The following is a 1,114,255-nucleotide window of genomic DNA, read 5'->3' as shown; positions in this document are numbered from 1 at the left end:
ATTTACCGCTGATTTATTTAAACATTTTATTGCCCGTCTGTAATGTTGATGATGTGCACTTCACTCGGTGCGTTCGTGATCAACAGCAAATTGGCGTCCTCCGCCCTCGTCTGGCCATTTGGCGATCCGCGTTTTCTTTCGTCTCCCTCGAGCCTTTTTTCACCCACCAGTCGGCGCGGCGACAAGCACCCTCTCGAACAACAAAGGGGATGTGCATCGTCTGCCCGTGTGTCGGCCACCCCAAGGGGTGCTGCCTGTGCCAGTGAGCGCCCTGTGCTTGCAAACAGCTGTGCCGAGCAAGAATGAGACTGCGATACTTAGCGGCCGATTCACCCCGCGCGCCTTTTATATTCATCTTTTGCACGGCGACAACATACACGGCCATTTGTTATATTTGGTAAACAATGGTGCTGAAATTTTCATCCCCCGTATATGCGCAGTTGTGGGGGTGAATCAAAATGCGATTGTCGGTTTTTACAAACAACAAGGGTTTGAATGTTTAACTACAGCTGGTAAATATGACTCATGGCATTAAATATTAAATTCATAGAGAAATTTTTAAAAAGGAAAAAGATCGTCTTTAAATTGTTGCCTTCATGTCAATTGAATTTATTGCTGAATTATTGAATTCAATTTTTTATTAATTTTTATTTAAATGAAAATTTAAAGTTACAAATCTTGTATCAAAGTAAAAAAAGTGCTGTTGCGTGAATGAAATTTTATAAATTATTAAACGTTGGTATAGCAGATAGTCTTCAATTCAGACTCTCACCTGAACAATGGCTCAATTTTGAACATTTCCAGCCGACTTGCTGCGTCCACTTTTATTCAAAAAAATTTTCCCCTGTAAATGTACAATTATTCCTCTCGTCGCTCATATTCATATGCACACATGGGAGGCGTCTCCAGAAATTCGGTGCAAAACAAAGCGGAGGGGGCGTGTGGGAACGGAAGTTGGAACAAGTGCAACTTCCGCAAACACCGCAGAGAGCCCACAGAGCATTAGAATGCACCGCTTTGTTCTGTGTTAAACACGGGCTGGGTTGTTCGGGAATATTATGTGCCACCGCGGACAACACACGCTATTACGAATATTAATCATAAAGTGCATCGTGCTAGGAGGGCCGGTGCATTTAAGTTGGGGACTGGAAATTTATGCGTTTTTGGCGTCGCATTGTCAAGTGCAGAGATAAGCTTAGTTTAGACTACCACATTTTTTATTTATAAATTGAAGTTAAATGTAAACTGAAAAAAATGTGCATTTGTTTTTTAGTTCAGAGACTTCAGAGTTCAAAAAAGATTTAATAATTCATAAAATTAACATTTATTTTTATTATTTTATATTTGATGTAACAATTAATTTGACCTGATAACCTGATTAACTTTCATTATTTTTTATTTTAATTTCTTAAGAGAGAAAAATTACAAAAAAAAAATGCAGATTTTATTTTTAATTAAACATTAAATAGTTTGATATTAATTGGGTTTTGGAAGATGCCTTGATTAATTATAATTTAATTCATAACGTAAGTTAGTACTAAATTCGGAATTAATTTTATTTCAAACAATTAACTTAACTCGTGGAAAAAAATTAATTTACTTTTATAAGTTTTGAAAAAATTCGTTTAACCACACCACACCCTCAATCCTTTAATATCAGCAAATTTCAGCCCCAGGTTAGCTCCATGCTGTATCCCTGGCCATTCTATCTCTCTTTCCTTTTCTTCCTCCTCGCCACCCGGCCATAAAGCACGAAAATTGCCAAGCGTTTTTAGAGCCTTGCGTGTGCTGTCGTTTTTTAATACACATTTTTTGCGCCCGCGGTTTTGCCGCCCAACTTTTCTCCCAGCTCGCCAGCGCCGAAATTTTTGATGGAATACGGCTCGGGGAAATTGCAGAATGGGAGAAACTTTTTGTCCGTGCCCTTCCTGAACACCAAACTTTGATTAGGTCAACATTTTTCTCCCGAATATATCTCAAATTGGAGGAGAAATGTGTATTTTCTGAGAAGAAAAAAAAACAAGAAATCCAACGTCATTTGTATGGAAGACAAAGGTTTTACTTTTAACGTCGTTAGCCTCAAGAGGGTGAAATTAACTCCTGGAAGGGAAAAGCCTCCCTAATGTGGCAATAAAAATCGAGCAAAGTTTCCCACTCACAGGGGATAATTATCGCCCCGCACAAAATAAATCCCTCATCGGAATTCTGCGAGTCACTCTCTCTCGCCCAACTCTTTCTCTTGGATATTTTTTTTCTGCTTTTCCGAGCGTACTGGTGCGAGTTGGTTTTTCTCTCCGTTTTTCGTTTTCTTTTCGCCAATATTTCAGCCGCCGGTCGTCGCGGTAATCACAAATTCAGAGCACGCTCGCAAGCAAAAATGGGTCGGCCAGCGAGCGAGCGAGAGAGAAGAAGCAAGCAAATGAAGTGAGCGACAAACAACGTCTCATTTGAGCACGGAAATTGTTCGCTCCTTTCAATGCTCACGCAAAACATGTTCTCCAGAAGTGAAGAAAATTTTTCCCTAAAAGGAGGAGGTGGAAATATAACTTCTACCGAAAAAAAGGATAGTCTCATTGCTATATGGTAAAAGTATTGAAAATCAGTATAAATTTTTTCTCATTAGCATGTTATTATAAGATCATAAAATATAGTTAAATTCATTTTATTTTTCTCTGAAGAAAATGAAAAATTTTTTTTAATTCATTTTTTTCAGGTTTATTTAAAGTTTTAGAGTAAAATTGGGTGAATGTATTCATCAACTTTTAGAATTGTCTAATTATTACTTATATTTTTGTTTTTAATAAATTGCATCTTGTTTTATTTCTTATTATTTTAATAATTATTTTTTGTAATATTTTTATAAATAAGCAAAGTGTCTTTAAGTAAAAAGCTCAACAATTACTTTTAAAAGTTGTTGCAATATTATTGACTGTTGAATTTTGATGAAATGTTAAAACCATATCAAAACTACGCATATCATCGAACATCAAAGTGCCCCTAGTTGGAATCGTTGACAGGAGCGAATTGTCAATTTTAGCTCCCCCTTGCGGTTTCCCGAATCGCCTCTTTGATCCGCATCGAAAGCATTTTAAGGGGTGTTTATGCAACCGTGCGAGCGTCTGTGCCTAAAGCGTTGCCTACGCGTCATCTCGTAGCAACGTCTCGCTCTTCTCAAGGTGGAGAAAAAAAAACGCCTAAGCTGATTATTCGCAGCGTCCGAAGTTTGCCTTGGTCGGGCCGCCAAAGTTTGCCTTGCTCTCTGTTTTGTGTGTAAGCAGGAAGGCGCCGAGCCGAAAGGAAATTCCTCCACCCTCTGGTGGATGAGAAAGCAATGGTATGGGGTGGTGAGTGAAGTGGGGAGTGAGTCATGCTGCAAGACGGACGAGGGGGTAATTGGCGTGGAGACCATTCAAACGGAGCAGAAACAAAGAATGGGGAGGAAAAGGGCTTGAAAATATGAGATCGAAAGAAAGGATAAATCTTGGAAAATCAAACAGATTTGTTCATATATTATCTACTGAAATAAGCTTTGAAACTCTTAATGTCCGAAATTTTACTGGTTTTAATTAATTTTTATTGATAATTAGGTTTTTGTTCAATTAAAACGACAACTCATTTTTAAAAAGTTTAAAAAAAAATAAAACTAATAATAACATTTATACCTAAAAATAAAATTATAAATTATTTATAAAAATTTATTAAAAATTGAGCAGTTTGAATTCTAAACTTTGTTCTTTCGATTCATTCTATAATAAAAGAGAATCTTGGAGGAGCAAATATAAATTCCGAATTGTTCGACGCCCGCCGGCCCGAATGAATGTTAGGCCGGTCGTTCTCCAAAAAATGCGGTGCAACAGCAGCCGGCCGGAGGGCGCGCCGACCGATTCCAGGAGCACGTCGTCGCCGGCCGGTGGGGCACCGTCGAGGTCCCGTTCGTTTCAAGGCGTGTCTGCCTCATTGATTGCGTAGTTTTACTCTTGGGCTTTTACTCGCCGGCCGGCCTGCATGGGTCGCGCGCGCGGCGTCGTGTGCCGCCACCGCTATCGATCCTCCCTCCCTCCCTTCGACCCACAACCCCTCGACCGGCCGGCCGGCGAGTGCAAGGGCCACGGACGGCCGCTTTCGTTGGCCTAGGTCAACACCACGGTTGAACCTAAAGTTTAATCGTCTTCAAAAGAATTTCCTCAATTTATTACACTGATTCATGATGTTAAAAATTTTTAATTCAAAATAATTGATCAGGAGGATCCTTACTTTTTAATCTATTAAATATTTTGTAATTTTTCTACATTTTCCAATTCCTTTAAAAATTAACGTTTTAAATTTAATTAGAATAATTTTATTCTTATAAAATTTTCATTTCTTTTTGGTGTTGTTAATCAAGTTTTTTTATGAGTTTGAAATAAAAAATTATAAAAAACATTTTGGAAACTCAATTTAAAATGCTTTGCATTTAGAGTTCATAAGCTAATTTTCTGTTTGCATGAAATTTTACAAATTTAATATTTTATAGCAAGAACAAATTCCTAAAATATGCTAATTTCTTATCTGATTTTTTATACTATATTTAAGAATTTATTTTTTGCATTGGAAAATAACAAAAATTAATAAATAATTATTACTTCTATCAATATAGATTTCCACATGTAATTTAAAATATAATTTACATGTGCTCCGTGTCTCATACTTGAAGGTTTACAATCTTAAAGCCCCTCATTGAACTCATCACCGAGCAAAAAAATACGCACAATCATCTTAAGATTTAACATCTGCATTCCATAATCACCCCTCTCTAGCAGGCGTCATAATTTAGTGCTGTTAAATGGGAGCACACGGCTATTGAAATGAAAATGGATCTTTTGAGCCGTGTGCTTCGGAGGTCAGATCGCTTGATTGAAATCACTTGACCCATCACATATTATGTGAATAAATGGCTGACAGACTTTTGTGTGTGTTTCACAGGCGCTCCTCGCAACTGCGATGCCAGTGACGATTGTTGCTAACGGGCCTGCCAGCGACTCGGTGAATGGTGATTGGATCTCTGACAAGGTAATTTCTGCCCATAAAACTACTCACGTGCACTAATTTTGACACGCTTGGTTATTAATTAGACGTGGCGTTTATTAATTGTGTTGGAAAATATCGCTTCTTGTAATTAACATTCAGTGTTTCCAATTTCAAAATTCATTAAATCTATTTTCATTTTATTGAAGCAAATGGAAATAATTTGCTTGCAAATGAAAAATAAACCACTAGAGAGTTCTTTAAACCGATTATAGCAGTGACAAGATTTGCAAAGATTAAATTCAACTTGACAATGAGACGGTAATGTTAACAAGATGAAATCCATTCAAAGATGTCAGCAGACCTTAACTGAGTCGGATGTAAGTGGTGCAGCTTTTGATTTTCTGCAAGAATGCGCCAAACCGAGCAGAAGCTCAGCAAGTCCGTTAAATCGGGTGGATCTTTTTTTTTATGAGTAGCAAAATTGAGCCGCCAAGCAGAAGAGCTGCAGCATTAGTCCGCCGCTGCATCCGCATATGCAGCTCTGCTGCTTGGCTGGGATGTTGGGTGTGGCTGATGCAGCTCGGAAAGAGCACGAGATGCCGCAACCCATTTGCATGTTTTACAAAAAGATGGGGTGATGCTTTACGTAAAGAGGCCACATGTTGCAAAAAGAAAATGCAGCATTTGTCCTCGATTTCTTCGGGGTCATAATTATAAAAAAAAGATAAGATTTTTTTAAACATTCTATAATAATCTAAAAAATACAAAAAGAAATATTTTTTATGATTTCTCTTTAGCAATGTTTTATTCATGAATTTTAAAGAAAAATAAATTCCAGGACCGCAAACAAAATAGCGATGAAAAAAATTCGCACCTTTGATCGCCAAAAACATATATGAACTTCGAGTAAATCACTAAATTTGACCAAATATTTACAAGCTATTTATTCTAGATGTGAGATTAACTTCCTTTGTATGTTTATCAATTTTATTTTGCCTTAAAAAGTTGAACCTTCAATAAGCCATTTACAAGTGCAAATTTCTCGTTGGAGATTTAATTTGTGTTTTTTTTTCTTTACCTTTTCTCTCTCTTATAATTCAAGAATTTATGTCATAATATCTGGGGAGGCTCTTTTTTGTGCACAAATAGAAAAAACTTTCACTGATTATGAATGTCACTGCTATAATATTTTTTTTTTTAGTTTTGTCCATACAAAATTTTATCGCACACGTCTTACAAGTTGAACGCGGATGTTTGTAAGAAATATAATCGTTCACCACATCTATCATGTAAACATTTGTGTTGGCACTTGTTTTACGTGTGAATGTTTTTGTCTCACTGTTGTGCAGGTGCATGTGAATGGAAGTTTTAATGGCATTGGCGACGATAGATTGTCCACGTCATCCGCAGACACAGCAGCACAAATAATCACAAACATGTCCAGTAGCCAACTAGTCGACTCTTGCCTGTAAGTGTGTTTTTATTTACTCGCTTTGTCCTTCCTCTTCCTTTCTTTTGCTTCCTCTCCACGGACAGTTTTCGGTGGCAGATCTCACAATCGAAAAGGGTAGACGAAGAGCAAAAATCTTTTTCATTCGCTGTGTGAAAAGCGAGCCGTGATCAAAGAGGGACCTTTCGCGCGCCCTCTTTCTCTTTGGTAACAAATATACGCTGCAACAGAAAACACGCCTTTTTTGGCAAAAATTCTTTCTTTCTTTCTCTCTTTTTGTTTTCCCGCCCGAAATCAATAAAAAGCAAGCTCAACATCCTCAACGGCGCGGACGGGGTGCCTCAAATTTTTCGCGGATCTTTCCTCTCTCGGATAATTTATCACCAAGGAGGACCGAATTTCCAATTAAATTCAGAGCGACGCCGAAATAAGTGATTGATGCTTGCAATTAGTAATTTGACTCGTTCGCGTTCATTAAGCTGCTGGAAATTTCCTTCTCATTCAGCTAAGTGGCACATATTATACCAGATAAATAAAATTAATTGAAAATAAGTTTTAAAAATATTAATTGCTCTTATATTTTGTGGATAGAATAAGGATAAAATTCTTGTTATAAACTCTTATTTTTCATTACAATTAGCTTCATTAGAATAATTTCCACGTTTTTGTTCAAAGTATTTTAATATTTAATTGTATTTATCCCACTAAATGGAAATAAAGTTCTGAAATTTCTCATTAAATAAATTCAAAATTTCTTAAATTTTGTTTAAAAGACCATTCATGCCGCTAAGCTTTGAATTGGAGGTTTACTTTTTCCCGCCAAATGATTTTACACCTTGTGGGAAGTTCCAATGATTTCACTAAATTCGGTTAACAGAAGGAAAATATTATTTATGATTATTTCTACAGTTAAAATTGGTTTCTCAATCCATACAAATTTAATGGAAAGCTAAAAGTCTCTTTGATAGAATCATGTTCTTTTACTCTGAGATTGAAGCAGCAACATTTTTTTTCTCTTCGTTCAAATAAACACACATCATCCACCTGCGAACACGCCACTTTTTTTATGCTTTGTATACGGCTCTGCTTTTTCACTGCCGAACTTTTTCATCAGCAGCTCTTTCGGCGTCAAACAAAAGCAAGCGTACGTGTTGTTTGTTAAAGTTGAAAAATCGAACCCTTTTTCGTCCCTCTTTCTCTTTCAATCACGCTTGATATAATCTAAACATACACGAAACAACCGCTTTGGTGGCAGGCTGGTGAACCGGCGAGTGGAGCAGCGGCAGGAGCACAGCAGCATCACTCGCACAGAAATCACCCAAAGGTAACTAACAAAGCAAATATCCTACCCATGCTCTCAAGCGACCCAACCTCACCCCCACCTATTTTGCTCAGCAAATAGTTCACGTGCATGCATATTCATCAGAACAATATGTGCCGCTTTATTTGTTCAAACTGTAACACATTCAATAGTTCGCACATGTGTAAAGTAGCTAGATGCTTTTGTCTGTATAAATATGATCATCTCTACTGCCATATCCTCATTCAATTCATTCATTTTCTGCTCTAATTTTCTGGTTCAAAATATGAATTTTATATATTTTATTCTTATATTATGTTCAACGTACTGGCTGATAATGGAACTATTTCAATGTTTTAAATCTCAAAATTTGATGAATTCCACTGGTAAAAATGTTTCTTTAAAAACCAAATGGTTATTCTACCAGTTTCGATCAATGTCTGCAAATCTTTTATGTAATACATAAAAATAATTGCAATTTTTAAAAATTAAAAATTTTATAGTTAAAAATTAATGGCTCGGAATTAACATTATTGCTAATTTCCATTACTTATTAAATTTATACTTGATTCAAAGAAACAAATCTTCAGCCAGGCCTGATAATTTGGAATGCTTTCAATCTGCACAGAGCTGTGTTCTTAAATAATTTTGGAGAATTTTACGATCAATATAATTTAGATAATTTATTTGCATGTGCTCCAAAAATTTCAATTTCAAAGAGTTATTTGCTCATTCTTAATGCCAACTTAGAGGCTGTGGTCCCGCGACACTTTTAATGTCCAGAGTTTTTTGGTGTTGTTGAAACTGAAGATACATTAACTAAGTATAATTATACACAATTACGACCGTGTATTACAAGTTAAATAATATTATATTTCAAAATCAAGACATTGCAATTTTTAAAAACAAAAATGTTTTCTTTCTTGAACGTTTTACTTTATTCTTTTTCTAACTCTTTAAATAAATTTTTGTAAAATTTTTCATAAGGATTTAAAAATGGAAACGGATGTCTTCGCTGTCAAATAACCATTTTTCATTTGGTCCTCCACTAGATAAACACCTATAAAAGAATTTTAAATTATGAAAAAAGTTTTGGATCAATAATACAATAGAATTCTGAGAATTCTTATTATCCAAATATTGCCACACTCTTTAATCTTATTGTATGATTTAGAGAAGAAAAAAAGAGAACGGTCGATAAAAACTATTTTAATATTTTGAAATCTTCAAAACGCCACTGGTGTTTTTATTTTTCTCGCTGGCTGCAGTCTTAAAGTTGACGCTTCCGCAACCATCTTATTCACTTGTAACGCGACGTCATTTTTCTTTTTGCAGGAGAGTTTTGCAAGAAAAAGGGTCGGATATGCCTCAGTATGCGTGAGTATATCTCTTCTCAAATTGTCTGTAAAACGCTCTCAGTTTGCCGACCCCGGTCGAGGCTAGTTAGTCGCGCATCTAGCTTGGTCTCTTTTGCGAGCTCATCTTTTATTAATCGAGCAGGTCTGCAGCAGCAAAGTGAGGCGTGCACATGTTAATAATAATGATGTTATTATCAAGTCGCGCCTGCACGTGCCATTATATTATTTTCTCGTCGAGTTGTGCCATTGCATATTACGAGAGAGCCTAGGGTCGCCCGCGAGCTACCTGCGCGCAAATTGTACAAACGCAAATAGGCATTTTATATTTTCTTTTATGGTCGCTGCGTCTCTCTCGTCTCGCTTCTCGACTTTCAACACGTGTTATGAAAGAGCGAGAACAGCACGTCGTATACATTTTCGCAAGTCGCCGCCTCCAAAGATTCGGTCAATAAGTTCCGTCTGAAAATGTTTTTCTGCCGGAGAACTATATGGTTAAAGTAATTGCCTCAGCGGAAGGCCGCCTCTTTGGAATAATTCTGATGATTCGGTTTTGTGAATAGCACCAATTATCAAGGCAAGAATTAATTATTCGATTAATTCCGTAAAAATTCTGTTTTTGTAAAGCTCAAATGTGTGGAAAAGTAAAAAAAAAAAAATGCCTTAATTGGATACCTTCTACATAAATTTATCCTAAAAATCTGAATCCATGGATTTTTTGCGTTTCAAAATAACAAAAATTGTAATTTAAATTTTTAGGAGGCATAAATTGCAAAGTGATATTTTTTTATATCCAGCAGTCAGTTCATCTCTACAGCTAAAATTTAAGCAAAAAATACAACAAAATTATAGTTGGAAATGATCAGGCAATTTGAGTCCATGCGCATGAATATTAAAAAGTTAAAAAATGAGAAGACTTGTAAATTTAATGAAAATACTTTTTGATGAGAGAACGAGAATTTTTAAGAGCAATTGAATAAAATCTCACAATTAGTTGAAGAGCAAATTCAAGCAAAGTTTCAGGCAACTTTTATCTGCCTATGCGGCTAAAAAGGTGTTGAGGCTTTTACAAATCTCGTTTTAACCACAAGAAATAATATGAAATTAATTTAAAATGAAAATTTGGCTTTCAACCAGTAAATTAAGAGTTTTGACAGTGGAGAGCATTTGCAATTTCGGGTCAATTTTCAAATTGTTTTCTATGAAAACTTTAAAAATTCTAGAAAAAAATACATACCCTATTTTATTCTAATAATTAAAAAAAAAATTACTCGAATATTAATTTTCTTTAACGATTTTGTCAGCTCGTAACCTTTGATTTCTATTTCTTTTTTCATTTGCTGTTGACGTTGGTCCCAGCAATAAACCTGGGCCGCAATTCCTGATCGCTGCAACTCCCAGATGCGTTTCCGCCTGACATTACTTCACCCAAACAAGGGTTTATTGCGCGTCGGGTGGCGTTTTCCGGACATAAAGCCACCACCGGGTGCTGCTCTATTTTTGGGCCATTACATTCATTTTACCATTCGCCCGTGCACCGCGAATGAACCGACAACACAAAGAAGCTCGGTCGTAAAGACTAGAAAGACCGGCCGATATAATAATGCCCCTTCTTCGCCAGACGCTCACCGCCGACCCACGTATCGCGCCCCAAAATCTCGAAAGTGAAATTTTATACGGCCATCTTCGCGAGGCTGTTCCGCGTTATTGCCCCCTTCATGGACTCATTTTTTAATCTCGTCAGCCGTAAAGTGCAACAATGCCCGCGCCTTTTGCCGACGAGACGCATTATCAAGTAAGAAAAATACTCAGTCTTGCTTGTTAGAGCCGCCGTTGCCATTTTTATATAAGATTACCTGCAAATTGACAACCAATTTTTAGTTAAGGAAATTTAGATCAAACGCTTAAAATTGGCATTACAATCATTCCTACTGTCAGTCTTTTAACAACAATTCATTAAATATCAATACTATTTGTTATTTTGGTTGATTGAAACTAAAATTTGACAGAAAAAGAAATATAATTTCCAATATTCAAGGATGAGAAGAGTTAAAAGAAATGTCAAATTATGAATTTTTCAAATAATATTAAAATTGTTTTTTTTTTTAATAATACATTTACTCACGGCTAGTTAAAATAAATTTTTTTCAATAAATGCAAAAAAGAAAAAACACCAAAAATGAATTAGTACTCGTACGAAATATTTATAAAACAATATAATTGATAGGGAATTACTCAATCCTAAAATAATTTTAAATAAAAATAGTTCTTCATTGCAGAATATTAATAAATTAAAATTGATTAAAATACAAATTAATTCAATTTCTAACAATTCACAATCATGGACCTTTAATGGAAAAATTGCAAAACGAGTAACTTTCATTGAAAAAATTCATTTCCCCGCCCATCCTTGTACGAATCGCTTTCCTTCCATTCTCATAGATGGCACGCGATAATGCTAATTCCGCTGATAATTACTATCTGCCGGTGGGCTTCGTGTCTGAACGAGTGAGTCACAAGTGTCAAAGAAACCCCACCTTTGACGCCGGGGCTGATAAGGAGCCGTGAGTGAAGGAAGAGTTGGGCGACGCCGGCCAGTCAGTTGCACGCCGGCGCTTCCACCATCTTCGCCGCGTGGTCGCTCCAAACTTTTGAATTTGTTCGGATTTCGGCCGAAATCATGGCCTTCTGGGACCGCGATCCCGACTTTTGCTTCATCAGGGCGTCGGCAATGTGAGTAAACAGGGAGGCTGAAAGTGCGAAAATTGGCCAAGTCGCGGCGAAACTTGCACTTGCGGCGGAAGTGTTTGTTTGTTTTGGCTTGGGTGTCGCGCGCGTCTGTCACAATCTAATCGGAGTGAATTTTTTCTGACAATGAGTGATTCAAATCTGCTTAAAGGTTAAGGAAATTAATTGGTAATTTCTTCATTTTAATTTAAATTTTTACCTCAAATTTTACTCTGCTTGAAAAGGTATTTTACATAATGAAACATTTTATTATCGTTGCAATTTTGGTTAATTTAATGATTGATTTTTAATAAATACGGGGAAATTATTTTGTTTTAATATTTTATTAATAATATTATATTTGTGCCAAATTTATTTATTTATTTTAGTCTTTATCCTGAAGCTATTTGTAGTTTCCAAAATAATTTATCTTTATAAAAATTTAAAATTCAAAGCTCTCAGTCTCTTTTAAATAATTATGTATTATAAAAAACAAATTAATTCCTCAGAAATAAAAAACGTGCCCGAAATAAGGATAAGATTTTTTCCCCATCAGGAGCATAATAATATAACAATTCAATTTCGTCGCATATCAGCAGCAAAAAAGTTCCCCGTCTGTGCAAAATTAGCGGCTGAAGCAAGGCGGGTTGGTTTTTTTTTTCACGTACTCGGGGTGGAGGAAATGGGGTAGGTATAGAAATGCTGGTAGGGAGCTGCGGCGGCGGCGGACGGGACGGGGTGGTGCCGGCACACAATCATGAGCGAATTTGACACACGCGGATCGATCGCACAAAAGTGTACATATCGTGGCGAACGCACTGCGAATATAACGGACGTGCCCTCGGCGCGAGCGTTTTTCGCGAGAAAGCCGAGCGAACCATCTTGGGCAAACATTCATTCGTTCGTCCCTCCCTCTTGAGCATTATTATTGCAACCCGACGCACTCTCTCGCATTCCTTTTCAAATTGTGCGTTGCGAGCGAAAAGTCGTGGCTCGACCAACGTTCCTTGCGCACTCGTTCAAGGAAAAATAGAAAAATAATTATTTTTTATAAATTATGCACAATATTTTAAATGTTAGGATTCATTTTAATCATTCTGTAACATTTACAACAGAAATTTATTCAAGAATAATTCGATATGTTTTTAAAACTAAAATTTACTGGCATTTACATGGAGATTAATAAAAAAAATAATAATTTTTATAATTTTATTGAATTAGGTTTAAAATTACGAAAAACAAATATGTAAATATTAGATTTGGGAAACTGAAAAAATTTAAATTTATATTGCCTCAATGTAATATTTTTCATGTTTGAATAACTTGAACTGCAGAAAAATATTTTGTGAATTTTTTTCGATGCTATTTTCAGATAAAAAGAAATTAATATTTTGTTTTGCACAGATCACAGAATACATAGCTATTTTAAAGTGAAACAAATTTTTATTTTTAATTGCTTATTTTCCCAATCTTTATCAACAAACTTTTAATTGAACCTTATCCAAAGTGTTTTAATGACGTGATATATTTGCTTCTGTAGATTTGATTCAACTTGAGGGCGCGAAGACGTGACCTTTGAGCTAATTATCGCACTATCACGACTGCGATAAGTACAACGCACGGCTTCACTTTTAAGCGTAAACATTATTCAGGCGGCGGCAGCGCTCGCAAATCGACCACTCACGATTAGGCAGGGCTATCCGCAATTGGCAACTCGCCAGACTCCATGCAGATTCAAACACAAACGCGTGGATGGAACCAGGCGGGATTAATCTCTTATCCACTGAGCCCCGTTTATGTATTAAAAAATTATTTCGCTTGCATATTTACATATCGCAGAATTTAATTTCAAAAAAATTTGGAGCAATATTAAATTTAAAGCATAACAAAATGCTGCTATTTCATTTGAATCACTTTTAGATTGAAATAAAGTCCTATCACTTTCGTTTTTTTTTTTCAAATTCAAGAAAAAATATATTTCTTGAGTTCTTTACAGAGCAGTAAATAAACCATACAAAATTATTAAACTGAAACTAAAGAGTGCGGAGACAATTTAATTTCTTAGCATACAATTTTTATACTGGAATTTCCATCACAATAGCCTTTTGTGCAAAATAGATTTGACGCAAAAGGACAGTATTGATCATCGTTTTTGTTTTATTCAAACTCATTGTCATTGCCGGCGACGCAGACTGTCAGGGGGTAGGCGTTCGCTCATCGCCAGACGATAATAATTGTTTTTGGTAGAACCACTCTGCAGCAGACAAAAGGTGTCGCGACCGTGCATTTTAAACCCAAATAATAATGAACGAATACGCCTTAGTATTGAGTGAAATTCGGAGCTTTTTTTTTGCTCGCCGTCGATGTCGATTTGCGGCGAACCGAGCTCGGTTTGTTTTATATTTTGCCCCGTGCTTTATTACTGGCGTATTGTTTGTTGCATGTCGATTTTTTCTCACGAGGTTTGCGGTTTTGTTGCAGTGGTCAGCCAGAAATGCAGCAGTCAAGCTCGTACTCAGTAGACGTGGCCTTCCACTCGGGCACTAACGGCCACCCTGATGGCCACTCCCCCAACTCGTCGCACCTCTCCGTGCACAGTGGGGAGGCAACCCTTGTTTCACGGACGCAGAAACAACAAACCACCCAGCAGGTATAATTACATTCAATCGTTTTGATTATTCAATTTTTATTTGAAAAGTATCAAAATCTTGTTAACGAGCAAAACATTAATTTATAATAAATATAATTTAATTCCAATCAAATTCTTAAGTTTGCTTACGAAATAAAATAAAATTTTTTAATACATTATAGTGATTTCCTTAAGTAAGAATATTACATTAAATTTAAGTTGTTCCTGTAATAATTACAGAAATTTCATGAATACAAAATAAATTCTAGTGTGATTTGGTCATCGATCAATTTTGTGCAATTCCTTCCTCGGAGGGTTCAAGTGGTTTGGAATTTTTATTTACTATTCTAATTATCTTCAAATTGAAATTGATATTGTTGTCCCCATTGTTACAGGTGACGACTGTAACCAAAGTGGTGCGCGAGGTGCACCACGTCGGACCCGACGGCCAGCCCGTGGAATATGTTTCGTACCCTGCAGGAGCCGGCGCCGCGCCTGGCGCCTACCCCGCCGCTGCATTTGGCAACTATGAGCATTTGCCTGGGCAGGAACCTTATGCGGCACAAGATCCAGGTTAATACAAATTCCTTAATTTAAAACTTCTTTATTTATTTAAAAAGAAAAAAATGAAATGGAAATCAATGGATTGAGAAAAAAAACCAACATTATGAGCCTGTAATAATTAGTTTATTGTTTTAAATTTAAATTAATCAAAACAAAGTTGCATTTTAATATTTTATTGGGATAACTGTTTTTAGTTTTCTAAAAATTAGGTAATAATTTGTGAATTTTTTTCCGATGATATTAACAGTTGATGCTGTTTGTTTTGAACAGGAGGTCTGAGGTACCCAGACACATATGCAAGCTACCAAAATTACGACCACTACCCACCGCCAACGCGGCCCGACTACCCCTACACAAACGCAGCGGCCGCTTATGGAACGGTGCCGGCGGCCTACCCTGCCTACGGCGAGGGAGTTGCAGCCGGTTACGGAGACCGACCGCCAACGCCGCCCAGCCCTAGCGAGCGCAGCGAGTCGCCGCCTCAGCAGCAAGCTCTTGCCCACGGTATGAACTTTGACCTTTTCGAAGGATAATGTTTAATTCATTTTGAAAATTGCATCTTTCTTCAAGAGTTTATTTGATCAAAGAGTAATGAGAACTGAAGATATTTTCTATGAATCTTTTTTAATCAAATTTTATTATTTTAATTATTTAAATTAAATTAATTGAATGCATGGACTTAAATTTAAATAAAACTTTCATTGCATAATCTCTTTTTCTAAATTTTACTCAGATTTTACTGGGTGTGGAGAAAATTATTCAAATATTATTTGTGTAAATTGTCTGATATTTAAAATAGACAAATTTAAGCAATTTGCTCTAAATAAGGTCGCTTTTATAAAGAGGCCCCTATAAGTTTTACATTTTTATTTCTTTCCCCTCTGGAGAACATTCCTTGCGGGGCAGTTTTTGCAAAGGAGGGAGAAAACGGCGCCAAATTAGCGAGCTGAAGGGTAAAGACGTTAAGTGGGATCGGGCCAAGTTGACAAGACGCGCGCGTGTGTGGATGGTGAACGTCTCTCTGTTTCCCTTGTGTGCGTGCATTTCAATGGGAGGAGGGGTTGAACGGAGGGAGCCTAAGTTTAGACGGTGCTTCAAGCCGGCGAGTGGCGCTCTCGAAATAAAAAGCAGGCCGTTGTGAGATGCGAGCAGTTTGCGAGCGAGGCAAAATGAGTGGCTTTTTGTTGTTCGCACCTGCGAGGAATATGAAATTTGTCCCCCGTCGGTAGCTGCGAAGCTGACCGCCGATGCCCAAGTCCAGCATTTACATTGAACTCAACCGCGGTACGTTTTATCGTTGGATTAAGCTCCGGTGAAATCAGACTAGCTTTTAGTCAAGTGACGTTGAAAGCAAAATTTTGGTCCGGCGCAGACTTTCATAATTTACCTTTGACCTTTTGGGCAAAAGTGTAGTCTTTGTGGTTTGTTTGAAGAAATAACTCATTCACAAAGCTTGGCGGAAGCGCAAAACAACTTGTGCGGCGGCATGAATTATTCCCTCAATTGAAATCCATGTAGCCGGTGCGTTGGTTGAATGGACTAATTTTAGAATTTGGCATCAAACGGCCAACAGCATACGACTGCGTAGGCGATAGAAAAATAAATATATCTTGGCCTTATTTTTTTCTTTCACGAGGTCCAACTGCTTTTGAATTCTTTCAATATTTTGTCATGAATTGTTTTCTTTCGTTTTTAAGACCAAAATACGAAATAAAAATGAAGCAAACTTCTGTAATTTTAATTTTTTTTAAATAAATTAATTTCTAATTTTGCAGATTACCTACGGAAAGGAGCTCCGTACCCTCCCTCTGGCTATGATGAGCTGGACAACACCCTCTTGGCCCCCAGGGGTCCAGAACACTACAGAATTACCCCTTCCCCTGGAGGTGCTGCCGGACAATATGGTAATTAGCTCAACTTTTTGAATAAAAACTTTTAATTAACGCAATTCTTAATTTAGGTCACTTGACTCACCCCTGGAACATTGATGACGCTGGAGACCCTGCACAAATCCCTCACGGTAATTGCAAAATAAATTTAATTTACTCGGAGAGATAAAAGAAAAAACAAAATTTCAAAACCAGATTCCACTTAGTTTAGCATGATTAACAATTCAAAACCAGTTTGCACCCAAGTGGCACCTAAATAACTTGCTAATTTGATCTCAAGCTAGTTTGAAGTTGAATATAATATTTAAATTGTTGCTTTTGCATTTGAATCACTAACTATAGTACCAATTTGTCAATATTTTACTGCCACTCACTCGCAAACCAGGCCTGGAAATCATGACAGGCTCAGGACTAGAGGGTAAGACGCGCTAGCAATCCAAAAAATGTTGTACCACTGTGAAATGTCGCTTGCTCACGCATGCACCCAATTTATTTTGATTATTTTTTGCCTGCCCGTGTAGACGATAGCAAGATAGTTTACGGTTATGCACCCTCTTACGGCCACGCGCCCTACGGGGGCAGCAACGGAGGTGGAAACGATGACGTGCCCCATTACGAGGACGAGGGCGAGCCGCCCGACCACCCGTACCCCTTGCAGAATTTCAATAGCTTGTCTCTAGATGATGATCACAAAGGTTTGCTTGTTTTAATTTCATTTCTTTAATTTCTGTTTACTCGCACTTCGATGCACGAATTTAATGTTGAATTTTGTCAATACCTGGAAGTAATGGTTTATTTAATCAGGCATGAGATGGCGAGATCCAAACTTGACGGAGGTCATTGGGTTCTTGAACAACCCGAACAACATCATCAAAGCAAACGCAGCCGCCTATCTGCAGCACCTCTGCTACATGGACGATCCCAACAAGCAGAAGACCAGAGCCCTTGGAGGAATTCCTCCACTTGTCAAACTGCTCGCCAATGAAAGTCCGGATGTCTACAGAAATGCTTGTGGAGCCCTGAGGTTAGTAATGATATAATATTCAATTATATGAAGACAAAAATAACATTAAATTTTTAGGAATTTGTCGTACGGACGTCAAAACGATGAGAACAAACGCGCCATTAAGAATGCTGGTGGTGTCCCTCACTTGATGAATCTTCTGAGGAAGGCGCCGGACATTGAATGCAAAGAATTAGTGACTGGCGTTCTTTGGAACTTGTCCTCCTGCGAGGACCTCAAGAGGAACATCATCGACGACGGTCTAGTTGCGATCGTCAATCACATCATCATTCCTCACTCTGGCTGGGACCCAACCTCTCCGGGAGAAACCTGCTGGTCCAACGTCTTTAGAAACGCGTCGGGCGTGTTAAGGTTTGAATAAAAACTTAATTTATTGGTGGTCTTTATAAAACAACCCTAATCTGTGTAGAAATGTGAGCTCGGCTGGTGAATATGCGCGAAAGAAGCTGCGGGAGAACGAGGGCCTGGTCGACTCTCTCCTCTACGTGGTCAAGTCAGCAATCGACAAGTCCAACATTGGCAACAAGAGTGTGGAGAACTGCGTGTGCATCTTGCGGAACTTGTCGTACAGGTGTCAGGAGGTGGAAGACCCCAATTACGACAAGCATCCCGTGCCGACGCAGAGCAGGGCTGGCGTCCAGCCCAAAGGTGAGTTGATGAAGTTGAGCTGGAAATGTTATTTTTTTCACTTCAAGCGTGTGAACAATCATTGACTGCAAAGACAAATTGTAATAAGTAGATTGGAACATAACTAAGCCATTTAAAATTAATTGTATTAATAGTTTGGGTTTTTATTTATTATTATTTATTCTTCTCGGTCAATACAAAAATTTAAATTGGAAAAAAGAGAAGAAAGGGTTTACAACTAGCAGATGTCTGCTAAAACGCCCGACATCAAAAGAGACACGGCCGCCGCGGTAAACCCACACTATGGGAAAAAAAACAATATCACAAACACTTATCAGAGATAAAAAATAGTTGGTTCCCATCTACTTAAATTTTACACAGAATTCTTGAGAAACCTGTTTAGATGAGGGTTTAGTGTGTGCATGTGACTTTCAAACTGTCTTTTGACCCCTTGACCAACTATTCCATTTACTAATTGGTGATAGTTTCTGTGTCTGATAGCCCTTGTGTGTTCCCTAGCATACAGTCTGTGTCAAGGTAAGAGACCACTAGCTGAGAAGTAGATTTAGGGAAAAGAAAACCCCTTTCGCTGCTTGTTGTGTAGCATGTCTTACGCTTGAATTAAAATTTTGTCAAAAATTCGTCTCGTCTCAGAAGTGCTCATTGGTCGATTGTCCTGCCTTCCAGGTGATAATCTTGGCTGCTTTGGTGCCAACAAGAAAAAGAAGGAAGCTCAGCCGGCGCAGCAAAAAGAAGCAGCGGCCACCACTAGTCGAACCCAACGGACTGAACCTGTCAAGGGAATGGAGCTTCTTTGGCAGCCTGAGGTTTGTCCCTTCTTGATCAGATTATGAAACAAATTAAAACCCTTGCCTTTGTAATTTCTCAGGTTGTCCAACTTTATCTATCGCTGCTGCAGAGCTGCTCGAATCCTGAAACCCTAGAGGCAGCCGCAGGGGCTGTTCAAAACTTGGCCGCTTGTTACTGGCAGCCAAGTATTGAAATTAGAGCAGCTGTTCGAAAAGAGAAGGGTCTGCCCATATTGGTCGAGCTGCTTAGAATGGAGGTGGACAGGGTGGTGTGCGCTGTGGCCACCGCCCTCCGAAATTTGGCCATAGACCAGAGAAACAAGGAGCTGATTGGTAAATTTTATGTTTTAATTATGAGCAATATTAACAAAGGAATTAATTTTTCTTACTTACAAACTTTCCTTTCAAATTAAACTAAAAAATGGCTAATTTATCAAGTTATCTTTTTTTAATTTTATCTAATATTTACTTTGATTTCCAGGAAAATATGCAATGAGGGACCTCGTTCAAAAATTGCCGTCTGGCAACGCTCAACATGATCAAGGAACCTCCGATGACACGATAGCAGCCGTCTTAGCCACTCTGAATGAAGTTATAAAAAAGAACGCAGAGTTTTCCAGGTTTGTTTTAAAATCTTATTGTCGGAATCGATTTTGGAACAAAAATTCTTCCTTCAGGTCTCTCCTCGAAGCTGGCGGGGTGGAGCGTCTGATGACTGTGACAAAGCAACGGCAAAGGTACACGCCAAGGGTGCTCAAGTTTGCCAGCCAGGTGCTGTTCACCATGTGGCAGCACCAGGAGCTGCGGGAGGTGTACAAGAAGCACGGCTGCAAAGAGCAGGACTTTGTGACCAAGACGGTGGCCGCTCGAAATGCAGCTGGCGGCCCCAACTCGCCCAACAATGCCAACAACACTCTCAACAGGCCAATGGCCAGCCAGGGAGGCACTCGCTACGAAGACCGCACCATGCAGCGGCCGACGGCCAACAGCCGCAGTCCTGGACCTTCAAACTACCAAAGGGTCAGTTGCTAATGCATTTTGACCAAGTATCACTAATTAGATATAGAATTATAATTTTATCACAAACATACGAAGATCAGAATTTTTCATTTTTGAGGATTATTATTTTTTACCGAAGGGGATATGTATTAATTTTTGAATATTACAAAAATTTAACACGCTTTTGGTAAAATCTCGAAACTTTGTAGCACCCCATTCACTCATTTGACACCCCAACCTGCAATTCACAGGGTGACGAGATCCCCATGGCCGACATGTCCTACCCAGAGGGTGGTACTCACGCCCCTCCACCTGGAGGTGTCCGCATCTACCCCCCTCCTGTAAGTGTCCTGTTCGGGAACAATATTAACACAAAATTTAAAATAAGACAAAAAAACAGTTTGCTCTATACCTTTAATCGGAGTTTGCATGGTCTCTGAAGCACTGGAATTTTCCAAAGACACTCCCTGCTCATGATGATTGCAATCAAAAGTTCATTTTGCAGGCATGTGTTCATGAAAAACTTCTTTAACGTTTCAACACCTTTTGATCCGACTCTCAATTCACATCGCACCTCTCATTTTTCAATTTGTTCATCGCAGTTTTCAAAAATGCTCTAGAGTACATTTACATAAGCCAATGCAAATTTCTAAAATAATATTGGCAAACCAAAACAAAATACTCTAGAAAAATAATCATACTCTTTTTGCTAAAACATTGATTTCTTTCGGGACCATTATTAATCAAAGATATTATGCCATCAGCCTGTTCAACGCAGCTAACCTGTCCCTGCTTGTCTCACTTCACTGCTGGTGGGTTTGAAACCGTCATTTATATTATTTTTCACGTTCTTTTTCGGTGTTTATGGTGAATCGATGTTGTTGGCAAATTTAACATTTCTGTCTGCAGTTATTGTCTGACGTCCCTTGGGGTTTATTTTGGCTTTTGTCTCTGATCTTCTCACATTTTTCAATAGCAACTTATTATTTTTGCACGAGCTCTGCAACATTTCTGAATTTAAATCAGCTTTCCTTATTTCTTTCTTGCTTTAAATATTTGCAGCAATTTTAAGAATCGGCTAAGATTTTCTCACTGCTTTGTAAATGTGTCGACGGCCGTTCTAAATTCCAATTTTGAGTTATCTTGAATGCTCGTTTTCAGGCCAAACCAGGCGAGCCGTTGTACGCGCAAGTGAATCGGGAGAAGAAGAAAAACCGGCAGTACGAGCAGCAGCAATACCCTGACGAGCAGCTCGCCCCAGGCCCTGGGGACATGTGGGGCTACGAGGAGCAGCCCCCAGCGGCGCCCAAGCCCACAGGCAATGGCGCCCCTGCAGCAATGGACCCCGAAAACGCCGGCGGAGACTCTTGGGTGTGAATTTGAAAAAGCCTGGTGCCGGACGTTCGAACAAAAACAGTTTACTTTACACAAGAATACTTAATTATACACTTCGTTGCCAAGTGATTCCCCGATTGATTTGTACAAGAGAAATTAATAAGCAAGTGGAAATAGTGTCCTCCTCGGTCTATTTGCTCGCGGTTGTCACCAGAAAATGGCAATTTCAAATAAAAATCAAGATATATATATTAAATGAAATTCCCAGTGACCACTGCGAGCAGTTGTTTTGATTTGTAAAAAAGAAAATACAGGCAGCTGAACTTTTGTACATAGACTGCATTAATTAACTTGAAAAGAGGCAAACGCAGCTTGAGACTTGTAGGTCGGAATAAAAATCCTAATGATTGATGCTCAGCCACAGCAAACAGACAGACAAACACACTCACACTGATCAAACTGCCAACCTAGGACAGGTTAATTAAGTAAATTCATAACTGTAGCTAATTTCTGGGATTTTTAAACAGCAACAACCGACAGCATTTTTTGAAAAATATCTCAGGATTTTTTAAGAATGTTTAGAGCAGCTGTTTCATCAGCTTGGTTGATTGTAATATTCATGTTATCAAAGCAAACCACACACGCAGAACAAAATGGTCAAAAAAATTTGCGTATGTTGTTTATCGGTGTTGATTAATTGAAAGAAAAATAATAATCGAGCAAAAGGATCACATTGATTTGGCTTGAGCTAAGGAAAGGGAAATGCATTCCACTGACTAATAAATGAAATTATTTCATAACTGTATGTCTGTGTAACTGATGGGATTGACCGTCTGCTGCAGCTTAATTAATTGTGTATTGAGGTTTCGAACAAAATTTTATTTTGTTGACATTACGTGGCCAGGATTTTTACAATGCTTTGGCAAATCTCATTATTTTTTAACAGTATACATCTCTCAACTATATTTTCTTTCTTTTCAGATAAATTTTGTTTATCTGTTTCAAATATATATGATGATATATATTTTATTTTGGAGATGAAGTTTCTTTAATGGACTTTTATTTATTGCGGGATGAATGTGATATTTCATTTTTATGTACACCCATAAAAATTAGAGAAAAATCGGGGATTTTGTGTGCAAATTTTTCGCTTGAAATTTTTGTACTTCTTGACCTGTTTGTATGAAAAAAATTAAATTGGATCCATGTATGTTGCTGGACATTGGTCGCGAAAACTTAATGAGCACACGGATTCTCTTATTATAACTAGAATTTTTATATTGCAAACATAAACGACAAAATTTGAGCTAATATTATTATCATCAGTGCTTGCAATGTTATTAAACAATTAAATTTGTCCTCAACCAAAACGCTGCATATACATGGAAATATGAAATGATTATATGAATATATTATATATTAAAAATCAACCAACTCTGATTTATTTAAATAAAATTACTTATTCAGATAACTGTCATTTCATCATGTAATTTGTAAAATAAAAAAGAAACAATTTTAGCACATATTCTCGGTTCATTTGAAAAGATCATATTACTATGGTTTTAACCCCTTCTGTCCATAAGTTATTGAAAAGTTTTATCAAGATAACTTTAAAAAAAGGTCGAGTTTTAGAAATGTGTTTTATTTTACTCGAGCTAAAATAAGGAAACTGCACAACGAATAATTTGGATAAAAACTTTGTTAAATCTTTTATTTATCTAAGGGAATTCCATTCCATAAATATCACGGATGTCATTATCAGTTGTAATATATCAGATTAAACTCAGGAAGCAAAGTCGATTGATTAAAAGCATTTCACTTTCTGAAGCTATTTCAAAAATAACAGCACTGCTCTTATTTAAGCCATGCATAAAAGAAAAGCGCGTCATTTGCTGTTATTTTTGTTGTTTCTCTTAAAAGGAATTTTCCCTCAGATCACAGCAGGTGCAAGTGAGTACATTATTTATTTTTTGCTCACCAGGATGAAAAAAAAATTAACTTGACTAGATTGCACTTCAAAATCAGCCAATGAGAATTCCGAATGCCGTTTAATAAATGGAGGAGAGTCTTATGAGCCTGGTGAATCGGAGAGTTGCACTTGCACAAATCCTAAATGTCATGGTAAAAGCAGTTCTTTGATTTGCAACGATGATGGACAGTGGTACTTTACGGCAAAATCGGATGGAACTAAATTTGAGTGCCGTAAGTTTTAGGAATCAAAAATATTTGTATAATTCTATCACAATAATTAATTTTTTAATATATTTTCAGATTCTTGCAAAAATATTGATTGCGTCATTAAAACAAATCTTTTCCATAATTGCATAGACGTTAAAAGGCATTACAAAAATAATGAAGGATATTTGAAATGCACATGCAAAAGTGACAATAAAATAAAGATATTGACAAATTGCGATGCAGCGACAGGCGATTTTAAAATTAAAAATGAAGTCGGAACACCCTCTAGTTGTGGTTAAGTTCTTCAAAATATGCACAATATTGAATATAATATCGTAGAATAGGTTAAAATTTAAAATTATTTATATTTCTTTAGATGAACCCACCCCAACCACAACAACTACTGCAACAACAGAAACTTTGTCCAGTAATTCATCTGATCCAAAAATGGAAAACACGAGAGCAGGTGGGTTTTGCATGTTATAATATGCGAATGTTTAAAGTTTTAATTGTTTCTAAAAATCAAATTCCAAGATGAATCAAGAAGAGATGTGTTCATTGACATAAAGGAGAGCATTCCCGATAATATGGAAAATGGTTTGGATAAAATAATTCATTTCCTGGACTTGCACATGAATATCATGATCGTTCTGGTTTACATCTGCGTCGCCGTAATATTAATACTTTTAACCATCCTGAGCTATTTACTTGAGCGGTTTAAAAAAGAAATGAATCAGATGAACACAAAAATCTCCACTGACCTTGCAGTTCAGTTCATAAATAACTCTGATCCATATGTATTAATTGTTAACTAATTAATTTATTGTGTCATTATTCTGTAGAAGAATGTCAACAAGAAAAGCGTTAAAATTGAGAATTTAAATTTTTTTTCTCAGCTTTTTCTCTGTGGGTTTTTAGTGTGCGTCAGTTTGTATAGCTGAAAAAAATTAATTAATAAAAACTACATTAAAAACCCGTTGCAATAAAAATAACTTATTGCTAGATATAAAAATAATATCTCATAATCTTAAAAAAGTGACGAAGCAAATTATAAATTGTAAGTGTGTGAATTTAATATTTTTTATTTGGTGAAACAATAATGAGTAAAATACTGTATTATAAAAAATTGATACTTCAATCAATGCCTCCAAATTGTTTTTTCAAATTTTTTATCATTTTAATTATTTATTAATAAATAGAAATACTTCTAATTTATTTTGATTTATTTATATTTATAAACTCAAACACGAGTGAATATTAAAAGTTGGATTCTTGATGAAAACCATGAATTTAATTTTATTCATTTAACCGCTATAGTACAGGTACATGTAAAAAAATTAATAGTATCAAATTACCCAAAATGTGCACATTGCCCTCTTGAAATTACTTTAAATCAAGTAAGAGGTTGTAAATTATATTCTTTAAATACTCGAATATTTAATGCTTTAATAAAATCTGTAAAACCCCAAAGTATATAACAAGAAAATCAAATCCTCAATAACATGATAAAAATATAAATTTATTTGCACGTTGCAGCTGCTATTTTCAATTGCTATCATAATATATATCAACTACATAGCGCACCACATCCGTGGTCTGTATGGTCTTTAACTATGTATTTTTTTCAAGTGAAGTATTTAATTTAACATTTACTTTTCCAAGGGTTAAAAATGTTTTAGTAAAAGTGAGGTTAAAAATTTTTAAATTCTATCGTCAAAGCATCAAAGTAAAAATTTTTTGTTACTGGGGTGTCTCCAGCGTAAGAAATTAAAATGATAATAAATCTCACATGATCTATCGGAAATCTTATATATAAAAATATTTTATCACGTCAAGCCAAGGAAGTAGATTCACTGATATATGGTATATGGTTGAGTGTGTATGGCTTTATGCCATACTTTTCCTTGTACTTATCATACATTGCGACAAGGACCTATTTTAGTAGGGCTGCTTGCTTTTATAAATATTTTAATTATGGACGTAGATCAAACAGCAAGACGAACTAATTAATAGCGATGAATAAAAGACGAGCGCATCATGCGCTGTTTCTTTTGTTGTTTCTCGTCAATGAATTATTTTTTGTTCAACCCGCGGCAGGCGCAAGTGAGTACATTTATTTTTTGACAACCATGGTTGTATTAAAACAACATTAATTTTGAGTAGATTGCACTTCAAAATCAGCCAATGAGAATTCCGAATGCCGTTTGATAAATGGAGGAGAGTCTTATGAGCCTGGTGAATCGGAGAGTTGCACTTGCACAAATCCAAAATGTCATGGTAAAAGCAGTTCTTTGATTTGCAACGATGATGGACAGTGGTACACGACGGCAAAATCGGATGGAACTAAATTTGAGTGCCGTAAGTTTTAGGAATCAAAAACATTTGTACAATTCCATTACAGTAATTAATTTTTCAATATATTTTCAGATTCTTGCAAAAATATTGATTGCGTCATTAAAACAAATCTTTTCCATAATTGCAAAGACGTTAAAAGGCATTACAAAAATAATGAAGGAGATTTGAAATGCACATGCAAAAGTGACAACAAAATAAAGATATTGAAAGATTGTGATGCAGCGACAGGCGATTTTAAAATTAAAACTGAAGTCGGGTCACCCTCTAGTTGTGGTTAGTTTCTTCACAATATTGAATTATAATATCGTAGAACAAGTTAAAATTATTTATATATCTTTAGATGAACTCACCCCAACCACCTTTCCCACGAAAACAACAACTACTGCAACAACAGAAACTTTGTCCAGTAATTCATCTGATCCAAACCATCTAAATATAAAAAGCACAGGAGCAGGTGGGTTTTAAAAGTAGTACTTTTTTCTAAAGTTAAAATATTAATGAAAAATAAAATTATTAAAGAAACGACAACCAACAATTCAACGATCAACACCGACGACAAAATAAATAATGGTGGTAGCCAGGAATTGATGATAATAGTCATAGCTGCTGTAGCTTCCGTTGCCGCACTCTTGTTTTTGATTCTGCTGTGCTACTGCTGTTGCAAGAAAGACCGGAACAAAAGGAATCTCATTGTGGACGGCGCTGTGGTATACAAAAATCCACTTTCATTGTAGTTATTTCAAGCTATCAAGAATATTATTAATATAAGCCATATTATTATTTGTTTCTTCTGTATTAAAAGTAAAAAAATCAAAAGTAAGTCACGGTAAGTCGTAAGTCAGAGATCATTAATTATTTACTAAAATAATAAAAGACTTCACATTTTTTGCTTTGCAAAGTGCACATAACACATAATGTATTTATCAAATTTAATATTATAATGTATTGATATTGATGACATTTTAATCATTGTGTAGTCTCATTTCTTGTAACAATTTGCTTTGTAATTGATGGAAATTGAGTAAGTTATCTAAATTAGGCAAACAAGATTTCGCAAGATCGATTTATAAAAATTAAAATTAAATAAATATTTTGTTGACATGGTAGTCTAGTGTTTCATAAAAAAATCCCATGTTAATAAAAACAAATTTTTGGAATTTTTGATCAAAATTTGAAGAACTTTCTTGAATAATTATGCCACCTTGCCTGTTTAAAAAAGAATAGAACTAACAATAATATTCAACTTTTTTTTTTAATTAGCTACGTCCTATCTGAAGTGGCTTGTAGGCTTATAGTGACATAATATAATATATATTATATAGCAACGTTAAATTAGCCATTTTTATTATATTATGATCGGCAACAGCTGAAATACTACTTAAACTTATAAGAGCAACTTGTCCACGTGTCCAACGCAAAAGCAGGAAAATTATTCTCTTTCGCGGCAGATATTTAGTTCGGTTGAAATGCACAGAGATGGCGCACAACTTCGTCATCTGTGTTTTGTTTTCATTTCATGCAGAGCAGAAAGTGCACGGAGTTGTGCACGGAGGCGATTGCACATGGCTGTTTTGTATTTATTTTTGTAGTTTTGTGATGATAATATTTCAAAATTTGAAGGTTAGATATTGCAATTCAACTTTTCACATTCATCGAATCTTTCCGCTATTCCTGTAAATCATTTTCATTAAATGAAACATTTTAAATCAGATCTGGAAACTCTGGAAGACTAATTTTATTTTGGAACAAATTTAATATCTAAGTCCTCGATTTCTCTTTTCATTTTCTTTTTATCTATTTTGTTTATGTATTCATTTGAGCATAAATACTTGATCTTTTTGATTCCACATAAATAAGCTTCATTGTTGTTACTGTGTGCTGAATTTTTTACTTTTTGCAGCACTGATATGGCAGATGATGACGAGGTAGCCTGTTTGTGGTCGGGCGTTCCGGCCCGACACGTTGATGTCCCTGTCATAACCTTGGATTCGCCCCCTGAATCGCCGCCGCAGGATGACAAGGGTGCCCTTCCAGTTTGTTCGGCGGTGCCACTCATGTCCATCCCGATCGCACCCACTTTCGGCTTCAAACACATCAACCTGACCAAGTACATTCCTCCCGAGGTACCTGCAACTCCGGAGGACAGCGAACATGAGGAGGAGAAGCAGAAGCCACCTGAACCTAAAACGAAGAACAAAAAGAGGAAGAAGAGGAAGAAGAATAAAAATCCAATTCTGGTGGAAAAGATGATAGACCAAATAAAAGAGGCTGGCATATTGGAGAAATTCAAGGAGGAGGAGCAGAAAGCCCTGGCAAGTCAAGCTAGCGTCCAACCCAAACCTAAATGGACTCGATATTTTGAGGCTGAAGTAGGAAGTTCCTCAAGCTCCGAGGCATTCAAATTTCCAGAAAAAGAAGAGCCACCAGGTATATTGACTGAATTTTTGTTATAACAATTTGAATCACTGATTAAGTCTTGCTTTCTAGTCTTAATAACAGCCAGAGACATTCGAAAAGCTGCTGAGAGGGCCGAGAGGCATGGCAGAATACAACGAGGAAGAGGTAAAATAATCGAAAAATTTTACTTCTCAATTTTTGCTTACAATTAAAAATTTCAGTGGCCAAACTCTCACGGAACAGGGGGAGGCCTGTCGTCAAATCTCGTTGCTTTAACTGCCACCAGTGGGGTCACATGAAGTTCGAGTGCCCCGATCCAATCAAACCTATCAAGTGCCACATGTGTGCAAGCGAAGGACACACCTCCGAAACCTGTCCAAGGTCCATGTGTCTGCAGTGTGGCCATAAGGCTTACTCGTTCGTATCAGGCTGTCGATTTTGCAATCAGAAGTGGAATTTGAGATGCGCCAGGTGCAATGGCCAGGGCCATGAAACTCAGACTTGTCCTGATTTGTGGAGGAGATTTTATTCAACGGTAATTTTTACATTTAAATTTTTTTAAGTTATTTTAAATTTTAATTGGGCCTAGCGTTGCTAAAATTCCAGGGCTTGTGTTAAATTTTTGTTAGATTAGACTGTCCAAAATCAAATCTTCATGTTTTCATTTGATAATGTTAAATTTTGATATGCTTTATTTTATTGTTAAAACTAATCATTTTTTTTTTTCAATTTTAGGTTTCTGGCAATGGAGAGGTTGTTGCTCCATCAACCATAGTCGGAACAAGTTCTCTGAAGCCCTCTCACAAGCTTTTCTGTTGCAATTGTGCAAAAAGAGGGCACTCTGTTGATCATTGTCCCAAATCTCGAGATAACTTCTGTGGGAACTCATTCATTTCATCATCCCTCGGCTTGAATGATTTTGGGAGGAAGGAGAAAACTCCAAAAAATCAGATCAAGGAAGCCTGGGGGGATTTGTACAAAGGTTCAAAAGCACTCAAGCGATTTAAAAGGGATTTAATGAGTTAATTTAACTGCTTTGGCAGGAACCAATGTGCAGTGTTCATGCTCGAGGATAAGAAATAAATGATTTTTTCGTTAAAACGAACCTTGCTTGATTTTTACAGCATTTGGTAAAAACAAATTTACAATAGTCAGGTATAAATTTTGTTCCTTGCATTCTGACTAAATGATTAATTTAAAACGCCTTAATTAATTCTTCATTGATTTTATTTGGAAATAATTAGTTGAAGGCGGTGTTTAGTGATAAATAGTGTTGTTTATTACATTTTTACATTATTATATAATATGAGACAAGTGAGAGATCAGTTTTTCATTGGAAATTCACAGTTAAAATTCTTTTTAGTGTTTCATGCGTGCCAACTCTTGCCGTATTGGCCAAGAGGTTAACGTGTAGAGGTGACAGATTTTTAAAGCTATTTTTTCACTGAATGGATCTGCAACGCGGATCAGACCTTGTCATCTGCAAGAAGATTTACTTAGTTGGTTTGAAATTAAAATAACTGAAATGATATTACCGTGGTACCACCATTTGGTCTTTTTTGGATTCTTATGACAGGTCTTGATATAGAATGTGTTATCCTGAGGCCTCTTCTGCAATCAAAAATGTAATTCAAAATTCAAAACAATTAAAAAATGAAGATATCAAACCTTTTCTTTGCAACTACTGAGCATGGACACAATAGAAAGACACACAGCCTGCACGGACAGTGCCGGGGACCAGTCTTCGGTCAAGATTGACAAGCAGATGTGTCCATTGCTGTACACATGTGGGTGTATTGGTATATTTGGACCCGTAAACATGACCTGAAAAAGACAAATTAATGAGAAGTTGTTAAGGAAACAACAAGATTATTACTTGAGGAGAATCAAAGGGGTAACGTGTGCCGAATTTAAATTGCAGCTGGAAGTGCTCGCCTTCGTACAACGTTCCAGCCGCCCCTTCAACATTTATTATCCACCTAGGGTCATAAAAGACATACAGATCAATTCAATGATGTAAAATTTATTGTTAGATTGATAAAATTTTTTATTGAAATCGTGGTACTTAAAAATCACCTTGTAAGGTCCTGCATCGCCACTTCGTGGTCAACCTTCATTCCAGGTGGTGGTTCTGACTGCATCAGCTTCAGTTCACGTTGCAGTCTTTTCTGCAGAAGAAAGGAAAAATAATTCAAACATGGTTCAGCAGTGAAAATATTAAATAATACATAATACACAATTTTATTTTGGGTCCAAAAGTTAAGAAATTTTATTCAATTTTGTTTATAGATTTTGATAAATTGTATGAATGTCAGCAAACAGAGGCAAGCAAAATCTTAAGGAGAAATTACTTTGCATAAATACTTAAATGAGAAAATTGATTTCTAAAATAATTTTTGTGCATGGCTCTAAAATCTCAAGGTCTTTTGTTCAGATTGAAATATTCTCGTTGATTTAAACATCTGAACTTACCTGAGACGGAGAAGCCATAACTATAAAGGTTTAATAATAGCAATATGTATTAAATTATAATCCGTCGGTGAAAATCGACATGTTTACAAAAGCTGGATGAATTTATTTCCCCATTTGTACGAAGGCAGTAAGGGGGCGTGGTGCGCCTGGTGCGGTGAGGAAAGAAGATAGCGGAGACAAGAAACGGCGAGCGTTGATTGGCTGCGGCGTCGGCTCGGCGGGCACATAATATAACACAGCCGCAAACATGAATCGCTGAAACACGAGTATGTACATAATGTATTATATATATATACATCGATATACATAATTGTACATAACATAACTTTCAAACAAACAAAGAAAAAATGCAACAGAACAACGATGACACAAAACACAGCCAGAACAGAAGATGCCGATTCCCGATGATGGACAAAAGAAACTTTTACAAATAAGTGATTGATTTTTTTGTTCTTTTTATGGTATGAGTTTTTGATGAGAAGCCCAAAATTATACTCGAAACCGTGCCCACTGCATTGTCAGGAAAATCAGCTGTGATTTTGATTTGCAACCCATAACTGGAACACACACCACACACTGGACGATGCCAATACAACCTTTGGGCTCATGGAATGGATGATACAGGACAGAGGATTGACAATTCATCTTCATCCCTCGATTTTTTTCTTCATCTTCCGAGATCATCAAATAGTGTGAGTACCCATTTTACCTATTTTTAATTTTGTGTTGAAACTTAGATTTAATTATTTTTAAACAATATCTCCCCATTAAAGATACATAGCAGATTTGAGAGATTGATCTCTGCCAGTGCCAGAGTTGATTGAATTTAATTAAATTTAAGAGTTGAGGGAGAGATGTTGAATAGAATTGATTTTTTTTTTTGTAATGAAACTCCTTCATGTTTAATAATCCAGCATAATATAATATATATATATTCATCACTTTTATTAAGAATAATATTAGGTGGTCATTCTTCTCACCTCTCACAAAACTTAATATAAATCTCTACATCAAAACAACGTTCATATTTACACATCTGCAAAAAGAGATGAGGTAAATCAATTATCGTACAATGTTCACAGGGAGAGTCAAGTTATCAATTTATTATATTTAGTGCCACGGTATCAGTTTTTCTTCAGCAGAATGATGACTTGATTATTACTATTATTTTTTTTTAATTTTCTCTGAGCTACTCACATTTTCCAGACAATTTAGTTTTTTTGATAAATATATACAAAATTGAGAAATTTCTGCTTCACATCAGACTAATTTGCTAAAATTAGTAAAATTTGATCAATTCGATGTTATGTACAAGCAGTATAAAAAATCTTTAAGTAACATCAAAGATCGAACAGAGAGAAAAAGTCAATAGTGAGGTGCTTATCTTTCTTTTAAACACGACAACAAATTAATATTGAAGTCTATCAAAACTTAAAATATAAAAGCAAGAGTTTGAAGTGACAGAAGGGGTGAAGGATTTCCCACAAATTTGTGCTTCGGATCAATGCGCCTCAAAATGCCTTCAACAATAGAATTCACCTTTTTGGTCGGAATGTAAAACTAATCAACTTGAAACAAAGTTACGAGAAATTATGTTTGGATAGAAATATTTGGTTTTGCTGAAAATCAGAGGGATTTTACTTTGAGCTCGAGTAAGCAGAATGCAGTATCTTCTACCATTAGTTCCGGGTGAAAGTCTTGAAGTTGGTTGTCTTCTGGTATAGGGTGTGTATTGTTTGTAAATATTGATCCTTGTCACTCGTGATTAGGCAGAGAGATCACACACAGGGCGGAGGCATTTCAATTACAGTATTCTCACGTCCAGTTCTGAGGAGGAAATTTAATTGAATTAAAAATCAAAACTGATTAAGAATTTAAAACAAAAAAAGTAGAAAGCAGAAAGCAAGACTAGGACAAACTCCCAAATTATAAAAAGAAACAAAATTTTCAAGAATGATTTTTTCTCTCTCCAGAAAGTGCTCATTTTGCCTGCCTAAAAATAATTTTAAAAAATTGGTCATAAGCATGCTAAGTAAGCCTTGTACAAAACCTTGCATTAAAGCAGACTAATTTTTTTTCTACTCTCAGCGCAGTGATTTTTTTTTAATTTTCGCTCCTTACTTTTTTATCAATCACTGTCATCTTCGATTGCTGGTTTGATTATTTATAAGGAAATGAACAATAAGGAAAAAAACAACACTTTAGAAAATAGTTAAAATTAAAATTAATCCGTTCTTTTAAATATTACTGTTACCATCTCCTTTAATGGTAAATCTTAAATATCATTTGAGGTTCTATTGATTTTTATACCTGTGACCTGATGCCTTTGAGTTGGTGGCGACTCAGTATCCGACCACCTTTGGTTAGAAGCTAACAGCTGCTGCGAATCCTCATCGAGGCAGCGTTGTGGAAAAGTTACTCCGTCGCCAAGACTGCAATCGCGCTCATTTTCAACGGTTGCCACAAATTATCAACACAAACTTTGCACATTTTTTTTTTTTAAAAATTTAAACTATTTAACTTTTTTAGCGAAACCTGAATCTATAAAATGCAAGGTTAGAAAATGGACACAGAGAAACTCCTGACCCACGAAAAAAGCACTTTTCTGGATTATTTAGGGTTAAAATCAGGGTAAGAAAACAGTGAAATGAAAACGTTGGGGTTAAAAATTGCTTTCAAAAGAAAACATGCATGGAAACGAAAACAATTAATGCACATGCAGATAACTTCTAACCTTTGCTGGGTAATGCCCATTGCTTCGTACATACTGGTCTGTGATCTTATTGGGAATTTCAGGCCATCCCCCATACTAGAACAGCGACAACAAATAACGGTGGTACATTAAAAATAAATAAACAAATAATAATAATAGTGCGAGAGAAAAAACTGACAGAACCAAACAATATTATATCAAGAGGTCCATTTCCCATGGCGCATTTTTAGTCCAGATTTGCAATTAGTTAAACTAATAAATTCTAAACTGTTTCAAAAGCAAATAAAATCTCACCTAGTAAAAACAGGCAGGAACCAGAGGGCTTTGTTATCTCCAAACACCTCCTGGAAATTGTTGTAGCGCCCTAAACTGAACCCGTCCTTGTCAGGCCCCGAGTGAAATACCGGAGCTCTGAACGATTCTAATCAGAGAGAAAAATTATTATCTGAGAAAGCTTTCTTTTGAAATTCTATATACCGAGGGTTGATCTGTTTTTGGTGATCAAGTAGCAGTGGTATGAAAATAGCGAGCCCAGCGAGATGGCAAACATTACTGCGACGAAAAACAGGAACAGAATGTGGAACTTGCCCATTCCATCGAGGTTGCCCTGTGATGTGAACTGTCACTCGCGTGCGTTATTAAAAGTAAATTGGCATTTCTTTTTTCAATTTGTAGGCAAATTACTACATCAACACACACTATGAATTATGATTCCAAAAAATTTCTCTTTGGAATTTTAGTTTGAGGTTCTGAAGGTTGAAAATCTTGCAAAATTGGATACAACTGTGTAACCAATTATTAAAAATAAAAATTACTTCTTTATTCTAACTTCTGCATCATAACAATAACAATGAATTTTAATTGTTGCCAATCATTCTCATTTGATATGAAATTAAAATGCTTAGCCAACAATGAAAAACATGATAATTGTTATGACAGATTTTAGAAAAAATTAATATGTAAAAACACTAATAAATTTAATAATTTAGAATTCGATAAATTTGAATTTGAAATTAACATTCTGATCTTGCGGCTTTTGTTTGAAAAAGTTACCTTCCAAAATGCAATAAAATACTGGAGGCTGGTCAGGCTGATGAAAACGCAGTACAGGAGGCCGTACCCGAGAAACAACACAAAGTACTTGTAGTTCTTGAAGGCCACACAATTGTTGACCCAAGGACAGTGATGGTCCATTTTAGGCACGCACTTCCGACACACACTGCAGTGGTGTGTCCGGTCAGGCTTTACATGGTAGCACTTCTCGCAATATCGGGCAGCTAATGACATAATAATTATTGTTATATTACTTTTCCTATTGAATTGATTCAGAAGTTACCTCCGTTCATTGTCGTGTTGCTGATGGGCAAGTTTCTGGCAAAGCTGTCCAGCAGCTGCCGAGAGGTACCCTCGGAATCGGCTTGATTCAGTCTATCAAAAAGTGATTGCGGAAGTTTGAACTAGAAATTAAAAAATGGAACTTAAAATATTATGCTATAATTAAAATATGTATTTTACCTCAGGAGGAACTCCTCCGACATCAGTGAAAATTGTTTGAAAGTAGGACCACATAAATATCACAAAAACAAAGTGGTAACCGGCCAAATACACTACTGCAAAAAAAAAATTTATTTTAAAAAAAAAATTAACAAAATATTGAGGATTTATTTTTAAGGGCTTGAGGAACTCACTCTGCTCCAGAACAGTATTCACAGTAACTGTAACAAATAAAAATTAAAGATTAGATTTTATTGAGAAATTTTAATTCAGGCAATTCAGGATTTTTTATGGTCTTTTTTCAACTTACGGAAACAGAGTTGGTAGACGTACGCGTAGTAGGACCAAGCAATGATGGACATGATGAACAAAACCGGCACCCACTTGACCAGCAAGAAGCAGTTCTGGCACGATTTATACACGGGGTTGGTGCTACGAGGGTGGGTCACCCTCGGCTCCATGCTGGTCATCATTTATAAAATGACGAAGAACGGGGGCCGAGTGGTCTTGTGATCTTGAGACACTTCTCAATTTGCGAGTTCCATCGAGACTTTCGGCCAGGACGCTAATTCTAATTCACTCATTAAATATGATCGCGCCTCGGAATTGCGATTCGGTCGAAATGTCGCGGCGAATTCCGAGAAAACAGGAAAGATTCGACTAGAGATAGCGAGATAACAAAAATGTTTGGTATCACCGACGACCGAGGGGACACTTTTACGACGGCACACCCACTTTTCATTTTCACTTTTCTCCGCCAGTACTGCTCGAGTCAAGTAAGCTGCCGTTATAGTGCGATAAATTTTATTTAGAAAAACTGAGAATTTCAATGATATAAACAATAGAATAAAAATCTATAGCGGATTATATTTAAAATTATTTTTTTTTATTAATTTTGCACTTACCGAAAAATTATGTCTATTAATTTGTTTTAAAGCTGTAGACTTGTAGAGCCATAAATAATTCCAATAATTCAACACAATCAATTGGTTAGGAAATAATAAATAAATGGTGAGATTAACAATTTTAATTTTTTTTTTAATACATACAATCATTAAATTTTTATCTACAATTTTTTTCATGTATGACTTGAGTAGAATAAACAACAATATACAAATTGAAAGCTAGGTTGTAAATTTTGTCTCCAATTCGATTTTATAAAGTACAATAGAATTCAGCGTAAACGTTATTATTGTTTTTATATTCACAAACAAAAGTGCTAATTTTTTTTATTAATTTCTTATTGGCATATTAAATTTTTTTAATTCTTTTTTACAAGTTTTCTTTATTAAGTTAATAAAAAGTAATATCTGAAATTATAAAATTATTTTGTGCAGAAAAGTTAAAATGTAAGAAAATAAGCAATTACTCGTCATTGAAATAATTTTTTTCTGGTAATTATTTTTTTCTATACAATGTTTATGAATATTTGATTTAAAATTCAAATAAAAAGGAATTCATTTTATATTTTATTCTAAGTCTAAAAGTCTTGACAGGGAAATAATTAAAATTAAAAGTAGCAATTATATACGATTTCTTATAAATTAAATTATTTAGTGGTCACAATTTTATAAAAAGGAACATATAATATTATAATAAATTATTGTGCAGAATTTTTCTCTCTTTATATAATAAAAAGCAAAGAGTGATGTGATATATTTTAAATTAACTTTGTATATTTTGAGAAGAACTATTTTGTGAATGATTCGAATTAATCAACCTCTTCCAAGCCGCGCCCTTGCCTGCTTCTCATGCTGTAGTCGAAGGGCTGCTCCTGTTCGGCCTGCAGCCCGCACGGCCGGTGGTCGTTGCGTCCCACCCGCCGCAATCCCCTGCGACGCAAAAAGTGGATCTGCGCCGTAATCGGGGCCAGCGCCTGCTCCATCTCGAACGTTCGCACCCGGCACTGTTCCTCGAAGCCCTCCTCCCAACTTTCGGTCCGCGTCAACCACTTTTCGGCCTCGTCGCAGATTTTCACCGCTCGGTCCTTGTCGGCCTGGGTTAGTTTGTCGGCGAAGTCCTTGACGCCCTTTTTCACTTCCAGCACAAAATTCTCCAAGTGCGCTTTGGTTTCCAATCGCAGTTTTTGCATTTTCTCCTCGATGTCCAGCCGGTCGAAATTCGTCTGCAGCTTTTTCACTTCCTCCTCGTTCAGAGGGGCGAATTTTGTGAAAACGGTTCCAGTTTGGCCGCTGACCTTCAAAATGCCACTCGGGTCGACCTCCAGGGTCAAGTCTGCGATGCAGGTGAAGTTTTTGTGAGGCACTCTGAGCACGCCGACCAAGTTCCTGTTTCCGTTCTTGTCTTCTTCAAAGATTTTGAACGCGTTAGTGACGCACTGACCTCCGAGGGTGAAGGTCATTTGTTTTTTGCACGGCAGTTGCGAGTTTTTCTCCACAATAATGAAGTCTAGTCCGGTAGGGGTGGCCAAGGCAATGTTCCAGGGCGCCACTTCTAGCACTTGCAAGGGCCGGTTTTTCCACTCGCCGCTCAGGATGGCCGCTTGAATGGCCGCACCGCGGGCCACAAACTCTGCACTGTCCACGAGGACTTCTTTGTCTTTGAAGAATTTGCGCAGAATGGGCAGGAGTTGAGGCATTTTTGATGCACCGCCGACCAAAAAGACGTTGTCGATTTCCTCGGCTCGCATTTTTGCATCGTAGAGTGCTTTTTGAATTGGGTCCAAAACAGACCTGGAAATTAATAAATAAAATATTTGAAATATAGAAAAAATAAATATTTGAGGTTGCAAAAAGCATAAAATTACGATATACCTTACTTAACTGTAATATATTTTTTTCAACAACAAAAATTTAATGATTTTATTGTGTTGTTTTTTTATTTAAAGCTGTAAGTTTTTTTCTAAAAATTTGCACCAAACAATAAAAAATTTAAAAATTAAAATGTAATTAAAAAAAGACTAATTTCAATTATTAATTATTTTAATGAAATTAAATTTAAATAAAAATCTTATATATAAAAGTAAATTTGTTGAAGTGATGTTAAAATAATTTATAGCTGTATATAAATCAAAATTTTGTCAAAGTTTATAATTACAGCAATATATGACATATAGAAAATAATCAATAGTGAAAATTATTAAAATATTATTATTTGTAAAATTTTCTTATATCAATAATGTTATAATCTTACCTAAAGAGATCTTGGCAGAGATCTTCGAATTTTGCCTTCGTCAACTTGGCTCTGAAATCGATGCCCTCAAAAAGGGCGTCCAGTTCAACCATGGTGAGCGGACTGCCGGACAAACTCTGTTTGGCTTCTTCGCAAGCAGCCCTCAGTCTCGTCAAAGCCGTCGGATTCGCCCTCAGGTCCATTTTGTGCCTTTCCCGAAACTCGTCGATCAAGTGTCCCATGATTCTCGTGTCAAAGTCCTGACCTCCAAGGTGGACGGTGCCTGAGGTCGACTGGACCTCCACATGCTCCCTGTCCACGAAGACCACACTCGCGTCTAAGGTTGCACTTCCGAAATCAAATATCAGAAGTTTCCGAGGCCCTTTCAGGTCCTTCTGGAGGGCAAGGGCGGCTGCTGTGGGTCCGTTTATCAGCTGCAGGACTCGCAGTCCAGCGATGGACGCCGCGTCCAGCACCGCCTGGCGCTGCGAGTCGCAGAAATTGGCCGGGACGGACAGGACGACATCCTTGATGGGAACCCCTAGGTAAGTTTCGACCACCGATTTGATTTTGGCCAGGAGGAGAGCGGCGATTTCTTCGGCTGTGAAGCGATGGCGTGCGCCGCGAAAATCCACCTCCACTTTGGGTCGTCCGGAGTCGTGGGTGATTGTGAAGGGCCACCTTTTCAGATCCTCGTGCAGACAAGGGTCGTTGAATCGGCGACCGAGGAGACGTTTGATGTCGGAGATTGTGTTTCTGGGGTTGATTGCAGCCTGGAAAAAAATTATTAAAAAATAATAATAATAAATAGAAAAAATTGTATATTTTATATTTTGTTGTCGTTTTAAATTTTATTTTAACAAAAATCTTTATTATATATTTAAATATCTTGATCAGTATTTAAATTTTATAATAATTTCAAATAAAAGATTTAATCAAATTTTAAGCTACCAGATTCGTTAAATATATTAAATCATCAAATAATTTATTCTAAAAATTTAATATTCAGTGGCTTTATAATCAGGATTAATCTCAGAACTGGGGGATTAAACTATTTTGTTTACAAACAGTCTAAACGAAAATATTTTCATTCTCATATTTTTCTGCCCAATCTGATCAAAACAAGAATTTTGTCTTATCAATTTGGGTTTTTTAAATAGATGGCAATAATAAAAGATTATATTAATAATTTTTTTTTTATATTTACTAAAAATTTTCTGCATGCGCGCATTCCTTTAAACAAATCAACATTACCTGCTTTAGAGCCGACTCTCCTACCAGAATTGCATCCTCCGTAAAAGCGACGATGCTCGGAATGGTTTTTGCGCCGCTGTCGTCCGAGATCACCTCGACCCTTCCGTTCTGCAAAACAGCAGCACTGAGCTGGCTGCTGCCGAAGTCAATGCCAACTGCCGGTGTCTTCATAGTTCTTCCAGCATGTTCCAGGATACGTCCTGCCAGCACGGGTTATCTCGGTGTTTTGACACCCCACGTGTGTTGCAGGCCTATATATAACTTTTGAGTGGAAAGCGCCGAGAATGTGCTCGAACTCTCTCCCATTGGAGCGCACCTCTCTCAGGTCTGCCTCCGATTGGTTCGTTTTGACACGTGGGCGCGGCACGTGTCTGGCGGGAGAGACACGTGCATAGGAGAGACTCTCACAATGCCATTCAAAACAGCTGGATTTAAAATAGATCGCACTTTTCGCCGCACACCCTCACCCCTTGTTATGTTTCTAGTTGTTTCTTGTCCTGTATCCTGTATCAAATTGCAATAAATAAATTTGCTTTAAACGGATATATTTTTTCTGAAAATGTTTTTAATTCAAATTTAAGGAAAATGGTAGTATAATTTTGATAATTTCAGTATATTTAAAATTTATTTTTTATATTTATTCCTAAATTGAAACTATTTTTTAATCAAATAACATTTTTTGCGTGATATTAAACATGGAAATATAAAAATGACATTTAATTATTTTTAAAATAAAATTTGTAAAAATAACAACTTTGCTTTTTTTGTCAATTCTAATTAAATGCTTGTCACATGATAAATGATAATTTATTTACACAGTTGTGTCAGGTGTTATTCTTTTTTGCAATAACCAATTGGAACTAGAATTCAAATTCAATGTGTGAACGACTGCTATTAGTGAGCTTTTAAATAGCATCATATTTTTCTTAACAAAAGAGTTTAACTCGTATTTTAATTGTTTTGGTTTCTGAAATTTCAAGTTCAATTTTTTTAACTAGAATTTTTAATTTTTCTACATCTTTCTTTACTGTGAAATAGTCATTTAGTAGCAAAATCTATAAAATTTAGTAGTTTAAATTGTATTGATTGGTTAAATTTTTGTTTAAATATAATTTAGGTTATGGTATTATATTGTACAAAGTATGATTTTTTTATAAATTTGTTTGGTAATTTATTTAGTAAGATGGTGGGTTTGTTGTGTTATTGCTTAGTATAGTTGAATTTAATATTTAAATTTTATAATTAAATTTAATTATTAAAATTATAGTTAATTTTTATTTTGTTTTTAAACTTTCAATGTCAAAATTTGTGGTTCATCATTCATCACTCCTCTGATGTCAATTTCTGAAGAAATTTCGCATTTCCTGCAAATCAAGTGAATTTAGCAAAATTTGCTCTTATTATAATACCAATTATCAATGAAATGAATAACAAAAATAAAATTATACTAAATTTACCAATCTGCTGTTTTCTTTTTAGTTTGCTAAATATTAAGAAACTATAATTATGACAGCACAATATGTAATTCATTTCATAGCATTACGCAGTTCAAATCGGTCCCACCGCCCTGTCGGGCGCAAACTCGAAACTCCACTCCCACCCTCCACCCCCGTGTCAGAAGTGTTGACCATTATACATTGGCTGACCAAAGGGTCAGTCATGCGGTTAGCTTGTTCGCGTGTTCCGACCGCTTGCTCTAATTTTTCTTCACCTAAAAAGTTTTGAAATGGTGCGCCCGTAATTTTTGAGGCCCCGGTGCCTGCAATCTAGTGAGACATTGAGGAGGAATTAACCACTTTCACAGGTAAATTCTTGATTTATTTTATATTTCTTCAGCAACTCTTTTTTTTACAATCCTTCATTCAAAATTCCTACCTGCTTAGTGAGTTTAAGTAATATCGCCTGAAAAATTTGTCTGCAGAAAAATTTTGATGAAAATTTTAATTATTCTTTTAATATGAGCCATTCGAATCAAAATTTCTGAATAAAATATCAGAAGAATGAATTTTTATAAATGAAATCAATCGATCAGTTTCTTTCACGTTACACTACACTTTTATTCTTCGAAATATAAAGCTTCAAATAAAACAAAATACGCCAAACAAAAATAAAATAAATAAATTAAAAATACTCTATATTGACAAAATTAAAATCTCGTGCTTTAGAGTATACAGAAAAAACAGTGAAATCAATAAAATCATGTTATATTTAATAGAATATTTAACTAGAAAATTTGATGACAAACTAGAAACTAGCAATCATTTTAATTTTATATCCAGAAACGCCTCCACATGTATGTATATTGATTTGAGCGAATGTTGTGGCGCGTCTCGGCGAGGTCTTTGTTCCCTCTTGTTGTCAATGTTCGCCAATAATTTATCACTCTGGCGAAGACCTTCACACCGCACAAAACACCGCAAGTGAAAAGTGTATTAACCTTGCTATCGCCCACAAACCTGTCCTTCACAGAATGTCATAAAAAATTTGGCGGTTTTCTAATAAATTTCTTTCAACTATGTCTAACATTATAAATCAAAAAATTACTTTTTTGCATAAGAAAATATTAATCTTGAAATAAACTATTTTTATTTACAGACATGGAAACAAGTAATTTCTTATAGTAAATATTGATTATGCTTCAAAAAAAGAGAGCAGCTATATTTAATTGAATCCAAAAAATATTTTCAAAAACTGGTGACTTCTGAATTGTCTCTTGAAAATATTTTTGTTTAAAATTAATAAAATATCATGAATCCAATTAAAAATTTGTGAAAATATCAGTCGAGTTTGTGATTTTTATAGTAAAGTAGGTTTTCTTTCTCAATTAAATTTATTCCAAAGATTTCCATACTCTTGCGAAAAGCAAAGCTTGAAATTGCTTAAAAGGTATATAAATATCAAATAACATATTCATGAGCATGCCGTGGTCAACACCATTGCACTTATTCTTCCCGCATTTCCTTATTCTTCTCGATCGTCACGCTCTCCCATTTCTAATCAACTATTCAAAAGTCGCCACTGGCGATTGATTCTCGAAATTCACACGCGTGTGTGTCCTTTCAATTTCGGAAGCAGAAACAAACAAAACAAACTCGCTGTTCTATACTCAAATAGATCGTCGACGTTTTTCGCAGCTAGACCGCGGTGGTCACCTTGCGGTCACGCGACGGCAAGGTCAAGGCCCCCCTTGCGGCTTGGTTTGCAACCCTCGCAACTACACAAAGCACCCCTCGACGCGTGCACACACTTTCCCACCCTCGAGAGTGGTGTTTTTTTTCTTTATAATTGCAGTCGTGCCAGAGAAAGAAGGTTATGATTCAAGGAGAAATGGGGACAAATATAAAAAAGTAACTGGTACGGTTGAGAGAAGCTGATAGAGCTTAATGGAACTGAGATAAGGGTCCCTTATATGCGTGTGTGTAGCGATCTATTTTCTATATAATCCATATTTTGAGTTATATCAAATATAAATTTATCAATATTAGCTCAAAAACACACATTTTTATGAAATTCTATGGATTCTGCGGGATTTTAATTGGTTTAATTGTATTTTTAATTCAGCTTAGATCAATTGATAATGTTGCAGAGAAATAAAGATTTGTTAAAAATTGTTCAAACCATACAAAGCTTATTAAAGTATGCCAACTTATAACTTTTTTTGGCAAAAAATTTTACTGTAATTGTGATTTAAAAAAGAAAATTATCAAGGATTCAAATAACTTCTTGCAACTTTTTGCTTAATCGTATTATTTATAAATAAATGAATAATTCAAATAGCAATGGCAAGTCTTCAAAAAAATGAATATTTATTTTAGACTCCTTATAAAAATTGCGTTGCCTATGCTTGATTTTATTGATGAAAACGAAAAATTTTATGAATATAAAAATACTTATTTTTTAAGCAAGGCCATTTTGCTTCTTTTTTATTATGATGTATCTATGGAGATAGAGTGAGTAAAAGCTGAAAGTTAATTACACCACTAACAGCCGCCACAGCTCTTTGTTTTCAAGCAAAAATCTATAATAATTTCCACCACAAAGTGGAGTCCAGTTGAGCCAGAGGTATTTTAATGCGTTTTATCAGCGGCACGTATGACAGCAAATCGGTCTGCTGGGACAGCAGCGGCACCGTGCGTATTGACCCAATGGGTTGCTGCTCCCAGTGACGTATGCAAAGTCCGACAACATGATATAGAATAACCCGATGTATTTTTATTCGTCATTTGATTGCTTTTGTTCCGGAAGTGGCGAAATAACAAGCCCAACGACAAACTATCAAAAGTCGAGTCAGACAACAACAATGTGTACAATTTGATAATCAATGACGGGATATTGAGCTGAACCATTTTCCGAGAAAGAGAAATTTTACGTAAGAACATTAATTAATTTGCACTCTTATTGTTGCTATATTATATTTTTTAATAAAAATTTAAATATTTCAAATAAAAACTTTGAACTTTAAGTTTTAATTATTGTATAGACCGGGAAGAACAAGTAGTAATATGTTTTATTCTTCTACAGTCAAGTCAGAATGGAGAGAGGAATTTTGTATTACATAATGAATTAATTAAATTTTTATGATCCACTGAGAATAGGAAAATGTGTTTTGTTGTTAATTTTAGTTTTCATTTTTTCATTGCTTCATAATCTTAATATTCTTTGAAAACTCTTAACCTTGTTTGCTACAATATTAAAATATTTAAATAAACCAAAGATGTTGATTTTTTTAATCTAGAAGCAGTTTTTTAATCTCTCCAAAAATATTTATTATGATACTAAAAAACGTAATTTTTTGGGGTTAACTTTTTACTTTCTCTTTTCATACAAATAATGCTTTTTTGCCAACAAGAAATAAAATCACATCCAAGCATCGTTTTTGTGTGACTGGCGTAAATTCCATCGGCTGAACTTGGCCCAATTTTTGCAACACACGAGGGGGTGTTTGAGGAATTCGTGTCAGGCCGGGAATTATTATTTTCCCATGCCTGTGTGGGCAAGTGCAGGCGTTGATGACTGCTTACGCAGCCGCATGCAAACCAACGCTCTAATAAGCAATAATGTTGTGCTGCGCAGGTTGCCTAGCGACTTGACGTAAGGGGCACTCCCATCAGTTGGACCGATTGGCATATCTCTTGCTTTTTACAAAATGAAAAAAAAATTCAGTATATTTGCAAGCTAAAAATAACATGATCATTGATTTAATTAATGATTAAAAAATTAAAAAAATTTATTCTTTTTTATTGATCCATAATTATAGTTAATGAATTATGTACACAGCGCGATGAAAACATCCAATTATTGCGGGGAAAAGCAGTAACAAAAAAATAATATATAAAATTTCAATTTATATAAATTTTTTATTTTTTAAGAAATTCTTATTGGATGGCTCAGATTGAAAGTCATTTAGAATTGCACACTTCCCAGAACTAATTTGGTTGACCTAGTCTAGGGTCTGATTTTAAAAACGCCTCTTAAATTTGTTTCAGACAAAATGTGTGAAACGGTGAAAGTGGTGGTTCGATGTCGACCGATGAACACAAAGGAAAAGGCAATGGGTTGCAAGGTAAGGTTCAGGAAAATTTTTATCTCTTTATAAAGTAGGAAGTTTTATTAATCCGAATTTAATAATTTATTTTTTACACGTGTTTTAAAATTTTTGAAGTACAAAATTTAGTGCCAGTTTTTATTATTGATACATGATGTGTATTTTGCGACCTCTTGCATTTTTTAGAACGTTGTCAACATGGACCCAGTCTGCTGCACTTGTTATTTGAGTAACCCTAATGAGCCCACCGCTCCAAACAAAGCATTCAGATTTGACGGCGTGTATGACGAGTCGAGCGCCACTGAATGCATCTACAATGAAGTCGCCTATCCTCTTATCGAGGTTAGTTTTGGAAGAGTATAAAATATCCTTTTTTATAATTAAAACGTTTATATTCAGGGTGTGCCAGAGGGTTACAACTGCACGATTTTCGCTTACGGACAGACGGGATGTGGGAAGAGTTTTACAATGCAAGGCCCGAGGGAACCCACCAGCCAGCGTGGAATCATTCCTCGGGCCTTGGAGCAACTTTTTGAAGCGGCGGCCGTGAGCGAGGCGAAATTTCTGCTCACTGCCTCGTTTTTGGAAATTCATAATGAGGAAATTAGGGATCTGCTTAACGCTGCCAATCGAAGTAGACTCGAACTCCGAGAACATCCAGAGAGAGGAGTTTACGTCCATGGTAAATATTTATTTAAATCTTAAATTAATTTTTATATATATTTTTTTCAGACAAAAAGTTGTAGTATTTATTTCAAATTTCAAACTGTTGCAAGAGGCAACAGAAAATAATTAAATTCTTAAAAAAAAAAAAATCATTACACAAGAATTCCATAATAAAAGTCTCAAAATATTCAAGAGATTAATAAAAAGGGTTGCGAAGTTGGAATGAATTAAAAAAAATTCTGTATTTTATTTTAGTGTCTTCAGCAGTCGGATAACTTTTTTTAAGAATTATTTAATTGTTACTTTATAAATTAACTTGTAAAGCTAAAATTGAATTAAAATTTGAAATTGTAAAAAAAATTATCATAAGAAATATTTAATTAAAGTATTTTATCAAAAATAAAATAAAATTTTTATTTATTATTATAATAAATACCTTTTCCAGAGCTTTCCAGTCATCCAGTTCACAGCAAAGACCAGTGTGTGAACCTGATGGAGCGCGGCTGGGCCGCCAGAGCCGTGGGCGCCACGCTGATGAACACAGACTCGTCTCGCAGCCACTGCATCTTTTGCGTCAACGTCGAGCGCATGGACGTGCTGGACGACGGGAGCACGGCCGTGCGTCGCGGCAAACTAAATTTGGTTGACCTGGCCGGCAGCGAGCGCCAAGCCAAAACCGGCGCCACCGGGGAACGGCTGAAGGAGGCCACCAAAATCAACCTGTCCCTCAGCGCCCTGGGCAACGTCATTTCCGCCCTGGTCGACGGAAGGACGCGCCACGTCCCGTACAGAGACTCGAAACTGACCCGACTTTTGCAAGACTCTTTGGGCGGCAACACAAAAACGTTGATGGTTGCGTGTTTGTCGCCGGCCGACTACAACTACGACGAGACCCTGAGCACCCTGCGTTATGCCCACAGAGCCAAAAGTATTGAAAACAAGCCCAGGGTGAATGAAGACCCGAAGGACGCGGTCATCAGACAGTATCAGGCGGAAATCGAGCAGTTGAAAGTTATGCTCAGCGGTGGACAAGTGTTCCAAAACGGTGGAACAGGAAGTTCCGAGTTGGATGAGTTGAGGGCCAAGTGTGAAGAGGAGCAGCGAAATAAGGCGCGTCTCCAGCAGGACCTCGAGGAATTGAAATCTTCCTACGCTCAACTTTCTCAACTAAAGGTTTCTTTGATTACAATTTTTTAGAAAATTTTCTTTTAACTTTATATTACAAAAGGTTTGTCGGGCTGATGTTATTGATGGGTCTGAGGACATTAAAATGACGTCGCCAGAACTAATTGAGTCTTCAGCCAATCCACTTCAGCAAGCTGTTCTCCAAAGGTGAAATTAGCTCCAATAATATATACATAATATATTTTTTAATTACAGTAATTTTTTACATGTACTTTTTTTAATTTTTTTCCCCAAAAATTCTTTCAAATTTAAAATAATCTTATTATCAATAGTAGCATTTTTCAATTGTCATAAATTGTGCTAATCTATTTTATGAATTTTCATTGGAATTTTGAAAATAGAGTGAACATTTAAACAAAAATCGTTTCATTAGACTTCAAGACCTGCAATCAAACATGGTCGGCGGCGAATTGGCGCACGACACTGCCCTCAAAGAAAAGCGTCAGCGGCAACGCAAGACCTCCGAGAGGCGTCTGAAGGCGCTGGCCACAGCCCTGGGCAAAAAGGACGACGAGGAAGCCGCCGTTCTGCAAATTTATGATGACATTGAGCAAGAATTAGCTGCCAAAAGTGACGCCCTGCGCAAAGCACGAGCGAAAATGCGCGCCTTCGAGCGAGAAATCAAAGACCTGCAGCGCGAGTTTGAGACGGAGCGCACCGACTATTTGGAGACGATCCGCCGGCAGGACAAAAGTCTCCAGCTGATGCAGCAAATCACCGCAAAAATGGCTCCTTTGGTCAAGCCGGAGTGCAACTACAGCGACGTGGAACGCATCAAGGCTGAGGCGGTGTGGATCGAGGACATGCAGAAGTGGCGGCTCCCGGAAATCATGATCGGGCGGACGCGGCTGCCACCAGCAGGTTCGACCACTCCACCCAAACCTCCACCGCAACCGCCAAGGGCTCCGTCAAGGACGGCGCCGGCCAAGGTTGGGACGTCCAGCAGCCAGCCTTCATCTCCAGAAAGGATTCCGGTCATGAATGGAGACACATTAATGCAGGCAAGAAAATTTAGCTTTTTTTAATTTTTCGCTATTAAGTTTTTTGTTCATGTTTGAAAGCTACTATCAATTTTCATAGCCCTGAAGGAAACTCTTCAGAGCTTGAAGTTCTTCATTTCAAATTGATTTCAAATTTTAAAATGCTCCTGATTTATTTATGTACGCCTGCAAAATATCAAGGTATGCAACCCGCTAGTAAGTCGTGTATAGCAGGTGGCATATTTAAAGATCTGTTTTTTTATGGTTTATTTTGGACTGTAGAAATAAAAATTTAATTTATTTTTAGAAATTGGAAAAAGGAGCCCAGGAAAATTTTGCAGCAAATTATTTCAAGCCAAAACGGGCGACGGAACTGTTGATTAAAGCCCAAGAAGGAAACACTGGAAGGCAATGGATTGCTCAACAATGGAAAGGTAAATATCTTAAAAGTTTGATGGTTTAAATTTTTCTAATTTGGTTTTAGAGTCAAGAAAAGGAGGGCAATTTTTAGCCACGAGCTTGACTAGTTTGAGCTCCAGTGCTGGACCAACCCTTGAGATGGCAGCCTTAGCGAATAGCAATAATAGCCCCATCATAAACCACAACAACATTGCGTGGGGTAATTAAATTTAAATAATAAAAAATCAATTATTTTAAAATTTAAAAATTCTAGCTCATGACAGTTCGCCAGAACTCTTTATGTCTCGAAAACCAACTCGACTTGAAGCTTTGCCTTTGCTTGAAAAAATTGGCACCAGGAAGAGAGTCAAAGCAGAATTGAACACACTAGACCTTTTGTGACTAGAGGCTGGAGTTTAATTCAACATGTGCCGAATCAATAATTATTGCATAATCATCTGCTAAAACTGTGATATTAAATTGTTTAATAACCCTCTGCAGTGTGTACATATTGTTGCACTTTTGTGTATTGACATTTTTGAGCTGCCGTTTGGACATTACAAAATAACAAAAAATTGTTTTGTTGGACATTTTTACCAGAGTTTTATTTTGTTACAAACATATTTAATCAAATCTTTTGCTAAAAGTAAAAATTACTTGTTAAAGCTTATTTTGTCACAGAGTCCAAAGTCTTAATAAATTAATAATTTAAAAATCTTCACATTGGGAAATCACGTTGGAGTGGCAGAGCATTAAGGTGGACAAAAGGAATAATAATTTTTTTTTTCATTTTCAAATAACATTATTCAAATTTCATCCAAAGCCCTAATGCATATATTTGTTTAACACATTCTTGAAAATCTGCCACTCATATATTAAGATTTAAGATGAAAAAAGTTCTAAAGGCGGTGAAAAGAGAGCTTTTGATAGATCAAAATTACAGCATGCATCAAACGCGTTTTCTCAGGCAAGGATAAATAAGGCGAGAAGCATTGTATATATAGAGAGGCTGATAGGGGAAGTGAGGACTTTCATTTTTGCCGGATGGCGTTCTCACTGCCGGGAGGATTGAGGCGCATCTGCAAAAGGGCACACAGAACAACTTTTAAAAAAGAGGTCATGCAAAAGATTGACGAGCAGAGATACGACGAGGCAAAATGTATTAATTTTTACAATTTTCGCCTCGGCGTACATTTAAAAATGTTTTAATTGCATGCAAAAATAACAGATTTAAGAAGGAGTTGAGCTGGAATAAATGTTTTGTCGTTTTGTCGCTGAAATTCAAAGCTGAAGTCTGTAATAAAACGTAAAACACCAAATATTAAATTGGTGTCCCATAATGCCTTAATTGTAGGTTCAGTCGATGTAAGTCTCTTGTCTCGTTAAAGATCTGCAGTTTAAAACATATAAAAAAAGATCAGATGTATTAAGTGAGATCCATTGTCAGTTGGGGGACGACCTGAGTAATAACAAGAAACGGTTATGAAAATATCATTAATTTCGTTTACTATATTATTTTGTCATTTTCGTCATAGATGTCATATACTTGAATTAGAAAATGTCTCAAAAGAGTCAAAAGGCGAAAGAAGATGAATATTTTTGTGTAATTTTTGTATCTTGTGATTTTGATAGTGAAAGAAGCTTGAAATTTTTTATTTTTATAATTTTGAAAGTCCTACCTTTTTACTTTTAGTTCTGCGTGTTATCTCAATGATTAATTCTTCAAAAGTGATTGAAAACGCTCTGCGCATAAGTTAGTTTGTAACTTTTATGTCTGATTCTCTAGCTAAGCTTTTTATAAACTATCCTCCAAATTAGAGTAAATTAATTTCTATTTAAAAATAAATTAATCAATTCGATTATAAAATTAGATTATTTGTCAGCTTCCTCGGAATCTGCATAATCGGGCTCTTCTCCGGTTTTATCCAGGCGTTTCTGTAGACATGGTAATTTTTATTTTGTTATTAAATTACCTCCACCTATATTTCTTCTATTAAAAAAAAAATAAGTTTTCTCTCATTATTGTTGATTAACCAACCCAGCATATTATTTTTATTTAATTTTTACCATGATTCTCTTCTTCTCCTTGCAAGCAAACTCGGACTCGTCTACGTCACCATAGCAGTCGCTCTTGTAATCGGCCGGCTTCCTAGCGCCGTTGAGTTCGCACAGCTTCTCCAAGGGCCGCGCAGAAACGATCATTTTGTCCATTCCGGTCGGCTTGTGTTGAGGGCAGTAGAAAACCCCAGGGGTGGCTTTGTCGTAGACAATGCTCTTGCGCATCATGTCCTTGCTGCTGCTCTTCTTCGCAGACTTTTGTGCTTCGGTGCCGCTGATCACAATCTTAAAAACAATAATTTAATGTAACCATTTGAGCTTTTTTCATCTTTTCTAGATCAATTAGGTAAACCTACCAGAGCAAGTAAAAGGAACGCAACTGAAAGACGAGCTGTAACAAAATTCAAATAATTTAATTAGTTGAAGTACATTTAATACATAAATTTTTTAAATTACAGAAAACTGATATGATAAAATTCTATCGAATCAAACAATTAATTTTTATTGATGCACAAAATATTTTTTAGGCAGTGGTGAGTTTTCTTAGCTCAAAGCATCGTCCTATTTTAATTATTTCTCTTGTTGTAACAAGTTTGAGTGCGAGTGTCTGTAATTTCTCTTGTGGCGGAAGTCAATAATTTCACCATAAAACAACTTCGGTGCTTTTAGCTTTTTACTGCATAATTGACTACTTGAATATCTGAACGACTTAATGCGAGTTTCTGAGACACAGGTGGTTGACCCCGTATGTCCACAGTCTGTGACACTCGTAAATCCATCGACCAGTGAATCATGTTCGCCCACAACTTCAAGTCATATCCTTACCCATCCCGCATCTTATAATAACTTCTCTGTTCTTAAGTAACATTTGAAATTACAATTTATTTTAAATAGATAAAAAAAAGTAGCCACAAAAAAATAATGCGGCCCAGTAAAATAATTATAATTCTCTCCCTATTATTCACTATTATTTTCATTGAAAACATTGAACTTTTAAATAAAAAAGTTTAGTTAAAAATTAATTTGGTTTTCATGAAACCTTGTAATAAAATTCATGGTGGGTTGTTTAGAGGCGGATTAATAAAATATCGTGTAGGCGCGCGCAGTGAATGTTCTGCGTCATTTTTGCTCTCAAGGCTTTATTTCCGTGTGTGCAGTACATATTTAAGCAAAAAGTTTTACACAGGCTTATTATTTTATTATTACTTTAAAAATAGTATTAGTCTCTAAATTTGTCCTAAATAAGCGAAAATAAACAATATTCAACCCAAATCCCAGGAGAGAGTAGCTCACGTTTTGTGCTACATGTTAAATGGTCTCGAAAAGTGAATGGGTTAGTCGTCGGTTTGGTGGTTTATGCGCAGCGCTTATATTTCATATAAAGAAATTTGAGCTTTCAATCTCCTTAAATATTATAAACTTATATTTAAATCAGAAATATTGCAGCATGATAATATAAAAGTAAATTTAAGATTTGCAGCAGGAAACACCAGATTTTTGTTATTTAATCTTGGAAAGCGAGAGTTTTATAATGTGAAAGGTCATCATCCTGTTGCAATTATCAGTTTCATTATGTGTTAAAGTATATTAAATTCAGTCCAGCTTGAAAACAAATATATGGAAGATAATTGAGATCCAAATTACTTACCCATCTTTGCTCTTTCGGGACAATTTAGGTGCCTAAATGAAGATATTTGCAGTCAAACTTCAGAGGTAAACGAAACACAACATGGAGGCTTAAAGGTGTGTTATTTTCTTATAAGGACCTGCTGAGCTCAGGTTCAGGTAGGAGGAGAGAAAAGACGAAGGTAGCTCCATCTCGACGGAAAGCTTTCTCACGGTGGGAGAGATCGGAGAGATTATCTGATATACCTCAGCGTATATAACTGCACAATCTTTTATTTCATGTGCGCGTAAGCTTAAGTTAGAAGCTAAAAAATCTTCCTAAATCACATCCATAAGAAATTAGAAAAAATAAAACCTTTAAAATTTAGGTGTTTTTTAATAAAATTTTTTGTATTTACTTTTTTTATTTTACGTGTGTAATGCGCAAACAGATTTTTATCTCAAATAGTCATTTGATATAAATTACAAATATTGTATACGAACATATAAACCTGTGGTCACATAATTATCAAATTCTAGCCATTTGGCACTATTGCGGTCAATATCAATTCATTAAATTTGTATTTTGACATGATAAGTTGGGTGTTAAGCATAATTTTTTCCTTTTCAATGCAAGTGTTGGTTATGAAAATTAAATTTTAAATGCAAAACAAAATATGAAAGATGTAAATTTTTAACGGCTTTATTATAAGAGCCATTAAAAATTTCCCATTAAAACTTTTATTTTTTTATTATATACAAAAAAAATTAAAGTATGTTTAATTTAAAAAAAATATACAACATAATCATGGCCATTTTATATAATATATCAACTTTAAAAACCCAACAACATGGAAACTCGTTCAAAAAATTTTGGGTGCTTCATAGCTGGTTACTTTATCAAGTTTAAATTCTATCTAACAATCAGGTGACTTATTTCAAATGGTTACATTTCATAGCACATTCCTTCTTTTTTGGCATACTCTTGGGAGTACGCCAATTCAGTCTCACTGCAATAAATTTACTTATACACAATTAAATAAGTTTTGAAGTCAACTAATGCCCTCAATTCTCAAATTATGGGCCTCAAATCAAAGCCACCTGCTTCTGAGTCGCTCTTCTCCTCCGGCATGGTGACCAAAGCCTTTCGAGTCAGACCCCAGAAGGCGGCCGGCACCAACTTTCCACCACTCTCGAAGCGCCAGCCTATGTGTGCGTAGCACGAGTGGCAAAAAACGCACACCCACTTGTAGCCAGGGAACCACGAGAATCGCGCCGAAGGAGTGCCTTGGGGCACCAAATTATTGGCGTGCCGCACAGTCAGGGTGTCGTGGACAAAACCGTCGGGGTTGACGTAAGCGCCCTGAGGTCCGTCCGTACTCATCGAGAAGACAGAACTGGTATTCGAAACTTGCTGACCACATGTGCTGCAGCAGATTCTAGAGCACTGCAAAGATATGGGTGAAAAAATTAATTTAACGTTTATATTATTTTTTGCTGTGCAATTTGGGGTACGAAAAGTTAAAAAATTTAAGCATGTTTTAGGAGAAATTTTTCTTAATTAAAATTTTACTCTTTTCTATTCTTTAAAAAAAATTCATTTACATTACATTGGATCCATTTTGCGGAGCTTAATTTAATTTAATTTGAGTTTAAGTTGAATGAATTTTGTTGGTTACATAATAAAAAAATCCGTGCTTACTTTGGCCATAAAATGTAGTTCCCATCGCAGTCTTTGGGTAGGGCAGTCCAGTTTCAAAAGTAGCGTTCGCTGCTGGTCGACCAGCGGCAGGTTGTGGGCAACCCAGTAGGACAACATGAGGGGATCAGTTGGAGGCTGCGTGGGGGATAACTGCCCTCGACACAAATCCTTCAACAGGGCGTGGATTCTGCTCACTAAAATTTGCTCATTGTACTGCTCGTAAACCTGCAAGTACTCATATTAGACAGAAACTTTTCAAAATTTAGTGCTTCTCACAAAAGTAGGCCATGGGGTTCTGATAGACGCATTCAGCTTTCGTTTCCTGTCAGTTCTACTGCTGTCCTTGGCGTTTGATGTTATCGAAGTGTAGAACGGGACAATCAGTTTCTCGGGGAGAATCCTCACAGTTGCAGACATTACCAATCTGAAAATCCGTCATTTGTAATTTTCTCGCTTCTTTTAAATTTCAATCATTCTAAATATTGAACATACTCATTATTCTTGGTGGCTTCGATGATGCGAAACCTTTGTCTGCACATGCCTGTCAACTGACAGTGGCCTTCGATGACAGCTGAAGAATTCATAATTTGGAAAGTGACCCCAACACAGCTTTTTATGTTCTGGTTGTAGCGGTTGAGGTTAAGGACAAGGCCAAAAGTTTTGTCTCCCTCCATGACCGACAAAACCATTGAAATGAGCGACTGCTGGAAAATGTTGAAGGGAATCTTCTGTCCAGGAAATGAGACCGTCTGATGCTCGATGACTGGGATTTTCTGAATCGAGTTTTCTTCGTAGAAAGTGAATCCAGAAACTTCATCCAAATCTTTTCCTAAATACTGATTTGAAAAAAATTTAAATTTAAAATTTAATAGTTTTTATTGTGATAAATTTACGAAACCTCATGTCTGCCAGCTCGATTTATGTCAAACATCTGAGCATTTTCCGACGCTTCTTCTGGAGAGCTGCGAGCTTCCTCCGAGTCCTGAGGAACGTCCCATGCATCCTCAGAATCTTCCAACTCGTTTTCAACAGGGCTGTGGTATTCATCGTCATCACCGCTCGAGTCGTCACCTGGAGATTTAATTTTTTAATTATATAATAAATGATTTCAAAAAATTGTTTCCATCAGTACCATCGTGGAAAATTTCATCTGCGTCCTCGCTGTCAGCATCCATTTTAGAGGCGAATTTTTGGAACGAACCTGCGAAAACATTTATTTAAAACCGTTTCATCTGACAAGAATAAAAGAATTCCTGAATATGTCAACCAAATTAGATTAAAGTTTCACCTTTCGCGTGCCAACTTGAAAGACAATCAAGAGGCTGGGAAGCAAAAAATTGCGAGAAATCCCAAATTAACTTTCGCAAACACGTCTCTGTCTTTCTAATGTACTTATGTTTTTGTTGTTATGGTTCGCCTCGGCCAATAGGAGGCGAGTAGATGTCTCTGGACTTTGCACTTTCGAGGCCAGCTTTGGCCGCCGGCCGCCAGGGGCGCCCCGCATCCGCCAATGGCATTGATTATTTTTGCAGCTGGTGGGTCGCAGTTTACTGATCGTGCCCGCGCACAATTCGACGACCGAGAGACGAGCAGACACACGCACGGCTGCCACTTAATTCTGCACGCGAATTCGGCTTCGGATTCGGCGACATTTGCCCTCGACAGCCGTACCAACAGGTCATGTTGTGAATGGAAAACAAGTGCAAGATGAACGGCAGACTGAAGGACAGTCTGCCATGCATCCCCTCCGAGCTGCTGCTCAACCCCTTTGTGCACCACCTCGAATTAACGTCTACTCTGGACAAAATCAAGGTGAGTTGCACCGAAAACGGTTCAATTTGCACTTCTGCACAAACGTTTCTGTCAAGAATTCGCGAAAAATTTGTTCTAGAGCGATGGAAAGTAGGCAAGTGCGCGTTTGTTGATATCACGCCACCCTTTCGTGTCGTAATCTGTGCCGAGTCCATCTTTCCGAACGCAAGCTGCGTCGGACTAAAACCACGTGAGGTTTCAGTTCAGCCGGATCTTTTATTATTTATGCTGGTTCGATTGCTGTGATTTGCTACTTTGCGTTTTGTAACAACTGCATGTGAGTGTCTATTTCGAGTCGTGATGAATTCGTTTCTTGTGCCTGCGTGTCACAAGTAGAGTGAAGTGTGTCGACAGTTGACAGTTCTCTCGAAGGGGCGGTAAAAACATGAGAAATTTTTTAAACATAACTTTCATCGAGGCTTTTGAATTTATGCTGGTCTGTTTTCTATAAAATACCAAAATATTATCATATTTTTTTTAATAATAAATTTATCAAATTTATAAATTTTGTTATGCAAGTAATTGCTAAAAAAATTGGCAAAATATTATTATTGTACCAACTAATTATTTTATACGTAAAAATCTTCTTTTAATTGTAAGTAAAAAAAATAATTTGATCTACTTTAAAAAATAAAAATAAAACTGACAGATTTTTCCCCTAAATCTCTTGTTTACGTAACAATGTCGAATATTTTGAAGAATTAAATAAACCTGTTTTTTTTTGTGTTTAGCAAAATCTATAACTTTGATCATAAAAAAGTAGAAATTTTAACTTTTATTGGTGTGATTTAAGTCATTTTTGACGAAAATATATCCAACCACACCCCATGATCAAAATAGTATTATTTTTGTATTTTTCCAGATTGTTTCATAATTTTTATTAAATCCAACAAATTTTATTTTAAATTTTGATTAAATCTTGTCAAGTATTTTTATTTAAATTTTTTCAATTATTTAAAATATTGCAATTTAAAATATTTATTGACTAAGTTTCAATAAACTTTAATTTTGGCGTATCTCAAAATTTAAACTAAATCTGGTTTTAAAATTGATATAATCTTTGGTATTATTGAAGCTAAACGGGTTGCAGCAAATTAAAATTTTCAACGAGGCTTCAAAAAATTTTCAGCCAAAATATGGAATAAATAAAAAAAAAAGTAACAGAAAATTTAGTCGTAAAATATTCCAGTCAACTTTAAGCAAAGTTGCATTTGAGAATAATAAGAGCTAAATTACTCTGACCGAATTAAACAACTACAATTTTTGTAAATTATTCCACCTCGCGGCCCCTTTCTTATTTGTTTTTAGGTTGCCACTTTATCAGCTGAAGGTGCAGCAATTTGTTTCCTTGCCTTGTTTTCCTTTTTATCGTCGCGTCGTTCGTTGCACTGGTGTCGACTTTCATATACTTTCGGAGGCCGCAAAAGTGCCATTTTCCGAAAAGACCGGTGGAGTTATTCGCTGCTCTCGTGTTGGAGAAACCCTGCAAATATTTCCACTTTGGCCTACAGACGCGCAACAAACGGAGATTTCTGTTTGAGTAAAAGTGTTCAGAGGAAAAAAAATCGCCAAATCATGCAGATTATTATATTATCAGCTGCTTTTTTGTACTTATTGTGGTTGTTGGAGAAATTTCGGGGCATGACTTCAGTTTCTCTTTCTGCAGAGAAGAAAAGACGCGCGCGCGCGCTTTCTCTTGAGTGTTCATTAGTGGTGCAGCACGTACTTACTTGTGTCATTAAAGTTGAACGAACTAGTCGCGATTGCATTATTTTGTATGTAGGCAAACGTTACATGCAGAAGCGAATTAATAGAATAGAGCTGGAAGGCGCTGCACGTTTGACGAAATCGAGGAACATTACGTATCGATCGCACATTTCAAAACATTATATTTTTTATTAAATCAAATCAACCGTCACTCTTCTTGAACTAACTCTTCAAGTTCTTCATTTCATTTTCTTCATTTTGATTTAAAGACCCAGATATTGTTTTTTTTTTTTGAGACCTTCCATTATTTGTAATTGAAATTCAAAATACAAAATAGATTAAATTAAAAATAAATCAATTTGTTTGCAGTTGCTGGAGTTTTTCAATAATTTATTGTTAAATAAATTGTTTAAAATAATGACTATTTGAATGTTTATCACCTCTGAAAATTCCTTTTCAGTCTCTTGATTGTATCTGACTGTAAAATTTTGTATTTGCAAAATTGCTTCCTCATTAGAAAATTGAATGTTTAATCTAGTAAGAAAAAATATAAAACATTTAAGCTGAATTAATGAATTAAAATTCATTGATTCATAGTAAAGTAATCAAAGACTTTTACAATGGTTGCCGAATATTTTAATCCTATATCAAATTTTCAATTTTTATATCAATTTGAAAATAAGTTTATTGGTTCATATGTCAAAAAAATTCGAAATTTGATCAAAAGTAAATCAATATGAAAGAGGGGAGGGAGAGAAAGTTTATAACAACAAGTAATTACAATTTCTATATAATTCTAGCAATATTCAAAATCGGTGGCTACAACAAAAGCTGATTTTTATTATAAAGATTTTGCAGATTTTGCTTTTATAACTTTTCTGCAATGCACGTTTTCTGTAGCACTTTGTTGTAATACAGAAAAAAATTACTGTAAATAATACCGATTCAATAGAATTGATATCAGAACAACTGGCAACGGTAAAAAATAGTATCACGTTTTTAAATACAATACAAATGAATCATTAAACTGTTCCCTCGAATTTTGTCGATCAACCAAAGTCTGGTCTCTTTCTTTAACGGGACGGGAGAACAATCAGTCCCCTCCGCAAATTTCCGTCTAGTCATTCGCCATCGATTTGATCCAATTCATTGTGCTAATAAAAAGAGCGGACCAGCCTCGGCGTGTCTAATCGGACAAGAGCGAATTTCTTTCGCGTTTCCTTCCAAGTCGAGCGAGCACATTTTCCCTCGCCAAGGAATATTCTCGAGTAAAAGAAAATCAAGTAGCAATTAAAACACCTGAGGAAGGGTTAATTCTAATAGAGAAAAGAGGAAGTTGATCGAGGAATGCCAGCAAGTAGGTGATTATCTTTGCGCTGCGAGCCATCGCATTATCTCACTGTTCATCCACGTGTTCGTTTATGCCAATGAGCGGGACGAGTATATAAATATAAACGCAAGCGGCGGCACTCAAGGTGAATGTGCAATCGAGGAAATGCACTTTGTAGAGTCGATAGTGTAATTTGCCTCACGCTTGTTCCCGCTCGACGATTACACTGTCTATGGAAATTAGAAATTGTTCTTCTGCGAGGTGAATAATTTATTAGGAATTTCTTTTCATCTTTATGGAAAAAAGAATTTCTAAAATATAATAAGAGAAAACTTGCAGTTTAAAAAATTTACTTAAATAATAATAATCAAAAATTTAATAAATTTTGTCTACATATTTCAGAATATAAGAAGTTTGAATATTAAATGATTAATTTTTTATGATAATTTGTATAATTTAATTAGATTTAATTAAATGTTCTCTTTGCAATACTATTTCCCTTTTCGAAACGTAAGTATAGAAAAAAACAGTGATAACATATCTAAAAAAAATCTGTTTGGTAAGAATCAATTTTTTCTATACTTCTTATCTTCGATCATTTCTCTATTTTAATACTTTTCTGCGACGAAGATCTTCGCTTTTCGTTATCTGTCATAGCCGACGTGGCGTGACAATCGAGACTAAGACAATATTTACAAAAAAAATTAGATAAAAATTAATGAGGAAAGAACAGGGGCCTGTACATTCGTTCCAAAATATTTTTAAGCTTGGCTATAATTTTCTTTGTTGTTGTGGAACTGTCAAAATGTGTCGGTGATTCACGATTTTCCCACCCTGCGCGGGAAAGGATTTCCTTGTTCCTACGACTTGCTGACCGACCGCGTGTCTGATGCAACCAAGAACCATCCGTTGCAAGCAGAGGTCCCGCGCGCCACGTCATTATTCAATTGAAACCAATATAAATGAAATTTGAGAAATTAATTGTGCACACAAAGATTCCAATCTGGTTCACTGAATCGCGCAGACCGATTAATAAAAAAAACTTTTAATTATTTTCATCGTTTCTTCTAGAAAGTTGTTTTGATCTCAAATTTTTTTGTTGTAAATATTGTCTTAGTCACGATTGTCACGCCACATCGGCTATGACAGATAACGACAACCAAAGTTCTTCGGCGAACATAGAAATAGGAAAGTTCAAAGAGCAATCGCAGCTTTACGTCACATTGCCTGACCACAAAGATTTTTTTTCCTTAAAAAGTAAAAGCACTTCAATTATTAAAATACTCCTTTGGGGTTTGATTGCTTGTAAGATAAGGAAATAAATGTATCAAATATTTAACATATTCTTGGTCATCTTCTACTTCAAATTAAAAATATTTATAAGGTAATAAGAAAGCATTTAAAAATTATTAATTGTTCATCAATTAATAATTATAAAATATTAAATTTAGGACACTTAAAAAGTGGTTAGATTTTCCAATTGTAAAGTGATTTCATAGGTAAAATTTTTCAGTAAGTTTTTCATCTATTTTCTCATTCAAAATTTGTTGAAATTTAAAATTATATAATAAATTAATATTATTTTTATCTTAGTTTAGGAGACCAAATTAAAATAACCTGCAGCCATTTTAGCTCTCTCGGTTGCAAAATGATTAATTGCAAGCGGGGAATGGAATTGTTGCGTTAATGAAAAGACAATTCGATTCCAAGGCATTGTTTCGTTCTCACTCTTGGCAAGGGTGTAAAACAATATCTATTCTGTAGGAAAGAGACAATGACATCACGTACTAGGCTATCTTTATGGGCGGTATGTTCACAGCTATGCAACGACGACCTTTCCTGTTAAGTTTCATTGGGACATTTTTTTTCTTAAAAAAAATCCCGAGTGCATACCTTGTGCAGAGAGTGCAGCGAGTAGGATTCAATGACGAGGTCAGTCACTGACTTCTTCTATAGATTGTAATTTTTGCTCTGGCAGCGCGATAAATTATTTCGAGCAGGCGTAGGCAAAGAGATGAAGTTGCTCCGTTAAGATTTTTTATTCTAAGCCATGAGTAATTGACTCATTAACTTAATCAAGTCAGCAAAAATGGAAATGAACAATATCAAATTTATTAAGATCTAAATTTATTTTTAATCATTATAAAAGGTTATTTTTTTATTAAAATAAATTATTTAAAATGAGCTAAGTTAAAAGCAATGATTTAAGAAAAAATGTATTTAGAATTAAAGGAGTTCTTACTTTAAAAAAAAAACAATTTTTTAAATAATTGATTTAAAATTTACGCTGCAATGAATCCCAATTTTTAGGAAAACAATTTTAAAATATTACCTTTAATTAATTTTTGTTAAGTTTTCAAAGCATTTAAACGAAATTTTGTTGTAAATTTTTTGATTTGGTTTTTTTTTACTTATTTTCTCTTGATTTAAAGTATAACTTTTGGTGCTCAGACTTTCGCAATATTTTTTGGCAGGCTAGTCCATTTAATTTGATTAAATCTTCCTTCCTGTGGTGATTCACGACCGGAGATACGAAAATGAGCTTGCATGGGACGAGGAGAAATTCTTCGCGCGCCACTGAATATCTTGCTCGCGTGGCCTACTTTTTTGCCGTCTTGCTTCTTCTTTAGTCTTTCGGCGCCAACAACTTTTCGTTTTACGAGCCCTTCCTTTCCTTCCTCTGATTAGCGAGCAGAAAAAACCCGCTAAATCCAAAATGCGCCGCAATTTGAAGTGGGCCAAACGCCTTTCAAAAACCGCTCAAGTCTGCTCGCATGACGAATAATGTTTCCATTCTAGGAAAGTGATCAGCGCAAAGAATGGAACCTTGCGTGCCGCGGAACGCAGCGGATCTGAACAATATAATGAGGCTATGATTTCAATTTAGTTCACAGGAATGGAAGTTACCAGAGAATTATGCACGCAACAATTACTTTTGCCGATTTCACCTATATAGGAAGATTTTTCCCTTTAGCATGCATTGCAGGTCAATGACTTCAGATGGTTTGAAATTCAAAACGTTTATTAAGTAAAGTTAATCTTATTTGAATTAAAAATTGAATAAAATTTTCATTATTTTTATATTTTGAAAAGGGGCTATTATATAATTTAATTAAATTTTTTGAAAAATTCACGAAGCAAAAATACAAAATTTCATCTATTTTTTGGTCCTTCTATTTCCCTTGCTAATAATAAATTAATAAATCACGATGTACTAACAATGGCGTTAGTTCTCACCCAAATAAACCTTGTGGCTCTCCGAGTATTTTATTGCTCGAACATGCTAATTTAATTTTAGACTTGGCCGTCACGGCCTGAAATATCTGCGGAATATTTTTGAAGCGCTCGTTTGGTACTGGTGGTCACTGAAAAATGACACAAGACCGCAAAACATTAAACTAACTAATTTATTTTGTAATATAATATTTAATAAACTCAAACGGCACTTCAAGATAAAAAAAAAAACGTTTGCAAACTCTTCTGAAATTAATTTCAAGAGATCATTTTTCACACCTTTGGGTAAATAAAAATATAAACATAAATTCTTTACAAGTCTTATTTTTACCGGCTTTTAATGCTGTCAATCAAATATGAATACCGAAATGACTGTCTATTTTAAAATTTACGCGCAAATCAGTCAAACAAACAATGCGTAGCCTTGGAATCGTTGTTGATTGTTGCAAAATAAATTGAATGAATGTCAAAGCGAGAACCAAAATAAGTTTGCACTAAATTTTTGCGAGGTTTCACGTACGATAAACACACATAAACAAACAGGCGACCTTGATAAGTGCAGGTGATTTGGGTACAAACGCTTTTCATCTAAAATTATCTATTGCTGGCAGCTGATAAAACATGCAAATCTGCGGGGAAAGAGACAAAAATTTAATTATGTAACCCTGAATTCGTAAAAATAATTTTTTTTTATTGTTGTCGCTGCTTATTTTCCAATTGTTTCACATTTTTTATATAAAATTGTTGAAAAAATAGTTTATTTGAGATATGGATAATGGATAATGGAAGTGTGGATTGGACAAACCATTGTTGTCAGCACAGAAATTAACACTGATTCTTATGGGACACAGAAATCTGTTGTCCAATCCACCTTCTAATAGCCATAATTTGAGAGAGAAAAAGGAATTGTTGGACAAAACAATTTATTTTAATATATTTTTTAATTTTTTTTTCATTTTAAAAATAAATGTTTATCATTCCCAACTTAAAAATTAATATATTCCATCCAGAGTTAAATTTTTTTAATTAATCTTGGATTCTTTTGTTCGCAGACCGCGTTTCTGACGGTGACCTTCCTGCCCTTGCGGGTGGTGTGCATCGCCCTCTTGCTAGCACTGGCCTGGGTGTTGGCCTGCGTCGGCTTGGTTGGACTCGACGAAAATGACGTCCGATGCAAACCCCTGACGGGTTGGCGCAGGTAAAACTTCTTTATCGTCGGCACGTCGGCGGACGTGCAATAAAAAAATTGCATAAACAACAGCAAGACTCACCTCGCCCGTATGCGTTAACTCTTATCGCATCGGGACACGACGACGCATTTTGTAAATACAACGTGACGAGAGACATACCGAGTTGCACAAGCACTCTGCTTATATACTAATTGGTGGTTGGCTGACATTATTATTATTTTTTTGCCCATTAACGCCATATGCAAAAATAAAATTGTATCTGTTTGCTTCTGCACATGATTGTGCCTGTTCAGCTTTAATTGTTATTTATTTTTCTTAAAAAAAGGCTTAATTTTATTTAATTATTTTCATTTTAACCCGAGAGAAACTTCTTTGATGTTTCATGAACACTAAAATAAAAGTTACCCCACAAAACTTGGTGTCAGTTACACACAAATTTAATTACTGTACATTCTCTTTGTTCTACTCACATGTTTTTGGCAGGTCGTTGAGAGCGGTGATCAGTAAATTGGTGCGCCTGCTTATGGTGTTCGGTAGTTTCAACCGGGTGCAGGTCAAAGGACGCCAGGCGACGCAGAGGGAGGCGCCCATGCTTGTGCTGGCGCCTCACTCGTCCTTTTTTGACGCGCTGCCCGTTGTCGTCCTCGGTTCGCCGAGCGTCGTCGCCAAAGCCGAGACCGCCGATATTCCCTTCTTTGGCAGTACGTTCTTCAAATTACTTGTCCGCGACAAAATTTGAAAATAATGATACTTTCCACGTGCATTGAAAGTGTTTGCGCTCGCTCATGATTCTAAACCCAATAACAGAAAGCACGAAGGCCAGGGGCTAAAATAACACAAACATTTCCAAATGCGTGGAAGGTAAATTTATATGGATTGAAAGTAAAAAACAAAATAAAGTGTAAATTTTTACTATGAAAAGAATCAAAATTGAAAAAAAAAAGAAATTTCAACTCTTACTAGTAACTAATCATTAAGCTACAAAAGTTAATTATAAAATAATTTTCAGTTTTGAATTTTTTTCTCAGCTTGGTCGGACAGAATAAATGATAAATGACGCTGTTATTTTACTAACCATGATACTAAGATCGTGAATTCAAAATTAAAACCCTTGCTCATTGACGGACAAATTTGGCGGGCCCCCATAGGTAACTGCATTGGGCGTCGCTCCCTTCAGAAACTGCCAATAAATGTGATGGTTAAGGTCTGCTCTCTCCCCGAATTATTCTGCTTTGCATGCACACACCTTAATTTCCACTAACTGTTGTTTGTTTCCGTTCACAAAATTACACAACACTTCCTCTCTCGTATAATAATCAAACTAACCAATCTAGATTTCACCAAAGGTAGTTTTTGTGGTACCACTATATAAAAAAATCATCTCTTCTGAGCTTCAACCTGAAGAGAGTTTTTTTTTTCAATTCATTAGCCTTAAAAGGAACTCTTCTGCACTTCAATTTGATTTTTGGCAATTTTCTTTTCGGTGAAAAATGCACACAAAAAAGAATTGTTTTAATTTTCTATAATTTTTTGCGAATGCTAATTTAATTTCTGGCGGTGGCAGGGCCCTGGTGCGGACGCTCAGCTGGCTGGGCCGCAGCACCTACGAGGTCGGGGGGATGCACCTGAAGGTCATAGGGCAGCAGGCGAGCCGCGAGGAGGCTCCGATCCTTGTAATCGCGCCCCACTCCACCTTCATGGACGCGGTCATTGTCTATGTCACGGGATTTCCCTCCATCATTTCACGCAGAGAGAGCGGCCTCAACCCTTTCATTGGCAGTACGTTCCTCTTTCAATCCCCGTTTTTTCTTATTTATTAGAAAAAATCCTAGTTGTAGTTGTCAGTAATAATAATACAATTAACCCTTTTCTTTGCTTGATTGTCTTTTTAACCCGTTCCTGCAGAGTTGATCAACTACACGCAGCCAGTCTATGTGTGGAGGGATGACCCAAAGTCGAGGCAGAAAACCATCAAGGAGATCGTGAGCCGAGCTACCTCGAAACTGGAATGGCCACAAGTACAATTACAGCCCAAGCTAATGACTTGACGCTTATGTTCTTAATTTGGCAGATTTTGATTTTTCCCGAGGGCACCTGTACCAACCGAAAGGCACTGATTACCTTCAAGCTCGGCGCTTTCTACCCTGGGGTGCCTGTCCAGCCAGTCTGCATTAGATACCCTAATGAGCTGGACACTGTTACTTGGACGTGGGAAGGGCCTGGAGCGTGAGTTTTTATATTTGTTTTAAATAATAAAATATTTATACATTTCAATTAAAAAAAAAAAAAATACAGTAGCTTTTTAAGAGAGCTAAAATTATAAATGTTAGCAAATTTGCAAACAAAAATCATTAAATTTAATTAATTTAATTTCATAATTTAAAGTGCCTAAAATTAAAATTAATGATAAAAATATTCCATAAAAATGATATAAATATTGTTTTGCAACTGTCATAAAATTTTAAATTTTTACCCTAAAAAAAATTGAATTCAATTTATACTTAAATTTCAGCCTGAAGCTTCTTTGGCTCACCCTGACGAGGTTCAACAGCACCTGCGAAATTGAATTCCTGCCTGTTTACAATCCAAGTGAGGCAGAGAAACAAAACCCAAAACTCTACGCCAACAATGTGCGAAACGTTATGGCAAAGTAAGCTATTGAAATATTTCCAAATCGTCTTTAAAGATTACATTTTTTCCAAATCAGGGCTCTTGGCATTCCTGTGTCTGACTACAACTACTCAGACACACTCCTTATCAAAAAGGCTGTGGAGCTCAATCTCCCGTCTGCCTCGGATCTCGTCAAAGTGCAGAAACTGAGAAGTAAAATTGGGTAATATTACAAATAATTATAAATTATATGTAATAATAATAATTATTATGTTAATTATAAACAGACTTGACACTGTGGATATTGAGGTACAGAAGGCATCACAACTCCTCAAAAAAGATCTGTGCTCCGTTGTGGAGTTTGCAAAAATTCTTGGTGTTGGCGTCAATGATGTTTCAATGCAAGAACTTTTCCAACTTTATATTAAAGTAAATTTATAAAAAAAAAAAGAAAAAAAAGGGAAATTGAATAATTCTAATGTCTAAATTTTAGAATGGTGAGAAGATAATAGACATTAGGGAGTACTTGCTCGACATTATAGTGATTCATATGAAGAGCAAGACGGTGAATATGGCAAGACTGGCTTTTGAGGTTTGTTACATTTTCTCTCGCAATTACATCATACAAGTGACAAGTGTAAATTTTTAAATCAAAAATTATTTTAACCCAGGCTGCAAGTTGCGACCAAAGCAATATGAGCAGGAGTGAAGCTGTTCACGCACTTAAAATTGCATTCAATATGTCTGAAGAACGAACCGAGAGGATTTTTTCAAAATTCGAGTCAACCTCATCAAAATTCAATTACGGTAGAAATATTTTTCTCTTTGTTAATATTAATTCTCATCTTTTGCCCCATATTTTTTCCAGAGTCATTTAGAGAGTACGCCCTTGGCAAGGAAGATCTGGCATGGATTTTTGCTGGACCAAAAAAGGATTGTTGAACAACTGTACCGTTTGATCTGTGCCAAAGAGACCACGGAAAAAAATATTTATGGCTAACAATATTTTTGAGAATTTACACACTCATCAGTATTTTGCTCTTTACTCTAGTAGCGGAATCGAATTCTTTGAGAATAAAGTCGGCAGGAACGGTCAATTTTCTGCCTTGTGTATGTAAATCATTCCTGGAGATAGGTTATGTACTTGTAGATAGTGATGACTATATTTATTTTTGTGCAATGCTGTACACTTTGTTTTCCATGTTTAAATACTATTAAATCTCTTTTAAGGACCACCTCAGATGGAAAATATCTATAAATTGTGTTTTATTTAATACTCAGTTTTAGTAAGTTTAAGTAATATTATTTGGGAGAACCAGCCAATTATTTTAAGTTCAAATATAAAACTTTGTATTATTGATGTAATTTTTGAGCTCTAATTTGAAGGTAATAGTCCTGATGGAAAAAATTATTGTTTACTATACAATATTTAAAAAAAAATTTATTTGGCAATTACTATGTTTCAACAATAATAAAATTATATTTAAGGATGCATGTATTTTTGGTGATTTTATTTTTAATTTATTTACAAAGGAAATGCCAATGACAATATGAGTCATATATATTCTTGACAACGTACAAGCTGTTACATAACAATCTAAAGATTCACAAGTTTGACTTATATAAAATAATAACAATGCTTAAACAATTTAATTAAGAACCGACTTTATTGGGTTAGGAATTCCCTTTCTCATCTGCTCCGCTAACTCGGGTTGGCTTTCTTCGAGACCTGGCAATCTGTCGAATAAACTAACTCGCATTTCATCATCTAAATCATTCTCTTCTCGTAACGCACAGAAGTAAATCATGAAAGCGCCGAGGCTGACCATAATTATAGGCGCTTCAAACCACGGCGCATCCCTGTTAGACTTGACCCGGTGAGCCATCGTTCCTGATGCAGCTTCACTCTTTGAAAACTGAATTGGCTCATCATTTTCTTCAGCTTTCTTTCCATACCGACGACAAAAGCATCCTTCTGGCTTGACAGAACTTCTTAGGGCGATTTTGGTGACATCAAAGACACGTCTGCACGCACCGATTCTAAAAAAGAAAAAAAATTTGGTTTGAAAGTCTCATAAATTAAGAAATTTTGACAAAATTTTGATGAACTTGCCTTTGTAAGATCATTTTTCCAGGCTAGATGGTTTGTTTTGATTTCAGCGGCGTCTGATTGGCTGAAGTGTCATCGCTCTCATTGTTCCAGCCAATCAGCAACGAACGGGGGCGTAACCGGCAAATTTCAATAACAAAGGTCGATCAGGTGCAATAATAATGTCTAATTAGGTCTTTTCATCCCAGAATTTCTTCTCCCACATTGGAAATCCTTGGTGTCTGAGTTCTAGAACCCGTTGTCACTGTGCAGAATTCTTCAATGGCCGAGAAAGGTGAAATTTGTTTTTTAAATCTCGTTTTAAAATGGAAATTTTCTATGTTTACATACTCAATCGGTAGCCAAGTGTTATTTTAGTCTGATTGCCCTTATCAGCTCTCGCTGTATTTGAACGGTGAGAGTACAACTCATTTATAATTTTCAATTTGCAGAGGACGAAATGGTCGACAAGTCGAGTCCGAGGAGCATCGAGCTGCCTGACAAAATCAGGGTTTTTGACAATTTGAAGAATGCAAAAAGATTTGCCATTGACATCGGTAAATAAATTTATTTTGTATTTAATTTTGTACAAAAAATTAATTGATACTTTTAGGTGGATCACTTACCAAAATTGCCTATTACTCAACAATATCCCAGAGACGAGTTTTGTATGGACCTTTAAATAAGGAGGAATCTGCTTCATACGAGGTTTTCAAAACAGAATATTCTGGAAAATTTTAAAACTTTATATTATGTAAATCATCAACTTTAGGAGACGCTTATGTATGATGTGTCTGAAGGAGCTCGTTTGCATTTCATCAAATTTGAGACGAGATACATTTCACACTGCTTGGACTTCATCCAGCAAAACTTGGTCAACGCTCGTGATCACATGCTTGGCAAGAGCATCAAGGCCACCGGGGGTGGATCGTACAAGTACACGCAGTTGATCCACGAAAAATTGGGCTTGTCGTAAGTTACAGAGGCCAAAAGTATAATTAAAACGAACTGGTCTTTTGCCAGAGTTGACAAGGAAGATGAATTGGGCTGTCTGATCAAAGGCTGCAACTTTCTTTTGAGGAACATGACTGACGAGGCCTTTACTTTCTGCCGACATGCAACGCCGGAATACACTTTCATGAAAGCTCAATCTCATATTTTTCCCTACATCCTGGTCAATATTGGTTCAGGAGTCAGCGTTCTGAAAGTATGATGTTGGTATAATAAATCAAATCGTAATGTTTACTCTAAAATTAAAACAGGTCGAGTCTGAGGACAAATATGAGAGAATCGGTGGCACAGCTACTGGAGGAGGAACATTTTGGGGACTAGGCTCACTTTTGACATCAGCGAAGGTATTCAAAAAGTTTGAAACTTAGTGGGAAAAAAAATATATATTATAATAAATTTTTCATAATTGAAAAGTTGGAGTTTTACAATAATTGTTGTTATTTTACTATTCATTTTTCAATAAAGGGGTTTGATGAGCTTTTGGCTTTGGCGGAGAAAGGTGACCACAGAAATTTGGACATGCTGGTCAAGGATATTTACGGTGGTGACTACCAACTTCTTGGCCTGCCAGGAGACCTCATTGCCTCGTCATTTGGCAAGGCGATGCACGCTCAAATCCAGAAGGACAAAAGCAGCGAAACGGGCAGTGAATATTCCGAGGCAGACATTGCCAGAAGCCTCCTCTTCACAATCAGCAATGATATAGGGCAAATCGCCTGCCTTTACGCAATGATGCACAACATGCCAAGAGTGTGTATCATTTAGTTTATTTCTAAATTTGCCTATAGTAAATTACTTCTTTTCTAAGCAAGTGACGAAACATTTTCTAGGTTTACTTTGGTGGATACTTTTTGCGGGGTCACCCTCTCAGCATGCACACAATTTCCTTTGCCATCAACTACTGGAGTCGGGGACAAGTGCAAGCACTGTTTTTGAGGCACGAGGGCTACTTGGGAGCAATAGGTGCTTTTCTAAAAGGAGCCGAAGAATGCGGTAACCATTAAAATAAAATTATATTTTTCTCCATCTAATTATTTGCAAACAGATTCTGACAAGTATTCGTGGATGGAGAACTTAGCTGGCAGTGCTCACGAGCTCAATTTTACAATCGACCCAATGCAAATGGAGCCTGTTTCTCCTCCCGCCAATCTTGTTCTCGGGCAATTGGAAATGGATCGTTGGGAACATCCAGTCACCTGCTTTCCCATTTTAGCTGACCCTGAGAATTACAATCCGGACACTGTCGACTTAAATAAAGATGCGGAAGCAAGGTAATAATCTGGGAATATCATTTTGTAGGAATTATTTAAAATTATTCTTCAAGATTTATTCTTGGATAATTTCAATTTATCCTGTTTCCAGAAATTATTGGTTAGAATGCTTCCGAGACGCCACTTCAAAATATGTTGACCGAGCCATCCAAAGTCAGCCTCACAGTGAAACTGCAGAGGAGCGTGCCCACAAATTTAGAGACAAGTACTTGAACCGACTGCAGTACCTTCAGGAAAAACCCTTGTAAAAATTGAACTCCTCAATTTATTCCCTCAAATCATTTCTTCTTCTTAATTTTCAGTGCTTACGGTAATCTAACTGTGCGAAGTTTGTTGGACACAATTGAGCACCTACTGAAGGAATTTGATTTCCCTGACCCGTACTTAATGCAAAAGAAGCAGGAGAATGAGACTGCATTGGCTCTGCTTCCGGCACGACTGCAGCTTTTGGACCAGCTCGACGAAATGGATAAACACCACGAGCTGGTCAAAGCTATTTTGGCAGGCAACATGTTCGACTGGGGTGCCAAAGAGGCTGCTGCTCTCATGTCACAAAATGGTTTTGGCTTGGACGAGGCTTCGTCAAGACTGCAAAGTAAGCCGAGTTATAACATGAAAATATTAGTCCAAAAAATAAAAAAACAAACATGATTTTTACATAAATGTGAAAATTTTGGCTTTTTCAAATCTTAGATCAGTTGATTAAAAAAATGAATGGTAATTTTGCAGAAAGACCATGGCTAGTGGATGGGATGGACTGCTGGCTTAGAAGACTGGATGGCCCTGCTCACAAATGTGCAGCAATTTTTGTGGACAACAGTGGCATCGACATTGTGCTCGGCATCATCCCCTTTGCTCGAGAGCTTCTGAAACGCGGCACCGATGTGATTCTCTGCGCCAACTCAGCTCCGGCTCTCAACGACGTGACGCACTCGGAGTTGCAGGAGCTACTTCGAAAAGTGAGCACCATGTGCCCCATCATCGAGAGCTCCCTTCGAGATTCAAGACTGGTGGCTATGGGCACAGCCCAGGCTGGACCATGCCTAGATTTAAGGTAAGAATATATTTTATAACAAAATTTTAATTGTGTGGTAGGAACTTCTAATTGTTTTTGCTGTGATCTCCTGAAATTTTGAATTTCAAGGATAGAAATGGATAGAAAATTCCATTTTTTCTTTTAATCGGTTTTTGGAATATATATTTTTTAAACATTGATAATAATATTTTGAATGAATTATTACTTTGCAGCATCAAAAATTTGCATTTCTTTAATTCCAGCCGTGTTTGTCGAAACTTGACCAACACTCTAGTACAAAAAGAGGTGGATTTGATAGTGTTGGAGGGCATGGGCCGCGCCCTTCACACCAACCTCACTGCCCGGTTCACTTGCGAGTGTCTGAAGGTGGCTGTGATCAAGAACAGATGGCTAGCCAATAGGCTAGGCGGTGAAATGTTTTCTGTCATCTGCCAATATGAATCGCACGGAGACAATTGAACTGTCAGCATACTTTTTTTAGTCAAATTGGATATTTCTGGTGAAATTTAAAAAAAAAAATTATTTCAAAGCGCTTCTGTGAGCGAAAGACGGATAATGTTTGGGCTTCTTTCAAGTTTATTAGATCATTAGACAGATTGTTGATAAATCAAAAGAAATTTTCTCAGGAAAGTTTTTTTTATAATATTTTTATTATTTTTTTACCTAATTATTTTTGATTAATATATTTTAAAATTTAGAGGCTTTAAAATACTTAAATTGACTTAAATAATTTCAGCTAGACTGTAAATTAAGGATTGAATGACTGTACAATTTTACTACACTAGACCATTATGTACGGCAATAAATTTTGCATTTATTGTACAAATATCTGACGCTTACCTATTATTAATTGTTCTTTTTGACACTACTATGATAATTCACACCCTGTTAAATTCTGCAATTTGGTCCAAGTGCCGAGCAAGTATTTCACTGCTCCACCCATTGCGGCGGAAACAATTTCAGGGCCAGGTAAAAGTAACCTTGAGACGGCGCGCTGCCTGAAGGTTGATTGACCTACTCTCTTTATTTCTCAGGTAGGCTGCTCTCCCTCGCAGGGAGTTAACGGTACCTTCAGAGAAACATGGCTGCCGTTGAGATGCACTGCTGACACACAAGATCCAAATTTAGCCACTTTTCGCACCCTGCAGGAAGTGGAGCACTGGCCGTGGATGATAAGGGAGAGCCGTAAGGAAAATGCGCCACCTCGACGGGCTGACGCGCCTCACCTTTGCCGCCAGTCTTTTATTTTTTGGTAAGTGTTAAGTTATTGCTCTAGTTTGCATTGCGGGAAATGTGTTTCCAGATTGTTGGCATATATAATATTTTATTATTTTAAATGTTATTTTTTTCTAAAGGGGTTCGAGCAGCTGAGGATGAGAAGGAATATAGAGGAAAGTACATAGGAAAACTCAACACCTATGATAACCAGGTAATGATTTATATTTGAAAAGTTATTTTTCTTCATAAAATATAAAATTGATTTTTAAATGGATTTTATTTTGAGATAAAATTTTATTTAAAAAAAATGTTTTCTTATTTCTTTATTTAAATTTTTGATTTTTTGCTTAGGTCTCAGGTGATGTGTATGCTGTAGACGAATACACTTTCCTACTTGCAAAATTCACCTACGATGGGACGGGATCAGATGCATTTTTCTGGTCAGGGGCAGCGTCCAGACCAGGCCCTGAAGGGTTTATCGTACCTGATGAGTACGGCACGTGAGTCACTTATGCCAATTACCTTAATTTATACTGAATCAAATTATTTTTATTTCAGCACAAATGTCTTAAACAAATACTACAATAAAGACATCACAGTCAATTTGCCCGATCGAAAGAAATTAACTGAGGTCAAGTGGTTGGCCGTCTATGACATCAGCGCCCAAAAAGCTTTTGGAGATGTCTACATTCCTGAGGAATTTGAACCACCGAGGACGCAAAGGATTTCAAGGCTCTCGAAAACTTCAAGAGGAGTCTCATCAGATTCAATTGAAATAGTTGACTCAAAAACCATTAGAATCAAAGGATTCAGCTACGATGGAAGTGGAAAAGGTAAAAATAATATAAATATTTGAAAAAGCTTTAATTCAATATATGTAATATGCAATTATTCCAAAATTCAGAGACATATTTTTGGGTCGGCGGTGGTCCCCAGCCTTCCACTAAGGGCAATAAAGTTCCTGATGACATGGGATAGTGAGTTTTCATCTTGATATTTATTGAAATTGTATTTATTTAAACTATTGAAGTTTGGATCGCCTGAGAAAATATTATGACGAGACTGTGATTCTGCAATTGCCTGGTGACCTGAACGTTTTCCAAATTGACTGGCTCAGTGTTTATGACTTGGAGACCAAACAGAGCTTTGGTTCCGTCATCATTCCCGACAATTTAAATGTGCCACCTTCTCTTGTAACTGTCATTGTAAGGCCAATATATTTTCAATTTAAATTGCCACTGATCATGAACACAATTTTAGCCTCACAAAAGCTCCCTTCCAAATTGCGCTCAGTTGCATAAAGACTTTCAGGTGAATTGGGAGGTCTTTGGCCCACAAATCACCATCGAATTGGTCGGACAAATTCGTAAGAAATTTTTGCAACTTATTCTCGAATCTCATATAATATGCATTTTTTATACTTGTAGCTGAGGACTACTACATGGCTTTTGGATTCAGTGGATCTACAGAAAAATCTCAAATGATTGGAGCCGACCTCGCTGTGGCTTACATCGACGGCGCCCGTGGATTAGCCATAGATTACAATATAACTGCAAAATCACCAGTTGGAAAGTCTAAACTACTTTGTTCAATTAATAAAAAAAAATTAATTTTAGTGCACAAAAGTGTTGGGTCGGTACAAAGGTGTGTGCAAGGACTTGGTAGTTGGAGGATTAGACGACATTCAATATCATACGTCCTCTCGCACTGATGGAATCACAGTCATCACGTACAGAAGGAGCCTCATTCCTGGTAATTTTTAATTTTAAAACTATCTTCTTGGCCTAAAATAAGTGACTTGCAGCTGATCACGGTGACCAGACTTTCCCTGGAGAGGACACGGGACCCATTTACGTAGTTTGGGCTCTTGGTCGTTTGGACGAGTCAAAAGAGCCGTCTTTCCACGATTTCTATCCCAAGGCTGACGTGAAGTTGGAGCTGGGTAGAAAAGACTCAAAGAAAGAGTGCTTCGACTTCACAAGAACCAATAATGAATTCTTGTAGGAGCATACAAATTTAAAAATTTCGAAATTTTTTTTAAATTTTTTTGCATAGACCTGCCTGGAACATTGACAGAATCTTTGACAGAACTCTCCGCACATTCCAAGCAACGATAGGACCCTCAGGTGGTAAGAGGGGCTACCAGGGTATCACCAGAAGAGCAACAACAGGACTGGCCTGGTACATGAATGGCTTCCTGATCCCCGAACTCACCATGAAGCGAGGGTTGACATACCTTTTTAAGGTGATAATTATTCATTCAAAATTTTAATTAGTGATAAATTTTTATTTCATCAGGTGAAAGGTGGCAACAATCCTCACAGTGCTGAGCATTATCACCCATTGATCATAACTGATGAACCTGCCGGTGGTTACGATCGGCTGAGTGACGATGCCCAGAAGGCCGTCCGTGTATTGGCAGGCGTTGAATTCTCAAGACGAGGACAACCAAGACCCACAGCAGCTGGCCCTCTCTGCTTGGCCCAACACTCGGACGCCAGAGATAGACGTTTGGATGACGATTTTACTGATTTCAAGAAATTCAACCGATCTTTAGTTTTCAAATGTGATGACGGTAGGAATTATTTTGCTTGAGTTTTATTGAAACGAACAACTCAAACTTGGTTTTAATCTGCAGGTGAGGCAGCGTCTTTGGAAGTGACTCCCAACACTTCATGGCCTGATGTTGTCTACTACAATAGCTTTACACACCCCAACATGGGTTGGAAGATTCACATCATAGACAGTTTTGCCAAATCTGGTGCTCGCACTGTAGCGCCTGCTATGACTTTTCTTTTAACTGTGACGTTTAATTATTTTTTATGAACAATAAATGCTTTTAATTTAAATTTTAAAAACTAATTAATTTTTTATTTTAAAATACATATGCCGTGAAATTAAAAAAAAAAAAAATTATAATGTCACTCTGTAATTGATTTTAATCTGCTTTGGGAGTTTATTGGAAAACAATTTCAAGTCTTAAATACATTTCTTCCGACTTCTTTATTTAGAAAATTAATCTCTGGATCACAATGAAAGGTTTTACAACTAGCATGGCTAATAAGTGTCATGCCGACGGACAAAATGCGCCACAGTGGTTGGCACGATGCCTACATAAGGGATTTTGTGGTTGACAACCACTGATGCTGCCAAGCATCGAAGGGACATGTGCTGCATGAGTGGTAGCGTGCATGCAGGGTTGGCCTTCAAGGTTGTGGCGGGTGTCTCGCCGAGGTTGTTCTGGTGGTCGATGTGAGCACCGTTGTCCAGCAGCAGTTTCACAAACTGATAAAAAATTATTTTAAAAATAATTAGCCACAGTCACAAGGTTAAATGAAATAATTACCTCTTGATTGTAATTAGTAGGTAACGCAACAAAATGAAGAGGGGTGCAATGTCTGTAGTTTCGAGATACAACGTTGGCGCCACACTCAATGAGCAATCTGGCCACGGAGGCACTGGGAAAAACGTATCCACTATCTTCGGCGAAATATGTGCTCTTGATGGTGTTGTTCTTGGTTGCAACCAAGTGCAAAAGAGAATCTCCGTGCGTCGACCGTGGGTCACATTTCACGGCCTCCCTCACTAACTCTCTAAAAATTTGAAAAGAAAATAAATTGAAGACTAAAATATAATTGATTTTGTCAAAACTTCATACCGCGTAGCAGATTTGTCGTTGTCAGTCTCAGAGATAGCAATTAAAAGGTGGATCAGGTGCGTCATGCACTTGAGAATTCTATCGAAAGACTCCTGCTGCCTTTTGTGTACAGGTTCAACTGCCAGAAGTTGCTTTGAAGTGTTGAGTTCCTTGACTATCACCAGAGTTGTGTTAAACACATCGCTAAATCTGAAAAAGAGCAAATTTGTTAAGTAAAAATTTCCGAGCTTATGTTCAAATCCTCACTTAAGTTGCTCATTGAACTGGGGTGCCTGTTGGGCCCACGGTTGGTTCTGGTTTCCAGCCCTCCGTTCGTGGAGGTCGAGATAGAGCCTGACGAGCGCCTGCGCCGTGAAGCATGTGTCGTTAAAGAGAATCGAGTCCTTGGCCACTCGAACTTCGAGTGCGTATCTCCACAGGTCGATGCAGCGCTGGTACTGAAGGGCGTCTGCATAGGCAGCGCCGCGGTACATCAGCCGGAAAAGCATGTCTTTGTGATACACACCAAGGATCCTTTCACAAACCTAAAACGAAATTTTAAAAAGATAAGTGTCAATTTCCTTAATGACCTCAAAATTCTTTTAAATCTCTGATTTATTTTCACCCAAAAAATTACAATTAATAAATTTTGATTAACCCACCAGCAGGGACTGGATCCTCATTTCGTCGACATCAAGCGAAATGCTGCGCAAATCCTCCTCAGTCTCGAACTCTGTGGTGTAGTTATATGCAGCCCTGGACGAAGCCAGCTGCTGACAATGCGGGTTGGCCCTGTTTTTTGGGTAAAGGTTGTACGTGTTCCTGAGGTCGGTGGCTCTTTCCCAGTAATAGAGCGCCATCTGCGTGTCGTTGTGCTCGTCCAAATAAGTCGAACCCATCAACTCGAGCGCGTCGGCGATTCTCTCAAAGGGGTAGTTGTAGCTTTCGACGAGCAGGTCAAAAATCAGGGTGGCACCCTTCAGACACGCCGTTTGGAGGGCGTCGTCGTTGTACCTGCTGCGATAAAAAGGGTTTGCTCCGTAGGCCAGGAGGAGTTTTGTCGTCTCAAGGCGGTGCTCCTGGATGGCATAGTGAAGGGCAGTTTTGTGTTGGATATCCCTCGTGTTGACCTGAAATAATTTATTTCTTTAATAATAAATTTTATTCAATAATAAAAATAATGATAATAAAATAATTAAATGAACAAATTTTTATATGTCATTGCAAATTTCATAAAATTGTACTTAGTTTATTTAATGTCGAAGGTGAGCTCTGCATGATTAATTTCGTTGTCACTTTGTAATGAATTTCAACTAGAGCTCGGTCTAAAAAGAAGACCTCTGCTGTGCTAGCAACTCTCTAATGTCCTAACATTCTTTGCTCGGCTTGGTTCGCATTATTAGGCAGCCCGTAATAATTATTATCGTTGCATCGCCCGACGTGTTTAGCAAGCTGTGGCCTTCGTCCACCGTGCGGCTGCTTCGACTAAACAATCACGAGAGAAGCACTCGATTTGGCGATCCAAGTCGCAATATTGTCCAATCGAAAGCAAACCTTCGGCTCACTGAAGCGTGAAAATTCTCAATTTAAAGCAGTGAATAAAATATTAATTTGCTTAAATTTTAATGAGAAGAAGTAAATAATTATTACTAGTATTGAAATTAAAAATTATAACGTAATTTTGATTGAAAATGGCACATAAAAAAACTAATAAAATAATGTGAGCCACAATTATTCATTCATATTTTTTTTTTTTTTAATTTTAAAAATGGGGATTTTGTAACAATTTTATTTTGTCACAAATGATGAAAAATTTCACTGTCGTAAAATAAAATGTTAAAATCAATTTTTAGGAAATTAAATCAAAAATTTCTTTAAGAAATCCCAGCGTAAAAGTGTAAATATTTTACTGGCATCAAACAGTATCATCTTTCGACAAAATGACTCACAATAAAAACGTGATTTTCTTGTCATTGCCTATCAAATAATGAAAAAAAATCTTACAAAGCCAATAAACTGAGTGACCTGTGACCTTATCCTTATTTTTTTTATCATGGTTTCTTTTCATCATGTGGTTAAAAAAATATGGATTATTATTTTGATTACTGTGCCTTATTTGGTTTTTTAAATTTATTTCGAAGTTTAGACCAAAAATTGCACTTTAATTAGGTTAAACTAAAAATGAAAGAATAGCAAAATATCTTTGAATCAAAATATTACAACATTTTAGTTTTAAGTTCACTTAAGTTTTGCTATGATTTTTTTCAGTCTTTAAAGGTGTAATTTTCACTTAAATAAAAGCCATTTATAAAACGCACCTCTGCACCGTTCTCGAGGAGGAGTTTGCAGAGATGCACGGACTGGACGGAGTTGATGAGGCAGGTGCCGCCGTTGTAGTTGGCGCGGTGGATGTCGGCGCCGTTCTCGACCAGCAGCTGGACGACGTCAACGTGCGTCATGAAGCAGGCGCTGCGGACGGGCGTCGAGCCAGAGTCAGACACGGCGTTGACGTCCGCTTTGTGCTCCAACAGGCACTTGATGACCTCGAGGCGGCCCGACACGGCCGCGCACCAAAGGGGTGTCACGCAGTGCACCGACCGGTCGTCCGGCACCTCGAACAGGCCGCGCTGCTCCACGTCCGCGTCACACACCGTCAGCAAATAATCGACCATCTCCGCGTGGCCGCGCTTGCACGCCACGAACAGCGGCGCGCATCCGTGCTGCGTCCGACTCACGATCTCCTGAGAACAAAAACAACAAAAAATTAATTAACAAAATCTGAAAACTCTTATATCATAAAGTAATAAAAATTAATATGTAAGTTATTCTAAAATAAAACGAAAAGATATTGTGATGAAAATTAAAATTTATAATAAAGAAACTCTAAATTGAAAAATTGAAAATTCTGGCTCACCTCTTGAATCTGTTAATTTAGTATGTTTTTAATATTTATTTTAAATTAAATTTATTTATATTTTAAAGATTAAAACTATCAGAATTTTGAAAAAAAATCTTTTTCCAGAGCCAGGGTGAAAGGAGTGTAGGATGGATTTTTATTGTTGGAAATTTCAATGATTAGGGCTGCGCTGGAATTTGCCTGGTTCTGATGGAAACTGTTAACATCAGCAGCGTAGACAAAATTAAAATAGAATGCTTGCAATTTCTTCTTCTTTCATAATGATCAATTGAAGTTAAATTTTACGAAGCAAAAAAAAAAAAAAGATTTATAAAAATTTATTAATTTTATTATAAGAACATTTGCAATTGATTGCAATTCAGTCAGAACTTCCTGCATCTCCTTGGACTTGATCAAGATTTTATCTTTATTTCTCTATCTCTTTCTAGTCATATTTGCAAGTACGAGTATATTTTTTGCATAAACAAGTGACTCTCGAGGTTGCACTCGGCGATCGATTAACAAGTCATCAGAGCGACAACTGTGAATCAGCGTTGCATAAAGAAAGAGCTGCTGAAATTATGTCAAGCAGCTGACACACGACAAACGAAATCGGCCAACTTTCCGGCTCGGCTCTCGTTACAAAAGCGGCGGCGGCGCTATTAGATAACAACAGGCAAAGCAAACGCGACAAGCACGCTAGGTTGCAAAATTTTCGGGATGTTTAGAAAGTTTGATAAAAATGGTCCAAATCATTGGGAAATTCTGCTATCTCTCCTGATAACGGTAAATATTTTTTTTACAAAAAAATCAATGTTTTATATAAAATAAAATTGTAAAAAATTTTGCAACAATTCTTTCCACTGTTTGCATCTTGTTGAATTTGCTTATTGTTAACCTTGGAGGATATCTTTGCACAAATGACAAAGGTTGAAATAAATTGCCAGTTCATATCGCAATTTAAACACTGTTCTGATGCAAGTCAAGTAATTAATTAAATTTGCGTGTTATGCAAGTGCCACGATAAAATTGAAATTTATAAAAAGAGAAATTAAAAATTATCAAGAAAGCGTTTTACGTAATTGTTGAACTTTAATCTGCTATCAGCTGCCCAGCGCCGGGTCAATGTCCCCTTTCCACGTTTGGTTCAAAAGGAAGTTTGATTGTTTCCTAATATCTATTAAACTTTCTTTCGCTTTCTTTGATATTTATTTCATTTATCAACAAATTTCCAACCTCATATCAAAGTTTTGCCTACAGTCTGGATTTGAAATATACACGACTAAGAAATATAATACTTTGCAGTTTTCACGTGAATCATGTGATCAATATTTAATTGGTTCAAAATGAATTTAAATTACTTTCTTATAACATGCTTGTTCTTGAAGAATAATAAAATTAATAGATAGCGTTTTTCGCGTTTTTTTAACAAGCAAAACCAGTTTTGATATTTCATAAAAAAAAAATAATGATAAAAATTCAAGTAGGCAAATTTGAATATTTTAAATTTCATTTCAAATTTACAAAATTAAAACAATTTTGACTGTTTTTCTTACAAAAATGTTCACAATTTTTATGTAAAAACATCTCTTAAATTTTGAATATTGAAAAAACTTTTTTTCGTTTAAAAAAAATACAAATTTTTGTTCATTTCCAAGAAAAGACTCTTCTGTATAGTAAAACTAAATAGCAATATATAAGATTGATATTGAACTAATTTTATGAATACAAATTTTTAATTATTTACAATTTTTTTAATAAGTATGAGAAAAAAACTCGTGCTTTTCAAGATATTTGAATTAACAAAAATTAAATGAAACAAAATTTAAACATGGATTTAAAAATTATAAACTGTCAAAACACAATTTTAACTTCGAAAATCAAACACCTATCTTACGAAATTAATTTTGCAGGCTATAATTTAAAAAAAAAAACGGTTTAAGGGTTGAAATCATTACCAAAAAAGTATAATTATTAATGTGTATGATAGTTAAAATTTGTTGTCGCACGTGATTTTTCATTCCAAGTAAAATTTGAGCTCTATCAAATATTTCGTGAACCAAATTCCGACACTTGGAGAGAAAATTTGGTTGAAAATAGAATCGAAAAATGCCAAAATTTTAGTTTTGAACAAATATTTCTTCAAATTGATGAAATTTTAATTTTTTTGTAAAAAGCAGTAAAAAAAATTATAATGGAAATAATTATAGATTTTCTTTTCATTTATCATAAAATTTTTTTGCCCATCTCAATTTAATTTATTAATTTTTTTTTTTAATTTTTTTTGGGTTTGCGAGTCAGGAAGTGAACGGTGAGGCGCGAGGCAAAGGTCTCGGCCGCCGCCTGTGGCTCTCAGGGTCAGTTACCTTTCGATAGGCGCGCGGAAATCGCTCGAGCCTGGTCCTGATGGAGAGGCTGAGTCTGGAGCCGGGCGCGTTGTGTCGGCATTCGGCGTGCAGATCGGCGAACACGCTCTCCATCTGCGCCGTCAGGTCCACCTTGCTGGCGATCCACATTTTCAGTTTGCCCGGCGACTGTTTGCAGCTGAACAGTTTGTTGAGCGACGAGCAACGCTTCATCAAAACAATGATTTAAGCGATCGGCTCCTCGAATTTCTCTCACACTTTCCGCAAGCACGAACTGAAATCTCCGTTTGCACCTGGTGCAGGTGGCAAAAGGTCATCGGGGGCGGATCCGGGGGCGAAAACCACCTTCGGCGGCAATAATGGCACCTGACTTGGTCTGATTTCGCTCCTCCGGACACCTGCCGACTGTTCAGACGTCCATGTTGGAATGCCGTCGCGATTTTGCTCGGCGAACCGAGGCTCGCGCTGGCGGTGGTGCTGCCAACCTAACAGAACTTTAAAAACATTCGTACCTTCTCTATAAAAGGTAAAATTAAAGATATATGTCAACATAAATTTTATTTTGAATATATTATTAAAAATAAAAATAGTTTTAATCAATTTCAGAGGGAATTGTGTTCATTTTAACAGTCAAACAATTTAGAGATGTTTTTGCACTGTTGGTAACTTTGCAACTTTAGTGCGAAGACCGCGAATGGCCTTCGGTGAAAAGTGCGATATATTATTTCCCCGGAAATACGCAAAAGTCAATTGCAAATTTTTATGAGGCTTTTCAGGGAATTTTCCAGAGAAATTATAATTTTATACAAACTAAAAATCCCATGGTGGTGATGGATAATTTTAATGCTAATGAAATCAATATGAAATTGGATAAAAAAATTGTAATGTTTGTATGAAAAACTCCATTCCTTATTATTCGTCAATATTATTTTGTATTCACAATTTCTTTGAATCTGGGCTTTTCATATAAATTTTATTTCACTTTCGAATGAAAAGAGTTGATATTATTTCTCACTATTTGATTATTTTCTAATACAAACGCATTTAATTCCTGGTTGATATAAATCCAATTTAGTGGCCGACCAAAGCATTATTTCATGAGTTTCGTGGCAAAAGAAGAGAGATGAGTGAAAGTAAAGTTAATTCACCTGTGGGCCGAGTAGAAACCAATTTCTCATTAAAGTCTTGATTGCACTGCTGCACAAGGCACGCTCGTCTCCGCGGGCAAATGAAGGCAAAAATAGCCGTGGCTAATTTTATAACATGAAGTGGTAATCGCTGTCGTGAAAATGCAACGAGCCAAAACAGTTTTATTATAAGAAAAGGGAATCATGGTTTCTCACTGAATGTTGACTTTAAATAGAAAAATTTATAATTATAATTCAAGAGGTGTCAAATTTCTAAGAATTCTAAAGTAAAAATGTCATTGAGGTAAAAATAAAATTGATCCTAAAGTTAAGAGAGGATCACAAAATTTTTAAATAAAATTTACTCCTAAAAAACAATTAATCTCTGGCTTATTTTGTTAAATATATAAAAAATAAATTATATCAGAAATAAAAAAGAAAAATAAGTTATGAAAATAAAAAATATGTATATAAAGTGGCTTATTTTAATTTTCAAACTGTGAAATCTTTCTGGATTCTTTTTTTATGTTCTTGTTTTTTCCCTCGCATCGGTTGACCTTTGTTTGAATGTTTGGGCTCTTTTTGGAGGCAGAGCGCGAAGTAGGAAATGGGTTGATGGGGCGGACTCGCGGATTTTCGGCCAAGATGAACTACCAAATATGGTCGAAATTGCGACAGCGCTTGAATGTGAGGCTGAAAGTCTCAAATATTGCGGCCTTGATCATCTCTCTTCTCTCCGAACGAGAGAGCCTAGCAGTTTTTATTTACAGCCTGCGCGCCTTCCTTCCGCGTGTAATGCAGATTGACCTTGTCAGGCAACACACTACTTGTTTTCAGCATTTAAAGTCGCCTCACACACAGCTGCACAAGGCGGAAAAGAAATAAAAGCGACGATCGCGTCATTTTTCATTAGCGCCTTTGGAATATCACGCCATTAATTCAACCCAATTTATTAAGCCCATTGTAAGTTTTGTTCGCTCTATGAGTAAAAAATTAATCATGTTCTTCAATTGAAAATTTTGATTATTATTAACCGTTTGGAATTATCTGCAAGGTTCCTTAAAACAAACATTACACATATTTTTATTATATTTATGAAGTAATTCCTGGGTTATATCTTTATAACTTTTCTAAACTTGTCCTTGCACTATCAATTAATTTTTTAATCTTATTAATCCTAATGACCTCTACGTCCAAATTTTTTTTTATAAATACAATTTTAAAGCGCACTTTTTCCTCACAAGATTGATAGTAAAATTGGCTTTTAATAAATGGGTTAACTGAGTTGACTGTTTTGAAAAAAAAGTAGTTTCATAAAGGTTTAAAAAATGATTGAATACTTTATTTTATTTTTTATAGGAAGTTCAGAGGAAGTCTGTGATCACGAAACGCATGCAAAATGTCTTATTTTTGCGTCATCATCATAAACTTCATTTTATTTTAAAGATTTAAGTTTTTATACCATAAACAATTAATTAGTTGGCGCCTTATGTGTCACTTTGAAATAAATAATAATAATAAAAAAAAATACCCCAATAATTATATGATTCGAGCTAGCCTCCCGCTAGCTCAAAAAGGGGAAAAAGGGGCAAAAGCTGTCAAGACACTTTTGCGTTGGCCCGACAAAAAATAACAATAAAACACTGATTCGCTCATTTTTGTATACAAAAAAAGTTGGGTTTTGTCCACTTTCTATTCCTCTTAAGACTAAAAATATAATTAATTTCTAGTGAGAGTGAAAACGTATAAATGACTAATAATGACAAATTTTATAACGCTAATTTATTCATATAATTAACCTTTGGGAATCGTATTAATTGTGGGAGTTGGAAGCAGAGGTGCTTGCACTTTTCAAGAAAAATAAGACAAAAGATGAGAGTTCGTTGGTTTTTCGTACGGCGAATAGAGTGAGAAAGGAAGATTATACGGGAAAAGCGGTCGCTTCTCTTCGTCGCGCGAAATTGCTCTCGTCGCCCGTTTGTTTTTTTTCTCAGCACGCAACTCGCGGCTTGGAGCTGAAGGAGTTGCGATTGTGCCGTTATAATAATGAGAGAGACACATTTATAGAAACGCATTGTCCGCGCTCAGCGTCACCGCGCATCTCAATTGCAGCACAATTACCTTTGCGATCAGAGCTAGGAAAGGAACAAAGAGAGACGAGGCACTTTCCGCATTTTTATATTGCATCCTGATTATTTTCTTTTGCCGCATGAGTGATGCGCGATCTTGACAAAGAAGCAATCCTTTTTTGGATTCTCTGATCTTCCGGTATTAAAAAAGTATTGATTGAAGATATTTTATTTCCAGTTGTAAAAATTGTAAACTTTTTCAAAATATCCATCGTTTTTTATATTTGATTTTTAGTTTACATTGGAGAAGGAGATATTTATACATAAATAAAAAGATATTTAATACATATTTCAATTGGAATATATTAAGATCGTTTTTCTAATTTTTAAGGATTGAAGAATTTTAAATCAAAATATAAGATAAAAATAACTTCAAGAAAGATTTTTTAATCTGATGTGATACTGATAAATAATAAAGGAGCTTGGTGAATTTCTCGATAGACACTGCACTTTATATTTGTGATGAAAAACTTTCTTTCTCCATTTGTCAGTTTACAGGGAGTTCGCCTGAAAATACTGTTTATCTTTCGACTGCAGGCAGCTTCAGCGCACCGGAACTAACGGTAGGCCGTCAAGCGGAGATTTGAAGAGAAAGCCTTTCGGCGCTAATTGCCTTTGCAAACTGCCTGCATGCTCTTCGGCAATTTGGCCTGGTACCGCAGAAAGTGAAAAAAATCTCGACTGGCTTATACAATAATAGCCAGTGTTCTCGCTTTCGGAATTATCGAGAGGCGAAAATATGAGTCAGAAAAAAATTACGAAATCCTTCGCAACTTAAAAATACACAAAAATTGTACTGATGAAAAAATTTTCGCTGCAAACAAAAATTCCATCAACTTTTTTTCCACTTTGCTGTTTCTTAAAGTATGAATTAATTGCGATGAATACAATAGAAAACACCAGTAATTGTTGGAAGTTGTTGCGTGCCCGCGCCACTTGTTAGCCTTCTCGTCTCGTCTGCAAAGTGAGTTTTCAACACCTGAAATGCGTGTTTTACGTAGTGAACCGCACATTGTTAATGTTCGTATTTACGAAACTAGCCTTTGCGGTTGTGTCAAGTACTGGGGCTCTTTCCACTTGACGGCTTCCCTTTTCTAACCTCCAAAGATTAAATTTCTACCGGCAAAGAGTAAAAAAATCTATGTGGTTTCACAGAATTTTAAATAGTAACAATCAACAAACACCAAAATAGGCAATCCGGATTTAATACTAAATTTTTATTTCAAGACATGAACTTTTGAAAATTAAGCTTTAACCCATCAAAATAACATAATACTTTTTAAAATTGTTGGGTAAATTTTATACAGATGTAAAATTTAGTTACGACAAATTACTAGAATTGAGTAAATTTATTTTACAAATAAAATTTTAAATCGGCTTTTTAATTTGAACTTTTTTGTGAACTTCCAAAATTTAACTAAAACAAATTTTGAATTATATAAACCTCCAAAATATAAATTTGAAATGAGTTGATTATTATAATATTAATATCTTTTTAAATTTCGAGGTCTTTTCAACGTAGAGCAAACTGAACCGACGTATTGTGGCTATAAATAAACTGCATTGCACTCCCAGAATAATTTCGCGCAAAACACCAGCATCAAAGTGCCGAGAGAGCACCGACATTGAGCGTCTCCTTGATGAGCCTTTGTTTTGCCGCAATATAATTAAAGGACGCGAGGCTTTGTTTATTGGCGCTTTGTGTATCAACAACTGGCAATAAAAACGGTTGACGCCAAATTCTCAAGTAAGAAATATATAGAGGCTGCATACTTGCTTTAGTTAAAAAAAATGATAGAATTGTGCCCGCGGAGACCGAGTTTTTTATGTACTGTCTTCACTTGACTCACCTTGAACCTGCGCCTAATTCGCTCTGATGCTAATCTTCACAATTTGCATAATTATCCTGATCTCTGTGCAAAAAAAAAACAATATAAGAGCAGCATATAATTTTCACACGCATGTTTATCGAGGGTGAATATCACGGCGCGTTCTTGAATAATTTCAAAGGGCATTAAGGATTTATTTCACGATTCTTCAGCAGAAAAAAGCAATGAAAATTTCGCATGAAAAAACTATTTATGATTTTTATCTTTATAAAAATAATCCTTTGTTTAGAGAAAAAAAAATGATATCAAAAAGATAATTAAACGATTTCATCTGGAAAATTTTAATTGAAGAAACTAGTTTTCTAGATAATAGGGCGGGATAATTCCTTTGGTAAACAGGAATAATATCACAAAGTTGCAAAATATACAACGTGGCTAGAAATAATCGCACGTTTCGCAGCGGGAGCGCCTCTCCAGCAGCGGCTGCACAAATTGCGTCGTTATTGAGAAATTCTACTTGCGATTATTAATATTAGTTTGTAGTCATCAAGGGAAGTTTAGCTGACACGAAAGAAAACCCTATTACACAAAGCGACTCATTTCAAAGTCAGCAGGATATAAAAATAAGCGCAGATTTTTTTATGACTGATTTAATTAGGAAATTTAATCTTGCAGGCAAGTGAAACGGATAGTTATTTCAAATTTATGAGGAAATAAACTTTTTTAAATAAGTATACTAGATCATTAAGTTGGTGAGACTCTAATTAGTTACAATTACTAATCTGTACTGGAAACAGACTTTTATTAAATAGACAGACAAAGTAAAGGAAGGTGTACACGGTCTATATATGGATTTCAGGTTTGTTTTTTAAAGATAAAACTTATCACGCAATAAGAATAAAATTATTCAATTATTCAATTTGCAATAGCCTAAAAAGACATTTATATGTTTAAATAAGAAGGAAGAATGAAGCATGGGCTTTGAAAGTTAAAACAAAAAATCTTAAAATATTTCATACAAATAAAAGATTCCTTGAATATATCTTTAAATTTTTGCTCGAGATTTTAATAAAACACTTCTAAAATGCCTGAATCAGCCTGAATCTTTTTAACATAAAATTAAAAACTATATTCCAGTCTACCTTGAATACTAAAGCTTTAAAAGGATGAACTTTTTCCATTTTGGCCTTTTAAAATGATAAAGTTTATATATGAGGAAGGAGGGAATTAATTTAATTATTCGTGCAGCGAGTTTATGACGCATCCCTCATAAACCGCAGTATTCATTTCATTAAAAATTTAAAGCATTTATTTTTTTTTGCAACCTTTGTTTTCTAATAATGAGTCACCTGAGAACATCACGGGAATAAATTTTTTGCAAGCTCTGCTCAAAAATAATTAAAGGGTCGTTTACACACATTTTTTGCACCTGGGCAGGAAATAAACTTTGTCGTCTGCTCTTCGAGAGGGGTAACTGAACTTGTAGTTCAAAATAGGAATGGAACAACTATTGTCCGCGTGGAGGCGGCAGTTAATAAATTCTTCCCTGCTCAAAGGTCAACAGGTGGAGTGTTTGAGATGACCAAAGATTGACGTGTGTCCGTGTGTGACAACTTGACGCAAGGAATAAAAAACGAGAACACAAGGAAGTGAAAAAAGCGGACGCCTAATTGAACAGGGAATATCTAGCTCGGTTGACTCATTAGCGTTTCCTGCCTGCTCGCTTATTCATTTTACTATTTTGTAAATAAAAACAACGGGGCTCACAATCAGTGGAGAACAGGATCTATCCTGTTTTCGCTATAAATACCGAAAAAAGATTTTCCTTAAAACTTAAAAAATCGAGAAATTTCATATTCAATTATGTTCGTTACTTTTTTTGCGACAAAGACAAATTAATGCATAAAATAAAATTGGAAATATTAATTAGAAAAAAAAATAATATATAGTATAAATGTCATCAAAATAGTTTTCCGTCAGTAAAAATTTTTGTATTGACCGAGAAGAATAAATAATAATAATAAAAAAAAAACTATTAAAGCTGATTTAGTATTTTCTTTTCAAAATAAAGTTTGCTTTACAATAGATAATCCTCTTTTAAATTTTTAAAACATAATAATTACCTACACAAATAATGGAAATTTGTATTGATAATGCAATATTTTGTTATAATTATGAATTATGATTCTGTTGGGAAAAAATGCTTTATGAGATTAAAAATAAAATTGAAAATTAATTTCAAATTTTTTAGACAGATCTCAGTAAATCATAAATTAAATACGTTTGTAGATTTTCCGTCTCAAAATTTGCAATGGAGAAGTTTAAAAAGCAAGGCACAAGTTCAAAAATACGCGCAAAGAGAATTTCCGTTTCATCTTCGCGCGCGCTATTCTTCGTTCATGGTCAAGGCCTTCGGTGCTCACAGACGGCTAATTGGACAAAGTTGATGAGGCCACCTTTCTTTAATGCCGGTTCCCAGCACTGTAACTTAAGTGGCAGCACCGGCCTTAAAAAAACGAACAGAATTAACTCTTTTATTGTCGTCAGGTGGCGTAGAGAATTGCGATTGGGGATTTTCTTTATTTTATCCTTTCAGACATACAAACTCAATTATTCATTTAAACTAATTGTAAATTCACATTATAGAAGATGAGAAATTAAATTGCTTTTCTTAGTATTAAAAAAATATTTATTCATATTATAATAATCGATAACAATAAATATTATTTTTTTTTAAATGATATAAAGTAAGATTTTTTTATTACCAACAATTTATAAGTTTCTTTTCTTTTATAGTTCTTTTCCTTTTCACATTATTAACAAAAATAATTTCAAACTATTTTCTTCATTTTAATCATTACTTCAATGAAAGAAGGAATGGTAATTTTTTCTCACTTATCATAAATAGTTACCTAAACTAAATTATTCCAAGATTTATTGTAATACATGGTGATTGTAGTGTATGAAATTAAAATAATACATTTTTTTTTAGTTTGCATTTGCACACAAGCAAACAACTTTCATACTTTTTAGTTTTTTGTTTAATTTTCTTTTTTTAAGAGAGAGTGTGAAATACAGAAATCAGGAATTTCTCATGAGATCTAGATGTTATATTTTGGCGTCCATTGCCCCTAGCAAGGCAACGCAAAGTCAGCTGCAGTTGCGAAATATTTACGACGCGCATTAAATTGTAAGATCTCAAGTTGGCTTTTGAAGTGCAGTTTACAATACTAGACTTTTCTACGTAGTCAATTACTAATCATGGGAAAAGAGCGCATCAAAATTGTTAAGTCATTTTATTTTGAAGCAAAAAACGTAACAAAACTACTAATTATTAAAATAATTTTACCAAAATTAATTTTACGTGAAAAATTAAGAAAATATTAGCGTCCTCTAGGCTTGATTTAAGAGGTTTAAAGACGTTTAAAGCTGATTTAAGACCAAAATTTAATTCATAAAAATTTTATATTAGAAATAATGACTTAAATGAGATTTAATAGTAAAAAGAGGAAGCATATTCATGATTTTACTTTTATTTTAATAAAATACTGTTCTAGCTAAGCAATAGTTTTATTGAGTTTTACTTTTATCAAAATATGCGCATTTATATTGTGCTTATGTTTTATTAAAATTTTAAAAAGAAAGTTCTAAAAAAAAATTATTCTGGCTTGAATGAGGGGTGTTAATTATGTTTCTTCAAAAATATACTGACTAGTTTTGAGATCGCGAAAACTGCAACTATGCCACAGTTCACATAAATTTTTGAAGTAAAGTAAATGCAGTGAAGAAAAGTTTATATTTGAAAAATTTTCTCTTCGTCGTTAGCTAACGAGAAATTCTTCCATTAGTGCAAGAGCCTTAATTAGTTTAGCACTTATTTGTTGACCTGCCCCAAAAACACGTAGAGAGATTTTCGCGAGAGAGGAGCAGCAAGTTACCGCACTTTCTTCTTTGAAAGATAAAAAAAAATAAAGAGTGACTTTGGCTCATCAAAAGAAAATCCTCAAGGGAGAATGAGTAAAAGTAAAAGCGTACATCAGCTGGAAATATTCGTTTTTTCTTGCTATAGCGAAAATACTAGAAATGGAGGATGTCACAAGACCGTGTGTTTGAAAAACATTAATTTTTTATCGCTTTCTCTTTCACTCACAATCAGCGGACCTTCGGGCAAAAGGAAATAAAATTCAACACACACTAACTTAACACTATCAAATTATTGGAACCCAGAGCTTTCCAATATATTAAAAAAAAAAAATGGATATTGCAATTTTTGAGCATTGAACCGTTAAAATATTTTGTAAAAAAGGTTTACTCGGCGTGCGTTTTTTATTATTTATAACCGCAAGTGAAAATTTGCCGGAATATTGACAATTTAATTTACATCTCATTTTTTACAGAGTTATGTAAAAGCAAATATTTAGACTAAAAATTGTGATTTATTTTTTATTAGAGTAATTATTTACTCTATGAAAGTATTTACTAATTTAATTAAATTAAAAATCTTCCTGTCTTCTTTACTTCAAAGCGTAAAATATTTGTTATAAAAATCTTATCGCAATATAGAGCTTGAAATTTTAAGTCACCTCTGACTTATTTGAAGTAATTTGCGGAAATTTGAGTTGTTTAGTTTTTGCTTTCAAACAGCATAGTTTCTTCTTTTGTAATTTTTAGTTAATTTGTGTCGATTCGCGTTGCCATTTATTCAGTTATGTGGACCGCCAATATTCTCTTATTCTTCCATGTCAAAAGTGAGCCAAGACTCCGCTTCGTGAATTTTCGGCGGTCGGACCATCTCTCATCTCGTCACAGGTGAAAGCACCTTACGTTTGAACTTTTTTCCCAAAACCCCCACTCTGTGCCCATTGGGACTAGATAATCCTTCTGCTTTCTTTCTTTAAGTCCATTCCGTCTCCGGACAGCATCCACATCAGATCTTTAAAACACAGGACGAACTAGCAAAGATAAGGTACACTTTGATTTTTATTTTTTTTTTCACTAGAGTTTAATTAAGGAAGCCCTAAAGAGGCTCATAAGTTTAATAATAGTCTTCCTATTTAATAGAAATAGTATTTCTTTTGATCTTCCGTTTTTTAACTTCATTTAATAATATTTTAAAAGCTAAAATAAAATAAATATAATTTATTAAATATTGGACTCCATATATTTTTTTTATTATTTATTTATTTATTTATTTATTTATTATATAAAAAGTATAAATTTTTCTTTTTTATATTTAAGATTAATTGGATTATTTTCGAAATGCAATTTAAAACATAAGTTTATAAGGTATAATGACAAAAATTATGTATATATAAATTTAATTTAAAAGAAATAGATTTAAGCTCTGATAACAGGTACAATTTGTGCAACACTACTCAAATCAAATATTTAATAAAAGACAACTTTTTTGTAGAATTTATACCTGGATAATTTAAATATTAGATAGAATTGAATACTTTATATTATTGCATTATTTTAAGATGCAAATAATTTAAATTTATTATTGATCGAAAGATATTATTGAATCAATTTTATTTGTTTTGTTTTCCAGAAGAAAATGCAGGTTAAGTACCGAGACTTGGAGGCCGATCTGGCCAAAAAGTTGGAGGCCATGTTCGGAGTCGCCAACGGCGGCATGATTGAGGTCAACCCTGGACAGGTGCTCATTCCACCCAAGTTCAAGGATGTGGCGCAGCGCATCGTCGACATGGAAGTGCACCCTGACGACGTCTGGCTCGTCTCGTACCCCCGCACAGGTAAGCAAATTCCAATTTCCATTTTCCATTACAATTTTTACGAACCAGAAAAATCAAAATCATCAATTTTAATAAGAAATAGTTTAAAAAAATTTAAATTGGAATCGAAATTACATAAATCAAACTGATTTTGGCCATTTTGATTTTTTCACGGTTGCTCCAACTGTATTTTAAATTGTGGGGTTCTTTATAAAGGTCTTGTCAGCCTTATTGCGAACAGTAAAAAGTTGTACCGAATTTTGCCTGGCGAAAAGTAGCAGATAAAGACGGGCGCCTCACGTTACTCATTATTTCTCGTTATATTGGACCAATGAGGAGAAAACGCGATCGCCGAAAAGAGGACACCGGATGAAATTCGAGTGCGAGAGAAAGATACATGAGACCCACCTTGTTGATTAGAGATTTTCGGAAGATGGACCGCAAGAGAAACCAGTTTTTTATGTACCGCGGCTGCCCTCTGTCCAACTTTCTCCCATATCATGGCTATATGGTGCCAATAACTTTTTTCGGCCGTTTATGCCTTGTCCCTTTTTTTTCGCGCGGAGAGGCTTTCTTTTATTTCACCGCTGGGTGCTTATTTAAATCACTATTTGTCTACGTCTTCCAAGATCTGAGATGCTCGAGAAAGTAAAGAAAGTGACTTGAACTAATAAGAAAATTCCATAATAATTTGTGGTTCTCTAATTTATACTCTAGCTTATTTATTATTTAGAGTTACAATTTTTTTATTCCCCTTTGTTAATTAAAATTATTTCACATAATTTTAAATTAATACAACATCAGAACTTAAATTAATTTATTTCAATAAGCTATGAAATCTATTATTACAAAATTTAAACCAATAATCTTTAATAATTTACATTTATTTTTAAACTGCCTTGTCTACAACTGGTGTTCAATATAGATAATATGAATTATAAAAAAAAAAAACTCCAATATTATTCTACTTCTAATATAGACTTTGAAAAATAAGATTCACTCAAATTTTTTTAACCTAGGGCATTTGGAACTCAAATTTGAACCTAAAAAAATCGTGAGTCGAAAACAGCAAAATGTATGTTTTTTTTTTTTAATTAGTTAAGATCAATGAGTTGAATGTAAATAATATTAATGATTCTTCTTACCTTATGCAGGAAGCACGTGGACCCAGGAGATGGTGTGGCTGCTGGGCAACGACCTCGACTTCCAGGGCGCCAAGATGCTGCAGCAGCTGCGCGCCCCCGTGCTGGAGCTGACCGCCCTTTTGGGCAACGACACCTCCGGAGTCATCAAGCTGATCGGCGAGACGGTGGACATCGTCGAGAGCATGCCCTCGCCCCGCTTCATCAAGACTCACCTGCCCCTGGAACTGCTGCCCAAGCAGCTGGACACGGTCAAGCCCAAGATCGTCTACGTCTGCCGCAACCCCAAGGACATGTGCGTGTCCTACTACCACTACTGCCGCCTCATGCACGACCTCCACGGTTCCTTCGAAGACTTCTGCGAGCTCTTCCTGCAGGAGAAGGTGCCCATGGGCCCCATTTGGAACCACATCATGGGCTTCTGGAAGCGCAGAAACGACCCCAACGTGCTCTTCCTCAAATACGAGGAGCTGAAGAAGGTATGGTGACAATTTATAAAAGATTTAGTTGCATAGTAAAGTTCCCAAAAAATATAAATATTCAGTTGGAATCATTGAAATCACATAAATAATTGAAGATCGTTTTTTTCTTCAGGAATTAAAAAAAAAAACGTAAAAGTAGATAAGTTTTCTTTAAAAAAAAATTTGTTTATTTTATCAATAAATTATTAATTTTTTTTTACTAATTTAGATTTAAATTGTTCAAATAACCTTATTTTTTGATGAAATTGACCTGATTCATAAAAATGCCATTCAATTTTTCAGGATTTGCGTAGCTGCGTTTTGCGTTGTGCCAAATTCCTGGACAAGACCCTGACTGAAAAAGAAGTTGAAGCCGTCCTTGACCATCTCAGTTTCGAGAGCATGAAGAACAACCCTGCCGTTAATCTGGAGCCGGTGCTCGAGTACCGCAAGACGGCCCTGATGAACCAGATGGCCGAGGACCAGATCACCTGCCTGCAGGCTCCATCTTTCATCCGAAAGGGCGTCAATGGCGACTGGGCCAACCACATGTCTCCAGAGATGGCTGCCAGATTTGACGAGTGGAATGAGAAGCACCTCGAAGGCACCGGTCTTTCCTTCTCAGCTTGAAATAAATAAGGAGGGAAAACTAATTTATTTCTTCCTTTCTCCGGGATAAATCAAAACTCACATTTTTGGGGTTTAGTAGGAAAAATGTTTACACCTAGAACTATTTTTTTTAAACTTTTTTCACATATTATTTTAAGTATCTGTAATACTCTTAAGGCTGCATTTACGTTAAAACTGATGTTCATTAAGGAATTAAAATAAACTACCAATTTAAGGCTACGACTCGTTCTTGTTTTCTTTTTATTAATCAATCAATTTCCTGTCAATAACAAAATAACGTTCATCGTTCATCATTAAGTCAGATATGGACTGCGTTGTCTCTTCTCTAAAACTCGACTGCTAGCAGTTGAAAGGAATTCAACACCCTGATGCCTGGGAAAACAACAGTGTGTTTGTTCCGCACAGGAAATGCACAATTTAAAAAAAATGCACCGCAAATAAACAATTAACATTATTCGGATAGAACCGTTCAAATAAGAACATTTTTAAAAATACAATATTTTTCTAACAGACAGCATTTATCAAAAGATCATTTACTGCCGAGTTTTAAAAGAACACAAATCACAAAAAACTGCACTACGATTCTTTTAAGACACCCACCATATTTACGCGCGATCTAATTTAAAAATATATTTATGTTATTTATTTGTTTATTTATCATACCTACTCAGTTTTAACGCCCAAGATGTGTTTTTTTTTTATTAGATGCTGATTAAAACAATCAAATGAACACTATACCCCCAAAGTAACTACGTAGCCAAGAGTAAATTAGTGAATTAATTTAAATGGTCGTCGACATCAACAAAAGGCAATAATACTTCACTTGATTACAGCTCACAATCTAAGATTTGACGTTGAGTTGACAACAGCACGCCACATTCCAAATAATTCACTCGCAAATGTTAGTATCTGGAAAGAAAAGGCACAGAATAAGGAGAAGAAATGGTTATAAAAATTAAATCTTAATTTACAATGTTTATGAGATTACTCTAAAAATCCTAATCTAGAAGCTCTATTGGAAATAGCGATTAAAATTCATCAACATCGTATTATTATGATTAAAATCAGAAATTTTCAAAACTTTTAAATTGTTAGCTGTAAATGTTTTTTATCTCTTAGGTAAAATAAGTATAAATATTTCTTCAATCTTTGTCCACTTTTAAAAGAATAAAAATAAATTTTTCCAGGTCCTTTTGTCACAGGAAATGAGTTTCGAAAAGCTGATGAAATGCAATCAATACTAAAAAATGCTGACCTGTAATAATTTGGCTTAAAGGGACCGGCTTTGTTGAGCCCCATGTATTTGGCCTGCTCGTCTGATAGTTCGGTGAGGTGAGCATCGAATGTTGGCAAATGCAGACTGGCTACGTATTCGTCTGCAAAAATAAAATAAAATTTGTTTTTTAAATTTTTACAAATCAAGGAAGATTAAAAAAAAAACTAACCCATTTTTTTGGGTAAGAGGTAGACGTCGGACTTGTATCGGCCGTGCGGGGCATTGAACAGCTCGATAAGGGCTAGGGCCTGAGTGGCTGCGGTGATAGAAACAACAAACGAGGGAAGGCTGGAGCAACTCATGTTTACGAGGCGACCTTCTGCCAACAGAATGATTCTCTTGCCGTCGGGCCAAATCACATGGTCTACCTGCGACCTCACCTTCTCCCAGGTCAGGTCAGGAGTTCGAAGACTATTCTGTGAAGCAAAGTTTATATTCGATTAATCTTTTAATCTAACTTCTGATCAAATGGGTTTGTTTGTGTTATTTGTTATTGGTGCCTTTTTTGAAAAACTGTTGAAAAAAAATTAATTAAATAATATATAATAATATAAATTATATTCTTTTCCCAAAAATTGCAATTCATTGTGCAGCACTAATTCAATTTAAGTATTGTTTAAAAACATTTTTTTTTTCTAAAATTTTTAATTAAAACTTACTACGTCGATTTCAGTGTTAGAATGGCCCATGTTGCAAACGATGCAGCCGTTCTTCATTTTGTCCATGTGTTCCCTGGTGACCACATTCTTATTACCCGTGGCCGTGATCACAATGTCCACGTTGCGGATCAACTCGTTCAGCTTCACCACCCGGAAACCGTCCATACTGTCGAAGTCACCCTTGTTAAGTGTCGGGTTTTATTTTGGAAATACTGAACAGCCGTACCAGCCTTGCAGGGCGCAAATGGGGTCAATTTCTGTGACGTAGACGACGCAGCCGAGCCCTTTGAGAGCTTGACAGCAACCCTTGCCAACCTCGCCATAGCCACAAACCACCACCTGCTTGCCTCCGAACATCACATCTGTTGACCTCTTTAGACTGCAAAATTAATTAGCTCTGGTTAGAAAAACAAAATAGAAAATACTAGGAACCACATATTTTGAACAAAAAAGGTAAAAGAAAGAAATTCATAAAATTTACTAACTCGTAAAATGAATTATTTTTCAAAAAATAAATAGAGATTAAATTAAGTTGTAAATTTCCTCACCTATCAATAATTGACTCACGACAGCTGTACAAATTGTCGAATTTTGTTTTGGTGACAGAGTCGTTGACGTTCATTGCTGGAACTGTCAGCTTGCCTGCTTTTGACAACTGGTATAGGCGGTGCACTCCTGTTACGCTCTCCTCCACAATTCCTGCAAAGACACCATTCAAGCCATCTCAAGGAACACAATCACAATAATAATAATGCTCTCTTCTTTAGAATTCGTTATAATGAAATTTCCGAGACTTTGAATAATTTGGAATTTCAACTGTACCTTTGATCAGTTTGAACATGGCCGGATACTTCTTGAGCATGAGGTGCGTGGCGTCGCCGCCGTCGTCGAGGATCATGTTGGGCTGCCAGTTCTCCGAGTTGACGCACTTGTCGATGCACCACCAGAAGTCCTCCTCGGACTCGCCTCTCCACGCGAAAATGGAGAAGCCGGCCTCGGCGAGGGCGGCGGCCACCTCGTTTTGCGTCGAGTAGATGTTGCACGCGGCCCATCGCACCTGGGCGCCCAGTTCGGCCAGCGTCTCGATCAGCACGGCCGTCTGCGCGTTGATGTGCGTGCAGCCCACCACCTTGGCACCCTTCAAAGGCTTGTCGTCGCCCGCACGTTTCCGCAACGCCATGATCCCAGGCATTTCTGCGAAGATTTTGTTACAAATTGAGTTTATTGACATTTCAAAACTGACAATCTCTGCCCAAATACTTGTCCAGAAAAAAAATCAAAATTAAAATTTAAAAAAAAAACTGAATAATTTTTTTCTACTTGTTTTTTTTTTTTTTTTTTTTTTTATAAAATGTTTTATACTTCTTCCTGAAAACCACTGAAAGAGCTGTTTACTTAGAGTTGAAAAGAAACTAATAATAATAATTAAATCTTACAGAAAGCAAAAAAGAAACAATTTTGAATTATGGAAATTAAAATAATCTTACTCATTGACCAAAGCCAAATATTGAGATTTTTTTTTTAATTTAGTGGTGAATTTTTTCATTTATTTTGAAATTTTTTGCCCAATCTTTTTTGATTCATTATTAATTCCAGTTAATTTTAAGCTAGACAAAATTAATTTAAAATTACTGTTAATCTATAATTGTAAATAATTAAAATTAACTTGAGTAAAAAATATTGCTGGATTAAATTACAAATACAAAACCAACGTTTCAAGTTGATAAATAACCGCAATAATAATTCAATATTGCTATTAATAGTTCAGCATAAATAATACAAATCAGTGAAACGGATCAATTATGATTGACATTTACGAGGCCAAGATCAAATTTCCTCAGTTCAATTAGCTGCGTTTTTGCAACTTGAAATGCGATCCAATATTGGCTAATTAATTTGTTGACATCGCCGTCTCTTTCCGCAGCACCTATTGATGCTGTGATTGGATTGCAGAAAACTTACAAGTGGCTAAAGCAAAAAGCAACCGAGCGCGAAGTTGACGAGAAAATGAAGAGATGAAATAATTCTCAAGCTAACGAAGCTCAAAGCTCGTTTTAATTAAAACCGCCTTTGAGGAGAAAGTTAGTTGAATTTTCAAAAACTTACCCTGCTCGGCAATTTCGATTTCCCTCCTTCCGAAAAGGTGTTGGTCGATATTGCGAACACAGAAGTCTGTGAGGCCCTTGGAAGTCTTTTGCGATTTATCACGAGGAGAGACGTCGTCTTCATCTGAGCTGCTGCCGGTGTAGGAAGCTGGAAATGCGGAAAACTCGTGTTAGCGACAGGGAAAGAAAAAAAAATCAAATTTTCTGCTCGAAAGATTAAAGAAAGAGAGGGAAAAGTTTGGCTTCAACGGCGCTCGAGATTTTATATTAAATATTGGATTTTTTTCTCAGAAATTTTTGATTAAAAATTACAGTGTTTACAAAAGTCACGCTTATAATTTTATATTTTGCATATTTTTAATTTTAAACTGAAGAAAAAAAGTGGCATGTACACGTGTTGGAGCAGACAGATGCCAGGGAGGATCGCCTCGAGTCCTGCTGGGTGCCCTGTTTCTTGAGTTCGAGGTACCTGGTGGCCGGCAGACTGAACCTGCGCCGGTTATTGCGGTCCTTGAAGCCACCCATGCCGTCGCGCAGCTTTTCTGGGATCTGCGAAATGAAAAACCACTCAACGCGCGCCCATAGCCACCCACCGCGCTTGCAAATCGATGGCCCACTTTCGAACACCCGCCCGTCCTTCGCCCACCCTCCCCGGGGAGAGTAAAAAGTGCATTCGACTGCATTTTCTCACTTGCCAAATGCATCCTCGTTCAAATTATTTCGTCAAGTTGGCTCATAAATATTATGAAACTTGAGAGGAAAGTTGCAAAAATGGTGAATTTTTGTCAATTCACCGGCATAATAGATAAAATTATAGACTGTAAAATAACTGAATTTATCTTAAAATGATTCAAAATTGCCAAAATTGCAATAAATATTTTTTTGTGCAATTCAATCAAAATTTTAAATTGTTTTGTAAAATTTTGATTTTGAAAAAAAAAAATAACTTTTGAATTTAGCTTCTAAAAGATGAATTATTTAATCAAAAATTAAAAATATACTTAAGCTCAATAATTTCCCTGACGAATTGAGTGTTAATTTTGATTTTCCTTTTCAGGGGTTTGAGAGTTGATTTTTGTTTCATAGCTCATTTCTAGGCTGATAATGAGATATAGAGAAGGATATTGTTTTACTCTATAAAAAAAAAAAACGATATAGATGAAAAGCATATTTTTAATTGTGCACACGAATCACAAAAATTATCAAAAAATAACAAAATTTATACAATAATACCAATAATTATAATAATTTTTTCATATCTTGATTGATTTCTTTTTATATTTTAATTTAATCCCAATTTGTATGTTTATAAATATTGAAAATAAATGGTTAACCTTTTTTGAAGTTGTTTATGGAATTTTGCAATTTTTTAATCAAAATTATAATTTGACAAAATCCACAATAAGAAATAGTTGGAAAAAATATTACCAATTCTTTAGGTTACAAAAATAAGATTTAATTTATTTAATATAGTTATCAATGCTCCAGTTTCTAAATCCACACTTAAGTAATTTTTTTTTTATATAAATAAATAAATTTGTTTTCCGTTTTCTAAAAATAAATGTTTGTTTATTAGTGACACTCTACTTATTTACTGTGTCAGAGTCGCTAATTGCTCAGTGGTGTATAATTTGCATGACTAACACACACGATACTGTATTCGACCCTGTTTGTTCGCACTTGCGATTGCTCTATCTAATCGAGACAAGTGGCGTAATTAACACCCAGCGGCGAAAAAAACGAATATAGAGCCGACGTGAATTTGCATTTGACGCCCCGTTCAAAACAAATAATGTTAACACATCGAGGAAGTCCCCTGATGATAAAATAATTATAGCAAGGCCGCTCCATTAAAATTTAATGAGCTGAATTCACAGACAGGTTGCAAAGAGCCTGCTTCATCAAAGTTGCAGCGATTCGTTTCAAGTGGAAAAGTTTCGAGCGTAAATAAGGGGTAGAAAAATAAGCCGCGGTCTAGTTTGAAGCAGAGAGAAATTTCTGCTTTTGAGAGAGCGTTAAGTCCACAAGATAAAGGACTGCTCCTTGGAGAGCAACACAAAAGTTTTGGGCCGAATGCGAGGATAGATCCGCAGTGCTAATTCCACTTGCTGAAGAGAAAACGGGAGGGTGCGCTGGTCTTTTGCGCACGGAAGAATGAAATTGTTATGCCGGTAGACGCCGCTCCGTTTAATAAAACATACATGCTCGATGAAAGGTGTAACAAATTGGCAGAGCCCTGCAACTGCGGAAATTGAAATATTAAACACCCCAAAAACTTGTAGAGAGAGGGAAACAAAAATTGGCATAAAGCCAAGTTACGTAAGAATTCGGAAATTTGGGAAGATTTTAACTTAATTAAAACATAAATTCAACAAAGATCCAATAACTGGAGAAATGAAGAGGTCGAGCTTTCCCTCGTTGCAAATTTTTTTTAATGGCTCTTGAATTAAAAACAATTTTCGCAACGAGGAAAAGCCCGATCTCCATGATCATCTCCTTGAGTGTCAATTTCTTCAAACATAATTAATAACTATTTTTTATTTTCTTGCAAAAAAGATTATGGAAGTTTCTTTTATATCAATTATTAATTAAATTAAAAATTAATAAATTTTTATTTTTTAATATTTGTGCTATAAAATAATCAAACCTTTACTTGGGATAATGCAAAATAAAAAAATTAATGACAGAAATTAGATCTTTTTTAATTTTCACTTCTTAAAGTTCGCCTGAAATAAGGAATAATTGAAATAAGGAAGCGAAAAAAAAAATAATAATGATTAAAATAAAGATTTGTGTTAAGTAGGTTGCATATTTAGAAAAATTTAAAATCTTGCATTAAACCAATTAATCGACTTCAAGAGTTACAATTTTTTTCTAATATATTGGATATAAAATAGTCTTCAACTCATGAAACATAGCTGTATTACATAGCAGGATCTTTTACACTACCTGTAAAAAAACAAATGCATTCTAACCAGTACAATCTTTTCATCAGCTTTTATTTTAGTAAATATTTAATTTACAAACGGCTTATATAAAAAAAACCGTTTCCATAGTTTCGTGCCAAAATAAATCAACCCTTTTTTAATTTTTACCCGCCGAGCTCTTGACGGAATCACCCTATTTATCTCACCATCGAATTGATCGCATTCGACGCCGCGGAATATTGAAATTGATAGTTTCCGCCCCGTTTCGTGTCCGCCCATGCATCAGTCATTTTGACGCAGCCATCTGATCGATTTCCCTTGCAAACACGCGGAGATTGTGGGACGATTATTAATAACTCACGCGGAGCATCTTCTACTTTTTCCTTCGGAGCGGTCGACTCTGTGGCCGCGACGGACCGCGGGGTAGGTTTTCGCGCGCGGCGCCTAATTTACAACTTCCTTTTTACAATGCTGCAAAAGAGTTGGCTCGCCATCCGTCGTGCTGTGTTATTATTTATCACTGGCACTTTTCGTGAAGGCGAACCGCAGCGATAGCAAGAGCAGTGCTTCAACTTTTATCAGACACTTCCGTTTCACAATCAGATCAAAACCAACCACACCGAATTGAAACAAATTAATTAACAAATTTTATTTTAACAGAAATATTTATCCTTTCTAAAAGCAAGAAATTCAAATTTCAATTCTGATAATTAAAATCTTTTAATTAATACAACTTTTAGGTATTAATTTTTTAACAAAATATCCTTTTCATAAATTAATTATTATAGAATTTAACACTAATTTTTAGGATTTAAAATTATTTACTTACGAGACTAGATAAGCGTTGCGTTTGATCGAACTGTTCGAGTGAAATGACAATGAGCAACGTTAAAAAACAGTCGCGTGACACTTTTTCGCAATTTCGAATTTAGTGACAAGAATCCCCACTTATTTAAAAGCGAGCCAGTTTATGAAAAAAGGAAATTCGCTGGCACAAAGTCTGTTTGTACAGACATTTAAAAGTCTAACGAATGCGGACTTTGTCAAAAGGAAACCCTTTCTTTCCTCGCCATGTCTCAGTAAATGAAACTTTTCCTTGCGTCTCGCGAGGGCGGAATTAAGAATAAAAGAAGAAGCAAAAGAGATCGCCAAGTCGGAAAAGTACACACACTAGCTCAAACTGCTTTTAAGCTTTGGCGAAATAACGAGGATTGAAGTTTCCGGCAACTTTTAGTGCACCAGAAATGTCCGAAACAAAACTAACCTAGTTATGTTAATTTTGTTTCATTGTTAATAAAAAATATAATATATAACTTTAGTGGAATTTATTAAATTTTTTTTTTTTGAAATTTTAAACGTTATTTATAAAGCAAATATAATTTTGATTTGGAGATTTGGAGAAAATGAAAAATTAATATATATATTTTTTAAATAACAAAAAATGTTTTAGTAAATATTTTGCTAACATTGTAAGAACCTCTTTCCTTTTTTTAACTTGAATAATTCTTGTGAAAATTCGTCCCTAGGGGAATGCGGATAATTAAAACGGCCTGGCGTGAGAAAACGCAATGAATAATGGCAAGTTTTGCGCGGGGCGCGTTTCGGCGACACGAACTGACCTGGGGCTGCGTCGACATGGACAGGGAGCGCTGCAGGGGCACTGCGGCGGCGACGGTACAATGCTGCTTGGGCAACGCCATGCCGCTCACACTGCATGACCCCCGACCTGCTGCCTGCAGACTGACTCTCCAAACAAAGAAGGAGCGCCGAGCAGCCCCTCGAGCGCCGTCGCCGACGCGCAAACGCGGCGCAATCACTTTCCAACAGATACATTATTGCGAAATTGCCCAGTGGATGGTGTGGAGGATGTGATAATGCGGGATGAGATTTTCATTGCTCTGTTAGCTAGTCGGCTTGACTTGAAAGGGTTATCAATAATTTTTATCCTTCTACCAATGAACTCTAAAACATTTGATGTCTCAATTTTCTTGATAAATTTTCAGTCAGAAATTCATATTTTGAGGGCGAAAATTTTAAATAAATTTTTAATAATACAATATTTTTTTTCATGCATAAATGGCAAGGCACAGACAAATTCCATCAATTTTGAAACCTTAAAATACAAAAATTATAAAACAGATTAGCAAAAAACCTTGCAAACTAATAAAAATGGCTTTGTTTGAATTATTGGAATTAAAACTTATTATTTTGCAAAATTCTTATTTGCAGTAAGTATTTAATAAAAGGAAATTTATAATTTTATTTGTTTGAAAATTGGTAAAGAATGAGGTGATATATGGCGAAAAATATTATGAAATCACGAATATTGTACAGTTAAGTAATAAAAGCAAATAAAAATATATAAATATTTGCAAATATAAATTTTCTATACATGTTGTAAATCAGGGTTATAATGCAATTCTGGATATTTTGCAAAAGGTTTGAACTTCCTGGGTGCTCATTTAAATTGCAAAGTTTGAAAAAATTGCATCAAGCTGAAAATTTATTTGGAATTTTCATAGAAATGAATTAACAATAATTATTAATTGTTTTACATTAAAATCAATAAAAACGTAAAAAAATTTAATTTCAGTGAAACTAAATTATTATTTTAATTTTTGTCACCGTCAGTACTTGGCTAGGTTAAAATCAAGCTTTAGCAATGCACTCTACAAAATTTCAGCAAATCGTGAGATATTTTTGATCATACCTGCATGTGCGCTCTCCTTTTTGCAATTGCTCATCCAAAACATCAACACTTGATTTTATATACAGCGCTTTTTTTTTAGCTCAGCACTTTCGTCCTCCACCACCACGATTCAAGATTCTCTCCTCGTTGTTGCCATCAGGTAAAGTGTTAAAAGATTAGGGCAAATTTGCAACAATTTACGTCACTTTCTCGCATTTGCAATCTAGAGTAATCTAGGTCACGGCGCTTTTCCGGAATACAATAAAAAGTTGGAGCGTGACGTCGAGGGTGCGTGATGTGTTTTGAGACACAGGAGTGCGGCACGTCGCCCCAATTAAGCCGCCCTGCTGGAGAGCACTCTAGGAAAAAACAGGAAAAATTCCGCGCACACGTATTGTTTTTCTTTCTGCAATGAGCGTCAAGGGATTTTTTGCGCCAAATGAAAACTACTGCAAAATTAAGGTCAAATTTTTCCATGTTCTCATTTGCTAATAATTTTTTTAATCAAAATTCGTTAGAAAATGTAAAAAAAGCATTTTTGGGCCTGAAAATTTAAAATAAGTGAGAATTTTTGAAATAATTCCATATTTCAATATAGCTTTCTTTTATCTCTTTAGAAAAACTGAGTAAAACTTTTTTATCCTTAATTAGGACAAATCGCAAACAAAGTCTGAGAATTCCAACGCTTCGAGTGTGCCTTTTTCATTAGACCACATCGTCTGATTGCATGCAGCCCTTTAATAGCCATACAGCTAATCTGCAAATCTGCGCTCACGTGTCGTCGAGAGATGCCGGAGTTGCATTGCTCGCGGGGCGGTTGAGCCGCAAGATTGCCGCCGTAATTGACCTGGAACTGCATTGGAGCGAATTTTCCCCAGCATTGCAGCAATATCCATTGTACACAACAAATGTTTGAAATGCATAATATAAGCGCTCGGGGTGGCGATCGACGATGACCATCAATAATTTTTTCATGCAGCTCCGATTCTGCTCAAAGAAGAATGCAAATCGTGCGCGGTTCAGTACTCGTGACTCATTATGCGCAAATAAGAGAGAGAGAGAGATCGCACGTGATTTTGCCATTAATGACTATCGCCAGGTTCCATCTCTCCAACTGGGTCAGACTTCAGTCCTCCGGGCAAGCGTATGGAGTACTACTAATTGGAGAGACGTTACACATTGTGTGCGCACTGCTTTTTTATGAAGAACTGCTCTACGCTGATTTTGTAATACTGCTTGTATTGAATTTCGTATTAATGGAGCTGCGCAACTTTGAAAGGAGTTTTTGCACTGATGAATTCTAAGAAATTAATGTAGAATTCATGATCTCCTAGAAAAATAAATGGATGAGAATAAATTTCAAAATTATTCAGAAATTAATTGAATGAAAAGAAAATTTTAAATTAACATAAAAAAACTAAATAAACATTAGAATAGTAATTACACTATTTACACAAACTTGAAAAATATATTTAGATTTTTCTAATTTTTATCTAATGCAAAAAATTTCCATCTACATCAATGAAACACGTTAAATGCTATTTATTTATGAAATTATATGGTTGAATTAAAATTTTCTCATCAAAGAAGAAGTAAAACAAAATATATTTCTAAAAACCTTTGGATTTTAGATTAAAATTTTAAGTTATCTGTAATTTTTCCCATCTTTATAATTATCTCAAAAAGCACATTATTTTTAAAAATATTTATGCGCAATCTCAATTCCTAGAGGATTTTGAACTATCGCGCTCAACGTTAGAAAGATTGCACAGAATTTTGCATTGTTTGAAAAGCAATTTGCCTTCATACGGGAAAGTGCAGTGATGACGCAAAGCGATACGCTTTTCAGCGGATAGATTTCAATCCGGCGAGCGCTTCATTATTTTTTCCTACCAACCCGTCAAACAAAAAAGCTGCCGGCGTTTTTAATTAGTGGAATTTGATGGAGCAACATCATAGAAGGAGTGTGCTTACTGATCAATCCGACAGCTCAAAAAGTTAGCCAAGAGATTTTCATTTGAAGACTGACACACATTTTTCTAATCAACTCATTATTGTCGTTTAATAAATTTTTGTTCTTCATTTTAAATTTTTTGACCACATAATTAGCAAGAATTTACTAAAACAGTTCAATTATCTGGTAGAATTTATATTTTAAAATGTAATTTTATAATTTAAAATATTTGCAAAAAAAATCAACTTTGCCTGTATTAATTTCTGTAGAGCTATTTCTGAATTGCTGCGGTTCAACACTATATTTATTTTTTAGGCTTCAGGCAGCCATGGGGAAGGAACGACCCGAATTTGCAACACGTTTCCGGCCTTTTGCCCAACACAAATTGCCAGCACAACAAAGGATGCCTCAACTTGCGAGGGTACAAAGTTGACATTTGCGTCGAGTTTCGTTTTTTTTCTTTCATTTCCCGGCTGTTCTCGCAACTGACAAAATGAAACAAGGGTTTCAAAATCCTACCAAGGAGAAAGGGAATAATGCAGATGTACTATTACGTCATCGGTTTGCAATTTAAAAAAGCAGAAGCGAAAATCGATTACGCTCTCCGGTGGTGGCCGAACGTTTAAATATTGACAGGGGATTGGGTGTGAGTAGAAAATGGAACAAGCTGTTTGCAGAAGTTCAACAGTTTCGTTCGTTGTTCGCTTCATCGGCAACGGGATGACAGAAAAGCACAGTCTAGAACAAAAGAGTGACCCAGTTTTGCTCGCCGTTTCATTTTTCGTGTTCTCAGTTTGAGCACCGAGCTCGTCCCATGCTGCAATTCAGAGCTAATTTCATTCGCGTCGCATTGTCGCCTTTTCGCCGCTTCCTTTGTTCCTGTCTTTCAATTTTTATAGCAAGAGCAATTTTTATTTCGGAGAAACTTTGTGCCCGCATATCGGCGCGTCAATCATGCAAACGTTTGCGTGCTCGACAGCGCGCCATTAATAGATACGAATTCAGAAAAGACGAAGAAGAAGTGCTGACGGTGCATGCTGATCGAAGACCAGATTCGCTGATGAACTTGGGACCCTTTCCAAACCTTTAAAAGTTAATCGATTTTTGGATTCAAAGGCGGCGAATGCGCCTCTGGCTGCGCCATTACTCTAATTATTGACCCGCGGCACACAAGCCCCATTTCCCCACATAAAATGCATCCGTCTAATTAATTAGAGACTAAAATGCTTTCAGGACTGATTAAATAAAAAAAATTGACTTGATTGTTTTTGGGCGGGTTCATATAATTATTTGTACTTCAGCGGTGAGGGTGGACAAAATTATTATTATTATATTTATACTTTGACACTCATTCCAGCAACCAAAGCTTGGTAGTTTTTAAAATTACGTCTGAATTATAAAGCAAAATAAACACAATTAAATCTTTCAAAATGAAGCTTCTTGTGATTGGTAATTAAGCACGAATATCGTGCACAACTTTTAACTTTTTTCTGTTCTATACCAATATTTATTTTCTATATAAAAATTCAATATAAGCTTGGATCAATAAAGAAAAAATCTTGGAGGAAAAAGTGATTGAGAAGTTTAATTTCATCAGAGTTTATGTTCAAAAGGCAAAAATGTTTTGTCTTTTTTGTGTTAACCTTTTTTTGCATATTGTATGAGAATTTAAGCCATAATATTTGCTTTCTTGCTTTGAGCATTTTGTTGGTCTCTTTTACTTCAAAGGGTTTCCAGCAATAATAAAAAATATACAAATAAATCAATTTTTTTGGTAATAAAACGCCTTCAAGTTTTGAAAATGCTTCCATAACAAAGTGAACACAATGAGAGAAAAATTAAATAAACCAATCAATAAATATTTTTGAAATCCAAAGAGCAAAATAAAATTTATTTTATTTATCATTAAAAATAAAAATTGAGAACAAAATTAATTTACCTAAAAATATTTTTGCCTCCTCTCGGAGAGAAACATACAATTACTGAAAATGTTCGCAAATAAATTAATGTTTGGACGATTCAAGGAAGACCTTCAGAATTGTAAATGAGAAACTTCTGGTTACAGACAGAATTTAAGATTCTATCCCTTTCTTCTATTTACAGAAGATTGCTCGTTGCAAGAAGACAAACGGCGAATAAACAAACCCGCGCCTGAAACGGAGGCAAACGCTAATTTTAGTCCGGCCATTGTTTTCTTTTTGTCAGACTGGGAGAGCTCAATGAAATGACGATATAATTTAATCCCGGCGGCGCGTTGGTGCAGTAAACACTTTGGCGATCCGCAGACCAATTACAAGATAAATTTTACTCCAACGCGAGTGTCTGGAAAAGTGCCACGTTTCTGTCCGAGCTATACATGTGTGCGTATAACACGTCCGGGGGTGCAGCGCAAATGCCGCAATCAGTTTAGGAGAGCTTGTTGATGTCTCTGCACAAGCAGTCGTCCACATCAAACGACACACACTCTCACCTAAATTACACTCTAAAATTTAGACTTTCATCAGCAAATTTATTTTCTTTGCAAACCACCATAAAATATACAAATGATGATTTTCCCTATTTACTCATTTAGCTTAGAAATTCTGATTCAAATACATTTTTTTTTAAAGATTCATTAAAAATTTTGTAGGAAAAATAAAGTTATTTAAATTTTAAAGGTAAATTTCCATGAATTATGAATTTAAAAAACTGCAAAATTGCACTGTTAATTAAAACAAAGATCTAAGGATTGATATTAAATAAAATTGATAATTTTTTTAGAACTAACAAAAAGTTATGTAAATTAGATAATTTCAAAAGCAGATGCAATTCAAAAAATTTACAGAAGCCGGTCTTAAATTTCAACTTATTTCTCTTCAGTAAAAGAAAAACAAACAAAAAGAATTTAACTGAAAATTTTAATGTTATCAAAATTTTTATTTATATTTATTTTCATCCAAAAAGAATAATAAATTTTAAATCAACCAAAAATGTCATCGAGGATGTGTTTGGAAAGTGTGTCAATTGCGATCGGCAAAAAAGAACGCGCATCTCCCATGTCAAGTGAAAGACAAAAGAAGTACAAAACTCACTTTTCCGATCTGGTTGGGCACGTGGTCATCGTCCTCCTCGTTGATGCTCGAGGTGGAGTGGGAATGGGGAACTTGAAGGTGGTGCACCGCCATTGTCTGTATCACCTCTCGATAAAAAAAGGGATCGAGGGTGGAATTGAACGAATTCCAGCAGCGACGGCCTAGCTGCCTCGCTGACCGACGGAACAATGATCGTTATTTTTGACGTAGCGCGCACCGCCGGCAGAGAAACGACACAATCTAAAAAACAACGACCGCGCCAATTGACATTAATATAAAGTCGCCGCGCGCGGAGACAACAAAAATTAATGCATCGCCACGCCACTGCTGCCCAGTCAATCGAAAGCAAAAATTATAAGCAACCTCCCAAAGCGTTGGGGCTATTTGCGATTTGGGTCGATGGCTTTTCCTAATTTGACGTTTGGAGTCGCATAATTTTTGACTGCTTGCTTCTGGCAAAAACTTGACGTTCAAATGATATAAAAATAGATTTTATTTTTAAATACAAAGCAAAAAACACAAGACATTTACGTTTTGAAAGAAAAAAGGTTATAAGGTCTACGTAATTTCAGTATTTTAAGCTTGTCTCCTTATTACATGAATTTCCTTTTTAATTCCATAGTTTTTGGTGAAATATTAGAACTTGTTTTTTAAGATAAAAAACAATAAAATTACTCTCCTTATTATAGTTTTAATTAGTGTTGAAAATTAGTTGATGCATTTTTTAGCTTGTATCATTTGTGGCACAGCCTAGAATGTTTCGCAACTGTATTTCCTTATCAGTGAGCAGCCATATGTGCAACAAATTTAATTTATATGCTGCTTATTCAATCAGTCAGGCAAGACCGAAAGAAAACATAAAAATGTAAAAAACATTACGAGTTTATGGCATCATCAGCAGGTTCAAATAGGTCGTCTTTAATAATATATATTTCGCGCTGGGCCAGAAATGGAGAAAATTGCTCTCGAGGATATATATCCGAGTGTTTGCAAAGAGGAAAAAAAATGAGCGCGCAAGCAAACAACGTTGTGCGCAAAACCAAATAAATTCTCCAAATAACTGGATGAAGCGCCTGCAGAGGAGAGCAGCCAGAAAGAAGCATCGATTGTCGCGGCAAAAGAATTCCCTTTGGGGGTTTGTTGGATACGTGAAGGCGAATTTGTTGTCCTGAGTGGGTGCGCGCGCGATTCCTTCCGATTACAGGGGCTTTGCCGCAGTGGCCGACGATGTTATCTGCTAAATTAATTTGTCCCGAAATAATCCAGATTAGTTACAGAGGAAATAAACATTAGATAAAAAGACGAAATTAATTAATGAATGGAAAGGGAATTTTTTTGTATAAATTGAGATTTACACCCGGATACCTGCTTTTTAGCTAAGAGAAGAGGGATCGAAGGAGCCGCTGGAGAAGAGGAAGAGCGGAAAGTGGCCGCGACCGGGCTATTTTTGCGGCCGTTCGGACGCACCCGCAGCCGAGCAGGTTTTCGCCGCGACTGCGAGCCGCTTGCGGGAAAAGGGCTCACATGCTTCTCTGGGTGAATCAATGCGCCACCCGCCGCCACCGCGTTGGGCCGATTGCCAAAAGTGCGCCGCCGCCCCCGATCGATGCAAAGCCGACCCCGACCTCCCCCACCCGCGTGCGAATTAACCCCCACCTGACGGACGAACCCTCCGAAGGTCGCTTGGGAAAGTCGCCAGAATTCCGCGACCGCTTTAACTAATCCTCTGCTTCTTCTTACTAAGGCTCAAGATTTCCCGCGCACCTTTGACCACGTTGGAAGAATGGCGCGGATCGTGCATTCATTAACTTCTGAGGAGGAAAAACTAGGCCGCGGGGGTGGTTGAGTGGAGGGTGGGTGGAAAGGGCGGCTGCGTCACCCCGCGAAGAGGCTGCTTGTCTTTGTTGCGCTACACTGGAGTTCGCGCGTCTGATTAAATAAAATGAGACATTTTGCCTTTGGCCGGTCACCAACTTTTTGAATTTTTGGCACTGCGTTGGAATCTCAACCGGTGCGACCTTGACCTGACCGAGAGTGTCTCTCAACTGGAAATGTTATTGCGGAGATCGTAAAATATGGCCTTATATTTTTATGGCTCCCAGGCATTGCGTGGATATGTAAATTTTTGGTTAAATTAGATTTCAGAGAAAGTGTTATTATCTCTAAGTACGTGCAAACGACAGGACAATTTTATAGAACCAGGTAAATTTTTTAAAAGGTATGATCCTATTTCTGCATTTAGTCACTCAGAACTAACAATAAGGAATAAGGTAATGCTTTTATATAATTCGATGAAACTTTCTGTGCATTTCTCCCACTCTTTTATTTAGTAACCCCAATTAACCCTATAAGAGTGAAAAGCTCTCTTTGAGCTTACATTTTTCTATATGACCATGTAATTTTAAACGATTTGAAATCGAATTAGAAAAACAAAAAGGGCAGAAAAATTATTAAATTTTAATCTCTCATCAAGGAAATGATAATATTTTTCAATACAGGCGTTAATTTTATCTGAAAAGTATTAAGTCTTCCTTTTGAGGAACAAACAACAAAATCGGAGCAGTTAAAATATTATTATATGTCCTTCGTAATAAAGTATCAAAAATTAGAGGAAATATCCAGGGGTGCAGTATTAGTTTATTTATTTATTTTTATTTTACTATTTTTTATGTATTAATTTATAATCTTTTTTGTAAAAATAGGGCTATAATAAAATTATTATAAAACGTGCCCTTCACCTAGTTTTAATCTTTAATTTCTAATCAAGAAACAAAAGTGTTTGTTTACTCAAATCTCTGCAGGTTTATCTATCACCCATTCTCAAGTTTAACAAGCCTAATTAAACCATGGCTATAACCCTTTAAAGTTTTTTCCTGGTCTCTTATCTTTTGAACCGTCACAAAACTATTGGGGCTCTGTTTTCTCTAAGGGTTTAAGAGCAATCTTGATAATCGGCCTAGTTTCCAAGCCAGGGGATTACAGAAGATGCGAGCTTTACTTGCAACGCATTGAGGATAATGAGGATATAATAGTTTTTTTTTGTAATGAATAAATAATATATAATACCATAAGATTAATATAAATTTAAATTAATTTATATTTATTGATATTTATGGTGTAAATTTAATTTTAATGCTGAAAGTTTGTTTAAAAAATCTTGCAATTAAAAAATTTAATTTTAATATTTTGGTGCGACAAATCCAGCTCATTTTTAAAAATGATACTGACGCTGCCGCGGTGGCATTAAAACTGTGCAAAACTTTGAAACTTCACTGCCACGACTGCGAATTCTGCATTATGATTGGATTTTATCTAGCAATGTAGCAGCAACGAAAACGTCGCGTTGTATTTCACTCCAAGGCTGGCGAAATATTACATGAGCGCCTTGTTCGGCGCCGAATGTGGAACAACAAGCGGGATAGGCAACCAGCCAAAAGCTTTATTGTAGTGAAAATGATTTAAAGTGTCATTTCCCTCGACACAGAGTTGGCCAATCCAATTAATTTTTCAACTGCACAAGTGTATCCAGACAGAATAATAAATGAATAGAAGTAGATAAAATCAACGGATCAATTTTAACTTCAAATTATTTGATCAACACTTTTTAAACAAGAATCATATTTCAAATACTTTAAAAATATTCCAATTGATCTTGCATAAAATGTAATTAAAATTTAATTAAAAATTTCTTGAAATTTAATTAAATTATATAATTGTAACAAATTGATTTATCAATTTTTAATTTAAAATCACTTGCGTAATGGTTTTAAATTATTTTTCAAAAACAAAATTTCGAGCCTTTCTGACAACACTTAAATTGTTCAACCTAATTTTTAATTTCTTCAGACAATATCTCGATCTGTAAAATAAAACATAGCCACCATCTAGTGGCAGATACCAACACTCGAGCGCCGCGTTAGCCAAAAGGGGTAAATTTGAACAAAGGGTGGGAAATGAATCAAATAAGTAAATGGTAAGCACAATACCTGAGCTGTAAGAGTCGTTTGACGAAGCTGAGAGTGAGCGGCTCCTGTACCTATTTGACTTCTTCATGGCGCCGGAAGCCCTGCCCGTCTCCTGAAACACCGGAGTTGACTGAATGATAACCTCCATCCATCATCCTTCGGGCGCGGAGGAAAAACTCTCACGCATCAACACCAACAAGATTAGAGAGATAATCAAAAATCCTGGTTGCTTATCACGCGGACAGCAGTTTGTTATTAACATTCATCGTGTAGGTGGTGAAAACATAATTAACTCTTGCAAAGGTGCATAATTAATTACATGGTAAATAGATAATTGAAGTTGAGGGCAACAATAAGAAGTGTTGTTAATGAAATGTTGACAGTAAATGGAACGACGAGGTGGCAAAATCATTCCAAACAGAGAGAGCATTAGTGATTTGCAAAATCGGGTCGAGGACACTGGGGGTGAAAGGGTGGAAAAGAAAATCAAAAGATATGCATGCAAATGAAGATGAGAAGAATCTTTCATAATTCCTACTCTTGGCCGTTATGCTTTATTCAGCAGCTCAAATCATTCCCTGCAACTCAACCAACCCATTATTAAAAAATTTTTAATTGAATAAACAGCCAAAAAGAGTATGAATATTATAATTTTGTTACAGAGCATTAAAATTTAATAAAACTCAATCCACACCGAGCAGAAAATACATAAAGAGAGACAAGTTCGAGCAAAAAGTGAGGTGCGCGAGTAAATGTTCTCACATGAGTCCTTGCGAATCCCCGAGCATAGCGGATTACCACAACAGGGCCCTCATTGGCGTTCAACAGCTGAAATTAGTCCAGAAAGCCATTGTCCATCAGAACCACCACCAAAGAACTTTGAATTATGTAATTCATGATAGAAAAAAGTGAAAGAGAAAATTAAAAGTTGAATGGTGAAGCAGTAAATAATAAAAGTGAAGGAAGGACTCTCTGAAATGAAAATTCTAATGACACAAACTACTTCAACTAATTATTGCAAAGTACGGCAGTGCTTCCTAAATTTCTAATAAAAAAATGCATTATATCAAAGATGATAAAAGTTTGCAATCTGCAAATTAATATTAATAATTTTTTCCTTCTACTTGCAGACACCAAGCTTCTTAAAAAAACCATTAACAATTAAAGCATCGTGAAAACATCACAATAAAAAAAAAAAAATGAAACTGCCCGAATTTAAGGTTGCGAAGGAACAAAATTGTAAATAGCACTAATTGAATGAATTGCTAAGAGCAAATTATTCTTGGTTCCAATAATTGAAAACTCAAAGAGAGAATAATTGAAGGTCGCAGGCCAGATTAATTTGTTGGTCTTTCCTCTGTTTGAGACCGCAATCCAGCGAGTGAAGGCGAAGGAAAAGAAGAAGCGGCACCAGTTGTCCATCGCGAGTGTTTTTCTTTCCAATTAACAGTAGAGGGACTCACCCTGTTTGCGACTGAGACGACTGCCGTCGAAGAGCTGCTGATTGCGATACCCTGCGAAAAAAATCATAAATTAGCACCTGATTGGTCACAAAAGTTCAAAGCATTGAAAGCATATTTTTCTCCTGAAAATTTGTGCAACAAAAAAATCCTCCTTTTCGGAAAGGAGAATGATTTATGGAGGGTGATTATATGCGCACCTGTTTTGCACTTTGGGTTTTTGTTTGGCTTGGGATTTTCTCTCTGACACATTATATGTGGAGATAAGAGGAAAAATTTGGTGTAAAAATACATGTTAAAAGTGGAAGGCCTTGAAATTTTATGATCATGTTCACCCAGAAAATTATGTAATAATAGTAATTTTATTGTAAATTTATATCAAAAATTCCGAATTAAAAAAGAAAAATAATACATTCATGAATTCAAGAGGGTTTATCTTTTATCTGGCAGTAAGATGGTCACACTCGTACAGCATTAATAATCAGTTAATCACATAACGTTATCTAAAGCTGTATAAAAGCGCAAGAGTAAAGAATTATAAAACAAGTTAATTAAGACAATATAATATTGAAAACGTGTCATAATGAAAAGAAAATTATGCTGCTTTTATAATTCATATTTTTTCCTTAAAGACAAAACAGACTTATGCAAAAAAAAAAAAAAAATACAAAAATATGTATTGATAAACAAGGACAGGACCAAGGACCAAACGAAGATCTTAAGTTCATTGTTGCAAAAATTCCTTAAAATCAAATCTCAAAATTTTACATATTATGCGAAATCAAAGAAACAACCCCCAGCTGTTTAAAGGCCACCCCTTCGACACCCACCCCAACTCGACCTTTCCCTTAGCCGGGGGTGGAAATCCCTTTTCCAATTCAGGTCACCAATATGCGTACCTCCGCCGAAGTTCTTTCGGTGGAGCCGGGGTCAGTGACGGGCATGTCGCAGATGACGGCGCCGTCAGGACTGCCGCCTTTAATGAGGGAGGCCACGGGGGCTTCGGTCTCTGCCATTGCACGTTGGTGCGGAGGAGCTGCTGGACTCGGCGAGGACGCGACTGCGACCGTCCAAGAGAGCACTGCACTTCTTCTATCTAAGTGCTCGACTCGACGACTCGGTAAGGACACAGGCGGGCTAGCTGCTCAAGGGACCCATCGACATGCGTTCGCGAACGACGTTTTGTATGTTTTGTGCTAAGTAGCCAAATCTCGCCAGAACTAAATGGTCTGGGCGAGAATTGAATCGATCACATCGATCAGAATGCCAAAATTGTAATTAATTTTGCGCAAATTTGTCTCAAAATGTGGCAATCTGAGCATAGACTATTCAAATATTCGTGTGCGAGAGAGTGAAATAATTCTCGCATTGATTTTCACTGAAAGTTACACAAACTTTCCAAAAATAAACATCACTGCTATCGACTTTTGATGTACCAACCGGCCCATCCCACTGTCCCAGACCATGAGACCACCCAGGCAGGTGACCGAGATTGGCTCCACTCTGCCATCTACCGCAGTGCCCTCGAATCTCATTTCTGCAAGGGTCGATGCGTTGCTTTTTGACCTCAACTCTTGTCCAGCCAGAATCCGCCAAGAAGTCTCAGTCTTTCTTAAGCCACCTTCCGAGTCTTGGACTTCCACAAATCCACTAAATTAATAAATATACGTAAATTGCGCTGATAAAGAACAATAATTCAAATTGAATCCAAAATGAGCAATTTTTTTTTTAAATTTTTGCATAAAATTATTTTTTGTGTTAATTAAAATGCTCGTATTAGAACGGTTTCCTGTCAGAGATACATAAGTTTTATTTCTTTTAACAATTTCTGGAAATGCCCTAGCAGGAGGTCATTATTTGGAATGATTCTCTAACTCAGTCGATGTGAATCGATCCGTTCTTTGGGGGGCTGACAGACGATTCACCTGAGCCGGGAATTCCCAAATCGTGAGCTCTTACATCGTGTCCAGTACCAGCATAACAACATAAGAACTTTTTGTAGAGGCAGGAAAAGTGTTCTACTGAAAATCAACTGCTGCTTCGTGGCGAATTTATTTACAGAGCAGAGGCGCCAGAAATGATTTCAATCAACTCTCTGGTGATGACGGCCTGGCGAGTTCGGTTGAAGGTCAAACTCAACTTTTCAATCATCTCACCTGCGAGTCAAGGAAATATTGCGTTTAAATTTTGTCACAGATTTTCCCTTTTAATTTCATACCAGCATTCTTAGAGGCGCTGTCCATGGCAGTCATGCGAGAGGACTGTTCGCTGCAGGCTCCCTCCTTCATGGCGTAGTACAAAAGGGTGGCGATCGAGAACTCAAGGTAGCTCTGAATGACCTCAGAATCCAGGGAATCGTAAACTGAGAGCTTAGGAGCATTCGAAACTGCGGTCAAGCTGAACAGAGGCAGCTCAGTGGTGGTGTAGGACACAACAGATCTAAAAAAATTAAGATTTATAAATACAGAAAAAAACTTCACAACTAATCATTCATTTAGTTTATCGATGAAAACTCACTTGAATTTGTTGTAGACAATCTTGCCAGAGGCAAATTCATATCCGCTGCTGAGGATGGCATCAGCAAGAGCTCCAGCATCGGCAAAGGTTGGCGGTTTGCGTCCAATTTCCTTGCCAACGAAAAGAATGTGTTTTCCGTATAATCTAAAAAAGTAATTTCATTACAGTAGGTTTTATAAAACTGTTGAGAAGTATTTGCTGTAAATGATTTAAGAGCTCTTTGATTTGCACCTGCTTTTTGTTTAAAAGCCTTATCGTTAATAAAGAGATAAAGCGAATTTATTCCATACCTTTGCAAAATAGCCCTCGACTTATCTCCAACACACACAACCTTGATGTTTTCAGCGCCAGGCTGGCTCAGCTCATTGCGAATCAGACGTGAAACGGAGGTGTGGACAGCGCCGCACAGACCTCTGTCAGAGGTGATGGCGACAATCAGCTGCTGAGGCTTTCCCTCCTCAGGGGCAACTTCCGCCTTCTCGTAGAAAGCCTAAAATTATAATATTAAATTTAATAACCCTTCTTTGTGACAAATTTTTATCAAACCAACCTTGGCACCCAGACCGAGGGGTCGGGCCTGCTTGAGTTCACGCTCAGCCTTGGTGTACTTGGCAGCGGACACCATCTTCATGGATTGAGTGATCTTCTGGATGTTTGTGACCGACTTGAGGCGCATCTGGATGGCCTTCAGGGTGGCCATGCCACGCACCTGTTGGTGCCCACTGAAAGAAAATCAGAGTCATTATATGATTTTCGGAACTTTTTCTGCAAAACTGTGCCACAAGCCGCAAAGCCGTATGTTGACCTGCGATTTTTAATCCAATTTTAAACCCATTTTATCTGCACTTGAAGCTCCAAAATCAGTCAAAATTTGAGGAAAAATTAATCAAGTAGCGATATTGAGATCGAAGTTGAGAAAATTAAGCTTAATTACTCACCATACTGGGGCCAAATTCAAAGCTGGCCGGAACATTGCTCTTCTGTTCCTTCGGATAATGGAGGAAGGACACTGCTGCGCGCAGTAACCGGCTTTTGTTTGCTACTTTCAATATCATCCGCTGCACATAAGTTGGCGCTGATGCTAAAAAATTTCAAACTTCCCTCTCTATTTGTCTTAGGGAATTTAATGTTTGTGACCAATGAGAAATCGCTTTGATTCATATCTTGAGATTCTATTGGATACATTAAAAAATCGATGAATTTTGACTTCGTTGATTGGTTGATTGCGATGAGGGCGTTTCCTTTTCCTCGCTGGGCCTTGCATTGCACACTTTGCTATTTTAATATTTTTAATTTCACCGCCATGGTCGGGAAGTGACCGGAATTTGGTGAAAAAACTGGCTACAATTAATTTGCCAAACTTCCAATACGAAGCAAAATTACTCTCCCGTGAATTGGTTTGCTCAGCGCTCATATTGTGTGGGTTAACAATCAGGAAATCTTCAAATAAATTACATCTAAAAGTTTAGCAATGTCACTTCCATATTAATACACGCTGAGGCAAAGTTGTACTTTTTTTTATCTATAAATCGCGTTGATTAGTAGTTTTCCTTAATGTAATATTTTTCAGTATTCTCCCTTCTGTAATACTTGCAGTTTAGTTGTTTATTTTCAAAGTTTGACTTTGCACAGGACAACAAGACAAGTTGAAAGTGTAAAGCCAGCATCGCAGTGCACATGGCAGCGTCGAGGGCTGACGCAGAAGTTACATCGACCGTCAAGTCTGGCTCGGACAGCATGTACGATGAGGACGATGAGGTCCTCAGGATAAGCTACAGAGATGTCCCGGATGACTTTTTCGACAGCTTGGTGACGGACGAGTGGTCGGGAGAGAAGAGCAACTCAAGAGATCGTGCCGGACCTTCAAAAGAAGAAGATCTGCGTGTCGTGATCAAGGAGAAGAAGTCAATAGGAGAATCTTCTAGGAAGAGCGTCAACGAAAGAAGAAAGACTACGGACAGTGACAAGAGGAGCGACAATGGAAAAGAACCTGTAATTGGTCCTCGAAGGTCTCGAACTCCAGAGAAGCGGAAGGGAGGTGATGTCAAAAGAGGCTCACCCAAGCGACGAAGGTCTATTTCGCCTCGGAGGAGGTCCAGGTCTCCTCTGCGAAGACCGCCGCCTGCTCGTCGCAGATCACCTTTGAGGAAGCGGTCTCCCTCACCAAGGCGTTTATCTCCAAGAAAGCGTTCTATTTCACCTAGGAGGAAGTCTCCAGTGCACCGAAGGTCATCGCCTCGGAGGAAGTCTGGCTCCAGAAGTCCGAAACGTCGCAGGAGTCCCAGTCCGGACTTGTTCTCGGCTCGAATGAACAGCCGTAGAAACAGGCCGCGAAGAAGCACGTCGCCCAAGAGGAGTCATTCCACCAGTTTGTCACCTGAAAATACCAACTCCAGGTACAGGGAACCCATGAAGTTGGGAATGTCCAGAATTAGAGGAAGGACTCCACCACGAAGCCGAACCCCACCACAAATGAGGAGAAGTCGAACTCCTCCAAGGCCATTCTTGCCTGGTGCAATGCCAACTATGGTAATTTTTTCCCTTAAAATTAAAAATAATTTTATGCATACAAATAATTTATTGGCTCTTTAAATTTTTATAATTTTAATAAAATTTTTATAAATTCTTTTAGGTGTCTCAACCGTCTCTAGAGGAAATTGCTAGTGGTGCCGTGACTCCTTATGGGATGCCAGCCTACCCTCCTTACCCTGGCCAGATGATGTACAACTACCCTCAGGGCCCATACCCTGCCCCCTTGATGTCTGGCTATCCTCAGCATCAGTTTCACGGCGTTGCAATCCCGCCAGTGCCTGGAGTCGACGCATCAACTCTATCTACAGCCTATCCTCTGCCTCAGCCTGTACCAAAACCAACCGATAATGTAGAATATCCACCGGTCGTACCTTCCAAGCCAACTGTGAAGCCAAAACAAAGCAAGAAAGCACCTCCACCACCTTCTTTGGCTTCTTTGGACACTTCTATGACAAAGGATAGTTTAACTGTGAGAATTTAAAAGAGAAAAAATTGAACATTACCAAATAATGTTTTTTTGCATTTCAGTCTGCAATGTCTGCATCAAGTGTTTATGAAGTAGAGGATCCAGGCACAAAGAAAAGCATGAAACTTTCAGACTACCTTGCTTCGATGACTGGTAAATTTTATTCATTTTGTTTGCTTTTAATATTGTATGATCAAATAAAAATTAGCTGCCAGTCATAAGCCAATGGAGTACAAAAAACACGTGGACGACCGTATCAAGGCTGCAATTGCAAAGTTCGATGCTACTTTCCTGCAGCCGCTTCGATTCCACGTCACACCTTCGACAGTCACCATAGCTGAGAAAGAGAACACAGGAGTTTCCAACCCCAACCAGTCACCCCTGCTGAAAAACCCAACAGTCAAATTGGGTAACTTGATTCGACCCTTGAACCTGCGTGCCTTGAAGATTCCTGACAAGCCACAGTTTGTGTGCAAAAAGCCTGAACTGGCTCCCCCGAAGCCGGAGATTTCCATCAAGACTCTGCTGTCCAAGAAACAGCCTGTCAAGAGGGACACCTGCACATCCCCCATCCCAGTTTTGACAGAAGATTCGTGGTGCCAGACAGACCCGATTCCTGAGCCGCCACCCCCCGTCTGCTACGAATGTGAAGAGCGCAGCAGGAAGACCTACATGAATCACTGGACTCAGGTGAAGAGGGTTGAGCTAGTCAACATGGCCATCCAGACTGCTGATTTGCCAATCCCGCCGATGCATCGTCTAGGACCGCCGGTTGATCCATTTGAGGAAGATTTGAGACACAGTCTGCAGTCAAGGACTGTTTCTCCGTGGGAGTACAACAATGAAGTACTGGAGGACGAATCTCCTCGTCATACACCAGAATTATTGGTTTGTAGTTTTCATTATTTTCTTTCATGTACTTTAATGATTTATTCAACTGTCGATCCTTTTTAGCAGATATATTCTCAAAAGGTTATTACATTTTAAATACTTAAAATATTTTTGTTATATGTTTTATAATGTTTAAGAGGTGAAGTGAGAATAAAATAATAAGATAATTTAAAAAATCTTATTACATTATTCTTTTAAACTTTTCAAATAACAATTAAAAAACAAGAATTTCAAATTTTTTTTTATATTTATTAATTTCTTCGTATTTTTTTTAATTGGCAAGTAATATTTTTTAACCTCATAACTTCCTGAGATACTTCAGAGGAAAATCTTCGGCCCATTTTATTAATCTTCTCAATATTAGAATTACAGCTATTTCCTAAGTTTCTCCTCACATTTAAAATGTGCATTTGGTATCAGATGGGCCACAGAGAAAGATCAAGGAGTCCACCACCAAGGTACATCTCTCCTCCGCCATACATCCCGCACCAGCCGATCTACAATTCACCTCCTCATGAGGTCTACCGCTCGCCATCTCCTCCACCGAGGTACATCCCGTCTCCTCGTCGCTCTCCTACACCACCACCACGAAGGAGGAACAGCTTCTTCTGTGGAGAGTGCAACATCGAGATGAATTCGGAAGCTCAGCTGAACCACCACCGTCGGACTCAGCGCCATCTGCAGAGGTTGGAGGTCATGGAAAGTGAACGTAGGGCCCAGTACGAGAGGCCCGCCTATGACAGAGCTGATCGCAGAGGCCCTCCGCGGCACTCAGACAGCGGCAACTACTCTGGAAGTGTGTGGAACATCAGGAAGCCCTATTAGAGCTACTGACTTTCTGTGAGTTTTTGTTCCAAATTTTTATTATGTTCCTTAATTTGGAAATCTATTTTCAATTATTTAAATTCAATACATTTTGGGTATATTATAGATCTGTGGCATAATTCATCAAACAAGGGAATTACTGATGAATCTGAATAATCAATCTGAAACTTTCATAACTTGCAATAAAATTAAATAAGAACTAGGCTAATTAATGAACTTTAAATTTACTCATTCTCAAAGCTTGATGATCCATGACTTGAACAAAGGTGTATCTGAGAAAATTCCGCATCTTTGAAATTTATAAACTTTACTATTTTCATAAGAAAAAAGTACAGTTTAAACATTGTGTTCATTTTTTTTTTTTGCAAATTTTCTGCAGGTGTGACCATATTTATTATGAATACCTTCAGTTGCCAGTTAATAATAAAATCAGTGTTAAGACCTTTGGCTACAATAAATTGTGCCACATTCTGTACTTAGATTAAGCTGAAATAGCTCTTAGTTTGTGTCTATTATTCTCGAAAGTAAAATTGAATGTAACTGAAATAAAGGTAGAGCCTAAAAATAATATGCACAATTTTCTTTCTTTTTTCAATCAAGATGAAGGGTTAATGAAATAATAGGCGTGTTCTCTTGTATTTCTAATTTGCAATAATGCTTTTATTAAGGAAAGCTATTGTGTGATCACTATAAAAACATCTCTATGACAAGCAAATCAATGTATGCATACAGAAACATTATTCCAAAACACTTTTCTCACTTAAAACTTAATCCGAGATACAATATATTATATTTTTATCAATACTCGTCGTCGATCAAAGTACGATTTCTGGGATGCTTGTAAGTTTTTATTTTTTATTTAACCTTTCTCACAGAATATTAATTTGCACTGATTCAATCTTATAACATCAGCTGTGAGAGGAATGTGAGAATACATAATCATCATGTGTGTGACTGCGTGTGTGAGAATCAACTGGAAAATCAGAAAAAGACGGAAAAATCTTTTCCCGTTTTGTTTTTTACATCGTCATGATATGTCATCGACAGAGATACACTCGGATCAGATAGAGAAACTTCTCACAACCAAACAAGAAAAACTGTCATTTATTGCGAGTACTGCGTCGAAAAGATGCCTTGATAAAAACGGTGAATTTCTTCATTTTTTTATATTTATTTTCAATGTTGCACTTTTCCTAACAATTCCGTCTTTAAAAGAGTGGATCAGTTTAGTTGTACATTTTGTGCAAAAAGGAGAGCTAAAACAATTGATTCATATTATTTTGTTTAGTATTTTTTTTTGTCACGACGCCATATACAAACCAACAACTTTTTACATTCTGCAGTCGTTTTTTATGTATAAGGTTCTCACAAGTCGGGGGCATTCTTTGTCAGACTAGAGGTTTCGAGATTAAGACTCTTTGACTAATAATAGGTACATAATTCATTCCAATCGGTTACTTGAATGCAAACAAGTCTTGTCAAAATTAACTTCTTCAGTGGCAGACAAACGCATATGGTTCTTCCTGACCTTTGAGGTCCAAGTTTTTGCACATTCCAAATGATCAACAATCACATCATCAACACATTGGAATGGATAATAATATATTTATTTTCGCCTTGCAAGAAGTCCCATTGAATCTAGATTCGGGACGACGGGCGATAACAAATAAGGTACGTTTTGTATCTCTTGTTAAAATTAATATCATTGCACGTGTTTTTCTTTTTAATGATGCACTTCTAAAATAAAATAAAAATGGAATATATAATGAAGTAATTGAGTTCCAGAATGCCGCATTTTCTTATTTGTCTTGTCCAATATATTACACGATAATAATTGGTGATCGCCGAATTTTCCATTCAATTATATAAAAACCATTCAGTGATTTTATCCGATACATAACTACGTACACCACATATGCACTCGATTTTTGGTTTAATTAAATACAATTTTTTTGCACATCTCGTCATTACTTTTGGGGTGGTTAGCTTTTGGTTTTGTCAATAAACGCGCGCTTTCTCTTTCTACTTTTATAATTCTCAATCCTGCGACTTTTCGGAAACAGTTATTATTATTTTCATCAACTTTTCTAAATTCTTCTCGCATTCTATGCTCAATCCAGCGATCTCGCTTGTTCTGAAAACCCACAATTAAAATCCTTTTTTCCAACGCGATTTTTATTTTTATTGCAGATTAAAAGACTTTTTGATCAGTTTCAGGGGGAGCTTTTTCTCTCTCGCGCTCTACATGTACATTTTACAACAATTTTCTCGCTCTCGTAATTATATATAATTATACTCAGCATATGCAAAATGATTTTTAGAATATTAATTAAGGGTTTTTGCTAATCGATTCGGCAATTAGAGGGTGTGTGTGTCTTGCTTGATTCATCGAATGCCTACGCGCATTATTTACAGACTTGTTCCTTAAGTACCATTGTTTATTTTTAAATTTTATACATAACACATTCACTGACTTGACTGATTCTTCTTACGTGCTATTTCAATAGCAGAGGAAATATATATGTTCTTTTTACAACAGAGCACAACGGTTTCAGGGTCAAACCTTGCGAGGGCACAGGGGTAATTCGCGCACTAATTTTCATTCTGTGGATTCATGTCTATATATTTTGGGTTTTAATTACTTTTTGTCCCGATTCCAACGTACAAATCAATCAATGTAGTATTGCGTGTTAGTCCGTCGAAAAATCTTTCTTTCTTTCTTGATTTTTAAACGTGTTTTTTTTTACAGTTTCCTAAAGATCGTCGTTCGATAGAAAAATAAATGGTTTTCAATCAGTAAATTGAGAGCTATGGAGCAAAAGTGTGTGTACGTAATGAGCGACAACTTCTACGTCTTATTGTGTTCCTTTCTTTGTTTGTATTATTTTTAACGGAAAACTACACCGAATAAGCATCGATTCTCTCGTAATATAAATATTGTTGAATATAATGTCATTTGAACGCGTGAGATGATTGGTTTTTGCGCAGGTGCGTCCGTGTATGTGTGGGTGTAAAAAAGGGTCTGTACAAGGTTTTTACACTGCGATTTGCATATATTCATAATGATTTTCCATCGATTATTATCTCTATGAGCTACAAAAATCCACATTCGTCGGAATATAATTCTTTTTTTTTCAATACTTCCAAGAAATGCGCACACCAAAAGGCTATTGCTCGAGAAATATTTATGTGTCCCATTTTTGTTTTTCATCGATTTGAAAAACCGTCTGCACTGTCTTAGTAAAGTTAGCATTCGAGGCAGCCAAATCAAGTTAGCACTATACTTGCGTACACAAAAAAGAATATAATGAGATCGAATTTAATAAAATAAAAATCCTGCTCTCTTTTGTAAAATGACTAGAGCCTTAAACTTAAATATATTAGCCTTGAAAAAGCAAAGCTACCGACAGTAAAAAACGGAATGAACAATCACAAAAATGACTAAGGGAGCACAATACACGCTCGAAATTCAATCACAATAATTCTCAAATCAAAGGGGAATGTTCGGGGGTTACACATTTTTTTTTTGTGATATTCGCTTAAAACACTACATTTGGGTCCCTGAACTCGACTAGAGCTGGTTACGATTTTTAAAAACCTGTCTGACCTCAACTATATAGATAGAAGAAGACAACAAACAACGAATCTCGGCCGTGGAAAACCAAACAAAACTCAACAACCAAACAATTTCTATAAGCAGCAGTCACTCGATCGACCCTTTCTCCTTCCAGCACCGATCTTTCCTCTCCCAGCAGATTAAAATATTTAAAAATTAATGTGTAGATATATAAATTGCGAGATGATTCTTTTTCTCTTACTTCGGCCAAACGTGTTGCAGAAAGGGAAGAGCAAGAAAGTTCGCCTTGTTGTATTAAGAACAAGTGAAGGCGGGTGCGAGGAAAACACAACTTTTCCATCATCAAGTGCCCCACGGAATGAATGGGAGAAATGACATCTGGTCACTATTTACTTCTCACTCCGCCCAATACATTTATATAAAAGCAAAAAAAGACGCAGTGAGCCGTTTTTGAATCTTAAAAATAATTGTCATTTCCGTAAAAAATCAGACTTTGGGCTGCTGGGAAAGTGTCGGCGCTGCACGGGGAGGAAGGGGTCGCTTTGCTGGCGACGAGTGTTTTTGGCGAACGGCCTGTGCCTCAGAGAAACACCAAATGTTCATTGTTGCGGTGCGAGGCGTCGTCCTCGAAGCTGTTGTGTCACAAGGAGTCGCTCGCGTGAATGGTCACCGTTTGCTGCTGAAGACTTTGCTGGGCACTTGGGCCGACCTGCACCACCGTCGTGTTGGTCGTCTGCTGCGGCGAGTTCTTCGCCGACGAGCCCGACCCGTCCAACAGCGTCTCGTCCTTCCACTTGTCCATCGAGCGGCGGCGCGCGTTCATGAAGAAGTTGCCCACCGTGGTCGGCTCGAGGCCCAGCTGCCGGGCGATCGTCACTTGCATCTCCTTCGATGGCCTCTTTGTCTCCTATTTGACAGAAAGTGAACCAGTTTTATTTTGATTACTCATTGTTGAAACAAAGTTATGCAACTGGCTTGACACGTATGCTTAACAGGTTGCCTAGCTTACAAATTTAAGGGTATGTTGCATTTTATAAGAAAAATTACGTTGAATTTTAAGAAAGGAAGGAATTGTTAATACAAAATTTAATAATTTAATTAAATACCAAAGAAAAGACTTTTTGCTTTCTTTTTAAAATAGTGAGAAATTGTCAAAAAAGATTAATAAATTGAAGTTAAAATTAAGAAAAGGTATAATAAATAAAAGTAAAATTACCAAACATTATGAAAAAAAATACGTGAACTTACTTCACTTTCAATTTTACGTGAGAAAATACCAATTATTATAGGACTCTATACTGCCATAATCAAATTAAGTAGTTACAACAGTGGTGGTTTAACTTTTAATTATTTTTTGCCTAAAATAGCACCTACTGTTGTAAATACTTGATTTTACTATGAAAATTAAATAAATACAAAAAGATTCTTAAATTCCGTATTTTTTTTTTAATTAATAATTTTTAAATAATATTTTGAAGCTAATTTTCTTCATTACTTTAAAAAAATTGCAGTAAATGTTAAAAATTTTATTTTTTCAATCGGAGAAGTGAATTTAAGCTTTTGCTGGGGCGAAATTTCAGCCAATCGGAGCATAACGAAGTCTCAGTTTGCTTAGACTGATTAGTGTTGAAATTGGAAAAGTAAACGGCAGAAAGCGGGCAATTAGCATGCAAATGCGACAATTACTATTCAAAGCGCGAGAAATCACCTTAAAAATAGCCTGTAGCGTACGCCGCTGGAGGTCGGTGAAAACCAAGCGCGGCTTCTTGGGTGCAGGCGGATGCTCTTGTTGCTGCTGCTGCTGTTGTTGAGTCTGTGGGTCTTCTTTCCTCTTGCAGGCTACAACAGAGGTACATACTACCATTGAAAAGATTGAATAGTCTTATCAATTCCATAAAAATCCAACTCATTGGAAATTTTTCTCGAATTATCCTTAAATTGCTTAAAATTTATTCCCGAAGAAATAATATAAATCAAGTTTTGCAAAAGGGAAATTTTTAGAGTAAGTAAAAGAGACGCTGTCAGTCACTTCTGCCCTTGTTTGAACAAATTGGTCGCGCATTTAAATTCGGACGAATTTGAAATGCAAAGCAATCCGCCGCCTGTGCTTTTTCTTTGCTCAGGCCGAGCGATGGGGCGGACATTTTTCTCGCCCGCCGCCGTTTTAATGAAATATATAAGCAGAAAACGGGGTAGAGTTTAAGGGAGGAGGATATTGCGATATTATAATGTGTGTGCGCGTCGCAGCTGCTTTCCGCGTATAAATTGGCGCGCTCTAATCCGGCCGAAGCTGCTTTCCAAATTTGTCCTCTCGCGCGCAGCATTACACAATAAGACTTATTGATCCATTATGAATAAATATGTAATAAGAAAAAGACACACTCACAAATATACATAACCAAAACACGCCTCTCTCGCGTTTTCCTCCCTCGGCACGCCGCGTGCTGCGCCCTGACTAAGACTAAATAGCAAAACTTTTCTACTTGCTTGAGTGCGCTTCAGAGGCTTGCGAGTGTAAAATTCTTTACCAACAAGCAGCTCTGATGCGCGTGTTAGTAAATTATTACGGAGTTGTTGTTTGGATTTTTTTTTTTAATTTTCATAGTGCTAAAAAGTAGATGTGTGATGCTATAAAAATTATCCTTTTTTTTAAATTTATTTTCAAACTCTAAACCAGCAAAATCTTTTAACTCTGAACTTGTACTGACAAAAATTAAAATTAAATAATTTTTTTTTTTTAATAAATTTAAAATCAGCATTTTCTCGTTTTGTTTTTATTTGTTTATTGTTTCGTACTAAACATTACCGTTTGCTTCTATGGAACATTAAAACGATTTAAAAACTCACCGAGGAAAAGCTGACATTAAATTCACACTGCAAATTAATCAACCTTCGGTACACTCACTATAATTCAGACACTCACCGTACAGTGAATTAATTCAATTTACAAATGTGTTTATATTTACAGATTCGATAACAATAGGTATAAATCTATGATTGGCTCCACAAATTTCAGAACACTGACCAAAATATAAACCATGCTTCGGTAATAAAAAGATTAATGGAAATTTTCATTTAAATTTTGAATTGAAAATTTTGCGCACTAAAGAATGTCAAAATTCTTAGCTAAAAAGCTAAAACACAAAATTAATCATTTAAACACCAACTGTCAACAGGATTGGTTTTTATTAAATTATTGTTTAACTGTTCAATAATTCCTTGTATTTTTATTGGGAAAATGAGGCAAAAAAATTGTATCAAAGCATTTTCTTTATTTATTATAGATTATAGCGTTCTTTTTTTTCTTTTTGCAAAATGAGGATTTGTCTGTCTTCTATTATTTTTATTTTTACCCAATTTTATTATGCAGTTACTGGGCGTTTGAAAGAGCTAGTGAATAATGGGAAAATGTTCAACTTAGAATTAATAATTTACTAATTAATTGTAAATTTTAAAGGATTTAGGATCCGACAAAAATATAAATCCATGGAATTAACTCAAAAATTAAAATTAGGACGATGAGGTTTTTTAATTTTCTAAACAAGTATGAGGGTCAAATCCAACAACAAAAATTTTTAATTTTTTTAAATTGTTTATTTTAGGTCTGATTGTGAATTAAATTGATTAGGAGCGTTAAATTATATTCATGCACGGATTATATTACATTGATAAGACTGTAATTGCAATAACCAAGCGTTAACAATCGTGGTTGAAAATCTCCGAATTTGAAATTTTGTACCAAACATAAATACATTTCTGCTGCGGACTCACTCGTGTTGACTAATGTCTCCTTTCGCCACGAATTTGGTTGCAAATGCTCTTATTGAGAGCATCAAGGTGCCATATGTCGCCTCTAGCCGGCGCACAAAAATGACACACACGCACAGAGTGAGTGTATGGGGCCGTAATAGCTTTCTGAGTGAGTAGAGTGGATGCTGCGCCCGCCCGCCCCCGGCAGGCATATTTTTATTGGGGCCGAAAATAAATAGCAAAATAATAATACGGGCGGGTGAGCGAGCGAGCGAGCGAGCGCCGGGACAAATTGCCCCGTGACACCAACAAATGACCTTTCCATTTGCATAAACCGTTTAGAATGGATAGATGTGAGCAGAGCAGAGCGCCAGATTGCGCACCTTTTCCATAGACAGCGGGATTTTTGCCCTTTCTTGTTAAGCCACTCTCGATCCCCTTCTTTTTCTGTGTGCGTGCATATGTTTCCCCCGAACACATTTTCTCCTGCTGATGGTGGAACGCGTCTTGACATGTGAATCTCGAAACAAGGACCGAAAGAAGGATTGCCTCAATTATTTCCAAAACCAACCGCTCCGATACTCGACACGTTTTCTTACTGCCAAACAGAGCAACGAAATTGAAAATTTTGGGAGATATATTATGGGAAGACTGATAAAATAAGAACTTTTAAGCAACTTTTTAGGCTCCAATTTTAGCCGGAAAAAGTCCCTGGAAATATTTATTACACTTCGGCAGAAAATCTCAAACTAAAAATATTATGTCTTATATTGTTGTAAACTTTATTATTTTCAAGAAGACAAGAAAATATAAAATATTCCATCATGTTCTTTATATTTAAAAAAAATTACTTTAATGTAATTTGAGCTAAATATTATGAAACAGTAACAATATTGAAAATTTATTAAAAAGAATTTTAGAAGAAATTGTAAAATATTTTTATTATTGCATTTTTTGTAATTTCCGTTATTTAATTTCGTGAGGTAAATTGAATTATTCAAAAACTTTTTGTCGGAATTATTGAGACTCTTGTATGCTCTTGTATAGAAAAGCGATCTGCAGAAAAACTGGAGCACATACGGAGCTGTTATTTTTTGTTTGCCTTTTTATGATTGCCTTTTTGGGCATTTCATTTTATTTTCCCTCGCTCGTTTTCCACCGAAATCGCGGACAGCCCGATTATTGCACGACACAAAATAAAAGATGCACGATCGGAACTTCATTCTTTCCCGCGTGTATGGCCTCGGAACACGCGAGAGTTTTCTCTCTAGCTTTCGCCTGTGGGTCGTGGAAAATGTTACGAGAGAGAACTATGAAGGTTCTTTTCTTTCTCTTCTTATAATACAAAAGGAATTTCAAATTAATGATAGAATACGACGGGGGTTCTCGTAAAATTATCATATTCTCAGAGATAAGCGACTAGTTTGATAACCAAGTGGACGCACTATTAAAAAGGCACCACAGAAGTTGGGGATAACTTTACAGAACTCAACTTTATATAAAGCATAAAGGCACTTTTTTCCGGGGATTTTGATAAATTTTAATTTAAAAAAATCTGCTTAATTTCAATAATTTCATTTTGTTTTTTTATCATAAAGTATTCAAACTGGTGGGTTTTTAAGTACTAAATTTTTAGTTAAAATGCTTTGATTGTTTTGGCTAAATAATTGCTTTTGTTGCTTATTTTAAATTCTTGACTAAACAAATATTATAAATGAATACAATTACTGATGTTCAATATTTAAAATAAATTTTATTTATTTATTATTCCTTTAATATTATATAATCTTAGCAAATGCAAACTATTTTATACATTCAAAAAATGTAATTATTTTGTTGAATATTATTAATTTGCTTACAATTTAGCTTTACAAAATAAACCCAAAAAGACTTCACCAGCCTTATATCAATTGAAGAAATTCCCATTACATGGAATTGATCAGAAAAATTGAATCAGGCGAAGATTTGGTGGAAAAGTCAGTCAGGAGAGGATCTCCTTGGGCTCAGGAAAGAATAAATTGCCGTGGGAGAATAAACTACTGGCTGTCACTTTCCTCTTGCTCTCTTTTCCTCCCTCGTGAGCGGCGGCGCGCAGTTATAAAACACTCAATCTGCATGTTCCATCCGACGGAATATGCGAGTTAATGGACCAAAGTGGCAGCACACAAGCTTCGCAGGATTTGCGACACTTCTACTATTGGACTATTGACAAATTGATGCATTCCAGCGCAGCCGGCAACACGCAAAATAGAGAGATAGAGTAGGGAAGAAAGAGAGGAAAAGAGGGACCAAAGGACGAACGTCTTTCTTCCTCTACGGAAAAAATCTCAGAACTTTTTTTTAATTAAAAATATATTTTGGCAAATTCTAATTAGCGTAAGGAGCAAAAATTGCAGTGCTTTTTAAGCCTTTAAACGTATTTTTTTACAATTTATGCGACCGTTTTTGTTGAGAGAAAAATTTGTAGCTAACATGTTCAGGAGATTTTGTGCAATTCTTTTACTAACATGGCCTTAAGAATGGACAAGTGGAAATTGGAATTTGGTCTCTTATCATAATTATGTTCTGCTGGGTGAAATCAAAACAAATTAAAAAATTTTTATAATAATTTCAGGAACAATAAATAATTAGCCCCAGAAATATTTTAATTTCATTTTTTCTACCAAAAATATCCAATGAGTTGGAAAACCTTTCAAATGGGGAGTGAACAATGGAAATCAGTACTTACTGCCTCGTTGTGGAATCTGAGCAGCTGTGAACAGAAACAAAACATTGCTATTAGTAAAAATTCAGAAACCTCAAATAAGATAAAAACATCAATCTCGTTAATATAAAAAAATCTGATATCTTTGTGCGCGGTTTTTGATCTGATTCTGGTGATAACAGCAGGGTAAGACATCGATTCCGAATCCCAACAACAAAACTTATCACTAGCATGACGGACACCAACGATTTCACCTAAATGTGGAAAAATTACAAAATTAAATATCAAGATACTATATAAATAACAGCTACAGGCCACATTTATTAATTTAAAAAGTTTAGGATTTAAAATTCACTCAATAGTGCAGACCGTTGTTGACATTGCAGTGCATTCCAGTGCAAATACAGGGTTGGGTTTTTAAATAAAAACATAACTTCATAATTTAAATGCTAACAAGGAGATTAGTAAGAAAATTAATTAATTAATGAACATTTTGAACCTTCATGCAAATTTTGATGAGTACAAAGGTATAACAAAAGGTCAGAGGGATCGTTTGACAGGCAATCGTATATCGACACTCCTTCAAGTATCGGACAGGTGTGTGTGCCTTTTGTCAGGGAACATAATATTATATATTAATTTCAGCCTTGAGTGGATTAAATTTTGGTCTTGAGAGAAGTTACGACTCAAAGCTTTGCTTTGATATCATCTGCCGGTGATGTTTAATTTTGAGAGTTTTGTTTCCTTTTTGCACCGCGGCTTTCCTTTCAAGTTATAATTGGTTGCGGCGGCGGTGGCAGCGGCGGAGAGGAAGAAGTGCACGGAGGGCGCATAAGAAAGAGGTGATATTGAGACTCACAAAGCGAGATGTTGATATGATAAAAGGAGAAGAGCGCACGCCCTTGGGCTGTGTTTTGCATGTGAAAGCTGGAAAGGAGCACGCGGAGTATTTCAGACATATTTTTTTTTTAAGAAATACTTAAACGTAAACACTTTACTCTCAACTTCAGAGAGGAATTTCAAGATGTAAATAACAAAAAAGTTGTTTTCATTATTAAATAAAGAAAAGTGCCTCGGCGGAAATTATTTTTATTCTTGATTTAAAAAAGACTTTGAATTTCATAACTGAAATGAAAATCCAGATAAAAGATTTTTCAATTCTAAGGGTTGAAAAAAGGGGTTTACTTTTTCCGTCAAAAGCATTGAAATCTTAAGGGTAGTTTTGATCTCAATGACTGGAAATAATACTAAAGCTTAGTTTGTTGATCATTTAGTGAACCAAGACAATGTTTCTAAAATGTTTCTTCGTGGGAAAATATGAACCTTCAATCATCCCATTGTATCCATCAGGAGATTTCAAATTTTCAGACTAACAACTTCACGTTCTTTTGAATTAAAGAATAAAAATAAGTTCTGAAGAGAACCTTACTTAAAAAATGAAAATTTTAAATCAAGATTAAAAAATTGTCATTTTGATAAAACATTCAAAAATGAAAAGATTTTGGATAAAAAGGACTGACTCGATTCATTTTTTTTGTACCTCCAGGCTGAAATTAAATATGGTAAAATTTCTGAAATGAAAGCAGGAATTAAATATACCACAAAATTAATTTGTTCCACATTGATATCTGCTTAATACAACATAACAGCCAGACTTCATATTGCACTCAAGGAAATTATTTTAAATTTTCTTCAAACTTGCAACGTCCGTTGGACCTGATTCCTGACTGGTTGAGCCGGCATTCAGCCAATCATAGAGTCAAGAGCGACAGAGCATTAAAATTTTTTCATGAATAATTTCCCCGTGAGCAACACTGCCAATTGAACGTAATGGAAGCATGCAAAAAGCAGCCACTGACACCAAGATGCACCAACAAGTATATATTTTTCAAAAATTTCCCGGACGCAATGAACAAACGAATTGCGAATTTGCTTTGCTAGTTGACGTTTCGCGCGACTAATATAGAGGAGTATAATTTTTATACTGTTAGTTAGGATTGTGAACTCACAAGCACGACGCCGAGGGTGCTTTCCTTCTTTTCGAGTTGCTGACTGCTCTCGCATTTACATTACGCATCTGGCAGTCTGGAACGAGAACAAGAGGACCAACTCAACACAACACAAATTGGCAAAACCGAGCATCGCTCCTCTTGCTGGAACAAGGTAGCGCGCCGCTTGACGCCTCAGCCTGCCTTCCGCAAACCAACGAATGTAAAAGCACTCTCCAATTTTTTTTTCTGTTTTTATTGCAAAAACCACCTCTCACCTCTCGGCGAGAACGAACGGAAAATGAGCGAAATCTGCTTCTTTTTATCGGAGATGTGTCCCCTTTTGCATTTTCAGCAGCACAGACAAGTCCGTCTCGCGACTTTTCTCCTCCCTTAATTGACACACGCGAATCCTCTGCGGCGAAAATTTAGCCAATTCCTCTGACAAAAAGAAATAACGAGACTACCAAAAAGGCCTTCAAAGGGAGGAAACGATTAAAGTTCAAATGAATTCTGAATTCTAGGTAAGTTAAATTATTCAAGCTCCTTCAAATACTGACAAATCTTGATAATTGAAAATTTAATCTATTGAAGCGTTCTAAAACTGATAAATTTAACAGTATTTATTAAAAAAACATAATGCCATTTAATTATTCAAGTTTGTTGATTACAAAATACTCAGTAAATTTTCTTTTCATAAATGAAACAATTTTGGCTAAATTTATATTAAAAAAAAAAAAATTAAAATTGTAAATAATTTAACTTTTCAATTAATGTAAGGTAAAATATTAAATCTAAAATGCTTTCTGAACTTTTAAGTCAATAAAATATAACAACTCTAACGCTCTTAAAAAATTTATCAGCTGTAAAAAATAGTCAATTTTTGTCCAAGCATGTTTTCTCAACTGGAAAGTTAAATCAGCAGAACACATGAACTTGTGATTAGTTTTGAAATTCTTTAATTTTCAGACGCAACTTCACTTATTGAGCATAATCATGTTTATTAAAGACTCTTATAGCAGCAAAGATTGTTGAAAAAAACGATTTAAATAAAAACAATTATTTAATTCTTCAGAGTACGTCTTAAAGACTTACATTTTAAAACATAAATATTACTTTGGCTTTCTTAAAATCTTGGTGAATAAATCGTACATAGTGTTTTGGTACCTCCAGCTATATATTAAAATTATTATTTAAAGAGAATATTTTTTTGGTCGAAAAGTAATTTAGGCAGTGCCGAAGAAAAATGTTCACTTTCGGAACGAGAAAGAATTGATTCGTGCGCAATTTATCAGGTCTCGGAAGAAAATTATTTTTTATCCCAGAGACGGGGGGGACTGCATTTCGGTTGGTCGGGTCGGTTTTAAATAAGAAAGGAGAGAGAGAGAGAGAGGATGAGCGCAAGAAGTAGATTTATTGGGAGCGCGTGGTGCAAGAGTGACGCGAATCCATCAGGCGCGTGCGAGAACGGCTGTGTGTTTGCTGTAATTAATTATACCGACTGCCAGGCAGCCGCCAATCGTGCACCAAATAAAAGTGTCTCAGGTGTCGGACAACATTTTTATACAAGTGCCACCCTACAAGTATTAATCAATTAGAAAGAGCCCCCGAAAAGAAGCTTTGAAATTTATATACATCAAACTTTGGACCAAGTTGATAATTTTTCCAAAAGTTTCTTTCAAAACGAATGTCTTTCTTTATTTCCCTCTGCTTTCGCAAGGCACCTGAGATGACGAAATGTTTGCACAAGTCATTATCAGGCCGAGCCAGCAGGCTGATTCAATAAAAGTAGCACTTGCCGAGCAGGGGCTGTTGAAGTGACTTGTCCACCTGCCCCGCACCTATATAGCCGCGCGCCATTGTGATAATGCCACTTTGGCCCGTGTCGTCTTCTTATCGCGCCCACCGACCCTCCTGCCAACCAAACACCTCCTTTAATGCATTATTTTTGTTGTCGGAGGCGCGCACTACAATTATGTTATTATTATTTCTGCTTATCGACGTACACCGGCGGCGACTTTCTTTGATGACAACTTTTCGGCACACTTTATGTGGTCTAACAACTTCCATTTAATTCTGTTTCAAATGAATTTCTCATGTAAATTATTCACGAATTTTATTTCAATAAAATGTGCAGATTTTGGAAAACTGAATTCTGGCAAGTTAAAGAAAAACTTAACATAAATGATTGCTTGTAAAGAGCAATTCCTATGTTCACGTTTAGTCCAAGTAAGCGTGACTTAATTTGTTCAGGTTACAATTAGAAGAATTATATGAAATTTATTAAACTTCGAACATTAAAAAATTTCTGGTTTTTCTATGCTGTACAATTTATGAAACGCTGATAAAAGCAAAAGAATCTGATTCAATCCAGCAGCAATACTTTGACACAAATACGACCTTCCTGAAAACTAGTGAAAAGTCAGAACTATGCAAATTCTTGACAAATGTGTCCAGCAGGTTGCATTAAAAACTTCAGAACTGCTATATTATAGCAAAAATATGCAAATTTCAATCCAATGATCTCCAAAAACTTGATTTGTTGCAGATTAAAAAATTTAATAGACTGTTAAAGACAATTTTCTAGATCTCAGTCTGACTGTTCCAATGTCAGTTCAGGTGTTCTATTGTCAGTAGTGAAGTTTATAAAATTGTTATTGCTCAATGCTCTAGGCAATCATATATTAAAAATTTAAATCATATAGTAAAAAATTTGCTTAAAAAGAGTCAAATGAAATCGGACATTATAATCAGAAAGAGCTTTGCGAGTGGAAAAAGTAGAAAAATTTGAATTTACAAAAAATCGTTCCAGTTGCACACAATTAGATTAGGTTCTTAAAAAAAGAAACACTTTAAAGCACTAGTTTCACTTCTATATTTTGACAGTTGACGGACAAAATATCAACAGAAGTGAAGACCCTAAAGGAGTAAAAATATTTTTATGGATTTGGTTGAAAATTATATAAATTTCAATTCACTAAATAAAAGAGTATGACCACTCTTTGTAATCTCTTGTTTTTAGAAGTTCTTTTCTCCAACTCTCAAAGAGCTATTATTAGTCCCTTATTTTCCCTCGCACCGACTCTCATTTGGTGAAATGAGTACTTCTAGCGGCTTGAAAAATTGTGGGCAATCAAGCTGGGCGTAGGTGGCTGACTTAAAAAATGGACCGGCCACTCAAGAAACGTCTTACTCTCGCCGCGGCTATTTGTCCGCTGGGCAATCATCATATTTCCAAGAAGAAGTGCGCGGCTCCCGGCTAATGATTTAACAAGGGAGGCGAGGAAAGATGGCCTTAATTTAGTTAGCGGAAGCCGGAGGGTTTCCCACTCAAGCCGGCATTATAAATGAGAAAATTCGACCGCGACGATAAATTTCGGCTGCAGATAACAATCTATCTATTCACGCCTCTCCCTATATTGTTATTTGTTGGGGCGGACTAACTCTTTTGTGCTTAAAAAGCCGGCCAATTTTTTAAGTAGTGCAACTTCAGCGCGCACGCATCGCCTTAATCATTAATATTATTAAATTGCTTGCCCTCGTGTTTTCCGATAAATTCGATAGCCCCATAACTTATATTTGCCCGCCGGCGAGAGCACAATGGGAGGGACCTATCTCAGACACGGGGGTGCAAAATGTGAATGCACACGAGAGATTATGTGTACACTACTTCCTAGGGCCGCACGGAACTATTAAATAGGCCTTTTGTTGAACATCAGCAATATCTGCGGACCAAAAATTTGTTGCTGACAAAATATGAATGAAAGAAATTTTCATCGAGTTTAAACACATACATGGATTTGATACTTCATATCATTAGATTCAGGTTGCCTATTATTTATTTACAAAATTAAAGTGAAATACTTATTGTATCATCTAAAGTATCTACTCTCCGAAGTTGATTTCAGAGAGTAAAAAAAAAACTTTTAAATTTCATGTTTCTCAATCAGCAAGCAGATTCAAGAAGTTAAAAGACCTCATATACTATTAACTAGGTTTTATTTGCAATTCAATTGCAACAAATTTTCAAAAGAAATGTAAACCAGCCATTTTATTTTGTACATCCATAAAAATTAAATACCTTGTAAAATTTTTAATTTTCGTTCTTTACACATGGAGCATGTCAGACTTATTGTTTCCCCCACGTTTTCAAACCCGCTTATTTCCCTCAAATTTGTCCGCGGGCGGTGCAAAATAAACCTTTTTGTTTTTCCGTCAGCGCGGAAGCGTGGGCGCGGATTTTGATTTTCATTCTTTCCTGTGGCGCTAGGAGCCGACCGACGTGCGGGCTTCCTGATTAGCAAGCAAGAACGTACAAGCGTCTGAGGAAGCGAAAAGAAGAAGCTGGCATTGAAAGACACGGTGGAGCCGCAGCACATTCGCCTCATTATCCAATACGAAAGAGAGAGACGAATGAAATAAAACGAATGGGGGCGCCTGTATGAGCAGATAATTAGCCTCGCCAGGATGCGCTCCTCCGTAACAATGCACTCGCGGGGAGCAGCGAAAAGATAGGGTTGGTATAAAGTACGAATGAATCTATAAATACTGAACTGTACGCCTTGGAAAGTTTGAAAAGGAATAAAGAAAGACGAATAAGAATTGAAGGAGTTTACTTAAGTGCAAAAGTTTTCTCAAGCTCAATTATCCAGAAGATGCGCAACAATTCTATCAACTTGTCGACTTGATATAAAATTGATTTGCAGCATACTTTAAAATTTCCGCCCTTTTTATTTTTGCAATATAAAAAATTTTATGAAAAAATTCTAGTATCGTGAAAAAGCCAATTGAAAAGGGCTATTTCTAGCTGAAAAAGTCCCATGTCAAGTCATTTTTAAGTAAAAGAGTCTGTTAAGCATGTTCACTTTTTTTAGAATTCGAAGTCAAATATTTTTAAAATTTGTTGTTATTATTGTGAAATTATAACTTCAGTAAAAATTAAAATTGTTTAAAATTTAAAATATATCATAATTAATTGAAAAATCTTAATATCAAATTTTATTTTGATTTTTCATAAAATCATAGTTTTTTACCTTCTTTTTAAAAAAAAAAAAAAATATTATTTCTGAAATTCAACAAACTTGGCAGTTTTGAGAATGGTGTGTGGCGGGCAATTGATTGTGGCCGGCGAGCGCCGCACAATAAAGTGTTTGCGCCGGCCGCCTCTCTATCAATCTTGGCCCGCAGACAGTTCATTAACCGAGCGTATTAGTGTGGCCAGCTGCGCCCCCTCCACCCCCGCGGTGCAAATTCGCACCTCCGTGCTGAATCCCATTCGGACAACCACTGTGAATGCGGCGAAATGCATTCACTCGACCCATTTTCAAGGAAATGTTCCTTTCGAGGGTCGTACCGAGGATATCTTGGGTGTGGGGAGTGGTATAGTTAATTGGAGGGTGAGATTTAGATCCACCCTATAAAAAATTGTTAAAATTAGAAAATTTGGTGCCAATATCGAAATATTTCCAACCTTGCTAAAAAAAAAAAAATGAAAATCTCACTTAAACCAGTCCCAGATGAACCTGAAATAACTAAATCCTGCAAAAAATTTATCAAAATTTAAATCTTAAAAAGACCTAGGCCGATTCCACGAAAAGATGAGATCAAGATTTCCATAATAAGACGAAAATCTCTGAATTTGACCGATTCTGATCTACGCAACCGGTCAAACAGATGCGTAACGCACGCTGCCTATTCACTGAAAAGCGAAATTTTGCTCCTTTTCACAAACAATTTGAAGTGGAAACGACCAAACAGATAATTTTTCACCGGGCCACAATCGAGTGATGGCGAGGACGGCCCGTCAAGTGCAGAAGGGCGTTTGCATGAGATAAGCTGCTGGCTGGCGAGGAGGCCTCGTGGGTGCTTTGGGGTCTGGCTCGGCTGAAAGCGTCGTGGGAACGCGCCGGCCGGTGCCGCTCTTGCCGGCGCCGCCGACACCAACCAACACACTACTGTCGCTGGCCTTCTGCTCCCACACACAGCGAAAAGAAACAGCAACAAAATAATCTGACTGAAAGGGATTAATACGCAAAAATAAAAGAAAATGACAAGAAGTAGAAAAACCAACGAATTACTGACGCCGAGAGTGTGAGAGGTGATTTGAGTGCAACCAATTTTGACTTCTTAACAACATTGCGAGAGAGATTTTAAGTGAGCTGCTGAATTCTCATTTGTTAAAGATAATTGTTGTAAAAATTGAATAATATCATTTAATATTTAATAATGGCAATAATTTGGAAAATAAAATCTTTTGATAGATTTTTTTAAATTTGAAATATTGAAGAAAAATTAATAATAATTAACTATAATTTACAGTGTTGGTTCCTAAAAATAGAAACTAATAATCCTTACATACTTTGTGAAAATGATAATATCTGAAATTTTTTTTTTTTAAAGTGCCAAAAAAGAGTATAAATTTTAACAATATTGTTTTAAACAAAGGTGAAAAAATTCAGCAGCTGGAAATTTACGTGGATTTGCGGAAAGCGTGAGATCGAATGCGGGAGCAAAACTGAGACAGAAGAGAGTGCTAGAGGCGAAAGCAGGCGACACAAATTTTGCAAAGATCGAGTTAACTGCCGGTGTCCAAGGGGTGGTTTGTCGGTTGGTTGGTTGGAGAGTGATAGAGAGTGAAAGTGTGTGTATTTTTATTATTTGTGTTGCAGTCAAGAGGGTGCATCTCTCATCTTCAGTCTACGAGTGGCCTGCAGCACAATTTGCTCTTGCCGGCTTTCAGATTCGGACGCTCATCTTACCCACTGTCGACACCGAAGCAGACCCGCGCGCACAAGTATCAGCATCCCAGTCACAAGGCCACTTACCTGCAAAGAGAAAACACAAAATTAATTCTTCAAATTCGGAATCAAACAAAAATAAAATAAATTTAATAATTATAAACGTGAGCCACCATTCTATTTTCATGATTTTAACGAAAAGAGATTTTTTTTTATAAATTTTACTCTTTTGCATTCCCCTTTTACCTTTTCTAGAGGGATTTTGAGAGAGCGGATTGTTGCTATTTACGAAACGTGGTCTCGGAGCATAAATTTCACGCTCAATTTGAGACACTCCTCGGCCTGCCCGCCGATTTTATTTTTCTCTGCGGCCATTTAAGGAGCGTGCATGTGGCGAACAAAAAGGGGCAGTTTCGTCTCTCTCTGCTTGCTAATGTGCCGCAACTAATGGCGGCAAATCGCCAAAGACCTTCTTCTTTCGTGTGCAATTATGCCACTTGAGAGTCAATTTTTGTAAATTGCCCTTTCTCGCTCTCTCAATTTTATTCTTTTGAAAAAGAAAAATATAAATCAATTCGGGATTGCGAAATGCGGATTGCAGATTTTTAAGGAGCCCACGGCGGGTTGATTTAAGCAGTGCTAATGGAAATATATCCGTATGCATGCGAAACTCGCTCTCGCTCGCCCGTTCGCTCTCTCCTTTTGATGGATAGCTGCTCGACACAACATACACGAAATTTCCATCAAATTCGGCGGCGATGAACTGGCGTAGAGAGTCCCTTAATCAGCTTACTCCCGGCCTCAACACCGGTCTCACTCGGCTGCACCGACCGCCGAACGCGATTCTTACTTGCCAAACTCGGGTTTAACTTTATACATTTCACGGCACTCCGCAAATACGTTTTTCAACTCCAAGGACCAATTTCAAATATTTTGAAATTTAAATGAAGTCAAATCTTCTCAGATTATTTTAGATGAACACAAATTATCTTCAGTTTCGTCTTACAATTTATGGGAAAAGAAAGAAATGTAGGCAAAAAGTTTGAATTTTCTAGAGGTTTTAGGAATAAAATGAGTTCTGATCGTTGAAATTTAACTTACAAATTTATTAAGCTTTTCCTGGTTGAGGAACTTGTTTTATATTCAAAAACAAAACGGATTTATCAATTTTGGTCTCAATCTGCTCCATGCAAGAAAAATGGTATGAAATAAGGAAATAATTGGCATTATCGGCATTTAAAAACCTGATAATTATTAACAAATTTAAGTTTCACGCTAGATCATGAGTATAAGAGCTGCTCTAACTAATTTATCAGTATTTGAATCGTACAGATTTTGATAATTTTAAGAATCTATTATAGCTTTTTTCTTTTAAATTATCTTTTTAATGAAAATTCCATGGCTGAAACTACAAATAGAGCAGTATTTTTTTTGTACAAATACATTTTATCAACGAGTTCCTACTTTTTTTTGTATCTTATTGTTAAGTTCTGGAAACTTTTTAAATTACATTGAAAATTTAAAATAAGAAATAGCTTGCGGAAGCTATTAAAACTACTCAAATTTTGTTAAATTTGCTTTTCAATTGCTTGGAATATTTAAGAACTGAGATTTTGTGTGAAATATTTGAAAATTTGCCTTTCTAATTTTGCGGAAAAAAAATAATTTGAGGCGAGCATTCGAGCGTGTATATTTCAAAGGGTAATATTTCAGCTTCATTTTTTTGCCATGATGGATTGCCTCGAGTCAAAAATGCAAGTCAACCCTCTAACACACATTGTAATACACTTTCCTTCCTTCCTTCCTCTTTTGTGGGCGCTTTCCTTTTTAAAAGCGGGAGAGGCAGAAAGTGGCTTTTAAGAAAATTCCTGCTCCACACGCCGCCGCCTGCGATTTTAATAGCAAAGCGTCAATCCACTTATCCAGATTGATTTTCAATTAAACTGCTATTAATAATATCAAAACCAACGGCGGGTCTGCATTTTTTTTTTTACTCGGGCGAAAGGCCAATTTACTTAAGAGCGCGTTAATCAAGCAAATATGTCTCTCTTGAAAAAGTAACTTGGGTGAATTTATCAAAAGTTGCTTTCTTGACAGATGCATGCATTTTCAATCAGTCGCCATTCAACGTGTCCTCCTCATTCTGAGCAACCCGCCTCTTTTCTCATCATCTCGCCACTCCATCTCCTTTTCAAATTAGCTTCGCCGCTCGACAATGGATTTGATTTATACCGGGATCGAGCCCACTGCTGCCTCTCTATTCTCCTCCTCCGCGTACCTTCTTATTTTCAATAACAACTTGTATACTGTGCTATCGAGCACCGACCACTCATTTTCTTGTTGCCAGCATCTTTCCTTGTCAGGAATTGCGGAAGATGCTCCCACGAAAAGAGATGAGAATAGAATTGCAGAGAAGACGAGGGAGGAGCGCAAACCACCCGGAAAAGTACAAATTATTTCAGAATGCGGTCCATTTGTACAGCACTCAAAATATTGTTTTAATAATTTAATTCTTATTTTGTGAAAATAATATTACATAATTATAAATATTTGTTTAGACAAATCACATGCATTTAAATTGTATGATACTTTTAATATTATTTACTTCATATGTCAGTGGCTCAAATTTTATTCATGAAAATTTTAATTGAAAATTGAACATTTTATTGCTTAAAATTTTAAAATTTTTATTCAATAACTAAATGCACTGAAGCAATATTTTTTTAAATTTTGATTATTAATTTGTGAATGAATGAAAGTATGAAAGTATTTATTGTACACCATTGGGTGTGCTACGAAACCAAAATACAAAAATAAACGACAATATATATGATTATATATTTCTTAAAACAATAATTAGTTCCTTACAAATTTTTTTGAAGAGAAAAACCAAGAAAAGCTCTTTCTGACAAATAAAATCAAAATTCAAATCTATTCAAACAATTCATTCTAGCTCCCTTTGACTACGATAGGCAAACTGAACAGGGGAGTTTTTTTTATAGAATTTTCGGCGGCCTCTCCCTCTATTCTTGGTCAGTCTGCAGTTCTCTGTTGATTTAAAATCTGTCGGTCACGGGCCGATATTTCGCACGGCGCACTAATCGCCGGCCATTATTATTTTCCTCGGCCAGCTCAGCAGATTTAATATGCACCGTGCGAGCGAAAGAGAGGCTTTTTCTTGCGGCGCACACCTTTCTTCCCCTGCGTTTAATGGCGGCCATAAATTAAGGCAATTGCTGCGCTGGCGAGAGCGAGCGAGCGGCGTGCGTTCTCGCCAGTTTGCACTTGACTGGACATCATTGGTTTGCCATTAGGGCCGTTAACACTCGAAGGCTCATTTGATTTTGCACGAGAAACGGCAGAGAGCTGAGCAACTGACGGCCAATTTCTCTCGAGCCTTATTAGTTTTCCAGCAAATTTTTTCAAATCGTTTTTTATTTTTAAATATTTAAAATTGAATTAGTTAAAAAGCAATTGAAATATAAGATTTTTTTATTGAAACGAGATTATTTTTATTCTCCCTTTTGATCGTTTGTCACGTTTGCGCTTTTTGAGGGAAATCTTCACTTTTAATTTTTCTCTCTCCCTCGACTTGACTCGCGACTTTTTACATTTCATTTTTTCGAGTGTGCACCTCACCCCGAGAGGGAAACGGGGTTCACCGCAAAAGGTGCGCGACAACGAAGCCAATTGCCGGCAAAGTGCACAAAAGCACGAATCCTCTCATAATCACGTGGCGGCAGCTCCAACCTGTGCAACCGGAACACAATTCGCACACGTACCTCTGCCACTAACTTAAAAAGGGCCAATTTCTTAGAAAAATTTCAAATAAAAACACGTAATACATCCGATTAAGGCAAAGTAAGGGTTCAATTTTGTTCTTCATATTGAAGATATAAATAGTATAAAATAAAGCCAATAGTTGAGTTTTAGATAAGAAAAAAGTTGTAAAAAAATTAAAAATTAAATAGTGTTTCTTGTGATATTTATATTCAAGAGATGTAATTATTTATAAATAATTTTTCAGCCTCGTGTGAATTTTTACTATTATAAAATAATTATTTTACACCCTCTGTAGAGTTTTATAATAGAATAACATACAGGCTCTCCTCAGAAATTATTTTTTTATACTGAATCCTCATGTTATTTCAAAACGGAAATCCATATCTCGATTGAAAAAAGTGCACTTTTAAGGGATGATTCACACCACCGACGGTTTACAACTTCAAAATCCTTGATTTAGATATAAATCACCAAATTTTACCTGATATTACGAAATTAAAACATTTATATCAACACCCATCACGGTTCATTATCAGAGGTGAACTTTCAATTAACCCCTCTGTTTCAACACTTATGAGTATTAATTTTTTGAACGCAACTTTGAAATCATTCAAGAATTTTTCATTAGAATTCCAGAAAAGAAATCCATCGTTAGAGAGGCTCTTTTAAACCCAGAATTATAATTTATTCCAGAAATAATATCAGGAAAATCTGTTTATATAATGAGAAAATTATAACATTATTTATTTGCCTAATTAAGAAACGAGTTTACTGAAAGATAAAAAAAATTACTGTAAAACAAAATTATAAAAACATCTTAAAAATTATTTTTAAATTTTAAGATAAACCACGCCCATAGATTTTAATCAATCTACGTAAATTTTTGAACCAATTCATCACATTTTCAAGACTTTTATTCCTAAAATTTTCGATACTTGATCCAGTTGTGAGTGAAATTTCGCACCGGATTCCGCTAATAGCCCTTTTAAGCGGTGACGATTTGAAACGAGGCCAATTTGCGTGTGCAAGAGAGGGGTGCTTTTCTCACGCTTGATTTGCGGCGGCGGGTCTTGTTAAATTCTCTGGTGTGTCGCCACTTTTTGCCTCGAGAGAAAACTCTCCCTCTCGTGTCGTAATGAGCTAATTCAATATTTGGAGGCGGCGAAGCTGGCGAAAAGATTTCTGCCCGCTAGTGGCGCGTGAACACGCAGCAGTTAGTTTCGGACTTTATCTCGGCTGCTTATGGCTGCCGTGGGGGTGCACACACGTATACGCACGGCTGCGGTGGAAGAAGAAGCGCCTTATCAAAATTTATACATCATTTGACTAAGCGAAAATGATCGCGGCAGCAAAGCAGCCAAGTAGTGAGAGAGAGAGAGAGAGAGAGAGAAGAGCGGGTAATACTTGATAACGCAGCCAAAGCAGCTCCTCGAAATCGCATCTTTTTGTGCGCTTCAAATTTGCAGGGCTTAAAATTTTCAAGGAAAAATACTCGTTAAATCACCTGTTTGGGGTTTTTAAATAATTTAAAAAAAAAACTTTGACTTGTGGTTATTTTTAAAACGATTATAAAATTACAAACAAGTTCGAAATATTTCAATTTTTTTTTCAAATTTATTAATGTGAAAATATTTTTCCCTATAAAATGCAATCTATTTTATCAAAGAGAAACTTCATAAAAAAGTTAAGATTTTAGTTTAAAGATTGCCCTAATTCGCTGTTGATTAAAGCACCAATAGAAGTGCTTTTTCCATTAGGAATATTGAAGAAAAAAACATAATGATTTTTCCCTGATTTTCAAGCAAAAATATCATTTTTTTATAACAAATCGAAGTCTTATAAAAGTGATTCAATCATTAGACGATTTGAACAAATGTAATCATTCAATTCAATTCAATTTATTTTCCTCCAAACAAGTACCCCAAGTTTCTAAAATATTATAACCTGCTTTTGAAAAAAATAAGTTTTTAAAGTATTGAATTATTTTCAATCCTTTTTCAAATCTACTAAAATGATTTAAATGACTTTGGTTCTCTGGATTCTGTTTATTGTGCCTTGATAATAGAGGAATTTTATACATTTAGTATCTTATTTTAGGATTCTACAATAAATTTTTCTGATAATGATAACAAATTGTAGAATGCCAATTTTCTAGAAATCCTTAACGATATTCATCAATGACTTTTGAACTTTATTTCTCAATAGTTTGCTGTTTGATGGGGATTTTCATGACTGCTATCCACAAATAATACTTGTTTGCAAAATTTTATTTCTCTCAAATATTTTAAAACTATCCAGATTTCACTGAATTAAGCAAGCTTAAAATTGAAAAAGATTCAATAATCCAACTTTTGAGCTATTAACATTTTTTTTACAGATTTTTCCCTTGAATTGTACTAAAGAGAAAGATTTTGACTCCAACTACAATCATCTTTTTCCAAATAAAAAAGAACCACACTTTTTTTAACAATCTTATTATTATTATTTTTTTATTTTAAGAAATTGAAGAAGTTGCGAATTTTTTATTGCAAGCGGCGCGTTTTCTTATATCCGGGGCTGATCTGCGTTTCGCAAGGGTTGAATTTTTGCCCAAGTCTAAAAGGAGAGGAGGCGCGTCTTGCTCTCTCCCTCGTTTTGCCCGATTCGCGATTGGCATCATCTGTTGCTGCGGCGCGGCGGCGGAAAAGCAGCCGCGGGAGCGCTTTCTTGCGGAAACTGAGCGCGCGCCACCGAGCCAGCGATTGATTCGGCCGGGTGGGACGCGGGTGGGTGCGTTTGGGCTCGCGAATCGCTCCGAGGCGTTTCCTCCGAGGCCACGCCTCGACCAACACGCCCCTTCCGCGCCCAAATTCGCGCAAAATTATTTTCTGCCAACGTGGAAAATCAACTGCTCGGAAGATTGCAGCCGGCGAATGGCAATTTTCCTTCATCTCTCATAAATATAAATATTTTTCCACAGCGAGAGATTTTTGAAGAAAATGAAGCTCTTGAGAAATGCAGATTTCTCAACGTATTGCGGAAATTGACGGAAATATGTGCAGCTTTTTTTAAAACAAGATGCTAAACCATGTTACTTTCCATACTTTTCTTACAACTTCTCAGGGAAGATGCTTACTTCTGCGAGTGGAATTTTCCATTGTGAATTCCTCATAAGAAATTGGAGCGCCTAGTGTACTTTTATGAGATGAAGAAATTGCAAACTTTCGCATTTCTACCAATTAAAATATTGTTCACTATATGATATTAACACAAAATAAATAAATATTAAAATTTTATAAATTAGGTTCAAGAAAATTATATATAAAAAAAAATAACAATTGACTTTGAAAAAATGAAGTTGCAAGAAATATTTTCCTACAAATTAAAAAAAAATATATATTTGCTTTAATCTTGATTATAAATCTTTATTAGATCCTTATTAATGTCATATTAAAAAAGAATTCAAAAATTTAATTTACTTTGTCTTTGTCCTGTTAAGAAATTTGATAAGAGTGATCATTTTTATAGTAATAAAAATATTATGATAGGATTATTTATATATTTTGACAGCATTAACAATTAATAAGCTGTGGATCAGTGTGATATAATTAAATTAAATAACTCTTTTCAACTTTAGCCTGCAGTGTACACTTTGGATTAGAAAAGGGTTATAATTACCCTCTATAAAAGAGGCTCTGCAATCTGTTAAATCCGGAGAATTCCTTTCTTGCGGAATAAACGGCAAACAAGTTACGGACTGCATCGATTTCTGCTGCATTTCAATATCGATTGTACTGTTTTCCGATATCGAAGTCTTTAAAGGGAGTGTACTGTAGCGAAACACGATGAGAAACTTTCAGCATCTCACCTAGGCACCCAGGGATCCAGAGTAAACATCTCTGAGCGAAACATCAAAGTTTCTAGAATAATGTTGGTCAGAGAAATATTTATATATTTATAAGTTCTGGATGTTTAAATCTAGAAAAAAATTAATGTCTTTTTTTCAGAATTGACAATTGATTTTAAATTATTGAAATTAATAATTGTTGCTTTTGAATTAGTACATTATAATAACAAACACGAGAGGTCTGTATTTTCAATTAAAAATTTATACATAATATATTATTTTTACATTAACATTATAATCCTGATAAATCAAAACAATTTAAAGAAGCGAATTGAAATTATTATCAGAACCGTTTTAATTAAGAGATGCAACTAATCTTTAATGTGCTCAAAAATTAACCTAAAATTCTTTCAAATTCGAATGATTTAATTTAAAATATTTATTAGTGTTTCATTGTGCCATAAACAAAATTATAAATACTAAATATTTTTCGAGAGATTTAACTTCCAAAACTCTTCTCGTCAAAATGTGTATTCATACTTCATACGGCCGGCCGGCCCTTTGGCCTTTGGACGTGTTAAAAGTGAGTGTGCGAGAGTCGAGTGAAAATATTTTCGTAAGGTGCCGGTTGCGGTGCGGCGTCCGCGTGTTTTGGCCGCCAGTCTCCAGGCAACGCGGCGGCAACAAGGAAAGAGGCTAACTCGTTTTGTACGCGAGTGAATGACAGAGCGAAAGAGAGCCCACGAACAGACCGCCGACGCTCCTGCCGCGCTCATTGTTTTGCTCTTTGCTTGGCAAACAACCCGCTCGGCACACACAGAGAGTGCATAATACAAGAGGGGGACGAAACAAGCAGCCGATGGCCTTTTTTGCACCTCTCCGACGACGGACACACTCAAAAAAGTAGTGCCGCTAACATTTCCAGATTTTTTCCACCACTGGAAAAATAAAATCATAACTAACGTTTCGGCCATAAAAATGCAATAAAATTTTTAGTTTTTGGTTCATACATATACTTTTGATTTTCATTTTAAAAGTTCTACACCTTAAGTTTTATGAATTAAATCCAAATTTTATATTCAGGGCTGCATAAAAAAAATAATTAAAAAAAGGTTAAATAAGTATGTTTTTGAATAAATTTCTTAAATTTTGATCATCCCTGGATAATCAGTAATTTTCACAAATAATGTACATTTAGCGAATGAAACAACAAGAAATTTGCTGTTCCTTACACTTTTTACCAGCATTAAGGGCAAGGAGCAGTGTGATAGCACCAGTTGCTGGCATTGAAATTCCTATTGTATATTCCCCTTTTTGAGCCCAGGTAACAGGCAGAAGTCAAATGTCAACCGGTTATATGTTTAGAGTCAGCGGCTTTTTCTTTAGGATGTTTATATCAGTTTATATGTTAATAATCATACAAGATGTTTTTTTATTCAATTAATCACAATTAATATTTTTCTTGGCAATCGATTTCATAAACGAAGAAACTTATTTATAGAAAAGTATCTAGAACATTTTAAGTTAAATCATTAAACCACTCTCAAAAATATAGAGCGATGGAGCATTCATGATATTTTTTCCTTATCTCATTTGATAAAAAAATTCAAAATTGCATGAATTCAATGGTAGAGGAATAATTCAAAAGAAATATAATCACAAAAGAAAAAATTACAATTTAGTTTCTATGAAAAACATTTCGCCGCGCGCCTGCAACAATTGAAAGTAGGCAACCTGCATGCTCTTCATTCATAACAAATTTAGAAGATGAAAATAATCATTAATGAGCTTGCGAGAAGCCGCAACTTCTCAAAAGAGTTAAGAAGAAGAAAATGTATCATTATTGTACTTATTGTATCTTAATGTTGTACACCTACGGTGTTTAATAAATACTTCATTCATTAATTTTTCAATTATATTCATAAATAATAGCAAGAATTTTGCTAAATCTCTTGAATTATAATAGAATTATCATCATCGTTTTTTTTTACAAACTAGTGTGTTCATATCCCCTGCTCTCTTATCGTGTTTTCATAAAGAGAAAATATTAAAAACTTGCACTTTGATAAGTAAATTTAAAAAAAAAAATCACTTTGAATATACCAAAATTTTAAATAAGAAATGATAAAATTGCATTCTCTACCTTACTGGATTTTTCAAGCAATTTCAAATAATGATAGATTTTTTCTTCAAATTTACGAATGCAACACGTCAAGGGATAAATCAAATAAATTGTCTCTTGCAAAATACTGTGCGGTTCTCGTGTGTTTGCGCCCGAGGAATTAACTTGTCACGGCCGCGAATTATTTTTGATCAAGAGTTTGCGCCGAGTTGAGAGGCAAAGTGGCATCGCGCGAGTTTTTGATGAGCCTTTTTCAGACAATAAACAGCTAGACACACCGCGAGCCCGCCATGAAGCGTGCATATGGCTTTGCAATGTGTGTTTGCGAGTTGCCAAGGTGACCATCTGATTCACCAACTAATTCATGAGAGAGAGCCGCCGCGCTGTCCGTTCACAAATGTGCAGGTCGCGCCAACGTTTTTTCCCACTAGACACATCACTGCACGAGTTTTCAGTTGCTTGATGTGAAAGAGACTCTTTTTTTTGCTCGTTATAACTCTGTATTTGATAAAAAAAAAAATTACACCCTGGTAAAAAATTTCCACTCCTAAACTTATTCTGATAGTGGATATTTGTTAATTATGTTTGTGTCACATACTTTCGTGCATTCAATACATAATGAGTTTTCGATACAATTTTGATTAAAAAATGAAATATCCGGAATATTCGGAGACATTTTCATAGTTTATGTTGTAGAATATCAAATTTTATTTTTACTGTTTTAGGAACTTACAATATATTAAATTTGTTTTAATTATTTTTATTTTCAAAATTTGCTTTCATTCAAAATATCAAATATCAATTGAAGAAAAAAAATTTAATTTATACCAAATTTATTTTATAAAAAAAAAATAGATCTGAACAAATGACGTGGAAAAGGACTTGTTTGAAATTATTCTGCTTATAGACATCTTAATTGACTAAATTTTTTGCTATAAAGTTATTCTTCTGGATAAAAAGAGTTGTTACGAGTCTAAAAATAATTTATTGTTAAATCAAACTATTATATTAAAAAAGCGGATAGTCATAAGAATACATCAGAACTGGTATTGAATCTAAAATTTAATAATACACAAAAAAACACTTTATGACGAATTCTCAGATGATAAAAATTCCTGCCCATCAAAGAGTTCATTAAACGGCGAAAGAAAGCTTTTCAAGAATATGAGGCCGCGAGACTTTTTTTTCTTTTTTCTCAATTGCCGCCGCAAAACATCAAAACTCGCTCGCTGCTTTTTTCAAGATTATTGTGAGCTCAGTTTCTGCTGCGAGCAGAGATTTTTCCTCTCATTCCTCCTTTTCCGTGAGTTATGAAAATAAAAATTAGAAAAGTCTTGTGTCCCGAGCGCGTGCTTTGTACCGCGTTTTTTTTTTGTCTCATCGGCGGCGAGAAAGACAAAAGACGGAGCGGCAGATGACTTCTTTTTCGCCACCACAAAGGAAGCGAAAATTAAAAACACGCGCCAGTGTATTTAACTTTTCTTCTCTGCGTTCCGAGGAAATTTTCAGAGGATATGCAAAAGAGAAGAAACAGAACCAAGGGCGTTTGAAAACGATCCCCACGTTTTGTCTCATATCATAAGAAATTATTACATAAAATAAGTGCTTCCTACTTATATCATTCTTTTTTTTCAACGTGAGATGAAAAACTACAAATTGATTCAAACAAAAAAACCAAGATTGAAAAAATTGCTAGCAATACTATTTTTCCAAAAATTAAAATTTATTATTTATAACATAAATTAAAGATGATATATTAAGTGATTGTAAATTTTTGAAAGTTCTGTAAAAATAACTTACAATGATTCAAGTGTTGTAGTTCCTTAATTTTTACTGAAAGTAATAATTTAGTATAGTACTATTTTAGAATTCAAATTTAACTTTTTTATAATTTTGTATAATTATTTTTTAATCACAGACTCTCAAATTAAGATTCAAGTCTAGACAAAACGGAAGTGTGTCACGAACCTATAACAGAAGGCACGAGACCCTGCGAAACAAAATTTTGGCAATTAGTTTTTGCTCATTTTTCGGCTCGCAACGCGCAAAGCCCGTCCGCAACAATAGTGGTGACGAATAATTGAACAAAGGGAAACAATGGTTCTTCCTCCTTCCTTGGCGGCGGAACAATGGGGCTGCTCTCCTCTCTCTTTTTTCAAACATGTACGCGCCGCACGTATATGAACAAACACGGTTTGCAGCAATAAGAGAGCAGAGACGAGAAATATGCACGGCACTCGTCGAAAAAAAAGAGCGACTTTTTTCTTGGTGCTGATTTTTCCAACTTGCCCGTGGCGCGTTTTAATTATCGCCCGTGCGCACGACGAGTCAAGAAAAGAGCAAAACAGCTCTTGGAAAATGTACGATCGAATGATAAAGATAATTGAATAAATTCTGATTAATCTACAAATTTTAGTAAAGCAAAATAAAATGAAAATAAAATATATCAGGATTTATAATAAATTACGTCTAGAAACTAGAAAGTCTTGATATGATGGGGTTCTAAAATTAAGAGGAGATAAATGGAAATATGAAAGGTGTAAAATTGCGCATCTGGCAACAATGTATTTAAATTTCCTTTATTTTTATTGTTTATTAGAAAAAAAGTCAGTTCATTAAAAAAATATTGTCAAAGCTATGTATTTAAATTTTTTTTAAAATATATTCTCCTTTAATATGAAGGAATCGGAAGGAATTAAGTTGAGTGCTTGATTTTTTTTATAATTATTAATGCAAATAATAATAATGCCTCTAGCTCAATTACTCAGGACGACATAATATTATAATGCGCTCATCGAGAGAGAGCGGTGGTTTCAAAATCGTCAAGGGGGTTAGAAAAAAATCACTCGTTTGTTTGCGACATACGTATTTTCGCGAGGTTAGGCAACCCTTCATTACACTGATTATTCATTTCGCCCGGCAATCATTAATTATTCCGGCACCTCTCTCTGTTTTCCCTCTCTCTCGCGATTTTAAAATTCATCAAATGCACGCGGAGCGAAGAGAAAGAGATCTGTGTCTCGAGGGGTTGCTCGGCATTTTTTTTCTGCAGTGGCAAAGTATTGTTTCTGCCTGTTCCCTTTTCGCAAATCCGGCCGCTCGAGGGGCGGAATCAGATTGGGCCGAATTACGCTAATGGAAAAACTCGGTTTCGCGCTCGGGCTGATTTTTATATATCTTGCTTGGAGTGCATTTCGGATTTTCCAGATAATTATCAGCGTGGCGTTTTTGCGAAAAAAAAGTTCGCCAGCGTAATGTGCACTGCGGTTTGCGCGCGTCCGTTTCATGTGTGCAGGAACGCTTTGAGGTGGCTACGCTGGCCGGCATCAAAACAACCCCCCAGCCACCCCCTTGCGAGATGGGGCGGTTTGTTCATTCGGGGGCCAGCAGCAGAAACGCATTCCGCCCTCTCTGTGTGTACGTTCGGATCGGTTGCATACTTGCAGGCGCATTCCTCGCCCCCCACGCCATCGCGTTTTTCAACCCTCCTTGCACGTTGTTTCCCACCCGCGGCGATTCGCAACCTAAGAAAAGTGGGAAAGGTACTCAAGACGCGGCGAAGTGTATGAAAATATTTTTGTAAACGATAAAAGATATACGACAATGACGTCAGAATTGAAATTTATTGAACTTTGTTTATTTAAAACTCTAATTTAGATCCAGATTCATCGAGGTTTCAGCAACATTTCAACTGGCGTTTCTATAAAATTCTAGCGACCAGGGCAAAGTAGATCATTTAAGCACTAAAAATTAAATTAATTCAATATTTATACATGATATTCAATGTTTTCATTTGTTAAAATTGGATTTAAAATTTATTTTTTTCTCCCCTCCAGAGTACTGATCAATTTTGATATCATCTTAAAAATTTAATAATCTTTTATGGAACGTAGCATTGTTAAATAAAAATAAACATCAATATATTTTTGGATGAACGCGTTTATTTTTCTTTCGGATGAATTTAATAACCGAACAGAAAAATATGAATTATGAGATTTGGTCTAAATTTACTTCAAAAATTGCAGATTATTTACTTTTTATATCATGTTTTTTACTATTTAATCACACATTAATTAATATTCAATTATTCGGGGAGAGAATACTCGGTGATGCATTAATAAATTTAATATTAATTATTTAAAACTAAGCAGTCTTGGAAAACAAAAACAAAATATGGACCATTATTTGAAGTGAATTTTTTCAGTCTTCCTTCAATGAAATTTGCTTTATTATTTCTTTCTTTCTCGATTGACTTGATTTGTGAAGAACAAAAAATATTAATAACTAATAAAAGAAATCTTTTCCCCTTTTTTTGCGCATTTATTATAAGAAGAAATCATAAATATTTGCAAATAAATAAAATTATTCATTGTAAAATATGTCGCAGAGCTTCAGCCAAATAAATTGAGATTGAAAAGTGGCTTTACCTCTGGCGAAAAAAAAATCACGCAAAACATTTCACATATTTCGGCCGAGCACATTATTTAATATGGCAAAATCAAAGCGGCAGGGGATAAAAAAAGGGGCCGCCGCGAGTGATGGCAATTTTCGGCGCTCACAAAAAATATTTTTCATAATATGAAACAAGCCGTGTGTCTCTGTTCGTGGAATGTGCATGATAATTTTTGATCGTGGAATGCGCGCTCGCAGCCAGGTAAAATTCCTTCTTTGCCAAAAGGTGGATCGCGTTTTAATAAAAATATGCGGCCTGTTTTAATAATCCGCGAGAGGGAGAGAGACGGAGAGCTGAGGAAAAAGCACAGAGAAGCCTAGCCATTGGAGTGATATTATAAAATATTTCAGGTCATTGTGGTTGCAAAGCTCCTATGCCAGAGTTAATGAATAAAACCGACACCGCGCTGCCAATCATCCCTCTCTTTACCGAGCCGGAATGCCTGCCGACAAAGAATTCCGCCGGTATTCGAGGGAGAGAGTGGAAAACGACTGGGCCCGATTTTTTCGGCGTTTTGTAATAATTAAAAATGATAAATGTAAAAGAACGAATATTGTCGCAACTGGAGACAAGCATGATTATTAATTTGTTACAAAAAAATCGAAATCATTCAGACTAGAATCTTGACAGATTGAAACCGGAAAGAAGATTAACAAAGTGTGAACTGGTTGTGAATAAAATTTGATTGAAATACAATTATTTGCCTATTCAAATATTTTTTTTTTTTTAAATAATATAATGTATTTTATTAATTTTATTCCATCAGTTGTAAACGTGTAGAAAAATCTGTAAAAGAATTAAGATAATTTTTAGTTTTCTGTAGATTTTTTCCATAATTTAATTATTTATTTGAAAAAAAAACTTTTGCCAATCTCATTGCAAATATTTCCTATACTTATGATTATAATCAGTAAATGAAAATCTGAAACTGACGGTCAATGTTTGACTAATTTTTATTAATTGGAAACTTTTAATCCCTTCTTCTTTTACTATTTTTTTTTAATTCTTCTCTTTAATTAAATTACTACCAACCAATATAGAAAGTTAAATAAATATCTTTTTTTTCCCGTCAAAAAACCGTTTCTAACTAATTTTATTTATTGTTGTAACTGTTCATGTTTTTAAAATTTCCAAATTAAAGCGTAAATTTCGTTTTATCTCGAAAATTTTGTTTATTTTCACGTTTCCGGGATAAAAAGGTACAAAAATATTAATATTTATGCAAAGATGGAAAAATTTGCAGCCAGCGGCAAAAATTCCTTTAGAGAATTTGCTTTTGCGCGTCGGAATGTGTTTCAAGAATGCCGGGCAGAACAACATCGAGACGAAATAAAAGACGCGCGGAGAGGCTGCATTACTCGCGGGATGTAAATTAATGAGCTGCAGGAAGTGGCGGAGGTAATAAAATAATAAGGAGGCGGCCTCAGGCACACAAATCCTGGCGGCTGCAGCTCGACACGGCAGGCATGTCGCAGCAGAATGCCAATAATTGACAGCAAATATTCAATGAGGAATTCCTCGGCAGACGCCCCTTCTCTCGAACACACGCATTGTTCGTTCGTCTCTTGCTCTCGATTATAATTATATGAAACACCTCTTCGTCAGCAGAGACCCCAAGTGCACCCTCTCTGCTATCTCATAATCATCGCGCACGTGAAAGCCACCATTAGTTAATTAAAAAAATGTGGTTTGGTGGAGTAATACTTTCCCCGATAAAATTAACAATTTACTAATAAAAAAATAATGCACCACTTTTAATCAAAATTACAAATCATTTGGTTTAAATTGAAATTTGTATTTAAAATTCATTATATTTTAGCGCTATATAAATGAAATATTAATAAGGGATGTTATTTTAATGAAGTTGCAACCTTAAGAAATTATTAAAAAGAAAAAATTTAAAATTTTCAACCAATCTTCAAACAAAATTGCAAAAGACCATGAAATAAAAAATTGAAGCAAATCTGTAAATAAGAAATATTTAAATTATGCCACAATTCATGTCGGAATTTTATTAAATTCAATTAAATATTAAAAACAAAAATTCAACGCAAATAATATTTTGTCCTTTTTTTAGAATAGAATCTAAATTTTGTAGGATTATATTTATCTTATTAAACAAAATTCAGCCTGACAATTTTTTCGGTTCAATTTAAAATAGAAAATTTTGAAACGTATTGTGAACTTTATTTATTGGTGATAGATGCAGGGGTACGTTTACTTAAATCAATACAAGTTAACAACGCATTTGGGCGATACGCATCTCTTAAATAAAAATTATTCGCCTCATAAAACGCACTTCCTGTAGATTTAATCACCGCTGTGTCGCTTGGCGTTCTTAATTAGAAAATCATTACTTGTGGCATGTTCCTTCACGCCATTGGCGGAGTAAAATGTTCATTCATTCATACACTGGACGCACGCTCGAATCGATTTCTTCAAAGAATAACAAAAAAAATGCCACATTGTGAGAATGAGAAGTGCTGCGATGGAAAGAAAAACACACGTCCGCTCTTTGGATTAAGGTCAAGTATCTCGAGTTCACCCTCTACACCTTTACTAGAATTTTTTTATTTCACTTCGCAGCGTCTGTTTGGAGAGTATTCCATATATTTTTTCTATTTGTAAATATATAATAATATTATTAATGTTTTTATCAAAGTAAACAACCTAGTTTTTAAAAATTTTTGTTTGGTTGAAAATAATAATCAAAATTTTATATATTTTCAATAAAAAAATTTAATCAATTTAATGCATTTTGATCAATTTTATATCATATTTTCACCCATCCCATGAGCCCGCCGCGCTTTCCGAGCTGACAATTAGAGGTCTCCCGCCGCCACTTTGGCTAAAACCGCCGCGCTTTTATGAAGAGCACTGCGCCGCGAAGCACAAGTGTGTCACAAGTTGCCTACCCTCCAAACTCTGCAGGCGCCCTACAAATATTTCCACCGCGAGTTAAAAAATGAAATAAAAAAGCGAGCGGTGACCCTACCAGCGGTGGCATTCGTTTTCATTTGCTTCCAGCTTTTCACGCCGCCGCTGGAAAAGGCGACTGCTTTTCTATTTCAGCTAATGCAGGCAGGGGAAAAAAGCAAGCTCTAATTTTGACTGCGTGTATTATTCATTTCAATGGTCGCGTTTTAATCATCATCAGCAGCACCCAGTCTCTCTCTCTCTTTCTCTATTTGCGTAGGGTTTGTTTTCGGGGTCGCCATGGCTACGCTGCATGGCCATTCTTACTTTGCTGTTCAGGACTAGGAATTTTTTGAGGCATCTCATTGCAGAGGAATAGAGATGGTTTGCCCTAGTGCTCTGCCAGCCAAACCGAGAGGCCTCTGTGGAAAAACGCGCGAAACTGGACGCGCTTAGCGGGAAAGCGCGAAGGAAAACCAAGAAAATAGATCAATATAATGAGGCGAGAGAGAGTAGAGATATATCCGCGGAATATACATTTCCATGGCCGAGCACGTGTTGGGCACGTGACCTTAGATGGACCCTGTTTATGGACCACGTTTGTATAGAGGATTAAGTGGCTCACGTTTTGTGTGTACAAAGGAGAAACTCGGTTTAAAATGGAAAACGTTCGTTGTTTCCGCACCGTTGTTTTTCGGGGACAATTAAACTGGTAATTGAAAATAAACATTTTGGAATATAAATATGATAGGGACACACACAGAACAGATTAATTGCAAAAAATTCTGGATGTATATTTCTGTTAAAAAGCACCTCTTGTAAGAAATTTTATCTAAAATAGTAATAAAAATAATAATAATATTAGTTAAAGAAAATAATAATTGTAAAAAATTATATAATACTTTGTATTAAAAAATAAGACTTAACATCCAGAATTTTTATGGCAGCAATTAAAAGCGCACCAAGAGTGGAAGCACCTGTTAGAAAATGCGGAGGTTCGGATTTTCGTTCCCCCCGAGTGCGAGACCGAGAATCCGAGCTCCGCACTTCAGGTGATTTCGCCCCGAATCCGACGGTTCGCCGGCCAAAGCCCCGCTCAGTATTGGGGGCCGGAGAGAGCGGGGGTGGCGGAGGCGGCACGTCGGGTGCGCCCAGGGCGTTTCAAACATACCTGCAAGTCGAAGCGCCGACATCCGTTGAAACTCGGGTTCCTGCAGCCATTTCCACATACGTCTAAAAGTTTCCCGGCCCGATTTAAGTTTCGACCACGGTTTGGGGTTGCGCAACAAATCTGAAAGAGTTCCTTGCGATCGGCATAGAACGCGTTGTGCGAAAATGGCTTGAGGGATGCTGTACCTTTTGAGTTCGGCGCTGATTCGCTGCGCCAGCTCCTTGGTGTTGATCTCCTCGATTTCGGCGGCGGCCGCCGCAGCGGCCGTCGACGCCGACGAGGAGCCGGCCGAAGAAGAGTTGCTGCCGCCGCCGCCCGTGCTGACCTTGAGGGCCAGCGACGGCGGCGCCGACACGACAACCGTGTTCGCCACGGGCGGCGACGGTGAGTGGATGGGCGAGTGATGCTGCTGCTGGTGCTGCGGCGACACGGCGCCGAGGCCGTTGAGCGCGTTGCCGCCGCCCTGCGACGACGCAAAGTTGGGACTGACCACCAAGGTCGGCGAGTGCATGGACGCCGAAGGTGGACTCAGGGTGGGCGAGTGCGGAGCACCCATGTAGCCGCCGCCGGCGGCGCCGCCGTTGGGCGACATCGACTTGTGCGTCGGCGGCGAGTGGAGGGCGCCGCCGGCGCCGCCGTTCTGTCCGTACGCGCTCTGCGGGGACAGGGGCGAGTGCTGCTGCATCTGGCAGTTGTTGGGCGACGACGAGTAGTGCGACGGCGGTGACATGCCCATCGAGGGCAGTTTGTCGTAGGGCGCGTACGCCATGCCCAGGCCGGCGAGGCCGTTGTTCTGCATCACGGTGAACGATCCGGACACGTTGGACGCCGCGTGTCCGTAGGCGAACTTGTCGCTCATGGTGCTGATGGGGGGCAGGGGCTGGAGGGGCGTCAGGGTGGCGTAGGATGAGGTGGGGCTGAAGCCCGGCGGCGACATGCGGCCGTTGACGGACGTCAGGGTCTGGTAGGTGGGCTCGGGCTGAAGCGCCCGAAAGTCGGACGCGTCAATCATGCCGGCGATGCCCGATGAGGGCGACAACTTGCCAGGACTGAGCAGCTCCTGCGAGTCGAGTTGAGAGGAGCCGTCCTCGTGCGCGGGCACGATCACCGAAAGGGTCTGCTGCTGCTCCTGTTTGGTGGAGGGTGAAAGGTCCTCGGCGGAGACTACCGAGGAGGCGCCGACCTCCTCCTGCTTGACGATTAGCGCGGGGTGGTGGATGACGAGCTGCCTGACGATATGCTGCTTGCTGGAATGGTCGGGTGGCGGAGGAGGCGAGTCGCCCGCACCTTCCGAAGACGAGGCGGCGAGTGAGCGCGACAACGACGGGCTGAGCCCGCCGCCACAACCGCCGCCGCCACCAGGCGACATCAGGTCGGCATGCGTAGAACTCGGCGACGAATCGACCGTCGTCTCCCTCGAGTGCTGCTCCATCTCGGCCACGGCGTCCATCGCTCGTCCGTCCGGCGCACCTGCACGCACACGCAACCGATCACACGCAACCCCGCCGACACTCCGCGACGCGATTGCCGAAACCAGTGGTCAAATCGGGCATAATTTTTCGGGCCGAAACACACGACAACACCGCGTTCACCCACAACTCGCTGCGGCCACCATGTTTGCGAGTGGGGCCGCGCGCGCAGCGAATCGCGCACCCGCCACTGGCGTGCCGCATGCAACCCTTCGTGTGGATTCGCGACACCCACCCCTACCGAGCGCCGAGCACGGGTGGCGAGAAAGCACGCCAGTCGCAGCTGCCAGCTGCCGCGAGAGTGAAATGGCTGGCCCCGACCCCAGCCCCCGGCCTCCGAGTCGAACGCCTCCGCCGCGACACCAGCGCCCGGTGCCGACGCCGTCGCGCCGCCTCCGGTTCGGCTTCTGCCTCGTCGACCGGCCCTCGCCGTCCGACCGACTGACACTCGCCCTACCTGGCCGTCGCGCCCTTTGTTTTGCTCGGGCACATGGCAAAAGCGTGATGCCTATTGATTCCGCGGCCACCAAAATCCGATAATTTTGATGCCTTGCTCGCAATCAATAATAATTATCATGTGCTGCTGCCCGACTCGTCGTACGTCTCAGTCGCACTCAAACCGCTGCCGAATACGCTCCCTTTCGGCCCGCCGACCCTCCGTCGATAGCCAGGTAAGCTGCAGTTGAATTAATTTTTGCCCGCCGCACTCCGCGTGTAGATACTGTGCCGCTCCACTTGTAAGCCCAACGGGAGGCCTAATCTCGGCTCCTGCAGGCGCAAGCTGTCCTTTAACATCCACCTGAAAGCAATTTATCATTAGATTTAAATTCACTTTTCATAAAACTGATCATTCAAAACCCTGAAAGATTCAGATTCCAAATAATGTTCAGAGAAAAATATTATCATGATATTTTAGTGGATTAATTTTATGGTTAAATTGGCTATTAAATTTGTTTAAAAAAAAAATTATAAGACTGATTGAAACTTAAAAAAAAATTATAAATCAAAACATAGGAAATCTTATAAAAATACACTTGCAATTGAAGAAGGAAGTGTAATAAATTTTTAATCATTTAAATAATCTTCAAAAGCATAATTTAAAAAAATTTAAACCATGAATTTTTCTTATATGAAAATTTAAAATAGCATTAGATTTATGTTTTTAACAATTCAATTTCAAATAATAAAATAAGTCTAAATTTACAGAGTAATTTATGAATGACCAGCTATTTTTATCAGTATTAATCATTAAAATTATCTCAATTTTGATATTTTTATGGTTACAGGTCCATACATGCCAAACTGGCTGTTCTTGAAGCGGCAGCGTCCAAGGAGTCTTTCCACTTGGACTTGTTGGCCGCAGCAGAACGGAGGCAGCTGGAGGCCACACTGAGAAAAAAAAGGTTTTGGGCTCTGTCAGGTCCTTCTGTAAGCCGCAGAAAAAGCAGCAGCCATGCGTTTTCGCAGGAATCACATTCGTGTGATTTTGATCTGCGGGGGAGACCTAGCGAGGAGCAGGAGGAAGTCCTTCAAAGGCTTCTTCAACTGATGCAGGTGGTTGAGCCGCCATCCATAACTCAGTGGAACGTCAAACCCGACTCGAGTGACGAATCTGAAAAAGGAAGAAGCGTAATCATTCATATGTAATTTAAAAAAAAATGGAATATGATTTTAAATCAGATGGAAAGATTATTTAAATTTAATTAAAATCATTTTCTTCAGCAATAAAACATGCAATGTTTCATAAATTTAAATAATTAATGAAAAAATATTGCCATTTTTTTTTTAGTAAATATCAATGGGGGTCCATTCAACAATTGAATCCAGAGTTTTTATTGTTTGTGGATCAATCAGAAATACATAGTAATACCATCAAACTGGTACCACTTCTGATTAGCTAAACGACAATGAAAATTACAAATCATTTCTTTCATTGTAGGTATGAGACCCCACTGGTAAAAAATATGAATAATTTGAGCTTTTATAAGTCTAGACTTATAAAAGCTCAAATGAGCTGTGATGAAAAAAAAAAATAAATAAAAAATATGCAAAAACTTCATTTATTTTATGATTCAGCGAGTAATTTAAACTTCTGCTCATTGGAAATTCTAAACTGCCATGTTCTTTTGTGTCATGCTTTTTAAAATATATTGAACGCACAAGGTGCTATTCAATGGGACTCGGTGCATATGCGCTGCCATGTTAAAGATACTGATCAGGAGCATGCGGCAGGCCAGGTGCTATTAACAATCTTGTTTGAATTGAAAATAATGGGTGTGTACCTCGCCCGTTGCGTAACCCAAGGGGGACACTGTTTGTCATGCATTTAATGCACCACCCCTTCTTATTCAGCGGGCAACTCCGAATGCCCTCGTCCCTTATTAATACCATTTATACTTGTTTGGTTAAATTTTATTTTAAAAAATGAAAAGATTTTTTTCCCAATAATCTACATTTTTAATTTTTCATCGATGACTTTATGGTATCGCCCTATAAACATCTTTTGCTTGTACCCTTAGGGGTTTTTTTTTAGTACCCGCATGAATTAAATGCACCTGACTCACACACTGCACTGCGAATGCATGACAGCATTCGCAAGTGCTTGAGTAAGACCTGCGTCAGCTTTATGCAAAACGTGCAGTCGAGCACCACTAGAGCTTGCACGCAATTTATTACACGACGCTGGTCGAGAATTGAGGTGAAATTGACCCCTTAGAATATATTACACTAAATTTTAATATATCAAAATGAATTAAATCAAATTTCAGGAACTTTTCTGAATAGAGACTTATTTAAAACAAAAAATATACGTGATTATGTAATAAAATAGCAATTAAACAAATTAAATTTATTAAAAAAATTAAATTGACATCACAAATCAAGAATTTAATTTTCTTTTTAATTTCCATTTTAATTTCGTCATAATTTCCAGAGTCAAAAGGGAGGTTTCGTCTCTTTATAAAAATCAGCCTCAAAGGTAAAATCTGGAGGCATATCTTGCCATTAGTGAGCAGCGGTGCGTGGCGTGTTTCTCTTTTGTGTTTTGCAAGCCGAGTTCGAGGCGCAGGTTCCTCGCTTCCTTTTAATAGGAAGCGAGGGTGAAGAGAAAGAGGGACTGTGTGTGCATGATTGCAGCAAGAGGGAGAGCGCACGCAGGCTGACGAGCAGGCAGGGGGATAGAAAAGCAGCTGACAAGGGGGAGCAACGGCAAGCACAGGGCAGCATTATTAATATAAAATTGTGTGCATGGCTGATATCAAATGACTTGCTCGTGCGTGTATCTATTGCAGCTATCTACCCATGCACTGGCCAGCCAGCTGGGTTGTATTGACGCGATAAAAAGCGATTTAACCCACTAACAGAGCCAACTTTATTGGTGCTACAAAACTGTGGGACTTCCAGCCTTTAAAATAAAAATAGAATTTTCATTTAAAAAATTTGAATTTTTTTATTTTCAATATCAAATATTTGAATGGCACTTATAAATTAGTCATGGTACTCTCTTCCCTTTCTCTTTTGAATGACTAGTTTTCCTTTTTCCCTGGTCACAACATGCTGGCCCGATGACGAGTGGCCGTGTTGTTGCTGGTGCTGAAGTGCAAGTGCACCTTGCAATTCTGTGAGATTCAAATGAGGAATTCCCAAGGCTGAGAAACCACCTCTTTCAACGTGATGCGATGAGGAACCAGCCCCACCACCTTTAAAAAATTTATTAATATTTTTCAGAAATTATCAAATTGATAACTTTTACCTCTTGTATGCAGCATGAGTCTTTTCTCTTCCATCTTCTTTTTCAAAACTCGGTCTCCTTTCCGAAGCTCCAGATCAAATCTAGTAGCCATGGCTGTTTTCATAGCCTCGGAACCGTGTTGTCCGCTGTCACTAATGGCCACCAGCAACTTGTGTAGTTGTTCCTGGTGGTCCATTTCTTTAGCCAAAAACTGTCTTTCCGTAGCCACCCGAGCTTCGTGCAGGTGCAAAGTAAGAGAATGGAGTTTCCAGGCCAGAATTTCACTATGTGTCTGTAGAATATTTAATTAGTGACTGTGTGAGAAAAAAATTAGTCACTTACATCCTGCTGAGCTAGTTGGGCAGCCAATTGTCTTCCTCCATCTCTCATATCAATGCATTTTTTAAAATACTTGTAAAGAAGCATTTTGGTTTCTTTCAGAGTGAGGCCAGAAAGTCGCTTTAAAAGCATTTCCTCGCTCTGTTGAAAGAGAAGGAATAAATTTGTGGATTCCAATAAATAGGCTAAACTCACCTCATCTTTTTGGTAATTACTGGCAAAATCGACTCCATTTCGGCAGATCATCTCATTTTTCAACTCGATTGTAGCATCGATTGCATCTATTGCTTCCTCCAGCTCGAAAAGCTTCCAATGCTCGCTTTTGTCCAGCTGTTTTGTCTGTTGAAGGGAAATTTAGATTTTGGAAGCTCATATGGGAACATAAACAAACTTCTTTCAGCTTTTGCCTCAGTTCAATGAGATCTGTGATGACAGCATTTTTAGTTTTCCTTAACCTAAAAATCTCCTTCCGATGCCACTGTGGGTTAGACTCGTTTTCGGGTGTGGCTGCTGGAACATCGTCCTTGTAAAATCAAAATTTATTTTAGTAACAAACCAAGTATCATTAAACCAAAACTTACCTCTTCCATATCAAACTCTTCGTTGGCCTCTAGAGTGTCAACAGATCCGTCAGTTGACAGATCTTCATCCAAAGGAATTCCACAAGATTCAGGTCTCTGTAAAAATTCAATTGATTCACACATGTTTAACTTTTATATAAAACTTACTATTTGAGGACTTGCAGTTCTCAGCATCAACTGCTCTTTCTGTAGCGCCTCCTTGACTTTTTCCTCTTTCCTCACATGCCTTTTCAACTTTTCAAGCTGCCTTCGAGAGTTAGTCAAACTTCGCTCAAGGTCAATAGCCCTGTTTAAGGTAAAATTTGTTACGACTATGCCAATTTATTTTATCTTTTTTACTTTTTAGAAGTGTTTTCAAGAAGCTTGTGAATATTTGAAATGTCCTCTAGCTGCTCATTGTAGTACTCGCAAAGAGACTTGCACTTGTCTACATTCTCATGCAGATGCCTGCTGGGAGGATTTGCAGCAGCCGCAGATTTTTCTGCCTGGGCCAACTTGGCACTGCAGTAGCTAACCATTTCCATGGCTTTTTTGTACTTGATCTCCAACTTGTGCTTCGAAGATCGTCTGAGGTCAGCATGGGCTATAAGATCCTTGAGTAGCTCTTCCTAATGTTTAAAAAGGCTAAATTTAGTCATCGTTGAAAAGTTTAAATAAAGCTGCAAAGAATACCTTAAGTTCCACAGTTTTTTGTAGATCGTCAATTCTTTTGTAAGCTGATTGCATTTCAATTATCAGTCTTTTCAGTCGATTTTGTTTAGCCTTGACTGGATCCAGATCTTTTTTGTTAATTTTGGCGTCGATGTCTGAATCTGTTAGGGGAGTGTTTCTTGTTGCTCGACTTCTAATCACAATATCTTCACACACAGTAGAAGACATCATCTTAGGAGAAAATTATAAATAATACAATTAAATAATGAAATCAAAATCTCACTTTGCCAGATTCAATTTTAGGTGGCACAAGACTGTTTCTTCTTGTTACTAATCTAGATGTACTTTCTTTCTCTTCAACATCAACACTGTCTTTGAAAAGCAAGCTAAAGTCAACTGGAAATTGATGAAAATTAATATATTTTTTTAAACCAATAAAAATTTTATTACATTTCTCTGGCTGGACTTCTTCAACTTGAATCAAGCTTGACATGGCATTTTCCACAATGGTTGAGTTGTGCATTGAACGGAATTGCTCGACGCAAGTGTGCATTCTGCATTGGAGCTCTGGAGTGCTCAACCCTCTGCCCTCTTTTTCATCGTCAGAGCCTGTTGTGGTACTTGATTTTCCTTCGAAAATGTCTCCCCTGTAGACAACCACTTCCTCGGCGTCAGAACTGTCACTGTTCTGGCTCCTGACTTTGCTGGTGGGCGCTTTGTTGTTATTGTTTGCTTCTGCTTTTGTTTCGTCCTCGCTGGTTCTATTCTCGGAAATGTCACTCAGTCCTTAGAAATACACAAATTCTTTAATAATCCAGTTAAAAATTTTATAAACTAACCTAATGCGTCCAGAGACTTTTGCAAGAGTTTGCTCAGACTCTCAGTTTGCTGGCTCTCGGCAATTTCCTCGCATTCCTGCTTCAGACACAGCCACCTCTGAATTTGCTCAACTTCTTGTCTTGAAATAGATTTACCTTCGGATAAATTTTGAAAAAGTTCTTCTGCGTCAGTGAGTAAATTTCTCCACTGACCCATCACAAATTCAATCCTGCAAAAATTTCAAAATCAGATCAGCATTGAGAATCGTACAAAAATTAAATAATACCCAAAAATATTCTCAGACAGTTCCTTCACACTGCTTCCGTTAACATTCCGAGTTCCATTTTCGTCACAAGCAGTGTTCAGTTTTCTAACAAAAGTGTTCATAGTAGGTCTGTTCCTGACAGCTTTTACAATTTCTCCGAAGTTGAGAGTGGCCAAAGTGTCGGAAGTGTCAGAAGCTAATGGAGAAACGCAGCACAGAAATGTTGTGATTGCCCTTCCACCTAGCGAAGTCTGCAGAAATAAGGTTAATTAAATTCTAAAATATCTGAAATTTAAATTATGCTTACCTTTAATAAATGTGTGAGCTTAGATTCCCTGTATGGAAGATATTCATAGTTCTTTTGAGTGGCCAGGGAGTGAACGAGGTTGTTGAAAGCAGCAAGGCTGGTGTCTAACCGGACACTTCCTTCCGAGCACAGCCTTTCCTGGCCAGCCAGGTCAACAAACATAACCTGGGACACCTTCTGCAGAATTGAATCGTCGCCTAAAATTCATCACTTAATAGAAACAATGGCAATTTTTTAATTCAATAATATTACTTGATGGAATAAGTTGGTCGATGACAAGGGTGAAGATTGTGTGCGAATTATCATCGGGGTGCTTGTTGCCTAACCCTGTCATCATACAACTCAAAACCTCACCAGTGTTTTGGCACTCCAAGTACTCAGTTCCTTCAACTTTTACTCCCATCTGCAGATAAAATTGTTACTAATTTTGATAAAAAAGAAATAATAGTTCATTGGCACTTACGCAGGGATCTTCTTGGACATGTAAGTTAGTGGATTCAGGGTTGAGCAAATCTCTTAATACTTCTTGGTAAATCTCCACAAATGACACATAGATCTTGATCTTCCTATTTGGAAAATTCTGCAAAAAGTAATCAAGTTATTTTAAATTCAATGACATGAAAGTTGGGGGGAAATTAAATTTTTAGGTAGATCTTAAACCTCGTAAATTTAGTTTATAATTACAATTTGTTCTTGTGAGATTTTGAGAACCTGGCAAAAAGCATACCTTCATTCTGCTGAAAATTTCTCTGGTAGTCCTCGGAAGCATTCCATATTCAGTCTCACTCAAAGCGCAATGCATTCCAGGTCCAAGCACCGTGTAACTTTTTCCTGAATCTACTTGGCCGTAGGCAATCATCGTAACGTCGTACCCTAAAATTTTGGGAATTAAAAAAAGCTCAAAAGGGAAAGGTTTGTCAGGAAACAACCTTCAAGGACGTATTGAATGAGCGGCTCGACTGTTTGCTGGAACATCTGGTGCTGCGAGTGTTCCATAGGAATGACATAGTCAAACTGGAAGGACCTGACGTTGTTGACGGTGATGACATCAGGGTAAGGCCCTGTCGTGATGTTGATGTGATCGTCCGGCAACAGACCATCACTCGGAGGAGGCCTCACCTTCAAATTCCACCAAAATTCTTTAAAACTTTTCGATAAGTTTGAAGAAAAAACTCACCCTAGAGGCGACAGTAACGCTCACTTCCATCGCGGAACGTTTTAATGTCCTAATTCGGCATTACGGAAACAAAATGTGCAAAATTAAAATGAGATTCAGATCAAAACAAACGGTGCGAATCAACAGATGCTGGAAATAAATCATTTCTTAAAAATGGCGCCCTGCTATTTTTTGGTTGTTTTAGTTCTTCAAGGGCACGTCATGGCGCGGCAGTCGCACCGGCGCGAATGTATGCGAAGGTGTGTGACGTGTGTGTGAAGCGAAAGGGTTACACAAAAATAAAAAATAAAGAGGCATTATAATTTAAAAAATAAAACAGAGGCTCCCAGAGATGGATAGGGTCTTTTTGAAATAGAAAGTTAAAGAAAAATCTTTGTGACTGCTGGTGGTAATTTTTAAAAAAAATCAATATTTCCCTCACAGCAACTTTTTTTTATAATACGCAATAATAAGTATTTTTTTTTTTTTAAACAATTACAAATAAAAACAGTAAGCTTCATTCCATGATTAATAAAAGTACGATATGAAATTTAATACATAGATTTTAAGTATGAACGCATATTTACCATTAGCTATAAAGCATACAAATTGGTTATAAATTTTTTTTTAAGATATATTAAACAATTTTGCAGATATTTTAATTCTTAATGACATGAAGCAATAGAGCGATGGAAAATATTAATAGATTTCCCATCGGTTTATAAAATTATACATTATATAAAAATTTATTGACTTTGAAACTTTCTGATTAATGTTTAATATACATTAAAGATTTTGTGTATTGACTTGATGCAGTAAAGATGTTGTGTAATTCATTGTATTTGAATAGAGGAAAAATAAATAAATGGGATGATTGTTTTTAATTCCTGCAACATTACAGGTAGGTCTACAGAATTTTTTTTTGATAAAAGTGCGTGTTTTTCAACTTTTTTTCTTATTTGATAGTGAATGAAAACAAAAAGTACAATATTTAAATTTTTCTTTCTATGAAGAAGTCAATAATCATTACATGGTAAAATTTGCAAAATTACCACTAAAAATTTTCAGTTATGAGGCCACGCCATAGCCATGCCATGGCCACGCTTATGATCCTGAATAAATTAAATCCAATTTATATGGTATTGTCTATATAGCTCATGAAAATGAGCCGGAAACCCAACCATCTTAATTTATGATTCCTCAGACAGATTCGGACAGCAGAGACGCTTTTGTAATTTCATTATATATTTGAATTCCTCTCGGCGTGGCACATGAGCGGCAGCAGCTCGACCAGAAGGCTCTCAAAATAGCCTGCGAGAATCAGCTTCTGAACGCAGCCTCCCCAAAATTCACCCTAAAATCACTCACAAATTGTTGATGGAAAACAATATTGAAAATATTTTAACATGGCAACACCACGAAATTCGATTGTCGGTGGTTTGATGTGATTAAAAATTGAAAAAGGGGTGTTTTGATTTTGGAGACGGAGATCAGTTTGAACTTGACGAAAGCTTTTGAAGAAGGATTGGAGTGGTTTTGAGTCAGTGATCGCTGGTACGAGCTATGGTGTGCACCGTGTGCCTTTGCTAAGGCTGTGGATTAAGTTGTAACATTTTAATGTGTTTGGAAAACATAAAAGTGCATCAGTTATTTGAGTTTGTTTAAACTTTGAAAAGTGAATTGAAAAAGGAAGGGAGTGAGAAAAGTCTAAAAAGAGGATTAAGTTGATATATTGGAAGCAGAGAAACCAAAAAGGAGATACAGGTAATTACAAGTGTTATAAATTCAACTTCAAATTAAAAAAAAAAAAAAATAAGAAAATATGAAGGAAAATTCAATTAAAAAAAATGCTCAATTTTTACACATCCATTTAAAATTTGTAATTAATTTTATTTAATTCTTCAATCGTCAATTTCAAATTTCATTTGAATATAATTTTGTGTATATTATTTAAAAACTATTCTAATGTGTGTTGAATTGAAATAAACAGACAATGAATTTCACAGCCGAGCTGAGCTTTACGTTGGCTTAAGAATTTTATTGCGCTCATCAAACTGAAGCATGGGGTGCGTCTGCTCTGCTTTATTTTATTATTTTCTTTGTCCGCCCTGCTCCCGCACTAATAACGAGCAAAAATATATTCGAAGGGCGTGGTACAATAAAGGAGTGTGTTGAAGCAACTAATAAACGCTTAATCGGTATTTATTGGCCAATTTGTGCAGCGCTTTTACTCCCCTTCTCAAAACAAAAATAAAGGCAAGCAGTTATTAAAGGTATAGCGTCTTAGAAACTACTTATTTGACCAAAAGTTGAACAAATTAAAATCATTAATAATTTGATTTAAAGATATTTGCTATTATTTGTGTTAAGAATTGAACAATAATATGAATCAATAAACTAAAATGAAAGAAAAAAAATAATTTTTTTAATAACCAGATTAAATATTAATTTTTTTTTTTAATTAACTTTATATTTTAACAATGAATAATTTGATCCAACATTCAATTTGGTCTGGAGGCAATTTACTAAATTAAACGTGCAAATTAATATTAATTTCTCAGATAACAACATAGGAAATTAAATTAACTTGCGGAAAATCAATGGCGTTCAGTGTCGGTTTGTTTGGGGTCTGGGTTCCTTCCTGACTTTGTGTGTACGCGCGCGAGTAAAAATTAAAATAAATAGCCCGCGGCGGCAAAGGTGCAGAGAAGTGGGTCAGTAGGTGGGGATCTGACAGAGCGAGCAAGCAGGCCTACCGCCGATTATCGACTTTTATGCACTGACATAGACGCCGCTAGTTTTTGACGGCGCCATCGATTGCCTAAAATATAAGAAATATTTTCTTTGGAGCAGACCAGCTTGGTTGGTTTTCCAATCATTGGAATATCTCATATTTTTCCTTATAATGTGGATGTTTTTGAACTTCTCATCTGCTTCATTCCATATTATAAAACAAAGAAGTTAATACCCTCAAAAATAAATTACAAAAGTTATTAAAAAATAAATCATAAAAATAAAAAATCAACCAATTCTCAAGTAGAGAGGAATTCAAAGTTTCTCTCCATGCTATTTAATAACAAAATTTATCAAGCTTTGATTAAAAAAGAAATTAAAAAAAAAAATAATATTAGAAGAAAAAATTGAGAAAAAAACTAAAATATTTAAATTAGCTTCACTAGACTCATCATTGTTAAAAACCTGCTGGTCGGCAGCAGGTGTGAAGGAAATGGGAAAAATGTATTTGTAAATAATCGTATGGGACCATCTCTCCATATGCATCTCTCATCCGTTAAGAATAAGTTTTAGAAACAACGGCACAGTGTGGTGAGTCCCGGCTTGGTGTTTGTCCATTGAGACAACATCAGATAAAAAGCGGCTAATTAACACGCGGGAAACTATTGAATCTCGTCTTCATCAAGCTTATTATTTACCTTCCTTTCTTCTCCAAAGAGAGAAAGAGAGATGCTATAGCTCAAGATGTGCCGATAATAATAGGAGGAGAAATTTTATGGAAATTAATGAAGTGCGGTGTATTTATTGTGTTCTTTGTTGTACATGAGGACCCAGGAGGGCCTTATTGCGCCGTTTTATGTCGTGCTCTTTGTTTAGAAATGACAATAGAGAGTTTCTAATTATAGATGGAAAACAAAGAAAAAAACCACCAGTATATTTGGAGTTTTGAAAACTTCTGCAGTTTATAGATCTAGGGGCAGATCAAAGTTTATTATTTTTAAAATTCTGACAGAGTTTATTAAATAGGAACGAAACGAAAGAAAGGTGAAAATAATTCAAGGTGTTTCCGATTGATTTTATTTTTAGAGTAAAAAAATTCATTTGGCTTTAAAGAATTGAGATTTATAATTACAGGGTATTAATTTTGGCATTTTAATTAGATTTCTTGCTCATTCTAAGAGTTCAAATTCTGCGTTAAATTTCTTTTTGAAAAAAACTATTATTACTGTTATTGCTGTTGCAGCTTATTTGTCCACATTGGCAATATTTTGGCTAGCTAAATAACTAATCTATTCTGTATAAAAGAGCAAGTTTTAAATTATGAGATTTCAAATTTTTGCGGAAAGAACGTTTGCTTAAAAAATTGAGACCTTTTTAACTAAATATTTTTCTAGGCAGGCGCTGTAAAATTTTTGAAAAGCATAAAAAAACATCTCATCCCTCATCCCCTTGTCTGTTATGAACAAATTTTCTGGCGCCACTTCTACAGGGAGCAGACAGATAAAATTTCTCAATTTAGGACAAAATAAGCCCGATTACCACACTAGGGGCTAAAAACGCTACTCAAATCACTCAAATAGTGCGTAGATCGTATCACGCAGGTCCGCATCTTTCAGCTACCTGACCTGCAGCAGGTACGAGAAGGTGGAAAAAAGAAAGAGCGTCTTTAGGGGGTTGCGAAGATGGATCGGACTAAGTTTTGGAGTGATAAAAAAACGAGAGGGGAAGAAGCAAGCGAGCCAAGGTGTATTTTTATAAAAATACACACGCAGGCAGGCAGGCGCGGCGGCCGCGCGCTGCGCTACCAAGAAGAAACCCATCCATTCCCCTACGCTATTCAGTCAGTCAGTGGCACATACAAGAAAAGCACCAGTCGATATAATAGGGAAGGGGCACACAACAAAACACACGAAACGCCTGCTGCCTCATTTTTAGTTGCGACGCCGAGCGAGCCACACTACCAAATGGATTGATTCCGATCTGAAAACGTGTTTATTCTTTTGGCCACAAGACCCACGTGGATTGTGTGAGGATTAATTCAATCATCATGTACCTCATGCAGGTAAATTGTTTTTTTTCCATTTTTAATAAATTCCAAATAAACAACGCAGCCGAGAAATTATAAAGCTAAGGTCGTGCGTCGGAAGTCGAATAATTAATTGTCGGTGTATAATTTTTATTTTGAGAATTGCTGGGAACTTCCGTCAGAATAAGGTATTACGTTTTTTAATACACCTCTGACAATGGGTCTCAATGTCAATAAAAAAAAAAAACTTTAAAAGGGAAAATTTGGTTTTTACTTAAAATTTAGGACTGCCAAAATATTCATTCTCGAAAGACCTGAAAATTTCCGTTTTGCGTTTAAAAATTGTAAACTGTATTTGAGCTATGATATTAAGGCAGTTGTTCCTTTGATTCTCTCTGAGATTTCTCATTTCTTGTCGTGCCAACAGTAATTTGTAGTGACCAATTAAATTGTAAAATAAAGAGACAGGAGCAAGGTTGTAAAGCAATTTCAGCAATAAGAGAAAACTCATGCTGGGAAATAAATTTTGAATCGATTTTCCAATATATAGATTTCTCGTTCAAGGTTCTCAAAAAATAAATAATTGAGTGAAGTAACGCCACTCCCGAGACAGAAGCTGTCTATTTTTTTGCATTTGTTAAGCCGATTATTATTTTTTTTTTGTCAGCATTCATAAAATATATTATTCCAACCGGCTCTGTGAGAAATTATCATTTTCCCATTCAGAAAATCCAAGAGAGCAGCAGCTGTGCTCAAAGGCGTGAATATTCCAATCGCGATTATTTTCGCCTCCAGCAGGACGACATGCAAATTTCCTTTTACTCCAGTCTGTGGCCCGAGGGGATCAGAGAAAATCTGGTTCATCACAAATACATGCAAGTCTGCTTGAATTATAATTCATTTCATTTGTACGTGGCCACTTGAGACACTCGGTGCGTGTTTTTGCACCAACGTCTATGTTAATTTTGCTGCTCGCAACCCTTTGAGAGGAAATAATATAATTTATTATTTATATTGCACGCATATTCCATACTTCTCCTCTCCAAGATTGTAAGAAGTCCAAGTGGCTTTCTCGCAGGGGGAGAGGCCCAGCTGGAAAACCCAGCCAGGTATTTATTGACGAGGGTTGCTTGTCAAGCTTTATTGCAAAATGCTGTCCAACAGGTAGGGGTGCAGCAATATTTTTTATTATTCTTTTGCTCTCTGGAAGCTCTAAAGAGATTAGAACGGAGGGGATAACGGCTGATTTGAAAAATATTTTTACTGCCGAGCAATGTGGTCGCTGCTTATTGACCTTTGGGGCACATGAGGTCATAGCGTGATTTGCGATTAAAGTGCACACACTACTGTTGGTCAATTTCACGTTGCTATGGAGTGAAAAAATATATGAAAAATTTCCATGACCCGAATTTTGTCGCTTTTAAGATGTTCCGAGAAAAGCCGCAGACACGAGTACTTTATCGTCCTAATCGAGAGAGACACTCCTCTTGAAAAGCACATGCAGGAAACACTTTTTATGGTATTAACCTTTCTCAAGCCGAGATTCACTGCTTCCCTCCTCTCATTGAAATAAAGGCTTATGCTTTTGAGACGAATACGTGGGGTGCATCTATCTCTCTCTTTTTTTTATTTATTTGACGATAAACAAAAAGAGCTTGGCGTGTACTTTGTATTTGTACGGAGATAGAAAAGAACTTCTCAAAAGTCGGAAACTTATCGCCCCTTTTTGGAAGGTGTGCGCCGGCCTTCCTTCTTGAATTTTAATATTTTCCACCTTGGACGGCGCGCCTGCTTCATTTTTATTCACCTTCGCTTGTGGCGGGCAGGTGCACTTTAACACGGTGCACCTTACAACACTTTCCTTTTGTATGCTATTATAATGCGTCTGACGCGATCTCGCCTCTCAAAAAAGCGAAACAAGGCGCACCTCTTCGTGTTAAAGAGAGGAAGATTTTGATACTATGAAATTATTCAAACCCTGTAATATATCTAACAGAAAAAAAAAACATTAACCAGAAAAATTTTTGTAAACAAAATTATATATAATTATTTCATTTTTTATATTTATTAAAAATTTGAATTTTTAATAAATTGTATGAATTTATTTAATTTCATGCTTTTTACTGTGATCAAATCTTTAGAGTGGTATTATATCATTACTCAATTAAAGCAATCAGCTTACAGGAAGCAGCTATTGCGCTTCTAGAGATTAATTTGCAGCTTAATTGTTTTCCTTGATGCGGTGAGTAACTACAAAAGCCGCTGCATTGTTTAATCTCTGTGAATAATGTATCAAATAAACGCGATTCTTCCTACATACTCGGCGGCCCATTCACAATATTATATATCCCGGCTGCGTTTTGCCGCGCGGCCTCCATTCTATAACTCTCACACACACTTTAAGTATTACTATTATTATGTTTGTATGTTCGAGAGTACGTTTACTCTGCACATAAACAAACTGATGAGCGCTGCAGATGAAAGAAAGTATACTTATGTGCAGATTCTCGAGAAAGAGCAGGTGCTTCTCAGGAGTTATCAAAAGGTGTCTTTATTTCGCAACACAACAAAGCCATTTGCGAGAGAGCAGTTTGCTTCCTCTGTAGCTAATTATCGTGATAAGGCTATATATAAAAAGCTTTATGGATTAATTACCGGACTATCTTATTTGTATTACTATGTCAATGTTTTTTCTTCATCCTTTTACAAAGAAATAATTTTAATATAAAAGTTCATTATTTTTATTTTAAATATTTTTTTCCAGAAAAACTTTTTTTATTTAAAACTTGATCTGCTGGGTATTTTTTGGAATTCAATATTAATTCTACTAATTTTTACCTATTATTTATACTTATCAGATATTTATAATTTAATTTAAAAAGGATAACTGCAACTCGTAAGTTGTATTAGATTTTGCAATACAAAAACCAATTTTGTGAATCAATGTTGATTGAAATCAAATCTACGGGTTTGGCGCCTCCACAAATCATAATTAAATGACGTGTAGATGAGTCACGAGTCACTCGGATCTCCAAATAAATCTCGAAGTGAGAAAAACGCCCAGACTTTGATCCATTTTATGCAAATTGCGATCAACAAAACACACAAAGGCCAAATGAGAAGAGAGGAGGCATTGCGTGAATCATCACATTTCTCCTGCTGATGATTCTAGAAAATAAAACGCTTAGAATATTTATTTTTTGATATTTTTGTTTGCGGTGTCCAAGAGTATTTATTCCCACGACGCGCATTAGCGCCCAAAATGGAATGCACCACAGTCGGCAGCGGGCATCATTTTTGTGGTAGCGTAATGATTAACTGTATATATTCCTTTTCCTTTGGAATTCCTATGTGCGGCTCATTTTTTTCAACCTATAAGAGGCAATTAATATCGATCGGTATCGCCTTTTAAAAAAAACTGCGCACAGCTGTTCCTTGGAAGGAGCAATCACGCGATTTTGCTGGCGGATCGGTTAAATTTTCTTGAGATTAGCTCTCGGAAAAGCAAGGAAGGTGCAGCCCGGCGACGTAATTATCCTGACAGCGTGGTGCTCAAATTATAGCCAGCGAGCAAGAAAGTTAATAGCCTAACTGCTCTCTGTTGTGCAATAATATATATGCGACTCATAAGCAAGTTTGCGACCGAGTGTAAGATTACACAGGTGCACTATCATTGAGTTATTAAATGTCAAAGGGAATGGAGTGTCATGTTTGGAGCGTTGGCCAACAAAAACAAGGAATTTGCATAAAGTGGGAATCTTCAAGAGTAACAAAACATTAGACTGTAAATATATGTGGGAAGTTTAGATATAAAGAAAAATATTAAAAATTTAAGAAAATAATTAAAAAAGTAATTATAAAAAATAAATTAGAAGAAAGTATTAAATTAATTTTATTTCAGTTTTTATTTAAAATATTTAATTTCGTGCTTTTTATTACAAGTTAAACTTTGTTGAATTGCTTGTATAAATAATGAAGAAACAACATTTTCGCATTTGCGCAAATTTTATTCAAAACATTTCCTCCAAGCAGTTTTTTTTTTTCTAAATTGAATACAAAAATCTTTTTATGATAAACAGTTCGGCCAGATGGCCCTCATGATGAAGCATGTCGGAAATCTATAAAAGATACATTTTTTTGGTTATTTTCGAGCGCCATAAACATTGGTAAAGATCCGCAAGCCGGCCAAACAAAACCACAGTCTGCCCTCATTTATTTCTCGCTGAATCGTAAAAATCGACTCTCAACTTTGAGGAAAAATTATAGAAAATGGTTCTCCAGCATTTAGTATTATACTGCCGTGTCAAAAGGTGCTGGCGACCTACCGTTTAGTTCTTGCGGTTTTGTAAATGCACCCGGCGCTTTTGAGCGATTGGATAATGAGGGCTCAACTGCAGTGCTTGGAATTGAGGTATACAAAATAATGTCAAGACCTTTAGCTCACTTAGTTGCACGAAGATGGGTGAAAAAGTCGGCTTCTTTTGCGCAGACACAAGCACAGCTAGAAATAACTGGCGCGGAAAGAGCATTAACGCCTTAGAAATAAAATAATAGTACCAAGTTGTTGTTTATCGGTGGCGCGAAATTTAATTTTCTTTGTGGTCATCGATTTTGTCGGCTTCCTTTTTCTTGTATGTGATAAAAAAAAATGCACTTAGAAAATATATTTAGAGCACAAAATTGATATTAGAAGGAAATAAAAACCGCAATTCTTGCTTTTTTATGCGGCTTACCATTTTTCAGAAAGTAAAACAATAGCTTATTATTTCCCTCTCTAGATAAGAATAAAAAACACAAGATTTATTATTATGAAAGCCAATATGAATATCCTTTTTTTTAGTTCATGCTTTTTTAAATAGAAAATTGAAAAATCAAACATTATTAAAAATATTTTCTAAGAACAATCAAATATTAATAAAACGAATTATTTTGAAATTTGTCCTATTTAAATATTTCTTGTCTCTAAAACGGGCACTTGTTATACTCTAGAACGAAATAGAAAAAGAAATGGCGTGTCATCAATTTCCGAAGCACGTTTGGACACTGACGTGCTAAGCACATCGCCTAGCTCTCTGAATGAAGATGGTCCGCAGCATCCCAACGCGCCGCGGCAGCCGAACACAATTAATATCTCCTCGAGAGACGAGATGATGCCTCGCGGCTGAGAAAGTCGAAAGTTGTCGGTTTGAATAACCTGCCGGCTGACTGGCCGAATATCGTTTGAAAATTCTGACCGCCTTTAGCAAATAATTAGGAGCGCGTCAAAAAAGAGAGGAGAGAAAGAGATTTTTGGCCTGCTTGCGCTGCGGTGTAATAAAATTCGAGTGAGACAGAATTCAAAACTAGCTGTAATTTCACTTTTTACTTCGGCTGTAATATACGCTTGAACAGAGAGGCTTACTTTTTGGCACAACAACGTGCAGGAATTCGGAGCAAATTGAGTCTTAAAAAAAAAACTTGTCCGTACTGACAATTGAAAGTAATTAGGGCGTATTAAACATTTTTATTATAGGCTGGGGTCAAAACATTCACTTCTGCAACAGAGTTAAAAAAAGAGCCAAATTTACATCTTACGTGATTTTAGTTATGATTATTTTTAGAGGGAAAATTACACAAATTCCATTATTTCTAAAAATCGTACACATTATTTAAAATTTCTTTTCGTCACCTTTTCCTAGATCAATTAAAACAAATTGGTCTTTTGGGCGTCTCTGCGTGGCACCACACAATGAAAATAGATAGGTGTTGTCTCCTTTTTTATTTTTCAAGAAACATCCTGGCACGAGTAAATTTCTCTGAAAATCTAGCAGAGGAGTCCCTTTCGGAGGTGTCACCTGAGTAATTATTGAACAAGGCCACACACAGTCGGCTTTCATGAGGCGTCACTAGTTTGGATGTGACTTATGGAATTGTTTTGGTTCTGAATGAATTAAGAAAGAGGATGCAGGCTGAATAATTTGTGGTCCAAGGTCTGGATGCTGGGCGTACATCAAAGGCCAACGAAGAAGCGAATTATGAAATTTCACACTGGAGAATTTTTATATCGGCCACAAAAATAAACGAGGAATCGGCCTGAAATTTAGAACCAGTCCATCCGGATATAAATAATGAGCCTCAGCAGGGATCGCAGAATATTAAGTTTCACCTCGTTTTTTTTTTTGTCTTTCATTGGCAGATAAGGGTCCATTCTTTTCTGTTTCGCCGAGTAGGTTTTCGAAATATATTTAATAATCGACGCACGCATTCAGTCTAATCACAGATGAGAGGCGTTTGTTTGACATTATATTAATAATAATAACTAGGAGCGCCTTCGTCACGTGTATAATTATATTCAACCCGTGTGTAAGTGCACGCATTTCGAATAAATTACACTGTGTCTCTTGACTTTTTCGTGGCACTCTCCGGGTCGGTCACAAAACAACGGATTACACTTGTAGTCTCGCCTGCTTAGCACGTTGGTGAGAAAAACCAACACGGACGCAAATGGAAGTGGAAAAATAAAATTCGTGGCCTGCTGAGTTAAAACGGTATGTCTCCGAAAAAGAAAAAAATTCTCAAACGAGAAGAAGTGGTCGGGCTTTTGCGAACAAGCTCGCACTTTGTAACTCTGGTTAGCACCAAAAGCTGAAAAAAAAACCGCGTTGATTTAGCTCATTAATGCATTTTTTTTTCAACTCGCGAATCGATAACTAAATTTGGATATTTTAGCATGGTAATTTTCACCAATACCATCATTTTTTTTTTATCATAGTTTAATTAATTTTTGCTGCTTTCATCTATTAAAGTTGGCTCTAAATTTAAAGTTGATGAAAGAAATTAAAGAAATTTTTTATTTTCAATTATTCAATTCTGATAAATAAGAAAATTTAGCAACAATCAAGATCAATATTATTATTTTTTTTTTTAATAAGTTATTTACTTGATCTTTAATAACTTACTCATCATGTAGATGTGCATTTTAGACACCAAAATTTTTACTCTAGATTTTTCACAAAACATTTAAGAGTAAAATTAACAAACTATATCTATACTTTGATAGTAAACTTTCAAGAAAAAAATTGACAGCAAAATTACTATTTTTCTTTGTGTCGTCAGGACTATAAATATTTATCAACAGTAATTATTATTCCGCTTTCGGCTTACTTTCAACGTAATAGAGTCGCCCCAAAAGGAAAAAACTACAAAGTTTATGAACTGCGTGACAACTTTATCAAATAATTGACCAGGAGCCTTGGCACTGTAGGCGGCTGCCCTCTTTAAATTATCTCTCTTCGACAACTGCTGCTGCACACCTGTAAATCACCTTTGCAGCACAGGTGTACAAGGCCATCGCGAGTTTTACGCAACCCACAAGCAAACGAGGCCAAAGTGTAAACAGAAACTGCTGGCAAAAAATATTATACCAAAATAATTTAAATTTTGACGAATAATATACATTTTTTGACAATTTCTCTATAAAATACAGAAATTTTTATATAAGATTAAATAACTTTTATGACCTCTTTATTTGGTAAATTTATCTTGCTTTTTTTCTTGTTTTGAAAAGCTTTTGTGCCGCGCGAATGCACACTTGCCGGAGTGTACAGTTAAGAGACAATTTTGCCGGCAAACTTTGTGCAATTTCTTGCCCGCTGGCCGCAAAGAGAGGCGCACGCAGCGGTTCACATTACATTATATTTTCATGGAAAAAGTGAATCAGTACTTTAACCTGCTCCCATGAAGCCGACCAAGTGCTATGCTCTATTGGATATACCGCGCTGAAAGCCCTCTATATACTCTCATCTTGGACACACACACAAAACGCAACCCTTTACTTTTGTGCTGTAATGTGACAAATAAGTGTCACTCTCTACAGTCATCGCCTCTGCCAATATTACGTGAGAGCTTTTCTATTTTAATTTTAAATTTTGATACACGTCACCGTTTACTATTACCTCTTTTGAAAACTACAAAGTCACGTGACTCTTCTGACTTATTCAATAACGCGCAGCATTTGTTTATTAATTTGACATTGGCCTAGAATGCACCTCTCACTCGAGGAGTCCACTCGAGCTGCATTTTTATCGCCGTATTTGGCCAATTACCAAGTGTGGACGAGACCAATTCCGCACAGGGCCGCCGAGGCTCTTTAATTGTCTATTTTCAAACAACCGCACCATCTGCTACAAAAACCATATAAAATTAATGGTTTTGGTTTATTTTGTGTAGAAAAAGACAATGAATTAGAAACAGCTGCATCTACACAATTTCAACAGATAAGATAATTTTTGAATTGTCAGAAATAATTTTTTTATCTATTTCCAATCTATATAAGTCGATCTGATATTGTAAAAAGGGCCTGGTCCAATAAAATCGGTTCCTCTGACCGAAACATCCAAATTGCTTTACAGCTGTTCGCCAATTATGTTTAAGCAATTTATGATCGGCGAAGGACCAATTTGGATTTGTGTGTTTTTTCCTACGAAAGGTGCGGGCTGCGTGAAGAACGGACAGAGGAAAGTTTCACGCCGTGAGTGCAATAAATAAATCTCGCTAGTAATAATTCAATAATCACCGGTGTGCGCGGTGACCTTGATAATCGCGGCGGGCATCGCTTTGGAAAACATTTTTTATAAATTTCGCACGCCTCTATAATGAATCTCTCGGAAGCCCAAAGTGACTGACTGAGAGAGGAAAGAAAGCACGTGAGAATTTCTCTTTCCACTCGCGAGAAAGGAGTTTCATTTTTATATACACGACCTCTCCTTAAGGAGACAAGTAATTATCTGATAATGAGAGGAGATGAATTCCGCAGATAACAACATCATCAGCTACCTACCTTCACTATTTTTCTCAAGATTCTTCCAACCGATTTAAAAATGAATATTATTTTGCACAATGATGTGGAAATATTTAATTATTGATTTCACCAAGAGATCGAAATTTGGCCCTACTTTCATTATTGGGTGAAAAGGAAAGGAAAGTGAAACTTGACAAGGTGGCTGATTAATTTGAATTTTATTAATTAATAGATCAATCAATGAGATTTCAAATTAAAATGAATGATCGACACAAAGGTCCATTCAAATTGGGACTGACTGCTGAAAGCGAATCGGAATTCCTCCGTGAAAAGCTCCAGATTTTCTGCCCAAGCCCGCCGTGTCGACTGCATTTTTAGCCTTTCATAAGCTGCAGCAGCTTGCGTTTTTTTCTACGCCTCATTTATTATTTATAGCGGCTTGGCGGGCCAGCCGCATGGTAATCAGATTATTTATCCCGGCGGCTTCATTTTATATAATAAGTGCATCTCACACCATCTTAGCATCTTAAGTGACAGCCATAGTTGTTATAATGGATCACCATAAAGTATCAAATTATAGCCTGCTCTCAACATTTGACACCCGAGACAGGGTGGATCTCAGCCTCCGAGTCATTTCATATATTACCAAGCCAAGCAAGGCTGAAATTTCAAAACTATATAATATTCTCCACTTCCTTGTAAGTTTCATTTTTCATATATAAAAAAAAAAAAAAAATGAAAAAAGCAGAAGTTTGGAAAAAAAAATCAGCTTCTTATCTTTTATTATAGATAGGGGCGGCACATTTTGATGACAAAAAGGGCTTAAAATTCCGTCGGCTCGCTTAAGCTTTCAAATAAGTGCTGAAGGCTATTAACTTTTTCTCGCCTCCGAGACCACCTGACTCCCTGTGATCGTTTACGAAAGGGACGCAGATGCATCAGGTCGCTCTTTTCTCATTTGTTTGTTGTCACGGTCCATTTCGTGGCTCTCCGAGACAAAAACAAAAGCAAAACCAAGCCACAGGACTTGTCATCTTGGAAAGTTTGAGATCAACAAAAAAAGTGACAAGAATAAAGTTATATAAATTGTAGGGCAGCAACACCAAAGAGCAAAAACAAATAAGAATTTTTAAAAGAAAAGGAGATTTAATATTTGATTAAAATCCTTTAATTACGAAATTGATTTTTTGCCTACAATTTCTTGTATATTTATAATTATTTTTTCGATGAGCAAAAGTACGTTCATCACAGTTAAGCGCCACATGATCAAGAAAGTGGCGGCGTTTCGAGCGACTGGATCAATTGCCTTGATAGGAGAAAGATGCGCTACCGCATTGAACACAAAAAGCACCTTGCTCTCTGTGAATATCATCGATATCGTTTCGAAACCAATTTTCACGGTCTGAATGCAGTGTAAGAATGAGCTGTGCTGAATCTCAATCCATCATTATCGCAATGCGATAGATTGCTCTTTGATTTGCTACACGGATCGAATCGGCTGCTCATAATAGCGGCAGCGGCTATAAAGGATCACGAGGAAACGCTTTCAATTTAATTATTTTTTGAATTATCCAAAGAGAAATGCTTTTTTACTTGAGACTTGTGTTAATTAAGTCTTGATTGGAAATATTTTTAGCGAAAATTTTAACAAAATTTCAAAATGAGATGAAAATTTATATAAAAAAAAATGGCAAGAAAAATAATGAAAATAAGGAAGATAAAATTGTTATTGTTATTGGAATATAAAGGATTTGCGGATTCAGGGCGCCATATTATTCGATATCATATTTATGGCTTCCGTTCGCATTGGCCTCTGACTGAATCAAAACTAATTTATTCCGCTTCGTCGTTTCCATTCATCCAGGGGATGATCGTGCCAGTTGAGGCAGCTGGAATGCCATAAAGCCCTGCAGACATGCAAACGTTGTCTGAACTTCTCTCTCTAGCATACAAAATGTTCAAATGCCGCACGCGGAGAGACCGAAATAGCGGGGCGGAAAAAGAAAAGCTGCTGCTCGCCGCGCCGAATGTATCGCCGGTGTCCTCTTTTTCAATGTGCGGAGACGATGTGCGTGCGCGAATAAATAAATTCATAATTTTTATGGGATGCGCGCTGCGTCGTCGGCGAGCAAACGGCGTGTTTCTGAATAAACATGCATGGATAGCAAAGCGGCGGCATGCAAAATGAAATCGCGCGCGCTCGTGTGGCGTGCAAATCATTTGGGTCATTACATTACGTTAAACGAGGGCCCGTTTGGCCAATTTTCCGTGATAGCATGCAGACACCGGGACGTCTCCTGCGCAAGGTACCCGCATCATTATTGAAATTATTAAGAAATTTAATGCTCTTCTTGTATGCATGTGCTTAGAATAAATTTCTTTTAACTGTTTTGAAAGCAGTTTTGTAAGCCTTCGTTTGACACAACAGAGAGTTGGCAATGCAAAATGTAACAAGATTGAAGCACCAATATTGCACCATCAATGTATCTGTAAAAACAAAACTTTTAATCATAATCCCGGTATATATAAAAAAATATTATCAAAATTAAATAGATATTGAGGATCTAAAATGTAATATGAAATAATTTTTAATCCATTGCTCACTTTAAATATTTATAAGGAATTTCATTTTTTAAAAATTAATCATGATCTACTTTAAGAAAATATAAAATACGAATGAATCAAAATTTTTTCCTCTACAATAATATAATCTTTGGCAAAAGCTGTAATTTATTAATTAAATTTGTATCAATCAATAAAGAATCCCCTTGAAAAGAATACTGAAAATATTTCCCAATTCCATTATCTGCGTTTATATAATATTCGTGCTGATGATAGCCCTTTTTTCTTGCCAGAACGAAAAAAATATTTGTCTGCTTCCTTCAACGAATTGCGTCAGAGACAAAGCTCTCGCTTGCACGTATTGTTATTTACTTTCAGCGAATGATGATCAAACAAAGAGTTAAAAGACTCTCAGCGCGGAGATAAGTCTGTTTAGTTTTTCACTTTCAAGCAAAGCTTGCAGTTGCATTTCGTGCTCTTTTACCGAATTTTCTTAAAAAGAGGAAGGCTTGCGAAGTCCGCACGTCAGCGAAGCCGCGAGACGAGATAGTTGTCGGTGCTAGAGAGGTGGGTTTATTTTATGAAAGTGGGTAAATTTAGCCCGTAGCTGAAAATGCGTCTCTGCTTCTTTTTTGACTCATGGATGGCTCACGTGTATAGAAGAAGACGAGAGTACAGCTCATGCAGCTTTTTCGCGTTCGGAGCGAGGCAGGAAATAAAGAAAGTCGCATAAGTCGCGGCGAAATTGGCCTGCGGGGTGTATTTAAAGAAAGTGAAATTTGATTAAGACCGTAAAGAATCGTGTACGAGCATTTATTTTGATTTATTCGGCGGGAGGTTAAATTTGACGCCTCTCTTGATTGCGGCAGTGAAATTAATTACTCCGTCCGTTAGCTGTGAAATACACTGGCATCTGTCATTCCTCTTTATACTATCAGAGGGAGTTCTATTAATAATCAAGCCGTCTCGGTGTTTGGGATGAACCATCTCCCTGTTCAAACTTGTTTTTATCCATATGCGAGAGCCTCTTTTTAATATATTCAAGCGCGTCACGATGATGAGGGTGGAGATTTAATTCCAGAGACGAGCTATAAAATAGAAGGAAGCAGATCCAGATGGAATTAAACAAAAACTCTGAAATTAATTTTCAATTCAAATCAACAAAAACTCATACAAAAAAAGCGCTTGATTTGGGAAATTCTTCAACATTGCGGTTGTGGTGGACAAGTAAGGTCAAAACAAAGACCGGAGACAATGGTGCACGCTATTGAAAAATTATTTGGCAGCAGAATAATAATTCTGAATGCGACAAGCGTGACTGAATGCGTGTAACAGTAGAATTGATCGTGCCTTACATGACAGTTAAGCAGCACGTCTGCAAAAAAAATACAGAAATATCATTATGCATTCAACAAAGCTCCGAATATTAAGTGACACAAAGCAAAATAAAACTTTTATGAATTTTTAACTCGACGATAAAAAAATAAAGATAAAAAAATACAAAATAAGTCAGGCCTAAATTAAGCAATAATTAATTTTATACTCTTAAACAAATAATAATTAAATATTTTAAATTTTAAATAGTTTTTTCTTCCATAAAATTTTTTCCAGAATACTAATTTTGTTTTAATTTTCAGACTGTGAGTCACGCTGCGGCTCCGCGAAAAGTCGTCCCCGTGATGGACCAAACTCCAGACACAGCCAAGAAGCCAAAGTCAAAATGGACCCTGGGCAGCTTATTCAGAAGGCGCGCCAGCACCAAGCACCAGCAGGAGGCTTCGGCGAGCAGCTCTGAGGATGAGAAAAAGCCGCAACAACGCAGTTTCCTCAGCCACAGGCGCTCCAACAAAAAGAGATCGGACAGAAAAGCGGAAAAGAGTGCAAAAATAAAAATAGAGCAGCAGCCATGGAGCGGCTCGGCCAACTCTCTTGCCGGGTCGTCGGAAGGGTTTGGGTCACACAGCAGTCTGACGAGACGAGACCGAAGGGAGCTGGTTAAGGCGCGCGTAGAGGCGACTAGGCGCGACTCCAGCTCCGACGAAAACGATTTCACCCTTCGCCAATCCAGCAGTCTGACGAGATTCAAGAGCGACGAAAGTTTATCCAGCTTGAATCGAAGGACACGGGCTGCCCGGACGGAGCGGTATAAAAAAAGATTGGAAAAGTCCTCCGAGCCGACCAACCTGCACCACTCGGGCAGTGCCACTTGGAACGCCACTGTGGTCAGCTATAGAGAGACTTCGCCCTTTGTCAGGGCAGTTTCAGCTACCCCTAGTCCACTTGTCAGCCCTAAAATGTCTCACAGGCCATTGCCACCCCAAATGATGTCTCCGCCAAGGGTAAGGCGGAGTTACTGCTGCGAAGCGCCGCCCTTCATGCCACCCCGAAGTACGGCCACCCCGCAGATGTATGCAACCAGTGCTTTCATCCCCTTCAGCCCCAAACAGGCACCGCCACCACCCCCTCGGGATCCTCTGCGGAAATTCATGGGCACGCCACAGCAATATGTCAACGTCGAAGCAAAACCCGTCTACCGGTCAAGGTCTGACCACCAGCTCCCTCAGGGGGACCACCTCAACGCAAAAATATTTCCCTCCTCTTCGCAGACCCATTTTAAGTACCTGGCCGATCGCACCCCTCGCAGTAGGAGACCCATCCATGTGATTCCTGTTCACGAACAGAGCCCCGAGTGCATTCTGCCCACTCCTCCTACGTGGCTGAACGAGCCACCAACACCGGCCAAAAAGTCCACCAGCCCTCCCATCAGAAGGGTCAGCAGTATAGAGGTGACCCTGAGGACCCCAACAAAAACGCCGCCACCACCACCAGTCAGAAGGTACTCGAGACAAGGGTCTGTGTCTAGCGTTGAGGATGAGGTGCTTAAAGCGCCAGCCAAGGTCGCCTCCTCTTCTACCAACCTTGAGGAGGCCTTGAACGAACTGGAGGAGATTTACCAAAGTCTGCAGTTGGGTGACGAGGACCTTCTGGACAGGGCCGAAAGGCGAGATTTGCCAACAGCATTCCAGTTGAGAAGAGGCGCCTCCTCAGATGTCCCGGACGATATGGTTATTTTGAGAAGTTCGGCCAGAGCTCCTCCTCTGCGTCGCTCAGGAGTCCCCGATTTGGTTAACGATGACATGGCCTTTCGGAGACTGAACAATCCGACGACCGGGCCTCCTTCCAAGGACAGAACGTCAGGCAGTTATCTTCTCGTTTCTCCGGCGCTCTCACCCATTCCAGTGCAAACCTTTGACCCTGAGGAGCCAAACACAACGTTCGACGACATGTCGTATCGGGCAATAAAAGATGCAAATCTTTTCAGCAGCAAAGTGCTCGACCCCCAACCTCCGTTTGGCATTCCACTCGCACCGGCACCGCCTGCTTCCAATAATGATTATTTGCACGTGAAACCCACAGACAAATACAGGCCAACATTTCGGCCCCGAAAGACTCCAGACGTGGTGAGCGACGATCTTGCTTTTCGCAATTTGAGAAAAGATAACAATAAAATGGGTGACTTGAAGCAAAAACGAGCAGTGCGATCTCTTTCAGCCAATTTAATGAATTTAATGGAGCAGAGAGAGGAAATCGAAAAAACTCAAAGTTTAGGCAACCTGCCAGAAACGTTACAGGTGCTGTTTGAAGGCACGGAAATGCGCACTTCCCCCGGCAGCCGGCCACCCCCTAGTTGGATTGAAAGAGCGCACTTGATGGACACAAGTACCGAAACTTTGACTCAGAGCAGGGCAAATTTGCGAAGTCTGAGGAATAGCTTTTTAACTTCCGAGGCCGAATCGCGTCCTCTTTCCCTATTCATGCCTGCAAACCAAATTTCCCCAATTAAGGAAGTAGTCTCGTCCGTTCCCAATTCCGCCTCCACCGAGTACTCTGAGCCCTTTGATGAGGAAAAACTGGAAGAACTGCTTTCAGCTTTGGCGCAGGAGGCCCAAGACACGAGCGAACGGCTCGGAAAAGAGCTGGAGCGTTTGCGAGACGGTTCTCATTCGGTGGAAGATCTCACAAAGTCGCCCACTTTGTTCCAAGGTAAAAAGAGTGTCGAAATTAAGTTTGAGCCTGTGGCGTCCCTGAATGCTCCGTCTAGTTATATGCCTGTGTATAATCAAACAGAGAGTGAAATTAACACAACTAAATCACTGCATGAGGATGTTAATAACAACCAAAAAACACAAATAGAGACTGAAAATGCGCCAAATTCTTTAACCAGCTCTGAGCCTGATGAAATTAATGTAAATTTGGAAGAAATCAAGCTCACCAGCTCGCAGTTTTCCCCAGAAAGAAATAAATCTGAAAGTCCCAGCAGGTCGAGAACAATTTCTGCGCAGAGCGAGTTGTGCACCATTGCTGAAGAGTGCCATTTAGAGGAAGAGGTTGAGGAAAATTCAAATGAAGTCACAGATTTTCAAGAGACCGATTTTGAATATTATCCTGCGGAGGAGCAGTGTGTAGAACAGGAATCGGCCATTTCAATTGAATTGCCAAGCAGCTCAGAAAATATTTTAATTGATGAGGAGGTTGATGCAAAAATATTGAGCGAATTAGTGCCTGATATAATTGGCGGCCATACGCAAATTGCAGAGCCCGAGTTTTTTGACGAGTCTTCTGCAGAGGAGGACGACCAAGTTTTTGAAGACCCGTGTTCCAAATTTGGGATCCCAAAATTGAACTTTGAAAATCTGAACGAAAACGAAAACGCCGAGTATGAGGAGGAAGACTTTGAAACAATATTTAACGAAAGTTTCAGTGACGATAAAAAAGATGAAGCGGTGCTAGAATTTGAAAATTTGTCTAGTTGCATATCTCTTGAATGTACTAAAACAGCCTTAAATTGTGAGCTTGTCCGTGTGCCTAGTGAAAACAGCTCATTGTGCCTTTTAAGTGACTCTTCCTCTTTGCTTGCGTTAAACGACTCGAACTCGAAGTTAAGTGAAACGATTTCGGACACTTCCGTCAACGTGCCGGACCCGGTGCTCGTTTCGCCCGAAAGTCTTTCTCAGTCGAGTGTGCCGGATATTTTGCAATCAACCGAGATAGATAATTTAAATAGTGACGCCACACTAAGTGCAGGCTCGCGTTGCAGTCCGGAACTGGGCGACGAACAGGAGGACATAAAGAGGGACGACGTGGAGGAGGTCGAGCAGTTCAGTCTGACCGACCACTCGAGCCTTTTGCTCCCTTTGCTGCAGATGGCCAGACAGGAAACAAAAAAGTCGAGCTCAACTTTCCAACGCACTGTTGAAAAACTTGACGCTCTGATCGCCGCGGCCAGCACGGACATGGACGATGCTCCTTGCGACTTTGAGAACAACAACTGCAAGGGCAGCAAGGACGACTTGGAGGAGGCGCCGGCTCCAGACGAACAGGAGGCAGCAGGTATTTTTGCGGCAAAAGTTCTCGGTCGTCATCAGAGCAGTCAGTACAGATTTGATGTTGACAGGCATAGTAGTATGACCGACTACTACGTTTTCCTGGGTGCCGTGTTGGCCCTGGTGTCCATCATCACTGCCATCGCCAACATGGCTGCCCGGTGAAAAAATAAAAAGAATTAATCACTGCACTATTTTCATAAAAATATAATACATATCACCAAAAATCAAGTTTGCTCAATTTCATGCATGCTGAAAATTTGTTAATTAAAACTCATTTTTAAAATATTATCATGTTACCCAAATCAAAATGTAGAAGTTAGTTTTGTAAGCAGGGTTGTTGCGAAAAGTGGCTGGTTTTTGTATAAAGAAATGCGCTCTTTTCCTCAACCTCATTATCTCACAATCAGTTTCAAAACCACACATAATTACGCACGCATCAATTATTTCCATTATCCGCACCTGAAGCTTTGTAAATATATGAATATATAAATAGCGCCTATATATAAATATTTAGAAAAGGCTCACAATAATTTGAATGGTATAATTCCATATTTTATTGTTTTGTAGAAATTGTAAAAATTTGAGTATATTATTATTATATGCAACTTGTGCCAGTGTTTGCAAGCATTGCTTTTGTAACACAATAAAATATATGAACACTAAAAGCATAATTCATATGCATTTTCTTATTCACCATTTTCAGCCAACACAAAATTTCAATCCTTTTGCATGCCCTTTTCTGAAATCAAGTGTGTGACATTTGTGATCTTTCTATTTTATAGGTGTGGTTAATCTCCTTTGTGCAATAACCAAAAATCGAGCAGGATACAGACTGTAATTTATTTTCATTAAAAAAAAATTCTCCCGGAGTGCTCGGATCATTCATAAAATTCTAGAAGTGATTTCATCAGGTAATTTTTTCCAATCATGAGCACCACTTTCTTGACAACAATTCACTTTTGCATTTTGGACGCACACCTTTGTTAATTTGTTAAAAGCACCGAAAAAAGTCTAATTTTTTTTTCTCACATCTTTTGAAATTGCACAACAGGCTTGCACAATTTCACATTTTTTTTACAAAGGGGAGAGTTTATGTAAAGAATTTAATTTCAATTTGAAAGATTTTCAGGGCTAATTAAAATGCGAGGCAAAATTATATTTTTTTTTGATGATTTCCAAATTATATAACTTTAGACAGTAGAAATCGTAGCTTCTTGTTTAAATAATATAATTTCTTTAAATAATTGCCCAAAATTAAAATAATATCTTACCAAAAACTTTAAAATGTGATCAATTTGCCAAAAAATATTTTTTAACTAATTGTTGTTAAAATTATTGTTTCTTCTTCAAGTGCTTTTACAAACACCAGCATAATTATGAATATAAAAAGCTTAAAACTGGGCATAATTACCATTTCCATTTTTTTCACAAGCTTCGGAGAGTTTGAAGATGAGAATCAGATGAGAAATGTTCTTGAGTCTGTCTGGTTCCGTGCAAATCCACGTTTTTTCCATCAAAAAAATCGTAGGCCTATCGTTAATAAGATATTAAAAACATAATCAATTATTTTAATAAGGGTTTTTTTTTGTAAAATTTTTGAAACATCGGATAAAAACCACGTGGTAATTATAGGGAGAATGCCCTGCATACACAAATTATGACTGAAAAAAGACTTTTTGTTAAATGAATTTATCATTTTCAAATTTAGCGTAATCGCTTTTAGCAACAATTGAATCATACCTATACCTCTAATGCTGATGACCGTAATATTCGCGATGCAACCGAAATTTCCGGAAATTTCATAAAACAAAACAAAAATCGAGTGACAAATTTTGTTGGACAAATTCTTTGCTCTGCGGAGACAAGAGACAACTGCGAAGCGACCGGTGCTGCCACTCTGCGGCGGGCGGCGAACTAGGCTGCCGGTGAGGCTCCTCCAGCTGGGGATTTGCTTTCTTTGCCCCCACCGCGTCGTGTAGCCCGTAAACTCGGAGGAATTCTCGCTGGCCGTTGCTTTTGTGCTTTGTCTCGCACGTTAGTAGAAACGAATCAAATCAAGCAAGTTGGACGCAAGCAAGGCTCGGCCGCCGAAGCGAACGTCAGACCCGAGTGTCCGTCGACCGACACCCGTCCTGAAAGGTATAAGAACTTCAGCAAAACCGTGCTTTTCATTCTTCGAGAACAAAACAACCACTTGTTAGTCGGACGTGAATTCGCGAAAAACCGATCAAAACAACCAAGTTCGTTACGATTTCGGACACATGCCGTTTCTCGTGTCTCTTTTATCTTGGCACAGAGACTGACAGACACAAAGCCTTCCCAGGGCTGCCGAATCCTTGAAAGTGCCTTGTCGAGCACACGAATATCGTACTTTCGCATGTTGATAAAAATAAACGGTCTTGCACGACTCATGCACAAAAACAAGGCAAAATAATGTTTTTACAGATGGGCCGAAGCATGAAAATCGAGGAAAGAGAAATCGTCCGGTCGAGCCGTGCATAATCGGCTGATTCATTACCACCTGCGTCCCCGTTATGTATCCTCTCTTCATTTATTTAATTTTCTTCCCGGGGCATATTATCCACGTGAATATCTTTTTCTTTTCATTTACAAGATACAAAGTTATTTGTCAGTCGAGCGCGGTGTTATTTGCGTAACTTAATCATCGCTTAACAAGCTTACAGATTAGTGGCTAATTGCATTTCGCACAACAGGTATGCTCACTTACTTAGTCGTTCTTCGTCGTGTTCAATTCAGCCCAAAAATTTGGAATTTTATTTTAAATGGACGGAAATAAGCGGGTAAAATTTCAATAATTTTTTGCAAGCAAGAGACAATTTAAAAATTGAAAATTAATAAAAAAAATTTTAATTCGATCAGTAAATTTTTTTCAACAATTGCAGGGAATTTTTAAAAAAAATTTAAAAGTATAAATTATTAAAGAAGACTGTTATTGAAAATTTTTAAAAGCAGAATGTATTGAATATATGGAATATATTCAGATTTTATTGAAATGTACATTTTTCTATCAAAGTTCAAGCGTGAAAACAATCAAGAATTGAGAAGGAATTGTTGGATTGATAAATTCTTTAATTTTCGCATGATTTGTGCCCAATCAGAACGCTTAGCAACAATACAAACAAGAATACTTATTTGCTCTGATTGTTCTGACGCATCAAACATTGACAATACAAAACGAATTTTGATTGTTTTCAAGCGTTTTGATGGATTAACCAGAAACCAAATAGCTAAAAAAACAATGAAATCGTGTATCATTGTCAATTAATTAAATCGTCCTTGCTGCAGTAGAAGCCATTTTTGGTAATTATTGGAAATTTTTTAACACCATTTCTGCAAATAATTAATTTTAACTATTTCAATAAGGAGTCCTGCATCAATTTATTTCAAATTTTACTTTCTTTGCTACTCGTATTTCATGAAACTGTACAACTATTTTTTTTTTTTTTTATTTTAGCCCTGATTAGTTAATTTTTCGATAATTGTATGTGAGGATCTTTGCTCGCACAATCCTCATAGAATTTTTTATTACTTAAACATGAGAAAGGCCAAAGTTAGAATTAATTTTTATAAGATTTTACGTTGATTCAAAGAACAAAAGTATTGACAATAGAATTTAAATGCCAAAATTTTTAACTTTCACTCGCATCCAGATTATTATGCTTAACATTAAATACAAATTAATTAATAACTGCTTAATTAAAGCAAACATCAACGATTGTTGTTTACTTTTTGTCAAAATAACTTATTACACCCTGTCTTATTTTTATCTAATTACTAAGGCTCTTGATGAAATTTTAAATTTTAATTCATTTATTTTGTACCAAATTGGTGTTTTGCTTTTTTTTAATCAAATAATTCCATTGACGAAAATTCAATCTTTGGGCCTCATGTCTTCCAACTTGTACTTTAAAGGCAATATAATAATACCCCTCTTCTGTTCACTTGAATGCATATTATGTGATCGAGGGAGACAAAACTGGCTCTGCAAAAGTTCACCTTGGATCGTGCGACAAAATAGCCTTATTTGCACGACTGGTGCTGACCATTCAAGGAGCGGCGCGATCGCACCGCAAAAGTCGCCACAGCCCGATGCCTTCGTTGCAAATTTTCGTTCATTTGCCTTTTCCATCTCCACGTTTCGCTCCGCAAACTTTGGTAATGGCGAAAATGTATATATAATTTTTCATTACTTAATTCGGCTAATGAAGTTGAAGAGGACAAACGAAGCGTAACGTTGAGTGCGTCAATCTTCTTTTTTGGCACTTTGTTCGAAAAACTTCCGCAATGCATTAATAAGACTTTATTGTGAGGACCTGTTGAATAATGAGTCACACGCATTTGCTTTTGAGAAAATTTATATATATCCTCTGCGCAATTCTAGTTAAAATTAAGCAGCTCTATTAGCCTTGCTAATTGCAAAAGAGATAAGAAATGCCGATGGTCTTTAGTTTTGCATTATTTAAATTTGAAACCAAATTTTAAAGGGATCAATTATTCAAAAGTAAATGCTGGTTGATAATTGGCTTTACCTCGATGGTTTTGATTTTTTTATTCTTTATGCCAATGTTTTTATAGAAGTACAATGAAATCACAATCTTCTCAACATAGAAAACAGAAAACCAAGTTTAAATGCAACCAGCATGATTATTAATTTCTACTACGAGATATCAATATAATTTTTAAGGATATTTCATAGAAAGATAAAATCATAAAATATAGGCCATCAAGATCAAATTTTTGTAAAAATTAATGTGAAAATTGATTTTACTTTAGAAAATTGTTAAATTTGCAACTTATATTACCAGTCTTTGCAAATTTTAAACAAAACTGCTCGCCTGTTTGTGCACGATTTTGTCGTTTTGACTGAAATAATTTCCCTGGCAAGCATGCGTGGCTTTTCACACTTTTGTAAAGCATTGCTTTGCTAACATAATACTCGTCCTTCCCAGTTTTCCCGTTTGGCCGGTATCGTGGCAACTCTCGCGGTTTGCTCGCTCGTACATGTGACCGTCGTGTGTGTGTAAATGTGCACATGTATACCCAGATAGAGGCTGAAAAGTGACCCGTTTTTGCGGTCGATGGGCATCAAAAACAAAATCGAATTTCACGCGCCTTTTGTGTATGCCTGTCTGCAGGTCTTGACCGCAGTTTTCCTTCAAGCTGGAGACGAGATCCTTCGCAGTCTGCGTTCAGAACGCCTCCAGGTAAAAAAAGGAAAAGAGAAAAATAGAAATCGTTGTTTTTTGTGAAAAGCGTCCTTTGGCATGCAAATTTTGAGCCGTTTGCTCGCTTTAAATCAGCTTAAATAATTCAAATTATGCGAATTCAATATTTATGTATTAAAAATATTTGTAAATTTATATTTAAAAATTTATAAATATTTTTTTTAAATAATTCCTCTCAAATTAAAAAATATTGCCCTGATTTTGCGCTAAATTTTAAACTAGAACTGCTTTTTTAAATTAAAATAATTGAAATAGCATAATATTGTTATTCAAAATAAAATAAATTAGCAAATTGTGATTTGTGCAAGAGTTAAATACAATAAACCTATTTTTCCTCTCTTCAAAATAACAGTGCACAAAATTTTATCTGAAACTTAATATTTGACAATTTTTGTGATGTTTATAAAGTTTCACTGAAGTTCATGTTTTTATAGAAATTTATAAGTATTTTCATACAAACCAGCTTTTTCTCGCGTGTCACTTAGAAAAAAATTACTGGAGCGGCTGTGATTAGCGTAATTGTTGCCGGTCTGCTAAATATAAAAATGAGGCAGAAGAAATTTGGTCTCTCGAGTGGATCCGGAGAAGCATCAAGCCAGGCGGCGTGACAAATCAAAAAATGTTTGGAATCCAAGTTCATTAGCGTTCGAGGACAAGCAAATAATTAATACAAAGTGCACAATTCAGAATTCAGAACAACGTCAAAACGAGAGAAACGCGCGTATAGCAGAATTCTGTGGTGCTAAATTTATTCAAAAAATTAACGAGCATTGTGTTACCGCAAGTCCAAATAGGGAAACTCGAATTAAAACAAGCGGCTCGCGGCAGTTCGACGGCTACGGAGAGGTTTTCAAGAGCGAAATACGTCATCGGAATATCAAGTGTCGCCCTCCGAGAGAAAAGTCCCGACGCTTAGTGCAAATAAATAAAACGAGCAAAAAAAGAGGCAGAACTGCTCTTTCCACTTTCATGGGTGCTTGCCTGCCCACACACTGATTATGTGAGATGCCATTTCAAATAAAAATGCCACACCGTTTTTAAAAAATTGTAAATTTGGAACCAATCAAATATTTGTCCTTAGCACACTGAATTGAAAAGTTGACAGCCTCGAATTCAATCACACCTGAGATAATATTCCAACATAGTTTTTGGTAAAGGTCACTAAAATAATACAAAATTAAGGTGCTAAAATATTTGTTAAGATACAGAACTCGCTTGGAAGCAAATTGAAAAATGGATAGTTCTATAAAACAAAAATATTCATACTTTCAGCAACTTCCGTGATTTTTGTTTACCAATAATTAATTTTCTTTTAAAATTGTCATCATTTTAGATAATCTAATTTGTAATTATTAAGATTTTACCAGGATCAATTAAAACAGACTCAAAAAAATTATTGTTAATGTTCATGTTATGTAAATGCCTTTTTTGAACTTTAATTAAGTTAACTCTCAACTGCATTATTATCTTCAATTTGAAGTATCCTCTGCTTATCATAAAATTTTAATGCGCGGCACTGGATAATTACGATAAAAAAGTATTGCTCATCTCTGCACTTATCTCAAGACGCACCACCCTGCATAATTGATTTCCTTCACTTTTGAAATAACAACAATCACCGTTAACAAAGAGAGCTTTCAAAACCAACTTCACCACCTCACAATAATTTCATTTTCATCTCACTTGCGATGTCACAACACCGGCGCGATCACAATCAGACCGTTTTTATTATTTTACGAGCGATACCATCTAGGCTGCTTTATCCGAGCAGTGAAAGTGCATGCGTTGAAAAATGTTGTTATCTGCATGCAACCGCATAATAAACTCTGTTTTAAAGCAGGGATTAAGGCAAACCTTTTGTCTCACTCTGTTGTCTCTTATTTCCCGCAGGCCACCGAAGTCCGTCCATTCGAAATGTATTCCAAGTAGCAGAACCCTGCGTCGAAGCAATGAACTCCCAGATCAAGGCAAGGTGAGATCACCGCCGAATGAACTCATTAGCCAACTATTTATTATTATAACTCTTGTTAATCCTGCTCTTCCAGGGAAAGAATCAGACTGGCGTCGATCAATTCGAACGGCAGCCCGAAAATCGATAAGGCCAACTCAACGTCTCCGTCCAGCTCGTAAGTTTGACTCACGAGTTCTTCATTTTGTTACAAAACTTTTTCTCTTCTTTTCCTTTTCCCTATATTCCAAAAGATGTCAAATTGAAAGTAGAACAACCTTTGATTTACCATTAGTGTAGTTCCTGATAAGATATCAATATTGTAACCGGAATCAATTTTATCTTTTAAAATAATGTGGATATTCAAATATTCGTACAACTATATATACCGTGGACTTTTTGTTCAGGCAGTTATCTCACCTGTTATTTATTCTAAATTAAAACCGATGACGACAAAAACAAACCGACTATGTAATGTCTTTACCAAGAACAATCCGCCAACGCCACACCTGCTAGTTGTTAAAAATTAACTGCTGGCAAGGAGAGTTAGTTAAAATAAATATATATAAATCATCTCACGCGGTGAGTCATGACTGTTTATTCCCAAAGTTGAACGCTTGGCTTTTGAAACTCTGTAAAATACGTTCGGCTTTTAAATTTTGCTGAAGATTTTTTTTTGCAAAACAAAATTGCTTGGATTTTAGCTTTCCGTCATTTTTATTTGTAGGTTTTTGGGTTTTTTTAATGCTTGGCACTTCTAAATTGACAGAAAATGTTTCAGTGGGCTGGAAAATGTGGACAAGAGTCCAACAAAGAGGATTCAGAGAAAAACCTCTGAGATTGTGGCGCCGATCCGAACGACGCGAACGTCCAGACTGAGAGCAGCAGCTGCAAATGCTTCGTCACCGTCCAGCGAGTCAGCATTGTCAGATAGCAAGCCAGTGGTGGCTAGAACTAGAAGCATCACCACTAAGAAGCTGCAAGTTGACTACCCAGACTCAAGTTCCTCCAGCAGAGAGGTGCAATTGAAATATAATATATATTTTATTTTACTTTATTTTAAACAATCAATGATTATTTCAGGGAACACCTTTTAGCAAAAGTGTAATTAGCAAGCCTGATGAGAGAGACAAGAGTGCCAAACGGAAATCAAGCCTCAATAGAGGGCATGCAACTGAAAAGACTGGACCCTTGAGCAGTGGTGAATCAACTACAGGTATAAAAATTAACATCTCACTGTTATTATTCTTTTAATAAATTGATTATTATTATTTGATAATAAAAATATGATATATCTTTAAATGAAAGTGATCTAAGAAGTAGATTAGATTTTGTGGTTAACTGATTGATTTGCGAGAGTAATTTCATGACAGCTGAGCAGTTTGTTGCAAAATGGGTTAAGAGGTCGGCGCATGAATCAATAAGTTTATAGATAGCAAGGCTCGCCCAACTCAGCTGCGCATTGCACTAGCAAGTGCGCTTGCAAGAGGCATGCCTGAGCATCGCTTAACAATGAGCGCACATCTGACCAAGATTTGACCTTGGCATGCATTTTTCCTCCTAATGCTTATTTAGTCTCCTGAATTCCTTTTGGGTAATAATGAAATGAGAATGATAAATTGAATTTCCTTTGGTTGGAAAACAATAAAAATCCCTTTTCAAACGAATTTTATTTAAAATGTTCTTCTCATTTGAAGCGAAAAAAAATTTGATTGTAATTAAATTAGTTTGAATATTGTTTGAACATTGAAATATTGGAAAATTTTCCCTGGAGCTTTGCAAACTATTGTCCCCAGCAGTCCCCGTACCAACTCCTTATTTTACCTCCCACCCCACTACTATTCAACTGACACAAGTGAGGGAGAAAGTGTTTTTCCCTTTTGCAACACACTCCCATCAGCTGTGTGCACCCCGGCAGTCGTGTGCTCTACAATTGTCTCACTTCTGGGTCAGGCACTGGAATTTCTCAATTTTAACACCACGCCTTACGTTATCAATTTTTCTGCGGAAACTTAATCCTGTTTGCTATTTTACTTCGAAACAATTGAATCAATCAAGATTAAATTTTTTTCGTAAAATTGTTGTTTGATGTTTTTTTTATATTTAACAAAAATAGATAAGTAACCCAATTTTTTAATTTATGTTCCAGATGAAAGCAGCAGCAGCAGACTGAGAAATAGAATGGCACCCTCTCCTAGATCTGCTGCAACTTGCAGGACGCTCAGAAACACAACCAACCCGCCGTCCTTGAACCAGAATCACAAGGCCATCAATGATCTTCAAAAAGTAGCAAGCCAATCGAAAAAAAGAGAAGACAAGGCCGAGCTATCAAAACGTGTGGACAGTTTGTTGGCCAAGGCAAAGGAAGGAGATGCAAGACTGGACAAACTGGAAGCTCGCAAGGCCAACAAGAACAGGGCAGCTCCACCCAATAGGAAAATAGTGCATTCAGCAACAAAGGAAAATGAGAAGAATGCAGAAAAGGCTAGAGCAAAAGATCACGAAGAAGACAAAACGTTGGACGACGAAGCGCCAAAGAAAATATTGGCTCCGAATAATTTGTCTGAAAAGAGCAGCTCGACCAACAGTGCTTTTAAGGCTGTTTCTGGCAATGAGAGAAAGACTTCGATTTTAAAGAAAAAATCTGTTGATGAATCATCAGGCCCAATATCAATTTTAAAACATGAGATCCCTGTGGTTCAGTCTGTTCCAACCAAGGCGCCGTCGTCAAAGCCGCAGAGTATTCTGAAGAAAAAGTCCAGCCTTGAAGAGCAGTCCTGTGAAGACAGGAGTGGTGAGGAGTTGGACGACGAGCCTCAAAGTATTCTGAAGCGGAACACCTCATCTAAAAGTAAAATGCACACCATTTTAAAGAAAAAGAGCTCAGAAGAATTATTGCCAGACGAATTCGTTGAACCAAGACCTATTCTAAAGAAAAGGCCTAGCACCGAAGATGAAATGCTTTCATCGAATGAAGCAGATAAACCAAGGCCAATCCTCAAGAGCGGCCGCAGGTCTGCAGAAGGAGATGAGTCTAATTACTCTTCGGCAACCTCCAGTCCTGTCAGAAGAAGCCCGTCTGTGAACGTGGAAGAAGGCGTTATCAGAAATCAAGTTAACCTGACGCTAAGGTTCAATCAACCTGAGCACGAACCAACGCCTATTCCTGCGGAAAGGTAAAAAAAATACCACACATAAAATGTATTCCCACTTCCCATTGCTTTTGAGCTGACAACATATTTTCAGTGGGGGAATGATAAAATATGAGAGTGACTTCCTTTTGATAGATAGGACACTACAGTGAGGTTAATGTTATGGAATGTCACGGGTTCTGTTTAGTTCCAGCAGTTGTTTAATGTTAAAATAATGCTCAAAATGAGGGAAGCAAAGTTGTTTTTTTGCAATTTAACTATTCGTAAATTAATTTTTATTTTTCGTCACAGTGCCTGCTTGAGTGCCTCTGAAGATGAAAACTCCAGACCAAGGCCAAGTGTCAGTGAACGAGCTCAACTATTCATGAGGCTCCAAGAGATGCACAAGTACCCATCCAATGACACTCCAACAGCTTTGAGAGCCACTGACGACTTGCCTGCAACCATCACCACAAGAAGGTATAAAATTTTTAAATTTTTATATCAAATTTTTGATCAATTCCTATTTTTACTGTAGAGAAAGAGCCAGGAGGTTCTCAACACAGCCTGTCACCTCTGAGGAAGTAGATGAGGCCAAGAGCCAAATCAGTAATCCTCCGGAACCCTCTGTTTCTATTCCCACTCCTGTGTCACCAACCGGCGACTCGGGTAAGTCCATGGACACCTTAGGAAAAATTTGTTTCATGTTTAGATAGCACTGAATGTGATTAGTCCTTATCTTTTCTTTGTCATCAAATTCACGCTAAAGGTCTTGAGCATGATGATCGGGACCTTTAATGCACGGTCGAAAAATGTGTTGCATGTTAAGCATGAACGGGAGGCATCAAATTATTTCAGATGAAGACGAGGATGAGCCGTCAAGCCTGACGTTGGCGGAAAGAGTGCGTCTTTTCACGCAGAAAATTGAGCAGCAGAGGCGTCAGCCAAAGGAAGACCAGGTGGTTCAGAAGAGGACAGTCAGAAGACAGGTCACTTCAACCCGTTTCCGAACTTTGCCTGTCACAGATGCTGAGGTTGAGGTGTTTTCAAACACCCTTGGCAGTCACACTCAGCCACCTGGCTTAGGTCAGATTATTTGTCCTGGGTGTTGGTGCAGTTCTTGCTTGCCTTTGGTGTCTTGTCATGCTGCTGTGTTGTTTGATAAATGTAATAGCTGCACTTAGTTAGAGTTTTATTGGAAATGTTGAGCTTTACAACAGGGCAATTCAAAGCTTTCCCACTAGAATTTGATTTTCAATCATCATAAAATATATTGGAAAAGTTAAATAACTATTAAATATTGGTTAAATACTATCAAATACTGCCTGCTATTTTTAATTCAGAAAATTCATTATTTGAATTGCTCTTTATGTTTTAGCTAGTTAAATGTTTGCAAATTATGTGTTTTTAACAATTATTAATGCTAAAACTTGCGCTATTGAACAGTAATAATTTATTACCTGACTTAACAGCTTGTGTGTTACATAAATTTTATTGAATGCTTATTGCACCAATAATCTTATTTATAAACTTATAATTTCAGATGATTTGGTTGCTAAAGCTGTTAGAGAATCTACTCCATCGGAAGCAAGTGACGTTGATCAAAGGCCAAAAGGTAAAGTTATCTTGTATTATTTGATAAGAGCTTTGGCAAAATTAAATAAACACAACTCTTGTTTGCAGGCATTTTGAAACATGGATATTCATTTGGAAGCAGCTCTTACCCTCCGAGCATTGAAGTTCCGACACAGCCATCAGAAGATACAGACATTGTCCGTGGAATCCTCAAGATTCCTGCGTCTGTAATTGCGAATGCTCTCGGCAGTCAGCAGCAACCATCACAAAGTTCTGCTTTCAAGAGCGCCCTGAAGAAAGACTCGAGTTCGGAGGAAAAGTGCAACCTGTCTCCAGCTCGGAGCATTCTGAAAAGTGGCAAGCCTGAAGAGTGGACGGAATCTTCTTCCGAGGAGGAAATCAACTCTGGAGAAATCAGGGAAAACCTGGCCAGCATCCTGAATGATGTGGCAACTCAAGCCAAGGAAGAGAAGAGCCTCCTGTCCTCGGACACTGAATGCGACACCTCCTCATCAGGTGGACGTGAAATTAAAAACATAATCAGCAGTGCCATCGAATATCGGTAAGAAATTTAAAATTTTTATTATCATGAATTTCATAAACATTTTCTTAATTAAATATGAGAACAATTTTTACTTTTAAACTAATACTTTATATTTAGATCTCAATTCACACAAAAAAACTTGCTCGAAAAAAACGGAATAATTAAACTCATTAGGACGTTAACTAGCAAGTGTGAAAGATTGTTTTCTCATAAGCTTGCTGGAAGCGTGCCAGGCAAGTCTTGCCAGATTAAAAATAAGTTACCCACTTCCCTGTGTTTCGTTCCGAAGATAAGATAATGAAGAAAATTAGTTCTTAAAAAAAAAATGAACGATAATTTTTATGTGATCACTAGAATTTAACCAATACATAATTTAAATTGGGATACAGCGAATTTTTAATGCAATTTTTTATACGTAATCAAATTTTGGCAATATGAAATGTAATACTAATTTCCAATTTTTACAAGAAATTAATGCAATTCTGAAAAAATAACGCAGCCCATATCCAGAGCGGCGGCGCAGCTTCATGAAATAACGGCATTACTCAAAGCAAGCAAGCACTCGAACAGCCGCACTCGATTAGTTAGCAAAGCCGTGACCGATAGATAAGTCAGCAGTGCCGCTCTCAGCTCTCGTTCATTACCCAGCAGCAGGTACTGCATCCGTTCTGTTTGCTTTTTGATAAGTTTGTGGCGCAAAAGGTAACGGCGCAATTTTACTTCAGCTGCGACGTTTTGGTTTGAAATTTTTCATCCCCCGTGCTGAAAATTGCCGAGGATGTGATTTATCGCAACAAGTTTCGAGAAGCGCGCCGACAGGAAATCGTGCAGGTTTCTCTGTTATGCGCCGCAAATTAAAGTTTCGTGACTTGCGAAGGAGTTTGAAAACAAACCAGAGTGGTTCTAACTCACTGAAATAATTGGTGATTGCATTTTACTAACCGACAGAGGCGTCACTAGACGCACTTTGAATTAATTTTCGTTGGCCGTCTGCCTAAAGGCATCGGGCTAATTCATTAACGCGCATTTACATGCGAGTGTGAGTTGCGAGCCGAATAACCTTTCTCACCACTAACATCCACCCGATTTATTTTTGGTTTGGATGCACTGCACTTGATGCATCGCAGACCACGTTTTTCAAGTGGCCTGTTTTTAAACAAGCGTTGAGCTTTTCGAACTGACAATGAGACTGCCAAGACAGAACAAAAAACATTTCTGATAAAGATTAAGAAATGTTTTAATTATAATTTAAAATAAAAAGTTTTTCGAAATAATACCTTTTAATTAGTAATCTTTTGCAAATTTATGATACTTATAATAAAATTTAAAAAATATTCGAGTTTTTGGCCGTAATTAATAAGTTATCTTTTTTTTCTTGAATTGATGCTGCAGACGCAAAACGTATTGGTCGTTCTTAATTGTTTATCGCTTCTGCTATTTTCGCACGTGTCTCCGTTTTCAGTTTGGCACGCAGCGCTTTAATTTGATTCGAAGGGGAATAAAATAAAAATTTCAACTCGAGTGGAGTTCGCAGTCTCAAACTCCCGTGCGACTAGCGAATCGCGCGCCGCTTGCTCAGCAGAACACGCAGCAGAATTCAATCTGCCCACATAATACACACGAGAGCGTGTAAACAGAAACAGGTTCGGGTCTAAGCGAGACAAGTTGGTATATAGATTCAAGAACTGCATGCTTTGTGTGCAGGTGTGCATTAAAAAAAATTAAAATTTATTGCCACAAGTGCGCTATGAGCGACTTCTGTGCAGAAATTGCATCTTTCTTTGAAAATCCAATCTAATGCTTAAAGTTGATTATATTCTATTTACTTTGTCTCTTTTATGCAGAGGAAAATATTAAAATATAGTTAAAAAAGATTTTAAATCAATTGACTTTATCTTTTTTAATTGATTAAATGAGAAAATATTGGAAATTTTTATTTGTATAAACATTATTTTCAAGGTGCGAAGTCGTAGGGCTCCTTACCTTATTTGCATAATGGCTTTAATGGTAATTTGATTTCTTATTGAGACCTTGCTTTTTCTGTATTTTTTTTTTTTTATTTCATTTTATATTCAACCTGCTCAGATTTTTTATGCTCAACCTGTTCCATTCCTTTTAAACACCCACAAGCCGGCTCTTTTTATAAGACAGGTGCACAAAATCCAGCACCTCTCCCACTCACTCCGGTGGGATGCTTGGCTAGATAATTTTCTTACCTCTGGCAACGTCGACTAAAAAGGGATCATTGAGCCTCCTTATGAATAAAAAAGCTTATCTTTGAATGTAATAATAAAAAATCTAGTGGAATTCCAAATTTTTATATCCTCTTGAACATCTAAAAATCTGTTATAAAAAAACTAGTTGAAAATAATATTCTACTCGCAGATGTCACGTACGTCTCATTAAAAGTTCCGTCGGTGTTTTTCCTCTTTCAAGTTTGTCTCGAGAGCTGAGAATTGATTTTGTTTGACGACTCTCAGACGGCCAACCATTAATTATTTGAAAATCAAGCCGGTCTGCTTCTCGTCCGTCTCGCCTCCCAAAGTTCAAGTAATAACAACACACAGCCCTTTCAGAATGTGCTATTAAAATTTGTTATCGGCAGCAGCCCGTCTGCCTTCCTGCTGAATTGAGTAAAACTTAACCACAACAACTACGCTCCCCACCCTGTATCCAAGCCGCCGGCCCGGGAATCAAAGCAGCGAGATAAAAGAAAAAGGGTTACCGAGCATAAGAGCAGACAGTCGGTCGGTGTCCGCCGGCCATGTGCGCTGGAGGAGCTCTCGAAAGAGCAGCAGTAATTATATTATTGTTGTCCTGAGAAGTGCTGGATTACCCATAAAACTCGCTCTTGGGAATCTGTTCTCCGAATCAGCTCGCGTTGCCTATTAACCTCCTAGGAAAGGCTTTTTATATATAATTTTACTCAACACCAAGGATTAAATCACAGCGTAAGTTGGCACAATTTTGTTTTGGAATTTTACAACTACTCGCTTTTTTATCCTTCCGGCCATTGAAAGTTTTTGGAACAAAGTTTACGCCCTCTTTTGTCTCTAAAGTGTCCGTTACTGCTTATTGTAGTGCAATAGATAATGAATATTTTCTCAGAAATTTTAATCCTTGAAAACGGACATTGGAAAGATATCAGTAGGAAATAAATTTTGGAGTAAATTAACTTTTATTTTCCAATTTAGGACATGCATTTTATTATTAATCTGTTAATAAAATTAAAACTTCAAAAAATTGCTTTTATAAATGTAAACAAAGTTTCAAATTTCATGTATAATTTTTTTTCTTGATGATTTTTTTAGTATAAAAAGGTATATTTTTCCTCCTGAGCAAAAGCAGAAAAACACGTTGCGGAAACAACTTGTCCCTCATTATACGCATCTCCTATTCTTGAGCAATAAATCGTGACATAACTGCATGCACGCTGGTGCATATACATATTTATGTATGCATTGTGCCTTCTACAATTTCGAAATGCACGTACCGCACACGGCGTGGCTCCTCTCTAGCCTCACATCAGCCCGCAGCATGAAGCCCACAATCATTTTCAAATTATTTCAAATAACCACCCGGCGAGTCAATCGGAACTCCAGCGAGATGTGGCCTTGGGCCTCGTCAAATATTTTGTGTAAATTGCCCCGTCTGTTTATCCAGCAGCTCCACCTCGCATGTTTTTTTTTCTATTTGGCCAACCATTTATTGCAAAGTTCGTTGTGTACATTATTATTTGCGGTTAATTTTCTCCGCGAGGCAGCGCTTCACCGCAAAAGGAGAGAAAACATCCTGTCGCGCTTGACCACGCGAAATCGTTACAATTTTTCCACGGCAGTTTACTGGAGCTCGAAATCCGCTGGTCATTTTGTTTTTGTCTCCCAATATCACGCTTTCTGTTTGTGATTTCATGCTGATTTCGTCCTCTGATTAACTCCGAAATGTAGTTGTAAATATGAATTTTATTGGTTTACCACAAGGCAATCTCTGGTCTATCGATCAATATAAATGAAATTAGTTATTTTTGAAAAACAATTTTATAATTATTTGAAAAATTTAACAAAAAAAGAAAACTACTTAACAGGGGCAGATTGATATTGTTTAAATTTTTTAATTATAAAACTCTAGCAGAGGGGAATATTTACTTACAGCGTTAAAAAGTGAATTTAAATTTCCAGTGAATCACCTCAAGTGCCTATTATAAGACTTTCCTTAATAACATGACGATGACGCACCTGAGCGGTGAACGTAATTCACTTTGTGCAGAGCACACTAACCAAGTGCCTTGTGCAAATTAACTGTCCCCAAGGAACGCTTTGAAGTTACATCATTAGGCTTGAACTTGGGTTAAATTTGTCTTGCAGAATAATTTATCATAAATTATATTTGTGGACTTTGCACTTATAAAAGAGCCTGTTGTATAATAATTAATCTAGAGAAATAAATTGCAATTGCGAATATAATTAATATATGAAAAGTTGTTTATAATGAATAATGATATAAAGAGTGCTGATGTTGCTTATATACATGATAGTTTTTATTTTATTTTAATTTTATCATTAAAATCAGTTTAATTTTGGAAATTAGCTCCACAAATGATGGTATCACTTATTTAGTTTTTAAATCTGATATCAGGATTCATGTGTATACCACGGAAATAAAATTTTAAATATATTTAGCATATTAAAATTCGAGCCGATCATATTTGCAATAAATAGCTTCATTAATATGAATGGGAGTGCCTTTAGTCTCGCCGCATTGAATGCTCACAGGTGCGATTCAGGTGAGACACGAGTGAGGATTTCCGCCTGTGATTCTTACAACTAGTCAAGTAATTTATCTTGAAAGAAGCACCACTATTAAATTAAAATTTGAGTAAGAAAAAAAATCAAAATCATGAAATTTAAATTTTTTTTTTAAATTTTATCCAAACTTTTGACATTAACTGATTATTCTTATCAAATGATATAATATGGTTGAATATAAAAAGCCATCAGCTTATGTAATTAAAAATGAATAATTATAAAATTTAGATTCCGTTGTAATAGAAAATTTTATTCTTGGCCACGCACTTCCCGTTTCGACGGTAGCGGCGTCGAGATAAGGAGATCACATTCGTGCCGGCCACGTTTTGCATATTATCTTGTGTAATAAAACAGCAACTCTCACTCATTCACCCACGGCAAGTTCCACCCAAAATTTGCCCCCCTTCCACGCTCCCTCCTTTTTTTATTGTAATCGGCAGCGCAAACTATGCATTGCCAGTGAGTAACAGCTGCAGAAAAACCAGCAGTTGACGAAGGGAGGGAGGGCCTCAACTGAAACGAGCGTACGCTTAGACCACGTTTGGAGTTAGTTTTATTTTGGTTGTGAACCCTCGTCCATGTAACTTGTCTCCTCGAAGTCTGCCATTGCTTTGTTAACACCAAGTTAGGGGGTTCTGTTCGATAATCTATCCAAAGAGCTCTAAACAAAGGTACTTTTTCCGCTTCATTATAATAATATTACTAATTTTTTCCTAGTTTAACAATAAATAAACTCTAATTTATTTCAAAATCATTATACAGAAATTCGAATAATTTTACTACTTTGAAAAATCACTTAAATTAAAATCTGCTGATTATGCTCATTTAAATTATTTATGATTTATAATTGAAATGTTAATGTTTCTTTGCGCATAACATATTTGCGCGCAGCTGCTTCGTGGCTTGTTTTGATTATGCAATTATAAACTCTGTGGAGGCCTTACAAGGCTGGGATGATGCAGCTTTGGGAGGCTGCGACTCGTTCATATATGAAAAGCGCGTGCTGTTTCCATACAAGCGACTTTCTCTCTCGACATCATCCGTGTGTGCGCACACGTTTGGTGTGTGTCGATGAACAAATTTTTTTCTTCTGCACAAACACGCTTTGTGCGCCACTCAGACGCAATTAAAAGTGCAGATTTTTTGCAAACACTGCAGCTGCTTCAAAGGAAAGATGTCATATTGTCTCGGCTAAGCAGGGGAACAACGAGCCGAGGGGCAACAAAAAACTTTACTTCTGTCTGGATGTCTTTTATTCCAGCATGTTAATTCACTCTGTTGTCGCATACAATTTTTTCTTTGATCTCGCGAAAAAAATTAATTTTTTGATATCATTTTATTAAAGTAAAAGTGGGTAGTTTGAAAACAAAATGCAGTGGAACAGATGTCGAGATGTCTCTTAAAGCAAGCACCAAACTTTACAGCCTTATTTGGTGTTTCACTCTGTGATCCTAAGTTCGGCCTTAAAGAAATATACAAGCTGAAGTGTGACCCTCAATATAAATTTTTTTTAATACCTCTCCTTGCAATAAAATCGGTTAAATAATTACATGCTGTTTAAAAACGGAACTTCTAAATTATTTTACAGATTTTTATTGCACAGAAAGAGTTTTTATTTAATAATATGCTAAAAATAAGCCACGCCTTGTCTGAGCGCATTAACGCTGAACATCTGTGCCTGTCATCTTCCCCTTCTAGACTCCCTTCGTCTTACAATCCTTTATCTCGATTTATTCCAGTCCTTGGGAATCCCAATGAATGGACCTTTCTTCCAAATCTCCCCAGAATTTCTATTCTTACTTATTCTGGTAGCTGTGCACATCTGCCAATACATTCTATTAACTCATTAGCTTAGCAATTGGCTGCCGTTTTGTTTCATGAAAGCGATTGGTTCAAGTTAATTGGTTTGATGTAGAGATGAAAGGTCAGGGAGAACTTGCTGAGCATGCGGCCTCACTAAAAAGGCATCGTTTGTATTGAAACTAAGTGCCTTTTTTGGCTTTATTATGTGGCACCATACTTTCAATTATGGTATATTATTGAAAATTGAAACATTAAAAACAAAAAGATTTTTATAATTAACATAAAGAGCTTGCCAGATGAAAGCAAGTAATAAGTTTGTAATTCAAATGAGCTTATCAATGAAAATATTCCTTCGCACTTTATTAATGTAAAGATAAACAAATTTGTAAACTGTACCTTGTCCTTATCTAACCACTGTTTTGATTTTGCAGAGACACCGTGGCGACGTTGACGGCCACCGCGGCCGCTGTGCACCAGCAGCAAGGCGTGGCTCCAGAGCAGGAGCCCAAGCAGCGCGCCTCGAGTGCGGAGGAGGCTTCGTCATGGGCACCACAACCCCCGTCAGAGTCGCCCAAGGTGGTCAAGAAATTTGAGGCAGTCATCAAAGCGGCCGAAAATGGCCACACCAAGAAAGAAACAATTTGTGTCACCAGTGCCACAAAAATGAGCATTGCAGAGAGGTAAAAATACAAAATCTAATTTCAATCATCCAAAATATTTAAGGATTCCTTATTGGCATCTGCAAATCAAGTATTTTCCACTCAATAGAAGTAATTATCAGCATTTATTGGAAAAACAATAAGTAAATTTAGCACCATTTTTTGTAAAGACAATGTGCTTATGGATATTGAAAGTGTTGATTGTTGTTGGCACAGAAATCTGTTTCCTATCTACCTTTTTCTATAATATCCAAAAGTGTTTTTTTTCAATATGGAGTCCTTAATTTCCCCATTCTTTAAAGGTAATTTTGGGTCATTAGTCCATAATTAATTAGAGGTATATTTTACTTAAAAGCTATCAGTGAATTAAGTATTCAGCTTATTGTTGAAACAGGATATCCAATTGTTTGAAAATATAACCTTGACCGCACTTCATTATCATTCTAAAAGTAAATAAGTGTTAACAATCAAGAAGTACAGATGAATAATCCCATTGTTTGGCGTTTACGGGCCAATGAAGTAAAGGAACTTCATGCTTTCACAATTTCCTAGCTGTTTAGCTCGTTTTTCCCTCTATTTAATCACTTATAAAAGAAGTGTTAATTTTAAACCAGGAGACCTGTTAAATTCCGACATGCCCCAATTTTGATGGTCGATCGAGCATTCAAGTAATTTATTTTTAAATTTTAGGCTGGCCTTGCTGAAGCAGAGCGGCGAGACGGAATGGAAGAAGCGTGTCCCTCGCGCCTCCCCCGTCGAGGAACGGGCGTCCAACGGCAACAACGACACCAACAACTACAAGGTAAGAAACGCTGCCAGCACGTGCTGTAGTGAGACACATTCTGACCCAAATTGCTTTTTGTAAAAACAAAGAGGAGGACGCTTTTTACACTCGTTAACTTCAAGTCTTTGTTGACCACAGGTGCTTTCTTGGTTATTTAGGAATCTCTTGCGTTTATGGCTTGTTAAAGACTTGACATTCTTGGAATCATTTTTCTTTGATATTTTTATGTTACAAAGAAGAAATTTCATTCTCTTTTTTCTTCAAATTATTATTATTCCTAAAAGACAAAATTCTTGAAGTGTTTTAAAATTAGTGGATATTTTTATATATATTTTTGATTTATATTTGCTATTTTTATTTACAATTCCATTGGAAAGTACTTGCTTGAAATTTAAGCATAATATTAGAGGCAGCGCTTGCAGTCTACTGTTAAATATAGTACAGTCGAGATTCAAACGACGGAATTTGTCGAGGGGTAGAAAGGCTCGTCCCTCTTCTTAATCACCAGCAGGCACCGGTGCTCTAGAATTTGACGCACTTGGCCGCCTTCGTCCCAAATTAATACGCACTTTCTGCCCCCGACCCTGCTGCCGCCGCTGGATGACGAAGATCCAACTTGAAGATCTTGCTGGTATTTTGAGCGACGCACCTGTTTTTTTCCCCGAGATTACCATCGGCAAATAACCCTCGACCAAAACTCAAATTGCAGTTTTTTTTATGTTATATCAAATGAAGAGCTTAAAGAGCTCTCATTGCCAAAGTACATATTTTTTATCTAACTCGATTACGCCTTGGTGTTGAATAGCGATTTCTCTAACTGCGAGAATGTACTTGTAATCCAATTCTTTTGACTCTCCTTCAGACGGGCGGTAATAAAAGTATGATTCAAAGCCGCGCAAAAGAAGAAGCAACGATCCAATCAACCTATTTCGCTGCTCACTGTGCGACGTGACGTCATTCGTTGAACATTCGGATGCTCGCATTACATTGGTTTTGCCATGCATGAAATTTTTGCAACTAGGTTTATTTGCATTCCCTGTCAGCAAGGTCTGTAGAAAGGAAGGCTTTCATTAAGGCGTGATGTAGGGGAAGTTTGCTTTTACAAATGTAAAAGGCATTATTATTTACTTATTATTTTATGCTTCGTTATACGTTCAAATAATTACATATTTAAAATTTGATTCGGGTTGAAATATCAGCAATTTCAGATTTAATCATTTAATAACACGATATTTTATAATTTTTAGGATTCCTTTTGAAATTAAGTGCTTATTCGGGGAAACAATTTAAGAATTTTATCTTATTTGAAATCTGCTTAAGCTCTTGTGATCCTGATAAGAAAATATTTTTTCTTTATACTTTAGTGCTCTCAATTTGTAAAATTGCTTTGGCGCACCGTTGTAATTTTATCATTATTATTGTTGATTTCGCACGTAGCGCATCCTCGGCTGTTTTTTTCCTCTCTCTTTTTCTTGAGGTGTGTCCACAAATAGGTTATAGCAGTGGTGGTGGGGCGGTGGCGGACTGGGGGAGCATTCGTCTGTTGACGGCGCCTTCGGTGCTCACGCTCTCCGGAGTGAGTGGTAGTAGCAGCCACACAACTGCCGCATCTCTCAGTAGTCAGTCCCCTGCAAAGTCGGTCGCTATGATTCTCGTGCTGCTGACGGCCGGCGGCGTCTTCCTCGTCGTCCTTTACAACCTGTTGTTCAAACGCAACGCCAACGACGATGACAAGACGAACATTCTGCCCATGTCTGAGCTCTCCTCGGAAACCAACCCTCCTGCGAGGAGCGAGCCGCCCGCCGTGTCCCGACCCGTGTTTACCGAGGTCAGTGCCGCCCCTCCGAGTTCTGAGACCAAACTGAATGTTGAATCGGTCGAAACTGTCCCGCAACCGGAAGTAGCCGCGAAAGAGACCCAAGAGACGTGGGTCATCGAAGCCAGCGAGTTGGTCACTCCGGCAAAAGACGAATGGAAAGCGACTGAATTAGGATCGCCCACGATCGCCTGCTGCTCGGCCACCCTGAGCGAAATTGACAGCACCCTGAAGAGGCTTGAATCAAGAATCACCAGCGTGGTGCAGGATTCTAATGAGCTAACCGCTGATGAGGAGTTGTACTTGCTGCAAAACACGCAAGACCTACTCGGCGGCGTGTCCGTGGCCGTTGCCGCTCCAGTTAGCAGCAAAATTGAAAGTACGGTAGTAGCAGCTGTCGGCGGCAAGGACGATGAGGAAGCCGCAAATATTTTGCACGAGGTGAAATCGAGCGCTGTGGAAACAATGGAAACGGTTCAGGCCACCGCCGCCGCACCACTTGTTGAAATCGCGTCCGGCGAAAGGGCCCCTGATTTGACAGAAATTGAGAAACAGATTGTCGAGGAGGAAATTAGGGCGATAATTGCTGACGCGGTTGAAACACTGGTGCCTACCCCTGTGACTGATGCCGAGCGCAAAGATGAACCGGAACCATCTGGAATTTTCCAAGCCACCCCCGTAACTATCGAAGCCTCTGAGGAACCAGCTGCTGTGGAAGTTTCTATTCCAGAAGAAGTAAAACCATTTCCAGTTGTTGAAAAGGTCGTTGATTCCGGAAATTCTGTGGAAACTTCTGCTCTTGGGGATATCCCTCCTCCTGCAGTGGAACCATCTTCTGAGGTCAGCCCTGCGGCGGAAACTGCTGCCCCAGTAGTACAAGAGCCCGTCGTCGAAGAAAAAATTGTCGAACCCCAACAGTCGAGCGTAAGTGAAATTGAGGCAGAGGTTTCAGATGCTTTGCAAACTTATGTGCCACCTGAAGTGGAGGAAATAAAAGTGGAAACTGTTGAGGAGGCTCAAATTGAAGCTGTAAATGTTGGAAGCAAAGTTGATGATGTAAAACTTGAGAGCAAAGTAGACGAAGTAAAACCCGTTGAGAGCGAAGTTAAAGACTTGAAACCTGTTGAAATCTTGGTTGAAGATGTTAAACCTGTTGAGAGCAAAGTTGAAGATGTAAAACCTGTTCAGGAAAAAATTGTCTCTGAGGAATTAACAACCACCGAGTCTGCACCAGTCTACGAGGAACTAATTCGTGACGTTCCCCTGGTACCACCAGTCACTGAGGTAACCGTGTTGCCCGAATCTTCTGAACCCTCAAAGGAATCTGTTGAAGATATCGCTCCTGAGAAAAAAGTCAACCCTGAAATTACCGTAACTCTTCCAGTCGCGGAAACTGAAATAAAAATTGAGGAATCTTCAATTGAACCCATTGAACCTGTAGTTGACGCCCGTTCTGAAATTATTGCAGAAGACGTTTTAACTACTGAGACTCAAGTCAAGGTTGAACAAGTCCCCGCTAAACTTCCTGGCACCCCTGACAACTCGCCGGAAATCTCTGTCAGTGTTGACGCTCAAAAATCAGCCGTGGATATCGCAAATTTAGACGAGGCAGCCTCTTCCGTTGTTGATTTGGTGATCAACGAGGCGGTGGATATTTTGGAAAAGCGCTTGACTGAGCAAAACGTGACTGAAACGCCGCAACCAGTCGTTGAATCAGAGGCGGCAACGCAGTTGTTAGTCGATTTGACCGAAAGCAGTCCTGTGACTCAAGCAAATAGCGAGCAGGAAAAAGCTATTGAATCCCTTGTGGAGCTCGTCATCGAGTCTCCTCCAAAAGAGCCTTCTGGCACTTTGCCCGCGAGCAGTGCAGACAAAGCTGAAATTCAGCTGGAAACTTTGTCTGCCGCCGAGCCTTTAATTTTGGACGAACCCGTCAGCAGCGTGAGCGAATTTAGCAGCGCCGCGGCCGAAGAAGTTTCCAAGCCTGTAGAAGTCTCAACGTCCCTTTTGGTGGACTTTGGCCAAGATAAAGAGTCCCCCAAGGAAAAGGAAGTGGATGACTTGGAGTCCTTTGTAGTGGTGCCTAAAGAAAAACAAATTACAGCCGACATTGATAACGTCTATACATTAATCGCCGAGTGCCAGAGCGATGATAAGGCCAAAGAGGACGCGACCAGCAGCAGCCAGAGTGCACCCTCGGCCACCCCTATTAATAGCCCGCTGACGGCGGCTATTTTGAATCCCGCTAACGAGCCCACCGGCACTTCAAGCGCTAAAGAATGATCAAGTTTTTTAATCTTTTTATTAAAATTAAGCACCTTTAGCTTTAAGAGAAATGCGGCAGAAAACCACCAATTTTCTACAAAAAAAATTTACATTTTTATTTTAGTCTTTATTTCTGCTTTAAAATGAAAAAAGCTTTTTTAAACCCACCAAATACGCTTCTCCTCTATTCTTCCTCCTGCAATCGAGCTTATGCTTTTTTATTTGTAAGTTTAAATAATGGGCTCCCTTTTCAAACTAATGCATCAACTTTTTGTCAACTTTGTCCACAGCCGTTGCAACAATCAAAGTCGATGCCTGGGTCAACGCGTGGAATTTTGGCCGAGAAATTAAATCAGCTGGACGAAGCCTCCAGCGACTGGAAAAAGAGAGTGGCCCCAAAGGACGCGGGTGATTTTTCAGTAGCAGGGCGAATGGGAGTAGATGGAGCAACAGCCAGTCCCTTCATGTCTCCAGCCAGAGAAAAGAGAACTCCAAAACCAGCCAGATTCAAAAGCAAAAAAGGTGACATTTTAATCCTGATGTATTTCTAGTTTAAAATAATAATAATAACATAATATTAACAATATCATAAAGTTGTACATTTATTAACTGTAAATGTTAAAAAGTGCAACAAGTGAAAAACATAATTAAAAATTAATTTATTGCAGAATGAAAAAAAAATCATTTTAAAATATCATTATTTTTAGATCGGAACAATCGAACGTCCTCCAAGGAATCGGACGGTGGTGACTCGTCTACCCCTGAGTCTCCTGTCAAGGAGGTAACGCTGACCCTCAAGCCCCCAGCTTTGGCCAGAAGCGTCTCGGCGCCTGATGCCCAGCCTGTGGTCAAGGTGCCCTCCATGACAGACCATTTGGACCAATTCTTCACAAGCACTGCCGAATCCATCACTATTGAAGCCGAAGACTTGCAAATTGAAACTCTGCCCGATGCCCAGCAGCACACTTTGTGAGTATTGGACTTGTTTATATTTTTCGCAATACATGCTAAGTAAAAGGCGTGACTAAACGAGCATAGACGAAGTCCTGCAAAATCGCCACTCTTCTATAATAACTCTTGTTTCCTTGCGTGTTTGCAGACTAGTAAGCCATAGAAAAACAGTACAAGTACAGAAGAGGCGGAACGCAACTCGCAACCCTCTAAAGACCTTGGCCGCCAGAACTGACATTGTGCAAGAGTACCAGGAGTTCCGCACCGGAGCTGCAGAGAGAGAAATAAAGAGACTGAACGTAGAAAAACGTAAGTGAAATCAAATTTATTGAAGCCACAGTTTTTATATTTAAAATTATTTTCACAGTGGCTAAAAACTCAAATCTTGCCGTCGAGGCCTTGGCCGGACTGGCTAGCAAGGAAGACTTCACTGCTGTCAATTTGAAAAAGGCCTCTGGGGAGCCTGTGGGCACCCTGCTGCCCTTTAGGGACCTGATGTTGTTGCAGGTGAAAGGCAGGCGCCATGTTCAAACAAGACTGGTAGAGCCAGTGGCCAGCAAAGTCAACCAGGGCGACTCATTTGTTCTCGTCACTCCTACTGCTGTAAGTTGCAAAATAATCCATTTCAATTTGATGGATTTAGTTTCAAAGTTGGCTCGTGTGACGTTCTAATAACCCTCTTAAGTATTTTATTACACCTTTCATAATGATGTGTTTTGATATTAAATATTGATTTCATTTGTTAGATTGGATAGTATCCAATTTTTTCCATTTCACTATATTTTATTTCATTTATTTTTTATAGGTTTACAACTGGCTTGGAAAGTTTTCCAACATAATTGAAAGGACTAGGAGTGCTGAAATCGCCCTTCAAATTTCACAACGCAAAGACCTAGGTTGTCTAAAGGCAGCTGGAAATGTTTTTACCATTGACGAGGCAAAAAATCTTGGCTCTCAGACTCACAAAAAAGCATTCTGGAAGCTGATTGGAGTTGAAGATGGCATTGGAGAAGGTAATTTGTAATTAAACTTTTTTAAACTTTATTTGATTTCTAATAAATTTTTTATTTATTCAGCAATGAAAGCAGGTCATCCAGATGAGGATGAAGAGTATGAAAATCTCATCTCTGAAACAAACAAAATCTGGACTGTGGAAGGTGACGAACTGATCCCTGTTGACAAATACTGGGGATCTATCCCCAAAATCGAGGTCCTAGATCCTAATAAAGTTGTCATCTTCGACTTTGGCTCTGAGCTGTACATCTGGAATGGCAAGAATGCCACTGTGGATGTTCGAAAATTTGCTGCCGAATTTGTCCAGGATGATTTGTGGGACTCTATTGACTACTCCGACTGCGACATAAGCCCCGTTGGTGACCTCAGTGCCAAACTTAGACCTGAATGGGCTATTTTGGGTAAACTCAGTCAGCACATGGAGACTGCTTTGTTCAGAGAAAAGTTCCTTGACTGGCCTGAGTTCAGCAGAATCATCAAAGTTAAGAGCAAGGGTGGCACCGAAGTTGATGGTTCGATCGAAATTCTGCCCTGTGATGCCAAGGAAATGGCCAGAGAGGAATGGAGAGAGCCTGACTTTGAGCTTGAAGGCAGCCATATTGGCAGAGGAGAACATTATTTTGATTCAGAGGTAAATGGTTTATTTAATAAAAATTAAAGATAACTTTAAACCCAAATCTTTGTAGACTCGGCGCCACTTTGAAATAGCAACAACTGCTGTTGAAGTCTGGCATGTGGATGAGTTCGAGTACCATGAAGTACCAGAGGTCTCCTTTGGTCAATTCCACGAAGGGGACAGCTACGTCGTTCGCTGGAGCTACTCCATCACAGTGAGTGGAAGAGAGCTCAGCGGCGCTCCGTCCAAACATGGAACTGTCGGACGCAATCGATGTGCCTACTTTTTCTGGCAAGGATCTCAGTCAAGCCTCAACGAACAGGGAGCAGCTGCTCTTCTTACTGTTGAGCTTGATAAGGAAGAAGGACCTCAGGTAAATAAATTTTTCTATAATTCATTCCACGAAATCTGCAACGACATTGATAAAGTTTTTTTTTAACTTTATTTCCTTTACAAAATTTATGGCATTACATTTTATTGTGAATTGTAGGTAAGGGTAGTGCAAGGGTCAGAACTTGCTGTGTTCAGAGGCCTCTTCAACGGCCACATGGCAATCCACCAGGGACGCCGTCAAGAACAAGAGCCTGCCAAGTGGCGATTGTTTGTAACCCTGACAGGTGCTGTGGACAAAGAGACGTGTCTGCTGGAAGTGGCTCCGAGTGTGCGGCAATTGAGATCGCGCAGCTCTTTGCTCTTGGTCGAGATCAGTTCGAGCAAGGTCTTAGTTTGGCATGGCAACCAGTCTCACAAGAAGATGAGGGCAGCAGCCATAAATGCAGCCAAGGACATTCACAAGAGGCCAGAGTTTGGGCTTAAGAAGGAAGCTTTGATTGAAGAAATTGAAGAGGGAGAGGAGCACAGTGAATTTTTCAAAGGTATTTTAATTAAAATCTCACTTTTTGTACAATACCAAAATATTATATATTTATTTGAAAATTTTAGGTCTTGGAGGCAACAACACCAATTTATATCACAGCTTACCGAATGCCGAGTGCCCTCCCGAGCTGAAACTTTTCCATTTTTCTTCTGCCTCTGGAGCATTCACAGTGCAGCAGTTGCTCAGTCAAACGAGGACCAAGGAGCCGTGCGAGGCTTTTCCATTTGTCCAACGAGACCTTTACGAACTGAGTCAGCCGGCTCTGGTCCTTGTTGACGCTGGAGTCACTCTGTGGCTGTGGCAAGGCTGGTGGCCTCAGGAGGATGGTGGTGATGACTGCACTGGTTCGGGAGCCATCAGGTGGCAGGCCGAGCGGAGAGCGGCCATGCAAACGGCCGTCAACTACTGGCAGGCCACCAGAGGCGACGCTCCGTTGAACGCCAACCTTGTTTGGGCAGGCTTGGAGAGCTTCGAGTTCACAAACCTGTTTCCAGACTGGAAAAATCACGATGATGCAACTGAGAGCAATATGAAGGTAATTTAACAATTTATTTTTTCTGTGCATTCAGAAAAAATGCGTATTTAATTTTTATTGATATGCTCACTAATTATTTTTCCCAGAAATGGGGATCCATAGCAGACCATTAATTTTATTTTTTAATTAAATTAAGCCTAATTATTGCTTATATTTCTACAGGATGGAAGAAAGCCTGGTGAAACCTTGAGCGTCGAAGAGGAATTGGCGCGACTGACTCAATCAACTTACCCTCCAGCCCAACTTTTGCAACGTCCATTGCCTGACGGAGTTGATCCGACCAAACTGGAAGAGTACCTAGCCCCTGAGCATTTCGAGGTATGTTGTAATTTAAAGGAAATTAATGCAAGCTTTTAAATTAAAAACCACTCAGGAATTGCTGGGAATGTCAAAAGAAGATTTTTGCGAGCTGCCAACGTGGAAGCAAACCAATCTGAAGAAACAAGTCGGCCTTTTCTAAATGTTACTCAAGTTAAGTTTTCTCATCAGAAGTGCCAATGCAGAAGAACTGAATATTATCTACCGCCTCCAGTTTTGTTTCCTTGATCTTTGCCTAACAAGTCGAGTGCTTTTTGTGATTCAAAGTCTGTGATTTTGCATTTTGTCTCTGTTGGATGGTCTAAAAAACCAGAGGCAAACACCAAGGGAGAAGGAAAACGTCTGCTGCTTTGAAACAAAATCATCACAAACAAAAACAAAATTGCTCTCTCAGCCTAAATGTAATTTCCTATGTATACTTGCACGGAAGAAAACGCTGGCCTATTACACATAATTGTATTTTCTAACACAAGGAGGAGAGTTATAATGAACAAAAAAAATTAATATGAGAATTTCCACATTGCTCGACTTTAACCATATTAGTAGATAATATTCTAAATTATGATTGTCCTGCTACATTATTATATATTTTATTAAAATGGAAAGAAAACCACACAACTCATGCTTTATATTTTTAATTTATTCCTCTCCGAAAATACTTAGAAATCAATGAACATATATGCATTCCACTCTCTGAATGACTGGTCCGTAACAAAAACAATCTCGGCAGCTTTGAGCAAACTCAAAAGGTCAATCTGTGTCTCGGAGCAACGCGTGAGGCAACGCACACTCACCCTCCATGATCTGTGCAAACATAACTGCGACAAAATAACAAAATTCGTCACCGACCAAATTTCAATGAACCGCCTCGTTTCTCAACACGACTGGAAATTGCCAGTTTTTCAACCAAATAGTAGTGGGACGCATAAAAGGGCGGCGAGCGTGGAAGTCGGCAGCAGTTGTCGCCCTTCGGCTGCTCACGACGCTCGTGGAGAGATGGACTCGCCAGTCAAGACCAACAAGGCGCGCCTGGCCAGGACTCGGCTGGTCCTTGTCCTCGGCATCCTCTCCATCATCATCGGCCAGATAGGCAGAAACGGTGATCGTCGGCGGCCACAACTGGCCGCCTACGTTAGGCCCAACAGGCCGTCCATGTTCACAATCAAAAGAGGCAGCAGGTGAGAAAAAAATATTCAAATTAATCTCATTTAACTTATAATTTGTTCAGATTTTCTTCATAAAGTTTTTTAATAGAATTTAATTTATTATTCATTACATAGTTAACTTGCATTTATCAATAGAAATATTGAAAAATAAAACAAATAAAAACGTTTTTTAATAACAAATCTGTATTTTTCTCTCTCACAACTATTCAATTAAATAAGTAAAATGTAAATTCTACTACAAAGACTTTTTGCCTGTGAAAATTTATAATTTTTTGCTTCGCTCTGGCCATAGCTTTCCTGCTTAACAGCAGAGATAAAATAAAAGTTTTTGCTTACAAGCAGTATAATTTCGTATATTTATCTACTCCCATCAGCATACTTGTAAAATCAGAATGCAAACAACAATGAAATCATGTTCTCAAATTTTTCCGTGCTTATTTTTTTTTTTTTTATCTCTTTTTCTCCACCTAGTATAATGATAAAATTATTTATTTACTTAAAGAAATCATAAATCTATAGATGTTGCCGCTTATTGTTTCCCCTCTAACAATTGTCTTTCTCTCAAAGTTAAACAACACATAAATTGAAACAAAATTTCTTATTTTTTTAAATAAAATTTTCAAATTTAATTTAAACTATATTCGCAACGCAAAATATGCTTACAATGTTTTTATTGCTTTATCATATGATATTATATTATAAATAGTTTTTATATATTTTCAGACTGATTGTCAATATTGACGACTTGGTGAACAAAACTTCAACGGAACCTTTCACCATGAAACAGACGACCGACCTTGATCCATTGATGATTTCTGAGATGTTCATTCAAAAGGACGCCTCTCGTCTTTGAGGGTAAAATGCAAACAAGCTATGAGAATGGAAGTCCAATAGAATAAGCTTATGAAAAAACGGATTTTGTAAATCTCATAACATTTTAAGTAACCAAATCGGTAAGAAATCACAAGAGCGAGAGAGAAGTAGAACTGAAGTAGAAGTCGTTTGCAAAGAAATAATGACAAAGCAGTGCGAGGGCTGCGATTTTGACACGGATTTGACACGCGCCAAGAAAACAAGATCACAGGCGCATCCACGGTTCATTGTAATAAGACATAAATTTGTGTTGGGTAAACATGGCTCTTTTTTGTGAGCGTCCAATATAGATAAACAAAATGACAAGAAATTAAACAAAAAAAAATGACGATTTTTAAGAAAGAATTAATGGTGTTAGACATTTAAGAAAAATAAAATGCACACTTTATTCTTAAAATAAATTTCATCTTGTTTTATTATATTTTTTACTCTTCTTCAGACTACAAAAAATTAATAATTTAATCATATAATAATTTGAAATTCTAATTATGGTGCAGAAATAAAAGTTGAGAGAATATTATTTTAATATAGAACAGTTTCATCTTTTTCTATCAAATATGCAAGGAAATATTACTTTCATGGGAAAGTGTTCCCTTTTTGAACCTTGCTCCTACTTTTCCTCAAACTCCTTGAACCTTTCCGAGACAAAGAAGTGCTCGCCATTCGGACAACCCCACTCATCTTGGCCTCCCTTCGGGCCACCTTCCCGGTGGCCACATCCAGTCCGCCCCTGGTGAGTTGGTTGAAGTCGATGATGGTGAGGCACGGACTGCGACTTCGCTGCGGCGTCCGGATGACGGCCGCCTCCGGAACTGATGCGGCCACTCTGCTCCGTCGGAGGTTTGTCAGGCGACATGGAAACGGATTGAGATGCGCGTTGTTGACGCTGGACGGAAGTTGCAGCACGTTCTGCAGCGGCGCCTTGGAGGCGCGCACAATCATTTTTGACGCCGTCTCGTCCAAGTCGTCGTCCGTGCTGGTCACAGTGGCGGCCACGTGCTCCGTGCTTGAGGTTGAGGCGCACGACGGAGCCGCCGCCGTTTTTCTCGGATGGGCCGTCAACGTCGACGGACCGGCCGTCGGCAGATGGCAACTGGTTTGCATGACCCCGATGGCGCGGTAGTAGTCGCAAAAGGTGCGCGCCACGTTCCGACCAAGGCGCAAATCTATTTCAAGTCAAGAATAAATTTTCTTAAAAGAAATTTAGTAATAAATGTTTGATGAATATGATTAATTTTTAATTTTGGTTTTTCGTTATTATTTAACAATTTTAAAGTTGAATTAATTTTAATTAAAAGGATACAGGCATCTTCATTATACGGCACAATTCCTTGGTCATTTGAGCGTTGGTAGCCGTAAAGTGAGACTTCTAAAGTGTAGCAATTCACAGAATCCTTTAGCAGAGAACAGATGTACCTGAAAATTTTTTTGTGGTATTAAAAATGGGAATAAAAGGCTTAAATAAATAAAAATTAAGCGTGGTCCTAAATAAATACCAGTTTTCTAAATTCTGATTTTCCAATTCAAAATCCAAATGTGTTTTATATTGCTCTTTTAATACACCACTTATTTATTTTAAAATGTTTTCCTGCTCCATATAATAAAAATTTGCAACAATCTACTCTCACACCAGATATGAAGAATTCAATATTTTATTGAATCTTAAAATTATGAATTTCAAGAGAATGTATAATTTTCAGTTTACAATAATGTAAAAGTAATTTTCAACTGGGACCAAATTATTTAAGTAAAAAATTTGGCTGTTTTTTATTCTTTGTCATTGTAGAATCAAAAACCAAAAGACGAGAGGCGAAATGCTTAAATTTTCAAATTCACCATTATTAGCTCAAGATTAATCAATCTCATACCTTCGTGCTGTTCCGGCCTTGCTAGAATCCCGATTGTACATCGTATTGGCCTGACAGAAATCCTCAGCGTTCTGAGCAAGCAGCTTTTGATAAACAATGTGCCGCTCATATCTGCATTAACGAATAACAATAAATTTGCAAATTTAATATTTATGCAAATTTTCAGTAATTTTTCACATCTTCTCTAAAAAGAAGGAAATAAGAAGAAACAATACCTGTACACGTCCTCATAGGTGTTTCCATAAATAAAAGCACCGAGTAGGCTGGAGTGCGCGTGCAGATCAATGACAAAATCTAAGTTGACGTTCTGGTAAACACAGACGAAATTTGAAACTTAATTGAGCCTAATTTGTTTGCTTAATTTAGCCAACAGTATGATCAAGATACAATTTCAAATGCAAGTAATTGGCACACGTGCCAAGCAAGTAAATTGGAAATCCGAAACTTTCAATCATTTTCATGGGAAAAAAGTAAAAATTTATTTCTGAAACACTTGCCTTGTCGTTGTCAAGCTCCTGCAACATCTGCAGAAGGGTGTGCAGAGCGGGATGAGACCAGGGAGAGCTTTGGTGCCAAGTTCTGTTCAGGTCACATCCCATCACGCTCGATCTGTTCAAAATATAATTCTAATAAAAACATTACATAATTTATAGGTAGTCAAATAATTGAGGTTAATGCAAAAATAAAAAATAAAATGGGTTTTATTTTTTTCAAATAAATGAAGTTTAAAGCTGACTTTATGATTTAAAATTATGATATAATTTATTGAAAATGAGACTTGTTGGGCTTTCTAAAATATATAATATATAATATAAATATATAATATAAGAAGAAAATATTTTTTACTGAAGATATGCATTATTTCTTAAAAAAGAATGAGTATTCAGTGTAAAATGCCTTAAAAACCTGCAGGTATGTAGAGAAGGGATTGAAAATAAGCAAAAAGTTCTTGAAATGAAAAACGTTCCTGTTTAATTAATGATGTCAACTTTTTAGAAAAAGAATTGCATTGAATTTTGAGTAGAACTTGTAACATTGGACAAAAATAATTGAAAATATAATAATGCCGCTAAGTAATTGCCACCATAATAATGTAATAACGGTTGGGGTGCATTACCAAGCGAGACGTCAAGTGACTCTCTGGCATGCTGTTTAAGTTGCGTATCACGAGCGCTATCAAATATAATTTCGGTCATTGCAATTGGCAATATAGAGAAGGCCGTCGAATCAATATATAAGAGCCTTTTTCTTGAGTGTTCCTTTTCAATTGGCGCGAGTTGCCTGCATGCCAATAGAAAAATTAAGTGCCAACTTCCTGTAGGTCACTCTCGGAGAAGTCGGTCGGGGAAAAACGCCAGTAGCATCTGGACAAGAATCATGAATAGAGCAGCGAGGATTCTAGCGCTGCTCTGCGCAATTTGCATATTCGCTGAGGCGCTGAATGAAGAACAGGTGATTTATCGATACATTCGCGTAAGGAAATTTTTATTTTCAAAATTAAAAAGTAGAATTTTATTTTTATGTTGTTTTGGAATTTAATTTAAAATTTTAATTGAAAGGTTATTTTAAAGTATTTTATTATTCATATAAAAAATTTTACTGATTATTTTTTATTCAATTAAAAAATTATGAATATTTATTGAAAATTTGTACTTTCAGCTGCGTAATGAAATTTTTTTAATTTAATTTAAATTATTACTTTTATAAAATCCATTAATTCATATTATTATACCTAAAAAATGCAATATCAAATTATCTCCCGTCAAATTATAATATTCAATTAAAAAGTTGCCAACTATGCAAAAGCTGCATCTGGCGTGTTCGGACCGCAAAATTAGCCTGGAATCTGATTCAGAGTTGCGTGACGCTTTTCCCTGCTGCGTCGTCTGACCGTGAAATGGCCTGCCACCCGCGTTGCACGGGCGTATTGCGGCACAGCATCCGTCTCTGAGCCAGGCGCGCCCCCGGGCGAACATTTCACGCGTTCCTGAGTTTCCAGCCGGCGCTCTTCCCCCGTCTAATTGCTATTCACTAGGAAACATAAAAACGAACTCGATTCTTCAAAACTGGGCTCGCTAATTGAATGACATAAATTTTACACTCAATTTGAATTCAATTTTAAAAGAGAGTAAAATTTTATTTTAATTAGAATTTTACCTTAGAATACAAATAATCGTCATTAGAAAGGAGTTGAAAGCTGCGATGCAAATTAAATTTAACTGACGTTAGATAATTATAGAGACTTTGTAGATTTTAAAATAAAAATTAGACGTGAAACTTTTATAATCGATCAACATATCATTGCAAATTTTTAGTAAATAGCATTGTTTAATTTAATTGATTATAAAACAAAAATCTGATCGGCTTTGGAAAGTTCTAGCAGATGTTTTTTTTTTTGCAATTTTGACGAACATAAAAAAAAATTAGTACTGTTTTAATCCACTGAATATTAAATCTATCAATTTTTAGCAAGAATTATTAATGATATTATTTCAGGAACATACAATGGAACAAACAGATAATGTGGAAACTGAGGGTCCTCCCTTTATGCCGGAAAACCCCAAAAGTGAAACGGAGCTGGATATTCCCGAAAAGATTGAACCGATCGAACCTGTTGAAAGCATAAAACCACCTCAGGTGGAACAGGAAAATTTGGCAGATATTCTGCGAGAAGTTTTAAAATCAAACTCTGAAGATTCACAAGCGATCATAGAAGCAGTAATTTTCAATAAATAACAAAAAATATTTATATTTTAAATTCTGCAAAAAAAATAGGCTGTTAAATCGGCTGCCAGCCAAATTGCAGCTCAGGTTCAAGATAAAATGGAGCAAAGATTGAAGAGGATCGAAACACAAGCTGAGGAAAATCTTCTCAAAGTATAATATAGACACCTGCATTTTGTACTAATTAATTTAAATTTTTGATGCTTATTCAGTATAATGGAATAGCAATGTACATGGCTGAGAAATTTTACCTGAAGGCGAACAACGTAGAAAGGAAAATTGCCAAGTCACTCGACTTGATTAATGAGGTAATTAAGCCACTGAAAATTTGTGTGTGCCCTTTAATTCATTTCTCGCGTGAAAAAGATTATTCAGTACCAAATGACGAAGGGCGAAAACGATAGCTCGTCAGAGAGAAACTCAAGTAAAAAACAGATGGCGATGAATACGAATTTCAACTGCGAGGGATACAGTGAGTTCAACAAATATTTTAAAGGGCTCTTGAATTTGATAAGGAATAATGGCTGAAAAAACAAGCATTTAAGGTTTAACTTGTTTTTGTGGACACTCCTGTTTAATCAATTACGTAATCATGCAAATTTTGCAATCATAACATAATTTCAATTTCAGCCATGAAATGTAATGTCTTAAAAATTTTTATTTTAGAAAAATTGGCTTTGATGAAGGTCAGGTACGGAAAATACTACATCAGTGAAAATATGGTAACAAAATTGTTATTAAACTTTGTATTAAATATTAATTTTGAAAAAAGACGGATTGGTTTGGGGCCAAGGAATTCTGTGAGACGCATGGAATGGAGCTGATCAGTTTTGAGAGAGTGAGCGAAATGAGGTCCATCTGGCAACTGGCGGATGCTTCTAAAGAGTGTAAGAATTTAAAAAAAACAAATTACTTTCGTAAATCTTGTGAAACGTTTTAGTTTTCTATTTTCAATCCATTAAAATTTTGCATATATAAGAATAATTAATTAATTTCAACTTTTTTGAGAGTTTTGATCTTTTCAGTCATGGTATCGTACTGGACGTCTGCAAGTGACATTGGATACGAGAGGGAACAGTTCCACTGGCGCAACGGGGACAAAATTGAGAGCGAGCTGTGGATAACCGGAACCCCGGACCCCGTGTTTCTGAGCAATGAACACCAGCCGTCGTGTGTGAGTCTCTTCATTGGTCGATTACGCGCGACCAGCTGCCATTATCAGCGATACTTTATTTGCGAGGGCCTCAAACACGACAACAAAGCAGCTGCCTTTAATCACAAGATCACTGGCGAGTAGTGAGAATTAAGACGCCCAAATTGCAGAGCCTTTGATCTTTGACGGAATAATATAATTGCACCGAAGATGGCGAATAAATCGTTTCATAAGTACAAAGGAAAATATATTAATTATTATTTTTAAAATAAAAAACAATAAAAAACAATTTTCAACAAGTTGAAGCGAGTTAAAATTTGAATTTTATAAAATTATGTTATCAATCTAACCTAGTTTTAATGATATATAAACAGAATACAAGATATTCTGATTATGCTTTTTATTAATCATGTTTCAAGTTTTAAATTTACTTTTGAAAGCTATTATTTTTTAATAATTCTTTAAGACAATTAAAAATTTTAGAGTAAAACTAATAATCATAATTATTTACCGAGTAAATTCAATACTTAAAAGGCCCCGAAATTTTTTTTTACAAAGTCTTGTTAAAATTAAAATTATTCATAAATCAATTCAAGAAAAATTATTAACAATAAGATTTGACACTTTTATAAAGTTTAACTTTTTATATTTGCCGGCATTTCATAGCGCTAAGATTTTCCTCATTAAAAAATCTCAATAAAATTAAACAATTATTTAAAGTACTCTTACCTGTAGTTGCCAAGATAAACGCCATCAGGGTTCAGCATGGGCACCACATGAAAAACGACGTATTCCCGTAATGCGAGGGCGATCGGATGACTACTTATCAAAAAGTCAATCAAGCCTGAAAAATTTTACATATATAAGTTTTTCTCTAAATTGCGATTAAGGTTATGAAGATGAAGGTGGTTAAGGAAATAATTACCTTGACAAACAAACGAGGTTGGTGACTCGCCAGGGTGAACTCTGCTGAGGATGAAAACCACGCGCTGCTTCCGACCTGCCTGCAAATTCTGGGTGTGCGTGATCGTCAGCATATCAATACTACGTTGTTGCTGAAAGAAAAAAAAATTAAATATCCAGGTACCTTAAAACCCATTTTTTTTTATTAGATTAAAAAACATTTTCAAGATTGATACAATACAAAAATTGTAGTTTGAATACTAATTAATTTGCAATTTCAATTACTTTAAAATAATTAGGAAAATAACTATTTATTGCTTTTTTTTATTTCTTTATATAAACATAAATAAAATTTAAAAGTGGTTTACAATATTTTCTAAACCAAATTTTGTTTTAAACTACAGCTTTAATTAGAATTTATTCTCATTAAGTTTCATAATAGCTTACAAGGCTGGTGGCAATTTGCTGGCGGCGCAAGAAATTGAAATTGCGCCTCTCAAGCGCGTCCGCGTGCGCCTGACATCGCGAGTATGAGTACGGAAAGCTCAGGGCGAACTGGTAAACGTCCTCTTCGCGGTCAAAGCCAAACGCAAACGAAAGTATGAAGTGGTTGTGATGCTCAGGAGATCGGTAGTAATACACGTGTTTGCTCGACATTCGCTGCCTGAAACAGACACAGACATGAAATGATTATATTGCTATATTTTTACGCCACAATCTAAATTTGACACATGAGTTCAAATCTTGCAATTAAAACAATAGAAAAGAAGTAATTGGTTAATAAGTGAATTTAAAAGTTGCAAAGTTAATTATAGTCCTCGCCCAATTTTTTAAAGTGCTGACGTTGGAAATGTTTTAGTTTAGAGGTTCTCTGCAATGGTTCTAAAATGGCTCGCAATTGATCACATTTTACGCAATTAGCTGATTAGTAAGTTTTGGAAGGAGTTTCAGAAGCTCCATTTCCCCAGAGACGGCGCCGTTAACCCAGGCAGATAGGTAGACTTAATAAATTATGTGAGCTTAAGTTTGAAATTGTTTTGAATATAAAGGAAGAGCAGAACTTTTGTGTTGTTAGATCAAATTTTGAAAAGGAAGTGTTTTAATTATTTATATAAAAAATATGCTGTGAAAAATAAAATCAGGCCAAAAACCAGCCGAGTATGTGTTAGAAGATTTTGATGCTATTAACTGGATAGTGCAATGGATTGTTTTCGCAATTAAGTTAAAAATTAAGCACTCCGGATAAAAAAAATTTAATTAAAGGAGAAGATTAAAATTTCATGTAAACATTTTCTGAAAATTCTTAATAATCTAATTGTAAGAACCGTGTGGTAGATAGGCAACCTGCACAACGCAGAAGACAAGAGAATTGTCTGGATTCATTTAAAATATTTATCCATGGAATTCTCACTACCTGTTTTTTTTCGAGCAGGTAGGATTTTTCAAATCTGTGCTTGAACCAAACAGGTGCTTAATGGCAAATTTTATTTTTTTAAGTTTGGTTTTTTGAAGTTTTCCAAAAGTCAAGTCCAGGGTTTGTTTGAGAGCTCAAAAAAATTACTTAGTTTCAAAAGGGCAATATTTTGCCATGGTTTCGCTCTTATTATCGAAGGAAAATAAATTATTCCAAAAAATTTTAACGCATTTTCATTTGATGATAATTAGAGGTTTTTCACAACTCGGTTTTCGCAGTTTTACAAAATGAAATAGTTTTTATATATTATAAAAAAACGCGCTTTTTGTCTTTTGTTTGCATTTTATTTTTCGTCATTTGAAGCAAAAACAAATCTTTTTGCGAAATTGACATTTATGTTAGATAGTTGTGCAACGAGAGCACGCAGAGTTTTTCTCACTTTTCTTTGCAGGCAAGAATATATATTTGAAAGTTACCAGCGACATATTCTAATTTACAGCTGCGACGGTGTTACGGTCTCTCTCTCGCAAGCACCTGCCAGCCACGTGTAATTTAAAAGTTTGCTGTTGTACATTGCAACATTAGCGCGCGCGGCGTCGCTCTTGCCCCCTCGGCTGCTCGGCTTGATTTATAATCGCGTGCCGCCTCTCGTCTGCATACTTATACACACCTTTTCCTAAATTAGTTTTCCCTAGCTATTCCCTTCTTAGCGCACCCCTTCGCCAGTAAAAGATGTCGCGCAAGAGAATTTGCCAATACAGCTTGGCTGCTGCCGCTTTTGCCGAGAAGAAGAAGAAAAAGTCCCGAGCCGGGTAGGAGTGACTTAAGTGCCAACTGGGTGCGGCCGAGACAAAAACCAACCACTCACGCTAGAACACAAGCAATTCTTCTCTGCCTGTTTGTCCAAAATTTCCCATTTCTCCCCTTGGAAGTGACAAATTCGGTGCAATTTTCTTGATAAAATTCATATTTTTTTTTTAAAGGAGAGCCAGCAGCGTGTTAAAAGTGTCAACACCGGTTAAAATTTGCCTTACTAAAAAATTACGATATTTTAAAATTGCTTCCATTATATTACTCATCTTGGGAAGGAAAAAAGCACACCCAATTTTCATGAAATATTGTAACTAAGATAAATTAATATAAAAATGCAACTTTTTATTTGCTCTCCAACAAGCCTATTTTGATTTTATTGTATTTTTTTGTCCTAGTTTTTACTGAAAAATTTATCAGTATTTAGTAACTTTAATCAAAGTCTCATTTTTTATTCTCAAAATCAGGTAGACTAATTTAAACCTCACCAGCAAACGCACTGGTTTCGTCTTGTCGCCGAGCATCATAAGTAATATATTCTCAATGCAGCAACTTTTTTATGGACAAATTTGGCATAGTTTAGCTAAAAAGAAATAAACCCATTAAAAAATAACAATAATTCCATTTTATGTTTTGCATCCATATTAAAAAAGCGACCAAAAAATTAAAATTATTTTAAATTTTTTGGTTATTTAAAAAAGTTATTTAACTTTTTCCGTGATATAATGAAACTTACCATTTTGGCCGACTAGTTGATCTGACAATTGGAGTCATGCCTTCTCTGAACAGGTTGTTGGGCTTGCTCAGATTGACAATGTTGAAAATAACTCTCTGGAATGAAAACGAGGCTACATTTTAATTCATTAAATCATCAAAAATAATTTTTTTTAAGCATATTAAAACTGAAGAATAAACTGTTTTTTTTCTTTATAATTTTTCAGCTTAGGAAGCCTCCCTAGTGATGATTTACATTATTAAATTTGGAAGTAGACAAACTTTTATGACTGATTGACTGAAATCAAATTTGAAATTCATGGGTCGAAAATTTGAACTTTTGAAAGGGGTTTATCGGGTCAAGTTAACTTTTTCTCAGCAACAAACATGTCTTAACATAAGATCTCTTTACTTTATTTACAACAATAGGAGCCAGTTTTGGAAATTATTGGAAACAAATTGAAAATTTTCAACCAATATTGTTGTATTGACTTAATTGACTTGAGTTGACTATGTTGATAAGAGTCACCAAGGGAAGTGTTTTCTGCAATCTTGAAATAATTTTCTTTTTTAGTTAAAAAAAATTAAAAAATTATTCATGGAGAAGGCATTTTCATTTGTATTTGCCCACATTTTTATCACAAACAAATAATTCTTTGGACTTTAATCTTTAAATATTTCATTTTGATACAAAATTTGTACAATTCTTCTTTTGAAAAATTGCATTATTTATGAAGACAGCGGGCAGATAAATTACGTCCTGTCCTAGCTGGAGACATCTGCAGCTCTAAACCTTCCTCGCGCCACATGGCCGGTCAAGAAGGAATTTATTTATTTTTCTCGCCTGCTTTTTTGCATGACTGTTGCGAGCCAGGCAATATAAGCAGCCGAATTTGTATGCATGCCGAGCGCGACGAGTTATGCAACATCAGCTGCTGCGTTTCGGCGCAAGGGGTAGTTCGATACATTTGTGAGAGGGTGTGTTGGCTGCATGCAGAATTCCGGCCGTGCGGCGTGAGAGGCCCATTTTTCACTGCCGTGTCGCTGAATAGGTGCGCGCCCGATGCAGGGGAATAATTAATTATTGGTGTCGCTCTTTGCTGGCGTGGGTAAAAAAAGAGGAACGCGTTGCTGCTGCGGGGTCGAGGGTTGATGTTCCACTCGTTTTTTCCTCCTCCCTTGCCTGCATCTTAAAGTATAATATGGTTTCCACCCGGAAAGTTTCACTTCGCCAAATGAAGCAGGAGAAAGAGAAAGAGGCCCCCTATCAATGTGCCAAAGAATTTTCGCGCGCCAAGCTGTCAGCGTCTGTTGCTCGCAAGACTTGAGAGCAATGCTTAAATGAGATTGAAAAAGTTTCGGAAAACCAATTAAGTGAAGAAAAATAATCAAAGGTCTTCGCAGTTTCTTTTTTGTAAGTTTTATATATAATAAGAGAAAAGTAAAGTAAAAATAATTATTACATAGCAAAATCTGTCAAAGCGAAATTGAAAAATAAGAGAATTCACAAAGGGTATTTTCACAAGTTCACAAGGAATCTGCTGAACGAAAACTATTAATAAATTTTTATTTTGATTCAGTTTCTAGTTCAAATTTTGTTATACATACATACAAATATGTTCCATTTATTGTTAAAAAGTAAAATAAGCTCTAATTGTTTTCCACAAAATAATCATAAATATTAGAAAAATTATTTTGAAATGAATTTCTTTTTATTGAGAAATTAAAAAAAGGAGAAAAACTGGCATAAAAATATTAATAGTCTATAAAATTTTTGAACAATCTGCATTGAATGTGGGGGGTCTCTTGGACTGAGATATATTTTACTATCCCAAAAGTTTCCAACCATTTTTCCCATTATTGGGTAATGGCTTCCGCTTGGAAAACTTTGATAGCCCATAACACCCTCAATTTTTGTCCGAAAACAATTTTGCTAAGACCATTTGAATCATCACGCTGAGCTTGAATAAAATCAGAAGGATGTAATTTTAATTTTAATGTCTCAAATAAAAATCTATAGGAGCAGAATATTTTATTAAAATTTCTTTTGAATAAATCAAGGTTTTGTCAAACAAATTAATAAAAATTATTTGACGTTTCCTACAAACTTGATTAAATCCTAAATGTTGAGCCATTTGTTTCGATCGGAGAGAAAGAAATCAGTGCCACTGGGAAAGGGCACCAGAAACACAAATTAAAGAGAAGCGTCGAGAATTGGAGCGTTTGTATTCCGCGGTGTTATCAGAGGGAATGATTTCGTGTCATTTTGGCGCAACCGACTGGAACTGGAAATTACTGGCTCGGTCGTTCGTTTGGTCGACTCGTCGTCTCGCACGCTCCCTCTGGTCGTTTTTCTTATTTTGTCTATGGGGCCTCCTCCATCTCGTTTCATTCCTGTGCTGCTCACGCGGGGCGCGGCGCCGAGTGCGTGCCCTGAATTGGAAAGCTCCCTTCGTCTTCACTCTTGCCATCAAAGAAGTTAAGAAGAGATGCCTTAACGTAAAGGAAGAAGCCGTGTCAACCCCGCCAGTACAATTTGCACTGCGCAGCGGTATTCCGAGATCGGGATGTTGGATTGTAGTCACTTACACTGATGGACCGAATATCACATAATCGACCACCCAAATAAAAGTTCCATAAAAGCTGCATAAAAGTTCCCCGATCTCAATTTGATATGAAAAATTAACTTGGTTAAAAGAACAGTTGAAAAATTAGTTCAGAATTTCTCTAATATCTGTGCTGTATGTATTGTAAATACAAAATAAATAAAAAAATTTGAATTTGAAAAAATATTAAAATTAAAAAGTTTCCAAAAGATCTCATTATAGATACTTAGGGGTGAAATAATCAAAATTGTTGAGAAATGAATCTCACAATCAATTATTAATTAATTTCTGATCTATTTTTGGGGATTTTTTTCCAAAATTATAAATTTAATCAATATCAACCAGACACCCATAAAATAAATCAATGAACATTGAATTAAGTTTTTTTTTTCTTTTTAAAATAAAAACTAAATTACTTCCAATTAATAGTTCCGTTTTTTTTTTATAAAAAACTTTGGTGTTTCAGGGGAAGCTAAATTTTTTTCCATCTCGAGCTCCGAGGTGGTCCTGCGTATTTTTTTTTATGGTCCCAAGAATACCAGCCCTCTCGTTTTAGCACATATATGCAGTTTGAGAGGAGCCGCCTCTGTCGTTGCATGACCACGCACATTACATGGAAATGCACACACCAATAAAAACCGAATGACCTCTCTCCAAGGAGAGATCAAGTGGATGTGTGTATGTATGCGTGGTGTGGTGGATCTGGCAGGGGTCGCCGCGGATTTATATGACGACACGTTGCCTTGCAGGTGATATGATAAGACTTTATACTTGCATTAAGTAAGAGACAGCAGTCGCACTACGTGATGCAGTAAAGTTTCTGCAAGACAGGGGCAGGCACCCGCGCACGTTGCGTCGTAAACTGGGTAAGCAGAATTACGACCTTTCGCGCTCCCAGACAAAGTTCGGCCTCTCTTCTTTTTGACAACTCGTCTTTTTTCGCCACGTTTTTGCTATAAATTTCAAATTACGTTTTACTCTGATTGACAATCGCCCTCGTTTTGTAATTCGCAAAAACTTTAAAGCCAAAAATTGCAATTTTCGTGAGAAATAATTTTAAAACAAACAAAAATTGAATTTTGAAAGAGAACTGATTAAATTGGAGTCTTTTATTTAGTTGATAAATTTAAATCGTGCTTAAATTTTTCATAATTTTTCAATGCATCTGAATGGGGAATAATTAAACAAATTATATAAAATTCAAAATTTTTGACAAAAATATGAAATTGATCATCAAAGGGAAATTTTGAAATATTTTATGACGGTAATTTTTAATTTTAAAGAAGCGAAAGCTTTTCCTTGATGGAGCTCATTTAGTCAAAAACTCAAACGAGGAAAGCTTTCTTTCAATTCCACATTTTGCCATGAATCAGCCCTAAAACCCTCAGGCATAAAATCCTTCTAAAAAATTACAGAGACGCCTTCTAAAATAAAATAAACCATCATCAGTCAAATTTCCTCTTGGTGGTTTTTAATTGCGCACTTTCATTTTATTATTCTCAACAAGTGAAAAGAAAAAATTGTGAAATTTATTATCAAAAGGAAATTTTCAAATGACTGCTGACGCTAATTAATTTTAACAAAAATTGTCATCTTTTCCTCGATTAATTTTTTATTAAAAAAGTCCATCAAGGAAAAGTTTACTTTAAATTTCATATGCCATGAAATAATCCTAACCCCAGGCTAGAATCCATACAAATTGTATTGACGCATTATAGTATTTACAAAGACAATTCTTCTGCATCTCTAAATTATTCAATGCGTTTTCGGATTCTGATATTTTTTTACAATAGAAAGGAAAGTATTTCTGAAGGAGATTTCATCTGAAAACTGTATATTAGTTTCAAATGAAGGAAACTTGAGAAAGCTGGACCGTTTAATTTGAGTTTTCCATTTATTTGAAATTGAATGGCGGCACATGGCAGGAAGAAAGAAAGAAAGTTCTCCCCTTGGAGGATAAGCAGCAGCAAAAAGAAGAAGTCTCTGGCGAGAGAGAGGAACGCCCAAAAGAGAAAACACACGCATTTACCCTCAGCGAATCTGTGCACAGCCGAGTGTAAAAATCCCTTGAATTACGTCCTGGCGCTGCCGAGGGCTTTCTCGAGAATGGCGATAACCTCTTGGCAGCGACGGACGTGCGCAAGGGGCCCGTGAATTCCATTTTTCACAGGCATTGAAATCGACGACGCTGATTGACACCTCCTCCTCTTCGGCATTACGGATTTACTTTTTTTTACGACAAGTATTGAGACGAAGCACGGTTTGCGCAACCCTTGGCAAAATATTGTAAAATGTCACCGAGATGGTATGCAAATCCGAAAGTAGCGAGAGTCGATGGGCCCTTAAAACAGAAAGCCCTAACTTGGATTTGCTGCAGCTAGTTTGCATAAAAAGGCCATTGTCGTGAGCGCGCGCCGCGAGCGACCGGGGACAAAAAATAAAAACCGTACGTACATGCTGCATAATGGCGTAATTCAAAAATTTAAATCCCTGTATCTTGCAGCGGCAGCAACGGCTTTCTTCATGGTCGTTTAGCCTCTTATAACGACCAGGCAAACTCATATTGGCTTTGCGTTCTTGGGCGTCAAATTCTCGCTGCTTTTCAACAACTCGGTTCATTTCCAAGAGGCTTAACTTAATTTGAGGAATTATTATTCATTAAACTTAATTCAAGAGTGACTTGGAATTGCTTGGAATGTTAAAATAAAGTGATTTTTCTTCTCCATTGGAAACCACTGGGAAAAAAATCAGCAAATTTAATTTTAAAAAAAATGCTGGTTGTTTTAACAATTCAATTAAAAAGCCAATTTTTTTGTTATGCCATTTTTTAAATTTCAGGTTCACAATTTCTTAGAACAGTTAAAGAGAGGAACTTTTGATAATGTGAAAGGCATGATTTTAGCTTTTTGCTCTATATTCTGCAGTCAAAAGAGCTCTTAATGAGCAAAAAGGACAAGCAAAGCCACCTTTTCTCCTTTTTTTCTTAGGTAACATTTTTTGCGCAATATTTTAGTAGTTTAGAGAAAAAATCTCATGTCTTGATTAAAAGTTTTATTTATAAAAAAAGGTTATGATTATATAGGACACCTTAGTTTTCTATTTTTTAAATTTCTTGGTCATTAAAATATACTAAATATCATGATTAAAGGTCGGATATTGATTCCATTGAAATATTTTCATATTTTAAGTTAAAAGTTTCAAATTGGAAAAAATCACTGTAAACTCCAAACAATAGCAAAAAACTATTCAAAATTGATACTCCTCAAGCATTGGCAATTTAATAGTTTTTTTCTTCTGTTTTTGTTTTTTGTACATAAATTTATTAAGATATTGAAGTCTTTTTTAAGTTCATCTTTTTCAGTTTAAAATTGAAAGATTTTTACTAATTTGATGATTTTTAATGTCAATGAGCATAGCAGAAAAAATAATGATTAACTAAATTTTGCCAGGACATAGTTTAGGGTACTAACAGATTTTTAAAAACTATTCTGCATTTGTACCTCTGAAATCAATTATTTCTAGAAAACCAATGAAAAAAAAACATATCTATTTTATTTTAACCAGTCTGCGAGGAAATTTCAGCCACACTCATTCAATTACATTTTCACTTCCTTGTCACGAAGCAGATATGAAGACTGAAGACAGGCGAAAAGCAAAAGCCAAAGAGATCCTTAATCATCGGATTATCATTCATTTCCAGAACGTCAAAGTTCTCTCTCTATTATTGGCGTCCCACCCCCTATTATCGTCCCATTTGAATGAATAGAGATTTATTGCATCATTAGCGTGAGCCGATGGTGCGCGCAGCAAGACTAGAGGGCAAAGAGAGAAAAGCCGCTGCCAGACTAATGCGATTTCAAATCCTCGCATTTTTCTTTTCAGGACATACAGAGCTAGCGTTCGCTGTCTGCATCTCTCCGCCGAGGGTTGGTTATTCTGGAAAAGCGCCGCGCCAACGCTCTCGCATTAATAAAACATGGCGCGCGCGGATAAAATGCAGAAAAACCTCCGCCCTCTCCGCGTCAGCTTCGATTTGCGCTCACCCCCGAAAATATTTTCACATGCAGATCTGCTAAGTTAGTATTGTGTCGAAAAATCTATATATTTTATTATTGAAGGCTCCTTCTTCACCCTTCCAGTCAAGCTTATCCGCACAAAACGTTCAAATATTTTTCCGCAACAGAATCACAAAGAATGTTATTTTCAAGATGTGGAAAAACGCTGGATTTGAACATGTTGAAGAAATTCTTTAAAATCTACGTTTCGGCCACAATTAAATTTCATGAGATGGAAAAAATACAACAAATTAGAAATCTGGTATAAAAAATGAAATAAACAAATTAAATTATTTTAATTTTAAGCCTATCTCAATTTTATGAAAAATGCTATCTTTGGAGTTTGTAAATTTTATTGCCTGCGTTTTTAGTTCTCATTTCTTTTCTTATCTTGAAGAATCAAGATGAATGTCAGGAAGAATTCGAGTATGATAATTTCCTGGACTTCATTTTATTAATTAGATAATTGAAGTTTATGCTGCATGTTAAAATCTCAATCAAAATTTTACTTATTATGTAAATTGCAGAATAAAATGGACTCTGCAAATTGTAACTGGTTTTATAAATTAGAAATTTAATTAATTAATATATCAGACATTTTAAGTTACAAATTGAAGAGGTTTTTTTTACGTTCCAAAATTTTATCAAATGAATGAGTCTTCATATTAGGTTAATAAACACTATTAGTATAGAAAAATGAACTTTTAAATCAAATAAAACAAAAATTTCTTGAATAGAAAAATTTCGTTTTCTCACCTGGTCTGCCCGCACATTATCCACGGTGAAGTTGAACCAAAGCCGAAGACGGGGGTTGCAGGTGTCGGGCCGAATGAAGAGATCATATTCGTATTCAGAAATTAAATCCACTCGCCCAAGATTTCCTGAAATCAAAATACATATTTATTAAACTAAACTTTTTTCATATGAGAGTTTTTAGAAAGAAAAATTATTTCCTTTACACAAAAAGAAAAAAAATGGTTCTTCTATTTTAAACTAAATATTGTATAAATTATCATTTAAGATTCATATTTTTCATTTAATAACAAGGAACAATCAAAATTAATGGTTTGGAATTTCCATCTGGCTTTTGGTTCGAAATATTATTTTAATTTTCAATTATGATCATTTTGTCTGGTTATGGTGTAGGTTTTCATAGAAGTGTCTGCAGACCAAAATTTCCAGAACTATGAATACAAATTTGAAATTATAAACACAATTTAAAACTAAACTAAAGATCCAAGAGGATGCTTATTCCAATCCAAGACTGTGAGTTTATTCTAAAAAAAGTAAATATTCAATGACACTTTTATTTTTATAAAAAAATTTCCAGAACGTTTTGAGAGATCCCCTTTTGTTCCTCAATTTTTTCGGGCGAAGGGGTCACATTATTACTCTTCTCTCTCTTTCAAGGGACCAATTCCGAGCAGTCGCCTTGTGCATGCAAATCGGGCCGAAAGTGCGCGGCTCATAATAATTTCATTTTTAACAATTCAGCCGGCGTCTGCGACACCTATGTGGCATAGGGTGGCGGTGCGTCTCTCGTCGGTTCCGCACGACGGAGAGGGATAATCAAATTTAAAAGCGCGAGCGTGAGAGTCCACAGGATTATTAGCAAGTTGCTCTGCTGCAGGGTTAACGTTGTATAAATGCGAATTTGGATGCAGAGCGCAGTGCGTTGCTGGTAGGCAAGCGTGATCGTCGCTCGTCATCTAATTTACTTTGAGCCGCGCTGCGGCATTAGCAATTAACTGAGTGCGAATGAGTCAGAGCTCCAAATTAAAATAAAAAAATTAGCGCGGTTGGAATTGCAAAAGGACAGGTGCTTCAGAACTTTTAACTCAATTTTCCTAACACACGTCTGGAGCAGAATTTGCATCAAAAATTATTTCTGTCCAAAAAAGATACTCGCAAAAAAATATTGCTTCTCAAATTTATTAGGTAAAAAGAAACTCAACTATATTCTGCAGTAAAATAGTAAATTAGTGGCATGACGTTTTTATGAAAAATTGTGATTTTAAGTGATATCGTGATATGCTAAAACTTTGATTGAAGTACATAAATCAATAGTTTCATGTGTAAATTGCAGAAAATTATTAGCATACAATTTTTTCAATAAAAAGTAGCTTCGTGTTTTTTTTTTAACTACTGATAATTCTACGGAGAATCTCACTATTCCTATATTATTTATATCAATATATATTAATAATATTAAATATTATGATGCCAGCAAATATTATGACAAGTGTGCTCGGTTCCCAAAATAGTTTGAAAGTTTTATATAGGAAGTAATTTTGTCGTAATTTTTAGAACCTCTTTCTTGAAAAACTTAAAATCCTTACATTGAAATGAAATAAAAGAGAAATATCGCCAAATTTAAAACTGGAATTATAATTTTGAAAAACCTGTTTCAAATGAAGCGTCGAAGCAAATGTGTCCTCGTTTGGCCTTTCCAGAATGTCCGGCTGGCCTCATAACAACGCGGCTCACATTTCCGAGACCACCCTCATTTTCACTGTCGTCACTATCTGAAAACACACAAGGTTAGTTTATTAATTTTAGAACCGTTCATAATCATTCAAGAAATCAGTTTTATTAAAACAAAGCAATTTGATTCAAACAATATTATAAAATAGAATCTAAATTAATTTGAAAAAATGTTGGTAAATTCTGTTTAAAATATAATATTTGAGAAATTTTTTCTCTTAAACTATAGCTTTGTTTAAAAAAAAAAGGATTTAGGAGGTATCATCTAACAATAAGCATTTTTTTTCAATATTTTTTTTGTGCATTTCTATCAAGAAAATTTAATACCTTGTCTAAACCTTTGAGAATTAAGTTCCTTGTTTTTGTTTTCACCAAAAGTTTCTAAAAATAAATTTTGTTACGTCAAAATATCCTCCTACATCCCTTATAATTCTTTGTTAGCATTTTCTAACTCGGATTATGGATACTAATGACTCCTTTTTTATCAAATAAATTATCCGGGTCAAATTTTCTCAAAATAATTTGGCTTTCTCACAAATTCCAGCAAAGTGCGGTATCAAAACAAAAGATTTTACGTGGTTGCACGTGCATAAAAGCTGCGAAAACTCGTTTGTTAAAGTATTAACGTTGGTCTCATTCTGCAACACAAAACGTTATCCTTAATTGCCTGTGAATACCAGATTCGCCTGAATTTGTCAGTAGCCTTAAAATAGCGTGCAAGAGTCTTTGTTGGGCCGTTCTAACGTGTAGGCTGAACGTGGGCCAGCTCACATATATCGAATCCCTGTACCGTTCGAAAAGCATTATGCATTATAAAAATTTAGGGCGGCACTGATTTTAAATTAAAAGTGAATTTTTTTTAGTAAAAAATAACACTTGAAATTTGTAAAATTATTTATTTTAATCTTATAAAAATAAAAAACACATACACATGAAAAAAGTCACACTTGTTGAAGGAAAAATCTCTTTGTGAAATTTAAAAACTTCCAGTGATTCAAAATTGATTAAAAAATTTTAAAACATTACTGACCTCCTGGATATGTAAACTTCAAATTTAATTAATAATATAGAATTTTTATAAGTCAGTTGATGTACGATGCAAGGATCAAATATATGCAGGCCGCTCAGCCCGCGCAAGTTGCATTATTAAGCGCCATTCTTTCAGCAAATGAAATATTCTGGCGCGCGCAGTAAAATTTTCAGCAGCTTCCCGCAAAGTGGCCGGCAGCACCTGCACGGCCGCCGAGGGAGAAATAAAATCGTGGCTTGATTAAAATTTGAGCTTTACGCCGGTACCTGAATGGGTGATTGAAACCGAGCCACACATAAAAGTGGCACTAAATTTGATTAAAAAAGCAATGCTCCGGTGCGGGTGGGCTGAAAAATTAACGCCAAACGCGTGTGCCACCGGTGCACGCGCGCCCGATTTCTACGTGTCAAAATCGGCCCTAGGGAGGCCCCGAGCACAACGCAAGCTGCGTCAAACGCTGTTAAAAACTCTTCAATTCGCAATGAGTGGGCAAGTTTCGCCCCCGCTACACGTGATGCAGCGCTTTTAAAATTTAATGCAAAATGCGCAGGATTGATGTTTTCTTATACAGATTTTGCTTCGGGTTATTTACAGAGGCACTCAAAATCAACGAGGAAGAAGCTATGAAAATATAATGTTGGCACTCAAGGCGTAAATCGACAAACAACGTTCAATGCATAATAAGTGGTAGGCTTAATTACTTTAAATAACAAATAATATATATATAAAAAAAAAAAAGCCCCTAATAAGAGGGTCCGTCGTGAGTCGGTCGCGTCGGTCGAGTCGGTCGCGTCGGTCGCGAATTTCAACTTAATGAACATTTTGTTGAAAAAATCTATAAGTAATTTTTATTTAATTCACTCACGCCTTTCCGCAAATTACATAAATCATTATTTTCAAAAAAAAAAAAAAAAACGGATGAAGAGTATCCAGGGTCGTCATGATTGGAATCACCACAGAAAAAACGATCATATGCACTGAAAGGCATTCAGGTGAAAGAGCTCAGAAACTGCATTCCTAGTGACGTCATTTGATCACCACCGATCACCGGAGCGACTGAAATGGTGCGTGGGTGAGGCTTAAGGCTCTTTTCATCGTGGTCAGTGAATATGTGTAGGAGGGAGCAGAAAATTTCAGCACGTGAGGCATGGGAATAACAACAGGAGTGCAAATTTTTTGCCACATTTTTTCGCTTCAGCTAATTTCATTGCAAATATTTTCCGCTTCTGTTATCTCATCTTCACCTCTATTATAAAATTAAAGCTCAAAATATCTGCCCACTTCCAAATTCAAAATTCATGATTTTAAAATCGAGCTTAGCGTTCGGGTCTGTAACGGCGAAAAGTATGGCGAAAAATGGGGTTTCTTCCTGAAAAATTCATTTGGTGCTCCCCTCGCACGCACTTTTCTATTTCCATACAGCCTTTTATCAGAAACGCGCTATCACCGAGAGCAAACACGTATAATACATTGTGTGAGCCTTTTCTATTCGCTGCAGGAGAAGTTGAGTGGAAAATGCGAAAGAAAGAGCAGCGTACGGTAACTGGGTGTGAATTTTTATCTTTATGTTGCGCCACGCCGAATTGAAAAATGTACATTCCCGCGTCTGGAGATTATTTGCATCGCCCGGCCGGCAAGGGAGCCGCGCGAGTGGGGGGATTGCAGATAAAAAGGGCAATTTTTGCCCCCGCCTTTCTCTTCGCGCAGGTGATTTGCAGGCAAAATAAGAAGAGAGACGGAGCGGCTGAAATGTCTGAAGAGACAGGCAATTGCAGGCGCAGATAAACGTGACCTGACTCGCAGAACGTGCGCGCCTTCGCGATAAGAGATCCGAACGAAAAGTGCCGCCGCCTCCAGCACGCCCCGGGGATTTTTATTGAATATAAATGTGAAGCAATTCCTTGGTCAGCGACGCCTGCCTTGTAGGACGTGCTCGGAACTTTTGAAATTATAGAAAGAAAATCATAAGTCGATATACCGGCGCAACAAATTTCCAACTTCTAACTGTGTGTCATTTGACATTACAATGCCTGCAGGGTTGTTTAGAATGGAATATTTTTTTAATGAAGTTTGGTTTTGAAATTCAAATGAATCCGCACTAACCATGAAATTTCTATACTATTTTAAATTATCTGGAAATGACTAAAAAAAACAAAAGACCTATTAGAAAAGCCTAAAATTTCTAGTTGTAGCTCTGTTACTTGCAGATGATGGTTATAAGAATTTTTGAAAATATTAGAGAGATCACTTTGATTATTTCTAAAAAAGAGAAAAATCTGGAGTATAAATGAGGAAAATTTCAATTTTTTTTGTTATAATAACCATTTTTTTTCCACTCTGCAAAGATAACTTTTATTATTTTGCCGATAAACAGCAAAAGTATAAAATATTATTTTGTAAAAACAACCGTAACAGTTTCTGAGCGATACTCTTAACAAAATTAAAAAATTACTTATCTTTATAAAAAGGGGAGATCAATCCGCATAAAGACACAAAGGACTTCTATATTCATAATTCCCATGGCATATCAATGGGTTTTATTAATTTTTTTTATGGCGATCAAACAAACAATGTCAATAGTAGCTTTTGTGTATCACGAGGTATTAAATTAGTTAGTCATCACGTATTTTGACGAATGTTGTGCAGAAAAAACACACACGTGCTCAATTTGGCGCTCGGAGGCAAATTAGCAAATTTATGGTGAAATCTCATTCGCAATTTTAACGCAATCAGGCGCTGATTTATGCAGCCGGCTCGTCAGTCGTGCGCGGCCGATTGCCTATCCAGCGCCTGTCAGCAGAGATTCGCTGTTGCCGTCGGCCGGGTTGTGGGCGAGCTGCATGCAAATGACACAAACGCACGCGCGCGCTGGGCTAATTTATTCATTTTCGGGCTTTCCGTCAAAACAGCTCTGGCGACCGTAAATTGAGGATGATAAACAGGCCGAGATTTATTGGCTGCCGCTCCGAGACAGCCATTCGTATATTATTATATATATGTGGGCACAAAGAGCCACCCCCTCTGATAATTAGGCACGCCGGTCACGTCACGCTCCCTAATGGATGGAAACCGCGGTGCTGGGTTATTAAAAAACGTACACTGCTGGAAAAAACCGAGTGCCGGCGACACGAAGGGGCCACTATCACACTATCAATCTTCTAGCTCAGTAGCTGCCGGACATGGACAAAGATTTGAAGTGAAAACTTCCTTGGCGTGTACAAATTTTTGCACGAAACGAATAAAAATTAGTTATTTTCTTTTTTTAAGTTTTATGAATCATTTGATCTTATAAAATATTAATAAAAGATTTAAAAGTGATTATAATTTCTTTATTAAAAACAAATTTTAATTCAATCAGGTTGGGAAATAATAAATTTAATGACCAAGAGGCTAAAATTTATTGTTCCAACTCTTTATTTATTAATTTATAAAACCTTCTCAGGCACTAAAAAATTGCATGAAAAAATAACTCGAATAATTTTTTTTTTTTTTCATTCAGTGCTTTTATAAATCTAAGTTCATTTTATTAAATTGAGAAAGTATACAATTAAAATTTCTTCCTCAAGTTTCATAACTCCTTTTTTTGTACCATATTAAGCATTTTTCCCTTTCTAAATTTGACTTGAGGGCCTCTTCGCTCTCACTACGGCGTTAGGCAACAGAGGAGCTGCAAAAGTCAGTAAGCAGCACACAGACGCACGAATATATCTGCACGCGCCGTAAAGATGCGCGGCGTGCCGTATTGCCACGACAGCTCAAAAACGAACATAAATTGCTCGACGGGTGATATAATATTGTTCTGCTGCGCCAGGGGCGAGGCACGAACAGCAGGCGAAACAAAGCGAGGCTCCGGTTGCACCACCATGTCGGCAAAGAGGCACATATTTCAACAGGGCAGGTGCGATGGAAGTGTTCGTTCATCAGTTTAACACGGGCGATATATTTTCCTCTTTTTTTATGGCTATGAAAATGTTGCGGAAAATATCGAGAATGGCCAGGTTTGATGGTTGAAAAGTTGAATGTATTAAGTAATAAATTAAATGGTAAATCCTCGGAATAGATTTCTGGATTTGTTTTTTATGGTAATTTTCCGTCATCGCAAAAGTAATAAAAAAAATAATATGTTCGAGGTTGATTCATGTTTTTTATATATTTTAAAATTAATCAGCCTGTTACCCTTAAGTCTTTTAATATATTTTACTTCTTTAACAACAAATGATAGAAAATGTATATTCCACATTTATGTGGGGTAAAATTTAAACTAGCTTTTTATAAATACATAAAAAAAGATTAAAAATAATAACTTACTCGCAAAATACCAACCTATAAGATTTTTTATTGTGATAATTTATTTACCAATTATTTACAAGTCGATAAATCACTGATGCAATATTTGGTTGCGCAATCCCTTCCTTATCAGAGCGATCATTCAACTGTAACTGCCTAGTCCCTGGACTAACATTAAGATCGTCAATATTATTAGTTTGCTGAAATGCCCAGCAGCTATTTCGACGAGGGAATTAACTCTCTCTACCTTTGGGCCCATTGGGATTGGTTAGGGCATGCGTAATTTTCTAATTTCCAGTCATTTATACCTCCACAGAGACGTAACTCTCCCCCTAGTTACACGCAGAATTGCAATTTCATTGCACTGATAGCAAACAGAGTTAGATAATTGCGTCACAGCAGATTTGCAATTCGCGCGGATGCAATTGTAGTATATTAGTTAGTGTCATTGGGGAACATAAATAACTGCTCCTCACATATTATACATGCACTACTGAAATTGTAAATTTTATGCTAGTGAAGGTAATATTAAATTCAACTTATTTTCCCACCATTAAACAGCTCAATGAGTTTGATTTTAATCTCCGAGAGCTTTTCCAAAAAACAGTATCCTATTTTTGATTGAAAGAATTATCTGAAAGGAAAAGTGCGAATTTCATCACGAACCGAAATAACTCGCAGAATTAGCATTCGCAAATCAGATTTCGAATAAAAAGCCTGCATTCTTTTCGCCTTGCCGGAGATTGAGATTAAAAAGCGCCATTCTCTCGGAATGAAATCTAGCGAAACGAAATGAATGAATTATCTGATGTGCTTCGGGTTGATGGGCCGCCGCCGCATTCGCGTGGCAAATTGACACAGAGCGAGTGGGTTGGTTGGGAGGAGAGAGCGAGCGAGGGCGATTTGCATATTGCCGGCTGATGGTCGTCATCAGCGAGCAGAGCTTAGGATAAACGCACAGCCGAGTCTCGGAGGGCCCATCGACCGCTCTCCAGATTGCTTTCATTATCCAACCTGGCCCATCAACACTGCTTAACTGCCGCTGGATAATGCATGGAAAAGGTACAACAGAGACTTGCATAACCGCGTGCGGGCCTCGGCGCCACAGCCGCGGCAAATCGAATCGATTTTCCAAAGGCGCGCGCCCTGCAGTTGTCTAACTAAAATGGAATTACCCGTACCCCGGTCACGGCTGTGTGCTCTCATCTCCTGCAAGAGCAAATGCCTAATTGGGATTGCCAGAGCGTGCAAAGCCAGCAGCTTTTGCAAAGAGAGCAGTTCCGGCTCAAGCACATTACTGATAACTTGATTATAATTGTCCCCGAATAAATCTTCGAGTCAATGAAAAAAAGAATAAAATTATGTGACATTCACAAACGAATTTTTCTAAACTAAAGGTGAAGCTTCAGATATGTTCTGCAGTTAATTATTTTTATTTATAATTTTGATGAGCAGGAATGAGTTTTCTATGAAAAAATTAATTACTCATAGAAACCCGTCGAATAGACGCTGAATTTGAATTAAAAATTGAGATTATTTAAAATTTTCAGCATTTAAAACTGGCGAAAACATATGCTACGGATTATTTTCTTCTCAGTTGGTGGAGATAATTCTGAGGATTAAGCGTAAAGCTGAGAGCTTTGAAATAATGATCTCCAAAATTTTTTAATAAAACCTGGAAGAACCAGAGCGTGTGAAATATTTTATTGATAGCACTGATACTTTTTAATTAGAGAAGAGAAAATATTTTGCGGTAAAATTTTTAATGACATAAATGAATAATAATATGTTGTGCAAATAAAGCCTTTTTGGAATATTTTACAAATTTTGAGATTTGTTATAAATATTTTGATGAAATACGGGATAAATATAATTTGAACTAATTCAGTCCGAGCAAGGATTATATTGAAATTTTAATAGTTAACTTGATAATTACAATTAGAGTTTATTCAAGCTATTTTTTCTTTATCTTGATCATGAAACTGGCAGAGCTGATTGTTTGCTTTCCAAACACAACTTTAAAAAGAAAAAGTCATTCACTTCAGTACCAACAGATAATTAAGAATATGTTATTCAAAATCCAATGGAGTTACAAACTCCCAAAGTTTCTTGAACAAAAACCATCTTTGCTGAAGGATAATCTGGCAGCTGGCAACTTTCAGAGTTCATAACTTCACCGAAATTAATAATCTAAAAACCGTTGGAATTTGATCAGAGAGATCTACCAGAACCTCTACAGCAGCATTGTTGATAAAAAAGCAAGAACTTTATTAAATCACCCAAAACCACATTATCGATTTTAAAATTTCGCGAAATTTTCAAACATTCGATTTTTTGCTCACAAAAATCCATTACCTTTTTATTACAAATAGAGAAAGACATTTGTTCCAACTGAATGCCAGTCTTAAAAAATGAACTTTTATTATTGGATTCAGTGCCTCTTACTCTTCATATTAACAATTTATCATTTTTATATGATATGATGCAAGGACCAGTTTCATCTGTCGCATTAAAAGCGAGAAAATATTATGAGTATAAAAAGTCATGGTGCATAACAATCATAAAATATTATGGAATCCATTTGTCATCTCCAACTTGTAGCAAACGTAGCGTGAGACAATGCAGTGCACGAGAAGGTCTTTCTTTCTTTTTTTCTCTACCGTTCTTTTCTCTCATCTCTGTTTTTCATCAAAGGCAGCTCCGTGCATCTCAGCGGCATTGAGAGTTGCATCGCGTACACATATGCCTGGCTGGCTTGTTGCTTTCCCTCCCTACAAGTTTAATCTAATTTCTCGAGCGAGTTTCGCCATCGCAGCCGACGGGAAGGAGCAGCTCGGAGAGACGAGAAAGCCAGAGAGCGAGACCAAAGGCAAGCAAATGGCTGTCGCGCGCTCGCAAAAACACTTTCGGCGAGGGGAGAAAGAACAACCCTAATTCACCTAGACCAATATTTGAGAACGGCTGCGCCAAAAGAAAACTGAAGGGTCTCGGAGATGCTGATTCTGTTACCTTTTCAAATTTAATCTTTTGAAAAAATTGAATTTCTTAAATAAATTTATTCAATTCAATATTTATGCGAAGAGAACTTTTTTATCTGTTAATAGTAAAGCCAAACAGAATAAATAATATTTTTCACATTTTGTTATCACATGGATACCGCTGACTTTAAAATTTTCAATCTTTGGAATTTTTAACAAAAAAGTGTTTTTTTATTTTGTCAAAAGGCATTGAATTTTAAAATCTAGCCAAATCCTGAACAATATTTCACAATGAATTAACAGTGAAAAACTGTTAATTTTAATTATGTAGAGTGGAAAGAAATCTAGATTTTTTAAGTGTAAAAATCAAGCCTTGATTACTCTAATTTTTTACACATTGCAATATTATTGCAAAATAATTTAATAAAACCACCAAATATGGAAAAGAGAGAGATGGAGGTGAAAGTTTGCGGCGTTTTCTGGCCCCTCTCGCCTACCGGTTGCTGCTCGACATGAAATATTGCCCATGCTTACAGTGGATTTTCCCATATTCAGGAGCTTCATCTCTCATCCAAAGTATATAGAGTTGGAAACTGCCCGAAAACTAAGTTTGTTAAATGTTGGGTATCAACGACCTCCCATCCATCAAATAAACAAACATATTATATATTATTTTTCATTAAATTAAATAAATCAAAAACCTCAAATTTACAGTAAAACACACACAAAATCTATATCGTTTCATTTTTCAACTCATAAAAAGGAAGAAAAAAATGCCTTTGTTTGTCTACGGACGAGTTTGCCGAAATACACAGAGGGTCTATTTTTCGAAGCGTGCGGAACAATTATTTTTACAGTCTGGCGGTGTGATTTGATTTCCATCAGAGCGGCCTCCTGCCCGGGCAGATAAAAGCGCATCGTGACCAGCAAGGCCGATTGGATGTTCGAGCCGGCAGCTGGTGCAGAACAAAAAGCTGGCGCCGCCGCGGGCTGCTGGACTCGTGGCGTAAAAAGCATTACAGCCAAGAGCGTGAGGCCGGCAACGAAATTTTCACCAACTTTTTCCCATGAGTGGATCATCTATTGGCCAATCCAATATTTTTTTCCATCTCCGCGGCACGTGATTCGAAAGGCATTACCGTGCGACGAGAGATAAAACTGTCGACGCCGCTGAAATTTCGAACAAAGACACGCATTCTTATCTTCTGTATATTCAAAGTCGTTCGAGTGAAAAAAGGTTTCAGAATTACCCGCAGTTTGGCATTTCAGTCAGGTTTGCCAGAGCTTTTTTATTTTCTGAAAGATTTATTTCAAATTATATAGTCTGTCTAATTCATGATAGAATCAATATTTAATATTATTTATTTATAGTTATTCTTCTTGAAAATTTAGTCAAACAAAATGAGAAGAAACGCAAACAACAGCAATTAATAATAAATCAGTTCACCCCAAAAAATATGGTTTTTAATATGTAATTTTTAAGGAATATTCTTATTGTCTCAATCAAATCCAGTCTGTGCAACAATGGGAGTGAAAATTTCCAACAATAGGAAAAATATATTCTATTTTTATAATGATTTGAATTTCCTATGCCAATAAGGACTACTTAATTCGGAATTATATAATTGAAAATGTATGCAACCTGCACGACTCTCATGACACGAAGTTGCATAAAATCTAATTGTCTATAGCTAAGCAAACAAGTTCTTGACAAATTTGTCTAGCTAATTACAGTAAGTTCAAGTGTTCAATTTTTTTACTTAAAGAACAAAATTCAGTTTTTAAATTATTAAAAAATTATTTTCTGAAAATTAATTTAAAAAAAGTATTTTTACTTTGCATTCTACTGTTTATTTTTTTACGTAACAATGATAAAAGAATGCAATGAAAAGTTCCGTCTGTTATTTAATGAAACAGAAACCTGCTTTTATGGATGCCCTAGATGTGTTGCCGGTTGCTGACTAACGGGCAACTGCGCCTCTCGTTCGAAACGCATACACAGCAGCAGACACATTTTGTGTAATCTATGACCCCAGTTCACTATAAAATTTGGTCCATACATTTGCAACCTCCCCATAACACAGGACACGTCGGCTGCTGCTGCCGGGACGAAGGAAAATTGCACACGTGCCGACGGCGCTTTTGGCAAGGGCGTTTATGGCGGCCATTTCAAAAAGAATACCAACGAATTTATTACAAGCGAATCAAACTGGAAATTGGCGTGAAATATTGAAAAGTTTACGGGCACCTGAGCAGACGAATTCCTCGGCAGGTGGATTTGCATGGAAATTGGCAGCCGACGCGCCTTCACGTTTTTTAGATTTACGGCCGTAATTTTGAGGATAAACTGCCTGCATGCTGTGGGGAGAAGTCGCTCTTTCTTTTGCATAGCAATGGCGCACAACCACCACCTTGGAGAAAGGTGACGATAAATTTTCCGGGCCGGGCAAACTTTGTGCTAGCTGCCGAGAAAGTTTCCAATGAAAAGCATTCCGGGCTTGCTCGGCAGATAAAATAGGGAAATTTGGTATTTTCAAAACTTTGGAAAGTCACGGCCGAGAAGAATTTCGGAGCTATTCAAACGCACAATTGTAAACGATTGCTTTTTTAACTTGGAACTATTAAATGAAATGAAATAAAATAAAATAAATAAATAAATAAAATTCTTTACTTTTCTTAAAAGTTATTTCTCATTTCATTTTTAATTTGAGCTACGATTTTAAAATGGCAAAATATAGACATTATATCAAAACTTCAATTTTTAATATTTCTTTTATTCATAATATTTTCTTTTTATAGCAAGTTTTGTTTTCAGTTTTCATTTCACAATGTGTTTTAACGCTATGATGATAAAATAAAATAATAATTAAAAACAAATATTTGTTTACGGGTCTAACAAAATATTTTTGATGTTAAATCTCAATTTTGTAAATCATTTAATTCCTTATATTTTTTAAATTAATTTATTTAATATATTCTTCTTTAAAAAATGACTTTCTTTATATTTTGACTTCTTTTTTCAAATCTTGGAATCTGCATTCTTGTAAAAATACCTTTTGTTTGTTAGGGAAATGTGCAAATTCAGTTGATGTAGAAATTTCCAGAGTAAAATTTGCATGTTTTAATTTATTTAAATTGACTTAATTTTTTTTCCAATTTTCAACCCAAAATCTTCCTCCTTGCCTGAATCAAACCCAATTAATTAGTATCGCAATTCTGCTCAGAGCTTTCTACTGAGCAAAGCTCATAATTACAGAACAATGCAATGGAAGCACTAAACACTGAACGAATGTCTCATTTAGATGGACTCGTAATTGTGGGAGTGCTTAACAAAAGGGGGTGCCAAAAGTTGTGTCTAATGTGAAGTGTAACTACTCTCAGCGAACGGTTCCATCATTTTCAAAAGCTTGGTCTGGTTGGGGTGTTTGCGCCAGCCAAAGGTCAGAGGTGACGTCAACCCCAATAAAATATGCTAAATCAGCCCATACATCACACCATGGCCGGAGAGAGAGAAAGAGCATGGCGGCAAAAGTTGCAAAACTACTCTCGAGACCTCTCTCGCAACTCGCTGCGCATTTATTTGTTAAAAACTCTCCGGCGAGCACTGGATGAGAGCAGTCTCTGCTGCCGGGATTAGTTGCACTGGCCCTTTTCGTGAGCTCTCTCTGTGTGGAAGCTTTTTTAATTGTTGGAAAATTTACGATGGAACTCGTTGTGCAAATGTGAGATTTTTATTCTTAAATAAAAGTTATTAAAATACTTTCATCCAGGTCATTAATTTCAAACTTTAATTTTATTCTAATTGCAACGTTGAAAAGTAATTTGTTGGAGCTCTATGGACGAGGGAGATAATTTTGTATTTTTAAATTAAAAAGTAATGAGCGCTACAATTCCTTTTGATTTAGCAAATTGGAATTAGTATTTTAGTGCTAACCGTGAAGTAGTTGAGTCAATTTAGCTTAATCAGTGTAATTTTTAATATTTAGAATTGCTTGAAAATCAAATTAATTCAGAAAAAGGTAATATAAAATATTAATTAAAATATCACTTAAAGGACAGCGACAAAGTGTTTAGGGTAGTGGGAAAAAAAAAATTTTTTGGACTTCATTTTAATTCCCTTCAAACTTCATTTACGCAATAGATTTTTGATAATTGCAATCTGTGCTATTCTGCTACAAATCTTTCTGATGCTTAAAAAATTTTATTTCTCAATGAAGTGCATGATTCGTCTCGCTTAAAAATCATTGCTGTTATAAATTTTAGAATAATTTTAATTAAACTTCCTAAATCATATTTATTTTTAATAATACCCTTTTCTTATACATAAAACGAATCAATAATACAAATCCTAAAAGGTTGTATTTATTGAAAGTGAGACTTTTCACCAGCGAATTGCTTTAATATTTAAGTAATTTTAATTTATTATAGCAGTTTTGTTAAATTAAATTGTAAAAGTTTTGCAATATATTTTAAAGTTGAATTTAAAATCATAAATATATTTATATCTAGGCAATGAGAAAAGTAAAGAAAATTTCAGTTTTCTTTTGAAAACTGCTCTGTGTGAGTTAATTATTTTTCCCCTCCTGTTGAATTGCCCCTGTTACTTTTCATTCCTCGCTGGAGAGGGTAGCTCGTGTTTTTAAAAACGCAACATTAAAAGCACAACTGGACGAGAAAGTAAGGCCATTTTCTTTCGCCGTAATGTTTGTTGCTGTGAAAATGCATGGTCAGCGAGCGAGTGCGCGCGAGGGCCGAGTGCAGGTGCCGGAGCAATAAAGCGGGCCGAGCGAGCGTCATTCTTTTGCACTGCCGTGCCGCTTTAATGATATTTCCAGCGCAGTTTCCCAGACACACTCTGTTCCGCTCTGTTCAATCTCCCACGCATTCGCAGCGAACGTTATGCTTTGGGATCCCACATTTTTTCAGAAAAAGGAATTAAATTTTATAGAAAATTACACAGCCTAGAGTCAGTGTTTTAATCTAGGTCGAAAGTTGAATTCCTCGCAGGCTTTTTTTAATGGAATATTGCTTTTTTTATACCATTTTAAGTACTTTATAAATCTTGTTGATGAAAATTAGAATTCAAGTGAAACATTACCAAACATGATAAAATATTATAATTATTGAAAATCTATTACAAGTGTTGGAAAATTACTTGATGTACATTGAAAAAAAAGTAATTTCCAAATTTTTTTAAATAATATTTAAATTTTTTTAATTTTTTATTTCTTTAAATAAATATATAATTGTATTAAATTATAATAAATAACAGCATTATTTATTATTTCAAATTAATTTGTATATATTTTAATTTATTATTTATTTATATAAAATGTAGTCAATAATGTATGATAATTCTAATAAAAGACAATGAAGACATTAATAAAAAGAGAGCAAATAAAATCACGCAATATATTGTGGGTAGGAGAAATTTTTTAATCATGATGATTGTTAAATGGTTGATTGAATCAGGCTGGAAAAAGAGTCAAGTAACCTTGTAATTTCAAATCGTTCAATCAAAAGGTCACAAAAAACTGGTTCTATTGGGACTATTATATGCTTAATAAATTTTAAGTAAAAACCTGTGAATATTTTATGTTCGAACAAAAAAACACTAAAGCCACTAAAGCTTCAATTGTCACATGAAGGAGAGAACGCTCTAGTTTTGAGAATGGTATTCACAATCGGTATAGAAGTCAAACTAAAAGATAAAATAAATTATTTTTCTGAAATCTAATTTGTGTAGTTGCAAACGAAATCCTTTTAAATTTTTGCTCAATAAAGAATTATAAATTTTTCGGACTATTAAAGAGAGGCTTTTGATAAAACCAGTGTTTCAATTGTTGGCTTTTGCCCATTGTTGTAATCTGGAATCAAAAGTGATATCTTTAAAGTAGCTTTTTGCAATTTTTAGCAAAATCATACTATTTTTTATGCTAAATCAACATAAATTTCCAAGCATCTCTTCAGTTTCATGGCATTAGTGCGTCACTTCTCATTTCGTTTGTAAGTTTTAATTTATCCAGGACCTTTTATCTCAATTTCCAAACATTTTTGAAGAATCGCTTTTTCTGACCAAGTGTGGCGACCCGTTTGTACCTCATCCCTTCCCCGCTCTTTACGGGTTTATGGCGCGGCGCACTTCGTTTCTTCGCTGCGCGCCAGTGCGAGCTATTGCAAATTGGATTAGGGCCGCTTAAATTCCGCCGGCCACTAAATCACCCCCGTGCCCGCTGCGGAACATCCCCAATAAAACGTGCGCGTTTGACCCCTCACGCGGTCACCTTTGCGCCGGGCGGCTGGCGCGGGTCAGCGCGGCGCAAAATGAATTACAGCACTCACCAAACTCGGAACAGGTGCAGCAATAAATAAAGCCGACGCACCTCCGAATGCGGAGCGCCGTTTTGTCTCAATTTGGCCCCCAAACTGATATACACACGTTGGAACGAAATGCAGAGGCCGTGTTTTGGTCCGCTTTGTTCATCAGGTGGCCGCAGCCTTGCTATTCTCTCTGGAGAGAAAACTTCTTTCTCGCTTCCAAATTGATTAAGCCTAAAAATCAATTATTCAAAGGGTTGCAGAGGTAGCTGTAAATTTTTTGTTAAAGGACAAAGGATTTTGAGATCCAGCTTTGTACATACAACAATTTCGTACAAACTTTGAAGAGAAAAGCACTGAAATATTGATTAATTATTTATTTTTTATTTTTTAATAAATACGCCGTAGATTTGCTTAATTGTTCATTCAGAGAATTCGAAATATCATAATTGTCGAATTGAAATGGAAAGAATAGATTTAAATAAAAAAAATATGATTTTATATAGTCAAGGATCACGTACCACAACATTGAAACTTAAAACTATTGTTGATTGAGCTCAATCGTATGCTTGGAAATCAAAATTTGCTCTGCATGATTGTTGTGATGCGCAAATCTTGGTAGTACCAAGAAAAATGCTTAATGCAATCTAAATTTCATTCAATCTGACAATGGAATCGTACATTGGAAAAAGAGAGACGTCGCAAAAAGGTTTTTAAAATGTTTGCTTTGCAAAGAAAAAACGTATAAATCTCGTTTGCAAACGGACTCACTCTCTGCGAAACACAAAGGCGCCTGTTACCGAATTAGATTCCGCGGCCCTGACAGACACCAGTGCCGGCGGAGGCGAAAATCGCGAGGAAAAGGCAAAAAGCTGTGCCTTTTCTTTTGTAACGTATCTGCGGAGGCGGGCGGGCGGGCGGGCGGGCCAACAAAAGGAGGTGGTGTCGCGCGCGCAGTGCGTTTTTATTTTATCAGCAGCAGCGTCAGGCGTAATCCGAGCGGCAATCAAGCCTTGTGTTTGAGCAGCCAGCTAACGACACACTGTCCTCTCTTCATCCCTGGGACAAACTCGGCCAAATCAAATCAGCGCGTCTCTCCTTTGAGGGACGCGCGCTTGCCTAGCTTTTTCGCGTGCGCACACACGCCTCTCTGATGGTCGCCAATAAACTTCAAAGCGGCGTCGACAGACTCAAAATTTCTCTTTTTCGTTAGGCTTTCGCCGCACGTACCTCTTGTTAGATGTACACACACAGCAGCAGCACCGGCGAAGAGCCTTTTGCTTACTTAAGTATTCCAGGGACGCGCGATGCCAGAGCAAGAAAAGGCTGCTGCCTCCGCACATTACGAGTTTTTCTTGCCGAGAAGTAAAGAAGAAGAGGTGCAGCCGACTTTCCACTTTATCTTCTTGTCGTCAAATTCAAGGAATTGTTTGGATTAGATTTATGAGCCTATATCAAGCTCCGCGCTGGCTTTCACGGCCGGAGAGGATTTGTCTTGGGTCTGTGAGCAATTAGCACAAAGACGACGACGGGTTGAGAATTTTAATTCAAAGTGCAAATTCCAAACTAATTTTCTTTGATCTGGAACTTCTGGAAGCCGTAGTTTGTCATCTCAATCAAATTAATTTTAGCACTAAATTCATTTCATAAAACCGGTAAAAATTTCTGTTTACAAAGGTTCATGTTTAAAATAGCTCGGTATAATAACAGTGACAATTTAAATTTATATCTTGTCGTTTGTAATTCAAACTGTTATTGCAAAAAGGGTTTATTTTCTTTCCGGCTTATTTAATTTTGACAATGTAAACAGAATTTGCACTACACATGTGATTTCTCTTCTATTTAAAGCAATGTTAAATGGTGTCATTTTGAGCTCCTGTACCTTTTGAATGGTAGCATTTTGAGCATTTAATTTTGATATTTGTTAGAACCAGTCATGCAAATCATCCCAATTCGTGGAGGCTGTAAAATAAGCAAATAATTTTCCTTCTGCGAGCACTAAATTGTATAAAAAGATTATTATCAGCAGCCACTGCAAATTGGGATGATGGAAATGTCTGATTTGAAGTATAGTTGCAGAAATATTATGATTTTATAGAACTATGAACTACTAAAAGATTTCTAATTCCCTAGCTGACAAAAAAATCATCATCATTAATTATTTATTACACACATAATTATAAGTGTGTGTACAACATAAAAATAATACATAAAAAAATCTATTATTTAAGGATTTTTAAGGATACAGAAAGTAAATATCACCACAAAAATATAAGATTACCAAATATTTTAAATTCAGAAGTATATTTGAATTTAAACTGCCTTCTCATGATAAATCCCAATTTCTTATCTTATCCTTACATACATATAAGAAATATTAAACAATAAATCGTTAAATTTTTCAATTTTTGATATTTTAAAATGACAGTTTTACAAATAAACAAATCGTATTTTGTAAACATATTGCAACAACGCTTTGGAAAAAATACATTACATCACACCCATGCTCTTAAGTGCTTGTATCACATAAGAAAGGGCCGGCGGCCAATTTATTCGAAGGGGCCCATTTTCTTGATTTATCTTCACTTCCGAGTTTTCGAAGAGCCCTGCCTGTGCTCAGAAATGGAAAACGTGATATCACAAGACTCCACGTCGCACTCGCTCGCTCAGATATATTATTAGGGCAATAAAGGCGTATGTGTGTGTGTCTACTATAAATATCAGCGAAAAAGATATCAGGCGCGAGAAACGCTCCTCCTACTTGTGTGCAGCAGCTTCATGTATATTTGATTGCACAAATATACACTCACTGATCGATATCACTCGCAAATGTGAATGAGAAACACCCAAGCTTGTGCCAGGCACAGAGGAATCACATGTGCATGCAGTTTAGATATATATTTGGGCTTGTGAAACGAAACGAGGTCGATTGGTGGGAAAAGTAGCAGTGACCGATACGCCGAGCGGCTCTTGACTTGCATGCAATTGCTTTCCGTGAAGAATATTATCCCGTGTGATTTCCTTCAATCTATAAATTTTCAGTTTGTATAAATCATACAAGTCCTTGCAAAATTTTTACATTTTATTGCTGCAATTAAGGTTGCTATTGGGAAATGAAACAAAATAATTAAAATAAGAATTTCACGTTTGAGGGTTGGTGTGGTGTATGAATTTTAATTCAGCTTTTCCTTCATGTTTTTTTTCCTAGTATTTTTTGTTTTGTAGAGAAAAGAAAATATTCTACCTTATTATTTTTAAGCTTTTGGCCAAAGCTTAATTCAACAATTCTTAAATATTTTGACAGAAATTAGAGTTATTTAAATATTATTATGTTTATTTATTTATTTAATTTACTTAAATTAGATACATTTTGCCAAAAATTAGAACGTTGTTATTGATATCTGTAAAACTACAAATTTTTTGAGTTATTTAACAAAAGTCATATTTTATATTAAATCTGAAAACAAGCTCTATATGTGAGGAATTCTAGATAATAGAACTAGAACAAATGGACGTATTACTATAATGATTATATTTTATTTTTATTTAAATTATATGGCCAAGAAATTAAATGTTTTTCCTAATGTTAGAGAACGTTTGCAACGCAACATGAAAATAAAACCAAATTGACGAAAACTATATAAAAAGTTTCTGCCTAGTTTCGAGACCTTTAATGGAACTTTGCAAACACGTGAAACGAGATGTCGTTCCGGGTTTACCTTTTAAGTGCGACACCGAAACGGTCGTCGGCACAACTTTTGCCTTCTTAGCAAATGATATTTTGTGCAGCAGCCGGCGTGTGCCGCCTGGAGAACAGGCCGGCCCTAATAACGCAACACGCTCTCTTGCTTTAATTTGCCTTTTTCCGCACTCGGCTGCTCCGAAAACTTTTTCCAGCATCCTCAATTAGTACGAGGGTTGCTTCTTTCCTCATCGCTCGGTTCACACAGCAGGCTCGCGCGTGTGGATGGCCAAGCAACAAATGGGGCCATTTGAATCGCTCGCGCCATAAGGGCAAATTAATTGTGTTTTTGCCGCATGTGGTGGCGGCGGCGAGATGCAGCCGCCGGGTAATTAAATGTTTTCTCTTTCTTTCTTGTTGTATTTCTCCGGCACCAAAATTAAAATTCGACGCCGCGCCTCATTGGCAAGAGCAAACTTGCGGCAATTAAGTCATTAAAGCAAAACTTTCAGCCGCACTCCAGAGCGTAAATCTTGGACAAAAAGTTGTAGATTAACCAGAAGTTCTTGTGCTTTTGATTACTTTACATTCGTAATTCATTAAAATGATTAATGGAGTTTACAAGTGTTCTTTGTTGTAAAATATTTTCTAAAAAAAATTGTTTATCTCCTCGGATTTACACTCAAATACAATGAGTATTTCTGTATCATAAATGTTTTATTCTCCCAATCAGCGCAAACACCCCAGCTGCGAAAATCGAATTTTATCCGGATAATATCCGTGTAAAATAGTTGTGAATATATTCACAAATCAAATTGAATATTTTTATAATTCAATCAAAGTCAATTAAGTGGTTAAGTTGCATTTCAATTAGCTAAAAAAATTCAATTGATTTTTTTGATGAATGAATTTTAATTTTAAATTAATACAAATAATTATATTAAATTAAAATAATGTAGATAATCAGTTTTGTTATTTATGTCTCTCATTCAAAATTAATTATCATGCACATTATAAGCATTTTTTTCCCTTAAATTTTTTGATCAAAATTTTTAAATATTTAACAAAAGGAAAAACTCACTTGTTTTTATGGCAGAATTTGCTAAAAATAGTTCATACAATTTTATAAACTAATCCTTTTATCATTTTCAAACCTATAATTTTCAATTTTTCTAAACAGCCAAGTAATCACAAATTAATTTTAAATTTAAGATTCTCACCCCGGCGTTGGTTTTGAATTTTGTGTCGGTTTGAATTTTGTTTAGTTAATTAAAATAATTGAAATTATTTTTTAAATTGAAAGCAAGTCTTATTACAAATAATTCGAATTTTAAACGTTGAAAAAGTGGTATTGAAAACTTCCTGCTGCCAGAAACTCGCAATTTAACCATGCAGTGCCATTAGCAGTAACCGTCATCAACGTCCCTCTCTTTCCTTTGACCATTTTGCAGCTCGTGCAATCTTGATTGAATTCGGAATTATTTCACTCTGGTGTTAGTGCGACTATGGACGTGGTCGAACAAGGCGCGCAGTAAAAACGAATTTGCATTGGCAATTTAGCGCCGGGCTCGGTTAGTGGTTTCCCCTGAAGCGTTCTGATAACACCGCTGCAATGGCAGAGATGATATTATACCAGGCGATGGCGTCGTAAATTCACGGAGAGTCTTTTGCATCTGGCGCTTTTGCAGCGAGCAGAGAGCAGAATTTCTTTCATCCCCGGGCGGTTCATTGTCTGGTGCTCTGAGGTGCGCGCCGCACGAGAGGGCGAGGAACACACCTTGACATAAAGAAAGACTCACACCTGCCGCACCAACCCCCACCCCGACTCGGCGCGCATATAATTAATTTAAATTATCGTTTCGCAAACATTTCCGCTCTTTCTGTCGGCTCGTAATTTATTTCTCTTTTAATTTGAAAATTCCTGCTCTCTCTCTTATACACAGTCGAGTGCTGCACTTTCTTCCTCGCGCGCTTTTCATCTCAATTTATTAGCCTTCCTTTTAATTTCACGTGTGGCAAAGCGCTTTTGCTCCCCACGCACCTGCACATAAAAAGTTAAAATGGGTGGAAAATCAGAAGAGAGCAACGAGGCGTTTTTTATTCAGCTACTTTGCTCTATGAGTATAGCCTGAATGATGGAAGCAATATAAATAGAAGGTATTTCTATGAACACTGTTGCAATTTCAACGCGCAAAAAATTTTCAATTTCAATTTCAATTGATTTATTTTTCTCCAAACAAATTAATTCATTCATCATTTCCTCTCTTTCTGAATAATTTTTTTACTGTCAAAATCAATCACAAAATTAATGAATGAAAGTGCACCATTGGGAAATTAAGGTAAAAAAAAATTTAAAAAAAAAAAAAAAAAAAAAAATTTAAAAAGTCAAGAGTACTCTATTCTGCTTTGCTCTGTTCTATTCTATTCTTTTTATTTATTTATTAAATTTTATTTTTTTTTATTTTTTTACATGAATTTTGCTGATTGATTTTGATTAAAATTATTTCAAAAAAGTAAAAAAAGTGATATAATTTAATCTTCTCAATCAATCACAAAATAGATTTATTGCAGATTGAATTATTTTTGTCCCTCCATTTTGTCAAATGAGTTGTGTTGTAATGTTTATTATCATAAAAGATTCCCCGTTCATTGAATTAAAAACTCCTGCAAAACCGTAGTCAATTTATTGAATATACAATAAATATTTTACCTGTTTGATGAAAAATTATTACTATTTCGTTGACAAAAAGAAATTCAAATCTTCCATTCAGCACAAATTGGCATTTTCCCTTCACAGGCAATTGTGAATAACTTCTTTGTGTGAATGCAAACCATACACAAAAAGAAGCGGCAAATGTCATTCAAATCGTGGCGTTTTTGCCGGGGACGACAGCAGAATTTAATCTTCCAGCTGACAAAAAGAAACAACAATCAATCAATTGGTGCGGAGAAAGGGCGACACCCCGGCCAGCAAAAAGTGTTAGTGTTGCAGCAACGCTGAGCTTTTTCCAGAGCAGAAAAAATCATCGCCCAACTTTCTTTTCGTTTTTCCTCTAAACGCCCCTAGGCCGATTCCGGCCAAGCTTGCGATCAGAGGGAATAGAGTGGCGCGCGTTATTAAACTGCGTTCGCCGCTTTTGCGACATAACAGCAGCGCTGTCGTCGCGACGAGTGACGGCCAATAAGCGTCTCGTCTTTTTTAATTTGGCCCCGAAATCCGTCCGATAAGAAGGACGACAGAGGAGCCCAACTATGGTGCAAGTTGTTTGTCTTGCGATTTGAGCGGACGGACGAGAGAGACATGCAGTGATTTTCTCAGCAACCTGCTAGCCAGGCTGTTTTATAGCCTTTGTCACAAAAGAGGTTTCTCTTCCAAGAAGAGAAGGATATTGAGAGGGCGATTCGGAACGTCACTTGCAAAAAGGACAGTATCAACCTCCAATTTTGATTCGATTGATTTTACAATAACAAACCTTTAGATATTTATGCTTTGGAAAGAAGAGGATAGAAAAATACTGAAAACTTAAAAATTTGGATAATAATAATTGCTCTATGAATTAAACACTGGAAGTAGCGGTTCAAAGAGAAAAATCTAATATTTGCTTAAAATGAAAGATTTATGACATTGATTATAGTATACCTTAATTTAAAAAAAGTTAATTTAAAATTATTCTTTTTAATATTTTACAATTATCCTTTGCAATATTAATCTTTTAAATAAATAAATAAACAATTATAAATAATTACATACTAACATAAATAAATATAACAAATACATAAATCAGATTTAATATAAAAATAAAACTTTTATTTGCATAATATTTTAATCAAACACAACAGAAATAACGTTATGGACTTTCACTGTTTCATCGTTTTTATTGAAAACAGTTTGAGTTAATTGTGCGTTAAAAAAACGCACATTTCTTTGCAAACAGCTTCGTATTCCAGGATAGAAAATAATCATAGTAACACCCATCAAATTTCAAAATTTTTATCAACCGTCGATAATAAAGGCCCGTAAATCTCTTGCCGTCATGAAAAACAAAATGTATTTTATTTTTAATACTGTCAGTATAACCCTGGTCTTAAAATAACTTTTGACAGCATATTCAAATCTGAACATAAATTTTTAATAAAAAGAGGTCCGGGATGGATTATCACGCATGTATGAAGCATTGCAATTCATACACGATACAAACAAAATGCGGACGCATTTTATTTGGTTCTCTCTGCCAGTTCTTTCAAATGTACGCATGTACTACAAATCTCCGGTTTTGCTATTTGAGTATAAAAACTTTCCGTGCTTTTATTTTAACCTTTTCTGGCCAAACTGATTTAAATAGTTTAATTCTCCTCATTGCTCTTTTCCACTGAATTCAAGGGTCGGTTTTTTCATCCCCCTTTTTTTAGAAATGCATAATTTTTTTCAGAATGGCTCTCGTTTGAGGTTTCTAATCTACGGCCCTGTACTTTGCATCCTTCTGTCTCCGCTCGTTTGGTCGTTGGCTCGCATCCCCGACCAAAAACACACATGAATTCCATTTATATTTAAATCTCTCTCGCATCAAAAAATCTCTCTGGCGAGCTGGTTGGTCCGTCGGTCGGGGTGTGTGTGCGGAATAAAAATTTATACGCGTGCGGCTGCAAACTCTCTGGGGCATCAGATATCCCTTTTGAATTCTAATTCCGACCAGCAGCAACCCGGCCTGCGGTGGCTGCATGGCCGCGCCTCGCTTCTCCTTTTTTTATGAATTTATTAAATGTGATTAACTTAATTATCACACACGCACACAGCAGTGGCGGAATAAGAGACTCTCCACGCGACGCCGGGACCTGCATACCAAAGCAGTTGCCACCAATTGGAAGTAAACCTTAATTAGCTTTCCCCATGGGCATTTCCGCGCCTCTCCACTTCACACAAAGCGTCCCCGAATTAAGAATAAATAATAAAAATCGTCCCAGTGTAATGAAAACAGATTTGCCACAAGAAATTTTAGTAATAATTAAGAGGTATTTTCCAGTAATTACCTTTTTACAACAAAATTTTACTGTTAATTTCTGTATTCTCACTATAATTACTGAAAATTTCAAGAAAATTAAGTGTGCATGGTAAATTAAACTGTATTATTTGAAATTTATTCGAAATATAATTAATCGTAGTATTATTTCTATTATGAGATTAAAAATTGCTTACTTAATATAAATTCAAAAAAATGGAAACATTGTCTGATAAAATTTAATATGAATGGCCAATTTAATTTGGTTTTCCTTATTTACCTCTGAATTTCTCATTCTAAAATATAGGTAAATAAATTCAATACCGTACAAAGTGGGAAAAATCTCGCGGATATTACATGTACGTCAGAACCCCTTGGGAACAAAAAATTCAATTTTTTCTTTTCTTATGAAGGTACTTCTTATCTCCGCGAGCAAAACAATCTTTTGAAAGACAAACAACGCATGTACGCACCTTGTTGAGGCCGGCGGCAAAACACATTGGTCGGCTCCAAAGGGTCGACAGACGGCTCGTCCATGTTGAGGGCGCCCGAAGCCTTAAAGCCTGCCGGTCGGAATAAGTGGCACCGACTGACGGACAGGTAATAACGCGCGCACGAACCGACCCTCGGCGGAATTTCGCCAAACACATTCGCTGTGTTACCCCGGCAGCGTGATAACAATTGGCCGCGCTTTCACCGATCCGATACATTCACGTGTGGGCCCAACTCCTGCCGTTGCAAGAGGCGCGCAACCTGCTCGACTTGGGTGACCGACCCGTTGCATACCAAGCCAGAGGTTTCCACAGCGAAACACGAACCGTTTACTTTTGAGAGAGGAGGAGGAGGAACGATTGGATTTTCTCAAAGTCAATCAAAGTTGTGCTGGAATTCTGGATTGGAGGTTTGATTTATTTCTATAGGAGAATTGCTTTGAAACCACATCAAAGTTTACCAGGATTACTTCAAAGTTTTCTGAGAGTTTTGAATTATTCATAGTCTTGGAAGTTAATATTTACAGTAATATGAACATAAATATTTAACAAACAAATAATAGGATTTTAATGCTTTCAAAATAATAAGAAGTTTATTATGATTGCAAATTTCACCAATAATTAATTAACTCTGCGTGCAATTTAATTGTACATAAAGGATCTTTTTGTAATTAAAAGCTTTTCCTCAATTTGGCTAAAATGATCTCCTAATTGCGTAAAGCAGGTATCAAAAGACCGCACTTTCCGCCTTCCGGTGAGAGTGATTAAATCGGTTTGTTGAAATAGGCGGCCTTTGATTTCATTTGGCATTTGAATGCTAAATAGACTCCTCTGTGAATGAGACATTCAGAATTCAAATATGACTTTTTGTACTCAGTTTCATGTCTCAAAGCACTATTCATCTGAAAGTTGCTTCATGCCATAATGGCGGTTTGAAATTAATTCTGTTAGATTCATCTTGTTGATAATTATTCAACAGGTTTCCAAGCTCCATTAAATCAGATTTCAGTTCCGATCATAAATTTTTTATTAAATTTGTTAGAAATAATTATTTAATTTTTATTTTTATATAAAATTCTCAATTGAGATTTAAATTAAACGCATGAAGAATTGAAATTGCCATTTTTACACTTATTTATTAAATGTATAAATTAATATTCTTATATAACAGACAATAACTGAAAAAATAGTATATTCTTTAACAATTCAATTAGTAGCTCTACAAAATAGACATTCAGCTGCGGATTTGAGTTACTGAAAATTAGTCTGATTTTTTTTAAATTTAACGCTTCTCTCTAGTATATTTATTAAATCGGACAATATCAACATGACAATGATAAATCAGCCTTACAATAGCAACCAGTCAGAATTATTTCCATCCTTGCATCACCCTCTTCAATAAGATTGTGTTTTTGACACTCACGCTCTAGCTCAAGCCGACAACAAAATAACATATCCCTGGAGAGCACAAAAAAAAATGAATCCCCTTATTTCGAGGTCTTTATGGGAACTGCTTTTCTCTCTTTTATATTCACGTGAATCACGCCCGATTTGATATAATTTTTCCCGTTTGCCTCTCTGCCGACTCTCCATAAATAGAATTATAGTGGCTGTAACGATGCGTGATGGCGTGAAGGCGAGTTTCTTTTTAATCTGTCTCAGTCACGAATCCGCATTTACGTGCGGGGAATCGCGTGCTGGCGCCGCGGCACTAGTGACCAAACGCCTTCAAAAACGTACGTGCATTATACGAGAGGCCAAAGACGTGATTTTGTTTGTTTACTATATAAAAAAAGTGACGCGTTGTAAAATAAAATGGGAGAGGGAAAGTCAGGGAACTCCTGAAAATCTAGAATTCAACACTTTCTTCAAACATTTTGAAGAAATAATGATAAATTTTCAATAACACCTGTCCTAATTTCACCTTGATTAAATCTTTGTATGGAATTTAGTAAATAATAACAGCCAATCAAAATTCATCAAAATTTACACAAAGAAAAATCAGCAGACGAGACTATTTTGAAATAAATACTAATTTGTCCCTGCAAATTTTCAAGTTTTTTCAACTTACTTTCTTTTCTTTTTTCTTTGAAAAGATTTTAGTAACGCCAACCTTACTAGAATAAGATAATTGATCCGAGGTAAGGTAAAAGTAAAATAATGATATTAATATCTAGCAAAAAAAAAAAAAAAAAAACATTTCATGATTTCAACAACTTTTATGAAGTTAGAAAATGTTTCAAAATGAAAAAAAATTGCAAACCACAAAAATAAAGAATAAATAAAATGTTGAAATAACAAGGAATTTTTTGTATACATGTAGGGTCAATATTTTAATTTTTTCCTTTTTATTTGTTTAGAATGTCCAAAGAATTAAGGCTATACATAGAAAAGAGGCAGTTCTGAGGGTCGTGAGCTTTAAAGCATGTTTGGGCTTCGGCAAAGCACCTATATTGATGTATAACAGTACCAAGAAAAGTAAGCCCTAATGCTCTTATTCACACGCCGACATCGGACTTCGCCCTTAAAGTGCAAGCCGTGTGTTCTCCCATGTGCATTTTCTTCTACGGATATCTTTTGTATAAATCAAAATCGCTCTCTCTGCTGCAACTGCAAAACACGCCAGTGCGTTCTCGCACACAGTAATCCTCTTATCAAAACCCAACCACCAAACCCTGGCACTCGGCAGAATGGAGTTGAGGGTGGGAGTTTTGCTTTGCAATGCTATTAAAACAAAAAGGGCAAAGGGCGATTCCATTATTTGAAGGCCCGACGGTTTTGCAACAAAATGAAGGCTAAGTTTTAATTTCAACATGGAAAATTCTGAAATTTTTTGTTACTTTAGATCTGAAGAATTTAATTTTTAGAGTAAGATTCTAGTTTTATATTGATACAAATCGCTATTATCCAAAATAAAAACAGATGACCCAAGTTTCGATCAAAAATGAAAAAAAAATATACTGAATAATTACTTAAGAAATAAATTTTTAAATTAAATACACACCGCTATAAATTTTTGAATTTTTATATCAATATTTTCCACTCTACTGCATTACATGAAAAATTTTTATTTGAAAAAACAGCAGCAATAATTTTTTGGAGTCGAACTCCCTGGAAGCGGTCCGGATTGGTGTTTCACGTTACCTGGAAGAGGCCATTACGTCGAATCGCCCTCGATAAAATACATAAATAGTTAAGTTGCATCTCGTGTCGGCAGCAGGAGGCAGGCCTCTCATGCGCCACCGATGTACAACAGCCAGCCTTTATTGGAAACACGTTCCATCACAAGCTGGAGCAATCAATCCAGCCAAGAAAAAGAGCGGTGCAGAGGAGCAACTTGAGCGCCAATAAAACGGAACACTAACTTCGCAATGCGTGTGTGGGGGCTTGTAAAAATAAGCAGCGCTAATGTGGGGCCGGAAACACGTTCCTGCAGAGGTGAGAGCAAATCTTGAGCTTTTCCTTCCCTTTTATTCAGACCGCGATTTCGCGAGAAAAAATTTGATGAAAATTAACAGACACGTTGAAAATTTTGCACGTCAAACTAACCTTAACTTTTTCCGCTTGCGCGAACCGCGGGAAAATATAATAATAATTTTTTCGCAAGAAATATTTATGGGTGCCGAGGGAGAGGGAGAAGAGAGTGGGAAATTCTTTCCCCAAGTTTAAAGCCAGGACGGGATTTGCGAAGGCAGGCCAATATGCATACCCTTTGAAAATTATTGCTCCTGCCAACGTGCACACTGGGGCTCCCACCCAACTCTTTCCGCCTTCCTTGCAGAAATGGGGCTATTCACAAGGTGAATATATGTGACGTTTTATTTCCAGTTCCAAGATAAAATCCAGTATTAAATGAAATTTTCATCATTTGATAAAAAAAATGCCTATTTTAGACTTAAAAGCTTGAATCAAATTGACATTTGAAATAAGAAAAAAAAAATACAAACGCTAAAATTCAATTTAAGGTACAAAAGTAAACTAACAGAGTACAATATAAGATTTAAAATTAATAAAATCTAATATATTTTTAATTGGTCATTTCATAGATTTTTCACTGCTAAACTCTCATTGTCAGTCTCAAATTGAGATCCCTTTTATCAAATTCTGCATAGTAGATTGAAAGTTTTCCCGGAATTTGTATCCCAATTTTCTCGACTTTGATTCTCCAAGGGCCGCGCAGAGAAATAAGCCAGACGAGCAACACAAAGCTTTAATATCGTAAACAAAAGCAAGTTGGTTATAAAAATCAAGACGGTCTTTTCCTGCTCCCCATAGAGTCGCGCAGCGAAGCGAATTTTCCCATCCAGCGCAGTGTGTGTGGGCAAGGCTTAGTCCGTGTAATTTATGAGCGAACTTGACAAACAAGCTCGCGCGCATCTATTCTCTTCTCTTATTTGTCCGCTGTATATGTTGTTGCTACTGCCGCGCCTAGTCAAGTCAAGTTGGCTCGCGAAACCTAATTTAGAGAAATGCCCTGGCTTTTTGCCCCGGCGGCGGCGGCGACTTCCCCGAACTGCCCGGCTGCGCTCGCAGCATTTCGGGCCTCCCGCGCGCATATGAGACTTTTCTCTCAGTGTGTGCAGCGGCAGCCCCTATTTTTGCCTTCTCCAGCAAATCGATGGGGCGTGCTCGTGGCTTTCACTGCAAAACACAACAGCGAGACAAAAAAACATTAGCTTGGAAATTGCTGTCCCTTTTTTGGATCTTGCATCACTTTTTGTCCGTTTGCTGAAGTTGAAAGGGCCCTGTTGAAATTGTCGCAAGTTTTTCTTCACTCTTTACACGAAAAAGATAAAAAAGTAGTTAATTCAAGTTTTTCGTGAACGTAAAAAACAATGAAAGTTGGTGACAATTTAAAGTGTTTCGTTTTCACGCTACAAATACGATGGTAATTTTGTATTCTTGAACTAGAAAGTCCACAATTTTTTTAAATAAGTATCAAAGTCAAGCTTTGTTTTACCTGCCAAATGCATTTTTTAGCCTAGAAGGGAGAAGTTAAATAATATCTCCCGAATAATGTTCTTTCAAATGAATTTATATTATAGAGAGATTTTTAGCAATATTAATTTTTAATATTCCTCGTGGTCTCAAAATTAAATTAGTGGGAAAATAAATGAAGCTTCAAACCCCTGATTTAAAGCTTGAATTCTCTAAATAAAAATAAAATATTGCTAACTTTTCCATTATCTAAGCTTATTTAAACTTTTCTTTATTTTATAATAGTATAAATGTAAGAAGAAAAAAAATGCTGATTTTATTTAACAAAATCAATTTTTAAATATTATTTTATATTTGTCCAAGGAAATTAAGGAGAGTGATTTTCCTACCCCCTTTAAAATTTTTATTGTCAGTGCTTAAGAAGCTAAAAAAAACCTTACTTTTGAATGAATAATCTTAAGGAACATATTATTTTCTAGTGATAGACTATTCTGAACTAGAAGAATGTTTAAATCATCTCAATCATTTTGTTTAAAAGGGCCAATATTTATATTACTATAATATCGATTTTGCGATTAATGAAAAGCTAGCAGAGAAATTCATTTCATCTCGGCCAACACAATTTATACCATGTCTGATTTATTTCTGTTGAGCTCGGGGCTAATAATTACCTTGTTCATCCGATCGCACATAATGAAGACGAAAAACGCCGGGCAAAGATTCATTTGAACGATTGCGGGTTTCATTCTTCTTTCCTACAATCTGCACTTTATTTTCTCAAGGAAGTGGAATTTCATCACGTCGCGAGAAAGCGTTATTTAGTGCCCGCACGCGCTCTCTGATATTGCATTTTTCAACGCCTGCAGAGATTAAACGAGACCAGAAATTTTGATTAAAAAAGCGGCTCGCTCACGTTCTCTCTCTCGTCAAATCCTAATTTCATCATGAGCAAGCCCGGCAAGATGGCTTAATTTATTGCTGCGAGCTGTATTCAGCCAATTTAAAAATTGTGGTGAAAATATACACGCCTGAGAGGATCGACGCGCCTCATCCCCGTGGAGTAAAACTTTAAACGAGAAAATTACTTCGAAAGCATTTGTTAATTTGGTTGTAAAATTTTTTTATCATATTTTTCGCCTTTCTTTTTTCATTAAAAATTAATTTGAGAGCTTAATTAAAATTATCCATGTATTATTATTTTTAATCACAACCCAATTAAGCTCTTCTGGTTGTGCGCCGATTTTTTTATGGAAATTTCAAACGTGAAAAGTTTATTTTGCGCGAGCAAATACACAGGACCCTTGTTATAAAATCCAGAACGCTCTCGCCTGCGAATCTGAGCGCGTATAATTTGCCAAGCGTGGTCACTCGCTCTAAACTGATGAGCATTTCAAACGAAGCAGACACGAATAAATCCGACCCGTTGGAAATTGTTCGCTCGAAACGAGCGGCAGCTCTCGCAATTAGCTCAATGCAAAACGTGGCCTAATCACACAAATCACATTGGAATCTTCCCTTTCAATCAGCGATTGCACAATTTTATCTGATTGGTTGCATAACCGAAATTTCGTCCGCACGTTGCCATTTGTCAATTAAATGGCGATTACAACGAAAGCACGCTTTGCTCATTTGAGATTCAGACGTGATTGCAATTTTAACAACTCCGATCTTTTTAAATTCAGAGAAACCGTGCAAACATTATCAGATGGATCAATTTTTATTATTGTATACATTTTTAAATCACAGTCTATTATTTTTTTCCCTGACATTTGGACATTTAAAGTAAAAAATAAACCAAAAAATTTATCACAAAACTGTGATTTTTATGTTATTCCACAAATTTACAAAAAGAAAAAAAATAATGTATTAATTGGAAGTTGGCTTTTCCTTGTTGGGTTTCCATTAATTATGTATGCTCAATAACTTGGCAAGGCAAATCAAACTGACATTCAAACATTGGGAAATATTTTTTATCCTACTTCAGTCGAAACTAGTAGCAGCTCTTTTTGGTTGAAATATTTGATCTGTATTTTTCGTTAACGTGTTCATCAAAACCATCCTGAATTTTCTCTTTTCCCCACACAAATAAAAAATTATGTAAAAAAGCGGCCTGAAATTGATCAAAACCATCTGAATTTCCTTTCTAATTGTTTAATTTGTACATTAAAAGCGGCCAGAAATCCATCAAAACCATGTGAATATCTTTTTCCATAATGAGCTGAATTTATTATTCCTTTTAATTAAATCTAATTATAATTTGTTAAAATTTATTTCCACAACTTAATTGTTTAATCCCTTAAGCTGCTTTATTCTATGCACTGTTTTATTTTGATGCCCGCGGTAAATTAAATCAAGCAATGCGTAATTCCAGGTAATCAGGTGCGCTCAAAGTTGGTAACGCACTGCGAAAAGCAAAACGCGACTTAGTGTAAGGCTCGAGTCTTCCCTTTAGTTGGCAAAGTCTGCAGGGGTAGTAGTGGAGTGAGAGGAAATTTAAAGGCGGCTTATTACAGGAGCCGGTCCGCAGCAGCAGCAGCAGCGCAGAGGAGTAATTAAGAGTTTACTCGCATCTTGGCTGGCAACGCACGCACCAACAATAAGAGAAAGGGGCCGCCATAGGAAAGAGCAGACCTCAGTTGGACGCGCGCGCTTTATCTTTTATCTTATCTGCGAACGAACGGAGAGAGAGAGAGTATGGCAGGCACACAGTCTTTGTTCTTAAACTTCCATTCTTCCTCGCCTTTTGTGCTGAGAAAGTAGAGTGTAGGGAATGGCATGGAAGAAAGAAAGAAAGCTTGGCGTTGAATAAATATACGAATTGCACCAAATTTCTCCTCCGTCTTGAAGAGAGGCATATGTCCTTGCGTGGCACATAAAAGCTGCTGGTTTTTGCTCACACAAACTTGTTGTTCATTCTGAATATGAATAATAATTCTCTCCACACCGAGAAAACGTTTTATCAATTTGAGGGCTGCTGGCGAATACTAAATTTGAGTTGGCGAGAAGCGAAATCGTGTTCAAATTGAAAATTACCTGGTACTGCGGCTGGAACGATGATCAAATTGAGGACGGCCACAGCTAAATGCTTCTCCGGGACTCAATTTCTTTGGGTTTTCTCGAATAATCACTCAATTTGAGACCCATTTCGGAACTGGCACTTGAATCACAATCACAACATCATTTATCTGTCTCTTTTTGTAAGCAATTCTTGACCCCGCCCCCTCATTTTCTCGCCGTTTACGCTGACTAAAGGGCCGCGATTGCAGCGCTTCCAAATTCTAGTAAAATAATTCGTCGGGTTTCAGCACTTTTGAAAAACGGTTCGTCTTACAATTACAGTACAAATTGTAGCTGTTTCCTATATTATTTGATTATGTTACTTTTTTTTAAAATCCCGTATAAAATTGATTTTAATAATTGCAAAAATTGTAATCAACAATTACGAAGATAATTTAGGAAACAAATTTTGTCTACGGCCTGCAGCCAATTATGTTGAGCAGGATATTTTTGTTTACGAAACAATAAACGACTCAAATATCTTCCATTAATATAGCTGACGTTAAAGTTTAACACCATGGTTTTTTATAATTTATTCAGAATTTCACAACTTTGTAGGTTGATTTAAGACGGTTGAAGTTTCAATGGAAATTTAGATTTTCCTTGATGGGTTATAATTTTAGAGACGTTTATTTTTTCCAAATTAAAAAAAATAATATCCTGGTCATGGATAATTCATGGCTAAAAATCCCACGAAGGAAAACTCGAATGTCAATTCAAACGCCATATATTATTTTAAGTTCAATTTAAAATTTTATTGCAGCAATGTTGTAACAACTGGAATGTTCAAAGGATAACGACTTGCTCGTTTGCTATTTTTGTAATTGAGAAAATACATTTGGATCATAAACAATTGAGGCCTGAATGGTCTGATCCAATTAACCATTGCCATCTGCTGCAGGGCAGATCGCGGAAAGCCTGGTGGGCAGAGCCATTAGATGAAATTTTCCAGCATGACCGCCGCTGAGAATGTGTGCGGCGGCGGCAATATTAGATGACGAAATTCCAGCTGCTCATGGCGAGACCCATAGAATGGTGCTCTCCGATCCATTTAGGCTGGTATGCCAGCCATTTTTATCCGCCCGAAGAATCTGCTTTTCTGCTTCCCTCTTCCTCGCATGAATGCACTGAGAGAGCGAGACAAGAAATAATTAAACGCAGCAGCTCAACAATGAACGGCTACATAGGGTGCTGATCGATCAAATCGAAATAGAAATACCAATGATAATTATAATATTAAAAAAATTTAATAACCTTAACATTTTAACATTTTAAATATGTTATACATAAGATATAATTAAATTATATAAAAATTTATTATAACATATTTTTTATTATTTATATATAATTATTTATTTATACCAATTTATTTTTAAATTTTTTATATGTAGTAATCATTTAGTTAAGTAATTTATTATCAGTATTATTATTATAAATTTTATTCAATGATAATTATTAATATTTTAAATAACAGCTGTACCCTTAAACAGAGAGATTCAATTTTGATAATAAATATATGTCACAGAAGTCATTGAAAATTTATAATTTAATGGTTTTTAAACAAAATATTAGTTAAACTGGCATTCTTTTGTACTCACAATCAGGTATAAGGTTGAAATATGTATAACTTCATCAATCTTTCAGAAAAAATAAAATTTAAAACACCTTTCACTTGGTAATTACTCGGCTATGAGTTTCATTAAGCTGTTGAAGCTATTCTAATGTTTTATTTATTGATTTTTTACTTTTGTTTGGAGGAAAAAACTATAATAAAATCATTTTGCAAAGATTTACAAGGATGTTAAAATTTTTTTAATGATTCATACCTCCAATAAATATATCTCTGAAAATCAATCTTTTAAAAAAAAATCATTGAATATTTAAAAATAAAGTTACTTCCGCCATTTTTATTATTTTTTTTTATACCAAATTTGTTTCTATGTTGAATAGAAAACGAATTCATTGAAAAGTTTGAGCGATAAAATCTCTTACTCAACTTTAGTTCGCAAACTAGATTATTCATTTCTTTCCTCTTTACATCCACACGTATCTGGAGATGAAACGCACACCTTCAAGTTTGAGGAACACTCCCGAGTCTTTTATTACCACCAAGTTGTGAAAGACGCCGCCCGCGGTTTTGCACTATAACTTGCCTAAGTTTAATACACCCGCCCGTGTCGGAGCGAAGCAGCCACGCCACTGCAGCAGTAAAATTTAATTAGCAGCTCGGTTTGCACATTCTCCCCTGTGTTTTGGGATGCTGCAACCCAGCCATGAGTGATCCGCTCTCGCTGCGTTCACCCCAACCGGCAAAACAGTTTTGCCGCCAACCGCTGGGAGGCGAAACAGCAAATTGGCACTGTTTTGCTTAAACATGGAAATTGCGTAATTCTATACACCAGTTTTATTCCAATAGTCCCCAAGCTATTCATTTATTTTTTCTCATTCTTGTTGTTTTAGTTTTAATTCCGGTAAAAATTAAATTAAATCTTTTTGAATTTTGTGTTGATGACAATATTATCAAGGGGTGATTAATATTAATTATTCTTGCTTCAGAAATCAACAAGTCATAGAATTAAATACTGTTATTTCAGACGTCACAGCAAATAAAAAATAAAATTTACTATTTTTAATTATCTACGCAACAGACGATGTATTTTTTTTTTCTAAAAAAATTTGCAATATTTTTTTGTAATTTTGTAATATTTATTGAATAATTTAGGGCAAAGTGGGACTTTTGCTTGATTAATATTTGAATTGAAAGAAATTTTCTACTCTCTACAGCAACCGAGAATTGAATTATCTATATTTTTCTTCATAAATTTTACTGAAATACTTTTACTTGCCATTATTAGTGTTTAGTAAATTCCTAGTAACCATTCTCCATTAAATGCTCTTGTGACCCTATATGGAATTCATATTATTCTGTAATATTTATTTTCCCCCTTTTGGAATCAATATTTTTTCAATTTAAATGCAAAACTTGTTGATCTTTTTGTTCCTCAGTATCGTCCTTTTTGCTGGAAAATAAATTGAAGTGTTTCCTCTCCTAGTCCTTTTGCTACGTCTAGAAAAACCCAATCTTTCACGCCTGCACTCAAGAGCGCCGCAAATTGAAGAGCAATCACATTATTTCACTGAAATGCACTCACGCCAATTATTTCCCGAAGACGAGGATGGTGCTCGAGCTGCAAATTCGTCTGTCAACAACAGCAGCCTTGGAGAGAGACAGAGAGAAACACCCACCACTTTCCCGCGGCAATCGCGAGAAATATAAATACATATATTTGCATGCACAAATATTTGCCCAGTTGATGATCCATGCTAAGCAAATAGTCGAGAGCTCCGCCCTTGCAATAGAGCGCTGTTGCGAAGGGGTGAGATTATTTCTCACGTTTATTTGCAGTATGAGTGAAATACATAACCAAATCATTTTAAATTAAGAATTAGAATCCTAGCCTAAATTTATTTTTGATATAAAATTTATTATAAAAACAATAGTTGTTGGCAATAATTGCTGATACCGTGAACAATTTTGAGTCAAAAAATTTAATTTCTGCACTTTTAAATTAAAATTTTTTTACTTTTAAAATATAATTTTACAAAAAAAAAACAGTGATATAGATTATATAATATTTTGTTGTATATCTTTACTTTTTACTGTTAAATATAATTTTTAATTAAATAGCATTCGTTAAGTTTGCAAAGGAAATAAATAATCTCTCTTATTTCCTTCTCTATGAATTTTTCAAAATTTGTGTGTCAAATAGATTTTTTCTACTAAAATAAGTTTTGTGAGCGATAAATCAATTGCAACTTATATGATTCCCATTGATTCCCATATTTAACAGATTGATAAAAAAATGGTTTCCGACTAAAGTTGTTTTATTATTTTATTCAAATTTGGAAAATATAATTACAATTTATAAGTTAACAATAACAATTTTACTGAATCTAGGAATGGTGTGGAATTTAACAAATGAAGCAGTTGCTTGTTCTGGGCGTATATTTACATTTATGGCGCATCTTAAATCGCAGGGCACCTCTTCTCTCTCTCGCTCTGCATCCATATCTTCACGAAACGCCGCCTAATGGCAATAATAGGGGCAATTAAATGGAAGAACCAACAAACTTTGCACCCACACAAGCAGGCAGCTGGGTGTGCACGCATTAAAATAAATTATTTCCATTATTTCATTCGAGGGGGTGTTCGCGCGAAGATTGCGAGCGAGAGAGCTCTCTCTGTTAAATAAGTGTGCAGGCGAAGAAGCAGTGCACGCAGAAGAGGAAAGAGAAGAAGAAGAAGAAGGACGTTAAGAGTTATAGATAATTATTTTGCGAGCAGTCTCCGGGCGGTATGCGAAATTACTTCGGGGAATTCGGGAGAGCGGCGGAAAAGAAAGGCCATTCCGCCAGCACACGCCGAGCAGCCGCAGCTTGCCGTCCGGGCCACGACGCGCCACAGCGCCACTTGACACGTGGGATGCTCAAATTATTGAAAAAGTTTGATTAAAGTGAGAAGAGAGAAAATTAAGTTTTGATGTTGGAGAAGAAAAAACGGAAAAAACGCTAATTAATGATTACCTCATCAATATCCAACATTAACAAATGACCATTTTTCTTCTATCAAAAGAAATTTTATTACACATCACGTATTGATCCTCTTTTATTAATATTCCTCTTGCTCTCTCTAATATTTTCTTCAAAAGGTGTGAAAAATATAAAACTCTTTTCATTTAAATTTTAATCTACGATTTACTATAGTTTATTCCCCCAAGGAAATAAAATTTTAAATGTTTTCTTCATTATTAAAATGAGATTTAATTTTTACAAGGGCGAAGAAGGGTAACAAAGTTCAGTATTATTAATTTATCATTATTATATTATAAATAATTTCTACATTAATTTTAATTCATTATAAATACAACTCTAACGTCCAATGTGAACAAAAAAAATTATTAAAAAAATTCATTTAAAACACCCCACGCGGCCGCGACTGATGATTATATCTTTTAAAATAATAATTCTATATCAAAATCAAAACAGTAAACACAAGGGATTGTGTTTCAAACAGCAGGAGCAGTTCCGCATCGATTGTATTCTGCATGCACCCAGGCGGCCGCTGCTATACTATTAACGTGCATATAAATTAGGCCCATTAGCCGCCGTTGACCAGCAAAGCTCAGAATTTATCATTGGATCGGGTCTAGCTGTTTGCTCCGTAGGCAGTTAGATGCATTTAAATGAATTAATATATGTACGCTCGCTCTGTGGCCTCCTGCGGCAGCTGCAGCTGGTACATATTGGAAATTACATAGGGGGGTGGACAACCCCTTCCCCCTACGAGTCGCCACGCACCTGGTCCTCTCGATGCATGTGTTGAGTTAAAAAAGCAGAGCGTTGATAAAAGTGTGGTGGAAAAATTTTGCTATTGAACCAAATTTTTACATTTTTGGAGATTATTTTAGTTGTAACTGATTTTATACATTAGAGAAAGAAAGTCTCTTTTATAAAAGTGAGTATTTAAAAAGGTTCTGAGAAAAGCCTACATTTTGTTGGAATATATTTATCATAACCGGATCATAACAAAAAATAAAAAATAGTAAAAATCATTTTATGAGAGTTATTAAGCAAAACAATTTTGTTAATTGTAAATACTAAGCTGTACAAAACAAGCCTTTTAAACTATTTAAAAAAAATTCAAATTTGGTGTTTATGAATTTTTACTTTAATTTATATTAAAATTATTTTTTTCCTAAATTTATTTATAAGAAAATAAAATTTTGAGAAAAAAGCACTTATTCAAATTAGAATATAATTTTGTAGCTTAAATTTTGAGTATGATTAATTGAAGCCACATAATCCCGCATAATCCATTAGTATCTTAATTAATTACATTGATACAAACATAAGATTTGTGAAACATTTTTAATACTTTGTTATTTCTTAAAACAACCACCTAATCAGTTTTTCAATCTGTTTCATTTCACAAAATTGAAAATCAGGTTGTTATTTTTTCACTATGGGAACGGAGTGGGTGAAATGTTTGTTGGTGACGTAACCTCTGAATATACCCTAAAGAGCTTTGATTGAAAGCCACACGTGTTTAATCACATGGGCGGCCACATAAGCATGTGTTCCGTTTTCACATAGAGCCCGTCGGACGTAAGAGATGTCCCCGCTCGTTTTTTTCTAAACAAACCATCAAAACTTTGGAAATGCATACAAATATTTTCAGCTTTTCGTGGAATTATCTTTGGTGTGTGCACCGTTGCTAGGATAAACAAAACTTGATAACGGCACGCAAAAAATTTCACCGACACGGCGTTGGAAAAAAGCGACAGTTTGCATAAAATTAAAATTGTTCACTCACCCGATCCGGTCTCGCTCATTTTCTAGTCAAGAGATTTTCAAACTGTCGTTCACCGGGGCAGAAAGTTCAAGCTGATAAGAGCTGGGGCTTCCGCGCCAAGGGTGGGTGACACCCTGCGACGTTCTTCTTGTTTAATGCCAAACGGAAATACACACGCCTCTGTCTACGCCGCCGTGGGGTCTAGCGTTCGCGATCGATCCTCTACTCTTTTTAGCATTATACCTCTCGCGCGCGCGATATCACCGTCGTGGTAAATAGTTCGGCTCGGCAAAAAAGCTACTGCCAGATTGCAGATAGGAGCAGCCAGCGTAAATAAGATTTTCGCCTCCGCCTAGGGTAGTTCCGAGATGTACTTCCAACATAATATGGCTTGCAATTTTTTTTGTAAACATTGTCAACTTATATTGAAACTTTTGGTTACACAGAAATAAACATAATCAGATAGAAAATTAAAGTACTCTAAAGAACTTAGATGGTCTCCTTATTTTTTACAAAAGAAATATTTATTGAAAATCTTATTTGAAATTTTAAGAATAAAAAAAATACTGTATATATATCATTGTATTTATATAAAAATCAATGTGGATACTACGTGAACTATGTCCTGAAAACATTGTGCCAGGTAAGTTTCTTTGTAAAAGTATTTTAATAAAATTAATAATATAGATTTTTTATTTTGATGGCTTTATGATATTATTTGAGCTTCTAAAAATCAAGAAAAAATACATTTTCGCTTATTTTTAACATGAATTTATAAATTATTTTTTAACAATTATCATTTATAAAGTTTCAAGTTTTATGATTTTTTGTAAATTAAATCAACATTTTCACACTACTTAAACACATATAGATCAAAATTCTGATTTTTGTTTTTTTAAATCTCATGATTAAGACAGAATTATGGAGAATTTAATTTATCTTCAATTTTACGTTAATACTTCATTTTAAACTGTTTTGGAATAATTTAGTAAAAAACATCAATTATAAAATAACCAGCCACTAATAACTTAATTTATAAATATTGATTCATAAAAAAATCTGTCCTTTTTTATTTAAGGTTTCTTCCACCTACGTTGCTTACAGGTGCGTACATCGTGTACATACTTGAGAGAACGTGGGTTGAAACTCCTCTTCACTTGTCTTGTTGGATAAACTTTTTAAGGGCTCCCAAATGACTTGTGAGATTTGAGAGATTTTATGGTTAGGATGTTTCAAGCAGGTTAGAGTATTTTTTTTTTTGCAAGTTTGAATGACAAACAAAGATAGCGGGAAGGATATTTAAAAAGATCAATAACATATTAAGCAAATTTTCATTTATATACCATTTAAAAGACGGAAATAAATATCCCTCAGTACAAATATTGAAGGTGATATCGAAAAGTCTAGCCTAGCCGAGTTTCTGTCGGCCATTGTCAAAATGCTATAAGTTTAATCCATTCAATCCATTTTTTCAAATTTTTTCAAGCCCGTTGAATATCTTTTTTTAATTCTTTCACTCTGTGTAAATAAAATTAATTTTTTTGTAAAATTTTAGATCATTAAAATAACATCAAGAAGATCACAACGTGTACAGAAAAAATTAAGTTTTTAGATCGCTATGAGGAATTCTATTAAAGCTCTCATTTTTAATAATAAATCTCCTGCCTTCAAAGAGTTTTTATGCTATTCAAAGTTCGCAGAAGACTTTTATTTAAATTTCCCTGTGTGCGAATCTATTGTCATACTTCAATAAAACGGAGTAACGCCCGCTCATTATGGAATCCAATCAATTGAAAACTACGAACAAAACTTTGAATCATTTCTACGCGAGGCAGCCGTTTGATTGCAACTGATGCACACGGACATCAAAAGCAAACCCGGCGAATCAATCTATTGTTAGCGCAGGAAACGGCGAAAAAAAACGAGAGAGAGGAAAAAAGCAGAGCGAGTACACATTTTGCGGCCGGCAGTATACGGCGGGCGTTCGCGGGGCGTCGGGGGAGTTGTGGGGGTGCGCGCGTGCGCCGGCGGTGGGTGTCGTGCCCCTGCCGGCGAGGGTTGGTGCTGCGAGTGTCGCAACCTTGCATCGCGCATCGCCCATCTGCCATTTAGTTGTCGCACACTCTAACGCAAGGTTGAGTTGTTCATTCCGTTTGTAGCCAAAGTCAGTTCTCCAAAAGAAACAACACCTAAAACCACGTCCACCTAACACACTCCACTCTCTCTCAGCGGTTTTGATTCGGTTGAGAGACAGAAAGCAAATCTTGTTTGTCCGGGCCAAGAAGAAGAAGAAGGACGTCATCCTCGTTGATCGGCTCTTTAATCGTTTCCAGCGCCCATTTTGCTTGTTTCGCCCCTTGAGGACCAACCACTTCTTCTCAGTTCCTTCCAATTGGTACGTTTATTTTTTTCTATTTTTTTCCAAACCGAAAAGTTTTCAATTTTCGCCGACACGTGTTTCTGCCTCTCTCTCTCTCTCTTTCCTTTGGCTCTTCTTTTGTTTTCAGCTTTTGATTTGGATTTTTCACAAGTGCCAATTTCGAATTCGTGGAAAATCGCGCCGGTTCGAACGGCGTTTCCGCATTCGGCGTTTTATATTTTGCGCTTGTTTTGTACGTGTGTAGCTCGAGTCTGCATGGCGGCGCTTACAACGCTCCTTCTCTTTCTCGCTCTCCAAATATTGATCAGCCTGCTCTGGTTTCTGGCGCTGCTCAACATGGCGTCCCGCCGCTCGCATTTTGTGGCCAAAACGCTTCGCCGAACGCGAACAATGTCTGCGAATCGCACGCGAATGTGGAAGCTTTCCAAGAGCCGATTTTTTAACGCCGGCCCTCTCGGTCTCGAGCGCAATTGCCGTTATCCATTATATGTTGGCTGGAAAATGCGTTTGGTTATTTAGCATTTTGCACAGCACGCTTCGTCTGGCAGGCATAATAATGACACACAACGCCACACTAAATATAACGAAATAAAAGCGGAAAGCTATTTTGAACCTTTGGCTTTTGCCGTATAAATAAATTACACGCGCGCCAGCAGTTCATGTATTGAATTTTTAAATAAATGCAAACATTTATATCAAATTTATTCAAAGATTTTTGAACACTTTTTATAAAATAATAATTAAATCTATCAAATTTTCAACGGTTATATAATAATGAACTTTGTGAGAACAAGCGAATAAATTTTCTTAATTAATGCACCTTCTCAGAAACTCCTCTTCTATAATCGGCTATAAAACTTACAACTCAATAAGTTGGAACGATGATATTAAATCGATGCCATCCAGGCGGTTCAAATCGGCGTCATCGTGCGCTGGTAGGCCTTCCCGCACGCTGAAATTTCGCCTTCGGTAATTAAGATAGGCATTTTGCCGGGCGCAAGTGTTCTGCGGGCTGCATACGTACTCAAGAGGCCCGTCTCAAGGAGCGAAGCGAAGACACGCGCTCGTTTGGCCGCACCGCTCTATGATGATATATAAATTAAAATTATTCAAGACTATATAAATATTGAACACTAAAATCTGAACTATAATTATTAATTTTTATAATAATATTTGAAGCGCGATTTACTATTCCTATTTTAATTTAATTAAATATTATTTTTGTGGTTTAGTTTCCCACATTGTTACAGATACATTTTTTACATGCAATTTTTTAAAACAATTTATTAAAAAAGGAACTGTTGGACAAATTGGCACCACCACTATTAAGAATTTTCTTAAAAGAGATCAAAAAGGCCCCGTCGCAGTGAGCCTCGGTTGAAATCAAGGAAATTTGTCTTTGTTAATTATTTTATCAATATAATGTCTACATCAAAATATGTTCATATAACAATAATTTTTTGCACCCTCTATTTCTTTTCAAATTTGTATAATTATTGTTTATTTATTTCAAAAGTTTGTTTTTATGAAATTATTTATAAAATTAAAAACATTGCTCTTTGTCTAAGACTTGAAATGTCATAAAAATTTTTAAACAAATTATTAGGCACCTTAAATGCAGTCTTAAACATTTCCTTGAAGATTATCCAAATTCCATTTCTTAACGTAACCATTTAATATAAAATATAGTTATAAATGTGTAAAATGATCATTTAAAATGGAGGTTTTTGTTTTGTATTATCGTTTTTTTCTGGTATTTTTCTATCGTCTTCTATTTTCTGAAAAGCAACTTCGCCTTTCCCACTTTGTCCCTGGATAATCACCACAGCGAATTCGACACGCTGGCAAACAAGAGGCGGCACATCACATAAGCCGTCTTTGCCACAACTTTCCCGGAGTCCGATTCCACCCCGAAGTGCAAAAGTCTCAAATTTCACCTGCAGCTCCTTCTTCCAATTTTCCGAACGAACGAATTTGTATAATTATTATTGATTTACGGAGCAACGGAGGTCCAATTATCTCGTGCTCAGCTGACAAATGAAAATGAATTGGCAACGTCGAGATATTAGCAACGTGGGGGTGAGATGATTCAGTGGGTATTATAGCGGGGGCTGCTGATTGTGCTGCCGAAGGGTGGGACGCAGCCAGCAGTGTTTGCGCTCGCACAGAGAGCGCCGCCAAATTGCGCGCTCCGTGGATGCAAGTGAGATTCAGGGCCTCTGGGAGAAAAGCAAAGTGCTCGACGATGAGTCAACTCCTGTGGGCCTGCAAAATGCGGCGCTCCACTCCCTAAAAAAGTTGCTCCGCCGAGTTCAAAATTAGCTATTTTGAGAGTCGACAGTGAAAAACTTTTTAGATAGAAAAGATTTTTTTATGTTTCGGAATAAAATTTCTCACTAGGGAGATGAGCAACGTTGACTTAAAAAGTTTGCAAACAATTTCCAACCCTCAAATGTAAGACAAAAACAAAATTTTATTCAAATCCTTACTAAATTATTTTTGCAAAATAACAACTATTTTCATTTGAAAATTTTAGACTTGAAATGTTTATAAATTTATGCCGGAACAGTTTAGAATATTCTAGATAGTTTTACAAAGTGGCTGAGTGCACTGCGTTTGCGTGCATTTTTAAAACAACACTGAAATATTTCTCTTCTCCTCTCTCTCGGCGAAAGGCAATTTTATTTTCTGCGCAGCTCCGGCGTGGATGCAAAGAAAGGTTGCCGTCGACTCCATCGCATTTTTAGGGTGTGGCACCACCACTACCACCAATGTCAAAGACACTACTTACTTATTCATGCTGATGTCACATGGCTTGGGAATACACCGCACTTGTTCTTTCCCAAACTCGTCGCACACCAGAGAAGAAGAACGAACGCATAAATATTTTTCCATTTATGTACATCGGCTTCGGGAGAAAGAGAAAGAGAGAGCATCGTCCGCGACGGCGTGCTTTCGGGAGAGAGGGTGATACGCATCCCCCTTTGGCGAAACTGCACGCAGCAGCCCCCTTATGTTTTACAACCCCCTGGTATATATCTGGCCAATTTAAACAACACGCGGAATCTCATTTTAAAAGTGGATGGCAACCTTCCCTTCCGTAATACACCATGATGGGCTTAATATCATAACGAGATAATATCAGAAATATTTATTTTTTCCATTGTTTTCTTATTATGAAAGCTTCATTAGAGAGAAAGAATAATCTGCCTCTGTATAAAAGCGTTTTAAAAATTATGAAGAAATAACTAAATAGAAATAGGGGAACAGGATTTCTTTGCAAAGAGAACAATTTGAATTTTCACAACAAAAGGAGGCATTTATTTGGAATAAAATTTATTTAGATCTTTTAAACAAGATTCCGTACAATGTTTTTCTTTTGTAAAATTCACGTTGATTTTTTTCAAAGTTTCAAACTGTTGTCGCTTTATTACTTTTTATATTTTAAACAAAGAGTTTAGTTAGATTAATAACTGCAAACTTAATATTGAAGATACGGGCTGATTTGATTTCAGTGGCCCAGAAATAAACCATAATATAACGTGCCATTGTTCATATTTCAATTAACTGAAGGCTGATGAGAATATATATGGGCACAGTCAGCATTTCCCAAATTGTATTCAATTTCCAACCCATCAGCCCCTTTCGTGATGTAACAGCATTGACGCAAACACGGCTAAAATATCCGCCAAAACCGAACGTCTAAGTCACATTGTGGGAAACGAATCGATCTTCGGAGGGTCAAGCGAAGCTTTCGAAGCAGAACCGCGAAAATACTCAGCGTCGCCATGCATGTGTGCGTCCAATTAATCACGCGCCAACTGTGCTGGACTAGCTGGAGATAGAGGCGATTAGGCAGGCCCGCTACACCTTTTAACAGCAACCCTGCTTACAGCCAAATTTGCCGTCCAACGTAACTTGCTAATTTTCGCTCTCGAGTTTTGTGGCTTGTTTGCTCTCGAGCCACGCGCACGTCGTGCCGCGTTGAAAATCAACAAACATGAAATATGAAACACGTTCTGCATCTTGTTCTCGGCGGCTAATTGGATTCCAGGCGGCGAAGTTGAGCAAAGTTTCCATCTCGGCTGCGAAACCGCTGAGGATGAATGGAAAGTCTTAAAGGATATGAATTAATACCCTGGCTTTGAATTGCAAATTTTTTACGCGTCAGAAGCAATTTCCGTGAGAGCCGAGAATAACTATTAAAATTGAATTTGAACGGTAGCTAAAAGAAAATCATCATCAATATTTCAATTAAAGGGAAGCACTCCAGAGGCTTCTCCTTGTGGTAGCAGAATATAAATATTTCAAGAGTTTTATTTGCCAAGTAATTAACTTCCAGTTTAGTTTGCCAATCGTGAACTTTGGGAGCTTCAAGCGCGGGAAGTTTCTTTAAAATCACAATCAAGAGCACACATTTTTTTTACAAAAGAATTAAAAAATATAGAGAGAAAAATGTAAAAATGATGTTACAAGTTAGATTGTTAGTTTCATAATCTAAGAAATTTTGTACGTTCCTTACAATAAAAAAAAATCTTTGTTAAAATGTGCCTTTTCTGAATGTAACAATAAATCTAGTATAATAAAATTTTGAGAACTGTTAAATTAATCCAAGAAACCTAAGCAATACGATGGCCTGCGAGAGATTTAAAATTCAATAAACTTTCACAACTTCCTATGTAGATATATTATAAATTAAAAAACTTCATGGTTTTCATACTTATGTTATTTTTATTGTTTTGTCAATAAGATTAATTAATTATTAAATCTCTCAAATAAATCTACTTTAATGGTAAAATTATCAATTACAGCATTAAAAACATAATTGTATAATAATGGTGAAAGCAGCATTTATGCAAAATTATTTTTATTTTAAATTTTTTCTTTGAATTTTGAAGTGCAAAAATGGTTATCCTCGTCGGATGCGTTCCTTCAAATTTAATTAATGAACCAACCACTCAGAGGATGATAAAACAGTGACGACAGAAAAAAAACCCAGATTCCAATTGTAACAACTGAAAAATTAAAAACTCTTATTGAGACAACCTCTTCAACATGTACAAAAATTCAATCAATTTCCACTTTTATTATCATTATTATTATTTCTAGAATGATAATTCCAGTAATTTAATCCGATTGTTGTTTCTTTGTCTCTCACGGATCTAAAAATACCTTTACACGGGAAGCAAATCTGTACTTGTTTCCCGCAGAGGCCTCCTTATCAACCCGATCAAATTTATTGGGAGCCGGATCTGCATCCGAGCCATTTAATATCACACAATACAGAGCATCCTGTATATAAGTAATGCGGTATGTGCTTCCATGTACATATTTCACATAACGTGTGTGTTGAAAACAGGCGCATTTCAGAGCAATTTCCATCTCGCTCTCCTATTAGTTGGGAAGACGGGAAGCTCTTTTCACTGCATGGTTTTGAACGGGAACGAATTTCACACAAGAGGACTTGCCGTCAAACTCAATACGTATGCGGGCGCATTCTCGCCTGAAAGGGACTGAAAACGTACCGCGAGAGAGAGAGAAGAGAGATGCCCAGATAATGAATATATGGTCCTCCATCTCTCCACTGTGCCGGAATAGAATTTCGCAGGGGCTCAGAATGTGGCTATAACCGGTGCGGAAATTCAACCGAAATTCAGCATCAGAATATTAATCCATTAATGAAGTAAATCAAGTCATAATGAACACGTTACAATATTAATTTAAAACAATAATAAAAAATCAGATGTAACTAATGATTTTCTTTCTGTTACATTTTCAAATTCATTGCAGAAAAGTGATGACATTTATTTGGAGCTGTCAAAATAGCAAAATATTTTCACCAACACTTCAGAAGAAGTACTTTTATGGTCCATTTTTGAAATATATAAGGACTAAATTTAATATTTTAATTTTGATCAAATATATTTTAATGATTAAAATTAAAAAATTCAATCTCTAAAGAAGGTTACCACTAGTATCTGATTCAGAATGAAACAGCTTGGAAGAAATGCCATTCATAATTTTAGAATGAATTTAGGAGCAATTTAAAAAAGAAAAGAAAAAATATTATACTTTTTCCGTGTCTTATTATAATTAACGTAATTGACTTAGCAGATTTAATGTTATATAGTAATTAAAATTACGTGATGATTAGACTTCATTAATTTTTTACATTTCGCCAAAGTTTCAACGTCAATCACGTGCTGTGTTAGTCGAATGCCTCGCGTGTGTGGTACTTGTGTCAGTTAGTTTGGCGCGGGTTGAAATAATTAATAACGCGAGAGAGCACCCAGAGCGCGACGTGCCTTATTAGATTGCTTTTGCTAAAAAGGAAGTTCTGTCGCTCTCGCCTTGTCTCACTCTCAGCACAGCCGTTCATTCGTGTCATTAAATTTGCTCCATTTCAGTTGAATAATCGGCTTTTCAAAGTTCACCTGTACGCTTCGTGGAAATGGAGAAAATTTGGGAAATGGGAAAGTCTCTTGACAATATAACTCAACATAAATTCAATTAAACGCAAGCATCATAAAGCAGAGAAAAGATGAAATTCAAAAAAATCCTAATTGTTGTAGTTTAAATGAAAAAAAGTGATTTTTTTTATGTTGATAACTTTTTTTAATCTGATGGAAACATTTTGAATTTTGGGAATTCATTTTTTTATTTTTTATTAAAAGCATAAATTATTTTCCAATCTGATAGATTTCCAACCAGACTTGTGATAAAAGTGTGTAATTAAATCCACCGATGTGTGGCTTATCAACAGCTGTGGCCTCTTGCGCCACATGCATTCGGATCCAACTAAAAATTGCTCTCCCCTTCAACTTACTCATATGTGCGCTTTTTGTCACTTCCTCATATCCAGCAGGCTTCGTTCAGCTGCTCGCTCATTTTCACCCCAGCACACTCACGACATTACCTACCGGGCACCCCTTTAATTCTTTTTTTCTACCAACCGAGCGTTTGAGCGTTCTCGGCATCGATTTGAATATCAAAGCGGCGGCGGCAGCAGATGACGGCGAAAATTTTTAATTAGACTTGCTGTCAGTTGTGGAAAAATTGCAAAAATAATAACCGACCTAGAAATTCTATATTAAATTATAATCTATAAATGGATTTATCAAATTAATGGATTAGTTATTCCGGAGAGCTAATGTAATTTTTACTAAATCAAGCTATTAGCATAAACTTGGTAATTTTTTTATAATTGCAAAATAAAAATAACTGAGGAAAAAATTGACCAATTTTATCGGAGCAAAAAATTCTGGACTGCAATATAGTTAATAGTTCACGCTGGAAATCCCAAAGCAAACACACACGCTTTTATTACTCACCCTGTTTACAGTTGTTGTGAGGCACACATGTGAGAAAATTGATCGCAAGTTCCGTGACTCATTCATGCACCGGCGTCAAAATAAATTCCCAGTGCTGCTGCAAGAGGCAGCAGTTCAAAGAGAACAACTTTGCTCACTTGTTATACATGATTCAGAGTGTTATCTCTATTAAATTGTAAAGATTGTAATTTGCAATAGTATATTTGGTGAAAATAAAATAAAATAAATAATCAATTCTTTAAAATTGCTTAAAATTAAGGGAAATCGCGGGCCGATAATTGATTTTGTCATCAAAATAATTGGAAAAAAAGTTTCGCTAATTGAAAGAAAATTAATTTCATAGAAAAAAGAGGAAATATATTAAAATTTAAAAATTTTGAGAACATGGAAAAGTGAGAAAAAAAATGTAGCTCTGAAAATTTCCTCAAAATTTTTTAAGCGCACGTTATTTCATTTCTTATATAAATTTGTTGGAAAATTTTTTCCAAAAATTATTCAATACATACACAGAATTATGTTTGCCAAAATGTTATAAATATATGTTGGTGCAGGACACAATTGTAATTGATGAAGGAGACTTTTTTTAAAAACCATTGTTCAATACATCGTTGACAACAAAATTTATATTAAATATTTTTTTTACAGTGACATCAAATAATTTTATAAAGTATGAAAATGGAAAAAAAATTTAAAATTATAAGATGAAAAATATAAGAATAAGAATATATAATATTAAATGTTTTAAAAAATATTATTGTTTATTTATTATTCTAATACTTGTTAAAAGTTGTAATAAATGAAAAAAATTTAAAATTAACTAATATTGTCAAATCTGATTCTTTATTATTATTATTATTATTAAAGAAAGCCAATGAAGGGCAAAGGAGAATTTCCTAGCTTCCCCTTCCTGTGGTCGCATTCCAGCCCACCTATTATGCTTCTCCACCTTTGCCTTTTTGTTCTGCCGACCCATCTCAAGTCAAGGCCATGCCCTCCCTCTCCTCTTTTTTCATTCTAAATTTGCTCGGCCATCAATTCGCTTCCTATCAATATTTATGTGCACCAGTTTCGATTCAAAACTCGTAGGAGCCTCACGTGCTTTTAGTGTGTGCAACAAACACTCTAAACGAATTTGTTTTCCTGAACAAAGGCTTGATTTTGATCACGATGGTGCATCACGACTATGAAATGGACTTCTTCAAATTTGAGGTAACATTTTCCCACATTTTCCATGATTTTCCAAACCATCTCGTATAAAATTCTACAATATTGCAGGCAAACTTAGTGATTTCCAAAAGAGGTACATATTTCAAATTACTTATTCTAATTAATTAGAAATTATGCTAGAGAGAGACGATGAAAGGGAAATATTAATTTTCAAACAATGTTGAAAAATATTTTTAGCATTATTTTTGTAAAAATTATCCAAAATTATCTTTCAAATTTTTCAACATCTAAAATTTTGCACCTTCCATACTAGAGTATGAGATTGTTTAATTCTTTCGTTATTATTTCATTGCGTAAATATTGTACTATGGAATTCGGATTGCAAACAATGCGTCGCCAGTCATGTGTGGCGATAAAACTTGTCAGACATCGGCGGGCCGCGTTCGTTCTGCTCGCGCTGCACATCTCAGGCCGGGGTGCACCAAATCCCTCGGAATTTGCACGGCTTCCTCGCGCCGCACACATCATGTGTGTTGCTAGGAATTCGAATGAACTCGCCAAGGGCATCGGTGCGTGGGAAAGGTCTTTATTTCACGACCTAAATTGTTTATAAAATTATTTAGAGGTTTTTGTGGAAACATTCAGAAAAAACTCATTTTATTAACGTTGCTATTTTTTTTTTTTTTTTTTTTTTAATAAATTTGACCAATGTGTTGTAGTTTCATTTTGTTCGGACTTTTACTCCGATAGCAAGAAATTGAAGATTTACATATTAATTGTGGAAATCTTCATTCAACCCCGAAACAAGTTCTCTAAAGTGTTTTTAATCTAATAAATCAACAAATTTATAATAGTTGGGAATGAGGTAGAATCAATTAAATCTGTGATTTATAAATAATTCTGGTTCTGGCTACAGGTCTGTTTATTTATATTTTGAAATGGAAATTAAATATTTACATCGTTGAAGAATTTAATGGATTTTAGGGTAAATAGAAGTTTATTTAGTTCGTGAGCTAATAAAATAAATTGATTAAATTAAAATAAAATTCAAATCACCAACACGAGAAGAAGTAACAAAAATCTTGCATATTTATCGCACTAACATTGCGCGTATTTTTATATTTGATGAAAAAAAAAACAGTTTCAATTAGAAATTAAAATTAAATAATCTGATGAAAACATGAAATACACTATAATACCTTAAAAATTTAATTCAATGAATTCAATTTTAGCGCAGGTTTACTCAGTAGTTGCAACTTAAAAATAATTTTTTACTTATTTTCCTGTTTTTGTCTGACTTAAAAAAAAAAAGTAGCTTCGTCAACCAAGAAAACAGATTTTTAATAACATAAATATCCTTGAAACAATCTTGCTTTGCCGAAGCACGTCGAAAGATGGGGGTGATTACTTTTATAATTATAAAAATGATGAAAGACCGTTGCCTCATCATTTCAGGAAAAAAAAAAATCTTAATACTCGGAAAGTCTCATTATCTTCTGTACGATTTCATTGCAAAGCGCAACGCCAAGAAAGTATCAATCGAATTAATTCTCCTGACTGACTTTCTTCCTTCAATCTGGATGTTGGCAATGAAGTTTTATTCCTAATTAAATTCCTATAATTCTCTATCTTACAAAAGGTATTTTAATAGATAAAGAAACCAAGGGGTGTTTTTTTCTGATAGAGGCATTTTTATTAAAATTGATTAATATTCAGATATTAAAATGCTGCTTTCTTTGTAATTAAATGAATACCGATGAATACTTAAATTTTGTTAATTTGTATAGCTTCAATTATTGTGGTGTAATAAGTAAGTGTTAACGTTCTGAAGGATCTAATTTTCTTCAAATTTTAAATGAATTAATCAAATTTTTTACTCTAAATTTGTATAAGAGATTGATTTTGAATAATAAAATATAAATTGGAAAATTTGGGGAAATTTATAAATATATTGAAAATTTACCATTGATCAAATTATTAAACTACAATCAATAAAAAGAATTAAATTCCAAATTTACATTATTGAATAGTCTTTTGCAAACTTCATAGTATAAATTATATATTCTGCGTTTTAACTTCTCATTTATTGAGTCTCATTTTTATCAAGTATTCAAAATAATCAAGAGTATCTATTAAAGTTTTTACTCAAATTTTGAATAATTTTAAAAATATCTGCATTATTTGCAGGCTTTTATTCTATTGTTGTAAATTTTACTTAAAAATTTCGTGTATCATTCAAAATGATGATCTCAATCCAAGATGCAATTCGGATCAATATTTGCAAGTTTGTAAATCATTTATTATCAAATTGATACATTTTTTTGGTAAAATTATTGCGTCAGTGTAGGGGCAGGGTGCATCGGCGATTGTTGAACTTGAGTGCTGCAGCGGTGGCCGGGGTGGATTCTGGGGAAGCTGCTGCATGGCCGTCCACCCCTGCGGGGGGTGCGTCTGCCTGGTCGGCGGCGGCGGCGGGTCGGCGGCGTGCGCCCGCGCACCCCGGCCCAGAGGGCGGTATCAGCGTGGCAAGCCGAGAGCGGACGAAAGCGCCGTCGGCCGCACCTTCCTCGCTCAGTCGCTAGTTAGATAGGGACGAGCGCGGAGCCACCGCCGCCTTTTGGTTGCTCTTCATTATTACATTATCTTTGGTTTCGCCCCATTTGTTAAGTACTCTCTCTTGTTGCTTGAATATATCTACCGTTGCTTGTTGAATTCGTTGCAACTCTCGCGCATATAATTCAAATCAAAACGCCGCGGCGCGCGCCACAGCCAACCTCGTACATTTTCGGTCGATCCGAAAAGAATCCAACGCGTTCGCACCACCGCCGACACACGCCACAACGACGCTTCACGACTTTCCGGTAGGACTTACAATTTCAACTTTCAAAGTTGGAGTTGAACTTTATTTTAAATTTTTATTGTCGTTTGAAAAGAAATTGAATTTACAATTTCCTAAAAATTGCTTGCAAATTTGCATTAACATGCAGACATTTCGTTTCCGTTATAGAATTATCAAGCTTTTAATTTAGTAATTAAAAAACTACTTAAATGTAAAGAAAATTTTGATTGGGTTTTTGTTTTTTAACAAATATTTGTAATTATTGCATTTTTTCGCTCAAGTTTTAGTTTAATTTTTCCTATTAATTTTCAAAATCTTCAGATTTGTTATTTTTTGTACATATTATATGTTAAGGTGAAAATTAAATCCAATGAATTAATGAAGGAAAATCCGCAGAAAATTGTCAAGCGCGCTGGGTTCTGCGGTGCGACTTAACCTTATGCAATTTTATCTTCATTGGATTACGTCTCGTCTCATTTAGCTCAAGCGGATCTCTTTTGAAATTAGCTTAGCTCTTCATTTTATCTAGAAAGAAGTTCAGCGTTTCTACTTCAAATATAAAATTTAATTCGTTATGTTCGTGATAAATTTGATATGAGCACCTAGAAATTTTGCACTATTTTAACTCTAAAATCCCTCAATGCTCTCCTATAATTTTATCATATATAGCTGACTTATTGAAATATTTTATTTGTGCAGATGTCGAGTAAAAATATATTAGAAAAGTTTTAGATAAAATAATTAAATTGTTTTTAAATCCTTCAGGCTGATTTTTAGCTTATTAGACTTATAAAAATAATTTCAATCAATATTTTAAGAGGAATTAAACAAATAATGACTTATTATTGACAAATTAATTCAAGTCTTTACAATAATGGTGGTTAAATTTACAATTTTTGCCATTAATTGCAAAAATGGCTCCTATTGTCTTGAAGACTTTGTTTGAGTGTGTCAGTAAGGAGTCCTTAATCTATAAATATTAAAAAGTGGATTTTTCATTTACGAAATTCAAAGATTTTTTAATATGTTGAAACATATTTTTTCACTAGCTTATGATTTCTCTCCCCTTTCTGATTTACAAATTTCATATCTAATAAGATGGAAAAAAATTGTATTTACTTATTGAATTTTTCCCGTACGTTTTTGGGGTGAGCCGAAAAATTGTCCCCTCCGTCTTCTTTCTTCTTCCTCCCTTGCCGCTTCGGCTTTTTGCACTTTTTGCTCGCCTATGTATCCCTACGCAAACTTTTCTTTTCTGGAGAAACGGTTTGATACTTGGCACGCATCTCGCCCCCGTGCCTCCGCGACCGCCGCCGCCGCCGATTCAACAAACAAACTCTTTGCTACTTCCCCAAGCCAAGCTCGTCTCTTTTTATCCACGGGCGCGCAGGCGGGCGCCTTTCGCATCTGCCTCTCTTTCTCTCTCGCTCGCTCTTATCTCTATTTTGACACTTGCGAGGCGCTGAGCCACTCACTTAATGCCTAATGGAATCACTTGAACCAATTATTATTTCCTTTCGCCTCCACTCGCCGAAGAAAGGTCACGTTGCAACGGTTAATTACCAATCAATCTTTGAATCGTTCTAAATCGTGTTCCATTTAATCCTGGCTGTGATCAATGGAATTATATCAAAAGGCAATTTATAATGCATTTATCGAATTAAATCTGGCCTGGCTAATTTTGGAAAAATTATTTAAATGATTAAATTATCATAAATATACCATTGGATTGAGTTTTAGCTAATGAGAATGATAAGACATACAAATTGAATCAATTAAATTTTTAAGAGGAATATTAAAAATTCAATTACATTGGTTTTTATTTTTCATATAAATCAAGAATTCATTCAATCCATCAATATTTGACCAAAAATAATATTCTCATTGTTCTACAAACTTTTTCAAGCTCAATCACATTATTTTTATATGACCACGATATCCTCGTAACTTTTTACACTCAAAACGTTAGAGCCCAAAGGCATTTGGAAAGTTTGCTTTTTGCACATGAGAGCAGCCGCTTTTAATCTCGATCACCCTTCTGCTGCCATACGGCTGCAAAATCTCTTTCCGAGAGAACCGATCAACCTGCTCAAAACTTTGCCAATTTTAAGCATATCAACGGCCTTCTTAGGGTGCACAAGATATTGGAAAAGAAGTCGTCTCTCGTTCAAAAGTGCTATGTCAAAAAAAGATATCGGAGGCAAATAATAATCTCTCTCTCATTCCAGCAAATTGAATTTCCAACTTTTCATACATTTTCACAGATGATTTCCCCTGAACATGACGTTGAGTCGAAAAGTCCTTGGGTCTTAATTTTGGCTCGGCAATTTCCAGTTGGCCAATCAGGCGCTTGTTTTGCCATCTCTCTGGAGAACTCATCTTTTTCCATTCCAATTTGGAGGCAGAAACATGCTGACTATGCGCGCAGCCCGGCCACACTGAACACAATCCCCGCGCTGCAGAAACTCATTTCGCTGTGTGTGCCACGATACAGCGAATTACTGCACTCTGCTGAATCAACAGACCTACCCCTCGAACATTTTTCCCCGAGAGCTGATTAGCAATGAAAACTGCACACCTAGCGCATATTGCCAAATTTATACAAAACGGGAGACGCGCACAGGGGTGGCTGCCGGCCCACCCCTTCGTTCTCTATGCTGAGGGGTGCATTTCATTTGGCTTGATATTGTTATTGAGGAGGTGATGCCGTCCCGCCGCCGATGATGCAGCTGCCTCGTAAAACGTTACGACCCCGAGAGAGCGAGAGAAGAGTCGCGCCTCGCGCCAGTACGAACCCAATTTTTTACGAGCTTTTTTTGGAAAATTGCCGCCGCCTGCTGAAACATTAAAGAGAGAGGACACGGAAATATCGATGGCGTGCGCGCACCGCTCGAACTTTAAAAATGGATTTCGCCCCGGGACTGGCAAAAAAAGTTGTATCGGTAAAAAATAAATCTGTCCCGTTTGAAAAGAGCAAGCGCGTAAAAAAACCAATATGAATTTCAACGACCACCGGAATATTTAATGCGCTGCCAATTTAAAAACAAAATGCAAATTGGGATGAGAATTACAGGAAAATACAGGAATTTTTTGTGATTGAATTTCAAATCATCTGAATTTTTCAATTAATTCATTATATTAAACTCAGTAAACAGTACAAAATTAACCGTTATTTATTATTAAAGAAAATTATTAAACAATACAATTTTTAGTATCGGCATTAAATGAATCGCTTCTTTGCTAAATTTATCTTATTAATTAATAATAGTCAGGATAGTCAGTACATTATTTTAATATTTATAATAGAAAATAAAACAATATTTCAACTTATAAAATTTTATTATTTAATTAATTTAAATAATATTAAATTTTAAAAATTAATTACTTTCATTTTAAAGAAGAGGTGAATTCTTGAGGGCTATTCTATAAATACAGAATTAAATACAATCGTAGTCCGGGATTGAAAGTTGGCCGCAACACCATCAAATTTTTTACTTTTTATTTTTGAATCTTTCGCACTCCACTCTGTAAGTCACTTTCAATTTCAACTTCTGTAAACGGCGGCGACGAGATTTCGCAAGTGTGCCCATTCCGAAATCTATCTCGAGGGGTTGCGAGAAAGTAAATGGCCACGTCAGATGAGGAAAAAAACGAGCGTGAGTCACAGCTGTACTATATATTCGCGAATCGGAATACGACGGATATAAAATTAAATCGTTATTAAGCGCAGCTGGAGGGAGAAATTAGTGAGGAGTGGAGACAAGAGGGAGCTGTGCTGTTCTCGTTCTAACCGCTTCATTAAAAAGACCCGCCGCTTGGCGTGCATTCAAAATAATAATGAATGAATAATCAGAATATTCACATATAGAAAATAAAACGGGCGGCGCTCTCTCACAAATAAAAGGCACCCGCGCGCGTGTGTGTCGTGTGCGTTTCACTCCTTTGAAGATTTTGACTTTACGGTCGGCAGGATCAAAGCATGGTGCGGCTGATGAGCTGACGAGAGTCCGACGACGAGGACATCTCTCTATCATCGCAAGGTCGCTATACCGCGGTTTCAAAAGAAGCCACTCGCAGAATTTTTTTTCCTCTTTTGAATTCTGTTGTTTTTAATTAAAAATTTGCCTTTGATGAACCTTTATATAAAAACTAATCTAAATAGTGTTTTCTCCTTCACATTTAAACAAATGCCAAAAATTAAAAGCATTTTTGAGACAATTTCTAAAAGCTCGTAAAAGTCTTTCTGGTTTAAAGGGGATTAATTAAATATTCAATTTGGGCAGACAGAACCCAACGACGGTTCCCCTCTCCGTCTCCAAATTGCATTTTCATGCAGTCCGTTCCCCATTTGCGAACGATGAACCCTCTCTTGAGTGGTTTTCTCCGCCCATGCCTCTCAAACCGTTAGTGCTTTTTGCTCGAGAGTAAAGGGCCCGTTTCCAATTGTTTCTAGATATACTATAGTGATGCAACGCCGGTTGTACGCAAGAACGTAAAACACGCAGCTAAATTTGCTCTTAATTACCCATAAAACGTCAGCAAGCAAAGAGCGAAGGCGGGTTGAAATGGAATTTTGTTTGCACGGTTGATGTGAACCGTTACTTGTCTCATTAACTCTCTGGCGTGCAACAAAAACACCGAGATTATCTCTGATTCATAGTGGAGCAAATTCAGGAGATTAAATTGTGAAAAATGGTTAAATATAAGCTGCTTTGAAATTGCCTCACAAATATCAGTTTCAGCATCAATAAAATTGCGCATAACCAGAATAAAGAGTGGCATTTTATACCACCAAACACTTAAGAGATTATTTTTAATTGGAGAGTTGAAATAAAATGGATAGAAATTATTTTAGAATTAAAAACTCAACGAACAATAAAAAAAATTAATCTCAGTTTAACTCATTTTATTTCTTTTTTAAAATTTAACGTTTTGTTCATTTTTGCTCACAGGTTTGGCACAGCAACAGTATCATCACCGGCTCGAAAATGATGCAGAACGGTCTGGACGCTGTGCCCCAACAGAATGGCACCATCCACAACACCTCTTCCAACTCGTCGGCGAACTCGCACAACTCGTCGTCGCAGACCAACTCCGGCGGCAGCCAGGAGGAGTCCAAGACCAACCTGATCGTCAACTACCTGCCTCAGACCATGACGCAGGAGGAGATCAGGTCGCTCTTCTCGTCCATCGGCGAGGTCGAGAGCTGCAAACTCATCAGGGACAAAGTCACAGGTGAGTTGCTCATGAAATTGCTACCCCGATTTTCCTATCCACTATTCCACTAACCAAAAGAAAACTTTACAATAACGCCACGGGAGAAACTTGGCATGCAGATTGGTTTCTTGCACGATTTTTTTTACACCCAAAGTCAAAAAGAGGATAATTAAAAAAAAAAAAATAAATGGAGAAGTCCTCAAAGCAGCTCAAAGTCCTGTGCCAGAAATATTTTTATGAAAGAAAATTGTTAAATTGTTATTTATGCAACGGATAAATGATGCATTAGTTAAATTACTGGTCTAAAATTCAATCGGAGCTATTAATGTGTTTTTTCCTTTAATTTTAAAATTAATTATTTTTGCTCAATTTTTTTTATCTGATTGCGAACAAAAGATTCGCATGCTGCAAAATTTATTTATGGCACAGAGCAACGAGCTAATTTCACTTTTGTCTGCGACAAAAACCCCAGCCAGCATCAGACTATCGGGTTCCGATGGCACACGAAAATCCGCCACACAGTCAGTCATGACCCAAATATCAATCTCTATTGTCTTGCCGCGGCGGTTCTTCTTCTCTTGTTGCCATACGTCTATCGTTTAAAAACCCCAGAGCTGCCGACAAACAAAAGAAACAAAGCACCACTGCATCCAACAAACAGTGGAGCGAGCGGGGGTGGTCGTCGTTTTTTTCTCGTAGTGAACAGAAGTCTTCCTTGTTTGCATTCAAGATGACAGGCTGGCGAGGGCTCTGCATTATTTTCCCTCCAAACGCCACCGAGGAATGTGTCTCTCTGTCGCTCCTCGCTTATTTATACACTGCCATGTCACAGCGAGTGGAATCGATCAAGAGTCTCTCTTTTGCATTTGTTGCTGAAAACATGAGAGAGAGAAAGAGGAATAAAAACAATAGTCTCTCGTTTGTCGGCCACTGATGTTGATTTTCACTATCGTCAAGGGATTTATTTTGAAAGGCAAATTAGTGTTTTGTAAACTCCAATTTGCATCTGAATCGGCAATCAAGGAAATCAAATTAATCACAAAATTATTACTTCTAAACTCGGAGCTCTTTCTCTCTAATACTCAATTAAATAGCAAATACCGGCAGACGAAGCCCCTCCTCCGACCAGTCACATGTTTTTGCTGTTGGAGCGTGGCTCATCCGTTTTTTTGTTTCACGCTCCTTTGCTGCTTAAATATTCAGCTGTGCCGGTCATATGGTCTGTGAGGGGCAGGTGTTACGTCGGCGAGTTCCGCGATCATATGCTCTTTCTCTCGCGGCCAGGTGTCGCGCCGCGATATAATAGCCGCATCAAGCGAGCTCTCTCTCTCCCTTTTTTTCGCAGCAACTCCACCACTGCAGCAGAGTGACACAATGTTGCCGCAAAACCGGCCAGGGGCGAATAAATAAATTTACGAGCGCGCTTCCACACACTGTTGTGCGATTTTGAATTTATGGCGCACACGGCACTTTAAGTGGGGACACGTGTCAAGTCCAGACGGAGCTTAAAAATTTAAAAAAGTCAAAGGTAAGAGTTAATTAATTGTTTGACTTGTTGCTTTGGTACTATTGAAATTAGTGCAGAAATTCAAAGATAAAAGTGCTAAAAATTTAATTAAAATTAGAAATTTTACAATGTTGATATTAATATTAATAATTTATTTAAAAATCCATCCACTTTTCAACTGAATATTAAAAGCACCCGTTAAAAAAAAAGTATTTTGGGGTTAAAAGCTTCTGGTTATATAAAATATCGTAAAATTCCACTCTTCATTTTCCATTTTTGAAACAAAAATTTTATAGTGTGATGCACGGTCCTCTGTATAAAAAGCTAAATGCATTATGTACTCTCATCCGTTAGCAAAAGTTATCGGCCGAATTTTGTATAATATCAAAAACAGCTGCCGCACTCCTGCTGATGAACAACGAGAGAGAGCCCCACACGTCACGGCATAAAACACAAACGTGCAAGTGAGCGAGAGTGTGTTTTTGATGAGCCTGCTCCGCCGCATTGCAGTTCTCTCCTCCCTCTCGCTCGCTCACTGCGATGGCAATAAACAGTGGCAAACAGAAGTCCTGAAGCAGCTCGTCAGGGTTGAAATCCCGTTTTGAAAACCGGTTCCGCCGAACAGCAGCGTGTCAGATGCATCATCTCTGGCGCTCGAAACTTTCGGCCTCGGGCGAATCGCCCCCGAGGGGCTCAGCCACTCTGCTCGTGCGTGCAAAGCGAGCAAACAACCTTTGATATTTAATTCATCGTCGAGCCTTATTTTTCTTTTTCATCCCCCCAAACTAACACTTGTCGCGCGTTTCGGTGCAAAGAGTGAAAAGAGATTTTGACTGTCAGAACAGGTAGACAATGGAAAAAAGGCATATTTGCAATTCTAAACACAAAACCCCACTAAAGTCAGAAGTCAAATACATATTTATTCCTTTGAGAAATTGGAAATATTGATCGGAATTTATTGGCAGGGACATTTATTTCTCTCTCCTGCACAGACGATAATATCTTTTAGAGAGAAATCATGGAAAAAATTGCCATTGACCCGCGACGGTAATAAAGAGCCTGTGCGCGTACGTGAGGTGAAACATTATAGCTGCCAGATTTGGCAATGAAAAATGACTAAAAAGCTCAACTGGGGGGTTGAGTGCGTGAAATATGGTCGGCATGAGAGATGACAACACGCTCTCCTACTTTCACGGCGGCGGCACTCCATTGTTTCTTTCGCGCTCGCCAGTTTTTCATAGGCAGTAAAATGTGACCAATTTCTCACAGGCCGATTTCCGCCGTAAAAAATCTACTTTCATTTCTTTCGGCCAGAGTTTATGGGAGTGGCCTGCGACAATATGCGCTGGTGACAAGTGCGATTTCTGCAGAATTTATTAAGGTGCTGAAAAATTGACCCTTTCTGAAAACGTGCTTGCTACTCTTTTTTGCTGATTTTTTTAGACAGCCATAAAAATGCAAATCCACCAAGGGAAAAAATTTTTCTCAACGCTTGGTTCTAAAAAAGATTTTTTTCCCAGGATAACATTGAAAATTTTTTTAAAATATGGCCCATTCAGTATTGGATTTGATTCAGCAGAGCCCAAAATTTCATGAATGAATTAAAAATAAATAAATATATTCGCACTCCTTTGAAGAGAGTCATTGAGATAATTTAATTTTAAAATACCTAAAACTAAGTGATAAGAACAAAAATCAAGTCAACCGAGGCTCACTTCGGCCAATGGGGTCTTTTGATCTCGGAAGTTTTAACAAAATTCTTTGTAATGGTGGTGCCGTTTTGACCAACAATCCATTTTTTTTAAACAAATTTTTTTTTCAACAATTTGATGTGTATAAAAATTTTCACAAATAAATAACGATGTTAATCTATTCAATTTTTAGAATTTAACAAGTAAATTAAACTTTTTTACATATGAAATATAAATTTGAATGGCTCGCACCAATGATGGAGTATGTCGAGGGTAAACCGACTGGCCAATGCGATACAATGGGTGCAGCAGCTTTCGGGGCCCGTTTTGCTTTTAGTAGCGACCCCTGCAGGGCAAAGACATCTCTGGCCAACACAACAGCGTCCCGCCTGGCATTTGCAGCAGGGGTGCGAGCGCGATGGGGTTGCGAGAAGAGGGAGTTGCGCGCCCTTCACAACCGCACGTCTAGCTCGCGTCTAGCAAAATCGATAAGTCCACGCTATGTGCACATCACTTGCAGAACAGCAACGAGTGCAGCAGTTTCTTTTTTGCCGGTTCTGCCCGGGTCGCCCAAGGTCGCCTCGCAATCCTTTTCCCGGTAAAATATCGTAGTAAAAAAAATCATGTTAGGAAATGTGATTTTGTTGACTTGTTGCGAGAAAATAAAAGTAAATAGGATTGAATTGGAAACAAAAATTTAATAGATTCTTTACCAATGTTTGCTTTTGTTATAAATTATGCAAGGTAAAATTTGATCTATTTGGAAAAGATGGGCTGAAGTGGTTGGTGCACGCAAAGGTTGCACCTAATTGCCGCCCGCACAACTTGCCATTCAGACTCGCCGGTGCTTGTGTGTGCACAGCGTGCTCTCTCGTTTAATTTCCAAGGCACTCCACAACGTTGCTTCCAAAAGTGATTCAATTCGAAAAAGCCGCGCGCGAGAGGAGAGAGCAAACACAGCATCAAATGAAATTAATTGAGGCGCGTAGCAAACAGAGCAGAGAATCGGCCAGAATCCGATCCGAGGAGAAAGGGAGAGAGAATTACGATTTCGGGTGCCGTGAGAATTCGCCATTTGCGCCGGAGAGCTGCCGTTTTAATTGAAAAACCGCCGGCGGCATTAAATCGCCGCGCTCTGTATTTTTATCGGGCGTAGCTTTGTTTCTATTTGCGTAACTTAACACATAGCATTCCTGAAAATTTGGCTTTTTACACGTTTAATTAAATTTCAACTCGTTCCATTTAAGGTCTTCATTGACCATTTGTGTGGATGCTGATTTAATTGCAAATTGTGTTTTAAAGATTTAATCTTTTTTTCCTACATCATTTCGACCGAGAATCGCAGTTTTAATTAAAAAATAATTCAGACCGCAATCAGAGCAATACACATTTTAAACCAGCATAGAATCTGCACGCGCGCAGAGTAAGTACAGCTGGCAGCACAATTATTCATCAAGATAGCTGCCTCCCGCCGCACCCACCCCTCGTTCATCGCCCCCTGACATGCAATTTTTATCATGCCGTGGCTGCTGCTGCCGGTTATTGTACGCGTCCTCCGAGGGTTGTTTCTCGGTCGGCGAGCTTGCGTTCGTGGCAGCCGAGTGGGTTTGAATGCAAAATCGCACACTCTGCGGCACACGGGAATGGCCTAATTTTCGCTTAAAAAAAAGGGTTAAAAAGAACATTTTAATATCATTTCATAGATAATACCAACCAACATTGAAATGAAGCAAATTTTGTAAATATTGTTAAATTTAAAATTTTAGAAATTTGAATTTCTTTAAATAATTTTCCAGTTTAAATAAATATTCATTTTAATATCTTTAAATTGAAATAATACATTTACAAATAAAAGCTTGATTCATTTCAGAATAATTATGAAAATTCAGTCAATAATTAAAAATTTCTACCAATTTTGAATCAAAAAATGGTCACTTTTCTAAAGGAAAGATTGCAAATTAACAAGCCACGAAAAGAAATCAATTCCATTCAAAAGAATAAACAAATATTGAATTTGAAACTGACGTATAGACCAAACTGAACCCCATTCACTAAAGCAATAAAAATAATCTTATTGCCCATTCGCGTGTCGGACATTTTGGAACTTGTGTGCCAAATTTTGCTCCGGGGGGTGGACGGCGCATTGTATTACACATTATCCTCTTTCGGACGTGCGATTCTCAAGGGAGGAAACCGAACAGGACACGAAACCGCCACACACATCTGCATAATCAAGAGGCGAGCGCCGCGTATCGATTCGCCATTTGGTATTCGCCACCATCATTTTCGCCCCCACTCCGCCCCCTCTCGCCCTCTCTCGCCCTCGACAAACAGCTCGGCTTTTTCGGAAAAGCTCCAAGGTGGAAAGCAGGCACGAGTTTTGCGCGGCTTTTTAGTATTCACCGCTGATAATCGGAGCCATCAACGGACGGAGCTGCTTTTTCGGAGGATTTTCGTGACGCGCGTTGCCAAACAGCCGCCGCGACCAATATCGGAGGCGGACGGGCGAGTCATAATAATTTATCGGGGCCACCGTGTCTCTCTCTCGGCACGGAAAGCTCCACCAACCACCCCTGTACGCTTTGAATATAATTCGGGCGCCGCACGCCACGCCGCTAGACTTAACCACGAATCTATACTCGAGAAAAATTGGTCGTGAAAAAGCAGGGTGCCACGTCATACGCCGCCCTTTTGTACACACACACAATTCTATTCACAGCAACTAATTTAATGCAAGCGGCCTTCGTGTGCTCTTTCCTCCCTCCTCGCCACGTGAATAAGATAAGAAAATACACGGCCACACGTAAAATATAAATTCTCTGACGTACTCTTTCCCTTGGCGTGCACCACTGACTGATGGTGATAATAAAGTGCGCGGCGGTGAATTAAACCTTTCAGCTTGCTGACACTCCAGAGACAGGAACTTTTAATTTATTATTTTGGAAATTTTTAAAAAAATTTTATATTGTGTGATTTTTTTAAATATGAAAATTTATTATTTATTGTTTTTTTATAATTTTAATCAATCAAAGACTCCCACCCGGATCAAGGAATAGCCGAGTAGTTTAATTTCAAATCATCAATTCTCAATGTTTAAACTTTTTACTAGTTATATTATTTTAAAATTTGAAATTTAATGCACAAAATATAGTTGTGAAGCAAAATTTAATTGAACAAATATCTGATTAAGGAATTTTCTACTGCATTGTATGAACAGGAAATGTGAAGCCTCCTTGAAGCTGTCCATTTTTTACCTATATTTTATATACGAGAGATCCACAAGTTGAGAAATCGGAAGCTAATTGGCATCCTCGTGAATACATACCATCTGGGAAATCACTTACTTGTCAAGGAACGCTCGAACGCTCGTCTCGATCCGGGCCCAGATGCTTTTTCCGATGAGAAGCCGGCAATAATACATACATTGACGTTCTTTTTATATTATGTAACTTTCAACTTGGGTCTTTGTGCGCCTGTTCAGTACATAATTATGAAGCATTTTTTTCCGCTTGTGCTTGTCAGAGTTGAGAACAAGGCTTACATGAAAAGCCTCTTTGCTGCTTCTTCTTTGATGTCGCAATAGTATTTTGGTTGACATTTAAAATTCCCTCCTTCTTATAGGAGTAGGTCAAAGACACTATAATGAGATAAATGCATATTTGCTATGGGTGCAGTAATTTTCTTTTTGCAAAAATTTTAATAAAAAAAAAATCACTAATTAATTTGCTTTTAAAGTATTATCTTTTTTATTTACATATTAAAATTGGAACTATTATTACTTAAGCGGATTATGCAATCTATTAATAAAAATATGATAAGCAAAAATACTTTAAATTATGAATTAAAAGATGATTTTAAATGCGCGCGTGAAATATGAATGACGCTTATTTTTTTCTGATAGATTTACACAAGGAAAAGCTCACTTTTATATCAAGAAGGCAAAAAATAACATTTTTTCAGACAAAATCGTTTATTTTATTCCCAGACATTTCTATGAAGTTTTGCACTTAATTACGGAAGTTGAAACGACAGAAGAGCTTTATTTAAAACGGCACGCATCTCCGGTGTGGGCGCGAAAAAGAAAAATCCGACGGCTTTTCTCTCTCTACATTTTTTTGTAATTTTGCTGCTCTTTCAACTCGCGTCCTGTCACGGGCTGAAACGTCTTTTGACATTTCAGGGGTGTTAACAAGCATAAACAGAGCGGCATTAATCAAAAGAATAACAAAAGCTCTCTCTGCGCCTTCCACGCGCGCGCCGCTATATTAAAAACGACAGTCACAATGCCGCTCCAGGCCGAGCCCTGTTTATACATATATTCGTAGCAGGTGTTTTGAGTTAATGACTTTGTCAAGTGCGCCCTCGACGGCTCCACGTAAGTTTGCAATCGATGCCTTCCGACCTCTCAAAACAAAAATATTATGGCGAACTTCAATCGAACACAATGATGCGGCGTTGTTGCTCCACAAGTCGATATAGGAGCAGGAGAGGCGAAATGTGAGAGGAAAATTAAAATATGCGACGTCGCCGGCACGACATGACGAAGAAGCGTCTCGTTAATTCAAGACAGAAGAGTCATTTTTATTTTAAGAAAGGCAACCAACAGTCACTAGTCAGTCACCGCAGGCTGCTCCAGAAACGTAAAAATTAATTGGGCTGGATTATTATAAAAAAAAAAAAACGGTTGCAGGTCTAAAACGTTCAGAAATTAATTTAGAATTGAAATTTTTGCGACGCTTTATTCTGTTTATTTTTACATTTTTTATAATTAAAATTGTAAAATAACAATTATTTTCTTTGCATAATGTGAACAACTTGAGATTAAAAATTACATAAAAAAAAATTTTGGATATTTTTTTCATCGAAAATGGTGATCAAAACCAATTTATGTCTATAATTCATTAAAATAAATAAAATTATACACTTTCATTATAATAAAATCATTGAGCCAATGGCTAATAATTAGAACAATAATAAATAATTTAAAAAAAATTAATTAAATTAGTAAGATAGAAATATTTAAAATTAATTATATTTAACATACTATTTTTATTTAAAAATAAAAATGTGTCATCTCCACAATCTCTTGAAAAATTTCACTGCAACTTTTATTTTGAGGCAAGCTAAAAATCCGTGGCGATGATCTTTCGGGATAAGTTTTGAGCTGTGTGTGAAAGTTTCACAAGTGGGTGTTGAACGCACACTCTTTGACGCGGCTGCAAGTTGAAGCCGTAGATAAGCCGGAGAAGAAGCGCGGCTGCTCGTCGTCCGTCCGTCCGTCGGTCGGTCTGTACGCCTGGCAGGGCATAATAGCGCGCGCGAGAGCTTGGATCGAATGCTGACTCGTGGGATGAGCGCGCGACTGAGCAATTTATAGCCGTTGCGCGTTTCTGCTTCTGCTAAGGATCGGCCCGACTTCATCATTCCCACCCTCCTCGAGGCTATTTTCGGGCAGGCGGGTGGTTGGATGAAAACACACACGGCACACCGCCGCTGCATAATGATATATTTACACAGAGAGAAAGGCCTCTCTTCTCTCTTTCTCTCTCACTCGCAGAGAGGATAAAATTTTGTCCATTCGCATTAATCACGCCGAAATTAACGCCGGGAGTTAGCAACCTGAGCGGCGGACGATGATGACGCGATAAATCAGCGTCCTAGGTGAGGGCGTTGTGGATTCCTGGCCGGACGTTGACAAATGGACCGTAAACAATGCGGTCGAAAACCGGCGCTGGCTGGCTCGCTTGTTCGCTCGCTCGCGGTTTTCTGCTCAGATTAGCGCGCAAGTTTAGTTTCTAACTCATTATCCGGTGCTCGTCCCGAAATTGATTTGAGAGAAAGCAAAAGGCGGGAATGCGCCAGACGTCGCTTTGTTTTGATCGACGAAAATAAACGGAGTGAACGGCCGAGGTAATGGACGATTCTGCAGACAGCCAGATTAACCAAATCAACATTTCTTCTTTATGATCGTACAAGTGTGATGGAAATGTTTGAATTCTCAGCAATTTTTATTCGCTCTAGTTAACAATGTACTGAAATACATGAAAAAATGTTTCTTAATTATATTCACAAGTTATAGATAATTTAAAATAATATCGCACGCAAATTTAATTTTTAATAAATCCTGGGTGTTAAATCTTTATTTTTCGATACCATTTTTATATTTATTCAAAAATTTAACAAATAAAATACATATTTTTAATGTTATTTTTCTGCTTTTTCACAATGTGGCCATCTCATTCACGTAGAAAGAAAATATTTATCTTAATTGATTTTTTGCTCGATTTTTTTTTCATTTATTGGTATAGAAAGATATCTGTAATATCGTTCATAAATTATATTCATAAATTTTTTTGATATGTTTTGTGTGTTAATCCATATCTCCAAAAATTAGTTCTGCGGAGATCGATTTACTAGAGAAAAATATATATCTTCCTCGACATAATTTGAATGTAGATTAAATTAATTCAACAGCATTAGTATAGAAATTATTTCTTAAAATTTCAAGCAATTGAAATATTATTGAACTCATATTTTCACAAAAATGTGCGAAAATTCAGCCAAATTTTATTCAGAAGATAAAAGCTACGAAACCTTTTGCAATTTAGCGTTGTTGGCGCAGTTTTGTTCTTTTGACTAATAATGATCGTCATGTTAGGCCATAAAAAGTTAAGCACTTATTTTTCCTCTTTCTTCCGCACATAAAAAATGGTCTCTCACGTCTACTTATTAGCTCGACTGTCTGTGGCAAGATTTCTCGTTGCACGTCCGCGATTTACGATAAAATTGGCCTGCAGGGTGTGTGGGGCGTGATTAAAGGGCGTACACACAAGTTCTTCCTTCGAGGGAAGAATAATGTTGATTGCGCGCGTGCGACGGTTAAACGCGGCGCGAAGGCGGTCGCGCCTCCGAACAAGCACTCAAACTTTTCCCATTCATTTTGCGTCGCCCTCGAAAAAGCAAGCGTCGCTCGGCCCTTCCAATTAATCCGCCGTCGCTCCGAAAAGGCGGCCTGCACCCAAATTGGCGACAAATGACCGACCCCGCCAGCGCCATCCGAGGCTGCGTACGTACGCAAAATTTCCAGCGTAATTATTTGGCAGCAGCGGCCGGCGGCGACGGGTAACGAGGCGAGAGAGGCGCGACGCAGCACGCGCTGCCGTCACAGATCGACGGCTTTGATGCAAATAAGCCGCCTTGCGCCGACCGCAGCCAAATTGCACCCCTCCACGTGAAAAGTAAATCCGCCCAAAGCACCAGGGAAAATGTTTATAAAACTCCGATAATTGGCCGGCAGAGCAAACAGGAAAATTTTGCAAACTTTTTGCTTCATTAGCATGCAAAAAAAATTGGTTTCTGCGAATATCTGTATTCGTAATTGTGTTTATTATTAAAAGTATTAAAATCATAGGATAATTTGAAAAGTTCATGCAGATTTAAAATTAAATATTCGCGCTCAAAAAATTCTAAGAAATATTTAATCCTCCAATACTATAATAATTAGTGTAATTATTAAAAATCTCCCATTTTAAAATAAAAAAAGGATAATTATGAAAAAAATATTATTCATTATTACTATTATGAGGTAGATTAAATCAGCTCTAAAGTATTGAATATTTTTAAAGAATATCTCCAGAAAAAGATTCCAACTCAATAATAATGAATGAGCCTGTATAATATTTTATCTTGAAGTTAATTAAAAAGCACTGATTAAAAAAGCAACTGTCTAAACAAAGAAAGATTCATCCTGTAGTTTTGAAATTCACTATTTAACAAGGAGATACACTGAAAAAAAGAGTTTTCCGTACACTCCATGAAAATTTGGTATCTATTTTATTATGAAAAACTAGTTTTTTTTTTTTAAGAAACTTTCATGAATTTTAATTGATTAAATTTTGAGAAATATAATTTTAAAATTAATATCAACATTAATCAAGCCATTTTAAGAAGAAGTTCCCTTAAAGGTGTCATAACTTTTTTACAATGAATTTGTCAAAAGCTGCTTGTTTCTTTTGGACGAAATTCTTTCTAAGCCAGCCTAATTATGGAATGGAGGGGATTGCAGTGCGTGGAAGACCTCCAAATTTCATGGAATTATGTGGACCAAGACAACTTCTATGGCGTAGTTAGAATAACTGAAGCTTTTTAAGTCCAGTGAGGCTATTAAGAAGGACAAAGAGAACCCTTAGAGGCCAACAACAAAGCCCATTTAGTACAAGTCTCGCAAAAAGGAACAAACTAGCTCTTTCACAAAACTGAGCTTAAACAACCCTTTTCTCTCTATCTCTCTTGATCTATCCACCCTGTCTATCCTCCAAGTTACACTGTTCACAAAATCCCCATAATTAACTATCTGTGTGTGCAAATAATCAGTCTGTAACCTTAATGCGTGAATTTGCGCCCCCCGTACACTTTTGATTTTATTATTTTTGAATTTGTTTAATCAGAGAGGCAGCTCATGTATTCTCACTCAGAACTTTCAGATGGAATTCCGGGCAAATCACCATCAATATTCGATGTTCGAACCGCGTTAACAGGCGATTCACAGCACATAGGTGAGGCTATTGAATGTCTGCTAACAAAAGGGCTGCAAAAATTACACTAAAAGCTAATCCCAATATAATCCCAGATTGTGTGCGTACTTTTGATAGAAAGAAAAAAAAATGGTACAAACTAACAAAACGTGCAAAAGCTGAATGTGGCTTTTAACAATGGAAATTCAATGCCTCTTACTAACTGAATAATATGAGCTGTGGACGCAATTTTAATAACAAAAGTTTGGAGGTTTTTTTTGCTTGCCGTATTTTTTGAAAGATTTGATTATTGATTAGCATTTTATTCATAATAAATTATTATTAACCAAATTTTGACCAATTTTTCTTTTTTTAACAGCTTTATTTACTTGTCTGGTTCGGATTGATGAAAAGCATTTCAAACGGAACTGCGATAATCTAAACCAAGTTTACGGTTGGCCAGTTGAACTTAAACAGTGCCCAGAGTAAACTGTGAGCCTGTCACAGAAAACTTGACAGAAACATTCTCGTCTCCACGCCGGCGGCATTTGGCACACTTCAAATTGCAGCAAATTTTCGCTTAAAATTACACTCGTTATGTTGAAATCCGGAGAGTGGCACTTAAATTTGTGGAGTAACGCCAAAAAGATAAATTTCTCCCACGCACACAGAAGCTTGTTAAAATAGTTTGCGCCGTTCAATTAAAATTTAACTGCAACGCTAGAATCAATAGTGAGTAATTACAGAGGTGGCGACGGATTTGCAATTTGACTTTGCTGCGCATGTGGGACACACGTAGTACTTTTGCCCTACACAAAGGTGCCTTGTCATTAGCACAGCCCTCGGTTTGGCTTTGAAGGGTGAGAGCTGAGCACTTTGATCGGCAGCTGTTAACACCGAGCCTCAGGGATCATGTTTGAAGTTTGAATTATGGTTTACACGGGAACAATGCGAAACTCCTTTGGAAGCTAAAAAGGTAGAAAGTAATTCAGAGTATTTTTCTTTTGAACTAAACAAAAACACGTATGTACTTAAAACAGAGAAAATTTTGTGGTAAACACAAGTAAACAAACAAATTTTTGATTATATCATATTTTTAAAGAGTTCAGATCTTTGCGAATTATATCCTGATTCAAAATATATTAAAAATGACTTTTAAAATTTATAAAAATTTAATAAACATTTAAACATATTATCTATCATAATTTCAACACTGCCTTTAAAAATGAGTACACATTTTGGAACAAAATCTAAATTAAAATTCCTATAATAAGGGCTTATTTTTTTCACCAACGTATTTCAAATAAACTGACAGCAGCCAGTTGGGTATTTTTAAATTGAGAGAATTTTTATTTGTAGCTGCCGGATTGATGAAAGAATTCAAGATTGCTTCATTAGAGGCCGATGGAAGGCAGTGCTCTCCATCGAAAGTCGCCGCTCCGGCTATTTTCAGGCAAATTTATCATCACTTATTTCTGATCAAACGAGCCACTCGTCGTCGCGGCTCGTCCTTGTCGCCGTATTAAATTCATTTTTTCTACTTCTTTTTTTTTTGACAAAGCTGCCGCGGGTCCGGGTGGGTGCGAAAATAGCAGGCATCGGAGCTTGTAAATCAATGTCTGGCGATCGCAAATCTGCACTGCTTCATCCGCTAAAGAGCTAAAGAGCAGGATGTTTGGAAGCCGGGGTTTGATTAACACACGCGCGCGGGAAGCGAGCGACCCTAACTAACCGGCCAAAGTCCTCCTCCGTGCTTGCCAAGTCGCGTCGCCGTTGACAATTACTCTCTGCTCTTCTCTCGGCTACTTACTTTTAATCTTGCACGCCACCCACTTCATAGCTGAAATGGCCAAACAACAAACGGGTGGTGGAATTTAGTCGGCTTGATTTATACGATTAGCAAATCTAAATATAAACAACGTTTAGAAAGCTATTTCAACAAATGAGAAATAATTTGTCCAAATTTCTCCTTGTATTTTTAAATAATTATTAGTCTTTTTTTTAAATTTGATTGAAAGTTTATTAGAACAAAGGATCTTTGCAAAATTCTGGCTCAAATTTTTTGTGACAAATTATGACTTCCTTAATATTTTTGGTCCTTTTTTTATTTAACCTCAATTTTGCCGTTTAATAATAATCAAATTAATTTTGAAATAAAATTGGATTTTTTTTATTAATTATGATATTTGACTACAGTTGAAAATCACAAGTAAACAATTTTACATATTCAGGACGGCAAGGGTGTTTGCACTGCAACAAGCAAGAGCTTTTTGGAGATGCTCCAAGCCAATCATTTTTATCCTGGCCGCGACAGAAATGCAAAAATGGATCGTTGCCACTCGAAGTAGAGAGAACTCGGCACGGGGGCGAATTATTATTTTTTCCCTTTTGCTTTGCTGCAACCACCCATTGCTGCCGGCCCAGAAATTAATGGACCGTGTCTTGGCAGCAGTGGTGCAGCAAGAGCCATTCGAAAGATATGAAATCGATTTTCGTTGTGCAGCCGCCGGCAGTCATCCTTTTCAAAAGACGGAGAGCGGGGCAATTCCACTAATGAAACAGAAAATCCCACTTTATGGGCGATTTGCCTCTGATTTATGGCCAACAAATGGCGACGTTTTTAAGATTTCCTCCTCAAATTATGAGCTTCGTTTTAAAGCCACGGAGCATTCTTTATGATCAATGGTCGAGTACCAAAAATATTGAGGGCTATTCAGAGAAAAAGAAGAGGGTCTCACAATTTTAATTGGAAGGAAAACCTTGCTTTGAGGCAGAAAAAATTGGTTTATTTGAAATATAACAAGCTCTTCTTTGAATTTCTATACAAATATTGCCGAAAATAAAATCATGAATGGGTTTTTGGCCTTGAAAAGAATTCTGGCCCAAGTTTTGCACAAGACAAAACGGAGGAGACAATGCAATTTCAGTTGGCACGCTAATAACCAGTCGTAAATTAAGGCGTACGAGAGGCGGCCAAGGCGAGCCAAGAAAACAGACGACCTTAATTTTCTCGTCTCGGAGCAGAAAGAGGAAGAATAAGTACTAACTGCAAACATTTATTTGAAATAGTGCAGCAGCAGGCTGGCGCAATAATTTCTCCATGAAACGCTGCTCTGCCGGCGCCAAGTTTACCAGTTAATTAGTCTAGGTAGCAGTGAAAATCTAATTCGCCTTCCGGAACGTGTTTATTTTTTTACCCTCCAGATGGAAAATAAACAAAGAGGGTCTAGGAGAAAAATGGCGTGGATGCAGGCAATTAATTGGAGTGCTTTCCCTGGGAAGACCGGCCAATAAAACGAACGTTTTCCGTTTGAGTGCCAATGTTATTCGTTGGAAATTAATTAAAACGCATGGACCGGCTGTCCAATTATTTGGAGTGGCCTCGCAAGAAAATCCAATTTGGCGCATCTCCTCTATATTTTTCGGCCGCTCGTAGAGGAGAATGTTTGTAGTGCGATAACAATTTGCATTAATTCCAGCCGTTCCTGGACCTGTTGGGAGCCGAATTAGCCTCCAAATAAAAGCAAACGTTTGTGTTTAATGGGACGTTTCACGTGTGAGGGCCACCGGCAAATTGAATGTAATGCGTTGACAAACTGCATTTTTTGTGTGCAATCAACAGTAACTTTCGGTTTATAGGGAAAAAACGGAGGAGGAAAAAAGAGGAAAATTTTATATAACGATACTTCAATTTTCAACTAATTCAAATATAATGTGTATTTTTTTTTTATCTGGTAAATAAACCAACTAATTAATTGAACTGTTTACCAGTTACCTATGCTTAGATTAAAAAATAATAATAAGTTAATGAATGATTAACAAGTAATTAATTAAAGCAATAAATAATTAATTAAACTGTAATCATCTCCGTCTGTTATTATCTTGCTTCTACACCTTATTAATTGCAATCGTTTTTATTTTTAAATTTAAGTTATTGAAAAAATCTCCAGTTGATAAAATAAAGCACAGATATGAGCTTTCTGGAATGTCTCGACCCACCCATATCCACCGCTTTCCTTTTGCCTGAATGCATTTTTAATTTCAACGCTTGCCACTTGTTACCATAATTACGTTGGTATTATGAATATTGCTTCAGGACAGAGCCTGGGCTATGGCTTCGTCAACTATCACCGGCCGGAGGATGCTGAGAAGGCCATCAACACCCTCAACGGTCTCAGATTACAGAACAAGACGATAAAGGTACGTATCGCGAATTAATATAATTGTGTTTTTGTTTGAAAAGAGCGTCGGTCCAGGCAGCTGAAACACTCTGTCGAGGCCAATTAAAAGTGTTTAATTGACGATGATGAGCGCAATTTTTGTCCGTAGCTCGGGTGGCTTGGCACGCGGCCATTAACTGTTTCATTAGCCAAAGCGCTTCTCTTTAATATTTCTGTGAAAATTTTCACGCGGGCCCAGCGGAGGTGGTACTTTCGAAAGAGTACTACCGCGTGCGACAGTGAGAAACGCACCGAACGACAGATTTGCATCGCGAGGGCCGCTTTTCAGCGCTAAAATTAGCGGCTTTTCGTTGAATTGACTCAAAAAATTCAGGCATAACGGACGGATCTGCTCCACTTTGCCCCTGTCGCTTTTCTGAAAATAGGATGTAGCTAAACAAAAATACTAAAATAAATCGGATTATTCAAAATGTAAAACGGATGAAAATATTTGAAAGAAAATTGTGTAAAATACTTTTTAATTCTTTGATTTTTAACATCAATTTAACTAAATATTATTTTTTATTAATTTAAATTATGGCACAACAATGCCTACGTTTTTTTTTTAAGTACTAGCAGACGAGATCACGTGTCTTCTCCTAGTTTTTATTTATTTTTTCAACGAGATCAAGTTTAGTAAATAATTTCAATGAAACCTACGTTGAGTGTTATTGTAACTTTCAATTTCTTTTATTCTTCATTTCGTAGAAACTCCTTTTCTATTGTTGTTGGGCTTAAAAAAAAGACACAGACAGACATCAAAGCGAAATTTAATTGAGCGCTCTTCAAAATTTTTGATAAAAAGGTAATTACACAAAGAGTCGTTTGTAAAAAAAAGCCACGCCTCCTCTCTCTCGCTCACTTTTTTTAATTGGCAGAAAATGTGCGCGTGTAATTACAGCGATGAAAATGAAAAAGTGCCGACGGTGTTGGAGCTAAATTTTGGCCGTGCCTCAAATCAACATTCATAAGCCGCGGCGGTTACAAAGTGGGCACTCCCGTACAGCTTGGAGTGTGTCCAGTGGCGGAATGGCGAGTCGGAAACCCGATCGCGGCCCCGCTTCGTGCACACTTTGTGCTTTCGTCGCTGGTCCATCAAGGATATCGGATCGCCGCATCACCGAAAGAACTTATCCACCATTTAGCAAACTTGCAATCTTCGTCCTTGAGAAAGAAAAACAGATTTTAAAAATCGCCAAACTTTTGCTTTTAACCAGCTCCTGACCCGAAACGAGGTATGCAATCCGCTGCACATGGACGCGGAGCATGTTGCCTATTAAATAAAATGTCTTGTGGATGATTCTAATTAAGGATTAAAATTAAATAAACGGTTGAAAAGGTATACTTTTGACATGAAATTTTTTAACGTTTCTATTGAGTCAATTTTTCCAAATTATGTTGCGGTTTAAGAGATTCAATATTTAGGGATATTTAAAACAATTTTGTTGTAAAATTATTGACTTTTTATGAAAATACAGAGTTTTGAAAGTCAATTTTGAAGCTTGAAGTCCATAAAACTGAAATGGCTCTTCTTTTAAGTTTATTGCTCTCAAAAATATATTGCTGAGTAAAAAAATTCTAAAAAATTCATTGTCAGAATAGGAATTGGAGCGAATGAAAAAAAAATCATGGAAGACGTTTCCACCAGCCTTAACAATAATTTAAAATCCCAGCAATCTCGTACAATATCTAAAATTCGATCTTATTTTTTAGTAGGGTCACAAAATGCGACTCTCTTTTCTTAAAAATTGCCTCTATAAAATTGAATGAATTGTAAAAGAACGCTTACACGGTGGGCAGTTAGGGAGGAGACACATGCCAGCATCTGATATCTCTCCCATTCCCATTCTAAGCAGAGCCGACGTCCATTTATAAAAATAAGATTTTTGCCCTTTTCTCCGCCCGCTCAGTTTACGACAGATCGGTGCGCCTGGAACCGGCAGATGAAAAAGTCTATTTTTGAGTTCCGATGGTCGGTTTTATGCTTCCTCTTGTCAGACTCGGCCGCTGTCTGTTTACTCGGAGGCGTTCGCCGCCGCAGTTAACACATGACAACCATGAAATGCCCCCAGGATGTAAAAATTATCGCCGAAATTTTCACTGGCTGGTCGAGTTTGGTCCGGCCGCTTTTATTGGCAGATAAATTTTCCTGCTCTTTGATTAGCTGACGTTAAACTTTATGGCCGCGTTCTATCTGAAAGGATTGTTACACTCTCGAGAACGTGTTATGACAGGCGAGGATTAAGAACAAATGATGTCACTGCAGTGGTGAACAAAATATTTTATGTCAAAGCAAAATTTATTTTATTATAACATAAATTTAGAATTTTCACAATTTAAAAATTCTCTGCAACCTCGTGCTGGAATAATTTTGATTCGATCAAATTATATTTTAAATTTTTATATGAATTTCCTTTTTAAACACTTTTAGAGTTCTCTTCGAGGGAACTCTGGCAGAAGTTTCTAGCTGCGATGAGGAGAGCTCTGTTTTACGTCGCCATCCAGACTCCAATTTTAGAGTCAGTCGTGCGTTTTTGCGCGCAAAGTTGCAGAATAATTCTGGCAGTTGGTTTCGCTCTTGAATTATTTCATGAAAATAAACTTCTTTTTAACTGCTGTCACGCAGACTGCTGGTGCGCTGCGGCGGCCAAAGGGCTTATTTTTCTCCTACATCCGGCCGCTTTTTTATTTGCCGCGCTGACGACCAAGAAGAAGAAACTCGCCGGGCGAAGAAGAACAAGAAGAAATTCGCTGCGGAAGAACTCGAAAAGAAAGGGGCAAAAAGATTTTTGTTTCAATTAAACCGTTAACAATGCCTAATGCCTCTTGCTTTGTGGGAAAAAAATAAATTTTGGCACTTATATTTTTTTTTTTTAATTTTGAACATAATGTATAAAGTAGCAAAGGAAAGTCGCGGCCAAAAATAAATTTAATTCTGATACTCTTCGGGGCGCGTTTACGAAGCCGTCACGAGAGATGGTTAATTTCGAGGCAGCCCGACCAACTGCTTCGGCTCGGCAGCCTTTCTCTTTGCTGGAGCCAATCCAACAGATAAATAAAAGTAGCCACATTGACGGGGATGCCCCCTATTTCGCGCCGATAACTCTTGAGAGCGTCAGAATCTCTCGCGCTCCTCCAGCACGCAATGCCCTGCAAGGCACACTTGAGCAAACCGAATTTGACCCGACCGTTTTCACACTTCACCGACCGGTGTCTGTTTCCGCTCACAGTTTTCTACTTTTAAGGACCATCGAGCTGCTTCTTCACCCGAAATTTGACAAGAAGTGCGGTCACAGATCGAAATCTTTCGCAGGCTGAAAAGAATATAACAAAAGAAAAATGACGGAAACACAATTATTTGAAATGTTTATGTGCCATCTTTTGTAAAATATTTTTCATTATTTCTTCTTGATCATTTCAATTTAAAAAAAAATCACCTCTATGTTTTAAAATTAAAAAACAAACAAACATGAAATCAAAATTATTTCATCAGTTTGAACTTTTAAATTTATAAAAAATTATCTATCTTTTTACCTGTAAATTTTTTACATTTCCTTCGTTGCTTTGAATTGGTCTCGTCAGTTTTAAAACGATCAAAATTTGTTGCTGAAAATTTTCAATAATGCTAACAAAATTAATTAAAATAAGATATGATACTTATTAGTGATAATAACAACCTTTGAAATTTCAATCATTATATTATATTATATTATATTTTTCCAAAAATATAAAAATAAAATAAACAAGAGACTGAGGTTGAGAGTTAATACAATAGACGGGCCATCAAAGCGTAAAAAGTGGCTTGTGAGCTCAGACAGAGACGGCAACAACATTCATCGGCGATGATAATGTGACCACCGAGTGGGCGCACGTGGACCGATTATTTGGCTGCGCGCCAACCGCCGTAAAGCACACATGCATACCTGCCGGTGCTCGAGGCAAGTAGGCTCTTAATTCACCTGCGTGGCTTCCTTTCTCACACCCCCGATACATTATCTCTCTTTCACCTAAATGTGCGGTCGCCGACGCACGCACCTCGAGAGAGGCACATTAACAAAGCCACAGTTTTGTGAGTGTGTGCTCATTTTTGTTGAACTCAAAATAGGCGAAGCTGTACAAAATATTGAAAATAAAGCGTATTATAATGCAGTATATTAATTTACTTATAAATTCTGGTCAATTGAAGGAATTTTTGTATGGAAATATCAAACATTTAGAAAAATTTAATATTTCAGGAATAAAAACTCTTTATTGAAATCTTCATGGTTTAATAAATAAATTTCAAGGAAATTGTAACGAAATTAAGTTTCTGAAAATTTTTCAACTGTCTATCAACAAATTGTGTTTGCTGCAGAAAATTAAAAAATAAAACATTTAAATTTTTAAAATTTTAAGCCTATGCAGTATTGAATTTTTTACAATTGCCAAAAATTAGCACATCTTTTAAAATTTGAAGTTATTGTTTGAATAAAACGGACTCACACTGTTCATTCGGTACCTTTGTCTCCATTTATTGCAAATCAGACCCTATTTTGCCATGAAAATTAAATGAAACGCCACAACAATTATCCCTGTTCAGCTAAACAATTCCCAACTGCACACTAACATTCAAATTATCCAAATCACGACGAAAGCAGCGCGGAATTAAGGCCCATCTGTTGTGTGTCATGCCACTCTAGGCTCCACTCGAGCTGTCTCAGGTGCGTCGTCATGCTAATCGTTGTGATGAACGCGACGCTCGACGGACTACCGTTGGCCGCTTTGCAACTCAATTATTGCGGGGCGCGCAGAGAGAGAATGGACCGTCGGAGGGCGAACAGCACGAGCGCGAGAGAGAGAGAAATCTCGATGAAAACTAATGACGCTCTCACCGCCGACCGGCAGGCTGCTGCGCCAATGAATAATGAACTGCGCAAATTTCACTTGCAAAACCATTTGGGACCGCTTAATTGTAATCGTTATTACGACTCGGTGGGCTGTTGACGTTGCGAGACAAAACGCTCTCGCACCTAGAGGGTCGACGCTCTCCAGCTTCCAACTCTTCTCGACTTAATTAATATCTGAAGTCGGTACGTGCGTCTTCGAGCAAAACGCTTTCTCCAATCGCGTGGAGTGGTGCGTCTAAAACTTCAAGCAGGATTTTCTCAAGAAGGCTTGGCAGATTACGAGTGAATTTTTGTTGCTTCCTGCGAGCAAAAAAATTAATAAGGAAATGTCTATGATTTGGATTTGTGGAAAATATGTTCCTTTGACTTAAAAAATATTGGACTTAAATCGTAATAACTTTTTACATTAAAGCAAATATAGACGAATGGTTGTGCAAATATAAAGTTGATCCCCGTTTATCCTGTTTATTGAAAAAAGTTTTGTTTTTTAATAAATGTGTCAGGCAGAAGTAGAACTTTTGCTTCTCTGTTTGCCGAAACTATGAGCAAACTTTTATATCCGAGGCCGCCTCAAAAGTTTTGCGTGAGGATTTATTTATATTGACTATCCAGGCAGGCAGACTCTTCTTCAGGTATTTGTTCAACCTGAAGAGCTTAGGCGAGTAAACACTTGCGTGGCGGAAATGTTTGTGTGTTTGTCTATTTGCCCGCGGACTCGGCGCACAACCTCGAAAGCAAATTCCATTTTACTATTTTCGGCACCTCTGGTATAAATTTCTAATTGAGGAAGAAATAAAAAATTTAATACTCAAGTCCTTGCTCAAATTACTTTGAGAATTCTCCCCACTGCAGACAGACACCTCGCTAGATTAAATGAGGCGAATTGTTCACCCTAGCCGGATGTTCGTTTACCACCGTCAAAGTACGCATCCCGCTCGTTCTCTGGGGGATGAGCAAAGCGGGGAACTTGTGCAATTCCACTCCGCACAAACCAGCTTCATCGATCTCAACACCCTGCTGAGGAAACTTCTTCCTGCTCCGCCGCCAAAGTGGTATTGTTCTGCTCAATGCCAACTCCTTTTATATCCAAAAATATAAAACATTTTTCTTAAATTTAATCCAGAAGAAATGTATCTGAGAATTTTTCCTCCTTATCGACTATTTGCTGAGCGAAAATTTATCGGGAAAAAAGCGATTTCTTGCTGGATAAAAACTCGACGGGTGTTGAAAATGAGCGTCTCTTCTCAAATACAACACAAAGCGTTTTCCTTCTCATTTGGAATTCAGCCGCGGTGAGGCGAAAGATATGGAAATAACTGGGAACGTTGTGGAAAAGAGAGAGAGGGAAAAACCTATTTTGCCTTCCGTTTGCCGACGCAAAGTTCACCGATGACGTCACAAAAATGCGGCGGTGGCGTCGTCCTGAATGTCTGCCTGCCGGCTGCTTTCCCAACTGCGCAACCCTCCTCCTCCTCCATAATGAAATGCGAGTCCGTGCAGTTGGCGGAGAGAGATGGGAAAAGACAGATAGCGTGCGGCATTTACACCTCCAATTTAGTATTCAAATTTCAAATGCAGAGACTTAGATAAAAGCCTGCCTGAGTCGAAGGCGGTTATCTCCCGAGTGTGTCCGGGAAAGAAAATAAAACGAGCAAAAAAGAAAGAAACGGCAGTGAATTTACGCCCTTATTAAGATGTACATACATAGTGGAAAAGGCAGACACGCACGCCAGAAAGCCTCTGTTGTTCCAAGGTGCTGATAATAGTTGCTCAAGAAGACGGAAAATTAAAATAAAATAAAAAATACAGCCAGAAAAATTCTTATTTAAGGAAGAAAAATGATTTCTAGAATTTCAATTTGAATTTTTGGAGCAACTTAATAATTGAACTAATTTTGACCAATTTTATTTGTTGAATTTTGAGAATTTAAATAAATTAATATTGAATCTTGTTCACTTCATGTTTAATGGAATTTTTTTTTATTAAATTTGTCATTTTTGCAGGTCTCTTACGCTAGGCCCAGCAGCGAGGCCATCAAAGGTGCCAACCTGTACGTGAGCGGCTTGCCCAAGAACATGACCCAGCAGGATCTAGAAAACCTCTTCAGCCCCTACGGACGCATCATCACCTCGCGCATCCTGTGCGACAATATCACAGGTAAGCGGCGTCGATGTTCGAAGAAAAAAAACTTTCAATTTATTGAACTAACTTTTGAAATTTATATACAAACGAATAAAAAAAAATATGAAAAAAAGAAAGAAAATTGAGCACTGAAAATGTTTTAGTTGAATCATTTAGTTGCTGGGTTTGTGATCTCGACGAGGTCTGGTGTTGAAGAGAGTAATGATAATTTTTGGCCAACTCTTTCTGACTTTTTCGTTTATTTACCTCTTATTTTTGGTCACACATTTTTCTCTTTATCATCATTAATTTCGTTCAATTTATTTGTTTACTTATATATGCCACATATTTTTACCTGACATGTATAGTAGTGCTCATTTTATTTGTTCTTAATTTTTTGATACAATTATTTTAGTGTATATTTCAATAAATCATTGAATCTCGAACATGGCCAATTTATCCTTTTTTAAAACTGACTGAGAAACATAACTAAACTAATCCACACAAAATATAATCATTCTAACTTTTATGGTCATCATTGTAAATTATTTATGATTTGCGTTTTCTTTTTTTCTTATAGTCCGCCAGTTTGTCGGTGGAGCCGAAGATAAGTTACCCTGTAAGTGAAGCTGTTTTTTATTTTCTGTTTTCTCTCCTGTCCACACTCACACATCTGAAATTAGACACCATATTGTTATTGAGTTCTATAGACCTTCCTCTCGTCTTTAATTTTCACTGCAAAACGTTGATCATTCGAGGTTTTTCTCCTGACAGAAATAAATTAATTATTAGCCAGAAATGATCTCCGTTTCGCCTCATTCTGTAAATACCAGAGAAGGTGGTTTAGACTGTCGTTGGCTTTTTTCAGTTCTGTCGTCTTTTTTAACAAACTCTCTCAGAAGAAAGTATTTATAAACCTGCACGTTTTTGCCACTTTTTCTTTACGGCCCTCTAAAGTCCCCTCACCATTGTAGTGCGAATTTTTTTTAAAGAAAAAAATGTCAATATTTTAATTACAGTTATAAATACACCTCCCAATATTGTTTACTTTCTGAGGTCTCCCAACCCCCCGAGTTGTTTTCTTATCAACCTTTGCTTTTCTTTTTTCTTATATATATCAAGCTAAACTATTCTTTTATCATTTATTTGTTTGCATTTCTACTAACGTGTTTTCTTTATTTTATTGATTTCCACTTTCTGGATGAATAAATAAATAAAGAGTAACACCAGGCCTCAGACGGTTAAGATTGCGGCCCACTTTTGTCTCTGATTAACTCGTAGTGGAACTTGTAGTCAATCTTCCTTCTCTTGCTGGGCGGGTCCGTTTGCCCTGCTCTCAAGTTTCAGTTGGCTTCCTGCTGTTTTGCACACCTTACCACTTACTGCTATTGAATTAGGCGTGTAGTTGCACACCAGTAGATGCACGAACCTCTTATAAAAATATATAAATTTTAAAAAAATCCCAAAGTTTAGTTTTCTCACAGACACCTTTCGGTGCCGATTGTAAAAATTGTTCAAAAAACAAGCACCGAAAGTAGTGTCGTTGTGTTTGTGTAGAATTAAATCCCCTCGCAGGCCAGCCGTGATTTGCATTGTTAAAAATGTTGCTGTGTTCCCGACAGGCCTGTCAAAGGGCGTCGGATTCATCCGATTCGACCAACGCGTCGAGGCCGAGCGCGCCATCCAAGAGTTGAACGGCACCATTCCCAAGGGCTCCACCGAGCCGATCACTGTCAAGTTCGCCAACAACCCCAGCAACAACAACAAGGCCCTGCCACCACTGGCTGCCTACCTGACCCCTCAGGCGCGCCGCTTCGGAGGTCCCATCCACCACCCCACCGGCCGCTTCAGGTATTTCCTCTTGGACCCGATTTTTCATTATTTTAATTAGTTGTTAGTGCTCGAATTAAGTAGATCTCATTTCTTGATTTCTTCTCTTTTTATCAATTTTGGTTATTTTCTCTTCGCGTCTTGTTTTAGCACTGGCAAGGCCGTGCTAGCCATTAACAAAGGGTTGCAGAGGTCAGTATTTAGCATCCCCCACGGTTTTTTCACATGATTTTTTGTATAATAACTAACCCTTTTTACACTGTAATGCGTATTTCTTTTTTTAACTTATTCCGAGATGGATTAGTCTTGTTCAACAAAAAATTTTGAGGTTTTTAACTGGAGAAAAGTGGGATATCTGTAAGTTTAAAACGAGTGGCTGCCCCATCAGAAAGAGCTTTATTTTTATCATCAACTTATGTGGGAACTTGCGCACTAATGCAGAGCGATGTGGAGAGAACTTGGAAATGCAATTAATCATTCTTGGCAGATGCGGCTATGCTGACAAATTGAGATTCCTTCAGCTCTTTTACCACCGAGCTGGTGAAAAAAATGGATTTTTTATTATGAGCCATTTTTCATATAGCAGACTGTAAATATTTTGCTCGTGATTTATGTTGTGATTTGCTCCAAAACCTCACAAGTGTTTATATTTAAAATATTTTGCTCCACAAAGTTCTAACAAGATTTTTTTCTGAAGTTCTTACAACATTTGATTTTATATTAAATTAAAAAGGGAGTTGGTTACAGTATTTTTCAAGCTCAAGGCCAGTTTAAAAATCATTCAAAGCAATTGAGGTTTTGGAAAAAATAATTGAAACATATCTTATTAGATCTTTGCAATTTAATTTTTAATTACTTAGGATGAAAATAGGGGAATTTTTACATTACAAATAGATCCTCTGCTTGATCTTTGACAAAATTTACTAATTAGAATCGTTTTGCAAGATTTATGGGTATCAAAATTTTACGTTTTCGAATATATCTAAGACCCCTTACATTAACTTCCAAATTTGTACATTTCGTGTTAAAAATAATCATATCATTATTTCCAAGCTTAATTTCCTGTAAATATATTTATTATCTGGTTGATAGTTGTTTGGTATTTAATTATACTTTGCATGGTTGTGAGTTGAAATTGGAAATTACTGGCCCTCCTTATAAGTGTAGGAACGCGCCTTGTGGTTTTAAAGGACATGGTATGTCTAATTGCAGATACTCGCCGCTCGCTGGCGACCTTCTGGCCAACAGCATGTTGCCCGGCAACGCCATGAACGGCTCGGGCTGGTGCATCTTCGTGTACAACCTGGCGCCCGAGACGGAGGAGAACGTGCTGTGGCAACTGTTCGGGCCGTTCGGCGCCGTCCAGAGCGTCAAAGTGATCCGCGACCTGCAGACCAACAAGTGCAAGGGCTTCGGCTTCGTCACCATGACCAACTACGACGAGGCGGTGGTCGCCATCCAGTCGCTCAACGGCTACACCCTCGGCAACCGAGTGCTGCAGGTCTCCTTCAAGACCAACAAGAGCAAGACAGCATAAGCCCCCACATGCGAAACAAAAACAACTCCCACCCACTCACTCTTCACCCCTTCGCACATACTCAGTCTCTCTCAGTATATCTACATGCATTGAAAAGAAATTTATTCTTGAACAAGGAGGACAAAACAATAATTTCGGAGCAGACCGACCAACCAACCATCAACATCAAGAAGAAGATGATGATTTCGACAAGGCAGAGAATGAAATATACACCTACACATACACACCCACACACACACATACAATAATAAGTAAAGCATATTAATGAGAATTCAGATGAGTAAGAGAGATATTTTAGAGGAGAGCCAAATGAGAAATTTATATATAAATTTGATATACACGGACGTTTTTCTATAGAAAAAAATGCGCGACGAAAAAACTTATTAACTACTGATCTACGAGAGAAGAGAAATAAACATTGACGAATGGACACTTGATGATAAAGTATATAATGTAAGAACGTACGTACGAAGAACAAGTGTGAGAATCTCCTCTATGTATATGCTGTGTTATGTAAGAATGCTTTTCAACCTCATCCAAACCTCCTCCGTCATATCTCCACTGTGACCACGTTGCTAGTCAAATCAAATGGATGAATCGATAGGAAAAAAAACGGATCAGGCGCCACTGAGTCCATTGCCAACCCCGAAATGATAAAATTTTAGAAAAATTTCAGGCGGACAGCAGAACCGGCCCGTGGGCGGCCATTGTCGAACGGCCGCCTCCTGGCTGGGGTAAGTGAAAGCGAAAAACACAGAGAGTACAAATTGACAATTAAAGATGTAAATAGGAGACAAGGCCTATATTACCTTCTAGTGACTTCCAAAATTTTGTAAAAGCTCAAAAAGTTGACGACGAAGATTAGAAGAAGAAGAAGACGCGCGCCGCTCGTTAGAGAGAGAACAAATTTTGTGTACATAACTCTGTATTAGAAAAAGCGTTTTCTGTTCAAATAACGAGTGATAGCCATCAATGTTGGTTTTCCGCGGCCGCCTCTCTTTCAAGAAGGATTTGCGTACTTAAACGAAAAAACAAAACTGTTGGTCTCTCTATCTCTCTATATCTCTCTCGAATAAGTGAAAATCGGCCGGAGCAATGGATTTGGCCCCCGCCTGTTTTGTTTCTTGTTGTACGAGTATTTTTATTATTTGCACTATGACGAGTGGATTAAGCTACCATTTTGCGATGCGTATAGCTGACTAATTAATTACTTAAAAATCGGACGCGTGATGATCACGCCTCCGAAGGAAATCACTAGTCGTCGACTAGCAGGGGCTTTCGCTAGTCTGCTGAGGCTAGTCAACCTTTCAAAGTATCTCCCAGGCGAAATGAACCCAATTTATTGAGTGTTTCCGCCCGCGGCAATTGTTGAGTTTGGTTGAAAGTAATTGCGATGGTATGAGGCAATTATTGTACTAGATTGAAAACCATAAAACTCTTCATCTCAAACAAGACTCTAAAGTGGTGCCGCCACGTGTCGGACCACTAGATTTATGTGCAAAATATCTCACAAGGCGCCGGTTGCCTGCGCTGATCAAATAGGTGGATATGTATTTAATTTTTCAGTCTCACCTCTCATTTTAGTTTTTTGTTTGGTTTTTACCTTGAGTTGGTACGAGTAGTAGATAAATATATTTTGATTTTCAGCACTCCCCGGAGAAAATTATTTTGTATACTGACATGAAGCGTAGTAGAAAGTTGTTTCGTTTTTTGTGCCGCAACGAGTGCAAAATTTCTATTTGTGCATCACAGAGATATATATATCCATTCATTTATATATACTTTAGGAGTATTTTCTTACTTTTGGCACCGTAAATATAAACGATGATTGATTTGCTATATTATTAAGTTGATACCAAGGTGATACACCTTTTTAGTTCTGTAAGTAAAAAGAGTCAGATTTTTAGTTTTAATTAAGCAAAACCAAAGAAAAGTTCTGGTTTGAGTTTATTTTGTCGACGCGGCCGCTATGGTTATTATTACAGAAGAAAAAAAATTTAAAAAATTTACCTAAATTTGGCACTCTCACACAATCAGTAATAGTAACAATAGTTATGATAATGAATGGTTTCATTAAAAGGCTGCGTCTCATCTCACGTTTTATATTAAATATTAACACATTGATCAATATTTACCGCACGTCGAGTTAATTAACTCATTAAAAGAGCAAAGATATTTATTCTCTTACCATTATTATGATTTTGATTGATTATAATTTCACTTTTCTTTTCATTCATTTGTCTTTTAGTTCGTAAGTTAAGCGTATGATTAAAAGTATGATATTTATATACTTAATATTTGTCTTTTCATTTCATTTTCATTCTCGTTTGGTTGTTGATTTTCCTTATTATTATTATTATTATTATTATGATTTCTTACTGCATCTCCACCTGCGCATGAGAACCGCATTTCTCATAATTAAAAATATAAAAACGAACACGTACGCTGAAGCGAGCCCCTTTGGTCTGCTGTGCACAAGTGTAAGTGAGTGGGCCACGTTGACGACTGGCACATCAACTAACACACACACACATCCAACTAAAATCCACAACACAACACACATTTCATAACTTGAAAATGATGATCAAAAAATCAGGTGAACGCTATCAAAAATATAAAAAAATGCTGCCCGTATAAAGACATGTAAAAAGAAAATCCAAAGACAGCACACTTCCATGAAGCAAAAGAGAAATAAGTGAAGAGTGAAAATAATAAATTTATTTTTGTAAGGACACTTATCAAAAGTAAAGATAATATTGCTACTAATGAAAAATACTCTTTAATAACTCTAAAAAGTATAAAAACGAACAAGTACAGACGTGAAAGAAAACGCATTCCAGTAGAAGTGGGCGATTTTTTACTCTCTCTTTCTCAAAAAGCTGAACAATACAAGAAGAGTTGATCAAAAAACTTTTGAGCACCTTGTTCATTGCTAGCAGCCGACAACCGATTGATTATATTAGTTGACTAATTGATTCCGCTCACGAATTCAGACAGTTCTCGTGAGTGCAGTTAATTTTTCAGCCGATGTTTGGTTTCATTAAAAAAAAAAACTCGACGGGTCACGGGGAACTTGCCTAAAACGAAGAATTAACTCGCTTCTGCGCTGGGCCGTTTGCGAAAAAATATTATATATATCATCATAAAATATAATAGAGAAGTAAAAGAGATAAACTTTGTACCTCCCACGTCCAGAAAACCAAAATGCTTTCGAAAATAATAACAATAATCTCACACAAAAAAACATCCATTCACACTCGAGACGGTGCAATATATATAAATAAAAATATATATTTTCGGTCGAGCCTTTTCAAACTGGCTTCCGCTTTTCTCAGCACTGGAAATTTTTCAAATCACATACAAAACATTTCAAATCGATATATTTGTAAATCTGTCCCCCCATCAACCCTTTCCGCGATTGTGTAAAAAAAGCGGCGCTGAAAGCAACGAAAGACGTTATGGATTTTTGCAGTCCCCTTTCTGTGTCCCGCGCGACATCTCTCTTGAAACAAAACTTTTGCATGTTATTGTACGTGTAGTGCAACTTGAACCGCACAGACAACCATCAAAACCACCGCGAGCCACCAAACAATGATAAAACTTTTGCTTTCTCAGAGAAAAGAATTATTATAAAAAAAAAACATAGGCGAGAATTTCATTCGCGTCTATAAACGAATCTAAAAAGAAGAAAAGCTGACCATATTTTTGACAATGTTGCAATAAAGGCGGAAATATAATTAACGTAAAAATTCGGGGCTGCGGCTAGTTAATTAATTGTAACCAAAAATGAAAATCAAACTGACACACGGAGAATGCGCGCAGACTGGACCGGTTGATCTAATATACTGTTTTTAATCTTCAGCGCGCACCGGAATATCAGAAGAGACGATGAGAGAATGGATTTGAGCATACAACGAAGTTTTTCGAAATATAAAAGTCGCATCTCGTGAAGAAATTTGTAAAGAAACTCACGGCTTGTGAAGTTGTGAAAAATATGGTCCTTGTAAAGGATGCTTTTTGACGTGAACGCATATTTGTGAAAAAAAAAAAATAAGTCTTCATAAATTTGTAAATATGTGGAGAAGTGGTCTAGAAAAAAAAAACACTGACGGAATCTCTAAAAAGGGCAGTGGATAATCTTATTATGGGGAATGAAGTTGAGATGGAGAGGTATAGGGAGGGCCAAAACGCAGAAAAAATAAAACACCCACACCACTCACATAAATATATACACTCGATCATAACGTATATAAAAATAAGATATATTTTTCGGTTCTGTGTACCAGAGTATCATCTTTTACGCGTGAACTGCAGCTCTCTATACATGCAAAATGGGAAAAATTAAAATGCATTTATCTCGATAATGTGATTAATGCCTGTTCTATATATATAGAAGCATTGAGAAAATCTATATATTTAAAAGAAAAATAAAAAATTAACTTTTGCCAAAAAAAAAATTCAATAACGCGCTGATCAAACTAAATACAAAGAAAAATTGCGACCGAATGAGTGGGACACGAGTTGTATCATAAAAAAACAAATAATAATTATTATGGTTGTTTAAGCCGCTTTTTACCGTTCGTATTCATATGTATAGCTTAACAAAAACAGAAATGCCACACCGCGAAAGACAGCAATTTTAAAATATATACCGATGAGACGAATATGATTTGATGAAAAAAAGTGAGAGAGAAGAAACCCGAACAAATCACACTCGCCCATCGCGAAAATTATTGTCGAATATATATATTATCTCATCATTTGTAGACCTATACACACACTCACTTTATATACCTCTCTTTACATATAATTATTACGTACTATTATAATAGACGTGAGCTGAATTTGATTGATCAGGGCAAGTCAACGCGAACTATATGACGAGGCGTGTGTTGTTGTTGTTTGAAGAAATCGATCCCCTTTTGAGAAAGAAATATCCGGCCTTGAGCGCGTATAGTGAAAAATAATAAATTATTTTTACATTCTAAGAGCTGCAGTTTGTGAGGTGAAAAAACGAGTGTAAATTCCTAGAAAGCCGAAGACCTGCCTGAAACTTATGCAAACCCGCAGACGCCCCGGCGCATGAGAATAATTATGTAATTCATTCTTAAAATCTACCCTCGGGCCCGCCGGTTTTTTTTTTAAATAATTTAAAGATCTTGCGCGAGAATCATTTTGAAAGGATGTTGAAGGAGAGTGCGATTTGTTAAGACCTGAAAAAGACAGAGGAAAACCTAAAAAAATCATACACACACTTTCTTCTTATACACAAACACATACACACACGCCCCTGAGTCATCTAAACATTATTATATATCATAAGCATATTAACGAAAAACGAACAAAGATGACGTGCTATAGAATGAAAAAAAAATTGAATTACATCACGCATACAAAAACGCTGCAATAATATATCTAATTATTTGATAAATTATATTATAAAATTATTGTATTGATTATTCAACGTTCTACGGTAGCACTTAGATTTTGGTGTTGTTATATGATTCTCTCTCTCTATCTCTCATCGCAAAACTTGCTACGACGAAATAAATTAGTCTCAATCGAAAGGGATTGAATTTAATGAAAAATGATGCGCTGCCCCCGGATCGCCCCGGAAAACTGTTGCCCTTTCCGCTTCCGCTTCCCTGCTCGACCGGTTGATTAGCGGCATATAAATTTAATTTAACCAGGCCATTCTGGTGTTTATATATACTTAAAAGAAGAAGATGCGGAGTTGCATTTAAATTTTATATCTTATACGGAAATGCTTGGGAAGGGCGCGGGAAAACTCGACACTTTCATATACACTGCATATCACACATATCGTGCGGTTAATTTCTGAATAAGAGAGGCGGATATGATGATCTAATCGCGAGCCAAGAAGATGAACTAGTGAGGTTGGAAGTAAAAGTCCAGATATTAAAATTAAAAATAATTATGTAGCAAGAATATTTATTGTCGAATTTTCTGCGCCGTTTCCGCGAGTTTCGTCCCCAGACAGATCGGAATTGAAAAAAAATAACAATAAAAGAGGGTGTTTTGAGAAGAAGTTTTTGGATTAATTAACGGATAAGTAATTATCTCTCTCTAATTGAAATCTCCATCGCACGAAGCATTTTTTGCAGTTATATTATAAATTATTATCGCTACGATAAGTACTTACTTACTTACTCAACCACAAGTATATTAAACCACGAGATTCATTAATGTTCTTATTGATGTCTTAATTATTATGCTGAATTGTTGTGTCTCATATAATTATAATTATATACGAGAGAAATACGCGCAAACACATTATACTCAGAACGAATACCAACAAGCAGTGAGCCAAAGACAAACACACAAATACTCTTTGATTGATTAATTAATTTTAACGTCATAACCGAGCAGAATTTTACTCGAGAAAAGGAACATGTGTTATTGAGAAGATCATTAAAAACCATTAAATTCCATGATGGGTTGTGCATTAGCTATTATTAAACTTATTAAATACCACGTGACTGCATTTGAGCACAAAAATTAACTGAGGAGAGGATCTGAAATTTTCATCAATACGCACTACAAATATTTTTGGTGCGGAATTTATTGATTAATTAATTTCTCCTCGAATTTTTGTGTCTGGCTACGTAGTGGCCGTTCAGTTATTTACATTATATATGCATTTGTAACCAATTAAGCGCAACACGAGACCGCATTTATTAAGTGGGTAGATATTATAAATAATTAAATTATTATATACCTTACATACCTATTAGCAACAGTGAAAAAAGAGAAGAAGTTGCACGCAATGTTTACTCCCTTGCTCTCCACGCGTACAATTAATTATTTCACGTCTCTCTTAATTATAATTCTTAATTAATCTACGTGTCTCTCTAACTCTCTCTCACACCTTTAAATTTAACCCTTACTAAGGTGGTCACATGTATGATTATATAATTAAATTAATTATCTGAGTGTTTTTGCTGCTTTTGCTCTAGAATTATTACAAAAGAAAAAATAACCAATGCTCGGGTTTAATTAATTAATTGACCCTTTCTTAATCATATTAAGCACTCACTCATGTATTATTGCGTAGATTAAATTCAATGATTGCAGTTTTCCAGATTAGTTATAATAATTCGTGTCATTGCTGTGTTTTTCTGTCTTTTTCTTAAATATATATTGCTGTGAGACGACCTTTAGTACTTATAGTAGGATATATAATGGGTTGGACTTTGGTTGTTGCATGTTAAATTTTGAACTCGATTCTGAAGACACACGTAATTATATTAACACACGAAATTTTGTGTTCATCGATTCCAAAGAATATCTGTGAAAACAAAACGATCTCGGATGAAAGCTAGAATGGCCAAATTCTATCCCATTTATTGTTTCGGGTCGACGTACACACGAAACGGCCGGAAGCCTCTCTTGTTTTTCATCATTATATTGAAAAAAAAAATAAACGCTGCAATGATGATGAAAAAGCTACACTTATTCATGCATTAAGTATTAAAATAGCAAAGGAAAAACAAAAGTACTTTAATATCTCGCTATACTTTTTTGTCTTTGACTGTTAAGTGTGTATGCTAGTCGAGTTTAGAATTTGTTTTAGGATCTCTCAGATAAAATTACGAAAAAAAAATGATAAACACTGGAAAGGAATCTCAAACTCAGCGAAAAAATATAAACAGAATAATACAACAACCGCAACACACACAAAACTTTGAGACGCCCTATGGTACAATATTAACAAAATTGAACGGAACGATCTCACCATATAAATCATTTCTGAGACAGCAGATACACGCATTGGGTATATTTAAAAACGCGACAGAAAGAAAAAAATGCAAATTTTTAAATTGGACAAAATTAACTTTTACGAAAACGAAAACTTTTGGGGAATGGAAACCATTTTTATATAAAAAAGAAAAGGTCATTGGAGTTTGCACCGCCCTGTTTTTTTTAGGGTCGGTCGCTTTGGTTTTTGAAGCGAAAACATAAGGAAGGACGATGGAGAAGAAGCGAAAATTGGAAAGAAAACGAACATTTACCACCATGACTAACAACAACGGCAGTAACTGTGATGACCTGTTGTAATAAATTTGCATTCATTTTCAATGTACCTCACCTATTGTCTCACACTCTCTGGGGATGAAAATATTGAAAAAAAAGATTATGACATAACAAGCAAAAACGAAAGGGAGCAGTCAAAGATTAATATTTAATAAAAATTGTTGTTCCCTCCCATGATAATATTGAAGAGAAAAAAGATGATGAAGAAACATAGGAAATTGGTTGTATTATGCAATATTTGTACTTTTCCATGTTGAAAACTCAAATACAATAAAATTATTGGAAATAAAAACGCACAGGACATTTTTGAAGATCCACAAATTAACCTTCTTTTAGTTATTTTTTTTTTATATTTTAGATTTAAAAGAAAAACAATCTTATTTCTACTTTGATTCTAATTTTAAATGAGGCTAGATAAGTGCTACACAGATACCACATTTAACACCTGCCAGTCCCCTAACTTTTCACCTCAATGAATTCAATGATTCAGTTTTGTTTGTTCTAATCGGTATTTTGTTTTATTGTTTTGAGTGGCTCTTAATTCTTGGTCGTCAAATAGGGTAATTTTGACGACTATGGTATCGCCGAGCTCCTTTTCAGACTTCTTGGGAATGATGACTGGCACGCTCTAGAATACTTTAGAGATGACCAGGACCCCACGAGGTGGCTGGTCACCACGCTGATGTGGTGTTTGGTGGAGTGGATGAGGCTGCTGCTGGACGAGATTGTCTTACAGAACGCGCTGCACCGCCTGAAGAATATTGAAAAAAATATAATACGCTGAGAAACTTTAAAATTTCTGAAAATGAATTGGTTTTTCATAAGTTGAGCTCATTATTAGGATAAATTTAATTAATAAATAAAATTTGAGGAGGATCATAAATTATATACGTAGCTATTTTCAAATGGATTGTCAATAATCAGAATTGCATCGTCAGGCCCATTTTTAATTGTTGCAGTAAATTTTCAATTATGTTACAACCTGTTTCTCAATTTCAACCATTATATCCATTTTAAATTTATTAATAAGATTATATTTTAAAATAAGCTTGAACTGAATATTTAAATTGGACAATGAAGCAAAATATTTTTTAAAAATTAATAAAAGGTTATATAAAAAAGAGAAAAATAAAAGTTTATTTAAAATAAAATAAACTAGCATTATAAATAATGGTTGTTAACAATGAAAACAAAAAAGCAGAAAGAAAAACATTATCCTGATCACTGATCTACAATTTAAAAACTCAAATAATACAATAAAACTTTCTGAAATGAAAACGCACAGGATATATTAGCAGCTTCACAATTTAAATTTTTTAAAAGGCATTTTTGGGTTTGCGAATTACATTATAATCTTATGTTTTTACCCTGTTATTCGGTTTACTGAATAAATTCTTTGGATTTTTATGTTGTCCATAGTGAACCAACAAATAATTCACCACAACGAAAATTTACACTTTGCAACTTATTCTATGCAATTTACAAACCATCTGGTGAGGCCAGATAAGCGCAAGCGGCATTACACAGACATCACATTCAACACCTGTCAGTCCAGAGAAATTAACTTTTCACCTCGACAATTAATTTTTTTTATCAGTTACCAACTTCTTTTTTAATGCTTCAAGTTTTCTCTAGTTGGAGGCTTCTTGTCGTTGTCGTCGACAATGTTAATATTTTGTGGACTAAGGTTTCGTCGAGCAAATTTTCAGCGTTCTTGGGAATTTCGATTGGCGCACTGATGGCCACGGATTTATTGGACGCTCCGAAATCCCAACAAGAGGACCGGCGCCCCACCAGGTCATTGCTTGTGACCACGCTGATGTGGTGTTTGGTCGTAAAGATCAGGCTGCTGCTTGACGAGGATGTCTATACAGAGTGCGCTGATGAATCTAAAAACACTTTTAATAAGTTTCAATTTTAAAGTTTTTGCAAATTAAAAATTGAAGGAAATAGATTTGATTTTAAGAAAGTGGAGCACATAAAAAAACCCAGTTAATTAAGAAAATTTGTCGAATTTAAATTAAGTTTGAGTTATTTTCATCGAAATTGTCTATGATTAAAAAAATATGGTTGCTGTCTTTGCAATTAAAATTTTATTTTTATCACTATAATAGAAAGATTGACTACGACTCTTATAAATTTACATGTTAAATATAAATTTAAAATAAAATTTATTTTTGCCTTATTTGGTTATTTTTTTAGATTGAGATATCATTATTAATCAATTTAAATTTTATTATTATTATAAATATAAAATATTTAAATACAAAAATAATAAAGGCTTTAATAAAGATATTTAATAATAAATAATGATGATTGTATTTAAAATTAAATATGTTTAAAAATCTAGCAAATAGAACACACTAAAATTATTGGTAATGAAAATGAACAGGACATTTTTCAACTCTCGCATTTTTCGTCTGTATGAAAATATTATTGGGTTCTGCAAATTTTAAACAAAATTATTTCTTTTAATCCTACTTTTTGGTTTATTGAATAAATTCTTTTGATTTCTGTATTCTGTCGATAGTGAGCCAACAATTAATTCACAACAGCAAAAATTTACACTTTTTGCAACTTATTTTACACAATTCAAATTATCTGGTGAGGCCAGATAAGCGCAAGCAGCACTACACAGACACCACATTCATCATATATATGTCTGAGGAAATTGACATTTCCCCTCTGCAATTCGATTTTTTTCTTTTCAGTTTACAACTTTATTTAATGTTTTGAGTTGTCACTACTTGATGGCTTCTCGTTTTCGTCGACAAGGGTGATTTTGTGGACTATAGTTTCGCCAAGCACCTTTTCAGCCTTCTTGGGAATAACGATTGGTGGACTGATGGTCACGGATGCGGTGGACGCTCCAGAGTCCTTTCGAGAAGACCGGCGCCCCACCAGGTGGCTGGTGACCACGCTGATGTGGTGTTTGGTCGAGTGGATGAGGCTGCTGCTGGACGAGGAAGTCTTTACAGATCGCGCTCCGTCAGATGAATCTTGAAAAAAGAAAATGAAGAAAAAAAATTTATTTAAATGAAGTAAGAAGATATCAATTATCATGCATATAAAAAAATACTTCAACAAACAAAAACGGTTTAAAAAAATTTAAATCAAGTCATTTTCTATATTGTTCATGGTTTGAATCATATTAAATTAATGAGAAAAAGCGTTGGGCTAAAAAAATAATTGATGAAAACTAATTTTATAATTTTAACTCACTAATTAAGGTAACAAATTACTATTAGCTTAATGTAATATTTTTGTAAAAAAAAAATATAACAAGAAAAGTTAAAATATATTATTAATTTTATTAAAAAAATTACAAATAAGAAAATAATAAAAATTATAAAATAATATATTACACTATAATTTTAAATATATAAAAAATTATTAATTATTAATTTTTAAATAAGCTTTCTATATTTATTTTTTAATGAAACTTAAAACAAATTTTTAGTCATAAGCATTATTTCAATTTCCCCGTACCTTTGAACTTTCGTGGTAGCGCCGATTTTCCACCGTTGGCCGCGTCTTCTGTTTCGCTCTGGCTCTCCTCCATGGACGAGCCCGGTCCCGAAATCAGCAAGTGTTGCTGGTGGCGTTTGAGCATCTCGTCGCGAAAACTTGAACTCTCCACCGAGCTGCTGAGGTGCGAGTCGACGTCGTCAGAGTCGGCGATGCTTTCCTTGCGACCCTTAAATAGTTTCGTCTCTGCCTGTTTTGCGTCCGAAGAAGTCCCTGACCTGTGGTCAACAGCGCTTTTGCTCTTGTAAAGGCGCACGAGCTCACTGGAGGGAGGCTCTGGATTGGCGGTCGACTTCTTTTCAGACGTCACCTAAGAAGAATAAGATATATATAAACTTAAAAAACTCCTTTCCAAGATTTGGAAATAATTACATATTAAAAAATGTAGCTCTAAAATTATATAATATTGCTGGATATTTTAAAAATCTACAAAAACTATTTTCATCTTAAACAAATTTTATGTGTTTTACTCTTATACTGGTTTTTTTTTTTACCTTCTTATCCTTGGGCTTCAACGTAGAAAGTTTTGTTAAATTTTTCATAAAAAAAATTGTTTTAATCCAGCGAAACTGAAAAAACGTTTGTGCAGTTTAACTTACCCCCTCTAGTCCTTTGTAATCTCGTAAGGAGCACTTAATGATGTTAGCAGAGCCGGAATGATGAAGATTGCGTCTCAGGATAGGAGAGTAAGAGTCTAGGTTGGTGAAGTCGGGAAGCAACGAATCAGGTATATCGTCGTCCGAAGCGAAACCGAAGAGAATGTCGTCTGAAAAGTGGAAAGCAAAATTGAACTCCAAAATGATGGATTGATAAGTGGATCTGTTGATACATAGATTTTTATGGTACATCGATCAAGCTGAATTATACTCACATGTTGTTTGGTGCGAAAGAATTGCATTTGAACCCAAGAAAAGTGTTAATTTACAAGAAAAGTGCATTTGTACTTATAATTTGTATAGAAAAATGAGTTAAACAGTCGAATTATTAAATTAAATATTAAAGTTTATGCAATAATATATTTTTGTTTTAAAATTAATGCATTATTCAAGCTGATATTAAATAATTTATATTTTTAAGCCATATCGTTAGGTTTATTGTTCTGGTTTTCCAGAAACTTATTTTTTTTTAAATTTTTTTAATGAGGCTTGTCCAAGTTTCACTTATTCCATAAAACTTTCAATCAATGTTTTTAAATCAGCTCTTGTTTTATCTTAAATAATATAAACTGAAAATTTAATTATCTCATTTTTCTTTCTCTTTTTGCATTGTTTTTCCTTTGGACTGTGTGCGCTGCTCTTTTTCTCTCACCTTGGCTAGGGCCCGGCTCGTACTCTGGGCTGGAAAGGGCGTCCTGTTCGGGAATGTACCCTGGCAGGTCAACAACCTGCTGGCTCTCACCCTGTTTCTGCTGCAGCAGTTCTTGCAGGACGATGCAGTCTTTGGGGTGCTTTGAGACGCCGAAGAGGACGTCGGCGTGCACGACGAGCAGCTCGATGGCCCTCGTCTGATGCACCGTGTCCATCAGACAGCTGAGGGACGTGTGTCCGTTCGGCGTGCGCAGCAGGGTGGGGCCGAAAACGATGCCCAGGTTGGCCGAAGGCATCAGGTTGGCGTCCGAGTGGGCGGCCACGTGGCACAGGTGTTTCACAAGGAAGCGCAGACAGTTGAGGTTGTCGGCGGGCAGTTGCTGCACCAATGCACCAAGCTCGGACACACTGCCACTCATGGAACCCTCGCTCGTTGGCCACTCTTTGGCTAATCTGATATTTTAAAGAGATACGAAAATCGTTAAAATATTTATTCAATTTTCGTTTCAAGAAACTTAAAAGATTAAAAATTATAAATAAAATCAAGCGTATTAGTTTACGTATTTTACTTGACTAAATTTTGGGCAATTAATTAGTTATAAATCAGTATTTAATTCGAGTTTGCCAATTTTAACAGTTGAAAAATGGAAACTGAAGATAAAGATAAACGAAAAAAATTGTAAAAAAATAATAAGAACAATAAAGATAGTGGCAAAAATTATAACAGTTATTGCAAATTTTTTTTTATTATTATGTTTTTTTAATTGCTTTACTTACTTCACAAAGCTGGAATACAATTCAAATGTGAGTAGAGGATCTGGAAGTTGTCGCAAATACAATTTTAACACACTGGCGACCACGTGGCAATTGACTCCCGAGAGGTCCACCTTGTCCGCTCCGCTCTCGAACTCCTCGACCAGTTTCTCGACTTTTGATTTCACTCCAGAAACTCGGTATATTCCCTGTTTAAATAAATTAAAAATATTTCGACTTTCTTGAACGTTCAAACGTACCTTTATTGTAAGAGCTGACTTTTCGATTTCCTCAACGCATTTGGTAATGACTGGTGGAATGCTGCATCCGCTCTCTTGCAAGTGCTGGCTAAGGCTTGTGCCGAAAACGCCATAGTTTTCTGGCAGCTTAGGTGTACCGCAGAACACGTTCAGTTTGAGCAAACACCCTCTATGACAATTCAGGCCACACTGCAATAAATGTAAAGATTCAATTATATTATATTGTATACTTATTGTTTAAAAAATTGTTTAAAAGTTAATTTAATTTAAAACATTAATATCTCCTTAATTGTTATTTCAATTTTTTCCTTAGAAATCTATAATTCAGATTTTTTTTTAAATATTTGCGATTTCATTTTTATTTTAAATCATAATTTATTTTTAAGTTTTTTTAGTGTGTAATTTCAAGTTTTTATTAAAGTCGCAATTTCACGCTTATATTTAATTTAACGTATTCAAATACATTAAAATCTAGATATAATTAAAAATTGACCAACCTCAACACATTGAAGAGCATCTCCGTAAATTTTATTATCACATTCAGAGCACCTCAGATGACTGCTCCTGTCCAAGTTTAGAATTTTAAGCTTGTGCGAAAGGGAAGCTTTTGAAACGTCATCCGGCAAAATCACATGTTCTGGAAAAAAGCAATCGATTTAAATTTAATTTTAAATCATTAATTAATTGGCTGATATTCACCGTCTTCCTTTTGGTCGATTTCATCACCAGACGACCTGGTCGCCGGTGGCGAATTCAAAACGGGCGAGGACTCGCGACTTTTGCCACTGTGGCTGCTGTCAGAATCGCTTTCCGCCTGTTGGCCTCGTTTGAAGCTTCCCCACGCCTGCTTGACTTGGAACGGTCCTCGACCAGAACCTGGAGTGACAGAACATAATGCACAATTGTCAATAAAAAATTTTACTCTAACGAAAATGCTAGCAAATAAAAAAAAAAATATGTTATACTTCCAACATAAAAATTTCATCGTTAAAACTTTTAATCTTAAGTATTTTTTTTTTATCAATATTTTGATATTCCACTAATTAAAAAATTAAATTGAATTAAAAAATTCTCAAAAACTGAAATTCACAATTTGCCAATGAGAAGTCCATCCTCATTTAAATATTAATAATATTTAATAAATTTCTGTGGTTTTTCTGATCTTTTTTATGTGAATTAAATAACTTAATATCAAACTATATCAAATGCTTCTTTCGTTTGCCTAATAGAATATCATTAATTAATAAATCATTTCAAGAAATAAAGAATTACCTTGAATAAAGACATCTGGGTCGCCTGCAGCGTCCATGACTTGTGACATGCTTGCTGAACTTTGCAGTGCGTGCTTTTGACTAGCCAAAGCGCAGAATCGCTTCACAAATTCATGGTACTGCTGCCCAGGCTCGTAATGACTGCTGCTTTCATACAGCCTCTGAAACTAAAATGCCACAAAATAAGGATAAGTTAAATTACTCAATTATTAAATAATTGATCAGTAATTAAATAATAATATTTGAGCATTAACTATTTTTACATAAGAGCCCTGCGTATTGTAGAAAATAATAGCCAAATTTATCTACATTCAAGCTAAATCTGAATAATTTTTGTTCATCTTGTGTTTTTACTACAGATTTTAGAAAATCGGGCCATAAGTTCATTTATTTTAATTAAATAAGCTTAAAGAGATAAAATTCAATCTGTACCGTTTATTTTGAGAATTTTTTTTATTTTTTCTCTTTTGGAATAAATTTTTATTTAAATTGAAAATTAAATTCCGAAACTTTTGGAGGCAGACGCCTTGAAAATGCACAGCTACGCAACCTGCTATTCTCCGCCGTTAAGCGGCGCAGCCTACTTATGCGATCTACCTGTATCGGTGTAAGGGAACTTTGGTTGTGCTGCAGCTGAAAGTAGTTCATCGTGGTGGCTTTGATGGTCTGGTCGTACTGAAGCAGCAGGGCTTGCAGGCTGTGCAGAACTTCGGCCTTGACCTTCTGCAGGTGGCGGGCCTGCGTCTCCACGTCGAGACACGCTTTCTTGTACGTGCTCTCCGCCTCGAACGCCTACGCTCAACAGGAAGGTACCATTTTTTTCATAATTCAATCAAATTTGCTTTTTCCGGCTCACTTTCTGGATGGCGTCATCGTCGACCTTTCGCCGGCGCTCGGGCTTGGTGTCGAGGTCGACGACAGCCTTGGCCGCCTGCTGGCGTTGCGCGAAAATCGCGTACGCCTTCCGTTTTACGCCCTCGGCCTCTTGCATGCGTCGCATCTCTCGTTGCCACTGCTCTTTTAATTGCTTCCGCCTCCTCTCGTGCTCCAACCGCCGCGCTCTCATCGGCTAAAATTCGATCCAAGAAAGAAAAATAATCAACGGAAGTCAGGCCAAAGTGATTTATGGAGTAAATTATGTCCATTAAGAGGGACTTATTTGCATTAAATTGCTTCTTCCAGCATCTACATAGCTTTTTTCCAATAGTTTGGCAAATTGTGAAATTGAGTAAATTTTAAATGTAAATAATTGTAAGAATAATTAACAAAACCTTTTTAAAAATCAACAAAATTGTTAGAAAATGGAAAAATATTTAATAATATTGATCTTTATGTAATTTGTTTCCAGTTTCCTGTTGAAATTACAAATTAGTGTATTTTGGCATATTTTATCTGTTTTTCCAAAAATGAATTGATTTTAAAATAAACATTCCATTTTTTACTTAAATTATTTATTATTGAAATCTATTTTTTATTTTTACTGTGTTTTAATTTAGTTTTCTCGCCAATTTAAATTTAAATAATTGATTAAAATACAAAAATTAACCTCCAGAAACTTTGATCCCAAGATGAGAGCTCCTGTGTCCAGGTACGCGTTGCAGTTGTCCGTGTCGTTGTCCAAGGCGTGGCAGAAAATGCCTTGGAGCGGAAAGTGGCTCTAAAAATTGAGAAGCGAGTGTTATTTTCAGCATTGAACGCGAGTCATTAATTTAAAAAGAAGCTGTGCTCGCCGACGTTTTCATGACGCACACTTATACTGACCTCTTCGCAAATGAATGGCTTGACGGTCATGGCGAGTTTGGACAGATTTTTGGCGTATTCGAGATCTAGAAGTGCCCGTTTCTCCACGTACATGACCACGTCCTTGAGGTATTTGGAGCAGAGTTTGGCCCGTCGCAGCAACGCCTCCACCGAGTGCTCGATTTTGAGCAACTCGGACTCCTGTTCTCCTGGCAAACTCGGCTCGTCCATTCCGGCCGACCGTCCTCGGACCGACGCGGCTTTGCATGTCAGGGTTTCGTAAGACTTGGTCTTGCTCGTCACAGCGTTGGTGAACGGCAGGTTGACAACATCCAAGTCACCCATCAGATATTCGGAAACCCTGAAATTTTTTTTAATAAAATTGATGAAAAAAATCAAATAACCAGTAAATTAAAACGTAAAAATTTAAATTTAATAACAAATTTTGTTACCTGCTGCTGAACGCAAGAGCCAGTTTGTCAATGGAGTCAAAAAATTCCTTTGTGCTCGCCTTGTCATCCTCATAATCGTGCCCTAATTTTTAATTAAATATACATTTATAACAGCGTAATTAAACATTTTTACACCGCACCTTTAACTTGCTGTATGAGAGCTCCGGCTGCCATTAGAAGTTCAGTGTTCTGCAAGGTGTGGTGTTTCTCAAGTACCACTCTCAAAATTCGCAGCACCTCACCTAATCTGTCGTGCGCCATTGTTCTCACATTGTCTTGCAAATCTGGTGACAGAAGTTTAAATTTTGTAGTAGAATTGATCGAGGGTTGATGGCTAAATATGAAGTTAGAGATGGTTTTCTCCAAATAGAATTGGGTTTTTGTTTGCTATAAAAAATATCCTCTAGATGATATTTCTTTATTCCCCTTTAAAAAATTAACTGAAAAACCCCCATCAAGGATATGCCGACTAGTCTCCGATCAAATCTTTAGTTTGTTTGCGTGAACTTTTTCGGCAGTCGTGATTAGATTTTCAAATGTTTTGATTAAATTTAATTTAATAATTTGCAAACAAAAATGCATTCAGCCTTCGCTCATAGATTCTAATTAATTAGAAAATAGATCCCTTTTTTGCCGGAGATCAATTTCAGATCAACATTGAATCTGAAGTGGTGTTTTACCTCTCTCTGAGTGTTGGAATATCCTCCGGAGATGACCGAGCGCCTCCTTGAACGCCCTTACGTCGTGCGTTAGAGCGGAGATTTCTTCTTGCTCGACGCTGTGGCTCTCGGAACTTCCCTCGGAACTGATGCTTGCGACCGACATTGAGCGCACGGACGACATGCCATGTGACACGCTGATGCTCGACACACCCGAAGAGGATGAGAGCCGCTGCAGACCCACCGCCCGACCAGGGCCTTCCATCATCTAGAAATACCGAAACTTTTATTATTCTTTTCAAAACATTTCCCTCATTTTTGGTTTATCGATCTTTACTACGGATATAATTAAACCTATTTCTATTTTATCTAAAAAATATTAATTAATTTAGCTATACTTGTAGAAGACATTTTAACGGAATTATTATTTGTGCATGTTTTTCTTCAGAATTTCGATATTTTTTCAAATTTAAACGGGTTTTAGAAAAAAAAAATATCAAATTCAAAATAAGTTTCTATAAATTTTTGTTCCATGATCTTATAGAGAAAAAATAATAAATTAGTTTTCTATAAAAATTATTTCCTAATGAGAGAAAAACAATTAAGAATTTCTGAGATAATTTAATAATTTAATTTCTATAGCTTTAATTAAATTTGGCCATTTCCTTTCGTGTTCTTTTCTTTTTTTAAACATAAATTCGGCTCATGTCCGAGTTTATAGTGCGTGTTCTGGTCTCGCTGGTCTAACTTTATACTCGCCATAAATTAACCTAACGAGGTACACACCCCACTTAAGGCAGTGCTGATATTGTGACAGTGCACCTTAAACAAGACGTGCTTTGCGTTTGTCTGCTTCGATCGTATGTACATGGTGCGCACCGCAAACAAAGCCAAGCAGCGCAACACTCGCAGTTATGCAGGCCCAGCTTCCGGTCGCGGCCTGACGACATTGATTCGAGCTGCTGGGACTGCACGCAAGACTTTTGAATTCGCTGATGAGCAATGCGTCCGACATTGATCACCATGTCAAATTCCGATCGTGCTAGCTGACGTTAAAATAATTGCGACACCGCGCGAATCGAGTTTGGCATTCCAAGGACTTAGCGAGGCACGCTTAAATTAACAAATTAAATGACGATTTTTACATAATAAAGAACTCGCACGATTTTTTTAATTGTTTTAAAATTAATCCATCAAGATTCTCAACAAAACCAATTTTCATTTCAAGATTTATACTAATTAAAATTGTTTAAAAAAATAAATTAAACAAATAAGTTTGCTGTATTCTTTGTGTTTTTCTTTGGGATGAAATAAAATAGAAGAAGAATATTTTCAGTAAAAATTTCAATACCACAGCCTCTAATTACAGGTAAATGACTTCAATTTGAGAGAAGAGGGCGCCAATTTTTGGGAAATTAGTTTGATCTTTTGCGCGCGGCTGGCTCGGATCTCTGAGAGTTATTTTTAGAGGGGCGCTTGCTTGCTTGTGGAAGAGTTTGTTGCTTGGTCGGACGCTGGCTGCGAAGAGCACCACGCTCCTCGCTCGATCCTCATGGGCACATTTTATTAGAAAATTTAGAGCCGCACGCAAAGCTCTCTTCTCTCTCTGAATTCTCGCACCATTCATCAGCCCTCGGGGGCGCTCTCGCTCTCGCAATGATTTTTCTCGACTGCTCTTTTAAAGGAGAAAAACACAAACTAGGAAAACATGCTTTCATAAAGCTCAAAACAGATGATCCAACGAACAAAAAATTAATCATTTTATTTTTAACTATGTTCAAAACAAGTTAAAATTTCCAATCTTTTGTAAAGGGGGGTGATTTTAGAATAAAATAATCAATTTTCCTCAATTATAATAAGTTCCTGAATAAATAAATTTGATTCTAACTAAAAATTTCTTGTTTTAGAGGTATTATTTAAAAAATCTTGAAATATTGATCATTTGTAATATTTTTGTTATATAATTTTATTTCAAGTTCTATTGAATAACATTTTTCCCTGTGATGTTTTTAAATTTAATCAGAAAAATTATGTGTGTCTTTTGTAAGTAGCATAAAGGTTTATAGATTCTTCTGTAAAAATGAGACAGTAATCAAAATTTTCTTTTTATAATTTTCAATCTTTCATTCGCCTGGAATAATTTCTCTGGCTGAAATGACGCAAGAACAAAGCACGGCTACACAAATTCGCGGAGACTATTCTCCTATACCTAACGAGTCCCTTTTATCTCTGTCACTCGGCGGGCAAGGGAAGATTAAAAGTCGGAATGAATATATTGAGCAAAATGAAAATTACCTACAGCGCAAACATGCATAATCCGGCGTCATCTCAGCTACCGTCGGATACATACGGTTGGAAATTTTGACCCAGTTCCTTTGCAAATGGTCTGTCGCTGCTCCTTTGGCTCTCATCCCAAAGGCATTGTGTGGCGTGTCGAAAGCAAAGCCCAAGATTATGTATTGTGCTTTTGGAGAAAGACAAAAATCGAGCCGTGGGACACAAGAAAGCAGATCAGATGCTCCTCAGGAGTTAATCAGAGACTGCGCTGGCCGCGCCTATGTACAATTCATATAAGCAACTTTCTGCTGACAGAGATAAAGAAAAAACTCCGACGAGAGAGCTTATCAGTTATCAACTCACGAAAGCTCATCGCCGCACTTTGCGTGCAGGTGAAAAAAACGACGAGATCGAAAAATAATGTAAACGCCGGAAGAACTTAATGGATGTGAGATTGATAAGTCACTGAATTAAGAAACTTGTTGCTTTAAGTTAACTGAATTTAGTATTAAAACTTCTGTCAAAAAAAGTTATTTGATATTTTTTATTTTGTAAAATTCAATAATTTTTATTGAATTTCCATTGAATTTCAAATTAGAAATTATAATTTAAATTGGATCGATTCAAAACACCTAATGTTTCTTTTTCGCTCCATATGGGAATATTATTTTTTAGTAATATTTTCTGTTGAAATCGGCTGAATTGGGTAAAAATCTGATTAGGTTCTGTTCTTCATGAGGTCTATGTCATTAAATCAAAATTGTAAATTAAACTAATATCAGTGAACGATTCAGTAAATATTTTTCTTGTTTTGGATACCCAAACTCTTCTCTATTAAATACAAAATTTTGTAGTTTTTTTAGTTTTATATAGTATAATAGCCTTACATTTTTTTTTAACAATCGAGATATGCAATAATAATGAAATCAAATGAAATAAATCAGTTTTATTTCCGATTTTTTTTTTTTTTTTGTATTTGCTTTGTATCAGCTGTGTACATGTAAAATTGTTGTATAATACTGTCTGTTCGCACACAGATTAGTGCAGATTAGTTTATTTCTAGGGCAACTCTGAGCCGAAAAAGTATAAAAAGATTATAATGTCTACTGGGTGACCTGGGTGTACCTCTCATATCATATCATATTTTACAACCAAAATGTTTTGATAATAAACAAATAATTATGTCCAGTATCAAACTGGATAAATTAATTTCGTTTTATTAGTTTAATGTGGTATTATTACTGATGTATGGCATATCAAAGTTTTTACGTTGAAAGCGTTCTCCTTTGGCAAAGTTCGTCAGAATTGTAAACAAATACAAGCAGATGTAGAAAAGCAAAATATTTACACTATTTTTTTTCCTTTCAACATTTCTCGACTTTATTAACGAGATCGATACTTTTTCTCTTTATTAAAAGTTAGATCATTCACCAGGAGCAGCGAATTCTCATCATAAATCACGAACAGTCTTTCTGGGTCAATTAAATTATAAATCATACACGCGGCGTGCGAAAAAGTTAACATCCATTCTTCTTACTTTCTTCTGCTATTAATTAAAGCTCAAAATGTTCTACACTGTTGTATATCATTTGTGGTACAATTCCGTAGTTTTCTCCATTAAAAATTTAACAAAAATTCCATCACGTGTATGCATATAGAGAAGCCAAATTAGATTCGTTTGCTTTCACTGGACGGCCCAAAAATTTTGGCGACCAACGAAAAAAAATCGCATTTGGGCATGCGAGCGCTCGCCCACGCGCTAATAAAAAAAAAATGATGTTTCCCTCCTACACATTCATAAATGAAATATGCAGGCAAAACTTACAGTGCATACTTTCTATCGGTATGGGTACACGCGAGGGTTATTTTGGTTTGTTTATATGTGTCTCGGCTGCAAAAGACCTCACTCAGGCGCACGTCTCTTAACAAAAACTAAAGATAATTTCTCTTTGGAGTCTCACTGGGCTGAAATTCACGAACGTTAAGTGCGCAACTATACATACACTGAGTAAAAAATTAGTAAAAAAATTAACGTTTAAATTTAAAATAATGATATAAGGAATCAAGCGAGTTTGTAAAAATATTAAAATTAAAAAGAGCTATCATTTAAATATATATATATTTATATTATATATATGTTTTTTTTTTAAATACGACCAAATTTAATATATTGTTCTAATAAAAATTGAAATTAAAAAAATTAATTGGTAATCAAGTTTTGTAAAAATTCAACAAAAAATACTTCTGTCCTTTAACTTTGTAAAAAGAATTGTTGTTTAAATTTAATTATCTTTTATATTTAAAATAACCAATTTTTAAAATTAAAAGAAATGTTACAACTTAAAATAATTTAATTATCAATTAATTTTTTTTTTATCAAAACTTACTTCAGTTTTGGGATATTCAACTTTCCAGCGAGCCCAGCATCATTTTCCGTGCTGCGGTGTTATTATTCCGAGTCGGGTCGCAGGTCATGCCGAGGACGAGTGTTGTTCTCGGGGGACACAGGCGAAGTACCATTAGCGTGCGTGCCCGACCCTCGTCTCTCGCACGCCGCGGTTGGAGCCCAACTAAAAAAGTGAAGCGCGCAGTGGATGAGGACACTCGACTCCCTCTCTGCTTTTGGCACGCGCTTCCTTTTTCTTTGCCGCCTTGCTGCGCCTGAATTGGCTGCCTCGCGTTCGTACGTTGGTGCGCCGGTCGGTCGGTCCCATCCGTCCGTCGACCGCACAAAGAGTCACCAAAATTACACACGGACGTCGCGCGACCCGCCACTCCGGTGCACCAACGCAGCAGGTTACCCGCACCGCAACTAGGTGGTGCCTCTTCATAATACGCAAAGAACGGTGCTCATTTATAATTAGCGTCATTTTACGATAATGTGTTCGTTAATTAACATCTTCATTTAAGAAATTTGTTTGAGAGCTAGGAAAAGAGACTAAAGAAATATGGAGCAATACAATCGATACATAATTATTCCTTTTAAAGAAATGCCTTTTTTTAAATATTCTCTTTAAATTTGTTAAAAACTTCGTTCCAACACTTAATCATCATTGAATTTTAAGTTGACACATTTAATTAACAAAAAAAAATATTTAAAAATCGTTTTTCTATTTTGAAATAATAATAAAAATTAGTTTTTTTTTACATCTTATCAAATAAGAAATAAGGATACATTTCGTGGCGAATGAAAACTAGTACAAAATAATATTCAAACACCGTTTTTAATCTTTTTGTTAATAATTTTTTTTTTTAGTTATTCTATTATTATTAGGGGAGATTCAATAGACTTACAATAGGCTCTCCTGGGATAAAAGATATACCGGGATAAATACAAAGGGATAAAATTTAAACCACTGTCCCGGGTTAAATATTTTTTATCCCGCCTTAATTTTTTTGTCCCCAAATCATTGAAAATAACAAATAACTTTATTTCGCCCCCCCCCCCCCCCATGATGACAAACACTTAATATATATTATTATTATTATTAATTTATTATTTATTTATTAATATTAGTTTTTTTATTGCATTTTCAAATTAATTTTTGTTTGTTATAATTTCACAAGATCAAGGGGATTATTCATGTTGATTTTATTTAAAGTCGACTTTTCTTGATGAGTTTTGTGAGGTGTTTGTTGTTTACGAAAAGAAGATATCCGATATCCTGCTTAGCATTTTACATGTTTTGCAAAATTAATAAATGAACAACAAAAAATAAGGTAACTAAATTATTTATCATATAATATTAATCAATGTTGTTAAAATATTAAAATTACTCTATTTTTTATTTGTATGATTTATTTATCAAAATTTAATTATTTACTTTAGAGTAAATTTGTATTTTATTAAGACTTCAGAGTTTTTTTTTACTTTTTCTGCACCTGAATTTTAAACTCTCTTGTTTAAAAGAGCCTTGTTTTTCCGAAAAAAAATTACAATAAAAAATAAATTATGCACTTAAAAATTATTAGTTGTGTCAAGTATATAATTGCTTATTCTATCAGCTGTGGTGCAACAATACAAATATTAATAGCATTTAAAATATTTATAATGAGTCAACGAAACATGAAAAAAAGTATAATATGTATAATATATAGCTCTACACAAAGGAACACACCTGACGCAAACGTTAATGTGTATTATCATGCATTCCCCACCTTTTGGTTCCACCTGCGCAGACACGGGAGGAGAGAACTCCTTCCGCTCGCTTCTTGTCTGTGGTTAGTGGCTTAGGCTGTCGGCAGAGGATCCGTTGATGCGTTTACCCGTTTAATGTTTAGTACGAGCGCAGGTTGCATGCAAGCAAGGTGAATTGCGGTTGCTCTCCCGTGTTAATTCTCAAAGGCGGACCAACATTTTTTGAGCTGTAGTGAATTAGCGCATTCCTCTGGGAGAGTTAATTTGTCATCATAACAGAGACTCATCTTCTTTTATAAAAGAGGTAATTCATTGTATTGAAGTTTTTTATAAAATTCTTGTATAATATTAACTTTAAAAAAATGACACTTAGTTAATGGTAGATGCGGTTTGAATTCAATTTACATTTTCTAGTGAAATTTAAAATGAATAAGTTAGTCCCTAAAAAACCATGAATATTCCTAATTTTCATTACCTGTTATAATTACAGGAATTTCGATTCACCTTTAGTAATTTTTATGTAAAAATTGTGTCGAAAACTTTTGTTTTTGTTAAACATGCCCCCCCTAAATCAAGGTGAACGTATTTTTTTAAATAAGTTAATATTAAAAAACAAAATTAACCACCACCACCCGTCCGAAACACCAATAATAAATAATTCAGCAACTTTTTAAAATCAACTTTTTCATGTCAAGGAAATAAGTTTCAGTTGTATTCCAAATGAGTTCAGATAAATTCTAAATATTATTTAAAATTTATCAAAATTCTGGTTTAATTTAAGGAATCCAAAAGTTTAGTATAAAAAATTATTTGGGCCAATGAGAAATGAATTTGATTAAAATTCTCGTGTAATTAAAATTTTAATATATTCGCTCAAATATGAGACGGAATGCGGTTTCCAACTCGATCGTCAAGGTTTTTTAGTCTTTTTATTTCATAAAGTACTGCTATTTATCTAAAATAAAACCACCGGCTACAAATTGTCGGCAGGCCTATAACGCAAACAGTTAGCACTATTTACACTCAGCCTGGACTTGCTGCTTGTATTATGTAATCTGAGCAAATTATCATTTATTATACACAGAGAAATTCATAAAAGCGAGACGCTCAACAGTTTCCACACAGCAGCACTCTCTTCACGCTCTTCTTCTCATGCTGCTGTTGAGGAAATTAAAGAAAAAATATACCGCATAAATGGTTGATGGGAGTTATAAATCGTTTAATTTTGTTGCTCCGAGGAAAAATCATTAGACACGCAAACGTATTGCATTCCTTATTTTTTCAGTTGTAGGATGAGATTTATAAATTATGTATTTATTCAACCATCAATAATCAACCCTTTAAAATTTTATTGGAAATTCACAAATATTTTATTATAAACTTGTAAAATGTAAAAAACCTTTGGTTAAAAAAAAATATTGTTGTGTTTATTATTTCTTTGATTAAATAAAAAATGGATTTAATAAATTGTTTATTTATTTATTCATCCGATTTTGTATTTAAAAATAAATTTTATTTTTTATTTTTAGGTTTTTAATTTGCTTTGGCCCGCTTCGGCCGTATTTTTATCTCTCATATTTTAAAATTAACTTATATTTTCTCAAAAAATAAATATAAAATAAAAATATGCAATCGAAATTCCATAGAATTGTAATGTTTAATCGCTTATTCTAAATTTTAAGCCTTTGTGCTACAAATATTTAGCATTTGAATACTTTAGAATTTGAGTCACGCCACGTAAACCACCATCGTTTCGCTAGTGCCGTCAAGTCGACCACGCTAATATTTGCAAAACGGCACATTATTTCAACTGACAATTAAACGCCACACGATGGATGGCCTCTGCGTAGGATATTATTTGTTATTTGAACATATATGAAGTAAAGCACACAAAGCCGCAGCCATTGAAGGGCATGCGGGTCAAGCATTGATGGCGAGTTCGTGACATACAATGAAATTTAAATTGTACCTTCACTTCCTTTTTCGGTAGAATAGGCGTGCTAGTTCTCTTACTTTGCTCATCGGTTTACTCTCAATAATGCTGGCAACTCTTTTTTTTTTAAACAAAAATATAATTTAAGCCGTAAAACAACAATTATTAATTTTATTTTTCAATTTTTGAAAAGATAATCTAGATATTAAATTAAATTATTTTCGAAATTTTAAACTCGCCTAATATACTTTTAAAATTTGCATAATATCTCGTTTACAGTTTCGAAAAAGATTAAAGTAAAAACCGTTGGTGCATCGCGCACACACATTTTTTTTTAATTTCTTTTTCGCGCCTTGATGAGCTTCGTCAATCACGTTGAATTGCGACCCAATTACTAATCAGAGCTCTCCGCCATCTGACGCTTTTAATCATTTCCGAAAATTCTTAAATCCGTCAGAAATATATAAAAGCCCTTTATTTCCTTCAGCGACAATGCTCTGCGATTGTGTTTTCTTTCACTCTTTTATTCGCTTTTGAAACCTGCTTCTTCTCTTTTACATTTAATTTCTTTGGCCGAGCAAAAATGGAGAGCAAGTAGTTTCTCGCCTGATTTCATTACACTTGGTTAATTGTGCCGATTGATGATGATTTCTCGAAGAGGCCGAGAAGAGCTTTCAGAGCGCACCGCAGAAATGCACGCGTTCACATGACTTTCTCATTCAGATTTATATTTATCAATGCACACACACGTACGACGCGCTCCATCGCCATTTGATTCAGGTTTACTTTATGGAGAATCGGGTTATCAAATTTTATTTCGACCTGATTAACTTTATATGGAGGACTCCTTTGAAATGAAACTATCAATTTAATTAAAAATATAAAAAGATTGTTCCTTTTTCCGTTTAATATTTAATTTTTTTAAAAGCAGCCCCCTTTTTTAATAAAATAAAAACAGCTTTATTTACAATACCGAGAAAAATAATTTTTTCTTAACACCTAATTAAATTCATACATATCAATTATTAATTGTTTTTAAATTTAATAAAATGAATATTTTGCTGATTTATTATTTTTCTTGTTTATGATGAAGGTCGCTGAATGGATATGGACTATGGACTTATTGATTCTAAATGCTAACTTGGCTTATGGTTGCTTTGTCTTTTCTTGTTTAAAATGTTAAGATTCACTGACTGGATTCAGTGCATTTTTTCAGAGATACCTAACCATTTAAATTTCATAAAAATTTCAAAAAGATGTTATTTACCTGGGAATGTTAAACAAATCCATTATAAATTCAAAATATAGGAGGTCACTTTCATTTTACAATAATTTCAATAGCATTCGAAGAGAGAATTTCCTAAAAATAAAAATAATAACACTTTTCTAGCTGCGGAAAAGCTCAGTTCATATCATTAGATTTTATCTTTGTTTTCAATTTGTTAAAAACGCCGTTAGTGAATTGTACAATTTCTGCTCAATTATTTTATGAGATAATTTTTCAATCTAGATCACCATCTGTTTTAGACAGATTTGTACTGCAAGAAAATTATTACACAATACAAATGATGTAAATGTCCCGTTCGTGTACTCTGTACACATGTCAAATCAAACGGAAGGTGGCAAAATCTGCGTTTTCCTGCCTACTCGCGGAGCCAGATGCGCGCATTGATGACCAACAGCCGGTTGCCTCTTGACGAGATGACTCTGAAAGAAAAGCACCGCTTGAGCGCAACACGCATACTTTGCTGTAAAGAGATAAATATCCGCATGGCCAATGACCGCCGATGCCGCCGCGCATCATCCTCTAAAAAGAATGGCTCTCGAACGAGTATTCACGCACACGCAATTTGGCCCCGGTGAAAGATACATAGTGGGAGGCTGCGAGGATGATACGGTCCGTGATTCTTCAATTTTCTCATACCAAAAAATTTAATTAAGGACAAATTCACAGAATTTGTGAATCTCGCCTTTAACCTCAAGCCTTAAGCGCCGGTCAATCATGAAAAGAAAAAAGATTATTATTTTTTTTCGTGATCAAAAAGTTAACAAGTGTTCCTTATCCTTCTTACATTTTTCAACCACAGTTAATAATAATCATTTTAAATTTAAAATGAAAAATAGAATTACATTTCAATTTTTTTTTAATCCAATAAAATTAATATATTTATTCAATTTTTTCCCAATTGAAGTCAAATTATTTCCATTAAAATTTTTTAGTAATACTAGTTGTTATATATATATCCAGTATTTTTTGTTAGTAATTTATTTCAATTCAAATTAACAAAAACTACGTTGTACGCCCCGCAGGGCTTAATTTATTTCATGTTTCTTCACACACTTATTAAATAGATTTCACCATTTTAAAGGTATATAGGTGGGAAAATTGTAGAATAATTTTGAGATTAAAACGCTTCGTCAGTTCTTTGAATGAAGAGAATGAAATGTCAGGTGTTGCTAAGTTTGTGGCTTATTGGCTTCAACAGAAAGCAGAAGCCTCTCTCCGCACGCTGCGTTTATGATTACGACTTTGAGTCAAGGGCACGATGCTCACACCTGTGTGACGAAAATTAAAATGAGACAAACCACAAATACATGGGAACCCTCTCTTCTGACAGCACATTTAAATAAATAAATTAAATTGTTGATTTAAATATTTTTGGTACATAACAATTTACTTTTTTTTGCTTACCATGCCCCTGCAATATGCAAGAAAACAAGTATCAATTTTACTTAAGTAATTTGTATTTCTTTGTAACAATTATTTTACAAATTTCTTGATTCTACGACTTTTCATACAACAAAAAATTATTTGAAACTTAAATATATAAAAAATGGGCAGTAAACTAGTAATCGGAAAAATGTGCCTATTTCTTAAAATTATGAAAGAAATGGTTAAATAAAAATCTCCCAAAAATTAAATACCATTTATATACACGATAAACATTTTGTTTGTTGTTCTTTGCAGTTTCCTCAATAAAATGCCTGCAGAGCGGAAAAAGAGCAATAACGGAGGTGGTGCGGACTCCAGAATATTCATGGCCGAGTCTGTCGAGAGTCGAACACCGTTGGCTTGGCAGCAGAGGAACATCAATTACCACCAGCAACAGAATAATGGCACTCTGATGCACACAACAGAAAGACAGACCAACAAAAGTAATAATTTTACAAAAATAAAACTAAAATGAAGTTTGCATGAATCTAGCTGGAATTAGTGGAATTAAACTTTTTTGGTAATTAGTTCACAGCAGTCAGCAAAACGGGAACCACTCCTCAGAGGGCCAGCAACAGGCTGTGCAAGGACGGCGCTCCTCATCCATCACAGCATCCAGTTCAAGTTCGAGCACAGAAAGAGCGTCTAAGAATTCGAGACCGGTGAACTCGGCGCCTCCAGTTGCATATCCAGCTTATGTCGGAACTTGGGACGGTGAGCCCTGCCCGGTGCACCACCTGCAGATGCTGCAGGTGCCACCATCGTTACCCATTCCACAACATCTGTCAGTCCAGGTATTACAATTTTTTATTAATTTTAATTTTGGATGTTTTTTTTAGTCAGCACAATGACTAAAACAAAGTGTGTCTTTTTTAGAGTTAAAAGTTAATTTTATTAGGGGATCTTCTTATTTAAAAATAAATAAATAAATGAATGAATTTGTTATTCAAAGGGTATCCCGCCAGCAATGCTGCCCCCGTCGATTGCAGCCACTCTGCCCCGTCGGCCACCAGCGTACGAGAAAAATATGCTGATGTTACTGCCGCCGATGCTGCAACCCCGGCCTCTGGTGGTGCCAGCAAGCGAAGGACCCCTTGAGCCCCTTCCTGTTCGAGACCCAAAGGGCATTCACCACACTCTGCCAAGAAAAGAGGGTTCGGCAGCCAGCGAAAAAAGTGTAATGGCTAATACTGGGAAAAACAACAACTGCCAGGGACACACGGTGGTCCTTTGGTTTATAATCACTGTTATCACAATAGGTGTGCTCTTGGGCGCTGTGCTCAGGTTTGTCATGGCTTGAGCAATGATTTTGTATTTATATTCTGCAAATATCACATTATCGGATTAAGTTATTTTTCCAATGATAACTTTTTTTCAATTTTGCTCATTTAAATGTGTAAGAATTAACAAAATTGTGATGTGCCTTAACCTTCTGTAGGAGTTTGAATTGACAAATTTGAATAACCACTTGCTAATTACATGTAAAGCTGTTATTTATTTAATTGCACAAAAAAACGCATTGTATGTAATTATGCTTTTTTTCAGCATCCAATAAAAGTAATCTACAATTTTAAAGAAATGTCTGGTGTATCAAAACATTTTTAAATGAAGTTTACCACAATTTGTCCTTACTTACAACTTATTGAGTCAAAAATTAAAACTATTCCCACAAAAGCAGCTAACCATTTGTTTCGGCTGCGTACGTCTGGAAGAAAAAAACTTCTATTAAATCATCTTGATTTTGGCATTTCAAACTGTACCTCTTCAGCAAATCCTTCTTGCATCTCCTCATCATCACTTGTGTATAACTTCCTCGACTTCTTCCTTTTCCTCTTTTCCGTCTGTATGGGCGTTGCTACTGCCATCGTACCAGGCGTCAGCTTTATTTTCACTTTCGGAACTGCTGCTGCAGGGGCCGAAGTGGAAGCTTCATATTCTGGAGCGATTTCTTCGACAACTCCACCTAATGTAAGAAATTTTTAGTAAGTTTAAGTTAAATGCTATTTTTCAAACTCACTTCTCGAGCTAGTTCCTTCGTCCATGGCCTCTTCGATCTCTTCTTCTTCTTCCTCCTCCTCCTCTTCAGCAGTGCGAGACTCCTCTCCAGTTTCAGTTGGCTCTCCACAAATTCTGATCCTGGCAGTTTGGAAGACTTTTGCCAGGACAATCGAGTCTTCATAAATTAGGGATGATTCAACGTTATACGTTCTGGCATTCTTGCAAAGGTGCATGAAATCTCGTTCCAGGTCATCAACACTCATGAACTGGAAAAACAGATATGTTAAAAATAAATAAAATTATCCACAACAGAACAAACTTACTCTGTTGTCTTCGATTCTAGACATAATTTTTTTAATATCCAGTGGCTTCCGGATGATTTCATAGTAATCAGGCAGCTCTTTCTTTGGGGGAAGTTTTAAGAAAGGTTCACTCAATATACGTCCATCGCTAAAAGTATAAAAATATTTTTAATAATGGGAACTAAATTCAGTATTTTTGTAAAATTACCTGTCTTTGTAGTTGATGACCATGTCCATAATCTTCCTAATTTGTTTCTTGATGTGCTTGCTTGTGACGATCGACTTGTCAATCGGGGGTCTGCCTCTCTTCTTTTTTGTTTTGGGCGTGTCCTCTGCAGTCTCAAGAGAAGGAACAGAACTTGGTCCTTCTCCACCAGACAGAGCAGCAGTGGCCACCGCCATTGATTCTTCCTTCTTTCGCTTTTTACGGTTCTTTTTGTTGCGACGTCTCTCTTCTTCTTCGTCTACGTCCTCCTCGTCCATTTCCTCACCTTCTTCAGCTATAGCCTGCACACACACAAAAGTATTAAATTGAATTTTTTGTGGAATTTTTATTTTCAACAATACCTTTAGCCACTCCTTTTCAGTCAGACTATCAGAGTAATCAACTTCCTTCCTCTGGCGTGATCCCCTTCCATATTTCTCCTCGTCTTCCTCACAAGTCCATTTTTCAACCTGCAAGAAAAAAACTTTAGTTTACTATTTTTTCATTCAACGAAGACACCAACCTCATCATCTTCCTGCACAAGCCAAGCAGGCAGTTCATTCTCGCCCATCAACCTTGACTTGTTTCCATCCTGCAATCGACGCTCTACATCCATTGCCTCAAAAATTTCCAACTCGTTTTCCGACCGTGCAATCATCTGGTTTACCACTTCGTCGTCTGGCACTTCATTTTCCTCTTCTTCGTCTCCTTCATCTTGGTGAAGAATTGTTTGCAGGAACTGCCTGCGTTCAACGCCTGTGCTCTTCTCATTGAACATGCCTGCCTGTATGACCTTTTCGTCCATGTTCAACTTGTACCTAGCAGCAGCCAAGATTCTCTCCTCGACGGAGTTGACTGTCATCAGTCTGAGGACGCGCACCTCATTCTGTTGACCAATTCGGTGGGCTCGATCTTGGGCCTGAAGATCTTGGTGCGGGTTCCAATCCGAGTCAAAAATTATGACTGTGTCGGCTGCCTGCAGATTGAGACCCAGACCGCCAGCGCGGGTACTCAGGATGAATATGAAGAACTCTGAGCCAGGAGTGTTGAACCGCTTCAAAAGGTCTCCTCTATCTTCGGCCTTGGTTGTTCCATCCAATCGGAGGTACAGGAAACCACGCCAGTTGAGATAGTCCTCCATGATGGTCATGAGTTGCGTCATTTGGCAGAAGAGGAGAACTCGGTGGTTGGTGCGTTTCAACTTTGGAAGAATGCGGTCCAGCAATTCAAACTTGCCAGAGGCGCGGAACAAGTCGGGTCTGTTAAGAAATGCTTTTAAAATGTATTATTTTAGAAATATAAGCTTCTTACCCATGGACAATGTTGGTTGGGATGTTGAGATGCTGGCAGTAGGCGTTTTCAATGTGCTGGAACATGAAGGGATGGTTGCAGAGCTTCCTGAGCTGCATGATTGTGTTCATAAGGGTCTTTGCACCTCCCTTTCCAGTTTTTCCCTTTTCAGAGCCGTCAGTCAACATGACACCCTTACTGTGCATGTGCCTGGAATCAATTAAAAAATTGAGCATACAATCATAAAGCAGAAAGTCAAATTTACAAACCTGTATAGAACATGCTGCAGGCCTGACATGTCACACTTGATGATGTACTCAACCTTGTCTGGTAGCTGCGATTCAACTTCTTTCTTCAGTCGACGCAGCAGGAAAGGTCGAAGCACTTTGTGCAGACGCCTGATGATCAAAATTGTTTCTTCTTCATTCAGCTCAACCTAGAAATAACATAAATATTTGGTTCATGTTGTAAATGTTAGAAAGGAGATATTACCTTTTCTCCTGTGGTGGCAAAGGGAGCATTGAACCACTGCTCAAAAGTGCTGCAGGACTTGAAAATAGAAGGCAGCAAGAAATTCAGCAAGGCCCACAACTCGGGCAATTTGTTTTGCAATGGGGTGCCGGTGAGAAGAAGTCTGTGTGGCGCCAAGTAGTGGGTGTTCAAAATTTGTGTCAGCTTACAATGGTGGTTTTTCATTCTGTGGCCTTCGTCTATGATCATGTATTTCCAACGCAGCTAAAATATTTAATTTCAAATATACAAATTTTAATTTGTAAATTAATTTCCTTACCTTGGCCAAAATTGCCTTGTCCTTGATGATGTATTCGTATGTTGTAAGCAGGACGTTGAACTTGGTTGCCTTCATTTGACTTTGGAGGTGCCTCCTGACTGAAGGTGACCCTTTATAAGCCACAACAATAACACTTGGGGCCCACTTTTCAAATTCGAGCACCCAGTTTGACAATGTTCTAAAAATTGAAAGATTGTTATGTTGGAATTCAATAATAAAAATTAAAAAGAGACTCACGAAAGTGGAACAATGATGAGATACGGGCCATTGACCTTTTTCTTCTCAATAAGGTAGGTCAAGAGGGCAATTGTTTGAATGGTCTTGCCCAAACCCATCTCATCAGCAAGGATGCCATTGAGGTTGTTATTATACAATGACACCAACCACTGGAGGCCTTCGACTTGGTATTCCTTCAGCTTGCCATTGACCATCATAGCTGCCTGCTCGTTAACCGTCTCTCGAATTGTATGCGCAATGCTGGAACGCACAATTAAAAATTGATAATATCTTGAAATTGGGAGGCTACTAACCTGTAATAAGTTCCCTCCTCAGTGGCGGTTTTGTACTCATCATCTTCCACCTTTGCTTTTTGAATCACCTCATGGACCTCAACATTACGAGGCATTCTGTGAGGGTCATTGACTTCAATTGTTCCGTCAAGTTTTGCTACGGATAAAAGAATTTAATTTTTATAATGATATCAATTTTTTGTCCAAAAAGACTTCCAAAATTAAAATTCAGCCCAAGCAGATATTTTGTCGACCAACCTTGTCTCTCAATAGCAGCCCTGTCCTCCTCGTCCACTTCACTCATCTCTGAATCGTCATCTTCGTCCTCTCGAGGGGCCATTTCCCAGCCAGGATGCATGTCTAGCCAGGTCTGCACCTGACTTTCCAAGGGCGCATCTTCACCACTCAGAACTCGACCGGTAGCTGTTTCAATAACAGTGACATGCACATCCTCATCGTCACCTTCATCTCCCTCCTTCTTCTTCTTGAGTTTCTTGCGCTCCTTCTGCTCCTTCATCTTGCGTTTCTGCTCCATCTTGTGCTGTTTGACCATTTCAGTCAGATTAACAATATATTCGTCGGTTTGTTGCAAGAGGAAGGCCAGACGCTTGTCTTTCTTTTGATCAATCAGTTTTCTGAAATAAATGTAATATTAGCATATTTGTTGTGATGATTCAAATGTTATAAAAGTAATAAGAATAATGTACCTGTAGCCCTCTTCATCTTCAGCCATAAGACGCCTCATTCGCTCCTTCTCAATGCGTTCTTGCTCCTTCTTCTGCTCTCTTTCAGCATTGGCATGGTAATTCATAATAGCCTTGTTTATTCTCTGGATCTTCAAAATGTTATTGCGGTGGAATTCCTTCAGATCCTTTCCATGCTGAAGCACAGCACTCAGATATTCCTAAAAAATTGAATTTTAAAATTTGGGTAATAAATTCTTGAAAATAATTTCCACGGTCAATTTTATTTTTTTAATTAATCTTTTACCTGATGCTTTTGCCTCCTCTTCCTCTCGGCTTCAAGCTTTTGTTGTTTTTCCAACTTTTCAGTGGCCCGTGCCTCTCGGAGGCTCTGCCTTTTCGTTCTCTTATACGCCTTGACATTCTGGGAGGTCTCCAAGCTTGTGTCCTTTCTGGTGCAAGCAACCACCTCGGTCCGTAGGCACCGCTGGAAGTTGAGCAGGCGTAGCGCCCTCAGCTCGATGCTGGCTTTGACCCGAATGTCCTCGGCCATGGTGGTTGGCAGACTGCTGAGCTCTTGGATGCGATGTGCGATTCGAGCTGCCACTCTGTTTTCTCGCTCCTGCAGAGTGATCACTGGATCGAGTGGGGTTGGTTTGGCTGTTGGCATGATTTTGCTCTGCTTTGAAGTGGAAGTGGCTGTTGGCTGAGTGCCTGTGGATTGGGTGGTGGACGTTGGTGCCAAGGTTTGAGGGGTGATTGCCGCCTCCGCAGTTGTGCTGCTACTTTTTGAGGGTCCTGGTTGGCTTGCTGCTGCAGCTGGCTGCTGAATGACTGTTGTTGAAGTTGTTGTCTGATTAGGCTCGTCATGACCTTTAAAATTAAATTAATTTTATTAAAAAAAAAATTCAATAACAAAGATGAATATTTCCTTACTCTGAATGCCGTTGTTGATGTGCTGGGACAAAGGTTGATTCCTTGCCAGCAAACGGTACGCCATGATCTGCATTTGCAACTGTTGCCTCTGGTAGTTTGTAAATATGTGCTTTTCGATGTTCTCCGCAGTCTGCTCAAAAATTAAATTCATTGTCTGTCTAATATTTAAATGTGATTAACAAACCTGAGCGTTTTCATTCGCAGTGTGCTTGGACTGGATGTAAATCAACTGAGCGTATCTAGGGTCGTTCTGCAGACCTTTCTCTTCCATGGCCGCGATGGCCCGGTTCAAAGCTGCCAGGTTGTTTAACGCAGCTTGCTAAAAATTTAATAATAGGAGACAAATTAACCTTAATAAAATTTGATATTGAGCAAGAAGAAAAACGTACAGAAGGCCCAGATTGAGTTTCAGCAGCAGGTGTTGCTGCTTGTTGGAGGACGCAAGAGGACGCGCTCACTGGGCTTTGTGGAGGCCCCATGGCGCCGCTTGTTTGTGGAGCTTGCGGCGCCGGCGGACCCATTGGTGCACTAGCTGGCGTTGGCGCCGACATGTTCACTGAAAATTTTAAATACATATGTATGAAATAGATTCATCAACTAAATAATTAAAATGTTAACAATTTGATCATATGTAAAAAAGTAATAAAATAAAAAAAAAACATTCCAAAGGAGTCCACTGACCTGATGGTTCCTAGATTTTCACGATTCCGGTTCGAGATAAAAATTATTGCTACAACTCTAAAAACTTAGGCCAACAAAGATTTGCCAGCAACGGCATTATTTTGAGTAAAACCAAAAGAAAAATGAACAGACAAAGTTTGTTTGGGGAGAGAAACCGGAGAGAGCAATATCAAGTTATCAAATCAACAAATAGATTCGAGAAGCCAGGAAAGCCGAGCGCCGGGCCATCTATGGATGAATTGAAAAAGCTCTAATAATTTAAGTTATTTACGCGGGAGAGTTCATTGATTTAAAATGAAATACATAATATTTCGATATGAACTGTACTTGTCATTATAGTGCTATAAATTTGTTAAACTATACATAATATACAAATTTTCGCAAAATATAACCAAAATATTATGTAAATAAGCATGACTCTCATGCTTGTATCAAGACCAACAAATTAAAACGGCTTCTGTGAAGAGATATGATATGAATCCATTATAATAATGAATTAAGAATAATAAATTAACACAAATTTATTAATTCATAAGCCATAGTATAGGGCCAGATTTTTTTTATACTAAAATATAACGACTATAACGCGCATGTGATTCTCTCTACACCTACTCACATTTCGTATTTGATATGGGAACGCTCTTCAATTAAAATTATATAATATGGCAAAAATGAATTTGCCACAATTTTGAATAGAATGTGAAGAAATTAATTTGATTAAAAAAATTAAACACATATAATAATATGATGTAATTGTGATCAAACTTGCTGGTAATTTTATTATTTGAAACTTTTGGAAACAAATTTTCTTGTATCTCTCGTGGTAAATGTATTTCTATATTAAGTAAAAGTCTTCTTTGGATCTTTTTTGACAATCAGTAAGGAATGACTGACTATAAATCTATTTTTGCAATACAGCTTAATTATTTCATGTGTGTCTAGGCAAATATTTGAACAATTTTTATATTATATACTGTGTATAAGACTATATATAAATGATGATGTGTTGCTGAGCTGACGGACTTAGAAAAATGCTAAGATTTGCTAAAAAAATAATGGTACATAAAACACTGTAAATACAAATCAAACTAAATTATTTGCAGTTCTTGTTGCTTGAAAAATTACCAAAATTTTAATTTCAGTTGATCGAAAATAAATGAACATACTAAAATGAATAGCAAATTTTGAATACATCCGAATATTTAATGCGTTTTCCAGCAACCTCCATTAGTGAACAATATTTAGCGTAGAAAACTGAAGCAACAATTCATTCACACCAGCATCAGCAAATAATGTGCTTCTCAGATGAAAAATTGCATTGGCACTAGACCACAAAATGGTAAAAGCTGCTGAACTACATAAACACAACAATTCGGATTCCGTGAAGTCTAATAACAATTGATCATCACTTGAATGTCTCAACATCACAACTAATCTCATTGTGTTATGAGAAGGTCACTTCTCTCATCAAAAGAAAAGAACTAAAACGGGCGGTTTTCCAGAAATAAATACTCCGGAACAACAATCTACCACATGTGGGTCTCACGGATTTCACTGATGATCAAATTTGCTTTTTGCAGAGCCTAGAAAAAAATTATTTAGTTTCAATTGAATAAGTTCACTTAAATTTTATACCTTCAACATGTCCGCAGCCTCCTTTCTCTGCCTGGCAATGTGTTCAGACTCGCTGAGCAGCTCCTCTGCATGGTCTGACTTGTACAAATGCACAACTAGCTCAGACTGTAGGTTGTCTTTGACATAGTTGACCAGGAAATGCATCACAGCCTTAGGCACACTGTCCTGGATGGACTTGCGAACGATGTAGAAGTACGATTTGATCAAACGTTCTATAAAGAAATTATTTTCAGAAAAACAAAATCTAATATAATAAATAATTTACCAATGACGTCGCAGTCCCTCTGCTCTCGCTCGGAAAGTTTTCTGCTCTGCTGAGTTGGAACTTCTGGCAACAGATTGACTGGCTTTTGAGGACTTTGTGAACTGGGTGGATGATGTGCCGGAGTTCCCATTGGAGAGTTTTCAGCCGACTCGAGATTACCTGCTTGGGGCAAATAGCTCGATAGCCAGCCAGGCTGCAGAGGAACCATCTCTCCATTGAGTCGAGCGACGTTTTGATTCTGAAAACCAAATAAAATTGAAAACAGAAATTAAACAATCAGAAAAATATCAATAATACCTTCGGTACTTCCGAGTCCTGGGCAGTAACTAAGACCCCTTGCTGTGGAACTGGAGTTCTTCTGTTGGCCGGGCGTGCAGTTTCATGTTCTTCGTGGTGTTTCAACAAAGACGAGACGTATGCAGCGTCCTTGTTGAAATCAGGGTGTTTAGTGTTGATGTAGGCTAACTCGATGGCCACCAGGTTCTCAACCATGGCATTGGTTGTGGGCAGACGCCGTCGAAGTAGATGAGTAACAACATCGACAATCTTTTCATGGAGTTGAGGGAAACGAAGCATTTCCTGCTGCACTTCTGTTCCACAGTGCTGGATGATGCGCTGCATTTCCTCATGGACGAGTTCCACACAACGCTGGGAAGGTTCTTCCAAACGCCGGATCTGCCTCTTAACCAGCAATTCAAACGACACCTCAGGGACAAAGAGAGCTGGTCGAGGACCAGTGGCGTTTCTGATGGCTGTCAGGATGTCCATTTTGTTCAAGCCCGTCAATGGGTGGATCGAGTCGAGAGTTCGTCCAAAAGTTTCGTGGAAAATGTAGCAAATCCTGGCGCCACCACATAATTCTGTTGTCTCAATGTTGCGAGCCGTACCATCGATAGTAGAGCAGTAGGCGGAAGCAAACTTGGTGATTATTTGCAGCAGGGTCTGACTTTTGTCTGAAACGTCGTCGCCATACGAGTTGAGCAGCGTTTGAAACTGAGATGCCATTACGTTCACTCGTGTCTAGAATATAAAATTATTGATTTTTTATTTTCTCTACTTCATAAGTAGCAAAGATAGATAAAAAAATTTCTGTGACATTAATTTTCTTGTAGGTACCTTAAGATCAGGGAGGCAGTCTCTAATATGGTGCATTAGCAGGCGGTTTAATGTTTTTGCAAGGTAGGGGGTGCCATTCCTGTTTGCTAGAGTTGGGTACTTCCTCTGCAGAAAACTGGCTTCGTCTTTCAGAGCGTCTTCAATGCTCTTGTTGTCAATGATGTCCTGTTGCGAGCGGTTGACAACACCAATGATTCCCAGCTTGACTGGTATTACGCGGCCGCACAAGATGTCAATGGCGTCCGTACCTGGAATGAGAAGTTTTTTCAACAATGATGACACCTGCCTTAAACATTTTTATTTTTTACTTTTTTATTAATTACACAAGTTGTTAAACAGTGTCTTTAGATATTCCTTAATAAAAAAAATTGATTTTATCCCGCAACTCCTTCAACTAACCTGCATCCATTAAGTCGAGCTTGGTCACCACAGCAAGAGTCCGCCGTCCATCCGTGTCAACGTCCTTGGCCAACTTCAAACTCTCTGCAGTGGCCATGTCTGTGTTGGCAGTCACGACGGCCAAAATAATGGAGTTAGGGTTAGCAATATAATGGACAAGAAGGTCCCTAATTTGGGATTCAATATCCTCCGGTTGATCTCCCACAGGCACCTTTGAACAAAAGAGTTAAGATCACACTCAATGGGCTGTAAACGAATTCACCTTTGTGATTCCAGGGAGGTCCACTAGTGTCAGGTTTACAACCTTAGACGAGAAGATTTTCAAGTTGATCGGGTCAGGGCAAATGGACTTGTTCTTGCCTGCCATTCGATCCGTCTCATTTTCAATTTCAGTTCTAATTTCATCAAAGTCAGAGTAGATTTTATTCTTCGTGTGTAAGAATTTCCCCCAGGCTTCCAAATCGAGGGTACCTTAAAATAAATTAAAATTATATAACTTAATGATGGTTTGTTAAAGAAACTTTTTGCAATCAAGATAATTTTTCATGCAATTAAAAATATATTTAAGAACCTTCCTCCGCTGACCGGTGCTGTTGGTCATCTTTAGGGGCGTAGACAAGTTGCAGGATCAGAGGCCTTCGAGTGACAATCCCAGTGCCTCTAGGAAGGAATGAGCGCCCTACAAGACTCTCAATGACGGAACTCTTACCGGAGCTCTGAGAAGTCAAGGTTATTGTAGAATCAAATGGCAATCAAGGGGAAAATTCTCCTTCAATTATATTTTTACCTGAGTGCCAACGACCACAATTTGTGGAAGTTGGATGGCGTCCGCGCCAACAGTGTTGAAGACATCCTGCAGTTTGTTGACCACAGGAATCAGCGCCTCCATCGCTGAAGAGATCCTTTCAATTGACTTGGCGGCTTAGGTGTAAAAAGAGCTTAGTTCACTCGAAACTACGAGTCAGCTGAAATCTGTCGTTCGTTTTTAAAATACATATCAATTGAAAAAAAGAGTTTAAATAAAAAAGTTATTAGCGCAATAGCACCAGTTTTTATGAACAGAAAACAAGGAAAGAAATAAGGGAGGAATTTAATTTTTTTATGAAGAATTTTACGTTCGAAAATGGGCATAGATTTTCAATTTTCAACAACTGAACTTACCACTGATTTTTCAAATCCTCGTCGGTTCTTGAGTGCGTGGCCTTTTTCGGTGGTTATCGATGATTCGATAATAATTCCTACTTGGAAGTATGTAGCGAGGTTAAATTTTAATCACGTCCGCCGAAATGCAGTTGCCGTTAGCTGGACATGAAAGATTTTTGGGTTGTGGGTTGGGTTGATTATGTCCGTCGAGGGTGGCGTGCAAATCGGGTAACGATTTCAGTGCTGCAACAATCCAGGATAAGCTTACAAAATTTAAAATGTTTAAAAATGAAAAAAAATTATCTAAATAATTAAAAATTATTTTTTCGTGTAGTATATATTTTTTTAACAGCAAGTTGCATCTTATTTTCAGATGTGGTACGTATTTTTAATAAAGTTTTAACTTGGTACGTTGGCAACACAATAAGAACTGTGCATAAAGGAGACAACGAATAATTTATTAACTAATTACAAAACATAAAAGATCAGTAAAAGTTTCTAATAAAAGCATAAAATTTATATTGATAATAACTTTTATATTCTAAATTGTGTCTGATTTGTGTGATTTTTCTTTGAAATATTCGGATAATAGTTATAATGATTAATTATTGTACTTATCTCCTAAATGCAATACCTACTCACTTTTTCTTGGTTCCTCATCGCAGCTGGAAGCTGGATTTTGCAGATTGCAGGCACCAGCGCAGAAATTCCGAAAATACGAAAATCATATATAAAAAATAATTAAAAGGTCCCTTTAAATTTCAATTTAGTTTGAAATATTTTAAACTTCAGAATGTCGCTGATGTGCAGAAGGTACGTAGAAAATGTTTAAGCGGAAAAGTCCACAATTGCAGCGACTTTACCATTGTAAACATTTGCATAAAAATATTTCATTGACAATAAAACCACATTACATAACGAGAAATTTCAAATTTTCAGCATTGTGTCATGCCCTGGCCTGAAGAGAGGGGTCCTGAGCCAGTTCCTTAAGTCGAATAACTCCATGGCTCCCCAACTTCGCAGTGTGGTTCTGCGTTCTCAGCCTGCCGCTGGTGGCCCCACCGAGGACTTCTGGATCAAGAACGAGCGTCTCAATCGCCCCATGTCCCCGCACTTGACAATCTACAAGCCGCAGATCACCTCGATGCTCTCCATCTCGCATCGTATCACTGGAATTGCAGTCTCTGGCTATATCTACGGCTTCAGCATTGGTAAAAAATTGCATTGGAAATAATAGTATTTGTATTCATATTTTTACTTTTTAAGGTATGATGTGCTTGCCAGCTTCCTTCCCACACTACTGTGCGGCTTTGGCCACCACCAGTCCTGCCTTGTTGGTGACAGCCAAGTTTTTGCTTGCCTTTCCCTTTGCCTATCACACATGCAACGGAATCAGGCACTTGGTAAGACAAAAATTTCAATAGTCTTGAAGTTTTACATATTAATTGCTATTTTTATTTTTTGCAGATGTGGGATATGGGCAAGGGTCTGGAAATTTCGCAGGTGTACAAGACTGGCTACACGATGCTCGGTGCTGCTTCGTTGCTTACACTTGCTCTTCTTTTCTTGTAAAAATCTCAAAAACCAATTTGGTATAAGGAGACCAAAGCTCTTACAAACTTGTAATAAGTATAGAAGAGCTTTGGTTTTCAAAGCAAAATGTGTAGATAATGATTCATAAGGTGAATAATAAAATTATTTATTGCTAGCAACAATTTTTGTTTCTTCGAACAATACCAAGTACGGTTTGTACATCACAAATCAAAGTAAATTAGCATTTTTACCAAGCAATTTGGTTGGTTGCAATTTTTCACATACCCAATCAGAGAGCTCAAACAACAAGCAAATTATGGTATTGCTGTGATGCGCATACCTTTGCATCAAGTAGATAATATTTGAGAAATTTCTTTTTAAATTAAATAAGATACTATTACTAAAAATGCTTATTGAATTTTAATCGTTATCTTTGATAAGTTTTAAAATGTCAATCCTCAGATTCAATTTGGGTGATACAAAAAAGATTTGAAAAACTTAAGTTGAGAGTTGTATAATAATATACATAACGTAGTTTTTATTGATGTTTCTAGTGAGAAGAATAAAGTTTTGGATGTGTACAACAAGGTATAATTTTTAACGTGTTGCTGATTTAGATGAATGCACAATTAACAGAAATTGACTTACAATCTTAAGGCTGACATACCCTTTTCTGACCTATTATTTCTAAAGTATATGAGAAAATATCATGATGGTTTTATATTTATTTTACAGGAGAACCACAACGTTAACAAAATAAATTGGGAATACTAGCAAAAATAAGCAGTGTAAAATTAGTATGACAAAAAGCTCATATAGATGCCTGCTGGCAGGTTAAAATGCATGATACAAAAATAACAATGTCCAATAGATCTCGATGAATGCAATTGCGGAAATTTGAATGATCTCCAATCTAAATAATCAGAGTAGCTGCTTTGGTTTTAGCAAGAATCTTGAAAAACGTCAAGGGGATAAAATCATGAACACGACGAGATCAGCCAAAATTCCCCAATTTTAAATATAATATTCTTAACAATGAGATAAAATGGAAAAATGCACCATAGATGATTTTACAGATATTAAAAGTGGATTAACTGTTAATATAGGCACAAATATTCCTCAAAAATGCAGTTTTTATGTGTTTGACTGCTCTGGTTGCACTCGGATTTGATAAAATGTTCAACCACGAACCGAGTCCACTTATGGCAACAGAACTCCACCGAGCAGTTCCAATTATTTCTCAATGTCGACAGTTATCCACTCTTATGGGCACTTACAAAATCAGCTTTGGGGAAAGTGGTCCCATGTGATTGGGCCATTCAACCCCGATGACGTCGGCACTGTACTTGGCTGGGAAAGTGAGCTGCCAGGTCGAATCAATCCCGAGGCTCCTCCAGCCTCTAGAATTTCTTTTAAAAGTTAATTGAAATGGTATTTTAGGGATATAAATTAAAGGTACCTGCAATTCCGGGTGGGATCTTGACTCCTCTCTTGATAAGTAGACGGACACAGGGTCCCCCGTTTCGGATGATCTCAATGGCTTCAGCGTGCGTCATACTCTTGGTATTCACGCCATTGATCTCAATAATTTGATCACCAACCTATTTAACATGAAATCTCAATTGTTAAAAAAAATTAAATCGACATTTTTTTTCTTAACATACCCGGAGTCTATTGTCGAGAGATGCTGGCCCATTTTCAGCAATTTGCAGCACAAACAGAGGCATGTTGTGGAATTCTCGTCCACCTCTTATGCTAAAGCCGAACCCCCTTTTACCTCTGTTGAGTTCTACTGCGTGATATTCTTCAATTGCATCATCCTCCTGAGCAAAATAAATATCATTTGAAATTTCAGTTGGGTTGTAAATATAAAAATGCAATACCTCGGATGAAGCAAAATTGCAAATTGGTGAGAGTGCAATAGGGGGGGGGGGGGTAGAAGAAGGAGATTGATGATTAAGGATCGATTCAACAAACTTTCTCAACTTTATTATTCATAACAATAATGATTAATAACAACTAGCATTTAAGATTCAAAAATCGTGAATGAGCAGGTTAACTTTGAATTGAAATTCTGGAATTTATTAGGGTGAGTAAAGACGTTGTTAAGCTATCAGGATAGTTATTATTACCGACCATATTCAAGCTGGAGAACCTTTGGTGAGTGGGCAGCAAAAAGCAGAAGACGGAATGAGTAACCAACAAGAATACCAAAATTTACAGTTAGGTACCATAGCATGCAATATAAATAAAATATAAAAAATGGGCCAGTGAACAGATTATTTAATCCATGAAATCGTGCAGTAGCGGTGAAAATTAAGCAGATAAATATATATTTCTAGGGTTCTAAACTAAGTAGACTTACTCTTTGCGAAATCGAAGCTGTGCTTGAAGTGTCATCTGAAATGTCAAATTTCAAATATTGAGTCAGAATAACAGTATCATATTGAGTGAAAGATTTATTGATTGTTAAATATTCTGAAGGAGATTAATTTCTACCTAGTTATTTTCAAATTGATTTTGCTTACCTACAGGAGGTCCAATAGTGAGCGTGACAGTGTAACCAGAGTCTTTGATTAAATTAACAATATCTCCGTGATGCAGGTTAACTATGTCAACATTGTTAACAGCTAAAATGCGATCCCCTACATGCAACTGGCCACACCTCTCAGCAGGCGAGCCTTCAATAATTCGTCCTGCAAATAAAAAGCTCAGTGTGCCTAATTAAGGCAGATGACAAAAAAATTACCTATGGTGGAACCAGCCTTGTTTACCGAGGAAATGATAACGAAACCAAAACCCTCGTTTTCTCTCCTACTGACAGTCACGTTGAAGGGGTATCCTATGTCAGGCCTGTTCATATTTTGCAACTCTGCAAATTAATCAGTTGGTAAGATACTAAGTAAAAATTGTTATTACAAAATATACTGACCATGTGTGGGTACACGTCGCCTCACACCTATTGTCACACGTCCATTAGCGGCCGCTTTGCCCATCAGCTGGACAACATGATGGTGGGAAGTGCTGAGCACATTGTGATTATCCACACTGACAATCTCGTCGCCCGTGCGTAAACGGCCATCAAGGTCGGCAGCACCACCAGGCACAATGTGTCCAATTGAAACTTGTGACCCCTCTTCTGTTCCACCAACAATGCGGAATCCGAAACCAGACTCTTGCCTCAGCAGGGTGCTCACCGTCTCCACCCACTCAAGTCCTGGCCCTGCTGGATAAATTCGAATTGCCTGGCCAATTTGTGAGGCGGGATTCCACCGAAGTTCACCTCTGTTCAATCTGAAGTTAATATTAAAACTTCCAACACAAAATTCAATTACAATAAGTACCTTGACATTGCACTGGGCAAAGGCTGTTCATGCTCAAAGCTGGTACTTTCTTTTCTCCTGGTCAGACTGTCCGAAGGATAATAATTTCCAGAGTGAAGGGGTGGAATTACCGTTCCAGGGGGTGGCAATCCCGACTGATGGTATGCCTGCTGCGGCATTTCTTTGTGGTCTGAATATGCATAGGCCATGGGGTCATAAGGACTGACTGGTGATGGTCCATAACCATTGTAGTAGCCAGGATATTGGCTTGGGTAGTAATCGATTTGCCTAAATTAATTAGAATATTTCATTCATCAATCAGAAAAAGATTTCTAAACAAAACCTACCCAGCTTCGTGTCGATACTGATTGATGTTATTTGGTGGGTAGTCCAGTTCTTGTCCTGGACTCCTGCTTCGCATCCCATACTCTAGTCTGGAATTTTGTTCCAGACTTGTGTTGATGAGATGTTGATTGATCTGCTCCACTCTTTCATCCACATATCCGTAAGTAAAGGTCTCCTTGTACGGATTGTACATTGAATCAGGTGAGTCTGGGCTCTGAGGCCCAGTGCCAACCTTCTGCACCCCTTCCACACTCTTGTTCAAATTCATGGCATAGTCTACCTCTGCCCACTTTCCTGTTGGCGTCTTTGAACGTGGTCTTGTATCAACAAGAGGAGTTTTTGGCCTATTAGGGACGATTTCTTTCTTCTGAGTGCTGTAGAGATCGGCCGTGGGTGTTTTGCTGCGGTACATTCCAAGCAGCACATCTTTGTAGGCGGCTTTGTTTGGTGGAGACGGTGGTGGTGGAGCGTTCTCTTCCTTACGTCGACCAGCTAACTTGGATTTGGATGGCGAGCCAAGACCGCCCCTCTGCACAGTGACGCTGGCCTCGTGATTTCGAGCACAGTCCTTAAGAACCTGCACCACTTCGATGTGGCTCATGTTTCGGACGTTGATATTATTGATATCGACGAGAATATCTCCTTCGAGAAGATTCTTGCAACGCTGTCTGTCCAAGATTTTCTTCACCTATGGCATTGAGAAATTAATTCATTCTTTTTAAGTTCAATTTTTTAATTTACCAATTTTACCTTTTGTCCATAGGCACTGTCAGCAATAGTAAAGCCAAAACCCATAGCACCTTTGACTATGGGAATGGTGAGAAACTCAGGCACAGACAAGTTATCATTCGACATGTCATTATTCAACAACATGTCTGTGCTGCTCGGACGAGGCATTGGTCGGGTCATCTTTTCCGAGGCGCACAAATCAGGCACTGATTTCACAGAGTTGTTAACCATATCTTCCGAGTCGTTATCAAAGTACTGACTGGAGTCTCTGTCAGCATAAATGCTCATGTCTGAATTGTCTGAAATTTTAAGCATTTAAATTGGTTCATTAAGAATAAAAATAACAGCAATAACCTGGAGCATTAACAGCGACTGTTGTGACAACCTCATTGTTGGGGTCGTTCGGGTCAAAGGGCAGAGGGTATCCACGGCAAACTTCCAAGGTGACATTCTCTCCTGGGGCGATTGACTGGAATACGGTAACCATGTCGTGGTGTGTGAAACCGAGCACACAAGTTGTGTTCACGTAAACAAGTACATCACCTAATTGTGCAGAATCATCAATATTTTAGAAGAAATTGTAATTGCAGGAAACATACCCATTTGAAGCTTTCCATCAATCCAAGCAGGTCCTTGAGGAACAACCGATTTGATTTGCAAAAATTCCTCTTCCGAGTCATCACCCCCAATTATGGTGAAGCCCAAACCTCTAGAAGATTTCAGCAATGAGGTTGTTATTTTCTCGCCTTGCAGCTCGTCTGGGTTCCGTGTGAAAAATGGCCGGTCTGCTGGAATATTTTTTAAGTTTAAAAATACAATTATGCTAAGTTTTATATTTTCCAGTTAATCCTTAAAGCAGTAAGTGCAATTAAACCAACACCCATAACAAAACAGGGAGATAACTACCTGAATCTCCAAATTTTAATTGGTTTATGATATAAAAGCTATATCTTCTTTTTTCTATATAATTTGGATTCTGCGTTTTGAATATAAGGTAAGGGTTATTTCTTCCACCACTTTAAGTTAACCATTGCATTAGGGATTTAAGGGGTTTTGTGCTACCTTTTATCATTTGGTGTTTCTGCAGTGTTCTTAAAGGGATATTTAAGTACATTGGCTTTGAGGGATTGTCAGAGTAGACGTTGTTCCAGGGGGGCTGCACTGGAGGTAGAGTGGGCTTTGCAAATTTGGGCACTATGGTTTGGTTCAGTTGAGGTTTCTGCTCCTCTTCTATTGATCCTTCATCTGTGCATTGATTTACTTCATAAATTTATTAAATGTATAGCCAACACCCAAATTTGTTTCATAGATTGAAATAATAGTTAATAATTGTTCATAGCATGTGCATTAGTATAATAATTATATGGAGGTGAATCCAAAAGTGCGCTTAGTGTTTAAAATTCATAGTCGTATTAGCTCGAGTCATAAAATTGATTTCTTGGTTTTAATTAAAAAAATATATATATTATATAATCTCTCCAAGAAAACCTTTTGAAATAGATTAAAAAAATCTGGGAACTTACTTGGTTGTCTTTTTGTAGACAGGTTAAGTGGCCCATTTTGCCTTGGAGATTCATTTTGCTGCTTTGTTTGGGGACTGTACTGCAGGGGGTCAGAGTCATTCAAAGCCAGAGAAGCTAAAGCACAGGTTGCTTGATTAATTTGGTTATTGTTCAATTAAGGGATACAAAATTGGCATGAGTATCAGCAAAAAGCTCAAAGGTTAGATCATGATGCACTGTGAGGCAACAATTATTCCCACTGACCTGTGTCACTCCCGTGGACAGCTCTCTTGGCCTGGATGACTGGATTTTCATACTGTGTCTTTCGGTTGACATGGTCGATGTAGTAAGTGCCGTAGTGAGGGTCTTCAATTTTTTCCCAACCATACGGCAGCTCGTCGTCCATGCACTCCTCCAGAGACTTCTTCTGGAACTTAATTAGTCGCGGGTCCAGCCAGTGAGAGGTGCCGGAGTTGTGGTCGATGAAATAAACTTCTCCACGCTCAGTATACGCTTTCTCCCAATTTACAGGCAAGGGACCCAATTCGTCACCTCTCGGAGACTCGAGCGGCTCTGGGCCCTTGGAGTAACTTGGCGGGCCTGGATTTGTCTCCGTATGGATGATGACATTGTTGGAAACTAGAGAAACAAATTTCAAATGTTAATGACAAGTAATTTGAAAATAAATAATTCAAATTTATTTAGGGCTAATTTTTATATGAAAAAAAGAGGAAATAAATTCTGTATAAATGGGAGTTGGAAAAAAACACATTTCCTTGATCAGGTTTTCAAATATATAAAGCAAAGTTTTTTTTTATCAAAGTGAAATAAATTGGGAAAAGTTTAAATTCTAAACTTTTATAAAGGATTCAAAATTGCAATAAAATAAATTAATGAGGTTCTTCACCTTCATCTACTCCATTGCTAGCTTCAAGCTCATGATCAACGTTGCTGTTTTTGGCAGCCATGGCCTCAACATTTGACCTAAATACCGCGGAAAAGTCAGAAAAACGCCAATTGCGACTTTTACAAAGGTCAAACCTGTTTCTTCTACGCTTTCCCTCAGAACTAGGGTGAGCTCCAGGAAAAATGGCGTCTATGACGGCGCCCCCCGAGGCACCGACAGGGCCAGGAGACTTCTTGGTGGGCTTCGGAGTGCCATAGTGGTTGCCCTCGTAAATGCCACTCTCGAGTAGGTTGCCCTGTCGCTCGAGAGCGACAAACTCGTCCAAAGAGAGAAAAGTGTAGTCAACGCCGTTGACTTCGCCCTCCCGCGCTGTTCGGGTCGTCACTGGCACGGTGCGCAGGTAGAGGTTGTCTCTGATGGTGTTTTGCAACTCGTGGTCGGCGGATCCCTTCTGGAAGCGCGTGTTCAGGAACTGCCGCAGGTCCTTCGTGATTTCGCCTAGAAACAAACCAGCAACACTGTCACTTGCCTTTCTAGAATGCAGTTGCACTACTTGGGGGCAAATTTGCGATTTTGGCTTAGTGGCGAAAAATAATCCATCATTCGACTCGTGTATATATTGAAGCCATACAAGTGGTCAGAAAAAATGCCACCAAGTGGCTAGGTTTGAAAACAACTTACAATTAGATATTTGTTGTCAAGGACGATTTTAAGATTGATTGTCGAGCTTAGTTAAAAAATTGAAGGTTCACATATTGATGGTTTTGAATGATATATGAATAATATAAATAGCTTCCTATATTATTTGATTTCATTTTACTTTTTGCCCTTAAGACAAAATTATGCTGTAACTAGAATTAAAACGTTCAACTAAAATTCTCTCACTTTTTTTTACAATGAGAGTGGCAGTTCTGAAAAAAGTAATTACTCAACAGAACAGATTTTGGTCTATAAAGCACATGTTTAATACAGCGCAGAACACGGATTTTTTTTTATACATTCAAGCGGCGAGACTCGGTCGAATTGTTGCTCCACCAAAAGAACTGCATTTTTTGAAAGGATCTCCTGCTCTTTGATCGTGAATGGGTCTCGTCTGGGCTCAAATTTTACTTTGAAAAGGGGTTGGTTAAGTAAATATTTTCTTTTTCAGCCCTGCCGCCGCAATCACGACCTTGTTTATGTTCAAGCTTTCAAGAGTGAATATTCATGCATATTATGTAAAACCAAATTAACACTGCAGTCAATCTCACAATCAGCAGATTATTTAAAATTAATAAAATTTCAAAGGAAAAAAAATGCCCATATATAGTAAAATGGCAATTAATTAAAATTAAAATTTAAGTAATTCAGTTAAATGTTAATAATAAAAAATTGCAAGTATAGAAAACTGCAGGGAAAAATTAACAAACCCCTGCGGACAGCAAAATCAGAAAGTGCTGAATATTTAGAATTTTAATGAAGCGGTTATTGTTGCAGTTTTGCTGACTAGCAATTGGGGCGGCCGCCGATAATCGACACCATCCAGCCAGCATTTCTGTTTGTGTTAAGTCAGCTTGATGAGAAGCAGACGCCTCACGCTGTGTATTTTAAGCTGGCAAGCGTGGTGTAATCAGGCACAAAATGCGTCATGGATTGTATGCACACATGAGAAAAATCATTTGGAAACGATCTAATCATAAAAAACAGCTGCAATCATTAACAAAATTGATTTGCACTAAAGGCACATATATTTGGCTAGGTGGTGAAAAATAATAAGAAAATCGGTTATTGTAATTACACGGATAAAAATTTAATATTGTCTGATCAAAAATTTACTATTTCGGCAAAATATAATAATTTGCGTGTCTTATTAAAAAAAATATAATTTAATAATAATTAAAATTGCATTGGCAGATTTAAAACGGCCTAGAGTAAAGTTGAAAAAAAATATTATTATTATTGTTGTTTATTTGTCCAAATTGTTACATCACATTGTTTACATACAGATTGTTGAAAACATTTATTTGGAAAAAAGAAATTGTTGGACAAAACGGCACCACCACTATAATTAAATTACTTTTGAAGTATGAAATTTTAGATATAAGCAGTATCTTTAATAATTTTAAATCAAACTATCAGAATGGCACTCCCAAAAAGATGAATAATACTATCTTGTTTATTTAGCCTTAAACCTCTGGAAGGTCCAGAAATAAATAATAAATTATTTTGAAAATGACTTACTTTACAATTAGATGACCTGGATTTCAATTAAAAAGCAAAGGAATATTACCCGCACACCAAAATATCTATTTGCACTCCCACAGAGAAAACTGTCCGTACTCTTTCAGTTCGCTTATTTCGACTAACTGGGAGATAATTCTAAGCGCAATCCTTTGGCTCACTTGTGAAGGGGGGTGATGGAGAGAGGACAGGCGGCCAAGGGGAAAAGCGACGAAAACGCCTTTGAATAAGAAGTTCTGTTTGGTAGCACGTTTAAAAAAACTAACACCGCTGCACAGTTTACTTCTCCTCCCACGTCATAATGTTCGTGATATTTGAAAACTAAAACTGGTCTGAATGGGCAAAAAAAGCGAGCAAGCAGTTAATATAAGAAAATCTTGCCGGCGTTGGGGTGCGAAGATGAGAAGGGAGGAAATTTGAGTAGGCGCGGGAAGAAAGGGCACAGCAGGGTAGAAACAGATGGCCGGCATGTGCACTTCCCTTCAAGTTCATTAAGTCTGCAGTGTGGCAAATAATATCAGTTTCTTCCATGCAATATTGCAAATTTTAAATATTTTTGGTCATATTTCAATTTTAGCCAATTGTAAGATAAACGCAGAAAATAATTTGTATGGAAATATAAAAATAGTAAATAAAAAAGGTTGTGTTTTCTAAACATTCATTCGGAAAAAAAATTGAAAAAGAAAATAATTATAAACCGCTCAGTACGATAAGAAATAAATAGAGAGCTTCCAACAACTTGTTTTCAAGTGTCTTGAGATGGCTGAGAAAATAGCAGGTGGGACAAAATGAATAATGCAGGTAGGGGTGGAGGGTTTTGTGCGGCACATGTGAAAACTCGAGCGGAAGAGACGCTCTGTGAGGGGACTTAATGTATAGTGCTGCTCTAGATTCCTTTGAAAGTGGTGTAAAAATATTTTTTACATTTCATTTGCATTTTTATAATCAATCGAAGAAATATATAAATTTCTGTAAATCTCCATCAAATTTATCAACTGATCTTAAGATTCGATTCACATTGGCCAAAATCTTTTTTGTAATATTTAGCTTTTCAATATATTATCAAAATTATTCTGCAAGATTAATGATTACTTAAAAAGTTATTGGTAATAAATTATTTTCAGCTTCATAGTTCTATTTTTTGTCAAAACCAGTCATAACAACAAAAAGTTGATGTTTTCTCAATTAAAATCAGTTTTGTTCCAGGATTTAAAAAGCTAAAATGCTTTTAGCAAAGAGCAGAGGAATCTGAATTGAAGCAAGAGACCATTTCCAACGTCCAACATCCCATAGCAAACAAAAAGTGCGTGTATATTCCCACTAGATAAGCTGTGGGCTGATAGCGGGTCCTCTTTTTGGGTGAGTCAACAGGTGCCTCCAAAATGAACAGAGAGATAAGCATTTGGGAAGTAGCATGTAACAAACAAACTCAAGTTACTGAAACTGATCCGGCGTGCTGGGCGGACAAAACTGATACTACGGCGAGCAAAGTTGCACGATGGGCAAAGAGAGAAATATTTTTCTGTCAAACTATCAAATGAAATAAAAACAAAAGTGAAAAAATTAAAAATTATTTCTTAAATATTATAATTCCAAATTTTTTACTTTCACTGACGGTTTTGTATTATTTATTCTTCAAATAAAAAATAATATTATTTCATTCAAGTTAATTTATAATATTTTGTTATGATAAGATTCTAGATGAGAAAGTGTGATGTACATAAAAAATAGTGTAGATTGATTGATTAATTAATGACATGTGATGAACTGTCAGTACATGTTAGAATTATCTTTTTTTTAATGCCGCCAAAGCTGATGAGCACGGAAAAAGACATTTTGGTGGCTTCTGCACACCTCTTCCGTACTGTAAACAGCTAACTCATGACTTCAGTTCAGTTTTGGGGAGCACGCGATTATTTGACGGCGCATGAACTCCCAATAATAGCCCAGTTGCCAAGTGGAAAACAAACAAGCAACTTTCCTACCATTAAAAAGAACAGCGCGAATTTGAGGCATTTTTTTTTAACTAAGAAACAGAAGGACTTTTCTTGTACTTTTTGAACAAAAGATTTGTCCTCCTAGACCAACGCATTTCAATTTAGTTTTAAACAAAAATGTTATTTACAGTAAGAAATTGAACCACCTCACCTAATTGAGCAAAGAAAAAAAAACTGATCCTCAAAAGCAAATTTATAAAATATCTTCCAAACGGAAATTTTTTCATGTGTACCGATTAAATACGTCTGGATTTCAAAGACGTAAAAAATGCATATCAGAAATTGCAACTGGCAATAAATTTTAGTATTGTTCCTGCAGGAAGGAGGTCGCAGCGGCTGGATATTTTTTCGAGTTCAACCAACCGTGAGCGTGGTATTTTCTCATCTCACTTTCTAATGGGCTCTTTGTTTTGCATCCATCCTTCCTCTTTCAGAAAGCAGTAGACAAAATGCAAAAAAACGCAGTGACGCCGGCCAGACCACAATTTGCATCAACGGAAGCATGCAAAAGAGCTCTTTTGAATCTCGTCGTTTCAATGCGGAAACATTGTGCAAAATCAAAGCACACCATTTTTTTCAGCAAAAGCTTAAAAGATCTTTCAGTGTTGCTGTTAAACTTCAATATCGCTAAGTAAGAAATTACATGCAAATTGAAAATTGCTTCGCACTCCATATTTCACGCAAAAATTAAATTAATATTTTGTAAGCAACTAAAAATTAAGTTATTTTTGAAAGTTCTGAAAAATTTTATGTTAAATTTTATTAATTAAAAAACATTCTGCCAATAATATTTCTGCAGGAAATTTTCAAAAATTTTAAATGAATACAAATAAGATGAATACCCCCTTTCAATTTTTATAGGACTAGAGGGGAATTCGATGGTAAAAAATAAACCAGCTTGTTCTGGGTGAGCAGCAATTCGACATGTCAAACGGTTGAACAGGACAAATAATAACAATTGAGGAAATTCGCCATTCAATCGGTGGCCATTCAATGAGGATGTGAGGTTAGTTTGATTTTTGTTACTCACTCGATGGGATGGTCTTGATGACGACCGGGTTTCCGTTGCGGCAGCAGTGGTGCAGCCAGGCGAGCACGTCCCTCTCAGTGTAGCCAGCCACCTTCTGGCCCTGCACCTCGATGATCACGTCCCCAGGGTAGAGACGTCCCGACGCGTAGTTGACTTTGTTCTGGTTCAAATCGGGCCCCACCTGGTGACAAATCGAAAAGAAATGTTCACTTATTTCTCGTAGTGGAAGAAAATGATAAAAAAGATTTGATCGAATGATGATTGGCGTGGAATCAGATGAGTTGCTGATAAGTATCGATTTGAAATTAAAAGTAAACAAAATGTTAATGGAAACCTAAAATATTAATATTTTTAATAAATAAAAAGTATTAATCAGAAAATACGAAAATTAATTGTATTAACATCATGAATTTTGAAATTTTTAAAAGTTCCAAATAAATTCATAAATTATTTGAATGTATCAAATTTAACAACATCTTTAGCGTTCAGTGTACAAATTATCCCTCAAATTATAACATTTTAATTTTTATTGTTAGTAAAAAAAATAAAACTATTAAACCTTATAAATATATTGAGGTTGATAAAAAGATTAGATAGTTTGTAATCCATAGATATTTTCTCAATATTAAAATTTCCTGACGCAGTCGAGGTGAACCGTGAACCTGACACTGTCTCAGGTAAACAGGAAAGGTTGCAAAAAGGAGGCGTCGCCATTGCCAGCTCGATCAAACAAAACACCAAAACAACTGCATTTTCCGCTCAATAAAACTTCAAGACTGGAAAATTCCTCCAAAATATTCAAAACAAATTATCCAGAATTGATCTTCAGCATAATTTAAGGGATACTGTTGGAGGAATAGTTCAGAAATCACTAAAATCCTGAGACCGCTCGAAAAAGAGGTTAACGGCAGGTTCGAGGAGGACCCTGAAGGCCTGCCTGGTGCTTTCTTTTCAGAGAATGCTCAGCAGAAGAGGGATAAGAAAAGAATTCGGATTGAAACAAAATGAAGGTGGTTAATAATTACCTGGGCGAATTGTCCATTGTCCGAGCCGCCGACAACAGAGATGTGGAGGGCGCCGTCGGACGCGGTCGAGAGCACCGTCTCGCGGAGGCGGTGCCGCCAGTGGGGATGGGGGTGTGCCTCGGGGTTGGAAGAGTCGGCGCCACTCATCAGGTCGCCCCCATCGCCTCACGCAACGCCCGCTTGCAGATTCGTCCGCCGAATTGTTTCCTCGACAAAAATTGACCGACGCACCTGCTTGTTGTCAGCGTTGATGCTTCGTCCTCATTTATTTACGGTTAACGGTCTACTTGGCGAAGCGGTTTTTTAACTTGCCAGTTTATACCGATGTGAGGTCGCTAGTGGCGTGTCCGCAATGATTGTAGGACCACAGCAGAGCTTCAGAATTCAGCCGTTGAGATATAAGAAAATACCGATAACCGGCTATCCGGTTAATCGGAAAAAGCCACCGCGACTCGTACGTGCGGCGCATGCTCATTAATGGAATACCTTTAGAACTGTATAATTTGAATAGCCGCACCAAAGCCACAAAGATTTTATTTGATGGCTTTATTATTTCCTTGAATTAAAAATTTCTTAATAAATTTTCCCAATGAAAATATTCTTTGTTTGCTTCACAGCTGCATTACTGCACCAAAATTAGTTCTTTGTTCTTTACAATAAAATAAACTTCGAAATATATGAAAAAGGAGCATTTTTTTATTAAATTATATAATTGGAAATTTTGTGTCAAATAATTAACAATAATGTGTTTTGGTAGTGATATTAATTTTTTTCAGTTACTTTTCTTTCTGTGCTTTCCGTTAAATCCGTTGGTGTCTTGATCTCTTCATTAACATAACCTTTGAAGAAAATTCTCGCACTGCTCAAGTTGAAAAAAAGAAGATCAAACTCCTAAAAAATAATTTTAATTTGCAACAATTTGATAACTTAATTGCTATTATACCTGCTGGTAAGTTTCAATGCGCTTATCAGTCAGTACCAATGTCTGTTTTAACTTTTCGTCGCCCTTTTTAATTTTCAATGTTTGTTCCTTGAGTTCTGCTTTATCCATTGCATACTTCTCCTTCACCGACTGAAACCAGTGCAGTGAGTCAAACTCAGAGTCCAGTTCGAGAACTTTCAGCAAATAAGCCACACCTTAAAAATTGAGACAGAATTATCCATGCTATAAAAAAAAACACTTCAATTGATTTACCCATTGCAAAACCATCATCGGTAAAAGCCGCTCGATCTCTCACGTTCTTGTTCAGCTTCTCTTTGCAAGTAATTATGTGCTCCACAAAGTTGATGGTCAGAGGAGGTACAAGAGCATGGAAGAGTTTGAAGTGAGAGTTTTTAGGGTCTTTGCACACAGGGGCAAAAACTTCAACAAGGAGCTGAAGAAAGAATTATTCTTTCATAACTTGCTGTGTAGAATTATAAATTTAATAATTTTACCTTGAAATACTCGATTCCCTTATCAAAATTGCTGAGCAGAGTGTTGAGCATGATGTCAAGTTCTTTGGCCGACTGTATGCAGGAGTCTGGCAAACCTTCTTCTCGGGTCATCTTTTCAAACGACACAACATCTTCTAGGTCAGGAACAAAACTTATGGCTTTGGAAATGTACAGTCTGCTTCCAGAACGCATCATTCTGACATAGCCAATTGCATTTCCTATGAACTAAAAATTAATTCTAATCCAATTCTCAGCTTTCAATAGTTACCTATTTGAGTGACTAGATCTCTGCATTGGTCCAAGAGACTCTGACCTTCAGCTGTGACTCCCAACCTGCGAATGCCTTGGTTGAACTTTTCTGCTCTTGAAAATGAATACTTTTGATCCGTATTTTCTTTAGTCTCTTGGAAGTTGTGCAACTCCTTCATCAGACGAGATTTGATGCGAGCATCAAATAAGAATTTTGATACCGACTGGAACATTTTCTTCAGGAATTGGTAGGTAAAGTTGACCTTTCAAAGATTATTTTATATTCAACTAAAATATTCTATAAATTTATATGTACTGTGGTGTTAATTATTCCTGTGCCGTGGGTCCGAATAGAATTTGCTATATGCTGAACGTTAATTGTGTTTAGGTATTTGTTGTTGCTTGCAAGCTCAACGAAGATCTGGTTGTTGAGATTGTAGACGTGATTCGACACAAACGATGGCAAGTTGCGTGTGATTTCTAAAACGTCCAAGCCCTGTTCTAGTGTCTGGCTGGGGAGGTGGTCGTCAACTGTGTTGACACCATATCTCACCCTAGCTATCACTCGCATGTCACCATAGGTATTCCAATCATGCAAAGCTACGGTGGTCAAGTTGTAGAAAGTGGCACTCAGATATTTTTCAACATAATCTAAAGAGAATTTTTTATGTTGAATGTTTACGATTGCAGTGGAGGGTGGGGGGTTTAATTTTACCTTTAATATTAAGGAAATCGTCGAAGAATCTGAGAGGCCCAAAATTGATCATACTGTGGTAGCCAGACTTGTTTCCTCCCTCATTTTTTACTTGCAAATGTGAATGAACTCGGAGCCGCAAATCTGTCTCAATTTCTTGGCACAAAGGGTCAAGCAGCTACAAAGGTCTTGTAAATTATCTAGCAATGAGAAAAACTGCAATAAAATACCTTGAGCTTCAAAGCTGTGAACATTTCATTTTTAAATTGATTCTGGAGGATTTCAGGTTTTTCTATATGCTGCAAGTGTTGCATTGCTGAAGAGCAGTCGTGGAACGTTGCAAAAATGTACTTAAGCCAATATGTAATTTCAGTGGTAAAACAATAATTTAATTTTAATACCTTCAGTCTCTTGAGGTCTGCTCTTTCTTCCAGCATTCGGCTGAAATAAATGGGCAGGACGACCCTATGCCAGTAAATGAAGGAACAATCGGCAGCTAAACGCAACCGGTTTTCCAGCTCGCATACAGAATCAAGCTTGGCCATCAAAATTTTTAGGTTGTTCGTATCGTCAGGCGAAATGTGTTTTAGCTGATTGGCTGAAATTAAGGCCACTCTGGTCAAAAGCCTGCGTTCTTGACTGCAAGTCCCCTGTAGACAGAATTCAATAGTCTGCAGGGCTGCCAGCACTTCTAGTCGACTTCTGGTGTTTCGTTTGTTGTCGGCTGGAAGAGTTTTCTGTGAATGAAAACAACACGACATTAAAAAAATAATTAAGTAAGATTTTTATTTTCAATTACCTTTGCATTTGCAACGATGGCAATAATTTGATAGGTTAGGTGCTGAATAAGATGGTTCAAGGATTCTCCAATGGCAATCGATTTGGAGTAGTACATGAACTCGACATTTTTCATCAGCTCCACCAGTTTGCAAAGATTCACAACGGAAGATCGAAGAATTGGAACCCCTAAGTGAACGTGCAGGTTGAAAATAATCCTCACTATTGCACCCATACTTTGCAGGAATTCAACACCCTAAGATAAAATAATAAGTAGATTAATGGTAATGAGAGTGTTTTATTTTGAGTTCACAAACCTGCAGTAAAATTGCGCATTTAGCATGTAAGTCGTCGAGCTTCAGTTGTGTTGTGTCTCTCCGCATGCAGGCATCCATTTGTATGAGCCAATCACAGACCTTTTTGGTTCAAAACTTAATTCCAAGGTATTAAAAAATTAGCAATAATTACAATGAAAAAGTAGACTTGGGTATCCTTGGCTAGAGATTGGGACTTTTGTTGCAGATACAACTCTCTGCTTGCTGCGACGGCAGTTTTAGTTCTTTTGTCCGCTAGCTGACTGGCACTTGGAAGGTAGTTAAAGAAGAAGGACTCAGGTAGCCACAAAACTGAGCCCAACAGAATCACAGCTGTAATCTGAAAATTAAAATTTAAAGTTAATGAAACATCAGTATTTTATTAATATTAAATTTTTAAACAAATGCAAATTATCTAAGATTTAAACGCACCCTCTTTTGAGGCTCCCAGATTAGTCGGAACATTTTCTTGTCAGCGGAGCCTTGAAGTAAGGTTCCAAGTACAAACACAGCAGAAGCTTTAACCCAGGACAAGTGGCTGCCCACATCCAATTCCAGCTCAGCCACTTCTGCTTTGGAATACTTGAATAATTGCTCAATTGCAGATGCAGGAAAGGTGCTGCCAGATTTTGGCTCGATGACAAGTCGAAGACATGAATTGAGCACATCACCGGTTATCAACTTCTTTTCCAATTCATGGAAAACCACCTGAAGACGCAAGAGTTTCTCCTTTTGGATACCTCCAGTCTCTTGGGCGATTGCTTTCAACGTTCGTTTCAACAAACTCCAGTGTGTACGAAGTAATGAACAACCTGAAAGTACCTCCTGACAAAAGAAGAAATTGAAACATTTTTCCACAAGGGAGAAAAACAGAAAATTTTGATTAAACCTGAATAGTGATAAGGGTCAAGAGAACAGTTCCAATGGCATCTACTAGCACATGTAAATTGACATCAGGTGTCCACGATCCAAATAACAATCCTTTAGACTCTGTAGGTGCAGAAAGAGCAATCAGGTGACCAAGGGCAGTTTCCAGAACCTGTCCGCAACGCCCAACCAAGCCAAGAAGTTTTTGCAGAGGTTCAAGCATTCGGCTGACACAGACAGCGCCCTCCGAGTATTCATTCAAGGGTCCCTCGCCATAAAAAAGAAGGCCTTGGCAGAGTTGCAGAGCCTCTTGGTGGGCTTCTGTCGCAGCAAGACATGTTGCGACTACAGCTGCAGCATTCTTGTTGAACGTCTTGTTGTCAGACACAAGCAACTGAAAGATGTCTTGGTCTTCGAAAGGTGAGGTTTGTAGGTGGATTGAATTGAAGGCAGGATCCCAAAAGGACTCGCAGCCGAGACTGTCTGAAAAGGCGGAAGTTTTGTGCAGGTACTCTTCCAAAATACGGCCGTACTTTTTGAGCTGCACCTCTCCAGCCAGTTCTGAAAGTAAAATGCAAATATATATTATGTATACTATGCATTGATGGGCATGCGGAATCTTAATTAATAAAATTATCATTTTGAAATTTTGCAATTTGATGAAAGAGTTTGCTTACTGTTTGTGGCTTGGTCGCTTTTGTCTGCGTTCCAGCTCATTGCGTTGACACCTGTCTTCTTGTGTGGTTATGAGCGAGTCCGACTCCGACGTCTCCGACAATAAAATCTATATTTTGTTTATGTCGAACGAACATTGAATAAACGTAAAAAAAAAAAACAGTTAAAAACTCACATGACCCAAGATTTGCTTCTCTAGGGAGCCACGCCCACGCCACAGCAAACCTAATAATATTAAAAAGGTATTTTGTTAAAATTGTATTAAGAGAAAATTTTGAAAATAATACATTTATATACAAATATTTTTGTATTCAGTTGATAAAATTTTTGACAATTTTTTTTTATATTTCAATGAAAATAAAACAACAAAAGAAGAAATACAATACTACGCTTATATTTGTAATGTTGGCTGCTGTGACAAATTAGCGCGAAACAAGTTGTAAACAAACCGGCCTGCCCTGCCAAGAAAATGCTTCAAGTTTTCTTTTTTCTGTTTTGATATTTTTAAGGAGAATTTTCTTTTACCCCTTGTATTTAAAAATTCTCAAATATGTCCGACCTAGAAGAAGACGAGGACGTAGTCGTCAAGGTTGGAAAACGTTTACATTTATCCAAAATTGTTATGAAAAATAGATTCCAAAATTGTGATAATATTTTGCAGGGAGGCGCTCTTCACGAGCATTTGATAAATTCTGGCTTCACTGACTTTGAGATTTACGACAAATCGTGCTGGAGCCTTGAATCTACTAAACCAAAAGTTTACAAAGTACATACATATATTAGAAATATCATATTTATATATATTTTTTTTTAACTAATTTTCAGGATAACTTTTTCCAACCTGTACTTAAATCTCTACCAGACCAGACTGAACTTGTCCACAAATATTTTCCATCTTTGTTTGAGGTATTATTTCTAATTGTAAAATTAAATCATGTTCAGAATTTACCATGATTAAATTTGGAAAGGATCCCACATGCTATGATTTGTTCCTGAATTACTTGTTGAACTCGCCTGTGGTGAGACCCGAGGCAGAATACTGGCTTCGGAATTTTAGAAAATCCTTCAAAGCCAAGAAAATTACTCCATTATCGTAAGTCTTGTAAAACGTTAAAATTTAAAATCTCCAAACAAATTAAAACCAATTCCCAATTATTGTTTTCAGGTCTGACGAGGCACTCAACTTTTGGCAGTCACCATTTTCTTGGATTATAGAAAAACCAGCTTTGCTTTTCTTCCTGGCTCAAGGTGGTTTATTTGCCTGTAAACAATTTCTACTTCAAGAGCGGTTGTTGACCCTTAAACAGCTGCTGGCCATCCTGGAGAGTTTCAACAGAAAACTTGGCCTTGCCATGCACTTAATTCAGCAGGAGCAAATGTCCCACAGATTTCTCTCGTAAGATTGAAATCTTTTTAAAGAATTTTAACTTTAAAAAATTTTCTAGTTCTACTCTTAACCATGTTGCCGAGTCTCTGCTTTCAAACTCTGGCACAAGTGGAGTTTTGAAGTTGGTTGTGCTGCTCAAGGGGAGCTCGACTTTGCTCAAAGCGGCTGTGGAAGAAATGAACACGGCCAACCAGCTGCCCGCAGAGTACGACTGCAGGCACACCCTTGGCTCCTTTGGAAACCCTGACCTTGACCTAGCCAACCTCTCTCACCGCAACCTGAAGGTTTAGAGTTTTTCTAAGAAGATTGAAAATAAAAATTAAACATTCTTTAACAGGATATCCATCTGTACTATAAAGAGGTCCTGACTGTCTTCACACACCAGCTGGCCCTCAACTTTGTCCTGCATGCCAAAAGAGAGGGTCCCTGCAAAGTCGAGAATGTTTTCCCTGTTTTGGGTCACCTGACCCAAAGAATGGCCGACGCCAAGCAGGAGCTGAAGGAAATTGTGGACGTGCTGAAAGGTGTCCGTTTGCTCAGAATGCCTCCCAAGGCAAAGGACGGAGACCCCAAGAGGCACAACTACTATGTCAACCCTTTGGTGCCGGCCATTGAGAGCTCCAGGATGCACCTGAAAAATGCCCTGACTCTCGTTCTCCACTCAAGTAACCTCAGTGACTCAGGGTTTGAACATGCCCTGCAAACTCTCCAGGTTATTTCAAAATTCTTTTGATTTACAATTTTGTTAATTTTAAACTAAGACGATAAGGTTGCAAGAAAACCATTAGCTAAATTTTAAGATTTTTTTAAAAAGTTTCTAAAATTAATATTTTAATACTTTTATATTTGTTCTTCTTTAACTAATTTCTTATATCTTATAATCTAGGCCAGCAGAATGGAGTTGGCAGCCTCAGACTCATTTCTGCATAAGGCAGAAATCCTTGTTGCCCGTCTAAACAAGACGAAGGAGGTCATGTCCTCGATGCAAGATGAGAGCCTGGAGGTGACCAATGGAAAAGACTGTCCTCCAATCACCATCGACCTCTCGTCAACCTTGGGAGAGGTCGGTGACCCATTCCTGGAGGAGGTTTTCCAGGGGGTGAGCGTGTCAGGAGGCTCACTGGAGTGGGACGACGGGCATGAGGACGACTCTGTGGACAGTGCCAACAACACCTACTACCGTCACCTCATGTCCGAACTGCACTCGGTGCTGCTCAGCAGAGGTCGCAGCAGGGCCACCATGACCCCACAGGCCTCTTTTGTCCAGGTCGCTACCAGCACCCCTTTCATAGCCCCCAGGACCAACCTAAACACCACCATCCAACTGGAAGACTCATTAAATGGGACTGTCGAACTAGACAATTCCTCAAATAGGACTATCCAACTGGATATATCCAAACAAGCCCAACAAAATGAAATCTTAGATCAAACCGTTGACTTAGGTTCAAGCTTGGAGGATTTGGTGATTCCAACCCCTGCACCCAGGAAAGTTGAGCGGCTCACCTATGTCAGTCCTTCCACCCTGAGCGACCACAGTGCTTCCAACAGTTTGGCCAGTATGGTGGCAGAAAGGGCCAGGCAAATGGCCCCTATCGAAGAGACTTTTGAAGACGAAACGGTGTTCGAAGATGCACATGACAAAACCATCATGATCGAGTGAGTTACCGTAAAACTCAAATTTTCGTACCTTGGATTTTAGGTCGTGTTATTTTCCACACTTATTTCTTGACTTTTTCACAGAAAATCAAATTAGAAAAGAAAATCTTACTACTTTATTGATCTGGAAAATATTGGAACTTTCTTGTTGATTTGAAACTGAAATCTGCTCTGCACCATATCAACTAGTCTTTTGCGACCCTTTTTATTATGCAGAATCAAATAATAAAGAAACGCAGCCGTGCCAATTGCAAATAGATGGATTTGTACAGTTTTATGCAAATTGGTATAAATTTTTATGGTTGTTAGATTTCTCTGTTGAGAAAATAATGCATTTGTGTCAAAATGGAAATATAGTTTAAATTATTTAAATGTAATTGGAAAGTATCATTGTATGGAACTTTTTTAATTTGATGAATGATTATATTGGTTATTGAATTGATTCTGTTCATTCTGTTGAAACTTGATAATTGACAAATTTCATCCCATAACTATTTATTTGCTCTCTCAAAATCCTTTTGTGCAAATAATTAATTAGTATCTTGCTTGTAACAAAATTACAACTTCAAAAAGCGAATAAATATCTGCGCGGCCCTAATTCTGAAAGAGGAACCTCAACCATTCTACTTCAGCCTTACAGAATTAGGTTTAAAATTTTGATTTATAAAAATGTGTTTGTTTTTAAGCAAATAAAAATAATATCAAGATGAAGGCAAGTACTCGTTTATTTGTTGTATTATGCACATTTTTTTTTTACTAAAAGTATTTTCAGGAGGTGTTGCGAAATGGCACTAGATTTTGACAGAGACCTATATTATTTACAAAAATATTGCACATAGTTTTAAAATTCTAAATGAAGATTCAAATTTAAAACATCCTATTTAATCAAAATATAACATAAAATGCTACAATTATCTTAAGTTATGGCTGTCATGTCGACTTATATCTAAGGCAGCAGCAGCGCAAGTTGTGTATTTTTCTTTACTTAATTCACTCCAGTGGCTCAGTCAAAGTCACTTTAGAAACTAAATTTCGTTCATGAAACACAGTTGCGATAGTAATCCGATTTTTGGTTTATCTCCACCAGGTTGATCTTCATTTTTTCGTTCAGCTCCTCAATTTCGTTAGAGAGGTCGACCAGCACTCCCTCATTATTTTGATTGCTTGCCTCCATTCCTAAAATATTTACATATGTTTTCAAAATGAAAGTCTGCTTTTTATCTCAAAATAATTCCAACTGACCTTTTAGTTCCTTGAACTTAGCAAGGGTGCCGACTGACAGTTCAGACGCTTTCTTCAGAAGTGCAGCCACTTTTTCCTGCGACTGTCTAGCATTTGCTGATCGGGACTTAAGCAACTGCTCCGCATTCTTGTACGCTGTCTGTAATTCCAACCCTCTTGTCTGAGCAGCTTGCGTCTCGGTGGCCACAGACTTGGCTTCTTCGTTCACCTCGCGCGCATCTCTTTCGTTTTTGAGGAATTTGGTTTGCAGGCGTTTGATTTTGTTAAGAAGACTGTCAACCTCAGCCAGAGTTTCATTTGATTTTTGCTGCGCTTCCGTCATTTCACTGGCAATCTGGAATTGGAATTAATAAAACTTTTATCAACTTGGCACCATTTTTATATTTCTGCTTTTACTTGAGTTAAGTCTTTCTCTGCAGTGGAAATGTCCTTGTTGGCTTTCTCAATAGCAGCTTCTGCTAGGCCTTGAGTGCTTGCAGCTTCAGCCAGGTCCTCTACTACTTTTTTGGCACGCTCTAACATTTCTTCAGCTTCGGCTCTGTAAAAATTTGAACAAGGGAACATATTCGAAAAAAATTTTATTTTTTGCTAGTTTGAAACATACTTCGCAGCATCAGAATCAACCTTGAGATTGTTTGCAGCCAATAGGTCGTCACTGGTCTCGGCAAGAATGTCATCAATGTTTGTCAAACTGGCAATTGTGTTGTTTATCTCCTGGGCCAGATCGGAAATCTGAGCAGGTTCTAGTTGAATTTTCTTGCTTAAGACCTATGAAATAAAATTAATATAAAAAATCTAAGATTTTGACACAAATATTTCACCTCTTGAGCAAGATTCTTAATTTCCTCTGGTGTTGCTCTTTGTTTGACAAGGAATCCGTTGACCTCAATTAGCAGCTCATTGTTGTCCTGCACACCACTTTCAGACCGGTTCTTCGTCAACATAGCTGCCATGTTAGCCTCTTTAGCAAGATCTCTGGCATTTGCCGCTTCGACGCTAGCTTGAGTAATCTACAATAGAAATGGTTAGAATTTTATAAATTGTTGCACTTAAAAAGTTACCCCTCGGAAAAGCTCCTCAGCCTTAGTTTCCTTCTCCTTAATAATCTGGTCATTGTCTCTAGCTATGTCCATTGACTGGACTGCTTTCGTAACAGCTCCTTCCTCACAAGAGAGACCTCCACACTGGTCACATCCGGCTCCTCCACAAAGATTGTCACAAGGGTCACCTCTCCTGCCGCACACCTAAGGAAAATATTTTTTTTTTTTTTAGCAAAGTATTCATCAGGAAAATTATTTCCTACGTGTTCGTTTAACTCCGGAATTTCATCGGTGAGGATGCTGAGTCGGTCGCTAAGACTATTCAGCGATTTTTCATTCTCCATTTTGGTCTCAGCAAATAGCTCGGATGCTCTGCCTACAAGGCTTTCGGTTCTTTTGTAATTTCTCTCCGCATTGTCATTGATAGTCTTGACTAATTCCGCCTGATCTTGAGCATCCTGCGAGCGCTTATATGCTTCTCTGGTCAGGTTCAAAGCGCCTGTCAGCAATAAGGAAAGTTTTAATAAACTCCTTCTTCAAAATTGATGATTTAAAAAAAAATAATAATAATATTTCCAGCAATCATTTAGAATTAAAAAAAGCAAACTTGTTCTTACCTTCAACGTTGGCCTCTTGCAGTCTAGTCGCATTTTCTTTCAAAGTATCAGCATTCATCTTGAGAGCGTTGGCGTCATTACGCAAATTAATTAAGGTGATGTTAGCATCATATAATCTCTGAGTTTGGTTTTGAAGGAAGCCTTCCACACCCTCCAAATTGGATGTTGCGCTTGTCAGATTGGCTCTGAAATCTAAAAGTTAGATACCATTTCATGCAGTTAATTGTGTGTACCTTAGGTCATCAATGTTGTTACGCAAATTGTCCAGGTCACTAGAGCTGACCTTACTACTCTCTAGAAGCTGTTTGACTTCACTTATCTTTTTCTCCATATTTTCAAACTCTCTTGTGTAAGCGCCAGTAGCTCCAGTTTGCTTAATGTCTGATGCACTCTGTATGGCTCTATTAGTTCTCTCTGTAAATTGAAAAGTAAGAACTTAGAAGTTAAAATTAAGTTAATATCTCTCACCTTGAAGTCCTTCCAAAATCCTGTCCCAGTTGTCAAAGCATTCGCCACAAGGTTCGCAGTATGGTGCGGTTCCGATGAAGCCTCTAGCGCACTGGTCACATTTTTCTCCCCCAATTCCAGCCGTGCAAACACAGCTGCCGTTGTTTCGGTGGCACTGCATCGTTTCAGAACCATAGATGTTGCAATTACAAGCTGTAAGATAGTAATAAATTAACAAAATAAAAGTTTTTTATGCAAAAAATACTGACGCATGCACTCGACGGTAGGGTTGCCCCAGAAGTTTGCCTGGCACTCGTTACATCTCCGGCCACCAAAGCCTTCTCTACATTCACACTGTCCATCATACTAAATAATAAAATAAATTGGTAAATCAATTTTTTTTTTTTTAATTTTTCTATTCATACTTGATTGCATTGGTCTGAGGTAGATCCCACGGGGTCACAATCACAAGCCTCACAACCTTCACCGCTGGCGATCTTCCAATGGTTTTCAGCACACTGGTCACAACTTAACCCAACTACATTTGGTAGGCAAGGGCACTGTCCTGTTGAACGGTCACACTCACCAACAGCTTTGTCTGTTCCGAGGATGTTGCAGATGCACTCTAAAACCAAACAGTTAATAAAACAAATTAGAAAATTGATTCCTAATTCACCTGTGCAAAGTTTGTTGATTGCGTCTCCATAATAGTTTGCCTTACAAACATCACAGGAAAATCCTTCAGTGTTGAAGAGGCACTGCTGGCACTCTCCAGTTCTGCCATCGCAATTACCAGGAATGGACACATCAATGTTCCCATTGCATTCACAAAGTTGACAGGTGCCACCTGGCTCGTCAGGGTTTCCATAATAGTTGTCGGCGCAAATGTCACATCTTGGCCCTATAAAAATTATTTTATTAATTTTGATATGTTTTACTGAAATTGATTTCATTGTTAACCTGCATAGCCATGCTCGCATTCGCAGACGACGTCTTGGGTAAGCGGATCTAAAGCGCAAATAGAAGCATACGAGTGGCCAGATTCAACTGTGCCAGGGCAGGGACATGGTCTGCACTGAATGTCGTAACCAATTCTCGGGTCTCCGTAGTAGCCTTCAATGCACCGGTCACAGTGGTGCCCTTGAGTTGAGTCCCTGCAAGCTGTACAGGCACCAGTCCTCGAGTCGCAAACGTCAGCGTGGCCGTGACATTCGCACCTCTGGCAGTTGGGGAAACCCCAGAAGCCAGGTTGGCACTGATCACACTCGCGGCCGTAAGTGTTAGGCCGGCACTTGCACTGCCCACTCTGAACGTCGCAGAAGTTGTCTTGAGAGCCAATGGAATTGCAATCACAAGCTAAAAACAGAAATATAATAAGATAATATTTCCCTTTTAGAATAATTTAATCTGGCCTACCTTTGCAACCTTCAGGACCAAATCCAAATGTGCCTGGAGCACACCTGTTGCACTTTCTTCCCACCACATTTGGTTTGCAATCACACTGACCACCAAGCGAGTTGCAAAGTGTGCTTGTTGAGCCAGTCAGATCGCACTGACACTCTGAAAATAATGTTAATCAACATAGTTTTTATCTTAAATACAATTTTAGGTAAACACACCATTAGCTCCATCGTGAACAAAGACGCCAATGCTGAAATAATGGTCTCGGCAAATTTCAGGTATCTGTCCCTTGTTAACATTCTGGAAAAGCAAGTGGCATCGATAACGCTCGTACTCGTCCCTTTTGATCTCATTGACTTGGTTGCCCTGGAAGAACGGTAACTCCTCTGGTCTGGGCACCAAAGCAATCTAGACAAACAATTAAATAAATACGCGCATTTACAATAAAATATATTATTAACAGAATCGATCAAAATGGTTGCTGTTGGTGATTCACTTTGAGGGTCGTGTCGTCGGAATTGAATGACCAGTTTGTAATCCTTATTAGCCTCAAGGCAGACAGGAGGATATACAGCAGTACTCCTTCCGTTAGTTGGAAGTGACACGCTTTTGATGTCATCCTCTGGGACGGTCTTTGCACAAGGGCCGTTCGGATCGATGGTGTCATTGAAAGGTCGTTTGAGTATCACCTTCACATCACTCCAACCACCTGCAATCTAATCAAAGACCTTGTTTTTAATAAACTGACAAGGAAAAAAACAAAGCAAAGTGAAAATTTGATCAAAAGCCTACCAGTGGCTCATATCTGATGACGATGTCATAGTCCATACTGGTTCTGATGTCACCCAGATCAAACTCAATCTCAGAGTTTTCGAAGACTTTCATGAAGCCAATGCCTGTCCATGTTTGCTCTCTGCCATCTCTGTACGGTTCTCTGATGATAACTTGGCATTTCTAAAATAAGTAAAACGCAGCTTAATTTTGTGATTCTATTGTTCAGTATGAAAAACAAAATTAAAATAAAAAAAGCAAATAAAGCATATTTTTTTATTAGCATACATCAATAAACCTTCAGTACCTTCTAAAACTAAATTATTACCACAAACCCCAAACCACACTACCACCTTGAAATGAAACTTATATTTCGCTTACTGTATTTGAGTCCCTCTCAAATTTTTGGCTGCACCTCTGCAAATTTTGGTTTTTAAATATTTTGATAAGCCTAATAATGGCAGAAATTTAAATTTTTTGGCAAAAAAAATTTGAACTAGTATAAACTTTGAGGAAAATTTGAATGAACTTTTTTGGTATGACATAAAATTTTAAGGTAATTTGAAATTTTCGTCAGCACTCATAATCAACTTCATCAAATAAAATAAGTTTTGCGCCTTTGAATTTTAAGCTTGATCTTTCAAAATGGTTTTACCTCTGTTCCGCGAGCATATTCAGCCTCATATACATTGTAGTCCAAGTAGCCCACGAAGTATCCTTGAACTGGCTCATTGCAAGTCCGTCCACCAACGTTAGGTCGACATCTATTATTTACGTATTAGATTTGAAATCAATAGATTATTTATTTACAATAAAATTACCTGCACTGTCCAGTAATGACATCACAATCGTTGTCAAAGCTGCCACCAGGATCACAATCACAGGCTTTGCAGCCGTCAAGCTCCTCAGACAGTCCGTAGAATTGAGGTAAGCACTGGTTGCAGTCCCTTCCAGTAACAAAACGTTTGCAGGTGCACTCACCAGTGAAAAAGTCACACCCCTGATTGTTATGTGTGCCAAGGGAATTGCAGCTGCATTCTGTAAAATAACCATTTCATGAATTAACTCAATTTTAAACATTTCAAATATAATATTTAATATTTTACTTTCGCATCCTTCTGGATTTTCCTCCGAGAAGTTCCAGAAGCCGGCCATGCACCTGTCACACCTTCTGCCCTCAACATTCTTTTTGCAGTGGCAGCGGCCTGACTCCAGATCTGCTGCGGGATCTGATTTAGAGTCGCAGATCCCTTCGTCCAATGAACCTCTGAGGTCACAGTCACAAGCTGGAAGAAATCAGTAAAAAAAAAGAGTTAAATGATATTATAAATTATATTTTAAATTTGCTTACGTTGGCAGGCGTAAGGGTCAGTGATGTCTCTGTTGGGGTACTGGTAGTAAAAAGGCTTGCACTCTTCGCAGTGATAGCCCTGGGTGAAGTGCTGGCAGCCATCGCAAACACCTCCACTGACTCGTCCGCTAGCCTCGTACACGGCTTCGTCAAAGTGGCAAGAATTTGTGTGGTTGTTACAGTTGCACACTAAAATTTAAAAATAATATAAAATAGTGTATTGTAAGAGAGATGAAATAAATAAAAATTTACTTTTGCAAGCATTTGATTGCTTTCCAACGGCTGGCTTCCATGGCAGATCGTTGAAGAAGTCTTTGCACTGCTCACAGTTGAGACCCTGGGTGTTGTGGGTGCACTCGCACCTACCATGGACCATATCTGGCCTAGCAAGGACGTTCGAAAGGGGCAAGCAACGAGATGCATGCCCGTAGCATGAACACGAGCCTCGAACCACCATTTCATAAATTGAATAGTAATATTTCTCCTTTAATTCAAAGTTAAAATTGTAGGCCTAATTAAAATACAGTGCCAAATGATTATTCATACTTGAATTTCCTGCCTGTTGTCGAGCAAATCGTCACCAAGCGTGTGGAGTTTGGTGAAGTTGACGCGCAAATTGGTCACTTTCAGCAAATTCTGCACCTCTTGTGAATAGGGGTCTTCAATTGGAATGTTTGGGGGCAACACTCTGAAGATGACCTAGGCAAGTGAAAATTAAAAATTAATCATTGCTTTGTTTATTTATTAACAACAGATTATTTTAGAAAGTTTAATAATAATCATTTACTTCGCCTTCTGTTGAGGGCGCCACAGATGAGTAACGAGATTCGCAAATAATGTCAGTTTTGGTCCTCGGAGGCTGCCTTGGCACACCAGGGAAAGACTCCTCGCAGTTGTAGGCAAAATATCTGTACACCTGAGTTAACGAAGAAAATTGATTGTAAATTACTTTGTCTTTGAGTTATTAAAAGTATCAAAATTTAAATATATTTATTTTTTTTAACATATAAAATAAAACACACCTGCCAATTTCTTCCAAAATCATAGGATCTTTCAATGAGCATGGCCGCCGGTCGGAACGTCTTGAATGTGATGATCAAATGAGTAAAATGAAACTCCGCCTCCAGATCAAGTTGAATCGAGACGTTTTCAACACCGTTTTTCGACTGCCACCATGTTCGGTGTTGATGCGAACTTGACTGCCTACAATTTTAATTATAAAATTAATTTTTTTGCCTTCAAATTGAAATTAACATTTGTCACGTCTTATCAAAATTTACTTACCCTGCGCCATATCTGTTGACTATGTTACTAATTCTGTGACTTGTTACTTCATTTCTATTTGCATCTCTAGAGTCGCACCAGAAGCACTTTTTTCGTTCCTCGAGGTGGGATACAATACAAAATCTCTCCTATAAAAGTAGAATTAAAAATTATGTGCCTATTTTTATTAGCCCATAAAATGGACGAATTTTAAAGGCAAAAGTTTAAAATTTAAAATTAAGCGTTATCTATTTATGGTAATAGCAGGTTTAATAGAACGAGAATTTACCTGACTACCAATACCACACGTCGAGGTGGCTGAGAGCCGCGACTCTCGTCCGATCAACAAATTGCCAGTGGCAGGGTAGCACGAACTTTGCTCACACGGATGGAGTCGAGTAATGGCTGCAAAATAAAAATTTTATTAGATTTTTTTTTATTATTCTGCGTAAAATAATTCTTATTAATTCAGCATTAACAACTGCACCAATTTTAATAAATATCCGGCCACAAAATGCAAAAGTTATTAAAGAATTTGCTGGACCCTTTAAAGACCTGCTGAAAAAACTTTTCTTCCTAAATCATAGGAGTAATAAAATTTTTAGTTGCTGTGCTTGCTGATGTGGCTAATTTTGAACGGTCTAGCAAATTCAGTTATGACAAAACCATCACCAGTCGTCTACGTCATTGTCAGAACATTTAAGTTTAAACAAATTGCACTATAAAACGGTTTATTCAGAAAATTAAGAAAAACTGCATGATAATTTTACATGCTTTTTGAACTTACATGAGGGTGTACAACGTTTAGTAAATTAATAATAAAAAACTATAAGAGGAGAAATTTTAGATAAGTTATCTAAATCCTTATTTAATCATCTAGTACTTGTTTAACTAATTATAAATAACAACGCTTCATAATTTTAGAAAGGGGAGTTTGAAAATATTCTACTATTTCATAAGTCTTCAATTAAACAGCAATAATTAATTTATGTCGATTAATTTAATTTCAAGCGAGCCTCTCTCCAACCCTGTTATAAAAATTAGTCACTCATCAGTTAATAGGGTCAATTCGAAGAAGGTTTGCAAAAAATGTCCTTTTCAACAAGCTGGGGTAGCTGAGGTGTCGAGTAGATTAGCATTAAGTTAGGGTTGTTGTCAACTTCAGCGCAGGTCCAGCACCACTTGTGGATGGGGTTAGTTTTTCTTTCAGACGATCCTACCTCGCCCTGTGTTTGGCCTCTCACGGAAGTTGGACGTGGTGCGAGTAAGGGGGTGGACATTTGAGTCCTCGACCGACTGCTCTTCTCTGAACGAGTTACCAAGGGAAACTGAGGGGTTATTGAACAAGGGACGTGCACGGAATGTCTTATGCTGCTGGTTGTAGTAGCCTTGAAGAAGGTTTCGGACAACAGGGTCGTTGTGAAATATTTGTTTTATAATAAATAAATAAATGAAAAAAAAAACACAATTTCATTTAACTGTTTTTAAATTTAAAATTACATTAAATGCAGAAATAAAAAAATTAATCCTAAATAATTCCTGGAGGCCAATTTGAAATACAATTTTGCAAGATTTTCGTAATAAAATTTAAATTACTTACTATTTTTTCCTCTTTCCCTTTGGTACTGCGCAAACACCGAATCTGTAACAAAAAATATTTTTTTTCTTAAGATTCTTCAACACAAACTGAGGGACAAATACATCATGAAAAAATGTCGGAAAGTGAAAATATTCCTTTGGTTAACAGTGGACTTTGCTCAACAATGTATAATAGTGGGTTTGGTATGAGCTTGAATTGTCCTTCATTATTTTAATAAAGGGTGCCTTTGGTATGAGCAAATTATCATTTAAATTTAACTAGACCGCCAAACGCGCTCGGCATGTCGCTCGACAACCCACTCGGCAGCTCCATAAAAATTTTGTGATGTAATGAAGAAGTTACGTCATTTTAATTTCAGTTTTGTTCACATCTGCTTGCGTTCCCATAAAAAACATCGCAGCAGCAAAGAACTCTTCCCTTTGCTACGTGCCTCGAGACCGCACGCCACTTGAGCTTTGGCTGCAAAGAAATTTGACTCAAAACGATTCAAATAGTGATTGTATTATAATTAATTTCTTAATATTTTCAGAGTTAAAATAAAATTAAATTAACTGTTAAGTAAATCGTCCACTGATTCAAAAATAAAAAATTATTGAAAACACGAATTTCTTTTAAATTTGGTAAATGATTCAAATTGGCTGCCATCATTTTATTTATTTTAAATTTTGGTTTAAAATTTTCAAATTCTTCTGATAAAACAACAAGGCCAAAATCTTGAAGTCACGCAAAAAAATGTGATATATTTCAAACTCAATAAATTTTGCATTCTGAAATTTTTCTTTTGATCTTTTTTCTCATTATTATAAATTGAGTGTGAATTTAATGACTTCGGCTCTCAGACTCGTAAATTAGTATCCTTGGGAGCAGAGAGAAAAGGGAATTTAGTTGTCAGACTCTCTCACAGTCAATTTTCGTCCTCGAACTCTCTTTCAAAGCGCAGCCCAAACACAGATGGTGTGCATCTGTTGATTTCAAGATGTTGGCACAAAGGCACTGCCTCTTCCGAGAAGTGCAGCTATCTTTTAGACAGAAAGGGCCTTGTTGTTCCACAAGTTGCTGCGGGCTTATCAGCGTCACTCACTTCGACCAGTTTGGCCGAAATTTCGACAGGCAGTTTGAAAAATTTGGCACACCGAAATTTTTCAAACAACATAACTTTTTATACTGAAAAGGGTTTCTTACCTGCTAATAAAAGCACAAGGGTGATCCTATAAATACTGCCTAAAGGTAGCATGTTGAAGGGCGGTTTTCTGTTCAGTGAATGGAAAATGCCAAGATTTCAGTCACCAACTCAAACGGAATAGCATTTTTGGATCTGCAAGAAACAATAAGAAGAAAATCAATTAACATCTTTGAATGCTGAAGCTTTTTAATGCAAAGATAAATTTTTTTTAAAGAGAATAAATTATTCTCATGATTAACGTTATAATTATTGAGTTAAAATATAAATGATTAATTCATTTAAAATATTAAAATAAAATAATTATGTAATATAAGCCATTATCATTAATTTAATTTGACATTTAAAATAATTGGGTAAAAAAACTAGAATTATGCGGAGTTGTGAAAATAAATACATTTGATAATTTTAATAGATAACTATAAATATTCTTCGTAATTACTATATTTCAGTCCACGATTTTTTTTAAAAATTATTCAGACTATTCCTGTTAAGTCTTAAAAAATGGTGAATTTTGTTAGGAAAAATAATATTTAATAAATTATTGCTCTTCTTGCTGATTAAACGAACTAAGGAAACTTTTTAAATTTTGTTTTGAAGTTTAATGTAGTTGCAAAGGAATTTAATTGGTTTCATAAACAAGGGCAACTTTGCAATTTAATTTAACTTCGCATAAAGAACCATTTAAGCGATTGAAGTTTTAATTGAATAATTAAAAAACTGACAGCTGCAAAGGCCCATGGAAATTGGAAGCACAAAAGATTATGCTCGTTTCTAACTCTTTTACAAGAAGCACCGTGACCAATTGAAAATGCACATCCAGCTTTTGGTTGCATGGAGGCTTTTTTAGGTTCAGATAATTCATACAAATTGCATCAAGATAGAAAGAGGAGAGAGCAATTTAAAAGTGTGGGAATTCTAATTTATTAAAAATTGACAAAAAATAATATTGCAATTATTTAATTATAATAGGAAAAATGTTTTGAAAAATACACAAAATATAAAAAAATATAATATGTCTCCAAAAAATAATCTAATCTTTTTGCATTTTTAAAATTTGTAAAATGGAATAAAATCCTCTTAAATTTTAAAATATTCGATTAAAAAAATTATTCTTCAGAGAGATGTCTTCTACGTCACTAACAGAACAAAGGCCGGCAAAGAATCAGTTCAGTCTTGGCCTGACCCTTGGAAAAAGCCGAGTGGTATTTATGGCCTAGTGTTATTCTCCGTACGTAAAAGATAAACAATTTACTTAAGAAAATCTACCAAAAATAAATTAATTTTTCTTCACAAAAATTTAAAAGTCCCAAATTTTGACCCGTTTTCCCTAAATTTCTGAAAATAAGAATCGACGAAGTGGAGAAAATCAGAACGGCATCGCCAGAATACAATCGAGCGCTTCTCGGGCTCAACATTTTTTTGACAACACACATGGCGAGATCACCGGCGGCTCGGCGCATCTGTAAACTCTCGGTCCAATTTCGGGCGAAAAGCTCACCTGGCGTCGGCCAACGAGGAGGAGCAAGTCGGCTGTCGGGCGAAAAGTGCCCTCGCTGCACCGAATCGTCGAACTTGGGCCGCACACAATGGCTAAAAGTCAACAACACGGAGAGAGATTTCGGGCGAGAGACCGACGGTGTAAGGCACTCTCTCTCTTGCTCTCCCTCTCTCTCGTCTCTCTCTATTCTTTTATTTTTCTCTCCTCTCTGTTGGGCTGTTTCGGTTCTCCTCGCGACTTCTTCGAGTCCCGCGCCCCCTCTCCAGCCTCTCTCAATCATCGCAGCAGTCATCCTGCTCGAGATCCAGCGTCTCTCTTCCCCTATTCCCCTCGACTCATGATGGTCTCTCTTGAGAGAGAGTCTTTCCCTCGCTCATTGACTCGATACAATTAAAATTTATCTCACTGGAACGAAAATTCATCTAAAAATACAGTTATCAGAAAGCACTAAAGATTTTTAAAATTATATCAAATAATAATAATATAATATTGTCAAATGTAATTAAAAATTATTCACTAGTGGTTCTAGAGATGGAATTTTGATTTTTTTTCTTCAAATTTTATAAGGGAGAAATAAGAAAGATTAAAAAGGAAAAAATTCTTGCATTAAATTTTGAACTGTGTTACTATTGTGAACTCTTAAAACCACCTGTTATAGACCAAATTTAATAAAATTTCTTTAAGATAAATTAGTATTTGAAATTAAATTAATTTTTTACGCATCATTTCATTTATGTGCATTATTTTACACTTTTCAGCAATTTATATTTTACAAAAAAAAAATCGATGCCTCATGAATGCTTGGGAGTTTTGTGAAAAGCGGCGCCCTATTAATAAGATAAAGAGGAAGCTGAGAGCGGATGTTAATCGTATTAATTTTTATCTCGTTTGACTGAGGCCAAGATTGAACCAGCTCGAACAGCTTCCGTTATTCAGAGTTTCCGTCCTTCCTTTTGCCACGAAAATGAGGTAAATGAAACCTCAAAAGGATTTTTATTAAATTTTGCGCAAACAATCACGGAATATTAAATTTTCAATTTTGATGATAGCAAACACTATATCTTAAATAATGTAATTGAGATTTTGCCAGCTAAGTTACAATAAAAAAAATAATAAATCGTTACAATTAATTTACTTCACCACGTAATCTTTTTAATATTATTGTCATTGCAATCAGCTTTTTTTATATAAAGTTTTTTTAAACAGCCTTTACTGAATTATGTTCTAAAACAATTTAGCAGCGGGTCCTTCCAAATGAGCTAAATTCATACCCGTTCAGATATTAAATTGGCTAAATCAAATTTTTAAACTTTTCAGCAGAAATAAAAGTGCATTTTTCAAAATAAGCTTTTAAAAGACACAGCATACAAAATTTTAATGACTTGTACCGGAATAAAATTTTTAATATGCATTAAATCTCAATTGGCAGAATATTAAGGAACCATATTTTTCAAAATATTAGTCCAGTTTGGTCTAGTTTATTCGGCAGCTTTTACACAATTTTAATCTTGCTGCTTTTCCCTCAAAGGTTTTGATTTGTTTAGAAGTTAAACTACAATAATTTGAATTTCAAAATCTTTAATTTTTAATTTAATTGTGTGCAGTTAAAAATAAAAATTATTTATAAGAATAATAAGATATGAATCGCCAATGGACCCAAAATTCTTAGAAAACCATTTGGAGAGAATTTTAAATGAGATTCTTATTAATTTTACAAAATTGATCGACCTTACTTCAAAGGTGCTGAAAAAAAAACTTCAAATCAAATTTTGAAGTTTGGATATAATAAAGAAAATATTGAGTAAGGTTTGCATTTCAATTGGTAAAAAAATCAATAATGCACGCATTTAAAATACGTATATTTTTGTTGAAAAATATATTATTTATAATTCTGCCAAATTACGTAATAAATTATTACAAATTTCTAGCTTTTCGAGTGCACGTATTTCTAACTCGCACGCTGAAATTCGTCGCACGCGGCCCGAAACGAGAGCTGCGATCGAGGAGAGCGGATGCTTCGACCGGATATGTGATCGCGATGGAGCCGCGCGCTCGTGTATTCATGTGCGTCCTCAGCATGGAAAACTATGGCCTGAACTGTGTGCCCACACTTAAATATTAATGGATCTTCGACAAATAATTTCTGTGCAATTTCTGCTGCTGGTCTGTTTTTAAAATACTCCTGAAAAATGAGAACAAATAAAAATAATAATTTCCTTGGTAGATTTCTGCATTAGCGGACTCCGACAACGAATATGTCGATAATGGAGATACCAACGTTGACTCCAACTCTTACAATAATGGTAGCCGCTTTTTTTTTAAGTAAATCATTCAGGACAAAAAGAGGGTTCAATTGTGGCCTCAAATTAAGTCAAGAGCAAAACCCAATTTAAGTCTTTTTTAACATTCCATTGATTTGAAGTATTTCTGGTTATTTTGAGAAAATTTTACGGTTAATTTAATTAAAATAATCTTCCACAATATCATTTAATTTGTTATTAATTCGAAACTAAAGTTTCAATTTTTATTGAAAATTATGCTGGAAAATTCCCTGTTAAGACTTAAAAATATTTTAAACTTCAATTTGCAGAAACGTTGGTCTTGCTTAAAATAAACCGCCGCATCAACATAGAACGGACCTGCAACAACAGGCTAGAACAGCAGCGAGCCCAGAACCCTTCGTGGGGCATTGGGAATGGCGGGTGGTCAACGCAGCTTTTTTTCACTATTACGCCGCCCGTTTTCTTCTCGCGAACATTCACACCAACAGTTTTCATCCCCACAACACCAGGCCTCTACATTCCTCTCTCTACAATTTTTATAAAGGTGAAATTATCTGAAAAAAAAAAATCCTGAATTTGTATAAAATCTGTGCCAATGTGCGATGAAATATCACAGGAAATTTATGCGGACTGCAAATTTATAATTTAATAGGAAACTTCACAAATTCTTAGTATTTTTTTTATGTAGACAAAAAAGCCTAAAACGAAAAAGACGACAACGCCGAAACCCGTAAAAGGGAAAACAACCACTGAGGCGACGACGAAATCTGAAGACACAACGTCCGAAGAAACAACGTCAGTTACTTCGGAGGAAACAACCACGGTAGAGGCGGCCACTCCTGGCCCTTGCACACAGATTAACTGTCCCAGTTACAATTGCACCAAAGATAATGGAAAGTCGATTCCTCCGCTCTTCAGCAACAATGGCACTCAGTTTTTAGCAGGTATCACTACATTAAATTATCGAAATACTATTTTCTTTATGTTGGAAAATAGTGTGGAAATATAAAAAAAAAAAATTAGTAAAATTTTTGACTATTTTGAATTTTTAAAAATATATAAATTGTTTAAATGAAAAATTATATTTCTCAGCTCCGTCTCCAAACGGTCAACTCAGAATAACTTGTGGACAATTGTGGCTTTTTTCCACAAACCTGGTAAAGTAACAAAAAAATGTCAAATTCTTTTAATTTAATTTCTTCCTAAAGAAAAACTACACAGACGCAGCATCGACTTGCTGCTCTATGAGCATGACTTTGGCCACTTTGAAGAACAGCACGGAAATCAATTGCCTTTCTGAAATGGCTAAATGTTTGTTTATGATTTTCTTTTTTTAAATTTATAAATTTTAAAACTTGAGCAATAGACGATCAATTTTTTACGGATCAACCTCGGCTTTTCTGGACTTCGGGGGCATCATTTTCGTGCAACTACTCTTGGTGCCCGTCGAATGAGACGATTTCCCCAAACACCAACATCTGGATGTCCGGTTTTCCAAAAAGTTCCTTTGCCACCCCACCGAACCAAGACTGCGTTCGGGCGCTGATTGACAAGGGAAAGCTTTCCTTGAACACCGACTACTGTTCCGCGCTGAATTATTACATCTGCAAAGTAATATTATTTTTTTTCTACAAGTTATTCTGATAGTAAATTTTCAAAAAGGGTCCAGTGAGTCTGATCGAAAACCAGGCCCTAGTGAGCTCGTGGCCCACAACCCCCGCCGCCTCCACAACGCCCATCGCAACGACGACTACTGTCGCCCCATGCGTGACACAAAAGTGTCCTGAGGCTATGTGTAAAAGAGACACAAATGTAAAACTCTAACTGGAAAAATCAATGAAATAAATCATTAATATATTTCAAAATTCTATCCTTAGAGCTCGGTGTTTATAAACAACGCAGGGCAATTTTTAACAGGTAAATATCCCCAAAATAATGCCTTAATATTAAATTTTGTTGCAATTTGCAATATTTAAAACGATTTGCTTATTTGAACAAAGCCATACCACTTTATTTTAAGAAAGATTAAAAAAATTATAATAATGACACTTGAAAATACTACGAAAATTTATAGTCCCCGCAGCAAATGGTCAGCTGAAGATATCTTGTGGACGGCTTTACTTGTTTTCAACCAATGTGGTAATTATGATTCTTTTTGCTTACTGGCACCAATTTCTTACAACAATAGAAACCAATATTTGCGATTTTTGGAAGAAAAATTGAGTTTTTTGCCACAATTTTTTTTAAGGATATAAGGCCAAAATTATTTCCAATATTGGCTAAAAATCATGCTCTCATGATGCGATCCAAAAGATCTGAACTATTGCAGAACTTAAATTTTACTATAACTTATTTATTCAACGGATTTCCAACAATGTAAAAATGAATCCAATTGTTTGAATGCCAGTTTTCAATGGTGAAGTTAAGGGTTACTTTTGATCGTCCTCAAATATAAATAATTTTCACGGCAAATCTAAACAAAACCACAGAAAAGTTTGCCAGACGCGATATCGACGTGCTGCTCTATGGGAATGACGTTGGCGACTTTTGGTGACGTAGCAAAGCAAAATTGCGTTAACGACCTTGCAAACTGTGAGTTTTATAAAAAAAAAAATCATTTATTTTGTATAACAACAACCTTGATTATCCGCACAGTTGACCCGGACTTTGCCGTTTCTCGTCAGTTGTGGACTTCAGGGGCCACTTCTTTTTGCAGCCTTCGTTGGTGCACGACCAACATCAACGTGTCCAACGTGAACTGGATGGCAAACTACCCGAAACCGGTCGCGCCTGCACCACCTGACCAGGACTGCCTGCGATTGGTTTTAGGAAAGGGGGTCTCACTTTATAACACGGACTCATGCAATAATGTGAACAATTATGCTTGCGAGGTTAACAAATTTATTATTTAAAAACTAAAAAGAAAAAAATATTTGTAAAAAAATCAGGGAGACATCAGCCTTTTGCAGAGTACAGGGCAGGTGACAAACTGGCCTACGACAGGACCGACGATCACAACCGTCCCACCCTGTCCTGTTGTTTGTCCTTCATTCCAGTGCGCGAAAAATGTGAGCTTTTTTATTATTTTTATAAAAACCATGTGATATTGTTTAAATTTTCAGCCGGCATACTTCATTGCAAACAACTCTGTAATTAATGGTGAAAAAATTAAGTAATTTATTGCACGAAACTAATTCCCTTCTTTAGTGGCACCAAATTTCGGGATTTTAAAAGAAACCTGCGGGAAGTTGTATCTTTTCAGTAGAGCATCTGTAACATAAAATTAAAAGTTAAAAACCAATCAAAATTAATTTTTCCAATTAAAGGTTTCTCAAACAGAGGCAAGTGTGGCCTGTTGCGAAATAGGGATGTCGCTGTTGTCTTTGGATAACAAAGCTGAACAGGATTGCCTGCATAACTTAAACAATGGTAAAAAAAATCAGGACAATTTTGAAATGGCCATGGCTAATTTTGCTCGGCAGCCAAGTTAACATAAGATCTGCAAAATCAAGGGCGAAATCATCTTAAAATTAGCTAAAACTTACTAGCCAGGCTAGGCTTTTGAATCGCTCTCATTATATTGCAATAAAGTTCAAGAGAAAAACTTGAATTTTTTCATTAATGAGGGTGATCTACAAAAGTTAGTTTAGAAAATACCAGAGAAGCTAACTTTGCATGTGAAACTCCCTCTTCTTATAAATTAATTTAAATGATTTGGCAGTCGACATGATGTATTCGCCACGAGCATTCTGGACTTCGGGAAGTCAGCGAGGTTGTCCATTGAAATCATTCAAGTGGTGCTCGACAAATGAGTCTTGGGATCCTGGTACCCTGCAGTGGGCACCAGGCCAGCCCAACTACGCCAACGGAGTGCAGGATTGCATTCAGCTCACCATGAACCCTGGCGCGACAACCAATACCGTGCTCAACGACGAGTCCTGCTTCACACCTTTCAACTTCATTTGCAAGGTTTGAGACATAAAATAATGCCTGTACCCGAAGATTTCTTTTTGGATACGACTTTTATATCCATTCTGCCCATCAATCCTTTTGAAAATAATCATTTGTTTTCTCCTGTTAAGTTTTTAATGTAAGTAGGATTGTACTGATTGGATGAATAAAAAGCAACAACAAAATTAGGAACAATTTTTAAATTGATCAAAAAATTACAGGGGTCACCAAGCCTCCTTGGTACTGGCACCACTACAGCAGCACCACTGACGTGTAATGCTTCATGCCAGTACATGAGCTGTGAAAAAGACGTAAATTGAAAATCGTGCTGAAAAGACCAAATAAAGGCTAATATTCATTTTTTTAGCCCTCTTTGTACACACCAGATGGACGATATCTCTCAGGTGATTTAAAAAAACCTGAATCTCAAATAATATTCTTTTTATGTTTCAGTCAAAAACGAAACTGGCATAGTCAAAGCAGTCTGCGGACGATCAATTATATATGGAAATGAATTAGTAAGCTTTTGAAACATTTAAAGAAATAAAGAGCTTTTTTTTTAATTTTAATTCCTTTCTTAGAAATCATACCAAGATGCAATGAGATTTTGCTGTCAAGCACAAATGAAATTGCTCAGTTTTGAAACCTTTGACAAGTGGAGCTGTTTCTCATCAGAAATGATTGGTAAGAAATTCTCTCACCTTAGACAGAATTAAGTAAATAATGAATTTCTCTAAAGGTCGGAAATTCTGGGTTTCCGCCACCACCCGGAATTGTCCTCGAAACTATCGGTGGTGCTTGGAGAACCAGATGTCTTATGTGGGAGTAAACGATAGCTTTTGGCGTCCGGGACAGCCCCAGGACGGAGGAATTCTGGAATGCACTCAGGTCAACCTGACCATCACGGCGCAGAACTTTCTCAACGACGAATCTTGCATTTCAATGGCGTACGCAGCTTGTGAGGTGATTTTAATATTTAAATTCTTAAGACCTTTTTCTAATGAAAAATTATAATATAAATTCCAAAATAAAACATAATTTTTTGAAAACTAGGGCAGTCCAACGCTCTTGTCTTGGTACGTGACCACGACGCCTGCACCAACGCAAGATCCAAATAACTGTTCCCCAGTATGCCCTGCGCTGGTGTGCGAAAGAAATGTAATTGTGTTAAACAATTTTGAACAAAGAAATGCTAATTTTTTGAGAGAAAATTTAAATTTCAGCCAACGAACTACACGCGGGATGGAAAATTCATTAATGGTGCCATTTTAAATTTGATTTTAATATAATATTTTGAAATAAAATTCAAAATTTTTACATTTTTGAAAAAATAAAATTTAATATTATTATGGCTGACTTGTTTTTTATTTAATTTTATTTTAATCAAATTATACATTTCAGACACTACAATGTCAGGCTTTTTTAAAGAAACGTGTGGCAAACTTTACTTCTTCAGTTCATATCAAGTACCAAGTTTAGGTTTTTTTAATTATTCATTTACGCTTATTTTCTAGGCAAGTCATTTTGAAGCTTACAAAGCATGCTGCGACTTGGGTTTGCGATTGGTGAGCGTGGAAGATCAGTTCATGCACCAGTGTTTGGTCGATCTAAATAATGGTTCACAAATTTTGGAAATTTTATTCACCATTTCCCTAAATTTTATTACACAGCCCAGACAAAGTACACCGACAAGGTGTTTTGGACTTCAGGTAGTGACAAAGGATGCCCGTTTAAATTTAAATGGTGTTCGACGGGCTCTTGGTTTTCCAACGTCACGGTCAACTGGCTACCAGGACAGCCGAACGACGCCTACGGTGTGCAAGATTGCGTCCAGTTGACGCTCAGTGTCGGCTCGTGGATGAATAGTGCCTACAATGACGACCCTTGCTCCTTCACCTACTCTTTCATTTGCGAGGTTTGCGACTTGATTACGAACTAAAAATATATGTGCATTTTTGTAACTTTAAACCGAATCCTAAATTTATTTTTATTTAAATCCATTGTGACTGTTTTATTTTTTATTTTCAATTTCAATTTTTCTAGGGTGACCGTGCTCTGTACAAAGATAGCTCATTTTACCAAACAACGTCGACTTCAACAACCACGACAGCATCACCCGCAACAATTACAACTCCCTATAGTCCCTTCAATTGCGACACAATTTGTCCTTCGTTCACTTGCGAAAGAGATGTAAAAATTAAAAAAAAAAAACATATTTAATTTTTAATTAATTGAACTTTTGTAAACAGCCCTTCATATTCAGTTCAGATGGAAGATATTTAAACGGTAATTTGGTTTATTATTGATTTTATTTTTAGTGCGTTTTTTTCCTACGCAGCTTCTCGAATTTCGGGTGAAGTTCGCGAAACTTGTGGCAAGTTGTACTACTTCAGTCAAACTCAAGTTAGAAATTTAGACATGCATAGACTCTTTAAATAAAACTTAATTTAAAAGGAAACGTATGCAGACGCGGCTTCCACTTGTTGCGACATGGGCATGAGTTTGCTCTCGGTTGAGTCAAACGCTGAGCACCAGTGTTTGGTCAACACGAACACATGTACGTATTATTTCACGAGGAGCCATGGGGGCAAAGGGACATTTAATGACCGGCGGCCTAATATTTACATTTATGAGCCTAAATTAATTATAAAATCTAATTTGAATAAAAATCTTGTAGAGAAAATATTTCCAACTGAAAAGTTGATAATGAAATTTTTACTGAATTTTTCAATTTTTAATTTTTCCACTTGAAAAATGTATCCTACAGTATCCTTGATGGTTTCTGCTTGACTTTGCTAAATTTTCAGTCAACACCCGATACGTGAACAAAATTTTCTGGACTTCTGGCAGTCAACGCGGGTGTCCCTTCAACTTCCAGTGGTGCACTGCACCCGTAAAAATGTCTTTCACGTCCACTTCTATCGCCTGGCTTCCCGGTCAACCAAATAACTTGAATGGCGTGCAGGACTGTGTCCAACTGACCCTAAACGCGGTCAACATAAGCAGCAATGGATATAATGACGAACCATGCGCCTACGCCAATTATTACATTTGCGAGGTGAAATTCCCCAGAGGAGAGATTAATGAATTCAAACCATATTTTTAGATTGATTCAATTAGATAGCAATTTATCTTTTTTTTTTTTTTTTTTAAAAAACTCGATTTCACTAAGAATTGATATAAAATTAATTAATTTTTTAATAACTATAAGAAAGACATCCTTGGATATTTTTATACTAAATTAATCCAGCAAATTACACAAAAACTCTTATATTTAATTCACAGGGCGATACCAATTTGTTGTGGAAGGCCACGACAGTCTCTACCTCAACGACAACCTCAGCACCAACAACTTTGACCACCACTCCGGTGTGCAACGCTGTTTGCCCGCAAACAAATTGTGATAAAGACGTAATCAATAATTCAACATTTCGGTTAATCTCATTCTATTCATATTTAATAATAATAATTTATCTAAATTCAAGCAAAAATATGAATTAAAAATTAACGCATAAGAAAATTAAAGCCACGTTTAATCTTGTTGAAACAAATTGAAATAGACAAATTGATTTTTATACAAGTTTAAGCTCGATTTTAATTTATTAAAACTTTAATAATTTTCTTTAAAGGCAAAAATGTTCACTCCAGATGGAAAATACTTGAGTGGTAATGAAATTGAGAAACAAACTTTTTTATTTAGAAATTAATGATAATTTAAAAGATTATGTGACCACCTCAAATACAGTCGGAATTTTGGCTGAAACTTGTGGCAGGATTTACTATTTCGGCACCAAATTGGTCTCATCTTCCGAAGCAAACGCAATTTGCTGCTCAATGGGAATGACCGCTGTTGCAGTGGAAACTTTTGACGAGAACAAATGCATCGCGGAAGTTTATGGTGAATTTCCATTTTTTTTAAATCAAATTTTATGTTTAAATTTCCAGGTACATTGGGCCTGCCGACCAGAATCTACTGGACGTCGGCCAGTCAGAAAGGATGCAATCTTTCCTTCAAATGGTGCTCGTCAAACATCACTTTTGGTCGGACTTCCATAAATTGGTTGCAAGGACAGCCGAACAATTTGTACGGGGTTCAAGATTGCGTCCAAATGTCTCTGACGCAGGGCACTTCTGCATCCGCGACCTTCAATGATGATCCGTGTTCTTACTCTTACTATTACACTTGCGAGGTGAGAGATTTCAAATTTTAAAAAATAATTTGATACCGTCAAAGATTCTCGAACAATTACATGGATTTTTTTTAAGAATATTTACGTAGAGGTTTTTGTTCAAAAGATTGCATTTGAATTATTTTTCTTTCTTTGTATTTAAATTTTAAATACTAAAAAAAAATTACAAATATTAGTTTGTAATAAAAAAAGATTTAAACAATACTAAAGCCTGGAAGTTTACAAGCTCTTATTCTAGTTTTAATTAAATCACTAAACCTTTATTAATTATTTTTCCAAGGGTTCCCCAGCATTATTATGGAAAAACAGCAACACAACAACAACAACCACAGTTGCTCCGTGTGTGGCAAGCTGTCCTCAAGTTAACTGCGACAGAGACGTGAAAATTTTTTTGAATCATAATACACTTAAATTAACTGTTTGATTTCAGTTCCGAGTTTTTACGTCTGACGGAAAATATTTAAACGGTAAGTTAATTATAATCATATTGATCGAGATTTAATTTTTAGAATATTCCCATTTCAGAGCAAGCTTTGTCAGCTTCTGGCGTATTGAGTCAAAGTTGTGGAAAACTTTATTTCTACGGAAACAGGATGGTTGCGAAATTGCAAATAAATAAAGAGCACGCATTAAATTTTGTATAAATCAGGTCAGCGCCAGTGACGCCAACTACTACTGTTGCACAATGGGAATGACTTCCGTCGCCGTGGAAACTGGCGAGGAAAATAAATGCATTGCCACTAGTTATTGTATTAATTTAAAAAAAAAAGTACAAAGTTGTGTACAAAATACTAATTTGTTTAAACTTCAGCTCAAACTGGTCTTCCGAGTCGGTTTTACTGGACTTCAGCCAGCCAGAAGGGTTGCAATTTGTACTTCAAGTGGTGCTCTTCGAACATCACTTTCGGACCAACCTCCATTAATTGGCTCCAGGGTCAGCCGAACAACCTGAACGGAGTGCAGGATTGCGTTCAAATGACCCTGGCGGCTTCCAACACCCCACTGGCCTCCTTCAACGACGACCCTTGCACTTACGCCTACTACTATTTGTGCGAGGTAAAAATTGCTCGCAGTTTTAAGGGAAAAACTAATTCATTTAAATTAATAGGGCAGTCTATCACTACTGCAAAGGAGCGAAAATCTTGAACAATCGACCACACCTTCAACTCAATCAAACTGCGCTGCTACTTGTCCATCAGTTTTTTGTGAAAAAGATGTAAAAGGAAACATTATTTGTAAAAATTTTTATAATTTGTTAATTTATTATTTCTTAGCCTTCCTTATACACATCTGATGGGAAATTTCTCGCAGGTTTTTAATAAACAATTTTTTTAATTTATTATTTTTTAATTAAAAATGTTTTTTTGCAGTTCCATCGCCAATTGGAGTGGTCAAAGAAGCCTGTGGGAAAGTTTACTTATTTTCATACATACAGGTATTTTTGTAAAATATAAAAATTCTTATCATTTAAAGCAAATATGAACTATATAAAGGTGACCCAAAGTGATGCTGCAACAATCTGCTGCGAAGCTGGAATGAATTTGGTATCGATCGAGACATTTGCAGAGCACGAGTGCTTAACTCAGCTTAATAACGGTAATAAAGAGAGCAATCAAAGAAATTCTAAGTAAGAGGCAACATTTGGAGTGATTCATAAAAACTTGGGTGAAAGTAGCGTTCCATTGAGATCATTAAAGAAAAAAAATCCTATTAAATACAGTATATAAGTGATCCATTTCAAGATAATAGTCAGCAACATATAATTTAAAACTTGACTGGGACAACTATGAGCTAATTTTGTAAATATTTTCATAATAATTCTAGTTTCCTATTTCATTTTTCTAATTTTAGAAGAGAAGCTTCAGTAACAAATGTTTTACATCCATCATAAAATATTGAAAATTTTCATTTATATTTAAAATGAAAATAAAAAATGTTATGATCCTTTAAGATTAAAAATTTGCCAAAACAAATGGTCGGTCTCAACTGATCTTGACGATTTTTTTTAAGTTGACATGCGCTACTCGAGCAAAATGCACTGGACCTCCGGCAATCAGAAGGGGTGTCCGTTCAACTTCCGTTGGTGCCCCTCGAACAACACTTTCTCAAACTCGAGCATCAACTGGCTGGCTGGACAACCCAACAATCTGAACGGCATCCAAGATTGCGTGCAGCTGTTGCTGACCACCGGTGTGTGGACGGCGAGCGCGTTCATCGACGAGGCGTGCACTTACTCTAATTACTTCATCTGCGAGGCTGATCGGACCGTCCTGCAAAGTTACGCCTCCACGACCCCTCAGCCTACGTTGGTGACCACCACTGCCAATCCAGCAATGGTCACCAGCTGCCTGCCCAGTTGCCCGTCATTCATCTGCGATAGAGACGTAAAATTTCAATAACAAAAATATAACTTCCTGTCTTAGTTATTTTTTTTCCATTTAATTTTTAATTGAGTGCGTTTTTGTTTTTACTACTTGTAATTCTGACACTGATTGGCAAAACCGAACTTTTGCAAAGATTTCCAACTTTTTAATTTGAAAATTTTCAAAACAGGAATTATTAATTTTTTTTAATAATTTAAATTCCAAAATGAAGGCAAACAGTAACACTAAAAACGTGACTCTTTTGCTTATTGAAAGCTTTTGGCCCTCATATTGGGGTGTATTATTTTTTAAATAACGATTCATAAATTTTAGATGTAAAAAGAAAATGCTTAAAGCTTGGCATTTAAAACTCGCTCAGTTTACAAATTTCACGTGTTATTTTTTAAATCAAAGTTTATGATTTTATGAGACTCATTTTGGGGAAACTGCTTATTTTTTCAGCCCACGTTTTTCACTGCTGATGGACAGTTCTTAGCTGGTATTTTTTTTAATTCTAAGACTAAACAAAAATTACTAAATTTCCCAATCATATCTAGTTCCACCAGGAATTGGTTCAGTGCAGGAAATTTGTGGAAACTTATACTTCTTTAGTACTAATCAGGTAAATATAACATAATTTATTAATAATGGCAAACTGATTTTTAAAAACTCAAATGACAACAAAAATAAGCTTTCATATGCAAACGCTGGCGCTGCCTGTTGTGATTTGGGGATGTCTCTGGTCAGTGTTGAAAGCTGGAATGAGCACATGTGTCTCACCGATTTGAATAATGGTATTTAAAAATATTTCCAAATTATTCGTGTACTCTTTAAAAGTCTCACTATCTACAGATTTTGTTTATATTATAAATTGAACCTTTTAGCCAATATGAAAATAAACGGCCGTTCGTACTGGACGTCAGGAAGTCAACAAAGCTGCCCTTTCAACTTCAAATGGTGCACCTCACCAAACAACACGTTCTTCTACAACTCGTCCATAAACTGGTTGGCCGGACAACCCAACAACGCTTTCAACGCGCAGGGCTGCGTTCAGATGACCCTGGCAACAGGACCGGCGACGTCAACCACTTATGACGATCAGCCGTGCTCTTTTGTCAATTATTTCATTTGCGAGGTATTTTTTGGCGATTTTTAAATTATTTTCAAAATTAAAATTGTAAACAATTCAGGGCAGTCGGCTGCTTTTACAAGCAAACGCAAACAGAACCACGGTTTCGCCAACAACCACAACCGCCAGTCCTTCCACTTCATGTTTACCAAAGTGTCCATCTTACGCTTGCAATCGAAATGTAAGTTTTGTTGAAAATTTAGTTTAATTTGAAAATATAATTCAGACATAAAGATCAACGACGCCAAATTTTTTATTGCCGAATGTGAAAAAGAAAAAAAAGAAAAATTAGCGAAATTTCAGGCAAAAAAATTTGCACCGTTAACTGATTTAAATCTAACAATTTGCCTTTTCAAGCAAAAGGATTTGATTAAGTTCAAGTTCATTTAGTGGGTAAAAGGTGAATTTTTTTACCACAATTTTTTAGTGGGTCTTGAAAATTTCGTTTTCCGTAAAAACTTTATTAAAATATTGCCAGTGTGATAAATCCTAAAAATATTCTGACTTATGGAAGCTGGAAACCAATTTTACAGACGATTTTAATTCATTCTCATTATTATTTAAATCATCTAATTAAATCGTTTTATTCCAGCCCACTTATTTTACACCAGATGGTCTATTTTTAAATGGTACAGTATAAACAATTTGGATTTTAATTTATTAATATATTTCCTATAAAAATTATATAAAAAATATATAGTTCAATCGTCAACTGGAATTTTGCGCGACACGTGTGGAAAAGTGTACTTCTTTGGAAACAACTTTGTAATTTGAATAGAAATTTCCAGTTTTATATTTTGACATAAACAAAATTTCAGCTAGACTATACGACCGCCGCCTCAACTTGCTGCGAAATGGGTATGGTGCTGTTGAGCGTGGAAACGTCCACCGAGCACCAGTGTCTGTCAAATCTGAACAACGGTAACTATGCAACCTGCTCTGCACGACAGTCCCGCCAGTTGCATACCTTCCTCCTTGATACAAAAATTTTCACTTTATCTCCACAGTTGACATGTTGTGGAGCAGACGGAATTTTTGGACTGCGGGCAGCGACTTGAACTGCCCATTCAACTTCAAATGGTGCACCTCGCCGAACAACAACTCGTATTTCCAAAACACGACCATCAACTGGGCAACAGGGCAGCCCAACAACGCGTTCGGACAGCAGTATTGTGTTCAGCTCTCGCTTGCGACTGGATTTGCTACGGCCAGCACGTACGACGATCAGCCGTGCAATTTCCTCACCTACTTCGCGTGCGAGGTAAATTTCAAATTTTAATTTAATTTGAGGAATTCTATTTGGATAATAAAACAGATATCAAAAAGTAAATTAAGAAGAATTTAAGCAAAATAAGCAGTTATTAAAATGCATAAAAAAATTATAGCTTTGATAAAAGAGGTTTAAAAATAATTATTATTATAGTAAATAGTTTGTCGCCATTATTTCAGAGCAATAATGAGTTGAAAAAGATATAAAAATCAAGTATTTACTAGAATTAACATTGGAAATTTAGAAAATAACAGAAAATCGCACAAATATTAATATTGTTTTCTGTTCAGTTTTGTTATTTAAAAAACACCATTCGTTTTTGTTATCTTGACTCGTGATTTGAGATTTAATTTGTTCTCTCAGAACAGTTGAAATAAAATGATAAACTGGCTAAAATCTGCAATCCAAACTAAATATTTTATGCTTTTTAACAACAAAGGGTGACCTTACGTTGCTGCAAAAGTATGGGCAAAACTTGACAACCACTACAATAGCTCCAACTACCACCTGCAAACCAAAATGTCCTAGTTATCAATGCGAGCGTGATGTGAGTGATTGATTTTTTTTTTATTTTTTTATTTTTTTTTTTAATAAAACTGTTCAAAAATAGCCTTCACTTTTCACAACTGACGGGAGATTCCTCAACGGTAAAATAAATTTGATATTTTTTTGATTAACTAATTTTGAAATTTCCACTGAAATCAACAGTTCCTACAGAGTTCGGTATTTTGAGACAAAGTTGCGGGAGATTGTATTTCTTTTCAAAAATTCAGGTTAGCTTAAAATTTTATTATGGTATGTATTCCAATATTTATTAGGTTTTCAATCTATCTTATTTCATATTATGAAAGCTATTCTAGAATGAATTTAATCAGAGATACTGAAATTTAGTAAATGAACTTTTTTCCTTTGAAACATGATGTAATTTCAATTTTTAATAATTAATTGGCACTCTACTGTATCATTTTAATACAGTAAGAATAATTACCAAAACAAATTTCAGGACTCCTTTGTAAATTCCGCGGCGTCTTGTTGCGATCTAGGAATGTCCCTCCTCAGTGTTGAGACCCAATACGAGCACCAATGCCTGACCGACCTGAACAACCGTTGGTCACTATTTGCCTATCCCTTCGCTTAAAAACAAAATCCTGATTTTTTAGAGGACATGAAGTTCTCGAACAAATATCACTGGACTGCAGGCAGCGACACTGGCTGCCCTTTCAACTTTTTTTGGTGCACAACAAACGTGGCCGTTCCGTCCATCAACTGGATGGCCGGACAGCCCAACAATGCTTTCGGCCTCCAAGACTGCATTCAACTGGCGCTGACCACAGGCACAGCCTTGACCAGCACATACGACGACCAGCCGTGCACTTTTGCCAATTATTTTATCTGCGAGGTGAGGACGCGATATTCAAAAATTTTTAATAAAAACCTTAATTTTTTAATAGGGAGATCCGATTCTTTTGTCCAACACCAGCTTGATCACAACCACGACGCAGCCTCCGACCACCGTTTGTTTGCCTTCTTGCCCAACTTACATTTGCGATAGAGATGTAATTATAAGAACTGTCGTTTTAAACTTTTATTATAGAGCAAAATGACGCCCTTTCAAATTAAATTATCAATTTTAATTATGTTCATTTTCTTCCTAGTAATTTTCCTCTTGATAAAACTGTATTTTCAACTCTTTAAATATATTGTTAATTTAAATAATATACTCCATTGACCTTTCTTCTTTTGCTGATTATTACTTTTGAAAATATTTTCAGCCAACATACTTCACAGCCGACGGGAGATTTTTAAATCGTAAGTTTTGCACTCAAAAATCCATTAGTATAAAAATAGGTAAAATCGATGAAAATTTTAAATGGGAAACACCTTTGTTCCCTATTTTTTTTCAAATATATCAATTCGTTGATATGCATAAAATGACGAGTCCCTACCTTTATTTCAGTGACCGTATTCTTTCTTCATAGTTTTTTTGGCGTTCACAGTAGTGGATTTTTTCAATGCTCCGAGTTATATGATTGATGTCTCCCTAGTTTGAGGGTCGTCGAGTGCACTGAAATCATTAAAATAAATTAAGAAAAGTTAAAATTAATATTAAACAATCAATGCAGAGCCTAAAATCTTTTCAAGCTGGCACTGCAATTCCATAAAAAATATTATTTTTCCCAGAGGATTTTTAGTTCTCCTCTCTCATTGTCAGTATTTAAAAATTCAAAATTATTCTCACAAATTATGACAAGTCTGAATAAATTTACCTAATTTATGAGTGTTTCAAAAGACAAGCAAGTTGACTCGATTTGTAACGCACTCAGCCACTTTGTCTTGATCGCGACTTTTTCACTCTGTTTTCGGCGGCAGTCTCTGGATTTTCTCAATTTTTTTAACAATGAGTTCCGGCGCAATCAAATAATGTAGTCAATAAGTCACACACGAACCGAGAATAAAGCCAAAATAAGGCAAAAACTGAAAACGACACCACAACAAATTGTTTATTATGTTCACTTGCACTAATTGCTCCGCTCCAGCTGAAACTGCTGGAAGCGGGAATTTCAGCCAATCAGGGACCGTTTCCATCAAAGCTTTTGAAAAACTCGCTTGGTGGCACCAGCAAAGGGCGCGCTTAGAACACGTGCATTACATTACAAATGTCAATGCGTATTTAATTTTTTTTATCGGTATTGCATCGCAAACTATATTTTTGCACGATCTTGCAAAATTTGCAAATTGGGGAAATTTTCTAGAGACATCAGTTATTTTGAAACAAGGCTAAGTAATACTTCCGGAACTTATTTATACGACTTATATAAAGGGATGATGCTGCTCAAGCGCATAGTGTGTTACATTTTTCCCTGAGTAAATTAATTAAGTTGATGAGTCAAAAATTAAGATGTGACAAAATTTTTTTTTAATGAAACAGCATTTACAACATTTAATATTTTTTTTTATATTTGTATCTAAAAATTATATAAAAGAGGTTCCATTTAATAATGTCTTCATAAAAATTAGAAAATGAATTTTATATTTTTTCCACTCACAGTTCCTTCAAATGTTGGATTTGTACGAGAAACGTGTGGCAAACTCTACTTATTCAGCACAATTCAAGTAAGAAAATTTGTTTGTTTTCTTTACATTATGATTTATTTTTTCATTAAATTTACAGCTTAATTACGCAGACGCGGCTGCCGCTTGTTGCGACGCGGGAATGACTCTTTTATCAGTGGAAACCGCTGCGGAACACGACTGCCTAGTGAATTTGAACAATGGTAGTGCTTTGTTATTAATTACTTTGATTTTCATAATTTTTCTCTCCGTAAAGCTGACATGCGCTACTCGAACCGAATCTTTTGGACTTCGGGCAGCGACCAAGCCTGTCCGTTTAATTTCAAGTGGTGCACGTCGACGTCGTTTTTCTCCAACAACAGCATCAATTGGCAACTCGGCCAGCCCAACAACGGCAGGGGTCTGCAAGACTGCGTGCAGGTGACCCTTAACACCGGGTCGTCAGCGCTGACCAATTATAATGACGAGTATTGTTCTTTCGTCAGCTACTTCATGTGCGAGGTAGACAAGAAATGAACAATAAAAATGAAAATATCGCATAATTATTTCATGTTTTTTTTTTTACTCACAAAGGGCGATCGTTTGCTTTTGCAAAGCAACGCTCCTTCCACAACACCACAACCTACCACGACCACTACGACTGTTCCAACCACTATTTGCACACCAAAGTGTCCAGCATACACATGTGAAAGAGATGTATTTTTTTTTTATTAATCAAGAAGAAAATCTTATGCTTTTATTTTCACAGCCATCATTATTCTCTGCTGATGGCAAATCCCTTGTCAGTAAGTATATGAAATAATAATAAAAATTTTAATAACTAAAGAAGTAAAGAACAATTTTTTTCTACTAAAATATGTAAAGTAGGTTCTTTAAATTTTAAACTATTTATTTGAACAAAACAAGTGAGGCTCTCTAATTTTTCAAAATAATTTTACATATCCAAAATATATTGCCGATGTTAAAAAATGCCATTACCTCAGTACGCGGAAGGACAAAAAATTTATTAAATTCAAGAACACAAGACCAATCCTAAAACTCATAAAAGAATTCTTAATTTGTTAATTCAAAAAATAGAAACTGAAAAAATATCTATATAAGAGATAAAAAATAATTTATTTGGCATAATTTTTCCCCTTTTTTACAGTACCTTCTTCTTATGGCTTCTTGAAAGAGACTTGTGGACGTCTTTATTTTATTGGCATAACACAGGTTTTTTTCCATACTTTAATTTTATATAATTTAAAAATTATCTATTAATCGATTTTTAAAAATACAGGAGATTTATGCAGATGCCTTGTCCTACTGTTGCGACTATGGCATGACCTTGTTGAGTGTGGAGTCGAGTGCTGAGCACCAGTGTCTATCAGATTTGAATAATGGTATATATAGTTGAGGAGATTAAATTCAACCAATTTAATGAATTGGAGGCTGAATTTGATATAATAAATAATTTAATAACAACTAATTTTAAAAGGTGACGCGAGCATGAAGTACTCGAACCGCATTTTTTGGACTTCGGGAAGCGACCAGAACTGCGCTTTCAACTTTCGATGGTGCTCGACTGGTGGATTTTTCGGCAACTCGTCACTTAACTGGGCCTCCGGACAGCCCAACAACGGCAGAGGTATTCAAGATTGCGTCCAACTTACGCTGAACACCGGCGTGGCCACCAACAGCGTCTACAACGACGAGTCCTGCTCATTTGTCAGCTACTACATTTGCGAAGTGAAGAAATTAATTTCAAATAAATATTTAATTTAATAATATGTTTAATAATTTTTAATTAAGGGTGACCGGGCGTTGTTGACAAATGCAAATTCGGTGACGTCTATTACATCCACTACGACTACCACTTCAACCACCACAAGACCGTGCACGTCTCCAGTTTGTGCGAGCAATTTTGTGTGTGATAAAGACGTAGGGATTAAAATATTCCATGATATAATTTCCAAATAACCAAAACTTGATTTCAAGCCGACACTTTTCACATCTGATGGAAGATATTTAAATGGTTCGCTGAAATTTTATCTGAATTAAAATGAATTAATTTCCCTTTTCAGTTCCAATTTCAGTTGGATATTTGAAGGAAATATGTGGAAAACTTTATATGTTCAGTACAACCCAAGTAGGATTTTTTAATAATTTTTATGTGAATAAAAAAATTAAATTATTTCTTCAAGGCTACATTTCTAAATGCCCTTTCTTTATGTTGCGACGTTTCTATGGAACTGCTCAGCGTGGAGAGCACTATTGAACACACATGCATCACTGATATAAATAATAGTTTAAAATTTTCATTTGTGATTAAAAAAATCAAATATATAATACAAATATCATTAGATGAATTACGATTCAATAACCGAGCACACTGGACGTCCGGGACAGACGCCGGATGTCCGATGCGGTTCCAGTGGTGCACTGGAGCCAGACAGACTTTCACAAACACGTCCATCACCTGGGGTTTTGGGCAGCCGGACAACCAGTTTGGAATTGAGGAATGCGTCCAATGGAATTTGAACACCGGTGCCTGGACAACTAGCACCTTTTCAGATGTGCCTTGCAACAACTTTTATTACTACATTTGCGAGGTTCTGTGCATAATTTGTTTCGGAAAATTAATAAACAACGGTAAAAAATTACAGGGTGACCCAGCGCTTCTCCTAAAGAACGCAGTAACAACAACCTCAACGTCCACGACTACCGCTCCAACAACCACAACAGCGTGTCAAAGTCCTCTTTGCTCGATTCCTTCTTGCAATATAGATGTAAGAATGTAAAGAAAAAAATTAAAAATCAAAAATAAATAAATAAATTTTCCAGACGAATTATGTTAATGCCGATGGAAGCTTGAAACGTAATTATTGAGAATTTTTAAACTTTTTTGACTTATTTTACTTTTTATAGCAATTCCAAGTTCCATTGGCTATGTGAAGTATGCGTGTGGCCGGCGCTATTTCTTCAGTACCCTTCAAGTATGCATATTACTTATATAAAAAATTCTATAAAAATAATTAAAAAAAAAAAAATAGAGAATAAAAACTGATGCAGCCCTGATTTGCTGCGTCCTTGGAATGAAGCTAGTTAGCATAGAGACAAATGCAGAACTGACCTGTCTCTCAAATTTAAATAAGGGTGAGTATTTTTCTAATACTAAAATGGGAACCATTTTTTGTTTTTTAAATTTTAGCCGATGCCAATTTGAATTCCAGCCAGTTCTACTTGACTTCAGGCACGGACGAAAATTGCCCCTACAAATACACGTGGTGCGGCACGAACACAAAATTTTCGGACACCGCCTGGTACACGGGTCAACCTGATAAGTACCTGCCACCTGAAAATTGCATCATTGTCGCTCTGAATATTGACACGGCGACACAGAGAGGCTATAGCGGCCTGCTTGACACTTCTTGCAATACAAACTTTAATTTTATATGCGAGTAATTTTTTGCAGTATTTTGTAAAATTAAATAGAGTCGTAATTTTTTTTTCTGATCCAACGCAAATTAAATTTATTTCGACCTAACATTTTCGCGTGACGATTGAGCCTGACCGCTAGGGTGGCTACGACTAGTGAGAACTGCTTGGCAGGATGCTGGAATGGCCCTTCTAGAGGACAGATCAGAGCCAGCCTAACTCGGTGTGATTTCCAAAAATTTGGAGTTTGTGCTTGTTTAGGAAGCCTGTGCGGCGGCCAGCTTCTTCTTCAGGGACTCGGGCATCTCAGGTGGGGGAGGACGGGGCATTCGCAGCCAGACCTTGACAGCGTCGTAGATGAACCATTGGGCGGCAGTCAGGGTACCGATCATCACAATCCTAGGCGCCAATCCCTTCCAGAGACCTGCGAAAATATAAAAATCGTTTCATTAAAAAAATATAGTTTTGATTCAAATAGGAATAATTGGAAACAATAAATTTCCCTTATTAATTTTCTATCTTAAATAAAATGTATTTTTCTGGGAAATTTTTTGTTCTTACCCATCATTCCAAGTTTCTTGGCCACATCAATGGCAGACGAGCCCTTCTCCTGGTTCAGTTTGGAAACGACAGTGTCGGCGGGGTGAGACACGATCGCACAGAAGACACCTGCAATGTAGCCAGCTGCGAATGTGACCACAAGCTGCTCTCCCTTTGTGCATTCGGCTCTGGGCTTTGGCACGACAAACCTGCAGAAATATCAAAATTATTTTAAAATTATATTTATTTCATTTTAAATTGGTGACGCACTTGTAAATGAGTTCGACGGTGCGCTCGAAGCAGGCGAACTTCATCATTGTGTAAGGGATCTGTCGCATCCACAAGGGCACCAAACCCTTGTAGAAGGCGCCCATACCCTCGTTCTTGTACATCAAAGGAAGGGCCTCGCGCAGAGTTCCGACAAATCCGGGAGTTGTTTGGATTTTAACCTAGAACGGAATTTTTTATTTAAAAGCATAAACTTGGAAATAATTTTCTCCAACCTTCGCCGCCTCCATCGGGCTGAGAGCAATGTCGGCGAAAAATTCAGCGCTGGCAGACGCGGCCAAGTAGAGCCACGTGCGGTAGAGGTAGGAGTTTTCCTCGCCGATCACGCCAGAATAAAACACTTTGAATACCTCATACAATCCAAATTTGCACAAGCCCTGAAGATTTTACATACAAAAAATTAAAATTGAGGAGTTTCTTGAAATTTAAAAATTTCCATACCTGAGCGGAATATCCAAAGAAGGTTGGTGCCCATCCCTTGCCCAATCCTCGGGTGCCATCCTCAGCAAGGGTGACCTGAATTAATAAATTGAAATGAAATAAAAAGAAAAATGAGAAAAGACGCAATATATTATTTTTACATTTCATAAGCTGTGATTTACACCAGCAATTTAATCATGATTATTTTATTTTTTTACCTTGAAACCATGGACGACAGACTGATACTTGGCAGGGTTGACCTGGATACGGCACTTGACCAGATCAAGAGGAACAATGCCGGTATGTGTGATACCACAGGAAAGAATACCGCCCAAACCGCACAGGGCAAAGTATTTTGAGGAGCCGAACTCGCAGCTGTCACCTTCTGCAAAACAGAATAATTTTTTTTTTATTATTTTCAAATTTTACAATAGTTAAATTGAAAAAGATATAAAAGTATATATAGATTTTTATGGAGAGGTACCATTTGGGAGCAACTATAATAATCTTTATTTATTTGAACCCAAGAATTTATTTTATTTAAAACTTTTGTTCAACTAGCTCTCATAATGCAATGGCATTGCCAAAGTTCATTGCAATTAGCGCCGGATTATTAGGTCGGTGCATTATTTTTAAATTGAATGTTGCGTGGCTTTGGTTACATCAGCACGCGGCGTGGCGTTCGCCGCCACACGTCACTTTTTTGTGGGACTCCTGCCAAGAAAAATGGTCGCAAGGAAGGTCAGAAAAAAGTGCTTAAAATAGTTATCCTGTCGGCTGGATTCTAATCTCGTGTGGAACTATTTGCAAATGAAGAAAAACCGAAATGTCGTTTCATTTTTTATAAATTAATTTTAGTGTCAGGTAACATTTGACAATTGTAACAATTCAAAATTTCATTAGTTTTAAAAGAGAATTTCTCATTTGTATCCAAGAATTTAAAAAGAACAAACAGATACTTACTTGTTTGCTATTTTAATTTGGAATGATTTTCAACAAGGATGACGATGGATTCTGGAAAGTGCTTTATGAAATTATAAATACCTGCGATAGCAGCGGCGGCGATTGTCCGTCCTGGAACGAGGGTCTTCATTTCTGCGGGCTCGCATTTCGCAGTTTGCACAGGACCCGTGAAGGGGCTGTTTTTGGATACTTCTAGGAAGGTGCTCCACATGGTCAGGTGTCACGCAGGACAAACACACAAGGTCGTTCGCTCGGTCGGATCAGATCGAGTGGACGAGACGAAGAGAGCAGCGCTAAAGCAACAGGGTCTAATTTGGGGCGCGCAGAGCGAGAGACCCCTCGCGCCGACCACCGCTAAGTCAAGTGGGTCAAATAATACGTCATAGGGCGAACCTCAAATCCACAAATCCTTCGACATCTATTGTACAATATTTAGTTGTTGCTTATTGCTTATTCTGCAATTCTTTGTTGAAATAATAACACTTAGATTGAATAACAATGGTCAAAAATTTTATTCAACCAAAGAAAATTGAAACACTTGAATAGTTTAAAAAAATTTTTCAATATTATGTTGTAAGTGAAGTTTATAAGAAAAATCACAGTGGCCCGAAATTTACTTCAAACGAAATTGGAAAAAAAGGAGTTGCTCTGAAAAGACACTTTGTTTTAAATCTATTTTATGTAGAGATTATTTTGACTTCAATTTGAGCCTAAAAATGTTTTTTTTTTTTAAATTACGTTTTTAATAAATAAAATATTGTAAAATTGATTACTGAATACTTAAATAGTTATTTTGCCTCATTTTTAAACTATTAGCATTTTTATTAATTCAATTAAAATTTTTGTTTATACTGCTTTTCACAAAAGTCTTACAACTACTCAAATAAATCTCCTTTGAACCCTCAATTTTTCTGCAGATCAATCAATTCAAAAATTATTCACTTAATAAACAGCAGACAAAATTTCAGCAGTACTTTTGGCACCATTCTCCAGTGACCGACAATTTTTGTACATACGCCCCGATGTACACGCAAACTACGCCATCCACGTGCACACGTCTCGGCAAAAAAGGTGGAACAACGAAACGAAGGACACCCTTAAAAGGCAGAGAGGTCCAACGAGAAATTTGCCTCTTGACAGCAGGCGAAATTATTTATTTGAGGAGCGCGCCGAGGAATGAAGTTGGGTTGCTGGCGCACGCGAAAGGACACAGCGTTGGGAAACGGGGGAGCCAGGAAAAAAATTTTGTACAATAGCGGCCGATTTTGCAGTCGTCCCCCCATTAAAGGAAGGCAAAAGTTATTAAGGTCTCCTTTGATTTTGTCTATATAAGTCAACGCCGCGCACACAGCGAAACAAAGAAGCCAACAGGTTGACTTTGCCTTCCATGGGGGAAGAACGAAGAAGAAAAAATGAGCGCGACGCGTGCTCGCCGAGCGCCGGACTCACGCCGCTATTGTTATCGGAATCGCCGGATTGTATTTTATTTGCGCAGTTTAGGACCGCCAGCGTGCAAAAAAGCGTCTTTGCCAGCCAAAATTCATGCTTGAATCTATCCACCCAAATAAGGGCATTGGAAAACTAATTAATTAATATCTGATTTAATAAATTTATGAAAGAATAATCAAAATAAAAATTATTTAGATCAGATATTTTCCCATTTTACAACAAAAATTGCAAGAATTATAAAAATTTATCTTCATATTTGTTTTAAATTTTTGATAGTTATTTATAATTATGTTTTCAAAATAACTTAAAACGATGGCAATTATTTATTATTATTATTTTTTTAAGACTACTAATTTTACTATATGTGTTTTTTTTTTATAACAAACCATTTCTGCTAACGAGCAAATATATGCAAGCTTCGAGTTTAATTAATATTACAAATGTTTAATTATCTTTACACTATTTTTCTTTCAGTTATAAATCTCTTTCACAAAAGCATTGAATAAATGTTACTTATTTAAGTATGCAAGGTTTTTCTTTTTTGAGTTTTTTTTATTTAAAGTATTTTCGTCATGCATGGCCAGCATGTTTCTCTGCTCAGGCTAAAAAAGCAGAGCCGAGGTAGGTTATTTCTTCCTCATTCCAAGCCCTCTTTTTTATAAATGAATATAAAAAACGATCTGCCCATCTTTCTCTCTCTCTCTCAGGACAAAAAAGGAGCAACCTGATCTGATTGTGGGAGACGATATAAAAAATCAACCCCTAGCTGTCGGCTGCTCAAATACCCTCGCGGCGTGATTCAGCTTTCGTACGCACAGATATCCAGAGTCGCTGGATCAAAATAAATTCCCGGGGGATCGTCCACCTGCTGCTGCAAAAGGTCTTTTCATCCCCCTACCTGCCACCGCTCCCTGGCCGCACCTTAAATTTATAAAACATCCACCCCCTGGTTGCTTTATGTATACCTGGCGGGCAATAAAAAATGATGATAATACGCGCGTTTATAATAAATAAAAATTCAACCCCTCGGCAGACCGCGTGGAATGGGAACTAGAGAAAAATGGAATCGCTTGTGTTAAAAGTTGCATGTTGGCGTTTTAAATGAAAAGAAAATTAAAATATTGATAAGATATAATGGAATATTGAAAATTCCAAATTTAAAATATTTAATTGTATCAAAATGACTTACTAATTTGCAATTAATTTCTTCCCACCAACACACGTTTAATAATTTGAAGCTGCACAATTATATATTTTTAGCTTGAGGGCGGCAATATACGCTAGAAAGAAGATCTAATCTATAGAAGTTTTTTTTAATTTAATCTGCTACGCGGCATCTGTTCAGCATGTTTTTTATATTATGTATTTTTTACCTTGTTGCCTTCTCAATGTTGTTTCATATTAATGGGAAAAGATCCTTGTTATCATCGATTTATATAACAAGGAGCTAGAAGCTCTCTTGCTCATCTTGAGGGTCATTCAACTACAACACGTATAAAAAAACCACACCCTAACAAGCAATGAGCGAGCAAAGGTCAGGAAAAGAATTATTATTGGTAGGAAGAAAAAAATCCGATCAAATTGACGCCTCACAAAAGGTTAAGAGCAATTTGATCCGGCACAACATCACAGAGAGAAAGAAGATCATAGGCTCAATATAATTTGACTCGCCGCATCGCGACATGACATATGAACAAGGCCCAATTTTACTCTGCTGGCTCTGTTGTCATGCTCTCTTCCCTAATACTAGTTACATAATTATTTCCGAGCATCTTGAGCTTTTTATATTTTATAAATGTCTTCAGCTCGGTATCTATTTTGATTAAATTATTTTATTATCTCGGAATAACATCAACAATTCTAAAATACTAGAAAATTTCTGTAAAATTTTGTTTTATTTCATGTTCTAATTACATGCTTTTTATAATCAACGCTAATTTTCAATTAGTTTAGTTTTTAAATTCTTTCAAGACTTTATGGATCTTAAATTATGATCATTTTTACGTCTTTGTATTCTTGACAAATCATTATTTTAAATATTTTTACACCATTAAAAAAAAATCACAAACCGTTGATGAATTAAGCGTATTTTTTCTGCACAAATATCAAAATTTACCAAAATTTTGTCTCAATTCATATGACTCTAAAGGAAATCATCTTCTGTTAAATTATTTTTCACTCATTGTTAGACTTGAAAATTAAAAATTAAATTATGCCCAAATAAATTGTCATCTTTGCCATTCTACAAATTATTCAAATTAACTTAAAATACAGTTTTTGTTTGTACACATTAAAATAGTACAAATTAATCAACATTATTCGCACGTGGCGCCACGTGCATTATTCAAGCGCGACCTTTTTCGATGGCAAATAGGGTGGGAAAGACGCACGTGGGCGCGGTTGTTAGTTTTTGTTTACGATTTTTGGTGGTCACACGTGTGAAAGTTCAGTGTGCAATTTTTTTTTAAGATAAACTGTTGAAGTGCGCCTGAGGAACTGGAAAAGCCTGCCAGAATGAAATTGTGAACTTCAGCTTTGCTTCAGCTGCATAAGGTAAGTCTACTTTCTTTGAAGAAATTATTTTTTTTTTGATGGAAAGCGTCATCTCATTATTGGCAATTTAATCGCATTTTCGAATCTCATAATTTTGCGTGGTCACTGAATCCGCAGCACGAAATCCTATAAAGATTTTTGAACACAAAGTATCAAACACGCGCCGCTAGGAACATTTTTTATAAAAAATGATTTGCACGTCGAACTTCCTAATTATGCATATTTTGTATAAACAATTCAATATTTCACTCGCTTACGAAAATATAAATATTCTCGCCACCTTTGTCCATTGTTTTTGAATTTCTCAGGTATTGTGTGGATTTGTCTGCGTTTTCACTTTTTTCGTTGGCTCGCGGACTCGTCACGATCTAGCCACTCGACACCTGCCATGCTAATGAACCGGACAATGTGCGACAAGTCCGGGGTAGGAGACGTTTTTCCTAAAACTTAATATTATATACCCGCAACCAAAAATAAATAAATAACAAAGTTTTGCGTTCACGACCCCAGTCAGACTCGTCGCACATTTTAATCTTGTACTAAGCTTCTGGGAAAAAATGCAATAAACCAAATTTTAAAACCGTGACAAACTTAACTAAAATAATTTAATTTTTTAATTACTTTTACTGGAACGTCAGAATTAATATTTGAATTTACATGAAGGAAAGCACAGAGCGCTGAAATTCTTGTTAATAATTTTTTTTAAAGATTATTGTACAACGAAAAATTCTTACAAAATAAATTAATGTTGGGCCAAAAAAATGATTATAAACCATTGCTTGATCCAATAACAATGATTACACAGGTTCTTTTACATTCTTCATATTGCTATAATGCAAATAACTTTTGATTTGACCGTATAAAAATTTCAGAGAAAAATTGGATTGAATGTATTAGAATGTATTTAAGAAACTCTTTAAGATTTTGTATTAAAAATTATTAAATATCTTACAATGAAAGCCAGATTTTATCTGAAGTTTTTCCTGTAGCATTTCCACGTATTTAAATTTTAATAAATTACCTCCAATATTAGAGGCATTATTTTAAAAAAATCAGAAAAAAATAGTATAAATCAACGAAAACTATAAAGTTATCAAAAATTTGATATCTATATTTAAACAAAGTTTACATAAAAAATAATAAATCTTGATAATCTTTTATGAAAACGCAAAAGCATAAAATAGCCGGGATTGTTTCCAATCCTATTAGTTGACAGCTATTAATTTTTATCTAACATTTCGACCCACAGTTTTTTATTCTAATCTCTCTATTTATTCCCCTATGCTCTTCTATTATTTCGTTGCTCAACATCAACATGCATATATTACAGACACTCAAAATTGAGCCCGTCCTCCAAATTCGTAAATTATCTGCCTCGTCCTGTCCCTGAATCTGATTTGACTGCACGAACGTGGAAGAGTTCGTCGACCCAGGCGAGGTGCGGGTTTGACCCGCCGACCTTGCTGAGAAGAAGGAAGTGAGCCGCGGCTCTGTGTGAGAAGCTGCGTGGACCCCCTTTATCCACCGCGCCGCCAGGAGACACCTGACAACCCTTTTTCAACCCTCGTCTCCCACCGTGTTGCGGCATCATTAAATTTCCGAGCGAACAGACAAGCCAGTGGGAAGAATACCAATAAAGCAGGCTATAATTTGATTCCCTTCCTGCCAACACACCGGAGAGAATCGCAGGACAAATATAAAGGGTTGCGCCTAAATATCAGTTAGGGGTTGTTGCTAGTTTTTTTTTCTTTACCAAACCGTTATTATACAGCGAGACCATTAACAGCCGGACAGATTTTTATCTAAAGCAGCACACATGGTTTACTTGATTCCTTCGGGATTCATTTTACCCTTCGATTAACATTTCCACCCCTCTTGTGAGAGACGTTTTTGTATTTTATTTTATTAATATGGGAGGCGCAACATCAGCCAAGATTGGCTCCCACAAAATCAAGCCAGGCGTTTTTTCAAGGATTTTTTTGGGGGTTTCTAAAATTGAAAATAATATCAAGGGGTGAAACGTCAAAAATGAAATACTAAATAACATTAATTTCCATCCTCATTCTTGATTAGAGTTTGCTTATAATTATATATAATTGGCGTTCTCATATCACTCAAATTTTGAAATAAAAATGATATCAGCAAAATTCTTAAATTATTGGATCTTAAAGTTAACTTAAAAATTTAATTTCCATAAGAGAAGCACAAAAAAAGTTGGCATAAAGTTGAAATTCGTTAGATTAGGTTGTTAAAGTTTTGATGTTCAAAAAAGATATTGTAAATCAAAATTTATATTTGATTAAAATAATACTTTTTGTTTACATTAGTAAAAAAATACTTTTTGTTTTGAAAAAGTCATAATTTTATGTAAAGCTGATATCAATTGTTGGGTTTTTACTTATTTTAAACTTTTTTCTATGTCATTTTTTCAACTTTCACAATTGGCTTGTGTTACTAAATAAAAAACTAATCAAATTTAAAATTGTTATAAAATGTCATATAACTCATACAACTTTATTTTTTTTAAATTATTAAATTTTGAAGCAATTAATTTTTTTATTTTGGTTATGTTTATTTCTCAATAATAACTATGATAAAAAAATTCAAAAAGTTTTATTTATTATTACTAATTACTATTGCTTGAAAAGTCATTAAGCTGTTTATGCAGACAGCAGAAGAGGGTAATACAAATAAATTTAAATTAAACAAGTAGGCTTGCGGTGTATTTCTATTTTATTAAAAAATAAATTAAGGTCTGTTCAATTTAATTCTACGGCCTTTCATCTTACAATTACAATTTTTGTCAGAGTAAAATTGGAACCAGGAGTTATTATGCCAAAATATACAGAAATTATTTTTGTGTGATTTTGATCGACAATAACCAGACATGGTGCTCGTTTTACTCATTCTAAATAAATTAATTTGTAACTCAAAATTTGAATTTGACACAAAACATTCCATTTTCGTAATGAAGATTGCGATTTTCTGTTTGTCCCCGTTGGAAAAGTTCTGCTTTTCAGCTATCATCCTGTCATACATTGAATTTTTATTACATACAATAAGTGAACTCTACCCTGAAATGATTTTGTAATTCATTTCTTTTTTAATACATGTCTCTGATTGGAGTGGCGTACATATAATTTTTTTTTGTTTACATCAGATTTTTGCAACAGTTGGTAACTTACTAACATACGAATTTCCTCTTTCGGAAGAAGCTCATGATATATAAATCTTAAATCTGTCTCATAAATTAACTCTTTTTATTTTAATAGCTATTAAAGTTGGATTGGTTCTTCTCAAATTTGACCGTAAAAATTGATTTTTATTTTGAGAGGAATGGACGCTGGTGTCTTCTCCGAAATTTTGATCGCGGCGTGAACAAGGAATTTTGTGGCAATGTAGGCGCGTCGACTTTGCTATGCAGTCATCAGAACAATGTCCTTTTCGCACTGATATCTGAAACAAACAAAGAAAATATTAATTATAGAATAATTAAGCGTAATCATAAATAGTTCGATTACACAAGCGCAGACCAAAGTGAGATTTCAGCAAAAGAATAAAAACTGGGCGTGTGCTCGGAGGAATTCGGCCTTGAATATCGATTCGATAATCGGTACGGAGGTCGTTTATTAATTTTCCTCTCATTACGTACGTGCATGTGCGGCACCGAAGGCGACTGCATTCAACGATGGATCTTCTCTAATGATATAAAAATTTGCAGCTTTCACCGCTGCCAGAGGGCTTGTGTACAATGCATGGGTTTACAATAATCACTTTGACGATTAATTATTAATGAAAGGCACCTGAGCTAATTCAGTGTACACATCAAGGAAACGCTTTCGGCGAGATTAAAAGCGTCAGAAATTATTAATTGCCTTGTTTCAAACAAATAAACACGGCAGAACTTGATTTAAATGTGGATAAATCCGGAAAGTTTTATTTTTAATTTGAAAAAATTATCAAATTTATTTAAAGGACGATTATATTTTGCTTGATTTTTTTTTAAACTTTCGAAATTGGCAATCTAGAAGAATATTAGTCAGCACTTTGGTAATTCCTGGAGAAAGTGCATTATTTTGCTTTTTATTACGTGTATTTCTCTTTTGCTCTCGGAATCAGCTGCTATGACGTCAACCCGTAAATGTAATTAATGCATCTCGCTCTCGGCCAGCAGATTTCCTTTTGCTGCGCACACGTGGTGCGATGCGAATCGCAGCTGACTGATTTGAATGAAGTTGAAAAAGCAACGAGGAGTGTGCATAATGCGAGGGAGAGAGAGCAGAAGGCGCTAAATAGAGGAGGAATGCTACACCCAACTCGATAGCCTTGGCAGGCGTCTGGGTTCGCTTTTAGTACCACTGATTGTCTCGTCGGTATGCACGAAAAGTGCATCCTTGTAGCCCTTATTCAACAGGCGATGCGCAAAGTGCACACGTGCAGCTAAAGAGGCATGCGCGCCACATAAAAAAATTACACCGACGACAAAATAAAAGTTCACGATTTGCACAAAAAATAAAAAAGCAACTTATTCTTTAAAATTTGCAAAAATTAATATAGATAAATTTTGTTTGAATTTTATAATTGCAAATAAATAAATAATTAATTCAAAACCTATAAAAAAATTTTTTTTTAATAATAGTTCACAGAAAAATTATGAAGTAGCTGCTTTTTTTATTTTAGTTCAACGATAGAAGAATTTAAAATGATTTATGGCGTCGCATCCTTTGATCATTTCTGCCACCTTGACATTGTGAAATTAGGTCTGCCTACAAGGCCGTGAGGGTCCCTTGTTTTTCTAACAGTTTCGTCCGCGTGTAATACAGGGAGCTTTGCATTTTTATAGCACCCTCTAAGCACAAAAAAACCCACACCTTGCTAAGAGAGGCAACAAAAACAGGGCCTTCTCTTGCGGCATTGTAATTTTTTGTGTAAATAAACAACCTGTGATGGCATCATAAAATTTGAAATTTATTAATATTGGCTCTTAATTTAGATAATTTGAATACAGCTGTCAATTTCTGCATTTTCATGAAAGAGAATCAATTAAATTCAGAGTATTACAAGTGTAGCCTACATTATTTTTATTAATATAGGTCAGGCATTTTATCCAAGTCAAACAGCTTTTCAAAGGTATGTCGCTCTACCTTTTTCTCTGGAAAATCGTACGACCTGGATATAGTTTAATTTAATAAATTTCTTATAAAAATTATCAAATAAATATATTATGCAATTTTTTAAATTAATTAAGTAATGAATTATGACAAGTTTAAATAATTTTTTTACGGCTTGATTAAATTATTGATTTTTGTTAATGGACGCACGCACAAAGCGACTGATATCAGTAATGGGGAAATAACATGCCGCCTGACGTGCCTTCCTCTAAAAGGAAGATGAATTTTGATTTCGGCCGCCGGAAGTTGGCGCTCATTTCATTCACTCGCCGTTTGGCCGATTGCGAAATTTTTAGCCGGCGCAACCGAAAAAAATGCGTGTGGGTGCCGCAGGATGTTGGTCGCTTCCACTTGCTTGTTATTCTCAAAGAAAAACCCCACGCAATTATTATTTATCAATTATTTGAGAGAGTGAACAATTGCGCGGGGCCACGTCTTGTCGCGACGCTCACATCTGATTATATTTTAGCAGAGGAAGTGCTCTCGGAATCAAATCTCAATCTTCACTTTTTATTTTTGCGGCTGGAATTAATTTAAAATTGTGAATGGAAAAACGAGCGCATTGATAATAAATTCATATAAGAGGTGGCAAAAGCACCCTCGGGGCAAAAATATTTGAGCCAAATTTAGGACGCGGCCATGGAGAGGTTTGTACTGGTAGAATGTCCGGCCCAGCGAATTCCTCGTCAAATATTAATGTTTATGTTCTCCCCGCGTTGTGTTTTCCAGTCATGTTTTGTCTACCTGCCTCTCTTGCAAAATAATCCATAAAAAAAATAACGAAGAAAAATTCCTTATTATAATTTTCTTCTTTATAAACTTGAGAATTTAGTAATTGTTTTGTAATATTCTATTATAATCGCGAAATTTCGAGAGACACCCGATCTGATCTTTGTGAAAGTAGCCTATATAGTCCAGCAGCAGTTTGTAATGACCCAGTTATGGCAACCGCCGCCGGTCGGGCTGAATATTTGACACTTGTATGGGTGTATTATGCACTTTTGCACTTGGCTCGTTTACGTCTGGCAAGGACGGGCAGAGTTTCGCTCGGCTCTTTTCGCTTCTGCGCCTCCGACAGAGAGAGTGCAAGATTCGCGCATATCAGCTGCCGCTTTTTATGTTTATTTCACGGGCGTGGCTCTCGAAACTTGACTTTGCAAAACGGCTGCTACGTTGGCAGAAAGAAGGAGCTGTGAGATGTTCAATATAATTCCAGGATTGAAATTAAATCCTCAATTATTAAAGTTCAAATAAATTAAATCAATTGCTTATTTAAAAGACTAATAAAACTTCATTTAATTTGATCAAGAAACTTATTTATTTCTGTGTAAAAAATTATATTTTTTTCTTACTTTGAAATTAAAAAATCTTTAAGATTTCCAATAAAAATAATTAACTTTTTAAATAGAAAATTTAATAGATTTTTTAAATTTGGTTGTATTCATTAAATGCAGTGACCTTTTTCAGTTCAAAAGAATATTTTGAATAAAAACCATTTGAATTGCAACCAATCAAGTTTAATTGAACAAAGTTCAATGATGACGTGCCTGTTTAGCAGGTGCATATAAACACATTATTTTTCACGCCGTGGCCTTTTGCCGTGGAGAGGATATATAGAAACGTGAGCACCAGAAATGCTCACGATCGACATGCAAGCAGTCACGGACGGCATTAGGCTCCGTCCATATTTGACACAGGGCTTTTCAATCTGCCCGCCAAGTGTATACACACCGCGCGTCTTTTTCCAGATTGCTAATATATAAGCGCACTTGTGCGCAGAATAATAAAGAGAGGGAACAGTGAAGTGAGATCAAGAGCAGAACAGATCACATTGATGACGACAGAACTGACTGAGGTCAATGGTCGTCTGCGTTTTATTCAAGCTTCGCGCCTCACTCAGTTTATAATCGGCAGAGCCACTGACCACAGAGTGCAAAAACTTGAGTGATCCAAATTAATTTTTGTCAAACCCTCACTTTTTTTAAATAAAAGATTTGATGTAAAAGTAAATTTACAAAAATTTCCCTTTTTAAACTTTAATTTTTGCAAATTCCAGATTGATGGATGGATTGTTGTTGTTATTATTGTGGGGTATTATACAATTATTACTCTCTCTGCGAGGAAGATACCATCTGAGAAACACATTAGCTCGAGTCAATTACGACTTCACAGTCGGTGGCCGTCAACCGAATCAGCTGATCTCAACCGACCGTCTTCAAACTACACGTGGTTTGAGAGGCTCAGCGTAACACGAGCCAGCCAAGGTTCTTCGCTCTCGCTCGTCAGCTGAACCCAGCCACCCGTGAACATGCACACGAGTGCATGCATATTTGCTACGAGCAAATTCTCGCGATAATTTTTCAAGAGGAAGGGCACGGATCGCGTAGTTCAATATCAATCTATTTTATTGCTATAGGCAAAATATAAGAAATTTGAATTGAAATATTAATTTTAAATACTTTCGACTTGCAATAGTTATAAAGTAATACAGCATAATTTGTAATTTTAAGAACTTAAATTTTTGATTTAATTTAAATTTGGCAAATTTGATCTCATGATTGTAATTGAAAAAAGTATAAATTATTTTTATAAAGTTCAATATGCTGAATTTAAATTAATTTTGGGCTTTATCTTAATCAAAATTAAAGGCCGAATGTTGTAGTAGTTAATGTATTCAGCTCGCTCGCTGCTTGCGTGGCAATGACCCCGAGAATTGGGTTGCTGGCACGTAAATTAGGCAGGCAGTTTAGGCAGCAGCTGAAAATCACACAAAAGGCGTCCTTCCTGTGTTTTTAATACTTTTAATAACAGACGCATAACTATTTTGAGAAATGAGCTGCGTGTTTCCGAATATTTTATTGCTTTTTTTTAAAGATATTAAAAAACTGCATCGCTTCGTTTTTCGAATGATATATGCCCGAGGTGTAGCGAAAAATAATAGTTTGCGTGCGATAGAAACTAACACAAAGAGGCGGACGGCGCGCGATATTATTAATTAATTGCGCCAGCGAGAGTGAAAGGTGAACTCGGAGCTCTTCGCTCGGCAGACGAATCCAATCAAAAAACGCAAACGCGGCGCAATGGGAGGATGGATGGGGCCATTGGCTTTTAGCTTTCTTATTATAACTTATACTGCTGTAACAGCAGGACAGCGACCATAAACTTGCAAAATGGATAAAATATTAATAAAAGAACTTGAATCAAAATGACAAATTAGAAGTTAGCGATTGGCTGAAATTTTCAATAAAATTATATTTTCTTGTAATATTATTTTAAACTAGAATTCTCGCGAAATTTATCTATTTAAACTGGTATTTTTTATAATTTTTAATTTAATTCAAATTTATGTTTATGGTGAACTCAAGTTTAGAGAACGAAAAAAATTCAAATTTATTGATTAATTTCTATGAAAATTCAATTTCGGTGCCTAAAAAGTTGACACCGGCTGCTGTCAATGCAAGATGTACAATTCTCGCGCCGTCTCAGTCAGCAATGCAGAGTGTCAAACAAGCTAACAAACAAACACTCGCGAGCTTTGGGTGAACAACCTTATGGTACACATAACATACAGAGTGCACCATTATTTCCAGCTCGCTTGCTGCGACTGCCGACTTGGTTTGATCGGACGATAATAATTTTCGGAATCAAAAATAATTGAAAACAACCCCCAAAATACTTTCAAGTTTTTAGTTTGAAATCTCACATTTGGTCTGAACGTGAAAATGTTGCTAGCATAAAAATTTGTATAATTTTGGTTTACTGACCTGTTAGATAGAAGGTGTAGATGAGGGGATGGCACAGGGTGCGAGTGGTCCGTGCGTCCGCTGGCTATCACAGCAAGGGCGAGCCGCGCCTTTGTGTTGGACTTCCATCTCGTCTTGACCTTTTTGCAGAGTCTGAGGTGTCGCTGCCGCATCTCGCGCGGTCAGGGTCGGGCCGGCTCCCTAGTAAAGGCCCGTCGGGTCCAGGATCAGCATTTGCATCTTGCTCTCGTTTCTTTCTGTCTTTCTCGCGGATTAAAATTTAATTCAGTTTTTTTCTCTCTCGGTCGGAGGAGGATTGCTGAAGGTCGGACGGAGGTCTTCAGTAAAGGCCGGTGGGGTCCAGAGTGAGGATGTCCATGGTGATGAGAGAGAAGTTGGACAGGACAGCGAGAGGTGTGAGTGTGGAGATCAGGCAGGTTATAGGTGCAACCTGGAGCGAGTCACGGAACGGAGTGGCGCGGTGTAAGCAGGCAATAGTTCATTTAACCGGCCTAATTGTAAGTGAGGAGAAAGAGAGCAGTGCTGGAAAGAGTGGAAAGAGAGGCGAAGGGAGGGGCGGCCGCACTCTATAGTTCGGTCTCTCTCAGCTGCTCACTGAACAAATTGTTGCTTCCTCCTTCCTCATGAAGGATCGAGGGAGAGAACACCAGAATCGATGGTGGGGATGGCCAGGTAAAAATTGAACTTGGCAACACCCTAAAAGGACACACATGACCTTCCGCGTCAGTTTTCAAAACTCAAATTTTGGGAAATTAAAAAAGAAATTGGTTAGTAATAATGCAATTAAAAAATAATCAACTTTCACAACAACACTAACAATAAATCTGATTTTTTTTATTAAATTTATGTAAAGAGAATGTAATTAATTGAGAAATAGAGAATCAGGATTTTCCTCGATTAAACTGGAAAGTCTGCAGTTGTCCAAAGTGATTGTTCTTGATCACGTGTGACGTTATTTATTATTATATTGCACAGCAAAAAATGTGAGCAATGCCCCTTCTTGGCCTTGTCTATGCCTCCATTCATGAGCTTCCTCTTCTTGTAGAATTTAATTGAGATAATTAAACTTATATTAGCGTCAATCAGCATAAAATAAATTTAAATATTTTAGTAATCAAACACTTATAATCCGTAATATAAACAACATTTAACTAAGCTCGCATAAAATGCACATTTTGAACTCAAATTTGGTGGTCATTCATATTCAGATTCAAAGAAGTTGACGCTGTGCGCTCTATTTCATTTTTTTAGATCAGTGAACAAAATTTGTGACTATTTCCCCATTAATAAAATTTCACCAAAATTCCTTTTTTTAATAAAAAAAATATTCAAGGAAATTTTTTAATGTTTTAACCGTTTTTAACCACAAGACACATTTCTCTGCCAAAATTCATCTTCCATGCATTCAAAAGCACAAATTGTATCGAAAGAAATAAAATTAACAAAAAATATTAGCTCAGGAGATTGAATAATGTAATTAATTACTGATTGTGAGCTTGAGCCCAAATTCTAATTCACATTTTGTTTATACAAATAAAACTTTTTACAAGTGAGCAATGTAACGTGTTTTTTTTTAAATATAATTAGCCCAACATTTTCTAGTTGAACTATCGTGACGATAATTCCCTTAAAATAATGTCACATGATTCACAAAGAAGGCAATTAAAACAAAATTGTTAATTTTTGTCTTTTTATTAAAATTTTAAATTGTAATTCCCAAGGTTCCACAGCTTTAAACTTGATTAAGTTTTTTCGGCCCATACAATTATAACATGCCATTTTTTTAATCTTTTAGAGACGAATTAATATAATATTTATTCTGCCGGGTGATTTTGCTCCTAACTATTAAATGTTTATAGAATATCTCAATCATCTATAGATTACATTGACCATTTTGTCTCCAAGCTCCAAGCGAGACAATAGATAATTATTTGACTCTTAACACAGATTTTTGACGAGGAAAGATAAAAAAGATAGTTTTATTACTTTTATGAATGGTATGGGGGAAACATTTGATTCAATAAAATGTTTAACCAAAAATAACTTCCATGTATTACAAAGGTGAAACTATGTGTTATATTTTTTGCCGATGCCATCATAAATCAGAGAAATACATACACACATTTGAGAGAAAACGCTCTCCCGAAAAAAAGGCATGAATAATGTGGGCAGAAACGAGCGTATCATGTCCGCATGTGTGTGTGTCGCTTTATTGTTTATTCTCCCCGGCCACTGCTTTTCGCAAGTTTGTTGACCTATGGCCCAGATTCCGTCGTACGTTTTTGTCGATCTAAAAAAAAGGCACAGCAAGCGATGCAGGATCGAATTTTGGACGGGTGCTGGATCGGCTGCAGGTAAAGTTGGAAAAAAGCATGTGAAATAAAAGGAGTCGGTCGGTCGGCGGAGAGGAGCGCGCGAGAGAAGAACTTGAGCGAACAAACGCGAGCGTTCACCTTTTACCCTACTGAGCGATTCGTGAGCTTACCTCGCGCGCTGCTCATTCACGCCTCTGACTGAGTAGCTTTTTGCCACGACTACTTGTCAAGTTCATGCCATACGTTAGTACACACATGCACACTGCTTACATGCATTTAATGTATGCAAGCGCACACACAACAAACAGCCGCGACGACAATATAAAGCGCTACTTATGGCATTCGCTAAAAATATTATATACTCACCATTTTTATTGCCAAGTTCAAAGTCAAACCATAGAGACGCTCTATAAATAAGACTATAAATCAACTGAATTGTCAGAAATTTACAATTAATTTAATTTAAATTTTAAATTTAGTTTATTGTATTTTTATATTGATATTTTTTAACGTACATGAATAAATAAAATAGGACAAATTGAAGATTGGTTAATTAAAAGAAAATGAAAAAAATGACACGTGCCAAATTCAAGCACATAAGTTATTTTTTAGTTATTTCTCTACTCTCATTGCAAATTAAAAAATTTCAATATATTAAGATCATATTACAAATAAATAAGAATTAATTATGAATTGGATGAAAATACTATATCAAATAAGGGAAATGGTTAAAAAAGGATCTAGTAATTAAATTATTTTAAACTGTATAAAATATGTCATGGTATGGGATTAAGCTTACAAACAGCCCAATTCATTTAAATTATGCTTTTTTTCAATTAGCAAAAGTTTGTGTGCCAATATTTCCAATAAGATGCATAAATGAGATTAATTAAGGAACTGATGTTTCGTTATGGAATTTTTCAAACGATTCATTATCATGTATTTTAGTTTCATGAAGTAAAGGGAAAAAGTTTTTTTATGCATGAAAAATTGTATTATTATTAATTAGAATTGAATTAAATGTTTTAAAATTTTGATCCAACTTGACACAAAATTAATGTTCTCATCAATCTTTTTATTGCATAGTGGAACCTTGAAAATTTTGTATCGGTATAACTATTATTTTAAGATTTGAAACCTCTTTAGAAAGTTCTGATTTTGTTAAGTTCTACTCAAGTCTTTTTGCTATGAAACATAAACATTTATAGTAAAAAATGGACTCCATATCCAATATAGACTTCCTGCATTTGACACCAATTGCTATCCAGTTGATATTAATTAAAATTAACTGCCAATAAATGTAAAATAATTTGACTGCAAATATTCTTCGTATTTTCAAAAGTCAAGGGGAGACTTTGTGTTGCATTCAAATTTGGTGTTCTTGCGTTTTTTATGGGGGCAAATACAAAGATCCGCATTTATTATACATTTTGACCATTATTTATAAACATATGGTTTTAATTTGTGTGCGCATTCTCTGCGGATTAATAAGTGCGTAGAAAATTTCAATTTTTTGCAGTGCTGTCAAAATAAACCGGCTCTTTGTGTTGGCGTCTTCAGCATACAGAGTACTTTTTTCTCCAAAACACAAGAGAGCCGCTGCTGTTCACAATAAAAGCCAGGCGTGCTGGAGCCAAAGTGGCCAGCGGAGGAATAAAATAGCCGTGGAGACTGCTGTCTTCCTGGTTCTCACTGACAATGCACAAGCAGCTTTTCTATTCATCCAACGTCAACGCCGATTGGCACATGCATGGCAGCATTGATCAAAAGCTACCTAGGAGCAAAAAGTGCAAATTGATTCACTCTACTGTAAGGGTCTTGCAAGTTTTCCGAGACTGGAGAGAAATTTTTAAAAAGAGAGAATTAAAATAAAATTCAATTATTATTCAATAATCAATCAATATCAATGTTTAAATTAAGATTTTCAAACTATAGAACTCGTTTTTTTTTACAAGTAAGTTATTTATTTACTTTTGGACAAATATGAATTTGTGATTAATTACAAAATCTTTGCCAATTCCATGATTCCTTAGCAATTTACAGTTTTTAGTTGCACAGTGTCTTTTTTAGTAAACAATTAATGAACATTCCTTCAGTGCAATCAAATAGCAAAATATTTCAGTCATTGATAGACGTAAAGTGCGTAAACCCCACATGTAAACTTTCTGCTCGAATGTAAAGCAAGCGTGTCGTTAATTTTCAAAACGATTTTTGGAGTTTTCGGAGCGTTTATTTCTGAAAATGTTGGCAGGTCGACGACCTGTTGGTGCGCTGGTCCTCTCGGCTCTGTGCACGCTCGTTCACCAAACCGGCACTGGCTCAAGCTTAAAAAGCATGGAGCTCACACTTATTTCATGGTTAAAAATAGATAAAACAAATTTGATTTTTTTTTATTGCTTCAAATTATAATGCAGCAATTTAAAACTTATTCTAAGCAATATTTATTTATTATTTTACATATTATCTGGGTAATAACGAACAAATAACAACTGAACATTTTTTTTAGTGAAAAATATTTTGAATGGATTTTCAAGAAGAGGTAATTAAAAATTTGAAACCGAACGCCGCGTTTTAAACACTTTTAGCACCAAAAATGGAGGCATAGATTGCCTTTTCCAATATTTGTGACGAGCCCAGCGATAAAGGGTCAACGAACCAAAAATCTTTGTTGGTGCTTACACGACTACTCGTTGCCCAGCACACAGAAATAGAGGCAGGGCTTTTAACAACGTGAGGCATTTCAAAAGTTACGACATGTTTCGTGAATTCTTTCTTCGGCTATACTCAAATTAAAAAATTAAATGTTTCTGATCCAAGTAAAATTTTGTGGAAGTTTGTTTAGTAAGCAGGGTCATTTATGTCTGATCATTTTGCACCCATAAATGCTAAATAATGAGTGGTAGAAGAAAAAAAATACTTAAAATAATTAAATTTGGAAAAAAATACATACTTTAGCAATGAACACAGTTAAAAGACAATTTGGCTTTGGCTTGTTGCTTGTTATAACTAAAAATTATGAAAGCAGAAACTTAAGAAGAGTAAAAATGGAAGAAATTCGATTATTAAATTTTTAAACTTATAATATTATCTTGAAGTAAATTTCAAATTTTGATGTTCAAAATTTGATTAATCTTGTAGTTTTTTATTTCATTTTTAATGAAATGAAATTAGATGATTAAAAAGCAACTTTTTTTAACTTATTTTCAAGTTTTTGATTGAAATTTTGGAAAAAAACTGATTTAAAATCCTCATTTTCTATTGCTAGTAAAGGTAATATGTAGAAATTTTATTAAAAAATTAGTTACGCTATCCAGTATTTTTTGTGGCATGGTTTTTTTTACCGATGTTTTTTTTTAATTTACTCCCTACAGGATATTTGCAAGAGGTTGGCTTCCTCATTCCACCGCGTCCCTTGGCATAGTTAATAGAACTTTTGATGCCCTCCTCTCACGCTTCCAGGAGCAGTTAAAATGAGATGCGGTGCCGCGTCTTTAAAGGAGCAAATGAATGTATAACGGGAACAGTACCCTCGCATCCTCATCTACAACTATAATAATGAATAAAAAAATATTTAAACAGCCTCCTGTTGTCTGCTGCCGGCCCAAAACGAAAAGTGGAGATAAAAAAACGTATTGAGAGGAGCAGGAGATGCTGCGCGCTGCATTTCCTGCGGAGGCGAGCTGCTGCGTGGATAATAAAAAGAACTCAAAAAACTTCCCATCATTATTATCTAATGGAAAAAATCTAAGAGGGGTGAATGAACCCAAAAAAGCTGGTGTTCTCACAACCTTTTTCTTCGTTCTCAACCCACGTTTTCGATTGTTTGTTGAGGTAGGTTCGTTTTTCTATATGTGAAAGAGAGGCCTAGCCCATTTTTTAATAATAAAGAGAAGAAAAAACGACTCTCGTAATAAATATTGATGCGGGTTTGTGTTGAGGAAGCGGCCCGGCTCTCCTCTAGTTATTTCATCTCAAGTAGGGGCGAGGCTGTTGGCATTAATATTATACCATTTCTCAGTCTATTCTTCACTATAGTAGGCCAGAAATTTTAGCAGATACGTCCGCGTGGTCCAATTACAGGTATAGAAATATCGCCGAAGACGAAATTGGTTGAATCCAAACATGTCTATGGAAGAGATAAATCAGTAGGATCAAGGATTTTTATTAACAGAGGTTCTTCTAAAAAATAAACAATTCTGGAGCATTTCCTTGGAAAATAATTAAAATTTTTGGTAAAAATTTGATACCTGTTCATTTTCGCAAGTTAAAAAATTAGTTTCAAAGCATAAATATACCAAATTTTATTTATTTTTGGCTTTTTTTGCAAAACATTTCTACTTCAGTCCTGCTTTTTAATTTTTAGTTAAACTGGATATAAAAAATTCAGTGATATATAATTTTTGTGAGGAAACAATTATAATTTTGATATTTATAAATAAATTATTTAATGATTTAGTGTTAAATAATGGATTTTGTTTTGCTTTCCATTTTAATCTTATTTTTAATGGAAATTGTGCAGTTATTAAATTTTTATTGCTTTGTTTAGAAAGTTTGATAAGCGAAATCATGAATTATTTTAAATTTTTAAGCAACTGATCATACAATAACTAAAATTCACTTCCTTTGCAGCAAATTCTTTGAACTTTAAGGATTGGCATGACACGATTTGCAGGTTCACGGCTTTCATCATTGCACTGTTAATTTTCATGAAGTACGAACGAAAGATGCGCGGCTGTCAACTGTGTGGTCAACCTTGTGACTTAATAATATACTCAAAGGATATAAATTATGTCCTCAAGAAATGACTTTTTCTTTGATATTTTATGCTCACTGCTTTTCTAACAAAAAACGTGAGGTTCTGAAATTTTTTTGCTTTACAGGAAACTAATAAAATAGCTTTTGAAATGCAGCAGGTTTTTCTGAAACTATAACCAAACTAAATTTTAAATTAACTTGATCGCGGGCAGTTATTAAATATGAAGAACTCAAGAGGCAAAAGTTTTAAATATATTCTGTTTAAAATTTGTTATAAATTACTTTAACTTGAATTACTTATCTAGGTATTTATAATATTGTATTATATTTATTTATTTTTTCCTCCAAAAGCCCACGCGCTTTCTGTATCGCATTTTTAATCTTTTTGTACAAGAGTTGGATAAAATAAATTATGCACATCATTTTTATTGCATTTATATTGTCATTTTCTACTAAATTTACTATTTTTGCATTTTATGAATGGTGTTTATTCATTTTATTGGCCATATCATATATTTAATTTCAAGCAAATTTCTTTTTTCTTGAAAGAGCCCTGTGCATTTATTTATTCCGGAGTCACGTGCATTCTGGTACGCTAATAAATCAACAAAAGATTCGAGGGTTGCGAGCACATACACTATTTTTCTTCTCGGTCGCGGTCGACCCTGAATTCCTGTCTTCTTTCTTTCATTTCGCTGCTTGCTTTGTGTTGGGTGCTGGTGTTGAAAGGCATTAAAAGGGAGGTGCGCGCGTACATCATGCATATTATAATAATGCAGCGCGCGAGTAAAAAAGGCATAGATAATTTGTAACCTCGCGTTCAATACCCTCTCTCACCTGCGGCATAATTAACAAATAACGCACCTCCCATTCATCCGAAATTTGCTCCACCTGACACACGACGAATAATTATGACCCAAAGGACTGGGTCAATTTTTTCTTTCTTTACAAAGGCGTGCGACTATGAAAGGGGTTCGAACGCACAAAGCACGCGTTTGGGATTTGCATGGAGAAAAAATAATGCACGCGGCAGCCCCAGAGGTGTGGGTCAGTGGGGCTGAAAAGGGCATTCACCACGCACTACCTCTCACAATTAGTCCGTTCAAGGTCAATTATGTTCGATAAAAACGCCGGGCAAACGATTTGTCAAATTATTTTCGCTCCCTCTCGTCTTTTTCTCTTCTTTAAACTTTTTTAGCTCCTTTTTTAATTCAGGATGTGCGATGCTTCTAGAATGACGACCTGGGCTACGTGAACCAGGAAAAACACCGCGACGAGGATGCGGCCAGACTGTGCGCGAGCTGACCCACTTTTCTCAGTTCGTTTTTGTCTGTGACGCACAACATCTCTCGTTTCTCATTTGAGCAGAGTCAGGTGCTCGACGGAGAAAAATTTTCCCCATATTTCAGCTCGTCTCGCCGCGTATAATGATCGGCATGGCAAAAAATATAAGTGAGATGATGATGCACTAATGATGGTCTTTTATTGCGAGGAAATTTACACGTACATTATATACAGGAGGATTTCTACTCCATTTAGTCATCATAACAGACACTTTCTTAAGTGCGCAATTTTTTGCTGACTTTGTCAGATGTATTTGCCTTTTTTTTAAATTTGATAGATTAAACCAATGATCCAGTGTGGTCCAGTGATTAAGATTCAAACTATTTTGGGTTTTTTAACTTCATATTATTCTTTTAATATTGCAAGATGCTAAATTTAATATTCAAATTAGTTTATTGCTTTTTAGGGTTTGTTTCTTAATTTTAATTTAACTACATAAAAGATTGATCTTAACAAGCCTTTTCTTGTAAAGACTTTGTATCTATTTACTTTGTCTCATTATTATTAACAGTCATTAATATTCATGCTGATTTTTCCTCAATTAAATGTAATTTGTAGATAATATTTCTTTCATCTGGCAGGCTTTGAGAAGTATATATTGAGGATTGACATTAATCACAGCATTAAAGAGTGAGTCATTAAGAAATAACCACCGAAGAATAGTTATGAAATTTCTCTTTCTGTTCTGACTGAGATTTTTAAAACTCAAAATTTGCTAAAAAAAAACTTCAATACTTTGCCTTCAATATAAAACCAGTAAAAGGTATGGTTCATGTAAAAATTTTTCCTCATTCTTCTCTCAAGTGTCGCCACACTTGACAATATATTGTCCTTTAGGGTGGCGTGGCGAATTTGGGGTTGCAGAAATGGAAGCACGGCCAGTCGCGGTCCGGCATTGTCCGAGCGGGTGCTGTTCCCGTTAGACGCGGCGGCGTTTTTCTCACGCTCAAAAGGTGGAGAATTCCTTTATTTGGTTACCAATACCGGTGTTCTTTCTTTATTTCTTTCTCCTGTTCAATTTTTTGGCGCGTCTCTTATGCCCCATAAAGAGACGCAGTTATGCTTCCTGGTTTCTTTCTCTCTTTCTTTTATGAAAGAATAATGAACGTCAAAGTGAGTGTAGGTGAGATGGTTTCCTACCTGGGGGTCCGGCCGTTGATAATCAATTCACCCTGAATAGATGAGAAACATTGGTGAACTAGCCTGTGTGTGGCTGCTTGGGTGACAGGCCATTCATATTTATTAACTTGCCCGCGCTTCATCCGACCAGGGTTGAGGATTGAAACTGCGCACATTTTGTACCAGTTCAGAAGTTTCCATTGGCACGGATCTGTGTAAATTTTGACAACATCATGGACTTTAATTATATAGATGTAAATTTTCCATCCATAAAATTTAAAATCTTGAATTGTTCAAGAAACATTTATATTTCCAGAAAGTTCAAAAAAGAAAGCTTTACCCTCAATTTTCTGTTTATGTATTTGTGAATTTTCTAGAAAATATCCTGTGCCTATTTTACAGAGAACTTTCCAATCTTAATAAAACTTTTTTTAATTTCAAATGAAAAGAGAGCTTTAAAAAAAGTGTAATTCTTTTTAATTTACTAGAATCAATTTCTAATTACAATTTCATTTAACTTGAAAAAATTAAATAAAAAAAAGAACGTGCGGAAAAAGATTTTTACTTTTGCCTTTTTGAGCCTAAATAGCCGCTATTCTGAATAAACAAGTGGCATTTTCGACAATAGCGTACTTCATCCATTATTAATACCCTCCATGTTTTATTTTAATTGAAGTCACGTGAGACGTCTGTCTAGCTCTCTCATTGAATTTCCGGGAGCTCGTTTTGAATTTCAACGGTGCATTTGCCACTGTAAGTCCAAAAATAGGACTGCGACCGAACCTGACGGCCTGTCAACGACAAAAAACAATCAGAGTGACGAGAGATAGAAGTGATCGGTTTAAAATCAAGCCCGTTATGATGACCTAGAGTGCAAGCGATCCCTCCATACGTCTCTTCCAAGTCTTCCAGGTGATAGTCTGTGAAGTGATCATGCACGTATGCCATGTTCGAGTGCGCAAAATGCTTGTTTTCATTTGTCGGACATGCTGCCGCCGATCAGAGAATAACTGCGATTAGACGTGCGGACATACTAGAGTGCGTTACGCAATTCGCTGTAACTACGAGGATTTTTTTAACTTTCTCAATAATTTAATTTTTTTTAAGAAATGGCGAAGGTGATAAATTAAAGCGATTGCCAAAAATTGCAATATGAAAAATTAGTTAAAATTATTCAATAAAGCTTACAGTAAAAAGGTTCAGGAATTTAAATTTCACTTTGCTTTAAAGCTACGATTTGCAACTTATTAATCCAACTGCGTTAAAAATATAAATTATGAGAGTTAAAAGTTAAAATCAATCAATGCTTTACAACCATAAAATTATTATAATACAAAATAAAATTACCTTGAATTTTTTAAATGTATCATTTTAAACTGGAGAAATCTTCCAGATCAATTTTTTATGAAAAAAAATGAAGTTAATTTGCTTCGAAATTCTGAATGTCCATGGATAAATATGATAATAATTTTGTCATTCTGATTTAAAATAAGTGAGTCGCTTTAAAATTTTACAATGCGCTCTCATGAAAAAAAATTGTCTTTTTTATCTAAAGTTTTTTTTCTATATATACGTTCTTTTAAATTTCTTGACTATTTTGAGACTTCACGACAGATTTTCTTTTTGAAAGACATAAAAAATAAGAAAACATTAAAGTAATTGTTTTCTATTGTTGTTAACTAGCTAATTTTATATTCTTGCTAGTTTGTATTTTATTTAAATTTTATTTATTAATTGATTTAATATTTTAAACTATTTTTTTATTCAATTATAAATATTAAATAATTAATATTTTTTTAGATAAAAGTCATTTTAGAACAATATTTCGCGTCTTTCAAACGAAATAAACTATAAAATATATTTTTTAAATTTTTTATATAGGATGCTTCATTCATTGCAAAAGGAATTTTATTGAAAAACATTTTGCTGGTCTTGCAACGGGTTGTGGATTTTATTGGGAAATTCTATTCAGAAACGTTATGTTAAAAATATATAGTCTCAGGAATAAACTAGGGAGGGAAATATATTGAAAAAATGTACTTCTTTTAGAATGCTATTAATTTGGTTTTGTGAGTTTGAAAGTTTCTTTTTCTTTTATTTTTATCTCTTTTGCGCATTATTATTTGTTAGCCTAGAAAGGAATTGAACGAAAATTGCACTTATTGGTACAAGTGTGTAATTACAAGCGTGGGTGGAACAGCTGGCGTGTACTTGTTTCGCTCGATATAAATGTGAATCAATTAGCCAACCGAATCAACTGCACCGCGTGCTCTGACAAGTACCATTTTATCTTTCGAAATCACGCGTCCGACGGTGCATACAACACAAAAAAGACAGAGCAGACTTATCTGATTTTCGTAAAATCTCATTTATAATAATCTTGGTGTAGCCCAGCCGATGACACGGCCGTAAAAAAAGCTCTCTTCTGGTGCGTTGGCAGAGAGAAAGAGCGGGTTGAATAAAACAACACTTGAGGCTGGCGGGAGGAGGATGAGGAGGAGGAAGGACGATCCTTCACCTTTCTGCTGCCACGCCGCGCCGCATGTACAAAGCACGTCACTCTTTCAAACACGTGGTCTGTGTAAACGAGTACAGGCAATCCATATTAGAAAAGCAAGCAAGCATATGGACATAGTGCAGGCAAAAGCACGACTCACCTGCAGGGCTGTGCCCCCACAAGTTCGATGAAACTTAAAATAAAAAATATAAATATATTTGAATTCAAATTTGTGATCCATTACAAATATACAAACGCTTTTCACTTTTTTGGAGTTTTAATTCATAATGTAAGATTTTATTTATTAAATATTGAAGTTTTAATAATATTTTTTTTAGTTTCCTAAATAGAAAAGACCATGATCACTGCATTGATGTTTAAAATTCAAATTCTGAAATTGTTCAATGTATAAAAAATTACTGGAAAAAATTATTGTAATTATTACCTAATATTTTTGTCAAATTCTGATTAGAAACTGGAGGAATATATATCTGGATTTTATTTTTAAAAAAAAATCGAGCAATGCAGCTTTTTTAGAAAATACACTGATTTTTATCTTTGGATTTAAAACTATAAATATAAATTGTTTTTAATTACCATATTTTATGTCAATTAATCCGGTTCAAAAATTTTAAACTGTGCAAACTTTAAGTTATTTGATAGGTTTAAAATTTATTTATTTCTATCCCTTGGAATTGGCCAACGAATTTATATAAAATTTTTAAATCTTCAAGTTTGAGTTGAATTTTGTTGATAATTTACGGTCACTTTGGAGAGTACATTTGAAATGAATGCAAAGTGCCTGGTAACAAAAACCAAGTTCTGAAAGCTATAGGAGGCATTGAAGGCAAGCAGCGCCTCGGAGAGATGGGCGGGTGAGGCGGGCCAGGAACCAAAATTCCAGCTCTGGTTGTTGAACTCTTTCCTCGCCAGCAGTTTATACAATGCCTCGCGCGCCCGCAAAGAGCACCGGCAAGAAGCAAGTGTGGAGAATAAACACACACATCGTGCGCCTCTTTGAAATTCAGTTTTTAATGCACACGCCAGCCGGGTCGAAACTAATTTTCTGAAATTTATACTTGGGCGTGTGTTAGTGCGTGGGTCGCCCACCAAAACAAAGACGAGATCATTTAACCACTTTGGCCGACAGTGAACCCGCGCGTTTTCCACTTCCTGGATTTCTCACCAAAACCAGTTTTTCGTTTTTATATTCCTTTTTTTTCTAAAGCGTGATTTTGACTGGGAAATTTTTTTAATTGGGAGGAAATTCTTACCAGCCGTATAAGAAAATTTGTTAGTGAATTTTTATATTACATTGCAAATATATTTTATTATTAAGTCGAAATGATGAAATATGAATGAAGTAAAATAATTTTAAACACAAAGATTAAGGAAAAAGCTTATATTATTTATATTTTAAATCTTTCCTAACAAAGTTGAACTTTTTCAAGCATTTGTTTTCTTTTCTTACAATTTGACGAGCATTGCAATTTTTTTAAAGGTGTAGAAAAATCCTTCATATCGCTAAATATAAATTTTGATCAAAATATTGTATCTGATTTGTTTTGATTTTGGCAATTATTTGTAGACCATCTAAAAATTTCCCTTTGTTCCACTTTTTAATCATTAAATTTTTGCACGGAAAAGTCTTTCGCATAAAGTAGTCATTATGTAAAATTTTTATTTTCAAATTCTTCTGAAGATGAATGAAATTAAAGACATTTATGTTTTATTATTTATAAAATCTAGTATAAAAATTAAATGTATTGTTTTCCTAAAAGATGATCTAAAACCTGCAATAAATTTCAAAAAAATCGGTTTAAATATTTTCTATTGACTGTAATTTGATTGAAATTATATAATCATTGTTAAAATGTACACGACGTAAATGTAGAGAATATTATGGCCAGAGGTCTATTCTCAAACGAGTGGCCCGTGGAGATGTGAACGCGCGCGTCTGAGCTGCCCATCTGAAAACCTTCTTCCTCATAGCAACAAAATAGACAAAAAGCAGACGGACGGACGCCATGGAAGGGACAAAAGAGCGGCTCACGATGGATCACACTGAGGTTCAACGGCCTCTTTGTTGACTCAATCAGATTGTTGAGTCAATGAATCAAGTGGCTTATATTGGTCGCCGAGTCGCCACTTGGTTGGTTTTTCCTGCGCCTTTTTTCGCCGCGATTCGCCGTCGCTGGGCTGCGCGATCCTCAGTCCGCGAACAACCTCTCGCATCGGCTCAGGTGTGAATTGGCCTACTTTTGGCGAATCACGCGCCACCAGGAACGGCCAGACGCCAACTCATCGACTGACAAAACGATGTGTAATTTCTTATAAATTGCCGCAATCTTTGTATTTTCCTAATTATTTTATCAAGTTACGTTATTTAACAGTTAACTAATTTAATTAATGCGTTTCAGATAAATTATGTTGCTAATTACTGATTTTCCGGGTCGAAACTTGATTTTTTTTTTAAATCCCCGGTTTTGGTTCTGTTTAAAAATGTAATCCTCTATAGTTAAAAAAAAATTAATTTTTAAAATAAATTTTCCTGCATCATATAATTTCACGATGATCCTTAAATTCTTCTGAATAAAACTCTTCAGCGCTTTTGCTATATAATCTGAAAGAAATTGGAAAAATTTCACATTGTAGCGCAATAGCCATAATAAAGTTAATCTTGTCATAAGTTTAGTTGATTTTTTTCCATTTTTTCATTTGCCAATAATTGCAAATTTTAAAATGGTAAGGTAAATGCACAAAATACATATAAATTAAGGAAATCTTAATTAATAAATTAAGATATTTTAATGTTTTTTCTTGTAAAATTTATTAAATTGTTGTTTTAACTCATTTTAAGTGTATGTTTTTTAGGAGAGCAGATGTAAAATTGTTAAACAATTATTGATAATTGCAAAATGTAAATTTATCTCAAAATCAACAATGAGCTTTTTGGTATTAAAAATGCATTCAATTCTTAACCTAAAATAATCAATTATAATAAAATTAAGGAAAAATCTGTTTAATTTTAATATAAATTAATTTATTATTATTATAATTACCTAATCTTTTAATTTTCAAAGCCAATATTACATCGATATGATTCACAATTTAAAATTCGTCAAGGGCCTCTTTCAACATGCAGTCTCAGATTACTCTGTTTGAGATAAATAAACCGCGGTGGTTGCAAACTATACCCCACACAGCCAGATTTCAGCCGCAGCTTTCGATCTGCCGAAAACATCTCTCATTCTTTCTTATTTATGAATTTTTCGAGTGGACCGCAAAATCTATTTTTGAGGTCAGATGAAATGTCATCTGCGTCCAGCAGCAGCGAGAAATGTGTTGCCATTGTGATATGATTATTGTCCAGTCGAGAGTGTTTAGATGTTTACGAAAAAGAGCAATATGCACGCGCCCGACACTTTTATGGTCTTTTAATGGCAGCAGTTTTCTTCCTATTGTCGCGTGGTCTGCCGCTGGTCAGCGACGAGAGATGCACAAAGAAAGATGCAGCAGTCCATTCCGCGTGTCCTCACTCACACGTACTCACAGGTGTGTGTTGTGTACCCTTCAAACTGCACGCGCGTGATGCTTTTTCAATTGACCGTGAGGACTGCACACGCACAGTGGGTGGCTCTCGATTAAAATCTACGCTATCGGTTTTCGACTGTATAATATTAAAGGCCGTGATTAGATGTGATCGGAGATGGAGAGAAAATTGGCTGGTCTATAATTATAAAAATAAAGAAAAAATGATGATGGCTTAAATGGGTTTTAAAAGCCATCATAAAAGCTATAATCGATGTTACTAAATTCATTATTTATGGCATCTGTGCCAATTTAAAGCAATCATTCTTCTTTTATTACAAATATAGAATTTCAAAGAACAATAAATTTATTTTATTCTAGGCCTCTAAAACATAACAAATTTTTTTCTCTTTAATCTTCTTCATAGGAATTAAATTAATTTTAGTGCACATTTTGAATGAATTATTTTGCTAGCAAATTTTATTCGTAAATTGATGACAGTCGGTTTTCCATGACTCAAAAAGCTTTTAAGGAATCAAAAAGGAAGGAAAGTAGTTAATAGTTTTTATTTAAAGCTAAGAAAGATCTAATTTTAGAAGATTTTTAGAATTAAGACGAAAAATGAGTCCAAATATTACTTTAGAAGTAAAAATTTAATATTCAGATAAAAGTGGTTAGTGAAAAAAAGAACAATTTTCATCTGGCAACTTATAAATTTCCATCAGCTCCACATTTGACCATAGTATAGATTTTTTCTGGTTACTAATTTGAATTTTTTTACCCTTTTCAATTTTTGCAAAAATATTGCATTGTTTGAAAAACCCCTTATTACATAAGTATGAAAAAAAATATTAATATTTCATTCAGTCAGATATTTTTAGCTTTCATCCAAGATTATAACTTTTGGAAGTCCATAGAATTTCTGTTGCCAATTCCCATGATTTGATGAAAACGACAAAGTTGCAATTTTATTTCCGCAAACCAAAGCTCATTGTCAGCTCGAGGCGTGCATGATGCACACCAGAGTTGGTTGCTCGAAGGCGAAAGAGGGGGGCAGGTTATTCACTCCCTGACCCACTAACTACGAAGCGAGTTCTCTTCCGTCTTCTGAGACTCCTCATTGCTCTCACACCTTTATTTTTCCCCACTTGCCTCGTCTCTACACGTGTGTGAGCGAAAGAGAGACGTGCAAATAAAATAATTAACTTGAACTTGCGATACAATCTGCTCTTGTAAATTCGTTTGATTTTCAGCCAACTCGTTCCGAAATGAAATGAAAAGAGTTGTAAATCACGCCTTGTGTGTTTACGCCGAGTTGAAAATATAAAAGCAAATTTGTTGAAGTGCTCTTGAAAGGGCGATCGAGTGGAGTGTGTTGAGGCCCACCTGAACTATAGCGAGGCGTATTTTCATTGTCCGTGCAGCCACCCTCGCTATTTTGACCGCTGGCTGACCAGCGTCGGGACAAAAAGGGATTTATTTTACAGCACTCTCAGGTCTCTTTCAAATCAGAAGCGAGAGTGTGGAGATCGATCTTTTGTTGAAAGACACGTCGATCCATCTCCGACCTTTTACGAATAAAAGATAAATATAAATTCATGTATAAAATTTTGCGGAAAATTTATTCCCCGCCGGAATTTCATACTAACAAGGCCATCGCTCAACACCATAATCACTATTCAGAAGCAGAAAGTGAAACGACGGATGGATGGGTCCTTGTATAAATCATCCTCGTGGCTCACACGATATTTTTAAACTAATGCCCCTGATGCGTATGCAACCGGCGAGTCGCTTCTCCTCTGCGTGCTGCGTTTAAATTATTCCAAAGGCGCTTTAGAGTAATCTAATTATATTGGGGGTTTTAATTTCTTTAAAAAACACAACATTATTTGATAAATTTACTGAGAATTGTAAGCACTTTTTGTTTTAAATGCATAATTCTCTACATTTAATATCAGGCGGAATGAAAATGAATAAAAATTATACAGTATAGCTCAAAGTTGAACTTGGATTTTTATTGCAAGAGCGAGAACGAAATAGAAAATGATTAAAAGTTAAAAACTGAAAATTAATTATTACAGGACTAAGAATGACGTTTGATGAGAAAATCTTTTTTAATACTGGACTGATACTGGATGAAAAAATGAGACAAAAATTTTAACACTTTTTTAGATCAATAAAAAAATTTAATACAAATTTTTACCTTTTAATATGTATATTAATTTTTATACTGCCCACAAATCTTTTGCAATTTTATGAGCGGTTGAAACCAGTTTTTATAAATTTAAAAAAAAAAATTGTCGTTTACCCTGCAATGCTTTTAAGCCAACGTAACTGTAATTTTTTTACCTTTTAAATTTTAAAAATAGCGTGTCGACCGTATTTTCAGTTTAAAAAAAGGAAATTTCTAGGCTCTTGAAATTTCAATTTCAGAATATTTCTGCTGCGAACACAATATTTGTGATTTTTCAATCTCTAATTAATTCTGAGTTGAAAGAAATGACTGGATAAAACCATAAATCACAAAATTGAGTTAAAGTAAATTATATAAATTAAATTTTATTATTTAAGCGTACGACTTGCGCTTTTTATTATTTTTATTTATTTTTAACTCAATGATCTTCTCACCGACAATCTCCATGGCAACCGCAGCATCTCACCAATGGAGTTATTTAAAGGGGACTATATAAAGGAGAAGCATGAAATTGTGACACTCTTTGAGTGTCCAGCTGACGTACTTAAAATACATTAAGACCTTTGAACACTCAGCTCTTTTGTTTGTATGCTCATTTAATTTTAATCAATGGCCGTCTAGCAGAAGAGCATAGGAAGGTACGTGTTGAAGATTAACTCTTCTATATTTTTATCTGAAATTATATGTTTCTTATAGTCTTATCATCTTGTTGAACTACACATTACCGGTCGCCTTGTTTTTGTGTCAGATGAGTTCGTAAGTTAAAATTAATTTAAATTAAAGGAATTATGTTTCATTTTTTTTTCATCGTTGAAGTCTCCGCGGAAAAACACTTTTCATTACCGGCTCGAGCCGGGGAATTGGTAAAGCAATTGCGTTGAGGGCAGCCCGTGATGGAGCAAACGTTGTGATCGCAGCCAAAACGACCGAACCACATCCGAAATTACCCGGCACTATATACACAGCTGCCAAAGAAGGTTGCATAATTTTTTCTAAAAGAAATATAATTTTAAATTAAATGATTTTTATTTAACTTTTTTCAGTTGAGGATGCCGGTGGAAAGGCCCTTCCCTGTGTTGTGGACATCAGAGAGGAACAAACGGTGGCCAAAGCTGTCGAGGACACAGTCCGACTATTCGGGGGCATCGACATTTTGGTCAACAATGCCAGTGCAATTTCTCTGACTCCTACTTCGCATACTGACATGAAAAGATTTGATTTGATGCACGGAATTAATACCAGAGGAACTTACCTAGTGTAAATTTAATTTTATTATCAAATTTTTACTTTTATTATTATTTTACTAAACTATAGCTCAAAACTTTGCCTTCCACACCTTCTGAAAGCAAAGAATCCACACATTTTGAACATCAGTCCGCCCTTAAACATGGCACCTCACTGGTTCAAAGGACATCTGGCATACACGATGGCCAAGTATGGAATGTCCATGTGCGTTCTAGGCATGGCCGAGGAGTTTCGGTCAAAGAAATTGGCAGCAAACGCTCTTTGGCCCAAAACTGGTAGAATTGAAATTATTTTTTTTTTATATATAAAATTAAGCTCCTTGGTAAAGCTGTTTGGACAGCGGCGATGGAATTGTTGGCCGGAGACATGGCAGCTAAAGTTTCGAGAAAGCCGGAAATCATGTCCGATGCTGCGCACATCATTTTGACCAAGGACAGCAGTACTTTTACAGGAAATTTTACGGTAGACGAAGATCTCTTGAGGTCAGAAGGTGTTACAGATTTTGACCACTACGCGGTCGATCCCAGTAAGGAAATTAAATTTGAAAATGGGAAAAATTTAAATGAATTAATTTTTACAGAGTACAAAGACAAACTGATGCCTGATGGCTTCCTTGACGTTCCTCCTGAAAAGTTAGCCAAATTTTTCAGTAAATAAGTTTAAAATTATTGAATAAAAATGTTTTTCATTAGTATTTCATTGATTGAACTAAATTTTATAATTATATTTTCTTGATAATTGATATAAAATATTTAAATTAGTTTCTTTTAAATTAAACACCATACTCGTTAATAGGAAACAGATTTAATTAATAACATGCATCGCTCTAGGGTTCTTTTATTTTTTTAGTCCCTTTTGTTAAATATTTAATAATTTTACTCAATTTTTAAAAAGATTACATATGGAAACTCAAAAATACATTTTTTTACGATTTTAAAATAATTGAAAATAAAAACTAAAATAACAAATAATATGGAAGCATGGCATATTTTTATTTTTTATTAGCTTTCAAAGCTTTTAATATTTAAGGCTACATTCATCCAGTCAAGAACTTTATAGATTTATTCAACAATAAGAAGCCTTCAATTAAACTGAGCGAGTCGCATTTAATTTTGACCGGATGCTGAGAGTAAAATTAATTATTGATTTTTTTTTGCGAAAATAAATCAAATCTCCAAATGAATTTGTACCATCTGACAAATGCATCAGTTTTATAATTTCCTAGGGGCATCATAGCAGCCAATTCTATTTCTTGCCTGTGCGTTATGCAACCTGCTCGACGCGTACCACGGAGGCTCAAGCCGGATGTGCGCGTGTGCGGCACCGCCGATGAATGGAGCCGGATCATATGGGAATAGTAAACAATGGAATGCGTTAGCGTGGCAGTCTGACCTTTAGTACTCTGGTTTAATTTATACCCAAGTCCGCGACAAGTGTGACTTGCAGATAAGATAATATTTTGCCCAATCGGTGCCTAATTAGAGTTAGCCGATAGCCCAGTGCGGGGAGCAAGGTGCACTAGAGCCAAAATGATCAGCAACACTGGGTGCGTTTTCCTATGTCTTATTTTTTAAGTAGGAAATTTTATTCAGATTTCTGTTTTATTGTAGGAAACTCGCCGGACAAACGCTGTTCATCACAGGCGCGAGTCGCGGAATCGGAAAGGCGATCGCCCTGAAGGCGGCCAAAGATGGGGCCAACATCGTTGTGGCGGCCAAGACCGCTGACCCACATCCCAAACTGCCCGGCACAATTTACTCTGCTGCCAAAGAGAGTACGAAATAATTAAGATTTTTCAATTTAAAAGAATAAGATTAGGAATTTTCAAAATTTGACCCTAAAATTTATAAAGTTTTTTCAATTTTTTTTAACCAATTTTAAAATTATTCCAGTTGAGGCCGCTGGAGGCAAAGCCCTTCCATGCGTTGTGGACGTCAGAGACGAAAAGTCGGTCGCTTCGGCTGTGGAGGACGCCGTCAAGGCCTTCGGAGGCATCGACATCCTAATCAACAACGCCAGCGCCATTTCCCTGACGCCAACCCTTCATACAGACATGAAGCGTTACGATCTGATGCACAGCGTCAACACCCGAGGCACATTCCTTGTGTAAAAACCTCTAATATTTGAAAGATGAAATTTTAAAAAACAAAACTTTTAGTTCAAAGTTGTGTCTGCCGCACCTGCTCAAGAGCAAGAACGCCCACATTCTGAACCTGAGTCCGCCGCTGAACATGGCGCCGCACTGGTTCAAAGACCACGTCGCCTACACCATGGCCAAATACGGAATGTCCATGTGTGTGCTCGGAATGGCCGAGGAGTTCAGGGACAAAAAGGTGGCCGTCAATGCTCTGTGGCCCAGAACTGGTCAGTTTACTCTATTTTACTGAAAATTTGATAAAACTTGGTTATTGAACAAAAGCAGTTTTGGCAAAACATTCATTGTTAATTAATTAAAACTACTTGGAATTCAATCTTTTAGGGCTCCTCCTTGATTTCAGATAAAATTCAGTAGTTCAATAAGTTCAATAGCATAATGGAAGTGTGTAGTAAAAATCACTGATTTCTATAGCATTATATTTTAAATCTCGATAGCTTCAAAAAAGAAATTGACATTCAACATGCAATATATGCTTGTCCTTTTTTATGAAATGTTTTGTATTCATTTATAGTTTTATAATATATTCTTGAAAATTAATAGATTTTTTTTATCACTCGTGAGAAAATAAGAATAAAATTTAAAAAAAATTATAATTTTAGGATCTAAAACAAATGTTTTTTTCTAGTTTTTTTTTATGATTATTTTTAAAAATTCCTTTTTTTGTAGCTATTTTGACTGCTGCCATGGAGATGCTTGCTGGAGGACAAAGTGAGGCGGCTGCCATGTCTCGCAAACCCGACATCATGGCTGACGCTGCCTACCTCATCCTCACCAAAGACAGTGGTTCCTTCACTGGAAATTTCACCATTGACGACGAGGTTTTGGCCGCTGCTGGCATCAAGGATTTCGACTCCTATGCTGTTGATCCGAGTATGTTAAAAAAATCTCTTCTTTAGAATATTGAATCAAAATTATTTTTAGGCCAAAAGGATAATTTGATGCCTGATTTCTTCCTGGACGTTGCTCCGGAAAAGATCATTAAGGAACACATCAAGAAGGAGAAATCTGATGGTGGTGCTACCGGAGGCGTTGCCAAAGTCTTCAAGTCCATTGAGGCCAATCTTAGTGAGGAGCTGGTCGGAAAAATCCAGGCCATTTATCAGTTCAACGTGTCCGGTATATTAAATTAAATATCCAATAAAGTACAAAAGAAATAATATTTTTTTAAACCTAGGTTCGGAGGAAGGAAAGTGGTTTTTGGATCTTAAGACTGGAAAGGGCAGCACTGGCAAGGGTGACGCACCCAGCGCTGCTGATGCTACCCTGAGCATGGACAGCAGACACTTTGCCGATATGTTCGCAGGTATGGAAAAAAAGTTTATTGAGACAATTGTCTCGGAGACTCGGTGGGTCTCGGCTAGTCCCCGTGAGTTTTAGGTCCACATAAGCACAAATTTCTTTAAATTAAGAAATAAATTTGCTTGACATACATTTTAATTAATTAAATTTTAATTTATAAAAAACTCAATTTAATACATGCATCTCAATAATAGTTTCAGTTTAATATTTTAAGTTTAGTGTAAACTTATTAAATTTTGCTTACATTCATTAATTTTGTTAAAACATAAATTAATGTTAATTTCCACTAATACCAACTTAATCCACTTTTGATAAAAAAATTTATAATTTAATTTTGATATAATTCATATAAGCTTACGTATATAGATAGTTAATAATTTAATTTGGTTCATGAAACATTGACACTTAATCACTTAATAAGTTCAACTCTTCTATTTACTATTTACTAAAGAATCATGGAATATAACTTATAAGTTCTCTCCGATTTTTTTTCTACAAAAATTTCAAACATTTACTATATTATTACAGGGGGGATTTCAAAATTTAACACCAACACATAATAAAATCTTTTTTATCGATCTTATTAGTAATATTGAATTCATTGTAAATTCCAAGTGAAATAAATTTTTTCATCAATTTTCAGGCAAACTGAAGCCCGCAAGTGCTTTCATGACTGGCAAGCTCAAAATTTCGGGCAACCTTCAAAAGGCCATGAAGCTAGAGAAGTTGATGGGACACCTCAAGGCAAAAATGTAAACGCCAACCAACGAGACAGCCTATATTGTTGAATTATGTATTGAATTTTGTTAATTAATTCCTTATCGCGTGCACACTATTTATTCGGGCCAGGAAACCAAACTCTGTAATTTTTATTGCATGAATTGTTTGGAAAATTTGTTTATTACCTTATAGTTTAAGCAGACACAATAAAACATATACTTTTTGTAGCAATTTCCTTGTTTTAATTAAACGATTGTGGAAAGTGCCTATGTAGCATAACTTTGGGTCATAAAGAAGGTTTCAACGCTTGATGATGTTGACGGCGCTGTTTATGGAGCTGCTGCGACTGGTGCTGACGCTGCCGCCGTCGGTGCTTTTTTTGGCGCAGCAGGTGAAAATCTGCAGCACTTTTCCCAGCATGCTCAGCAAACTGAGCACCGACACGCCGAGCAGGAACCCGAGAGACCCGCCCGCGTCGGCCACAAACCGTGATAAATCGTAGTCGGCGTGCTCTTTCACCGAAGTGATCATTTTTGAGGTGTGGAAAACATACATTTGGCTGTAGTAACGCGGTGCTGAACTTGTCGCTATCGTCTCTCGATTCACCTAAGATTTAACCGGATTTAACAATACATAAACAATTTACAGAAATTTTAAAATTTGTTTAACTTTAGTTATGTTTAAGTAATGCGAAGAACAAAAACTTTTTTCATGATATAGGTTTATATTAATTTTTAATAAAACACTTCCAAATTTGAAAAAAAAATCTTAATGGCAGAAATTTTTTTTAATGTTAAAATCTTTACCGTTTTATTTTAATTTGAATTTAGATTGACTGTATTATTATCTTTTTTTTTTAAATTAATAATTGCTTACCAGAAAAGCAGAATATTGGGTGATGTGGCACGGCTTGCCACATTGCTCAGAGCACTGCTCGCTGACCGTGTTTTTGCGGTACTCGACCATTACAGTTCGCATGGCCGTGTAGTTGTTGCACTCGGGATAGCCGACGCCCGGCATCCAAGGCACCGAGCAGCCCGCCTTGTCTGCAATTTCCTGCCACCGACACCTTTCCACGCACTGGAACACCCCAATTTGCATTGCAAACAAAACCCGTCAAATTAATTACAAACGTGGACTGCTTGTTTACACAAAACCCGCCGCGTTTATATCTAATTTAGACTCACGTTTGTCGCGCTGTACTGCCAGTCGGGGTTGCATTCAGATTTCGGGTGGTCCTTTCGCTCTAGTTGCTGCACGGTTAGTTTTACGTTCAACTGCTCGCCGATTGGCAAAATGATCAGTTCTTGAGAGCCAAAATTTTGCAAGGTGTTTTCTGAAATGCGTAAAGGTTAGGAAATAATGTTCATTTCTTTCAAGAAAATTAAAGTTTCAAACAAATTTGATACAGATTAGATTTTCGTATAATACATGTTAATTTTTTCAATATAATTATTTTTATTCTATTTTTTTTTTATAAATTTTGAAATCATTGAGGGTGTGTTTTAAATCTATACAATTTTAAAAGAGATTTTATCGAACTTCAGTTAATTTACATATAAATGAAAACGCACATTATGGAATCTATTTTCTAATGAAAGTTTCGCTCTCGTCAAGCAGGTTGTCTAATTTGTATATCTGCAGGCGCTATCCATAGTATGTCGGCTCACGTGCTCATGCATCATCAGGCCAAATCACATAAGGTTTACAAAGTAAACAAAATTTTCAAGAATTATGCAGCAGGAACAGCGTTGGGATTAAAAAAATCATTACCGAAAAGGCAAACATTTTTTTAAAAGAAATATCAAATATTTCTCTTTTAAATTAATCTAAAGGAAAGAAAAAATTAATTTGGAGTTAGTTTTTCATTCGAGTTGACTTCTGAATTTTTATAATTTCACCTGCAATTTTGGGAAATTTTCTGTTTCTATTTAATTACCGGTAAACGCGTCGTTGACTTGGTGTACGAAAACCTTCCACGGAGTTCGAGGGTCCGGTTTGGTGGTTACGGCGTGCTTCAGAACGATGGACCAGCCTGATGAACTGCCCACCTCCTTTGTGGAGATGATCGGAATCAAAGAGTGACACAGCCCGTTCTCAAAGTAAAACGTGCTTTTCATCTCCACGTCTGCGACAGCAAGAATTTTACATTCGAACGATTCTCTAAAAAAGCGGATTTCTTACGACTAGGAGAGGAGCCGAGGCCGTAGATGACAAAGTTCTCCGACTCGGAATAAGTGGCTTTCTGCCAGAATTCCGCCAGCGTGGTCTCGTTGAATGGAAATTTGGCCCACTCGGACGTGTGCGTAATCTCGCTGGCCAAACCGTAGTCCTGCGAAATATCCGAGGGTGAAATCGGAGAAAATGGAAATTTTACTCGCGTCTTTTCACCTTGAGCACGTTGGCTTTGTAGGGCGGATTGCGACAAATCGTCAGCGCCGGGTAGCTCAGGGTTGAGTTGATCTTTAGTTCCGTCCTTGTGGACAACGGCGGGTAGCTCAGTTTCAATATGCATTCGGAGAGCTTGAAAAATTATATAAAAAAGTTCCTGAGGTTGATTTTAACTTTTAATTAAAAAGAATATTGCCCTGATTTATATTTCAGTTGAACTAATCTTCTTTACATAAATAAATAAATTTGCATAAAACATTAATAATAATTTGGATTTTTGGAATTGAGCAGAATGAAAATTAATATTATATCAATAATCGTTTCTTATAACTCCCTTTGGAATTAAGTAAAAGAAAAAAAATATATGAAAATGAATTGAAAAAAAAATACTTTTTCTTGTAAATGACAAGACTTGCATTTTTTTTTAATTAAAATTCTAATTTTGTTATTAATATTTTAATTCTTATCAATTAATATGATAATTGAAACAAAAATTGAACTATAACAATATTTTATCCTCGGCCTGCACGCATGGAAATTAAATAATTTAATGAAAGATTCCTTTTAAAATTAAAGATTTACTCCTAAAACTTCCAACATAATTTTGTCTCGTTAATAATTTTTTTTTTTTAATAAAAAACTTTTATGTTTTTTGGCACCTGAAAAATGACAGCAGTCATGCAGGCGACGAGAACGCAGAGCTTGAGTGCCTGCTTGAGCCAGGTGGCAGAGGTGCACGCCTGAATGACACTTTTCTCACCGCCGGCCTCCTCGGCTGTGCTGCCCTTCTCGACCCCGAACCCTTCCGTCGCTGCAAAATATCCAACAAACAAATTCACCCGTCCGAAAATAAATAAATAAATCCGCCGAGTTGGCGCGAATCACGCATGAATAATGCACAAATTTCGCAGCTCACCGAATGCCAGCGACTTCATCTCTCGGGCGCTCCTCGTCAGATATAATCCCGTTGTCGGAGGGAAAAATCGACCTCGTCTTTTACAACCCTTTATCTGCGTTTTTTTTTTACAAAAGGGCGGCCCGCGCACAACAATAATAAATCACAATCGAGGCCGCCAGTTTTATGAAGACCCGTGGGAGGCTCGGGTGAGGTTTATTTTGATAAAGAGATGCAGCCGGGGCAATAAGGGCGGGATTCAAATTGAGAAATGGGCACAGAAATACACCCTTCTTGGGTTTAAAGGGTTCAATATCAAGAATATATGCAATACAGTTCAAAAACCGATGATAAAAAGATTTTTGGCGGAGGATTCTCAGAAAATTGTATTTAATTTATTGCATTAATATTTTCTCCATAGAAATTTTTATAATAATTACACGTTATATGCTTTTTTTTTTTAAATTTTTCCATTTGGAAAATCAATGATCGAGTGCTTTGATTCATAATGTTTTATTTGATTTTTCCTTATCCTCAGAGTGTTCTTTTTAGCAGTTAAAAAATAATTGTTTCACAGTAAAGCAGAATATTTTATTCTCAATTTTTTTATCCCTTCAAAGGGTTTTTGATTGCTTGTCTAATTTTAATTTCAACATAAATTTATAAGAACATAAAAATATTAATATAGTGAATGTAATTCAGTAAAAATTACATGAGTTTGAAGAGTTGTTGACCGTGAATTATTTTAATTGATCGTCACTTAAATAATTTGTATCCCTAGAGCTGCAAAAAAACCTTTTTTAAATTTAAATGTTTAATGAAATTATTACTTAATTATGAAATTATGACTTATGACCCAAAATTTCCTAGCTCTCATCTCTCATGTGAGGCTTTAATACAAGACCTGTAAGTATACGGCTTAAAATATAAAAATGGGGGTTTGTTTTAAATTGATATAAAAAAATTGCCAAAAAGCACTGAAGAATTCATCCGAAATTTTATAAGGCTTTCTAAGCATTATTAGTTAATAAATTCATAAAATATTTTTATATTATAATAAATATATTGTTTTAATATAAAATAAATTTAATAAAATCTTATGATTGTAAGTTAAATCCTTTAGAGTAAAAGGTATTTTAAATAAAATACATAAAATAAACTTCTATAACTTTTTTTTCTTAGACTAAAGAAGCATTTATTTTGATAACCGATCAGCCTTCAATTTTCCTCATTTAAAAAATATAACATTTTTTTTATTGCAAATTATAATAAAAACAGCCCTTTTTCAAAATAATATAAAACTTTTTCAATTTAGGAAAGAGTCGGTGGATTCATCAGTTATTTGTTGGAGTTTTATTTCACTTTTTCCTCCTTTTCGGAGCTTTTGGTAATTCCCAGATTCCCTTTTCCCATCTCGGCTAATAGTAATGGCGAGAACAACAACAGGGCATCAACAACTATACTGTTCGGCAAGTTAATGGAATCCGAAAAGCCGCCACTCTCCGCAAAAGCTTTCACGGGCTGGTGACGCAAACCGTAAATATTTCAGAATTAGCTACGCGAGGCCCTCTTCGGTTGCTCAACTAAAAAGCGTGGAAAAAGTTGCTCGCGAGTACGCATAGGGCGTGTGCAATTATTAACGCGGCACGCGAAATTTATGGCGGCTTCGAGTCGAGCGCAATAATTCATGGCGCACCGTGCACGCCCGGTGGTGATAATAATGAAAAAACAGGTGTCACTTTTACAACCCCGAGCAACACAAAACACCCTTTATTCTTCTGCCGAGCGCATAAACAACGCTAGAAACAAATCTCTTGTGCACAAAACACTTTATTCCCCGAAAGCAAATAAAATAAAAATTGCGCAGAGTGAGAAAAGCACTTGCAACTTTGTGAGTTGATCTTAATTAATTGATTAAATAAAAGTTGCCGTTCATTCAATTTATGGCCCTATCCAGTTAAGAGTTTGAATTTAAAATTTGAAAATATTATAAAATTTTGTTTAAACTGAAAACTTGATTGAAAAATTCGGCCTCCTTAGCGATGGATGGATGGATGGTTTGTTCAAGATTTCTCTTATCCTGCCAAGCGTATTAAAACCTCAAGAGAATTGTCAAATTAAAAGTCTTGAGAAATATTAAGTTGATTTTTAGTCAAATTTTGGGGTTTGACAACCAATTAAGATTGACTCTAATTCATTATATGCTTTTGGCATGAAAATTTGCAGCTTTGATTAGATTTTCTAATTCTCAATCACAAGTTAAGTCAATTTCGTATTTTATCAAACTCGTGAACAAAAATCACTACTTCAGAGGCCCTTTTAGAAACTTAATTCCCAAAAAGTATTTATAAATAAATAATAAAGGTTTTCAGAGACATAAGAATAATATACAAATTCCAATTTCCAGGTTTTATTGCGTATATCAATTTCCATTGACCGTTTTGTTTTTCTGGCGCTTTGTGATTTTGATTCAGGCTTTTTAAAATTATTTTAGTTGATTTGTTTAATTTATCCTGTTTTTCCTTTAGGTCCAGTTTTATTTAAGATCCAGAAAATCGTCAGCCACGTTTAAAGAGCAAAATTTATGATGTAGGGTGGTTATTTATAGTTAATTGTTACAAGTAGAAAACGGTTTGTTACATCAAAAATTAAAAGCCTTACACTTTTTTAATAAAATTTTCACCGCCTTACAATTATTAACTCTAACACATCCGAAATAGGATAAATTCTATTTTTCTTACTTAATTAATATCATAATTATATTTTCTCTGCGTTACAAATTCTTTGTTCCTCTTCGCAAAACGAGTATTAACGCTATGTAGGTAATTATAATTATGTTTTAAATTTAACATTCTTATACACTGATTGAACAATAATGTAACAAATTTAAGTGCTTGTAACGTTTTTGGCACCTGTTTATATATAGTTTTTTGCAATTGTAGCAGCACAACTTTTTTTTATAATCTCATCATTTTTTTTGTAATGATGCATATTTGTGGTGTTGAAATTTGGCTTTTCCTCTTAGCAATTACATACTTTTGTTCACGGGCCTCGCCTTCTAATTGACTGATGCGTTCACGAGGCGAGTTTGAATTCAATGAATTTGAATTTTGCATAAATCACTGTGAGCTTCCTCATTGGAAAATTGGGGACTTTTTTATTCGTGTATTAATATGTCTTTGAGCGATTGCTAATCTCTACTAAAAGCCGTGGTTTGAGCTTGCTTTTTAAAGTTTTTTATGTTGCAAATGCGCGCCTATATAAAAATCAAACTCGCTTGATCGTTGTCCAGGTCGTCGAGGTCCTTTTGTTATTCATAATTTTGGAAATTTGGCTTTTTTAACGGACGTACTAAGATTTCTCAACACTCGAATTTCTTAAATGGTAAAGTTTGATAAAACAATTAAAATTTTTGAAAGGTGTGAGGCAGAAGAAAATTAATAATTAAAAATTATCATTTTTTTTATTTGTTTGAAAAAGTTTTTTGAAATTAAACCGTCAAAGATTTTGCAAATCACATTTCCTTTTAAAAGTAGTGAAAAAGTTTTCCAATCTTAATCCCTAACTCGCAACTCCGGAGATACTCCCATCACCCCCACGATATACAACTCCACTTTTTCCTTATTGGAAATCTTATATAGGTTTTCAAGGCTTATGGGTATAGACAGATTGGATGGGATCCAGGAAAAAACTTGGTAATAATATTTTTTCCCTCAAATTCTGTCAATCCATTGTTAACAATAACAAAAGAGAAATCTGAGGAGCGCCTTAAGGCTTCAATTGAATCAACTATTGGATGTCTCAGTCACTAACTTTGAAAACAAGAATCTGATTTTGAGCGGAAAGGTATTAAGATTTTCAAAAATTCTCTCTTTAAATTTTAACAAGATTTTATTCTGATTGAAATTGTTTTAATCCTTCTCTGTGCTCTCTCCTATTAAAATTGCAAATTTCTTTCAATTTTCCATAATTTTGTATTGGTTTATTCATTGAATTAACCTCACGGCTGGCCATAGTTATGAAGATTTTAAATTATAAGATGCATGTTTGCTCAGGGAACACAGCATAATTGTCACTGTTGTCCCTTTCCAAACAAATCTGTTTTCACTTTAAAAGTTATATTATTTGTCAGCTGTCAACTATTTCTGAAGTAAAATAATCTGCAAATTTCTCAACTTCTATCTATTTTCTAAATAAAAACTTCAAGCCATTCATATCTCAAATGTGGTCAGACTGGTGGAAAAAGTCTTTATGAGCCTCACTTCAAAATTCATTCTGACAAAACGGATTTTCTTGCGATTTGTTTCATTTTCAATGAAAATAACTAAATGTATTCAGCATGATTTCCAAGAAAAAATTTAAACCCAAAACTTTAATTTTTACTGCTGCTTCAGCACAATTTTAGTTAGAAACAAAACTTTAATAAAATTGCATAAAATTATATTCTATTTTCAACTAAATGTTCTTTGCCCCCTTTGAAAATTACTATGACCAAAATTAAAAAAAATTAAATGGCCATAATTTTATTTAATTTATAAAGAATTTGCCAAAATTTAATCCTTTCAAATTAAATTTTATACTTCTTACATTTTTTTTTTAAATCAACAGTTTTGAGCCAATAAAGACCTTTTTCACCAGTCCACGTTAAAAACTATCAGATGAGTAGAGAAAAATTCAGCCAAATTCAAACACCAAATAATGAGAGCGGTGTTTAAAACAGTACAATCTGTACAACACTTTACAATGAAGAAGAAGCTCTGCATGTAAATTCCTATTTGGGAAAGAGTTCCAGCAGCACCAACGCGGCCGAGTAATCCACACCGAAAGACATAGAGAACCTCCCTCTCGTCTCTCAACTTAATTAACAAAATCAACGAACTCATCCGCGCGTCGTTTGCTCTGCAAAGAGCGCGGCACACTTCTCGGTGTCCTACAACGAGTTCGTGCTGGCCGAGGTTTGCGGCGCCGCCGCGCTGCTGGAGGGTAAGGCATTTGAGCTGAGTTGGGCCTGCAGTTTCGACGGCACCGCCGGCCGGTCGATGCACACGTACACAGGCCGGTACAGCACCACCGTCTCGCGGCCGTCGTGGTCGCCGTCGTACACCTCGCCAAGCAGGAACTCGGGCCCCGTGTACAGTCCGCCCTCCACGTGGTCGCACGAGTGCTCTGCCAATCACAATCAAAAGGGCAAAAAATGAGCTCAGAAATTATCAAAACGATTCCTTACAATGAAATAGTTATTTGAAAAAAGTCCAAAATTTGATTATGCATTTCATTATTTTGCTAAAGTGTACAGATTAAATTGATGACCTTTGTGAATTTTTTTTTATTTATTCTCAGATTTAGAAAGAAATGAAAATAAGGAAATTAAGTTAAAAATAAATACTGAGTCAGGGAGAAAACTTATTTAAAAATCAGAAAATTTTAAATAAATAATATACAAAATAACTAAAATGGCTGTTTTAGCTTATGGAAATTCATATCAGTTGTTTCACTGCTCGAGTATAAACTTATAACAATTGTTTTATAAATTATGCAACTTGTATGAAGGAAATATGACGTATTACTGACTTCTTCTCAGTGGAACTCATGAATTTTGCAAGTATCTATGATCTTATTGAATAGCTATACAATTTATATGAATTTAGAAAACATCAGTTTTTTTTTCAAATAATTGAATAAAACATCAAAATTATTTTCTAATCTGAGTTGCAAAATAAAATTCAAGATGAATAAAAGTTAAAAAAAAAAAAACATAATAAAAAAAATTAAATAAATGTCTTAAGAAATGTAAAACATAAATTTTATAGAAAAATAAAATATAATGTATTATATTACATGTACTTATTTAACTTAAAATCAACATAGTTCATTTTTTCTATAGATAGTAAATGCAAAACGACCAAAAAATGTTTGAAATTGAATCAAAATAAAACAAAATGGATCCTCAAAAATGTTAAATACCTTAATGAGAAAATTCATAGAAATAAACTCCTTACAATTAGTTACAATTGTCTTTTAAATTATTAGAAAGAATAAATCATAAAGAAAGGAAAGAAAGCAATGAAAAAACGATTAGAAAGTTCCATTAATATAAAACAATTCAATTTTTATGCTGTATACATTCAACGAAATTAAAATTTTGATGTTCAAATATTGTTGGAATTTAATTTCTCAAAATTGATAAATAATCGATAGCTGTGTTACCAGTTTCCGTTAAAACATCATTGTCGTTAGGGCAATGCATTGAGAATTAAAAAAATAATTTTAATTTATTTTCGAGAAATTAGAAAAATCAAGTTTAAATTAAACCCGCCAAATAAAAGACGCACCTTTCCATTTTCTTTTCTCATTACGCCAAAAAAAGAACTTCTGTGTTCACCAAGAACTGACGGTCGCCCTTCCCTCCCACTCGCTTTGCTTGCTTGAAATGATGGCCTTGTTAAAATGTCATTCTAGCCGCGTGGAAAAAAGATATCTCATTACAAGCGAGATGAAATGCAAATCGATTTTCCCTTTTTACATTTCGCGCGCGCGAGAAGGCGGCAGAATTTCCTTCTTTCATACCAAGACGCGTCGACGCATTTGCATAATTTCCAAGCGGTCCAAAGATGAATGTCGGAGGGAAAGAGAAAGGAGAGCGAGAGAGATTTATTACCATATTTAACCGAGGGCTGGTTTGCACTGTTTGGTATTCTGAAGGGCACCGTTGCGATCGTCAGCGGGAAATGCATCTGCAAATCGTCACCACTCTTTTCAAACTCGAGGTTCACCTAGAAATAGATTTTAAGAACATGATTTATTTGTAGATTTAAAAAAATTGTCGCTTTTAATGATTATTTTTAATATTGTCTTTGTTATTAAAATTATTGTTATGCAGAGAAATTAAAAAGTTTATTATAAAATTAAATTAATTAAAATATAAAATCGTTTTTAAAAATTTTGTCTGATTCAAAACACCTAAGATAAAAATGGATTTTTTTACTGTGTTCTTTTTGCACAACCGGCAATTAATATGATAAGCGATATGCTGCAAGTATATTTTACCGCCGAACAAAATATTTCTAAATTCGCCCTCACAAAAATTAGAGCAAATTTTGACGTTGCTCAAATAGCAATCAAGTAATGTTTCACGTATATTGTCGTGATGCGCGATTGTTGTTCGGGCTGTCACTGTTTATAAGGCGATTTTTTGAGCACATTGTTACGCGGCCACTGGTACGCCCAGAGGGTATAGGCTCGGACGGTAGGGCTCGGGGCGCAGTTAAATCTAATCCTGCGAGCCCGACCAAGTAGAGTTCGAAACCTGACTGGGCCGGTGATTTTCAAAACTTTTTGTAGATCAAATTACATTCAAAATCACGTTTACTCAATAAAAAAACTTGTATATTGCATAGAAAAAAAATTTTCAAAAATTAAAATAAAATTCCGCAAGTGTTTTAGGACTCGATCTTCAAGGACTCGCTATTTTTTTTATTTATATTTTATTGTTGTTTTTAAAAGCTTTTCGTAGGTCAAATTACATTCAGAATCACGTTTACTGAATAAAAAACTTGTATATTGCATAAAAAAAAATGAAATTTAAAATTTATTAATATTGCGGCATTTGCTCCTCGGCAACATGAAACACGGCCCCGTCGCCTTAGCACGTATGCAAATCCGTTTGAACTTGCGGTGGTCTAATAAAAATCCAAAAATTATTTTATCAAAAACTTCTTTTAATGGGTTTTCATAGGTTTTGCTGCGTAATTTCATAAAAATCATATAGGAATATTAATTTTGACAAGAAGTTATATTTGGTGTTGTTATTATATCATCTTTATTTTTGATTTTTTTGTTGTTTTTTTAATTAAAATGCAACTTCAAATTTGGAACCCAGAAAAGAAAACTTCCCTCAAATATTCTATTTCAGAATTATTTCTTTTGAACTTTGAAATTGATCTTGGTTATAAAATTCTCGGTAAAATTTCGTGTATAATTAACAAAATTTATGTGTCGAATCAAATATATAAAATGACCAGTATTGTTAAATTATCATAAGTAGCAACAAAAAGTTGTTCCGTGAAATAAATTTAAATTTGAATTTTTAAAATGACTCTCTTCTCTGTTAATAAAGGAATGAATTTCCGCCACTTTTGGCCAGCAATAATTTTTGCTCGTTTTCAAGTGACAAGATCGATTGGGCAGCTCTTCTTCATTTGTCTGTTCCGCCGAAGAGCTGTGCAAATACCAATATAGGCACCCCACCTTGAGGACGTAGTAAAGCTGGAGGAGACGGCAGACGCCGACCATCGACGGCGGCATCGTCGGCACCACCAGACTCTGCGCCGAGTCCCACTTGGCGTGTGTGCCGGGCTTAACCGGCTCGCCGCGGTACTCGAGCACAGGATGCTGCACCTCGCGAGTCACCCCCAGCACCCCTCTGTCAATGAAGTACTCCACGTACTGAAACACAAAGGATTCATTGTCTCAATCGGATCGAATTTCTTCAATCAATGAGATGGAAATTCTTCTCTTCCTTATCCTTGCAAGAATTCGAAATTAAAGTTTTGGTGACTTTTTTAATGTTTGCAGATTTAAAGTTTGGCTTTTTACTTGATGAGTTTTATCAGAAGATAAAAATTAGCATAACAACTTTTGAACTAATCGGACAATTTTAAATGTTTCAGCCCCATTGGCTTTTCAGGAATTTCCAGAATTTCCTATCTTTTCTTTGTTTACTTTCAATACTTTCTCAAACTCTGCAAAAAGAATATTAAATTAGGTAATTTTCATTTAATCTTACTAATTTTAAATTCAGAACAATATTTGAATAAGAGTTAATTTTTTTTTTTTTTTTTTTTAAATTAATTACTTTTTTAGATCTTAAAAAAAAATACTCATTAAAAAGGGGAGAGGAGATAAAATTGCTGTTATTTTACTTTTAATTAAAGAAGTTCTGGGATTTTCTGTAAATTTAGGCTCAAGTGTTTGTTACAAAACTCATTTTGCAAAAAGGGCAATTTGCTCCACGTTGCAGCGGCTTTTCATGCAAAGCAGTCGCGCCGCTGAACAAATTGAATAAAATTGCCCTCCAGCCTCACTCTTCTTTTTTTCTTTCTTTCCCCTTTTTATTTCGAGAAGGAAAAAAGCAAACGATTCCCTTGGGCGCCATCGGAAACACTCACCTGCAGCAATTTGACTTTCAAACGAACTTCCTCCTCGCCCTGGTTGTCCACGTCTGCTCGCAGCTTGATGCTTTCGCCGCACACGTAGGCCGACCGCTCGAGCTGCGCCCTCAGGGACACGGGGCCTCGTTCGCAGCAGAAGCAGCAAGTCGTCTTTTTGTCCTGCCCGATCATTGGTTTCTGAAATAAAAATGAGGAGATATCGGCATTGAATAAAATTGTCATGCAATTAAAGAAATTCCAAATTTTTGCCCTAATTTTAGCTTTTTTTATTTAAATTGGAGTGGGTGAGAACAAAATTTTTAATTTAATGTTTAAAAAAGATCCTAATTCTCAAATGAAAATTTCAACAAATGCTTGTTGTAAAATTCTTTTTAATTCGTTCATCAGCGAATTTTAATTGATAAATGAAAGAAATGTACAGTGAAAAAAATTGATAAAAAATGTATCAATTAATACTCAAAATATTTAATCATTCAGCGAGTAAAATTAATGAAAATCCATGTTTCTTTGAACTTTGATCAGAGCAAATTGCTCGTGTGGAAATGATGTTGACACTCACCAAATACTGATCATCCATGCAGTCAATGTGTGGTCCAATGATGGTGAAGTACTTCATACCCTGCGGCGGCGAGGCGTACGGAACGTCGATCGTCACCTGGATGAGCAATCGTACACATGTGATTTGATTAACCTCCTCTGAGTGAGTTGCAAAGAAAGGATTCGGCGACGCGTGCGAGTTTCGTGAATCGAATTCCTTGCGAGTGCGATCAAGCGAATTTGCGCATTTCCCCGACGCACAAAGCAACGCTCGATTCCGATTATCAATTAATAATTTTCAGATGGAAAGACGAAGCTGAACAAGGAATTCGCAATTTCCCATGATGGAATCTGTGGTGAGCAATGCAATCTCAAAATTAATTTCCTCTGCTGATGGTTTATTTCTGTTATATAGCCTTGAGAATATTTGTGCCAAATAATTATTTAAAAAAGTTCCTAAAGCAAAATTTTTGTAATTTTTATTTTCTATTTTTTTTTTTATTCCGTCAATTCATGACGAAAATTGTGATGGCAAAAAAGTTCTGTATTTTGCTGTAAATTACATTATGAAAAATGATTCATGCAAAGTTTTTCGATTAAAAATAATTATAAAAAATGATCAAAAGTTATAAACTATTTCAATTAAAATTGAAAATCGCTCTTTTAGTTTCTGAAGAAATTCCAAAATTTTTAAATAATATTTTTTCGATCAAATTATTTATAAAACACTTTATTATATGGTTCAATATTAAATTTTTGAAAAAAAAATTTCTTCTGTTTTCGTTGAAAAGGTTCTTAATTATCCCTAGTGGAAACGGATTGTTAACGCTCTTGCGAAAGGCACTGGAAATTTTAGTTTATCCTCTACAAAGCACCACAGGCAAAGAGCGGCCATTGTCTTTCACCAGCTTATTACCACCATTATCATTATTCTCGTTAATCTGGCTGTCTCTCTTTCTACGTCCCCCTCCATCTCTCCAGTCCGTTTAGACACTAAAGAAAGATAACAATTGAACAAGAGAGAGAAAGGCAGGCGGTGGCAAATGCTGAGCAATTTCCTTTGTTCTAGCGCTGACATGGCCATTTCAGTTTATTTCTTTTTTCACCCAGTCAGCGCTGCTTCGTCGCGGAACGAAGAAACCCGCCCACCGACCCTGAATAATTAACCCTCGTCTCTCCTTTTCCCTTTTTTCATTCACGAATTTTTTATACTGTCCCGCTCGGCAGACGTGCGCGACAGTTTGCATAACTCGCGCTCGCCGGCACCTGCGGGCGCTTGGCCGGCCAAGTGTGCACACGCGTGTCACGCTCGGCTGCTCACCTTGATGTAGTAGCGGATGAAGCCGGGCTTGCTCTCGAAAGAACATGGTAGGGAACTCTCAGGCAGTTGGAAGCGGAACGGAAACTGGTGCAGGCCCCGAGGCAAAATTGGAACGTTGCCCTCAGGTTTGTCTGGAAAGATTTCATTGAAAAAAATTAATCAAAATTGAAAATTCGAACATCAAATTAATTTTTTCTGACTGTCATTACTTGAATTTTCAAAAAATAAATTCGGATAGATGATGACAGGATTTTATTCAATATTTAAAACAATTTCTGCGCTGTTAAAATGTATGGATTTTAAATACTAACTTTACAATTCATATACGAATTATTATGTGCTAAATGATTTTATTTCTAATAAATTGTAAACAATGTGGGAATGTTGTAAAATAATATATTGCATAGTTTTAAATGAGAAAAATAAATCTAGCGTTTATTGGTATTGCAAAATTAAAAAAAAATTGACAATTTTATGTGAATTTTCGTTACTGATTTTCCTCCCTTACCATTATCATTTCTATTTTCCCAACAAGCCAATTTGCACTCACCCTTGCCCCAAATGATGGCCCTGTCGTCGACGAAGTACTGGTCGTCCTTTACGGTCCTCCTGTCGCCGCTGACCACGACCTTCCACTCAGCGTGCGCCTTTCCCCTGAGCACCACTCGAACGGCTGCAACAAAACAAAATTGAATTAACTTTCCTCTCTTCTCTCTTTCTGTCTCTTGCTAAAAGCGACGAAGACTACGTGTAGCACTCGCTGTAATTAATTTTTAATTCTCAAGAAAGGAATCCCGTCGGCGGCGTCTTTTTGCGCCACTTGAGCACACAAGGCGCTCCCTGCAACTTGCTTGTTCTCTCGAGCCGACACTCGAGGTTTGCGGAATTCCTGCTCGAGAGTTGCCGGCAAAATTCGCCTGCCTGACTGAACTCGGGGCAAACTGTTTGGCTTGGGAAATTTGGGGGATATAATTTGTGATTAAAGAGGATGGCCCAGAGCGAGCTTCCAAACTTTCTATTGAGATATTAGAAGCGCGCTTTATTGAAAAGCTATTTAATGAAATTTACTTTTGTGTTAATTGAGTTTGTTTATTAAAGAAATTAAATATTTATAATTTTCCAAATTTATCATTTTTAAACTACGAGGAACAGCCCGACTTCTTCATTTCCTTGATCATCTCCTCAAGTGTCAACTTCTTCAATAAAAAAAACTTTTTTTCTAATAAAACAATGAGCTAAATTTTTTAACTAATTGTTTTATGAAAAAAAATTAATTTATCCAGATCTAAACAGGGATTTTGAAGAAAACTTACTATAATCTTCTAAAATAGCTTTAATAGATATTTTTCAATATTTGTAATTGATTGAAAAAACTCAATTTTGATAATAGCTTTGAAGTCATTTGGTGATATTTGGGTGGTTCATTCCAAATTTGTTTGAGGAGAGTAAATCACCAAAACTTTGGCTAAAATTAAATAAGCCCTCTGCCATGTCACACACAACAGAGAATTTCCCACACCGTCTTAGAGCAGTGAAGCCCTTTCTCTGATGGTGAATCGATCGATTTCTGAAGAAATTGAGATTTAACGCACGTACAGCCCGCATTTGAAGCAAAAATAGGTCCATCCGCAGCTTCCACTTTAATCAGTTTTGGATTAAAAGTCAGATCAGCAATGCCGATGCTGTTAAGAAGGTTCAGGAATTTGCACGAACCTAATTTTTGCTCCAATTATTTTTCAAGCAAATATAGTTCTAAAGATATTAGGGCTGATGTTTAAATTTAAACTTGCTCTTAAAATTTTAATAAAAAAAGATATTTTAAAAATGAAATCCACTGGAATTGTTGTAAAACTAGAATCTCAGCTGTGTATTTTCTGCCCTCTAAATGATTTCAATGGATTCCAAAATACATTAATTTGCATAAACAATGAGTTAGAACAAGAGATGTACGTGTATATTTAGAAAAATGTTGTATTTTCTGCAGCCATAAATGGCATCTTGAGCAAGACCTGCCGTTGGGAATTCTGAAAACAACCCTGCCGACAAACTAGTCTAAATTTAGAGCTGAAACGTTTTCTCCTTTGACCCAATAATAGCCATATTGTTTCTTCGCCAGCGTATCAAATGATATTGGGAGAGAAAAGAATGAGGCCAATGGAAAGCGTATCTTTTTCCATCACTTTTCACCTCTCCATAGCCAGATCGTTCAAGACAGTTCGCAGCAGTTTGAAGAGCGAAATTGGGCGCCGAGCTAATGGAGCGATTAAGCAAATTGAGCCAAATACGCATGAAGCGCCATGATAACGCGGCGAATGCGCTTAAACAAACATTTGCCCGGCGGCTGCGAAGCAAATAACTAGAGAGACTGGAAGCAGTCGTAAAGCGGAACGTGCGCGCAATAATTTGCGCCGCCATCGACGGCAACAACAGCAATAATAACGGCAATCCGGCTGCAGACGCCGTCGTTTCCCTCAAATCCAGTTGTCTTCAAACCACTTTCGTAATTTTCCCTAAATCCAGAAAAAATATACAACATCTAAAATGCTTGCCCAAAAATTTTTGCATTGGAGCCAAAATTTATCCAAGAATTTATTTTGCACAAAATAGTTATTATTAAGCTCATAAAAAATCCAAAATACTTCCAATGCTGAAATTTTTGTTAAGTATTACAACTCTTTTTTTTTACAAGAAACAAAATTAGTTTTTTTTTTTTCGCAAACCAAGCATATTTTTAATTTCCTTTCAAATTCATCACAGAGGTTCTCCAACTTCCTCTTGGATTGTTTAAATATTTTATAATTTGCTGAACTGTATAATTTTTAATAGCTCTTGAATAAAATAGTAAAGAATTTTCACTGTTTACGATTAGCTGCTAATAACTTTATTATGTTCAGGTCCTATATTTAAAATTTTTACACAGATTGAATCCTTTCTAGATGAAATAAAATTTAAGGAATTGAAAAATAGGTAATTTTTTAACTCTTATAGGGATTTTGAAATTAGGGGAAATAAGGGGTCTCCCTCCGGCTGCCGATGGACTCTCCGTTCAATCAGTCCGGCAGCTTTCGGTCTGGCGCGGCCCGACCGATAAAAATCAATAAGCAGGGCCAATATGGTAAACGCTTAGCGCGTCGCCGTGCACGGCCAGATAAATATTCAAAGCAAGGTATCTGTGCGTGCGTACGTTCGCTTTTTATCGGCCCCCGCGGGTGTGCTTGTAGTACAAACTGCGGTGGAACGACCTACATCATTAGCACCCATCCTTACCCCGACGGCACGATTTTTTGCACGTGTTTGCTGCAAACTTAATTTGCTTTGCGTAATTTGCATATTGATCTCTATTTACCCAGAATGTTAATTAGAAATACACATTTGCATCCAGTCGGGAATAAAGGATTGCGGTTTGATTAATAAACAGAACGGGAGATTATTGTAATGATTGTTGTGTGACAAAAAAATATATATTGGATTAAAGTATTGAAAGATTAAGAGGATTATTAATGGAAATTTATGGACCAAAATACTTTCACCCTATATGACACCGATTACAAAATCATTTATTTATTTGTTCAATGAAACTTTTCTCTTTGGATTTCATTAGTGCATGCTTAATATGAAAATAATTGAAGGTCTAAAAATTAAGAGACATTTCAAACGAATTCAATAGAAAAATAATAAGTTATAGGCGAACTCTTTATAAACTTATGAAAGTAAAAAAAAATAAAGACAAAGGACTTCATTTAGAAACAGTATGAAACTATTGAATGGGGTAAAATTTTAAATCATTAGAACAAAATGTGGAGTAAATAGTCTCAAAATTTACCACAAATTAAAGGAACTCGAAATAATAATAATAAAAAAAAATTATATTGCTGAAATAATCCAATATGCCGTTTTTAAAATCATATTTAAAATTAGATTTACCAAACTCGCAGAAAGACCTAGTATGGGGTTTTGAAAAATTATAAATACACTTTTTTACTTGATCGATTTATATTAAGTGCGATGACTTTATACTCAATTGCTTTCTCAAACTTCTGGAAAAGTTGGACGGCCTACACAGTCTACCACTTACCCCTAATTTGACAACAAGAGAAATTAGACAGTGAGTAATTAAACGTTTTTAACACGAATTTGCTTTTAAGTCTCACCAGTGGCACTTAATAAATTCCAAAAATAATGCAATTATTAAAAGTAAAATGAAACAAAAAATAATAATTGGCGTCTCCCAAGGGCAACGCATTGATTGATTTCGTTACGTCAAAACCACTTGCGGCCCTAAGTTGGTAAATCTCCTCCTCCCCAACAAGAGATTGATTAACCAACGTCAAGTTGGTGGCCAAAGATTTGGCTTACTTAATTACACGCTGTGTCCAAACACTATAGCTTTAGAAGCCCAACAAGCGGTCTCTAGCATCTCAAATCCTGCTCCGAACATCAAGCCGATGGATCATTAAGACTCTGTGGCTCCTTCCCTTTCTCATTAAAGGGGGTGGGGGGGGGGTCGTCGCCCGCACCAACAAAAAGAGCGAATTTCTGAGAGCAATTATTGTCGTCCTCGCGGCAAAACCGGCGAGATTGCGAGAGCACGAGGCGCTCTCTCGCTTCTTCTCCCTGCTCACATCCTCGCGCGATCGAGAGGGTCGTATGTCTGTGTATATGTGGTGTGCGTCTTGCTTGGTTTCGGGACGCGCTGCGTTTTTATTGATCCGCCTAAATATCTCGCGCGCGCGAGAGAGCGAGCCAGAGCAGCCCGATGTATCATTTAACCCCTCCGATTCAATGAAAACACGCCGCTCCTGCTGCTCCGCCTTACTCACAGATTCGACCCCAACTTGGCCAAGCCTTTGGAATTGAGGTGTAACTTTCAACCACTTTTAGCCTGGAGGTGTTTTGGGCTTTTCAGATATAGTCTGAAAAGTTTTTATATATTCAGAAAGAGCCTCACGCAAATGAGAAAAACTTGGCGCTTTCCTTATTTTAGCGAATAACTTTTTGAAATATGGATTTTTTTATTTTGCAGTGAAATTGAGGCGTCTGTTTCTGGGAATTTATTTATGTTTATTTGTAGAAACCAATCATAAAATACCCCCTCGAAAAAATAAGAAATTTATAATAATTGAGCACACTTATTTTTAATTAAATGATATGACGTACCTCAAATTAAATTCAAATCAAAAGTTATTAATTTGTTAAAATTTACTGAAAACTGGAGAAGGATTTTGGCAAAATTAATTCATTTTCAATTTCTTGTTCTCGTATAATAATATTTTTCAGATATATAGAAAAAACTACAAAATACAATTTAAAATGTGAGCCGGTTGTCGTTTTTGCCTCTTAAGTTTTTTTTAAGCTCATTGTAATACAAATTTCGTTATTGTTTTTTAAACAATTTCAGCATTAAAATTTTGCTGCTTGCGATAATTTTCTAGTTTTTACAGACGTGACTCACATGAGCTATATTAAAACAGAACAGATTATTAAGAAAATCAAATTGTTTACTTCTGCAATAAGGAGCGTTGTCTGATGTAAAACGTAGCAATATTCCGATATTAGAAAATTTGTTTTATTGTTTTTGTCGTTTTTCTAACAATAAGAGCTGTTTTAGTGCTGCCCAAATCTTTCACAGGAGAGAGGATAAAGCAAACAACCTTATTCATATTCACAGCTTTGAATTATAGCCATTTTACTGCTGTTCTCAAAACGGATGTAGCAACCCATCATTAAATTCTTAAAATGCGAACTTCTCAGATATCGCACGCAAGTGTTACAACGAAAAAGTTTCGACAACGAAGGCCATACGGATGGTTTTATAGACCCACTCGGCTGAAAACTCTATTCCTGGCAGGTACGTATAGGAGGTAAAAAGTGGGAAAGTGGGCTGTTTATATACGTGCACGCCACTCGCTTCAAATCGACCCTACTGTAATATTAAAACGCTGTCCTGTTGCTAGACACGGCGATTAATAATTCAGCCCGCGTAAAACGACGCACACAGAGCATTGTTTCGCGAGGGGTAATGTTGGGGTGGCCGCGCGCGAATTTGAATGCAACCCTCACCCACACACCTGCCTGCACAGATAAGTCACGTACACCGACGTTTACTGACACTCACCCGAGATTATTGTTGCGAAAGCGACGCCTCGGCACGCAGATCCACTCTCATTAATTCTGTCAACGCGCCAGAAAAAAAATCGCCGCTCGGCCTGATTGATTGCAATTTGATACCAGTCATCGCGATCCGTGCTTGTAAAAGCGTTAAAAGTTTGCTGATGCGCGAAATTGACTTATCCCACATTTATATAACTTTTCGGTCGCTGGACTTTGCCGCTGGTCAGGGATCTACAATTTGTTGGTCTGGGAAAAAATATCAATACGCATCATGGCGTAATACACAACAAAGAAAATTGAATTTTTTGATCATAAATTTTTGTGGTCGTACAAATCTCTCATTTCTGCAAGGTTTGTGTTTAGCTGAAATTAAAATTCCATTTTGTGTTTTGCGAAATAAGAATCAGCTCAAAATTTTCTGGTGACGTGAGCGCCTGACAAGTTTATTACAAAACCTGACACAAACCAAAATTTAAAAAGCCGCCCACCGGTTGATACTGAACCAATTTATTATATTTTCATTATTTTTATGAAAGTGGCACTGAAGCAACTATGTGCAAAATGAAATTTTTGGAATGAAAATGGAGACAAAAAATGATGTCAAACTTGAATTTTGCATGTTGCGTGAGTTGCTTATTGCGCCATGGAAAATGAGTCAACAAGTTAATAAACCTCCTGATAAGCAGTTGTTGGAATGTAATTACAAAGTTTCCTTAAAGCACACGCTTGATTTTCAAGGCGCTTATTTGATAAAATAATCTATTTTAAGTTCTGTACCCTCAACAATATTTTGCTGAATCCACACTTTCAGTTTAAAAAAAACCCTTTTAAAACAAAAAATGCGTGCTGTCAATGAGTAAATTTCGTGATATAGTTTAATTTTTAGAGGGGCTTCTGATAAAGTCAAATCACTTATCTGGCTTTTCTTTGATTGTTTTACTCTGGATGCAAAACATATTTCGTTTTTTTAATAAAAAAAAGCCAATCAACCCTTTTTCTATTTTTCCTTTGCCATAAATTAAAGTTTAATTCTTTATGCACTAATGATTTCATAAAAAAATTATGAAAAAAAAAATGCATCTGTTTCGCTCTGACTTTTAAATTCACCCCTATCAATATCTCATTAATTAGAATAAATTATGTTATTTTCTGTATATAAATTCAATAAAAGTGTTTTGCGGAATTGATTTTTTCATCTTTGCCACTCTGGCCCCCACATCATTGTTACGGATTCAATGGGTGGAAATCGCGAGCTTATTCACCCTCGATTTGGCAGGCAATCAATTGATCATTATATGCGAACCAAATCCTTTGAACCAGCAGTAGTGGGCCCACCTACTTCGCCAAAACCTGCAAACACTATTTCTATAAAATCTTTTGCCAATTTCCGCACACCGGCCCGTCAAATTACATATCGATCAATCGGCCATTGTGTTCGCAGAGAGGAAGTGTCCATATTACGATACTCACCCCTGAGCTTGAAGTTCTCAACGGTGTCCAGAATCACATTTCCGCAGACGGTCTCTCCAGCGTAGTACATCTCGCGCTCGAGGCGAATGTCGAATTCGCGGATGTAGTCCATGGCATGGCAAGGTGCGGGTCTGCAACGAGAGCAGAGGCTTTTTAAATTAGGCCCGGCAAATTGAATTTCCTGCTCTGTCAATCGATTTATGATTCGACGACGGAGCACGGAGGAGACGGCAGAATTCGTTTCCTCGTGCAAGTACAGGTCTCACAAGGGAAATCTGCTAATTGGAAATTGCTCGTGCCTCTCGGCACTGCACCCCTTTTTCCTGCTGCTGTGTTTTGACGATCGGTTTGGCCAGGCCAGAGCCAATTTGATGCAGAAAACCACCACCGGCCTTTGAATATTCATTGAGATTTATTGAGTTTGATGCTGTTGAACAATTATTTACAAGTGGAATTTGATCAGTGTTGATACACAGCTTGTTTACATTGCGAGAGTGGTTTTTTTGAATGCTAAATGAGAAATAATTTGCTTGGGAAAAAAATTTATATTGATATACTTGGAATTTTCCGCACTGATTATTAAAAAAAAAAATTTATTTTTCGCTATAAAAGGCAAGTTTTATTTTTATTTTATTTTTTAATTTGTTTGAATTTTTAAATGTACAAGCTGCCTTTTTACACTCATGTACTTAGGTTGATCTTGGAAGTTTTAGCAGATTTCTTGCTAATATCGTTGTCGTTTTTTTCCAAAAGTTTTCTACTTCCATACAAATTTATTTTTCAACAATTGAATTTTGAAAAAAAAAAAATGGCCAGATGATTGTAATAATCTGGACGACTAAACAACAAAGATTTTTTATTTTTGATAATTTCACCATGGATTAAAGACTCTCAATCTTGAAATTCTTCTACTGTATAAATGTTCTTGAAAAAAACCTGAATGTAAAAGAATACAGAAAAGGTGATTTCAATTTTTTTTTTTAAATTTATTGGGAGAAAAGTATATATATTATAAAAAAAATATATATACATAATGTTGGGCATGACATAATTTATTGCAAGAAAATGAATACTTTGAAATATTTCCATAAAAAATAAAAATAAAAATTTTAAACAATCTGCTATTAAAACGAAGTTGTTATTAGTAAAAAGAAGTTCATTCAGTTTTTCCTCGTATATTCTCTGTTTAACCTCATATTTGCTATTATTTATCTTCAAAGAAATTAAATTAAACTTGTTTTGAAACTGAATATTTAGTTTTATGATGATTTATTATAAGAATATTATTTTTATTAAGCTCCTTGTACTGAATTGAATAAAAAAAATTAATTTATTTATTTTCAGTTTAAAAAAAAACACAAATTTTGCGACTATGTTTACTTTTTTGGCTTACGGAAAAATAAAATATTAAGTTTCAACAGACACGGTGTTGAAGCGATTGGTTTATTATCAATTAATAGTGAGTGCTGACAAGCCGTGATTAAAGTTGCAAAATTTGATCGCATTCATCGCTCCACTCGCAGCAGGTTCAATCGCCCTAACGAACCGAATCAAAGCCCGCTTCCATCTCCTTTGATCACAGCACAGAGAGGAGCACGCAGCCTCCGCGCTGATAAAATCGGGGTCAATCGGCGTCTCCCCCGGGCGTCCCGCGAGCCCCAGCGCCCCCGCGTTGGCTCCAAAAACCCTTTACAAAAATCCGGGTTCGTTTTGGGGACGAACAGGCCCCGCTTACCCGCGACTTCTGTCAGAAATGCGCCGCAATTTCCACCTCCGCTGTCGAGCCGCTGTTGATTTCCCAGGCACTGAGGACGTTAGACAACCCGCAACACGCAGTATCCTTGCAAAAACATCCCCTTTAGTCTGTGCGGCCCTCTCTCAAGTAGTTCGCCGCGCCGGTGAGTGGAGCAGCACAGTGCTGGACCGTTTTTGCGGGGGTGGAAAACCACGCGTTCCCTGCAGGCCTCGTTGCCGAGCTCACCCCATCCCCAAATGTACAAACCAAATTTATTTATTTTTCGATAATGTAGAAATCTCCATAAAAAAAATAATAATCTTTTTTTTTTAAGATGAAAAATAAAATCAGAATGGTAATTAAAATACTTAGTCAGGAATTTATCCTTTTTTTTATATTTTAAGCTCAAATGTTTGAAAAAATTTGTTGCTCAAAAATATTTTTCGGACGTAAACAAATTTAAGATAATTTTAGTGATAGTATAAACTATACTTAAATCTCATTCTACTTCTATGAAATTTTATAAAAAAAATACCTAACAACTAAACAAATTTTTGCCTTTTCACCTAAAATTTTAGCTTAATAAGTTGACCTTTTCCGGAAAAAGACACTTTTTTAACAAGTCTTTAGTTCTTTATGTTATTTAAAAAACAATTTTGCTACAGCATCATTTTACAACAAGCCTATTAAGTTATTGAGAAAAAAGAAAAACCAAAGGCAAAAAAGGAATAGATTTCATGAATTATTTTAACTCTACGTTTCCTGTTAGTTACAGAGATTATTTGCTTATTTCCTTAGGCATTTAATTGCATTATCCGCAAATAATTAGTAGCTCTGCAAGCAGTCAAACAATGGGCTCGTAATTCAACAATGTTTTGCGGTGCACTTCACATACATCAACGTTTATAAATGTTGTGGCCAGCTTAATTACGATACAGACACATACGTGAAATTTATTACCTATTTCCAGCGTTCAACCACAAAACTTTGTTAGTTCTCCTGCAAATGAACTCAGTCAGCTTTGTGTTTGTTGATTGAATTCAAAATCTGCGCTACGAGTTTATTGAATCAAAACGAACCGTTTTGTTGTGATGTAGCTGTGCAGAGCGCACGTGGGGATTGCGTCTCCATAATGCCTAATGTGGAAGATTTTAGGATAGACTATATTAAAATCTTATACATACAGTTATAGAAAATATGAAAATGGATTTGACTCTTATTTTTTTTTTTTTACTTTTCGCATGCCATAGTCACAGACAAATTAAAATTGATAAAAAAAATTGATTTAAAAAAAATCTCCAATGACTTTCCATGAACTTACTCTGAAGGGCTAACTTTCCTTAAAATAGAACAAAATCAATAAATTGATGAAATTTTCAAAAGCTGCACATTATAGACAATGCATGGTACGCAAAGAACGAGAAAAACTTGAACCTTGAACACTAAAAGACAAAAAAATTAAGAATTATTTAAGTATTTTTTTAACATTTTAATGAATATCATTTGGAAAGTAAAATGTAATCTGGTTGTTATATCAAATTAATTTTGCTCAAATTTGCTTCAAAATATGTGTATTTATTTTTTCAAACTTTCAATTGATTTTAATTTTCAAATAATTTAGCCGGATCAAACAGAATTTTAGAGCATGTTTCCTCCTCCGTGGCAAGCAATTTTGTCACAGTGAAATCCTTTTTTACTGCTCCCATGCAAATTTCTCCCTGTCTCCCTTTGTCGCACGTCGACTTGCTTTTTGCACGCATCATCGCACACAAGGCCGAGTGTGTGTTGGCGAGGGGTCTGCGTATAAGACGAAGATTACATACACTCTCGCATTTTAACATTTGTTAGAGGAGAGAACAACCAGTGCTTGTGCTGCGGCTCCTTTTTTATTGGATTTCTGCCTCTTCACTCTGACAATCCGTATTTGCATATGCGACAAAACAAAATTCCCGCATCATCAAGCGTGGAGACGCAACAAAAATATACATTCGTTTTATTTGACCGAGTGAGCGGGGACATCAAAAATTTGTTTCTTAAATAAAACTTGGATGGCAGGATATTAATTGTAAAATAATCTTTTATTGGCACAGATTATGTTCTAGGAAAAGAAAGTTACTTTAAAAAAATAAATAAATATTTCACATATATATTTTTTATTCAGCTATAATAAATTCATGTAAATTTGACATTCAGATTATTCTTTATTTTACACTATTTAATTTAATTATTCTTGATATAATTAATATAATAATTTAATTTCGAAGTTATTGTCGTACTTTATTTTAGTTTTAATTAAAATTAAGATAATAAATTGTGTTATATTTTTCTATGTATCAAAATTAAAAAATTTGCTAAATATTACAAATAATTGTAACCAAAATCATTTGAAATGGTACAATAGTTTAACAATCCTTGACCCTTTTCTCCCTCTATTGGTTTGATATTTTCATTATAGGAATTTTTCTAATTAATGCAAGAAATATATAATATATATGAAACAAGAGATCGAGTTATCAAGTATCACATTTATTTTTTCACATGAAAGTGCATTAAAATTGAATATACAGTTGTAAGTCCCCTCTCCATCATCGTTTTTGTTCAAAATTCATGAAAGAAAATCAAGGGTGGCGTTGTCTCAACACGGTGTAAATCCCTGCTCTCTCTGATCCAATGTTTCACGGTTGATCGGTTTTAAAAGTAATTCGCGCGTTATATCACAGAGACAGATTTGCGCCTGTTATTTGCAGAAGAAAGGCGAGCGGCTTTGTTCGCGCAAACCCTCCACTTTTCCGCGGGGATTATGCTCATTTTTATTTAATTTTTATACACTCGCTCTCGTCAAGAGGGTGGATTATTTCAGATTTGAAAGCGAAGGAAAAAACGGCAAGTGTTCCGCATTTTACATAATTTTAATTGTTCCGATGCGGAAAAGTGTCACTGCGAGGCGAGGGATTTTCGTCAATTTAATCTGCGGTTGCTGCTTTTTGAATCAGAAAATAATATATAAAATAATGAAAAACTGCAACAATATAAAAGAGATGACAAAAAATTTAGGTAAATTGAAATATTTCATGCATTCAAGGTTGCAAACATGGAGCTTAAATTTTATTTTTGTTTAATTGTTGAGAAATTGCATAAAAAACATACAAAATTGTTTATTTTTGCATATTAATAATAAAATAATAGAGCAGTATTTACTTTACAATACTAAAATGTGCAAAAATGCAAGATCAAACAATCATCCTTGCATGCTAAATTTAGATTTAAATTGCAGCAAAGTTGGAGATTGCAAGTTTTAGGGAAAAAAGGTGAAAATAAAAAAGAAAGCACAAAATGTTTTATAGCTTTAGAGTTTTTCTTCAGCCATTGGCTATCCTCAGCTATCCTATGCAACAATGCCTCAAAAATAAATTCATACATATATTCATTTATTTCAAATTTCCATTGTCATCATAATTTTTTTCTTATATTGAAACTGCACAATAAATCTAGTTTTTTTTTACTATTTTTAGCAAATCTTTTCTATATCGTATCTCTTGCATTATAAATTTTCATTGTTAGAAGTTTCTACTACCGATCAATAAAATTATGAAAAATGAAATTATTTTTTCAATTGAACACCCTCCACACTTCAACTTGCAATTGACATCTCGCAGACGAAAATTGAAATAATAATGCAAAATCAATCAAAGCGCTTTTGAATTAGAGCCGTGCGACGAGTGCCGATCATTATTTAAACACTCCCCCGGGGCTTTGCGTTGAAAATAAAAACGAGCGAAATCACACCGCAGAGCATCATCGCTTCTCACTTTTCATCCGCTTTAATCCGATCGCGTCAGAAAAAAGAGAGCGAGAGACACACATAAATTGGATCCGCGCCACTTGTGTGTGAAATTATATATCGGAGGGGGTGTCCTAAGGGTGGGTGGGTGGGTGTTTGACAGGACGCGCGTCGGGGGATGATTGACACGGCACTCGCCCGTCATCAATTCCGAGACGGACCTTGTCCACAACGGTGGGCGCGTGTCGCACAATAAGAAGGGGGTGTAGCGTGACAGTTGTGTTGATGCGGTCGCGACCAAAATAATACGATTCGAGAGAGAGAGAGTCAAACACGAGAGTGACCCCTCGAAAAGAGAGAAATTTCCAGTCATTAGCAGAGGCGCTTGCGGTTAGTATGCAAATTTTACGGTCCGTCGCATTTGAATAAATTTTCCATTTTTCAGGGCTTGTTATATTAAATTCGGAGACTCGCGGTCATCGCATGTGTGGTCGTTGCTTTTGATGTCCTTTTGAGACGCGAAATTAAAGTGGCACTGACTCACAAAATGACGGGTTGTTATTTGCATATCAAATGAAAGTGAGAGTCAAACTTCAAAAACACGCATGCAAGTTAAAAATGATTAGAGGTTGAAAATTTAAAGATTTGACTAATTTCATTTCTTTTTATGAATCATTTATTCTGTTAAAAAATTAAACTAGTTAATAAATACATTCAAAATTAGAAATTTCAATAAGCGGTATTTACAGAAGAGAAAAGTCAAACAATAGAAGGTTGGTATGTACTGCATTAAATTTAAATCTACTCTACAAACTATTGGTAAAGTTGAGTTTTCAATAAAATAACGAATATAAATAAGTATTTAAATGCTGTCCTCTCTGGTTAAAATACAACATGATAACCTAGTTTCATGATGTCTCTAAAAATCATTACAAACAAACGCATAGGCTATAATGGGCTAAAATTGAAAAACAAAAAACAATTCATTCAAACTCATCACGCACAAAATGCACAAAATCTGGGCAAACAGTGGCTTTTGCCTTTCAATCTCTGCAAAACACTTTATTGCCAATTTTTAGTGTCTCATTAAAAGGCACGGCCTGTATTTGAATGTCGTCCGAGTCATTTTGCACCGGGTAGCTGACCAGCATGAAAGGGTTGACCGTCTGACCGATTAAAGGCACAGTTAATGGCAAGCTGTAATTTTTGCACCATCGGCAGCACCACTTCAAATTATCGCCCTGGAGCTCAGCAAAATTCCAAACCACAAAACTTTTTTTAATTTCTGCAAATTGGTATATTTAGCTAATTGTTGAAATTAATTATTCACATAGATCAACCTGGAATACGCTTCACTATTTCTTTCAGCTCGTCCTTGTTCCTTGCAAATATGAGATCACTTTGGTATTTCACACACTGGTGAAGTGCATCTTTGATCTAAATTGATATTCACAACTTAAATGAAAAAAATTAAATATTTAAAAAGCGGGTTAAGCATGAAATAATGTTTTCTTTCTATATTCCTCTTTTTAAAGGGAGTATTTTAGGGTGATCAAGTAAGATTTTAAATTATTCAGCTTGATTATCGTCTTTGAAAGCTTGAAATAATTCATTTTTGAACATTTAATGAATTAAAAGTTAATAAATATTTACCGTTGGCTCTTCCATTGATAAATTATAAGTAGACAGGGTTAAGCCTTTGTTATCGAATGTTTTGAATTCTAAAGAATCCAAGTGATTTATTCAGTATTATTTAAAATTGCCATACAAACCAAATTTTCCATCGTTGGCCACGTGGCACATGGAATTAAATTTCTCCACGGGGCCATGAGAAGATAGATCAGGGTTCTGCAGATTAGTTTGATCAATATTCTTAGCTCTTTAAAAAATTATTTGAAAATTTTTACCGGGCAGTACATTCTCCAATATATTCTCACAGTCGATGTATTTTGAATCAAGCACTTTAGGAGTGAATATGCGAAGTGTCTCTCCATCGCCTCATCTGATCGCATTTTATTTTTAATACTAACTTAAATTGTGCAGTAAATTATGAAAAAGTTAAAATATATAAAATTTATCAATTTTGACAAGGAATGGAAAGCATGATCTGATATATTTATAAACTGTTTAATTTTTAAAAGAGTATTAAATAAAAACAGGGCTAGATAATTTTACCACTGTAATTTGCTTGCGTCTTGCAATCTATGAATTTGCTAGAGAATTCTGCCTGTTCGGTATCAAAATTAATTTTGGATAATTCCCCCATGTCAATCTTTTTTTGCAAGTTTTTTATTCTCATGGTGTCAAGTTCCGTTAAGAACTTCTTGATTATAATTAAGTAGTTCTGTTCCTTCTTTCCGAATGAATATGTATCGTCTATTCCTTTCATATGTTCTCTGAAATATTTTTCTTCTTTGCTGTTTAAAGGATTTTAAAATAACAGAATCTACACTCACAAAACGTTGCCCCTTGTCCATGTAAGCCAATTTTGAGCGATGCAAATTGATAGTGTTCTTCACGTAAATTTAATTAAAAAGTTAGAAAATTTAAAAGTTTCTTCAAGACTCACGGATTCAAGCTACGAAAAATGACGTGTGATACCCAATCATTTGTTATTTTATTCCTGTCATGGACCTAAATTTATCAAGAAGAAACGCAATTGAATAATTACGAATTATGAAGTTATATTTTCTCTCTAAAATGAACCATATTTTACTTATTACCACTCCAATTTTTTCAGCTATGCATTGCACTGCTAACTGATGAATTTTTTGTGATTAAAAAGTACATTTTTTAATAATTTCTGCGGTAATAAAAAATACAATACTTTCAGTGCATAGCTCACCGAGCCATACTCTTCATTATCTAATTTTTTCAATTCACCTATTGAACTAAAAAGATACAATTTTTTCAGAAGATCAATTCTCTAATGTACTTGGTTTAATTCTGTAAATTTCAAGACATTCGCTGACAGCACCATTTGTGGGATTCATTCCGTCCGGAATACCCTAAAAATAAATTATGCTTGTTGATTTTAGTAAATTTAATGTATAATTTCATGTTTTAAATTTTTAATGATAAGAATTTATCAAGATTAACCCGAACCTCACAAATGAACGGCCTCGCTTGGGAGCATTCATCGATGGACAGCTTCGGTTCTTCAAACACGGACACGTTTTCTCCTTGAATTTTTAGAAAAACGCATTTTTCCTTTCCATTGGTGCCATCGTAATTTTCCCATTTCACATCAGGTCTGATGAAATCTTGTAGCATCGGCGAGCACCATTGGTATTTTTTAGGGCACCCTGGAACTTGTTGCCCAGCAGTCCAAATTTCCTTTTGATCCGTTAAATTCAGTTCCACTGAAAATTTGACACATCCAGAATTTAAAACTGAAATAACAGTGAAAATGCCCAACCCAATGCATCGTGGAAACATAATTGCTTTTGGTCATTTTGGATGGTCAGGAGCCCCATCCCTATTTTACAACAAAATTTTGCCGCTTCTTGCCATGTCAGCTAGAATATTAATAATATTTTCCATTCCTCACAAATCTGTACATTTTTTTTTAAGTTACATTACCTTCAATTTCGATACTAAGAAAACTACGCCACATTTTTTAAACCATGTTCCAAGCACAAAAGGCTCTAAAAAAGTACAAAAAAAGTAATAAATTAATAAAAAAGTCAAAATCATAATTATTTCTGAAAATTACTTAATTGTCCTAATGTTTGAACTTTTTCTTCGTATCCAAAGAAAACGTTCTTAAATATGAAGCATTAGAATTTTCAAAGCAATATTATGGCAATGCTCACGAAAAATTTCAAATTGCAATAAGGGAATTGAAGGTTGCACTGAGGTTCAATACTACACGATGCGGACTGATCCTAGCATATGAAACTCATTTCCAATCATGACACACAACAAATTTAAGTATAGTTAAAACCGGTGCTAAAATTTTCTTTGATTTAATATCATCCTGAAGAACGGGTCGACCGACGCAAGACATCGAGTACAAACTGTCGCAGGATGACAAGTACTCATCCATTCGCGAATCATATCCATTATTGATATTTCTAACGTAAACGCAAGCTCCAGATGTTGAAAATTTCGCGATATTCGCTCCCTTGGTATTGTGAAAACAACTCTTAAACTGGCCTAGGCAACCTCTCCTCGTTGTCGCGGTCCAGAAAAAGCCAGATACGTGAGGTGCTTTTGAATTTTTGTTTTTGTATTGGTCAATATATTAAGTCTAATTATTAGCAAAATGTTAACACCTCTCATAGGTAGAATACTCGGTAGAAACGGTTTCATGCCCAGAGCGCAGCATCTTCTCCAATTTTCAATCCAAGACACCTTTTTCAGATAAAAATATATTTAATAAAAATAATAAATTAACCAACAAAACATTGCATCACTTATTAATTCTGATTTTTATAATAATTAAGTGCATCGTTTTCGTTTTCAAATAAATACACAATTTCTCCCATTACATGAAATATTTACTTGTACCTTAAATTACCTCCTCTGTGCTAATGCATAAAATATTACCGATTGGTTTCCATATAGGATGGTCATATTGATTTCATTACTGTAGAACCAAGTGCCGTACTGTTGATAATCTTTTTGAAAAAATTGTTTAAATCGGAATTTTAATTTTGAAATTATTTTATAATGCATACCCTTAATAACTCTCTTTCCGCCAATATTGGTAAACAATGTATTCTATTTTAAATGAAATTTTTTACGTGATGACATGAAAATTGCACTATCCTCACATTTGCTTTACACGAGCTTTGTTTTGGGCAGACAACATCCGTACATTTGAACTACAGATCGGCGAAATTATTTTATAATTTACAATGTTTTTAATTACCTGGCACACAAAATAAGCTTCAGCACTGCAGTTCAGAGCAACAAACCTCCTGATCGTTTGATCAATCGCGATGCAATAAGATCCATTGTTAGGAATTGAAATTGAGTAACGGAGTTTTGTGATCTTTCCGGTTTGGCACCACGTAACGCTCCGACAAGAATTGTTTTTGGGCGGGTCTGTCTCGGAACAGGGAACAGCACTGGTCCAAATATATTGTAATAGGCTCACTATTATGCACGGTAAATTTATTATTTTGGTTTTAATTATTATTATTAATTTTTTAATTTAAAATTCTTTAGTTTTAAATAAACTACTTTCTTGTATCAGCATGTAGATTACAAAAATCATAATTAAACTTAATAATTGTTGAAGATTGATATATGATACAATAAAAGTAAAAAATTTTAAGAACTATTATAAGACCAAGCTTAAATGGTTTAATTTTAGCCTAAAATTTAATTCCGTGCTATAATCGCTCTCCGAATATTTATGATTATAGAAACTTGTATCAAAATTTCAAGCTGCAGGCCCATCTTTTATTTTCCATTTATCAAAGCTATGTAAGATTCAATATAAAACATTATAATATTTTACCTGAATCGTAGTATTGAATTTGGATTTTAGATCCTTTATCCAAAGTTAGAATATTCATGTCACGCAAAACGCATCCACGTAGGGCAGTTTTGAAGTCAAACTGTAAATTATTCAAAACATTGTGCATTTTTTTATAAACTCACCGGCATCAATCCTTCAAACACGAATTCACCCTCTCTCATTATTAAGTCACCCCAGACATTTTTGCGTTTCTCCTCAACTTCAAGGCTAAACTCTTGGGAATCGATGCTTATGATTTAAAAAAATCAAATCTGATTATTATTTTTACCCCTCTGTACGGAAACCTTATCTAATGTCAAAAAATGTGTTGTGAGAAGATTAAAACTGGAGTTAATGAAAGGATTTTACCGTCAGCGCTGGTAGTTTCTTCAATTTCCTATTTATTAAAATCATTAAAATGTAATAGTTAATTTAATCCAAGAAACGAATAAAAATTTCACTTTAGAAATCTTCTTGTAGTTATCACACAAATCATGACTCGCGTGTTTATCAATAAGCTGCAAAAATTGGGGAAATTTTCAGTTCAATTGTGATGATGAAATTCTTATTTACCAAGAAGATAAAAATGAAACGTGTAGTTACTGCTTTGATTAACATTGAAAGCCACATTTGTTAGAAAATATTAGAAAGATGACAGCAATCACGGCTCTGATTTATATAAAAGCAATAGGAAACGAAAATGCAAACAAAACTCAACATCAGAGGAAATGGTTGCCACATAAGTGAGTTTAGTTTGTTTGTTATGCTTTAAACAAGGGGAAACACAGGATGTTTTCAATCGCAAAATGAAAAGCAGTAGGAAAATTTTGGGCCGTGGAAGTGACGTCAAATAGATGACTTAGAGATTAGAGATGTGCATTTTAAAAAACAAAAACCAAAATAAGTGCACACTTATTTTGGTTTGTTAAAATCATCGGAAAAGGAGGAAAAAAGATAAGAAAATTATGTTTATATAGTAAATTATTAACCATAAGAATTACGTAACCACTTAACCATTTAATAAAAATAGTTGGACTTTAAAAGCTTTCTGTGATTTTATTATTATTTTAATTTCACAAAAATATACGTAAATAGTTGAAATAATTTATATTTTTGTTTTAAGAAAAATGTGACGAACGAGATAACCCTTTCTTCTTTTTTTCTCCAATTTAGAATTTTTGTGTATTGACCGAGAAGAATAAATAATGATAATAATAATCAGTGAATTAAATTTTTTAATTCACACTTTTTTAAATTATAAGTACAAATTTGTAAAAGTCATAAATCTTGCCTATTGTTACTTTCATTAGATTAAAATTTTAAATTCTACAATAATATTGTGGTAAAATTAATGGTTCAAATTTTCAATTAATTAAGTGGTAAGTATATAATTTAAAAACCTTTATTAGCAAAGAGGACTTAATTTAAAAATGTCAGCTCTGAAATTTTTGTCACTGTGTTGTTTAGCGTCATTTTTGCCGCAACGCACACGTACGCGGCGACCAAAACAAGCCAATTTCCGTCGATCGCGTTTTCATAAATCACGCAGCACCATCCGCCTCTGGGTTCAGTCAACAATGTGATCGTTTTCCGATTGTCATGAGCGCAGTCAAGTGGCGACGATCGCGAAAGTATGAACCGAAAACACAAAAAAGGAGCGTGCCTCGCGGCAGAAAATTCGCGCTCTGGATTTTTTCGTGTGAGAGCGGAAAAGCGAGAGTTTGCACTCGAGAGCGACCATTAAAATTTTACGCACTGTTGAACGCGGCTTTTTAAAATTTGTTGGCCCGTGAGAAGAGATCTAATTCGGATGCGTATAACGAGGATTGTTGATTATTTTTGCTGTAATTTGTATGAAAAATAGGAAAATATAAATGGGAGCGATGTTTGAAAAAAATAAAAGATTAAAAAATGGTAATGCTAGCTAGATTTCTACACTATACAATTAACAAAAATGTTTGTTACTCTCCTCTAAACAAAGTTTGTTATTTTAAAATTAAATTTTCTATTGTTAGCTAAAAAAAATATTTAATTCTTCTTTACAGTAAATATTATAACAATAAATGAAAAAATTATTGAAACCTAATTTAATTTTGAATATTAGTTTAGTTTCAGAAGTTTGTTTCTTGGGTTAAAAAAAAAACGGGGCAACTTTGCCCCAGTTTATGCACATTAAAAGAATTAAAACTTTGTACTTTCATAATTTACTTTATTTTTTATTAGAATTTAGTACGATAATGTAATTTATTTTTTTTGTATTCCATTAATTTGTCTAAATTCATTGCCAAGTATAAAACAGATCAAATTCTGTGACTTGTACCACCCTAAACCGATGTTCCCATAGGCAAGAACAAACTATCCAACCCACCCTTGCCTTCTCTTGTTTGCTTCGGTGCGGCTTGTTTTGTTTCGCTCGGCAGCATCATCTTGCGCAACGCCCGTCAATCACACAACCATGCAAAATCGCGCCTGCAGCTTTCCTGTTTTTGTTTTGATCGACTCGCGCGGGCAGAAAGGCGCGACACAGCATTTTTGTGATTTGTCACGCGGCGAGATGACACGTGAGAGGAGGACTAGAATCAGTTGGGGATTGAAAAAATTGTGCAAACGCAACTGGTGCAATATTCTTATAGTTTTATAATAAAATTATTAATTTAATAGCGTAAACATGAATATCATTTGCGTGAAAACTAGTATAAATTTTTTTTACAGTGTTTAGATATAATACAATGTGAAAGTTAATTAAAATTCAAAAAAGTACAAATTATATAATTTTTATTTCCAGCTGATTAAAAAAAAAAGCGGAAAACAATTGAATTATAATATTTTTTTATTCCTTCTGCAGTTTATTTAATTATCTTTTATCCTTCACAATTAACATAAAAACCAGATTCCTTTTAATTGTTTTAAGAACTGAAGTTTGTTAAAATTCTAAAAAAAAATATAATAATTAAATTTTCCGTGAAGAAATTTTTTTATGGTCCGATGCTGTGAACTTCCCGCTAGATACGGAAAATCTATTTTTACAGATATTTCTCATCACCGACAATGCGAGTCACAGATCGTAAAAATGCGTTTACGGTCATTTTTCCAGCCCCTTAAAAAAGCAAACGCCCGGTCGTAAAATCGGCACCCCTAAACGGCGTTTTTCGGGTGAGAAAATCGCCAGGCTGGTCGAACAATGGTCATTCAATCAGCTTTTTACTGCCGCGCGAGACGAGCTCGCACCTTCCCGCCGCGTGCGTCACTCCACTGTCAGCCATCACCATAAAGTGGCGAAATATGATGTTGGTCATATTATATAAATTTTTCCCCTCATGTAAGTAGTGCGTCGAATGCGCGCTAAGTGATGTCGATCGTAAATGTCAAGGGGAGGCCGAGATGATTTAATTTGCTCGAAGGGAGTCCATCTCTGTGTGTTTGGCCTCGCCGGTCTCTGGGGTTTGATTGTTGTGATATTAAATTTGCGTGCGGCTGCCTTACGGATGCGGGCCGGTCAAAAGCACTTTGCATAATTTGAACATTTTTTAAACTTTTCTCAAGGATCAGATTAATTAAAGATTGATCCTTTCAAGTTTTAATAATGGAAGCTGGAAAATAAAAAAATTGAAAAGAATTTTAAAAAAATGTATTATAATTCTCAATTTTTTTATGCCTCTTATTAGTTTTGCATTTGATTTGTGTCGATCCTATTGAAAATTAAGAATTATTTGGACAATTAGATACTTCTTGTAAAAAATCTGGGACATTTTAAGTCATTTTACGTGCAATCTTCTAATATATTTTCATATATTTTGCACCGTTTTATAATTTTTACGATTTTTACTATTATTTTACTCCATTATTAATTAATTAATCAAATTCAAAAATTTTCGAACACAAATAAAATTGAAAAATAGTGTTACTTTTAATATCCTTCCATAGAATTTGGAAAAGTTTCTTTTTAAAAAAATCTTTATTATTTAAAAAGTTTAATGCGTTACATTATCTAGGGGGAATGATATTTCTTTGCAAAATCTACTTATTTTATTTTTAATTTAAAATAAACCAGGAATTAACAAAATATAATTAACTAAAATATAAACTCTGAATAAAATCAAAAAACTTAAAGGTGTCTGTAAATTGATAGTCAAGAGCGTCACTAGTTGAAACGCCCGCGGGCTTGAATTTGAGCAGTGCAGAATCAACAGTGTGAGCTCACGCATCACTTTCTCGCCGCGAGATAATATAATAGTCCATTCCATGTATGATATATATCGGCGCGTGCATATTTGATGGTTTACATTGCAGCCATGCGGAAAGTTAAGTGCGGCGGCGAGCGTCAGCCATTAAACCGCCAGCAGTGCGGTGAGAGTGGCCCGGGGCGAACTTTTTCTCATTGTCCGTTGACACGTGAATCGCGAGATGCTTGCGGCGGCACACGACAATGTTGTTATGCCCTTCTCCATCGTTGAACCCTTTAGGGAGGAAAAAATAGCGGAAAAGGGATAAAAACTAGATCAGAAGCAATGCGATTGGACTTTGATTGTGTGTTTTATGGTTGTAATTGTCTAAATTTACGAGTTTTAGCTATTAAACAAATCCAATTTCTTTAATCTAAAGTATGAATAATTTGCATACACTTTCCCCCCAGAAAAATAGAAACAAAATTTTCAATTTAAAAATTTTATTAATTTTTTTTATCTTTTATTAAAAAAAATTAAAAAATCTGAAACGGAAAAGTTCATTTTTCTTTCTTTTGTTTACTTACAACTTTTAAACCTTTTGATTAGACGAGGAAAGAAATTTTCAATATCTGATCAATTTTCTTTCCCATTTATTGAACTATACGGGACTGATTTTCATATTCTTCCGGGAAATTTTTTTTACGAGCTTATGTGCAGCTTGGATGCAAATAAATTATGAAATTTACGACACATAAACGCGCCTTCCGAGTTCAGAGATTATTCAATCAGCAGAGACGCAGGGGGACTAAAACACCCCTGATTAGAAACGCTCGCCACGCGTTCTAGTAAAAATAAAATTGACTGACCAGATGTGTTGCCACTTTTTGCAAGTAATTTGATTATTTCCCAAATGACCAAAGCGCACACGCGCCTCTTACAATAAAATTGTCGCAACATTCTAAAATTGTGAAGGAAAACAGTCCTTAAGAAGATAAATTAAATTACAGACAATTTGTCTCAATTAGATTAGTTTATTTCTTTTATCGGTCTCCAATAAAATTTCATTAATTCTTAACTCGTAATATTTTTCAGAAATAATTTTGACTTTCAGAGGCATTCTGCGCTCTGTTTTCTATTCGTATGCTCATTTAACTACATAATTTCCTTCAGTTTTTTTTTGTGATCCCCTAAAAATCACTCAAGTGTGAATTAATTGAATGAGAGCAGCTGAAACTCACACCTCAAAATCAAAATTTTTTCAATGGACCCACAAAAAACCATTGGCATATTACAATGACAAAAATTTCTGCAGTGGAGAATCGACGAGTTACGACTCACGGGGTGCGAACTGACAACATAATAAAGCCCCTGCGTGCAGGGGCAGTGGAACGAATGGCCGGCTCGCTGTCCGTCCGGGGTCAAATTGATAAACACGAATATGCGCTGCGAAAGCAAAACGACGCTAATTGCGCTCGTAAACGCTGCGAGAGCTGCCGGCCGAAATATCATAAACGTCGCCGACGCGATAATTTATGTATTTTCATCATCGTCGCCTCTGCACAAAATCAATTGAGGCGGGACGCATTCAAATGCTGGCCGGCCGTAAGATTTTATGGCCGGCCGTCCAAATGCGTTTGCGAATGAAAAGCGCCATAGTTTATCGCCGAGCCTGATGCTGCGGCGATCGTCATTGTTAATGAGGTTCACACTCATCAAGAGAACGTGCCAAATCTGCGAATTCCTATTTGTTGTTCACTCACAATCAGAAAAATACCAGGGATATTTTTAAGTCGCTTAGTAAAAATTTTAATAATGCTCTAATTGGCTCTAATATTATATAATTAAAATGTAAATTCTATAAATTAATTTTTTATCAATTTGTTATAAAATGATGTCCTATCAATTCAAAACTAACTTAATTGAGAAAACAACCAAAATATAACTTTGTATTAAACTTTACTCCAGAAAAATAAATCGAGCAACATATCATCATATATCTCAAAATCATCAATATAGTAGATTAATAAAACAAGGAGCTGCGACATTTTATTTTTTGAAGAAATTTATATAATTTCATTTATTTATTCGTGAAGATTGTTTCTGTAATTCATCTTAAGTAGAGAATATAAAATTTACTTCAGGGTGGATGCAAAAAATTGGAGGTATAATATGCTCCCAGTGAATAATTGTTCAGTTGCAAATGTTTGCAAATGTTGTTTAGTATTATTAATTCAACTTTTTCCTTACAACTTCTATAGCATATTTTCTCATTTGATTATAATTAATATCTAATTATTTGTGAAAAAAGTTTTAAATGTAATGTTTGGCTTCCGGTTTAAAATTGAACTGTGGCCTTTTGTTAATTCACTAATCACCCGTTAATAAATTCTAATCTCGCCCATTGCCAAAGGGGTGGATTAACCCCTTTGAATATGCAAGAAGGTGCAGGCACCCGCGGATATTTGTAAAAAATGCGACTTTCTTTACAGTCCGTCCTAATCAGTCGGATTTGAATACGCTTTAAAATAGTTCATAACACTGGACGCTGCTTTTCTACTCACTTGCCACCCTGTTGAAAGTGTAGCGGCGAGCGCCCCTATTCAATTAACCCTCCCCTTTGTGCGCGATATGAGGGTATATCACTACTTAATAACGGCCGCGGAGCCGCGCGCCGAACGCATTTATATGCATAATGACCCATTTTCTCGGCGGCCGGCGCAACACACAGAGAGATCATACGTTTTGCATTTTCAATTACGCTGCAGACTCGGACGCCGCTAGATTTTGATTAAACTATCACGAAATGCTTTTATACACTTTTGGCAGGGGTGCTTTGTTATCTCGGGAAAAGTTGCAATTTGTGCATCAGGGTGTGATATTTCTGATGGGTGGTGCGAATTAAAGATTTGGGAGATTGAAATTGTATTTATTAATATAATGAAATAATATCATTGAGAAATTGAAAGAGGAAAACATAGGGTGACGATTTAAAGAGATATAAAAGTAGAAAATAAAAACAGCAAAAGGAGAGTTTAGATAATAAATCTGGCAAATTTTTTATTAGTGGTTTTTATTCAGATTGGAATAGGGAATCTCTCCAATAATTTATATTCTTGGATTGCTGAAAGAAATTTTTAATGTTCAAATTGCATAGAAAATTGAATTAATGAAATATCCTATATAATTTTACAAGTTTTACATTTTATAAGTTTTACTTTTATAATTTATGATATTTTTTTTTAACTATATTTTAAATAAATTTGATTTCAATGTTTTTTTCTTCCAAAGGTTTGAAAATAGATTCATATATTCATTATTCACATCTGCAATTTGTAAAAGGCAAACAGACCATTGTCGACCCCCTTGTAAATCTGCACTCATTCAACATTCAAGAAGTGGAAGCTAATAAATTTTTCCCTCAAAACGATCACTTTTGTGTGTGTTGTTATTAAAAGCTTTTGATACTTTATGCATGCAATAAGCCTGCGTAGATATTTCACTCTACAAGTGTATTTACAATTTAGATTAGCATCAAAACCCAGGGGCTGTTTACTTATTTTTTTTTCTCCTGCTGCTGATGCCCTCCCGTATCTCTTTCACTCGCAATCGAGAAGAGCGTCTTGGCTAATGTAGTGTCACACGACCTTAGGGTGGTCCATTCGTATCTCTCTCTGACAACCCTCGGGGCGCACGGAAACAACCCCCAAACAGACGCATGCGACGGAGCAACAAAGGAAGGGCAAATAAAGAGATTGCGTCGCCTTTTTATCGAGCAACATAAAAAATTACGAGATGCCGGTTGCGTGCGTGCAGGGTTGTCGCGATGAAACGTATGAAAAATTGAGCAAAAAATCGCGACAGACGTGCACGGACAATTGCGTTTCCGGCACGATTGCTCGCCGCTTCGGAAAACGTGCAACAAACATAAGCCGGCTCGCAGAGCAACCCTGTACTCAGATAATGTATGTGTGGGGAAGTTTTTGGTCAGCTTGTTAACAACAGACAATTTGAACTTTCCATTCAAAAGAGTTTAAGCACGCTCGAATGCACATATTGAAATCTTTAAATAATGATAATCACATAATTCAAAATTTAACAAAGGTGAAAATTATGTGAAGAATAATTGTTAAACCTAACTTCAGGATATTTAATTTACATACAGGTCTACGTTTCTGGTTCAAAAATGGGTAATTTAAAGAAGTCTGATTGTTTAAATATTTATTTTAAAATTTCCTTTTTTAATAGGCCTTAAAATGAAGGGCTCACATTTATGTTTTAAAATATTTGTAGAAAGAAATTTATTTTTATTTCAAAAATAAGATTTTATTATTTTTATTCTTTAATTTTCTTTTTTTATGATAATAAATATTTGGAAGTTTAATTTTATTTTTGTTCTATTACGTTTCAACGCCTTGATTTTTAAAGAAACAATTTTTAGTTCAATTAAACTAAAATAAAAAAAATTATAATGTGCTGGATGAATTTTTTATTAACTAGTACCAACTTAGACTAATTTAAAGACTAATTAAATTTAAATCAGTATTGGGTATTTAGAGTTGATATAATCCAAAAATTAATACTATTATAATTGTTGGGAAAGATAAAAAAAAGCATTTTGATTAGAAACTCTGTATACAGTTTTTTTTTAATCTGCATTTTTTATGATTTAGATCTCAGAGTCATTTTAATCATTTCTCGCTTTTATACAATTAACTTTTCAGCTTTAATTTTCAGTTAAATTTGAGGTTTTTCCATTTGCACCGCAAAAGCTTGCTGATGAAAAACTGCAGCCAATATTGTGAGCGGCCACATTATATTTTTATGATTAGCCGTCTCCCGCAGAGCTCAATTAAAGGGACGCAACCGCACCCAATAAACTTTTTAATTTGGCCAAATGAAGAAATTCGAATGCAAACGGGCGACGACGCGGCTGCGTTTAATTCGCCTTGCATTCCGCTAATGCAATATAATCTCCCCTCGATTCAAGTTGCGCGCCTGCAGCTCGGGCCATTGAGCATTTGACAAATTATCAATTTGGCCAGCGGCATTCGATTAATCCGCCGGCCGAGCAGAGACGGTTAAATGAGGCGTCAAACTCGCTGTCCGGCACTCGCTAATTTATTTCAGTCTGACCGGCAGCACAGGTGGTTCGCCAAAAGACCCATTGATATTATTTTTTCTTCTTCTGCTGAATAAATGAAATTTTCTTTCTCTCCCAAGACGAGAGTGAATTTCCCTTGGGACCTCGTCGTCGTTGCTATTTAGAAAGGAGAAAACTAAAGCCTCGGATTCCGTCATTCAAGTTTTAACACACAGGATTTAATTTTCGCTCCTGAGATGAATAGAGACGCTGAAGACTTTCAAACTTTCTGGCGAACTCCAGCGCCTTCCAAAGAAGCAAATTTAATGAAACTGCTGTGCTGTGCGAGAGATCGTGTGCGTGCATTTAATTATGCAAATCTCGTGTTACTTTGCTAATTGGCTCAGTACCGAGCCTGCTCAGAAAGGATTAAGCTTTGTTTCTCCGTCGGCTAGGTCGCCGGCTTAATTTATTATTTTCAAACGCACGTCAAAAGTTAAGATAATGGAAATAATACACAATCTTCTTGTGCGTTATTGAAAATAAATAAATCTTGTTGGTTGAATTTGCAGTGATATTCAGCCATATTTTCATGTTCAGGAAAATCATAGAATTAAAAGACTTGCCACCAACGTTGTTGGTAGATTGAGAAAACGAGGTTTAAAGTGAAAAGTGTGGCAAAAAACAATTTATTCCAAAAAAGTGACTTTTTATGCTCAAATTATAATTGCAAAAGGAGCAGGATTTAAAAAAAGTTTTAAAATGTGTAAAAAAAATTTTTATGGAAAAATTCAACATAATTTTGAATTACCATAACACAATTCACAAATATCTAATTTCAGAATGAATTTTGGAGCGATTTATTTATTTATTAATAACGAAATCCAGAGGACTTTTCCCAAATTCCAATTAAAAAAAAATATATTTCACTTTAAGCGAGAAAATAAATAAATTAAACTGAATCACCAGTCTTTTGATAGGATTTAAAAATTTCAAGAATTCAGCTCTTAATCTCTGTTGGAGTTGGAACCTATTGATGAAGTTTAAAAGTGGCAACATCTTAAAAGGTAAAAGTCAGGAGCTGTTTTCTGAACATCAGGAGTAGTGCCAGTGGCATATATCAAATTTCAAGAAAATTGGGACGTAAATCTCGATCAAGAATAATTAACGTTTTTAATGAAAAAAATAATCCAAGTAATAAAAAATATACATAACTTCCAGAATTTCTTCAGGATAAGTGTACCTTACGTTTAAAAAAATTTGAAAAGAAAACGTACATGAAATTTTTATTCTTGTGCTACGTTATTTTATCTCTATTTTTTGGAATCCCTTTAAATAATACACAACTAGCAATTTAAATTTATATCTTAGCATCCAATTAATTTACATTTTGAAACAGAATTGAAAGGAACCATGTTGACAATTACACAATGTTTTGTACAAAAGGACTTGAATATTTAACTCTTCATTAAATGCAGCATCAACAAACGCAATATGTCAATTCTCTGGCCAATGAATAGCAAAGTGCATGCTGCACCGTAAATATTTAAATTGCGTTTAGTATTCCGTTTGTCAGCTGCAATTGACGCGGGCCTGCGTGCGTTGCCCTCTCGTGCTTCGGCAAATACCTGCGGGCAATGCGCTGATAAATAATTCGAGCGCGACATGTGCTTAATCTTTGATGCAAACAGTTGCATAGAAGGTAATTCGATTTGCGACAGTGACAAAAAAGATCTCACTTATTGCCTCCCCTTCGGTTCTTTCGGATAATTTCGTCATTACTCTTTCGCTTCCTGCTGGACATCGGGAGTGTCGTGCCGGGGAAGGAAAACGTCATTAAGCTAAAAAATAAAGCGACCCAGGGGCAGCAGTTGACAATTGATCATTAACGGACAGATCGAGAAAAAGCAGATCTCGTTCGGCTCGATGCCTTTTTTCGTATATACATGTTTTTGTTTGCGAAGCAGATATTGAGAAAAATTGCGACGGGAAGTGAATCACGCGCCGCTTCTGCTCTGTTTCACCCGCGCTTGCCTTTATTCGATTTGCGCGATTTTCTGCGTTAATACAAATGCGGGTGATTCCACAAAGGAACATGAGAAAGAGCCTGTCTATGCGCCTCAATTTTTCTCTTTCACCACAACAGCCAACAGAGTCAATGGCGTGCGACAATATATTTACGGAATGGTCTTTTTTAGCTGTCTCTTTTTATATTAAGTAAGTGCTATGAAAATGTACCAAACAATAAGATATTTTATATAACGAATGAAAAGAAATTATATCAACGTTATCCACTAATTTTAGTAAACAAAAACTGTCAAAAATGATGCCATAGAGTTAGTGTTTAAAAATCGCAGATGTTGACACCAAAAAGAATTATAAAGAAAAGAGTTAAATTAAACAAACATGAAGATAAAGATAATTAAAGAGTATAAAGAAATTATTGTTATGACTTCATAACTTATTTCAACCAGGAATTTTCATACCAAATAATTTTCATTGAATAACCACAATCGAAATGAAGTTTACAAATATATAAAGTAAAATAATTAACAAAATAAAAATTGAAATCCCAATTTTTTGTATGCAATAAAAAAATTTCTTTGTATTTGCACAAAATAAAAGTTAAATAATTTTATATTAAAAATAAAATATTTTATAACAACTAAACGAAAAATAACAGGATGTTTGAAATAATGTTAACTTTTAATTTTAAAAAGAAGTATTAAACTCAAAATTGACTTTTGTAAGAGGAATTTTGATCAGTCATTTAACCATTTCAAATCGTTTCAGATCCGGATCTATCATTTTCTTTTCACTGTTTAAAATTTTAAAACAGCATCGAGGAAAGCCAATGGAAAATCAGAAACCTAGAGAATAAACTTCATACAGTGTTAATATTTTTATTAGAACATCTTTTTTTGTCCTTTGATTTTTGCGAATATTGTGAAGGCTTGATTAAAAAAGGGGGAATCTTGGATTAAAATAGATTAAAGCAGCGCTAAATTTTGTTCAAAACATCAATTTAAATTTTGAATATTCTACAGATTTATAAAAATAAAAAGGAATAGATTATGTTTTTTTAATAATTCTTTTCCACGTGTAAGTCTTTAAGCACAGCCCCTTTTTGAGATAAGTCGGCGCCAAAAATAATCTCTCGGCGTGAAAAATATGCTGCAATTAAAACAAACGCCCGAACCAGAAAAAAGAGAGAAAGAAGAGTGCGAACTGCATTACTTTCTATTTCTTCCTCTTCCTAATGCCCGTTTGCACTTTGCGCATCGTCGAAAGAGAGCAGACAAGCTTTGCTATGATCTCGTCCAGAATTTACAGTAACAGGAAATTACACGAGTACTGCTGCGTAGTCGTAAGATTTTACGACGGGACATCATCTCTGATCGCTGGCGCGGCACACACGCCACCTCTCCATTCAATTACACGCGCGTTTATTTATTTACCCCGCGCGCCTCTCTCTCGATTTCTCACCATAGCCCATACCAAAAACGGAAACAGAGATTTTTGCGGTCATTCTTGCTTAACGACCGGCATAATTAAATGACGGAGCGCAATTCGATTTTACGAGAGCGAGAAAAATAAAGAGAAATAGTCTCGGATTATATGTTTTTCGGCAGAGGTCGTAAAAGTGTCGCGCAGGTCGCCGTTTTCGCAGAGGGGTGGATCAGAGATGATTTAATTTGTTTTGCGGACGGACAGAATTTCTCCTCGTTATGACCATCGAGGGTTTTGCCTGCCATTTGCATGAGAGGAGAGTGATATGAAGCTTCTGCTTTGGTCTGTGAATGAAAAAGCATCTGTTTGTAGATTAAACTATCCCTTGGGCAGCAGATAAGGGAATATTTATGCTGGTAGGGAAAATACGGGTTTTTTTTTTGTTCATTCAAACTAGATTATGGACGCAGAGAATCTTTCAAACTTATCTTTTAGAAAAATGGGAGTAAAGAAGTTAAATTCCCAATTACTCATTTTTTGTGTGTGAATAGAACATTCTTGTCGTTTTTTATTTTTTTATTTCTGCTTAAAACTTTGTATTTTTTTAGTTTGATTTTGTTAAGCTCTTTTTATTGATTAAATCTTTTTTTGGCAATATACAAAAAATTACAGTTATAATCTGTCAACATAATTCAAATATTCAGTGATTTAAAATCACGAATTACAAAAATCACTCTCACCAGTGCTTTTTTCGATGTTTGATGTGAATTATGAACCACAAGATTTAATATTTTTTAGATAAAAGAAGGGAAATTAGAAATTAAAATATTAAATAATGCTATACAAAATTAAATTTTTTAATTTTGTCTTTATTGCAAAAAATCAAGTGATTAAAATTTGCAAAAACAAACTTTTTAATTTTTTATTATGATACACAATTGATTGTTTTTGCAGTGAATTAACATTTTATTTATTTGAATGGCAATAATTGAATTAGTGAATAAAACATTCAGATCTGTGTATCTGTTTTTCTGATAACAATCGTCCCAATCGCCATTCAATGAATAATATGAAATCGCTTTGATTCAAACGCTGAATAGCAATACATCGCTTTGAATGAGGCGGGTGTAAAAAACTGCCAGCTTTGGAACGGTCGCGATGAATAAACCCTTTCAACAAGTGCGAGCGTTTGAAGCGAATGTGATTAAAAGCGGGACGCGTTCGGCGATGCGCGCAAATTTTAATGCCAATCAAACAAACCCCGTCACTAATTACTCCGGTCAATTACGGGGGTGGCTGCAAAACGCGCCCCTGCACACCGAATAAATATATTCCGGCGCCAGTCAATCAGTCAGTCTCTCATTTGAAATGCAACCAGCTCTGGCTGTAATTTGCGCGCCGTCTGTGCACGGAATTACGTGTAAAATAATCCATTAATCAAGTTAATCAAAGTGCAATTTATACGTCGGTGCCGATCGGTAGCGGGCTGTGCAAAATCTATCATATTTAATGTCACTCTCCGACGGGGCTATCTCTCCGCTTGCGAACACCAGGGACACACGCGCCGCCGGCCAATGGAATAATAATGAATAGGCCACACCAGCCAGCAGCCTCTGCTAAATATTCATGTGCAATTACGCAGTGGCGCATTTGCCAAATTGCAAAATGATATACATGTCGCGATCATGCATATGTGTGCGTAATTAAATGTAGATTTTTTTTAATCAGAATTTTAAACGAATATTAAAAAGAGCAAAGTTTTATGGGATGGATAGAAAAAATAAAAAGTAAATTATTTAGAATTACAAATTATTTAGTAGAATATTATTTTTTTATTTAATTACTGAAAGGGTTCAATTCATTCAAATTATATTGTGTTGAGAGAAAAATTGTAGCCGGGCTTCAACTCGTTGAGGAAGTGAAAAAAACTGATCCCTAAACGCTACCTTTGGTTTTGAATTTCTCTGTAGTAAATTTTCATAACGAGAAATGTCAGAAAATTCTTCATTTTATACCAAATGATCAAAATTTAAATTAATCAAGTCTTATTTTAAATAACATAATTATCATAGAGCAGCGTTTGTGATCAAGTTGTAATATTTTTAAGATCTTATTAAGATAGAAATTTCAAATCAATGTTTATTTTCAATTTTTAAATTAACAATTTTATACATTTTCAATTAATAACCTTTGCACGCCCTCGCTCTGGAATTCTTTAACTCTGAATGTATCCCCAGCACATGAGCACATGTTGAGTGAATAGGCTGGTCGCGATATACACAATGTGTATTGCAAATGCTGTCCGCTTGTGTACGTATGTACTTAGCTATAGGTATTGAACGAACCACCCTGCACGCTCCAATTTAACATATTACGTGTTGCTATGCAGCAGCAACAGGGTGGGCTCAGTAGTAATTAAAGCGGCAGCCTATTCAGCCGAGTTGCATCCGAATTGGCAGTGATTCATCAACATCATGCGAGCGGGCGGGCGATTTATCGGCAAATCCCTCTGTAGATTAAACGCACCCGCGAATTCTTTAGATGTCGCAATTTCCATTTTGGTGACACGCGCTTTGTCATGCTAATCGCTTTGTGAGCGTCGCGCACACCTTTTAAAAATTTCATTCGGCCCACGTCAATTAATTAAATGGAACACAATCACGAACGGCACGTACATAACTCTCACGGGGCAAAAGCAGCTTTTTGTCAAATGGAATTTGAATAAAATTTGTGCGCACAATCAAATTGCAGGGCCACTGGCAATAAAACGCATTCGGAGTTAATTTGCTGATTAGAATTGCGGTTAAAGCCTTTTTACAATCATTGATCAGCGTGTCTCAATTTCATATTGTGAAAGCTTCGGTCTAAAATATCCACTTAATTGCTAATCAATTTAGAATGCTGTTCATTTTTTAAAAAAGAAAAAAATATCACACATTAAAATGCAATTTTATGAAAGAGTAAGAAAAAAATGACAGGTTTAATTAGTTATGCTTTGAATCTTGATTTTGATTTTGAATAAAATAATAAAATAATTCATTTCATCAAAATCTATGGAAGAGAAAAGTACTGCATCATTTTCCTGAAATGGAAAATAATATAATTTTTTTGCTAAGTTTATGATTGTTTATTATTAAATTGAAGAGTAGCTTTGGAAGTTTATAATATCTGTGTATAAAAATAAGAAATTAATTTGAAATTAATCATTATCAATAAAAAAAAACTATATTAAATTTCCCTTGCAAGTAAATTATTCAATTTTCTGCAATTTATCTTAAGTGTCCCTAATTGCATAAATTTTAAATAAGAATTATTTGAAGAAAAAAATCTAGATTTCCCAAGTATAAGAAATTTCAATTTATAGTACATAAATCGGTTATTTATTACACGTTATTGCGCAAATGAAATTTTTAAATGAAACTATGAATTTGTAAAAAATCCTTTTTGTCCCCAAATTTAAATTTTCATCATATTGCAAAAAAAGTTAATAAGCCAAATACGGCGCCAACGGAAATATATTTATTACAAGGAAATTTTTTAATTATATAATTTAAGAATAATTCTTATTATTCAAACAATTTGATCCTCTTAGTTGTTGAATACAGTTGAATGGTTTCAACAAATAATATGAAAATTCACGATTTGTTAACATCAACTCCAAAGAGATATTTCATTTTGAAATTTCAAACAGATTGGTGTCTCGTGAGCATTGAATAGGGTCGGAGCAGAGACACGTCGTCTGCGAATTTGCGACACGCAGCAGGCGCTGATCAATCTCCTGGCGACCACCGCACACGTCACAGTCAAACGTATATTACGTCTTTCCGATTGGATTACTCGGACGGGTCCGTAGTGCAGACGCAATAAATCAATTTGGCGACGAGTTTGCAACACCTCATTTGGCGAACCCATCCTAGTCCGCCGTGCGTCCCACATTAAACCGGCGAAATCAAAACGCGCGACTCCGTGTCTGCCTGTTGTTGTGGTCGACGGTGCTGTCTGCCAGTAAATTAGGAGCACACGTCCATCACGACGGGGGGACGCACTGTTGCTCCTGTTGTGTCCGTCTGAAGCGAGTAATTAATTGCAAACTTAATGACCACGCACACAGACACACAGGACGCCATGCAATTCTAATCATTTCAAATGCATTAGGGATTTGCCGAGTCGGGCTGCAAAATTAATCGGGCTTTGATATTGGCCGCTTTTGCCCGACGAAAGTATGACTTATTGCCTCTGACGTGCAGCCATTAATCCCTAAATAATTAAGCAGCATTTTGCTCAGCCTTTCAGCCGAATTGGTTCAGGGTGTGTTTGTGTGTTGGAGCGAGGATTAATTTTGCACGGCTAGTCAATGAGTGATGATTCCAAAGCAATCAAACCGGTGGTGGCTAATGAGGCTTCGTGCTGATTAAAATCGCTGCCGTTTCACTTCGCTTTGAGAATAGACAACAAAGGATTAACCGTGAATATTGTTCTAGATGCAGAATTTTTTTTATCAAGTATAGAAAGGGTTGGAAGGGGTACTGTAGTGTTCAATTTATATAAAATTTTTAGATAGATTTTATTGAAAGTTTTTTTTGGGAACTTTATTTACAGAAAATAGTGCAATTGATAGTACAATAAATATTCCACTTCATAAATATATAATAAATTTTATCAAAAAAAATTCATTACTTCACAAACTCTCATATTAAAAAACCATGAGTCTCTTTTGATCTTATTAGTGTTGATTTTTTTTCTCTTAAATTTCCATTTCACAATTTTTTTTTAAATTTGCAAGTTTCTTTGTAAATATAACAACTAGCAATTAAATCAATAATAATTAAATCATAATTATTATGATTTACAGTGAGAAAAAAGTGGTAACCAAAATTTGAGTGTAAAATAATAAGCTGAAATATATTTAAATTTTTAGAATGTTCAATTTTTAGGTAAAGCAGAGAAAATCTAAAATCAAAACCTGATGATTTATTCAGAAGAAGTACTCATGAGATCATATTCATCGTCATTTACTGATTTTTCTTAATATTTTTGTACATGTAAATACTTAGTTATGATTGCTGGGGGGAAAATTAAATATTATTCTGTATTTACCTAAAATACGCATGGAAAAATGAATTTTTTTGGATTGTAAAATTGGTAAACATTTTTTTGATAGCAAAATAATATAATGCGGAATATAACAAGCAGCGGAAAAAACTAATAAAAATGACTCAATTTTTATTTGACGGAATTTTCCAGAAATTTTCAATCGCTGTGACGCAAGCAAAATTAAATGATGCGCATCAAACATTGCATGTTTCCGGTTGGCTTCAGTGTAAAATGGAAAAAAAGTATAAAGAAAAATTTGGTCAGAACAAATGCTGGTTCACTGAAGTTGACTACTTTAAAACATAAAATCAAATTAAATGAAGTTCAAGATTTTTTTTGTCTTTAACTGCCTACTATGGGTAAATGGTCTTTCAATTTTAATTTCCTTTAATTTATTGCTCTTTTTGAAAGTACGTAATGGAGATCGGAGCTTTTAGTGGTTGTAGGCATTATCAAAAAATACGAATGGCATGTTCCATACTTAGTCACTTATTTCGAATCCATTACAACCAAATAATATTGGCAGGAGTTTGATGACAGCGTGACCCCTGACGGTATTATTAATTCTGGATATGTTGTGCAGATCGATTTTATAATTTACTGCATTTTACAGACTTTGTTGCCCTGCATCAGAGTTAGTATTGTGCTATGATTTATTGTAAAATAATTATCACTTTTTCATTGCAAGGCTTGCAAAGTGGAATGGCTGAGGCGCGGAGAAATGTGTGGGGAGAAACTGTGTCAGTGCAAAATCGACTCTACTTTGAGAGTCTATTGCGGGTAAAAAGTTTTTCAAAACAAAGTTTTATTTGATTATTGACATAAATTAAAAATTGATTTCATGTCCAAAATAATGTTTGTTATAACATTCTAGTCTAAGTGTGCACATATGAAATATATTGTTTTTGATTGCATGGATCAAGTTTTGGAAAATTCAATCTAACTCAAATATTTTTTCTCCATATTATCTTACAGATGAATTATGAGACATCTCTAAAAGGCTGTTTACTTCGCAGAATGGAAATGCTCTTTTTCAACTCCGAAAGCAAGGCTTCGAATCCAAAATGGCGCTTTGATAATCAAAATTATGATGGAATGCAAAAAGAAATCGGTGAGTGCAATTGAACAAACCAATTTGAGATTTACTTCAATATTATTCTGTCAAAAATACGGCAGAAAGCACAGATTGAGTTGTTGCACTAGAGTCAACGATTACTGTAGACAATAGTTTTAAAATTTTAAAATTTTTGTTTAAATGATTGGGCTGTCGAGGGGCAAATCAAGATAAGTAATGGACCTAAAAACCACTCGACTGATTTCAGCGACTAACTTTTTTCAAGGAAGCTGAATTTAAAAAATTTAAACTTAAAATGAAATTTTTTATGTCGCACCCTCAATAAGTTGTATAATTTTTCATTTTCTCTCTCATGTGAACTAGGACAGCAGATTTTTGCCAATGCTAGTTGAGCTTCCTTTTGTTAATAAGTTTATCAATTTTTTCAGCATGGAAAAAGTGCCGTTTATCATTAATCATTATATTAAAATTTTAATGGCTTTTATTTGTTAATTTGAAGTTGGGCAACGCAAAGTGCAATACATTTGGACCAGTGGCGTTCCTTGTTCTGCCAATGACCCGGCTATAAACTTCAAGTGCAGAAGTGTGACTTGGTGCGCCAACAACTCCACCTTAAAGCTCAATTACACCATCAAAGTACCCAAAAGAGGACCATATTGCGTCGCACTAGACAAAAGCTCAGGCCGTTTTCTGGTCATGAATTGCAGTAGTGAGAATTATTTCATGTGCGAGGTACATTTCCTTATTTTTTTGCAATTGCACCAATAATTGATTTTTCACATTTAAAAGTACAAATGCGAAGAAGCCACTTGCCCAAAAAAAGATATGTGCATGAGAAACGTAAAATAAAATTAGTTAAATTTATTATTTAAAACAAATATTACATTCCTCTGATTAAGAATGACCTTTTTTCAACTACCAATGGAAGACTTAGAATCAAAAGTTTATTTCCTAAATTTCAATCAAAGTAATACATACGCTTTTTAGACCACCAGGAATATGGCACCTGGATAACACCCTCTGGAGCGAATAAAACATACCTGCTTGGGAAGAAATCGGTTAACTGATTAATAAATTTAAATTTCTAATAAAATTCCTATTACTGAACTCAGGTGACTTGGAATGAGAATTGGAAAATTTGTTGCTCCCTTGGAATGAAACCTTTGGCTTTTTTCCGAGATTTGCTGAATTTCGGTAGGTTTTAATTTGAGCCCTTAATATAAACTCCTTTTTTAAATAAATTTTTTTATTAGATATAATTGTAGACTCATATTATGGTCCGTTCTGGACAGCTGCAACAAGGTTGGGCTGCGCGGGCCAGCTCAAAAGTTGCTTCCACGAGAAAGGAGACACCGATATAAATTTTGCCTCAGTCCAGATAAGTAGTGGAACGTGTGTTTATATGACTGACTTTCGGCTACCAGACCTTCCACTTGCCACATGTGATAGCTACCGTAACCTTGCCTGCGAAGGACACGACATTCTCCTTAATGACAATTATGACAGTACAGTGGTAATTTATCGGCCCCATTAGATTTATTATATTGTAAGCGTTGTATTCAGGAAAAATCGGTGAAAACAAAATGCGATGGACCTCCCGAGTGCGGAGAAATAGATTGTCATATCTTAGGGAAGGTACTTTTTTTTAATAAATTTTTTATTGATTTAAAAATGAAGTAAATAGGAGCTTCTTGATTTAACAACTGTTCCGGTGGATATGATTTCAAAATTAATAATTCGAAGTACTTTTTAACTATCCAAAATGTAAACATTGCATTTTTTTATTAAAAAATTTAAAGAACCAAACTTTGGAGGAAAGTGGCGCGAGAAATGTGGCCAGATATTTTTAGTGTCTTCAATGGAGGTAAGTTTTCTTTTCAAAATGGATTGATAATAAGATAATTATATTTTTTAGGCAACTTGGTTAGAGGCTCAAAAAATTTGTTGCAATTTAGGGATGGGACTTCTGACTGTTCAAAATGAGCAAAAGCAGACATGTCTTTTTGATATTTTTGGTTGGATAATTCTGTCTCTCTCGTTGGAAATCATATAAAATAAAATAAAATATTATCTTTAAGAAGGTGTAAAAGCATCTCAGTTTTGGACCGGTGGCAAAAAAACTGATAACTGCCCAGGAAATTTCCAGTGGTGCACCCCGAATCTAAAAGACTTTGTGAGACCAACCTTAAAATGGAAGGAAAATAGCCAAAGGTTGGGTGAATGCATTTTCCTAGATGTAAATGGAGAGGGTTCAAATCAATTCGAGGAGCCCAGACTGGCAACTGCAAATTGTCAAGAAAAGAAACGGTTCATTTGCGAGGTTTTATAATTTTTCACCGCTGAAAGGCCATTTTCACTTATTTGCATCATAGGGAATAATTGTAGATCTAACCGAGTTGTCTGGACTAGTTTTAGAATGTCTCAACGTATATGAAGTTCCTATCCGTATAATTTGTGTTATAAAAATTACATTAAGAAAAAAATTAATTGATACCATTAGGAGAGTGGAAGAAATTTTCTCCCAATACATACCTTTCAGTTAGTTTTGCAATGAAGGTTAAAATTTTCTTTTGAAAAAAAGTACAAGTAAAAATGGCTGAAGTTCAATTCTAGCAAGCGATTCAGTGCATTTCTGAAAAAATGGGACTGGTAATTACCTTTTTTTTTAACTCATTTGAAAATACATTAATATTTTGTTTATAAGGTTTACAATCGCACTAAAATAAGAGAAAAAACCGTGGTCAGCGTTCTCAATGATTTACAGGAGTAAGTTCAAATTTACTTATTACAATTCTCAATATCAGCAGTACTTTCTGCTTTATTGAAATGTACATATCTAGTACATAATGTATTTTAATTCACAATATATATTTATATACATATATATTTGATAGACCGACTGCTTGCACAAGCGTCCAATGGAGTGGTACAATATGGAGCCATATGAAGTATAACATTGTTTATTTTTTCAAATTGGAAATAAATTGGGAAATTTTCATCTTTTGCATTTTCAAAGTGACCCTCTTGGTAATATTGGAATAATGGGGGTGCAAAAAATTCTGGCGCAAGTGCAAGGAATTGTGGCAAATATGGAAACATTGTATGGCCCGGAGAGAGCAGCAAAGTTTAAAATTGATGTTCAGAATGAGATGGCAAGTCCAGTGGGAGCAAAGAACTCTTACATTCGTATCGAGCTATGGCAAAAATACAAAAAGTGCTTGATATCAACTTTTCCTGGTAAGAAAAATGACTGTAAATTTATATTATTATTTTAAGTTAAATGTTAAATCTTATTAAAAAATACATAAAAAATACAGAAGATGAGATGAACGACTTTTATGCTTATGCATTTTTCAAGTGCATTATGAATGGTTCCACAACTCTGGGAGATTTCTGGACGAGATATTGTCCGCAAAAAGTATTCAATAATTATGCTAAATATGAATAAAAATTGATTGGTTAACAAAAATAAACTTTGAAGATCAAATATTTTTTTTTCAGTAAATATTATTCTAGGAAAATCAATTAGCTCATTCTGCACTGGGACCTGTTCACCTCTTAAACTCGGAATGTAACATTAAGCGAGACAGAGGCTGTATTTTCTTAACAATAAATATCAATTTAAAAAATACCAATAATTTTTTTTATATTTTGTATTTGCAGGCCCAGAGAATGTAACAAGAGGCACAGATAATTTACTAATCTCAATTGAAAACGCTACTGAAAATAACGGAAATGTAAAAAATTTTGTACGCAACACTTATTTTTCAATTTAATTTAAATATTTGCAGATGTATGAAGCAATGAGTGTGTGTGCAAACATGAACGCTGACCTTATTTACGCAAGGTCAAAAGAAGAACTAATACAAATTTTGCAATTAATTCCAAGTATTTAAAATATACCTGCCCTGAACCCTTTCATGATTGAATTAAAAAAGGTATAAAACAAGAAGTGGTTTTGTGGAACATGGTGGCGGAAACGGACGGAAAAACTTTTGCGTGGTGTTGCCGGGACTGTTCAAACAAAGCGAATTCTACTGCAGCTTTCCCGTTAGCGAAAGAAGACGACACCAATCCTTGTTTAATAATAAGCCAACCCAGTAGAAAGGACGAAATTGAATTCAAAAAACTTGCCCCAAATGAAAGCCTATTACTGAAAAGAATATACTGCCGTCACGATAAATATAATGTGCAGATGTGCGAATATTATAGAGCAATTGATCCGTGAGGCAAAAGTCATAAATTTTCATCGTATTATTTGAAAAAATATGTTGTTTTATTAAAGATTTAATCTGCTATTATTGCTTTTTAGAACGATCAGTAATTTATCCCAGAAATTACAAGAGAAAACACATAATTTTTTATTTATTATTTTTATATTTTTTTATGGCACTTTATTTAAAAATGTTTAAACTATGAGGTTTTGGTTTTTAAAAGAGTTTTCGTAAAAATGAATATTGTAGTTATTTGGTAAAATTTAGGTGAGAAATTATTATTTTTGGAAGTTGGGCTGGTTCACTTATTTTCTGTTCTTTATTGTATACATATATGATTATAAAATTTATTTTACATTCTTATTTTTATGAAAAATTATTGCTCCATTTTATTTTTAAAATTAAAATGTGAAACTTTGTATTGCATTATACGCGGAAGAATCACAGACAAGTATCTGCATGTTTTTTCAGTCGTAATTTGAATAATTTTATTGCCATTCAAAAGGTAGTAATGGATGGTAGTTTCGATTTTTTTAAACAAAGTGTTGATGTTTTATTGCTATAAACTTCAATAAATAATCAGAGGCTCTCTACATAATATGGCTTATCATTGCTTATTTAATAATGTAATATTCATTGCAATTTGTAGTAAATAATAAATTCTAATCAAATTCGATGTTATTTTATTGGCGTTCATTATTTAAAAAATATCTCTAGTTTGGTGTAAATTTTAGTTAATATTGTAATGGGGAAAATAAGTTGGCGTCATTTCTACGTTACATTTTCCCTGTTACTTTTGCTTTGCAATGGGAAACTTTCTGTGTTTTCTATTGTTTCTGACAAACAAACAAACAATGCATTTATGTTGCAACCATTAACGGCGTCAGAGGAAATATATTTCCTCTGACGCCGTGTTTTGTTTGCATTGTTGCTACCTACTGCTTGTATTAAAGTCAGAACCGTTATCGCTTTTGTCAGATATTTTCCAGCAATTGCGGCATTCAATGTTCGGCAAAGCAGCAAATGCATATTTTATTTTTATTCTCATGGTAAATATGGATTGCATTTATATTGAATTGCAAATTTTACAATATTTGGCAGGTGATCGTTGAATGCACGTTTAGTCATGATTTGTGTGCTAACTACAAGAAGATTTCCAAAGTTAAATTTTATTCAATTTCTTGGAAGGTTAATAAATGCATATTGAAAAATAGGAAATTGAAGAAACCATCAGCACTGAAGGTGATTTTTTGTTCGTTTTAGATGTCTGCTAACCACACTTTTTCGTTCTTATAGATAAGGTTCCCTTAAGTAGAGGTATAATTATATTAATTTATTGTATGTATATAAAATCTGCACAATCATCAATTTATAGAGTTTAGTCTTGAAATTGAGGAGAAACGCAAAAATGTCTGGGGTGACGTATCATTAAGAGCATTAAGGGAAGGTGAATTTGTGTTCGAAGGATTGATGCCAGTAATTAATTTATAAATATTAAATAATTATACCTTTCGACAATGTTCAGTAATTAATAATTCACAGCTTGACCTCAAAACTGCCCTAGCAGGATGTGCCTTACGCGACATGAATTTACTAACTCTCGATACAGGATCCACAATCCAAGTTCAATTCTTTGAACCGGAAATTAGCAACAGAGGTGGATCTCATGAAAAAATTTAAGCCAATCTTATCCTTGTTGAAAAAAAAATTAATACAACTGACCCCTACAGTTGACCAAATATTTCCCCATTAATTAACGGAAAAATAAAACCCTACGTTTTTTATATAAAGTATCAAGCTACCAAAGGCCGCATTTTAGGGTCACTTGCTCTTTTCTTTTTGCATATTTTTAAGCCCAGTTTAAATTTTTCTTCAAATATTTACAATTTGATAAATAATATAAAATAGTCGATACTGAATTTTACGAAGCTTTAAAACTTAAAATAATAATAATACAATTTGAAATATACGTAGAATTTCTTTAAGTAACGCATTAAAAAGAACTAATTAATCACAAAAAATCACGTTTTCGGCAGAAATTTAAACCATTTTTGTAAGGTCTTAAATTTCTTAAATTTGTGATAAAACCGCAATAATTTCACTCTTTCTCAAATATTTGATATTTTTATATTTAAAATTGACTTGCGAGTACTTGTAAAGGGTGTATTAATTTAAAAAAAAAAAATCAATTAAAATTAAAATTATCACAATATACAGTGCACCTATTACAATATGTTTGGACCAGTGCTGTTCCCTGTTCTGAGAAAGACCCTGCCAAAAATAATTCGTGTCGAAGCGTTACGTGGTGCCAAACTGGAAAGATCACAAAACTCCGTTACTCTATTTCGGTTCCTAACAAAGGGTCTTATTGCATCGCGCTTGATCAAACGATCGGGAGGTTTGTTGTCCTGAACTGCAGTACTGAAGCCTATTTCGTGTGTCAGGTAATTTAATTGCATAGGAAAATTGTGTTAAATCAATTGCCCGACCTGTAGTTCAGATGTAGTCTGCCCAAAAATAAGCATGTGCAAAGTGAATGTGAGCATAGAGCAAAATTTTAATGCAATCAGTAAACGTTGCTAATTTCAAAATAAATAGAAAACATTATTTACTAACATTGGTGGGAAGAATGTGATTAAGGGTTTGCATTATTTTATTCAACGCTTTCGAAATTAATAATATGATAAATACGCTTTTTCAAATAGATTATCGACAGTACGGCACTTGGGTCTACAGTGATCAAATCAATATGACCATCTTATATGGAAACCAAATGGTAGTATTTTTGAATGGCACACAGCTGGTACGCAGTATGGCATTGGGCAACATTTGACAACAAGTTGATTTTCTAAAATTGCAGGGACAAAGTTGTTTTTGAATTCTAAAACAATAAATTTTTTTATTGTAAAAATCTAATTATTGCAATCATTTTTTGGTGGATTTTTCAATACATTAAATACTTTTTTCATCTAAACAGGTGACTTGGGACGAAAATTGGAGAAAATGCTGTGCTCTTGGCATGAAACCGTTTTCACCAGATATTCTACCAATCAGAGGTTTAATTTTTAGCAAAACATTATGCGTAATTTATCCAAAATTGTAAAGCACCTCACGTATCTGGCTTTTTTTGGACTGCAAAAACAAGAAGAGGATGCCTAGGCCAGTTTAAGAGTTGTTTTCACAATATCAAGGGAGTGAATATCGCGAGTTTTTCAACAACTGGAACCTGCATCTATGTTCGAAATATCCAAAGCGATTGGCGAATGGATGAGTATTTGTCATCCTGCGACAGTTTGTACTCGATGTTCTGTGTTGGTCGACCACTTCTGCAGGATGATATAAAAAATAGTTTATCGCAGGTATTTAATTTTGTGTGCCTGTGTCTAATATGTAGGAATATTAAAAAAAATACTTATTGATATGAGCAGTCCACTTCGTGTGTTAATAAGCCTCAGTGCCACCTTGAAAAAGAGTACTGCCAGGAGGCAATTTTTGTGAGAATTTATATAATATTGCTTCAGAAACTCTAATGCTTCAAATCAATAAGAATGCTGGATATGCAGAAGTAAAGACATTGGGACAATTAAGTAATTTCCAGTTTTGTTTTTCTTAGGCAATTCAACTTAATAATAAAGTGTGTTGCAGTTCATGCACTTTTTAAATTGTTATGAGGAAAGTAATGCGATTTTTTTGATAATGATGATGAAATTCATATTCATGTTTTAAAAAGACCGTCTTTCCTTAAAAGTAAATTTCTTTGAATCTGATGCAAAAATATTTGGAACAATTATTCTTGAAATTTTTTTTATTTCATTAAAAATCTCACATTAAAATTTGTGTGCAAATTGTTATTTTGAGGACACAGAAAAATAGTATAAAGGAGAGAATAATGGTTTTCTGGAGCACAAACAGAAAATTGTAAATCGCAATAGAGTCTTGTAAAAAGCAAAGAGGAATTGCCAAGATTCAAAATACTACAAATGTATTTAACTGTTAAGAAATATTTTAATACCCTAATGCTTTTTTTAGAGCCCTTAGTACTCGGAAAATGGTTAAATGCATGTGGTGTGGCTTTCTTAGTATCAAAGGCGAAGGTAACAGTAAATTAACAACAGATTTGCGAGCAATGGAAAATGTTAAAATAATATTCTAGCTGACATGGCAAGAGGCGGTAAAATTTTGTTGTAAAATAGGGATGGGGCTTCTTACCATCCAAAATGACCAAAAGCAATTATGTTTCCAGAATGCCTTAGGTTGGGGATTTTAAGTGTTATTTCAGTTTCAAAATCTGGATTTGCCAAATTTTCAGTGGAACAGAATTTTACGGCTCAAAAGGAAATTTGGACTGCTGGGCAACAAGTTCCAGGTTGCCCTGGGAAATACCAATGGTGCTCGCCGATGCTACTAGATTTCATCAGGCCTGATGTGAAATGGGAAAATTACGATGGCACCAATGAAAAGGAAAAATGCGTTATTCTTAAAATTCAGGGAGAAAATGTATCCGTGTTTGATGAACCCAAGCTGTCCATCGACGATTGTAGGAAAGAAAAATCCTTTATTTGTGAGGTTAGCGTTAAGACTACTTAATAACAATTAATCAATCAAAATTTTACTTTTATAATATAATTAATTAAAAGAGTATAATAATTTTAGGGTATTCCGTATGGAATGAATCCCACAAATGGTGCTGTTAGCGAATGCCTTGAAATTTACAATATTAAACCTAGTAAATATATTGGATTCACCCCCTGGAAAACAAATTAACTTTTTTACTCAATAGGAGAAATAAAAAAATTAGATACTGAAGATTATAACTCAGTGAGCTATTCAGTGAAAGTATTAAAATTATATTTCTTTTAATAGCAGGCCTAATTTCAAAACGTTTTAAATAAAAAAAAAATAAAAAAATGCATCAGTTAGCAGTGCAATGCATAGCTGAAAAAATTGGAGTGGTTATAAATAATTCAAATCTGTTTATGCTTAGATTTTAAATACCATGTTTCCAGGTGTATGACAGAAATAAAATATCGATTGATTGGATAACAAATATCATGTATCTTTTGGGACCGTGAGACTTAAATAAGCGTTGATAATTTTTAACCTATTTCTTACTATGGACACATAAAGTTATAAACACGGAACAATGTGCCTGGGTCTAAATTGGCTTAGGTGGTCAAGAGGCAACGTTTCGTAAGTTATTGCACTGTTATTTTCAATTCCCAAACAACTGCAAAATATTTAAAATATTTCAGAATTCGTTCAGCCGATACGTTTGGTGCAGGTGATGCATTCGTCAAAAAGCAAATGGAATACTTAAAGTTAATCAAGAAGTACTCAAAGGAACTCGAGATGACCAGATTTAGATACTTGGAAAAGAAAATTGGTCAGGGGGGCTTATTCTCCCAAATGGATTTCGACACTTTGCGGGCAATGTTTGCGAGTAAATTCATGGTTTGCAATATGAAAGCAAATAACACAGGTAAATAAAGAATATAATCTTATATTTTCATTTGTTCTTTCATTGGTAAAAATAAAAGAAGATACCATTGAAAAAAACCTTTTTCAGCTTTTGCTGCATATTTTAAATTTTAAAATAATTAAAATATTTTTGCCAGATGAGGCGATGGAAAATTATTTTGCATTTTCACTCTTAAAATGCTTGATTGAAAATATATCGTCTATGAGAATTGTGTGGAGAATCTATTGCCCGGTATTAATTTTCTCGTATTTTGTTAACAAGATTTTATAAATATTATTGAAAGAATTCAATACCATCACAACTTGGCCCTGTGGAGAAATTTAATTCCATGTGCCATGTGGCCAACGATGCTGGTGTGTATGGTATTTATTAATAATACAGATTAAAACAATTGGATTCTTCAGAATTGAAACGAGCCGATGATATGGACTTGAATCTGTCTATGCACATTTTATCCATGGAAGAGCCTACGGTGAATTTTGGTTACTTACGCTTTGAAATATTATTTATACTTAAAAAAAGAAAAAAAAAAACAATTTGAATTAAAATCACCAATTTACTAGAATTGTCAAGCTTTTAAAGGACTGGAAGTTTTCTATCTCAAATTTTAATTAAGCAAAAATTAAAGTACAGAATATCTTTTTTTTTCAAAATTAGGAATGTACAGGAAAGGTTTCACTTGTTTTAAATATTTAATTCTTACCAATCGTTGATATCAATTTACAATTAGATCAAAGACGCACTTCTTGAGTGTTTGAAATGCAGCAGTGACCTCATATTTGCGAGGAACATGGACGAGCTGAAAGAAATAGTGGAGCGTTTTCCAGGTAGATCAATGTGAATAATTATTTTCCACAATTAACTAAATACCAATTTACAGAAATAAAAAAAAGTTTTGTGGTTTGGAATTTTGCTGAGCTTCAGGGTGATAATTTGAAGTGGTGCTGCCGATGGTGCAAAAATTACAGCTTGCCATTAACTGTGCCTATAATCGGTCAGACGGTCAACCCTTTCATGCTGGTCAGCTACCCGGTGGAAAATGACTCGGACGAAATTCAAATACAGGCCGTGCCTTTTAATGAGACGCTAAAAATTGGCAATCAAGTTTTCTGCAGGCACCGGAAAACGTGTAGGCACAACACTGAATAGTGTCCAACATGGATTAAAAGAGTGTCTTTGAAGTTGCCACCTAATTTTTTTTTTTTTTTTAATTTTTATCACGCCCTAAAAATGATTTATATGATTAGTAATTGATTACAATAAATTTTTTATAAAACGTGTGTGTTTCAAATAAAAAATTGCATTTGCTTGATTAAATAAGGATCTGATGAAAATTTGTATGATTTGACTATTTTTAATCCTGTATTCAAGACAATGCGAGATATAGGTTAGAAAAATAATAAAACCGAAACTGGCTATTCTACTTTGCATTAGAAATGTATTTTAAACGTATATTTAATTTTACATTCTAAAATATCAAATATTTTTATATTGACCCGGTGCCCAAATTTTTCTGTACTGAAAAATTATTTGTCTGGGTAAAAATTTCGCGGAAAAATAAATAACTAAACATTACTAGAATTTAGACTGTTTCGATGTTGTATTCTCCCACGTCACACTTATCCTTGTGCTTTTCCCTTTCCCACGGGAAACTTCCGTTACTGTCCCTCGATCGGAGAATAAAATATGGAGTATCAACATCATGGCTACCGTGTTTCCCTTTAATTATTTTCAGATCTTTTCAATTCCAAACGGAATCACAATTTTATTCACCAGACTTTATGAACAGCAAACAAAGTCCCCTATTGTTCCTCATTTGAGGCAGTTGGTTTTGTTTTATGACGTTCACTATTATCGTTTCCTATAAAATCACACAGCTATATACAAATATTTGTTTTCATTTTAAGTTCAAATGAGCTTTTCAGGATTCACTTGTATTCCTAATACATAGTAACCCAGCTTTATTATGCTTCTGAGGGGAATAATTAGATCATGCATTTTCTTTTCAGTGGTAATACATACATTCCTAAAATTAAATTTCTAAACTTTTTAGCAGGTTTTCATAGCGTTAACAAATTGTGATCTGTGTAGATACCACAAGAAAATTACTAAGGTGAATATTTTTAAGTTATTTCACTGCGAATAAATTAATTGAACGAGTTCAAGGAAATCGAGGAAAGTATCGTGGATTCCATTGGTAAAATAATATGATGAATACTGAGTTCTAAAAGTATTTAATTTTTATCACAAAAAGGAAAATTCGATTTCAAATCTCGTAAAATGCACATACTTTTGCGTGAGAAATTTTAGCAACATATATACATAAATAAAATTTCAGATCTTTCACAAGAAATCGTTGAAACTCGAAAAATGGTTTGGGGTGAAATGAAAGTAAGGGGCGGAGAATTCGTGTTTGAAGGATTGATGTCTGTAGGTTTTATTGAAAATAAAAAAAGGCTGTAAATTAAATTTAAATTATGTATTTTAGCTCAACATTGAAACAGCAATTCAAGGTTGTGCTTTGCGGAGAATGAGTTTACTGACTGTCGATGGAGACAAAGTAGGAATTGAGTACCAAGGAAATGGTAATTAAATCAAAATTTAGGAGTTGTGGATATTTGATGACAAATTTTGGTAGATTTCTAACATTTTACAACCTGCCGTTTTAAAAACTTGCAAGGTGGCAATTTAATATATATTTTTTTCTGAACATCAGAATCTGTTGGAAAATAAACATTAAACATTAATAAATCAAAAAGTAGAAATTCGGTTGATGCAAATAATTCATATTGTTATCAAACCACGATATTTTATTAATAAATAAATTTCAAAATTTTTTAGCCCACAATTAATTGTATTACTTTATTTTTAATGCTCTCATAACTGAATTGTTTTGGTTATTTTAGACTATATTCTATATCAATTGAAATTGCTGGAAATTATATTTTCAAATTAAAATTACAACATTACACAGCACGACTAATATGGACTAGTGGTGTACCCTGCTCAAAGCAGGATCCAGCACGAAACAAAACCTGTAGGAGCATTACGTGGTGTCCAACCGGAAAGGTCACGAATCTTAGCTACTCAATGGCGATACCTAAAAAAGGACCTTACTGCATCGCATTGGATCAATTAATCGGGCGGTTCGTAGTTCTCAACTGCAGCAAGGAAGCTAACTTTGTTTGTCAAGTAAAAATCAAGTCCTTGTGATGTTTAAAATATAATAAAAAATATTTGTTTCTTCAGTTTAAGTGCGCAGGGGTAATCTGTCCAGACCAAAAGCTATGCAAAATAAGTGTTTGTGTGTAAATTTGTGTAAAGGCCACACAATTAAAATTTATTTTAACAAAATAGAATGGATTATTTGAAAAGAAAAATGGGGAGAGAGTGATAAAAAGTGCAATATTCTTTTCAATAAAACTTAAACATTGATGAAGATACTTTTTGAACAGATTACAAAACTTACGGCACTTGGGTTTATGACAGTAAAATCGATGTAACAATCTTAAATGGAAATGAATTGGTAATTTTTTAAATGTTAATTTGCTCTTTACAAACGCAAATTCTTGTAACGCTTTTTAAGGAAATGTGTTCAACATAAATTTTTCCTCTTCGACATCTAGGTAACTTGGAATCAAAACTGGAAAAAATGTTGCTCTCTAGGAATGAAACCGTTCACAACCCAAGCTTTATATTGTATATTTCATCTAGTTGAACTATAACATATTGAAAAATATCAAAGATCTAACCGAAAGGGGAAAATTCTGGACCGCGATGACTAGGAAGGGTTGCCTGGGACAGTATAAGAGTTGTTTTCACGACTTCGCACCTGCAATGCCCGTTTTGACTATTCCTTCAATTGGAGCCTGCGTTTATATACGCCAAACGGAGGATTTACTGATTCCCTCTACAACAACGTGCGACAGTTTGTTTTCAATGCTCTGCGTCGGCAAACCACTTTTGGGTAAGGATTGGAACATTTCTTCAGTAAGTATGTCAAATTATTACAGGAAAATTAATTAACGCAGATAAAACAGGTCACTGTGAATGAAAAGCCTCAAGTCTGCTCTCTTCCAGCCTGCAATATGTCTTTTGATACCTGCCGAATGGATTATTTTGTAAATTTATGCTTCATTATTATTATTAATATTTTTTTTTTGCTTTTTTTTATTAATTTTATTCATGACTCTTGATCACGCTTCAGGCGGACTATATCAATAAATATCAAGATACCCATTTGGGTCAAATAAGTATTTTTCGGCAAAGTTTTTAAAATAAAATTTAAAACCAAAATAACTTTTAAAGAGCCATTCATTCACGGCAAATGGTACAATATGTGCGGAGTGGTTTTCTTAGTTCCAAAATTGGAGGTAGCTGTGCAGGATTAGCTAAACTGAATAAAAAAACAATAATTTCTGTAACAGCTGCCATGGTCAGAGGCGGCTAGTTATTGCTGCTCGCTAGGGATGGGGCTCCTGACTGTCCAAAACGATCAAAAGCAAATTTGTATCTACGATGCCCTTTGTTTGCAACTCATATTTTTATTCAAAATAATTTAATTCTGATATCAAATTGTCAGTGGCAATGAATGTAACAGACGAAAAGGAAATTTGGACTGCGGGACAAGAAGTTCCCGGTTGCTCTGGTAAATTCCAATGGTGCTCACCAATGCTGAAAGATTTTATTAGAACCGATTTAAAATGGGAAAATGACGATGGCACCAATGAAACAAAAAATTGTGTTGTTCTTAAATTTCAAGATTCGAAATTTTCAACACTCGAAGATCCCAAGTTGGCCTTTGGAGAATGTTTGAAAAAGAGGCCATTTATTTGTGAGGTTAGTAGGAATAGTTTTAAAATATATCATTGCATTAAGATTAAATTTCCTTTTGTGCTATAAATAAAAAAGCGACGAGCGCAGGGCGAGCGCAGGTTTCAATCTTTTTTTAATAAAGAATTTTTTTAGAACCATAATCAAATGAGATAATTTAAGAGAATAAAATGAACTTAATTTTTGTAATTGTATTGTAAAATTTGCTCTAAATATTTTTCTTGCCATTGTAATAAAGGCTATAAATAATTGAAATATCAAAATTTTGCCAGAAAAAAATTTTCAGCATAGCCAATCGTTCTGGCGTGCTATTTTCAATAAATAGTGAAGTTATGAGAGAAAAATTCAAAGCAGTTAAAAAGTTATGCTTCCTGAACAAAAATACTATTTTCTGAGAATCATTATGCAATTAATTTATAACTTTCGAACTGCTTTGATTTTTTCAACCAAAATATTTAAGTTATTTCACTAAATTTTGCACGCTGAATCGATAGGCTATGCTAAAAAATCCATTTTTTTTTTTTTAATAAGAATTTTAATTTTTTAGATTTATTTTCAGTGGCCAAAATTTACAAACTAAATGACAATTTCGCAAAAGGAAGTTGATTTTGTTGCCTATAAATTATTTCACAGGATCTTTTATTTAAAAAATTTCCTTTATACGAAAAATAATTATTATTATATATTTGCAAATCCTTAATAATTTTATAAAATTGATTAAAAATTTTAGTTTTAAAATATATCATTGCATTCAGAATTAAATTTCCTTTTGTGCTATTAATAAAAAAGCGACGAGCGCAGGGCGAGCGCAGGGCGAGCGCAGGGCGAGCGCAGGGCGAGCGCAGGGCGAGCGCAGGGCGAGCGCAGGGCGAGCGCAGGGCGAGCGCAGGGCGAGCGCAGGGCGAGCGCAGGGCGAGCGCAGGGCGAGCGCAGGGCGAGCGCAGGGCGAGCGCAGGGCGAGCGCAGGGCGAGCGCAGGGCGAGCGCAGGGCGAGCGCAGGGCGAGCGCAGGGCGAGCGCAGGGCGAGCGCAGGGCGAGCGCAGGGCGAGCGCAGGGCGAGCGCAGGGCGAGCGCAGGGCGAGCGCAGGGCGAGCGCAGGGCGAGCGCAGGGCGAGCGCAGGGCGAGCGCAGGGCGAGCGCAGGGCGAGCGCAGGGCGAGCGCAGGGCGAGCGCAGGGCGAGCGCAGGGCGAGCGCAGGGCGAGCGCAGGGCGAGCGCAGGGCGAGCGCAGGGCGAGCGCAGGGCGAGCGCAGGGCGAGCGCAGGGCGAGCGCAGGGCGAGCGCAGGGCGAGCGCAGGGCGAGCGCAGGGCGAGCGCAGGGCGAGCGCAGGGCGAGCGCAGGGCGAGCGCAGGGCGAGCGCAGGGCGAGCGCAGGGCGAGCGCAGGGCGAGCGCAGGGCGAGCGCAGGGCGAGCGCAGGGCGAGCGCAGGGCGAGCGCAGGGCGAGCGCAGGGCGAGCGCAGGGCGAGCGCAGGGCGAGCGCAGGGCGAGCGCAGGGCGAGCGCAGGGCGAGCGCAGGGCGAGCGCAGGGCGAGCGCAGGGCGAGCGCAGGGCGAGCGCAGGGCGAGCGCAGGGCGAGCGCAGGGCGAGCGCAGGGCGAGCGCAGGGCGAGCGCAGGGCGAGCGCAGGGCGAGCGCAGGTTTCAATCTTTTTTTAATAAAGAATTTTTTTAGAACCATAATCAAATGAGATAATTTAAGAGAATAAAATGAACTTAATTTTTGTAATTGTATTGTAAAATTTGCTCTAAATATTTTTCTTGCCATTGTAATAAAGGCTATAAATAATTGAAATATCAAAATTTTGGCAGAAAAAAATTTTCAGCATAGCCAATCGTTCTGGCGTGCTATTTTCAATAAATAGTGAAGTTATGAGAGAAAAATTCAAAGCAGTTAAAAAGATCTAAATTTTGAATGCCCAAAGATAAAAAAAATCATTTCCAGGGGATGACGAATGGACTGAACTTAATCACTGGTTCAGTCAGTGAATGTCTTGAAATATACAAAGTTCCCAAAAGTAATTTATTTAAATTTATCTAGCAACTAAAATAATGTTTTCTTTATTTAAAGGAGATTTGAATAAAATAGGCAGTGATGCAGCAGGCACAGTTAGTTACTCCATGAAAGTAAATCTATTTTATGTTTTGTTCTTCTTATATTATTCATTTTTATTTCCTTTGGTTATATTAAAAATTAATACGAAATATGTATAAATCTTTCAGTTAGCAGTACAATGTGTGGCTGAAAAAATTGGAGTCGTAATGCTATGAATTTAAGCTCAAATTAACTTGAGAAAAATAATTATTTTTTTTCACAGGTGTATGACAGAAATAAAATTCTTGACAATTGGCTAGAAAATGCACTTGATAAACTTGAGTTGTAAGTCTTGTTGAAATGATATTTAATTTTACGTTTTTCATTTAAAATCTATTTAAACATTCAAGTGAACCATATTGCAAAGATAAAAATTCGCTTTTGTGGAAAGGATCTTCCATTTTAAAGACGGAATTCAAAAACTTGGATTTTATTACTAAATTTGCTAAGAATCTTGATGAATCGAGAAAAAAACAATTAATAAAATTATTTGCCTCTGAATCACACAATGGCATATCGGAGGATACTAAGGCAGAGTTGCAAAAAAGCTTTGTTGAATGTTTGAAGCAAGCAAATTACAGTGGTATGATTTATAATTAAAACCCCTATTTTATAATATATTTAAAAAAAATTAAATAAATTCAAATCTTCATGGTATAAATTCCATAAGTGAATCTTATGATTCCCCCCCCCCCCAATTATTCCTGGTGTAATTCAATATTTTTACCATTTATTAAAAACATTGTTTGTGTCCGCTCAGTGGAAGAAAATGAGAAATATTTTGCTTTTTCCCTCTACAAGTGCTTGATTGAAACGTCATCCTCCTGGGACATCATGTGGAACCATTACTGCCCAGATGCAGCAGTAATAATGAAATTAAAATTCAGGAAGTATAATTTTTTTAATGAACATTTTTCTTAGAAGGTATCTTTTCTTGGACCTGAGAAGAGGTTTAATTCTCTTTGCTACGTGAATTTAATGAAGTTCTGTCCCGGTATATGAGATATTTATTTTTCCATTGCTTTTTAATTGTCAGTTGAAATTTATTAGGAATAAAAAAACGTTTTGAAGATTTCGGTGGTGACTTGACACTATCCGTGCATAATCTGTCACAAAAAGAGCTAACGGTATTTTTTTTTTTTTTTTTATTAATAATGGGTCGATCCAAAATAATTACATAATATGTTGCTTTGTAATGGTTTTTACCAATTTTATATTATTTAATGCTAGAAAGTTGAAGACAATTTTTATAGATTTTAAAATATTTTATGCTCATCAATTAAGTTAACTTTATTTAGATCACAGAGGCACTAAATAAGTGCGATGCGTTGGACGCTGACCTTATATTTGCGAAAAACGAAGATGACCTTAGAGATATTATAAAGCTTCTTCCAGGTATAATATATACTTTTAAAAATTATCCACAATCCTTAATTATACGCATAAATTTGCAGAAATAAAAAAAAGTTTTGTAGTTTGGAATTTCGCTGAGCTACAAGGCGATAATTTGAAGTGGTGCTGCCGATGGTGCAAAAATTTTAGCATACCTTTGACAGTTCCTGTAGTCGGTCAGCTGGTCAACCCTTTTATGCTGGTCAGCTACCCAGTAGAAAACGACGACTCGGACATTCAAATACACGCGTTGCCATTTAATGAGTCGCTAAAAATGGGCAATAAAGTGTTCTGCAGGCACTGGAAAACGTGTGGGCCTGAGCTCACGCCTAAGCTGCTGGTCGACATGAACTTTGAATTGTTTGAGAAACATTAAAATTCATATGATTAGAATGTTATTTCTCAAATATGTGAAAAATTTCTATAGTTTGGAAATGGCTAACATTTACAAATAAATAAATAATTATATAAATAAATATAAAAAATGTCTGTTATAATTTTGGAGAGAATAAATATAGGATAAAAAAATTTGATTTCTATAATATTATTAAAATTTCCCGTTTCATTGCAGCTGTAGATTTTTAATTTTTATGGTTAAAATAATATTTATGTTTTAAAATCAATAATTATATTTTAACTATATGCACACTGAAACAATTAATACATCTTTTCAACAATGTCTTTTGAAGAACTTCATTCAAAATTATTTTTTAGACAGGTAACAATTTTTCATTTTTGAATTAAGCTATAAAATAATTTTATTACAGATCACACCACGCTCACGGGGCAATCAAACATGGCGAGAGAAAGAGATTTAAATCAAAATGCAAATCTGCGATTTGTCATTTAATAATGTGGAATTTAAATCGCCACGCGCCGTCATGAAACCGCCAAATTGGCCTTTGAATAATAATACAATGCACATACTGCGGTGTAAGATCGGCGGCACGTGATTTGCGAGGAGATTTCCAAGCTGAAAATGGGTTTGAGCATGGCTGGGTGATTCAATCCCGATCCCTCTCCGCGTGTCAATAAAAAAGCAAGCTAGTCTGCAAGTCTGCTTGTCGCCCGAGGGTGTAATACGTGCTGCACGGGTTTGCCTAACAATAATGTAAACAGAGTTCGTTTGAGCTGAACAGATTCGGAACATGTAAATGCATTATTGGTGACTTCAATTTAATTTTCCCATGATTAATTCTATTATGAATAGTTTGTAAAATTGAAAGAAAAATATACAAATATTTAGACTATAATTATAAATGAAACTTTTCTTTTATACAAACTTCTATTTTTTGCAAATTTTTGTTTAAAAATTGTTTGATTTAATGAAAGTATATTGAGTTATAAAACTATTAAATTGTATAAATTTTATAGACAAATACATAATATATCATATTATCTAAGAACGTTTAACAACAACTAAAACCAAAACTTAAAATTTTTAACACTAAATTCACACATTTTTTTATTTAGTTGTTATTGGTATTAGTAAAATAAAAAAATTATTTATTTAATTGAGAAACACAAAGCAAAGCTTCACAATTGCTTAAAATAATTCCAATTATGTAGAAATGTTCAATTTCCAGATTTGTGTGCGTTTTTTTTTAATATATTTTATTCTGTTTCAGACAAGTCAAATTATTCCTAATATGACCCGTACGTGATTATGATACCCCTGCAAGTAGCTGCATGTTGCACTGGCTGTGGTTCGTCTCACCCCCGACGGCCGCGCGCACTCGCACATCTTCCACCCCTTATCGAGGGGTGGTGTGTATTTATGCTGAGATACCCTCGTGGGAAGCACCCAGTCCTCGGACAGCCACCACCATGGCCAGACCGATTTTCGTTGTGCACGACCAGGAGACCATCGAGAACTACCGCCGACTTGAACGGATTTTGAGGGAGTTGTATCAAGTGTTGGGCGAGTTGCTCGCGTACGGGGCGCCTGTTGTGCCTGCCACGATACTGACACCTAGGCAAGACCCGCCACCACCGCCACCTCCATCAGGTTGGAAATTTTTCATATTTTTATCTTTCTAATTTTTCGTTATGTTTAATTTTTATAATTTTTCACATTACAGTGATAATTTTAATCATTGAAAAGAATTTTTTTACTGTAAACTTTCAATTTTTTTAATTTATAAATTTATCATGGATAAATACACTTTTCAACAATTACTTTTCACAAATTAATCTTTGCATAACATGCATGAAGTCATTTATTTAATTTGCTTGAAATTTCTCATTAAATTAAAGGACATATACTTATTCATTTTTGCAATCTACATATTTTTACAATTAACGAGATTACTGAATTTTTGCATTTTTACCACTATTTAATAAATAATCATGTTTTATATTTATTTTACAGAGACGCCGACTGTTCTGCAAAATGTTATCAACATTTTAGCCACACTTCTTGGCCAGTCAGTTCACTCCAACTCGAGTCGCAATTCCTCCAACCGTGGACACAATTCAAGAAATAATTCACACCACCGCAGACACCGCAGACAATCTATCGACGCCTCTGCCAAACCTGTTTCCTTTTCACCGGCGTTTGGAGATTGGTCGGCGATTGGAAGTGAACTGCGGCAAGTTGCCGATACTTTGGCCCCAAACGTCCAGTCATCATCAAATGAAGAGGGACAGGTATTAAAATTTTTAATTTGTTGCACCATTTTTAAACAAACAATTTGGTTAATTTCAGATCGTAGAGGGTGTTCCAGAGAGTTATGTTGGTCAAGATCAGAAACGACTTTCCCAAGAAGGAAACGGAAGAGATGAGAGGGACAGTGGAAAAACGTAGATCTAGTTTTTTGGAAGATTTTTAAATACGTCTAGTTATCATAGGCTTATTCCTCTTTGCGAGAGATCTAATAAAAAATGAACTGACACTTTTTGAAGAAACTTCAGCTGCCAATTTTTGTAACATATTTTGAACTTTGTACAAATTCTAAAATAAACACTTTTGAATTAAAAAAAAAAAAAACGTGATGCATTTTTGTTTCTTAAAACCTCAGCTGCATGGATTTTAAAAAGGAGAATTAATTTTTTCCATTTAACGCAATAACGTCACCTCCATTAGCGTTTAATGTGCGTGAAGCCGCAAGTGTTGGATGAAAGGGTGGTTAACCCCGCGCGAGTAATTGCATTGGCCCAGGTCATGGAGGGGCTGAAAAAAGTTATTCACACCTCGGGGGTTGATTGCTACTTTCACCAGTTGCAGGGGTGAAGTGAACTGCTACGCCATCTATTCGCAGGGGTGAATTTTAGGGGTTGTAGGACGAGGGTGCAGCAGAGGTGGACAGATGGCGAGAGGGTTCTCTTTTTAAGGGATGCCTGAGCTAAGAGTAGCGAGGGGAAAATTTAAGGTTGAGAAAAATGCAAGTAGATGGCATGGGATTTTAACTTATTAATGTAAATTTTGCTTCATAATTTCTGGATTCTTATAAGCAGAAAAAGAAAATATAAAGATATTGAAGATCAGTAAGATCACTAATAATTAAAACGGGATAATTTTCTGCACTTCATGAATATAATGTGGAAGTCAAATAAGAAATTAGTGTGAAGTTATTCATCTCCATGAACATAATAATGTATTTTAATTTATTTTGGATAATAAGATCTTTTATAATAATTTTCATTTTCTATTTGTCACATATTTTTGCCTCACATGGTTAAATTTCAGTTATTGAAATCAACTCATTTTAAAAATAGAATTGATGGGCAAAACAGCATCAACGCTAGCAATAATTTTGCCTTACCTGCTGAGATAAAAAATACCCTACCTGCTGCAGTGAGCACAAAGTTAATTATGAATATTTAATTATTATTACCTAAAAATTTCCAAATACATAATTGCAAAATTATAATAAAAATTATTTAAACAAATAATACACTCGATAATTTTTTAATTTTAATTTTTTTAATAAAATTTGTGTTACTAAATAAAAAAAATTCTGTTATGCATTAATTTATCAACATTTGCACAATTTTACTCCCTAAAAGACACTTTTTTAGATCAAAAATTAAATTACATAGGTATAAAAATTATTGAAGAGACGTCAATATAAATTTATACAAACGTATAATTTCACCTCAGCATGACTTTTTTATTTCCACATTTACAATTAATTGAATAAATATTCTTTTGCTGTTTTTTTGTTACGCAAATTAATTTTGGTAATTATCTAAGCATGAGAACTTGCTCCGTGTGGCTGACTTTGAGCTCTCGAGAAACCATCGAGTTGGTGCGCGGCACGATTTCATCAATCAATTAACTTTCCACCCGACTCGACCCGCGCTCGCGATTTTTAATCATACACGCCCGCGCCGCCGGGATTTAATTACACGCTGCAATGGCTCAAACAAAAGCAGCCCGTCCTTCTTCGGCAGACGCAAATTTTGACGGCCTAGCAGGCAGATTATCGATAAGTAATTATACTTACGAGAGGGGGCTTCGGCCCATCAAATCTCGAAGAGGCGACTCTCGGCCGGAATTTTATTTAATTAACCATTAACTGGCTAATTAAACAGAAGGAATTTAATTAACTAGGAATCTTTGCTCTCTCGCGCGGCGTCAGCCCGGCCCAGCTATTTCCCCATTAAAATGTCACTCACTCGGCGAAACACCTCCTCTTGCAAATTGCTGGCCGAGACGCACGCCTCCCCGGCGAAAGGGTAAAAAGTCCTTTTCTTGGCCGAAACTATGCGCTCAAGGGCGGTGGCTCGGAATTAAACGACCGCGTAATGGATGGGGGGAATTTGGGCCGCGGTCACTGGAAATGCACCCCAAGACCGGCCTCCGATGGTCCTCTGGTTAGAGTGCATCTAGGGTCAATGCTCACCACACCGAGGAGAGGAACCGAGGAGGCGCAAAGCCAAGAAAATTCCTGTAAAATACATTTGAATAGTTCTAAAAAATAAAGATTCCTTTGTTTGTTTATTGGTTTTACAATCAATGGTAATAAAAGAATTTTTCAACAGTAGTAAATTATAAAAAAAATGGTATAGCATAAAAAGTAAAAATTACTGAAACCCTCAAGAAAGATAAAATTTTTTTATTGAAGTAGCATTCAAATTTTTTCAAATTTATAGATCTTGTTCAAAGAGTGTTAACTGAAATGAAAGCATTTTGAATTGTAGAAATTGGTACAGCAACTACGGTCAATTCATCAATTTATTTATAATTGTTTATACCGTTCTAAATAAATGTGATAGGAAAATTTGTGCAAGCAAAATTTTTTAATGTGAAAAATAGACTATTGCGGACTATTGAATAGATTGATTGCCCTCATACAGCTGGTTTATTTCCAGATATAAATAAGATGCAATACATAAAAAAGATAACAATTTTTGTTATAAAAATTTTCTTTTCAACAACAGATCTATTGATTTCTTAAAACGTTCCAGAACTTTTATAATTATATACTGATTGTTTTTATTGATTTACAATCCGTTGAATCCGTTACAGGACTTTGCAGGGAATAAAAGTGTTTGTCTCTTAGGTACTTTATCGATTTCCATGGGCTCCAAGAAGTCGCCTCCAAAGTTTTCGCCTATTGATTGGTGCTGAACAGGTGAACCGCCGACCCGCCACACCTGTCTTATATGGCAAGGATTTCAATGCACGGTTTTTCTTTTGAACAACTTTTGCAAAGGAAGAATTGATAACTAGAAAAGTTAGCAATTCCAACAAAATCGAAGAATAGAGCAATTATTCTAATCTTTCTTTACACTGAATAATAAATTTTGACTTTTCTTCTTCAAAATATCTAGAGATATTTTCCTTATAAAATTATTAACAAAATACAGAAATCCAAAGTCACCTAACCTCAAAAAGGCAAGTTAATATAAAATTACCAAAATTTATTAAAATTAATATAAAATTTTAATATTTTTAAGGTGGAAATCATAATAAAGAAGGAAATTGTATCAATTTTGTGTATTTGTCAGCAGACCTGCTGGTTTCCCAATCAATAGTTTTCGGTGCCCGAACGTTAAAAGCACCGAGCATTTCAGAATATATACCGAGCACTAGTGCGCCGGCAATAATAATTTTCTCTCTCGGCAACTCGCAGACTCTGTACCACTCTTCCATCCCTCCGTAGCCGCCGTTGCCGAGCTCTCTCTCTCTCTTCTCTCTCTGCCGCTGGTGGTGGAAAGGCGGAACGCATGCGTTAAAACTTTAGCTCGCCAAACTTTTCCGTCGCTCTTTTCATCTCTCTTGGCTTGGCCATCCTCTATATTCCCCTTACGGCTCTCCTTCCTTGCAAGACTTCCCAAATACGAGAGCGAATTTCGGCCTCACCGGCACACAACCACCACTATCCGGACAGGCCGAATCGACGACACCACCCTTCCAGGTTCGCCACTGCCTCTGGTGAGTACCGTTATTAGTTTTTTTTTCAATCGATTCCAAACTTTTCTCATATGGTTGCCACACGTGGCTTATCAAAAGTTGTAAAATGTAGAATTAGAGACAAAAATTGTAACAAACAGTTTTCTTTTTAAATGTTATCTCAATGTTTACAATAAATTTGAAAAAAATGTAGCAATTAAAAATCTGCGTAGAGCTGATTAAGAATTTGCTAGGAATTACTTTCTTTGTAAATTTTAAAATATATTTATAATAATATGATTATGTAATATGGTATATTAAGTATAGAATTTTGGCATATGGCGCATATGAATAGTTACTAAACAAATTTCAATAGTTAGATTATTCACTCTTTCTTTCGAATAAAAAAAGCTTTATCATTTTTAAATAACAAAAAATAAATCTATTCATCTGAATAAAAAAAAAAATGTTATAACAATTTAAGTTTTTTAATCTAAGAGAAGAATTTATACATTTTAAACTTATTATTTTTATACAATTCTAATTAAAAACTGATGATTGCAATATAAAAATCCATAATGCCTTTCTATTAGATCTTTTTTTATAAAATAAATTCAATTAATACAATTTAAACTTCTATTGAACGGGTAGAGCGTAATTGTCTTTTAGGTCCGTCGTTCAAACGGAGAGGGAAGAGTCGAAAGAATTTTCCGCGGGCGAGTGGTTGCCGACTGAACAGAGAGGTGGCACTACAAACCGCCCCTTCGGCTCGCTGAGAGGAATGATTCAAGAATAGAGTATTTATGCGAAAATTCACTTCTGTTTCAAAAGCATCTAAACTAACAGATTTACAAAATTAATCGATAATGTTTAAATCAGAAAGAATGAGGAAGAAAAAAAATGATATAAAAAGGTTAGTTAATTGAATTTTAAAAATTGCCAACTGTAATTGTTAAATGAAATAGACAAAAAACGTTTCCTCTAGGCTTTGGCTAGTTTATGGAGAATAGTTTTACTGCAAATATTGAAACAAAAAATAACTACACAGATAATAATAAAATTTATATTTTTATTTAGAAATTAAATGAAGGTATGCAACCGGCTCGACAAAGAGGTTCGGCGCATTGCCTAATGCCTATCACCTCTCGAAAGTGAACTGGACCAGGAAAACGCTGGTTTTCGAAATGGCAATAAACATCAATTAGCTTGAAGTGGAAACGAAACTTCCACGATTCGATTGCGGGTTGGCCAGCTTTTGCGACAAAGTTGCTTGCTCTGGGAAAAATGAAGCGGCTAGTTTTGGAGGGCAATAAATCTGTTAACCCTGCGATTGTTTTTTGCTGGCGGATCGGGTGAACGAGATCAAGAGCAATAATAGCGGGAATATTATTTCCCCCGAATGGGAACGGGCAGGTACGGTGAAAGTCTTATTTCACGGCGTGTTCTATGGCCTATCAATGGCCTATTGCTCCCCGGAGGGTCGTAAGGAAAAAGAGGCAAGTTGGAATTCTTGTCCAGCGTGTGACGATTTAGGAGTTGCCGAGTCGTGATTTGTTGGCCGAACGCGGCGCGCCCGCCAGCTCGACGTGCTTTTAAGACTAATCCGGATATATAACTGGCCGGGCGGGACATGCCACCCCTCGGACGGCCCCGGGTGCAGCCAAGATGCTCACGAAGGCGTGATAAGAGCAGGGTCGCCCTAAATTAATGTTGTTTTTGCACTGCGCGTTGCTCGCTCACAACTTTTTGAAAGGGCTACTCTTTCAAGCACATATGGACTCACGCGGGAACTCCTTTTTTTATAAGAACTATTTTTTTTACCCAAGGTTTGCTTTCAAATTGTTCTCTAAGTTTAAAACTGGACACGCGTAAATTAAAGTTTAGGATTATTAAATAGAGAGCTTTATGTATCTCCTAAAAGCTTTTAAGGTTAATTTGTTTTCTTAGCATTTATTAAAAAAAAGCTATGTTTTGTACTACAATTTCAAGTAAATAAAAAACATTTGCTGCTACTTTTGAGCAGTGGCCATCAAAATTTAAATTTCCAAGCAAATTCATACAAAAAAAATCAGCAAAGAAGGGATAATTTATATAATAATATTTCAATAAACACTACTTTATTTTAATGTGCCTGTATTATCTTAGCTCGCCATGCATATTTAAATTATGATTTTAAAGTAAAGATGATTTTTTTAAGCAGTTCAGTATGTTACAAGGTTTGAGGAGTAATCAATGTGGCACTACAGAATTTTATAACCGCTGATCCAAAAATAAAACAGGAACACTGACATAAGATTTCCCTATTCAGGGTTTTACTGCATTTGAATGACAATGCCCACCGCGGTGCCAAAAAAGCATAAAATCCAGCTTTATTGTGAGGTTTTATTATTCTTATTTCCACGTACATGTACAAAAATAAAATCAAAATTTTACTATAATATATAAAATATCAGAATTTACTGCCCGATTTTTTTTTCTTTACTTTGCTTTTTTTTATTAACCATCGAAAAAAAATTATTTTTATCAATTTCTTTTCATTTTATTTAAATATTCATATGAAAGCTTAATTAAATTACGTAGAATAGTAAAAAAATGCAGTTTAATTTTTCACCCATATTGGTTAATGAATTTTTAAAACGATTTCTTACAATTAGTTGCAAATTGTTGGGTTTCATTATTTGGCTTTTGTTGCGAGAGGAGATTATATACCTTATTAAATAAAACCCACAATGATTAGTGTATAACGATGAAGAGTAGAAAGTTTATATTATTAATTATTGAACACAAATATGTAACTGAAAATCAATAGACGTATTTGTAAAATTAAATTAAATTAGCAAAATTTTAAGATAATGATTTTCTTTAACAAATTCAAACCTAGTATGATATTTAGCTCTTACTAAACTAAAAAAATCTTGTTTCCTGCAAAGCAGATTATTTAATACTGTTCTCATTTAAAGAAATATATTCTGCATGATAATGTCAGTCTTAATGGCTGAATTGTTGGAATGTAATTTCGATAAGATATTCCTGAAGAGCAGCACGGCGGCACGTACAGGGACGGTTCGGTCACTAGCACGTCAGACGCAACACATTGTCAATACGTAATAATAATAATAATCAGAGAGACGAGGATGGCGACAATGGTGTACGCGTCTCTATCTACGATCTAACTAACGAAATGCGGTTGTGCTGCGACACCTGAAAGTTTGCTAAATAGGGCCCGGCGCGAAGTTGCGGCGACGAGCCGAGAGGTTCGTGCACAAGTAGCGAACCAAGTCATCAAGGAAGAAGAAGAAGAAGAAGAAATTCTCTCTCTGGCGCGCGCATGAATGAGAGAGAATAATATTAGAAGAGAGGGTAGGAGCAGATTGTGGTGGAGCGAAATTTCGTCTCGAGATGCAGCGGGGGATGTTTGGAATGCTAATGGCACTGATTTTCGCCATTTCGCACTTATTATGATGCTCATCGCGTTGGTTAGCAGCTGAGGAGGAGCAGCAACTCCTCTCCCGGCTTTTGCAACTTGGTGTAATAATAAAAAGCCAGGGAGGAAGAAAGTTGGTCGGTCTCTTGGTGAATGTGAACTACGGCTGGATGGGCTTCCTCTCTCGGATAATTTACATGTACACGACGATGGGGTTGAAAACGCTGCACAGCCTTAATATGGGTGCCGGCGAGATTACTGCGCTGCAAGAGACGCGCTGCGGAAAACGAGCAGTCGGACCATCTGGTGTTTGATGTTATTTATTAGAGAAATTGAGACGCCAGAGGTGGCCCGCATGTGCCGCTTGCTCTTTCGCTCGCCGGCGAATAATTAAAAAGTTGGTTGCCCCCGCTGCCGAGGGACACAAAACACCCAAGCAGCCGGCGAAAGTTTTGCACTTCTTGCCGCCAATAATTAATAGCGAGCGAGACACGGCGGAAGACGCTCATTACCCCATTTGGTCCCTGGCACAAGTTGCTCGCAAGAAATTGGTTTTGTTACCAAGGTTAGAAATTACACGAAAGATATGTTTTAAAGGTTCAAGAGCTTTTTTTGTTTAAATAAATAAAACCATATGTAAATTGATTAAAACCTACCAAATAATTTTGAAGTTACGGGTTTTGCTAATAAGGGAAAACTTTTTATTCCTAATGTAAATTTGAAACACTTTCACGCCTATTATAATAAGTAAAAAAATGTTGCTGAATATAAATTTGGTAATCCTAAAACTTACTTGAAAATCTTTATAATATTGAGTCAAAATGAAAAAAACCCTTATAGATAGAGATTGTGAAATTTGAAATTTCAAAGTTTTGGGTTACGTTGTGCTATAAATTAAATTAATTATAATTAATTGCAATAATACAAGAAAAATTAAGTCGCAAAATTATACAAAATATTCAGAAATATTTTTTAGAAGTCTTCAAAATGAAGTGGTGTTGAATTTAAATTAAGTATTCTTTTTCATGAAAATTTTACGTCAGATATTTAGTCCCTGTTGCTTTCACGTAGCAGTGACTAGTGTGTGTATTATGTAAAGCGTATATAGACGCAAAGAAAGTGTACCCACAAATCTCGGCGTCGGCTGAAACCCCCGTCTTTTATTTATATTCACAAAGTGAGAAAATGGACTGCGCCATAAATCCAGTAGTCGCTGACAATCGGTAATAAAGTATGAATACGTTTGCACGGAGGAGAGAGCCAGAAAGGCGGCGGCAGTTTCTCTTCTCTCGCGGCCGACCGCACTGCAAATGGAATGAGTCGCTGGCACCTAGACGCCTGTCCGACTATCGGTCGCAAAAGTTTTGCTTTTCGATCGAATGCGTACGTATTAAAAAAAGAATGAGTAAAATGGATGTATGGGTGGATTTCTTTACGCAAACACGCCCATCCTACCGAATTGTTCTAGCTGGAAATATTATTCTTGATGTGAAGGAATAAAAGTTTCTTACTATTTGAACAAGATAAAGGATTTTTTTATCTTTTATTGTATAAAATAAAAATTTATTTCAATTATTATGTAAAAATTAAAAATAATGCTTTAAAACCTTCGGTTCTTTCATTTGATGTGGAAATTTGCTGGAGTTGTAAATAATTATTTTAAATATATACGAAAATGTAAGCTTTTTCAAGTTTATTCTTCTGAGTGAGTCTTAATTTACAACTGATATTTAAATAGTGATTTATTTCATTTTCAAACAGAAGAAAGTAATAATTTTTGACCAGTTTTTCTTACATTTCTTTTTTAAATTGTGAAAAAGTTTTTATCTCTAGCCACGAAATTGAAAAAAAACTCCGTTCGATGGCTTTTAGGGATCCATTTCAAATCAACCTGTCGTTTTTTCGTCCCTCCTCGTCGATCGGCATCGGATGGATTTTACTTAAGAGTGGCCGGATCTTTTGGCAAAAAGCAGGCAGGTCCTGCTGTTTGATGTCAGGGGCGAGTATTAAGATGCTCGTCGGCGCCCTCCACGGCCGGGTCTCTAATTTCATTTGATGTTTGCTTGTGTTTTTTCGTGTTAGGGCAACACAATTTGGCCGTCATTACTCAGTCCGGTCAGGCAATTTGAGAGTCGTCCGTAAAGAGGCGGGCGGGGTGTCGACGACGCTGCGTGCATCTTAAGAGGGCCGGATTTCTTCTCTCGGACGGGCCACTTTGAGCGAGGAGGTTCATATTATATGGCAGAGGGGATGAGCCACCGCGGATACATGCTCGGAATAATGTGCAAATAATAGCTCGCCGCGATATGATATTATATTTTATATATACCGTACACACACTTTTGGACCGCGCGTAATTATTTGCTCATCACGCCAGGGGAATACATATCGCTGCTTTATGGCCACTTTGGAGACGCTATAAATGTGCGCAAATGGCCGTGCTTCCGGGGATATTGCTCAGTTTCTAACTTGCTTGATTTTCAAGTGCTCGTGATCCAAAGATTAAGGTTTGGGACGAGCCTGACAAATTATAAACCTCTACTAAAAACCTGCTTCGTAAAGAAGCAGTAAAAATGTCTGATATATTTTTTAAAGTCTTACAACTCTGGGTAGATTTTATCATAATTTTTTGAATAAAAAACTGCACTTACCTTGTAGCGTAAAGGAAAGGTCAGAATCATTTGAAGAAACTGAAACAAAGAAATAATAAAATACAATAATTGTTTAATTTGAGACTCTTCTAATTAAATGGTTTCATGGGTTTAATTAAACTTTAACCCTCTAAAAGTATAAATAAAATTGGGCACTGGAATTTGAATAAACCAAAACCAAAAGCAAAAGGATTAAAGGATGCTTAAGAAATGGAATTAATTTCTTAATAGCTACCTACACACCATAATAATTTATTTTTCTTTCAAAACTTTGTTCAATTCTCAAAGAGAAGATAACTAAAAAAATTTTAATCATATCTAACCAAAGGGTCTTTATTAATGTGAATTTTTCCTTTTTATCCAATGTTTTTTTTTTATGTATAGAGTCTAATTTTGTCAACATTTTACAATGTCCTTTATTATATTGAATTCAAGCTTAAATCCGATAAAAAGTCACTCCTCCTCAGTCTGTAATGAATAAATGGCTTTGTTTTACTAAAAGATTCCTTCAAAAATGACAAAGGCAATTGAAAGTGATGCCAAGAGTCAAAGCAGAGAATCGACGAGTCCTTCCTTACCCACTTTGCCGTGCGATCGAGCTGCCAGAAATAAGACAGTGGAAATAAAAAGGTTAAGTCATTTTGACACCGGCGAGACGTCAAGCGGAATTTCCGTCAAAGCTGCATCGCACCCTCTCTGCATCCCTCTCCCCCGCTGCGAGGGAAGTGCGAGAGGAGCGCACGTGAAAATATTTTTTTACATCTCTGGTTCTCCTCGAGGGACTTGCTAGGGCAGCAGCTTTGGCAGGATTTGGCGATACATCCCCGCTGCGACAAAAAGACGCGCAACATCCCTCTCTTTAGTGGCTTTCAGAACTTAACCCGCTATCAAAATCACATTAGCCCCGGCGTGCCGATATACATAGGCGACGAAGAAAGCACCCGTGTAAAAAACTGTAAGCTCCTTACGATATTAAAACGAGCCGCACCTTGGTCTCGCACGCCGTAATTAATTTCGCCGATCCGCGCTCTTCGGGATTAGACGCAAGTTTTGAAAATTAAAGTAAGCAACGCACACGGTGGGTGGGGACCCCAACTCTTCCCGAACTTGCCGATTTTGTTCTAAAAACAGTAGTCTGGGAATTACGTGGAAGTTTCGTATCGCGATTTTCCACGCCCAAATCCTTATGGAATTTTTGCTTCAAAAAGTGATTTAAAAATTCCCTTGTGAACAGCTCAATATTTCATCTTTTTAAATTGAGTTACATAATAATACCAAGAACATAGCGATTTTATGCCTCCAGAAAAAATTCAAAAGTCTAAATGGTTTAAAAAATTGCCCAGGCATAATTGACTTCAATTTCTAATTTAAATTTACTACTTATTTATTATTGCAAAAAAATATATATCAACATAGCTTTACAAATATAATGAAAATATTTCTCACAGGAACTCGATAAAAACTGAAAATTCAATCAACCTTGATATCTATATGAATATGAATTGACTGAAAGTGGATTTTGAAAAGCAAAATAATCTTATTTTATATTCCATAGTCAATTTTGAAGATAAAAATTTACTACCGCATAATTGTAATCCCTCAAAAAAGAGAATTGAACTAGTTTGTTTCATATATATTTTAGTTTCCTCAGAAAAAAATGAACTTTTTTCTTTTATCATTTGGCAGTTAAAATTGGACTATTGTAATTTTAGTTTTTCTTTCTTTTAAAATATTCCTTGTATTTTGAATTTTTTGAATTTTTAAATAGATCTTGAATTTCTCGGTAATTCTGTTGATATCAGAAATTCCGGGATGTAATTTATTAGCTAAGATTTTCACGCACTTGGCAAGAGCTGCTGCGAAATTGGCTGCGATTTTCGCCTCTCGCTGGCAGAATCCCGGCCGCGCGAGATAAAATAGGGAAGGGCTCGCTCTTGCCGGGCGACACACCAGAGAGACATGAAAATAAAATAATAATGAAATGTGGCCGTTATATGACTGCTGCGTCGTTTTATGTGGGGTGCACTGAGCTGCTGCAGGCCGAGTTGTAAAATTCAATGACCTTTTATTATTATATGTTTTGAATACGTCATCATTCGCCGCGTACGTAATGATTTTCACGTATTATAACCATAAAATTTTTATGCTTTATGGCGCAATCGTAAATAAACCACCCCGGCCGGTTTTACATACAAACACACGCCTGTTTTTCTTTTTTTCTTTTTACACCCTCTCGGAGAGACCCTGCTTTTTCCGCCGTTCCCAATCGGCGGCACCGAATGTCCGTCAAAGAGGGCGAAAGAGAAAGAGGGAATCCGACACAAACACGCGGCTTACTTTGGTTTCTCGCCGCCGTAAAAAGTTTTGGATTTCAAAGCGAAATTAAATTAATTTCGGAAAACAAAACCAGCGCGGTGAGTGTGTGGGGCTTCTATAATGAAATAAAACTTTTAAGGAGAGAGCGAGAGAGGAAATAAATTAAGGGCGGAGGCGAAATAAAAGAATTTTCTCGCAAGTGGGATTTGTTCGGAGGCTGACAAAGGAGCCGCGGAATAATTTGATTAGCGTTTAATTTGAAACGGGAAAAAGAAAAATACAAAATTAAAGCAGGTATGTAGAGAAGGAATTTGATGGATTCATTTCCTTCCTGGAAACTTTGGATTTGATGCATAGTTTAAATCTATTTGATTACACGACAGACTTTCCTTGTTTCTACGAATTTAATCCATTTCACGCTTCTGGGAATAAATATTAATCCTTTTTAGAAAATTGCCGAATTATAACAAAAATCAGTTTTGGTCTCCTAGCACAAGGAAATGCAATATTTTAAAATCAATACACTATAAACATTATAAATTGAATTTAACAAAAAATCATATTTATTTGTAACTAATCAAACAAAAAAGAATGTGGATTTTATATTATGAATTTTAATAGGTTTTTTTTTGGAAATTTTTAGATCAATAAGATCTATAAATTAAAAAAAAAATGGACTAATATGGAATAAATTTTAAATACTTACATAATTTGTACATAAAAATATGAGGACAAAAACTACAGTGAACAATTATTACATTGCAAAACAATGAAATTAAAAAAAAATCATATGGAAATCTCAAACTTAATGGGAACAAAATAAAAATACAAAAAATTCAACACCTACCAGATAGGATAAAGAAGCCCCCTCCTAAAATAAATTTAAAATGTGCTCAATTTTAACTAATTTTTAATTTAGCAATAACCATATCCAAAACTGACACCAGATGCTCTCTGGAAATATAATTCTCCTTCACCGCACCCGCGTCCAAAAGTTCCACTCTGAAACTTCATAATGCAATTTGGCGCGAGTTTGAAGTTTGACATCGCAGTAGAAATTCGTCTCTCGTTAACTTTCGGATGCACCGCGAGTCAAAGTCGCGGTGACTCATCAATCATCCGCTCTCTCTCGCTTCTTTTTTTAGCTTCATCTATCTCATTCCGCTGATCACTTTGGCTGCGTTGCCGAGGAAAAATTTTGCGCCTTTTTCCAGGAATGAAAAATGCTCGCGGGCAGATAAATTGCAACATGACAGCGCGTTTCTTATCGTTCTCGCGCAGCGCCGCTGAATTTCGTTCTTTATTGTGTGTATCGACATTTTAATCATCTCTAATGACAATAGGATGCAAGCACAGTAGAACTGGGGGTGAAATGGGGTTAGCCGCGTCTCTGCGAATTGAATGGGTTAGTGCTGTTGAAGAAAAAAATTCCGCAATCTCATGCCGCCGATTTGGCGTCTGTGAGTGAAATCGAGGGGAAAATTGATCCATCGAGATATTTTACGTTGCTAAGCAATTTACAAAAGTAAGCTTGAAAAAAAAAATTAAAAATTTTATTTCTTTCAATTAATTTTAAAAATTGAGCTACAAAGAGCATTATTTTTTTTTCATTTTTTCTTCTTCATTATTTTAGTATGAATTCTAGATTAGACTAAAAATTATTTGCATCTCAAGTCTCAAGTAATGTTAATTTAAGGAAAACATTAAGGTCCTCTACTGGTCCTCTATGATTATTTTTATTCTTAACGTTGAGAGAATGGAAAACACTACTTCTAGAAGTTAAGATCAATTTTTCCCTTAAAATTTCAAATTCTTTTAGCGAAAAGGTTGATGAACCCTTTATCCAATCCTAAGGAGCGATAATATTTTTTTGATAGAAATTTTTAGATCATTCAAGAAAATTTGTGTTCATATATATGAAATAAATTAAATTTACAACGAGGTCGTTTAAGAAATATACCCAAATCCGTGGTTGAAAATAAAAACTTCAACAGCCATCTAAGCATGAAAATAAAACTTTCTCCTGAAAACTTAATGAATCCACGCAAAGAAACATGTAAATATCCCATTTTTATGCAAATGAATATATTTCGAAAAATATCAGAACTGTCGTAAATTGAGAACGCTTACAACAGTCGTCCCCACTTAAGAGCTCTCGACGGTACAAGCAATAATTTTCATTAAATATGCAAAATTTCAAAACGCACTCTCAGAAACCCTTTCTTGCGTGGCCCTCTCTCTTATCAACGGCAGCACCCCTCGTGCTCTCCTTTCAGCCCTTGGCACAAAGAGAGGCAAAAACGAGGCCCCGTCATCCCCCGCGCTCAATCTGCTATTGAATTTTTTCTCTCGCAAAGGAGATTGTTCCTTTTTTGTCTCATTTGTCTGTAGGTGTTCATTTAACGGCGAGGAAAACAATTGACTTTTTGTGTTTTTATTCAATTTTTCAACGCCGAGGAGAAAAATTGCTTTTCCTGCCAAAGACGAGAGAAGAAAAAAAATGGAAAAAGGGAGGCTCTGCTTTTTTGTTTCTCAACTTAAATTAGTTTCCATTCATTGGGGCGCGAGGGTGGCGAAATAAAATTAAAATCAATACTCTCTTTTTCTTAAGTCGACAGCAGCTCTCTCTGTTTTTCTCATTCTCTCTGTGGACCGATTTTAATTGTGTCCCCGCTGACGTGCGGAAAAGAAGAGCTGCAAAGGTTCATTAGTCTTGCGAGAGGGTGATTCATTATCGGCGGTCGGCGCGTCTCTCACTCAGCCGCAACTCTTTAGGCTCTCTTCTTGCCAAACTTGTTTCCAGAGCCGCCGGAGAAAGCTGCTTGAGGCAGTCGGCGTGAAAGTCGTAAAAAAGTATTCCAAAGAAGAAGAAGAACAAGAAGAAGAAGAAAAGAAGAAGAGTCGAAGTTCAAAAACTTTCTTTCCGAGCCTGCCTGCCTGCGCTTGTTCGCGGTGACAAAACTTGATAATTAAACTTATCATGAAGACGCGCGTTGACCTTAACAACACAGACAAGAAGAGATCAATATTTTCTAATCTACATGCAGAAAATAGGCTTAGCCTCAATTTAGGTTAGAAGAAAACGGCAATAATTCCTGAAAAAAATTGAATTCCATTTGCATTACAATGCAAATTGAAGTTTCTTCACTTCCACTCAATCTTTCATGACGTCAGAATTTACATAAAATTATTAAATTAGAAAAAGATACTTTACGATTGAAATTTAGCAATAAAATGATATATTAAATGGAAATTTTGCCGAGTCAGCAGACCGTAGTCAAATTTTGCCCAGTGACTAAGTTAGGATGTTTACCAAGAAATTTTTAACAATTTGACTCTCATTTCGAATCAAAATTTGATCAGAGCGAAATGGCGAGGATCAAACTTTTAAATGTACAAGGAAAGTAGCAAAATTACCTGCTGGGCTGCTGCAGGCGATGGAACGGTGATCGAATAAGGGGTCTGGCTGTCGCTTTTTGTTGCATCAGATTTTATTGACCGTGATTTTTCTTCTAAAACCTGTTTTGTCACCGATTTTTCAACCAACTTCAATTCAAATAATGTCATCACCTGACACTTTGTAAACAATTACTGCCGTCGCCCTCTAATTTTCCCTCCGCGATTCCGCGACAAGAAATAGCGCCAAATAGCATGATGACATAATGCACAGATGAAGCGCCCGGTGGTGCCTCCTGCTCGTGCCTCCAAATTTTTAAATTCAAGCGGTGATTTTTAATCTCTTTAAAATACATAATTTTTCCATGATAGCTTAGATAGCGCTTAATTAACTCGGGAGAGAAAGAAGAAAGTGCGTCCGTCGCCCAACAAGCATTTTGAAACCGCGCCATTTTTAGCACAGAGAAAAGAGGAAGGGAAATTGAAGGGGCGTCGTCACTTCGTCACTTGTTTATCTGGACTCTGGAGCAAGGGCAGCCAGGTCTTGAGCCAGGTGATGCCGATGCCGCGGAGCTGCAAAAGTGCAAAGAGTCAGTTCCAAAATCGCCCCAGAATGGGGTGTTTTTGGAAGATAACCCAGTGGAATCCAGTCCAGACGAGTCAAGAAGTGACGGCCGGACCCTTTTTGATCATCGTTCCAGCCGTTTCAGCGGCTGCTGCAGGTAATTTACCATTTCAGCCAGATTTCGCTGCTTCTGTAAGCCGATTGCTCCGATCACATTTTTTAGCCTAGCCAGAAAACTCTGATGCAAAAACTTTTGCTCCGTGTATTTATTTGATATGTTATCTTTTCAAGTTCATGCTTTGTATAAGACATTTTGACCTTTCGATCTTGAAAATTTGAGAGCGCCCGGGCGTATCTCGGATTATGAACAAAATCTTGAGAGGGCTGGAATCGTCTCATTCATTGCCCTGTTTTAAACTTTCTTAATAATAAGGAAAGCTTCTCTACAAATCTACGTAATTATGAAATTATAAAACATTGTATTAAATTACTAAAATAACATTTTTACAACAATAGGAGCTTATATATTGTGATTCGTGGTAATTTTAGCCCATATTGTTGTATGTTCAGATTTGGTTTAACAATGCCAATCAGGAGACCTGAACTTAATTCCTCAGTTTTTTTATTGTTAAGTAAACTGTAAAAACTGATGCAATATTTTATTACAACCAAGTATGCACATAAATTAATCGGGCAAAATGGAAAAAATATTTATCAATAGAGTGTTTGAAGTTTAAATTTGCAAATTACCTAAAATAATAGGCATTATTAAACCAGAATAATAAATTAATATATATCAAGAATTGGTCTTCAAATTTATGCATGAATCCAGGTACTATTTGTAAAAAGTTACATTTTCTATTTAAAATTTTTTAAATTGTGTCGAACCGTTTTTCTCTCTCCAATGGTTACATTAAATTTGTGTATATATGGGATTATTGTATGCATTTGGCCAAAAAATTACATAACATTTTTCTTATAATTACTGAAAATAAATAAAATCTGACCGAATAAATTTTCTCTGACATTTAAAATATACTTGAATCATAAATCATAAATTTGGTGCAAATTTTCCACGGAATAATTTTCAGCATTTTGTCTTTGTCCGTGTGTAAATTTCTCTATTTTCTTGCACCCCCATCTAATGGTTGAGTGCAAGTTAAAAAATGGTCCACGTTTAGGGCAGCCTGTTAAAAACGGAGAATATTGTCGGGCCAGGGCGTAGCTGACCAAGCCCTGGAGAAAGGCCGCTGCTTTTTTCGCGCCGGCCGGGCATTGTTTCGAATTAGGGACAAAGGGGCTGATTTGGTATTCATAGGCTCCGTCCGTGACACAACTCCCCGAGGAGCTTTGCCCCGTGCGCGGCGTCCGGCACAAGAAGTTTTCCGCCCCCGTAATGGCAGTTGTTACGCACACCTTTGCATATATGTATAGGCACCGTCCCAGGGGGCCCGACCCGCAGGTCAGCCCTCGTCTGTGCGTCCGGCAAGATACATACGTGTTTATGAATTTTGGAAATAATTTAAAGCTCAGACGTGCAGTAGAGTAAAGGATTTTGAACATTCAGAAATTTTATTCCACAGATTTTAATTTTTTTTAAATTATTTTACTATACAAAAGTGAATTAGTGAGTCATTATTTAATTAACGGTGAGACATATTTATATCTAAAACAAACTATGAAATGATTTCAGCGGCAACTAAAATTTTTAAAATATCTAGAAAAAATCAATTTTTGTATATATAGAATCAAAGTTTTAATCATTAATATATTTTTTTTGCTGTTTCACTTACGGCCCATATTATTTGTAGATATCAATCAATATCAATAAATTTGAATTCCTTGAATGCCTGATTTAATTAATAAAATTTTTACTTTTTATTGGGTGATGAATTATTGAATTAATATAGTGATCAATTACTATAAAGATTTTGTTTTAAAATTAGAATGTTAAACTCAAAATCATAGCATTGAAATTTCTAGGAAAGATGGTCTATGCATCAATTACATACTGCAAAGCATTCCGCCAAAATCAGATTTACTATTTTTTTTGCACCTTATATTTATGTAAAAAAGAAAAAGATTACTTAACATTAACATCCCGCAACGCTTGTGTCATTTTTGCGGTAAAACTGCCATCGCAAGGAACGACACTTCATCATTCATAAAGCAGCAAAGAAGTTTTCCTCGGCACCACTCGAGTCTCTCTCGGTGAGACAGCGATTAATTTCTCCTGGATGTCGTTGCTCTCTCCCCAAATGAACCTGCGCCTAATCTTGTGTAACACGAGAACCGCGAAACACACTTAGGCCTTTTTTGTCGGCAGAGACAAACGCAAGCATTTCAGTCAGACGAGTGAGCAGTGCTGCAGTTTTGTCACTTTTTCCCTCTCGTTAATTTCACCCCTAATTGTTTTCTTCCTGCAAAAACTTGTATAATATTTATCATGCGCACTCGAGCAAAAAGTGTAGAATGGCCAGTGCAAATTGTTTCGCTTTTTCCCACGAGGCGTCATTTTCGGCTCGGACGCGTTTATTGACCAAAAACGGCAACTCATCGTGACCCGCACTTTGCGACGTTTATTACGCAATCATTCAATCAAATGGGACAGTTTAGTGCTCAGACAACGGCAGGTTTTTAAACTTGCGGAAAAAGTTTGAGAAAAAGTTTGCAGAAAATTTGCATTCTGGTGATTAAACTTTCTCCGTCACGGCGTGTATATAAACTTGCTTCTTATCGATTTAGCCAAGTGACCACAGAAGTTGTAAACTGGGACACAAAAACTTTTCATAACATTCAACGTCATTGTGCTTTAAGAACTGAAAGCGTTTTGACCTTAAAATTAATGCTCCATAAATGGGTGCAAGTCTTGAAGTCCATTTTTTTTCTTGTTGAAATTTAAAAACCCATCTTGTTAAATTCAATTTAACAGTTTTCAATTTATTCAATTTAACAACATCAAAACTGAGAAAAGGCACTGTAATTTTTATTTTCATATAGTGTTTATTAATTTATCTCACCAAGTATTCTCTGCCAAAATGCATCATCCATAAATCGGACAAAATATGAATAATTAATTATTTCGGATAAAAAATTTGAGATAAATAATTTTTCACGTTATTCTTACGCATAATATAATTTTTGAAGCTTAACTATGATGCATGTAGGTGAATATTATTTTCTTAAAAATTTTACCTTGATCGTAAAATTGGTAAATGTAAATCGTCGGCTACGCGGCCAAATGGCCGATCTGGTAAATACCCCTGTGGGGAAAATGGCTAGTGGCCACTTTCCCCGTTGGGGAAAATGGCAGATGAGCCTTTTTTTAAATTTTACAGGAGAAGCAAAAAACTGATTATCTGCTCCAATTTTCAATGTTCAGATTTCAAAATTTGAACCAAAGTTCAGCATGTTATTGCAGATAATTTGGTAGACTTAATTTTCTTTTAAACCTTAATATACACCTGTTGTAAGAAATTTAAAGGGAAGTAATTCCACACTGAAAGAGTAAAACGTACAATACAATCGAAATTAAACCACTTATGCGATTATTTCCTGCTTTTCTTTGTTCAATTTAACTTGATAATAATATTTTATAATATAATTTTATTTAAATTCATCGTTTTTTATAATATTTTTATTATTTTATTTTATTTAAATTAATTTAAATTTTATTCTTTTATTTGCACAATAGTAAACAATTTTGGCATTAAAAGCATTTTTTTCTTATTTCACATGACTCGGCGTCACTTCTAATTATAATCTCATGAATAGTTTTACTGATACTTTCTATAAATTGCAATAATTAGTAAAGTAAAATCTAGCTCGGATACAACATAAAGCTTCTGGTTGCATGTCAAATATTTTAATAAAAAAATCTATATTTTACTATTTATTTAATTTTCAAATTATATCTATTTTAAAGAATTATTTGCATTATCATGCAAAATGCATGAAAAAGCTATCACTTTCGAATACAATATTGACGAAACTTCAGCTTATTCTGATATTTTACTTCTTACTTAATGTTAGGTATTTTATTAAATTTATTAAAATTTTATTTTTATATTTTTTATATTTTCATTATTTTTAACATTTATGGCATTTAAAACAATTTTGGCATTATTCAGCAAGCGGGAATGCTGCCTGCTTGCTGTGGAACTTGGCAAGGGGGCGTGGCACTGCCTTACTTTTGCTCCCCGAACTCGCGATAGTGAGACATCTACCGAGAAAGTTGATACTTTTATGGTTGTTTCTGATGCAGATTTTTACACTGAATGCATTGGAACAATAAAAAAAATTTGTCCGGAAATGCTCATCTGCCATTTTCCCCAACGGGGAAAGTGGCCACTAGCCATTTTCCCCACAGGGGTATTTACCAGATCGGCCATTTGGCCGCGTAGCCGACGAAATATAATTAAAATTATAGAAATTTGGTGCATTAATAAAAATTCTTTAAATGCAAAAAAAAATTGAGCTAGCTATTTTTTTAAATGTGCCACATATTCTTCAGTATCTTAATAAGTTCTTCAAAAATTTTTGTCAAAATTTAATGACGTAAAGAAGAAATGTAATGAGATTTTCAAATATAAATAAATATTCTCCTATCTATAATATTTGGAATTTGATCGTTTAAGTCTTGCAGTGGGCGATTAGAGCTCATTTGATATCCTTGTTTGAGAATTCTGGTTTTCTAATTTTTCATTTACCAATATTAAGGATTGCAGATGGAGACACTGGCAATTTTCAATCAGATAAAAAGAAACTAGATATTTTTTAGCCTGGGGAGCCTTTGGGAAATTTCGAGGGCGGCGGAGGAAAAAGAGGCGCAGATTGGAGCACGTTCTCCAATAAATTCGGGCTCATTGAGGCGGGCACGAGCTCCATCTCGAAAGTTCCCGGCCAGGGCGGCCTTTTGCGCCGGATGAAAAATGCGAAGAAGCAGCGGCAGCAGGCAGGGCGGGACCCAGGCAGCAGCGAGCTAGCGAGGCGCGCGTCACATAAAAAGAAAGAGAGAAGAGGTAAATGATATGGAGGCTGCAGCCCCGGAGAGATGTGTAAGGGTTGCCGCCTGGTGCTCTGGTGCTCGGCAGTGGCCACGCCCCCTTCGGTGCCATTGGCGAACTCTGCGAAACTTGTTGAAACTTTTTTTTATTTTTATCAAAAAGTTTTCTTCCCACCCACCGCCTTCTTGCGCTGATAACTCCACCCTGCCCGCCGCCCTGCTCGCCGCCCTCCGCCGCACGGTCGCCCTTTTACGGGCGCAAAGACCCTTCCTGCTGCTATGGTGCTCATTTTAGCTCGCTCGCTCGCTCCACTTTTCCAGCCTCGCCAACCAACACCCACGGCGATCGTTCGCCTCGACTTTGTGCTCAGCTTCCTCCAACAGACGTGCATCTCGCGCGCGCTAATGAAAGAGCCCCCTTTTTTGCCCAGCTGCAAATTTCCGCTCAGCTTATGCTTTTCGATGTCGCGTGTATTTCAGCGACGGACGCCCGGATTAAGGCTAATTGCCTCCTCTATGACTGCAATCGCTTCGCAATCACGACGGCAGCAAAATCGCGGAATGAAAAGATCACGTTTTTTAGTAGATCTTATTGGAAATAAACGAGAGATTTGTCAAGTGAGATTTAATGGCAGCTACCTCAAACTTATCACAGGACTTATGATTTTTCTTACCTAAGAGGAAAAGTAATCATTAAAATGAAAATTCTACTTTCATGAGATGAAAGAGTAATCAATATAAAATAAAAATTTTACTTCAGTTAAGTGCTTCCCAAATTCTATAACATTTCTAAAAATTGGCTACCGATAGCTAGGATTTCAATAGGCATAATTAATTCTTCGTCTACTTTCAATATCTGAGAAGCCCCTTTCTTTTATTAAATATTAATGTTCTGAAGTTGAAAAGACACTTTAAATGAGAATTTAGAGAGACTCCGAAAAATAATCATTTTATGAATTATTAAAAAAAAGGGATATTTGTGAGAAATTCAACTAAAAAATTTCATGTAATACAATGTAAATTACAAGTGGTTTCATTAAAAGAAAATCAATATTTCCATTCTAATTAATTATTAATTCTGATTGAATTTTTCTTTGGAAGTTGTAACAAAGTAAACAGAAATGCATAAAAAAAGAATAATTATTAAATAATAATAATTTTATTGAAGTTGGTCCCTTAAACTTCCTTATTTGTGAAATACAAATGCTCAAGAATTAATTGATACATATAAATAAAAATTTATTTCTACAAATTGTTATAAAATTATTAAGATTTCTCTTGCATTTCGACTCAAAAATTTTAAGCTTATTTGATGGGTTAAAAATTGTAGCAAGATAATTGGATTAATTAATTAATTTAATTTAAAAAAATAAATTAGTAATATTTTTAGTGAAAAAACTATCAAATGCAGAACGAGAGCTAATATTACGACGCATAAAAATAATTTTAAACACTTAATTGCTAAAAAAATCCAATTTCTTTATTTGAAAAAGTGGTTTAGATTTTTTACTAGCTCTGTTGCAAAAAAAAAAAACGAATCAATTTAAAAAATAAGAAGCAGTGCTTTTCTTATACGTGTGTCATTGCAAGTTTGGAAGATTTGAAGATCCCTGCTCCGTTTTGGCCCGCTTCCACCACGTTCTTGAGTCTCAGCTTAGTTAAATGAATTGGATCGACGCTAATTGGGAGCGCATTTTGCTGCTTATTTGACAAATTGACAATCGGAATCCCTCACGATTCACTTTGGAGGGAAAGGGGAGCGCGAGATACAAGCTAGGGGCTGCTCTCGCACAGGAATCCAAGACATTTTTCAAAACGTTCCGCGGGGGTGGCATGGGGTGCGGGCGGGCGGGCGCGTGTGAGATTTTGTCACTTTGACAAATACCTGTCCCCGAGGAATAAATATTTTAAGACGCGAGAATTCGTCGTTTTTTCCTTTCTTTATCTGCCACTTATTTTTCTCCCTCTGTCGCGCGCCGCGCTTTCATCTGTAGGTGTTAGTTCCAATCAATTAAGGGCGATCAATCACAAATTAAACGCTCCGCTGCACATCAATATCCACATTTCATCGGCGCATTTATCATGTGTCACACCCCTAATCGTAGCGTTCTCTGACTGCACTTGAGTGAGCGATGCACAGATGGAGAATTCCTTGGCTGAAAAAGAATATATCTGAAATTTGGTAGAAGTGAAATAAAGGAAGGATACAATTTAAATCATGTTCCTCAAATTGAAATTGTAACTCACAATAGTATAATTTAGTAAATTCTTGAGCTATTGGTTTTGTCTTTTCATCCAAGAATTCAATTATTTTCCTCTGTTTGATACTATGCATTACATTAGACCAACCCAATAGCCTTGTAAGCTCACGGGTGCAAAAAGAAAAAAAAACATTAAATAAAAGTGGAGGATATGAAAAAAAAATACGAGTTTTTCTATTTTATTAATATTTAGTGTTGATTGCTCATTTTAAATTACAAATATAGCTCTAAAATATTTTATAAATAACTATAAAAATATTTCGTTTATTTTGTAGTTAATTTTATTATACATTTTAAACCATTTAACTAAATCTTATAATTCATTCTTTTTATTTTATTTATTTATATTATTTATAAAAATATTAAATTTTTTCATATTGATAAAATTATTTTCTTTGCAATGTTGTTATTTAGTTTAAAAATCAATCTTATAATTTATATCTGCGCCCATTGCTCTTCTTGAAGTAGTCATTAGATAAATTTTGCTTTCTCCAGATGAAGAGGTCTTCTCTTGTCCAGTATATTCAGTAAATTTCTAGCTCTCAATTCAATGATTCAATTTGATTAAAATTAATACGTTTAAGCATAAATAATTTTATATTCATATTAAATAAATTTTTCAGCTTCAATTAGTATATTTATACTTCATACAAAATATTCAAGTTTTTCAATTTTATCGGGTGCTTAATTTTGTTCGTTTGATTTTAAATTAACTTGATTTTAAAATGTTTTCCTTTTTGATTCACAGAGCAGAGGGCGATCCGAGGCACTGTCCCTGAAAGTTGGCGCAACGCTGAATGAGGTAGGTCCACTCCCCATTTCGACGCTCCCCGTTTTACTTTTCACAGCTGTTCCGCAATTGCGTAAACAGGGAGCTATTAATTAATTTGGCGAAAAGTTAACTTTCACATGCCGTCTGCCGGTCCCCTGCTTTTACCATTCAGGCCGGCTGCAACACAAAACTTTCGGCTCAAAAACCGCACCAAGCCGGCTGAGAGTTCGGGGGGCGGCGGGGAAGTTGCTGCAAATACAAAAAGTTACTTTTCGAGACTTGTTAAACCGCGAGCCAAGTTCCTCTCAAATGAAAAAGTGTAGTGGAGGCCGAAAAAACTCTAGTTTCTGCCTTTTTTAACTTTTGATTTGTTGAGAATTACTGTATAGCAGGCAAGTCTATCTGGTTCCCCCCTCGCACTCCCCCTTCGCGAACAACTTAACCAATTGCAACTTTGAAACTGTTGCACTAGGTCGGGGCTTTTTAACCTTCAAAAAGTTAGTTTTGACATTAGAGTAAAATTTTGATAAGTTTCCCTGCTCGGCTCCTCGACTTCTCTCTCCACTCGTATAACAAAGTTTAAGTATTATTGCCACTATACCACTCTTGCCTTTAGATATCATAAAGGCAGGGGCTTTAACTACTCTTGTCTGCGTATGACTCAATATCGCGCGCGAAACTGGGCCAACGTCACGCACCCTTCGCGCAATTCGCCACCCTTGTTGCTCTCCAGCAGCCTCATCATGTGCCAAAAGTGGAGGGAGCATTTTTATGAAACGCTTAACTCTCAACGAGATGCATATCTCTGTGTGTTTGCCTTAATCACGACTTCCTTTATTTCTCAATCGGCGCGCACCCCTGCTCGTTTTTTATATATTTACCCAGGAGAGGAAATGAGAAGGAGAGAGCGGAAAAATTCCCTGCTAAACGGTGGAGAAGAATGCCTCACTTGAAATTACAAGGTGGTTTTTATTTCATCCCCCCAATGAGCTGTAAAATTTTGAATATTCCGCTCCATAAAAGCCAATAAAGACTTGAATCTGATATTTTGTATACCAAGTAGCTAAGTAACATTTATTAAATATTATAAAATCTAAATTTAAGAATAAAGTGAAAATTTAAATTGTGTAAGAGGTCTATAAAAATCTCACAAATCACAATAATACATAAAAAAAAATTGAAATGATCTGGTAAAAATTCTGTGAATAAGGTATTTTAAGGAAATAACTAGCAGGTGCTTCATATTTTTTTTTTTCAATTTTTTGGCTCATTCAAATCAGCTTTTATTCTCATTAAGTCAGATAAGATGTTTTATAATAAAAAAATTGCAGATTACTTTTTAAATTTTCTTTAAAAATAAAATCCTAAGTTTTATGGAACTAAATCTTCATTAAATGGAAAAAAATTCAATTTCTCTTCTAGGTCTTTTCTAACCACAAGATTCTTCAATGTTGACAACAGAAAATTCTTAATTTAATAAAAAGCTAAAATTTATGGGCGTTTCATGAAAAATTAAACGCTACATTTAATGCATTAATAAATCTCTCCACATCATTTGTTATTAAAATAATCACAATTAATATCGATTTTACAACCCCCAAACCAGAAATAGCGACGGTTACCACTCGAACTGTATAAATCAAGACTGATTGATTCCGGTACTGGGGCCATAAATCTGCAACGGGTCACAAATTCGGCTTATCAGGGGCGTCCCTTCCATCGGCAGGGGTCAATTGCAACGTCCGGAAAGAGAGCAAATAGAGAGAGAAAAAATATATAATCGCGCACTGCCTCCTTATCTGCTTAAGTGCGAGCCGGCCGCTCATACTATAAACGGTCAGCGTTTTTGTTGCGACTGCTCTTCTCGTCGGAAGAACAAAAGTTTCTTCTCTGTTTGCTTTCTCATCATATTACATCAGCGAGAGCGCGCTCGTTTTATCTTGACGGCGGAACGGCGAATTTTACCGACTTGTTTGTCGCTGAAACAGTAAAGATAATCAACAGAGTCTGATTGCCTCTGGAAAATTTCAATCTCGCGACAGAAACGTGGCCTGATTTGACGAGAGAGAAAAAGCAGCAACTTGTTCTTTTTGTAGGGAAGAGAGTTTAGAGAGAGAATTGCACGTATAATATTTGTTGCTGGGCCCCGCCATAATTCATGAGCAATAAGGGCTGCAAGCCGTTCTGCCCATAATTTTTAGGAAACGTCAAAATCCCTTAAAACTTTCTCCCCCTGCTGTTTTCATGCCGAGTTCATCTCTCTGCAGCAGCAAGAGAGGACCGGCGGTGATACGGATTTATCGATATCAAATAATAAATCAATCATCTCTCCTGTTTGCCCCAACTCGCGATTTATGGATTCCTTGACGCGCCGCCGGAGAGGCTTATTTGATTAAAAGCGATTATTTTTTTCCTTCGTCTCCGCTCCCCGGCGAGAGATAATAATTCAATCGGACTCGAAGATGTTTTCCGATGGCAAAATTTCTCTGTTGGCAAGCTTCTTTTCTTGTTAACAAAAACTTGCTGTAAATTCAGTTTAAATTGGAAATTTGATATCTTCTGAAATCTGAACATTTTTATTGATTCGCACGCAGAATAACAAAACCAACAGATTTAGCCAGAAATTCATTAAAAGAAATTTTCAATCCTGAAATAATATTCTGACTTTCTAAAAGTAAATAAACGCATAAACAAATTTTAATTATTGAAGAAGAAAAATTATATACAAAGGATAAAGCGTATGTTGTCTAGCAAGCTTTTTGAAAACCAAGAAATTTATATTTAATATATATATTTATTATCGTCTTTTTTACCATTGTAAAAATTTAAAAGCAGAAATTCAAAGAAAAGAGCTACAAATTCACTTCTTTTGACTTTTGAGACTTCTTGTTGACGCATTGTTTCATTTCTCTCGGTCTTATCAAGATGGAAACTCCTGTTTTAAATATAAATCTAGTGACATACTCAAAATTTTCCAATATATCCAATATTAAATAGACTTGAGTTTTTAATTAAAATCGTACTTTTCGGTTGAAGGAAATGGTATTAAATTTATATATTTTTGTACTTTATTTTGTTTCCTTGAAATTTTTGTTCTTGCATGTAAATTTATGTTAAACTCTACAAGACTGTATCTACCCTCTCATAGGCTTTGCGATAAGCATGTGTGCATCACTTTTCTTGCATAACGGCTGACGAACTGCAGACAATCGTCCCCGTGCATCATTTCCCACACACAAGGGCAACTCTCCCCGTCGTACTAACGTTCGTCAACAAGAAAAATGGCACTCGCTGGTACCAGCAGCATCCAAGTCGGCTCTTTTGCATCTCTAGCTGTTCGTTTGCTATTAGATAAGTTCGCCTAGGCTCTTGTGTGTTTGCATCCCTTTTAGCTCGGTGCATCATGGGGGTTGCTGAGCGAGTGCGACGGGCGGAAAAGAGGGCAAAGTTCGCGACCTGCTCAGTGGTTTTGCAACTGGATTTTCCGCAAATATAATTTTCATTGCGTAACGATAATTTCGAGGGAATTGTTAACAAATTGCTTGACCGCGATTGCAATTTGCGTGCACTCTAGAGGATGTTAAATCAGATGTATGCAACCCGTGACACTGCGGTGCACGGCGGAAAATATATTTGCGTTTCCATCAGGAAACTCGAAAGTACAAGACTTGCAACGAAAAATATGAAATTGTATATAAATTCAAAATGTAAATATTTTGGTAAGTGATTTTTTTTTAAATCTAAAGGCTAAAAATAATGCAAATAAAAAAATTTCAAAAGAGTAAAAAGTTGTTTTCTCAAAGTAAAATTAAAATGATTGACAATATTAGTGAGCATTTTAATAATGAGGAAATTAAAAGGTTTATGTATACATATTTTAATTCACAGCTTAAAGAACATCTATTTTTGGAAAAAAACTTATAGAATTGAAACTGGTTAATTAAAAAAAAATATTCTGCTTTTTTATTTGTCTGCTAGATTTTTACTAACAGTGAATTCTATACATTAGGGATATGCTGTGGATATTATAAAAGCAACACCACGACATTTTCTGCGCTTTTTCTGCCAAAGAACAAATACGAGGAGAGCCAATTATTACGCAAATTTCCAAGCCGAGTGCGAGAGATGAATGTGTGCGTATTATGTATAATTCACGTCTGGTGCGAAACGACAAACCATAGGAAAATGCAGAGCTGTGTGTGTGTGCGGGGGGCATTGTGTCGGCGGCAACACAATAATGTATCACATACGCAAACACACAGTACACAAAACGGCATCGGCAGAAGGGACCGTGTGAATACGCGTGTTCGCCCGCCGAGTGCGGCACAAAACACAAACACAGAGAGCACCGCCGTTAGCGGCAAACTTTCGGCGGCTTTATTCGCGTCCTTTATTAAATACTAACAAGCTGCTAACGAGCGCGCGCCACCATTGTGAGCCAGACAACGCAGACGCACCTCAAAATAATTACGACTCAATTAAAATTAAACCCGGCCATAATCAAGCGGCGTGAGGGTTAACCCGTTCGCACGCTGCGGCGAACCTGAATGCAAGAAGCGCCAACCAATTGCTTTTAATTGCAACATTCAAAGTTTGAACGTATTGCGCAGAAAAATGATGAGAAAAATTCATTGGAAAATGCTATCAGGTGAAATAAATGTGAGGTGTATCTAAAAAAGTTCAGACATTGTCAAAATAATCTAAAATCACATTACTTACTTTTAATCAAACGGATTTATCTCTACATTTTTATGACTCCTGAAAATTTACGACAAAGAAACAATGTTAATTAAAATATAAGAGTTACGTGTTATAGAATAATGGCAAAAAAAATTGCTACCACATAATTTGGAAATGCTATTATGAAGCAAATAATTGCATTAAAAAGTTACTAATTAGCCAGTGGCTAACAATTGTGCAAGTTAGGCTATGTGTTTTAATTTAATTTTATTTAATTTAACGTACGTATATGAAGAATTAAGTATCAAATCAAATTAAGCCACGAACACTGATAGAATGGCCACCGATGGAAAGTGGATATCTCAATTTATTTTTGAATTATTTGAAATTTGTCAAATCATGCCATTGTCATTGCCATTCTTTTTATTATTGTATTCCACTTTTTTCACTTACATGTAAATTTAAAAAACGTAAAAAAATAATTTTTATATAAAAGGAATTATTGTAATTATCACTGATATCTCAATAAATCAGGTTCGGAAAACTAGAATTGACTAGAATGAATGTAGGGGCCAGTTGAGCAAGCCCCTGGGATAAATCGCCAAGGATTCTCGCATTCCGTTTGGCGACCGGAAAAATAGATAGGTATGGAGTGCATCCTGCAGAGCAGATAGTGATCGGCTGGCCTTCCTCTGATTCAATATCAGGCTGGCGGTGCCGGGCATTAATTAAAGCTCGGCAAAGGGCCGAACTAGGAATTCCTCGAATAACTGCGTAAGAATTATGCGTTTCCTTGGCGCTGGCCAAGTTTTGTTTGATCTATTGAGTTATTCCTCCCCCAGCAGCGTCTTAAATAAAGCAGCGCGGTGCAAGGAGAGGAAATAGCCCCTTTGTGACCCCGCGCTATAATTTTGCACCCCCTTTTTCGAGCGCACCCCGAGGGCCCGCCGGCTGTAAAACAATGCACGGCCGGGTAATGACGATTTTTACATTTTCGCTACAACCCGCACGAGAACGGGCGGACGGGCAGGGGGTGGCCTCCTGACTCTCCCTCGGAAGGATAGGGTTGGAAGGAGAAGTGCGTGTGTGTGATTGTGCACAGGAGGCGCGCACCACCAGTCATAGCGTGTTGCCGAAGAGAGGGAAAATAACGCATTATGAATCTCTTGAGATGATTCTGTTGAATGGATTTTAACTTTTAGATTTTGCTTTTTTTATGAACTTTTATACAATAATCCGCAATAATCTAACAATTAAGTTGAAATAAGCAAATATTTTTAATATCAATGAGGTTTGTACTTTGCAGGAATTAAAATTGAGAATATTTTTATATTGATACATAATTTTTACTAATTCATTAACTTGCTTGTTTAATTCTTGACAATTTTCAATACTAGTAAACTAACAGTTCAAAAAAGATTAATTAATTAGCCTTCTGAAATTGAAGCCATTTTGAATTAAAAATTTTTTTATTTCGTTTTACAAAATTAGAGAGAAAATTTATGTGCAGAAGCTTAGTAAACTAATTTAAATCTTCAATAAAAAATTTGTGCTATTTATATATGAATTTTATTAATAAAAAAATTTAAAAAAATAAATTAATGACTTAAATTAAAAATAAGTTAACATTGAAATAAAACTAAAATAATTAATTTATTGTGTAATGAAAATTTAAATGAATTGATTTCAATGGCATTTTTTACTCTTATGTACAATTAAGCAGCCTCAAGGCCCAACTTATTTTATTTTTATTTTTATAAATTGCTGTAAATGATTCTTACAAGTTTTATATCTTATAAAAAAATCATGGATGTTGAAGTTTTTCAATAATTTCATTACCAAATCCAATTATTGAGGCTTACTTTGTTACTTTTCACACATTAATTTATTAATTTTCAATAGAAACGATGATATTTTCTTTGTTGAGATGTCTTGGCTAATTAAAAAATATTTGATATTTTTATTCTTGCTTTTTGGCCTGTAATGATGTTTTATTTAATTCGTCACAAGTCCGCACCCTTTTGGCTTGTGATGTATGGTATGTACGTGTCTGCAATTTTTGCGTCCAGCCTCTGCACCCGACGGTGCGCTGCTCACAATAAGCAATTAGCTTTAATTTATGGGCTAAGTTTGTTCTTCTCTCTCGCGTCAGCTCTTATTCGTCTTGCACGCCGAGGAGCATCATTGTTTGACCTCAAACAAAGCACTCTGCAGGCCATTAAAGATGGATGCGATGAATATTAATAATAATTGCACCGCCGCGGCGTCTGCATGTGGGCGTGCATTTTACCCGCCGAATCAACCTTCTCGATCCGCCCGAGTGTTTGCTCGACTGCAAGTGCCCAAGTATAGAGTGCAGCCAGGGATAATAATATGCAATTAAGCAGTGCACCGAGAGAGGTCGGTTTTCATTCCGAGGGAAAACTGGAAAAGTATGTATGCACGGGTCGAGAATATAGTCTGATTGGCTTCCATCAAAGTTCATCTCTTGACGAGAAGCGAGCCACGTTTCAGATGCTAAAATGATGATGCTATTGGAAATAAGTTGACTCAGAACCGACAGGAGTATATAAGAAAATAATTTTTTTTGCCCTCTCTTTCCTGCGAATAATTATAATTTTCCTTATTCCCCGTTTCATTAAGAAAATCACTTGATTTTTTAACTCTTAAAACGCTTAAAACTGAGTAAATTGGTATTGGAAAAGAGATGAAGAAAATAATTAATTAATTTATAATTAAATTATTTATAATACCAGTTAAGAAAGTTTTCCAAAACTGATATACATAAGCTAAACTTAAACTGTGGAAATTGGATAAGTTCATCTCTAATTATTATTATTATTTTTCTTTTTTTTTTGAGCATTTCATCTGAACTTTCTGCCTTTACTTTGTTCGCCTGATAAAATCATACCAAGATTGTTATGATATTGTCTAATTACTGTGCTTTTAAATCAGTTTTCTAGATTTTTTAGATCAATAATCTGGCAACAGCTCTAGAGTTTGTGCTAAAGAAAAAAAAATTTCACTCTGCTTTTGAAGACTGCTTCTCCGTTCTTCACAGGTCATTTCACAAGCAAACAGGGCTAATTTTGTGCTGGTGAAATTTGCCTTCTTTGCAACTGGCGATACACGAAAGTGTTTAAATTTAAAAAAAAAACTGAAATAATCAAATCCATTCCATTTACATTAGTGCACTATTAAAATACTGATTGTGAGATTTGAGACACAAGATATTTAACACATTTTGATAGGAAGTGTTTATGTAATGAATGTCAAGGAGAAACTTTTAAATAATTTTATTTTGATCTCGTTAGCGGTGGAATCACATTTCTGCAAAAAAGAAAAGGAAATTTATAAACAGCAGTTTTATAAATAGAAATATTATGAGTGATATATCTCTGCGCTACTTAGAACAGGTTTTTGGCTCTGTTGCCATGCCATCCGTCTACATAATTTTCTCATACTTCCAAACATCCAAAAACGGACAGAGCCATGATTGAAGACGGTTTTAGTTTGCTCTCTGCTCTAGTAGAAGTTGGACACAGAGGGAAGTGCGGTCGGTTTTGATGAAATTTGGATCAACTTCCCTGTTCATTGAGACGAAAAACATGGGGTACAGAAACTGAAGAATTTTTGGAAGAAGTGAGAGCCGTGTGAGTGATTTGATTTATTACTAATTTTTTTATGTGATTTTTCGTCTCCAGCACTGATTTTGTTTCACCTTTGTATTTTTATGTACAATTTTTTTACTCTTCAGTTGTAAACTACGCTAATTAAAAAAAGTTGACAGAAAATGCTAAACTTTTTTGTCGAATTTAATTGCGATCAGAAAAACAACTCACTCGAGTCCAAACAAGCACCTGGTCTCCGCCCTTTCAACTTTGTCGCCGGGCTGAGAGCAAAAAAGACATCAAAATAAATAAGTGCCGCGGCGATAAGTGTCTCTGCGACGAACAACACAACAAGGGCGACGTCGCCTTTTGCGATAATTTTTCATCTCCAAGGGGCTCATTTGAATTTTAATAGCCGTCCGCACGCCCTCGCTGCTTTCATTTTTTAGTCCTTATTTAGTTGTCGAGGAGAACAGGGACACTTTTTTAAGCACCTTTGCAAACACGCTTCGAGAAAAAATCCTCTTAGAAATTTTTAATTGCATTAAGAAGGACACGGATTTGAAATATCGTCGCCTGCCAACGACAGAAAACTACTTCTTCTCTCCAATCTTTGCTGCGACTTTGGACAAATAATGGAAACTCGGATGCCACTGGCAGGTATTATTATTTTTTTTTATTTCTCCCTTCTCTTCTTTTTATTTCGCTTCAGGAGAAATAATAATCGCATTATTAGCCAAGCAGGCAAAAGAAGAGCTCTCCAGCGATACATAATTAATAGACGTCAAAATTATTGATGTGTAAAGAAAAACGGGGGAGGCTGCGGCTTCGGAAAGAGGAGAGTCGTATATAAAAACGTGCTGGGGAGGCGCCAACTGACGGGGAAAATGAATTTTTATGCATAAATTTAAAAATAAAAATATCTCAGAGAAAGAGAAAAGGGAGGAAGCATTGGCGGTAACGAAGAATGCGAGCGTAAATTATTATCGTGTCCGATTTGGAAATGGAGAAAAATTTGCAAGTAAAATTGTTTTTACTTCTACAGAAAGAGAAAGTGTAAAAAAAATAATGAAATGAAGAGAACCATCAGATTTTGTGTTTTACAGATGTTTGCTTGATTTCCACTATTTGGTAGTAAAAGTTAAATGCTTTAGAAAATAATTATATATTACATTTTTTTAATTAATTTGAACAATGAAATTTTTATAATTTATAATTCATTTTATTTTAAACTTAAGAATTTCTTTTGAATAATCAATAATTATTTAATAATTCAAAAACTTTGTTGAACTCTTTACTTTTAGACTTACAATTGATATTAAAACATCTGTGGTCATTTTGAATGTAAAAAAAAAATATTTGTAAAACTTCATGTCAAAGTATTGTAAATGATTAAATTCTAAGGAGTCTTTCTTTATTGGCCTAACCGTGGGAAATTATTTCAAAATGAGATTGACTGGACATCGCATACATTTGAGTATAAAATAAATTTTTTAATCAAATATCAGCTCTTTATGAAATTATTTAAACAACTGCACTTTCAAAATTATACCATTGATTTCCTTCATCATTTTATACGCGAAACAGAAAACTCTAAAATGAAGCATATTTCCAGTATGTTTCTCCTTCAAAAAGTATTTCCTTAATAGTATTGATGTTCTTAATCCGCTTAAATAAATGTTCTGGAAAATTAAATATAATTTTATAAAAAAAAATTAATATATTTAGTCAAATTCCATGCCTGGCTGTAGTCATAATGCTCCAATACAACAAAAATAAACTAATAAAACAGGTCGAACTCTGTTATTTGATGAATCTCTGGCCTTGTATTCAATGTTAATTAAACGCCTCCATTTTGCTCTCAGTGACATATACTCAGTACATACACCTGCGTTTGTACATTTATAGTTTGAAGGCGGGGGTGCTGCGCGTGCATGTGTGAGCAAACACAGCAGTTCGACGCGCGCGTGGCAGAAACTCATTGACTCGACCTGGGATGAATGAAATTTTACTCACACCTCTGACATGTACGCGTTATTAAGTGCTTAAACTTAAGTAAAACTTTATGCAAATGAGCGAGAAGTTTGTTGCCTCTCGCGGAATTCCCCGGGTCAAAAAAGTTGCATCAGCTGATGTTGGCAAGAGTTTGTCTGTGTTAATCCTTTTGATCGGCGCAAGTCATTGAACTTGGCGAAAAATGAGTTCTGGAAAGAAAGCCAAGTGAGACAGAAAGAAACTTTTTCACCCCCACCCGCCTGTCTTGAGGTCAGGCCGTAATAAACTTTTTAAATAGTGGAGAAAGTGAAGTTTTTATGTATGCAAGGGGCGGTGGCGGCGGCGGCGGCCCTGTTTGATGAGAGTTTAAAATTTTCGCAATGAAAAGTTTTCACTATATCGAGACTGGGTCAAAGTGGAGTTTTTAAAGGGCAACGACGATTCGCCGTTGTTCCAAAAGTTGACTTTTGTCTGTTGCTCATCTTGACAAGAACCTATTTTGAGGATAACATTAAAATAATCCCCTAGATAGACTTCAATTTGGGAGAAAATAAAATTATGAAAAATTCAAACTCGACTTTCATGAAATCAACCTTTTTTCTTACCTCTCAATTTAAGTGGGAAATATTTTTAGTTTGCCTCTTAAAAATTTTTTCTGCTCATTGAACAATTGAAAAATTTCTAAATCCAAGATAAAATCACTGTTTACCAAAATTTTTAATAAGAAATTTTAATTTATTTCAACAATGAAATATTGAACAATTTGAATTTTTCAGGAAGCTCATGAGATATTTGCTAGTGGCCGAATATAGCCACTAATATTTCAAAAAATTTGAAAAATTGATGCTTCTTTCTCAGTAAGGAGAACGACCTGGTTCATAAAGCCTTGAATGTCCTCTTTTCTAAACGAGTAATTTTTAAATTTTCATATTTGGTATACTGAAATCAATGTTTTATTTTTTATTTTTTATTTTGTTCTGTTACAAATTTAATCTGGTTCAGAATAACACTATTTGCATAAACATTCATTTTGTCTGTTTGCACTAATATTAATTGATTTTCTGCTTTGATGTGCCAAATTTTTTAAAATATTGACTCATGTAATATTTGTGAGAATGAGTAGTCAAGTTATAAATCAGAGAAACTTGTGAAAAAATCAACTTTACTAGAAATTCACATATTAATTACAAAAAAAATTGGTTTCTCCTTTTTACCGAATATATTGTTTTTATTATTAATTTTCACAAGGTTTAAGTTGAAATTTTTAGGAGTAGTTAAGAGATTTGCATTTTAAAAGGTAAACTTTCACATATGAAATAACATTTAAAAATTTAGATCAACTATTTCCATTTTTCATTGCCTTGGTTTGGAGGAAACCAACTTAATTTTGCCCATCAAATTCTCACCATCTCGTTTTGCGTTCAGACAATGAAGATTAATGCACCCGTTCAAGGCCGTTCGCGGCTTTTCTGCGGTCTCTGGGTCAAACTTGGCCGACGCTCGAGAGAGTTTTAAAAAAACTTTTCGACTTCCAAGTGGCCAAGTTAGTTTTGTGTAATGAATTAAGCGGCGGCGGCGGCGGGCGCCAACTCGAAAGTTGCAAAGAAACTTTGGAAACTCGCTTTCGCGCGAGAATGGAACAAGTCCTGAAAGAAAGAAATAAAGAAAGTACGAAAACTGGTGCAGACAATCGGCCTGCGTCTGGCCGAAAGTTGGGTTTGGGGGGCGCGACGAAGAAAACGGGGGGCTCTGTCGCGAGCAAGAAAGCGAGGCGCGGCTGGAGCGGGCGAGCAACAACCCGCCGGTCTCGTTTTATTGCAGAGTGGACCCAAAGGGTTGGCACCGTAAGGCAACGCATGCGCCACCCCCGTCCAATGGAAGCATGTCGAGAGCCGAGGCTCTTACCCAATGGAAAAGTTTTTCCCAACCAACTTTTCCCAACAAACACACACGAAAAAAAGTGCACGGAAAAAGTGAGCGCCGAGCGCGAGAAGCCGCCGCCGAGCTGCTATGGCAGGGTCGAAAAGAAAGGAGAGGGTTGCCGCACACACAGCTCTCTCATGCTCACGTTTATATATAAATTTCCACCCTGAGCACTCTCTCGATTATTATTTTCCCGTGCAAAATATATATGTGTAAGTTATGCGGCCTCTTGAGAATATATTCGCGAGGAGCACTTGGCGTTCTCCTTTTTTTTTTATTCTGCGCCAAAAGCCCGTGTGCACACACGATAGCGCCGGGAAAATATTATTATTATTTTCTCTCTCTGCTGCCGACAATTACCGCCGAGAGAGAGAATTTTTGTCCGCTTTCTCGTGTGTGTTTGCAAAGTTTTCAATGGGCACCCACTTGCTAGGCCCGAGTGGATGGATATACGTGGGAGAACTCTCGTTTTGTTTTGCCGTGCGCAACAAAAGACACGCGCCGCAATGAAAGACATACACAAACTTTTGAACAACCCTGCATCCGAGTGCTTTCATTCATATAAGATCCTTTGGCGGACAATTTTCTTATTCACTCGGCTATTTAAAATCAATATTTTGCAATTGAAGCCATTTTTACTGTTATATGTTTCATTTTAAAGCTCAATTTTGTAATATTTAACAAAATTATTCATATTTTTACGGTATATTGCAGTTGGAATTTGCAATTATCAAAAGATTTTGTAGTTTCAGTAAAATGTGTGCCGAGCTATTCAATATAATGTTAACCATTGATTAATTGTGAATATTTAACAATTCGGAACTACGTAGTTCTGGTGTTTAAACCTTAAATTGAAGAAAAAAATGTAACTGGAATGACTTTTGATAAGGTTTTCGTAAAAAAAGTATCTAGACTAATTCATTTTCCTTTTCCTTTACAACTATTGAATTAAGCTATAGTTTATTTCCTGGCGGTCTAAGTAATTACCACTCAGACATTTGTTTCTATTGACTTGCCAACATAAATATTAATTTGTCCAATATCCAACGCTGGACAAAAGGCGGAAAAATCGCCCGACGCGGAAAGTACAATTTCATATTTGAATTGGAAACTTCCTCGAAGACGTGGGAGATAATTTTTCCCGAAATCTCCCACCTCTGCGAAGCGCAATTTACCCTCTCTTGTCACTACTACTCCACCCTCTTTTCTCTCTCTCCCTGCCCCTGCCGCTGCACATAGGCGAGCAGCTAGCATGTTGTTACCCACCCCGCAATACCCCTCGTGGCTGCCCTCTAATATAACTACTATGCTAGTTTTCTGAAGGCATGCTGTCGACTTGCTTCTTCGTCTTCGCCGAGTTGCGGCCGCACTTGCATTTGCGTGGCATTTAGCGGCCATTAAGGCGCTTTTACGGACGCAATTACTCTCGGCTCCTTGCCTTGGCCCGCCGCACACATTTCGGAGTCATTCGCGAACTAGCCGTCTGTCTCTTGCCGCCGTCGTCACAGCTGATCGACTTCTCGAATAGCAAGGTAGGAATTGTTCAACCCCGGTGCGTTTCTCACCCCTAAAGCTAACTTTGAATCAAATTCTATTTACATAGAGTTAACTTTTTTCTGTTATATATTATTAAATTGCAATATAATTCATATTTATATAAATATGGTTATTTAATTCTTTAATTTACGGTTGAAAAAACATTAAATCATTAACGTTTAGAAAAAATATTTTTCGCATTGATTTATTTTCTCTATTTAAAAGATAAAAGTGATTTTTTTTACATTTAAAGTTTTTCATTTTGAATTAATAATGTAACTGTTACAATGTCAAAGAAAATGAGATTACCAATAGCTATTGAATTTATTTAGCATGACAATGTAGTGATTGTAGTGTAATTTGACTGAACCATTGAATTATTGAATTTTAAATAAAAGCTCATTTTTTTCTGAAATAGACCGTCAAAATCAATCTCAAGTTTTCTTTTTTGATGATTTTATTCTTCTCCTGATTCCCTTTGTCAATAAATATTCAATTACAAGACAATTTAATTTATTTTGTTAAAAGTATTTTCTTTTATTATTCAAATAAGAAAAATAGTTTTACTTGGCCTTCTTTCTTGAAATGAAGTTATTTTCAACAGAATTTAAAATCGCTTTTATTGAATTAATACAAATGTATATTCAGATCCATTCTGATTCCTAAGAAGTGTCTTCAACAAAACGAAAAACCCAGCAGATCTTTTCTCTCCAACACCCTCCTCTCGTCAGAGCTGCTTTCCTCTCATTTCCGAGAGAATTTCTTCTCCGAATACTTTTCGAGATCCATCCGCCACTGCTGGAGAGCAGAGATTATTAATTGGCTGGCAGTCCGTTTTCAATTTTAAACCTCCATCCGGCGCCACCTTAATCCTTTCCAATAATCTTTTAAGAGTTTTCCACTTACCAAGATTTTAAGCAAGTCTCGTCGGCTAAAACTAACAAGCACTCTCCGCCGACGCTTCTGCTTCTTAAGTCAACACCCCAACCAGCGTGTGTCTGTCATTCACGTAATTCGGCGGCACACCCCTCAATTAAAATTTCACAAACAAAGGCAGCAGCCGATCCGAAGGGCACATCTGGTTCCGTTCTGCTCTCCAGAGACTGAATTTTATATAAATAAATCTCGAAATTTTCTCTACCATTAAATTTATTTCAAAATTTCACTGGTCGCTCAAAAAACGCACATTCTTTTCCCTTTCTCTTCTGACAGAACGAGAGCAGTTTTTAATATCAAAAGTAATTACCATTATTAAAAGGGGTGGAATGTTTTCCGAGCAAGGTGGATGATGAGAAAAAAGTTTGCTCGTCTCGGTGCCGGGAATTCGCAGCAAAATGAAACATCAAAGGAAAAATTTTTAAATAAATATTTTTTGAATTAATTTCTTTGCCGTCCGCAGGTAGACTGAATTTTTTCCGCATTTTTCGCCAACCCGAAAAATTTTTAATCTTTTTTGTGTCTTGCGAGGAGCATGTGTCGGTAATTTCATCCGCCCGCCGCAAACATTGTTAGGGAAAACGGCTGCTAATATTCGTTCGCTCCCTCCTCCCTTACGCCCGGGGTGCGTGTCGGCGAAACCTGTGGGGGATGATTTTTCGTCTCGTCCGTCAACAAGCTACACGATTTTTCCCGGCTAATTTGGAAAATTGCCTTTTTGCCGTTTACTGATACTTATTGGTGAAAATGTATAGTAGCGCCTTTCTGGGCTCAAAATTTTAGGTGAAAGAGTCCGAAGTAAAAATTATTACCAAGCAAAATGTTTTTATTTTTTTTTAGATTCATTTTCACTGATTATGTAAAGAAGAAATATTAAAATTAGGATAATGTTAATTTTACTTTTGTGTGACATGAATATTTTTAAGAAATTTCCACGAACTTTGTCCAATAATTATCAATATTGCTGGTTAAAAATTTTTGAAATTTAATAAAAGTCCAAAATCTATTAAAAAATATGAAGTCATTTCTGTAATTAAAAACTGTTTTTTTTTTTTGCAAATAAGTAATTTTAAATCAGAATGAATCGATTCATAAAAATTCAGTGAATTTTTGAGTGACTTAAGGAAAAAAAATTATATCAGAAACTTCTTTATTTTGGGGGGAAATTTGTCTCCTTGGATCTAATCACGTACGTATTCAGTCGATTTTTCGCCACACCTTCATTAACCTTAATCAAAGGTCCCTAATTATCTATGACGGGGCATAAAAGACGGCAAAACCACCAGACCCGACTCTCGTGCTCATCAGTCTATGGCTAAAGATCTTTTCACCGAGCGAAACTCTCTTATGGCCGGCTAGCCGAAACATGAAAGGGTCTCTCTGTGTGCCGGGCCAAGTCTGGCAGTAATTAAACTCCAAAGGCAAAGAAGGAAGATGCAGCACGCAGTTGTTACTCACCCGCGCGCTTGCTTACATGTACATCAACCCCATCAGCCCTTTCCATACCCAAGCAGCGGCCGGGACCCTCTCCGACGGGGGCCTCTTGAGGCCGCGCAAAGTATATGGTGCCTAATTGCGGGACCCGACGAGGAGACGCTCGTAGTGGTTTCGGAAATTATTAAGGCCCGGAAAAGTTAAGAAACTACATTAGGCAAATTTTCAATAGTGAATAAGTAGTTAATTTTCAATTATCAGAAGAAATGGGTTAAAATATTTAGCACTCAACCTATAATAATGTAATAATTTTTTTTGTAAATTTACATAATTTTTTATCCTTGTAGTGAAAACTTAGAGAAATTCGGAGACAATCAATTTTGTATATTCTACACCAAATTTTTAGCGCAACCTATACTTGAATTTTTTTATTTACAATAGTGTAGACCATTAAGTTTAATTTGTTTCTATAGTTTTTTATGCAGTTTCATTAAATAAATCAATTAATGTGGTTAGCCTTGAATCACACATTTTGCATTATTTTTCTTAGAGACAAATACACAATTACAATCCCAAGAATGCCAGTGGATTTATTGTATAAGAAATTATTGATGAGCTCTAAGCGCAAGTTAAGACTTAAAATTAATAAAATCTCGCACATTTTGAAAGTTACATTTTTACCAGCCAATTATTTGTTGCAAATTATTAAAAAAAAAATATTGAATTTCAACTTATAATTATTTATAAAAATTTTAAAATGAAATTATCTAAAAATATAATAATTTTAAAGTAAATATTATTATATGTTAGTGTCTGTTAAGTCTGTTTGTTAAAATATAAGTAAACTGATTTAGTCTTTTATTTTGTTAATTTGCTCAAAACCTTCTTGTGGCAATGAATTATTGCAAATTAAGATTCTGATTGACTTTTTCAAGGAAGTAATATTTATTAGATTCTCGGGTGATTTTCATTCAAAATATTTATAGAAAAAATATCAAATTGAAAGTTAAATTGATCACACTCAAATAATTCTATGAAAAAACTGACCTGTAAAAAAATCGTTCAAATGACTTTATCTTGACTATTTACTAAAATAACATGTGATACAAGTTTTGTCCCCACCAAGCTTACATGAATTGAAATTGAAAATCAATAATTTAAAATGTGGCCTTTGGTCGCAAGGAGGTCCTGGTGGATCCCTCCAAATCCACCCACCAGCAGTTGCAGCAGCCCCAGCGAGGCTCTCGGCGCTCACCCACCCGCCTACCCTTCCTTCATCATCTTCTTCTCTTACTTCTGATACACACTGGCTGCTCTCCAGCCGCCGCTCGGTTCATTCTATTCCAAGTTCAGTTGTTCAACCGCAGAGATGCGGTTCACGGCTTTGATGTGTTTAAACCTCGTGTGTGTGCGCCCTCGTCGGTCCGCCGTCCTCCGAAAGCTCTCTCGCGTTTTAATGCCGCCCCAGACCTGCAAAACCGAATTTCGGGCTGCTGAATTCAGAGAGGAAGAGAAAGACACGCCGTTTGAAGTTCGCCAAATAAATCGAATTTTTCCATCAGAATTTCGCAAATCCGGCGCCACTTTCTTCCGTTTAATTAAAGGATTTTGGGCTAAAACTTTTCGGAAACTAATTTTGTCTCGAGAGGGCGGAGATTTCATTAAATAAATTTCCAACTTCTTCGCATTCCTCGCGCTTAATATATGTACAGAAAAGTACAGCGTGTGTGCTGGCAGAGAAGCGGGATGATTTTTGCCTCTTATTGCTGAGCAAACACGGCTTATTATTTGCATAGTTGGTATATAAGGAGGAAAAAGCCGGCCGGGGATGCCGTAATAAGGGTTGCCGGAGGAGCCGAAGGAGTGTTTAATTACTTCATGCGCTGCAAACCCTTCCTTTCTCTTTACTCCTCACTCTCGACTAGTCCGTCATCTCCCACACACGCGCGCACCCTCCTCCCTCTTCCAATATGCATACGCTTGAGAACTCAAGGTGGACCGAAAGCAACCAGGGGCATTACTTATTCACCGAAATAATTCCGACGCCAGTTCTCGGGATGAGGAAGCAAAAATTTGAGATGGAGTTGCAAGAAGTTTTAAGAGAAACTTAATAAAATTGTGGAAATCATTATTTAGGAATATTATTATAAATTAATAATTGAATTATTAGTTAATATTTACGGAAATTCAAAATTTAATTATAAAACATATACTAGGCAAGGTCCTGGCAAAACGATAAAGTAATAATTTCATTTAGATTCATATCTATAATACTACGTGCATGAAAATTTGTTATTAATTAACAACAACTATAAGGGAAAAAAATGCTCATGTTATCAAGCATTATGATCTAATTAATTAGTAAAAACCACAAAATTAAATATTTAATTTTAAAATTAATTAAAAAATTAAAAATAAAGATTTAAAATATATAAGTATAAAATTTAATTACAATTTATCCTTAAATATTTTGATACTTTGTTTAAAATAATATGTAAGTTATTTATTGGAGAATTCTGGTTTTGTATATTAATTTCCATTATGTTCAAAGGCCCAGTTAACTTTGAATATTTGACTTAACATCCTCGACTCTCTGATATGATTTTGCTCGATTCCCTTTGACTGCTTTGATAGATCCCATTTGAGACTTGCTGCATTTCCGAGTCCGCCACTGCTGCTTCCCGAGGAGGAAAATCGAGAAGGAGATTCTCTGGCCGGCCGCTCTCGCTCTCTCGTCAAAAGGCAACCCTTTCGCTTGATTTTCTAGCCAGCGGTGTGCAGCCTAATGTATCTCATTAGAGGCCGCGCAGTTTGCTCTCCAATTTATCTCTGCCGATGTGCTCTGGCGAAATGCTGCTGACTCACAATCTAATGACTGCACGGTCAGTAAAAAACCACGCGTAGCGCCTCTCTATGGCAACCCCTTTAATTATTTGCCACTTCCCCCCGCAGCTCGAATTTGCCTCCGTAATTGATTAGGAGAGGAAGGAGCCGCCGAGGATTATAGGCGGGGGTGTCTGCAAATTGGACGGACTTCCAACCCCCTGAAGACGAACGTGTTATTGTTTCATTTTTCCGATTTAAACTACGATGATTTGGATATTTATCAAGCACAATAACTGTTGGAAAAAAGGGATATCTGGAGCAAATTGTGTTTTATCAAGAATTTTAATAAAAAATTCATGCATATTTGATATTCAATTGAATTAATTTGATTATCTGTTTTAAGTCGTAATTAAAATCGTGGATAATTCTAAGTATTCAAATTTAACAATGGTAAAAAATTCAAAGACAGCCCAGATCTATGCACCAAGAAATTTTTCAAAATTCTAGTTTGACAAATTTCGTTTTAAATTTCTTTAATTATATTTGTTCTCCATTCTCTGCACGCACGTTTTAAACCTGCGAGAAATATCCAATAATACAAACATATAAATCAATTTTCTAGTTGGTTTTAACAATTAGTTAAAATTTAAGAACATACAAAAATTAAAGTACAATGTTAGGATTGTAAATGCTAGAAAATGTTTTAAATTATATTTTTTTCTTAATTAAAAATCCCAAAACAAACTAAATTTTGTCTACTTTTAGATTTTGATGCAGATAATTTCCATTTTCATGTATTAATTGTTGATTTGATGTCAGATTTTGGGTTATTTTCAATGTTTTTGAATGGGAGAGTAAATAAATTTTAAGTAAAACAATTACGTAAAATCTAACTAAAATTTATTTTTTTATTTTTTTTAGAAGTATTTTTAAGCAATTTTAACCTTGATTCTAAAGTACTAGTTTCCTAAACATGGACAATAAAATTCCTTTTCCTGCATTTGAAGGCACAAACCAGTAAATCACTCTTGTCTCCTGTAACTGCAGCTGGGAAAACAAACTCGGCGACAGCGCCGCTCACTTGGTCGTCCCGACCACAATCAAATTAGCGGCGATAATTGCACCTGTCGCAAAAACACGTGAACGAAATAAAGCGGGGGACAAAGAGAGGCAGAAACTCCCTCTCGGCGTGCGGCGATATCGCGTCTCGTTACACAATGATTATCGCAACAGCGCGTCCTGACAGCAGCCTCCGCTCTCTCGTCGGCGCGCCCCAGAAATTGAGAATCTTCCTCTATTAATAAATCGCCCCCGGCCGACACAGTCATACGCACACACCTACCTGATAACGCCCAAGTGAGTGTAATTTAGTGCCGCGTCGCGAAATTTATATGTACTCAGCGCGGCTTCTGATTGTGCCTCTCGCGGTTTTGAATTTCCGTCGCCAGTCCGTTGCAAATGAAATCCAATTTCAGAAAGGGAAGGAAAGTTCGCAAATATTCCTATATAATTCAGTGGCAGACTTACTTAGACTGTAAGGAATAAAATTGTAATCATTATTCTTTTGGAATTTTTTCAAAAGCTGTAAATTCATAAAATTATAGATTTCCAACTGCACTTTATTGACTTACCAAGAAAATAAGAAAACAATAAATTTTGGTGTCTGATAAAAAAATTATCAAAGCTTAGCAAAATATTAGCTAATCCTTTGCTATTCCAGACGCTACAAAATAAAAAATGCAAATTGAATGTTTAATTCATTCACTATTTTAAATTATATAAGATAAAAAAAAATTGAAGTTGATGTCATAAATAAAGTATTAAATTTAATTTTTATATGATTAAATTTAAAATTGCAAGATTCACTTGAATTTTGCCGACTAAGGATATTATTGAGCACCAGAAAAAGGTTTTCTGAATGGTTTTGTAAAATGTGTTTGTATTATAAATTATGTCAATTGACGTAATAAAATTAATAAAAAAGTGAAAAAATATTTTAAGGATCGGAAATAATGCTAAAAATCTGCATTAGTAATTAATATTTTTTAATAAGTAAATAAAAATGTCTATATAAATATTAATTCTCATTTTTGCGAGTTTTGGTAAATAAGTCCAGTTGGCGTCTTGCAAGTTTTAGGTTAGCGGCGCGAACATGAATTTCTACTCGCGCCGAAACAATGCATTTCGCCCCGGGGGCTTTTCATCAAGCGCGCGAACGCCGTTACATATACAAGAAATCCATTTCAGACCTTTCAAATGCACGGATATGGTTTATTTTATCGTTTTTAAATATTCATCAGCGTCGAGCTGCAGAGGCAGCGGAGCACAACCCTTTCTCCGAGAGAGAGAATTATATTTCCTCTCTCTCTCTCCGATCCATCCGCTAATGCATTATTCCAGTCTCGCTACTGCTGCTGCTGTTTATCATTATTTTCTTTCCTCCGTTTTTAACCAAACTGTCACGACACTATATAGCTGGCTGGTGTATAGTAAGAAGTTTCCCTAGCTGCTTTTCCTTCTGGCACCCTCCTCCTCCTGTCCGTCACAATTATGTGGCAGGCGCCGCTTGCAGTTCCTCTATTTCCTCACGTTTTCTTCTCCTACTTCTTCTTCCTCGCCAAAGTTTCTTCTTATTTATTTACATCCAAGCTCGGCGGGAGACGGAGATAATTATTTCGCGTCGGTCAGGAAGTGCAGTCTCCGCGAGATTGTTGCAACAGAAACGAGAATGAAAGAGATGAGAAAATGTAATTTCTGTATTTTCCCTGACGTTAAATTTGCTAAAATATTGTTTAAGCAACAGCCCGATATAAATACAATAAAAAGCTACGAGATTTGAATTATTAAATTAATCTTTGATGTTTCTGAGTGAAACTTTTTCAGATAAGGTTTTTTATATGAAATATTTCATTTTATCAAAAAACTGTTAAAGACTTCTTTTAAATGTGATCTTAACAAATTGTTTTTTAAATTTACCTTTTTAACACCCACTTTTTATATAGTACGAATTTCACCTAAAATCACACATTTACAAAAATCGCCAATTTAAAATATGATTATTGATTGAAATTAATAAATTATGCGAAATTCCCATCAAGATTTAAAAAGTTTATTTCTGTTGGTATCATATAAAAAACTGAAAAAATGTAGCTGAAAGCAAATTTCTTCTATGAAAGCAATTATTTCTTAACATAATATATGAATTATGAATAGCAAAAAGAAATTTTTTCTGTTTATCAATCAAATTTGTTCCTATATGTTTGAAAATAATCCGCAGCAAATTTGTTACACTAAAAATTAAGAATCACATTAAACTCTAAAGCCAAAAGTTTGTTCATTGAATTTAATGAATTTATCAATTAACTCGATCATTGAAATTACAATCATCTTGACGTGTATTACAAATTGCTTAACTTATGCTTGTTTTGTTTGTTTGCTTCAGGTCTGGCAGGAAGTTGATCGTCAACAATTAAGGTAAGTTGCTGGAATCTGTTTCGTAGGCTAATTGCCACTTTGCCGCTCTCGTCATATATACGCATCCGAGCAAACGCGCTTATAAACCCATCCGTGTGTTATGCAGCAGTCAATTGCGATGAACTCGGTGCACAGGCTGGGAGCAATTCGGGCCAATATGCTGCACATTTCTAGAGACATAAATTTCATGGAGCCGCCGTGTGTTGCTCTTTCGTATATATTGATTGTCAGGCCGTATAATAAGACGTGCATTATTTCCATTCGGAGGCGCTGAAGAGAGAGACACAAACACACAAACTTTTTGGAAAGTTGTATAGCAGTTTGTTTAACTTTGTGTGCATACACATGTTTCCCCATTTGGGAAATAACATGCTCAACACAAAACACGGCCTTGCTGACGGCAAACATCAAATACAATTTATTATCGACGACCCACGCTCTTCGCTCTTACTTAATAGAATTAATTATAGATATGAGAAAAGTTTGTTTTTCGCGAAAAATTATCAGCGCAACCTGTAATTATTCGTGCCTTGTTTGTTTACTTGCTGACGTGTGGATGATAATTATTGTCCGAATGCACGACGACTCTTTACTCAAGTGGCATTTATTTGTGTGTTTGCACTGCATTTGAGGAAATAAGCTCAAGCTATTACAGTGGAGAGCACCTTCTGACACGCAATTACTCGGAAAACTGCGGACGAAACTACACTTTTGAGACCAAATAACACACACGGAAAGTAGTGTATTCTGCGGAACGATGCACCTTTATCTCACAATTTTTGTAAATAAAAAAGTTTCATTTGTTATTAATGCTTCAAATTTTCATAACTGAATACGAATGAAAAGAAAAATTTTTATTAACATAACTCGTGGTAAAGACAATAATCTTAAATTAGATTTATTCAATAAATTAAAATTGTGCCTTGGAAATTCACAAGTAAGTAAGTTCAAATCAGAGAAGTTATAAAATTTTAACCGATTGTGCAATTAGTTCTAAATGATTTATATAAGATTTTTATATGAAATAATTTCAGTTAAATTGATTGATAAAAATTCGATAGAATTTAACATTCACAAGAAATAATGTGCATTTAGCAGCCTTAAAAGAACAATATAGATTCAATTGCTTATACATATAATTAATTAGAATTAAATTTACACCAAGATCTAAATTTAAATATTCAAGTGCTAGAATATGAAGTTTTATTGCACAATAATGAATTTCATTTAAACTTTTTTAATATATTTCCAAATAAAATTCCTGTCTACTTTTGTAAATTTGTTTGCAAGTTTTTCCTGAGGGTGTGTTTCAATTTGAGAGCTTTCGTTGCAATTGGCCGAACCTGCAAAGTAAGATTGAAGACAGTTTGGAAAACTTGCGGTCGGATGATGGTGCATCTCTCTTATCATGTCACACACGCCACTCGTCGCCTCTCACGGTGTCAAAATCCAATCCCATTACCGCGAATTTGTGGAAATTACCTGGGCAAATATTTACGTCGTCAAGGGGAAAATTCAATTTTTGACGCAAATTGCGTTAAATCAACAGCCGGGCCTGTCAAGACCCATATAATGCGACACATCCTCACATGGCGCGCATACTTTTGATACAATTTTCTCCCGAGGATGAAACAATTTGGCCGGCGTGCAATATTAATGCAGCTCGTTTCTCTCTCCCCTGCACAAACACACACACACGTGCATAATTTAAAAGGGTGGAAATATAATAAAAACTCTCTTTATGCCTCCCTCTCGGATTTTTATTTCGCATGCACCTGTTGACGTATAAAAGCGACACGAATAATATAAAAAAAGAGGAAGAAAATATAGAGTAAAAACAATAGGCGCCGCGCAACAATGCTCGTCTGTCTTTTTTGAAAACGCGATCGGCGTGAATTTTTGATGCGCCGATCAAATATGCACCTGAAGTCATGCCCCTGCTTTTGTGCGAGCAATGAATGACACATTCAAATGCACGCCATCGGTTGTTATCTCGAACAGCTGCCAATAATAAAAATGCACAGACACACTTTATGTAAAAAAAATATATAAAACATTTACATCGAGAGAGAGCTTCGTGCCGGAACTGATTGTTTGCACTCCTCATTTCCTATATCAAACACCAAAATTCAAAGGAGAAATAAAAAAACAAAGGTTTTTACAATTGCCTGCACAGATAAACCTTGAAAACAAAAATTAGATTGAATTAATAAATTGGTAAAAAAAAAAAATAGTTTTTACACCCCTTTATTTATTTTTTTCAACGTTATTTACAAGTAACCCAGGAATTTCTTTTTCTTCATTGCATTATTAAAGAAACTGGTAAAAGTTACAGTAGCTAAAAATTATAAAAAGGAACGTCAAAAATATTGCAATTTAAAAAAAATTATTCTGGTTGAATTTTTCACTTTTACATTATTTGTTTAATCTTTTATTTTCTGATTGAAGTCCTACTTTCATTTATTATAAATTAGTATTTATTAAAAAAAGTACTTAATTTATATTGAGATTCATTTCTAATTTTTTTATTTCCATGAAACGGAATCGCCCCCTTTAATCTGCGTCATAATTATTGCCGTAAGCTTCTTCTTCTCTCGAGAGTCTTGATTCAGAACCGTCGTCGTTTTCTCTCTCACTCGTTCTCATTTAGATACGGCGTGCCGTTGTAATAATCAAAGATAAGCTGCCAAGAGGGAAATAAGGCGAAATCCGAAGGAGAGGCACGACTCGGCTGCACTCGACGGGGACCGCCCGATTTACAACACGCGGAAATCAGAACGAAGAGCAGCGGTATATATGGAGTGTTAGGGAGGCGCGCAATCAAAACAAGAATTTCGCCAAAACAAGTCGGGGGAAGAATTATCTTTTAAGTGCACGAGAAGAAGAAGAAGTGGAGCTTCACTTTGTGACCCTTCTTGACGTTTGCGGGACTCAAAATCTGATTGTTTACTTCATGATTAGTTAGAATGAGTAATATTCTTTTATAAATTTTTATAATAGCAAAGGGAACAAGTATTCCAGAAATGAAATTCTGCTAAAAAGAGTTCTCTATTTATGGGGGAATGGATCGAAAATAAATAAGAATAATAAATTAAAGTTTATTATAAAACTTTTAGTAATTATTGGATAAAAGATTATATATTTTTAAGAAAATATTACAAATATATAAAGGGTAAAAAAATATTATAAATGTGTAAAAAAGTATGAGTTTTAAATATATTGAATTGCAATGAAAATTGTCACAAATTTAATATAAATTTTTAGAATAAAGTTTGGAGCATTAATCAAAATGACTTTTTTTATTCGTCTATTAAATTTTTCGTAAATAAGTAGAGGAAATTTTTATATTTTTTTTTACCAGGGATCTGTAAAATAAATTGTATTGAATTTAAAAACTCTAGGCCGGTATTATGTTGAACGAATAATTTCACCTGCTGCTGATTTTACGTGCGAAGATTTTTATTGCTCTCATTTCGCTGCTCTGCAATGATTGCGCCTCTCGATTGCCGCTGACAATAAAAGGGGTGTATCAAATTGCACCCCTTGGGCACCGGGTGAAACGCACACTCGTCGGCAAACACGCTGAATTATTACATTATGCGCCGCTAAAATAATAATAATACGGCACAGCAGCGTGTGTGTGTAATTTACGAAACGAAAGACGGAGCCGAGAAAGCAGCGAGTCGTGATTACACACGGGGCCACTTTTATTATTGCCGAAGCTGTCTGCATACGAGAGAGGCTATGTGTGTGTGTTCTTTATGATTGGCTAATGGCCGTGCTATCGGCGTGGTACAGACTTGCACCGCAGGAAATTAGTCACGCAAATCGGCCCGGCGACCGACCATCTCCTTCTTGCCTCTTCATGCACCACCCTCGGCCCTGAAACTCAAACGCCTGCCCCTAGCTCGATCCCTGCACTGCAAACGTGAAAATTCTGCGGCAGCCCGACGTGGCGGACGACCAGTTCGACTAACACATGCACAGCCGTACGTGTCTGCATGGCCCTTAAATTTCCACCCTTTCCGGCAATTTATATATTTTATATAAAGGCTCTGATATTCGTTGCCAAGGGCCTAGAAAATAGATCCATTTATTTGCTGTTTGGCCTGATCTGAAAATTTAACCCCCATAGTATCAGTCTTTGATTAAAAAGTAAGTAGTTATAAATAGAAATGTTTTTATTTCAAATATTTGCATATTATGATAACGTGTTTGAATTTCATCTCATTACAAACCTCTTTTATTTTCAAATTTCTAACTGAAATTATAATTATTTTCTCAAAGTTTAAATAAACCTTTAAAAAAAAGAGCAGGTTTTTTGATTCAGTAGATTTTAAGAAAAAAAAATCAGGAAGAAAACAAATGTGTGAAGAAATAATGTAAAAATAATTGCAATGGTCCTTTTCATTGATTTTTCTACTTTTTTGTGTGTCTATTTTCAAGAAATTTATAGCTTAACGTTTAGCCTCAAGTGCCCATTTCCAAATTGTTACTGTAGAAATAAATGTTTATTTAAATCAATTAAATTGCCAAAAAATAAAATATTTTGATCCATTTCCAAATTTAAGAGGGAATCCAGTTCTAACTTTTATAAAAAGAACCGCATTTTTTGCCTTCTCTCACTCCATTTTAATCCTGTTTATTTTATATTTCACGAGCACCGCAAGTGAGATCGTTTGCCGAAATCATCACGTCTTTGATGGGTCATTAACTTTATTGCAAATAAACAAGATGCGATAGCGCTCTCTCTCCAGTCCCTCTCCCGTTTATGGAGTAAAAAGGTGTATCCTATCGCTGACCCCAGCAGCAGTAGCTCGACCCGAAGACGGGCAAGTTTATATATTCGCTCTTTTTTCCTCTCCACCTCTCGTGATTTATTCGGCGCTGCTGAGAGAGAGAGCAAGAGCGGAAGAAAGAAAGAAAGCCAGCCGTCGGAGAGAGAAATGTGATTTAAATTTCAAACATAATATCCGAGAGAGAGAAAGTTTTCGGTCCTTTATTTGCAAATACACAAAAGGTTCCACCCTCTGCATTATTTGCTGGATTTTTCCCTCGCCCGCGACCGTATATATTATTACAGGCGAGGCCAAATTTTACATATATTCGGCGCCGGCTGCGGGATTTGCACAAAAATTTCCAAAAGTTTTGACCCCATCTGACACACACGAGGGCTCGTTGTCAGTCAATTGCCACCTCCTTTTCTGCCAGAGGTGTGTTTGTGTTATTTTTTTTTAAGCTTATATAGGGGGCGAGAAAAAAGCAAGGAGGCGTCTTTGGGGGAAACGATTGCTCTGAAGAGAGCAATTTGCGCGCGGCAGAAACCTCTCTAATTTGGACGCTGCGTCAAAAAGCACCAAGGCGGAGAGTGTAATAAGTTAAAAAATGAATAAACGACCGTGCGCGAGAAAGCTTTCCACAGAAGAGAGGGACTCACTCACACAGAAATAAAGAGAAAAGAAGAAAATTCACATAAAAAGCGGCGCTGCGGTGGAGAGCAGGTCTTTGTTTGACAGTTGTCGGGACAAATTTGCCGCAGTAGAGCCGTAAATCTTGCTTTTTATGATCGGGGGGTTGGATTTTTTTAAATCTCTGCAAGAATAAGCTAGAAATTTAGGTAACTATGAATTTTTTCAATGGTAAAAAGGGTATCAATATTTTTCAGTGAAAATAAAAAACTAATTGAAAAAAATTCACAGGTCACAATTAATAAATGAATTAACACATTAAGACAATATATTCTGGAACTTCTTCTACATAGGCTAAAAGTTTCAAACTGAAATAATTTTTAGCCGTCTCAGTGGAAAATTGAAATATTAGCGCATAATATGCAAATATGAAGACAAAATGCAGATTTTCTATGCTGTTCTATGAACTTGTATTGTAAGTCTTTCTACGTTTTGAGGTTCCGTCGAGTATGTACTCTGCATGGTGCTATCTTCGCCCGACCGAAAAGACATTTGCGTGCGTGTAAATACCGCAGAAAGACATCGCAACTGTCGCGAATAAGCGCTTCCCGCCGTGAAATATTGTTTTACAACACACATTAGCAACGCGATATACCGCATTAATAACGAGTGAAACTTAAATTATCGTTGTTTGCTCGAGTAAAAAAAGAAGTGCTGAGTGCGCTGAGTTTGCCAATTATGCGTCACTTGTACTTTGAGTTTAACCTATTCGATTTCCCATAAATTATCCGTAAACTTGAAGATTAAAAATTGATTTAAATATTTGAAAGGACTGTTTACTTTCTTTGGCATGAAATGTTTACAAATGAATGGAGATTAAATAAATACAAATATATTTTTTCTTGCAAACTGACAAATTAAATCTTAGATACTTTCAGCCCTCCAAAAAACATCCCCTTATTTAGCAGGATGCACCCATTTTTTTTGTCCTCGGCGCGTGTGCATTGATTTATGGCCGACACTAAAAGGTTTTGATTGATTTTTATATTGATACGAGAGCGTGTGTGTGTCTGTCTCCCCTTATTTTCGTCTATTGTTTTTATTCGCGGGAAATGCAAGGCGGCTTCCTGCTTTTTCTTTTCCGTCCCGTCTGCCGCCGCGTCACACACGGATGACAGTTTGACACTCGCAGGCTCCAGACGTTTGATTCGCAGACGTATATAAGGGTGAAAATAAGCGAATCGGACCAGCGTGACAATGCACTCATTTCCTAATGGCGTTTAGAGACTCTGATTCACTCTGAAAGTCCCGAAAGATGAATTCTGCTGGAATTGGCAGATCTGATCCTAGTCCTAAAAATGAGGAGCAAATTACCAGTTCCTATAAATTCCTTCCTTATAACAATAATTATATTTTTAAAATATATTTCTTACTTTGTCTTCTTCACAATAAAAATTAATATAAAATTATTAATTCTTTTAGATTATTCACTTAAGTGTAATTTTGTAGGACAGGATTCTTGAACTTTTATTAAATTAAAACAGATTGTAAATTTCCGTTTGTTTTAGAGAACCTTTTACGGAGAAAATCAATCAAATCCCTGCTCCTCAGCTCTTGACTCGTTTTAGCTTATTTTCTCCTGGGTAATGTGATTCTTCTCCCATGCACACATTTATTTTCTATAATCTCTCCCTGCTCAAAGAGCGTCCGTTTCTCACCATGCACGCACCCCTTAAGCATATGTACCACGGCTGAAAGATCGGGAGAGACTGTAAATTATGCAAAGGTTTTTTGTAACTTTCAGCTGTTTTAGTTTCCCTTATGAATAATTAACGTCGCGAGATGAGAGGGCCAACCTTACACAGTTTATGACGGCGGCACACATAAGAAAGGCACTCACAAAATTTATCACCGGCAAAAATGCAGTCTCTTCTTGGGTGCTAAGTCAGCAGACAAGTCGACATGGGCATTTTTTACACGCACTTTCCCACAGGGACAAGTGTGAAAATGAATTCTTGCGAGAAAAGGGAAAGCACATCTGGGGACACTTTTTCAGCAAGGATAAAAAAAACTGACACCCATCGTTTTTCTGCCTAATTTACTTTTCTAAAAACGGCTGCGTTTTTACTTTCTTTTTTTAATTGTTTTTTGAATGAAAGCGTACTTTTTCTGATATTTAAGGCCTCCGGCACAAATCATCGACCAATTAATTTAAAAACATGTGGAAGAAAACATTTTTTAATGATATGCCAGTGAATACTTGAAATATAGGTAAAGTAAAGTTCATTTGCATAGTAAATGAACATATTATGTAATTTAATTATAAAATTAAAAAATTTACAAAAATGAACAGTTATTGTGATGTATTCATTAACTTCAATCAATTTTTTTTATAATTAAAATGAAGAATAATGTTCTGAGAAATTGAAATACAAAAGAAGAAGCTCAAGATTTATAAATCTACTCTAATGAAGTTAAGCACTAATGCAAGTTTTGCCCAAGGATGCTTTTCACTCGGCACAACCCTTGCAGCAGTTTTATTATTCTTTGCACTCAAAAGCCGCAATCCAAGTGAACATCGGCAGCTGCTCGTTTGAAATTTATTCCGAGATCGAAGTAAGAAGCGAAATCCGTCCGATCCGGCGACAAATGACGGACGGATGTATAATAGATTGGACGGAGAAATGGTCGAATCATGTTGCGGAATAAACTCGGCGCGCAACCATCCATCCTCCGCACTCGGAATAAGTTTTGTGTACGGCATCCGAAGCCCCCAAAGGGCATTTCTGCTCAACATATGCAAACCAAGCAGAAGAAAACTTTTCCGCCACAGCAATGTGTGCGAATGTAGTGCAGAGAGAAAGCAGCATTGTGTTCGGCGTGCGTGTATTAGACTTGCTCTCTCTGTGTGTATTTGAAGAGAGAGAGGGAAGGACCAGAGGGTGTGGAGCGAGCGGACTCATTGTAAGAACACACACAGAAGCTGCTCGCTCTAATTAATTTCTTTGTCAGCCGCACGTATTTCTGCCGAGAATTGAGAATCTGACAAAAGTCGGAAAGGCGTATGCAAAGGGGAGGCGGATTTCTGTAAAGGTCAAATTTCGGACTGCGCTTTTGAACTTGTGTTTTTGCTTGTTTGGCAAAACAATACGGGCAAGGGGGAGAAAATAAATTGTGATTTTGCTTCCTCGTTGAAACTTTTTTAGCTCTTTAAAATGGGATGTAAAGAAATTGCTGTGCGCAGATAAAATTAAAAAATAAAAATTTAATTTTTGTCCAAGAATATTATTTTTCATTACTTATTATTATTAATTACTATTATTTTTAACTTAATAATCAAAGAAGAGAGCTCGTGAAATATGTCAGAGTACATACTGGTGAGAAATTTAGCATAAAATATTTTATTAAATTTCGATTTTTTATTTTTAGCCAATATTTATTTATTTTCTGAAATAAGACCGCAGTTGAAAAGATTTTTTTACCTGTTATTTATTTATTTTTATATTTCACTTAATAAAAAATTGTAATACTCATCACAAAATCCGTTCAAAAAGTTCTAGAAGAGAACAACAGACTTTTGTTGGTTTTGATCGGCTTCACCTTCAGATTGCTCAGCTGAAATTAAACTCTTCTCTATCATAAGATTTCCTGCTGAGGTGAAACGAGATCCGCAAAATTAACGGCAGCTCGGGAGCAAAACGTGCAATAATAATAACCGAGGCCGATATAATAATAATAATTCGAAGCTGCTGAGGCAAGTCGAGAAAAAGTTAATTAGTCTTTTGATGTAATGGATACCTTTTCGGCATTCTCTTTGTGCTTTATGCTGATGAAATATATTATGCTTTAAAGGTTTAAGGTAGAGAGAGAACGAAAATGGAAACCGACCGCGCATATAATAGAGGCGGCACATAAGGAATAATAAGGGAGGAGGAGTGAGTGTGTGTGTGTGCGTTATATGATGAAAGGGTAATTTACGCATAATTAACGTCAAAAACTGCGCCGTGGCGAGAGAGAAGGGAAAAGGCGCACGTTCGCCTCCTCCGGTATTACATTAGCTGCAGATTTGAAGAATAAAACAGAGAGAGAACGCAAACTGCCGCCGCTTTTATAAATCATAAACAATTCAGGCAGCCTCTCTCTCACACACACACACACATGCTGGAGCCAGTTAGCAAAGGTACCTGTTGTGGATGAAATAAAACGCGGCCGGCGCCGCGGATAATTAGCCTAATCCATCATCGCGCCCCCGACAAAAGAGAACGCAGAAAGGGGTCGGCTAATTGGCGTTAACGAGAGGCAAAGCGCCGGCTATTTTTGACGAGAGAGTGAAAGAGCAAATAAATTGCGAATCGCTGCTGCTACAAAGTGGCCACTCACAGGGATTTATTTAGTCCGAACAAACTTCAAGAGTAGGAAATCGACCCTTCAAAAAAAAAATCAGCAACGTTTATTTTGAAATAAAGTGGAAATCTAAATCCGTCAAACATTTGTAGAAATTTAGTATTTTATTTAATTTTTTTCATTTACTAATTTTCCATTCAAAAAATCATTTAAATTCGACAAATACATAACAAATGAGTAAAAATATCTAATTACATTGATTAAAAAACTTATTTTGAAACTGCTTAGAAAAGATTGACTGTTTTTCTGAGTTTCCTTAAATTACAAGCCTTTTTTTCTTTCTGCAAACTACCTAAAAATACCAAACCATTCTAATAATTTCCAAAACAAGCAAGAATATTTTGGTGAGTGAATTTGAAACAATGCTGTAAAATTTTGGAGGAAAATAAAAAATTTAAATTTTAGTTCCATAGTTGAAACTAAGCAAATCCAAGAGTCCTCAATAATCTTATCTTTTTCATTATAAGATTAAAATCCTTAATTTATTAATGCTTTTGTCTTGTGAGTCAGCCAACCTTTTCTGTTGGGGAAGTTATTTTTGCATTAGGTAAGCAGGTGGGAGTTTTAAAAAAAACTCGCGGGTGTTTTGGCATCGGGTGCGATAATTTTAAGCCCATCAGGCCGAGCGGGAAAGAAGCGAGACTTTTGGCGCAGGCATGATGTTATTTATTAGGGTTCGCTCTCTCACTCGGCGAGTTTTTGTTGTAGAAGGGTCGAGGTTTCGTTAGTTAGACGTAATTACAAGGCGAAGAAGGTGCACACGGCCTGCGAAAGGAACCGAGGGTGTGCTATGGGGAGAGGGCCAAATAAGCAGGCCTCTCATTTATTACGAAATTCAAACGGCGGGCGACACCACCACTAAATCTTGGCAATATTCATAAGACGCCGAGAGAGAGAAAGCGAGCGAGCGAGATGATGAAGAAATATAAAACGCGCGCTCTCCCGCACTTTTCTTTCTTTCACACTTTGGCTTAAGAGAAAGGAGCTTTTGCTGAGAAGAGGGAAATTTTAATAACATTCGAACCCGATGTGCGACACAATGCGAGCGGCTGAAATTAAAGTTGTAAATTACTCACCACATAATCAAGTCGAGCCGAGACGCAACGAGGAGGAAAGAAATTTCACAAAATTTTGCTATTATGGGGCCAACTTTTACAGTGGGTTAGGAAAATTGTTATAAGTTTATAGCGCAAATCTCATAATTTAATATTTATTTGGAAATGCAAACTGGAAGAAATTTTAACAAATACTTTAATAAAGAAATTAATTTATATTTTATAAATTTTAAATTTAATAGTTTTAATATTTTTCCAATTTTTAAGGGCAATATTTAAATATTTTTACTAAAGTGTTTTAAAACTTGAAAAAATAAAATATATATTTTCATGGGTTTTCTTCATTATTGCAGTTTTTTTTTTTTAAACATCTGACAATGAGTAAGATCCTGTTTCCATGATTATATTGAATTAACAAATGATTATACATTTTGAATCATAATTAAATGCGGTCTTAAAAACAAAAGACTTGAGACTTGAGAGTGAATTTTATTGCCCTTGACACTCTGCAAGAGGTGAAAAATTGTTGCAGGAAGGTGTAGGTTTCATATTCTCTCCAATCCTTTCTTCTCCCTTGCAAAATGCGTGGGGGAGCAAGTCGAGAATAAAGCGATCTCTTTTCAGAATAGTTCCAGGGCATTAAATTTAAATTTTTACACCGTGACAAATAGAGGCGGGCGCATTGTTTAATGATAAAAAGCTCGCGGGCGCGTCCGCAAAAATGCTCTCCCGCGCCACTTTTTACCACCGAACGCCACCCCCGCATTGTCGAATCAACCCTTTTATACTTTTTCGGCTGTTCTTAAACTGCTTAAGGGTATTTTCTGATGTCTTAAAAAGCTGCACTGCAAAAAGGAGGGGCCGGGATAAGAAGAAAGAATGGAGCGAGTGAGAGAGAAGTTCTCCTCGGCGGGAAAGGAAAAGGGTGAGATAAAATTATCATTAAAGAAAGTACAGAAGTGTTCATGATAAATGACTCTATCCTGGCGGCTGTGCGCGATATTATTGTAATAACGGCGGAGGATTGCACTCTCCGCGTCGTTTGCACGCGAGCGTGAAAATCAAACCCCTGGATTTCGGCTGATAAGCGAAAAATCTGATTCGTCCCCTTTGATTCGCAGGGAAATCTCTCAACTTACGACTCCTTTAATGTTCTCCTGGGAGCAAAGAAAAGAAGAATGGAAATTAAAGAAAGGGTTTGAGAGAAGGAACATTCACTTCAATATTGGTTTAAAATCAGAATGGGAAAAATAATGAAAATGTAATTAATTTTGTAAATTGGAAAAAAGTCAAATATATATTTATATTTTAACTTCAGCTTTTTTTAATACTTTTTGACATTGAAAGTTTTAGCGCAATATTCATTTGTGGCGGTGCAGTTTTTGCAACAATTTTCTTCACGTTCAAGCAACAATTGAATCTACAAACAATCTTATTTAAAAAATTTGGAAATAAACAACAATAATTAAAATTAATTGCATGAATTAGTATCAAACAATTGAATTAATTCTATTTTTGAAACGTAACCAAATTAAATTCTATTGTAATTTTCTTTAGAAAAATTGATTGGTTGTGCATATAAAAATTGAAATAGATTGGAAACGCCCTTAATAAAATTTTATTTTACGTTTCATGAGTCTTTATCTAGAAAGAATCCGTTGATAAATTTGCTCAGTAACCTAGTTTCAAGCTCGCGTGAGGGAATCCGTCCGTCCTTGCCAAGCAACCCCTGACTCACCCCGAGAGTTCAAAACTCGGGGGGAGTGAAAAGCTCTCTCTTGCTTCTATGTACACTCCTCTTCTCTACAGCGATATATACACGTGCGGAATTAGAAAATGTGTGCGCGCACGGTCGTATCGCTTGGAGAAAAAGGGCACATGTCGCGAGCGGCTAGGGTGCATTTCTCGGAATGGCAAGAGAGAGAATCCACTTACATCACTTAAATGGAAAAGGCCGCTCTCTATGGAATGATCTACTCAAATCCAATACATAAAAATCGGCGAGGAATGAAAGGGCGAGCGCAAGGAGACATAATTTAAGAGATAGACTTTCTTGATTTGTAGTGGAAATTCGCTGCAACTTACTTTGCGACATAAACTGCCGCCGAATTTTCCGAAAGAAACCAACCGACAGGAGGGAGAAACCAAAAGACATAAATCAAGAAAAAAAGAAGAAAAATCAGCGATAGAAAAAAAAATGATAAAAAGCCCAAATTAAAAAAAAGTCCCATTTCGTTTCTCAACAAGGTCTACATTTTAAAGGGAAAATAGTAATTAAAATGGAAAAGGAAAAAACCTTAAATAATTTAGCTATTTTGTTTAGAAAGAAAGTTTGAAAATTTAGAAGAAGAAATTAGTAAGTAAGAGAAAAAAACTTATTGCAAAAGTTTCTGTCTATAAGGAAAGTGTTACTTATTAATTTTTTTTCGCTCTAAAATGTTATAAAGAAATTTTCATTTCTCCTGATTTGTTTTCTTCCTGCTTTTGCGACATCAAAGATATCGAGGTGCGTTTTATTTGGTCCGGCGTATTTTTACATCTCCAGCTCGGCGCTTTTCTCATTATTCAAATTGCGCGCCGCCGGAGTGCAATTCACAAAGACGCTTTCGCACATCAAGGAAACGCGGGATTGCATACTTTAGACGGCGAGATAGAGCAGTAGAATCCCGACTTTTTCTTCTTTCATCATCCGTATTACCTGTGCCTGTGTGCAGTTGAGCGACGAATAAGAAATAAAATCCGCTCTTTCACTCCATAAAACTTGCAGCACACTTGGCTGCTATTTTTTGAATTGTGACGCGTCCTAGTAAGGAGCAGCCTGCAATTGAAATAAATTTTCTGATCAATTGATTTTTTATAGATGGAAATTTTACTGCAGGATCTCCGATACATTGAATCCAGCAGCGAGCACTTATTTTTATATTCTGCTCTGTCGCGATTTTTTCCCTTTCTCTCTGCTTTTTCCACCTTCCCTCCAGCAGCACACATGCACATGGCCAGAGAGGGTGAATATATATCAGCCGGCAGGAGCCACCCTCCTTTATTTATAAGGAAAGTTTCTAAGTATTTTATGATTATGGTCCCCCGCCTGCGACGTCGCTAATGCTGCTTATGATGCTGTGAGATTCGCTATTAGCCCAAATGATTAATTCAATCGGCCGAGGAGGTGCATCTCAAGTGGTCATTTTTCGTCAAAATTGGTGGACTCTTGACAGAAATAAAGTTAGGGGAGACTTAATAGGATATTCGGTAGATTTCTAATAATTTTGCCTCTTTCTTGTTTGATTATTTTTACAATTTTCTTTTCTAAAGTATCAAACCAAAGATTCCTCTAACAAACAATAAGCAATCTAACTTTTTGAAAGTTCAGATTTTTAAATTATTTATTTGAACACACATTATCAAGTCAATGATTTATCCTCAAATAACCAGTAGAACAATATAAATTTTTTTTTATTTCAATACATTTAATTTTTATCACATTTTTAAACCAGCCAACAGCCAAAGTCATTAGAGATGTATTTTACAGATGATAAAACTTGTTAATAATTGGGATTGTTCAAAATTAATTTAATATTTTTTTGTATTTTACTTTGTTAATAAAAAGTTAATGAAAAATGTAATCAAATTTATACCTTTAAAAGATTTTATTTCACATTATCATTTAAATTATTTATGTATGTTTGTAAAAATAGAATTAAAAATTTAAAAAGGATAAAATACCATAAAATAATTGAATTAAATTACAAATTAACTTTTTAATTTTAAATTTTTGTAATATAAAATGGTTTAAATGGATGTTGTAAGGAGTTTTAATTTTATTTCTCTTCTAAAGGAATTTGTTTTTTTCCCTTTCCACAAAAGAAAAAAAAATATAAAATTACGACTGAATTTGCTTTTTCTACATTTATATTCTCGAATCCTATACATTATTTCATACATTTTTTCTAAAGAAAAACTGTGTGCATAGGGAGTCGCGATAAATCTCAACTTGTCCACTTTTGTCTTCCACAAAAGTCCAGCCGATCGACAAATAATGCGACGAACAAAGCGCCGGTCGGACCATTTGAATAACGGATATGTGAATCTGCATGGCGCGGGTCGCATTTGCTATTTCACAAATCAATGCGTCCGGAAGGACCACTGGCAAATAATCATATATCACGCGCCGCCGAGAGGCCACCTTTCACTTTTCCCCCAGAGCTTTTTCTCTCTCTGGCTGGCTGGTATGATTTCATTCCGAATTCTTTCTCCGCCGCACACATATTTGCATAGCAATCTGATTTGGTTTGTGGAAAAGTTTCTCCCGGTGGAAAATTCTTGTCCCCCAGGATTTCCTTTCACAATAACCACTGTGCCGCCGCCGCCGACTGACTGACCACAGCATTTGCCGGTCGCATGTGCAGCAATTTGCACTGTTTAACATTTGAATACGAGCAGACACGCCGGCGACGTGCATTTCGCGACTGAATTGACAATGAGAAAATCCACAAAATGAAAAAGGAGAGCTCAAAGCTTAATTTAAAATCATTCCAAGTAATACAATTTTATTTTATAAGATACTTTGAAAATTTTAAATTATTTGAATTGGACTATTATTTCTTTTATACAAACAATATTTGGGTTTCTTGTATTATAAGTAGATTTCAGAAATTTGAACAAAATTATAGGTTTTTAGAGAACTAAATTAGAGTAAAAGCAGACTTAAAATTGGCAAAATGAGGGAATTTTAAAGGAAATGAAAGAGATTTTTTTCACAATTGGAAATTATTTTGCAATTTTCTAAAACTTTCTCAAAACCCAGATAATGAAATAATTTTGGCTATTCTATGGGCTGAAAATTGTCTAAAAAATAAATGTAATTAAGAAAACTATAGCTTAAGGTAACTAAAAGGCCATTTTTAATCTCCTTTTTTTACGTCAAAAAATTAAACAAATAATTATAATAAAATTGAATAAAACTTATTAAATTTAGTAGAAACTATCCATTTTTCACTAATTTTTAACACGAATTTCAGTTTATGAAAGCAATTTAAAATGTTATTATGAAAAAGGTTGTTGTCTATTTCTCAGCTTTTCGCTTTTCCTCCTTCTTGGTGAATGACGTTCGTGCTTGAAACGAAAACAGCAGTACAAAAAGTGAGCACAACAAACTCAAAACTGTCATCTCAAATAATCACCCACGAATGCAAATCAGTTTCCTTCTTGTCTATTCGCCTCTCCGAAAAACTTAAAATCGGTGATTGACAAAAATATCCTCTCGGAAAGACAATTTAAAAGTTTTTCCCGAAAATTATTGGACTCGAGAAAGGGTTGCTACCTGCAATTTGAATGGAAATTGGCGGTTTTTTATACTTTCGCCGGTGACACGTAATTTTTCGGCGAAACTCGAGAATCGCCTGCCGCTCGATAATAAATAAGAAGTCGTAACGCGCGTCATTAAATAATAACTCATAATGCTTCCTGTCGGGTTACACGCGTATTTTTACGACTATACTTTTCTGCTTTTTGTATACCTTGTGCAGTATACGGCGGGGCGGCGAGTGGCAATCTCCAAGATTTCCCCCTTTTTATGTAAGATGTTTTATTACGATGTTTTGATGCGCCTTTTACAACGCGCTCTCTGTAATCTATGGCTCTCGCCGAGGTACTTAACATAATCAAGTGTCCCGTTTCCGCTGTTGTACGCCCCCGTGTGAGCGGTGCATCATATTTACGGCCACCCTGCTGCAAAATCGACGTCGCAGAAAAAGAATAAGAAAGAAATACGTTCGCTCGCCCCAGTATAATTTAAAGCCGACTTTTGACCCGGTCAGAAAAAGTTTTCCACGCAGCAAGATGAATTTTCGCCGCCCTGCCGGCACGTGACATTAACGTCGAGATTTTCATTTTCCATTATTCAAAACCGACGTGCGGCCAACAACAAACCGCCACGCTTCTTTCCTTTGCAATAGAGAGAGAGAGAGAGAAGGGAAAATGAAAAAGGCCAGAGAAGAAGGACAGAATTTGATACATACACAATACGCGTCCCCTGATGGAAAATTGTGTATAGCTAGGGACACACAAGTGAGCATGGCGTACGTGTTTTTTCTTTTTTACTCTGCACAAGTAATCAAACTTTTCCTGTTCTCCTTTTATCATTTTATTTATGTGGCGACAGAGATAAAAACTATTTTTTTGTGCGTAGTAAAAAAAAAAGTGAAAAAGAACAAACACATACTCATTTTACTACTTTGATTTCAAATAATTTTTTTTTTTTAATAAACAGAAATGGTTTTAGGTTCAAATTAATTAATATTTCTCAGAACCTCATTTAAAGATATGAAATTCCCATTTTATATTTATTGCTTTGCTAATTTTGGGGAGCACTGATTGCGAGTCTCAAGACTAATTTCACAGACAAGCCCCTCTTCCCTTTCCCCAAACATCCACCAAATCTGTGTTTTCCGGCGCCAAAAAATACACAAAATAATCCGTGTCTGTCGACTGCGTTTTCTCATTAAAGGCTTAGCCCCGGTGTAATTATTTACAAATCATTTTTCGCCGCGCCCGCGACACAAGAAAGAAGCTGCACGTTGGCGCTCGCGTCCCGGCTTAATTGCATTTTAAACTGCAAAGTCATTAAGATAATCGCGCGCAGACTTAAATTTCGTACATATAATTTCGGGCACTTCCGCACCGGACGGATTTCGCCGCAGATTAAATATTCTCGACGCAATTAGAAACGAAAAGTAAACACGGAATTATTTTCCCTCGCTGCTTGCTCGCCCGACCAGAGACAGCGAACTACAAGTTGATCGCGAAATCCTGACAAATTGCCGGCGATAAGTTACCATATAGAAATTTATTGCTGCCCCCGAACGAAAAGCAGCTAAATCTTGGCGTTTGACTGATAAAAAGTTTCTTCGCTCTCAAGGGTGATGTAGAAACACACACGGGCTCGGCAGACAAACCTTTCCAGTTGGAACAAGAGAGGAAATTTTTTTATTCTGAAAAGAGATTTGGACAAAATTTATAAATTTATAACTGTTTTGTAAGATCTATGAAAATTTAAAATTATTTAATTAAATTATTTAAAAGTAAAAATCTCTAGCATAGCAAAAAAACTAAATTGGTATGCTGATGAAACAGGTTCTAATTTTCATTCCATTTAAAATTAATTCTGCTAATTCATGTTTGCGAAAATATTAACATAAAAATTTAAAATTTGTTATATTATACATTATACATGATGTTTTTATATTTCTTTTTCTCAATTAAAGACCAGATAATTACTTTATAATTTTTTTACCATTTTAGTTTATATTTCTTATTGGTTCAGACATTTTATGGACATTTTCTAGATAATTTTTTTTATATAGAGAGGTTTCTTTTTTTATAAATTGTTCTAAAATTCCTATCAAATTCATAAGATCATCTCTCAGGAAATTAGTAAGATTCGGTGGATAGATTTACTTCTGCATATATTCTAAAACTTTTCATTAAATATTTAAAATAAAATATTTTATAATTATTAATCAGAGCCATTTTATTTTTCGTTTCCATTTTACTATGTAATTTGAGATACTTGCAGACGTGAAGGCAGAACATGTGTGCCAAAATCTGAGCTCTCCTCCGCCTTCCTTGCTCCCCATCCGTAGCTCACATTCTCCCAAGGTGCCATTCTCACCCGAAATTTTCATTTCCGCGATTTCCCATCAGCGGTGCCGCGCCCCCGCTGCTCCATTCAACCCTGCCGATAAAGAACAATTTTAAATTAATCGCACTGCTTCTTGTTCTCGTCTCTCTCTCCTGCATGAGCGAAAGGGGTGCGAGACGAGAGAGATGGTCCGTTGCGAGAGAGGAGGAGGTGGGCCGCCGGGTGGTTTTTGAGTTAAAGAGAGCATCAGCCATTAGTTTAATTAACAGAAAAGCATTGTCTCTTTTCCCTTTTCTCTCTTTGGCGCGCGCGTGCCTCCCCGAGGCACCGACGACGACTCTCGCGTACAAAAGCTCACTCTCGGCTGGTATTTACGCAGATTTAAATTCGCGTGCGCCATCAGCACAGCGGCAGGAAACAGCGAGCAGATTCATATCTTTTCTTTGTGCACGCGCAAATTACGCGAGAGAGAGCCTTTGACTTTTTCCATCAACTTTACAGTCGCGGCATCAAAAGGCGGTGGAATATTGGAAGAGAGAGAGACTTGATTGGCCCCTCGGCGATTATTTCAATTCAATTATTACTTTTCCAGCATGATAAAAAATTGCATAAAATCCATAAAATTGATTAATATTGGCAAGCACCTCAGGCATTTATTTCAATTTTCGTACAATAATTTTATTTTGAAGGATGTGGGAAATTTTATATATTCCCAGCCAAAAATGCCATGCTGGCTGGATAGGGGGCCAGCGCCGGCCTGCCATGACACGCCAGCGCGGGCCAGCCAGCAATGGTACGCACCGAACTTTGCAGGCCGACCCAGCACTGGGCCGACGCCGGCTCCAGCCATGGCACCACGCTGGCTAGCCATAATGCAACCGACATGGCTCAAAATGGAATAGCCATTCACACTTTTTGCTTTTTTTATTGTTAATAATTTTAATTTTTTTAATTTCATAATTTGGGTAATATTAAAAAAAATATTATATTATAAATCAAATGACATATTTATTCAGGAAAAATAATGTTTTTATTATTCAAACTTAAATTACACAATAATATCAGTCAGAAGTCAAGAATATTTGTTTATGTTGAGCATTGAATATTTTGATATTTTACAATAATAATTCAAATTTTAAACCAAACACAAAAGGATTAAAGCTTAATGGAACCAACAACCAACTTTTTACTAAATTTCCATATTGTTTGAAAAACTCATTTCACCAAATTTTATATAAATCAAGTATATAAGTGAATTTTATTTGACAAATTTATCAGAATATCTTATATAATAATTTATAATATAAATTTATAGATCGATCTAAAAATTATTTTCCTAATAAAATCGCATTCTACCTAATTGATGAAGCACATTATCCACAAAGCAGGGCTGATGTCGATACCGCTGATGTCTAAGGTGTTCTTCAAAAGGTTCTGAAACAGTAAAATTTTATAATTAAAATTGCGAATTAAATAGCAAAAAAATCTCGATTGTTATATTAATTAATAAAATTATTCATTAATACCAAAATAATTTAAAAATGGAATTAAATTTTTCCACGACGTAAACTTATTTATTGTGTAAGATTTTTTTTTAATATTTTGAGAAACAAAATTGATTCATTACCTCTTTTTATTTTAACAAACAGGGGATGAGCAGTGGTTATATATTCCGCGTTGCTGGGTCTCCTCGGCAAAATTTGACTCCTAGGATTTTTTTTCTGAAATGCAAATTAATAAATAAAATTAATAATCGGAAAAACGCAGATTGAATGAATATTAAATTAATTTAGGCGCAGTTTAGGCAAAGAAACGCCCTTCAAGCATGCTTCGTATATGTGAGAGATGTTTGTTGTTGGCGTCAAAATGATGCTACGCTAAGTTATGCCAGAATTAAATCATTTTTAAACTTACCATTTTTGTTAATCGGTGACCGAACTTGATCCCAGCATCGGCGAACAAAATTTTTCCAGAAGTGTTGCAATTTAAGGGCTTAAATTATGAAAAAATGCGGAGCTGATAAACGTGGTCAGGTCTCGCGTCCGACATGTTTGTTGTTATTGCCCTGACGCCGCTGTGGGAGAAGCGGCGCATTGCCTGAAATCTCTCTTCTGCGCATATGCGCATGCTAGAAAGTCACGCACGCAGTGTATATGGCTGGCCGCAACGCAGCCACCGCACAGCCAGGGTGGTATAACTTTTTCCTTCCAACCGATCTTAAACGCGTTTATATCATGCAAAACAAACTTACTACATTAAATTACATTTTGAAAATTCCCTAACATAAATAAAAGAATATTGAAGTGACTGAACTTGCGTGCGTGAATTACTTATATTTTGTAGATTAAGAGCAATTAAAATTATATGAAGAAAATCTTAAAATTGTACGCAGTCCAAATTAAAAATTTTTAATATATTTATATATTTTGTAAAGGGTGTAAATAAATCATAAAGTTAAACTGAGCTAAACAAATAATTTAAATTAAATAAAACCATAAAAAAGATGTTTTAGATATTTTAAATAAAAAATATTAAAAAATAAAATAAAGAAAAATGTAAAAGGAAAACATCTAGACTAAATGACTTGTTTATTTTATTTTATAAAATTTAATGATAATTTAAATAATTATGATATATTAAAAGCGTTGAACAATATTGGCACCCATTGACAATGCCATTAATGCTCAATCACGGCTAGCCAGCGTTCGGACTTAGAATATGGCAGGGATCATTTTTTCTCTCCTTCTGAGAGCCACCGCGGTGGCTGCCTGCTGGCCGCTCTCGAATTGCCAGCACTTTAGCCAGCAGCCAGCAGCGCGCCCTCGCTGCCAGTACCGGCCCTGCACTGGGCCACCATGGCATTTTTGACTGGGTTAATTAGAAACATTTCAATTGTAAAGAAGTTTGTTTCATTCACTATTACATAATTTAAAATGCATCAGGTTTTCATTTTAAAACTTTGAAAATTAAATTGTATTTTTGTTTAACAAGAAATTAATAGCAGAGAATAAATTCAAAAAATGGATAAGAAATATTTATACTCTCATTAAAGTTGTCTCTTTTTCTTGCAAGAAAAGACTTGATTTTTTGAAAATTTGTTTTGAAGATAAAGCCATTTTTATCAAGCTAATTTCAGTTTCAATTTCTGCATGAAACTATGGATTTTTTTTATTAATTCTCAAAATAGTCAAGGCATTTTTCAAAAGTCGCTTTTTTAAATGATACTTGATACGACTTGTGCAGTAAAGTGCATAGAATTCCCAGACATTTGAAACAGGAAACTCTTGGACCTGATATTTCAGCCCAGAATTTCAATTCGCTCTCCGCAATGCTTCATATAATATGCCCAGTTTGTTGCATGCACGTGTGGATTTGAATCTCTCTTCAGTCTCGACAGCGGCCGGTACAACGTGACGCTTTTTGTCGAATAAAAGAGGCCAGAGAGGGCACAAAGTAGCGGCTGCTCGCTCGCGGTAATATTTATTTGTAATATCGGAAGATAGAAAGAGAACGTGGTCGGAATATGTGCTCATCCCTTTTGAATACAAAGCAGCCGCACAGAGAGAGAAATAGAGGAGAGATATGTCAATGAAAATGCATGCACGCATGCATACGGCAACTTTGCGCGCGCCCCTCTTATTTATTTCAATATTACAAGGAGAGCTTTCAGTGCCTTGAATTATGCGGCAATAAAAGAAGAGTAAGTTCCTTTGTGCTGTTGTGACCGGAATACATTTTTGCCGATTTTGTAGCGAAAAAAGAGGGAATTCTCTAAACCGGATGAACGAAAGGACTACGAGGGATTTCGGGGTAAATTACGCGGCAGGCGAACCATAGGTGGCGGAACGACAATTAATTGATATTGCCGCTTTAAAGAGGCTCCCTAAACACTTGACGGTGTTGTGGGCGTGCAGTTAGGTCTTAATGTTGGCTTTAAAAAGGTACATCAAGAGACGATATATCTTTCCGAGCGGGCACAATTCCGAAATGGATGGAGAGAGGGAAGAGGACCTTTGCAAGACGCTGAAACAATGAGAGGGACGTCAAATAGTGAATAGAGAGGCACAGAAAATTGCAATGCATAATTTTATATAATTATCTTGTTTTATTCAAATATAATTAAAATTAAAACATGATTACAATTTATAATATTTAATTTTTTTATTTTAAATATACAATATATTTTTTTTAACAAATTTATTTTAATTTTAATTATTTTATTTTTATAAACAAATGTTGACTCCGATGTAAATTTTACTTTGTTAATTATAAAACAAAGTTTATTAAAATTATAATATATTTATTTTCTTACAATTAGATAAATTTATAAATTCTATAGAATCCTTTAATAGATGTCTAGATAATCAGGATAAATTTTAATGAGTTCATAAATCTGGGGTTGATGATTTATTTCAATCAATGATTGCAAACATAAAATTCGATTTTTGTCTTATAATAATATAATGCAACAGCTCATTTTTCTCAGAAATGCAAATTGTACTCACATTGGTTGAATTATTAAAACAAAAATTGTTCATGAAGTTTCCATTTTAGCAATTTTCTGTTTTTATTTTTAAAGAGGGGGGGGGGGGGTAAATAGTATTATTTAAAAAATATTTTGCTTTCCTTCTGACCAAGATGCTGTGCAGGTTGCATAGCTTGCCCTCATTTTCCCACCCACAGATAAATAATGGCAGACAAGTCCGGTGCACTTTATTAATGCACCGACTTAGCTCAAAAGTTCTCAAACTTTGCGTCCCTCTGCTCGGCAAGTGGAGCAAAGGGAGAGAAAAGCGGCAACAACGGCGGCACCTTTACCTCCGCGTTCGCTTTCTCTGCAACACCACCCGCCGCCGTCTTGTTCTTCTTCTGCTTCTCTATCTCTCATAACAAATTGCCATTGAGATTAACTAGGCTTAACCAAACTTAAGTTAGTCAATTAGCTAGTAATTTAAACTGGGCTTAAAAGTGACTTAACTTGTTGTTGGGAAGGAATGAGAGACCGGCTGCCGCGTAATATTTTAATACCTTTATGAATGTATTTACTGCCGCCCCATACTTTATTTCACCGCGAATAAGAACGTGCCGGCCGGGCCTAAGTGCCTCGAAATCTGGCGCTTAAGCGAGCCAAAATAATTAATGGCGTCATTAGCCCCGGGGTCCTGCCTAAGCTAATTGAATCTTGCAGGGAGGTGTGCAGCTGAAATGTTGAGCTTCATTTCTGAGAGACAGCGAAAAAACTTGTTTCTGGATCAAAATGTCTTGTTCAAGGAATGACTCGTCAGCAATATTTTTTCTTCATCGTGAAAGAACACAAAATTTCATGAGTGATCAAATAATTCAAATTTTGAAGCTGTTGAAATTTAAATTGGGTCCTTCCAAACTCTCGCCAAAGTATTATTTGAACTTTGAGGAAAGTTTAAATCTTAATGTGAAGAAATAGAAATTGAAACTGCGAACTGATTGAATTTCAAATTTAGGAACCAAGAGAAGCGTCTGTAGAGGTTCAAGTAATATTTTAAACACCCTGATTTGGAATTACCAAATTGCGAGCTAAGAAATTTTGTCATTTTTAATTAAACAAGAAAATTTATTTCAAGAAACAATAACGTAAATTGTAACATACTTTTTTATCTCAATTTTCATTATTTATTGTTTTTTATTCACAAATAAATATTAAGTCGCAACAGCAAAAGATTAAAAATATTTCATTTATCTCAAAGTAATTTATCTTATTTTATGGAATTGCGGTGGGATAATGTAAGAAATCGGCAGAACCGCGCTATTCCTGTCACGAAACAAAGCCAAAGACGTTGAATTTCTTGCACCCCTTGTCTCCCCAGCACCGCCGTGGGAGATCAGAAAGAGTTCTTCGGCACACAAAGGCGCTCTTCTCTCTCGCTCGCACGCAATCTAAAAGGGTGCACAGAGTTAACTAGACTGGTGCTGTGGCGAGCGACGAGTTTGTTGTGAAGAAAAGGAGCGGGCGGCCTTTGATGTTAATTAAATTTAACTTCCCTTTAATTGTAAAGAAGATGATGACGGGGCTGATGAGAGGAGAAGAGCAGAGGAAAGGCGACAGCAGCACAGACGGAAATAACGTATACACTGAATTCGGGCAAAAACCGCAGGTTCGACCTCGGGCGTCCTCGAATTCCTAATTAACCGGCTACGCATGGTGGTAGCGGATTTGCGCATATGTTGGATTAAGAGCTGATTGACATCCCCTTTGACTTGGTTATTTCAACGAATGGCAAAACAGATTGAAAGCCCGTTTTTGTCCTTGCAAAATATTTCATCAAGGGAATTTCCAGCTAATCGTTACTCATTTACGGGTAATGTATAATTTAATCTTCATGTTTCAATTCAGTTCCAAGTAAAGCCTAAATGATTGAAAGTAGGAAAATACACTTTCCATGTCAGTTTTGATAAAGTCAATAAAATAAATCAATAATTTTTTTGAAAATCAGAAGTTCAGTGGCATTGCATCCATATATTTTTTATCTCATACAAACTCATTTTATTAAGGCTTTTCTAATTGCATGATTTTAAATAAACTTTATGTTGAAATGAAAATATTATTGATTCGAGAAAACAAACGAACGAATAAGAAGTAAATAATGTCAATCTAAACTAATTCCACTTTTGCAGAACACTTGTGAAAAAAAATCATTATATTTTACTCAACCTATTTCAGTTTTCAAATTTTCACACGTATTTAAAATTAAAATAGGTGAAAATAATTATCTCTGAATTTAAAGAACCTTAAAATAATTGGATTGTGCAAAATTTGGGTGCAATTAAAAATATGTGTATCTCATTAAGTTTGAACTTTTTGACGTTTCTTCTTTTTTTATTCAACCAAACAAAAATTTTCAAATTTAGTCTTAAAAAATAATTGTTTCCAAAAGTAATCTGGCTATCCGTACAGTTCTTTGAGTTCTGTTGATTTAAATTTATCACTTTAAGGTTGGAAAACTGACAGCACGCAAAGTTCTTATTGTTGTTTATTTTTCCATTTTTAATTGTTTAATTAATTTTTTTAAACGATTTGTATACAATTTTATTATTTAAATTGTTATTAAAATATTTTTCAGCCGTTTTAAATTCTCAAGTCTGCGTTGACAGATTCAATATTTGTCAAATTAAAGCGATGTGGACCGCTTTTGAGATCCGATTGTTTCATCAAGCGGCACGTTCAGCCCATTTGTCACAATCGGCCTTCCCCAAGTCGCACCAGCCCTAGTAATCGGGGATGAAGGTCTAAAAATGTGTCCTCTCTCTGCGAGTGTGCTGCAGCCCGCGTCCTTTCTCGCTCTCTATTATTTGGATAAAGCAGGCAGGCAGGAGAAGAGCAGAGTCGTCACACAGCCCTCCGATGTTAATGTCCCCTCAGGGAAGTAAGTACAAGGATTTCGCATTAAGGAGATGTATGGCAATAACGTTAATAAGAGCAGATTTCGCCGACTACGATATGGCGTTGCTCTTGCTCTTTCCGAATATTAAGTCCGGGGGATATCTTGCTGCTCACCGCTACTTGATCGTCGCCGCGTCTGTCGTTCGTCGTCGTGTCTTGCGACGTCGCCTAATATCATAATGCGCACTACACGCGCCGCCGACAATGAGCTCGAGCAGAAGAACCCCGATCCCATTAATGGATAACCAGGGATTATTTCAATTAGCTTCCGCCTGGCCCAGACTCATTGTCGGCGACAGGGACAAGCCCTGGCCAGGTTGGTTTAAACTTGGTGTCCTGAATTGGATTATAAACTGAACCTAATTCACTAAAAACACGTGACGATGATCTGCTTTTGCCTAAAGTATATTTTTCCTCAAAATACAGAAATAATTGTCAGTTCAAACAAAACTACATTTAGCTCCTCTAGAGAGTTCATTTAAAAAAATCAAAATAATTTAAAATTCACAATTATACATTATTCAATTTTGTTTTTGACAAATTTTTTTAAATTAACATCAAATGATATAGATTTTTGGTGAATTATTTTTAAGACAATTTAAAAACGCCCAATGGGATTAATTGTTAAATTCTGAATATTGACGAAATTTCATCTCCGAACGTAAAATTCAAAGCTTCAAACCAAAGGCTGATCGACTGTTTAACTTTCCCTCTAAATTTATTTGAACTTCGAAATCAGTTAGTCCTGAATTCTAATTCTAAATCACAAAATTCTCGTAAAGAAGCAATACGCAGGAAAATAATTCGGAATTTAAAGTCATTTAAATTAGAAAAAAATGACAGTTCTGGTCTTTAAATTGAATTTCATTGAACAAAATTGTCTTTTGATTTCTTCACTTTAAGATCGATGTATTTAAATCAAAACCTTGATTTAACCTCTTATTTATTTTTTAGACCTAGAAGATTTGTAGCTATATTATTTTTTTAGACAATTCTCACTTGACGAGCCTTTGCTAATTTGGCACGTTTTGATCTCAAAGTTTACGGCTTGCTTTCAAAACTTCTTACCAGGCGAATTTGGTGTCTGTTGTTGTGACAAGCAGAGCTCCTCGCTAATTACACGCAAAAGGCGCGCGCGTGTGTCGCAAGTGGAAACTCACAGGTCGAGACCATTTAGCCAGTTTGCTTTGAGTTGCAGGCAAATTGTGTCCACGCCATTGAATATCAGCAAATTGGCTTATTCGAGGCCGGTCAGAATGGCGGCGTTGTTTTTGTTGCCAATTAGACAAACTCCTGCTCCACTGACTTGTACTTACTTGCCTAGCTAATGAGTCGGCAGGGCGAACACGTCGGAATAAATTTGCCTAGACGATGAGGAAAACTGCGTGTTATTTCAAACAAGTTGAGAGGGCAAAGGGTTCATATAGGTTTATCCAATTTTTTCCCAAATAAAATAGCCTTGTGTTGAACGAATGAAAAGAATTAATTGAAATTAAAAATAATTTTAGATTGAATGAGACTTTTATTATACATGAAATCTCTCGCCCTGAAAAATTGGTTCTAATATTTTTGACTAAATAAAATTAAGGAAAATGCTCTAATTGAGTTGTTTTTAATAGAATTATAAGTCAAATTCAAAGAATTCTGGACCATAATTAATATATTTAATAATATTATACATATTTTAAAATTATTGTAAATTTTCAAGCAAAATTCATGCCTCTCGTTTGCAAAATTTCATCCGAGTAGAGAAGGAAGCCCTACAGATGTTTGATTAAGCGCCGCCACCACGCTCTGATTTCTGATAAAATTATACACGCAGCGATGGCGGGCCGCCGAAAAACCCTTTCGTTTGCGGCGCTGTCACCCCACAGCAGCAGCAGCAGCTTTGAATTTTGACGTTTAATGTTGTGATAATTTGATAATATATTCGGTTATGTGAAAGGAATATGTAATAACGGGGGCGCCGCGCGCATTCGGATGAACCGAAAGGTCGGGAATGCATTCATAAGGGAGGCCCGTCTTATTTAGTATTCATGCCGTGAGACTAAATACATGCAGCCAGGGGTTAAACGCACGGGAGGACATTCTGGCTCGGACGGCCGCAAAATCTCTGCTCCTTGTCGGCACCACGTGCCACCGTCGAGTCGTTAATTTCCAATTCCATTATGGCGACGAAAATGCGAATGTTTGGGAATTTACAATCAAATGGCATCAGAGGGAAACGACAAAAATAGTTCAATGTTTTAAACACAGAATTATTTTAGGAAGTTTTCAAAACTCTCTTCTTTAAAAACGGCAAATATATATAAAAAAGAAAGTTAGAAGTCTGTCAAAAAAGCAAATCTTGAAGTTGAAATTTTAACTCAATATGAAATGGTAAAAAATGCTGTGGAAAAAAATACTGAAAGTTTTATTAAATTAAAATTTTTTAAGCTCACTTAAATCAGTAACAAGAAAAGCAAAAAATTTTGAAAAAAATAATGTAAAAAAAGTCCCAAATTAGAGCAGAAATTTATGAAATAATACAATATGAATGTGAATGACAAAAGTTTCTATCAATAAGATTCATTAATAATTATGAATTTTGGAGTAAAGAAATTGAAAAGTTTTTCCACACGATTTTCTCTGAGATCCCTTGCTTTTCTATTGATTTCAGGGAAGCCTACTGATTTAATTAATTTAATTTAAAATATTAGAATTTATAAAATTTATTTAATAAAAAATTCTCAATAAAATTAAGAATTGCTGTTTATATCTCTTTCTTGAAATCAACAGTTTGGTATTTCTTTTGCTTTCAGGTGAGTCCACCTATTGCTCAATCGCTGGAAAATCGGCCTCTTGTTACGCAAGGTAAGACGAGTAGATGTTTGTCCCGTTTGTTCTCCCCTTTCTTTTCCGCCCTCTCAATCCACGTAATTGCGACTCGCGAAGATCTGTGTGATCCCTTTGTCGCCGCGCGCTCGACAAAGCGAAATAAAGAAGAAGAAAAAAAATCGGCAAAGAGATCAGTCTGGCCGTCCTTTTGATTTTTCCTAAATTACTGCGCCGGGCAAGCCGACGACAAACAAGAGCTGTGGCGGGTTTGTTGAAATGCGAATCACAAAGCGGGGAGCAAACGCGCATTCATGGGAAATAATAAAAGGAGCATGATGTGCTTTGGTCATTGAGCCGCAGCATGTGAGCCACTGACCTTTTTGCCTGCCGCCCGGCCGGAGGGGCATAAAAAGGAGGACCACTCGGCAGGACCGACCGGCACAGAGGGAGGCTCGCCCGTCTCGAGGGCTCCTTTCATCTGCTTTTTGGTTTTGATTAAGTGAAAGTCGCTCGAGCAGCACTCAGAGAGGGATAAATGCTTGGAATTGTTTTTGAGAAATGGCTGGAAAATAAATTAAATTAATAGAATAGAATAAAGATACTTCAAATCTACGGGAAAAATTTAAATTTTTTATCAATTATCAAATAATTTATATTTTACTCTTTATTGTAGTCTGAGAATTCCTCATAAAAATCTTTTTAAATAAGTGAATTAAAATTATTCTTAAGTTAGAATTTGAAGAAGCAATATTATTTTTGGCAATTTTTGGAGAAAAAAATTGGAACTTTTAACCTCGTTGTTGTAAAGACTTGATTTCGCTAATGAAAATTGATAACAATAAGTTCTTGGAATCTTTTTTATTATTATTTATTAAATTATTTAATATCTTAAAAAAAGCGGTTCATTTTATAGAAAAATTTCTCCATTGCCGAAATTTAGGATTTTAGTTTCCTGTTAATTATTAATTATTTAATGCAGTTTTTTAGCATAGAAATTTCATTCCCATGCAAGGATTTTAAATTTACATTTTTTTTTGCGTCCAAATTTTAGTTTCCGAAATTATTTTCTGGGCAACTACCCAGTGGCTTTGGACTTTCTCTAGATTTTTTTGGTCACTACATTTTTCTGTTGCACTTGAGGGAGCGCAACAGAAGGAGCGAATAATCAAATCAAAAGCGCAAACACCTCTTTCTCTCTCTTTCTGTAGCTCGCCGGCGTCTTGTCTCGTTTTATTTCCTCGGCGAAACTCCAGCAGGCGCATAAAAACAGACAGCGGCCGTTTGGTTTGCTAAATTGGTCTGCTACAAGGCAAAAAATAAGCCGGTGCGCCCGCGTGCCATAATACCGGAGATGAAGTCGGCGCAGGGGTCTCTGTGTGAGCTGTTTTTATATCTCGCCAGTTACTTAACTCGCTCTCTCGTTCATGTCGAGATATAAAAAATTCCTGCGCTCCCCCGCGTCTTCTTAAGGCACACAAAGACAAAATCGCAGTCTTTTTTTTCTCTCTCACTTATTCCCTGCTCTACGGCATCACTAAGCCACCCTATAACCTCCCTTAAAGGGGATGTCTCTCGCGTTATTCATACCGATGTGTATATACACCCTCAAATCACTACAAACCCACCCCCGTCGGCAGAAAAAAGGAAATCTCGAGATTTTTGACCAGCATCTCCCGGCGCCGGTGGGCGATTGAGGGAAATTGAGCCGACGGGAGAAATCTCTGACGAGGTGAGCTGCGAAATGGTTCTTTTATGGGGGCGAATTGGTAGAAGTGAGTGGAGAGGACGGAGAGTGAGAGAAAATAATATTCACTCTTGTGTCGATTCGGGTGCGAATGGCCAATTTGCTGTTTTATCTCCGAAATAGCCTCATCAGCTCCATAAATCAAACAAAAATTCAAATCATTGATATAAAAAACGAAGGTATTATTTTGGAAATTAAAATTTCAAATAATTTCAAAACCAAATTTTTTTAATTTTTTTTAAGGGTCAAATAGGTATTGAAGAAGATGTTCGTGCGGGGAAAACGGGCGGATCCTGGTTTTTTTCTATAAGAAGTTTTAAAGCAATTGTTGTTGAATTGTAGCTTATCAAAATTTCAGATCATTTTTCATTTTTTTTCATGCTTATATTAAATTGCAGACCAGACTTCAGAAAGACAAAGTAAAACTGGTTTTACTTATGGACACTTAAGTTTGACAATAAGGAAAATAATAATAATAATAATAATAATAAGTGAATTTTATATTAAAAATTTTAGTCTACAAAATTTCTAAAAAAAATTAATTCAATAAATTAATTTTAAAATAAAAAAAATATTACCAAATTATAATAGGTAATAATTTTTTTCTTTTTGTAATAAATGTTATCTGTTAAATGAAAATATTCTTTGACAATGTCTAATATTTAATAGTTAAAAAAACTATTTTATGTGCAAATTCAATACAGTGTAATTTGCTTTTGTGATGAAAATTCGTCAAAAACCATGGGTTTGGGGACGGGAGAGAGCACAAAGTGTTTCCATTACTTTCATCAGCACCTCGCCCACCCGATCTCTTGTAATAAAGTGTTGTGGCGAAGCGTGTAAACAAACCATTTACAAGGAAGCGGCGGTTCAAAGGCACTAGCTACCGCGTTCAATCTTTTGACTTTGCACACAGAGATCTTTCCTTTTATATGCGCGCTTCTCTTTCTCTCTCACGGCTCGCTGATAATTTGTTATCACTCGAGCAGCTCCCCACTGCAAAGCCGCCGCCGCCGCCGCTTCCTTTGTTAATCAACGTGTTAACAGAAAAGTAATTAAGATAATTAGATCTTGTTTTTGTCTACTGGATACGATCCAAAAAGTATTAAAATACCCGCCCCCGTGCTTGCGCCGCTGTTACGAGGGAGGCTCTTTGAACCCTTATGGCGAACGGGCCCCAACTCGGAGCAGCTAATCATCAGGATGTGATTAGGGGCTGGAATTTCGGCATTGCAAAGCAGTCGAGAGGAAATAATTTTTGAGCCCCTCCAAGAAAATTTGAAGGAAAATTGAAATAGTTGCGGTTTTCATACGAAGCTGTTTGAAAAATACACACAAAAACATAAAAATATTAAAACTGTTGAGACGGTTTGTGGAAATGAAGAATTATTAAAAATTCATCAAAATTTATATTTCTAAATAAAATATGGAAATTTTATATTTATTTTGAGGATTGATAAATTTAAATAATCAACTGAAAATTTTAATTATTTCCAAATAATTATTTTCATCATAGTAAACTTTGAATTTTTTTTATTTTTTTTTAATGTATCAATTTCATATAATTTGTTATTTTCCTCCTTTTCCTTTAAAATGATTTAAATTAATCTCTCAAATCCTGGGTGCGATAAGTGCCCCTTGCACCATACAAAATAAATCTCCTTGTGCAGACACGCCGACGAAAAGGACACAAATTATCGAGGGCTGGCGTTCGGCCAACGCATAGTCTCTCGCACTTCTTTGCGCCCTTGTGTGTCACTTCGGCTGCTGGCAATTAGTTTTTCTCTCCACGTTCCCTCTCGAGAGCAATAGCAGACAGCCGTTGGCTCCTGGTTATGATTTCACTTTTCTCTTATTGCCAGCGCCATATATTGACTGGAAAATTATTTTGTTGCGAAACTTTTCCTAATGAAACTTGAGCAGCCACCCCGCCAACTGATCGTGAAATAAATGATCTGTAATGTGATTCGGGCGATTTATGATAAAGGGAGGAACATCCTGCCGATTGCCTCTGAGAAAAGTCAGAAATGAGAATTTAGTTTGTCTATGTGCAGACACCAAAGACTGGTGAAAATATCTTTTTTAAATTCCCTTTTTAATTCGTTCTGACATCTATTTTAAATTTAAATATACAATTGACTTTTTTAAATTATAATTTCGTATTTTTGAAGTGTTTAGAGATTTTTCATTTTACCAGAAAATAATCAAGTTTTTAATCAAATCTTCTGGTTCAAATAAAAGTAGTGAATATTATGGTTTTAAATATATAAATTAAAAAATTTAGCCAAAATATAATTTTAGTTTTTTTTTTAAATCTCAATTTTTTTTAGTTATAAGTGGAAAATTTTAGTGATACTAAATTTTCTTTATATTCACCGTTATTTACCAAAAATTTTCGTTTGACAAGCAAGCGGAAAAATGTATCAAATAACAATTTTCATAGGTTTTTCGGTGCAAATTCCATCGAGTCAGTGGCTTGATTGTTGTAGTGCAAACAAATTCCTAAAAATATATTTCATCTCTGATGCGCTCACCCTTTTGCACAAAGGGCGTGTTCACTCGAAATGAAATGTAATAACATCAGGGCAGGCTTTGTTTGAGCACGCCGCCGAGGAACGAGATTTTTCTTTTGATGTGTGAAAAGTCAGCGTTTTTCATTCCGATGACGCTCGCTGATGGGATCAAGCGTGCGTGGGGGCGAAAGGATTCTCGCTCGCACTCAATATAATACCCCGGGCCACCTGTTGCCGTGTTTGTATTTTAAAAAAGAGATAAAAAAAAAGTGGTTGCTGGTGAGCCGCCGCTCGCCTTTTTTCTCCCCTCGCGTCAGATCGGCCGTTCGCAGGCAGCGGCCGCGTCTCTCACTGATGACTCTCTTCCGCCGTCGCCCCGCCATGATTTGATTAATCTGATTTCAAGAAAAGAAAGAATATCGCAAAAAAAGCTGCAGCTGGTGAAGTTGAACACTTCGATCCGCTTTGAACCACCAGATCCACCTTTAATTAAAAAAAGACAAGAATATTAACTAAAATATAAAGCACAAAACTACCGGTATAGCTTTACTTTCTGTCTTGTATTGTTTGTTTTTTTATATAATTATTTACCGATTGGTAGAAAGAAGCAGGATGTTCATTTTGATATTCATCTATTAAATAACAATCAAATCAAAACCCATTTACGAAAAGCTAAATTAAACAACATTTTGTAAACTACTCAAAAAATAGATTCTGAAAATACCTAAAGAAAAAAATAAAGGCAAAAAATACAAAATTAAATTTAGAAATAATCTTATTTATAAACAATTTTCAGATGCAACTTTTCCTCGCAAACTGTTGAAAGTTGTAAAAATAATTTTACAATAAATTAAATGTTTTTTACAGAGATGATTATGTTTAGATCCAATAAATGATTTTAAAATTTCAAAACGAATTAACGATTGAATACTTTTTAAAATTTATTATTTTTCTTTTAGATAGTCAAGATCAGTTTGTATTGATGTTCGATACGTGCTGCTTCTTGATCCATTGAAAATTTTTCTCCCCGGTGGTCTCTCTTTTCGTTTCCTAAACGTTTTCGCCGCTCTTTCTCTTTCTCTCCTTTTCATCTTTCATTCGTTCCGCGTGACCAGACTAACAAAAATCTATGAGAGAGAGGAAGAAAAAATGACAAAGTGCCCGGGTAGCGAATGCAGCCGTTTCTCCCCTCCGGCTTGCAAATCAAAACATTTTTCTGCTCTCCTTCTGCTCGCCTTCCCAGCGGCTCAAATATTTATCTTTCATCGCGCTGCGCCAGTTAATTATTCCCCCCAATTAAAAATAATAACCAAGAAAAATGCTGATCTTTTTCTTGCGAAACAATCATCATTCTCGACCCGAGCAAAAGAAGGGTTGGTCTCGGATTAAAAGAAAACAAACGGGCGAAGAAAAAAATGCTGACGATTCGAATGTAGACTTCTTGCCGGTTGCTCCGGTCGTGCGGGTTGCATGGCCGCGGGTCCGCAGGCGTTTCGCCCCTCCCTCGTTAAATCACTTAACAATGAATTTAATAAAAAGGAAAGAAGAAGAGAGTGAGTTTAAGCTTCTTTATTATTTCGGCCGGGAACAAGCAACTCGGCGTCATAAACCGCGAGAGATCCTATTTGCGAAGCAAAGCGGCTTACGAGAAGAAGACGAAAACAAAAAGATGAAAAACGCTCGGGCCGTATGTTGCCACCCTTCCTGCTTCCGCCCTCGCGAAAAATGCCGGCGGTCGCACATACCTCTCTTTTTTTCCCGTCCTATATTAAAATATTAAAAACTCGTTTGCGAAAGGAAGTGAATCAAACGCGGCTCAGCGTTTTTTAAGCATGAAATATTCACGTTTGATGATACAAGCGCGCCTCTCTCTCTCTTTCTCTTTTCCTCTAATGGCGGAACCGGCGAAGAGTGCACGCTATAAATAAAATTAAACGAATAAATTAGAGTCCGCGCTTCAAATAATCTTCCTTATCGCGCCCCACCATCTCGCGCCCGCTCTGAATGAAATAATTAGCCGATTGGTATTGCCTCTTGGCACGCAAATTACAACCGCGTGAACTAATACTGAAGAAGAAATTGAATTTTATCGCACGTGTATCAAATTTGAGAGGTTTTGAATATAATTAATAGCTGAATTTCATTAGTAAAAATGGTAAAAATTAATGTTACGACGAGTTTCTGTTTCGCTAGCAAAATTATTACAATTTTGCATCATTAAGTCAATAATTAACTTATATAATATTATCTCCAGTATTGATTTTTAATATTCAATTACAGCAAACACCAAATTTAATGACTGAAATCACAATCATGATCAAAAAGTTTGTACTGCTAGGCTAGAAGTTAAAAATTTATTTTATTACAAAATTTTTAAATCTTTTTTTAATTTCAATCATAACAAATTTTATTTCATTATTCAATTTCGGATCCATTCATAAAATTTATAATTATTTACTGCCTTCAATTATAATTCATTTAAAAATATTATAAAATTTTAATTAAAATTCACACATTGTTAGAAACAAATATTAAGAAGAAATTGAATTTTAAATTGGCATATCTCTAAAATGTATCTGAATTGTATAGAATTCTCTCTCTTTCTCACTTCAAGTGATCTGCCTTTACCAGCAAATATCAGAAGGAATTTGGCTGATCACACGAAAAAGGCGAAAAAGCAGATTTTTCTCTTTTTCTTTTCATCTCTCGCCCCACACGCGGCAGACGTTGCATGAAAAAGTGTGCGGTTTTGCAGTTTTTGATTAGAGAAGAGCCCTCGCTCTCTCTCGCTTCGAATAATTTCATCCTCCCTAGCTCTCGATCGCATGTACGTTTGTACGTACGTTTTTTACTCTCTCGTGTGATTCATATCAGCCGAGTTTAACCCGGCAATAATTCAAACTGGCCAGAAATGTGTTTTTTCGCCCGAACTTATTTTTTTCGTACGCAGCTGACAGAAATTTACGACGCCGGCCCGCCACTTGCTTTTCTGCATATTTCCTAACCAATTCGACGCGCACTGGATTTACCTCCCTCGGCGGCCGCTATAAAAATGCTCCCCTCGAATTCGGCGCAATAATTTTGCTTTTGGCAGCGTTTTTCACCGGCGCACAAATCATGCGTGCCGCCGTTCGCGCCGACGATTTTATTGCACTTTGTTGACGTGGGCCACCTTTCGACCTGACTAATCTTCTTTCCATCCCCAAATTTTTTTATACTTCCAAGGAAGAAAATCAAATTATTTTGTAAATGTAAATTTGTGGAAATGTTATCTTTATAAATTAATTTTAAAAAAACCTGTGTGTAATAAATTTATTCTACCAAATAATTTGACCCTAATAAATTTTATTAATGTTTTTATTTTAAATTCGTTAATTAATTTTATTATTATATTTTTGATAAAACATTTTTTTGCAATTATTTATTATTTTTATTATTGATATTGTATATTTGTAATGAAAATCGTATGTATGTGTTGATTTTTTTTAATTACAACATTTTTTAAATAGTAAATCGGATGAGTTCAATATCTCAGAAAATAGAATACGAAGTAAATAGTCCTTCTGTCCTGCTCCAATCGTGTGAATTGTTATATTTACGAAAAATAATGTTAAATAGATCAATAAAAGCATATTAATCATAAAAAAATTAGGCAAGATTGGTGAAAATCTATTCCATGTCGTATCTTGTAAAACTCTTTGTTTTACTCTTTTATCCCTTGCCCGGGGGCTGGGAAGGGCAACTTAATATGGAAGACTGTTAATGAACATATTTTTGTTCTTATTTGAGATAGACAAATTTACTTTTTGGGATTTTAGGACAATTCAGAACCTTTTTATTGACTTGTCTCCACACCTTAATTACATTTGCCTATAATTTAAATTTTTTCCTTTTGGTCTCTTAATTTTGACAGTAGTTAACACAATTTCATTATAATCTTGTATGAACTTCAAGCAAAACACTTTAGACAAAATAAAGATCGGAAACAAACTTTTCGTCTGGGACTTTTGAAGCTTAACGCATAAAATGTCACTTTATTGGAAAAAAACTTTTGATCACCAGGCCAAGCATATTTCAGGTCTTAAAATTCGTTTGCTTTCATAAAAGCGCGCAAAATTCTGTTGAATCATCGCAATTATTTATTTCCGAACCACAATTTGAAAATCCTCTTTTCAGTGCATAAGAACTTTGAATCTACAACCCACTTATTAATTTTTTTTTATAAATGGAATGTGTTTTTCCACAAATTTCTGCTAAGCACTATTCAAAAGCCATACATCAGCCCAGCACTTTCTCGCGTCTCATCAGAAATTCTGAGCGGTTGAGGCTAAAAGCGCTGTTTTCCCGTCCATTTCTCGTCTAATGCACTCGGCACGTCTTCCCTCCTCCTTCTTCTTCTTCTAGCTGGAAATTGCGCAACTAAATTACACACACTGCGTTAGGCTAAATTGAAAACAGTGCATAAAAGCATAATTCCGGCCGCTCGGCTGTAATAATAATATTTTCCGCCCTCATCACTGCGCTCGAGCAGGGAGCAGCGTACACAAATTAGTGCCAGCCGAGGTCGCTGCGCCGTGCTAAAAACGAGAATACATCATAAAAAAATCAAGAGCGCGGGTAAAAAGAGCGAGAGAGGAGCGAAATGCACGTATATAATACAAAACGTCGAGAAAGCGGCGGCGGCGGCGGCGGCAGAGAGAAAGAGCGGATAGGAAAGACGTCGGCAGCAACGGCGGCGGAGCTAAAGTTTGTAAAAGCTGAAAACTTTGGCAAAAGTTTTTGGCTTGCCTTGAAGAAAATTGAGAAAAGGGAGCCATGATGGTGGTGCAGCCAGCCAGCCAGGCGAGCAGCGCCTGCTCGCTCGCTCGCTGCCGCTCGGCGCGCAACGCAGTTTTAAAACTTTGCAGATAAATTAGCCCAGGCGTCTGAAACGAAGGGAAATTATTAAAAAAAGTTTTATGACTGTGTGCACCTTAAAGGAAAGATGGCAAAACACGGCCCGGGCAGCTGGTCGCGATCGATTTTAAAGCTGGACAGCCTGATTGTGCTTTTGATTGATTCCTCAAATTAAAATTACTTTCAAAATAATTAAGTTCAAAATTTATTCAAATATTTTTAAACGACTGCTAAAATGGCATGAAATCTGTTTAATTTCAATTCTTTATCTTAAATGATTTTATATATTTTGTTTAAAACAAAATATTGATGAAATAAAATCCAGAAAGTACCTATTTTAATGAAAATCTTAACAAATGACTTAAAAAATGGACAATTTGTATGATTCAAACTGGTACAATCTTTAAATCCACTTTGAAAATAAGGTTTCTGTTTCTATTTCCAACAACGTCAAAGATTCTCAAAAGTAATGTGAAAAACTCAAAACGTTTCAATTTTTCTCGATCTTAATTTTATTGTTGCCAAGAAATAGATTTTATACTAATCTTTTCCTCTTTGGGATTAATGCTGTCGAGAAAATTAAAATCCTCCAATCGGTTAACTGGAGATTATGAACCTTGAAATAAAATACAAATTCCATCTATATTTAAAAAAAAAAATGAAAATTGAACATTTAATCGTATCATAATCAAATTTTAATATTTATGTATATCTTTTGAAAAATTATAAATTTGAATTTACAGTCAATCAAGAATATATAAATTTAACCCTTGAAAAATTTGAAGAAAAAATTTAAATGAAACATTTAATGGTTCCGAGAAGTTGGAGTTTCCGCTCGACTAGCGTGGCTTTGCAGTGTCAATATTTCGCCGTGATTACATTCGCCTTTGCACGCACCTGGCTGCGTGCGTGCGATGTGTTTGGGGCAGGCACCGGCGCTCGCCAAATGTAGCGTTAATAAAGCCACTTTCTGGCGGCGCACTCGCAGCTTTGCCAACCAAAGCGTGCATAATCAGTCGTTATAATAACGCCGAGCGTCTAAATCTAATTAACTGCATTAACCATCCGTGCCTTAACCATTGTTGACATTCCACCGATGCTAATACCGGCGGCGGCGTGTGTTGTTCTGTCAGGCCTGCGTCTCACACGCGTGCCGGAATCACAATAAGCAGATTTGCGGAGGAGCGAGCGTCTCTCGTCGTCGTCGTCGCAGAGGCGAATCATCAGAATGGATTAACGCGCGCACAACACCTTAAAGCTTAAAGGGCCGGCCTGCTGGTGTGTGAAATGGAATCGAGCGCGCCCCGCAATATTATGCAAAACGCGAATCCTTCCTTCTGCGGATGGATGACTGACTGCTCACGTTTGAAATTGTCAGCGACAATGGCCCCTCGTCTTAATTAGCTCCCAAAGACAAGGCTCATTACGCGACCGAGAGTGAAAAGCGCGGATTGTTTGCTCCTGAGAGAAAACTCCTCGAGGCCAAAACACAATTAAATTAATATTCAATAATGGTTTTTTGCAAGCTAAATTTTACTGGAAAGAATTAAAATATTCATAAATAATTTCTAAAAAAACTTCAGTCAGTGTTGAGAAGCTTACAATTTAAAATTAAACAATAATACCCAGAAAAAGATGATATTTTACTGTACACTCGTTTAGCCAAATTTCGTCAATTTCTACAAAATTTTAAGGGCCCCATGAAGAATGAAACAATGAAATCAAATCCTTACATCAATAGAAGCTAATTTTGGCAATTTTTTTTTTTTAAATAATTTAAATTTTTAAATTACAGAGGTATTTTAAAGGGAATTATTTGAAACTGAAATAAAAAGCCTAAAAATCTCAAGCATACGGTATTCGAATCGAATTTATCTTCTCATAATAATAAAGTAATAGAGGCATGAAAACACATTTTGGGTTTTTAACCTAAATTCTTATTACGCATGTGTTATTTGTCATGCAAATAAAAATAACAAAAATGATAACAGTTAAATTTACATAAATTAAACAACCAAAGAATTTTTTATCGAGTTTTTGAAAAACGAATTTTTTGAAGAACATATTTTATGATACTTATAAACCTACCTGTACTTCAATTTTCTCATTCTTCTTAAATCATTTTTATTCAAATTTCTTCCACGAAGCCTGAAATTGAAATTATATCGAGAACTGCTTAAAATTCCTCTAGCTTTCAATTCGGTTTAAAAAAAGAGCTTCCGCCGTCACGCTCATCCGCCCATGCAAATCATCTCATTCACACGGTGGGGCGCGAAAATTCCCGGCCCGATTTGTCGGTTTCCGGCGGCGTAGCCAGGGAATTGACAGCGTCATTAGCGAGCACCGGCACCACACACACATTTTTCGCGTCATTTTTAGCAATTTTGATGGTAATGCGCAAATATATATTTCATTCCGGCTGGCGGAGAGCGAGCGGCGTGCGAGAAGAGCGAGCGAGTACAAATGTGTTGCTGTCTCTATTAGCATAGATATAAGATGATTTGCATTCGTAATGCCTGCTCCTTGTGTGCGCTGCCGGGCCTCATTCCATTCCGCACCGCCGCCACGGACGCATGCATTATACAGCCAAATACTGACGATGATGACGAACCAACCGCCGCCGCAACCCCTCGCTCTCTATCTCTTGCAAAGACAGATTGCCGTCGAATTTTCTGATTTTGCGGCTGATTTTATGCGACGCTCCACCGACGCCTCCCAACTTATTCTCTGCTCCGACACAAAAGCGAATCCTTTGAGAATTACAATTACAACATTCTGATAAATTTTAGCGCTCAAGCTGCAATTATACTTTTTGCCAGAAGATGTGCGTTTGACTCTAAAGTAAGAATTTTTATTTCAATTTTTTTTTTAAATTTTAGTTAATAAACGAGGAAAAATTATTTATATTTTATATTCGTTCCTCTGTAACTCAACTTTGAAATTTAAAATAAATGTGTTTATTTATAGTCTGATTGCTAGTTGATTTATTTCTATTTTTTAGACTTATTTAAAAAAAAATTATCCGGTGTCTTTTGGTTTAAAACGTGTACCATTTTACACACATTTTAAGAAGGAAATTTTATGCTATATTTTACTATAGTAATAAAATTACTAATTTTGTGAAAAAATCGCTCATATTTCCTATCTATTGTATGATTTAATTTATATTATAATCCGAATCAATGCAATTCATCTCTCTTGTTAAATCTAATAAAATTTGTTCATTTTATTGCCTGGTGTAAAAAACACGCCATTATTTTCCCTCGCGGTCTCGAAACAAAAAGCCAAACCGCACGAAAACAAAAGAGGCGATGCAACAATGTCTCGTCGTCGCGTTCCACCCTCCTTTCCCTTTCTGCAGCTTTTTTCCTTGCGCACATTTATTTGGCGGCAAAATCGAATAAATTATTCCGTGCCCCATTCGTTTGCGACGACAAATTAGAGGACATATGTTTCCTGTTGTTGTGCGCCCGCCCGCCCGCTTTTTTATTCCCCTTTTTGTTTTTATCTGCCATCTCATTTGTTTACGTGCGCTGCTTCTTCTGCGGCTCCTTTTTTCCTTATTACGATATGCACAGTGCGCGCACAGCTTTATCTCGTTGTGTAATATATGGCCGCAGTCAAAAATTATTATTATTCTCGAATTGCGCGCAAAAATTTATGATTCCGCTCCGCATTGTAATTTTCTCGGGCCTCCTCGAGCGCGCAAGACAAATCTCGCAGAAGCAACCCTCTTTATTAAGCAACCACTTAATTGTGAGTTATTATTGCTCGCCAGATGGCGAACAACGAAAACGGCCCTCGGTATTATTATAATATGCTAGCTGTTGCCGGTGCATTCCGGGATTGTTTCGCCCATAAAAATAACGCTCCACAATATGCAGGATCATTACGAAATATGGCCAGAAATAAAAGCACATTTAACTTTAAAAAGTGTACACATGGACCTTTAAACGTTAAAATGAATTTTTGCTGCTTTTAAAAAATAGAGCTCCTTAATTTTTGAAAAAGTTTTTTCCTGATGCAATGGTTTATAAATTTATAAATAAGAAATAATTATAATATTAAAGATTTATCATAAAAAAAGTGAACTTGAAACAAAATATAAAAGACATCTTAAGTTTTTTTGTTTCAATTGGTATCAAATTTTCATTTCTATGTTAGAAAAAAAATCAACATGCCACAAGGGATAAAACAGGATGGTTTAGTTAGTCATGGAATTAATGCTGTTTTTGTGTCAATTAATAATTGTAAGTGAGCAAGATTTTTAATACCTGCGGCTTTTGAAGAGTGTGAAGGGCACTGAACTAGTCGTACTCGCAAATTCAGTTGATTTAAATCAAGGGAAATGATAAAAAAAATCAAATTCACGGAAGGGAAAAACAGGATGGCTTAAAGTGAGCGTGGAATTAATACAGTTTTAATGTAGATTAATTACCGTAAAATGGGCAAGATTTTTATAAACTGCAGCTATTAATTAAATTGTGCTAGTGGTCAGAGCTACTTAATCAGTTGATTTAAATCAGGGGTTCATCAAACTTTCATGATTTTTCAAAAGTAAAAAATCGTTAGAATTTTGAAAAGGGTATCCAAATTTAAATTTGTTTTTATTTTAATTTTAGGGACAAAAATATAAAATAAACTTCCAAAAAAATTAAACAGAGAACTAAAATATTTTCTCTAATTTTTACCTCTGAATAATTAGTCTAATGTCACATGTTTTTGCAGTTGTTTGTAGTCCAGCTCGGAGGAAAAATGTCAAATTAGCTTTTTGCAAAAAGCGTATTGTGCACAAAGTGCTGTTTTCATTTTCGCAATTTAAAGCAGCTCGCACAAAATTCTCTCTGAAATATAAAACACGACCGCGGGTGAAAAGCGGTGCACGAATGCTGCATTGCCTCCGTCGTTTTCATTATGCTTGAGGTTACATTTTAATGACAAAATTTTATTCAGCCCGAGGAGCAGCGGCTGTTTTGTATGTATAAAAAGCAACAAGAAATAATCCGGCAGCTGCGGAGCGAGCGAGAGAGCGAATTTCAAACCCGCTGAAAGATTCGCAGCCTCTCGTTAATTGCAAATCCTGTCATAAACATTTGGCGTTGTGTCGCCGACGTTTCGAGCGCAGACTGCACCGCCAAGAGAGGGAGGGATAAAATATATATTTCGCGGCACGTTTTGTCTCTTCTAAGTCGGAGGTATAAAAAAAATCGCTCTAGTATATGTATCAATAATCAATTTCCACTCGAAATCCGTTTCCAATACGGTCGAGGAGCTAAGTGACGCTTTATTCTTTCGGATTTGGAGAGTGCAAGGAGAGCCCTTTAAACCGCGCGGCTCAGCACACACCACATTATGTAAATTATATGTTGATTTTCGGCTCGGCTGCGAAAATAAAAAATAATACCGAGAGGCGGCGCGCGAGCAAAACCATGAATAAATAAGAGAAAAGGGCAGAAATGAAGTTGCTGCTTTTTTACTGTTGCGGCTTTCGCGTCCCCCACAGTAGTCTGGGTCGGATTGCGGTGTTTATTTTGTAAATTGATTCTTGGCTGCGACTGCTGTGTGCCTTTTTGCCGCGGAATGTCTTTCAGATTGGCCCCTGTCGCGCCGAGAAAGCGAGGGTCGAAAAAGACGGAGCAAGAAAAGATGTGACAGGGACACGCGTTTGTTACGTTAAAAATGTTTTTTTTTTTTAATTGTATGACAATCAAACCGCAATGTGAGACAAAAAATTGGAACTATTATTTTTATAAATAGATAACATAAAAACCAGGAGAAGCAGATGATTACCTGATTATCTAATTTAAGTATATATTCCCTTTCATTTCAATTATTCCGGTGAAGAAAGTTTTTTTTCTCGTAACAATGTAAACAAAAATCTGCAGTAAAAATATCAAAAAAAGAACAAAACTAAAAAATATTTAAAAAAAAATCTAATAGAAGTTATTTTAGCAATAGAATCAGAATGATATGCGAAATAATTTTAAAGTGAAATAAGAATAATCTTTCATCCAGCTTTTTTTTCTTTCAAAAAGCAATCAACATAAATTCAAAATTTTCACTTGATTTTAAAATATTATGTTTCAGCAATTTCTCACATAGTTTTTTTTTCATTTATTTCGGTTTTTATAAGGTTGATTGTGAAAAACGTCGGGCACTTTCTTCTTTTCCTCCACTTCGCAATGATAATAATTGCGTCACCAAACAAAGAATGGGGAGAGAGGGGGACCAAAGTCGAAAGTGCGAACTGCGTTGGGATTTTTATCAGAGAGCAAGGGAAGCGGTGAGCACATAATAGTATATATATCGGAATCCCTCTCGCACTTTTTTTCAAACACACGCTCATCTGGGAATAAAATATAGAAATTGTCAGGCCAGCAGGAAAAAAATATATAATCCCCCGGCATCGTAGGAAAAAGGGCCGGTGAACAACACAGAGGGGATGGACGAGCCTGGTTTGATAATTGTACAGGGATTCGAGCGGCGACCGGCGCAAAACAGGTCACACATATATTCGCGTTATTGCATTTTTTTCCTCTCGGCAGTTTTAATTTCGAAAAGGGAATTATGTGGAAAAAGATTATGCAAGGCGGCTGGAAAACGTGAAACAAAATGCACGTGGCTGCAAATGGAATTAGCGACGCGTGCTCTTAAGAAATGATCCACGGTAATAACGTTTTGATTGATCGGCCTGGCTAATTGAATGATTGATTGCAGGCGCGAGAAGTTCTTTCGGGACGAGAGAGGAAAATAACTTCGGTCCGTCAATTTGCGGTGAGCTGGCGTGGAAAATTGCTATTATTTAATGATGAAGTACTTAAGAAGCTAGTAATTTTAAAAGGAGGAAAAAATTAATTAGCTTTAGAGCTGTAAAAATTAACCATCTTTGCATCATGCTTCCAAACCATTATTTTGTTAATTCTGATTTCATCAATTTATACATACCAATATAATCATAATCACTTTCCAACCTGACTCTATCATTTTAATACAAACAACTTACCCTTAATTAAACCGCTATTTTAATTATAAATATTTTTTTAACTATTAAAATATTTATTTAAATTACATAATTTGTATTAAAATAACTTTTTATGGGGAAATTCTTTTAATTAAAGTATTGTTTGTATTGTTAATTGTTTTACACTATATTTACATGGAAACTAGCTAATAAAAAAATTTTAAAATTAAACACGTCGTTAAGGCTTTCCATTTATTTATTAGTTATAAAATAAATTCGATCTCATTAGTTAGGGTTGTTATTTTCATAAATCAAATACAATTGTATTGATAAAAATGCTAATTTTAAACAATAACACCGAAATCCATCCATTTTTCAAGATGAATTCAAACATTCTATAAAATACAAAAAATGATGGATGCTATTGATATGTAGAAAGAATAATTCAAATTAAAAATATTTCTTATAATTAGTCCTCGATCTTACACGACTTTTGTGCTTTCAAATTTTCCAAAAATTCAATAAATTTATACATAGTAATTTGTCACATTTCCACACTTTTAAATTAATATCGTTTCTAATTTCCCCTCGGTCAATGTTTGCTGAGCAGGACCCTTTGAAGGCAACGGCGATCTGCTGACGGGTCTGACTGACTGTCCTCTTTTTTGTCCGGACCGAGGGGCACGAGCGAGCGTTTAAGCATATTAAATTAGAGAAAATCCGAACCTCTTTTCAAGTCGGCTCGTCACAAAAAGAGTGGCACGCCGAGATTGGAGGCTGCGGGGCCACTCTTGGATGAGTTAAAGATGCCGTGCACATAATCCTTCTTCTTCCCCAGCCCTGCTCTCCCGTTTTAATTAGGTTTTTGCCAGTCTGCGTGCGTAATGCAGCCGCCACCGCACGAACTGGCTGGCTGGGGGTCGGAGTATTAAGAAAAAGACCGGGCTGAGAAGAAGTAAAAGGGATGAGAGGGAGAAAGTAAATATTGCGCACAATAGTAGCGGCTTCTGGTGCGAAGAAAGATACCGAGCTGCAAAACAGCCCTCTGCAGATTACTTAAAATGCTAAACTCGGATTTACACATAATTCTTATTTAGGCTCGGCGGTGGCTGTGCGTTGCTTAATGGTGATTCATGGGGCTTGCTGCTTTTAATATTTAATATATGATTCCGACGTGTCTTGCTCGGCCTAATGGCGAGAGCACGTCCCGAGCTAGCTTCTTCGCGCCTCGGCTTTTTGCGCGCGGTGTTAATGAGTTGTTAAGCTGCACACTCGCTGGGATTAAGAAAAGAGTGCGTCGATTTTCCTTCAAGGAGGATGGCAAACCCACTCGTTTTCCGAGAAACGCAAAACCCTCCAAATTCAGAGGTTTTTCATTTCTGATAAAGCTTTTTATGTTCATGCACTATTTTATTTTAATTTTGACACGTTTAAACCCAATTTTCAATTCAATCTGGCAATTTCTTCATTAATTTCAATATCTACAAATAAATATATATTTATTATTTTTTATAATTTTACTTGAGCAAAAACACATTCATCCATAAAAGTCCGTGGATGAGACGAATTTTTGTCATCTTTGGGGCGCAGCAGCTGTTGAACTATGCTTGAGTGTTGGTCGGGCGGTCGCCGGTTTTGGCGTGCGTGTGTGCAGTAAAAACTTTGCGAGCTCGTTAGACCTTGATGAGCTGGCCGGCACGTTGCGTTGCCTGCTCGTCCATAATGTAACTTTGCTTCAGATTATTTCGAGAGGCCCGGCAACTTTTGAGACCTTAAAGTCAGTCACGTTCCGTCGTCATCAAATAACTCTCCAACTGATGATGGTCATTCGCTTAACGACGTCCGAATATGTCTCCCTCGCAGCGGAAAAATATTATATAACGGAGCCTGCCTGCTTTCCTGCCTGCCGGCGAATTATTATTTTTAAATGAGCGTCAGCGATGGATGGCGCGTTCTCTCTTTTTCTCCTCCTGAGGTCTCCGGTGTCATTAATTATTCCTACTTTGGCTTTGACAAGTTGCGCCGGCAGCTGAGGCTGAGGAGGAAAAAATCCCTCAACAAACTACAACCAATTTAGATGAGAGTGGGAATAAGGAAAAAGCGTGTCGCGGCAGATTTTTTAGCCGGAGAGCTAAATTATGACGGCGGCGGGAAAGCGAGCGAGTGCGGGAAAAAATTTCTTGTAGCGGGGGAAAATGTTGCCGTCTTATTGATGATCACAGCAGCTCTAACCCTGCTCCCTTTTAAGCTGCTATATATGCAAAGCTAAAGGCAAATTATAAAAAAAAAATCAAAGAGCTTTCCAATTTCTAATTTAAAAATTTGTTATGTTTTTAATCAAAAACTTGAATCAATATAATTTATTTTCCACAAACTGATATTACCATTAATTTTAATTCATAAAAAGTGCAAATTTGTACAATTTTTGACAGTTTTTAACAACAGGAATCATGTATGGATCGTTTCACCCCGTCTAGAAAAAATTGATTAATTTTTATTATAAAAAGTGCCTGGGAATTTAAGCATTAGGCTATTTCTTGTCTTTCAGGTTTTTTTTTTAAATCGTCTTTTAAAGATAATTTCTTTTATTATGGCTTATTAGATCATCCAAAAGTTAAGATATTAGTTTTCTTGAGAGGAAAGTCTGCATTATTTAAATGTTTTCAAGGTTTAACAATATCTAAGAACATGGCCTTTTTTAATTTTAATTTTTCAAAACGTTACTTCTTGTCGTCGTTTCCCTCTGCTGTGGTAACATTCTTGAAACTCTTTGCTAAAAACAATCTCACAGGCTGGAAACTTCCACGGAAAGAAGAGTCCATTTCTTCGGACCTCACCGCATTCCTTAAGGGAAGGACAAAGAAGAAACCGCAAATTTCCCTCTTTGAAGGAAGGTCCTGTAGCTTTTCTCAAAAGACGCATACAAGCTCCTTTTGCCAAACACGTTGTAACCTTAAGGCATGTACATTCGAGATGAAATGGAACATGCATGTAAATAATGTCTGCGATTATATCACATCATCAGGCAAAGCGCCGATATCAAAGGGAGAGAGACGAGTCGGTCTGACGGTCCTGCCGGAGAAAAGAGTGCGACTTCAAAGACCCTTCTCGGGATTTATTAGCTATTGCCTTCCCCGGATGCTAATAACTACCTTGCTTACATTAATATACGTACACAGATTTGTTCGAATCTCCTTCTTTTTTCGTCGCCCGGCTCGTTAATTAAAATTGCGACGCGGTAGATTAATTTTTAATGAGCAGCGCAATGCACTTTGAGAGGGAAGTGTGCCACTTCGCAACTCCAACAGCATTTCTCAGCTTCAAAGGGAAAAGTAAAGCTAAGTAAGAGCTGCTGGGATTTGTAATTAGACCACACAAACAAATAATGACCCTTTTTATATTATAGAGGTTTAAAAGGCTTGGAAAAACCTTATTTTGTATTAAGGTTTTTTTCTTCACAAATTTAAAAATCAATTTTATTCCTGTATATTAATGAAAATTTTAAGCTGCGGCAGAAAATTTTTAATGAGGAAATTTGGTTAGTTTCGAGTCAATTAACTACTTTATTATAAGCAAATTTGCTAGAGATTAATGTCCATAAAAGCTTTATTTCTTTTTAGAGAAATATAAAAATAAACTAAATATTATTCTTTTTAGAAAAGATGTGAAAAATTTATAATTTGGCCGGAGAGATAGAGTAATGAGATTTATTTCTATTCTTTCCGAATTTGAAAAAAAGGTCTTGTTTGGCCATTTTTATAAGAATGATTCCGCAGACTCATTATTTAATATCTCAATCTCCGTGTTGAGAAAGATATATTAAAAAATACTTGAAGTGACTTAAAGTAGCCAATATCAAATACACACAGCTTTAACTTATTTGATTGAAACACTAAAAAATCAACAAAATTGCCAAAGGAGGCTTATCTGTATGCACTATCTAAAATTTAAACCTCAATTATTCTCAAAACTACTTAAACAATTTAGGAAATCTCTATATAAATTATGTTTTAGAATGAAGATGTATGCACTACCTGAAAACTTTCATTTTACAGATACTGATGCATGATAATTGGATCTTTTGCTCATAAGTTTCGTCAAAATTCCCTCTCGAAAGATGCACGTCCATCACGTTTCGCGCAATCAAATAAAATTCGGCTGCGCCTGCTTGCAATCGTAACAAGCAGTCTGCAGGTGCATCCGTTCATTTGGCAATTAGTCGTGCGCTTAATGAATTACGCTCCCCTATCCCGGCGGCGGCTCTCTCACGTATGCATACATCGAGGGATGGAGGGGGTGGTCGATCTGCGGACCGGTCAGTCGTAAATGCAGACGACGTGCTCATTCGGCGTTAGTTACTTTCGCAGGCGGCAAAATAGTATGGCAAGTAGTCGCAGTAGTGTCTCGTGCGAGCAGAGAGAGAGAGAGAGAGAAATCTCTCTCCGGGCTGTTATGCAAAGTAAAGGCAGGGAGAGCAGGCAGCCTTTCATCTGCTGCTTACCAAAATGGTTTGGTCCCTCTTTCTCTTTTCTATACCACATGCTCACTCTCCAAAAACCCTGCCAGCGCTGCGTCTCTTGTGCGAGAGAGAGAGAGACCGCCACCGCCTCCTCCTCCTCGCCACATGCCACCCAACACTAAAGTCGGCCTCCTAATTAAGACAGAAGGGAGCAGTGTAGCTGCTGTACACAAGTCGGGAGAGAAGGCGGTGGAGTTGCTGATGCTGGCTGGGGAGCTGAAATATTGATTAACGCGTTCACTTATGTTTCATTGTGTGTGTAATATTAATAACGATTTGGCAACACAAAGTCCAACCGAAATTCTCCAAACTTGCGTCCGAAAGCTCTTGATGTGTCGCAACTGTTAATTATGCAAAGTAGAGAGAACACACGTCAAGAGGTGATTTCCTCTGTTTGTGATTTCGTTCGATTGACACATTAATTGGTTTGCGTTGCCAATTAAGATAGAGATCATTAAGGGTTGCAATTTCTAGCAGCAAGTTATTCTTCAGAACAAAATTTAAGTTCTAAAACTTGATGATTTTTACAAAACGCTTGAAGGTGAAATACTAAATTAGAGTAGAAATTTTAGGATGATAAAAAAATGATGCTTTTATTATTATTTGTTCATATGGGACCAAAATACTTATTATTTGTATAAAAAAAGTTAGTAATACTTTTTTCTTTTTATAAGCTTTATACATTTTTTTAATATTTATTCTGTTACTTTTAATTAAATAATTTATTCAACAAGTTTTTTATTTTAGTTCTAAATTTGTTGCTTTATTATAATTATTGATAAAAAAATTATTCAGTTAAAAAGAAGCTAGAAACAAAGAAAATTAGATTTTCATTATAAATTTTAATTGTCTTTCAACGACTTTTAATATACGATTAAAAAATTTTAAAATCTCTCTCCTTCTTCAGCTTTTAACTATGTCCATATTTATTAATGTATCGCCGGGTATTCTGTGCCCAAATACATCATCCTAAATTATCCTAATTGTTAAATTTAATTTTGATTGCCAAGTTCACTCGTGACTGATTGTGAGAAGATGAATGTTTCTTTTAGTTTACACGCAAAACATTTTTTATTTTTAGATCGCAAATTTCCCCTCGTGCTAGAGTCCATAAGTTCGCACCTCTGCCCCATTGTAGTCGCGAGCGGCGCCTCCCGGCCTCCCTTTTCTTTTCTTTTTTCCATTGTAAAAAAAATACCATATCGGGACTTGATTGTTGGCATTAAGCGCGAGCGAGCGTGCCCATCTAATCGCATCAAGCTCTCTTTTTCCATATAATAATGCGCTCCTTTTGAGAGAAGGGAGGTTTCCTCCTCTCCTGCTTTCGTCTCATCATCGCGCACGCAGTTGATGACACAACTTGAAAAATAAATGAAGTGTGTTTCAAGTGTCAACGGGCTTTTGAGACTCGAGTGTTTTTGCACGAGTGTATAAAAAAAGAGCTCGGTCGGAGAGACGAGCAGAAAAAAGAGAGAGGGTAAACGCACGTAATCAACTCTTCAGCGCAACCCTTCTTTTGTTTTTAATTGCTCAAATTTGCACAGAGAGAGAAGAAACGTCTCTCGTTAGGAAAAAGAGAAGATAAACGCGATGTTTTCTTTTGATACTGTTTTAAAGGGAGAACTGTCTTTTGGATTGCTAAGAATGAGTTTAATTTCTATTTTTCAATTAATTTAAAAAAAAATTAAAAAAAAAACTATCCAATTTTTTACTTTGGGAATTTATTATAATAATTTTATATCTTTTGGTTTTGAAAAATCTCTCTAATTAATAAAATTACAATAGTTATTTTGACCTCCAGCTCACGCAATCAACGAACTTCGCCCTAATCAACCGCCAAAAAGCAACAAAATACTCTCCTCTCCTTTCTTCCTCTCACTTATCAAATTCTTGCCTCAATAATCTGCAGCCGGCAGGCGAAATGAAGCTCAGACTCAAATTTTCCCAAGGGAGTCGCCGAGTTTAAAAAGAGGTTTAAAATTCCGGCGCTCTTTTAAATATGAATATGCATGAGGCGGCGCCAGCGAAAGAGAGGAGGAATAATTTTAAGACGCAGTGTGTGTGCACAGGCGAGCAACCCTTTCATCATCACAATATCTCTCAATTGAGTGCTGCCTTGGCGCTGCAAGAAAATTCTCCCCGCACACTCTCTTGCATCGGGAAAGACGCAATCAGAGCGGAAATTCCAAGATGAGAAACTGGGAATGCGAAAAGGGATTGCGGTTCTTCGTAAATACAGAATAAGTTAATTACGTTAATTATAAGCCTTAATTGCATGTCGCATATGAAAATTTTTTTAAAAAGTTTTTTAAAAAAATATGTACATTTGTAACATTTAAAGTGACTTAATTAAACATATATGTTTTAACTAATTTCTTTCTTTTACTGTACAATTCTTGAGAAGATAAATTTTGCAGGGCAAGAAAAAATCTGACTAATTTTTCCAAAATTAATTAAAATTTTATGCCATATAAAAAGTATCATTTGAGTGATAAATTTTTCCAACATTAAATTTGAGAAACTTTTCCAAAATCTTAAAATATTTTGAACCCTTCCACTAATCGTTGTTTGTAGATCTCCACAAATTACTTTCAAAATATTAAATAGCTTAATCGTTAAAATTTAAAAACCGTTCCCAAACAAATTAGAAATACAACTAAATTTTGGGAAAAATTTCCATTCAAAACGTAAACCAATTAAATTTTAATGTTCAAATGATCCGAAGTTGAAAAAATTTAAAACTCTATTTGATTGATATAAATTAACTTATAACGTATGATTTGAAAATTTGTCAAATTCCTTGTAAATGTTAGCTGCTGGTGGTAAGTTGTAATGAACACGCCGTCTTGAATCAAATCAGCTGTTCCTATAAACACTTCTCTCGCTTTTGTCAAGTCTTCCTTCTCTCTGTCGGAAACGGTTTGTTTTACGAGCGCCCAAATTCTGTGTTTCAGGATGGCTTCGTTCTGACTGCCAGCCGGAAAATGGACGTGCCAAGCTAGTGGCAGCCAGTTAGGTGAGTGGCGAAATTCCTGCTCGAAAGCGACTTGCTAATTGTGCGCCCATTATTATGCAAATCAGACCCGGCCTGTTATTTTTCCCGAATCTCGCGATGGGAAAAGTAAATATTGCGCGTGGCGAATGAATTATTCAGATAAATTGCGCGCACTTAAAATGCATGAATGATAATGAGCAAGGAGAGAGAGACCGAGAGAGACGGCCCCGAAAAAAAGAATGGCAAAATTTTTCAGATTATTTTTCCCCAGTCGGAATACATTATTTAATTAGATGGCGGCGAACGTAATCAGCACACACGCAACCTAATCCAATCGGAGTTTTGTTTCCCGAGCAAACTAATCTGCGCCGGATTAGAATTTTTTCCCTCTTCCTCTTTTTTAATGCAAAAATCGATTGCATCTTTCTTTCTCTCTGGGAAATACGGAGGCGTGCATTTTTTCCTCTCTACCTTGAGACGGTCTATAAAATATGAATATAAATGACGTAATTTGCATGAATAATCAAAACCTCTGCTGCTAGATAGTATTTAGGTGGCTTAGACTCCAACATCTGTGCCCTCGCTCGCTCGCTCTCTCTCTTCTTATTATTATTCTCTGATTCCATCCGGAGCGTATCAAACTCCCATGCAAACTCGCTCGCCCGCCACCGCCGCAGACGGAGCCGTGTGTGTGTTGTTATGTTGTTATTATTAAGGATGAGCCAGAGCCAAGCTGTTTCCTAAAAACGGCCGCCGCGTCCCTCGCCGTGTCTTTAATACTCCTACATTACGGAGAGCAGTGAACAATATAACGTACACGTCCTCTCTGGGATGAGTGGAGAGGCGCACATGCAGTGTCATGAGATAATTACTTTTGGAACTCACCTTAAAATTAATCAAATTTCGGCGAACTGAAGTTGAATTGGAATTTTTGTTGAAATAGGCAACAAAATTCGCAGACAAAGTCCGTTTCAAGTCAATAAAGAAGTCATAAAGTCTTATTTTAGTGACTAATTTGTATCTAAAGAATCTCGCTTTAAATGAGAAAATAAAAGCGTAGATAAATCTGATTAAATTAAAAAAAGTATCAAAATATTTTTTCCATCAAAAATTAACAAGAATTGTTTATTTGCACATTTATTGTGAACTAGAATTAGGCATTCATTTTTCAGAATGAATTTGGAACCAATAAAAAAAAACATAAAAATTTCACTTCCCCAGTTTATATTAATGTACTTACCGTATCTATATATTGAAGAATTTTTTTAAATTATTTAATGTCTTACTTTATTTTTATTTTATTTTTTGATGTTTTTTGCTTTGTAATAATAAAATTTATATTTTTCTTTTTTTTTTATTTCCCTCATAAAGCAAATAATTTAAGTCAAGATTATTAAAGTAACGTTAAAATGCAGCAATAAATTAAATATATTGCGTTTATCACTGAGAGAATTATATTATTGTTTCTTCTAAAACTATTCAATCCTGCCAAGATATAATTGATGTTATTCTTATTATATGCATTACAATTAATTTTAATCATGAAACTTTAAGGTACCATAATTATGCAATCTAATTAAAATTGAAGATAAGTCGTTTAGAAACATCTTACAAAAATTCACAATTTTCAATCGAATCAAGCGCACAATTTCAGATTTTCTTCTATTTGCGCCTCTCCTTTCCGAAAAGCCACCGGTGGTCCTTGTGAGGAGTGCTTGCGTCGAGAGGTGTCAGGTGTTTTGGCGTTTTAACTTAAGATGATGAGAGTAAGGAAGGGTGGCAGATTAGCAGCGAGTGCTGCTCACTCTGGATGTGCGGTCATTTTTATTAATGTGCGCACCCCTCTGTCCTGCTGCCGACGCAAGACGTGCGCTAATGGCTGGCACGCCTAGCAGCATCTGCACCTGCACTCTGCATCTTGAATTAGGGGAATGACACCATTAGGTATGAGCAGAGAGGTGCCGTCGCTAGCCTAAATTAGCTTGCAAACGACGCCGAGCTGCGCTCTTCTGAATAAATATAAGATTTTTATTAAATATAAGATATTATTTAATAGTTAATTCTTTTTAAATCAAAACTTAAGCACTCCTAACTAGCTATGAATAATTAATTTTTTTATCGTCTATTTGTTGGTTTAGAAAAGTGCTAGGTGTTATTTATACAATTCAGTAATTTTATAAGGTGTAAAATTATTGAAGTTGAGAAATCTAAACCTTTTTAAACAAAAAATTGAAAAATATCAAATTAATACCATATTATAATTTATTTTTAATAATAATTAAAAATGTAAAATAAAAATTTAATTGTTAGTTATCATAATATTGTATGTTTTAAATTAATTTAATTTAAAAATATTTCACTCTAGTCATAGAAATTAATTTAAATTCTATTTGAATTTAGTTAAAAATTCTAATTATTTTTGATAACAAAACCATTCAATTGCCTTTTTTAATTCTTTTAACTTACCATTCAGATTGCCAGTGTAAAACCAACCTGTGACATTCTCAAGCATCTCGCTTTTCCTTTTGCTGTACCCGCTCACCGTCACAGGCTTCTTTGCTGCTTTCTCCGTTACAAAAGGGAAAATTGAGATGTGTTATTTTCCGCGGCGGCGGGCCACCCGCAAAGCAGAGAGGGAAACGGCCGAATCTGCAAGAAACGAGACGGGTAACATCACAAGACTCTCAAATTTGTGCCTATTCACCGGGGTGTGTAGTTTTGTCAGGCTTGGCCGGCCAAGCGATTGAATCTCTTCTCTTCTCTTGTGCCGTTTCAAAAATCTCGGTCGGCCCTCCCTGCTATTTCACTTGCTTATTCCGCTCTCGCCTCTCTCGCGGAAAAGCCAAGTGTACCCGCAGGACTCGTAAAAATCGAGCAAATGTTCGTCAAATTTGGCAGAGCAATTAAATTGAGAGCGACGCGCTCGTTTTACTCATTAGAATAAAACAAGAATAGAGAGGTTGCTACGAATTCAAAGAATTTAAAAAAAGAATAATCTTATTTATATGGAGTGTATTTTTTACCAAGAAAATTTTGAATATTAAATCTAATGTAAAAATATGAAATTTTTTACATAGTCTTTTAGATTTTCAGTAAGAGCCAGAAATAAGATTTTATTTTTAATAAAAATATTGAGTTAAAGAAGTCCCAGACTGGTATTTTTTTTTTAAATTTCTGAAAGAAGAAAGTTTCATAAGTTCGTTGTTTGAAATCTCAAACAAAAAATAAAAAATTCCTTCCCGTTGAGGATATTGAAATCGTTTTTTGCATTATTAAATTTAGTGATTTTAAAAATCAGGAGTGACTTCCCTCAAAGTTTGAATTCATTTGGATGGAAAATTAGGTGAATCTCTGTAAATCCTCTCGTTTGGATTTTTTCAACAAGATTCTAAATCGTGTCTAATTTCGAATTTGAAATTAAAAAAAAACTTTTGTGGAATTCTTGAATAATTTAAAAAAAAAAAATTGGCCAAAACTTTAAGAAAAATCATTTTTCTTTTTTTGGCCAAAGAATGGCAAATAATTTCGTGCACTTCCACCCCAGCCCGAGTGTGAATAATAGAGCCCGGCATTAATTTGGCGTCAGTCAGAGGCGAGCTGTCAGCCAGCAATGTCTCCTGGCGTCGTGAGTGCGATAAATTCGTAATGACCACCGCAAGGAGGCGAGATAATGCATTTTAATTTTGCATGTGCGGCGGCGTCACCGCCTCTTTACGACGCGGCCGGCCGGCCAAGAGACACTCGTGCGCGGTCCTGTCCTCGGGGAGTCGCAAGAACAACCCGGCCAACTGCCATAACGCCGCGCCAAATAATAAAAGCACGGCCGACCGACCGACCGACCATCACCAGCCGCCGCTTAATTATCGCGGCAAATTTGGCCGAAAATGGATTATTTTACGAGCGCCGGGGGATTTTTTCCACGCGGATTACCGGAAATTTTAATGGACGGCGGTGGCGAGCGGTCGTTTTTCAATTTTTGCGACTTTTGGAACAAAGCTCGTAAAAGAGAGAAAGGGGTATTAGTATTAAAATAAGTAAATTTAATTTATATAAAAAAAGTTAAAACTAAAATAAAACTTGTGAGAGTTTGTCTCTTTTAAAATCAATTTTTGTGAAAGAAACATTTGATTGTTGGAAAAAACTGCAGAAGTGCACTAGAAAGAATTGTACAAAAACACTGTAGAGATGAGCCTATTTTAAAAAATTTAATTTTTTCTCTCAAATAGTGTATAAATTTACTATATTTTATAGAAAATTTAAGTTTTAAAATAAATCAGTTTAATTTTTAAAAAGTTCACAATTGGACAATTTTTAAGCTACAAATTCATAACGTTCTATTAAAAAACGATTAACTTCCCGTAAGAATCCCAAACTTTTTGTCACGTTCCACAACTCGCCGTGGATCAGAGATGGATTTTCTTTTATTTCTCCTCCATTCTTTTCTCTTTTGGTCTCGCGGAAGCGACACAAGGGCAAAAAGGCAATAATATCGTTACGGCATTATCTTTCACTGGACGGCGACATAAGAGCTGATGATATCCTTTATTTTTATTTGCTGACCTCTTGTCAAGACAGCCGAGTGGCGAAGACGTAACGACTTTTCCTCTCTTCCCTTTTTTAAGACGGATGATATTGGCTGTGCTTTTTGCTCCCCTTCCGATTCTCTGCTTTTCTCTTTCTCTCTCTTGCAGAGACCGGGTTTTATTAAAACCTTATCCCTCTCGTTATCGTTAATTAGAATAACCCTCATAACTCGCGGATGTTTCGTCTCCCTCGACTGCAATGTCGACATGGAGTTATTGGAAATAATAAAAGTTGTTTTATTGCTCTGGACGAAGTAGAGGAGGCGGCAAGGGTTTAGGGAAAAGGAGAGTTTGACACTTTGGCCGGCTTTTGTAATTACTGTAATGGACTGCGTTTTGTCTTGGGTGTCGTTATGGAATTTTTCAAGGGCGTGTTTTCAGTTTTATAACGTTGTTTATTGCTGTTGAACAAAAAAACGCAAAATGATTTATTAATCCTTTCTTTGGAATGTGGTAAGGAAAAAAATTGAAATTATCATATAAAATGAAATGAAACTACAAATCAATTAATATTCAGAGAATAAAATACTTAAATTCCTTGTGGACCATTACAAGAAACTTGTAAATAAATTGTAACAATGGCGAGCATACAACAATCCTGACTCATTAAGCGCGTGTTTGTAATTATTAAACTTGTATGCAAGGATATGATATTAAATTCAATATTGAAGCAAATTAAAAACAAAAAACAATTTTCTACCAGTCAAGAGAAATGCCTATTTGGAAAAAAGTTTTTAATCAATTTAAAATTTAATTTTAAAAAAAGATAAAATAAAATATAAAAAATGTATAAATTATACATTTTAAATTTATTTTACATTTTAAATAATCCAAGGCTTGAATATATTTTAGTTTTGGATTTTTTTTATCTATTTCTATACAAGTCAAGCAAGTGTGAGATTTATCTTGGCCCTTTTTACCACCAAGCGTTACAAAACGACGTGAAAAAGCGACAGGCGTGCGTGAAATCAAATTAGGCGGGCGTGGAAAATCAGTTTTGCGAAATCAACAAGCCGATCCGTCATCATTTGGGTGTGCAAGTCTCGACGGAGGCGGCCGGATTTCCTCCAGTCGGTCTCTCCGCCGAGGTGCACTTCACGAGTGAGTAGTTTTTAGCATTCCGGTCTGCGCGCGTCCAGCTCTGAAAAAGACTTCAGACTGATGTTGCCCCAGAGATGCATCATTCACAATAAAGTGTCGGTCCGAGCGTGCAGCCGCAAAGAGAGACCCTACACTTTTACTTGCGGGGCAGATGCTGCAAATAAAAATCAACCGAGCGAGCACAAAGAGCTGCCTTTTCTCTCCTCGCACGGCCGACTCGCCGCTTTTTATTATTATTTTGGCTCTCGTGCGCTTGAAATTGAATTTTATTATACCTGCCTGAGCTGTTAAACGGAGTAATTTTATATGTATATTTACCTCGAGGCTTTTCCTCCGCCATAAATATATTATTTTTCTCCCCAATTGCAAAAATCATTCTGCTGTTTAATTTGAGAGACTGGAGTTCTCTGCAAACAATCAGAAAGTGGCTTTATTAATTTCAAAAGAGTCTGCCCGGTGAATTCCTAGTTCTTTTTTTTTACACAGAAATATGTATTTCTTAAAGGAATTTTTTACTCAATTTTCTTTTTTTAGAAGAGGTTTAATTCTTTTTTATTATCTTATTTTTTTTTGTAAATTTTGCAGTTGCTTGAAGGTTTATTTAAAAATGTAAAATTTATGTTCGTTGCAATTACAAAAAATATCAGAGCTGATTTTTGTTGCAGGAGAATATGATCTAGAGTTTTGCAGAAGTGCACTTATATAGGAATCAACTTTAGACGGATGAAGTTAGAAAATTGTTCTCAACTGTTCCTAACCAAAGTTTTAGGGCTGACCAACTTTTATGCTGAGACGAAAAACTTAGGTCAAGGTCACTTTTTTCAAACTCCAATGAAGGAAAAAACTTCGGGGTAGTCATTCTTTAATCTTTAATTCTCTAAAAAAAAACTTAAGAAAGAAAGTTTATTTTGAAGTCATAAGGGTTGAAAAAACATCCCTGGAGAGAGTTTTTTTCCTTCTTGTAAAATCTTTTATGTTTGTTGAGTTATGAATTTTCTCTTGAAATAGTTCAAAGCTAATTTATGAATGATGAAGAATGGATGCGAATTATTTAAATATCTTTCGGGAGGAAAATAATCAGAATTTAGCAAATAAATTATTAAATCAACTGGATTTTAAAGTCGGATTTTCTCAATTAGATTTTTAGTCTTTTTTAGCGTTTTAGGAAAATGGTGTTTTTCTATAAAACTAATCAAAGAAAATACAAATTTAAAGCCAGTTCAACCGTCGAAAGTGGAATTTTTCACATATAAAAGGATAATTTAATTTTCAATTTACCCCTTTAAAATTATTCAGATTTAATTATTATTTATTGATCAATCTTCCTTCATTATCTTCATCAATTTTTTTTTCACCAAAGAAACTGAAACTAAAATTTCACTTTCAACTCCCATTGTGCAAAAGTCAAACATTTCTGTTGGAGAGAAAAACCTCGCACAACTGGGACTCATTTTGCCGTCGCCTCCCCACGGCATCCTTCCGTCGTTTCCTCCATCCCTCATCCCCCATCAAAATCGACGGGCCCCATCAGCAGTCGGTGCGCGCTCGATTATTAAAAAGCGGCCGAGAAAGTCGTAAAGTAAGTTATCAATCAGAAGAATATAATCTATGGCTGAAAATGCTGCTCTTTCATCATCACCGCCACCGATGGTTAGAGCAGAGGAAAATTGCGAGAGAGCGACAAAGAGAGCAAAAGCAAAGACAAAGGCGGAATTTATAAAAGGGGGGAGTTAAAAATGTGTCTTAATTAAAACCTCTTTGCCTTTGTTCTCGCACAAGATTAGAGATTATAAGCTCTTTTGCGGTCAGAAATTAGTTCCAAGTCTTTGCAGGCCGCTTTTTGGGTGGCACAGCCTGCGTCGGCCATAAACCGCAGCCAGTACTCGCTCTCTCTGAAAATACACACACAGAGTAATATTGCTGAGCACAGAGGAACCCGCTCGCTCGATTTTACCTCCTCCTTATTATATTATGGCGGGCGCTGAAGAACCTTTACGGCTTAATAATATCTGCAAAGGCTGGTGCAGCAGGAAGCCTTCCCTAGCCAGGCCAACTTGAAAGGCGTCCAATTGTTGGCTCGGCCCCTCGTAAACACGGCCTCTGTGTGTGTATGTGCCATGTGTATTTACCGCCGGGCTTCGCTTGATCAAACACCCGCTGAAACAAACCTGCTCTCCGCCGCGATCGCCTTTGAATTTCTTCCGGCCTCCCTCTCAAGCTGCTAACCGATCGATTTGCAAATCAAGTACCAAACTGTTTCGCAATATTTTAGTTGCTAAAAGTTTATTTACATAATTATGCCTCGATGCCAAAATACAGCATTTAGATATTCAAAGAAAACTTAGGAAATTAAAGACTTCAATTATATTTATAATCAATTTCAATAATATCTTTAAAATATTACCTCATTTTATCATCGTCAGTTGATCAAGAATCTTGACCATACTTATTTGCAAATTGTGTTTATTGATCTATCACAAAGTCACATTTCTGTGGAATTTATTAAATCCATGACCAATACTTTGCCATTTTTTGCTTCTTTCGTGCGCTTGCTAAAGAAAAGTGAAAACCATTAACGCCGACTCAGCTTGATTTCTGGTTGCACAGCAATTTATACGGAACCCCTGCCAATTGGCTCAATCAAAGCCGACGCTTGCGAGGGTAATTAGCAAAAAGCCCTGATTTCGCGCACCCACAACATCCACGCGAGCGGAACGCGGAGCAGGAAACGAAGGGGGCGGCAACGCACTGCTCTCGTCTCGCAAATAAGTAGGAGAGAGAGACACACGGCTTCCTCCTTTATCGCCTCTTAAATTGTTAACCATATTCTCTGGCTGTGCATGTATATACACGTGAAGGAGAAAACGGGTCTCTGATGTGTGTAATATTTATTAAACGCCTTATATTGTGATGCTCATTTGCCGGCAGTCCTCGCTTTTACGGCTTCTATCTTCTCATTTCATAATTTCGCTCCTCTGCTCCGCTCTCTGCACGACATATACGTGAATGCATAACCAACGCGTAAAAGTACCGTTACATGGGGTAAAATCAGTGGCTAAAATTAAAATTTTTAATTTTTATTTTGATAGAAATTAAATAAATCTGATAAATTTTTTAATTTTGATTAAAAGTTGATAATTTTATTTTCAGAATTTAGAATTTAAAAATAAATTGCTTGAAGTCTTCATCAAGTAAAATTAATTTTAAAATTTGTCTCTAAAATAATCAAATTAACTTATTTTATTTTCATTACTTTAATTGTCTATTCATGTGTTAAATACAATTTTTTCTGAGGAAATTTGTTATTATTTTAAGTACTTTGGATTTGACGTTTTTAATCAAGAACCGGAGCTCCAACCCCTTTGGCACGGTAGTCGGTCGTGTACATAAATAGAGGCAAAAGCGCTCCCGCACACTCATATATACATATACGTCTGGCACACACACATACGCCGCTCTCCCAAGTTGGTAATTTACATTGTAAGTACTCGAGAGACCCTTTGCTTTGCATAGCATGCAGTAAGATTATGAGTGGGCGAGGGAGTTGCCTGCCGCTCGGTCCTCGAGCTCTCTCAGATTGCTGCCAGCGATTCTCTAATAACAAATGCACAGCCACTGTCCGCTGCTTTAATGGAATCTTACGGATTAGGAGCTGCCAGGCGTAATGATTATTATTATTATACTTCTCGAGATGCTTGATCCGCCCCTTGCCACGTTTTTATCGCGAGGTGAGACGGCGAACACGAAAGTGTAATATTCACTTTTTGTTAAGCACGACTTTTTGTTCGGAAAGAGGGTAGGCAACAAGTTCAGAACGGATGTCGAGCAGGTTGCATAAGCACAAAAACTGTGATTATTTTCAAAATGCGGTAAGAAATTATAAAAAAACTCGCTTTTAAAATTTATCCAAGTTAATTTTCGCCTCTTTGTTAATCTTCAAACTATTATCAGTGATAAAAATGAAAAATTTATTATTTTTATTTAAATCTTTAATTAAAAAAGGCAATCAATTTCAAGCAAAGCAGATATAAATAAATGCACTTTTTACCTCGTCTTTAATAATTTTTGCAAGGAAATTATTTTCCTAGTCTGATTTGAGATTCTCTGTTGAAATTTGTAGGACTCTTGAGATCTTTGCGTCAGTCAGTCCAGCTCGCCAAAATCCCGTTTCGGGTCGGTGGAGCGTCCGTCTGCGTAAGTGCACGCTTCATTTCACTGCCGCCTCTCGCAAGGGATGCGTGGGGCTGTCGGGGGTGGGTGGGATGAGCTCTGGATGGCGAGTGAGTGAGCGGAGAGAGAGAGAAGGCTCTGATGTTTTCTCACTTAACAAAGTTTGAGCCACTCAATGACGTTAAATATTTAATACTGCTGCATCGCTGAAAGCGCGGCCAAAGAAAAGACGCACGCCCTTCCTTGCTTCCATCAATTCGATTCATTTCAGGATCAAAACACGATCGGGAGAGAGAAAGAGAAACACAATGATTTAAATGAAAAATCACTTCCTTTTCATCAGCTCTTCCCCCTCGGCACTTTCTCTTTTTTTTATACAAACTTATTCTTGGAATTTGCATGGAAGCAGTAATTGAGTTGAGCGGCTTTTTGATACTGCCGAGCAGATTAATTTGAATGATTAAATACACACGACCCCAGCAGCATTTTAATGCCCCGTGTGTCTGCGTCCTATTAATTATAGTTACCTTGGCAACTATCGGCAAAGGCCTCCGGCGGCGCTTGACTAATTTCGATCCCTGGCTGGTCAGCAGCGCTCCTTTTCAATTTCAATTGAATGCGTAGAATATATCATTGAGTGAATGAGTTGATTCTAATGAAAACGACCGGCCTCTGCAGGAAACCGTCTTTTCAACGATGATAATTATTTTCTGCAAGTTTCAATCTTGAGACTGTTCGTCCGTGAGGGGTTCTTGAACTAGGTCGGCTGTAATTTTCGCCTGGTTAAAATTATATATTCCGTAAAATTAATAATATAAACAATGTGTTTGAAAATAAATTTTTAATTTTGTATTGATTTTGATCAAAATCAACGTTTTTAAAGAAAAATGAAAATTTCTCAGCCTCATTCCAAGTGAGAATTAATTAACGCCGCAATCTGTTCATCCCGTTTTAAAAAGTGTAAACAAGCTACACCTTCATTAATGGCCCGCGCTTCCTCTTTCTTCTTTTTTCTTCTTCCTCTCGGACGGATTTTTCTCCGCCTTTTTTCATCGTCATCATCGCCGCCTCTTCCCTTGTAAAACAAAAAAGAGGAATTCTCATTAAAATCTATCTGAGCGATATAATTCATTACCCTTGAATGGAGTATCTTAATTAAAAAAGAATTTCCCTCATGTAACGCCTGCCCACTCGAGCTAAACGCGCGCGCCGCTAAAAAGCGACCACCACTTTTTCAGACGCTCCCCCGCTCAGCGCGCGCTATAACATAATTGTTTTTATAATTTGTAATCAATACCGCCTCTCGAGCCAAGGAGAAAAGGAGCGCCTTCGTCTTAAGCCACGCTCGACAAGATTTTTTATCCGTCGGACACGATAATATTAATTTATGGGGAGAGGTAGGGAGAGATTTTTAATTAAAAATACACGCTCGCGTTGTTTCATTACGGAAAATTGAGGGACAGGAAGGGTTGAAAGAAGTTTGCTTAGAGACTACACACATTTTTTCGTCAAACTTCACTAATTACTTTCCGCTAGAATTCGTTTTTTTATTTTTCATTTTCCATTATATAAAATCCGGCGTGATTTCTGTTGCAGGGACGCAATGAAAAAGCGCAAGTTGGTCGATAACGCGCAGCACCTGAGTCGGCTGAACAACAACAAGGTGCCGTCCAACGCGGAAATCGCCAAGAAACGGAAAAAGTTCAACTTGGACGGCGCCGACGGCCCGAAACCCAGCGACCCCGAGTACAACGCAGGCGATCTGTCCAATCAGGAGAAATTTCTCCTCGAAACCAAGGCGGCTTTGAAAAGTTTGTCGGGCAGCTGGCCCAATTCGCAAAACCCTTCCGACGACCGTTACGAAAAACCAAATTTTGAAAATTTATTCGAAGAAAATGGAAAAAAGTTCGGCCTAATCGCTCCGGTCAGTTCGAGCAAAAGTAAGGCGCCGACCAACAACAACAAGGGTAGTGAAACCATAAAAGACGTGGTCACTCTCAGTAGCTCAAATAGTAACGTCGTTAGTGAGGAGAAGGAGGACAAATCAGTTGAAATTCCGGAGGATACAAACAGGGAGCAGGGAAAAGTCGGCGAGGATCAAGAGCCGGAGGAGGAGAAAAGAAACGCGCAAGAACCGGCCAAACCGCAGCTCGAGCCGAAAAAGAACGAAAATCCAATAGAGAATTTGCTGAAAATCGAAACCGAGTGCGAGAAGATCCCGGCCAAAGACGAGAAGAAGCAGTTTTTCTACAACAATCAGTTTGACAAATCAGAATTCAACAGTTTCAAACTCAGCGACGCAACGTACGTCCCGTCGGCGCCCTACGAAGAAGGGCCCAAGGAGAGGATCGTGGACAGTCCCAACTCGCCAGGCAGCGGAAAGCGGTACACCGTCCTCCAACCAGCGTCCGCCGACTCCAAGGCCGCCAGCCAGATTCAGGACATTGCCAAAATCGGGGTCAATGTGATCCAGCCTTCCAAAGAGAACGCCCTGGACGCGGACAAGTTGAAACCGGGCGACGAACCGCCCCTATCGCCGGACAATCCATCAAACGGCAGAGGTAAGTCTGCAGAATAAATCAAATTGTAAAATCTAGTTTCCGAGCCGCTCCACATTTTCAACGAAAGATTGAAGGTACTCAAAAATTTGATTGAATTCAAAGTTAATATTAAAAAAAAATAGAAACCGGTGTTTCTTTAAATAATTGAATCTTTTGAATTCATTCAAGTTTAAAACACTTGAGAATTTTTTTATCAATCAAAAGATACAATTGCTATTTATCATCATCATTTACGGCATTCACATTTTTTTTTAAATATTAAATCCTTCTCCCAATTTTCGTCTCTCTTTTCGCTGAATATTGCCATGCTGACAATGAGACGGAAAATCGCAGATATATAATTTATTTTGTAAAAAAATAATTGCAACAATGACCGTCACTGCGCGTCTCCGCTCCACCGCTGTTTGGCCCTTTCCTCCGTTCTCCCTCGGCGCAAAAAAAAAATGAAATAATGCGGCACTCCCTCAGTCTGTGCCCTGTCGCTTCTGTGTGAGAGAGAGAACGGGTGTGTGTGTGTGTATAATACAGCCACTCGCTGCGCTGTTATTGTATTAAACTTGGCATTTTATACAAAAAGGGGCCATAACCGGAAAAGAAAAGTCCGACGACTAAGTTTCCGGTTAGGAAGGGCCAACTTTTTTAATACCGAATCCGGTCAGAAAATATGAAAACTCGCCACGTGCAGTTGAATTTTACATTTCGGTGCACCAGGAAAAAAGCAAGGAAATGAAATTGGTTTAAATATTTTAGGGGAAACCGGAGTTATTATTTTGTATTAAAAATTTCCTAAGTGTACCGCAGAATAAACACTAATTAAGAAGTTTGTGTTGGGACAGAGCTGCTTTTTCTCCGGCGGCGGCCACCACGCTAAGTAAAAGCTTAAATATTAAAAGACAAACAGAGTGTGAGGTAGGCGAACAAACAAACAAACAAACAAACAAGAAAGCGGCGGGCGGATTCTTGGGCTGCGCCGTGTATAATATTAGAAATTACGGCGACTCTCTGCTTTTAAAAAGCAAAAAGCGCCCTGCCTCATAGGAAAAATAAATCTCCAAATTAACTTCTTGCCAGGATAACCTCGGGGGATTAAAATAAAAGGAGAGCATCTCTTGAAGACGTAGAGGGGGAGCGAAACAAACTGCCGGCAATCTCGACCGCAAACGCGGACATCTTTTTCTGTTTTAATGTCATTTTTCGTGCGCTGCATGACCCGCGCTCGTCTCGCAGCTAACTAGATTACGCGAGCACAAGAAAAAATTAAGACGCCGCGGGAAAGGAATTTCTTCTTTCCATCTCCGAGAAAGCGAAAAAGGATGGCACTCCATCCGCCGCCCGCAATGAGGGTGTGATAATTACGGCTGCAAAGACCAAGGGAGCCTTTTTTCACTCTCCGCGCACCACACCAGCGAGGAACTCTTTTAGGCCGCCCGCTGTTTTGATTAAGAACTGAATAATTAATCAGCCGACGGGGCGGTAATTACAAAGCGAAAGTAATGGCCCGGTGTGAAATTTTGATGCTGGGCTTCATTTGCGCTAGATGAGATCGTGACCCTAGAGCAGAGACGAAAAGAATTATTAATTTTAATTTGTCAAACTGGCGGATGAATTTTTCTTTGCATTCATTTCTCACGAAATACAAAGAACTTTAAAGATTTAAAAAGTTTAAGTTTAAAATGAAATGATTTCACCTAAACACGAGATAAAAATTATAGCAAATATAAAATAAAATTATATAAAAAGACGCAAATTTTTAAGATCATTTTATTTTATTTTTTTTTTCTTTATTAATGAGCATCTCTAGCAATGTTTTTTTTCCTGATTTTGAACCAAATGTTATTTCAGATGTGCACCCTTTCACGCAGTAGGGAAGTGGCAATTTTTAAGTTCAAACTTTTACTTAATTAATATTAATAATGTTTACATTGAAAAATGTTAAATTCTTACACTTTGACACCTTTGACGTTTTGCATATAATGATAATTCTTTTACTTCCTTCACACCTCTCACTTGTCAGTGCTTGTTGATCGGGCACAAATTTTCGCATCGATTAATTTAATGGAATAGTCACGTCCGCGGCGCAATTCGCATTTCTCATCGCGAGCAATAACTTCTAGCCGAGGCCACGTCCTTTGCCGTCGAGTCTTTTGCTCACATCAGGCACACTTTGCGCGTGGCCGCTATTTTGTATTAGCAGCGGCAGAGCAAAGTGCAGCCAGAGCGAGATGGTGGCTGCGAAACTTTGTCTTGCTCCCTTTTCCTGCAGAAAGCCTCTGCGCTCCGTGCGCTGCAAACTTTTCTTTTGCACCACCAGCAGGGATAAAGTTTTCCCACTCGGCGAAGAGGACCGTCGCTCGCTTTCCTGCTCCGCCATGTGTGCGAGCCTTTTAAATGCTCGTACAGTTGCATGCCGACTCTCTGCTTCTTCGTTAGCGCCCCCAAGGAAAAATCCGGCTGGCTTATATTGGAAGGAGAAAGAGGAAAATAAATCCGGCTGCCTGCAAAGCCTTATTAACACCTCACGCCGCACCAGTGACGGGTGCGTGACCAAATAATAAAGCACGCTCGCGGCGGGGAGAATATTTTTCGGGTAATTAAGGAGATTTATCTCCGGCGTAAGATGTATTGGGGAGTTCGGAGGGATGGATTTTGGTCAATTTCAAACGTTGTTTCTGAGAGGATTAGCTCTCAAGATTGGAAGCTTCGACAGAATAAATACGTGCTTAAGTTTGAAAGTTTTTAAAGACGTCTAATTAAATATTTCATTATAAAAAAAAAAATTGTTAAGGCTCCATGTTATAACAGGTTTTCAGTTTATTGGAATTTAAATCTTGCAGCATATTTTACAAGCCTTCTTTTTAGTTTAAATAAGTCGGTGGGAAAAATGAAGATGATCTAGAACGCCCTTCCAAAATATATTGAACTTCTCACGGGCAGTGCGATGAAAATTAAAAAAATAATAATAATAACAACAATATTAATAATCAAGATTCAAGTTTATTTATTTGATTTATTTCATTAAGCATTATGACTTGACATTGACATGGTTAAAAATTGAAAAACGATTGATGCATTTTAGTCAATATAAAAAGCTCTGCAAACGAAATAATTATCTTTAACTTCAATTTAAATTTCACTAAAGGTTTTTTAGGGGAAAAAGGCATAATTAGTGGTAGAGCTGAAAACAAAACCACTCCAAATTCGCGTTTAATCCCCAGTCTGCAACGTTAACCGGCCCTCTCAAGCTTTCTCTCGAGCCATTAAATTTATTTTTGCGGCACAAAAGCAGCTGACCGCCCGTGTAATGAAAGCTCAACATGCACACACACACAAGCGGACCGTTTGGCTAAACCTCTTAAAAGTCAAAGGTGCGGAAAACGCGCTGCGATTTTCCCTCAATCCGATTCACTCAGCCGGTCTCATATTTTGCGAAAGAATTAACTTTTCAAGCAGCCCCGTCCGACCGACCGACCCTCTAACTCGCGCGCGCGTGCGTTTTATTAAATGGCCCTAGGGGTGAAAACAAATGTGGAGCGGATACGGCTGGCATAAGTGGCTCATATGAGGCGTGTTACAAGGGCAATTGCTGCCGCTGAAAAGCCCGCCTTTGATGATATTTATGAGGCAGCAGCGAGATAATCTTTCGCCTCTCTTTTTTCCCGCAGAGGGTAACAAGTGCCCGACGCCGGGCTGCACCGGCCAGGGCCACGTGACCGGACTCTACTCGCACCACAGGAGGTAAAATCAGCGATCACGATTGATTTTTTTGTCGATCGCTCTGCTCCCAATTTTCTCTGATATGTTCTTCATTTTTGCAGTCTGTCCGGATGTCCTAGGAAGGACAAGGTGACGCCGGAAAGTGAGTAAAAATTATATATTCTTGGACAAATTTAAGTTTTAGAACGAAAAAATTTAACATTTAACTTAATTAAAAAATAATAATAATGATTTTGTTATTTTATTTACCAATTTTTTCTTTTTTCTTCATTATTTTTATCTCTATTCTGCTGGAAAATTTGCAATTCAAATGCACAACCCGCCATAAAATCCGCCCCATTGTTGTCTCGTTGCAGTTCTGGCGATGCACGAGACGATTCTGAAGTGCCCCACGCCCGGTTGCAACGGCCGAGGTCACGTCTCGACCAACAGAAACACCCACCGCAGCCTGTCGGGCTGTCCATTGGCCGCCGCCTCTAAACAGGCCTCCCGAGAGAAGACCAAATTAGCATCCAACATGTCTTCGCGAGCGAGTAAGCCTCTCTCTCTATATGTCTGCGCTACTTTGCTTATGGTCGGCAACAACTTTCCGGGCTTAATCAATTGGGTTTAGAGCAGCAGCCTCGGCGGCCGGCGAAATAACGAGCACGTTAAAATGTCGGTCTAATTTTCGAAATTGGTTTAGTTGCAGCCGTAATTTCAGCCCCTCACCGGCCACTCTCATATGCGGCAATAACCGAACCAATAAAAACTTTGTTCTCCTCTGGATTATTTGTTTGGCTCAAAAGTTTGCAAGGGATTAAAACAATTGCAGAGAAAATTTGATTTGAAATTGGAAAATAAAATAACCTACTCGTTTTATTTCATTTCTAATGAATTGTGTTGAAATGTACCCCATCGCGACAAGTTAGGCAACCGGCTTGACAGCTGAGAGAAACTTGTTGCCTGTCGGCTCATATTTTGGCTTCCCAGTCCTTCAATTGTCACTTCCGAACGCGTTGAAAGCAAAGTCACTCACAAATTTTCTTCGCAGGTTCTCTGTCTGGAGACTACTGCTCGTACAGCACAAAAGGCGTCAGCCCGTGCAGCCAGAGTCCCAATTCGCAGAGCTCAAGCGACGCCAAGCCGTGCTACACCATGCTGCAGCAGTCGGCCAAATCTCCACTGTGCGTCGCTTCGCCGTCGCACGAGTTTTCGGCCCAGTCTCCGTACTACAAACAGTCTGGTAAGTTTAAAAAAAAAACACAATTCACTGTACATATTTTTATTTTTTTTTTTTAATTTAAAGGGAAAATGACGCTTTAAAAACAAAAGATGAGACGATGGTTTTTTGTGTACTGTGAAAACTGAAGGCTTTTGGAGTGATTGAATTTAATGTGTTTCCTTCCTTTTCAAATTTATATTTCCATATTGGAACAAAATTATAAATATAAATTAAAAAATCGTTTTTCCGTTAAAATACATATATTTTTTTAATTTTATGGAAAACGTGGACATTATTAAAAAAAATCAGTAGGATGCATCTAACTTGTCCCCGTTCTGTTTGATTCAAGAAAAAAACCTTGAATACCGACTTTCAGGGGCGCCAACTCCTCCACCAATGAAGCGCTCCCTGTCCGAAGACTCACCAGCCACCCCACTCGAGGACAGACGCTACCTCAAGTCTGAGGACAGCGGTCTCGCCTCCAGCGGTTCCAGCAACGAAATCGAGTCAAACAAGGTTCCCAAGGCGGAGGTGGCAGCCGCCTCCGGAGGGCCCTCGTCGGCCGCGTGCCGAATGTCCTACGAGTACCACCAGGACTCAAACTCGTCCAGCAGCTGCATCGACCCTGCCATGAGCGCCCAGCCGCCTCCGCAGCCTCCGCCGCCCCCACCGGCCGCCTCCATCGGCCCCCAGCCGGCGGCCAGTGGCCAACAGCCCCACCAACAGCAACAGCAGCAATACGCGGCGCTGGAGGATGCGAGGTACGAGAGCGACATGTACCGATACGGGGTGTATTCGCACCCCGAACGACCGTCCTACGAGCACGTCATGTACGACCAGAGGGCGGCCATGTACTCCTACTCGGACCTTTCACATGTGAGTATTCCGCTTTTGATCGCATGTCACTCTTTGGTGGTTCTCCTTTGTTCTCGTCTGTGTGTGAAAGTGCGGCAAGTTTAGAGTTCAAATTAAGAAATATGAAATCAAATTCGAGGTAAAAACTTATTTTCGAATTTTTATTTCTATCAGCAGATTAATGGAAACGAAATTAGTATAATATAAGAAAGTTTAATTAAGTAGAAAAATTATCAGCTAGTTTGAGATCTGAGAAAGAAATTTATATCAAATAGTGGATTTATTTATAAAGAATGATTAAAAAATTGCATAGCAATATTACAATTTGACATAGTGATGGCGTTAAAATTAGACAATAAAATTATTTGGATTCAATGAATTAATGATATGAATTGTAACCAGAAATATTTTGTAACTGTAGAAGAACTTATTAAATTAATATATATTAATTTTTACATCAATTTCTTTTAATGTTTAACTTAAAAATTTTTTAACGTTTAAAAAAATTTAAAATAAATGAAATTTAAATGTAATAAATCATTTATTTATCATTAAAATATAATTAATAATGATAGTTATAATAATAAAAGTTAAATAATACAAAAAATATCTACAACTCTTATTAAAACTGATTAATTAGAAAATTTCTTCATTATACATTCCACTGCAAAACGATTACATTATAATTTCAATTACCTTCGAAGGTTCCGTCTCACTACGAAAACCAGCAGCACGGTTCAGTAAGCGTCGGAAAGGAGGGCGAAACTCAACTTCCGAATTCAAATTTATACCAGCGGTCAGTACCAAACTTTTAGCTCACTCTGTTGATTATTTGCAATCTGCTGCTGGACGCGACGAATAATGTGTCGGTTTGGTGTTGCGCCCCTCTAGGTCGGTCTATCCGTACGAAGACTCCTCAAACGCTGCCAGCAGCATGGGTTCGCAAATGCCGCCGACACTATGTCCTTCCACCATCAACCCATTCAGCTCAGCGATCAATCTATCGCGGAAGGCCGACGACTCCCCCCTTTCGATTCGGAACCAAACTCAGATCTCTCCTGGTGGCTCAGTCATTGACTTGTCGACGTCCAGCGTTGCGTCCAACAGCCCTCACGTGAGTGCAATTTTCCACCGTGTTGTGCTTGAGACCGAACCGGAAAAAAAACTCTTTGTATCTGTCGAATGGGTGTGTTATTTTATTTGGTAGAACTTGCAGCACTCGCATCAGATGTTTTTTGTTTGCCTAAATATTTGTAAGCTGGAGCAAAATTTGTAACTAAAATTGTCTAAAAGTAGAAAATTTTTAGAAAAAAGACTAAATTTTTTAAAACTGTAAACTTCACTTCTCTTTTGCAGACAAAAGAAAAGATATATTTAGACTGGTGAAATATTCATGTTTTTTCTCGTAGATATACAAATTTTGAGTGCTACTGTGGATGAAAAATTAATTATTAATTTTCAATAAGTAAGGCACTATAATTGAAAATAGTAAATTTTCTAACAAATTAATTTGAATTTTGTAATGAAATTTGTAACAAAATAAATTTATGAAACACCAATTTGCAACAAAATATTATAAAACATTGGATTTTTAAAATATTTAATAGTTACAATTGGAAAATGGAATTCTACAAAAATATTAGAATAAAGTCACAAAATAGTCCAGAAAAATAAAATTTAAAGTAACAAAAAAGAAAAAATAGTAAACTTTTAACATATTTATTTTTGTAGTATTTTGAATCACAATGAAATACTTATAAAAGATCCTCAGCCAAAATGAACTGATTCAGAGGAAATTAAAAAAAAAATTCTTACCAGTCTAGCTATATTTTAATAATTTAATAACTTCCAAACTTTCTTTTCCTCTCCTCCTCTCTATACTATAAATCAAATAGTGAAGCTTTTCTCCGGCTCACGTGTCCCCTTTGCTTCATCACCTACCCAACGCGCCTCTCGAATGACATCGAGCCCTCGGCTAATATCTTCTCACCCCTTCGTGTTCGCAGTACGCAACCAGCATGAGCCCCCAGCACGTTAACGGCGGCATCCGGACCAGAGCGCTCGACGGCACGGCCGTGGCCAGTCCGAACCACTTGAGCAACCAGTCGGCCACGGTGCCCAGTCCTCAGGTGCACACGCTGGACCTCAGTGTGAACCGCGGCGGCGAAAGGTGAGTTGAAGAAGGAACAGGTGGTCTGGTGGCCGCAGGGGTGCAGGCGCGGCTCATGCAGTGCAAATATTTTTCTGAGCCGCCGAGCACACACAGCCGCGGGCCATTCTTTGCAGAGAGACGCAGACTCTGTCTCTCCGGCCGCTGTTTGATCTTTTAATTATGAACTCTTTGTTTATCCCAATGGAGATCAAACGAGTAAAGCAGCAAAACAGGCCCGGTTGATAATTGATTCCGCTCGATTCCTCCCTCTCGGCTCCTTTGTCGCGCTCTGTCTTAGTAAGGGAGTTTGAGGTTTCCTCGGATGAATTCCTGTGAGCTAGAAAGTCTAAAGCGGTCTGGTTTATTCAAACAAAATTATTTGACTTATCAGATTTAATGGAATTTTCCAATTTATTAAATAAAAAAAAATTATAAATTTTGAATTTTACCATTTTAAAATTAAATAATTTTCACAAAAATTCAATTTAATTACATAATCGCACCTTTGACATGGATAAAATTTTCTCTTTTTTTCTACATTTGCTTACTCTTGATTTCAACCTTCAATCTCAAGTGGATTAATTGAAAAACTTTGTCAGCTCAAAGGAAATCCGGAGATTCTTTTCCGCAAGTCCCAAAATTTCCTCGATTAACAAGATTTGACTTTTGACGGTGCTCGGCTTGAAAACGAAATTCAAAACCCACTTGTTCCTCTCTTATTCCCATCTCAAATATTTGCACTGCGACTAAAACGCCTGCTCTCTGCTGCTTTTTGCTTGCCAGGCAGGGCGAACGTGTGCGAAAATTCATTTCTCTTATCGATTCGCCCAGTCATAAAGGAAACAAAAGTTACTCTCCAGCCACAACTCCCCGCGTCTTAAAACTTTTGCCCGTTAAAAACTTTTCCTCATCCCGCCGACTGTTGCGGAGAAAGAACCTCCCTCTCTTTTTCTTATTTCTCTTCTCTCGAAACTATGCTAAACTCGGGGTCGATTTTTACAACCTGACCGAATTTCCCCGGCACAAATCAATCTCTGTTTGCTACTTTTTATTGTCTCGATCGCGAATCACGTATTTCTCTCGCACGCAGCCCGCTCTACTCGGCGGAGAGTGCGGCGGCGGTTGCCGCCATCCAGGGCGCACACCCGCCCGCTACTGCTCGCCGCTTCCTATCGCCCGTCGAGCAGACCGAGCCCGTCGACTTTTCCACCGCCAACGAGCCTGTCAACTTCAGCGGCAGTCGCCTCGTGGCGCTACCTCCCGGCTACGCGTACAGCAGGACTTCCAGTCCCGAGTCCACCCAGCAGCCCTACCTCGACTACAGGGACAACCCTGCCGCCGTCGCAGCAGGTAAGCCCAAAATTGATTCCTATTATTTTCATCTTTGATCAAATTCAAGCAATCTCAGCGCCAAAAAGCATTTTAAACCTATTTTTATATTATGTGGTAATGGTTTTACCTCATAAACTCAGTCTTAATTTAGGATGAGTTTGAATTCTATTGAATTTGCTAAAGGAAGTATCAATTGTGCACAAATGAGGTACTTTTGAATTAAAAGCATAATTTTTGCGGCATTTATAACAGACGTTTAATACCGTTTAAAACAATAAAATGACTATTGAATAACAGTAACAAATTATTACATAATTTCCATCCTAATTTTTAAAATTTACACCGCATGATTCTTGAATCTTGCTGAATGAACACTTTGAATAATCTGCAAGCTTAATTTCAGTGGCATGCGGGTTGCCTATTTTTTAAAGATGCAGGCGTTAATATATAATAATTCTTAATTCTCTTTGGAGAAAGAGATCTCCTATTGTTCAATCATTAATCGACGAAGAATATTATTCTTCTGGTTTATGAAGTTTGGGATTTTTTGGAATTTCAAATAATTTTGTTTATTTCAAATTTTTTTAAGCAGAATTAATTAAAAATGTTTTTAATCAAAATAGCCAATATTTAACTTGAATATTTCATGATAATAAATGAGTAAAAAAAAAGCAAAAATAAATTTATCAAGGAATTATAAACTTCCGAATCAATGAACATGAAATCCACTCTCAAGTGTGAACTTTTTAAGGAAAAGAATTTTTAATCCATATATATTTATTTTAAAAAATATATTAAAATAATTACTTTTTAAACATTTACAGTATATTTATATAAGATTATTATAATAATTAAATTTTTATTATAAAAATCTTCTACTTCAACAGCATTGAGTTTTTTTTTTATCGGATTTTTGGAAGGCCAGTTCAGATTGCTGTGCTGCATTCTGCTTTATTTAGAGCAATGTGTGTCGCTTTTATGTTGACGTACGTACCTAAAAAAAACTTTTTTAGAGGCCCAGTGCAATAAAACATGCAAATTTAAAATAAAAAAAAAATGCGGCGCGCCCGCGCCCTGCTGCTGCTGTCGGCGCGGATGATTATATATTTTTTGTGGTTTTCATTAGCAAACGGCAGCAGCGTAAGGAATATAAATTTATGCCAAACAAATTATTCATTATGGTGTGGCGGGTGCCCTCGCTGTGTTTTTCCAGCCCACCTCCTCCTTTTCGTCATGTTAGCTCGTCGACGGCGAATATAACCCTTGCATGCCGCCACTCGCTAGCTCGCTCGCGGTATGTGTGTGTGTAAATGTAATTCTCAAACACCCCGCGGGCTTCGAATGGCGAGTATTTTTTGCAGCGCGCAACGGAAGGGAGACCGGCTATGTATGATTCGGTAATAAAAATTTTAAAAAGTTTTGACCGCAAAACAAGGTAGAGAGAGTCTAATGAATTTTTTCCGACTCCCCCTTTTCGCTCGGAAAAATGCCTCTCTCTTTTTTGCCAGCCTCTCTCGTTTGCGGTAATAAAAAACTATACGACCCGCGCCGGCGGAGCGCGTTTTCCATTTTTCCTATTATTCCTCTCTTTGTTTTATTATTCGATTTTTAATCCCTTTTATTGCGGAGCGCTCGAGTGAGTGGTGTTAAATAATGCGAGCGACCGCCGTTTGCTTTCTGTGCTGATAGTAAATCACATTTTTCAACAGCAATGAAAAATACACACGCCACAAAGTTTGATTGCAAAAATTAGCACTCAAATCACAAGTTACTAAAAATTGGAGAAAAAAGCAAAATAAATATTGTTCTTAAGAAGCAAACATTCAGTGATTGAATTTTTTCAAATATGTAAATCATTAGTGAAAGATTGCCAATATTCATTTCTTTAAAGATCTTTATATTGTTTTTCAATTTTTTTTAAATAATTTAAAATTTTACACAATAAATGAAAATACTTTTTATTAAGGAAAAAAGTGAAAATATAAATAATCAAAGGAATAAATTGCAGAAATTAGTCTTGATGCTCAAACTTTTGCAAATTTCAAAATCTTAAATGAAGATAAAATTTTAAAATATAATATTCCCGAAAAAAAATTAAAATAAAATTCCTTTTTTGCATTTAAATTTCTGAAAAGGAAACAAATTAAAAAAAAAAAGGAATATGTTTTTACAAAATGAAACGTTTGCATTGATCTTCCCTAAAAAATGTCAAACGAAATATATTATATTGTGATAATTTCCCTCACATTTTATTCGCAGTCATTAACGAGTGCGCCCTTGCTTGGTTGCAGGTCTGACCTCGGGCTACATCAGCCCGCACTACTCGTCGGTGGTGCCCACGTCGGAGTACTCGGGCTACAACCCGTATTATGCGTGCAACACGAGCAACCTGTCAAACTCCCCTTACGCCAATTACCACGCGAGCAACGCCGGCTACGCCAACTGCATCCCCCAGGCCAACAGTGCCAGTTCTTATTCTTCCATGTTACCCTCGTCAGCGGCCGGCGGCGCCGTGAACGGCGTGGCTGGCGGTGACGGCATGGGCAAGAAGGACGACGTCGGGTGAGTACCGAGACTTTTCAATTTTGTTCGCTAATGAGCGGCCTTTGCTCTTGATCGATCAGTTTTGTGTGACCTTTTATCCAGGAAGATCCGAAATTTAATGTGTTATTGTCTATAATGCATTATTATACTAAGATATTCAATTTAATTCGTTTCAACCTAAATTTGCGGAGAATTCGTGATTTCACGAATTTCTAAAAAAAAAAAAACGTGATTTGGCGAATTTTAAAAAAACGTGATTTAGCAAAGTTAATAAAAGTTTTTTAGGGTCAGGCCAAGACAAAGTCTTGTCGGCCTGTGCCCTTTATTAGTGGTGCAGAAGGCACCACCCAATTTTTTTTTTTATTCTTTCTATTTTGGGTTCAACTTTATTTAAAAAATCATTATTTTTTGCTGGCATATCCTTATGCTTAAAAATGCATTGTCTTTGATTTGGTTATTTTCGTTATTTTGACCATTAAATATTTTGTTATAATTATTGCTCAGCATGGCGACACAAAGTAAATTTAAAATTTTCGCGGTGGCTCGGTGACTTGGAAAAGATTCCAACTCCTGCCGTATTCGGAAGATGGCCGAGTTTTCGCCATGAACTTCAATGGCCGTGCGTCGCGTACAGATTTTCTCCGTTCTGCGCATCTCTCATGCTTTTTACACGCAGCTCCGGCGTCCACCATGTTTGCCGCGCATGGACCGACCCTCTCCTAATTGCAACTTAACTTGACGCCCCAAAACTTGAAAGTTTTTAAGTCACATCTGGCACTCAAGACCAGATTTGCACGGATTCGGGCCGAATTCGGACTGGATCCGGTCTTGATTCGGCTGCGAACCGCTCGGGAGGGTTTTGCAAAGGAGCTGAGAGGCGGGGTTGCCGTCAGACGGGCGAATTTTGATCAATATTGGCCGCGGCGGGCGAGGGATCCGAGAGGGTTGTACATTTAGTTAGTCGCAGTAGTCGCACTTTACTAGTGAAACGGGCCGGTCGGGCCGGAAACCGGGACGCGATGTTCGGACACTTTGATCAGGCCGACGATGTCCTCTTGCAGAGGTTTTTGGATAAGGAGAGGGAAAGGTAAAATGATTCACGAGCGGCGCAAAAATGTAATTTTATTTTGATTCCCTCTACGGTACGGCGGGTGGCGAGATTTTCACTGATTTTGGCCAAATTTTCCAGTAACTTTGGCAATTTTGAATTACTTTCGGTAATAATTTTCAAAACTCGTGACTGAGATTCAATTTTGGGTACCAACACGGCGAGAAAATGGAATTTCGGCACTTTCAAAAACCGGGTCGCACGACCGTGTGTATTGAAAGTTTCGGGAACTTTTGTTTTTCTCGCGCCATTTTCAATTCAGCGCTCACTTTGGAAATTTTCGAAAGTTTTCGAAAATTATGTCAGCCTTAGGGTATTTTGGGAACGGGCAATTGTGTCCCTCTTCGAAGCTGACAAGCTTATGACCTTGGTCTAGATTTGCGTCTTGACAATAACCAATTGAAGAAAGGTCAACACCCCCATATCTCAAAAATATTTCTTAAAATTTTAAAATTCATATTTTCAATTTTTGATTACATTTTTCATTTTTAATTGGTTTTAATATCTTATTTTTCTCAATAATCATGATACTAGGTTATTAATTTTGAAATTATTAAAAAAATAATATTAATTTGATGTTCTTTTTTATTAATATGAAGACGACGATTTTGGTGATAAATCTAAAATAATTGAAATATTTTTTAACACAGCAACAGAATTTTTGGGTACCCAAAAACTATTTAATTAACGTTTTTTTTAATCAATATTTTACACATATTTACTGTTTTTTAATAAAAAAAATTTTGAAATAATTTTTGTTTTACCCCTTTTTTGCCCTGCTCTTTTGTTGCAGTCTGTCCGGCTGCTCGCGTTCCGACCGCGGATCTGTGCAGCCGCACTCGCAGGAGCTGAAATGTCCAACCCCCGGTTGTGACGGCTCAGGACACGTGACCGGCAACTACTCGTCGCACCGCTCTTTGTCCGGCTGTCCAAGAGCCAACAAACCCAAGAGCAAGCCGCGAGACGGCCAAGACTCGGAGCCACTGAGGTTGATCCAAAATAACTAAAACAGCAGGGCGAATTTCTCACAGTCAATTTTCCCCTAGGTGTCCCATTCCAGGTTGTGATGGATCAGGTCATGCCACCGGCAAGTTCCTGTCGCACAGAAGGTTTTATTTGATTTTGAAATTTTTTAGTTTTCCTTCACTTTTATTGTCGATTTCAGTGCGTCCGGCTGTCCCATAGCCAACCGAAACAAGATGAGAGTGATGGACAGTGCTTCGGCGGGAAGTTCCCTGATGGGCGGTCCCTCGGTGGACCTGCACCACAAAGGTAAAAACGCCGCCGCCATCGGTGTTTTGGAAGAACGTGACGACGAAATGTATTTCGAGCTGTCAGACAACGAGTCGGACATCTCTGGCGACAGAGGTTCGGCCGGCTCGTTGAGTGACGAGGAATTGAGAGACCTTAGAAAGGCTGAACGTGATCGAATGCAGGACAAACCGGTTGACCTGAGTAAAAAAGCGCCGGTCAAAATCAATCTGCTAAAGCGGAAGTGAATATAAAAGATTAAAATATATATTTTTTGTTAGACAAGAAAACGAACAATCCTCTGTACAAATTAACTTATTTGTCTATAATTAAGAAAAAGGATGGAAGAAAAGTAAGAGTGACAGCGAAATGACTGTGCATTTCAGTTTTTATATGAGAGACACAATGATAAATAAAATTTAGCTAATGTGTTTTTTACTTCACCTGTTTTATTGATTTTATTTTTTTAATTTAACAAAATTAACCAGATAAATTATTTCAGACTTAAAATGTTTTTAATCCCCAAGGAAACCGACTAAATTAAATTATAAAAGGCATCTCGAATGATTTCCTGATAATTTTTATTGAAAAACAAATGACAATCGCTTTTTAGCAAGAGTGCCGAATTTCGCGCCACTTTCAGCCTGGTCACTTCCACGTGCGCCCAATAAAAATCAATATAATTTTATTGCTTCTGACAGGAGCACAACAGCATCCTATCTAACCGATGGCTCTTATTTTGCAGACGTCGGCTACTTTGCTGGCGCGATGGCCGCCGCCGCCGTGGCCGGAGGCATCAAGTACGACCAACTGCAGCCGTCGTCTGCAGGTCACCTCCCCTCGGGCGCTGGCGGTGCCAGTCTGCAGCCGGGGGGCTGCAGTGGGGGTGGGGCGGATGGCAGCAGCAACCTGACAGTGACGCATTTAGGACCTTCATTCCTGGCGCACCGAGCGAGCTGTGGCACCAGCAGCCCGACCCACCCCCCATCCAGCCTCTCGCCACCACCTCCTGCTGGACTGCTCAATAACAAAGTTGTGAAGAACAAGTACTCGGCTGGTGAACACCACGTGCTCGCCAGCATGTACAAGCCTAATAATTTGGGTAATTTTTCAAAAATTTTAAACTCCAAATTTTTTATCAAAATAAATATATTTTATTAAAATATAAAAAATTAAATTTTTGTATCTTTCAGGACCTCCTACTGATAATAACAATGCGCCAGGTGAAGGCGGGGAAGATTTAATGACGCTGGAGGCCGAAATTAGTGAGCTGCAGCGCGAAAACGCTAGGGTAGAATCGCAAATGTTGCGTTTGCGGTCAGACATTACTGCAATGGAAGCGCACCTGAGAAGTGGAGATAAGGTAGATAATATGGACTGGTCCTCATGCTATAAAACAAACTGTGAAAGCACCACCACATCCACTCCCAATGCTTTTGAAATGGCAAAATACTTTGCGGGAATGCTTACTACGTAAGTTTCGCAATCCCTCCTTCCATCTCAAATGAATGTAAAAAAAAAAATATTAGCAGAGGGGCTGGAAATTTTTATTTTTTTATTGAAAATGCACCTCATCTAGTTTTGTTCACTCTCATATATGCATTTAACCCTTAAATTGATTTATTTTATTTATCACAATTTGTTTTTTAAATGAAATATTAATTTTTATTTGTTCTTTTCCAGGAAACCCCGGAAATTGCTCAAAGAAGTAACGACTTAACCAATTACTACGAGAGTATTAGGAATAACGTGATCACGCTGCTAGAGCACGTGAGGATACCCGGTAACCAAGATAAGCTTGCTCACGACAACTTCGATGCGTACATCACCAAGCTGCAAAACCTGTGCAACTCCGGCGACTGTCCGCCTCCGTCAGGCTACTCGACCAGTCACCACCTTTACCAGAGTGGCGCCAACCCTTACGCGGGCATGGACGCGGACACCGGCAGACCCATCATTTTTGAATCTGTGAAGAACGCCCTGCAAGATTATCACTGTTTACCAACGCCCATTTAAAAAATTGTCACATAAAATTTAGTCATTAGATGTTGAGATACACGGTGGTTTACGTACTCTATTCTCGCAAAAATTTAGCATCAAGACACACAGCCCGTCATGCAGTGGTTCAAAAATATTTATGGATGTGCGTGCAAAATGTATGGGTAGAAGAGACACTTGATTATAGAATGGCAGATGTACTAAACAAAATGTGTGTATTAACGGAATTTCTTTTTTTTTTAATTCTTTGCGCATTTCATTCCTGCAATTTTTCCAAATTTTTGAAAGTTTTCTCAATTTTTTCCTAATGGCTTTTTGGTGATGTGCAATCATTTTATCTCCTGTCACCTGTTAAAACGCTCAATTCTGATAAATTAGTCATGGCGATACGATTAAGAGTGAAATTAGTTGTTAGCGGCATGCAAGAAATCTTTCGGTGTGTAAATATTTAAAATATGCAGTATACTGGACAGCGCATTCAATCTCCCCGCTTTCATAACGAATTAGCGTAAAATACATATTAAGGAAAAAATAAATAAAAAATTAAGGCAGGAATATGAAACCCAAAAATCGCAGAGAACTAAAAAAATCCTCTCATGTTTTTGTAGTAAATAGCTCCGGGCATTGTAAAGTGAATTGTGTACATTAATCAAACTCTCTATCTATTTGCTCAAAAATCCACGGCAGAGAAGCGAGACAACTCGCACACTCGAGTAATGCAAGATAAAACAACATTTCCTCTGCTCTGAAAAAAATTAAATTTTTCTTTAAAATTATCTGTCTCTTGTAAAAATTTGAAAATGGTACATCTTTTCATTTGTAAAGAAGTCGGGCTAACGTACAGGGAGATGCAAAACCAGTTTTGGAAAACTCAATGTCTTTGATGTCCTCCAAGTATAATATTATTCCTGTTAGCTGGAGCTGAATATTACTTTGGTCATCATGAATGAATCTCTCTCCTCTCTTACTGTGATTTAATTGGTTCACAATCTCATTTTATAGCTGTGCTCCATTTAATTACTCTCCTAGTTTTGCAATATCTAGTCTTTATAAACATAAAATGATTTTTTAGGAGGCTGAAGTTTATTGAACTCCTACGAAACGATCTATTGATCTCTATGTTTACCAATTAAATAAAAATTAGTGTTATGTGTAAAGATATAAAGATGACCCAGTTAATTGAGCAAGTAGTAAAAAAAAACAAATGCCACAAGTATATAATTAATTATTCATTAAAGGGAGAAAGATTTTTCCAGCACATACATATTTTAACGGCTTTTGTATATAATTTGCACAAAACATTTTTGCGATTTTAGCCTCCAGCAGCATCCACATGATAGAAAAAGAATAACTGTTGTAAATAAAATTATGCTCAACTTGTTCGACTTCATTGTACGTCCTTCTATCACAGCTTAAACTCGAGAGTTCGAAAAACGCAATGTTAAAAGCAGACGAGAATTTTTTCTGATAGTTTTTTCTGCTCGTTTGGTTGTTACGATCAAAGCATGATGTTTTATCACACAGTTGTTTTGTTGTCTGTTACCAATTATGCAATATGCTGACCATTTATATAATATTAGAAATAAATTTAAATAAAAAAACGCTCCCAGAAACTCATCAATCAACCTGGGCGCTGAGGAAAATTTGTCGATTGGGAATAAAATTTTTGTTTGCGCAGCTCCGTAAATGTTACAAAATATGAAATCATCAGTGTAATCCAAAAACGTAGATGGAATGAGATTTCAGAAATATATGTTGTTAAAAAATATGAAACGAATTTTATTTAAACCTCCAATTCTATTGCAAAATTAAAAAAGAAAATTGCATTAGTTATAAATAAAGATAAAAATTCTAAATTTAATTCGTATGGATTGAAATCACTTCTTGGTCAGGTTAAACTTTTTGTCCGCACTTGAAAAAAAATTGACCGCAAATTTCGACCGAGTTGCTCATGGAAATAGCGCGCTTTTACAACTAAATCTTAGCTTATGGCGCTGGCATCGCTCTAATCAACCAATCAGAATGCAGCTTTAAATGAGGGCGTAACTAAGGACCCGTAGCAAAACAAATCGGGGAATTTTATTGATTTTCCGAATTTTTCAGAAATGCGACCAAAATAGATGCTAGTCAGCAAAAATTGAGAATGGAAAATAAACTTGCAGTAAGTTATAGTCTTTTCACTCAATTTTTCTCGCAAAATGACCAAAAAACAAACGCTTGAAAGCTTCAATTACATATTTTTTTCTCTGATCAGTCGGTTCCATTTTTCTGCACAAAATTTACATTTTTCATAAATTTTATTATTATTTTCATTCTGCACAGGAAATGGAGTCGGGTGAGGTGGAAAACGTGAGAGTGGTCGTCCGTGTGAGACCAATGAACGAGAAAGAGTCCAACTCAGCTTTCAAAAGTATTGTGGACGTTGACTCTGTTACCAACACTGTGATTGTCCTCAACCCTAATGCACAGGCTGGAGAACCACCCAAAACTTTCACGTTCGATTTGGTATTCGGGCCAGACTCCAAACAAGTATTATTCATAGTTTTGATAATTTTCCTGTCTTGTAACATTATCCTAATGTCCTCTAGTTTGACATCTATAATCAAACTGCAAGGCCAATTATTGAAAAGGTGCTTGAAGGATACAATGGCACAATTTTTGCGTATGGCCAGACTGGAACTGGAAAAACCTTCACCATGGAAGGAATCAGAAAAGTTCCAGAGATGAATGGAATTATTCCAAACTCATTCGCTCACATCTTTGGGCATATTTCAAAAGCAGGGGATAATGTGAAGTAAATATTTTTGTTTAAATTATATTATTATCATTTTTAATGATATTAATAATATATATTTCATTTTGTCAGATTTTTGGTTCGCGTCTCTTATTTGGAAATATACAATGAGGAGGTGAGAGATCTTTTGTCCAGTGATCAAACAGCAAGACTCGAAGTGAAAGAAAGACCAGACTTTGGTGTTTACGTTAAAGATTTGACCACTGTTATGGTCAATGACACTGACCACATGGACAAAATCATGACCCACGGCAATAAAAATCGTAAGTTTTGGCAAATCTGTGATATAATTTTCTCATTATTTTCTTTGAAGGAGTTGTTGGCTCGACAAACATGAATGCGCACAGTTCACGTTCGCACGCAATTTTTTCAATTACGGTGGAGTCGAGCGAGGAAGGACCAGATGGGCAACAACACGTTAAAATGGGCAAACTCCATTTAGTGGACTTGGCTGTTAGTTTAGAGAATTGTGCATTTCAATTTGTCATTTGATAAATTCTTGAAATTTTTAGGGTTCTGAGCGCCAGAGCAAAACTGGATCTACTGGTCAGCGATTGAAAGAGGCCACAAAAATCAACCTGTCCTTATCCACTCTGGGAAATGTGATTTCAGCACTAGTCGATGGCAAAAGCACACACATTCCGTACAGGAACTCCAAACTTACCCGCCTGCTTCAAGACTCACTTGGCGGAAATGCAAAGACAGTCATGGTAATTTTATTGTCAATATTATTAAAAGCTAAAGCAACCTGTTTAATGTAGTGCGCCAATGTTGGTCCAGCTGATTATAATTATGAGGAAACTGTGAGCACTCTGCGTTACGCGAACCGTGCTAAGAATATCAAGAACTGTGCTAGGATTAATGAAGATCCGAAAGATGCCTTGTTGAGAATGTGCCAGAAGGAAATCGAGGAGTTGAGAAAGCAGCTTCAGGAGGCTGGAATCTCAAGTGACTCGGATGGAGATGAAGGGGAGAAAAAGAAAATGAAAAAGAGAGGTAACAGTTCTGTAGAATTGTGGATACAAATAAATATTGATTATGGACTTTTGTGATCAGGTGAATGGGCAGCAGAAATGCAGGCAAGAATCGATGCCAACAGACAGGCACTGGCTGAGAAAAATCTCACCGAGGATGAGCGAAAGGCGTTGGCAGCTGAGGCTGACAAGTATGAGGGGGAATTGAAGAAAACACAGTATGTTTTGAAATATTCCTTGACTATAAATATTTTTAATGTAATAGTTAAAAAATAAAGTTGATTTTAAAATTTTTGCTTGTTCTTCTAGGGGCGAGCAGAACACTCTGAAAGAAAAGCTACACAATTTGGAAAGAAAAATTCATGTTGGCGGGGAGAATCTGCTGGAAAAGGCTGAGGTGCAAGAAAAACTGCTTGCATCGGCAGCCCTTGAGTTGGAGGAGAGGAAGAAGCAGGAGCTGCGTCTACGGCAGGCGCTCGAGCAGAAAGAGGCCGAGAGACTGGATATTGAAGAGAGATACTCCAGTCTGCAAGAAGAGGCAGCTGGAAAGCAGAAAAAGCTGAAAAAGGTTTGGAGTCTGTTGCAAGGTGTGCGGGCTGAGATTGCAGATGTCCAACAAGACCACCAACGAGAGATGGAAGGGCTTTTGGACAATGTTCGACAGCTCAATAGAGAATTGCGTTTGCAGTCCTTGATCATTGACACTTACATTCCTCCAGAGTACCAAGTATGAATTTATATTTATTGTATTTTTATTATTGACAATCTTAAAATTCTTTTAATTGCTTCCCTAGATGATGATTGAGAGATTTGTCCACTGGAATGAGGACATTGGAGAGTGGCAGCTGCGATGTGTTGCTTACACTGGAAATAACATGCGGAAACAAATCCCCTTTAATGAAACCAGCCATGAAAATGATGTAACTATTTTAAAGCGCATCCAAAAAGACATACTGATTTGTATTTTTTTTCCAGCTCGCAGAACCCAATCTTTCTAGTCTATATTTGAGCTACTCAACAGACAGAGTGACTCATGATAGAGACATGATGATGTCAAGTGGATATTCAAGCAGCAGTGCCAGGAAGCGCTGCGCTCGATCTGCAGTCAGTCGATCAGCGCATTCTTCTACATACCAACTGGAGCAAAGTTCTCATCACGGAAATCCCACTGCATCTACGTCCAGCAGTGCTAGACCAAAGACCTCACGCCGATAATTTTATTGATCTTAATTATTTTCTGGATGTAATATGTATTACTTACATCAAGAAAGTTTGCGATATTTAAATATACAAGTAATAATAATTCAAGTCGCATATTTTTTTTGGCTCACAAATGGAATATTCAATAAAACAAAATAAATATTACTTTATCAAAAATATGTTTCATTTATTGAAAAATAATCATCATCAATTCAATTAAGTACAATTTTTTTATTCATTCTGTAGCATTGATAAGGTCTTAAATTATTATTTGATAGTAAATCTGTTGATCAAAAATATGCAAAAAGTATAATAAGTAATCATTTTACAAGTTGTCCTGATTGTGAGATTCCACAAATAAATTTGATTCCTTACTTGATGTCAATGTCTTTTATAAAATTTGTGAGAGCAGCTTTTCCTTTCCACTAATCTTATGACTGCCATGTAAAAATTTAGGAAATATGCTCAGATTTACTTTGACTTGGCAGAATTTTCCTCACGCCAAGCCTTGTAGCGAATCAGATCAAGGGTGACTGGAGACACATTTTTCCAGCCGTCATCTTCTTCACAGAAAATATGGAAAACATGTTTCATGTAGAGTGAGCAGTGGGATATATTTTCCAGAGATTTGGCACCTCCTTCGATGAGGGCAGCAATTGTCAGAATTTCGTTTATAGCATCATCTATGCATGGGATGTTATGTAAATCCTGAAATTTATTTGAGAATAATAAATTATGATTATTTTAATGGTGAATGTACAACCTTGAAGAAATTTTTCAGGCTCTTCTTGTTGATGCTGTGAAGTGTGGGGAATGTTTTTAGGAAATCAAAGACAATGACTCTTCCTTGAATAGCATTTGACCTCTCCATGATGTACGAGGCCATCAAGATCTTCCAGCAAGGCTCATTTCCGAGACCTTCGTACACCAAACCAAAAGGAGAAATGGGTGCTTGGTTGACTAGCAAAGTCTTCAAAAGAGGCAAAGTCTCATCACTTTGGTTGGCACCGTTGAGATCTGAAATACAAGATATTTGTATTCAACAAACTTATTAAACATTAATTTTAAAGCATTCTCATCAGAGCTAGGCAAATCACCTGAGTCAGCACTATCATCACGAAGATCCTTGTCGGCCTCAAGTTTTTGCTTCTTGGCAGCTACGGTTTCCTCATTAGATTTACGTTTTATCTGAACATCCTGTGCATCCTCGTTTCCATTGAATGTCAAGTTGGCCGAGGCCATTTCCTCAACTGGTATTGGAGCTCCCTTCACATCATCCTTCATTTGGCAATCAACTTTTGTATTGATCCCATCCTTGTTCTTCGGATCTTCTTTAGGGATTGGGCCCTCCTCAACTTTTCCCTGCAATTCCTTCTCGGTCTCATCTATTGAATTTTGTCCAGTTTCTTCATTTTGGCCATCATGGGCTTTTTCCTTTGAGCCCCTCTTGGCTTTCACATCTTTTTGAATTGACTTTCCAGGAGACTTCTGCTTTGGGTCTCCGTTAACTTTTTTTTCATGCATATTTTTCACGACATCCAATTTGTGCTCATCAGAAGTTTTCTTTGAGTCTCCTTTAGCCTTCCCAACCTCATGCTTTGAGTGTTCTTTGGCCTTGTCATCTCTATGCTTGGTGTGTTCCTTGGCCTTGCCATCATTTTTTACTTCAGAGTCATCCTTGGCCTTTGAGAGTTCCTCGCTCTTCTCATATTCCTTTGATTTTTGGCCAGAGGTAAGCTTAGGAATTGTGTAACCCCGAAGCCCTAATGTTTTCTTTGAGCCATCTTTAGCATTTTCATCAGACTTTGGCTTTGAGTCAACCTTAGCTTTTTCCCCAGATTTAGGTTCTATGTCTTCCTTGGCTTCCTCGCTTGATTTGGGCTTTTCCTCTCCATCCTTGGCATTTAGCTCATCTTTAGATTTTGGCTTTACTGGCTCATCTTTAGATTTTGGCTTCACTGGCTCATCTTTAGATTTTGGCTTCACTGGCTTATCTTTAGATTTTGGCTTCACTGGCTCATCTTTAGATTTTGGCTTCACTGGCTCATCTTTAGATTTAGACTTTACTGGCTTGACTTTAGATTTAGGCTTCAATAGCTCCTCCTCAGCTACCTCAGAAACATCTGGCATTTCATTATCATTTGATTTTTCCTTTCCATCAGGTATAGGCTCTATGACAACAACTGGTTGCATGCCTTCATTCAGCTTTACATCATCTTTGATCTCTGAGCCCGTAACAGACTTCTCTGGCTTTTCTTTGGCAGCTTTAGAGACAGCACGGGACTTCTTGTTATTAGGTTCCTCTTGATCAAGCTCAGATAGAGCGACTCTGCTAATGGGTGACTTTAAGAAAGCAGCATCAGGGTCAACTGATGGCCCTTCAAATTTATCGAGGTAGGCCCGCAGCTCGACTCTAGACCTAAAAATTCAGAAAAAATTGTTGGATTGCTTGCATTCTGATGAGTGGGTTGCTTGGTCATCATGTGATCAATGCTCAGCCAGAGGCTTTTTGTAAAAACAATTTTAGCCTCTGGTATGCAAATCATTGATAACATTTTGGCTGACAAGTTGGGAATTTGGGATGGCGCAAGCTGAACCGTCTTGCGTCTTGCACTCGGAGGTTTGCCTCGTTTTCTCCGAGCCACAAGCTGGAAGAACTCAGCTCGTGTGGCAAATGCCTGCGTTTCATTCTCTCAAGACTTTTGCGTGGCAAGGCCGGGGTCAGCAGGGGGCCAAGGTCTCAGGGGGTGGTAAGGGCGATTTCAAAATTTAAAATAGGATAAAATAGGATTTCTTTTAATATACCAACCTTAGTTTCTTTCCATCGGGTGGAAACACATACACATCAAAGTCACCTTTTTTTTGCCCATTCTTCCTCCTCACAAGCTTCCTCGTGAAGCCATTCTCCAGTTCCTCTTCAATAACGTCGCTGTCCATGACAGAAGCAGCTAAATAAAAAATAAAAGGCATAAATTTAGTAAATTCAATTGTTCAATGAGACAAAATATGTACATATGCGTCAAATTTCGACAAATAAAATAAATAATACAAACCACGTTTTGACCGAGACATCATGTGCGTGTTTGATGAGGGCAAAATTCAAAACCTGCGTGTTAAGTTCCTTAATATTTCACTTTAAAATGTATACAGACGATTTGTTTTATACATACGTGAGTGATGCTTGTTTGTTGGCTGATCGTCCACAGATTACTTCTCTTTTTACTGTGGAATTCGGCAGTCCAGGCCAGACCGACCGTTTGATTTGATGGAATGCAGATCGACGCCAAAGGCCAAAGTCGCCAAACGCCGAAAGTCTTGGTTTTTTGCCTTTTTGGTTGCGCGCAGTTGCTCCGGAGTAAAATAGTGTTGTGCACTCAGCAGTGGTTGCCACAGAAAGAGTGAAGTTCAGTACTTGCTTTATACTCATTTAAATTCAAATATAGTATGCCTTAATTACTTTGTTATGAAATTAAATAGGAATTTAAGTGTAACAAAATTATTTTTGCCATTATACTTGCTCGTACGAAATTATTATTTTCATGAAAGCTGTTCTCCTTACCGCACCCTCCAAGCACCCTCCTTGTTCCCGCCCCCTTCCAGCCCTTCCTCCTCCAGTTACGCCCATACCTTTCCGTGTCAAGTCGACGTAATGCAAAAACGTAAATATCGAAGTTGTATTATTGAACGTCACCGGCAAGAGTTTGCAAAAAAACACGATTGAATACTTTCCAAATCTTCCAAATGGTTAAATGCGCTGCATTTCCAAATCACAGCGATGCTGAAAGCTGTTGAATAAAAACTAAGAAATCCGGACGACGCCGAAAAAAATGGAATTCACTGAGTGGCTGCGTCGGCTAAAACGAAGCCTCGATAATTATTTCACGTTAGTTAATACTTTTTGGGCCACGTCTCATGATTAAGTAATTAATTTTAATTTTTTTCTGTGCAGGTACCGAAGGCTGTTTGTTTTGGTTCTTGTGGTTTGCGGCTTAGTACTTTACTCGCTGCCAGAATTTTTGCGACGATTTGCTTACTCTGAAGAAGAAGGTATGTATACACAAATTGAAGGATAAAACATGCTCTTGACTCCCCTCTTAATGTCTCAGTAAAAAAAATTTTTTTTATGATCCAGGAATAATTATTTATCATTAACTATAATTTTTGTGCACATAAATTTTTACGCATGATTATTAAATATTTCAAACATATTTTTTTTAGACTACCACAAAAATCATTCAGGTAAATCTCAACAAAGATATACAATTTGCCAGCTTATTAAATATTGGATTTTAATTTTTTTTAAGCATATTTAGATTTGTGCTATATTGTATTTTGTTTTTAGGTACTGCACAGACTTGTCTAAAAGACCGTCTGACGGCGTTCACTCTGGACATAGCAGAGTACAATGCTCACCTGCAACATGACCCTCAACACGAGGGTGAAAAAACTTATGTTCCTTACCTCGGCAACGGACACTTCGGACTAGAAGCATCTCCGGATGGAAACGTTTACTTGAAGAACGGAAGGACTTTGTCGCTTCCGATCAAGTGCCTACCGGTAGTTGACACGCAATTGTCGTCAAGTCAGTGGGAGGAGGCCACTGTTATTCAATATGTCACCGGTAACTCTTGATATAAACCAAATAAAATCAAAATACTGTGCTTTTCAAAAGGTATGGTGCACAAACTGCAGTGTGCCAGCAGTGGCGTCCACACAACCCACCAGATGTATGCCCACCGCAGCCTGCCGTCCATATTTGTCCAGTCAATTCAAATTACAAATCCTAGTGACTTCCCAGCCACTATCACCTTCCGCCAGAGGGGTGTCAGAAATTGGGCATCTGCGGATTCCCACAAAATCAAGTAAAATATAAATTATTTTTAACAAATCTAGACATAAAAAGAAAAGAAAATACCATTTTTGGTTACTTTAAAATTTCTTTTAATTTCAAAACCTTTTATTTCTTTTGTCCGTTGTCCGTATAATTCAGCTTGCCATTGGCCTCCAAAAAGAGTCAGTCATTTACCGTGGCCTCAGCAATGGTGGATGTTCCAAAGTCAAATCTCGACCATGTCATTGCCGTTACAACAGTTTTGCAAGCAGTCCCAGAATTGGTTGAGGTCAATGCCCACTCGTCCGCCACTTTTGAGTTTCTCACCAGCATCAACTATTCGGAACCTGTGAGCCGCTCGGAATTTGTAGCCAAGAAGCGCGAAACTGAGCAACGGGCGGTCGATGTAAAATTTTGAACTTACAAAGATGTAAATATTAATTCTAGAATAAAACTGTCTAGGCCATGAAACAAGCCCAAAGTCAGCGCTCTCACCTGCTCGAAAGCCATATTTCAACTTGGCGCCAACTTTGGAGCATGGGTTTCAGCATCAGCCAGTCTTTGGCTGCCGAGTCCATCAACGGAGATCAGATCAATGCCACCATGTATTATGTCATGTCTCAAACTCCATACATTCCAACCCTGCAGCGGTCTGAGCTCCAAAGAGTTCTTTTGTACTCGGAAGGTTGCTACGGTGGTCTCCATACTTTGTAACAATCAAATAGTGTTCATAACTGGGTTTTTAAATATAATGTTCATTTGCAGACAAGCTCAAAATTTGTGGACGCCTTTGTCAACTTTGAATGATGTCAACAGCGCAGTCTCACTTTGGCTTCTAACCCTTGAGAAACAGGTGAATTGCAGGATTGACTTTATTCAAGGTCCGCTCGTCAGAAAATTTCGATTGTTGTCGAGCTCTCTGATTGGGTACAACTTTTCTTGTACCCAATCAGAGAGCTCAAACAACAATCAAATCATTTTTCATTGTTGCTGATGCGCGGACCTTGACTTTATTGAACTGTTATTTAAAATATTGCATTATCAATGACCAATGACTGAAATTTTAATATCCATACATGAAAAACTGATTTAAATTTAAACTTATTATATAATTTTTTTTATCATTTTGAACTTTTAGGGTTGCCACAATTTGCTAAAAGCTGGAGCCAGTGGGGTTGCAGAGGCAATGGTTCTCAGTTTTGGAGGTTTGAGGTTTAGTAATCAGCACTTGGAATTCAATATCCACCCAAAATATCTTCACCGAGACTTTCATTTCCGGTAATATTTTAATTGATTTTTGTAATTAACTGACTCATTAAAATAATTATTCAGACGAGTAAGCTATGGAAATTTGACTCACGTCAACATCAGTGTAGTTGTTCAAGAAGACAATAAAGCAGTGCTCCTTGTTTCCCTCGATCGTAGTGACAAAAATTACTATGCCTGTGACGCTGGCTGCCTAGATACACCCGTGCAACTAGGGTATTTCTCATTAAAATTAATTGAACCGTGCTTGCTAAATGGGCTTTGTTTCAGACCTGAGTTCAAGACCTTCCCTGTAAAACTGACTGAGCCCCTGACTTCGATCCTTTACATAACTTACGACAAACAGCACATGGAAGAGCTGAGACACACAATCCATGTTCAAGAAATAAATGAAGGTTACTTGTTTATTTAAATTTTTTGCACCTATAAAATAAATTTTATTTTCAGCTCCAGCACACGAGCACCACATCATCGCCTTGCACAAGCACGGCCACCACCTGGGCGGCCTACCGACGCTTTTCTGGGTGTCCATCTCCTTCCTTATTGTAGTGTTCCACATGTTTTTGATCAAGTTGATTTACAATGAGTATTGTGGATCTCAAGATCGGTACCGTGTTAGGTATAACAAGCCTTGAGTGGTTTTCTTCTGACTGGTCGAAATTTGCAGATACAAAGAGCGGCTCTATTAATTATCGTCTGCGAGTCTTTGCAAATGTGAATGGTAATAATAAATTAAGACTTACTGTACATATATAAGCAATAAAAAATAATTACATAAATTACTCTAAAGAGTTTATTTTTTTTAATTGTAGACCAAAACCAAGTAACTATCACAGGTCTTGATAATAAATAGTTTATAATTCAAAATTGCTAATTAAAATAAGGGGTTTTAAATTTCATACTTTATTTTTATTCTAAAATCCATAATTTACACTGGTTACAGTTTTAAAATAACACGATATTTAAAGATTTTCACTTAACACTCATGCATTAAAAAGAAAATAAAATTGTCATAGCTAGAAAACTTTTTTCATAAAGCTCAAATCAAAACACCTAAAGAATAAACCAGGAAATTTTATGTTGTACCAGGTGATTTGCGTAGTTCATATTATGTCAGATCTACAATATAGTATTACTTTCGGGTCCTCTTTGGGGGTAGTGAAACTACAAGCTTTGTGTTGCTCGCTCTCTTGCTAGCTTTACCAGAAACCTTCTTGGCTGCTGCTTTAGTTTTAGAGAGCTCTTCTTGAACTTCCTTTGTGTCAGACTTGCCTTTAGGAGTTTCCTTGGCTATGGAGAAATCGAAGTCTTCGGGAGTGATTCCTGGATACTTCCCCTTGTTTAAGGTTAGGTAGCGATGAATGTCGGCTCTTGAACGATGCTTCAGGCCATCAGGACTAATGAACAAGATTGATTTCAGTTACTATTGTTTTGATGAAAAACTTACCTGAAAACATAAATATCGTATTTTCCAGCTGAAGCACCTGACTTCCTTTGAGTGACGTCACGGGACCATCCTGGCGGAGCAGGTCTTGAGAACAAGTATCCCTTATCTTCGGGAACTAAAGCATGTCAAAAAATCAAAATATAGAAATGCAATCTAATAAAAGTTTTACTTTGCTTGGCACCAGACTTCTTGGGAGTTTCAACTTCAACCTTTTTTTGAGCGGTCACAGTCTCTTTTTTTGCAGCAGGTGCTCTTTTCTTAGGAGGTTCTGGAGCTTTCGGCTCGGGAACCTTTTTCTCCTCCTGAACAGATTGCTTTTTCTCAACTGGTTTGGGCTCTGGCTGTTTCTTTTCAGCTTTCTTCGGCTCTGCTGACTTCTTTTCAACCTTTTTTGCCTCTACTTGCTTCTTTTCAACCTGTTTCTGCTCAGGCTGTTTCTTTTCAACCTCCTTCGGCTCTGGCTGCTTTGGCTCAGGCAGCTTCTTCTCCTCGATCTTTGCCTTTTTGGCGGGCGTAGGAGTGGCCTTCTCAGGTTCAGCTGCCTTCTTTGGTGCCCTTCCACGGCCCCTGGTGGCAGCAGGAGCTGGTTCAGAAGCAGGCTCATCGGCCTTCACTTCAACCTCTTCAACTTTTTGTACTTCAACTAAAATGAATATTAATTTTTTGCAGGAATTAAGTCACACCAAATTTACCTGGTTCAGGCGCAGCACGTTTTGGTCGACCAGGCCGCCTTGCTGGTGCAGCCACTGCAACTGGAGGCTCCTCCTTAACAGGCTCTGGCTTCACATCATCTACAGCTGCCTCTTTGGGATTTGGTTCCTTTGCAATCTCTGCTGCTTTGGCTCCTCTTTTCCCACGCCTGCCAACTGGTTTTGCAGGTTCTGAAGCCGTGACGACTTCTTCCGTAACCTCTGTAACAACTTCAACTTCAGCAGGTGAGATGACTTCCTTTTCAGGGCTCGGTGGCTTCGTCTCAGGCTTTATAGCTTCCACAACTTCTAAAAATAAAATTTTTGTCATAATGTGGTAAACAAGAAATAAACAGACTCTAACCAGCTAGCTTTCCTGGTACTTTGGCAGGGGCCTCTTTGGTCTGAGCTGCGGCTTTGCCACGGCCTCTACCTCTGCCTTTGGGGGCAGCAGCAGCTAAACACATTTATTTAATAAATTCTTATATTTTTCTTTAGTAAAAGATTATATTTACCAGGCGCAACAGGCGTGGCACCCTGAGTGGAAACAACTGCAGAGGATATTAATTTGGTCCTCTCAGGCAATTTTATTACTGGTCCCATCAATTTTTTGATTCCTGGTACAATTTGCACTACCCTTTGCGCAGTTGAAGTGGCAACTCCAGCTCCTGGGGCGGGAGCAATTTTTATAGGGGTGCCAAGACTTGTTTTGCCGACAACAGGAGGCGGTACAAGGGAAATCGTCATTGGAGCAGGCTTTGGTGCAATTGGCTTTGGCTGCATCCCTTCTTTTACGATCACAACCTTCACAGGCGAACTAGTTCCTGAATATTTTTTTTAGTAAAATTGTGCAAATTTGGTACATGATCAATAAATTACCCTTAATTGGCAAAGGGATGGGCACAGTGGTGGTTTTTGATGTGATCGGAATAGCCTGCTTTATGACTTGACGCACCACAGGAGACACTTTTGGTTTTATCTCCTGCACTGTTTTAATAATCTGCACTCCTGACGTGCTCTGCTCCACCTTGCCTTTCTTTCCAGCAGCTGCTGTTGCCACTGAAAATTTATTTTGAAGAAAATTTTGAATTTATAATTGTAGCATGTATTTATTTTTGGTTTAAAAAAACATGTTTTTCTGTTTTCTTGACACAAAAAGAAAAAGAACTTTAAATTAATATTTATACCTTTTTGAGAAGTGATTTTCACTTTCTGTGCAGGTCCAGCAGTTGATGCTGGTGAAACTTGGATGATAATCCCTTGGCTTCCAATTGGCTTGTTCGCTTCACCTTCTACAATTATTCCATCGTCAGTTGTTCGGGCAGTGACTGATTTAATTTTCAAGAATAAATAAGACAGAAAAAAGGTGGGGAAACTTACGAGGCGTTTTACGAGACTGTTTTGGCATCACTTGCCTGACGGTGGTCGTCTGCGGCTGGATCTTGAAAATTTGTGGTCCAGCAGTAGTCGTAACAGTGTTTCCCACTGAAAGAAATTTATTAAGGTGAGATTATCACTAGGAAACTTTCAAATCTTACTTCCTGGTTTGACAAGAACCAGCTTCGAAGGGACGTTGATCTTCGGGAGACCAAGAGACTTCCTGACAAGCGTAGCTTGCTTCGCAGTAACTAAATTGAATACAGCTTATTTATTTAAATATTTCAGGCTCTAAAAAGGTTAACACACCTTTGCTTTCAACAATCAATGGCTTAGTGCCCTTTGATGTGGGCAGCTCTGCCTCTACAAGGACATTGCTCAGCATCGAAGCTGCCGAAGTTCCGACAGGTTCGTGTATCTTTATTGTTGACGAGCCGAGACTGTCCTTCTGCTCTATAGAAATTGCCCGCCCGTCTTTAGTTCTCTTCTCAGGAGTGCGGATGATGTGAGGTTTGGTGGGACTCGACATCGGTGACGTTTGTTTTGTTTGGGTGATGGTGCCGTCGTTATTAACTTTGATAACAAAGTAGGGGACATTTTTCTTGGTTTCGCCTCCCTCCATCTCTCTCACAACATCTGAAACGGTAAAAAATATGTAAGTAAGTAGTAATTATCACAAGGTATATAAATGCGTGCTATATTTAACCAGCGGATGTTTTGACAAGGGAAAAGGGAACGTTAGCGGATCTCGCGTCCGTGCGAAAATTGCATATTACCGCCAAATTTATCAAGTTTGGTCGCGTCAATCACCGAAGAATAAGACTGAGTGGAATTTTGCAAGCGAAGAAAAGAAGAAAAAATCACGATTCGTATGCTTACCAGTTCGGATTGCGAGTAAAAACGGTAATTTGAACAACGTCGATCGAAATTTTCAGAAATTTACCAATGTTTATGAAAGTGAAGCTTCCTCTGTTTGGCGCTTCGAGCGCGAAAATGGCATCCTATTTGAAATGACGCCGGAATGCCTTCGTTAATTATAAAATTCACTCCTTTAATTATCCCAAATCCGTGTGAAATTGATAAAATTATAAACTAAGTTTCAAATTTACCAGTTTTGGGCATAAATAGTACTGATAATCAAGAATTGGCTTAATAAACCTATTAATTAAAAAACGGCCAATTTTAGAGTTCCCTCTGGAGTGGCGCAGTGGAACTAAAAAGCGCGGGGCGTAAGCAGAGAAGCGGGCTCTGATTGGTCCAGAGGAATGTGATTGGCGATTGGTCGAATGGAATTGTCACAGCTGGATTATGTTTGAAAATTTATCTCGCCAAAAACTTGGAGATTAATGACCTTGCGGGGAATTCATTTAGGTAAACAAAACCGCTATTTTCCCGTGTCATGCTGTTAAAATGAATTTTTAGGCCCGTTTATGGCCAAGTGAGTGCTTTTCGCCGTCGAAAATGGCTGATCAGGACTGGAAGCGCCGAGTCGGCGTTGAAATTAACATCACCAGCAGCTCGGAAGATGACGAGACTGACGGGAAAGGGTAAATATTACTCTTATAAGTATTTTAATTCAATCGAACAATGTTATGAAAACAAAAACTTTGCAGAGTTCCGATCAACAGAAGAAACAAACAACACCACCAGAGCAGACAACTAGCTGCCTTTTCTCCTCCGGAGAATGAGTCCGAAGAGTTCAGTCTTAGCGGGGAATATTACCCCGAGTTAGACATGGGCCGAACGCCACCGAGGACCAAAATTCTTCGGAATCTAAAAGACAAACGCAACCGAGCCCCAGAGTTTGGCGACAGCAGGGCAAGCAGGGCTGGTGGAAGCCGAAGTGGCAGCAAGAATAGGAGGAAATCAGTTGCCGAATGCAGCCCTGCAAAGGACCATTCAGACCCCCAAGAGAACGAATTCTGTAAGGCAATCTGTAATCAATCTTATAAACACATTCTGACGCTAGTATTAAATATCAGCCGAAGGGCGCCAAAGAGTTCGAAAGCGATCTATGAAACTGCTGAGGGAGTCGGAGCGTGAATGGAAATTGGATATGGGGGGACAATCAAGCTCAAATGTTTTTAGTATTGGCAGCGTTATTAATGAAGAGAGGGCAGACAGCATGCCAGCCCCAGCTGTAAAGGTAACTCATTTTTTTTTTAAATTTTTATTATTTTGAAAATAATCAAATTGTATAATTAACTATAACTTAAATTTAGATTGAAACAGTCAATCGTTTTATGAGTTTGGCCTCGAAAGTGGTAAAATGTGATCGAGAGAACAAAATCATGGACACTTTTGCTAGGTTGAATCTGGACAAGCCCATCTCGAGCGACACGCAGTGTCCGCAGAACCGAATTGATTTCCACAACACGTTCTCTCTGCTGATCAGAATGGGTAATCCCGACCGTAATCAAGACAAAAACAATTGCCGCCGACAGGTTTGTTATTTATTTGTTTTGAAGCTGTCAATCATCATTGGCCTTGGCTTACAGCTCAGCAAAGAGGAAACCTTATGGCAAAGCGAGCTCAAGGACATGATTTGGCTCGAGCTGCAAGCGTTCTTAGCTGACAAATCACTACCGGAGCAAGATATGTATCTTTTCGAAGAGAGAAAAAATGTTGCGAATCTGTTGGAAGAAATTGCTAATTACAAGTTCTGTGCAACTGCCAACCAGAGGGATAAAGACAGCGTGGACAGTGGTACGGAGCTGGTTGCCGCCGAATGCAACTGCCTCTCCATGTTTTGTAATGTTTGCTGTAGGAACCAAAATTTGGCCATTGAGCAGGTTATTAACTCAATTGGTAATTTTTTCAATTGAAAAATAATTTTTAATTTGAAGGTTGAAAATTTGCTTTCGAGACTTGAGGAAGCAGTCGCACTTTATCCGTCTAGTCGAGTTATGGCTGCTGAATACCCCCTCTACAAATCCAAAGAATTTACCAACAAATTAAAGGCACTATGTTTGTGGTACAACATGATTAGACTCCACCGACTAAAAGTAATTTTCCATATTTAATATATTCTGCATTGTAAATTTTATTTATTTTTATTTTTTTATTGCTTTAGGTTAGCATTATTGGTAAATTACTTAATCAAATGAACCAAAGGAGTCATCGTTCTCGAAGTGGGAACTGGCCACGGTTGGAAGAAGATAGCGGAGCCTCCGTATCAACGACCCCTTCCACTGGTAGCGTTGCCTCAGCCGATCCATTTAAAATGCCAGATGCACCTGATCTAAAGTACTAATACAATGTCATAATTTTACAATGTTTAATTGATTTTATATCTCTCATACCAGGCCCAAAGAAACAAAGGTCAAATTCCGTTTACATGACCTAGAAATTGAGACAACAACCAGTCCGTCAGACTCGAACAGCTCTAATGCGTCCACTGGCCTTGGCCTTCCGTTTCACGGCACAGGAAACGAGTCGGCCATTTCTTCGTCTAGTTCAAGAGGCAGTATTTCAGGCATAGACAGGTGCTGCGACACTTCGCATCTGAAAGACGGGACAGGTCATGTAGCGCCGTGTGCCATGTCTCCATACAGGGCATACATTGAGGAAGTGCTGAAGACGCATGGGCTGAAGAGGGCTATTGGTTACCTGGATAGCCTGCACCTCCACTTGCTTAGTAAGGCTAAAATCACTCTGGACAAAGCCACCATTCCTTTGGAGGACGCTACAGAAGAAGAGGTAATGTTAAGCACTTCCATATTTAAAATATCTCAATGAAATTAGATTAATTCTTAATTTTACACTAAAACAGATCAGTCTATAATTTTTTGAATTATTCATTTCTGAAGGCAGCTTGTAATTTTTCTAGATGCAAACTGAGGACTGGGAACTGAAACGGTTTGGCTTGTGGAGTCCGGAGGCTCAAAGCATGTGCTTGCCCTCTTACAAATCTGCATTTTTGTTCCTTGCCCGAATCGCCCTGGACCTAATTCATGAGTACCTGAGGCTGCGTTTGGAGCAAAAGCCGTCAGAACCGTCTGCTCTCAGTATAAGACAGGTACAAAATGCTCTTAAATTTTGTTTGAACTAAAATAATTGTGATTGCCTTTTCAGTTGATGCGCGAAATGAAAGATGGACTGCACGAAGGGGTAAAACAGCGGCAACGGTACATGCACTTATTGAGGTCGGCAACCTGGACAGAAACACAGGAAGTCACCGACCGACTTGAACAGGACGTGGCAGACTTTGACAGGAGCATGAAGTGCATTTTGGAAGTGTACTTGGAGTATTTGCAGCAGTGGGTTTTGATTGTCCAGAAGGAAAGTGTAGTAGTCTGTCCATATCAGAAATCTCTGCTAGAGGAGGAGTGGAAGTTTGTGAAACATACCTGCCCGTTCATCCCAGGTGGTGAAGCTCTTGCTGCCAATAGTTTCTGGTAAATAACTAAATTTAAAAAGGCCTTAATTATTTAATTGTTTTCAAATATTTAAGTCGAATGGCGAGTGGAATGTTGAGTGCAATTGTGGACCACCTAAATGCAGGTGTTGATGACCTGAGCAGCATTTTGGAGGATAGTAATGTTGATAATGACTTGCAAGATGACCAGAGCAGCGGCGCAGATGAGGCTTTTGATCATAAGTAAATATTAAATAAATAAAATATTTTCTCATCTCCTTTTTTACTCTAATTAAAAATCTAGGCAGTCTATTCTATCAGCGTGTAGGAATATTCAAAATATATTCCACGAAGCCCGAGAGCGAGCTCTGAGGGCTATATCTTTTGCCAAGACATTGCGCAAGGATCTGGAAATTGCTTCGTCTTTCTCACTAATGGCTCCGTTAAATGAATTTTTGCTGCGCTTATCACAAGCAGACCATGTGCGTGTTGTCGCCCCTCACTCATGTAGCCACCTGATGTTTGTGCCAGGTAAAGACAAAATTAATTAAATATTAAATTTACATTAAAAAATCCAAATGGTTTAAACTTTATAAGTGTTTGGCCTCAATTAATCAATTGAGTGAATGTTATCTAAAATATTTTTTAAACTTTTAACAGCTTCCTTAAAGACCAAGCCAGAGCTAGTGTGTCGCCTTGTCAATATGAACCTCACGTCTGCTAGTTGCGGCTCCAATCTCGACCCAGCAGACATGCAAAACCCTCACTACTTGGTTTTGGTACAGTGTCTTGAGGAAGATGTTACCTGGCCTGGAGAAACAATCAGTATTCAGCCCACAGCAGAAACAACCATCACTCTATCTCATGTAGAGGTGCACGGCGTTCTCCTTGTTGTTTGCGATTCAACTCAGCTGTGTAGGCACAGGAGACACTTGGTCAGCGTTTTAGGCAGCACTGTTGCACTAGCGCAAGAAAGTCTCCCCTCAAACTACACCATTGCTGACTCTCTAGAAGAACTAAAGGTAATACTAATAATAAATTATATTGGCTTAGTTATAAATTTTTTGAACCCTAAAATTAAAGATTCATTTCGATTAAGTGGAAGTTGTTGTGAAAATTTTTTACCATAATTGATTATTTCAAAATTTACATAGCTAAATTTTTTCCTCCTTTTAATTAAAGATGGATGCAGTCAACCTGAGGCGGTGTGTGACCACTAGCATCCAGTCAGTCGAAAAGAGTTGCGACGTTAGGAATATGACAGACGTTGATGAGCAGGACCGTATGGCTCTGATCTCCAAAATTCGCGAAATTCTTCACCAATGCTACAAGTTTGGCTTTGAGGTAAGTCTCAAAATTCAACACAAAATGATGAATTTTGTAATATTAAATTTAAGCATTGATTTGTATTCACGCTTTGCTATTTTTCAGTATAACAAAGAAGTCTGCCGCCTCGTAACTGGTGAAGCCAAAAGCAAGCAGGCAAAAGGCATGGTCGAGTTTGCCAAGCAGTGGATGAGATTTGTCCGGGGCTGGTGCGAGCGAGGCCGAGGTTTGCGGCCCCGTTGGGCGAACCAGGGTCTGGAATTCTTGATCACTGCCTGCGAGCCTGAAAAGACTAAGTACTTGGCTGATGAGGAGTTTGAAGAACTGAAGCTGCAGATTGACGACTGCATCACGCACGTCATTGGCTCGGCTTCGGACAAGTCGCCTAGGAACAGTTTGATCGAGTGCCGGTCTCGAGGAACGTCGCCATCCCCTCTTGGGAGGAAGCAGTTCCGGTCTTCGCGGTCAATGCCAGAAAACTCAGGCATGAACCCTCCGGTCAGGTCAGTTTCGCAGCCATTCATTGGCTCAACTTCTGCCCCAGGCACTCCAGAGCTCTTAGATAGTCCACTACCCATGCGAAAGAGGATGGAGTCGGTGCCTAATGGACTTGACGGGCATGTTGTTGAGACTCTTCGGATTCCATTAAGAAGTAGGTAGAACTCCATAGAAATATAATTACTTTTTTTTAAATTCCACTCTTTAACATAACATGCACATAATGGTGTCCCAACATTTTTAATCAGTCTAGCAGGATTTATATCAGAAACAGGTTGAATCCTAGTTTTAATCTTTCAAATCAATGTCTTATTACTTTGGTGGAGTTCGCCACCATTTAATAAAATTTTTAATAATGATTTTTCACTTTATTTTACACACAACAAGGATTTTCATTAAAAATAGGTAATTTACGTTTTATACGAAAAGTTTTTTCGGAACAGATCCAGCTTGGATTTGAATGTAAATAGCTTTTTTTTATTAATATACCTGTCTAAAAGTGAACAAAATCTCATAGATCATTCTGCATTATATAAACAAATTTAAATATTTAGGATACGCTAAATGGTCAGACAGAGTGAAGGATGCGGTCGAGCAGCTTGACAAAAGGCTGGAGGAAAAATTGCATGATCAAGAGCTGATTGGCAAAAGGACCGAAATCCATTCCCCCGACCAAGTGCACATCAAAGCTCGAGCTGTTACTTTCAGTTGGCAACGAGGAATAAAAATCGGTAAATTATTCTGCGCTCATGAATTTTAAAACATCTGACGCATGACTCGCTCTTTAACATTATATTTGCACACAGGCCAAGGTCGTTTCGGGAAAGTGTACACCGCCGTTAACAACGCTACAGGCGAGCTGATGGCGATGAAGGAGATTTCGTTTCAACCCAACGACCACAAGGCCATCAGGAAAATTGCAGAGGAGCTGCACATCTTTGAGGGGATTCAGCACAAACACCTCATTCGCTATTACGGTGTTGAAATTCACAGAGTAAACAGTTTTCTTTTGCACTTCTGACTTAAATGAAATTTTTTGGTCAGGAGGAGATGTTAATTTTCATGGAGTATTGCGAGGAAGGCACTCTTGAAAGCTTAGTTGCCGCAACCACTAATGGCCTGCCAGAGCAACTGGTTCGCAGCTACACCAGGCAGCTTTTGTTGGCTGTTTCCACATTGCACTTTAATGGAATTGTTCACCGAGATATTAAAAGTTTGCCCATAAATTTAGAAATGGATAGTTTTGTGTAAATATTTCTTTTCTGCAGGCGCAAATATTTTCCTGACGGATGAAGGAAATTGCTTGAAGTTAGGCGATTTTGGTTCGGCAGTCAAAATAAGGGCCAACACCACCATGCCCGGAGAACTCCAAGGATTTGTTGGCACTCAAGGTTGGATTATTTTAAACAACTTTGTGTCTTTATTGCAACAAATTATTTTACAGCTTACATGGCTCCAGAAGTTTTTATGAAGACGAACACTGAAGGCCACGGCAGAGCAGCTGATATATGGTCGGTTGGCTGTGTTGTAATTGAAATGGCGTCGGGAAAGGTATTATTTTTAATGCCTTATAATTCAATTCCAAAAAATCAACTTCTCTATTTCTTTGTAGCGACCTTGGCCAGAGTACGAGAGCAATTATCAGATCATGTTTAAAGTCGGCATGGGGGATACCCCAAAAGTACCCGACTCGCTGAGCATCGAGGGCCACAGCTTCGTTGATCTCTGTCTGCAGCACGATCCGCACAAACGTGCCTCGGCAGACGAGCTTCTCGAACACACTTTCGTCAAGTACGACATGGATGACCCTGACCTTGAGGACACTATCAGCTATCAAAGTGGCAGCTCAAGCGCCAGTAAATTTTTCCTCGACCCCCACTTCAGCTCTAGTGGCACATTAGTAGACAGGGGGGTTTATAATTAGCTATTTTTGGCATTCTTTATACTGGAAAGCACTTCAAACTATCTTGTTCCTACACATAATTATTCTTGTACTTGAGTTTGGTAGTTAATCGACTCGCATAAGCTAGTCTGCAACGGTTTACATGCAAAAAATATATATTTTTTAAATTTTAATTGTTGAGCAATTGGCAGATTATCATATCTATGAATGCTAATTTTGTTTTCAAAACTACATGATGTCATGCGGGAAGCAGTTGAAATTTAGTTTAATTTTATATTTTAGTGTGTACTTAATTTTAATCAACAATTTTGAACAAAGTAGAGAAGAGCCAAAATATAGGTACAAAGTCTTTAGATGCTTTTTTACATTGCCTTATAAAGCAAGATTTCCATTGCCGAAGTCAAAGTGTACTTTCGTTTAAAATTGTAAAAGTTGAACTTTATGTTTCCTATCAGCTTTTATGCTATGAGGTTTATAAGAAGAAAAAACGAGTGAAATGAATAAGCTTGGCAGCTTACGGAAAGTTTATAAAAATTGCTTGTCCTCGCAGTTTGTTCGAAATACCTCGTCCTACGTGCTTAAGCAGGGGAACGGCTGCCACCCGTGTCTCTGCGCATTTTCTTATCTGCCGCGAGTGTGCTGCTCTTAATGGACCATTTAGCCGTACTTTGAATGCACGCTGGTACGCGGAATCAATTTAGTGTCGGCAAACGTGTGTAAACGCCGTCGTTACGGCAGCACTTCTAATTAGCTCCCGACGACCTCTTAAGTGCATTTTAAACGGGATTTGCAGCAAACACGAAACACCAACAGCACCTTTAGAGGCAACTATGTATAACGTAAAATAATGTACTGTAGCTCACACAAGCAGACTAAACGCCAATTATTCCAAACTCTGTGATATTGTTATTCAAAAAGAGGTCGATTTATGCACTTCTCATGTATTAAACACCAGAGATGTATATTTTCAGCAGTCTTAATACATTCCACGCGGAAGCCGGGTTATGGATGCAAATCTGTCATCTTCACTGCATGGATGAATAAGTAATCGCAAATGTACCGTAGAGGAGGAGGGGAAATTTAAGAATGAAAATGCCGAGTTTGCATTAAAATTATATATTCATTTTAATGTTGTTTTTTTTCTTCACTTAATTTATCCACATTGATCATATCCTCAGCATGGAGGTCGAGTTTAAGTCGTTTGGTTTTGTAGTTGGTGTCTCCTTGCAGGACCCACCTCGCACTATCCAAAAATAATTATGACAGCGGATAATTGAAATGCACATGGTTTTTTGTATTCTTCGTGGAATCAGTCAAGTCGTCTCGCAGCAGCCCATCGAGTGCCTTCACTTTTCCTCATTCTGAAAAAATATGAAAAAATTTCTTAAATTTTATAATAGCGCGTAAATTGAAAATTAAATTTCTAATTTCTTGTAATAGTATGAAAAAGAAAGAAATGTCTCTATTTAGAATTTTCATAATTTTACTTAAAAAAAAGCATACAAGAGCATAAATAGAGCCTTTTTCCACCGTTTCAATTCAGAGATTTTTGTTTTAGCAAAAATCTCTCAGGTGGAAATTTTGTTTGCATTTTATTTTTCAAACATAATATTTTAGAATTTGCGGAAAACAAAAAAGTCCTTGAATGAAGTGCATGCTATGTGGTACCTTTTCCACTTCCATGCACGCACGAGAGAGGAAAACAGTAATTTTACTCTTTTGTTCCAACACATGCACCGGTGAATTATGCTTTGGCCTTCTTGAAAAACACTAATTAAAAAGACTTTTTGAATTAAGATCTTTGCCTCTCTCAACAAGTATTATATGATACGAATATGAACAAAAAAACAATGTAAAACAACCCCTTTAGGAGGGAAAGCAAAAATAAAAGGAGAGACGCTTGGCAGGATGAGAATTATGCGTTTCTTGGCATTGCTCCAGATGTTATTTTTTAACAAATAAAATTAATCTAGTTAAAAAAAAACTGCACCGACTTTAGAATTCAAAATTCAAATTTTTAAAATACATTCAAGTGGATTTTTTAAATGCTTTAAATTAATAGACCACATCATCATAGTTTCTATAAAAAAAACTTTTTATTGCGTATAGCTTATTTTTTTTTTTTAAATTTATTAATTGGATGTTCTTTCTTACCAGCATGGGGTAGAGGAAGGTGCTGGCGGTATCTTCTCCCAGCAGGTTGTCTGCTTTGCATTTGTACTCTCCCATGTCGTCCCACGTGAGTCTGGTGATCACTAGGGATCCGTTCTCCAGCACCTGGAACACAAAACCGTCGCACATTAGACGCCGGGCGAGAAAATAGTAAAAGCGAAGAGATCTCGAGAGGGCGGCGAAGATAACGAACGCGGAGGACGTTCTTTTTCTTCCACTCTTTTACTCTCAAAAAGAAAGAAAAAAGAAAGGGCTTTCTTTTGAAATAGAATAAGGAAAAGGTTGGCAAGAGAGAGGAGCGATCTAATTTCCTTCTGGTCCTCCTTTCACACTAAATTTGGCACCATAATTCGCACCATCATCAATACGCTTTTTGTCTCAGGGCTATTTTCCTTGCTCTCAAGTCAAATTGCTGTTTAATGGATTGGAAATTTTTCGATTCCTCCTCGCAGGCCTGCCCGGATGATAAAACGAAGCCCGCTCGTGCATTAATGAGCTGTAGAGACCTTGAGGGCGCGAGTGTGTAGATCGGGAAAGGATGCGCCGATGCTGCTGGCAGGCCCGCTTATTTTTTTGCAAAAGGGCCTGCGTTTGATGAATTGCTCCGATTTTGGGGGGTGGCTTTGAAATATTGCCGTCGTCGATTCTGCTGGCGGCAAAACAAATTACCCATATTTTGTTCAACAGCAGTTTGCACCTTACCATAAGTGAAAAATGGTTATTTGTTGTTTGCAAAAAATAAAAAAAAGTGACTTTATAAAATCTGAGGATGTTTTAGAACATTAAAATTTATTTATTTTTACGAAATAAATTTTTGTGGCACTGGAATCTGCAATTTAATCGTTTAATTTTCACGCAGAATAAAACAATGCGAATTTTATGGCCCGTGAATGTTAATAGTGCGTGCGCGGAAATTTATTGAAAAATTTAAACTCACTCTAAAGCGTGGTCCATCCATAATGGTCTTGCCGTTGGGTCCGACCCAGTAGACCTCCGGCTCGGGGCTGCCCCTTGCTTTGCAGAGCAACTCGACGTCCTTGCCCATGCTCTGCAGGATGGTAGGGGTGTGCGTGGTGATTTGGGGCGGCTCAGCCTGCTGCTCCAGACAACCGTAGAAGTTATCTGTTGACAATTAATTGAAAATTAAAACCAATTTATCAGGGTAGTTTTCATGGAAATTTTAAATTCTTTAATTTGTTTATTTAATTTTTATTTTAGTTTAATTTTTTTTAATGCAAACAAAATAAATATATATTTTTTTTTGCATTCCATAATTAGGTTAGAGTGGTTAGACCAGTTGAATTTTTGTTCTTATACATAATAAATATCTCATATAATGATATTAATTTTACATTTTTTTTAGATGTATTAATTACCTAGGGAGGCTGTGACCCTGAGTTGGGCGTAGTCGACAGCACTCCGGACCCCTGAGGTAGCCAAGCAAGAGTAGACAGCACCGCTGTCCTTCATGGTGATGCACGGAATGTGCAGGCGGGTCACCACTTTTCCAAGGGCGCCCTCGCTGTTGATGCGCAAGTTGTTGCTGTTACTATCCACCACGATGTAGTTGTCTGACATGTCTTCGGGACTCTCCTGCTGCAAAAACACAAAAATTTATATTAATTATAATAATAATTCTAGTCAATAATTGTTAATATAAAAAGGCTTGATACTAAAAAAATTATAAAAATGAATGCTTACTTGAATTGGAAGTCCATCCTTAAGCCAGACTATTGAGGGCGACGGTGAACCTACGGCTTCGCAGGTGTACTCCATGGAACCGCCCGCGGTCGCCGCGAGTCGGCCCTGTTTTATCGAAACCTTCACCCAATCCTCTGAAACGCTGTCTGCTAATCCAACAAAACAAATTTGGAAATTGGAATGTTTAGAAAGTGCAAGTTATACAAATATTTAAAATAAAATTTTACTAGCAATAATTATGAAACTCACCACTGACATCATTGGAAATTGAATCGTGGGACGGTGAATTTTGCTGTAACAAAAGAAAAAATGGAAATTCAAAATAAGTGTTGGTGATTTTTTTTTTACAATCTGTGAATTCCTTGTAATAAAAATCAGTGAACGAAATTCCAGTTGCTCTGTCTGTTTTTCCCACTGACGTCCACTTCCACTATGTTCAATATTCTATATAAAAATAAAGCTCTCAGCTAATATTTTTTGTGCCCCCGAAAAAAGAGAATCGCAGCAAAAAAACATCAGGTTCTGGCCGCAAGAACAAAATGTCACGGCGGAGAGTTGCGTTTTTTATATATTTTTTCAGCGAGCGTACATATATGTGTTACGGTGAAATACCGCGAGCCAGAAAAATGTCAATCAATATCAAAAGAAGTGGCAGGCAGCGCGAGCGAGAGCAGAATAATTCGCGGTGCCTCTGCTTTCGAGACGTCAAAAGTGTCCGCAAAAAGGATGAGCGCGCACAAAATCCAGAAATAAATCTTATATAGATAGCGGAATTAGGAAAGGAAAGAAAGAAAATGCAATCACAGGGAGGCGCGGATAAGAGGCATCGTCCGAGATTAGAAGATTAATCCCCTCAGTTCTCTCCACACATCTATTGGCACAAGTACTTTTATTTTTTATAAGAAATCAATCGCAAACAACAGGCCTGGCTGAGGAAAGCGGATTTCCTCCTCGCCAAATCTTTTTTCATGTCCCCCTTAGAGCGATTTATGTTTAAACTCATAAATTTATATATATTTTTCGCCACTAGGGGTTTGAAGAAGGCAAAAACAGAATATGCGAAAATACTTGAGACAACAACTCTCTGCGCTCGGAAAGATTAAAAGCGGCGGCGGGCAGAGTACAAGCCATTTATTTTTTATATAATATTTCTGAAAGGGCTTTAATCTTCTGGATGAGTATGCGTACTTGAAGGAATTCTGGCCAGCAGGCATCCCAACATGTTTACCGACTTTAATCGAAAATGAAAATCGAAAGAGACAAACTTCCAATATACACGCAGGCAGAAACGAGTCTCCCTTTGATAACGACAAGAAGAAAAATTAAATAAAATCAGGCCGTGCTTACTTAAGTGGAGTAAATAATAATTTCCCTCAGGGTTTTGCGAAGATAATAAATTGCATGATTAATGTCAAAAATTTTCATCACTTATTTGAAAGTCAGTGAAAATTTATAAATATGAAAAAAAAATAGGTTTTTTCCTCCTTTTGAAATTCTTTCGAACATTTTAAAATTTAAATTTTTGTAACATAATTGTTACCATTATTACTATTTGACAATAGCAAGCAAAAAATTAATAATAAACTAAATATTTTTGTTAAAGGAAAAAAATTGGAGTAAGGAATTTTGAAGGTTTGAATTTCTGTCAAAAATAACTTTCAATCTGACCATCTGACGTTTTAATTAAGAGCGACTAAGAATTTCACCTCAATATTTGATTTATAAGCTATAATTTTGAAAAAAAGACACCTTCATCAATGTTTTCTGTTCAGCACTGTCAGCATAATAAAATGATGATAAATAAAATAGTTGAAATGATACCTTTTAAAATAAATAAGAATCAGCACTAAAACCTCTACACTATATTCACCTACTTTACTTAATAACTTAATTATTTTAGAACAAATCAGATAATTGAATTATTTTTCGTGGACATTCAATTACTATTTCGTAACAAGACAAATATAATAAAATCATATGTGAATTGATAGCAAAAAGAGCTTTTACAAGAGCACTCCTTCTCTGTCATAAAAACCACACATACATGGTTTTCAACGTTCAACGTAATTGAAATTATTTTTAACTAGCAAATGGCGAATAACTGTAGACCTGCTTTCATACCTTTCATATTCAACTGCATTCAACAGTATTGCCCCGCAGAGTGAAAATTCGCTCTTTCTCTGCCAATTAATTCTACTCCCAATCGAACAGTTGCAAATTAATCAGCTTTTCCATTCAGCATCACCAGCACCTTTTGAAATGCCTCAAAATAAGTCCTTCTCTTTTTACCCTCTCGCTACATCATTCCGATTTTCTGCCCTCAAAGGAGGCTTAACGAGAGAGTGGGAGAGCCAAATGTCAATATATTGAAATTCTTTCACCATTCTTTGATTGAATTCAACCTCCGAGAGAGGAACTTCAGCACATTACGTTATGCCAAGCACAGCTCAAGGGAACTAAGTAAGTTTGATGTTGTGAGAGGGGAAAATTTTAACAAAGGAAATTTGTTCACCGCTTTTTTCTACTAATTGGACAGAAGCAAAAATATTTTTATAAAAGTTGAAAATATCGTTATAAGGAATATTGCCCAAAATTAATTTTAAAAGGTCTCATTGTTTGAAAAAAGTCTTAAGTGTACCTTTTTAAAGCGACTTGCGTTGGCTGCTGTAGTACTTGATGCCGATCTCGTTGGCGAACAGCTCGCGTGAGAAATCACAACCAACAGGAGGACGACTGAGACAATCCTAGGAACATGGCCAGCCATGGCTGAAAACAAAAGAAAAAGAAAATAATTAAATTTTGAAGACAGTTGAAGAGTTAAATAAATGTATTGAAATATAATAAATTTAATATAATTTAAATTTGAAACTTTTATAATAATGAATATAATAATTGCTAAATTGCAGATTTCTAAAAAAAAAAAAACAGCAAAGTTTTTTTATCGTAATGGTGACACAAGAAATTCTATGGAAATTTTGGGTCCTTCGTTTTGCCATATTTTAAATATTAATGACTGATATACCAATTATGAAATTAATGCAAGCAATCAAAACAGAGTGCTCGTTTTCATTAATGCCATTTTCGAGAGCAAAATTTCGTCTTTTCTTCCTCTCTCGTTTGTGTTCAGCTGCAAACAAACAGCACCCAAGAAAATAAGCCCGCAGCTGGCGGGAAATCAACTTTCCGCACGGCCTTTTCGTCCCGCACCTTTTCAGAGCGCGCAAACTTGTACGCGTTTATATAAGGGTGCGTGGCGGACAAAAGAAAGTCATTCCGGAGCTCGTCAGCACAAAGGCGCGGAAATATTAGCATAATTCGACAATTTAATAAAAATTGCGGCCGCCTGCCGAGGCGTGCGCGATAAAGCAGCGAGAAATTATGATGATAATTATATTTTGTTTGCCCGGCAGATAAGAGAGAGAGAAAGGCCTTTTTCGTTCCTTTTCCCTTTTCCGAGGCAGATAGCACCTCCGTACCTGCGCGCCTGTGATAATAACAACACGCCGAATGACAAGGGTCGGAAACGTGATACTTTTAAGAATGCGCGCGCCCGTCAGAATCTAAACTGGATGCTGAGGAGTTGGTCCGCAAAAAGCGCGCGTCACTCTTGACTTTGGCTTTTCACGCCAACGGATCGGATTATATATCGATGGCCCTATTTCGGGAAAATGGCTAATTATTTACGGACTCAAGTTTCCTGCGTTGGTGGAAATCGATTAATTATCTGCAAATTAGACCGGGTGGAGGCGTCCTTTTGCTTATAAAATCTGCCAAGACTATTTAAATTTCACCAATCAACTTCATATTAATTATCTTCTTCATACTATTCAAATGGCAAAGTAAAATTTCAGTGTTCTTTAATTAAAATTTGCATTGATATACCTATAATGATTCACCTCTTTTGGGCTCCTAAAAGGCGGTCACTCGCGAATGGTAGGCCTGTCAAATCTGTCAAGAAATTGCATACATAGTTCAGGGAATTTCTTGGAATGATAAGAGATAAGCAGTTTAATGCGATAATAACTGATCTGAAGATGATATAATAAATAAAAATGGTCATTAACAGTAGACTGAGAATTTGTTTATTTTAGTTTTGATAAAATAGAATTTTATAATATCATAGGTGGACAATTTTTACTTCTTAGAGCTGAATTAGCTAGTAAAAGTAAAAAATAATTTCAATTATTTACCTCGACAATAATCAAATTATAGAGAAACGAAAAACTGGTTTGCTTCCTTGAAAATATGTATAAATTTTAAATTAAAATTGCTGATAACAATAAAAATACTAATAATTAAAAATATTTCAGCAGTTTGATTGCATATTAAATAACATACATTTATTTAAAATCTAATTAATTTCAAATTTTCATTTTTAAAAGCAATTTTGACATGCCTTGTTATTTGTTGCTTATTTAAAATCCACACCGTTTACAATTAGTCTAAAAACACCGATGGAAGATGAATCGTGTGTTTTTGAATGAAAAATAAACGATCGGTGCGTTGATATATAAATAAATTGTAAATACACACACGCATCATCAGAGTTGATGGCCTCTTGATTGTTTTTTAACGAGCGCCTCTTCTCATTCTCTCTATATCGGCACCCAACGCCTTCCTTATCTGCAATGTGTGCGAGGGTGCGAAACAACACTTCATGTACTAACACCCAACCCTATAAAATCACCGGCCTGTCGGAAAAGCGGAAGTGTTCAATGTATAATCGTGATTTTTTTTATTACATCCACACGCCCTATGGCTTATCTCAGACATTTTTGAATAATTGTTTTTTTTTTAAATAATTATAATTGAAATCCTCCACACCAGGTTTGTACAGTCATTGTGAGTATAAAATGAATTTTGCTCCTCATTGGGTAAAAATAGTGGAAAGAAAAATTTTTAAATTGAGGTGGGAAATATTCAAAACATATATTTTAGAATGGACAAAATTTTGCGTCGTTTTTAAATAAGCACTTTTACATTTTTATTATTATTGTTTGTCGTGCACTTACGTATTTAATAGGCTTCAAATAAAAAAATATTATTTATTTATTGCGAAGCTGAATGAAACGAAAATTGCAGATTTACAACTTAGACATCTATATGTGATTTACTTAGAAGGTCTCTTGCATTTACTTAAAAAGAGAAAATGTTTTAGTGAAATAATTTTGCCTGTGTGGGAAGTGCAGGAAATCAGAACGTCCATCCCACATATTTGCTCTGCACTTGGAAACTCTCCCAAGGGACCACTCTTTTGATGTCCATCTGCATCTGCATGGATGAGTTATAAAAAGCCACTACCATTCCCTCTTTGGCCAAAAATATGATTTTCCTCTTTCTCCGAGTGGAGAAAAAGTTACCAAAAAAATTAATTAAAGGACCGCACCGGTAAATATATTTTTCTGTTACCAAAATTCTGCCCATTTATAGAAAATTCATTATGATTTAGGTTTAACTCTGCTCCTCTGAGATTTTGCAACATATATATCAAAATTTGTCCGGTTTTTGGTCTATTAAGCTTATCCAAGAAAGTGAAAATAGTCTGAAATTTCTTCTTCCATACTCAGCCTTGCATTCCCTTTCACATACAAATATATTTGCGCCATTTCCCCACTATCATCTTTCTTTCAGCTTTTTATAAAAAATGTTTGCTTGGCAACAGCAAAGACATAAAACACGAAACCCGAGCCAGCAGTTTTTTTAATGTTTTATTATACTGCTGGAAAAGGAAGCTTCTGCAAATAATCGCCAAGATGGAAGTGTGTTAATTACCCGTCCGCCCGCCGCTCGCAGCATCGCTAATTGCGAACACGTGTTTTAATTGAAACGCGCAAGGATGAAATTATTGCCGTCCTCGTTTTCGCCGGGGCGATTCTCTAGCGCGCGGTCAATTAGTCTCACTGGCGATGGCGGAGCATTGATGGTGTGGAAAATTGGGGAAATTAGTCTGACACGTTCGTGGGTGATTTTTCTCCATTCCGCTCTGCTAATGTCCTCCAACAGTGACGTGAGAGAGAATCGGCTTTAATTTCAAATAATTTCTGCAAATGAGGCAGAATTTTTGGGAATGAATGGAAGTGGGGGAAAGATAATGAAAAAAGATAATTAGAGAGGCAGTTATGGCAATTAGAGAATTGTTTGAAAATTGCTTAAAGGTTATAAAAAGGTTAGAGAGCTTTTTCTGTAGGAGCTAATTTTTTTAAACGATTGCCTTTCTCATTAAAAAACCAATAACGAAAAGCGTCGAGAACCATCCGTATTTATTTAACTTACACCATTAATCATAAAGGCTTCCCAGAAAAATCAAAATAAAAATTATATTTATTTTGTTGCAGTGTCAAAAGAAAATCTGTAGAAGTTTTGGAATTAAAATAAAGGCATTGCCAAAATAAAACCAAGAAAAAATTGTATTTGTGTATAAAATGCAACCTGCTTGACATTTGTGTCGAGAAATTGCATAAGTAGAACTGACTGACAAGTGTGCAGTGTAGATAAAATTGACATTAGAATCCAGCGTGATTGTATACATTTTGTGGAATAATGTAGAATAGTAAATTACCGATATGCTAACATAGCATGTGAATACCCTCCGTATAATTTAATTTTAAACATCATCCAATTAAATGAAAATAATAAACATGCATTAATTTAAAATTAAAAATTCAAACGGTATAAAATTTGTCTTTAATCATAGTTCATTAAAATTTCAATTGCAAAATAGAAACTAAAATGCCATAATTGACTCTGATAAAACCTTTTTCATCAAAATTGATCGTGAATGAATTATTATTTTATTGGAGTGTTCTGCTAATGGAACTATATGATATACAAATATTTATTAACATGTAAATCAAAGTGGATTTTGCTCATGGAAAAGCTGAAAGGTCAATCCAATAAAAGGTCTTTTTGACACACTTTTCCACGTGAACTCGCACACGCCAAAAAGCCACACAGTCCGAAAAAGTCGCGCTCGAGAGGGTGCGTGTTTCTCTGTTTATATGGGTTTTCGGAAACGCGAAACCGAGCAGCATCATACCTGCCTGCGCCTTATAGAAAAAGGCAGCGGCGGAGTATAAGAAAGAAAGACACTCGAAAGTAGTGGGACCGAGCAAGTTTTATTAAAAATCACTCTTCCTCTGGCTTGGCGTCGCGGCAGGCCCATTTCTTTTCCTGCTCCCCGCATCGATTCCCCTTCAGGCCGGGAATAAAAATGACACATCAGACCGCGCGGGCGGCGCTCGCTCGTTCATCCAACTTGCAGGGCAATTTTTAAAATCCTAATCTAACGCAATTTGTATGAAAAAAGGCAGAAAAGTTGAAATCTGCCAGCGCTCACACGACGGAGCTGAAACCCTGAGCGGTCGGAAAAAGGAGAGAAAGAGTGACGCATAAAACTGGATCTTTTTTATATGGAGCCAGAGAGGGATCAGTGCCTGAATCTCAGAGTACAATCGTAAACACGAAAAACTCTTCAGGAAAAGTTATAGGGAATAAGGGAAAAAGCCCAAATAAAATTTTATTGATTATAGAGAAAGTGAGATAATATTAAAAATATGAAATTTTGATAGAAGCTTTCATTTTATTTAGAAGAATTTATCTCCTGGAATCATTTTAAAATAAACAAAATTTTAGAATTGCAATTTATATAAAAATTGTTGAAATGCCTTATAGAGAAATGACTTTCATTATTAAATTCAAAACTGGGGGGGAAAGTCATGATTAAAATCAAAATTGCGATCAAAAACTTTTTGTCCTCCTAACAATGAGGGATATAATAAACAAAGAAACACCAAGAGTTTGCTACAGATTTTTAATTGTGCTAGAGACCCCTTAAAATAAGTTTATTATTTTTTAAATATTACTATTTTTTAATCAAAGATTTTAGGGGAGAATTATAAGTATGAGGTTCATTACGAACAAAATGCTTCGGAATAACCGGGATTACCTGAATAACAACTTTTGTGTCTGCTTAAGTCTCTTCAATAAAGCTTGATATGTGCTCTCCCATTCATCTCTAACACAAAAGCTCACCGTTCTCATAAATGGTTATTCTATATCCATGTTTGTTCAAAAACAATTTTATGTTTTAGACGTTTTTTATATATAAGTAATCCATTTCAAAATAAATTAAAAAATTTATAAATTATTTGGAGCATCTGTAGAATTGGTTGAAATACATAATGCAATAAACATGTATGAGAACATTTTTTTTAACAAAATTTAAAGACGATTTTTGTTTAAAAAAAATTACTTCCAAAATTATGTTACCTTGCAATATAAATTAATAATTTAAAAATCGATTTCTCTAACAAAAAAACAAATATTTTAATAAACTCTCTTTCGATGAAACATGATTTCGATTACATAATAGGCTTTTTATTGTTAATGGGTTCAAAGCCTATATATTATCATATAATCATGATTTCAAAAGAACAATATCGCCGCTATTCCCAAGCGGCAAATTTATGTTTGGTTTTGTTATTGTTAAATTTTTGAATATTTCGTTGTAAACGTGAAAAGGCCTAATGGCCAAAGCTTTTTGAAAACACTTTTTCAACGCAAAAGAGAAGAAACGTGAGTGCGGTCGGTCCAAAAAGCTTTACACATTTTTTTTCTCTGTGTTGTACCTCTGATTCCAAGAAGGCGAAAAGAGATTTGAAAAGGCCGAAAATGTGCCAAACGACCGCTTAGGGCTCTAGTTGTGCGGTCGTAACAAATGATTGGGCCGGTTAGGAGAGAAGAAAAGAGAAAGAGCCGCCCGGAGCAATCTGATTCACAGCCTTCCTTCTTGTATACATAATTCCAGTAAAAACCGCGGCGAGATGCTTTTCTCAGAATCGTCTCCGAGTGACTAAGCCTCGAAAAATGCAGCTGCATTTTTTTCTAGGCCCCGTGCATAGGCTGGTGCAACATTTCTAGTCTCTTGCAGGTCTGAATGAACGGCAGCGGCTTTTTAGTAATCTATCCCGCGCCTTTTCCCCCTCTTCATATATATCAAGTCGCGGCTCTCTCTCTCTCTCTCTCTCTCTCTCTCTCTCTCTCTCTCTCTCTTGCATAATGGTGTTTTTTGTTTGTACAGTGTGAATGGCCCATTAGGATGCTTAATGACGGGGAAAGAGTGGTTGGCGGAAAGTCATTCTAAATGAAGCTTTTATGCCAAATTGGCTCTTATACGGCTGTGGAAAATTCCAATTTCAAAGTGAAATAGGACACAGACATAATAGCTCTTTAATGAACAAGCAACGTTTTTTAACTATGTGTGCTGGTGGAACTGCAACTATGTTTGCTTTCATCCTCTTTGTGTTTATATATAATTAAAAAATGCTTAAAAAATAAATTGTTTGCTGATTGGCTTAAAAATTGGGTATTTTTAAATACAAGAATATAAACAAAGAAAATTAAATAATTTTTTTTAAATTAAGTGAAGTTAATATTATGTAATAATTTTATTACTAAAATAAATTAACAAATAAGATGATTATCAACTTTTTAAAAAATATTGTAGTGTGTGTATTATTACTTTTATTTTTCTAGTAAAATAATTATTCCGAAATGGATGTATCAAAATTTCAATGAATATCGTCTGGACTTTTATTAAATAAAGATGCCAAGAGATGAAGATACATCAATCTGCAGCTTGCTTGATACAGCAAGGGCACTCTTTATTTTTTTGCATATTGACTTCAAAGGAACAAAAAGGTTTACTTTTTATCTCCCAGATAGGAAATATGCTAGCTCCAAAATTATTTTTTGTATTAAATTAAATTGATGTATTAAAAAAGCTATTTTTATTTATTTTTCCTTTGTGAAAATAAATTATTGACTTCCCTGTTTATAAATTTTCTTGAAACTAATTAAGAATCTCTTTTGTCCACTTTATAAATTAAAAAGCGTCGTTTTTGACGTGAAAATTTAATTAAATGGCAATCAAAAATCACGCCAGCGAAGTTTTAGGCCTGAGGGAGGAGCGGAACTTCGCCGCTTAATTACAAGCCTTGCAAATTACTAATTAAAAACGGCTAAGTTTTCAACAGGATTTCGGCAAAAGGAGCAATAATTTTTGGACCGTGGGCGCGATGAATGGGGGACGCGCGAGGGTAATATACAAGAAAAGAGAGGGGCACACATTCTTTCGAGAGATCCCCTTTTGTGTACACATGGCTGTTTCATTCAGCGTGGAAATGAATGGGACGCGATAATAAATATGTTTTTTGTCAAAAGGCGGCTGCAGCGTTGTGTGGCGCTACAACACGAAATAGTTGTTATAATCCGTCAGCCCCCAACCCGGTGGAATATTCCACGAAACACGTGGTGGTATGGTGTGATGCCGAGACGAGTTTTTTTTTTTGTTATAAGGATATAAGGAAAGATTGAGCAACAAGGTGAAATGCCAATCGAAAGGTGTTTCCTCTTAAAAAAGTTTCAGTCCGTGATGCAAATAACAAATTTATTTTGCTGCTTGTGTTGCTATGTTGATGAAAGAGGGACTTGGGTACTTAATAAAGCATTATCTTCGACCGCGCTTGATTTTTTTTGTAAGTGGAAGAAGAAGATTCTAGAAGGCCAAGAAGAGAAACAAATAAAAACAAAGGACTCGCCCGAAATAATAAAAATAATAAATAGAAAAACATTCTATGGACTTAAATGTTTAATTTTGTATACATATTAGAGTAAAAAGTATTTTTGAATTTAATTATTTAACGATATAATAAACTGATGAAAATTTTGTTTAGAAAATTGCATATTATAAAATGAAAATAAAATTTCCATAAAATTTTTCTATTCCTAAAAAAGCAATTAATTTGAAATTTTAGATTTTGAGAGAAAATGCAAGGGAAAATCTATAGGAAAATTTAAATTGAAAAAAAAAATCATTAAATTGTATGTTTTGAAAATTTAGTAAGTAATTAAAAAAATTGTAAAATTTCAAATGTTTAGTAATTAATTTATAGAAATAGGCAAAGCGAGATCCTACCTTTTGTGAACTAGTTGAGATCGACGAGAAGGCGTAAGATCACGGAGCCGCGAGAAGAGCGCGTGTGTGTCGGCTGGATGCTTCAGTCGCAGACTGCGGATGGCTCTTTTCTGGCCGCGGTCTCGGGTATTTAAACGCCGGTTTCACCACGCCTTCCCGCTTCTCGGGACCAATCGCCTGAGTGCCGCCTCGTTTTTTATGCCACAGAATCAAAGGCAATCATGGGCTGCATTATGCTCGCCGGCCAGTTTGGTTTAGGGGTGAAAATTACCAGATTACCCTCGAGTGTCAACGAGCGTTCCTCTATCCTGACGAGAGGCAACAGGCCCCTCACTTTGCGCGTTTTATAGATTAGATTGCTCTCAATCATACTCTGCATAAAATTTTTTATGGGAGGACTTCATAAAAATGAGGCAATATTTTTAAAATCATCGTCCATGACTTTACAACACAATATATTATTATAGAATATTGATTATATTGATGTTTTAAAATTTTGTTATTTGATAAATCATTTTTGCAGTTAAACTAATTCTTCCACTGAATCTTCCTTCATTGTGGAACAAATTTTATTAGTAATTTTTGAACATAGATACAAAAAATACAATATAATAACAGTTCATTTTGCGAACAATTAAATAACTGATTTTGAAGAAAAAAAAAAAAAAATCAGCTAGAACTATTACTCTTTTTAAAATTTTGAGATCAAAAGATCTTAAACTTTAAAAAATCTTGAAAATCTTTATTAATGTGTGTTGATTTTAGACAAAATCATATCATATGATTTTAATTTTAAGGCACTTCAAAATGGAAAAATGGTTAATTTTCAAAGAATGGGACTTAATAAATAAGATTTTATTCCTAATATTAATCATATGCGCGCAAATAAAGCATATTTTTCCCCACTTTTTATAAGCAATAAACTAAGCAAAAAAAACTCGCTTCTCGCAATCCGTGCGACGGTCTTATATTTCAGTCCATAGCAAATTTTCAATTAAAGGCTTGCGCTGAACCAACCCTGGGAAGCTTCTGATTGATGATATGGAGGGCTCTATATACACAGGAAAAGAAAATTTTATTTGAAAAAGAAAGATTGTATTATATACCGCCCTACACATATGTATGTGCCACATAATAAGTAAGGAGGAAAATCCTTTAAAAAAAATATATATGATATGCTCAAGAGTCATCAAATTGCACTAGCAGACGCATAAGCTCCTCATTAATGCTGAAAAAGCAATTCAAGTGCACGTGCTACAAAGAAATAATGATACACTCAAGTTCTCAGTTTACACATTTTCTGCAACAAAAATTGCAAATACTGTGCGAAACTGTAGTAGCATATTATTATGTTAAATTTTCTGAAAATTGGTAATAAAATTACTTTCATCCTCAATTTATTTATTACCTCTCTTTATTTATAATTATTAATATAAAATAAACGTCTTTAATAATCAAATGTAATTAATTTTTCTAATAATATTTTCATATGTGTCATTAATTATTAAATATAATTAAAATAATTTTTACAAAGTCAGACTTTTGACATTAAACATTTTATTTTGGGGACAAAATAATATTTTTAGTGGAAAAAATATTAAATCAAAAGTTTTTTCATAATAAATTGGACAATATGGTCTACAAATTAAATTTTGTCCATCTTTTTAATCAATTTTATTTACACTGAAATAATGCAATTAAGGTTTTAAATTAAATAAAGCTTTAAACAGAATTGTATGGAATTGAATATTTTAAGCGTCAATGATAAACACCTTTAATTTTTAATTTCTATTATTTAAAAAAAAAAAATTAAAAATTAAATCTTGTTATTTTCTAAAACATGTTTTAATATTAATGAAAGCTAAATTCACTTTGATTGAGATGACACCTCCTCTGATGATTTTTATCTCTCTTTAATTAATTAATTTTTTTAGTCTAATTAATTATAATTACTTCATAGAATATCTCCCTATTCGATTTTGATGATACTGTCTTGGTATATCAAAGCCTATGAGCTCAAAATTTCTAACAGATAACGTTCGCTCTCACAGCCAATTTTGTACACTGTGAGGCGACTAAAGTCGACTGCTCGCAAACTACATTCAAATACAGCGGACACCGCAGGAATTTCATTAAAATAGGCAATATCTTGACGTCTGTGACCAACGGAAAGCCTACTTTACACGACTTTGGCCATCTCGCCTGCGGCCAAAAGTGGCTATGCGATCAAGTAATAATTTGGGGAAGGGTCGGTCTTGGTAAACGCGTCAGGCAGATAATAATACTAAAATCTTATATAAAAAAATCACTTAATTTGCCCGAGTTATTATCAACTGCAAATTATTGGCAGCGATTATCATTGGAACTTGACAAGATTTTTTTTTTTTTTTTTTGAAATTTAATATTGACTGCTGGCGAATTTTAAAAGCTATTAAATTAATATTTGGACTCTAAATAAAATGGATTGATTTTAATTAATTCATCTTTAAATTTTTAATTTCTGATAATTATTATATTTCTTTCTTAAATTATGAAGTATAAACAAAAAATTTATTAAAACATCAGAGTAAATGTGCTACTTTTGAGGACCTAATAAATTGTAACGTTTTTAAAAACTATAATAATAATTAAGCAACTGTTAAGCAATAAGATCAGAATGTTGGCTGTTACAGGCAGCCAAACTCCAGATTGATTATTCATAGGAAATAATTAAAAATGACAGATGCCAAATTTTCGCTTACTTTTGGCTAAAAAATAATTATATATTGTTAATTACCGTATGGTCTCTTCTATAAGCTATTTATGTTTCTTAAAGGCCGCTGCTTCAATTACTCTCAAAGCTATAGCACACCATGGCATATATAAATGAAGGACATCCACCTTCTTAAATCCTCTGATCTTCTAATTTTCTTCATCAATTAATGAGAAATGTGAATAGAAGGTGATTACAGCGCTCTTTCGAATGATTCCAAACTCGACCAAGCGGAAAATTTCCAGCAAGACCCTGAATTTCCCAGAGCTGTGCGTGGAGAACGACGTGTATACATAAGTATTGCACGAGAAGGGTGCTTTTGAAATTAATTACGACACGCGGAAAGGTTGGCGACGGCACTCTCGCGCTAAAATATTCATTAAGGCGGTAAAAATGCAGCCGCACACAATCCCCCTCATCAGCAACGCGAATAAATTATACGCGCGGCGCCTAGCACTCGCGGCAGAAGGACAGAGAATATAATCAAAGCTCACCGTTGATGACATGCAAAGTGAATTCTCTCTTTGTGCTCGCGGAGAGTAGTGGCTCGTCTCCAATTCAGATAATGTGTAAACAGCGCCGATACTCGAAAGAATGCCGCCGCCGATTTTCATTTCGACCACATTTATACATGCGCCCTCGCTGGCCATTTGCCTTCCAAATTTGCCTACTCTTTTCCAGATTATTCTGCAATCATTTAGAATTTCCACTTGAATTTTGTTGTCTTGTCCACGGAATTGATTTACTTTTGCCCTTTCGAAACAAACTTGTTTGGGTTCTTTCAAACCAAATTTATTCAATTAAAAACCGTTCGTGGTTAATTTAGGTCGTGGGACTGCACAATATTTACTCCTTTTGAGTGGGGCAACTATTTTAATTTCCATATTTACCACATTTTTTGAGCTGAAAAAATTTGGCCGTGAAAAAACAAAAATACATTTCTTGATAAAAGTAAAAAAACGGAGATTATTATTTTAAAGTTAAATTTTCCTGCCTTTTGAGTACAAAATGATGTAAATTTCCGTCATATCGTTTGCCATCTAGGGGTGAATTTTTAATACAATTTCAATTTTTTCAACACAAAATTGTTATTGAGGAATCTTTGATTTTTATAATCATTAGTAACTTAAATGCTTCCAAAACATTCCTGAACGTTTTTGAGCAATGTAATTACTGATTTATTTTTAAAATGGAAAAATTAGATTTTATCGCAAGTTTATTTTTCTTTCACACAGTTTTAATTTTAAACGGATTGTTTCAGTATACTCCTCTAAATAGTTCTGGCGTGATGCCAGCCTGATGCCACTTTTGTAAATTTGACTGAATCTAAATAACGAAATACGCTAATTTTTTTTACGAACGAACTTTGTAAAGAGAAGTCGCGCGTCGCATGTGTTCATTACCATTGTTCGAATTATAATATGACTCGCTATTTGGATGCGAATTTTTCGCTGACCCTCCAGCTGGGACCATAATCTTCGCTTTCAAATTCTAAATGGAATTAAGAATTTACGTCAGCAGAGGGAGCAAAAACTTGAAGGAAAAGGCGGGACTGATTGAGCCTTAATAAAAATTTAGTTCTAGCGTTCCAGCTGCAGGGAAAAAAAGTAAAAGTAAAAAGCTCAGCCAGCGCTAAGCCATCGCCCTGCCTTCGCCCTTCCATCGCCCTGCCTTCGCCATGCCATCGCCCTGCCATCGCCATGCCATCGCCATGCCAGTGCTTTTACTGCTTTTAGATGAAATTAAACTCTACGAAAATCCAAAGTTATTCATTAAAAATACAAATTTCCCTATCACGCTTATTTGTTTATTTGCATTTTGGACAGAGAATGCATGTCCACTGCACGTGTCCAACCTAATTTTTCATTCAAGGACATGCAACCAGCGCTCTGCCAGCGCATATTGAATTATTAGTTCCATGTCGAATTAATTATCGCAAGATATTATTAGATTTTGCTTTTGTCTCCTGAGTGTGTGAATTGCCACGCTGCGCATCACATCACGTTCTGCGACACACATTTCATTTTGGATTCTACGCACATTTTGTCACAGCACATGTCAGTATGTTTCGTTGTCAGCGAAGTTTCAATTTATACAATCATTAAGCTTCAATTCATATGATTGATAATGCTGAGCTTTATTTCATTCATAATTGATTTAGTGATGCAGATGCAAAACAGAGAGGAGTCTAAACTTTGTGCTGAAATCTGCATTCAGCTCCTTCAATTTACTTTGAAACTTTAAACAGTTCAATGAAACTTTGATAATAAATTAACGATGTTACTTTCAAAAGTTAAATTAAAAAATTTTACAAGAAATTCAAATATAATTTATAAATAAAATATTTTCTTTTGGATTTCCTGTATGTTATTGTCAATTTTTCACAATACAGATTGTATCCATTTAAAAGACCCGAAGGTGAAAAATAATATATTATTATATAAAAATTGGTGCTTAAGCAAGTAAGCGTTTAACAAACTCATCATAAATTTAGTAATCAACAGTTGTGCATTGTGTAATTTGTTAACAGCGAACATCAATATTATGGAATGAGAATAATCATGTGTCAATGGTCAATGACTTTAAAGCATCTGTAATCAAGGGTCAGTTCGGAGAAAATCTACATATTTTCCATTGTGTTCTGCAACTCGTCTCATGTATGTATTTGCCAAATGAGATTTAAAAAATATTGTTCGAAAGAAGATACACAAAATACGCATTTAAAATTTTTACCAATGGTCCAGAGACTCTCCCCTCCTCAATAAAAAGAATCTTTTGTGATTTTTATTATTAACGTACGTTGTAAATTGCTGGGATAGAATGATATATAGCGATGATAAATTTTGAAGTGTATAATGTAACTTTGGTGAGAATGATCATGGAACAATCAAACGCACAAGTTGAACAATGTGTGATAATGAAGTTATTTATGCTTAGTAAATAATAGTGGTACGTGTGTAATAGTTTTTTTGAACTGCTAAATATTGATCTTAAATCATGTAACTTTATTTACATCCGCTCCGTTTGCGAGATTATATTTTTTCATCAAATAGAAACGTCCAGGTTGATTTTTTAAGTTTAAAAGGAAATTCTGAATTCATCAAGATTCGCGGATCAACAAGGATGAAACATAATTCGATTGTTGTTTGAGCTCTCCGATTGGGTACAAGAAAAGTTGTATTCAATCAGAACGCTTGTCAACAATCTTAATTTGCTTCAATTTTTGTGAGGTGCAAAGCTTCAGTTTACAATAAAAATTATTATTGTTATTGTTTTTTATAATCTGTGAAATTGATTTACACAATGTAGAAAAACAATATTCATATATATGGCATATTTAGAAGTTTAAAGTTTAAAGAGCATACACATGGAAACTTTTTCAATTAAATTTTCAAAAATTTGTTTATAGGTGCCAAATTATTTGGTCCATTCGCAAAGATTATTTCAAAATTATCTCTCTTTTTAAGTTTTCATCGTTTTCTGACGATGAATTTTCTTAAATAAAAAACATTTTTTCAACCGAATTTCAATGTCACGGACTGTTTTGTTGATTAACCTTTGCTCTGTTTTTTCCTCAAAACTAGTTCTTTTCCATTAACAATTAAAAAATTATTTGCTTGAAGTATTTAATGAAATTGTTCTCTTGTAAAGCAATAACAACAGCAAAATGCTTTTAAATATAAATAAAAAATCTCACAAACAATTTTCTCGTGAAAGATTTTCGAGTGCCATTTTTATAGTCTCATATTTTTAATTGCAATTAACAATGAAATAGTTTGCAAATGTCCAGTACAGAAAAAAATCGTGATTTACACTCTTCGCCTTGTACGTACTGATGTGGAATAGAACAAAGAGGAAACTTGGAGAAAATGAAGCAGAATACGTTCTTGAGCTTTTTGTTTCCATCTTTATATTAAACCATTTTTACCCTTGAGAAATAAAACCAGCTTTTTATATTACACAAACATAAAAATAAACAATGTGTTACAAATTACGAGCTGCATTTTTTCCTCTGTGTTTATTTACGGAATTATTAATGATGTCTTTGCAAACACGGAGCGGATTAAGGAAGTGTGTGTGTCGCTTTTCCGCCCACGCCAGTTTCCCTTTTTCGCTGTCACATTATTATTTGCGCCGCGCCATCCCCGTGTCTGCAGACTCCTATATGTTATATACCCTCTGTCGCGCACATCGGGCCTAATGACGCAACTGGGTTAATCAAATTAGAGCGATAACAAAACGGGGCCTGGCCGGGAAATAATTCAGCAGCTCGGCGCGCGATCTCAACGGGTAGCCCAACCTATGACGATTCCCTGATGACTCCAGGGACGTTAATCGATACGGTCATCCTGTCGGCGCAAAACACACCGAATGCACTTAATTAATTATAATTGATCACTCGCAGGCTCCCGCTACGCGAAATCATCGGCTTACTTGCGCGCGTGTGTGCGCCTCTGTTATTACTCGTTCATGCGAAGTAATGACCGCCGCTGCTCTCTCTTGTGCGTCCAAAGTTTGATACGCTCTCGCGAGGGTTGGCTTTCACAGACACGCAGAAAGAGCCGATAAATTGTCATCGGAGCGTGCCTAATTTGCCAATATGCATGCGTATTTGAGATTATCAAAATTTACGATAAATTGCAAGTTCGCTTTATTCAATGGCTCGATTAATTTTGGATTTCAATTAATTTTTTTTTTTTACTTTTTGAAGAAAGCTTTAATAGTAATGAATCTTAAAAATTGTTAAAAAATTGTTAAAAAGTAACTCATAATTTTTCTGTAAGAGTAAACTTTGCTGTAAATCATTGTTTACTTTCGGCAAGAGTACTTTTCATGCTAAAAAGAAAGCTTCGCATCTCAAGTAGCATTCAAAAGTTGGACGACTTTCATTGCTTCGTTCCGATTTGCAACCTCTGGAGAGTTCTTCATTGAATCTTGATTAATATTTATCCAAGGAAATAGATTGGCGGAGAAATGATTCCCACTTTTTTCTCTCTAGCAAATTCAATTTCCGCCTGCAGCTTGAATTGACTCCACCTGTAACGTTCAACTATTCTGTAATTTGAAATTTAAAGCAAGATGCGCACTATTATTATTCAGGCAAGGCCCTAGAAGTCTGGCTGCTTGGTATTGAAATTTTATTCCACTATGAGCTGACCGCCGCTCTGACAGGTCAAACTCGAACGGTTTAAAAGAAGTGGAACGTCCTTTGAATGTAAATCAACAGATTTCAATTTAAATGGGAAGGATCTATCACCATTAATTCAAGAATGGAAATGGGAGAGGTGAGGTGTCAAGGCTCGAAAATGCTTACAATTAGGACTTTTTGCTTATGTTAATGAGTTTTTCTTTCTGAGCTTATGTATATTGATAATATAAAAATATCTGCAAACTCAGAAATATTTTCCAAAAATATATTATGCAAGTTTAATTTTGATTTAAAATTTTCCATAGTAAAATCTAGAGTTCAAATCAGTTCAAATATCCAATTAATAAAAAAAATGCAACATTTTTATTACTCATTACGGTCAGTTCCCTGAGACCCTCTGAAGTGATGAATTTTATTCTTGAATTTCAAACGAACGCTAAATTTTATGACTGAATTTGAGATTTGGATCAAAAAATTTGCATCTATGCTCATAGTGGCCGTGGGCGGTTGATCAAAGTGTCACTTATCCCTCCGAGCGCCTCAGAGGTAGGAATCAAATTTTTAGGCTGCGATTTCCACCTCTGTTATGGAATTCTGTCTTCTTCTTATTAAATATATAATATTTTTTTTTCATAATTATTAGGGTGGCCCTTTATCATTATAAATTTGTAAATTATCACCATTTTCCTTTAAAATTTACATTAAAAAATTTAATATTTCACTACTTGAAAAGCAGCAACGAAAGAAGTGACAAAGATAGCATAGTGAGGAATCGGAAAGCCACCATCGGATTGGGCACTACCCCTCCGGTGAACGCATGAATGATTCAACACCTTATGCAACCTGGTTAACGTTCATGTTGTGCGTGCCGCATAAACGCGAAATACATCCCAAGAGGGGATTCTATGAATGCCATTTAGAGAGCGATCGACGGCGACGATATCATCACATTTGCACAAACAGAAATGGCGGATTAATCGGTCTTTATCAAATTCCGAATATTGAGCACGGTTCACTGACAATTTTGGTTCGAATATGTGAATTTACGACTAGCAGTTCGTGGGGTTGCATACTTGCTGTGAATTCGCAATAGCTAGAATACTTGCTGAAAAATAAAAATTCTAAAAATTCTGATTCTGAAATATAAATTAAATAATTAATTACCCATTTATAACAAGAAAGGTTAAATTTTTAATTATTATTGGAATTAAAAAATTAAGAGTTACTCGTCTTAAACTTCAATTTATTTTGGTAGATTTTCATCCTTGAAGAAAAACGTGGAAAACCCAAGAAAATCAACACTCTCTTTTTGTATACTTTTGAATGCAAAACAAACTTTGACGCCTCATACCGCAAAGCAAAAATGCAGAAATCGGCGCGACTTGTGCGTGTATTTTGTTCTTGGGAGACGATTTGCGGCGCGGAAAATTAGTCTTGCATTCCTAGCAAGCGACTTGTTTTCCGAGCGTGCCGAGAGGAATTTTATGAAATATCAAGCGGGACATAAAGAGCAAACGAGCCAACAGAATAATTTGTGTGAGCCCAGATGCAGGCTGGCGCACGATAAAAAGGCGGTCGTAAAGTTGAATTTCGCTGCCGGTATTAACAACCGAGGCGCTCTTGAAAGAACAGGCCCCGCTGCTTGCTTTTATTGTCACACACAACAGGTATTTTTATTTATTTCCACTGGGAAATTAACGAGTATGGAGAGAGAGGAAGAGAACTGGGAGAAGGAAAATTAAAAAAAAGGCTCTTTTGCACAAGCAAAAGTCAAATTCAATTGCGCGGAAAAATAATAATCGATGCCTGCCCGCCGCCGGCTCGCCGCCGCTGCCGCTGAGAATGCAATTTCACACGCGAGTTGGAAAAAAGAGATGAAACATGTGCGAATATAAGAAGAGCGGCTTGCTTTGATTGCACGTGCTCTCTGACGACGCGACGAAAGCTCCATTTCTGTCTCGCCCTTTGTATAACTTTTAAGTAATGGATGCTTTTGCAACTCATCGGATATTTGACGCACGACTGCATTTCACTTTTATTGAAATTCGTTTCACGTGAAACCAGTAATATAACCATTAATATAAAAGATTTTGATTGACGAACGTTTTTGATACAAAAAGAGTAAAATTAATCTTTACGTAAAAAAATACAGTTTTTAAGAGCTCTTTTATTAAGTAAAATCAAATTCATAGCCACAAAAGACAGTTTAAGTGACTATTTAAAGAAAAATGGAATGATCTAAATTTTGAATTGTTAAGTTTTTTTTAAGACTTAAATTTAGTTCTGTTGTGAGAGAATTGAGGTTCTTATTTAAAATTATTTATTTCATATTTCGTATTCTAAAATGAATCAGTAAATCTTGCTCAGTAAGGCTCCGTACAAGATTTCATTAATTCCACTTTAATTTTTTCTACAAAAATTGTACCAGATTTTGAGGAAATGGTTTAAATAATTTTTTATTTTTGTGAAATTTTGAGAGTAACTTATTTTTATTTTCAAAAGTAAATAATTTCTCACCCGAAAATTTGTGAATTTTAATTTTATACAGAATGTGATGTGAATAATTTTTTTTGATCATAGTCTCTTTTGAAGTCAGACGTCGTCTAATTGAATTACCTCTCGACTAATTTCAATCTTCTCTACTTTTGACGTGTAACTTTGAACAGAATAAATAATAATAGTTTTCTCTAACGTTATAATGAGAGACAATTCTATTTTCATCGTTTCCGAGGTGTCTGCCCTCTGCACATTTGTGTATGCAGATGATCCTGTATCAGCTTGAATTTTATTTTACAAAACCGTTTTAAATTAAACAAAAATGCTAATTTCTCGGCTCAACGTTTGCCAAGGACGTGTTTTGCATCATCAACTCATAACTGCTCACATCAATGAGATAATTTAAACGAATTTTATATAATATTGATATCGCAATGGCTTATTGATAATTCAATAGGACTGACGAATTATGCAAAACTACAAATCGGGCTTAAGAAAGACCGAGAAAGACACGCATAAAAATTTCATGGTATGGTTGTCGAATTGAAAGAGATGAAATTTAACTTGCAAATTTTATGAAAGGAGAACCATGATGTTCAACATTTTATTTTGTTTCGCATGTGAAATTTCCACTCGTTACCAATTCCAATTCAACCAAACTCTTCAAAATACACCAAATAATACCAAGTCATGACACAGCTGCAGTCAGACGTATAATATTTTTTTTAATTTTGGGGATTTTTCTAAAAATTTAATGTTTGTATCGCTTTGCATACTGAAAGAAATGTAGAAAATTTTCATTTAAATATTTTTTACGTACAGCAGAATAAATAGTAATAAATTCTTCTAGATTTTAAATTTAAATATAAAAATGAGTCATGCTTTTTGCTGTTTTTGCAATGAAAGGGAGAATTGGTTTAAAAACTTTGAGGGAAGGCATTTTATATTGCGATAACTGCACTTTTAATAACAAATTGATGGAATAAATTTTAAATGCTTAGCTTTTTCCCTGTGAGTTTTTGAGTCCTCTTTATTTATGTATTTTGGCTAAAGACTGGGCTGGAGCCATAATTCATGAGTTGGTTATATTTTTATTTTTTATTTTATTTTACAAATAATAGCGCATTAATTTATTTTTGTAAATTTTTCTAGAAAATTTTTTATTTATTTTGTGAAAAATGTTTTTCATTACAAAATTAAATTAACCTATTAACACACTACACAAATTAAAATAAAAATTGAGATTTTTTCCAAACTTTTCCTGGAATTAGAGATCAAAAATAGCTCTGATTGTGAAACCGACAATTTATCAGATTGGATTTCAAAGATCGAGGTCCATTAGCGTCAGAGTGGCATCCCGAGATTGGCGAGGGCGAGAGGGATAATCAGACAGAGTGAAAGCCGAGACTGCAGATCAAATCAAGCTGATGACAAGACTTCTTCTTTCTCGACGAGACGAACAATAAAACTCGCATCATCTCGCGAGAGCAACACGCGGCCGGCAGATGAATGCCAGCCTTGCAATTTATTCATCGCCGCGAAAAGGCACAAAATGAGAAATGGCCGCTCACGCGTGGTTCTGTGAAATATTAATCGCGAAATGTGCCAGATGTGCGGTTGCAATTCTTTTGCGCTTGTGTGTGCTTTTGAAGTTGCGCCGGCTGCGAGTGACAGTGGTGGCTTTTTGCGATTTGCCGAGACCACTACTTTGATAAAGCGAGCCGGAAAAACGAGGAAAATTTGCCTCTTTGGCCGCGAGCTTTCATCCTTTATATACCATTAAATGTACAACTGAACATTCACAAAACGAACACCGCAATCAGAGCTAAAAACGCAATCCCACCAAGTAACTTTTCCGCTGTTATTTCATTTTAAATTTGTAAAAAATAAACATTGAATGTCAATATTTGCTTATTTATTGTTTATCTTAAATAGTATAAGATAAAAATGCGTGACTTGCAATTTTAATTTTTTATCCAAACAATTTGAACTTGAACATTTTTGCCAATTTTATTGGCCTCAAATGTATCACACGGGCTAATTTTTAAATTTAAATTAAATTGTATGTATGCATTTAATATAAACCCGTTCATTACAAATAAAATAATGACAGAAATTTACTACTACTTTATTTTAGTACATATTTTTCGTGGGTGTTTTGGGCTGTGCTATAAGTAAGTAGCAATAGTGATTCTATTTTCTAATAAAATGGATGCAATATCAAACCGTATGTATATTATGCAGGCCAGTGTATTAAGATAATTTTCATGAAGAGATTGAAAATTTAAATAAATTGCATTCACTATATGCAATCTTTAATTGGAAAACGTTTTATAGATCCACGGTTGATAACTTTAGGCGCTTTCAAAACTATTCAACTTTCAAAAAAATTCAAACTAAAAGAGAGGTCAGTTATAGTAAAAGAGCTTTCCAATATAGCCTAATGTCCGTCTTTTTAATTTTCTTTACCTATGCCATATCTATGAATGAATTGTAAAAAAATGATACATATTCAATAAAATGGTTTCTATGCAGATTGTAAGACCGTGGTATAGCTAGTTTTGAATAATGCAGAGAAGAGCAAGGACCGTCCCACTTTTATAGACTTGTCATATATTTTTTATACATTCTGATTTCTTGTCATACAAAAAAATTATGCATAGATAAAACCGTGGATGCAAAAGCTTTCACAAGATTTTCAATGTAGGATCTTTCAAAATCAAAAGAACAAACAAACTATTTAAATACCATGAAATTAATTCTTGGCTTTTCAGTTGGGCACAGCGACTAATTTCCGATTTTGACAGAAAAATTTTATGAATAAAGAAAATTTTGAACTGCTCATTTGATTTTATAGCTACAATTTTTTCAATTTTATTTTATTTCCTTAAAACTCTTCTGCAAAACAGTGCATTTAGAAGAGAGGGAAAATACAGCGCAATAATTGCTTGAAAACTGGTACTTAACATAAACCCTAAAATGCGTCTCGTCTCATCCACTCTCCTTATCCTTATTTCTAACAAAAAAAAAGTAATGCTGAAATCGCATGCAGCGCCACCCCTGTCGGCCTCTTCAATTATTTTTTGCTGTTTATTTTCATTACATCAAAAGAAAAGTGGTGTTATTTTTGTAGTGATCGACGTGTGCAGACTTTTGTTGATTTCAATTTGACTTTCAATCAACTTTGGCAGCAAAAACCAAAACAACTATAAACTATTTGTCTGGCAGTCGTGTCTACTTTGAGTTGTTTTTGCAAAAGAAGTGCGTTCCAAAAACAATTCAAACGTGTTCGTCTCAGTGTGTGAAAAGTGAACAATTCATACTTGAAGGACAGACACACGCCCCTGATCTTCATACTGCGACATTCAGCAAGCATCGTAATAAGATTTTGCTCATCGAAATTCAGTCCGAGATCTGCAAAGATCGCCCTTCGTCGGAGGAGACATTCCAGCCGAACATCTCCATCATTTAAGTGAGTACCATTTTCTTTTAATTTCCAAGCGATAACAAGTTTTATCAATTGGAGGCTCCCAGCGATAACGCATTTGAGCCCATTGTCAGTTGGCGAGGAGCGAAATCGTGTTCAAATTGAAAATTACCTGGAACGATGATTGATGGCCGCCACTCGTCGCTTCTCCGGGATCTGACTTCGCTGGATTTTTTTCTTTTTCAAAGAAAACACACTCATTTTGGGACCTTTTTTGGAACTGACACTGACATTACAACATTACCTGTCCCTTTGTAAACAATTACTGACTCCGCCCCTTTCATTTTCCCTCCATTTAAGCAACACAAAAGGGACGCGATTGCAAAATGCAGTGACTGACAAATTTGAATTTTTCCAACTTAATTAATTGAGCGCTCTGGAAAAACTGTTCCCTTACTTGAAAAATTAAATTTCACAAGAAACTTAATTAAATTTACCCCTCAATGTAATATGATATAAATATTAACAACTCAAATTTGGGAAATAATTACGGGTTTGCAAAGTTCCATTTTTCTCATAAAATTTAAACTGAAAAAATATAAACTTATGTATGATTTTGTAGAAATAAACTTTCATTGCGCAATTGTTGTTTATGTAGTTAATTCATTTTCGAAATTTAAAAAAAAAACGCCAAAATATAAAATTTTATATTTTAAGAAGGATGTAAATTTTCAAGATATTTTTTTAAATATCCATTGAATTCAGTGTGTCAAATTTAGTTGATTGACAAATTTTGAAATAAAAAATTCCAAGTGGTTCAGAAGTTATGGGGTTTCTCGGAGAAGTGTTTCGTTGATGCTGCCTAAATTTTGAAATGAAGAAAGAAGAAATTGGTTGGGTAAAAATGGGTGATTTTATAAATAAATTCAATAAAAAGGTTGCAAATTACTCTGCATATTAAAAAAATCTAAATTATATTTGAAATTTAGCAGCAAATTATTCAAAATGAAAAACCGAAAAACGTTTTCGAACAATCAAAGATGAAATAAATTGGAGAGTTATTCTCCGCCATCAATGTGTTGAAAACTTCATACAAAATTTTCAATATAATTTTCATCTTCAAACAAAAACTTCCATTAATTAAATTCATTTTAATAAGCATGTTTTTCGACGTTTTAAAAAAATACCAGCAGTTGTTGCTGACAATAAGTTTTATTATAGCCTGAGGAAATTATTCCGAACTATTCATTCGTAAGTCTGCATGTTGCGGCACTTTTCCAATTACTCGCCAACTCGTAATTAATTGTCCTCAGTTGGAAGCTTGGAAAAGTTTTTACACAGTTTTATACGCACAGATATATATGGTATGTTGGAAAATTAATACGAGAGAGCGGCTGAATGTGTTTTGAGCAGAGACCGGTCGCGCGAGGAAAGTTCGCAGCAGCCCCAGTGAAGGAAACCCTTGCCTGGCTCGCCGCCCCTTCAGAGGAAATAAGCTTCTCTGGGGAGAATTGCCAATCTAATTGTGTCTTTCTTTCTGTTCCTTCGCTGCTGGAATTCTATTCATTACTGGCTGGCAAGGTCTTTTTCATTTGCGGAAGCCATTGTCGCAAACGACTCAATGGGGAGTTTTCATCGATGGAAAGAAAAATGCTTGCTGACTTAATTATGTTTTCGTGGCGATTGCCGAGAAGCCAAATTGATTAACTGAAAGAAACGTCGAGTTAAGGTTTGTTAAGGCCTTCATATTGACATTCAAATTAAGCCTTTATCTTTACAACAATGGTATTCAAATTTCCAATTGTTTTCTTAACATTGGCAAAAAATTTCGCCTAATGTAGCAAACAAGTTCTTAATTGGAGTTTGATTTTTTTCAGGTGTTCTTTTCTAAATAACTGGTGATGGCGGTGATAATTTTGAAAGTTTTTTTTAATATTTTTGTTTGTTTGTCTAAAATATTAGTCATTTTTTATGCTACAAAATAAAAATAAAACGTATTTTTTGACTAAACGGCACCACCAGTTTCTCCAATTTTATGCTGTTTAAAGAGTTAAGTCCCAAGAAAGTAATTATTCACAATTTTATACAAATTCTGTGAAATAATTAATTTTTCTTTATTTTGGAAAATTATAAAAAAAATTTTTCTTCCATGATTTATTACAGCGCCGATTTTTGTAGAAAACCAACTCTTTAAGGTAAATTTTTTTTATTAATAAAATTAAAATAAGTTCTTTCAAAATCCTAAAAACTTTTTACCAATTGCCAAATTCATAGAGGGATAAAAAATCTGCTAGAAAATTGAAGGAATTGCGGTAAAAAAATTTAAAAAATGATTCGCAAGAAGTGAACTAAAACACTGCACCAGTCTGCAAATCATTTACAAAGAATCAACGTTTATTCTAATTTTATTCATTTACTTGAAACACATTTTTATATTATCAGAATGTAAAAAAATGAAATTTCTCTGATAATATCTTGCTACAGATGATAAATTATTTAAAGTAGAGATTTATTACAATTTTGAGGTTGCTATGAGGAAATTTAGTTGGTTGAGCTTGAACGCCCTCGCAAATTGATGGTATGATATATAGAGTGTGATAGAGAATCAGCAGGGAGGAAAGAGCCCAGTCGAAAAAGCAACAGGTCTCTTGAGAAAAGAGAGAGAGATAATGGAAGATTCATTGCGCGCTCTTTTCAAGTTTTTTCTGCCTCCCTTCCTTATCGTAATTGATGCCTTTGTCTCCATTGAGAAATTGTCTCATTGCTGGAAATTCGAAGAAAAAAATTGCGTTCAGAAAAGATTTAAACACTCTAAGCTGAATTCTATAGTTGCTTTTTCTATCAAAATAGTTGTCAATATTGGAGTAAAATATTAATTGTTGCTTGGAAAATTCTTAGTCAAAATTCAATTAATCAAACTTGGTCTCTAAATTTACTTTAAACTTTTTTCAGTTCTTTTGATATTTCAGCTCTGAAGCTTTTGGTCAAAAATGAAATAAAAAAATCAGTAAAATCAGGAATGAGCTTAATTTTCAGAAATTGAAATACGTAAATTAAAAAAATGGTCACGCAAAATATTATTCTTATTATATTCAATTATCTAAAAAAAAATCATAAAACTAAAAAATTTGGAAGTATATAAATTATTATAAATTCTAAAATCTCATTTGGTTTTAGCGCTTTTCCTCACTTTCCAGCAAATAAAAAGTGTAGCAATATTCGATCGGCTGCTGTCAAACAACCAGTGTAAACCACAATCGTAACGAGCAGGCCTTTCATATCCGGCTGCGCGCACGTGTCAATAACAAAATCTCTACTCTCGGCAAACAGAAAAAAAAGCCTGCGGAAAAATGCATTCATTGCACTGAACACGGAGGAGTCGCTTTCGCGTCACACAAAAAGAGAGAACAAATGAATTACAAATCGATATGTCCCCTAGCTAGCAAAAGTTTTCCAATTGCTAAACTAGATCTATGGTAATGCACGGCATAGAGCCGGTTGGAATTAATTACCACGTGACGGCGGAACGAGAAAAAAAGGGCGGCATAGCAACAGCGAGCAAATCACGGGAGACACTGGCGGAGGCCGGGATGATTTTTTGCCCCGAATTTGCATGAGCGCCAATTTCCGAGTCTGCCCGCGATTTGCATGATGACGATGTGACACACAAAAATGCTGCAGACTGAATTTATTCGATGAGATCGCTCCCGCGCGGTAGGTGATAGATGCTCTATAACAGTCCGCGCTGCTTTATTCGACTTTCAAATGCTTTGCTGACGGGAATAATTGAAGGTGACCGCGCAGAGAGCCACACGGCTGCGGAAAACTGCTGGTGAAAGAGGAAAAATTATTTATAAAAAAAAACTTTTTCCCGTTGTTGGCCGACTTGAAGTATTTCGGCTCACTTTTTTTTGTACCTAACAGTTTTTTTCATAATTCATGAAAGGACGAGCGAGCGTCACCGAAGGAGGAATTTATGGCTCGAATAAATTATTCAAAAATTGTGAATTTCGCACCACTCTCTCAAAATGTTTTAAATAAATTTTATCACACTGCCAATGGTGTTTTGCATGTTTTACAATAACCGCCTCTCTTCGATTTATGAAACATTCATGTACTTATGTGCCGCTTAAAATTCCTCAGCAAAATTCTACGAAAAATCAGAAAAGGAGAATTATTTATTTCTCCGCCAATTTTTTTGCTTACTTCTTTCTAAGGAAACGGACCGTGTGCCATTTTCTGAATCGACCAATTTCATGCGAAATAAAACGATCAAGAGCTGAATGCTTTGCAATAATTCTTTATTCGTCCTAGAGCGGAATTGCTTTTCAAATGCACTCTCTCTCCACTGGGACAAAGTTACCTCTGTGAGCCATTTGTGTACTTTGTGCTGAATGACATTGAGAAAGTTACAAAAATCCGTTCTATATAACTTGTCAGTCTATTATACTTACAGAATTCTTGAGCTCAACTTTAGAATAACGTCGGCGTGGTTACAAGTTTTGTATTTTTAATAATTGATTGGAAAAGAAAACACAAACACTTTTTGTAATTATAATTTCTATAACTTTTCTAACTGACAATCAAACAAGATTCATAAGTGGGAATCATGTATTTAATGTTGATGAAGGCGTCCTGGCCACCGTAGCGTTCCAGAACTTCCAGAGTTTCTTGCACCAAATCGCCAATGTTTTGTCGTTTGTGCTGACTGTAGTCAATTCCATCCCCAGTATTTACTAAAAAATAAAAAAGATCAATTAAATATGGAAAAAGAAGTAAATTTTGAATTTGCAGCAGGAACCACATTTGTTGAAATTTTAGGGTTCTTTTAAAAGTAAAAATATTTTTACTCTTTCTGCAGAGGTGAAATTCAAGAAAATCATCAAATTATGTATTAAAATATTACTCATTTGTTTCTTTGCTGAAATTTGTAAAGAAATTTCCCTGCATTCAGGATAAAAATTTAAAATTAAATTTTTGTGGGTAAAAAAAAAGAAAAAATATATAAAAATTCATAACTTGAAAAAATACCGTAATAACACAGTTTATATATTTTATTATATGCTGTTGAAAGATTTTCTAGCTGCTTCCATGAAGTCTGGTTTTTCCTTTTTACGTCAAGTGGCCTGTTCAATTGTTACAAAAAAAGCAAAAGTGCACGCACAGAGGCAAATAATAAAACAAAAAAATTCACACCTTCCGAGTGAGAATATAAAGTTTGCCGCCGCCGCTAAATGGCTCTTTATATGCGTCAAGTTGCCCAACAAAAACAGGCCGATCGAATTTCCAGTCGTCTTCTTCGGTTTCACGGCGGTGATATGAGACACACAAAAGTGTCGCTCTATTGTTCCCCGGACGCCCCAGCATTATTTACTCACTGTTTTTGTTCTTGAACAGGTTGAGCACCGGCAGAATTTGCCGGTAGTAAGGCACCAGGGCCTGACCAACCAGGTCGGCCGCTGTCACCAGTCGCTGCAGGACCTTCAGGGTGTTGCACACGATCTCAGGGTGTCTTGTGTTTAGGGCGTCTATAGATACAAAAATTTCTAGATTATTAGGAGAAAGTTGAAAACCTTGATGATTTCCGGGTGTTTATAATGAAGAACATGTAAAAATAAAGATTGTTTACTATTCAATTCAATAGGTAAAAATTTTCATTTTCGTCAAGATTTGCGATAAAAAAGAAATTCCCATGCCCAACTAAAATTGAAAAATTTGTCCAAGGTTCTTGCATAAGCATCAAAAAATTGAATAATAATTTTTAAGATTAAGATTGTTGCTTGAGCTCTCTGATGGGGTAGAATAAAAATTGTACTTTCGAGGGTGCGAATATTTATATCTCGAATTGGGTCAAGAATGAATATAATTTCGAGAGGGAAGAGAGGTTCTTTAATTTGATAACCAAATTTTGATTCATGCAAAGCGCTAATTTGTTTAAATGTCATTTTTTTTACTTTTAAATTTTTTTTAGTTTCATTTAAATAACTTTTTGTTTGAGAGTTGAGAGAAAAAAAATTCATTTTTTACAATAATATGACAGATTTAAATAAATTAAAGAGTTATGATCAAACCGATTTTTTTGTATCTCTAATTTCAAAGAGAAACTCACTTCTAATGGGGATGATGAGCAGAGGAACAACGGGAAGAATTCTCGAGCCGCCGTGTTCTAGCATGTCAGCGATCCCTCTCTGTGCAAAAAACGTGTACGGATGGTCGGTTTCACACAATCCATCAAAGAACAAGGGCAGGTAGTGGTGAAAGTCCAATTTGTCTAGGCTGACCTGAAAATAGACCAATTAATCTCACCCCCCAATTTCTCCGACTTTGAACAAAATAAATTTTATTTAAACTTAAAAATTTCTTAATTTTAAAGAAATTAAACACATATAGTTAATAGTTGAACGATTCGTGAAGTATTTATTATTATGAAAAAAACCTACTTTCCAAGCGATTTTGTGGCCAAACGTGTCAAACTCGAGGGCAATCGGAAAATCACCCCTTTCATAAAATCTCCTGAACGCAGTGGGTCGGGAGAGTGGCCGCGGCCTGCTGGCCTCTGCTCGTGGTGGCGGCTGCACTTTGACGTGTTTCTGCGTGGCCTGTGTGCTGAAAGCGGGCACGTGACGAGTCGAAATTCGGGCCTGGGCCGCCGTCGGCATCTCGATCTGCTCCCTTCCGCAATCTGCCCGGGCCTTTCTCCCTTGGGCAGTTTATATACGTGGGGGTTGCCCGGCAACAACTGTCAACATTAAACTATATTGCACTGGAAAAAAGGTGACTGGCACTGACGAGATGCTGCAAGGGTGGCTTTCTCCTCTTGGGGTTTGGCGATTTTCGTGTTTGCCGCTTTATCGTGTGCTTTTTTTATTGAAATATTATCGACTGTTCTTATTTTGTGCCGTATGTGGAGCGCTTGAGGTCGTTTTAAGGTTGAAAGTGGTGAAATCGTCGTGTGTGGTAGTTTCTTTTTATATTAAACTTATTACTTATCACGGCAGGTATACAAGGGAATTGCTTCATCTTTTTTACAGAATTGTATAAATCTTTTATTTTGAGAATCAATTTTCTAAAACGTTTGATAATAAAAATAAAAATTCGTTTTTGTTTTTAATTGATAGTTATCTATATATTCAAAATATTTTATCTGGGTAAAAATTATTGGTGTTCCCTATAGTAAAAATTTTCTCAATTGTTTTCAAAAGCTATTTTTCTGATAATATTAAAGAATTAGTGAATTCCCTTTAATTCCTTATGATAAATATTTTTACTTCCAATTATAGCATCTACTCTTTTTTATAACTAATTTTTTTTTGTGATATTCCACGCAATCCACTTTAGATGAAATATATTTTAGTCAATTTTAGTTTTTTTCCAAAACGATGGTTACAATTTATTTTTATTGCCATTCCAGTGAAAACAATTACATTCGTTGTCGTGTCAGGTTGCTACATTGCTATTGTAATTTTTGTTTAATTCATTCAACGTGTGCCACTCATGACCAGTGCAAATGCCGCCATAAGGATGGACCAGGTGAACACAGACGGGTCAAGTTTTGTCCTGATCATTTCAAGGAGGGACGCGAGCCAGTGGGAGCGCAGCGGCCAGTCCTTTGCGCCCAAGACTTTGTGTTGCTTGAGGAAGTCGAGCAGGGGCGGGTGGTCCACCGAGTAGATCGGGAAGTAGTCGGCCTTCCGCACTCTTGTCCACCACGCCGAACCAAATTTGCTATAAATTAATAATTTTTTTTATCGTATTCTTTTTCAAAATTTGGATAATTATTCTTTTCAATTATAAATAATTGGAAAGAAAAAAAGCTTATAATTATTTCTCACTTTTCAGACCAGGGGGTGAATTTGTAGGTGTAAAGTGACGCCCTAATATATTTAGGCGGAAGTTGGAATGGGTTGTAAGGATCCAACAGTTGAAGGACGTCGTGTTGGCCTTGGAGAAGGCGATATGCTAGACTCAGGATCCAGGGATTGTGTTGATATGTGCTGATTCCAGTGTACCACATTTGCCAGTCCAATCGTGGCTGGTGCGGTACTAAACAACAAATTTATAATTTAATATTTTAAGAAATCCATGATTAATAAATCGAATTTTACAATTAATTGAAACCAGAAAGGTTGTAAATAAAATTAGGATGAAATATTTAAAAATCTTTTATAAACATGTGTATAAATTTCTTTTTCAACTCTCAACTTTTTTTCTCATTTGATTTTTAAATTTTAATCAAAGTTTTTTTTTATTCTTTATTATTATTGCTGAATATTAGTGAAAAGGATAAAAATAAATCAATTCAGATTAAATTTTATAATGAATAAAATTTTTTACCAATGATGGGCAGAGATCTGTTGACGTTTCCTGGTTTGTATCTGAAGTTATACTCGATCCACGGCCCCTTCAGCGAATTCGAACCTTCGAGTATCACTTCCTTGCGTTCGCCTTTTTCGTCGATTTGCAGGTACATGCTATAGGAGCTGGTGATGTGCCACTTGTGGGCCTTGCTGTAGATCGGGCGAAGGGCGGTCAGCATTTGTGGTTCCTTGGCGCTCGGCGGGCGCATCGACGAAAACGACACCTGAATTTTTATCATAAAGTATCAAACAATAAATTTGGAACTGTATGAAACTAACGGCACTCAATCCAATGACGGCGATGCAAGCGAGAATGTGCAAAACGAGAATGAAGAGTGGTAAAATTTTGTCCTTGCAGCCATCGCTCTGCAGAAGCAACTTTGTGACTCGTTTACCACACTCAACGCAAAAAGCGACAACCGCGATTCCGGGGAAAAGTGGTGCAAACCAGCGCAAAAATTCCTCCACTCCCTTTTCGTCCGAGCCTTTAAAATTTTGACTTTTATTTTAGAATACTCTATATATAGTTATTTCTACCTTGAACTTCAAGTCCTTTGGGACCGAATCCGAGCGCTTTGAATGCGAGGACAAAAGAAAGGCCGTACAAAGCCAAGGAAGCCATTTTTGAGACTTGCGAATATTTTGGCGGCGAGTCTAAAATTTTAAGCTAGATTTTTCAGTTTAATAAAAATGCATAGAAATACTTTTTGATGGTCCCTCTAAAAAGTTGCGATCGTCAAGTAGTGAGATGCATAGAATGCAAATGAGCAAATTGAGAATGCCAAAGTTGCCAGTGAACAGAATGCACAGTTGTAGGAATATCTGGAAATTTTAGGGGTTATTTAAATTACGATTTAAAGTGTTTAATTAAAATTATAAATTACCTGGAAGTAAAATGCTATCACAGATGCAAGGTGGAAAGGCACAAAGAAGAAAAAGGGCACCACCACTTCAGTGAAGTGGGTGTAGAGGGTTGAAAGATGCAGAAACCATTGGGGTAGGTGGTGCGAGTACCATGAAAGGTAATTCGGCAGCCACTGCACCTCAAAGTAAACGTCCAGACCTTCAAATAATAATTTTATAATTTTATTTTTCACTTTTTCCCATTATTTAATATAATTATACCTGCTAGTTGCCACCACAGCCTGCTACCCTTGGTGGTGAACTTGACTATGCAGGTTGAGAACATCAGTCTGAAAAGTAACCACTTGACCATCCAGAGGACAACCGCATCTTTGGCCGCCTCTTTCTTTGTGTCCTTTGGCAGGAAGGGAGCGAGTAGCACGCAGAGAAAGCCGGTCTCCAGCAAAAGCTTGTCCCTATGAATTATTCAATAATTTTTAAATACATTTCCTTCATTAATAAAACATACGACTGGTGGCCCATGAAGACAGGATTGACTTGGAAAAGCGACAGGTAGGATATCCAGAGCAGAAGGAAAGTTGGCGAAATGCACGCCTTTTGACTAACGGTTCTGGAATATCAAAAAAATTATTAATTTCTTTTTCTTGCGAGAGTTAATTTTTATTATAAATGGGGCTTATGCAATAACGCACCCGAGAAATGCGAGGAAAGACCCTAGTAGTGCAATCAGCTCCAGGGCGTGCTCGGTGTCGAGGCCCAAAAGAGGCGCAAGCCACACAAGTGTTGGTTTTGCATATATTTGTTCGAGCAGCGATCTGCTCCTGCTTGACTCGAGTTGAGACTTGGCCGGCAAAATCCCATTGCTGCCGTTCAGCCCTGGGGGAGAGAGAAAAAAATGGAATAAATCGATTTTTCGTTATCATCAGACGTTGCATCTTGACTATACAAAGGGCATGTCAGCTTTTTGAGACACACCGCGCTTCCATTGTTCCGCATTGCATCAATAATATCAAATGTCTTTGGACTTCTGAGGTGCAGTCTTAAAATATTTATTTTGTTAAAATAACAAGGATTTAAAAAAAACTTCAAATTAAGCTGCAAGAAAAAATTAAATAATTTTAAACGATTTCATATTTAAAACTATTCTAAAACTGCCACTTTATTTGGATTTTTTTTTTTAATATCGTTCCTTTGCTGGATGGCGAGATGATGCAATGAATTTTTTTACATAGCTTTGGAGGTCAAATTAATTGTAATTTTAGAATTCATTATTTTATTCAAACAGAACCTTTTACTTTTTGTATGGATGTCTATCAAGTCTTTCAAAGTTGTATAATTTGGAGTTTATTTTATTACCAGGGTCAAATGGGCAGGTTTCGCATTCGGATCATAAAAAAGTTGATTTTGCGGTATGGCAAAATGCGAACCAAGACCACAGGGGTGTCACGTTTCAACAAGGTATAATAGCTTTTGCTTCTTACACAGACAAAGGCGGTCATGTGACGGAGGGTGACATTGACAAGGATATTACAACATTCGCTGCGACTTCAGGATATATTCTTCACTTTTACAGAAATTTAAATTAAAAATTGTGAAAGAAGTTTAAAATCGATACATTGATAAGACTTTTTAAATTGGTGTAATTTTAATATCCAGCATTAGAAAGTAATTATTTACGATTTTAGAAGCTAAAATAAAAAAAGTAATCAAAGGTCATTTCATGGTGCAATTAAAATTGAAAGCTAATAGAGCAATCAATTATTCATCTTTCTGTGAAAACTCACCGGGAATCTGCACGTAAATGGAGAGGAAGGCGATCAAATAGATGGCAGAGACGCAGCGCAGGAATAGATTCCTGGTGTACCTGACGGGAGGTAAGAGGGTCGCCGCCATCGGACCCCAAACTCGGCTGCCTTGTTTGACCAAAGCACGAGGAGGACAGAGAGGAACCAGTTGGCTGGCTGGGCAGTTGCTGTGGGAGCAGACCCGATGATTGCCAGCACGACTCGCAATAATGCGGATCAAATTTCTGCGCTCTTCCGACGCCGGCCGGCAGACGGAGCGAGTGGCGCCACGTAGGCAACCACTTGAACACGCGCGCCATACTGGCTGCATACCCAGACAAATTTCAGGCGCTAAAATATATTATTTGTATTTTTTATATTTGTTTATTGGTTGAATTCCAATCGAAACAAATCGTTATGCTTTGCTCATTGAAGAAAAATCAATGTTTAAGAAATATAATGAATTTCTGGAAAAAGTCCATCATCAATAGTAAGAATTTAGCTTTAATTTCCAGAATAATAAATGCACCACATCCCACAACTTTAGCCTCGGTTGACTGTTGCCTTTTCCTTCAAACACATTTTTAGTAAATTTAAAAAGTCTCAAATGCAAGATATTAATATAAAAATTTACTAAAGTATTAATATTGCACTGCATGATTTTTATTACAATCAACAACACATAGTTTACTTCAATAGTCAGTAATTTTTGGAGTGCCCTCCATCTGCGTAATATAACAGGCAAAAATGCACAATTTTTGATCCGCTTACACTTTGTCACCAATTTTGGTTAAGTGGAATGTGAAGTCCATATATAATCACCAGAATTGAATATTCGATAATATGCTTGTTGATGTTCCCTCTGGGATTCGATCAGGCAGACAAAACTTGCTGCAGCCACTGGACGACGTTCTCAATCAGTTCTTGGTTGTCACTCTTTCCGTCGAGACTCAATGTTCCACCCTAGCATCATTAATTAAGCAAAATGTTAATAAAAATAAAACTTTCAAATACCTGTGATTTTAGTAGTAAAAAGACCTGCTGGCCCTTCGGTGTTTGCGCCGACAGGGACGCCGTGTCCCCTATTTGCTCCACCAGACAGAAAATAGCCATGCAGAAACCCAGGGCCTGAATTTGAATTTGTTTAAAAAATTTATTATTACTTTGCTTATATTATTAACTGACCTCTTTGAAAGTCTTCTTAGTTTGGAATTTCTTAGAAGTAAGATGCTGCATATCACCGCTAGCAAGTTTTTCAGCAAAATCAGAGCCAGAAATTGGCATTGGCTTCAGGAAAAGTGCAGACGGCACATTGACCGCAAGATCTATTTTGTCCTGGTTGGACTGAAAATTTTATTAGATATAAAATTACCAATTTTAAAGTAAATTTATACCTCTAAATTAAAAATAACGGTAGCTTTGACGTTGTAGGCACTGTTGACATTCGCAACATTGAAAAGCAATGGGAATGTTAAACAGCCTGGAGGGAACTCTTGCTGGAAACGGTAGGAGCCAAATTCGGTGGTTTTCAAGCCATCCTACAGAAAATCATTCAGTCAAAGCAAAAATTGTATGAAATGTGTCATATTTACAGGAATGAGCTCAAGGTCAGCATTTTTAGAAAAACTAATTTCGGCACTTCGTAGAGGTGAAACTGTTGTGTTGTTGACTGTGACACTTATAAGCAGTTGGCTGCCACTCAATTGTGGAAGGGTAGACTAAACATAAAAGTATTAATACCAAAAGAGTAATTTTCTTAAAATATTACAATTGAAACGGTTTTATCCTTGTTGCTTGCAACTTGGACAAAGTTGGGAACAAAACTTGGCTCTACCGACAACGAGGCAATGTCAGTGGCTAGAGAGTCGGTGTCTTCAGACTTGATCACATTTTTCTCCTTTCGCTTTTTCTTGTCCTTAAGAATCAGCCGATAAGTGTCAAATTCAATTTAAACTATCTTGTAAATTTACCTTTGTCTTCTCCTTGGACTTGCAGCTCTTTTTCTTTGTCTTTCCGTTCTCTTGCTCTTCCAACAGAGATTTTGACATTGAAGTGTCGGGCATTGCCTCATAGTCTGCATGATCCAGCCAGAAATCAGTGCTTGGCTCCTAAATACGAATTGATTACTTAACAGTTTGTTAAAAAGAGTAGCAATTTACATTTGCTGGTGGATTCGGATGTTCTCCATTTTGGATCAAGTCCATAACAACAGATTTTTCCTTCTTACTCTTCTTTGTTTTTTCCTTCTTGTCCTCCTTTTTCAAACTTTTCTTTTTGTTCTTCTTGCTGCCTTCATCTTTCAACCCCACGACTTCCAACTTTGATGGTGGCGCTTCTCTGTGACTTCGAACAGGCAATTTCTCTTCTGCTCGTAATGGCCTAAAAAATATTTCAGAATAAAATCATCATTTTCTCATGAGTTGTCATACTCGTCTAGATTGATGTCCAGAGCTCTATGAGGATCATTGGAGTCGTTGTTTTCATCGTCCTGGCCGTCGGACAACGAAGCGCCCTCGGGCATTTCACCTACGTCAGTGTTGACTACATGCAAGGGAGTGGCCAATTCTTCTTCATCACTCGATTCTGAAAATCAGTCGACATGAAAACAAAATAAAATTAATTTGCTTGATGTCTAACCTTTGCTCTTCTTTGACTTTTTCTTCTTCTTTGTTACTTTTTTCTTGCTAGTGACCTTCTCCTTTTGTTCCTTCAGATAATGGTCAGAGGAAACCAAGCCTGGAATCTTCAGGCTAACAGGAAGATCTAATTGAGCCACAGGCACTTCTGAGACGTCAATATAGTTGGACTTGCTTTCCGAAGTGCCGCCCTTCAAGTAGTTAGGGTTGCTCGCTTGCTCAAACTTTCTCGCATCTCGATGCTAATTACGAAATAATTTTTAAATTAATAACAAAACAAAAAAGTATGAAATATTCACTTTTTGAAGTTCTTCTTGAGTCAATTCAACTGGTTTTGCCCCTTGATATGACTCAGAATAAGAATTTTCGGCATTTCCTGCCGAAAAAAGATTCGGCCTTTCTATTTCAGGTTCCGAGTCGGAACTCTCAGACGGCGGGGGTTCATTTATCCACTCATCCAAATCCAAGCTATTAAGAAAGATTTAGAGGAAATATTAATTACTTTAAATATTCAACTTACCCTTCTGGCACCTGCACCTTCTTTTGCGCTTTTGGAGCCACAGGGTTGAGCTCTCCGTCGAACAGAGAAACAATTTCAGCTCCTAGTCCAGCAGCCTGGCCTTTTCCCATTTGTTTCTGGACAAACTTGACCAGCTGTAGGGCAACCGAAGCTCTTTCTTGCACTTCTAACTCGCTACTTTCCACAAACGAAGGCAAACGACCAGCAACGAGCTCAGAAATTTCTTCAACCATCGACTTAGCAACCATGTCTGAGTCGATGTTTGCATCGTCCACGTTTGCAGTCAACAGTCGACCGTAGAGCTTCATGATGTTCTGGACATAGACAGCCTGGATGTGACCCGGAAGGGATGAGACTCGAGCTCGGAGAAGGGCTTCCAGAGTTGACTTTGTGTCTGGCAAAAACCTAGAAAAGAGGGTTTATTAAGATGAAAAATTTTTGTAAAAAAATCGATCTCACTCAGAAAACTCTCCGCAGATCCATGCAGCTGCATACAAAACTTCACACATGCTTGCTCGTTGAGAGAAGCCTGTGATGAAGTGAGCGTTGTCAAGAAGCAGGGCCATCTGGGCAACGACAAAGCTGCGAATAGCTGAAACTCGGATCGCAACGTCCAAAAGCTGGTTGGCCACCAATGGTCCGTGCTTTGTGCCCTCCATTCTCGTTAGTTCAACCAGCACACTCACATACCTAAATCATTTTAAGTTGCATAAAGTTTAACAAGGTTAATTTTAAGGTACCATTCAAAGTTGGTTATGTGCTGGTAGTTGTTTTGCGAGCAGATCTCAACAATTTTGGACAGCAGTTCATCTCTGTAACTGGTGCCCTCAGCCTTGTCCATGTGGATCATCAGCTTCTTCACAATTTCCATCAAATTCTTTTTGGAAACCTTAAAAGAAAAATCATTAATTTAGCGGAGTCGACATGAAAGCTATGGAAAATACCATTCCGTATAACAGATCTAAAGCTCTCAGCCTTATGGACTCGTCTTTGTCATCAAGGCACTGCAAAATCAAGTCTTTGTGGGACTGAACAGATTTCGGGTGGGTCTTCAGGATTTTCGACATAGCCAGGAGGCCAAGATATTTCACTAGAATGATTTAAGCGTCAAATTGTGTATATTTTAAATATTAAACTCACAATTCTGGTCAGAGTCCTCGATCAGAATCCGAAGTTTCTGGACACAAAGCTGAATGGAGGTACTGTGGTTTGGCATTCCGCTCGATATGGAGATAAGAACTAGACAAATTTATAAATACACTTATTTAAATTCCAAATCATTTCCAACCTGCTATCACTGTGTTAATGCACTCGTACAAGAGAGACATGGCTGAAGTGCTAAAACGAAAAGGGTTTGATAAGCATTCACTTTTTCAATCAATTGTGAAACACAAGCCTCTAGTGAAACACGGAATGGCAAGCAAGGAGATTTTACCTGTGGATCAAGTTGGTGAGGGGTTCAATAAGCTTTTTTCCGAGTCGTGGTTCTAGCGGTGTAAGTGCGCCAAACTGCAACGGAAGAAGCAAGGGGGCAAACATGAGCGATGGTTCAGACTATGATAGAAGCGTTTGGCATAATTCGGGGCGGACTGAGAACTGACCTGCTTATCAGGTCCAACAAGGGACGAGTCAGTTTTTGCCCGACTCGGGGCTCCACGTGAGTGAAAACTCCAAACTCCAAAAAGGGGCACAGAGAAGGTTAAATATGCGAATTTTCGCACTGGCTACTTACCAGCTTGATTATCTTGATGAGCATCCAGTTGTTGGTTGAGGTGGTCATCAACTTGAAGAAGACGGGCGCCAAGCTCAGGTAGTTCTTCGGGTTCTTTCGCGCCAGTTCGCAAACCACATTCACTGCAGCCGATTGCACTCCTGCAAAATGGGCAAGAATCGTTTCAATAATAATAAATTCCAGAAATGTAAAACAACAAAAAATATTTACTTAATGTAAAATAAAATTATGAATACTAAAAAAGGAAGTATAATAATAGGATAGGGAAGTAGAAATAATATGTCTGTAAATTATAAGAAAAAAACAGGGTCTTAAAAAAATTTAAAGATAAACTTCCCCTCTAAAACAAAATATTTTCACAACAAGGTCTGTTGAATTAAATTGATGTAAAATTTGCATAAAAATTATTATGCCATCGGTGTACATGGGGCGTACCAGAATCAGGGTCTTCCAGTTTTTCTTTTAGCCGAGGAAAGGCTGGCCGGAGCGCTTCAGGAAATCGAAGAAACACTTTGTACATCATGAGAACGGCCTTTTTACGAAGATACGGCCTAGTCGACGACAACTATAAACAATATCAAAATTAAAATTTAATTCAAAATAAAGAAATGTAAGACAAACTAGGGTCATGATGTCATTGGCCAGGTCACGAGCCAGGTCAGGACTGATGAAGCATGAAAGGCCGGAGAGTGCCAGACCGGCCTCATACTGACTCTGGCTGTTTAAGTCTTTGCGCACCATATTCGTCGTCAGCATCAAAAGCTGAATTTATTAAATATTAGTATATTGCTCAGTTAAAAAAATTAAACGAGGTCACCCCTGTGTCAGGGTGAAAGGTTTGGGAGGCAGCGAGGTAGCCAATTCTTTTGTAGGTGAACTTGGTCGAGCTCATGACTTCGATGACGTTGAATCCAGCCCAACTTACGTCGTAACCCATCATTTGCAGCTAGAGGACAAAATATTTTTTAATTTAAGATATTCAACTTTAATAAAAAAGATTCAATTACGTAGGTCAGTTTGGCAACAGCATTCGCTTTGACTGATATGTTTTCTTGTCTCAGCTCTTGCTTGATTTCTTCGATGCATTGCGCTATAAACTTTGCCTGCAAAATTAAGGAATTAAAAAAACAATTAGATAAAAAATTTAATCTTTTTTTATTAAATAAAATATTTAAAGCGAATATATTTTTTTTATTTGACTGAAATTCCAACCTCATTTTCCTTATTGTTTCGGATGCCTCTGACCAGGTCAGTGAGATTCTTGTCGAACATCCGCTCAAGGTTTCCCTTCACCTTCCGCAGAGCCATGGTTCTCTCGCTTGAGAGGAGCACCAGACTCTCTGCAGGTCAACAAACTCAAACTGCGGGCGAAAACTGCTCTCTGTGCGGAAACAGCACCGCTTTTCACATGACCAGCTCGTCGACCTAGCGCGGTCAGGCTTGCGAATTCGGACGCAGCCGACGATTTGTCTTCAGATCGCTCAGGTCTCGAGGAACGCCAAAGCCGAAGGTATCAAGGTACCACGGCTCCCGTCGATCATATGATCAGGACGAATGACACGCAGACTTTACAAATGGCGGCACTTGGTGGGGGCGCTCAATTTGAAATAAGGCGCCAAAGCTGCATGTCATTTTAAATTTATATTTTTCTTTTATATGTTTACGCCATAAAATGTTTCTAGACCTAAAAAAAGCAGAAAAACAACGTGAAATAAAATTAGTGATTTTTTTCAGGTCTAACAAAAATCTTAAAATAAATTTAATGTTTAAATTAATATGTAATTGTTTTCAGTAATTTTATAAAATTATGATTTTAATCAAATTTAAATTAATTATTTTCTTGACTTTGATACATAGTAAAATGTAAAGTTATGGATTTATTGTGTATTACAAACACTTGAAGAATTTATTTTATATTTTTATGAATGGATGACCCTCGGTGTATTAACGCGTCATCTCTCGGCGAATAGACCAACCCTTTCCCACGACGACCACACACCTTTCTCAGTCAGCTGTGCAGGAGAGATCTTTTTGGATTACGCAATTGCCGAACGTTTTCTCGACATTTTTGGCGATGGCAGACGGAAAGCCGGCGCATTCAAAATCTCTGTTCGGCCGACTGGGCCTCAAATGTCCCAACAAACACAATCTTCTCTTCTTCTACCTCCCCGCACAGGGGGTGGCCAGCTTTGCCGGTCTTTCGATCAACTCGATGAACCCGCGAATCTTCTACAAGTATGTCTCTATGAGGAAAAATTTTCTTGAAATTAATTAATCCTTGGTTTTTTAAGATTGTTCCCGAAAAAAGATATAACGAGCACCTTGCTGGCGTGTTCCACCCTGGGAACAGGGTTGTACCTTTACAACAGGCCACACTTGCAGTCAGCACCAACACAGCTTAGACTCTCATTCAGGTAAAAAAATTAAATTAATTATATTATTCAACTCGGACTTTGATAATAATTTGGTGTTTTTCTTATATTTCTTTACAAAAATTACAATTTACTCTTGAAATTTTATATTAAAATGAGAATTAATTTGATTAAAAATTTAAATTTTATTTTTAAAAGGTTTTTTTTTGCTGGAAATGGGGTAATGATTTGTCTACTTTCCAATAATGAATTAGGTTATTATCTAATAAATATTCATTATAATTACAATCACAGATGTAAATTGATACATTTTAGTACATCATTAATTTAAGCTTAAAAAAAATAATAATTAAACTATAATAACGTCTCCAATAGATATTTATTTTATGACTCTTGTTTTTTCATTTTTTGAGCTCCAATGCTAATTTTCCATATTTCTTTGTGCTTATTATTTTTGCTTTTCGTGTAATTGTGAATGAAATAATTGCTGAAATTTAACAACAAATCATTAAAGCAGTTAAAATTATATTTCATTTCTTACCTTTAACCTTTATTTACCAATTGAAAATTACCAAATTCTGTTTGTCTTCTGCACTTCTGCCAATTTGTGAAGTTTATTCAACAAGTTCTGCTCATTTTTGGTCTATAAATTTTCAAATACAAAGTTTCTATATTTTCTCTCTGCTTTTTAAAAAGAAAATGCCAGTCACGTTGCAATGCCCGCGGTCCTCGGAAATATTAAACTAGGCAACCTGTTATGTTCAGCTGCTGGCGTGGGTTGCATAACATTACATCATTTGCAGGGATTATGCGAATCAAAATAATATTTAATTTTTTTTAACCATTCTATAAAAAAAATTTATTCAGTCTGTTCTATTTATTTTATCATAGTTTTACACCTTATCGGATATTAAAAAGTTTAGGACTTTTGAATTAATTTGAAGAAATCATTAAAATTCATTCATGGTGCCAAAAAAAAAGAGTATTTTTTTTTCTTTCAAGAATAACATAGCACTTAAATGGCTCTAGTCTATTTTTGTTGTTGTTTTATTAAGTTGTTCCGTTTCCCGCATCTTAATTTGTAATACACACAATTGATAATGTTGTCACAGCGTTTACGGTGCTCTGCTGTTCAACTTTGGCTCGCTGCTGTTATTCGCCGTGGCCAAGAGCTACCTGCCCGAGAACACCAACCTTGCGACCTTGGTCGGCGTAGCCTCATGCTACAGCCTTGTCAAAGTTGGCACCTCCTATTTGGACCACATCGACTCGCAGCTGGAGAGAAAGCAGTCATAGAATTTTTAAAGCAAGAAGGAAGGAAGGAAGGGTTGTTTCACGAAAACCGGTGAAAATCGTCTCACCCAGACGCACTAATTTTTCTAATTAGTCTGATTCGTTTTGTATGCGAGGCCATTTTTAATTCAACTGCGTGCGGAACTTTTTCTGCATCCGAGAATTTTTGTCGGAGGTACCTGTAGCACGATAAATAATAAATTTATATACATACATTACTTACGTGAGTTGAATGATTAAAATGTATTAAAAAAAAAATATAATAAAAAAAATGAGAGCGTGAGTCACTCATGGTTCAGTCCAATATTTGTGCTTCTGGTTTTACTTCAAGCCGTCCTACGCAAACCGTTAGTTGTTTCCTGTTTGCCCTGGGCACCTAATGAATGTGTAAAAAATTATAATCAATGATATATCCTGCTCACACCTGAAAGAAAAATTTAAAATAATACTAGAGTGGCGGAAAATTTTTTTTTAATGATCCTTAGAAATGATCTTATAAATAGAAAGGTCTAAAAATATTATTAAAATAGTCTAGAAATTAATAATAAATTCTCTAAACATTCTAAATTTTCAAATTAAAAATTCTTTCATAAACAAAATATATTTTTAAAAAAGTTTGTATCACAGGTAATGTTATCTTAGTGACCAATAGGCAATATCCAATGTCAGAATTAACAAAACTTAAAAAAAAAACACTTTCAAAGTGACTTGTAAGTTTGAAAATCGTGAGAAATTTTGACAGAACTTCAAGGACATTTAATTTTCTGTTAAGATTTATTCATGGCTAAATTTAAAATTGATCATTCTAAAGTACAACTTCAAAATAATACTTTCTTGTTTAGAAGATAAAAAAAACTTACTATAGTCTAAAAAATTCACTTAGTTTTTTCTTACTTGATTGAAGAAAAAGAGGAACGTTTTATTTTTTTGAAGAGCAGTACTTTCTCGTTTTATTTTTAAGCCTACATAGCTCAATATGAGCCAAATGAAATGGTCAACAACACCTTGTAATCGATCATATAATTATAGCATCTTTTTCACACAATTTAGGAACAACAGCAGAATACCCGCAGAGACCATTAATCACACTCAAATCTATACATCTACAGCCTCTTCCTAGTGGCCCTGGGTGGCGCTCCCAGAGCGGCAATATTTCGCCGTCACTGGTAATTAGTCTCTCGTGAGTGTTTGAACTTTGATTCGGAACAAGTTCCTCAGTAGACGTAGATCTGCTTGAGGTGGTCGCGGCTCACAGGGCAATCCTGGGCAGATTTTCTCCGCACCAGCCTTTTCCACTTGCCGCCAAGGTTTTTCCTCACGCCTTTGCAGAAGCCAGGCTGTTCGGTGGCCAAGGGAGTAATTGTCGTCTCCTATAAAAAAACAAATTTTCATTATTATTTAAAAAAAAATCCAAATTAATTGAATAAATTTAAAATTCAAATCATTTATGAAATTTCATAACAAAAATTAATATTAATATTTGATTATTATTTTTATTCTTTGTTTATTTTTAAAACAAACTGCAGACAATGTTTGTATTGAGTTTCTTCCCGCATGAGTATTGAACTAAATTGTCAAGGTTAGTGTTTATTGTGTGATAAAAAAAAAATGCAGTCCACACTGTCCTCCAGCTTGACAGCTACAGTTTTTTTAATGGCTTTGTTTCTAACAAAAATGCATGGCATAGAAAGCAGACGGTTTGTTCTATTTAAACTTTTTGTTGAAGCTCTCCAAATGTTACTAAATGATTTATAGTCGACTTAAAATTAACCGCAAAATTATGGCACTTCATAAATCAATAAAAGTTAAACGGAGGCAATTTCGGCTAATAAAAAGTGCGGAAAATTGGATATTTCCGGAGCGCGGCGCCTTGTATAATGCTTCAATCTTTGAGACATGCGGAAGCTCTCGGCGGCGAAAAACTCGACAGCACGCGCGCGTGATAGGTCAATATATGCAAAGCGCGTTAAGTGAATCTGTAAATACGGCAGATAAAATTTTTATTCGCACAGATTAACCTGTGCACGCTAGAAAAGAATGAAGAGTTGTCAAGTGAAATAGCAAACTCGTCTTGTCTTGAACTTTTTGACACATTTATTGCTAATTGATTCAAATTCGATTAACAAATTTGTTGCTAATAAAATGCATGGAAAAAGAATTTTTTAAATAATTAAAATTGTTCTGAAAATTTTAATGTTATTGGTAATCAAATTTTATATTTTCTTTAAATTGCATTTGCTGCAAATTTTAGATGTTTTTCAAATTTTTATAAAAAGTTCTACTTATAATCAACATTTAATTAAAAAAATATATCATAATTTTGCAATTCATGTCAAATTATTATTATTAATATTTTTTTAAATTTCAACTGTGCTACATTTGCTTTTCTTTTGTGAATTAATATTAAATTTGTTACAATAAAAATTAAAATTAACCGCGAATCTTCTAACTTGATTTTAACTTATTTCTATCTTATTTATTACAGGCTTATTTAGTTATAAATAATTTAATAAAATAATTAATTATTTACCTGATCAGTAGTGGAGTAGAGGAAGTGGGCCGCTGGGTAATTCCAGGCGGTGGTGGGTTCGTACAAATTGCTCATGGGAGGCTCGGCCAGCGTGACCAGGGTCGGGGTGGTGCATGGAAGGGGTGAATGCTGCTGCTGTTGGTGTTGTTGCACAGGGGATGGGGCGGATGGCCGGTGGTGCGACTCGGCAGGCTCGACGTCGCCTCGTTTCCTCAGCTTGCTGTGGACCAAGAGTCGGAAACTGGGGGTTAGAACCACCCTGCCAGGTTTGTACTGCATCTTGTGTAATGTAAAATAGTCGTTCGCGATCGGACAGTATAGTAGCTATCTACGGACAGATCCTCCTACACCGTGAAACGCGATCGACCAACTGGTCCGCCAGTGGCTCGCAGCTCGGCTTAAGTATCCGCCGGTGACGTCAGGAGGTGGTTGGACGCGTCTTCGGCGTCACACCGCGCGAAAAGCCGTCGCGATTCCCCCGCCACGTGAGTCTTACTTCTTATATTCAGCGAAAAATATATTATTATCTATTTTGAATGCGATTATTTTACAAAATTTTTTAACACTTGGCGAAAAAATTATTCATTATTTTCAGAAAAATTTCTTAATATATTATTTTACATTTGATTGCTTACGAATAACTATTAATTTCTCTTGGAAAGTGTTTTTGGCGATTAATTTTGGCAACATGTTTTACAGGAGTTCAAGTGGCTTCAATTGTCGAACTTTTAACTCTGAGGTTTATTTAATTAGCGCACCAGAAAAAATATTTATTTTCAGAACCACGTTTTAGTGGGTTTCTTATTTCCTTGAGCATCAATTAGTTTTATTTAGAAAAGGTGAAATAAATAATTAGCACTATTTATGTTTTTAATTATTTGTGTAAATATTGCAGCCAACCATGACGTCCCAGTAGCCGATCTGCGTTTAATTTTTAATTATAAACGTGCATCAAAACTGACGTGAATCTATATAGATAACATGCTAAATGCTTCTTCTACGAACTTTTAATAAATTTTCCTCTCATGCTTATTTGCATTCCAAACAACAGCTTTCCTCTCCCGTGTCCATTTACGCAAATCCCTTTGAACATCCAATCATCAACCTCTCGCGTGCAATCTTTAACGGCGCGTCTTTCCTTAAAAAAAGTTACACACGAGAGCTGAACCAGGAAAAACCGGACCCACTTTTATGTTTTGTAGGCGTGAAATTCTCGCTCCCATTTATTTACTAATGACGAACGCGGCGCAATAAATGCGCATTAAACTGCAAGTTAAAAAGTATTGGGACTAGTTGAAACGTCATAGGGAATTCTCAAGTTCTTGATTTTTGAGACGCAGAATTTTCAACCGACGCTCAGAATGTGAAACCCAAATAATGAGCCATTGTTGTGTCTGCCCGACGTCTTTTCTTTGTGCAAGAATATAAAGAGGATGAGTTGCAACTGCAAGTAATGGTTTTAGCGCGCAATATGACAAGTATGCGAGTTGTTTATCACGGTGACGGCACAAGTAAAGGGTTGAAACTGTCTGCGTCAGGAGAATTAAGCATAGAATCGTGTTCAATATGATATAATAATTTGAAAACGTTGTAAGATTTATCAGAAATTTTTTCTCACTAATCAAAGTTAATCCGGTATTCATCGAGTTAATCACTTTTAATCAGAGATGCAGAGAAGAGGAAATTAAAATGATTCATATCACATGTCAATACTCAAGTTGATTTGGATTCAAAGTTGCAAACTAGGGGGAGATGTCTTGCAATTTTTTTAAAGATGAATTATTTGGTTTTAAAATAATTCCTCAAAAATAAAACCGTTTGATCTGTCCTGATTCCTGATTAAGATAGATTTGCATTGATTTTCGTGGGTGTTTTGTAGAAAAACAAATCCCAGCGTCGGTCAATTTTTACAGACAATATGATTTACAATAAGTTTCATGGCTTCGTTTTTTACTTGAAAGTAAATCCATTGTGGTCTCACAAACTGAAGTGATCATATTGAATTAAATTTAGAAATTAAAAATATAAATTCCCGGGAAATAGGAATCTACTATATTGAGCTGTTTTATAGAAAAAAATTTATAATAGAACCGGCATTTGGAATCTAAAACCACCAGGGAAATTCCTATTTCATAAAAAAAACCTTGTGCGTTTTTTTTTTATTTTTCTCACTATCAGCTCTCTAGAAACATTTAGAATACAATTTTCTGTTTACTAAAAAGTCTCTGGTTGCCCACCAAAACCATTTTCCGGGATATGAAAAGGTTGAAAAATAACCGGGACTACAATGCAATTGTGTCTGTAAACAAACTTGAACTAATTAGCACGATAACAACATTTCCTGACCGCGTTTCGTCGTTTCAATGGCTTAATTTATTAACGAAATTCCCTTCCTCTCTAGAAAAATTCTCTCTTTTTTCGCAAGTAGTGACTAATTTGTTGTGCCCGTTAAGTGGCGAAGAAAGTGAAGGAAATAAAGCACCTGATGGTGACAGCGAGGAGGACGATGATGACGGCGACTAAAAGCATGGCGATCAACACGCCGCTCATCATGTAAACGCTGTCGTTCGGCGCATCTGAAACATAGTGTATATTTTTAAACAAAATGTAAAATGGATTTTCAAATTATCAGTGGTGCGAAAAACGTGAATTTCAGCCAAAAATAAATCGGCTGGACAAGATAAAAAAAAAGCACGAGTTTCAACGGCACGTAGCATGTATATTTAGGTATATTATCGTAACAATGTCATTTTGCGAAATACATTCCACTTTTTAGCACGTGGCGTCCGATTTTTTTTTATGTTTCGATGCATTGTTGTATTGCAAATCACGTTGGCAATGGAAAAGAGGAGTTTTTCGCCACCCACCTGTGGGTAGTTGGAAAACAAATTTTATTTGTGAGGTCACGCGCTACGATATCAAATGGGTGATTTTTTAACGCCGCGATAAAACAATTTCCTTGTTCGTCTTGTTTGCGTATTTCTGTTACCAACTTGGTAATACCAAGCATATTATTTTTATTTGGCCATTGTTCCAAAAACACTGTCGGATTGGTGCGTAGCAATAACACTTAAAAATAAATTCAACAAATTTGTTAGGATTTTGAAGATTTTTATGCTCCCAAAAAGTCAAGTCCTTTCATGGACTGTATTTTAGGATTTTTTTCTTTTTGTACTCTTTTGATTATTTTTAAACTGTTATTTAAATATCAATATGCATCTGTACTATTAAATATTTTAATTTTTTCCTTCAGATTCTTCATTTTCATTCTAATGGTGTTAATCGAAAATTATTTAAATATGTATTTCATAAAAAATTTCTTGGGAAATGAATTTTTTTTAAAGGAAAATTTCTTTCTCATTGTTATAACTATTTCAAGAAGACTATTCCTAATTTTATTTAAACTTCTATTGAATTATAATAGGTATCTTAAAATAACTTTTGTTAAAATTAAAAAAAAAACGACTTTACTTGGGATCTACTAACTAAAATTTGAGCTCAAAAGTCGCCCTTTTACACAGAAACTTTCTTCGCGTATCAATTATATTATCATTAATTTTTATATTGGAGGAGCACTTTACCCCGTGCACCTTGATAATAATCCGGCAATAACTTTTTGACGCTTTTTGATATTGCCAATAATTCCCGAAATCCAATTACACACAAAAACGGAGCCGCTTTTAATAGTGTTTATTTTGTCGTCTGAGCTCAACGCCGGTTTAAGGCATGGGCTTGACGCGTGCTCCTTCCTTTGTTTATTTTTGTTCTTATCTAGTGCAGACCCTGGACGACTCAGAGCTTGATAACCATTCTAGGTGGCTCCTTAAACCGTTCTTTAGAAATCTAGAGTGGAAATGACTTCGGCCCTTTTCAAGAGCAATTAACTTGTACCACACACGTGGGACATGTATGTACGTCAGATCTGCAGATGCTGACTCAATGATTTACACAGTGACTTGTGGCACTTTTTCATAAATTTTGATTTTGATTTTAAAACTTTTGCTTATTTTAATCTCATATCATTAAAAAATAAAACAGGAAGTGTGTCTTTAATTTTATTTATTAAACGTAAAAAATGTTATTATTCATTTTCTGCTTTATTAACATAATATATTGTTTCTATAAATGACTGGCTAATTCAGGGTTAAAATACGCTTTTAATACATTTTTTTAAGGCAACGCTGAAAAAGCAATTCATTGATAAATATTAATGTTATCTTTCTCTCTTATTTTAAATTTTTATTTTGTCATGTTAATATCTATGAGGTTTGAGTTCATGTATGGGGCAAAGTTGTCCTCAGTCTGAACCCAATATACAAACTTCTGGAACTAAATGTATATTTTATAAATTTATGAGAGGTAATTAAATTTAAAAAAAACTGAAAAGCAACTCTAAACTATCGTCTGTCATTATTTATTTGGTATAATCAATCGAATTATTTATTTAAATTAAATAACTAATTTAGAACCATCGTAGCATTTAACGGTCTTGCTGGAATTAAGTGCCTAAAGTGATCATATACCACTGAGTACTCTTGTGATGGTAAAACAACTTCATAAGTATTTTCCTCCTGCTCTTCACTTGGAAAAACATTTTCATCAGATTTTACTTTAGGATTTTCCTCACTGGGTTCACAGGCTACATAATAGTACCGGCACTGGGCTTGTTGTTTTCTCGGTGCATAAGCTTTGCCTCTTTTTAAATTGACGCAATGGAGCATGAGAATAATAACAGTACCAATAAAATTGTAGGAAAGGACAAACATGCAAAGGTAAATGATAGTTTCTTTTTCCATCTCCATCATCCAAGATTTTTCTGGATTCAGGGTTCCTAAAGAAACATATTATTTTTTGGTAGTTTGGATTAAAAAAGAATAATAATACCTCTAACTTCAATGGCCGGCGTTGAGATCTCGATCGTTTTGTTTTTTTGATTGGGAGTTTCTAATTAAGAGAAATATAATTTTTGCAAAATTGGAGTAATATAATTTAAATAAACCTTTGATTCTGTTAGGAGGTGCCAACATTATGAGTACTGGCCTTTTTGGCTTCTGCTGCGGAGATTTGCCTAATTTCTCTTAAATCCTTTTTAAAGCAAATTGTATATTTAAGATAATTTAATTTTGTACCTTGGTACGCAAAGCTGGCCGATAAAACGCAGGCTGCGATAATCACATATGGTAACAACGTCGTTCGATACATCTCTGGCTCAATCTTTGACAGACCTTCCTCATTTATACTGTGGAAGTATCTTAAATAACCTGACTCATTGAGTAAAAAATACATTTTGCGCCAATCTGTAGCGGTCGCACTTACGTAAAACTGGTCAGAATAAAACCATAATTTGTCATGAGGAAAAATGAAATCTGATAGAGAGAAATTAATAATATGAATTAAACTACGAAATAATTTAAGCAATTTATTTTCTGTCTGTATTATAATTTTCTAAAGGAACGTTTAGAGCATTTCAGGACATAACATGATCAAGACAGTGTTCACGTTCATATAAAAATAATTTAAAAAATTTAATTCATGAAATTCAAATTCGTGTGAGCAATTTCTTCTGGTAGGTTTTTTAATTTTTTTTAGAGAGAAATCTACCTGGAACCTAAAAATAAAATAAAGCTTATTCTTAAAGATGTAGAAATTTCTAACTGAAAATAAATACTGAAAATCATTTTTGCTGTCGCTAAATGTTTGCTATTAACCACTCCCATTTGCTAAGACGTAAAAATGATTCTCAGAAGGAATTTTTAGTGCATATTTAACACAATGACGCGCTTAGCACTTCAAACAATCATACTGTCATCAAAAGCATTTCCACTATTAATGTTGTTTCCTTGATAAAAATATAAAGCTTTGTGACAATTGAGGGCAATAGTAAAATATAATAAAATAATTCAGTCAACTTGTCAAGGCTCTGTGTAAATTGGAAGGGCGTTGTAATAAACCGCTTTTATTTCTGTTCATTTTTTTTTTTTTTTTTGCAATCCAAAAGCGTTTTATTAAATTCCCAACAGCACTTTTAATTAAAGCTCAATAGAAAAGTTATCATAATATCAATTGATTGAACTTCAAACAATAAAACATCTGCTGCTTGATTATATCTTCTCATGTTTTGCCTAATCCTTTTGAATTGTTACCGGAGGAAGTTAATTACTCTTTTGAAGATTATGATTAGCAGTCATACCAGATAAATAGATTACTTTTTCAGACCTGCACCAAATAATTAATACAAGGCCCGTTTCTTTTTCCCATTGTCCAACTCATCAATCAATTTTGCGAGAGGCCGAACCCGAGTTTAAAATGGAAAAGTCTCGTTCGGCGACTCTCGAGACTGCCGACCCTGACCTTACGTCGCAGGTTCGGATATTCTATCTTTCCTTCGCTTCCTTCCCGCCTCTCTCGTTCCCGCAACTTCAAAGGTCAAACAACGCATTTTTTACGCGAAGAGTGTGTGTACCTGGTCACACACACACACACACACACACACACAAACACTCTCACGTTCAATAGCCAAGCTGGTTCAATTTTTTGGCCTTTTGGAGGTCGGCACCGCGAACGACCGACCCACCAGCCAAGGGAATTGATTCGTTTACGCGACGATTTTGTGCACGCTTTCGAGCCAAAAACTTATTTATAAATAATCGGCACGATTGACAATCCAAACACTTCCCCGCATTAATCTACTCAGATTCGAGACACGTGGAAACGCCCGAATTTTTATAAAAGCTACGACGTCAGTTAGGGAGAAAGTTTCAGATTAAAAGTATAAATAATTGTTTAATAAATTTATATTGTGATAGGAACTAAAATTTATGATACTTTGAATTCAGTTTATTTTATAATATTTATTGAAGTCAATGAAAATTATTCAACTTGAAGAGCATTTCAACAATTCGGGTTTAATTGTTTTAATTTTTTTTTAGTTAATTAAATTTAAATTTTCACTTTTGGCTTTTTAATATTTTTATGCAATCTGCAAGACAATGAGAATCAGCATATTTTGCCATTCCGATTCAAAATGTATGAGACTAAATACGACTAAAATATATTAGATGGTTTTTTCGACTATTTTAGGAAGTTTTTTAAAGGTTTGTAAAATTTTAAGACCTTTATTATTTTATAGAAAAAAAAAGAATATTTTGATCAAAATACTTTGCTTATTTACTTTTCTTTTGTAGCTTTATAAAAATGACTTTTTTTAGAATTCTGCTTAGGAATTAGGAACAACTTTATCCGGAATTCTAAAATAATACTTGATCCTAAAAGTCGCCTTTATTGGCAAATAAATAGACATTTGTTCGCCTGTCTATTCATAAGTGAACTTATTAATCGCTAGAGACCTTTGAAAAGTCCAGGAAGATGAGTCTGGAGCGAGCGAATGTCAAGGGCGTCGAACCGAAAAAAAGTGCAAGCACTGAGGAATAATTGATGGATACCTGATATTGTATTCATCGTGAGTATAACGGCCTTGCTTTCAAACAAAGCAGCACAGTATCACCAACATCCCAAAGGGCTTGATCTTCCGCCGCTTGTCTTTCAAGTCACCGCAATAAGTTCATGCATATGAGATAATTTTTTATTCACTCTCCATGTTACGGAAGAAGGAATATTAATTACTCTGGTGTGCAAAGGATCATTCACAGTCACTTGTACATTTCCAAATCGTGAATATTGTTCGAAAATATATTTATATAAAAAGAGCAATAAAACTTTTATACGATATCATGATTATGAAATAGCCTTGAACTTTCGCTTACTCACAGAGACGCGTCCACTCAACGCAATTTTCATTCCCGGAATTTCAATTAATTTCTCTTTTATATAAAATTTCAATTTCTTGCTTCAATCCTTGGCATTTTATGTGAAATTTAGGTCCAAACTTTTTATCCACAATTTATAAAGGTGACATTCTTTGAGTGAAAAATTCCTCTCTTCCTCAATTAAAGTGAAGATATGGACTTTACCTCTCCACTAATTGTACGATAAAAACTTTTTTATCGCGTTTAATTACCCGATTGAATGAGTATATATCGCTGAGTCGACTCGATTCGGAGATTACAGAATTATCTCGTCAAGTGGATTTGAAGAACGGAAAAAGTGACACCACACGAGGGCAGAAATTAATTCTAGATAAGAGGCAGACTTCATCAGCAACCCGATCCAACGTCTTATTTAGATAAGGGATTGTGCAAATTGGGTGCGTTTGTGGAGCAGAGGCAAAGTCTGTCTTCAGCACAAATTCCCTTTGTGAACATCTGCTGATAACTTCTTTGCGAGTGACTCGTGCAGGACACGTCCTGTCACCGTGAAAATTACTAGCCGTGAAAGACGTTGCGTAACACATGCCAGCGGGGTTTGTGCAAAAGTATAAATAACTAGAGGGCTTTTAATTTTGTTTTAAAGTGCTTTCAAATCTATGCTTCAATGAGAAAGTAATATTTTTGTTTTAAATGCAAAAAACAAATTTTTCAAAGTTAAATATTTTTTTTTCAATATTTGTGGCAGTGTGTAATTAATAGGGCAAATTAGCCCATGATTTGTGCCCTATATAAGGTTTATCTATTTTTCAAATAGACTGTTTGATTGAGATCCGATTGGGAAATATTTGATTTTTTTTCATTCTTTTGAAAATTAAAAAAAAATCCATAAATGTAAGTTCTATGTCCTTTTTTATAAATATTTGTAAAAAAACTTTTCTTGTCAACGTATTAAAAAATCCCCAGAGAGTCCACTTCTGTCTCGTCTAGTTATTTTCTGTCACATGTGAATTTCACCCCCATGAATAACAAATGAGAAAAGTTACAATTAATTAAGTATTTTTGTATAGGTTGAACAATTTATTATTATTTTAAACTGAATAGAGTTTAATAGAGTAAAGATTTTTATTATTTAATTAAGTCTTTATCTTGAAATGTGAAAAAAAAATTGTGAAATAAAAACAAAAAATTGTCAAACAAAATAAGAATTTAATCATGTGAAATTTTAAAACTTTTTTGTATAGCCTTTTATTCCCTTTTCAATACTTCCAATGTTTTTGGCAGTATTCATTTTTTCATGCGCTTTTTGCCTGTCATATAGGAATTGAACTTGACCACGCCAATTATATGTAAATGTGGTGTGAAGGTGCCCTGCCTCATCAGCAACAGGTTTATTGCCGCGAAATCGCTGCTTTTTGCGGGTAGGCCGCCTCTTAATTGTCTCTCACCTTGGAGCGAACTAACCTCTTGAGAGCTATTATGGCACATAATATAATAATTCACCGCCAACAACTTAATGCATTGTTTACTGTTCGAAAGAGAGACGGAACAAAGGAAAAGAAGTCTCACGTTTCAAACTTGGTCCTCTTCCGCAAAAAAAAATTAATGGCATGCTCTTTGACCTGTCTCGAAAAGGTCTGTTTTGGTGATAAAATATTTGTAATGCTGAAGAAGGAAATTTGTACTAAAAAACCCGTCACTAGAATAAATCGGAAGAATAAATCTCGAAGGTCGCACCATTTGTACACCTCTGCATTTTCCGCAAACTTTATCTCTCCCATACACACACTCGTGTAAACCAAAACAAACAGGAGGTAAAGTGTGCTCGAATGGTCACCTCTATGCGTCTATTTAACGACTTGCTGCGTCAACGAAATGGCATGTTTTGCTATTTTGTGCGCACCACTTGAGCAATATGGAATGAGCCAGAGGTCTATTATATTTATTACTCGGTCAAATGTGTGCCATTCAGCACCTCTGTATTGACAGGGATCAGGTGCTCTCTGCGCGAAGGTGTCGATAATTACATTGCAAAAAGTTCAAATTGAAAGGCGTCGTTTATTTTGAACGTTTGGGTTTTTGAGCGAGAATATAGGTCAAGAGAAATAATTAGGAGATGACATAAACTTACCTAGGTGTGAAAGTGATGACAGTTCAGAGTCTGAAAAGCAAGAGATAAAATGGTCAAATCATCATTTGAAATAACAACAACAAATAGTTAAAATAATTAAAGTATTGCAGCCGAGGAATTTAAATTTAATAATAATTTTATATTTTTAAAGTGGAAAAAATTAGAAAAAAATAGTTGACTTAAGGAGAAGCTTATGACATAGTCGAATCAGTGCATTGTTTGATTGTTTGGCGATTGTTGCACTCTCGAGTCAACTCTGGTCCTTCACATGAGTCAAAAAAGGGAGCAAACCCCCTGTTTCGCTTCGCCATAATTTCCACCACATATTTTTACTGCGCAGACTGAAATTTTGAGCAAAATTGATCAGGCCATTTTTTAGCATTAGACTCTCCTCAAGTTAATTGATTTCTAATTGAATTTGCAAAGAAGTGGGCCTAAAAATTCATTTTAATCGTTTTTTATTTTTACCGAAGTCTCTTTAATGGTTTCTTTTTTAAAATATATCATTAATAGAAGGACCTCTCAATGGCACTGTAAAATCAATTTTTTTTTTTTAAATAATGAAGGAATATTTTTCCATATTTCCTCAAATAATTGCCAAAGTGGATAAAAATGTAGTTAAAACCACACAAGAAATGACATTTCTGCTTCAGATTTAGTAAGAACAGGAAAAATTCTAAAATTTTTCTTACAATTTTTTAATTTTTTATTATAGGGGCCTAAAAATTTTGGCTTAAACGAATTTTGAAATATTTAATTTATAGTGATTTATGGTAGATAATTAAATAAAATATATGTATATAAATAATATAACATATGGGGAGTGAAGGAAAAAAATATAAATACATATTAAGTTCAAATTTGTTGGAGACGAACCCGATTAAAATGTGTAATTATTTGCTATGCATAGTTGAAAGATCAGCGCCTCTGAACAAAAGGCCGTCACTTAATCATCAATGACCTTTGCCAAAAGTGAATTGAGCTTGAAAAACAAAACGGCGTGAAATCGATTAGGTGTGTTCTTGTTTCACGGCAAATTGAAGCAAGGAAATCAGTTGCAAGGATTGATCGGATTAACATTGTTATTATTATCCACGGCTACACCGAATGTGAAAATTTGGTGAGGCGCTGAACGCTGGAGAACAGCCTTGGCCCAAAGGGACAAGAGCACCAGTGGTGCAGAGAGAACTTGAGGTCCGCCTGTTGGCGAACGCTCGCACTAATTCAACCGATCAAGCGTGGAAAGGCGTCTTAATTCGGAACGCTGCAAAAAGCGACCTCTGCGAATTTTTTGCAAAGCACACGTTATCTGGAGCGCGAAAATTATAAACTCGAACAAACCTTTGTCCTGTAAATTGATATTAAACAAAATTTCATAATTTAATTTTTTTTTAATTTTTCGCACAAAATGTTTATTATTTATTAACTAGTTCACTGTTATTCGAATTATTTGACTGAAATCACTACTTATATAAATTAAAAAATTAGCATTAATTTTTTTGTCATAATTAAAAATAATATTTTATTAAACACATGTGTGTACAACATAAAATAAAAGATAATACAATTTTCAAATAGTATTGTAAATAAAATTACATTGTCTTTTTTGTATGTTGTACACACATAGTGTTTTTAATAAATATTTAATTATTAATTTTTTAATGTACTATAATTTCAATGATTCAATCCATACTTTGAGGTTGAGATTTGTAAATTATTTGGCAACAAATTATTGTTTAACAAATTACCTCTTCATCTGATAGGTTAAATATTTATAAATATTTTAGCATTTAAACATAAAAAAATTTTGGTAAATACTTTTTATTATAATCATTAAATTTGTACTAAACTTATTGCTTAAATAAACTTTTATAATTTAAACAAATATCTATTTAAAAAATTACCACTTATTTAAGCAAAAATTAAAAATATTATTTAAAAATAAGTAACTTGATAATAAATTATTATTATTATTATTATTTATAACTAATTTAAGTTAACTTTCAATAAAAAAAACCATTCAAATATTTTGCAAGTAACAATATTCTAGCTATTTAAAATTTGGAAGTCATAAGTTTGACCAAATTTTTAGTTTACTTAATTAAAAAAAAAACACGAAAATTAAGATTACTATAGAAATATTAATGTAATAAGCGAAAACTTCATTTCCTTCTCACCTGTATCGTTGAGTAGTCCTTGGATGACTTCGTTGACGTCGAGTATTTCGTAGGGCGGCGGCCCCAGATCACCCTCGCCGGCTGCAACACAAAGAAAACGCGATATTAATTTAGGCGGCTCGCGTACGAAAAATCCTTTCGATCTCAGTCAGTAATTGAGCAAAGTGATAGCAGGAAACAATGAATGGGCGGCGGCAAAAGTGGTTTGTCCAGTGCCGGACCCCTTTTGATAAGGCGCGATCAAGAGTGCAAAGCGGCCGACCTTGCTTCCTTCTTCTGGTGGCCCCCACACTCAAGTCGTCTGCATCCGACTTGAGCAAAAAGGAACCGGACCAAACTCGCCGGCCACCGCTCGCCGTCAATAAATCACTTTAATTTAAAAATATAATACGCCGGATAATTTAAATCTACAACTTTTTTCCAGACAATTTTTATTTTTAAATCAAACTTTGGATCTAATCTAAATTTATCTGAAATTCTTAATTTGGCATTGATTGATGAATAGAATGGTAAAAACAAAATTATGTCAAGATGAAACGCGTTGAGAGCAAAGGCGACAGGGGTCAACGAGCTCTCCCTTGCTCAATTTGTGGCAGCAAATTTTTTTTGTGCATTATCATATTTGAGGGCTTTGTGATTGTGTGCGTTGTGTCGACAGAAGAAGGACTAAAAGGGCCAAGTGACATCACAGCAGTGTAATCCTAAGACGGTAAAGAAACGCCCAGAAGAATGCCAGTGTTGATATTGAAACAAAAAAACCAGTCCATTTAAACAGAGGACACGAGAGTTTAAAAAAAGTAACCACGTGATTACATTTTATTTTTAACTCTACTAAATTTTCATCCATAATATTTTTAACTCCTATTCCAATCAAGGCTCAATGGTGGTTATTAAATGGTTCAAATTATTGGAATAACTAGTATAATAATTTAGTCTTCTATAAATTTGATGAATCGATCTTTTTTTGTTGTAACAAGAAATTAAGATTGTATTAATGATTGATATTTTTTGAGTGATTGGCATTATATAGGATTAAAAATTTAAATTTGATCTACTTTGAGTCATTCGTCTTTGATTAATCTCTAATTAATGACGCGTTATCTTCTTTAAAAACAAACGCCCACCGCTGAAAAACACCGAACTTTTGCTTTCTAATGGTCGCTTACACAATCGAGTTTATCTCCTGCTGCTCATGCTTTTCTTGAATAAGTTTAGTTCAGTTGGTTGGCTTGTTTGAATTACTCAAATTGAAAACTTGAAGCACGTGACCGGAAATAGTACTACAAAGTGAGACGTATAATTTCCGATAATTTTCTACGCCTTTGAAGTAAGTGATATTGTAGTAAGGTCGGGCTGACTCTGGTTTGAAGGGGATTATTTTCACTGGGCGCGAGCCTGTGTACAATGCAAACAAGGATAGAGATTATAATTATGAATAATCAAGACAACAAATAGTGACGCCTGAATTTCGTATATGAAATTATGAATTAAGTAGTTATTTTTAATGTTTACCAACGTTTTTTTTTTTTTAATTTGATTGGTATAATTAATTATGCAGAGCTGAAAGTTTTGTAGTTTGAGAAAATTTAAGTAATTTTACCTTCAAACTTTTGTGATAAATAAAAATAAAAACACTCATTTTGTTGTTCATGTTGAAATTATTTGATAATCAGCATTTATTTCATTTAATTTTAATTGTTTCAAATGCGAAAAATTGAGCTTAAATTGCTACATAATTGATTCTTATTTAATCAAGATTTTCTTCTAGCGTAAACCTTATTTTATAGCTACGTTTCCTCTTGATAAATAATCTAGAGGTAGCAGAGGACAAATCAATACAAAATATGGAGCTCTGGTTTTCGCAGAATACTGCGTATTTTATGCTATATCAAACATCTGCTAGTTTTCAATCAATTCATGACAGGTGAAGAAATACTTTTTCGCTATAATCTGTGTCACCGCAGAGATAAGTCAATCATAAATGCGCATTCATCAGTCGGCGTCAAGACCTCAACAATATCTTAATTATGCAAAAGATTTAATTCTTCAAATGGAAATTTCCTGTAATTTTCCAAAGAAAAAAATAAAATCCCGTAAAGCATTAAAGTAGGATGAAATCCAATTTAATTATAATTAAATCAACACCGGCTGGTGATATTTAAGGATAAATTTAATTAACTGTTTTTTTTTCAGGAGGAAATCCTCACTTTGAGCCGATCAGGCGTGCCGTTTGCTTGTACATGTTTAAAATTAATCGGCGAAATAATCGTCATTCAAGGCCACGGTCATGCCAGCGCTAATAAAGTGGAAGCCGTTCCACTTGCTTACATTCAAATTTGTTAATACCACCACTAACTAGCAATTAATGAAGACCTAACATTTGCGATCAACCTGACACATCAGAATTAATTAAAACCTTGAAAATCAGCGGCTAATTTGTAATTCGGTCGACTTTAACCCACTTAAATAGTTCAGATTCTCCTCCAAATTTTCTTATTCGTTTTTTTTTTTAATTTCTTCGCCACCAAACATTAAAAATAGCAGCGAATAAAGACGTAAAATCCGTTCAATTGAGATAAACCAAAAATAATAATAAAATAGGTTGACGCCTTCGGCTCCACCAATTAAGGAATTTTTCTACTTGCCCTGACCCTAAAAAAATTTTAATTTATTGGACTCACTCGATGCTTCAAGGTGATACATGTGTGCTTTCTTTTGTCCCCCCTTTGGTTGGCTATATTTTCAACATATAGAGGTTCAAGAGGGTGCGTGCGAGAGGCTCGATCGACACTGACTGACCAGCCGGCACAGCAGCCACGACGTTCTTCAATGGAAGATGACGTCGACGGCTCCCTCGCAATAATCAGTCTCTGCGAGCCCCACGCCGCTTTTGTTATCAAATTTGAAAATAATAAACGCAGTGAAGTGTGGCTCAAGAAACTAATTTATATTAATGCGCAAACAACCAATGGCGATAGACTGTTGCAAATTGTGTTATGAATCATTGCAAATTGAAAAATTGCATGTTCTATATTTAGATTTTGATTCAGCCCCCTAGTGTACATTGATTTTGAAATAAATTTTGCATGATATCTCCAATTTTAACTAAAAACATAAAAATAAAATTATATGCAGACATTCTTCATTTTTACTTCCATTTACTGACCTAAACTGGGTATAAATTATAATTATTATTTTACACGTTTCATTTCGTTCCACATTTCAAAACATTTACATTCCAATAAGATAGGAGTTATCACGATATAAGGACAGATTTTTTTTACGCACCTTAATTACTCAAGATATTATGTTTATTACCTTAATAGGCTTAATATAAATGAAGAAACAAAGTAAATGATCGATTGGAAATCCCTTCAGAGTAACAAAAAATAGTATATTAACTACACAATTACGCGTTTTAAAATTTCGTATCGACTGATTGGCAATATTTTTTATTGGGTCTTTGGTATTATTGTTTTTCTATGACTCTAAATAATTGTGACATCAACGATTGTTTTTCTTTCAAGTGAAGAAATATTTATTTTTATTTGTATCTGCACAAATGTAATTTACAATAATATCTATACCATTTGTCGATAGTTTGAAGCACAAATTTTGAAATTTCGATAGAAAAACCTATCACAACTTTTTTTAAGAACTGAAAATGTTATAGATGAAAATTTGAGCTGTCATAAATTTAGAACTTGTTATTTTATTATCATCCTTTCATTCTGTCAATGGTTGACTATAAATGAAAGGCGCACTTTTTGTTATCAGCGATCAGCGTCGCGTGATAAGAATTTTTCTAGGAAGTTGAAATGAATTTTGGTTCAAATTTTATCTAAAAAATTCATCTCTTTACATGTATAAAAATTCTTGAGATAAAAGTAGAGAAAGAAAAATACACCATATTTGGCGCATCAAAAAATTCAACTTTTCTTTTTAATCTGACGTTCAAGGGAGGACTTCGCAATATTGTAGTTCTTCTTTCAAATTTTTGAACGCTTCATCATTTACATAATTTTTTTCTACCACCTCAGAATAAATATTCTCCTTCTGTTGGCAATTGACAGACTCCTTGTCACTTCCAACATCATGGTAATGAATAACATCTTCAACTTTTGGTATCGAAGTTCGCTTTCGAAACTTGATCCAGAGGACAATCATAATCGAAATGGCAAACAGAAAATTCAACACCAGCAAAATGATATTCGTTATTGTCAGGTTTGAAGGAGGACACGCCGGTGATTCGCCTGCTCTTTTCTCTGCATTTGATTCTTCTTCCTTGGAATCTAATGAAAATAAAAATAGCAATTTTCAGAGTTCCAAAAGATAAAAAAATTCTTACTCAAAGGGATAACCTCTGTAGGATTGGGAAGTGTTGATGCAATTTGAATATTTTCATAACTTCGCTGAATGTTGCAAGGTTCTGTGCATAATTAAATGGTAAGATTAATTTATTCTGATATCTGATCTAAAGGGAATAAGATGTACTTCCAGAAAAAGCTCATTAATTTAAAACTTTTGAGAATTTTAATTTAATCAATTTAAATATAGCGTTTCAATGGTTTGAAAATTACCTCTTTTGATGGATTTTGTGGTATTTTTTTTTTTAAATTTATCCAAACTCTAAAAGATTTCTTTAAAAAAAACTGAGGTGGTTTGGTTCAAAGATAGAACTTCCATCCTCTTTTTAACCATAACACGCAATATCTTATTTCCTGAAGGCATAAAATTGTTTACGCACTATTAGGATCCATCTGCAAGCAGTAACCTCGGAAACCTACTGAGACACATTGAACGTTGACGTCGGTCACATTATTTGGACACGAGCACTGCTCAAATTTGATACGACCATAAGCTGGATGGCAACGAATGCACTCTTTTTTTAGCTTTAGACACGATACTGAGCTTGAAGCTGATTACAGCAGTAATTAGAAAATTTCAATGAAATGTAATTGGCCTTACAATTTTGCGAGAGACTGCTCGGAATTATGCATATTGCAAAAAGAATTGTGCACAGAAGACGTTGCATTTTAGGTGTTTGGCTAACATCAAGTAACCGACTTGTGAGTTGCAAAAGCCACACTTGAATTTCCTGTTTTTTTCTTTTATCACAATGCGGTTTAAATTTTTTGAAAAGGATGATTACTCGTGCTTTAAATAATTTTTGTATAATTGAAGGGAAACGATCTAGAAAAATAACTAAAACCTAAATATGTAGTTAAAAAGGTCTCTAATATTTTGGCAATGATGGTGAATTTTGAAAAATAAATAATAGATCATGAAAGTTTGTTTGATCATATTTTTCATTGTTTAACATGAAATTTTAATGGCTTGAACAAACTTAACAGTAAATTTTAAGTTCACCATTTCTCTGACAAAGCGATAAATTTCAGAAGCAGTTTTATCTGCGATTCACTGTCTGATTTTTATTCTCAAGTTTCATTAAAATTTAATTTTATTCGCAGCGAATTTAATCTGTAAAATGCCGTCAGAGAAATAAAAATATCCCAGATCAGATTTTTTGTCCGTTGAACCAGGACAGAGAGTCGGATTGATTGCAATTTATTGCCACGATTGCAATCACAACTGAACACTCTGGCTGCAAATTATTGATGGCATCATGCTGCGGCTGACGTTTGATTGATTTTCCTCAGAAGGGATTAAATTTTAATATACACTTATGTCTTATCGTGTTTTTCCATATTTGTTATTCATCCAACTGCGGAATAATTTTTCGTAACAGTTTTTTAATTTGACACGGAAGAAATAATAAATCTTTATTTTACTCTGCAAATTCATTCTTCTTGCCAATAAGCGACACATGTGCTGAATACACAATAAGAAATCGATCAAGATAAAAACGAGGAAAAAAGAGTCCACTCTGCTCCAAAGCGTTTTGATTGTGCGAATGGATTTTGACACAAAATCGCGTCTGATAAGACGCGAACGTGTGGTATTCCAGATTTTTTTGCTATATTATCTAATCTGAAAAAGTTGAAAAATCTCCTATTCATTGAGAGCTTGTAGGTGGACAAGTTTTGGCCGACAGACGATTTGATTGTAACTTTGATTTTCATTGAACATTGGATTTGTTTACAAATTATCATAAGTGGTCACAAGTGGAGATAAAATATTTCATATTATGTAATAATTAAAATTTAAAAAACATGTATGATTAATAACAATCAAAAAATTATTACAATATTATAATATGCTCTAATTATTATTGTAAGAAAAAAATTATTACTATTTCTTTTAAAGGACTTTTAAGTTTTAATTAAGGCAACTTTTCGTCTTCCGGCAAGGACCTTCCTTTCTTTCTTTAGATAAAAATGCAAATTGGGAACGAATATATCGTGGTCTGGAATGAATGGCCCATCAGCTGCATACAAATATATCCTCGCGTGAAACCTTGGGATTGTGAGTGCGTTATTATTTTGTACCGACCACGCGCGCCTTCTTTTCTCGTCAACTAAATGAGCTCGTATAATGAATTCGCAGCCGACGGCGACGATTTTCCTCGATCTCGCAGCGCGCATAAAAATCAATAAAGCAGCCTTTGCTGATTATTGGCCGTGTAAATACGTACGAGTGCCATACGTCAGTCAGTGACCGAAGCCTTGCTCTTTTTCATTATCATCAGACGCTCGCTTTCCATATTGCATATTGTAATAATGTCGATTTGCGCCAATCTTAATTCCCCTCCTTGTCGTTCTCAATAAACAATAATTATCGCAAGCAGCCAATGCAAATTGAAAATTGAAGAAAAATATGCATAACACAATCAATTCGCTCTTATAATTTTCTTACACAAACGCAGTAACAATTTATCGGAAAATTACTTTATTGGTGTCAATTTTAATCAATTAAATTGACTAATTTCTGTAAACTCGTATTGAGCTCTTTCAAATCCACATTCTACAAATTATAAAATTATCAAAGTCTAACAAAATGGCAAAATTTTCCTTTTTTAAAAATAATTTTGAATTATTCTAATATTATTAATTATGCTTCATTTTAAAAGGATAAAATTTTAATTTAAAATTTTGGTTGTTTTAACCAAGGAATCAATTTTAAAATGCAATGAAAATCTTTACCAGTATGCATATATCAATTATTATAAATTTTCTTGAATTAATCTTATATTTTTATAAGGAAAATTTAAGGTTTTGCAACTAAAAAAGTTGAAATTTTTAGGGAAACTGAAAAAACTGACTAGGAAAAAAGATTACCGAGAATCAATATTCCTAAATTAATAAATGTAGAATAATACATTATTATTTGAGAAAATCAGGTGGATTTCTCCAAAACTGGGACATTAAAATTTAATTTACTTTCTTCTGCGAGCTTCACCCATCTAGAAATTATCTAGATCAAAAGTAAAATTAGATTCAGGCTCTATTGGTAAACATTTTCTCACAGCTTTCGGGTCGTAAAGTGAGAATTTCGTGTAGCAACTCGAGACGCGCCAATATTTGGCAACGAATTCGCACAAAACTCGACCCCTGACGCAAGGATCAGGACCGCTTATTTCAAAAATATATCAATTCCTAAACAGGTTCCGCAATTAGACCCGAGTATCAAATGATATCATCGACGCACAAATTTTTCCAGTTGAATTGCACAATGGGCCAATATGCAAATTCAGGGCATCTCTGGGCGGGATCAGACACAATAAAGCTGTTTGTATCAAATAATGTGTGCAATAATAACATAATTATATGCATAAATAATTGGGCGCGCATACTTTCCATTTGATCGCGCCCAGCCGGGTGATATAATAATTTGCTCGTTGGCGCGATTAAATTATTCGACTTGAGGACACGCGGTGCCAAACCTGTTCATAAATCGCCTCTCGCCTCATAACTCACGCGTGCAATAGTTCCAAATTCAAATCGGTGCGTGTAATTTTTGCGAATTTTTGTGACTTATTTACAACTTTTGATCCGGTTCAGATTTTCATACGGCTTTTATTGATATTATAAAAATTGGATTTCTTCTCCTGTTAAGTCGTACACATGTTGTGTTCAATAAAATTTCCTAATCTAATAAAAATTGAATTCTTTTTTATGTATTTGAGAAATTTTAAATTATTTATTTTAATCTATTCTAGACTTTTTTAATTCTAACTCTAGTGCATTAAATTTTTGGTCCTGTTTTTTGTTTTACTTTGAAACATTTTAAAAGAATACAGAAGGATAAAAAAATATCTTTTAGTAATAAAATAATTGCATTAAATTAATACTAAACTTGTGACTAATCGCCTTGACTAATTTAATTATTTCCCGTTTCGAGTGGTTTCTTTGGGTTTTACGCTTACAAAAATATTGCATTAAAAAGAGTGAATGAAGTTAATATTTCCAAATAATCTCTCTTTTTCTTTCAGGGGAATTATCCTAACAAAAGCAAACAAGAAACCATTGTTCCCTTTGCAGTGGGTGTTGATTTCATTATGCAAAATCGCGTCAAGATTTTTATTTTGGCGCTGTAGCATAGCAGAGCAATCAGAGAAAGTTCACAGACTTTGGAACGCGCCCTCCGGTGCTCTCATCACAGTTACGCAAAAGTTGCCGGGCACTTTTCCACGCACTGAAATGAAGAGGCGACGACCGCTGCTCCTTTTGTTTGCCTTAATTATGCAAAGTGCGGTGCGTCACGATGAGCCTAATTATGCTTCATATATAGCAACAGGGACCATTAGCCTCGCGGGTTGGAGAGGGCAATGCGGAAATGTAAGAGCGGCGAGTGAAAGAGCAGGTCATTTTCAGTGGTCCAGAAGTAAAAAGAAGTTGGCTTAAAATTGCTTGTTACTCCATAAAATTAGATTTAATTTGTTCAACTTTCATTTCTTTAAAGTAAAAAGGAAATAGAAATAAAATGACGGGTGCGGTTATAAGTAAATTAATATATAAAATTATTATCCCATTCCATTCGTAAAAAGATAATGTTTTTCAGACTTTTTATTTTGTTCAAAATCCAAGTTTCTGCTAGTTAAAGATGGATTTCAACTTTGTATGACGATCTTAAATTTTAACTTTTTTTATAAGCAGTTTTTTTATACTGTATTAAAAAACATAGCAAATGAAAATTTAATTTCATTCACAATTGACTAAATTATAAATATGATTGTAATAAATTTTAAGTTTTCACAACAACAAAAGGTGAATTTATGCTTCCGAATCTGAATGCCCACGCTGCCGCCGTTTCATTAGCAAACCGGCAACATCACTCATATTCTGACCTTTAAAAGTGAGAGAGACACCCATAAAGCGTGGGAAAGCCGTCTAAAATTAATTGTATTCGAAATTATTCTCGCCTTCCTCGTCGAGATAAGAATTAAATTTTGTCAGCAATTAACTTTTTTATACCGAGTTTTGGTAATTTGTATTTTAACAATAATAATTAAAAGAACACACGCGTTGGTCGAGATGAAAAAAAGTGACGTAGTACATAATGAGAGTGCAAAGGCAATGAAACGCCAATCATTTCATTCGGATACAAATTGACCTATATTATAAACCCGCAGCGCTTTTTTTTATTCTCAACAATGAATCTATTAGAAAACATTTTCCATGTCAGAGAACTGTGACAAACCCAACATTGAAAAGGCAAGATCGTGTGTCATCCGTATAATGTATCAGAGATATATACGTTTTTTTCCTGAGTGGCATTTGTTCAAAAGGCTAGAGGAAAATTACTGGGTCAAAGTCAAAGCAAAACAAAAGAGCCGAACAAAAAGATTCAAGTCTTCAAGTGCCATTCTTCGAATTAGAAGCAATTTGAACAAAAATCCCGGAGATGAAACCTCGTGATGATATAATGTCGAGGACAATTTCGAAATAAAAAGACGAAATTCGGTGTGAGGTCAAAATTTGTCCTACAGGAAATGCCGATTGCCATCAAGAATTCGAAACAATGCAGATCATTTCGCGATTTCAAGATAGGCAAAAAGAATAGAAAAGGGCTCACCTGAATAAATTCCAAGGCACCTGACACAAACACTGATGCTTTCTTTTTTCAGTAATAACAGGAACTCGGGCATTTTCTATTACATAAAACTTGCAAAATTTTGAAACATTAAAATAATTTCAGGTCTTTCTCGCAATAATTCCCAAAATTGAATCCGAGTTAGCAGAGAAAGAGAAGTTGTGCGCACAAAATCCGGAAAACGACTGTGGCTTTTCGCTCACAACTTCGCAAAATAAAGAATTGGCAACATTAAAAACACGCCAATTATGGTTTTTCAAAGCAACGTGATTGGTTCTTTGGAGCAACGCAGATCGACCCATCTAGAAAACACGTGTTGTTTTGATGATTTGTTTACGACGGTAGTGCTAAAAAATAGATCTGCCCGTGGGCCTGTCTGCTTATGACGGCAGTGGAAAAAAATAAAAAGGTGCACACACGCCGAGCGTGACTGATCAATTCGGATTTTCCTTGTTTTGATTGCAGAAAATAAACAAGTAGAAAATTATATTTTTCTGCGCACATCTAAAAAAAATTTCCTCCTGCAAGTGCAATAAAACTATTATAATTCCGTTTCATAATCGTAATTAGCAATTCGTGTCGCCCCTGATCGACCTGTTGGTGGTATAATTGGGCTATTATGGTCTCACAATTAATGAAAGTGATTCTACAATAATCGTTTCCGCTTGAACAGTCACAAAGAAACTTCATTGGGCATAATTAAAATTGGAGTTCACTATGTAATAAGAAAGTTATGAATACAAAGGAGTATTTATAAGTAAATTGTTAAAAATTAACTGTGATTTAAATAAATGATAAAAATAATATAAAAATCAACCTTCGTGCATTTTGTGTTACATTCTTTCAATAATTATTCTGAATTTTTCCCGAAGTTTAAGCGATCTTTAATGTTATTTTGGGAAAATAAACATTTTTTTTTTTATTTTATTTAAAATAAAATAAAGTTATGATTTTGAGAAAAGAATTCTGATTCTAACATTTTAAAAATTCAGGGAATAGTGGGTTAAAAAATATAAAATTGCTAGTGTATGACAGATTCTCTTTTTGTAAGTCTGCAGGCTGAGTTATTTCAACAATAATAAAGTCAATAAAGAGACTTAAAAATAATAACTATCATTTTACCAGTAATTAATAGTAAATACTTTGTAATTAATTCAGCGTTGTATTTTTTGAAACTGAATTTGCAATTATATAATTGAAAATTTGACATAACAAAATTGATATTGATACCTTATTTATTGAAAATAATTCAAAACTTTTTTTCAGTTTATTCTGTAAAGCTTTGATTGATTTCTTTAAGGACTTGACGAAAGGTCAGTTGTGGGCCCGACATGCCATTTTTATTGCAATCCAGACGAAAAACATTTCTGACCTGGAATTCGAAAACGAATTTCATTTGCATGCATTCAAGTCACCATTATATTTGCATGCAGAAGAGATTTGTCGGGAGAAAAAATATCACAGGGACCTTTCTCCGAATAAAAGCAGTAAAGCAAAGTCGGCAACGAGGCGTTGCAAATCAAAACCAAGGTGTTGCTTGTTGACCAGGATCAAGATAAAAATGGCTGCCAACATCTCGTTCCGCAACGCGATATAAAATAAATAAATATATTCGAACATAAGAGTAAAGAGCAGATCGGAGATTTATCCTTTGGCGACGAATGACCTTAGCCCTCATTACGCTGAAGCGTCCGATTAATTTTTTTTCGCATTTTCCGTTCCGTTCACCCGCGCTTTATCCTTCGAAGCAGAAATTAAAAAAGAGAGACCCACCGGTGCATTTAGTATATATGGAGGAGTGACCTTTCCGCTAGTTCTCGTCTATTTTACGATCGCGTGACGAGTGTGTGAAAAATAATCTAATCGCATTTTCGGCCAGATGACCAAGGTCAGGTGACTCAGGCAAGTGTGTGTGTCTCAATCAATTTCAATAATAACTGAAGCAGCAGCCATAAGGACGCGCCCATCGGCATCATCTATTTCGACGCACTTACCCTGAGACTAAACCATAAAAGGACAAATATTTCTATCGTGACCTTTGTTGGCTTGTGAAAAATTGCTTTATTTGACAAAAAGGTCAAAACTGTTAAATAGAACTGTTGCTAAGTAAGTTGTCTATAAAACCTTGTTTTTCATTCTTTACTGCAGTTATTGACCTTTTGCCACCTTAGAAAAATATTACAGTCGATAAATAGAACAAAAGTTAAAAATATCTTGGTAGAAAATATCAAACAAATCACTTTATTATGTTTGAACATATATAAATAGTGTCTTATAATTAAAATTTTAACCCCTGAAATGTTCAAAATGTGCCCTTTTAAAATACAAAAGAGGAGTTTATTGGAATAGGCTACTGCTTTTCCTGCAAAATGAATTTGAACCTTGTGGAAATTTTGTAACCAATGATTACGTGGATATTATAGATATTGACTCGGAGTTTCAAATTATTTTGGTTGTATTGCTTTAAAAAAGACATTAACTGTTGTGAGTATTTAAAAAGTTTAAGAACCAAATAAATCCAGATTTTGCACCGATTGGTAAAATACTTGTGGAATAGTTTCTAATTTTTATATTTTGTGCTTCTAACTAAATATTAATTTTTTTTTTTTTTTTTTTTTTTAATTTTAGTGAAAAAGAAAAGAAATACGCAGATAATTCCTGTACACATCGGGGAGTGTGATAAAAAGAGCGTTAAAAGGCGACCTTTGAAAAGGTGTCGCAGCGTGAAATTCACTGTTCGCAGAACCAAAAGCGCTCACGTCACTGCGCCGCTGATCTATTAAGGCTTTTGAACTCGCTCTCCTGCGAGAGACCTGGCCTGGACCTTGAAACTCGCGCTTGCTGCAATTTGATTAATAACGACTCTAAAAGTTCGCTGCTACGATTTCGCGCGTACGGTTTATTCTATTAAGGAGCAGAGGAGTGGAGCAGAGATGTTTATTACAGAAACGTGCAGTCGAAGGTTTTTGCCCACCGCGCGCGCCCATTAACTTTTCTCTACTCCTAGGCGAGGTGAGCCATCAGGTGAGAGCTACGCTTCAAAATTATCTCATATCGCACACGGTAGATCCACTACTCAATTATCTGGAGCAATTATGTATATAATGTGTTTGCGAGTTGGAAAGTCAAGTGGCGAGCATTATCCTTTGCAGTAATTAATTTGGCAGATTTTTGCTAATTAACTTGAGGAATGCATGATCGAGGGCTACTCTGTCATGTTCGCCCTTGGCAAAGCAGTTGATCCGCAGCTGCAGAAAACTTTCAAATTTTTATAAATTCAAAAGTCTCGTGGATCCTTTTCTTGAAATATCATCATGATTAAATTTCTATAGCTTATTAGGATGATTCGTTTTTGGACCAATGAGAGTCTCAATTTATGTTAAATCAACAGAGTTTCTATTATTTCAAGGTCAATTTTAAAATTAAATTTCATTTTTTGTATTATGTAACTGTCTACTATTGATTTTTAATCTTTTAATCAATTAAAATGAAAAAAACATATTAAAAGCAAAATTTAGTTAAAAAGAAATAACACATACATTGATTTTTTTCCAAGAAAGCAAAAAACTTAATTTTAAAATTTAACTTCAGGAGTGTCAAATCTGCTCCTCCTGACACGTAACATGAATTTCAATATTTTGAACATAAAAACATGTTTCCAAGATCATTACAAAAACATACCATTTAGATGAAACCTGGATAAAACTTAAAAAATTTAGTAGATGGAAAAAGTAAGAGTACAACTAAACTGCACAGATTGGTTGTTTACCATGATGGTGTATAATATATTTTAATTTAGCCTGCTCTATTATTGCTTTTAGATTTGTTTGTACAAAAAATTCAATTGTTGATTTCTTTTTTGTGGTTCTTTTGTATCCTAATGATTTCTGTTGAGCTCCAGGTTATATAAAAAGCGTCCTCTGCATCACCTCTAGAGATGATTATTACTGAGAGAAGCATGAAATACGAGTTTCCTCTTTCCTCAAATAATTACTGCAAAAAGTAAACGAGTAAACGATTGAAAAAATATCTACACTGGAATTAGAATAACCAGCCTGATGGCGAAAAAACCTTTTTTTTATAGTTCGCACTTCAAAACTCATTCTGATATTTTATCATTAAAAATTGTGTCATTCTAATTGATTTTCATATTTGTTAAACTAAAATTATTCCTTTATAACATTTCCAAAAGAAAAACTTTATTGATTTTTGGCACAATTTTTATTTTATTAATTTTTTTTATTTGGCAATGTTGCAATTTAACTAAAAACTTTTGCCATTAATTAATATTGATTTTTTTTAATTAAATTTTAAAATTTTTTTATGTTTTATTTTCTTTCAAATTCAGGGATGCCTAAAATTAATAAAAAAATATCCTTTGGGGCTCTTTGATTAAAAAGAATTCAAACCAGGTCTTGTTAGGTTGTAAACTTAAATTATAAACCTTTTACGAAATCCTCATCTTTCAGTATTACGCAACAATTATTCTTTTTATCCCTTTTAATGTTTCAAACAAATTTCATTGCATTTTGTCGAAGGGAAATTTTTCCTTAATTATAGTTATGCTGGCGACCCACGAGTGTAATTTTCGTGCAGCCCCGGAAGTGCATATACGTCGATTTGGTAACAATTGCACTTTATCTGCGGCACTTACGCTCGCCTGCAGTGTATTTCGCGCAAGGTCGCACCAGCCACATAATACATCATTTCCATTGTGAGCGCTCAATTTCATCGCGAGTTGTGAACACACACGACTTTGCGTGCTCCAATCTTTGAACTTGAAACAACCTGTGACATTGCGGCGGAACTGCTTTACATTATTTTTTTCCCGAGCTGCCTTGCGACAATAATTATATTGTGTCTGACTCGCTTCGAACACGGAGTTGACGCAAGTTTTTTTCTCTTTTGGACACGCAGTAAATTTTGTAGATACAACGAAACGCTAGACGTTGAAAATCCATCTTTCGCAAGAGGCGGCCGCCGTTCTTTGTTGACAACCATTTAAATAACCCGCATGTCATTTGGTTTCATTCAAAATTAATGAGATTTAATTTGACTGCAAATGAGATGTACCGGTATATTCTAGCAAAAGAGACTGTTAAAAAATTTTGAAATTAATTAGAGGCGACTTCCTTGATCCTGGTCTGCTGCTTGTGACTTTTGGTGAAATGGTTTTGCGCAGAGAAAGTTTCAAGTTTTATCTACCCTAATTTTCTAATGCATAAAATTTAGCAAGCTGTATTATAAATCTTGGTAAGAAAACTTCCATAAAAGACGAATAGATGGAAATTGAATATTTATACAAAACCCATTCATTTATGAATTTAAAATTTGAATAACAGCTCTTTGACGTAACACAGTTGTAAGTTCTGAAAAGAATATTATTGAAGACTTTTTAGAAATTCAAAATTTCGATAGTCAATTTTTTTAATAAGTTGCTAAAGGCAAAAATTAATTCAAATTCATTGAAGAGAACTGATTTATTTACAAAATTGTTAACTTTTATTGGCCAACTCAATTATTTTTAGCTTTTTATACTTTCAAGCAATTTTCTTTTAATTCATGTTCATAGAAAGGTTCATCGTCAATTATTGGTTTACTAATGCTATTTGCTAAGCGATTGAAATAAATTTATGCAGGTATTTGATTTCACAATTTTTGTGTTTGCAGAATTCCATACTTAACACTAAAAAATTATTTTAGAATTTCTAGTCAGTCCTTCATCTATATATCATGTATTCAGTTAATTATATTAGATAATAAAAAAATGTATTATGAACAATTAAATTGTTAATAAACATAAACATTTAGTTTTAAAACGTTCAAAATAAGAAACAAAAGATTTTTGTTGAAGTTTGTTTTCATTGTGAAAATTGTAGATTTAAAATGTTTTTTTTTTATAAAAAATTATTTAATGCATGAAACATCAAGTAAAAATAAAAATACCTAATTTTTTTTTAAATTGAAAAACACCAAATGGAAGACGACATTATAATCAAACATTAAATTTAATATTGTTAGTCTTTTTCAATCTGATTATAAAGTTCACGTGATCTTCAACTGTACCGCATTACTCAAGCAGCACAGATTTAGTTTTTTCATGTATAAATCCGATCTTTAACTGATGTATGTGTAATTCTACTTTGTCGTAATTAAAACCGAGAGGTCGAGCCGGCAACCAAAGAAAATAACCATTTTTCTCCTTTAAAACGAGATGTGCTCGTTATTACGTTAACGTTGAGCTGATTCCCAGACTGGTTTATTCTCGATTGCATAATTGCGGCCAGTCGTTGCACGGTATATTAATTTCGCTCGTTGAACCTTTAGATTTTATCTGGCGTTAATTCTGATTGAACTTTATTATTGTCGAAAGTGTAAATTTCGCGTACATCGTTATAGTTTTCCCGGCGGCGTCTCTCATAAATTCTTCTTTTATCTCCCAAGAAACCAGCGGGATGAAAAATCTCCTTTCTTTTTATTCTTTCAAAGTAACAGGTGTGCTCTGAGTGCCGGTTTTGAATCAAGAGCGGGTAAGAAAGTGATATTTTCAACTTGATCAAGTGTGTATAGAGCAACACCTTTCCAACTAGCGAGCGGTTTGTTTTAGTGTTGCAATTTTGTTTCATATTTATTGCGTTTCTTGACATTTACGAACGGTACGACGAGGGAGACCAAATTGTTAGAAATCACTAAATTGATTAATTTAACGATATCCACTGGCTATATATTTACAGATATTTCCACGGTTATTGAATTACATTATAAATAAAGCATCATTATAAACAATTTCTAATAACATCCTCAAAACTGATTCAAACATTTTTTATCAATAAATGATCCTGCATATTTTTACTGTGACACAAAACAGTAATTTAATATGCAATTCCTAATATCAAATTTTTTTAATAAAACGTTTATGCGTACCATTTAATTTAAAATTCCAACATAAAGTAATTTAACCATTTTCAACAGTTAAAAATTCATCTGTGAATAAAATTAAGTAATTGGTCCAAATATTGACTAGTTTCCTTTACAATAGAGTACATTAACTCCGGCCTACCAAGGTCTCACTTGTTACAATTATAACTAATAAGGACAAATCAACTCATCTTGTAGAACTAATAAAAACGTAATGACACGGATCCTTTCAGGCCATATGTCTCTATGCAATATTGAAATTTCCATCTTCTTTTGCCGCCTCAAGCCATAGACGCCGGGTGGCTTAATTATCCTTTTAGAGCAAAACGAGTAAATGAGCTGGAATTGTTTTTGAGTTAGTAGCCAGCGGTCATGATCACGTACAACCGTGACACTCGAAATTTACTGCGGCAGCAATAAAGCCAATTCGCTACTTTCAAGGCAAAAATAAATACGTAATAAATCTCACAAGAAATAGCTGTATAAATTTAAATTTCGTACTTTTTACTCAAACAACTTTTTCAGTTAAAAAAAAATTAAAAAAACTTCAATATTTTATTTTTTTAAATCTTGATATCGGCCGAGTATTTGCAACTAAATCGCTGACATTCAAATTTATACAATTTTGGATCCTGTTTTGCTGGAGAATTTAATCGCCTTAGCCGCAGGAAAGTACATCATAATCTTACACAATTTTATCAGGATCTCCCATAAGAACATAGTAACCTTGACTTTGTGGTGAATTATTTTGCCGGCGTCTGGCATCGTTTACTCTCTCAACAGACTTCACATGCACCAGGCAATTTAGACACGCTCGAGTGAATCTCTATTGCAGACTCCATTGAATCTCGCCTGTGTTTGAACAAGTGTTGATGCATGTAACACTCGTTATTTTTCGCTGATCGGCGTTGCAATATAAATTACACCGTCTGCAAAACTCATTAGTCATTTTGCGCGTCTGACTCGGGTCTTTATGAAGTGGTTTTATGACACCGCTGGAAAGTTTCGTGCATAATAATTTTGCGTGAGTGCGAAAATTTCAGGGTTACTCGGCACGAATTGTTAAATAAACAATTTTTATTTTAAAATCTTTCCTGTACGACTAGACTGGTAAAAAGTTCTTGTTTGATTTCTTTACTATTAGCCCATTTAAGCCCTAAAAGTTTGTTCGTATAATTAATCTAATTGTGTGATTCTGTTTCAAAATCAGAGAGACGATGAAAAGGAATGTTTATTAAAAAAACTTCTTTAAATTTTAAACAAATTTATGCCTTAATTTTTTTAAGAGACTTTTTAATTTCTGCTATTTTTACCGTTGGATACGAAATTTTTGAATTAAATTAGTTTTTAGAAATAATTTATCGAATTTGAATAAAAGTGTTTTAGTTTTTTATAGTCAATGTCGTCATAAATTTTAGAACAGAAAAACATTAAAAAAATTATTTAATTTTGTAGAATTAATACAAAAAATTGACTTTTATTCTTAAATAACTATATGTGGGGAAATTTTCAGCATAAACTTGAAGAATTTAAATTTTTTTAAGAGATTCAATGTATGACAAATATTAGGTTAATTTCAAGTGTGCAAATTTTTAAATAGTAAAAGCAATATCCTCACTGATTGGGATGAAGTCCATTTTTGAAGTTCAGTTCGAAGTTCAAAATATATAAGAGCGATTAGAGGAGAGCACTCGAGGTGTTGGTAGATTGGCGATTGTTTTCAAACTGCACCGCCGTGCTCCTGATGATAATGATAAAGTCCATCAATTTGGTCACCATGCAGAGAAAATTGTTATTCCACCGGCATCGGCGTCGAGAATAATAATGATGTTATTAATTGGTGTGATATATTACGGGGGCGCGATAAGTTTGGGCGTATATTTTGTGTGGAAAACTCAATTAGCGGCTAATAGTGGAAACTTCCACAGAATACTGATAATTATGCGAGCTTACGTGTACTTTTGCTTGGCATTGGTGGCGGCGTCTTAATTACCAAAGAAGAATCAGAAAAATTGTAGAATGATATTTCCCAATCAAATCAGAGATGCTCAACATTTAAAAGCAACCAAGTTTGTGAGAATTGAAATGAATTTAAAATTTTACGATTTCTTAGCGTAGCTTTTTATCCTTCACGTTTGCAATTTGTCTTGAGAGTGCAAATTATGAATTCTGCTCACAGACGAGCAAATTGCGAGAATGACCCTTTAATTACTATACAGCTCTCACTCTCATTCACTGTCAGTTTTTAAAGTAATAATTTCCTTCCAGTAATTGCAGAGCAACATAGAGAAATTTCAACTACAACACGATCCATCGCTTCCTTTAGCTTTATTCTATCATAAATTTTTTGCACAAGCAAAAATATTAGATATCGTGATCCAATGAGAGTTCTTTAGTCTACCAAATTTTCTATTTTAATAAATAGAAAATTAAAATGAGAAAACGAGCTCCCAATAGTTTAAAAATGTATTTATTTTTCTGTTAATTATTGAAACAGAAATGTTCAATTTTTTGAACCTAATTGCAAGCAAAATTAGAATTATGTTCATAACTGGAGAAAAAAATCTTTTCGTTCCAATAAAAGGCGACTTATCATCTCAAAAGTACATTTGAAGTGAGTAAAATTTTCAAATTCTGTTTTATAATTCTAAGAATACTTCTATTTTCGTTTCAAAAATAAAGCCGGCTAACATTTAGAACTAATTTTTTCTTCATCAAAATTTTATCATATTTGCTCTCTTGAAATGTGTGAGCAAGAAAAAAAATTATAATAATGCATCACTAATTGAAATCCTGAGCAAGATGAATGAAAATGATCCTTTAAAATTAGTCTTTAATCACTTCAATGGTCCAGTAATTGAAAAACAACGTCTCAAATAAAATCTTAAGAATATTATTGTTTGCGTGAATAATGAAAAATAAATGGTTTTAGTGTGATATAATTAGTATCAGAACAACACAATTCGCAATTTGCAATAAATAATTCAATGGCAGCGTCAGGGCAGCGTATTAATTAAAAATTTATATTTTAAACGTGTTATATAACTCCTCAAAAAATCTTACTGAATAAAATTCAAAACCATCTGGGTAAACAAATTTGACCTTTCAAAACTGCTTAAACGAAAACCTAACTATAGTCAAATTAATATTTTCGCTAGGTTGCTCAGGACTTAATTTAGCTTCAGATCGGAGATAATGGCATGAGCATATCGTCTACACACACAAGCGAATAACCTTGCTTATTACTGTTCGCAGTTAAAAATCAAAGGTTACATTCCGCTTCCTCAAAATAATACAAAAGGCCAAATCGAAATCGGACTCACCACTGCCTTCATGTTCGGTTGGGTGTTGCTGCGGGTGGTGATGATGGACGTTGTGCTCGTGCAGAATGCACTCCACCCCGAGGGTGCAGTTCAACATGTCAGTCGTTGCTCACCGGGGTGTCCGAAACGGTTCGGCCGTTGCGCGAGAAAGAGTCACTTTTTGTGTCGGCCAATTCAAGTTTCTCACATTCTGACTTCGCAAGCGGTTTTCGGCGGAGAAACTCGCGAAAAGCGACGAGGTGAAAGGCGACTGTCCCGAGCAACACGAGAACGCACACTGCTGGTGGGTCGAGCTCGGTTCAGGCCGACCGGCGCGAGGTTCGACCTGGGAGAAGGAGAGCCCGCGGGGCAGTGAATTACGCCGGTCTGCCCGCCGATTTCGGGTGCTTAGCCTCGCGAAAACCATCAAGACCGTGTTCTTGTTAATTACCAGTGATGCTTTTTACGGAAATTTTTATACACACTTGTAATTTTTCCGTCTTACTTTTTGTGGCGCAAAAAATGCAGGTTTCCGTTTCCTGATACCGTCAATGAAATTTTCTTTTTTGTTTGAATTGATGAACTCTGAGGAATTAAATCAGAATTCTTAATCAAATGAAGTAATAAAGTAATTTTTAAAATTTGATTTCGTAAATTAAATAACGAAGGGAGAGTGTGGAAATTCCAAAAAGGTAAAATCTACATTGGGAAAACCAGCTACAAGGAAAATAATCTGTGGATGTTTACAACGTCAAGCTTAAAATCAAAAAGAAGCTTTGCCCCTCATCCACAGTCAGCTTATTGTTAGCTGGTCTTTAAAAACTTAAATAAAAAGCTAAGTGCAAGCAAATTAAAAAGTTCTGTTGTAATTCTGTTGGTACAAAATTTATTTCTATATTAACAATTATGAATCAGAATAGATAACAAAAAATTATAAAGATTTTTATACAAGAAAAACTTGAAGCCTAAAATTTCCAGAGGCAACAAATTGAATAAACAAAGAATTGAAGACGGAGCATGTGCCTCTCTGCTGCCTCTTTGCTAAGGTTGTTATTATTTACGTAATGTTAGGGATAAAACGTATTTAAATAGTCACTAATTCTTGATTCCAGTGCCTTTTTTGCTCCCTTTTTTAATGACATAGCTTCTTAGATCTTGTATTTTTGTTATTTGTATTAGGTTTAATTAAATCCTTATTAAATGTTCATTTTTTAACAAATTAAATTTAGGAAATCAAGGAAAGATCCAGAAATTTTCCTAAACAATATTTCTAATCCAAGTTCTTTCATTGAGATAATGCGTCATTGTCATTAAACTCCTGGACTAATACAAAGTAACAACTGCCAATTAAAAAGCTTTAAACAAAATCACTTTTTGCAATATCATCGAGAATTAGGTCCACTTGATTCGATTTTGATTGATAATCATCTCAACATACACGTTGATCTCTTGCACCTGCGATAATATATGGCCTGTGCAAATATAGGTCTCTGAGGAATATGAACTGCATTGACGCCAAGTACAAAATATAATTCATCACTGCCATTTACGCGAGTCTGACAACTTCAGCCACCGCAACCGGTGATACAATCAGATAAATTAAGTAATAAATTAATAAAACCTTATTAATTTTCAAATATCAAATATACGAAATTTTGCAACGCTTTCAAATTCAAGATCTTATTGCTGGTGTTAATGCATTTTCTCTATAAAATTAATGTTTTTATTTATGTTTCTCCACCTTTTATTGAAAAATAAATCTGTCCTAAATAGATAAAATGCGAGTTAAAAGGTACGAAGAAGTTTCCCAACCAAAGTTGTAAAACAAATCTCTAATTAAACTGGCCCCGATAGACTTTCGATTTCATCTCCTCCTATATTTATACGTATTGTACCGTGGACTCAAGATCTGACAGGGTTATCGATCGTTCTGTGTGTTTATTGGCACTTAGGCCGAGAAATAGTCATCACGGATTTGCACTCTGGGATTCGGTTTGTATTGAGGCCAGCGGCGCCCGCGGCTTTGAAAGTCGTTTGGCGAATATTCCAACCGAATACGCGCCGAAAGCAGAGAGGGACAGAGATCAAAACTCTTTCTTTCTTTGTTATTAATCGGCCCGATTGACGTGTGGCGGCGCCTTCCATTCATTACGCTGATGGACAGCCAAATTGCCGTTCACTCGCGCGCTTTGTGCCGTTCGTACGGTTGCAAAACTAAAGCAATTCACGCAGGTAATTAGGTGATTATTATTTTGGCCTTTCAGCGTGCGTAATTAAAAATAGCAAAATTGCTCGCAACGGATCTCCACGTGGATCAGCCTTGACTCCCCATGTCGCCCGCGGGACAAGTTTGATATTAAATTGAATTAGCCAGAGTAAACAATGACTTGGGGGTGTGTTCCGTCTGATATTGCAAAACAATAAAATTAGAGCAAGGAGAGAAAGAGTTGGAAATTGTGACCAAATTATTTACTTTTATTTATCAAAATTGATTCATTGTCAGCTTTGATCACTGCAATCAGCAAAATGCTGCAATTTCGCTACTTTGGTGTGTTTGTTTTGCACAGCTTAAATTATCAAAATTGGCAGCACTTGGCCTCCAATTCATCAAGTTGCATAAAGAAAAACGGCACTATTTGATCCGCAGTAAAATCCAAAAGTAATATGTCTCTGCAAATATTGCAAACAACGTATTGAAAGATCCGCTCAAATTTTAATTTGCAATACAGATTTGCAATCTATAAAATAGTTTTAGAGAATTTTCATTAACAGATTTTAATCCCATACCTTTTTAACTAAATAATTTTGACTGAAATTTATTAAATTACAAAATTTTAGATGGCATTAACTTTCAACTAAAATTTAACCACAAATTGTAAGCCAGTTTTAAATCGCAATTTCCAATAAAAAATATATATTTCTTGAATTTATGTAATCGTATAACTTTCTTTTCAAATTTGGACTTCAAAATCATACTAATAATTCAAATCAAAAATAAATTTCAATTTTTTGTTTATATTCAAAACCGCAATTAAGATGTGTGTCCCATTGTGGCCATTGTTATAATTAAAAATTTATCCTATGGTATTTCTAAATCGTTGAAACTGATCAGATCTTACCAAATATCAACAAATTATCAAAGTCCGCATGAAAGATCCTGCGAAACAAATTATCACCTGCTTTTGCCTCTAAAATTCAGCCTTGCTCTGCTCGATTTGGACCGCCGAGATTTATGGGCGTTAGCGGGAGGCGCTCATTTGTCTCTTTTTTTCTTCACAGCATAAGCGCCGGCTCTTATGCTAATTTTTCCAGATCGCGACCCTTGCTTGCTTTCTAAATTTTCACGCCTGATATGGAGAAAAACAGCGTGTGAAATAAATATAAACAGATTCCTGACTTTTTTTCGACTTTGCAGGTCAAGAACTACAACAATCAGAGCTTATTAACGCACCTGCGTATTAATAAAATGAGATGGCATCTCTCTCTGAACGTTTAAATGTGTGTTAGGATTTTGTTGAGCGAGTGCTCGACGGACACACAATATGCGCCGTAATCGATCAGCGTGAGTCGTGTGTTTCTTTCTATTTTCTTTCGCGCCGGATGATTTCAACTGCGGCCTTCTAATTTGTACATATACAGTACGTGTGGTTTATCAAACAAGCGATGAGACTCGTTTTTCAGATATTTTTGTTTGCAGCCGAGGAGCACGTTTGACAGGTAATGCATGTCGCACTAATATTCTTCCTTTTTGAGGAATTCTTAAATCTCGATCGCGCTGAAGGTTCTCTACTTGTCAAAAGCTATGGTGGCACAAATATGACACAACATTCGAGTTGATCTCACATTTGTTTTACTTCACATGTGTATGCACACGTCAAAAGGACTTTGTTGAATAATTTAAATCATATAAATAGGTTTTAACGGTTTAAAAATAAAAACAAAATTCATTTCAAAAATAAAATATATAAGCGTGATTAAATTTTTGCGCAACCTTAAAATTTCCACAAACTTCTGCTAGTCTAATTTTTCATTTGTATATAATTATAAAATCAGATCATTTTTTACTTAAGGCCAAGATATAAAAATCAAAACGCAATTTTAAAATCTTCTTGAAATATGTGATAAGATTTAAATTTGCGTCATTAGTCATTCATTATTTGTTGATAGGGCTTGTGAAAAGGTATTACGTGCATTATTCACTTCAGATGATTATTTGAGCACTTATCTTTCCAAAGTTTAATTAAATCAGAACAGCTGCCGATATGTACTTGACCTCTTTAAAAGTACAATTAAATAGCGTTCTTCTTGAAATATTATCTTTTCATCTGCCCATGGGCTATTTTTCACCTAAAATATTTATAATAAATCTTCTTTTTGCATCTGAATTATGATTGATAGTTTTATAACATCCATTATCAAAGTAATCCGATTTTCTAATTGACATTTTTTTCTTCAATTATGATGTATTGCTTTTGGTGCAAGTTGATGATGAAAAAATTTTAAGTAATGAATAAATAAAATTTTAAGAGTTTACATCATTTTAAACATTATTAAAATTTTTATCGTAATAGAGTCTGGAGATAACATTTCTAACAATCAATTGCAAGCAAGATTAACACAGTTTGAAGTAGAAATTACAACATCGCACTTATTAAATTTAGAGTGTGTGTTTACAAGCATTTCATTACCTTCCAGTTACGTCTACAATCTTTCTCTTTGATATAAGAAAAAAACGCTCTTTAAACCTTTGATGATTCTAGATTCAAAAATAATTAAGATTTAGACTTATATACAGAAAACATGATAAATATAATGTAAAATTTTTTAATTAGGAATAAAATTAATTTGGAGTTCAAAAACAAATTAAAATCATCTTGTTTTGAAAAAAAGTAAATATCAATGTAAATCCTTTTTGCCTTTTTTTTTAATTTTAAAATTTTTGTATTGGCTGAAGAATAATTAATATAATAATATCGTTAAATTCCGTTTCATCAAGTATCTAGTAGACAATATTGTTAAAAGAAACATAATCTTGTTGCAAATCTCTAAACAAATTTCCAATTTTCGGTAAATTCAATCTCTTGAAATAAAAGAAAATACTGTTTACCTTATTCTAAGTTTTATAGCATCAGAATAAAAACGAGAAAAAAAATTTTAAAATTGCGCTTACCTCCTTTGCCATTCTTGCTGCCATTCTTGAGGACAAAGTGCACGAACTTGATCTGGTGCTCATTGGAGTACTCCTTGAGCGGCACCAACACCCACCTGATGATGTCCATCTGCTCGTCATGCAAGATGTGCTGCGAACCGGCGGCCACCAAAGTGAACACTGCTGATTATATGCGCCGCGTTTGCGCCGCGTTATTATCAACACACGCGGCCGCTGTGACATCACGACGAACGGTCGCTGCGAACTTGCCATTGGCAGATAAACTTTGTGATTGTCTGCACAAAAGAAGTCTACTTCTGACCATATGCATTTAGGCAACTTTTAAAACAGAATTCTTCAAAACCTTTCATTTGCAATTTCCACTATTTTGTTGTTAAAAGAATTTTTAAATTGAAAAGTTTTGAAAACTTGTTTTGTTACACTTTATAGAAATTTGGTGCTTATATTACTTAAAAACAATACTTTACAACATTTAGTGCTTAAATTGAATGTTCTCATTTTAAGCTGCATTTCAAAACAACATAAAAAATAGATACTAAATAAATAGTGTTTAGAGTTTACAGTCATATTTTCCTGAAAGTTGAAACGTATATTTTTATTAAATAGTTATAAATGTCAAGTCAAGCTATATAAGTATTTTTTTTTTTCAAATTTACCACATTGTTAAGGGTTAAATTTATGATGCTGATGTATTTAAAAACATGAAATTTTTCATTTCTTTTCTAAAATGCTTACCAAAATTAAATGAAGTGTCTCCAGTCTCCACCTATAAAAGAATAATCCAGATTTGAATCATTTAATAAGAACTTAACAAAACAAAACAAATAAAATATTGCAGTAATTTATCAAATAATTCCTAGCAATAACGCTATAAATCTTGTTGTTTATAAGAAAATATTCAACTCTAAAATAATTTTCAGCAAAAATTTGGCAGAAAAGTTCTAAATTTAATAATAGGAGACTCCATAGAAAAAGCGAAATTGTGAATAAAGCTAAAGTTTTCTTTCTTACATTGAAGGAACCACGTCATTTCTTCATTTTTGCACTTCATTGTAACTTTCCTGATTAAAAGTGTCCTTGAAAACCATGCAGGCGTCCATTAAAAATTTAAATTTCAAGGGACTAGAGACGATATAGTATGACCGAAATGACGCAAAGGACAGTTTTGTCTAATCGAATAATTTCCCAAGGCTCGTCATTTCCATCCCTCTCGGTTCTCACTTTTCAATTAATTTCATCTAACCCTGGTGTAAATCTTAACATAAACAAATAATCGGATTAGTTTTCTTCCAACTTCCTACTCGTTGCGAGCGATACAAGTAAATAAATAGTGTCTCTCCGTGAAGTGTTTTTTCTTCCCAGGCGTGAGTCGGCGATTGATCATCTAGGCGAAACGAAGGTTCTATTTTGAATGAACGCCTGCTCATTCATCGGCCGGATTATTTTTCTCGGGAGAGCGACAATCTGTATCGGCAGCCAGCGCGGTGTATAGTGTGTAATGCCATATAATATAGTTTGTTCTCTGGTTGTGCGCCGAGAACGAAACCTTGGCCAGACCGTGACCCAATTTGGCCATTATTTGCCCCGAGGTTCTTTGACTTTTGCGGCTGCAGCAGCAGCATATGAGAATAAAAATAAATTAGTGCAGCGAACGCAAATTGCCTTTTTATTTCATTTTTGCCGTAAAAGTCGAAAATAAAGAAAAGCGAGATTGAATTATAAATTCAAGACCAAACGCTGTGGTTTCTATGAACATTTTCACGGCCTAATATGGGCACCGAAATAATGAATTTACATATATTAGATATGCACCTATCCTGCTGGTTAAGAGATTGACCACGTGTTTGGTTCGCGGGCTGTGATATTGACTTTAAACATCAGTATCTTCCCGCGTCATCTCTCGTGCTAATTAACATCTTGTCGATTTCTTTATACAAACTGCGCGTTTCGCTTGCTATGACATACGCAGTAATTTTTAAGAATTTTTTAATTGGAGAAGTTTTGAAGAGGAAAAACTTCTAATTTAGCAGGAAAATCCACTTTCTCCAAACTTTATTTACAATGTGAAGGAATTAAAATTTTATAAGCATTTACGTATTTTAATTTTAGGCTTACCCTCCTAAAATTTCAGCAAATGAAACTAAATTTGAAAAATTATATTTAAAGGATATGGAAATAATTACATAAAAGAAAACAATTAACTTATTGAAATTATTTTCAGAATTCAAATTATTCATTGGAATTTAGCATCAAAGAAGAAAACAAAAGTGAGAAAACATTTTTCTTCATAATTTCCTCATGGAAGTTATAGATATTTTGAAATCGTAATCAGATGTAAATAAAGAAACATATCCACACCGATTTATTATTACTTTTTGCATTGAATAGTTTTAGCTTTGATGTGAAATTAAATGAAGCACACTTCAGTCATATTTCATCTCAGAAACGAGAATAATGTGTACTTAATTTTCTTGGTGCATTAAAATGAAGCAACGCCTGTCACTCTTGATGCTTATAACACACATTTTATATGATAAATAGATTGGCCAAAGCTTTGAATATTACAACTCTTGAGATTATAAATACTATATTCGTAATTGAATTGATAGCATAACTCTCTGATTTGTAACAAATTATGCCAAAGGCGAATAAATATAAACTCGCAAAGTGCGTTTATTATCATAATTTTTTCTTTGAGAGACAAATCTGGGTCATAATTGATGGTGTATTGTTTCACACGACGCGTTGTATTTTATTATCTAATGCCAGTGCCAGGTGTATGAAAGTATTCTATTTGTCACAAACTGTAACAGCTTGTCCGTCAAAGCGTCCGCAAAATGTGCTCCGATAACATTTTCCCAGACAAATTTCCTTGTTTGTTCTCACGTCAATTAATTTTTGCCTTCACTCTCTCGCGGCGAGGGCGGCGGAAAACCGGACGGGGAATTAAAATTTCCAGCTTTTAATTATATTTATAAAATGTAATTTCTGGTTCAAGTGAAGGTCCTGCTCTTGGATGCTCCCTGCGACTGGTTTTTTTCTCCATACAACTGCGTTTTAACTTTTCAATCAGTCGTGATGAGGAAAATTCTGCGGTTAAAAAAAAAATGTGCACCAGAAGACAAAAAGTACTTTGGGTTTTCGACCTGCTCCTGGGATTCCCATACGTCTTCGAGTTGAGAAAATCGTGTTTTTTTTTTCATTAGTCCGAGAGCTAAGTCAGTAAAATAAATCAAAGCAAATAAAGAGGATTCGCATTTGATAAGAGCAGCCGTAACGATCACTCTCCGAGTGGGGTAACATCCAAGAGACTTTGGGAATTCCAACCAGGAATTAATACACCTCAAACTTGAAAGCCTTTAAGTTCACGTTCATGGAGATATGATATTGCCATTTCTGCCATTTCAAGTGTCATTCAAATGATAAGAAAAATTCCACACTCCTTTTGTATAATTGACTGGCTGGGAACCCCCGATTTTGATTTAATCCAGTTTTAAGGGTTTATTTGAATTTAAAACAAATTAATTTTTCATAACATAATTCCAGTATTACATGTAAATTAAACTATATAATTATTATGTTTTATATTAATACTTATTAAAAATTGTAAAAAAAGATATATTCATATCAGGCAAAATAAAATAAAAAAGGAATTGAGTTGTGTCAGTGTGGTTCAAAATAAGTGAGTCTAATAATTTTTTTTACTTTTTCAATGTTAAAAAAAAATGCTTTTAGTAGATTTTTTAGGTGATTTGAAGACCTTGTTTTAAATATCTGGACTATATCGTGACACTTTCAAACAACATCCATGGTAATAATTTAATAACACGAACAAGCAATAATAGTAATAAATGGAATTTTATTTGTAATTTTTATCTGCCACTGTTTTCATTGTTACAGACTGTTTCCAAATAATAGTTTCTGTGACAATTAGGAACCTCGGGCAAACAAAAAATATCAATTTTAAATTAAAGAACATTATCACCTTTTAAAATCAGCGCCCTTATAAATTTCATACAAACAATTTCAAATCCTTGTTTCCCTTTAGAAGAATTGGAAAAAAAATTATCACTTTATTATACAATTTTTTGATTAAACTCGTCTTTACCTGGTAATTATTATTTGCAATGTTTATAACCTCCTTTTAAATTTTTTCTTCTTGCGTTCTTAACTTTATACACCATTATCCAAAAATTAATTTTCAATTCTTGTCGCTATCTATTCGCACAAGAACGCTAGACAAGCCAAAGTAATTGGTGTGACAAAAGTGAAAAGTACATAGGTATTACGGTCTTTAACGAGTGTATATTTTTGCGCAGCCAAACAAACGGCAGATATGCGGAGGTGTATAAATTTGCTGGCTGACTTCACATGACAACCTCGCTGTCAAATTCGGCGCACAACAATAACATAATCTATGTAGGACATGGGTAAAGCGCTGTCTAATTGTCACAGACTGGTGCGAGAAACGCCTCAACAGATAAATTATTGTCACCTTATAAATAAATTTATAAAAACTTTTACTTTTTCTTTGCTCTTTTTGTGCAAAATTGAAGAGGAGATTTCTTATTTTATGCCAGTTAAAAAGAAATAAGAAAATGGAGCAACGCAAATCGGTATTCAAGGATCGCTCGGTTCTGCTCCAAATTCGTCGTTGCACGTTTAATTTGATTAAAATAACATTTACAGCCGCATAATAATTACATCCTTGAGGAGTTCAGTGAGTATATGCGCAATTATTTGATCACGCCGTGCTGCTAAAAGGCCAGAGTTTATGCGTTTAAATCGAGGCACAAAAACGACGTCATTAATTCTAGCGCTATACACCTTCTCAGTTAGTAAAACATGATTTATTTTTATTACCTGGGCAGTGGCTTTTTTTGTTTTGAGGTCAGTTTTGAGGAAAATGTATATTAAATATATCACTCGTCGCTAGCACAAAAATGAAAAATGTGGTAAATCGAAATATTTTCTGGAAAAATTTTTTTCGAAATGTTATTTCTGCTTTAATTGAGTTAAAAATTGAGACCATAAATATAATTAATTAAGCTGTAAAAAAATTATTGATAAATAATAAATATTTTATGCTGTATTTTTTTGGATCAAATTATTATTTGATTTACTTATATTTTAATTTTTTTTCTCTAACAAAATATCTCTGACTAGTATTTTTTTTAATGTTGCATATTAATAAAAAAAAAATATTTTTGCTATTATAACTCTTTGATACATCTAAAATTGTGAAAAAAATTTAGTTTTCAAATTTTGTTTTTAAAAATAGTAAAAATTAAACTCAACATGATAAAAATTGTCATTGAATGAAAGGAGGTTATTAATAATAGTGCATGGATAATGTTTCTTGTTAAAGAGACCTTCTTACAGAATCGCTCCAATTCCGAGATCCGGGTCACCAAATCAATCAGCTCATGCAGATCCTGCAAATAGTGACCGAGAGACAAAACCTTCTTAAATGCACGCCCCATCAATTATATAATCTGTGGAGCGCGGTGTAATATTATGATTATTAGCCGCGGTAATGGTCCTTGAAACACTTACAGGTAAAAGAAATAAAAGGGTCCCTAATAGGCGAGATCCCGGAGCTCTGCATTTCGTCCCGGATCAGAATTATTATGTTATTGCGATATATTGAGTGTGAACGACCACGTAATCCATCTTAACTTGCACTCACAGCATACACCTTCTTTGATTATTGTGATTAGTTTCTTTCCGAAAAATGCCACCGGCGTTTTGCGATGGCATGTGGATTATGGTTCAAATAATGCATCTAGCACAGCACCTGCTCGCAGTTGAAAGTTCAAGTTTCCATGCCATGAATCACGTTTATATTGGGTACAAATCACGCTCATACTTTGCTATTACACCAGATGCACATGTAATAATCAATCAAATATTATCAATAAGATAAGAATCAAAGACTTGCATTACAAATTTGCATACCAATTATAGACAGAATTCATAATGAATAATTTTCCCTATATACAATTTTTTTCTCTCTTGATATATCACCACACCAGACAATTGGCCCAATAACATCATGAAAATATCATATAATACATTATAATATTTAACACATGTTTCAACAAATTATTATATTTGAGCCCACACCGACAAAGGATAAAATGATTTTGGATGAGTTTTTGACTATGCTTAATTCATGGCGATTTGAAACTAAAAATGTTAAAAAGAAAAGCGTCTTATTTATTTTGGAATTCTCAAAACAACAATATAATTGGAAAACAGGTGAAAAGTTTAACCACCACTGAGGTAAAGACTTAAAATTTGCCTACTGTGCGAATAAGTTCTGCTAAAGTTAATCACATTTTTATTTTTTTAAGTATATCTTGTGAATTTTCAACTGCGCTGAACATGTTTTACTCTCAAGTGACAAATTTGTGCAAACATTAATTATTTCTTCAAAAATCAAGGCATTGGTCGCAGAAATATCAATTTTATTTTGAATATCTTCCATCGGAATTATTAATCTCTTCGTGCTGGTAACTCGCAGCATGACTTCAAATCAGAAAGGTATGCAAAATGCAACTCGTTGCTGTCGTGCAGGTTGCAGAGTTCTAGAGCTTTGATTTTTTGATTTGTTCTGATGAGTACTAACAAAAAGGGTCAATATTTGTATTGTATACTCACTGGTCTTGTGCTAGTTACCCCTCTGAACTTTTTAAACACGTCTGGACTCTACAGATATATATTCAAATGAATGTTTTTTTATTCGTTTAATTGAAAAGAAAAATTATTTTCATTAAATGTCTTTGTAATAATTTTTCCTTGATTAACAATTTCATTTGTATCAGTTTGCTCTGTATCTTACTTATTAAAAATAATTAGGAATTTCAATTTTGGTATTTCTGTGTGATACTATAAAAAGGAATAATTCAGAAGAAAAAAATAATAATAAATTAGAAAATAATAATATGTCGCCGACTCGCCATGAAAAGGTATTGTTGAAAAATTAATTTTTTTTCTACTTTTGAAATCAATTAAATCCCGCTATAAATCTAATTACATCCATAAATAATTGCTATTTTGCACCCTGCAGGGCGCTGGGCTGTTGCGCTGGGCTCTCTCATTGTGTCATTTACGCGCCCCTTCCCCCTCATGCTTTTATCAACATGAGAGGCGATTCGTGTCAATCCGTGAGTTACGCCCACCGGCTCTGGTTGAAAATAACACACAAGAATAAAAAAATAATATAATTCGCCTTCAGCGTGTCGGTGGTGCGGTGCTTTCTACTTTCAGTGCCAAAATAGAACTGTCAAAGCGCACAATTTACGATTCGGAAGCTATTCCTGATCGGGAATTCATCGATTAACCACGCAGTTTTAATGTAGAGTATTTAGAAGTTGGTCGAATCTTCCAAAATGCAGAAAACTGTGTATTACAGCAGCGTGCTTTTCCTTCGGTGCGTCTGCTTTATCTACCTGTTTGCTTTCCTCTCCATCTACGTCCAAATTCCAGGTAAATTACAGTAAAAATTAAAAAAATAAAATCAACTCTAATTGATGAGTACGCTTTAGGTTTGAATGGACATAATGGAATTCTACCGGCGTGCTCCGAGTTGGACACGAAAGCCGCCTCGACCAGGACGTTTTTGGAAAATTTCCTGCAGAAACCAACCCTGTTGTGGCTGGCACCGGAAATCGGTCTCAACACTCAATATGCCATGGAACTGATTGCTCTTCTCGGTGCTATACTTGCATTCCTCGGGTAATATAAAAATCAAATTCTTCACACCGGTAAAATCTAATTGAAATTCATGTCACAGGTTCGTCAACCGTTCCCTCTGCACGGCCCCTTTCTTTGCAATTCTGTGGATATTCTACCAGTCCCTCTTCCAAGTCAATCCAGTCTTCTTTGGATTCCAATGGTAATAAACAAAAATTATTAAATTTTGTGATTTTTAATTCTTGTTTATAAGCACAATTCAGTAAATTTAATATTTATTTTTTTCCTTGAAGATTAATTCAATTATAACTTTTAGGGACATTCTGTTGCTAGAATTGGGCTTTTTGAGCATCATCATTGCTCCATTGTGGGGCACCCGTTTCCGCAAAGTGGACCAGAGCACTTCCATCCGCTTCTGGTTGGCCCGCTGGCTCATTTTCCGCCTTATGTTTGCTTCGGGAGTGGTCAAGCTGACGAGTGGCTGTCCGACCTGGTGGGATTTGACTGCTCTGGACGTCCACTTTGAGTCACAGTGCATCCCCACACCCTTGGCCTGGTACGCCCACCACCTTCCGAAGTGGTTCCTGCACCTTTCGGTTCTTGGAGCACACTTCATCGAGTGCGTCGTGCCCCTGTTCTTCTTCATCCCCATCAGAGCCATCCAGTACACGGCGTTCTACCTGCAGATCCTGCTCCAGGTCACAATCATGCTCACCGGAAACTACAACTTCTTCAATTTGATCACCATCGTTCTCTGCATCTCTCTCGTTGACGACCACTTCTTTTTGTACAAGGAGCCAACCAACCCCAAATCAAAAAGTAATTCAATGATAATAAATTCAAATTTTATTAAAATAAGATTTAAAATAACTTCAATAAAAAGGCTAAATAATTTTTTTCAATTGTTTAATCTTAAATCCTATTTTTTTTTTTTTTTTTAATATTTAAAGTTATTTCTAATGGGACTCCAACTGGGGACTTTAAAAAAGAATGCATTTTATAATCTTTAATTTTGAGTTTTTTCAAAAGTCTTTATTTCCAATAAATTTTTTTTTTTAGAGCAAGCTCTGCAGGAAGGAACTGGGCCATCTACTGCTGGAAAGATAATTTGCATTGTTTTGTACGGAGCTGCAATTTTCTTCACTGGGAAACTTTTCAACTTTAAAATTGGTCCTGAAGGAACGCCGGAATTCAAAGCCAGTAATTAATAAACCTATTTTATAAATAGATCGAAATTTACCCACTATGTAAATTTTTTTGTTTTTAGGTTTCGACTCTCGCCAGTTGAAAGAAGTCCTGACATGGTTTGTTCCTTTAACGATGGTGTACGGCTTTGCTTCTCTTGCCTGCACAATTTCGTACGAGATCTTAAATGTTTTGAGGAAACACAATGACTGCTTCAGCAAGCTCTACCAATTGGGAAGAGTGCTGTTCTACTCGATTATTGCTTCAGCCATGTTTGCCATATCCCTGGTATATAAAATAGAAATAGATTTTATTGAAATTTTTCTAAATTTAAACCTGCTTCAGGTTCCCTACTCGGTCGTAAGACCCAAAAGCCATTCGGAGCCACCAATCTTGACTGCACTTCAGCCAATCTACGCCCAAACCTACAGATTCCACTTGAGCAGTGGTTACGGTCTTTTCAGACACATGACTGGCATCAATGGAAGGCCCGAAGTGATCATTGAAGGTTCGGACTCGTTGGAAGGCCCCTGGAAGGAGTTCGAGTTCAGGTATAAACCTGGAGATGTCACTAGACCTCCACCTATGGTTGGTGAGTATGAACAAAAAAAGTTATTCCAAAATTAATATAATGTTTCAGCTCCTCACCAACCTCGACTTGACTGGCAAATGTGGTTTGCCGCCCTCGGAACGTACCACCAAAACCCATGGATTGTCAGTTTGGCGTACAGACTTTTGAAAGGACAGCCAGAAGTTTTAAGGCTCCTGGACCCTGACAATCCGTTCAAAACCGCTCCAAAATACATACGAGCCAATTTGTACACCTATAGATACACAGCTTGGGAAAACAGGTAAATATAAAAATCTTACCAAGATATCTGCTTAAAACTTTTTATTCTGACAATCATTTATTTTAAATTATTTATTTTTTTTAATTGCGTTTAATTGTAAAAATAAAATGACTAAAAGCGTTCAATGTACATAAATTTCTTGCAAAAGGTTTTGCTTCATTTTTTTTTCTAAAAGCAAAAGCTCATCTTTTTTCTAGTAAATGTATTAAGAAGAGTAATTATTGAAACCCTCTTCCCGTCTTGTACATTTTTAGAGAAGCCTGGTGGACCCGCAAGAAGGAGTCCGAGTACTTCCCCATTTTCTCTGCTGAACACAAACCATTGTTGGAGTATCTGGAAAAACTGAATCTTCTGAACGTTCAAGACTGGCCCCTTAGCAATCAATATTTGGTGAAAATTCTGGATAGCATTCGTACAATTTTCCAGGTCACAGATCCAGTTGTCAGCATCTGGGGCATTGGATTTGCTGCGTTTGCAATCATTTTCACTTAAATTTCCAAATCCCTTTTTTACGTCAAAAACCAAATCTCAAATTTTTTTCCATTAAAATAACAATATTTGAATGAAATTTATTAGACTCTCTCTACAGACTGATAAATAATACTGTCTTGTTTATAAATCAAAATTAACGGAAAATTAATGTATTTTGTACTTGTGTTCCAATAGATACTATAAGACTTAAAAATCTTTTCTTTTTTAATATCTTGTCCAAATTTTTGGCCAATTTATAAATTCCATTATGAAATGGGCTTCATTGCTGCTTAAAAATTTTCCACCACAACTGATTTCTCTTCACTCATCAAACTACATCAATCGGATAGGAGGTGCTCGCTCACAGAATCCTTCTTTCAAGGTAAGACTTTCCAAAATTTTCCATTTATAATTTATTTTATTTTTTATGTGTATGAGTCAAATTTATTTTGCAGCAATGAGTATTCATTTATATTAATTATTTGGGTTTCAAGTTAAATTATATCTCAATGTTTCACCTGATGTATTTTAGTTTATTTATTTTTTCAACACAATTAATTTACAAAATACGCACACATTCTTGCCCAGCACAATAATTATTACAATAATTAAGTTACGGAAACCATGCACTCGTCATGAGATCTATTCGTCTTCAAAAAATACATTTGTACATTTTCATTTTCACACACAATTTTGTTAAATTTCCACTCCGGGAATGAATAACTTAGTAAACTCGAATAATTTTCAACTTGCGAAACCATAAAGCCTAACGGTGCCTCTTAGACTTCAAAGCAGACTTGATTCTCGAGGTCGTAGACTCTTGACGTGTCAGGAGAATTACCAGAAGTCAACGTTTCCAGACTGGAAGGAGGACCTTCCGAAAGAGCGGCCGGCTGGGAATAAAATGAAAATGCCAATTAGAAATATAAAAGTAAAATAATAATTTAATAAAAAAAATTATGATTTTATTAGAGCAAAACGAATCTAACTTTAAAGACAGAAAATTGAGAAATAGGATCTGGTAGCTTCATTATAAAATTACAAAAATAAATATACCGTTAACATTGATTTATTGGCGGTAATTTCTTGGCACTTGCTAAAAGTGCCGCAATGATACTTTTTTTAATTCCGAGCTTGCATGGGCAATAGTGGATTGCGTCTGCTGTGTATAGAAGGGTATTAATGAGCCACGCGGCATTTAACTTGGGTAACTTTGCTTTCATGTCTGTTGTGATCATGAAACAGGTGGTGTGTTTTGTGGAGGGAACGCGCCGTGTACGTGTGTACGTTATGCTCCGATAATCAGGCGGCATGAAGAAAATAAAGGTCTAATAAACGTTTCTTGTGTGTGATGCAAAATACTTGTGTAGTGACACAATAGCCCCGTGTGTGTGGGTGTTGCTTTTCATTAGACAATTATTCTCGGACGTAAAACTGACCGGAGCGCTGAATAATAGCTCCGGAAAAAGGTGCTGCCAGACACCGAGGTTGTGCAAGAATGTATAAATTTACTTTATATCTCAAGTATTATAAAATTTATTGCATTGATTTCAAAATTGTTTTAAATTTGTTAAATTATTGAGACAATTTAGAGCTATTATATCCCTTGTATTTAAAAAAAGCATAGTAAGCAAAGATAATCGATTTGAACTTGGTTTTTATTTGATAATAATACTTTACCTCCAGGCTGCACAAAGCCGTAGCCAGAAGCGCCGGGCACGACTCCGCTGGTCTCTGAGCTCAATGGCGCCGAAGGGAATTGAACAGGTCCTGCGAAAATAACGAAAATTTAATATTGAAAATATTTAAATCGTTGCTATGTAAAAGGAAATTTATTAAAAAGTGAATAATTTAGAGTTTACAAAGGTTCATTACGCTTGGCTTTTATATTCGATGGCCTTGTTAAAAACGGAAGTGGTCTTTTTTCTTTAATGTATGTCAGTTTTGGCTCATTGAATTTAACGCGAAATTATTATAAAAAAAGCGATAGGCAACTCGTTTAAATTAATTGGAACTGGAACCCGTGGATGGCGTGGATGTAAAAGTACTAAAAGTTTACCGCCAGTTGACCTTGCGCGTTTACGCAGGTCTTCGGCGAACGATATGTTATAGATTGTAATTGATATGTCCGGAGGGAAACCGGAATTAAAACTGAAGAAAAAAAATTGTATTCGCTCGAAGGTTTCGATTTTTTTTCTTTTTATTGGTGAACAGTACGAACCAATAATTGACTTTCTTGAATAAAAATTTGCATAGTATTTGTCAAAAATTTTAGGTAGGGCAACCTAAATTTGGAAACTTCCGGGATTTTTTGTTCTAATTTGAGAGGTGCGCACGTGTGTGATTTAGAAGAAGGAAAAGCGAATCTGAATCACACATGAGAAGGTGCCGATTGGCTTGAGCGCGTTTTCAAGGTAATAGACTGTATAATAATGTAATGATCAGAGACTTCGCAACACCAAGTACCTTTGTCAATGTACCGGCCAAGCCTTTCGGAAAGGAAGGATTTCCGAGTAATTTTAAAATTAAATATTGCAAAGCATAATTTCATTTTTGGCTACTTTTTCAATCAATTCAACTTAAATTAATTTAAAGTTTACTGACCAACATCACTGCTTCCTCCAGGGAGACGACCGTCAAACTGGGCACCAGGGTAGAAGAAACTCTGGGCGCCCTGGTAGTAGGCCTGGATCTGGAGGACCGTGGCGAGCACGCAGACAAGAATGGCGAACTGCGGAAAAAAATTGCGGAAAATTAGAAGAGAAAAAATCCACTCAGCTAGCATCTCTTGCAGAATTTGATATTGCAAAAGCGAAAAGCAGGAGCGGCGTCGGAGCGTGCAGAAAAGGGTATTGTGTTATGTATAGCCAGCGAGCATGTAACTGCTCTGCAGAAAAGAGCCGAGTTTCGGTGCAAAATTGCCTCCGGCAGGAGATGCCGCGTGATGTAATGAGCTATCGACTGTTGCTAATCGGCGGATAATTAATTTTCGTCGGCGGCCAATGTGCCGATTTGCGGAACTATTATATAGATCATTGTGTGAACGCTTGAATAAATCAGGCACCACCACTTTCTAGCTTTGTCTGGGGCGAGTAAACAAATATAACAAAAAAGTGCCGGCGGAGTTATTTCAGTAATTTACAACAAAAACATTGTCAACTTTCACCTAGCCATGCATCTTTTTGAAATGGTTCCGAGTTTGATGCTGGACCAAAAAATAAAATTATAAATTGAAAGTTATAACCGCTAAACCAACTTATAAAAATATGTTTCAATTTCTAAGATAAAATTTCTGGCGTTATAAAAAAACTTTTCAATAATTTAAAGTTAATGAAAAACTCTTAACCTTGAAATATTATCGCAACTCAGTGTAATATAAATATAAAAGTTAAAATGTTTGTAATCGACTCATTGCCGAGCAAGTCACATATTTAGCTCAATAATTTAATTACAAAACATGCAATAACGCTTATTACTGGCCTCATTGATTTCTTAATTAAAAAGATCTTACAGTCAAGATAATAATTTAAAAATTTCAAACTCGACCTTCTGGAAAAACCATTTATCAACTGTCTTTCGAAATTTAGCGTGTTTGTTTTCAAACATTTTTATCTGACGCAAAGAGCCCTAAATTTCAACCCGCACGAAAGTGAAGCAGCAAGAGACCGGTATAATATTATTTTTGCTCCCTGCAGTTTCCAGCGGTTGCATAAATAATAATGACCTGGATTGCGATTATGTCATAGAGCGCGGAGCCCCAGTAGATTTGTACCTGCATGCTCGATGTGGCTAATCAAGCATTTATTTTGCTCGTGATTAGTTAACCGATCCCACTCGAGCAACATGTGTGCAATGGCATGCCAATACATAAATCCTAGACTGCGTTATGAGACAAAGCAAAGCCATAGTGAACGTAATTGTTCTTTTTTTTTTACTAAACAAAGAAAAAATTAAAGACTCATAATTATACTTCAATTTAAATTGATTATAAAATTCAATTAATGTAAGCATTGTGAAAGGCAAAAGTCGAAATTTCATTCAATTTAATTCATTAATTGAAATTAAATCAGTTAAAATTAAAATCTAAATTCGAGCGTAAAAATATTTTTCACATACAAAATTTTTACTCATAAATTAAAATTTTCCACGAAATACTGATAAATTAAAAAAAAAACGCGTGTTAAATTAGAAATAAATTTTTTTCGACTGTTTTTAAACAAATAAAATAAGGCAATGCATTCTTATGATATAAATTTTTTTATGAATTTTTTTTGTCAAAAATCTCTTGAAGGTCTCGGTTCTATTGTTTTGCAAGTTCTTGAAATGTCAGACAGCTCACGTGTGCGTTTTGCAGAAACGTGTGAGTCGATAGAAAACCCGGATAAGCCGGAGGCGAAATTTGAATGCTCACGCGGAGCAGTAAGAGATACTCGCGCGGGCGAGGATACTGAAGGCCAATGTTAATGTAAACGATCGCTCCGAGCTATAAACTCATTAGGCGGCTATTTTTTGCCTAGAGACGAGAAGGAAATGCAAATGCGGAAGGGAATTTCGCGTTTATAGAATAATAGACTATAACTCATATGATCGGTTGAGACTTCTCAAGGTGGACGCAAATTTGCATAATTTCTTTTGATGACAGAGAATTGTGAAAGATCGTGAAAAGCATAAGTCTATTTTTAGAAGCAGAGTTGAGAAGTCAATAAGATCAAAGAACCAAAGTAAAAAAATTTAAAAAAATAGAACTTTTTGATTTAAATCAAAGTTAACCACCATTCTTTTAAAGACTGGAGTAATAATTGAAGGAAATAAATCACAACAAAATAAAAAATGAAATATAAAATTAAAGACAATAATTGAATTAAAAGTTTCACGATCTGAAAAAAATTTAATATTAAGAAATTGAGAAATCTGTTGATAATATAAAGAGAAAAAAATTTAAAGAAAAAGTTTTAGAAATGAAGAAAATTAAACAGTTTTTTAACTCACCACCTTCATGATGGCTTAAAGTTGGGGAGCGGCGCTGGCTCGATGAGTAAACTCGTGGTGGAGGATAACGTGGAGTGCCTGAGTGGAACCCGACTTGCAATATATATCACCTGTGTAGGAAGGAAGGAGCTTTTTACGATATGGTGGGATCAAACGCCGAGCGGCTAAATTTGCACGCGGTGGGGATCAAGTGCGAAATTAAGCAGTTTGATGCTTCTTCCGGTGCCATAATTCCTTCCGAGAGTCGATAGATGACCTCAGTACGAGAAGGACATAAATTTAAGAGACCCTCTCACCAAAAGTCCTCAGTCCCTGTAATAATATAGCCGTCGTAATTGTATATGACGTGCAAATAATGAAGTAATCATACGCCTCGCGTGGTGCTGCAAAAAGAAACATAATTATATTGTGTGTGTCTTTTTTATTCAAACGACCGCAGTGCAGTTTAGCACGCGTGATTTCCACCGGTTAAAATTGTTGCAAATAATTATTTGCACAGTTATTTGGAACACGATTAGTATAATAGAGTTGTAATGTTTTCAAGGTGATCGCTATGAAATTTTATATCCATTATATTTGCCAGCAAATCTATAAATTTTTCCTTTTTTTCAGAAGATTCCATTCAATTTAAAATACAATTTAAAAAATTAGCGAAGCTTTCAATTGCTTCAACTGCAATTATTTTTGTAGATTGCTTTTTTTCTAAAGACCCATCAGTAGCATGGTTTGATATATTTTAATAACTAAAATATATAAGAGAATTTTTGTAAATTTTAAAAAATTGAAAAGGAATTTGCACATTACCTTTTATCAATCCAGAATAGTTTTTTAAATCAATCATATTTGGAAATAAATTTTGTTTTTATTGTTATAGGGTTGATCGACCTCAAAAATCATGTTCTGCTCATTTCTGCTTATATAGAATTAACCACTTTTTACAATCAATGGTTGTGCGGGTTGTACACCTGATGAGACATCCAAAACAAAAACAGGAATAAAGCAATAAATTAATTTTAAAGGGCGTGCTCATTTTCTTTCTTAACAATTTGAATAAAAAAATCTAAATTAGACGTTTCAGTTTACCAACGTTTCTTAATTTACTTTTTTAACGTAATTATCAATGCATTTAATTTCACGTCAAAAATTAATAATAGCCAAATTATTGTGTACATTAAATTGCGCTTAATTTGCACTCATGATTATTTTTAAATTTGTTTTTATTTTATTAAATTTGATTTGATTTTTCTAAATTCATTGATTTATTAGAAGCGCATCTTTTGATGATTTCAAATTTAAATCTTAGAAATACGTTTTTTACAATAAAATTATCACACAATTAACTTCAACGGTCGATTTTTTTGAAGCAATTACCACATCAGCATATATAAAGGGCGTGTAATAAGCCGAGTCACTTTTGTGCGGCAGTGCTCTTTTTCCGCTTTTTCAGCCTCTTTCTCCATCTTCCACGCCTTGAAAGGGATTTATATTGTGTAGTTATAAAAGAACATTGGCGGACCGGTAGTGATCGAGATTGGTGTCTGGCGAAGGCACATTTGAACGAGAGGTCACGCCGTTGACAAATCAAGGTCGGCGCGGAGTCAATGCTTTCTTTGTGCACGGGTTTCCGTCGCACTGAAAAAAATACAACCGCTGCTCTCTGCGCTTGTCACGTATGCACTTTCAGCTCGCAGCAAAAGATTATTACAGCATCTCGCGCTCTCGAGCGCGCTGGAGTGCGCTCGACTGTTCCGTCAGGGATGCGTGCAATTGTGACGGCCAACAACATCTATTTCAAAATAATAGCTAGAATGGTGTTAAAAATAGTCTAGGATAAAAAAAATATATATACATTTTTAACATAAAAAAATAATGAATATTAATAATAAATAACTGCACTCGTATGAAAATTATTTTTTGTTGCTATAAAAAAATTATAAAGAAAATTATTTAACAAAAAATGGATAAAACATGATTGATAATTTTAAGTGCATTTTACAATAAGTGAAATTAACCTTAATAATTAATTCAATTTTATTAATTGATAATTGCACAAATTTAAAAATTTCATTTCTATTAAATTTAACAGATTCATAGAAATCCTGAAAAAATTTTTATGGCTCGATCAAGAAAGCTTGCCAAGTCAATCAATAGATGAATGACTGCACCTTTAATTAGTCAATAGCTTTGCGACCTTGGAGAAGGAGGAAACTTAATGAAGTCTATCTCTGGAATGACGAAAACTATTACTAAAGCAGCCAAAGGATCAACGGTGCTTAGGAAATCGTAAAAATCTGGAAGGAAATATTCTGGATTAGGCCAGATTTCGCCTCAATGCAAAAATATAGATAATTTTTTTTTTCAAATTTCGGAGCACCTAAGACACCTAAGTAATATAATTTTATATTTGGCCAAGTTAATTCTGATTTTTTTTTAAATTATCAAAGATTACCAATAAAGTATAAGAAAATTAAAAACGCATGTGGTTTTTTAAATATCATGGTTTTATTGAATTAATAATTTTTCAGAACAAAATTAATTTATATATTATGTTTCTCTAATATAGATTACACAATTAAATATAAACAGTAGTGGAATATTTGGTCACAGACTTTGGGGCCAGGCTTGCGAACTCCTTAGCCAGTTGTTCTAAATTTTCGCACGGGTGTCCAATTGCGGAATCAAACTTTTTCATCACCAACGGCAGCAGTTCGCCAACAAGGAAGTTTCCGTTTTTCTCGACTGTGGCCTGGTCGAAACCATCCTTGCCCACACTTTGTTGAACATGCACAAGTTGCTCCCGCAGCACAACAGCCAGAGAGTGATGGACGCTGAACTCCAGCTCTGGGATGCAGAGGATGAGCAACGACTCAACGTACTGAAGGTAGCGTTTGGTGAACGAAATTGTATTTGACGACAAACACAACCATGTTTCCCCTGCAATATATAATTAAATTTGTAGAATAGAAGTCCCTAAATTAATTTTAAAAAATTTGACAATTTTTCATGCTAACAACCCATAATATTTTCAATTTTTTTTTTCCTATTTAGTTTAATATTTCATAATTGCTCGGTTATTTTGTTTTCTAGATAACATGAAGTTTTAGATTTGAAATAATTCAACTGAAAACTAAATCAATTAAATATTGCAGATGTATATTTTTCTTTTCACATACAATCTTTTAACTTACCATAAGTGTACTTGTGAATATTTGAGATGCCTAAGTCGGTGAATTGCTGCAACAGTTTTGTTCTTGCATCTTTGCTCATGAGATTAGTCTGACGCCAAGTGTCGTCGGCTGCTTTCACGCGAATCGAATCGATGGTTTTCTTTGTATTGTCCTGGATGACTCTCGTCAAGGGTGACCGCAGAAGTCCGTCTAAAATATACACGATGTCCAGACCAAGCTCACAGAGCTGAAATTACGAACAAAATTCATCTGTTAAGCAGCAAAAGTTTAGAGGGTTGTTTTAAGTTAATTTTGTAATTCAAGGAGTAGATTGCATTTTAAATTAATTGAAGATTTAAGTTAATTCAAACCACCAATACTGAAATAATTTCTTGTTTAAAATTCACCTCAGAACACAATTTTCTAATTGACGAGAAGCAATCAGCAATGGAGTCGAGTGACGACTGAGGCAGGAAAATGTGTTTGTTGAGAAGAGTGACAAATGTGGTCAGTTCCATTTCGGCCCACACAATGAAGGAAGAGAGACAGCTGGACGTCCTAGGGAACGATTTCAAAAACTCCTGCATGACGTCCTTGATGTTGGAAAAGAAAATGTTGCCCAGTTGAGTGATGAACTGGACAGTGACCCCTTCACGCATTGTCCACTTCAGCTGAGTTTTAATTACAGAACTGCTCAATTCAAGGAACAGTTTGCACGCTTGCGAAGAGCAGCCGAGAAGATTCAGGAGTCGAACCGCCCTCCTCGCAGCTCTCAGCCCACCCTGGAAGGACCTATCTGGCAAGACCTCCAGTTCTTTCATCAGAACTTCCGTCAAAGTTCGAACTCTGGATTCGATTTTCCTCCTGAGGATTTTTCATGAATATTTGAGTTTCAGGGTTGGTGAAAGAAATATCTTACTGGATTAAGTGAAGTTTTGGGCTCGGTGGGATTTCGTCCCAACTTTCTTTGCACTTGACAATCACATTGTACGCATCCTCAAAGTGTCTCTGAGCAATGCAGACGTCGAGCTCGTCTGGAGCCTCAAGGAGCCACTCTGGAATGAGCTGCTCTGGGGTGGGGTCTGCAACTGGCTCATCAAAAGCTGAAAATTTTTGTTTCAAATTTAAAAATATAAATTCAATTTGAGGCTTACGACTTGTTGACTCAGTCGAGTATCCTCGAGAAATAACAGAGACGGGCCTTTCAGAGACCGACTCCCTCTGTTGGTTCATTTGATTTTCCTTCAAATTTGATTTTTTGGCTGCATCAAAAGCAACCATCCACTCTTGCTAAAAATTTCAAAATAATTAATTCAAGTGCAACCAATGTTTATTACTTTAATTTACTTTGTGGGTTGCTGAGGAACACTGGAAGAGTCTGGTATCTGGAAAAGCCAGGAATTTGAAGGCGTGGATGATATTTCCCAAATCTCGAACATTCACCACGGCAAGGCTGTCCAAAGGGTATTGCACTTGGAATTTGTATCTAACAGGGCCTCGTCTGTCAAAATTGAACATCAGCAAAAAAGGAAAACTAGTTGAATTTGAAATTAAACCTGTTTGGTATCCAACTTGCGAGGACAACGCTGTCATTGAGCAAGTAACCGTGGTACCTCTGGATGGCAGAGTTGTCATTGATATCCAGTTCGACAAGGTCACTGTCGTGCAGCAAGACTCGGCCAGGAACATCGAGAAGCGACTAATGTGAAAAACAAAATTTAAAAAAAAATATATTTAGCATTTTAATATAATACACGAATTTATTGAAGGATTGATCTTAATTTCTAAAAAAAGGAATTGTATAAGTTTTAGATTTATTTAAGACTAAAATAAAAGCTCTTTCAATCTTTTAGAACTTACAACGCATCCCTCTACTCTCTCGATTATTGACGCAAGCTTTCGTCTTCCCTCCTCCTCATTCTTTTTCACAACTTCAGGTTGTTTATCCTTGTCCAAATGCTGACTTTTGCTTCCACCAACAATCGAAGTTTCCAAAAAGCTAGACAAGAGTTCCCTTTGCTCAGACAATAAATGGGAAAGTTGATACATTTCACTTTCCAGATCTGAAATTAAATGCGGGAAATTTTATTAATTTAATTTTTTTTTAGATAAGGGCTTACGAGATATTTCCTTGGCAGTTTCGATGAACTGCATGTAATTTTGAAAAACGTTCCTCTTCAACTGCAAGTTGGTTTCGTCCGACAGGGATTGCATCTTCTGCCTCTGGTTGACCAATTCCATTTTTCCGACGCATCTTTGCGAAAGCTCTTTCACGTCTAAATTATATTAAAATTTAAAAGTGGAAATGTTAGGGAAAAGAATAATATCGCTTTACATTTCTTGGGAACAAAGTCTGGTGCGCTAATTTTCTTGCCGGATATATCAGCCATCGTAATTTCTTCTGTGGTCTATGATGTCTTCATTTAAATTTCAAACGAATTTTGGAATTGCGCTTTAAAGAAGCATCAAAAGCGGACAAAAATGCACAAAATCAAAAGTTAAATTTTTTGTGGAATTTTTCAAGTGGGTGTTTTTAGTTGATGGGCGTGAACTTCCGCCTGCTGATTTGGAAAACAACGACACAGACGCCATCTGTGAGAAAAGTGCTCGAGATGACTTTGGCCATTGGTAACTTTACAGTTTTGATCATCTGATGCATTTTAAATCTTTTATGTGGCAAAACCCAGAACTGTGATTGAGCGATTTCTGTGGCGAGTTGAAAGTTGTGGGAACTACGTCTGCAATAATAATAGATCGTGATTAATTTGTCTTGTGTTTACATGTCGGTCTAGAGTTTAAGACAAATTTCAAAGTCAATAAGAAGAGTCTAGAGAATAATTTAAAAATCATGCATTATTCTAGGAGTGATTCTTTAGATTCTCTGCCTTTGCCATTGTTTTGCAGGTGAGTGTGGCTCAAACTTGACTTTTCAAAGAGAAAAAAAATATTTGCAATTTTTCTCCTTTTGCAGAATGTATTGTTCGGATGCAGCAGCTAAAAGGTATAAATACCTGAGAAGAATTTTGCGTTTTGAGCAGATGGACTTTGAATTCGCATTCTGGCAAATGGTGTATTTATTCGTCTCACCCCAAAAGGTCTACAGAAACTTCCACTACAGAAAACGTAATTTCTTTTTCAAAATTTATGATATAATTTTTGATAAGCATCCTGTTTTATTTGCAGAAACCAAAGCTCAGTTTGCAAGAGATGACCCTGCGTTTCTGGTTCTTCTAGCAATGTGGTTGTTTGGTAAATCATTTAATGAATTGGTCATGTGCATTATTCAAATATTCTTATTTTTAAATTTCAGTTTCCTCGATCGGCTTTGCTTTAGTTTTAAAACTGAGCTTTTACGGATTTCTCAAATTCTTCCTCTATGTTGTCCTCGTCGATTGCATCGGTATTGGTATTCTTGTGGCGACTGCCTTATGGTAATACTGGTCAAAATTAGAGACCAAAATTATCCATGATTTTGTATTTTGATTATTATAATTTTTGTTAAAATTATTTTATAGGTTCGTCACAAACCGATTGATGGTAAAGCCTGCTTGTCGAGACCAAGATGTTGAGTGGGGATATGCATTTGATGTTCATCTTAATGCTTTCTTCCCTGTGCTCTTCATTTTGCATGTTGTCCTAGTGCTCCTTTATCATGGTAATAATAGAAATTATAGAAAGTACCTTTTTTAAGTTAAAAGAAGCTCTTCAAAAATTAATTTATGAAATTTATTTTTCAGTTTTCATTGCCCAGCCATGGTTTATTTCTCTTCTCTTTGGCAACACCCTGTACTTGATGGCAGTTGGATATTACATTTACATCACCTTCCTTGGCTACAGCTGTAAGCTTTGCTTCCCTTGAGAAGCTTTACCAAAACTAATTTATTTATAAATATTTTCCAGGCCTTCCAATTCTGCAGAACACCCAAGTCCTACTGTACCCCTTAACTGGGTTGATTTTCTTCTACGTTTGCTCTTTGGCGCTGACAACCAACATCAGCACAATAGTTATGGATTTCTACTATTACCGTGTTGCATAAAAAAATCAAATGTGGATGTGGACTGATGAGAAAAACAAAATAGTGCTGTGAGCATTTCACGCTCCTTCCTGGCAAAGACTTTTAAGTGGTAAATGAGTAAAATGGAGTTGCTTTGACTTATTAACAAGTGCACCGAGTTTTGTACCATATTTAATTTTCATAAATTCAGTCTTATTGTTGCATAATAAATTAATTTAAATATCTTATAATACTGTTCTTTTTTTGGTTTATAAGAATAAGACAATGATTTATTTTTGTCACAACTCAAGGGTTTAAATTTATTTTTTATTTTCACATGAAGTTAAAACAATTCAACGAATCAATCATTGCAGTCTATACGCATATATAATTTAGAGGACAAACACAAACTTTTTAAGACTCATCTGGATTTTGATTAGAGCTCGAAGCTGTGCTGACGTCGCCGTGATGCAACTTTTGGCGCTTCCTTTCCCTTATGTCGGTCAAGGTTTGTTCAATCGACCGCTGATCTTTTTTGTTCTCGGCAGGAACTGGAAAAATCAACATGTCAGAAATAATTCCATTTATCTGATGATTAAATTTTACCAAATCCGTATTGCTTGTTTGTGATGGTTTTCTTTGCGGCGTCAAGTGCGGATTCTTTCCCGATCAGATGTTCATATTTTTCTTTGTAATCCTTCGTCGGAACAACTTTGGGCCCTTTGGTTTTGTTCAACTCCAGCTGCTGCTTCTCGTCCATCTCCCTCTGTAATAATTATATGTAGTATAAATTTTAATTTAGCGCAGTAAAAAATTCCAACCTCCGAGATTATTTCTTCCACCTCGTCTAGGTCCGCCATTCCTGTTCTCCGTGCCTCTTCAATAACTTTTTCACTCGGAACCGTTTCCTTCCTAAAAACTTGAACGTGGCGATCAACCCCTTCAATACCAAACGAGAAGGCTGGCATTCCGGCAATATCAGATACGTCTTGCCTAAAATATTATGAATAAGAAAACGTTTGTTAATTTTTTACACTTCTTACACGACAGCTCTGTGCACTTTGTCCATGGTTTCAAACACAAGCTTCGATTTGGAACTGTCTTTGATGAAGTCGTTGATCATCCCTTCAATTTTTACCCTGAACTCTGAAAGGTGCTTCTTTTCGGCTTGTTTGATTTTGTCCAACGCGGCTTGTTGGTCTGGAGACATTATGTAATTTGTTTAAATGAGACGTAAATTTGGGAGTTTGAGATGAGATGAGATACATGCCTCTTTGTGCTTTCTTTTCTTTTTCATTCACTCGAGGTGGTTTGTCCATTGCGTTCATTATTGAGCTCAAGAGATCCATTTTAATAATTAGCCGATTTGAACGTTCAGTTGTCTGTAAAAAGAGACAGAGTCACTGTTATTAGAGAAAATTACCAACCGTTCATAACATGCTTTGTACATAAATGCCAAAAATGACCAATCATTAACAGTGGATTTGTATTTTTTGATGTGTAATTTTTAAACTCACTTCAAAGAGAGGAACTTCAAACAATGGACGCGTAGAAAAAGTTATTTGGATTTTACGCTTTTAGATTTTGTATTCTTTTGTTTTCGTGTGCAATTTACAAGCGCAAAAATGTATGTAAACAATACCTACGACTGACCACCAAAGACAAACAAAACACAACCGTTTTTGTCAAGGGGGGCGTTGCGAAAAAGGGGGCGTGGATCCAACAACGAGATTCGCATTCAGAAAATCAGATCAGGATTCATTATTCATTAATGTAATTATATCTTAAAATTGTTGTCTTCGTTTAACCGAATTGAAAGAAAGCATCCCTATAAAAATTTCTTTATTTTTCTGCAATAGCCACGTCATTTGCTTGAAACTCTCCAGAATATTGGCAAGTTTGCTCAACAAAGCAGTCTGCAAGGCTTCATGATGATCCGCAGCTTTGTTTTTCAAGGTATGTACATAAAGTTAAAATTTATTTTTGCATTCCTAGCTCTGTTAATTTTTTTTACTGTAAAAGAAAATATAATTAATTTTCGCTTTACAGGTTTGCGCAAAGCAGGGCAACTGATGGCGTCAAAAACCCTTACAAATCCAAGCAGAACTGTTTCAATTTTGGCTAACCAATTGCAGCAAAATTTGACTTCAAACAACACTCTCAGTCTCAGCCCAAGTTTATGTGGAACTGTACCAGTCAAACCATTAAATCTACTTTCGAGGTATGTAATTAATAAATTAAAAACAGTTTTGTTTGAAAAAAAAAAAATATTGCTTACATCAATAATCTACACAACATTCTATGTACAAAGAGAATAATTTTCTTATATTTTCTAGAATCCCAACACCAGTGATGTTTGAGCAAAGAAGAACGCTGCTCAACAAGTATTCACTGTACACAGGCAGACGAGTTACAAACGAAGAAGTAGTAAAGAGATTCTTTCGACTCAACTGGTATGAATAATACATTAAAATTTTATATTTCAGTGAACATTTTAAAACACTTATTTTTGAAGATTCCAACGCACAAATTTAATGTAATGTTTGTTACACAATTTTATTGTATCTTACAGGGGAATGTGGATCCGCGTAAAAGCCGGCAGGGAGAAAAGATTATGGAGGAAAACTGGCAAAAATAGAAAAAGGCTGCGTTATCATGTGATGTGCAATGCCACTCAATGCACCCTTTTGGATAAGATGGTCACAAAATTCTGGCGCCGAGAGCGATTCCTTGTTAACGACCCCTATGCACCTTACCACAAGAGAGAAAATTTTGTGTACACTCGGAAAGCTCCTCTAGATCTGCCTCCACCGCGCCAGTAGTTTCTGCAGAGAAATAAATAATTTGTGTACTCGTTATATAGTTAAAATAATTAAAGAATCAAAATTCTTAAAATAATTGCTTGGTTGCTATTTTTTCTGAAACTCTTTCTCCAAATTGTTATAGTAAATTGCGAAAAAATTGTAGAAATTTAAATAGTTACGCTCTTTACTTTATCTTAAAACAATCTTCAAATCAAATCCTCAACCATGAAAAATAATACATCAAATATATATCGTCGGCTACGCGGCCAAATGGCCGATCTGGTAAATACCCCTGTGGGGAAAATGGCTAGTGGCCACTTTCCCCGTTGGGGAAAATGGCAGATGAGCATTTCCGGACAAATTTTTTTTATTGTTCCAATGCATTCAGTGTAAAAATCTGCATCAGAAACAACCATAAAAGTATCAACTTTCTCGGTAGATGTCTCACTATCGCGAGTTCGGGGAGCAAAAGTAAGGCAGTGCCACGCCCCCTTGCCAAGTTCCACAGCAAGCAGGCAGCATTCCCGCTTGCTGAATAATGCCAAAATTGTTTTAAATGCCATAAATGTTAAAAATAATGAAAATATAAAAAATATAAAAATAAAATTTTAATAAATTTAATAAAATACCTAACATTAAGTAAGAAGTAAAATATCAGAATAAGCTGAAGTTTCGTCAATATTGTATTCGAAAGTGATAGCTTTTTCATGCATTTTGCATGATAATGCAAATAATTCTTTAAAATAGATATAATTTGAAAATTAAATAAATAGTAAAATATAGATTTTTTTATTAAAATATTTGACATGCAACCAGAAGCTTTATGTTGTATCCGAGCTAGATTTTACTTTACTAATTATTGCAATTTATAGAAAGTATCAGTAAAACTATTCATGAGATTATAATTAGAAGTGACGCCGAGTCATGTGAAATAAGAAAAAAATGCTTTTAATGCCAAAATTGTTTACTATTGTGCAAATAAAAGAATAAAATTTAAATTAATTTAAATAAAATAAAATAATAAAAATATTATAAAAAACGATGAATTTAAATAAAATTATATTATAAAATATTATTATCAAGTTAAATTGAACAAAGAAAAGCAGGAAATAATCGCATAAGTGGTTTAATTTCGATTGTATTGTACGTTTTACTCTTTCAGTGTGGAATTACTTCCCTTTAAATTTCTTACAACAGGTGTATATTAAGGTTTAAAAGAAAATTAAGTCTACCAAATTATCTGCAATAACATGCTGAACTTTGGTTCAAATTTTGAAATCTGAACATTGAAAATTGGAGCAGATAATCAGTTTTTTGCTTCTCCTGTAAAATTTAAAAAAAGGCTCATCTGCCATTTTCCCCAACGGGGAAAGTGGCCACTAGCCATTTTCCCCACAGGGGTATTTACCAGATCGGCCATTTGGCCGCGTAGCCGACGATATACAATACATAAAAAATGTAAAAGTTAAGAAGAATTCAAATTTTCCGAAATTCGCACTAATAGCATAATATTTCAAATTTTCATCGTGGTGTGTTTCGTGAAAATTATTAATCGGAATCTTAAACGCCTTGTTTAGTTGTAGTATGCAACCCGCCGCGCGTCTACCATCAGTAACACACGCCCCCTTTATACTTTTGCCACTTTTGCTTCGCAGGAAAACGTGTTGTAGGTTGCTATGGTTTGTTTTTGTTGAAAAACTCAAGAATATTAATATTTATTTAAAAAGCTATAAAAATGCAAGCACTTGCGCCTTCAAAAGTAGGCATGAGCCATCTGAAAAAGTTTTGGTAAGCTATAACAATTTTTTATTAAAAAATTTGGAAAAAAAATGTGATCGAAATTTGTAACATTTTCCGCTTTTTTTTTCACCACAAAGGATTTTGATAAGGACTCAGCCAGGTAGATTTTTGAGTAGTTCATCTTCGGATTCTTCGGACAGTAGCTCATCTGATTCGGACGATGAAAAGTCTCAACCAAAAATTAAGAAGGATGACAAGAAATTGGAAAGTCGTGATGAGCCTCAACCTTCTGTTAAGTCAGCAGATCCCGTGAAAGCTAGCCTGAAACTGAATGAGCTTCTGCAAGCCATTATCAAAGTATGAAATAAATTAACATTTGTTTGCTATTTGGATTTATGTTAACTTTTTTCCTCTGCAGGATGATCTGGCTTTGAAAGCTGAGGCCTTAAAACTGTCCACTGCTACAAGCAAAAAAGGAGTGTTTAAGAAGATAACCTCTTCTGCTGAATATAATCTAGGTAATATCAAAGATAAAATTTTCTCAATTTATTCTTTTAAATTCAATGATTTTTTAGGAAAAGATATGGCTGATGCTATTGATGGAGTTGCAAGCATATCTAAAGGCAATAAAGAGCAAGTCAAAGCAGATTTGGTGGACAAAGTTGCGTCTATGAAAGCGCCTGTCATCGAGCATGTGATGGAAGAGCCGCTTAAAGAAAAGGAGGTTCCTCCAAGTGAACCAATTAATTTGAGGTATTCTCTTTTGCGATGCTATGCTTATTGATCATTTTTTAAAACTACATTTTATCTCCCATAGTGAACTGCTGGGGGGAATGAAAGTGGAAAAAGTGGCAACAACATCTAAAGGAAAGTACGAACCACATTCAAGGTCTAGTAGAGTTAAAGCTCTGATAGATAATGCCTCATATGATGAAAAGCAAAGCGGCTTCATCCGAAGAAGGCCGCAGAGACAATTCAATAGGTAATCTAGTTTGCAAATTATTTTCCATAGGAAATTAATAAAATTTATTGATTTAGGGATGAATTGGGCCCTAGCGCTGGTCTATCAGAAAGTGTCCCTTTGGGAATTTTCACAGAAAGTGCACAGACGTTGTCCGACGCAAAGCCACTGCTTTCCGTTTGGGATAAAATGAGTCAACGGGAATTGCGACTGGCAGTCACTTATCCACCATCAAATATTTACGAAGAAATGATTTTGTGGACAAACCAAGGCAAATTATGGAAATTCCCAATTGATAACGAACAAGGTGACCTAAAATAAATTTAAATAAAATTTTAATTACCGTTTCAAACATTAGGCTGGGAAGAGGAGCAGAGTGTTCCATTTTCCGAGCATATTTTTCTCGAGAAGCACTTGCAAGACTGGTGCCCAAAAAAGGGTCCCGTACGCCACTTTATGGAATTGGTTTGCATCGGATTGTCGAAAAACCCTCACTTCACTGTCGAGGAGAAGAAAGCCCACATCGAAGGGTACAGAGAGTACTTTGTAAGCAAAACTGATACTCTGAAAGAACTCGGAGCAATGTAAAGCATTTTATTTTAACTATATTCAAATAAACAAGAAAGTGCTGTAGCATATAAAAATTGTGACTTAACCATTACTTTCTTTGTACATATAAAAAACCCAAAAATTTTAATGCTTCGTGAGATTACAGGTAGCTCGTGCCATTAAAAATATTTCTTTCCCAAGATATATATCTTAATAAATGTTGATTGAATTAATAACATAAAAATCCAGAGACGTGGACAATGACGACGATTAATCACAATTCTGAAAACACCACATTGGCTGATCTCCTGCAGTCTGCTTGAAGTACATTGGCAAATAATTTTGCGACTGGAAACCTTGCTGCTCAACAAGCTAGAATTAAAATTATTTTATTGGACCTGGTTTGCATTTAATTTAAAAAATTTACCAAAAGTCGATGATTTGTTGCTTTATTAATATCACCTTCTTGCAAAGATTTGATCACAGGACCCCACAATTTCCTTGATTCATATTGACCTTGTTTGTCGATTGGTCTCACTCGCTTTGGCAAAGTTTTCAGACCAAGTACCTCCAATGGTGACGCCGAGTTATTCTGCTGGCAAATATTTTATAAAAATCGTGATTCTTAATAGCAAATTAAAATTACCTCGTTTAAATTCACAACTTTGAGGCTGGTGGTCCAGTCGCCCACAATTTTATAGATAACATTGTGGGTGGCGTCCTTGATCTCGGCTATAACTTGATTTGGTTTTTCTCCAAAGAATGACTGGAATTAACAAAAATATTAAACTGTTGCTTTTACCATCTGAACTGCGTACTTTCGGGTAGTTCAGAACAGCACTAAACTCGTTGGTAGAGCTTTGGATGTTGACTTTTCCTCCCAGTTGGATGCAAGGCTTGGATATGATTGATCTGGCGTGGACTGTCGGGTAACCCAAGTCGTACTGCTCGCCGAAGGAGTCTAAGTTAAGTCTAATTCCTCCCGACACAGTTATGTCAACAGACATTCCTGTGAAAATGCATTTGAAACTGGCAAAACCGTCCAGCTTTAATTGCTTTGAAGGACACTCGACGTGAAATGCAGAAACTAAAAAATTAAAAAATCTAGATAAATTTAGCTCTATCTATAAATGGTATAGAAACACTTACCAGGTGGCTGGTTCTGTACTTGCTCAGCAACAAAATGAATCGTGTGGGTTTTGGTGCCCTCAAGAACTTTCCACGAGCAGACAAAGGTTTCACCCACAAGAGGGGTCAAAGGCTTTTTGCCAGGACGCATTTTAAGACCCGCGTTGAAAGACGTCAGGTACCACTTCACAATAGCAAGCATTCTACCCTTGGCATCTTTTGAATTGCCAATGCTTTAAAAATAAATTAAAGGCAAAGGAGTATATAAATTTTATTTTGACTAAAAAATATTTACTTGATGAAAAGACTTGTGCAGCTGAAAAAATTTGATAGCTGTTCTAAAAGCGATTTTGGCTCCATCAAAAATGTCGGGAGAGTGACTCGAGTGAGGTCAGTGCCGCGTTTGGTGTGTGAGGCGAGTTTTAAAAGAGTGCTGTGCTCATCAGTGAGAATTGCGTTCTGGTCTTCCTCTACTTCCTCGTCAGTTAACTCATCATCGCGTTGAATTTTCTCTGCTCAAAATAAACCATTAACTTCTGTCGACTTTCAAAATTGGAAAACATATACCTGGATTTTTGTTAGTCGAGATATTATCTGGTTCACTATTACTGGTGGAATGAGCTGAAGAGGTACTGAAAGAGGGATCAATATTAAAGAATATCTTAGAAAATTGGAATCTGATCGAGTGTGGTATCACATCACAAAGCACAAAATAAAAATTAATCGCTTTGGATTAGATAATAAGCCTTTTCATGCACGGCACTTGGATTACTAAAATCTACCTGATTTAACTGGCAAATTAAAATAAATGATGGAGTGGGATGGCATTTTGATATTTGATCTGGAGTTGGTTCAAATTTTAGCAATTTCATTAGAGCTACTTGTAATAGTATTTTATGCGTTTTTTTAACCCCCTGATTAATTTTAAATAAAATCATGCTTCAACCTCTAACAAAATTTTGATTTAGCAACAGAATATATGTGGGTGCAAAACGGAACAGATAAACTACTGATGTGAGAATGTCTCTGGTCCGTACCTGGTCGCAACATGAACAGGAATTAAAGCGAAAATTTACGAACGGTGCTGGTTGCTAATCAGAATCTGCCGAACTCGACGGACTATCTCTAAGTCTGAGGGGAATGTCCGTGCCTTTACCCCTGTCCCAAACAAACCAACAGCACCGTCACTCATACGTCTTTCGAGATTTAAAATCTATATCAAGAAAACAAACCTCTTTTTGTCCATCAGGTCAGTCGGTTGAGGCGGAATAAAGTGGATTGGGGTCTTCTTTGTGCGTGGCTGTGGCACACCCTGGGGGGCAATTTGCTGCTGTTGCAAAATGGTCAGGCATTGACTCAGACACAGGATTGTTGCTTGAGATGTTGCCTTGAGCATCAACAGCTCTGGATCAAGGTGATGAATGGATCCACCTTAAAAATTTATGAAAATAATATTAATAATAATAACTGAAATTTTATCTAGAAATATAAATTTTTTTCTACAAATTTATTTCTAAGAAATTGATACATTTGATTCTTAATCCAGTGACAAATTTTGTTAATTTGACTTAAACTATACTTTTTTTTAGTAAAAAAAAATCACAACTAAAATTATTACATACTTGGTGGCAAATCATCTATGAAGCAAGCCAGTTCCTGATTTTTCTGCTCGGCCTTTTGCAAATTGTCTCTTGCAGACCTCAGGGCGTCCAAAACTGCCAATGAGCAGTGCACCAGTGGTGCTTGTGGCGGTGCTCCAAGTGAGTGGTGCTCTCGAGGCGGAAGCGGAGGATTGCTCTGAAATATATTTACATCGTGAATATTAATTTTATCGCAGAGAAGCACTACCTGGGCAATGGCTAAAGTGTGCATTTCGGCCACGGCCCGCAGTCGATTGACCCATTCCTGCCTTTCTCTAGCATCAATGGCCTGCAATTTAAAAATCTCTCCAGACGCTGAATTCAAGGTGAAGGTGCTGGAGTCTTCGTCACTTGGACAAATCACCGCCGAGGCGAGGTGAACTGAACCTCGAGGCCTCTGTTTTCGGTTGGGCTGCTGTTGTGGGTCCGTCTATGAATTAGCCAGAGATTTATACTATTAATGATATTTAAGTCGTGAATAATTTTTTCTTGCCACGAAATAATCCAAAATTCCTCTCTCCGGGTCTAGGATAAACCACCGATATTGCCATCCTTTCACCACGTTTGTGTATTTGTAGAGTTGCCCTCGAAATTGCTGCCGCAGCTTATCGACCGACATCTGAAATAATAAATTTTAAAATCAAACAATAAATTATTGACACCTAAAATTCAAATCTGAAAATTAGGGACATTTAAATGAACTTTCAATCAATTACATTGGCCACTGAGATTTCGCTTGTTGAGAAAATTGCCTCTTCAACCTTGAATTTCAGAACTCCGGAGATTCCAGTCAACAAAAAATATTTCGCAATCGGCCGGTTATCAGTTATTGGCCACCTCGTGATCGGACAAATTGCAGATGATGTCAGTTAATGCGCGCGCAGCCTGGCTTTCGTATAGGCCCAAAACTGTGATGTTGCCTTATCAATAGTTCGCGAGCTGGGCGCGGCGTCGTTGGTGCTGCGTCAGCGGTCAGCTGCTGAAGTTGTCCAAAATCGTGTTTCCCTGCGTAAATAAAGTGACTGCGACGGCTGCGTGATCCGCAAGACGTGGCAGAGAGGCGATTTTTCGGTGTCCACCTTGACCAAAGTGTGCAAAAGCGTTCGGCATCATGGGCCTCACGATCTCCAGCGTGCTGACCAAACTGTTCGGCAAGAAGCAGATGAGGATCTTGATGGGTGTGTATCCCGTGCATTATCGGCCGGCGGGCAGGCCTAGGGTGACGTCGACCGGCGACGTCAATCGCCTTTTTCCATTCGGAAAGCATCATTTTCTCGGCTAAAGTTAATTTTTCTTGTTTCTCTTTCAGTCGGATTGGACGCGGCCGGCAAAACCACCATCCTGTACAAGCTCAAGCTGGGCGAGATCGTCACCACCATTCCCACTATCGGTACGGAAGAATCTGACTCTTCTTCATTATCTCTCAAGCACATACACACGTCGTACATTATAATAATGTTATAAAATAATACGCCCGTTGCAATTGCAGGATTCAACGTGGAGACCGTCGAGTACAAGAACATCTGCTTCACGGTGTGGGACGTTGGCGGCCAGGACAAAATCCGTCCTCTCTGGAGACATTACTTCCAGAATACGCAGGGTCTGATATTCGTCATCGATTCCAATGATAGGGAGCGAATTGGAGAGGCTCAGCGCGAGCTTGAACACATGGTAATTTTGTGTGGCCTTGATTAATCAAGTTATTTTTCGCTAATTTTTTCTCTTTATTTAATTTTGTTTATCATTTCTGTGATTGATTATTAAAATTTCATATTTATCATAAAATTTAAATTTAAAAAATTGATTGGTGGCTGTAATTTTTTAAATAATTATATGTTTTTATTATTATCAAGAATCTATTTTAATGAAAATTACTATTAACACATTATTTTAGCTTCTCTCTCTGTAAGTTGCTCTCATTAGTACTTAAAATGCAGCTTTTAATTTTTTTTATCGTAAGACAAGAATTTAGGTCTAGGACATGTTTTTAAAAATTGCAAGCTTGATATTTTTCTTGTTTTTAAAAACAGGATGCAAAATAATATGCTGATGCCAGGTAGTTCAAAGTCGACAATTATTGCTGCTTCTATTTAATAAACATAGTTCTTGTGTTCTATTTTAATAACGGTTTAATTTGCAATGTGTAATTTTTTAAGTTTTGCCAATGAAATTGTTCTTTCTCTTAAAATTAAATTTTGAGCTAAATTCTTTTGATTTTTAATTTAAGTAAAATTTAATACAGCAAGGATGATTCCCTTAAAACGTTTTTTCATCAACAATTTGCTTTTTATTCCTATTCCCTATATTATTTTAATAAAGAATAATGCTAAAGTTGCATTTTTTTTTTAGCTAAAGGAAGATGAGTTGAGAGATGCGGTGCTTCTTGTGTTCGCCAACAAACAGGACTTACCCAATGCAATGTCAGCTGCCGAGCTGACGGACAAACTTGGTCTCAACCAGCTACGAAACCGCCACGTAAGATATTTTAAATCTTTATTTACTTTGGTCTGATTAATTAATTATTCCTTTGCTCATTGCAGTGGTATATTCAATCAACTTGTGCTACTCAAGGCCACGGCCTCTATGAGGGTCTGGACTGGCTGTCAAACGAGCTGGCCAAAAAGTAATTTGAGCCTCTTTTGTTTGTTATCCGTGAGTTGTTCTTGCAAATATTGGCAAAGACATTTCACTCGTATGTCACATCTGGATGTCTCTGTCTGTTTTGCAAATCGAAGAATGGAGAAAATGCAGTTGAACTGGTCACCGATACGTTCCAAAACTTTTAATTATTTATAAACATTGAGTATATATGAATATCTTTTCGTAAAACATAATTCTATATGTGCATTGCTTTTATTTTTAAAGTTTAGTGAATATAAATTTTTCGAACCCTAATGCTGAATATTTGGTTGGGAGCGTTCATGCTCGAAAAAAAAGCCGTTGTTGAAGTTTGCAATATATGCGTGTAAAGACAAGAGTTTCAATTTACGAAGTTTGCGTTCAGCCCGTCTCGTAAGGCAACTCCTATCGTAAAACAATAACATTCAAATTGCAGCAAAACGAAAAACTGTTTGTATTGAGAATTAATAAAAGTCTTGAGCCAATGTTGGTTTTGTAAATAACAAGTGGAATTTTATTTCCTGAACAGTCAAATTTCTAGATATCAAACAAAACACAAATGATTTCAGTCATTAGAAAGATGTTCAAGACTTTGGCTCTTGAGTCTGCCCGCTAGGGGCGAATCCACTTCTCTGCCAAGTGAAACCAGTTTTGTGAAAGACGTATCCCTCATAAGCTAATTTTTGAAGCACTTTGGTCAAATTACGACAGTCATCTATATAAAAAAAGAAATTGATTAAAACTGGAAAATTCAGATTAAGTGTACCCTAGTTTAATTTCTGCAAAAAATTAATTCAATGATCTAGTTTATAAGTTTACCAATTCCACTGTGCAGTCGTCCCAAAGGTTTGAGATTCAGTCTTGACATCATGTCGACAATACCCCTCGGAAACTGGCTAGTTGCCTCGGCAAACGACTAAACCAAATTAAATTTTTATTTAATTCATTTTTAACCAACAATAAAATATTTACATGTTTGATGTTAATCCACGATGTAAAATATTGCGGCAATTCAATGCCCTCAGTTTGACACTGCTTGGGCAACTGAATTTTCAAATCCCAATCACCACAGGTCACAAAAGTGCTCCTGTTGTTTGCACAGCCTTGTTCGTGGAGCCACTGATCAAATTGCTGCATTGTTTGTTTAAAGTTGCTCTGACCCTCCAGCATCTCCTGTAGATTTTGTTTAATTATAATTATTAGTAAGTGTTTATTATTATTTACTTGAGTTATTCCAGTGAGCTTTGTGCAGAAGTGGCTGAGTTCTGGGTTGACGGTGGGCATCACATACTGGTGGAAAATCGCCTCCGGTTCAAGACTTATGGCATTGACCTTGATACAAGGGAATTCTATAATTTCCTGGACGTCGATTTTTTTGTTTTCCTCGCAGGTTGCTTCAAAGTCAAGGACGAGAAAGTAGTCAAAGTTCTGTCGGGGGCTCGTGTTTGATTTCGGAAAGCGCCAGTATCTGTTTTTGTTGCGTTCTTTCAGAGCATCAGGTCCTGCACCTTGCTTCTTCATTGTCCTGAAATTTGGAGAGAAAATTTTATTTAAATAAAAAAAATAATATTATATTGATTTATGTATGGTATAAATTGGTGATTTTACCTAACAGGATTGTCATTTTTTAGAACAAAAGAGGTGCGCCTTAATAAGTTTCTTGATGATTGGCTCCACATCACGCCGGCTAGCGTCTTAATTTTTATCTCAACCTGCTGAAGATAAAAAAAATTCAAAATTAAAATATGAGCGTGTTTCACAGTCGCACAATAATTTAGGTTGCAAGGCACAACATAATTGGGTTAAATCATACAACAACAATATGAATCTTGCAACTGGTTAATGCATCAGAGAGTTTCATAACAAATTTATTGGCCAATGCATGACTATGTAATTACATAAAGTCATGCGTTAATGATTATTTGAATTTTTTTAATAATTCTATTAGCTGATTATACCTAATTTTAAACATGACTAGTTCCTTTTATCTGCAGTAATGCGTTTGTTTGAACTTCAGTCAAAAATCAAAGAATCTTTCAAAGTTTTGGTTGTTTGGATTATTTGGACCAGCTGTGCTTCCAAAACACTCGTGGGTGCTCGTTGCTCGTCATGGGATCGCCGTCGGCCAAGTCTGCCCTCTGTGGTATGCACCGACAATAAAGCGCGGCAAATCTTCGCTATTAATAGCGCAAAATCACACTTTAATTAGTTTAATTAAAATAGCGTAAAATAGAATCAGAAGTAGGCACGTTATTATTATTATTGCACTGTTATAAAATAAACGCACTCACGCACAGACACAATACACTCAAGATAAATTTTATAACTGAAGACAAATTAAGCCCAAGAAAATCTAGAAACTATACGCCGCCTTATTTTGGAGCACTAGGCAACCTGTTAAACATGCGCAAATCGTGCAGTTTTTTTCTGCATAATTATATTAAATTGAAATTTTTTTTAAAGGTTTTCCTACCTAAAATTCATACTTCTACACTTATATAAGCTGATAGCTGGTGAAAAATTTTAATTTGATTTTTTTATGAGTCGCTTTAATTTTTAGCAATATTTAATGTGTTATGAGTTTTAATGATTGCCTTATTTCTCTAAAGCTGCTCTGGAAATTTTCAATGGCAAGGGAATGTGAGAGTTAAAGCAAATCAATTTTAAAAAAGTTTCAAATTTTATTAGGGAACGTTTTCATAAATTAAAATCATTTTTGTAAAACACACAAGCTATTTTCAAATTAAGCATCGCAGATGAGAGCAGAGCAATCATCTCCCTGGACAGCAGAGCTTCTCATGATTTCAACCACTTCTTTCACTGCATTTGGGCCATACTTGTCGACCATGCTAAAAGAAGAAAAATTTTAAAGATAAAATTATATATATTTTATAAATTTTATTTTTTTCATTCTAGAATGTTTATGTACTTCGTAAAAATTACTTACTCCAAAAAGTCGGGTGCTTGTTTGAAGCCAGAGAGCATCCTTCCAGTTTGGCAGATCATTTTTTGCCAACAATGTTGATGGCCTTGGACGGCGCCCATAATAGTTCTGGTAACCGGGCGGATTTTCTCGCCTGTCGGAATTAAGCTCTTCACATATTCAGCCACTATAAAATGTTTTAAATAAATTAACAACAAAATTGAATTTTATCAAAATAATCACTGAAATAAATTAAAGAAAATACAAAATTGTAACTACCTTGGTTTGCGGGTGTGAAGCTGAGAACTCTGGCGCCCCTTGATGGCAGTATTATTTGTGTGTCTTCATCCGTGGTAACTTCGATATCATCGTCCGCGGGGTCGGCGACCTGCAGGACAACCTGGACCTTGGTTTCCTGGGTGTCCTTGTTGATGAGCTCGGAATCCCTGCGTACAACCCTTCCGTGGCTGCTCGCTGCGAGGAAAACTAGGACCAGACACACTGAAAGGTTCCTCATTTTGCGAACTCGCTGGAGACAAAAGTTGCCTTTAGTTTGCTTTCAGGCAAGTGGAGAGTGAATGAAACCTTTGAACTGGAGGTGGCTTTTATTAAATACCCCCAAACGCGTAAAGGAGAGACCTGTATAAACTTGACTCATCCAACCTTTTCTAGTGCATTGAGCAAGAAAAGTTAAAATTAAAAATTAGAGAAATCGATAAAATGAAATAAATGTAAAATATAAAAAAAATGCAATCCTGCTTGATTTAATAAATAAGCAAAATTTAGTAAAAATATGATCTACAAAATGCAATAGTTGGTACGCAATAAATATTATGTAAGTTTAAATCTAAAAAATTCATTTCAAAGATCTTTTTTAATCTTTGTTCTATGGAACTGATTTTAGTTTTATCATTCTTTGAAATATATTTTATACAATTCGAGCAATGTTAAATATTCTCTCCTCTGGTAATCAGGATTAATTAGGTCAGCAGGTTAAATGTGTTATATTATAATAAGCGCTTACTGCTCATTATGCCTGCGGGGTGTTTGACTTCAGCTGGCTTAATTGGGTGAATGGCTTTGTGAAGATATTTTTGTACACATTCAAACAAGCATTTTACGAACATCCTGCAAGTAAGGAAATCCCTGCTCATAGTCTTTAATAAAAATAGATGCAGATTCAATTGCGGATTTCAAAAAAAAAAAAAAAAAAACATTTTAAAATTACAAAGAGATCAATATTTTTCATTGAAATTATTTTGTATAGGACCAATCTATTTTTAAAATTAAATTAAAATATTATAACAGAAAAATAATGCTGCAGTGTGCTATTTCACAAGTTTTGTTAAATAATTAATAATAATTTTTGTTTTATGAAAACGTGTTGCGTGTTTGATTTTTTCAAATGAACAATTCAACCTATATTTAAATTATACGTTCCATTTTTAGCGATTTTTTTCTGACAAAATAAAATTTTATCCAGTTTAAATAAATATTGAACATTCAATTTTTTCTTTTTAATCTCTTAAAAATAATTATGATATTTACTCTTTTGAATTTCTGTTCAGACATAACTTAATGAAACTGGTATTTGATCGCTATATATGTCCTGCAAATCAAAGTATTGGGAGGAATTAAAAATAGAGTTGATTAAGGCCCGTTAGGTGCTTCAGCTTTAATATAAAGGCGTCGGCCGTTGTTCAGTCATTCGTAGTCGTTCAGTTGTACAGGGAGAGCAGCCAGCCACCCACGCAAATTTGCACCCTGTGACGTCACCGCTTGCGTAAGTAGTTCTCTTCCGACCCTCGCACCCCCTGCATGTTTGTCCCACGCAAAAACGTGATAGACGAGAGAATTCTCATCTGTACCAAGCAGAGTTTCTGCTCATCTCAATCTAACAGGTTGCTGGAGAAAAATCAGGAAATAAGAAAAACCTGAAAAAGTTAATTTTAAATAAAAAAAAGTGCTTAAATTTGAAATTTGCACATAAATTTAGGTGTTTTAAAATCTTAATTTAAGTAGCCTGCTTTAAATATTTTGATTCATTATTTAGTTATTTAAATAAAAATTACTTTATTTTAGTATTAATTAAAATATTATTTATATCCTAATATAGAATGCGTGCCTTATTTGTGATCGCCTTCATCGGCTTTGTGGCCCAACAAACTTTTGCGGACGCCGCCGTCCCAAAAGCAACCTACGCTGCTCCTGCCCAAGAGTATGGCACCCCAGAGGCCGAGCAGCCGACTGGATACAGCGTCCAGTCCGGATATGAAGGATACTTGGTCCCCGCTGAGAGTGAAGTTGCTGTCGAAGAAGAGGAATCTGAAGGTGGTGAGTAAAGAAAACTTGAATTTTGAAAAAAATTAATTAGTGTAATTGAATTGAATCTTTGGTCTTTAAATTACAAAAACGAATCAAAATAATATAAATTTTTTAGTGATCCTACTTATTAATTAACACGCACATTAAAAAATATCTCGATTTTTTTGTTTAAATTATTCCAGTATTTTATTCACATATCACACAACCCACTAACGTACAATACGTCAATTTTCATAATCTTCTTGTTTTAATTAATGTTCATTGTTGTTGTTATTTGCCAGGACTGACCGGTTTTATCTCACAAATGCTGGAAGGCGGCCCGATTGACGCAATCACCGCCCTACTCGGCCAGGCCGGTCTGGACAACATCGTCAATGATAACAAAATCACCCTTGTTGGCGCCCACGGCAAGCCAGTAGTGATTCCCCTGCCCTTTGGCAAGCCCAAGCACGGCGGCAAGGATAAGGGTAAGAAGCACCTGAAGAAGGTGAAGAAGGTGCTGCTCGCCAAGATTTTGGCCAAGTTTCTGGTCAACGTGATCGGATTCACTTTGCTCTTCCTGGCCGTGGCCGGCGTCGGAGCCGTCGTGTGCGCCTTCACCCCCCTGTGCGCCATCTCCTTCCCCGTGGGCAGGAGCATGAAGGCCCTCGCCACCGTCAGCAACCTCAACACGCTTTCCAACTTTGTCATGCAGGCCGTTGACAAGTACCAGATGATGCAGGGTTAATTGGCAAAAATGTGCGACCTCTATGGCTCCCCCATTCCGTGATTTCACTTAATTTATTTAATTTATTAATTGAAAAAGTGCTCCCTCCATCGTGTTTTAAAAAATAAAGCAATAATATGTATTCACAAAAATATTCCTCTGGTGACTCTTTATCATTTCAAAAAATTCCCAAAACGTAAGGCAGCAGCTAAAGCAACTGGAAAGCAATTGATAAAATCTGGTAAAATATAATAAATTTTGCCAAAAAGAAATAACCAACTTTAGTGTGTTTTTATATTTAAATTAAAATTCTGAGCAACCCATCCAATCTTGCAACTTTGAAGCACCAAAACTTTTTCAAACTAATTAAAATAAGGCGTGTATCGTTCGCGCCTGCAACTTTTAAAAGTAGGCAACTTGTAAAACTAAACCAGTTGCATACATAATGCCTGGTATAAATTTCCAATTTCATCAGAATATTTTTATGATTCATGAAGTGATCAGTTTCTGAGCTGAAAGTTACTTTTAATAGGGCGCCGCATAAAATTATCATTTCATGTTTTGATGCTATATTTGTTATTAGCTGTTATATTAACATTTTAAATTATTCTTATGCTTTCAATAAAAATTATAATTTATTGATACCAAAAACACTTTTGCTTTATAAACATAAAAACAAAATTTGATTGAACCTTTAAAATTCCATAAAATTCCACATATTTCTAACAATTGTAGCAAAAATTCTTACTATTTCTTTAACTATAGGACCTAATTTAATGATTTATTAAGTTTGTTCTTTTTCATATTTTTGCACTTTTCATAAAAAAATTCAAATTTTGTATCTTATTCCCAATACGCATGTCAGCGGGTCGAGCCGCGCGTCGGTGCCCATGCTCGCCCGCTTCGGTGGGGAATATATTGATCGAGATGCCGACCAGAGCGCCTGGGTTTTACTCGGGGCCCGCAGTAAGGCGATTACACTTTATCAGTCCCTCGCTGCATGTCATGTGTTTCATTTCCTCTTCGGTTACTTCCAAGCACGCAGCTGGAAAATTTAACTTCTAAACAACACACGTGAATTTAAATTAGAAAAAACTGCTCCAAGTGACCATTCGGGGAGAAAACTAAAAAGAATTGGACTTCAAAAGCATCTTCTACGATATTGACAGACATACAGGTGAGACTTAAAATTTATTTCTTGCTGTTATTCATTTTAATTTTCTTAAAAGAAGATAAGTTTAATGCGCAATAAAAATTTATTTCTTCGCCGGTTCTTTAAAATTGAAAATTTTCTTACGTAAAATAATTAAATATTATTAATTTAAAGAAAATCTAATTCTGACCCACTTTGTTTGTCTCTCGGTTGCAGAATGTCGTTAGAGGAGTTCCATCCCCCGTCAATGTCAGAGGCAGATGATTTGGAAATTGATGGAAAGCCGGCAGGTGAGAGGTGGGCGCCTCTGGGGGCCAACGACCCTGAAGAGGAGGCGGCCTGCTATGCTCACCACACTTCCATATCACAGTGAGCAAAAATTGACAAAATTAATTAGCAAAAGTTACATAATTTTCCCTTTGAAATTTTCAATGTACTGACACTTATTTTAGCAAAACAGGTTAAAAAATCCATTTAAATTGCTCATTAATAAAGTTCTATCGTGCCAATTTGAAATACGCCTTAGCTGCCGGTCAATTATCTAGAGTGACGACCTCTTTGCACCTATTTTATATTATTATCACAAGGGGGTAATTAACCTCGTCTCCACGGTTTCTTTTCAGTTTCCAGTTCGACGTTGATAAAATGCGGGAACTGGAAGAACAACAGGAAATGCTGAACTCGTCGTTGATAGCGCTCACCACACACTTCGCTCAGGCAAATTCAAAAAATAAAAACAAAATTTGAAAAAATAAAATTTTTGTTTCGCACAGGTCCAGTTTCGTTTAAGCCAAATTGTCGAAGCGCCTCCAACGGAAAAAGAGATGTTGCTGAAAGATCTGGAGCAGTTTGCATTTAGAGGAATTCCGGATTACAGAGAATCAAAAACTCCAAAGGAACTCCTTTGCGCAACGCCTCCCGTGAGAGTGTAAATAATTAAAATTAAAAAAATTAAAATATGATTTTTATTTATTCAGGTCGGAGAGGATTTGGAGGAAAAAATGCACGCTCAACGAGAAAAGCAAAGAGAATTGATAACGCAGCTGAAGTCACAACTGGAAGAATTGGAAAAATACGCGTACGAGACCGGCGAGGCTGGTTTGCCGCAGAGTGTGGTTTTGGAGAGGCAGAGAGTGATAATAGGTGAGTTGTTTTTAAGGAAAAGCCTAATCGACCACAATTACAATTAAACCATTCAACTTCAGACCAACTTAAAGGAAAGCTCAATCTGAACGTTGACAATATCGATAATTTAACAGTTGACGATCTGAAGCATGAAGTGGACAGCGCTATTTCTCAAGTAAAATTGCAAATTTAAAAGTTTTAAATAAAATTAAAATTAAATTTCTCTAGTTGGTCAGTCCGCTGAAAATGAAAGAAACGCTGGTAGCTCAACTTAAGACGCAAATCGTCGACTTGGAGCGGTTTATTGATTTTCTTCAAGGTGAGTTATGCAATTTTTTCTATAAAAAGATAAAATTGAAACTGTTATATAGGAGAGGCGCCTGCTTTTAAAGGTGCAAAGAAGGATTGTCCGTGCAAATGCGCAAAAAATATCAAGCCAACTCTGACCAACTCTTCCGAAAAAAATAAGAAAGCTTCTTTCCCAGGGAAATTTCCCAAAATCAGTACCGACTTCCCTTCCAGTGAAGACGAAGTAAGAATATTTTAAACAATAAAACCATTTACATATTAATGCCCAAATTTTCTACATCAGATGAGAGAAAAGACGATCAACATAATGAAAAAAATGTCCGACCTGCTGCAAATGTTTGCGGTGACTCAGTTTGGTTGCGGAAGCGAAGCCGCATTCAGGAAAAACAGTCTTAAAAAAACCACAAAGGCAAATCATTGGGGGTAAGAGAATTGAATTTTAAAATACCACAAAAGAGTAAAAAATATGAGTAGTTTTATATTGAATATTTTAAATTAATTAAAAAATTTAAATTAATTGAAACCGCTTTAGATTTTTCATAAATTTTTTTCTTAATATTTGCAGTCTGTATGTAAAATTTTTAATTATATGAATTCTATTCCGAATCAGTGACATGAGAGCCCGGCTGGAGATGGCAGTGGGACACATATTGCTGCTAGCGTCTGGACATGACTCCTTTCCCTTGGAGAGCGACTACACTTCGGACACGGAGGACGCGCCTGTCGTCATGTGCAACGAGGAATTGACCACTGCCGTTCGAAAAGAGTTGGCGATCAGTTTGCGCGATTTAATCCAACACGGACTGATGCCGGTGAGCAAACAAAGAATAATTTTCAAGCAATGTATCACAAACGAATGGTTTTGCAGATTGGTCAAAGCGTCAGTTTGGTTCCGTTCATTGGGTGCTTCCCGCAACGCAGTCACTCGGCTGGAAAAATGATGCACGCCTGGGAGTTGATTTTGAAATACTACGAGTTGAAAAACGGAGAGACCTTTAATTCGACACCGGCCAGAAAATTGTCTCAGAGCTTCAATCTTGACCTTTCAGGGAATTCCTCTACTTCCAACAAAGAGGTGAGTGAAAATTTTCAGTCGGATAATTTGAATTTTAAACATTTAAAATAAATTTTCAGAGTCTTTTGGGTGCGATAGGGAGCATCATTTCCTCTCACACAAAGTACAAAAGGAGCTACGATTCGCATTTCAAGGCGCTCGTTTGCGCAGCTTTAAAGTAAGTTTTATTTTTATTTTAAAAGAAATAATAAATTTTATATTGATTTTAATATTATAATTTTTTCAGTGCTCGCAAACTTGTCCCATGGCTACGCATGATTTTCCGCTACCAACCGATTTTAGAAGGATATTATCAGCCATGGAGTTATGTGGTGAAAACTGGTTTCGAGGACAGTTTCCATTGTCTGGAAAAACTAGGCGAGCTCAATTTTGACTTGCCCGTTGACCTGGCTGTGAGGCAGCTCCAGAATATCAAAGACGCCTTTTAGTTGATTAATTTTCGTTTTGGTAAAGATTTTTCTAATTGCAAGACTGACGCCTATTTAACTTTCTTTTTGTCCCTCCATACACCAGAGTATACTTTTAATCCCACCAAAATAAAAATTATTTACCATTGTAACTTGCCACAAAGTACACACAATTTTTTGTTTTTAGCAATTATTTATAATATACTTCACCGATTTTAATATATGATTAACCTTCAGAGAATCAAAATTTTTAATTATTACATTGTCACTCAGCATTGTAATGAAAAAATGTACAGCTTTATGATAACTATCTCAGCATTGCGCGGAATAAATATATGGATGTTTTATTGACAAATAACGTGAAAACTGTAAAAAATTTAAGCGTATTGTGATTGATTGAAATAAACCTGTGGAGAGCAAACGAAATACTAGAGAGAAATAAACTATTGAAATGTTGATGTTAGAGTTGCACCTTATTGATTTTTATTTGCTGCTATCCAAACTTCATAAAGGTCAACATTAATATTGTTATAAATTATCGAAGCACCATCAATGAACTAATTATTTGAGCATGATTGCGACAATTCATATAAATTAGTGCGCCGATAAAATTTAAAATTCAGTTTCTCCCAATTTCATGTAGTGCATTAATATTTGATTATCATTTCTTATGTACAAATTTCTTGAAGACACCTCCAATTTCAACTAGTGAAATATTGGCTATTTTACACTTTTACGATTCATTCATTTTTATTTCAATTCTAATAAAAATTAGCATACCTGGACCCTTAGTTTGTGTATATAAATGTCAAGTGGCATGTTCGATTGAATTTAAAAAAAAGTGTACAGTAGGTTTACTCACATTTAAAAACATCTAGATCATATTTGAAAATTGATGAAAATTAAACTAATAATTTTTAATATTTAAATAAAAAATAAAGTCAAAAATTAAAAATTAAAAAAAAAAAAAACGCAAGCAACTTTTTATATTTGAATAACATGATTTTTTCACGTATATAGATCTTGTCTGTTTTAAACCTGATGAGATTGGATGAGATGTTGCTCCTTCCTGAAGCACCTCCACATTTTCAGTTATTGTTTTATATTTTCATTCACACATTCACCCTAAATTTTATTTTAGTTTTTGTGATAAAATTGCCCACAAGCAGCGCACCACCACCGATTTGTACTTACTCTCATAATCAGGTTGGCAAATACTTGGCGGCGAGAAGGGTGGTTGCCAGAGGTCCGACAGTCCACAGCCGATTGGCACCATGGACAAATGGCGTCCATTGATGTCCGACGGGAACGGCTGAACTGCTGATGTTGCAGCAGGACGAGGCGTGTTCCATCACTTTAGGGTAGTAGTCGTTCCAGAAGGAAAAGGAACGGTAGTCGAAGTTGTTGGCGTCGCTGATATTGAACTTGGTGTCCACCAGCAGGATGCTTGGACTGTCCTCCGCAAAGGCCTCCCACTTGACCACCACCCCCGCGTGAACAGGGTTGGCCGTCCGGACAAAATTGGCCCACAGAGTCATGATGACATCGGTGATCTTCTTGTCTGCACTGTTCCAAACAATTTTCTGCTGTGTGACGGCAGGTGGCCAGTAGGGCATGCCCCAGACAAAGGGAAGGTCGAAGAGGTGAGGCACGTCTGCCCAGTCAGGGACGGCGTCCACCAGGTTGGTTTTCATCTTGTAGTCGAAACGGTATAAATAGGTCGGGCTGTGTCTACTGTTGTGGACCTGAAAATAATTTATTATAGATATTTTAAAAAGAGTCAGTTTCAATTATGAAAAAACAAAACCAAATTACATAAAATAAAAATTAATGTTGATCAAAATTTTGAAAAAGAAATGAGACAGTTTAATATAATGCTAGAACAAAAATTTTGATTTAATTATATTTTGACTTTAAATTGTACATGTGTCTTAGAAAATTAAACTTTAAATCTTAAACAGTTGCTTTAAATAATATTTTTTGAAAGCCGAAATTTTAAATTTGTCTGCACTATATTTTGAATTTACAATTTTAGTATGTTAATTTAATTACTTATAATTTTTCTTTTGGAAATAATATATTTTTTGGGGAAAATTATGTTGAAACTAACTGCTTGCAAATAAGCTCCAGAGGCATATTTCTTCTCCACGGCGTAGTCCATCAGCCGCTGCCTCAAGGCCATCGAGTCGTCGCCCATCGGCTGCGGACTGTAGTAGAAAAGTACAGAGTCCAGGATGGACTGCTCGTTGGTGCAGGTCATGTTGGCGTCGTTGAGTTCGGAGGAGATGTGCTCGAGCATGGTGGCCTCAAACTGACCCCGGTCAAGCCCCTTGTCCATGTTCATGGCGGCAAAGACCATTGCCTCCTCCATATTCGTGTAGCCCAGCATCAGAGGCACCATGGTCTTGGCCTTGTTTTCCCTCAGCATGTCTACAGGGTAGTGCGGAAGGAAACTGGTGTTTGCAAACGGACCATCAACCTATAACAGAAATTTGTATGGGAAAAATTAGAAGAAATAAATCATTCACTTTCAATAAAAATATGGATTGATTGAAAATAAATTCTAATTTTTTTTTCTAAAAAAGTAAAAAAAAGGATAATTAAAAAGAGAAGATTTTGCAAGAAAAAATTATTTCAATTGATACAAATTTTTTTTTAATTGTTGCAGAAAAATTTAATAGAAATCTTATGACTGATAAATATTTAATGTACATGCAGATGCAGAAAAATCCAATTTTTTTATATTTACATATTTATAAAAAAACTAATTTTAAAATTTTCAATATTAGAAAATTAAAAATTTAAAATATAAAGACATTATCTTATATTTTTTCCAACATAAATATATACAAAAGTTATGTATTGAATGCTATGTATAAAAAAAACTTAAAATTGAGCTAGAAAAAAAATATGGATTTCCATTCATACCACGGGTCCCCACATTCCAATTTCCGAGGCTGTTTTGGCCAGGGTCGTGGCGTCGATCTTTCGCAGACACTCGAGCAACTTGGCCGAGTTGGTGGCGGTCGACTTGGGACATCCGTAGCTCTCGGCCACCATGGGCAGCTTCATTTTCTCCGTCTCGTACTTCTTGACGGCCCAGGGCACGAGGGCGTTCCCGCTCATCGCGATCGCCTTCTGGAATTTGCCCTCAGACAACGGTGACATCAGGTGGAGGCCGACGCTAACACCACCAGACCCGTAGCCCATGATGGTGATGTTGTTGACGGAGCCGCCGAACGCCGAGATTTTGCCGTTCACCCAGTCCAGGGCGGCGACCTGGTCGTGCAGACCGAAGTTGCCGGGACAGTTCGAGTCCAGGGTGGTGAGGAAACCGAGGATGTTCAGCCGGTACGCCGCGGTCACCACGATCATCTGCAAAATCAAGGAGAAAATTCCAACCACTTCAGTCTTCTCTTTCTCACCACCTCAAGCGCAGCACAAGCATTAAAATTATGAATTATGACGTGTACGTGGAGGGAGGAAGAGGAGGGAGATCACCAAGGGGACATCAACGAAAGGTAAGATACATTTTGACAATGTTTATTTATTATTTTCTTTTTTATTTTTCAACTTTCGAAAAGATAGAATTAGAATTATTGTAAATACTTCATACTTAGGGATAAAATTATGGAGGCAATTTTATTTTATTTTAATTGGTTTTAAAATTTAAATCAAATATTATTTAATTCAACCCAAAACTGATTAACTGTAAATGCTTAAGAATATTTTTTTTTATATTAAGCTAATCGACTGAGAATAAATAAATTTTAACAGAACTTTAAATAATCCTCAGGTTATTTCGCAAAAAAAATATGTTATGGCCTTGCTGAGCCAAAACTGAGATCACGCTGTAGATGCATTTTTTTATTACAACTTTTTATATGTGAGAGATTCCATTTTTCTCTATTATTATAGTGCAGTGCCACGCGCGCGTGATACCCATTTACTGTGAATGAGAACGGGGCGGCGTGTATTATGTAATAACACAAATTTTTCCGACCCCCGAGAATATGCAAAGTCTCAGCGCGCTTATCACAGATCTTTGCACGCACCAGTCACGCAAGACCATTTGGCTCGTGTGTGTGGTGTGTGTGCCAACAGAAAAAAACAGAGGAGGAAAGAAAGAAAGAAAGTGGCCAGGAGAACAACGACAGCTTTGTTTTTAATATTTAACGGCCTGCTGACGAAAACAACGCATGTCTAATTTTTATGGCATTTTTCGCCTTGAATTTCCAAGTGAAAAATATAAATAAAAAATGGCGTGTCCTTGGAGGCATGAAAATATTCAGGGAAGAAAAATTACATTCGAATGTATATCGGACGAGTTTCATTGGGGATGAATTATTCATCGGCTTTTGGGAAGAGAATATAAAAATGAAACGGAACTGCTACTCCGCGCCACATTTACATTCCACTCAAAGGGCTAATTTTGGCCTCACAAACAGGGTGATTCCATTTTGCAAGGGAATAATTACTTTTTAAATTTAAACCAGAAAGTTTGGCCTAGATACAAAATAAAAATCCAAACCTTGTGCTTGATGGCCATAGCTGAAGCGTCCCACTGTGTGGCGAATCCGGCCTGAAACATTCCGGGGTGGAACCAAACCATTACGGGCCATCCATCACCTGGCGGATTTCCTAGAATCAATTTGCATTTTCTTGCTTAAATTACCAGATTTTTTTAAAAATCCAAACGTAAATGAATTAATGCAAATCAAAATTGTTTGAGATTTGAAAAAATTTAAATAAATCAATGTGACCAAAAGGAATTAACTTAAGGTTCGATATAATTTTATTCAAATAAATATTGAAAGATTCTAAAAATTTGAAAAGTGTGATAAAAATAAGTTGCTATTATTGATATTTGAATCAGGCAGCAAGCAGTTGTGCAATAAAAGAAGTCGGAAGAGTCTTGTTTTAGTGCCCAAGGGTGAATCGCCTGCTGAACTCGGCCTCAAATACAGCACGCATAGTGCCTAACAAAAGTCATCCAGACACTAAAAATAACATCAATGGGAGGTAGTGAAACCGTAACAAGTTTCTTATACCAGCGGATTAGGTGTTTTACATAATTATGCAAATTTTTACCGAAAATTTTAAAAACTGCTTAGGCAATAATTGATAACTTTAATGAAGGCCTAAAAATATGGCAAAAAATATTTTAATTTCATCTGTGAAATTTAGATAACGATTGGCACGAGCATATTAAAAAATGATAAAAAATTACACTGTTTGAGCTAGCTTATGAGAGCATAATTTTTGTTTTTAAATGTAAAGAAAATCAAGCTTTATAGAAATTTTTGATAATGAAAAATTTAATAAAAACTGTTTCAGTGTCTTCAATATCAATAAAATCACAAAAGTAAGTAAATACACTTGCTCATTATGTTAAATGAAAAATTTCTCAAAATTACTCGTTCGATTGGAATATTTTTCTTTTCTTTGAAATAATGCATATATATTGCAAAACACATTTAACAAAATTTGTATTAAATTGAGATAAACTGAAATTTAAAGAAAATTAGCAAATCATTCAGAAAAAAAATACCATCTGGCACTAGGACGTTCAGGTACAGACAGTCCTCGCTCTGGTCAGCAATTGGCGCTCCGAAGAGCGAGGTGGCCAATTTCTCGTACTCGACCTCTCCCGTCTGGGGGCAGGCAGGGGCCGGTCCGGTGGGGGTCCTTTTTTCCGTCCACGTCGGCAAAGGGTCGGTCTGCGGAGGTGCAAAGCGGAGGTCCTCCAAGGGTGGTTGGGCAAACGGGATGGCCAGGTAGAGGGAGCCCTTCTGCGAGCGCGAAATCGCCACCTCGACCCCCGCCACGGGCCCCTGCCCCGGCACGGCGACGACGGGGGGCTCGCGTGGCCGAGCCCCCAAACCCACCCCGAGCAAGACCAGCACAAGGGTTGGCGCCAGCATCGTGACTGACTCGAGGAGCCGAGCGAGCTTCTTGCCAGACTTTTGTTTTAGAGGGGAGGCTTTCAACTCCATGGAAACAAGGGCAGCCAAACCCTCTGGCCAGCGCTCTCTTTCTCATCCCTCTCCGTGCAATCCGCCGCGTGACTGCAGACCCAAATGTAGCACGCGGGTTTCTCCGACCGCCGGCTTTGTCACGGAAACATTGGTGCAAACGGATGGGTTGTGGGTATAAATGCTATGGAAAAATTTGCACAAAAAAATGAGTTGTTTCTGAAAGGCTCAATTTTTTACATAAGAAGTTATTAAAGGCTCAATTTTTTTATATAATAAGTTATTATTTAAAAAAGATTGCAAACACCTTTGGAGAGTGCCGGATTGTAGAAGCAATTATTTTAAGTATTTTTATCGAGGCACCTGGAAATTTTCCCAAATTGTAGATTAAAATTTGGACCAAAATACTAGACAGAAACTCATGGGTAAGAGGAGAAGACAGTTTAAACGCGAATTTAATTTAAGATTCAACTGATGACTGATGGAAAAAATAATGATACGTAATACATTGGCTAAACTATAAAATGTAAGAAATATATATTATTTTGGTAAATAATTATAATTTGAAGCATGTTTCCCATATTTTCAATAACTTTAAAAAAAGGCCAAATTCCCTGCTTGAACACTATTGCAATTGGGATTCTCAAAAATTCCGATACAAACTTGTATAAAAGTATATTATAACAAACATATCCAAAGTTAATTTAGCAACTTATAAGTTCCACAAAATACCTTGTTATAATTATATCTGTAGTAAAAAATAAAAAAAATATTTATCAATATATTTTAAATTAAATTTATTAAAAATATTTTTTATAATTTTTCTTCTTTTAATGAAAAGTATTAAAATATTGACAACTGTATTTTTAATTACAATCTTCTGAAATTTTCAAACCAGGCGAAATTTTGCTGACAATTTTGATAGGGCTTTTATATTATAAAATTTTGTAAATAACAAATTTAAATAAGAATTTTCTCTCATAATTGACTTTCCGTTGTAGTAATTCAGAGAATCGTTTCCCAATGCAAAACTCAAACAACCCCAAAAGCAAATACATATCGACCAAGATATCGTGGAAACTTTAAACACGCCGTCATACTGCAGATGGCACGTCTCTTTAGCCGTTTTATTATTTATAATTCACATTTGGTTGGGTCGGCACTCTTAAACGTTATCGCCCCTACTTAGTATTGGAAAAGCAAACGCCTCCTGGGGATGAATTTTACCGTTTGAATTGCACACGTCACAATTTCGATCAGATGTATTTGGCTCTTCGCGTGGAATTGAGTCAAGAGCCGCCGCTCGTGACAATTCCACCTTGACATTCCTATCTTCCAGAGGTGGGCTAATCTGTCGTTCGACGATGAACGCCATCGTTTAACTGGGTTATTTTCAATCAATTAATTAAGAATGGATAAAATCAATGAAAAATATATCAAGTCTAGCAATAAAATGAAACTTCACACAAAAAGAGGATATTTTTATGAAACAAAAATCTGGTAAAAAAATTAACTTCAAACTTGTAAAAGTATCGACGTATTATCAACTTGTAGGTGCTTATTAAATTAATTAGAAAAAATAGTGAATGGTGAAAAAATGACGTTTTTACTGATCAAAATATACAAATCATCAAGACAAATGCATTATTCATTATCGCGCAGTTAGGTCACCTCGAGTCACATTTATTCGTTTCCCAACCTTGGCTCTCATTGGGCGACTCATCTGATATTCCTAGAAGTTTTTATATGTCCGAGGGGCAATGAGTGTCGGTGCTGTTTTCGAAATGAAATTATCGCCGTGATCGACGGCGTCATGAGGGTGTCGGTTGGAGGCGCATTGCAAGAAAGTAGGTAACACACGCTCAGTTCTCATTAAGGAAACGCGAGCTCACTCTCCTTACTTCGGGGCGCCTGCGAATCGGTCGGCTATGCAACCCGCAGAACAGCATAGGGTGGTGCTATAGGCTTTTCGCACGGAAACGTGACAGTTGCAATTATGTTGGTTGATGTGGCTGCAATTAGTGCTGACTGAGTTTTACTGAACGCGATGCATTTGATGTGCACAGCACGTGTTCAGTTTTTTATCGAAGCCAGGCAGAGTTGTTAATCTGTGTCAGGGCGTAGTTTAACAGAAAGGGAAAAACTTTAATTGTGAAATTATTTTTTTTCAAAGCTAAATTTTGTAAAAAAAAATTATAAAAGAAACTTTTGATTTGGTTGTTTCATTTAAAAGAAAAAGCACAATTTAACTAATTTTCTTAAAACAAAATATGCGGATTGCTTTTAAGAAAATCTAATAAATTTTCAAATTGTAAAAATTTCTGGCTCTAAAAATACTTAATAAAAATATTAAAAAATATATTTAAAAATTTTCACCTTCACCTTTTGAAATTTCATGTCATGACTTAATCTTGACCTTTTAAATTTGCATTTTCTTTTGTCAAGTAATAAAGGGTTTAGAAAATTAATGACCTTGCTGCTGACCAAAGCTCTCTCGCAAAAAAACCTTATAGAAACAGTCAGGCGACGAGGGGCGCTCGAGAATTCACAACTCAAATAATATGTATCGCAGACTTGGTAAGGGTGAACGCTCTCCGTGGTTCTTTCTCCGTTCGCTCGCACTCGTCGGCACGAACGGCTAATTTGAATATGCTAGTCGTTGACCTTAGTCCTTGGCAAACTGACCAAAAGTCTCCGCGAGATACTTTATTACCTCTCGCCAATGGAGCTGACATGCTGCTTTTCCCGATTGAAATATCGATCTGCGTGCAGAACAAAAACATGCTGCACAATACAAACACATTCTCAGCATAGACTTGAAATATCGTGGGAGATAAACTTTGGGTTGTTTACTCTAAACAAAAGTTAATTTAAAGATAAGGAAAACACAGAACAGATATAACAAAAGTACAAAAAAATTTCAATTAGAAGGAAATAAAAATTAAATTCTTATAATGATAAAATGAATAATTTTTTAACAATAAACATCTGGAATAAATTTCATCCCACATTTCTCAATTGTTTTAAAACAATAAACGATTTAATTGAAAATATGCCAATATATTTTTTTTTTAAATTAAAAAAAAATTTTAAATTAAATATTTTTCTAGTAAGTTTAGTTTTATTACCTTTTTATATTTGGATTTGAATATTTCTGCAGAGCTTAAAGTACAACAACCGACAAGAGATAAGAACTCGAGTTCCCCCATACATTATCTCGCTTAAATTATTGTGCCGCCAAGTGGCGCATGCATAATTCATGCGCACGTGAGCCCTGAAATGCGCCACCAAAACAGCTACGATGATAGCTACGTTTGCGAACTGCAACATCTCCACCACAGAGTTTAATCAACACACTTCTTGCAATTGAGAAATTTCCTCTAAGCCGCATGTCTCCAACTGATTATGATCTTCCAGTTGGCGCTCTTGAACCGTGCTGGAATTAGGGCACTTGAGAAGCAGGTCACTGGGCAAGTGGTCTTGATCTGATAGGGCACCAGTGGCGATTAAGATTTACACTTTTTTTTGTATATAAATGCAGACAAAAAATCAGATTACAGTGGTGCGGCACGTAAACGAATTCTGTAAAACCTTTTAATTTTAACATGTAATTTATTTACCGGGAGAAAAATTCAAAGCAAGAAAACACTTGAGAATTCAACCCACATTTATTGTTAGTTCTTATCAGTAAACAGAGAACACCGCCTATATTCAGTGACCAATTTCAGTCAAAAACACAAAATTTGACAGATATCCTCGCGTAGAGAAATAAATATTAATTTCATTCTTAATTTTTTAATTTTAGAAAAGTTGTTTAATTTAATTCAAAAAAGAAGTAACACATTTTAATTTTATTAGCACAATAAGTAACAACACTTTTGGAAAACGTTTATAATTCTGAATCATTTTCTCCACACACTATTTAACGATCATATAATATTTTAAAAACATGCAGGGATTTATTAAAATATTTATGAACAATAAAATTCAAATGGCAAAATCTAGTGCAAACAGTTTAAAATTTGAAGAAAACAAAACAAATTTTTTAATGCTTACTTTCTAAATTTTAAATTTCATTTAAAAATATCATCTAATCATCTACAATAAAGAGGTAGAAAACAATAATCAATGCTCTATTTTTGGAGCAATTTGGATTAAAATCAGAGGCGGAAGATAGGCGATGTTTCCGTGTAAGTTTGGTGGCACTCAACGGAGCTGCAGCGCCCACGATTTAGCAAAATCGTTTGCGTCCTGCTTGATCGCGCCACTTGGGACGCTGAAATCGTCCTCCATCTGTCCGTTGTAGTTTCCGCAAATTCCACAAAGACGGCCACGGAGGAGAGCAGAGGGCTGTTGAATTTAGGTGTCAATTTAAAAATGTATTTAATATGATTTAAAATTTCTACCTGGATAAGAATGGCAGAGGGGTCGTAGATAACAGTGAGGCCGTGGGCAGGGAGGCGCAGTTTGAAAGCCCTCTCGCTGGTGTAAGTGAGTTCGACGATTTGATTTCCAGCCAGATCGTAATTTTCAGCCACTTGGGCCTTGTTCAAATCAACCCTGATTCCGTCGACCAAGACCGAGCCAGGCATAAAGTGGATTATTTTGTAGTTGTCAACGTTCACAAGGAGCTCCTGAAATTAAGAGACGTTTAGGCTGATGAGAGTAAAATTATGAATTTACAGTGTGGTTTGTGATATTGCGAGCGATCATAGCAAATCTCGAGCGGCCAGAGCAATCCTTGGTCAATACATGCCAACTGTTGGTCAGTTTGTAGTCAAACCTTGACCTGTCGTAGGTGACAAACTTCCTCTGCTCCATACTGCAGTAGGCTAAGAAGCACATTAAAATTTTTAATTAAAACTATATTAACAATTTAATGTTGTTTGAAATTGTAGTGTAATTAGACCAAAGTATAAATCATTATATTTAAATAAAGAAATCGTAATAAAATAAAATAACATTATTGTAATAATTAAATTAAAAAATACATAAATTTAAAAAAAAACCTACATGCATCTTGGAGTCTTGAAGCAAGGCCCATCACAGGGTTAATTCTCATGGTGTGATGGAGTAGAGAGTTGATAGGAATGCTGTTGTACTCGATTTCTTCGGTGGGAGTTCGCATCCAGAGAGACGCCGATTGCGACTCGGGGTGCACCTCGGCGATTACCTTGATTTGCTTCTCGGCGGCGTCGGCCAAAATGACGTCGGGCGAATATTCCTCGCCCAACATGTGCGGGAAGAGAATGTGCTTGGCGAGGGTCAGATAATGCTGGGCCGACAAACCGTGTCTTCTTGCCTTTTACGTAAAATATTAATTTTTACATGATACCTCATTTTCATTTTTTTTACCCCTTCGTTGTAGGAAATCGAAAGATTATATCGGTCGAGGAAAGCGGCCTTTTGCAACAGGCGGTAGCACTCGGGTTGAACCAGAGAGCCAGACTTGAGGCACTCGCGGCTGTTGGTGTGGTTGTAAATGTAATTTTTCTGGTCTTCGGTTCGAGTAACGATACCCTATTTTGAAAAATTAATCTTTTAAATTTTATTTAAATTTTTAAAAATTTTAATACCTTCAAGGAAATAATGTCGTCAATATTGTTGTCGTTGTTGATTCTTAAATCGGCCATCACGGTGGAGTTGATTTTTGCCTCAAGCATGCTTTTCAGTTTCAAAAGGGGCACCCTGGGTGTGGAAAGAACGCCAGAAATAGCTGCCTGTGCGGAAAATGATTAAATCATCCTTTTATTTGTTTATTTGTGCAATAATTACTTGATATTTTTCAACGTCGTCGATATAGAACGCACCCATGCGGTGATATTCTTGTGCGCGGCCATGACCCACAGTAAAGAAAGTCTGGTACTGTGGCACATCGGAGTGATTTACTGCGAACGAGGCACTAAAGACGGTCGCCTGACCACCTAGAGGGTAGATAATGGCTTTGTTTTATTGCCACGTCTCATTTTTTAAAGTACCGTCACCGTCGTGTTTTAAAGTGTGATCATATCGCGCAAGCGACTTAATTATGAAATAAAATTATCATAAAACGGAGCATTAAATTGAGATTTAAACTTGCCTAATACATTTTTATTTTATTTTTGAATTAATTGGAAAGAAGAGATGGGACTTTTCCTCGTTTCAAAAATTGAACAATTTCTTTTTAAAAATAAAGGCTCCGTTAAAATAAAAACAATTTTCGCAACGAGGAAAAGCCCGTTCTCTTCATTTCTATGAATTAATTGTCTCATTTTATTCAACTTACTCTCCATGGCGCTCAAGATATTGGTCAGCAAGTATTCTTGCCTAGTCGAGAAGTTCCCTTGCTGGAACAAATTGATTTGGGAGGCATTGAAACTTCCAATGGGGTCATCAACATTGGCTGACAAGATTCGTAGTTTAATCCTGTCCAGCCTTTCCATTTTTGTGTAATTTTCAGGCTGCATCTGCTCGTCAGATTCAGACAGATTGGCTTCGGTGGTAGTGCTGTTTGACCAACTGGTGCTGGTTGTGTATACAGTGCTAGGGGTGGTCATGTATTCGGTGGTTGGAGCGGCCTCGGTGGAGGTAGGTTCAGTTGTGCGGGAGCGAGAAGGTTTGCCAATAGTTGAGTTGAGGAAAGTGATTTCACCATTTTCCAATTTAGCTTGACCTTAATTTAAAAAATAAAATTAAAAATGAGATCTATTTTTAACAAAAAATTTTACGCATCGAAAATACAGCCGAGACTGGTGAGGGTCTATTCGCCCAAATCTTCAGCTCCGAAGATTCGAGCCCGCGCCACAGGGAAGGGTAACTCAAGAACCAGTGGGGCTCGGGGGCCCATCTGTGATTAGGAGCCTCGCTCGAGTACTCGAGCCTGAAGCTGTCGGTGTTTCCGGCCACAGGTTTGCTCTAAAAATTACAAAATTATATATACTTCTTTGATTAAAATTAAAAAATTAACCTTCAACTCGGGAGCAATTTCGATCTTAGCCAATCCATGAATGGAGCTGAAAGGGGCAAGATTGAGCATATCCTGTTGGGCGGTATACGGAGTCGACTTTTGGGCGAAGAGCAACGCTTCTGGCTCAGGGTACATTGGAACCAGACTGATATTCATTCTAAGGCCGGGCAGTTTTTGAATGGCCACGTTCATTTCAGGAATTTGAACGGTGGTGAATGAAGTGGTGCCTGCCACATAGCGAATGGCGTTGTTGGGAGTGAAAACGCTTAGCTCGGAGCTCATTTTAGTAGAGAAACTGTTGAAATTTTTAATTACTTCAGTTTATCATTGATAATTTTTCCTATATTTCTTACATCGCCTTAATCTGAGTGGCGAAAACTCCTCGACTTTGGTACGAATTGGTGAGACTCTTGACGCGGAGCATCCAGGGAATATCAATTTTAAACTCGGCGGGGAATCCAATTTCAGTCACCGTTGAAATCCAAAAAGTGCTGTGCCCATTTTTCTGGTACAACATTTCTTGGCCAAATTTGTATTCGTCGATGTATTTCTTAGCAGCTAATTTTTAATTATAAAAAAAAATGCAATTAAAAAATGTGAAATTATTATCCATACCGTCTAGTATTTGGCCTGCGCTTTTATCGTCAATAGGGAAGAAACGCTGGTGCACACTTCCCAATTTGAAAGAAAAGTGGCCCTCAATTTTAGGCAGAGTTCTTTCAGCAATATTGAGAGCCGACCGAATCCAATGAGTCGAAGTGGGCAGATTGGGAATTGCTGGGCGGACGTCCGAATAATCTTTCTTTTCTTGGTACAAATGTTTTTTGATCAGGGTCAGCATCCCGTCTAAATCGGCCAGCCATAAATCAGACTAAAATTTTTATCAATTAATGAAAATTATTGAAAAAATTTAATAAAAACCACCTCAAAGTGCAGTTTTGAAACTCCAGAAATTCTGTAAATATCTCTGTAGTAAAAGTTTGACGCCATAGGATCCAGATTCCAGCTGAGTTGCTCGGAAACAATCTCAGTCAAATCTTTAGCGACAGAGGCGCGAATAAAGTTGTAAGGGCGGTAGGGGCCAAGTGGGATCGTCTTAGCCAGGGGCAAAACAGCTGCGGCGTTTTCAGCCCTACAGTTTTTAAACACATCAAAATTAAAAGAAAAATAAATAAATATTTTACAAACATAGTTTTGTACACTGGGTCCTTAATCGTTGCAATGCTTCGCAGGGAACTGTAGATGTAAGTATTCACAGACATGCTGGGATCGTACCAGGTGCTGATCGCGATTCTCTGCCAAGTGCTGAGAGGAATTTGCGAGTAGAGCAACATAGAGACGGCGGCAACACGAACGCTGTTGGGGTTGGTGGTCGTGTGGAAAATTTTCAAAAGTGCCCTGCTCGTTTCCTATTAAAAAAATTCAATTGATTTAAATAGCTTTTTGGTTAAAACTTATCCTTGCACCTGAGGGTTAGTGGCAGACAAGTGTCTCATTGCGACGATTGCGGTAGCTCTCTGGTAGGTTGACGCTTTGATGTCTCTGGCAAAGGAGGCAAGAAGTTGAAGAGCCTCCGGCAATCCAGTGTTTCCAATAGCAGTAATGTAAACGGTTTTTAGGTTTTTGGCAGTTTTCGCCTTTTCGTTGAGGAAACTCAGATAGGTTGAAACTTGTGGCTTGCACATGGAGTCGTGGGAAAGCTTTGAATTTTTTTCAATTTATTAAACATTAATTTATATTAAAAAATATTTCAATATTAAAATGTTTTTTGTGTTTGTTGAAAAAAGTTATCTGCCAACATTTTATTTAAAATAAGAAAGTTTTATTCATGAATATCAAACCTTGTTTTGTTGTTGGGTACACGTGGCTCTTAGAAGATGCGAGAAGGCGATAACAGCTGCAATTTTGACCTTTTCCTCATGCGAACCAAGATCACTGCGGATCATTTCAAAGAATTTCTGCAGCAATTTTGGGCTCGGCTTCAGAAGATACGAGGGAATAGCCGCAATAATTTGTGCAGCCTCCTCGCCCGTGTACACTCCGGTTTCGATCCAATTTTTGATCAAGAGGAATGACGGGTTTGTTCCACACATGAGAACAATGTCTCGGAGAATTTTCCTAATTTATAATTTTATTTTTTGAAGTAAGAAAAAAAAAACGTTTTCACCTTTTGGTCTCAAGCGCGATCTTGTCGCTCCTGTCCTCAATGACCGTGTTAACGGCCGTGCTCAAATCGGTGTAAGTCATACTGCGGCACATCTGGACGGTCAATTGAATGTTCTCAATATTCTCCAACTCGGAGGATTGGGGTCCAAGAGCTCTTGTGACCTCCTGGACCACTTCCTTGAACTGCTGTACCAAACAGGCGCGCGCCTTGTCGTCCTGGTGAGCGACAGCGAAGGGTGAAAAGGGTAGAACTGGGGGTTGATCCATGTTTGAGTTTTCGTCGTTGTCATCATTGTTCTCATCGCTAGAGCTGGAATCATGCTAATTTACAAAACATTTAGCAAATAATTTTTCAAAAAGAAAATAATTTAGTCATTTACCTTGGGTCTCTTGGATTTTTTAGACTTTTTTTGAACATCCTCCGTCGATTCTTCAGAAGTGGGTGTTCTGAAAGTGCTCCATTCAAGACTCTGACTCTCCGGCGATTCGGTAGTTGTGGTAGTTTTCTTCTTTGAATCTTTTCCTTTCTTTTTCTGCTGTTTTTCCTCAGATTTGTTGCTCGATGGTTCGCTGTTTTTGTCCTGATCGTCCTCTTGGGAATCGGTGGTGTCCTCCGCAGGACGGCTCGGGTGCTTCTTCTTGCGCTTGATAGAACGAGTTTTCCTCGGATTCGGCTGCTAAATTAATTTATTCAGTATTTTTTTTCTTTTAAAATTTAAAAATAAAAAATTCTACTAACCTGGTCATCTGCAGCAAAATCAAAATCATACTGGTATTTAATGCCTTCCAACGCGACAGGGTTCTTAGGAGGTAGAATTCGTTTGTCCACAGAGTAGGGCTGCACGGACACTAAGGTCAAGTTCAGATAGGAGCCGACAGTGGCTTGACTGTTCGGGCGAGATTTATCGTCGTCCTCGGGCTGAAGTCTGAGCGAAGACAAAATCTTCGAGCTGGACACGGTGTTTAAACGAATCATGTCACGTTTGTCACCACAACCGACCACCCTTGTCAAAGACGAGCGCTAAATTTTATTTTGATTTTATACATATTTTTAAATTAAATTTTGAATTACTTTCCAAAGATTTCCGCACTGATTTCCACCAGGGACGCAATTTTTTATGTTAGGCACGCCGTAATTTGATTGGGCCAGGTGCTCGCAATTTGTGTAGTTCCAAGTTTTGGTCACCTCGACAAATTCCCTTGTTTTGCCGCAAATTTTAAACCACTGGGGATTGTCTCTGTTGACAAGAGTTTTGGCCAATGGACTGAATTCGTACATCACTTCACAGCGGCCAACAATGGAATCCTAAACATCATTATTTAATTGAATTATTCATAAATATTTAAATAATTTGTCATTTTAAATTTACCTCCATCACGTTGAACATACTGTCATCAGCTTGCAAATCACTTTTGCTAGCTCTGAACTTGCTTCCAGATTGCTCACCCAAGTTCTGCTGAAGGTGGGAGATAATGGACTGAATGAAATTGACCTCCCAAGTTGGCATTCTGCTGCTCACGACCAACCTCACAATCTTATTATAAAAATTAATTAGGAAAATGAGTTTTTTTTAAGATAAAAAAAAATTCTGCAATTTTAAATTTAATATTCCAGCTAAGAACGCCTGCCGCTTCCATAGCAAGCAACCTGCTCAACTGAAATGTCAAGCAGGTTGCATACTCTCAAAGCCAGAACATTTATTTATTTGTATTTATGCTGGACAAATTCATCTTACTTTTCCCTGCTCAAATCGAGCTATGAAGGGTTCTCCCGAATCAGGCAATTCTTGGAACCTGCTGAGCTCTTCTTCAGTGTTGGGAATGGGATGCCACCAACCCTTTCCCATGTTGGCGTGAATTTTGGTGAAAGTCATGTTTTTTAGCTTTAAAATTAAAGAATTTAATATATAAAAAAATATCAATTTTTATATTTAATAATACTTTCATGACAACAACAGCCGCGTGTTGATTCTGAATGCGGAGATTGCCTCGGAAATGCATGCCCGCGTATTGATGTTTAAGCTGAGGAATTCCCGCCACGCTGCGGCCCTCGATCGCGTACACATATTCCTGCTTGACACGCCATCCTAATTGACACAGATTTGGCTTGATTAGTTTTCCTATTTAATCTGGCTCGGAAAATCAAACTCTTTCTCACCGTTTTCTGCCACAGCCAGAGCCGCTTTTCATGAAAACAAACGTTAGATTAATCAAATTGATCATCTATTTTATTCAGGTCAATAATCAAGGACAATAAAGCTTGTTTCTACGCCTTTGAAATAAAAAAACTTATTTTCAACTTAATACTTAAGATCCTAGAATTCTTCAAATATACATAATTTAAGGAATTTCCAGTGCCATATTTTTATGAAAATGAAACTGAATATTTTAACCCCAAATGTGTTTTTGACACTTATACTTTTTAACGAAATCATTGTCTTTTGCATATTTTAACATTTGAAGGTTCTAGATTGAAAAGTGACCACGTATGTAACTAGATTAAAAGGAAATTGTAGCAAATTTAAATTACACAAATACACAGTATAGCAAAAAAGTTCAAAGGTCAAGACAGATGTGGAATTTTGAGTGCATCATCATAATTAAAGCAGTACAAGTTCATTTCAAAAGAGGCGAGTGCATTTCTGCCCAGATACAGTAGTAATGTGCAGCAGCACTTCTGCATCTTGCACGAGAGCACATCTAACGTGTTGCGGCATCCGTTTCTAAATTTGCATTTCAAGCAGATTTGCAGAGCAAAGTTCTCTCGCATTTATTGTTATTTAAATTCCCATTTTAAATAATCTGATCTGATAATTAAAAGGCGACCAAAAAATTCCACTCCAAAAATTTGTCACAATTGTTGATTTTATAACTTTTGCCTCGTACGTATAAATCCGTTTCTAATTCAAAATAAATTAAATGAGAAAAAGTGAATATATTAAAACGACTTACCCAAGAGGCCAACAAAAAGACCCACGATCTGCATCCTTGCAGATGCAACGTCTTGACGTGACTGCCAGCATTGACTCTTTTATCACATTTTATGGTGACCCTGTCTTCACCCGAAACATGCTGAACTGCACTTTTAATCCCCTGTTAAGAGGATTTCTGAAGTGTCTAATCTTACAAATTTCATGTTTTGGAAAAAAACTATTTTAATAATAATTTTAAATTTCCTTTCTGTCAGTTTAACTGACATGAATTATTGAAGGACAAATCAATTATTTTTTTTTTTTTTATAAATAAATGAACATTACAGGCATTTTTGCTGCATCTTCTGGCTAACTCACAGTGCATGGACCCAAAAATTCCTTGCAAAAAATTATTTGTTAACAAATAATCAATTTTCATTAATTCGATACTTCGCTAATATGAGTGTATTGACCCACAATCTTTTAAGAGCCGGATCAGACAAGCTATTAAGTGATTTTTATGGGCCAAAAAGGTTATCTCCTTCCTGTCTGTGCAACATAAAACAAGAAAAAGTCCTAATTACTTGACGTATTTTTAAAAATATTTCGGAGAGCAGGTTCTTTAAATAAATCATTGCCATTAATTGATTTTTTTTTCAAATTTTATTTTTCCTTTGCCTACAAACTACAGTTATAGTTCTACATTTTTTGGCGAAATCACTGGGAAGCCAGCCATTATGAACATTTCAATTTTCTCTTAAATGTTTAGGCCTGAAATTGAAATGCATGATATATTCTAAAAGTACAACAAGGCCAATTATTCTAAACAGATTTGATGCGAGATGACCATTCCAACGTCAGTCCTTTTTTGCATAGCATTGTATATTTAAAGTAAATAGATGAGAAACTAGTGCAGATTACAATCGCAATAAAGCTTTATGTGATTCAAGAATTATAGTGGAATTTTACAAGCAGTCATATTGCATTTTGATAAATTTAAAGCTTTTGTAAGAACACAGATTTTGGATGTACCGTTAAAAGTACATTATATATTGAAAAAACAGATTTATCACAGATTTAGTGCATCAAGAAAAAGGCAATTCCTACAGTAATAAATTCATACTTGTGCTTTATGAAAATATGTATAAGTACTTAGATAAAACCCTAATGCTGTGCAAGAGTCAAAGTTTAAAAATAATATATACATTAAAATCAGTTTCGAAAGAAGAGACTCAAAAAGACTTATAAATAAGAGGTGAGATTTTCATGTTCCTGCAAAACTTCTCAAGTTTCGGTTGATCGGGTTTGTTTCGGAGAACAGTTAGTGCTGACAATGAGTAAACTAGCAAGACTCCTCTTGAATTGTCCCAGAGAAAGTTTGTGATTTCCTGTAAAAAAATTCATTTATAACTTTTAAGGAGATTGCGATTTGTGTAAATACTTGAATGCTTTAGCTGCAGCTTGCTCGTCTTGTATAAAAAGGGCAGGGTCAAGTGAGGTGCCAATGAGTTCTTCTGCCCATTTTCCAGCATGGTATCCTGGGCCCTCACCTCCGAGTTCAGCTGGCAAAAGTTCTTTGTCAACGTACTCGTGGAGTTTACTTAGATTTGCACCATGCAGAAAAATCTGAAAATTAAAAATTTTAGTGTTCAACCAAATTATTTTAAGATTTTACAAGTCGATTTGTAATAACCAGCCCAAAATTGATAAGCTTTTTCTTTAAGTTGCTGTTGATTAAATTTAATTTCTTGAAACATAATTTACATTATAATTTAGAATTTTTTAATTCTGAAACATGATTTTTTTATTATCTAATTTAATACTTAAATTGTGATACCTTATTTCGAGTTTTCTCCTTCAAAAATGGCTTGATCACTGACAAAGCAGCTTCCAAGTACCAAGGCTGGCCAATCATGTGGATGGCTTTGAATCTGGCCGGGAACGCATCCTAAGTTGCAAGATAATGTAATTTCAATTTTATTCAACTTAAATAATCTTAAATACCTGCAATCCCTCAAGCATCAGTTTCAAAGCCTTGGGACTAAGAGCACCAGTGTGACGAAGTGTAAATCCAGACCAGTCGACAATCACAATCAATCCGGCCATCTGGGTTTGCTGGTCTTGGATCAGTTTTTCCAAAGACAGTAAAAGGCCTCTGTAGATGGTGAGCAACGAATATTGCTCGATGTCCCAGTTGTTGGCATAGATCACCAATACTCTCCGTCCTCTCTTATCACACTAAAGTTACAACATTATTTTATTAAATTTTCTTTATTAAAAGAGCCGAAAATTAAAACTTTTTATGGTTAGAAAAAAAAATTCTGATTATATTTTTCGATGAAACTCCGAAAAAATAGAGAGCCTGATAATTACAGTCAAATTAAACTTTGCGTTATGCAAATATTAGTACTTGTAAATATTAAAAACTCAATGCCAAATTTTATGCAACTTATTTACACGTGCTGATCACAAAGACAAAAACAGTTTGCGAAACAAAACAGTACCTGCGGCAGCACTCCAGGTATTCCATCAAAAAGGGCCCGCCTGATGAGAGGGTCCTGCACGTTGAGGCCGATAAACAAGTGGCGGTATCTTTGCCGGTAGAGATAGTAATTTACTAACAAATTGAAACTATCCTCAATTTTAAACTTGCGAGCATTCAAAAATCGCAGCAAAAACTCATCCTCCGTGCAGAGAAAACCTTGAGAAAATTTCAGACAATAAACACAACATGCAAAAAAATCGATGTAAATTTCTATCACAAATTTTGCTTTCACGTGCATTTAGAGATCATTCTGAAACGATTTAAACAGGACAAATTAAATTTTTAGTTTTTACTCTACGCACCAACATCCGGTCGAGACGGCAGCAGACCTCTTACGGCAGAAATTGCTTGATGTTTTGACAAAATAGGAGGCCTGGCTAGCAAATCACTTTCAGTGGCGGAGTTTGCCAAATTCCACTGATACTCCATGTACTCTGCCATTGTTTTCTGTAAAAGTAAATTATGAAAACAATTAAATGAAGAAAATAAATCGAGGAAATTAACTTTAGTAATGAAGTTAGGACTGTATATAAGTCTCTTGATGCAAGAAGCAGGGCAAAAGAGATGACTGTTCTTTGAAGACTGAAGAGGCCATAGCTTTTTTTACAACACAAGCGCTTTTTATGGTGCAAATTAAAATTGGCCTCAATAAAGATAAAGTTGAGGGCACGGTTTTACAACGGTGGCCGGTTCTAAGACTTATGGAAACTTACCTACTAGGAATGTAAATTCCTCTTGGATCAAACGGTAAATATCTTAAAACATTCAAAACGTTAAAAAACTAGTAAATGCGAGATTTCTGACAGATCTTAAAATTGTAAATGTTTTGTTTTGAACTGCATGGTGAAAGTCCGTGCAGGTTCGCCGCGATTCGTTGATTCCCGTAGCCTTCCAGGCTCTCGACCAATCAGAGACGAGCATGACGTCACTCGATCAGCAGCCGCAAGAAAACAAAAATTCCGCCCACATTGGTGTGTTTGTAAATTGGCTTGAAAAATTCGGCGGATTTGACCAAAAGAGGTAATATCTGCTGTTGATTTTCAATTGATTGTGTGATTTAACACTTGATGGAAGTTTTTAATTATAATTTCCCGTCAGATTCATTTGAATTTTCGTTTAATTCATGATCTAAATAACATCCTGACGCCCACGTTTTTATTACTATGAATTAATGCGGATAAAAAGAAGTAAAATAACATTATGTACCGGGTGGATAAAATAAACAAATTATGTAACAGTTAAATTGATCTCTTGCTAATTAATTTTTCTAAATTCAAGATAAAAATGGAGCAAATCGTGCAAAACCAGATGCAGGAAGTGATCAAGCAGGTGGAGCAGCACGTCGATGCGGAAATTGAGAAGCTCGAAAAGTTTGATCCGGATGACTTTGAAAAGCTCAGGGAGAAGAGGTTGGAGAATATGAAGAAGGAGGCAAAGTTGAGACAGGAATATTTGGCCCTAGTAAGTTTCAAATTCTAAAAAAAATATGAAAAAAAAAAACAAATGTTGTATCTTCTAGAAGGAATCGTCCTTACCTTATAAGTAAAAACAATTTTTAAGAATTCTTATTTTTATTTTTCTAGGGCCATGGTCAATACAATGAAGTGCCTGAGGAGAAAGAGTTCTTTGAACTGACTAAGAAGTCAAAAAACGTCGTTTGCCACTTTTACAAGGATGGATCGGCCCGCTGCAAGATTGCTGACCACCACTTGCGAACATTAGCTCCAAAACACCTTGAAACTCTCTTCTGCAAATTGAATGTTGAGAAGTGCCCTTTCCTCACTGGTAAATTATACTATTTGAAATTTTGATCCTTATTTAATTATTTCTATTCAAAATTTTAAACCCTTGAAAAGGAACAATAATTTTTTTACTTCATAATTTTTCTCTTAAGATTTTTTTCAATTAAAAAAATCCTGTTATGTTTCCAGATAATATCAATTCCAACTCATTTTTAAATCATTTTGAATTCTAAACCAAATAAAATTTTTAATTTATAATTCTAGACCGTCTGAAAATAAAAATCATCCCAACGATTGTATTGTTCGTGGACCAGAAAACCAAAGACTACATCGTTGGCTTCACTGATTTGGGAAACAGAGACGACTTCACCACCGAGATCATGGAGTGGCGCATTGCCCAGTGTGGAGTGATCAACTACAGCGGAGACCTGATGACTCCCCCAGATCAGACTGAACGGAAGTCCAAGTCGCTTCTTGGCCAGACCAAATGCATCAGAGACAAGGAGGACGACGAAAGCGATGGACTGGACAGCGACTGATCTCTCTTGGCTTGCATTTGATTACATCGCATTCCTTTGGCAAACGGGCTGCTATTCTCTGCTTTTGTGCTTTTAGCACAAATTAAATTGTATTTTTATTACTGTCTTAAAGTATGTAGCATTCACTGATTTAAATTAAAAGATTATGGCACAAGTTTATAAGAACTGTATTAAAATTATTTATATTTCTTTTTCATTAAATTCGATCTGGTTTAAGCTTTTGAATTTTATTTTGATACTTTATAGTTTGTTGAAATGAAATTTAGCCTTTTTCTTTGTGAGATGTTTGAGACTTCATGTTTTTAGTAGGAAAATATGTAATTTGTGAGCTGTAATCAATGCGATAAAATTATTTTTTTTATTAATTATTCAACAAAGTTTCTTACAAATCATTGAGAAAGAGCCAAGTTTCAACTCCACAAAAATATAAATCCCACCTCGATTGTGAATATTTGTCATTATTAAAGAGCAAGAATATAAGTTTGCATAAATCCTAATTCCTGAAAGGCGCTAAAGTATCTGCAGAAATTCTATCTTTAATTTGGATTTAGGAAATAATAATAATTTAATTAATGTTATATAAATCAAATTTGATTTGTAATGCCGGATTTATGAAAATTTGGAATAAAAAAGTTTTTTCCGCAATGCAAAGTAGAGCCCCCTTTTGGGCACGCCGCACGAGAGCATGAAATTCCAAAAGTGGCGCCTCTTGCCGCTCTTGCAAAGATGCGCCGTGGATGGTGGAGATTTTGCGCTGATGCCACCAGCACACAATAAAGCACCGAGAAGGGAGCGCGCAGCGGAAGAGGGGTAAAATAAGGACAGGACGTGTGTGTGCGCCTGCTGCTCCAAAAGGGCCCTTTTTCCCTAATGGCGGGGCCCAGCAGGCCCCCGAGCGCCGATCGAGGCCAGCGTTAGCGCTCAGGTGAGTACCCTGACGTCAGGGCCGTTCGAGCTCTGGCGCCGGGCGACCCTTTGACATTCGGAACGGCTTGTTTTGGTATGGCGAACCAGTGTTTTGAGACCGGTCGTGGGCCCTCGAGGACCGGGTGGGCCCTTGCGACGGGTTGCGAGTGCTTTGCACAACAAGGGAACGCGTGTGCTTGAACGCGGGCCAACTTTGGTTGCCAAATTGTGCGCTGATTTGTCCGATTTGGTTGAGAGAGGAGAAGTGAAGGTGCTTTGTTTTGAATTGTGCACCAGGAACATCTGGGCCGAGTGAGAACTTTAAAAATTTTGAAACCTTTTTCTCACTTTTTCTCTTCTATCAAGGATCATAATTTTGGCGTATCCAATACAAATAAATTTATATGCACAAATCTTTCTAGATTTTATTATAAAATCATATTGATTATCGCAGCAGTTTTTAAAATAAATTAACCCATAAAATTTTTAAAAACTCCTCTATCTTTTAATTGAACTTGAGACTTCAATTGAATTTAGCCTCCTGTGCAGAATAACAAATAACACATACATGTGTCATGTGATTAATTTTTTTCTGCTATTACCATCAGTGAAGAAGGCAACTCTAAGCATTTCAAGGACTAAAATTGTTACAAATTTTTAGTTTATAATGAAAAAAGACTACTGAATTTTTAATTTCACCGTTTTTGTTATGCGAAAAACCGAAAAAAAATGGATATTCAATTTCTTTCTGATATCTTTTTAAAACTACACGCTCACTCTGGTTAGCCTGAATTGTAAAGCAAAAAAGTAAATCAAAAGATTAATTATGAATCTTTTTTGCTGCATGCAGTGTGAGCTTAATTTTTTATTTTTAAATCAAACTCATGTCATGGAAGCGTTTTATTCTCTTCTTGTTTATTTTCAAAATTTATTAATTAATATCTTATTGTTGTTAGTGGATGTTGGAACATCATTTTTTTATAAACAATTATTTAAGTGAAATGAAAAATTAAAAGCAATTTAGGAAAATTTTTTAATATAGCTTTGATAGTTCGTAAAAAATGTGCCTTTTTAACCTTCACATTGGCAGCTGTGGCAAATTGAGATAAAACACATAAATCATCCGACCGTTTTTCGGTGATAATTTTTATTGACAGTCAAAAGGTCAATCGCCACCGGAGTGTCGGACAATAGAGCACAGAGAAAAATAGCGTTGAGATGGAGATAAATCCATAATATAGGCTGCAATCAAGCAAACAAATACAGAGATCCCTCGCTTGTGCCATTCGCTCTCTGTAGCATAGAGAAACGCGCGGCGAGTATTGATTCTGCGCAAATTGCTCGACAGAGAGAGCATGCTGGACCAAACCGCAAAAGCATTTAGCCACATTATGCTCCCGTCCGCGTGTTATTTGTCCCCGCATTTTTCTAAAATAACACGGAAAGTGGCGCCGGCGGCCGCGTGCTTGTTTCCTGCAAATTTATGGCCCGCGCGGTTTTAAATGAGATTTTTCCCTTTTTATGTGCGATTTTTCTCCCTCCGGCTTTCGGATTGTCCAGCTTCAAAAATGGATTATGCAGATGGGCATGATCCGCGCAATTAAGCATAAATAAATACACTCGCCCCACCCGTTCATCCGGCATTCCTCAGATGCCCTTTCAGTCCTTTTCATACATATACATGCGCTGCGTGAAACCAGTTTTTTCTTAAATATGTGCGCGAATATCTTCTCGCGAAACCTCTCTTGTAACTTATTTTACTTGTAATGAGTATCGCAGAAGAATCCTTCAACCGGCCGACTCTCAGTGCTTGCTCTCGCGCCTCTAATTGTGCAATTATCGCGCCTCAACACAGCAAGAAGTCAAGTGCATTTCAAGCAGGATCTCTGAAAACAAAGTCGTTAGTTATTCAACCACAAGAGATATCAGGTTTCCAGAAATTTCTTTTCCATCTTATTTGCTGTTTAATTTCAATCATTGTAAAATCCACCGTATATTTAAATTCCACAAGGCTCTTTTTCAAATATAACTTGTATTAAGCTTACAATAATTAAGGGTTTAAAGTTCAGTAAAAGATTTCTGTTATTTCAAATTATTTCATTTAAAAAATTTCTACCTAAATTTAGAACCCTGGAGTTACATTGTAATTAATTTGTTAAGTGAAGACTATAATGGGATTGATATGTGTCTAAATTATTATTTTTTTCTTTAATAAACGTTTTGCTCAAGTTTTCTAATTTAGATGTTCCAAATTTATGTGAAATACGTTCCAAATTTTAAAAGATAAAAATAAAAATGCAATATTAAAATTTAAGTAAACTGGATTAAATTGCTATAGAAGCCTGAAAGTAAAAAAAAGCAGCCAATGTGAATTTTGTGAGGATCTTTTAAATGCTTGCGAAATTGATAAAATATAAGTTATACAACTTTCATGTAATCAAGAAAATCCATATTTTTAGTTCATATTTGATGTTATCTAATTGTATGTTTCAACTGGATTAGTAAAATTTCAATGCTAAGCTTTTATCATACATTATTTGATGCAAATTTTCAGAAGTCCATCCATCCATTTCAAAATAGTTTTATCTGATTATTTTCCTTAATATTATTATTGGTGTATCCGGTTTTCTCCACTCATGTAATTTTTAAATGCTAATATGTGCATGAATATCCGCGTCCTTCTATTAATAGAACTAAAAAAAAAAAACTACCAATATTTTGATAAAAAATAGCATCCAAATTTGTGTTGCATTCCTTTCTAGAGTTTCTATAACGTTATTTATTGTTCACTATAAATCAATTTATCTTTAAGCTCTAATTTAAAAGTAAGGGAAAGTCTGAAGAGGAAAGTATTTTGCAAAATTACTCATTCCATGATGCGCGATTAAGTAATGAGAGCAATTTGCATGCACACAAAAGCCCCGATTTATAATTTCCTTCAGCTCGCGGCAACGTAAACTAGCAGTAATTCTCTCTGAAAAAAAGCAGCAGACTCTCTCGCTCGTTGCTCTCCCCCGACAAAGTGCAGAGATATAAAGACGATAGGGACTTAAGTGTGTATAGGCGAAAGTGCGCAAAGGATGCACTGCACGCATTGCACCCCCCGCGACCCCTTTAAGTTAGTTTATCCTCGCGACCGAAAATTTCTTCTCTGCTAGCGCCGCGATTATGCGAGGAGCAGCGCCTGGTTGGTAGGCAAAATGCAATTCATATCGTGTTAAATGGCCGAGAACTTTATAGAACAATGCTTGCCTTCCTATCTCGTCGCACGCGCGCTAGCAATATTATTACACACGCCAGCAAAGCGCAAACCCACCGACGTCTCTTTCTCGCTCTCCCGGCTTTTGCGCCCCCGCCTCCGCATTTAAAATTACACACACACACCATAGTGCTGCTGGAGCTTTCATACAAATGGGGCTAGACATGAAGTATGTACGCTTTTATTGCGCCGCAAACAACAGTCTTCTTACAGAATACGCGTGCACAAACACAACTATAGCTGCAACTTCGGCTGTTCTCAGAGGACGCCTAGGAGAATAAATAAATGCACAAAAAATGTAAAATCTGTACTGCTGAATTTCAAATACTACACATTAAGTAGCAAATATTTTTCTGAGCAATTGAAAGCGCAATAATGTTAATGACCACAATTTACAGTTTTGACTGCTAGGTCTTACGGGAAATCAACTGAACCGATGATCAATATCATCAATAAGTCATTAAGTTTAATCTACTTTTAGTTTTAAAGCAATAACTTGACGATGCAGGAGAAGCATATTGATTAAGATTGAAAATCTTAATGTTTTTCCCCAGAAAATAAAGTGACCACGATTTGAGTCTGAATTTCTTATTTTAATTTCTTACTGTCGATTTATTTTGTCTCAAAAATGGTGTACTGAAATTATCGTTTAATTCTTGTAAATCTGTTCGAGGTAGAAAAAGAAATTTCATTTTAAATAGATTTTCCCCCTGTAAATTGCATAATTTGAAGCAAGAGAGGAGCAGAAAAAACTGTCAGTTGACTATTACATTTGGAAATCTATGCCCAGCTATTACTATCATTTGAAAGCCATTCATGAGAAGTTAGGAGTTGATCAGCTTATGTGTCAATCAAAAGTGGTTTACTAGACATCCAGCTCTATAAACTCACAATCAGTTAAAAAGCAATTGATTTGACCAATATTATTGTATTAACTCATTAAAAAAATAAACGTTTGTAAAGCTGTTCTATTATAAATTATTCAAATTAATTTAAAGAAGTATTATGTACTGAAAAAATCTATTTCAAGTTTTTTTTTATTCATTGAATGTGAGACAACTCACAAAACTGACTTGGGTCGGGAAAAAATTTACTTCATTCGTGCAATAAAAACATGAAAACAAATTAACTTTATTTTTTTCATGTGATTTCCATCACTAAAATTATGATAATTGATCATATTAATCTATGTTGTTTCATTATTTAATTTTTGAAAAATCAAAACAGAACAGGCAGGTTAACTGAAGGAAGAAAAAAATGTATTTTTTTCTAATTCTAAACTTAAAATTAAAAGAAGTTAATCGCATTGACGGTAGCATTAGATTTTAGCATAATGCTGCTTCAATTCCTATCTCTGCTTTATAGCTCTTGGTCTCGTTACCATTACAAACATAGTAAAGCATGAAAAGAAAAGAGAGACTGATCGCGACCGCAACTGTGGACTGTGACACAATGTGACACTAATTCACGATTATGGCGAGCAAAAGTCGCTTATTATGGCCAATATTTCAAGCTCGAGTGCGTCCATTGTGGAATAACTGTGTATAACCACCAAAATGCGGCGCCATATAATAATAATGGACAACACATACAACTGCAAAATAACCTGCTTGGTGCGGTCGAGTGCCGCGATTTGTCTGAAATATGCTCAATCGGGCGCGGCGCAATCGGAGCCATCCATTTGTCTTCTCTGTCTCTTTTTGCATCGGAATCCGCTGCACGACTAATGGACGTAATAATTAACACACACATACAACCCGCTGGGGAACTCCGACAACAATATCGAGTTACCCTGGCTGAACTTAATGCTAAAAAACGAGGAAAAATATTGTTCGAGCAATATTAAATTGCAAGAGTTGTATTAATTTTATGCCATTATTTCATCAATATAAAATTTTTTATTTGAAATTTTATATTTTTCAAGCATTTTCTTCTATTCAAAGTTAATTTATTAATAAAGTTTAAATTTTCAAAACCTTTTCTTTATACTATTCAATTTCCATTATTCATTTTATTTTATTTGGTGTAATGTACCATTACATCTCCTCTTTTTACCATTTTAAATTAATAATAAAATAGAAAATATTTTATGCCTCTGCAATAGAAATATTTGAATTTATATTTGTTGGCTCTCTCATTTTAACACACTATAATTAATTCACCTTCAATAATTTTGTTTTCAAAAGGGAATACAACGAGTTTTAAACCGACTCGCATGTTGTACAGTTACAGGTTTTGCACATTGGCAAATTGGTGCCGGTGTTCCCTGTCGCGGAGCTGAAATTTGCATCGAGGCGGGTGGTGTGCAATAAATATCGCACGTTTCGGGGCACAATGGAGAGATGATGCCGCGGGGAGTGATTGCGCCAGATTTTTGGCTCACTTTTAACAATTGGTGGTTGTTTCGGGGCCCGCCAGCGCAAATAATATATTATTATGAATGCACATAAACGCACGGCTCTTTTGTCGCTCGCGCGCGAAATTTCGTTATGCGCCGCCGTCCGACGACCATTAGGGCCGCACATTATTTTGTAGCCGAGTGAGTATTTAGCCGACGCCGCGCCGGCAATTATTATTATTATTATACTATCAGCAGCCGGAGAGCGCGCGCGTATATGACAATTCTTCAGTGGCCGCAAAGCCGCCTGGTTTTGCATTTATATATTGTGTGTTTTCCGGAACGTTTGCTCCGTGCGATCCGTCTGTTTGCTGTGGGAAGTGAAAAATCAATTAATTAATTTTTGGAAATAAATTCTACATACTTTGTTTATTTCAAAATCGTCGATAAAAAGATTTAAAGACCAATTATATATTCAAACTGAAAAAACCGAAAGAAAATATAAAATAAATGTTGTTCTCTTAAAAACTGATCCTATACATTTATCTGTAGGAAAAAAATGCCAAAATAGATCATAGAAGTACATTAAAAAATATTTAAATGCAAATCATTGGAATCATTCAAGGGTGGAAAATAATTTAAAACAACCAATCATTATTTTTAGAGCAATCAAAAAATTGAATTGGATCCTAATCTCTGCTAATCGTTTTATCAGAAATAAAAGGTTTTTGAAAAATAGATGAACTGGGACTTTTATCGTTGAGAGGGCTGTTATTATTTTTCAATTATCAAAACACGAGAGTCATTCGTCCCTTTCTTTTTTGATAGAAAAAAATCGGGTTAAATAAGAATTGTTATTGTTAACACTTTAAACTTATTTTAATCAATCTGCTTAAAATTGGATAAAAAAATATTAAAAAATAATGAATCGGTGTTTTTTTCACATCATTTTATTTCGGCTTGAGAATTTATTTATCTTATAAGACACAAAGCAGTTTATTTGAGTAGTTAAAGTTTATATTTTTTAAATTTTTCACTTCCCTTATAGTAGACGATGGGGCGTATTGAAACGGCTATGCGCATCTCTCTTTGCGTGTGTGCATTACTTTTGTTAGTTTTTGTTATCCTGCGCTCTTTGTGTGTAGAGCTTGGCAGATTGTTTGTTTTGCGAACAAAATGTTGTAGTGGCCGGAAAGATAAACTGATGCAATTTCACCGCAGATCGTGTGAATATAAATTGTTTAAGCTGCGAGACAATTTCAATTTTTTTCTCCAGATTGTAAAAAACGAGCTTAATTGAAAATTTGAAGTCAACCAGCATTAAAATAATTGAAATTTGGAAAAAATTTTGCTTGAAAATTTTAATCCCCTCTGTTTAATCAAATTTTTACCCATTTAATTTTGTTATAATTATGGATTAAAATATTTGATCAAATTTTATTGTATAAAGAAGTATTCTTTAAATAAATCATAAAGTTTGTGAGCAAGAAATAATTGATTCTAAATTTTTGTATAATATTTTAATTGCATTTGCATTGGGAGTGAATCAAGAGTCCGAAGTGGCTACGCAGCAAGCGCGCGGCCGCGGCCGTAATTAAGCGCACACGTTAGGTAAGAGGGCGCGGGGACGTCACGCGGTTCGCTTCTTGCCGAAAGGGCTCGCTCTCCGCACTATTAATAGCCCTTGATGTTATAATTATTTCAAAAACCAACACAGAATGCGCCCCTAGGGAGGGAATATTATTTTCGTGGCCACGCCGCAGAGATGTACATAAAGCAGCTGCGAGCAGGGAATTCAAATTTAGTCAGTCCGCAAATGAAAACCCAACGAGCTGCTCAAATCCTTTGTAAAACGATGAACGCTCAATTAACAAAACCTGAAAAAAAATTAATAAAAATATTATAGAATATTAAAAAAGGATTTTTTTTCCATTTTTAGAAAAAAATTAATTTAGATTATTTTTATTTATTAATTGAATTAAAAACTTCTCATGAAAAAATTATATATTTGGACTTTTGCTGGACTTGGCTCTTTGAATTTCGCCACTGGAGAAAGTCGAGTAACTTTTTGGTGTTTGGAAGTTAAGACTTTGAACGTCTTGTCTCTTGTTATTTCCGACCTCTCCGTGGAAAAAGTAGAAAATGAAACAAAAAGGAAAGACACATATTTCTTGTATAGGAAAGTCATAAATAAATTTGTGTGTGCAGATTTTATGACGTCGGGCAGGCTGGGCGGGCGGAAGCAGTTTTGCCTGCTTTCCTCTCGTTGTCCGCTATCGTTTTGTTCCTTTCTTGTATTGCCAGTCGGAGCGTGTGTGTTTTGTGATAAGATCTCGCCGTTTGTGTGATTTGCTCCACATTGCAGAGAGAAAGACGGGAAAACTCGCGCATGGGAGCGGAAAATCAGTCAAACAGCTTTTGCCTCTGCCAATAAGAAAAACATAATAAAAATAGTGGAACTTTTGTTCAGTCCAAAACTATTCTGTTTAGCCTACAAACGGCACTACAAATAATCAATTAATATGATATTAAAATATATAAAATAGTTTATGCATCAAAATAGATTAGAAAATTAGAATTTGTATTGTTTTTTAAGGCCGACAAGTGACTATGAAGTAAGTAAATAATTTGGAAAAAATAAAAAAAGAGTTCTGGGCAAACCATTATTGCTTCATTTTTTAACCAAGTAAAAAAAATTAGAGACATATTTAAAAGCGTTAATTCCATTACAAACATTGAATCAGAGTTAATAAAAGAAAAAAAAATAGGAAATTAGATTGAATGATCATATTGACATAGTCTACAAAAATGGTGGTTGAAGTTTCGAACTGTTTTTTTCTAATTTTTAACCAAAAATTGCTTTATTGTTGACATGATTAATTTGACCATGACAAATAAGCTTATGATATAGTCAAATAAGGCACTGTTTAATTGTTGTGCTCCGGAGTCAATCTGGTCTTTACACGGTTTAAATGTTGAAAAAGGTCAAACAAGCCCATCATTTCTCTCTGCCATAATTTTCACCCCATATTTAATGCAGACTGCAATTTTGAGCTAAATTGATTGGGCAATTTCTTTAGCAGTAGAGCCTCCATAATTAAAAAATTCTTTAAAAAATTGAAGATATTGAGAAGAAATATTTTAAATCAGATCTATAATTAAAATTAAGTGCAACTTGAATTTCGGGTTTTCAAATTATACGGTCAAAAAATTGTGCACATCAATTTCGCTGAAATCCGCTCTCGCCGTAGTATTAGAGACTGGCTTGTCTTTGGCTCCAATCTGTTCGGCACCCTCTCGTCCGCCGTTCAATCCTTTTCTCCGCTAGCTCTCTTTCGCTCGCGAGATATTATGTGCCCTCCTGCTTTATTCTTTCCTCCTCATAGCGCGCGTACTTTTCCAGCAGCTCCTCTCTATATTATAACAACCAACATACGCCCATTTATCTTCGTTTTTGTTGCGGTTCTGTCTGCTCTCTCTCGCAGTCGGAGAGAGACAAGACCAAACTAAAACCCACCCCTTTTATTCGAGCTCTCATCTTCGAACTTTCATATAAAATATCCACTCGGGCCCGGCGAATATTTTGTAATATTTTTTATCGCCGAGCAAGCGTAGGAGGGTGCAGATTTAATGGTCTCTCTGTTTTCCTCCTCTCTTTCGGTGCAGCCAGTTTGTTGTTTGCTTTATTGTCTCGCAAATAAATAACTAATAAATATAAATAATCCGACGCTCGTCTGCGTGCGAGCGTGATTTTATTGTCTGCATTTATTGCCCTTTGTTTTTAAATTTCGTCTGCCGAGAGAGCCTGTAAAAATACTAACGGAGATTTGCGCAGATAATTTTCAAAAGCCACTTTTCTAGATTTTCTCAACCTCGGTCGTAACTTTCCACTTTTCAACAGTAGTGAGAGAACAATTTGCCTAAAACCTCTGCGGTCGCAAGAATCGCGTGGACGAGAGAGCACTCGAAAATTTATACACATTCCGGCGAATATAAATTTGGTGTCTCTCTCTCGCTCTCTCTCCTGCTTTGTTCGCTCTTTCATTTTCTCTTTCGGTTAATTTTGACTCTTGAGTGAATTCGGGCGATAAATCTGGCGGATGTGTAGCCAGGGAAGTCACATGCGGCGTGTGTATTTTGCGGCGGCAAAGGGGCGAGTGGCGACACGAAGACGCCGAGAGCACCGCCGCCGCCGCCCTGCCGCAAAGAAACCCGCTGCTTTTGCTGCGTACCCTAGCTCGCAAAAGCGGCACCCCCGAAAAAGGGGCCGGTGCAGCTCCTCGCTCTGTCAAAATGGCAAACTAAAAAAAAAAAAAATGCTTTTTCAAACTCGAATGTTTGTGGCGCTTAAAATAAATCTCCAAATGAAACGGGCTGTTCAGATATTCAGGTCGGGCTTAAGATAAAAATATTTAAAAAGTTGATGTGTGAATCAAAATTTCCATCAATATCAAGATAGATCATACAGAAAAGAAACTGTTTGAAAATATTAAATAAATATTTCAATTGGTTAAAGAGTAAAATTTTCTGGATGGAATTAAAGAAAAATGTATGCAATTTTTAAGTCCTTGCAAAAACTCTTTAGAAAATTCACCAGTACAAAATAAGGAAATTCAATAACTTGAAAAAAAATATTGCTGGACTTTCTATATCATCAAAGTAAACGTCAACTCAGCTTTGGATTGTTCTACCAACAATGGATTATTCTTTTAAAAAATTGCCAAAAAAGGGAAAATATTTTCAAGCCAAGAGGGAGTCCGATCTAACTTTTGACCCCGGACTTCAATTTCGAGGTAAAATTCTGCCTCTCATATTGTTCTTTATAATTGGTCTTACAATTAGGAATGTTCTAGAGTGATAAAAAACTGCAACATTTTCTTCAATCTTGAAATTAAAAGACCATTAAACAACTTGTAAATCTTTCATTCATTGGCATAGTCAAATAATCGATGGCAATTTTCTAGATTATTGAACAACAATTGAAAATTTTAACCAGCATTGTTGTAAAAATTTGATTAGCAGGAGACTTTAAAATCTGGTGTATCACGAAGCGAAAAATAATTTAATTTCCAACAATGACAAAATCATACTAATAATTTCAAATTAGCTGCACAACACAAATTAAATAATTTCCAATTTTTTTTCTTGAAAATATTTCCTTTAATTTTCCCAATCATAAGAATCTATGAATTAAAGTAGTAAATTTTTATATTAATCAAATAGTTTTTTAATCATTCTTTACTTTTTATTTTGCAAACCTGTTTTTGGATGCAACGCAGTAAACAAAGTTATATAAATTTTTCAGTGCTCTTTTCACTGCTGGCAATCGTCTTTCTTTGCCTCTGCCCCTTCCTATCAGGGTCTCGACGCACAACTGCACTTTCAGGAAATAGAATAGACCATTTTTTCCCACACTCGATCGGTCCCAAAGGAGGTTAAGCAAAGGGTTGGGCCGACGCGAAAAGCATAACAGGCGCGACTCACTTTTGGTACGTGCCCGTGCAGAAATTGGCTGCTCACTTACTTCACTTGACTGCGAGTGCTGAAATAAAAAAGACCGGTCTCGGGTCCGGCGGCACAAGGTCAGGTCCGTTATAAAGCAAGGTCACTGTCAAATGGATATAAATATATGTATAAACGCGTATAGTGAGTATTCATGCATACAAATAAATAAGTAAATTGCCGAGCTGCGTGCCTCTCGCGCCGGTGCGGGTTCGTTGCTCCCTCCGAAACCAGTATGGCACTAGCAATGCAGACAAACAACACACATATGTATGTACAAGTCCTACATATGTTTTGCAAGCGGAAATACAAAAAGAACGGTCTTATGGTGCTATCAAATTATAGCAACAAACAAATTGAGTTTATTTTCATGTTTTTGCTAAAAAAAAATTATGTATATAACAAAATTTAATGTATAGCTTATTTTGGTATATAAATACTCAATTATTGGTGAAAACAAGTACTTAATTTTGGCTCAAATTTTAATGAAAAGGTCTAAAAAATCTTTTTGTAAAGCACTTCAGTGTAAGAAAAGTCAATTACAATTCTTTTTTCTCATTTTATAGAATTTCCAACAGTGTTGATTTTCAAAATTTTATTCCAAATTATTTAACACTAAATATGCTCTGATTGTAAGTTTTTATTTTTTAAATTGCTTCCTGTTGTTTTTCTAGATCAATTACAATTTTTTTTATTGATGCTAATTTTTTTTCAAATTTCCATAATTTGAAATCACGAAGTGCGTTAAAATTTTGCACATTCCCGCAAACTCCAATCCAGATTGTATCACTATTTGTATTTAATGAGCTGGAATAATCAAAAACTGACTCGGCTCAAAGATGTATGGTTCCGATTGTGCTCAGCCTGCTTTTATATAAATATCCGTAATATTGCAATTGCATTTAACGTGTCGCCGGGCGAGCAATAAATCACGCGGACCGCATGGCGAGAGTCCTTTTATCTGCATAATTAAACATTATATGTGCCTCTCTCACTCTCGTACATGATGTATAAACATATATGCATTCATATTTCACGCGAGTGCATGCAGCAAATCTAAGTGGCACACTCACTCCATAGGCCGAATGTTTTGTCCGGCGGCCGGAATGCGAGAGAGATTGTCCAACACGCAATTATGAAACCGACGCGGCTGTGCATATTCTTTACGCTTCAAATTTTATAAATATTAAAACGCGTAACGAGAGGGAACATCTATTAAACGTACCGTGTAAATTGCTTGTTTTATCTTCGGAGCATTACAAACTCCGACCACGTCTCAAGAACCACGCAGTTATTTGCGCTCATTTTATTAAATTTAGTTTTGAAATTCATGAGAATATAATATAAATTTCCAGCTTATTGAAGTTTTCAACAAAAATTCAGTTAAAAAACATGCATCAAAATATTTGAAAATTATATTTTGTTCCCCCCCCCCCCTCAATTTTTTATCTGTTCATAACTTCATTCAAAACAAAAATTAAGATTTTTTCATAATTTTTTTTCTTTATTGAAAGGAGAAATTTAGTAGCCTGTTGAATTTGAATTAAAGGATAAGTGGATATACTTATTTTAAGTAATTTCATAATATAATTTCCCTATTCTCTGTCGGACTGAATGTACACGAAAGACAATGCACAAATGAAAAGCTTCAATCTCGCAGCCGCAATCAGTCCGCGCCGTCACCGAGCCGCATTCGTGACAGACAAAGAGGGGGAATCAGAATAGAAGAATAAAATCGGAAAAATGCATTATGTATGTATAATCATTTGCAGCTTTTTTAATTATTCGCCAGAGAGAGGCGCACAATGAAAGAACAGTGAGGGCGGACAATCGCAATAAAATGCACATCTTCGTTAGTGCAGCGGAGAAATATTTCATTGCCTCGGGGTCTTCAAAGGGACTAAATAATAAAGCAAAAATTAGAAGAAAAAAAATCCCTTTTTAATAAGCTTTTAAATTTATAACAAAAAGTTTTTAGAATTTAGCTGCTTACAGAGAACTTTAACTGTTAGAAATTCAAAACACACATGGTTAACGTTAACGCCTTTAGTCTGTTTACGGTTGTAAAAGCGCGAATTTAAGGCAACAAATTGGCGAGAGCGTCGCGGTGAAAATAGCCGGCTGTATGGAATTGTGCCAATAAAAACTTATTCAACCCCTTCCATTTTACCTCCCCGCGAATTTGCCCTTTCAAAAAATTGCGCCGCTATTAGCCTGCGACTCCAAAGAGGGAAATTTCTGATTCAAAAGAATTAACTCGGAAAGCTAAAAAAAGATGGAAATCTACGAGGACTATAAATAAAATGGTGAATATCGGATTGAATATTAATTCACAGACGCCTGCGTCTTTTATGACTTTAGGGACACATTCATCGGGCGTCGAGTGACTGAGAGAATCTGTTTTCTAATTCATTCATCCTCTCTTTTTGGCACTAGTTCCAGCCGCGCGCATTATCTATTACATAAAAGGGGCCCGACCTAGAGCTAATTGTGTGGAATCTCTTATTCTCGTCTCTCTTCTTTTGCATACACATACGCGAGCGCACAGTCGTCACAAAAGGGAGTCAGTGACGGAGAAAATTCGGTTAGAAAAGAGACCAAGGATGAAAAATGAAAGAAAGGAGGCAGAACGTCTTTTGTACGAATCCACACGTCAAAATGTGAAAACGATGCGTTTCAATTGCACTGCAATGAACCGACATTTTCATTTACTTTATTTTGAAATTCTTATTGTAATTCTAAAATATATGACATGTTCTTTTGACATATAAACTGTACAAATCTTAAAGCTAGGCTGAAAACCTTTTAATTTTGCTCCAATTTTTACACAAGGAAACAGAACTGATTTGAATGAAAAATATAATTGTATAAACAAATGATAAGCTAGAAATATTTAATACCTTCGCATTCTTAAATGTTTGTTCCATTGAAAAGAATATCCTAGAGAAACAATTTCATTTTCAATTTACTCGAGATTAAAAAACATTGAAATAATTTATAAATTATATCCCTTTTTGCTTTTTTTACTAAAAAACGCCAAAAAAGGGAAATCGTTCCATTAAATTATTTATCATTTAGCAATTGATACCTTTTATGTTTAGAGATTTTTAATTCTTGAGACTAATTCAATGTAAGGAATATAATTTCTAACTTGTGCGCAAAAAGTTATTTGTTATAAAACCGCGATCTCAATAATAATTGCAAAATTGCACTTTGCGAGAAAAATAAAATTGAAAGCTCTCCAAGCAATTAATCAAGCTGTCGCAATTGTACATGACATTTGCAAATTGCCCTCTGTCACAGATGTTTATAAAAATTGAGAAAAATATATTATATTGGATCGCGTGTTAATCTACAATTGAAACATCAAGCAGTACAACAAAGTGTCAAGAGAAACTTTGGTGCGTTGGCTAGGTGGATTATAATATTATTATAGATCGGTTCTCATGTTACTCTATCAATGAATGAGTGGTGTTGCATAAAATTATTTCCATGTTCAAAGACAATACAAGAGCGGTAATATTCCTGACGCCTCGTCTTGCGCGTGAAATGGAATGCAGTTTGTGTTTCTCTCTCGCGTGTACGTTTGAACAGCGGCGTAGGCGGCCCATTGGCCGAGGCAATAAATCGCGAATCAAGGCTGCTAAATGCCCATTGTGCTCGTTGCTGCCCCGACCGGGGCAGACCATCAGAGACCGCCTGCCTTCGCAGAGCTGGCCAGAAAAATAGGAGAGCAATCTATATAACTGGTCTTTCTTCGTCAGGGAGCTGTTACATTTAAGTGATTCATGCGGCCCACACTTGAGTTCCGAAGATCTAAATAAAATGTTGTTGACAAACTTGATTATTCAATTAATTGTAATTCAAATCATTCAGTTACATATTGTCATCATAAAAATTGTATGAATTTTTCATAGGTATTCCATCAGAACAAGTATTAATATTATTACAATTGTTGGGAGATTATTGTTTATGTCTACAATTATAAAAAAAAAAAATTGAAATTGACTACTTAAATTAATAAAATTGTTTAAAACGTGACATTATCAAGTACAATATAAATAAATATGAGTGAAAAACTTTAAAAATGATATTAAAAAATTAAAAAGAAAAATGTCCTATTATTACTGTATAATTATAATACTTAATATGATGGAGAAATAATAAATTATTTATTATTATTGGAAGGTGATAATTTTCACAGATATTCCGCTTTTACTGAAATTGGTATTTTGGTTTAGCAAGCTTTTAATTTTATTGTCTTTTTATTGCCCAGTTTCTATCAAACTTCAATAGTTACGTAAAATTTATGATTTTTACTATTTAATTTTAATCTTCATAAACGTTCAATTATTATTTTTATTTTTGCAAAAACAATTTGGTTCTAAATGTTGTATTTAAACATTTACTTGCCTCGTGATACCTGTGTATAATTTGCTATTCGGAGCAAAAGTCACATGACAAGCGGGTCTCTCGATATTCAAATGCACAGAGCGCGGCGACGCTCGCAACAAAACAACAATATATTTATATTCGCGCGCATAAATGTAGGTATGCGCCATCGGAGTGCGATTAATTCATGTCATATGAATGTACCTGGCGGAGTAGTTCATGTTCCGAATGCAAAATTCGAAAAAGCTTTCATACATATGATTATCGCATTGTGCACCGCGCCGGATGAATTATTGATTACGCCGCCTTAAAAGCGACTATCCTTTCGACGGGCGTTTCATATACGCCGTGAAAGGTCTCTCTCGACAATATTTCACAGGGAGAAGCGCAGGATGCACAATGAATTAGAAATCAGACGGTTTTTCTTCAAACCGCAACAACAACCCAATTGCACGTACAGACACTGAGCAGCGCAATCGGCGAAAATAGAAATGTCGCAAATCGGATTCTCCGAATCGACTGACACTTTAGTCAGGAGTCAAACTTTTGAGAAATTTTCTCGCCTTTCTCTTCCTGATTGAATTTGATAGTTGATAAAGTTGGTAAATATCTGAAGAAACAATTCAAATTTATTTAAAAAATAGTTCAAAATTTTCATATTAAATAAAATTAAATTAGCGTTCTTGAAATGGTTTCAACAAGATGCTAAAAATTAGGCAGTTGGCGTTGGCACCAATGTTTTAATACCTGAGAAAACTAGAAAATTTAATTTTTTCAATTTTAAGCTTAATTTATTTTAAATGTTTTGTTGTGCAATCGAATGATGCATAATGAATTTAATATATTTTTTTTAACAAATTATATAATAATTGTAACTTTGCTTTATTGATGCATTTACTCCTTGAAATTCATGAATGATTTAAATTTTATTAATAAAATTTACAATAATTTTGTATGCTATACAAGAGGGGAAAATAATATTTCAAATAATCGATTAATTCTCTGATAAAGTTTTTAAAATCTATTACATGAAGTTTTTTAAGTTATTGAATTTCAGACTGAATTCTTCCTCAATATTTCATTTCCAAGCCATTCCGCCTGTTCATTCTCGCAACAACTTCATTCTAATATTAGATAAAATCTTATGCACCTGTTTCGTTCTATAAATAGTGGCAAATTAAAATGTATGATGATGACTGCGAGCTCAGACGAATAGAATAGAAAAGCCTAAACATGACACTGTGTGCTCTTGAGCATTAAGGAGGAGCCGATTTTTAATCAAGAACTGATTTTTTATTCCAATATAACACGACAGGGCGTCGCATATTGTGGATTTATTGTTATTATTTCGAAAATATGTATTATAATAAGGCAGCAGCGAATATATAAGAAAATGATGCTGCTCTTTTGCCATTGTGCTGCTCCGGAGCTCGCTCTCGGGTTGGGGTCACATTCTTCTTGACTGATTCTGACCACACCTAAAGAGCAACAGCAGCGAAATGTTCTTCTCCTCTGCATCCACCGGCGGAGAGAGAAAGAGTGTTTGTATAAAAATTTATTAACGTATGTACACAAGTGTGCGCTCGCCGCTTGTAAATAAAGGTAAACAGCCGCTTTTTTCGCTCACCAGCCGCGCAATTAAGCTCACTGGAGACGCTCATTTTCGAAGAGGTGTCAAGCAGACAATGAGTAATTCAATAAAGGATCAGGCGTGTCAAACAGTCAATAAATAATCCCTCGAGAGACTGAAGCAACCCGGACTCTACTTATGTAATTATTTTATTTTGAATTATTTAAATTTTTCATTGATACATAGATTATTTAATTTCTATTATGTCGTAAGTTTCATAACAACATAGAAACAATGATACAAATCTGTTGTTATATTATTTTTTATTTTTATTAATGATTCTCCATAAAAAAATCATTGGAAAATAACTTGCCTTATTTTTAGTGTTCAGAAAAGGCTTTTAAATATTTAAATTGTTGCATAAAATAAGCAATTAATAAGAATTAATAATTATTTCTTTTGGTTTTTTCTAAAAAAACATTAACTATACCCATTTTTTTTTCTGAGCTGCAGCAAATATGTATTAAATTTCCTTCTCCGAGTTATTGAAGAGACCTGTACCTTTCGAGTAATTAAACCTGAATGCGATAATACCAGAAGCAGGCTCAGCATTTAATATCATCATCGGCGCTCTGATGAGAATTATTTCACGCCAGTTTGACGAGTTTTGTGAAAATTATTCTTATTTACATCGGCATCGGTGGCTCGGCAATGTGCTTTATATTAATGTGTAATAAGAAAATGACCTTGCAGTCCACGGCGGGTAAAAAAATGCAAATGTATTTTATATGTGTCTTGTCGTGGACGAGTGAACGAGCAAAGAGAGAGACTCGCAGATTGATCAATTTCTCACTTTTTATTAATTTAATTAATCAATATTATTGAATAATTATTAAAAGCCAATTTTTATCTATAGATTTTTGAAATTAATAGGTTTATTTGTTATTGATTGTAATTTTCGCAAAATATTTGGACTCTCCTTGAGATAATAAATTTTTCTCCAAGCGTCTCTCTGGTTTGCTCTCATGCAAAGTTGACCAATAAATAGCACACGTTTTTCAAGAGGTATAAGCAATGAGTTTTATATAATTACATTATACGTCTCCAAAGGACCGCTGGATGCGGTTGGTCAGTCAGTCAGTCAGTTAAAAGCAAGTGACAAACAAACTGCGCGTGAAAGAACAGGATTACATTTTTCAAATAACCTCAGACTTTTCTAATCAGGTGAGAATCGCATATTTCGCTAATTTTTCTGGCATGGAAACATGCCCTTCGTCTGGAAAATGTTGATGAGAATACACAGAAGTGTATCAAAAAACATACCGACCGCTTTTGCGGATCATTTAACAAACTTTTTTGGCTGAAGAGACTCTCCTCCTTATTATTATATTGCAAACTTGAGCGGCAAACTTCTTCTTCTTCTTCCACTTTTTCTCGTGGGCGATGACGACGACGACGGAGTTTTTTTTTCATTTTGTCATTGAGGCTTGTTTTGATATGATTGAAGCACTCTTTCAAACAAGCATATCGCGACTAGAGCAAAATTACGCAGAAAGAGAGGCGCAAGTAGCAGATTCCATTAATTTTTTTAATTAACTCTGGCCTCGCTTGAACAAAAGAATTTTTGCTGTCTTTTTGTCCGAGCTTTCATTAGCTAATTTGATCAGATAGAACGAAAACAAGATTTCGCAAATTGCTTGCTCGCGAGTTTTTATATGCGGGCCACTCTTCCGCAGCTATAAAAGAAGTAAAAGAGAGGAAAATAATATCTGGACCTTGCTAATCTTTAATCCGACGATACGAGAGAGAAGGAAAAGAGCTCTTTCTCTCTCTCTCTCTCTCTCTCTCTTGCTTCTGTTTGCGCTCCTTAAAAATTATTTCGGTCCTGACTGGCTGCTGTGATGCGTATAAGTAATAATATTACTCCTCTCTTCGGATACTTCTCTCTCCGCGCGCTCTCTTCGCATAAAAGACAATAAGGGCTGAGGCGAAAGCAGCACGATCGTAAAAAAGACAGAGAGAGAAAACTAGCCTAGCCGCTTTTCCGCCGGCCTTTCTCTCTCTCCGCTGCTTTTTCCAGCACATAATATGCCCAGACTCCATAACTAAACATTCTGAGGGGACGACGAGATATTTTTTTTCATCTACAGCAACCAAAACTTTCCGTCCAAGTTGAACGCAGAGAAGAAGAATCGCTACAGTGCGAAGTTTTGTACAAATTTTTTAATGGAAATAGTTTTGAATTCAAACTAGCGGGAGCAAAAATCATATTTTTTAGAATAATTTTATTCTATTTCCGCCAATGCTTCTATCTGTAAAGGGGTTGCTTGTTTGTATATAGACTGACCTGCCCAAAATGCTTGAGGTACCGAAAATAAATATTTGTGGGGCAAAAACAGAATCAATAAAAAGCTGCTCCCAAATTTATCTGACCTTATAATTTGGCAATATTTATTTTTAGAACGGCTCACAATTGATATTTTGACATTAAGTAAATTTAATTATCTTTCGATATTCTAAAAGTGGAAGTGAAGAAAATGGGCTTTGTCCTCACCATTTAAAAAAATTGGTAATTATAATAACCAAGCAAACATGGCAAATTTTACTAATCAAAAGAATATTTAGTTGCAAATTGTGTTTATTGATCTATCACAAAGGCAATATTTATTTCAGCCAGCTCTAATATTTCTAAAAAATGAGAAACTCATACACGTAATTAACGAAAAAAATCACACATTTTTAATTTTTGATTTTTCTGTCCATACATTAATTAGTATTGTCTATAATTTGGTTCGCTTCATAAAATTTAGCTTGAACCTCAATAGAAGGGTTTTAATCAGTTGATAATTTGGTGGTAGAATTTCACGAATGAGGGTTGGTTATCATGGTGATTGGAATTTAAAGTTGGCGTTTCATGTAGAGCAGGATATTGTTTTTTTTTTTTTGTAAACAATAAACTTTTAAAAAGAAAACCCATCGAGGGAGAGTTGACTTTAAATTCAAATTGCGGATAGGATATTGTAAACTCTTTAATCTAATCTGAATTCAACATAATTCTGATCTAAAACACCGTTACAAAACCTGATGTTTTTTAATTAAAAAAATCATTTGTGTTTCAGACTGACGAAAATAATGTGTAACTGCGAAAGGCCGAACCTCCGACCTGTATTATGAATCTGCACAGCACAAACTTCAGCCTCTACAAGACTAAATGGCAGCCTGTAGTTCAGTGGTGAGTACCTTTTTCTCTTCCTTTTTTGAAACTTATTCCATTTGATTGAAAATAACATAATGAAAGTCTCGGAGCGATTTCTTAAAATGAAGAAATTACTGCCAAGAAATTGAAGTTAATTGCAGCAAATTGCTATTAATGGCACGGCGAAAAAGATAAATTTCCGCGATTCTGTCAAAAATGTTGGCAGCAAATTTATTACGCTCTTGTTTTTGCCTCAATCGGCGAGCAAACGAGCGCAAAATGAATGGGCTGCTTTCTGCTCCTTTTATCATCCCAGCTGCTTTATTGTAAAGGGGCAGGCAGACGACGCAGAGCGAAAAAGAAGAAGAAAACTCATTCTCCGGGCCCGTTTTAATTTTTTCCCGGTCGCCCCTTAATTACGCTTCGACGGCAATTTATGTCCCTCTCGGCGCGATCATCATTAATATGGTACCACCATATATAACCGCGCTCACTTAGCTTTTGGTTCCCACAATGCAATAAAAAGTGGACTCTGCAAGAGAGAGCAAGAGGAGTGCTACCTGATCTTCGCTTTTTTTCAAATACGTCTTCTTTCTCGCACTTCTAAAGCAAATTTAACGATCTATATAAAATACTATCAAACGACTGCAGAGGTTCGCCGCAAATATTGGACATTTATTGTCTTATAAATTGAAAAGATAAAATCAAAATAAATTACATTAAGAAATTCTGAAATTAAATTTATGGGAGTAATTAATTGCCTCTAAAAGAGAAAAAAATGAAAATCAGGCATTTTTCGTTTAGTTATCAATTGCAAATTTAAAAAAATTATATAAAAAATTCCTGTTGTGAAAATCAGAAATATTATTCCAATGATTCTGATCAAATATATTTTTATCTTCTGTCAAAATTTTTTTATAAATATGACACGCATAAATATTAACCAACTTTGCTGGAAAATAATTATATTTTAAATTTCAAATATATAAATATTTCATTCTGGTAAAATTTTATCTCATGGAGTTTTTCATATTGTATTATTCTTTGGCTGAAGTTTTTGTCAAGGCGTAAATCGAGAACCAATATTTTGATGCGTAGAGTGCGCCGAACCAAAGGAAAAATCGTCATCTATCGCTATCGACGCGGCGGCTCCTCCCACGTGAGTAAATCTTTTGACTTTCCGTTAACGAGCGTCCCAAACGTCCTCCAGTACATTATCGACGGCAGGTGAGAGCGGCAGAGGACGATAGAGAGACTCGCGCGCTAATATACGGGCCTGGACGTTTACAACACCGCCACGGGGCTCGTTAATTAGCTCGGGGGTGGAAACGGTCCTAGGCTCCCATTCAGCTTAAAGGGCTTTCCTTGCGATTTATTCGCGCATAATGTAGTAGTCTCCAGGCGACGACTTCCACAGCTCTCCTAAAAATTTTAAAATATTCTTCTCAGAGAGCTTGAGAATATTTTAATTCACAAAGAATGTTTCTGATGGCTGATACGATTAAACAACTTTATCTCAAGCTATGGAAGCTGAATTAGACGTTTCTAAAGAACACGCTGTACTAATTTATATAATTTTTATAATTTTTTTAATAAGCATCGGCAAATTTTAATTCAATTATAAAAGAAATGAATATTTTTGAAGAAAAAAAAACGGAAATTGTTGGAAAAACGCCACTAATGCTAACAAGAATTTGAAATTAACAATGAATAACTCTATGAGTAAAAAATTAAGCTACTTTTTACAGATGAAAACATCATATTTTCCATTTTCTCTGACATTCATTTCTTTTACGAAGAAGAATAAATAAAATTTTTCAACATTTTTAAATAGAACATCTTCTTATAACATGAAATATTATCCTACATTAGTACATTTGAAATTTTTCCACTCGCAATTTTCTTTTTAATGCAATTTTGAGATTGAACAAAAATAAATTTTGGGATATCTAACTTTTTTCATACAAAAAGAACATTATAGGGGAAAAAAGTGGTTAAATCTCATTGCAAGTAGGCGTCGTTTTTCGCATCTCAAGCGAAATTTCACACCATAAATCGAACGTGTGTTGCAGTGGACGGGGTTATATTGAAAAGCGGGTGAGGTTGGGTTTTAGCGAGAGAGCATGACTTCAATTAAATGCGACGAGACGTTGGTTAAGAAAGGAAACATGGCATTTTTCGCCCCATTATATTGTTCCAGGTTTTATTTTCAATAAGTCTCTCGCACAGAAAAGAAGGAGGAGTGGACTTTCCCTAATTGTGTCGGTTGGGAAGATGCCGTACGTTGTTGCGAGAAAACAACAAGGCGTTTCCAACAAAGAGACTTCTTGAAAATAAAAATATAAAGCATGAATCACGACCAGCAAATATAAATCCAATCTTCCGGAGAAAAATTTTTGTATTTAAAAAGTAAAGAATTGATTTTAAGAAGAATGCTTCCAAAATTTTGCGATTGTTGTTGAAGACAATTGAAAATTCGCTGCACACTTGTTCAATAAAATCAAATTCCCGATCACGCCCATCGAAAATCCCATAGCGTGCGAATTCGTCGTACGTACACAAGCAGATTCTATTATTTGTACTTAGGGTTTTCGCGCGCGAGAAAAAGAGCGACACAAACCTCTGGGCGCCACTTAATTAGCAATTTGCTCACGTCGCAGCTCTCTGCATAAATTTACTAAGAACAAGAGGAGCTACGCTTGCAGTGGCAGGTGAAATAACAATAAATAAATATATGTGAAATATCTCTCTTGGGCGCTTCAATGCTCGATCAAGATGTTCAAGAATAAATAAACTGTAATTTTATAATTCAGACCTTGGAATTATCAATGCCTTCTTTTTAATAAATTTAATCAATCAATTTGAAGAAATATTTAATTAATATTGTCGGATTTAGAGGTCTCCAAAATAAAATATTAAAATTACAGATGTTTGAATACTTGAGATTTTTTAAACTGTAATAATTGCAATTGTTTTTATCAAACCTCTAAATTTTTCAAATATTTTTTCAAGGAGAAATTTATTCTTAATAGTTCTCATTTCATACTTATTCTAAATATAATTGTGAAACGTACTAATTGTAAGAGATATGAAATAATCAGAATATGTGAATCACTTAATACACCACTTTTTATTATTTAAATCATTCAATATATCTAAAAAAATTAAAATATGTAAATTCATCTCCTCATTGTAAAATTATCATCATTTTTATAATATTAATCAAAAATCTTTTTAATATGAAACGAATTCTGTAAGATATTATACATATTTCCTCCTCTCCTTTTTTTGGTTCAAATAATAAAACAATGAGTAATGTGCAGACAGCATTTTTAGACAAATTACCGAGACAAAAGGCAGGTGCTGCGCCTAATGAAGAGTGCAAAAGCTTAAAATATTGCACGCGGGTCAAAACGTGAAGAGCAATCGGGAGCGTGATGCGAATTGGTGTTTTTCGCCGGTTTGATCGCCGCCCTGCCGGAGAGGCGTACATCACGACCTGTTCGTTATTATTATTTTATTATTCAAATCAGCGCCGGCGGCCGCCGCGTGCACATGGCGAAAAGATGCCCACCGCACGCCGGATCGAGAGACGGAGAAAAATAATACATAAAAATTAGTCCTGCTGGAACGGAAATTGAAATTAAAATATACAATATGTATAATAATGATCGCGCGGCCGGCATGGACACGCGCTCCAGAGTTGTTTTCGAGGGCCACACCAAACCATTAAGGGATTGTGTGTGGCAACTCGCGCAAAACCAGGGTACGGGATACGGTCTGTTGTTACATAGATATTCATATCCTTAAAACAATTCTTAATACTGTATATAAACCTTCGACTTATAATTATTTGAAACTAGTCAAGTACAATTTTGTTTCATTACAAAAACCATTAGAAAAATTCTGATAATGTTTGTTAATTTTTAATTATCTTTTCATAAAATTTTAAATTTTATTTTATATTTTATTGTAATTTTATGTTTTTTAATTATATTGGTATTCAATATTTTCTTTTTATATTAAGATAAAAAAAAGTGACTACTGACTTGTTAATTTATTCAGAATTGCTAGCTGGACTCATACTTTTGATGATTACACAATTTTATTAAATAAAATAAATATTTGATGATTTGCTTATTATTCATAATAAAATTTTTATAGGATAAACTTAAATTTTTCTGCTCAACTTATCAAATTACTTTTATTAGAAAAAACCCAACAAAAACACCATAAATTCAGGTTTGTTCAGTCTGAATTGGCTTAAAAATTTGTACGAACCTGTAAACAAAACATTATTTTAGTTCTCCACTTTTCTACTTCTTCATTTTTCCCAACAAATCTGCCTGTTTTTTTTTGTTGTTAAAAAAATGTTTGTTATTAAGTAAGAATAAATAAGAAAAAATCAATCAGATTATTGTGTTTGCAATATTTGCCTAAAAAGCAATCAGCAAAAATCAATGTTATCCGATTCCCTGCCGAGTGGAAATATGGTCTGGCTTTTTGCTGGTGCGCGAGAGAGTTCATGAAAAAATCATGAAGATCGCATCTCCGGAGTAATATTACTTCATTGTGCGCGCATTTTCATATTCATGAATTCAAAAAATGGCATGGAGAGCGAAGAAGCGAGCAGAGAGAAGTGATATCAGCAAAAATTCGTCCACGCAGCAAAACAATTGCTCTCCACTCCCTCTGTGGAGAGGAGCTGCCGCTTATTTTCGCCCTTCTTTTCGGCACAGCAGAGAGTAAAATGTAGCAGTAAAACTGTTTTCTGCCCGTCCATTTTACAACACGCGCCACTCAAAATAATATGACTTTATCATAAATCTGCATGCAAATATTTGCGCACACAAAATCTGCTCGCTCCGGCAGCTTTTTATTTTTAGCGTCTCTTATTAAATTGCAGCACATAAAAGGATCAATTCGATTTGATGGAACTTTTCCTCTCACAGAAATTCGGTTAGGAATATAGTTTTGGAAAATCACATCTGCACATGTTTTCGCCTGAAAAAGAAACTGATACAGAAAAATTCTTGTAAAATATGTTCGAATTACTATTTATTTCAATTCTATTCTTTGCAATTAAAAACTGGTTCAAAATTGTTACCTACAGACGTTTTTTTAATGAAATTTAGTTTTTAATATATAAAAAGAAGAAAAATGATGGAAGATTGTGTCTGTTTTTTAATCAAAAACATTTTGTTACTAAAAAATCTGTCAAAATAGAAAATTAGTTAAATAGTAACAAAGTCCGTGTAATTTTTCGACAAAATATTTTTAGTTTGGCTCATTTGAGGGTTAATATAGAAAGTAAGTTGAAATCAAACACACAGCCACTTTTCTCTTATCCGTCCGATTTAATCCGAGTTCTTTTGCACTGGCGTCGTTATCGGTGACATTCGAGCTAATTGAGTGCAATGTTGGTGTAAATTGCCGACATAAAAATAACGAGGCGTTGCAATGAGGAAAGCAATCTCGCGCCGTGTGAATCGGGGGGTGTTCTTTTGTTCTAGAAATTGCCTGCCTCGAGCTCACCGTGCAATCTTAAGTGTGCGGCGAAAGAAATTGGCCCTACATCTTACTCGGGAAGCGGCGGTTTAATTTCGGCGCGGATGTAATCTCGGCCGAAAAAGAAAAGGGTGCTCAAGGATTAATCAACCTGATTGATTCCCCCAAGGTTGTTAACAGGGAGGAAGAGACAAAATTAAATTATGTTACTCCTAATAAGGTCCCTCACTTTTCTTCATAGAATTAAATTAAAAAGCGCAATTCGCAATCTTTGCTAAAAATTATTTTAATAAAATTTACTATTAAAGACGGCAAATAAAATAAAATTAATTATATTTGTATTTATTTGACTCAAATAATATTTTTCAATAATAATCAAAATTATCGGTGTACGTCCATGACATATAAAATTTCAAACAATTTAATTATTAAAAATATTTCATATATTGCTAATTTAAAAAAAAATATAAACCTTTTTAAATCGTCACAATTGGTTTTGTTGAATAATTAGTGACGGTTCTTGCTAGTGCCTCTAATTTTTTTTCCAAGACAATGATTTGATAAAATCGACCTTGCCGCGACACCAGGATGTGTGCTCGAAATTTTTCACCCGACCTGCGCCGTGTCGCATATTAATGTGGCGCGAGACGTACATGTCGTCATCGCGCGAATCGTGCATCATTCATAACGTGCCGTGTTACCATTAAAATAAGTATATAAATTTGCCTCTTCTTCTTGCACGGTAGTGGCTGGCGAGTGATTTGATAGGCCGCTGATAACGGCCGGCAGATTTATTTGTTTGCCCTTTTATTCGCTTTGGCAGCTTGGATGCTTTGCATATTTATGCTGTCGCTTCCAATCTACATTCATAGTACTTTTTCGTAATTTAAAATAGCATGAACGTTGATTCTGAATTTTAACTCGTTATTTTTATGATATTCAAATTTTTATTATTTTATAGTGCGATATGAGATGTATTTTACGCGACCAGTCTTTTGAGATTAAATTTTAAATTTTTGTAATGTGGCGTTGCCGGAAAAATGTTCATTTTCTCTAGAAATTATTTTTAAATAATTTTGAAAGCCTCTATTAAAAGATCAGTTAGTAATGCCTCAGAAGATGATGCCATGTTTGAGGAATTTATGATGCTGTGGAAAATTACCAACATTTACAATTAAATTCAGCTATATTAAAGGTTATTTCCACAATTTCATTGCATTTTCTTCCATTAAAGAAAGCAATAAAAAGCTGTGGCAGATAGTTAAAATATGACTTTTAGAGAAACATTTTCTTACTACGATATTGAAATGAAAATTCTCGGTATGTATTTGAGTTAAAAATGAAATCTGATTCAAATATTGGTTTATTTCAATATAATTTGTAACAATTTGTTAATTATTTTTCATTTTTTTTAAGCAAAACATCTTATAAAATTCCTTCATTCAAATTTCAATAATAATAATAATAATATAATATTATGCAACTAATATTATTTATGCATTTCCACTCAAGAGAGATTTGAAGCCCTCAATATGACCAAACTTACTTCCAGCTTGCTTCAAAGTAAATGGTTGGAAACCCCTTTTCAAGTTTAAATATAAGTGAAGAATTATATAAATATCTTCATGGTCATTGAACAAGGTTTCCACAGAAACGGTTGGCCTTTGCCAAAATTAGGCAGAAATTTCCACAATCGTGGTCAATTTCGCAACACGCCTGGATTTAAAAATTATAGATTTGTTGATTTTAAAATGAAAAAGCGAACACATAAAATAATAAATCTTAAAATTTACCTGCATCCCTTCAAGAATTATTTAAATTCATATAAAATTTCATTAAAATAAAATCTTTGAAGGTATATTTATAGATAATATAGATAAAAAATGTTTTAAAATGTTTTCACATTGGTTTTTATTTTTATCAATAATATTTTATTTTTTCAATTACGTCAAAGAGTCAGAAAGCGGCGAGAAAAAATGTAGGGTGCGCGATTAAGGATGCAGTTTGCGACTCGGCGCGCGTATAATTTCGTAGTTTTCTACCGAGAAACGCGGGGCATGAATTATTTGCCTCACACATCGGCCATAAAGAGCAGGGAGTGCCAAATCACCTGAAGACGCAGCGAGCGAGTGTCCGTCGGTGCTCGCGGCGACGGTCAACTGAATACAAATGCAACTGGCATTGTTGGCGTGTGATTTCGTACTTTGAATAAATTGCCATCGGAGTAGAGCTGGTGCGGGTCGCTGCACCTCTCGATTATCGTTATACCGTACTTGTATTTGTGAGTGTGTGTGTGACTGACTATCTGGTCAGCAAATATAAAAGAGTGCTGCTGCTCTTTGGGACCGTGAGAAAAGAAGAAGGCTTTGGGTCCGTGACATTTTCGCTACGTGAGCCAGCGGTACAAATTGAGCGATTGGCGGCATATCAATGAGAAGTGAATGTACACACATGTCGTGCGGCGGGCGCTCCGCGTCGTCGATGGAAAACAGTAGCACAGACCGTGCCCGTTTCGCCTCTGATTGTTTTGAATTTGCGCACAAAGAGCAATATTTCGCGTGAATCATGCTTGCAAAGGCATGTTTTTGGGAATTCCGTTACTTTTATAGGTTGGAGTTAATAAAATATATATTTATCATGAACGTTAATAAACACTTTTTATACGTTTATAGCAATTTTAAACTCGGTATCAAACAAACCTGGTTTCTTGAAGTAATGTCTCTAATTAAGTATTCCTTTTTTTTGTTCAGAACATATTTCAGATTTATTTTTTAATGAACTGTAGGTCAGATTACTGATTATAAAATTTAAATAAATTAATAGAAAAAAATAGAGACAAAAATAATTCCTTTTATTCCAACCAAAAGGTTGCTCTTTTAAATAATTGCATTGTTGCATTGTGTTCAAATTTAATATTAATTCGGTGGTGCAGAATATTTTAAGTTGCTCAAAATCACTCAATAACACGAGAATTTCAAATGAAAGCTTCAATTCTTCCGCAGTGGAAAAAGGAACTTGGCAATAATTCTATCAAATTTGGCTGAATAACGAAATTTATCACAATAATTAAAATTTAAATCTCTATTAGTCTGAAAAATGATGAAATAAACTTGTATTTTGTCTGAATTTGTAAGTTTAAAAGCATTTTTGCAGCTTCCTTTTAGACTTTGAATAACGAGTAGTGAGCAATAGGATGGTGCTTGCATTAAATTTGTTAATTTTAAAATTTGATTGATGAATATCAAACTGTGCTATTATTTGTACATCGAAATAAGGTCGCAGTTTGTGACTGAAACTGCATCGTAGAGCCATTATATCTTAATAATTAAAAACCATATCTCAATAAGTCCCTGTTTTACTTGTTTGCTGAACTAGCATGTTCTTTAATTTATCTATTTAGCTTCCTTTTTAAATAATTTGCCTATAAGTAAAAGTTACAAATACATTATCAACCATTTTTTTTATATTTTATAATATTTATTTATTTATTAAACCCATCTGGGTACAACTTTTGATACATTCATACATAATATATAATTTTCAAGTAATTAAATGCACTATTAATAAATATTCAACCAAATATTATTTAAAAATATTCTTCATTAGCTAATAATTCCAAATTTTTTGTCCGAATTGCTTCATGTTTGAACCAAATTGATTCATAAATAGAGGGACAAGGTACTTCTGTGAGTTTTTATTTAAAAATTCAGATCAAAATTAATATTTTTCAAAAACCTATCCTTCAAAATGCAGAATGTTTAATCAATTTGAACCCCAATTCCTCTCTCTCTTTCTCCTATTTTCAATTAAAACACATAAATACATTTCACGATGCACCCAAGCCGCTCGACTGTCCCATTCTTTCGTCTGGAAAGCAGGAAGCGCCCTATTAGTTTTGCTCCACTGTCTTTTCTCTCCTTTCTCTGCCGGGGCTCCCCTTGCCGTCGCCGCGTTATGCAACCGGGACATCGGGGCCGACCGGCAGTTTGCCTAGCGAGGGGAGGCGGGGGCGCTGCTTCAGCCACTGCACTGATTTCATCAAGTGATCTGATAACGAACCGTCGAGCAGAGCAAGAGAGAGAGAAAGAGCGACGCAACTTCGGCCATAAGACATAAAATTTGCTCTCAGCAGCTTTTTGTTTGCCCCGAGATTTGATGCGAGGCCCACTCCACTTTATTAGCACGCGTTTCGGCTCGGGAGAAATTGGATTTTTGCGCTCAGACAAATAAATTTTTGCTCCGATCTCATCGATTGACGTACGTGTTAACATTTTTTCCATTCATTTTGAGGAAAATGTTTTTTTCCGGTTTTTATTTTAAACTTTTTTAGATAGGAAGCTTTTGTAGATGACGTATAATTAAGAAAGAACAACTTCCGTACGCCAGGAAGTCAACAACCGCAGTGCAGCAGTTGGTGATGAAGTCATTCACTCCTTCCTTGTGTGCGTTTAACCCTTGCTGCATCTCTCTAGTTTTTTCCCCAACGCACACTCACAGAAAGAGAGACGCCGACGGAATAGAAAAAAAAGAAATAACCCCCGGAATGAAGAAGAGAACTGGGGGGAAATTATTTTTACGCGCGCCCCGTTAAAAATAAATACGGCGTTTGAAGAGATGCTGCTGGAGAGAGACAAAAAATATAAACGACGCGAAGAGGGCCTCACCTCAAGAAAGATTTAATTTGAGACTTGTGAAATCCTCCAGATTTTCTTGTCATAAAAAAATTAAAGAAATCGGATAAATGCTGCTAGAGAGGGATCATTCTTTTATAGAATGTGGAAAATTTAAAGTAATTAAAAAGCATAATACACTTGTCGATTTTTTTTATTGTCTGTAAAGAATTTCTCAACTAAGAATGAAGAGATATTTTATTTTAAATCTAACAATAATTTATGTTTTTCTGATTCACAATAACACAACAAAAAATTAATGATTAATTCACCAAAAGAAGAAGACTAACACTTCATTTTCGCACTTCCCGCCACATAAACGAATTCATCTGTATTAATTAATATTAGAAATTTGAGAGGCTATTACAAATTATTTCAATTTACGTCTTGCACATGTCTTGTTCAAATTTTATGCAAACTTTAATTAAATTTTTTTCCAAGTTTAAATGTAGATTATTTTCTTTTCTGTAAATAATTACCAATTACCATTTGTAAAAATTATGCATGATTATTATTTTTATGGTAATTCCAAGAATACTTAATATCTTTTTTTTCTATTATAGCAGGATTATAGTTTGATATTCTTAATTTTAAAAAAAAAAATGTTGGAATCACCATCAAACTCTTATTTTTCTTCTTCTAAATTTTAAATAACTTTTATTGTATCAAAATTTTCCAAATTTTTCTAGAAACATCTGCAAAATTGCAAATTGTTTTAGGATTTTGTTTGCCCTCGGCAGCGGTCAATAAGTCTCGCGCGAGTCGCAGTGTGTGTATGATCGCGCGGAACGAGTGACCTCGCGTGTATATTTATAAAGTGGTCCATGCACAACATAGTGATGCTGGATTCTTACTAGAGGCGCGCGTGTGATCGGGCGGGCGAGGAGCTTGGCGGCGGGCGGTCGGTCGGACTCAGTCGTCAGCGAGGCGAGCCCGCGTGTCCAGCTCTCGGCGCCCGTTCTGGCCGCCCAAACCAATTTTCGCACTGCCCGCAATGGATTCGCGGTGAACAGCAGCAGCATGGTAAGCACGTGTCTTGTTTTGGGTGTCGTCGTCGGTGGGTCGGTCGGCCCGAGCGAAAGGTCCCCGCCTCCTCGGCGCTCCACCCCCGCTCGTGCGCCGCCGTGCTATGCAACCGCCTCGGCAGGGCACCAACTGACCTTCCTTTTGCCAGTCCGTGTCGGCACCTCTGCACACCAACACACAAACACACACACTTTCCTTCCTCGCGCGCCATGTTCATTCCGGACAGTCTCCGCAGCTGCATGGTGGAGCCTGACGTCTCGACATATCTCCAGGCGCCCTCCTCGGGACAGGTTTTGCCCAAAATTTTCAATCTGCAATTCTCGCGATTTTTCACTCCAATTTTTACTCCCCTAAGTCCGATATCTAGATTTGCAAATTCTAGACTTCCTTTTTTTTACAACAATTTATTAATTAAGTCTGACATTTTTGTGCTCTTTGTCGATTTAGTCGTTTTAAAATTTAAAATATTGGCCACAAAAATTGCAAGATTACCGTTTTAGAGAATGTTTGCCATCATAAACGCATTCAAAATTTCCGATTTTTCTGCTAAATTCAGTTTGTTTTCTGCAGATGTTTCGTTCAGTGAATACTGTTTGTAACGCTGAAATTAAAAACGATTTGAAAATATTTTAATCGCTATGAATTTGCAAAAAAAATCTAGTTATTTTCATTATTTTTACTCTAATTTTAATCTACAAATTTTATCACACTTTATAGCAAACTGAGCATATTTTAAATATATGATCAAAATATTATTTATATTCAGCTGAAATTTACAATAATTTTGCTAACGATTTGTTGATTTTAAACACGTCTTAGATTGACTAGAATTTGCAAAACAGATATCCTTCTCCTGCCTCTGCTTATAAAAATAATGCGTGGACCACGTGTTCCCGTCGTTAATTCTTTTCCACATATGCTCGCCGCTTTTTATTTATTAGGCACGCATGCCATTCAGAAAGTTCTTTCGGTGCACCCCCGTCGGGACTTTGAACCTTTCTTTATTATTTCCGATGTCGCGCGACTTGGGGTTGTTGTCCTTTTTATAGAGTCGTTAAAAACTAAGATAATTTACGTTTGTATCTCGGTTCTTATAATCCTATATTGAAACTTCAGATGATAGTTCAAGAGGTTCTTTGCCAATCAAGTTTTTTGTTGAAAAATATTTTAAACTAAACTCACATGAATACGCAGCTTTTTCATTTTCTCCTCTTCTATTAAATGGAGAGCATTTTGAAATAAATATTTTAAGATGTAATAATATGATTGATGAGAATCAAGTAGTCTTCAATTTGATAATTCTTTATAGATTGACAAAAATTAGTTGTTTTAAGCAACAATTAAGAAATGAAAAAAAATTAGCTTTATTGAGAATTTGAGTGCTTTTTCAGAGCATTTAATTTATTACTCATTTTATTTGCAAACTTCCACCAAAATATTCTAAGGCTTGATTGGCAGAAAAACCCTACCTGTAGTTCCATTTTCAATTATAATTGATTCCGAAATAAGTAATTTTGAAATTTGAAAAAACCCGCACGCTTCCTTTCTGTCTTGAAAAAGTTAATTAAAAAGCATCCTCTATTTCGACCTCTTTCTCTCGTTGTTGTTGTTCAGGAGGTGAAAATCTAGTGGTGTGGCGAGTGGGTTTGATTGCGAAACACTCGAAAAGTTGATGATAAACTCTAAAGTGTGGCTTGCTTGTCTTGTGCGGTAGAGAGCGTTTGAAAGAGTCGTTTTTGGCGCAGACATGTTCGCCTCGATGCACCCCCGAGTTAACATGCTCACCCCTCCTGCACACCAGTGCCACAAGCAGGTGACCTACGAGGTGAGACAAACGATTCCAAATTCTATAATTTATTTCATCTCAAAAAGGATCTCATTTGTACATAAACTGCGAATCCACTGTCATATAGTTGACGCTTATTGTAAATATTTTTGAATTTTCAAACGGGGACGCAAATTTTTGTAGCTTTTACTGGTGATTGCCTATTTCTACTCTCATGGTCGGTTTGCTTTATACAGATTTTGTACGAGTCATTGTTTTCCGGTGTAAATTTTGACCAATTTTTCATTAATTGGATTAAATTATATTCAAGTAAAATTTTCCAGATATTGAGGATTGCACACAATTAATATGAGAAACGATGAATTAGTTGTAAATTTAGTTTGTATGGGTGCCACAGCCTAACTCATGACCATGTATCATGTTTACAATTTAATTAAATAAAAACTTTAAATAATTAAATAAACAAGAGAGCAAAAAAACACATTCTTTACATTTTTCTGCTCAGTTTTTGGAAAACAGTTATAAATTGAAATTTACACGGTAGCTAGTCAATGATTATTAACTATTGTTACTTAAAGAAAAATTTTGAAATTTAAAAATTTCAAATTTTGTTTAGTAGTTTTGGAAAATTCATTAGACTGGCAAAACAAAATAATTTTTGAAGAAAAATTAACGCTTTACGCAGTTCCTGAAATCCTGAAAACTCACGCAACCAAAAAATGAAAAACACGTAATAATATGGCCTTCCAGCAGACATAATTATCCATCATTTCAGCCGTAGATATAATTTGAGGATTAATTTATATAATTTTTTTTACACAACGGATAATTATTATATTATAATAATTGAAATCAGTTTTATCTTCTACAATTAACTTAAACATGTGTCTTAAATGATTTCAATTTAAATTTTAAATGGCGTTTTTCTGTTGGTCTGGTTGCAGAAAACTGCGCAAAAAGTCTATTATGACCAATTTTCAGTTCATTTAATGCATGGTGAGGTCAATTCTTTCCTTGCCAGCCAATACAAATTTAGTCAAAATTGGCTAGAATAGAATCCTTAATACCAAAATAAAAAATTGGAAAATATAAAGAGAGATTTTGATGATTTAATCGCTTTGAGCTGCAAGGATTTGAAAAATCTGCCTCGTCTTCCGCCCTCGTAGCAGATGACTTTGCATAATTCGCAGAAACGCCGCGAATAAATCTCTCCCTCTGGCGGAGGGGCCGAAAGAAGACAATCAAAAAACCCTCTGGCCGGGAATTTTTCGTCAGCCTCCCCGCTGCTTCCTCTCTCGTAAATAATTTTCCTCGTGAAAAGTTGCTTGCTCTCTTCGGATGTTGAGAGATGCAGCTCTCGTCGTGTGCGCTTCGCTCGCTCGCCGACCGCGCACACCGCCGCGGCTTACGGGCTAATTATAGCCGAGCGAGCTCTTACGGAGGTGTCTGTCTGTCGGCTGCTTTATTTAGCCCATTCGGCGCGCGCGCGCGTCCCAAAATTCAGAGAAGCGTCAGACGTATTAGAAAACGGTGTGTTGCGACTAACCTGAAAACTCTCCAAAACGTGCGGAATTTCTGTTTCGCGAAACGATCCGAAGTAGAAGAAATAATTAAAACAAAAAACGAATGTAGGGCTGCAGCAGAGAAATTTTAAACCATTTTTTGTTTTGTTATAACAAAATTATTATCAAATTCCACAGAAAAGCAGATTTTTATTGCAAAACTTTTAGGGGATCTGTCTAGAATTGTAAAATATTAAACATAAAATTTACACAGAAAAAGCGACCTTTGTTGCAATAGTATAATTTTGTTTATTATCAGTTTTAATTTGAGGTACAAATTGCGATTAATGTTGTTCCCCAGGCAAACTCTGCCCTTAAATCATGATGCTTCATACAAATATTCAAAAATTTATTAATCTAACTACTAAATATTTGAGAGAACAAATGAACTCAAGAAATTGATGACAATAGATTTCCATTACGAAATTATATTTGCACATTCTTGCTGAAATTATTCCATGCTGTTTGTGGTCAAATATTTGTACAATCATTATTATCTTTAACAAATTTTAAGAGATTTTTAAAAATTAATTGACCAGAATAACTTGCAAAAACGTCCTTTTAAAATTAATTAATTAACAAAAAAATAGCTCATTACTAAAATATTAAATTATTCTGGAAAATTAATAAATTTATTTTTTATCTAATACAACAATTAAAATATTAATATAATCAAAACTAGAACTTCCATGAATTGAAATTTAATGGGGAGTAAATTAATAATTTTCTTGATCTTGGTCTAAATTTAAAGGTTTCTAATTAGAAGAATCACATAATCGTCTTTATTTTTACACATTCTTCTAGTCTGACAATGTTTTTAGATGAATATTGCACATTTGTATGCAGAAATAAAAATATTTAATCCAATCAAGTCTTTACAATAATAGTGATTACAATTTTCAATTTTATTCCAATAATTGTAAAAAATTGCTTCTATTGTTGTAAAAACTTGATTGCCTACCTTTGTAATTAACTCAAAAATTATCAAATTGAAAGAAATAATGATGATAAAAATATATTCTTAAACAAATTAAGAATAATTTTTCACGCTGTATTTAACTTCAACATAATACTTTTATTCAAGCAAGAAATTGCAAACCTCCATCTTATAAGTATATTTTTCCATTCTGGTATAAATTCATGTACAAATATTATGGCACAGAGCGGAGAGATATGTTAAAGATCGCAAAGTGATATTCAAAGCTCTCTGTGCACGCGGCTCTCTCAAAAGTCGAAGATCGATTGCTTTTCGCCAAAGCAGCAAGAATGATAACAGAGCAAAGAAGACGCTCGCTCGCTTGCTTTGTTTGCTGCGATTTCGTATATATTTCTATTTTTTCTTCATCTTGTTTTGTTTACGGAAAAGCAGCGACTGCTTAATGACAAGAGTTTGGTCGCGAGCCAATCCAATAGACTATATAAGAGACTATACGTGGTAAATTTCCGTGCAGGAATATATATATTTTTATAATGAACGGCCGCGCGCACTCAGAAGCATCAGAAGCAGCGAGAAATAAAGAGAGATTATTTGTTTTTCGCAGCGGCGGCCGCTCTGATTTTTTTCGTCTTGTCGTCGTCGCCGTGTGAATTATTGTTTCTCCGTGCATTCGGCGGCGCTAATGTTTTTCCAGCATTTGCATTTTTATGGCTCCATCATCTCTTTCGCTGCGCTTATCGCGCTCCACTTAATGAAACGTGCAAACCTCCCGCAAATCGCTTCCGCGCGCAACCCCCCGAAAAAAGCCAAACGCAGCCAGTCGGTCGTTCAGACAAACACACACACACCTATAGAGCTTTTACGGTGAAAATTTTGTTTGCCAACCTCGGATTTCCTCAAATTTAAAATATATTTAAAACCAAAATGTATCTGAAAAAAAAAATAGAATCTCTTGATTTGGTTTATAATTCTCCTCTTCATTAAATTTAACTTTGAGTCGAGAAGATATTGTCTACTTTTTTTATGAATCAGTATTTACAGGAATCTTTGTAATAACAGATTTAAATAAGTATCTCTATAAAACGAGCTGAATTGATCTAAAATTTACAAAATTAATTTTATTAAACTAGGATTTCTCAAGGTTTTCTTTCTTTGACACTTTTGCTCAAAATAAGAGAAATAACAAATAGTTAAAACAGATATAATTTCAATTTTGCCAGGATTTATATTTTAAATTGTATCTATATCTGATTCTGGTTTTAGAATTTAGATTTAAAAGTGATTTAATGACAAGTTAATTATAACTTATTTAAATTATCAAATAAATTCATTGACTGCAACTCTTACCTCAGACGTAAAAAAATAATTGAAATTTTTATTTTGACAAACGTTGCTTCCCTATTTTTAATTGAGAGACATTGGTTGAATTTTGAATTCAAATCTTAATTATTTGATTATATAAGAAGTCTAAGAACTCTGTAAGATCGACATAGTCAAAACTTATCTTCAAACAATTGAAACGAAAATTTTGCGATTATTGCATCACATTGGCTAAATCTGCCTTGTCCGTAATTTGCATATTATGCAACTGACTTTTGATTTTCTCCTCTGGTGACACAGTTAGACCTGTTAAAAATTCAAAAGATTTATTTAAGAATGTTTTAAAATAATGTACAATGGAAAATATTATTTTTAAATGATTTTATTTAATATTAATTAAAGTTTATTTTTTGCAGTAAAAAATAATTTAAAATTTGGTTGAATGAAAATTAAATTAAGATATTATTTACCAGCCGCTTGTGGATCAATCTTGGCGTACCGACGCAAAGGCTCTAATACTCCCATAGTCACCAACTCGCTACGCAAGTGTTTGACCCGATCGTACAAACATCCGACAGATTCAAGTTGGTCTCGTCCCTGTACAGGCGGTTCAAACCAGGTGTACTAAATATTGTATAATGATAAAACGGAGTGAAAAAAATTATCATTTTTACCGCTTTCTCGGTTGGAAATAAAGCAAGAATCTGATTTCGCACCTCGAGGTAGACTTCAAATGTCACTTTACTAAAAAATGGAAAATTTAATATTATTTCAATGATTTAATCGAGAAATATTGATTCCTTACTTGCCATAGTGCTCAAGAATGCACTTAGAGAGCTGATTTGTCAGCACCTTTCTGTAGGGTCAGAGAGCGAAAATTCTCTTGCATACACATTCATAATGCCTCTACAGTAAATGTCATCCTCAAAGACTTCAGCCACATTCTAATCAAAATGAGCGTTGTTATTTGTTCGTTTCAAATGTTCCAAAAATTTTTATAATTTTAAAAAAAGATAAAAAATAAACATTTTCTTTTTCTACATTTTCAAAACAATTTAAAAAAGTTTTTGACCTTATTTTATACACTTACAAATGTGAGGTTAAACTTGCTCTTCTTTGCTAGCGGTTCACCCTGCTGAGAGGTTCCAGAATGGTTAGCGAAACACTCAGGTTCAATCAGCGAAGGCCTCTTTTGGGGATTTTTCGGGGGGCTGGTCGTCAAATTGGCATTCTAAGGAAAAATTTATAAAAAAAATGCAAAGTGAATTATATAAAAGAGTACAAACCTCTCTGTCCGGTTCTTCATCAGTGGTGTCTTCTTTTCTTTGCCATTTTTTTAAAAAATGGATAAACTTCATTTCATCCTCAATTTTTAAGCCAAGGACTTTCATGTGGCTATCATCAAGCAGCTTGAAGCAAATAATATCTATTCCTTGGCCTGAATTGTAAAAGAGTGAAAAAACATTGATACCAATAAAATATAACTAAAAAAGTTAATACTTATGAAAATGTCAGCCAAATGCCCCAGATTCCATTCCTTGAGTAAAGCTAAACTTTCATCGTCTGCCATTTTTTCCTGCATAGAAAATAAAATTTTAGTCCATTTATCCGAAACGTTGCTAACCTAAATTTCTTACAAATTGCCGAACTTATTATTTAAACAAAACAATCAATGGCACATAAATAAATACTAAATTAAAAACTTTACCAAAATGAACACGCCTGCCGCCTGCCTTATCACTACAATAATCTCTGCGTGAATGATGAATGCAATCTATGCATTCATGCGCACTTGCAGGCACTGTGTTATGAACTGTACGCATACAGAATTTGACCGCAAAATACAAGACCTCAAATATCCTAACAATTTGAGTCAAGAAGAATTTTTATTGAACAGTAGCTGGTATTATAGTTGTGCTCAGTTCAAACATTTCTGAAATTTTTAACTGCATTGCTGTTTTGAATTCCTAGCAATTTTATATCAAGATTGGAGCTTCAAAACTTGCTGATTTGATAGAGGATGAAAAGAAGTTTAAAAATGTATTTTTCGTTTTTGAGATAGAAAAAGTACAAATAATTTAACTTTTTCAAACGTCACATTGCAAATTAAGTCTTTTCTCACTTACAATTAGTTTTTTCCTGCTTGTTCTTGTTCATTGCCTTCACGTCATGTTTGTCGACAACAATAAGGGCGCATTCCGAAACAAGAGAGGGTAGTTTTCTCTCTCTTTCTTTTTCATATATTCTTTTTATATCACTGCGTGTCTCTTGAACACACAAACGCAGGGCGCGCGATAAATCTGCCGCTCCATTAGGGCGATGGCCCGCTATTAAATAATAAGAGCTGCAGCTTTTTCCCTCTTCTCTCTCGCGCCGGCAATTCTTTTGTGTCAGGTGACGCGCCCGCCGCAGATCCATCTCTTCCGCAGAGGGATGCTGCTGTGCGTGTCTTTCTCTCTTGTGGCGACGGATGGAAAGCTACCCTCTGAGCGCGCAACAAGTTGCAAGAGCAAACTGATACACTTTACTGTGTATTTACGTGCGACCGGTTTGCCATTTTCAAACTCTTTGGTCAAAATTGTAAATTAAAGGGCTAATTTTCTAAACCAAAATACTTGATTTAAAAAAATTAAACTTCTGTAGTTCCTTAAACTTTGCTAATAAAATTAGAAAAATTTAAATTAATTAACTGACTTTTTTGCTAATTTGTCTGTTTGGATTTTTTTTACAACTTTTTATTTCATCTTCAAGTTAAAGAAAAGAGTTTTTATTGATAAAAATTTTAACTTTTGCACTGCAAGTGAAGAACATTCTTGGAAATTCAGTTATTTTCTTTTTTCTATAATGATAGAAAAATTGAGGCGTATAAGTTCCAAATTCTATAAAACCAAACAAATTTCTTTGAAACTGATCGTATCCTTGTTGAAAATATGAGGAAGAAAAACAAACAGTTTTAATTCTAAATAACATATAGTTTACTTAATTATTATTCCCCTCTCAAATTTTCAATTAGTTAAAACAAACTTAATGTAATTAATGCCCCAAATATTGTAAAAATATTTTATTTTCCAATAATTGTGACATTTGTTAATATTTTTGTCAATTAACCGAACAAAAATCTGTTGTAAGCCTTATGTGTCATATTCGGAAAAAATATTACGGACAATAGGGTGTGTGTAAATAAATCAGAGGGTGTGTTTTAACCTCTGTTTATCTGCGTGCGAATACAATATGGGGAAGGCGAACAACAATTCGAAATCTGCTTTCGGGCCCCGATCTGCAATGCGGCTCGCATCACCGCGCGCTCGTTCAAAAGAGAGAGAGAGAGAGAGCGAAAAAGTGCGGCGAAAACAGGGCGAAATATAAAGCAGCCGAGCTCGAAATGCATGTTGGAAATTCATTCCGCGCGCTGCTGGCGAAATACAACTCCGGCCTACGTTATAGGGTGAATGGAAACGATCTAGGCTGCCTGTTTAGTGGTCACGTGAATTCGGGTGTGGGATTTTAATTGATTTCAATCAGTTCTTTAAGTTTTATAAATGAACTTGTGACCAAAATGTTGTTTTATCTCCTATAAACGGGTAAAATTTTTGATATGAAAATTTTCAAGATAATATTTAAGAACAATATTTTTTTTTTAAAGAAAAAATAAATCATATATTTCATGTACAAAAAAAATCACTTTTTTGTAGTAGGTTAATTAAAATTAAGAATTACTTTGTATTTTATTATTAGATTTATATTTAAAGTTAAAAATTATTTCCAGATACTTGAAACAATTAATCGTTATTATATAACTTTTGAGTCCCAGAAAAAATTAGTTATATTAATTTTTTAAACTTAGATTAAATATAATCGGAGAATTGTTTAATAAAAAACTTTTCTTTTAGTTTTTAGTTCTCTCAATTCCATATTTAAATTTGAAATCAAAATCCACCACTCGCCAATTCAACGATTTCAACACCAAAAGCCGGTGCGCGAGCAAGCGAGGGAGAATTTATCGCCCGAAAAATGGGCGTGGCCGTTCGAAATAAATCGGCAGTCTCTAAAATTTTATTATTTACGCGTTGGTGGATGAGCCGGCGTAAAACGGGACGAGTCGGTTTTTAATCGGTAAGATGGGGCGCCGATTTTTGGCGGGCGGCGAGTCTGTTAACGGCAGTTTGGCCCGTGATGAATGGCCCTTTTGAGGGTTGCTGGAGCAGCGCGCTCGCATGCGCTGGGGGGACAAAACGCAAGCAAAGCAGATCACAGATGGGTGGAGATGGACCCTGCGCTGGACATTAGAAGGGAGGAGGCCGCACGCGAGATATGTTCCATTCAAAATAACACGCCGACCAGCAAAAGACTGCCGGATAAACAAAGATAAATGACCACCTTGGACCAGATTTAATTTCGCCCTGCTCTCCCGCCCCGCAGTCCGCCTCTTGCGTTTCAAGTGATTTTCCAAAAGTGCTTTTATCTAAAAATAAATAATATGTTCTAATAAAAATGTTGTTTCTATTGCTTTTAATAACAACAGAAATATAATCTTCCTCTTAAATTAAGTGAAATACAAATAAAAAATACCTTTAAAAGTTGACTCTAATAAAAAAAATGCATACAATTAATTAATTTCATCAAAACTTTTGGTTTGCAAGAAAAAAAAATGATATGCCATAAAAGACTTTTAGATTTTTATGTAAAAAAGACCCAATTTAAAAAAAAATAATAATAATTTTTTTCATAGAATGAGGGATTTTCACTTGTTTTTCCTGAAACTTTTGAACGTATATGATCAAAACATAATTAAAACTATTGAATTGAATGAAGTTTTTACTTCTATCATATAACAAAAGACTATTTTTTTTGCAAAATTTTTCTCCATTATTTTATATTGCAGAATCTGCAATAAAACGATAATTAAATAACTTTTCCTCTCAATTTTTAACCCTATGTGTTCATCAAAAGACAAGTTGGCGGTGTACGCCCTTTTGCTTGTTTGCGCTTGTTTCGAAAACTCCTCATAAAAATGTTTGGTTGTAAATCTAGAAAATAAACTACAAGCCCCGTCGGTGGCGCGCTCATAAAAATTAGGAGCCCAGAGAGTGGTCCAAAATTAGAAGGCGCACTACAAGCCGCCGCCACCGCACACAAAGTTTGTTCACCTGCAAGTAAATCACTTTACAGAGATTTCCTGTTTTCAATTTCGGCATTTTTTTTTTCTTTTATCAAAGGAATTAAGGGGGAAGTGCGTCGGCTGCTTTTTATTTTTCTTTCTCGTTCTCTTGTTGACAGGTATTGCCGAAAGCGGCGATAATTTTTCATCCTTAATTTCACTCCGCGTTCGCCAGTGAGAGAAAGAGGAGATGAGAGTAGTATGCGGCACGAAATTATACACAGAGGGGGAGGAGAGGGACAATAAAAATTATAAATCACTCCCCTCGTGCTAATTCTCTTAAAGAGCAGCGCCCCAGCATTTCATATACACACGGTTGCATTTGGGGACGTAAAACGCGCACTGCACATTCCCTGGCCGATTGTTAATGAGAGGAGGGGTGCTAAAGTGTGGGTTTGCAATAGAGGTGCATCTCGTTTCATAAAGTACTACCTTTACAACTTAAGCCAAATTAAATAATAAAAAAACCTTAAACGGAAAAATTTATTAATCATAAAAAATTACATTTAAATTTTATAATGAAATAAATATAGTTATTGGGAATAACATTGGAAAAGTTCTGTAAATTATAATCTCATTACGAATTGGTTACAAAATTCTAAGAAAGAAGAAACTTCCTTCTTGATGGAGATTGCAAAATGAAAATAAATTTCCAGAAAACATTAATTTAGTTCCAAATTTTCAGGTTCATAATATACCAAAACTAATTGCCAATTAATTTCTAATTTCTTTCTTCTTCGTTAGCTTCAAAATTAACAAAAAGCCTAATTCTGAAACTCAAAATTGATGTTTATACATTTTGAACTAATTCTAGTAAGAGAAGTTGCTCAAAAAATTTTTGCACTTAAATATTCGAATTCATTACAGAAAATTATTGCGCATTTTCTGACTTTTTCTGTGCTCTTTTTAAAGTTTCAAAAAGATCGCCAACAATAAGATCTATATTTTCTATTTATAAAATCTATTTCCGTTTGTTTTTCCAATCTTAACATGGGTTGCAAAAATATAAAGAAAGTTAAATACTCATTAGCATTGTCAAACCAAGTCTTTACCATCAATATTGGTTAAAATTACCTATAAATTGTTCTTATTGTTGACTTCAATTTGCGCTGCCAACAAGGAGTCCATAATTTTTAAAATACTCATTTGCAATTGATCTGACCATGTTGGGATTATTTCTTAAACTAATTTAATTGATCGATTTGTTTTAAATATATTTATTTTTTTAATCCTTGAATGTTTTCAACATTTATTTTCTTTTCGTAATATACTTAAAAATTCAGAATGTCAAAGTTTTGCGTCTCATGTAATAATTGCGGACGAGGCAATTAAGCGGGCAGCAAATGGCACACATGCGCGATCCGAAAGGACGCTTGCCAAATATTCGACGGCAAAAACAGACTTTTTGTGTCCAACTTGTGTCCGAGTATATTATATAAAAATACGCGCACACATATTTATAATAAGAAGTGGTTTTTAATGTCGGGCAGGCGGCGTATTACGGCAACGTGCATGCAGCGAGCACGTTGGAGTGTCTCGCGTATATTTATATCTGGGCCGCCGAGCTTTTCCACTGTCCTTTTAGCTGCGGCTATTTCGAGAGGCGCGACAGCTGCTGCTGCGACTCGGATGGAGCACTTTCTGCTTCTTGATCTTCTCTGCCTTGTCCAATATAATTCACCGCTCAAAGCAAACACACACACACACCATAATATTACACACACACTCCTGCTGCCATTTTATAACGTGTGAAATATAATATCACCGTCGGCCACATTATTAAACTTGCGTCTTTTTCTCTCGGAACGTTTTTTGGTCAAACTACTGCTGCTGGAAATGCCCCCTGTGTGTTTTCGGCCGGTTTATTTATGTCTGCGGCACTGCTTAAAGCGAGCCACTACCGGGGGCTGACCATATATATTTTTTGTGTCCACTCGCAGACAAGCGGGATGAAATCTTGATATGCAGCTGACCCATTTGCGTGTCCGACCGAGATGACGCGAACAAGCGTTTTAGTGCAAACAGGTGCTCCAATATGTTAATTCGCATATTTGACTGACAGACGAAATTATTTTTATATTTTATAATTTAGAAATTTAAAACATCTGCATATTTTGAGCACATTCTCTAGAGCAAAAAAAAATTAATAAATATGTTAAATTGTGGATATATCGAGAGCATTATTTGGATTATCATCTATTATTTATTTTTATTATTTATTAGAAAATTTTAAAAGAAGTACAAGCAAAGGTCTTAAAGCTAAAGCTAGAATTATTAAAATAATATATTATTAAGAAAAAGTATTTTACTTTTATTGAGATTAAAATTTGCAATTATCTTCACTTAGAATATAAATATATTAAATTAATTAAACTCGCTGAAAAATAAACTAAAAGTGCCGGTAAAATTCTTCTTGAATGTTTATTTTCAATTAAAATTCATCATTGGAAATCCGTTTGCGGTAATTTAATTGACCAACCAATTGAAATCTGAGAAATTGCGGCAAAAAAATTTGTTGTTACAAAATTGAGATGACAGGAAAACTTGAAAAGTGATGTGACAAATGAAGCGCGTGGTTGATGTGCTACAATCTGCGTTTCTTCTATTTCGAGATGCTGAATATATATCGCTGTCAAGGAGTTCTCTAATGCAAATGGGCTGTAAATCTCATTTTTGAACCAAATTTATCATTTTGATTTTTTTGTAGATCAAAGGATAAAAACAAGAAAAGAGCAACCTCATTTATAAATTTTATCTAGTGATAAAGAAGTAACTTATTATTTGAATACAAGTAATTTCTCAGGAAAGGGTGTGTAAAAATTTAGAAAAACAATGGCTTTTTAAACTCCATGTACGATTTTTCATTTCTGCTGAAAAGGAGAAACGAATCAATCTCATAATTTTTTTTCGTGAATTGAAAGAAATAATTTATATTTACATTTTCACTAAAAAATGTTAAAGCGCTGATTTTTTTAAACAATTTTCTACAATTAATTATGAAATTAATATTGCTCTCGCCTGACTAAACAAATTAGGCAATAATGGTAACGAAATGAAATTTCTGTTGGCACTGGAAAATGTTTACGTTTATCGGATGCTGGCCGAGGGGTACCTTTGCCCGTCGCTCTCTGCTCAGCGTCCAACTCAGTCAGCTATTCGGGTCGGTTTGTTTGCTTTTGCCGCTGCACTTGCCCCTAGTCTGACTGGCACTAAAACTGCGTTGCCCAAGGTCAGGGTCATCGAACGAACGAAAATTTGGCACAAACCGATTCCAAAAAGCATCAGCTGTGTGTGTGTGAGTTTTAAAAAGCTGGCTGGCTCGCGTTTTTGCAGCACTTGGACTTGTGACTTGGCTGCTGGCTCCTGATGCTCTTGGCTGCGGATGGATTCTGACCCTTCGCCATGCCAAATGGCACCGGCACAAACGAATCTTGGCTCTTTTTTGAATGAATGAACGGATGAGAGAAAAATTCCTCGCGCTTCCTCTCGCGTGCGCGCGTAGATCTGTTATTTGAACTTGGGCCGATTTGCACCCTCTCTTGGCTGTTGTGACTGCGAAGAAGGACCGGCTTTTGCTGCCAGACGCTTGGGCACTCGCTCGCCTCCTTATCGCCAACTCGCTTTCGAATTGGCCAAGACCTCGCTCGGGACTGCTGTTCAAACTGACGAGGGCGCTCGGACTCGCTAAACACGCCCAAGACTTTTCAAAGAGCTTAAAAATTTGGCAACGGTGGTTGCTTATAAGTTACTAAAGCTGACAATGCCCCCAAAATTATTATTGCCGCTTTTCATTTGTCCCCTTGTTAAAGACTTTCTATTTAAAAGGTTATTTTTCAGTTTAAATTTTAACAGTAAAATATTTAAATCCATTTAAAATTATTTAATATGTCGTTGTTTATTTCTCCAATCATTACATTAAATTTTTAATATTGATGAATATTCATTTGTTAGGAGGAAAACATTGAATTGCTGAGCAAAACAGCAAGAATTTACCTTCCAAGATAAAAATCCCGATTCGCCGAAGTGAGCCAAAATCAAAATTGAGGTTAATTTGGAAGAAAACTTTAATTTTCCAGTGAGTTTTTTAATGAATTGTAAATTTGGTGTAAAATTATAATTCAAAGTGATTTCTGAAAGCTGATGAAAAATTCAAATTCCTCAGTTGGCAGATTGCGATAATATATTTTCACTTAAAAATATCAGTTATTTTTATATAAAAATTTTCAAAACGTAGCGCTCTGAAGTTTTTCAATAGCACAAAACAAGCTTCCACTCAGAAACATCCCTATATTTTACTCAAAATAAAAAAACTATTGATAAACATAAATGGAATTGATTTGCTGAGGGCTCTAAATTTAAAAATAATTTTTTAAAAAGTTTTTTTGATAATTATTTTTTTTTTTAATAATTTTTGTGGCTCAAAAGAAAGAATTCTTCCATTGCAAAACTAACTCTTTAAATTTGTTAGTAATTTGCTATCAGGTTTCTTCAACAATTTGGCAACCTAACCAAGAATTTAAAAATTATATAAACAATGACAAGCGTCTCCCTTACAAAAATTTGTAAGAAAACCGTCTGGGTGTTTATTGTACGAGGCCTGTGATCGCCATCTGGCTCCTCCTTGCTCCTGTCTTCAGCAGAAAGCGCGGCTGCGGGCGCCAGAAGCAAAAGCGGCTCTTGGCCGCTGCCAACAGACAGAGGGCCCTCGTCCAACCAGGACAATGGATAATGCAGCCAAAAACAAGAAAAATCTGCCCCTGCCTTCGATGCCAGTCAATGAATCAGCTGGCTCACTCACAAACACTCACACTCGCCCGCGGCCACTTGTATGTGAATTAACTAACCCTTTTGGCACTGGGCTGCGGGATTTTGGCCCTCGAGGTGTCCAAAACTAACCAGCCTCAAGCCAAAACGGAACTCGCTCTCGTTCAAGAGCATTCCACACCCCCGCAGTCACTCTCGGTTTTAAATAATTCGCACTTTCATTACTTCTTTGTCGGGAAAAAATTAATTTGTAAATAAATCTTGTGTAATATTTATTTAAGATTTAGAATTGGTGATTAAATATTTTTTTTTATTTGTGTTGCAGGATGAGTTTCATCCATTCATTGAGGCTCTTCTGCCTTATGTGAAGTCTTTCTCCTACACGTGGTTCAACCTGCAAGCTGCCAAACGCAAATACTTCAAAAAACATGAGAAACGCATGTCACTCGAGGAGGAGAGGAGGTGCAAGGAAGAGTTGCAGGTAAGAATCCATTATTTTATTTTCTTAAATCGATTATTATTTACAAATCAAGCTAGTCAGAAGATATAATAAAAGTCTCCTGATTTAAAAGAATTGGCCCAAAATTTTTAGAACCGTGATTTTTTTTTCATTTTAAGATTCAATGAAAACCAATGGATTCATCTGTGCCTTTTTTACTTATAATTTAACTTTGATTCTCATGGTAATTTAATATAAATTTGCCCATATTTTCCTCATTATTAGTTAAAAATTTTGCTTGATAAATTTAAGGGTCCACGGTCTCCTCTCACGTTACTCTTTTGAAAAAATTATCATTCTTGAAATATCCGAGTGTCCTTAATTTAGATATCGTTGGAATTTTTTGGAATATTTATTTTGGGGTAGAGAAAATCTAATTTACCAAAGTTGTTGGTCCTCTCGTTAGTGTGTGCGGGCATATCAAGCCGCACCCCTATTCGACTTCGCAGCGCGGCAATAAGCGTAATTTGCTGCTTTCGCGAGGAAGGGCGCAAAAAGCGGAGAAGGCCGGTGCTGATAAATCATAAATACCGCAGGCATGATCATTTTGTGTCTGTTTGCAACGAGAGAAGTGCGGCCGGAATATTTATTGCGAGGTTAAGCTTAGCATGACGAGGTCTCTTTTGCCTCACAAATCACACAGCAAGTCATCCAACTCTTTCTTCCGCTGGCTGCTGCTGGGGGTGCTCCTAGTCGAGTGAGTGCGTGCGAATGTGTATAAGCGCAGGGGCTGCTCTTTCTCTCCGCTCTCGCTGCTTTTTTCATAGTTTTCACGCGCCGCGGTTTCTCTCTCTCTCTCTGCCGGCAATAATAAATTTCGTAAACCAAAGCATGTGTGCTGGCGCCGAAAAAGCAGCATGCAAAAATGAGATTGTTCCACAGGGGCAGTGAAAAACGTTCAAATGATTTAAATTGACTCATCATTTTATTTCTGCTGTTAATTGTTTAAAACGTAGAAACGTGTTATTGAAATACTACGCTTGTTAAATGAAATCTTGGTTCAAAAGTTGAGCAAATGCATGCCTGCATGTACAAAAAGCATCTTTGATATTCCCAAACAATGATGAATTATTTGTACTGAAGACTTGTTTTGAATTAGTAATCAAAGCGTTTTATATTAATTTGATTAATTTGTGTTTTTGAGGAGAATGGAATAAATAATTTTAATTATTCATTTTCCACTATCATCAGGCCAAGATTAAGATATGGTTCTATTGATCAAAGAAATTTAATCTGTACCCAGAATTCCAGTCTTATTTTGATTATTAATTTCCAATTAACGTTGGAGCCAAAACACATTAATCATTCATTGCCATTGTATGTCAAAATCAAGAAGGACAATTATGTGCTCTGAACTTACTCCCCGCCGGATTTCTTTATCTGATTGTAAAACTCGTATAAACTGCAAGAGTGGTTTTAGATTTCTGACAGTCACGTTCTCCTAATCTGTGAGTTTCCAATCATGGTTTCTGCTGTTTCTATCATTTTTCCCATTCTTCTCCTTTTCTCCTTAGGTAAGTGCCTTATTTTGCAGAGTCAAATTATTGAATAAATGGAGTAAATCATAGGAGAGGCAGTTACCAGAGGAGGAAGGGCAACCTACGTTGAGTATCAAGTATCAATTCGAGATAGTTCTTATGGGCCGCCTATTTGCGGTGGAGCAATCATCTCAAGTAGATGGGTCATCACCACTGCTCAGTGTGCTGAGAAGTAACGCGGGTTTTTACAATTTTAGTGCCTGCACTAATTGTAAATGAATTAATTTAAAAAGAATTTACACAAGAGATGGTTGGATTGTGGATGGAACTTTGGAAGCCTCTAAACCAGGATCCATTAGAGAAAAAGCTGAGGTTGTTTTCCACCCTGACTATAACAATCCTGTTGGCTACGCTGACATCGCTCTGATCAGGGTGCAGGACGTTTCCTTTTTAAAGAAATTTGAGTCTATTTGATATAATTTTAGGTTTCTAAGGACTTCTTTCTTGATGACAATACCAAACCAGTAACCCTGTCCAGCATACCTATTCTCATAGGAGAAACTGGCAAAGTATCTGGCTGGGGTGCTACTTACGTAAGGTCTAATTTTCCATAGTCAAAATATGCGAAAATGGTTTTATTTTTTATCAGTTCGGTGGACCCAATTCTGACGTGCTCATGTACCTGCATTTGCCTGTCATTGATCACACAAATTGCAGCGTAAATTTGGCTGAAGTAAATTATCAAGTACATAACGACCAATATTGCGCTGGGGAAATTGGAAATGACGCTGCTACTTGCACAGTGGACGCAGGCGGTCCAATGGTTTCAAACAACTATGGCACCCTCATTGGACTGGTTAGTCGTAATTCTTGCACCTACGATGGGCGACCAACTGTCTTCACCAACGTTGGGTACTACAGAGATTGGATCAACTCTGTTACGGGAGTTTGAATAAATACTTTTCTACTCCGGCACTTAATGTATACAAAAATTAAAATCTTAATAATTTTTGGCATCTACATATGTATGTGATAGCTGTTTTCTTTATCTGTAATTTTGGGTGAAAATTTGTCTTAAGAAGAAGTTAAATGACTTATTTCAAAAGTTGTCAATGCGTTTATAGTTAATTAAACAAAATAAAAAAATCTTTTCTGCTCTATATTCTATTTAAGTGTTATCTTATCACGACATAAATAATCTGTTTACTATAGCAATACATCTTTCCAATTGACTAATTAAGTTACTTTTTATCAATAGTTTAAACATGCACATGATGCTTTTCATTTAAGGAGTGGCATGCAGCTCAAACTTGTGACCTATAACTTCTGAGATGAAAGTAAAATATTAAAATCATTCTTACACTTCCCTAATTATTGCCGTTTGAAAAAGGAAAGCGCGTTAGCTGCTGGTCGGGTGCGGTTTTCAGCTTTTGCTTGTGGAGTGTGTGTCTCCTTCATTGGCGCCAGTGCCGGCCGGACCCTTTCCTTCGCGTGAATTTCCCCAAAACTAGAGATAGAGAGAGCTCTCGTCTCAATTTTTGCTTCTATTTCGCCTCCCCTAATGCAAAGAGCGACCACCCCACACTGTGCACGCTTTGTTGTGGGTGGCACTCATACTGCGTGGAGATGTCACCCGCCCAAGATATAATGCCCAGACCGGCTCGTTCGCGCGCGCCAGACGCAAATTGGAGTAAGAGAGAAATAAATAAATAAATATGCGCGCTACAGCAGCAGAAATTTGTATTCAACAGAAATTGCGCTGACTGCGCGCGGGACAAAGAAATTGCTTTTGACGAAAAGAGGACAAGAGTTTATGGGATAATTTTAAATAAAATGTGGTGGAGGATTAAAATTAACACCAAAATTGCCATTACTGGGATACGCAGGTATAAAAAATAAATATTTTGTTTTCAAATCTAATATATTTTTAATTTCATGCAATTCAAATGAAAAAGATATTATAAAAATCTCAATAGAATTTATCCTTTTTAAACGCCTTCCAGCAAACTAGGGCAGCATAGCAAAAATTATATAATTAATTAAAAATGTATAGAAAAATTCATGCCCGAAAAAGTTGCAGTTAGAAATTATTTAATTATTAGGCATTTTAAATCAATTAATTTAAAAAAGAGACAAATTAAATCAATTCAAAAAAGTCAATATTATAATTTAAATTAAAAATGTATTTTTATACAATAATCCCTAATTGAAGTAAAATAACAAAATAATTTTATTTGAATACTAAATTTCGGCGTCTCTAATTGCACATTAATTTGCTTTTTTTAATCTTTCACATGCAGATTTCAGAGGTTTATTCAATTATTAGCAAACTAATTTTTAATGCTTTAGACTTATTCTTACTTCTCTACGAGCCTAATAATTTTTTTCTAGTTAATAAATATTTTTACTGCCTGTAATTTTTAGATGCAAATCCAGTTTTCCAACTCTTTGACGACGCTTGCAGTAAAACTATAAAAGAGCGGATTGATCGTAATGACGATCTCATCTGCAGTTTGCAACCCACACGCATGATTTATTTCATAATCCGAGTCATAAAGCACGCGTAGCTCTCCTGAACGTATGCTACAAGAAAAATAATAAGGTAATGAGACAAGCGAGATAACATCAATAGCGAAATTGCCCTGCGCGAGCATCACAGTAGCTTTTTATTATTTTACTTTTGCAGCTCTCGCAGATCAATGGCCGACGATAAACGGCTTAAAAGGCCCCTCGGGTCCACACCAGAGTTGAAATATTATTATTTTTTTAAAAGAGCGCGCGGTGCCGGGTGAGCCACAAATTATTATTTGCGAAACTGCGCCGCCGCCGCCGTGTTTTTCGGCCGTGTAATTTTTGTGCAGCTGTTTTTTATGTAGGTTTAATAGATTGTCGCCGACTGATATTGGGCTCGTGCAGCGTGTTGTTCTTTGCGAGAGATGACCTTATTTTTATATTTGCCATGTAAATGTCAGACTAATATTCAGCTGATCGCGCCATCGATATTGTAATAAATAGTATGCGGGGCCGCTGTGTAAAAACGTAAAAAAGGCTGTTTGTTTATCTGAACTGCGCGAGTGCTCTTTTTTTCAAATGGCAAAAAACAGAGCGTGGAAATGCAATTCACGTTTGCACGATCATTTTAATTGTGTAATAAATTGTTTAAAAATTACATAAAATTTAAAATAATTAAAATAATTAGTGTAAATTTTAGAAGTGTGTAGCAACCTGATTAATAAAAATATCTAAATTCCTATGCTGAGAAAATTTTAAAACGTGAGACTTTGCATTAGATTTTTATGTATATGAAAAGCGAATAATTCTGCTAACCAATCTTTTGACTTTTCCTCCACACTTGCCATCCTAGTGGGGAAATTTCCAATAAAGCGGATTGGCCCTGCGGCGCTAATTTATTGCGGGAGCAGATTTTCCGATTCCTCTTGAGTCCCGTGCGAAGTGCTTTGCTGTCACTTTTGATGGAGGAGAGAGAGAGATCGCGTACGAGAGCCTCTCTAACTCGCAATAACTCAAAACAAGGACATAAGAAAAATCGTTCCAGATCTGTCATTGCTTTGCGGTATAGAATTTCCGTTTATGTGAAAATTGGGTAAGTCTAAGATTTTCTTGTGTTAAATTAAGATATTATTTAATCTAAATATATATATTTAAAAAAAAAGCATTTGTAACGATTTTTATTTTTTAACATTATTATTTTGTTTACTCTTGCGAGCTGTTTCATTGTTGCGAGGAAACAAAAAGATGCCGTCGTCTCTTTATTGAGAGGGTGGCTCTCCAGCTTTTGGTTTCCGCCTAAGTAAGACCCATGTCGGCGGCACGCGAAATGCAATCTAGCTGCGAGTGCCTAGTGCAATTTATTTTTATGGCCTCGACATGGCGTAGGAAAAAATCAAAGCGCCGCATTGATTTACGCGAAAGAAAGCTCGTGATAAATGCAAAAAGCAGGATGACGACGGTTTATTGCAATAATGGCCTATTTTCCTCACTTAAAGTTGTCTCGGAAAAATTGCACTCGGTGCCGCTTGAATGAACAGCAAAATAAATAAATAAATGCACGGACTCGCGCGCGAGAGATTATACAATTGTTCAAAGCAGATTATTTTGCTCAGCAATAACACGCGCATAAAACATACGGCTTGGCCTAGATCCGGCGCCAAAGCCGAAAATGTTTCATAAATTCGGTGGCACTTCCGCGCCACCAACTTTTGCGAGAAGCATGTGCTCTCTTTTCTTGTTCTCGCCAATGGATGTCTTTATTATGTATTAGGGCCATCATTACTTTTGTTCTTGCTCGTGTGGCGAGCCAGTCTTTATGCAAGAGGGCAAATTATGCTAATTTGCACACAGAAGCGACCTCGGCCCAATGCGGAAAAAGCGCCGATTGTTTTTGTTCTGAAAGGGCACGGCGGCATTTGCGAAAACTCTTGCTCGCTTCATTTAGTCCATAGTCTCAAATGTATAATTATAAATTAAAATATAATTAAACAAAATTATTTATTTGATGAAGAGAGATTAAATTATTTAATTAGAGTTCAGGCTTGGTTGGTGTTTTTTTCAAAAAATAATTTTTAATACTTATTCATTAGCAAATTTCATGACTCATAAGGTATCTAGTAAGTAAGAAATATTCATTATATTATTATTGCAAATTGTGTTTAAATATTTTCATTTGAAAAACCTCTATTAAGCCGTAATTAGCTAATCTTATTCTCCTTACAATAAGTAGCTTCAAAATGAAAATATCTATATTTTATACAGATCAAAATAGAGATTCTCATGGCAAGGGAATCAAACAAAGACATGCTTACCATCAAATGAAACTTAATTCCAATAAGTAAAAATTTTTGAAAACATTCTTAAAACACAGTGAACGCATTAAAAATGAAAAAATCAGGTGATTTTTGAAACATTTAATTATTAGTTTATTTATTTTTTACTTTTAGATTATAATTAATTCAAAATTGGTGTTGATTTGTTTTCAGAACGAGAAGATTGAGGTGAAGCAGAAGTGGGCCTCTCGTCTGCTGGGCAAACTGCGCAAAGACATAACCCAAGAATGCCGAGAAGACTTTGTGCTCAGCATCACAGGCAAAAAGCCCGCCATGTGCGTCCTATCCAACCCCGATCAAAAGGGCAAAATGAGAAGAATCGACTGTCTACGTCAAGCTGACAAGGTGAGTGAACAAAAAGCTTGTATGATTTTTTTATTATTATTTAAATCATCCGTTGTACTGGGACTTCAAGGTCTAGTTATAAGTAAAAAAAAATTATCCAGGTCAGCTGAAATTTAAATCTATTTATACGCAATCTAAAAATCGTTGCCATCGTTTGCATTTTTTTTTTCATGGATTCATATAAATAACAAAAAACTCGCCAGAAAATGTATCAATTTTAAAATTCATATATTTTGCCAAAAAAAAGAATATTTTTTCAATCAGTCCTTCAAAAATCAATATGAATGTGGGTCAAATATCAACATATTCCACCAAAATATATAGTTTCATGTAGTTTATAATTTTTTTTTATATATATATATAATTAGCACCGTCTTTTGACGCCTGACGAATTTTTCATTTCGCTTCGGAGCTGACTTTTCATCGTCTCATTTACGCAGAAAAATGCCATAGAGTGAATTGCATTCGCTGTGTGTAAAGCGAGCGCTTTGATGAGAGAGCAGGGACGGCAAATGTCGCCAACAAAAATTACCCGCAAGAAAAACGAGCGGCGCTTGATGATGATGAGGTGCTGGTATTTGAGCAAAAAAATAAATTGCTCTTGTCACGCTGAACTTTTGCCTGCAAAGGTGACGAACGAATCGCCCCAGACACGGAGTTGTTAAATTTTCCGAGGTCAGTTCTGTCAAAGTTGGAAAAGAAAAATCGAAACTAGCTGCACCTAAGGTTAAAGGGTTAAGGGATTTATCACGAGAGACGTGTTTATTATAAAGCGGATTAATTTATATTGGCGAAAAGCAATAAAAATATCGAAGCTGGCTTTCTTCTAATTTATGGCTTCTTATTGTTGGTTTATTTGTTTTACGCGCGGGGATAAATATAATGCTATCCGCGTGTTGAGTGGAGCGTAAATCAAGCGAGCCAATTGTCAATGAATGAGCTGAGGCCGACCAACGTTGTGTCTCTCGGCAGCGATAATAATTATTAGCTGCAGCCAGAGGTCAGCGTCGTCGAGCAAGGAATTTGAAAAACTAATCAAGTGAGACCGGTATTTTTGAATTATTCCAATCCATTTGCTCGTTGAAAGCTTTAGAAGAAGCGGACAAGATTATTATTGCTGCAGAGGAGAATAATATTCAATATCAGACCGAACCCTAAGCTTTGCCATGCAGCACGCTTATTTTAATCCTTGCCATCGAATAGACAGAATAAGCTTGTAGATTTCATCCACTTCGACAGACGTAAAGTTTTATCATTATTTCTATCATGTTCCTCTCGTCCAAATGAAGTTAATTTTTTTAGCTTTTAAGATATTTAAAACTGGAAAAATGGACCGTGAAAGTTATTATTTTTTATTAACACAGGCTATAATTTAACAAATTTAAACTGTCATACAATTTAATTGCTATAACGACAATGAAAAATTATTAAAAATTAAAAGCAAATTGTTTTTTGCTTAAGGTGGTTTTTCTTGAATATCAAATTTATACTAAAGATATTTGAATATTCTTATTGCTGATCATGATCAAATTTCTTTGTATCTGAAATAATAAATTATGGATTGAACCATTGCCACATTTAAATGATTAGTACTGAAGTATTTGAAGACGGAATCTTTAATCATTGAAAGGTCAATTATTTTGTTTATGTAAAAAAAATACGGCCATTTGTATTAAAACAAGTAAAAGGTGTTAATGATAATTATGAAAATTGAAATTATCCCTTGATTTGCAGCATGGCAGCTCTATCAAAATAGCTGAAATTTGAGCATAGTGGATTTTTTGCTTTATATAGAAAAAAAAATGTTAAAGTACCGATAAAATTGAGAGTGTTTGCAAAGGAATCAATCAGATTTTATTCTATTAGGAATAAGGAATAAATTAAAATAATTATTATTATTTGTATATATCGATAAGTTCATTTAATCTCTTGAATTATATACTTATCAAAAAGACCAAACAATTCATAGACTTAAGATGCCTGCACGCTGAGGGCTTTGCTTAGTAAAAAACTGATTCATTAAAAAAAGGAAAGCAAAGTAACAAAATGAATTTTCGCATCAGCTATTCATCATTTTGATTTTTAAACAAATTGAGGATTAAACTCACTAAACTTGTTTATTGTAAGACGGCGGTTTAAATGGCAGTTATGTTAAAATCTTCTTTTAAACTTTAATTAGTCGACTCTTTTTAAAAAAAATTCCTTGGAAAAAGATCTGCATTAAATTTAAAAATTGATATTAATTTTATAATTCTTATATCATTAGTGGGATCAAACACTTTTCCCTTAAATGAGCTCCATTGTCTTTCGTATCAGTCGAAGTGCACATTTACTTGGTTAGTCTTGCCTATAAGAGCTGTTGTTGTTACTTCTCCTAATCTGAAAGCGCTGCAGCGTGCTTTTGAGAGGAATTCTTGGCAGGCGGAATAATTATTGCGCGAATAGTGGCGGGTTAATAGGCTGAGGAATGCTGTAGGCACGAGCTCCAGACAGCAGGACAGGAGCCGCGGCAATTTATTTATACCCATAAGCGCGGACCTCCTGCTGCCGCGAGTGGTTCTCTCGGTAAAACACAATCCAGGGGATCTGTACGCGCGACTCGCGCACAAATTCATAATAATAACTCATCCTTTCCTTTGATAAGCTGCTTTGCCAGAGTTACAAATAATAATGCACCGCGCTTGTTCCTGGGTAATTATTTTTGCTCCTACTCGCTCGGCCAGCAGCCCATGAACTCTTGAACCTTTTGATCGCGAAACAATGCTAATTGCTAGTGTTTGTTCTTTTAAAATTACATACAAGTTCACACACCAGAAGCTTCAGGTATTGTTATTAATTTAATTTAATTGTAATTTGTAGACATGCAAGAAATGTAAAAGTGACATCCTAGTCTCACATTTTTAATAATTTAAAAAAATTATAATCATTTTGAAAGTCTTACCAAAGCAAGAAAGTATTTCTTCAGACTCATTTTATAAATTTAAGCAATTTAATAAAACATTAAAAAATTATTTCAGAAATTTTAATTTAAAAAATTATATCATAAATTTCATTTTTCCAGGAAAAGTTGTTTTTAGTTCTCATAATCTAAATGAAACAATGTATAAAGATTTGTCAGATTTATGACCGAAATTGAGAAATAAAATCTTTTTTTTCCCATTTACATCATTTTTTTTGTAATTTTGTTCTTGATCAAAATTATCTTCAACAATAGTTATTGTGAAAACATTTTTCTTTTTGTAGATTCAAGAATTAAATACTTTGATGATTAATGTCCAAAATCAACATCAGATTTAAATTTATATATTTTATTTGCATTCTAAAAAATTATTTTAAACTTTTGAATCCTATGTCTGTAAAACTGTGCTTGCTTGAAACTTTTCAAGGATCCGTTTCGTCACTTTTCTAGATGGTATACCAAGGGTAAATAATGCGTCCATAGGCCGAAAGTTCAGCCCGTTTTGCATACAATGAGCTCTAAGCAGCTTATGAGTTATTACCACGTATTAGAGTATATCGGCAAAACTCGAACAAGTTTTGCGCCAAGCGAGATTTGTGCTTCAACGTTAATTATTCAAATGTCATCTTTCTGCTTACACTTATCTCATAATGGAACGAGAAGTGTTTTTCTTAGAGCATGAAAAGTTGCGAAATCATTCGTTTGTGCAACTTTTGACTTGGCAACACGGGATAGACTAACATAATATTTTCGTATTAAAAATTTATTTCGTTTCGCAAGAAATTGTTTCAATCTTTTTTGAAACATTTTTTCACGGTCTTATTAATTTTATTCGTCATATTTGCTTTCAGGTGTGGCGTTTGGATCTCGTTATGGTGATCTTGTTCAAGGCGATCCCTTTGGAGAGCACGGACGGCGAGCGGCTCGAGAAATCGCCCGACTGTGCTCACCCTGGCCTCTGCGTCAACCCTTACCACATAAATGTGTCCGTCCGTGAGTTAGATCTCTACCTGGCCAACTTCATCAACAGTCACGGTGAGAAAAAACGTTTAATTTATTTCATCGGGGATTAATTTAATTTAATATTTTCACTGAAGTAAAAGTTACGGTTTTTTCAAAATTAATTCATTTATTCTGCGTAGATTATTAGCTTTGTCATTTGATCTAGAAAAATTTTGAATTGAATTTTCATTTTTTTACTAAAGATTTTTATTTTTTAAATTTACATTTTGTCCTTTTTTTAACTTTCATTCTCAATTATTTAAATGTTAATTTTTGACACTTTTGCTTTTTACTTCATTCCGGGCGTGAAATTCAAATTGAGACTGACAGGCGGTGCATCTCTCGGAGACTCGATCGGCAAGAGCAAATCGTCCGCCACTTGTTTCGCACACCTTCTCTCCTTTACTTGCCCGACCGACGTGCACCGGCAATTATTCACGGGTAATGTAGCCTTGGTTGGCGCCCACGCAGAAAAATCCTGCCTGTTTGCATCTCTCGCGCGCTCACCAGCATTTCATTATATTGTTCCGCGACGAGAGAAGAGAAGAGGAAAAATAATACGCAAGAACGAAATTGGACGTGAAATGAGCTAATGTGTGTGGCACCTGAAAAATAAAACGACCGCAAATTATAGGCGAGGATATTGTGCTCTTCGCTGCAGAAATGAGGTCCTCCCAGCATTCTTCGCCAGCTGGGCGTTGGAATTTTTCGCGTCTCGCGGGTTATTTATCGTTTGCGAAAGTTCATAGAGTACCTAACAAGGGCGAGGACAAATACTTTTAATCAAAATATACGCAAGAATTATACAAAAATGTCCTAAAATTGCAAAACTCTTTAATAAAAATAAAATTTGAAACTTAATATCTGGTAGATAATACCAAAATTTTAAGGTCACATAATTATTTGATAAATATCTGCACTTTTATTACTATCGAATTTTATTGTTGTACAAATTTCTTTTTAACTGCTTTAAATCTTGATGCTCAGATGATGTTATATTTATTTCATTTAAATGATTTAACTTTTTAACAAAGAATAATCTCAATTAAATTTATTTTTAATAAATTAAAGCCTAATAATGAATAAATTTTTCATTTTAGATTTTTGCACTTGAGACATTCATGGATATTTAAAATGGGCTTTATCTTATCCTCTTTAAAGAATCGTAATTTTTTTTTAATTTCTCTTGCTCTTGGAATAGGAAGCAGAGACAAAAATTAGTATAGCTGTTTTTTTTTTTTTTAACAAATTATGACAGAAAAATCATTGTTGAATTTTTATAGCTATTTGTTATTGGGAAAAATTTTTTAAACATTAAATATTTCCTAGATCAAAGTTTTAAGTTTTCACAGAAAACAATAAAAATGCTGCATTCAGATGTAATCCGATGCTATTCGAATTTTAAAATTATTAATTTTAATGCATTTAATTTGTACCAAGAAAGGACACATTTTTGTCCTCTCGTAAAATACAAGAGATTTTGGGAATTCATCATCAATCTGACATGGTTTGATTGGATTTTCTCTTGAAAATCGCAATAAAGCTGAAGGGCGTCGGAATCCAGAGGGCAAAAAGCGGCAGTCGCCCTTATTTATGGCGCGACCCTCAAAGCATTATTATCATTCGACGACAAGGAGAGAGAGGAAAAAGAGCAGCGAAATAGATGCAACTGCTCCGGATTCGCTTTAGGCTGGGCTCCAAATTTTTGTTTTGGTGTTAAATCTTGCGGACACAAAAAGGGATGGTGACAGTCGCGCGCGCGCCGCGTTTCCCCGAGCCGCAAAAATTTATAATAGCGCGTCCTCTGTGTGGATGGAGTACTCTCGTTTTTCCCACAAATTATTTTTGTCGTTTCTCTCGCGAAAAGAGAGTATATATCGAGGCAGCGCCGTAAATTTCCATTTACACGCCGCTGCAAAAGAAGAAGAAGAAGTCCAACCGACGACCAGCCATCCGACAACCGGTTCTATAAATTAAGCGAGAAACTCGGAAGATTAAATTTTGTTTATCGCAGAATGGCATAACAGCAGCAGCAGAGAGGACAAGTTGCACAGTGGGCGGGTCTCGCTTTCTGCTCCTTTGCATTTTCTTGCCTCCATACGCATTTCAATTTGCATGCAACTCGTCCAGAAATGACGTGATCATTAGCTATCACCTTCTGATATCTCTCACGTGCTTTGTTTCAAAGCCAACCTCTATACCGAGGCAAGAATTGTCATGGAAACATTTTATTTTCATTTATTTATAAATTTAAAATAAAATAGAAGCATTTGAAATAGTTAAAACTTTAAAAAATAATATATTCAATTTTCTGAAAATGTACATGGATAATATTTTAGTTCAAATTTATACTAATAGCGTTTTATTTCGTATTCATCCAAATAAATGTAACAAAAAATATTTATCTGTGCTTTATTTATAAACTTTTTTTAAATTAAAGTGTCAAATACAATACATATTTCAGTCTTTAAATTATTTTTTGGTAAAAGTAGCAACTAAAAAGGTCAAATTGTCCTTTTTAGTAACATTTGCGATAAGGCCTGGAAAAATTTAGTCTCCTGCCAATAAATTAACCAATTTGAATATATTCTCTATTATTTACGAGCATTTAAAAATATGTTCTTTCTAATTATTTACTATTCTATTAAGATTTATTTAAAAATGTAAAAAATTCAAAAGAAATTTCTCTTAGAAATTTCCTCAGATTCCATGTAGATAAAAGAAAGAATACTTTAAATTGCCTAATAAATAAAATAAAGTTATTTTATCAGAAAATTGTTCATTTTTCATAATAACAGTAATTTTTATACCACATATCTTTTTACGTCTTTGTTTGCTTGACGGTGGTCACTCAAAATGATAAAAATTGACGTCTCGCTTCCAATGTTTGGCCAGCATGGGGCTCCCTTTGCAGAATTCAAAGTTTGGTTTGTGCCGGGGACCGTGAGAAAGCCGCCGCCGGTCAGGTATTCCGCCGAGAATGTGCGTACCTGCAGGAATTGCATTATTAGATGGATAGGGAGGGCCGGTGACGGGAATGAGAAGTTCGTTTTTTTCTGCCGTGTGCGCGCAAATGTGCTGACCAACCAATATCATTTGATTGGATATTCCGCACACACGCACAAGGAAGGGCAAGAGAGGAGCGCGTGATCGACGTGTCAATCGCGAAATTATCCATTCACGAGAATTTAATTCAGTCGACGAGGAAAAGAAATTGCGAAAATAAAATTAGGTGTGTGTTAATTTCTGATTTTTGTATTTTGTGTGTTTCAGAAGTAATTGGTGGCATTTGTGATAATAACAACGAGAAAGATGACGACAGAGGGATCAAAGGTAAGTCAATTGTAATTTTTTTTCTGCGGCAATTTTGCATCCAACCGTTAGGCACTAATTAGATTCCATTGACGAGCGGCGAACAATAGAACAAATTAACACGTGCATTTGCTACAAGGTAGCATGCTAATCAGGGCCAACGTAATCTTACAATTAGTAATTTCTTTTACAATTAGAAGCAACAATAATACACTGAATTAAATAATTGCACTGATATAAGCCCATTATTTGAAATATAACAAAAAATTTATTTTTATGTTTCCATTGTTGAAGCGTCAAGGAAAGAAAAATAACATTAATTTAAATGTACATCGGTATTAAATTTTTAAACAAAGTAGCTTTGATTTTTAACAGTTTAAATTTTCAGTCTCGTAAATTGAATTTCAAATATTTTTAAAATAATGAAAATTTTCAAATGAACACTTTTTACATATTTTATTTAGTAATATATTTTTCAATAAATATATTTAATTTTATATTGATTAGATAAAATAAAAATTATTTATATACAATATATTTCTGATTTTATATGTTACTTTATTCAAGTTCCGTATGCCGAGTTGTGCAGGGCAATAACAACTGCTTCTTGTAAAGCCTCATTTTTCGTTCGCGCTTCGCAAGACACTCTCTTTACAATCAAAAAATCATCTGATCGACCCTCCATCGGACAGCAACTTCCTCTGTTCGCACCAAAAATGCTCAGAACCGTCTCGGAGAAAAGTTCCAAGTGCTCGACTAGATTGATGGTTCTGCACAGTGTTGCAATTTTCGCATTTTTCTTGATTTCTGTCACGTCATGAACAACTATGCCGATCAGTAAATTAGTCAGGATAATCGGCATTGATAAGATGAAGCTTATGAAAATTATCTGGACAGTCACTACTGAAAGGTTGTTGCTCAAGTTAGAGTTTCTTGTTAAGTTGCTGGTGATGGTGACGTTGGCTGTGGTGACGTTTTTCGTAGTGAAAAGGTCGTTGTAGTCGTACTCGCCCGCCATCATCACCAAAATCCTTGTAAGTGCCGTCAGGGGATTCATGAATTGAGACTTGTTTTGGAAAATTATGAAAAACGTCACGGCGTAACCGATGAACAGCCAAAAATAGGCTGTTAACACGGTGAGGTACTCCTTCATGACGATGTCAAACATGGAGATGTAGGTGCCGAACCAAGGCAGTTTTTCCAGCAGGGACGCAATGTTGAACCACGATAGTAAAACTATGAATGGACTAATTTCTTGGAAGAAGGGAGTGTCTTGCGGATCAGTGAGGATAACGCATAGGAATAAAATCATGCACAACCAGTCACTCACGTTGTGAAATGTCTTGAAGTGAATTAGAATTTTTCGAAGCACTGTTGGTTCTTTAGAAAGGACAAAAATCCCTACTAATTTCCTGACGATTTGGTAAAATAGAAGGGGAATGGATATGGCTCTGGCCAGTTGGACGATAACCATGGCGAATTGATTGTTTGAAGGAAAAATAACTGAGCAGCCTTTGTTCTTGCATCGCAGGGAGCTGAAACAGTGATAATTGATTTTTAAAAATAATTTTTTAATTGACTATTTATGCGTATATTGGTTCTGAAACTTATAAAAATTTCAACCAACCTTGAAAAGTTTGATAAGTCTGGTAAAGTGCATTGGCAGGTCCGGAAGGCCAAGATGGTGATGGTCGTGCACAAAAGAAGCAGTAGGCTAACAACAAAGTGTGGCGTGAACCACTTCCTGATCTTAGCCCACTTATCGTCAACCACGATTCTACAAACCGGATGCCGCAAACAGTCGACGCTATTCGAACTCGCAAAATAGCTCAGCAAGGACGTCCTCAGGCAGTCGTGCTCCTCCATCAGCACTTTCGTGTCAATGGTGACAATTCTGTACTCCTTGGAGTTCTCCAGCTTGATGCACGAGTCAAGCATGCTGTTCAACGCTTTCGGAACGTGGATCTCGACTAGAGACAAGGCTGACATTCCTTCAGGGGTGGTCGCCTTTAGGTTGGCCCCCATCAGGAGCAAAACCTCAGCGGTTAGGGTGTTGTCATAAAGGGCCGCCAGGTGTAGTGGCGTGTACGATTCCGTCCTGAGGATGACCTCAGAGTCAGCACCGTTTTCCAAAAGGATTTTGGCCCCGGCAGAAAAATCCAACATAGCGGCGATGTGCAGAGGAGCAACGTATGGATGAATCGTGGAACATTTGTTTATCTCCAACTCGTGTCTGATGTAATTCAAAATAACTTCGACGCTCTCTGCGCATTTGTAGAACATGGCCAAGTGCAGGGGCCAGTAGCCTTGGTAATTGGTGCTGAGCCACAGGTACCTCAGGTCTTCGTTTACCAGGAACGCTTCGACGCATGCACTGTGTCCGAAAATTATGGCCAAGTGCAGTGCGTTCAGTTTCCTGTACTGGATGTCTGGCAACGTTGGAGACATGGGGGACGTACGGTTGAGGAGCAAGTTAAGAGCTTGGAAGTCGCCCCTGACGGCTGAGGCCAGGAAAAGGACGTCGAATTGGGCGTCGGTGATATCATTTAAAACGTGTGTCAAGCCGTTTATCAGAGCTTGCTGGATGTCGTTCAGGTTGTTGAAGGCCACCAGGCCGTTCAGCTGACCTTTGATCTCGCTCTGATTGATTTCCAGGTGCTTTTTCACGGTGGCCAGTTCATGGTACCGCTCGTACATGTAGCTGTTCCGTCTTCTACGTCTGAAAATTTTAGTATTTATTAGGCCTTTTTTATTTATTTATTTACTATTTACTTTAAATAAATTAAAGATCAATTTAACCATAATAATTTTAAATTAGTAACATTAGCTCAAATTTAGATTCAAAACATGTTTTAATTCGTAATTTAATCAAACTTCTATTCGCATGCATTTTTGCATATTTTTCATAATTCAATTCACACTTCAAAATTTGTATTAAAATGAAAATTTTATTGTATCTTTATTAAATATAAACAACAAAAGAAAAGTCTCAAGATTTACTCAACATATTAAATAATTCAGTTGGTTAATTATTTGCTTTATAATTTTGGAGTACATGCATTGTTGTAATTAATTTCAAAATAATGCAAACTGCAATTTTCTGATAGTTTAAAAAATCTTACATATTAGAAATTCTATCCACCATTTTTCACCACTTTCTTCGTCCCTGTTCTGAAGCATACTGATGAGCTTTAAAATAAAATTATGGAATATCCTCAATGACGCGCGTTTCCTGTTTTTCACAAAACTTACATCCTGCCCTTGAAAGCAGAGCTCAAAAAAACCACGGTCGGATAAAAAAAAACATAAATAATATTCTTGATGTGTTCACTCTAAAAAAAATTGTCTCACAAATTCGGATCAAGTTTGTTTGGTGGCATGATTAGTCAAATTTTCAATCATTTTCGTGAACTGGTTTTTGTAAGTTATGCAATCCGTGTGGCAGCGAAATTCGGCGGATTGCATAACCTCAGCTCGTCTCACCTCATTCCAGACGAAGCTCGTCTGGGGCTTCTCTGTACCAACGGAGAAGAGAGTATGCGAGCGAGATAATCTTACTCGAGAGGGAAAGTGAACGCGTGCGTTTTATTCAAATGGGCCGCTCATTTAACAATAATCCGCAGCACTATTAATGCTCGGCTGCCGCACAAATGGGGTCGTTTCTATTCTAATAGGGAGATTCGCCCGCGATAATACATATTGAAGAAGCCGTCACGCAGTAGACGTAATTGCGGCAGCCACTTTCAGTTGCACAGAAACACTCCTTCGAACGGATCTTCTGCTTTAATTGGAAGTTAAAGGAAGCCTCGGAAACAAGCGAATAACATTTCCTTACGGAAAAACAGCAGTGTTTTTAGCACAGAAAGTATAAACTAAAAAGTTGAGTTCTAAATTTTGCTGAATATTTATGAAAATTATAGATTTTTTTATTTAAAGAAATAATTTATTTCTTGTTTTAGCAATTGTAAGTAAACAATGAAAGTGAATAATACATATGTTATTTTATTAAAAAATTTTATTGATGATTTTTATGACTTCTGGTATGGCAAGCTGGCAATGAGCTTCAATGAAACCAAACTTATATAACAGGAAAAAATGCAAAAGTTCTCAAGCCTATATTATGCGTGATTCTTCCAGCAAAAAAGCAGCAGATAAATTAAAATTTTCCGCTCAGTCGATTCGGCAGGGCGAATTTTCCGTTGGTGTGGATCTTTTTCACTCTCCTTCTCTGCCACATTAATACAACAATGAAAGACGAGCCCTTTTTATTTCCCGGCAACAAAGACGAGATACGCGCTCGCGAATGTACGAATGGAGTTTTGAGTGAAATACGCGCGCGACGAAATTGCTTCTACCTCGGTGAACTCGTATGGGCGGCTGGATAATAACAAAAATACTCTCTCGGGGCTGCTGTTTTTGAGGCGCGAGAATAAATCTCGGATTGCGAGCAGTCAGCTCGGCAGGATGCCGGCCGTCGTTATTTTCCCTTTCTTTGCACACTTTGGTGCACACGCTCTCTTTTTGTCCTCGAAAGCGGCGCAGTCAGCGCGCCGACAGATGAATGAATCGTGCACCAAAAAGCCATTATCGCGCACCAGGACGCTTTAATTTGCATGCGATAAAAGCGCACCAAGATCCTCGCCACAGGAAAAAGCGGCCCCCGCCTGCTCCTTTCTCCGAATGCCATTTTCTGCCTCTGCTTTTTGCAGGAGCAAAAGAGGCAGGCGCCTCTGCTCTGAGCAATCTGGAAAGAGTTAAAGTCTCCGCGGTATAGTCCCTCTTATTTCCACCGGGCTTTTTACAGTCGCGGAAACCGCAAACATAAGATGGAAAAAACCATAAGGGCAAAGCACTTACTATAGTTGAGGACTTATTGAGGGTTTGTGATTGATTCAAGTTTTAAAAATAGTAAAATTACAAAATATTTTATTTTATTTTAGCAAAATCTAAGTTAATTTGATCCTTCTGAAAATTAAATTTCTTATTAGCATGGCAGATCTATTGTATCTTTTTTATGAATTGTAAAAATTAAGATTTTTTGGTGATAATTGTTGCTATTTTTCCCGTAGTACCCAAAATTGACTTGTGAATATAATCAAAATGTTAAACGTTTGGATCAACAAATTTAATCTTTTCAAATTCATATAGCTGATTTTAATTATTTTGCTTACTTTTGCCCTAAACTGCAGTCCTCTGCAAGAGTTATATTTGGGGTAGAATTTGCCAAATTGCTCATACGAAAAAAATTGCACTCAAATTATATCTCTTATTTTCTTATTTTATTGACAGACCAAAGATGCTTCCTTCTTTTTATCACAAAAATATTCATGAGAACATTTGTTTTTTATGGATTGGATTTAAAATACGCAGTAATTTAGAATATCAAGAATTTTGAATATTTATCTTCTTTCAGAAAGAATTTCTGATAAAATTCAGAATTTCATCTGGCAAACAATTCATAGTGATGAAAATCCCTCACCAACAGAAACGAGATCCCCGCCTGCACGTACATCGCATTTTGGCACTTTTCCATAAATTTTCCATTCACAGGATCGTATTGCTTTTTTCCACAACTCCCCCGCGCCGAACGTATTGAGAGTGTATTTGCAGGAAACAACGCAATGAGGAAAATCAGTTCGAAGGGTCGGCGTGTAAAAAATGGGAAAACAGGGAAACTGGGCGGCGTTATTTTGCACAACGAAGAGATTTGTGGGGTTGGAGAACGTGATTAATTGAGTGATGTGCGACGGCGTGCGCGCACCAGCATAGCGGGGGTTTTAATCTGGAGCCGCGCTGCTTGTTCTCCGTTTGTTCGCCAATCTCTAATTTAGCCGCCGGTCTTTTGTCATGGTGTGAACTCGAGAGCAGATTAAACTCGGGCAGGCCGACGCTCCGCCCTGCACTCGCCCAAGAACACGCCCAGAAAAACCCACCCAGGCTGCACCGCCGCGCCCGTTTTCCCGACCGGCGCAACTGACGTGTGCACCGAACGGTGCTTTTCTTCTCACGGGTAAACAAATTTCCACCGCGGCCCCAGCCAAGATTTCTTTGTTTTACTTTGACAAAAAATTTAAAATGAAATAATATTTTAATTTCGATGGACCTCTGAATGTAATCTTTAAAAAAAAACGGCATTCTATCAGCAGATGGCAGAAGCCTGAAAATATGCAACCTGCACGACATGCTTGTCAAGAAGTTGCCTACGATTTTAATTTATTTATATTCACTTTCTTTTCCCAGAAGGTTCAATTTTTCAAAATCCTTGACGTGACTTAATAATAATTATTAATTGGCTGTTATTTATATAAAAATTACATTAAATAAAAGGAATCTAGTCAATTATTTTTTTGCCATAAAATAACATCTTTCTTTGCAATATTTTTTTGATCAAAATATCGATTTAATAATATAGTACTCAAAAATTTTCTATCATTTGCATCCGTGGAGCGCGCTTCCCCACATATTATAGTCAACGTTTTCAATCTAAAATCTTTTTCATCATAAATAAATGTGAAACAAAAGTTTTAAATTACTAAATAATAATAATTATTTCTAACTATTTCTCCAATTCGTTTTGCTTGTAATGCAAAAAAAAATGGTTAAAATAAACCTTTGACCGTTATTAAGAATTATGTAATTAAGAATTTATGTTAAATTTTTTCCATATTTTTTGGATTTAGTAAAAGTCTTTGTAATTAAATGGGAAAATTTTCAGTAATTAAAACCAAACCAATAAATCATTTATCTCTCACAGGCTCAATTGATCAGCTGATTGCTCCTTTCAACAAAGTGGTCGAGCAGGAAAAGCAAGGAGGGGCGGATTCACGATCGCAATACAAAGTTGTCTTTCTCTCTTGCAATCACATCGCCTCGCTCGCGTCTCGTTAATTGCGAATGCGTGTGCAGCAGCACAAGCGGGAAAGAGAGTCAGTCGTTCGGGCCGCTCGCTGCGTGTCGAGAGGGGCACACGACTTTAATTAAGTAAATTGCATCGGCCGTAAATATTCATTGTGCGCGACCTCTCATCCCTTTGGCCGTGTGTATTCTGTGATCACTCCATTTGCTAAGTACTCGCCGAGCCAATTATTGTAATCAGGAGAAAAATCCGTCTCCATTTAATTTAGCCGGGAGTTAGTGAGCCGGATTTACTTGTCTTGCTCCGATACTCAAGAACGCCCTGCTTAAAACAAGAAATAAACAAGGCTTTAAAAGAATTTCTTTAGTTTTTTTTTTATAAATTTAAATATTTTTCCTTTACTTACATTGAATTATTAATTTTTTTTTTTTTTAGGTTTCTTTTCCGACCTCTTTGATGTTGGTCAAGGAAACAATAATTAAATAACTTGATTCGGTTGAAGTTTCAAATCTTCAGCCATAATAAAATTAAAAAAAAAAAAAAATCAATTTTATCAAATCAGGCTGTTTTTTGATTTCTAGATCTATCTTAAAATTTCAGAAGGTTATTAATTTTATTATAATTAAAATGTTTCATTCATACCTTACAATTTTTTTCATGTATTTTGGATTTTCTTCTGAAAAATCTCAAATTTTTTAAACATTTCCGTTTTTTTTTCTTCAAAAAGTTTAATCTAAACTGACATTCAAATATTAGGCTTCAAACAATTTTACCTTTTATTTTGACAAATCAGGCACGTTCTGAACAATCCAGTCCATATGGAAACCTAGGTCAGTGATGAAGTAAATGCTAAAAGGAGAACGGGGAATATGGAGCACCAGACACCCTCAATTCTTTAGGCACGCCGTAAGTGGCGACGCCTCGGAGGAAAAATCTATCAGTTTTCTCCAAAATGAAACCACTTCCAGTGTCCATGGCGCATGCATTGCGACCTGTAGGAATTTACAAAAACGATAAATCAAAATTTCCAAATTTCAAGCTTCTAAGTTAAACCTTTGGTGTAACGAGCGCAGAAATTGCGAGTTGGTTTTAAAAAATGAGCCAAAGAATTTCCTGCTTGCTCGGAAACAAAACTCGTGCTGATTCGCCTGCGTAAACCTGCTCGCTGAAGATTTCCAGTCGGCTCGTAATTTTCATTCAGGTACCAGCCAAAAAAAATGTCATGAAAATGTGGCTCCGTAGCAATTATTTAACTTTTCCAATTTTCTTTGAAGAATAACAAAAATCTACCATAATTACTCATTTTATTTACAGTTATTGGTTTTATATAATCAAAATATGATGAGTTTTTAACATTTTTAACATCATTTTATTGTGCTTTGTTTCGCAGCCATAAAAAATTTCACAGGGCTGAAATGTCTGGGACGCTTCCCACAATCCAATCCATGTGGAAATCAACATCAGTGACGAGAGGGCGCTTACGTGGTTCGCAAACGTATTGTTTTGTGACACCCTTCTCCATATCATTTTCAAACAAGCCATTCCTCACGACAGCTCTCAAAAAGCCAATTCCATTCTTGGAAATAACAAAACCGGTGCCGTCGTTGTATGCACAGCCACCAGGATCTATTGATTTTCAAAATTAAGTAAAAAAAATTATAATAATAAAATCTTTACCGTTAGTATGGGCGATGCATAGAGTTTTAGTCGGAACCACCCACTTTTGAAATTCGCGATAGAATTCTGTGCAGTCTGCGTTCGACATAACTGTCAATTGTGTTGGCAGAAGTTTTTCGATTTGCTTCAAATCCGAATCTAGGGCCCAGCCTACCACCTTTGAAGAATTTTTTCAAAGTCATATTTTAGGTAATTATTTTATACCGCGCCAGTAGCGTTGACTATTTTCTGGACGTCAAAATCTTCGCTCCACAAACACGCTGGTTTCACAAAATCGGTGATTTGGATTTTGGGCTCGTCAAAAATTAACAGGGCGAGATTATTTGGCGTGCCGGACCCGCTGGATTCATCATAAGCAGGGTGCAAAATCACCGAGGAAGGCTGAAAATTACATTTATTAAAAATTTAGAATAAATCGTTTTTAAAAACAAAATACCTTGACAACTTGTCTCGATCTCTCGTTGGAATCAGATTGGTCATAAGCACCCAATGTGACAGTAATTTTGTCAGTGGACAAAGTTTTGCCATCATAGCGGACACAATACCCAGCTGAAAATTAATGTCTATATTTTTACATTAAATTTTCATACTCGAACAAGAATTAGGCACTAAAAAACAATCAAAATAGGGTTTTGGACAGTATTAATATAATATTTAAAATTGTTTATAATTAAAAATTAGATTTTAAGGTTTTAGTCCTGATTTTGCAAGCCAATCTCATGAGCAAAATTAAAAATAAAATAATAATAAATAATCTCGTTTTTATACACAAAAATCTCTTAAGATTAACAAATAATAACTTACTGATTTTATTAGCTATTTTAAATTTACTTCTTTCATTTTCACAGGAAAACTGTAGTTTTTAATTTGTTGAAAATTTTTTACATTGTATTCTTCATGCCAAAATTTGATTGTGTGATTGTGACCAAAACCAGTTTTATAATATTAATATTCAAATTTCAACCAATGAAATGTTACTTTGTCGCTCTCTTAAATAGTCACTCACTTGTTAATATTGCCCTTTTTGAAATCAAAGTTCCGGTGCAGGCACGTTTCTCCGCATTCCTCCCAGGCAGATTTGAATATTGGATGTTGACGTTCCAGGGGTGAAGTCCTCGCCCGCCCACAGAACCCGACACTTGTCCGCAGTTCGCGTAACTCTTTCCGCCGCGAAATGCTAAAAAATGGAATATTGGTCCGTTAAAAAATTAGTTTTCTAACAGTTACAAACCAAAACCATTCCTGGACGCGAGAGCCACATCGGCGGCCACGAATATTACGCAGCCAAGTAAAATGGATAAATTCATCTAAATTCAAAAATAATTTTGACTTTTTATGTTTTTGGAAATAATTTAAACGTTGATATTTCCTACCTTCAGTTAATTCAATTCTTCGTTACTTGGAAAAGCACGTCTTTGAAGCAAGTCTTGAGGAACAAAAGTGGCGCAGAATTTGATAAGCAGCTTATTTAAATGCTAGTGGGTCTGACCTTGGCATGACCCGTTGCTATTTTTAGATCATTTTTGTCTCCAAGGGTCAGGAAATCTGACTTCATATCATAGATAAGAGTTGCTTCATTTTTGCCGGAATATTGAATTTTTAGCCAATTTTTAATTTCTTGAGGCAGTTTAAAAAGAATTTTAAAAAACAACTTTTTGTTGGGAGAAAATTAAATAATAAATTATTGAAGAATTCATAGATAAATACAGCACATAACCAATTGTGTTTTTAACTCTTGTTCATTTATTCATAAAATATTATTCTAAATAAGATAAGATTAAATTTATAAATAAGAAAATCTAAGAAAATTTGCGACAAATTTAGAACTGCTACGTTTTATCAAACTGGCTTCTCGGAAGTGAACATATGTTAAGCCTGGCGGAGAAAAACGGGCCCCAAATTGCCTGCGAGTGTTATTTATGAGCCGATAACAGGAGCACCATTATAAATATAATTCTCTCTCGCGGTGAAAACTATTTGAAAGGTGCAGAACGAAGAGGTCCCGCCGTAAAACAAAATGCATTTTCCGTCGTTAAAGCGCGGCGACGATAAAGACGGCGCATGAGGGAGTCATTAGACGAGCTGCGACAATTTATATATTTTTCTCCACCTCCTCTGCTATATTTTTCCTCTCCGAAAAGGCTCAGCTATCGGAAAAAGGTATCAAGATATCAGCTCGAGTGTCGCCATAACTCTCATCCGGCCACATGAAATATTTTCGGAGAGAGCAGAGAGTCGTTTAAAAAGAGAAGAAGAAGGAAGTGGCCGCTCTTGCGAATAGAAGTAGTGCGTATTTGAACTCAAGTGCTCCCAATTGTAAATTGGATTCGTTATCTATTAACCGGAAATTAAGAATTGAATCAAAATCAAATCGATTAATATTAATTGAATAAAATTTGGGTGTATTTAACATATAATTTTAAATTTGATTATGTTTAGTTAGAATATTTAATGCAACGCAACGAGCTTTTTTGATTAAGACATAATATTTCCTAACCTACCACCTGTATCTATATATTTTCTAATATATTTTTAATATATTTCTTATATAATATAGAAAAATTAAGATTATTTATTTATTACTCCGAATTTATCAAACTTTTTGCAATAAAAATCTCCAAAATAAATTTGAAAATTTCTTTCGATTTTAAGCCTTAACGATTTCGTCACGTTTGAATTTATTCCGAAAGTATGCACAACTCTCTCGGAGCCTTGGTTTACTGGGCACAGGTCCATGATCTTATAATTTAAAACTTTTTTGGCCGGCGGCAAGGATTCCAAGGTCGTCTGACCGACCGCCAGCTCATTTATGCAAAAGCTGCCAAAACTCACTCCAGCTTTGTTTTTGTCGCCTCATTTTTACGACTCTTCTCTCTGGAGAGAGTCGCTCTCTAGGATGCAATAATTGAGTCGGCCGGAAGTCTCGGAAAATTTTCAGTATTGCGCGACGAGAAATTCTTCTAGAAAGAAGCTTTTTCCAAATTAAAAACAAGTCTCTCGATCGAGAACTTTTCAGACTCGGCAATTAATCGTTTTTGAAAGCTGCTCTTTCTCTTCATTAGATTAATGAAAAAGCTCGGCGGAGGAGGGATGGAAGTAAGTTTTTGTGCCTCTCCGAGAAACGCACATTTATTCCGATCGGGAAATGAATTAAATCAATTAGGAGAGAGCGGGAGCGAGGACGATTGCCAGCAAAAAACCAAATCGATTTCCGCGCTCACTTTTTGTCTCTCTCCGATTGCTAATTTGGAGAGTTTTGTGCATGTGTATCGGGATTTGCTGTGAACAACTTTACTCCCCCCTTGGTTGAAATTAAAAAAGTCCCTGCGTTAATTTATGGTCTTGACACGAAGTTCTTTTGCGAAAATAGCACTCTAGCTCTGATTTTTTTTTTTTGTATATAATTTGTGTTCGTCGTCGGAGGTGCTGAAAGTCTCTAATTGCAGTTTGTGTGTTTGTTGCAGGCTATTCACACAATCCTTATAACGGGGTGGTTTGTAACGATATCATATTAGCCACTGGAGTGTTCTCATCTAAAGAACTGTGGAGACTTGCCAAAGGTATGTATTGCTCTGCTCCCCCGCCACTTTTTTCATTCGTATAGTTACACTTAGCGAGCTATTTCTTTTCTAAAGCAAAGCCACTTGGAGCTTTTTTAATACGGTAGATAAAAGCTTTAAATTTTTTGGGGAAAGTTTTGTGCAGAAGCAAGTAAAAAAAGTAAATTTTAAAGTCGTAGTTTCCTTTTGTTTAATTGAGAGAGAAACGTTTGGCACTTTTCACAATTTCCACACTCCATTTAAAGTAAGGTGGGTTTTATTTTCAATTCATTTTTCTTATATTGATAGAAGAAAATGAGGTAAGCACTTCCAATACACGAATCACTTCTTTTTGTAGAAGATTTTAAAATTGAGGGTTTTTGCTTTGAAACAATAAAAGAGTAAAAATGAAATATTGAAAAATCACAAAAAAGCCCTGATTTTAATATGGTTTTTATCGTATTTATTTACAAAGTTGATTTTAGCTTTGAACTGACATCAATAATTTTGAAGAGATATTCCAATAAAAAAATCGTTTTGCTAAAAAGCTTAAATTTAAATTTGTTTTTTCCAACATTACTTATGGATTTTTTTTAAATGTGAATCAATTCAATCGATTTTACGTTTGACCTTCCCTCCCTCGATTTTGAAATTGAAAGGTCACCGAACTCACGAGCGTGTCGAGCTGCTGAAAGCCTTGCGGGCCGATCCATGTGCAGGCGGCTTTTGGTAGTGTGTGATGTTTAGTTTAATGGCTAGTAAAGGCAATCCTATTCATCATCCATTCGCGCACACCACATTGGTTTTCTGGGGGTGTGAGCACAGATAACTTGGTCCACTTCGCTCGCTCGCTCTCTCTCTCTCATATTTAGCGCAAGAAATACTACATGCGGACGGCCTGCAAAGGCACCCCCGACCGAAATTCATCCCTCTCGTAATATATTAAATGATAATGCAGCGACTTCGGTGGAGCGTGCACGCTGATGCGATATTTTTCTGCCTCCAACACGCCGAATTTCATCGCCACGTACCGCACTATGCTGACGGGGCGGCGAAAATGAGTGAAAAAAAAATGGAAATATATATGAGGGAGGGATGCACTTTGATTCAAAGGCTGGCCGAATGATTCTGTAATAGAATTAATTTTGCTGAATTGAAAAAATAAAATATTCGGGGGGTTTTATTACGAATATTAAAATGAATCAATAAAATGACTGAAATGTTATTAATACTTTTTGGTAAAATATATCTTTCCGTTATTGAAAATGAACAATTATTTCTAGAAACTCCCACTGAATTTATATACTATAAAATTTTTACAAATCTACCATTCTACAATAAATTATATAAAAATTTCCGTCATAAATTTTGTAACGCAAAATTAAAACATCTGAAATAATTAATTATTTTGCTTCAAATGAAAAACTTTTTATTCAGTCTAATTATCTTATTATAAAAACTTAATTTATGGTATTTTTCTTTGTCTGATTTCAGCGTCAATAATGCAAGGGCCAAACGGAATGCAGCCCCCTGTCAGTGCCATCAAGCTGGAGAACCCTGGCGGCTACTACTGCAACAGTTACACACCTCCTGCTCCAGATCACTCTTCAATGCTGCCCACCGGCGCCTATAGTAAAATTTTCCATAAATTTTTCCTTTTTTTAAATTAATTTTAAATTGTAATTTCTTCTCAGGTCCTATGTCACTTCCAAGAAGTTCCCAAAGTCCTGGCGAGCCCAGAAACAAACGTCTGAGAAGGCTGAGTTCCACCGAGGAGGAAATGGAGTTGGGCGCCGCGGGGCCAGGTCGAGGTGCGGACAAAAGTTCGGCTCCTGAGGTCGCTTACTACGGACAGAGTCCCGCGTCCCTGTCCAGCCAAACCAGCTGGCATTCGGACGTTGACCACGGTATGTATTGGAATAATTGCTTTTGAAAAAGAAAAATAATTTGAAATTCAGCATTGATTTATTGTAAAAATAATCTGGCGAAGCAGGAAGAATATATTTTGATGAACTATGGGGAAATTCATTACTTTGGCTATTCTCCCTCTCCGTCTCTTGTTTGTAACAAACCACCACACACAATTCTATTGTTCTCCTACTCTGTACATGCATTCCCTATCTCTCTCCCCACTCACTCGAATCCACATCTGATTTCTGTGAAATTTATTATTCTATATATTTTTACTTCCCGACTTCTTCTGACGTTTGTGTAAACACAGCGGTACAGGCATTGCACCAAAATCAATTCTGTCTCATCTCCCTTGAATAACTCTCAACCTCCCTATGTACACAAAAAACCTCCCATCCACCCCTGTACATACACATGTATATTTTATTTGCTTATATTCAGATCATTTTGAAGCAGGCACCAATAAACCAAAATTCACCTTACAATAATTATAGAAATTTTTACAAATGTAGGTTTATATTATTTTTTTCTCAATCAGGGTAAGTTTGCCAACACATGAGTTTGCCATTTTTCAAAATTTTTAATGCACACATACTTGAAATATTTTTTAATTTAAAAAAATGCATGTTTTTTAGTAACCCTGCCTGAAGTGAGTTTTTTTTTCATAGATTTTTTTGTTAAATCTTTCTATAGAGTAGCCAAGTAATGCCAAAGAGATTAGATATGATGAGTTTTTTTTCTAAGAGAAACAAACGTTTGGAGAGTGTGATTTTGCGCGATTTCGACATTGTTTGTGTGTGCTGATTTGCAGGCGCTTCCTCCTCAGTTCACTCGCCCCTGTCGGCGGCCAACAAGGTAAATAAGCAGGAGCAGGGTGGCTTTCAGGGCGGCAACAACCCCTCCTCGTCCGCCTTTGGCAGGGCGAACCACCACCACCACAACTCTCCACCCCACCCCTCTAGTCACACCACGGCCCCCACCAACCCCCGCCAAGGTAGGTCTGCCCTGCAAAAAAAATTAATTTAAAAAAATCAGGGTTTTAGTTAGTTGAAAAATTAGAAATATTCAATCAGAGCTTTGCATTATAGTAAAAAAAATATTAGGTTCTTGATTTAATTAGAAAAATTATACAAATCAAACAGTTTTTAATTGAATAATTAGTGTAAATTTCAACTCCATCGTGCAGTGCTGTTTCAATATTACTAACCACTAACAATACCCATAGATTTTCTCTCCTATCTGATTAATTCAGAGATGATGACGTGGACTTGCGTTTGTTTCAGTTAACCTTTGCATGCGATGACTGAGTCGTCTGTTGTTAACAGGTACTTCTGTCTGTGTGTCTGATTACTAATTAGCAACTCTCTGTCGCTCTGTGCACAAAACACAAAACAATTTTATATAACCCTGCTCCTCTTCTACCACTCTTTTCTAGTCTCTCTCAATCTCGGTGTTGGCTGTTCTGCGGATGCTGCCTCAGAAGTTTCTGTCATTCTGTTGAAAATTTTCACATCATACATATATACATCTAACACACACACGCCTTTTTGTTTTCACTCTGGAAAAAAAATCACACTGTCTCACAATTTTGGTGCAATTTTTTTATCTGTGTACACTTTATACGTTCCACTTTTCAGTGTATATTTCATTGGTGTTGGATGTGGACGAGGGCAACTCATTTTGTATAGCATGGGTGTTTAACAGTTATTCCTGCTTTACTTGGTAATTAAATATCCAAATTTAATTAAAAAAGATCCACAGAATATAAAAATAAAAAAGACTCAAATCATTTAATCAAATTAATTTTATTTAGAGAAAAATTAAATAATTTTTATAAAATAAACTTTAATAATTCTAAATATATCTGAATGTTGTATGCTGAGGATGACCTGTTCTCTAATCTGCGACCAACACACAGCAGTGTGAACATGGATTTTGCAACTATACTGTCTCCTCTCTCACTACTTCTCGGTGTCACTCTCTCTATTTCTCGGTGTTACTTAATTTCCTCGACGTCCACTTGACTCTTTGGAAAACTAGATTTTAACCCACGGTTCGGAACCCAATCGTTTTCCAGGCATGCCCTCGCAGCACAGCTCGGTGGCGTCGATAGCGTCTGCGAGCATCGGAGGCGGAAGCTCTTCGAGCAGCTACTACCCCCAGACCTCCGCCTCCGAGCACCAAAGCTCACAGCACAGCCCCACAAAGTACCCTGAAAACGGCCATGACACGCTGTCAGACTTTGTCACCTTTGTTTGCCAGGAAGCGGAAAACACACAGCAAGGATCTCAGGTCAGTTTATTAAAAAAATTTATTTTATTCAAATTCAATAATTACTTTTGGAGTGAATTATATAAAAATAAATTTCAAAATTTGCAAATAATACAGTTCATAAATATTGCAGCATTTTTTTAAATAATTTCTTTTAATGCTACAAAAATTCCATTATTATTGAATGAATTTTTATTATTTATTTTGTAATTCTTCACCTTTAGGCGGGCACATCGCGGAGTCCTTCGAAACTGGCGCAGTATTACCCTAGCTCGATGCTGCCACCGCCCCCACCGCCTCCGATGGCCCGACCTGTAGCCATCATTCGTTCGACAGGTACTGCTGTCCCCTTGGCAATCAGCTATTCCGACCGTAATAACTCGTCAAATTTCTTTTTATCAAAAATTGAAATTACTCTTCTGTCTGCGTGGAAAAACTCAATCTGGTCTAATTTCCAGGAGAGTTGTCTGTCGCCGCCTCCAACTCGCCGCCCGCCTCCTCCACACCACCCATGGGGGACTCATCGTCACCCCGCGATGGCAGGGGCAGCGCCCTCAGTCCGTCTCCGCCGGCCTCGGCAGGGCCCCCCATCAGCCAGGGTGATTTGCCTCCACCACCTTCATCCCGGTCGGTGGTCAGTGGCCCTTTTTGTGTGAGCAGAGACTACGCGTTTTCACACCTGCACCCACAAACTGGACAGGTATAATTTTAATTTTTATCCTGAATATTTTTTTTTTTTACATTGCTGGATTAATTTTCATCAACTTTTTATTATACTTTCAATTTGATTGCAATGTGAAGTTGTGAAGGAATAATTGATCCATCACTGTTAAAAATTCTACGTATGATTGAGACGTAGCAGAAAACTAAGAGCTGCTGAATTAAAATTGTTCACCTAAGGAGAAATACATTGAACAGCTGTTTTTCTAATTTTAAATTTAATATTTTAATTTTACCTGTTACTTTATCAAAAGAATTTTTTTGACTTCTCATCTTATTGTTAGTTGAATAATTATTTAATTTTTCCAGTGTTGATTTGGCTTTATAAAAAGTGGTTTAACAGTATTTAAAGCAAAGTATTCGTTAAATTTCATAATTTTTATTTTTAGTTTTACAATATTTCATGTGCATTTTTAATTTATAATAATTGTACTTAATTGCTATATAAAAAATAATTTTGAATATAACTGATTTAAATTCATTTTTCAGTTGTTTACCTACCCAAGCTTGAGTCCTGTCGGAGCAATGTCAGGTGTAATTAGCCCGACCAACCTGAACCTTTTCTCATCACCTGTGAGCAATTCGCGGAATTCGTCTAGATCCACGTCAATTCCTCGATGGAACACGGGGCCCTTCATCAGCCTCGAGGAGGACTACATGATGGCGCCTCTGATGGGCCCTGGAAACAGCGCCGTCGAAGCCATGGATGACGGTAAGCACGCCTCCGAGCCACCTCCGCCGCCACCTCCTCCGCCAACCCAAACCATCTAATGACTTCCGAGTTCTAACCCGCGTGCAGTTTTGTTTTGTGTTCAAATTTGATTTCCACCCAAGAGAAGGATGATTTTTTAAGCTAAACAAATTCTCAAATGTTGCATAATAATGAACTTTTTATTTTGTTGTTTTGTGTGCGAAAATGATTTTCTGTTGCTCTACTCTCTGTTACCGGTTGACTTTTGTTTCCTCGGCTAGAGTTAGAAGGGTCTCCAAAGAAAGTATAAATTTATTCTGAAAGTATGCAACCTGCTGGACAGGAGTGTCAAAATGTTGCATACCTTCATGGTGGGGAATCTTATCAAGTAAAATATAACAATTATTTGCAACAAGAACATGAAGCATACTTACTAGAATTTATAAAATTTTGGCAGAAAGAAGAAAGTCGTCTGACAAGAAAACATGGAAATTATTATGATTCACATTTATTATCGTTTCTTGAAGACAAGTGTCCTATCAAGTAGGTCGCAAATTGTCTAATATGAAGTTAAAATATATTTTTTTAAATTCAATTATAAATATTTTGGCTTAAATCTGATTTTTATTCATATATTTAAATTAATCAATCAATAATTTCAGTCGTTTAAAATTAAAAATAGTAAATTTGGCTCTTATATGTTAATTTCACTCTGTTTCGCTCCCTATAAACTTTTCTTTTAGTTCCCAAGAAAACTAAATTATAACAAAACAAAAATTGTGCTTCTAATTATTAGGGGTGATTTTAAAAAGAAAAATGAAACCATTTTACTAATAAATTTAAAGTTTTGCATTGATAATTTATCTTCAAAAATTGATATTTTTTCTTATTATTTTTTTCAAGACTAAATTTCTCTGGGGACCCTTCAGCTGCGAGTTTTCTTTTTCCACTTTTGAAAAGTGTCCTGTTTTGCCGCGCGGCGTGTCCGAAGTGTCTGAACTGACAAAGGGCCTGTGTGTCCGCAGAGCGCTACTTCAGTCCAGTGGTGCAGCAGGCCGGGGGCGGCGACCCGATCGACGCCTCCGATCACGCCCCCACGGACGGTTCGCCGCCGCACGAGGCGTCGGCGGTGACGGCGGCGGCGGCCGGCGTCGCTGCCATCACCGTGGTGGCGCCCGACAAGGGGGCCGGCGGCGCCACGGCGCCGCAACAGTCGTCGACCGCCTGACCGCCGCTCCGTTTCTTCCGAGACGCAGAATCGTTTGCTGTTAACTGAGAATGCTGTTGTTCAAGTTTTTTGCTCAATCGAATATTTTGTTTGCGGTGCCACTGCAGCCCCTGTACTTTTCATTGTTAGAAAAAATACGATTTTTTTGTTTTCAAAATCGGGAGTTTGAAGTATTACGTACGATTTGTGTGCTGCAGATTTACCATTGTCAGTGTAAATAAGGTAATTATAATGCCGTCAATATTGCAAGAAAACTCTGTAATTCAATTATCGCAGAAAAGCCAATAAGAAAATTCAGGTGATACGTCAGTCTATAGCAAAATCACACACTTTCTGTGTAGGAGAATTGCTGATTTTAAATTTTTTTTGTCATGTTTCAAACCAATTACATTCATCTTGGTTTAAAGTTTGAAAATTCCAGGAGAATTTAAATTGATTAATTGGGCGGATTTCTCTCTTTAAATCGCATTATTAATCATTCATCTCCCTGGCTATTAACTTAAAAGAATTGATTTAGATCAATTTAATCACTTAAAAACTTCAATATTTTTAATTGGCAAATACTTTGTGAGCGAATATATTAGTCAAAACAAATTTTGCACGATTGGATTTTTTGAACAGAATGTGATAACGCTTCTAGTTTTAACTAGTTTTTCAGGTAGTCCCGTTGAAGAACTTTTTTGATATTGAAATAAGTATTGAAAATCTAGAGCGATACACACACAAATTATGGAGTCGCCCGCAACAAACCGTTCTCTGCTGCTAGTTAGCGTAAAAGTTATACTTTTCTGGTGTAAATAATTGTTAGTTCAATACAACGCAACCTATAAAAGGCCTATTTACATTACACGTGCTGGGAAAAGGAGAAGGATAATTAGAGTGGATAAATCTAGGAAAAATTCTAGTGCCATATTTAAAACATAAAGTAAACGCGAGAGAGGAAATTCGTAGGTGATTAGCTAGACTATAATTAAAAGTAATAAATTATGACATGACAAATTTTATATAAGTAAAAGATACAATACAACGATTCTCCATTAAGTAAGAAGCTCAACAAAGTGCTATTTTGCAATATACACTCGTTGTGAGGGAAAACAGTTTTAGTGCGCTGATTACTTAAAAGTGTTTAATTACGAAACGGGCTGTATCAAATTAGCTGAGAGAAAAAACTAGCGTTTAGCGATTCAATTAAAGCATAGCCAGTACTTAACAAATTTAGCGAGTTTGAAAGATAAAATTTAATTAGACAGATTTTCAAACGCACAGGGCCTTTTAAAATAAAGAAGAAAAAATTCAAAATTGTGTTCCTTTGGTAAAAGATGAAAATGAAAAGTGCCCTATTGAGAAACGCGAACACGTGTCTCAAATTTTGGTTGCAGTCACGATAAAATTACCTTAGATGCCTTGCAACGTGGGAAAATTCGATTAGTATTGCAGCAATAAAAAAACACTCAATACTCAAAATGCAGCGATCGTGTTTGTGATGCATGTAGGCATATATATATTGTTCGGGAAAAAATTCAATACTCATGTAGGCCGTAGCGAGAAAAGTATAATTCATCGTAGTGCATTAGCAAATATGTGATCACAAAGTTGGATCGGCACTTTAAACCAAAGATGTACTTGGAAGAAAATTTTCGTTCTGCGACTTTTGACGTTTTATCGTTTCGAATTTTAATTAATTTGCGTGTGAACTTTAGAGTTAGCGTGTTCTTTTCTGTTGTAAGGAAGATAATAAACGAGAGATTAACTTATTTTATTTGCAAAGGTACAAATCTGTCAAATTATAAAAAGAGTGCTGTAGATTGAGAAAAAAAAATGACGAAGAAAGAATCAAAATGATGTACACCGTATATAATAATAAAAAGTAACTACTGCGCTATTACCATTACTAATATTAGGGGTCCATTGTTAAAAAAGGGATAAAAACCAGTTTGTATTAAAATTAAATATTCATCCTCGATTGGACGCTACTGAAATAAAACATCTTAAAGTCAGAGGTGGACAAAATTTTTGATAAAAAGAAAAAAAATTATAATCGTAGTGAGGGCGTGCAAACAAGATTAGCCATGTAAGTTAAACTATTATTAAATTTGGATTCTGCGCTGTTATATTGTTGCTGAAGAAAAAGTGTATTCGGAGAATATTGTTGTGAACTTTTTCAATACACTTAAGCTGCTGAGAGAATTTGCAGAAAGTGGTGCCAAATATATTTAAATGTTATTTAAAGCTGCATCTGAACGCACACGTACTTTGTATTTTTTTTTTATCACCAATATAATTTCTTCCAACACAATTGGTAGGTTTTACAGAGAAGACATACACTTTTTCTTTAACCTGTAGTGCCTAATGTACTGGTAAATAAAAAAAAAAATATATGTTCGCGCAAAAATTCAACTTAATAAAATGGTTATGGAACACCACGACAAAAACTGTACAACTTCACAAATGCATAATAATTAAATACACTACATTTGATAAGCAATTAAATAAAATACACATCGTAGCAAGTTGGAGCAACTCACATTTTGTACGATTTCAAAATGCAACATGTACTTGCGCAAAGTAACACGAAAGCTCAAAAGTTTTGAGTCCACGCTGGATTAAAAAACCAAATTCTCTGCAAGTTTGATTTTTCATTAATAACCGAATCGAGAGTAGACTGAGTTTTAACTGAATATTTAATCGATTAACAAAAAAATTTGAGAGAGTATTTAATAATAAAGCCGTAAATTTTGCGTTGTTTCGTTGTAAATATGCATAATTTCGCTCATTTATGTGCCTATTGAGTTGGAAAATATGTGTGTGTGTGTGTTATTGCAATGCAATTCACTAGCCCCGTTGTTTCTTTTGTAAAATGTAAGTTTTGTTAATATAATTATTATTCACTTTTTCCGAGACGCACCTTTGTAAGAAAAAAATATATCTGACCATATATGAGCCATACACGTTTTATGTTTTTCGTCATTGTAATGGTTGCGATTATTTTTTTGTGAAAATATAAATACGTATTACCATACGGAGGAGCAGATGTTGAAGTTGCTGAGTAATTTAAATAAGTGGAGGTGATAGTGAAGCTGATTCTAATTACACAATTATACCCCCAATTTATGATTATATTATTATTATTCATGATAATGTATAATGTTTGAGACACACTAACATGAAATTTATTGAAAAATACCAAAATATGAAATAATAAAAAATAAAAAAACAATACAGTAAAATTAACTGGAGTTTATTTTAATTAAACAAGCCCTACAAAAATCCAGAATTTACGTGTTTAATGTGAAAATTTACTTGAGAACTAATCAATATTACTTTCATGAAGATTTTCAACACACAATTTAAATTTAGTTTTTACAAAACATAGAAAATGTTGCTGTATATAAAATATTGTTATTACTTTAAATCATTTTAAATTTTTTATTCTTGTATTAATGCTTGTCAAATTAAAATTGATAAAAATATTTTTATATAATTTATAATATAATATTTTCAGATTCTGACAATAAAGTTCAATTGTTTCATCGACAGAATTAATATAATACAAAGTCCTGGGCCTTTTTTTAAGAACTGGAATTACACAATACATGGAGATTTTCCTCCGACAAAATCCATGGAATTTCCAGCACTTCGCGGACGGTTTGTGCTGTGGCGAAGAATATTCGTAATGTTAACGACCAAACAACAGAGAGCTTCAGTGGGGCGAAAAGCAGAGGAGGAACGCGCACGAAACGCGCTCGGCTCTATATCAGTGTCAACGCAGCGGTCGGCACTGGCTGATGGAGAACAGGAAAGGACAACACCAAGTATAGCAGAGCAGAAAGCCGCTGGCAATTAAAACGTACCAAAAAGTATTAATTAAGGTATGTAATGTAATAACCAATTAAATAATTCCCAAATTGGAAATGTTGCCTTAAGAATTTCAAGAGAATTTAATTGTTTCGAGAAAAATATTTTTAATTATAAATTTTTAACAATTTTTTATGACAACATTGTCGTGATATATTTTAAAATGCGTCAAGTTTCAGTCATTATTTGATATAATGTTAAAGTTTTAGGTCAATCATGACTTCAAATTCTTCGATTGATTTACTAGATCTACTTTTTAATTTTCAGCATTGTTTTGCTTGCTGTCGTGTCTCTCTAATTACTGCCCTCGGGGCGTTGTTTTGGTAAATCCAATTTATCGGAGCACGTGGTTCTAACGTAGAATGCGCGTCAAAATAATCTCGTACGAAGAGAAATTCGTGCTTGATTCGGCTTCAGGCATCAAAACAAACGGTTTTCTAATTTAATAATTCGCGGTCAGAAGACAAATTAGAGGAAATTTGGAGATCTGGCACGTTCTTAAAAATTAAAAAAGAACAAGATGTATAAAATACACAAGAAACGAGAATATTATTGGAATTAAAATTAGATCTGGTTATAGAGAGGGTTTGGTTTTTACATAGAGTTGTTAGCATTGCTGATTGGCCGACGAGTTTTGAATTGAATTACTGTGAGCTGGATTTTAAATTGAAGGCTCATAAACTCTCACCAACATGATTCAAGCATTTCAAGCTTTAACCAGAATGTCCATAGCGTTGCTAATTGAACAAAAAGGTGTGGTTGAACGAGTTTAATTTTTTTAATCTTAAGGTCAAAATAGCTATAAATATTTTATACCAAACAGATATAATAAATTATTATACTCTGTTTATAAATTATTATTAATAAATTTTTTTGTCAAAAATCAAATCTTTATTTTATGTAGGAAATATTCACTTAAATTATTAATTTACGAACGTGCTTTTAGAATCGAATCGAAACAGTCCAATTAAAAATTAATTCTGCTCAACCGCGGCGTACGTGCGCAGCCTTAACCACGGCTCCTGACTTGTCAAAATAATGAATGCGAACAATGCACATCACAATGTCACGCGGCCAGTTGCACTTTTTGACATTGGGGCTCCGGTCGCCTTGACAGTTGCAGAAGTCGAAATAATAATGCATTCCCTTCCTCGTCAAAGCGCAACGAGCGAGAAATACGCCTCGCTTTTTCCCTCCGAAGTCCGTATCACACCACGGAGGCAATTATATGTTCCAACTTTTCTTATCAAGTGTCGCGCTCGGAAACGGAAATAAAAAGCCAACGTGTCCTGTCGTGCCGCTTTCTTAATTGACGTGGAATTTTAGTAAATATTCTTCCTTAATTGTTCTTATTATATGATTTTTAGTTTATTTATTTAATTTTTTAAATTGCTCTCAAAATTATTTCTTTAAAGGAATTAAAAAAATTTTGTTTTAGAAGTTCAGAATATAAGCAAAGTCCAACACACGACGTTTCTTGTTGGCTCTTTTTTTTTCCTTATTTGGTTTGCAATTTTCACCTGAATTCACACACAGTCAGAAGACGCTAAATAGTGAACACACTTATATATTTACAAAATAAATAATAATGGCGCATAATGGTTCCGTGACAAGCAAAACGCCAAAAAAATATGCCTGTCAGCAAAAAATTGAGCTCCAATTTTCCAATTATCGCATTCTTAAGAACATTCTAGTCATAAAACTCATAAGTGATGGAAGGCAAAAAAAAAAAATATCATGTTTTCTTTTTTTAAATTTTTTTCAATGAATATTAATAGATATTTAAACCTATTTTAATTAATTCTTTTCTTTGTGTTATTATAATATATGCATATTATTATTCACAAAAATTTTAACTTATTTTTAAAACGCAAATTGACGAGTTATTTTTATTAATTTTTAGAGCAGAAATAAAAATTTTATAAATTTTAATTTACTTAAAGAAAATATAACATTACTTGCTCATAAAAATCGATTACATGAATTTGAAAATTAAAACTTCGATATTCTGGGATGCTCACACATAAATATTATTCTTTAAAGTTGCCTTAAAATTTATGTTAGGTCTCCAAATAATAATTAATTAATTATTTATATAAATGTGTTTACCATATTTACTTAATTATACATCTTAAAAACATAATTTTAAGAGCAATTTTATTATCAAACTTATTGAACGGTACCTGAAATGGAGAGAAAAAAAAATTAAAATATTCTCTAAAAAAAAAAAACTTCCATAGAGGTCGTACGGTCGAAGACCCTGGCCGGTAGCAAATTTCAAAAACCTGCTGCTCTCCGGCAATGCGAAAGTACCAAAGAGAGCTTTGAATAAAATATTCGTGGCACGCATCGCAGGCGAAGGTCGGGGATTTCCCTGAACAGGCGCGCGAGACAGGTTTTGTGTATGTTTTTTTTACTTGGCGCGCCGCGGTCTGTGAGGAAAGAAATCGCACGAAATTTCCCCCGTTCTCAATCAGGAAAACGCATCCTTGTTTCCATTCTTTATTTCTTTCTTTAGATAACGAGAATGACTGCACGCGATCCGAAGAACAAACACCAAACGGATAAAATAGCTTGCGAGTGCGACGAGAGCAGAAAGTCGGTCAATTTGTCTGCGCCGTGTTGTGTTGACTTAATTCGGCGGCAAATATTTGCATGACGTTGATTTTATTGCACTCCACGCCTGCAAAAAGCAATCGGCATAATTCGCTCAGTGGAATCAAAAGGGCGTCGACACTCAACTCGATATTTCTTCCAAGGTTGATTTTTATTTGATAAGGGACTCCAATTAAATTATTTAATTCATAAAAGAAATTAATTAAAATCATATGATTTTCTTATTTTGAAATTTACGTTCTAGCTTGAATATAAATTAGTTTTTAATTTTTACAGTTTAATTCGTCACTTCAAGATGAGCCGAATGACAAGCACTACTACCCTGGTCACTGGCTCGGTTGACTCGGTGGCGGCCAATCTCAAGGCTGAAGAGGCAGCCGCTCAAAATCCAAAACCCCGTAGACTAACACAGTACATTGCTGCAGTTTCAGGTAAGCGAAAAAATTATATATTTAATTTTGACTTCATTTTAAATACATCGAATTTATTTAAATTTATAATTATCAATCAATAAGTTAAAAATATTTTTACTACGCAGATATTTTAGAAAAAAAATCATAGATAATTCCCAGAATGATATAAAAAAGTCTGCAGAGACTTTTGCCAGGTTTATAAATTTAGTCAATTTATATTTTGTTTGAAGTTCATTTTAAAATTTCATTACTTCTTAAATTATAAATTTGATAACTCTGAGAAGTTTTTTACTTTTATTTCAAGATCTCTGAACCAAAACAAAAGTTGATTTAAAAAGAGAAAAGTTATCAAAAATAGTCCAATCAGAAATTAAATCTCAATACATCAATTAATTTCAATTTTAATTATTTTTTTTGCAGCAACGTTGGGTGCTTTTGCGTTGGGAAATGTAATCGGCTGGTCGTCGCCGGCAAGTGGTCGTCTGCAGGGCGACACGTCCGAGGTTGACTTTGACGTGTCGGCGTCCGAGTTCGCGTGGGTCGGCTCGCTGCTGACAATCGGCGCTGCCGCCTCCACTTTTCCTGCAGGCATCCTGGTCGAACGCGTTGGCCGAAAGCAGACCATGTTCTGGACTGCGCTGCCCTTCATCTTCGGATGGGCGCTCATCCTCTTTGCGTCCGGCGTCGAAATGCTTTACGCGGGACGACTTATCACTGGTAAAATTAAAAAATAATCAATCCCAATATAACATAATTATTATTTAATTGGAAAATCTAGATTAACCTATATCTATTATTTAATAACATTTCTTTTCATTAAAATTTTATGAATTTTCATCATAGCAAATTTGTGTTTTTATAATTCCATTTTTTTACATAGACTTTTCTGAAGTTTATGATATTTATCTGTTTAATTATTTTTTTAATTCATTTTCTTCTAAATCTTTTGAATGAAATGCTAACAATATTATCCCAATTTTCAACTTTCCTTATTCTCCGGAACAGGATTCTGTGGTGGCGTTTTCAGTGTGGCGTGCAATTTGTATGTGGGTGAGATTGCTGAAAAGGAGATCCGAGGCGCCCTGGGCACCCTCTTCCAACTGATGGTGGTTGTCGGCATCGAGTTTGTCTTTGTTCTCGGCGCATTTATCTCCCTAACCGCTCTCAATGCGGTCTGCTTGAGCGTGCCCGTCATTTTCGGCTTCCTCTTTTTCTGGATGCCCGAGACGCCGCAATTCCACCTCAAGATGAAGAGACGGGAAGAAGCCCACAGGTATGAAAACCTAAAAATTTTAATATAAGTTAATTATGATTAAAACTTTTTTGTTTTAATAATAATTTAATTTTAAGAGCTTGTTAAAATTTTGCGTTCTTATGTCAATTTTTGAAAATATTTAAAATTGTTTTTTAAATTTACGAACAAAATACAGTCATACAAATTAAAATATTTAAAATAATTAAAAAAAATGTAATCAATCAATTTATTTGACATGATTTGACATTTAGAATATAATTATAAAAATAACTACATACGTCTTGCATTTAAATTTTATATATTTTTACGATTATTACAATTTGCACATAAACTAACTATTTATTTTTAATGATACCATTTATGATCATGTATTTTTTTTTTATCTCAAATTATAAATTTTTTTTTACATACTTTCTAGAGCCCTGCAGTGGTTCCGTGGAGGTGCAGATTGCGAGTTTGAACTGCGCGAAATGCAGCAAAATTCTGAAAGTCAGCGCAGCGTCCCAGTGACTAGAATGCTGGACACGTTGGCCGCAAGAAGGGCCCTGATGGTGTCGATCGGTCTGATGGCCTGTCAGCAACTGTCCGGCATCAACGCCGTCGTTTTCTACACGGAAGATCTCTTCAAGGCGGCCGGTTCGTCGCTTGAGAGCCGCTACTCGGTGATTGTTGTAGGTGCCGTGCAACTCGTGGCCACCGTGGCCGCCCTGCTCGTCATCGACCGCCTTGGCCGCCGACTCCTCATGTCCGCCTCTCAGGCCGCAATGGCCGCTTGCACCCTTTTCCTCGGCGTCTACCTCTACTTTAGGTATAGAGGAATATTTTTTTTAACAATTATAATTTATATTTCATTTTACTTTACTTTTCTTATATCCCTTATCAAAAAGACATAAATTTTGTAGAAAATATTATTTTATGAAATGCAATAGAACATAAAATTAACAAGTTTTCTTTAAATAATTACTTTTCAAGAATTTTGTGATAAATTATCTTCATCAATTATGTTTCCCTTTAATATTTCATGATTTTTAATTTTGCTCTTATAATTTAAAGAGGGGTATATAAATTTTTTGTTTGAGTTTTGGTATCTTTTTAAAAATCCAAATTTCTTTTTAAATTTATATTTTTACAAAGATTTTAAGTGTATTTCATATTATTATTTTTGTTTTCAGAGAGGTAGATGAGTTAAGCGTGTCGGGATTAGGTTGGCTTCCCATACTCCTGATTTGCATCTATTTTGTTGCCTTCTCCCTCGGAGCTGGACCAATTCCGTGGTTGATGCTCGGAGAACTTTTCCCCGCAGAAATCAAAGGCTCCGCATCGGCTTTGTCAGCGTGCATCAACTGGCTAATTGCCTTCCTTGTTACCAGGTAGGCTTTCTTCATAACTTATTATATTCCTTATATTCTTTAAAATAATGCGAATTATGTTTGTTTCTTGAGCAAACACTGTAGGCATGCAAATACATTACTATAAAAACAAAACAACACATTTACATTTTTACTTATTATTTATTTAATGATTTTCCTTTCATATGTAGTATTTTATATTTATTAAATTATTTTCATTTTAAACATAAATTTTAACAATTAAATTTGTTTTTGTGATCAAATTTCATTCATGGTGATTTGAATTCAAAGTTGGCATTTCCTCAATGGGGTTTATAAATCAAATTTGTTTTTACAAAAAAATAAGTAAGTTGCAATTCCCATACTGGCAATCTGAACATCAACACATTGAAATGGGTGCTTAATAAAAATGTGAATTCAATTCATGATTCAATTCTATTCGATCAATATTCCAAGTGTAAAAACATGAAAAACATTATATCCATAAAAATAATTTTTTTCTCAGATTCTATGGGGACTTGGTGTCTTGGCTCAATGGGTCCTCAACATTTTGGATCTTTACAATCCTTCTGCTGGCAGGCTTGGCTTTCGTCCACTTCTTTGTACCTGAAACGCGCGGCAAGAGTCTCGACGACATCCAAGATATTTTGGCCAGCAAAAACTCGGCGCACAACAACCTGACGCAATTTTCGCCAAACAGCATTGCTCTCTCCAAAAAGGAGCAACACCACACTGTTGACATGCAACAACGATTTTGAGGATTTTAATCTTTTTGTGATATGAAGGAAGTCTTTTATTCTAATCGGTGTAAAGAGTTATTATTTGCTTATTTTAAACTTTGGAAACATTTTGTATTTTATAAATTGGTGCAATATATTTAAAACAATTAATCTGATATGTATGATCTTGATATATGAAGCGTGGAGCGTGGATTTTGCTTACCTCTTATCATGTGTTCTATTTTTATTATATTACGTTTCGCACACATTATTTGTTGTTCACCTGCTTTTAAATTGCCAGCAACATTTTAAATGAAGCGTTAATACTTGTCGAAATTATCAGATTTCCATCCAATAAAGCTATTTTTTCTCTCACTCAAAGATTAACTGCTGGGAACACAAGTGTATTGAATATATGATAATTTTTTTCCCAGAAATTGGTTTATTTTATTTATTGTTCAATAAAAAAATTATATAATTTTATTTTCTAAAACTGAAAACCTTTGAATTTATCTTTTTATAAACCTGTAGAGAAAGAAGTTCTTTGAAAACAACAAGTTCAGTAACATTATTTAATTCAAAAACTAAAACAAAATCAGTGAATAAGCCTACCATACTTAAAAAATTGTACCCTGGAATTAAAAAATATCATTTAAAAAAGTCAAAATATGGAAAATGGCCCATAATTTTTCAATAACAAATAATATAATGCGAGTAATCTTATTTTAAAAAAAATAACGACTGTCAAGCTCAATTAATTATAATACAAAAAAATCTTCATTACTAACCGATATATAGGCAACTTGCCAAGCGTCAGTGAAAAGCGAGTTGTTGGTCTACTGCTTCAGGCAGGTGCTCGGTTCAGACTTTACTATTAATAGACTTGAAAATAGAATGACCAAATGTGGCTCAAATTTCATGCTGCTAAATTATTAAGTTCTTATTTTTTTTTTTTTTTTTAATACAAATGTTTACAAAAAAAAATGCATAAGATCAGGATAAAATAATGTGTTGACTGAAAGTCCCAAAGCTCTGCAAACGTGACGTTTCTAATTATATTATATATTAATAATTAATTCTTGACACATAGTTTAATCAATGCACCTGTGTTCCATAAGATAATAAATGAGCTGCAGGTCAACAGGACGACGGTCGCTCTTCAAGTAATTCTTATCAATCATACCATTTTTGAGACAAAGAAAACGAGCCGTGTGCAAATTTTTGTCCGCAAAAGCCGTGTGATTTTCTTGGTGTCGGGTGAAATCGTTTTTATCGTGTATTTAAATCGCAATGCATTGCCTATGTGCATTTCATATCAGTTGATGAGCCGCACAAGATTTCTGCTTGAATTTTTCAAAAATAAGAAGAAGAAAATAACATTTGATCCAAAATTTTCATAGTAATTATTCCAACCAAAAGGCAGAAATGACAATAAAAGAACTATAAATTATACATTATCTAAGTTTTTTCATACAACTTACAACATACATTTATATCAATAAAATAATTAATCAAAAATTTTTTTATTTGAATAGAAAGTAAATTTATGAAAAAATTTTAAATGGAAATATTTATAAAAATCACTACATGAATCTATTTAAAATGCCTCAGGCCTCTCTTCTTTAACTTTTGAATACGAAAATTTAACACGCTATCGTGCGTAATCTAAGAATTCTCTGATAAAGTTTGACTGATTGATATACATATATGTATAAATACGTGCGAGTTTGTTGTGCAAGTCACAAGTTTCTAACCACCGATCCAATCACTTTTGTATGAAATGGAGGAAGATCCGTGCATGCACTTTGACATGGGTCACACCATGATGTCTGTAAGTTTCAAATTTTTTCATTTTTCTTTATTCATAAATTTTGAACCTAGACGTCTTTCCATTTTGGTTACTGCGAAAATGTGTTATTCGACACTTGGAAAATCCGAAACGAGGGCAGTTTGGTGGGATCCATGTTTGGAATTATGGCAATGGCAATTTTGTATGAAGGGCTCAAATCTCTCAGGTATTTTTTTGCTTTTTGAAACTGAATATTTTTATTTTTGTCTTTGTCAGGGAGCATCTTTTTTGGAAAGAGAGTTTGAAGAAGGTTGAAAATCTGACGCCAATAAGGTATAGTTTTGTTTTAATCTAATATAAAGCAAAATTGTATTATTATTTTTAATGTTAATTTAGAAAACTGATCTTTGGCTCTCCTCACTTGGTGCAGACTGGTTTACACGTAGTTCAGGTAATGCTGAGCTACTTTCTGATGCTGATCGTGATGTATTACAACGCGTGGCTCTTTATTTCCGTCGTCTGTGGCTCGACAATCGGCTATTACGTTTTCGGCTGGAGAAAACTCAATATGCTGCAGCAGGAATCGTCGCGAGCAAAATGCAATTGCAAGGAAAAAAGCTAAATTGATGAGAGTCATTTGATGATATTGCAGCTTGATCATGCATGATATTATTTTTTTTCCCTGAAAGTATTAATTAATTAAGTCATTCTATTGGTAAATACACCTTGTATATAAAAAACAATATAATTAAAGAATTGAAAAATTGTGTTTTAAATAAATGTTTTAATTTAAAGTCAACGGTAACTGATGCAAAAGCTAGCTACAATTTCTACGTTCAATTAAAAGAGCAAAAATAATAACTTGTAACCACCATGTAAATCGTGGAAAGTTAAATACTACTTCAGTTTGTTTTGTCTCTTGTACTATTTAAAAAGTTTTAAGAGTTTTTGAAATTTTAAATCAAGGATTTCCTCCTTTTTTTCCTTAATATGCCGTCATTATTTTTTACTTATTTATTATTATTTTTTTTTTTTGGTAAAATCTGAAAAATATAATTATGCTTGCAGACTTTTCCATTTTCAACTTGTACCTTTTTAATTAGTCAAGATTCAATAAATTTGCCATTCATCAAACAAAAACATAACTCTTTTTCACTAAAATAATTTATTCCCGTGAATTAAAAAATACAGTGATGATAATAATGGTAATTAAATTATTTCTATAACACACCAACATGTGAAATTCTTTTCTTACTTCCGGTAAACAATTTTAGCATTTTTAGCAGGTAATTATAAAAAAAACATTACGTCAACGTGCAATTAATCAGTTCGCGAATTTTTGTGTAATTTCACAGTAGAGAGAGCTGAAAAATCGTCGAGTGACATTTCCAAGTTTCTCTCTTGTTAAGAAACGTGTGCGGTGGCATATCATTGCAATTCACCAAAATAGGAAGCGGCCTGTGAGAATCAATTACTTGTAGATGAGATCACTGCAAATCGATCGAGTAAAGCAGTCTTGGATGAAAAGAGATCTGCATCGGCCGCTGCTTCCTTCGATATAATTCTCACCGCACGCGACGATCGGTGGCGGCCGGTGCGCGGAAATGAAGAGTGAAATCCTGAGAAGATTTTTGGATTTATTTCGTCCCACTGCAAAAACCGCACTTCATCAATGTTACGTGTATCCATTTCCTTGCAGCTGATAGTAAAAATGCAGAACATCGTTTTATATTCTCACTTGCGAAATATTTTCACTCGCTCAAAGACGAGATTTGATTGTCCGAAACGACCTGGGACGAACAATGCTCTATTTTTTTCTCGCGACTCTATGTGATGTAATTAAATAGAGATTGAATAATGTCGCATTGTTTGGTTTTACAATTTCAGTACAACTGTTTGTGTTTACACTGAGGAGAGTGTGGAGCTAATCTCACTGTTTTTGGTTTCGACCATTTAAAAAAAAGTTAATAAAGATTCCAAGACACACGGTTCTAAAATTTTTTAATATATACCATATTACCATATCTTTTTTTAAATTTTTGCATCTTTTATTGATACAAAAATCTTCTCTTCTTCTGAAAAACTAAATACATGTTTATTTGTTATTTATTCTGAATATTTTTGGAAGTTTATTTTAAATTCTATTATAGTACAACCCATAACCCGGTACAAGTATAGAAATAAAAGTGAAAAAAATCTATGTACTTTATGCTTTAGTTAAATGAAACTTGCATAATTGGTTTTTTGTAGTTTAGGCTGCATTACGGCGAGTAATCGGGTATTTATCGCCTCTTGGTAAATACGCGGTTATGAGTTTCAGTGAGTTGTTCACTAGCACTGTGTGCCTATTTTTCTCCCAACCAATTTTTACACAATTGATTGTACTGACTTGTTTGGAGAAAAATAAATTGAATTAAATTGAAATATTTCAAACTACTTTTTGTTATTTTTCAGCATTGATATATTACATATTATATTAAAAGATTTTGTTTCAATATTTTAAGTAAATTTAAGTTACTGCAAAAAAGAGGTAATTCATATTTTATTATCATTTTTTTTATAATAAAAACCAATTTCCTGTGCGTTTTTCTTCTAATTTCAGGGTCGAGTTGCGAGAATAGCTGAGCATTTATAAACTGGCACTATGTCAATTGAATTCAGGTTTATCTCTTTTTAACGATCTCCTGAACATAAAAGATAGAATCACACCATGCAGTTTGCATCAGTGTTGGCGCGTCAGGTTGCTCTCTTTTTCTCTCGTCGCGACAACAATTAATATAATACCCATCAACGGCCGCGTTTCACAACAAGATTTGCCTTTTCTCTCAATTTCATTAATTGCAGCTGCAATCTTCCCGTGTGCATAACACAAAAATCGTCATCATGTCATAAAAGATGTCCCGGAAGTGGCTTGTCCAAGATTCTCATTCATTATTTTCACCTTTGTTTGTTAGCAGCGAGAGCAGGGAATGAGGTAAAAATTTAATAATTTGTTTTGAATTAACTGAAGTGTGAAGGATCAACAAGAGTGAGTGACTTTTCTCATATGATGAAATGAAGTTCCGTCAATAAACAGCAAATTTTGAAAGTGAAGATGCATATATCCTTTTTCGTTATAAATTTTTGGTCTCTTTTTGGGAAATTTGGTAAATAATAGGAAAAACAAACATGAAAACTAAATTATTTTTTGTCAACAAAAGCTCCTGATATTTTTCTAATTAGGTTATTTGCCCTTAAGAAGTTATTGCAGCTACATTTTGCTGTTATTTTGATAAAGCCAGCAAATTTAGTCTTTTTATTTTCAATATTAGCTGGAAATTTTAACATTTGTGCTCATACAATTTTGAAAGTCCACCTATCATCTTGTAAAGATAAGAAAGTAAAGATAAGTTGATTTATTGAAATGAAGACTAAATTAAAATATATAAAAAAAATTAACGATTTGTCTATATAATTATCCTCTTTTTTAATTTTAGAGTCAACTGTATTGTTAATTAATAGCAGAATTAATTTTAACAACTATTGTTATCAAAAAAATGTTCTCCGTCCTTTATAAAATAATTCTTCTCTTGCAATCAAGGCATCATTCTTCTTGTCTCACTCAATGGAAAGGAAAGCAATGCATTTGAAACGGCGCTGCAACACAGAGGAGTTTGTATTGCAAGAAAAGTAGTAGGGGCCTGCGCTGGAGCTCATTCACCGCGCGCGTTGCGTCTTTCTTTCAGTTAGTTTGTTAGTTAGTCTGAATCAGTGTTCGGTGTCGGACGCATTTCTTACCTTATGTCGGTGCGGCCGGCATGCGTCGCGTGCTCGTGCTGGTGGCCGCCTTTTTCGCGGCCGCGGAAGCCGCCTCCGTGCTGCCCTACGTGATTCTGACGCCCGACTACGGCCCCCAGCGCCGCAACGACGGACCCGAGCCGGACAAAATCATGGTGGCGTGGCCGTCGGGGGTGCGACTGCCCTCCAGGCAAGTGCCCTTAAGGTTCGTGGCCGCCATGGCTGTGCCTGTCAACACGGACCCTCTTCTCACGCAAAAGGAACTGTCCGAAGTTGTCTACTACAGCAGCATGGACCTACGAAAGCTGAACAACACCCGAGGCTCCAAAGATGCGAGGAATCCTCAATCTGGGGTGAGCTTTGTTATAATTTAATTGTGTAATTGTAATACTAACACAAATTAATTTAATTTTACTGTGGTCCAATTTTTATCAAGCGATTTTTGTTCAAATATTTTAATTCGAGTTTTTTTTTATAATAAAAAGTCACTTAAAAAGTTGCAAGCTAATATTTATGAATAACGCTCAAATTTTCAGAGAAGACTAGAAAAATTATTACATTTTATTTTTCTTAAAACATAGCTTTTTGGAAATACTGCTAAAATGGTATAAAAATTTTATGTAAAGGTTGTTTAAAATCTAAAAAATTTTAAATGAGACAGACGCTATTTGCAAAAAATCTACGTTGTCACGTTGAAAAGTCCAATTTTAAATCAAAATAAAGCACTGATTTATTTAGCAAATGATATGGATTGATCTAGTTGGAAGAAACTACAGTTGCAGTAGAATAAAAATTATAATACATTAATAATTATTAAATTCAAGCACTGGTGATTCCGAGGTTGCGTGACGCAAAATGAATGAGAAAAATGTTAATTTTCAAAGAAAGGAGATAATAATGACTGATGACAAAATGACTAAACTTCCATTTAGCTAAATTATATTGTCATTTTTATACGTTTCCTCCACAATAATGGTTCATTCAGAGCCGTTTTGATGGAAACATCACGTTAAATTTTAAAAAGAAAGTGCGGATTTTGCGTTATTCTCTTCTTGTGGCAATGACTTGCACAATGCTAACACACATATTTTTCACAATTGCGCGCGTTGAAGTCTTTTGTCAGCAGCTGACGGGCTTCGCACGGTGAAACAAATAACCCAAAGCACGCCACCTCAACATTAATGCAATAAACGCAAATTTCATTAAGTAATTGACTGCAAATATAATTATATAGCTTTCTAAAAATTGTACTCTTTTTACGGATCCTTTTATATAATTAAAATACTGAGTATAGAAAAAGAATTTGTGAATTTTAGCCGTCGGTGGATCTGGTGGATTTTTATTGTGGTGCTGCTCTCCTCGCCTTAGGGCTCCAATTTCGCTTTCTTTCATTAGAGGATAATAAATGCGTCCAAACGAGAAGGTTTAATGGCGTGTGTTAGGAATATGAATGTGCAAGTAGCAGCCGCTCCGTTTCATGTATATCATTTTACCGACAGAGAAATCCGCACCAACAATTTTATATAATCTGTCGACCAGATCAGCCGGAGAGTTTTCCGCTTGAGCACTTCTTCGCTCGAGTATAAAAATAATATGTTTCACACCAGGACGATTAAAACAATGGCCAGGGCCTTGAACAATTTATAATTCAAGGTGTTTCGATTCGCACTCCGCTGCAACTGTGCCATATTAATTTCGCCGAATGCACCGGCCTAAAAGCGTAACGGTTTTTATGTTCGATAATTTCCAGAATCATTCGAGTCAGTAGGTTAATTAAGAAAAAGTAAATATAATTTTAGATGCGGCTGTTTACTCGATGCGCGGTCTGCTGAACGCGTCAAACTTTTACGATCAGGATGTTTAAATAGCACCGTCATCATAGCCAGCACCATTTATTTATAATATTATACCACAGGCACGCACCGCAGTGGAGATATTCTTTATTAGTTTTCGTGAAAATATTTCATAGAAAATATTCGACAAGCGAATACGTCACGTAGTGAATAGAGAGTAGTCCATTTTTCCAAAAAAATTGCAGTTCCGTTAAGAAAAAACAAGAAGCGCAATAAATCTTGACTTTTACCCATAACTGAAATACATTTATCATGATAAATTTTTTTAATTTTTATGACAAATATCTTAATTTGTAGTAATAATAGTATTTAAAATATAAATCAAACAATTAAATTTATATTTTTTATAATATTTTATTTTTATTTTTTTTTTATTTTAGTACTATTTATTTTATTATTAATAATAATGTGTTCATTTTTGAATATTTAGATTTTTATGAAATTAAGATTTATAAAGCAGAGGTAAAAATTTCATAAAAATCTTTTTAAAATGATCAATATTACAACGCTTATTAACATATTTTACCAAATTTATCTAACTAATAATTTTAGCAGAGTTGCCTTTGAGAGAGTTAATATATGAATTGTTTCCTGCTGTTTATGAGTTAACAATGAAGAGGGAAAATTAATAAAAAATGTGAATTCAGCTAAATTTGTCATTGTTACTAGATTTTGTGTTTGTCGCTATTTTTTAAGGTACCAAAAACTTTAGATGAAGCTTTAAAGTACGAAATTGAATAGAAACAAAAAGGTTTTTTTTACCGTTTTTGCCATTCATTTTTACTTAAAGAAATTCATTTTTAGGGTTATTTAAACTACGGTAATTTTGGCTTATTCAAAATATTATTGATTTTCATTATTATTGTTCATTTATCCACATTGTATTCATTTTTGTCAAATAAGTTTCTAATTTTATTTTCCAGACGGAGTATTACTTGGAGGAAACTGGAGATGACGATGAAGAGGACGACGAGTATTATTACGAAGATACAACAACAAACATCCCCTCGACGGTCACCCCTTTCCCTTTCGTCACAGCATCAAAAACCCTCTTAACTTCAACAGTGGCGCCGACCCCAAAGAGCACCACCATCCCTCCCTCTCCAACCACCCCTCCTACCAGAAGCACCACCCCCCGAATCCGTCCGACCACAGCACCGTTCCTTCCAACCGTGCCCACGGAGGACGTGAGGGAAATCTGGACGACGTCCGCGAGTGCAACTACCGCCGTCCGGAGGGCCTGGACGCCCAACCAGACTGCCCGTCGAGAAGACGAGTGGTCGTTGGAGGCGGAAAGCGTGGCCTACATCGTGGTGGGCACTTGTTGCGGCCTTTCGGTGCTCACTCTGGCCATCGTCCTGCTGGTATTTAAGATGCGTCGGTCGCCCCAACCGCCCCGGACGGAGTCCACGTCGGACGTTTCCTCCGAAAGGTCGGTCGGCGAGTCGTCCCTGCACCTTCCGCAGCGGCTAATCAACCTGATGAATTCTCACTCGCAAAGTGCGTCAACCCACAAGTTGGGTTCGTGGTTCAACGGCCGTCCGACGGCGCTGTCCATCCACGGACAAGGCATGGCCTTCCCCAATACACGCGTCCACAACGCCAGTCTCAATATGGACGCCCCTGAATTTGAGGAATTCCAGGTGGGAAATGACGTGTCGATGGATAGGCCGGACAGCCTGTCCGGGTCACACATCGAGGACGACTCGCTGCAGAGGCGGAACGTGCACGTGGAGGAGTTGTTGGAAGAGTTGGACGAGGCGGGCAGCAGCAGTTCAGCGCACTCGTCGCGCCACAACACGTTTATCTTCTGGTCTTCAAATAGTGACCGGCTCGTATGACTAGACGGGAAGAGTGACGATTTTTTGTGGTGAACAAACATTTAAGAAAACCGGACAGCGCGAAGCCAGTTTTGCTGCAGAGATTTGCTCATTAAAATTCACTGAAAAAAATGCATCTTCCGTTCCGTGAGAAAGTGACAATTTCATCAGTTTCAAAAGAAAGTTACCAAAAATTACAAACAAATTTAATTTTAATTCCTTCTAGATATACCTTTTTTAAATTAACTTATTATTTATGATAATTCAATTCATTGAAAATAAGTCATGGCTAAAGAGAATCAGAAAAGTTATATTCACATATTAAATTAAAATAATAACCCTTTTTATCTTGCTTATCACTTAAAAAAAAAAAATTTTATTTTCTATCTTTGATTTTGTTAAGCAGCGTATATCAGCGCATCAGTTTCTCATTGTTATAGTAAAAGGAAAATATTTTTAATTCCCATTATTATGAAGGACTAATTCAGATTAATCAAGCCAAAAATTGTAAAAAAAAAATTATAAATACGTCATTTTTACTTCTAATTTGGAAATAAGTGTTTTGGTTGCAGTAGAATCTCTTCAATTAATCCAGAAGTTAATCTACTTCCTATAATTGTACATACTTTTAAAATCTGAATTTCTATCATAACTTTGAGAAAATTAGCAACAAAAAAAATAAGGAAACAAAATTAAAATTTATCCTTGGAAAATCATTTGCAGTCGGCGCGTTTATAAAAAAAAATATATGATATGCAAATGAAATCCACACCATAATTACTTCCCAAATACTATGGTCTACAGATATGTTCAACGCAACTTTCATTTATCATGATCTCGTTGACTGCGGTGCAAAAAATTTTAAGCAGATTTATAAACCAGCATATATTTTTTTTTTCTTTAATTTGGGAGAGTTTCACTGTGAAGGCAAAAATTGTGTACACGACTTTTTAGTAATTATTGTATCTGCAACAAAAATTGCAATTCCGCCTTGAGAGTTGTATATATGCGCTTCGTTTGCTTTTAATTACATACCGGCTGACACACGCTTTGCTCTTTATATTTCTCGCAGATAACATCTTTCCCCTTTGTGCGCGACGAGCCAGTTTTTGCGCATCCGTAACTGTTAATGGTATAATAACGCTTCAAGTATTATATTTATTTCGCTCGTCTTTTGAGAATGTACAAACCGGAGCATAAGGCGCGTCTCGATCGTGCACCCAAAAATCACAATCAGCAGGAAAAGTAGAGCGCAAAAGCGTCAAAATTTACTGCTTACAGTTACAAAACCCTAATTTGACTATTCTCCAAACACGCAATCCATCATTTTGATAAAATTTCTTATTATATCATTAACTTTTCAAAGTTTCAATAAGTAGAAAAGCTTAGTAAAATAAAAACTATAATTAACTTTGAAAACGAATCAATTAACTCAAAATTTTTATTTTCATTTAATTAATTTGAATTAAAAAATATCTTTTTTTAATATTTTAAAATACATTATTAGAAAGAATTGCTCTAATATCATGATGAAATGCGCCATGATTAATATATCCACAAAGAGCCTATTTTCTACTTCTTGAATATCTGGAATAAATTCTATTGTTTTTCTGTTTTAACAAGTAAATAAGAATTGTCATTATTACGTATTATTCGTATTAATATTCAAAAAGTTTGCATTGTTTCTTTTCAGTCGTAATCAAATATTTTATTTAAATTTTGTCGCTTTTATTTATTATGATCAAATCAACATAATTTACAAAAACAGTTCCATATCACATTCATAAGTACCACATAAATATTTTTACTGAACACATCTCGTGCATTAGAATTAAACTGTATAATTATTAAAAGTGCCACTGTGTGAGAATATCAGCGTGTGATTTCTCTGATGATGGACGAGTGTATCTGTGATCCTCATAAAGGAGGACGAGTGAAAGGAATCGCAGGCAGACGCGACGTGTTTATAGGACTGCCGAAGAGGAAAGTTGATTATGACGTGTGGTGGCGCGAGCCATAATAATCTGCATAAAAAACGCACGCACATCGACGACATGCATGGATGGACAAAAAGTGAAAAACGATGAGGTTTTGTGAAGAGACTCGTTAACTTTGTGAAAACACGTCGATTTCCATAAATAAATAAAAAATACAATTTTGTGAATATGTAATTGCCACTGTGTGATTTTCTTCTAATGCTTTAAAATCGTGAATTGGCTAACTATTTTGACTTGCTGATTTTTATTTCTCCGAAGCATGAGGAGGATAAGAAATTCGCCGCGTCAGAGTTGGAGGTGCAGGAGATTTCTATTAATTATATGCGTTTAACTGTGAGAAAGAATGCTTCTCTCAATTACAAAACAAATTTCTCTAGTAAGATTACAAGAGAGTGTTCTACTAATAATTTATTCTAAGATCGTGATATATCTGCTTCAAACTGAGTCAATTTGTTATGAGACATTTGAAAATAATAATATTTTGTCTCTACAAAAAATATCTCTAATGGTTGTGTTTTTAAAGACTTTGCAGAAACCGTAATAACTGCGCGCTAGAAAAAATTTCGCGACCAAACTATGCGGGTAAAATACTATTCATTTTACATTTATCAACCATCTTTTTATTAATTCCCGTTACAAATTCATCGCAGCTTTTTATTTGTGCAGCAAAAAATTTTGCGTCTAATGAGTTTAAAAATATAGATTGAAAGCAATTTTTTTAAATGGTCACTTGTCTGTAATTTTTCAGGATTATAGCGTGAGCCCCGCCTGCTCTCCAAGAATAAATCTGCAATAAAATTAATCTTGGCTATAAACAAGCCAAAGCGGCAGACCGGATTAGGCACGTCAATTTCACTAGAATTTGCACTTTCGATTATATAGCAGTGATCGCGTGCAAGTGAGCAAAAAAAATGGTAATTTTTCAGGAGGGCCTGGTTTGATGAGAGTTGACCAATTTTGAAGGCCTGAAGAAAGAAAAGTGAGAGATGAAATTCTTATTTATAATATTATTAATATATATCGTCTCTCATCAGAGAAATTTCCATTTGAGGCGTGTAATTATATAGCAAAAGGTTTTATTTAAGAAACCTCTATAATTTTAAATTCTTGGAGCAATCTATAATTTCTAATCAAATAATTAATGAATATGTCATCCTGGAGATGATTTATTCATTAAATTAAAATATGCATTGATATGCATGGTAAATAAGATTTTTTCAATAAAGCTGTCAAAAGTTTCATCTGAATATTTATTATTTTAATTAGGCTGCGTTTGAAAAATAACATAATATTGCTGAAATTTAGTACATGTAGCTTATTTATATTTCACAATTTTCCAAAAATATATCTCTAACTATGAGAAAAAAAGAAAGGTTTAAAAGGCTGACAAAAATTAAAAAGAAAAATCATAATTTTTGAACAATTGAGAAAAAGAATTATTTCAAAAATTTACATATTTAATAATAAACTTAGGGGCAATGTTCAAGATTAAAAAAATTTGTCTAACCGTTTCCATAATTTTTATTGTTATATGGAGAGAATTCTCAAAAGGAGCATCACTTTTTCTTTTATTTTCTCTGGCGCTTCTTTTCTGACGAGAGTGATGCCACGAAATTTCACATTTTACTTCTTTTGGAGTTAAATTTTTTAAAAAGCGCCGGAACCGCGTGCATAGGACCAATTAATCTTGTCACAGATGCATGAACACGCGTACGGGCGTTAAATAATAACAACAACTGCTCACACCGCTATAATAGCGACGCCTGCTTAATATGTTTAATTCGTGTAATTATTCTGAATTTACCCACGCGCATTTTCCTTTTTATGCTCTGTTTGAGCTTTTTTTGTCTAAATTAGAATTGGTAAAAAGCAACAAGCGCACAATTTATTAGCAATTAAATTCATTAGAATAAATGTAATTAATAATGACATTAAATGAAACATTCAGTGTTTTACTGAAAAAACTCATTATTTCTAAACTTTCACCCACTTAAATTAATTTTAAATTCCTAGTAAATTTTATGTGAAGTTGAGATGTAATAAATTATACTTGTCACATAATGTTTTTTATATATAATTGTATAGAGTACTCAATATTGTTTAATAATGATAATGGGTTAATGGTTAATAATGACTGGCAAATAAGGATTATGAATTAATTAGCAAAGCACTGCTGGGTTTTATCATACAAAATACTTTTAAAAATTTATACACCTTTTTTATTTTAGTATTATGTATTTTATGCTATAAAGCAGAAAACTAAAAATAATCTTTAAAGGCAGGAAACCAAAATTTATAATAGTTTGAGCAATAAGAAAATAATTGAATTGTAAAATAGTTATATAACTTACATAACTTACAATTAAAAAAAGAAATAATGGAATTACAAAATAAAAATTTAATTATCATTATCATTGATAAATTTTCTTTTAAGCAAAAGGAAGTTTTAGAACAAAATCGATGCTTTTTTTAAGGATGCAATGCGCAGGGAAACATTGACCTAGAAATAAGAAATTAAATTTCACGGTTAACAATGATTCTCATAAAATGGCTTATTATGTGATTAATATGTGAGATCGGCGGCACGTATGGTACCGGGGCGAAAGCAGCGAGTATTAAAACGTCAGCCGCGGCGGCGCTCCAATTGAGTGGGAAAGTCTCTATTCATCTTGCACTAATATTGTATCCGTGATGCATTCTGAGAGCCGCCGAGATGATGCACATTTTGGTGAGAGAAAATTATAACACTCGCTCCTATATGTGTGAGTGATAGACTGGTCGAACGTATTGGGATATTTATGGACCAAATTAGGAGAGAAAGATCATGTGGTTGGGAGAGATGGAGTGAAGGAGTTATGGAGAGAGAGAAATTACAATCAAATAAAATTCTCCCTAATATTTGGCTAACTGGCTCTGATTTTAATGAGCAGCATGAAGTAATTTTGGCTTTTTTATATTAAATTTGGTTTATGCATTTTTTAACATTATATCAACCGCACAAAGGCTGTAAATTATTTTATTTATTTATGATTATATGAATTTAAAAAATTGACATGTTCTTAGTTCTTATTATTTTTTCTTTTTCAGCACAAACATCTAAAATTAATGAAAAAAAAAAACACTTACCTGACAAAATCAAATTTCGTTTTATCGGTTAGTGTGTAGAATAAAAATTTATATCTTTTTTACTAGTTAATATTAAAAGAGGAGAAAAATGGTCTTGAGTCTTAATCAGAAATAGTTTTTGTATTGCAAATTTTTGAAATTTTTCTAAGCCATCACTTTTTGGCGCTTGAGGAGCCACTGTTCAGATAGCTGAACAAAAAAAATCAGCGGTTCCAAGGCCGTGCGTGACGTCACTGCTACTTCACGTCCCCAGCTGATCGGGGGCCGGTCGTCGTGTTTTTCTCTCTCTCTCATTTTTGCTTATTTTCGCCCACAACTTTCGATTTCCTTTGCATTTATTCCCTAGCATTTGGCCCCTGGGTTGACCTTCGACCCCACAATGGCTTCCCGAATCTGTTCGCTGGCCGGAAGAGGCCTCCGACAAATCCTTTTGGTGAGCACTGAAAAAATCAAAACTCTGTCTCTAAACTTTTTGACAATTAATCCGAATCGAATTTCAGCCGAAATACTCACAACAATCCTTTGTGCGGAGTTTGCGGGTGTCGCCACACTTGCTGGCCACGGTGCCATTCAACCTGTCGGACATCGGCGAGGGCATCAAAGAAGTGACCGTCAAAGAATGGTTTGTCGAGGAGGGCCAGAAAGTGGCGCAATTTGATAATATCTGCGAGGTGCAGAGCGACAAGGCCTCGGTCACAATCACCAGTCGCTTCGACGGTGTTGTCAAAAAGCTGCACTACAAGGTCGAGGACGTGGCCCTCGTTGGAAAGCCTCTGGTTGACATAGAAGTTGACGGTTCTGAGGAGGAAAAGTCTTCCAGCTCATCTTCGAGCAGTTCTTCAGGTTTGCTATAAAAATCTAACTTGGACTCAATAAATTCATAATAATTGGATTTGAAATCTTTCAGACAGTGACGGTGAAATAAAGACAACAGCTCCTGAGTTAAGTGCAGAGGAATTGATGCCAACTCTTTTCAAATCCCTGGCAACCCCAGCTGTCCGCAGAATAGCCATGGAACACAAAGTATTTAATATTTTATCAGAAAATCGATAGAAAGAATACATTAAAAAATTTCAGATCCAATTGGTTGATATCAATGGAACTGGTAGAGGGGGCAGAGTTCTTAAAGAAGATATTTTGGCCTTCATCGATGCGAAAAAAGGACCTCCGAAAGTTGTCTGCAAGGCCGAGGAGGACAGGGTCGAGCCCATCAAGGGTGTCATGAAGGGAATGGCCAGAACCATGACCGCTGCTTTAGTAAGTGGATAAAAACTTTTATCATGTCAAACAAAACTCATCATTTGGAACAAGAGTCAGTAAATCTATCATAATAATTAATTATTGCAGCTTGATTTTGTGAACGTAATCAAATTTTATTATAAGACCTTTTTTTAAATCCTAAATTAATGCTAGAAAAAGAGTATTTTAATTTTTCCTTTAATTTTTTTTTTCAAAATTCCCTTATCGGCCGTGCTCGAGACCATTGGTCTCGGCCGGTCTCGGTAGGTTTAAGGTCCATATACGCATTTTTTTTTTTAATTATGAAATAATTTTGTTTCTCATTTTTTAAATTTTGTTTTTTATTCTAGGAAATACCTCACTTTGTGTACAGCGACGAAATCAATGTTGACAATCTGGTCAGTGTCCGGCAGCAGCTGAAGGAGGCCTCGTTCAGTCGAGGCGGAGTCAAACTCACCTACATGCCTTTCCTGATCAAGGCAGCCTCCCTGGCGCTCAAACACTTCCCAGTCGTCAACTCCTCTGTGGACAGCAAGTGCGAAAACATAATTTACAAGGCAGACCACAACATCGGCGTCGCCATGGACACTCCTCTCGGACTTGTCGTGCCCAACATAAAAAAGGTCCAGTCCCTGTCGGTCTTTGACGTTGCTGCCGAACTCAATAGACTGATGGTACTTGGCATGAAAGGCTCCTTGAAGCAGGAGGACATCACTGGAGGAACATTTAGCCTTTCAAATATTGGGATTGTAAGTTTCGACTTAAAATTTACACAATTATGCAATGACTAAAAAAAAATCTTCAAATTTTTCCATGTTTTACCTTGTTCTTCTTATTTATAATTGTAGATTTAACATGTATTGTGCCCAAGGTTAATTGAATCTTATGTGTCATATTTTCAATTAGATTCTTGGATTTAGATATAAAACTAAAATATTTTATTCTTCAGATTGGTGGAACGTACACAAAACCTGTAATTCTCCCGCCAGAAGTGGCAATCGGCGGCATTGGCAAAATTCAAAAGTTACCACGATTCGACTCTACCGGTAATGTGGTTGCGGCAAACATCATGGTTGTCAGCTGGGCGGCTGACCACAGAGTGCTGGACGGCGTCACTATGGCCAAATTCTCCAACATGTGGAAGCACTACGTGGAGAATCCTCACAGCATGCTGCTCGACCTCAAGTAAAAATTGCAGCTGTTTATATATAATTTTTTTTCTTCATTTATTCGAATCAAAAGCTATTATAGAAATATATTTAAAGACTAGGCAAGCTCAATTTTGCAACCTGCTGAGGAATGAAAAAGTGCCATTATGACAGATTTATTTTTATATTCTTGCCCGAATCCTTTGCAAATTAATCCCTGCCAAGTCTTGCTCGGTTTAATGTAAACCATGACAAGTGTCAAAATTTCAAATTTACAAGTCGGAAAGCAGCTCAGGAGAATCTCGAAAGTGCCTTATTATAACATTATACAAAAGAAGAATCTATTTTTTAAATTTGTTGCCATGATTTAACTGTTTTTGTAGAAAACGTTGACAATAAAATCTGAAAGTTATCATGTATGTATAATTGTTGAAACAATCCGCTTGTTATTTGTTATTCCTCAAATTAAATAATAATAATTGTTACATTAATAATTAGGTTTTTCAGTATAATTAAACTAAATTTAGTGCATTGTTGAAACGTGTTTTTTATTTATTTTATTGTAGGAGTCACCGCGCAAATAAAAAATTTACATGCGTCTTACATTACACGAAGTATCAAACTTGTATGTATTTTTTTCACCATGAGAATCAAGCGTACTTGAAATTTGTATCATCGAGAAACAAAATCTCACATTCTTGTTATTCTTTCTTTTTTGAATTGGGAACACATTGAGGAGGAAACAAAAAATCATATCAATTAATCAATGTATGCAGTAAACAGCAGCTCTCTCAGAAAGGAAGAAATTGTTGTTTCGAGACAATCATCAGTCATATTATTTTATATGTAATTATATATAATTAACAATCGAATGACTTATTATGTACACTCATATTTCATAGACATAACAACTTTTGTTTCTTTTCGCTTATGTACCTGTTGTTTTTATGCTCTAATATGATTTTTAAGGTTTACACTCACACAGCAAGTACTGGAAATGTTTGTTAACCGCACAGACAACAGAAGAACAACAGAAATCGGCTCCATCAATTTTTTTTCACATACTGCTCTGTCATTATGGAGTTTGGGATAATCATTCGTTTTTAATTACGCTTAAAATTCTGTATATAGATTTGTAATTTTTGACGAGTAGCTCGTGCGCGTGGTAAAACCAACTGGCAAAACTTTTTTACACTAATGCTCAACGCAATTAGGGGTCAAACGAAGGAATGCATTTCATGCAACTGGGGATTAGTTGATTTTACAACGAACACGGAGCAGTAGTTTTTTTAAAAAACACCAAACCGAAATATCCAGGGGCAAATTGTCTAACTTGCTATAGCTTGAATATTACGAGTTTTTATACAAATTTTAAATCTCCCTAAGAATTTAAGAGGTGCGCGTTATTTAATATTTACGACTCTCTGCCTAGGGTGACTCTCTTCATTTTTAAAGCTCCCTTACAATGGAAATGTAATTTAACTGGAAGCAAGTCAAGTAATAAAAAGAAATAACAAAACGAATCACGCCACATACAAATGAAATTCACAATTTTTCTCAGCACAGATGAACCAAAATTTACATTTGGAAAATGCATATCTGTTTACGCAGGAAGTGCACTTTTCACTAAAAATTCAACACTTTTTTTTCACTGACACGTGATTGAAACTTTTGGCAACCGGAGTTGATCATTAAACGATAATTTGTACGAGACGTGAGGCGCAAATTGAGCTTTAATACAGTGGACCTTCGTCCCGGAACTCATTCATGAGACCACAATATGATGGATGAACAAAACGGTAATGCAATTGAGATACATTAATAAAATGCACATAATTTGGCGAGAAGACAAATGAACTGCAATCAATGAATTAACAATTAATCAGTCATACATTCATAATGTGACTAGGAATGCATCTAGAACAATTCTATTGGAACATGAAACACCAAATAGTCCCTCGTCCGCGCCGCTCATGGCTTGAGCGCCTTCCGAAGCAATCAATGTTTTTTAAGTACTTTGTACTGCCCTTGGCCAGAATTGCAGACACTCAGATCAGGGTCTTTGACCATGTCATAATTTCAAAAAATCATATAAAAACATCAAAAAAATTTCCGAGGCGTAGTCAAATGAAATTAAAAAAGAAAAAAAAAATTACAAAAAACGTAGTAACAATCAGAAACTTTAAAATTTTAATGAGGCCAAAACCCAATCTTGGAGCTCTATTACTTTTTCTTCCCAGCCTTGCCATTCATTTTCTTGGCGACTTTGGGTGCTGTGGGACCGCAACAGGCGCAAGACGTCCTGGGCTTCACCGCCCTCTTTGCCTTGGCGGCCTCATCACCTGAGCCGTCCGTGTCCGCAGCCTCATCCTCCTTCCTGCTTTTCAAGGCCGCAAACGGCCTCGTCAGACACAATTTCCGGCGTTTAGGAGACTCGTCGCCAGCAGCGCTGCTATCCTCACTTCCTCCGTCAGTGGCGGCACCACGACCATTGACCTCGGCGCCGTTTCGACGCCGCTGTTGTTGCTGCTGCTGTTGCTGCTGATGACAAGTGTCTAAGTATGAGAGACTGGAGTCGCTGTTATTGGACAATTCAAAGGGCAGGTCGGCGTCAGGAAAGAGTTCAGAGGTACTGGGTGCATCCACGCCCAGGTCCTCACACTCCTCGGACAAGCTTTTCTGCATGTTGTCTTGACGCACAAGTCTGCGTTTCTTTTCCTGCAGGGGCGTGGTGCACTTTGCCGGCACCGACTTGACCCTCAAAGGCGCGGCAGCTTTGGTTTCTGGGACGGGAGACTGTGATGCTGAATGGGCATTGGTTTCTTCTTCTTCCTCCTCGCCTGAAATGAATTGGAAATTTTAATTCAAAATATTGTTATAAATTAATTATTAATTTGGTTAGTAGGATTATGTAATTGATTGTGTACATTTAACTTTAAACTACTTGATAATTAATGGAGATTTTAAACAACAAAATGTGTCAGCAGAAAAGAACATTTGGTTTTAATTTGACATTAATTTATTTTGGAATAGTGATTAAAAATTGAAAAACTGATTTAGAGAAAAACTCAACATTTCTCATACTGAGAGTCTTTAGGTAAACCAAAACCAATAGCTCCAATCCAAAAGTGTTTTGTTAGTTTGTAAGTAAATTAATCTATCAACTTGTGTGACTACCTGTGCAAACTTAACATGTCCGTTGCTTCGGCCTTATTAAAACACGAACTAAAACAAGAGAAATGAAAAGAAACAAATGAAAAAAAGTAAAAACCAACAACTGAAAATTTCCAAACTCTTCTCACAAAGGCCAACTTACTTGGCTCAACCTTGACGTGCTCCTCAACCTGAGTCTTCAAGGTTTCTCCCTGCAGCAGGGTCTCGATCAAAGTGTTGTCCACCTCCTTTTTGATGCCCTGAGAGGCAAACGGCATTACAACTGGCTGCTGCGTCTGCACCCCTGACAAAGACTGCGTCGACATGACTGGAAGCTTGACACTTCTGACGGACTGGAAGTTGATCAACTGCTCGGGCTTGCACATCTGCTGCAGCAGCAAGGTTGGCGCCGAGGTGAGCGCCCGCAGGTTGCTGTTGTGCGCTGGAATGACCCGGAACAACTTTTGGCCTGGAGTCTTCCCAACAACCTGCAACAGAAGAAAATTTTATGGTTATAACATTAATTATCCAGCAAGTGAAATAGAAAAAGGTAAAAAAATCCAACAAAAGTTATAAATGAAAGAGGAAAATAAAAGGAGAGGCATAGGGCAATAAGATCAAAATTTTATTTTAAAATGAGAGTCAAGACTTTAAGAGAAAGGATGAAATAATGATACAAATCAGCGTTAAAAATATTTTTAGAAACACACATAAATCAAATAAAGAATATCGGCAGCACACAAGGTAAAACACACTCATAAAATATAAAACCATATTAAAAAGTCTGAAGAAGAGCATCATTTTAAACAATGAACCACTTCTTCAACATCATGAAATGTTATATATATTTAAAATTTAACACATGGCATAGAGAGGTTTTACGTAAAGGAAACAGATCTATATGGTGCACAATGGTGCAGAAAAAAGTAAACAAGGACAATAAAGGTAACCAAAAACGTCAAAACACTAATAATTGAAAATTAATAAAAATAGCATTCAACAAGTTTTCAGGAGCTTTAGACTGACCATTAGTTGCCTCTGCAGGACGAGCGGTTTTGACTGTGAAACTGGAATGGCAATAGCAACAGTGGGGGCGGGCTGTGGAGGCGGCTCTACAGCTGGAGGAGCAGGGGGCGACTCGGCAGGTAAGGACGAGCCAGATTCGCTGACCGAGTCGTGCTCCTCGCTGTCCTGGGCCAAGTTGCTCGAACTGTCCTCACTTGGCACATGCTCGTCAGCCTCTTTGGCCTTCTTCTTGCGCTTTGGGCTTGGGTTGGTGGGCGGGTTTGAACGCCTCCTGGGGGCAGGCTTGTTGTTGAGGTCAGGCGAGTTTCTCAACTGCTCGGTGTATTCGCTCAGAATTTCATAAATACGCTTCTGCGTCTGCTCGTCCTCTACAGAGGCCTTTGGAGGAGTCTTGGTGGGGGCGGCTGCTTTCGGTGTGGAACTTGAAGAAGCAGGGGCGGGAGAGTTTGTGCTCAGGGGAGGGGACGTTGTTGAAGTGGCCACCGTCGCCTTCGGAGGAGGCACTTTCTTGGCAGGCGCTGCTTTCGAGACGGTTGCTGTCGTCTTTGGGAAGGCAAGAGGGGGCGGCTGCGAAAAGTGGGCTGTAGTGGGGGTTGTAGTCACCACTGTTGTCACCGTGGGGGTGGGTGTTGGGGCTGGTGGGGTTGGCGTGGCAGCTGGTTCTGGCCGGTTGTTGCTGCTGCCGTCTCGCTCCTTCACACTTCTCAAGACGGCGTCAAACTCCCGCAGCTCGTTTTCCAACTGGCTGTTATTAGAAGGAGCAGGGGTTGCTTCTTGGGGTCTCTTGACAGGCCGTTTGAGCCCCGAGGTGCCGGGCTGGACTTCAGGCCTGAGTCTGTCTGTCAGGATGATGTTTGAGCCTTGCTTGAAGCACATTATTCTGCCCTCCCGACCTGCCAGGGCGGAAGCCAGTTGAGGGTGTGCCTGAATGAGGGCCTCCAAACTGCTCTGCGTGATTTGGACAGGGGTGGCCATTCGAAGAAGACTTGCTTGATTTGTCACAGTCCTAGACTGGCCAGATGTGACTTGCTGCTGTTGGACTGGCTGCGAAGTGGCCACTGCTTGCTGCACTGCAGGAGTTGGTTGCGCAGGAGGCTGAGGGGCTGCTTGTGGGGTAACCTGAGGAGTCCCCTGGGTTTGAGGCTGCTGCTGGAAATTCTTTCCAAAGACCTGCTGGAACTTTGGTAGTTGCTCTGTTGGAGCAGTGTTGGTTGCTGGACCGTTTGACGGCTGCTGCGGAGGTGGGGGCGGTTCAGGAGGCGGCTGGCTGACTGTCGGGGAAGAGTTTGTCTGTGGCGGTGGTACTCCTTGACCAACCTGCACCACCTGAAGAATTACAATAGATATTATTACTAATTGAATAAACTCTAAAATAGAATATTAAAAAAATTAAAAAAAAAAACCTTTAATTTCATATTTTTTTAAGTCACATCTGTAAATTTTAGAATTATAATTAACTTTTAAATTAAACAAAAGATTTTATCATTAAAAAACGCGTGGTTTTTTACCTGAACAGTCGGATTTAGCGGAGCAGGTGTGAAGTTTTCCATTGATCTGATTCCCGGAACAATAGCCAATAGTCTCTTGTGAGACAAGGAGGACAGTCCGTTTCTGATGATGCTCACCTTGACCTTTGGCTGCAGGTTCTGGCCTGCTAAGCTAGGCGCACTTTCCTTCACTGCTGTGCTATTGTGCTTGAGAATTCGTAGTTTGCTGATCAGATCCAAGTTAGGTTTCCTATTGCCAAACTCTGGCTTGGGATCCTTAGTTCGCGATGGGTATGTGTAACGCACAGGTTGCGTCAGCTGTGGTTCAGAGTTAGATTCGCCCTCACTGCTACTCACTACCAATACTGTTCTCTGATATACATCCAAATCATCCGAAAAGTCTGATTCGGATGAGGACACAGTCCGCACCTTCTTTGGCTTGGGTTCACCATCGGAGTAATTGTCGCTCAACCCAAAGTCAATCTCTTCATACCCGTCAGACTCCTTTGCTCTGTTTCTCCGCGTCAGTCTGTCTTGGTGGATATCCTCGTAGTCCATGTAGACAGGCACCTGTCATGAATAAAGAAGTCAATAACTTTGCAAAAAACAATTATATCTTTATTTATTTCCTTACCTTTGCATGCTTCAGCTCCTCTTTTTTGTACCTAACCCTCTCAGGGTCCTTGAGGTACTCTGTGCAGAGATTCTTCAGCTCATCCCATTTGGTTTCCCACTTGAGCAGCTGCCACCGAGCTGAGTTCAGAATGATAAGGAGATCGTCACACACATCATCATTGCAGCCTATTGTTTCTCCAGTGAGACTCAGCATGCCGACTGCTCCATTGGCATCTTCGTTTGGCGCAATCTTCTCCAGTTCATCAAGTCCCTCGGGTGTTGGTCGCAAGGAGAAGGCAGTGAGCAGGCACTCTCGGTAGGCGGCCATGCAGTCTTGCACCAAGTCTCCGAGCAGGAGGAACTCCTCGGCCAGTCTGTGTTCGGCCTCCAGAACTTCTCGTTTCAGATCGGCTCTCACTTTATCGATGTCGGGCTCCTCACCAGACTCAGTGGCCACTTTCAAATTGTCTCTGTCCTGAATGTGCTTTTTAACCTCATTGTGACCTTCGTTTAATCGTCGAATTATCATCTGTAGAAGGTCGCTGTTTAGGTAGGAACGAGGCCCAAGCTAAAATCGTGTTTTAGAGGGAATAAAGTAAATTCATTTCATGATAGTTTTTTAACCGACCTGGGTTTGGATTGCCTTGCACATGAGATATGCGTGAAGAGTGGATGCGGCCGTGTCTCCGTACCGAGTGATCTGCATTTGCATCTCCGATTCGGGTGTTGCCCACTCCATGTTCAGCGCAAGCCACTTCTTGGCCACAACAAACACCTGATCCTCTTCAGATTTGAGAACACTTTCTTTGACCAACACTTGAGTTAGCAGGTGGTTAATGATGGACTGGCTGGCTCGCTTCATCCCATTTTTCTTGAGGAGAGTACTCGGCGCCAGAGTTTCGAGCCGAGAGTACCTCTGGAGAAGTTGCAGTCCATACTCTACTTTCAGATCATGAAGAACCTGAAATGGTAAATGAAGTTTTTTGAAAACGCTCTGATTCAGTTTTCCAAAATATCTACCTCCTCGCAAAACTCCTTGATGAGTTTGAATTTGTACAGTAGACCCACATAGTAGTCGAAAAAGAGGTTTTGATCCTCCTCTTCCAGGTTTTGCAGACATTTCATGCAAACCCTGGCCAGGTTCAGTGCCAAGAAGGCAGAGGCTTTTACCAGAATGGACAGTCTAGTGGTCAGCACTTCTACAGGCTGCGAGTTAATATACTCCACAACTGAAAACGATTGAAAATAATTAATAAAAAAATCATTTTGCCTTTAAAATAAGGTCTTACTTTGATTATTCAAGACTGGATAAGCTGGAGGCAGCTGCTTGCTTTCGCTGTCCAGCTTGTCTCCTTTCGCAGTCTGAATGGTGCTGTTCAGAAACTCGACTAGCGTACTGTCCCATGGGTCTTTGATTAGTCTGGCTAATATTCTACATCTCTCTGAGGCTAAAGGAGACTTTTTCTCTAATTTATTGGCACATGTCTCGAGGACAGTTAGTAGACAGGTTTTGTTGATTTTTGGAATTTTCTCCCAATTTATCGAGAGGATCACTTCAAGTGTTTTCCTGCGAATCAGAAAAAGGCAAAATAAAATTTAAAAAAACCTCCGCTAGATTGATTTTGAATTAAATTTGCATACCTGTACAACTCTTCGTGATCTTTCTGAAACATGGTGACCTCATGCACTTGTCCAGCAATTCCGCCAAGGGGCTCCCAGATATTGCTGTACAAATCTTGTATAACTTTATCGTCGCTTTTGGTCTGGTCAATCTGACGGGTATGGTTTACAATTTTCTAAAACAAAGCAGGTGGAGAATAAATCAAACGCTTGACCAAACAAGAGCTGGCGAACACCAAAAATTAATGAAAAAAATAAGTCAAAATAATCGGAGAGCAAGCAAAATCGCAACAGGAAAACGCAAAACAATATACTAGGAGAACCGAAAAAAACTGACGCCGGGGGTGAAACGAAAAGTATTAACTGGGTCCTCGAAAGGACGAATCTCAACCAAAAGACACGACATAGTTGGCGGAATCGGCCCTCACCGCAAAGAGGTAGAACAGGGACGACATTCAGCGACTCGAACCGCATCCAGGACGACCGCGTTCCTTCAAAGACAGACCAAAGTTTGCTTAATTAGTGTGGGAAAAGGGGTTGGGGCGGCTTTTCGGCGCCGCCGGACGAATTCGCAAATGCCACGGCCGACGGGGGTTGGTTCCCATTTTCAGAACATGGCGGACCTCTGTTATTATTAATACACCCCGACCCTCCGAGGGTGGAGGGTAGCTGCTGTCACATTCGGCCCGTTCAAAAGCCCTGAAGGTGGCACGCAGCCCGATTGCCGACCCTCTGGAAACGCCCTGAGTGCCCACAACGCACCTGCCAGACCGGGAAGTGGGCGCCGTGATGCCTGCTAATCACATTCCGGCCGCTTTGCTCATCCGCGGACATCTTTTTCGGAAAAACACTACACTCGTTCTCACGACGAAAGCAGCATCAGGGGTTGGAAAATCACACGAAATTCTTAACGAATCCACCCCCAGATGGCTCTGCTGCACGAACCCGCTTGCTTTCGCAAACAAACAGAAAGATTTGCACCTTTTTTGCCAACCAAACAAAATTAACTTTTAATTATGATCCTCAATTTGGTAATGATATTGATTTAATTACACACAAAAATATTTGAAAAATGTTTTTTTTTTAATATCATTGTGATTTAAGGTTTTAAACGATGAATAAAATTAATATTACTTTGTGAATTCACTGTATTTTGGTTAAGTTGTCTGCAGGGTTTAAAGCCCTCCACCGACAGATGGCAACACCCAACTTGCCGCAGGCCTGCTTTTAGATCCGTGCTCTTCTTATTAAATTATTTTCCTCATGTAAATAAGCCGTGGATCCTATTCGAGTCGCAGTTTTTCTTCATTTTCCGCCACAATGAACGGCCGGACGCCCAAGTCGTCGCTGATCACTGACGACTACGAGATCTCAGACAAGGTTCTGGGCCTCGGCATCAACGGCAAAGTGCTTCAGTGCTTCAGCAAACAGACCCGCCAGAAGTTTGCTCTCAAGGTAAAACGCGATAATGTATAGTTAACTCGATGGTGTGGTTTATTTGCATTCATGATTCACCATCGAGTCAATAATCAGTGACTTTTAATCAATTGAAATTTGGTGCAGGTGCTTCATGACTGCGTTAAAGCGAGACGTGAGGTCGACTTGCACTGGAGAGCCAGCGGGTGCCGGCACATCGTCAACATCATCAATGTCTACGAGAACTCCTACGGCGGACAAAAGTGCCTCTTGGTGGTCATGGAGTGGTCTGTTATCAGTTGCAAATCCTTGCGTTAAATTTACTTGCCGTTTTTATATTCAGCATGGAGGGAGGCGAGTTGTTCCAAAGAATTCAGGACAGACAGGATGGTGCTTTCAATGAAAGAGGTATGCTTTCCTTAACCCATCACTCTTAATTCATGGGAGGTTGAACAAAGGATAAGTTCTAAGGCCTGAAATGGCTTTGACTGTATGGGGAATTTATTGGCTTCTCTTATTCTAAATGTGGACAGCTGTTTGTGAAACTGTGCTGCTCAGAAAAGATCTAGATTACATAATAGGAGAGAAACCTTTTAAGAAGAAGTTACAATCCAATGTGCATAACATGCATAATATGAAAGGTAATAGTTAAGTGCTGGTTAAATAAGTTTAAAAATTGTAGCTTATTCAATAATTTTGTATCAACAAAACGCTTCATGTTATCATAGTCAGAATAAAATTTGATAACACAGACTTCTTTGGGTTGAGTGGGTAATTAGTCTAATTAGTACCTAATAGTATCTAATTTAATTAGTATATTTAGTCTGTGTTTGTTAAAAATGGAGGTTGGTCAGTTAAGGTAAAAATCAACAGTTCAAAGTTGGAAGAATAAAATGAGATGCCATTATTTAAATTAATTCTGCTTAGAGTTATCAGTCTGATTTTAGTATAGATTTGTGAAGTTATTTTTATCAAATTTATCAAAACTCTGTAACCCATTTTAAATTTTATATTTAAATTCTTGATTTTAATTAGTATGCATCATAATTACAGAGGCTGCACAGATCATGAGAGAAATCTGTTTAGCGGTTAAATACCTGCATGACATGAACATAGCGCACCGAGACCTGAAACCGGAGAACCTTCTTTACACAAAACCTGGTAATTTTCTCACATTTTATACAATTGTAAAAATTTACATTAGACTTTATTCTCTAAGGTGACGAAGGCATCCTGAAGTTGACAGACTTTGGCTTTGCGAAGGAGACGTTTACAAAAGACACTCTGCAAACACCATGTTACACCCCATACTACGTTGCACCTGAAGTTTTAGGGCCAGAAAAATATGACAAGAGCTGTGATATGTGGTCTCTTGGTGTGATAATGTACATTTTGTAAGTCCGCATTAATATTTACTGAGACTGTTTTCAATATTTTGTGTCAACTCTAGATTATGTGGGTTCCCTCCATTCTACAGCAACCACGGTCTGGCCATCTCGCCAGGTATGAAGAAGCGGATCCGCATGGGCCAGTTTGACTTCCCAGAACCTGAGTGGAAGCACGTCTCTCAAGACGCCAAAGACCTCATCAAAGGCATGCTCTGTATTGATCCCACACAGCGACTTGACATTGATCAAGTCATGAGCAACAAATGGATTGCTGTGAGTTGAAAATAACTATGTTAATTTTTTTCTCGGAGATAATCTTGAAATGTAAAATTTGGGATAATTATATGAATTGACTTTTGCTTCCTTTTCTCTTTTCAGCAATACACTGAAGTGCCTCAAACACCATTGTACACCGGCCGATTGTTGAAAGAAGGTGAGGAAATGTGGCCTGAGGTGCAGGAGGAGATGACTCGTTCGTTGGCCACAATGCGAGTTGACTACGATCAGGTGCAGGTAAAAAATCTAGAGCTGTCCAACAACCCTCTGCTCAACAAGCGTAGGAGAAGGGCAGAAGAAACTGCAGCCAATTAACTAACAGTATCGTCTTCCCGTAATGATTAAATCTACACATTTTTCTGTTACATCATTTTAACAGCCTTCAGAAGGCCACCCATGAAAGAGTGATGATTTCGCTGTTTTACCCCCTTGATTCAAATTGAAAACATCTCCCTTGCAAAGAAAGGGAGCCGATATGTATTAACCCAATACTTAACTAACACACTATCAAAAAAGATTCAAGTGCGGAACTGCATTAAAGACAGTCAAAGTACACACGGTTGTCTTTGTCACTTTTCTATTAGAAACGTGATTTTTTTTTATTATTTCCTTCCATATTTTAAACAGAACTGTTTTTCGACATTTTATTCTTTATTTTTGTCTTGTTCGGATGAGAAATTGTGTGATATAATCTGGAGTTCTTGCTAGAATTGAAATTTATTGTATTGGCAAACTGAAATAAAAATGAGCTTTAAATAACGCACACAAGTTGAATTGAACGTATTTCATGCAACAACCATGATAAAATGATAAAAAAATATATATCTAAGATCAAAGACACTTTTATTTTACATCTTAAAATTTCATATATTTTAGTCACATGTATTAAAGGATAAAATATAATCTTTTGATATATGCAAAAATTTTGCATCTCAACAACCATTTATCAATAAGGCACATTTTTGGCAAATTTAAGACATCGTCTCAATTCTCCGTGTGAATTTTACCGAATTTCCGAGTTTGGGCAAATAATAAATTTATTCTTGATACACAGAGGTACGATAAAAAATTGTTTCATAATTAGGACAAATTCGACAGCAAGGCTGTAGCAATATTAAGTTATATATATATATATATATTTCATTAAAGTTTACTTCGTTAGTATTTATTTGAAAAATTCATCAAAACATTGTTAGTATTCATTTACAAATTTTTTTGATCAAACATTTTTATGGAATAGACCTTAACATATTAAGTTCTTCTGTTAAAACGCTGGCTGAATTTTAACCAGCCGGCTAGATTAACAGCAGAGACTTGTTCAGTCTTGAAGCAGCGCGGCGCCAAAATTGACTCTGGAGGCGCCGTCGCCGGCATGTCAGCAATTTGGCCGGACGACCCGAATTGGAGGTAATTACGCGGCGGAACCAAAGCTAGGCCGAGCTAATATTTCCAGTGGCACACGCTTAATGGGATGACAAGTGAGGCCTTTCTGGCCCCGCTTCCGAGAGGGATGAGGCTGGAATTATTAATGCGGGTCGAACGAGACGCGAACTTTGTGCAGGTCATTACGCCCTGCACTGTCAGACAATAAGGGCCTTGGGTTCTTGACACAAAGAACGTACGCTGCACGCATACCCGCTAAAGAGCCCGACCGAGACCCCAGGAGGGGTTTTCTGATCTAGTTTCCACTCACTGTCGGAGAGCCCTGCTAACTTCTCTTGTCTACAAAGTCTCCCTCGGGAGATGCAAGTGGTAAAATATAGAGAGTTCAAGTGAGAGAAATGAATAGGTGCTAAAGTTGTCAAGTATTATTTTGCATGTAAGTTATTTTAAACTTTATAACATGGCCTTTTTATTTTAAAATTAAACTCTTTATTTAATCCATATTAGATTACAAAGTTTGCTCTTTGGGTAAAGCAATTAGCCCTAAATAAATTAATGACGTCGTTAGTTGGTATTCGAAAGTCGCTTTCAAACTCTCATCCCCAAATTCCCGAGCGCGCTCTTGAGCTCCGAAGGCGAGTACTTGAAACTTTTATTATTTTATTTAGTCGCTCAAGAGCCAATTAGTCGGCTCTCCAAAGCACACAAAAAGTGTAATTAATTCCGCCTGTTTTAGAAGGGTTTTTGTAAATTAGATTTTTTTCTTGAACCCTCTCTTGAGATATTTTTGGGAATCATATTTTTCCCTTAATAAAGATTTTGTCGCGGAAAATCTCAGTGATCTAATAAACTCCAGCAGCTGTCACGCGTATCAAATTTGCATAATGAGGCAAAATCCTATTAAGGAGACCACCGCGAATTCAAATTATTCCAGAAGAAAGTGTGGCGACCGCCGCGCAGTGGTTATATAATTTTGCATAAATTAATTGATTCGGGTCGAACGGTTAAATTTTTTCACGTTTGCGAAATCAAACGTGGCTTGCCAACATGCCGGCGCTGTACACTCATACCCTGAAGGAACCCGGTTTCAACCTGGACGCCTTGCAACTCAGGGTCGAGCACACGAAGAGGAGCAAGGTGCCGCCGAGCAGCAGGTGCGCCGAGTATGACAATTCACACGGACCTGAAACATAAAATTATAAAACTTTAAAATAATGAATAATAAGAAAGCTTCTTGCATTTTTCACCAATATTTTAAAATAATTGTGTTTGAGCGGGTTGTCTATCCTAATTTAAGACAATTCAGTTGAACAAAATCAGAAATGATCAGAAATTTAATTTAACACATTAAATTTTTTTGTATAGAAAAATATTAAAAAAAAATTGCATTCACATATTTTTTATAATTTTTATGATTTTAAAAATTCATCGAAATATTAAAAAAAAATTCTAAGAGAATCTAAATATGTATATCATGGAAATTACTATTTCATATTCAGAGCATGAAGAAAACGTCCATGGTGCAATTTTTTACACCAGAACTTATCAGCAATGGACTAGAAGGAAAAGAGAGCTTTATTGTCGGCCGCGAGTCCTTTGAGAAGCGCTCGTTTAGATAAAAATCAGCAAGCAATTTTGAAGGAATTCTGCCGCTCAAAGGAGAGGAGTGTAATTCAAGAAGGTCACCGAGGTCATCACACATATATTGCTGTCGGCTCAATTTTCCACAACAATCTTGACGATGAAGTAATTCTCCGAACGTAATGCAAAAAACTTGTAAATTAAGTCTTTCGCACTGTTTACAATTAGTTAATAAAATGAAAAAAAGGCCAGGCCTGGCAGTGAACGAAAAGAAAAAGCAATTAATTTTCAAGCGCCCAAGCAAATAAATTCCTCTCCCGAATCACGATGCAAATATAATTTGCTTTTTGCAAAATGAGACCCTGGACGTGATAAAGCACTAAAAAAGCTCGTGCTGAAATACGGAAAACGTAAAAAGTTGTTTGCAAACAGCACATTTCCATTCCAGTCCAAATAGGCAAACGTGGGAAATTATGCAAATATTTATTGTGTCTTTCTGCCCAACCCAATTTGCATCATAAAATCATCCCTAGCGCACAAAACACACAGGCAGGTGATCAATTATGCGCAAGCGAGAGAGAAGAGCGGCTCGTCGATAATAAAACAAAACGTGATGAGCTGCATGGCCGGCGGCCGATTCAATTAGATTCGCCTTTGCTGGCGTTCATGCAAATGCGAGGCCGCTCGGGCGGATGTACGCGCGATGATTCGATAGCGAGTTTCAAATTGGATTTGCCGCAATTCGAAACAAAAGGCGCATTTTTTGGACAGTGAACGAAACATTGGTTCCGGGAAATACCAGCATTCCAAAAATGTTATTGATTCTGCGTTTCATTAATTATAAATTTTAATTCATTTTATAAATATAAATTATAATATAGTCTGTCAAATTAATTGATGGCAAATAATTTTGAACGTTCAATAAATTTTACATCTAAAGCATTTTATTGAAGATTTAATATCTTTTTTTAATTAAGAAATTGTGGTAAAAGCTTCAATTAAATGTAAAACATCAATTTAAGGGATTTTTTTCTAAATGTGTTTAAATTGTTTAAATGCCATAAATGTCTAAGATAAAGATTGATAAAAAAAAATGAACCTGTACTAAATTGACATAAAAAAAGGAAAAAACGTGTAAAAAATTGAGGGTAAGATTTTTTTCTAGACGCGTGGAAAATTTCTGTTCATATTTCTTCACACCACTTTCACCGCTCAAAACTGGAGAATTTTCTTCGTGTTTCACGGGTGTGACACTGCCCCTGCCATTAGGAGGCATCAGCATGACGACCGTCGCGAGAGTCATGCAGGCCAAATTGAATTCTATTCTTTGCGTCGCTTTCGTTCGCAAACACCATCAGCGTCGCGCATCTGCAGCTGGCTCGTATGCCTTTCGCCGGTTTCTCTCTCAATATGTATTCAAATAACACACATTACGCCGCCCGAGGGCGATTCAATTTTGAGCTCTTTTTCACATGCAGAATTCCAGCAGCACCGACATGCAAATTATCTCCGGCGAAAAAGGAGGCGCGACTATGATAAAAATGTGCCACCGGCTGCAATCTTCCGGCTCCTAATGACGCCGCCACTTTTGCGTAGCCAACAAAAAGGGGTGCGTGAAAATTTCCTTTGCCACTTGGACGGAAATTTTTGTGGAAAAAAACAAGAACTGTTTCAAATTAAAAAAAAAAAAAAAATTGTGTCAATAAGTTTTTAGAAAAAAGTTCATGATTTTGTTTCTGATCTGCTCCAAAATGATTTTTGACAAAGAGACGAAGAATCAGACTTTTAAAAGGTGTTTAAAAAAAATTATATGAACTATTTATGTACTTTTTTTTTTTTTAAATATTTTCATGTACTTAAATTCAACAACATTAGTTAAATTTGGTATTGCACATCAGGAAATTAAAAAAATCCCAATGATTTTTTCTATAGTACAAATTTAGCAATCCGATTCCTCGAACTAATTTTAGTGAAACAAATTTAAAAAAATTTCTGATGTTAATTTGTGGATTAAAGCAATTATTGAACATTCAAGCAGCTCGCTTTCTCAGGTAAGGAGCGCCACCTACATGCTTTCTTAAAAATTTACGGCCACATTGTAAGCTTAAGTAACGCCTGCAGCTTTCAGAATTAGGCAACCTGCACGTCTGGTTGCATTGAAAATTTTAAACAGTCATAAATAAAATTTTCAGGGTTTAATGATTTACTGCGAAACGCAATTTAGCTCTGCCTACATTTTGTTTCCTGCACTCCGTTGAGACAGCAATTTTTTACACAAATGGAGCGAGTTACAGGCACAAAATTGCTTTTCCGGTCACGCGCTTGCAGTGAGGAGAAAAATAAATTATTGCAACCCTTGGGAATGCGAGAGCCTGGTAATCAAATTCACTGCAACCCGCTCGTCTGTGATGCAGAGCGTGTTGCATACCAAACTAGAAGGGACCGTTTGAGGGTTTAACTTCCATCTAAATTCAATCACCCTTTCCAAGTAGAAGAAGAGTTGAACTCATTCAATTAAGAGTCCTTGCTTGTTTTTCAAGTGCTTCCTAATCGAGTTGTAATAAAGTTTTTTGCGTCTGATCTGAAACTCATCATATATTATTTGCCACAGTAATGGGTTGTCGTTTTCGAGAAAAAAAATATGTTGTTGAAAGGAGGCAAATCAGTACTTTTTCCTTCACAGCACAAATCACAAGCTGCGAGGAACATTGCAAATTGAAAAAAACCTCCTCCGCGAGAAACATCAAAGGCAGTCGATTTCTCTGCAGACTCTTAATAAATATCTTCTTTGATGATGGAGCTTTCCCGTTGTTGTCAAATGCAAATTACTTGTCGACACGTTCTGCGTTATTAAAAATTCCAGAATGATTTTCAAATGCACTCTTCCTTGCTTGTCGTGAGCATACATTGTATGTGTTCGCGTCGCTGCTTGGAATTTTGTTTGGCCCAGGCACAAAAGGCCAACACACGCAGACGGATCGAGTGCGAGAGTTTGCCATCAGCGATTCCGCACCACTTGTGACAACGCATTAGCGAGGGGCAGTGACACAATTTGAAATATCATCAATCAAAAAGAAATTTTGATTGATGAATTCTTGTTAAACTAGTTCAGGAAAACATCTTTTAGAGATTTTCAAATTTTGCTTAAATTTCTAGACTGCTTTGGGACTTGCGACATTGCTGTCTACTTTTATATAAAAACACAAAAAAATTTCGTCTGAAATGAATTTTTAAGAAGAGAAAAACCTTTCAATGTGCTCTTTAAAAACAAAACAAAAATAGCGCTGACGTAAATTTTAGTCAAAAATTAAACTATCATCAGTTCTATGTTATTTACCTTTTTACTATGGAATTTTAACAATCAACACGCTATAAATGCCTTGTATTTTGCTTAAAAACGACAAATTGACTTTAATGAAGAAAGAAGTCCGCAAACAGGCAAGACAAAATAGTCTAATTGTAAGATAAAATGTCAAAAGAACAAATTTGCGACTTTGAAGTTTGATATTGCTAATTGGCGTTCCAGATGTTTGTTTTTAATTTTCATACTTCACAGAAGTGCTCTCTAATTACCAGTTTGCAGCAGGTACCTGCGAGCTCATTTTATTTTTACAAACGACGCAAATTAGCTTGTGTCGAGTGGTGAAACGAGCAATTTGTTTACAGAAAGGCGACAATTTGCACAAATTGCCCTACTTTGCCGGTTCCGAGCTTTCTGAATTAATCATCACGCTCCGACTAAATTTCCTCTCGCGGAGGTGGAAAGAGAGTGGGTGAAACAACCAGAGATCTTTATATATCTAGAGAAAAAGTTCACCGCAAGTTTGAACAAAGCCGCAAAAATCGGTGGTGGTAAAACCTACTTGGGCCACCCGCGGGTGGTGCCGACAGAGGAGAGAAGATGAAATATAAATTCAAATTATTTTTATCTCTCAAACGCAGCTCGGCAAAAAGCGAGATGAGAGAGCCCATAAATTTGGAAAAGCCCTCGTCGCAAGTACACCCCAAAACTTACGCTTTATAATCGTTGGTGTCGGCGAAATGTATTTCTCGCCGGGAACAAGTCCATATTCGCGCCGGGCTGCTTTTATCACCCTCGGTTTTATCGCGCTCCGGCTGCGAGAGAGAGAAAAGGGCAGCCCGGATTGAGAGAAAGAGAACGCAGCCCTATTGTATTGATGACGGTGGAAGGAAATAAATGCTTTGCACCCCTCTACGCTTAGCGTCAAGAGCTCTGGATGGAAAAAGGGTGTGTGTTTTCTGCCTCGACGCCTTTCCTCTGCCAAACGCTCGCATTTCGCGGAAACTTAAACAGGGCAGCAGGTGCAGAAAAAGAGATCGCATTAAATATTTAGAAAGGAGTGCAGAATTAGAAATTATTCATAAAAAGCGATGCGAAAATTATTGGAGCCAATTGTTTAAATATTTAGAGGAAGCAAAACTCAAAGGTTTTGTAAAAATCAACAAAATTTCTCAAGATGTGACTAAGCATCACAGAAGACAAAGAAAAAAATTATAAAAATTTAACTTTTTCAAAAGATATTTTTAGATTCACCTAGGCAAAAAACATCTCAACTCTGAAAATTACGAAGTTTTATAATTGACGTAGATTTCAAATTTACTAATCAGAGGTTTACTTGCTTCTCCTGCCAAATGGCTTAGAAACTCTAGGGGTTATAATCCTGATCTCCCGTTATGGGTCTTTAAAAGGAATTATTTTCCCCATTTTTATTACATATCCAAAATTAGAAAGCTGTCATTATAAAATATACCGTGATAATTATATTAATGAAAAAAATATCATTAATTTCGGCCCACTCTGTGAAACTTGAATATTAAATATCACAAGAATTTGATAATTAGTTTAAATTTAAAATATATTATTTCACAGTTTCATTTTTGCTTCAATTTTTAATTAAAAATTCAAGTTAAAAGTGGTTCAAAGAATAAAAATTAATTTTCATTTCATTAATTTTAAGAGCCGCCGCATGTTTGGGCTTGGATTTACATACATGTAATATCCGCTTGAGAGCTTTAACCCTCTCTGCTCTTCTTCCTTCTCAACAAGGGTCTTGCCATAATTTCCCCACATGTGCAGACAGGATTTGCACCATGCATTTGCATAACCCGCCCCTGCGGCGCAATATGTATAAAATACACGCGCGAATAATTTATATTTCATCATCTGCTTGTGCTGTGAACTACTTACCCCGCTCCTTTCCAGGACAACTCACTCAATCACCCCTGGGAGCAAGAAGTAAAACGCCAACATTCGAATCCATATCTCGGACCCATAAAAAGACAGGCTGTTTAGTTCAGGCCCATAACAATTTTCATATATATCGCGTCGTAAATTTCCAGTTTGGGCAAAGTGAAGGAGGGAGAGAGAAGAAATTCACCTGCTCCTTCACTTCTGTCTGAATAATAAAACCAGCGAGTCGAGACGGAAATTTCCTCCATGCTTTGGAGCAAAAAGGAAAATGCGTTTGATATAAAGAAAAAGACCTTTGTTTTTCATCCTCTTTGCCGAAGCTATTTTTAACGTAAAACCTTTGTCAGTTTTTTGCTGTTCTGGCTTTCAACCCTAGAAACGCATTTATTTTTTTATATCCTCGGATATTAAGTTAATTAGTGAAATGGCAGGATTTTTCCAGACCAGTTCTATTTTGCTGCGGGAGAATTCATCCCATCAATTCTCATATATTCCTCTCGGCGCGCTTTTTGCATTTTAAGCACCACGGACAGCAAAAGAGCGGATTTGGCCACATGAAATGCCTCCGCTCGCTAATCCTTTTAAAACAGCGGCCCTCGCGGCAAAAGCAGATAATGGATGTGCCTGCTGTTAAATATTAGAGGATAACACTAAAATTTTTATCTGCTGCTCTCCACTCTCTGATTCTAGCCTGTGTTGTTGACAAGAAGCAACTTTTCTAAAACCTCTTGGAAAGCAAAAGTAGGCTTTAAAAAAGATTTTTATGTACTGTGTCTCAATTTCTTGACTTTAAAGTTTATTTTTACTAAAGAAACTCGCAGAGAAACTCTTTGTAAATTATCTAATTTAATTTGTCAGTGAGGGCAAACAAAAAGCCCAATTTGGCCCATTCATCGTCACGTTATTTGAATGGCGGGTTAAATTAGCCCAGGCCAGGTTAGGCTTTTGAGTCGCCCTCAACATTAATGTATAGCATTTTATACACCCACTCTTGCAATTCCAACAGAAATTTTAAGTGTTATAAAATGAAACTTTTAATCATTACATTTGAACTGCATGTTCACAAGTTGCTTCTTGTCAACAACACATTATTATATTCAAATTGTTACACTAACATAAGAGTGTATAAATTTTCATCACTCACTGACAGAATATATTTGCACAATGTAGTGTATTTTGTATGCGCTACTTACTGTACAACAATGGACCCGATGCAAATTGAATTTGGAAACATAGCAAAACAGTGCACAATTGATGCCATAAATTTGCAACGACGGAAAATAAACAGAGTAATAATCACGAGCTCGAACCGCCAGTTGGGCAAACAAGGGTCTGCGTAATTGGGTGGTAAGAAAACGTGCATACAGAGCCGATTAATTAATTAGGCTTACCCAGTTGGTAGGGTTTGGAGAGGCCGCCGCACGCCTGCTGCACTTCGATGTTGTCCCAGCCTAGTGGGTAGAGCGCCACGCCGACCGCGATCAGCACAGCTGCAACACCAAAATCCACCTCGTTAGTTCGAAGGCAAACTGGCAGAAATTATCTGCTCGTGAAAATAAACGCGCGGTGGAGCGAGGAAATTGAAGGGAAAGGAAATAATGGAAATTGAAATTTCTCTGAAAATTATTAGGAGGAAAGTCAATCAAAGAGGGTAGTTCAGAGAGAAGGGGAAGAAATTACTGATTCCATAAAGCAAATAAAAAAAATAGAGATAATTTTCAAAGGATTTATTTCAAAAGTCAAAAGTACTTTTAAAAGAACATTAATTATTACTTTTCATGAATTTCAGTCTCAATCTGATTTTATAGATTTTTTTTATTCAATTTCCAAAAAGCTTTTCCATTGAAAAGAAAGATACGTCCCCCCCCCCCCCCAATAATGTTATGCCTTTTTTATGGACAGGATATAGTTGCAGCAATCATATTATGCAGGGACCATGCTGAAAAATAATTTTTATAAAATTAAATATATTATACAATCTAGGTTTTAGAAAGAAAAAAAAAATAAAAATTCATTTAGAAAAAGGGTTAGATCTCATTAATTAATCTCATACTATGTGAGTGCATTTTATTGTCAGACCTCTCTCTGAATTTCTTTTAAGAAATCTGCGCTCAACGCTCAACAAAGCTGAAGTAATTTCAGAGTGCAATTCAACTGAGCGGAAACGGCCACGGAATATCGCAGCGAGAGGAGATTTTTCTGCTCCATTTCTCACGAATTCGCGTTGCTAATGTAATTGAACTGCGAGGTCAATGCGGTACACCGGTATCGGCACTTCTGCAGCACAACTTTTGCCTCGAGAGCGAGCGAGCGATCGAGAGGCGCAAAGAGCACTTATTTGAGGCTCTGCCGATGCAATAAAGGCCTGACTTTCGTGGGAATCATGCTTTTCAACGACGTGCTCCCACAACATTATTTGTTTTCAATGCCCGACGAGCCATTGAGAAATCGTTTTTATTGGATTACTCCACGCTCATCCGACCGATCAAATAGAAAATAATATTGGTTTATCAGAGTAATTTTAATCCACATTTATATGAGGTAGGAATAAATCTGGTTGATTTGGAGAGTTCAATAAATTACGCGTACCTGATTTTAGATAATATATGTATAAATTGATATTGGAGTTTGTCTGATGAAACGTAAAAAATTTGAAAAATTGAAAAGAAATCAAAAGTATTATTATCAATATAATTTACTTGACATTAATTTGTAAAAAAAGTAGCAATCTCAAACTTAGAATAAAATTTACCATAGAAATGATAAAAAAAATACATTTTCACGGCAATATTTCCTAAAGAAAAGAAAATAATCCTGTTAGTTACCAGATGAATTTAATCTCGTGGATGAGTCGCTTGGAAGGGAAAAAGACGGAGGAGCAGATCGTTTATTTCCACGGTTTATGCTAATCTCCGTAATTGCGCCGGCTGTGGTGGGACTAACTTGATTCAGAAATTCCCATGAGCCAAGCTGAAAATCTATTGCATGACTTTCCAGCTCGCGTCCTTTCACCAAAAGTGAAGTCCCGCGAGATTCGCTGGTGACGCGCGAATCCATCCCTTTGGTGATCCAAAGGGTTCTTTTAATCGCTCTACTTTAGCCGGTTTGATTACCGAGTCGTGGAATAATTTTCGCAACGGATTGCGCTATTTTCGCCAGCCAGGTCTCTGTGGAACGGTTACACAGACGCGCCGTAAAATGGTTTATTGGCGCAATGCGACATCGCTCTTGCGTAGACACATTAAAAATTTCAAATCTCGCCTATAACTGTTAAGTGCGGTACATGTGATAAATGAAGCTGCGTTTAGCAGTAAAGGGGGATTGTGGTTTTAGCATCAACCACTCTGCGGCGTTCAGACTGATTAGGGAATTCCAGATAATCCCAAAAAGGTATATTGATGTGACAATTTTTCAAAGTGGAATTTATTAGGATATAAATTCTCAATTTTCTATCGTCAAATGTGTATATTGATAAATTAAAGCAACATAAATAAAATAAAATAAATTTTGTCAATTATTTTATTTTTTAATTATTTTGACAAAATATATTTTAGCATTCTAAATCTGAAACAATTTTTGGGATTTTCCACTAGTAAATTTTTGGCTTTTTTGTTTAATTTGCTGCATAGTTTCAATTCCATGAAACGTGCCGCGGCCATAAGCCCTGTAAACCCTGGTAAACCCAAAAGCTTCTATTTCAACGTCCAGTGCGGCAAAAGGTAAAAAAGTCGGCAGAGGCTATGGAGGGTGTTCTGTTTAATTCCGTCTTCCCCGAAGCGACAACCAACCCGTCGTACTCTCTCTATATGCACCTTGCAAAAGAAAGGAAGAATTCGCAGCCACCGCGACTTTACCCCCGCGCATTAATATTCAACGGCGTTCTCGGCCGTGCTCTCGTCGCCGTTATTCAAGCACAAGGCACCGCGGTAATGATCAAGTTTTAATTAAAACGCGGCCTGTTGGTTTTTCTTTGCCATTCTTTTCGCCAGTTTGTTTTTTGGGCCCTTTGTCGGAGTCAAAAGTCAGAGCACGTGCGGGTTTTTTTTGCCATTTTTGCGCGCCAAAGCGAGCGGAAAATGAGTGTACCTTTGAAACTTTCTGCGTGTGCGTCAAAAGTTAACGACTTTTCATCCCAGCCAGCGGTGCGTACGCTTTTGAATGACGACCGACTGAAATAATCATGCCGACCGGCATCACGGTATAGTTGCTGGCTGATGGAGTCCATATCGTACAATAGGGGCTTTGTGAAATTTTTATATATTGGAACTGGAATTTTTGACAAAAAAAAAAAATACCTTCGATTGTATTCAAATGTTGTTTAATAATTAATTAAAATTGATTTTATATTCAATCATCTACGAAAATATTTGTGGTGATTTTCCATTAAATTTTAATTATTAATGAGGCAGTCGAACTCATTTTCCTGAAAGTCAAAATTAATCTCTTGAAACCAATCTTTCCGCAACGATTACATTGACTGATTTTTTCAGGACAAATATTGATTTAGCTCCCAACAAAAATTACATACTTCACCCTCTTTTAAAACTTACGGAACTGAAAATCTGTCCATTTTTGTTTCAGAATTTTTTAAGAATGTTCAATCGTTACTTAAAAAACTATTTTCAGAATCTTAACTTCTGTCATTTTTCCATGCACTTTGAAGCAATTAAAATCTTCAATAATTCTTTTTAAACATATATACCAAACATACCTCCCAATATCACCGAGTTAAAAGATCTTAAATAAAGGTGATTTTTCCCAAAGTAATCTTTTCATGTTAATTTATTGACAAGTGGAAGTTTTTCAGACATCAGCATACTGAGTGAAATTTTTAGTCTGAAAATAACAAATAATGAAAAAAGATTACTAGATAGATCTCATTTTTTATGAACTTCAACTTTTGTAAATTTTTTCATACACTTCATTTATAATTTTTGAATATATATTGAATGGTCTATCTTATATCTCGTTATAAGAAGAGATTGTCTTGTGCACTGTGGTACACCAATAAGCATAAATTGTAACTGAAGTCTGAAGTGTATTAAAACTTTAAAAGAATGAATGTATCTCATCTAAACAGACAGAAATATCATTCATAAATTTAGAAAATTTCCTTTTTCCAGAAGCAAAATCTTTGCGCAAAAGTGCAATTTTTGTCCTTTCTTTCAAAGTTGATCCATTTTTATTACAGCGTAGGTTTTATCTCAAGAGGGATACACTTTTTGCGAGTGACAAGCGCCACGGTGGAGCTGCCAGTGTCAATCCACTGCGGGGGTGTTTATAGTCTGCGTGGCAGCTGCGAACTTCTTCCTCAATCTTCTTTCCCCGGGCGAGGAAAAATTCCATCGCGAGCCAAATTGAATTGCAGTTGATCAACTTGAATGGAGGCTCAGCTGTTCTTTTGTTGCCCCAGATTGGTTTTTTATGGGCACCGACGGGAAAAGCTGCAGGCAACTTTGCTGCGCTAAATTGTGCCAATCAATTTTCGAGGAACGTCCATCGAGGAGGCCCTTTTGTTGCGAGAGAGAGCAAACTCACTGCTGGATATATAAATTGCCTTGACACGCACCAGTCCCGAATAAGTGAACTTGCTATTGATCATTTAGGGAAGCGAAGCGACAACTGCTTGAATTGGAAATTGCAAGAGTAGAAAACTTCATTCTGGAATTTTTCATGCCTTATGTAAAAAAAATTTGTCAACGCACGGCCTCGTCCTTTCCTTTGAAAGGTCTTGAAGAGATCAAAGGCGGAAAATTTCCATAAATAAATGACAGCGGACAAGATGAGAAACTTCAAAGGCTGGAGAGGGAGGACCTGAGGTTGTACCAAGAAATAAAAATGTACAACACGCTTATACATACAAATTTTCAGTGTTCATTGTCAACAACAGCAATAATAGGGCTTTTTTTGCATTTCAAGATGAAAAGCGCAAGGTCCGCGCATCTGAACAATCGGGGAAAGTTTTGATTGTTGCAGCGTTTTGATTGGGCACAAAACACACTACAATTCATTCTGGGTTGCAAAAATAGGCAAAATTCAAAAAATGGCCTGCTGATTTGACTTTATCAGAAGCCACTTCTCAAAATGTGGCTTCTTGTAAAACTTTGGTAAAAAATCTGATTGTTTGATATGAAAATCAAAAAGATGTACAGCTGAAAATTTTAACATAGTCTAAAGATGAATCCGGCCAGGCCAGATTAAGAATTTAGGTTGCAACTCACTAAATTCTTTATTTCTGATAATAATTATTATTATTTTTTTTAAATTTTGAATTGCGATCATCCTATTTATTCTTTATTTCCGTTTTTAATATTTTGATGTTATTTATTTTTTTTAGGTGATTATTTTTTTGCATGCATTTTTTAGCATTAAGAATGAACAAGAATTACCTGAGAAAAACTGGAAAAAGCCGACGATTCTGGCCATGCGGCCGTGGATGAGGTAGGAAATGCAGCAGGCCGCACACGCCGTGACTGACAGCAGCAAAGATAGGCCGCTTCCAACGCCCACCAGCACGGTGGTGGCCTGCCACCAGGGGCTCGGGATGTCCGCGTACCTGTAACAAGACGGCCGCAGCATAAGTACCAGGGATCACTCGCACACACGAAGCCGGAAAAATTAAGCTCTTTTGAAAAGGGAGAGAGAGCGCTTTGATTCCTGCCCGCTCTAATGATGTGCATTGAAGCGGCGTTGCGGAAAAATGGTCGGTTTCGGGGCAAATTTTTTATCTCCTGGAAAAAAGGGAAGATTTTATTTCACCGGAAAGTTCTGAGAGCCGCTTTTATGAATTATTTCAAAGTTTGAACTCAAAACACACCCACAGAAGTGACGGAACTTTATCAGCTATCGCGGACCAGAGATAGAAAGTTGGCAAAACTTTGCTCCTCCGCGACTGAGAGCTAAAGGAACTTTAGACTTGAAGCACCTGTCGGAAATTTCGGCCTTGATTGCCGGGAATTGATTAAGTCTTACTCGTTAAAACTTCCACAGTCAATTTCCCGCAGGCAGGTCTCGTTTTAAAAAAGTCTCACGGAAAAAGCACTCAAATATATTATGAAAGTTCCTAGATATTTCTGTTATCACACGATCTGCCAGATTTTGCCCTACCCCATCGAGTGATCGATTTTTCGCATTTTATTTCCTTTTGTTTGCAGTCGTTTTTCATTTTTGTTGATGTTCCGATCTGCTTGCTTTCCTTCCAACCGTTCCCGAGGGTCGGGTGGAAATAAAATCGAATGGCGCTGTTTACTTGGTTTTATTTCCCTCTTGGGTGCGCCGAATGTTTTCGTTTCTTGCTTGGTACACAGAATGCAATTCTATTTATTCGGAAACGAAAAACGGAGATAATGTATCAAATTTCAAGCACAGAGATAAATAAAAAAAGATTTAATCAAACCGGGATAAGTGTTGACTTAACAAATTTAAATGAAGTTAATTCTTTTTTATTACAATGATGATCATAATTTTCCTTGTTTGAGAAATATATTATTATTTAAAAGATAACAAAACCTGACTAAATTAGGTTAGGCTATAACTACTTTCTTCAACGGCAAAAACGAAAGTTGTATTATAAATAAAATAATTATTAACTGAAGATAATATGAAAATCGCAACAGCAACTTACTTATTTTATTGTTTTAATTTTTAAATTGAATTTATGTAAAAAGAAAAAAATGCTTTTCCCCCTTTTTTATTAAATAGGCCTGCAGTATAGTATTCAAAGCTAATCTCGCAACTTAGAAATGAGAAATAAAATCATCAACAAAGGGGAAAACCTTTTTTATCACAATGTCACTTTCTTCAGCAAAATTAATCATTTCATTTTTATTTAACTATATCACTGATCTTATATAATTTTGGAAAATTTAAATTATTCACAATATTTGAAAACTAATTCAACATCATTTTATAATACATTGTAACCTGTATATAATATTATTACATGTGGGTAATTTTATTTATAATTTAAATGGAAAAACTTTCACACAAAGTATGGTCAAAATTATTGGTTACCATTAAAGCTGCAAACTTAATTTTTGCACTTAAAATAGCCTTCGTAAGAAATACTGATTCCGTGAATTTTAACATAAGAAAACAAGGAAATAATGAAAATAGAACTAATCAACCTATTGCTTTTAAACTTATATTTCCCACAAGTTCATTGCAATTTAAATTTGCTTTCAAATTCTCTTCATAGAATCTATAAAAAAAGAGAGTTAAACAACTTTTATATTCATGCTATGCAATAAATTGTGTAGACATTTGAAACCTGCCGGCGCCTAGCAACTGCCACGCATCGCAATTAATCCGCAAGTCGGTGCTAAATCATGTGCACATAGAGATTGAAAAAACACTCTCTCACCTCCCGATATAGCAGTTGGGGCACCCGTAGGAAAAAAGACAACAGGTGTTGAGCGCCCGCATTTTTTGCAGCTCAAGCACATAATGGAGTGCGATAGCAGTGCTTACTTTTTGCGGGAGCCAAGGCCGCCACGAATAAATCTCGGCGATTCTTTTCTTCCGAGGATAATTGGATCGGCAATCAAGTGTGCTCACTCGAATAGATCCCTCTCCTCCAGCCCATGCCGTGCAAAAGAAAGAAAACTTTGGACAACTCGAGTCCGTGCAGTGGTACAAATTCATTAATTGGAAAACTTGCTGCTGGCCAAGCGGGCGGAGCGTGGGTTAACTTTTCCGACCGCAGGCCACGAAACCGCCAGACCCGATTTCTTTTGGCACGACGGGTTAAGGTGGAAAATTAAGCGCCCTGTTTGTTCTGCTGGGATTGATTGCGTGCGGAGGAGGCACAGAGCCAAACGTGCTCAAATTTCACAATCAGCGAGCTAATTAATCCAGAACGTTGAAAATTCGGAAGGTGCAAATTCTTTTTTATCAATTTCTTACGGATGAAAAATTTGATACTTTATTTTTTATTTACACAAGTGCCAATTTGAATTTTTTTACGGAATTTTTGTCAAATTCTTTCCGTTGATAGCTACAAACTTTGGTAGATTTCATGAAAAAATGAATCCAAAAAAATTGTAAATGTATTTTACGGGGTGCCTCACAATGTCCTAAAGACAATGTCCTAACAGAAAATGTCCTAACGGAAAATATCCTAAAGAAAATGTCCTACAGAAAATATCCTAAAGAAAATGCCCTAAAAGTGAGAATTGAAAATGTCCTAACAGAAAATATCCTAACGCCTGAAAGTTATGACAAGTCATGTGTCATGTGCAAAAAAAATTTAATTTATCCTTTCAAGTAATTTTGTGTTAAAATTTATCCTGATTCAAAATATTATTTTACGTTTCATATATAGTCTTTATCGGAAAATATACATAATTACATATATATTATAGACTTTTGAACTAATTTTAGTAATTTTAGGCTTTTGTAATGACTGTAATATTTTTTTTTAAATATTTTTTTCTTCGCTTTTTCTACGGGTAGTTGAGAAATTATAACTATTAATCTTTCTTCCATACAATAGTTTCAAAGAATTTCGTAAAAATCTTCAGGAAAATGTATTTTTGTTTCCTATGAAAAAGTTTACTTAGAAATATCATTCGAATTTTTTTTTCAAAACAAAAAATTTGAAAAATTCTAATTGAAAATATTCGTTAAATTTATTTTCAATATACGTTATAGTAATAATATTATTTTTTTAAATTATTTGTATTTGTGGAATATAATATGATTGTTTCAAACTTATATACACTTTAATATTTTGAATTATATGATCAACTTTCGTTAGAAATGTGACAGAGAAGCTCGACAATTAGCATCATATTCTTTCTGCATAAGTGAATTCATTTGATAAGGAATGAAGTTCATGTTAGTCCCTGTTGAAAAAACTAAACTTTTATAATATATCAACCAATTTTCCGAAATTTAGGACATTTTCTTTAAATTCAATTAGGACAAAATCTTTAGGACAATGTGCGATCATAGCTTTTAGGACATTATCTTTAGGATATTTTCTTTAGGACATTCTCTGTTAGGACATTGTCTTTAACCTCAATTTAGGACATTTTCTTTAGGACATTATGATGGTACCCGTATTTTACTTTCTAAGAAAAAATGAACCAAAAGCAACCTGCGGTATGTTGGTACTTTGAAAATTCTAAATTTTCAGTTAATTTCTTCACTTGTTTATACCAGTTTATACAAGAGTTACAAGTTACAAAAGATAATTTTAACTAGCAGTGTTGTAAAGACTTGATTTGAATATGTCCTGAAGAACAAAATGAACCACTGAAGGATTATTGTGTTTCCTTTTGTTACTTTATGTGTATTAATCATTAATCATGAAAAGTAATCCCCAAACTTTGAGTAAATATTATGAGTTTCAGTAATATTATCTCCTCAAGTATGACGTGTTGGGTGAATATTTCACCAAAGGCTGATAAAGTTGATCTTAATTGAAAAGTTTCGTAATTGATTTCACTCTCAAAGTTGTGCAAGTTTGCGAAAGGCAGGCAAATTCACCCTCGGCGATTCCATCATCGTCATCCTTCTGTACCCAGCAGACTTCCACAAAGTTTCACAGAGAAATTAAAAGCAATTAGCCCGGGATTGTACTTACGTGGAGTATCTGCCGCAGGCCTCGAGCAGCTCGATCTGTCCCCTTTCGTTGAGCACCGGGTAGTTGCAGCGGCGGAATGAGCCGAAGTAGGTGTCAAACCCTTTGGTCAGCTCGCCCTGCAATCACAAACACACGAAACCATCAATCAACGGCCGCCCTCTAATTCGCTTAATTGAGATTTATGGCGAAGAGGAAAATCGCACGCCCCCTCGCCGGAAATGTCACTCCCTATCTATGCCCGCATCGCACAGAATGGCCAATTTTCCACCCGGCTCGACTTGATTTATCAGCGAATAAAAATGTAGCGACTGGACATTTTTCACCCGAGGCCTAACCAACGAGGCTTAAATCTGCATGATTTATCGGTGGCGCGAGCAGAAACCATTTCCAATTTGAGCTCGTTGATTGCGTTGGAATTTATCAGGCTGAAATTCTTTGTATTTTATGCAAAATAATAAAAAAAAAGAAAATTTTAATTTTAAAATTCCCTCTACGCTTGTGAATTGGAAAAATTCAAACTGATGAAAAATCAGTTTAAATGATATAAGGGGAGGGTTGTACAATCTTTAAAACTTGGTTTCTGCAGTTCAATTTCTGCCAAAAAAAAAAAGATTTTATGAAGTAAACTGAATAGTTTTTCAAGTAATAACCCATTTAGGAGGTTCCAAAACTTTCATTTTATAATAAACGAGCATATTTTTAGATTCATATTTCATATTGAATTGAAAATGGGTCTCTTTATCCATTTACCTTCACTGGTAAATCTCTAAAAATAATCTCTGGAATCATATTAAATTTAAAACAAACCACATTCCTTGATAATGAAAATCTCAAAAAATGTGATTTATTTGCATAATTATAAAAATAAAATTAAAAAATATCAAGTTTTGGAATTAAAAATTCGCTCTCTTAATTTTGCTAACAGCATACAAGTTTTTGTAAAGTTTTAAAGACTTAACAAGAGCTTAAATAACTTTTTGTAAAAATCTCTAATCGCCTTGAACTTTGGCTAACATTTTTATTAAAAAGTATTTTGTTTGGATCAGTATGTATTAACGGTCCTGAGGCGAACAAAGTTCAAGTAATTATAGAGATAGGAAAAAGTAATAATAAAACTGTTGGTGCTCATTTAAGAACATGACTTTGGGGCTTAAGCAGCACACACGCAGCCAAGTTGAGCTTAGAGCAACTTGAGCTATTCCGCCTTTCTCGTCATCCGCCTCATCGTCATTATCATCCCGACTAGAGCTCTCATTTTAACTGGATACCCTCCTTGTCGCTAATTAATACCATGCCTCATAGCCCACGCGGCGGCGATCGGCTTCAGGAGATCTTGTTACGCAGGCAGGGTATATCGGCTTTCACGGCAGAGTATGCGTCTCTACTAGATTCGGAATTCGAAAGGAATTTAGTTTATGTTCAGATGAATTGAAATTCCTCCATCACAATTATAATTAATTATGGAATAAAATAGCTTTTGTTTTTCAAAGCCTCTATGAAAGTAAACTAATTATTATTACTGTTGAGCATTTTGCGTAAAGTTCCAGTAATTAATTGAAGTAAATTGATACTTAAATTAATTAATATTATTTTCATCCTGCGTATGAATTCATCTTCCTTCACGCTGTCCCATGTTGAAATTTTTTACTTTATGATTGTTTTTCTGAACATTGTTTGACCAAAGCACAAGTTCAGATTGTGAACCTATAGCAGAGTTCAGCAAAGTTGATCAAACACAAAACACATTACGCAACGTTGCGATGTGTACCCTCTTTCCGTCAAAGTTGTGGGGCTTATTTGAAAGTTTTTGCCAGGCAGGGCGATGTGTGCATAAGCAGGCTTCGTGCGATAATGTCGCATTCAATATTCAGCACCCGACAAAGGGAACGAACAACTAATACGGGTGGGCGGGCTGTGTGCCGGTTCAAAGGGTTAAAGCACAGAGCGTAGGAGCGTTGTGTGTTTTATGGATATCGGAAATTGATATACGCGCGCGGCTTGTGAAGGATCTCGTTTCAGCGTCCACAGAAATCTATAATGTTTCAAGCAATAAATATTTTTCTTTCAACTGTCTGGATGTACAGAAACAGTATAATGCGTAAAAGCGAGATAAAAAAAGAGGTTTTAAGGTTGGGAAAATTGAATTAGGAAAATAAAAATTCCAGAGTTTAATAAATTAATGATCTTTGCTTCCTCGAAGGCGTCAAAACTGTAAGAGTTTTGCGTCAGAATTGTGAATGATTAACTATACATCAATTTTATGCCTGAGCTTGCTTTGAAGGATGACGGAAAAAGGTGATTGATGGGTTAAATATTCGTCCTCTCCCTTCATCTTCAGCGATGTTTCTTTTTTAACAAAATTTGTATTTTTAAAATTAATATTGTTAAATACAATATCTATCCAATTTATCGTTACTCAACTGGTTAAAAAGTATTTTTTTTTTTCCAAAAAAGACAAGGCAATTTTAATGAGAATTCAATATTTTTTTATACAATAAATAATAACAAGAATTTGCTTGAAGCTTTAAATAATTTTTATACCAACAATTTTTAAACTAACATTTTTGAATTCCATAAATGATTTAAAATCTCCATTCCGAGGCTGTTAAAGTGTAATTTTCTCTTCACTGGCATTAAAAATTTATCCAACCGTTACTCATTTTCGCAACTTTTTTTCAAATTGCAGATTATTCCAGCCTTCTCAACTTTCCTCGTTATGCACAGCACTTTTCTGCCGCGTCTATAAAATATGCATCGGGCACGTCGGGCACTTATTTTGTCGCGCGCGGCTGCGTTTTCCTCGTTATAATCTCTTTTCATCGCGCGAAACGAATTTGGAAAAATATATGTGGTGGAAAAGCCGGTTTGGATCGAAAATAAATCGCATTTTAACTCCGCCAGCAATATTGATTTTGCAGGAAATAAAAGGTTTTTATTTTTCCATCAGCACTTTTAGATGCGCATTGGAATTGACGTGTCAATGAACGGTTGGCTTTTGTTTTTGTTGCTGAAATGTACTCAGCGCTGAATAATAAAAAGCTTTGCTGCCAGCATTTTTAATAAACGTGGATTAATTAAGGATTTGCCTCGCAGCGATTTTGATCACCGTTGACTTCTAAAATGCTTTACGATATGTTAAAAAAAATTCAAAATAAAAAAAACAGCAATCTAAGTTGAGATGGGATTGGAGACTGCTGCAAAATGCTTTTTTTATTTCTTTTAATTATTTGAAAAATCCATTCTGACATTTGAGGATTTATCATCCAAAATATTTTAGACTGAAAAAACGACTCCAAGGTCTTTTCACAAGGATTTTTGAACTTTTTTTTTTTATTTATTTGTCTGAATTTTACATTTTCGTCTTTCCAGATTTTTTGAGAACTTGAAGCTTATTTTTTTTGAGGTGTTTGTTTAAAAATTTAGGATTTTTTTTTTTCTAAAATTTAAATCTAAAAAAGTATATCTTTTTTTGGGAAAAAACCCTTCATCAGTTTTTGATTGGCGTATGAAAAGAATCCATTTCTTCAATACCTAAAAGCATTCTTTGCTTGAAAACTCAATAATAAACTCCTTCTCGTTTAGTATTCCGGGCCAAAACATTCTCAATGGAAGCCCTTCGGATGAAACTCCAACGTCGTCTATTCACTCTCTCGGAGAAAACAAGACGCGAGAGATATTCATCTCGGAAATTTATTCACAGGCACACATTTTCTTGCACGTCTCGAGACGGAAGGACAACAAGACGCCGAAATCAAGCCGATATCTGTGAAGCTCGGTTCGATTTGCATAAGAAAAAACCGAGAGCAAACAAGAAGGAGAGCTTTTCTGTATTCCAATCGCAGCCGAGCCGCAGGGGCTGCTCGGTGATAAGAATAGAAAGCAAAGCTCTTCGTTCGGAGCAGGTGGCTGAGAAAATTTCACCTCTCAAGACAAACACGGGGGCTCTCTGTGCGTAAGACGAAATTGGTTTTCCCTGGCGCTCCGATTGTGCGGGATTAGCAGAGAGAGTAACGAAGGAGGGAAATAATTTAGTTTCGCGATCACGCCCCGCTCGACGCACAGCAGTCAAAGCAAAGGGCTCGTCCTTTATGAGAACCAGCACAGTACGCTTGGCACCCTGCTGTCGGCAAAGAGCACACACACGCCGCCAGATTTATGGCGCCTTTTATTGCCTAATATAGAAACGGGCAGGCCTCCCTGTCGGGTCGTGGAAAGTAGTGCAAAATAAATCAAGTTTTACATTTTACAATAATATTAACAATAAAGTAATAATCTGTTTATCTTCAGCAATTTAAAAAGTATTTAAACGTAGGTTACTAAAATTACAGCGAACTTTGGACTAAAAGTTGTGATTTTTTGAACATGTTGATGAATATTGATGGTATTCAGTGTGCAACATTAAACATTATAAGATTAAAAAATGAAATTTAATTTTATTATTATATAATTTTAATAATTCAACAGTTCAATTGAATTACAAAAACTAAGTAATTGTGTTGCGAAAAATTGAAAAACATCTCGATCAAAACATTATAACTTAGTTATTGACAATTTCTTCTGATGTAACTCAACACACTGTTTGTATAATAAATATATGAAATTAAATTTTACAAATATTAATTAAAAATAAATTCCAACAAAATTTAAAAAAAATTTAATGAAATAAAGCAATAACATAACAATTTTTTTAAATATAAAAAACTTTCACTTTATTTGTACAAAAATTAAAAGAAATTGCATGTTTAAACTTTTAAAAGTTGAAATACTTCATTTTTAATTATATTTTTCGCTTAATTTTCAAGGTTTTAAAAAAGCACCTCACCTCCAAAGAAATTTCCATTCTACAACCCTATAGTTCTATTGGCTGTTTGGCGCTCGTAAATCGAGGGCTGCTTTTGCACCCCCACGTGAGCCATCCGTTCGCCGACGGGCAAACACATGCAGCCAGGACACACGTCCTCCGTGAAACTCATATCAAGGTCTGCCGAGCCTGAAAATTGAATAAAACACGTTCCCGCTAAGTCCCTTGGGCAAAGTCCATACCAGGTCCATACTAATCAAATCTCGGCAAAAGGCAAATGGACGCCCAGAGGTGTACATTAATTTGGTCAATCACAGCCCAATCTCGACTCAGCCAGCGAGATGAAAGCGAGAGTTGACTCTGCAGCCGGTGCGCCAATTTGCAAAATTTCCCCGCTGACGAGGATGGAAGGATGTTTGCAGTGCGAAAATGTGCGTGCTCCAATTTCAATTTCGTTCCATTCCACCGAGCTTTTTTTCGGACGGGGCTTTGTTTAAAATTTTTTGCCAGCGACGTGGCGCCGGGATCGTTTTTAATTAAGGGCCTGAATAAAAATGGACGAGAGAGAAAGAGAGATGGTGAAAAGAGTGCACGAAAATATTTCGCTCATTAGAGGGAGTGAAAATAAAAACAAAAAATTGGGGAAAATGAAACAGCTGAAATTCTGACCCTTTGCTTTGAAAGTTTTACAAAAAAATGACATTTTCAGGGCAAGGAAATTGAAAATGATGAAAATTAAAATTAATTACTAGGAAATATGTGATTTGTTAAAAATTTTACACCAAAACTTATCAGTTTTGCTGTTTTTAGGCAAAGTTTTTATTCATGAGAATTTAATTTGATGTAGTTTTAAATTTCAAAGCGGCGAGTTTAGGAGGAAATTTAAGATTTTTAAATTTTTATCGGTGTCAAATTAGTTGATTTTTAGGCAGAAAAGGCTACAAAATTAAAATGTTTATGCAAAATATGCGATATTTATACCTTAAAAACGATGAATATGAGTTTATCATAGAGCAGGTAATTGCCTTTTTACCAATTACTAATCTAACCTATCTCATTTTTTTAAATGTTTGTAATTTCACCTTTTTGTCCAATATTTGTCACGTGACCACCCCGTCCTTATCTCACAATCTGAGAACAACAGGCTGAAAGACTCGACTTGAAGAGCAGGGAACAATGGTGTTTGGGAGAGACAATGGCGGGTCCCGGCAGTTTTTATTCTTTATATAGGCCTTTCTTTGTCAACGGGTTGCTGAAAAGATTGCATCAAAAAGGGTGTCAAAAGTCGATAAGTTTTTCAGCGCCAACCGGGTCAAATCGAAATCGATCAATTTGAATAAATTTATGTTGGCAACGCATCAAAGGCGCGGACGGATTGTTTGATTTTCTGGAGAACAATAAAACAAAAGCAGGCGGCGCCAATGCACAAAGTTTAATCCCTCGACAAACGTATTTTCGCCGATTATTATTGCTCCTCTCTTTAAACAGTCGGCTTTGGCGGCGGCTCACCAAACGCGGCGAAATAATCCCTTAAAAGGACGCAAGGCAAAAAGTGGCCGCCCCAACTGCTTGCTAAATCTGTCGGCGAGACTGCTTTCCGATACTCTCGAGCGTGACACACAGTATGGGCAGAGAAATAGGTGAATAAAAAGGAGCAGGAACAACGGCGTACGTGCTTGGGTTACTGACAGAACCGCTCTCTTATAATTCGGGCTCGGCAGCATCTCTCAAGGGGAGACCCGGACAGCCTTACTGCCCTGCTGCAGAATGTACGTGGGCATCAAAGATAATAACCACATCGGACCGTCGTTTGATGTGGCGGCAAGCGAGTACAAGAATTTACTTTAGATATTTTGAAACTAAATTTTAAAATTTAAAAACACATATAGGATTTTTTTTCTAACAAACAAAAATGCTTAGAACAAAACTTAAATGAAATTTCTACATTATAAAATAAATTATTTAAGGACCAAACCAACACATTTTTTTTTGTGTCGGCAAAATCAAACTCGTGATCAATAATTCTCAACACTAAGCTTTGCACAATTCATCAGAGGTTCACATACTTTCCCCACCAATAAAATTAAAACTTTTGAAGAACTTATTCTTGATTAATTTATTCTTTATCCGAGTTAAAAGCAGCTTCTTGTGGAGGAAAGTTGATTTTTTAATAGTACAAATATTTGTATCTCCGCATTTTGACATTTGCATAAAATTTTTGTTCACTTACACATTCAGGAATAAAAAAAATTACTCGTCTGGATCTGCATCTCAACTGAATTGTACAAAATGCTTTTCTTGGAAATATTAACATAATGAATTGTGAGTGAGGTTTATAGAATTTTGTTTAACACCCCTGTAGTCCTCTGCAGACAAAATTGATTCGATCGTTTTTACATTAGTTTGAATAACGAGAATGGCAAAATTAACAAGATATATTTATAAGTCGGCGGTATTCCCTTTGTCCAGAACAGGAAAATCCCTTTCCGTGCAAAAGAGCTAGCTGCGGTGCGCTTCATTTGGGCTGTTGAAAGACAAAAGTTTCTTTATTGTCGGCGGCTTAAAAGCCTTAAAAACACGCGCGCACCCTTTTCATCCCTCTCGCGCGTTGTCGGTTTCGCTAGAGCAGCCCGCCGGCTCGTTTCACACAGTGGCTCTCAAAGAGACTAGGGCGGCGTGCGGCCTGCAGGCGAAACCGAATAAACAGACGGAATTTGAGAAAATGTCACACTTTGCCAAAGGGAATATTAGTTTGTTACTTTCTTTTATAAACCGTTATAAGCAAGAAATAAATTTTTTTTGCCTTACTTCGTAAAATTAAAACAATTTTTTTGCCCTTTGCAGCAAATTCTTTGAAGCCATTTCATTTTGGAAAATTCCTGCTCTAAAAATTTAGTAATGCAAAGAAATTAAAAATAAATATAAAAACCAAAATTTTTAGTATAAAAAAATTAAAGATTCTAATAAAAGTTTTAGTACTTTTAATTGGCTACGGAAAAATTTCTATGTGGGCTTTTTCCTTGATTCTCCTGGGATGAAATAGCAGCAACGTGCACGTTCGCTTTGTCCTGTATATTGTAATACTTAGTAATGAGCAAACTGCGCCTTCTCTCTCGTGCTATATAGTTTAAGTCGGTCTCCCTTAAGAGAATTCCAGCCCATAACACTTCTCCCATCCAACCTCAATAATAGATGGAACAATTCGGGGGCTTATGTATGTATTAAGACGGCATTACAGCCGCACTGTTCTTGCGAAGTAACAGAGAGGCAGCCCTGAAGTAAAATTAAGCGGCCACAAATAACTCCGGGCAACCCTTCCTACCGCCGAGAGACCCTTTTGTATGTATCTCTTGCGGGCTCGTATCTCCCGTTGTAAATCTCATTACATTACAACGCCGAGCCGAGAAAAAACAAAAGTATAATGGCGACACAACAAGCACGGTGGCTGATTGCCAATCGAGACAATTGCGCCGCGGCATTATGTACTCCTTGATGTACTTCATGCCAAGCTGGGACGCGATCCTTCGTGTGAATTGTCGCGGCGCTTGACCCCTCTTTTTATCTTTTTATTGCCGGGTCAATTATTGCGTCATTCTAATTGACTAGACGGCGTATATTGCTTACAATTAGTAGCAGGATGGGCTTGTGTTAATTTGAACATAATTGAGCAATTATTATGTAAAAAAATATATACCAAAGTTTTGCTATTATATATATAAGAGAAGGAATAATATAAAAAAATAGAGAAATTTAAGAATAATAGAAATGAAAAGGTTAGACCACTTGAAAAATGCAAACGTTACCACAAAATTACAATCAAATCTATAAAAAAAATACAACATGTTTTATCTACTTTGTATTATTTCATGTGCATATTGTACAGCTCCATATATTTTTTAACAAGTAATTTTTGTGTTATGCTTTCCAAATTGAACATCTCTCCCCAGCCAGCTAAAAGTAAACAAATATTAAATTTAAACCGCAGAGTGGTGGAGCAGCCTGTGCGAATTGCATTAATCTCGCACGCCCATTATCAAACCCATTTCGCATTTCAAAGTGGAAAAGCTCTTTCCGTCTCTCAACAATTTCCAAGACATCAACGGAATTAATTTCCCGACAGCGCGTGTATAATATATATAAACATACAGCATCGAGTGAGAGAGGAATTAAATTTCTCGACGCGAATGTTCTTCGTCTCACACAGAGCTCTTGTTTTTAATACGAGAGAGTGCACGCTCGTCACAGAAGTTCTGATTGTTTGTCTGCTGCGGCCATGTGACGTCGCACAGATTCATTTAAACATTCGCGAATAGCGGCAGTGTCTGCTGGTGTTATAATTTTGTACCGCTCTTATAGTTATATAAATATATAAGCTTCTCATTTAGTTTGTAGTTCTGAGTGACGAGAGATTGTATAATTCGTTTCTTGAAACTTGAAAATCAGAGTTATGTGTGTGCAAAATCTCCTCTGAAGCTTAACTCAAACACTTTTTGCACTTCTCGGTGAAGAAAAGGTACACTCTCTTGAGATTATAGTGGTGGAAAGAAAACCCGGCACTTGTGATCAAATCGATTTTGCTGCACACGTCTCCGTTTCCATTTCTACTATTTCTATATAGAGGCCTCACAGGTCATGTTTTACGATTTGATTAGTAAAAGGAAACTTGATGTAATTTATAATGTAATCTTCAAACAATTGCAAGTGGTATTTCAAAAGCGAACTGGTGAAAGTCTGGAATTATTAGCATTAATAAGCGTTAAATTTTACTAAAATTTATATGAATGCATACAAACAAAAATAATTACAAATAATAAATGACCAGATTCTTTGTTTATACAATCAGAGGGGAAATTTTTAATTAATTCCTCATCAAATCATGAAAATAGTTATTTGGTCGACCAATTAGATTTTACTAACATTTCATCTTAAAAATTTTGCATTTATTTATTTAAACTTTCAGTGGTAAAAATTATGAATACTGCTGTGTTAATAAATCTTCTTTTACGTCATATTTTCTCAATAATAAGTGTAAAATGTTAATTACATAATTGAATCGTCAACAGAAAAACACATGCACACTGACAAAAATTTGAGGAAGAACCATTTAATCAATTCATCGTCATTTGTATTAATCTATACCCTTGATAAAAAAAGTTTTCCAATCAAAAATTTTGAAATGAATTGTTTCTCATTTCCAAATAGAAATTACAGACTTGGCATCGCTCCCTCGCTCTCGCTCCGCTCCTGCGCTCCGCTCCGCTCTTTGGAGCGGAGCGAGAGCGAATAATTTTGAGAGCGGAGCGAGAGCGGAGCGAAGAAATTTAAAAATTTGGTGAGCGGAGCGAGAGCGGAGCGACAAGTCTGCTCAAAGACGAGAGCGGAGCGGGGAGCGGAAAAGTGAGAGCGATGCCAAGTCTGAGAAATTATATATATTATTTATCTTGAACGTACTCAATGAATTGAAAATCATGTTGGTCTGGAGGCAAGTATATTCATGATCAAACAATGAAGCGTAAAAAGGCCAAACGAAACGTGCACGCATTTCAACGTTGTCAGCAAAAGAGCTCACGTTGGCTGATCAGCAAATAAATTTAGGCGCGTCGTACGCAGGGATTTTGGATTTGCGTGTCGAGGAGTGTGTTTTTGATAGAGACGAGTCGAGGGTTTGGAATAACGAGGTTCCAAACAAAACTTATTCCTCTCCACTCTCTCTATGGCATACACAATAGAGTGAAATTTATGGCACGCACGCCTGCGAAATCCGGCAGCAACCAAACCGACCGACTCTCAGTTTTGGTCCTGCCTGCGGGCTCCATTATTCAAATTCGCTGCGTGTGTGTCACAATGTAATTATACAAGCGGCACATATTGCCGAATGAACATACACCCAAGCGGGAAAGCTGTTCTCTCCGTGCATAATTTAATATGTACGCGCTTGTATTTGCGAAACAGACAATCCCAATTTTGATAGGGCTTTCATCGTTATTAATTGGGTTTGCGAGGGTTCTATACACCTTTGAGCCTCTCATTGCTGCAGGCGACTCATCAGGATGCTTATTTACGCCCTTTGAAACCGTTTTGTCTTGCACAAAATTCAATCATTAAGTCAAATCTTTTGACTATAAACTAATTATGAAGTTCTTGATTGTAAACAAAGATATCAAAGTCGACAATTCAAGTTCTCACTCAGTAGGGTGCTTATTGCTTAATATTTTAGGTCGTTTTAATTCCTTCCAGAATTCTCTTTAACCAGAAATAAATTGGGGAAACGAAATGTTAAAGGGTTACAATTGATTGCTAACTCTTATCTGCGCAGGAAAATTTTAATGAAACAAAACTATATCCGTTATTGGAAAAGGAAGTAAAAACTTCCGCATGTAAAATTCACTTTTATTAAGAAATTATATAGAATTACAATTTAAGTCACCTTTATAATATCTGCTTGCAAACCCCTGAGGAATTTTGGGTATTGAAAAAAATTATAGATTTTTAAATTTGATTTGAAGCGAAAGCTGCAGAACCAAATAAATTTGAATAAAATCCAAAATTTTTATTCCCCTAGTGTGTGTTCAAAATTGTTAATGAAAAAAAAAACGATTTCCCCCAGAAAATGTCTAACGTAGTAAAATTTGTGGAGATAAACACTTGAACACGCCCCACAGGAATTGTTCTCGCCCTTCTCTTTTTATGCGCCGCGTTTCTTCTAAAATGTGATACACTTTTTAGGCTCATTTGTATTCTCAAGGCGTAAAAGGTGACACACGGCTAGCTCGCGCTTAAAATATGCTCTTTATGATAAATTGGTGCAGCTAAGGAGGAGGGAAGGCGCGCAGCATCGCGGGGCCATCTGTTAGCTGCCTGCCGGCTGCGTGCGAGACTGATGCGGTGCAGTTTCGAGAAAATATTACACGCATCACCAAGGCCGCCTTTTCCCCTTTTTTGTTTTCATTTACGTGTTGTTCCATAAAATGAACAATATTGCACCGCGCTGGAAGGATGAGCTCCGAAATAAGGCAAAGTAGTTTAAAGGTCAGGCAGTATAAAAAAGTAGCTCGAAACTTTTTGAACAAACGGAAAACGCACGCTCTTCAAGAGACAAAGAGATAATACGAACTCGTTCTCAGTTTCTACTGCCAACATTAAATGTGGTATTCAAAAGTTGGCAAGAATCTTATAATGGAAAAGTACGTCTTCAAAGAAAGTTTCCAAAGCTTGTCCAAAACGAAAAAAGTTATAAAGGTAAAGAGATATGTCCGCAAGGTGTTAAGGTGCAAAAGTTTCATGAGAAAAAAAATCAGCACGAAAATGAAAACATTCAATTTAATGTTTATTTTCAGTGGGCATAGAAAAACTTTCCAGACTATTTACAGCCCCATATTAAGTTCTATCTTTTTTCTCATAACGTTTTAAAACTTTTGCAAGGCAATAAAAGGAGTCAACAGTGTTGTGGGAAATAAATATATTGCTGCGATCGTTTATGACGTTTCAATTCAGACCTTCCTTTCCTGGAAAAGTAATGGACAGACACGTCCGGGGCATGAAAAGCTTCAATAAAATCTCGCCGCCCAAAAACGTTGCCAGCGGATCGATTCGGCACTTTTTGCCCAACCACACCTGCCTTCCTTTCTGGCCTTTTCACACAATTTTCTGACCCCGCAATTTCAGACTGGATATATTTTAGTCGGATTCCTCTGATTGCTCTCTCAAATGCCTGTCGTCGAGTACAATGGAGCCGAATGAGAAATCGGCGCGGAACAATGGCGAAGAATCTGCTCGCGGAAGAGCGTGGGAGGCACGGAAAATTCATTATTGCTCTCCTTGGAGAGAGGCAATTTCGCTAAATCTCGAGCGCGGGAGGACTTTTCTGCTGATATGGATGTTTTAATGGTGCGCTGCAACTCAGGCAGAAAATCAGAAAATGGTGTACAAAGAAAGCTCTTTTGGTTCCAACCTCCAACATGATGCATCAATCAAGATATAAAATATGATATTAAGAGAACTTCTGCAATAATTGCATGCACAATAAATTTTGGTATATGATGCATTAAAAGCAGAAATATCGGCTACCAAGAGTTCTTTTGTACTAAGAAAAAAAATGTATATAACTACTTTCTTGATGGATCTTTATAGGCTTGCATTTGGGTTTGCAATTTTTGTAAACTATAATGATTTATTTTTATTTTTTCATATTTTTTTTAGAGATTAATCTATTTAATCCATTTATTTGCTTATTATTTTATTTAAACTTTTCTTTAAAAAATTTAATTGACGCTTCAAACGACTCATATAATATTTCATCAAAAGATTACTAATTACTCTACACGGCAAAAGGCAACGTTTTCTCGCTTTAAATTACAGGAACGCTTCTGCGTCACAACTACTTACTAATATATAACTTGCAACGCCTTCTAGTCAGTTATGTACGCGCCTCAATATTTGTCCCGCCGCTCAATTTTCCGCTCTATAGCTGCTAGGCAAAGGAAGGTAAACCCAAGTGCGGAGACATTATGTACCCACAGCTGGAATCGATATCCGAAGCGAAATAATTAGCAAGTGCATGTATATTATAGTTGTATGTATATGAAGGGAAGGTCCCTAGAGCGTTGTGGCTGTATATCGAGATAGTGCTTTATGGTGTACACAAATGCCCCTAATTTGGCGATGCGTGTCTCAGTCAGCCAACAGGTAAACGCCGCGAAGCACCAACACACAACTCACGTGTGTTTTCCCAGAGTGCCGGGCCATATTACTTTCCACCCCCCCTACAGAGGTGAACAAACAGCCCTTGCTCACTACATAATACAATCGGCGTCGGCACACAATGCCCAAACCCTCGACGCTGTTTAATTTTGAGCCGAAAAGCGCTCGTTTTGGTGGAAAAGTGTCGCGTTTCTCTCGCAGCACCTGCCACTCGCTTTTTAATTTCGCGCATGGGGTGTTTCTACCCCTTATTGTGCCGCAAATTGCGCGCTGCACCTTTGTTTTGCCAGGTTTCGCGCTTGGAAAATTAAATATGAGAGGAAATACAAAATGTGTTAAATATAAGGGAAAAGCAAATTGCTTTACACAGAAGATCTTATACAAGATGACAAATTTTTGAAATTAATTTCGAACAAGAAATATAATTTTTTAGATCTTAAGTGGAATTTTGCAGAATACTCACAATTTTAAGTAATTCAAATAATATTCTATGCAAAACACTTTAAGATTATGACAATAAAACTTGATACACATAAAAAGTTGTCTCAAAACTTAAACATTGAAATATAAAAAGGCAAAAAGATTTGTTTTGGAAAAGTTTTCATTTCAAATAGCGTCCGCTGAGCAAAATTCCAGTCTCTGTTAAGAAAAGTTTTAAAAATTTCTGATTCTCTTGAAAAATACTTGTTGTCACGCTATTAATTTGTCTCCGCCTCGTGGTTGTTTATTTTTTTGCTTCAAGGCGAGAAAAGCTCGCAAGCCTCCCAATAATTCAAGATAGGACGAAAGCAGAGAGCAAACAAGGGGAGTTTTCAGCCTTCTAAAAGCCACGCTCTTTTCTTGCTCTGTGACTCACTTTGTGCCGCCTGCAAATTGTGACAAAAAGCGATTTTTCATCCTCGCGTTGAAGTCACGAAAACGGGCCATATTTCACGCCGTTGTGTGTTAACTGCGCTCGACTTAATTAATTTTTTCAGCTAAAAATCGATTGTCTAAAATTAGCTTGAAATTCTTTTAAAATATTACGAGTTTTCTTTGAAACGCAACGGAGCGGAGCTCTTTGATTGTCAGAGCGGCTGCTGGCGTGTGTTTTGAACTTGAAGCACAACAAAGTAAATAAATTCCGGCGTGGCAGGTGCGTCGGGACACAACAAACCAAGAGAAGAGAGGAGAGGAGGGATAAAATAAAAAAAGCAGCTCGCTTGCCAGGTCGTTCTGGCCGAAAATCTCGTTCAAAATTCATAAGCAATCTGTTGAATCGCAAATGTATCCTGCAAATCGAGTTTTGCTGCTCTCCTGGCATGCAGGAGAGGCAGCTTTTTAAATCACGATTTGAAACAATCCAAAAATTGAACCAGTCACGTTTGTTTATCACAACAAAATGATCAAAATTGTTGAGGATCGTTGCTTTTTCTAAGTCAAAAGTTGTTAAAAATATTATTTACCTTCAAAATTAAATCAATTTTCAAGAATTTCCAGACAAATTCAAAATAGAAATACCAATGAACATAATTGCTGTGTGTGTTTTTTGCAATAATTATTATATATACTTCAAAAATCGGTAGATTTTACTGTTTTAAATATTGATTGTACATTATAAAATGGCAATATGTATTTTTTAATTGATAAAACTGACCTTGATCCAGTAGGGAAGGTAGTAGCCGGAGCAGGAAGCGAGAGCCGAGATCAGTGATAGGAAGGCCCAGAGAATGCCGATGCCCGTGAGCGAGGTGGCCATGCTGTCGCGGCTGTGAATGTACGCCGTGCTGCGATCCTCTCGACTCGCGGGTCGTCTCTCGACTGACTCACTCAAGCCGCGTGGACCGCTCGGCTCGCTCGCTTGCCAGATGAGGAGCGCCCGCCCGACCGACCAATGTTGGTCGCGGCACATTCACAACCACAGGGCCCGATGGGTCGCCTAGGTGCGGTACCCATCAGAGGCGTACAATGATACACGACCAGCATCCCTATTATTAGAGATTATTTATATAAGCGTGTATGCTATGCAGGGAAAAGGTGAACAGAAAGTTTCCACAGTGAATATTTTTAGTCACACTAACTATGGGGGACTTTTCTTGTATAGCAATCCTGCGCCCTGTTAATTTTTTAATCTGGCACTTTTTGTTGTAATTATTTTTATATTTATTCCAAAAAAAGTAGAATGTTTCACATGTTCTTGAATTCTTTAAAAACCTGTTAAAGATTATAAATGAATTAAAAAAATTGATAAATTCAAATCGTTTTTGCATAAAACCAACAAGATGTGTTATTGAAACACTGATTTTGAACACATGAGTGTGAATTTTCTTACAGCCTTAGGTAACTCAGAAAGAACATTATTTACGTTTGCCCACTTTGTTTCTAAAAATAAAACCTAAAAGTTTTTATTGCATTAGGAATTGTAAAGTAGCTAAATATATACACAGATGAGGTTTTTTCGCCTAAATTTTATTAGATAATTAATGTAAATTAGTATTCCAGAGGGTGAATTTGGCTAATAGCTGTTCTAGAGTCTCCAAGGTTAGTGCCCAGATTGTCTACCAACTTTTCATCAAAATAGTAGTGTCCCGCGCCTCAAATACAAAGCTTTTGTTCGCTTTTGTTAAGGAATTTTCCGTTTACTGAGAGGATTGAAAATTAGAGTGTTGTCAAATCTGAAAAAAAAATATACAATTTAAATTTAATCCCTTCTGTATTTCTTCTTTTTTTAATTTAAGTTTTGCCAAATTTTAAGACTGTGAATTTCTTCACACTCTTTTACATGTTAGAATTTTTGTAAAAGTTTCAATTATTTGTCTTTGCTACATCTGAATGCGCCACTGACTAATAATCATATACAGGCTATTTGACGTAGCTGAAGAGAGGTTCTCTTCTTTGAGCCTTGTGAGCATTAAAAGGCAAAGGCGCTGTGTGTGTGTGAAGTGTAATGTGCCCTCGCGATTGTTGGTGGGTGAGAATAAACATAGCCGCCTCACCCATTACGGCTCGTAAATGCAATGGGATGACATAAACAGGAAGCATCTTCGCGCGGCCAACACTCACCGTGAAGGCATCTGGCTAATTCAATTTGGAGTTGTATTTTTTAGGCGAAGAATTTATCTTTAACCAGGGGGAGTTTCATTACATGCTCACAAGTCCAGTGGTTTTTATGCGTTTTCGCCACAAACATCAGCTTTTTTGTTTGCTTGCAGTAAAAAAACGTTTTTATTTTCGCGAGGATAGGGGTGCCTCAAGCTGGGAGACGCAAAGTAATTTCAAGGTTGGCTTGGTTCATATACTCTGTCTCACTCTGTTTTTCACAAGCTGGGGACATCATTTGACAACCTCAAAATAATAATTCCCTCAGAAAAGCGTTTTATGCCCCCTTTCCCCTTTTCAAGCAGAACAGAGAGCTTCTGAAAGTGTATATGCGCAGCTATAGCAATAAAAACTAACGATAGACTTGCGGTTTATTTTTGTTTTAGGGTATTAAAGAATTATTTTATTTTCACACACTTTTTTTTGTATAAAATAACCCTTCATTTTTATATCACTAAATTTTTCCTCTCTTGACTGCGGATATTTGAGCGAGGATTGTGAAGATAGGGTGTAATTGAGATATGATGAGAGAAAAAATGTCTCCTGGCAGAATTCCTCCCACGAGGCATTGCGAAATGAAGCACCTGAGTAAATACACACATTTTATATTATGCCTCTGGCGGCTCCCTACAGATTATATATGCTTGAAATGGAAAATGGAAGCGTAAAAATATAATAAATGCTTCTGACATGCACAGCTCCCGACAATCATTTTAATCGCGGCGTTTCAAATTCACATCAAATTCTCGCAAACCAAAATGTGCGAAATTCCGTCTCTTGCGCAGAGTGTATTAATATGCGTTTTCCTCATGGGAGGCAGAAAACTGTAGTGGAAATCTCTCATTTTTAACCCTTTTATGAGAACATTGAAACAACTCTACGTGCTCTAATTTCTCGCTAAATATGCAACCGAGCTACTCCCTCGGAAATGGATTTTAATTCCACACGCATACGGCACTGCAAAAAGTAAGGTTCGTATTGTCTGGTGAAAAGCGTGTTGTTAAAATTACACTGGAATGCTTTTTCCACCTCTGTGGATAAGCTGCAGCTATATCCTAGCATTTATCTTTGTGTAATTCAACGTAACTGCGCCGCGCGCGCAATTACTGCATAACAAAAAAATCGTTCTATTTTCTACGTCGAATCTGTTTTACAAGTGTTCAAGTTAAACAGAAAGGATGCTTTGAAACCCAGATACATTAAAATATTAAAAGCAAATTAGTTAATTTGTGTAAATAATAAAGAAAACGAACGTAAAATTTAAAAATTATAGTTTTTAAATTTGTATTGCTTTTAAAAATTTAATCCATATTATTTTTGCTAATGTCCTAGCTGTGATACAAAAATTTGTTCCAACTGTTCGTCAAAGCAATCTTATCTCTATTTTGAATACCAGGGCATACACAATTTTCACTTTATTTATTTTTATTTTTATTCAGTCCATATTTTCAAAGCACGACACTTGCTATTCGATTCGCGCCTTAAAAATATTGAAATTGAAGAAAACTTAAAAATACGAAAAAATGATGAGCTCCCATTCTTAATCATCAATATTTTAAATTAAAGAAATTTTGATCTTTAAATCAGCAAGAGTAGCTGAAAAATAAAATTTAAAAAAGCGAATTATCAGGAATTATCAAAGAACTATTTTTTGGCGCGCAAGTAGGAACTTTATGAAATCCTTCCGCGGCAGCTGTGATTGCGCGGGAAGCTCCACCTGCTCTCCGTGAGTGTCAAACAAACTCCCGAAATTTGTAATTATTTCGGGAAATTTGTTATTAAAAACCGAGACTGAAGTATTCTGGAGCTTCAAGATGACTTTGGAGATTTCTCCGACGCGCTACGCGCATTCTTCTGGCCACACCGACGTTTGTTTCAGTTCAGACGGCAGGTATGAAACAACAACAAGCAAGATTGACATATTGACAACTTTTAATTTTACTAGGCCAATTTCTGAAAATTAATACGTTCACAGATACATCCTGACATGCGGAACAGACTCGGACGTTAGAAAATGGTGCAGCATCGAGGACGACGACCCTCAGGCACTGGGCACCAAAAACATGAATGCGATTGCCGTCGTTTCTGTGGTTAGTTCTCATTTAAAAAAATACACACATTTTCTTACTTTTTAAACTTTTTTAGAAAGATAAAATCTACGTGTCTGGTGACGACAACAAGGTGGCGATTTACTCCCTGAAAGATATGACCAATGAAGGAATTTTAAGTCGAGCGTCTGCACCTGTTACATGTTTGTCGATCTCCTCAAATGGAAATACATTGGCCTCTGGAGGATGGTGCTATTTAAAAAATTCAAATATTACAATATTAAATTCAATTTTTTTAGTGATTTTAACATTCACGTGACTGACACCGAAACCTTCAAGGATTCTCTCTTCACGGGCCACACAGCCCCAATTCTGTCTGTTGCTATTGACCCCAAAGGAGAATTTCTTGTAAAAACCGCAGCAAGATAATGTTAATGTCACTAATATTCAAATCGCAGGCCTCATCAAGTTGTGATGGTTCTGTTAGAATCTGGGAAATCTCTACCTGCCAGAAAGTGCAGTCGTGGACAAGTTGTTTCCCAAACTCAAATGATTTTCATGCTTCAACCACTTTGGCCAGAATGTCTTGGGAGCCAAAAAGTGGCAAAACTCTGGCAGTGCCTTACGAAGACTCAATCAAGCTGTACCAGCGAGGCACCTGGAATGAAATCATGAGCATTAAAAATCCAACTGTGGTCCAGGTTTTTCATTTCAATAATTTAAAAAACTTCTTTTATGTTCTAATCGGTTTTAAATTTCAGCCTTTCAGTATTGTGAGTTTCTCGCCCTGTGGTCGACTGTTGGTTGCCACTTCCAAAGGTGGAATCTGGTCTCTCTTTGATTCCGCCTCTGGGTACAAACTGATCGCGACTGAGAAAAATCTCAGAGGAACCAATGTGACAGGCTTGGCTTGGAAGCCAAAGGAAAAGTCCCTTGCCTTTTGTAACTTTGAAGGGGATTTAGGAATAGTCACCATCAGCCTTCCTGATGATGACACTCCCCCTGCAGTTGAAATTGTGATTAAATTTATATTTATAATTGGCAAGATTTAACTTTTTTCCATCATAGCCCGAGCCAGTTATTGTTGATAACGGAATTGAAGATGGAATCACTTCTGATTTTGAAATGGACGACTTTGAGGATAAATTACTTGAAGGAAGGGCACAGTCCCGAATGAGTGCTGCCACTGTTGATGGCTCTGTGATGACAGGTATTAAAAAATAATTAAGCATTGTGCTTAAAAAAATTAAAAACAAAAATTTTAGGTCAAGTGCCTGCAGTAAAAGTAGAGGCTTCCTATTTCATGCAAGAAGCATTTCAGCCGAGTGCTTGTCCAACCCATTTGCAACGTCGATTTATGGTTAATTTTTTTTCTTCATAACTTTGAAGTATAATTAAAATTTTCTTTTTATCAGGTTTACAACAATGTGGGAATTGTGATTTCTGTAACAGATGACTCGGACACGTCTACCATCGACGTCGAATTCCACAATATTAGTGTCCATCACAACTTTTCTCTGCCAAACATATTCGACCATTCACTGTGTGCCTTGACGGAGGAGGTTTTAGTCTTGTCCGGTCCGAAACAGGAATCCACAGAGAGCAGTAAGGTTGTTGTTCAGATGCTGCAAGGCGGCGACTCTTCCCGGGAGTGGATGGTTGACTTGCTGCCTGGAGAAGAAGCTGTTTGTGTGGCTGCCGGGCTCGGCTTTGTGGCTGTGGGTACGGATGAGGGAAGCGTGAGGCTCTTCTCCATTGGAGGAATGCAGCGAGATGTTATTTCTGTCGGGGGCAAAATTGTTAGCATGGCTGCCCTTGGAAAACAGTTGATGGTCATTTTCCACGCTGGTTTAGGTAAATTAAAGATATAAATTAAACATATAAAATATAATTAAAAATTCTGGATATAAAAAAAAAATAATAATAATTTTAGGCACCAAAGCCCTTCAGAACTATGGCTATGTTGTTTACAGCATCAGAGACAACTCTGTTAGGTTTGCGAAGAGGCCTCAACACTTGACAGTTCCTGCGGGCTGCACACTCCGCTGGATTGGCTTTACTGACGAAGGCAATCCATGCTTTTTGGACTCCTCTGGGAAAATCCATGTCATATCCTCAAACAACGTTGCATACGTGCTGACAGACACAGAAAGGCTTGGGGTTAGTACTCTAATATTGAAACAAATTTTTGAAAATGATTTATTTCATTTTAATTTTTAGGAAAAGGGGGCCACTAGCCACTACTTTTTGATTGGTGTCAATGAAACTGAGATGAAATTCAGGGCCATTCTATGCAAGGGTGCCTATTATCCACCAATAGCCCCGCGACCAATTATGGGGGAGATCCTCATTCAGGTATCCTGTTGAAAAGTTCCCTTTATTCTTCATTACTAACATCACACTCTTTAGGCCCCTATTTGTGACAGTGATTCGGCCAAAGGCAAACTCGAGGAAGACTATGTTCGGACCAAAAGGGCAGCTTACTCATCAAAATGTATTGATCCCAGCACAGGAATGCCAAAGGACGACGACTATGCTGTTCTCAGCAACGTCAAGTCTTTCAACACCACTTTGCTCAAAATATTTGCTGTATGTTGATTTTTTAGGTTTTATTCCATTTTAAATAATAATTTTTTTCCAATTCAGATGGCTTGTATTGCTGATATGGATACCAGAGCTTATGACATTTACAAATTGATGACGGCTGCAGAGTGGAGAGTCAAAGCCAGGCAATATGCCCACAGCAAAAACAAAAGTAGATTACTTGAGAGACTAGAAGACTTTGTGGATCAACCGGAATCAGAGGAAGAGCCTGAAATGTAAACATTAAATAAATAATTTTTATACTAATTTTAATTTCTCTGGTTTATAGAGTTGAGGAATCACAAGAAATTGAGCCAAGGTACAAAATCCTCAGTAGGATTAACAGCACTGAATCATTTGGTAGTGGCAAAGAGACCATCGAACCAATGAAAAGTATTTTACTAGGAAAAACTTTGCATTGTTACTTATTTCAAATTTCAGTGAGCAAATTGAAACGAGCTTTGTCTTCGCAGAGAAGTTTTGAGATGTTCAGCACTCCGACTCAAAACGGAGGCAACCCTTTCAAGAAAAATGCACCTAAACCACCTCTGAGCGAGACTTTGCTGAGCAAAAACTCATTCATTGAAGAAGATGCAGAAGTAAATTAAGCCTTTTGGTCTTACTTAGCTTATATTTTATTAACACTTGATTTTTTTTGTCCAGTTTTCTCGCTCGGCCACCCCAGACAGCTTGCAAATGGATTCTTCCGATGTCAGTTCGAAGCATATGTCTGATTTTTCAGAGCAATCTCGAACCTCACTAGATACAAACAGTGTTGCTCTGGAAAGTCCTAAAGTTGTAGAGGAAGCCAAAGCAAAAGAGAATGGAAGCGCTGTAGATGGATTCAAAAAATGGTTTGAAAATAACAAGTCCAACCTACAGGCAGAATTTCCTGGGATGAAATTGGCTGATCTAAAAAAAGAGGCCATCAAAAAGTTCAAGGTATTATCAAATTATATTTGTTTAAAAAATAAAATAATGAATTTGTGTAAGGCTGCCAACAAACCTGCGGGCAAGAAACGCGGAGCTTTAGGGAAACAGGAAGAGCCCCAACCAAAAAAATTTGCTATGAAGAAACTTGATGCCTTTTTGTTTAAGAAGAAGGATGTTCCGAAGGAACCAGAATCAGTAGAAACACCAGTGGAAACTTTAGACAAGGAAGAAAACACTCAGTTTGAAAGTGAAACTCCAGAAAATGATTCTCAAAACTTAACCTTGGTCGAAGATACTCCAGAAAATTAGAATTTATATTATACACCCTCTTGATCACTCTCCAATCTTTATAATTCATAATTTTATTTTCTTAAAATAAATTTTAGATAATGATGTAAATTGCTAAATATTTATGCTAAAACGTTTATCTAGTAATTTTTAATGAACCTAAACATCTTGGTCAACGTCCTATTATTGTGTTTATCGCCGTCTCGTCCACTGTGACCATTGAACTTTGTCTTCCTTTCTTCAATATGTATTTTTGTCTCTATTTGAATCTGATGGTGCTTTTTGTCAGCCTCTGATTGGTCGCGCTAGTCACGTGATCCAAAGTCACGAGGCGTGGTGTACAAAGAGAGGTCACGAGGGTTTTCTTGCGGCTTGACGTTTTGTCATTGCCTCCGTTTGTTTTACCAAGAAATCGCAGTTTGTGGCATCCATTCTACTAAGCAGGTAATTCTTTTACTAAATTTAAGCACGCAATTGCAAAAAAGACCATTGATCCAATTTGTCAGGAGATTGGTAGATGATTCCTCAACGTAATTTAGATTAAAATACATCATCATCGACTTCTGACTATTTTTGCCAAGTTCGCAAATCTAGCAATTTGCGTCGTTTGGTTTTCACTATTGTTTCGTAATAAATATTTCTTATCCAGATCAATCAGAGCAAAAACTATACTTTTTTGTTTTCGCTAGGACTGATAATTTTTTATAATTTTCAGCAGGATAATTCAACCAAAATAATATGTTGTGGCTATTTCTTGTGGCTCTTATCGGAGCTTCGGCTGTAGCGGACGATCCTCATCCATTGTCGGAGGACTACATTAATTACATCAATTCCATTCAAACTACTTGGAAAGTGAGTAATTCTATTATGATTATTAATTTTTTTAATTCAATATAATATTATTTTTATTTTGTTTATTAAAAATTTAGATATTTGTCTATATTTTGTTATGTAAACAGCGGTTTTTAATTAAATAATAAAATGCATTTTAGATAAATCAATAATAATAATTCAATTTCAGGCTGGAAGGAATTTCCACGAGCATGTGTCCATGAAATACATCACCCGACTGATGGGAGTTCATCCTGACTCGAAATCCTACACCTTACCTGCAAAGGAGCACCTGGTCGGCAGCACTGGTTACTCTGATCTTCCTGAAAACTTTGATGCTAGGGAGGAATGGCCTCACTGCCCAACCCTCAGGGAAGTTCGTGACCAAGGATCTTGTGGATCTTGCTGGGTATAAAAATTATAAAAAAAATTATTTGAATAAACTATATTATTAATTAATTTGCAACTATTTAGGCTTTCGGAGCCGTCGAAGCCATTTCTGACCGAGTCTGCATTCACTCAAATGGAACCCTGAACGTCCACATCTCCTCCGAAGACCTGTTGTCCTGCTGCCACCTGTGTGGTTTCGGCTGCAACGGTGGATTCCCAGGAGCAGCCTGGCGTTACTGGGTGCACAAGGGTCTTGTCAGCGGAGGCCTTTATGGTTCAAAACAAGTAATTTAAATTCATTATTAAAATAAAACAAATTTATTCTAACTTTATTTAAAGGGTTGCCAACCCTACGCTATTGCCCCCTGTGAGCACCATGTCAATGGATCCAGGCCTGCTTGCGAGGAAGGTGGACGAACTCCGAAGTGCCAGAAGAAGTGCGAGGCTGGCTATGATGTCCCATACAACAAAGACCTCCACTTTGGTAGGTGTTATTATTGGTAATAGAATTTTTAAATATTAAATTTAATTTATATTAGGCAAAACTTCCTACTCGATCGAGAACAATATCGAGCAGATCCAGCGTGAAATCATGACCAATGGACCCGTCGAAGGCGCCTTCACCGTTTACCACGACTTCCTTTCTTACAAATCTGGTTAGTATTTTCTACAGAGACTAATTATAAATGATAATAATTGAAATTTTGCTCAGGAGTATACCAGCACGTGACTGGATCGGCCCTTGGAGGCCATGCCATCAAAATCCTGGGCTGGGGTGTTGAGAACGGAACCCCTTACTGGCTGGTGGCCAACTCATGGAACAACGATTGGGGCGATGGTGGATTCTTCAAGATCCTCAGGGGCCAAGACCACTGTGGCATTGAAAGCCAAATTTCTGCTGGCATTCCTGCCTAAGTAAATTAATCAAGGAGGGAGTAAAAAAAATGACGAATTTTGTATGGTAAATATTTTCTAAAAGACATAGCTAATAAGCCAGATAATAATTATGTGAAGTTTGCATAGGTTGTCGATTCAATTTGATCTGTGGAAATAATTCTGATAATTGAATAAACTTAATGATATATTTGCTCAAAAAGAAATTTAATTTGAATTATGCCGAGCTATACCAAGTTTACGAAATGTAAGAAATGTTTTAATCAGTTTTTTTAATATAAATCATAGCATCAAAAATCTGAAATTAAAATCAAAAATATTTCTGGATTTTTTTGCAATCTAAATATATTTGGTAATTAAAAAATTTATAAAGAAAAAAAAAATTTTATCTTTTCCAAAATGTTTTTTAAATACAACCTAAATATTTATGAGGTACATTGCACGTTGAGAGGCTAAGAGGCGAGCTCTCTCGCCAGCATCCTTCCCACCTTATTCCCCCACTTTCGCCGCCACAAGCGAAGCAACTTGTTCTTCAGCTCGCACGCCTACTAGCCAAACTTGAGCAGTCGGCTCGCTGGCGAACGGACCCGCGTCCCGCACTCGCGCCCCTGCTCTTTTCGGCCCGATTTGCGGCCGACGTCGACTTTGCCAGCCCATCCAACGCCACCTGCGACCTTTTTCACCTTCGCCCCTGCCGGTGCTTCGCAGGTAAGCCGCATTTCGGCCCCGTTGACCGCGAATTCGCGATTTTCGGTGTCAGGTGCATCTCGGCGGCGACACGCGAAATTTCACTTTCGGAGAAAAATCACGCCGCGCGCGCGTTTGTTTGACCGGCAAGGTTGCAGCGCAGCTTGCCTTATTTGCACTTCTTGCTGGCGAGCCTTTTAAAAACCTCTGTTTGAAATAATGCAATACAATTTTTATTGCACAACCCTTTCACACCTGTTCAGGTTTGCTTCATATTTGCTACTTTTAAATTAGTTTAAGAAAACATTGGAAAATTCAATGTTAAAAAATAAAAATAAATGATAATAACAAATTGTATTATCTACAGAATTTTAAATGATTTTGGGAAAACTTTTCAGTGAATTCATTTTTTCTGCAGTTACAAAAATGTAAATTTCATTTCTTGAAAAATTATTACAAAAATTACTATCTTATTATAAATATTTTGGAATTAGGTGCCTTTACAGTTTCTCGAAACAGCGATTGACGCCAATTGTGACTAAGATTCCGGCGTGTGATATTTATTTTTCATCCACCCTCTCACGCTTGGCTAATTTTAGAATCACGCGTTAGACAACAAATTGTGGACCAGAAATACCTCGCGCGCCAAACTCTGCCTGCTTGCTAGACTGCAAAATGCAAAGCACACACCGGTCTTGGATTTCCTATATTGAAAATTACATTTTACTATAGTCGTCGTCTCTATGAAATTTTACATATTTTTTTAACTTAAGATTTCTGAATGTGGACGAAATTTTAAAAAAGAGAGATTTGAAAATATATAATAGTTGATTTGAGTTATTAATATTAAATTTATTAGAATTTATGTAAATTTGATTGAGCTGATATGAGCTATTTTAAATATTAAATCATGATTAAAATTTCAAACAATCATAATACATCGACCGAAAAATTGTTTAAGTAATTTTTCCTGTTGCACAACAAGGTTTGACGAGAGGGCAGAGCGCGCGCCAGCACCCGCCCCATCTGCGAACACTGCAATTAAATTTAGTCCCGCTGTCTGCGGCTATTTTTGCCCTCTGATTATTTTTGCAACTCAAACTGCCTGCAGTAATTCAAAGTTCTCTGAATATTTCTTTTAAGCTCATCCCTGGCGTAACCTTGACTCGTTTAAATTTGACCCAAATATTAATAGTTTCATAATCTTGTCAAAGAGGGGACAAAAATAAAATTTGAGTTATTTTTGAGGTATCAATTTTTATAGCTCATTGTGCGGCCAGCAAGGCTGAATGTGCCAAAATGTTTGTCGCTTATTTTTATTGCTTTATTATAAAGCGATCCGCAGCTGTTTAAAATTCCGTCATTGTCTCAACCACTAAATAACAAAACGGTGTCCGGAGCAATAAAGGACGTTTCTGATGAGACATTTATTGGCACGATTTCTTTGCAAGGTGTGCTGCGGGGTGGGTGGGAGAATCGATTTTGTGCCAGATGGAAAGTGGCGACCGCCAGGACTGACCTTTGCCGCTTGTCATACAATTTCTTTGTTGGCGAATTGATGGATCGCCGCAGCCCGATTTGGATAATGCGAGGTGAGCCAATCCGGCGGCGACGCTTTTAAATAAAAGTAACGCCAGCAGACCACCAGCTTGAGATTTCCTTCAGTGCATAATAGCGATCGGCAGTTGGCTTATTAGGAGGAAAATCTTGTTGAAATTACTAAAGGTCAACCTCCAAGGTGCATGAAAAGTAAAGGTCAAAATAAACATTTAGATTGAAATTTTTCTAAGAGAAAGCAATAAAATAAACATTTTCCGTTAAATTATAAATAAGGAGACCAAGAAAAGAAAGCAAATTAAAGCCAATGAATAATTATGAATTATGACTTATTTAAAGTACAACTATGAGCAAAAATAAAACGATGCCGATATTTGATCTCATCAGAAGAAGAAGAAGAAGAAGAAGGCATAATAAATCAAGTCTTTACAACAATAGGAGCAATTTTTTGCAAGGAAAACGATTGTTAAATTGGCCCAATTTTTTTTTTTTTTAAAAACTGAATTTGTTAGGTGTGATATTAAAAAAAATCTGATAATCTTTGCAATATGTTTCATGTCATTTTAAATTTATTACATATTTTAAAAAATTTTATAAAATAATTTCGCCGTTGTTACAAATTTTAATATTAATACAAAAAGAATTGTTTTTGAAACACTTTGAGTGGTGTAACTGGAAACCCTCTGCTCGTCTGCTCTCTTGTGTCACACCAAGCCCTCCATCTTTTGTATAGGTGCACCTGTTCTCCATTAAGTTCAAAGCCACGCAAAGCATTTCCACCCCCGATCCTGAAATAACCCCATCGAATTCCAAGTTTCTTCTCGTTCCGTCATTTCCAACACAAAAGCGTCCGGTGTTTTTCTTAAGAACACGCTTCATTTGAGCGTGGTGACTAACTGAGCAAGTCACAGACCGGCGGCGTACGTGTTTCTTTAAGGGTTAATTTTAGACTTATGTATATTTTTATTTGTGCCGATGCGGCTCCTTAGCGTTTGGAGCAACTCACTTGGCGTTCCATATTTTTATTTTTCCCACAAATTTTTTTCAGTCGGACAAAAGAAGAGAGTTGTTGCGACAGCAAGGATGATCCGATCGGGGGCGCCGAGTAATTTATGGGGCCACCATTTGCACACGCGAACGGATAAACGCGCGCCGGATTATTTATCTTCTCTGTCCGAGTTGCAATCCAAACACGCAGAATTGGGTCAGTTTTACGGTCGGACCCCGGCTTTTAACGACTTCTCGCATACGGCCATAATATCGTTCTGGCAAAAGGTCTTTAGATACTTTTGGGGGTTTGCGACCGTCTGGAAACTTGGGATATGGTTTGAACTTATTGACTGATCTGATCGGTTCATAAGGATCTCTTTGAACTAAAAAATAATTTTGGGGAGTATTATGAAAGTTTCTGATTCAGAACCATTTAATTTTGCATGTAAATGTACATAAATACGCTATGACCTGGAATTCCAAATTACAAAAACACGGTATTTAATGAATAATATTAAATTATAATAATAATACTTTTACCGTCAAAAATTTATTTAAAATTTAGATTGTTTTTATTATATTTTAAATAGTGCAATTATGAACCACAATATTGATTCATTAAAATGCAAAAATGTAAAAAAAATTTAAATATGTTAAAAAATATTTTTTTTTAAATAAATGATTATAATTTAAAAATAATTATATGTTTAAATAATATGTTAGTTCAAGATAATTATGATATAAAATAGTTTATTTAATAAAATTCTAAAAGTTTAATCCTAACTTAAATTTAATTGATACAATTGATAAATTAGTCACATAAACCTTTCAGCAACTGAGGGGCAAGGGAATTATTGATAAAAAATTGAATATTAAAAAAAAATGGAAACAAGAACTCCCTATATGCTATAATGCTGTGCAAATTCAGAGACATAGAAAATATCTGCGGTTTTGTTTTTCAAAAATTTTACAATGCAATCTTAACGATTTTAATTTTTAATCAACATGAATTCAGAAAAATCCATCTATGATATTTAAGAACTTTCTACTAGTAGTTTTTATTGATTCTTGTTTCTGGTGCTCTTTTCCCTTGCAAATTTATCTCTTGCGCTCAAAGTAAATTAAAGTTGGCACGCGGCTTGGCCGCTTGACGACCTCAACACATTACTTTGACTCATCGAAACCACGTTTGGCTCTCAAGTACTGAGAAAAGCTCTCGTTCCTGAGCAGCCGGACGCGTCTGTCGAGCTTGTCAGAAACGAAATGTCTGCTTGACCTTTTGATTGAAAATTGCTTGGTGGTGAGTGGGTGGGTGGGTGGCGGGGCGCCCAGGGGCGCCAGAGTCACTTCACATCATCAGAATTGCATGAGAGCTCTTTAGCTCATTATATTGCGCGCTTTTTGATATTTTTATTTGGGTCACGTGCCTTTACTTTTTTATTCTCCACGTTGTAATAATAAGAAGAAGTGTAGTCTTTTTTTATCGCCGAGGAACACGTCATTTCGCCTCATCTGCAAAGCCGTGGCGGTGTCAAAATTTAAATATGCATTATCTATGTGTGTGTTGCCCCATGCAGAGCTCTTTCATCTGCACCCGGGAGATGATAAATGGCCTAACTCAAGGCTCTCTATTCAGATAAAGTTAGAATAGATTTTCATTCTAGACATACTGCTTGGAAGAGACAAGTTGCTGCGTGATTCAAATATAAGAAGGAGTTCCCAATCTCAAGTATAATGAAAGATCACATTTAAATAAAGTTTGAAAGATGAAATGATGAAAAAATTTAATTATGATTTTTTCGCACATAATATAAATCAAAATTAAATTTTGTGCACTCTTCAGGCAACGCTTACAATAAATGTAATTTTTTCGAAATTTCAATTTATTTAACTTCATAATGGGCTAATAATAATTTATTATGAAATTAAGAGTTCTACTTTTTATTTTCAATAGTAAATTTTCTATGGCGTTGTGAAACGTGACTATGATTGTGAATGAGACAGGTTAGTTGATATTTTATTTACAAAAGTTCACATTTTAATTAGAAATCGCCATTCTCTCAAAACAATTTAATCTTTAAAATATGTACAAAAATACAGGCAAATAGCAACATTTTGAAGATGTCCAAGAGCGAGAATTTTGTTTATTACGACCTTTTAAGATCTAAAAAAGTTCAAAAATTTTTATGTCCATTAAGCTATAGTTTTAATTTTACTTCTAAAAATAAAAATTCTGACGATGATCAATCGTGGAAAATTTAAAAGTACCCCTAAAAAATTTTAATGTTTAGGAATTTTACCCAGAAAAATGAAAAGTTTGTCTGATCTCCTGCCTCATTTTACTATATACGTGGGTTGACGTTTTCAGTGTAGGCGTGCAAGCCAAGGTTTATTGCCTTTTTACAAGGAAACGTTGATTTAGTGAATGATCAGATTTCTACACAAAAACAACTTCATTGGAGTAAAAATTTGCTCTTTATCTTCTCATTTGTCCTTAGTTGAATATTTTTCCTTGTGAGTTCCATAAAAAGCAGCGCGTCGTTTGTCGAATTTTATTGTACCGTGTAATTAGCAATTATCTCGAATTAGCAGCTGCTCGTTTGTCAGTCAAGGCTGCGAGTGGCGCGCATATATGTAAATATCGGCTATTTAGGAGTGTATAAGAGAGTGAGTGGTAATTGTATAATTTTAAGTCACTCACTCACTCGCTTCATTCCGAGAAGCGACGAGTCAAGAGAGAGATGCTGTTTGTTGCGTTGCTCATTTGCATCATTTCTGTAGGTGTCGCGCCGAAGGTGACGTCACATTCTTTCAAGGCACGCACATGTGCTTTTTTTGCTTGAGACAGAAAAAAATTATAAATTAAAATTCATCATCTATTGTATATATGGATATAAGTAGAAGGAAAATTTTCTTTTTAAATCAATGTATGGAATTTAAATGCATTCATCAAGGTTGAAACCTTTTGCTGCATTGTTCATTTTATTTCATCTTTCTCTTTTTAAATCTCGTCAGATCAAACGAGTTTCAATTCAAAGCCGTCCAGTCTCTCTGGTGGGTGACCATTTATGGCAACACGCTTGACAGGGATTATTGCTCCGGAGGCATTGAGTGAAAAAAGTAGTGATCCAGTTCAAGGGTTAGAGGTCATTCATGATCCCTGAAGATTCCACCCACCAGGCACATTTAAAATTTTATGTAGTGCTGTTTACTGGTTTATTTTATGTCATTTCTTATTCGTTTTGAAAGTGGATGATTGCAAATTAAATAATTCTTACTGAAAAGATGTGCTACCAAAAACAATTTTTAATTTAGGCGTAGATTGTTATTGAGCCTTTCATATTCTTTCGTATTGTTTTCCGTAATTTATAATCTAAATTTGTTTGTTAAAGTTAGTAGAAAATATCTTCTAGAAAATTATTTTTTGAATCAGTGCATCAAATATATTTTAAAACAAAATTAAAACACTCATTTTTATCGCATTTTATTTTTAAAGAATTTGGAAAACGTACAGATAAAAAACTTTGTAATTTTTTAATTTCAAGTTCTAAAAAATCGTATTTCTTTACATTAAAGTTCTTTCATCAGTCGAACTACAAAAAATTGTTAGGGGCCGTTAATTTGCAGGCAAAGGAAAAAATTCGGTGACGTCACAATCGGTTGGCAGCTGCTGCTCCTTTTGCGCCGGCGGGACAGCAGAAGGAAGGCCCAAAAAAGCTGAGGTGTCTGACTGCGCGCGCGGTGACGTCGTCCAATTCGAATTACGCCACTCGCTCGTCCTCCGCGTGCTCGTGAGTTCGTTCTCCGCGGGCGGCACCCGTGGGTGGTGCGGTGATTCAAAGACAATCAAGGGAAAATATAAACAGGGAAATGAGTTAATTATTTCAGATACAATTATTCCAGTGTAGTTTGTTTTCGAGGTTATCAATTGGCTTTTAATATTTGTAGCATTCAAGATTAAAATTATTTAATTTAATTTGAAAGTTAGCTAAGTCTTCTTTGCATATATTTTCTTTGCAGAAAAAATGCAGTGAGAGATAAATTGCTATACATGTATCAACTTTATTTGTATAAGCTTTACCCACAATTATTCAAAAATTATATAAATGGGAGGAATTCTTATAGTGCTTTAAATTTGATTTGTCACTTTTAATTGTGTTTAATTTATAATTTTGGTTTTTAAAAATATGAAAAAACCTATATCAAAATAAAATTGAAAAAATATGCCAACTCGCAAATATTTAAATAATATTAAAACTTTATTTTAATATAAAATTCATTAAAAAAAACTATTATTAGTTTTTTCATCATTGTTCTTAACAAATCAAGTCACAATTAAGAAACTGGAACAAAAGCTTGAATATATTTCCATTTTTAAATAATAAACCCAATCAATAAATAATTTTGATTGAAGCATTTTGCTTACAATTAGATAAAGCCCGCATTCAGAATTTCAGACAGAGGTACTTATTTTTTTAGTTCTCGTTAACAACGCAAAGTTCATCAGCTGGAAATAACCATTCATAAATTTAATTATTCCCGCATATAACCACTCTGAAATCCCACCGAATTTATTCCAACTCGATAATTGCAGCTTTTGCATAAACCCTTTCATTTCTCGCATCCGCCCACTGTGAGCAGGCAATCCGAGAAGTGCGTTTGAAATCTCTTAAATCTCTTTAATTCCTGCATGTAAATGTATAATTCCGACGGGCGAACCAGAGACGAGTGAGATGGTGCAGCAGGTTGGTTGTGCGCTGCCCACGGACGGGTAATGCCGACCAGCTGCCCACGGTCTCACATTCCCTCACTTCACTTTTGCATCTCTCGAATTTAATTTCAAGGCGCGCCGCCGCGTGTACGATGATATACACGTCTCATTATTATTTTGCTTCCTCCGCAAGCAGAATATGAATTTCATTGATGCTTTTTGCATTCTGAATGAACGCGAGTGGCCGCGTGGGACGCCACCGACACAGCAATTTATTATTTTTAACTTATTGATTTGTTGTTTCAGACTGTGAAAAATGACGAGCATTCGCCAAACAACTACCACAACTTACACCACTAGTTCAGCGGCACATCCCTCTCTTTTGGACAATGGGTCACCAATGGACGGATCACTGGGTAAAAATTCATGGAATTAAACAATTTCCTTCGAATAAATATTAAAAAAAAATTGACATTTTTTACATTGAAAGTAAATTGTCCTTTAATGACTCCGGCTCAAAATTGTGGAAATTTTTGGTGATTTAAATTTTTTAAATTATAATCTAGAAAATATAAATTTATAAATTTTTTACTACACAAATGCACATAAGAAATAAAGAAATCAATGACGTTAATGGTGACAAATTAAAAGTTTGTGATGAAAACTACTGAATAAACCTCCTAATTGTAGTTTAATTAAAAGAGTGAATTTTAAGTCATGCTTTGGTTGCCGAATATTATGTTTTTATGAAATTGAATTATTCTTCTTTTGGCCATACTTGAAACTTGAATTTTAATGTGATTAAATTCCAACCACACAACTAATTATTCATAAAGAGAGCATAAAAAATTTATTTTTGGAGAAGAATGGGAAAAAAATTTATATTTGTGCCAATTTTTGTTAGCCAACAGATACTTTAATGTCCATTATTTTATTAAAATTTATTTAAAGAAAATTTTCATTTGTCTGAATTTTTTACTATTTCACTGTTAATTTTTTTTTTTATTATTTTTTTGCAACAAAAACTGTTAGTTTCACATCAAAGTTCACTAAAATTTCATGCCCCTCTTATCTACCTTGCATTTCCTGTTTTGTTACTTTCTAACCCTATTGTGACCTTTTGCATTGCAGATTTGCTGCTGGAAGATCTGCAGAGCAGCGTGTCGCGACCCGGCTCTTCACTGGGCAACTCTTTGACCAACGGCCACGTGACCACGACCACAACCACAAAGCGCCAGCACTACGGGCACAGCCAGCAGCAGCCGCCGCAACAGCAACACGCCGGCGGGATCCAGTATTTGCAGCCGATGAACTCGACCACTGTGGTCAGCGAGAGAGCCTCCAGCCCGCACACGCTCTCCTCCTACAAGACCTACCAGTATCAGTATCACTCCTCATCTGGATCGGCCCCCCAAGGTGAATCATTATTGAACTTTTGCAAATCAGAGAGAAAGTATATAAAATAAAAATGAGAAAGTTACTTTCAATTTTAATAAAAGAATGTTTACTTAGCAACATTTTTTGCTAAATGAATTAAAAATAAAATTAAAATTTTTACTTTTTTTATCAAGGCCCAACAATGGTCCTTCATTAATGTTATTATTTATATATTTTTTTCAAGAATACAAATTTAAAAAATTTAAAATAAATATACACATTTTTTTTTTAAATTTTTATTCATAAAACGTTTCCAGAAATAACTTAAATTACATCTTAACATGCAAATTCAGATGGCGGTCACCAGCACTCGTCTCAACAGTATCAGTATCAGCAGCGCAGTCCGTCTCCCCAGCGAGAAGTGCCGGACACCCGACTTCGGCAAAACCTGAACGAACTGGACAGTCTCCTGGTTGACCTGCATCACGCACAGCAGTCAACCCCTCTGGAGCCCAACGAGCTCACCTCGGCCCAGCATGTGAGTCGCGTCGTCCGGACCTTCCAGCAGCAACAGCAGGTGGACAACCACACATATGGCACTCCAAACACCATTCGCAGGGAGCTCCAGTACCCACCGTCGCCCAAACTTGAAAGGTCGTCCTCCCTGAGTCGAAGGGCACCTGCACCTGGTGGAAGTGTATTGAGGGCGCCGTCACCAACCAGACAGGTAGGCAAAGCGCAAAGCTAGTAATAAAAAAATTATTAATGCAAACAAAATGTAGAATTATTGAAATTAAAATTAGAATCAATTAAAATTTCTAGCTTTTGTATTAAGTGCAATTGTTATTCTATTTTTTTTTTTAAAGATTTTTAATAACATATTATTTTAATGAATTCAGCAGCAAAAGCTTTCTAAACTACAATTAAAAAAACTAAAAAGAAAATTCTAAAAAGAAAAACTTTTTAGGTACATTTTTAAAAATTTGTTGTAAATTAATTGATAAATTAATTATTATTTAAGGTGACCACAACAGTGAAAACGTACACGTACGAGATTCCCGCTGACCACAGTGCCCACGTCAAACCCGTCGTGTCCACTCCCATTGTTAACACATACTCGTACGAGATTCCGATTGACCAGCCCAAGCCAGACGACACAGTGATCACCTACAAGTACGCTGGCCTGCCGAAGCCTCGCGCCCTCGAAGCGCCGAAAGAACCTCCCTTGTTGGTCGACCGCCCTCCCAACTCGTACAGCCTCCACTACACATCCACCATGCAGGGTGAGCCGCCTCATAGACCCTTCCCGTCGCCAGCCATGACCCCACCACCCTCGGCAGAACCGCCGAAGAGACTCGAGGAACTCCTCGCATCATTTTCAGACACGGTAAATTTGAATTTTATTTTGTACATTATAAAAAAAATTCTTTAGGAAAATATTCCTTTTTTTATACTCTTTACGGACAAGATATTGCATAATTGACAACTTAAAAAAATTTGTGCTAATGGAAGCTATTTTTTTTTTTAATTCTTAACTATGAAAAAGTCCAGAACGTAAAGTAAATTTCAATTTTAAGATATTTTGGTTTTCAAAAGTTTTGGTGCCATTTAGCTAATTAAGAAAATTATTAATTTATTCAAACTTTTAAAGGTGGACACCAGTGACATGCACAATGAGAATCCTGTGCCAGCAGCCCCTCTCAAAGAGTACATGACCAACGAATTGCCCCTCGCCCCTCCTTCGCCAATCAGGCAGCGAAAAATTGAGCCTGAGAAGCCACCTGTGGTGCAGCTCTCGAAAAATATTTCTGGCCCTCCGGTTTACTACCCACCAGGCGTGGAAATGTTTGCCAAGAAAGACGAGCCCATCCATGTAAGATTATTTTTCCTCTTAAATATTTCATTTAATTTTAATAATATTCAAACAACTGTTGATTTTTGGTCCTATTTGCAGGCCAAAATGAAGGAAGGCGCTTCTTCAAAAGACGACGGCAAATCTTCAGGTGGTGGCGTCGCCGCCGTCCCCGTCTGTCTGCCCGTCTGCTGTGCCATGCCTTGCGTCATTATGTAACTTAAGAACATTCTAAGCTCTTTTATACCGCAAACAGAAGTACGGGATAATTCAGATGAGTGATGGTGCCATGAGTATATTATTTCAAATTAAGTTAAAAAGTCTTCATTTCACAATCTTCGTATATAACTAAATAAAAATACTTCCGCTCAAAATAGAAGTTTTGCATACTGAGTTCAAGTTTTAAGATTTTAAGAAGGTATTTGTTTACTAAAAAGTGCTCTGAAGTGTTCATTGGTGGTGACGTACGTTTTTGGCGTCACTGTGATGTAAAAAAAGAAGCTCTTGTGAAACTCGAACTGCGTTTCTGAACTAAAATTGAGAATTAGAATAAGGTCTACAAACACACACTCCTGCAAAGATGACTGTATTTTGCAGAGGTAAAGTTTAAAAATTTTTAATCTTATTGTTAATGAGATATAAATATAATATAATAAAATTAAAAAATAAAATTTGTAAATAACAAGTAAACAAGAAGGTGAATAAATTTAAGGCGCAGTATTATATTTTGTTTTATTTTGGAATTAATTTTGTTTGGCAACCGCTGAAAGCATTAAAAGGTTACATTTTAACATATCTTTACTTGACTTAGGAGATCTGCATATTATTATGCTGATATTATTTTTGCAAATATGCAACCTGCGCAACTTACATGTCAGAAAGTTGCCTAAAATTGATTTAAAGTTAATACTAATGAGTCTTATCGGTTGAAAATAGGCCTTATTGATATTTATGACAATTTATTTCTTTTAAATATGGTTTAAAAAGCAAATTTACCCAAGTTATTGTATCAAATATTATAGCATTGATTTGTCGAAAAAACTTATTTTTTTTATAGTAAAATTGATTATTTTCACTTTTCACGACAACTTTTTTTAATAATGTTTCGCCCAAAATCCAAAAAAGTCAAAATTACTGAAAATTTCATAAAATCAACTTATTATCCTTATTATCACCTCAATTAAGTCTGAAATAAAATAAAATGAAAGCTTGAAGACTTTCAAGTTTACTTTAATTTATGGAAAAGTAGAAAACAATTTCCTTTTTTGCTTTTTAAATTATGAGTAATTATGATTTGAGAGGAATAAGAATTTTTTTGCCAAATTTTAAAAAATTATTCTCCTTTTTTGCTGCACGTGACTAAGTAGAGAAAACCGTGCCGAGCACTTACGCCACCTTTTCCCAAAACCCTTCACTACCGCAAAAACACCCATTTCGAATCTGCAAGAGTCTCAGCTCGGCACTTTGGCCGTTTCGCTCGAGGCGTTCGCCGACAATCATCAAAAGTAGCAGCAGCACCCCTCGCGTATACATAAAGATATATGAGAAATCGGCAATTTGGCGTAGCAAAACGCATGGACTAGCGAAAACTATTGCGTGGACAAAAAACGCGGCACGTTTGCGAGCGCTCGTCTCTGCCTATCTATTTCAGGGGGCGCGCGGCGGCGGCGCGAGGCCTGGTGCTCTGGCGCATCCTACGTCATTGGTTGCCTGGGCAACCAGCACGATGGAGAACCACCCCCGCCAGAGGTCTCTCCGCTCATACAGCAGCACGGCCCGGGTACACCGAGAATAAGTAGACGAGGTAAAAATCAATTGGCTTGCATGGAGCGCTGCTCCGTTTGATACAGCGAAACGCCACAGTTCTCGTGCGACCCCAATTTTCCGGACCTCATCAAAGGCCAGGTACGTGCTCGGGGGGCGCCAGACCCCTGCCTCGGCAGGGCCCGCGGCCCGGACGGCGAGAAGGGCCGAATCGGCAGCGAATCGATCCCGTGACCGCAGCTGCTGGGTGTGCTGAGAGAGTTGAAACAAGTTACGAGAGTGCAGCAGCTTATTCGGCCACCGATGCAAATTGGACCGCTTGCTTTTGCCCCCGGGGACACGTTTTTGCTCCCGGCTATATAGACGTATCGGTCGCAATTCAACGGGGAGATTGTAATCCCCTTTTTGCTAAATCTTTCTAATTAACAAATAATGAGAATGAAATTTTTGTTCGATACTTTTTTTATTTTTTAACTAAACGAGCCGTTTTTAACTCTGGGGTTGATAACGAGATGATGGTTGGCTGCCTCGTCTGCATTGTTATCCGGCTCGCTGGCTGTGTTTTGTTGCTACTTGGTGAAATTAATTTGGGGCACGCTTTGCCTGCCTCTCTTTTCATTGCGGAAGAGAGAGAGAGAGAAAGAAAGAGCTCGCTGCTTTGCCTGGATCACGCTATGACGTTTCCATTTTTAGGCTCGCACACACGATTTCCCGCCAACGATATGTGTATATTTATTGCTTGTTTTCAATTTTACGCCACCCAAATGTGCGATAAATTCCCCGCGAGTGAGTGCGCGCTCCGTAAACAAATAATCATTATATGAAAAGTGTGGTGGAGATTTCCACCTTGGATAAATTGAATCGGGCAGGTTGTCAACCTTCCGTGTACTAGCTATTGACCGGAATTAGCGCCTACGCACACTACACCCGAAATTTGCTGAGGTCGTGATCGAAATTCGGTTATCATTTGTTTAATCAAGGTTGAGGCATGCAATCAGTATTAGTCACAACGGGTTGTTAAACCTTGACGTGCACTGTTCGCCGTGAAAAACGAAATCAGAAAGTCAAATCTACAAAAGTTGCAGGTTCTGGAACTTTGTTTTGAACTGTTGATTAAAAATCGAATTATTTTACTTGTAAAAAAGTTCCTTTCTCCCATAAAAGGCGACCATTTAGGCTCAAAATTTTAGCTAAAATAGTTACAGGTTTTTAAGCCATAGTCTTCTTAGCGAGTCATTTATTAAAATTATTTGCAAGAAATGAAATTATTGGGTGTTTTAATTTTAAATTTTGTTCTGAAATATGTGAACACATTGATTTAAAAAAAAAGACGCTCCTGAAATTAAAAGAGAATTTTCTTAAAAAGTATTATTACTTGCTTGGAGTTTTAAATGGAATTTGTAATTAATCAGTAAAAATCATATTTCTTCAGAAAATAATTCAAATGGTTCGTTCATCTGATACAAATTTATACTGAATAGACATCATGATTTTTTTCTAATTTTGGGTTAAGTAAACAGAATTGCTTTGAATTAAATTTTTTTTTTAAATTATTTATTATAGTTCTTTGCAAAGACCCACGATTTTTAGATTAAACGTTCGAGCGAATAAAAAGTGTGAATTTTTTTCATCTGTCCACAAGGGAAGAAAAAAACTTTTAGTAGATTGTATTAATTTTTAAGTTGACGGAAACATTGAGTTTCGGACATAAATTTTTATCATCTTTATTAATTGACAAAATTATGATCTCCTTGGTTAGTGCTTGATATTTTTAAGTTTTTTTTTGACAAGAAAATATGATATTTTATTTTGTTGCAGATTACTAGGACATTTTTCTTGCTCATGAATTTAGGTCGTAAACTGTTATCAAAAATATCAGGGCCGTTGGTTTTTTGTGTGAATACTTAAGGAAAAAGCTAATTTTTACTGTAAAAATTTCAAGTTATATCAAGAAGTTTTGAACTATAGTTGGGTTACTTTCAAATGAAATTTTTTTCAAAATTTGCACGATTTTTCTTTAATATAATCGAGATCATTGAAAACCTTGAAAATTTTTTATTGAATATAGAATAAATCAGATTTTAACCAGGGCAAGCATTATTTTTCTTCATAAACGTCTCCTCAGTAATTAAATTTTTCAACTTAATATCATAAAAACGCAATTAATTATTATTTCTCTTTTAATCCTCGTCCTCATTTCACGAATTACAACTTCTTCTTGTTTAGCTTTTCAATTAAAAGCCGTGTGTAAATAATGCGCTCTAGATGAGCTAATTACCGCCGTGCAGTATTTTGCAAAACCCCTGCAAGAACTGCAGTTATGCTTCCCGGCGGGCACATGTGTGCAGTGGGTCTGCATAAGTGAGTGGCGGAGCACGCGCACTCGTACGTGAAGAGAGAACGTACAGCCGCGCACAATAACAATATTATTCCGGAGGTCTAAAAATAGCTGGTGCTGGAATTGCATCACATATAAATGGACGTGAATGGTACGTACATTAATTTGCTCCGAGGGAGGGAGGCGGTTGTGTCATTAGAAACATTAAAGCTTAAAGGGTTGCTCATTGCCCGCCCGCCAGCCATCCGGACAAGTCTCTCTCTGTACACACGAGGCCGAGGCTTTGATCCCCGCTGCTCCGCCGTGAAATCAAATGCTGCTCTGGGAAGCCGACAGACCTAGGTGTCAGTTTACTCGACTACTCGCGTAGGCCAATCGATTGCTGCTGCTTAGCACTACTTTAGCCCGCGTGCTTTTTGCTCTCTCTTGGGCCGGCCGGTCCGAATTGCATGTAACGGATTAACACCGTATATTCCTTCTCCCTCAGGAACAACGACAAAATCGAAATTTCACTCGCCTACTCATTCTGTTTTATGCGTTCTAAGTCAGGCAGAAAGTTTGATTTTACACACTGATAAAATTCAAATCAGTTTTTCATCGGTAGCAAGTTCGTGCTGTTTGGGAGTAATTTTACGCCAAAATTGATTAAAAACCGTTGATATGGCCCTCGGCTCAATCAAGCTCAATGTTCAAACAGGAATATCAAAGCCCCAGCCAATTTTGTGCTTGATTTATTTTGAGGTTTTAATCAATGTTCTGGGGTTTGAGCTAAAATACACCAATATCAATTTTAATGATTAATTCATATCAGTTAGAAATTCCTCAAATTGGCTGAACTAAATTATAAAATTTCTTCAAACAACGTTCACACGGTTTTAATAACGTAGTCAAAATAAATTCAATAAAATGCTTGACATCAACGTTTACTTTGTGAAGACAGTTCCGGGAAACGCCTATCAAAAATTTTATTTAATTTTTTGGAGTCAAATGTTGGTTACATGAAATGTTAGAATCTTATTTAATTTATAAATGGCTCTATTTGGAACCACTTATTTAATTTTATTAAAAATAAAACACGCAAAAGTACAACTTTTTCATCTTTACTTAATTTATTTTGTATTTATGTTATTAAATAAAGATCTATGCGTAGATGCAATTGAGATGCTTTTTTTAAATATTAATACAATTTAATTAGCTACATTGTTGCTCAAATTACAAATAAAATTTAACATTGATGGATTAAAAATTTGTGAGACAGACACACACTTTAAAAAAGTTATTTTTCGTTAGTAATTTTTAGTTCTCTCATGAATATTTTTATTGTTAGTTCAATTCCACTTCTGCACAAAAGAAAAAGAATTTTTTAAGTTGGACAAGGTCCACTCGTAAAAAGCGTTCTCAACCTCAAAGGAGTTTGAATAGCCCTCACTATTATATTGTCCAGGTCATAAACCAGAGCACGGTACTAATTTCCAGATGGAATTTTACTACCACTAAAATTTCTGCCCTCATTCGCAGTCAATACTCGCCAAGAAAACAAGAATTATGATATATGAGTGGCACGCGCAGGCGGTCTGTCGATAATATCGGAAATGAATTCCTCGTTTTATTGCCAAGCGTTCCTTCTGCACTCTGATTGATTTATGACACTGAAATGCCACTAGATTTCCGCAAATCTTAAAAGGCCGAAACAGAAATAAATATTGTGGCTAAAAGTCTCTAAAAGAAATATTTAATTAAATCATAGTGAAAGTGATCAGATTAAATTAAAATTGATTTCCTCTTTATTTTGATTAAATTACAAAAAAAAGTATAAGAGAGTCAAATATATTTTTGTTTTAAAATAAAACACGTTGATGCAGAGAAATGTGCACGATGAATTGATTTTTATTAGAAGACTTGTTCCGTTGTATTAAAAATAATTTTCCTTCCAAAAAATAAATTATAATATTGATATGCTTAAATAAAATCTGAACTCCCTTTCTCAAATTAAATCTCAAAAACTAATTTTCAGCTTTGAAAAGTAAAAAAATTAAAAATTCTCAGAAAAGTCTTATTATTTTCAATGAGTTTATAACTTTTTTTAATTTCAAATTTTTTTAAATTTTAACATGTAATTTGGTCAAATTATATTAATTCACTAAGATCCTTTGTGAGATAGGAAAAAATTAAAAAAAAAAAAAAAAAAAAAAAATTGGAAGACTTATTTTACCAAATACAAAATAATTAAAGTTCTGCCGAGTTGCGACTCTTGGAGTAGTGGGTGCAGCGAGGCGTGCATTGCTAATTACCAGACAAAACTCATCACAAATGCAAACAAGCCGCGGGAGCTAAAAATACCGCGAGATCCGCTTCCTCCGCGCCACACGGCCCACACACGCGCTCAGAGATGCGCGAAAATAATAATACGGCGGTGCAAATCCGCGGAAATGATATAATTTGGGGCGTTGTTGCTGCGGCACTGCTAAGTTGATTAAAAATTCACGAGGCTCAAATGTGTGTTGCAGGATGGCGTGGCCGGTTTAGAGGCGAGACCGTGGCATGAACGTCCAGAGTGTGGCGGCTCTCGCAGGCTGAGGGACCATTGCGCCGCACAGCATGGCCTCGGTGGCTGCGTGGCTTCCATTCGCAAGGGCCGCCGCCATCGGCTGGGTGCCCATTGCGACCCACCCTTTGCCACCACCACCCATCTCTAAGGTGAGTGCAAAAAGAAATTTCTTATTATGAAACTTTCAGTACCAAATCTTAATTAAATTAATTCATGATTTAAGTATCGACTAGACTTGATGGACAAAAATTATCAAAAAAATTATTTTTTATGTTTGTTGAAATAAAAAAAAGCCGTTTTAAATAAGGCCCATATAATTTTAATCAGATTAACTAAAGTTACAAAGATCCATTCATTTGTCACTATTTGAAGCGAATTTATAACCAATCAAATGTACTCCTCCATCAGTCTAGTTCCTTGCGAAAATTAAATTCATGAATATAATATTAGTCAAAATAGTCTTGATTTTTTTTAACCAGCACCCTTTATTCAATAAGGCGATACTAAAGAATGATGTGTATTGTTTTCAAACAATAAGGTTCAACGCGAACTCATTCAAAAGTTTAAGTCGTTCAAACAGACCACGAGCTTTCAACTTTCAATGGGAGGAACATCGTGAGTCACTTCCTGGAGATGTTTTTTTGTTTTATTTTCTTTCATAAGAAATGAAGCAATGAAAACACTTGTTTTTTATTCCCTTTGTTGGAATTTACAATAATTATTATTCCAAAGTTCAAATGTTCGAAATCTTATTTCTGCTCAAATCGAATTTCTATCATGCAGGGAAGTCAAAACTCTTTTCCCTCTGAAAGTCACTTTTAAAGACTATTCCCGTTGAGTCTGATTAAATTATTAAAATGTGAATTGACCTATATTTTATATTGCTTAAATTAATTTCTATCAAAAATACGTTGTAATTAACCACTCCTTGCGAAAATTAAATTCAGGAATATATAAGCAAAAAGATTTAATGAACGGTAAAAACAGCTATATTGATCATACATGTATCATCTCGTCCTTTGAACAAGATGCCAAGTTTTAAATTAAATTCCCCAAGCGCCAGCGTTGGTCCCAGACGTGTTTCTGCATAATTTCAAATGCTAAAATTTACCTTTTCATAACGAGCTTGTTAATTTCACATCTACAAAATCGTTTTAGTTATACTCCATTAAAAAGGATGAAAAAAATATCCCGAGAATAAAAGTAAATAAATTCAAAATATTTCTGCTATATTTTATTTGCAATATTGGATTTATTTTTTTTTATTTTATTTGTGTATTAATTAAGCTTTGTGTTCCAGGACCGCAGAAAGTCAGAGGACGAGAAGTTGCTGATCAACGTGTCGGGGCGTCGGTTCGAGACATGGCGCAACACGCTGGAGAAGTACCCGGACACGCTGCTCGGCTCGAACGAGCGCGAGTTCTTCTACGACGAAGACTCGAAGCAGTACTTCTTCGACCGCGACCCGGACATCTTCCGGCACATTCTCAACTACTACCGCACAGGCAAATTGCACTACCCCAAGCACGAGTGCCTCACCAGCTACGAGGAGGAGCTCGCCTTCTTTGGCATTTTGTCCGACGTGATCGGCGACTGCTGCTTCGAGGACTACAAGGACCGCAAGCGGGAGAACAGCGAGCGCCTCATGGACGACAAGCTGAGCGAGAACGGCGACAACCAGAACCTGCAGCAACTCACAAACATCAGGTAGGACCAAAATAGTAATAGAGAAGGAATTCAATGATCAAGCCAATTCAAAGACCTCCTCAGAACTAGCATTCTGTTATTATATTAGATCGATAAATTCTATTGTCTGGAAATTTAAAAAAAAAATTAAATCATAAACTATAATTTAAGATCCTGATAAACCCTTCAGTGAAGTTTCAAACGTTTTTCAAAATAAAATTTGTATGCATAGGTTTTATAAATTTCCAAAGTTTTCAAGTGTCAACCATTAACCAAACGATTGCTTGATGAAAAAATTTGCTAATATTTTCAAAAGATAATTATATATTTATATAAAACTCCTTTGAATCCAAAGATCTATCAAGATCCTGACGAAGGAATTTAGATTTTCTGAAAATGCTCAAAAAATGTTTTATATTTCCTTTCAAAAAGTTTAAGTTGAATCAAATCAATTGACTCTGATTTGAAACGGTTTGAACGACGGTTAACTTATGAGATGAACTTTGCGTCTTTGATTGTTGGAAGAACCAATGAGAGACCTTTTCCTAATCATTAAATTCAAATATTTTTATCCCTAAAAATTTTAAATTTCAAGTCATTTTTGCAAAAAATTACAATTTTCATTCAACATATTTAAAATTGTATCGGTGGAGGTCCTGGAGGTCCTTTAATTTTTTTTCATTTAACTTTAACTGAATAAGACGCTCCCTGGAGTGAATACGTCGTCGTCCTTTCGTTCATTTTATTTTTGTTTATTTATTTACACTGTTGCACCAGCTCGCACATACTCCATCCGTTTGTTGCTCTCTCTCATTCACAGACAAAAAATGTGGCGCTCGTTCGAGAACCCGCACACGTCGACGTCAGCGCTGGTGTTTTACTACGTGACCGGCTTCTTCATCGCCGTCTCGGTGATGGCCAACGTGATTGAAACTGTGTCTTGCGGCATCAAGCCGGGACGCAGCGGCACCCTGCCCTGCGGCGAGCGCTACAAAATAGTCTTCTTCTGCCTTGACACGGCCTGTGTCATGATCTTCACCGCCGAGTACCTGCTCCGCTTGTTCGCAGCTCCAGACAGGTGAAAAAATTATGAGAAGTAGTAAAAAAAAAACATATTCAAGGGGTCGTACAAAAAGTTCTTGGGACAGGGTGGGTTTTATGTTTTATTTATTGGAGGAGTGTATACTAAAAATAGGCTCGAGGAATTTTCGTGACCATTTTTTTACTTGATTTAGTGCCATTTGTAGAGACGTCTTATTGATTTTAGGGCTAGAATTTTATTTTTATTTTTATATCACATTTTTCACAGATTTCTCAAACCTCAAACAGAGACCTACTTAAAATTTTGCATAAAAATCAACATTTTATCCATTTTCGCAGTTTCAATTTTTTTTTTGCTTTTTAAAAAATTTACTCCTGAACTATAATTAATTTTGGTAGGTTTTTTTTTTGTATGGGGAAGATTTATATTTAATGATATGTCTTTCTCATTTCCAATTCCATTTGTATTTTGTGAAAACCGGGAGTGTTGAACTACTTGCTAATGGCTGAGTTACGCATGCAGGTGCAAATTCATGCGATCGGTGATGAGTATAATCGACGTGGTGGCGATCATGCCGTACTACATCGGCCTCGGCATCACCGACAACGACGACGTGTCCGGTGCGTTCGTCACGCTGCGAGTCTTCCGAGTGTTCCGAATCTTCAAGTTCTCGCGGCACAGCCAGGGGCTGCGAATTCTCGGCTACACGCTCAAGTCGTGCGCCTCCGAGCTCGGCTTCCTCGTCTTCTCGCTGGCCATGGCCATCATCATCTTCGCCACGGTCATGTTCTACGCCGAGAAGAACGTCGAGGGCACCAACTTCACCTCCATTCCAGCAGCCTTCTGGTACACCATCGTCACAATGACGACTCTCGGGTGAGTAGCCTCTCCTTCCTCCACCACACACCCATCCTCAAAACTCTTCTTCGTAAAAACAAAAAAAGGAAAATATCGCAAAATTTCAGACATATTTGAGAAAATAATCATACAATATGCAGCTGAGAAAAGAAATCATCGGATCAAAAAGGTTTTCGCATGTGACGATTCCCGAAACGCATTAAAGACCCACACAAGATTATTATTTTTTTTTAATTCTGGAAGTAGAACAAATTCATGACCAATATTGAAATTGCTATGAAAAATTCACTTAAAAAATCATTTTTGATGTCCAGAATGCTCTTTTAAGGATTCCTTTTTGGCATAGTCAAATCAAGTCTTTACAACAATGTAGGTTAAAATTTCCAATTGTTGTCCTATAATTGCCAAAAATGGCTGTTATTGTTGTAGTGCTTTGATCTGTACGAATTTTTTATAGTGATTCGTCAGTCATGAAAATTGTCTATTTTCAGAAATAGAAATTAAAAATTTGCTGAAGTGGGTCTTAATTTCTTTTTCTTTTTTGTTTTTTTGTTTAATTGTAAATAGACAATATAACGTTTTCAGTAGTTAGTCTTGTTTTGATTTTTATTCTTTTGCAAAACATACATTCGATTTTCTCGTCGAATTGATTTTCACGCTCGCTTTTGACATTTGCGGACCGGAACCGAGGTTTGCGAATCCTGCGGGACGCGCAGTGTGCGGCGAAGCATGCTTAATTGGCTTTTGCCAGCAGGGGTCATTCTGCTGCTTTCGAGTGTCATCCTCGTTCGCACGGAGAGCAAGCGAAAAAAAAATATGTACAAACACACGTGTGCGCTCTATAAAAAGAGAAAGAGAGAGACACACACACCGGTCGCGCGTATATATAAATAAAAAGCAGCATTTCGGAATCGATAGGGAAGGTCGAAAGAATGCCTCGGAAATTTTAATTTTCTACTCCTCGTGTAAAACATTTGCATAACAAGAGAGAAGAATGGAAATTCAATTGGCCCTCTGTGTATATTTTCGATCTGCGTGCTATTTATTTTTTATTGTTATTATTCCTCGCCTCAAACAGAGTCGTTATGCAAATCGAAACCGTCTCGTCTAGATATGTATTTTTTTCCTTTTGTTCTCTTTAAATATAAATTGTCTTTTTTTATATATATGCTTCGAGTGCCACATCACGCGAAGAGGCATATCAATATTTGGGTGTCAACACACGCAGCTAGAGAGGCGCGCATCGCACGGATCGCTATCGTGCGGTTGGCAGAGCCTTTCGACTTTGGCGCGCGCCAGTGTGTTTGACCTCTTTAGATTATCTCACGATCGCGTTTCTCGTCGGTCCAAGAGTGAGTGAGTGGGTTTGTTAGTTCAATAAGACGTACGAGAGAAAGAAAAGAAAGTGGATTTTAATCGATCGCTTCCGAGTCACGTACTGCATTTTCAATATGCATTCATCAATTGGAATTTCGTGCCGGATGGAAATAACGAAATTCTCCCCGAGGGAGTCGGAGAAGAAAAGCAACAAGAAGGAAAGGCCGTGATTGAATCGCTCGCAAATCCGGCCGCAGAGATTGATCCAATTTTAATCCTTGTAAAAAGCGGAGAAGGGATGAACGCGGACATAACCGCTTTAATGAGATGGCCCAAAAAGGGACGAGTTTGAATCGCCCCATCGCGGCTGGAATTGGCTCCTTAACATTAAGCGGTCTTTAAAGGCTTAAGGGAAATCCAGCCAAACCACAATCACGACCCTAACTTGTATCTTGGCAGGTTCTTCTAAACAAGAAGTAGAAATCTAAGGATTATAAAATCGTTTTCCACTATAAATTTAACAACTTTTTATTCTAATGGTATAGGGAAAAAATCAATTTTAATTCTGACGAATCCATGGATATTAGTTTTGATCCGTCTACATGTTCAGAATCAGTTATAATTACTAATTTTCATACTTTGGATTATTATTAAAATGAAAACTTTCTATATTTAACAAAAAATTAAATTTCTGCGTCTATATTTGCATCTTTTACAAAATTTATCATCGTTAAAATCACAATTATTTTGAGATTATTTTGATTTAAATTTTAGGGTGATGCAAATGCCTGATCTGGCCACATTTATTTTTATTTATTGACAATGACATATTACTCGTAACTGTGCTTTTTAAATGTAAGGAAGAAAAGGAGGTTTGAGGTTTCTAAAAATGAACTGAATGGCTACAATTTTAATTCATTCAGCCGCTGTCCAACTATAGCTCAAGCTAGGTTAAACTTTTGGATCGCCATCAAAATTTGCTTGTACTATTTAAAAAGCAATTTGAATCCTCTTTCAGATAGGGAGATTCTGAACAAGTTAATTTCTTGTTAAACTTTCAAGCAACTTTGCACAACATATGTGCTAATTTGCTAAATCCGCATTATACGCAGTGCTGATTTCATTGAATTATTCAGAGAGCGGCAACCAAAGCTGCACAAGTTTCTGCCGAGATTGTGAACTCGTCCTTTCACTCCCACACAAGCGAGAAGCGTTGTGTGTACTCGATTTTCTGCGGTAATTTCGTAGCTGACGCGGAATTGGGTTAATGGGCAACTCGATTCCCTCGGATGCACACACGGCGCGAGATGCAGCGACACACAAATCCTGCGCACGCATACGCACTCTCCTCTTCTCTTTCTCTGCGTCGGCACCACGTTGTTTTACTCACTCGGTGGCTCGGTCGGCTTCTGTGGGAAGAGGCAATATGCCAAAATGCGTTTAACGACACGCGCTCTCGGCCGCTTTTTTTAGCCGCGCGATGCAATTGTCCCGCCGGCCGATTAACGAACGGACGAGCGAATTAACCGGTGATTTGCTCCGCTCTTTTTTTCTGACACACATGTGGCTTTCACACACACACACATACAGCGCCTGGCCGAATTGTGATCGATTGAGCTGCGCGTGACGTCATTTCGAGAGCGACCTTCCTTATACTCGCGCAGCTTAATTTTTTTTTAAACGGACACGCTAATCTGGCCGCCGTTTTCGGACAATTAAATGTAAAAAGAGAGAGGGCGGACTGGCCGCGGCCAGAAAACGGTTTGCGGAGCGATTTGTCAACGTGCGTCCGTCCAATTAGTCACTTTCAGAGCTGGTTTAACGTTCCTCTCTCGTTCCATTAAAATCGCCGGCAGGGCTGTATAGGCTGAAGCCAAATTCATCGCGATGCCCTTGAGCGGTCGACAATGAGAAAGAGGATTTTATTTAATCCTGGTACGAGTTTTAAAATTAAATAAAAATATATATTCCAAAATACTAATTATGCTAAAAAAAAACATTTAAAAAATACATGTATTTATATTAATTTTTACACAATTTTTCTAATTTAAAACATAATTATTTATTTGAATCTATTTGAATTTTAACTAGACAGGGATATTTGCATATTTGCAATCATGCCCAATGTATTCAAATCTTTCCGTAAATGTCACTAATTGTAAGTAAAATTTGACTATATATTATTTTTTCTGCCGACGTAGATTGTGAAAATCAAAATTTATAAATAAATTTAAGTAGTTATGATCTGCGTCATCTAGAATTTTTTGAAATAAAAACAATTCTTATTTGTCTGGTTGACTGAAGAAACTAAATTTAGGTCAAGAGTTTCCATCCAAATGACTTGTCTTTGTTGGAAAAAAAAAAAATCATTTTTAATAATAATAAATTATACAATTTCTGGCATCCAATTTATTAGATTCATATTGAAATAGAATGCCATGATTTGTGTAACAATTCTGAAACATTTTCAGTTTCATTATAATAGACAATGAATCAAACGCCCACAAATGCGTAAAAATAAATTCTAAAACTAAAACGTCTTAAAATTTTACACAGTGAACCTAAGTTTTCTGACCATTAATATCCTCATGGTGCATTCTAGAAGTTCTTTGAAGATATTCTGAATTATCCATCTAATTTTAGAATTAATATTTTTACTTACCATATTTAACTAATAAAAATTAATTTCAATACATAATTCTTTCCAATAAATAAATCATCAATAAAAATAACATAAGACGGTATATATGAAATTTAACATTCAATTTACTGTTGGTTACAACCAGATTTTACAGCTGTGACACTGAACGAAAAATTTGGCCCGGACCTAAAGAGGTTAAACTCGGAATTTTATCTCGGACATTAAAGCAAAGAACATTTCTCCTTTGTGCGCGGGTCTTGAACTTATGCAACCTGCGTGACGCTCGTGCATTCACGGAGCATAAATTACAGGGGCCGTTACTCTCGTCGCTTTACTTAGACCGGGGGTGAGATTGAAATTCTCGGAGCATTCTTTTGATGTTTCTGTACACAAGCGTGCGGAAAACTTTGAATCCGGATTTAGTTTTTCATCACGCGCGGTGGCATTTATTAATGAAAATTAACTTGATTAACAACTACTTTAGTGTGGAACTTTCTAAAAATCTTCCTCTCGTAGTGAATTGAAATTTAGACGTATAACAGGGACAAGAAAGGCTTTCACTGATTCAGAGCACAAAATCCAAATCGGGGGGTTGGCGGGGTCGATCCGAAGCAATTAATCCCGGCGGTTGTCAACGATAAGAGTTATCTATATGTGCAGGTACGGCGACATGGTACCCAAGACGATTGCCGGCAAGATCGTGGGAGGAGTTTGCTCTCTCAGTGGGGTGCTGGTGATCGCCTTGCCGGTCCCTGTAATCGTATCCAACTTCAGTCGCATCTACCACCAGAACCAGCGCGCAGACAAGAGGAAGGCGCAGAGGGTCTGTACTCGTCGGCGCCTCGCTCATGACCTGCTCCAAACCCCCTCTCTTTCGAAACGTTCAAAAATTCGCTGCTTCCTTTTTGCTTCAGTTCGCGTCCGACAAAATCTCACGGCTCCGACCGGGGGCGGTTTGCGAAAGCGTCGGCCACACTTGCCGAAATCGGGCATGCAATTTATCCGGTTAGGCCTGGGAAGCTCCGAAAAAGTACTGCAAACGTACCAAAACCAAAACAAAAATTTCGCAGGACTATTACAATTTCGTCCGAATTTCCCAGTCCTAATTCTCGTAATCAAAATGCAAATAGTTTGAGACTTCAGGCACTTATTACCGCACACTTCTCGTGAGCATGCGAAACACCAGTTTTTGCTCTGGTTTATATATTAATATATAGTTTTTTTTCTCTTTATAAATCAGTCGTTCCGTGACCACATTTGTCGAAACAATTTCACCGAAAGCACTAAATTTTCTAGAGACTGATCTGACAAATGGTTTCTTGAGAGCAAGTATGACACCTCACTCGTGTGTCCGCCACGTTTCTGTCAACAGTCTAAATGTGACGTGCACAGGAAGTGTCTCTTTCGAGCACTAGATCTGTCTATTTCTTGTGTCTAGATTTAAAAAAAAAAGTTCAGGTCCCTCTGATCAAGCAAGTGCTGTTTTCGAAAGAGTGACGTGTAATAATTAGCCTATTGCGTATTTCTGCATGCCTGATTGCGAAGTTTCGTAAGCCGCAGCGCACGCCGGAGTCCTGAGATGCGCCGGGCGCGTTTCAAGAGTTCATTCTTTTTTGTTCTCATCTTTAGTTCCATTCACGTTCGCTTGATTTGCCGATTTTCCGAGAGTTTTTGAGTTTTGACTAAAGTTTGTTTGCTGTAGTTTGAGTGAAAAAAAAAGAAATTACTAGTTTCCTTTTCTAGAAAAAAGTCCAGACGTTTTTTCCCTGTGTTTGACGCCATGAGCAGAGCAGGGCTTTAGTTCCCGATCCCTGTTTTCTCTTTTTCTCGTGACTAACAAACTAACCGAGTGCGGAGCTGTGGGGCCACATCTCCGCTCGCGTAGCTTTTAACTGCCGCAGGGGTACGCTTTTGGTGCAACAAAAAAACACCGAGGGAGCTTTCGAATGATCTGCTCAGGAGTTCAAGCCACGGAAAAGCAAACCAACTCCTCCTGCTTAGTCGTTTTCTATAGATTTTACATTTTTCTTGATTTCCGTTTTCGAACCCTTGCTCATTAGTAAACTCTCAGCGTAATGTATAACTTTTGCTCTCTTCCTCTATTTTCTTATCCGTATACAAATTTAATATCTGCTGCAATTTCCAAAAATCTTTCCACACTTATTTATGCGCAGTTAGAAGTTGAGACTTGAGTAGTTGGCACACAAAAATATATCTGACTCATTTAACCATTGCATGCCGTTGCTCAAGAGTATAAATACGGGGGTTGCAAGCGAATCAAACTATTCAGTATACTGCATGAGCAGATTTTTTTTATTGTAAAGAACTGCTAAGTAGGAAACATTGTAAATCTTCAATATGCTTAAATGGACAGAGAAATTAAGGGACGACCCAAAATAGGAAATTTGTTTATTTCTTCCTCATTTTCTGAATTTACAGAGGGACCAAATTGTAATTATCATCAATTTGCTGAGAAAATTAACAACAAAGCTAATAGAACATTGATAAAGCATCTCTTCATATAAAAATGTAAAAAATTATTCAGTAAAAATATAATTAAAAATTGTTTCTTGATTAAAAAAAGAAAATAACATAAAAATCTAATTGAATAAAATTTAAGCATGTTAAAATATATTTCTGGTTTTACGTTCAACCTTTTGTAAAACTTTTAATTCATTATCATTAATTAATTAAAATTTTATTGAATTACTATTCACTTTTACAATTGAGGTTTATAAGTTACATAATTATCCATGGTGAGATCTTAAAAACAAATTACCATCTTTCGTTTTTTGGGTCACCTACTCAATTGGCCAAAATGAATAAAGATTGAAGATTTCGATGTTGCCTTTTTAAGCACTGTTGGTAAAACAACACGTCTCGCAGTGAGACGGCAAAAATGTCTCTCAGTGCATTGAAAATCATCGTCTCGCAGTTTGACACGCTCAGTCTCCAGAAATGCTTTTACTGCCTCATTCTGAGCCGCGCTCGATTATCAGCAGTGCGAAACTATTATACTTTCCTCTGGTATTGCTATACAAAACTTCCATCTATACTTCTACTATTGCATATGTATATTTTTGCCGAGTATGACGCCACCATATTTATACAAACACCGAGGAGCGCTTGCCAGTTTTGATTTTCGATTCTGTATCTCATCTCCTCGCAGGCTGTTTATTTTGAGCTCAGTCGCTACACCGCATATAAATTGTGACTGACAAAACTGATCTCATTCAGCCATTTCCACTCATTCAAACATCAACAGTTGCCAAATCCAGCATCCCTTTGTCCTTCTCCATTGACCGAACAACCCCTTCTTTCTATTCGTCTATGGTGTATATATATATAAATTTTTGTGCTCGGTAGAGAGTAGCCAAGAGCTAATTGTTTGCGTACTATGTGCATGCCTCTCCACATTGTCCGCTCGCACCTGGAGTGGCGTCGGATTTTTTTCAAGCCACTCCACGGACACACACGTTTTGTGCTCCCCGTTTTGGTTTTTGTAGTGGTGCAAAAAGAGTGAAAAAGAAAAGCGCCTCACAAAGAATATCCCCTCACTTTTTTTACTCATTGAAAACAATTTATGAAGAAAAACAATAGGCTTTGAAGAACTCTCCTCTTTTTCTGTTTTTCTCTTTGGCTTTGGAATGCTTTTTACATAAATTCTAAAATCTTTCAATTAGTGAAATTAATTCTAAATTCAAATGCATGTGGATGTACTTCTGAACGTGGATGTGAAAGAAATACATTTTTCTCGTTTTACTCTGGACATTTTTCTGCAGTCAGATTCAACTTCACGCCCCTTGCCACTCTGTCCGTCTCTTTTTTGAGATCTTGCAGCAGGTCCTTTGCGGAAGCGCAAGGGCCGATGGCAAATGAGGACTGTTTTACAGAAAGCAAGACTGGCGCGAATTCGCATTGCCAAAGCGTCGTCGGGAGCCGCGTTCGTCAGCAAGAAGAAGGCCGCCGAGGCGCGGCTAGCGGCCCAAGAGTCCGGTCTAGAGATGGACGACAATTACAGAGAAGAGGACATCTTTGAGCTGCAGCATCATCACCTCCTCAGATGCCTTGAAAAGACTACAGTGAGTCACACACTACTGCTTGCTTTCCGCTTTCGACACTCGCTAACAAACTGACTAAACACTCTCTCTAAACATCAAACAGGCACGGGAAACTAAATTCCAGCAGACGGCCGGCCCCTTATCAAAATTTCACCGTCCGCCTTGTGCGCTGCATCTTTTATATCCTCGCCCCAAAGACCGGCTATTGTCTCGCCTACCGTTTTAGAATTATGCAACGTGTCTGACCGCCGGGTCATGCCGGTTGCATAGCAATCGATAATCCAGGCGCCTATTGTGCACAAGACCAGCATAATGCTGCCCTCCTTTTTCATAGTCAGATGTGCACAGATTGGCCTGCTCGAGGCTAGACGTCGACTGGCTCAAAACATAAAATATCTTGTTTTCAATTAAAAAATTATCCAATTCATTTTTTATGTAAAAGCTATTCAATGAAATTTTAGTTAAAAATAAGTTTTATTGAAATAGGGTCAGTACAAAATTTACATTAACTAAGGTTTGACTAAAAAAGAAAGCTTGTATATATATATATAAAAAAAAAACTTAAATAAATTATATTTAATTTTCAGTGTCGTTTTAATTTTTAAATTTGGAGACAACTACGTAAAAAATCAGAAACGAGATGAATTCAGAACTGAAAATTTGTCCACTCAAAGTAGTATAATCTTTTGCAATATTTGACTTCTCCTTTAGACGATACTCTTGAACATCTATTTAAAAATTTTATATTACGATTTTCCAGTGTTTTTGAGACTTTTGCAGAACTGACTCTGTTTTTCTGTCTGCCAAGGACCGTGAGTTCGTCGAGATGGAGGTGCCGTACAACGGGCAGCCGAAGAGGCCGGGTTCACCGTCTCCAACGGCCAGTCCGACTCACTCGACGGCGAGCAACACGGGCTTATTGCAGGCGTGTTGTGGTCGATGTTGCGGCCAGAGGTATCAGGTAAAAGAAAACAAAACACATTCTTTCACCGACTGGTGTGCGCCATATTTTATATGTAACTACTAGTTTTTGTTTCTTTCTTTTCTCCACGTACAAAACATACATTATTTTACACTACACTATAAATACCATTCTCATTTATTTTCCACGGTCAAGACAAAATGCAAATTACTAAAACATGACAAAAAAATTTTTACTATAATTTTATTGATTTTCATAATTATTGAAGAACAAAAGGAAGGCACAGAATCTGATTATTCCTTTTTTCCATTTACAGAATAACGAAAACCAAAAGGACACAAAACAACAATAGTAGATGATTTTTGTATCACACACATTCTCATACAGCTGTTAAGGTAGATAATAGACCCACTATACAATGATACATATTTGCAAATTGTGTGCAAGAACAACAGCAACAACAAATTTCTCCTCGGAAAACAATTTTTACGCAAAAAGTAAAACTGGAAATATTTTTTTTTAAATAAGCAATATCAATAGGACGTTAATATTTGATTAAAAGGCATTTTTGCCCAAATATTTTTGTATAAATTTAAAAATTTTATTTACAAACTTAATATTTTGCATAGTAAATTCCCTATATTGCGTATGAAATAATTATTATTTTGATATTTCGAAGAGATATTTGTTCGAACACTTTACTTTGATGTGAGCTTAATTTTTTCTACTACATACCTTTATCTGACCGTTTTGCAATTTTGAGACACCAAAACACGTTCCTCGTCACCACCCACCCACTGTCTGAAATTCAAATCACGCCCCGCGGTGGGTCGCAGACAGAGCTGGTTTTTTGGGGTTCGGTAGTTCGCGTGCCAGCCAGCCAGGTGATAAGACGATACCAGCCTTGGCCTTGGACGGCCGAGCTGATGGGAAATCTGATCAAAGGCAAACTAGCTCTGGCCCAATTACATTCATCCAGTTCTTAAATTAGACTCTAGAGGCACACGCTGCTGGCTGTTACAATTCTCGCCGCCACGGCTCGTGAGATATAAATTATATTAATATATTTGCTCACACAAACATGCTCACAATAATCATTGTTCGTACGTGGGTTATTCTCCTCTCTCACACACAGAAACACTCACACACGATTACACAAGCACCCAACACTTTAACACACACGCCGAGTTTATTTATTTATAATTATTAAATATATCATTGCCGCGGATTTTCAATAATTTCGTGCAACCTCGATATTTTTCATATCGTTGTATTACATAGCGAGTGTATTTTCAACTGTTACTATAAACATCATTTTTTGAATGTCCGAGTCGCTTTCATCAATTTCCTTCACAAATATGGATTTGTTATATTCTTCTATTACTTGTGGACTCTTTGACACGCTCATATCAATCATATGGTTACACACCACTACATATTTTTACAGTGCCAGAGATTCTTCCTTCTTTTGCCTTTCATTCCTACTGTGCTTCAACTGATACATTTTTTGATTGGATTTGATACTAATTACTAACAAACACAAATTACCCCGGCTAGATTCTCGACTGGGGGATTTATTTTCATCAAAGGGGTCAGAAAATCTCCTAATTTTCATTAATTCTGGTAGATCTTTGCGAAATGATTAAAACTGTTTCATATGAAATCGTTTTTGGTCAAAAATTGTCGAAATTATTATATTTAAACAGCCTAGAAAATATATAATTTTTTTCATTTATTGTTCGTTGATTTTAATCAAAATAATTTTTTTTAAATACTTTATATTCTTTGCAAAGATCTATCACATTATGAAATAATATTGATTTTCTGATTTTTCCAACCCCTTTTTAACTGATGCTTTGCTTGTGCAAATTGCGAAAATTTCCTAAAAAAATCAGTTTATACCATTAAATCTCGGATAAATTTGCACTGGAAAAGCTAAAGACCAAAAAGGCAATTTTTTATAATTCTTCTCCAGAACATACGCATATTTTCCAATTCCAAATTCAACTCTCAATGTTCTTTTTATAATTTATTTGAATTAAGATGTTATACGATTGATCGGTAAAAAAGCTGTCAAAATTTTTTTTGTCTCTTTAAATTATCAATATTGATATATAACTCGATAATTTCGCTTTTCTAATATTCGGATTTTGCCCCTGCCCTTCTCTATCTCTCTCTTGCTGGTGCGCACTCTTCAAAAATGAGAAGAGCATTCCCTTCCTAGCTACCAGCCCCGGGAAAGACAAGGTTGTTCTAGTTTACCAAGACAAGATCGAAGTGCGCACAAAGGTAATAACCCCATTTTCCAGACACAGTATTATATATATCTGATTAAATATACATATTATTATAGCAGAAAATTCTATTTTTATATTTTTGCATTTCGATTCCGTATCAAATATATATTATATATTAGTTTCGTGAATCTCCTTTCCTTTCTTTATATAAAACTTCTCCTTTGTTCTCTCTCTCTCCTGCTCTCTGTCTTCTTTGGCTTTTGACCCTTTCTTTCTTTCTCTGTCGTTTCTGAAAGTCTGTTTGCTCTGTCAACTTCTCAAACATAGCTCCTCTTTTATATAAAATACAAATGCCTGCTCGAATTTTTGCTCCGACTGCTAATTCGGGCCCGAAATTCATTATCATCAAGCCTGGAAAAGCTAGGTGTCGGAGCGGACGTGTCTTGATATAGATATATATCTTTCTCCTCTCTCTCTCTCTCTCTCTCATTTGACACAAAGTGCATGTTTGTTGTTTGCTAGCTCGACTGCCGACTGAATGACTCTGTGTGTTGCCTGCTCGCTTGCCGGCGCATGAAGACTAAGTGCCATTTATGTAAATCATACTCGTCGACTTCTCTTTCTTCCTCTCTCTCTCTCACTTTTATGTGTATGCAGCTTTCTTCGTTTTTTATAGAACTGCCGTGCATGCTTTCTTCTCTTTCTGTCTCGAGAAATGCAAGGTTGCAGAAAGAGAGAAATAAGACGTGACTTTTACATTAGGCCATTCAAACAAACGAAAGAACCAACGCCGTCTTCGGAGCGCGCGACTGATGTTGTATACAAGTGAAAGCGCTGCGAGTAAAAAAAAAATCGTTGCACACGCTTGATGCGCCACTGATTGCTTTGAAACTGCACTTTTTTCAACGGTTCATTAGTCTTTTCATGTGGAATCAACATTATAGATTGTAGGTCTCAAAAAATATTCTCTGAATAAAGACAAACAATCTTGAATTGTTTTCTTGAAATTCTGATATTATTATTAACTCAAATTTTGTACCATTTTGAGTTTGAGTTTGTTATAAAATAGATGATGAAATTATTTATATTTATTATCTTTTTTAATGCTAACTCAAACCTTTCTGTACAGGTGAAAAATGTTTTATTATATTAAAAATTAGTGTGAAATTTTATTTTAATAAATTTTTTACACACATAATTTATAAAATATTATATTAAAAAGTACTTTTGATAATTTTTATTTTATAGTATTTTTTTAATTATTATTATTTGTAATCAAAAAAAAAATTTAAATTTCTCCACTAACCAGCATATTCAAATTTTAAAATTATTCCGCTTGAATTACTTTTGTGTCATTTTATGAAAAGTTAGAATTTTAACTTGCAAACTGTAAAATAATTCATAAGTCTTAGTAAATGATGGTCTGCATATTGAAATTAGAAGCTACATAAAAAAATAAACGTAACTCGTTTCTCAACTTGCTTTGTTCTTGTTGACAAAGCTGTAAAAACTGCAGCGGTGTGAGTCCCGGATTAGAATCAACCAAAATAATCCTCTCTTTCCGCACAAAGTTTGTCCATGGGGAAAACAGAGAGCTTTTTTAATGTCCTCGAATCGGAACGAAAAAAAATAAAACAAAGCAATCGGCGGAGGGCATCTGGCGGTGGTGACGAGCAGCGCGCCGTTGCTTTATTATTTCTGAGACTGAGGGTTGCGCTGTTGCAGAAGCAGCACCACCGAGGGGCGACCCCGGACACGGGTGGCGTTCAAGAGGAGGAGCTGAACGACGTACGGTCGGCCAGCGAGGCCGTCTCGAGGGCCAGTCTGAATCAGACGGCCAAGCCGAACTCGACCACGTCGACCGCCTCCGTGGTGGTCAACCTGCCGTCGTCCTACCCCGCCTCGGAGGTGCTCGAAGGGCAGCCGCCGCCGCAAGAGGCCCCCTCGGACGGCAAGCAGCAGTCGGTGGTGCGCATTTCCACGTTATGAGACCGCAGGCAGTGATCTGTTGTGTGTCTGTTGGTTTGTGTATAAACTCGACCCAGAGTGGCAGGAAAGAAAAAAAAAAGAGAGAATCACCCTCCGATGGAAGAGCGAGTGTGAAAGCGAGGAGAAAATCGGCAGCAGTTTCTTCGGCCCAGACACCTTCTCTGTGGTCTTTATTATGCTCTACTGTTTTATGGGTGCTCTGGTCGCGGATCTGTCTGTGTAGAAATCGTGTGTGTTTCCTCAATTACTGTGACGCGCGCGCGCAGGGTTTTTCGAAAAACAACTTTTGAAGGTCTCGTTCGTAAAAATCGCATCGAGATGTTATATTTCTCGCAAGCCTTGACTCCTTTTCAACTGTTTTTTCCTAAAAATACCTCAGCTTGAGACGAGGTCTTTTGAACCAGACACACACAAAATATATGTATAATAGAGACGCATTTATAAAAAAAATCGACCCGTCTCAATTTCAGGCATTTTTCTTCTCAAATTCAAAAATTCTACGCGCAACATTCCAATTCCTTCAATCGCAACCTTCCAAAAGTTGCACAATCTGATTGAAAAACCCTCGCGACCGAGGTGGAAATTTTAAGCTGTGAAAGAAATATATGATGTTATTATTCTAGTGTAAAAAAAATCGCGACATCTCCATTCACTCTGAAATTTTCGCAACGTTTTTTCAATCAAGAGGTGTCCGTGTGTTGCTAAAACCTATAAAAGTAATTTTATTTTGATTTCAATTAAAAAAAAATGTTTTCGTTCCCGGACAAGCACCTTTTGATTCCGAAGACTATTTTGAATGTCACACACAAATGAGTACCGCGTACTTTCCCAGGAAGTATTTTCCTTCTGGTGTCAACAGAGAATATTAAGCACATAAAAACGGAGCAGTTGAAAAAAAAAATAATAATGTTACAATAGTGCGCGCGGATTTCTGTTCTGTGCTGCAGAAAGATGTGTAGTATATTCGTACTAATAATTTATATTTTCGTCTTTTGTAATGATTGTCAGTGCACAACCCTTTTGGTCAGAGCAGTTCACACACGTGACACGTTTTAATACACACGAACACACACACATTAACACACTCACTCACTGTATTGTAAAAAAAGAACATATCCACGAAAAAGAAAAGGCACCAGCGGTCAACCCGAAAAATTGACGCAACACGTTGTTGAATGTTGCCTCTTTTTAGGCACATTGTTTCTATAATGAAATTCATTTGTTGAAAAGTGAAAACAGGTTAGCAGCTATGCGTGAACAATATTATTGAGTATTTTGTCAAAATGGTGCTAAACCGGATGATATAGCAGAAAAAAAGAATTATATTGAGAAAAAATCTAATAATAATTGTTGACGATCGATGATCCCCCTTGATTAAAAGCGACTAATTAGCTTGGAAAAATCTACTACTTCCTAACTGATATAAAAAATGTCGATCTTTTGATTGGTCTCATTTTTTAATAGTGAATGTCTGTATACTTGTCGTGCAAGAAAGATAGAATTTGACTATAAAAACACCGCGAAAAAAAATAACACACGTCTATACTCTGTTAATTGTGGAAAGCAATGCGAGCAAATTGAAAGAAAAATTAAAAACAAAAATCATCAGCCGATATATAAATGTGGCGTCATTCTCGAAGCCGACGCACAATTAATTTTACAAGATAAGTGAGAGTGCAAAATGTGATTCTACAAATAAACCGAGAGCAAGCAAGAAAGCATCAATTAAAATTTTGAAAAAAAAAATAATATAAAATTCGTGACATTTCCTCTCAAAAAAGAATATGAAAATTTTGATTGATCGACCTGCCCTGATGTGTCACCTGCTGCCCTGATGTGCCAATCGTCCGTACGAAGCTTCATAAAATTTTATCGGTGTGAAATAGATAAATAAATTAAACTCAGTTTTGGTGCGAGTTCGACCATCCATCCGCTCTCTCTTGTGTGAAAAGAAAGCACAAAACATGTCTCCAAAAACAGTCATTTTGCCGGCTGGAAAATCATTTTTAAATAATTACGCGGTTGTTACATATATATTTAAAAATTTAAAAAAAAAATCAAGCTGAACACAATCCCTTGCAGCTGTAATGTTTTAAATGAGTGAAAAGTCGCCTCGAAGAGAGTAGTGGACCTTGTTCTTATATACATAAATGTGTGTCCAAAATTTATTAAAAATAACGGACAAAAGTGGGAATAGAGCCAGTAAATAAACGTGTGAATGCCGAATTTGATTTTATAATAGCTGTTGGCAATATTTGGCCGAATAATTATCTTCCTTCGAAAATTCAAATCAAATCTTTTTTACTATTTAAATAAATAAAAGTTTAGAAACAATTATTCACAATCAGAAAAATGAAATTAATCGTGGACATTCCATTTACCTTTCTTTGACAAAATAACGTCACTAGTATTAAAATTAACGTGAGATGAGTCCAATCTCTGATTTTTTTTTTCTTTCTTAGAGGACAAGGTCGGAAGTATGTAAAATTGAAAAGTCCTCGCACTTTTCACGTGCACATTATTTGTACTACTTATAAAAAAAATCGCATGTAATGCCGCCGCTTTCTTAAGGTTTTTAATAAAAAAAGAGTAAACATGTGAGATCGTTTTTTCGACCTAATAATTAATTGAGACACACGAAAGAACATGAAACATACAAACAACACACACGCAACAGAGCTTAACTGTGAATTTTAATTGTCCGATTTTGTTCTTGTTTATTTTGATGGAATCGTACGTAGGGTTTAATTACGAGCTAAGAACAAAATCTCATCTCTCTCGGTTCTACTCCAAGTGCACATAAAAATTTTTATTCCCGAATCACGCAACCAAAAAGGCCTACTCGTCGCGAACATACTTGTGTATGAAAAAAAAAATAGGTCGGGATTATATAAAAAAAAAATAAGAATCTTATGAATTTCCATTCCATTGCAACTTTTTTATAAGGCGAATTTAAGATTTGAGAGGGAACCCCGCGTATGTAAGTAAGAATGACTGCTGTTATTTGAGACGAATGATGCGAAACAAATCTCTAGTTTTTAAATAAATAAAAATAAAAACGATATACACAGACGACTTTTGTAGTCCCCCCTTTTTCGAGAAATTATGTGATCTGAATTTAAATGAATATATATTATAAATGTGAACGTATGCTTTAGAGGATATGAAAGAAAAGGACACAATCTCTATTATAGCTGCTGCACTACTCGAGTAGTCTCTCACGTTTCATTAAAAAATACAAATTATAATCGCAGAAAATAGTGGAAAATTAATAAAAACAACACTCGTCTTATAACGCTGATCGGCCGCCTTATCGTGTATAATGTTGAATACTAATTTCTTGTATGCTTTCCACAAAGATACGTCACACTTGTTACAATTAGTTCGATGGGAAAATTATACGATTTAGATGGAGAAATCCTTGTTAATTAAATTCATAAAAATTGGATAAACGTCTTAAGAGCGAAAGTGGTTTGAGTAAAAACAGCTTAAGTGTACGTCTTTTAAAACACGCAATTAAACTTGATTGTTTAGAGTTATGCATAATGAACAAAAAACTGACACTTACACGCAGACACGACACACAGGAAACATACACACGTGACACACATACACACAAGTTTGTGAAGAAAAACTCGAGTTTATTCAACCGAAAAAGTTCTAAAAAGAGTTGTACTATAGTAATGTTAGCTTTATCATAAATAGATGAGGTAATAACTACCAAACCAAAAAACAACTGCTGTTTTTGTGTTTCCTTTTTTACGATTGTTGATTTTTAATGTTCACACAATAAGTCATTATTGTATATGTACGGCATTACGACGTCACGACGCGTATATGATTTAAACGAGGAAAAACTTAATATATTATTATACACCACTACTACAAAGAAATCTTTATGATATTTGTAATAAAAATGTTCCAATAAAATTTACCAAAATCAACTCTTAAATCAACACTGCCGTTATTTTTTTGAAAACCTTACAAAGTCATTTGTGGTTAAAATTCGGATAACAATATTTTTTAATAATAAAATGTTTAATTCATACATTAACTCATTTTTAAGAAGATAAATTTTAATTTTGCTCATTTTATCATTATATTGACGCTGCTGACGATTGAAATTAATGAACATCCAATAAAAAAAAAGGAAAATTTTTAGAGTGAGTACGATTTTGATTTGATATCTTCTTGCTGTGCAGCCTGCGAAACGTAATTGATAATTTTTTTTCACTCCAATTAATTAAATTTGCTTGTAATTTAATCAGCTCATTTTAGTCGGAAGCGCTGGAAATAATCGTTTTTAGTCGAAGACAATCGGGATGAACTCCAGTAATTCGTTCAAAAAATTCAGTTGTGTTTCACGACCCAAAAAACGTAGAAAAACTTGTGGAAATAAAATAAATGAAATGAGAAATCAACTTCCCCCTGTTAATTATCCGCCTACTAAAAGAGCAATGAAATAATATTGATTATCACCAAAATAGACCCGCTCTTTTTGCCTCAAACACGTCATTATTTCTCATAATATAAAACAATTTAATGAAATAGGTAGAAATTAACTGGAGTTATAGTTTATAGTGTGATTTATGCAACGCGCACGACATCCGTGCTTATGGATTGCATAACAAGATTTTCGCAGGAGCCATCGCAATGCAAAATCGACCGAGAGTCACGTTTTCGCCAGGCCTGTTGTTTGCGTAGGGTACATACTTTGTAGAGCCGGTGATATCTGCGTGATAAATTTGTCTGCCATATGCTCGCTCGCGTGGGTATTTTTACCTGGAAGGACACGTGAAAAATTGAATGCCTTTTTCCAGACCGCTTCCAGACAAATCACGGTTCATGGGTGTATTTATGTATTTTCACCTGTTGATTTTCAGATTGAACGTTGCAGTAGAGAAAGAAAATTCGTGGGAATTCCCCACAGAGCTTGTGCCATTCACGAATATCAATTGATTTTTCATAAATTCTGTTTGTATAAAAGAATTTTAAAAATTTTATTGCTAATCATTATTGACTTTTATTATAATTTATTTGTATAATTTTTCAATAGTTAAACAATAATTATTATTATGCATATTTTTTGTCATTAATATATAATTTCATTCCAATTAAATTAAAAGTCGAATAATGTATGTCATTTAGATATAAAAATAGATCTAAAAATGTCAGAAAAAAATTTAAACTTTTTCAATGTATGAAGAGACAGAAATTACATGCTTAGATCATTAGTGGAAAACAATTTCAAGCACGGATGATTGGATATTCTGCAATTTTATATGGAAATGGAACTGACTGTAATTAGCGAAAAAGGTAGTGAGCTTGGGTGCTTCAGGGGCCAATCAGCAAAAGCGGGGAAGCAAATCTGGCTCCATCAGCATCACTCCTGCTTCCCACACGTCCACAGTCAACGGTAGAAACTCTTCTAAGCTTGACGTACTGCAAGAGGTACTTCACGTGTAAAAATAATATTTTTTCAATTTAAACAATTTCTTTGTTTTCTTTTTGTTACTTTATTTGCAGAGAAATGGAAAAGCTGCAATTCATCATTTATTTTTTCCTGCTCTTGAAGACAATTTCATCCGAGAAAGAGGGTAAATTATAATTCTTTGATTTAATTATTGCACTTTTGTTTCAATTTCATTGACAGGTGAAAATTTCCAACTGGATGGAATGAACCCACCATTGACAAAATGGAATTACTTCAAACCGCAATATTTAGCTCCTAAGAGCTTCGCCATGCCTCCGCTTGCTCTATTTACAAAAAAGCTGCAAATGTTTCGAAACCACGCACTGAAGAGGGACAAAGAGGTCCCATTTGAACTTGTTGTTGATGGCACAAATTACGAGGAGGTGAATAAAATATAAATTTTGGAGAGCAAGAAAATAAACTACATGTAATTGATCAGAATTAATAAGATATTTTTATTAATTACCATACACATATATATGCATAGTTCATTAAGTTACAAGGCTAAAACTACTTGTTCACAAGATAAGTGAGCTCCTTTTCTATTCTTCAGTTTAAAGCTTAAAAATGCTATTCGTATTTCATTATAATATATATTATAGTCTAAAAAGTAGCTATTTCTTTGTAAAGATAATTTTTTTAGCAACCACATTTTTTACTTAAACTTTCACAACTCGACAGGAAGATTCAGAGTATTTTGCACAAAAACAAGTTCAGATCACATTAAATAAGTATAGAGTTTAACTAAAAAGTAATATCTCAATCACTGATCAATTCACCAATTTGAGAGAAATTTTAAATTTTTGTGCTTTGACTTCTAGATTTCGGGCATGTTTCATACTGAATTTAGCTGAAAATAAACAGAAAAAGCTATGGAAAATAGCTACCTGCAATGGCAGTCTTATTAAATTTGGGGTTTATAGTAGACTATGAGTGATTACTTAAAATTAAAAAGATGAAGGAGGATATGTTTGGAAATTATTTAAAAGGTGGTGAGAAAAGCTTTGAAATTTGAAGGAAAAAGGAATAATATGGCAAGATGGGATTTGAATTGGTACGCTCCTTATTATATAATAATCTCTCAGACTACCATAATTGTTAACAATTAATTTGGAAATTTTTAAAATCTCAATACTTGCCTACAAAAGACCATCAGACATTGATTAAAATTGGCTTGACTGTTTTTGGCAATAATTTGAAAGACCAGATTTGTTATTGGGAGTGCCAATTTTGTACAATGTTAATAGGTGGCCTCAATTGTCTAAAATATCCTTCCTCATATCTATCAAGAAAATTTTATTGCTGAATTTGAATTTTTTATCAAAGGCAGTGCACTGTTAAACTTGATCTAGTCTAATTTTAGCTTGTAAGTTTCCACAAAAAGAATCAAAACCCAGAGTGAAAATTTCTAGAAAGCACAAAAACCACCAAAAACTTCAATTTCTTGTTTCAAAATTAATCATTTGCATTTAAGGCACATGGCAGAAAATTTAAAATGGCAGTTTATTTCTTTTCCTCCTGGTGTTCCTTTAGGCGAATCAACATTTAAAAATTGAGTTTAGTTTCACAATATAAAATCATCTGTTGGCCCTCCAACCACACGTGTTTAAGTATATAATTATTATTAAATATATCATCCTAGCGATGAGAAAAAATAAAACTTGTCGGGCAAGAGAATAAAAGTAATAAAAGCGAACAATAAGAACCATGGAATCGCACGTGTAAAAAAATAGGGCAGCTCAAAAAGTCTGGTGTGTGTACAATAGTAAAACGGCTACAACGTAGAGAAAAATAAAAGTCCGGCGCGCGTCGGACTGGAAACAGAAATCTTGTGCAAGAGTCCTATTATCTGCGTCAAAAGGTGGGTCTCACTAGCCTACAATATGGTGCAGCCGCAGCAACACTTCTGAGGGTAGTCTGGAGCGTAGGCCCTGTTTTCAAAGCCGAACACAAAGAACGTGCTGTTCTTGTTTTTCCACCGGTAGTGGATTTCGGTGACTGGAATTATACGCACCACTTGTTTCTGAAATGGACGAGGCAAAAATTACAATTGTGGCTAACAATAGAGAGCCGAATTAAAAGCTCAAAAATACATTTGGAGCAATAAAAAGTCAATGAGCTCAAGAGTTTAATGGTTTGGATTAGAATCCCTCCGTTTCTTGGGAGCCCATTGGAAAAACTTGAAAAAGCAAAGCAAGAAAAGTTCAAAATTTAAGTTATATTAATTCAATACTATTTCTTGTCATTCAATTTTTAACTAAGAAAATAAAGACAAAAAAATGAAGAATTTCATATTTATAGAAAAATTATGTGGTACAATTTAGTTGAAAATTAAGCTTAATTTTGTTTTAAATAATAAAGTACTAAATTACAATCTTTTTGATCAACGAAATAGTAAATTGTCAATTAGCAATAAAGGGTAAAAGAAATTTATGCTGAATTTTTTCAATTGTCTTCTGCTTCTCCTAATCGAATTGTTTCTCTCACCTGTCGGATGAGCTTTTGGTCTGCAAAGGCCTGAGCGTGGGCATGAACGATTTGCGTCGAGGCCATGTTGATGGTTTCGTCTGGAAAGTGGCCGATGGGCAGCACCTGGTGAGCTTCCTCTTCAAACGCCACCTGCCCGGAGACTGATTTGACCAAGTCCTCTGGTAATGAGAGCCGTTCCACAATGTGCTCGGCCGAGTTGACTTTCCAGGAGACGGTCAGTTGAATGAAGCACTGAATTTGACCGTAGTTGTCACAAGTCGGACAGGGAACTCGTCCTTTGGCGTTGCATTTCAAGCAGTCCTGAAAAAGTACAAAATTTCAATGTTGATTTTGTCTAGATAAGATTTTTAAAAGGAATTTTTATCTACTTTAAAAAAATTTATATATTATTTTTTATTTAGAATGCAACAAATCTATGAAAACAATTATTTTCAAGAATAGAATAATATTTTTATAATTTATAAAAAATTATATAATATATTAAATTTAAAAAAAAAAATTTGGCTCTAATAAATTTTTGTATCTTCTTCCTTCAAATTTTTTGTTCTCAATTTTTCTCATCATAAATCATAATTTTTTTATTTTAACAAACTGGGAAATTCTGCTACTTGTTGATTTCAAATTTTTAATTAAATCTATATAAATTATTTTTTTTATTTAAAAATTAAACCGTACTTGTCTTCCATGACCGTGGGTGGAGGAGTGGCAGTAGAAGCAGCGCTCCTTGTAGCCGCTGGTGGACTTGCTCCAGCCGTCCCCGTGACAAGAGAGGCAGCGCACCCAGCCCTTGCCATGGCACTCGGCACACAAAAGTGAGCCGCCGCCTTTGCACCGGTGGCAAGATTTGACAGAGGCCGTGTGTGGCACAGGGATCAGTTTGACCTCGTCTTCGAACAAGGCGTCAGGATAGACTTCGATTTCCCACGGCAAAGGGGGCGCCCCGTTCTCTATGCCGTCCACCTCACCACCACCGTAGGGGATGTAGGCCCAGGAGGTCTCTCGTTTTTCAGTGAAAGAGTGCAGTTGGTACTGAAAATCATAAATTGAAAAAAAAATTAATTTTAAATTTGCAGATTTTTTTATTAAGAAAATCTCAGCTGGAAAATGTAATCATTGTTCAATTAAATGTGTTACATAATTCAATAAAAAATATTAAGTCTAAATTTGAATTGTATTTAATTTATTGATTTAATTAAAAGAAAGAAGTTTTAATGGAGTTGTATATGAATGAATTAAAAAAAAATCTTACATGGAAAGCTGAGGAGTAGTTGATTTTGGTGATGGCCATTTCTTTTGCAGCATCTCTTCCATAGCAGCAGTGTTCAGCCACGAGGGAGAGAAGAGCCGTCCTAGCCTCTTGTTCTGTGACCTGAGGACAGTTGGGCAAAATGTCCCTGTTGCTAACATCTGCGTCCGGAGATTCCATGTCGTAGAGTGGTGGTGGCACACTTACTGCAAAATTAATAAAATTAAAAATATGATAAGTTTTCTTCCAAATTCCACCTATCATGTCTCAATTGAATTTAAATCTAAATAATATTGCCAATGAATAAAATCAAAACTAATCGCGTCACTTTTCAACAAAATTCAATAAAAATTATATTAATTTCAAAGAGATAGTTAAGAATTTAATACAATTTATTAATCAGAAACAAGCTTTCGGCTCTAAAAAAATTAATGCTGCAAATAGAAAGGTCTGGATATTATCTGCGGAAAGCGAATAGCAAAACACAGCCCGCGAGAAACAATTAATAATCGGCGAGGCGGTTAATCAAAAAGTCACTCGCGAAAGTGAACAGAATGCAAAAATTTATACTTACTTGCTTCGAACGAGACGGTTTCGTAGCCAATTACGTTGTCCATCAGTTCTAAGGGGGGCGCCGACGGAACGGATTCATTTTCGTCCACGTCCACAATGTGTCCTGCGAACAGACAAGAAAACAAAATTTAATATAAAAGAAAAAGAATTTGCGTAAATGAATTTGTGCAGAGATTCGACCCAGATAAGGAGAGAGGCCTTTGCTCTCTCGTCAATAATAATCTCTTCGCCCTCCATAAAGTCATTTAACTTTAGAACGCCATTGACCCTTATTTTCGCAACGACCCCTGCCAGGCAGGCAACGGCGAGATGGGCAATTTTGGCTTTCGCTTTATAGCCCTCTTGCGTTGGGAGAGAGAGAGAGAAAAAAACATACGGCGCCGTGGTCTGCCGAAGTCTGAATAATTAAAAAACCGTGACGTTCAGAACGTTCTTTTTTCTACTCCAATTGAAGTGGATGGTAAAATCCTTTTAAGGAAGATAATTATTATGTTTGGATCATAAGGATAACATTGCTGACCTGAAAAGGTTGGAGTTTTAGAAAAATGCACCCCTGAACTAAAAGTTGTTCATTCCAATCGTCGTTAAAAATTAGAATGCAACAGTTATTTTGAAGTAAAAAAATCACTTATTTTAAAAACAAAAATTCCGAGAAAAATCGTTATTTTAATTTAGAACCAAGGTTTTAAAGAAAAGTTTGCAATTTCTGAGATAATTCTAAAATTTTGGCAATTGGCTTTTAAAGATTTAAAATCAGGAATTACAAATAAAAACAACAGAAATCAAAATAAATCACCTACGAATCGAATAAAATGCGATCTTTAGATGTTATAAGAATAAATTAGAATTAAAAGTTCGTTAAAAAAAAACACTTATTGAAAAGGGTCTCTTTTTCTAATTTTATTTCTTTTCTTCTAAATTTTGTCACATTTACTTCAAAGAAAAACCTATCGAATTTTGAAATTAGAATCTTTATTGTCACTAAAATTTATAATTTTGTGTACAACTTTTAGTACTTTGAGGGCACACGTGGCTGGCCTCAATGGTCGGTCGCCTTTAAGGCGATCGGAAGCAGCGAGGACAAAGAATGGCTGTTAAAAAGGATGCAGGCGCGTCTTAAATCACCCACCGGCAGCGTTTTACGAGCAAACTAGCAACTCCGTGGGCGGCAGTGTGTGACAGCAGCAGCGACGGAAAAACGTGAAAATTTTTGGTGCAGCACACATGGCCTGATAAAGCTGCTTTTGTTGGGGAACACACGAGGGCAAACCGCACCAAAGCAAAGCATTCCGGGCATTTTGGAGTGGCGCCAAAACAAGTAAGACTACTTGTAGTCGGTTAATTTGGACCGACCCGCCGCCGCGACCCGTCGCCGCAGCGCCTGCAGCTCAAAAGTGCACCATCGTGTGTCAAAGAAAGCTGACTGGCCATTTTTTGCATAAAGAGACCCAATTAGGCTATCTCGCATCTCTAGAGGTGCTGTTGAGGAATAATGGAACAGTAATTGGTCTTCTCTATACCACCTTTGGTAATTGTTCATTAATTGAAAAGGCAATCATGCAGTTCAAATTGAGAAGTCAATAAATTAAAAATATAAAAAATTGAACACAAAGTTCGCGGTTAATTTGACTTTCTTATAACTCTTCATATTGCATTCATTGGTGGTGCCGTTTTGTCTGTTTATTTATAAAGATGTTTCCAATAATGCAATTTCTGCAACTACAACAATAATTGTTAATTTTATATGGGGCTCACTTAAGTGTTACATTTTGTAATTTATTTTGCAAACGGGAAAAATATTATTTTTCTTTTTAATTCAAATTCCTCATTTTGAAATAAACTCCACGACAAATAAACTGAATCAGATTGTTCATTTACGGCAAATTTATTGAAATTTAGTGAAATTTTGAGGGGAAAAAATTAATATAGATAATTTATCTTGCTTAAAAAAAAATATATCAAAGCTTTACTTAACCGGTGAGCTCTTTCTTATTTGAGGATAAAAAAAATTACAATTAAATATTTGTTATACAAAACTAGACATTAGTTTAACATAAGCATGGTAAAAAAATGAAGTTCAAATTTTAGTCGTACTACAAAAATCCGAGACGTTTTTTTGTTATTTTGAAATGGCAATTAACGAAATTAGAACTATCTGATCGATCAAATAAAAAACTCCAGCACACCGAATTTCCTGTTTTCTTTAAGTACTTTTCAACTCTATAATTTTAATAGTTTTTGAGGAAACAGTTTTTAATTTTAATTAAAAAAATATTAATTATTTTAAATTCAGCCAAAAAAAAACTAGCAATTTACTGTCAATGCATCAGCTATAAAATTTAAATGCATAATATTTTTCTCTTCTTGGCCCAATTTTAGTGACTCTCATTTTGTTCCCCCTGCAGATTTCAATTAATCCCCTCTCTTAAAAAGATCCCTTGGCCCGCGTCGTAAATGGATTTTCCGGTGCCAAAACGCAATTAGCAGCCCGCCAAAGTGGAATCCGTTGAAAAATGCTGTTCGCCGATCCTGAGAGGCAAAGGGCTTCGCTTTGTGTGGGAGACAAGGGTGACACCGCCATGCAAACAAAGTGATTGATTGCGTTCCTGATTCTAAATTCGTGTTTGGCCGGCACGCCTTTGTTGTGTCCGCCGTTCGCAAACCCTCAGCGCGGAGAGGCCGGACCAAACGAGAGTGAGATCGGCCAAAACACGGCTCCTTTTATTTGACTTTTTGCAAATGGCGAACATCTGTTCCCCAAGCAAAGACCCCGAGGGAGCGGTTTTGCCTCGACAAAATAAAAAGAAAAAAAATATAAGGGCAAAACGAAACAGAGGCACTTTGCCGAAGATCTTGTTTCAGGTAGAAATAAGACCGTCTAGACGATATTTCAGAATGTATCCTTACAAATATTGAAGAAAAGGACAATCCTATAAAATGACAGTATGTTCCTTAAAATAATATAATATATAAATACAGATGGTCCGGAAGGTCTTTTAGATCAATTTTTCTTCACTCTGAATTTATTCAAGCAATATTTGATCTTTGAAAATCATGCTATTCATATCAAAACATAGGAGACTAATTAATAAAAATTAATGTAGTAATTTTACGCGTTTTTTAATTTGGGCAATATTTCAACTATTTCGTGGAATTCTATTGATAATCTTATTATTCTTTTTGCATAATTTAATTTGGACAATAACATTGTTTCTGTTTGAAAATACTTTTAACAAATTAAATTAAAAACTTCAAAATTATTATTTTTTTATGAAGAAAATTTTAAATTTTCAATTACAGTACCGCCTCCCCTTGAAAAATCAATGCCATCATAAATTTAGGAGGAGGATAGATACAAGTATTACCGAAATATATTTTACTTATTCATGTTTTATATATTTTAACAAGACAAATGATCAACTAAATAAAGGTTTATTTTTATAGATTTTGCTTCAAAACTTTTTCAACTACTTCAATCAAAATTTAAGCATAAAAACCTACCCCTAATATTTGAGGGGGGAAATATTTTACAAATAATTTTAATTCCCAATTTTTTTTGAAATTTTGACATTCACTTTTTTTGTAGCAACTTTTTTGAAGGAAAAGTCCCAAATCCAGAAATTTACCACCAACATAATTTTTTCCCCATCAAAATTTATGTTGTTTTTCCACACTATATCAAAATAATATGGCATTTCTGGCCATATTTTCCAGTCCCGAAGCCGCAAAAACGCGTTTTTAATCTTCCAAATCGTCTGTCAACTATAAAACAATTTTATATTCGACTCAGCCTCCAACATCAGTCGCAGCCCAATCAGCAAAAAAACTCTCCCTCATGAATAATTCGCAACCACGAGACGAATCTGCATAATTTCCAGGTCAGGCTGCCTTTGCAGCTTCCTCGTCGGCTGATAACAGAGGGCAGAAAAGAAAGGGCGGAAAAGCGCGGTGCCAGAAAAGGGCTGCGTGATTAATGGGCGCATCATGAAGTTGAGCGAGAGCGAAACGGCTGCGCATTTCCTGCAAAAACGCATCCACACGCCAACGGCAGAGGCCTTTCTCCTCTTTTAATCCCGTGGTGCGAAATAAAAATGGAAAAAAAAATAATAAAAACGGCCCGTCCGAGGCAGCGAGAACGGACGGACTGTGAAGAGGAGGAATGAAAAAAGAGGCAGATCAATAAGAGCGAGTGACCCGAGCATTTTTCATTTCCAGCAAAGCCCTGCTCTTTCGATTCAAGATTTCATCTCTGGCCGTTTATTTGGAGGAGTTCGTAGACTTTTAAAAGTGTCGTCGCAGCCCGAGATGTTGTGGATTAGATCAACATTGAGTTACGAACTGATGAGAGAATTTATTTCTTTGACGCAAAAATATCACGTGAAAGTTTCTAAAAGTGTCCACCAACTTTTGTAAGAAGGTTTTTCAATTATCCAGTAAAATTGGCTTGAAATTAAAAAAAAATGCAAATTCAACAAATTTTTGGTGTCTTTATAATATCTAAAATCTAGTTCATCAAAATCTTATTGTTAGAAGCGAAGTTGGAAAAAATGTCTCTTCCAGTTTCGGTTCCTAATTCATGGATAAAAAAAAATACAAAAATCAGCAAAATTGAAAAACCATGCCTTTAAAAACAACTGTTTTTTTTTCTCTTACTTTTTTTCATCCAATCAATTTGATTTTCAGTCAATTTTTTAAGAAGATATTTCTCTAATCTTTAATTCTATGAAAAGAATTTCTAGAAATTTGTGACTTTGAACTTCAAAATAGTTGTTCGAATTATTTTAAATATTGATGAATATTAAAAACATACTGTTTTGGTTTATTCTTCAGAAATATAATTAAAAATTAAGCTTTATTCACAGAAAAGCAAAAACTGAATGAAATTCGCCCAAAAAAACTTCATTCTAAGTCTCGCCTAAACAAATTCCAGCAGACAAAGGAACAAATGAAGTTGGCGAACGGTTGATTACCATCTGCTCAGCGTACAAAGGATCCAGATTTATCCCCACAGCAAACAGTTTTTGACCTTCAAAGACACACCGGACTTTTGGTACAAATAAGCAAGCCGAGTAGTGCATTTGTACGATCCGATCGCGAGATAACGCGAACAACAGTCGGGCACCGCGGTTATTGATCGCCTTGCAAGAGCAAGCGAGGAGTCGCTATGAATTATGAATTGCCCACCAAATGACAAACACACACAGCTAGACAACCCAATTCCATCAGCCAAATTGAAACGTGAGCTTCTCCGCTCGCGTGCAAAGATAAAAAAGGGAGGACGAATTGCAGAAAAGAAAAACTCTGCTCGGTCACTTGACAAATTGCGCCGCTCTCCACTTTTTCCTCCAGCGACTCTATTTCCGCACTCTAATGGCCTCACTTTTTCTACTTCAAGTACCTCATTTCTCCAAATATATACACCCAATTAAACTCCAATTAACAAGAATGAGAGGAGTAGAAAGTTCTTAGGAGTTTTCCAATTACAGAGTTGTGTTAACTTATTTTTGTACCGTAAATGGATCTTTATTTTCTAATTTATGATAGTTACAAGAACTTCAATTGTTTGGATCTTTTGGTAGATTTATCAGTAAAATGTGTGCACCTTTTATCTAATTTCTCACAAAAAAACTTTGAATATTGCACCTTACTTTGGGCAGAGATTGTATTTAATTTAAATGAAAATTTATTTATAAATAGAAATATCAATATTTTTGAACCAGAAACGTTTCAAATTCCTTTTTTTATCAAACGAATCATCCCTATTCAGGCCTAACTTAATACTTTTTATTCTTGTGTACATTTTAAGTTGAAAAATGGTTGTAAAATTTATAATTTTGCAACCCCATCGGAGCCTAATAAATCCCAGTCGCGGTGAATCAACGTCGAAACAGGTCTGGGGCTTTTCTTAAACCTGCGCAGCTGCCTCTCCTTCCTTTTCTTCTATTTCGCTGCCGAGATTGGATAGGTTGTGTTTTAGGGAGTGCGAAAAACGTAATCCGAGCAAGATTGTCTAGCCGGCTGCTAAATTGCACAGAGCAGCTTATAAAATAAAAAAAGGGCGGCGCCAGCTGCGAGAGATTTCCCAGCGGAGGCCCGCAAGTTCGCCACCTTTTAAAACGAGTTTAAATTCGCGTCACGACGACGAGCAAGTGGGAAAACAAAAAAAGATATTATGGAAAAGGGACGGGTGCTTATTTTGCCCCCGCGTCGAGCCACAAGTGCGTTTCAATGTTTCATAACGTGGAAAAATGCTGGGCACCATTTGTTGCACCCGTTCCGACCAAATTGCGAATATTGTTTTTTATCGGTTGCAAAAGCTATAAACTATACATACTTGACCTAGTTTTTCTATGCGTGAATTTTATTTACAATGTCATTGAGAATTTTATTTTTAAATACTGAGCAAAAAAATTTAAAATTGATTAGTAACAAAACTAAATTCATTACAATTACATTATTTGATAAGGCATTCCTTTTTTTCGAAATTTCTATTACAAAAGTTCTAATGCATAGCAAACCCTGCTCGTCCCGAAATTATGTTGGTACACTGCAGCCGTCAGAGCCATGGGGCCTTATGGCTCTGGGAGGTAGACATCTTTTTTTTTGGCCAACATAACAGAGCTGATGAGAAGGGTTTGATGCATAGTCCTGGGGGAATTAATTATATATTGAGGTGAATTATTTAATAAAACGCCAAAGACGAGCAAAGAACTTACTCTATGATAATATCATAAAATAATTTTCTAAAATTCTGGTTTTATTTCAGAATTAAACCTAAATTTATAGCGCCACACTATATTATATCATGGATTAAATTTTAATAGTCCTGAATTTGCCTACAATATTTTAATTAAACCTCGAACCTGTTTCGTTAGAGCAATCAAAACTGGGGCTAACAAAACAGGTATTTGACAAAATGAATTAAATTTTGGTTTATTTCAGAATTAAACCTAAATTTATGGTGCCACACTATATAATATTCCTTTTCCTGTATCAAATTTTAATAAGTCCCTTAAAGCTAGGGTTAAAACGAAACAGGTGACTTACAAATTTGAAAATACTAGATATTTTGAGGTAATTTTGATTTAAAATCTAAAATTCAAGTTATATTCGCTCCAAAAAAGCTGCTTCTTTTTCGTTTATTTACGCCATTTTACGTTTAATATACTCTTTAAAAATTTAACAATTCACAGAAGACATAAAATATTATCAGTGTAGCTGAGAACAATTAAATGAAAATAATTGAAAAAGTTGATATCCAAGTAAAAAAACCTATTGGAATTTCTAAATATTTCATGTTATTTAAATTTAAACGGTTTTAACCTAGTTTATTTATGGTTATTTCTGCAGAATTTTAGCCATCTCTAGGCCAAACACGTTTGGCCGAGCGCATACGGTATGCTAAAAAAATACACTCATCTTTGCGAATTTGCATGAGTACGTGAGCAGGCAAACGACACACAGAGGCAAGGTGAGGTCGTTGGCAAAAAGAGCAACGTGTCTGTCGGTGTTTGTGTAGGGCATCCCCTCAAGAGGGTATACGCGTGAACTTCTAGCACTTTTTTTTTCGTTTGTTTCGACGAAGACAAGACGCCACTCGTCACGTGCATGGAAGTTAGTGTAATCCGCTTTCGGCTTAAAATGAATGACGTACAACATTGTATACGTGTCACTTCGGCCCCTTGCACTTTGTTGTGCAAAAAGAGACTAAAATAATGGAATTATGCTAATACCAGGGCGTGTTTTTATCCGCCTTGGCCGGATGAGCTTCGGTTTCTGCGAAAACGCGAACGGGTCGTAAAAGTTATCTCGCGCGCGAAAAGGCGCCTTTTTGGCATGGCTCGCGAAAAGTTTGCTTGTAGTATACGAGAATGTTTTTATTGCTCGGACAGTATGGACCAAAAAAAGTGACATCGGCTTAAGAGACAAACGAAATAAGTTACTTGCTTATCGGAACTAGTTTTAAGAAAAATAAGATATGATTTTGAAAATGTTGAAATGAATTATTTGTTTGAAAGTTTTATGTATTTTTCATATGAAAAATGTGATTTATGAATTTTTACAAATTAGATTATACCGGAAATGTGTTATTGAAAATTTAAAAATCCGCAAATCTCGAAAGGAATGCAAAAAAATTTATAAGATAAAAAATTTTTTAATGAAAAATGAGCACTCTATAACTGCATAGTTCTTTTGAACTAGAAATAGACATTTTTTTTTAAAGTTTATTTTAACGTGAAATTTTAAATAGTCTTTATTTTATTTTCCGCTTTTATTTTAATGTGAAATTTTAAATGGTTTTTATTTTATTTTTTACATTTATTTTCATTTGAAATTTTGAACAGTTTTACAATAAAATGTTATCATATAGATTTTCATAAAAAAAATAATAAATGTATAAACAATCCTCTAATTTAACAATAGAGCTCCAAATTATAATTATGTCTTGCCAACGCTGGATTTTGCTGGATCTTATTGTTTTTTTCGGTCTTCTTATTATTTTCCAAGAATAAGAGTAAAATTAGAATGAATCACTCACCATGACTAAAGAAGCACAATGACGTTGTTTGAAATAAATCTACATTGGAACACATGGGTAACTACGTCAAGAAAAACCATGTGGCAGTTAATAAATGCTTCTTTTAAAAATCCTCCTGAAAATTTTACCACCAGGCTCCTTTATTATAATTATCTCAGATATTTTGTAGAAGAATTTCACCATCGAATATTCATTCATGGCGTATAATTGAAATTCCCGCTTTCCCTCAATGGCTAATTAGAGTTGTTAATTCTTTTGTAGAAAAAGCAATCAAATCCTGCTCACGATATTGCTTTATTGGTAGAAAAAAAGACTCTAATATTGAGAAAAAAACCAATTTATAATTGATTTCTGTAAGAACAAACAGTGATTTTTTTTCTAAATTAAAAAAAAAATCTGAACGAAATACCTTTGCAGTAGCTGCCCCTGCGGGAATAGTTGGATTTGACCGAGTAGGCGCTGCACCTGCGACTGCCCCTGTTATTCATGACGATAGGCAACCTGGACGACTTGGAGAGCGAAAGAAAGACAAGTGTCGGTGAGCGAAAATCGAGAGACGCGAATCTGCTTGTTTCTTGGCGCTGCCGCTCCGGCTGACTGAGTTCGGTGCTCCTCGATGGTCCCACCAGCGCCCATTACCATTAGAACTAGCGAACACACACCCACCCACCCACCCACCCCCCGACCACCCCTGGCTTGCTTTCTGCTGGCTCGCTCGGCCGCCGGAAGAAAAACACGGATGTCGGAATGGACCCGCGCCGCGCACCACGCGATCGATCAAAGATTGATGATTTTTTTTTAAACATTATTCCAGGAAGGATTTTTTCTGAGTTGTAAATTTTCGACGTGGACAGAATCGAGGTTAAGATTATTTGGGGAGTCTGTCCGTCCAGCCGCTCATTAGGGAGTTGAAAGGAGATTGAGAGGTGCATTAGCTTTTGGCTCGCACCTCATTTATTTTTTTAGTCTCGTCATCTGGAATTGTTTTTCTATTTGCATGCCGGCGAGATTTTTCCCCCGCAGTTGTCAGCAAGCGACCGATATTATTTTGTGTCGTTTTTGGCCGAACGCCTAACAGCGGAACCGACTTCGGAATTTGAAATGAGAAATCGAGAGGGCGTAATGATTGGTGATTACGTCGAATCACTTACGAAAGCCATTATTCTGATCCGTTTTTTAAACCAGTATGGAATTTTAACAGGTTCTTTGGCCAAAAATATCGGCAGTGTCGAATTTTGAGTGGATATTTCTCTCTAAAATTGCCATTGATTAAATTTAAAATTTTAATACAGCTAACAATTAAAAGAAACATAGAATTTATTTACTATAATTATAATAATTTTTAAAACTGGGATTGGCGTGAAATTTTTTATTTAAAATTATTAAAATTATTTTTCACAAATATTTGCCTATTGATAACAAAAAACATTGCTACAATTAATTTATTTTACTTTGCTTAAATTTTGAATTCAAAGTGGCATTATTTTTATATAAAATTGAATACCTCGGAATTTTCTGTATTGATAAATAATTAAAATGGATTGGATTTGAATCGAAGATGAATAATTCTACAAGATAAATTAATACAATATTAAAAATAATAATATTTTAGCTTCCACTGGAGGACATAATTAATTTTAACAATTTTTCGGCAAACTCTCGGCTTCGGTGGATTAAAAATCAGCGAGGGCTGCGCAGTTTGGGTCCTCGTGCTTGTCGCTGGCTTAAAATATTTACCGCGCCAGATACATCCCCCCTCGGACGGAGTTGTCCTGCGACAGCAGACCTGCTCCACTTCCGCTCCTCAAAAGATGCGACTATTTTGCGGGCACGCCTGTCGCATTAAGGAAATCTTTGAAAAAACAATCCGAGAAAACAAACATATACAACAACCCACGCGGCCGCAGCATTGCGCACGCATTTGATGCGCGAAAATATTTACACCTGCAAACTTGGGCGTTTTACATCAAAAATAAAAAAAAACGGAAGGGGACTCGTAAAATATTTAAGTGCATCGTATTAGCGGAAAGGGAAGTTCCTAAAGTGGCATTTAAATTTTATTGAGACCAAAAATAAAAATAAAAAACTAATAAAATTGGACGTTTACACTGTAGGAGGATTTTACGAAAAATTGGATTTTTTTAAAATTATTTTGTTTCATTTTTTTTATTTGAAAATATTGTTGTTAAATAAAAATTCAAAAATTGGGAAAAAATTATTTTTATTTAAAACTTTTGTAAATTTATATTATTTAGCCATATTTTCTTCTATGGAAAATTTAACTCAAGATTAATTGAGAAATTATTTTAAAGCTTTACAATAAAGGCAAAAAAGACGAAAATTAAATTCATTTTTTCGTCAAGTTAACAATTTTTAATTTTTGTATGAAGTTCTTACAAATAAGAATGGTTAACAATAAAAAAATAACCCTCGTGCCTAATTTACCCACCACGCTTTTAATTCTAAGCAGTAATCACGCCCTTTTAACCAGATTAAGCAATCTACTTTCTACACGTTCCATTTGCAACGTTTTACGAGCCTCTCGTCGCCATTAAAAAAAAAAGATCGAGCCGGAAGCGTTTTGTATTTTTTCTAACAGCGCCCGAGATTAAATTGACCGACAGGGATTAGCCTGTAAAAAAGCAGCGGCTTAATTTAGAACAGCCTTGAGAGTAAAAATGTCCCGCGAATAAAATTTAAATAAAGAGGAAGCGCACGTGCATCATGTGTGCAATTATGGCCGTTGCACTTGACCAGATTTGCTCATCTCGGAAAACAAGGGAAACTTTCCGGACACGCGGCGGATAATCGGCTTTTGCGCCGTTGTTTTGAGCAGCGAACCACTCATTTTGCACAAGAGGCGAGCGAGCGTCAACTGCTCTACACAATATTAGCTGGTAATACATGGAGCGAAAGAGATTAAGACGCAAAGAGGGTAAAAAAGGAAGAGCGTTCGTTGTCTCTGCTAGGGCTTTTAAGTTAAACCTCGCATTCAAGAAAATAAATATGGTGAATTTAATTTATGAAACTTTCTCTAAAAGAAAAAAAATCAAGTTTAAGGATGGCGGATTTCAAGAAAAATAAATAAATTGCTGAGAGGAAAAACTTGTGTTTGCAATAACAGTCGACGAAATGGATAAATTATTTCTGGTTGAGGCTGGACAGCTTGTGCGGCGACTTTGTTTTGCGGGCTGCATAATCAAATCTTCACCAAATACACACTTGGCACGGATTTCTATTTGCGACGCATGATTTTAAATTTGATTTGAATGCGAAACTATAGCAAGTGGCAAAGAAATCCTTTGTGAAAAATGCTCTATTTAACTTTTTTTAAATTTTTTGCAAACAGCTTAACTAAAAAATTCTGAATCTCTTTTTATAATTTTGGAATCTTGTATCATGATATTTTTTAACAATTACAGCAATTTAATTTTAGAAATTTAAGGGTATATTTGTCTTTAACTGAGGGCAAAATTGCCTATTGGCGCTTAAAAAAAAATTACTTTATAAAGTTTGATATTATTTTTATTGATTTTCAAACATTTTATTTGATATTTAATTAAGTATCCCCTGCACCTGTGGCAACCATATAAATTTCAAGTGAGATTGATTAACTTATAAAACTCGAAAATCTAAAATTTTACACGTCATTGGCAGTTCCCGACTCATATTTGCAAGGGTTCGATTATGCAAATGTGTCGGTTGTTATTTACGTTGCGAAGAGCCCTTTGCGGCGGCCCTACTATATTCATTGTGCTTTGGCTGGTGGCGCGCGCCTTTTTTTTCAGTTGGGCATCATGAAAGAAGTAGGGTAGTATTTTATACTTTTTGGACGGCAGCCACTTTGCTCTCTCGCTCGTCTCCTCCTGACTGCTTCGGAGCGACGTGTCTTGCGCTGTTTTTGAAAAACGAGGCTCATGCGAAAAATAATCTCGCGCCGGCAATCTAATCCATCCATCACCCGACGACCACCTTTTCCACAGCGGCGAATCGATGATTGATGACTTAATGCTTTCATTCTCCAAAAAATAAATAAAGCAAAAAAGAAATGTGGTTTACAAGAATAATATATGTTGTCGGGCTAAAACGGTCTTAATGGCCCCTATTATTATGAAATGGAAATATCGGCCTGCCAAAAGTTGGCGGGCTCAAAATAAATCCACAATTAATTATGTGTCCTTGATGTTCAAAATTTAGCTTTGGCAAGATTAAAAGATTTAAATTGAAGTATTTCTATTTTTAAAAAGTCATTATTTTAATTTAATTTAAAATTTGGAATATTATTCCAACAGTTTAGTTCAATAACTTCTTGAAATTATTGTTATTGAATTTGATTGAAGAAACATGAAAAACAAGACAATATCATGTAAAAAAATTAAATAAAATTAAATTCTTATTAATTCAAAATGTTTAAATTTTCCAATAATTTCTAAAAATGGCTCCGTTTTACAGATTTGATTTGACACTGCCAATAAGGAATTTTTCTGGAGCCCATAATTCAAATCAAATGGTCTGAAAAAGATTTTTAGATGGTTGCTAAAAAACATTATTTTTTTCAGTCAATACCGTCACAAGGGTGGGCCAGGGTTCCATGGGTGTGGGGTAAAAAAAATGTTTCAAAAAAGTTAGCTAGAAATGATTCTAATGGTCTGAAAAAGGTTTTAAAATGGTTGCTAAAAAAAATTTTTTTTTCAGTCAAGACCGTCACAAGGGTGGGCCAGGGTTCCAGGGGTGTGGGGTAAAAAAAAATGTTTCAAAAAAGTTACCTAGAAATGATCCAAATGGTCTGTCAAAGATTTTTAGATGGTTGCTAAAAAACATTTTTTTTTTTCAGTCAAGAGACGAAATATATTTCAACATCAGCTAAATGTCGAAATATATTTCTACATCACTCAATGTCGAAATATATTTCTGCATCAGCTCAATGTTGAAATATATTTCTACATCACTCAATGTCGAAATATATTTCTACATCAGCTCAATGTTGAAATATATTTCTACATCAACTCAATGTCGAAATATATTTCTACATCAGCTCAATGTCGAAATATATTTCTACATCAGCTCAATGTCGAAATATATTTCTACATCAGCTCAATGTCGAAATATATTTCTGCATCAGCTCAATGTTGAAATATATTTCTACATCAGCTCAATGTTGAAATATATTTCTACATCACTCAATGTCGAAATATATTTCTACATCAGCTCAATGTCGAAATATATTTCTACATCAGCTCAATGTTGAAATATATTTCTACATCAGCTCAATGTCGAAATATATTTCTACATCAGCTCAATGTCGAAATATATTTCTACATCAATCAATGTCGAAATATATTTCTGCATCAGCTCAATGTCGAAATATATTTCTACATCAGCTCAATGTCGAAATATATTTCTGCATCAGCTCTATGTCGAAATATATTTCTACATCAGCTCAATGTCGAAATATATTTCTACATCAGCTCAATGTCGAAATATATTTCTACATCAGCTCAATGTCGAAATATATTTCTACATCAGCTCAATGTCGAAATATATTTCTACATCAGCTCAATGTCGAAATATATTTCTGCAACAGCTCAATGTCAAAATATATTTCTGCATCAGCTCAATGTCGAAAAGAGTGTTTGACATGACCAATTTTTGAAAATTTTCCCGTCCCGTTCCCGAATTTTTTTCAAACAATTTCCCTAGTCTAGTCCCGTTCCCGGGTGTGCCTGAAACGAAATTCCTGGACCCGTCCTGAGTCCCGATTCCTGCAATCAGGTATTAATCGTCCAGTTTTCGTGGTATGCAAATAGCACTACTCGTATGTACTGCGGGTTGCTTAATTTATATCAATACCTCAAATTTATAAATATTGTCTAGATTTCTTAATTTATTTATGGTTATGTATATTTTTTTTAAAAAGAAAGTGCGAAAAGGAGTTTGCGATTAGAAAAATATGCTATTCAAAAACTTTTAATTTTGACTTGGCTTGAAAATTATAATTCATTTGACAGAACAGGGAATTGAGAACTGGTTTTTCTTTGCAACTAACTTCAATTTCCTGGTCCCGCGTCCCGTCCCGTTCCCGCTGCTCTTAAAGAAAACGGTGCCGGTCCCGCGGGAAACCCGCGGGGACCCGTCGGGACCGAGTCCCGGCAAACACTCTATGACAAATAACAGATTTTAACTATTTTCAGGTTATTTATCTCGCTGTACGTGAAATTCAATAAGCAATAAAAGCTTTTAAATCAAGGCGCATTCTTTTTACTGCAACCAATAATGAATCTTTAAAAGTTGTACTTATTTAATTTTGCCCAAATCTTTGATCAAATTAATTCAAATTTATAGTTTTTTGTGGTTTATTAAATGAACAAAGCAAAATATTAACAACTTTCTTCAGAAGAAAGTTTAAATTCCAAATCTTAAAACACTATTAAATAATAGAAATATAATCTCTTCAAACTTTTACAAAAACAACACACGACCCTCTCCTATTATATTCTCTAGGTCCATTAATTAGACACTAATTGAAATTCCAAAGTAAACAGAGCGCGGGCCACGGTGACCCAATTCGGGGGTCGGGTGTGTGAAAGGGGGCGATCGAATTTCGCGGGAGCCGAGCAGCTCCTCAAGGAACCGTTTGCAGTGAGCTAATCAATAAATAGGCAGTCCCGGCTGCCATCCCGACAGCGGCGCTCGTTTTGTTCATTTTTTTAGCTCGTTTGCCGACCACACGTGCATGTGCTTCCTTCATAAAAAAAAATCAAAAGACAGCAGACCCGTCAGGCAGAGCGAAAAGAAGGCAACTCCCGATAAAGGAAGAATGCCAGGAAATCAAAGTGACAGCCGAAGCGGCCAAGAAAAAGTCAAAAAGACAAAATTGCGATAGTGTCATAACACAGAACCAAATATGTTTGGCGGTTATTTTTTAATGGAAATTGTATAAAAAAATGATAAATGGAAAACGTTCTGAATAATGAAGCTATTGGTATAATTTCCACATATTCGTAGATCATATTTAACAACGATTTTTTTAAGGTAATAATAAATTTTTTAAGAATATTATTTAGATGAGCAATAATGATGTTTAGGTTAATTTTTTATTTGTTTCTTTAATAAAGTTATCCAAATTCATCGTTTTTAACAAATTACACATATTTTTTACCCTCAGACAAATCAAATTAATTTAATTCTAAATGAATCCACTTCATAAAATTAACAAATCACACTGTTTCTATTCAATTTGATTATTATACTTTTTTTGCGAGAAAATTCTCTCCTTTTTTTATAAAATTTTAACTGAAAAAAATCGTCTCTAAATTATATTAATTTCTAATTTCTGCTGGAAGGTCTTTAGATATTCACACGACCTTTGCAGCCCCTGGAGATGTTTGATGCGCATTTTACGTCACAACCCGGGAGAGCTAATTAAAAATTATTTTCGTCCTCGTCACGTCTTTCGATCTCTCCAGGTATGGCTTTTGTATAGTCTTGCGACGAAATTTTATCATCTTCTCGTTTTACTGCCCTTTCAATTCCGGTCGCTCGTCGTAAAAGTGGCGCGCGTCTTCGCTCTCGCAATAGCACCACCACGAGTGACACACTTGACGCCACATTTGCACACATTTCTTCTCTCACAACAAACACTCGCCCTCTTTTTCTCCCGATTCTTTTTGTGCAAAACGAAGGAAGAGTGTTTTTGTGGCATTCTTGTGCGTTGTTCACACGCAGTACTAAATTTATCAACCGCATGTTCAGGGAGAGTGAAAAAAAATTGTGAAATTGGTAAAAAAAATTACTTTTACGGATAAATTTTGTCGCGTGGAAGAGAGGAGCGGAAAATGGGTGGAAAATTGGAGGTAACTAGCGCAAGTGCGCGTAATTGATGGCCAACTTGTTGGCTGGCAAGCGTTCAGCATTTGGTATGTAAGTTTGAACAATGCCTTTAAGCATGGAATTATTAATATTTCTAAAGTATGAATTCATTAATTTTGGGCGCAACCATAGAGGGAAATAAATTTAGGCTTCATCTGCACTTGAGTAGATCAATAAAACCTGAATAAAATATTAAAAATGCTTTCAATAAATAATTTCCCATATTAAATTTTCTAAAACTTCTTTCTAATTAAAAATTGCTTGGAGCTTTTCTTTTCAAAATAAAAAACAAAGCATTAGAAAACCTAAGTTTATTATAAATTTAAAATAATCCTTTCTCTTGATTTTTATGCATTTCTCCGATTGATTTTTTCTGCTTTTCAGCATTTTTTTTTTAACATTTCAGTTTGGCTTCTAATTTCACAAGTTTAGCTGATTTTATCAGATTTTATGAATTTGAATGTCTACGAGAAAGAGAAAAATAGTCTTGTGACAAAAATTTGTAAGTAAAATAAATTTTATTTAAAAAAACTGGCATTTTAGTTTTAGTCTAAAACAAGCCAGTCCACGGTCTTCAAATTGACTAAAGCAATTACGAGAATAAGATAATTTGATACTCCTTGCAACAAGTGCGGCGGCAAATTTAATCTCGCAAAAGTGCATTGCGGTTTGATACTGGACAAAAAGAGCAGTGTTTTGGGCTCGGACGAGCAAAAGCACTACTTGTTTATTTCGTTTTGCGAGTCCCTTGTTGCCTGAGAGACGATACAAAGTTGGGTGGATTAAAGAAGGACGCAGGCCCGCGCGTTAAGTCGATAAACTCGCAGAAGCGCCAAGTTCAAAACCAAAGGAATTCCTTCGGATATAATTATAGAGATAGTTTGAAATTACATGAAAACGTCCAATTACGGAAGTTTCAGCACAAAGAATTCATTTGAAAATAATTTTTTAAAATAAAACAGTTGAATTAGTTGAAATATCATAAAAAATCAAAACAAAGATTACAAAAATTGAAATTCAAGGCAAATTCAACAAACTTCTTCAAACTAATTTAATTTTTTGAAAAATCAAGGCCCAAGTTTTCTTTGCATCAACAATGCCTCAGATTTGAATAAACTTTTAGACACTTTTTGATGAAAATCTTTAAATTTGAGCCTCAAAAAATTTTAAAGTTTCAAAAGTTTTAAGAAATATTTACAAAATCTGAATGATTTTTTCGTTATGAAAATTTTTGAATGAAAATCAGATTAGGGCAAAAATTTCAATAAATATATTCAGCTTTCTCTTTTGGAAATTGATGATTTAGAAATAATTTCGGAAGAATTTGAATGATTTTGGTGCTTTACCTTTGTAGTAGCGGACCATGTTTCTCGGGGGTGTCCTTTCGGTGCGTTTGCCTTGCACAAATTGAAGACGGATTCGGGAGTCGGTTGGGCGGGCGGGCTGGCGGGCGGCGCGCGGCGCGGGGGATGGAAGAGTGCGTGAATGGCCTGCACGCACCCGCGCGCTCCCACCCCAGCGCCGGGAAAGGGCGGAAAAGCAGTGGCGGCGCCGCCAAAGCCGCCTTTACTCTTATCCGCGCGTCCGAATTTGCATCGAATGTGGCGACTTGCAAACACACTCGACACTGCCCGCTGTCATTGCCAACTCTAAATTTAGGAAATTATTTTCGGGCGCTCATCTTCGCAGCTTTTTGCGCTTATTTTCGGAGACACAAAGGGTGAATGGAGCTTTTCACGATTTTATACACGAATTTTATACAGAGAAATGATGATGATTTTTCTTCCCTACGGATTGTAAATTTTCTCTAAAAGGATTTGAATGATAGCAATAAGTTGAAATTTTATTAAATTAAAAAAAAATGTTCACTCATTGTTAAGAAATCATTATTAAATTTACGCTGAAAAAATTAAATAAAAAACCGGATTTAGGCATTAAATGTTATATGTTTTTATGGTATTTAAAATTATTTAATTTTTTTACTTTTAATTTCAAACGGATTTTTAAAAAATCAACCCCATTTTCAATCTTCCTTCTAAACTCCTTCTAAGTTTGCTACTTTTTCTATTGCAGCAAAAAAAAACACTATGAATTATTTGGTTTGGCACCTAATCAAGTGGTAAATTTTTTATTTTGGCTTTTTTTCAAATTTCGATTAAGAATTATGTTCCAAAATATATAAGATAATATATTATGTAGTCGTTTTCAAGTAATTCTCTCTGTAATAATTAGCAATTTAATAAAAATTAAATTATGAATATTAAAATTAAAATAATGCATTATATATTCTGAGAAGAAGTTTTTCTATCATAATCTTGCCAAGAATGTACACACATAAAAAAAAATTCATAACAGCTTTACTAATAAACAAGATAACTCTTTCGTCTCTAGTTTAAATCAGAACATTTCTCAGAGATAATCGTAATTGAGCAAAATATTTATAACTAAATCTAATTTTTTGATTTTTTTCTTCTTAAATCTACTGAATTGAATTTTTATTTTATTTTTTAGACAATATTGTTGACAGAACTGATCAAATATTTAAGAATTTGTCCTCCTAATAATTGCTTTAATTTAATGATTAAATTAAAAAATAATTTTGGTTTCTATTTCACTCACTATTCTCTCCAAAGTTAGTGTTTAGGTTTCATCAACCAACATGTTAATTTTTTAAATTGTAATTAAAAATATTATAAATTACTCAAAGTAATTAGGGACTTATTCTCCAGTAATTCACGTAGCTTAAACCTTAAACCTAATTTCTAAAATAACAAATAAATTTTTTTTCACAATTGCAATTTGAAATTTTTCACTCTTAAATTTAGTGTCCAAAAGAGGTAAAAATTTTGCACCCAGAATCGCCACTGGTGCCGGTGATATATGATATTTTGCTGATAACGCTTGGCTTCACGCATAATTTGGCAGCGGATTTGGAAGCGCCGTCTGCAGGCCTTTATGGTAAATGGATTCACGCGTCGCGTTTAGCCAAGTTTGGTGCTCGACTCGCGCCCGCCACTTTCTTTGACGCGCAAAAACAAGACTCGAGCTCGTAACTCGAGGGTGTAAACACCATAATTTTCGGTCTTGAGAGCAATTCTCGTGCCAAATAAATAACTTTGAATTTATGCTTACCGTGGAAGTTGGTTTTGGGAGGGCGGTTTCCGTGCCTTGGAAGGGTCCCCGTTGCAATTGGGGCGCTCGGCTTGAAATCCTCGGCGCACTCCAGCGTTGGTTCCGTCGTGTCCTGCTTTTTGCCCATTTTCCTGTGTAAAATGGTAATAATAAAATTCTAAATTCAATAATTTATTCATGATAAAAAAAAATAACTCTTTAAAGGAAAAAGCAAAATGGTAAAAAAAAAATGGATAAAATTGTATTGTTAAAATTAATGTTTGACTTAAAAAATAATAAGTTTAGATTTGTTATGTATCATTAAAGGAAATGTTAGTAAATAGAACATTAAAATCAATACAAATTTGCAATAAATTAATTGTAAAAAATTTAATTTGTTTCATAAAATAATTTAAGTATCAAGTAACATGATTTTATTTTTAATTTTGTGTAATTTTCAATGACATGACAACAGTGACAATCATTTTTACCAAGAAAATATTTTAAAATGAAATATTTAGCACAAAATAATGCTCATTCAGTTCACCAAAACAGACAGAGATGCTGAAATCGATTTACAACCCACCTGGCTAATTGACGTAGTTTTCCAGGTCGGCGCCCATTTACGGGGTGGTTTTGTGTGAAATGCTCAGGGTGCGAGGGCGAGGGTGCAGGGCAAAAGCATCGACGGCCTTCGAGTCGCCTCCTTACATTGTTTCTCGCTTAATTTCGACTCTAAAATCAAAATTTCTCTCTTAAAACTTGGCACAACTCGAATTTTGTTTATTTACTTACATTGTTGCCAAGGTAACGCAAGTGGAACGTTTTTAGTAACACTCAAATCAAAGTTATAAATAATCTATTAAAATATTTTTATCATTTTCAGCTAATTAATTTAAAATTTGAAACATTTATGAGCTCAAATTTTGAGTTGATTTATTATTTTTGATTTCAAATTTTATATCGATGTTAGATTTTGTTGGCAACCTTTGGATCTAATGGGCCAATAAACAAGCTAAAAAAATCCTTTTGATTTGCTGCCAGTTGTTGGCAAGCGAGCTCGTTAACAACCCCTCTCTGGCCATCTGTTGGTTCTTCCGAGAACTTCACGTTCTCCGTTGGGTCATTGATCGCGGTGCCCGCGGATGCAAATCGATAAGCAAGAGTGTGGTGGTGCGCCAGCTTTTGGTTCCAAAAGGTTTTGGGGATGAGAAAGGAAAACACAGAAAATACCAGAAACCAGAAAAGGATGGAAATATTTCAATGGTGAAAACTTGAATCGTTTTGAATAATAAAATTCTTTGAGGAAAATAAGCGCATTAAAGTATAAAATACAAAAGAACTCCTTTAATCTTAAATTTTCCTATGATTAAATTGATTAAGTAAAAATCAGGTGGATCGATAAAAATTCGCTGAGACTGTTGAAAATATAATTTGAAGCATTGTGAAAATCGTGAAAATGATTATTTGGCATAAATCGTAAATCATATATAGCTACAGTTTTTGTTTATTCATCGCAATAATCATTAGTCAAATTCCCCTGACAGCTTTTAAAATATGCGAAATATTTCAATTATCTCAATTCTCGTTTCAACAAAAAAATTTCCCATTCTATTACATCCTATCATTAGAAACAATTAAGTTTTTAAATATCGTTAAAAATCAATTAGGATCACACAAAAACTTTATTGCGTATAGCACAGGATAGAAAAATGAATTGATTAGCTCTTTCAACTTTTTTTGGGAACTGTAAACAAGACGTCAAAATCAAATTTAAACATCACAAGTTATAACCATCTGATTTTGAGAAAAAATTATGATTTTTATAATTTAATTGTTGTTATTTTTTAACCAATTAATTGTGAGTGGCGTGAATCAATCCTTCAAATATAAATGATAACTTTCAGTATTCCTCAATCTAAACAATTTTATATCCATCATTTCATGCCATATTAACCTTACAATGATCATAATTAAGGTTCAATTAAAAAGACGTATTTTGTGTATATGAGAGAACATTTTATTTTTAAGAACAATGGTATATTTTTATTTAGTTTTTGCCTCAATCGACAAAATCCACAACTGGCAAACGAAATTTATCTTGATATGGATTACACAGTGAGTTTTCCGCTTTTTATGCTTTTTGTACACAAATTTCCCCGAACACTAGAAATAATAAAAATAACAAAATTTTTGCTTTCAACCCCCATACGAAGAGGGGAATTAAATTATCTGTGGCAAAAAATCTCTTCTTGCTCAACAATTTCGGTACACATCTAAGGGGTCAAGTGCTTTCTTCAGGTTCCTGCGATTAATACAGTACATAAGTAGTGCGATACATATTTTTTTTTCTATAATTAATATTCACTAACACTAACCAGAAGTCTCTCTTAAATGCACGTTATTAGAAGTATACAAATTGTTTTTTTTTTTTTGCATTAAATGTGATTCACTTCTTCGTCAACTGCTTATTTTTTTCACCTCAGTTAATATATTATAATTATTTCATAATTTAATTGGTGCGTGCAGAGGTTACCTTTATATTTCATTCATCCCGAAAATTTGTGTTCTGGGTGCATTTTACGCGATACAATACAAATCGGTTCAATTTTTAACTCTTGGGCCACGTCAAATTCCTAAAACTACACAAGAGAAATGCCTTTTAACTTGTTATTAATTAACAATTACTCATACGTACACTACAAAACTCGCTTACGAGTAAAATTGCACACGGCTTTTTGCAATAATGGAATTAGTTTCCAAAAAAATTTATTTGGTTTTTAAAGAAAAATAAATACAAGCCTAAACGGTTCAAGGCGTTTGAAACACTTTTGATGAAGTTTTAAAAAAAAATCTAAAACGAATTCAAAATTTTTACCCAACCTCTAGCTATTGATAAAAAATCTAATTAATAATAAAATTAAAATTTAAGCTACTCGCTTTTTCATATTGTCTTTACTTTAATGTAATACTGGTGTGTAAATCTGAAATTGAACACTGCGATATTCTTTCAAATTCAAAATTGGACCTGTTTTTTTATAAACGCGTGTAAAGGCAGCTGCTGCTTTTGGATTTTTGACGAGTTGCTGCTTCACAAAAAATGTGACAAAAATTTGAAACTTTTTGAAAATCTTCTCCTTTAAAAATCACATGTAGCAGTGGTGTGGGAAAATACTTTTTACTCTAACAATTTTGAACACTTGGCTGGAGCAAAAACTCAAATAGCCGAAAAATTCCCTTCTCCAAATTTTTATCGAGAATTGTGTATTTGTTTTTTGCTAATATGCATGATACATTAAAAATTGCTCCGTATAACATCGTAAATTTTGATCTCCTCAAAGCTCAAAGACATGTTCTTTTGAAAAAACTCGCTTTAAAATCTAACTAAATAATATCCCTGTCCTGTTCAAACGGTCAGATTGCACAGTATAGATTAGAGTTTTGGTAAAATTGAGTCCCGCGTTAGACATTAAGTTTTTTTTTACCTGACCAATTTTACATTTTTTTCGCTAAGGGTATAGACGTAGTTTTTTGTTTAATTCAATTCCAGCTTAAAAATAGACATTTCCTTTGTTGAAAATAATTGAACAATTATCATATTTTTTTTTCTTAACCATTCAATTCAACAAATGTGCCAGACATTTTATTTATTTTTTCTGTTATATAATAATTTTTTTAACTTTTAACATCAACACAGATCGTGATATACTTTGTATGAAGTTTTTTTTGTCATCTTCTTGCTGTCAACAGTAAATCTTATTATGTATATAATAACTCGCGAATATTGTCACAGAGAATTATGATCAAATACTGAACATCAGCAATAAATACATTCACAAACTTACTTCGTAAGAGTGTTGATCGCAAAAAGAGAATTACCAGCTAATATGCACTGTGATCACCCTAACTATATCAATGTACTTTTCTTATTACAGATTTATTACTTATACTTTGACTCACATTTTGTATAGCCTTCCGGAAAAGAAAGTGAATAGACAGGTGTGTGAATGTTGTGAGTTGTTTTATATCGATTAAGAGCATATACAATTTTTTCACTTACTTTAGTAATAGATTACCTTAGATGTTAACTAGGGTAAAATTATTGTCATTTTTCAATTTGAGTTAGTTTATGTGCGTTTTTTTTTTAAGTTAAAACCAAAACAACAATTCCATGAAATTTCTTGACAATTTCATTTTTGTTAAAATCGATAAGACTGCGTTTTTTTTTATATAATCAACAATTTAACAGCGAGTTACGTGTGTGATATTAAGACCAAGATGATATAATGTGCCAAGACAGAGCTAGGCGACTTGTGAATCCTAATTCTTGTGGAATGCAACACCTTCACTCTATCTCACCCTCGCATCGTTCTCTCATCAGCGGCACTAGAAAAACCAAGACGAAGATGTTGACGGTTAAATGCATTGCGGTTTTGCGGGTTAGTTGGTTGAATGCATCTTAACCATTTTATTACGTCAACGTGAATTGTTAATTAAGAGGCGCACACCCGCTTAGACAGACGCACACTGCAAGCAGACCAAATTCACCAATAATTAATTAGTTGGTTTTAAATTGTAAACAAATGCAAGATACTCAGCACAAAAATCCGATTTCTTTTCTCAAAAATACAAACAATAAGTGTAATGGCCTCTCCAGTAATGATTATTAATCTGGAATTTAAAAAAAAAAATGTGATTGAAATTGAGAATATGGTTTTTTTTAATCTGCTCTCTGCAGCATCAAAGAGGGCGGAAATTTAGTTGACCCCTCATAAATTTGAATTTCATGATCACAATTTTAAATAATGACATTTTTTGTATGATTTCAACATTACTGGATAAACTCTTGAACAAAAAGATAAAAAAAATTAGAGCAGTTAATTAATTATCCAAAACGCACTTACAAATTTTATAAGTGACGAACCCAGAAATTATTTCCAAATTTATTTTTTCTTTCTTCAATTGGTCAAAAAAATTACTCAAGAAATTAGGATTATCATGTGGAGTGCATTGCGGTGTACATTTAATACAAAATTAGACTATTCACACACGCTTACATCAATAATAAGACTATAACTTCATTAGAAGTTGTGGATTTCCATGCATTTATTATTTTTAAATTAAATGTGAAATAATTGTAATATCACATTCTTTAATCCACAATTTCAAAATTAATCATACAAAGTCACACGTTTTACTAAAAAAAACCTAACTCATGCATATCCCACTCAAAAATTAGTGTAATATCATAGTCCTCTGATATGATAGTTTTTGTGCAAAATTTGTCCTCCGACATTAATATGAGATTAATCGTCAATATAACACGCACCATGGGTGAAGTTTGTAAAAAGTGATAGTTTGCCATTAACAGCTACAATTATTCTGTGTCGTAAAATCGCATGCAGTCTAGTCGATAACCAGCAGAAACTTTTCCCCCGACTCCATTTCACCGCGAGTTGCAAACAATAAAAAAGTACAAACTTAAAAGTACATTAATCTATGTTTAAAAAAAAAAAATGAACACCACACTAAATCTACGCTTTTGCATTGTCCCTCTACATCGAGGTCGTCTGGCACTGTACCTCTTCATTTGGTCTGTCAGCGGACAATTTTCCGTTCAGGGTGTCCTGCTTTTCCAGGTCGCCTGCCAACGGCGAGTTTTCCAGCTCGGCTTTGCTCAGGTGGTTCACCAGGCCGGCGCCCAACGAGTCGCCCAACACGTTGATCATTGTTCGGAACCGGTCACTAAAAAAAAGTAATAAATTTAATTTTAAAGAATGATAAAACGTCAATAATTAATTAGAAAACCATAAATAAATTTTTCAATTTTTTTCATTCATTTTTTTGAAGAGGAAAAATTAATACTAATTATTTAAAATAAAAAAATATTTGTGCAAAAATATTTTCTTAAATCTGCAAATGAAGGGAATAAATAAGGGGGAAGGTGTTTTGTTAGCTTACAGAAGCCAGTCGACTGCAATAATCAAGGTGACGTCCTCAGCGGGCAGCCCCACGGTGTCCAGCACCATCACCATGGTGACCAAGCCAGCCTGCGGGATTCCGGCGGCACCAATGCTGGCGGCGGTCGATGTGATGCTGCAACAGGATTTGATCAGCTTAGCCGTTCAGTAAACAACTTTGATTGGACAAGGGAGCACCAAGATGTCGTATTTATTTTTAACCCTAACCCAATTTTTTCCGGAAAAAAAATCAAATTAAGTACTTTTCATGAAAAGGTTTTTTTTAAGTACTTCCTTTTTTAATTAGAGGCAAACCAAGCGAGATATAACTTGCACCGCTTGCACTTACATTAGATTTTTAATTCAATTCTTAGAGGCAGTGAATAGTAATACATGTGCCATAAGCAAATTTATTTCATTAATTTTAAAGCGGAAGTAGAAACTCTCATTTGAATTTTTTCTTTCTTTTTAAACATATTTTTTGTTTATATTTTGACTAATATTGAAAGCTAGGCTTACCTGATGGCAATGATGTTGCCCAAAGAAAGAGGCACCCTGCGCACCTGCGAAATGAAAATTGCGGCGACGGCCTCGTACAGGGCGGTGCCGTCCATGTTGATTGTAGCACCTATGGGCATCACGAATCGGGCTACGCGAGGGTCAATCCCGTTCTTGTCCTCCAGAGCGGCGATGGCCACAGGAAGGGTTGCCGAGCTGCGGACATTTTCAGGTTTATAATTAACTCTTGGTCATAAAAATCGCATTAAATTTATGTAATAGAAATTTATGACTTACGAAAAAAATTGTTGCAACAATTGAAAAAATTAACAATAATAATTATTTAAATATTAAAAAATATAAATTTGAAGCTTAGAATTTTCTGTTGCTCAAAATTACAGTTTTACCAAAATATTTAGATTAATTATTATTATCTTGTATATAATATGATCTTCAAACATTTTATTAGAAAGAACAAAAATTCTTACCTTGATGCAGTACTGAAGGCAGTGGCTAGCGCCTGAGCCATGTTGCCGATGAACTTGAACGGGAGGGTGCGCGTAAACACAACGTAAATGATGGGCAGCACCACAAATCCGTGGAAGAAGATTCCCACGAGCACAGTCATGAAGTACATGCCCAGCTGACCCACTATCACATCAAAGCTCTCCATTTCCAGCAGCTTGGCAGCGATCAAGAACAGCACACCGATCGGAGAAACCCTTTTATTGCATTTAGAAAAATTAAAAAATAATAATAAAAATAAATAAAAGTTTACCAAATAACCCAGCCTGTGATGATCATCATGGCCTGGCTCATAGAGCTGAAGAAAGCCAACAGGGGTGCTCCCTTGGGGCCCATTTTGCCCAGGGTGATGCCCATGACGGTGGAAAACACCACCAAACCCAGAATGTTGGTGCCCTCGGCGTACTCATGCGTGATTTCCCACTCGTGCAAACTTGGAGCTGCGAAATTTTCGAAATTAATTTTTTTTTTCTACGAAAATATATTTAATCAATACTTGTTCCATTTTCATTTGGTGGGGGAATTTTCAAAACAGTTCGGTACTGCGGATCAGATAAAATGAGGTTAATAACATAAAAAAACGCAAAGTTCAGATTAGACGATTTGATTTGTTTATAGTAAAGAGGAAGTCGGCGCGGTTGCTTTGCATCCTTTTACTGCTGATAAAAGCGGACTTTGGTAGTGAATTACTAGAGAGCGAGCCGGGAGGTTGCACTAAAAGAATTATTTCTAATTTTTTTACTTGAAGAAAAATAATGGCACTCTTCCCAACGATAATCGTAACCTTGCGTAAGTACAAATATTTGCACTCTTTGTTTTGCATTTTAATAGAATCAGAGCAGGAAAGAGAGATAGGGGACGTTTTTCTTTGAAGTGAGATAAAACAATGCAATGTTAAACAGAATTTTCTAAACACATACCATATTTGTAAAGCAAAGAAGAGGAAAATCTTGAAATTTTTTAAGTATGAACTAAGCAAGAGAAGAAGTATAAGTGGTTTTCAAGCAATCAAAGTATCAATTAAATTTTTTTTTTTCATATTTCATGCATATAAGTAAAAGTTTGGAAAAATTTGGACAAAAATTTTTAAATCAATTAATAAAAATTAATTTGTGCATGTAATTTACTACAAAACTTATATTCAGAGTAGACAAGACATTTGTAATTAAAATTTTTGAATTTTTTACTAATTTATTTTTTCTAACTATTGCCAATTAATCCCTGAACAAGAGTTTTATTTTTAAATTAACAATGTAAAAATAAAAAATAAAATCACGACAACGTTATTACAAATTACAAATAATTTTAAATTTGAATTATTCAATTTGCAAAGATACATGGTTGGATTTACTTTGTACCAAATGGAACAAAAAAATAATTTTAAGAAGTTCCCATGAGTATAATTTTGAGTGATATCCTAAGGAAAATTATTAATTATATAATAATTTAATAGTTTTTCCAACGTATGTGCTCACTTCGGAAGAATTAATTTGCTACTCTTGCGGGACCGAACACACGCCTAACGAAATGGACACCTGCAAGTATTTCGAGGGGTCTCCGCGTTGGCGACCCTATGAAGTGATTTGTCCACACGACACTGTTTGTTCAAAAATCGTCCCCGCTTATGGAGGTGAGTTTTCTTTTTTAACAAAAAAAGTTTCTAAATTTTGATGCCTCTCAGGGAATATATCACGGTCATGCACAATGAAGAAAAATAGTTTTGGCATAGAAATGAAAATTGGATGCTATCAGGACGGCTCAGGCGAGGAAGGTCAAATAGTTTGTTACTGCGACAAATCGCGATGCAACTCAGCCGAAATTTTATTCAGCACCTGGGCCGTTTTCCTCATCGGAGCGTTAACTTACTTTTTTTGTCAGAGATAAAAAAAAAATAGGTCTTACCTGAGCGATGCAGGCTTGTACTAAATTGGGCGGGAACATGTTTCTGTAATTAAAAAAAAAAAAATAATATTTGTAAAAAAAACATTATTTAAATAATTATTTTATTGTTTCCGTACCTGACGAGATCCATAAGTGTGTCGGCAGTGGTGACGTTTCTGGAGGTGCCGGCCCTGGCGATGGACTCGGAGTCGCCCCTGCCAGGGTGGATGGTGACGACGAGGATGATGCCGAGCACCACGGCGCAGACGGTGGTGGTCAGGTAGTAAAAGATGGCCCGGCCGCCGATTCGGCCCGACAGACTCAGGTCGAGCGAGCCGATGGCCGAGATCAGCGAGGCCACGATCAGCGGCAGGATCAAAGACTTGAGCATCCGCAGGAACAGGTCGCCGATGTAGCTCACGTACATTATCTCTCGCGGCGTCCATTTCTCCTCTCTAACAATGACAAAATTAATTTAAGAAAAAATAATTATTACGATTAATTAAAATAATTACTAATGATAAAAATATCTCTCTTCAGATTTTTTATTGAATTTTAAAATTTTTCAAAAGAAAATAATTTATTCCACTTAGTGTAAAAATTTTTTTGCAATCGATGTTAATTTTGTTAAAATATTGGTTATTTTTCTAGAAAACTGCCTAAAAATAATTAATTTAAAAAAAATTAAAAAATAAGAAATTAATTTTCTTAGCATTCTGTCATCAATATTTGTTGTTAGGAAGTTTTGACGGAATTTGCAATATAAAATTTATTTAATCTTTTTTTTAAACTAATTTATTAAATAAATTTTATAAATTAAAAGGACTCCATTAACGGTGACTACTTCAAAAAAAAAAAAAAATAACATATAGTTAAAAATGGTATATAAGATGAAAAATGCATCTATTTATTACCATAATTTTCAATAAACTTTCAAATAACAATTTGACTGTTTTGAATTTTTTTAAATAAACTTTTCTGTATTTTTTTTTTTTATATTATGATTTAAAAATTTTCAATTATTTATTTCGCAGAAATGCAGACAACAGTTTTCATATCTACTTAGAGAATATTTATATTTTTGACAGAGTAAGCTTCTGATAATTTTTTTATTTTTTACACACACGACAAAAATTTATTTTCATTAAATTTATGCAAGCTAATTCAGGAAAAACAGAGTGACAAAAATAATATATATCCCGTTTCCATTCAATTATAACTTCTTAAATTTCTCTCCGTTCAATTGATAAAATATGTCTTTCATGCACTAATTTAGGCCAAATAAAAGTGTCACTTTACCTCGAGGCGCGTAAACTGATGCCTAAAACAGTGCCCCCGATCACGCCGAGCACGGTGAATATGGTGAGCGCATTTTCCCTAAGCGCCTTTTGACAGCAGTCGCGGTTTGGCTTGGCCATCTCTCCGCTCCTGATGTGGTGGCGACGTGCTGACGACGACTGACGACGCGCTGGACCAACTGCGGGCGACGCGGTCCTGCAACAGCAATAAAACACACTAATATCAGCCAAGGGACGTTTCGATCTTTTATACCTTCGGTGTTTTTTTATGGCAGTTGTAAATTCTCTTAATTTCCTTGTATTGTTTATTGCGAGTAGGTATAATGAGGTTCAAACCGATTATAAGGATTAAAGGGATTATTTTATCGAAAGGTTCAATATACCCATTTTTACGCCTTAATATCTTGTTGTGAAATGACAAATAATGATAAAATTTTAATTATTTAAGGGCCTCCCCAGTAATCACTTTTCTTATTGAATTTGAAAGAACACAAATTTATTACTGAGAAAATGAAATTGCGGTGGAAAAATATTTGCATGAGGGTTAAAGCGATTCATTAATCTTTCAGGACTCTTTCACGATTTTAAACATTTATTTAATTTGATGAATAATTTATTATGTAAAAATTTCTGCAAAATAACTCCCATTTTCACTTTTTACTTTCCTCTTTTTTTTAAATAATTTTGGTTTAATTTTAAGCCATGTTGGCGAAAACAATGGGCACAAATGACACAAAAGATGCATATCTCTGAATTTTTGGCAACAATCGCCACCCTCTTGCAGTTCACTGGGGCAGAAAGGACCGATGTTAGCGACCGCTGGCTTTTGAGCCCGGCCATGTAATAATTTCATCTTTATCTGCTGGAAAAGCCTGCGACTTCATGGTCCAGTAATTCTCTGGCTCACTTTGCCAGCAGCGGCAACTTTTTGTGCGACGATTTTCGCTCACCCCTCTGCGCTTTTGTGGGAAAATTTTGCGGCGTTGATGACTTTTTATCAACATCGTGCGCTGAAATAATGAAGAGAGAAAAAGAGCTGAGGGAGAGGTAATTTTTACGCCGGAACACAAAAGACATCGATTTTTTTATTCTGCTCATATGAGTAGAATAATCCGAGAGAGTAAACAATTGTAAAGAAAGAAAAAAACGTTTTTTTTTATAGAATGGAAAAACCGAAGCTCAATTAGCGTTAATGAGGTTGTCAAAACAAAGGGAGCATTGATTAGGGTGCCAAATCCGAAAATAGACTTTTGCTAATTACACCTCCCACGCTGACACGTTTTCCTCGCAGGCCAGAGTTCACCTCGCCCATCCCTTGGCTTTTTTTGTCAGTCTCAAAATGAGATTTCGGGCGAAAGGATAGAATTTCTTGCATGTCAACAGGGCCCTCTCGAACGGGAGAGGATCACATCGCGTTTGACAGACAGGATTATTATTATGGTTTCGATCTACGGGGCCACAAAAAGCATCACCAAGAGCATGTCACAAAATGTGACACCTGCTGCTGCAAGTCGAACATGGTCTTCGGAATGAACTGTCTTTAAAAAAAGTCATTTTCCTTTGGACATGGAATTACTTGGAAATTCGTAGGAAAAGAGTTTAATTGATTAAAAATAATGCAATTTCAAATCATTAAAAATTTCGTATTTTTAAAAACGTAGAATTTAAAAATATATTTCAAAATCTTACTCTAAATATAATTAACAATTCAGTTTATTATAAATTTTTTGCTCTAAATAGTTGCTCAATTTTACACACATTCAGCTCCAAAAGGCGATGAGATAACAAATTATTAAAAAAAAAAATCATGAATATTTAAATACATATTAATTATATTTTATGATCTAAAAATTACCGACCCCTTTTATAAATTGTAAATTATCCTATAACGGAAACAAGATATTTATTTTTATAAACGTGGCGTTGAAGAAGAATATTCCTCTATAGCAAGTTATAAACAAAAAATATTTAATTTCTAAAAGACTCAACGAGTCCCCAAGAAATTGTGTTGTAAGTAAAAACCTTAATTAAAACTACCAAAATTTAAATGTTAGTCAATTTTAGAATTTGAGCTTATTTAAAATAAGTTTTTTTTAACTGAAATAGTAATGCAATAATAGTAATTGATTATGGAAACTCTATCAGTCTATCTGAAAAATTTAAATGAACCTACAAAATATACAATTAAAAAAATTAGTACGAATTTTTTTGAAGGAACTACTATTTTGAATTATATTTATTTACACAACTTCAAGTTATACGTTTATTGTTCTTCCTTTCTGAGATTATTTATACAATTATTTGAATTCTAATTAGGTTGAGCGTTGCGATCGCAAATTAATTAGCCGCGTCTCATCGATCGGTCCTAATCAAATTGTCCGCGCAGATGAAAGCGCGCGGCTGTTCGCGGTCTGTGTCGGTTTGCGCGCGGGATGCTTGGAGCTGCCGTGCGAAGGGGGCCCGGGGCACACGAGGGAGCCCCTGCGGATCATTCGCATGGCTAAATCATCCATCGAGCCAGCAAGTTGCCACTTCCTTCCTGTGTGTCACATTTCACAAAGCGCGGCGGCGGCGGCCTCGCATTTGCGTCGCCCAAGCAAGGATTGTAACGAGATGCTGGGCTGGACCGCCGCCGTTCTTTGTTTGTTTACTTTCCGGGCACGCATACTTGCCAATCGAATTAAGTAAGAAAAAAACCCTCTGCGAGAGACCGGCCAAAGCTGATTTGCCCAAGCTCAAGCAGGAGCTGCACGCATCGGACAGAAATCATCACTTCGGCAAAATGTCAATAACCCTTTTCTTCCACCTCAACATTTTTTGGAATTTAACATCTTGAAGAAAATTTGCCTTTCATTGTTTATTAATTTTATTTTATTAAATTTTCATACAATTTGGATCATTTTATAATATTTTTTAATGTTTCTAGGGGAGAAAATTATTATATTTTATAAGCAAGCAATAGGCAATAATTTTAGGTGCTTTTAAGCTAACTTTAAAACGTAATTTTTTAAATTAATGGTTGGAAAATTTAATATGATTTTAAATGTCAAGAGGAAATCCGGGAGCCACCCTTTCCTGCTTCTGACTTGAAATGACATAACTTTACGTCAGCAAAAACTTTAACCAATATTGTGACTCAAAATGTCATTCCGACCATTATTCTTCGCACTGTCTATATTTGCACGGCGAGTTTCATTTGTAAAACTTTTCGGGTTCATATGAGGGAGGAACAAGGAGAGATTTGAAAACTTTTGCCTGCCATTGTCATTCTCCCGCCGGAATGGAAAACTTTGTTTTATAACTTGTGCTACAGACAGACGAGCTATAGAACATATAATATGGGGGAACGAGATGAGCCGCGACTTCAGGGTCGCCCACTTTTATTGAACATGTTGTACATTTCAAAGGCTGCGCTATATCTAAGCCAAGTTACTTCGCATTTCCCATAAACTAGTACGCAGTATCAAATTTTAATAATATAATTATTTAATTTGACTTTTTAAATAAATTTGCAGGATATATTTAAAATAAATTATGGTTTATTTAATTTTACAGGGTGGTCAGAATGGTTTAGAAAATGGTATTGAGAAGAACAAGTTTTAAGTGAACTTTCAAAAGAAATAATACTTTTAGTTCATTTTTAAACAACAAAGCTAGGTTAAGCCACGATCATAAGGTTGAATTTGTCAGTCAGGGTGGTCAGGGTTCCCGAGGGTTGTAGTTAAAGTAGCTAAAGCGTGCATAGGATGTAAAAATTGCAAAAAGCTAATATTTTATAGTTTTTCCTTCATAATTTTTAAATTAAAATATGTTTAAAAATGTACATTTTTCTTCTCTCCGTCAATATTTAAATGCAATTTTAATTAAGACATAATTAAAAATGTATAAATTACTGATTATAAATCAAATTTGGCGTGAAAACTAAGAAATTATGTGAATTATTTTTGGTATTTTCGCTCACCCGCCAACGAAGAATATTTTGAATGCGTCCTTCATTTGGAGAAGCCGGACAAGCAAGAGCGCAAGCAGGTTTTAACCTCTCTGGCCGGTGGCAAACAAAAAGTGACCTGAAAGACCGGCGACGAACTTGGAGAGCCTCCTTAACCGCTTCTTTTCCCACCCCGGCGACTTATTAATGCGCCTGTCTGACGTGCGTCTAATGCACAACAAAGCAACACGTTATAAATATAATCACTCACGTTTTTGAGTGGCGACGTTAATAATTCAAGTTCAGAATTGCAGCCAAATTTGCTCAGAACGTGATAATCAATTTGGAAAATTGCGCACTTTAGCGGAGCGTTTTGCCCATCATTAGTCGGTTGAATTGGTTGGTCTATTAATTTAGGAGAGACGAGCAGAGACCTTGAAACTAAATGAATAATTTATGGACGTGTAAATTAAACAATGTTTGTGAACGTCTTGTGCGGTCCTTACAGTTTTCATCATTGTCAGTGCGAGATTAAGAACTAAAATAACAAACAAATTAATTCATGAACAGATTTTTGCAAAAAAATTTTGTTTTGCATAAGTTTAAATAATTTTTATAAAACCCTTTTCTCTTTGTTTTTTAGTAAAGGAGCTAGAAAAATTCAAAAAATAAAAAAAAAATGTTAGAGATCAAAGCAGATCTTTTCATATTTTTCAAAAATTTTATTTATTGACAATTTAAATCTTTTTGGGAAATTTTGATTTCTAAAATTTCTGATAAATTGTGCGAAAATATAAATTTCAGAAAAACTTCAGAATCATTACGGAAAAAGCTACTGACGGCAAATATTATGAACATTTTCACCCTACCTCTTTAATTAAAATGCAAATTACTTTCTCCTTTCCACACAATCTCCTGTTTCTGCCAAAATCTTAGAGCTTCCTATCCAATATAAGAAGATATTCCTCCTTCGCATACGAAATGACCCAATCGAGTTTGGGGGCAAGTGCGAAAGCGTCAAGTGGCTCCTGTTAATTTATTCCAATAGCTAAGGTGAAGGGTTAAAAATGACTACAATAAGTGAGCAGTGAAGGTGAAGGGGTGAGTACGAAAGTGCCACTTGCGGGCTCTCTCAACAGGTACGCGTGCAAGGACAAAATTCGCAGGGAGCAATCAATATTTTCTTGCCACTTGTTGTTGCCATGGGTGATTACGGAGCCGCGACGGAGATGTTGTGCCGACTACCACCCATCGCTCCAAAAGCCTCCCACCTCTTGCTGAGAGCTACTTTTGCTGACCGCTTTGGAATTGGCAACGAGGTCCAATGAGTTATAAAATTAGCCCACATTTTGCTTCTCATTAAATTTTTCCTTTTGCAAAAGGTTTCAAATGTTTCAAATTTCTAACTTTAAAAGTATATTTTTTATCACTTATAAGCAAAGAATTTAAAGTTTGTTTCATCAGATTATTAATTGATTAATTTAAACAATAACAAAATTTATCAAAATCTCCAGAATAAGAGATTGATGAGTTCATTGAACATAATTAAATTGTTAGGATATTAAAGCAGTTAAAAATTTTGCTGATATGAAAAGAATTAAAGCATTATATCTTTTACTGTCAAACAAGTTAATAGCCATGTTGTATAATTCCCAAAGGCAAAATATTTTTTCATTCCGCACAATCAACAGGAGCAGTGTGCAATCAAGATTAAACACGTTTATTGCCTGCAATAATGAAGCTATTAAAACTACCTTGACAAAAAATTTATTGTTTAAATCTCTGATAAGGGTCTGCTGGGCGTTTATCAGAGAAAAAAATACTGCTTTTTTAAACGCATTTAAAAGCCCCGAAGTTTAAATTAACACATCATAATCGCAGGCAGTGTTAAAAAAATTAAAAATTATTTATTCAAAGGATAAAACCTGCCAACATCTATGTTCTCACTCAACTGAAAACAAATTTCAGTGTTATCAGTATTCAAATTTATCATAAATTAAAAAAGAAAATTTAAAATTTTGATTAATAAATTATTCATTTTCTTTTCAACAAATAATTTTTAACGATAAAATTTTCAGGAGAATGAAATAGTTCTGCCTATTATCATCCTTATTTTGATTGGTTGAGCGGAATGTTTTTTTTTTATCTTGATATTTTTTGCAGTTGGCTCGGCGCCGCACAACCGTGCAGGTAGCGTTGCCGGAGGCGATTGATTGCTCTCGAGACCTTGAGGTCCATTATGAAGAAGAACTATGCGGAGGCGTCTCCCGCCGACCTGTGGATGACGTTACATAACAACGCGCGCAGTTGCCGAGAAACCTGTTCCCATGCAAAATAATTGCGAATCTTGAATTCTAATTCAGACCGAGAGTGGAGAGCAGCGCGCCGTTTCCTTTCCAGGAGGAAATGAGGGCCGTAAAATTAAAATAAAAAAAAGCGGCGAGAGAGAATTCTGAAGTGGAGTTGCCATGCCTGTTTTCAACTCCTTTCAAAATTTAAAATTCCTGCGTTATTTTTTCAAGAACAGCAGAAAACAAGGAGTAAAAATTAATAAACCCATTTTTAATTTTGAATTTTACTGCTCTTTTTATAATTCTTGCCGTTTTAAACAACAATTACTTTTTTTCAAAAAATAGTTATTATCTCTATTAATAACAAAATTGTTTTTTTACCTATTTTATTTAACAATTTTAAATATTTTTTACTATTTAAAAGTGTCTAGTTTATTACAGATTCGTTTTATTATTTTCTCTCGTCGTCTCATTTCTACTCCGTCAATGTTGCTTTATGAAAATTGCGACACGGCATTATTGCAATTTCAAAGCACTCTGCCGCGATGAATCACGTTCCCAGATAGAGAGCTGAGCGAGCAAATACTAAATGAATTAATGGCGAGATGCACCGGGGATTTGAATAAATTGTCTATAATGCCCGTGCAGCGACACCGAATCACGACCCGAGCGTGACAATCAAATGACAAAAGTGCATTCATTCACTCGCTGAAAGGCGATGATGAGATGGAGAGAAGGGAACTCTAAAGTGGGTTAGCGGGCTACTGGACACTTCAATTTTATTTAATCGACCTTTCATTTTAAAAGAAATATCCGTTTTATTCAATTCTCCTCATTTTATTTATTTTTCTTGCACAAGATTAAATTCTTTTAAAGATTTTTTTTCTTTTTATCTTTAATTGTTAAAAAAAAAGACCGAATTAATATGTTAAAAAAATTTGTGTGCAAAGGTTAAAAATCAGTACTTTTGCAAAATAATTTTTGCTCTTTTTATGCTATATTTTCTCCACGTAAATGTTTTTTTTTCATTTCATTTATTTCAAGGCTATAGCACCGCTGGTGTTCCCTCGCGGATTGCACTAAAATCTGGTGGCACTTCCGGTCCACAACCGGTGGTCAAAAGCGAGAGCCTGATGGGACTTCTCAGGCCGTGGATCCATCACGGGCGCGTCCTCGATTGCAAAGGAGCTTTTACAAATGCGTGATTGTTTCATTTAACCTCTCCCCTTTAAACAAGACCAATTTGGAGGCGCTGATAATAACAATAATGCCTCTGCTTTAGCGCACACCATTTCCGAAATGGACCTTGAGCGAAAATTTTCGCAGCGCCCCCATACAGGTCGGCCTTTGTGTGAGAACAGAATTAGAATCCAATTTGATGCGTCTCTTGATCAAAACAAATCACAATAGTAGAAGGTTTTAAAAGAGACTGATGCAGAATTTTTTTTAGAAAAGATTCTTACTTATAAAATATCAATAACCTTAATGAGGATAAAACAAAAATGAAATAAATTATATTTTTTACTCTTATTAGAATTTTCAAGAAATGCAATGATCAAGAAAAATGTCATGTTTCTTTTGTCACATGTCACTTAACGCACGCACCAAAGCACACTTCCCCCAATATTACTTCAAGGCAGGTGTCTGGATGAAAAGTAGGCCATAGGAAACTTGATTAATATTGGCGGCTGGCACTCTTTGCGCACCATCATTACCTCCGCGACTGTCACAAATAAATTCGACAGTAACGAAGGCTGCTTCTGGCGATGCGTCAGATTTCGATTGTGAGAGTGCATAAGGTCGGTGCCTTCTACGAAAAGAGTCAAGAACGTCTATTTGAGTTCATTCACACGCTCGCTTTTCAAATGTAGTTTTATTTTTATACGTTTAATTTAATTCTCAATTTTCGTATTTTATAAATTGTTTATTAATGATAATAGATCGGAATATTTTTTATTGGGCGCATTTAAAGAAAAAAATTTGCATATATTTTTAGTTTTTTAATTGTTCTGCCTACATTCAAAATGTTACATTTTTATCCTGATGTAAAATGATGAAACGATTCAAGTGATTTGTTGGAAATTCCTGAAGGAAAAAATTTAACAGAATTATTAACTTTCAAAGCTATGGAAGTGGCAGATCATTAAGCCAGTATAAAACTTTGAATTTATTAATTCTCTCAATTTGTATCCCAAAATAATTTACTAAAAAATAAATCCTTGCCAAAATAAAAACTTCAAATATCTCAACTAGATGCAATTTTGATTTTCTGGCAGTTTTTAGCTTTGCAAATTTTGTATTCATAAACTAATCGATTTTTGCAGGTTTTCAAACTTTAACATCAACTTTATATTATTTTTTTATTTGGGAATATTTGGACTTAAAGCGCCATTCTAAATATTCAAACGGTGCATTTGTTTTTTCGCCAGCAAACCGAAATGCCGCCGAGCAGACCGACTATGCTTCCCCAATTAATTCATCCTGATAAGTATCATTTCATGTGGAGTTTAAATAGAATCAAGCGGAGCTTCCGGTATGGAACACCGCGACGCGCTCCAATGAATATTATTCCAGTCGGAGCCGCGAGACCTTTTTATTTGTGTAACACAAACATCAAACGCCGCTCTCCGATGACCGCGAGTGCCAATCAATCACTCCCGGGGGTATAACCTACTGACCCCGTGTCACACGTCAAGCGACAAAATACTCCGGAAAGGAGCAGAGACGCCCGAAGGAATTTCGTCGGAAAATTTGCAGCCATTTTTTCTCCGCGCTCATTATTTATATTTTATTATTCTGCCTAGGGGCTTAAAGGCTTAACGAAGCTTATCCGAGTTAATTAAAAGTTTTGGTAATTAGAAACAAAGCATCTCAAGGTTCTTTCTTCTCCTGGTCTCGCCGTGTGCAGCGGGCCCTGATCAATATTCATTGTTTTGCATCTCTCGTATGCGCTTCCGCCCTTTCTTCTCATTCCCACACAACTTTTCACTTTCGTCAAGGCTGCTATTTATCATGCATTTTGATCATCGTGGAATGCACATCGGTGCTTTCTTTCGGATATGCACACACCTGCGCTTATGAATTATAAATTACATCTCTCAGCAGGGCGGTAACCTGTTTGACACACTTTGAAATAATTTACATTGATACAATCAGTTTCAAAGGATTAGTGAGTGACAATTGGAGCGTGAAACGGAAAAAAATAGTAATTATTGTAATGAGTTTTTTTAACAGAACATTTGAAAAATTCAATTTTAAACACGAATTTTTTTTAATGTTTAAATAATTATTATTTGATAAATGTCACTAAACTAAATTTGCAAGTAAAAAAGTACTATAAATAATAAAAAAATATTGGATTTTGAAATGTAAATATGTTGATTAAATTATAAAAAAATCCAATTTGTCTTCCTAGATCAGATTGCAACGTGAAGCCATTGTAATTATGAACAAAGTGGCCGTGTGGGAATAAGAAGGCGACCGAAGTCAAACACCTTGAACTTGATCGTCTCTCTGTGTGCGATGATGGCATCGCCGACGGCACCAACCGATTCATTTCAGCTCTCTCTTTTATCTAATTTATCGTCTCTCTCGCGCGCTCTGCACAGCATCCTCATTTCATTGTTTGCCTTCATTGAACAAACCGTGCGCTCTCTCACTTCTCTATTTCGGCGGCCGTAAATCCGCGCGCTCGACTCTCAATAAAAAAAAACCAACGGCCAAAACCAACCAATGGCGTCGACGTCAAAAAATCCGAGGAGGAAAAAGCGTAAACTGATTATTTAAAGTGCTCGCGGTTTAATAAGATAATTGGATCTAAAATCTAAAAATATAAAAAATTCAAACTCTTTCAAATATCATATAAATATTTTAAGGTAAAAGAGATTGATTTACATCATTTATTTTTGATAACCTTGAGAATTTGCATTTTTGTCACTTAAAAATTGGAAACGTTATTGAATTTGAAATGGCAATGATTTAAATTAGAGGTAAATTCTCCACTTTGGTTTTCAAGTGGTCTACAATTTTCAGCCTAATGAGAATAAAAATATCAAATTAAGTTAAAAAATAAGTCAGCCAAAAATATTGAAAACAATCCGTATTAAAATAATAAAGTTCCTCAAAAATGGTAAATTTAAATATATTTAAATTTGTATTCCAGAAAAAAGGTGCCAGTATCTTCAGAGTTGAATAAATTTTCTGTTTAATTTCTAAAATAAGTCCACGATAGAGTTTCAAATAACGTATTGTTTTGATTTATCACCAATTTATTGTAATTTCGAATCCATGCATTCCAAACTAATTTAATTCAATAATTACTCTGTTAAACGCTCCCAACTCTAATAATTCCTAATTAAATTGTATCGAAAATTTCGTTTTTAAATTTTAATTTATAACTTATTTAAATGATGACACACTGAAAAAATATCTTGTAATTTTATAAAAAAAATCCAATTTAACTAATCATTATGTTAGCACCACCTTTAAATTTTAGCAAAGAAGAAATCCAGTTATCCGCAGAAGACAATGCAATTGCTACAGTAATAAAAAAAAGCTTTAAACTCGGCGTGAGCTCTCGTGAGATGCACATGGTCTCGTGAAACGGCTGCATGCGTCCCGTGTTTATAAATAAAAACGGAGAGTATGGAATAGGCAAGAGTCCAACAACCTCTATATTGGTTATTGAAACTTGTTCAATCCATGTCCATACTCGACTTGGCATTGTGAAAGAAACAAGCAGAATCTCATTAGTAACAAGAATTAAATTGAAAGAACTAAAGTAATTTAAAAATTTGAATTTATATTTAATTTATTCAAAACTTTCCAGCAGAGATTCCAGTCAAAATGACAAAACCATTCAGAGATTGGATAATTTTGAAGTTTCTGATTTTAAACCTTCTGGATTCGCAATTTGCACGAGTTTGACTTTTTTCCGGGGGCCGAAATCGATTTCTGAGGCTACTTACTTTCGAACAGGGGTAGTTCCGCGAGCAGGGACCGGCGAAAATCCAAGAGTCGCACTGCAATTAATTCATTAACACTGGGTGTAAACAAGCGTGCGTGCCCGATCGGAGGCTGACTGAGCCAGGAGTCGAGTGCGAAGCGCGGAGAACACCTTCGGCTTTCTCTCTCTCTCTCTCTCTCTTCTCGCGGCGCCGCCGCCGCCGCCGCGCCTCCCCCTCCTGCTCCTGTGCCTCCCATGCGCATTTTGCCCGGAACGCGCGCACCACCGTGCACGTCGCTGCATAATTAACTTATCAACTCCTTCGCCATCCCGAGAGAGAGACGAACCACGAGAGGAAAATAGGAAAAAAAAGCGCAGCTTTCTTTCCAGCCAAACTCGATTTTCGCGCCGCGCGTCAAATTGCGAACTTGATGACATTCGACGGCACGTTCACGACCTGGAGCTGCAGCTGCTAATAGCCCATCAAGTCTAGTAAGGGCTTTAAATATTTGCCCCAATTCAAGGCAAACACATTATGATCACAAGTTGTTTAAAATTTTTAGACTCACAATTTGAGAAAAAAAATTATGAATTTAGGATTTCTTTTAGGAAAAAAGAAGCACTTTTATGGTTTATGCAAAATTCTTAGAAGGAAAAACTAAAAGTTTAAAATATCAGTTTTCCTCAGGTGGTTACAAATTTTAATTATTTTATTTGCCTATTTAATAACATTCTTCTCAAATAATTTTTTTTTATTTTTTTTTCTCCTAGAAAAAGCACAAAGTCAACAGGTTTGATTGGAATATAGAAATGATAACTTAATTGGTAGCAAGTAAGATCCGCGTTGTTTAAAAAAGATTATTTTGTTAAGATTTTCTATTGTTTATAAATGAAATATTTAATGTATATTTTTTAAATGCATTCCAATCAGCTCAAATATTGATGATTACATCTTTTGAGAGCGAAGGCCAGCGAATTAGTTTTAAGTCTAATAAGGTTAATTTATATAATTTCTGAGGACTTCTGTCTGCGTATGTCAAATGAATAATTGGATATCAAATGAAATAATAAGGTCAATAATCACGTGGGTTTCAGACTTCAGGAATGGCAAATTTCACATTCACCACACGATTGAATCATATGAGTCGCGTGATGACATTGAAAATTGAAACCAAGACTGACTTGAGTGATAATGTATTCATTGTTATTGTGCCAAGAATATTTGTGGTTGAACAATAAACGATAAATTTAAACAAAAATGTAAACAATGCCATATTAATGTCTGGTGAAAAAAAGTAATCTGTTCACTGATTGTGCAAATTTTGATTTGTGGATTTGGCAGTTTTTTTATCTCAACATAAAAACCGTGTCTGAGATAAAAATTTTTAAAAGACCAAAGACTCTGATATATTATTGTTGTTGTTTGTTGTTTATTCTTGTCCGACAAATATTACATACATGTTATATGCACAGATCACAAAGAAAAATTGATAAAAATATCATGGTACAGAGTTCAAATTTGGTCATAAATTTTATGAAGCAGTACTAAAAAAAGCTGTAATTTAGAAACGTCAAAATTTGGATAAATTAAATTCACGTACTGAGAGGAACGCTTGATAATCCAGTTGATTTTTAATTACCACTCTATAATTATAGATAATATCTTAAGCTCCAGTCTTAAATCCAATGTTAGTTTAAATCAGTTTAAATAGTAACATTTTTTAAGTGATACGTTGGAAAATAAATATTTTCAATTTCTTTAAATAGGTATAGGGCATAGTTGTTTACAAATTTTCTGATTTTGCAAATTATTTTTTCTCCGTCCTGGAATAGGATTGCAAATCGTGAGATTTTTTTTTTAATAAAGTATATTTATTTGAGAAGCTTTGAGAAGTTATAAAAACAATTTCTTTCGACTTTCTCACTTATTGGATGTCTCCTCGTCTTTTCTTTGCTCTAATTTATCTAATCTTCTTGTCTTCCGGAAAGCTAATTGTTATGAATTTAATTTGCTTCATTCTTGGCCAAAAATTCAATATAATTTAAAACTATTGTGAATCATACAATGGAAAATTTTCCTTGCCGTTCTCCTCATTCGGAATGAATGAAATGAATGGTAACGTCTCTCCAAAGGATTCTTCCTCGAATCTCATCATTTTTTACTCAAGAGCTTCTCAAATTGTATTTCTTCCCCAGAATGGAATAAGCTACCGACGGCTTAGAAAAAAGCGGCGTGCATTCACGGTCGCGGTATGAAAGAGACATTTTGCGGCGCAGAAAAATTCAGACGCGCAGAAAAGCCTTTGCTTCTTTTCCCCTCAAGTAAAAAACCGCCGGCTGGAAAAGAATATTTTTCCCATCTGCGAAGAGGAGTGGAGCTCTTATCTTAAAAGCGACACGTTAAGTCAATTTCCTGAGTGCAATTAAAATTCACGCACGCTCTTTCTCTCCCCGCTCGGCAAAGTGCACGTCGTCGGCGGTGCCAGAGAGAGAGAGAGAAAATCGATAAAAACTTATGTGCACTTTTCGCCTTGGGCCCGCAGCCTCCGAATCAAGTCCCATGACAATTGCCTCCCGAGGATATCGATCGCCGGCTCGTCGCTGCGAGGACCTCCCTAATTCAGCGTGCATTGGGAAATGCACTCGCGACTAATGGACCTTGGCATTAAAACGCCCCGCACCCAATTTGCGAAGTGGCAAGTCGGGTCGGTGTCGCAAACGGTAGAATTATTCGTCTTCATTTCAACTGACACGGGCGATGATATACTCAACACGGACTTCATTTATCAAAGTGAAATATGCATTTCAGGAAATTGAGAGGGTTTTGGACTTTTGGAGTGATGATATTAAAAATGTATAGTTTCTGAAATTATCCAAGCTACAAAATTAATAATTTTGCTCAGATTTCTTGAATTATTAGTCTTTTTAAGGAAATGTAGTAAAATATATTAAAACTATATCAAAGGGTTTCCTGATTATTTCAGTTGATAAAGATCCATGGCTGGCAGTTGATTTACTTTAGAGAAAACAATCAGCATCAACAGAAATCTACTGAATTACAATATGCATCTTAATTTTAAAGATTAAGTTGATTACTATCGCAATCGCAATATGAAGCACTCATTGTAAGCTGAAGTGAGTTATTTTTAAATTTAATTTTCAGTTTGATATCGTAAAAAAATATGTTTTTTCTATGATTTCAAAAATCATAAACTACTCCTGCGAAATGAAAAATTTTAAAAAGATATGTCAAGACACACAACTTATTAAAACTTTATAAAAAAATAAAAATAAAATTAATATAAAGTTTTAAAGATATAAATAATTGAAATAAATAATTTAGATTTTAAATTTAATTCAAAATAAAACACAATATAATTTATTTTATTTGATTTAGCATTTTCTTAATTGCCTTAGTAACCAAGAGTTGATAAAAAAACATATTATAAGTTGAAAAATTTAATTTTTATACTGACACTAATGACTTTTTAGTTCAATTCCAACTTATCTAAAATTGCTATTTTCAAAAAATTATAGTTGAGTTGAAATTAAATTATAAATTTTAAAAGTTCCACATAAAAAATTAAGGCATATATGTAATATAATTGCTTTGAATCAACTATTTGTAACTAACGTAATTATGAAAGTGTGAAGTTAAAATTATTCTGGAAAAGAGCCAATTTTTTCATACATTGTTTACTATTTAAAAAATCTTCTGTGAAACGTAAATAATTTTTTCCCCATCATGAATGAACAATCCTTGACATTCTTCTGGTCTCGTGCTCAGCCGAGCCCTACTTCTTTTCCCTCGTGCAATGGGACGCGAAATGCATTCATTTCAAGGGCTGCGTTTTGAAGCTCACTTTTCTTTCTTCGAGTGGAAGCTGCTCCTTTTGAATTGCATGCACGGTCGAGAGTGGCTCTCGTTATTAATCGGCAACTATTGAAAACGACAGTGGTTGCAACACGTTGGTCGCGCGCGCTCATGTGACACAGAGAGCTCTGTGAAATAAGACAGGATACGTCGAATTGAATGCACTCGCTCATTAAGATGCACCGAACAGTGCACAATGATCGCTTGTTCCCTCTTCAAACCACCCGGGCTTAATTAGCCGCGACTGAAGCAACGCTTGATTGATACTCGCACCACTTATAATTGCTCTCGTTAATTTCCATTCGCTCATCAAAGCAGACCAAATGAGTGCCAGGAAATGCTCAATGTGCATAATTCTTTACCTAAGTTTTTAAAATTCATTTGTAAGTTTTTATCATCTGGAAGTTTTTCATTTACGATTATTTAAAAAAAAAAATATATGGAGTAAAAACTTCTTACAAGAGAAGATAACAAAACAAAAATTAAAATAATGTATTTGTAACAATGTGGACAAATAAACAACAATAATAATAAAAAATTGATGAAATCAATTTTCATTCACAAAATAATTTAAATGTGTATTAAAAATTTCAACTGCCAAATTTCTTATTTAATTATTTCTGAAAAATTAACAGCTAGGCAACATATGTATTTTTTTTTTTTTTTTTTTTTTAAATCATGTGAAACTTGCTGATTTCTGTTTTATTTTTAATATAGTTTTTGTTTTTCATTAAAAATAATAACATTTTATTGCAGCTTCTTTGTGTGTCTGATGAAGAAAAAATATATAAATGAAAATAAACATAAAGACTAAATATAAATTTTTAGCTTTTAATTAACGTGTTTTAATTTTTGCTTAAAATTTTAATGGTTTGTGAGTGTTTTGTTTACTGTGATGTAATAATTCAGACCGAAAATTCCCATGCAAATGACTGTGCCGCAATATTGTCCTCAGAGAGGCAAATGCACCAATTTTGTCATTTTCTCCGCAATTAATTCCTCTCCGCTGATGCACCCATTTAGCCAACAATGGAACCTCTTGAAAGCTTTTCCGAGCCACTCAAGCATGGAAAAGCAGCAGCAATATAATACTTTAGCGTCTCTCCATGCTCCAATTTTGGGCAAGCGAGACTTGCGAGACCTCTACTTGCAGCGGCGAAAACCCTTTCATATTTCGGCTCCTCATCTCTCCAACAGCCAAATTGAAATTTTCCGCGGGAGGCCCACTTATTCATTCATGTTGACAACCAGGAAATTAACTGGAGTCTCTCATCTGGCCTCCCTGGGAAACTTTCAAGTAGACGCTCATAACTTACAATTATACGGAGGGAGGAATATGAGCCAAGAGGTTGAACGTCGTCGTCATTGTTTGTTCGACTCTCCAAAATTCTATAAATAGGCCATATTTAGTGCGGAAAGAACAAGTATTTGGAAGCCAATTTAGAGATGTTCGTGAGAATATGCAACTTACTTGGCACACGTGTCGCGCAGGTTGCATTTATATCAAGGAAAATTTAATTATATGGCATGATTTTTATTTTAGGATTTCTCATTATTTTAGTTATTAAATTAATTCATGTCAGTTTCACGTTGTTTTTGATCTGGTACTAATTACAGCAAACTAAATACTTGGAAAATCGCGTTTTAAAAATCAAACAAATTTAAAAAAAGGCAAATTTAAATCTCTTAATATTCTACTTCGCAGAAGAAATATTTCAATTTTTACTTTGCCAATATAACATTTAATTTCAACCTACTTGAAAAATTTTTTAAGCGCAGTCAAAATTTACAATAACATACTAAAAATAATATAGTCACTTATTTTCATGAAAAAAAACCATCAAAATATTTGAGCTAAGCTGTGATACAATCAATATAAATTTAAAATAAGAATAAATAAAAATTGCATTTTTAGTGTAAGACTATGAGGATTAAAAAATATTATATAATATAATTATAAAAATCAAATATACATAATAAAATAGTATTATAAAATAGTAAATAAAATAGTAATAGAAAAAAATAATAATATTAATATAATATTTTAATTTCTATCAATATGAAGAAATTAATTAAAACTAAAGAGCAATTCGACGACAGTGTGTGGTAGTGCAGTATATGTTCGCGGTGAAAAGAGGCGAGTGGAACCGCGCGGTAATAAGGGAAACGAGCGCGTGTTCCACATGCACAAAGCGGCAGTTTCGAAAAAAGAAAAGAAGAAGCACAGCCGCGCGGTGGTTTTGCGGCCGGCTATTGTTGAACGTGCAAGTGAATGGGTGTATTTTACAAAGGACGCGCGCAGTTGACTGATTAACAAAAGCTTTTAAATCACAATCGATAAAATAACCAAAACGCAGCCTTGGCTTTTTTATTCGGCTGCAATGGGGAGGAACGAGGAACGTGTCTTTGAGTAAAAAAAAGAGTCATTTCAAAGGAAAATAAAGTAATCCAAATGAAAAAATAATGTTACCTGGATATAGGCAAAGAGAAAACAATATTATGTGTTTGTAAAATTAAAAATTTTAATAAAAAAAAAAACACATTTTTACAATAGTTTATTCAATTCACACATTTTCTAAAATTTTTGAATAAAATAAACAGATTTTAAGACAATATTTTCTTTATGGAATTTTTTTCTGTATTTTTTCATTTCACAAAAGTTGATACAAATTTACGCAAATTTCATTAGAAAATTAAAGCAAAATTGATAAATATGTTTAAAAAATTAACCTTTCAATCATGAAAATGGCTTCTTGTGTACCTTAAAAATCATAGCCATCATAAATTTTAGGACAAAAATAACACACGTTAAATTCTATTTGCTTCAATGATAACTTTGTCATATAAATAACATTTGACTATAGAGAAAAACTTTACATGGAACTTTTCTAACTGAAATTTGAGCCGAAAAAGGTGCCTTATTTGACAAACTTTTTTCATCACGCTACTCATATCCTTTTTAATTCTTTACTGGCGATTTGTTTTCCACCAAATTGCGCGGCTCAGGCTGTTGAAAGTTCTGGATCGAAAGATCAAGTGGCGAACTAATTTGAACCGCTGCTCTGCCCTTAGGGAAATCGAGCTCAGCGAAAGTGGTTGTGTCGCAGAAGTGCAAAAACGAGCGAGCGGTGATTTTTCCTCTACACAAATATTCAATTAGAAGATCGAGTCTGTGGTGTGCCCGCCCGATTTCTGATTCGCTCACCGTTCAAGCGGTGGCGAAAATAGGCCGCCTATGCAAACAAAATTTTGGGCGAGGGACCTCTTTCTCCCTCTTTCTCTCTTTTGCCTGCAAAGCTGTTGCCGTCGGCGAAATGCAAAGCATATTTCACAAAAGCGTGGCCGGGCCAACGATTGAAGTATCTCTTGTTGATGAAAAACTCGGGTAAATGCTCGGCAAATAATTCACGGCAGCCATATTCGCAGAAATGAAGGCGAGGCCGCAAAAAAATTCAACAGAAATAGATTTTCTTGGAATACAAAATAAATTTTCCTTCTCCTCCTCCCTTCTCAGGCATGAAAGTTACAAGCTTCAAATATCATTTAAATGGAGCATCGTTGGGTTTTTTAACCAAGAGGTTGATATTTATAAGTTTTTTTTCCTTCAAATAGCAAGTATAAATACCCAAATTAATTGTTGCCCGATAATTTCAATAAAAAAATCTAATTTTATACAGGAGGAGCTTCTGCTAAAAACGGCTCGTTTATTTTGATGAAATTTTTTTTTTCATTAGTTTGTTGGTTTGTAGTAGATATTCATTTCAAGGAGACTTCATAAGAAAAATTAAATTCATTCTGATTTTTTTCGTTAAATTAACATTAGTGGACTTTTCTAAAGAAAATTTTTTTTATTTTTCAAAATATTTATGCCCTATTGGAATTGATAAAAATTTCACCAAACTAAATTTATATCACCCCAATCAAGTTGGCAAAATAAAACCAATAAGTATCTCGAATTCAAAATTTACATTGTTTTATCAGTTCTTATGAGAATCTTTTCAATAAATTTAATTTCAGTGTGAGCTTCTCATTAATTGAGGGGGGAAGGGTAAATATCACCGATCACAAAAAGAAGCTATAAATTATCAGGATGTCATGTCTAGGATTTTTAATTTTCAGGTAGTTTTTGGAAACTACCTTTTTTAGATTAGTAAAAAATATTGGTAATATTTACTCTTCTTGCAAGGTACCTGTTTTTAAATGGTTTTTTAATTTGGGTTTCAATCATGTTAAAATGTCATGAATCGTGCAAATTTTATGGTTGTAGGATCGATTTGAAGCTCTCAAAATGTAGTCGATAATCAAAGTTTCTCAGCCTTAATATAATGACAAACTTTTAACGTGGCTGGAAATTCTAATCCATCCTTTGTTCGGCTCCCTTCTTGGAAAAAGAGGCAGAAAGGCAAATTATCAGCATCGGTAAAAGTGCTGCATGGCCCATTTTGCGAGTAGAAAATAAGCGATAAATTCGCATCATCAGCAGAACGCGAGCTTCTCTCTCTCTCTCGTCATTTCGAGCAAGCGAGTCAACAAAAGGAACGCCGCGCGTAATTTGATTCCTGCCAGCAGCGCTCGCCTCCTCTTTTCTCCCCAGAGCGTGTTTGTTCGCCGCTCTCCAGTCGCTCTTTCCTCTCCAGCCAGATTTCTGCGTGTAGTATTATTATATTTATTTTGTGCCACCGCCGAGAGATCTGCCCAAAATATCGATCTCGGTTTTTCACTCGCGAAATGAAAAAAAAATTGTAAACCCTGGACCAGTCGAGCGCCTGCTGATTACGGCCGCACGCAACTCGCACGACGTGACCGTCAAGCGGGTTGCATAACTTTTAACAACGATCTTTTTATTCGCGTGCAAAGTACCGAGTACTTAACCGAGATTTAATGCTATTATAAGACCTCTCTCTTTCCCTGCTAATTAATTTTACAGCGTGAAGGGAAGCTCTTTGTTTTTGATGAAAAATTAATGTCATTTGCTCTAATACCCGAGGATTAGAGCCCTTTTTGCTTCAGCAAACATTTACCTCCAACATTGAAAGCTTTGATTTTGTTATAAATTATACCAAAACATTGAAGAACAAATTAAAAAAAAAATTAGAGCAGTTTATTTACTTTGGTTGAATTAATTAACTTTTTTGAAAATTGAAAACATTAAATTTAATGTCATTGTTTTCTCTTCTTCCTTGGTCAACAAATGCTTATTCTTCTGTTTTATAAAAATTTAAATCGTCTTATAAAGCTTTGATTCCAATTTGTTTGATTTTGTGTTATAAAACTCAAGTTGAAAGTTGTCAATTTTTTTTAATCTTCACATTCATGAATTTTTGTTATCTGCGAATGAGATGACTTTGCGGTCGCGTCCAATCAGGCTATCAAAGTACAGTTGCCGTCGTGCTCATAAAAGCCCTCAATTTTGTTTTCCCAGATTTCTTCGTGCTCTTTGGTTTCAAAGCCGGCAGTAATTACTAGCTTAGCGAGTTAATTAATGCGGAGGGTCTGAATTTGCGGACAGGGCCATTAGTGGGGGGTGGGGGGTCAAAGTGCGTTAAGACTGTTAAGAGGCTTGGTGGAAGGAAAATCGAGCCGCGCTGCTTCCACATTCTACTGCGAATGGAGGCCCTCTTAAAGAGCGTTTTCGGAAGTAGGCCGTGATGAAAGTGCTTCACTGGATGATGTCTTGATTAAAGAGAGAAAACGATTTATGCCATCCCACTATGTACTTCTCCCTCGGTTGCAGCCCTGGCTTTGTATTGATTCGGATTCCGGGACCGAAACCCTTCCGACGCCATGCTCTAAACTTTACGCAAAGCTGCCGTTTGTTTGTGTGTTTCAATAAACAAACAGACAAAACGCACACGAGGCTCATTGTCAATATCCAGCGTAATGAAACGTGCGCCAACACGTTTTGAAAAGCGTCAGACCGTGCAAAGGGACCATTTACTCGCTATGTGGAGAGAACTGAGGGAAAAGTTATGATGCTAAAATAAATTTTGACAAATTTATTTAAATTGCGCTAGATAATTTTGGATAATTGGTAAAGTAGAATTTTCATAATTTTCCCTCGAGTTTGTATTGTTTATTATTATTTTCTAATTTCCACGTGAAAAATGTGTTCCTTTTTCTTTTGAAACCGATTTTTTTACAGATTTAATTATAGCACTTAAATTTTATTGCAAATTAGCAAGCGTACAAACAAGAGGAGGCAAAGAGGAAGAAAAGTGGAAGTTGCAAATTAAATTTCTTATTAATTTCCTCTTTTCCGGCACTCTACTTTAATTAAGTGGGGAAATTGAAACAAAAACACAAAAACTTTAAAAAAAAGTTCATTTTTTTGTTATTTAAAAAAAGCAATCACAAGTCTACAAACGGATTTTTTCTTTTTTTTGTGAGATTTAATTTCAAAAATAATTATTTAGTTCCACTCTCTTTGACTAAAGTTAGAGCTGTCTGAATTGTTCACGATTTTTCCTCGCACAAAACTGGTATTATTTTACCTCCGGAAAAACAGACATAATTATCTTGGCATTTGGTCATTTGGTTCGGACGCGAGTGCTGAGCACTCAGAGCGCGATAATAACGATCGGAATCTGAGCACTAAATTTAAAACGCACCCAACTGATGCAGATAAATTATAGTTCGCGGTGCGTACAGAGGCAGTCGGTCAAGGCTGCCATCGATTGCGCTTGAGGTAATTAGGTTCGGCCTGGAGATCATTCAGGGCACGACGCGTGTTGCTTCCAATGTGGACAAAGAGAGACACAAAGTAATTCAAAATCAATTGACTAGCTTTATAGCCAACTGGAAATGTTGCGTAATTGTATTAAAAATCTATTCTGAAACTACTTTTGAAAACTGTTTCTAGACGATTGATGGAGCTAATAGTTGCATCAGGATCTCAACTTATGGAATTTTTAATATTTTAAATAAATTAATTATTTTACACCTACTTAAATTAATATTTCAACAAAATTCCACGCCATTAATTTTACATTCTATTGACTTTGGTAAATTTAATCGCAGTAATCTAGCATCAGTCTCGTCAATCAAAAGAGTAAATTAAATAAAATCATCATGTTCCATTTTGCTCTTTCATTCATTTCACGCCTAAAATTCATACATGAAAAAGAGTTGAGCAACCAAACACAGTCAGCATGTTTTAGAGTTTGGACGTGAGAGAATGAGGAAAAATCTACATTCTGCTGACGGGGAAAAAAGCTGTCACAAAAAAAACATGTGCTAGTAAATTGAATGTGAATACCTCTTTATTGACAGAGAAGTCATGTTTTGTTACAAAAAATAAAAGAATCAATATTTTACTTCTTCTCCATTTGCGCAATGTAATTTGATAAGCGAGCACAAAGTTGTGCTTCGGCGAAGGCAAACAAAGTTAAATCTGCATGCGAATATAAACGAGTTGTCCTCTCTGAATTGAGCAATCAGGCGAAAAATGTTAACACGACGAGCGTTGAAGTGGCCTAAGCAAATATTGGCTTATGTAATTTGTGCAACACGGTGCTCCGAGTTGGATTTGCATTTTGATTTGATCCTGCAAGAGACTAACAGAGCAAGGCAAGTACGAAACTAACAGCGTGAGATTATAGAATAGTTATAAAATTTAATTACGCGAACAAATAGAAAGTTTCATTAGCGATATTCATTGTTCCAACCGTTTTTGCGATAATCTCCATTGACCGGGAGGAGCACTTTATTACTGCAACGCTCAAGCCTATAATCCCAAACGTGCTGGTGCAAAATGATAAGCGGCAGGATTGATCGTCTCTCTCCCTCTTCAAATAAAATAATTATGAAAATTTATGTTTGATAAAATATTGAATTGAAAACTTATTATATTATTATATTATTTGCAAATACATAAAATTTATTTGAAAGCCTAATTAAAAGGAAGTTTTCAGAAAAATATAGTTTCTTGTTTGAGATTTCTGAAAGATTAAAACATTTCTTACAGGATTATTTTTAGAAAAACTATTACTTCAAATAAATAAACTATGGTATATAATTATGACCTTACCCAAAAGAAAATTTAACCACCATATAAATACAATTTTTGTCAACAAATCATTTTAATTGATATTTATCATATTTAATTAGAAATTGTTTCAAAATAAAGAAATTTTTTTATTAATTATGCCTACTCTCTGACTAAATCCAGAAGATATTCATTTGCAACTAAAAAGCTGGCATTTATGATAAAAATTAAAAATTTTGTTGGAAAATTATCAGTTAACTACATTTAAAATAATTTGTACAGCATTTAATAAAACAATTTTAAAACAGAATAATTATATGAAGTAAAAAATTGTAATTTTGAAATTGAAGACAACTTGAAAAAGATCGGCTGTACTTTTGACGAGCTGAAAACCAAGTTAAACTAGAGAGCTTAGGAAAGTAGCTCAAGCAGCGCTTGTGAATAAAGAATTGCAGTATTTCACCACCTCTCTTGTTGATTGGCACCTTTACTGGGAATCAACTGGCGATCGGGGAGATCAAAGGCCGCGACCAACAAAGACGAGGAGGAAAAAACGTGCAGGCAAGAGAGTGCAATCGCTCTTTTTCCATCTAACGAGCGAAAAACATCAGAAAATAATAGTGTGGCAAGAATCGATGGTCTGTTGGCCGGGGAATTCAGTTCAAGCAGGGTTGATTCCAGCAGCTCCCTTTGTGAGGGACGAGCTTTTTCGCCCGCGCTCGCTCAGGGGTTGCATTTTACGAGATAGAGTGGAGAGCGAGAGAGCGAGCAAGAGTGAAACTGTGTCACACGGCGCAAATCCTCTCCATTCAATGGGACACTTGAGGCTCCGTCTGAATCACTGACTGGCTCACGACTCGCTCCTGATAATCTTTCGCTTTCCATTATTCGAATTACCAGGGAAAACCACCACTCTGTCCACTATAAACCCAAAACACATTTAAGCATTTAGCAATGAAGCAAAAAAAAAAATTTAAAATGGTGACACTCGGATCATTAATTTGGTAAGAAACAGAGGGAAAATTATAACTGGCTTCCAACCTATAACTTGGCCCTTAATTTTAATTTTTCATAAAAATGATTTACCCTTTTTTAGAGTAAAGTTCGTTGCTAGTAATCATGCCTTTTTGACCAATAATTCAATGTTAACCTCTGAATTATGTCTTTCAATGCTAATTTTTTTTCAACAATTCGGAAAAAGAAATTACAAAATTTTTTAATAAGATCACCTTTTAATCTTGCAACTTTAGAATACAAATCGTTCTTTTTCTCAACGATCAAAAGAGAATTAAACAATATTCTGATTCACAATTTCAACATTCGCAAGACAATAGAAAAAAAAAACATTTCCTTTGACCCTTAGTTTTTTAATTAATTGTAATATTTTGAAACTTCAAAAATGCAACAACCAGTAGTTTTCCTCATAGTGAATCATACATCATACTAAAGAGAAGTTTAGCTGATTGTTCAATTCTCCCTCACTTTTTTATTTCCAAAATTTTCTTTATCTTCCTTGCATCAAATTTGAGAAAATTCAATTGAGCCGTTTAAAAAGAGCAAGAAAAAGAAGTACATCAATTAATCTTACACAAATAAAATTGATTAATCAGATTATTTAAACTGGATGGGCTTCTGATAAAGTCAAATAAGGCAATTCATTGTTTGATTGTTTTTCATTGTTGCAATCAAAACTGCTCCTTTACAAAGGGTCAAAAAGATCAATTAAGCCCCTATTTACTCTTCGCCAAAATTTTATTCTTTAAGAAACTTGAATTTAAAAAAAAAAAATTGGTTATTTTTATAGCAGTAAAACCACATTTGGTCGTTTCAAAAATAAACTCTATAATCTCAGTTTTTAAATTATCAATGAAAAATAAATCAAATAGTTAATTTAATCCAATGCTTTTTACACATATTTTTGAATAATCACTGGAAGTAACAAATAAATAATGCTTTATTTAATTAAACTAAAATTCGAATCTTTCTAACTGATTGAGAGTTTGTTCAAAACAGAAAATAATTGAAATTTGAAAATTTTTCTTAATAAAAATTGGAGTCCAAAAATGGTTTAAAAAAAAGTTCCTCTTTAAGGTTCCCTTTTAGGCGAGCCAATCAATACTGAAAATCCGTCATAAGACCTCTCGCCCACAGGTCTGTCACTTTATATTCCTGCAGAAATTATTGCTCCTCCGTCGGAACCCGAGCTCCGTAGGGATTAAAGTGCGGAAAGGTCGGCCGCGCTGGAATGAATGAGTGGCGGACTTCCCTGGGCTGCCGGGGATGAATCAGAAATCATCGGGCTGTCGCCACTTTGGGCGCGGGCGTAATTATCGCCCGGCTGTATCGCATTTGCATTATTCGCGAGACAATGGGTGCAGATTTTCGGCTGCGCCAGAGTGGATTTAATCAGCGCCGGCAAGAGCGAGCGAGCTCATCTAATCAAGTTGATGCCGTGAAAAGGGGATTAACAGATTACACGCCGAGCCTGCAGCCTCGCGCAGTTTTTGAATCACACCAACCCCTGCTTTCGCGATGAGAATCCCCGCCGTTTCCCTCGCTCATCCATCACCAGCCTGCGAAAAACGTGCTTTTTAATTTCGGCGCTCTGTTGCTGCCTCAAAGTACATGGTCATGCACATTCGGCTTGATTAAAATCATCCAGGCCGCCATTCATGGCGCTCAAATTTTGCCAGTTGATTGCAATATTTTGCATCGTTTATTTTTGGTCAATTTTTTTGTAAATATAAATATTTCTAATTTTGACAGCTTTGATTCATTGAGAATGTACTCATTTATCTAAAAGCTTTTTACATATCAGCCACTAAATTTTGTACTACCTAATCAAATGTAATGGATCATGCGAGGATTAAAGTAATTGTAGGAAGATAAAATTGCAGTAAGATAACATAATTAAATTCAAGAGATATTCAAATTTTGGCATGCGTTCAATTAATATTATGGAACATTACGAAAAGCTCTTTTTTTTCTGTTGAAAAATTTAATTAAATTATGTTATATTTTTACGGAGTTTTAAGGTATTTTATGAGCCACATTCTTTTCTGAAATGCTTTGAATTCATTTCAAATTGAAAAAATAGCATATTGAGTCTAATAAGTTTTTGTTCTTGCCAAAATTCAAATTGTAAGTTGAAAATTATAAATTAAAAACAGTTAAATTTATACACATGTTTCATTTTTACTTTCAGTTTATCTAGCACATAAAAGGACATTGAAACCATCGATCGATATATTTTAGGTTCAAGATATGTTTATTGGGTTCGAATTTAGGGCAACTATGCCCCATACATGAACTCATCCAAATAAATAAATTTTAGGATGCAAAACAAAATCAAATTTACTCTCAGAATTTTTATTTCGAATTTTTGAGTAAAATATGTCTCTGTGGCAGTTTTTAAATTTATTATGACCAGGATTGCTGGCAAATTTTTAAGCTCATATGAATGTCAGGATTTTAAATAATTAAATGGTTTTCAAAAATTATAAAACGAGTAAAAGTTTTACATGATTTTCTATCATAGCACAATTATTTGTTGACACCAAGTTGAAATCATTTGCCATTCCCGGTTTTTCCTTTCTCTTGATAAAATAAACAATCATTAAGGATTATTAATTATATTTTTCTCATATCTTTCAAGCAAAAAGAAATTTTTAGCAATTAAACGCTCTCATTATTTAAAAAATCAATCGTGTCATCTTTCTTTCCTGAAATCCGAATAGGAGTTAAAATTAAAATCAGATCTGATTTTATAGCCAGACAAATGAATGAAATGCTTTGCTTAGTTGGCTATATTCGCTGGTATATCAGATTTCAAAAGCATCACGATAATAAAGCTTATCCGTTTATTAAAGTGGAGTAGCATGTTGCACAAAGTCATAATATATGAAACAAAATTCATCGCACTTGTAATTTAATCTGCTCGCTGCGTCTCAAGAAGACGTTGATGCGGGCTCATGAATAATTCATTTGACACGCCTTTTCACATTATAGCCTTGATTTTAAAATACTTTGTTGCCTCGAAAACGACCAATCAAAATCAAATTTGTACGTCATAGAGAGAATTCCACGAACGCGCCATATACTATCTTCAATTTATCTCTCCATTCACGTTTTTCTTTTTTTTTTATTCCGGTCATAAATCAAACATCAGGATGCTGCACACAAACAAATGTTGAGAGTGCGTGTTGGCCTAGAGATTTTGTGCCGCAGATAGTTACTCTTTATGTACTCGCGGAGTGCTGCTTGATAAACTCGCCGCGCGCACTTATCACGCAAAATTACACAAACAAAAAGTAGCAGAGAGACGAGAGCCGAGTGAGTGCACTCAAAAGCGGTGTGTGAGCGACTGTCTTTTTTCACGTCCTCCAAGATCATCATTGAGAGTGAGAGTTTTAACCCGTTCGAGCGAGATGCAAGCAGAGCGAACGAGTTTCCTCCACAAGGGAATTGCGCAACGTGATTGATTGGCTCCGTAATTCAAGGTTGACACATAAAATCTAATGTAAAATGATTGAAGCGTTGATTATCAACATAATAAATAAAATTAAGTGATCGTTACTATTTTATGTGAAAAGTTATTCCCATCTGATTTTCATAAAGACTTTGGTATTAAAAGTGCAATAAAAATTTTAAATGATCTCAAAACCCTTTGAAAAATGAAAATAATTAAATGTGGGGAAATTAATATTAAGATCAAAATTGACCAAGCTATTAATTTTCAAATTTTTCCCTCATGTGGGTAACGAATGCCGTTTTCGTAATCTTAAAATAAGTGTCTACAAAGCGTTTTAATCGTTATGCAAAGTTCTATCAGGACCTCATCTTTGGAATTGTGATCTTCTGAAAGTTGTCACGACCTGCAATTTTATGAAATGGAACCTCTCGAGATAATATCAGTTCTTATATTAATGAATAAATAAAGATATTTTATTCCTTAAAATCCAATTGGATTTATTTATTAGGCAACAAGGTCATTTAACTGCACCCGTTTTTATGTTTATGCAAGTCATAAAATGAGCTTTTATAGTTCTAGAAATCTCCAAAAGCGCTTTCCCCGTTACAAATTTCAAAATTGATTTTACGCGTTTTTTATGCAAATTTTCTAGCTCATTTTACGCTCGAGATGCGTCTTGTTTGTTGACCTTCGGTCGGCATGGGCTTGGTAAAAACAGCAATTAACTGCAGCCGGCCGCCAGCGATGATTTCGAACAGTGAGCAGAGAGAACGAGAGTGCGAGAGAGCAATTATCACCTGCGAGTTGCAAAAAAACACTGCGAGCGCTGCCTGCAGCCGTGGGCGCCGTGCAGATAAGATGGAAAAAAGGGACACACTGAGTGGACGCAACAGTGGCAATGAGGTGATGTGATTTCCGAGAGCGAGGTGCAAAAATGATTTTTTCAAGTAAGTCTTTAAAGTTCTTATTTAATTTAATATTTTTTATAAGTTACATTGTTTCAAGACTTTGATAAGATTCCATCATTTGGGTCTTTGAAGCATAAAATTTCAGCCCTATTTTCAATTCCAATTAAATTCTTCGGTGAACTTCCATAAATATTTTTCTTTTCTCATTTATAAAATATATAAGTTTTTTTAAGTTAAAGATGTCACCAAATTTGAATTTTTTTCAAAATAGGAAGATGTGAAAATACTCACAGAAGTTGCTGAGATGGTCCGGCGTTGTCTTCATCCTTGTCGTCGGTGCTCAGGTTGTCCCTGGCCGAGTCCATCCTGATGAGCTCCAGGTCTCGCAGGTACTGTTGCAAATCCAGCTGGAGCGTGGGGGCGGCACTCAGGAGACTGCGAGGCGTCTCCGGTGCCAGCTGACAACGATCAGAGGGAAGGCTGGTCAGCGCTCGGAGCAACGGCGGCGTTCGTTCGTTCGTTCGCGACCATGAATGCCTCTCTCGCGCGCGCACCCGCCTGCCAACCACACCACCTACCTTTGCAGTCGCGCGTGTGCGCCCAGCCGACCGCCTCCGCTGCCGCCTCCGGCCGCGGCCCGCGGGAACTGCCATTGTTTTCACGTCGATCTCACTTTTTTTTTTACCACCGCCGAGACCTGCGAAAAGCGCGTAATGGTTATTGCAGCAAGGAAAAATTTGGATTTTTTTGAAAAATTGGGAAGAGGGTGCGTCATTATTGGATTTTTTTGTACAAGGGCTTGCAAAATAATGTGAAGTAAGTCAAGGAATTTTTTTTAGATATCGGATAATTGAAATGTTTGCAAAAGTGTGAAATTGGAAAATTGATCATTATTCAGGAGGATGTTAATTACTGGGCTCATATTGTGGTTGATTCTGGGACAATAGGTTGATATTAAAAAATATACATGTTTTTTTGAAGTAAATAATAATAAACAGAAGACCCAAATTATCATTTGAAGTTAAAAATTGATGTATTAAAAATTCTTTGACCCATCTGTATAATTTTTATAACAAGCGAGACGCAAAAATTACATATAATTATTCCGCTTCTTTTAATTTTACTCTATTGATTTTTTTACTGCAAACTGCCAAAGAAAATAATACTAGATATCCCAAATTCTATGAGTAAATTTGTTAATATTTCAGCTGAGAAAAGGAGGCCCTAACTGAAAAAGCAATAATTTATTTGCCAACATTAGAAACACGACACTTACATTAAATCAATTGAACAGCTGGATATTTGAATTCTGCTCGTCTATTTTATTTGCATAATAATAAAACTTTTTTTAAAGTATGTAATATTCTCCCATTATTAGCGACTGGTGCTGCTGAATGGAGGAAGGAATGCAAAAGGAATGTGGTTGGCAGGCAACTGTCGATATCAGCGCAGAAAAAAACAATCAAAACGAATTCCACTCCTGTTGCATCGTTTCATGAAGCCTCGTCATCCTCTTCTGCCACCAGAGTATGTAAATATATTTAACTTAACTGATATGTGTATACTTAACTGACTCCATTCTTATGATTAGGTTCCACAGAAGAGCACAAATAACGTGGAAAAAGGAGCTTTGCCGGTTTAAATCTCATTGAAAAATATAAAAATATTTCTGCAGTGTTCCATCAAAGTATGATACAGACAACAGCGACTGATGCCTCGTTTATCAAGATGTTCTGTTTTAGTTTTGAAGCTGGATTTCATCATATATCGATGCTTCCTTAGCCGTCTCCGCAAAATGAAGACATGAAGAGTCATACTTTTTTTACTTCAAAGGTAAGAAAACATCTTTTTTAATCAATATTTTTATCAAAAAAATAAAATTTTAAATAAAAACATTGCAATTATATCTATTGCAAAAAGGAGTTGCGGAAAAAATAAAATCTGGATGTCAGACATATTGAAAAAAAAATGATTTAAATAACAATATTAAATTATTTCTGCAATTTTGACTGCAACTGCAGCACAACAAAACAACAAAAATATTTTTTAAACTGCTTATTCTTTTTTTTATTTATGCTAGAAATTTTATTAATATTATTATTATTAACAAGGATTATTTTTGCGTCCGAATTTTTAATTGCGCTGACGCGATTTAAATTGACTATTTTTGGAAAAGAACTATTTTACTAAAGCCTTAATGTTATCTGATAAAATTTAAAAAAAATATATCAATTTATTGAATCTGAAAAAAAAATTAACTTGATGATATTTTCCAACTTATCAGTTCATTCAAAGTTTCTAATCGTCATGAAATTATTAAGCTGCATTTTGAAAGGGTCCGAGTTGTGGCACAACTGGAGGGGAGCGAAATTTTCCAGTCGAGTTTCTGAGCCACGATTTGGGCTCTGCCAAAGAATGGACGAGACGCCCCGGGGTGTATAATTTTGCAACGAGCAAATAAGTGTGTTCGCCGGGATGGTTTGTATGTGTGCGTGTAGGGGACGAGCAGCGAACGGGGGCTGCCAAAGCGAACAAACCACCCTGGCAAATAAATCTCGGGGAGCTTATCAGTTTCGCTTGAGTTGGTGCGCAGCATCATTACTCCTTGCAGCGCGCGCGAACCCGATTTTTATACACCTATATATAATATAGCCCTTTTTCTCTTGGGGCGTAATTTCGCCAGCGTGATAAACCAGCCGTCTTCGCCGTTTTTCTGCGGATTTTTCCCTCATCATTGCCGCGCCGGATTTCTTTTCCCTGTGTGACACACTTCCCGCCGTCGCCGAGTGGCTTTATTAAATTTCGCACACCAGAAAAACTGTTTCTCGTTGTCGCTCCTGGCGTGTTTTCCAAGCGTATTTATTGCCATGGAAAAATGCAATCTTTTGAATAAGTCGAGTGGAAAAAGCAGTGAAATATTTACATATAAATCTACCTGGAGAGGATTTGTAATAACGTTTTGAAAGTACTTAAATTTTCTTCAAAATAATAAGTTTGCTGAAAAACGACAAAAGAAGAGTGAATTAAATGTTAATATTAACATTAACATTAACATTTTTAGATATCCAAATGATTTTTTTCAAGAACTGAAATTTTACTCTAATATTGTTACTTCTTCACAGATTTAAATTCTAATTTTTAAAAAAATTTTGGTTTTTTAAAAGAAATTTAGTTTGGGACATTTTTAACAAATATCTCAACATATTTGAACCTAAAAAATAGCCCTTTTCCCCTTACCCAAAATATAACCAGATTTTATCAAACAAGGTCAAACTGGAAATTCTTATGATAAGACAAATTTTACAACAATAAGGTTAGCTAGTAAAAAAGGGGGAAAATCGGTAAAATTTTATGATAGTAAAACTAAAATGTTTTATTATTTTACACTTGCAAACAATATAAAATGCTTTTTTATTGAACAGAGAATTCCACATTAATAATTTGAATAGGATTATCCTAAGGGCCGAATTCTCTCCAATAAGTACGTTTCTCTTACTCTAAATGAATAACTTAACTCTTTTTTTAATCATAAAATCCCCCATGTCCCATGTAAAACAAGCTCTATCAAATATGATCTCTTTTGTTTGAACTCAAAGTCCTCCAAAAAGTAAGCCTTTAAATTTTATTTAAAAATGAAAATTAAAATGATAAAAAGCTTGGGGTAATTTATTGCATTTCAAAGTTATATACATGCACTCCTCACAGATTAAAAACTTTTTTTGCATTCCAAATGCCTGTTTTGAGGTCTCAAACTCAAAATTTTGCGTGTCCTTTTGGCCTTATTCATGTATCAGATATGTAACATATCCCCTGTAAATTACAGGCTGTAATATCATGCTTTTATTGAAAAAAAAATAATAAGATAATTAATTTAAAGATCTGCAATTAATTCTATTGAATTTTTCAATAGAAATGCGCAATAAATATGAAAACAAAAAGATGTGTACATATCCCCAACGATTGGTTGAATTTTGATTTTAAAAAGTTTAATTGTTTTTCAATGCCGTATCTATTTGTGTGACGTGGGTCTCATTTTTTATTTCAATTTTGGCTTAAAATACTTTGTAATAAAAGAGGTCAAATTGATTTAAGAGAATATTTTAGCTTAGAATTGTTACGTGAATTTAATCTTATTAAATTAATCTACTTTATATAGCAACTAAAAGTTTAAGTGGCAATAAATGTGGTCATTGTTCTTGAATTTCTTCAAGAGAATTCATTGTCAACCAGAAAAGTTTTAAGCGGATTTGCACGCAACTGGAGGATGGAAGATAAAGGAAAATAGAATTAGCCTCGGTTTAACTCGCATATTCTGCTGCTTTATTCGATTCCATTTCCGAGTGCAATCTTTTTATTTTAGCATTGCCGGCAAAAATGTAGAGCCAAGTTTGCTACCGCCGATGTGACACTGAATAAGTAGAAGAACTGCTTTTTATATACGGAAAAGAGAAAGAGCGCCTCTTGAATACGTAATTCTCGATGCACTCTTTTCGCCCTTTTTGTGACGAGCGAGAGAGAGAGAGAGAGAAAAAGAGGAAAGCGTTTTAGAGCGTTTCGGAAAATTACAAACTTTGCTGTTCGCAACTCATTTGCATGAGAAAACTGCTGCTGCTCTCGGGGTATATAACTTTTTTCGAGTTTGTCTTGGCGGAATAAATCAGATTCGGCGGCTGTTGGGAGGACGGCGGCGAGCGGGTCACTTTTCCAGCTCCACGGCCACAGGCACGTTCTCCAGCTCGCGCTTGCTCAAGTGGTTCACCAGCCCCGCGCCCAGCGAGTCGCCCAGAACGTTGATCATCGTTCGGAAACGGTCCCTGAAAAGAATCAATCGGAATAACTTACGTTTCACAAAGAAGACAAATATATAAGTATTTTGAGAAAAATGAGTGATTTTTTTAAATTTAAGTTTCTATTTTGGTCATTCAGTCCATTTTGATGATTTTATTTTTGAATTTAGATGGAAATGCATGTTTTTAAGAAGAACAAAAATACAAACTTTCACAAAGGACCGTTTTTGATAAAAAAAAAAAAAAAAAAAAAAAAATATCCGAAGATGAAAATCTAAATTAACGGGGCCAATTAAGTTTTTAACATTCTACCAGGGTTATGTTTCCTGCCTTATTAAAAATGATTTATTTTTAACTTACAAAAGCCAGTCTCCGGCCAGGATGAGGGTGACATCCTCTGCTGGCAGGCCGACGGTGTCCAGCACCATCACCATGGTGACCAAGCCGGCCTGCGGAATGCCGGCTGCTCCGATGCTCGCGGCCGTTGCTGTGATACTGCCAAAAAAAAGATGCAAATCAGAGCCGCTTCCTTTTCCTTTCCAGCTTGCAGATCAATGGACCTTTCACTTTTTTCTTTCGCGGAAAAAATCAATGTGCGTTTGATTGGCGGCGGAACGGCCGACCGGAAAATAGATAGGCTATTATCGGTGTTCTGCTGACCGTGTCCGATTCTGCGATTGACTGGCGCGAGTCGATCAAACGAGAGCTCTTTGATTAAATCGTGGAACGTGCAGTGAATGCCTTTGTGATATACCCGGGCTTTCAATCCTAATTGGACTTTTTACTTCATTAAAAAGATTAAAAAAACACTAGTTTTGAATGAGCCAAACGGATTAAATTTCTCCTTGAATGTAAAAGAGAATTTGAAAAGCATTTAATTTAAATAATTAAAGTTATCAAAGGGTTGAGAGTATTTGATTAAAGACGAACTTTTTTAACTTTTTGTGTTAAAAAACCAAGCGTATAGCACTAATAAAGTTGTGTTTACAGTGCTTCGTATAAAAATTCTAGATTCAAAACATCACAGCATTTTCTTCACTTTTTGAGTTTTTCAATAGATTGAGCTCCTTTCAAATTTATCTGTTAAAAAATTTTATAGTTGCAAAATCTAATAAACAAATTTGTGTATTTTGTAAAACATTCATTCATTGCCCATCAAAAATCAACTTTTTTCATCCCAACCTTTGTTCACTTTGATATTGAACGTCTGATCAAATTTATTAAAATTTAGACCTCAATTAAATGAACGTGATTTTTACATTTGACATTCTTACCTGACTGCAATGATGTTTCCAAGTGACAAAGGCACGTTTCGTACTTGGGAAATGAAAATAGCGGCTACGGCTTCATACAGGGCGGTGCCGTCCATGTTGATGGTGGCCCCAATGGGCATCACAAATCGGGCCACGCGGGGATCAATGCCGTTTTTCTCTTCTAAGGCTGCAATTGCCACTGGTAAAGTCGCAGAACTAAAATAAAAAATTATTTACAATTGATATATTCAAAAATAATTTTCAATAGTAAAATTAATCCTTTCAATATCAACAATTTAATTTTAAATAGTTTTAAATTAACATATTATTTTCAACACTTTCTGCTCATTTTTCAAGTTTCTTAATTTTTTGTGCAATTAATTGAGTAAAATAAACAATAGACAATTTGTTTAATCAATACTTTTCTTTTAGAACAATTTGTGAAACTTTTTATATTAATCACACCTTGAAGCCGTACTGAATGCAGTGGCCAAAGTTTGCGCCATATTTCCGATAAATCTGAAGGGCAGCGTTCGAGTGAAGACGACGTAGATGATCGGCAGAACTACGAAGCCGTGGAAGAAAATTCCAATCATGACGGTCAGATAGTACATGCCCAGTTGGCCGACGATAACGCCAAAGCTGTCCATCTCCAAAATCTTGGCCGCAATTAAAAACATGACGCCAACGGGTGAAAACCTTGGCAGCAAAAATATTCAAATATTCATATTATACAAGTAATTTTTTTGAAAATTACCAAATAACCCAGCCAGTGATGATCATCATTGCCTGGCTGACGCAAGTGAAGAAAGCCAACAGAGGTGCTCCTTTGTGTCCCATTTTGCCCAAAGTCATGCCCATGACAGTGGAGAACACAACCAGACCCATAATGTTGGTGCCCTGAGCGTATTCATGCGAAATTTCCCAGTCAAGCAAACTGGCTGGTGCTGGTAAAAGGCAAATTTAATTAATATCAAATAATTAATATGTCTACGGAAAGTTGCAAAATTAAATTGATTAAAAAACTTTTAATTTATGTATGGGTCAGATAATTATTTAAATTAAATTGTTAAATGAGTAGAATTTAAATATAAATAAGCCATATTAATTTTTCCATCAAAAATTTATAAACAAATTTAAAAATATTTTATTAGAAAAAAAAAATAAAACAGAAAAATATTTGGTTCTAAAATAATTTGACTTGGAAAAACAATCAATAAAATTAAATTCTTTGTTCTAGTAAGTTTCAATAAAAGTTATTAAACCCAGGATATTTTATTATTTAAATTTTTTTTTTTTTTAAACTTACGAGGATTTGTGGGATCAATTGCCGATCCATCTTCATTTACTATAGCCAACAGTGATGATTCATTAATTATAGGTGCCGGCGGAATCTCTGGGGCTTTGAGAACAGTACGATACTATCAATCAAAGGCTAATTAGATACAAAATTTATTTAGATGTAAATAATTTTTCTTACGTGGAAAATGCAAGCCTGGACAATGTTGGGTGGGAACATCTTCCTGAAATTTATATCAGTCTGATTGAAATTTTATTTTAATGTATACTTTTCATTGTAAAATACATAACAAATCATATTTGAAAAAAGGGTAGGATTCAAATTTTTAATAGAAAAAAGCCACCTAATTATAAATCTTCTTTGATGTCAATCAATTATTAATTTATTTCATAATTAATTTATTATAATTAAAAATGTCTAAACTTTCCATTTTAGCACTTTTTATGCTTTTAACTTGAACAACTTTGTAAACACAAATATTATTATCCCTTTGCTCTCATGATAAACCGTCAAACATTAATTCCGTTTCATCCGCTTGCCACCGTTTTTTGCTCATTAATGAAATGCAAAGCGGCTCTGAACCAGAGGTGGCGTCAGTCGACGAAAAGCGTCAACTATTATAACATGTATATGTTTTAATATAACAATCGGGCGGCGGCATCTGTTTCTATTCCCAGAGGACGGAATGAATAATTTGTGCTGATGTGGAAAGATGCACTTGTTGCTCGCGCGGCCTCTGCCAACTATGACAGAACACTCGCTCGCGAAACTCGACTCCCACGTTCATTTGCGACCAACACACAAACTAGACCAAGTGGAGCAAAAAATATATGTATTAATGAAAAGGGGTACGAAGGCTCCAATTTCAACTTGTTGGCAACGCTCGCAAAGTGACGAATCCCACGCCTCTGCGGATTTAGCCCGGAAGTTGAGCAACTTAAAGAATTGCAAAGTGGAACTTCTTTATTTTATTTAACAAAATGACAAATAATTACTAAATTAAGACTCTACATGACTTCAGTAATTTTTCAATTGCTTCAAAAGCAAAGACATGTGAAAAAATAATTACAAATTTAAATTTTATTTTAAAAAAAATATGGCAGAATATTTGAAATTATTAATAAATATGAAGTAAAATTTTAAATGAACTTATAAAATTTAATATATTTTGAAACATTTTAAAATAAAAAACCATAAAATATAATAAAATTAAAAAAAAAATAAAAAAAAAGATTATGTAATAAAAATAAAATTAACATGATATATATAAACTTAATTTAAAAAAAAATAATAATAAATTTTTTGTTACATAAATTGCTCCTGCGTTGGTTAAAAAACCTATTTCAACCCCATTAAAATAAATCCGTAGCAAAAATTATATCTTTTTCCCCCAATTTTCTCACCTGATCAAATCCATCAGGGTATCGACTGTTGTTCCATTGTAAGACGTTCCAGCCCTGGCGATGGACGTGGAGTCTCCTGTGCCAGGGTGGATGGTGAGCACCAAGAAGATTCCGAGCACCACTGCGCACACGGTCGTCGTCATGTAGTAAGTGACGGCCCTGGCGCCGATTCGACCCGACAAACTCAGGTCGAGCGAGCCGATAGCGGAAATCAGGGAAGCCACGATCAGCGGCAGGATCAGAGACTTTAGCATCCGCAGAAACAACTCGCCGATGAAGTTGACGTACATGATTTCACGCGGCGTCCATTTCTCTTCCCTTGAATAAGTTTATTTTTGAAGGGAGGGAATTAATTAAATTAAATTTGTATACCTTGAGGCGCGAAGACTGATTCCCAAAACGACGCCGCCGAAAACGCCTAAGATTGTGAAAATAGTCAGTGCGTTGCTCTTCAACGCCTTTACGACGCTTTCTCGGGTTGGTGTCCCCATTTTGGAAAATTCCTGAAAAATTCAAGTTAGTTCAATGAACACAAATTTTTATGCGCAGGTATCTGTGAACAGTTTATTTTTATATTTGAGAAAGACCAAAATTGCTTGTGAAGGAACATTCTATCTTTTATCAACATTTTGAGAAATTATTGCACCAAATTAAAATTAAATCCATTTTCATTTTCAGTGGTGATTTTGCCAAATTTTACAAATTTATTTTGAATAAAAAATTTTTTACTGGCATTCAAAATATTACCAATTATCCATTAAAAGTTATGCATCTTAAAGTCTAAAATAAAATAAAGTTACATATTTATTTCGCTGAAAAAGAAATAAAAACATAAAATCTCAAGTTACTCCTTATTAAATTTTTTTTAAACAGTTTCAAACTCTGGAGGGAAAAACTTTATTACTTTCTAATGTTTCCGTTTTTTTCTATTTCTAAAACATAATAAATTTAATTTAACATTATGAAAAAATTTCTTAAAACTAAAACATTGAGTTGAAATTTCATAGATTTTAGAACCGTCTAATAATAATTCTGACGTTTATGCTGTAACTCTCGTAGCTTATCAAATCGGCACACATTTTCTCCGAAGTCTCTCAATTCCACATAATCCCACTTGTTGGCAACAAAATCCCTCTCTTTGAAACACGTGAATCAAATAAATTTTCTGCAGCTGCCGCCACTAAATCGACGCTGACCTGGATTTTGCTTTTCGGGAATTGTGGATTTTCGCGCCTGCCGAGAGCGCCGCCGCGCCGGGTTAATTTTGCCTTTTGGCAGCGGGGGCTAAGCAAGTTATTCCCGCGCGCGCGGGGTGAAAGGCTAACGAAAATTTACACACTCTGCTAGCTGGGACAATGCCAGTTGTGTTGACGACCCGCCGCCGCCACGGTTCGCACATAAATAATACTCCGTTTTGTCTGGGGGGTCGTTTCCCAAAATTCCGCACCGTCACTCGGCCGCGACGAATCTGTGTCAGTCTGCCTGGCTCGTGCGCGCCCCAAGTGAATAAACTTTGCAAAAAATCAACAACTTGATTATGTGCTCATTTGCACTGACAGAGATACACAAACACTTCAGATCTGACAATGAATGGACTTTTTATTTCGTGAATTGTTGCAAATATTCGTGTAAATATTTTTTGCATTTTTCTTTTGTAATCCATTTTAGAATGAAATGCAATTCTTAAATTTAGAATTTTGCCAAAGTTAATTAACGCAACTTCAAATAAATTCCGTGGTGTTTCAATTGATATACTCGGCTTTTCCTCAATGTGTTATTTAAGTTTTTTACGAAGCAATAAAGGACTCAAATAATTCATCGAGTTAAAGTAGATTTTCAATCTCAACACCATAAATCAACCCTTGGTAAAGAATTTCTTTAAAAAAATTAAAATAAACTTGTGAAAAGCAGACATATTTTTTTCTAAATCAAACCTTCCAAAATTTTCAATTTTTAAAACACACCATTATTATTTCAAAGAATAAAGGTCCGTTGCTTTAATTCAACATGATGAGCACCAGATGAATTAAAACCTCAACTGAAATTTTTTCAACTAACATGAACTTATACATATTTTAACATAATAGAGAATAATTTCAACCGGATATTGGTGGCGAGTGCACTTATAACTTATAATTGCCTGAAAATTATAGATAGTTTTCAGAGATAAAAATTATTCCAGTTTCTTACTAATATCAATAAAAATCCAGAGGCTAATCGCTAGCAAATTTCAAGATTAGTTAGTTTTTGTCATCAAAAAGCTTTCCAATTTTAACAAAAGTGATAACCATGCAAACGTTAATTTTATCAATTTTTATAATTAAATTTTGTCTTTAACCCTTTACTGCCAAACTGAAAAAATATTAAAAGAAATTGTAAACTATAGAAATTCTCAAAAGTATTTTTTTTTCCAAAATCCTTGCATTGGCCGCGTTTCGTAGTTAAGAAAAATTAGTGATTGTATAAGAAATAAGGGCGCATATAGATCAAATCTATTCTCAGGATATTTTGAGCCATGGTCAACGAGCTCACGTTTTGCAGCTATTTAAAATGGTCCTTAATTTCGTCTTTCCACTCCTCTCTAGGGTCTCCTCTCAGCCTCTCTTATTATAAAATACGCCATGTTCTTTAAAAAACCAAAACTCCAAATAAAAATTGCTAAAAACTAGATTTTTTTAAATAACTAAAATTAAATCAGCCTAAGGGTCATTCACAAAATATCACTTAGAAATTGATTTGGTTAGCGTTTTAGGCCGTTGATTGAGGCAAAATTTGCTTAAATAGGTGAAATAAACTTTTGAAATTCAAAATGTCAATTTCGGCAAGCTCATGAAAAAATGAGTAATCATAGTCTAGAAAAATATGCAAAAATAAAATAAAATCGGGATTTTTTTTAATAAAGTCATTTTATTATGCTAAATTTCAACGTCAAAATGATTAATTTGTACTGCACTGAGCATTTTAGCTCTTCAGTGACAATTAGAAGATCACCTTTTTCCCCCATCGCGAGCTAAAAGTCCAATTTTTATTGCATCAACTTAAAAGGCTCCATTTCTTCTTCTCTGTTCAATCAAGAGAATTGCTCTCTTATTCTCTGCAATAATAATAAGATCAACCGCTTGACCCCGGCGTTGCTTTTTTACGCCAGAGAAAGATGCCCTTTGCACCGGGGCCAACAAAGTGCTCACTTAATTGAAGATAAACCGATTAAACCGGAATTCGCAGCTCGGACCAGTAAATTCGACTGCCCTGCTTTTCATATGATTAAGATCGAGCAGAAAAAATCCTCGACAAACGCATGTGATACAGATTGAGCAATCGCTATATAAGTCGCTTGAGAGGCCCATTAAGAAAGAATATTATTATTATTGCACACACACAAGTGACATCATCATTTTTTTTCACTGCATATTTTAAGCCCGAAGCGTTGAGATGAACACACAGAGGCACTTCTTTGTGCAGATGGAATTTTTCAACTGACGCGTCCGCCCCATAAACGAAAACCAGAGTCATTCATGTTTGTCCCCCTCTTTACTATGCGCCGACTCTATTGTTTCAAAAGTTGCAAAACTAATTAAAAAAATTCAGCAGTACAAAATAAATGGAAATAACTTAAATTTTAGTGACTGACAAGCCTCTTCGTTGAAATTTTTTATTTTGAAACAATTATAATTTCGTTATAACTAATTAAATTATCAAATTTACTAATTGGCCATCTTATTAATTTATTCTCTACAAATAAAACTAGGAGCTTTTTATAAATTGGTAGATCTTGCTAAAAAAAAAAATTTAAAAGTTTTACTTTTTTAATATTAAAATATTTTGAACAATTTTTTCAAACAGAATGAAAACGTTGTTAATCTCCACATGTGTAATTGTGCTTACCCTTTGGTACTCGCAAATTAACCGTGTCTGGTTGCGGACCCTTGCTTGCACGAGGAGACTGCGAATTAGCAGTTGCCCGTCAAAACACAATAAGCAGCCGCTGCTCTCTCCGCCGATCGCCTAGCTCTGACCACTAACTAAGCAAATGAATGCATCGCGCGCTCCGAGATCAAAATACCACCCACCACCACTGGCAGCAGCCGCCGCAGCGCCGATCTGAAGCCTCGCCAAATCCAATTCATCCATCAGTCGTTTTATATTGGGTCATCGTCATTCAACAGACGCAAATGACCGTTTCGGCGCGATTTTTCATCAACATCCGAACGATTAAAAAATATAGGACTGCTATAAATTTTGTATAAAAAAAGTGTGAAAATTTGAGATTAAATTTTGAGCTCTCATCTCAAATAAAAAAAAAACTAAAAAATTTTATCAATGGAGTTAAATATTGCTGGCAATTTCAAAAATTAAAATTTTAGCCTGAAAACTAAAAATTTATATTCAAAATGCATTTCATATACATTTCAAAATATATTTTTTTTATATAATATATATATCATTAATCAAGCAAGAAATCATTCAATTGAAATATTTATTTTAAAAAAATTATACGATTAAAATAAGCAAAACTTGTATTTTTCTGCTGGGCATTTGAAACGCGGTCCATTGAGAAACAATGATGCATAAATACCGGAAATGCGTTTCAATATTAATTTTCGATACTTCCTAT

At 36.0% G+C, this 1,114,255-nt stretch overlaps 88 protein-coding genes and 9 long non-coding RNA genes across 213 annotated transcripts in view; 48 read left to right on the top strand and 49 right to left on the bottom strand.

Moving 5' to 3' along the window:
• LOC132205887 (splicing regulator ARVCF) overlaps window positions 1–23,232 on the top strand; it is a 33,302-nt gene extending 10,070 nt beyond the window's left edge. Inside the window, exons 2-21 of one of the 12 annotated variants that reach the window (XM_059635247.1) lie at window positions 4,963–5,049; window positions 6,357–6,475; window positions 7,713–7,781; window positions 9,093–9,134; window positions 14,321–14,489; window positions 14,864–15,041; window positions 15,303–15,536; window positions 16,808–16,936; window positions 16,993–17,052; window positions 17,443–17,616; window positions 17,726–17,945; window positions 18,003–18,296; window positions 18,355–18,593; window positions 19,260–19,399; window positions 19,462–19,714; window positions 19,863–20,001; window positions 20,059–20,401; window positions 20,632–20,721; window positions 21,145–21,192; window positions 21,542–21,682. In XM_059635247.1, coding sequence (XP_059491230.1) covers window positions 4,981–5,049; window positions 6,357–6,475; window positions 7,713–7,781; window positions 9,093–9,134; window positions 14,321–14,489; window positions 14,864–15,041; window positions 15,303–15,536; window positions 16,808–16,936; window positions 16,993–17,052; window positions 17,443–17,616; window positions 17,726–17,945; window positions 18,003–18,296; window positions 18,355–18,593; window positions 19,260–19,399; window positions 19,462–19,714; window positions 19,863–20,001; window positions 20,059–20,401; window positions 20,632–20,721; window positions 21,145–21,162 — 2,979 coding nt within the window. In that variant the 5' untranslated portion in view covers window positions 4,963–4,980 and the 3' untranslated portion in view covers window positions 21,163–21,192; window positions 21,542–21,682. Of the gene's footprint in view, window positions 1–4,962; window positions 5,050–6,356; window positions 6,476–7,712; window positions 7,782–9,092; window positions 9,135–11,686; window positions 11,846–14,320; window positions 14,490–14,863; window positions 15,042–15,302; window positions 15,537–16,807; window positions 16,937–16,992; window positions 17,053–17,306; window positions 17,340–17,442; window positions 17,617–17,725; window positions 17,946–18,002; window positions 18,297–18,354; window positions 18,594–19,259; window positions 19,400–19,461; window positions 19,715–19,862; window positions 20,002–20,058; window positions 20,402–20,631; window positions 20,722–21,144; window positions 21,193–21,541 lie in introns of those variants that run through there. The other 11 variants (XM_059635239.1, XM_059635244.1, XM_059635240.1 and 8 more) reach the window with 11 other exon arrangements.
• A 296-nt stretch (window positions 23,233–23,528) lies between these two features.
• LOC132192762 (uncharacterized) lies at window positions 23,529–25,036 on the top strand. The gene is made up of 5 exons (XM_059612862.1): window positions 23,529–23,665; window positions 23,723–23,917; window positions 23,987–24,187; window positions 24,270–24,359; window positions 24,428–25,036. The coding sequence occupies exons 1-5, from the start codon at window positions 23,581–23,583 to the stop codon at window positions 24,706–24,708; spliced, it is 852 nt and encodes a 283-aa protein (XP_059468845.1). The 5' UTR covers window positions 23,529–23,580; the 3' UTR covers window positions 24,709–25,036.
• A 767-nt stretch (window positions 25,037–25,803) lies between these two features.
• LOC132192637 (uncharacterized) lies at window positions 25,804–27,340 on the top strand. The gene is made up of 5 exons (XM_059612688.1): window positions 25,804–25,996; window positions 26,057–26,251; window positions 26,321–26,521; window positions 26,589–26,702; window positions 26,768–27,340. Exons 1-5 carry the CDS (start codon window positions 25,909–25,911, stop codon window positions 26,980–26,982), a joined length of 813 nt encoding a protein of 270 aa, XP_059468671.1. The 5' UTR covers window positions 25,804–25,908; the 3' UTR covers window positions 26,983–27,340.
• A 420-nt stretch (window positions 27,341–27,760) lies between these two features.
• Window positions 27,761–29,750, top strand: LOC132192412 (zinc finger CCHC domain-containing protein 7-like). Its single transcript, XM_059612371.1, has 5 exons — window positions 27,761–27,868; window positions 28,149–28,675; window positions 28,736–28,810; window positions 28,867–29,180; window positions 29,381–29,750. Exons 2-5 carry the CDS (start codon window positions 28,156–28,158, stop codon window positions 29,669–29,671), a joined length of 1,200 nt encoding a protein of 399 aa, XP_059468354.1. The 5' UTR covers window positions 27,761–27,868; window positions 28,149–28,155; the 3' UTR covers window positions 29,672–29,750.
• A 151-nt stretch (window positions 29,751–29,901) lies between these two features.
• LOC132192545 (ubiquitin-conjugating enzyme E2 W) lies at window positions 29,902–31,268 on the bottom strand. The gene is made up of 6 exons (XM_059612546.1): window positions 31,118–31,268; window positions 30,722–30,813; window positions 30,522–30,624; window positions 30,314–30,469; window positions 30,181–30,256; window positions 29,902–30,125 (listed from the first exon to the last, which is right to left on the bottom strand). Exons 1-6 carry the CDS (start codon window positions 31,133–31,135, stop codon window positions 30,112–30,114), a joined length of 459 nt encoding a protein of 152 aa, XP_059468529.1. The 5' UTR covers window positions 31,136–31,268; the 3' UTR covers window positions 29,902–30,111.
• Window positions 31,269–31,369: 101 nt separating this feature from the next.
• On the top strand, window positions 31,370–49,422 carry LOC132192728 (osmotic avoidance abnormal protein 3-like). 2 transcript variants are annotated; one of them, XM_059612818.1, is made up of 11 exons: window positions 31,370–31,578; window positions 31,640–31,809; window positions 45,197–45,273; window positions 45,442–45,597; window positions 45,655–45,937; window positions 46,367–47,094; window positions 47,150–47,253; window positions 47,480–48,107; window positions 48,394–48,520; window positions 48,571–48,705; window positions 48,760–49,421. In XM_059612818.1, the coding sequence occupies exons 3-11, from the start codon at window positions 45,202–45,204 to the stop codon at window positions 48,885–48,887; spliced, it is 2,361 nt and encodes a 786-aa protein (XP_059468801.1). In that variant the 5' UTR covers window positions 31,370–31,578; window positions 31,640–31,809; window positions 45,197–45,201; the 3' UTR covers window positions 48,888–49,421. The 2 variants fall into 2 exon arrangements, with proteins under 2 accessions (XP_059468801.1, XP_059468802.1); XM_059612819.1 differs by lacking the exons at window positions 31,370–31,578; window positions 31,640–31,809 and adding an exon at window positions 41,133–41,514 and having other exon boundaries at window positions 48,760–49,422.
• On the bottom strand, window positions 31,997–36,069 carry LOC132192920 (palmitoyltransferase ZDHHC2). Of its 5 annotated transcripts, none has more exons than XM_059613149.1 (10): window positions 35,635–36,069; window positions 35,519–35,545; window positions 35,346–35,440; window positions 35,167–35,287; window positions 34,884–35,107; window positions 34,308–34,437; window positions 34,125–34,251; window positions 33,852–33,926; window positions 33,428–33,549; window positions 31,997–32,944 (listed from the first exon to the last, which is right to left on the bottom strand). In XM_059613149.1, the coding sequence occupies exons 1-10, from the start codon at window positions 35,795–35,797 to the stop codon at window positions 32,922–32,924; spliced, it is 1,107 nt and encodes a 368-aa protein (XP_059469132.1). In that variant the 5' UTR covers window positions 35,798–36,069; the 3' UTR covers window positions 31,997–32,921. The 5 variants fall into 5 exon arrangements, with proteins under 5 accessions (XP_059469132.1, XP_059469131.1, XP_059469134.1 ...); XM_059613148.1 differs by having other exon boundaries at window positions 34,308–34,449; window positions 35,635–36,068; XM_059613151.1 differs by lacking the exon at window positions 33,428–33,549 and having other exon boundaries at window positions 34,308–34,449; window positions 35,635–36,068.
• Window positions 37,036–39,881, bottom strand: LOC132205767 (putative heat shock 70 kDa protein 7). Its single transcript, XM_059635034.1, has 3 exons — window positions 39,735–39,881; window positions 38,478–39,229; window positions 37,036–38,017 (listed from the first exon to the last, which is right to left on the bottom strand). The coding sequence occupies exons 1-3, from the start codon at window positions 39,879–39,881 to the stop codon at window positions 37,036–37,038; spliced, it is 1,881 nt and encodes a 626-aa protein (XP_059491017.1).
• Window positions 49,376–52,329, bottom strand: LOC132192729 (uncharacterized). 3 transcript variants are annotated; one of them, XR_009441365.1, is made up of 5 exons: window positions 52,192–52,329; window positions 50,900–50,934; window positions 50,553–50,828; window positions 50,165–50,420; window positions 49,376–49,564 (listed from the first exon to the last, which is right to left on the bottom strand). XR_009441365.1 is itself a non-coding variant. In XM_059612820.1 (4 exons), exons 1-4 carry the CDS (start codon window positions 52,193–52,195, stop codon window positions 50,358–50,360), a joined length of 378 nt encoding a protein of 125 aa, XP_059468803.1. In that variant the 5' UTR covers window positions 52,196–52,329; the 3' UTR covers window positions 49,376–50,357. The 3 variants fall into 3 exon arrangements, 2 of the variants coding, with proteins under 2 accessions (XP_059468803.1, XP_059468804.1); XM_059612820.1 differs by having other exon boundaries at window positions 49,376–50,420; XM_059612821.1 differs by lacking the exon at window positions 50,165–50,420 and having other exon boundaries at window positions 52,192–52,327.
• Window positions 52,330–52,541: 212 nt separating this feature from the next.
• Window positions 52,542–55,296, bottom strand: LOC132193273 (protein cereblon). Its single transcript, XM_059613876.1, has 7 exons — window positions 55,139–55,296; window positions 54,983–55,051; window positions 54,749–54,921; window positions 54,343–54,686; window positions 54,127–54,274; window positions 53,851–54,075; window positions 52,542–53,595 (listed from the first exon to the last, which is right to left on the bottom strand). The coding sequence occupies exons 2-7, from the start codon at window positions 55,023–55,025 to the stop codon at window positions 53,221–53,223; spliced, it is 1,308 nt and encodes a 435-aa protein (XP_059469859.1). The 5' UTR covers window positions 55,026–55,051; window positions 55,139–55,296; the 3' UTR covers window positions 52,542–53,220.
• Window positions 55,297–55,382: 86 nt separating this feature from the next.
• On the top strand, window positions 55,383–66,992 carry LOC132193272 (lysophosphatidylcholine acyltransferase). Of its 2 annotated transcripts, none has more exons than XM_059613874.1 (11): window positions 55,383–55,662; window positions 62,986–63,131; window positions 63,607–63,824; window positions 65,029–65,141; window positions 65,195–65,349; window positions 65,636–65,773; window positions 65,831–65,956; window positions 66,021–66,162; window positions 66,227–66,325; window positions 66,405–66,540; window positions 66,602–66,992. In XM_059613874.1, exons 1-11 carry the CDS (start codon window positions 55,540–55,542, stop codon window positions 66,673–66,675), a joined length of 1,470 nt encoding a protein of 489 aa, XP_059469857.1. In that variant the 5' UTR covers window positions 55,383–55,539; the 3' UTR covers window positions 66,676–66,992. The 2 variants fall into 2 exon arrangements, with proteins under 2 accessions (XP_059469857.1, XP_059469858.1); XM_059613875.1 differs by lacking the exon at window positions 63,607–63,824 and adding an exon at window positions 64,688–64,902 and having other exon boundaries at window positions 55,384–55,662.
• A 963-nt stretch (window positions 66,993–67,955) lies between these two features.
• Window positions 67,956–75,220, top strand: LOC132193271 (4'-phosphopantetheine phosphatase). 3 transcript variants are annotated; one of them, XM_059613871.1, is made up of 14 exons: window positions 67,956–68,117; window positions 68,275–68,379; window positions 68,436–68,530; window positions 68,595–68,794; window positions 68,846–69,029; window positions 69,085–69,177; window positions 69,299–69,583; window positions 69,664–69,826; window positions 69,879–70,104; window positions 70,196–70,348; window positions 70,407–70,699; window positions 70,834–71,158; window positions 71,383–72,109; window positions 72,175–72,327. In XM_059613871.1, the coding sequence occupies exons 1-13, from the start codon at window positions 68,105–68,107 to the stop codon at window positions 71,597–71,599; spliced, it is 2,352 nt and encodes a 783-aa protein (XP_059469854.1). In that variant the 5' UTR covers window positions 67,956–68,104; the 3' UTR covers window positions 71,600–72,109; window positions 72,175–72,327. The 3 variants fall into 3 exon arrangements, with proteins under 3 accessions (XP_059469854.1, XP_059469855.1, XP_059469856.1); XM_059613872.1 differs by having other exon boundaries at window positions 72,179–72,325; XM_059613873.1 differs by lacking the exons at window positions 67,956–68,117; window positions 68,275–68,379; window positions 68,436–68,530; ... (7 more) ...; window positions 70,407–70,699; window positions 70,834–71,158 and adding exons at window positions 72,496–72,569; window positions 72,710–72,858; window positions 72,917–73,191; ... (7 more) ...; window positions 74,657–74,933; window positions 74,997–75,220 and having other exon boundaries at window positions 71,623–72,109; window positions 72,175–72,392.
• A 117-nt stretch (window positions 75,221–75,337) lies between these two features.
• LOC132205565 (protein fem-1 homolog C) lies at window positions 75,338–81,707 on the bottom strand. Its single transcript, XM_059634660.1, has 7 exons — window positions 81,258–81,707; window positions 78,314–78,736; window positions 76,658–77,125; window positions 76,263–76,540; window positions 76,017–76,205; window positions 75,705–75,951; window positions 75,338–75,643 (listed from the first exon to the last, which is right to left on the bottom strand). The coding sequence occupies exons 1-7, from the start codon at window positions 81,468–81,470 to the stop codon at window positions 75,416–75,418; spliced, it is 2,046 nt and encodes a 681-aa protein (XP_059490643.1). The 5' UTR covers window positions 81,471–81,707; the 3' UTR covers window positions 75,338–75,415.
• Window positions 81,708–91,241: 9,534 nt separating this feature from the next.
• Window positions 91,242–94,532, top strand: LOC132205567 (luciferin sulfotransferase-like). Its single transcript, XM_059634666.1, has 4 exons — window positions 91,242–91,308; window positions 91,894–92,098; window positions 93,232–93,698; window positions 93,984–94,532. Exons 2-4 carry the CDS (start codon window positions 91,900–91,902, stop codon window positions 94,308–94,310), a joined length of 993 nt encoding a protein of 330 aa, XP_059490649.1. The 5' UTR covers window positions 91,242–91,308; window positions 91,894–91,899; the 3' UTR covers window positions 94,311–94,532.
• LOC132205566 (adenosylhomocysteinase-like 1) lies at window positions 94,520–115,850 on the bottom strand. Of its 5 annotated transcripts, XM_059634661.1 has the most exons (12): window positions 115,316–115,850; window positions 114,420–114,470; window positions 113,719–113,784; window positions 112,978–113,068; window positions 98,352–98,498; window positions 97,068–97,439; window positions 96,794–96,944; window positions 96,472–96,624; window positions 96,246–96,411; window positions 95,756–96,002; window positions 95,566–95,686; window positions 94,520–95,219 (listed from the first exon to the last, which is right to left on the bottom strand). In XM_059634661.1, exons 1-12 carry the CDS (start codon window positions 115,430–115,432, stop codon window positions 95,213–95,215), a joined length of 1,689 nt encoding a protein of 562 aa, XP_059490644.1. In that variant the 5' UTR covers window positions 115,433–115,850; the 3' UTR covers window positions 94,520–95,212. The 5 variants fall into 5 exon arrangements, with proteins under 5 accessions (XP_059490644.1, XP_059490645.1, XP_059490646.1 ...); XM_059634662.1 differs by lacking the exon at window positions 113,719–113,784 and having other exon boundaries at window positions 115,316–115,848; XM_059634663.1 differs by lacking the exons at window positions 112,978–113,068; window positions 113,719–113,784; window positions 114,420–114,470; window positions 115,316–115,850 and adding exons at window positions 98,743–98,899; window positions 108,992–109,231; window positions 110,357–110,489.
• Window positions 115,851–116,201: 351 nt separating this feature from the next.
• Window positions 116,202–118,022, bottom strand: LOC132205764 (ATP synthase subunit gamma, mitochondrial). The gene is made up of 6 exons (XM_059635031.1): window positions 117,872–118,022; window positions 117,484–117,655; window positions 117,224–117,423; window positions 116,934–117,077; window positions 116,635–116,855; window positions 116,202–116,572 (listed from the first exon to the last, which is right to left on the bottom strand). Exons 1-6 carry the CDS (start codon window positions 117,904–117,906, stop codon window positions 116,472–116,474), a joined length of 873 nt encoding a protein of 290 aa, XP_059491014.1. The 5' UTR covers window positions 117,907–118,022; the 3' UTR covers window positions 116,202–116,471.
• Window positions 118,023–118,172: 150 nt separating this feature from the next.
• Window positions 118,173–122,215, top strand: LOC132205917 (serine/arginine repetitive matrix protein 1-like). Of its 2 annotated transcripts, none has more exons than XM_059635299.1 (6): window positions 118,173–118,261; window positions 118,566–119,462; window positions 119,566–119,934; window positions 119,994–120,084; window positions 120,140–120,819; window positions 121,243–122,215. In XM_059635299.1, exons 2-6 carry the CDS (start codon window positions 118,611–118,613, stop codon window positions 121,645–121,647), a joined length of 2,397 nt encoding a protein of 798 aa, XP_059491282.1. In that variant the 5' UTR covers window positions 118,173–118,261; window positions 118,566–118,610; the 3' UTR covers window positions 121,648–122,215. The 2 variants fall into 2 exon arrangements, with proteins under 2 accessions (XP_059491282.1, XP_059491281.1); XM_059635298.1 differs by having other exon boundaries at window positions 118,190–118,352.
• A 707-nt stretch (window positions 122,216–122,922) lies between these two features.
• Window positions 122,923–160,281, bottom strand: LOC132205918 (hepatocyte nuclear factor 6). Of its 4 annotated transcripts, none has more exons than XM_059635302.1 (5): window positions 158,675–160,281; window positions 133,688–133,763; window positions 131,703–131,726; window positions 126,933–127,081; window positions 125,994–126,131 (listed from the first exon to the last, which is right to left on the bottom strand). In XM_059635302.1, exons 1-4 carry the CDS (start codon window positions 160,122–160,124, stop codon window positions 126,934–126,936), a joined length of 1,698 nt encoding a protein of 565 aa, XP_059491285.1. In that variant the 5' UTR covers window positions 160,125–160,281; the 3' UTR covers window positions 125,994–126,131; window position 126,933. The 4 variants fall into 4 exon arrangements, with proteins under 4 accessions (XP_059491283.1, XP_059491284.1, XP_059491285.1 ...); XM_059635303.1 differs by having other exon boundaries at window positions 126,933–127,063; XM_059635300.1 differs by lacking the exon at window positions 133,688–133,763 and having other exon boundaries at window positions 122,923–126,131.
• Window positions 160,282–163,565: 3,284 nt separating this feature from the next.
• Window positions 163,566–168,165, bottom strand: LOC132205818 (kinesin-like protein costa). Of its 2 annotated transcripts, XM_059635129.1 has the most exons (20): window positions 168,013–168,165; window positions 167,765–167,954; window positions 167,563–167,708; window positions 167,299–167,415; window positions 167,088–167,238; window positions 166,836–167,032; window positions 166,550–166,779; window positions 166,284–166,492; window positions 165,895–166,230; window positions 165,728–165,840; window positions 165,466–165,675; window positions 165,133–165,401; window positions 164,941–165,079; window positions 164,794–164,889; window positions 164,604–164,735; window positions 164,408–164,551; window positions 164,216–164,353; window positions 164,081–164,165; window positions 163,895–164,035; window positions 163,566–163,841 (listed from the first exon to the last, which is right to left on the bottom strand). In XM_059635129.1, the coding sequence occupies exons 1-20, from the start codon at window positions 168,040–168,042 to the stop codon at window positions 163,630–163,632; spliced, it is 3,285 nt and encodes a 1,094-aa protein (XP_059491112.1). In that variant the 5' UTR covers window positions 168,043–168,165; the 3' UTR covers window positions 163,566–163,629. The 2 variants fall into 2 exon arrangements, with proteins under 2 accessions (XP_059491112.1, XP_059491111.1); XM_059635128.1 differs by having other exon boundaries at window positions 163,895–164,165.
• A 1,394-nt stretch (window positions 168,166–169,559) lies between these two features.
• Window positions 169,560–218,983, top strand: LOC132192787 (supervillin). Of its 5 annotated transcripts, XM_059612913.1 has the most exons (26): window positions 172,633–172,786; window positions 185,729–188,135; window positions 194,635–194,703; window positions 196,615–196,696; window positions 196,770–196,850; window positions 197,454–197,691; window positions 197,756–197,888; window positions 198,822–199,848; window positions 200,116–200,283; window positions 200,342–200,472; window positions 200,662–200,889; window positions 201,347–201,418; window positions 201,487–201,940; window positions 208,962–209,210; window positions 209,880–209,991; window positions 214,345–214,576; window positions 214,762–215,023; window positions 215,154–215,314; window positions 215,373–215,608; window positions 215,811–216,018; window positions 216,082–216,650; window positions 216,706–217,008; window positions 217,126–217,510; window positions 217,578–218,047; window positions 218,210–218,365; window positions 218,421–218,983. In XM_059612913.1, exons 1-26 carry the CDS (start codon window positions 172,772–172,774, stop codon window positions 218,505–218,507), a joined length of 8,535 nt encoding a protein of 2,844 aa, XP_059468896.1. In that variant the 5' UTR covers window positions 172,633–172,771; the 3' UTR covers window positions 218,508–218,983. The 5 variants fall into 5 exon arrangements, with proteins under 5 accessions (XP_059468894.1, XP_059468892.1, XP_059468895.1 ...); XM_059612911.1 differs by lacking the exons at window positions 172,633–172,786; window positions 194,635–194,703 and adding an exon at window positions 169,560–169,755 and having other exon boundaries at window positions 185,729–189,482; XM_059612909.1 differs by lacking the exon at window positions 194,635–194,703 and having other exon boundaries at window positions 172,632–172,786; window positions 185,729–189,482.
• Window positions 218,984–219,164: 181 nt separating this feature from the next.
• On the top strand, window positions 219,165–220,799 carry LOC132192788 (uncharacterized). The gene is made up of 2 exons (XM_059612915.1): window positions 219,165–219,543; window positions 220,255–220,799. The coding sequence occupies exons 1-2, from the start codon at window positions 219,224–219,226 to the stop codon at window positions 220,382–220,384; spliced, it is 450 nt and encodes a 149-aa protein (XP_059468898.1). The 5' UTR covers window positions 219,165–219,223; the 3' UTR covers window positions 220,385–220,799.
• A 172-nt stretch (window positions 220,800–220,971) lies between these two features.
• On the bottom strand, window positions 220,972–277,414 carry LOC132192517 (cytosolic carboxypeptidase 6). Its single transcript, XM_059612512.1, has 12 exons — window positions 277,287–277,414; window positions 239,054–239,176; window positions 237,408–237,532; window positions 230,013–230,107; window positions 227,500–227,716; window positions 227,075–227,204; window positions 226,879–226,993; window positions 222,770–222,881; window positions 222,488–222,579; window positions 222,273–222,383; window positions 221,708–221,820; window positions 220,972–221,570 (listed from the first exon to the last, which is right to left on the bottom strand). Exons 1-12 carry the CDS (start codon window positions 277,303–277,305, stop codon window positions 220,981–220,983), a joined length of 1,842 nt encoding a protein of 613 aa, XP_059468495.1. The 5' UTR covers window positions 277,306–277,414; the 3' UTR covers window positions 220,972–220,980.
• Window positions 223,613–226,405, top strand: LOC132192519 (uncharacterized). Of its 2 annotated transcripts, none has more exons than XM_059612513.1 (8): window positions 223,613–223,745; window positions 224,769–224,990; window positions 225,048–225,149; window positions 225,209–225,304; window positions 225,363–225,468; window positions 225,663–225,718; window positions 225,769–225,883; window positions 226,022–226,404. In XM_059612513.1, exons 1-8 carry the CDS (start codon window positions 223,650–223,652, stop codon window positions 226,291–226,293), a joined length of 1,065 nt encoding a protein of 354 aa, XP_059468496.1. In that variant the 5' UTR covers window positions 223,613–223,649; the 3' UTR covers window positions 226,294–226,404. The 2 variants fall into 2 exon arrangements, with proteins under 2 accessions (XP_059468496.1, XP_059468497.1); XM_059612514.1 differs by having other exon boundaries at window positions 223,625–223,724; window positions 226,022–226,405.
• A 1,934-nt stretch (window positions 277,415–279,348) lies between the features above and the next one.
• Window positions 279,349–330,149, top strand: LOC132193212 (ELAV-like protein 1). 12 transcript variants are annotated; one of them, XM_059613714.1, is made up of 9 exons: window positions 279,349–279,660; window positions 295,935–296,217; window positions 307,872–307,952; window positions 312,001–312,110; window positions 319,020–319,173; window positions 319,718–319,756; window positions 320,760–320,988; window positions 321,118–321,159; window positions 322,180–330,149. In XM_059613714.1, the coding sequence occupies exons 2-9, from the start codon at window positions 295,971–295,973 to the stop codon at window positions 322,502–322,504; spliced, it is 1,227 nt and encodes a 408-aa protein (XP_059469697.1). In that variant the 5' UTR covers window positions 279,349–279,660; window positions 295,935–295,970; the 3' UTR covers window positions 322,505–330,149. The 12 variants fall into 12 exon arrangements, with proteins under 12 accessions (XP_059469697.1, XP_059469695.1, XP_059469693.1 ...); XM_059613710.1 differs by lacking the exon at window positions 279,349–279,660 and adding an exon at window positions 288,023–288,185 and having other exon boundaries at window positions 307,881–307,952; XM_059613707.1 differs by lacking the exon at window positions 279,349–279,660 and adding an exon at window positions 288,023–288,185.
• Window positions 330,150–333,018: 2,869 nt separating this feature from the next.
• Window positions 333,019–345,469, bottom strand: LOC132192818 (rho GTPase-activating protein 45-like). Of its 4 annotated transcripts, none has more exons than XM_059612982.1 (17): window positions 345,194–345,469; window positions 340,551–340,797; window positions 340,011–340,154; window positions 339,871–339,952; window positions 339,440–339,779; window positions 339,225–339,335; window positions 338,535–338,747; window positions 338,276–338,470; window positions 337,680–337,845; window positions 337,107–337,283; window positions 336,905–337,044; window positions 336,408–336,596; window positions 336,172–336,356; window positions 335,396–335,847; window positions 334,687–334,853; window positions 334,049–334,397; window positions 333,019–333,558 (listed from the first exon to the last, which is right to left on the bottom strand). In XM_059612982.1, exons 2-17 carry the CDS (start codon window positions 340,795–340,797, stop codon window positions 333,284–333,286), a joined length of 3,432 nt encoding a protein of 1,143 aa, XP_059468965.1. In that variant the 5' UTR covers window positions 345,194–345,469; the 3' UTR covers window positions 333,019–333,283. The 4 variants fall into 4 exon arrangements, with proteins under 4 accessions (XP_059468965.1, XP_059468966.1, XP_059468963.1 ...); XM_059612983.1 differs by lacking the exon at window positions 345,194–345,469 and adding an exon at window positions 342,825–343,063; XM_059612980.1 differs by lacking the exon at window positions 345,194–345,469 and adding an exon at window positions 342,829–343,063.
• A 1,593-nt stretch (window positions 345,470–347,062) lies between these two features.
• LOC132192399 (uncharacterized) lies at window positions 347,063–353,163 on the top strand. Its single transcript, XM_059612351.1, has 4 exons — window positions 347,063–347,248; window positions 351,846–352,033; window positions 352,119–352,384; window positions 352,543–353,163. Exons 2-4 carry the CDS (start codon window positions 351,859–351,861, stop codon window positions 352,888–352,890), a joined length of 789 nt encoding a protein of 262 aa, XP_059468334.1. The 5' UTR covers window positions 347,063–347,248; window positions 351,846–351,858; the 3' UTR covers window positions 352,891–353,163.
• Window positions 353,066–359,183, bottom strand: LOC132192398 (ATP-dependent helicase brm). 2 transcript variants are annotated; one of them, XM_059612350.1, is made up of 20 exons: window positions 358,985–359,183; window positions 358,693–358,859; window positions 358,488–358,622; window positions 358,304–358,433; window positions 357,675–358,240; window positions 357,392–357,588; window positions 356,943–357,319; window positions 356,706–356,841; window positions 356,413–356,652; window positions 356,176–356,353; window positions 355,878–356,120; window positions 355,655–355,821; window positions 355,407–355,595; window positions 354,619–355,354; window positions 354,458–354,565; window positions 354,099–354,397; window positions 353,912–354,038; window positions 353,608–353,854; window positions 353,351–353,553; window positions 353,066–353,295 (listed from the first exon to the last, which is right to left on the bottom strand). In XM_059612350.1, the coding sequence occupies exons 2-20, from the start codon at window positions 358,852–358,854 to the stop codon at window positions 353,269–353,271; spliced, it is 4,467 nt and encodes a 1,488-aa protein (XP_059468333.1). In that variant the 5' UTR covers window positions 358,855–358,859; window positions 358,985–359,183; the 3' UTR covers window positions 353,066–353,268. The 2 variants fall into 2 exon arrangements, with proteins under 2 accessions (XP_059468333.1, XP_059468332.1); XM_059612349.1 differs by having other exon boundaries at window positions 354,099–354,565.
• Window positions 359,184–359,723: 540 nt separating this feature from the next.
• On the bottom strand, window positions 359,724–363,754 carry LOC132193225 (dynamin-1-like protein). Its single transcript, XM_059613756.1, has 10 exons — window positions 363,561–363,754; window positions 363,187–363,371; window positions 362,971–363,115; window positions 362,662–362,870; window positions 362,400–362,610; window positions 362,001–362,248; window positions 361,182–361,904; window positions 360,885–361,122; window positions 360,620–360,831; window positions 359,724–360,567 (listed from the first exon to the last, which is right to left on the bottom strand). The coding sequence occupies exons 2-10, from the start codon at window positions 363,286–363,288 to the stop codon at window positions 360,511–360,513; spliced, it is 2,145 nt and encodes a 714-aa protein (XP_059469739.1). The 5' UTR covers window positions 363,289–363,371; window positions 363,561–363,754; the 3' UTR covers window positions 359,724–360,510.
• Window positions 363,755–364,190: 436 nt separating this feature from the next.
• On the top strand, window positions 364,191–365,257 carry LOC132193226 (succinate dehydrogenase cytochrome b560 subunit, mitochondrial). Of its 2 annotated transcripts, XM_059613758.1 has the most exons (5): window positions 364,191–364,355; window positions 364,482–364,753; window positions 364,809–364,945; window positions 365,010–365,136; window positions 365,190–365,257. In XM_059613758.1, the coding sequence occupies exons 1-4, from the start codon at window positions 364,336–364,338 to the stop codon at window positions 365,112–365,114; spliced, it is 534 nt and encodes a 177-aa protein (XP_059469741.1). In that variant the 5' UTR covers window positions 364,191–364,335; the 3' UTR covers window positions 365,115–365,136; window positions 365,190–365,257. The 2 variants fall into 2 exon arrangements, with proteins under 2 accessions (XP_059469741.1, XP_059469740.1); XM_059613757.1 differs by having other exon boundaries at window positions 365,010–365,257.
• Window positions 365,258–365,578: 321 nt separating this feature from the next.
• On the bottom strand, window positions 365,579–378,434 carry LOC132193222 (membrane-associated guanylate kinase, WW and PDZ domain-containing protein 1-like). 11 transcript variants are annotated; one of them, XM_059613745.1, is made up of 19 exons: window positions 378,154–378,434; window positions 377,129–377,309; window positions 372,016–372,379; window positions 371,882–371,958; window positions 371,239–371,613; window positions 370,996–371,109; window positions 370,535–370,732; window positions 370,072–370,257; window positions 369,827–370,015; window positions 369,485–369,771; window positions 368,746–369,431; window positions 368,420–368,686; window positions 368,008–368,369; window positions 367,825–367,947; window positions 367,604–367,771; window positions 367,441–367,475; window positions 366,740–366,898; window positions 366,535–366,676; window positions 365,579–366,484 (listed from the first exon to the last, which is right to left on the bottom strand). In XM_059613745.1, exons 1-19 carry the CDS (start codon window positions 378,298–378,300, stop codon window positions 366,357–366,359), a joined length of 4,188 nt encoding a protein of 1,395 aa, XP_059469728.1. In that variant the 5' UTR covers window positions 378,301–378,434; the 3' UTR covers window positions 365,579–366,356. The 11 variants fall into 11 exon arrangements, with proteins under 11 accessions (XP_059469728.1, XP_059469727.1, XP_059469731.1 ...); XM_059613744.1 differs by having other exon boundaries at window positions 370,072–370,260; window positions 378,154–378,433; XM_059613748.1 differs by having other exon boundaries at window positions 365,579–366,475; window positions 370,072–370,260; window positions 378,154–378,432.
• Window positions 378,435–378,829: 395 nt separating this feature from the next.
• Window positions 378,830–383,330, bottom strand: LOC132205642 (WASH complex subunit 4). The gene is made up of 15 exons (XM_059634855.1): window positions 383,169–383,330; window positions 382,514–383,052; window positions 382,057–382,449; window positions 381,779–381,964; window positions 381,628–381,726; window positions 381,333–381,566; window positions 380,935–381,270; window positions 380,764–380,883; window positions 380,555–380,711; window positions 380,156–380,490; window positions 379,859–380,102; window positions 379,591–379,808; window positions 379,349–379,529; window positions 379,097–379,290; window positions 378,830–379,044 (listed from the first exon to the last, which is right to left on the bottom strand). The coding sequence occupies exons 1-15, from the start codon at window positions 383,206–383,208 to the stop codon at window positions 378,916–378,918; spliced, it is 3,405 nt and encodes a 1,134-aa protein (XP_059490838.1). The 5' UTR covers window positions 383,209–383,330; the 3' UTR covers window positions 378,830–378,915.
• A 280-nt stretch (window positions 383,331–383,610) lies between these two features.
• On the top strand, window positions 383,611–386,919 carry LOC132193132 (uncharacterized). Of its 2 annotated transcripts, none has more exons than XM_059613548.1 (8): window positions 383,611–383,755; window positions 383,828–383,923; window positions 383,992–384,072; window positions 384,135–384,259; window positions 384,332–384,562; window positions 384,612–384,837; window positions 384,891–385,265; window positions 385,440–386,919. In XM_059613548.1, the coding sequence occupies exons 1-8, from the start codon at window positions 383,717–383,719 to the stop codon at window positions 386,211–386,213; spliced, it is 1,947 nt and encodes a 648-aa protein (XP_059469531.1). In that variant the 5' UTR covers window positions 383,611–383,716; the 3' UTR covers window positions 386,214–386,919. The 2 variants fall into 2 exon arrangements, with proteins under 2 accessions (XP_059469531.1, XP_059469530.1); XM_059613547.1 differs by having other exon boundaries at window positions 383,828–383,932.
• On the bottom strand, window positions 386,917–416,252 carry LOC132193131 (laminin subunit beta-1). Of its 4 annotated transcripts, XM_059613544.1 has the most exons (34): window positions 416,075–416,252; window positions 415,754–415,872; window positions 397,124–397,256; window positions 395,942–395,983; window positions 395,562–395,729; window positions 394,631–394,746; window positions 394,363–394,490; window positions 394,101–394,281; window positions 393,866–393,994; window positions 393,625–393,777; window positions 393,331–393,562; window positions 393,079–393,267; window positions 392,834–393,013; window positions 392,549–392,765; window positions 392,383–392,491; window positions 392,109–392,144; window positions 391,749–391,910; window positions 391,418–391,672; window positions 391,175–391,364; window positions 390,972–391,115; window positions 390,516–390,911; window positions 390,232–390,456; window positions 389,981–390,180; window positions 389,825–389,921; window positions 389,577–389,768; window positions 389,342–389,522; window positions 389,109–389,293; window positions 388,755–388,990; window positions 388,513–388,695; window positions 388,273–388,461; window positions 388,056–388,219; window positions 387,848–387,989; window positions 387,452–387,785; window positions 386,917–387,385 (listed from the first exon to the last, which is right to left on the bottom strand). In XM_059613544.1, exons 3-34 carry the CDS (start codon window positions 397,173–397,175, stop codon window positions 387,246–387,248), a joined length of 5,547 nt encoding a protein of 1,848 aa, XP_059469527.1. In that variant the 5' UTR covers window positions 397,176–397,256; window positions 415,754–415,872; window positions 416,075–416,252; the 3' UTR covers window positions 386,917–387,245. The 4 variants fall into 4 exon arrangements, with proteins under 4 accessions (XP_059469527.1, XP_059469525.1, XP_059469528.1 ...); XM_059613542.1 differs by lacking the exons at window positions 415,754–415,872; window positions 416,075–416,252 and adding an exon at window positions 398,623–398,802; XM_059613545.1 differs by lacking the exons at window positions 392,109–392,144; window positions 415,754–415,872; window positions 416,075–416,252 and adding an exon at window positions 398,623–398,802.
• Window positions 400,657–420,715, top strand: LOC132193130 (uncharacterized). Its single transcript, XM_059613541.1, has 80 exons — window positions 400,657–400,785; window positions 400,847–400,925; window positions 401,213–401,448; window positions 401,593–401,848; window positions 401,997–402,061; window positions 402,113–402,215; window positions 402,271–402,515; window positions 402,567–402,716; window positions 402,782–402,821; window positions 402,979–403,043; window positions 403,394–403,496; window positions 403,560–403,795; window positions 403,853–403,972; window positions 404,027–404,063; window positions 404,112–404,176; window positions 404,231–404,333; window positions 404,626–404,873; window positions 405,077–405,166; window positions 405,223–405,259; window positions 405,309–405,373; window positions 405,437–405,539; window positions 405,595–405,818; window positions 405,909–406,013; window positions 406,079–406,115; window positions 406,257–406,321; window positions 406,370–406,472; window positions 406,526–406,770; window positions 406,899–407,045; window positions 407,105–407,141; window positions 407,194–407,258; window positions 407,310–407,412; window positions 407,663–407,913; window positions 408,141–408,266; window positions 408,485–408,521; window positions 408,577–408,753; window positions 408,801–409,045; window positions 409,326–409,424; window positions 409,476–409,512; window positions 409,571–409,641; window positions 409,695–409,794; window positions 409,857–410,101; window positions 410,154–410,261; window positions 410,320–410,356; window positions 410,416–410,480; window positions 410,539–410,641; window positions 411,056–411,429; window positions 411,871–411,907; window positions 411,966–412,030; window positions 412,100–412,202; window positions 412,293–412,543; window positions 412,599–412,718; window positions 413,130–413,166; window positions 413,238–413,302; window positions 413,356–413,458; window positions 413,545–413,798; window positions 414,247–414,354; window positions 414,418–414,454; window positions 414,516–414,580; window positions 414,811–414,913; window positions 414,968–415,206; window positions 415,259–415,363; window positions 415,580–415,616; window positions 416,857–416,921; window positions 416,980–417,082; window positions 417,136–417,380; window positions 417,453–417,575; window positions 417,628–417,664; window positions 418,027–418,091; window positions 418,159–418,261; window positions 418,357–418,607; window positions 418,671–418,799; window positions 418,857–418,893; window positions 418,943–419,007; window positions 419,063–419,165; window positions 419,223–419,470; window positions 419,525–419,647; window positions 419,703–419,736; window positions 419,787–419,854; window positions 419,912–420,014; window positions 420,070–420,715. The coding sequence occupies exons 1-80, from the start codon at window positions 400,744–400,746 to the stop codon at window positions 420,321–420,323; spliced, it is 9,579 nt and encodes a 3,192-aa protein (XP_059469524.1). The 5' UTR covers window positions 400,657–400,743; the 3' UTR covers window positions 420,324–420,715.
• On the bottom strand, window positions 420,356–422,808 carry LOC132193133 (solute carrier family 25 member 3-like). The gene is made up of 7 exons (XM_059613549.1): window positions 422,589–422,808; window positions 421,763–421,929; window positions 421,566–421,640; window positions 421,340–421,501; window positions 421,107–421,285; window positions 420,858–421,045; window positions 420,356–420,720 (listed from the first exon to the last, which is right to left on the bottom strand). Exons 1-7 carry the CDS (start codon window positions 422,716–422,718, stop codon window positions 420,554–420,556), a joined length of 1,068 nt encoding a protein of 355 aa, XP_059469532.1. The 5' UTR covers window positions 422,719–422,808; the 3' UTR covers window positions 420,356–420,553.
• Window positions 422,809–429,224: 6,416 nt separating this feature from the next.
• Window positions 429,225–436,025, bottom strand: LOC132192961 (uncharacterized). The gene is made up of 2 exons (XR_009441386.1): window positions 435,445–436,025; window positions 429,225–429,965 (listed from the first exon to the last, which is right to left on the bottom strand). It is a non-coding gene; the product is annotated as an uncharacterized LOC132192961 (long non-coding RNA).
• Window positions 436,026–453,699: 17,674 nt separating this feature from the next.
• Window positions 453,700–455,138, top strand: LOC132192464 (hydroxysteroid dehydrogenase-like protein 2). Its single transcript, XM_059612440.1, has 7 exons — window positions 453,700–453,837; window positions 453,896–453,955; window positions 454,016–454,176; window positions 454,243–454,456; window positions 454,514–454,719; window positions 454,773–454,970; window positions 455,025–455,138. The coding sequence occupies exons 2-7, from the start codon at window positions 453,948–453,950 to the stop codon at window positions 455,099–455,101; spliced, it is 864 nt and encodes a 287-aa protein (XP_059468423.1). The 5' UTR covers window positions 453,700–453,837; window positions 453,896–453,947; the 3' UTR covers window positions 455,102–455,138.
• A 645-nt stretch (window positions 455,139–455,783) lies between these two features.
• Window positions 455,784–458,852, top strand: LOC132192739 (hydroxysteroid dehydrogenase-like protein 2). The gene is made up of 8 exons (XM_059612835.1): window positions 455,784–455,990; window positions 456,055–456,218; window positions 456,337–456,550; window positions 456,603–456,808; window positions 457,269–457,472; window positions 457,524–457,718; window positions 457,777–457,905; window positions 458,545–458,852. Exons 1-8 carry the CDS (start codon window positions 455,974–455,976, stop codon window positions 458,655–458,657), a joined length of 1,242 nt encoding a protein of 413 aa, XP_059468818.1. The 5' UTR covers window positions 455,784–455,973; the 3' UTR covers window positions 458,658–458,852.
• On the bottom strand, window positions 458,539–461,962 carry LOC132192738 (acid-sensing ion channel 2-like). Its single transcript, XM_059612834.1, has 8 exons — window positions 461,929–461,962; window positions 461,672–461,823; window positions 461,013–461,144; window positions 460,806–460,953; window positions 460,561–460,749; window positions 459,809–459,957; window positions 459,498–459,701; window positions 458,539–459,227 (listed from the first exon to the last, which is right to left on the bottom strand). Exons 1-8 carry the CDS (start codon window positions 461,945–461,947, stop codon window positions 458,922–458,924), a joined length of 1,299 nt encoding a protein of 432 aa, XP_059468817.1. The 5' UTR covers window positions 461,948–461,962; the 3' UTR covers window positions 458,539–458,921.
• Window positions 461,963–464,316: 2,354 nt separating this feature from the next.
• On the bottom strand, window positions 464,317–482,351 carry LOC132192740 (arrestin domain-containing protein 2-like). The gene is made up of 9 exons (XM_059612836.1): window positions 482,252–482,351; window positions 480,517–480,647; window positions 473,486–473,608; window positions 472,936–473,066; window positions 471,637–471,732; window positions 471,075–471,254; window positions 470,155–470,352; window positions 468,566–468,680; window positions 464,317–467,073 (listed from the first exon to the last, which is right to left on the bottom strand). Exons 2-9 carry the CDS (start codon window positions 480,626–480,628, stop codon window positions 466,838–466,840), a joined length of 1,191 nt encoding a protein of 396 aa, XP_059468819.1. The 5' UTR covers window positions 480,629–480,647; window positions 482,252–482,351; the 3' UTR covers window positions 464,317–466,837.
• A 35,459-nt stretch (window positions 482,352–517,810) lies between these two features.
• On the top strand, window positions 517,811–518,168 carry LOC132193134 (uncharacterized). The gene is made up of 3 exons (XR_009441408.1): window positions 517,811–517,940; window positions 518,010–518,075; window positions 518,129–518,168. It is a non-coding gene; the product is annotated as an uncharacterized LOC132193134 (long non-coding RNA).
• A 608-nt stretch (window positions 518,169–518,776) lies between these two features.
• Window positions 518,777–519,653, top strand: LOC132205766 (uncharacterized). Its single transcript, XM_059635033.1, has 5 exons — window positions 518,777–518,834; window positions 518,891–519,147; window positions 519,235–519,307; window positions 519,362–519,417; window positions 519,588–519,653. The coding sequence occupies exons 1-5, from the start codon at window positions 518,777–518,779 to the stop codon at window positions 519,651–519,653; spliced, it is 510 nt and encodes a 169-aa protein (XP_059491016.1).
• A 600-nt stretch (window positions 519,654–520,253) lies between these two features.
• Window positions 520,254–521,209, top strand: LOC132205765 (uncharacterized). The gene is made up of 5 exons (XM_059635032.1): window positions 520,254–520,291; window positions 520,344–520,413; window positions 520,465–520,532; window positions 520,791–520,887; window positions 520,941–521,209. The coding sequence occupies exons 1-5, from the start codon at window positions 520,262–520,264 to the stop codon at window positions 521,207–521,209; spliced, it is 534 nt and encodes a 177-aa protein (XP_059491015.1). The 5' UTR covers window positions 520,254–520,261.
• Window positions 521,210–534,615: 13,406 nt separating this feature from the next.
• On the top strand, window positions 534,616–660,202 carry LOC132193168 (uncharacterized). Of its 8 annotated transcripts, XM_059613622.1 has the most exons (22): window positions 534,616–534,758; window positions 555,083–555,136; window positions 577,490–577,521; window positions 606,246–606,297; window positions 629,849–629,910; window positions 641,340–642,304; window positions 645,967–646,039; window positions 646,120–646,160; window positions 646,375–646,551; window positions 647,052–647,243; window positions 647,572–648,098; window positions 648,782–648,873; window positions 648,969–649,191; window positions 650,084–650,247; window positions 651,320–651,579; window positions 653,853–654,123; window positions 656,007–656,201; window positions 656,245–656,322; window positions 656,379–656,485; window positions 657,210–657,566; window positions 657,658–657,827; window positions 658,148–660,202. In XM_059613622.1, the coding sequence occupies exons 6-22, from the start codon at window positions 641,347–641,349 to the stop codon at window positions 658,478–658,480; spliced, it is 4,218 nt and encodes a 1,405-aa protein (XP_059469605.1). In that variant the 5' UTR covers window positions 534,616–534,758; window positions 555,083–555,136; window positions 577,490–577,521; window positions 606,246–606,297; window positions 629,849–629,910; window positions 641,340–641,346; the 3' UTR covers window positions 658,481–660,202. The 8 variants fall into 8 exon arrangements, with proteins under 8 accessions (XP_059469605.1, XP_059469608.1, XP_059469609.1 ...); XM_059613625.1 differs by lacking the exon at window positions 606,246–606,297 and having other exon boundaries at window positions 646,138–646,160; XM_059613626.1 differs by lacking the exon at window positions 606,246–606,297 and having other exon boundaries at window positions 647,599–648,098.
• LOC132193025 (uncharacterized) lies at window positions 597,189–598,075 on the bottom strand. The gene is made up of 3 exons (XR_009441391.1): window positions 597,942–598,075; window positions 597,655–597,748; window positions 597,189–597,461 (listed from the first exon to the last, which is right to left on the bottom strand). It is a non-coding gene; the product is annotated as an uncharacterized LOC132193025 (long non-coding RNA).
• Window positions 660,203–660,503: 301 nt separating the features above from the next.
• On the top strand, window positions 660,504–663,599 carry LOC132193170 (kinesin-like protein KIF3A). The gene is given in 10 exon segments (XM_059613630.1): window positions 660,504–660,623; window positions 660,785–660,991; window positions 661,051–661,256; window positions 661,329–661,519; window positions 661,570–661,709; window positions 661,769–661,966; window positions 662,018–662,448; window positions 662,540–662,957; window positions 663,025–663,150; window positions 663,206–663,599. Coding segments are annotated over 10 exon segments (2,175 nt in total). The 5' UTR covers window positions 660,504–660,605; the 3' UTR covers window positions 663,446–663,599.
• LOC132193171 (claspin-like) lies at window positions 663,597–666,906 on the bottom strand. 3 transcript variants are annotated; one of them, XM_059613632.1, is made up of 6 exons: window positions 666,601–666,906; window positions 666,484–666,551; window positions 666,240–666,378; window positions 664,528–665,849; window positions 664,194–664,447; window positions 663,597–664,138 (listed from the first exon to the last, which is right to left on the bottom strand). In XM_059613632.1, the coding sequence occupies exons 2-6, from the start codon at window positions 666,503–666,505 to the stop codon at window positions 663,902–663,904; spliced, it is 1,974 nt and encodes a 657-aa protein (XP_059469615.1). In that variant the 5' UTR covers window positions 666,506–666,551; window positions 666,601–666,906; the 3' UTR covers window positions 663,597–663,901. The 3 variants fall into 3 exon arrangements, with proteins under 3 accessions (XP_059469615.1, XP_059469614.1, XP_059469616.1); XM_059613631.1 differs by having other exon boundaries at window positions 666,484–666,536; window positions 666,601–666,902; XM_059613633.1 differs by lacking the exon at window positions 666,484–666,551 and having other exon boundaries at window positions 666,601–666,905.
• Window positions 666,504–670,299, top strand: LOC132193172 (uncharacterized protein KIAA2013 homolog). Its single transcript, XM_059613634.1, has 12 exons — window positions 666,504–666,600; window positions 666,669–667,313; window positions 667,380–667,477; window positions 667,773–668,051; window positions 668,103–668,292; window positions 668,421–668,667; window positions 668,724–668,971; window positions 669,027–669,114; window positions 669,400–669,539; window positions 669,594–669,743; window positions 669,798–669,922; window positions 669,975–670,299. Exons 2-12 carry the CDS (start codon window positions 667,258–667,260, stop codon window positions 670,160–670,162), a joined length of 1,809 nt encoding a protein of 602 aa, XP_059469617.1. The 5' UTR covers window positions 666,504–666,600; window positions 666,669–667,257; the 3' UTR covers window positions 670,163–670,299.
• A 121-nt stretch (window positions 670,300–670,420) lies between these two features.
• Window positions 670,421–674,055, bottom strand: LOC132205669 (neurofilament heavy polypeptide-like). Of its 4 annotated transcripts, none has more exons than XM_059634904.1 (12): window positions 673,920–674,055; window positions 673,350–673,676; window positions 673,202–673,306; window positions 673,044–673,148; window positions 672,851–672,991; window positions 672,543–672,722; window positions 672,179–672,487; window positions 672,028–672,120; window positions 671,667–671,972; window positions 671,144–671,617; window positions 670,975–671,089; window positions 670,421–670,924 (listed from the first exon to the last, which is right to left on the bottom strand). In XM_059634904.1, exons 2-12 carry the CDS (start codon window positions 673,660–673,662, stop codon window positions 670,660–670,662), a joined length of 2,406 nt encoding a protein of 801 aa, XP_059490887.1. In that variant the 5' UTR covers window positions 673,663–673,676; window positions 673,920–674,055; the 3' UTR covers window positions 670,421–670,659. The 4 variants fall into 4 exon arrangements, with proteins under 4 accessions (XP_059490887.1, XP_059490888.1, XP_059490890.1 ...); XM_059634905.1 differs by having other exon boundaries at window positions 671,667–671,969; XM_059634907.1 differs by having other exon boundaries at window positions 672,851–672,955.
• Window positions 673,796–681,599, top strand: LOC132205668 (mitogen-activated protein kinase kinase kinase 4). Of its 2 annotated transcripts, XM_059634903.1 has the most exons (24): window positions 673,796–673,943; window positions 674,227–674,411; window positions 674,463–674,587; window positions 674,654–674,964; window positions 675,023–675,186; window positions 675,263–675,484; window positions 675,539–675,832; window positions 675,887–676,045; window positions 676,114–676,286; window positions 676,346–676,739; window positions 676,870–677,058; window positions 677,115–677,437; window positions 677,494–677,640; window positions 677,702–677,928; window positions 678,058–678,419; window positions 678,580–678,741; window positions 678,829–679,207; window positions 679,268–679,375; window positions 679,776–679,952; window positions 680,028–680,215; window positions 680,266–680,434; window positions 680,490–680,612; window positions 680,666–680,772; window positions 680,834–681,599. In XM_059634903.1, exons 3-24 carry the CDS (start codon window positions 674,502–674,504, stop codon window positions 681,143–681,145), a joined length of 4,776 nt encoding a protein of 1,591 aa, XP_059490886.1. In that variant the 5' UTR covers window positions 673,796–673,943; window positions 674,227–674,411; window positions 674,463–674,501; the 3' UTR covers window positions 681,146–681,599. The 2 variants fall into 2 exon arrangements, with proteins under 2 accessions (XP_059490886.1, XP_059490885.1); XM_059634902.1 differs by having other exon boundaries at window positions 678,829–679,375.
• A 641-nt stretch (window positions 681,600–682,240) lies between these two features.
• On the bottom strand, window positions 682,241–696,076 carry LOC132205670 (neural/ectodermal development factor IMP-L2). 2 transcript variants are annotated; one of them, XM_059634908.1, is made up of 8 exons: window positions 695,973–696,076; window positions 687,636–687,763; window positions 685,247–685,289; window positions 684,998–685,146; window positions 684,673–684,892; window positions 684,234–684,418; window positions 683,279–683,401; window positions 682,241–682,485 (listed from the first exon to the last, which is right to left on the bottom strand). In XM_059634908.1, the coding sequence occupies exons 2-8, from the start codon at window positions 687,759–687,761 to the stop codon at window positions 682,471–682,473; spliced, it is 861 nt and encodes a 286-aa protein (XP_059490891.1). In that variant the 5' UTR covers window positions 687,762–687,763; window positions 695,973–696,076; the 3' UTR covers window positions 682,241–682,470. The 2 variants fall into 2 exon arrangements, with proteins under 2 accessions (XP_059490891.1, XP_059490893.1); XM_059634910.1 differs by having other exon boundaries at window positions 684,998–685,143.
• Window positions 696,077–714,105: 18,029 nt separating this feature from the next.
• On the bottom strand, window positions 714,106–716,646 carry LOC132192769 (parkin coregulated gene protein-like). Its single transcript, XM_059612874.1, has 5 exons — window positions 716,586–716,646; window positions 716,237–716,535; window positions 715,906–716,077; window positions 715,175–715,324; window positions 714,106–714,532 (listed from the first exon to the last, which is right to left on the bottom strand). The coding sequence occupies exons 2-5, from the start codon at window positions 716,453–716,455 to the stop codon at window positions 714,369–714,371; spliced, it is 705 nt and encodes a 234-aa protein (XP_059468857.1). The 5' UTR covers window positions 716,456–716,535; window positions 716,586–716,646; the 3' UTR covers window positions 714,106–714,368.
• Window positions 716,647–717,143: 497 nt separating this feature from the next.
• On the bottom strand, window positions 717,144–721,058 carry LOC132192445 (lipase maturation factor 2-like). Its single transcript, XM_059612409.1, has 11 exons — window positions 720,802–721,058; window positions 719,710–719,893; window positions 719,526–719,627; window positions 719,279–719,472; window positions 719,038–719,216; window positions 718,858–718,975; window positions 718,691–718,807; window positions 718,433–718,638; window positions 718,131–718,377; window positions 717,629–717,839; window positions 717,144–717,521 (listed from the first exon to the last, which is right to left on the bottom strand). The coding sequence occupies exons 1-11, from the start codon at window positions 720,908–720,910 to the stop codon at window positions 717,275–717,277; spliced, it is 1,914 nt and encodes a 637-aa protein (XP_059468392.1). The 5' UTR covers window positions 720,911–721,058; the 3' UTR covers window positions 717,144–717,274.
• A 382-nt stretch (window positions 721,059–721,440) lies between these two features.
• Window positions 721,441–727,249, bottom strand: LOC132192812 (AP-3 complex subunit delta-1). The gene is made up of 24 exons (XM_059612975.1): window positions 726,902–727,249; window positions 726,697–726,792; window positions 726,507–726,635; window positions 726,311–726,451; window positions 726,125–726,254; window positions 725,690–725,829; window positions 725,393–725,466; window positions 725,246–725,295; window positions 725,098–725,196; window positions 724,902–725,047; window positions 724,698–724,846; window positions 724,417–724,647; window positions 723,958–724,362; window positions 723,737–723,905; window positions 723,439–723,679; window positions 723,231–723,384; window positions 722,961–723,180; window positions 722,772–722,909; window positions 722,570–722,716; window positions 722,394–722,519; window positions 722,196–722,339; window positions 721,987–722,145; window positions 721,816–721,929; window positions 721,441–721,764 (listed from the first exon to the last, which is right to left on the bottom strand). The coding sequence occupies exons 1-24, from the start codon at window positions 726,995–726,997 to the stop codon at window positions 721,675–721,677; spliced, it is 3,588 nt and encodes a 1,195-aa protein (XP_059468958.1). The 5' UTR covers window positions 726,998–727,249; the 3' UTR covers window positions 721,441–721,674.
• Window positions 727,250–727,685: 436 nt separating this feature from the next.
• LOC132192442 (uncharacterized) lies at window positions 727,686–729,660 on the top strand. The gene is made up of 3 exons (XM_059612407.1): window positions 727,686–727,924; window positions 727,981–728,103; window positions 729,174–729,660. Exons 1-3 carry the CDS (start codon window positions 727,764–727,766, stop codon window positions 729,355–729,357), a joined length of 468 nt encoding a protein of 155 aa, XP_059468390.1. The 5' UTR covers window positions 727,686–727,763; the 3' UTR covers window positions 729,358–729,660.
• Window positions 729,661–730,281: 621 nt separating this feature from the next.
• LOC132192984 (uncharacterized) lies at window positions 730,282–769,500 on the bottom strand. The gene is made up of 6 exons (XM_059613243.1): window positions 769,339–769,500; window positions 743,956–744,036; window positions 741,779–741,808; window positions 734,367–734,460; window positions 731,885–732,104; window positions 730,282–730,724 (listed from the first exon to the last, which is right to left on the bottom strand). The coding sequence occupies exons 1-6, from the start codon at window positions 769,445–769,447 to the stop codon at window positions 730,569–730,571; spliced, it is 690 nt and encodes a 229-aa protein (XP_059469226.1). The 5' UTR covers window positions 769,448–769,500; the 3' UTR covers window positions 730,282–730,568.
• LOC132192654 (uncharacterized) lies at window positions 735,943–738,840 on the bottom strand. Its single transcript, XM_059612711.1, has 4 exons — window positions 737,014–738,840; window positions 736,884–736,961; window positions 736,769–736,828; window positions 735,943–736,715 (listed from the first exon to the last, which is right to left on the bottom strand). The coding sequence occupies exons 1-4, from the start codon at window positions 737,168–737,170 to the stop codon at window positions 736,342–736,344; spliced, it is 669 nt and encodes a 222-aa protein (XP_059468694.1). The 5' UTR covers window positions 737,171–738,840; the 3' UTR covers window positions 735,943–736,341.
• Window positions 747,093–749,139, bottom strand: LOC132192710 (uncharacterized). The gene is made up of 4 exons (XM_059612793.1): window positions 748,924–749,139; window positions 748,703–748,873; window positions 748,304–748,384; window positions 747,093–748,247 (listed from the first exon to the last, which is right to left on the bottom strand). Exons 1-4 carry the CDS (start codon window positions 748,988–748,990, stop codon window positions 747,910–747,912), a joined length of 657 nt encoding a protein of 218 aa, XP_059468776.1. The 5' UTR covers window positions 748,991–749,139; the 3' UTR covers window positions 747,093–747,909.
• Window positions 769,501–776,530: 7,030 nt separating the features above from the next.
• Window positions 776,531–779,757, top strand: LOC132192831 (lipase maturation factor 2-like). The gene is made up of 9 exons (XM_059613001.1): window positions 776,531–776,829; window positions 776,889–777,078; window positions 777,137–777,238; window positions 777,353–777,855; window positions 778,096–778,236; window positions 778,304–778,509; window positions 778,567–778,813; window positions 778,862–779,072; window positions 779,327–779,757. Exons 1-9 carry the CDS (start codon window positions 776,733–776,735, stop codon window positions 779,562–779,564), a joined length of 1,935 nt encoding a protein of 644 aa, XP_059468984.1. The 5' UTR covers window positions 776,531–776,732; the 3' UTR covers window positions 779,565–779,757.
• Window positions 779,758–787,018: 7,261 nt separating this feature from the next.
• On the bottom strand, window positions 787,019–790,265 carry LOC132192558 (exocyst complex component 8). Of its 2 annotated transcripts, XM_059612568.1 has the most exons (10): window positions 790,035–790,262; window positions 789,820–789,975; window positions 789,560–789,762; window positions 789,256–789,398; window positions 789,047–789,200; window positions 788,854–788,989; window positions 788,619–788,802; window positions 788,107–788,563; window positions 787,721–787,946; window positions 787,019–787,466 (listed from the first exon to the last, which is right to left on the bottom strand). In XM_059612568.1, the coding sequence occupies exons 1-10, from the start codon at window positions 790,087–790,089 to the stop codon at window positions 787,105–787,107; spliced, it is 2,076 nt and encodes a 691-aa protein (XP_059468551.1). In that variant the 5' UTR covers window positions 790,090–790,262; the 3' UTR covers window positions 787,019–787,104. The 2 variants fall into 2 exon arrangements, with proteins under 2 accessions (XP_059468551.1, XP_059468550.1); XM_059612567.1 differs by having other exon boundaries at window positions 788,619–788,989; window positions 790,035–790,265.
• Window positions 790,266–790,398: 133 nt separating this feature from the next.
• LOC132192560 (protein unc-50 homolog) lies at window positions 790,399–791,955 on the top strand. The gene is made up of 7 exons (XM_059612569.1): window positions 790,399–790,603; window positions 790,671–790,822; window positions 790,883–790,948; window positions 791,010–791,130; window positions 791,215–791,354; window positions 791,437–791,538; window positions 791,600–791,955. Exons 1-7 carry the CDS (start codon window positions 790,548–790,550, stop codon window positions 791,734–791,736), a joined length of 774 nt encoding a protein of 257 aa, XP_059468552.1. The 5' UTR covers window positions 790,399–790,547; the 3' UTR covers window positions 791,737–791,955.
• Window positions 791,956–791,975: 20 nt separating this feature from the next.
• On the bottom strand, window positions 791,976–793,370 carry LOC132192561 (sperm-associated antigen 7). Its single transcript, XM_059612570.1, has 6 exons — window positions 793,212–793,370; window positions 792,965–793,076; window positions 792,738–792,894; window positions 792,516–792,687; window positions 792,301–792,460; window positions 791,976–792,245 (listed from the first exon to the last, which is right to left on the bottom strand). The coding sequence occupies exons 2-6, from the start codon at window positions 793,041–793,043 to the stop codon at window positions 792,109–792,111; spliced, it is 705 nt and encodes a 234-aa protein (XP_059468553.1). The 5' UTR covers window positions 793,044–793,076; window positions 793,212–793,370; the 3' UTR covers window positions 791,976–792,108.
• Window positions 793,371–793,382: 12 nt separating this feature from the next.
• Window positions 793,383–794,603, top strand: LOC132192562 (large ribosomal subunit protein bL35m). Its single transcript, XM_059612571.1, has 5 exons — window positions 793,383–793,467; window positions 793,554–793,650; window positions 793,744–793,915; window positions 794,031–794,147; window positions 794,267–794,603. Exons 2-5 carry the CDS (start codon window positions 793,623–793,625, stop codon window positions 794,514–794,516), a joined length of 567 nt encoding a protein of 188 aa, XP_059468554.1. The 5' UTR covers window positions 793,383–793,467; window positions 793,554–793,622; the 3' UTR covers window positions 794,517–794,603.
• A 1,490-nt stretch (window positions 794,604–796,093) lies between these two features.
• Window positions 796,094–797,854, top strand: LOC132192997 (small ribosomal subunit protein mS31). Of its 2 annotated transcripts, none has more exons than XM_059613267.1 (8): window positions 796,094–796,164; window positions 796,226–796,286; window positions 796,376–796,595; window positions 796,657–796,756; window positions 796,814–796,991; window positions 797,056–797,220; window positions 797,277–797,506; window positions 797,558–797,854. In XM_059613267.1, exons 2-8 carry the CDS (start codon window positions 796,234–796,236, stop codon window positions 797,785–797,787), a joined length of 1,176 nt encoding a protein of 391 aa, XP_059469250.1. In that variant the 5' UTR covers window positions 796,094–796,164; window positions 796,226–796,233; the 3' UTR covers window positions 797,788–797,854. The 2 variants fall into 2 exon arrangements, with proteins under 2 accessions (XP_059469250.1, XP_059469251.1); XM_059613268.1 differs by having other exon boundaries at window positions 796,150–796,168.
• On the bottom strand, window positions 797,774–801,688 carry LOC132192995 (oxysterol-binding protein-related protein 11-like). Of its 5 annotated transcripts, none has more exons than XM_059613264.1 (12): window positions 801,233–801,688; window positions 801,013–801,135; window positions 800,722–800,946; window positions 800,499–800,673; window positions 800,109–800,307; window positions 799,444–799,508; window positions 799,172–799,388; window positions 798,898–799,109; window positions 798,567–798,835; window positions 798,395–798,514; window positions 798,176–798,343; window positions 797,774–798,120 (listed from the first exon to the last, which is right to left on the bottom strand). In XM_059613264.1, the coding sequence occupies exons 2-12, from the start codon at window positions 801,133–801,135 to the stop codon at window positions 798,019–798,021; spliced, it is 1,875 nt and encodes a 624-aa protein (XP_059469247.1). In that variant the 5' UTR covers window positions 801,233–801,688; the 3' UTR covers window positions 797,774–798,018. The 5 variants fall into 5 exon arrangements, with proteins under 5 accessions (XP_059469247.1, XP_059469243.1, XP_059469248.1 ...); XM_059613260.1 differs by having other exon boundaries at window positions 801,010–801,135; window positions 801,233–801,684; XM_059613265.1 differs by having other exon boundaries at window positions 800,725–800,946; window positions 801,233–801,683.
• LOC132192999 (ADP-ribosylation factor 2) lies at window positions 801,475–803,296 on the top strand. Its single transcript, XM_059613270.1, has 5 exons — window positions 801,475–801,694; window positions 801,826–801,906; window positions 802,006–802,187; window positions 802,866–802,991; window positions 803,057–803,296. The coding sequence occupies exons 1-5, from the start codon at window positions 801,628–801,630 to the stop codon at window positions 803,141–803,143; spliced, it is 543 nt and encodes a 180-aa protein (XP_059469253.1). The 5' UTR covers window positions 801,475–801,627; the 3' UTR covers window positions 803,144–803,296.
• Window positions 803,297–803,617: 321 nt separating this feature from the next.
• LOC132192998 (ERI1 exoribonuclease 3-like) lies at window positions 803,618–804,989 on the bottom strand. Its single transcript, XM_059613269.1, has 6 exons — window positions 804,949–804,989; window positions 804,744–804,847; window positions 804,360–804,660; window positions 804,108–804,308; window positions 803,955–804,051; window positions 803,618–803,850 (listed from the first exon to the last, which is right to left on the bottom strand). The coding sequence occupies exons 2-6, from the start codon at window positions 804,812–804,814 to the stop codon at window positions 803,720–803,722; spliced, it is 801 nt and encodes a 266-aa protein (XP_059469252.1). The 5' UTR covers window positions 804,815–804,847; window positions 804,949–804,989; the 3' UTR covers window positions 803,618–803,719.
• An 857-nt stretch (window positions 804,990–805,846) lies between these two features.
• Window positions 805,847–806,624, bottom strand: LOC132193074 (uncharacterized). The gene is made up of 3 exons (XM_059613443.1): window positions 806,338–806,624; window positions 806,083–806,245; window positions 805,847–805,984 (listed from the first exon to the last, which is right to left on the bottom strand). Exons 1-3 carry the CDS (start codon window positions 806,573–806,575, stop codon window positions 805,879–805,881), a joined length of 507 nt encoding a protein of 168 aa, XP_059469426.1. The 5' UTR covers window positions 806,576–806,624; the 3' UTR covers window positions 805,847–805,878.
• A 3,402-nt stretch (window positions 806,625–810,026) lies between these two features.
• LOC132192996 (RUN domain-containing protein 1) lies at window positions 810,027–813,623 on the top strand. Its single transcript, XM_059613266.1, has 13 exons — window positions 810,027–810,266; window positions 810,459–810,611; window positions 810,866–810,959; window positions 811,016–811,162; window positions 811,220–811,385; window positions 811,448–811,542; window positions 811,596–811,686; window positions 811,739–811,899; window positions 811,960–812,099; window positions 812,287–812,488; window positions 812,545–812,751; window positions 812,811–812,908; window positions 812,978–813,623. The coding sequence occupies exons 2-13, from the start codon at window positions 810,460–810,462 to the stop codon at window positions 813,177–813,179; spliced, it is 1,755 nt and encodes a 584-aa protein (XP_059469249.1). The 5' UTR covers window positions 810,027–810,266; window position 810,459; the 3' UTR covers window positions 813,180–813,623.
• Window positions 813,341–821,889, bottom strand: LOC132192993 (carboxylesterase 5A). Of its 5 annotated transcripts, none has more exons than XM_059613256.1 (7): window positions 821,035–821,875; window positions 819,441–819,496; window positions 818,710–819,317; window positions 817,690–817,799; window positions 816,087–816,533; window positions 815,269–815,637; window positions 813,341–814,903 (listed from the first exon to the last, which is right to left on the bottom strand). In XM_059613256.1, exons 3-7 carry the CDS (start codon window positions 819,152–819,154, stop codon window positions 814,361–814,363), a joined length of 1,914 nt encoding a protein of 637 aa, XP_059469239.1. In that variant the 5' UTR covers window positions 819,155–819,317; window positions 819,441–819,496; window positions 821,035–821,875; the 3' UTR covers window positions 813,341–814,360. The 5 variants fall into 5 exon arrangements, with proteins under 5 accessions (XP_059469239.1, XP_059469241.1, XP_059469242.1 ...); XM_059613258.1 differs by having other exon boundaries at window positions 821,606–821,875; XM_059613259.1 differs by lacking the exon at window positions 819,441–819,496 and having other exon boundaries at window positions 821,847–821,889.
• Window positions 821,890–822,782: 893 nt separating this feature from the next.
• On the bottom strand, window positions 822,783–831,271 carry LOC132192992 (vitellogenin-2-like). Of its 2 annotated transcripts, none has more exons than XM_059613253.1 (25): window positions 831,198–831,271; window positions 830,404–830,427; window positions 830,187–830,332; window positions 829,982–830,128; window positions 829,616–829,780; window positions 829,318–829,551; window positions 828,985–829,266; window positions 828,626–828,922; window positions 828,247–828,566; window positions 827,921–828,197; window positions 827,546–827,779; window positions 827,268–827,488; window positions 827,004–827,211; window positions 826,695–826,950; window positions 826,433–826,637; window positions 826,080–826,374; window positions 825,841–826,027; window positions 825,399–825,785; window positions 824,909–825,057; window positions 824,710–824,853; window positions 824,489–824,653; window positions 824,147–824,435; window positions 823,817–823,965; window positions 823,540–823,767; window positions 822,783–823,483 (listed from the first exon to the last, which is right to left on the bottom strand). In XM_059613253.1, exons 1-25 carry the CDS (start codon window positions 831,229–831,231, stop codon window positions 823,340–823,342), a joined length of 5,187 nt encoding a protein of 1,728 aa, XP_059469236.1. In that variant the 5' UTR covers window positions 831,232–831,271; the 3' UTR covers window positions 822,783–823,339. The 2 variants fall into 2 exon arrangements, with proteins under 2 accessions (XP_059469236.1, XP_059469237.1); XM_059613254.1 differs by having other exon boundaries at window positions 828,626–828,919.
• Window positions 831,272–831,805: 534 nt separating this feature from the next.
• On the bottom strand, window positions 831,806–834,575 carry LOC132192922 (clavesin-2-like). Of its 3 annotated transcripts, none has more exons than XM_059613153.1 (7): window positions 834,416–834,575; window positions 834,005–834,149; window positions 833,662–833,858; window positions 833,162–833,395; window positions 832,995–833,105; window positions 832,599–832,783; window positions 831,806–832,545 (listed from the first exon to the last, which is right to left on the bottom strand). In XM_059613153.1, the coding sequence occupies exons 2-7, from the start codon at window positions 834,141–834,143 to the stop codon at window positions 832,500–832,502; spliced, it is 912 nt and encodes a 303-aa protein (XP_059469136.1). In that variant the 5' UTR covers window positions 834,144–834,149; window positions 834,416–834,575; the 3' UTR covers window positions 831,806–832,499. The 3 variants fall into 3 exon arrangements, with proteins under 3 accessions (XP_059469136.1, XP_059469137.1, XP_059469138.1); XM_059613154.1 differs by having other exon boundaries at window positions 834,420–834,567; XM_059613155.1 differs by lacking the exon at window positions 834,416–834,575 and adding an exon at window positions 834,207–834,333.
• On the top strand, window positions 834,566–836,195 carry LOC132192923 (thioredoxin domain-containing protein 9). Its single transcript, XM_059613156.1, has 4 exons — window positions 834,566–834,722; window positions 834,981–835,163; window positions 835,286–835,487; window positions 835,709–836,195. The coding sequence occupies exons 2-4, from the start codon at window positions 834,987–834,989 to the stop codon at window positions 835,981–835,983; spliced, it is 654 nt and encodes a 217-aa protein (XP_059469139.1). The 5' UTR covers window positions 834,566–834,722; window positions 834,981–834,986; the 3' UTR covers window positions 835,984–836,195.
• Window positions 836,196–836,746: 551 nt separating this feature from the next.
• Window positions 836,747–919,477, top strand: LOC132193261 (nuclear factor 1 X-type). Of its 12 annotated transcripts, none has more exons than XM_059613826.1 (15): window positions 836,747–836,908; window positions 857,070–857,182; window positions 884,203–884,358; window positions 890,852–891,043; window positions 894,854–895,037; window positions 898,278–898,337; window positions 910,314–910,409; window positions 911,883–912,020; window positions 912,083–912,295; window positions 913,111–913,293; window positions 914,377–914,591; window positions 914,795–914,942; window positions 915,029–915,270; window positions 915,780–916,002; window positions 917,007–919,477. In XM_059613826.1, exons 2-15 carry the CDS (start codon window positions 857,162–857,164, stop codon window positions 917,207–917,209), a joined length of 2,274 nt encoding a protein of 757 aa, XP_059469809.1. In that variant the 5' UTR covers window positions 836,747–836,908; window positions 857,070–857,161; the 3' UTR covers window positions 917,210–919,477. The 12 variants fall into 12 exon arrangements, with proteins under 12 accessions (XP_059469809.1, XP_059469811.1, XP_059469805.1 ...); XM_059613828.1 differs by lacking the exon at window positions 836,747–836,908 and adding an exon at window positions 838,802–838,818; XM_059613822.1 differs by lacking the exons at window positions 836,747–836,908; window positions 857,070–857,182 and adding exons at window positions 868,492–868,640; window positions 870,065–870,175 and having other exon boundaries at window positions 914,795–914,906.
• On the bottom strand, window positions 873,721–875,709 carry LOC132192583 (uncharacterized). Its single transcript, XR_009441345.1, has 8 exons — window positions 875,664–875,709; window positions 875,456–875,531; window positions 875,242–875,393; window positions 875,046–875,186; window positions 874,761–874,899; window positions 874,630–874,699; window positions 874,426–874,579; window positions 873,721–874,261 (listed from the first exon to the last, which is right to left on the bottom strand). It is a non-coding gene; the product is annotated as an uncharacterized LOC132192583 (long non-coding RNA).
• LOC132192605 (trypsin alpha-3-like) lies at window positions 884,959–887,012 on the top strand. 2 transcript variants are annotated; one of them, XM_059612642.1, is made up of 6 exons: window positions 884,959–885,073; window positions 885,797–885,890; window positions 885,945–886,086; window positions 886,148–886,286; window positions 886,340–886,447; window positions 886,504–887,012. In XM_059612642.1, exons 2-6 carry the CDS (start codon window positions 885,839–885,841, stop codon window positions 886,804–886,806), a joined length of 744 nt encoding a protein of 247 aa, XP_059468625.1. In that variant the 5' UTR covers window positions 884,959–885,073; window positions 885,797–885,838; the 3' UTR covers window positions 886,807–887,012. The 2 variants fall into 2 exon arrangements, with proteins under 2 accessions (XP_059468625.1, XP_059468623.1); XM_059612640.1 differs by lacking the exon at window positions 884,959–885,073 and having other exon boundaries at window positions 885,712–885,890.
• On the bottom strand, window positions 898,141–901,485 carry LOC132193262 (transient receptor potential channel pyrexia-like). The gene is made up of 3 exons (XM_059613834.1): window positions 901,439–901,485; window positions 899,944–901,035; window positions 898,141–899,851 (listed from the first exon to the last, which is right to left on the bottom strand). Exons 1-3 carry the CDS (start codon window positions 901,459–901,461, stop codon window positions 898,879–898,881), a joined length of 2,088 nt encoding a protein of 695 aa, XP_059469817.1. The 5' UTR covers window positions 901,462–901,485; the 3' UTR covers window positions 898,141–898,878.
• On the bottom strand, window positions 906,460–908,334 carry LOC132193263 (serine protease gd-like). Its single transcript, XM_059613835.1, has 7 exons — window positions 908,223–908,334; window positions 908,081–908,156; window positions 907,856–908,026; window positions 907,286–907,398; window positions 907,054–907,230; window positions 906,850–907,006; window positions 906,460–906,798 (listed from the first exon to the last, which is right to left on the bottom strand). The coding sequence occupies exons 2-7, from the start codon at window positions 908,154–908,156 to the stop codon at window positions 906,575–906,577; spliced, it is 918 nt and encodes a 305-aa protein (XP_059469818.1). The 5' UTR covers window positions 908,223–908,334; the 3' UTR covers window positions 906,460–906,574.
• Window positions 919,478–920,917: 1,440 nt separating the features above from the next.
• LOC132192734 (facilitated trehalose transporter Tret1-like) lies at window positions 920,918–927,916 on the top strand. 2 transcript variants are annotated; one of them, XM_059612830.1, is made up of 7 exons: window positions 920,918–921,078; window positions 923,957–924,111; window positions 924,514–924,810; window positions 925,099–925,366; window positions 925,767–926,156; window positions 926,521–926,718; window positions 927,203–927,916. In XM_059612830.1, the coding sequence occupies exons 2-7, from the start codon at window positions 923,976–923,978 to the stop codon at window positions 927,453–927,455; spliced, it is 1,542 nt and encodes a 513-aa protein (XP_059468813.1). In that variant the 5' UTR covers window positions 920,918–921,078; window positions 923,957–923,975; the 3' UTR covers window positions 927,456–927,916. The 2 variants fall into 2 exon arrangements, with proteins under 2 accessions (XP_059468813.1, XP_059468812.1); XM_059612829.1 differs by lacking the exon at window positions 920,918–921,078 and adding an exon at window positions 923,602–923,823.
• Window positions 926,840–928,615, bottom strand: LOC132192736 (uncharacterized). The gene is made up of 2 exons (XR_009441366.1): window positions 928,521–928,615; window positions 926,840–928,465 (listed from the first exon to the last, which is right to left on the bottom strand). It is a non-coding gene; the product is annotated as an uncharacterized LOC132192736 (long non-coding RNA).
• A 490-nt stretch (window positions 928,616–929,105) lies between these two features.
• LOC132192735 (high affinity copper uptake protein 1-like) lies at window positions 929,106–930,341 on the top strand. The gene is made up of 4 exons (XM_059612831.1): window positions 929,106–929,247; window positions 929,298–929,431; window positions 929,482–929,538; window positions 929,602–930,341. The coding sequence occupies exons 1-4, from the start codon at window positions 929,197–929,199 to the stop codon at window positions 929,825–929,827; spliced, it is 468 nt and encodes a 155-aa protein (XP_059468814.1). The 5' UTR covers window positions 929,106–929,196; the 3' UTR covers window positions 929,828–930,341.
• A 2,426-nt stretch (window positions 930,342–932,767) lies between these two features.
• On the top strand, window positions 932,768–938,811 carry LOC132192414 (uncharacterized). Its single transcript, XM_059612372.1, has 2 exons — window positions 932,768–933,335; window positions 935,759–938,811. Exons 1-2 carry the CDS (start codon window positions 933,003–933,005, stop codon window positions 936,674–936,676), a joined length of 1,251 nt encoding a protein of 416 aa, XP_059468355.1. The 5' UTR covers window positions 932,768–933,002; the 3' UTR covers window positions 936,677–938,811.
• A 3,205-nt stretch (window positions 938,812–942,016) lies between these two features.
• On the top strand, window positions 942,017–945,054 carry LOC132205793 (lipoamide acyltransferase component of branched-chain alpha-keto acid dehydrogenase complex, mitochondrial). The gene is made up of 6 exons (XM_059635072.1): window positions 942,017–942,211; window positions 942,279–942,621; window positions 942,686–942,801; window positions 942,856–943,035; window positions 943,368–943,766; window positions 943,967–945,054. Exons 1-6 carry the CDS (start codon window positions 942,158–942,160, stop codon window positions 944,204–944,206), a joined length of 1,332 nt encoding a protein of 443 aa, XP_059491055.1. The 5' UTR covers window positions 942,017–942,157; the 3' UTR covers window positions 944,207–945,054.
• On the bottom strand, window positions 944,699–953,026 carry LOC132205792 (bromodomain-containing protein 4-like). Of its 3 annotated transcripts, none has more exons than XM_059635070.1 (11): window positions 952,829–952,964; window positions 952,495–952,557; window positions 952,088–952,242; window positions 951,736–952,013; window positions 951,467–951,675; window positions 951,075–951,407; window positions 950,466–951,014; window positions 949,853–950,401; window positions 948,345–949,670; window positions 947,482–947,806; window positions 944,699–947,005 (listed from the first exon to the last, which is right to left on the bottom strand). In XM_059635070.1, exons 2-11 carry the CDS (start codon window positions 952,519–952,521, stop codon window positions 946,389–946,391), a joined length of 4,368 nt encoding a protein of 1,455 aa, XP_059491053.1. In that variant the 5' UTR covers window positions 952,522–952,557; window positions 952,829–952,964; the 3' UTR covers window positions 944,699–946,388. The 3 variants fall into 3 exon arrangements, with proteins under 3 accessions (XP_059491053.1, XP_059491052.1, XP_059491054.1); XM_059635071.1 differs by lacking the exon at window positions 952,495–952,557 and adding an exon at window positions 947,343–947,390 and having other exon boundaries at window positions 946,869–947,005; window positions 952,829–953,026; XM_059635069.1 differs by lacking the exon at window positions 952,495–952,557 and having other exon boundaries at window positions 952,829–953,026.
• Window positions 953,027–953,261: 235 nt separating this feature from the next.
• LOC132192622 (MAP kinase-activated protein kinase 2) lies at window positions 953,262–955,920 on the top strand. The gene is made up of 7 exons (XM_059612660.1): window positions 953,262–953,521; window positions 953,630–953,769; window positions 953,826–953,890; window positions 954,536–954,643; window positions 954,702–954,876; window positions 954,933–955,143; window positions 955,249–955,920. Exons 1-7 carry the CDS (start codon window positions 953,387–953,389, stop codon window positions 955,459–955,461), a joined length of 1,047 nt encoding a protein of 348 aa, XP_059468643.1. The 5' UTR covers window positions 953,262–953,386; the 3' UTR covers window positions 955,462–955,920.
• On the bottom strand, window positions 955,810–989,201 carry LOC132192623 (LHFPL tetraspan subfamily member 6 protein-like). The gene is made up of 5 exons (XM_059612661.1): window positions 989,048–989,201; window positions 973,911–974,026; window positions 969,712–969,878; window positions 964,714–964,812; window positions 955,810–957,712 (listed from the first exon to the last, which is right to left on the bottom strand). The coding sequence occupies exons 1-5, from the start codon at window positions 989,147–989,149 to the stop codon at window positions 957,594–957,596; spliced, it is 603 nt and encodes a 200-aa protein (XP_059468644.1). The 5' UTR covers window positions 989,150–989,201; the 3' UTR covers window positions 955,810–957,593.
• A 2,983-nt stretch (window positions 989,202–992,184) lies between these two features.
• On the top strand, window positions 992,185–996,487 carry LOC132192523 (WD repeat and HMG-box DNA-binding protein 1). The gene is made up of 17 exons (XM_059612519.1): window positions 992,185–992,380; window positions 992,465–992,579; window positions 992,635–992,786; window positions 992,837–992,945; window positions 992,996–993,238; window positions 993,299–993,553; window positions 993,606–993,747; window positions 993,803–993,897; window positions 993,953–994,391; window positions 994,471–994,697; window positions 994,758–994,892; window positions 994,947–995,126; window positions 995,184–995,356; window positions 995,410–995,513; window positions 995,562–995,719; window positions 995,784–996,062; window positions 996,114–996,487. The coding sequence occupies exons 1-17, from the start codon at window positions 992,304–992,306 to the stop codon at window positions 996,360–996,362; spliced, it is 3,132 nt and encodes a 1,043-aa protein (XP_059468502.1). The 5' UTR covers window positions 992,185–992,303; the 3' UTR covers window positions 996,363–996,487.
• LOC132192525 (uncharacterized) lies at window positions 994,959–996,558 on the bottom strand. The gene is made up of 4 exons (XR_009441342.1): window positions 996,501–996,558; window positions 996,335–996,398; window positions 996,127–996,267; window positions 994,959–996,032 (listed from the first exon to the last, which is right to left on the bottom strand). It is a non-coding gene; the product is annotated as an uncharacterized LOC132192525 (long non-coding RNA).
• Window positions 996,559–996,646: 88 nt separating this feature from the next.
• Window positions 996,647–998,662, top strand: LOC132192524 (cathepsin B). The gene is made up of 7 exons (XM_059612520.1): window positions 996,647–996,785; window positions 997,057–997,193; window positions 997,363–997,581; window positions 997,647–997,847; window positions 997,902–998,046; window positions 998,102–998,218; window positions 998,275–998,662. The coding sequence occupies exons 2-7, from the start codon at window positions 997,080–997,082 to the stop codon at window positions 998,475–998,477; spliced, it is 999 nt and encodes a 332-aa protein (XP_059468503.1). The 5' UTR covers window positions 996,647–996,785; window positions 997,057–997,079; the 3' UTR covers window positions 998,478–998,662.
• A 338-nt stretch (window positions 998,663–999,000) lies between these two features.
• On the top strand, window positions 999,001–1,009,978 carry LOC132205802 (uncharacterized). The gene is made up of 7 exons (XM_059635108.1): window positions 999,001–999,164; window positions 1,006,708–1,006,817; window positions 1,007,533–1,007,817; window positions 1,008,132–1,008,505; window positions 1,008,800–1,009,165; window positions 1,009,430–1,009,651; window positions 1,009,733–1,009,978. Exons 2-7 carry the CDS (start codon window positions 1,006,718–1,006,720, stop codon window positions 1,009,847–1,009,849), a joined length of 1,464 nt encoding a protein of 487 aa, XP_059491091.1. The 5' UTR covers window positions 999,001–999,164; window positions 1,006,708–1,006,717; the 3' UTR covers window positions 1,009,850–1,009,978.
• A 1,397-nt stretch (window positions 1,009,979–1,011,375) lies between these two features.
• LOC132193246 (potassium voltage-gated channel protein Shal) lies at window positions 1,011,376–1,036,985 on the top strand. 3 transcript variants are annotated; one of them, XM_059613788.1, is made up of 10 exons: window positions 1,011,376–1,011,535; window positions 1,016,240–1,016,429; window positions 1,017,581–1,017,987; window positions 1,018,787–1,019,044; window positions 1,019,531–1,019,884; window positions 1,024,485–1,024,647; window positions 1,027,718–1,027,906; window positions 1,028,694–1,028,846; window positions 1,031,016–1,031,096; window positions 1,032,770–1,036,985. In XM_059613788.1, exons 2-10 carry the CDS (start codon window positions 1,016,331–1,016,333, stop codon window positions 1,033,031–1,033,033), a joined length of 1,968 nt encoding a protein of 655 aa, XP_059469771.1. In that variant the 5' UTR covers window positions 1,011,376–1,011,535; window positions 1,016,240–1,016,330; the 3' UTR covers window positions 1,033,034–1,036,985. The 3 variants fall into 3 exon arrangements, with proteins under 3 accessions (XP_059469771.1, XP_059469774.1, XP_059469773.1); XM_059613791.1 differs by lacking the exon at window positions 1,031,016–1,031,096 and adding an exon at window positions 1,029,124–1,029,202 and having other exon boundaries at window positions 1,032,770–1,032,868; XM_059613790.1 differs by lacking the exon at window positions 1,031,016–1,031,096.
• Window positions 1,036,986–1,038,430: 1,445 nt separating this feature from the next.
• Window positions 1,038,431–1,038,939, top strand: LOC132205664 (uncharacterized). The gene is made up of 3 exons (XR_009442717.1): window positions 1,038,431–1,038,484; window positions 1,038,560–1,038,630; window positions 1,038,687–1,038,939. It is a non-coding gene; the product is annotated as an uncharacterized LOC132205664 (long non-coding RNA).
• LOC132205662 (protein SSUH2 homolog) lies at window positions 1,038,938–1,063,110 on the bottom strand. 3 transcript variants are annotated; one of them, XM_059634894.1, is made up of 7 exons: window positions 1,062,921–1,063,110; window positions 1,062,356–1,062,486; window positions 1,042,817–1,042,918; window positions 1,042,246–1,042,448; window positions 1,041,672–1,042,025; window positions 1,040,994–1,041,296; window positions 1,038,938–1,040,529 (listed from the first exon to the last, which is right to left on the bottom strand). In XM_059634894.1, exons 2-7 carry the CDS (start codon window positions 1,062,480–1,062,482, stop codon window positions 1,040,383–1,040,385), a joined length of 1,236 nt encoding a protein of 411 aa, XP_059490877.1. In that variant the 5' UTR covers window positions 1,062,483–1,062,486; window positions 1,062,921–1,063,110; the 3' UTR covers window positions 1,038,938–1,040,382. The 3 variants fall into 3 exon arrangements, with proteins under 3 accessions (XP_059490877.1, XP_059490879.1, XP_059490878.1); XM_059634896.1 differs by lacking the exons at window positions 1,062,356–1,062,486; window positions 1,062,921–1,063,110 and adding an exon at window positions 1,060,570–1,060,759; XM_059634895.1 differs by lacking the exons at window positions 1,062,356–1,062,486; window positions 1,062,921–1,063,110 and adding an exon at window positions 1,051,764–1,051,934.
• A 1,637-nt stretch (window positions 1,063,111–1,064,747) lies between these two features.
• On the bottom strand, window positions 1,064,748–1,101,413 carry LOC132205778 (excitatory amino acid transporter 1-like). Of its 5 annotated transcripts, none has more exons than XM_059635049.1 (11): window positions 1,101,189–1,101,413; window positions 1,072,498–1,072,692; window positions 1,071,336–1,071,653; window positions 1,071,220–1,071,262; window positions 1,069,814–1,069,859; window positions 1,069,571–1,069,757; window positions 1,069,281–1,069,514; window positions 1,068,814–1,069,008; window positions 1,068,296–1,068,430; window positions 1,067,917–1,068,079; window positions 1,064,748–1,066,861 (listed from the first exon to the last, which is right to left on the bottom strand). In XM_059635049.1, the coding sequence occupies exons 1-11, from the start codon at window positions 1,101,260–1,101,262 to the stop codon at window positions 1,066,847–1,066,849; spliced, it is 1,605 nt and encodes a 534-aa protein (XP_059491032.1). In that variant the 5' UTR covers window positions 1,101,263–1,101,413; the 3' UTR covers window positions 1,064,748–1,066,846. The 5 variants fall into 5 exon arrangements, with proteins under 5 accessions (XP_059491032.1, XP_059491033.1, XP_059491030.1 ...); XM_059635050.1 differs by having other exon boundaries at window positions 1,064,748–1,066,720; XM_059635047.1 differs by having other exon boundaries at window positions 1,064,748–1,068,079.
• LOC132205779 (uncharacterized) lies at window positions 1,070,010–1,071,312 on the top strand. Its single transcript, XR_009442719.1, has 3 exons — window positions 1,070,010–1,070,106; window positions 1,070,771–1,070,947; window positions 1,070,999–1,071,312. It is a non-coding gene; the product is annotated as an uncharacterized LOC132205779 (long non-coding RNA).
• LOC132205780 (uncharacterized) lies at window positions 1,100,763–1,102,730 on the top strand. Of its 2 annotated transcripts, none has more exons than XR_009442721.1 (5): window positions 1,100,763–1,100,915; window positions 1,101,169–1,101,286; window positions 1,102,276–1,102,424; window positions 1,102,489–1,102,584; window positions 1,102,640–1,102,730. It is a non-coding gene; the product is annotated as an uncharacterized LOC132205780 (long non-coding RNA). The 2 variants fall into 2 exon arrangements; XR_009442720.1 differs by having other exon boundaries at window positions 1,100,763–1,100,936.
• Window positions 1,102,731–1,105,189: 2,459 nt separating this feature from the next.
• Window positions 1,105,190–1,113,680, bottom strand: LOC132192704 (excitatory amino acid transporter 1-like). Its single transcript, XM_059612787.1, has 10 exons — window positions 1,113,526–1,113,680; window positions 1,110,013–1,110,143; window positions 1,109,641–1,109,958; window positions 1,108,418–1,108,460; window positions 1,108,247–1,108,358; window positions 1,107,695–1,107,884; window positions 1,107,403–1,107,636; window positions 1,106,959–1,107,153; window positions 1,106,045–1,106,179; window positions 1,105,190–1,105,711 (listed from the first exon to the last, which is right to left on the bottom strand). The coding sequence occupies exons 2-10, from the start codon at window positions 1,110,129–1,110,131 to the stop codon at window positions 1,105,594–1,105,596; spliced, it is 1,464 nt and encodes a 487-aa protein (XP_059468770.1). The 5' UTR covers window positions 1,110,132–1,110,143; window positions 1,113,526–1,113,680; the 3' UTR covers window positions 1,105,190–1,105,593.
• Window positions 1,113,681–1,114,255: the final 575 nt, after the last annotated feature.

The sequence above is a fragment of the Neocloeon triangulifer genome, unplaced genomic scaffold (assembly GCF_031216515.1).
Source record: "Neocloeon triangulifer isolate White Clay Creek 2 clone unplaced genomic scaffold, ASM3121651v1 ptg000003l, whole genome shotgun sequence".
Lineage (NCBI taxonomy): Eukaryota > Metazoa > Arthropoda > Insecta > Ephemeroptera > Baetidae > Neocloeon > Neocloeon triangulifer.
Note: the sequence above shows the minus strand (reverse complement) of the source record. Positions and strands in the feature narration are given on the sequence as shown.

What these genes read in the sequence shown, in the direction of transcription:
- LOC132192999 (XM_059613270.1), top strand. Translation starts at nt 801,628, where the DNA reads ATGGGCCTCACGATCTCCAGCGTGCTGACCAAACTGTTCGGCAAGAAG. An exon ending in GCAGATGAGGATCTTGATGG is followed by an intron (nt 801,695 to 801,825) that starts GTGTGTATCCCG and finishes TTTCTCTTTCAG; the next exon opens with TCGGATTGGACGCGGCCGGC. An exon ending in CACCACCATTCCCACTATCG is followed by an intron (nt 801,907 to 802,005) that starts GTACGGAAGAAT and finishes TTGCAATTGCAG; the next exon opens with GATTCAACGTGGAGACCGTC.
- LOC132193263 (XM_059613835.1), bottom strand. Translation starts at nt 908,156, where the DNA reads ATGAATTTATCCATTTTACTTGGCTGCGTAATATTCGTGGCCGCCGAT. An exon ending in CGCGTCCAGGAATGGTTTTG is followed by an intron (nt 908,027 to 908,080) that starts GTTTGTAACTGT and finishes TCCATTTTTTAG; the next exon opens with CATTTCGCGGCGGAAAGAGT. An exon ending in GATCGAGACAAGTTGTCAAG is followed by an intron (nt 907,231 to 907,285) that starts GTATTTTGTTTT and finishes TGTAATTTTCAG; the next exon opens with CCTTCCTCGGTGATTTTGCA.
- LOC132193226 (XM_059613758.1), top strand. Translation starts at nt 364,336, where the DNA reads ATGTCGCTGATGTGCAGAAG. An exon ending in TATCTACGGCTTCAGCATTG is followed by an intron (nt 364,754 to 364,808) that starts GTAAAAAATTGC and finishes TTACTTTTTAAG; the next exon opens with GTATGATGTGCTTGCCAGCT. An exon ending in GCAACGGAATCAGGCACTTG is followed by an intron (nt 364,946 to 365,009) that starts GTAAGACAAAAA and finishes TATTTTTTGCAG; the next exon opens with ATGTGGGATATGGGCAAGGG.
- LOC132192637 (XM_059612688.1), top strand. Translation starts at nt 25,909, where the DNA reads ATGAATAAAAGACGAGCGCATCATGCGCTGTTTCTTTTGTTGTTTCTC. An exon ending in TCAACCCGCGGCAGGCGCAA is followed by an intron (nt 25,997 to 26,056) that starts GTGAGTACATTT and finishes AATTTTGAGTAG; the next exon opens with ATTGCACTTCAAAATCAGCC. An exon ending in CGGGTCACCCTCTAGTTGTG is followed by an intron (nt 26,522 to 26,588) that starts GTTAGTTTCTTC and finishes ATATATCTTTAG; the next exon opens with ATGAACTCACCCCAACCACC.
- LOC132193131 (XM_059613544.1), bottom strand. Translation starts at nt 397,175, where the DNA reads ATGCTACCTTTAGGCAGTATTTATAGGATCACCCTTGTGCTTTTATTA. An exon ending in ACAACAGGCAGGAAATTCAA is followed by an intron (nt 393,563 to 393,624) that starts GTATGAATAATC and finishes TTTGAATTAAAG; the next exon opens with GAGAAATATTACTATTCAAT. An exon ending in TTCCGGAGTTAAACGAACAC is followed by an intron (nt 388,696 to 388,754) that starts GTAGGAAATAAT and finishes TATTTTCCTTAG; the next exon opens with GTGTGCGGCAGGAGAGGTGA.
- LOC132205567 (XM_059634666.1), top strand. Translation starts at nt 91,900, where the DNA reads ATGCAGGTTAAGTACCGAGACTTGGAGGCCGATCTGGCCAAAAAGTTG. An exon ending in CGTCTCGTACCCCCGCACAG is followed by an intron (nt 92,099 to 93,231) that starts GTAAGCAAATTC and finishes TACCTTATGCAG; the next exon opens with GAAGCACGTGGACCCAGGAG. An exon ending in AATACGAGGAGCTGAAGAAG is followed by an intron (nt 93,699 to 93,983) that starts GTATGGTGACAA and finishes TCAATTTTTCAG; the next exon opens with GATTTGCGTAGCTGCGTTTT.
- LOC132193133 (XM_059613549.1), bottom strand. Translation starts at nt 422,718, where the DNA reads ATGTGGAGCACCTTCCTAGAAGTATCCAAAAACAGCCCCTTCACGGGT. An exon ending in CGCCGCCGCTGCTATCGCAG is followed by an intron (nt 421,930 to 422,588) that starts GTATTTATAATT and finishes TCTGTTTTGCAG; the next exon opens with AAGGTGACAGCTGCGAGTTC. An exon ending in CAAGAAACTTGGAATGATGG is followed by an intron (nt 420,721 to 420,857) that starts GTAAGAACAAAA and finishes ATATTTTCGCAG; the next exon opens with GTCTCTGGAAGGGATTGGCG.
- LOC132192562 (XM_059612571.1), top strand. Translation starts at nt 793,623, where the DNA reads ATGATGATCCGCAGCTTTGTTTTTCAAG. An exon ending in CCGCAGCTTTGTTTTTCAAG is followed by an intron (nt 793,651 to 793,743) that starts GTATGTACATAA and finishes TTCGCTTTACAG; the next exon opens with GTTTGCGCAAAGCAGGGCAA. An exon ending in AGATTCTTTCGACTCAACTG is followed by an intron (nt 794,148 to 794,266) that starts GTATGAATAATA and finishes TGTATCTTACAG; the next exon opens with GGGAATGTGGATCCGCGTAA.
- LOC132192704 (XM_059612787.1), bottom strand. Translation starts at nt 1,110,131, where the DNA reads ATGGGGACACCAACCCGAGAAAGCGTCGTAAAGGCGTTGAAGAGCAAC. An exon ending in ATCAGTCTTCGCGCCTCAAG is followed by an intron (nt 1,109,959 to 1,110,012) that starts GTATACAAATTT and finishes AACTTATTCAAG; the next exon opens with GGAAGAGAAATGGACGCCGC. An exon ending in ACCCTGATGGATTTGATCAG is followed by an intron (nt 1,108,461 to 1,109,640) that starts GTGAGAAAATTG and finishes TATAAATTTCAG; the next exon opens with GAAGATGTTCCCACCCAACA.
- LOC132193225 (XM_059613756.1), bottom strand. Translation starts at nt 363,288, where the DNA reads ATGGAGGCGCTGATTCCTGTGGTCAACAAACTGCAGGATGTCTTCAAC. An exon ending in TTGTGGTCGTTGGCACTCAG is followed by an intron (nt 363,116 to 363,186) that starts GTAAAAATATAA and finishes TTGACTTCTCAG; the next exon opens with AGCTCCGGTAAGAGTTCCGT. An exon ending in ACTGCCTCCCTGATCTTAAG is followed by an intron (nt 361,905 to 362,000) that starts GTACCTACAAGA and finishes TTTATATTCTAG; the next exon opens with ACACGAGTGAACGTAATGGC.
- LOC132205566 (XM_059634661.1), bottom strand. Translation starts at nt 115,432, where the DNA reads ATGGCAGAGACCGAAGCCCCCGTGGCCTCCCTCATTAAAGGCGGCAGT. An exon ending in AATCGAAATTGCCGAGCAGG is followed by an intron (nt 97,440 to 98,351) that starts GTAAGTTTTTGA and finishes AAATCTTCGCAG; the next exon opens with AAATGCCTGGGATCATGGCG. An exon ending in CCTCTTACCCAAAAAAATGG is followed by an intron (nt 95,687 to 95,755) that starts GTTAGTTTTTTT and finishes TTATTTTTGCAG; the next exon opens with ACGAATACGTAGCCAGTCTG.
- LOC132193222 (XM_059613744.1), bottom strand. Translation starts at nt 378,300, where the DNA reads ATGAGTGGCGCCGACTCTTCCAACCCCGAGGCACACCCCCATCCCCAC. An exon ending in GTCTACAAAAAGACAACCAA is followed by an intron (nt 370,733 to 370,995) that starts GTAAGTTCCCAG and finishes AAATTTATGAAG; the next exon opens with TAAATCAATGCACAGATGAA. An exon ending in GAAACACCAAATGATAAAAG is followed by an intron (nt 370,261 to 370,534) that starts GTAGCACAAAAC and finishes AAAATATTCCAG; the next exon opens with CAGACCGGCCATTTTTCACA.
- LOC132205818 (XM_059635128.1), bottom strand. Translation starts at nt 168,042, where the DNA reads ATGGAAGTGAGCGTTACTGTCGCCTCTAGG. An exon ending in GCGTTACTGTCGCCTCTAGG is followed by an intron (nt 167,955 to 168,012) that starts GTGAGTTTTTTC and finishes TGGAATTTGAAG; the next exon opens with GTGAGGCCTCCTCCGAGTGA. An exon ending in ATGTCCAAGAAGATCCCTGC is followed by an intron (nt 167,239 to 167,298) that starts GTAAGTGCCAAT and finishes TTTTATCTGCAG; the next exon opens with ATGGGAGTAAAAGTTGAAGG.
- LOC132192560 (XM_059612569.1), top strand. Translation starts at nt 790,548, where the DNA reads ATGCATTATTCTAGGAGTGATTCTTTAGATTCTCTGCCTTTGCCATTG. An exon ending in CCTAGTGCTCCTTTATCATG is followed by an intron (nt 791,355 to 791,436) that starts GTAATAATAGAA and finishes TTTATTTTTCAG; the next exon opens with TTTTCATTGCCCAGCCATGG. An exon ending in CACCTTCCTTGGCTACAGCT is followed by an intron (nt 791,539 to 791,599) that starts GTAAGCTTTGCT and finishes AATATTTTCCAG; the next exon opens with GCCTTCCAATTCTGCAGAAC.
- LOC132192442 (XM_059612407.1), top strand. Translation starts at nt 727,764, where the DNA reads ATGGCAGACGGAAAGCCGGCGCATTCAAAATCTCTGTTCGGCCGACTG. An exon ending in AACCCGCGAATCTTCTACAA is followed by an intron (nt 727,925 to 727,980) that starts GTATGTCTCTAT and finishes TGGTTTTTTAAG; the next exon opens with ATTGTTCCCGAAAAAAGATA. An exon ending in CAGCTTAGACTCTCATTCAG is followed by an intron (nt 728,104 to 729,173) that starts GTAAAAAAATTA and finishes ATGTTGTCACAG; the next exon opens with CGTTTACGGTGCTCTGCTGT.
- LOC132192993 (XM_059613259.1), bottom strand. Translation starts at nt 819,154, where the DNA reads ATGGAGTTGAAAGCCTCCCCTCTAAAACAAAAGTCTGGCAAGAAGCTC. An exon ending in CTATGGCCATCAAGCACAAG is followed by an intron (nt 816,534 to 817,689) that starts GTTTGGATTTTT and finishes TTGATTTTGCAG; the next exon opens with ATGATCGTGGTGACCGCGGC. An exon ending in TTGGAATGTGGGGACCCGTG is followed by an intron (nt 815,638 to 816,086) that starts GTATGAATGGAA and finishes TTTCTGTTATAG; the next exon opens with GTTGATGGTCCGTTTGCAAA.
- LOC132205767 (XM_059635034.1), bottom strand. Translation starts at nt 39,881, where the DNA reads ATGAAGACACCGGCAGTTGGCATTGACTTCGGCAGCAGCCAGCTCAGT. An exon ending in TTACGGAGGATGCAATTCTG is followed by an intron (nt 39,230 to 39,734) that starts GTAGGAGAGTCG and finishes ATTTTTTTCCAG; the next exon opens with GCTGCAATCAACCCCAGAAA. An exon ending in CTCTGCCAAGATCTCTTTAG is followed by an intron (nt 38,018 to 38,477) that starts GTAAGATTATAA and finishes ATTAATTTCCAG; the next exon opens with GTCTGTTTTGGACCCAATTC.
- LOC132192812 (XM_059612975.1), bottom strand. Translation starts at nt 726,997, where the DNA reads ATGGCTCTGCGGAAGGTGAAGGGAAACCTTGAGCGGATGTTCGACAAG. An exon ending in CATTAACACAGTGATAGCAG is followed by an intron (nt 725,197 to 725,245) that starts GTTGGAAATGAT and finishes AAATTTGTCTAG; the next exon opens with TTCTTATCTCCATATCGAGC. An exon ending in AAGGTGCAGGTGCCAGAAGG is followed by an intron (nt 723,906 to 723,957) that starts GTAAGTTGAATA and finishes CTTTCTTAATAG; the next exon opens with CTTGGATTTGGATGAGTGGA.
- LOC132192414 (XM_059612372.1), top strand. Translation starts at nt 933,003, where the DNA reads ATGCGTCGCGTGCTCGTGCTGGTGGCCGCCTTTTTCGCGGCCGCGGAA. An exon ending in CGAGGAATCCTCAATCTGGG is followed by an intron (nt 933,336 to 935,758) that starts GTGAGCTTTGTT and finishes TTTATTTTCCAG; the next exon opens with ACGGAGTATTACTTGGAGGA.
- LOC132193172 (XM_059613634.1), top strand. Translation starts at nt 667,258, where the DNA reads ATGGAATTCACTGAGTGGCTGCGTCGGCTAAAACGAAGCCTCGATAAT. An exon ending in GCGGATTCCCACAAAATCAA is followed by an intron (nt 668,293 to 668,420) that starts GTAAAATATAAA and finishes CGTATAATTCAG; the next exon opens with CTTGCCATTGGCCTCCAAAA. An exon ending in CTGAGCAACGGGCGGTCGAT is followed by an intron (nt 668,668 to 668,723) that starts GTAAAATTTTGA and finishes AAAACTGTCTAG; the next exon opens with GCCATGAAACAAGCCCAAAG.
- LOC132192464 (XM_059612440.1), top strand. An exon ending in ATACACAGCTGCCAAAGAAG is followed by an intron (nt 454,177 to 454,242) that starts GTTGCATAATTT and finishes AACTTTTTTCAG; the next exon opens with TTGAGGATGCCGGTGGAAAG. An exon ending in ACCAGAGGAACTTACCTAGT is followed by an intron (nt 454,457 to 454,513) that starts GTAAATTTAATT and finishes ACTAAACTATAG; the next exon opens with CTCAAAACTTTGCCTTCCAC.
- LOC132192445 (XM_059612409.1), bottom strand. Translation starts at nt 720,910, where the DNA reads ATGGCGGCGACCCTCTTACCTCCCGTCAGGTACACCAGGAATCTATTC. An exon ending in TCTTTCCTCGCATTTCTCGG is followed by an intron (nt 719,628 to 719,709) that starts GTGCGTTATTGC and finishes TTGATATTCCAG; the next exon opens with AACCGTTAGTCAAAAGGCGT. An exon ending in CAGATCTCTGCCCATCATTG is followed by an intron (nt 717,840 to 718,130) that starts GTAAAAAATTTT and finishes TTTGTTGTTTAG; the next exon opens with TACCGCACCAGCCACGATTG.
- LOC132192517 (XM_059612512.1), bottom strand. An exon ending in AACCTCGTTTGTTTGTCAAG is followed by an intron (nt 226,994 to 227,074) that starts GTAATTATTTCC and finishes AAAATTTTTCAG; the next exon opens with GCTTGATTGACTTTTTGATA. An exon ending in GCCGTATAATGAAGATGCCT is followed by an intron (nt 221,571 to 221,707) that starts GTATCCTTTTAA and finishes GACTTGAAATAG; the next exon opens with ATTTGCGCCTTGGTCGGAAC.
- LOC132193262 (XM_059613834.1), bottom strand. Translation starts at nt 901,461, where the DNA reads ATGGTGGATAGAATTTCTAATAT. An exon ending in GTGGATAGAATTTCTAATAT is followed by an intron (nt 901,036 to 901,438) that starts GTAAGATTTTTT and finishes TAAAATTTTCAG; the next exon opens with ACGTAGAAGACGGAACAGCT. An exon ending in GACTTATCAAACTTTTCAAG is followed by an intron (nt 899,852 to 899,943) that starts GTTGGTTGAAAT and finishes TCACTGTTTCAG; the next exon opens with CTCCCTGCGATGCAAGAACA.
- LOC132193212 (XM_059613707.1), top strand. Translation starts at nt 288,144, where the DNA reads ATGGTGCATCACGACTATGAAATGGACTTCTTCAAATTTGAG. An exon ending in AGCCGAAGATAAGTTACCCT is followed by an intron (nt 319,757 to 320,759) that starts GTAAGTGAAGCT and finishes TGTTCCCGACAG; the next exon opens with GCCTGTCAAAGGGCGTCGGA. An exon ending in CACCCCACCGGCCGCTTCAG is followed by an intron (nt 320,989 to 321,117) that starts GTATTTCCTCTT and finishes GTCTTGTTTTAG; the next exon opens with CACTGGCAAGGCCGTGCTAG.
- LOC132192818 (XM_059612980.1), bottom strand. An exon ending in ATTCCAACACTCAGAGAGAG is followed by an intron (nt 340,155 to 340,550) that starts GTAAAACACCAC and finishes TTCTGTCACCAG; the next exon opens with ATTTGCAAGACAATGTGAGA. An exon ending in ACGATGACGCCATCCAGAAA is followed by an intron (nt 338,471 to 338,534) that starts GTGAGCCGGAAA and finishes TGTTGAGCGTAG; the next exon opens with GCGTTCGAGGCGGAGAGCAC.
- LOC132205668 (XM_059634902.1), top strand. Translation starts at nt 674,502, where the DNA reads ATGGCTGATCAGGACTGGAAGCGCCGAGTCGGCGTTGAAATTAACATC. An exon ending in TGCCAGCCCCAGCTGTAAAG is followed by an intron (nt 675,187 to 675,262) that starts GTAACTCATTTT and finishes ACTTAAATTTAG; the next exon opens with ATTGAAACAGTCAATCGTTT. An exon ending in TGTTCACCGAGATATTAAAA is followed by an intron (nt 680,435 to 680,489) that starts GTTTGCCCATAA and finishes TCTTTTCTGCAG; the next exon opens with GCGCAAATATTTTCCTGACG.
- LOC132192996 (XM_059613266.1), top strand. Translation starts at nt 810,460, where the DNA reads ATGTCGTTAGAGGAGTTCCATCCCCCGTCAATGTCAGAGGCAGATGAT. An exon ending in GAGGCAGAGAGTGATAATAG is followed by an intron (nt 811,386 to 811,447) that starts GTGAGTTGTTTT and finishes ATTCAACTTCAG; the next exon opens with ACCAACTTAAAGGAAAGCTC. An exon ending in ACAAAGGCAAATCATTGGGG is followed by an intron (nt 812,100 to 812,286) that starts GTAAGAGAATTG and finishes ATTCCGAATCAG; the next exon opens with TGACATGAGAGCCCGGCTGG.
- LOC132192605 (XM_059612642.1), top strand. Translation starts at nt 885,839, where the DNA reads ATGGTTTCTGCTGTTTCTATCATTTTTCCCATTCTTCTCCTTTTCTCC. An exon ending in TCTTCTCCTTTTCTCCTTAG is followed by an intron (nt 885,891 to 885,944) that starts GTAAGTGCCTTA and finishes AGTAAATCATAG; the next exon opens with GAGAGGCAGTTACCAGAGGA. An exon ending in CTGGCTGGGGTGCTACTTAC is followed by an intron (nt 886,448 to 886,503) that starts GTAAGGTCTAAT and finishes ATTTTTTATCAG; the next exon opens with TTCGGTGGACCCAATTCTGA.
- LOC132192788 (XM_059612915.1), top strand. Translation starts at nt 219,224, where the DNA reads ATGAACCGCCTCGTTTCTCAACACGACTGGAAATTGCCAGTTTTTCAA. An exon ending in ACAATCAAAAGAGGCAGCAG is followed by an intron (nt 219,544 to 220,254) that starts GTGAGAAAAAAA and finishes ATATATTTTCAG; the next exon opens with ACTGATTGTCAATATTGACG.
- LOC132192769 (XM_059612874.1), bottom strand. Translation starts at nt 716,455, where the DNA reads ATGCCGACGGCGGCCCAGGCCCGAATTTCGACTCGTCACGTGCCCGCT. An exon ending in GCTCATCATCCCCATTAGAA is followed by an intron (nt 715,325 to 715,905) that starts GTGAGTTTCTCT and finishes TTGTATCTATAG; the next exon opens with ACGCCCTAAACACAAGACAC. An exon ending in CCTGTTCAAGAACAAAAACA is followed by an intron (nt 714,533 to 715,174) that starts GTGAGTAAATAA and finishes TTTATTTTTTAG; the next exon opens with TAAATACTGGGGATGGAATT.
- LOC132192654 (XM_059612711.1), bottom strand. Translation starts at nt 737,170, where the DNA reads ATGTATTTTTTACTCAATGAGTCAGGTTATTTAAGATACTTCCACAGT. An exon ending in GGCCAGCTTTGCGTACCAAG is followed by an intron (nt 736,962 to 737,013) that starts GTACAAAATTAA and finishes AAAGGATTTAAG; the next exon opens with AGAAATTAGGCAAATCTCCG. An exon ending in GCCGGCCATTGAAGTTAGAG is followed by an intron (nt 736,716 to 736,768) that starts GTATTATTATTC and finishes ATGTTTCTTTAG; the next exon opens with GAACCCTGAATCCAGAAAAA.
- LOC132192739 (XM_059612835.1), top strand. An exon ending in ACCCGAGGCACATTCCTTGT is followed by an intron (nt 456,551 to 456,602) that starts GTAAAAACCTCT and finishes CAAAACTTTTAG; the next exon opens with TTCAAAGTTGTGTCTGCCGC. An exon ending in TGCTCTGTGGCCCAGAACTG is followed by an intron (nt 456,809 to 457,268) that starts GTCAGTTTACTC and finishes CTTTTTTTGTAG; the next exon opens with CTATTTTGACTGCTGCCATG.
- LOC132192524 (XM_059612520.1), top strand. Translation starts at nt 997,080, where the DNA reads ATGTTGTGGCTATTTCTTGTGGCTCTTATCGGAGCTTCGGCTGTAGCG. An exon ending in GATCTTGTGGATCTTGCTGG is followed by an intron (nt 997,582 to 997,646) that starts GTATAAAAATTA and finishes GCAACTATTTAG; the next exon opens with GCTTTCGGAGCCGTCGAAGC. An exon ending in GCCTTTATGGTTCAAAACAA is followed by an intron (nt 997,848 to 997,901) that starts GTAATTTAAATT and finishes CTTTATTTAAAG; the next exon opens with GGTTGCCAACCCTACGCTAT.
- LOC132205670 (XM_059634908.1), bottom strand. Translation starts at nt 687,761, where the DNA reads ATGGCTGGCCATGTTCCTAGGATTGTCTCAGTCGTCCTCCTGTTGGTT. An exon ending in AGGATGGACTTCCAATTCAA is followed by an intron (nt 684,893 to 684,997) that starts GTAAGCATTCAT and finishes GTGTTTTTGCAG; the next exon opens with CAGGAGAGTCCCGAAGACAT. An exon ending in CAGGGTCACAGCCTCCCTAG is followed by an intron (nt 684,419 to 684,672) that starts GTAATTAATACA and finishes AATTGTCAACAG; the next exon opens with ATAACTTCTACGGTTGTCTG.
- LOC132205778 (XM_059635047.1), bottom strand. Translation starts at nt 1,101,262, where the DNA reads ATGGACTCGGCCAGGGACAACCTGAGCACCGACGACAAGGATGAAGAC. An exon ending in ATCAGTTTACGCGCCTCGAG is followed by an intron (nt 1,071,654 to 1,072,497) that starts GTAAAGTGACAC and finishes TGTCATTGTTAG; the next exon opens with AGAGGAGAAATGGACGCCGC. An exon ending in ATTGCAGTCGACTGGCTTCT is followed by an intron (nt 1,068,080 to 1,068,295) that starts GTAAGCTAACAA and finishes ACTTTTTTTTAG; the next exon opens with TGACCGGTTCCGAACAATGA.
- LOC132192995 (XM_059613260.1), bottom strand. Translation starts at nt 801,135, where the DNA reads ATGTCGGTCGATAAGCTGCGGCAGCAATTTCGAGGGCAACTCTACAAA. An exon ending in CATAGATGATTTGCCACCAA is followed by an intron (nt 800,308 to 800,498) that starts GTATGTAATAAT and finishes TAAATTTTTAAG; the next exon opens with GTGGATCCATTCATCACCTT. An exon ending in AAGTTGTGAATTTAAACGAG is followed by an intron (nt 798,344 to 798,394) that starts GTAATTTTAATT and finishes AATATTTGCCAG; the next exon opens with CAGAATAACTCGGCGTCACC.
- LOC132205669 (XM_059634904.1), bottom strand. Translation starts at nt 673,662, where the DNA reads ATGGAGGGAGGCGAAACCAAGAAAAATGTCCCCTACTTTGTTATCAAA. An exon ending in CATCCCTTTGCCAATTAAGG is followed by an intron (nt 672,488 to 672,542) that starts GTAATTTATTGA and finishes AAAAATATTCAG; the next exon opens with GAACTAGTTCGCCTGTGAAG. An exon ending in AGTACCAGGAAAGCTAGCTG is followed by an intron (nt 671,973 to 672,027) that starts GTTAGAGTCTGT and finishes TTTTATTTTTAG; the next exon opens with AAGTTGTGGAAGCTATAAAG.
- LOC132192561 (XM_059612570.1), bottom strand. Translation starts at nt 793,043, where the DNA reads ATGGATCTCTTGAGCTCAATAATGAACGCAATGGACAAACCACCTCGA. An exon ending in AAAGTGCACAGAGCTGTCGT is followed by an intron (nt 792,688 to 792,737) that starts GTAAGAAGTGTA and finishes ATAATATTTTAG; the next exon opens with GCAAGACGTATCTGATATTG. An exon ending in AAACAAGCAATACGGATTTG is followed by an intron (nt 792,246 to 792,300) that starts GTAAAATTTAAT and finishes TGATTTTTCCAG; the next exon opens with TTCCTGCCGAGAACAAAAAA.
- LOC132205802 (XM_059635108.1), top strand. Translation starts at nt 1,006,718, where the DNA reads ATGACGAGCATTCGCCAAACAACTACCACAACTTACACCACTAGTTCA. An exon ending in CGCCGTCACCAACCAGACAG is followed by an intron (nt 1,008,506 to 1,008,799) that starts GTAGGCAAAGCG and finishes TTATTATTTAAG; the next exon opens with GTGACCACAACAGTGAAAAC. An exon ending in AGAAAGACGAGCCCATCCAT is followed by an intron (nt 1,009,652 to 1,009,732) that starts GTAAGATTATTT and finishes TCCTATTTGCAG; the next exon opens with GCCAAAATGAAGGAAGGCGC.
- LOC132205765 (XM_059635032.1), top strand. Translation starts at nt 520,262, where the DNA reads ATGAGAATTGTGTGGAGAATCTATTGCCCG. An exon ending in TATCCATGGAAGAGCCTACG is followed by an intron (nt 520,533 to 520,790) that starts GTGAATTTTGGT and finishes ATTTACAATTAG; the next exon opens with ATCAAAGACGCACTTCTTGA. An exon ending in AATAGTGGAGCGTTTTCCAG is followed by an intron (nt 520,888 to 520,940) that starts GTAGATCAATGT and finishes ACCAATTTACAG; the next exon opens with AAATAAAAAAAAGTTTTGTG.
- LOC132192519 (XM_059612513.1), top strand. Translation starts at nt 223,650, where the DNA reads ATGAATAGAGCAGCGAGGATTCTAGCGCTGCTCTGCGCAATTTGCATA. An exon ending in CTGAGGAAAATCTTCTCAAA is followed by an intron (nt 225,150 to 225,208) that starts GTATAATATAGA and finishes ATGCTTATTCAG; the next exon opens with TATAATGGAATAGCAATGTA. An exon ending in CACTCGACTTGATTAATGAG is followed by an intron (nt 225,305 to 225,362) that starts GTAATTAAGCCA and finishes CGCGTGAAAAAG; the next exon opens with ATTATTCAGTACCAAATGAC.
- LOC132193168 (XM_059613621.1), top strand. Translation starts at nt 641,347, where the DNA reads ATGAAAAAGCGCAAGTTGGTCGATAACGCGCAGCACCTGAGTCGGCTG. An exon ending in CAACATGTCTTCGCGAGCGA is followed by an intron (nt 646,552 to 647,051) that starts GTAAGCCTCTCT and finishes TTTTCTTCGCAG; the next exon opens with GTTCTCTGTCTGGAGACTAC. An exon ending in CCCTGCCGCCGTCGCAGCAG is followed by an intron (nt 651,580 to 653,852) that starts GTAAGCCCAAAA and finishes GCTTGGTTGCAG; the next exon opens with GTCTGACCTCGGGCTACATC.
- LOC132193272 (XM_059613874.1), top strand. Translation starts at nt 55,540, where the DNA reads ATGGAAAACAAGTGCAAGATGAACGGCAGACTGAAGGACAGTCTGCCA. An exon ending in CCCCTGACGGGTTGGCGCAG is followed by an intron (nt 63,132 to 63,606) that starts GTAAAACTTCTT and finishes TGTTTTTGGCAG; the next exon opens with GTCGTTGAGAGCGGTGATCA. An exon ending in CTCATCAAAATTCAATTACG is followed by an intron (nt 66,541 to 66,601) that starts GTAGAAATATTT and finishes TATTTTTTCCAG; the next exon opens with AGTCATTTAGAGAGTACGCC.
- LOC132192740 (XM_059612836.1), bottom strand. Translation starts at nt 480,628, where the DNA reads ATGGACTACATCCGCGAATTCGACATTCGCCTCGAGCGCGAGATGTAC. An exon ending in TGAGAACTTCAAGCTCAGGG is followed by an intron (nt 473,609 to 480,516) that starts GTGAGTATCGTA and finishes GTTTTGTTGCAG; the next exon opens with CCGTTCGAGTGGTGCTCAGG. An exon ending in GGCCATCATTTGGGGCAAGG is followed by an intron (nt 473,067 to 473,485) that starts GTGAGTGCAAAT and finishes AAATCTTTCCAG; the next exon opens with ACAAACCTGAGGGCAACGTT.
- LOC132192762 (XM_059612862.1), top strand. Translation starts at nt 23,581, where the DNA reads ATGCATAAAAGAAAAGCGCGTCATTTGCTGTTATTTTTGTTGTTTCTC. An exon ending in TCAGATCACAGCAGGTGCAA is followed by an intron (nt 23,666 to 23,722) that starts GTGAGTACATTA and finishes TAACTTGACTAG; the next exon opens with ATTGCACTTCAAAATCAGCC. An exon ending in AATGGAAAACACGAGAGCAG is followed by an intron (nt 24,360 to 24,427) that starts GTGGGTTTTGCA and finishes TCAAATTCCAAG; the next exon opens with ATGAATCAAGAAGAGATGTG.
- LOC132192992 (XM_059613253.1), bottom strand. Translation starts at nt 831,231, where the DNA reads ATGCAGATCGTGGGTCTTTTTGTTGGCCTCTTGG. An exon ending in AAAAATCCAAGAGACCCAAG is followed by an intron (nt 828,567 to 828,625) that starts GTAAATGACTAA and finishes TTTGTAAATTAG; the next exon opens with CATGATTCCAGCTCTAGCGA. An exon ending in CGCAGGCCAAATACTAGACG is followed by an intron (nt 826,638 to 826,694) that starts GTATGGATAATA and finishes ATTAAAAATTAG; the next exon opens with CTGCTAAGAAATACATCGAC.
- LOC132205793 (XM_059635072.1), top strand. Translation starts at nt 942,158, where the DNA reads ATGGCTTCCCGAATCTGTTCGCTGGCCGGAAGAGGCCTCCGACAAATC. An exon ending in GCCTCCGACAAATCCTTTTG is followed by an intron (nt 942,212 to 942,278) that starts GTGAGCACTGAA and finishes ATCGAATTTCAG; the next exon opens with CCGAAATACTCACAACAATC. An exon ending in GAACCATGACCGCTGCTTTA is followed by an intron (nt 943,036 to 943,367) that starts GTAAGTGGATAA and finishes TTTTTATTCTAG; the next exon opens with GAAATACCTCACTTTGTGTA.
- LOC132205565 (XM_059634660.1), bottom strand. Translation starts at nt 81,470, where the DNA reads ATGAAGCGTTGCTCGTCGCTCAACAAACTGTTCAGCTGCAAACAGTCG. An exon ending in TTCCGCGCGCCTATCGAAAG is followed by an intron (nt 78,737 to 81,257) that starts GTAACTGACCCT and finishes TTTTGTTCTCAG; the next exon opens with GAGATCGTGAGTCGGACGCA. An exon ending in TGAGGATCCAGTCCCTGCTG is followed by an intron (nt 76,541 to 76,657) that starts GTGGGTTAATCA and finishes ATTTCGTTTTAG; the next exon opens with GTTTGTGAAAGGATCCTTGG.
- LOC132192735 (XM_059612831.1), top strand. Translation starts at nt 929,197, where the DNA reads ATGGAGGAAGATCCGTGCATGCACTTTGACATGGGTCACACCATGATG. An exon ending in GAAGGGCTCAAATCTCTCAG is followed by an intron (nt 929,432 to 929,481) that starts GTATTTTTTTGC and finishes TGTCTTTGTCAG; the next exon opens with GGAGCATCTTTTTTGGAAAG. An exon ending in GAAAATCTGACGCCAATAAG is followed by an intron (nt 929,539 to 929,601) that starts GTATAGTTTTGT and finishes ATGTTAATTTAG; the next exon opens with AAAACTGATCTTTGGCTCTC.
- LOC132205917 (XM_059635299.1), top strand. Translation starts at nt 118,611, where the DNA reads ATGGCAGCGTCGAGGGCTGACGCAGAAGTTACATCGACCGTCAAGTCT. An exon ending in CTACCTTGCTTCGATGACTG is followed by an intron (nt 120,085 to 120,139) that starts GTAAATTTTATT and finishes AATAAAAATTAG; the next exon opens with CTGCCAGTCATAAGCCAATG. An exon ending in GTCATACACCAGAATTATTG is followed by an intron (nt 120,820 to 121,242) that starts GTTTGTAGTTTT and finishes ATTTGGTATCAG; the next exon opens with ATGGGCCACAGAGAAAGATC.
- LOC132192623 (XM_059612661.1), bottom strand. Translation starts at nt 989,149, where the DNA reads ATGGCCACCTCGCTCACGGGCATCGGCATTCTCTGGGCCTTCCTATCA. An exon ending in ACCTTCCCTACTGGATCAAG is followed by an intron (nt 974,027 to 989,047) that starts GTCAGTTTTATC and finishes TTGTGATTGCAG; the next exon opens with GGCGAGCTGACCAAAGGGTT. An exon ending in GCCTGCGGCAGATACTCCAC is followed by an intron (nt 969,879 to 973,910) that starts GTAAGTACAATC and finishes GTCTTGTTACAG; the next exon opens with GTACGCGGACATCCCGAGCC.
- LOC132205662 (XM_059634894.1), bottom strand. Translation starts at nt 1,062,482, where the DNA reads ATGGGCAAAAAGCAGGACACGACGGAACCAACGCTGGAGTGCGCCGAG. An exon ending in ACTACTCCTCAGCTTTCCAT is followed by an intron (nt 1,042,026 to 1,042,245) that starts GTAAGATTTTTT and finishes TATGATTTTCAG; the next exon opens with TACCAACTGCACTCTTTCAC. An exon ending in ACCAAAAGCTCATCCGACAG is followed by an intron (nt 1,040,530 to 1,040,993) that starts GTGAGAGAAACA and finishes CGTCCATTTCAG; the next exon opens with AAACAAGTGGTGCGTATAAT.
- LOC132192412 (XM_059612371.1), top strand. Translation starts at nt 28,156, where the DNA reads ATGGCAGATGATGACGAGGTAGCCTGTTTGTGGTCGGGCGTTCCGGCC. An exon ending in AGAAAAAGAAGAGCCACCAG is followed by an intron (nt 28,676 to 28,735) that starts GTATATTGACTG and finishes CTTGCTTTCTAG; the next exon opens with TCTTAATAACAGCCAGAGAC. An exon ending in GGAGGAGATTTTATTCAACG is followed by an intron (nt 29,181 to 29,380) that starts GTAATTTTTACA and finishes TTTCAATTTTAG; the next exon opens with GTTTCTGGCAATGGAGAGGT.
- LOC132192920 (XM_059613148.1), bottom strand. Translation starts at nt 35,797, where the DNA reads ATGATGACCAGCATGGAGCCGAGGGTGACCCACCCTCGTAGCACCAAC. An exon ending in ATGGGCATTACCCAGCAAAG is followed by an intron (nt 33,550 to 33,851) that starts GTTAGAAGTTAT and finishes GCGCGATTGCAG; the next exon opens with TCTTGGCGACGGAGTAACTT. An exon ending in TCAAAGGCATCAGGTCACAG is followed by an intron (nt 32,945 to 33,427) that starts GTATAAAAATCA and finishes TTTCCTCCTCAG; the next exon opens with AACTGGACGTGAGAATACTG.
- LOC132192984 (XM_059613243.1), bottom strand. Translation starts at nt 769,447, where the DNA reads ATGGACATCATCAGGTGGGTGTTGGTGCCGCTCAAGGAGTACTCCAAT. An exon ending in CTCCTCGCTGTCACCATCAG is followed by an intron (nt 732,105 to 734,366) that starts GTGCTTTATTTC and finishes CTTGGTCCACAG; the next exon opens with CAAGCTGAGGAAACGAGGCG. An exon ending in TCTACTCCACTACTGATCAG is followed by an intron (nt 730,725 to 731,884) that starts GTAAATAATTAA and finishes GTTTTTTTATAG; the next exon opens with GAGACGACAATTACTCCCTT.
- LOC132192787 (XM_059612909.1), top strand. An exon ending in GCAACCATCACCACAAGAAG is followed by an intron (nt 200,284 to 200,341) that starts GTATAAAATTTT and finishes TTTTTACTGTAG; the next exon opens with AGAAAGAGCCAGGAGGTTCT. An exon ending in CACTCAGCCACCTGGCTTAG is followed by an intron (nt 200,890 to 201,346) that starts GTCAGATTATTT and finishes TTATAATTTCAG; the next exon opens with ATGATTTGGTTGCTAAAGCT.
- LOC132205766 (XM_059635033.1), top strand. Translation starts at nt 518,777, where the DNA reads ATGGGGCTTCTTACCATCCAAAATGACCAAAAGCAATTATGTTTCCAG. An exon ending in ATGTTTCCAGAATGCCTTAG is followed by an intron (nt 518,835 to 518,890) that starts GTTGGGGATTTT and finishes CCAAATTTTCAG; the next exon opens with TGGAACAGAATTTTACGGCT. An exon ending in AAAAATCCTTTATTTGTGAG is followed by an intron (nt 519,148 to 519,234) that starts GTTAGCGTTAAG and finishes TAATAATTTTAG; the next exon opens with GGTATTCCGTATGGAATGAA.
- LOC132193132 (XM_059613547.1), top strand. Translation starts at nt 383,717, where the DNA reads ATGTCCGACCTAGAAGAAGACGAGGACGTAGTCGTCAAG. An exon ending in AAGAAAATTACTCCATTATC is followed by an intron (nt 384,260 to 384,331) that starts GTAAGTCTTGTA and finishes TATTGTTTTCAG; the next exon opens with GTCTGACGAGGCACTCAACT. An exon ending in TCTCTCACCGCAACCTGAAG is followed by an intron (nt 384,838 to 384,890) that starts GTTTAGAGTTTT and finishes ATTCTTTAACAG; the next exon opens with GATATCCATCTGTACTATAA.
- LOC132193171 (XM_059613632.1), bottom strand. Translation starts at nt 666,505, where the DNA reads ATGATGTCTCGGTCAAAACGTG. An exon ending in CCCGATGGAAAGAAACTAAG is followed by an intron (nt 665,850 to 666,239) that starts GTTGGTATATTA and finishes CTGAATTTTTAG; the next exon opens with GTCTAGAGTCGAGCTGCGGG. An exon ending in TGATGATAGTGCTGACTCAG is followed by an intron (nt 664,448 to 664,527) that starts GTGATTTGCCTA and finishes CTTGTATTTCAG; the next exon opens with ATCTCAACGGTGCCAACCAA.
- LOC132192922 (XM_059613153.1), bottom strand. Translation starts at nt 834,143, where the DNA reads ATGGCAGAGTACATGGAGTATCAGTGGAATTTGGCAAACTCCGCCACT. An exon ending in TGATGCTTGAGGGATTGCAG is followed by an intron (nt 833,106 to 833,161) that starts GTATTTAAGATT and finishes CTTGCAACTTAG; the next exon opens with GATGCGTTCCCGGCCAGATT. An exon ending in GCTGCAGCTAAAGCATTCAA is followed by an intron (nt 832,546 to 832,598) that starts GTATTTACACAA and finishes ATTTTTTTACAG; the next exon opens with GAAATCACAAACTTTCTCTG.
- LOC132193246 (XM_059613788.1), top strand. Translation starts at nt 1,016,331, where the DNA reads ATGGCCTCGGTGGCTGCGTGGCTTCCATTCGCAAGGGCCGCCGCCATC. An exon ending in ACAAGAGGAAGGCGCAGAGG is followed by an intron (nt 1,024,648 to 1,027,717) that starts GTCTGTACTCGT and finishes ACTGTTTTACAG; the next exon opens with AAAGCAAGACTGGCGCGAAT. An exon ending in GTTGCGGCCAGAGGTATCAG is followed by an intron (nt 1,028,847 to 1,031,015) that starts GTAAAAGAAAAC and finishes AAAAATGAGAAG; the next exon opens with AGCATTCCCTTCCTAGCTAC.
- LOC132192831 (XM_059613001.1), top strand. Translation starts at nt 776,733, where the DNA reads ATGCAGAAAACTGTGTATTACAGCAGCGTGCTTTTCCTTCGGTGCGTC. An exon ending in GTCTTCTTTGGATTCCAATG is followed by an intron (nt 777,239 to 777,352) that starts GTAATAAACAAA and finishes TATAACTTTTAG; the next exon opens with GGACATTCTGTTGCTAGAAT. An exon ending in AACCAACCCCAAATCAAAAA is followed by an intron (nt 777,856 to 778,095) that starts GTAATTCAATGA and finishes TTTTTTTTTTAG; the next exon opens with AGCAAGCTCTGCAGGAAGGA.
- LOC132192998 (XM_059613269.1), bottom strand. Translation starts at nt 804,814, where the DNA reads ATGTGGAGCCAATCATCAAGAAACTTATTAAGGCGCACCTCTTTTGTT. An exon ending in AAAAATGACAATCCTGTTAG is followed by an intron (nt 804,661 to 804,743) that starts GTAAAATCACCA and finishes TCCAAATTTCAG; the next exon opens with GACAATGAAGAAGCAAGGTG. An exon ending in CGTGGATTAACATCAAACAT is followed by an intron (nt 804,052 to 804,107) that starts GTAAATATTTTA and finishes AATTTGGTTTAG; the next exon opens with TCGTTTGCCGAGGCAACTAG.
- LOC132205792 (XM_059635069.1), bottom strand. Translation starts at nt 952,900, where the DNA reads ATGTCCGCGGATGAGCAAAGCGGCCGGAATGTGATTAGCAGGCATCAC. An exon ending in GCAAGGCAATCCAAACCCAG is followed by an intron (nt 951,015 to 951,074) that starts GTCGGTTAAAAA and finishes ACACGATTTTAG; the next exon opens with CTTGGGCCTCGTTCCTACCT. An exon ending in GCACGTCAAGGTTGAGCCAA is followed by an intron (nt 947,006 to 947,481) that starts GTAAGTTGGCCT and finishes AATTCATTTCAG; the next exon opens with GCGAGGAGGAAGAAGAAGAA.
- LOC132193273 (XM_059613876.1), bottom strand. Translation starts at nt 55,025, where the DNA reads ATGGATGCTGACAGCGAGGACGCAGATGAAATTTTCCACGATG. An exon ending in GAACCCCATGGCCTACTTTT is followed by an intron (nt 54,076 to 54,126) that starts GTGAGAAGCACT and finishes GAGTACTTGCAG; the next exon opens with GTTTACGAGCAGTACAATGA. An exon ending in AACTACATTTTATGGCCAAA is followed by an intron (nt 53,596 to 53,850) that starts GTAAGCACGGAT and finishes ATATCTTTGCAG; the next exon opens with TGCTCTAGAATCTGCTGCAG.
- LOC132192728 (XM_059612819.1), top strand. Translation starts at nt 45,202, where the DNA reads ATGTGTGAAACGGTGAAAGTGGTGGTTCGATGTCGACCGATGAACACA. An exon ending in TCGCCTATCCTCTTATCGAG is followed by an intron (nt 45,598 to 45,654) that starts GTTAGTTTTGGA and finishes GTTTATATTCAG; the next exon opens with GGTGTGCCAGAGGGTTACAA. An exon ending in CCACAACAACATTGCGTGGG is followed by an intron (nt 48,706 to 48,759) that starts GTAATTAAATTT and finishes TAAAAATTCTAG; the next exon opens with CTCATGACAGTTCGCCAGAA.
- LOC132193074 (XM_059613443.1), bottom strand. Translation starts at nt 806,575, where the DNA reads ATGAGGAACCTTTCAGTGTGTCTGGTCCTAGTTTTCCTCGCAGCGAGC. An exon ending in CTTCACACCCGCAAACCAAG is followed by an intron (nt 806,246 to 806,337) that starts GTAGTTACAATT and finishes AACATTTTATAG; the next exon opens with TGGCTGAATATGTGAAGAGC. An exon ending in CAAGCACCCGACTTTTTGGA is followed by an intron (nt 805,985 to 806,082) that starts GTAAGTAATTTT and finishes TTCTTCTTTTAG; the next exon opens with CATGGTCGACAAGTATGGCC.
- LOC132192738 (XM_059612834.1), bottom strand. An exon ending in TGACTGCTGTCATTTTTCAG is followed by an intron (nt 461,145 to 461,671) that starts GTGCCAAAAAAC and finishes TAATTTTTCAAG; the next exon opens with CTCTCCGAATGCATATTGAA. An exon ending in CCCAATATTCTGCTTTTCTG is followed by an intron (nt 459,228 to 459,497) that starts GTAAGCAATTAT and finishes GTTAAATCTTAG; the next exon opens with GTGAATCGAGAGACGATAGC.
- LOC132192923 (XM_059613156.1), top strand. Translation starts at nt 834,987, where the DNA reads ATGGAGCAAATCGTGCAAAACCAGATGCAGGAAGTGATCAAGCAGGTG. An exon ending in GACAGGAATATTTGGCCCTA is followed by an intron (nt 835,164 to 835,285) that starts GTAAGTTTCAAA and finishes TTATTTTTCTAG; the next exon opens with GGCCATGGTCAATACAATGA. An exon ending in GAAGTGCCCTTTCCTCACTG is followed by an intron (nt 835,488 to 835,708) that starts GTAAATTATACT and finishes TTATAATTCTAG; the next exon opens with ACCGTCTGAAAATAAAAATC.
- LOC132192710 (XM_059612793.1), bottom strand. Translation starts at nt 748,990, where the DNA reads ATGCAACGTCTTCTGTGCACAATTCTTTTTGCAATATGCATAATTCCG. An exon ending in CTTGCAGATGGATCCTAATA is followed by an intron (nt 748,385 to 748,702) that starts GTGCGTAAACAA and finishes AATTATGCACAG; the next exon opens with AACCTTGCAACATTCAGCGA. An exon ending in TACAGAGGTTATCCCTTTGA is followed by an intron (nt 748,248 to 748,303) that starts GTAAGAATTTTT and finishes TATTTTCATTAG; the next exon opens with ATTCCAAGGAAGAAGAATCA.
- LOC132205918 (XM_059635300.1), bottom strand. Translation starts at nt 160,124, where the DNA reads ATGGACGCCGTGGCCGAGATGGAGCAGCACTCGAGGGAGACGACGGTC. An exon ending in GTCGGCGCTTCGACTTGCAG is followed by an intron (nt 131,727 to 158,674) that starts GTATGTTTGAAA and finishes TTCTGTTCACAG; the next exon opens with CTGCTCAGATTCCACAACGA. An exon ending in CGCTACAGGCTATTTTTAAG is followed by an intron (nt 126,132 to 126,932) that starts GTGATTTCTCGC and finishes TCTGTCAAATAG; the next exon opens with GAGACAAAGAGGCCATCGAA.
- LOC132192523 (XM_059612519.1), top strand. Translation starts at nt 992,304, where the DNA reads ATGACTTTGGAGATTTCTCCGACGCGCTACGCGCATTCTTCTGGCCAC. An exon ending in AAAATCCAACTGTGGTCCAG is followed by an intron (nt 993,239 to 993,298) that starts GTTTTTCATTTC and finishes TTTAAATTTCAG; the next exon opens with CCTTTCAGTATTGTGAGTTT. An exon ending in TGATGGCTCTGTGATGACAG is followed by an intron (nt 993,748 to 993,802) that starts GTATTAAAAAAT and finishes CAAAAATTTTAG; the next exon opens with GTCAAGTGCCTGCAGTAAAA.
- LOC132205642 (XM_059634855.1), bottom strand. Translation starts at nt 383,208, where the DNA reads ATGAGCTGGAACGCAGACAAAAGCGACCAAGCCACAAACA. An exon ending in TGACCCTTATCACTATTCAG is followed by an intron (nt 382,450 to 382,513) that starts GTTTAATCAAAA and finishes TTCTTTTGTCAG; the next exon opens with GAGGTACTTTCAGGTTGTTC. An exon ending in CGATGATGGTTTTGCAATGG is followed by an intron (nt 379,291 to 379,348) that starts GTAAATCAATTG and finishes TCAATTTTTAAG; the next exon opens with GTGTGGCTTATTTGCTGAAA.
- LOC132192558 (XM_059612567.1), bottom strand. Translation starts at nt 790,089, where the DNA reads ATGGCTGATATATCCGGCAAGAAAATTAGCGCACCAGACTTTGTTCCC. An exon ending in GTTCCTCAGCAACCCACAAA is followed by an intron (nt 788,990 to 789,046) that starts GTAAATTAAAGT and finishes TGAAATTTTTAG; the next exon opens with CAAGAGTGGATGGTTGCTTT. An exon ending in TATTCACAAGTACACTTATG is followed by an intron (nt 787,467 to 787,720) that starts GTAAGTTAAAAG and finishes TATATATTGCAG; the next exon opens with GGGAAACATGGTTGTGTTTG.
- LOC132192729 (XM_059612820.1), bottom strand. An exon ending in CGTTCCTTTTACTTGCTCTG is followed by an intron (nt 50,829 to 50,899) that starts GTAGGTTTACCT and finishes ATTGTTTTTAAG; the next exon opens with ATTGTGATCAGCGGCACCGA. An exon ending in AGGAGAAGAAGAGAATCATG is followed by an intron (nt 50,421 to 50,552) that starts GTAAAAATTAAA and finishes CCATGTCTACAG; the next exon opens with AAACGCCTGGATAAAACCGG.
- LOC132192622 (XM_059612660.1), top strand. Translation starts at nt 953,387, where the DNA reads ATGAACGGCCGGACGCCCAAGTCGTCGCTGATCACTGACGACTACGAG. An exon ending in TGGTGCTTTCAATGAAAGAG is followed by an intron (nt 953,891 to 954,535) that starts GTATGCTTTCCT and finishes TCATAATTACAG; the next exon opens with AGGCTGCACAGATCATGAGA. An exon ending in GGTGTGATAATGTACATTTT is followed by an intron (nt 954,877 to 954,932) that starts GTAAGTCCGCAT and finishes TGTCAACTCTAG; the next exon opens with ATTATGTGGGTTCCCTCCAT.
- LOC132192734 (XM_059612829.1), top strand. Translation starts at nt 923,720, where the DNA reads ATGACGTTGATTTTATTGCACTCCACGCCTGCAAAAAGCAATCGGCAT. An exon ending in AACTCGATATTTCTTCCAAG is followed by an intron (nt 923,824 to 923,956) that starts GTTGATTTTTAT and finishes TAATTTTTACAG; the next exon opens with TTTAATTCGTCACTTCAAGA. An exon ending in AGACGGGAAGAAGCCCACAG is followed by an intron (nt 925,367 to 925,766) that starts GTATGAAAACCT and finishes CATACTTTCTAG; the next exon opens with AGCCCTGCAGTGGTTCCGTG.
- LOC132193271 (XM_059613871.1), top strand. An exon ending in TACCTTCAGGAAAAACCCTT is followed by an intron (nt 70,349 to 70,406) that starts GTAAAAATTGAA and finishes CTTAATTTTCAG; the next exon opens with TGCTTACGGTAATCTAACTG. An exon ending in GGCTTCGTCAAGACTGCAAA is followed by an intron (nt 70,700 to 70,833) that starts GTAAGCCGAGTT and finishes GTAATTTTGCAG; the next exon opens with AAAGACCATGGCTAGTGGAT.
- LOC132193261 (XM_059613821.1), top strand. Translation starts at nt 868,560, where the DNA reads ATGTTCATTCCGGACAGTCTCCGCAGCTGCATGGTGGAGCCTGACGTC. An exon ending in AGGCGCCCTCCTCGGGACAG is followed by an intron (nt 868,641 to 870,064) that starts GTTTTGCCCAAA and finishes CTTGTGCGGTAG; the next exon opens with AGAGCGTTTGAAAGAGTCGT. An exon ending in CAACTTCATCAACAGTCACG is followed by an intron (nt 895,038 to 898,277) that starts GTGAGAAAAAAC and finishes TGTGTGTTTCAG; the next exon opens with AAGTAATTGGTGGCATTTGT.
- LOC132192545 (XM_059612546.1), bottom strand. An exon ending in GCGATGCAGGACCTTACAAG is followed by an intron (nt 30,625 to 30,721) that starts GTGATTTTTAAG and finishes TTATGACCCTAG; the next exon opens with GTGGATAATAAATGTTGAAG. An exon ending in TCAGTAGTTGCAAAGAAAAG is followed by an intron (nt 30,257 to 30,313) that starts GTTTGATATCTT and finishes TTTTGATTGCAG; the next exon opens with AAGAGGCCTCAGGATAACAC.
- LOC132192997 (XM_059613267.1), top strand. Translation starts at nt 796,234, where the DNA reads ATGCAAGCACTTGCGCCTTCAAAAGTAGGCATGAGCCATCTGAAAAAG. An exon ending in CCGCAGAGACAATTCAATAG is followed by an intron (nt 797,221 to 797,276) that starts GTAATCTAGTTT and finishes TTATTGATTTAG; the next exon opens with GGATGAATTGGGCCCTAGCG. An exon ending in CCCAATTGATAACGAACAAG is followed by an intron (nt 797,507 to 797,557) that starts GTGACCTAAAAT and finishes TTCAAACATTAG; the next exon opens with GCTGGGAAGAGGAGCAGAGT.
- LOC132192398 (XM_059612349.1), bottom strand. Translation starts at nt 358,854, where the DNA reads ATGTCGGCGCCAACGCCAGCTAGTGCACCAATGGGTCCGCCGGCGCCG. An exon ending in TTGTGCAGGAAGATGATGAG is followed by an intron (nt 354,566 to 354,618) that starts GTTGGTGTCTTC and finishes TTTTTCTTGCAG; the next exon opens with GTTGAAAAATGGACTTGTGA. An exon ending in AAGAAGGATTTGCTGAAGAG is followed by an intron (nt 353,296 to 353,350) that starts GTACAGTTTGAA and finishes TTTTTCTTCCAG; the next exon opens with ACGTACGCAGCCGAAACAAA.
- LOC132192399 (XM_059612351.1), top strand. Translation starts at nt 351,859, where the DNA reads ATGCCTGCAGAGCGGAAAAAGAGCAATAACGGAGGTGGTGCGGACTCC. An exon ending in AGAAAGACAGACCAACAAAA is followed by an intron (nt 352,034 to 352,118) that starts GTAATAATTTTA and finishes TTTGGTAATTAG; the next exon opens with TTCACAGCAGTCAGCAAAAC. An exon ending in CACAACATCTGTCAGTCCAG is followed by an intron (nt 352,385 to 352,542) that starts GTATTACAATTT and finishes TGTTATTCAAAG; the next exon opens with GGTATCCCGCCAGCAATGCT.
- LOC132205764 (XM_059635031.1), bottom strand. Translation starts at nt 117,906, where the DNA reads ATGTTCCGGCCAGCTTTGAATTTGGCCCCAGTATG. An exon ending in CCCTCGGTCTGGGTGCCAAG is followed by an intron (nt 117,424 to 117,483) that starts GTTGGTTTGATA and finishes TTATAATTTTAG; the next exon opens with GCTTTCTACGAGAAGGCGGA. An exon ending in ATTGTCTACAACAAATTCAA is followed by an intron (nt 116,856 to 116,933) that starts GTGAGTTTTCAT and finishes TAATTTTTTTAG; the next exon opens with ATCTGTTGTGTCCTACACCA.
- LOC132193130 (XM_059613541.1), top strand. Translation starts at nt 400,744, where the DNA reads ATGGATCTTCGACAAATAATTTCTGTGCAATTTCTGCTGCTG. An exon ending in CTGTGCAATTTCTGCTGCTG is followed by an intron (nt 400,786 to 400,846) that starts GTCTGTTTTTAA and finishes TTTCCTTGGTAG; the next exon opens with ATTTCTGCATTAGCGGACTC. An exon ending in CCTACTACTATTTGTGCGAG is followed by an intron (nt 410,102 to 410,153) that starts GTAAAAATTGCT and finishes TTAAATTAATAG; the next exon opens with GGCAGTCTATCACTACTGCA.